Raw genomic sequence first — 1,153,433 nt, forward strand, 5'->3', positions numbered from 1 at the left:
CACCAAGGCATACTTTAAATTGTTGCAGCGTTCAAGCTGAATATAATCCATTTGTAGAACTTCAAAAGGTGCAGTTGGTGTAGCAAACCCTCCCGCAGGAGTATGTGTCCCTTTTCCAGGATTGCATTGTAAACAGATCAAAAGACTGTACTACTCTCTTAGCTGTACTGGAAATTTCTGGATGCTCCCAAACTTGCGTAAGCAACTTCGTTATTGTTGAAGCTACAACATGTGTCAGCCCATGTGCCATCTGAACCATAGGTTGTACAAAAGCTATAGGCAATTTCCATTTATCCATCTGCTTATTCCGCCAACAGCCCTCATCATCCAATTCTCCATCTTCAGATCATTGCTCACGTTCTTTCACAGAAGCAGATTTCTGTATATCTAATACGTCTTGTCTAGCATTATGCCAACGCTCAGCTTGTGACTTCACTACATACATAGAAGTAGTACTTTGCTGCATCGCAGTCTCACGTGCTACGCGGTCTGCAAGAGCATTACCTTGCCCTATCTTATCGGTCACTTTCTTATGTGCACTACATTTCACAATAGCTAGTTTCTTTGGATATGTCAATGCAGTCAAGAGGTTATGCACTAATTCTCCGTGCATTATCTGCATCCTGTGGGATGTGAGAAAACCTCTCTCCTTCCAAAGCAAATCAAAATCATGAGCCACTCCAAAAGCATAGCGGCTGTCTGTATAAATGTTCACACATAAGTCAGTACTAAGCTCACATGCTCGTGTCAAAGCTATTAGTTCAGCTGCTTGAGCTGACTTCTGTGGTATACGAGCTGTCTCCACTACCGTGTGTATTGTGGTGATTGCATATGCAGCTGAGGTCGTACCATCTGGCAACTTCAAACAAGACCCATCAACCCACAGTTCCCCGTCTACATCTAGAAGGGGCGTATCTTGTAAATCAATATGACCCTTTGTCTGTTCTTCGGTAAGGAATATACAATCATGTGTTTTTTGTGACTGAGGCTGAGTCACCGGATATGGCAACAAAGTGGCTGGATTTAGTGTTGCACATCTCTTCAGTGTAATGTGAGGAGCCAGCAATGTCAATTCATATCCTGTCATACGAGTGCTAGTTAAATGTTGTGTCTTTGTTTGATATAAAAGAGCATCAACCGCATGGGGTACTAACACCAACAGCTTATGTGACAAAACTATGCATTCACTCTGACGTATTGACACAGCTTTTGCGGCAACTGAACGAAAACACCCAGGCAACGCTCGAGCGACAGGATCAAGTACTGCTGAAAAATATGCACAGGGACGCTGCTTATTGCCATGTGTCTGTAGTAAAACTGACAATGCACATCCATCTTTCTCATGTACGTAAAGTGCAAAAGGCTTCATGTAATCTGGAGTACCTAACACTGGTGCTGAACAAAGGGTTTGTCGCAGCTGCCGGAAAGCAGTCTCACATTCATCTGTCCATGGGAGGGGCATTGGAGTATCTTTAGTCAAAAGTGCTAGCAAAGGTTTGACAATGTGTGAAAACCCTAATATCCATTGCCTACAAAAAGAAGTAAGACCAAGGAATGCTCGAACATCTTTCTGAGTAGAGGGTACTGGTGTGTCTGAAATTGCTTGAATACGATCTGATGTAAGTGCATGGCCCTCCTTAGACAAAAGGTGACCTAAATAGGTTACCTTTGGTCTACAATATTGCAATTTCTTTCGTGACACTTTATGATGGTGTGAAGCAAGAAAAGAAAGTAAGGACAAAGTGCACTTTTCACATTGCTCAGGGGTATCCGCCGCCAACAAAATATCATCGACATATTGTATGAGAGCCACACCTTCAGGCAAAACAAAAGAATCAAGTTGTTGTTTTAACGCTTGACTATAAATAAATACTTGGACTCTCCGTATAGCCTTGAGGAACTCTGCAAAATCTATATGATCGTTTATTCAAAGTAAAAGCAAACAAATATCGGCTGTCAGGATGAATAGGGATTGAAAAGAAAGCATTCTTCAAGTCTATCACAGAGAATGTAGTTGCTGTCAGGGGAACCAAAGTAAGAAGTTTCGTGATGTCAGATACCACAGGATATTGTGGTATCACAATCTTATTGACTTCTCGTAAATCAATAATGAATCGGTAAATCCTGGTATCAGTATCCTTTTTCAGAAAAGGAAGAATCGGACTGTTACAAATATTATACAGAACTTCCTCAACAACTCCAACTGCAATAAGATCATGCACAATTCGTGTGAGTGCTTCTTCGCCCTCCTGTGAAATTTTGTATTGAGGCAAACATGGCAATACAGCTCCCTCCTTGACACTAATATGTACCAGTGGAATAATCATTTGTCCCACATCAGTATCTGAAGTAGCCCACAAAGTACTAGGGAGTGAAGCTAATGCAATATCCTCTTTAACAAGACAAACTCTTTCCATCACAGGATGATTATCATTTAAAATAACACAAACCCCTTCAGGAGAGCATCGTATTGTAGCCCTGAAATACTTGAGCATATCAAGACCCACAATATTGTCTGGTGTATTTGGAGAAAGCAAAAATGGACATGGAGCAGTTAATTTATCAACATGGAATGCAAGTGATTGTGACAATGGGCTAGGGGAAGGTGTTCCATCAAAACCTATCGATGTAATGGTTAAGCCAAACAGGGGAGCCCTTGGAATCAATTGTTTAGACAAGGGCTACGAGTAGCTCCTGTATCAACCAGAAACTGATCAGTAGAACCCAAAACATGTGCTGTAACATAGGGACCCCTCCGATCTACTGGAACTTCAACTGATTCCTTACCCCATCCTAGGCAATCCTATGCATAAGCAGAATCTTGGAAATCAGGCTGCACATGGTTAGACATCTGGTATTGGTTCCGTCTATCAAAAGTGTTAAACCCATCCTTCCCTCGTACATTAGCATCAACCCTAGCATGATCATTCGTGCTTCTTCTAGGTCCTGAATATCCTGAGCGATTTCTCATTTCTCCCCGACCACGTGAACACTGCTGAACACGTAGTGCTGGACAATCGGCAGCCCAATGCCCAAATTTCTTACAACACGCGCACTGATCAACAGACAAATTCGAACGAGTGTAAGAAGAACCATAAGATCCACGTCCACCTCTATCAGTACCTCTAAAAGGCGGACCATAAGCTCGAGCCAACATAACCTTCGTCTTTAATTCTTTACTCTTTTTATCCTCGCTACCTTTTGCTTCTAATTCCTGACGTTCATAATACTGAGCCATAGTTAAAAGAGAAACCGGAGTAGAGGTAGTCCATGAACTTTCACTAGCTTTTAGACGACTAGCTATTCCTGGTAACAGATTTGCGACATATTTATCGACAAACAAATGTCTGCCCGTATCATCTGACAATAACTGGCCGCTAAAATCATGAAATGCTTCTTCAAAGAGTGTAAAGAAGTCAGAGACCGATTCATCTGCCTTTTGCTTACAAGACGCTAAAACAGTCCAATCTATCTTTTTAGGGGGAATAATCGTTTTTAACTTAATTAATATGGCTGCAGGAAGATCTAGAATCAACTGATATGGCTTTTGCGCAGGTTCCCTATCCCCGTCCATCTGTTCTAATTCTTTTCATGACGCCCCAAAAACTGCACGATCATCAATTTTACGAACAGTTCTCCACATATCTGGCGGTAATATCAATCCGAAAAATAAATCAATGTCAGCCAAAGTCATAGTACAAGAACTAATTGCTCCCTCAACTTCCTCATAAAAGGCGGCTGGATTTTTCCACGGGTCAGGTAATGCTGTTTTAAGTGCCATTACATCTGCCCTATTCCAAGGAGTATACACCCAATTATAAATACAATAAGCCTTAGCATCAACAGAAGTTTTATCATCACTTGTACCCAATCCTTTAGGAGGAACATACAAAGGCGTGGCCTCCCGCATTGGTTTCGCATGAACTATCATAGTCTTATCTGTTCCGAAGATGGAAGCTTGCACCCCACCGGTCTGAGATGTCCGTTCAACTACGTCCACAGCCCTTTTCTCCTCTTGCAAACGGACTGCCACAACACATCATTTCACCAAACGCCTGATTGCATCAGCCACCTGGGAGAAAACAAAAAGACCATCACGCATTTGCTTATGATCAGCTGCTACATCATCGGGCTCTAACTCATCAGAATATTTCCGATGTAGTTCAATAACTTCAGAGCCAAATGCCTCAGTAAAATATAGCTGCTCCTTTTCCATCCACCCTTTCATGTTGTCTAAAAGTTCAGAAGCAGAGACAACGCTACGAATTGTTTTACGAGCAATAGATCTAAGCTCAGACGCACGGTCAGCAGGCAACAGAGCGACTGTCTCACATCTTCTGTTGCTTCGAACTGGAGGCCTTAACTAACTCACGAGGGGCAGAAGGAACGACATACGGAGGTGGGGGGCGATCTAATAACAATAAATCATCATGTGGTTTATTAAGGATAGGATAGAGAGGTTGCCTAAGGTGTATTGGCCAGTTACCTGTAATTTACGTTCTTTCTCTTCTAGCTCCTTTAAGTCATTTATTTCTTTCTTTCTCATTTCCAATGCTTTCACATGTACATTCTTCTGCTGCTCTTTCTCAAGCAAGGCTTGCTCATGCTTCACTCGTCCACGCACTTCTTTCTCCCACATTCATACACAGTCAAACATATCTTGCCTAGACTTTCGCTTACACATACATTGTTCCACATACTCAATCTTTCGCAAATCAAATGACCCATACATAGGCCAACGTAACCCAGGATCCGCACGAGTGTATTTATTCCATAATGTGCTGTGCATTATAGAAGAAAGACCATGTTTAACATACATATCTCTATTTGGCGTCCCCTCTGGGGGTGGCGGTTGTGATTCTTCCAGTCTCAAATTGGTACCTTACAAAAGCAACACATCCTACGAAGTGCGCTAAAAACAGGCATGCCAAAAATAGTGCAGATTATGCAATATTATAATCAAAGTAGCACTTAAGGTGCCGTTCAAATCAACATTAAATTGGAGAAAATTCTCCTCATTACCTGCCTATATAAATTGCAATTTATATATCAATTCAAAGGACACAGATTGACTAGTCACCCAAAACACGAGAGCCACAGTAAGTAGTGCTAAACTACATTACCAAACAAAGGCATCAAAACCCACAGCAAGTGCCGTAAAACGGCCCTTACCAATCACAGGGTGTCCAGGTTCCAACTGCCAAGTTCTAAAATCGACCAAATGGTCACTGCATGACGAATGAACAAAAAGGATCTCAGTCGAGGACCGGCGCCACCTGGATGGTCAAATCAGAAAGAAGGGAAAAACGCTGTGGTTGCCAAGACTCGGGTCTCCTCAGGCATTGATCTTCCACGGCGAGATCCCAATCCTTCGTCGCAACCAATCCATTGGCCATCCAAGTCGCCGATGAGTCCCTGTTCAGGCGCCAATTTGTTGAAGTAAGCCTCAGCAAGGCCTACTAGTGCAAGGGGTTCACCTTTCTCTGCACAAAGTCCTCAGACCATGTAGGAAGAAGTTGGCACAGAAACTGAAATAAAAGACAAAGTTTATTAAACCTCATGAGGTGGTACTACAGTTCAAACAACACCCTTCGGTAATGTTTGAAGTAGCACACTGAACTGAGAGAGCATGGGGCCAGATGTAGGAAACTGTTTGTGACTCCAAACGGCAAAAATTGACGTTTGCGAGTCGCAAACCGGAGTTTCCTATGCAGAAATGCATTTTGCGAGTCGGAACTGACTCGCAAAATGCATTTCAGAGTCGCAAATAGGAAGGGGTGTTCCCTTCCTATTTGCGAGTCGCAGTGGGATGCAATTCCATTTGTGACCGCGTATGCGGTCGCAAATGGAGTCACAGTTACCATCCACTTGAAGTGGATGGTAACCCACTCGCAAATTGGAAGGGGTCCCCATGGGACCCCTTCCCCTTTGTGAATGGACCCAAAAATATTTTTTCAGGGCAGGTAGTGGTCCAAGGACCACTACCTGCCCTGAAAAAATACCAAAACAAAAGGTTTTGGATTTTTTTTTAAGTGCAGCTCATTTTCCTTTAAGGACAATGGGCTACACTTGAAAAGAAAAATACTGCTTTATTTAAAAGCAGTCACGAACATGGAGGTCTGCTGACTACAGCAGGTCTCCATGTTAGTGAGTGCCCATAGTCGCTATGGGGCCACAATTTGCGACCCACCTCATTAATATTAATGAGGTGGGTCTTTGCGACCCCATAGCGACTGAGACACCGTTCTTTATAGCAAATTGCGAGTTGCAATTTGCGAGTCGCTCTGACTCGCAAATTGCAACTCGCAATTTGCTTTGTACCTACATCTGGCCCATGGTCCTTTTATACCCACGCAGGGGCTAACAGGAGGTGGTACAATTATAGAAGCAAGACTTGCATACATGTAAGGTCATGTGGAAATGCACAGTCGACAGGTAGGAGGAGCTGACAGTTTTCAAGGACTAACAGCTGCAGACCTTACTGAGCATGTGCGAAAGTGGGAGATGCTAAAAAAACTTGTCACTAGGCAGATTTTCAAGAGTAGTTAACAGAAAGGTAGGACAGAGCACATGTTGAGCACATGGCAGCATGTGGCAAAGAAAATGGCTGCCATGAATACAAAATGGATTCCGCGAAATGTTCACAATAGTTACTAAATACAAGATGTCTTCTGCTAATGCTTAATCTAATCTCTGCTAAACTACAACAGTAGGAGACACTTGGGTTTATGTTGTAATTTGTGCGGTTTAATAGGTCAATCGGGCGTGGTTGACAAGTCGGGTCTGAGTCAAATTGTGTGAGTGAAACCTACGATGGAGATTTGGCAAGTTCTAAAGTGCTCTAGAACGAACCATTGACAAGTCGAGAGTAGGATTTGCGGGTCAAATTCTGCTTGCGAGTGCGGGAGCTGAGGAGAGAGTAGCGGCCGAGGCTTCAAGTGAAATCTTTGTAATTTTCTGAAGTGATAGTGCTACCCTTCCTGTAGTAAACCGGCAAATTTGGGTTTTGTTGTTAAAGGTGCTCGCAATATATTGCATTAGTTTGTGTGTGAAGAGGACAAGCTGCAAGACTTTGTCAGCTGCAGTGTGTGTGAGTGTGACGTCAGTGGTGCCGCGCTGGGATAGGTCAGTTGCTGAGAGGGGTTGCGCACGGATTGGCAATCGTCCGTGAGAGGCAATTGGTTGCGAAAGGTGGGTGAAGAGTGTTCTGGGAATTAAAGTCACTTTCTGATTAGATTTTAAACAAAATAAGATGCAAAAATGAAGTTTTTCAAGGCGCTAAAGAGTGCTTTGAAGGGAGATACATATATTATGGCGAGTGAAGGGGAGCCTACACGGCCTGAGGGTACTCCAGCTTATATTGTAATTGAGGAAAAGGGGGTCGCGCCATGTCTTTGGATGAAGCAGTGGCGCAAATTAACAGAGAAGGAGAGATGTTTAGCGTTTCCGGAGCATGGAACGTTCAATACAAGAATTTTAGAGAACTTAAGGTGGGTGTTAAGTATACAAAAGCTGCCTCCGAGACCAGCTCAATATGAGGCATTGGCAGTCTGGGATTTAATGGCCATACGACAAAGACAGTAAAAATTGGAAAAAAGAATAAAAAGGGCAGAAAAGACTTTAGCGGAGGCTAGATGGGACAATGAGAGCAGGATGTGGAGAAGAGGAATAGTTGACGGACTTAAATTGTTTCCGGCAATAACCCAGGAAAATGAGACACAGGGAAAGAAAGCCACCTGTAAGACAGACAAGGGATCTAGCAAGTCAAAAGAGACTCAGAGGTCTTGGGTAGATGAAGATGAGTCAGACGTCGAAGAATTTCTTAATCAGTTGTTACATGAAGCAGAGAAAGTTGAAAGAGAAGGTGATGCAGATTAAGGCAGCGCAAGCAGGGATGCAGGGGAATGGAATACAGAATGGTGTCAGTGTACCCACTGCGCCAGCCACACAGATACAGTTGCAGCCACCACAGATTCAAAGGATTTATCCAGATTTCCCAGTACTAGAAACAACTGCGAGTCTGATGGTGCCACCTGATCCGATATACACGAGATCAAAGCTAGTGCAGATTGAGCCAACTCCGCAATTGCTGCCCCAGCCACAGCAATAGCTGGTACCGAGTTACAATGCAGTTGCAGGACCGCAGTCAGTGACTACAGCACCCATGATGAATCAAACTATGGGAGTTAATACTCCACAGCGTTTGGGACATGGACAGTCACAAGCTGCTATATCATTGCCAATTACTGTTGGACCACCAGTACCGCTATATGCGCAGGGTAAGCCTGGCGTATGTGATCAGGGAGTAATGACCCAAGAGGCAATAAGAGGAAAGTTCACAGGAACTCCCCAAGTAATGACACCAAGAGAACAGACAGCAGAAGGACTCAGGTCTTTGTTGGACCTTAGTCCGATTGGGGCTCCTTTGGAGACAATGAGGCAAGCAGGGTTAGGTGTGGTAACCCCAAAGATAATGAGTACAAATACGACACAGACACCATTGATGCAGTCAGGAAACATTTTGTTGCAAGGCTTTTCTGCGCAACAGTTGAATGAGTGGTTAGAAAAGCTCAACGCTTCACAGACTACTGCGGCGACCGCAGAGAGGTCAGAGAGGGATGAACACTTAAATTTTGTAAGACTGGGTGTAGAAGCTATGGAACTAGTGGAAGGAACAATGGGGGTGAACAGATTAGAGTCGCACACAGAAGCAGAATTGAGGTATCTGTACCCCAAAATCACAAAAGAAGTGGGCAAGGTGCATCAGAGGTTGGCAAACCTGGCAGACAAATACAGCATAAATTTTGAGAATACTAAACATTTGAAAAGAAGCTACAGATTAGACTTTGATTCTAAAGATTTTGATCACATGAGGTCTACCGGAATGAAAGCGCATCTTAAAGAAATACTGCAAAGTGCTCAAATTTGGGGAGCCTTAGAGAAATGGGAAGGCAGATGGGCAAAGAAAAGAGATAAAGAAAAGGGAGATGGTCCGGAACCAAAGCAGGCTAAAGCCTCACCGGACACGGGGACAATATATATTTTACCAATGAGGGAAACAGCTGCAGGTGTCCTAGTCCATGTACTGTGGTCTAGGGGAGACATCTTGTCATTCACAAATGATTATCCCAGGTTGAGGGAGAAGCCAATAGAATGGTACCAACAGACGGACAGGTTTGTGAAGCTGCAAAATGTCTCTGGGAGGACTTGAATACCCTGTTTGAGATTATAGTTCCACCTGATTTATGGTTTGAGTTCAAGAGAGGTGTGGACTGGCCGACACAGGAACCGGCAAGGGCTAAGGTGACAAGAGCACCATCTGAGGAGGTGATGAAGTATTATCATAAAGTGATTGAGTTTTTGAAGCAGAAAGTGTTGCCAAAAGTGACTGACTGGCAGAAGATCGATCGAACCTCTACAGTCAGAAGTGCAGAGGTTCCGAAATTGCCACTTTCAGGACGTACCATAAGGGTGGTAGGAGTAGCAAATCAGTTCCTGACAAATCCGATTACAGACCCAGTCCAAGTTGAAATTGGCAACTTTCAGGGATTACATAAATTTGTAGTCTGTGATTAGAGTCCCGTATCCCTATGGGGAAGAGGCTTATTGTGCAAAACAAGATGTTCGATTATCTGTTTCAATGAAGGGATTGAAGTGCAGACAAACAGTGGTGATGAAGGGGACGATGGCCAGTTTATAGAATTAGATACGGAGACTGCAAATGAGGAATACCCTTTGATAACCTTATTCCCAATGTTTACAGTGACTGATTTACCACCTGAATTGCAGGGAACAGTATCAGAGAAAGTATGGGACCTGACAGGAAAAGAAGTAGGACTAATAAAAGGAGTAGAACCGGTTAAGGTACAGGTAAAGCCGAATGCAGTGTTTCCTCAGGTACCGCAGTACCACATGGCACAAGATGTCCTCATTCAGGTAGCGCAGATAATTGCGGACTTTGTGAAGCAAGGGGTTCTGAAGGAAGTGATGAGCAGCCTGTGTAACTCACCAATAATGGGTTTGAAAAAGCCTTCTGGGAAGGTTCGAATTGTGCAAGATTTGAGGAAAATAAATGAGATTGTGGTAAAATGCTGCCCCATAGTGCCAAATACAGCAGTGATTATGTTTCAGGTTCCATGTGATGCAGAATGGGTAACAGTTGTGGACCTGTCTCAAGCATTCTTTTCGGTGCCTCTTCATGAGGACAGCCAATTTCTCTTCAGTTTCAAATTCCAGGATAAGGTGTACAGTTGGTGCAGAATTCCTCAAGGGTGTTCTGAGTCACCTTCCATCTTCAATCAGATATTAAAGAAGGATTTGGAGTCGTTAGAACTGCCTTTCAGTTCGACTCTAGTGCAGTATGTTGATGATTTGTTAATTGCGTCCAGAAAAAAAGACGACTGCAGGTATGACACAATTGCCTTACTGAACCATTTGGGAAAGAACAGACATAAAGTGTCCCCAAAGAAGCTACAATACTGTCAGAGAAAGGTGAAGTACTTAGGTCACCTGATTGAGAAAGGGTCAAGAAAAATATCCAAAGAAAGAGTGACAGCCATATTGCAGATGAATCCCCCGATAACCAAGAGAGATTTCAGAATGTTTTTGGGAATGGTGGGCTATTGTCGTCAGTGGATTCCCAACTTCTCGATTATCTCGAAACCTTAGGTAAAATTGACAGTTAAAGAGGTCCAGGATGACCCGGGTACCATAATCATGCCCGAGAAAGAGATGGAGGCATTCATGGAATTGAGAGAATGTATGTGCAGGGCACCAGCTTTAGGTATGCCTGATTTCACAAAGCCTTTTCTACTGTTTTGCCATGAACGTGATGCATGTTCTTTGTCTGTTTTAACACAGGTCCATGTAGGTGCAAACCGCCCAGTAGCATATTTTTCAGCCACTTTGGACCCAGTCGCAGCAGCCTTAACAGGTTGTTTGCGTGCAGTTGCAGCAGTTGGTCGAAGCCTCACACAGTGTGAAGGCATTGTGATGGGACATCCCTTAACAGTAATGGTTCCACATTCAGTTGAAATTCTGTTAACTCGAACCAAGACGCAGCAGATGACAAATGCTAGGTTGACTAAGTATGAGACAATCATACTGGGGTCACCAAATGTGTCCCTCAAGAGATGTACTGTATTGAACCCGGCAACTTTACTTCCTATTGAAAATGCAGACATTAATGATGCTGAGGAAGTAGAACATGATTGTCTTGAGGTAACAGAACTATGCACCAGAGACTCAGTAGGAGTACTGAGAGCTGGATATGCTGGATGTACAATCACTGCTATTCTAGAAGCTTCTTGGCTCAAAAGAGTGTACTCTGCTCAAGTAGCTGAATTAATTGCCCTTACTAAGGCATGCCACGCAGCTGAAAACTTGAAAGTCACTATCTATACTGACAGCAGATACAGATTTGGAATTGTACATGATTTTGGCCAACTATGTTCACAGAGAGGTTTTGTGACCTCTTCCGGTTCACCAGTGAAAAATGGCGAAAAGATTAAGGGTTTGTTGCATGTGATTCAGTTACCTCTTGAAATTGCCGTGGTAAAATGCAATGCTCATGTTAAGTCACAAGACTTTGTGTCAATGGGAAACGGCTATGCAGATCAAGTTGCAAGGTTTTGTGCATTGAACTGTATATCATTTCGAGACCAGTGGGAGTTGTTACCTGAAACTGAAAATGAGACATGCTTAAACTTTGCATTAAGAGTGGTTGACACATTAGATGAGCTAAAATCACTGCAGGGACGTGCCGGCAAAGAAGAGAAACGCTCCTGGCAGAGAATGTAATGTGTACAGAGAACTGATGACTTATAGGTTTCAGAGGAGGGGAAAATGGTTTTGCCAAACAGTCTTCTGTCACAGTTTGCAAGGTTTTATCATGGCCAAGCCCATATAGGGAGAGATGCAATGATCAAGTTGTTCAAAATCGATTGGTTCAATCCAAAATTCAGACAAGCTGCAGAGGTTATCTGTCACAGGTGCATCATCTGTCAGCAGATGAATGCAGGAAAAGGGACTGTGGTGAATATGAGCCACGTTGGGAGAGCTGGTGGTCCATTTAGCAGGATGCAGATAGATTTCATTGAAATGCCTGTGTGCGGAGGACTGAGGTATGTGTTGGTGATTGTGTGCATTTTCAGTCACTCGATTGAAGATTACCCTACATGAAGTAATGATAGTCTCACAGTAGCAAAGTTGCTGCTTAGGGAGTTGATACCACGTTTCGGATTCCCGATCTCTTTAGAATCAGATAGGGGCAGACACTTCGACAATGAGGTGATTAAGCTCTTGTGTCCTGCATTGAACATTGAGCAGAGGCTGCATTGTAGCTATTGCCCTGAAGCATCAGGACTAGTGGAACAAATGTATGGTACCTTGAAGTCGAGAATGGCAAAAATGTGCGTAGCTACCAATCTGAAATGGCCAGATGCATTGCCCTTAGTACCGATGTCAACGAGAAATACACCTGACAAGAAAACAGGACTATCTCCACATGAGATTCTGATGGGTCGAGCTATGCGATTTCCCGCAGTGCCTGCAAGTGCTCTTGTGAATATCACGGATGATATGGTGTTGGACTACTGCAAGGGTCTGGCTAATGTGGTCCGCTCTTTTTCTCACCAGGTAGAGGCTACCACGTTGCCACTGATAAGCGATCCAGGTCACACCCTGAAATCCGGTGACTGGGAAACACGTGAGGAAGTCGCGTTTGGAGCCGTGTTGGAAGGGGCCATATCAAGTAATACTGACAACAACCACTGCTGTGAAATGTGCAGGCCTTCCAAATTGGATACATGCCAGTCACACAAAGAAGGTGACGTGTCCGACTGATGAGGAACTTGAAGTATCCAAAACAACAGCTGCAGAAAAGGAAGTCTCAGGGCTGGAGAGTATTCAAAGGGGAACTGAGACTGAAGGAGAGGCCACTGAGGACGGCTTAGTCACTCAAAGTGAGTTCCAGAGGGATGACAGTGAGCCCATCTCAGCTGAGGTGACAGGGGAACCAACGCAATGAGAGGTTCTCCCAGAAGCAGACGGATGCAGGTTTGAAGTTGAGCCCGTAACAGACCCTGAAGGCGAAGGGGAAGAAGCAGAGGTAGGTCAAAGTGCACTGACTCCTCCTGAGCCGCTTGCAGGTCCATCAAGAGAAAACACCATAGTACAAGAGGAGGACGCTGTTCAACGTTCTGAAAGGCCAAGCAGGAAGAAAACACATAAAAGAGAAAACTGGCCGAAGCCACAAGCTGCAATAGAGAAAGTGGTCCCTTGTGATACAATAGAGGAAGAAGTTGACACAACCAGAAAAGAGGATCTCAGTGAAGGTGAGTTGCAGAGTGAACACAAACTGAAAAGAAAAAGAGTTGCAAACAGAAGGTACGCAGGTCCTGAATGGGCGTATGCAACATCTGCTGAATGGCAACAAGAATTCTTGGCGTTTTGTTTTGATCAAGAGGTTCCAGGTCAATACTACGGCACCTGAATTCAACTCTAGAAAAAGACTGTGTTAAACAATAATTAAATTGAAATTGAAAGCTGAGAAGCTGAGAAAAGAGACTGATAAATTACCGGATGTGACACTGATAACCTGAATTGACTTTGAAAAACCGATTATGACAAGCTGCTAAACCTGATTTGACAAAAGGATCCTGGAATAAGTGAAACGGTGTAAAACTTGCTGAAAAAAGAGAGACTTTGCATTGAAAAGAAAAAAAAAAAAACTTTTATATCGTCCTCAAGTTAATTGTTTGCTTCGTATTATTCTGCTATCTGATTCTTTACAGATCATAAGTTACACTAAAAGTAATAGTAAAAAGGGTAGGATGTGTGGTTGGTTGAGTGCCATTCTAGGTATTTTATGCGCAATAATAATTATAGGTGTGATTGTGGGAATGCCATGGATGGATAAGAAAGTGACTAACAATGCTTCAAATCCTGAGACTGCTACATTAACACCATGGGAGAAGTTTGAGCAGGATGCAAAATACTTACATGAAGGAACTAATCCAAAAGGGGAACTATCTACTAATGTCTTCTATCGCTTGTTGAATGAGTATGTTGACACAATGGATAAAAAGAATTGTTATGTATGCACAAAGATTCCTTCATCAGTACAAGAAGGGGTTACTTACCATAGTCTGCAGCTAAGTTATGGGATAAGCTGTAGTTTGCTGTTAACAAGATTCTATGATCAAGAACACGTGTAATACTTCTACTCTAACTTAGATGTAGTGTTTTCCTTTGTGCCCGTGATTGAGTTTCTAAATAAATTAGCTAAAGAACACAGCATAAAATTAATTAGGGGTTTCTTTGAGCCAACACTGACATTTGGAACAGCTTAGGCGCACCGCAATAATCTAACCTGCTTACTAACGCCTGTAGAGAAGAGCTTCTTAGATCACACTGATGATAGAACAAAGGCATTAAAGGAAATGCTAGAAAAAGAGTTAGAAAAACGCACGCTTGCAAATGATTATGCTTACACCGCAATAAAGACACAGGGCAAATTAGCTATAGATGCATTACATGTAGGTAGGCTTTGTTTATGTAGGCCGAAATCTGAGCATGACACTTTATTTGTGGGAACGAGTGAGTGAAGGCATGTGTTTTTGTTTCAGAGTAAATGGACATTCATGTTAAATGGACAGGATCCAGCGATCCCCGGGATCTATTATATATGTGGGCTTAATGCTTATTACCGTCTTCCAAAGGGATGGTATGGGACATGTTATTTGGGAATAGTTTTTCCAAAGATCTACCAGATTGATGACTTAAAGCAAATTCCTAAAATGTCTGAATTACAACATACTAGACAAAAGACAGAGACAGCGGCTGCTGTCGTTGGTGACATATTTGGAGCCATAATTCCTTCAATAGGGGTTATCTTATACTCCATAAAGATTCGAAAGTTGTCTACTATTGTGGATAACATGCTGACAAACTTCACAGGGGCTATACTCCTGATGGATACTGAACTTGTGCGGAAAGAGCTGTGACTCTTCAAAACCGGCTTGCTTTAGACATTCTTTTAGCAAAGAGTGGCGGAGTCTGTAAGATGCTTAAAGAGCACCATTGTTCTGCATTCATACCAGATAACAGCAAAAATATTAGAGGTATGCTTACTAACCTAACAAGAGATAGTGCAGATTTGAAGGAGCTGAAGGAACCTGGAGTTTGGGATAAAGTTGGGAAAGGAATTACCAGAGTAGGGAATTGGTTTAGTAATATTTGGAATGGGGTTCTTGCAAAAATATTAGGGGGTCTATTGATTGTTCTGATTTGTTTATTGGGATTATGGTTATCATGTAAAGTTACTGAAAGAATTAAAAGAAATCTGACAAAACGAAATAAAAGAAATGAAGAAAATGAAAGGGAGAAAATGTTCAATGAAATTTGGGAAAGCTCACACAAAGGGGAAGATGTTGAAATGCGCATAATGCGAAAAGTGAAAGGTTGAGAAGGGAAAGGTTTGTGTGATGACAAGTGTCATCAGAGGAGGGACTGAGAGAGTGTAGCTTATATAATCAATATTAACATGTATTGATTATGAACTACTGTGTAATAAAGCTGCATAGAAAATGTATTAATGTTTTGTTAAATGCGTGCTTGAAAATATGCCCACGGGGTGTGGCCGTCAATATACATGGGGACTAATGAAATTGACTAATAATTATTAAATGTTTTATTAAAATGTGATTTTGCATTAATATTAAAAACCTATATGCTAATGTTTTGCTACTAAATCATTAGGCTTTAGTTAGCATGAGTCGAGGCCCAGCTGCCTGACTCTCATATTAAATGTGTTTTTTCTAACGTGCAGTGTGCTGACTTGCTGAAGGACATGAACTCTTGTTTTTCTCCAAACTAGAAGCTGAATGTAACTGTAGTAGATCTGTTCTCATGAAATTCGACTTGCTTTTAGAAACATTTTAGCTGAATGCAACACTGTAGACCACTAGCAGGTACAAGGTCGCCTGAACCAGCACAGACAATGGAGCCACTGACTGAAGATGTGCAAAGGACCACAAGAGTATGAAATCATACCGGACATTCCACCCGCTAAAGACGTCAATCATAAGGACCAATAAAATACGTGAGAACTGTTATGGGGTGACAAATTCGATGAGCTAATTTGAAGTTAATTGGAGGGAGATAATGGGGTGCAACCCCTCATCCAACCAAAATTTAGGGGAATGTACAATGAAAATGGGATATAAACCCTTGACACCAGGAAGTAAAGAAGAACAGCAGAGAATAGGAGAGAGAGATAGGGAGATGCTGATGCGATTTGCTATGATCCAGACACTTTGTCACTCTGCATAGAGACTTTGCTGTTTGGTTCTTAAAACCATTCTTGTCTTATATTGCCCGATTACACTTTACCTCCTTATGAGGGAAGTGCCCCCTTTTTACCCGATTGCTGAATTCGTGATGGCGAACCAACTGACGTCCTGAAGACGAATACTGAACCTGAGCACTGACCCAATACGGAGGGTAACTATATGACAATGATATTGTAATTGTCTGTTTGCTTTTCCTTTCTAGGTAACAACTGCTTCTTTTGACAGAGACCAAAGTTAGATGTTTTCTAAATTGGTGTTACTAAATTGTTTTGCATGAAGCCCAACATGCCAATGCTAATTCGAGGTTAGGACAGGGATTCACTAAACTGACGCAAATAGACAAATGACTGAATCTGTGCTTTGTTGAATAATGCGCTAATGCTACTCTGTTAAGGATAATCTATGTTGACGCCCTGTTATGTTCTAATATTCATGATTCTTGCTTTGATGAAATCCTATCAGAGTTGCCATATTGTGACTATGCTAATGTGTTTCTTGTTTTGAGATTAATGAACTTGCTAGTAGAATTGTAATCAATAGGGAATAAACAAAATCATATTAAACTGGTGTGGTTATTCATGATTGAAAGGTCATGGTGGTCTTTCGAGTTCATTAAATGTCTTTGATTGATTTGAATTGTCGTATTACTGTGAACTTTGATGACGTTATTGACATATTGATTGACATGCTGGTTAGTTATCTCGTCCTAAGGTGTCTTCAATCAGGGTCAAAAGATTCATTGGCCTAAAACGAGTACCAAAGTGAGTAAATTAGTCATAAAGGGACGCGTTAGCAGTTTTAAAACACTGGGACTCCTGTTGAGTACAAAAGATATTCAAAGATTGCGCCCAAGTTCCATGCCACTTTTCTCCGGACACATGATAATAGGAATAAAAGGGTATGTGCACACACCCAGATTGCTGTGGGATTTAAACTGAAGATGTTAGATGCATGAGAGGCGGTATGATGCAGATAGTCTCGGCCTTATTGTAGATGCTGATGCTATGTATAGATTTGTGTTACCTTTCAGGAAGTTTTGGTTATGTATCACAGAAGGGTTTATGACCAATTTATATTGTACTGACCTGTGTAGGTGCAGCATGTGAATATACCACACAGAAGAGGGACTCACTATCTGCCTTTACACAGATTTGTGAAGGTAGGAAATTGAATTGGTTTAAATTGACAGTGAGATATATGAACAGTATAGTAGTCAATTGTGGATTTTTATATCCTAGGGGACTTGGTCTGTAGAGATAGCAAATGTGATACTCACATAGAGGATTTTCAAGAGAAAGTGACACTTTTTCAGGTATGCCTCGTGGGGCTGTTGATTTGGAACTCCAGCATTACTAATTAATTCACAGAGCTAAAACTGCTGGTATCCACTTTGAGTGATCTTTTCAGTGTAGATTCACAATACTCATGGGCCCATTTATAATTAATACCATATGCTAATTACCATTTGGACCCACATTTCTTCGCGAGCATGGGTCATTTGGGTTTTTAGAAGCCCGTGACGGTTTCTTCCTGTTCAAAGATAGGGACTCCTCCCTAAAACTTTGTATAATTTTTAATTTTGTTTTAGCCTTGAAGAAGTCTGCTGTTACTCCTGCAGCATTTTACAAAACATGCGTTGGCATGGGCAACTGTGATTCAACAATATGAAAATAAATGTCCACTGATGTCAAGATCACAATGTGGACTTACTGATAGTGCTCAAAGTTTCTGTATTATCTTCTAAATGGGACAATCTACAGCCCTGTAGGTATTCCACCAGGTCAGACTGCCTAATTGATTGGAGCTGACTATTAGTATCCTGATAGGAGGATGTGAAGTGCTCTGAAATAGCCTAGCGTTGGTGAGTAGAACTCCATCTTTACCTTTAATGTTGCTAATAACACACCTGGATCTTTTATCAGAGATCTGCTTAGTTGATACTCAACCAAAATTTTCACTCCTGCTGCCCCTGCCCCCTGCACTCCCATTGGAGGTTTTCCTCCCTCCTCCCAGCTGCCACTCCCTCCCACCTCCCCTCTTATGCCAGCCGCAGCGCGAGGTTAGAAGCGACCTCTGACCCTGCATCCTTGCAGGCAGGTTGCTTCCTCCTCACCACTGCTCCGGTAAGTGCTGCCATTGTTTTGGGCTTGTTTGGGCTTGTTTGGGCTTGTCTGGGCTTGTCTGGGCTTCTTGGCTTCTCCTCTCCCGGAAGGCCCGCCCCCTCCCTCCTCCTCGGAGCTCATCCCGCTCCTGACTCCTGCTGCCCCCGCCCCCTGCACTCCCATTGGAGGTTTCCCTCCCTCCTCCCAGCTGCAACTCCCTCCCACCTCCCCTTTTATGCCAGCCTCAGCGCGGACGCACCGCTGATGCACCGAAGGCGTGCCAAAAGCAAGCCCGTCTGCTCCCGTCTGCGCCAAGACTGCGCCCAGCACCAGACCCCCTGGCCAACATGCCTCCCGTGCCACCAAACACCTTTACACTGCCAACGAACTCCACGCTCTTAATCCAGCATGCTGCTCCATCTGCTTCCAGTCCACACCGACACGCACCAAAGGACCCTTCTCCTGCAAAGCCTGCAATTTCACCTGCAACCTAACCTCCAAACTCCAAATCAAAACAGACAACCGCCTAAGATGCATCTTACTTAACACCCGCTCGGTCCACAAACATGCAATTGAACTCTGGGACCTCCTGACCACATACTCGCCCGACGTCGCATTCCTCACCGAAACATGGATGAATTTGGCCTCAGAACCAGATGAAGCCATAGCCATACCAGAAAACTACAAGATCACCAGAAGAGACCGAATCAACAGACCAGGAGGAGGAATCGCCATAGTCCACAAAAACACCATAAGAGTCTCCATCAACTCCCACGACACTATCAACTCCGCCGAGCACCTCCACTTCAAAATCCACATCAACGCCTACAACACACTCAGAGGAACACTGGTCTACAGACCCCCTGGACCCAGACCGCAGTTCTGTGATGACCTCGCCGACGCCATCAGCTCCCAAGCCCTCGCCTCAACAGACTACATCCTCCTTGGTGACCTAAACTTCCACCTAGAAAATAACAATGATATCAACACCACCAACCTAATCGACAACCTCGCCAACTTCGGCCTCAAGCAACTCGTCACTACACCCACCCACTCTGCAGGCCACATACTCGACCCCATCTTCTCAGCCAGCAACCACGTCTCTTTCAGCCACACCACTGAACTCAGTTGGACAGACCACCGCTGCATCCACTTCTCCTACCAAAAACCAGTCACTCACCACCACCGCACACAACCCCCCGACGCAACTGGAGCAAAATATCAACGGATCAACTGTTCTCCACTCTCGCCCAGGCCCCACCCCCTGGGACCCCGGACCCCAACATAGCCACCACCAACCTGCATCGCTGGATAGAAGATTGCGCCAACACCCTCGCACCGCTCAAAAAAAAACCAAACACCTCCCACAGAATCAAGGCCAGCTGGTTCACCCCAGAACTATAGGAATCCAAACGGCTATGTCGCAGAATGGAAAAAACCTGGCACCTTAACCCTGCCAACTCCAACCACATTGCTTTCAAGGATGCCCTACGCAAACATTACCAACTGATCCGCACCACCAAAAGGACCCACTTCAAAAACCGCATCAACGCCAACGCTCACAACAGTAAAGAGCTCTTCGGCATCGTCAATGAACTCTCCACCCCCAGGACCAGCTCCAACGAACCCCTGCCATCACAGGAGTTCTGCAACTCACTGGCAACCCACTTCCATCGAAAGATAGAAGAAATTCACAATAGCTTCAAACCCCAGACCCACCAGCTGACTACAAACACCCAAGAACCCAACGCTCCAAGCAACACCCACCTCATCCACACCTGGACCCCAGTCAACATAGAGGACACCGCCACCACCATGGTCTCCATCCACTCCAGATCACCATCGGACCCCTGCCCACACCATATCTTCAATAAGGCAAACATCATCATCGCCCCCCACCTCTGCAAAACCATCAACAGCTCCTTCGAGTCAGCCACCTTCCCAGAAAGATGGAAGCACGCAGAAATCAACGCCCTGCTAAAGAAACCAAAGGCAGACCCAGACGACCCCAAGAACTACCGGCCGATCTCCCTCCTCCCCTTCCCAGCCAAGGTCATCGAAAAAATGGTAAACAGCCAACTATCCTGGTTCCTGGAAGACAGCAAGGTTCTCGATAACTCCTAATCAGGATTCCGCAGAAATCACAGCACTGAGACTGCACTCATTGCTGCCACAGACGACATTAGGACCATGCTCGACGAAGGAGAAACAGCAGCACTCATCCTCCTAGACCTCTCCGCAGCTTTCGACACGGTATGTCATCACACTCTCCGCACACGCCTACACAACACTGGAATCCGTGACAAGGCACTCGACTGGATCTCGTCATTTCTGTCAGGCAGAACCCAGAGAGTCCGCCTCCCACCATTACTGTCAGAAGCTTCCAGAATCATCTGTGGCGTTCCCCAAGGATCTTCGCTCAGCCCCACGCTCTTCAACTTTTACATGGCCCCCCTCGCCAACATCGCACGAACCCACCACTTCAACATAGTTTCCTACGCAGACGACACTCAGCTCATCCTCTCCCTCACGAAAGACCCTACAACTGCAAAGAACAACCTCGACAACGGACTTCATGCCATCGCCAGTTGGATGGAATCAAGCCACCTCAAGTTAAACACAGACAAGACAGAAATTATCATCTTTGGCACCAACCCCTCAACTTGGAATGACTCCTGGTGGCCCACCTCCCTAGGAACCGCGCCCTCACCCACCACCCACGCACACAACCTAGGCTTCATTTTGGACTCCACACTCAGCATGACTCAGCAGGTCAATGCCATCTCCTCTTCCTGCTACAACACTCTCCGCATGCTCTGCAAAATCTTCAAGTGGATTCCAGTTGAAACCAGGAAAACTGTCACCTACGCCCTGGTTAGCAGCCGATTAGACTACGGAAACGCCCTATATGCAGGAATAACAACCAAACTCCTAACAAAACTGCAAAGAATCCAGAACGCATCCGCCCGCCTCATTCTGGACATCCCATGCCGTGACCACATTTCCCCCACCTCAGAGACCTTCACTGGCTACCAGTGTCAAAGAGGATCACCTTCAAACTCCTCATCCACGCACACAAGGTCCTCCACAACACAGGCCCAGCCTACCTCAACGACAGACTCACCTTCCACACACCCACCCGCAATCTTCGCTCCACCAGCCTCGCCCTCACCTCCATCCCCTGCATCCGCCGCACCACCGCCGGAGGAAGATCCTTCTCTCACCTAGCCGCCAAGACCTGGAACTCCCTACCGCTCCACCTTCGCCAGACCCAAGATCTCTTGACATTCAGGAAACGCCTCAAGACATGGCTCTATGACCAGTAGCTCCCCCCCCCAGCGCCTTGAGACACTAACGGGTGATTAGTGCGCTCTATAAATCCTTGATTGATTGATTGATTGATAGGTAAAATTGCTTTGGCATGCTGAAGCTCTAATTACCCTATTCTTTGATGCAGCTGATTTACACACTCCTGCATTACCCTGTTTTTATTGAGAATAAACTGCAGGGTAATACTATGTATATATGCTTTCATAGCATCCCAAATAGTCTGTGGTGGTTCCAATATTTAACCTTATACACTTCCTTAGTAGCCCAGACAAATAAATTCAATAAGCCAGATTAGAAAGAATGTGGTGAGGGAACGTGAAATGTCGGTTTTCCCTTCTGCCAGTGGGTACGCAGAGTGTAAGTAATATTGGTTATGGCCTGAGGTAATCTGAGGACAGATTTCCATTTTGGTGCCCTGAGCTAACTGTGGCCTATTAAAAATCATATCAATTTTTGAATATTGTTGGTGAGGGGAGGTGTAAAAGGTACATCCTGGCCTTGGGGGATGTAAGGCCTAAGTCAGCCATGTAGTCGGGCAACTTCTGAAATGGATGCCCTTGTTTTAGCCATACGAGGGTTTAGTAGAATCTATCTAATAATCTTTACACAATTCTCTACTCTTAACGATTGCACATTTTAATTTTAATGTGAACTCATTAAAATTAGTCCTTGCACTTAATTAAAGGACCCTAGAAATGGTTGAGAAGCGTGTACTGATAGAACAAATGGTGAGCTTTAAGTAACCACTGAAATATGCAATTGAAAGCAGGTCAGTAAATAGAAGGAATATCTTTCTTCATCTATTAAAGTGCTTCTCAGTTTGTTATCAGTAACATTTTCGATCACTTTAGCAATTCTCTAGTGAGAGCCTGAAGTGATGTTACCAAGTTTTTCAGCATCAATCTCTATAGAATGGGACATCACTGAAAGTGGCAAATCCCTCTTCAAGCATTTTGCCTCATTTCCTATCTCATTTAGTTCTGCATGGCATCTCACTGCCCAGCCATCCCCAGCTATTGGCAGAGACTTGCAGCAACTTCTCCTGCTTAGACCTGCTAGGACCGTAAGGTAATTGGAGTACTGCTCCACTGGAACCTTAGCAAGTACTTACAAGCTAAGACATCATCAAGTTACTAGCCCAGCACACCTGGCTACCCATTTTCACAATCATAGCTAGACCAAACCCATATAAACACTTGCAAAGCATCTTCACCTGTCACAAACATAACCATAACTACATGTACATCCCACTAAGCAGCACTCATCTTCACACTGCATAACACATACCTCAACTCATGTTCATCAATACATACTCTGCAGTGGTACATGTTCCAGATAATGTAGACTCCATCACCTATCATAACCACAGTACACTCATTATTACAGAAAAATGTCTCCCCCAACATCGAGGACACTCTTGTTCCAACAGCTTACAAAATCTAGTGTGTGGAACATGCTCGTAAGAAGGAAGGAGGCTTTACTGTAATACATACATCCTTCTTGCCTGCCCCCCTAAGCATACAACTAGCACTCAATTCAATTGATCACCTTACATGCCAATTTGTCATCTCTGCAACATAGGCCCCCAACTTCCACCTCATCTAAAGACCTCCTGGCTAAAACAAGGACTTCATAGACAAAGTGGCATTTCCACCACCTCAACCATCTGGGAGGCCTGCACCACTTTCCATGACAACTTCAACCTCCAAGATAATTCAAGCACTAACATTCTTCAAACTCATGTACTCACTCAAGGCCCTATTCACATTCATGGTGGAGGCTCTGCAGTCGTGGCAGAATATCTGCACTCAGGGTGGAATTTCTACACTGCAGTTCTCATTGCCGAGATTCTGCCACAAATGCAGAGACTCCACCATGACTGCGGACCCTCCGCCATGACTACAGAGGCTCTTTGTGAATCAGAACCTCAACTATGGTGCACTATGTCACCTAACTAGCACACTCTAAAGGACATTTCCAAAACCTTATCTTCTCAAAATCGCCAACTGTTCAATGCAAACCACACAGATGTTTGGATTGAATTTATCACCTTGCTATACCATTTCCTCATCAACATCCAAATAACAAAACCAATGTGAGCCCAGAAGAGAACAACAAGGGTTTCTTAATACAATCTAAAGCACAAACAAATCTCTCACCCTGCTACCTCTAGTCAAAAATCTAATGTTAGCTCCCTTCTAAACAGCCTTCACTTCGTACTGAACACCTATTTGCCAACTAAAACAGGTATTTGTAATCTGCAACCATTGGGTTGGTACTTCACACACATTGCCAATGCAAAAATGGAACAAAAGTAGGGCCCCGGCAACCTTGCACTACTACAGGTCCAGCATGCAATACATCGTAAATTCATCACATTAGCCAAAGCCAAGTATGATGTAAGCATCATCAATGAAGCAGTCAACAGAGGAGGCACACTCTTTAAGGCTATCAAGGTTGATTTGCCTTCAGGTCAGCCTCAACCTCACCAAACACCTGGAAGGAAACAACCTACTAGACTCATCTCCATCAGGATTCAGAAGCAACCACAGTACCAAGACAGCTCTGATCTCTGGCTCAGACAACATTCAAGACATATTCGACAAGGGAAAATCCACCTCCTTCATCCTGCTTGACCTAACAGCCGCCTTTGACATGGTCTCTCTCCACACACTCATCCACCGCCTATGCCAGAGGGGAATTGCAGACGATGCACTCAATTGGATGGCATCTTTCCTCACAGGACGCACCAGAATTTCTGCCTCCCCCTTCACATTGAAAGCCAAGCATAACATCTACAGTGTTCCCTAGGGCTCATCCCTCAGCCCCACACTCTTCAACATCTACATGACTCCGCTCACAGAAATAGTCAGATCGCACACATCAACATCATCTCGAACACTGAAGACAGTCAGCTGGTCCTATCACTTTCCACAGTTCTTAACATTACCAAGAAAGACAAATTCCCACAACTGCATGATGAATGTTGCATCATGGATGAAGGACAATTGCTTAAAGCTGAAAACAGACAAGACAGAAGTTCTCATCTTCAGCAGAAACAGCGCCCTCTGAAATGACTTCTGGCAGCCGTCGGAGCTTGGCCCTAGCCCCATTCCAAAATACTATGCCTGCAACCCTTGCCTTATCCTAGACAGCGAGTTCTCCATGAGACTTCAGGTTGAATCCGCCACCTAAGCCTGCTTCCACACGCTGGCATACTGTGGGAAGTTTTCAGGTGGCTCCTCATCAACACAAAAAAGACAGTCATTCATACTCTCATCACCAGCCCTCTTGACTACTGCAACGCACTCCATGCAGACACCACCACCAAACAAATGCAAAGACTCATATCAATACAGAATGCGGCTGCTGGACTGATTCTTGATCTGCTAAGAGAACCCACATCGCCCAGCACCTGAAAGACCTCCACTGGCTCCCGGTCCCGAACAGATGCCACTTCAAGCACCTCACCCATACTTACAAAGCCCTTCACAACCAGGGACCCGCCTACCTTAACCAACATCTGGTTTTCCACCAGCCCTGCAAGAACCTCAGCTCTGTACAGCTGACCCTTGCACCGATCTCCCACAGTTACGGGTGCCACGCTGGAGCGAACTCCTTCTCTCACCTCACTTCCAAGTCCTGGAACACCTTCCCCCTCCACCTCTGTACCGCCCATATGCTGATGGACTTTAGGAAAGGCCTCAAGACCTGTCTTTTTGAGTGAAGACCTGCACCTAGTGCCTGGATACCCACACAGGTGACAAGTCGCGCTTTACAAATACATGACTGATTGATTTATTTGGTCCCAGTCTGTCTGGGGGCAGAATAGGCTAATGTGAAGTCCTTTGTGTGTGAGCTGAGCCAATGCCTTCGAAGTGCAAGTCTAGAAAGTGACAGAACAGCCCCCCATCCTGCCAGAGATGGCTCATCCTGTTAACATCCACACTCTCTATTGTGATGTCAGTAATACACAAAGGCCAACTGCCAATTACACCCTGTCATGTGACCCAGGAACAGTCTGCAGGCATCAAATCGTTAGGACAAGAAAATGTCAAATTACAAAAAGTAGGATTTTCGAGATTGTGACTTAAAATCCAACTTTATCATTAAAAATGGTTTTAAATTACAAATCCTCAAGCATGACTTTCCCATTTTCGTGGAAACAAACATTATCACTTGTAATAAGGTACCTCAATGTTATCATAAGGGAGAGAAGGCCTTGCAATAGTGAAAAACTCATTTCACAGTTTTTCACTACCAGGACATGTAAAACTTAAAAGTACATGCCCAACATTTTAAATACAACACAGGTCCTAGCTTAGGAGTGATGTATCTATTAAAAATGAAGGATTTAATCCTGGCAAAAGGTTTATTGTGAGAGAACCAAATGTCAGTTTAGAAGTGCATACAGGCCTCCATACAGGCTGAAATGGCAGACCTGACACATGTTTCTAAAAGGCTAATTAGGTTGGCGGCACAATAACTGCTGCAGACCCACTAGTGGCATTTCATTTACAGACTCTGGATAAATGTGATACTATCTTAAAAAGGATGTATGAGTAAGTTAAATGTGTTAATTCAAATTATGCCAATTTGACCATGTTTCAGCGAATGTTTGAACAGACAATACACCTGACAGCGTACTTGTGGGAAATTGGGTTACTGGTTGAAGGGGGATGAACCCTTATTCAAGCAGCAACCACAACTTTGTCAGTGTGAGACACAAGCAAACCCCAAATTATTCTGTGCTCAAACCTCTGGTAGCTTGGCACAGAGCACTCAGGCTTAGAGGTAATGTGCAAATTATGCAACAATTCTAACAGTAATAAAGTGAAAACACAGCACAAGAGAAATTCCCCACTACTTTAGGCAAATACAGCACAATTTAATAAATAAAACAAGACCAAAATCAAAACAATTGAATCAGTAGAACTGGAGATATAGAGTTTTAAAGATTTAGGTGAAAATAGCGTCAAACTTTCTGGTCGTGCGAGGTCGGGAAACAGCAGCAAGTACAGGCCAGCCGCAATGAAATGCAAGTCAGATTCAGGGACCAGGTTAGTTCCCCATAAAAGTTACCTTTTCAAGACACAGCTAAAGTCCCGAAGCAGGTAAGTATCATGGACAGGCATAGATGGAACAGGAACAGCAGACCTGGCATTCTGTTGTCGTCACAGGTGGGTGAGCTGGAGATTTGCACTGGCGCTCCCCATGAACGGTCAGTGTTGTATTGCAAAGGGTCAGATTGACAGAACTTCACATTGGGGAGCAATGTGAGCAACAAGGTTTTGGTGCCAGCAGGCCCATTCACAGTAATGAAGAGCTCAAAACATCAATTCATCCTCTCTGAGGCCACACCAAGTGTCCTGGACCTGAAGGTCACCACTTGGGGGTCAGGAGTTTGCTCTAGCATTATCTCAGTGCTGGTTCAGGTCACTGTACACATGTTATGTTCCTGTGGTAAGACCGGCAGACTTGCCCTTGGAGTCACTCTAGGAGTCTGGGGTTTAGGTGCAAGTCCAATCCCTCTGATTCAGAGAGGAGTGATGTAGGGCAGCAATCCAGCAAAACAGCAGTCCAGAAAGGCAGCAGTCTAATAGAGTACTAGTCCTTTCAGCAGCACAGCAGTCCTGCTTCCTGGCAGAGTCTTCACAGGTCCACAAGTGTACTGAAGAGTGACTGAAGGTGACTGAGGTCAAATATTTATACCAGATGCCTCCTTTAGAGTGGGAGAATTTTCTAAAGGTTTCCCTTTGAAGTGCACAGATTTCCTGCCTCCCCTGCCCTGGCTCCAGACTAATTACAAGGTGTATGCAGCCCTTTGTGTGGAGGCAGGACACAGCCTATTCAAGTGTAGTTAGGGTTGTGCCGTTGATGGCCCATCTAGGCATACCTAAGATCTTGTCTGTGACTGTCTTGGAGGAAGACTAAAACACCCAACTGTCAGCTACACCCAGTCATGTGACCCAGAGACAGGCTACAGGCACTAAGGGCTATACAGAAACTTTCTAAAGGTGGCATTTACAAAGTGGTAACTTAAAATCTGACTTTACTGTAAGCAGGAATTTTTCATTACAATTCCAAAGACACCAAACATGAACCGGTTACCTGTTTCAATTTGAAAGATACTGCTTATTAAATGTAATAAGGTAATTCCCATGTTATCCAATGGGAGAGGTAGACCTTGCGGTAGTGAAAAACAAATTTAAGGGTTTTTCATTACAAGGACATGCAAAACCTAAAAGTAAATGTGCAACTTTTTAAATCCACTAAACCATGCCCTCTTGACCATCCATGGCCAACCCCAGGGAGTGACTTATTAGTATTAAAAAGGAAGGTTTGGGCCTGGCAAAAGGTTTCTTTTGCTAGGTCGAAATGGCAGTTTACAAATGCAAACAGGCTGCAGTGGCAGACCTAAGACATGTTTAAAAGGCTACTTAATTGAGTGGCACCATAATTGTTTTAGGCCCACTGGTAGCATTAAATTTATAGGCCCTTGGCTCACTTTACTAGGGACATTCAAGTCAATTAAATATGGCAATTTGGTATCATACAATTCTACCATGTTTAAGGAGAGAGCATCAGCACGTTTGCACTGGTTGGCAGTGGTAAAGTGTGCAGAGTCCTAAGGCCAGTAAAATCGATGTCAGCAGAACAGTAGGTGTGAAGGCAAAAGATTAGGAGGAAAACCACACCAAGGATGCCAGATCTAACAGTACTCCAAAGGACTTTTTATGAAAGTTAGTGGATGTGCACAGAATAAAAATGGTGCATCTTTAAGAACAAGAACTGTATAAATGCTGTTTCTGTTCTTTGGAGTGCAATATCCTGTTTACGTGTTCATTTTTACTAGGAGCTATTGAGGGGATGTAAAATAAATGTTGTGTCTGCTTTAGAGCAAGACAAAACTGTCAAAGTTTGGTGAATTGCGCTTTTAATGTATCTGCTGCATGTTAATAGTTTTTTTTTTATCTGCTTGTTCTAATGCTTTGGGGTCAGTCTTATGTCAATAATTGAGTATTTTAAAAGGACCTAATATCGTAAAAGCTAGATAATGATGCATGAGAATTCGATGTCTATTTTGCTTTTAATTGCATAATGTCACTGAATGTGCCTTTTTCTTGCTGCAGCCATGCGTACACGTTTTTTCGTCTTCTATTGATGCATAATAACAGTGTCTCAGGTCATTTTTAGCCTTTGATAACGATCAGCTTTCATTTTATGTAGAAGAATGCATATTATCACGTCAATTTCACAGACTCAGAGAGGTTTTCTTTCTGGGCTTGCAATTCCAAAACTTCATATCAGTTCATGGCAATGTAGTTCATATTCCGACAAGCCGAACAATATCAAATACAGAGTTGAGCTTTCTTGCCAGAATACTAGTCTATTTTATTATGTGGGCACATTTGATTGATTTAGAAGATTTTATTAGTGAAGCTACAGAAGAGTCATCCAATTCCCATTAATTTAGCAATTTGGAAACACAACTATGAGGATACAAAACTTAACACCATCTTGGTCATATGGCTTTAAACGTGAGGTGCCAGGCTTTCTGAATTGGGAAGTGCAAACAGCTGTCATAAGTATGCATGATTAATTGTATAACTAGACTTTGTGGACTATGGGCCTCATTACGACCCTGGTGCTAATGCCCACCCACCGCCGTGCTGGCGGGCGCCAATTGACCGTTGGTGCCGGCAGTAAACATACCGCTGTATTCTGACCCCAAAAACACACACACCGCCAGTAAACAGGCAGTTTTCAAAAACCGCCAGGGCGAATAGCGGTTTTAAATCGGCAGTCAGCAAAACCGCCACACCAGAAATACTCCGCCCACCGCAATATGAACCACAAGTCAGCACAGCGGTGTGTCGATGGCGGAAAGACGTCAGTGGCGAGGGGTGGCCTATTCACAACATAGGGATCCCTGCAGAGGTGACGTCCGGCCCCTGAGGAAGGTAGGGTAAATGTAATCAATGGGTGTGTGCGGGTACCCCTGCGTGTGCCCTGTGTGCTTGGGGTGTCTCTGTGTGTGACTGTGTTGTCTGGGTGCATGAATGTGGTCCATGACGATAAATAATGAATCTGTATTTTTCTGTGTATACGTGTGTGGGGTCATGCTGTTAGGGGTGTGGGGACATGTATATGTGTGTGTGGTGTTGAATGTGTGCATGGGAGGCGAATCTGGTGATCTGTGTGAATCCCCCCTATACCCATAATGGGGACCACCAGGCTTTTCGCAATGGTGTTACCGCTGCAGAAAGCGTGGTGGTGCTCTGAGTCGTAATGACTGCGGCGGTATATGGCTCCAAAACTAGCTGAAAACGCCTACCGCCGCCACCGGCGGTCGCTAAACATTGGTGGTATAGGCAGTGAACTGAATGTTTTATTCGCAGTTCACTGCCGAAGTCATATTACAGGGGTCCGCATTACCAGCCTGTCGGCGGTTTTACCGCTAGTTTTCCACCCACCGCTGGGGTCATAATGAGGGCCTATAATTTTTTACTTGAGCTTTATAGATTTAGGGGGTGATTATGACCTTGGCGGACGGCGGAGGTCGTCCGCCAAGGTACCGCCGCCAAATGACCGCACCGCGGTCAAAAGACCGCGGCGGCCATTCAGACATTTCCTCTGGGCCGGCGGGCGCTCTCCAAAAGAGCGCCCGCCGGCCCAGAGGAAATGCCCCTGCAACGAGGACGCCGGCTCAGAATTGAGCCGGTGTAGTTGCAGGGGTGCGACAGGTGCAGTTTGCACCCGTCGCGTATTTCAGTGTCTGCATTGCAGACACTGAAATACACAGTGGGGCCCTCTTACGGGGGCCCCTGCAGTGCCCATTGGCATGGGCACTGCAGGGGCCCCCAGGGGCCCCGCGGCACCCCCTACCGCCATCCTGTTCCTGGCGGGAGACCCGCCAGCAACAGGATGGCGGTAGGGGGTGTCGCTCCGCCGCCATGGAGGATTCCCCCGAGCAGCGGGAAGTCGGCGGGAGACCGCCGACTTTCCGCTTCTGACCGCGGCTGAACCGCCGCGGTCAGAATGCTCGTGGGAGCACCGCCAGCCTGTTGGCGGTGCTCCCGTGGTCGGTGGCCCTGGCGGCCACCTGCCGCCAGGGTCAGAATGACCCCCTTACTCTTCTGCATTTCATTTTCTAATGTCCCTTAATTATGGGAGCAGTCTAGAGAGGTGCAGCTGGCATGAGTCACTTTCCAGGGTTTAATGCAAGAAGGGAGAGATTATAAGTACAAGCCTGGGCTTTGTTTTTCCAGGGGGACACTGTCATGATTAGCAGTAGCCCTGTACGGGGTTGACCTATATCATGTTGTGATACCTTGACCTTCTTCAATGCAATATATTTGATCACAAACACTTTCTTTTGAACTGTGCCTTCAATTGTGAAATCAGTAAAAATATAATGCATTCATTGATCTCACAAAATATATAAAATATTTTCCATTTTATTAGTTACAAAATGTCAAGACATAGGCCCTCATTACTGCCCTGACGGTCAGTGTTAAAGCGACCGTAACACCGCCAACAGGCAGGCAGTCCAAAAAATGGGCTACACCCAGTCAACAACCAACATAGACAGCCACTTTAACACTCCAACTGGCAGGGTGGTAGCAACAAACACTGCAGCGGTCACCGCCAACAGACAGGCAGAGGACAATGTACCGCCCACCCTACTATGAGAGGCCAATCCGCCAGCTTTTCCAGGGCGGTACCAACAGCATCAAAACCATGGTGGAAACAGTACATCGAAGGGGAACCACTCACCTTCCGACACTCCACGAAGAACTAGGACGCCATGGAGCCTGAATTGCAGATCCTCCCAATGTTGGTGTATCTTCTCATACACCAGGAAGTAGAAAGAAGGCGAAGGTGGCGAAGGTGGCGGCGGTGACGACGGTGAGTACTTCACCTAGCACACAGGGGAGGTGGGAGGGAAAAGAGAGTGACACACACATGGCACGCAACAGCCCCACCCCCCACTCTCACCCACAACACCATACACACTAACACATCCAACAACATTACTGATACACCCTGTCACCCCCTGGAAGAACGCAACGACAAAAGGAAATTAGTCTAACCAGTGTTATATTGGAACATTCAGATATAATTAAAAAAAATCAGTATATACATAATTTTAAATTATGTACACAAGGCCGTACGTACACTGTCCCTTGTAAATGTCTGTGGACCAGTGGTCCCAAAAAGCATGGGCGAAGCCCACACATGACACATGCTTCAAAACGGAGAGAACACTGCAGGGGCATCAGGTAAAAAAAAAAAACAGGCACCTCAGGGGGAAGGAAGGGGGGGCACCTCAGCCGGAAGATGGTACGACGCCACTGCCCCTCGAGGGGGCTCCATGCCCACTGCCTGGTCCTGGGGAGTGAAAAGCCACAGTCTCTCAAGTTACTCAAGTGGGTGGTTTGCCCACTGCTTGGTCCTGGGGAGTGCAAAGCCACGGTCTCTCAAGTCTCTCAAGTGGGTGGTTTGCCCACTGCTTGATCCTGGGGAGTACAAAGCCACAGTCTCACAAGTCTCTCAAGTGGGTGGTTTGCCCACTGCTTTGTCCTGGGGAGTGCAAAGCCACAGTCTCTCAAGTCTCTCAAGTGGGTGGGTTGCCCACTGCTTGGTCCTGGGAGTGCAAAGCCACAGTCTCACAAGTCTCTCAAGTGGGTGGTTTGCCCACTGCTTGGTCCTGGAGAGTGCAAAGAAACAGTCTCGCAATTCTCTCAAGTGGGTGGTTTGCCCACTGCTTGGTCCTGGGGAGTGCAAAGCCACAGTCACTCAAGTCTCTCAAGTGGGTGGGTTGCCCACTGCTTGGTCCTGGGGAGTGCAAGGCCACAGTCTCTCAAGTGGATGGCGTCTTCCACAGGTTCTGGAGGGGGCATTGTGCCCAAAGTGCTTCATCCTGCCAAGGATAGGGGGAGTGGATGCATCTCTCCAATGGTTCTGGAGGGGGCATTGTTCCCAGAGTGCTTCATCCTGCCAAGGATAGGGGGAGTGGATGCATCTCTCCACTGGTTCTAGAGGAGGCATTGTGGCCAGTGATGCTGCACCTGGGGTGTGGCAGTTAACATCCTCTCACCTGGGTGTCTGAGCCACGAGACGTACATGGACCAGGTAGCATGATACTCCATGGAGGCAGGCCCACACTCGATCCTGCGGCGACTTAGGCTGCAAACTGCTGGTAGTGCCAGTGCTGGTGGTGGTGCCTCATGTAGTGTGTCCAGGGTCCGGGACGTCACTGGCAGCCTCAGACGGCTGCCCATTGGGGATGCTGCTGACGTCTGATATAGTGGCACCGGCTGGGCACGTGGCGGTGCAGATGGTGGTGCAGGTGGAGGTGACTGCGGCAGTGGCTGCGGCGGAGATGCTGCTGGTGCTGCCTGTGGTGCAGGTGTCTGTAATGGTGGAGGGAGACACCATATCGTCTCCGGCAGCCTCGGATGGCTGATCATTGGGGAGGATGCTGCCGACTGACGTTGTGGCAGCGGCGGTGCAGGTGGCGGTCCTTGCGGTGGTGGTGACCGTAGAACTGGTCACTGGCATCTCTGAGGAAATGGTGGTCACCAGCCCCTTACCAGGAGGCATCGTTCTCTGAGGTGACTTGCCATTTGTCTTGTGTCCCTTCCCCACATTAGTAGACGCTGCTGGGACCTTGGCACTGTCCTCTTTGTGTTTGGATGAGGCCTCGTTGGGTGGGTGGTGCGACTTTCCCCTGCTGCATGCCGGCTCCTTATTGACCTTGGCAGGTGGTGGAATCGGGTGGTCCTTCCCATCTGTGGGTGGCACACTGGCAGCTCTGACAGGTGCCCCCTTCGATCCACCCGGACTTGCAGGGACCACAGCAGACGCAGATTTTGTGGCTGAGGTGCTGGGCTGGGATCTAAACATCCTGGCCCTAGGGGAAGGACGGGGGGAGGTGTCGGGAAGAGATTAATGTTTGCTAGGAAATGTTTTTTAGGCACACTGGGATGGGAAGAAGGAGGGGGTGTGGGAGTTGAGGAAGAGGTAGTGGTTGTAGGAGGTGTACGTCTGCTGAGTTTGGGTGAAGGTGGATGGGCTGGAGGCTGTTGTGAGGTGGATGGCTGTTGAGTGGGTGTGTGCCTGCATTTGTGTACTTTGGGAAGAGGGCTCAGAGACACACTGGGAGAGGACACAGGGGACGTGTGAATGGTTGTGGGGGTGGTGATTGCTTGTGAGCGGTGTGTTGTGATGGGCGTGCTGGTGATGGAGGCAGTGGCTGATGATGTAGTACATGCAGGTGTGATTGGAGATGAGACTGGGAGGGAGGTGGAGGATGTGGATGAGGGGGACACAGTGGAGGAAGTGGATGTTAGTATGTGTGCATGGGTATGGTGCTTGTGTGAGTGCCTGTGTAATGATGTGTGGTGCTTATGTATTCCTGAGCCACTTTTGTGTGTTGATGTGTGTGCATGCTGGTCTGAAGGTGTGCTTGGGATAGGCTGAGGTAGAGGGGATTGGGTCTGGGTAGTGGAAGTTGGAGGGGGAAGGCTGGACACAGTGACAATGGCTGCCATTAGTGCTGAGGCCAGAGCCTGAAATGCTCTCTGTTGGGCCACCACCCCAGAATGAATGCCCTCCAGGTATGCATTTGTTTGTTGCAAATGCCTCTCAACACCCTGGATGGCATTCAGAATGGTTGACTGCCCAGCAGTGAGGGATCACAGGAGGTTAATAGCCTCCTCACTGAGGGCAGCAGGGATGACTGGGGCAGGGTCTGAGGTGCCTGAAGTGAAGAAGATGCCCACCCTCATGGGTGAGCGGGCATGGGAAACACGCTGAGGGGCTGCTGGGATGGCGGTACTGGTAGGGGTGGCGGCAGCTGTACCTGTTGTTGGGGTGGCCACTGAGGTGTCCGCCACCGCCAGGGAGCTTCTTATTAGTGGAGGAGTCGCTGTCACTGGTATCCCCTCCCGTACCCGTCGTGGAGCTCCCCTTGCCCTCCATCCCACTGGTGCCTTCACACTCTGTGGATTCACCCTCATGGGCCATGTGGGATGCAGGTCCCTCCGTCGCCGGTGCCTCAGCTCCTCCGCCAGTTGATGCTAATGCACACAAGGACAGGGTGACAAAACAAGAAGGGGGGAAAGACAGAGGACACACATGGTCAATGCCAGCAACACCACTACAGTTGGCAGACACAACACACACTGAGCTGCCCTATGCACTAGGCCTTGCCTAACCAGTTACTTTGGTAGTCACCAGCCCATGGGGTACAATGCCTAAGGCCAGCATATGCACACCTGACACCCACAGGACCCTGCACACTAGTAGCTGCCCAATTGTACCATTGGGGTAGGGGTGCTTAAGAGCCTGCAAATAAGGGACCTACCCTGGCATTATCACCCTGGCCTAGGGGCACCCACAGCCCACATCCCCCACCCAGATAGTTCCTAAACCGCGCAGTCAGCTTTCTGAAACTGTACTCATCCCCTTGTGGCTGCTCTGATGCCCTCAAGCGCCCATCCAACTCAGGATAGGACACCGCCAGGATGCGGAACATCAGGGGGGTCATGGTGAGACGGGCACCCCTCCGCCATCTTCTTGCTCCAGCGGCACAGGTCCTCCCATCTCTTGTGGCAGTGGGTGCTCTGCCTGTGATAGACCCCCAGGGTCCGCACCTCCTTGGCGATGGCATGCCAAATACCCTTCTTCTGGTGGGCGCTGACCTAGAGGGTAAACAGAGCAAACAAATTTAATTACTCACCCTTCCGGACCGTCATACTCCTTGCCCACCAGTTCCCACTCATGCCCTGATACACATACGCTGACCACCTAACATGCAGCACTCAGGCCACCCCCCAACATCCACACCACTCCAAACAGGCATTGCCCACGCATCATGCTCACAGCGTACTCACCTGTTTGTCTGGAGGTCTGTAAAGTAGCGTGTACTAGGGGAGGACCTCATCCACCAGTTTGTCCAGCTCCTCCACAGTGGAGGCAGGGGCCCTTTCCCCAGACACTGTAGCCACACTGCCGGCATACATCGCCATTGGCTCCTAGGACCCATAGGGCCCAATGATAACCAATGCAGAGTTGCGTGGTGGTCTTTGACCGCCTACTGCGACGCTGCACAACGCCAGTGCAGTTACCTCATTTCCCCTTGTCCCTCCTCACAAGTCAGGCAGCTGCCATTTCAGGGTAGCACATAGCATGGCACCTAACTGCCTCACAGCACATATTGGCACATATACTGACTCACGATTTCACACACAGATTCTGTAACATCAGTTCAGACAGTTGTGTTATCTAGGTGGTAAATGACATTCTGCTCACCATTCTCCTCCATAGGCTACAACCGCTGAGGCAGCATATGAGATGGTGACATCCTCCGGTGTACAGACCCCTGGTGGACCTGTCGACAATGGAAGACAGACACATCATAATCACATACAGACTTGATTGTGCCACAATCTAAGAACTGTGTGCCCAATTGGAGCCAGACCTGATGTCAGCTCTCCACCAGCCCACAGGTGTCCCCCCTCTTGTGCAGGTCCTGTCAGTGTTTCATTTCCTGGCAAGTGGCTCCTTCCAAACTACAGTGGCCATGGCATCAGGGATGTCTCAGCCAATGTTCTCTAACGTGTTGAGCAGGGTGTTGTCTGCCCTGCTGAAACACATGCAGAGCTACAAGTGTTCCTCCAGGTGGAGGATTTGGCCACAGTGAAAGCTGACTTCTATGCCCTGGGACATATCCCAACATCATTGGTGCCATTGATGGGACACATGTCGCATTTGTTTCCCCCCGGAGAAATTAAGAAGTTTCCAGAAATAGAAAAAGCTACCATTCGATGAATGTGCAAATGGTGTGCTTGGCGGACCAGTACATCTCCCATGTGAATGGTAAGTATCCTGGCTCTGTGCATGACGCCTATATCTTGCGAAATAGCAGCATCCCTTATGTGATGGGCCAACTCAAGAGGCACCGGGTGTGGCTAATAAGTGAGCCCAGGGTCCCCACTCAGTATGAGTAGGTGTCTGGGTATGGGGTAGTCCCTAAGGGTTAGTGTGTGGCTAACAGGTATCCCTTGATATTTGCAGGTGACTCTGGTCACCCCAACCTCTCATGGCTACTGACCCCAGTGAGGAATGCCAGGACAAGGGCAGAGGAATGCTACAATGAGGCACATGGGCGAACTAGGCGTATTATTGAGAGGACATTTGGCCTCCCGAAGACACCAGGTGCCTTTTCTGCCGGAGGATGAGCCTGGTGATGGTCTTGTGGCAGCAGAGGAGCCTGTGGACAGTGAGGAAGAGAGACAGAGGAAGAAGATGTTGACAACAGGACAAACATTATCCTGCAGTACTCCCAGTGACACACAGGTAAGAGACTGTAACTCCTCTTCACATATCAGTTTACTTTAGGACATTGTACGTGGCAGCCTCCTAACCTCTGTCTATGGACACTGACTGTTCCCTTTGGATTTCCTGTTTTCAGATCTGTGTACCCTATTCAGCCTTCAGCTATGTGTACTGCTGCCCAACAACTGTCATACATTGGTATGAGTAAATGAACATATACCTTGCAATGCTTTGCTAATGTTGTAGTAATATATTTGTGAATCATCAGACTGACTCCAGATTGGTATTTGATTACAGGGTGTTTATTTAGGTGCTAATGGGTATAGGGGTATATGCAAGGGGCTGGGGTTATGGTGGAGGAAGGTCCATGGTAGAGTCCAGTCTCTTGGTATCACAGGTGCATTGTCCAAGGGGGCATAGGAAGGGGAGCAATTGCAATTCAAGGTGGACAGAGTAACAGAGTGGGACAGAAGGGTGACAATCAGGAGGGCTCTATTTCCTGGCGGGTCTTGGCAAGGTTCCTTGTCTTCTGCCTGGATCGCAGGGACCGTTTGCGGGGTGGTTCTCCTTCTGCAGGTGGTGGGGTGCTGGTGGCCTGTCAGGCCTGTGGTGGTGCCTCCTGTCCACTAGCGCCGGTGGAGGTGGAAGTCTGTTCCTCAGTTTGGCTAGTGTCAGGGGCCCTTTGTTGAGCCACTGCCTCCCTCATGGTCTTGCCCATATCAGCCAGCACTCCTGCTATGGTGACCAGAATGGTGTAGATTTTGGTGAGGTCATCCCTGATCCCCATGTACTGTCCCTCCTGCAGCCGCTGGGTCTCCTGAAACTTGCCCAGTACTGTGCCTATGGTCTCCTGGGAATGGTGGTATGCTCTCATGATGTTGGAGAGTGCCTCATGGAGAGTGGGTTCCCTGGGCCTGTCCTCCCTCTGTCGCACAGCAGTCCTCCCAGTTCCCTGTTGTCCTGTGTCTCTGTCCCCTGAACTGTGTGCCCACTGCCACTGACCCCAGGTCCCTGATCGTCCTAGGTTAGTGGGGTTGCCTGGGGTCCCTCTAGTGGTGGACACACTGCTGATTGACGTGTCCTGGAGACAGTGGCATGGGCCCGCTGGGTGGGTGCTGTGCTAGTGTTTCCTGAGGGGGGAGGCTCTGTGGTGGGTAGGGACTGTGGCAGGGGAACCAACTGTCCAGAGGTCCCAGATGGGCCAGGCTGGTCATCCTGATCCAGGTGTGCAGAGCTGCTGTCATCACTGTGGGCCTCTTCTGTGGGGGGACTGGATGTAGCTGGCACCTCCTGTCCGGTGACGTTGGGTAGGGGTCCTGTTGGGATTCATAAGCATTGTTATTGTATCTGTGTGTGCCATCTTGTGCAATGGGTGTGTTTCCCTTCTAGAATTGTGCTTTCCCTGTCACCTTGGCATTGTGTGATTGCTGATTGTGTGGGGTGGGTGAGTCTCTCTAGTGTGCATGCTGTGATGATGGGTGTCCATGCAGGTCTGTGATGGGTGTCCATGCATTTGTGTTGCATGCAGGGCTTGGTATTGGGATGTGTGGGTTGTGATAGTGGGGTATATGTGAGGTGGTGGAGTGATGGGGTGAGGGTAGGGGTAGGAGTTAGTGGCAGCATGCAGGTAGGGTGGGGGGATACTGTAGTAAAGATTTGCCTTACCAGAGTCCAGTCCTCCTGCTACTCCTGCAAGACCCTCAGGATGCATGATCGCCAAGACTTGCTCCTCCCATGTTGTTAGTTGTGGGGGAGGAGTTGGGGGTCCACCGCCAGTCCTCTGTACCGCTATCTGGTGTCTTGATACCACGGAACGCACCTTCCCCTGTAAGTTGTTCCACCTCTTCCTGATGTCATCCCTGGTTCTTGGATGCTGTCCCACGGCGTTGACCCTGTCGACGATTCACTGCCATAACTCCATCTTCCTTGCAATGGAGGTCTACTGCACCTGTGATCCGAATAGCTGTGGCTCTATCCAAATGATTTCCTCCACCATGACCCTTAGCTCCTCCTCAGAAAACCTGGGGTGTCTTTGAGGTGCCATGATGTGGTGTGAGTGATATGTGTGTGGTGATGTGTTGGGTGATGTGATGTATTATGTGATGTGCATGGATGGTGTATGAGTGATGGTGTTCTGTGCCCCTGGGTGAAGGTGTGCTCTTTGCTTTTCTCTCTCTGCTTGTTCTATTTTTTTCATTGAAAGGGTTGTGGGTAATGTGGGGGGTGTTTTATAGTGGTATGAGTGTGTGGGTGTGGTGTGTGTATGTGTGTCAGGTGTGTACATTTTGAATTGTCCAATGTGGTGTAGTTTTGTAAGTGTGTGTATTTTGAGCACAGCGGTGTGTACCCCCAATGGTTTACCGCGGTTGAAAGACCACTGCGTTGATTCGTGGGTCGTGATACTGTGGCCGTGTTCCTGTTGGCGTGATGTGTGAGTTTTGCTATTGCCAATTTATCACTGACCTTTGGTGTGGCAGACTTGTGTGGGTGTCTGCATTGTGGTGGTTTTCTCTGTGTGGGTCATAATACCCGTGGCTGTTTACCGCCGCGGTCACGGTACGTTGGTGGCTGTCAGCACAGTGCAAGAATTACTGTAGGCCTACTATTTGTAGTCAGGCTGTGCAAGTTTGAAACTACAAATTCGACCTGCAAATAATCCCTTTTGACAGGCCTAAACCTTTCTTTTAAATATTAAGTCACCCAAAGAAGGCCTTACTGGCCATAGGGCATGGTGCGTGGTACAAACGCTAAACGTGGCCTTAAAGTGAAAAAGTTCCAAAAACTGTAGCAGGGTAGGCTGTTCCCTAGGAAAGCTCTGGGATACAGTGATAAATTTAATGATGGCATTTCTGGTTAGGAAACAACTACAAATGTCATGCTCTGATTTTTTGCAACATTTATTACAAAGCCAGTTCACTGGTGAAGTTGTATTTGTAATTAATATTTTGGAAAGCTACCTTTTCCTTGCCTGAAGCCTCTGGAGGCCCATGTCTGTGAGCTTTAATTGTCATTTGTCAGCTAAATAGTCCCCTTGATAAGGGTCAAAAAACGTTACCAGAGAAGAACAAATGCCTTTGGTGTGGGGAGGTATTCTGTTCCTCAGGAGGGATGATCATCTAGATTATACCCAAGAACACGGTTAACTTCAGAGAGGACTACCTTATTACAGGCACATTTTAGTTGGTACCTGGGCAGGACCCTTCTTTGTCCCCCAGTAGGCGGCACCAATCACAGTGGGATACGAGCTGTTCCCAAAATGGTTTGAAATGACCACTGAAGAGGGCTTCATTTCTCTGACCACACCTCTGTGGTGAGCACACAAGCTTTGGCCAACGGGAGAAGGATTGTACCATATTGGATTTCTGCAAAGAGGGCCACTGTGGAATTGTTTGCAGCAGGGCACACAGGGACTGCTGCAAAAGTGGGAATGGTTACCTCTCAGCTCTTTTACCACCATTTGTAATTGAGGGGCAGTAAGTCACCTCCACTCATAGGCTACTGTCAGACATAAATACGACACGCTTGAACGCCATCCTCTGAACACTATGGTACCTGTATAAGACTGAGAAACACACCTGATGTTAGGACCATTGAGGAAACCTGAAAGGCTGGACCTGCTCCTACTTGTATCCAGCCCATAGTAGTGAAATCCAAGGGTCAGTTGCTGACCTCTATTTAAGCGACACTGTTTGGCAAGCTGCACAAAGCCCAGCTAACCAATGTTAAGTGGATTTGCCCTGTTCCCTGATGGTGGCCTCAGCTGGAGTGAAACCCAAGTGCTGTTCCTGAGGTCTGAGAACCTTCATCTGTATCAAGGTTACTTCTCTTAACAACCCGAAAAACATGGGAAATAGAAACGATTTGGCTCCAAACACCTTTGGAGGAATGGGACAAACATGGCAAGTCAATCTGACAAAGGTGGCTTGCCATTGGCCAAAGATTCAGGCTCCTCTCGCAATCAGCTTTTCTGCAGCAGGAAATGAGTTTTAGCAGAGCATTGTGGAGATTATAACTGGCCTCGTGAAGCCCGGTTCAGTTACAGGTTGCAGCTTTGCCATGTTGAGGGAATCCAAGCTTCAATAAAGTGACTTGATGAAGGTGGTTAAAGTATCCGGCTGGTGAGGGACCTTCCTTGGATGAAAATTTTAAATCTCTCCTAAGCTTTCCCACCAAAAGTCAATGTGGTCGGCTACAGGTTGCAGCCTTGCGCTGTTGGAGGAATTGAAGCTCCAATAAAGTGGCTAAGTCCAAAATTAGAAATTGTCAACAGATGAAGGTGGCAAAAGTGTTCGGCCAACGAGGGACCTTCCTTTGATGAAAATTTTAAATTTCTCCCGCCCTGAGCTTTTCCACCAAAAGTCAATGTGTTCACTAGGACTTCATCTGACAGCTATTCAGCCTCCTGGAGCCCTTCTTGACCCCAGACTGTTGACGTCCTCCACTGAGGATTTTTGACTTCATTCCAGAGACTAAGGACCTGATTACGAGTTTGGTGGTCCCATGACCGCCATGTTGCAGTCCGACCGCTACTGGTCTGGCAGAGCAGACTGCTGTATTACAAGATTTGTGGTCTAACAAACAGATCACCGCCAGCAGTCTGCCAGCATCATCAGGCAGCACAGACCACCACGGTGCATTGTAAGCATAAACAGACCGGCGGAGACAGTGTTTCTGCCGGACACATTACGAGGTTGCACACCACCAATGCGACCTTTGCAGTCCAACCACCATGTACCAGCTAGCGGAAACAGACAGTATAAAGAGAGACACTCACCTGCAGGCATCTTTATATGTCCGGGCAACCTTGGAGCCATTCGCAAACATCATGCTTCTGCTGCTACTTGTCGTAAGACACCATCAACCGTCAGTACTCACACCTACCTGTATCATAAACCTTTTTAAAAAAAAGCTGGTCGTGCCCGCAAACACATCATAGGGGATGTACGCCACAGGCAGCAGGCACACATTTCATATAACACACACTCACTGACATACATCAACACAGACACGTACACAAGACTCAGATCTGACCTCCCCCAAGAATTGGGAAAGAAGGCAGAAAGATGGGTTGATTTGAAAATCAGGCAGGACTTTATGCTTAATAGTGAACTCAAACCTAAGTCTAAGTTCATACCAGTTTTGCCCGTTGATAATGTTATAGATACTTTTGGAAAACTAGTTAAAGAAGATACCAAAAAAGAAAAATGATGGCTACAAGAGTTAGGTAATAATCGCAATTTAGTGATAAAGGAAGCCGATAAAGGTGGTAACATGGTCATCTTAAATAGATGTGACTATATCAGGGAGATTGATCGATAACTAGCAGATACAAACGCATATGTGAAATTGAAAGACAATCCCATGCACACAGTTGTACAGAAATTGGAGGTGAGTCCACATAAATGGCAAGATGAATGTCTGTTATCTGATTTGGAATACAAATATATCTTAAATCAGCATCCAAAAGTCCCATGCATTTACATATTACTCAAAATACACAAAAATAATACATCACCTCCCAGTAGACCCATAATATCAGGGATCTGTGGACCTATTGAAAGACTCTCGGAGTACATTGACAGTTATTTACAACCTATTGTTAAAAATGTATGGTCATATTTACAAGACACATAAGACGTTCTTATGAAATTAGAAGATATAACATGGTCATCTGAGATGATTTGGGTAACAATGGATGTGACATCACTATATACATGTACACCCAAAACCAAGGGTCTAGAAGCTGTATGATTCTTTCTTTCAAGCCCCTCATCTTCACACTTCGAGCACACTGATATGTTGATACAGATGATTGAGTTCACATTGGAAATAATGTTTTTGTCCATGAAGGTGAATGGTTTCGCCAAGCTCAAGGAGTGGATATGTGTTCCCGATTTTCACCATCTTACGCAAATTTATACATGGGCCTATTTGAAAAAATACATATTTGGCAAAGGGGTCCACCTAATTTGACTGAACACATCTTTTTTTGGGGATGCTATATAGACGATATATTACTTATCTGGAAGGGAACAATACCATTGCTATTGGAATTTTGTGATTATGTTAACATAAATGATTTTAACATAAAAATGACATACAAATACAGCAAAGATCACATTCATTTTTTGGATCTGGAAATCTATACAGCGATAATACTGTTCAAAGCAAAATTTATCGGCAACCAACTGCATGCAACACTTTATTACATGCATCCAGCAGCCATCCCAAGTCCCAAATATCGGCAATCCCATTTGGCAAAATGGTTAGAATAAAAATAAACTGTAGCCAACCGGAATCAGTGGAGACCGAGCTAAATATCTTGGAAAATAGATTTCTCCAAAGGGGTTATCCGAGTAGTCTATTACTGATGTCGAGAAAAAAGATAAATAAACTAGCTAGGACCTCTATAACGAGAACAAATAGTAGATCGAGATCTCAATCACCGCACAAATCTATATCCTTCTGTACAGCCCATAGTCAAAATAGCTATGACATTTACAAAATTATTTGCAAACACTGGAAGGTTTTACATACTGACCAAACTTTATCTAAGATCTTAACCTCTAAACCTAAAATGATTCATAAGAGTGGAAAAACAATCAGAGAGTTGGTATGTAAGAGTTATCTGCCTCCGATTAAGGACAAGACTGAAACTTGCCTTTCAAATAAGACCTGTGGGTTTTACAAATGTGGACACTGTAACATGTGTAATATACTATTAAATAAAACAACAGAATTTAGTTTCAATGGGAGCAATAGTTACAAAATTAAGACTTTCATAAATTGTAATACCAAATATGTTGTTTATCTACTAGTATGTGAATGTGATGAAATATATGTGGGCAGTATCATCAGGCCACTCAAGGAAAGGATACAGGAACATATGCGGTCGTTACGGAATAATGACCTTACTTCCCCCTTATTACGCTATATGAGTCAGAAGCATGGTGCATTAGAAATCCTGGCATTCAAATATATGGGTATTAGTCACACTCCAGCACATCCTGGAGGAGGTGACAGATTGTTGGATCTTAGGAGAAACGAGGCCAGATGGATTATTAGATTGCAATCTATTCAAAAAGGTATCAACATAGATGATGTAATGTACCACTTTTTATGATTATCATAGTTTGTGTGGATATCAGGTCGATTAAACCATGATGTGTACTTAGTTAAACATATGATAATATGACAATTGACATTGCATCTTTTGAAAATACTTATCTAATTTAATAATATGAACTTCCTGTGTTATGTATACTAGAAAATATGATTGGATAAGGTAAAATATATTTAAATGTTTCAAAGGTTAACATCATTAAAAATCATTTAGTATTGGCAAACATTATTTTATGAGCTTTGTAAAATATTGTTCTAACCCCTATTCCACATATTTTTATTATCACACTTGGGTGTTTTGAGATCTAAATACCAATGGAGGATGGCCTGACTGGATAAGGCTAATGGTTCATCAGTTCTTTTTTTGCATATCTCTCCTTTTTGATTTGAATTACCAATTATGTTTCTCATTTTATTGGTATATTTTGAATATGTGGAATTGTTATTGATATTAGCCTTAAAAAGGAAGCTTGTATTGCTTACTAGCAATACCGATGAGATAAGGTAAAGTCATCGCTTTAAAGTTATAATACATCTCTGGTCACTTACTCACACTGCATGAAAAAGCCCTCAGTTATGAAACCTTGTGAGGAATAATCTTAAACTTTCTGGTTTGAGAAGCGTTAGACACAAATTTGTCTCTGAAGTATAAATTGATAATCTTCCCATTATAAAATGACTGCCATGATATTTAGGGCAGTCTTCGGTCTGTTCGCCACTCTAGTCAATTAACAGATCATATATTGGTAAGCTTTCTCATGATTTCGCTCGCATCAATATGAAACCATGTGGGGAGTAATTTCACATTTTGTGGGTTGCCGAGCTTTAAATATTGAATCATTTCTGAAGTAGGAACTATTATTTCCTGCCATTACAAAATGTCTGCCGCAGTATTAATGGGTACTGTACGGTCTGTTGGACACACCTGACAACCAACCGATCCCTTATTGGTCAGCGTCTCCTTAAATCCGTTCGCACTTAGCGATCGGGTTTCCCTTATAGAGGACAAACTTCTCACTCAGAACTGGATCGGTTTTCATATATATATGGGATCTTTCTTAAATAAGTACTCTACATCTTGAAACTAAAAGGTAAAATTGATTTGACATCCTTTGACTATGATGTTATGTGGCACATGTATGTATTTATACCTACATATAAATGCAGTGTTCCTTCTTTTAAATAAATATATTACATGTTCCTTTGGATTGTGGTAATAGTTATTTCCACATCCATGGACTCGTATCTTGATTATGACCTACACTTTGAGATATTAAAACATATAAAGGGTTTCCAATGCTTTCCATGTGACAAATATATATATTTGAAGATATTCTGATTTATTACCATATAATTTAACTAACAAAAATGCATATAAGGGCGACTAAGTAATGATGAAGAGCCTTAACATTAGATCAACAAGCAATATGTTTTACTAATTATCTAATTTGGTCATGTGATATACTAAGTCTCTGAGCATCACTTTGCAGAATGGTATTTTAAGAAAATGGATTTTGGAGTACAGTAAGCACAACATTGAAGGTACAATCAGCATCGTCATTTGGTATGTTACTCTTGTGAGAACTCTCTATCCTTGATTCCTAATACTCACTAAGAAAGCATGTGTCATGTTTATCGAGTTGCTTTGTAGTCACTTACTTTTTCGGTGAACATATGGGTGTTTCATTATATTTAATTCCTTCTTTACTTCATGGTGGTATGGTTTATAATTTTGGGATCTATGGTTTCTCTACTGAGTATTTGGTACATTGGACTATAGGGTATCTTTGACAACTATCACTCAGTATACACTAATTTGGGAGTGTTAAATATGAATTATATTAATAGAAATATGATATACGATAACAAGACTTTCGTTCTTCTATTGTCAATTTATTGCCAGCCTTTATAAAGTCCCGGTTTGGGACAAAACACGTGTCGGCAGCTGTAAGCTTTTACATGGGCTGAAGTCTATTATTATCTATAGACAGATTTATAGAGATTGGATATCTGGATGCACATCATATGAACTGGAGTCACGTTGATTAAGTGATGCCTTGCAGACAATGGACTTTTTGAGTTTCATTTTTGAATGGAACCTCATATGAATGGACATCAGCTTTTTATTGTTCTTTTGGAATGAGCAAAATCAATTTTTGGTTTCCCATACTATATATACATTTTGGACTTTATATGTATTGTGTTGAATTTTCTTTCTGTATATAAAAATGTACTAATATTAAAGTCATTATTGATTGAATAGAACTTGGACATCCATATGATTCCACCTGTTTGACTATCTTTTTCTTCTTATTTACTACTGTTTTTGAAATGTGTTTCCCCAAATGGTCCTATTAGGTACTGTATTCACGTTTTCCAATATATAATGGGAGTGCTACACTATTATTCTATGTTTATCCAACTGTGATGACGACCGGCTGCGTGGATCCCTCTTCTGCTGAGTTGCTTGGATCCTGCATCACAGGTGGTGGACTGAAGAGGTCCGGATGATCATCTCTTCCAACTGTCCAACTTCGGTGGAGGTAAGACCTTGCCTTCCCAGGCAAGACAGTACCCCCGTGCACTGCATCATTTGCAGCTGCCAAGGTTTGTTGCCATCCTTCCTCCAAGATCTTCACGCAACTAGAAGCTCCAGCCCCCAGCACTCCTTACTGCAATGCACAGTGGTTCTCCAGTGGTGTGCGAGCCTTTCTCGTAGTGCTGCATGGGTCTCTTCTGCTACTCTCGTGTCCCCATCCTGCGGTACCCCTGTGAGTGCTGTCTGGCCTTCTGTGGGCTCTCTGAGTTGCTGAGGACCCCCTTTGACTCCCCCTCCTAGGTACAGACCACTTGGTCCTTCCTGGTCCCCAGCAGCTCCATGTTCTGCTAACTGCAAACTTTGCTTGTGCCAAGGCTTGTTGGCCGACCCCTGCGACGCAACCTGACTGCAGTCCTCCATCTGGCATGGGACATCACCTGCATCCTCTAGGAACCCGACCTCGTCTTCTTGGGTGCAGGGCTGACACTTCTTCACTGGTGGTTCACTTCTTGCACCTTCATCCCGCTTGGTAGGGGCTCCTGCCCTTCCTGGACTCTGCTGTGCTTCTTGGACTTGGACACCTTCTTCCACATGTCCTCTTGCCAAAGTATCCACTGTTGGTGTCTTTCAGTCTCTTTTGGGTTTTGCAATATTCTTCTTTACTTCTCTGTGTGTGTTCTTGGAAACTTACTATGGTTTACTCCTGTTTTCCTGGTCGCTGGGTTGGTTTGTGGTACTTACCTTTGGGCTTTCCTAGTAATCCCAGCTCCCCTTGACACACTACACTTGCCTAGGTGGGCGGCCGACTTTTGTATTACACTTTCTTAGTATATGATTTGTGCTCCCCAGGCCCATTTCTAACTATTGTTATTTTCACTAATTACACATTTTTTTTTTTTGCCTATTACTGCATACTAGTGTATATAATTTGTGTATTACTTACCTCCTAAGGGAGTATAGTCTCTATGGCATTTTAGGTATTTGTGTTACTCCACTCAGCCAACACCTTTATTTTTGTAACACAGTCGCACTCATTACAACCCTGGTGGTAAATGCCACCTACCGCTGTGCTGACGGCCGCCAACATACAGTGACCACGGTGGTATTCCGCTACGGGTATTTGACCCACACTGAGAAATCCGCCACTGTAAAGACACCCACACAAGTCCGCCAGACCAAAGGTCAGTGATAAACTGGTGATAGCAAAACCCACACCGGTACGCCAACAGAAATACGCCCAAGGTATCATGACCCACACTCAAAATACACACACTCTTACAAAACTATACCACATTGGACAATTCAAACTACACACACCTGACACACATACACCCACCACACCCACACATTCAGACAACTATAAAACACACCAAATTAACTCACAACCCCTTACGGCAAAACAAAAGATAGCAAACAGAGAGAGACAAGCCAGGAGCACCCACTCAATCAGCCACAAAACACCATCACCCATACACCATCCACGCACCTCACACCACACACCCCAACACACCACCCCACACACCCTCACACATATCACTCACACCACATCCATGGTTCCCCAAAGACACCCAGGTTTTCAGAGTAGGAGCTAAGGGTCATGGTGGAGGAAATCACCCGGGTAGAGCCACAGCTATTCGGATCACAGGTGCAGCACACGTCGGTTGCTAGGAAGATGGAGCTATGGCAGAGAATCGTGGACATGGTCAACGTCGTGGGACAGCAGCCCAGAACAAGGGATGACATCAGGAAGAGGTGGAACGACCTACGGGAGAAGGTGCGTTCCATGGTTGCAAGACACCAGGTAGCAGTACAGAGGACTGGCGGTGGACTCCCATCTCCTCCCCCAAAACTAACAACATGGGAGGAGCAAGTCTTGGCAATCATGCACCCTGAGGGCCTCTCAGGAGTAGCAGGAGGACTGGACTCTGGTAAGTCAAATCTTTACTACCATATTCCCCACCATACCTGCATGCCATCACAATCTCCTACCCCTACCCTCACCCCTTCACTCCACCTCCTCACATATACCCCACTATCACAACCCACCCATCCCAATACCAAGCCCTGCATGCAACACCAATGCATGGACACCCATCACAGACCTGCATGGGCACGCATCACCACAGCATACACACTAGTGACAATCACTTAGCAAACCAAATCACAACTCACACAAGCCAAAGCTGCCTTGGTAATAACAACTATAGAGGGGAACATACCAATGCACAAGATGTCACACGCAGAAAAAATAACACAGTATTTGCATCCCCACAGGACCCCTACTCAACGTCACCGGAGAGTACTTGCCAGCAACATCCAGCCCACCCCCCCCCCCCCAGAAGAGGACCAGAGTGATGTCAGCAGCTCTGCACGCCTGTTTCACGATGACCAACCTGGCACATCAGGAACCTCTGGATAGTCGGTTACCCTGCCACAGTCCCATACCACCGCAAGCCTCCCCCCTCAGGAAACACCAGCACAGCACCCACCCAGCGTGCCCATGCCACTGTCCCCAGGACACGTCAATCAGCAGTGTGTCCACCACTACAGGGACCCCAGGCAACCCCACAAACACAGGATGATCAGGGACCTGGGGTAGGTGGCAGTGGACACATGGTTCAGGGGACATAGGCACAGGACAACAGGGAAGCTGGGAAGACTGCTGTGCAACAGGGGGAGGACACTCTCCAGGAGGCACTCACAAACATCCTGGGAGCAAACCACCATTCTCAGGAGACCATGGGCCAGATACTGGCCAATTTGCAGGAGACCCAGCGGCTGCAGGAGGGACAGTACCTGGGGATAAGGGAGGACCTCAAACTCATCTACACCATCCTTGTCACCATTGCAGGGGTGCTGGGTGACATGGCCAACACTATGAGGGAGGCAATGGCACACCAACAGGCCCCTGACACTAGCCACACCGAAGAACAGCCCTCCACCTCCGCCAGCGCTAGTGGACAGCAGGCCCCGCCACAGGACCAGCAGGCCACCAGCATCCCACCCCCTGAAGAAAGACAACCACCCTGCAAACGGACCCTGCGATCCACGCAGAAGCCAGAGAACATTCCCAAGACCCCGCCAGGAAATAAGACTCTCATAAGACCCTTGAGTCCCACGCTGTCACCCTGTCCACCTTGAACTGCCATTGCTCCACTTCCTATGCCCCCTTGGACAATGCACCTGTGATACAAATAGACTGGACTCTATCCTGGACATTCCTCCACGATCACCCCAGCACATTGCACATCCCCCTGTACTTATGAGCACTTAAATAAACACCCTTGGAACAAATACAAATCTGGAGTCTGTCAAATGAATCAAATATGTATTAGTACAACATTATCAAAGCATTGCAAGTCATATGTACAGTTACATTTACATTGGAATGACCTTTAGTGGGCAGCAGTAAACACACCATGAGCCAGAGTGGGCCACAGAGATCTGAAAATAGAGATTCCAAAGGGTGCAGTCAGTGGCCATAGACATAGGGAAATCAGGTTGCCATGTACAATGTCCAACAGAAAATTGAAAAGTAAAGTGAAGTTACAGTGTCTTACCTGTGTGTCGCTGGAAATACTGCTGTATTATATTACTTCTGTGGTCCACATCTTCTTCCTCTGCCTCCTCTTCCTCATTGTCCACAGGCTCCACCTCTGCCACAAGACCATCTCCAGGCTCATCCCCCTGCAGAAAAGGTACAGTGCGTCTCAAGGCCAGGCTGTGCAACATGCAACATACAACGATGATCTGGCACACCTTCTTGGGTGAGTAGTACAGGGGGCCGCCAGTCAGATGGAGGCACCTGAACCTGGCCTTCAGAAGGCCAGAGGTTCTTTCAATTATCCGCCTTGTTCGCCCATGTGCCTCATTGTAACTTTCCTCTGCCCTTGTCCTGGCATTCCTCACTGGGGTCAGTAGCCATGAGAGGTTGGGGTAACCAGAGTCATCTGCAAATATTCGAGGAATACCTGTTAGCCACACACTAACCCTTAGGGACAACCCCATACCCATGCACCAATAAATACTGGGTGGGGACCTTGGGCTCACCTATGAGCCACACCCGGTGCCTCTGGAGTTGAGCCATCACATATGGGATGCTGCTATTCCTCAAGATAAAGGCGTCATGCACAGAGCCAGGATACTTGAAAATTCACATGGGGGATGTCCTGGTCAGCCAAACACACCATCTGCACATTCATAGAGTGATAGCTTTTTCTATTCCTGAACACTTGTTCATTTCTCCGGGGGGGGGGGAGACAAATGCCACATGTGTACCATCAGTGGCACCAATGATGTTGGGGATATGTCCCAGGGCATAGACGTCAGCTTTCACTGTGGCCATATCCTCCACCTGGGGCAATACGATGAAGCTGCGCATGTGTTTCAGAGGGGCAGACAACACTCTGGTCAACACGTTTGAGAACATTGGCTGTGACATCCCTGATGCCATGGCCACTGTAGTTTGGAAGGAACTACTTGCCAGGAAATGGAGGACTGACACGACCTGCACTAGAGGGGGGACACCTGTGGGCTGGCAGATAGCCGACATCAGGTCTGGCTCCAATTGGGCACACAGCTCTGTGATTGTGGCCCTATCAAGTCTGTATGTAATGATAATGTGTCTGTCCTCCATTGTGGCAAGGTCTACCAGGGGTCTGTACACTGGAGGATGTCTCCATCTCACATTTATCCTCAGCGGTCGAAGCCTATGGAGGAAAACGGTGAGCAGATGGTCATAATCACACATCTATTGCAATAATGATGCATTTCTTCCTTTACAGAACCAGTATGTGAATCCGAGAGTCAGTTGCTGTGCCAGTGTCTGCTGTGACGCAGTGAGGTGCCATGCCCTGTGCCCCCCTGAAATGGCGGCTGCCTGACTTGTGAGGAAGGACAAGTGGAAATGAGGTAATTTTGCTGGCGTTGTGCGCCGTTGCGGTGAGCGGTCGATGACCGCCGTGCAACTTCGCATTGGTTATCATTGGGCCCTATGGGTTCCAGGAGCCAATGGCGATGTACGCCAGCGGTGACAGTACGCACCACCGCGGACGTGACCGTCATTTTCAGTCTATTCACTCACTTGCTACCTGACTTTCAACAGTAGAGGACCTACACTGCAAGTGCTGCTGTGACCTGTGTCTGGAAGCGACAATGGCTCATGTGTCTGGGGAAAGGGCCCCTGCCTTCATGGCAGAGGAGTTGGAGAAACTGGTGGATGGGGTCCTACCCCAGTACACGTTACTCTACGGTCCTCCAGACAAACAGGTGAGTACACTGTGAGTATGATGCGTGGGCTATGAATGTATGGAGTGCTGTGTGTGTAAGCCACATGTAGGGGGGTCTGAGGCGTCCTGGCCAGTGTGCTGCATGTATGGTGGTCAATGTATGAGGGTCAGGGGATGGAAGGGATCCGGTGGGCCATGAGTCTGATGGTCTGTGCGGTTGACTAATTCCCTTTTCTGCTGTCATTTCCATGCAGGTCAGCACCCACCAGAAAAAGGGTATTTGGCGTGCCATCGCCAAGGAGGTGCGGACCCTGGGGGTCTTTGACAGGCTGAGCACCCACTGCCGCAAATGGTGGGAGGACCTGCGCCGCTGGACAAGGAAGATGACAGAGGCCCAATTGGGGCTGGTCTTCCAACGAGGAAGGGGTGCCCGTTATACCCTGACCCCCCTGATGTTCCGCATCCTGGTGATGGCCTATCTGGAGTTGGATGGGCACTTGAAGGCATCACAGCAGCCACAAGCGGGTGAGTACAGATTCAGAATCATGACTTTGTGTGCGTTAAGGTTGTACCTGGGTGGGGGATGTGGGCTGTGGGCGCCCCTAGGCCAGGGCAAACTGGCAGGGTAGGTCCCTTGTTGGGCAGGTTCTGAAGCACTCCTACCCCAATAGTGTTAGTGGGCATCTACTGCTGGGCAGGGTCCTGTGTGTTTCAGGTGTGCAGGTAATGGAGTTAGGCAGTGTACCCCATGGGCTGGTGACTATCTTAGTAACTGGTAGTGCATAGCCTAGTGCATAGGGCTGTGTGTTGTGTACGCCAACGGTAGTGGTGTTGCTGGCATTGATAAAGTGTATCCTCTGTCTCCCCCCTCCCCTTTTTGTTTCGTCACCCTGTCCTTGTGTGCATTAGCATCATTTGGTGGAAGAGCAGAGGCACTGGTGACAGAGGGAGCTGCATCCCACACAGGCCTGGAGGCCGAATCCACAGACGGTGAGGGCACCAGTGGGACAGAGGGCGAGGAGAGCACCACGACGGGGACAGGAGGGGACACCACAGACAGCGATTCCTCCTCAGATGAAAGCTCCCTGGCGGTGGCGGACACCTCTGTGCCCACCCCAACAACAGGTACAGCCACCACCCCCACTACCAGCACCGCCCTCCCAGCAGCCCATTAGCGTGTTACCAGTGCCCACTCACCCAGGAGGGTGGGCATCTCCTTCACCCCAGGCACCTCAGGCCCTGCCACAGTCAGCCCTGCTGCCCTCAGTGAGGAGGCTATTGACCTCCTGAGATCCCTCACTGTTGGGCAGTCAACCATTCTGAATGCAATCCAGGGTGTCGAGAGGCATTTGCAATAAACAAATGCATACCTGGAGGGCATTCACTCTGGCGTGGCGGCCCAACAGAGAGCATTTCAGGCTCTGGCCTCAGCACTGATGGCAGCCCTTGTCCCTGTCTTCAGCCTCCCCCCTCCAACTTCCTCTACCCTGTCCCAATCCCCTCAACCCCAGCCTATCCCAAGCACACCTTCAGACCAGCATTCACCCAAATCAACACACAAAAGTGACTCAGGCAAACACAACCACTACACTTCATCTCACTGGCACTCACACAAGCACCATCCCCATGCACACACACCAACATCCACTGTCTCCACTGTGTCCCCTCCTCCTCGTCTTCCACCTCCCTCCCAGTAGCGTCTCCACTAACACCTGCACGCACTACATCCTCATCCACTACCTCCATCACCATCATGCCCATCACAACACACCCCTCACTGGCAGTCACCACCCCCACATCCATACACACGTACCATGTGTCCTCTCCCACTGTGTCTGTGACCCCTCCTCCCAAAGTACACAAACGCAAGCACCCACCCACCCAACAGCCATCCATCTCACAAAAGCATCCAGCCCATGCACCTCTACCCAAACTCAGCAGACAACTGCTACAACCACTCTCTCTTCCTCCACTCCCAAACCCTCTCCCTCTTCCCGCCCCAGTGTGTCTAAGAAGCTTTTCATGGCAAACATTGACTTCTTCCCTACCCCTCCCAATCCCCGTCCTTCCCCTCAGGCCATGGTGGCCAGAACCCAGCTCAGCACCTCAGCCACCAAGTCGATGTCCGCTGTGGTTCCTGCAGCTATAAGAGCCTCAAAGGGGGCACCCATCAGCCCAGCCAGTTTGCCACCAACCCCTGCCAAGGCCAAAACCATTCCGCCACCTGGCAAGGTGAAGAGGGGGACAGCATCCAGCAAGGGGAAGGAGTCACAACCACCCAGCAAGGCCACTGCAAAGACTCCACGTGCCAGAACCAAAGTCACATCACCATCTGCCAATGTGAGGAAGGTGCACAAAACAGCAGACAAGGCACTTCAGCTGTCCGAGGCTGCAGGTGAAGGCCTGGTGGCTACCAGCACAACCGCCAGCACCGCCACCTGCACCGCAGCCAGCATCGCCACCTGCACCAACATCCGCCCTGCTGCAAGCACCCCTACTGTCAGCAGCAGCAGCCACAGTGGGCAGCCGTTCGAGGCTGCAGGAGAAGGGCTGGAGCCTCACCCCACCACTGGCCGCACCGGCACCTGCACTGCGGGCAGCACCACCACCTGCACCACCGCAAGCAGCGTCACCTGCACCGCTGACAGTAGCACCACTGCCAGCAGCAGAAGCCCTAGAGGGCAGCCGTCCGAGGCTGCAGGAGAGTGCTGGAGCCTCCCTCCACCACTGGCAGCACCCCCACCAGCACCGGCACTACCACCAGTTTACAGCCGTAGCCGCAGCCGGATGGAGTCCAGCCCTGCCTCCATGGACTATCATGCAGCCTGGTCTCTGCAAATCTCGTGCCTCAGACACCCAGGTGAGGGACTGTGAACTGCCACACCCCAAGTGTTGCATCACTGGACACAAAGCCCCCTCCAGAACCATTGGAGATATGCATCCACTCACCATATCCTTGGCAGGAGGAAGTGCACTGGGCACAAAGCCCCCTCAAAAACCTTTGGAGAAAGGCATCCACTCACCCTATCCTTGGCAGGATGAAGCACACTGGACACAAAGCCCCTCCAGAACTGGTGGTTAAGCCATCCACTTATGAGACTGTGGCTTTGCACTCCCCAGGACCAAGCAGTGGGCAACCCACCCACTAGAGAGACTGTGGCTTTGCACTCCCCAGGACCAAGCAGTGGGCAAACCACCCACTAGAGAGATGATTGCTTTGCACTCCCCAGGACCAAGCTGTAGGCAAACCACCCACCTGAGAGACTGTGGCTTTGCACTCCCCAGGACCAAGCAGTGGGCAACCCACCCACTAGAGAGACTGTGGCTTTGCACTCTCCAGGACCAAGCAGTGGGCAACTCACCCACTAGAGTGACTGTGGCCTTGCCCTCCCCAGGACATTGATGTGGGCATGGAGCCCCCTCCAGGAGCAGTGGTGTTGTTCCATCTTCTGGCTGAGGTGCCCCCCTTCCCCGTCCCCCTGAGGTGCCTGTGAGTTTTCGACCTGATGCCCCTGCAGTGTACTCTCTATATTGAGGCAGGAGTCAAGTGTGGGCTTGGCCTATGACATTTTGAGTGGACAATGTACCGCCTTATGTGCATATTGTATATTTTTGTAACTACTGTTTTTCTAATTATTACGTATATCTGACTATTTCTAAAATATCACTGATTTAACTAAATTCCTTTTGTACTTGCGTTCTTCCATGGGGTTACGGGGTGTATATGTAATGTTGTTGCATGTGTTTGTGTGTATAGTGTTGAGGGTGAAGGTCAAGGTGTGGGTGTTGCGTGTGTGCGTCTCCCCCTCCCCTGTGTGCTAGGTGCAGTACTCACCATGGTCATCGCTGCACTTGTTTGTACTCCTGGTAGAGGAGTAGGTAGACCAGCATGGGCGGGACCTGCAGCTCGGGCTCCATGGCGTCCTGGTTCTTCGTTGAGTGTCAAGAGGTGAGTGGTTTCCCTCCCAAATACTGTTTCCGCCGTGCTTTTGATGACGTTGGTACTGCCCCGGAAAAGCTGGCGGATGGGCGGGTTGTGATGGGGTGGGTGGTACATTGTCTTCCACCTGGCTGTTGGCAGTTACCGCTGCGGTGTTTGTGGCTACCACAGTGGCGGTCAGAGTGTTACTGTGGCTGGCTGTGTTGGCGGTTTCCGCCATGGTCGTGATTCCATTTTTTTACCGCCAGCCTGTTGGCGGTGTTACTGCGCTTTAACACAGACTGCCAGGGTTGTAATGAGGGCCAGTGTTTACTTTCATGTGTGTAAGTACTAAGTGTGACTACAGTGATATTGCATGAGCTTTGCATGTCTCCTAGATAAGCCTTGGCTGCTCATCCACAGCTACCGCTAGAGATCCTGACTTCTCAACACTAACTACACTACACTAACAAGGGATGCTTGAAACTGGTATTAGGTGTAAGTACCTCAGGTACCCACCACACACCAGGCCAGCCTCCTACACCTACCCTCTGCACTGGGTATGCCTATCATCCTAGTAGGTCAAATATGGGCTGTAGTATGAGCAAGGTGATAAAACCATTAACCCACATCAGGGCAGTAATACAGAGTAACCCAATTGCTGGTGGCCAGTCCAATAAGTGATATGCGAAGTCAAGCCACATGTCTGGACACTATGGGCCTCATTACAATTTTGGCGGGCAGGCTTTTCCGACAGGGAGGTTGCTGCCATTTTGGCTGCCTCCCTGCCAGGCCAATTAGGAGTTTCCTGCTGGGTTAGCGAGCGAAAAACGCATTTTCCGCCCTCTGGCTCAGTGGAACACGGACCACAGCATTGACTTCGGCTCATAATAGGGTCGGCAGCAATGCTGTCATGTGCAGGGTGCACCAGCACCCTCACAATGCTCACTGTATGCAAAGTAGACAGTGAACATTGCAACAGTGCTGGCCAAGGGAGCCCTAGTACCCTTTTACCACCAGCCTTTTCATGGTGGCGCTACTGCCATGAAATCACTGGTGGAGAACAAAGTTGTAATCCCCTGGACACCCCTGCTTGCAGAGCTGCCCTGGCTGATTAGGACCACCATGACCTCCAGCCCACCAGAATGACTAATCCTGGCAGTGCTGGCAGTCCATGGTCATAATATAGCGCTCTGACTGGCGCATTGGCGACGGTTCGACTGCCACCACAAACCTGCCGGCCATAAGACTGCCAGGTTCGTAAGGAGGGCCTATGTGTGTCCCAAAGTCATGAGAGAGAGGCCCTGTCCTGCTAAGGATAGCAGCCTGATAGTATTACTTTCCATACAATGTGAAGATGCCCCTAAAATTTTAAATAAGACCCTTACCAGAACCAAGCAGGAATCAAAGTCAGCAGACATACAATCACACACAGGCAAAACATTAAGACCAGACGTATAATGTGATATAAAGTCATGAGCAACCACTTCAACAGGAGAGGCACGGTGAGCATGCCAACGAAGTCAGAAGAGGAAGAGAGCCAGAAAAAGAATGCATCCCAGAGGGAGGGAGAGACTGAAAATGAGAACAACCACAGAATCCATTGCAAAAATACATACACAATTCAGAAGTCAAAATCCCTCCAACCAAAGCATAAAAACAGAAGGGAGAGAACCGACAAAGAAATTACAAATACTCAACACAGCGCTGGCTCCCCTTCCAGGGAGTGCACCCAGAGAACAACAGGGAGCCTGACGTACAGGTGGGCCCCCCCCACACATTTGGGAGACAGGCAGGGGAAGCCTGTCAATTGAGGTAAAGCATTCTTCACCACAGATGTCGAAAACTTCAGAATAATCAAAGGCCGGACCACCCTAATAAAAGTATGAGGAAAAGGTTTTATTTACGTGCACCGGGACTACCAGCTTGAGAAGCCAGGTCCAAACAGTCCAAATTGAGGACCTCATACATGATCTTTTATTCCTGTAAACCACAACGCATATCTATGCGCCTTATCACTTATTCAAACCATGTGATCATTTCTCTAACATTACAGCAAATTTTCCAGTTAGCCTTTCTTAACATCCGCATATAAGGTCAAGTAAAACACAGAAGGAAAGTTACAAAACATGGCCTGTGTGCCTCACATTGTAATAATCAGAATTTTCCATTCTTCATAAACAGCACGTACACAGGATAGTACATTTCTTAATATATATTGCTTCAGCTGGCATGCAATGGTACATCACAGTGCTGTTTTCTTTGGAAAGCCTAGCATCATAACGTGTTCCAAGCATAAAGTGAGAAAAACAATAAACATGGTTCATCTACGTTATGGGCTTTCAACAACAGACCTTGCTTGTCATTGAGTACCACACAAGGCCAAACAAGACAGAAAAGTGAGTTCTATATCGATAAGGGTAAAATGCTATTCCACAGTGGTAGGCAGTGTTTTGTGATAGGTGTGTTTACATATGTACAGAACATAACTGTGAAACTCTAAAAAATGGTAAAGTGAAGGGATTAGTCATGGTGGATCAAATCAAATTAATAGAGTCCAAAGTCCAGTGTCCTACAACCATGGAAATGGAAAGTGGTTAAAGAACAGTCAACAGAGTGAATCTGTGGCACACAAATGAGTCCCTTCAAGAAGAGGTCACTTGCTGGCAGTGGTTGATGTCTTGCCATCTGTACCTCATGGAGTCCTGGGTGGATGTCCCCATTTGTGGGGGGGTCTACTGCTACAGAGGTACGGGGGGGTCTGAGATGGCTGCATCTTCTGACAGGGCCTCCCTTCCAGTGACTGCCACAGATGTTGAAGGGGCTGTTATTGCTTGGCCAAAGGAAGGGGTATGGTGTCGCTCACAGTCCCTGATCAGGGTACTGATTATCTCTCTGAACATCCTTGTTAGGTATTCCAGGATGGTGTTGGTGGCCTCCCACTTTTCCAGAGACTCATGATGCAAGTCCCTCTGCAGCTGCTTCATCACCCGGAGTTCAGTAATTATGTGGCCCATCATGCCTAGTTATTGTTGGTAGGCACTAAGACTTGACTGATGACCAGCAGGCCCACTCCATCCCACCCATGCACCCTACCCCCCATGGGCCTGTGCCCTTGACACAGCTTGCCCCCTGACACTGGTTCCAGGACCATCATTGTCAGAGGAGTTTTGGTGAGACTCAGGATCCTGGACTGGAGGCACAAGATGGTTGTCACAGTCCTTGGGACACAGGTTTGGGACGACTGGCTTCCTGAGATGTTGAGACAATAGGGCTGGAGGAGTCAATGTGGTCACGGTGAGGCTCACTAGTGTCATCTGACCAGGTTGCGCTGATGGGCCAGAACGGCCCCCAATGTCTAGACATCCAGGAGTGGTGTCCTGACAGAGGGCTTTATCCATGGGGGTAGTGGCAGTCTCTTCAGTGGTCTTGGTATTCGCCGTGGCAGCTAGACCTGTTGATGTGAGAGATACAAAATTAAAGGTTGTATTGTAACATCTACCTCCAATAGTAAATAGTAACATTTGGCAAAGGGCCTATACACATTGTATTTGTAGAGTTCTCTTGTGTGATAGGTACACTTGTTATCAGTTGTATTGACCTGACATTTGGGTAACATACCAATTCCATTTATTCAACTAGCTTCCCAATGGCTGAGTCTATTAGCACTTAGAAATATGGTAATATACTCATTTATTGCTAGCAGTGCAGGCTAAACAGTGGCTGGAAAGGATGTGTTATAGGTCATTATAAGACCTAGTTGACTGTTATGCAGGCAGACCCAGAACCTTGTTGCATATGTGATAGTTGTAATCATGTGGTCAGTGCATTGTGAATGTGGCTGCTGCCAATACCATTCATATGATGCATCTCAGGGCCTTTGATCTGTCTCAAAACGTTTTAGCACACAGGTTGAGCTGTCTTTCCTGTCCAAAATATTATCATCTTGTCATAGCTGCTCAAGATGGATCTAGGCTTTTAGCCACATCACAGAGTGTACCATGATCTGTATATTGGTCCTCAATGTTGAGTTCACAGACAGATGCACAATGTCATATGGACACTGGCCTGGGTTTTGGAGGTACAGGGACTGGCCCTCCTGGAATCTACAGTCATGTTACTCCAAGTACTCCACACAGTATACAGATGGCATCCACTCAGGTGAATACAGTTCAAAGGTTGAGTAGAGGGAGAAGGGTCACTGAAGCAGGGGACACTGTGTTGGCTGAGTGGAGTGAGAGTAGCAGTGCCTTCTGACCCAAGCATTCCTGTCAGTCCCTGTCCTACCCACAAAGTATACAGATGGCACCCTCTCAGGCATGTACATTCCAATGTGGAGGTGAAAATTGAGGTAATTGTGAGCAGGATACACTGTTCAGGTTTTTGTAATGGTGGAACAGTGCCGGCCGGAAATTGTAGTGCTATCAATCTTTGTACTGCAAACGCTATCCAAAGTTGTAGTTGTTGCCCCAGGTGAGTCTAGTTCACATGTTGGAGTCCAGATAGGGGTCTATGGACAGGTGGACACTTGACTGTTGAGTGGCTTGATAGTGAAATTATCAAAAGGCTGATCAATGAGCATGCATGACAATACAATTTGCTGATATTTTGTTGTTGTGACTCACCTGACTGCACGTCCCCAGGTATTCCTGTCAAGCCCTCAGTATGCAGGATGGCCAAGACCTTCTCCTCCCCGGATATGAGTTGTAAGGAAGGCTGTGGGGGCCCACTGCTAGTCTTCTGGACATGTTGCTTGTGCCTGGATCCAATGGAACAGACCTTCCTCCTGAGGTCATCCCACCTCTTCCTGATGTCGGCCCTTATGCGAGGGGTGGGGCCTACAGACTTCACTCTGTCAACTATCCTTTGCCACATTTCCATTTTCCTGGCGATAGTAGGGTGCTGGACCTGGACTCCAAATAGATGTGGCTCTTCCCTAATAATTTCATCCACCATGACTCTTAACTCATCTTCAGTGAAACAGGGATTTTTCTGGGGTGACATTGTGGTGATAGTAAAAATTTGATTGGTGTTGGGAAGTAAACAGGTGAAAGGGAGTAAATGGTGTAGTGTAGTACAGAGGAATGTGATAGGGGTGTGTTGAGGGTGTGGGATATGTGCTCAGTGTACATTTTTGGGGTGCCTATTCTATGGTTTTATATTTGTTGATCCTTTGCTCTGGCTACAATGATAGGTGATGTGAATGCAAACGATTGTGGTGTGTGAAGGGCTGAGTATTATAGTGTGCTTTGCAGGTGTGTCAGGTTTGGCAATGTGTGCCAGCTGTGTTGTTTAAAAATCCATCTAATGTGGTGTTGTGTTTTAATTTGTTGACCACAAACCGCTGTGGTTTGGACCACCATTGGCGGACGGCCATGGCTGATTGTCACTGCGACTTTGTACTTGTCATAGGTTCTGTGGTTGGTTGACGGCCTGTCAGTGCTTGTTGTCAGATCGCCTATTTCCCACCCTCCAAAGTACTGGCAGTGTTGGATTTTTGGCTGACTTTTGACGGTCCTGCCTGTGTGATTCATAATATGATGGTCTGCACGACCGCCAACATGATGGTCTTTTGGCAGTCACCACTGTGGCCGTCTGGCAGTCCTACCTCCAAACCCATAATGGGGTGCTAGGTCAGAGTGTAAAACTTTTCAAATGGGTCAAATCTAGCTTCTGTACCCGGCACATGTTCCATTGTGCTCGGCCGTAAATCATGGCTAGTTACTGACCAAAAGCAACCAGATGACCCTGGTTGTCGCTTAACTCTTTAGCAGCATTTTTATATAAAAATGTAAAAAATTGTGTCTCCAGTTTCCTTTATTTGATTTTTGTCATTTTGATCATGTTGTTCATTAAAGTATCCTCCATTTTTTAAAACATCGGAGTGGGATTTTTATTGGTTTGTGTTTCTGACTTTTTAACTGTTTTGGAATTTGCAATGCTTTCCATGTTTTCTTAAATTAAGTCTGTCGGCTCTATACCATAGCTATGAAGGGTTGATCTCAGGTTTGAATTACTGAAACATTTACTTCATCTAATAATAATAGTGACATTGTTCCTTGTGTTGTCTGCAGCATATGCATGCGCTCACTGAGTTAGAGGATAAGATACAGGAAGAATATTTTTGGGTAATCATTTGCTTAGATGCAGATCTTGAGATGCACACTTATCAAGAGTGTGCATTAGGACAAACCAAGATAAGTGCCTGCTTGGCTGATATGGCCCTGAAATGCAAGTGTTACCTTCCAAAATATCCCAACCCAGTGGCATCTCATTGAGTACCTAAATGTAATATGAGGTCAATTTAAAGTATCTGCCATTCACATTTTGACATGAACATCAACCACTCTTTTTCTGCCTATTTTCTGATAATCCAAGCTTGCTTCAATATCAATGTTTATGCACACAAACACACGCACACTCGCATACACACTCACATATTAGATATATGTTTGCAGGCCCTTACAAGAGTGACAAAGTTAGAAGAGGTAGGGAGGTTCTTATAGGAATTGACAAAGGTAAGATAAAGGGAGAGAAAGATTACATTACCAGGGGGCTCTTAGCAATTGCCCACATTGTCCATGCCTTAAACCATCTCTGGACTAATCATCATATTAACGACATTTGAACAAATGGCAGTTTCAGAACAGTAGTTTCAACAATGTAATAAGTAATACATTTTATTGTTTTTACTTATTTAAAAGTATAACATTTTTTACAGCAAAACAAGATAAAAAATATCAAAGTATCACAACCTTCATTCTTAACCTCTTAGCTGCTGGGCCTCCACCCCCCGTGCTGAGCCCTTTCTTTGCTATTTGGGGTAGTGTGCGCTTAGGCCTTCATAACCTTTTGTCCACATAAGCTATCCACGCCAAATTTGTGTCCTTTTTTTCCAACATCCTAAAGATTCTAACGGTACCTAGAGTTTGCGGGATCCCTTGGAGGAGACCAAGAAACTAGCCAAAATGCAGCTAAAAATTTATTTTTTTCAAAACAATGGGAAAAGGGCTACCGAAGAAGGCTTGTGTTTTTTTTTCTGTGAAAACGGCATCAAGAAAGGGCTTGCAGTGCTAAAATCACCATCTTCCCAGCTTTCAGGAACAGGCAGACTTGAATCAGAAAACCACATTTTTCAACACAATTGTAGCATTTTACTGGAACATACCCCATTTTTACTATTTTTGGTGCTTTCAGCCTCCTTACAGTTAGTGACAGGAATGGGTATAAAACTAATGCTGGATCCCGGAAAGCTAAACAGTTCTGAAAAGTAGACAAGATTCTGAAGTCAGCAAGGGGTCATTTGTGTAGATCCTACAAGGTTTTCCTACAGAAAATAAAAGCTGAAATAATAAATATTGACATTAAGCTGAAAAAACAGCCATTTTGCCCCACGTTTTACTCTGTAACTTTTTCCTGCAATGTTAGATTTTTTAAAGCAATATACCGTTACATCTGCTGGACTCTTCTGGTTGCAGGGATATATGGGGCTTGTAGATTCATCAAGATCCCTAGGTACGTAGAGCCAATAAATGAGCTGCACCGTGCAATGGGTTGTCATTCTATGCAGGGAATACAGCAAATCATTTGGTGAAATATAAAGAGTGAAAAATGGGTATCAAGAAAACCTTTGTATTTCCAAGATGGGCATAAGATATGGTGTTGAGAAGCAGTGCTTATTTGCACATCTCTGATGCCATTCTAGCATGTGAATTACAGGCCATTTCTCAAATAGACATCTTTTTTACACACTGTCTTACATTTGGAAGGAAAAAATGTAGAGAAAGACAAGGGGCAATAACACTTGTTTTGCTATTCTGTGTTCCCCCAAGTCTCCCGATAAAAATGGTACCTCACTTGCATGGTTAGGCCTAATGCACGCAACATGAAACGCAACATGGACACATCACATTTTTACATTGAAATTTGACGTGTTTTTTGCAAAGTGCCTAGCTGTAGATTTTGGCCTATAGCTCAGCCGGCACCTAGGGAAACCTCCCAAACCTGTAAATTTTTGAAAACTAGACACCTAGGGGAATTCAAGATGGGGTGACTTGTGGGGCTGTCACCTGGTTCCGTTACCCAGAATCCTTTGCAAACCTCGAAATTTGGCCAAAAAACACTTTTTCCTCCCATTTTGGTGACAGAAAGTTCTGGAATCGAGAGGAGCCAAAAATGTCCTTCCACCCAGCGTTCCCCCAAGTCTCCCAATAAAAATCGTACCTCACTTGTGTGGGTAGGCCTAGCGCCTGCAACAGGAAATGCCACAAAACACAATGTGGACACATCACTTTTTCCCAAATAAAACAAAGGTGTTTTTTGCAAAGTGCCTAGCTGTGGATTTTGGTCTCTAGCTCAGCTGGCACCTATGGAAACCTATCAAACCTGTGCATTTTTGAAAGCTTGACACCTAGGGTAATCCAGGATGTGGTGACTTGTGGGGCTCTCACCAGGTTCTGTTACCCAGAATCCTTTGCAAACCTCAATATTTGGTAAAAAAAACTTTTTCCTCATATTTCGGTGACAGAAAGTTCTGGAATCTGAGAGGAGCCACAAATTTCCTTCCACCGAGTATTTCCCCAAGTCTCCCGATAAAAATGGTACCTCACTTGTATGGGTAGGCCTAGTGCCCGCAACAGGAATAGATCACACAACGGTCAATTTTGGTCCTTACATGAGGCAACTGTTGGCCCTGGGGTGATCCATTCCTAATGCAGGCACTAGGTACAGGCACTCAAGTGGGATAGTGTTTTTATCAGGACAGGTGAGGAATCACTGGGTGATAGGAATTTTATGGATCCCAGCATTTTCCTGTAGTTTGTGTGACAGAAATGCAAGAAAAAATAGATTTTTTATTTCAGCTTTCCAGGGTATTCTGTGTAAGAAAACGTTTGGGAATCCACACAAGTCACACCTCTGTGGACTCCCCCAAATGTCTAGGACCAAAAACACATGTGCCTGCCTTACAAAACCAGTTTATTTTGTGACAGATAATTTTGATGTCTCCACAATACTATTTGGGCTGTGGAATTTGGGGCTGAACTAAATTGGGGAGCTCCCAAGAGAGCACTCTCTCTCTCTGTGCTTGCCACCGCATTCACCTGCTCTCTGGGTTGGTCTAACCCGCTATTGTCCAGTTGCACAGACTGTGCTTGCGAAGGGACAGCAGGACTGTCCTCATCACCGCCCTCATAATTACTGGAAGAGGAGTTATCGAATGTGACTCCTCCGACTGAAACATCACTCCCAGAGTCTGCGCCATTGTCCTATCCCTCAGATGCTGTCTCAGCATCTGCTGTCTCAGTCTCTGATCCTATGTCAGAGCTGTCCTCTATAACCCGAGTGAGGGCGTGAGCAGCAGTCATGCAACAAAATGCCATCTCTGCTACTGGCTAAACTGTTGCTCTGAAACACTAGCCTACATAGACAGGCACAAAATTACTGGTGTGTGTGTGATACGTGCAACAGTAGAGATCACCTTGCCTTTGCTTTTTCCTAAATCAGCACGCTCTTTCAAGACACTCAAAAAAACACCATGTTACATACCAATTATCACAGTCTTTAGCACCTCTAGCGCCCAGTCCAACAATCATTATTGGTGCTCCCACTCCCATGTTCTCCTCCTCAGATTCCCTCACTACGACCCAGCAAAAGTGCCCTTCATCTCGCCATAGCAACCCCCGCACATACATTTCATTTGTATTATAGGGCAGGTAATGGCTGACTTTACTAATGTATTCAGCTATTTACATAAAATACAGATTTGCTCTTTGCAGTAGGCATATAAACCTTCTGCGCTTCTTTATGGCACCAAAATTGCCACTAGACAAAAGTCTGATCCTTTTGTAGCAGAAAGATAATCACAAGACTTACTTGACTTTTTTATTGCTGCCTAAAAGCTACAGTTGAAACGCGTCAGTTGAAGTATGTGCATTGCTTTGAAGATGCAAGCAGCAACTGCAAAACAACTGGTGCAAATATATATATATATATATATATATATATATATATATATATATATCACTTTTATATGTGGGTCTGGTTTTCCTGGGGGCCGATAGCAGCCCCCAGGGAAACCACACATGCATTGACAAAAGTGATTTATATATATATAGATTTATCCATCTATATAGATATATCTGTGGATATATCTATATAGATATATAAATCTATCTCTAGCTATATAGATATATCTATCTATGTAGACAGATATATCTATCTGCATAGATAGATATATCTATATATATAGATCTATATATATATATACATATATATATATATAGATCTATATTTTTTTTAATAGTTAGTACAACTACAAAAAAAAATATTGCCCCCACAGGGGGTCGTCCTGCCCACGGGCAACCCTCTGTCAATTTCTTCATAAAAAAAAAAAAATTTCGCCTCTGGGGGGGGACCCGATCGAGCGCCATCACGCCCCCCTAGGGGGCACCTAACTTTATGTAAAAAAATATGCCCCCATTTTCCAATGGGGCCGACCCCCCCCAAGTGAAATCCCTGGTGTCTAGTGGTGTTTCCTGGCTGCGCTGCAATAGAGGGCCAGGAAACCCATTCAGGAAGGCCTTGTGTGAAAGGGGAGAGTCTCCCCTTTCAAATGAGGCCTTCCCGAACGTCAGGAAGGTCGTTTTGGGCCATTTTCCACATCAGAGCAGGAAGCGGCCTTGCGGCCACTTCCTGCTCCGATGGGGAAAACAAAACTGTGATGTTAGCGTGCCTCACAGTGCGCTGACTTCACAAAGAGAGGGAGCGGTGGGAGGCACAGAAGATTTTCTGTTCGTGACCCACACCAAGGGGTCAAAATAAGCCATATTAAACATTTTACCTAACGTTATTTCAATGTGAAAAATGGTCCAATAGCTGTTCATATTATGAAAGCGTAAAGTTTATAGTTCTGGCTAGGACTATCATGTTAAGCAGTTACCATTGGTTTGCCCATCCTGTAACCCAGGTAACTTGCTAAGGATTATTTAAGGTGCAATGATATAAAAAAAGGTATGATGTGCCACAAGGCCAGACTGGGAACCCAAAACAGCCCTGGCAAATTGTGTCAGACAAGCCCTTATACTGTGCATAGAGAGTGAGCCAAACCACTACAATGAGTTTTTGGGGGTTCCCCCACCCACCCTAGGAAAATGTAGGGAAAATTAAAAAAAACTGTGCATTTTACAACACATTTTTCAAAATACAGTGAATTGTATTAGTTTTATTCGTTTTTAAAGCCTAGTAAATGATGACCTTACAGTGCACCAGAATACAGCAATCTTTATTGGGGCTCTCCATCACCATCTAACAGTTCCTCTCATCTCTCCATAGCCCCTCTTTCACATGTATTTCATTTTTTTATAGTACCTTTCTCCCCAGCCTAGAATGTTGGAGTTCTTTACATTACACACACATACAGATACAATCAATCATACATGTGTAAATCAGTGTATAGAAAATGTTACATAAGACAAAGGGGGCTACACTGTAGGATTCACATGCAATTCATACTGGTAGGCATTTTTTAAGAGAGCTTGGTAGAGTGAAGCATAAACACAGGATTCAGAACGCAACAGTGGATAGGGTTGACTTACCTAATAACTATTAATTTCTACCCAACACCAACACTTTTACACAACATTAGAATGATTAAATACTGGGACAAAAAATCATAACTTTCTAACCTGCACTATGCAGTTTGCATGCAGCTCTTTGATGGCAGTTCAAAGCTCACTGTACTAGATTATGATTGTAACTAATAAAATGCACAGTAACTAAAGGATCTCTGTGTCAAAAGCAATATCCCACTGAGCATTAGACATAAAATAATGTTCTATGATCTGCACAGTTCACGATCTTTGCAGCCGGCATAGTAAACCTCTTCGATACCTTAGATTAGTCAAAACTGCCACTACACAAAACTCTCTCCAGCTGGTACAATAATCACCAAAGTTATCCTGACACTTTTATTGTTGCTTGAAAACGGTTAGATATTCAAGGAACTCTGCACTACTTTTAAAACTTCTTCACTGCTATAAAGCTGGCCCTCAATAACGAAAGCGGACCCCCACCTTTCCAGCCTCCAGAGGATATGCCCGATGCCCGGTACGTCCGGTCTAGCCTTGATGTGCCATATAAGGGAACCCCCATCAGTTGAGTGTTGAACTTAGGATGCAGGGAGGTCAGAATTGCTTAAATCACACTATTCCATGCTTTTAAAATTCTACATAGACATGGCATTCTTGTTCATAACTTTATAAACATCCTTCCGGAATTTAAAAAACCTAATGATTAACTGGACGTGAGACCCACTTGGACATGTTTCCACAGCATTTTACATTGCCTAATACTGGAGTTAACCGAAAGTGCCTGAAGTCCTTCAATTGGTTACAGATGCAAACTACATGCATCAGTGATTCAAGTTTCTAATTACACAGTCTACAGTTCAGGGTATCTGCCCCCTTTCAGCTGTCCACATTTATAGGCTTTTAGAGGTAAAATGCTGCATCTTAGTCCAGTTAGATCTTTTTTCAGATTGAGGCTCATAAGGCTAGATAGATGGGTGGCCCTCCCATTGGACTGACAGAGGGAAATACTCAGATTCATGTGGGCCTTTACTGTTAGTTCCTGCCTATCATTATCAGCAGACTTAAATCGTGCATGTTTACTGAGTATCTTAGCACATAGTTTTGGTGGAAGGTTCATATCAATGATTTATCGGGCACCCATAGCGTTTATTGAACTCATCATGTATGCCCTCCATGCAAGCTTACTATTCTGATTACTTGACCATATTAGCTCCCTCAGCGAGCCAGGTCGGGCAGCCTTAAGCTTAATATAATAATTTAAGAATCTCATTTTCCATGGTCACCTTGCTTAAGTGGAATTCTAGGCACATTTTCAAAGACCGTGTGGCGTGCAGCAACTGGAATCGTCTTCTATAACAGTGGCACTGGGCCTTGTCCGACTAGACGCTTAGACAGTCATTGAAGATTCAGGAGCCGTATGACAGTGTTGGAATAAATTTGGCATCAATGACTCGACAAATTGCAGACAGGTCAGGATCTCTCATTTTGGTTTAGCAATTTCTGAAAGCTGATAATCATTTCAACTGACATTCCTTTCATCAACTCAAGTTGGGCATGCTGCAAGCCATGCTGATTAAAATAGATGCTGAGGTATTTCAAGCTAGGTTCCTGTTCAATGTTTGCCTAATCCATGGTAAATTTGGTTTTCTTAACCTTCTTCCTCCCACACAATTTTATTTTTGTTTTCGAGTTATTGATAGAGTGCAGCAGAAAGAAAAGGCATTAAACGATCTTTGCAGACCAACAGCAGTATGATCAAATAGAATTGTATCATCTGCGTATTGCAAACATTGCAGATGAGAGCCCACAAATATAAGTGGAAATATGTCCCCCCTGTGAGGGCAACATCAAGGTCAGCTAAGTAAAGATGAAACAATAGAGGAGCCAATATGCATCCCTGTTTCAGCCCCTGTTTTTTCCAGATCTTTTGTGTCACTCTGTTAGCGGAAACCTTGACTATCACCCAGATTTTAACATATATGCTCGTGATGGCATGCAACAGTGTGGCCAGAATGCCCCAGTTATGGAGCTTCTGCCACAACCTTGCTCTGCCTACTTGACCAAAGGTGGTGGTGTAGTCGATGAAGGCTGCATAAAGAGTTGCCACTTGTTTTTTATTTGCTGCTTCAATCAAAGACGAAAGACTCACCAGGTTACCTTCTTTGCTTTAGCCTGGTCTAAAACCTGGCTGTGTAATTGGTATTAATGTGTTGGCTGTGGACCATTCTTTTAGCTCTAAGTTGAAAGCTTTTCACAAAGCATTTCCCGTCTACATCGAGCAGAGCTACAGCTCAAAATTAACTGGCTGATTAGTTGGCCCTTTTTTGTTTATTGGGGATAATACAGATCCCCTCCAGCTGTCTGGAACCTCATTTGTAATAATGCTTTGATTGAACAGCAGGCATAGAAAACGTATCCATTCTTTTTGCACAATCTTGAATATTCAACTGGTAGACCGTAAGGCCCAGATGCTCCAGCTGAGGGAAGGTCGGTGGTGATCATGTTTTACAAACACTCCGAAAGGAATGAATGTGCATATCTCAATACAAAGTGTTTTCTATATCAAAAGCAACACAAAAACAAATGTATACAGTACAACAATCTTGGATTTATGAATACCCTGCAATGGGCACTATGTGAGTACATGTACAGGGCAAAAGTATCATTAATTTAACCACACCTGGGCCTGTGCCATGATCTCATTTGTGCCTCTGAGAAAGTGAAGAAATAGGCAATGCAAGATTTTTTTAATGATCTCACACATGCTCTACAGTGCATTTGTATGGTTGTAGTACTTTTATATACATTGGCATTGTTCTGAAGTAGAATCTTTAATAAATAGCTCTTCAGTTGTTAACAGAAGCTTTGAGATATTGATTAAACAGTAAATTGTAGAAGGAAACACATATTATGGTCAAAACAATTCAGATGGTATTTATTTAATAACATCTTTATTGGCTAATCGGCATGTATACACAATTATTATTCCAATGTTGACCAAGGGACTGCCCCAAAGCCACATCAATGTATTGTATTGCATTGCTCCCAATAGTCTATACAAATGGACTGCTAAAACTGTCTGTATGCAAGTCCCAAAAAAAAGCATATTATTTTTAGCTAAAAATAGGTCTAAGCAAGTCAACAATGGCAATAAATACGATTAATTGAGAACGTAGTACATTCGAAAAAAAAACTCTCAAATAGATTGGACATAGTGGTTGTCTTTTTAGCCTTTACATGTGAGCAGAGATAAAAACCTTCGACTTGTTCGTGTTGCACCAATAGTATACATGTATTCATTTGTCTAGCAAACGCTCCCTATAAATATCTTCCTGCTGGAGAGCAGCCAAGAGTGTTAACCTGCACCAGGAAAAGGCTCAACACCTACATTAGGGACCTTTAGCAGCAGCCTGAGAAACTATTTTCGCACAGTTTCAAGAATTCGTATGCAAGGATGCTCTCCCTTGATGGCCCCCCTTTTGAGGAGTGGTGGCCATATGGGCCATTGTGCTCAAAGTGAGCAGGGAGCACCGAATGGGAGCTGCATTTGATGCTGCCCTGAATGCCCCCCCACGTATACCATTCACTCGCAAATATCTAAACACAACCCCCACTAACGCTGATGTCTAATCGCCCCCCCCGCGACATTTATAGAGGTTTAATCTTGCATCTTTACAGCAACTCGGCTCTACCCTCCTATGGGCACATGACAAACCCAAATAAATCTTATAATCACTGACAGCTGAAAACATATGCCGTATAAAATATTTTTTTCATTTTTTGAACCTCCCAGGTTCCTTTTCATTCAATTGTACTGGCCGAAGTCACAATACAACAGGTGAGGCCAAGACAACACACACTTCCTAGCCTTCCTACAATTCAAGATGCCATAAAAGAGAGATACCAAAAGGATTAAGAATGAGGTGACTAAATTGGTTGTCCTAGTCTGAAATGAAGAATCAATTGTTTTGTCTTCTTAGGAGTGTTTGTCTAGTCAACCTTTTTTGTGGGAAACAGCAAATCTGAATTGGGCTGTTACATAATTTAAATAGAAATACATTTTAAAATAAAATAGAAATTATGGTGAGTCCTAACCATCCTGTAATACGGGCCCTTCGCAGGTTTCACATTCTTCTATCACCCAACATAAAGCCTTTGAAAAATCTGTCGAAATCAGAAGCCGGCAGGGCACTTATTTTCAGAGAGAAAATCCTCACAAATATATCTCCCAATATATTCCCTTATAGTACATAAACAAATGGTTCTGCTTGAGGAAAAAAAATTGCTACTCATGCATTGCACACATTAATTTCTTTATGAGCAAAAGAGCCAAACGCCAAAAATAAAAAATCACATAGGTCTAAGAAGCTAAAAATCAAGTTTATTAAATATAAACAAAGGAGATTCAAGAGTACAGAAGTGTGAAAGTGTTCATACAGAAAGATCAAATTAAACACATAGAGAACAACATAATAAAAAATAAAAAAATGCTTCACCAAAAGCCTGTTCTACATATCAAATTAAACAGTCTCTCTTACAGGTAGGGACAGATTCATCTGAACATATGTGTCAAATGAATGGATATTCAGTACAGGCAACTATAATATCATTGTCTCCGTCCTGACAATAATTAAAAATTAACTTTTAAATGAGTCTCTACCAAGCTTTATATTCATATCCTTAACTGTACATCCAAAACACTGATCGATTTCTCAACAATTACTGAACAAACCATGAGGGTATTCCACAGCAGTGATTTAATCCCTGTTAAAATTTCACACATTTTACTTCATGTTGCGTTCCCTAATTGTATCAGCTTTTCACAAGCTTTAGTTTTTCTGTGTTTTTTTTAGTGCAACATTTGAAACTTCTGTACATACTTTGAACAGAGTTGCCTCCAATCATCTGAGTAAGTTCTAGTTGTGGGTGGGTGTTTGAGACCGCACGATTGAGAGCTCTGAAACTGAAGCATTAGGCAGCGTAGGTTTCTCAAAAAACTTGTCACTGGGTCAAAACCGTGCAGAATAAATGCACATCCAATGCTTGTCCTCTCTGCAGGGGACACAGAGTAATGGTCACATATGTGCCAGTTGTAGCTATGCAAAAGTGTATATATGCAGAAGGAGGATCTCAGAAAAATGGTGGGCATTTGTGGCAGGCAGAGCGAAAAATTGCCACGAAATTAGGGTAAACATAAGTTTCTGGGGCACTCTGACAGCCAGTACTCATTCTAATGTTTCATTCACAGTCTCATTTTTTCTAAATTGAAACATTTTCAATGTTACTTATGCAGAACGAAATCATGGTTGTTATACCTTTATCTGATACAGCTGACAAACATCGGCAAAGCAAATATGTCTGGCTTGAGACTGTAGAGCACATCTTCTTTATACTTTATTTGAGGTATTGTTAGAAATGGGGTTTTTGGTTGGCAGTCAGGTTGCCCTCTGTCCAAGCAAGAACCCTCACTCTAGTCAGGGTAAGTCACACTCAATCCAAAATCAGCCTGTGCTCACCCTCCGGTAGCTTGGCACGAGCAGTCAGGCTTAACTTAGAAGGCAATGTGTAAAGCATTTGTGCAATAATTCATACAACACCATAGCATAACACCACAAAAATACACCACACAGTGTTTAGAAAAATATATAATATTTATCTGGGTATCTTCAGGTCAAAACGATCAAAGTTGCAATACGAATTTGTAAAGATATCACTGAAAAGTGATATAAAGTGTCTTAAGTCTTTAGAAAGTAAACAGAGTCTCTTTCAAACACAAAGTACCTGGTTTCTGGTGGAAAATCTCCTCAGCGGGCCACAAAGGAAGAGGTGTGTGGAAAAAGGGTGTGTGCGTCGATTTCTCCCCAGCACACACGGACTTGCGTCTTTATTTTCCACGCGGGGAAGTCGGTGTCGTTTTCCGGCGCGCGGACAGTCTCTTTCTGTGGATCGCGGGGATTACCAGATGTCCCGGGTCTGTGCGTGGATTTTCCTGCTTGTTCTCCGGCTGCGCGTCGGTCTGCGGGGCTGTGCGGCGAAATTACGATCTCACGGCAGGCGTCGCGTCGATTTCTCCTCTAGACTTCGATCTGCGGGGCTGCGCGTTGAAATTACGATCTCACGGCAGGCGTCGCGTCGATTTCTCCTCTAGAGGTCGGGCGGCGTTGTCCTTGCGAGGCCGTGCGTCGGATCTTCGATCGTCCCAAGAGCGTCGCGTCGATCAGTGTTGGAGTGCGGCGTTTTTCTCGCCGCGAAACAAGCTGTGCGTCGAAATTTTCGGCGCACGGAGCGTCCAAGTAAAAGAGAGAAGTCTTTTTGGTCCTGAGACTTCAAGGAACAGGAGGCAAGCTCTATCCAAGCCCTTGGAGAGCACTTTCACAGCCAGACAAGAGTTCAGCAAGGCAGCAGGGCAACAGCAAGGCAGCAGTCCTTTGTAGAAAGCAGACAGGTGAGTCCTTTGAGCAGCCAGGCAGTTCTTCTTGGCAGGATGTAGTTTCTGGTTCAGGTTTCTTCTCCAGCAAGTGTCTGATGAGGTAGGGCAGAGGCCCTGTTTTATACTAAGTTGTGCCTTTGAAGTGGGGGTGACTTCAAAGAGTCTCTAAGAAATACACCAAGCCCCCTTTCAGTTCAATCCTGTCTGCCAGAGTCCCAGTAGGGGGTGTGGCAGTCCTTTGGGTGATGGCAGGCCCTCCACCCTCCCAGCCCAGGAAGACCCATTCAAAATGCAGATGTATGCAAGTGAGGCTGATTACCCTGTGTTTGGGGTGTGTCTGAGTGAATGCACAAGGAGCTGTCAACTAAACCTAGCCAGACGTGGATTGAAGGGCACAACAAGATTTTAGTGCAAAGAAATGCTCACTTTCTAAAAGTGGCATTTCTAGAATAGTAATATTAAATCCGACTTCACCAGTCAGCAGGATTTTGTATTACCATTCTGGCCATACTAAATATGACCTTCCTGCTCCTTTCAGATCAGCAGCTGCCACTTCAACAGTGTATGAGGGCAGCCCCAATGTTAGCCTATGAAGGGAGCAGGCCTCACAGTAGTGTAAAAACGGATTTAGGAGTTTTACACTACTAGGACATATAACTACCCAGGTACATGTCCTGCCTTTTACCTACACAGCACCCTGCTCTAGGGGTTACCTAGGGCACACATTAGGGATGACTTACATGTAGTAAAAGGGGAGTTCTAGGCTAGGCAAGTACTTTTAAATGCCAAGTCGAAGTGGCAGTGAAACTGCACACACAGGCCTTGCAATGGCAGGCCTGAGGCAGGGTTAAGGGGCTACTGAGGTGGGTGGCACAACCAGTGCTGCAGGCCCACTAGTAGCATTTAATTTACCTGCCCTAGGCACATGTAGTGCACTCTACCAGGGACTTACAAGTAAATTAAATAGTCAATCATGGATAAACCAATCAGTAGTACAATGTCTCACAGAGAGCATATGCACTTTAGCACTGGTTAGCAGTGGTAAAGTGCCCAGAGGTCAAAAACCAACAACAACAGGTCAGAAAAAATAGGAGGAAGGAGGCAAAAAGTTTGGGGATGTCCCTGTCAAAAAGCCAGGTCCAACATGACCCCCTACCAGCCTAAAGCCAGGGGAGAACAATCACTATCCTGATGTACTTCCCTGTTTGAGGCGACAGAACAAGGACCCAGGCCCACAACAGCAGGGGCATGCTCCAGTTCTTCGCCTTCCTGACTCCAATTGGATCACTCTGTCCATACTCTCAGGGCCCACTAAGCCAACCCATGGGGAACTTTTCTCCTTACCTGCGGATTTCATCTGTGCAGCACCTAACCTTACCTTGCTCACAGATGTATCCCAGGAGCAGGATAGTACCACCATGACCAACACAGTGGTGTTGCCCACTCTACCCCCGGGATGTGACATTTGTCCCCTCCCCAGGGATAACTCTGTCCACCCGGACAGCAAGCCACAGTGATTACTGACAGCTGTCAGGGATGAGAGCCAGGCCCCAGGCCTCTCAAAGCTCTCCAACCACTGTGGCTGTGGAGAGTGGGGGGCGGTAGCCCCAGGTGCTGGGCACCCTTTAACCACTCTCCCTTCCACCAGGTCAAGGATGACAGCCTGAACCTGGTCCTCCCCTCTGGGGCTCTGTACCCTCCCTCCTGGAGCGGTACCTCCAGAGTCCAACATGGTCAGGGTGCTTACAGAAGTCGCCCTGTACCATTCCTCCACCAGTGCAGGGCTGTTAACCTGCAACTGGTCCTCCAACCTGGGGCCTGTACCTTCAGGTTGGACTAGGGCCCGGGGTGAGGCTTCCCTCCCCCTGCCCTCCCTTCTGGGGTCCAGCACCCTCCAACTAGGAGTGGCCTCCTCAGAAGACAACATGGTAGGGGCACTGTTATCAGTAGCCCCTCCCTACAGGTCCGGGGGGACACCCTGAACCTGGTCTTCCAGCCCAGGGTCTGTACCCTCAGACTGGATCACTGCCTGGCAAACCAGGACTTCCTGGGAGGCACACCTACCCCCCACCAGGTCAGAGTTTAACCTCTGCACCTGACCATTCAACTCAGAGTCACCACCCTGAAGTTGAACAATTGCCTGGCACGCCAGGACTTCCTGGAGGGCACACTGACCCTCCACCAGGTCAGAGTTTAACCTCTGAACTTGGCCATTAAACTCAGAGTCACCACCCTGAAGTTGAACAATTGCCTGGCACGCCAGGACTTCCTGGAGGGCACACTGACCCTCCACCAGGTCAGAGTTTAACCTCTGAACTTGGCCATTCAACTCAGAGTCACCACCCTGAAGTTGAACAATTGCCTGGCACGCCCGGACTTCCTGGAGGGCACACTGACCCTCCACCAGGTCAGAGTTTAACCTCTGAACTGGGCCATTCAACTCAGAGTCACCACCCTGAAGTTGAACAATTGCCTGGCGCACCAGGACTTTCTGGGAAGCACACCTACCTCCCACCAGGTCAGAGTTTAACCTCTGAGCCTGGTTCCCCAACCCAGGGTCACCACCCTGAGGTTGGGCAATTGCCTGGCACGCCAGGACTTTCTGGGGGGCACACCTACCCCCCACCAGGTCAGAGTTTAACCTCTGAACCTGGTCATCCAACCCAGAGTCAACACCCTGAGGTTGGACAATTGCCTGGCACAGCAGGACTTCTTGGGAGGCACACCTACCTCCCACCAGGTCAGAGTTTAACCTCTGAACCTGGGTATCCAACCCAGGGTCACCACCCTGAGGTTGAACAATTGCCTGGCATGCCAGGACTTTCTGGGGGGCAGAGTTTAACCTCTGAACCTGGTTATCCAACCCAGAGTCAGCACTCTGAGGTTGGACCACTGCCTGGTACACCAGGACTTTCTGGGGGGCACACCTACCCCCCAACAGGTCAGAGTTTATCCCCTGAACCTGGTTAGCCAACCCAGAGTCACCACCCTGAGGTTGAACCATTGCCTGGCAGGCCAGGACTTCCAGGGAGGCACACCTACCTCCCACCAGGTCAGAGTTTAACCTCTGAGCCTGGTTCCCCAATCCAGAGTCACCACCCTGAGGTTGGGCAATTGCCTGGCACGCCAGGACTTTCTGGGGGGCACACCTACCCCCCACCAGGTCAGAGTTTAACCTCTGAACCTGGTCATCCAACCCAGAGTCAACACCCTGAGGTTGGACAATTGCCTGACACAGCAGGACTTCTTGGGTGGCACATCTACCTCCCACCAGGTCAGAGTTTAACCTCTGAACCTGGGTATCCAACCCAGAGTCACCACCCTGAGGTTGAATCTTTGCCTGGCATGCCAGGACTTCCTGGGGGGCACTCTCACCCCCCACAAGGGACACACCGTCCGCAAGGGTCACACAAGAGTCTGGTTGTCGCAGGTCTCCCGACCTCTGCCCATCCGGCAGAGTCTGGGTTTCCCCCAAACCAGAAACGGTTTCACCTGGGTCATTCCTGGGGGGCTCTGCTCTCAGAGCTGTCCCCTGACTCTCAAGGTCCTCCACTGGGGTCTGCAACCCCCTCTCAACCCTATGTCTGGACTTCTGCACCCCCTCCCTAGGAGGGGTACTGCCAGACACCAGAACTGTTGGGATGCTGGCTACAGTCCCCCCCAAGTTCTTCTGACACTGCGGGGCTTCCGTCAAAAGGTGGCCCTACGGTACAGGCTAGGCTTCCCTCCTGGTGTTCCCTCATGGAACCCTCTAGGACCTGGGACCTACCTGGGACACTACAATCCTTTCCCAGCACACTCGGTTGGGAACCACCTAGACCACTCCCTTCAGGAGCACCCCCAAATGCCTCTTCAGACTCTCTGGGACTCACCCAGAAGTCTGCCTCCATTGTAAGTTCCCTGGGGTCAGAGAACTCACACTCCACCTGGTGTTGGCGTAGCTCTGGAAAATAAGGACCAGACATATGCTCTCCAGCAATTACATCACTCTGCCCTTCACATGTATTAACCACAGTACCCTTCACCCAACCACCCAGTAACTCAACCTTGGAAAAGCACTCTACTTCACCCTCCTGAGACTGGTGAGACAGTATCTGTCTGTCCCTGACACTCAACCCATACTCTTCTGGGATGTCTCTACACTCTATATCCAGGACGTCCACCAGGGGGGAACCCTTTTCTCTGTAACTCTCTGCTAGAGTCAGTAAAGTGTCCCTCCCCCCAGTAGGAATATGACTCCCTGTGCCAGTCCCCCAATCCTTCTCAGGGACCCTGTGCATAACGGGAACTACCTCATACCCTTGAACCGCCTGGGCTGTGTCAACTCCCTTCTTCAAGTTGGGCACCACATCTCTGGGCTTGTGCCCTCCTTCAGCAGTACTAGATGCAAGATTTTTGCTGCCACCATCTGAACTGGACTCAGCCCTTCCGGCCTCCAGTTTCAGCTCTTTACAGCTCAGCTCTTGAGCTGCAATCTTTTCTTCTTCCAGGGCTAAGAGTCTTTTTGCCTCAACCTCTGCAAGATACTCCTCTAATTGTTGCTCCTGTCACCTTTGACCTCGGAGCCATTCATCTGAGTAGTCTTCCTCCTCATGTGCGTAGTCCTTCTCCTCATCTGAGGGGTACTTAGTCATTTGGTTTCTTGCTGCCTCTCTCTCTGCCCATCTTTCCTCCCCCCAGACTATGTAGTGATGGAGCATCTCTGCCTTAGTAGATCTCCTTGCTACAGGAAGGCCCCATTTTCTGCAAAGCTTCCTTAGGTCAGCCTTAGTGAGGTGGTCAGTACGAACAAAGAATGAGTAGGTACACAATCCCATTTTGATAAGATCTTATCAGCAAAATCCAAAATCCAAAGTCCAAAATATCAATAGTATATCCAGGAGGACATCAGAGAACCAAGAGCCAAAAAAGATGAAAAATCAAGTTGACCTTCAACTGTGGGTAGGTAGTGAAATACTTAGCTACTGTATGTCACTGCATAAACACAAGTCCTATCCTCACCGCTGATCAACAATGTTAGAAATGGGGTTTTTGGTTGGCAGTCAGGTTGCCCTCTGTCCAAGCAAGAACCCTCACTCTAGTCAGGGTAAGTCACACACAATCCAAAATCAGCCTGTGCTCACCCTCCGGTAGCTTGGCACGAGCAGTCAGGCTTAACTTAGAAGGCAATGTGTAAAGCATTTGTGCAATAATTCATACAACACCATAGCATAACACCACAAAAATACACCACACAGTGTTTAGAAAAATATATAATATTTATCTGGGTATCTTCAGGTCAAAACGATCAAAGTTGCAATACGAATTTGTAAAGATATCACTGAAAAGTGATATAAAGTGTCTTAAGTCTTTAGAAAGTAAACAGAGTCTCTTTCAAACACAAAGTACCTGGTTTCTGGTGGAAAATCTCCTCAGAGGGCCACAAAGGAAGAGGTGCGTGGAAAAAGGGTGTGTGCGTCGATTTCTCCCCAGCACACACGGACTTGCGTCGTTATTTTCCACGCGGGGAAGTCGGCGTCGTTTTCCGGCACGCCGACAGTCTCTTTCTGTGGATCGCGGGGATTACCAGATGTCCCGGGTCTGTGCGTGGATTTTCCTGCTTGTTCTCTGGCTGCGCGTCGGTCTGCGGGGCTGTGCGGCGAAATTACGATCTCACGGCAGGCGTCACGTCGATTTCTCCTCTAGACTTCGATCTGCGGGGCTGCGCGTTGAAATTACGATCTCACGGCAGGCGTCGCGTCGATTTCTCCTCTAGAGGTCGGGCGGCGTTGTCCTGGCGAGGTCGTGCGTCGGATCTTCGATCGTCCCAAGAGCGTCGCGTCGATCAGCGTCGGAGTGCGGCGTTTTTCTCGCCGCGAAACAAGCTGTGCGTCGAAATTTTCGGCGCACGGAGCGTCCAAGTAAAAGAGAGAAGTCTTTTTGGTCCTGAGACTTCAAGGAACAGGAGGCAAGCTCTATCCAAGCCCTTGGAGAGCACTTTCACAGCCAGACAAGAGTTCAGCAAGGCAGCCGGGCAACAGCAAGGCAGCAGTCCTTTGTAGAAAGCAGACAGGTGAGTCCTTTGAGCAGCCAGGCAGTTCTTCTTGGCAGGATGTAGTTTCTGGTTCAGGTTTCTTCTCCAGCAAGTGTCTGATGAGGTAGGGCAGAGGCCCTGTTTTATACTAAGTTGTTCCTTTGAAGTGGGGGTGACTTCAAAGAGTCTCTAAGAAATGCACCAAGCCCCCTTTCAGTTCAATCCTGTCTGCCAGAGTCCCAGTAGGGGGTGTGGCAGTCCTTTGTGTGAGGGCAGGCCCTCCACCCTCCCAGCCCAGGAAGACCCATTCAAAATGCAGATGTATGCAAGTGAGGCTGAGTACCCTGTGTTTGGGGTGTGTCTGAGTGAAGGCACAAGGAGCTGTCAACTAAACCTAGCCAGACGTGGATTGAAGGGCACAACAAGATTTTAGTGCAAAGAAATGCTCACTTTCTAAAAGTGGTGTTTCTAGAATAGTAATATTAAATCCGACTTCACCAGTCAGCAGGATTTTGTATTACCATTCTGGCCATACTAAATATGACCTTCCTGCTCCTTTCAGATCAGCAGCTGCCACTTCAACAGTGTATGAGGGCAGCCCCAATGTTAGCCTATGAAGGGAGCAGGCCTCACAGTAGTGTAAAAACGAATTTAGGAGTTTTACACTACTAGGACATATAACTACCCAGGTACATGTCCTGCCTTTTACCTACACAGCACCCTGCTCTAGGGGTTACCTAGGGCACACATTAGGGATGACTTACATGTAGTAAAAGGGGAGTTCTAGGCTTGGCAAGTACTTTTAAATGCCAAGTCGAAGTGGCAGTGAAACTGCACACACAGGCCTTGCAATGGCAGGCCTGAGACAGGGTTAAGGGGCTACTGAGGTGGGTGGCACAACCAGTGCTGCAGGCCCACTAGTAGCATTTTATTTACCTGCCCTAGGCACATGTAGTGCACTCTACCAGGGACTTACAAGTAAATTAAATAGTCAATCATGGATAAACCAATCAGTAGTACAATTTACACAGAGAGCATATGCACTTTAGCACTGGTTAGCAGTGGTAAAGTGCCCAGAGGTCAAAAGCCAACAACAACAGGTCAGAAAAAATAGGAGGAAGGAGGCAAAAAGTTTGGGGATGTCCCTGTCAAAAAGCCAGGTCCAACAGGTATGCTCTTATTTAGACACTTGTGAATATTACAACTTTAACAGTTGGATCAGAACTCTGTACATGTCTTATTTGGGCAACTGTTATACATGTGTGCTAAAATTCCTCCTCGATAAGGATTGTATTTATAACTAGGATATAATTTTATTTGATACTGCTGATACTGCTGAATTTAAATTTTATTGGTTAGGTGTGTATTGATTATGTGGTTTAAGTAAACAATTGTGAAATATTCCTAATAAACACTGATTTAGGATAAACCTACCTTCCTTATTGATAAAGTAAGTGTATTACCTTGAAATTGCTTAGAGTATGTTTTTCCTTAACAACATTGGAAAATTCTCAAATCAATTTAGAAAAAAACAGAAAATGTTAATAAGTAAATAATACCAGAACAATGCAAATCCAATCAGTAAAACCTTAGATATTCAGTTGTAAAGTTTTAGATAGATATAGGCCCTCATTATGAATTTGGTGGGCGGCAGGGGCCGCCCGCCAAACTTTTCCCGTCATCAGGCCGCCTGTGCGGCCTGAGCCCCCCCAGCCCTATTAGGAGTTCAATACAGGGCAAGTGGGCAGAATCAGAGTTTCCGCCCGCCGGCCCTGCAGTGAACAGGCCAACATAGCAGCGGACTCCTAATGGAGCAGGTCAGTTGGGCAGTTGCAGAGAGGTCTATGGAGCTTGTTGTGTCACTGTAGCTCAAAATAGGAGGTCTGCCGACTGATCTTTGGAATCACTCAGGTTAGACTGGGACAAAGGGAGCAGGTCCAGGCTTCCTTGTGAGAGAGCAGTGCAGTTCTCAAGCAGCAGGGCATCCCTCTGGGAGTCAAGACAGGCTTCTAGCAGCAGGGCAGGTCTATGGTAGCAGCAGACCAGTCCTGTGAGGAGCAGTCTTTTCAGTTTTCAGTTTTTTCTCTGAAATGTCCACAAGTCTCGGAGTGTATTGTTGAGTGTCTCAGGAGATCTAATATTTATACTTGGTGCCAGCCTTTGAAGTGGAGGGGTTTACTATCCTACCCTCACATTTGGTTCTAGCAATGTCTTCCCTTCCCCTGTCAAGGCTCCAATAAGTCTTGGGTGACAAAAGAGTTGTATAACTTTCTTTGTGTGTGGTAGAGGCAAGCCCTTAGAAATGTAAGTGGGGCAATGCACAGCTCCGCTGCCATTCTGGCAGGTTAGACCATCCTGCCCACACCTAGTCACTTCTGTGACACTGTCTGGAAGAAATACACACACACCAACAGCAGAGCCATTCACAGTTATGTGGTCCGGGACACTGAAAGAAGGTACAAATAGTTAGGACAAGAAAATGCCAACTTTCCAAAAGTAGTATTTTCAGAATTGTGACTTAGTTCCAACTCTACTCTTACAGAGGATTTTAGATTGCAATTCATTTGAGTGTAAACACAATACCTCTATCTGCTCCCAGTCTAAAATTATCACTTATTGAATGTAACAAGGCAACTCAGTTTTAATCAATGGGAGAGATAGACTTTACAGCAGTGAAAATGTTACTTTAAGAAGTTTTCCCTACTCGGACATGAAAAACTTTGGCACCCATGTCTTAATTTTTAATTAAAAGGCACTTTGTCCCACAAGCCTTTAGGGCCTATATTAGGGGTGAGTTATAAGTATTAAAAACGAAGATTTAGATCTAGCAAAAGATTTATTTTGCCAGGTCGAAATGTCATTTTAAGTTTGAACTACAGGTTGCTGTGACTGGCCTGAGACATGTTTTAAAAGGGTATGTTAGTAAATGGTATTGTGAGTGCTGCTGCCCACCATTTACTAGGGACAAGTAAATTAAATGTGTCAATAAGCTGTATCCCAGTTTTACCATGTTGTAGGGAAATAGCACACAAACTGGGTTCAGTTCAGCAAGAGAAGGCTAAGATGTGGGGAAAACCATGCAAAAAGGGCCGGCCCAACAGTATTGTATGCATTTACCATTTGCGTAAGTTGAGGAGTAACCTGAATGGGAGAGGCTGAGAATTAGATTGGGATGGTTCACGACTTATTATTTGAATGATGGTATGAGAAAGATGTATTTATTATGAAATTCATAAAGCACACATATATGAATGACAGTGTCCTGGCACTGAGATTCTAGAAATAAAGACATAGGCTAACTGTCATATCAAAAACTGAAAACCTAGCTTTTAAGAGCTTAATTCCCACCCTATTGGAGGTCCTTGGGGAGTGCTGATAATTGTATAATAAGTCTCACATCTAAAAACTGTTTCATAGACGAAGGTCCATCGTTAGCGGAACACCGCCTGGGGCCCTGATGTGATGTTCTTAGATACCATCCCTACATGTAGTATGTTTGACGTAGCCTTGTACGTGGTAACCTTAATTACTCATTAAATATTATGGAGTAGCCTCTGGTTATTTTTCTTTGAAGTTCCACATTGAAGTGTCACACGAATGGACCTTAAATTCACTTGAGTATCATGGGAAGCATTACCCCACTAGGTAGGAACAATCTTTCTTACACAAATGTTATTGCCCTATTATCTGCCTTCTTTCCTAGACAGAAGTACTTTTCTGTCTCTTAAATGTACGTAAATGTGTCTAGGCACCAAGATCATGACGGGCCAAAAAGGAATATTAATTTTGTTTAAAAAAGGACAGATATATCATGCTCTCCTGACAGGCCAGGTCCCAGTGACAAGGATGAAGTTGCTTCGAAAAAAATATGAACAGGCTGCTTGTCGAAACAAACTAAAGGAAGTTTAATGTAAAGTTATTTATTATGATGCACTCCCTGTTTCAGTCCACTTAAAAAGTAATAGAAACGTTTGTGGCTCCTTTGTATATATCCGAAATGCATTGTAAATATATTTTTTGCATGTCTATCGAGAAATGTGATTATATTATTCAGACAAATAAAGGAGATCGGTTATAAACCAGACAGTTTAACCTCGCAAGAAAGAAGAGTATGTAGAGAAAATTTGTGACACATATAAAAAATGGATTGCATCCGGGGTAGCAAAGAAAGTATTCTGACACTACAAAGCAGTACAGTGAAACTGTCAGCTGATGGTAAAAGCTAATGGGGCTGCTCTGCGGGATAGCATTGCGCCAAAGTCGGCAGAATCAATAGAGCGTCCTGGTGTACTTGGAGATTTGATGTTTTTCTTGACCAGCTCATCATGCAAGTAATTTAATTAGTATGGTTCAAAGCCATCATAAATTCGGGAAAGGTTGACCGCTGCAGCATTAGTCCTGCAAGGTGAAACATACAATCAAGAAGAGGGGCATTGTATTTAACACCTAACGGTTTGAATGACAATCATTCAAGAAGTAGAAAACGGCATGTAAAGAGAAATTACAAATCGCACCAACATCCATACTAACCAATTTGATTTTCAAAAACAGTTTACAAATATTGAAAGGTGGATGAGATTCAGCACCGAATGATGCCGCAGTTAATCGGTAGACTAACCTAAACAATCGTGTCTGGTACCTAAGAGAATAAATTATAGAGTAAACAGTACTGAGACTGATAGTTATTTAGCAATCAGGACAATTATAAGTTTAGATCGGGACTTTCTATATGTCACTATATGTTTTTTCTACATTAGTATATGGTGTTTCTATAGCACAAACCTAACCAAAAGACAGCAGAGTGCGGAGTGCCATGCGTGGTACAAAGGTTGACGAGTTACAGAGGAGGAAACCTAGCCATGGACGGTTAATGTACTGTGATATAGTGTTCTGATAAGAGGTGAGTCTTCAACTCTATCCTAAATTGGAGCAGCGTTAGGGCAGTTGTGATGGATACAGGGATGTTGTTCCAGAACCTGGGTGCATAAATGAAAGAGGCTTGTTGTCTCTTTTTTTACATTTAGTACAGTGCTTAGTCTGATGGTGTGGATGTGGGTAAGCTGAGAACTACCAGAGATGGTGAGTTTGCCTGCAAGATAAGCAGGTGCTGGTTGTGATGGCTTTGTGAAATGTTGAAACTAGGTTGAGAATGTTGTGATCATATTTCTTCTGGTCCTAGGTGAGTGATATTTTAGAATGTAAGATCCACCTAAAGGATGCCAGTTTGGAGTCTGGGAGGCTGTGGATTGGGACATTACCACAATCTGGTTGAAAGAATACAAGGGCTTGATCAGCAGTTCAACAGTTGGGTTTCAAAGCCTTTGAGGTTCATGTTCATGTGATTGAACCTGGTTGTTGTTCTTGGCAAATAATAGGAATTGTGTCTTAGTAGGTGTTGGACCTGGTCTTTTTTGCAGGGTCTCCCCGACATGTTTGCCTTCTGTTGCTGAACCCGGTTTTGTTGTCAATGGGACTCTGTACTTTTTCTTTGCCCCAAAGGATACCTGTATTAGTGAGACCATGTTAGTGGAAAGACGGGTTTTCCCAGACCAGTGCACCAAACTGGTAAGTAAGGTGACCCAGGACCATGAAAGGGCATTCTTTCACCCTACGGCTGAGGTGTCCCTGGAATGGGATGGAGAGGTGACTCAACAGAGGTTCAAAGTTAATCCCAGATACTCATTGACTACATTCTGGGATCTGTGTTAGAAAATCTGTGAGCGTGGGCCACCAGGGCACCCTGAAGGATTCTGTTTCTCCCAAAAGAAGAGTACAGAGTCCTAAATGAAGGGTCAGAAGGTAGAGAAAGTGCACAGTGGGAGGACCATTAGATAAAAGGTTGTCAGCTCTGAGAAGAGGGCACCCTGCTTTTATCTTTTAGGTGCTAGATTTCATTACACACTTTAAAACATCATAACTCCAGTTTTTCTGATTGAAGTTAATTTATTGAGGTGTAATTTTATTTATTAAAATGAACTCTACTTTTCTAAAATGGTTAGTGTTTTGTTTTTCAATGTATTATTTGTGTGTGCTGTATGACTACTTTAAACAGTACCTCTAAATTAAGCCTGACTGCTTTTGTGCCAAGCTAACAGAGGGTTAAACACAGTCTAATTTAGTGACTTTTGTGGTTCACTGTTCTAAGTAGGGTTTTCAAACCCCTCAACCACTCATTCATTTTCCTAAACTTGAGTTAAGCTTCAGATAGATGCTGAACATCTAAGTCTGGATGATATGCTTGAAGTGTTTGAGGGGCTGGATGTCCAACTCTGAAGACCCTTGCCTTATTCACAAAGGTAAATTTGTTCACCAAACCTGAAAACTTGTGTAGTCGTGGTCCGAGTGAATGTGCATTGCCCTCATTCAATTTCATTTTGAATGATAACCATTGTTGACTGAAACAAAAAAAGAAAAAATGAATATTGTGGTGATAAGTCTGATGAACAAATATCAGAAACATGAAATATAGGGTCAGATGTGCTAATGTGTAATTTACAGAATCCTAAACTGTGATCACAAAGGAATTGCATTTTGTGATTAGTTAAGTCAAATGTTCCATTGATTCAATGTTCTTTATAGTGATTTCTGAAGATCTGCTTTTCTAAAATCCCAAATCACAAAATACACAGACAAACAGTGATAACAACAGAACCAGAATCGATATTGTAACAATGACATTGAAAAGCCCAGGAGCTGCCAGAAAACAAGCACTGGGCATTTATCCTATTGAAATCTAAAAGAATGGTGTTAGAAATGGGGTCTTTGGTTGGCAGTCAGGTTACCCCTTGTCCAAGCAAGGACCCTCACTCTAGTCACGGTAAAAGAGCATCATCGTCAGCTAATCCCCGCTCACCCCCTTGGTAGCTTGGCACGAGCAGACAGGCTTAACTTAAGAGTGCTAGGTGTAAAGTATTTGTACCAACACACAGAGTTACTCAATGAAAACACTACAAAATGACACAACACAGGTTTAGAAAAATTGAAAATATTTATCTAAACAAAACAAGACCAAAATGACAAAAATCCACAATACACAAGTCAAGTTATCAATTAAAAATCAAGGAGTCTTCATGTAATTTTAAACACAACGCTGTTAGCGTGGAAATGTACCTGGGCGCGTCAAAAATAACCAGCACGAGCGAGTGTGCATTAAAAGGGGCTTGTTTCTCCTTCAGTCAAGTCGACGTGCGTCGTTTTTACATGCCCAGTGATGTTTGCTTCAGAAATCCTGCTGCACGATGATTCCAAAACCACGTAGGGCGGGTTGCGATCTCACCAGCCTCCATCAGCGATGCTGTGCATCGTTTCTCTGGCCGCGTATATCGATCTTCCAGCCGCACTGCAAGTGAGTGTTGATTTCAGCAACGAAGCCGGAGGCGTGTCGATTTTTCAGCCACGTCTTGGAGTTGCGTTGATCTTTTCCCCGTACGGCGGTCTGTGCGTGGATTTCTTACTCTTGTTCTGCCAGCTTCTTCTTTCAGGGTCGCAGGAACTGTATGGGCACAACTTGGCAGGGTAGGAGTCCCAGCAGAGGCTCCAAGTTCAGGCAGAGAGAAGTCTTTGTTGTCCATGACACTTCAACAACAGGGGGCAAGCTCTATTTCAAGCCCTTGGAGAGTTCTTAACAAGCAGGAATGCACACAAAGTCCAGTCTTTGTCCTCTTGCACAGGCAGAAGCAGCAACTGCAGGATAGCTTCACAAAGCACCATCACAGGCAGGGCAGTTCTTCTTCCTCAGCTCTTCAGCTCTTTTCCAGGCAGAGGTTCCTCTTGGTTTCCAGAAGTAATTTAAAGTCTGTGGTTTTGGGTGTCCTTCTTATACCCATTTCGTCCTTTGAAGTAGGCTTACTTCAAAGACAAGTCTTTCTTGTTTGTGAAATCCTGCCTTACCCAGGCCAGGCCCCAGACACACACCAGGGGGTTGAAGGCACAGCCCTTTCAGGTGTGAGTGACCACTCCTCTCCTCCCTCCTAGCACAGATGGTTCATCAGGATATGCAGGCTACACCCAAGCTCCCTTTGTGCCTCTGTCTAGAGAGAGGTGCAAACAGCCCAACTGTCAAACTGACCCAGACAGGGAATCCACAAACAGGTAGAGTCACAGAATGGTTTAAGCAAGAAAATGCTCACTTTCCAAAAGTGGCATTTTCAAACACACAATCTTAAAATCAACTTTACTAAAAGATGCATTTTTAAATTGTGAGCCCAGAGACCCCAAACTCCACATGTCTATCCACTCCCAATTGGAATCTACACTTTAATCATATTTAAAGGCAGCCCCCATGTTAACCTATGAGAGGGATAGACCTTGCAACGGTAAAAACCGAATTTAGCAGTGTTTCACTATTAGGACATATAAAACACATTAGTATATGTCCTACCTTAAACATACACTGTACCCTGCCCATGGGGCTACCTAGGGCCTACCTTAGGGGTGTCTTACATGTAAGAAAAGGGAAGATTTAGGCCTGGCAAGTGGATACACTTTCCCAGTCGAATTGGAAGTTTAAAACTGCACACACCAACAATGTAGTGGCAGGTCTGAGCCATGTCTACAGAGCTACTAATGTGGGTGCACAACCAGTGCTACAGGCCCCCTAGTAGCATTTGATTTACAGTCACCGGGCACCTCTGGTGCACTGTACTAGGAACTTACCAGTAAATCAAATATGCCAATCATGAATGAACCAATTACATACACTTTTTGTATAGGAGCACTTGCCCTTTAGCTTTGGATTGCAGTGGTAAAGTGCCCAGAGTAACAAAAACAGCAAAAGCAGAGTCCAGCACACATCAACAACCTGGGGAAACAGAGGCAAAAGGTTAAGGGAGCCACGCCAAGGATGAAAAGTATAACAAATGGCAAGTCAAGAAAGTCAGCAAGCGGAGTCAGGAAAGAAAAGAAAAGAGAAATTCTCAAATGAAGCAATAGAGATACTTGTGGAAGAATGTGTAGCCCATAGTGATCAGCTTTTTAGAAAAGCTTCTTTAACAGTCCCAGAAGCCACAAAAACACTCTGGAGCAGAATTCAAGACAATATTAAAACAAAACAGGGTGTGTAACCACATGCCATTTTCCAGAAGTTAGAAAAAGGTGGTATGATCATTGCTCCAGAGGTAAAGAGAAGCTTGCAAGTCAGAGAAAGGAAGCAGTTGGGTCCATCCACACAGCCACTATTCACATCTTTGGATAATGCAATTGAAAGTACTTTGACATCAGAGGATTTATCATGTGAAACTTCATTTTATACATCTGAACCTTCTCTGCCACATTCTTATTAGTTTCTGAGAAATAAAAATAATGCTTATACTATTTTTTCAAATAATATTTGCCTTTATTAAAAATGTAACGTGCATTCATTTTTTCATGCATCAGTCAATTTTCAATATGTGTATCTATTAAAGTTACAAAACCTGTGCCTCCTTTTTTTGGTTTACATGGGGAGATGCATTATGGGATTTGCAGTCTAATATATCTAATAGCATCTTTTTTTTAAAATCTTTTTAACTTCCCTACACCACAGGAATACAATAAACACTTGTTTTAAAAATTGCATTGTTAAACTATTGACTAATGTAAAAATGGTGTTACCTTTCAAAGTAGAAACATACATTACAGATGGACATCTTTTTAGTGTGTTAATATGGTAGATAAATACGAATCTAACTAATTTTTATTATTCTTGCATTCTTTCACCACAGTTCTTGACCCAGACATATCAGAGAAGCATGATGAAGATAACCAGGAAGACGAAGAGGATCAAAGTAGTGCCATCATTGATCTTCCTTTGCCTATGAACATTACAAGCCTTGCTACAGTTAGTGACAAAAGGGTGCCCCCCAGAAGACGAACAACAAGAACTTCTATACCTGTACAGCCACCTACACAATGCACAAAAAATGTCTACATCCAAAGACTTAGAAGACAAAGATTAATACCATTAAGAGCACAGGCTACTCTAACACATGATAAGTGTTAGAAATGGGGTTTTTGGTTGGCAGTCAGGTTACCCCCTGTCCAAGCAAAAGCCCTCACTCTAGTCAGGGTAAGTCACACACAATCCAAGATTATCCTGTGCCCACGCTCTGGTAGCTTGGCACGAGCATTCAGGCTTAACTTAGAAGGCAATGTGTAAAGTATTTGTGCAATAAATCATACAATACCACCATATAGCACCACAAAAATACACCACACAGTGTTTAGAAAAATATATAATATTTATCAGGATAATTGTAGGTCAAAAAGAATAAAGTTGCAATGGGAAATTGTAGAGATATCACTGAAAAGTGATAGAAAGTGTCTTAAGTCTTTAGAATATAAACAAAGTCTCTTTCAAGCACAAGTACCTGGTTTAGAGTGGTAAAATCTCCTCAGAGGGCCACAGACGAAGAGGTGCGTGGAAAAAGGGTGTGTGCGTCGATTTCTCCCCAGCACACGGGACTTGCGTCGTTATTTTCCACGCGGGGAAGTCGTGCGTCGTTTTCCGGCGCGCGGACAGTCTCTTTCTGTGGATCGTGGGGATTACCAGATGTCCCGGGTCTGTGCGTGGATTTTCCTGCTTGTTCTCCGGCTGCGCGTCGGTCTGCGGGGCTGTGCGTCGAAATTACGATCTCACAGCAGGCGTCGCGTCGATTTCTCCTCTAGACGTCGGTCTGCGGGGCTGCGCGTTGAAATTACGATCTCACGGCAGGCGTCGCGTCGATTTCTCCTCTAGAGGTCGGGCGGCGTTGTCCTTGCGAAGCCGTGCGTCGGATTTTCGGTCGTCCCAAGAGCGTCGCGTCGATCAGCGTCGGTGTGCGGCGTTTTTCTCGCCGCGGAACAAGTTGTGCGTCTAAATTTTCGGCGCACGGAGCGTCCAAGTGAAAAAGAGAAGTCTTTTTGGTCCTGAGACTTCAGGGAACAGGAGGCAAGCTCTATCCAAGCCCTTGGAGAGCACTTTCACAGCCAGACAAGAGTTCAGCAAGGCAGCAGGGCAACAGCAAGGCAGCAGTCCTTTTGTAGAAAGCAGACAGGTGAGTCCTTTGAGCAGCCAGGCAGTTCTTCTTGGCAGGATGTAGTTTCTGGTTCAGGTTTCTTCTCCAGCAAGTGTCTGATGAGGTAGGGCAGAGGCCCTGTTTTATACCCAAATGTGCCTTTGAAGTGGGGGAGACTTCAAAGAGGGGCAAAGAAGTGCACCAGGTCCCCTTTCAGTTCAATCCTGTCTGCCAGGGTCCCAGTAGGGGGTGTGGCAGTCCTTTGTGTGAGAGCAGGCCCTCCACCCTCCCAGCCCAGGAAGACCCATTCAAAATGCAGATGTATGCAAGTGAGGCTGAGTACCCTGTGTTTGGGGTGTGTCTGAGTGAATGCACAAGGAGCTGTCAACCAAGCCCAGACAGACGTGGATTGTAAGGCACAGAAAGATTTAAGTGCAAAGAAATGCTCACTTTCTAAAAGTGGCATTTCTAGAATAGTAATATTAAATCCGACTTCACCAGTCAGCAGGATTTTGTATTACCATTCTGGCCATACTAAATATGACCTCCCTGCTCCTTTCAGATCAGCAGCTGCCACTTCAACAGTGTATGAGGGCAGCCCCAATGTTAGCCTATGAAGGGAGCAGGCCTCACAGTAGTGTAAAAACGAATTTAGGAGCTTTACACTACCAGGACATATAACTACCCAGGTACATGTCCTGCCTTTTACCTACACAGCGCCCTGCCCTAGGGGTTACCTAGGGCACACATTAAGGGTGACTTATATGTAGAAAAAGGAGAGTTCTAGGCTTGGCAAGTACTTTTAAATGCCAAGTCGAGGTGGCAGTGAAACTGCACACACAGGCCTTGCAATGGCAAGCCTGAGACAAGGTTAAGGGGGCTACTTAAGTGGGTGGCACAACCAGTGCTGCAGGTCCACTAGTAGCATTTAATCTACAAGCCCTAGTCGTTTTCAGAATGCAAACATATGGTACAAATTCTAAGAAATGTGATACTGCTACAGGGGTGTTTAGCAGACGAACCATACATGTTCAACAGGAAATGGCACATTACAGCAAGGATGTACCTAAGGACATGGAGCAGATTCCATCATGACTGGAACTGCTGCAAACTAGCCAAATGTGTTCGACTTATCAGGCAGTCCCTGCTTTAAAAAGCAGTAGTAGTAGTAGTTTGTCTGCATCTGATTTTGGTGTACTGATCATCAGGCTGCTGAAATAGAAGAGAATATGGTGGAGACAAAAATTGACTGACCAACTCCTACCAAGTTAAGAAAGAGACATTAAAAGATGTTTGTGAAAGCAAAAAAAAAATCTTTATATTTCTCTTACGTTGTAAAGTTAAACTTTTTGCTTAAAAAATTAATTGTATTTAAATTCATTTTTGTGTTTCACTTTCCTGTAAATAAACACAGAAATAAGAATGCCTCATCTCCATTTTGATTATGTCTGTATTGCGACACAATATACTACAGTTATAATGTAATTACCTTAGGAAAAGATTGTTCTTATGTATGTATGTCAATTCCTTCCATCAGCAGCCCTTGTGACATCATGAATTGGGATGTGTGGTTGTAGTTCTTCTTTCCCATCAGGGCTGTCAAATGTAGGCTGGAATGAAAGCCCCTTTCTTGTTGAAACGTTGAGCAAGACTGTGCAAGCAGCTATTTTTTGCATGCCACTTCAGGTGAATATTTCAGAGCACCACCAACTTTACGTAGGCAGCAAAATCTAACCTTACGAAGTCCAAAAGTGCATTCAACTAATGCCCTGGTTTGCCTGTGAGCAACATTGTATCTTCTTTTGGCTATGTGTTGCAGCATTCAGGTAGTAAGTAAGGAGAGCACTTGACTATCCCCTGACACAAACATGATGGTGCATTTTAAATCAGTGCAAATATATATGTAAAAATACAATATGTACATTAAAATAATACTTACTGAAAAGTACCCCCCAAAGTCTTCTCTTTAAAGGTAGTTGTATAGGCCACAGTGCATGAAGATATAGGAATCATGTGTTGATCTTGGAATGTTTGCAACAAGGTCTGGTAGTTAACAGCCTGCATTACATTCAATTTGAATGTTCAAAGAGTACTGAGTTTTCCTGTTTCTATACAAATGTCTGTGGCACTTGGTGGTCAGATGAAAACATATTTCATGCACACAGCCTGTGAAAAATGAGCGACAAGAAAAAAAAAACATCTATTCTAATTTGCTGCAAATGTTGGGGAATGCTGAGGATTGTAATGTGTCTGTTAACGTTAAGCAGCATCGCAGCTAAAAGTTGAAGGCAGCAAAGTCACTTAGGGCCTCATTCCGACCCTGGCGGTCTAAGACCTCCAGGGCCGCGGGCAACGGAAGCACCGCCAACAGGCTGGCGGTGCTTCAGTGCCCATTCTGACCGCCGCGGTCAGAAAAGGGGATCCGGCTTTTTCCCGCCGGATTTCCCCTGGCTGGGCTGGACCTCCATGGGGATTCCGACCCCCTTCCCGCCAGCCTGTTTCTGGCGGTTTTGACCGCCAGGAACAGGATGGCGGGAACGGGTGTCGTGTGGCCCCTGGGGGCCCCTGCACTGCCCATGCCAGTGGCATGGGCAGTGCAGGGGCCCCAGCATGATTTTCACTGTCTGCTATGCAGACAGTGAAAATCGCAACGGGTGCAACTGCACCCGTCGCACCCCTGCAACACCGCCGGCTCCATTCGGAGCCGGCCTCTGTGTTGCAGGGCCTTTCCCGCTGGGCCGGCGGGCGCTCCCTTGGCGGGCGCCCGCCGGCCCAGCGGGAAAGTCAGAATGGCCTCCGCGGTCTTCTGACCGCGGAGCGGCCATTTGGCAGTTCCCGCCAGGCCCGGGTCAGAATGACCCCCTATATGTGTTGGGGGAAGACACACTTCTGTGTGTGTGTCCCGACACAACATTGGGACAATTCAGCAAAATATCAGTGCTGCACAGCCTATACTTATAAATCTCCTGCTCAGTCTGCTGGAATAAAATCACTCTGACACTGAAAATGTCGTCCTTTCTTTGTCATCTGCTTGTGTGAAGCAAAAGCCGTCATCCTACATGCCAGACCATACAGAGCAGCCATTGTGTACAAACAATAAGTTTCCTCTCCTTCTATAGTTTGCACATAATTACCACCTGCTCCCACTTAAGGCTAATTTGTGAATGCAAAAACCCATTTTAACGAGTATTCACACTGCAAACGGTTAATACATATCATGTATGTAACAAAATTAGGGACTCCTACGTAGGTAATCAGTATTTCCAGTCCCAAAAATAGTCAGTAAGAGTCTGTTTGCATTGCAATTTTTGTGAATGGGACCAAAAACCACTTTGATACATTTCTCAATTAACTTTTTGCAGTCACGAACCGTTTGGCAAGCAATTTAGAAGGTGCAAAAGCTTCCTGCATCTTGGCCATCATTATGACGGTTTTGCTGGTTCAGATGAACTGTATATGGATAACAGGAGGAGAAAACGGAACTCGAAAGGAGCGATGAGAGCACTTTATAGCCCTGCCAAACTATTCTTCAGACATACAAACTTACTCATTGAAATATATATTGTGGCATGTGGCTGACAGTTCTAATATTTATAGAAGCAAAACATGTTTGAGTTATCATGGATCACTTCTTTGTAGCGATTCAAGAAATTTGACAACTGAGGAAATTCATATTTAAATAAGTGCCCGATCTTGGGAGTGATTTGCAGTGAGAACCCAGCAGGGTACCTTGTTTGTAGTGTGCACACATAAGTTTGTAGGGCACACGAGTTGGCGCAGCATGGGTATAGGAGAAGAGGAGTGTTTCTCCTGTTTTTATTTGTTTACATGTTCGTTTTATCGTTTATTATTATTTCAGTCTCAATTTCTTCATTTAATTTCATGTTTATGTTTATGTAACAGGACCTCACAAATCCTACTTGATGACAGAATCTCCACTTCCTAGCAGAACATCCTCTTTGTTACAATATGGATGTGTGCTGTTGTTGTATACATGTAGAAAGGGACTCAGTTTAGGGAAAGTAGGACTCCGGTCCTGATGAAAGCCCTGGACCCTTAGTGGGACACTATGAAGGCTGAAACATGTTGGCCCAGCTGGATGTAAGAACCAGTAATGTGTCTTACACATCCCATAATCCCTTTTTAACCATCTCTTCACCACTCGCCTAATACAGCAGAACGTCCTTAGTGTAGGTGGGTGGAATTTTTACCTTCTATCTGGATCCTCCACCTCTTCTTCCCCACAAGTACCCTCGACGCAACCGAGGGCAGCCCGCCATTAAAGGATTCCTTGGTGAACACTGGATGACCGATGCTGAAGCATGATGCCCAGGGAGGTGTGTGAGGTCATGCTATATATTTTTATAAAATCTTATGGCCCTGCACTTTGGCATTAGGGGCACAGGAGAGTCCCCAAGTAGGGTGGTATTATCCTATAACAAGGACACTAAGGCAATGTACTTAGCCCCCTAATAGATATGTTTGCCTGTTGTGAAAGTGAAATTAACATTACACCATCTTCAGACCTGTCACAGACATGCTAAGCCAAGTATAAGTTAAGGACCAAAAGGTAACCTCTTAGTGACAGTAAAATAAAACTGGAAATTCCAAATATTCAGAGGCCGTACTGCACAGATAGCACTATAGCCATTAGGTTGCATTTAGTTTCAGAAAATGAATTGTCATCACTTGCATCCATTTTGTCAATTAATTGTTGGTAATAATATTGAGGTCGGCAACGATGTGAAATGTAGTACTGAGTTAACTTTTATTACGATTGTAAAAATTGAGTAACTAGTTGTGAAGGATGTGAGCCCTTCCAAAACAATAAGTCTGCTATTCCATTTTTTCCTGGGAACCAAGTACACCATTTTAGACTTAGCTCTATCAAATAGCCATTCAGATCAATCCAAGGCCTTCTTATGGAGATGGTATGGGCTATTAACCCCAGCTTGCTAGTATGCAAAAAAAAAACAACACTCAATAAATTATTATCTAGTCAGTGCTTTTTCTTTTTAAAAATAAAAACACTTTTGTAAGACACACATCATTATATACTGTGCTTTAAATTATAAATATGTTCATCAGGTAGGTAGAAATCTCTTTGACACCATCATAACATGGTACATATCTCACAGTTCCTGATTCTTACAATCATAATACCATCACCTGTACTTGTTTTTTAATTTTTTTTTGAGATCCAGAATAAATACACCAACATACTACAGCTAGTCCAAGACAGATTTCATATAATTAACATATATAATCAATTGCTGAATATGCACCACCCTAGACAGTGTTAAAAAGTCCCGTTCATTAAAATCAGTCCATTTCAAATCTTCTCTTTATTCTTCTTTACTTTTTAAAATAGGCAAACATTCACAGCAGAAAGTGTCAACGTGTTTCGTCCATACAACAGGACTTCTTCAGGGCTGTAATACAATATATACATATTGCTTATAGTAAAACCATGAATATACATACAACATAAATATATAAATATAAACACTTTAAAACACCACATTGGCTAGAGTTAAAGCCCTTCAATCTATCCTACCCTTGCAGGGGTATTGGGTTACTTCTTCTGCAAGATGGGCATTCATTTTCTGTCATTGCTCGTTCGCAGGTCCAGTGTCTTTTCATCTGTCTCTCCCGTGTGCAGGTAAGGGGGAAGTTCTAGAAGCCTGGGACCCCTGGTCAATCCTATGGTGCCACATCATCACTCTACCTCTGCCCAACCATCCTGCACAGCATTCTGGGGCATTCCAATAAGGAGACTTCTAGTTGTCAGTGGAAAGAGCCTCACTTCCACTCCTTCTCACCAAACTTTCAAAGGGGAACCCATCCTGTGCTTCGCTTCAGACATCTGGCTTTCTTCCTTTGTTTTTGCCATAAGCTTTAAAAGAGTTCTTCAATGCTCTCTCTCTGAACTCACTATTGAAGGCTGTGAAGCTTCTTTTTTTCTCCCTGGCTCTCTCTAAAAGTTTTTCTGTGTCTGGAGCTCTTATTAATTGCCCCCTCTTGCCTGTATAAAATTTCTCAACACTACTAGCTGACATACTGTCCCCTCTAGCTATGTACTACTCTAATCCGTTGGTGTTAGGTGATTTTAACATTCATCTGGATGGCACCCACTGCACAGAAGCCAAAGCCTTAATTGGTGATCTGGAGAGTCTGCAACGTCTCCAGCTAGTGCTCACTCCTACACACAGACTGGGGTAAATCATTCACCCTGTGTTCACTAATATGACGAATGTAGGAAATTTGACTATCCATTCTGTTGGCCAGGTCAGATCACCTGGCCATTCATAAGAAATTATTGCACTATAAGATGCCAGTAAATCTCACTCCTGCCCCCACCTGGTCAATAAAATGGTCTAAAGTGACCCCGGAGAGGCTCAATCAAGCTCTGGTAAATCAAAGTCGGATTCTGGACCACGGTGTAGAAGCACTAGACCATATAGCCCCTCTGGTTAAGCAGGTCGCACGGAGACAAAAGCCCTCAGCAGGATGGTTCAATGATTAACTCTCTGCCCTAAAAAATGTAAGAGGTTTGAGTGTCTCTGTTACACAAAGTACAACCCTTGTGGTAGGGGAAATTATAAGGTGGCATTAAAAGCCTATCACCAGCTTATCAATCAGTCCTGCCAAGACTACTATTCTCAAAAAATTCAAGCCACCAGTAATTCCTCTGTAACTTTTTCCAAATAGTCAAATCTCTCACCTTGCTATCCTCTGTCTCACCCTTATCCCTCCCCTCTGAAGAAAGCAGTAATGCACTGGTCTCTTTTTTTCCCTGAAAATGTGAAGAACATACATATCTCCTGTCTGGTGGAAGCTAGAAGTCACCCTCAGCTGGAGATGTGGTTTGACTGTTCAGCTGATAGTGTCAAGCTTCACCAATTTTGCCAAATACAACTTATGGAATTAGCAGCAGTAGAAACATGCCATGGTGGTATCCCTTTAAAAAAAACATACTTGACCCATCTAAGCCTGAAAACTAACAGCCTATATAATTGTTGCCTCTCTTTTCCAAGCTAGAAGAAAAACATTTGATTAGGCTGCTCTCCAGTTTCCTGGAAGACAATGAGCTCCTGCACAGGACTCAATCAGGCTACCGACTCTCTTACATCACCGAGTCTACCTTGCTGCTAGCCTCCAACTCTGTGTGGCCGAACATGGATGAGGGCAACACCTAGACAATTCTTATGCTTGACCTCATTGCAGTGTTCAATAACATATCCATAATATCAAGGTGAAAATGCAGTGGAACAGTGGCATTGGTGGTAAGGCACTGCTTTGGCTGTCCTTATTTTTGCAGGGATATATTTTCAGGTCTCTCAAAAGCAATATAATTCAACAGTACACTCCCTGCAGCAAGGAGTGCCGCATGGCTCTTCATTGAGCCCAACCCTTTTTAATGTCTATGTCCGCCCTCAGTCATTGAGCACTATGGTTTTACCAATATTTCTTACGCTCATGACACACAACTTGTCATCACCATATCTCAGAACAGCGAGGTTATGGCTTCTTCCCTCAATGCCTGCTTGTCAGAGGCTGCTGTTTGAATGGACCTTAATTGCTCGAAGCTGATTGCAGAGAAGAAAGAGATATTGGTCCTGGTCAAGCACCTTAATATCTGGTCCAAAGCCTGGTGGCCTGATAGCCGCAGTCCTCTACCACCTACCAAGCCTAAGGTCAAAATTGTGGGCATCTGGTTTGACTAAAAACTCTCCTTCGATGCCCAGATTAATGCTCTCACAGGAAAATGTTTTGAGATGCTGAGATCCTCGAAGAAAAATCTACAACTGTGGTCCAGGCATTGGTTATATCCAGGCTGGACTACTGTAATGTCATCTACTTAAGCATAGCTCAGATCTGTTAGGACAGGCTTCAGCGTGTCCAGAACACGGCCGCTCAGGCACTGGTCAGACTGCTTGCCGGTGAAGGAAAGAATTATGTTTAAAGCTCTCTGCTAATGCCACAGGACTCTCTCTTCTCAAGCCTTGTTAACCTGCAGTCAATGATTACTCCTTATCATCTGACAGGGAACTTAAGATCAGTCAAAGCTCAACAGGCCGTCATTCCATAATTTAAAAAGCCAAAATTAGAGGTAGCACTTTCAGTCATCTTGCAACAAAAGTCTGTAACTCCGTCTCTGCTGAAATCTGTTTAGCTCCTTCTAAAACTTTGTAAAGAAAAAAATGTAAAACATAGTTCTTTGGATCTGGTTAAGACCTAGCCAAACATAAGGGCAACATTTTTCTCCAAAGTCAGTATGCCCCAGACCAAATACAGAATACAAATTTGTAACTACTGTTCTTTTAATCTTACCTACAAACACCTCCATTAAAATATTATGGGGGTCAATACGACCTTGGCGGTAACCGCCGTGCGGCCGCCAATGTGGCCACACTCCCGCGGCCCCCATTACGACATCCCGCCGGCCCAGCGGGGATGAGGCCGCAACATAGGAGCCGGCTCCTAATGGAGCCGGCGGTGTTGCGGCCGTGCGACAGGTGCAGTAGCACCCGTCGCGCTTTTCACTGTCTGCTATGCAGACAGTGAAAAGCTGGCCGGGGCCCTGTTAGGGGGCCCCTGCACTGCCCATGCCCAGTGGCCAGTGGCATGGGCAGTGCAGGGGCCCCCAGGGGCCCCAGGACACCCCTTACCGCCAGCCTCTTCCTGGCGGTGCAAACCGCCAGAAACAGGCTGGCAGTAGGGGTGTCATAATCCCCAGGGCAGCGCTGCTTGCAGCGCTGCCCTGGCGGATTATCACCGCCGGGGCTAAAACGCCGGGTAACCGCCGGCCCCGGCGGTGCGGTCGTAATAAGGGCCTCCGTACCGCCAGCCTGTTGGCGGTACGGACGCCACATTACCCCTGGCGGTCTCTGACCGCCAGGGTCGTAATGACCACCTATATCTAATAGGTGATTTGTAAGGTAATTTTATTATCTATTTCACCTTTCAACTGGATCCCTTGACTTATCCAGGAAGATACAATTTCAGCACTCCCTCAGAGTTCATTTAACAACAAAGCTGAGTCCTCCCAGGTAGTATTACCTTACCTGGGTGGGGCTAGGTGGTCATATGATGAAGCATGACACTATAAGGTGTGCGAGACCACATAGTCCGTAAAGGGAACTCCCTCATACACCTAACTGCCACTTTCACTTCCCATGTTCATGAAGGAGATCGCCTATCCGGCGTACGCTTAGCCTAAATGGGCCACAAGAGACATGTCCTTGACATCCCCCCCACACTTTGTGTTTTAGCAAAGTAAACAGGCTCTACTTAGGAAAATATGTAAAGAATTTAAGTAGTACCGAAACCGTAATAATGGTAATGCACCAAGTGATAAAAATCAAAAACCAAATCAGAAAAATAGAGAAACAAAATGGCACTCAAAGGAATAAATCGGATAGAATGAACCAGAGATATGGGTTTTAAAGTTTAGGAGAAAATAGCACTAAAAAGCACAGAGCTGCAATGGTAGTCAATGATTTTGGTTGACTGGGACCTCGCATGAGATTTGAGGTTGACCCATGACCATAAGAATAGTCAACTGTGGCCACTATTTTTGGCCCCTATTTCTGCATAAATCTACTGAACCTAACCAAGATGTATAGTTGTGATATCATGTTCCTCTGACAGATGATGTCATAGAAGCATAACCACTGTGCCTAAATATAATGCTAAATGTAATTTGTAACTTGATGTAAAAATGTGATCAGAGCCGAATTCGTAGTTTACATGGGACCTGGGTTGGCAAAGGCTACTAAGGAAGTTAGATTTGAGTTATCTGCACATTCGAGATGGAGAGGTATCCATAGCAGGTGACTTGTCTTTTTAATCTGTTTTTCTTTTTAAATAACTTGGCTTGGGAATTCATGTTTTTTATATATGTCTTGTTGATTGACAAGCTGTTTTACACATAGTATGCATACTTTCTATGAGGAAAATCTTGCTGCCCGAACCAAGTGATCATTAAGAGTTGTGGGGCCTGGCAGGTGCTAAGCCTCCACAACTCCGCCTGGCCCACTGGTGCAGTCGCACTGGAGCGGCCAGCAGTGAGCAGCTCCAACCAGGCGGCAGGCCTCAGCCTGCCGGCCGGATTACAAATCAGCAAGCCCCCAGGCTTTCCGTGGTGGTCACCCCGCACCCGAATCACCATTCCTGTCGCCGGCACTCACATGCACACATGTCCCCACACATGCACACATCCCCCCACCTGTCCACACACAAACATCCCCACCCATTCACGCATGCATGCATTCACATACACACCCATTCAGCATACGCATATGTGCACTCAGACACCCCCACTCACTTGCATTTATCCACACAGACACCCCCACTCACTCGCATTCATCCACACAGACAGCCTGATACACACGCACATACACACACAGACACATTTACATTCACTCGCGTACATGCAAGCATTCATCACCTCCGGCACAATGAGGGCCTAAGTCTTAAAATGATTCTGAAGCATTAACTTTATTTTGAGTTAAAACAAATAAAAACTACAGCACTCATTCTGCTTTTCATAAAATAAGATTAAAATGAGATCAGTGCAATAAAGATCCACACATAAACCGCTCTGCATTTACCCAGATACATTTGCATTTAACTGCATTCTCTTCAATAGAAAAGGTAAGTACCCACTTCTTAATTGAATACCTATATAGCACACACATATTCCACATAGGTTACATTTTCAAATATTTAATTTTAATTTTCTTATAGAAATTATGTTTTGTGATAATAGTTTGTATACTTTCATTTTAGTTAAACATTTTATAATTAACTGCATGTTTGTAATTAACAATTGTTTTGAAAGAAATATGGTTTTAATTATTTGTTTAGGCAAATAATGGATAGTTGTCATGTTGATGTTTTTTACTAAATTATTTGAAAATGTATTTATTATGTAAAAAAATTTAATGTGATATTTAACAGTTATGTAATACATAATAAATATTAAAAAATATAAAAACAAATATTTAAATAATATTAGATTGGAGGGCAGCTAGAGAGGCTTCTGCAAGTTGGTTACACATTATCGCAGCTTCATGGTCTGGGGCAATTCGATCAATCAGTACATCCGATTAGCCAATTTCAAACTTAGTAATTCATCTGATTACTAAACTTGGTAAGAACAGTTCCAGTGAGCAATCAAATGGTACTGGAACCTGGATAAGCTGCTGGGCATGGACATCCCGCCTGCGCTTTAGGCAGTTCAGGATGTTTGGCTCAGTTGATGGGCTGTGACGAATAGCTTAAAAACTGAAAGACTGGCCGGGATGAGTTGCTACTGCGGATAATGCCACTTCCGATAGCTACAGTGCCTGGGGGCACAAACCTGCATTCCCAGTGGGGCTGCCATTGCAATACCTGTACTGCAAGAGTGGCTTCATCCTTTAATGTACCCAAGGTTGGGCTGTGCCATTTTCAAGAACACAAACAGCAAAATGACGGTCACGGCCAGTCAAAGTTGCCACAATCTGAGTACTGTTAAACAAGTCAGTGAGGTGTTAGGTAAAGGTGAACTCTCTGTATATTGCATGAAGAGGACACATTAAAGGCATGTGGGGCTCTGGCTGGTGACCATTAATGGAAAGATACATGGCCAGGAGACAATAACTCTGGAACTATCCCACATTTTTCAACCAAAAAGATTAAACTGTGCAATACGCCTCAGTGAAAGAACTATAGACTACATATTGTCTGATCTACCCTTCATCGCTAATGACAAGCAAGGTGCTCATGGTCATAGATACCTAGCTCCATATCTAGCACAGTGGTACTGGAGGTAGTTCCAACAAGATAAAACTATCTTTGTCATCAGCAGAAGCACTGTGTCCTCTGCACACAGCAAGATGGGCAAGACAGACAATAAACAACCCTGGCTCACATCTGAGACTAGGGGAGCCACTAAGCCCCGGAGCTTAGAATCCAAATGAAACATATCAAAGGGCCCAGCCGTTAGTAGCATGGCCCCTGAGATGTATGTATCCGTTTCTGGCTGGCTGTGAGTGTATACATCAGTTTGTAACTGGGTGTGTCAATGTATTCATAAGTGTGTGCCTGGGTGTGTCAGTGTATGCATGAGTGTGTGCATGGGTGTCTCAATGTATACATCAGTATGTGTCTGGGTGTGTTAGTGTATGTATTGGTGAGTGCCTGGATATGGCAGTATATGTATCAGCGTCTGGTGGGTGTGTCAGTGTATGCATCAGCCTGTGCCTGGGGGTGTGAGTGTATGCATCAATTTGTACCTGGGTATGTGTGTGTAATACTTTATGCATAAGTGTGGGACTGGCTGTCTCAGTGTATGGATCAGTGTGTGCCTGGGTGTGTCAGCATATGTGCCAGTGTGTTTATGGGGTGTCGGCATATGCATCAGTGTGTACCTGGTTGTGTCAGCATGTAGATGAGTGTGTGCCTGGGTGTGGCACTGTATGCATCAGTGTGTGGTTGAATGTGTCAGTGTATGCATTAATGTGTGCCTGGGCGTGTCAGTGTATGCATCAGTGTGTGGCTGGGTATGTTAGTGTATGCATTAGTGTGTGCCTGAATTGGTAAGTGCATCTATCAGTCTATTCCTAGATGCCTCACTCTATGCATCAGAGTTTGTCTGGGTGTGTCAGTGTGTGGATGTGTGTATACCTTGATACGTTAGTGTATATACAAGTGTATATGTGGATATATCAGTGTTTCCGTTAGTGTGTATTAGTGCATCAGTATAATTACTTATGTTTAGTTGGGAATGTTTATAGATACTTCATGAACTGCGAAAGATGTAATTAGTTACCTACATCACTGCAACACATATGTCCATTAAGCTGGCGGCTAGAAAGAAAAGATAAATAGAAGTTAAAGTTTTATATTATACAATTGTTTATTCAAGTATCATGATCTGAAATTAAAAAAAATTAACAATAAAACACAAGAAAATGCAATCATCGTATAGCAATTATGCATATTATCTAAGCATCTCATTTTTCCTTTTGTTGTTCTGTTCTTAGATCCCATTCATTTTTACACTATAAAGTGTTGTGTAGATACTCTTCATTGAACATTGCAGGGAAAAAACAATCACATAGACTTTAAAAAACATGAATCCATAGTATGTTCTTTTACATTAACATTGCTGTGTGTCACACTCACTACAAACTATCAACTGTTTCACCTACATTTAATAGCTATACACTTTATATAAGTATTTTTGTTTATGAAGACTGTTATAATGTAATTAACATGTATGAAGAATAGCATTAGATTTAAAAAGTTATAAAAACATCACCCTTGGTAGGCCGCATGATGTTGTAGAATATGGTAATCCATTAACAAGGTATAGAATATGTTAGTGTTACAATAATGATTCTACTTTATTAATTTGCAGGTGTTTTTTTAAACATCTGTTGGATTGTCATGGGCTCCTCATCATAGTTTGCCTAGATATTTTTACTTTTTAGAAATAAAAGCTACTTGGGTATCCAATGATGTGTTTAACTTAACCCCTTGGATGCGGGCGTCGGCCACTGGCCGACGCCCGCACTACCTCCCTGGTGTGGATCACGACCAGTGGCCGACACCAGGGAGGGGGTTAATAAATCCTCGGGTACGTCGCACCCGAGGATTTTTTCATTTTTTTTGTTCCCCAGGAGACACATAAGCTCTTCCATGTCTCCCCCCACTCCCCACCCGCCCCTTTGTGATGACAGCGCACCGCGAGGCGCGCTGACGTCACTTTGTGGATTTCCCCATCGGAGCAGGAAGCGGCCCACGTTCGGAAAGGCCTCATAAGAAAGGGGAGACTCTCACCTTTCTTACAAGGCCTTCCTGAAAGTGTTTCCTGGTGCTGCGATCGGGGGCCAGGAAACACCACTAGACACCAGGGATTTCACTTGGGGGGGGTCAGCCCCCTCGGAAAACGGGCCGCCCCCCGTGGCATATTTTTTTTTTAAAAAGGTAGGTGCCCCCTGGGGGGACGCAATCGCTTGCGATCGCACCCCCCCAGGGGCGAAATTTTATTAAAAAAAAAAAAGAAATGGACAGGGCAGGGCAACCCCCTGTGGGGGCAATATTTTTTTTAGTTGTTGTAGGGTTTCCCTGGGGGCAATTTTTATTTAAAAAAAAAAAATATATATATATATATATATATATATATATATAAACACTTTGGATCGGCGTTTCCTTTCCAGCACCAAACCATCAAAGGTGCCTGTCTCGATACGCGCGCCAACGCGTATTATGTCAGAACTTTTCTCCCGCACTTAGGAAGAAAGACAGCACTCCACGAACTCAGTTCATTATTTTAATCGTCTACAGGGACGCGTTTCGGCGTTGCCGCCTTCTTCAACCTGTCAAACGCCATGTTGGCTCTCTTTAAATAATCACATGGTGGCATTTCTGACCTTCTGCGCTTCTTTATGGCACTGAGCTCATTTTTTGAGGGCAGAAACATGTCGGCTTCTTCCTTTTAGATAGGCGACCCAGTGAGTCATTGCTCTCACATTGGTGTCCCAGTCCTCTTTTTAATCACACCAAACTGTACCCCCTAATAAAAAACTCACATGGGTATCTGTTTAGGTGTTTTTATATCTTAGTTTAGCTGGATCCCCTTTCCAGAACCAGAATTTATTTACGCACTCCCTCCTGTTCCTATAACAGAGAGGTTGAGTCCGCCCAGGTGGCATTGTCCTACCTGGGTGGGGCTAGGTGGTCATATGATGAAGCATGACACCACAGAGTGTGTGAGACCACCTAGTCCGTAAAGGAAATTTCCCTCTCAGACCACACACCACAGTCCACCCGCGTCTTGCCTCTAGTTGAGGATCACGAGGGGCATAGTGTTATAAGTGATATACTATTGATTCTCCCCCATTACAAGAACCCCGTACTCCCAGTTGTGTTTTTGTACTATTTTTGGGAGCTGAGTACGGTTTTGTTCTCTAATTGCCCCCCTTCTCCCACTTTCTCTCTCTCAGTGTGTTTTGATAGTGTTTTAGAGCAACAGTTTAGCCAATAGCAGAGATGGCATCTTGATGGATGACTGCTGCCGTCACTCGGGTTATAGAGGACAGATCTAACATAGGATCAGAGACTGAGACATCAGATACTGAGACAGCATCTGAGGGATAGGACAATGGCGCAGATTCTGGGAGTGAATTTTCAATTGGAGGAGTCCCATTCGATAACTCCTCTTCCAGTAAATTATGAGGGAGGTGATGAGGAAAGTCCTGCTGTCCCTTCGCCAGCAGTCTGTGCAACGGGGTAATAGTGGGTTAGCCCATTCCAGAGAGCAGGTGAATGCAGCGGCAAGCAGAGAGAGAGAGTGCTCGCTTGGGAGTTCCCCAATTTAGTTCAGCCCCAAATTCCACCGCCCAAATCGTATTGTGGAGACATCAAAGTTATCTATCGCAAAAGGCAGGCACCTGTGTTTTTGGTCCTGGGTTCGGCGGCCATACAGAGAAAAACAAACATTTCTGGAAACTAGACATTCGGGGGAGTCCACAGAGGTGTGACTTGTGCGGATTCCCCAAAGTTTTCTTACCCAGAATGCCCTGCAAAGCTGAAATGTTGAATAAAAACTCGATTTTTCTCGCATTTCTGTCACACAAACTACAGGAATATGCTGGGATCCACAAAATTCCTACCACCCAGTGATTCCTCACCTGTCCTGATAAAAACACTACCCCACTTGAGTGCCTACACCTAGTGCCTGCGTCAGGAATGGATCACCCCAGGGTCAACAGCTGCCTCATGTAAGCACCAACATTGACCGTTGTGTGATCTATTTCTGTCGCGGGCACCAGGCCTACCCACACAAGTGAGGTACCATTTTTATCGGGAGACTTGGGGGAATGCTGGGTGGATTTGTGGCTCCTCTCAGATTCCAGAACTTGCTGTCACCGAAATGTGAGGAAAATGTGTTTTTTTAGCCAAATTTTGAGGTTTGCAAAGGATTCTGGGTAACAGAACCTGGTCAGAGCCCCACAAGTCACCCCATCTTGGATTCCCCCAGGTCTCTAGTTTTCAAACATGCACAGGTTTGGTAGGTTTCCCTAGGTGCCGGCTGAGGTAGAGGCCAAAATCTACAGGTAGGCACTTTGCAAAAAACACCTCTGTTTTCTGTGAAAAAATTTGATGTGTCCATGTTGTGTTTTGGGCCATTTCCATTTGTGGGCGCTAGGCCTACCTACGCAAGTGAGGTATCATTTTTATTAGGAGACTTGGGGGAATCCTTGGTGGAAGGAAATTTGTACCTCCTCTCAGATTCCAGAACTTTCTGTCACCGAAATGTGAGGAAAATGTGTTTTTTTAGCCACATTTTGAGGTTTGCAAAGGATTCTGGGTAACAGAACCTGGTCAGAGCCCCACAAGTCATCCCATCTTGGATTCCCCTAGGTCTCTAGTTTTCAAAAATGTGCTGGCTTGCTAGGTTTTCCCAGGTGCTGGCTGAGCTAGAGGCCAAAATCCACAGGTAGGCACTTTGTAAAAAACACCTCTGTTCTCTGTGAAAAAATGTGATGTGTCCACGTTGTGTTTTGGGCCATTTCCATTCGTGGGCGCTATGCCTACCCACGCAAGTGAGGTACCATTTTTATCGGGAGACTTGGGGGAACGCTGGGTGGAAGGAAATTTGTGACTCCTCTCAGATTCCAGAACTTTCTGTCACTGAAATGTGAGGAAAATGTGTTTTTTTAGCCAAATATTGAGGTTTGCAAATGATTCTGGGAAACAGAACCTGGTCAGAGCACCACAAGTCACCTCATCTTGGATTCCCCTAGGTGTCTAGTTTTCAAAAATGCCAAGGTTTGCTAGGTTTCCCTAGGTGCCGGCTGAGCTAGAGGCCAAAATCTACAGCTAGACACTTTGCAAAAAACACATCAGATTTCAATGTAAAAATGTGATGTGTCCATGTTGCGTTTCCTGTCGCGAGCATTAGGCCTACCCACGCAAGTGAGGTACCATTTTTATCGGGAGGCTTGGGGGAACACAGAATAGCGAAACAAGTGTTATTGCCCCTTGTCTTTCTCTACATTTTTTTCTTCCAAATGTAAGACAGTGTGTAAAAAAGACGTCTATTTGAGAAATGGCCTGTAATTCACATGCTAGTATGGGCACCCCGGAATTCAGAGATGTCCAAATAACCACTGCTTCTCAACACCTTATCTTATGCCCATTTTGGAAATACAAAGGTTTGCTTGATACCTATTTTTCACTCTCTATATTACAGCAAATGAATTGCTGTATACCCGGTACAGAATGAAAACCCATTGCAAGGTGCGGCTCATTTATTGGCTCTGGGTACCTAGGGATCTTGATGAACCTACAAGCCCTATATATCCTCGCAACCAGAAGAGTCCAGCACACGTAACGGTATATTGCTTTAAAAAATCTGACATTGCAGGAAAAGTGGAGAAAAATGGCTGTTTTTTTCAGCCCACTTTCAATATTTTTTTATTTCAGCTGTTATTTTCTGTAGGAAAACCTTGTAGGATCTACACAAATGACCCCTTGCTGAATTTAGAATTTTGTCTACTTTTCAGAAATGTTTAGCTGTCCGGGATCCAACATTGGTTTCACACCCATTCCTGTCACTAACTGGAAGGAGGCTGAAAGCACCAAAAATAGTAAAAATGGGGTGTGACCCAGTAAAATGCCAAAATTGTGTTGACAAATGTAGTTTTTTCTGATTCAAGTCTTCCCGTTCCTGAAAGGTGGGAAGATGGTGATTTTAGCACCAGAAACCCTTTGTTAATGCCATTTTCAATGAAAAAACCACAAGCCTTCTTCGGCAGCCCTTTTTTCCCATTTTTTAGAAAAAAATTAAATTTTCAATGTATTTTGGCTAATTTCTTGGTCTCCTCCAGGGGAAACCACCAACTCTTGGTACCATTAGAATCCCTAGGATGTTAGAAAAAAAGGCCGCAAATTTGGCGTGGATAGCTTATGTGGACAAAAAGTTATGAAAGCCTAAGCGCGAACTACCCCAAATAGCCAAAAAAGGCTCAGCACTGGGGGGGGGAAGGCCCAGCAGCTAAGAGGTTAAATAACTTTGTTACTATTTGTATTTTTATAACATCGTTGTTTGCATTGGTTTGTAGTTTCTAATCTCTTTTTCAGTTTAGTGCTATGTTTGTTGTTTGATTGTAGCAGTAAATCCATTGCAATGTTTAAAATCCATTACTCCTCATAGGCCGTATGATGTCTTAAATTATTATATTAGACGTCCCAGAAGAGAACGGTTCAATCTTTCTTTTTTATAGAAGTCCTCTTTAAATTTATGATTTTAAAAGGCCAGTTTTCAATTTGGTAGTTTGTAAGGTAATCTCTGCTTGATTGTAAGTAGTGTCTGCATGTTATTTTAATTTATTTGTGGATGATACAATGTTTTTAAATTTTTTAGAGAAGTTTTTAAGAACATCACCACTGGTAGACAGAATGATGTCTAAAAGACCCATAGGGCCTCATTATGAGTCTGGCTGTCAATAGACTGCCAGACTTTCAGATGGCAGTCGGACTGCCTCATTTGTGGCAGTCCGAGCACCTCATCACAACCCTGGTGGTCAGGCCACTAGGGAACCTCTGGCTCCGCAAGGATTGGAGCCTGGAGGTGGCGGCAGTACGTATCCGCCAGGGCAGCTCTTTCATGGAGGCACCACTGTCATAAAAATGCTGGAGGAGAACGGGTGCTGGGGGCCCCAGGGGCGGCCCTACATTACTCATGCATCTGTCATGGGCAGTGCAGAGGCCTCCCTGCCCAGCACCCTCGCAATGTTCACTTTCTGCTTTGCAGGCAGTGAACATTGCAAGGGTGCTGGTGCACTGTGTGCTCCACAGCATTGCCTTCGGCTCAATTACGAGCTGGAGACAGTACTGTAGGCTGTTTCCCACTAGGCCAGTGGGTGGAAACTCAGGTTTCCACCCGCTAACCTAGGGGGAACCTCTTAATGGGATCGGCGGTGATGTAGCCTGTATGGCGGCAACCTCCCCACCTGAAGTTAAAAGGACAGTGTAAACCGTCCGCTGAACTCATAATGAGCCCCATAATCTCTGTAGAAGAAATGTTATATTATTTTGTTTCGCAGAAATATGTTTGAATTTTGGTTGAAGAAACAGAAGGAAAAAATGTCACAGTGTAGTGTTCACGTGTTATATTGACTCATTCATGAAAAATGATCGCTAGAGTAGTGTACGTGTTTCCAGAATTTTGTCCAGCTTTGAAGTGTGTAATTTTGTTTTTCACTTTATATCCATCTGCTCTGCATCATTGTGAAATCGTATAAGATATTTTCCTATTCTTTGTACATACAAAATAGACATAACTTCTGATCTACAATTTGGGCGGGTCATGTATTGGTTTTCATTTTTAATCAACCTGTTTAAAGACACAGTTTTGAAAAGCTCTCAGAATTTATTTGAGTACCAGATGTAAAAGAGCAATCTTCACACTCATATTCCCAGTTGTATATCAATCCAAATAAATCATCAATATTTACTTCTTCATCTTCTAATAATTTCAGGATGACCATTATAAATTCTTGTGCATCTAGTTGAGTGTTGAGAGCAAATACTACCGATTCAGTACATGTATCTACAGTGTCATGAATGGATGAAGCAGAATGTATTGCTGTCTTTTCACTCAGTAAATGTTGTAACACAATATACAGTGCAGAAGACAACATCTTATCTCTTTTTTTGTTGAATTCCATTTACAACATAGGTAAATGAAATAGTACTTTAAGAGCAACATTTGTATAGCAGTTGACACTTGCAATGTTTTCCAACTGGTAACCTACAGTATCTTCTTTATTTTTCAATTTCCTCTTCTTAACACTTTCAAGATTGTCTCTCTTTTTCTTTTTGTCTTTTACATCTATTGACCTTTTTGGGAGTTTCAGCTTTGGTCGTATCATGTGTTTTTCTTATATAGGGTACTGACCAAAAAGAGGAGCATATACACTTCTTAACTGATTTTACTCTCTTGCGTAGCTTACATTACAACTAACTTTCTTATCATCAAATTCAACACAGAACAAACCAGACAATGTTTTAACACGAGATAATGAAACATATTACATACCTTCTTTAAATACTGTACTTTCAATATTATTAATAGATGCACCTACAATCAAACTTTTTGCGAGAGAGAAAGGAAACTTTTGTCACTGGTATATAAATCTTTTACAAGCAATAGACGTTCAATACATCGGCCAATCTGCTTTACGCCATCAATCTGATCAAATTGTATTGCCAAATATTCAACATCATCTCTAATTGGAAAATGTATGAAATCATTACCTTTTTCCATTGCACCATTTTTTAACCCTTCCTAAATACTTAAATTATGCAGCTAAATTACTCAACAGTTTTTGTACATGCGTAAAGACTTTTCTAATCCTGCTCTCTTTTAATGCAGACTCTCCAAAGAATTACATTTTGCTTGTACTTTCTCTGTTAGTAGTACAGTAACTAGTTGATGTTCCATTTGATCAATAGCTGTGATTTCCCAAATATCTTCTTTCTCCTGTCTTAATAATTGTTCAATGAAGTTCTTGAAATGTAAAAGTAGAGTTCAGATTTTTCTTCTTGAATGAATTTGTACACTAATTCTACTGGTGTACTGATTGATGAAAGTAATTTGTTGCTAAGGCAACTTTGTAAAACATGTTTATCATCCTTTGTCAAAACACCTACTCTTATGTCCTTCAGAACATTTCCATAGTCTAGATCATATGCTTGATGCATATTCTTCACTGGTTCCTTGTATTCAAAGTTTAAGCAGATATTTACTGTTAGAAATAGTGTTTCTGGTTAGCTAGGGTATGCACCTAAGCCAGGCAGAACCCACCCACTCTAGTCAGGACGAAGGAGTTACACACCCAAGATAACCCCTGCTCATCCCCCTTAGTAGCTTGGCACGAGCAGTCAGGTCTATCCCAGAGGAAATGTGGAAAGCGTTTGCACAACACACAACACATGTAACACACTATCCCCACCACAAAGGAAACACAACACCAAATTATATAAAATTAACCTGTATTGTACACAACATCATTAGACCATTCACAACATGTCAGTAATACCCTGCTACCCAAGCAGTTGTCAGAACATTGCACAGTACTATTACTCTGCGAAAGTCAGCAGTAGTTACTAAAACATATAGATTACTGGTCATCCTGCAACATAAGCAGCAGTCAGGTAAACATTACTAAAAGGAATGCACATGCCATGATCAACATAAATGCCCATAACAGGAACATCAGAACATCAGAGAACACATTTCAAGTCATCAAAACATATCCTCACCATACATGAGTCATAGTAAAACACATATTCCACATGCCCAGACATTATCACTGAAATTATGCATAGTGTGGAACAGTATTATATGTCTATATCCAGCATATTTTTATCAGTGCCTCAAACTGAAAACAGCGTGGGCAAAAACGGTGACATCCGTGTCCCAACCGTGGAGCTCCTCTGCTCCGGTTTCTGCCGTGCGATGAGGTAGGGTTAATTCTGGCAGGGCTGGGTACCTCTGTTGAGGATCACAACCATTCTGCCAGTGTGTCCTCAGTACCCCTTTGGGGGTTGGGGGAGCAGTGGTGCATGGGGCCTCCGATGAGGCTTCCGCCCCAACTGCGAGCCTAACAAGAGGGATGGGGGCCAGGTGGAGGGGAGGGCCTCCGATGAGGCTTTCTCCCCACCAGCGGTACATCCGCACCTGACGAGATGTGTGAGCCTCCCTGTAGCCTTCCCGGGCTGCAGCGGTGAAATCTGGCAATAGTGAGTGCCGGCTGGTGCCCCGATGGCACACTTCTCAGTGTGCCTGACTACGAGGGCACCTCTAGGAGTGTGCTTGCTCTAGGCTTCATTTCCTCGTGCCCTGGGGACACCAAACATGGCGCGCCTCAGCCGCGCTTTGAAAATATGAGCTGCCTGGGTCGCGGCAGTGAATTTCTCTGGCAGCAGAAACAAGGAAAATACTCTCCAGGTGCTTTAGTAAATAAAAACAAGGTGCTCTCAAGTCGCTAGGTAAATAAAAGAAAAGTGCTCACCCGGCGCTTAGCTCCAACACAGGGGCTTCTAAATATACAGCTGTCCTCACACTAGGAATCAAGCAAATGCAGGGGACAGGGGCCACAGCACCCAGCCCCTATGGACACAAGGGGAGCACAGGGCGGCAGGGCCCAACACGCCAGCACAAAGGGGCAAAGGGATGCACTCAGTGGCAGTTCTTCCTAGTGACACAGCAGGTCACAGGTCAGCACAGCAGTAGCAGCATATCAAGATGGTTCCTGGTGAGTCCCTCCAGAAGCATTCTGTGCCCATTTCCTTAAGATGTTTCTTGGGTGTTTTACATGCGGAAAATCCCCTGCACTTATAATCAGTTTAGCAAAGCAATTTCAAAAAGGGGGAAAAGAGGTTCTAAGCAGTTACAAATCTTTTTAGGAGTGTCCCCTCTTTCCTCCAGCACAGGCGCCAGACATCAGTTGGGGATAAACGAGCCCTTTGTGTGAGGCCAGGGCACGGCTTTTACAAATGCAGGTGTGCCCTGCTTCCCCTTCTCTCAGCCCAGGAAGATCATTCAATATGCAGATGCAAATCTGTGCCACCTCCAACCTCCCTGTGACAGGCTGTCTGAAAAGTATTCACAAAGCACAGCTGTCAGTGTGCCCCAAATGTGGATTGAAGTCAAGCTGCAAAACACCAGAGTCATAAGCACAGAGAAATCCTCACTTTCTAGAAGTGGCATTTCTATAATGGTAATAAAAAAATATACCTACACCAGTAAGCAGTTTTTCTCACTAGCATTACAACCATATCAAACGTGCCTATGCTATCCCTCATAAGTCAGACAATACACTCTAGACATAAGGCAGGGCATTTCTAATTCAATCCTATGAGCAAGGTAGCACTCACACCAGTGAGAAACCAAATAGGCTGTTTGTCACTACCAGGACAAACAACACAACCAGGAACATGTCCTGCCTTCCACATTCATAGCACCCTGCCCATAGGGCTAGCTAGGCCTACCTTAGTGGTGACTTATATACAGTGAAAGGAGAGTTCTGGGCCTGGCAAGTACAATTAGATGCCAGGTCCCTGTGGCAGTAAACTGCGCATGCAGGTCCTGCTCTAGCAGGCCTGAGACAAGTTTAAAAGGCTACTTTTGTGGGTGGCACAAGCAGCACTGCAGGTCCACTAGTAGCATTTAATTTACAGGCCCTAGGTATATGGATATCACTGTACTAGAGACTTACAGGTAAATTAGATGTGCCAATTAGGTATAAGCCAATCATACCAACGTTAGAAGGGAGAGCACCTGCACTTTAGCACTGATCATCAATGATAAAGTGCTCAGAGTCCTAGAGCCAACATTGACAGGTCAAAAAAAATAGGAGGAAGGAGGCAAAAGGTTTTTGGATGACCCTGCAAAAAGGGCCAGGTCCAGCATTTACATTGCCAATACTTCCCAAAGAATTTTTTTTTTCATTGTGAAGAACTGTTTTGAAAACAGGTTGTCTTTTCACAAGCGTTAGTTGCAGTAGGTCACCAAAGACAATTAAATGCTTCCCTCTGAAGCCTACCTCATACTCTGTTCTTGAAATTTGCTGCATTCTTAAGTGTATGAAGGCAAGCATTAAGTTTGACACCATGCTCACCTCATTGATAATTAAAAGCTTCAGTTTCTTCAAAAACTCTGGAAACTTTGTGATAAGCCTCACAAGATAATTTCTGATATTCCAGTTTATTATCATGTTTAACAGGCAGCATAAGTAGTCAGAATAACATAATTCCTTTAATGTTGTGGGCAGCTAATCCTGTTGGTGCTGTTGCTACACATGATTAATTTGAATCTTTAGTTTTCTGTAGATAAGTGGTGAGAAGTTTAGTTAGAAGGCTTTTGCTGGTGCCAGCCTAACCATGGACATATAGTAGTAGTGATTTAGATGAAGAGCATAAACATTCTTTCTTTTCATGTAAAAAGCCATGCTCTCTTTTACCTTTTACTTCATCATACAATTCTTTCTGTTTGTTGTTAGGTGTTGTACTAACTATTCCAAATCAAGACCTTCCTCTCTTTCTTGCTGCATTGAAGTCTCCACCTAATTCATTGCTATAGCTGCTTCATCTTGAATAGCTGGTTCTCCCAGAGGATCTTGACTCCTTGGTTCAGAACTTTTGCTGCTTTGCGAACACTACTTCGCCATCTGAGCAGCAATTTTCTCTTCCCATTCAATTTCATCACTGAATGTTGTCTTTCACTTCATCGAAAGAGTTTTCACAGAAGTCATAGTCTCCAAGTAATTCAGATTCATCACACCATGGCTTGAATAACTGCAAAAGTGCTAAGGAGAAATACTCCCTTCTCTCTGCAGTCTGGCAACTAAGTTTTCTATTGCTATTTCCTTTGGTGTGTCTCACTAAACACTAAACAACTATCACATCCAACAACTGTATATCTCCCTTCTTTCATGTTTTCTGTTACACTATTTCTATGCCTGTGATACTGAAGTACTTCATACAATCACACATTTTCTAAATGTAGACTCCTTTTTGGACAATATGTGTTCAACATGTTTGTTTTACCAATGTCTCTATTTTCTGGATCAAACTCTGCCAGATACTGAATTTCTGGGAAATACTTTAAGATTCTGTGTTCTAGATTTACACAAACAATTCCTCTGGAATTCAAAAACAAACTAGATGAGCTCAAACTATCTGTGCACTCATAAGACCCAGTTTCCCAGTGGGAAAGCATTTTCAAGCTAAAACTGTACAGTTTCGTATTAAGACTCTTTTCTGCAGAAATCTCCTCCCACATCTCCTTCATTTCTCTCTTCTCAGATTTTGTGATATATGACGTCATACACTGAGCAACAGAAATAGAATTATCTGCAACAAACTGTGCATCCATGTTTGCATTCCACATCTTTGAAATGAATGGATTATAATTATTAATGTACTTCGAGGCCTCTGTTCTTTTCAGGTTGTAAGTATTTTTTCTGTGACTTTCGCGTCAATGTATGTCTCACTTCAGATAGAAAGCTGTTTACTCTACCTAATGAAATTACAGGTTAAGCGAATCCAAAATGGCATCTTGAATAAAATGTAACTTTGATTCTATATTTTTGTTGACAGTACTTGCCATATCTATGATTTTGGAAGCTCAGAACTTGTTGTTGCAAACCTTTTTTACCAGTATCTTTTGGAATGGCGCATGTGACATACTGTCCAGTGGAAGACAGGACAGACCATCACTGTCTGTTCTAAATGTAGGTGCTTCTGTAATCCATATTAGTGTGTGAATATGAGGAGCACCTCTTAATTGCTACTCTTTACTACAAAAGAACTCAGGTACTTCACCAAGAGGAGGGTTTGTCTTGTTGCAGATGAAAAACATAAAGGTTTGAAATCGACGATTAAAGTATCTGCAAACATTAGCAGGATCCAAGGAATATAATTCTCCTGCTGTCTTCAATTCAATGTTTTTGATATTAGAGTTTGCTTCTCTCAAAAGTTCAAGGAGGTCATTCCATGCAGACTCAGCTCAAATGAGTGTCAGGAACCTTGCAGGTAGGTCCCTCCCCACTTTTCCCCACTGCGCCACCACCACTTTTTGACGTTCTCTTGCTTCCCTCTTTTCTTCCCGCTGCTGCGTCCCCTGCGGCCCCTCCCGCCTCCCCCTTGTGCTCTCACCATTTTTTGCTTCCTTTTTTCCACTGCTGCGTCCCCTGAGGCCCCTCCCACCTACCCCTCATTATCTCACTGTTTTCGCTTCCTTTTTCCCGCTGCTGCGTCCCCTGCGGCCCCACCCCCAAGCTCTCTCATTGGACGATCCCTCCGTCCTCCCAGCTGCCACTCCCACCCTCCCCTCCTTTGATGGCAAGCCCGTCTGCGCCCGTCCACGCCTGGACCGCGCCCAGCGCCACCCCCCCTGGTCTGTGAGCCCCCTGCGCCTCCAGACACCACTACACGGCCGACCAACTAAACGCCCTCAACCCCGGCCGCACCACAGCATGCTCCAAGTCCTCACCAAGGACCACCCACGGACCCTTCGCCTGCCGCGCCTGCAAATTCACCTGCGACAGAACAAGGAATCCTACAAGGACCGGAACAAACCACCTCCACTGCATACTTCTCAACACCCGCTCCGCATGCAAGCACGCCATCGAGCTCTGGGACCTGCTCGACTCCACCGCCCCAGACGTAGCCTTCTAGACCGAAACCTGGTGGAATGACTCTTCGGCGACCGACATCGCAATAGCCATCCCGGACGGCTACAAGATCATCCGTAGGGACCGCAACAATGGAATCGGAGGAGGCATAGCCATCGCCCACAAATCCTCCCTCAAAGTCGACACCCACACCGACGACTCCCTCAAGACCGCCGAACACCTACACTTCTGCATCCACACCGACCCCAACACCACTCTTAGAGGAACGCTCATCTACACACCCCCCGGACCATGAGCACCATTCAGCGAATCCCTCGCCGACCTCACCAGCACCCACACACTCACCTCAACGGATTAAATCCTCCTCGGAGACCTAAATTTCCACCTGGAGAACAACAACGACACCAACTCCACTACTCTGATCAACAACCTCGCCAACCACGGCCTCAGACAACTCGTCAACACACCAACCCACATCGCCGGCCACAAGCTTGATCCCATCTTCTCCTCAAGCGCCCACATCACCTTCAACCATACCACCGTACTCCACTGGACCGACCACCACTGCATCCACTTCACCTACAAAAAACATACCGAGCACCATTGCACCCAACAACCACCCCGCCGATGCTGGAACAAAGTTACGGAAGACCAGCTTACCAACGCCCTCGTCCAGAACCCACCCCCGACTCCACCGACCCAGACACCGCTGCCAACAACCTCACCCAGTGGATCCATGACTGCGCCAACACCCTCGCGCCACTCAAAAAAACCACCGACAACCAAGCCAGAAGAAAAGCCATCTGGTTCACCGAGGAGCTGCTAAATTCCAAACGCGACTGCCGGAAGCTAAAAAAGGAATGGCTCCTCAAACGCACACCTGACAGCCTCACAGCCCACAAGGACGCCACCCGCAAGCACCACCAACTCATCAGACAAGCCAAACGATCCCACTTCAAAGACCGTCTGGACAACAACGCACACAACAGCAAAGAGCTCTTCAGCATTGTGAAAGAACTCTCCAACCTCAGCGCCAACGTCAACGCCATCCCTCCATCCCAAGAATTCTGCAACGCACTGTCCACCTTCTTCCACCAGAAGATCATCGACATCCACGACAGTTTTGACACCACTCCCACGCCAGACCCCACCCCCGAACACTCCACCTGTGCAAACCACCTGACCTCCTGGACCAACGTGAGCGACACAGAGACACGCAAGACCATGACCTCCAACCACTCAGGATCTCCGTCAGACCCCTGCCCATACCACGTATACAACAAAGCCGATGCCACCATCACCCCCCAACTACGGAAGGTCATCAACATCTCCTTCGAAACAGCAACATTCCCTGAAAAATGGAAACACGCTGAAATCCGCGCCCTCCTAAAGAAACCCAAAGCAGACCCCAACGACCTCAAAAACGTCCGACCCATCTCCCTGCTCCCCTTTCCAGCAAAGGTGATTGAAAAAATCGTCAACACACAACTAACCAGCCACCTCGAAGACAACGGCATACTAGACCCCTCCCAGTCCGGGTTCAGACGAAACCACAGCACTGAAACCGCCCTTCTCGCCACCACAGACGACATCAGATGCCAAATGGACAATGGCGAAACATCAGCCCTCATCCTCCTGGACCTATCTGCCGCCTTCGACACAGTCTCCCACCGCACCCTGGAATCACGCCTCCACGAAACCGAAATTCAAGGAAAAGCCCTCAACTGGATCGTCTCATTCCTCCCCGGCAGAACCCAGAGAGTCTGCCTCCCCCCTTCCGCTCCAAAGCCACCGACATCATCTGCGGCGTCCCCCAAGGCTCATCCCTCAGCCCAACGCTGTTCAACATCTACATGGCCCCCCTCACAGAAGTGGCCCTACATCACAACCTCAACATTCTCACCTACGCTGACGACACCCAGCTCATCCTCTCACTCACCAAAGACCCGCGCACCGCCAAAACCAACCTCCATGAGGGGATGAAATCCATCGCCGAATGGATGAGAATCAGCCGTCTGAAACTAAACTCGGACAAGACGGAGGTCCTCATCATCGGATCCACCCCCTCCGCCTGGGAAGACTCCTGGTGGCCCACCGCACTAGGAACCCCACCGGCACTGACCGACCACGCTCGCAACCTGGGCTTCATCCTCGACTCCTCCTTCACCTTGTCTAAACAGGTCAACACAGTTTCCTCCTCCTGCTACAACACACTCCGCAGAATCTACAAGTGGATCCCGACAGAAACAAGAAGAACAGTGACACAGGCCCTCGTCAGCAGCAGGCTGGACTACGGCAACGCACTCTACACAGGCATCCCAGCGAAAGACCTACTACGCCTCCAATGCATCCAAAATGCCTCCGCCCGACTGATCCTCAACGTACCCCGCCACAGCCACATCTCCCACCACCTCAGAAACCTTCACTGGCTCCCCGTGGACAAAAGGATCACTTTCAAGCTTCTTACCCACGCCCACAAAGTGCTCCACGACACCGGACCAGCCTACCTAAACAACAGATGCAGCTTCTACACCCCCACCAGTCAGCACCGCTCCTCTAACCTCGCCCTCGCCGTCGTCCCCCGCATACGAAGAAAGACCTCCAGCGGCAGATCCTTCTCATACCTCGCCGCCAAAACTTGGAACACCCTACTCACCTTCAGAAGACTCCTCAAGACCTGGCTCTTCGACCAGTAACTCCAGCCCCCCCCACCCAGCGCCTTGAAACCCTCACGGGTATGTAGTGCGCTTAATTAATCCAATGATTGATTGATTGATTGATTGAACCAAGTAGGTGCATCTAGGTTTCTTAACATACATTTCAATTCACCATGATGACGGTAACATTACTCATTGGCACCTTGTTGACAAGCCATCAAAATAATTAAGCCATACAGCAACTTTTCATCCTATCCATGAACTTTTTCAATAAACTACATTAGCAGAAAGATTTAGAAGATTTACTCCTGCCTTCAGTATATGAATCACAGCATGCTAAAGTCTAGACAAGTCACTCTCAAAATGAAGAGTAAATAGGAAATACACTGGACAAATCTAGGATCTTCTAAATATAATCTTGTTGAGCGGTATTCAGCTGCTGGTATTTGAAAAGGATGGTTATCATAGTGTCCACCTTCTCCAGTGGGAAAGAGTTGTGGAAAACATCACGTTTTAAAACATTTTTCCCAGACACTCATGGGGTGCTTGTTTCATTTGGAAAAGGTCACTTGCATTACCAGTAACTTCCTTTGAACGAAGAGTATGGAAACTGTAGTGTTCATAAATTTCTTCTAATCTTGATTGATCCACCTTTTCAATTTGACCACTTGACGGTAATATTTAATCTTCTACATGTGTTATATCTTGAAGAACATCAATATTTGGTAATAAATGTTGTTTTGTACCAAGTATAACATTGCTTTTTTAACTTATTAACACTTACTAATTCTTGCCATATCTTTTGCTTTTTCTAGGTACATCATTTACTAGTAAAATAAGTGGTTCATTGAAATCTCTCTATACCCCTATAGTTTAAATATTCTTTTTGAAATCTAATGCCAAGTGCACAACTTTCCTTTCAAGACCTTTCTGTATCTCTCTTCAAGGTAATTTACCTGTTTTCAGTTCCATATGAACTATAGCTTGGAAAGAATGTACACATTGTATACAAATTGATATGTAAACAATTAAATCTTGAAGTTCTTATGGTACTGGAACTTTTAACTTGTCATGTACTGCTCCAGTTGGTATTTTATTATCCTCTAGCTTATCATAGCAGTACTTACATATTGTTTGCTTTGTGGCTAAATCAAACAGTTTCTCCACAAATCGATAAGCACATAACTCTTGCCACTTATCTCAATTTTTTTCCTTCCATTTTTGACTAAATAACAACTTTACAAGTTTGACTTTTGTAGTAAGTGCATCAACAACATATACAAAAACAGTTTGGGTTCTCTGAAGAAACTATGTTAAGCTTCCAAATTTCTTCTCTAAAGTTATCAACAGCAATACCTGTGTCCTGTTCCTCTATACCAGCATCTACAAACTCCTAATTTTCCCTACACTGTTGTTCAGGACCAAAGAAACGAAACTGAACATCCTCACCATTTTTTTCTACCGCTCCTACTGTACCTTGCAAAATAACTCTTTTAATTTCTCCTAAAGATAGGGCCGGTGTTTTGACACAGTAAATTCTTCTAATAAAAGTTTGCATTCTCAGGTGATATGCAGCTAACATTCTAAAATGATAAAAGGTGATTTGGCACACCTTCTTTGATAGACATGCTAGTGAATGTCCTTGTACATTTGTGTACTTTCTTACTTTGAATAGATCTAAACCTTACAATATACCGATTTTTCTTTCAGAGTTTTGGAGGGAAATACATGAACAACACTATTGTATCGAGTGTCCTCTTTCTGCTCAAATAAAAATAAATAGCTTCCACTTGAGAACAAAGACCTTATCCACTATAACCTCAACACTTTTTTTTGTTTGATTAATTATCTTCCCCTTTTATACTGTTTCATAGTTTCATAAGATTCTTGATTACTCTACTGTGGAACACTCTAATTCTTATCACCATAAACTGCTTCTGTCTTTTTGTTAAATTATCTTCTGTGTTGTTCCTTTTTTTACTCTTCATTTAATGCACTTTATGTTATTCCTTTCTTAGCTGCTTCAAAACTTTAATTTGTCTTTACTTGATTACACTCAATTTGCAGTTTTCCATTTTATTTCTCAGTTGTAAGGGGATAATGATGTTTCTTCGCTTTCTTTCTTGTTTGACTTTTTGTGGGCATTCCTATTTTCTTCTCATAGGTATTAGTAGATATATGAAAACATAAAACAAATTATTACATTTCCCTTAATTATGCAGTAAAAGGACAGGTTTAACAATTGTCAAACAGATTTTCTAGTGCCAAGTTGAGCTGACATTTGAAATTACACAGTTTGCCTCAGCAGTAATAGTTCCAATCCATGTTTCAAGCACTACTTCTCTGGACAGGAGACTAGATTGTTTCAGCAGTTAGCTTCATATATGAATGAGTATACCACTTGCCAGCTGCTTCTGACACTGCACTATGCACAGATGCTGTTTGGTTGCATGCATGAATGTATGAGTGGCTCATTCAGTGTCTGACTGCATATCAGAGTGCTTCTATCCTATCATATGTAGGTATATGTGTTGCAATATGAGTGGGACATTTCATATGTAACTGGGGCTTGATTGAAACTCTCAAAGAGATTTCTCATGTTTTAATCAGATAGGACCAAGCTCTTTAGCCTACCTACAGCCTAGCTGAGAGGTCTTTTTCTATAGTAAAAAGACAGTTTAACAATTGTCAAGCAAGTCTTGTATTGCCATGTCAAGCTGATGTTTGAAAGGAACACACTCAGGGAAACCAGTAGAAGCACAAATTATATTTAAAAGAGTATTTCTCTGAATGGGAGCCTGTTGTGCAAGTACTTGACTACATATCTGAGTGACTGTATCAGTTATGAACTGGTTCTGATATTGCAGTATACACAGCTACAGTTTGGATACGTGCATGAATGTATGAGTGGCTCTTTTTTTCTGACTGAGTGCCTGACTGCTTCTGTCCTTTTATAGGTTCATATAAGAATTGCAGTATAGATGAGACTCTCAATCAGTCAATCAATGTATTTGTTGAGCGTGCTACTCACCTGAAAGGGTCTCAAGGTGCTGGTGCTACTGCTCGAAGAGCCAGGTCTTGAGGGGAGTGAGTTCCAGATTTGGCTGCGAGGTGAGACAAGGATCTGCTGCCGGTTGTGGTACGGTGAATGCACGAGACTGTTGCGAGGGTGAGCTTGGCGGAGCGGAGCTGGCGTGTCGGGATGTGGAAGTTGAATCGATCTTTGAGGTAGGCCGGTCCAGTGTCGTGGAGAGCTTTGTGAGCATGGATTGTGATTTTAAAGACGATCCTTTTGTTGATGGGTAGCCAGTGGAGGTCCTTGAGGTGGGCAGAGATGTGTTCGTGGCAAGGGAGATTGAGGATGAGACATGCTGAGGCGTTCTGGATGTGCTGGAGTTTTTTCTGGAGCTTGGCCATTGTTCCCACGTAGACGGCATTGCCGTAGTCTTTGAATATACAATTGGGCATAGGGATCTGCTAGTGCACATCTAAGTCAGTGAAACTCTAAAGGACATGTCTCACTTTCTAATCACATAGCACCATGGCCCATGCCTTACCTATAGAGTAGGTAAGGGGTGACTTTTCTTTAGTAATAGGTCAGTTTAACCTTTGTTTTCTAGTGCCAACTCGAGCTGACGAACAAAACTACACAGTGAGGCTTAGCAGTAGTAGCACCGAACCATGTTTAAAGCACTATTTTTATGGATTAGAGAGTAAGGTGGTCATGACAACCCTGGCGGTCGGTGTTAAAGTGGCGGTAAGACCGCCAACAGGCCAGCGGTAAAACAATTGCAATTACGACCGTGGCGGAAACCGCCAACAAAGACAGCCACTTTAACACTCTGACCGCCACGGCGGTACAAACAAACAGCGCGGCGGTCACCACCAACAGACAAGCGGGAGACAATGTACCACCCACACTATTATGACAGGCCAATCCACCACCTTTTCTGGGGCAGATTCACCGCAGATAAAAACACGGCGGAAACAGGAATCCCGAAGGGAAAACGCTCACCTCTACACACCCCACGAGGAACGAGGACACCATGGACCCGGAACTCCAAATTCTACCTGCGATAGTCTTCCTGCTCCTCTACCAGGAGCACGAACGCCAGCGGCGAAGACCACGGTGAGTACTGCACCTACGACACAGGGGAGGGGGGAGGCAAAAAACAGGGACACACACACGCAACACCCCCACCCCCACCCTCACCCACTACAACACACACTAATGCATATCAATACATCACAGTTACACCCCCCAAGAAGAATGCAAAGACAAAAGGAAATGAGTGTAACCATAGTAATATATTAAAATCCAGTACTCAAAAATATATATACACTATAAACAAATATATACACCAATAATACAAGTCCAGGTATTGCACCATTTATAGTCCGTGGACCACTGGGCCCAAAATGCATGGGCGAGGCCCACACTCGATACCCGATCAAAACAGAGAGAACACTTCGGGGGCATCAGAGAGAAATACAACAGGCATCTCAGGGGGAAGGGAAGGGGGGGCACCTCAGCCGGATGAGTGCACGACGCCAGATCCACGAGGGGGCTCAATGCCCACTGTTCAATCCTGGGGAGTGCAAAGCCACAGTCTCTCAAGTCTCTACAGTGGGTGGCTTGCCCACTGCCATATCCTGGGGAGTGCAAAGCCACAGTCTCTCAAGTCCCTACAGTGGGTGGGTTGCCCACTGTTCCATCCTGGGGAGTGCAAAGCCACAGTCTCACAAGTCTCTACAGTGGGTGGGTTGCCCACTGTTCCATCCTGGGGAGTGTAAAGCCACAGTCTCACAAGTCTCTACAGTGGGTGGGTTGCCCACTGTTCCATCCTGGGGAGTGCAAAGCCACAGTCGCACAAGCCTCTACAGTGGGTGGGTTGCCCACTGCCATATCCTGGGAGGTGCAAAGCCACAGTCTCTCAAGTGGATAACAGTCTCCACTGGTTCTGGAGGGGGACTGGTGCCCAGAGTGCTTCATCCTGTGAAGGACAGAGGTAGTGGATGACAGTCTCCACTGGTTCTGGAGGGGGACTGGTGCCCAGAGTGCATCATCCTGTGAAGGACAGAGGTAGTGGATGACAGTCTCCACTGGTTCTGGAGGGGGACTGGTGCCCAGAGTGCATCACTAACCCCGTGATGGACCCAGTTGCGTCAGTGCCCCTGCCGCTCATGGGCTAGCGGTGCTTGAGTTGGCGGTGCCCTGTTCAGCGGTGCTTGATTTGGTGGTGCCCTGTTCAGCGGTGCTTGAGTTGGCGGTGCTTGATTTGGCGGTGCCCTGTTCAGCGGTGCTTGAGTTGGCGGTGCCCTGTTCAGGGGTGCTTGAGTTGGCGGTGCCCGGCCCAGCAGTGCTTGATTTGGTGGTGCCCGGCCCGGTGGTGCTTGATTTGGTGGTGCCCTGTTCAGCTGTGGTTGATTTGGCGGTGCCCTGTTCAGGGGTGCTCAAGTTGGCGGTGCCCGGCCCAGAGGTGCTTGATTTGGCGGTGGCCGGCCCAGCGGTGCTTGATTTGGCAGTGCCATCTTCAGCGGTGCTTGACTTGGCGGTGCCCTGTTCAGCGGTGCTTGAGTTGGCGGTCCTTCATGGCCCAGCGGTGCTTGTGCTGGCAGTCCTTCATGGCCCAGTGGGGCTTGTGCTGGTGGTGCTTCGTGGCCCAGCGGGGCTTGTGCTGGCGGTCCTTCATGGCCCAGCGGTGCTTGTGCTGGCGGTCCTTCATGGCCCAGCGGTGCTTGTGCTGGCGGTCCGTCATGGCCCAGCGGGGCTTGTGCTGGCGGTCCTTTGTGGCCCAGCGGGGCTTGTGCTGGCGGTCCTTCATGGCCCAGCGGGGCTTGTGCTGGTGGTGGCCTCGTGGGCAGGTGGACTGGGGCTGGCGGGGCCCTCCTGGGCAGGTGGGCTGGCGGAGCCCTCCTGGGCAGCTGCGCTTGGGCTAGCGGGCCCTCCTGGGCAGCTGGGCTGGGGCTGGCAGGGCCCTCCTGGGCAGTCGGGATGGGGCTGGCGGGGCCCTCCTGGGCAGCTGGGATGAGGCTGGTGGTGGACTCCTGGGCAGCGGTTATGATGGCAGTCTTTTCCGCCATGCAGCTCTTCCCAGACTTGCCGGGTTTCTTGTGGCCCTTCCCCACCTTGGGAGGTGTTACAGCTGAGTCCACACTCCCACCGGGACCCCTGGGAGCAGCTTTGGTGGCTGGAGTCTTCCCCCTCTCCCGCTGGGCACTGGCCAAATTCTGATGCTTCACAGGGGGGGGGGACTGGCTGTGTTGTGGCCCTGTGCCAGACTGGCTGTCCTGGTGGCCGGTGCACTCCACATACCTGTGACAACAGGCACCACTGGCCCGTAGATGTTGTGGCTGAGGTGCTACTTCGGGACCTATGAGATGGATGGGGTGGGGGAGGTGTGGGAAAAAGGTCAAGGCTGGACAGGAAAATTCTTTTGGACACACTGGGACGGGTAGCTGGAGGGGGTTTGGGAGTGGAGGAAGAGGTGGTGGTTGTAGGAGGTGTACGTTTGGTGACTTTGGGTGCAGGTGCATGCGCTGGAGGCTGTCGTGAGGTGGATGACTGTTGGGTGTGTGTGTGCCTGCGTTTGTGTATCTTGGGAGGGGGCGTCACAGACACACTGGGAAAGGTCACAGGGGATGTGTGAATGGTAGTGGGGGTGGTGACTGCACGAAAGCGGGTGTGCTGGTGGGTGTGCTGGTGAGGGACGTGGTAGCTGGAGAGGTAGTGCATGCAGGTGTGAGTGTAGACAAGACTGTGAGGGAGGAGGGAGACGAGGAGGAGGGGGACACAGTGGAGGCAGTGGATGTTGGTGTGTCTGCATGTGTGTGTTGCTTGTGTGAGTCCCTGTGGGATGTGTGGTGCTTATGTTTGCCTGAGCTTCCCTTGTGTGTTGAGGTGTGTGCAGGCTGGTCTGATGGTGTGCTTGGGATACTCAGAGGTACAGGGGATTGGGTCTGGGTGGAGGAAGTTGGAGGGGAGAGGCTAGAGACGGGGACAATGGCTGCCATCAGTGCTGAGGCCAGAGTTTGAAAAGCTTGGTGAAGGGCCGCGCGGCCAGAATGAATGCCCTCCAGGAATGCATTAGTTTGTTGCAACTGCCTTTCTACACCCTGGATGGCATTCGAAATGGTAGACTGCCCAACAGTGAGGGACCTGAGGAGGTCAATGGCCTCCTCACTGAGGGCAGCAGGGGTGACTGGGGCAGGGCCTGAGGTGCCTGGGGCGAAGGTGATGCCCACCCTCCTGGGTGAGCGGGCACGGGCGAAGGCTGAGGGGCTGCTGGGAGGGCGGTGCTGGTAGGGGGTGGCGGCTGTACCTGTAGATGCGGGGGGCACAGATGTTGCGGCCACCACAAGGGAGCTCCCATCAGAGGACGAGTCTGTCTCGCTGGTCTCAGCTCCTGTCCCTGCCGTTGAGCTCCCCTCGCCCTCCGTCCCACTGGTGAATTCCGAGTCTGTAGTCTCGCCCTCCAGGGCCATGTGGGATGCAGCTCCCTCGTGCTCCGGTGCCATTGCTCCTCCGCCTGATGATGCTAATGCACACAAGAACAGGAAGACCAAAAAAAGGGGGGGGACAGAAGAAAGACATGTTGAGTGCATGGATTACCGCTACCGCTGGCAGACAAGACAGACACAGAGGCCCCCTGCACTACGCCGTGCTCTTGGGCTCCACAGTGCAATTCCTGGGAAATGGCCTACAAGGCTATGGACGACATCTGCACACATAGATGACACAGGGGCATGAATAGCTGTACTTGGCACTCTACAGAGGTGGGGTGGGGGGCCACAGGGCTATGCCTTATGGAGGGGCCTAGCCTACGGAACTCGCCCTGGCCTAGGGAAACCCACAGCCCTCCTCCCCCACCCAGACAACTCCACTGTGTGCAAAGTCAGCTGAATGAGTGTGTACTCACCCCCTTGTGTCTGCTGTGATGCCCTCAAGCGCCATCCAACTCTGGGTTGGCCAGGGTCATGGTTCGACGGGCACCCCTCCCACATTGGGAGGCCATCCCCAGCTGAGCCTCCGCCGTCTTCTTGCTCCAGCGGCGAATGTCCTCCCATCTTTTCCGGCAGTGGGTGCTCCGTCTTTGGTAGACCCCCGGGTCCGGACGTCCCTGGCGATGGCACGCCAAATATCTTTCTTCTGGTGGGCGCTGACCTACATGAAATGTACAGGGGAAGAAGAGAAGTCATTACCAACTGCACCGTCGAAGTGAGTGGGCCCCATCCCTACCCTTGCCATGTGGCACATGCACTCACCGTCTTACATGCACGCAGCACTCTGCCCCCTTCCTTCTCACATCCAGCGCTCTCCACACAGGCATAGCCCATACAACATGCTCCCTGTGTACTTACCTGTTTATCTGGAGAACCGTAGAGTAGCGTGTACTGGGGGAGGACCCCATCAACAAGCTTCTCCAACTCCTCCGATGTGAAGGCAGGGGCCCTTTCCCCAGACGCACGAGCCATTGTCTCTTCCAGACTGAGGTCACAGCAGCACTTGCAGTGTAGGTCCTCTCCTGTCGAAGATCAGGTATCGAGTGATTGAAGTGATAGAAAATGGCGGTCACGTCCGCGCCGGTGTGTACCCTCACCGCCAGCGTACATCGTCATTGGCTCCTGGGACCCATAGGGTCCAATGTTAACCAATGCAGCATTGAGCCGCGGTCTCCGACCGCCTACCGCAACGGTGTACAACGCCAGCGCAGTTACCTCACATCCCATTGTCCCACCTTACAGGTCAGGCAGCCGCCATTTCAGGGCCCCACATGGCCTCATTTTCAACTGCGTCACACATACCTAGGTCTAGCCTCAACACACATAAAGGCCACCTTTTGTGTATGATTGGTGTTCTGTGTAAACTGTGGGTACGTACCTCTGAGTTGTTTGACTCTGTGCTCGCTGTTGTCCTTCATAGGCACCGTCCACTGGTACATGTGAGGAGATGGCGGCATCCTCCGGTGTACCGACCGTCGGTGGACCTGCAAAATATTGGAGGGGGAAGTTAAATGGTGAGGGGTGATGGCGGAGGAGTGTCCATGGCAGAGTCCAGTCTATTAGTCTCACAGGTGCATTGCCCATATGGGCATAGGAAGTGGAGCTGGGGCAGTTTAATTATGGACAGGGTGACAAGGTGGGACAGTAGGATGACAATCAGGGTAGTCTCATTTCTTGGCGGGGGTCTTGGCATTGTTCTCTGTCTTGTTCCTGGATCTCAGGGACCGTTTGCGAGGTGGTTCTCCGTCTGTAGGCGGTGGGGTGCTGGTGTGGTGGTCCTGTGGCGGGGCGTCCTGTCCACTAGCACCGGCGGAGGTGGTGGGCAGTTCATCATCCATGCTAGTGTCAGGGGCCCCTTGTAGTGCCACAGTGTCCCTCCTGGTGTTGAGTACTTCCTTCAGCACCCCTACGATAGTGTCCAGGGTGGAGCTGATGGTTCTGAGTTCCTCCCTGAAGCCCAAATACTGTTCCTCCTGCATGCGCTGGGTCTCCTGAAACTTGGCCAGTACCGTTGCCATTGTCTCCTGGGAGTGGTGGTATGCTCCCATGATGGAGGAGAGGGCCTCGTGGAGAGTGGGTTCCCTTGGCCTGTCCGTCCCCTGTCGTATGGCAGCCCTCCCAGTTCCCCTGTGTTCCTGGGCCTCCGTCCCCTGGACCGAGTGCCCACTGCCACTGCCCCCAGGTCCCTGTTGTTGTTGGGGTGGTGGGTTATCCTGGGTTCCCTGTAGTGGTGGACACACAGCTGATTGACGTGTCCTGGGGACGGAGGTATGGGCCCACTGGCTGGGTGCTGTGCTGGTGTTTCCAGAGGGGTGAAGGTCTGTGGTGGCCTGTGCCTGTGTGAGGGGAACCGACTGTCCAGAGGTCCCCGATGGTCTGGGCTCGTCATCTAGATCCAGATGGACAGAGCTGCTGTCATCACTGTGGGCCTCTTCTGTGGGTGGAGTGGACATGTCTGGACCCTCCTGTCTGGTGACGTTGGGTAGGGGTCCTGCAGGGGTGGAAAGGCATGAATATTGCATCTGTATGTGCCATGGTGTACAATGGGTGGGTGACCGTGTACCCTAGTGCTGGCATTCCTGTGTGGGAGCTTGTGTGATGATGGTTTAGGGGGGTGTATGGCTATGTGCAGTGTGCATGCTTTAGTGATGGCTGTCCATGCTTTGTTGTTGCATGCTGTGTTAGTGGGCATGGCACTCTGGGTGAGTGCCATGTCAAATTTGCAGTTTTAGATTCACCTTGTCGTTCTCTTGCAATGGCAGTCTGCATGCGGCTGGTGTAGGGCCTCTCAGAGTGGCACAATTGGTGCTGCAGCTACCCTAGTTACCAAGGGTACCATTTACTAAGGACTTACAAGGGTGGATGAAGTGCTAATATATAGTACAGTTTTGGGGAAAGGGATCTGGCCCTGAAAACCTGTTAAGCAGGGGCCAGGGCACGAAACCACACCATTTTCCAGGCAAAAAGAAGGGAGCTACCATGACAAAAGAGGCCCTTTCTCACAGTTGGTGAGGGTGGCAATATTTTTTTTGTCTGTTTTTTTGGGATATTCAAAAATTTGTCGTGACGGTACCGAGGGGGGCTGCTCTAGGTGTTACAATGGATTCGCAAATATCCACGCAATGAAAAAAAACCTTACAATTTTTAAAACGTATACCTGTCACGGTAGCAATTTGCGATTTCATTCATGGGGTCAGAGTACCTCTACCCTGACCTCTAGTGCCACCTTACACATTTATAACCACGACATTTGAGCCCCAGCCTTCATTCCTTCATGGAGGTTGGTTTTGGTGGTGAGGGAGAGGATCAGCTGGGTGTCGTCAGCATATGAGACGATGTTGATGTTGTGAGATTGGACGATGTTGGCGTACAGTGCCATGTAGACGGTGAAGAGGGTCCGGCTGAGGGAAGATCCTTGGGGTATGCCGCAGATGGTCTTGTTGGCTTCAGATCGGAAATGAGGGAGGCGGACTTTTTGGGTTCTGCCGGTGAGGAAGGAGGTGATCCAGTCCGGTGCTTTGTTGCGAAGGCGCCCGAGAGGTCCAGTAGGATGAGGGTTGCGGTTTTGCCTTTGTCTAGCATGGTCCTGATGTCATCTGTGGCAGTGATGAGGGCGGTCTCCGTGCTGTGTTTGCCTCAGAAACCGGATTGGAACGGGTCCAGAGTGTTGTTTTCCTCAAGGAAGTGGGTCAGTTGCCTGCTGACAATCTTCCCGATGACCTTCGCCAGGAACGGGAGCAGGGAGATGGGCTGGTAATATTTTAGGTCCTTTGGGTCCGCCTTGGGTTTCTTGACTAAGGCCTTGATCTCGGCGTGCTTCCAGCTTTCCGGGAAGGTGGCGGTCTCGAAGGAGCTGTTGATGATCATCTGGAGTTGGGGGGCAATGATGGAGCTCGCTTTGTTGAGGATGTGGTGCGGGCAGGGGTCGGATGATAAGCCAGAGTGAATGGTGTTCATGACTTTGATGGTAACCTCGTCATTGACGTGAGTCCAGGAGAGCAGGAGGTTGGTGTGACTGGGGGGTGGTGAGTCTGAGGTGTTGGCAACTGCTGGTGGGGTCTTGGTGTTGAAGCTATCGTGGATGTCTGTGATCTTGTGGTGGAAGAAGGTGGCTAGGGAGTCGCAGAGGTCTTGCAAAGGTGGTATGTCATTGGTGCTGGAGCTGGGGTTGGGAAGTTCCTTCACAATGTTGAAGAGCTCTTTGCTGTTGTGCGCATTGTTATCGATGCGTTCCTTTATGGAGAATCTCTTGGCGGCCCGGATGAGCTGGTGGTGCCTGTGGATGGTGTTCTTGAGGGCAGTGTGGGTTACTGGTGTCTGTTCGTGGTGCCACTTCTTCTCGAGTTTTGACACATCTGTAAGTCTGGATGTCGGCAGTGAACCAGGTGGCCTTTCTGATGGTGCGGTTGTTGGAGGGTTTCTTGATCGGGGCGAGAGCGTTGGTGCAGTCGTCGATCCATTGCCCGAGGTTGCGGGCAGCTGTGTCGGTGTCGGAGGTGTCGGCTGGTGGGGCTCTGGCGAGGGCAGAGATCAGCTGGTCGTTGGTGACTTTGTTCCAGCTGCGGCGGGGGGATCCGTTGCGGGTGAGGGTGCGTGGTGGGTTTCTCAAAGGTGAAGTGGATGCAGCGGTGGTCGGTCGATTGGAGTTCAGTGGTGTGGCTGAAGGTGACGTGGCTGCTGGCGGAGAAGATGGGGTTGAGCTTGTGTCCAGCGGTGTGGGTGGGTGACATGACACGCTGTTTAAGTTGGTGAGGTTGTCGAGCAGGGTGATGGAGTTGCTGTCATTGGTGTTCTGGAGGTGGAAGTTCAGGTCTCCGAAGAGGATGAAATCTGTAGAATCAAGGGCTTGCATGCTGACGACATTGGTGATGGAGTCACTGAACTGCGGTTGAGGTCCGGGGGGGTCTGTAGATGAGGGTTCCTCTGAGGGTGGCTGGTGAAGCTGCAGCTCCGGCAGGAGAAGGGTCCATGGATGAGCTTCATGGAGGCCTGAAAGCAGGTGGCTGATTGGCCAGCATTGAGGGCTTGGAGGGTGCTGCTGTCATAGTAGCGTCGGGCAACGTGGTGGTCACGGGGGACAGGGGGAATGGCGCTGGGCGCAGACCAGGCGCGGACGGGCGCAGACGGGCTTACCTCTTGTGTCGGCCACTGCAGGGTGTGGGGAGCTCTCCTGACCTTAAAAATAGGTCAAGGGTCGCTCTCTTCACCGCGCAGAGGGCACCATTAAGAAGGGGAGGTGGTAGGAAGGAGCAGCTGGGAGGCGGGAGCGAAGCGCAAATGGGCAAGCAAGCGGGCGGGCTGCAGAGAATACAGTAAAGGGGCAGGAAAAGGTGAAAAGGCAGACACAAAGGCAGATACAAAATACTTACGGCTCACCACTGGCCACCAGGTATGAGGCGCAGGTGGGAGCCTGCGGGTGGAGGAGGGCCTTGAACTGACAGCAGCAGCGAGGGCGGGGAAGCGGACACGCGCACAGACAAGGGGAGCTGCGTGGCATGAGGAGCTCTCCTGACCTTAAAAATAGGTCAAGGGTCGCTCTCTTCACCGCGCAGCGGGCACCATTAAGAAGCGGAGGTGGGAAGGAGGAGCAGCTGGGAGGCGGGAGGGAAGCGCAGACGGGCGAGCTAGGGGGGCGGGGACGCAGCGGTGGGAAGAATGAAGGGGGAGCAGGTGAAGGCACGGAGACACAGAGACAGAGCGTGAAAGGGCAAACAGAGAAAAACAGTAAAGAGTCAGTCAGTATCTAGAAGCCAGGCTCTCTAGAGGTAGCTGTGGATGAGCAGCCAAGGCTTATCTAGAGACATGCAAAGCTCATGCAAAACCACTGTAGTCACACTTAGTACTTACACACATGAAAGAAAACACTCAGCATTACAAAAATAAAGGTACTTTATTTTGGTGACATGAACACCAAAAATATAATTGAGGGTATACTCCCTTAGGAGGTAAGTGATACACAAATTATATACACTAGTATGCAGTAATAGGCATAAAAGCAGTTAGAAAAGAGTGCAATCAGTGAAAGTCACAATAGTGAGAAATGGGCATAGGGGGAGCACAAACCATATACTAAGAAAGTGGAATACGAAAGTTGCCCCCCCCCACCTAAGCAAGTGTAGTGTGCAGATGGGAGCTGGGAGTACTAGACCAAAGGTAAGTATCACAACCTACCCCAGTGACCAGGAAAACAGGAGTAAATCACTGTAAGTTTCCTAGAACACACATAGAGAAGCAAAGAAGAATATTGGAATACCCAGAATAGACTACAAGACGCCAACAGTGGATTCCTGGACAAGAAGACCTGTGGAAGAAGGGGACCAAATCCAAGAAGCACAGCAAAGTCCAGGAAAGGCAGGAGCCCCTACCCACAAAGATAAAGGTGCAAGAAGACAACCACCGGTGAAGAAGAAGAGTCAGCACTGCACCCAAGAAGATGAAGTTGAGTTCATGGAGGATGCAGGTGGTGTCCCACACAAGATGGAGGATTGCAGTCTGTAGGAGGCTGGCCTGGCTTATAGTGGGTACCTGATGGTACTTACACCCTGTCCCAGGTCTAGTTTTCCTTGATTAGTAGTGTTCTAGCAGCTTAGGCTGATAGAGGTTGCTATAGCAGAGCAGCTTAGGCTGAACTAGGAGACATGCAGAGCTCCTACTATACCACTTATATCATATAGCACTATAACATAAGAAACACAATACTCAGAGTTACTAAAAATAAAGGTACTTTATTTTAGTGACAATATGTCAAAAATATCTCAGAGGATACACTCCCTTAGGAGGTAAGTAAAATACACAAAATATACACACACCAAAATCAGGTAAGTAAACAGTTAGAAAAGTAGTGCAAACACTGTAGAATACAATAGGATGCAATAGGAGACAATAGGCCTAGGGGCAACACAAACCATATACTACAAAAGTGGAATGCGAACCACGAATGGACCCCTGGCCTAGTGTAGTGTGTAGAGGGTCGCTGGGAGTGTAAGAAAACACTAAGGGTGTCCAAGATACCCCACCCCAAGACCCTGAAAAGTAGGAGTAAAGTTACCCTACTACCCCAGAAACATTGTAAAGTCGTGATAGGGGATTCTGCAAGGACAACAACTGACTGCAAAGCACTGAAGATGGATTTCTGGACCTGAGGACCTGTAAAGGAAGGGGAGTCATGCAAGTGTCCAGGGGGGGCAGGAGCCCACTAAACCCCGAATGAAGGTGCAAAAGGGCTGCCACCAGGTGGAAGAAGCTGAAGATTCTGCAGCAACAGAAGGTGCCAGAAACTTCCCCTGTGCACAGACGATGTCCCATGGCGTGCTGGAGGATGCAGAGTTATTCCAACGCAGAAAGACCGCAAACAAGCCTTGCTAGTTGCAAGAGTCGAAGTAGAAGAAAATGGGTGCTGCTCGGGCCCAGGAAGGACCAGGAGGTCGCCCCTTGGAGGAGGAGACAGAAAGGGCACTCAGCAGCACAAAGAGCCAATGAACAAGCAGGCAGCACCCGCAGGAGCACCTGAACAGGTGTTCAAGAAATCTGAGCACGGCGGTCGTCTCAACACTACAAAAGAGGGTCCCACGAAGTCGGTGGTCAACTCAGCAAGTTGAGCAATGCAGGACAGAGTGATGGGGAGCTGGCCTATGCTGTGCACAAAGGATTCCTTGCAAAAGTGCACAGAAGCCCTAGCAGCTGCAGTTCATGCAGTACACAGGATTACTGTCTGGCGTGGGAAGGCAAGGACTTACCTCCACCAAATTTGGACAGAAGCACCACTGGACTGTCGGAGTAACTTGGATCCAGCTCCTGTGTTCCAGGGACCATGCTCATCAAGATGAGAGGGGACCCAGAGGACTGGTGAAGCAGAAGTTTGCTGCTTGCGTTAGCAGGGGGAAGATTCCGTCGACCCACAAGAGGTTTCTTCTTGGCTTCCAGTGCAGGGTGAAGGCAGACAGCCCTCAGACCATGCACCACCAGGAAACAGTCGAGAAGGCCAGCAGGATTAGGTGCTACAATGTTGCTGGTAGTCATCTTGCTTCTTTGTTGCGGTTTTGCAGGCGTCCTGGAGCAGTCAGCGGTCGATCCTTGGCAGAAGTCGAAGAGGGAGATGCAGAGGAACTCTGGTGAGCTCTTGCATTTGTTATCTGAAGAGAAACCCACAGGAGAGACCCAAAATAGCCCTCAGAGGAGGATTGACCACCTATCCATGTAAGCACCTATCAGGAGGGGTCTCTGACATCACCTGCTGGCACTGGCTAGTCAGAGGCCTCCATTGTGCCCTCACACCTCTGCATTCAAGATGGTGGAGGTCTGGGACACACTGGAGGAGCTCTGAGCACTACCCCTGGGGTGGTAATGGACAGGGTAGTAGTCACTCCCCTTTCCTTTGTCCAGTTTCACGCCAGAGCAGGGGCTGGGGGATCTCTGAACCGGTGTTGAATGGCTTATGCAAGGAGGGCACCATCTGTGCCCTTCAAAGCATTTCCAGAGACTGGGGGAGGATACTCCTCCCCAGCCCTTAACACCTATTTCCAAAGGGAGAGGGTGTAACACCCTCTCTCAGAGAAAATCCTTTGTTCTGCCTTCCTGGGACTGGCCTGCCCAGACCCCAGGAGGGCAGAAACCTGTCTGAGGGTTGGCAGCAGCGGTAGCTGCAGAGAAAACCCCAGAGAGCTAGTTTGGCAGTACCCGGGCTCCATGCTGGAGCCCTGGGAATGCATGGGATTGGCACCCCAATACCAGATTTGGCATGGGGGAAAATTCCATGATCTTAGACATGTTACCTGGCCATGTTCGGAGTTATCATTGTGAAGCAACATATAGGTATTGACCTATACGTAGTGCACGCGTGTAATGGTGTCCCCGCACTCACAAAGTCAGGGGAAATTGCCCTGAACAATGTGGGGGCACCTTGGCTAGTGCCAGGGAGCCCTCACACTTAGTAACTTTGCACCTAACCTTCACTAAGTGAGGGTTAGACATATAGGTGACTTATAAGTTGCTTACGTGCAGTGTAAAATGGCTGTGAAATAACGTGGACGTTATTTCACTCAGGCTGCAGTGGCAGTCCTGTGTAAGAATTGTCTGAGCTCCCTATGGGTGGCAAAAGAAATGCTGCAGCCCATAGGGATCTCCTGGAGCCCCAATATCCTGAGTATCTAGGTACCATATACCAGGGAATTATAAGGGTGTTCCAGTGTGCCAATCAGAATTGGTAAAAATGGTCACTAGCCTGCAGTGCCAATTTTAAAAGCAGAGAGAGTATAAACACTGAGGTTCTGGTTAGCAGAGCATCAGTGATACAGTTAGGCACCACACAGGGAACACATATAGGCCACAAACTATGAGCACTGGGGTCCTGGCCAGCAGGATCCCCGTGACACAGGCAAAAACAAACTGACACACAAGTAAAAATGGGGGTAACATGCCAGGCAAGATGGTACTTTCCTACACACTCTAGTTTGCGTCTTCAGATTCTGCCAACAAGCCTTGGCACACACAAAGCTTGCGCTTAGCCGAAAATGGTGCTGCCGGGGACCAGGAAGGACCAGGAGGACTTTACCCAAGAAGGGTAGCCAGAGGGGGCCTCAGCAACACAGAGATCCCACAGAAGCCCTAGTAGTGCTCACAGGAGTCCCACAGGATGGGGACAAGAAAGTCACAGAAGAGGCCCGTGCAGCAGTATGAAAAAGACTCCCAAGCTGCCAGAGAACCGCTCAGGGAGCTGTGCATTTGCAGGATGGAGTGCTGGGGGCTGGAGCTTCAGGATGCCTGAAGATCTCGAGGAAAGGATGCCAACAAGCCTTGGCAGCTGCAAAGACCGTGGTGCATGGGGGTACTGTCTTGCATGGTGAGACAAGGGCTTACCTCCATCAAAGATGGACAGTTGGAAGAGAGGACCGTTAGGACCACTTCAGTTTACCACCCATGATGCGGGATCCATGCAGCTCAGCAGAAGAGGGGGTCCATGCAGCCAGTCGTCATCACAGTTGGTGCCTGCAGAAGCAGGAGAGTGACTCCTTCACCGCAAGGGAGACTCCTTTTTCCTTCTGATCCAGGCTGAAGATGGACTGTCCTCAGAGGATGCATGACCGGTGAAATGTTGCAGTTGCTGGAAGGAGCCGTGGATACCGTGTTGCAGAAGGCGTCTTGCTTCTTTGTTGCAGTTTGTAGGGTCCTGAAGAGTCCAGATGCAGTTTGTTTGGTCAGAAGTTGAAGTGGAGGGTGCCTAGGATTCCAGCTGGAGTCTTGCAATCCAAATCTGAGCAATCACCCAAAGGAGAGAAGCTAAATAACCCAGAAAAGGGGATTGGTCACCTAGCTGGGTGACCACGTATCAGGAAGGGGATCTGATGTCACCTGTTGACACTGGCCTCTCAGATCCTCCCAGAGTTCCATGCCAACCTTAAATCCAAGATTGCAAAACCAGGGACCTTCTGGAGGAGCTCTGAACACCACCCCTGGGTGGTGATGGACAGGGAAGTGGCCACTCCCCTTTCCTTTGAGCAGTTTTGTGCCAGGGCAGGGACTGGGGGTCCCTGAACTGGTATATACTAGTTTATGAAAGGGGGCACCAAATGTGCCCTCCAAAGTATTTTCAGTGGCTTGGGGAGGCTACCCCTCCCAAGCCTGTAACACCTATTTCCAAAGGGAGAGGGTGTAACACCCCTCTTCCATAGGAAATCCTTTGTTCTGCCTTCCTGGGCTCAAGCTTTTCAAGCAGTAGGAGGGCAGAAATCTGTCTGGGAGGTGGCTGCAGCTTGGGCTGCCTGGAAACCCTCAGAAGTCTGTGATGGCAATACTAGGGGTCCTCTAAGGAGCCCCCTTAGTGCATGGAATCATACAACCAATGCCTGCAAAAGCCTTGGGGTATGATTCCAACATGTTTGATACCAAACATGCCTATATTCGGAGTAACCATTATATAGCTGGACATAGGTATTGACCTATGTCCTGTACATGCGTAAAATGGCATCCCCGCACTCACAAAGTCTGGGAAAATGGGCCTGGAGTTCATGGGGGCATGTCTGCTAGTGCAGGGGTGCCCTCACACACAGGTGCTTTGCACCCTGCCCTCTGGGCTGGAAGGCCTGCCATAGGGGTGAGTTATAAGTGACCTGATGTAGTGAAAAGTGGCAGTGAAAGTGTGCTTGCACCTTTTCACGCAGGCTGCAATGGCAGTCCTGCAGAACCCTTTGCTTGGGCTCCCTATGGGTGGCAAAATATATGCTGCAGCCCAAAAGGGATCCCCTGAAACCCCAGTGTCCTGGGTACCTAGGCACCATATACTAGGTACTTATAATGGGGAACCAGTGTGCCAATTGTGTGTGAAATACATGCTTTTGAGAGAGAGAGCATAATCACTAGGCTCCTGGTTAGCAGGATCCCAGTGAACACAGTCAAACACACTGACATCAGGCAGAAAAAGGGGGTAACCATGCCAAGAAAGAGACTACTTTCCTACACACTGCTAATGTTTCACTGATATTTTTACTGACATTATAAAAGTTGTCATGAGTGCCGTAACATCTGGGGTAAATAGCAGTGTATGGTGAGGGTGCAAGTTATAGTTACCTTAGACCACAACTTATGACTATTCGAAACAACTCTAATTATAACTGCTGAATTTCCTGTAACCTTTGTTTTTTAAGTGAATGTCAATGTTTAAAAAAAAAATCTAATTCCTGACTGTAATGCACCTGTAACCTTTGGTTTTTCAGTAAATTTCTATGTTTTTCTAAATGTAAAGCAATTTTTATTACTATATGTTAACCCAACCACCACCACACAAAGCCAACCCCGATAATCATCCAACCCATGGTGCACACAGCCTTTGGCTGTGTGTGGTATTTGTTGGCTGCAGGGCCTGTCTCTCTGGGTTGGAAAATAGATGTGAGAGGGTCTATGTGGATGTAAGAGTGGGTGTGAGAGTGTCTGTCTGGGTGCAAGTGTAGGTGTAAGAGGGTGTCTCTAGGTGTGACAGTGGGTGTGAGAGTGTCTCTGTGAGCGGGTGTGTGAGTGTCGGTGTGGGTCTGTGAGTGTATGTGTGAGAGTCTGAGTGGGTCTGAGAGTGGGTGCGTGAATGTCTGAGTGGGTCTCTGAACGGGTGCAAGAGTGTTAAAGTGGGTCTGTGAGTGCATGAGTCTGAACAGGTCTGTCAGTGGGTGCATGAGTGTCTGATTGGGTCTGTGAGTGGGTGTATGAGTCTCTGAGTGGGTCTGTGAGTGGGTGTGTGAGTGTCTGAGTGGGTCTGTGAGTGGGTGTGTGAGTCTCTGAGTAGGTCTGTGAGTGGGTGCATGAGTCTCTGAGTGGGTCTGTGAGTGGGTGAGTGAGTCTCTGAGTGGATGTGTGGGTGGGTGTGTGTGTAAGTGGGTCTGTGAGTGAGTGAGTGACTCTCCGAATGGGTCTGTGAGTAGGTGCATGCATCTATGAGTGGGCATGTGGGTAGGTGCATAAGTGTCTGAGTGAGTGTCTAAGTGCATCTGTGAGTGTGTCAGTAGTTGTGTGAGTGACTCTGCCAGAACAGAACAGCATCTGCCCTTTTGTCCAACAAGAGTCCACAGCTTTGTATCTACCTACGTCAAATTCTTTCTGCCTCCTTGGATAAATATCTAGTATGAATTCTGCACTGCAGCTGCACAATGGAGCAAAAGGAAATGTCACCAGTGACCTTGTGTGCGTTTGGCAATGTGACTGTTTCTCGTGCACCCATCTCCAGAATTCTGTGATAACATGAATCTTCCTATAAAGGGGCCAACAAGACTATAAAGGCGTAAATCTCCAACAACCCATTGTCCTTCTTGTTTTCTATATGAAGTAAGTGCTTTTATGTTTTGTGAAGATGTCCTCATATTCTTCTGCATCAAGAACGCATCATCAAATTCAGTGGAAAACACACTTTGGGAATCTGTTCATCATCCAGGTTAAAGGGTGAAGACATATTCATACTACTAAGGTACACGGTGTGGAGCCAAGCGAGTGCAGCTTCTAGGTGATTTGTACATTTGCATACTCCTAGCAATTCAAAGGAAGAACCATGGGGAGGGGCTGATTTTGGCCCTGGGGACCCCACCCCCAGGACCCACTTGTATTCAATAGGGAAGGGAGGCACGCAGCCCCCCCAGTTGATTTCTACCCCTGGGAACCAATCCCCCGGGGCTCACCTCTATTCAATGGGGAGTGGGCCACACAGCCCCCTCCTCTGACCTATTGTGGCCCCAGAGACCCCATCCCTCAGGGCCCACCTCTATTAAATGGAGGAGGAGGCTGCCTATCCCCCCGGCTGATCTTGGCCCTGGGGATGGCATCCAATGGGGCCTGGCCTTAATTAAATGGATGAGGGGTGCCACACTGCCCACCTCCTCAGCCTAGTTAAGCCTATGTCGTCCCCAGGGCCCACCTCTTCCCACCATGGGACAATTTTCACCCTGGTGACCCCATCCCCTCAGGCCAGGTCATCTGTCTTGGGTGTCTTGGGTGCCCTGCAGGGCACCCAGTATGCAATGAGACCACAAGAGTATAACAATTACAGCTGGCTCCCATTTTTTTTACAAATAGGGAGCTGCTAAACATGCAGCTCTCTGTCTGCAAAATAAATAATTTCCTCTGTTTCCTTGGCCTCATGTCTGCAGGAGGGAAGCAGAGGAAACTTATGTTTCCAGTAGGCAAGAGCTGTTTGATAGCTCTTAGCAGCTGGAAGTGGAGTGTTTGTTCTGACTCAGCAAACTGCTATGTCCCAGGGGTGGACACCCCAGGACATAGCAATAACTGGCCCTATGGGGTGACGATCCCCAGGACCATTATTCGCTCCACAAGAGGGACCGCGATGTCCCCCTCAAACATTGGAATAGCTCGGAGAGGTGATGCTCCCAGGGGCCTGTAGTCCGCAACAGACCCCTTTTATTATTTAATTTCAACCCTAGGGAGGTGTTGGTCAATGAGGCTGTTGCGGGCCCCCTTTGTTATTTAATTTGAGCCCCAGGGAGGGGAGGTGGTGGTCCCTTGAATTGCTGGGGGCAGGATGCCCCTTCCTTAATTCATTAATTTACTCCAGGGTGGTGGCGGTCTCTGGGGCTAATCTAAGCCCCATGTGCCCCCCTCCTCCTTCAATGCCCCTGGGACCTGGCCCACCCTGGGGCAAAATAATAAAAAGGTTCGGAAACCACCTGTGTGTTTAAAAACAAATGTTGGGAAAGTCCACTGATCTCTGGATGTTTCCAACATTAAAATAAAATATGCTTTTTAGCCTTGGCAGGGTCCATGAGGGACCCCTAGATCAAGGCCAAGGGCTCAAGGTGACCCTACCCTGCCCCTTTTTTTCACTTTTTTTCTGGGACTAGGCTTCAGATGGCTGCCAGCACTTCAGCCCGGGGACAGTTGGATCCACGGAGAATCTTCATCCTTAGATTTCTATATTATTTGTACTTTAATATCTCTAAATCTACTGATCGGATTTACACCATATCACAAAACGTGTGCTTTCTGGATGAAGAAATAGCATTCTGCCAAATTTGCTGTAATTTCGTTCAACACTTCAGGCTGTAGTTGTGTTAAAAAATGAGAGAAATCCACTTGACAGAATGGGGAAAAAGTGTTTTGGGACTACCCCTTTTTCATAGCCCCCACTGGATGGATCACCCTGAAACTTTCAACACACCTGCTGAACCCACTAAAGAATACGTTTTGAAACTTTGGCGAAGATTCGTCAAGCGGCACTAAAATTATTGGCAAAGCAAAAACGCTCTGTCCATGGAAAAACTATAACTACTTATTGGCAACCGGCAGTAGGTAATATGTATACATTCACTGAAAAAAACAAAGGTTACAGGGACGTTATAGTTAGGAAATAGAATTCCAAAAACCATAGAAATTCACAGAAAAAACAAAGGTTACAGGGATGTTATAGTTAGGTTAGTACTTGAAACCTCCAAAATCAGTGAAATTCAGCAGTTATAGTTAACTGAGCTAACTATAACTTGCGGCCCCATAATGCACTGCTTATGACCTAAAATATTAGATCACTCATGACATGGTCAGTGACATCAGTGATGACATCACTCATGACATTTAATATGACTGAGGCTAGGTAGTTTGGGCTGGACTGTTCCCATGGGGAACAGGGTCAAGACTGATTTGTATATTGCTGGGTCCAAACTGAGTGGCATGGTGAGCAAAAGAACGATGGATTAATCCCAAATCTGTGTCTGGGAGTGAGTGTTTGAAAAGTTTCAGCACTCCGTCCGTCACCCTTTTGTGTTGACATCCTATATGACATCACTGATGACATCAACCAGTGAGTGTAAGTGGTTGTAACGATGTGTAAAGGGGTGTGTGAGGTAGTCTATGGATGAATGAGGGGTTGAATCATTTGCTGTATTGGAAACTGAATGGATGTGAAATTTGCTATATGGGTGATCAAGAGAATGTGTGAGCAGCTGCATTTTATTTAGTGAGTGGGTCTGCGGATGACTACATGTGAGATAATGGGTGTCACAGTGCTTATCTGAGTAAGTGAATGGGTGTCATTGTATTGTGAGTGACTTGTTGAGTTAGTTGCTGCATGGGTTACTCAGTCAGTGTCTAAATGGCTGTAAGTATAACTGAGTGGCGGTGTCAGTGACTGTATGGTAGAGTCAGTGAGTGTATTAGTGGCTGCATTCTAAACTGAGTGGGTGTGTCAGTGTAGGAAAGTACCATCTTGCCTGGCATGTTACCCCCATTTTTACCTGTTTGTAGGTTTGTTTCTGCCTGTGTCACTGGGATCCTGCTAGCCAGGACCCCAGTGCTCATAAAGTGTGCCCTGTATGTGTTCCCTGTGTGGTGCCTAACTGTATCATTGAGGCTCTGCTAACCAGAACCTCAGTGCTTATGCTCTCTCTGCTTTTAAAATTGTCACTGCAGGCTAGTGACTGATTTTACCAATTCTGATTGGCACACTGGAACACACTTATAATTCCCTAGTATATGGTACCTATGTACCCAGGGTTTTGGGGTTCCAGGAGATCCCTATGGGCTGCAGCATTTCTTTTGCCACTCATAGGAAGCTCAGACAATTCTTACACAGGACTGCCACTGCAGCCTGAGTGAAATAATATCCACGTTATTGCACAGCCATTTTACACTGCACTTAAGTAACTTATAAGTCACCTATATGTCTAACCCTCACTTAGTGAAGGTTAGGTGCAAAGTTACTTAGTGTGAGGGCATGCTGGCACTAGCCAAGGTACCCCCACATTGTTCAGGGCAAATTCCCTGGACTTTGTGAGTGCGGAGACACTATTACACCATTACACGTGTGAACTACGTATCGGTCAATACCTATGTGTAGCTTCACAAAAGTAACTCCGAACATGGCCATGTAACATGTCTAGGAACATGGAATTTTCACCCCAATACCATTATTGGGGGGACAATTCCATGCATCCCGAGGCTCCAGCATGGACCCCAGGTACTGCCAAACTAGCTCTCTGGGGATTTCTCTGCAGCTACCGCTGCTGCCAACCCTCAGACAGGTTTCTGCCCTCCTGGGGTCTGGGCAGCCCAGTCCCAGGAAGGCAGAACAAAGGATTTCCTCTGAGAGAGGGTATTACACCCTCTCCCTTTGGAAATAGGTGTTAAGGGCTGGGGAGGAGTAGCCTCCCCCAGCCTCTGGAAATGCTTTGAAGGGCACAGATGATGCCCTCCTTGCATAAGCCAGTCTACACCAGTTCAGGGAGCCCCCAGCCCCTGCTCTGTTGCGAAACTGGACAAAGAAAAGGGGAGTGACCACTCCCCTGTCCATCACCACCCCAGGGGTGGTGCCCAGAGCTCCTCCAGTGTGTCCAAGACCCCTGCCATCTTGAATGCAGAGGTGTGAGGGCACAATGGAGACCTATGAGTGGCCAGTGCCAGCAGGTGATGTCAGAGACCCCTTCTGATAGGCTCTGACCAGGTTAAGTAGCCAATCCTCCTCTGAGGGCTATTTAGGGTCACTCCTGTGGGTTCCTCTTCAGATACAAAATGCAAGAGCTCACCAGAGTTCCTCTGCACTTCTCTCTTCGACTTCTGGCAAGGATCGACCGCTAACTGCTCCAGGACGCCTGCAAAACTGCAACAAAGTAGCAAGAAGACTACCAGCAACATTGTAGCGCCTCATCCTGCCAGCTTCCTCGACTGTTTTCTGGTGGTGCATGCTCTGAGGGCTGTCTGCCTTCACCCTGCACTGGAAGCCAAGAAGAAATCTCCAGTGGGTCGACTGAATCTTCCTCCTGCTAACGCAGGCACCAAACTTCTGCATCACCGGTCCTCCGGGTCCCCTCTCATCTTGACAAGCGTGGTCCCCTGGAACACAGGAGCTCGATCCAAGAGTCCCCGACAGTCCAGTGGCCCTTCTGTCCAAATTTAGTGGAGGTAAGTCCTTGCCTCCCCATGCCACACAGTAATGCTGTGTACTACGTGAACTGTAGCTGCTAGGGCTTCTGTGCACTTTTGCAAGACTTCCTTCGTGCACAGCACAGCCCAGGGCCCAGGCCCCAGGCACTCCGTCCTGCATTGCCCAACTCGCTGAGTTGGACACCGACTTCGTGGGACCCTCCTTTTTTGTGCTGAGACGACGGCTGTGCTCAGATCTTCTAAGTGCCTGTTCAGGTGCTTCTGCGGGTTCTGCCTGCTTCTGAGCGCCCCCTCTGTCTCCTCCTCCAAGGGGCGACCTCCTGGTCCTTCCTGGGCCATGGCAGCACCCGAAATCCTCAACCACGACTCTTGCAGCTAGCAAGGCTTGTTTGCAGTCTTTCTGCGTGGAAACATCTCTGCATCCCCAGGCACACCGTGGGACATATTTTGACCAAAGGAGAAGTTTCTGGCACCTTCCGTTGCTGTAGAATCTTCGGCTTCTTCCACCCAGAAGCAGACCTTTTGCACCTTCATCCGGGGTTTAGTGGGCTCCTGCCCCCCCTGGACACTTGCGTGACTCTTGGACTTGGTCCCCTTCCTTCGCAGGTCCTCAGGTCCAGGAATCCGTCTTCAGTGCTTTGCAGTCAGTTGTTGTCTTTGCAGAATCCCCCATCTCGACTTTACTCTCTGTTTGGGGTAGTAGGGTAACTTTACTCCTACTTTTCAGGATTTTGGTGTGGGGTATCTTGGACATCCTTAATGTTTTCTTACACTCCCAGTGACCCTCTACACACTACACTAGGCCTGGGGTCCATTCATGATTCGCATTCTACTTTTGGAGTATATGGTTTGTGTTGCCCTGAGGCCTATTTTCTCCTATTGCATTCTATTGTGTTCTATTGTTTTCTAAGTGTTTTACTTACCTGATTTTGGTTTGTGTGTATATTTTGTTTATATTACTTACCTCCTAAGGGAGTATATCCTCTGAGATACTTTAGGCATATTGTCACTAAAATAAAGTACCTTTATTTTTAATAACTCTGAATTTTGTGTTTTCTTGTGATATAGTGCTATATGATATAAGTTGTATAGTAGGAGATTTACATGTCTCCTAGTTCAGCCTAAGCTGCTCTGCTATAGCTACCTCTATCAGCCTAAGCTGCTAGAACACTTCTAATCTACTAATAAGGGATAACTGAACCTGGCACAAGGTGTAAGTACCATATGGTACCCACTATATGCCAGGCCAGCCTCCTACAGTCAGTTTTTAAATATAACAGTGAGTGATGTGTGAGAATTTGTGTTGGCCAGTGAGTGGCTCTGTGAGTGGCTGCATGGGTGAGTAGATATGTGAGTGTCTGTTCATGTTAGTGAGTTGGTGTATGAATAGTTGTATAGTTGAGTGATTACACGTAGAAGTGACTGTACTGATGAGTCAGTGACTGTCAATGACTGCATAGTGAGAGTGTTGGTGTGCCAGTGCTTCTACAGCTGATTGACTAGATGTGGCACTAGATGAGTGATCAATTAATCAGTTGAGTGAGTTATTGTATTGGTGTATGAATGGGTGTGTCAGTGGGTATATGGGTATATTAGTAACTGTATGAATCTGTCAATACCTGAGTTAGTAGTGTATGGATGAGTGGTTGTCTCAGTGGCTGTTTGACTGAATGAATGTCTGTATATCACTACTTTTATGCATCTCTGAATGTGAGCAAATGTGTGGGTATGAGTATAGAAGAGTTTGAATCAGCAAATGAGTGGGTGTATGACTGTGTGGATGATGCCATTGGTGATGTCATCAATGCTGTCATATGATATGGCATCAGTGATGTCATATGATATGGCATCAGTGATGTCACTTACCATGTCATAAGTGATGCAATATGTGAGGTCATAAGCAGTGCATTATGGGGGAGCAAATTATAGTTAGCTAAGCTAACTATAACTGCTGTATTTTACTGGTTTTGTGGGTTTCAAGTGTTAACCTAACTATAAAGTCTGTGTAACCTTTGTTTTTTTCAGTGAATGTCTTTGGTTTTTCTAATTTTATTTCCTAACTATAACATCCCTATAACCTTTGTTGTTTGAATGAATTTCCATGTTCTTTTAATCTATTTCATAACTATAACATCCCTCTAACCGTTGTGTTTTTCAGTGAATTTCTATGGTTTTTTGAACATCTAGTAATTTACATTATTTTACATTAATGCAACCACTACAACACATGTCCGTCATCTGTGTGTGGCAGTGATTGGCCTCAGGGCCTGGCCTGTGACCAGGCTCTGAGGCCAATTTTCTCTAATGAATCAATCTTGCACAATGTAAAACTGTCTCCCATTCAAAGTGGAGGTTGCCTGGACTGCCAGCCCTTCAAGCACTCCTTGTAGCCAACCCATGTAACCACCCAACCTCCTGGTGTGCACTGCCCTTTACCTGTATGGAACAGAAGTTAGCTATGGGTATATTAGGAGTAAGAATATGTGTGAAAGTGAAGACTTGTGGGTCAGACTGCGTCTGAGAGTGGCTTTTTGGTTGTAACAGTGCACACTTTAGTGTTTTAGTGAGTGCATCAGTGCGTATGTATGTGTGTGACTTGATACATGAGGGTGTCAGTGGGTCTGTCAGTGCATATCTGAGAGTCTGAGTGGGATTGTGAGTTCGTACATAACTATCTGAGTAGATCTCTGCGCCCCTGTTCAAGAGTCTCAGTGGGAATGTGATTATCAGTGAGTGTTAGAAATGGGGTCTTTGGTTGGTAGTCAGGTTACCTCCTGTCCAAGCAAGGAGCCTCACTCTAGTCAGACACAATCCAAATTATCCTGTGCCCACCCTCTGGTAGCTTGGCACTGAGCAGTCAGGCTTAACTTAGAAGGCAATGTGTAAAGTATTTGTGCAATAAATCATGCAATAACACAGTATAGCACCACAAAAATACACGACACAGTGTTTACAAAAATATAATATGTATCTGATAAAATGTAGGTCAAAATGATGCAATAAGTATATGTGGAGATATCACTGCAAAAGTGATATAAAGTGTCTTTAGTCTTTTAAAAGCAACAAATGTCTCTTACAAGCACAAAGTACCTGGTTTGCATGAAAAATCTCCACAAAGAACCACAGAGGAGGAGATGCGTGGAAAACAGGGAGGTGTGCGTTGATTTCTCAGGCTGCACACGCAGCGCGTCGTTTATTTTCCATGTAGGGACGGCTGTGTGTCGATTTCTAGTGCTCATCATGGATCCTCTTTGGGTTGCGGGGTTTTTGAAGGCCCCAGGGACGATGTGTGGATTTCCAGCACTGACAGGACGAAGTCACAGGGGCTGCGCCGATCCAGTGGGTGTTGCGTAAAACTTTCTACCGCATGGCAGGTGCTGCATCATTTCCTCTCTGGAAGTCGGGCTGTGTTATTCCAGCTCCACTGTGTGTCGATTCAGTGGGCCATGGGTCAAATTTCCGGTCGCTACGCTGGCGCTGCGTCTATCTTCTCAGTGCGAAGTCGAGCTTCGTTGTTCCGGTTCGGCACCCAGTAAACTTTTCACCACGATGCAGGCTGTGTATCGAATTTCACCACACAAGGAGTCCTTCTTGTAAAGAGGAAGTCTTTTTGATCCTGAGACTTCAGTAAACAGGAGGCAAGCTCTATCCAAGCCCTTGGAGAGCACTTCTCACCACAGCCAGAGAGCAGCAAGGCAGCAGGGCAACAGCAAGGCAGCAGTCCTTCACAGAAAGCAGTCAGGTGTGTCCTCTGGGCAGCCAGGAAGTTCTTTTTGGCAGGATGCAGGCTCTGGTTCAGGTTCTCTTCTCCAGGAAGTGTCTTGATGAAGTAGAGTGTCGACCTCAGAAGTGTCTAGGTTGGTAGCATCAGAGACCCTGCTTAAATACACAAAGTACCTTTGAAGTGGTGGAGACTTCAAAGAGTGGCCTAGAAATGCACAAGGTCCCCTTTCAGTTCTAACCTGTCTGCCAGGGTCCCAGTAGGGGCTGTGGTAGTCCTTTGTGTGAGGGCAGGCTGCTGTCCTTTGACATGTAAGTGTCAGACCCTCCACCCTTCCAGCCCAGGAAGACCCATTCACTATTCAGATGCATGCAAGTATAACTGAGCATCCTGTGTTTGGGGTTGTCTGAGTGAATGCACAAGGGAGCTGTCAATTAAACAGATCCAGATGTGGATTGGAAGGTACAGAAGGATTTAAGTGTAGAGAAATGCTCACTTTTTAAAAGTAGCATTTCTGAAATAGTAATATAAAATCCAACTTCACCATTAAGCAGGATTTTGTATTGCCATTCTGGCCATACTAAATATGACCTGTTTATTCCTTTCAGATCAGGATCTACCACTCAAACAGTATATGAGGGTAGCCCTAATGCTGACCTATGAAGGGAGCAGGCCTCTCAGCAGTGTAAAAACACATTTAAGAGTTTTACACTACCAGAACATATAGAGCACACATGTTCATGTCCTGCCTTTTACCTACATAGCACCCTGCCCTATAGGCTAACTAGGTCCTAACTTAGGAGTGACTTATATGTAGAAAAAGGGGAGTTTAAGGCTTGGCATTACAAGTACTTTTAAATGCCACGTCGAAGTGGCAGTGAAACTGCTCACACAGGCACTGCAGAGGCAGGCCTGATACATGGTTAGGGGGCTACTTATGTGGGTGGCACAACCAGTGCTGCAGCCCACTAGTAGCATTTAATTTACAGGCCCCGGACACATGTAGTGCACTTGACTAGGGACTTACAAGTAAATTAAATAAGCCAATTGGGTATGAGCCAATGTTACCATGTTTTAAGGAGGGAGCATATGCACTTCAGCACTGATTAGCAGTGGTAAAGTGTGCAGAGTCCTAAAGCCAGCAAAAATGAGGTCAGAAAAAGAGAAGGAGGAAGGCAAAAAGTTTGGGGTGACCCAGCAGAAAGGCCATTTCCAACAGTGAGTATATGAATGGGTATATTACTGTTTGAATGGTTATTTGATCTGGTGCATAAGTTTGTTACTTCGGGTGTGTTTGGGAGAAAGAATGGATGCGCACCCTATGAAATAGGAAGAGTTGGCTCTGGGGGATGGTGGTCTTCAGGGTGATGTATGGCTCTATGAGGGGTGTGTGTGGCACCACTACAAATTTGGTAGGGACATGGACCGTCTCTGCACTATTTAAATTAAAGTATGGCGATGTTGTGGGGTGTGCCATTCCCTAGTAAGAAAATATTGAAAAACTCATAAGCCCTGGGGAGGAGGTAGATCCTAGGGTTTAGATGAATCCTTGAATGATGTAATTTAAAAAATATATATTTATTAATAATTTAGGTCATTATGTAATTTGTATTCCAGTCGTTACAAAATGTAATATCATGCTTCTCCGTTTTCACGGCATTCGCGAATACAGCATATGTGAAATAATAAACATAATACACTCTTTATAGTATTTACTGGTTTAATTGTTTTGGTGAAAAAATATTAATTTTCTTACAATATGGTATTGTTTTTGTATTATCACGTGATTGCAGTGAATCTGATGTCGGAAAATCTGGTATGTGCGTGCATACGTTTCTGCTTTCGCAGTTATTGCAAAGATCGCGGTTATAGTGTGTATTAAAAAAAGTTTAGAACACATATATAGTCATTTTAATACATTGTTTGGTATAGTGCTTTACTGATACAGTTTTAAAACTCATTATTGTGTTATTATTACAGTGAGAAATGAGTTTTGAAACTATTTTTACATGCAATCACGTTAAACTTTGCCATGTTTGTTAGACGCAAATGACATGTGACCATGAAAAAATAAATCTGATTGGAAAAACCAGTTTCAGTTATTTCTATAGGAAGACTCCAACAGTTTTTTGACTTTCTGAATCTTCCATTTCGTTCTAGCATCCAGAGAGAGCAGGTGTGATTTTGGAAAGTGTCCTATGTCTTGGATTTGTTTGGCCATTTTAAACAAAAAATGGCAGCAAATCAAAATAATAAAGAGGAAAGAGAAGAGCATAATTCACAATATTATGATGAGGTGGATGAAGGCCTTGAAATTCATGGACAGCCAGCACAGAGAAAAGAAAGTTTTGCATGGCTTTTTTTCTATTCCATCTGAAGAATCCAAGACTGTTGCTCGTGTTATTAAATGCAACTTGTGTCAGTACAAATTGTCAAGCGGTAGAAACAAAAATATTCTTGCAGTGCCTCTTCTATGCTTTATCACCTTAAAACGTATCACAAGACTAGTTTGTGAAGAGCAAGGAGAGAAAGAGAAAGTGACATGCCTTAAACATCTCAAGGAACAACATCTGTCCCTGAAGAAAAAAATACCAAAAGACTTCGAGAAGCGTCGTCTTGACTTAGTACCCCAATTTAGGCGCATTGGCACATACTGCCTAGATTGCAGTACGTGTCTCATAGTAGGTGAACAAGATTTGAAAAACATTATTGAAGCTATAGCTCAGCACAAATGTTTAGTTTTTTTCCTTTTTAAAGTTTTTTTAGATTTCTGGTTGCAGTAACTTTCTACCTTTTTGCAATTTTTTTCAATAAATACCCCAAAAATCACAAAATGTTAGAAAATTTAAAAAAAATAAAAAACTAGTTCTTAAAAAAATGGTTCCTTTAAGAACCACCATTCACAGTAAAATAAAATAGAGAAAAAATGTATGAGTGAGTGACTGAGTGTATGTAAAAGTGATTGACTGAATACATGAGTGCATATATGAGTGAGTGAGTGAATAAAGGAGTGACCAGCTGATTGGTGGATGTGTGAGTGTGTGTTTTTAAGTGAATTTATGAGTGTGTTAGAAACTGCATGTGTACATCTATTAATAGTTGGTTGAGTGTATGTATGAGTAAGTAAGCAAGTGCCTAATTGTGTATGGGGGAGATTTAGTGAGTGCATGTATTAATTAGTGTTTGTGAGTGCATGAGTGCACGTATGATTGCATGAGTGAGTCTAAGCATTACATGTGCCATGAGTGGGTGTATGAGTGAATTGTATGATTGAGTGAGTATATAACTGAATGTATGAGTGAGTGATTGAGTGTTGATAAAGGTAGTTGACTCAGTCCATAATTGCATGTAAGAGCCACTGAGTGCATGACTGCATGTATGATTGTTTAAGTGAGTATCTGATTGGTGGATGTGTGTCTGTTTGGGTGTGAGAGTGTGCGTGCGTCAGTGTTTTAGTGTGTGCATCAGGGTGTGAATGGGTGTGGAGTGGATGTGTGATGTCTAAGTGGGTGTGTGAATTAGTGCGTAACTGTCTCAGTGGGTCTGAATAGGTGCATGAGAATCTGACTGGGGCTGTGAGTAAGGGCATGAGAGTCTGAATGGGTCTCTAAGTGGATATGTGAGTCTCTGAGTGGGTCTGTGAGTGGGTGCATGAGTTTCTGAGTTTTCATGAATTAATGAATGAGTTATGAATTAGTTATTAGAGTTTTCTCACTAGGTCTGTGGGCAGAAATCTGTACATAATTTCTACAGTTCATTTAAAAATACTTATCTGAAACATAATTGGAATAATTAAAATATTTATTTACAGTAGATAGGTAGAAAAAAATTCAACGAAGCTTCAGTATCAGTATTGTTTTTCTTTAAAAAACATTCAGATAATGTCTCTCAGCAATATTAATGTGCTGGTAGGAAACAACAACAGAAAGATATGTTAGAATGTAATAAAAAACATAATAACAATGAATCATTTCTGTTACATATAAAAACAATGATTTAATATATCATATTTTTCACCATTCTTAGCTTTTATGTTTCTTCACCATAAAATGATGGTTTGTATAAAGCTTCATTTTTGATCAGCAGGAAAAAAAACAATAATGGATTGCAAAACAAATCCCAAATGTGCACAGTACATCACTGGAAATAAGTGTGACTATGCATTGCACTCACTATGTTTCTTATACTAGATGCTTTCTTCTTTACTTACTATAGTTATTCTTCAGCAACAATATCTGATACAATATCACCAATAAATAACAAATAGTTTAATAATTCAGAGTTCCCTACAAAAACATCATCCCTGGTAGGTCAAATGATGTACTAGATGTTCATAATCCATATATATCATACTTGAATCTGTAGACTTTTCTTGAATATGAATGTATAATTTACATTGCAGATACAAAAGCAGAGTGTATCCATTGTTTATTAAATATTTATGTTCTAACTTTGAGTTACTTTAATTTGGGTATACTTTTGTAGATTTACAGTTTAATAATTGAGTGTTGAATAACTTTTATAGATTAACTTTCCTTTAGCATGTTTAAAGGACTTTTCAGTTGTGACAAAGTATTTAAAACATATTGCCCTTAATAGGCCCAATAATATTTGAAGATTATATGTATAGAATACTAGATAGTAAGTTAATCAGATTTTCTGTGCATTATTTATGTTAGAGCTTTGGTTGAAGAAAAAGAAGATATGAGTTTGGTAGTTTGAAGGGAAGTTTTTGTTTATATGTTAGGTTGATATTGTTGCATTCTGTCCATCCAGTTTTACTTTTTGAATATACAGTGTCCAGATGTGGTAGTAACTCCTTCATGAAAGATGATAGCTAAAGTTGTAATTGTTCTTCCTGATAGAGATATCTGTCCAGCTTTAAAGTTTATAGTTTGAGTTTCCAATTTTATGACAAGACCGGAGGCTCTTATTATGCCTTCTTTTCTTGCTTTATTTAAAACAGCAGCAAAAAAGAAAAACTACAAATCCCATGAGCGTGGTGAATACCAGCCAATGGGAAACAAACAATAGTCCATAACCAATAACCAATGGATAACCACTTGAACCCTTATGACGTAACTGGACTACGAACAGCCCTCTTTTCTTGCTGCTCGTAATCCAGTTAAGTCGACTTTTTATTTTCTCTTACATTGTATAATACTTTCACGGTTAATGCGCACGGCGTAATGTTTACTTGATACTAACTTCATGTCTGTCCTAGTCGGCATGTTGCCGCATTTCAGTGGTGCCTTCACGCTCTCCGGCGCGCGCTAATTTCATTTAACGGATTTAACCGTTTCTCGCTGCGCGCCATTATCTCGACGACGCGCGAGGAACGGTTCTATCTCGTTTGCCTCCTGTTATTTGCACAGCGTTTGCCTCGCTCACCGCCGCTCCTACGTTGGAAATTCATACCGTTTCTCAAGTAGTTTTCCGGAAACGTCATCCCCTTCCAGTCCTGCCGTCGTTATCAGGGATTTCAGTAGGCAGAGTTAAACACGCCCTGGGGCGGAGCTGTGGCTTAGTTTCCATTTCCTTTTTCATTAACCCCTTATTAACCAGTTTGCTCCAAACATGGATTCAGGCAGTTCAACCTCACATCAGGAGGATCCTGAGGAGGTTTCTGCTATTAAGCAAGACACCAGTCATTTTATTCAAAATACAGTTCAACAAGCTGTGAATAATTCAATGAATAATTTGTCAAAGACACTGGAATCTTCAGTTTTAAAAATGTTTAATAATACATTTAATGCCCAGTCTGCAGGGGAATGCAGACAGCGCCCTTCACTTACTTCTAAGACTTCTCATAAATTGGCGCAGAAAGTTTGTGAGGTTCCCTCACCCATGGCAGAGGACGCGGCTCCTCAAAAGGCTCCAATTAAGGAGAAAAGAGTCACGGAGAGCATTGCTCAAAAACGCAAGACAAAATCCAAGAACATTTCGACTCCTGTAGTCATCACCTCCATTCCAGACACAGATGACGAGGTTCCAGATGTGAACTCAGATGTTGACCCATCTGATCAGGACGATTGTGACTCGGCCCCTGCTCCTAAAAGAATTAAAACGTCTTCTGATAATATTACTCCTCTGCTAGACTCGGAAGGTTTGCCTATGTTTGACCCCTCGTTCATATTGCATCCCAACTCAACTGAATGGTTTCCGGCTCCTCACGTTGGAGAATACATTTCAACCAAGTTATTTTGTCCTTTAGATAAACAAACTTGTTCCAAACTTAAATCCGAGTGTCCTCGGCCCTCTCTAGAGCATAAGGCATCCGTTACTCCCTCTATCGACCAACCCATCCTCACCTTTTTCACTAAATTTGGCAAGGACCCCAGGAAAGGGGTAGATAAAGCCTGGTCTTCTTGCCAAGACAAATTATTAGACATCATTGGACCACTCACACGTATTTTTGACATGGCGGAGTCCGCCAGAATCGATGGTTCCACGATGGATCCCGAAGAACTTTCGCTGTGGGTCCAAAGAGCTGTATGTCTGTTAGGCAATGCAAATGCTGCGATTTCGCAGGAACGCCGCAAAGGAATTTTGCTCAAACTGGATCCCAAGTTAGTCCATTTGGCTTCACTTCAAGCGCTTTCCAACACAGAAGGTTGCCTTTTCGGCAATAACTTTATCAAGGAACTAGGCAAGTACGTGGCCACTTTTACGTCAATCGACAAGGCGCAACAATCCTTAAAGAAAATGTTCCACCAACGGGTTTTCAACAGGGCCGGCAGAGGCAGGAGCCGCTTTGCCGGCCGTTCATATTACAACCAAGGCTCCCGTGGTAACCAATCCTACAATTCTTCTTACCAAGACTTCAGGCCCCAGTTTTATCCACAACGAACCAGAGGTTTCCGTTACAGAGGCTTCAGGAACAACAGAAATGCCACCCAGTCAGGTAATTCCTTTTCCGTCTTCCGTCCATGTGGGCGGTCGGCTTTGTCATTTTCTCCCAAATTGGCTAATGATTTCTTCAGACCCTTGGGTTCTCAATACTGTTCGAGGTTACACAATGGAATTCTATTCCACTCCAATACAATCAGGGACTCCATCTCTTCCACGGTTTTCTACAGATATGTCCGCTCTTATTTCCTCAGAAGTTCAGATACTCCTTCAAAAAAGAGCTATTGCCCCCACTTTTCCTCATCCGCTAGGCTTCACCAGTTCCATTTTCTTAGTTCAGAAGAAGAACAAGAAAATGAGGCCGGTGATCAATCTCAAGTCGTTCAATCAATTTGTGGTTTATCGCCACTTCAAGATGGAAACCATTCTCCATCTCAGAGATTCTCTTCTTCAAAACGACTGGATGGTTCGTTTGGATTTACAGGACGCTTACCTGGTAGTTCCAATTCACCCGGAACACAGGAAGTTTCTTCAGTTTCAGTGGCTAGACCAATTTTATCACTTTACATCTCTTCCTTTCGGTCTGTCGTCAGCTCCATGGTGTTTCACCAAGCTCATGAAACCAGTGACTGCACACCTCAGAGCACAAGGAGTCAGACTCCTTATTTACCTAGACGATATAATTCTCATGAATCAATCTCCTCATCTCCTCTCGTCCCATCTCAACCTCACTTGTTCTCTTTTGACAGACCTTGGCTTTATCATAAACAAAGAGAAATCTATTCTTCTTCCTACCCAAACTATAGAATTCTTAGGTTTCCTTATAAATTCAGTTTCGGCCACGTTGCTTCTTCCTTCTGCAAAAATCAAGTCCATAAAGTCAGAGATTCTTCAAATTCTTCGTCATGCTTCCATTTCCCTGAGAACCCTTGCCCGGGTCGTCGGTCTCCTCTCCTCGTCCATTCAAGCCATTTTTCCAGGCCCTTTGCATTACAGAGCTCTCCAAAGGTTAAAGATTCAACATCTCCGCAGAGGGCTTTCTTACGCAGACGTTATTCCCCTAGATCACGATTCCCGCATAGAACTGCAATGGTGGATAGACCATTTAGATGCATGGAACGGAAGGACTATCTTTCCATCAGCCCCAGATCTTGTATTAGAATCCGATGCAAGCCTAACAGGTTGGGGGGCCCGATGTGGACCAATCTCGACTGGAGGTCCATGGTCTGCGAAGGAGTCCAAATTGCATATCAACTGTTTAGAGATGCTTGCAGGCTCCTTTGCGATAAGAAGCCTAGCAAAGAACAGGGTACGCTGCGCTATTCTTTTAAGGATGGACAACATTTCCGCGGTCCGCTATATCAACCATCTAGGGGGTACGAAATCCAAACCCTTAGCAGAACTGGCCAAAAGTTTTTGGGAGTTTTGTCTCGCAAATCAAATCTCAGTCCAAGCAGAGTATCTTCCAGGATCTCTAAACTCCATCGCCGACTGGCATTCACGTCATCTTCACGATTCAAGCGACTGGAAGCTTCACCCCGCAATTTTCCAATTTCTCCAAAACAGATGGGGTCCCATGGGGATAGATTTATTCGCGTCACGACTCAACACACAACTTCCCCATTTTTACAGTTGGAGACCGGACCCCTCAGCTCTGGCCTGCGATGCTTTCCTTCAGGACTGGTCCAAGTTCCTTTCGTACGCTTTCCCTCCCTTCGTTATGATCAGCAGAGTTCTTGCCCAAGCCCGACGTCAACAAGCTACCTTAATTCTTATCGTTCCTTTTTGGCAATCCCAAATTTGGTTTCCAACTCTTCTGGAACTAGCAATAGATTTTCCTTTTCTCATTCCTTCTTTCCCGGATCTTCTTCTAGATCCCCTTCAACGACCTCACAACCTCATTATCGACAACCTTCTTGCCCTGTCAGCCTGGAAAATTTCGGGAATTTCCAGTCTTTCCCTTGCATTTCGTCACAAGCTTCGGAATATATCAAACAGTCCTGGGCCCCCGGCACTAGGAATGCATACAAGTCAGCCTGGTCTTTATGGCACAGCTGGTGTTTGGGAAAACACATCGATCCCCTTTCAGCAGATGTTACTTTCCTAGTGAATTTCCTTGCAGCAGAGGCTAGCAAGGGCAAAGCGTTCCGTACTATTAATCTGTACAGGTCCGCCATCTCATCGAATCACTGTCTCATCAATGGAAGACCAGCGGGAGAACACCCGCTTGTTTGCCGACTTTTAAAGGGAGTAAAATTTTCTAATCCTCCTCTTCCCAAATATAGAACTTTGTGGGATGTTAACATTGTACTGAATTTCTTTCTTTCCTGGCCCGATAACTCGGCTCTTTCTTTAAAGATGTTATCGGCTAAACTTGCCATGTTATTGTGCCTAGTATCACTTAAACGTATTTCTGATGTCAAAGCTTTAGATATTTCTTCTCGTCAGTTTACTCCTTCGGGAGTATTATTTACTATTTCTAGAAGAACAAAAACTAACTTGCAATCTGTGTTTTACCCTTATTTCCCTAATCATCCCAAATTGTGTGTAGCACAATGTTTGAAAGCATATGAGAATATGACTGCACATCTAAGAACGTCCTCTTCCTCCCAATTGCTCATTTCCTTTCAAAAACCTCACAAGCCCGTATCCGCAGCTACTTTGGCTCGTTGGGTCAAGTGGATTATGTCTTTGGCTGGCATTGACACTTCCATATTTGGAGCCCATTCTTCCAGGGGTGCAATGGCATCTAAAGCTCTCTGGGCGGGTTCCCGTCTGGAGGACATTCTTAGATCTGCAGATTGGTCCAATGACAATGTGTTTAAAGTATTTTATTGTAAACCAATTGATAATACGATTATGAATGTTATTAATTCGCTTTAAACACGCATAATAAGAGCCTCCGGTCTTGTCATAAAATGTAGATTTTCCTAGTGTTAATGACGGAAAGTCTTAATTTTATTAAAGACACGGAGGCGAGTATTATCCCACCCGTTGTTTTCCTGATAACTACTGTTCTTTATTTATCTTCCCTCCCTTTAGTGCCATCGGCGGTTCAACCTTCCACTTAAACCAATTTCCTATGGTTCGGAGGGATCGTCATCGTCAGCGCTTTCTCCATATCCTCTGCTCTGTTTGGCGGATCATCACTGTGCTTCCCTTCATCAGCAGTTTCCTGGTCTCATGAACTTTTGTACTGAGTTGTTGTCTTTCATCATGGCCCTGTTAATTTTGGCAGCTATATTTCCTTTGTTTCGTAACAGCTTATTTTAGCGCAAGAAAAGAGGGCTGTTCGTAGTCCAGTTACGTCATAAGGGTTCAAGTGGTTATCCATTGGTTATTGGTTATGGACTATTGTTTGTTTCCCATTGGCTGGTATTCACCACGCTCATGGGATTTGTAGTTTTTCTTTTTTGCTGCTGTTTTAAATAAAGCAAGAAAAGAAGGCATAATACTCGCCTCCGTGTCTTTAATAAAATTAAGACTTTCCGTCATTAACACTAGGAAAATCTACATTTTGTACCATCTAATCTGCAGCGTTGTAGCTTTAGTATTATATATTTTCCTATTTTTTGTAGAAATAGTGTAGACAGCAATTTGGATCTACAGTTTGAGCTGGTCATATTTTGGATAGCATTTTTGGACAGTTTTTCCAAATCTACAGTTCTGCAATTAGGTAAAATTAGGTATAGAAATCTCGCAGAGAGGATGTTAGTAGTGGATATAAAAGAGCAGTCTTCACAGTCATGATTCCATTTGTAACTCAGTCCACAAATATCATCAATATTAGCTTGTTCTTCTTCTAACACTCCAAGCAACACCATAATGAACTGTTGAGCATCTTGTTGAGTGTTCAGAGTAAACATCAAGGACCTAGTGCATAAATCTATAGATCACAGACACTAGAAGCTGAGCGTAGTACAAATCTATCTCTTTTTAAACGTTGCAGTATATTATATAGTGTTGAACACTTTCTTTTATCCGTCTACTGTTTAATTTCATTTACTAAATGTGGTAAATGAAATAGTGCATTGAGAATGAAATTGAAAGCAGTTGACACCTGACCTGTTTTCCAATTGATAGCCTACAATGTCACTGTTATTTTCAAGTTTCCTCTTCTTTCGTCTTTGTTCTTTATTTTCTTCAGCATCTCTAGATTGTTTATTAATCTTTCATTTTGAACAGAGAATTTGTTTTTCATAAATTTGACACTGCCCTAAGTTTTTTATAAAGAAGAAATCCATGTTCAAATGTATTTTTAACTTCATTGTAAATATCTTATAGTTCATCGTTCAATTTTTGTACTAGCTGTTCTAAATCTACAATTTCCTCTCTTGCCTGCTGCATGCAATCCCCATACCATTCATTGTTATAGCTGCTTCATTATAAATTACTGGCTCTCCAAGAGGATCTTGACTTCCTAGAGTAGAGGTGTGACTGCTTTGTGAGTTGTCCTTAGCTGTTTCAGCAGCAATAGTTTCTTCTTGTGCAATCTAATCTTTGAACATCTGCATATATGTAAAAAATATTGAACAGTCAATGGTATCTCTTACAACATTCAATCTTCATGACAGTCATACTGACTGGTTCTGATTCATTTTTCCGGGGTTTTAACAGTTCTAAAAGTGCAAGGTGAAAAAAATCCTTCCTGATTGAAGTTTGACAACTAAGCATCCTGTGATTAATCAGATTTGCTTTGTTGTGTCATACCAAAGAACCATCACATCTAATAACTGCAAATCGTCCTTCTTCAATGTTCTCAGTAACATTGCTTCTATATGTGTAATGCTAAAGTATTTTATATACATACATATTTGCAAGATGGTCACTTCTTCTAGGATAGTTTGTACCCATCATGTCACTCTTCAAAATATCTGTAGTGTCACGATCAACTTCAGCAAGATTCTGAATTTCTGGAAAATCTTTTATACGCTATTGTGACTAATAGCAAGACCTAAGCTTACCCACACAACTCCTCGTGATTTTGAGAACAAACTTGCAGAGCTCAACCTTTCTGCACATTCATAAGAGCCGATTTCCCTGTGTGACAACATTTTTAAACTGAAACTGTACAATTTATTAGTGATACTCTTTTCTGCAGTTCTCTGCTTTTGTTATGAAAGAAGTAATGTAACAAACTACAGCAATATAGTTATCTGCAACAAATTGGATGTCCCTATTTGCATTCCACATTTTATAAATCATAGGGTTGTAGTAATTGATATATTTTGATGCTTCAGCTCTCTTGAGGCTGTTTGTATTCCTTGGTGAATTCTATGTCAATGTGTGTCTTCCTTCTGAGATGACAGGTCGAGGGAATCCAAAGCGACATTGAGTATAACATTTTGCCTTTGATCTGTATTTTTGTTGACAGTAGTTAGACACACCTATGAGAACTTGTTGTCTCAACCTTTATCTGAATTTTCTTTTGGTATTGAACATGTGACATACTGTTCTGTGAAAGTCAACACAGACTTGTCAGTTTGTGTTCCAAATTTTGGAGCATCATTTATCCACAACAGCATGTGACTATGTGGAGCACCTCTAGATTGGTAATCTTTACACCAAAACAAATCAGTGATTTCACCAAGGTGGTTTGTTTTGTTGAAGATAAAAGCCATCTTTGCTTGAAATCAATCTAAAAACATTTGCAGGGTCCAATGAACACAGCTCTGCTGGTGTTTTCAGATTCATATCTCTTAGGTTTGAGTTTGTCTGTCTTAAAAAATAAAGAAGATCATCCCATGCATACACTGCACAACCAAGTGGGTGACCCCAGATTCCTCAACATGCACTTCAGGTCACCATGGCAATGATACAAATGTTCATCAATCATCACAAATCAGTTTTTGTAGAGTGCAACTAGTCACCCCTGAGGATCTCAAGGCACTGGTGGGGTGGGGGAATACAGCCTCATCTGAAGAGCCACATCTTGAGGTTTTTTTCCTGAAGATGGTGAGTGATGGGCTTTGTCTGAGGTACATTGGTACGTTGTTCTACTTCTTCACTCCAAGGTAGCTGAAAGATCTTCCTCCAGCAGTGGTTTTCTGTATGCGTGGGACGGTAGCCAGTGCCTGCTGGGTGGAGCGGAGGATTCTGGCGGGGTTGTAGAAGGAGATGCACAAATTTAGGTAGGCTGGTCCAATGTTGTGAATGGCTTTGTAGGCGTGGGTGAGTAGCTTGAAGATGATTCATTTCTCCTCTGGGAGCCAGTGGAGGGTCCTCAGGTGCTGGTAGATATGTTCCTGGTGGGAGGGTCTGGCAGTGGAGTTTTGGATGAGTTTCAGCTTTCTGATGTTTTTTGTTGTGGTGCCGGCGTTGAGTGTGTTGCCATAGTCGAGCTTGTTCGTAACTAAGGCATGGGTGACAGTTCTGCGGTAGTCTACTGGGATCTATTTGAAAATCCTTTGAAGTTGAAGGAGGGTCTGCCAGCAAGAGGAGGTGACCGTGTTTACCTGTTAGGTCATTGATAGGGAGGAGTCAAGGATGATTCCTAAGTTGCGGGCGTGGTCATTCAGAGAAGGTAGGGTGCTGAGAGATGTAGGCCACCAGGAGTCGCCACAGGCTGAGGTGGAGTTTCCAAAGATGATGAGCTCAGCCTTATCTTAATAGAGCTTGAGGCAGCTCTCTCTCATCCAGGTGGCGACGGCTTCCATTCCTGTGTGGAAGTTCCTCTTTTCCACGTTCGGGTCTTCAGTGAGTATAAAGTGACTATCGGTCTGAGGGGGTCATTCTGACCCCGGCGGGCGGCAGGAGCCGCCCGCCTGGAGGGAGCCGCCATATGGCCGCTCCGCGGTCAAAAGACCGCGGAGGCCATTCTGGCTTTCCCGCTGGGCTGGCGGGCGACCGCCAGAAGGCCGCCCGCCAGCCCAGCGGGAAACCCCTCCCCACGAGGAAGCCGGCTCCGAATGGAGCCGGCGGAGTGGAGGATGTGCGACGGGTGCAGTGGCACCCGTCGCAAATCCCAGTGTCTGCAAAGCAGACACTGGAATTCAAAGTGGGGCCCCCAGGGTCCCCACGACACCCCTCACCGCCATCCTGTTCCTGGCGGTCGGAACCGCCAGGAACAGGATGGCGGTGAGGGGGTCGGAATCCCCCATGGCGGCGGAGCAAGCTGCGCCGCCCTGGGGGATTCCCAGGGCAGCGGAAAACCGGCGGGAGACCGTCCGTTTTCCTGGTCTGACCGCGGCCAAACCGCCGCGGTCAGAATGCCCTGCGGGGCACCGCTAGCCTGTTGGCGGTGCTCCCGCATCCCCGGAATGACCCCCTGAGTTTGTATGTAAGTGAGTACATCTGTGACTAAGTTCATGAGGGTCTCACTGGTTGTGAAAAAGTGTGCCAGAGTCTGAGTGGATCTTTGAGTGATCTGTGAGTGTGTGTGTGTAACTATGTAGGTGAGGGTCTCAATGGGTGTGTTTCTTGCTCCATGTTACTCTCACTGCATCTCTGAGTGAGTGTATAATGCTGTCAGTAACTCTGAGTTAGTACGTAACAGTCTCATTACGTCTCTCAGTAAGTGTGCAAGTGAGTGAGTCTGTGAGTGAGTGCATAACACACGGATCAGGTCTGTGAGAGAGTACTTAATAATCTTGGTGGGTCTCTGAGTGAGTGCATGATTATCTCACCAACTGTGTGAGTGAGTGCTTGAGAGTCTCACTGGCTGTATGAGTGAATACATAAAGATGTTAGTGACTCTCTCACTCAGTCCATTAGGGTCTGAGTGGATCTGTGAGACTCTTAATTGGTCTTCCACTGAATGCAAACATTATGGGTTAGTTTCTGAGTGAGTGCATGAGATGCTGAATTGGTGTGAGTGAGTGCTTGAAAGTCTAAGTGCAGCTATCATTCAGTGCATAAGGGTATTAGTGATTGTCTGAGTGACTGCATGACAGTCTGATACAATCTGCGAGTGAGTGCATGAGGGTCTCACTCACTCTGTGAGTCCCTGTATCAGGAATCAGTGTGTCTCACATTGTGTGGATCAGTAACTGAGTACATCTCTCAGGTCAAGCATGAGTGTCAAAACTACTGCTATCAGTAAAGAAAATTAGCTATTTGACACTTGGCAATTGTTTTTGTTGTCGCTGTTATTCTCAAAATCCTCGCAACGTTACACGGGGGTCCATGCAGAGCATTTGCGATGTATTCGTGGCTACTGTGTGGTGTCCAAAAAAATATTTTTTTAAATATTACATTTACATACAAACACTTCTATATTATGTCCCAGGGGTCACACTAACTCCACTCTCATCCATTATTTCAATTTCTAAAACCACTTTTCAGCCCCAGAGACCATGTGCCGGTACATAAAATGGTATCCAAAGTTTTCTGGTCAGGTTGCAGCCAGTCATACAGAGAACTGCCTTTGTCACATGTATTTGCGAATACTTCACGGTCCAGAGATATACAAATTTAAATTTCCCTCCATTTCTCAAAAAACTACTGAGCAGATTCACATTAAATAACAAAAAGCGTGATCTGCATACCAACAGATTGCTTTCTGCCAGATCTGGTGGAATTTCGTCCAGTGGTTCAGCCTGTAGTCGTGTCTAAAAAATCCTATGGCAATTAACATGGCAAATGCAATCTTTTTTAGCCCCCTTTTTTTTGGCCCCTGCTTGACAGTTCACCCCAAAGCTTTCCATGTGCGAAAAGAAACACTTTTTTGGGAAATTTTTGTTGAGATTCCTCAAACATACCAAAGATATAGGCAAGTCAAAAAAGTTTTTCCTATGGAAACTAAGGGCCAGATGTATGATTGTGGCCCATTGCGATTCGGTAATTGCAATTTTTAAGAAATCGCAATTACCGACTCGCAAAGGGCCATGTATCACATTTGCGATTCGGTAATTGCAATTTCTTGAAAAACGCAAATGCAATTACCGAATCGCAAATTGCGATACTGGCCCCACTCGCAGCTATGGGCCTGTTGGATCATAGCAATCTTGGAACAACAGATCAATTAATTCTACTATTTGGATTTGGACAGGGATACTGTAATTGGGAATTATGTTGGAAATAATCCTATTAATTTTCAGAAATATATGACAAAACATTGCCTATGTATACTGACTCATGAGTACTATTATTTTTCATGTTGTAATGAGTTCCTCTTGTACTTTATATTTGCAATAGTGCTTTTAGCATCTATCAAGACCTTTTGGGTGTGGTCTTTCAAGAGTGCACCATTTCGAGATTTGACATTCTTCGTTGATATTCACCTCGCTACCCAGAGCGCCTAGTTTTCTTCCAGTACAATACACCCACACGTAGTTAGAGTACCAGCCGACTTGTGGCTTGAGTGTAAGAGGAGTGTGGATTGGCCGACAGTGGAACCAGCAAAGGGACAGGACTACAGGAGCACCATCTCCTGAGGTGATGAACTACTACTATAAGGTGATTGAGTTTCTGAAACAGAAGGTGTCGCCGCAGAATATTGATTGGCAGAAAATTGATTGAACGGCACAAGAAGGCAAATAGTCGATACATGCCTACTATGAGAGGTTGTTAAAGGCATTCAAACACTATAGTGGCACGGAGGTCATAAAACCAAAGGACATGAACCACCTTGTGTTCAGGTTCATTGAAGGATTGAGACCAGAGATTAGCCAGATGATTAAGAATCATTTGATCTGTCGGCAAGCGAAACCGATTGATGAAGTGTTGCAGTATGCGAAATACTGTAGCGATGAGATTGAATTGAAGCAGAGGAGCTGAAGGAGAAGGTCATGGTGATGCAAATTAAGGCAGCTCAGGCAGGGATGCAGGGAAGTGGAGAACAGCAGATGGTACAGCAGCTGCCTCAGGGGAACAGAATGTTCCAGCCGCAAACAAGAGGCAGAGGTCGGGGAGGTTTTGCGAACCATGGTCCAGACTTGAATACTGTTGTGGTTCAAAATGATGTGCCGGGGATGAAAAAGATGTCACCATGCTATGCATGCGGGGGCATGGGACATTGAAAGCGGGAGTGCCCAATGATGGTGCAGGATGTTGTTGTTCAACAAGGCAATGATGTTGGTACATTTCAAAATGTGAGGGATCCAAGAATGAGGGGTCCAAATCCGAACTTCCAGAATAATATGGTCCAGATGCAGGGTCTCCAGCCCATGCAACAAATGCAAATGCCACGTGTTCAGCCAGCACAGTTGCAGCAAATACAACAGCAGATTCCCATGGTACCTAGACAGCAAATGCAGTTGCCTTTAGCTTCGATGGGACAGCAACAGGTGATGCTTCCTCAACAGGTCACAGGCCAAACAATGAGTCAAAATAATACAGTACAACAGTTCCCATTGCGTGGTGAGAATGGAATTAACGATGAATGGTCGGATGATTGTTCAGATAGTGAGGAGTGCAGGCTTTCAGCGTCCCTAGAAGTAGATCAGAGGGGACCTTATGTGCAGGGGAAGGTGATGGGTCACAAAGTTTCATTCCTGGTTGTCACAGGAGCTACACGCTCTAAAGTTAGAAGTGCAGAGGTTCCAAAATTGCCGTTTTCGGGGCGTACCATAAAGGTGGTAGGAGTAGCAAATCAGCTCTTGACTAATCCAATTACTGATCCGGTTCAGGTTGAGAATGGTACCTTTCAGGGATTGCACAGGTTTGTAGTCCGTGATTCAAGTCCTGTATCCCTACTGGGAAGAGACTTGCTGTGAAAGACGAGGTGTTTGATCACCTGTTCCAATGAGGGAATTGAGGTACAGACAAACAGTGATGATGAAGGAGACGATGGTCAGATCTCAGAGCCAGAGACGGAAACCACAGATGAGGAGTACCCTTTGATAAGCTTCTTCCCGATGTTCACAGTGACCGATTTGCCAACAGAATTACAGGGAACAGTGACCGAGAAGGTATGGGACTTGACAGGAAAGGAAGTGAGACTGATCAAAGGAGTAGAACCAGTCAAAGTAGATGTGAAGCCAAATGCTGTGTTTCCCCAGGTACCGCAGTACCACATGGCACAAGATGTCCTCATACAAGTGACGCAGATAATTGCAGATTTTGTGAAGCAAGGGGTCTTAAAAGAAGTGATGAGCAGCCCATGTAATTCACCAATAATGGGACTGAGAAAGCCTTGTGGGAAAGTTCGAATTGTCCAGGACCTGAGAAAAATTAACGAGATAGTGGTTAAATGTTGTACCATAGTGCCAAATCCAGCCGTGATCATGTTTCAGGTCCCATGTGATGCAGAGTGGTTCACGGTTGTGGACTTTTCTCAAGCGTTCTTTTCTGTGCCTCTTCACGAGGACAGACAATTTCTCTTCAGTGTTAAATTCCTGGACAAGGTTTACAGTTGGTGTCGAATTCCTCAAGGGTTTTCAGAATCACCTTCCATCTTCAATCAGATATTGAAGAAGGATTTGGAGTCATTGGAACTGCCTTTTAATTCAACTCTAGTACAGTACATTGATGACTTGTTGATTGCATCCAAAACGAAAGATGACTGCAGGTATGATACTATTGCCTTACTGAATCATTTGGGAAAGAACGGACATAAAGTGTCCCCAAAGAAGCTACAGTACTGTCAGAAAGAGGTGAAGTACTTAGGGCACCTGACTGAAAAGGGGTCAAGGAGAATATCCAAAGAAAGAGTGACAGCCATACTACAGATGAGTCCCCGACATCCAAAAGAGACGTGAGGATGTTTTTGGGAATGGTGGCCTACTGTCGCCAGTGGATTCCCAACTTCTCGATTATCTCTAAGCCTTTGGTGAGGTTGACTGTCAAAGAAGTTAAGGATGGCCCCGATACACTAACTATGTCCGAGAAAGAAATGAGGGCCTTCATTGAACTGAGAGAGTGCGTGTGCAGGCCTCCAGCTTTAGGTATGCTTGACTACACAAAGCCTTTGGTACTGTTATATCATGAACGTGATTCTTGTTCTCTGTCTGTCCTGACCCAGGTCCATGGAGGTGCAAACCGCCCAGTAGCATATTTTTCAGCTACTTTGGACCCAGTCGCAGCAGCCTTACCGGGTTGTTTGTGCGCTGTTGCAGCAGTTGGTCAGAGCCTCAATCAGTGTGAAGACATAGTGATGGGACATCCCTTGACATCAATGGTCCCACATTCAGTTGAAATACTATTGACCCGAACTAAGACCCAGAACATGACGAATGCTAGGTTGACCAAGTATGAGACAATTATACTGGGGTTACCAAATGTGTCACTCAAACGATGTACTGTGTTAAACCCGGCAACTTTGCTTACCAATGAAAATACAAATGTTGATGATGCTGAGGAAGTAGAACATGATCGTCTTGAGGCAACAGAACTGTGCACCAAACCAAGACCTGACATTAAAGATACCCAATTGGAAGAAAATTATTACATTATCTTTGTTGATGGATCATGCTTGAGGGACTCAGTGGGAGTACTAAGAGCCGGATACGCTGTGTGTACAATCACCGGTATCCTGGCTCGAGAGAGTGTACACTGCTCAAGTGTCTGAATTGGTTGCTCTTACTAGGGCATGCCATGCCGCTGACAAACTAAAAGTGACTATCTATACTGGATACGGATTTGGGATTGTTCATGATTTTGGCCGGTTGTGGTCACAGAGGGGTTTCATGACCTCTTCTGGTTCCCCAGTGAAAAATGGTGAAAACATTATGGAGTTGTTGCACGCGATTCAGTTACCTCTTGAAACTGCTGTGGTGGAATGCAGCGCTCATGTTAAATCACAAGACTGCAGATCAAGTCGCAAGGTTTTGTGCACTGAACTGTATATCTTTCAAAGATCAGTGGGAATTGCTACTGGAAACTGAAAATGAGACACGCACAGGCATTAAGGGTGGTTGACACAATGGAAGAGTTAAAATTGTTGCAGGGATGTGCCAGATGAAGAGAAACGTTCTTGGCTTAAAATGCAATGTGTACAAAGACCTGATGATTTGTGGGTTTCAGATGAAGGGAAGATGGTTTTGCCAAACAGTCTTTTGTCACAGTTTGCAAGGTTTTACCATGGTCAAGCACATATTGGGAGAGACGCCATGATCAGGTTGTTCAAAGTCGATTGGTTCAATCCAAAATTCAGACAAGCTGCAGAAGTAATCTGTCACAGGTGCATCATCTTTCAAACGATGAATGCGGGGAAAGGGACTTTGGTGAATTTGAGACACATTGGGAGAGCAGGAGGTCCATTTAGCAGGATGCAGATGGATTTTATTGAGATGCCTGTGTGTGGAGGTCTGAGGTACGTGTTGGTGATTGTGTGCATCTTTAGTCACTAGATTGAAGCCTACCCTACACGTAGGAATGACAGTCTCACAGTAGCGAAGTTGCTGCTTAGGGGGTTGATACCACGTTTCGGGTTTCTGATCTCTTTAGAATCAGATAGAGGAAGTCACTTCAACAACGAAGTGGTTAAACTCTTGTGTGCCGCACTGAACATTGAACAGAAGTTGCATTGTAGCTACCTTCCCGAAGCCTCAGTACTAGTGGAGCAAATGAATGGTACCTTGAAGTCGAGAATGGCAAAAATGTGTGCAGCTACCAATTTGAAATGGCCAGATGCATTGCCCTAAGTGCTAATATCAATGAGAAACACACCCAACAAGAAAACAGGACTGTCTCCTCATGAAATTCTCATGGGCCGAGCTATGAGATTGTCCTCAGTGCCTGCAAATGCTCTTGTGAATATCACAGATGATATGGTGTTGGACTACTGCAAGGATCTGGCTGATGTGGTCCGCTCTTTCTCTCACCAGGTGGAAGCGACCACACTGCCACGGATAAATGATCCAGGTCACAATCTGAAAGCCGGTGACTGGGTTGTTGTCAAGAAACACGTGAGGAAGTCGTGTTTGGAGCCACGTTGGAAGGGGCCGTATCAAGGGACACTGACAACTACTACTGCAGTGAAGTGTGCAGGAATTCCGAACTGGATCCATGCCAGTCACACAAAGAAGGTGACGTGCCCAACTGATGAGGAACTTGAGTTGTCGAAAATAACAGCTACAGAAAAGGAAGTCTCAGGGCCGGAGAGTAATCAGAGGGGAACTGAGCCTGAAGGAGAGCCCGTTGAGGACGGCTTGGTCACTCAAACACCAAACGAGATCCAGAAGGGTGACGGTGAGCCTATCTCAACTGAGGCACCAGGAGAACCAACACAAAGAGAGGTTCTCCCAGAAACAGACGGTTACAGGTTTGAAGTTGAACCACTGACAGACCCGGAAGACGAAGGAGGTTAAACAGAAGGAAGTCAAAGTGTTCGGACTCCTCCTGGGCCACTTGCAGATCCATCAAAAGAAAACACCATAGCGCAAGAGGAGGGCATTGAACAGCACCCTGAAAAGCCAAAAAGCAGAACGATACTAAAAGGAGATAGTGGCCAGAATCACAAACTGAAAAAGGGAAAGTAGTCATCAACGAAACAATAGAGGAAGAGGTTGATACCACAAGGAAGGAAGAGCTGAGCGAAGGAGAATTGCAGGGTGACCGCAAATTGAAAAGAAAGAGAATTGCAAACAGAAGATACGTGGGTCCTGAATGGGCCTATGCAACGACAGCTGAGTGGCAACAAGAGTTCTTGGCTTTTTGCTTTGATCGTGAAGTTCCAGGTCAATAATATGGTACCTGAAGTTGCCCACATATAAGAGACTGTGTTAAGCTGAAATTTGAATAAAGGGAAACCTGAGAAAGAAACTAATGAAAATTTCCAGATGTGACACTGTTAACCTGAATTGACTTGAAAAACCTGATTGTGACAAGCTGCTAACTGGATTGACAAAGGACCCTGGGAGTGAATGAGAAAGCTGTAAATACTTGCTTGAAAAGACTTTTGCGTAAAAGAATTATTAACCATCCTCGTATTAGTTGATTACGTTTGTAGTACTTTACTTTCAGATTCTTTACAGATCATGCCTAGGTCAGGATATGACGTTGAGGGAAATAAGCGTTGTAAATATTTGGGTGTTGCTTTGGCTGTTGTGTGTGTGATATTCACTATAACTATATTTGTGGAAATGCGTCTGGTAGATGAAAGTGAAGCTAACAATGCTACAGTTTCTGAAACTGCTACATTAACTCCATGGGACAGGATTCAGCAGGATACAAAGTATTTGCATAGCGAGAGTAATGCTAAAGGGGAGCTGTCTACTAACGGTTTCTACCGCTTCCTGAGTGAATATGTTGACACTATGGATGCAAAGGCTTGTTATGTGTGTACACAAATTCCTCTTTCAGTGCAGGAGGGAGTTACCTATCACAGCTTGCCATTAACGTACAGGATTAGTTGTAGTCTGCTACTAACGCGTTTCTATAATCAAGAAGAAGTGCAATAGTTTTATTCAAGTTATGATTTAGTGTTCTCGTATGTGCCTATCATAGAGGATTTGAATAGTGTAGCTAAGTATTATGCTATAAAGCTAACTAAGGGCTTCTTCGAGCCTAGAATGACAATTAGTATATCATATGCGCACCGCAATAATTTTACATGCTTGCTTACACCTTTAAAAAGGAGCTTTTTAGATCACACTGAAGATAGAAGCAGGGTTTAAAAGGGAAAACTAGAAAAGGGCTTGCAAAAATGGTCATTCCTTAGTAATAGCAATAATGGGGTTAGGGAACAAGGGAAGCTAGCTTTAGATGCGAAACATGTAGGTAGGCTTTGCATTACGCGACCAAAGTCATATTATGACACTGTGTTTGTGGGAACGAGTGAGTGTAAGCATGTGTTTTTGTTTCAGAATTAATGAACTTTATGCTAAATGGAATGGATCAAGCGATCCCAGGGGTCTATTATATTTGTTGACTTAGTGCTTATTACCGCCTTCCAGAGGGATGGTATGGGACATGTTATTTGGGAATAGTTTTTCCAAAGATCTATCAACTAGACGATTTAAAGAAATTTCCGAAAGTGACAGAATTGCTTCGTGCAAGACAAAAGAGAGAAACTGCTGCTGGTGTAGTAGGAGACATATTTGGAGCAATAATTCCTTCAGTGGGAGTTATTTTGAACTCCGTAAAGATTCGAAAGTTGTCCACTATTGTGGATAACATGCTGACAAACTTCACAGGGGAAATACTCCTGATGGATACTGAACTTGCTGCGGAGAGGGCTATGACTCTTCAAAATAGGCTTGTAATGAGATTAGAAGTATGCTTACTACCCTAACAAGAGATAGTGCAGATTTAAAGGAACTGAAGGATCCAGGAGTCTGGGAAAAGGTTGGAGAGGGATTTGCGTGTGTGGGAAGCTGGTTTAGTGGTCTTTGGCATGGGTTTTTAGTAAAATTAATACAGGGAATAGTAATTGTCTTGGCTTGCTTATTCGGACTATGGTTATTAAGTAAATGCAGTGAAAAGGTTAACACAAAATGGGCAAAACATAAGGAAAGGAGGGAAGACAAGAAAAGGGAGAAAATGTTCAGAGCAAAATATGAAAAGGCGAAACGGAAGGAAGAAATTGAAATGAGGGAAATGAACAAACTAAAGAAAAGTAAAGAGTGGATTTGTGTGATGACAAGTGTCATCAGAGGAGGGATTGTTAAAGTGTAGTTTTATAATCAAAATTAACATGAAATGTTTGTGAATTAATGCATAATAATGCAGCATAGAAAATGTATTAATGTGCTTTTACTAAACATGTGTTTGAAATGTGCCCACAGGGAGTGCCCATCAACGTATTCAATGATAAATTAAACTGACTAATAATGAAATATTAATGTACTAATGTATGATTTTGTATTAAGAATGATATGTTAAGGTTTTGCTAATTAATTACTAGGCCTTAGTTAGAATGAGTCGGGCCTAGCTGTCCGGTTTCATATTAAATGTGTTTTTCTAACGTGCAATGTGCTGACTTGCTGAAGGACATGTAGTCGTACTTTTCCAGAAGCTAGAAGATGTGTGTAACCGTAGTAAATTCTTTCTCATGAGACTCGACTTGCTCAAGGAGACAGTCTTGCCGAATGTAACAGTGTAAACTTGCAACAGGTACAAGGTCTCCTGAACTGGTATAGACAATGGAACTACTGACTGGGTCTGTGAGAGGACCGCGTGAATATGAAATTGTACCTGACATTCTACCCGTTGGAGACGTCAATTACAGAAGCCAATAAACTACGTGAGAACTGTTATGAGGTGACAATCTTAATGAGGCGACAAGTAAACCATTGGATGGAGATAATGGTGCACCGAAACTTGCCCAATAGGAAATTAGGGGACTGTACAACAAGTTTAATATAATCTTTTGACAGCAGGAAAAATCAGCCAATATATGCCATTCCTTTGCCATAGCTACTACGTGCCTTTGCTATTGCCTAGACCCTTTGTCACTCTGTCCTAAAGACTTTGCGGTTTATCTCTTCGAACCATCCTTATTCTGCCTTTCCCGATTCATACTATTCCTCCTTATGAGGGAAGTGTCCCTTAGTGCCCGTCTTGCTGAACTTTGCTGTGTTTCCCGGCTGATGGCGAATCAACTGATGTCCTGAGGACGAAGACTAACTCTGTATGCTGACTCATTTCGGAGGGTAACTATATGATGATGAAATTGCAATTGTCTGTTTGCCTTTTCTTTCTAGGTACCAACTGCTCTTTTGATAGAGACCATAGTTAGATATTTTCAAAATTTGTGTTACTAAATTGTTTTGCATAAAGCCCAACATGCCAATGCTAATTAGAAGTTCGTTAAGGAGTTCACTAGACGGACGCAAATAGACAAATGACTGAATCTATGCTTTGTTGAATAATGCACAATTGAAACTCTGCTAAGATTAACCCATGTTGACGTCGTGCTTTGTTCTAATGTTTATGATTTTTGCATTGATGAAGCGAAGTCTTATTCGAGTTGCCATATTATTACCGTTTTGATGTGTTTTCTGGTTTTGAGACTAATAAACTTGATAGTAGAGTGTAATCAATAGGGAATAAATATCATAAATCTTAAGAAATACTGTGTGGTTATTCATGACTGAAAGGTCTTGGTGTGATTTGATTCTTACTTATGCCATTATCCAAATTGAATCGATTTGTTATAGTGAGTATTGATGATGTTATTGATCCATTGATTGCTATGTTGATTAATTGTCTCGTCCTGAGGTGTCTTCAATCAGGGTCAAAAAGATTAATTGGCCTAAAACGAGTCCCAGACTAATTAATTATTTAAGACGGGAAGCGTTATCAGTAACTATAACTCATGCCCCTGCCATGCACAGCTTTTTAGTAATTTTTTTTACAACAAATATTACAGTGATATTCAAGGGCACGAGTTATAGTTACCTTAGGGCACGAGTTTTTACCCTGAGGAGGTGATGGTCCCTGGAGTTGTGGGGGGGGGGTACCTGTGGTCCCCCCGCATCATATTTCTGTTATGCCCCATGGAGGTAGTGGTCCCTGGGACTGCAGGGGCTGCGCCGCCCTTGCATAATATTCATGTTAAACCCCAGGAGATGATGGTGCCCAGGGCTGTGGTGCCGGGTGGCCCTCTGCACCATATTTCTGTGAAGTCCTGGGGAGATGGTGGTCACAGGGGCTGTGAAGGGGCCGGGTGGTCCCCGACACCATATTTCTGTTATGCCCCAGGGAGGTGGTGGCCCTTGGGCTGCAGGGGGGCTGAGCGGCCCTCCAGCATAATATTTCTGTGAAGCCCCGGACAGGTGGTGGTCCTTGGGGCTTCGGGGGGGAGGCTGCGCTCGCCACCCAACATAATATTTATGGGAAGTCCCGGGGAGGTGGTGGTCATAAGGGTTCAGGGTAACTCTACTGAGGCCACCTTGATTTGTATTCTTTTTTTTGTGGGAGTCAGCCAAGCCCCAAGATAATTTTAATTTCCTTATATACTTGAAAAGATCAATCCTAGTATTCACACAGTCAAACCTATGAAGAGCACAGAAGGATAATACTAGACATTGATTTTTTTTTCTGAATTAGTAAGTTGCCTACCTGAGCGATTGATAATAGTTTTATTTACCATTTCTGGATCTATTTTTTCTCCTCCAAGGGGATTTTGCTTGTATCTCCCATATTCCCCTGTGATTTTGTTCCACTGCTTCTGTTTTCTTTGTCAAATCCTCTGTTTCCCCTGTTTGTCCTCTTCTTCTGCCTTGGTTTCGTGTGGTAGATCCCCTGCCTCTCTTCCTTGAAGTTGTGAACTCCTGTGAAACCTGTTGATTCTTGGCTAGTCTCACTGCCTGAAGTGACATCCGAGTTTACTGAGGTATCCGTTTCATTGCCTGTATTACTGTCTTTATCTCCTGTGGGCATTCTCTCACTGATTTATTCCATAGTGCTGCCTGTAATTTTACCAATCTCCTCATCGTATTTATTATTAAAGTTCTGCCCCTCGCATTGTCATCACAGTCTCTTTGGAGTTTGAATTGTTTCCTCCTCTTAATATCATCCTTGTGTTTGATTAATAGATTTGTCATCTCTGTTTTGAATTTTTCAATATCTTGTTATGGATTCTACGTCTTTCAGTAGTCTCTCGCTATCTAACCAGGCATATTTTATCAAAATCTCCAACATTCTCTTAGAGCTTAAGGCTAGGATTTCGGCCCATTCTTTCAGCATTTGAGGGTTAGGTATTTCATATGAGGGCATGATATGTATTCTGAGGCCTCTTGGGACCATCACATTATCCACATATTTCTGCAGTGACATAGCTTCCCACCATTTGGATATTTCAGCTCTACTTAATTTTTCAAGTTTTTTCAATTTGTCGCCCAGATCTTGACCATTGTTGACATTTTTGGACTGTCCTGCTCCCCTGAATATATCATGGAAAACATAGCCAATGCGACAGCTCTTATGGCACCCTCCGTTTTATCCATCTTCCTGATACTAGGCGTTCTCAAAAGTACCACTGAACAGGCCTTATCCAGAAAAATCCCTGTGTCTCTTTCCTCCCCTGCCCAGTTGAGTAAATTACCCCTGCAGTTATAATCTGTGTTCCATATTCGTATAGTGTTACAACATCTGCTGCTTAATGTGTTATATATAGTAAAAAGATAATAATGCAATCTCTGTCAAGAAATGGTCACCAAATTAACACATGCCAGATTTGAGACTCACAAATTTCAGCTCAGAGACCACGGAGATAGACCTTCGAAGCGGGAGACCCCGTTCTCCAACCCGCCCCGGGCTCCTTTCCCATACCCTAAGGTCTTCCTGCACGACTCACCTCATGCCTCCATAACAAACAACTTGACCGACAGTCAGTTGAAGTCCCCATCGGGATTGTATGTGTTCTCCCCACAGATGGTGCATACGACGTGCTCTGTAAACCAGGCAGACAACCACGAAGCAATTGCGATCCAAGCTAAAGATGTTGGCCGGTCTGGGTCCTGTATAGAAAATCCAAACCAATCTAACTCTAACAAAGGGCCCGTTACCTGAGGGGGTGGGGGTAAGCCTGCGTAGCTCTACAGCAAATAATATCCACAGTGCAAACAAAGTACGCTCACTCAGGAAGAAAGTAACATCAGGGATTTTCACACAAAATGACGCATTTTGGCGGACCCCGAGGCCTTGATCGCATGACCCGTGCACAATATTCACCATGTGATATACTAATTCTAGACATAAACAGCAGACCAAAGTGAACAACAAATATCGTCACCGTATTTAGATGGTAAAATGTAATGGTTCATGTCCCATATCTTGCAGTTTGAAAGAAAATGAAAAATGAGTGATCATAACTTCATTACCATATCGATGGACACCTAAGTACAATATTTATGATGATATATGGTACATATGGAAACATGTGCATTTTGAGAGTTCAAGCTTATAAACAAATAGATATACATTAAAGCTGTAACTTGATCATGTATTGTAGACCAAAAAGATGTAACACGAGCCATGAGATCAAGATATAAATATCCTTTCCCTATGAACAGTTTTGAATGTACAGGAAGAAGCAAACACAAAGGGGTAGCTCGGTCCTCGCAGTTAACCGTACTGGTTTTGAATGAAACAAAATGGAGTGAAATAGGAGACGTTAGACCACAAACACCAGACTGCTTGACAGCGTGGTACAATCCAATATTGACAATTACGGCTAAGGTAGCATAATACCACATCCCCTGCTCCCAAGTGTGACTAATGCATGGAGGGGACTAACAAGTATAGTATATTCTGAATATATCCAAAAGAAACTCCATACAAATAACGTGAAGCAGCCACAACATGGGCCCAAACTGTATAACACTGCTAATTGTCAAAAGGGTAATATATGCAAAAAAAATGACAACTGAAAACTAACCCCCTAGAAAAAACAATAATGTCCCTCCGCCCTTTGCTTTTTCTGTGAATTTCTAAGGTTTTTTAAAATGTCTATTTCCTAACTATAATGTTCCTGTGACCCTTGTTTTTTTTCATTAAATTTCTAGGATTTTTTTAACTTTAAGCTATATTTAATTATCTTATGTTAATCCAACCCCTACAGAGCACGGCCACTCACCTGTGGCGAGGCTCTACAGCCAGCCCCCCATTGGCATGAAACACTGCACCACACACAGTCTTTGGCCATGCATGGTGCAGTGTTGGCAGTTTTCCTGCTCCCGCCCACATGGAGGGCACGTAGGCCCTGATTTAAGAAAAATGACGCAGCTGTGAGTCAAACAAACTACTGCAGGCTAACCCCATTCCATAGTGCCATATGTGCACCATATTTTAAAAACAAAGCACCATGGTGCTAAGGAAAGGTTAGCGTAAAAAAAATGGCGCTAATCATTGAGACATGCTGGATTAAAAAAATGCTAATGCTGCGTTAGAATGTTTTCCTGCACGTTTTTTTTTTACACTAAACTTGTTAGCACCATATTTAACATGATTAGTGTAAAAACAAAATGTGAAAGCAAGAAAAAAAAATTGGGAGACGAGATGGAGAATGCAGGCCAGGGGAGACCGTAGAGAGATCCCAATGAGCCCAGTACCAGCCAGGAGGGACCAGCAAAGTCCCAGGAGAAGAGGATGCGTAAGTGTCGCTTTAGTGAGGAGGAGAATGACATCTTGGTCAGAGAGGTGACAGAGCACCAATAACAGCTTTTCGTCACCTTCAAATTGCCAATAGGTAGGAGTGAGGCTATATGACAGGCAATAATAGATAAACTCAACAACAGGGTAGAGGTGAAGAGGACTGTCACTGATTGTAAGAAGCGATGTCACGATTGGAAGCGCAGAACTAAGGAGAAACTGGCCAGTAACTGAAAGGCAGCACTGCAGACTGGAAGTGGAAGTCCTGCAACCCAGGAGGACCTGGAGGAGCTGGAGGAGATGGTGGCAGTGGTCATCCCAGAGGAGCTGGTCACTGGAATCTCAGGAAAGGACAGCGCAGACTAGCAAGAACTACCACAAATGCATGATAAGTAGCAGGGGGGGCTATCTGGAATTTTACAAATGGCAGAAGGGGAAGGCACATAGGACACACTAAAAGTCCCTAAAGTAGGGAGGGACAAGCTAATGAGGATGACAATCCATAAAGCTTGCACTGTGCGATCCATTTAGCTCATATGTGGGGTCTGCTAAAGGCAGATGACAAAGTTACACAAGCATTGTAAGCAATGAACCTCCCTGTGCTTTGCTGCACTAGTGCCATCATTCATGGTGCCAATGTAGTTAAGCACCAAAATAGTCACAACACTCATTACACTACTGTGGGAATGTCTAACATGGTGAATAGGAATGTAAATGATATGCTACCCTGGTGTCAGTGGCTGGGGCAAGGGGCCCGCAAGGAGTATGGTGGTTTTGGATCAATGCACAAAATACCTTGAAAGGTTGCCCCATATGTGGTGCACAATGCAACACATAACAAACAACTACAACCTGGTGTCTGCAACATGTCATTGAGCCACCAGTACCAAGTAAAGGATGAGCCATGTTAACAGCCACTACAGTCAAGGATTGACATTTTACTATCCCATTGCAGAGGATGATGCCTTACCTCCTGCCGACGTGCCTGTCCTGGATTTTACAGTTGACATGGCTGGCCAGCTGTCGACCATCAATGAAGAGACTCCAGGATTTCATAGGTTCCTTCCAGACACCACCTCCAGTCACAAGGAGGGCACACAGCATTGTGGGGTCTCCACATGAACCACCCACACACAGCATCAACCAGTCCTGTCACAGCCGTAGACTCTGAGGACCCAGACATCACCTTTCAGAGGACAGTGGTAGGAGTCAAGAGGGAACTGGCCAAGCAGGTGCGGGTGGAGACCATGGCAGGCAACTTGAGTGCAGAGGTGTCTCAGTCCAAATAAAAGGACAACCCATCTGCCACCAGAAGCACCCACTCCCTGCTACATAGATTCCAGCAGTCCCTGGCTGACATTGCTGCTGTCATGAGGCAGAGGTGTGAACAATTGCCCTCCCAAAGTGGCAGCAGCATGATATATAACAGGCTGGTGGTGATACAAAATGCCCTGGAGTCCATAGAGTGGGCAGTGGCCTCCCTCACGGAAAACATGGATGCCTACCACTGTGATGTCGTTGCAGTGTTAAGAAATCAGCAGTTCCTCCTTGCTACAGTGATGCCTTATGTGTTCCCTCAAATGACAGCTGCTGGGACCTTTGATTCCACATCTATCTCCCCTGATGTGGGGGTGGCCCCCTCGACTTCAACAACAGCACCACCCATGGCACAGGAGGCACCACACACATCAGATGATGAAGATGTGGAAGGAACAGCATTCACTCGTAAAAACACCTGGTAACACCAGTCTGTGCCACATAGACAGTATCTCCTTAGTTCTGTGCTTAAGATCATTCCAGTATTTTGACAGCTGGCAATGTGTTCTCTATACTCAACCACTGTTGACTTATCTGGTATGGACTGCCTTTGTCTAAATTCCGACCTATTGTCATTTTGGACACATTCTCACTAATGCACACTTCTCCTACCCATGTCTCATGGCTTGTCCCTCACCCATAGACTCTGAATGTACATCTAATGACTCAGGACCTCTCATGAGGTCAGTGAACTGGACATTGTGCTGCATTTGAAAATCAACTTGCACATGCAAATAAATTACCATAATCACATGTATCATGCCCTTTTTTCAGTGTTTAATCAGCTCATATAAATGTTGGGATTGTATGAAGCAATGTCAATGAGAACAGAATTAAATGATATGTGTGGCTTACTGTCAGACACAAAGGCATACACTAGGACTCAAACATGATAAAGGTGACCAATAGTATTGTGGACTACAAACACCTTACTGAGCCTCACAAGCATGTTTTGAACATATTTCCATCCAAGTTGATATATAACATGAATGACTCAGATTTCAAGTGTCATGACATTTCCCTGACGAATGTACCAATACAGCAAATATGTGAGGAACTGATGAACATATTCAAACTGTGACAAGCCGTTGTCAGTTTGCCAGTATCCATACCCTAAATAAGGTGGAGTATAATGTGCAAAACCTTTCTAAAAAGATTGTAACAGATCTCAGTAATGACAATCGATGTAGCACCATTACATGTCAAATATATTGTATCCATACACAATGAGAGTGTCAGGAATTGCATTGAAAGAGTAGCTGATGTCATAGCGCTGCCAATCATACAGCTCCTTGTATACACATAGGGGGTCATTACAAGCTTGGTGGGCGGCTACCACTGCCCGCCAAGCGGTAACCGTCGTGCGGCCGCCAATGCGGCCCCACTCCCACGGACCCCATTACAACATCCCCGCTGGGCTGGCCGGCGCAAACCTAGTTTACGCCCGCCGGCCCAGCGGAGATGCGGCCGCAACATAGGAGCCGGCTCCTAATGGAGCCGGCGGTGTTGCGGCCGTGCGACGGGTGCAGTAGCACCCGTCGTGCTTTTCACTGTCTGCTATGCAGACAGTGAAAAGCTGCATGGGGCCCTGTTAGGGGGCCACTGCACTGCCCATGCCAGTGGCATGGGCAGTGCAGGGGCCCCCAGGTGCCCCAGGACTCCCCTTACCGCCAGCCTCTTCCTGGCGGTGCAAACCGGCAGAAACAGTCCAGCGGTAGGGGAGTCATAATCCCCAGGCGCTGCCCTGGCGGATTATCACCGCCGGGGCTAAAATGGGGGGAAATCGCCGGCCCCGGCGGTGCGACCGCGCGGTCGTAATACGGGTCTCCGTACCGCCAGCCTGTTGGCGGTACGGACGCCACATTACGCCTGGCAGTCGGAGACCGCCAGGGTCGTAATGACCCCCATAATCATACAAGTAAATCAATACTGAATGCAGACCCTAAGGCATTTCCCCAACTTGGCCAGTGCAGACAGGAGAACACCCAGATAGTCAATCATCATGGACACCTAATTGTCCGAGATGTGACAGACTATATTGTACCCAGAAACACAAGCTATCAAAAACTGAACCTACTCACTAACCTACACTAAGCTAACCTATACTAACTTATCTTAACTTAACTTTACAGCTGTCTATCCTATTCTAAACTTCACTTATACTCAAAACGCCACGCAATAAAAAACCCTAATAGAGGAGGGTAAGCAGTCATTACTTTGAGTTCTCCACCAAGTATGGCAACATGTCATCACCGAGTGCCACAACCCTTTCTGTACGTCTAATTTTGTATGTGTATTTGATCTCACATTTGTTGGTCTATACATTCTGTTTTCTCTCCACAGGTCCTTACCTATCTAGACTATTAGATGCACAGCTTTATGAGTAAGTGAATTCAGAATCTCTTTCACATAACCCATGACACAATGAGGTACATAGTGTAGCTTAGGAGAAGTTGATTGCATTGGTCCTGATGAAGCATCATTAGATCCATAGGGTCTTTTTAGGTGCAAAACATGTTGACCTTTATTAGTGAATGAAGGAAGAATTTTCCTTTACCCCCTTGTGTTTTGGTAGAGTGGTGGAACATTATCTCCATTCCACTCTCTAGAGTTTTTAAGCTTGACAGATACCCTTCATGATCAATAAAATATAGGTTTTTGAGGTTCTCGAGCCAATTTTAAAATTTCTCTCTACAGCTCCTTTTTGCCAGTAGGTTTTAAAAATCTATCCCTACATACTCTAACCACGGCACACATTACCAATTAAGATCTCCGTCAAAGAGCCCCCTTGTGGGGCCCGTCAGACACTGCAGCGCCAGTCTGACGGGAAGCAAGCCCTATGATGAAGCATGACATCCAATGGATGTGTGAGGGCTCCTGCTTCTATTTTTCGAAGTGCCTTGTGGACTATTCTTTCTTGGGGAACAGTGTATCTTTTGATTTGTATTACTATTAGGGAGGCTGTTCACTGGACCATATAATCTCCCTGTCCCTCTTATGGTTATATGGACTATGGTATGCATCAACATTTTTGACACATACCGGGCACAGGTGGATTTTTAAGGGAAGGCTGAGACAGGAAGTCAGTTCAGACTTGCATGGTGCGAGACACCATTTTAGTTATTTGCACTGTATGGAGATGTTCCATATGCCTCAAATTTTTTTATGCACAATGTCCATGCGTGGGTTTAGGTGGGAAGGCTGACAGTGTACCCACATTCACATTCCGTGTTACAGGAGCTACTCATCTATGTTTTTTGTATGATATGGCTACATGTGTGTGCATGTGCATTTTATTGTATACCGGTAACATAGGAATATGTTACCATATGTATGTATGTGTGTGAGATGCATGTGAGGACTGATACAGTTTGTAAATGTGCCCGTGTATGAAGACTCTTAGCCACATACATGTTTACACATGTGTACTGAGTGTACATATGGGATGCTACTCATGTTGTGGGTCTACCACATTGTAATGTTAGAATTCCAACTGTACGTTACTATACCCAACAAAAGATGGGAAGGCCCATGTGCAATACATGTTCTGGCATATCATACCCTTAACAAATATTTTGCAAAGCATGCTGTTGACTAAGGCAGGCCTGAGATCCTTTCAGCTAATTCAATGTGAGTGCACATATGTGCACACTCAGGTGTGTTGTAAGGAGCAGAGTTAATGATGCAGAGCAACAAATGTAACGTATGGTTCCCCATGCATGCAAAATTTAGGAGATTGTGTGCTGATGTGTGATTGCAGCTATATAAGTGACATGTATTTAGTGTGATGATATATGTATCATGTCTGATAAGTGCTGCATAATACAGTGATGTGTTTAGGGATTGGACTCATACCAAATCTCAAATACAGCTATCGTACATATAGGACATTGTTCTAAAGCTGTGTGCTCATATCTGTGTAACACATGTTTCACAATGGGGGACATTTGTACTGGTCATGATCAGTTGTAAGTAATCATGTGACACATACAGATTTAATTATGGCATTTGTACACATTTGTCCATCCGCAAATTGACAGAAAGAAGCCTGGTCCACTAAGCTGGGACACGTGTGGATACATTTAGGTATGTTGAATTAACAACATCTATTTCCTAAGTTCAGTTTCAATTATTCAAACTTGTATCTTATTGGCAGATTGATGAAATTGAATACAATCTGTTTGGCAGGGATGCTCTGAGTCAGTGATTGTGCCCTAGACATCAACTGGCAATTTGAATGGCCATACAGGGCCATTGTTGTATGTATGAACACAGGTTGATTGTGGTCACCTCAGCTCAGTTCATTGCGGGCAATCAACAGGCCCCTGACTGTGGATGACCACTTTGGAAGCCTGGCACTGGTCTAACGGGAGTACACACCCCTTCTGGTCCTTCTCATACATCTGCTTCAGATGTGAGGCAAGCTAAGTGACTGTCAACTGTTTTGATTCCATTGTTACCCCGTTGGGCCCTGATGATTTGACGGGCTTCAAATCCCAGATGCCTCTTACAATTTTCTCCAGGGAAAGTGCATCTTCTAAGGCTTCCCTATCCTCTGTAGTGAGGCTTGGATGGGACATGTCACCCAGGAGCTTGCCTACTTTGTTTGAGGTGAAATACCTTGCATAATAGATTTTCCCACAGTAGTTGCCAGACATTTGGGCTATGGTTTGCCCATTACTAGCAAGTTTGCCTGACTCCTCCTGGATCCCAGGTACCCATCTATCCACTGCCTCATACCTGTCCAGCCAAGCCAATATTTTACCTGCTGTGTCCCCCATGACACTGATGTTGTGCTGTCTTACCCTATGGTGTATATTTGCAGCTTCCTGGGCCAAGTCTCAGCTTTGATTTTGTTTAAGTGCTAAGATGTGGGCTCCTTCTGATCCTTCCTCATCAGGTATGCTGGCCTCAAGGGACAAAAACCCATGCCTTCAATTTGTCACTTTTTAGTTGGTTCCCTTGCGCCATCATGGTGAGACCCACCCCCTTGACTACTGTCTCATAGGCCACCCACAATGTGAGTGGAGACTCGACTGATGTGCTGTTTCCCTGTAAATTATGGTCATTTGCATCTAACTTCCATTCTCAACTTTTTGGCTCTTTAAGGTACCAAAGCCTTAATATGATGCAGGTAGGGTTTGTCTTCCCAGGCCCACCCTAAACCAGCCACAGGGGAGAATATTCAGTTAGTGACCTCACTGACTTTTAACAGCTGGGAAGTTGGCATGAGAAAGGGATCAATTTAAGAAAGACTATCATACACCCCCAAGTGAAAGGATGAAGTGCTGGCTTTCTGGGTTAAGCGTACACCATACATATGCCATATGCTAATGGTCATCTGACTGAGTCCAGGAGCCTGGGGGGATGTAGGTGTATGCTACCATTCGGCGTTGCGTTGAAGTCCCCTCACATGATCATTTTCCTGTCTGGAAGACTCCTTAGCAGAGTGGTCAGGGCTGGTAGTTAAGTCATGTTGTGTTGTCTACTGGAGGTATATTTAAGATGGCCCCCTCCCAGGTCCCAGAGGGCACCACACAGGTACCCAGCAGATCAGGCCATATTTGCCAAATGACTAGGGGCAGTGTTCTTCTCATAAACATTACTACTCTTATAGAGGAGTTGGTATGGCCCGCATTAGCAGCCTTATTATTTCCCCAATGGTGAAAGGCATTACACCTATGACCTAGAAGGTGAGTCTCTTGCAAGAGAACCATCTCAGGAGAATCTGGTATGATGTACTATGGCACCACTCCTCATTTTACTTTACTGGGTGGGCCATTGATGTTCCAGCATACAATCCTTATGATTAACGTACTAACTTTGGACATCCCACTGTTTGGTTAGAGGACCACAGACGGGGGTGCCAGCTGTAAGCTGTTTGGGGTTCAGACTATGAGAGTGATTATCCTGTGTGCCTCAGCTATGTTGACTGCCTGTATGTATCTTGTTTGATCATCATCTACAACTATCCAATTAACCCACTGCAATCATCACTCCCCCCTCCCTGCTACACTGTGCTGTAGATTCCTAACTGGCCACCTCCCCAACTGTGCATAGTGCCTGTTGGCCCAAATAAACATACTGCTAACTAGTATGCATCACTGCCACCTTCTGGCCCCCTCTCAGCCCCTTACTGGAATGTCTTTACCAAGTTGGTGTCTCATAGTCTCTGTCTCAATCTTGCAGCCAATTTCCAACTTAGGACCATTGCAGTCTACTCCCAGCACACCCACAAGAGGCCTTGGGTGCATATCCAGTGCCACATTTATGATCCCACAAGCCCCTCTTTTCTCTCCATGGGTCCCAAGATCCATTTGGGTGATCTTGACAATGCTCCAGGCTAGGCGTTATATGTTTTAATCTGCTCTTCCACTTCAAGTGCCGTCGCCGGTGCCTCTTAGGGCGGTTGCAGTGTATTGACCTTCCTGCCAATTGACATTCAACCCATCCAATCAGGACCAGCTTCTGGGTTTGCTAAAAAGTGAGTTTTGCATTCTGCAACTAATGAATGCTGTGCCAGAAAAGTCTTTGTGTACCTGTGATCCTGTTCCCTCAGAGCCTTCTTCACCTTAAGGACACTGCGACGCAGCCTGTGGACCCAAAGTAAGTTATTATAGGCAAAAATAACCCAAGCTCTACCTATATGCAATGGGGAGGCACAGTGAGCTGCTTGGTGAGGCACATCCCAGTATCGGACGTTTATGAGTCTTCCTATGATAGGCGAAGGGTGTGCGTCAGGCTTTCGTGGTGCTCCTGGCTTGCGGTGGGCTCCCTCCACCTATAAGATCTCTGGGAGTCCACGTGTTTGCATCTATTTCAGGATGAGATCCTCCACAAACAGGTCCATGGCTTGACCTTTGGTAATTGAGGCACCACGAGTATCAATAGATCATTTCAGCAGGACCAGCCCTCCAAGTATTCCAACTTCTCTCACAGCTGTTCACATAATTTTTCATACATGGCCACATGCTCACATTTGCTTTCCACAACCTATGTAACATTCCCAAACAGTGTATTTTGATACTGTAATTGCTCATGCCAGCTATGAGCAGAGGGGGTGATGAACTCTATATCATTCTTCACACATACAATTTGACAAGGGTCTGTGACTTGTTAGTACATTGCTTGACTTACATGCACATTCTGAGTTAATTGGGTGTAATACACCTAGAGATTTGTGTGTATTGTTCCCTGTATGTCTCTCTCTTGTTCATACATGTGAGCAGCATTAAGACGTTTGTTCTCGGTACTCACATATGGTGTTGTCATTCAGAATTGGCTAGGTTACTTATCAGGCACAAACCTGCGATTGTAGGTACTTGCTAGCCTTTTCCTACCATTTGTACAGCAGCCTTCATGTATATTTCCTGCATTGCTACAGGCATATGTCAAGCCAACACACTTGTGTGACATGTGTGTGACAATGTGAATTGTATTAGCTAGAGACAATGCCTACATTCCACCAACACATTCATGTGGTAATAAATTATTTAGGAGATGTTTATTGTTCTGGACTATGTGGCAGTTTAAAGTAAATTGGCAGAGAAGCCAGTGCAGGGCCACTTTTCTTTCCACCCTTAGCATCCCTCTATCACAACCATGCGTGCGCCGTATTTTGCAGTATCCACATCATGGGACAGGGTAGGGGGCAATAGCATATCAGGTATTTGATGCTATTGATGTCCTGTTCAAGCTCCGAGCTAAGATTTAGGCCCTTACCATGAACAGTACGCAGGGTCCTATTGGTACCAATGGTGTGCCACCTTTAAACACCTGCTCTGAGAAAGTGTCAAAAGTAGCAGCAATATTTAGCACAGTTGATTTTGTTAGATTCCACTGCACCATTTTGGCTCCCCCCTACCAGTTGCATACCCCCTTGCGTACCTAATGCCTTGTACATTCTGAGTTTGTGGGATTTTATTTGATTATTTGAATGGTGATTCTTGGAGTACAGTTCTATGTGAAAATGTTTTGCACTATTAGTTCTTTTCTACATACTCCAGCAGCAGTATTTTGTTGTTCCCCCTCCTCCAGTTGTACACCATGGTTGTCATCCTCCACACTAATGGCATCTACTTTGTCATCCCAGGGGACATGTGTGCGTACACAAATGTTGTGCAAAATGACACACAATGTTGATTTTGCAGACAAGTGGTGGTGCATATAACTGTCCTCTTCTTGTAAGATGTATGCATCTGAACCTTGATTTGAGGAGGCCAAAGGTCGCTCCACAACATTTCTCATCCTTATGTGGGATTTATTGTAGATCCGCTGTGCATCCGTTGTAGGATTTTCAATTGGTGTCATGACGTATGGCTAGATGCCATAACCTTGGTCAGCTGCAAAGGAATGTGAGAACATGTATCAATCGTGCACATTAGTCAAACTTCTAGGTGCCATGGCCAATATTAGTTTTGAGTGGAGTGGTGTATCCGACTAGCCTCTGATACTGTGTGTGTTCCTGTTTGGATGTATGGTTGTGTTGGTCTGGGGTGGTGCACTTCAGATCATGAGTTGAAGCCTAGGTACATGGTGATTGTAATAGTAATTTTTGTCTGACAGTCCACCAATGTGAAATGTGTGCAGTGGTCTCTATATATGAGCCAGGGAACAAACGTTGCAAGGCACTGGAACCTCCTTGCACCACATTAGCCTCATTTTTGTAGTCACTATTGTGGGCCAACTAGGCAAATAATCACATTGCCATGTTTAGAAAGTGCAAGTGTGCAACAATTAGTGTACCTTAGAAACACATTATGCCTGTGCAAAGCATCATGTATGCACGGGGTAAGTCCCCCCCCCGGACTAAAGTTAAAATGGTGCAGAGGTATAGAAGAGGTTCCAATGAATATATTTTATCTGGTACTTTTGACGCCTGCACAGATCAAGACTAAAAATGGGACCCACCATTGCTTTAAAGGCTTTACATGGGGGGCTATATGCTGTGCACGATTTGCACTATACATTTGGCATTTATCCTACATAGTCCATCGATGCATCCATCATGTTGACACTACTGTCCAACTATGCCCCATGGTGCACCATATATTGACTATGGCACACACATTTTGGGAGTAGGGGGACGCTAAGGTGCCCAAGCGAGGTAGCACTGCTTTAGATGCTGTCCAACTGTGGCCCTCAGTGCCTTCACTTTAGACCTGCAGAAGAGTGATGTAGCAGACACGTGTTCCTATTTTGTGTGTTGTGTGCCATGTACCAGTGTAGCGCTGTGTGTGTTGCATTTGAATTCTGCCCATTTGCCCTAGGAATACCTCCCTTGCATAAAGGGTTGTTGTTGGCAAATGCCTGCTGGCATACATATGTCTGTGCATAAGGTTCATATACCTAGTGTGGGACAGTTATAAAGGATGTATTCTGATGCATGCATGATCTATCAGACAGCTGTGAGTCAGGGCAGGGAATGCTGTGCTTTCCAGCAGTACCCTGCATCAGGGGTCAAGCCCTGCTAAGTTCCATGTATCCTCATTCATGTGCATTTCTGGCCTCTCCCTGTACAGTCCATTGTTGGTACCCTTGTTTCATGATATGGAGTTTTGGGATTTACCAGACTGTTTGTTGTTGTTCTGTGAGGTGTCAATTCCTGAAGATGAGCTTTCATTGATGGTTATGTTGTATTTCATTGTGTGCTGCACTATGAACCACACAAGGGAAATTTGTACACAATGAGTGTAACTATCATATTTAGGTGATATGTAGATGGTGATGGGACCACTTGGGTGGCATTAGAGATCAGTGCTGCCTGAGACTTCTACTGCCTAATGTGGTGCAGTTTCAAAATGTGAGTTGTTTGGCATTGGAATGCCCAATGCAAATCATATAGCAGAGTGATTCCTTGCTAAGTGTTTTATGTGAGTAGAATCTGTGTTTTCGTTGTGAACCTTCGGACACATGTATTTGTGTGAGTCCAGCTTTTGCATTCATAGGAGACATACCTCCACCTGTCCATCCAATAATGTGTCAGTCAGGTGTTGCCAGGGACTTGTAGATATGAGCGTATGTAAGGGTGATGTGCATTGCATGCAGTGTAATGTGGCTTATGTGTTGTGGTCTATACATCTGTGTTTCCCTGTCCATGTATTTTTGATGTTATCTTTGTATATTTTCTAGTACAAGTTAGTTGTGTTGTGTGTGTTATGATTTGCATTGTATCTTATCTACAAGTAGGCTATTGCCATACTGTCCATCCTGGAATTATTGGTTTATAGCGGAATGCCTGAAGATGTAAGCATCACGGAGGCTTCCGGGATATTTGGCAAATATGTTTGTGATAATTCTACGGTGGTTCACGACGGCCTACACATTGATGGAGTGGGTATATTTGCAGTTCCTGTAGAGGTAGCATTCGCTGCAAGAGAGACAAGTTGGACATGGGTGCAGTCCATAGCACCCAGCACAATGTTTACGCTAATCAAAGTTAGTGTAATTTTTTGGAACCGGTCCTTTGTGTGCGTAATTTTTCTTTCAGGTTGTAAATTTGGTGCTAGCGGGCTAGTATCATTTTTTAGGAGGGAATGCCTACCTTGCATATCATTGTCGTTAAATGACGCAAGGTGAGGTGGCACTCCCAAAAAATGGTGCTGAGTAACAAAATTTGCCGCTAGACTGCTATAGCATAAAAATCTGATTATGCTGTTAAGTTGGTGCCACTTTTGCATAAAAAAATAGCGCAAATGCAGCGCTAACTTTTCTTAAATTTGGGCCTACTATTTGATCTCACTTGGTGGGAACTGTCAAAACTCCTGTGAACTGAAACCAAACATCTATGTCCTAAGAGTAAGCACCTCAGGACATAGGGAAGCCGGTCCTAGGGAGTGGCGGTCCCCAGGGCCATTATTGGCTCCAGGAGGGGGCTCCACAGCCTCCTCCTTTGTTTTTGCAGAGCTTGCCTTGGGGAGGTGGTGGTCCTGGGGGCTCAAAATGGCCCTGGAGGGGTGCTGTGTGGCCCCCTCTCCTTTGGCTTAATCACCTAGGGAGGTGGTGCTCCCTGGGGCTAAAATAGGCCCAGGAATGGAATTTGAGCTGCCCCACTCCCATCATACAGATTGGCCTAGCCCCAGACAGGTGCCATTCCCCTGGGCCATAAACAGCCCTAGGATTGGGGCCCCATGAGCCCTATCCATCTAAATAAATGGTGGCCTTTCCTGGAGAGGTGGCACTCCCTGGGGCCAGAATCAGCCATTGGTAGGGGGATGCATGCACCCCCCCACACAACATAATCATTACAAATTGAGGCTGAGGTTTGAACACGGAGACTGCACTTGTTTTCTTAAAAATAATTTGCTGGGATCTGCAGATCTTCTGAGATTTTTGCAGCAACATTTACAAAAAAAATGCTTTTTGGCCCAGGTGGAGTATCTGGGGGATCCCACAGCCAGGCCAAGGGTGTCAGGATATTCCTACCCTGCCCCCTTTTCTTTTTGTATTTGCTGTTGTTTTGGGACTCAGCTGAATCTGAGTCCCACAATGGCTGCCAACACTTTAAAATTGAAGTGTTGGCAACCAGTCAGATCTCAGAATGATACCTATTGGATCCACAGAGGATCTGCATTCCTAGATACACACTTTTTTTTTTCTTTATTAACTATAAAACTACTGAACAGATTACACCAAATCACAAAAAGGACTCCTTCTGGACAAAGTTCTACATTTTTGCCAAATTTGGTGTAATTCCGTCTAGCAGTTCGGTCTGTAGTCATGTGTGTTTATATATATATACACACATCTATATATATTTATATATGTATATTTATATACACACAGACATATATATGTATGTGTGTGTATACATATATATACATGTATATATACATATATATATATATATATATATATATAGATACACATGTATATATATGTATATATATATTAGCCTCATTTATTGAAGTTTATTTAAGTGAAGTTCATGTTTTAATAAATTATTTTTTACATTTATAATGGTTTATTTAATTTTGTTTTTAGAATTAATAGTGGTTACACATTTTCATATTTTTAAATAGTTTATGGATCTAATCTGTTTAATGTAATTTTAACATGTAAAACGATACAAAGCTCCGTAGTGATCCTCCAGCCATTTCATTAGCGACATGCCCCAAAGGTCCCATAACGTGCATTTAGAAATATTCAGCAGTATCGTCACTCACTCTGGGGAAGAGCTTCCTCCCCGGCCAACAGCGGCTCATATTGGCCTCGGGGCAGGCAAAGCACAACAGTCTGGATCTCACAGAGCAACCATACAAAAAGTAACATAAAAAAAAAAACTGTACTTCCTCACATGCTTCCTTTGTCCCTCCATAACCCCACCCTTTCACAGCTCCTTTCACAGTAATGTCCCCGCCCGTCACGTGGCCCCATAGATCAAGTCATTCTTCTAAACCTCTCGGGTCAGCCCCAGAACTCTTAGATATGCTGGGCACGTCAGCTCAGGAAACTCTGTAGATAAAATCTGAAAGAAAGGCCTCCACACTGAACAAATGTCACCCACTCTCTGTTTGTAAGCCAGGGTAAGCTTCTCTATCGCCAGGATGAACCACAACTTCTGTAGCCAAGACCTGTATGTTAGCAACCTATCCGAGCCCCATAGGGCAAGAATCGTCTGAAAAGCAGCATTGAGAGCCAAAGCCATGAGGTGTCCTTGGGCATGGGGAAAGCGGGCACCCCTGACATGTTCCACGACCAACCGGAAACGGCAAGGACAGAGTTCCATTAACACGCACTGCAGCCTTGGGCGAGCGATAAATGCATTGAATCCAGGTCCTGAACCCAGGCCCCAACCCATAGCGCTCCAGCACCTGAAAAAGATAAGGCCAATGGACTCTATCAAACGCCATCTCTGCATCAATAGAAAGAAGAAGGGCCTCCCTGCGCGATCTGCCAGTTTTATCTATTAAATGCAGGAGACGATTCGTATTATCACCGCATTGCCGGTGGGGTATAAAGCCCGCCTGATCCAGATCAATAAGGCCCGGCATGTAGGGATTGAGGCGATGAGCCAGAATACCAGTAAACAACTCGGCGTCTATACTCAGAAGCAAAATGGGCCTGTACAAAGCACACTCTTCTGGGTCTTTCCCGGGCTTGTGAATGACCGTGATTGTAGCCTCCAGCATGGTAGGCGCGAGGACCCTGGACACCCGGAAGGAGTTAAAGAGCTGCACCAAAACCCGCGCCAACTTTTATAAAAAAGTGCTGTGAAGCCATCCGGACCAGGGGATTTCCTGCTCTTTAAACGTGATGGCGCAGAAATAATCTCTTCCACACTTATAGGCTGGCCCAAGGAGGACGCCTCATGCTCCCCAAGCGGAGAAATTGTGCTATCCGCGAGGAAAGCAACCGGATCCACGTGACACCTTGCATCCACGGCACACAGTTCCCTATAATACTCAGCAAAAACCTCTGCCATTTGGTTGTCAGTTTGCACTTCCCCTTTAGAGGGGGAGCACACCAACTTTATCGCCGTAGCGGAGCGCTGCACCCTCAGCCGGTGCGCATGGAGCCTTCCACATCTATTGCTCCCAATATAGTATTTGTGTTTAAGCCGCACTATCGCATATTCTGATCTATCCCAGTCTAGCTGTTTCAGCTGCTGGCGCGCTCTCTCCAGCTCCCTCCACACTCTAGGTGCACCAGTATATTTATGAGAGCGTTCTAAGGGCACCACTTTTTGTTCAAGCACTGCTCTCTGTTCCTTCCTTGCTTTATTATTATCTTTAGCCGCAAGCGACATTACTTCCCCTCAGACTACTGCTTTTAGAGCCTCCCACAGTGTCTCTAAACTAATCCTCCGATTATCATTAAAGCTAAGATTGTCCACTATCACGCGCCTCAGCGTCTCCTCAGCTGCTCTACTCTGCAATATAGTATCTCTGAAGCGCCAACCCCAACTCCCCACGCGCCCCATATCAAGACTGGCCTCCAGAGTAATAGGTGCGTGATCCGTGAGGGCACTGGGCTCGATTGTGGTCTCACAAATCCGAGAGATGAACTTCGCAGAGGCCAGAAAAAAATCAATATGTGTATACGTCTTATAGGCCGCAGAATAGAATGAATAGTCCCTAAGCGTAGGGTGTGCTCTCCTCCAAACATCATCCAGACCACATTCAGCCAGCCACTGTCTCCCAGCCATAGACAATGCCCCAGTCTGCCCAAATCTATGCCCAGACCTATCCAACTCATTGTCCATTACCAGATTAAAATCTCCCCCTACTAAGATAGCCCTGTCAGTGGTATTGAGCATTGGGGAAATGGCCTGCCTCATAAAGGTTTCCTGTTGCACATTAGGCCCATATAATGTAGCAATGGTAAAGAAAAACGCCCCCACCCCCACCCTGAGAGCCAGGAACCTACCCTGTAACTCATGTATCCTGGCTACCACCTCCCCAGGGAAGGCCCTCGACAGGAGTATCACCACCCCAGCATGTTTCGTACAGGCTGAGGACCAAAACTGCCTGGGGAACCACCTTGAACGCATTCTATATATTTCCTTGGACAATAAGTGTGTCTCCTGCAGAAGGCAGGCATGGCTTCCCAACCTCTCAAGAACAGACAAGATCGCCAGTCTCTTAGCTGGACTGTTAAGTCCCCAGACATTCAAGCTTAAACACTGAAAGGACATGTGATGTTAACCAAACTACTCTCTGAGGGCAGGAACCACTGCAAAAGGGCATGAACCAGAACCAGCACTGGGGCAAGTCCCACTCGCAGGGATAACAAGCAAGATCAACATCCATATAAATCCCAGAGGAAGCACGCCAACACACAACCAGAATGCACAACAGATGCTTACAACAAAGAAGTCCTCTGACACACATCTCCAAAGAGGTAAGGTCTTGTTGGGGCAGTCGAACCACCAGAGTTTGTCGCATGGGATCCAGCGACTCCATCACCCAAGCTCCTCTCCTATGGTCCTAAGACCCAAGCTAAGACTAACACGACCCCAGATCACTGGAGCCGCACCCAGGTGCCTATTGCTTAGGTAATGGTCCCAGCAGCCAGGCTGCTCAGTACTGATTGTCTTTCCAACGCCTGCTCCGTCGTGGTGGGCCGCTGTTGTTTCCTCTTCCTCTCTTTCCTCTGCCACCGCTGGCGCCCCTCTCCAGCTGCCTCCAAACGTGCATCAGGATCTCGCTCGGTCTCCTCAAAATGCAGGCTCCTCCTCGCCTCTAGCACTGATTTCACCTGATACCACTGGCCCTCCCACCGAAACATAAGTCGAAAGGGGTGACCCCAAGAATAAGACCCAGAGTGGGCCCTCAAATGCTCTGTGATGGGTTTAAAGTCTCTCTGCCTTTGCAAAGTCCGCAGCAAGAGGTCTTGGAACAGCTGCAGCGCGTGCCGACGAAACTGAACCTGAGAAAGGTTACGGGTTTTCTGCAGAATGTTTTCTTTAAGTCCATAGTTATGGACACACGCTAAGATGTCAACTGGGCGACCCCCGGTTTACCCGGGATGGCCCACACGGTGAACTCGGTCCAGCGTAATTTCCCTCACATCATCAGGGCCCAGAATAGAGCGGAACAACGCTGTAACAAACTCTCCAACATCCTCCTTCTCTGCTCCAGTGGGGACTCTCCTAATGCGTATGTTATGCTGCCGCAACCGATTCTCCAAGTCTTCCACTGTGATCTGGAGAAGATCCTGCTGCTCATGAAGACGTATTATCTCCTGCTGCATATGTTCGACCTCCTCTTCCCGAGTGATCTCACCATCCTCTACATTCGCCACTCGGTCACCTAGGGACGTGACCTCCGTACGCAGCTCCTTTATCTCTTGGGAAAGGTCCCTCCTGAAATCTTGCAGATCTCTTCTGAGTGAATCAAACAATGAGGCAAGAAATCCTTTCGTTAACGGGGCCTCGCCATCATCTTCCACCTCTCCACGATCATCAAAGCCCCTCATCGTCACCGACCCCTCAACCGGCCCACTCTTCGCCGGGTGGGATCTGGTGAGCATGTCCCTCACTGACTGGTCCCTCTTGGATTTAGAAGATGCCATGGTATGTCCACTTCTGCACCAGCTTACTAGTGGCCGGTCTTAGGCCTCATCCACCTCGCCGTAGGCCTCTTCGAGCAGCAAGCATGCCTCACTCACCAGTAATCTCCTCTGACTATTCGCTGCCAACAATAGCAGAATAAGCAAAATCTCCTCAGGCCTTTACACTCCAACTGGGGCCGTGAGCCCTCGCTGCAGGCCACCTTGTCCAAGAAACGGCCCAACCTGGCCGCACGTGCCACGTCCCGTCCCAGGCAAGTCCAGCGTGGGCCGATCGCACTGCTGAATGGGAGCCCCACTCCTCTATGCTGGGCAGGCCCCCCCCACGGGGAGCCCAGAGGCAGTCCGCTGGATCCTCCCTGCCTCCCCTACCTCACATCAGGGCTCCTCCACCGGTCCTAGGCCCAGAAATGGCCGCTCTGGGCCCCAGAGGCGGAATCCACCAGGATCGCCCCAGGACACGACCCTCAGTCCCAGAGGCTCCACCGCTCTCCTTCCCCGTCACCTGGTCCACGGCGGGCCACCCACGGCACCCTCGTCCACAGGGCCGCACCACATGGCCGTCACCACCGCGTTCCTCGCCCGACAGCAGTGAGTGCGGGCAGGGCCGATCTCCGGGTCCCCTACCTGGGACGCCAGCAGTCTCCCGCCACCCCCAGCTGAACAGGGGGGTGCCCAGAGGACAGCGATCCGGGGCCGTAATGCTTTTATTGAGGCCCGGGCGCCGGAGCTCGCGAGTTCACGTCCGCTCACACCGCCATCTTGGCCACGCCCCCTTTTAAATAGTTTAATGGTAATTATGTGTATGTTTGTTTTATTGTTTTTGTTTACATGAGAAATATTTATTATTATATATTTCATTGTATTATTTAATAGTTTATTCCATATCAAACTATCAGTTTAATGCATTTTAATTATAGTTTTTTATTTATTTTAGTGATATTTTGGCTGCTGGTCATTTTATTTTCAAAGTTTATGCAGTGGTATATATTAAATGTGACCACGATAGTTTGTGTTTCTGTATTGTTGTTTTCCATGGTTGGGTATTATATATATTTTTACCAGCAATGGTTGTGTAGTCGGTATTTGCATGTTGTACTTGTTTAAGTAAAAAATGACAATATTTTGAGATCTGTATTTTTTGGCAATATTTGTGTAATTCAATATTGTTCGATCTTGTTATTCTGGCATATCAATTCCCTCAGATTCTAGTAATAGTACAAAGAACACCTTATCCTGTAGAAATTGCTTCCTCACACATTATTATACAGATAAACATCTTTGTAAGCCCATGAGATCTTCCCTATCTAGGCTTACTACCTTCCTCCAGTACATTATAGGCACTGTTTCCAATCCTCAATGTTTTGTGTGATATACTAATGCATCCTGGTCAGCTTTGGTCAGCTTTGTAGTTTTGTTTTGGCTCCATTGAATTAATTAGACTAACATACCAGAAATGAATGATTTGTAGGTGAAAACCTCAGAACTGGAGCTAATGTCCTTAAGGACTTATAGTGAGGTGGTCAACCTAACCCCATGTAAGCAGGTAGATAAGACACTCTGCAGTAGTATGGTGGCTAACAGTTTTACATCGTCCCAGAGAAGCAATATGATCACTTCCTGCTTCCATCATCATACCTAACCCTTTGAGTTTCCCTGATCTAAGGATCTTAACTGGGAGAAGCATAACTATAGCCCTACTAATCGGTACATTCTTCCTTCTGCTTCTATTTCTGCTCATCTGCTTTGTAGACATAAGAAGACAAACCAGTAGTATAGTAAAGACCAAGGGCCTGATTTAGATTTTGACAGAAGGGTTACTCTGATAAACAGTGATGGACAGCCCATCCGCCGAAATCTAAATCCCAAAGGATACAATGGGAGTTACATTTTCCCAGACAAGCTATCTGTGATCGTTGTGACGGAGTAACCCACCTGACACAATCTAAGTCAGGCCCCAAATTTTCACCAAACCTGAGCTAACATTTCTTGTTCTTATATGGACAAGACCAGAAGCTCTGCCCAATCACTCTCTGATGAAATTTCAAAGTCATTAATTAGGATATTTTCACCTGCCTCCTCTGGGCAGAAAAATTATCACCAATTAATTACAGAGGTAATTCTTGACACTGTCCAGACTCTTTGGGTGTTCTTTGTCCTTGGTAACAACTTTTAAGACTATCAGTACCGAAGTCCTGAGCAGCGGCCAGACACACAGCCTAAGCTCCCAGCTTTTTCTCTGTCTACCAAATCCAGAGAGGCTTCCAGTAGAGAAATGGTGTTCATTCTTTATATCCCTCAGGTGAAGCACACGCATTACCCTCTCCAGTTCACATTTGGTATCATTTTACCTCCCAAGACATACAAGCAAACATGTTATCTGAAAAACTTTACTTCAGTTTTAAATCTAAAGCATACAATTGTAGCAATGGTATTAGTAGACCTAGGTTCTTCAGCTGGAAGCACAGGAAACACTGTCCTCTGGATGCCTTGCTTACATTGTTTTATCCCAGGTAACCAATCCTCTCCCTTCTTTGAGAAACAATTCTCTACTGCCACTTTCAATGACCTTAACTGGGCCCATTCAGCTTTTCTCCCTTGAAAATGCATCCAACTCCTGCCGTACTTCATCCTCTGAGTACTCTGCCAACAGGTCGCATTGACCTTATAGGCTGTATGATGATCTTTGGGTGAAGGTCCTTATCTCTCATTCTCCCTATTTCTTCCTTGTCCATCTCAGAGGTTCCAAATTGTGTCTTTTTACACTCTTCTTGTTTTTTGACACATAAATGGTTATGTTTCATTAGGGTTTTACATTGACCAGGGAAGAGCTTTTTTTAATTTATATTGCAGCTTTTTTTAAAGCTTTATTTTCAGTTGTAATAAAGTGACAGTGCAGCATGGAGAAATCATAATAACAGTACATAATCGAGACATACATTGCAAATTCAATGAGCTCAGTGACCGGTGAGCATACTAATGCTATTCCAACTGTGGCAAATGAAAAACATACAGATACATAGTACTGTTCCAAACATTACTAACATTAGATTAATATTGAAACGGTTTACGAAAAACACTATCCTGGGATGCAGAGAGGTATCAGTCATACATGCCAGCCCGCAATTCCCCTCTTCCGTCCATACCTCCTCTTCTACCCATGGTATACTAGTAGCTCACAACATCAATGCGTTAAAACACAACGCTCTGAACCTCAGTCTTGCAGAAAATATTCCTGGTATGTGCCCCATATATTTCGGGGTCGGCTATAAGGTGGCATAAGGTTGTGATATGCATCCAATTACATGTTACAACACACCATGTCAGCATGCCATTCTGAAACTCTACTTCACCAGTAACATACCAACAGCCACAAGTCGCTGACACCCATATGGAATACCCCAATCGTAACCAAGGAGTGCCAACATTGGTGTACAGGTCAATGTCATACTAGTGGTTTTGCCTAGGGTGCCATACACTGGCATCCAGAAACTGTGAATGCCCAGGCAATGCTTTGTCATGTGTATAGAGGCAGAGTCCTCCACCCCACAATGACGGTAACAAGTGTTCACCCAGATCCCGTATTGGAACAATTGGACCAGGGTGTAGTACACTCTGTTAGGATATTTAAAATGCACCAGCCAGTGCCAGCTTTTCAGAGAGATAGTGCGGGTCACAGGACAACAATATGTCCATTGGCTGTTGGAGATATCAATACCAAGCTCCACCTACCACTCCTGGCATGCCCAAAAGACATCTAGCTTCCTAACCGCCTGTGCAGAGGTATATAGAACTGATATGGCACGGCAGGGAGACTCAGACTGTAACAAGTAGGTGAGGGTAGGGTCCCCTGGTGGTTCAGCCAACCCACCATCTAACAATGCCCTCATTGCCTGGCGAGCTCTATAATATTGGAATTGTTGAAGCACTGTAGGTGCAGTCGTGCATGATTTTACCTGTTCCCAGTCACAAAGCAGCTTCTCCTTGAAGAAGTCACCCAAGCAAAATATGTTTAGTCCGTCCATGGATTCTAATATCGCACACTTTTGACAGGGGGTGAACCAACTGCACCACTCCAGGGGTAAGCAAAGGGAGTATAGTAGAGGTGTACACTATAGGTCTGTCAGTTTTTTGAAGAGATACGGCCTAGTGCAGACAGAGTCTATTACGTGATAACATCGCACTGGTCTATCAAATAAAAAAAGAGGAAGTGACATAGGAGCCACGTAATCTCGCTCCATCCAAAGATGAGGCAGGTTGGGTGGTCTGTGCAACCAGTGTAATGCAAACATAGTCTGCGCTGCCATGTAATATTTCTCAAAGTTAGGTGCATTCAAGCCCCCAGCTGAATATGGCAGGGTAAGGATATCCCATTGCACACACAGCTGCTTACCAGCCCACACCAACAGCATCATCAATATTTTCAGAGTACAAAACAATGTATTCAGCAGTAAAATCGCCATATTAGTAAAAAGGAACGAAGGAGCACTATCATCTTCATGATAGCAATATGACCAAGGAGTGAGAGAGGGAGGTGGATCCAATGATCCAATGCCTCTGTGAGACAATGTATATCCTTCCCATAATTCTATCGAACTAACAGTTCGGGGTCCGTATGGATTTATATACACAGGTAGCGCACCGACTCTCTAGCCCACTTTAGTGGGGACTCTGTGGCACCGGAAATGTGACCCCAGTGAGTGGACAAATAAGCGATTTGTCGCCATTTACGCTCAAGGCAGAGTCCAGAATGGCCACCAAAGTGCACCACCTCTCTGAGGACCAGGAATAAATTCCACTCTGGTTCTTGGATGTGCAATAGAGTGCCATCAACATACGCTAAAATTATTAATTTGTAGGGTGGGAGACGGATACTGCAATAAGTATGATATTTGCAAAACGCACAGGCCAAGGTCTCCACAACCCGGGTGTGCAATCAAGCAGAAAGCAGGCAACCCAGTTGCATGCCCCAGGCCATTGAGTCACACAGGAGCAAGCGGGTCTTTGTAGAGTACCATGACAAGTTTCAGGAAGGTTTCACCCACACCCATGCGGCGCAGCACAGACAACATAAACACTAATTCAACTGAGTCAAATGCCTTTTCAGCATCTAAAAAGATGGCAGCCGTGCAGACAGTAGGATCTAGGGAGAGACGACTCCAAGGGGTTCTAAAGATTGCAACTTAAGGAGCAACCTAGTATGAAGCCCAAAGGTTGCTAGCCTGCTGGCCAAAAGTTTTGCAAAGAGCTTCACATCAGTGTTAAGGAGTGAGAGCAGGCGATAGGGGGCACACTGATTAGCCGGTTTGCCTGGTTTCAACAACGCAGTCAATAGTGCTTTGCGCATTGTTGGTGGCATACATCCATCATGGGGCATCTCCTCAAAAAGGTTTACCAGATGTGGGATAAGCTTATTCTGATAAGCGTTATAAAAGTCAACCATCAGGCCATCCGACCGTGGGGCCTTACCGTTTGGCATATCTTTCAGCACCGCAGCAATCCCAGCAGGGTGGAGTGGTGCCATAAGGTGCTCTCTATGTGCGTCTACTAGCCATGGCATGGCAATGTGTTGGAGACAGTCAGTTGTAGCCTGTTCATTATAAAGTACTTGCAACTTGTGCAGATCCAGCTCAAAACTGTTCCAACACTTGTGAGGCTCCATGTACCAACATCCCCACTCATTCACCATGGACAGTACCTCCTCTGTCTCGCGATTGCACCTGATAAGTGTGGCCAGGATTGCACTCAGCTTCCCACTTTCCCTGTAAACTCTGGCAGTGGGTTGCTTACCTATATGTGTATCTTCATCCTGAGCTAATTTGTTAAATTCCTTTAATTTTATGCATATCTTGCCTAATAATGAGTCCTATGCTGATGCTACGTGCACCCTCTCAAGCTCCACCAATACAGCTTCCAATCTATTTAATCAGCCATGGATCAAACAAAGCACTCCAGCATGCTTTGAAATAGTTGCCTCATGTACATAAACTTTAAAGGCTTCCCATATAGTGGTAAAATGTGTAACTGAGCCCAGGTTAGTGCTGCAAAACTCATCTATTTCCTGTGCTAGCTCTTCAAGAAATGCCATATCCAGCAATGAGTATTGTGGGAACCAACATGCAAAGGCATGCATTGGATGCAGGCTGAGTCAAGTATCAGTAATAATAGTGAGGGATCTGAATAATTAAGTGGCTAATGATCACATTGGCGGACCCTGGCCAGCAGACTGCATGATATAAGCCAATATTCTATGCGTGTGTAAATGTCAGGAGCAGTTGAATAGTGAGTATATCCTCTGCCCTGCGGTGATCAAGAACGCCAGATATCTACATGTCCATTATTCATAGCTACAACTGCTTTGGCACAGGCCGCCAGTGAAGGCCACCAAAGGGGTCCCCGGGAATGGTCCAGTTCTAAGTCTTGCACACAGTTTAAATCACCTCCCCACTCCAGATCTGTGGTATGTTACCACAGGTAGCAAATAGTAAACTGGGGGGTCATCATAATTTGGGCCATATCTCCCAACTAAAACTACCTCAAACAAGTCCTTTCAGCAGTCTGTCACCACATAATGACCATTTGGAACCACACACACTTCCTGTAATTTGATCCCTGACCCTCGGCGCACCCATATAAGGACCGCCCGAGCATGTGAAGTAAACCCCACAGCACAACACTCGCCTCTCATTCATAGTAGACTGAGCACCCCCACATTGGGAACAAGATGAGTCTCCTGCAATATGGCAATGTTGACCTGTTGTTTCTCCAAATATAACACCACTTGGCGAGTTTTGCAGCTATCATTCAATACTCTCACATTCCAAGTCAGGAAACTCAACTGCACAACAGGAGCAACATTATCCCTCATCATGCCAAAAGACACAAACCACTCTCGCCACCCACCTGTAGATTTTATATGTCATGCAATACATATCAAACTGCAATGTATGTAATGTTCTCATCTTTGTGCTGCAATTCAAACACCCCCACCCACGCCATGTCCACAACACTTGACACAGCTGTGCATTGCCCTCCCAAACCCATCTAAATACTAAATTACCAAACCCAGAAAACAACACTGTGGAACACACATGGGGGAAGATAGTGCCCGCCCAAAGCTCCAATAACATATAAGTGCGAGCAGGCCATTCTGTATACAACGTTTCTCCAAACAATATGCAAAAAACGGTGGTGCGCCATGAAGCAGAACAAACATGTGATTCACCCCTGTGGGTGGCTGGGAAACAAACCACTACCTGATCAGATAAATTCTCAGTAAGGTTCACATGGACAGCAGAACAGGTGCAATTTAAAACAAATAGCTCTTTAGGCCATGTGGTTAATATCAGTATGGTGCAAAATAAACAGGCTCATTTAAACTAACAAGCATAGCACATGCAACACAAACCACTGGGATAAACAAGGCCATGAAAATGTAATCAAAGCAAGCATATCACAAGTATTAATCTTGTTCCTCAAGTTCATGTGAAGATGATTCATCTTCATCTAGTTGTCGTGTCGAACCGTGATGAGTCTTTGGGGATACGTGCCACTTCCTGAACTGTTGTACACTTTTGGAGTTATTGAAAATGTTTGCATTCTCACCTATTGTAACTCTCTATTGGGATGGGTAGAGACTTGCATAGTCCAGTTGAAGCTCTTTCAGTTTCCTTTTTACTGGCAGGAATTGTCTTCTTGCTTCCTGAACATGATGTGTAAAGTCTGAGAATAGTGACAGTTCCAGTCCTTCATAACAAAGACACGACATAACGCTGCATCACGATCCCTGTAGTTTAAGAGTCTCACAATAATGGTGCGAGGGTGGGCCCCCGGCACACGGTGCAGGGCCAGAGATCAATGGGCTTGCTTTACTACAAAATGTCTGAGAAGGTTTCCCGCCCCAGCAGATCTATAAGAAGACATCAACTGATCTCTGTTGATTCTGTCAGGCCTACAATATGTAAGTTGTTCAGCTGTGAGCGCCCTCTAGTTCTTCAGTTTTTGCCTGCAACACCAACATGGATTTTTCGAATTGTTTCTGCGCCTTAGCCAGTGCTGCGGACCCCTCCTCTATGTCTGACACCCGTCTTTCCTCCTCATTGAGGTGCTCTGTATGTTTATCAAAACGCTCCGACATCCTGGCTATCGGGTAGGAAAGCACATCTATTTTTCCATTGATTTTAGTGAGGCTATGTTGTATAGTTGGGTCAGGGATTTTCATAGTCCATAGCAGTAGTTGTTAGGGTGTCTTCTTAGGCTTTGGTCGCTTCGCGGTGTGCAAAGTGCAGCTTGGTCTGCGTCTTGTCAGTCTTCCCCATACTGATAGGCCAGCACCAAGCAGGCCGGCGTAGCAGTAAATCAGTAGAGAGCAATGCTCTCAGTTTTTGTTTTTCAGCCTTCAGTTTTTGCTCAGTTGTTGTAATGCACAGCTACTCACCTGTGATGGTCTCAAGGTGCTGGGGAGGGGTGGGAAGGTTGGAGCCTCATGCGAAGAGCCACGTCTTGATGTTCTTCCTGAAGATTGTGAGTGATGGGCTTTGTCTGAGTTATAGGGGCAGGTTGTTCCAGATCTTTGCTGTAATGTAGGTGAATGATTGTCCTCCGGCGGTGGATTTTCGAATGCGAGGGATAGTGGCCACAGCCAGTTGAGTGGAGTGGAGGGATCTGGTGGGAGTGTGGAAGGAGACGTGGTGGTTCCGCTAGTCCGGTCCGACGTTGTGTATAGCTTTGTACGTGTAGGTGAGTAGCTTAAAGGTGATTTGTTTTTCTGTTTAGAGCTAGTGGAGGGTTCTCAGGTGCTGGCAGATATGTTCTGGAGGGAGAGGTTGAGGTCAAACCTGGCAGCTGCGTTCTGGATGAGTGGCAGCTTCTTGATGTTTCTCATCATGATGCGGGCGTAGGGAGCAATGCCATAGTCAAGCTTGCTTGTGACTAAAGCGTGGGTGACTGTCCTGCAGCAGTCTACTGGGATCCATTTGAAAATGTTCCCGAAGCTTGCGGAGGGTGTGCCAGCAGGAGGAGGTGACTAAGGTTACCTGTCAGGTCATGGATAGGGAGGAGTCGAGGATGATGCCTAGGTTGTGGGCATGCTCAGTCGGTGAAAGCGGGGTGCTGAGAGATGTGGACCACCAGGAGTCGTCCCATGTGAGGTGGTGTTTCCAAAATGAAGAGCTTGTCTTATCAGAGTTGAGCTTGAGGCAGCTTTCTCTCATCCAGATGGCTCCCATTCCCGAGGGAAAATTCCTTTTGGCCGTGTCCGGGTCTTTGGTGAGGTAATGATGCGTTGTGTGTCATCGGCATATAAGGCACGATGTTCATTCTGTGGTTTCTAATGATGGCTGCGAGTGGAGTCATGTATATGTTGAAGATAGTTGGACTCAGAGAGGATCCTTGGGAAATTCCGCAGCTGACTCCTCTGGGTTTTAATGTGTAGGGAGGAAGCCTCACCCTCTGAGTCCTTTTGGAGAGGAAGGAGTGAATCTATTTCAGGGCACCTCCTCAGATTCCGACATCATGGAGTCTGGTGCATAGTATGCTGTGGGAGACTGTGTCGAAGGCTGCTGAGAAGTCGAGGAGTAAAAGTGCTGCAGTGTGGCTGCTAGAGGAACTTGTCATTCGAAGGTTCAAAGAGTAATCTACAATTGTGCAGGTAACGACCACCCAAACACGACTGCTTTCTCACATCACCAAGCCAACTCACCGGTCAGGTCTCCCTGGGTCACTCTGTTCCACCCATGCCCCAGCAGGATTAGGAGTGGGCTGGGAGCGGGCCAGTAGAGATGCACGTGTAGGGCCAACTGTTTTCAGCTGCGTGCCACCTCGTAGAATCCATCCGCCAGCCTTCCTCCTTACGGCTAAGATCCCAGGAGACCCCAGACACCAGAAGCACTCCGGATTACGGCACACATCTGTCAACACCAGGACTGCCGAATGTCATCTGCCTACAGGTGCTGAGGCCACAAAGCCACCCAGGGGGTACCGATGCCCGCTCCGTGACCTCTGTCACTCAGCATGGTGTTCCTACTGCAAGGGCAGTGGAGACACACCACTGTCAATGCGGAGTGGGCCGCGCTCACCGCATTAGTTTCTAGGCTTCGGCCATCCCCCATATTTTGCAGCATTTTTATGAAAATTTTCATATTGAAGGAATTAGTATGGTTAAAGAAACGTTACCTAGTTCAGAAATCTTTACTGGTGTATGATTATGTGGCAGTTGTAAACATTATGCAAACAAAACTTGCATTAGGCGTGATTAGTCCATTTGATTCATTGTTTTTAACAATTTAAAACGATACAACCCCTTTTTTCCCAAAACTGCTTTAGTGAAGGGTATGACTCACCCTTCTATGCTTAAAGGAAAATATGAATGTCCTCATCACACTGTCTTTAAATTGGGATTTGTAGATCAAAGAGCATCAATGACAAAGGCATATTTTTGCCTTATGTTTAATACCTGTGAATCTAGAAGAATGTACATTGTTGGGTTTTCAATTTGAAATCACCATTTACCTAGACGCAGTAAACATTAATATCCATAGTTTTCACATTGTTATGCTTTTATTTTGAGATATGTAAGTCATTGTTCGTAAGAGTTGTGTGGTTATTTACTACATCAACGTTATTGTCTTCCTGGTTGAAGGCTTGTCTGAATGAATACGATTATAAAATGATTTATCTGTCCTCAGTTATTTACTTGGAACTTCTGTTATTAGTTTAGACGATAATGGATCCAATACCTAAGAGGTTTCAAGTACTTATTTGGATTTTGTTGAGGGAAAGTCTAGAATGCCAATCTATAAATTAAGAAAATGTCAACTGGTTCTTGTGGATTGTTTATTGAGCAGACGTCTGGGGTTGTATCGGATGTTGATTAAAGGAGAAGAGATAGATTATAAACTTTATATTCCTATTTGCATGTCCATTTCACAGGAGTACACCATTTGTCTGAAAGAATAACACTATGGAACACACATATATGTCATGGTAAAAGGGAAACTTTTTAATTAGGGTTCTGGTGTGATCAATGAGCTAGTGATGAGTAAGGAATCATGTCTCTTCTATTATGTAAATAGTTATATTGCCTTCGGGTCAAAATTTGGTTTACGTTCATGTGTACATGAATGGCCACATGTCTGCTTTCAATCCTCTCTAAAAGGGAATGTAACATTTCAGGAGTTACGCCTTTTTTTACAGCTATGCTGCAACTGTAGATCGTTAGTTGCAAAACACAGCGATGAGAATTATTTTTGCTGTTGACTCCTATTTGTATTACAGGAGAAAAAAATCACAGATTTGTGCAAGAAAAGCCCAGCCTTTCAGCAAAACTGAAATTGATGGATCTATTAAAATACAATGATGATGTGGCTCATAAAAATACATCATTAAGTACATGACATGGATTCTCCAAAGGTTTGTCATTTTTTTCTGAACCAGCGTGAACTGTAAGTCATTAACATTAAAGCCTGCTGGAAGAGAAATTATATGAAATGTCCAAATCATCTGGAATCTGTTAACCGCATGGCTCTGACATTGAGAGTCTAATTCGGAAAGCTATTTATTAAGTTACATTTAGGTTTCCAAACGCCTTGATTTTTCCAGCTCGAAACATTGGTAAATCAGTATACTCTCACAAAATAACATACCTTCAAGCATATTATTAAATGGGAAAAGATCTGCTTCCAGATGTGGTGAGTGGGAATACGCATGGGAATTTGATGAACACCCACAAAGTCATTGCTAGGTTGGGCTTCCCTACATTTTTCATAGCTCAAACCCACTTTAGATAGGGCCTAATATTTCCTTGTCAACAGAAGTAGTAAAGTTATAACCATGCTGAGAACAGGAAGGTAAAACCTCTAAAATTAGTAGGGTTGTGGGGAAAGCATCCCTGCATAGGGGAATATGGTAACGTGCAAATAATGCTGTGTAAACATTTACACATATGCAATTGTACACCATTTATAGTTAGGCGTGAGTGACTGCTTTTGAGTACTCCTAGAAGTTCTCATGGCAGTCCTTGCAAATTCTTAAAATTCACAAATTTATCGACAAATAATCACATTCTTTAAGGAATCAGCACCTGAATCTTTATATCTATATCATGTTCTTTTTTCGATTGTTTTTCAGTGGGATTAGACAGAAATGTCAGAATCCAGCCTTTAAACATCGCTGATGAAATATAGGCATACTTTATTCATCATAGGTAGCTATTTTGCTTGTCAACAGAAGAAAATGGACAGTGTTTAGCCCTATTATATGAACATCAATATCGGAAAGAGGGGATCGCATCATTTAGCTACGGTGTTCTTATACCTTGCTAACCACACGAACCAACATGCTACCAAGCAATCACAAATCTGGGTGGAGTTTTACCAAAACATCAGGAAGATATCAAGCATCTGCATCATCACTCTGTCTCTCTCACACCTCTCTGCTGCACTTCATGCTTCAGACCAACCACGAGTTCTAAGTGACACACCCATTGCTTCCCTCAAAGGCCCTTTTACTATAAAGTTACAAAAGTATAACTCTAAAACATTTGTCCTATATTGTTGAACAGAAAAGAATGAAAACAGTAACGAACAGTGTTAGACTTTTCATCCTTGGCTTGGTATCCCTTAACTTTTTGCCTCTGTTCCCCAGGTTGTTCATGTGTGCTGGACTCTGATTTTACTGTTTTTGTTACACTGCTAGTCGGTGCTAAAGTGCTCCTTTACAAAATGTGTATGTAACTGGCTTATCCATGATTGGCATATTTGTTTTATTAGCAAGTTCCTAGTACAGTGCACTAGAGGTGCCCAGGGTCTGTAAATCAAATACTACTAGTGGGCCTGCAGCACTGATTGTGCCACCCACATAAGTAGCTCTGTAATCATGTCTCAGACATGCCATTGCAGTGTCTGTGTGTGCAGTTTTAACTTTAAATTCGACTTGGCAAGTGTACCCACTTGCCAGGCCTAAACCTTCCCTTTTCTTACTTATCAGACACCCCTAAGGTAGGCCCTAGGTAGCCCCAAGGGCAGGGTGCAGTGTATGGTTAAGGCAGGATATATAGTAATGTGTTTTATATGTCTTGACAGTGAAATATTGCTAAATTCATTTTTCACTGTTGCAAGGCCTGTCCCTCCCATAGGTTAACATGGGGGCTACCTTTAAATATGATTAAAGTGTAGATTCCCTTTGGGAGCGGATGGTCATGTGGAGTTTGGGGTCTCTGAGCTCACAATTTAAAAAAAACATCTTTCAGTAAAGTTGATTTTAAGATTGAGTGTTTGAAAATGCCATTTTTAGAAAGTGAGTATTTTCTTTCTTATACCATTTCTGTGACTCTGCATGTTTGTGGATTCCCTGTCGGGGTCAGTTTGACAGTTGGGCTGGTCGCACCTCACACCAGACAGTGACACAAAGGGAGCTGGGGTGTAGTCTGCATTTCCTGATGAGCCATCTGTGCTAGGAGGGAGGGAAGGAATGGTCACTCACACCTGAAAGGGCTGTGCCTGCCCTCACACAATGCAGTCTCCAACCCCTTGGTGAGTGTCTGGGGCCTGGCCTCGGCAAGACAGGATTTCACATTCAAAAGAGACTTTACTTTGAAGTAGGCCTACTTCAAAGGAGAAATTGGGTATAAGAAGGGCACCCAGAACCACAGACTTTAAGAAACACTTCTGGAAACAAGAGGAACCTCTGCCTGGAGAAGAGCTGAAGAGCTGAGGAAGAAGAGCTGCCCTGCCTGTGACTGTGCTTTGTGGAGCTATCCTGCAGTTGCTGCTTCTGCCAGAGTAAGAGGGCAAAGACTGGACTTTATGTGCCTTCCATCTTGAGAAGACATCTCCAAGGGCTTGATTTAAAGCTTGCCTCCTGTTGTTTGAAGTCTCAGGGACAACAAAGACTTCTCTCTGCCTGCACCTGGAGTCTCTGGAGAGACTCCTTCCCTGACAAGTGGTGCCCTATCCAGTCCCTGGGCCCTTGAAAGGAAAAGCTGATGGAAATCCAATGAAATCGACTTTGGACGACTTTGGACAGAGGCCGCCGCTGAATCCGGTGACTCCACCTGCACCCGACTCCGTGATCTTTGCTGGAACATGACGACCTTCGCAGGCCCGACATCGCTGCAGCCCCGCCGAAGTCCTTGACTCTCTGGAAGTCGCTGCACCACGTCGTAACCGATGCCGCTCGAAGTGCACAGATTAAACGTTTTGCACAGATGCCGCAATCCCCGACTTTGCGCATCGACTTGTTTTCACTCTTCACCAAAGGTACTGTACCTGGGAGTCTACGCGACTCCGTGTCCGGCGAAGATGGTGTCAGATTGTTGGGAACGGCTCCTTTACTATGCCATGTTAACACCTCATCAAAGCATTTTGTGTTTCTAAGCGCTATTTTTTTATTTAATCTTTAAACATTTATAACTTGGCTTGGGTATGTTGGATTTATGTTGTTTTGGACTTGTTTTGTTTAGATAAATATTTCCTATTTTTCTAAACTGGTGTTGTGTTATTTTGTAGTGTTTTCATTAAGTTACTGTGTGTGTTGGTACAAATACTTTACACCTAGCACTCTGAAGTTAAGTCTACTGCTCTGCCAAGCTACCAAGGGGGTAAGCAGGGGTTAGCTGAGGGTGATTCCCTTTTACCCTGACTAGAGTGAGAGTCCTTCTTTGAACAGGGGGTAACCTGACTGTCAACCAAAGACCCCATTTCTAACAGTCATTGCAAATGTTCCACATGTAATAGAGTCCAAACACATACAATTCAAAATACAATTCAAAATATATCTGTATTAAATAAAAAATTTCTCATGCTACATTTATTAAATAATTAATCGTATTCTTCCATAAAGTACAATCAAAGATTTCATTGAGAGCCTGAAGGCTCCAATTATGTGTTTGGTCATATCGCTAGCTGCAAAAAGAATAAACTTATGAGAGCATGTGTCTCAGTTTTCTTCTGTAAGACTTCATCAAATAGAGGAAAAGATCTCTCTATTGCCAACCAACATCTGGACAGGCCAGAAACAGACAACAATTAACAGTGCAAATCAGTTCATAACACCAGATGACCCACTACTTTCACAAACATTTGCATTTTAATGTCCTTTACTGGGTTGCAACTTCAACCCTCCAACCCTGTCCTTTTGTCCTCTGTAACTTCCACTGATGGCAAGACCACTTTACCTTATTTTTTGATTACGTCATAAAGCAAGTTTCTTACATCATAAAAAGACTTCTCCTGATAATAAATTATACCTCTCTCTTCTGCCCCCCTGGGTGATAGTGGGCCTAGTCCAGAGCAGCAGTAAGAAGGTCTCCCACATACATATTCAGGTTACCATGCTTCACCCTCCTTCTGTGTGTATATGTTCCTTTATCTATATGATCCATGACTTCCCATGCAGGCAGGGCCATCAGTAGTTTGAAGTGCCCTGGGGGAGTTGGGCCAGACCAACAAAGACATAACTTTCCCTCCAAACTTTTGTAATGAAACAAAGGTGCTTGCAAATACCTTAGTCCAATGAGCCTGATAGAAGAGAAGGACAGACAGAGAGATAGAGAGATGTGCCAACCAGACAATCTTCTTGGCAGATCACTGCTAGTTAATTGTTCATAGCCCTTAAACTGTTGCAAGGGTTGAAGGTTGGGCCTCAACATGAAATGGTGTGGACCCCATTGAGAGCTGCCAGTGTCCTTTGGCAGCTGTAGCTCCAGTGCATTTGGGTAGCCTCTGGGTTTGATGTAATTCTACTCTTTTTCTCTAGAGGTATTACAAAGGTCGATTTTGGGGTTCCAATCCCTCCTGGGCTGGTGACATCACAAGAGGTTGATGGCAGACCATTTGGATCATTGAGTCTGTCTTCTTGATGTGTGGCCCTGTTTCAGATTCTTTTAAAATGTGAGATTTTTCTCATGACAATGTGGCTGCCTTGACTGATGGTAACTATGTTATGTTATGTGGATTTGAAGAGCATGGCTAATCACCCGCGAGGGTACCCAGGTGCTGAGTAGTGTAGGCTTAAAGTGGGAGGAGGAGATTATGCCTGTTTTTTCTGGAAGAGCTATGTCTTCAGGATCCTTCAAGGGTCATTTGGAAGTTCATGAGGGAGGGGGAAGTTTGATGTGTTGCAGGAGGTTGTTGAAGGTCTTATCTGCAAAGTATGAGAAGGAACATCATTTACTTCTGGTCTTCTTGATGTGAGAGAGGTGTTTTCATGCCTGGGATGCTGTTTTAAGGTGTCCGGTAGGTTGGTAGAAGTTGAGGTGATGGTTGTGGTACGCTGGACCAGTGTTGTGGACGGATTTGTAGGCATGGGTGAGTAGCTTGAAATTAGACTTGGGATTTGGAAGTAGAGGGCATTTCTGTAGTCGTCTACTTGTGATAAGAGCCTGGGTGACTGATCTATCATCTCATGGAGAGGTTTGTGTCCAGGATGATCTTGAGGTTTTTGGCATGGTCTACAGGCATGGGTGGGGGCCACTTTTGGAGAGTCACTAAAAGGCATCCCAGGGGAGTGGTTGTTAGAGAAGAAAATGACTTCAGTTTAGTCTGTGTTGAGCTGAAGGCAGTTGTTTTTCATCTAAGTAGTAACGTTACAAAGGCATTTGGTGAAGTTGGCTTTGATGGTGTGGTTGAGTTGGTAAGGGAAAGGATCAGCTGTGTGTCATTCACATAGGAAACTATGTTTATGCCATAGGCTTTGAGGATATCGTAGAGGAAATGTCATGCAGACGTTTAAATGTTTTGGGCTGAGCAACAATCCTTGGGGGACTCCACAGATGAGTTTTTTTTGGTTCTGAGGTATGGGGGGGAGTCTAACTCATTGATTTCTGTCTGTGAGGAAGGAGAATATCCACTTGACGGCCAGTCACAGATACCCAAGTACTGAAGCTTTCTGATGAGTGAGTTGTGGGAGACCGTATCGAAAGCTGCAAAAAGGAAGAGGTGGTGAATGAGTCTGCCATTTCTCCTAGGTCGAGGAAGTTTCTGGTTTCATCGGTGGCCGCAATGTGGGCTGTTTCTGTGCTATGGTTGGTGTGAAAGACAAATTGAGAGCTGTCTAGGAGCTGATGGAGTTCTAGGTGGTCTGCAAGTAGGGTACTGATGGCTTTCTCAATGACTTTAGCTAGAAAAGGCAGGAGCGAAATGGGTCTGCAGCTACTGAGGGTGATGGGGTCCACTGTTGGTTTCTTCAATAGGGTGTCGACTTCTGCATTTTTTCAAGCAAGACACAAAGGTGATGGTGGTTCTGTAGTTGTTGATGATAGCAGTGAGCACAGAGGGGATAATGGTTCTTTCAAGGTTGTATATGAAGTGGGGGCATGGTTCTGAGGTGGCTCCTGAGTGGATGGTATTCATCAAGGCAGTGGTAGCTACATTCAAGAGGGGTTCCAGTTGCTTAGCTGCCATTTAGTAATGAGACAGGGAGAGAGGCGTTCTGTTGGGTATTTCTATCAGTATGCTGTGAGTCAAATGTTTTATAGATCCTGGCAATCTTATGTTTGAAGAAGTTTGAGAGGTTGTTGCAGGGTGCTTGGGGTGACGTAGTTGGCGGCTGCAGGGTTGAGAACTCCTTGAACATGGTGAAGAGCTATTTGGAATTGTTGGGGCTGTGTTTGATAATAGATAATTAGGGCCTCTTTCTTTGCTCGTAGCTGGTGGTAGAGGTTGAGGGCAACTTTGTGTGTCAGTCTTGCACTGGTGTTTTTGTTGAGTCTCCATTTTCTCTTTAACCCCTCGGGTGCCTAGGACAAGCTGGTCTTGCCCTCTGTCACGGTTGCCCAGTGCCGTGGTTGAGACCAGCTCATTCTGCTATGGGCCCTCGGAGGAGCGCTGGCACTCCCCCCCCAGGGCAAAGCACCCCCCTCCCCTGGGCAGGGATGGAAGGAAGGGGAATCGCTTCCCCTTCCACCCCGCCCCCGCTGACCCCACCGTGGTGTCTGAATATCGCACGGTGACATCATCATAGGCTTCCCCCTCTGTGCTGAAAGCTCAGCTTCCAGCAAAAATAGGAGGAGATATGTAAAAGTACTTCTCCTCTGATCACGTGGAGGGGGCGAGGGAGGCATGAAAGGAGAGGAAAGGCATTTCCTCTCCTTTCATGTCTCTCTCAGCATTACTGGTCCCCGATCGCAATGAAGAAATGCCCACTGGACACCAGGGAGTTTTTTTTTGTTTTTTTGTTTTATATCCATAAGGGGAGCGGCCCCTTGGGCAAGGGCCGCTCCCCAGGGGGGCAAACTATTTTAAACCCCTAGACACCAATGATCTTTTTTTTTTTTTCTATATGTGGGGAGCGACCCCTTAGGCAAGGGTCGTTCCCCTGGGGGAAAAATGTACTCTAGTCCATGTCTGTCCCCCTTGGGGGCAGATCAGCATATTTGTATTAGGCCAATATGCCCCCAAGGGAGGCAGACACCTCTAGACACCAGGGATTTTGTCAGTTTCACGTGAGGGGAGCGACCTCTTAGGCAAGGGTCGCTCCCCGGGGGGGGGGGGCAAATTTGTTTTAGGCCATTTCTGCCCCCCTTAGAGGCAGATCAGCCCATTGTAATTAGGCCATTTCTGCTCCCCTTGGGGGCAGATCGGCCTATTTCTATTAGGCCAATCTGCCCCCGGGGAGGGTAGAAACCACTTAGGCACCAGGGATTGGTGTGTGTGTATGTGTGTGTTTTGTTTGGGAGGGCAGCCACCTGGGCAAGGGTCACTCCCCATTGGGGCACATTACTGTTGGCCATACCCCCACCCCCAAATAAATGGGGCCAAAGTTCTGCCCACTGGTGGGCAGATGGGGCACTTATCCCCAATCCACTCCCCAGGGGGGCAGAAAGCCTACTAGATGCCAGGGAATTTAAAAAAAAAAAAAATGTGGGGTGGTGGCTACCAACCAGTATGGGCATGGTTATGCCCCCCACCCAAATGAAGAGGGTAGCTGTCTTTCAGCTCTCCCCCACACACTAAAACATCTTATCCCACAGCAACTAAGAGGACATTTGATAAATTTTGGATTTTGGTTTTACATTTGGGCCATGAGAGCTTGTCTAACTCTAAAATTGTCCCACTTCGAATGGTGAGGGCTGCACTTTTTGGACTTTGGGACGCTGCCATGTGGAAAAATCCACAAGATTTAGATCCATCTGAAAACTAAACATCTGGGTGAGTCCAGGGTAGTGTGCTTCACATACACCCACACCATTTTCTTACCCACAATGCCCTGCAAACCTTCAACTTTGCTGGCACTCATATATTTTTCAAACATTTTTGAGATGGAACCTTCCGGAATCTGCAAGAATCCACAAAATTCCTATCACCCAGCAATGTTGCATCTATACCAATAAAAATTCTGCCCCGCTTATCAGCCTAAAAAGGTTTTTTTCAAACTGCCCTTTTGGACCTGGTTTGGTTCCCCCTCAATTTCAACATGTTTCCCTTCACAGGCACTTTGCCCACCTACACAAGTGAGGTATCATTTTTACCAGGAGACTGAGGGGAAGGTTGGGTGGTAGGAAATTTGTCCCGGCGAGGTGATCCCACACAGAAATGTAGGACAAATGTGATGTTTTACCTAAATTTGAGGTTTGCTAAGGATTCTGGGTAAGAAACACTGGGGGATCCATGCAAGTCACACCTTCATGGACTCCCTCGGGTGTCTAGTTTTCAGAAATGTTTGGGTTTGGCGACCAAAAACACAGGTACCCCTCCCCCAAAAAACAGGTAGTTTTGTATATGATAATTTTGATGTGTCCACATAGTGTTTTGGGGCACTTCCTTTCACAGGCACTAGGCGTACCCACACAAGTGAGGCACCATTTTCATCAGGAGACTTGGGGGAATGCTTGGTGGAAGGACATTTCTGGCTCCTCTCAGATTCCAGAACTTTCTGTCACCAACATGTGAGGAAAAAGTGTTTGTTTGGCCACATTTTGAGGTTTGCAAAGGATTCTGGGTAACAGAACCTGGTGAGAGCCCCACAAGTCACCCCATCTTACATTCCCCTAGGTGTCTAGTTTTCAAAAAAGCATAGGTTTGGTAGGCTTTCCTAGGTGCTGGCTGAGCTAGAGCTGTATGGCCCAATTTACATGTTTGTTTTCCAGCTCAGCAGTACAATGACTATTGAGTATTCTGATGAACATTTCAACCTCCCCATTTACCTTGGGCTGCCTTGGTGTGATTTTTGGGTGCTTCATGCCAAGAGACTGAAAGTACTTAGTGAAGTGTTGCCCTTAGGACGGTGGGCTTTTGTCTATCCTGACTTCAAGCGGAAGACCTTGTGTGGCAAAGATTTATTTCAAGCTTTGTTATCACTTGAGTGAATGCAGTGGACTGGACAATCCCCACTGGATACTTGTAAAACTGTTTATCGAGGAGATGAAGACCATGGTGCAGGATGGCAAAATCAGCATATAACTACGTCCACAGTGTTCTAGAACTATACTGATGGGTGCAAAAGGGTTAGCTTGTCCTACCACTTGACATTTAAAAAATCGGGTACAATCGTTCCACAAGCTTGTTTCAGTTGGGAAAACAGACTTTTAGCTAGAACCACCTCTTTATTTGACACTTGTAGGAGGCTGAGTATTATTTGTGGTGGGAGAACACTGCAGTCACCTTTCAATAGCATTTCCTCCTAGAGGTAGCTCACAGCAAGAACCTCTATCTGTCTCTGCATTTCTAGTGTTCTTCGGTTGCTCCTCATTGAGGGCCCCCCTTTATGCTTGATGATGGCCAGTCAAAACGGTCAGAAGCCTTCATTTGCCTGGGATGTTTTACATATTTTGGCAACTATTAATGGCTTTGGTTTTGTGCAGTCAACTGTGAGATGCATTTATCCTTCTGTTTCTCTTGCTGTCTTTAGTTCAGCAGTAGTTGTGGCTCAACAGCAGTGGTTATGGTGGTACCGATAGTCCACAGGGCTGTCACAGTCAGGTCAATGGATGACTTCCTATGAATATTCTTGGATTTTTAAGATCCATTTTTCAATTTGTGAGGGAGGCTTGGACTTAGATCCTCAAAAGAGGGGCAACAGGGGTTTTTGGTTCAGATGCACAAGGAAATTGAGACCGTACAAATATAGGTGGACCTTTTGGCATCTCCACAACACAACATAACAATGACATCCCATTCTATTTGGTAGTATATTTGCTCTGAATCATTTTGAGTTCAACTGGCTTAGGCAACGGGAACCTATGCATCTCATTGTTGACGTTGCATCAAGACGTTTCCTAGCCCTGTAAGACTGGCATCCAGGACTGGCATTAAAAGATGTTTTGTGATATCCAAAAGAGCCCATGCATCTCCTGGAAGAGCCAGATTTGTCCGATATCTGTATGTGTATTCAAAACACTGATATGTCATCAATAGTAAACAGTGGCGAAGGCCATGGAATGTCTATAAATCTGCAAGTTCAGAAGTAGAACCTACAATGGAGTCTGGATCTACTTCTGATCTCACAGATTGTTTTCATTGACAAGGGCTACAGTTCATTTTTTGGACTGTTTTATCTGCCACCTCTTTCAAGATTTTGTGACACCATAGTTTCCTTGATAATCTTCACTGGTCCAAAAATACTTTAAGCCTTGAGAAAGTCCTAGGGATCAAACACATTTTGGCAGTAGGACACACTGTTTTTCATCCATACATCAAAAAGAACATTTGTCATTTTCATACTAATCAGAATCAAATGATCTACAAGGGAATATTTACTTGTGGACTATTTTCTCACTGATAAACTACTTGGAGTGCTCCAATTAACAATTTTGATGCCGGTATAGGCCAGCCCCTACCCTATTCACATATGGGGAGTAAACCTACCAAGAAGCGGCAGAACACTGTTAGCCCTGCAGAAGAGTAGGTGCAGCTTGATGACATGACAGACATCAACTTCAATGATTTTTATTTACTCACTCCCTGCCGCCTAGGGCACTTTCTCACCTCCTGCAACGGGCAGATGAAGGCAAACTCCCAAATCTGCCTTCTCCTGGGGACTGAACAATGTGTGCCTCCTGGAGTTGTGGAGGTTTAGTCCGATGCCAATTCCAGCAAGCCTCCATTATGATTCTTAAATATGTAATGCCTGATGTCTAATGGGATTTATGTCCCCCCCCCCCAGGTTTGCAGATTGGTATACTTCCCCACTACAACCGAGGGGGCTGAAAGACTGCCATGGCTCTACAGGTGAAGGGGTACGTCCCAATGCTAGAATACATCACTGGCCTATCCCAATGACTGTTGTAAACTTAGTCCATGGTGTCTCACCCCTGTCCACCTTCCCCTGAAATGGGCATATTGGGGTTAAACCAATAAATCTTCCTTCCGTGAGGGGGCAGAAAGACTGCCTTGGCCTTGGGTGCTATCCCCATTCCAGGATGTTCATCCCACCATCACATTGTGATTTTTACATATGTAATCCCTGGTCTATAGGGGTTTCTCACCGTTTTACCCCTCAAAGATAGGGTAATAACCACACAATCTACCCCTGTGGTAAGAAGACTCAATAAGCCCAAATGAGAGGTGGCGCAGCACAATGTCATGATGGGCAGGCTCTCCAGCTCATCATTGTTCATGAATATATCCCTGATGTCAAGACAGCTTTTTGACCACCAGGCAGTCAAGTTAAGGGCAACTCTCCCAACTTCCCCTCCCTGAATGTCTGAGCTTTGGGGTGAGTTTGTGCAGCACACTGCAAGGAAGGGCTGGATCCATAACACTTTGATTATTTTTAAAACCTATCCCCGATGTTGAATTGACTTTCTGCACCCCTGGGACTGTCAGATTGAGGGTATGCACCTCAATGTGGTTTTAGGGTGGGTAGAAATACTATAGGAGCCCCTTCCTTGGGCACTGGTGAAGCAGGAGTCCACTAATGAATGGTACCAATGAAAAGGAGAGAAGCAGCCCTTTCCATAGTACCAGTACTACTGAAATCGTGAGCACCAGAGATAATGAAAGTAGAAGGCGCTAAAAGTTTCCTTCTACTTCCAATTTCAACAATGATAAAATCAGGTATGCAGGAGAAGTTGTGGGCCTCTAAAGGGATGTTTTATAGCCTTAGCTGTTTGAATGAGACCAGGCACAATCTGGGTGGTGCTACTGAAAACATAATTTCACCATGTCTTTAGCAGTACAGGAATTAAATACCACGAGTGAAAAACAAATTCACAATTCCAATGAGCAGAATACACAAAAGGTTTAGAACACTTCCATTCCAAATAAACACAGACTAAAATTCTATGTCATCATTCTCTGTCATCTTAAAACAAATGTATTCTATCAGAAGTAAAGACATATAGAAATATGAAACCTAATATTCTTTATTGTTGAAACGCCATTACCAACATCCAAGGTCTAGACAGTCACAAATGACAGTTAGTTTCTCCAGAAGTTAATAAAATCCATACCATATATTGCAAGAAGTTGACAGTTGGTTTCTCCTAAGGAGAATAAAAAATTCATACAATAGTGGCAAGGTAGGTCCGCAGGGAGAAAAGAAAGCTGCAATTGAAGGAGAATACCCGGAGTCCAGTAAAGAGGAAAAGGCATGTAGGAGGGACAGAATAACTGGTGTATTTGTACATTGTAAAAAATTATGTGAAGACAATAACTTGTCAAGAACAATCTGTAGAAGAGCTATCAAAATACAGTTACATCAAAAAGTCAGTAAACGTAGTTGGTACAGGTAAGAAATCGATTGAGGGGACTAGGAGCCCCACTTAGCTGAATACCTGTTCAGAGAGAAGCAGCTGAAGAGAATTTGCTGCTGTAGAGAAGAACCAAACAGGAGCTTCCACTAAGACAAGTTAAGTGGCGATGCACCTCAGGTAGGTAGGTCCTGGTCCCCTATGAGTTCTCAGGCTACGTTTTGGTGGAAAACTTCCAAAGTCCTAAGTTTCAATTTTTGTGTGTTTGGGCATTTTTTAGCATCACTTGCAAGGGTTCAGAACTTGTGGGGCACCACATGAGGAGCAATACTCACTTCAGGCAGGGTCCAGGTGCAGGTTCAAGGTTGTTGGAGCTTGTTTTGTCCCTGTATCTCAGTAAAAAGGAGAACCAGCTAGCACTTGAAGTCACTCTCTGATTGAAATGGGGTCTCTTGTTGGCATTTGTTTGCACCCTTTCCAAGTAGGGATCCTCACTCTAGTCAGGGCAAGGGAGTTACACAGCTAAGATAACCCCTGCTCACCCTATTGGTAGCTCGGCTCAAGTGGTTAGACTTATCACGGAGGAAAGGTGTAAAGTATTTGTAGACACACACACAGTAATACAGTGAAAACACCAGAAAAGTACTCCACACCAGTTTAGGAAAATAGTCAATAGTTTTCTGAGTATATCAAGACCCAAATGACAAATATCCAACATACACAAGTATAGATATGAATTTCCAAAGATTAAATGTAATATAGCACTTAAAACTTAAAAACACAATAGTTCCAACTGGAACTATCACAACGGCTTGACAAAGCCGCTTCCAACAGTCCAGCACCACCTTTGAGGGAACACTGTCGGCCACGGAGTCATGTAGACCCCCAGGCAACGTAACTTGGAAAACGATGAGGAAACTAAGATTTTGCCCGGAGTCGGGGAGGTGAGGTGTCACTGGAGCCAGTGCGGCATCAGATGCTTACTGCCACTGGGGAGGTGAGGCCTCTGTTCCTTACTGCTATGCAGGGGAGGTGAGGCATTGGTTCCTTACGGTTACAGAGGAGGTGATGCAGAATTGACTGTACTGAGTTGGTTCCTTACAACAAGGCAGGGCTGATGAATGTAGCAGGTCAAGACATGAGACGTCGACTTTGCAATGTTGTGATCACACTGTTGTGAAGCCATTTTAGTTATAGCTCCATGCACGTTATTTTAACGTACTAGGCCTGCTGCTGTGCACTTTAACCTAGACATATTTTATTCAGCCCATTTTAATATTGTAACAATAGCAACTTCTACGGTCTTGTTTTATTTCTCTCTAACTGTTTTTGCCTAGGCCAGCAATCTGTTCTGAAACAAGACATTCTTGCTCACTCTGTGCTTATTCCAAGGCTGCGGCAAGATAGGTTGCAGATGAACGTAGTATACGTTTTGTCTCTGACATTCATAGAAAATATACATCCTTACATAGGGACATTTTCTCAGAATATCAGCTGTTTTATTATAAAAACACGTCCCTTACACGTTAGAGGGAGATTCCAGCCAGAGAACCACAACTGTATGCTAATTGCTGAATGCTTCACTACAGCTGCTAATGCAGACTTCTGGCCTTTGCTCAGGTATGGGGGATGATGTCTTCCCAGGGTAACCTGAAGGGCAGAATTAGAGCTTAACACGCTGTGCTCTATTACAGCCTAGGTAGGAATTAGTCTATTGACTGTAGTGATAATATGGTAGCATTATTTCTATGCTTTACTCTCCTTGTCACAATTTTAATCTTGTTATGCTGTATCGTCCGGGTTATTGCAGTTCATGCTTTGTGATCTACGATGCAGTTGCTTCATTAAAAGCATTACTGAAACATATACTGCCTCTGTTTGTCATTGTATATATGAGTAATGTAACTGAGAGAAACGGATGAGACCTGAGTGACCACAGCTTCCCTGAGAAACCAGAGATGTCATGCGCTTGGCTGGCCAATCATCCCTGTCCTTGGGTAGAGATGAGGCACTGCTAGCTAGCCAGAGTAAAACCCAGATTGGAGCGACAGGTGTTACCTGTAGTGGGTCAGACTCAGTCTCCCACACCGCAGGCGATTATGCCGCTCGAAATCCAGTAGTCTCATTAGAATAATGAGAGCCTATGTGACATGGCACCACCAAAGTTTGGTCAGGCTCTAATTTGCGGGTCCTCCTGAGTATCTTTGTCTCATTATATACAAAGACACCTCAGTACTATATACGGAGATGTCCGTGGTATTGAGGATTTCCTCCTCAGCTAAGTAGGACACCCTATCTGACATTGGAGGTTGTTCAAGCTTGAACTCTAAAAGGAAAATCCCTATTTGGCATTCTCTGAACCAATATACCATCTATCATGGCGAATCCGCAAAAGGTACCAATTGCAGTCAATACGAGACAACCCCTGACTGCACATTTACTGCCAAATGGCCTAATGGCCCAGGGGGTCCAGTCACATTTGTGGTGGATACCCATCCAGCTTATAGAACAGAACATTTCTATTCTTGGGTCACATTTCCAGCGGCTGATGGGAACACAAACACATGTCATCACTGTACACTTGCAAACGTACCTGGACAATACAGAGCATCAGCATATTTAGAAATACCTTTATCTTATCAAAAACATAATAATTATCTTGATGGTGCCCTACCCCAAATGATTTTACCAGTTAGGTTAGGTCCTCTAAGTAATGATGGTCCAACCTGGTCTTTATTGGCCACTTATACAGTACACCTCACCCTGCAGTAGCAAATTTAGCAGAAGGTGAGGTTCGTCGCTTACATACTGAACTGACAGCAATGTACAAACGATTAGTACAGTTTGTAATGCAAACATTGAATACAAACCCAGCACGTGCTGCTCCAGCGCAACCACATGCAGTGATGCCAGGTATTAACCCTGCAACTGTTTATTCGATCATGGACAAAGTACCCCATCAAATGAGAGGAAACTCAGTTTTCGTTAGCTCAAAAAGTTAATGCACTGGAAGCAGTATTTCCCCATACGGGTCCTCAGACTAAACATAGAATTCTAACGATGGGCTTGCCATTTGGGATGGTCCCCATTGTAGATAACTGTAATACATGGGGCACAGTATACGCTGCGCTCTATACTACCGCACACGGTACACCAACACTTGCCAACTTGCCGGAAGTGTTGAAACAAATTCAAGATGAATACGGGGCTGCCCCGGCCCTAGACTTGGGGATGCAATTAATGAACAATTTTGCCACAGCATCCTCAATTATTTTGAGTAACCTTAAAGGGGAAGCAGTTGCACTAGCAGTGCATATGCGGCTCCGGGATGTTCCTCAACAGAATCAAGAACGTCAGCTGCCAAAGATTATCGCAGAGACCTATTGCCAGACCAACTAAACCACAGTTTCAGTGGAAATCAAATAAAGATTTTTCCAAACAAGCTCCAGAGGGTTACAAGAAATGCTGGGATAAAAAACAACAAACTCCTAAAAAAGAAAGGGGAGAATCTCCGCGTACGGAGACCCCCCAGAATAGATATAATCTCTGAAATGAAGATACTATAAAAACGTCTGATAGATATCAATATACTTATACACGCCCATCTAGTTCCTTTCAGGATTCATCGGAAAAACGCAGAGAGAGAGGTGGGCGATCAGAGCGAAGAACAGAGTACGTGAAACCAAGACAGGAATCACAACGCTCATCTGAGGTTTCTGTTAAAAAGGTAGAGAAACCTCCCCAACAAAAAACACAATCTAAAAAGAAAAAGGTGGCAGCAGTTGCAGTACACCATGCCACTCAAGAAGAGGGTCCTCTTGAAGAACAGGAAGTGGGCACTAGCGCTGCTAGACAGAGTAGCAGTGGTCACAATAGTTTGCCAGAGTCTTCTAGAGCATCTGGAGGTGAAAGCAACTGATGACTTTCTACAAGTAGAAACTGCTTACATGCAACTCTCCACGCCTGATAGGGTATATAAAGTAACGCTACAGTTAGAAGGAGACATTGAACGCACAATCTTTTGGGATCCCGTAGTAAATATATATGATGTTTTGTTGGCCAAACAAGATTGGCCACCTGAATTTGTCCGTACCTGCCCATATGGGGAAGATGGTATTAAACTTTATGTCTCGCCCCTTGCTCCAGAGAACTTGTTGAATCCTACGCCATCGATTGGGCACTGGCGCAGGTACCCACGTTATATCGCAACCATGTAAGATAGGACAAAGATTCCCCCTACCATATAATTCTTATTAAAAATCAACCTGAACCTTAATATCCAATAAAACATGATGCTAAAGCACCCGTGAGAGAGATTCTCACACAATTGGAGTACCAGGTTGTAACTGAACCCTGTGTCTCCCCAATGAATAATCCATTATTCCCAGTAGGTAAGTCGGACCATTCGTACAGAATAGTCTTAGACTGCAGACACTTAAACAGTCATACACGCACATATGCTATACAAAACTCACATAGCACAGCACTGATGAACAACATAGTGCGCAAAAAATACAAAACAACACTGGACATTTCCAATGGTTTATTTTGCCAAAATATAGTGCCTGAGAGTAGAGACTTAACAAGTTTCAGCACACTAGGCTCTCAGAAAAAATTCTGTTGTTTACCCCAGGGATATAAAAACAGCCCAGGACTGTTTGCAGCTTGTGTAACTGCAATTTTGCACGACATTGACCCTGAAGCATTGTCCTGTGTAGATTATGTCTATCTTAAATATTGGACAGTCGAAAACACAAGCATTCTCAGAGACCTGCAGACAGACATGCTTGCAGCACAACATCTACACACAAGGGACAACAAAACACACTTGGTCATCAGAGTAATTGCTGGTGCCATCGGTTTCGCCTATGTAACCTTTAATGAGGGTGAGACCGTTCCGATTGCTTACAAATCACATTTGTACTCAGCAGCAGAACAATGCTTTGCTCCCACTGAGAAAATTTTCATTGCTGTTCAGATGGCTGTCATTAAAGAAAGATCTCTAGCCCAGGGCAAATGCATTATTGCCGTTTCTCCCATCCCAGCCCTAGAGGCTGTTACAAAAGCCAGTGTTCCTAATGCTATAGAATTACATCCACGTTGGATACAATGGGCCACGTCTTTGACAGCCACTGATGTAGACTACATTTTTGACCCAAAATTAGAATTTTTGCGATACGAACTAGAATGCCCAGTTCCAGCCAATACATTGCCTATTGAACAATATCATAGAGTCATGTACACTGATCCTCTGCACAACCTGCAATTGGCACAAAGCATCAATACTCCACTGCTCGCGCAGTCGTAAGTGGCTACATGGAGGATAATAAATGTTGTTCTCAATATACATTTACACAAACCCCACAGGATTGCACAGCACAACTAGCAGAGCTGAAAGCTCTGGTGAAGGAACTGGAACATATGGATCCTGCACAGCACACGCTGATTGTCTGTGATTCGTACTATAGTGTCCAGTCCTTCAATGAATACCTGAATTACTGGCACCAGAATGGGTTCAGGGATTTTAAAGGCAACACCTTTAACCACAGACTTCTGAAGGGGAAAGTAGCAGATCTGAAGGAAACGCTACCAAATGTCCATTTTGTACATACACTTGGACACCAGTGCATTGGAATACACTTGGCTGGGAATACTCTGGCTGATGAAGCCGCAAAGTCAGCAGTTGCTACGACCACTGTTGCTGCAGTAAGCCGCTCAGGAGCGAAACCGGGCGAAGGTATATGGGCTGCCATGAAAGCTACCGCTGATGGTACGCCTTATCCAAAAGCATTTCCTGCTAAATATTCCTACTGCATGGGAGACTGCCTAAACGCTGAAGTTAAGATACCAGGCGTAGGGTTTCAAGAAATTCCCAATAAAGATATAAGACCAGAGTTGATTAAAGCAGCGAATGAGGGAGCAGCATTTGCCCATGCTGGTGTGCCGGCTGCAATAACATTACTACAAGCCCGTTTTTGGTGGCCAGGGCTATGCAAGGAGGCCAAGCAGTATGTCCTTTGTTGTGACATCTGCCAACAAATCAAAGTTTCCACTGCTAAGCACCCACTGCAGACACCCCTCCTAAATTCTAATAAACCTTTCCAATGTGTGTACTTGGATCGTTGAGGTCCCCTAACACCGGACAGTGCATACAAATATATCCTAGTCGCTGTTGACTCTTGCACCAGATTTCTATGTGTGTGGCCACAACGCTCGGCTGACGCTCAGACTGTTATTAAAGATTTGCAAGTCTTTATCAGTACATATGCAGTTGCACCTTTCCACTCGGACCAAGGCCCTGCTTTCACATCAAGGGCATTCAGGGACTGCAGTGGCTTCGTAGGGGGTTCAACTCCAGTACTCGTCTCCATTTCATCCCAAGGGAAATAGTGTAGTGGAGCGATTAAACCGTGATTTAAAGCAATCCTTAACAGCAAGAGTCTTAGGTATGGGTCGTAGTTGGCTTTATCACCTGTATGGAGTTTAGAGAGCATATATAATCTGCCTAAAAGGTCCCTGGGGGTTGTACTTCATATGAGTGCTTGTTTGGAACTCAAATGTATGTTCCAGATCTTGATGGTCCTGGTGTGGAGGCGACAGAAACATCTTTTGACATAAATGAACGTGTCACTGTCTTACAGGAATTACAACAGTTCAGTGACAACAACTCTTCTGCCAGTGCTGCCTCCATAGGAATTAAGGATGTACCTGTAACACCTACCGGCTGGATTCCTAGAGTGGGGGATCTAGTACGTAAAAACGTTACTTTGAAAAAGGAATTTGGTCCTTCTTATTGTGCACCAGTTCCAGTTTTGGGAATACACGGTACCAGAACTGTCACTCTACCACCGTTGGCAGGTGCCAAAGAAAACCATTTTGTCTCTATCGACAATGTCAGACTACACCATGTGGCCGAACCTGCACAGCTGACCAAAAGGAACAGCCAGTAGTTCCCAAATCCCTCTTACTACTGGTCAAGACGTTCCTCTACAAGTTGTAAGCAGCAACACTGACACCTCTCGGAGCTTGGGGTGTCTGGAAAATGATCTTGCATTGGTTTTACTAACAACAAATAATACAGAAATAACTGATTGATTTGACACAACTTCGACACAGACAGATGGTGCTATTTATTCTGTGCCACTGTGGGAAACACCAACTCCACCAACTAACATGGCTTCAGTTTTTGCACAAACTGCTTTGGGATATTTTGCCGACATCAACGATGACGTCTCGGACTCATTCGCCTCTTCGACACCTGAACTGTCAAAAACACGTAAGCTGATAAACTGGCTTAAAGTAACTTACTTTATTTTTGAGTGGAACTATCTGTGGTTCTCTTTGACTGCACTAGCCTTCCTGCTTTCGATTGGGTTTATCATCACTTTCTTTTTCTTTATACATGGTAATTTTCTTCCTGAAAAATCAACAGTTGAACTAGTGGATGAGGTCCTAAAACCACATTTTCTTCTCACAAGGTCCACACAGACTTGTCTTTTGTGAACATTTCAGCTATAACAATTCCTGATGGGATTGTTTGGGATAAAGTAACATTCGATATATACGGCCCTACAGAGGTCATTCAATAACCATATGTGTTAAAACTTTTAATGAACAACATAATAATACCCGGAGTTATTTCTGATGATTGGGATCTGAAAACAGTTGATTCAATGATGACTGAATTGCAGTATTATATTGCATTTGAAAACGCAGATGTTTATCAATCTAAAGAGAATTATGGTGATATGTTTTGCCATAATTATTATGGGCACCATTTCATCCACAGAGCAGGCAGCCTAAAGACTGTTTTTAATTATACACAATGGGAACATTGTCCGTCTCCACCACAAGGGAGTTCCAAAACATATTCTGAAAAGTTTACATATTTTTCTGGGCACGATGTTAAAAATGCTGAGTCGTATTATTTTACATTGCCACCTACAGAGAACATATGTATACTACTGACAAATGAGAAATGTATATATTCAGATTCCTTTGTTTCCCGGTTGACTACGGAAGGCTATGAATATTGGCTGAAGTCGATTGACTTAAAAAGTGTGTGGGAAACTAGACATTGGCAAATATGGGGGAAGGAAGCTTGATTTAGAGCATGCCTGATACCTGTTCACATGATATTTTTAAATGAAACTGTACAACAAACAAGTTGTTTAGGCTTAGCAAAGATTAAGGAATTGAACACCCCCAGTATACCTGCCCTTGCAAAATTTTATAAATGGCAAAAATATATAAATGCAACTGAAGATCAGCTCGATAAATGGGTCCAGAATGGCACATTTAATGTTTCACTGACATGTCCTGGTGGGTGGTTATTGTGGCCAAAGAGATACCAATGGGTATCACAAATGTTTTATCAACTCTTCGGGGGGTTTTAGAACTAGGAGGCCGGACCCTCTCTATATATTGTCCGAACATGCAGGTATCGTAATAACATACAGTATAGGGAAATTATGCCAGCAATTGTTTAGAACTTCCTCACTAGATGCGGTTAAAGAACACCTCAGTCTCCTGTCTAATAACACTGACTTACAGGATTTCCTGTTAGGACCCAGAAAACAACAGAGAAAGCGTTTCTTACATGACGTATATAGTGAAATCTGGAAGCTTTCACAAGAAGCTGCTGCCCAGTTAAGGCAAATAGACCAGGAAAATTTTAAAAAGGCATTAGCTGTTGTAGATAGTGGGATTAATACCCTGTCCGACCAGATATACATCTTAAATAACATTGTCTATTCTGTTATAGACATTATACAAACAGATATGTCTTCCTTACATCATGGACAGAGTCAGCTAAGGTCCATTATGAAGTTGGGTTGGACACTTCAAACACTGAAGGCGGGTCGCATTCCATGGAAACATGTCAGCGCAAGAGAAATATTTTCTTCTTTTAATTTAACGCGACAACAACAACTAATGGCTAAGAAAGAAGGTATTTATGTTATGCTAAGCATCGAGAAATTAGAAAAGTTGATTTTTACTGTGGCTGAAATACCATCTGCTGAGTGGTTAATACACGGGCCGTTAATCTGCCTATTTCCACACTACAATTCATCTCCTGTTTAAAACACATTCCGGTAGGCAGATATGAAAGGCTGGGCGATAGTTACATCCATGAGGTGTGGGAGCTACCCTTCTTGTACAAATGTCTCAGCGGCATTGTTAGAAATGGGGTCTTTGGTTGGCAGTCAGTTTACCCCCTGTCCAAGCAAGGACCCTCACTCTAGTAAGGGTAAAAGAGAATCATCCTCAGCTAACCCCTGCTTACCAATTTGGTAGCTTGGCATGAGCAGTAGGCTTAACTTCAGAGTGCTAGGTGTAAAGTATTTGTACCAACACACACTGTAACTTAATGAAAACACTACAAAATGACACAACACATGTTTAGAAAAATAGACAATATGTATCTAAACAAATCAAGACCAAAATGACAAAAATCCACAATACACAAGTCAAGTTATAAATTAAGAAACAAAAAGAGTCTTTATGTAATTTTAAACACAACGCTAACACTCTTAGCATGAAAATGTACCTGGGGTGCGTCAAAAATAACCCCGCACGGGCGAGTGTGCATCAAAAAGGGCTTGTGATGTGTAGAGTTCACTCACAAGCGAGACCTTGCATTGTTTCTCCTTCAGTCGGGTTGGCGTGTGTCATTTCTTCTCTCTGCAGGAGACAGATGTGTCGATCCGGTCAGCACTCTTGGGTCCGGGCAGGCCTTGCATTGTTTTTACATGCCCAGCGGTGTTTGCATCAGAAACTCAGTCGCGCGATGGTCTGAAAACCACGCAGTGCGGGTTGGGATCTCACAGCCTCCGTCTGCAATGCGTCATTTCTCCAGCTGCGGGCATCGATCTTCCGGTTGCGTTGCAGTCGAGCAGCGATTTTCAGGCGCAAAGCTGGTGGCGCGTCGATTATTCGGCCTCAGATCAGAGTTGCATCGATCTTTTCCCCACACGGCGGTCTGTGCGTGGATTTCCTACTCTTGGGCTGCCAGCTTCTCTGCTCAGGGTCCCAAGAACTGGATGGGCACCACTTGGCAGAGTGGTAGTCTCTCCAGAGGCTCCAGGTGCTGGCAGAGAGAAGTCTTTGCCGTCCCTGAGACTTCGAACAAGAGGAGGCAAGCTCTAATCAAGCACTTGGAGATCTTCACAAGAAGGAAGGCAACACAAAGCCCAGTCTTTGTCCTCTAGCAGAGGCAGAAGCAGCAACTGCAGGATAGCTCCACAAAGCACAGTCACAAGCAGGGCCGCTCTTCTTCCTCAGCCCTTCAGCTCTTCTCCAGGCGGAAGTTCCTCTTGGTTTCCAGAAGAGTTCTAAAGTCTGTGGTTTTGGGTGCCCCTCTTATACCCATTTTGCCCTTTGAAGTAGGCTCACTTCAAAGAAAAGTCTCTATTGTTTGTGAAATCCTGCCTTGCCCAGCCCAGGCCCCAGACACACACCAGGGGGTTGGAGACTGCATTGTGCGAGGGCAGGCACAGCCCTTTCAGGTGAGGGTGACCACTCCCCCCTACCTCCTAGCACAGATGGCTCATCAGGAAATGCAGACTACACCCCAGCCCCCTTTGTGTCACTGTCTAGTGAGAGGTGCAACCAGCCCAACTGTCAAACTGACCCAGACAGAGTCACAGAAATGGTTTAAGCAAGCAAATGCTCACTTTGTAAAAGTGGCATTTTCAAACACACAATCTTAAAATTAATTTTACTAAAAGATGTATTTTTAATTGTGAGCTCAGAGACCCCAAACTCCACATGTCTATCCGCTCCCAAAGGGAATCTACACTTTAATCAGATTTAAAGGTAGCCCCCATATTAACCTGTGAGAGGGACAGGCCTTGCAACAGTGAAAAACGAATTTAGCAATATTTCACTGTAAGGACATCTAAAACACATTACTATGGCCCTCATTACGACTTCGGCGGTCTTTTAAAAAGACCGCCGAAGCCGCAGCAGCCAACAAACCGCCAGTGCTGGCGGTATGCTTGGCCCCCTATTATTACTTTTCCGCTGGGCCAGCGGACGAAAAAGTCACATCAAGATTTAAGTCAGCTCGTAATCGAGCCAGCGGCAATGTTGATGTGCAGTGGGTGCAGCAGCACTCGTAGCACATTTAACTGCCCGTAATTCAGGCAGTCAAATGTGCAATGGGGCTGTGCCTGGGGGCCCCTGCACTGCCCATGCCAAGTGCATGGGCAGTGCAGGGGCCCCCAGGAGCACCCCGAGTCCCCCTTACCACCAGCCTTTCCATGGCGTATACCCCATGGACAGGCTGGCGGTTGGGGACTCATAATCCCCAGGGCAGTGCTGCCTGCAGCGCTACCCTGGCGGATTTTGACCACCTGGCTGAAGCCTGGCGGTATCCTGGCGGAACTGGCGGTATGACCGTGGCAAATGCACTGCCAGCCTGTTGGCGGTATTACCGTCAGTGTACCGCCAACCGTCGGGGTCATAATGAGGACCTGTATTTCCTACCTTAGCCATACACTGCACCCTGCCCTTGGGGCTACCTAAGGCTTACTTTAGGGGTGTCTTACATGTAAGAAAAGGAAATGTTTAGGCCTGGCAAGTGGGTACACTTGCCAAGTCGAATTCACAGTTAAAAACTGCACACACAGACACTGCAGTGGCAGGACTGAGACATGATTACAGAGCTACTTATCTGGGTGGCACAGCCAGTGCTGGAGGCCCACTAGTAGCATTTGATTTGTAGGCCCTGCACTGTACAAGGGACTTACCAGTAAATCAAATATGCCAATCATGGATGAACCAATTACATACACATCTTTTATAGGAGCACTTGCTTTTTAGCACTGCTTAGCAGTGGTAAAGTGCCCAGAGTAGCAAAAACAGAGTCCAGCACACATCAACAACCTAGGAAGTAGAGGCAAAATGTTAAGGGAGACCACCCCATGGATGAAACGTCTAACAGGCATGAAAGATGTTTTTCTTAGATGTAGTGAATTCAAGACTTCTGTCAGCCATTCAATGGTTTGCAAACAGCTGTCCTTTCATGCGGCGTGTAACATGTCTGCAGCAAACTTGGCTTGTTATCTGAAGGAAGTTCAAGTCTCCTTGATTAGACCTATGTTCCAGGTGCTTTGAAACGGCAGCTATGTCCTCCTCAATGGTGAAGACTGTTGTGGGATGCGAGCTGGAATAGTTTATGTTGTTTCGGTCTCTAAACTTGTTACATGCTGTGGGAACGTACTTTTTCCTCCCACTAAAATAAAAGAGGTAGCGGACATTTGGCCTCAGATTGCTACTTTTAATGTGAATTTTGACAAGTTGAGCAGACTCAAGGCTTTATTGTTTCAAAAACATGTGGCTCTCACATCTGCACGCGAGATCTATGCACTTCAGGTGGCAAGGTCATCAGCAGAGATACAGGGGCTCATTCTGAGCAATGGCTGTCCAGCCGCAACAAGGAGGAATGAACGCGGTCCGACCAGCGCAGCTGTGTCGTGAATGCATGATGGAGCACCACTCCTGGAGCAATTGAGTGTGACTCGTCTCTGTCATTCAGACCGGTTTTACATTGTGTGTAGCTCGTGTTTAGGTGCCTCTGGTGCTCTTTCGAACATGCACTGGAAGTTTGTCTTTCTACGCAGTGCTTGCTTTCTTTGGTGGCGGATCTGCTGATGTTCTTGCTGAGGGGTCATTACCAGACATGCGCTTTGAGGGTGAGTTTGCTACGGGAAGCTAATTATGAGTTGCCCTTCCTGTAGGATGTGGGTCTTAACTCATCATTGGGCACACCACAGAATGCCACCTTGGCTGAGGCTCATGCTATGGAACACGAGTGCTCCTTGGTCCTTCTCAGCGATGCCTTTACAACTTTAACACCTGCCAAAGTGAAAGATTTCCTGTCCTCCATTGTCCCGGAATCGATTGGAAATTCTAAAAATAACTCTAACTTTTGAAATTCGGTCTCTTTTATGCCACATGTTAAAAGTTTTAAACTGTCCCGTTATACACTCATGTGTCCTTTTAAAGTGTCATTATTGACATTTTTACATATATATCTTAGGTTAAGCTTAGTAACTTTTATGTATATTTAGACTTTGAACCACCTTTAACCGACAAGGGGAGGGTGTTGTGTAGCCATTTTAGTTATAGCTCCATGCATGTTATTTTAACATAGTGGGCCAGCCGCTGTGCACTTTAACCTAGATATATTTTATTCAGCCTCACTTTATTATTGTTACAATAACAACTTCTTTGGTCTTGTTTTATTTCTCTCTATCTAACTGTTTTTGCCTAGGCCAGCACTCTGTTCTCAAACAAGACATTCTTGCTCACTCTATGCTTCTTCCAAGGCTGCAGCAAGATAGGTTGCTGATGAACGTAATATAAGTTTTGTCTCTGACATTCATAGAAAATACACATCCTTACATAGGGACATTTTCTCAGAACATCAGCTGTTTTATTATAAAAACATTTCCCTGTCCCTTACACGTTAGAGGGAGATTCCAGCCAGAGAACCACGACTGTATGCTGATTGCTGAATGCTTCACTACAGCTGCTAATGCAGACTTCAGGCCTTTGCTCAGGTATGGGGGATGATGTCTTCCCAGGGTAACCTGAAGGGCAGAATTAGAGCTTAACATGCTGTGCTCTATTATAGCCTAGGTAGGAATTAGTCTATTGACTGTAGTGACAATATGGTAGCGTTATTTCTATGCTTTACTCTCCTTGTCACAATTTTAATCTTGTTATGCTGTATCATCCTGGTTATTGCAGCTCACACTTTGCTATCTAAGATGCCGTTGCTTCATTAAAAGCATTACTGAAACATATACTGCCTTGTTTGTCATTGTATATATGAGACTAATCATTAGTCTAATGTAACTGAGAGAAACAAATGAGACCTGAGTGACCACGGCTTCCCTGAGAAACCAGTTATGTCATGCGCTCAGCTACATAATCATCCCTGCCCTTGAGTAGAGATGAGGCAATGCTAGTTAGTCGGAGCAGAACCCAGATTGGAGCGACAGGTGTCACCTCTAGTGGGTCAGACTCAGTCTCCCACACCGCAGGTGATTTTGCCGCCCGAAATCCAGTAGTCTCATTAGAATAATGAGAGCCTATGTGACAACACCACAGGGTCCCAGGTGTGAAGGAGGAGTCAGAGTCAGGTGCCATGGGCATTCGTGACCCGATACTTTGGACTCTCGCTGTGGCGGGACTTCGGAGGTGCTGAAGTGGTGTATGGCCTGCATTGTAGGTAGTGGTCATTGCACTCAGAGGGGACCATGGCTCCAGTGCAGGCAGTGGCATTAGGTCAGAAAGCAGCACCGGTTCTGAAGTCATTCTAGAAGTTGATGCATTAGTTTCTGCCTTGTTCCACAAGAACTCACTCCCAAGGGCCCAGGAACTGGAGTTGGCACCACTTGGAAAGTCAGGACTCTCAGCAAGAGAGCCCAGGCGCTGGCAGGTGAATCCTTTGATGTCTCTGAGACTTCTTCACAGGAGACAAGTTCAGTCCAAGCCCTTGGAGAACCTATGGAAGCAGTATGTAGAAAGCCAAGTCCAGTCCTTTCACTCCCAGGACAGAAGCAGCAAGCAGCAGGCTAGCACAAACAAACAACAGGCGGATTGGCAGTCCCACCTACAGCATCCAGCTTTTTTTACCTGGCAGAATTTCCTCACTCCAGAAAGATTCGAACTATGTGGTGTCAGAGATCCAGTTCTTTTCCCCATTTCTGCCTTTGACATAGGCAAATTACAAAGAGAAGACTTTGAAGTGCACAAGACACTGCCTTTCCTTGCCCTGGCCCCAGACACACTCCAGGGGGTTGGCAATTGCTTTGTGTGAGGACAAGAGCAGCCCTATTGAGCGAATGCACAAACAGCCCATGTAGGAAGCTGACTCTCTATATAGTGCACTAAAATGATGTACAGTGTACAGAGAGTCCAGCGGATCCCTAATTGGTTTTGAAGGGGCAAAAGTAGATAGGACTAATTATCTATTTTGTGGTAGTGTGGGCGAGCAGTTAGGCTTATCAGAGGGAAGTACTAAGAATGTATTATACTCACAAAGGCAATACATGAGACACAAACTAAAAGAATACAATTGAGACCAATTTAGAAAAATATATATAGTTTTTATGTTTCAAACCCAAAAACTTGTAATCAGGTAAGTAGACCTTTAAGCATCAATACTTTGCAGTTTCAGAAATCAACACTTACTGCAATTTTCAGTGTTCTTCCCAATGTTATCCTATGGAGAAAAACAATGCTCAGCAAACACAGGGATAACAAAGACTTACTAAGCCAATCTCAGGTAGCAAAGGTAATTTCTGGGCAATGATCAGAACCACACCAACAGGTCACACTGGGTGGCACTGGGGCTGCCCGGACCAAAAGCGCAGTAAATCGTCAGGTGCCTAATGGTTCTCTATGGGGGTTGTATCTCGTTGACAAACAGGTGGCAGGCTCTGGCTAGGAAGCCACTCACAGACAACAAGCAGGTAAGTAGTAGACTTGGGGTGGTAAGGGGATGTGGGTGCACTTTTGGTCCTCTTCTCCTATCCCCAGGGGCGACAAATGCTACGGTGTCTTTAGGCATCGGGTTTTCCCATCTGGGAGCACTTAACTCAGGGGGTCCGGCGTGTTGAGGCTGCAGGCATTGTCGGGGAGTCAGGCAGGGGTGGACCCAGGGTGAACCCGAGCTCTAAGGAGCTGGGGGAGTGGTTGGCACTGGTGACCCACCTCAGCTGGGGTCAGGGGTCACAGGTGCAGTGGTTGCTTGAGCTGTTGGATTTTCTCTCTCCACAAGCTAGTGGGAGAGGGGGCCTGTGTGCAGAGGCTGCAGGCATCTTGGGAGAGTCCATGATTGGTAAGACCACACTGCACTCGTTCTCTGGGCAGCTGGGGACCTGTGTTGACTCCACCGATTGGCTTCACGTCAGGTCATGGACGTTGGGTGCTGTGTTCACTTCTGGTGTCAGGTTTCCGGGGTTCCCGCAGCAGCAAAGTCCTGTCTTTGGAGTTTCTTGTTGCAGGGCAAGTCCGCTGCCCACAGGAGACTTGAGTCTTTATTGAAGGCGGGACGAGTTTGCTTCTTATGTAGGATTCTGTGACGTCAGCAGGCAGGCCAGAGGGGCTGGTTCCATGTGAGCTGCTTCTTCTTCTCCTCATCTACAGGTGCAACTCCACTTTGTCCAGGTCTTCATAGGCTGTCAAAATCTGTATTCTAGGGTTCAGGAGTGCCACCTAAATGCTCATTTTAGTGGCATTAGAGTGGGTGCCAGGCAGTAGTCAATAGGCTGACTGCCTTGAGGGTGACTATGACTTTCTTATGACCATTTCTGCTGCAAAGTGGGCATAACCCTAGCAGCCTAATTCCTTTCAAGTAAAATGAAGGAGTTTGAAAAGTAGTGCCCACTTCAGCTTGTTCACCTTAGGAGTGGGACTGGCATGAAGTGGCCACTCCTGCTAATTTAACTAATTTTCCCACCTGTGCTGCCTCCAAAAGTGGTGTCAGGGCAGTGGGGTTGGTCGTCTCTGCCATCTGGAAAGACAGGGGTTGCATTACAAAAGCGGCCAGGACTTTAAAGCTCCCTGCTCTGGAATGTCCATCCTGCTTGGGAGGGAATGTCTTACCTCTGCACAGAGTAGCCTTTGTCTCTGGCCCTGGCTTTCACCTTAGGGGGCCAGAAAAGCTTCTGTGGTGGCTGAACTGGTCAGGACCAGTCAGTCAACACACTAGTAGCTGGTAGGTTTTCAGGTGGCATTTCTAAGGTGCCCTGTGTGCATTCTTGAATAAATCCACCACTGGAGTTAGTGAGGGTTTATTATTCTGAGATTTTGATCCAAACAACCAAGGATTCAGAGAAGCCATTATGTAGCTGGAGAACTTGTAATGACCAATGTCCAGCCCATGCATTTTAAATTGCTTCCCTGTGCACTTACCATGTCTCAGAATCGACAGAGACATAGCAGGGCCAAATCTGCTCATCCATATATAAATCTGCCTTAGGGTTGACTTACACCTGCCAAATGCAGTGATAGGGGACCTGGCACACAGGCGTGTGTGACAGGTTGTGTTTTCAAATTGGCCTTCACCAACACATGCAGTCTGCAATGGCAGCAATGTGTGGGTTTGGTGAGGGGTCCCTGAGGGTGGCACAATCGGCACTGCAGCCCTCAGAAACCCTCCTCTATACCCTAGGCCATACGTTCCAAGGATACCATTTACTAGAAAATTACAGTGGTAACTAAAGAGTTTGCCAATTGTGCAAAACAACTGTGCAGTTTTGGGGAGCGAGATCTGGCACTGGGGACCTGGTTAGCAGAAACACACTGCACTAACAGTCAAAGCCACATCAGAAAGCAGGCAAAAAGTGGTGACTAACCATGTCAAAAATGGTGCTTTCCTATAGCCCAACTGTCATCCAGACCCAGACGTGTTTTCAGCAGACAGGCAGAGACACAGAATGGCTAAGCAAGAAAAGGCCTGCTTTCTAAAAGTAGCATTTTCAAACTTACAATTAAAGGACCAACTTCACTAACAGATGTATTTTTAAATTGTGACTTCAGAGACCTCAAGCTCCATATCACTATCTGCTCCCAATTGGAAACTACACTTAGTAGATATTTCAAGGCAATCCCAATGTTACCCTATTGGAGAGACAGGCCTTGCAATAGTGAAAACTGAGTTTAGCAGTATTTCACTATCAGGACATGTAAAGCGCACTAGTATATATGCTACCTTTTAAGTACACTGCAACCTGCCCATGGGGCTACTTTGAGCCTATTTTAGGGGTAACTTACATGTAGTAAAATGAAGTGGGTGAAGCTGCCAGGTCGAAATGGCAGTGTAAAACTGTACACAAAGGCACTGCAGTGCAGGTCTGAGACATGTTTCTAGAGCTACTCATGTGGGTGGCAGATTCAGTGCTGCAGGCCCACTAGTAGCATTTGATTTACAGGTCCTGGGCACACATAATGCACTTTACTAGGGACTTACTAGAAAAACAAATATGCCTATTGTTAGACTTTTCATCCTTGGCGTGGTCTCCCTTAACTTTTTGCCTCTGTTCCCCAGGTTGTTGATGTGTGCTGGACTCTGATTTTGCTGTTTTTGTTACTCTGGGCACTTTACCACTGCTAACCAGTGCTAAAGTGCAAGTGCTCCTGTTTAAATTATATGTAAGTGGTTCATCCATGATTGGCATATTTGAATTACTAGTAAGTCCCTAGTAAGGTGCACTAGAGGTGCCAGGGCCTGTAAATCAAATGCTACTAGTGGGCCTGCAGCACTGGTTGTGCCACCCACATAAGTAGCTCTGTAATCATGTCTCAGACCTGCCACTGCAGTGTCTGTATGTGTATTTTTACACTGTAAATTCGACTTGGCAAGTGTACCCACTTGCCAGGCCTAAACCTTCCCTTTCCTTACATGTAAGGCACCCCTAAGGTAGGCCTTAGGTAGCCCCAAGGGCAGGGTGCAGTGTATGGATAAGGTAGGACATATAGTAATGTGGTTTATATGTCCTGACAGTGAAATACTGCCAATTTCGTTTTCACTGTTGCAAGGTCTGTCTCTCTCTCATAGGATAATATGGGGGCTACCTTTAAATATGATTAAAGTGTAGATTCCCCTAGAGAGTAGATGGACATGTGGAGTTTGGGACCCCTGAACTCACAATTTAAAAATACATCTTTTAGTAAAGTTGATTTTGAGATTGTGCGTTTGGAAATGCCACTTTTAGAAAGTGAGCATTTTCTTGCTTAAACCATTCTGTGACTCTGACTGGTTTGTGGATTCCCTGTCTGGGTCAGTTTGACAGTTGGGTTGTTTTTCACCTCACACCAGACAGTGACACAAAGGGAGCTGGGGTGTGATCTGCATTTCCTGATTAGCCATCTCTGCTAGGAGGGAGGGGTGGAGTGGTCACTCTCATCTGAAAGGACTGTGCCTGCCTCTAACAATGCTGTCTCCAGCCCCCTGGTGTGTGTCTGAGGCCTTGCCTGGGCAAGGCAGGATTTCACAAGAAGGTGTGAGTCCCCTTTGAAGGAAGGTGACTTCAAAGACTAAAATGGGTATCAGAAGGGCACCCAAACTTACAAACTTTAGAAACACTTCTGGAATCAAGGGGAACCTCTGCCTGGAGAAGAGCTGATCGCTGAGGAACAAGTGCTGCCCTGCCTGTGACTGTGCTTTGTGGAGCTTTCCTGCAGTGCTGCTTCTGCCTGAGTAAGAGGGCAAAGACTGGACTTTGTGTGCCTTCCATCTTGAAGAAGAAATCTCCAAGGGCTTGATGTAGAGCTTGCCTCCTGTTGTTGAAGTCTCAGGGATAGCAAAGACTTCTTCCTGCCAGCACCTGGAGTCTCTGGAGAGACCCCTACTCTGCTCTGTGGTGCCCTTCCAGTTCCTGGGACCCTGAAAGGAGAGGCTGGCAGCCTAAGGACAAAAATACACGCACCGCGCACCGTGCGGAGAAAAGATCGACGCGAATCCGATCGCGGCTGAGAAAACGACGCGACGCCGGCTCCGCAGCTGAGAAACGACGCCGCTGGAGACGCGACCGGAGAATCGACGCCCGGAGCAGGAGAAACGACGCGCAGCATCGCTGACGAAGGCTGAGAGATCGCAACCAGCGCCGCGGGACTTCGGACCGTCGCGTGGCTGGCTTTTTCGACGCGCCTCGCCGAGCCGAGCTGTTTTCGACGCATATACCCGTGCCGGGTTATTTTCGACGCACACCGCCCGTGCGGGGTTATTTTTGCCGCAAACCAGGTACATTTTCACGCTAGCAGCGCTAGTGTGGTGTTACAACTACCTAAAGACTCTTTTTATTTTAAACCTTAAAAAAATCATAACTTGACTTGTGTATGTTGGATTTTTGTCGTTTTGGTCTTGTTTTGTCTAGATAAATATTTCCTATTTTTCTAAACTGGTGTTGTGTCATTTTGTAGTGTTTTCATTAAGTTACTGTGTGTGTTGGTTCAAATACTTTACGCCCAGCACTCTGAGGTTAAGCCTACTGCTCTGCCAAGCTACCAAGGGGGTAAGCAGGGGTTAGCTGAGGGTGATTCTCTTTTATCCTAACTAGAGTGAGGGTCCTTGCTTGAACAGGGGGTAACCTGACTGTCAACCAAAGACCCCATTTCTAACATTGGTGACCAGCGGTCGGGATTTGGACTTGTATTTGTACTTGACATACAGTAATTAAGTGTACACTACTGTTTTGATCTCAGACCACTACGTGACCACATACTACTAGTCTTGTGATTTTTGTTTTTTACTTGGACTGTTTTTCTCTGCATTCAGTTTCTTTTTTTTCACTGATCCCGGGATTGACTTTGCTGAAACTTCATTTGAGAACTTGCTTTTCTGTTTTTGGAACTGTGCATATTTCTTTTTAACCTCTCATCATGTCTCAGTCTGGAGATGCCCTAGCTGAAACTGCTTTTGATTTGGAGAAATTGGAGAGCTACAAGGTGGCTCAGTTGAAGCAGTTTTGTAGGAATGTTGGCTGTCCCATTGAGAGCTCATCCAAGAAGGTTGAGCTGCAAAAGGCGCTGAGGGCCTGGGTGGCAGCCAAAGCAGCTGAGGGGCACACAGATGAGGAGCCAGAGGGGGAAGAGGAGTTGCAAGTCACTCACACTGATGTAGTGGGTGGGCCTGCTATGTCTCAGGGGAGAATCTCCAGGGCAGGTAGCAGTGTGTCCTCCAAGAGTCTGACACCTGGAGAGTTACAGGACAGACAGGCAGAGAGGGAGTACCAGTTGGAGTTGAAAAGGCTCAGTCTAGAGGTGGAACAGAGAAAGCTGACCCTTGAGGTGGAACAGAGAAAGCTGGCCCTTGAGGAAAGGAAGATAAACATGGCTCATGAGCTCAGTTTAAAAGAGATTGATCAGAGGAGTCAGTCCAGTAGGGATGGTGGCAGCAATTCTACAGTGCAGCCTGAGAGAAGGGTACACATCCCAAAAGACCTTGTGAGGGATTATAAGAGGGAGGATGATATCTACTTGTGGTTCAAGGGTTATGAGTCAGCTCTCCACATGAACCTGGTCCCTGAAGCTCATTGGGGGGCAGCCTTGTGGAAGCATTTTGAGGCAGAGGGGAGGGACACACTGACGGCCTTAGGGGATGCTCAGAGTCTCACCTACCCTGCCATGAAGGAGGCCTTACTTACCAGGTATGGTCTCACCCCTGAGCAGTACAAAGAGAAGTTTAGATCCTACAAGAGAAAGGAATCCCAAACATGGTTGGAATGTGTTGATTCTTGTTGCAGGTCACTGGATGGTTGGGTGAAGGGCAGTAAGGTAAACACGTATGAGGGGCTTTACAATTTAATTGCTTGGGAGCACTTGTACAGTTTATGTTTTCCAGAGCTGCGCCAGCACCTCATTGACAGCAAGCTGACTGACCCCAGGAAGCTTGCACAGGAAGCGGACCGCTGGGAGAGCACCAGGGTCCAAAAGAGGTATGGGGGAGACCACACCAAGGGTGGGCAGGGTCCCTCTCAGAAGAAAGGGGGGGGTAAGGGCAAACAGGATGAGTTCTCTGAAGGGCCCCAAACTGATTCCCAGGGTAAGGATTCCCAACCCCCCAGTGAAAAGAGGCCATGGTTCTCCAAAGGGAAGCCAATGGCAGGTGGTCCCCTACGTAAGTGCTATTCATGTGACCAGGTGGGTCATGTGAGGGGGGACCCCAAATGCCCCAAAAGTACACCGGCACCCACTGGTGCACCGTCCCAGGGTTTGGCCAGTGTAGCGCTTGGGGAGGAGTTGGTTTCAGGTGGGTGGGAACCAGCAGAAATGACCCTTGTCTCACTAGGGGACAGTGAGATGGTCCAGAGAAACCTAGTGCCTGATAACACTAAGAAGTACAGGCAATGGGTGACCATCAATGGACAGAGGGTGGAGGCTCTGAGAGACACAGGAGCCAGTGTGACTACAGTGAGGAGTCACCTGGTGTCTGAAGAGCAGATTGATCCCCGGGTACTTCACCAAGTAGTTGCAGTAGACAACTCTGAGCGCCTCTGCAGAGTGGCGCAGGTTCCCTTTGAATGGGGGGGGGTCTCAGGTTCCTGGAAAGTAGCTGTGAGTCCAACCATGCCTGTTGATTGTTTGCTAGGCAACGACCTGGAGGATTCCCCTTGGAAGGAGGTGGAACACAGGTCTCACTTGGAGATGTTGGGTCTGCCTGGGTGGGTATGCGTATCCACCCGGTCTATGGCAGCCAATCAGGGTAGTCAAGAGCCCCTGGAGCCTGAAACAGTGGCCCAGGGGACCGCCAAGAAGAGGAGAGGCAGGAGGCGCGGGAAACCCGCCCCAGAAGTTCCCACGGTCCGGGAGGAGGCAGAGCCTGAGGGTGATGCCCCGGAACCTACAGGGGAACAGGTGGCTGAACTGGGGGAGGTCCCTGAGCTGTCGCAGTGGCAGCAGGAAGGGGGACCCACCAGGGAAGTATTCTGCACAGCGCAGAAGGAATGCCCTACTCTTGAGGGACTGCGGCAGCAGGCTGCAGCCCAGGCGGCTGGCGGGGCGCCAGGTACTCACCTGATTTATTGGGAGGATGGCCTCCTGTATAGTGAGCCTAAGGTTCCTGAGCCGGGGTCAGCTCGTATGCTGGTGGTACCCCAGGGCTTCAGGACCTTCCTACTGGGTTTGGCTCATGATGTGCCTTTGGCAGGACATCTAGGGCAGGACAAGACCTATAAGAGGCTTGTCTCCCACTTTTACTGGCCCTTGATGAACAAGCAGTCAGCTGCTTATTGTAGATCTTGTCAGACTTGTCAGGCAAGTGGCAAGAGTGGGGGGAAATGCAAAGCTCCCCTCCAACCTTTACCGGTAGTCAGTACTCCCTTTGAAAGGGTAGGAATTGACATTGTGGGGCCTCTGGATCACAAGACAGCCCTGGGCAACAGGTTCATCCTGGTCTTGGTGGACCACGCCACACGGTACCCAGAGGCTATTCCTCTAAGGACGGTCACCGCCCCCGTGGTGGGACGTGCCTTGATGGGGGTTTTTACCCGCATGGGGTTCCCCAAGGAGGTAGTATCTGATAGGGGTACAAACTTCATATCCACTTATATGAAGTCTCTGTGGAAGGTGTGTGGGGTAACCTACAAGTTCACCACCCCTTACCACCCCCAAAGTAATGGTCTGGTTGAGAGATTCAACCGCACCTTGAAAGGCATGATTCAGGGCCTGTCAGAGCCCTTGAGGCGTAAGTGGGACGTCCTCTTGCCATGCCTTCTGTTCGCTTACAGGGAGGTGCCTCAAAAGGGACTTGGCTTTAGCCCCTTTGAGCTCATCTATGGCCACCCTGTGAGGGGACCGCTCAGTCTGGTGAAGGAGGCTTTGGAGAAAGCTCCTAGTAAACCACCCCAGGATGTATTTAGCTACATGCTGGCACTAAGAAACCAGACTGCCCGCTTCAGGCGTCTCGCTCAGGAGAACCTGGAAGCAAGCCAGGAGGACATGAAACGGTGGTACGACCAGAATGCCACTCTGGTTGAGTTTCAGCCTGGACAAAAAGTGTGGGTCATGGCACCAGTAGAGCCTAGGGCTCTCCAAGATAAGTGGACTGGGCCTTTTGAGGTGGTGGAAAGAAAGAGCGAGGTCACCTATCTGGTAGACTTGCAATCCCCCAGAAACCCCTTGAGGGTCCTACATGTCAACCGCCTCAAACCACACTTTGAGCGAACTGAGCTATCCATGCTCCTAGCGACAGATGACGGGGTGGAGGAGGAGAGTGAGCCTCTTCCTGACCTCCTGTCTGCAGGAGAGAAAGATGGGTCTGTGGAGGGAGTGATCCTCTCCCCCTCCCTGACTGAGGAACAGCAGAGGGACTGTCGCCACGTGCTGGGACAGTTCGCCTCACTGTTTTCCCTGATCCCAGGAGTCACACACCTGTGCACACATGATGTGGACACTGGGGACAGTACACCTGTTAAACATAAGGTTTACAGGGTGACTGACAGGGTGAGGGCTTGCATTAAGGAGGAAGTCTCCAAAATGTTAGCCCTAAGGGTTATTGAGCACTCCAGCAGTCCTTGGGCCAGCCCAGTGGTCTTGGTCCCAAAGGCTACTGCTCCTGGTGCCACTCCAGAACTTAGGTTCTGTGTGGACTACCGGGGTCTCAATGCGGTCAGCAAGACTGACGCACACCCCATCCCCCGAGCTGATGAGCTCATTGATCGGTTAGGAGCTGCCAAGTACCTCAGTACGTTTGATTTAACATCTGGGTACTGGCAGATTGCCTTAACTGAAGGGGCAAAGGAGAGGTCAGCATTCTCTACCCCCGATGGGCACTTCCACTTCAATGTGATGCCCTTTGGGATGAAGAATGCCCCTGCCACCTTTCAGAGGTTGGTCAACCAGGTGTTGGCAGGACTGGATGAGTTCAGCGCCGCCTACCTGGATGACATTGCTGTGTTTAGTTCCACATGGGAGGAACACCTGCAACACCTCTGGAGAGTGTTAGAGGCCCTGCAGAAGGCAGGCCTCACTATTAAGGCGAGCAAGTGCCAAATAGGGCAGGGTTCTGTTGTGTACTTAGGACACCAGGTGGGGAGTGGCCAGGTGGCACCCCTCCAGCCTAAGATTGACACGATTCTGGCTTGGGAGCCTCCCAAGACCCAGACTGAAGTGAGAGCCTTTTTAGGTCTCACAGGATACTATCGGAGGTTCGTTAAGGGATATGGTACCATTGTTACCCCCTTAACTGAGTTGACTTCTAAGAAGCAACCCAAGAAAGTGATCTGGACAGAGGCTTGCCAGAACGCTTTTGATGCCCTGAAGGCTGCCATGTGCACAGCACCGGTGCTGAAGGCACCTGACTACTCCACGGAGTTTGTTGTACAGACAGACGCCTCAGAGCATGGTATTGGAGCAGTACTCTCACAGCTAAATGAAGAGGGCCTAGATCAACCCGTAGCCTTCATTAGCAGGAGGTTACTACCCAGGGAACGTAGGTGGAGTGCCATAGAACGTGAAGCGTTTGCTGTGGTCTGGGCACTGAAGAAGCTAAGACCCTACTTGTTTGGGACTCACTTCCGAGTTCAGACCGACCACAGACCCCTCAGATGGTTAATGCAGATGAGGGGTGAGAACCCAAAACTGTTGAGGTGGTCCATTTCCCTACAGGGGATGGACTTTACGGTGGAACATCGACCCGGTACAGAACACGCCAATGCTGATGGTCTGTCCAGGTTCTTCCGCCTTAGTGATGAGAACTCCCATGAGGTTGGGTAGTTGCTCCCCACTTTTAGCTGGGGGGGACACGTGTTAGACTTTTCATCCTTGGCGTGGTCTCCCTTAACTTTTTGCCTCTGTTCCCCAGGTTGTTGATGTGTGCTGGACTCTGATTTTGCTGTTTTTGTTACTCTGGGCACTTTACCACTGCTAACCAGTGCTAAAGTGCAAGTGCTCCTGTTTAAATTATATGTAAGTGGTTCATCCATGATTGGCATATTTGAATTACTAGTAAGTCCCTAGTAAGGTGCACTAGAGGTGCCAGGGCCTGTAAATCAAATGCTACTAGTGGGCCTGCAGCACTGGTTGTGCCACCCACATAAGTAGCTCTGTAATCATGTCTCAGACCTGCCACTGCAGTGTCTGTATGTGTATTTTTACACTGTAAATTCGACTTGGCAAGTGTACCCACTTGCCAGGCCTAAACCTTCCCTTTCCTTACATGTAAGGCACCCCTAAGGTAGGCCCTAGGTAGCCCCAAGGGCAGGGTGCAGTGTATGGATAAGGTAGGACATATAGTAATGTGGTTTATATGTCCTGACAGTGAAATACTGCCAATTTCGTTTTCACTGTTGCAAGGTCTGTCTCTCTCTCATAGGATAATATGGGGGCTACCTTTAAATATGATTAAAGTGTAGATTCCCCTAGAGAGTAGATGGACATGTGGAGTTTGGGACCCCTGAACTCACAATTTAAAAATACATCTTTTAGTAAAGTTGATTTTGAGATTGTGCGTTTGGAAATGCCACTTTTAGAAAGTGAGCATTTTCTTGCTTAAACCATTCTGTGACTCTGACTGGTTTGTGGATTCCCTGTCTGGGTCAGTTTGACAGTTGGGTTGTTTTTCACCTCACACCAGACAGTGACACAAAGGGAGCTGGGGTGTGATCTGCATTTCCTGATTAGCCATCTCTGCTAGGAGGGAGGGGTGGAGTGGTCACTCTCATCTGAAAGGACTGTGCCTGCCTCTAACAATGCTGTCTCCAGCCCCCTGGTGTGTGTCTGAGGCCTTGCCTGGGCAAGGCAGGATTTCACAAGAAGGTGTGAGTCCCCTTTGAAGGAAGGTGACTTCAAAGACTAAAATGGGTATCAGAAGGGCACCCAAACTTACAAACTTTAGAAACACTTCTGGAATCAAGGGGAACCTCTGCCTGGAGAAGAGCTGATCGCTGAGGAACAAGTGCTGCCCTGCCTGTGACTGTGCTTTGTGGAGCTTTCCTGCAGTGCTGCTTCTGCCTGAGTAAGAGGGCAAAGACTGGACTTTGTGTGCCTTCCATCTTGAAGAAGAAATCTCCAAGGGCTTGATGTAGAGCTTGCCTCCTGTTGTTGAAGTCTCAGGGATAGCAAAGACTTCTTCCTGCCAGCACCTGGAGTCTCTGGAGAGACCCCTACTCTGCTCTGTGGTGCCCTTCCAGTTCCTGGGACCCTGAAAGGAGAGGCTGGCAGCCTAAGGACAAAAATACACGCACCGCGCACCGTGCGGAGAAAAGATCGACGCGAATCCGATCGCGGCTGAGAAAACGACGCGACGCCGGCTCCGCAGCTGAGAAACGACGCCGCTGGAGACGCGACCGGAGAATCGACGCCCGGAGCAGGAGAAACGACGCGCAGCATCGCTGACGAAGGCTGAGAGATCGCAACCAGCGCCGCGGGACTTCGGACCGTCGCGTGGCTGGCTTTTTCGACGCGCCTCGCCGAGCCGAGCTGTTTTCGACGCATATACCCGTGCCGGGTTATTTTCGACGCACACCGCCCGTGCGGGGTTATTTTTGCCGCAAACCAGGTACATTTTCACGCTAGCAGCGCTAGTGTGGTGTTACAACTACCTAAAGACTCTTTTTATTTTAAACCTTAAAAAAATCATAACTTGACTTGTGTATGTTGGATTTTTGTCGTTTTGGTCTTGTTTTGTCTAGATAAATATTTCCTATTTTTCTAAACTGGTGTTGTGTCATTTTGTAGTGTTTTCATTAAGTTACTGTGTGTGTTGGTACAAATACTTTACGCCCAGCACTCTGAGGTTAAGCCTACTGCTCTGCCAAGCTACCAAGGGGGTAAGCAGGGGTTAGCTGAGGGTGATTCTCTTTTATCCTAACTAGAGTGAGGGTCCTTGCTTGAACAGGGGGTAACCTGACTGTCAACCAAAGACCCCATTTCTAACACCTATCATGGATGAACCAATCACCAATACAATTTAGACAAGAAGTACTTGTAGTTTGGCACTGGTCAGCAGCGGTAAAATGCCTAGAGTCCTAAAGCCAGCAAAAACAAAAATAAGCACAGGATCAAAAATGGGACGTCACAAGCAAAAAGACAGGGGAATCCTCTCCAAGAGCTGAGAGGTCTAGCACTCTTGCAGTCCGTGAGTCAAGAAGTAAGGCCAGGGGAGCCATCTGACAGTACAAGGCTGACTTCAAGAAGCTGGGTACTCCTCAGGTAGCAGCGGGGCAGTCCTCTGAAGTACAAGGCAGGCCTCATGTAGAACAGCAGTCCACTGAAATATAGGGCAATCCTTCTGAATGTCCTCTGCTGGTCCAGGAGTGAACTGTAGAGTTGGTCTCAGGGTCCAATATTTAAATCTGGTGCCAGCCTAGGAAGTGAGAGAAACATCTGTGCCATTCTACATCCATCTGGTTTTTGGAAATTACCCCCTTTACCTGTCCAGGCTCCAAGAGATATTGGGTGACAAAAGACTGGTATCAAGTTCTTTGTGAATTTGATTGAGGCAGCCCCTTTGAAATGTAAGTGGGGCAGGGAATAGCTCAACTTCTCCCATCCTGGACGGATGGCCCATCCTGTCAATATTAAGTCCCACTTTGTCTCACTCTCTGGGATGGATACACAGGCCAACTGCCAACTACACCCAGTCATGTGACACAGGACAGAGGCTCCAGACACCAAATGGTTAGGAGAAGAAAATGCCAACTTTCAAAAAGCTAAATCACACTATTCCTCTCCTAGGATATTGTGTCCCTCCAGCACTACGTATTCTCCATAATGGGTTTTCATCTTTGTCTTCCAGTTTTGCTTGTTTTAATTTCCTGTTGTACATTTTTATCACTTGTTTATCATGACTAATTCCAAATTCCATTGTGTTTCATGTATATCTTTATCCAATTCCATCATCCCACTAACATATTTGTGTTCCCATCTTAGTAAAAGGCAATGTCATATCTTACTTTGTTTAACAACTCATAAATTCACATGAAATCAACTAGAATCCCTTAGTTACAACTCTAGTCATCATTGAAACATCCAAAGTCTGTGGAAACCCTGAAATTAACATGCTACTCAGGAAAAACAGTCTCCAATAATACTATAAAATAATACAATTGTCTGTAGTGAATGTGTAATGAAGGTGTTCTTATGTTGTAAACATAGAAACAGGACTGCAGTTGACTAATGTATGGGATATGCTCTCAGGAGTTGCCCTGTTGAACTAGTTGTTTGTTCGGAATGTAGACTGATTAAAATTCAAATATTTGAATGTAGACCAAATTAAGAAGGAGAATTCAGTGGATAATCGGATAGGATTTACACACAAAATCAGTGAAACAAAGGTAACACTCTTGGACATTGAGGTAACGCAGAAAGAAAAGAAAATCAGCACAAACGTGTATATAAAGACCAACAATTGTGACAACGTATCATTAAAGAGGATTTTAAATTACAATTCTTTGAGAACAGACATGACAGTTAAACCTGTTGCCAATTAAAAGTGTGCAATTAGATTTCATAACGGAACCCAATGTTATCCTATGTGAGAGGAAGGCCTCACAAATTTAGGAGTTTTTCGCTACCAGGACATGCAAAATATACACACCTGCCCTATTTTTTAAATACCATGCATCCTGCCCCATGTGTTGTTTAGGGCCTTCCATAGGGGTGACATATTTATTATAAAAGGTTGGTTTAGACCTGGCAAAATGTTTTTTTTGCCAGTCCAAATTGGCAGTTTCAAATGGCACACAGACTGCAATGGCAGACCAGAGACATGTTTTAAAGCGCTACTTGAGTAGGTGTTACTGTAGATGCTGCAGGTTCACTAATATATATATATATATATATATATATATATATATATATATATATATATATATATCTCAAACAAAACCAAGTTGCTCACAACAAGGCCCGATACCCATGGGGGTGGAGCGTTAACCGGCAGAGCTAGCTGGTATGTAATGTTCCAATTTTCAAAATTCCAACAATGTAAATGCTCACTTAGGTGGTGTGGTTGGAGAGATTTTTTACAAAGATTACGCGTTTCGGCCATCTACGCGACCTTGATCACATGATCTGTACACTCCACTCTCAGTGATTTTAAATACTACATAGACATAAACAATGGACCAAAAACACTGTGTAAAATGGGGCTGCCATTACAGAATAGTAAACTCTATTCACCATTATTTATGTTATAGCATTATTCCCTGTAAATCAATCTATCGAATAAGTGTTTTAACAAATCATTTATAAATCACCCGTCAAAATTAAAACACAACCCCTTCCAAACAGATTGAACTAAAAACCCAGCAAAAATCTTTTATACGTATTTAGTGCAAGAAAGCTAGATCTCTGTCCAGAAACAGTCTTTTAGTGTAAATCCATTCAGTAGTTTTTGAGCAATTAATGCTCAAAAACTCTGTACATTTCATGCTGATGTTGCTCTGTGGACCCTGCTGAGATGTGATTGACTGCTACCACATTACCTAGGAAGTGGTGACAGTCATCTTAGGATTCTTGACTCAGTTGTGAGTCCGAAATGAGTTTTGAGTTCAAAAATGTAAATCAAACCTAAAAAAGACATAGGGCGCAGGGTAGAGATACCCTGACCCCCTATACCTGCTATTCGGGCCCCAGAGGGACCCCACTTGGGATTTTTTTTTTTTTTTTATTTATTGCAAATTTAAGGAGGATGGAGCACAGGTCAGCTACAGTGTCCCAGTTAGGCCTGCTCTTCAACAGTACCTTAAATCCTGGTTGTGGAGTGTTGTGAGGTCTTGTTTCAAGGATGTGTTGTATAGCTGAGAAGAAGCTTGGTTCTCAAAAGCTGTGATACAAAGCCCTGCATTGTCATGGAGATCTGGTTGGTGAGATGCAAAATCAGGTGTTGAAGATGTGTTGCGCAGCCGAGGTGATGCATCGGTTCCAAGGAGCTGCGAGGTTGCAAAGTGAGAACACGTGTCATTGTTGAGAAAGCCATTGATGAGAGATTTATAATGTAAGGGCCTGTGTCTGGGAGACATTGCACTGTAGAAATTCCAATCCATGCTGTGAGGTCAAAGTCGAGCTCTTGCACATGGTGAATCCTTGCAGCAGACACGATTGGTCGGTTCTGCTCAAGGTTCTGCTGTGCAGCAAAGGAGATGTATAATTTCTGCTGGGTTCAAAGATGGGCTGGAAGAGCCCCTTCAGGTCCACTTCCTAGGATCCGGGACTAGGGTGGCACATCTTGGCAGGGTAGGCCAACAGATGCATGTTTCCCTTTGAAGTGCAGAGGTTACCTACCTTCCTTGTCCTGGCTGCAGACTAAATGCAGTGGATATACAGCTCTTTTTGTAGAGGCAGGACACAGTCTATGCAAATGTAAGTTGGACTGTGTACAGCTCTGCCATCCCATCCTACCAGTGATGGCCCATCCAGGCACACCTCAGTTCTCTATTATGTGTGGCAGTCCAAAAGGAATACACAAAGCCCAACTGCCAAATATACCCAGTCATGTGACCCGGTGTAAGGAGGCAGGTGCTAAATCACTAAGTCAGGAAAATGCCAACATTATAAAAGTGGTATTTTCAAAATTGTAATCTAAAATCAGACTTCACCATCAGACAAAATTTTCTATTCCAATTCCAAAGACACCAAACATGCACTGATTACCTGCTCCTATTTGAAAACTATCACTTATTAAATGTAAAAAGATTACTCCAATATTATCCTATGGCACAGGCAGGCCTTAAAGTAGCGAATAACTTGTGCCCCCACCATCCACAGTGTTGTCGTCAATGGTGTAATTTCGGTTGTTGCAATAATGTTATCACCCCTAACTTTGTGCCTGCCTTCCTCCACTTTTTGGACACTGTTTCTGCTGGTTTTAGGACTCTGCACATTTTACCACTGCTAACCAGTGCTAAAGTGCACATGCTCTCTCCCTTAAAACATGGTGACATTGGTTAACACCCAATTGGCTTATTTAATCTACTTGTAAGACCTCAGTAAAGTGCAATACATGTGCCCAGGGCCTATAGATTAAATGCTACTAGTGGGCCTGCAGCACCGATTGTGCCACCCACACAAGTAGCCTCTTAACCATGCCACATGCCCACCACTGCATGGCCTGTGTGTGCAGTTTCACTGCCACTTTGACTTGGCATTTAAAAGTACTTGCCAAGCCTTAAACTCCCCTTTTTCAACATGTAAGTCACCCTTAAGGTAGGCCCTAGGTAACCCATAGGACAGGGTGCTATGTAGACAAAAGGCAGGACATGTACCTGTGCAGCTTATATGTCCTGGTAGTGTAAAACACCTAAATTTGTTTTTATACTACTGTGAGGCCTGCTCCTTTCATAGGCTAACATTAGGGCAACCCTCATATACAGTTTGAGTGGTAGATTCTGATCTGAAAGGGGAAACAAGGACAAATTTAGTATGGCCAGAATGGTAATACAAAATCCTGTTGACTGGTGAAGTTGGATTTAATTTTACTATTTTAGAAATCCCACTTTTAGAAATTGAGCAGTTCTCTGCACTTAAATCCTTCTGTGCCTTACAATCCACGCCTGGCTAGGTTTAGATGACACCTCCCTTGTGCATTCACGCAGACCACCCCAAACACAAGATGCTCAGTCACACTTGAATACATCTGCATATTGAATGGATCTTCCTGGGCTGCTAGGGTAGAGGGCCTGACACATACATGTCAAAGGAAAGTAGCCTTCCCTCACACAAAGGACTGCCACACCCCTACTAGTACCCTGGCAGACAGGATGGAATTGAAAGGGGACCTTTTGCACTTCCAAGCCACTCTTTGAATTCTCCCCACTTCAAAGGCACATTTGGGTATTTAAGCAGGGTCTCTGACCCTACCAACTCCAACACCTCCTGGAGAAAAAAGCCTGAACCAGAACCTGCAACCTGCCAAGAAGAACTGCCTGGCTGCCCAATGGACTCATCTGGACTGCTTTTCGGAGAAGGACTTCTGCCTTGCTGTTGCCCTGCTGCCTTGCTGCTCTCTGGTTGTGCTGAGAAGTGCTGTCCAAGGGCTTGGATAGAACTTGCCTCCTGTTCCCTGAAGTCTCAGGACCAAAAATACTTCATTCCTGTAAAAGACCTCCTTGTGTGGCGAAAATCGGCGCACAGCTTGCATGAAACGACGCGCAGCCTGCCTCGCAGTGAGAAAATCACCGCACTTTGAACCGGAATGACGCAGCCTGACTTCGCAAGGAGAAGATCGACACAGCACCAGCGTTGCGACCGGAAATTTGACGCACGGGCCACTGGGTTGACGCAAAACAGAGGCAGAATGACACAGCCTGATTTCCTGAGAGGAATCGACGCAGCGCCTGCTGTGCAGCAGAATTTTCCACGCATCGCCCAGCGGATCGACGCAGCCCCTGTGACTTCATCCTGCACACCTAGGATTTTGACGCATCATCCCCGGGGCATCTGAAAACCCCACAACCCAAAGAGGATCCCAGTCTGTGCACGGGAAATTGACGCAAAGCCTGCCCTGCATGAAAACTCAACAATGCATCATCTGTGTGCGCCAGAAGAATCAACGCACACCTCCTTGGTTTCCACACATCTCCTCCTCTGCGGTCCCTTGCGGAGAATTTGAATGCAAACCAGGTACTTTGTGCTTGCAAGAGACACTTGCTGCTTTTTAAAAGACTAAAGACAATTTATATCATCTATACAGTGATATCTCAATGTATTCTTATTGAATCTTGATAGTTTTGACCTGAATCTTACCAGATAAATATTATATATTTTTCTAAACACTGTGTGGTGTTTTTTTGTGGTGTTCTACTGTGTTATTGCATGATTTATTGCACAAATACTTTACACATTGCCTTCTAAGTTAAGCCTGACTGCTCAGTGCCAAGCAACAGAGGGTGGGCTCAGGATAATTTGGATTGTGTGTGACGTACCCTGACAAGAGTGAGGGTCCTTGATGGGACAGGGGGTAACCTGTCTGCCAGCCAAAGACCCCATTTCCAACATCTGTGAAGTCAGTAAACATGGCATGAGTGATGTAATATGGGAGGTTATTACCAGTGCATAGTGAGGGCATGAGTTATAGTTACTTCAAAGAACTCTCATTGGTGACTTTCAGTGGTTTTGTTAGTTTAAACTGGTATGTTTGTACCTCAATATAACGTACCTTTCATCTTTGTTTTTTCAGTGAATTTCTAGGGTTTCTTTAAATGTAAAGTAACATTTTGTTACCATATGTAAAGCCAACCCACCTTCCCTTTCGAAATAAATTCAGCCCAGGAGATTGAGTATCTGGGGCCTGAACAGGCTCGGGAGGGGGTTCATGTGCCACCTCCCCATTTTTTTAATTTGGCCCTGGGGGATGAGGTTCCTGGGGCCTCATTGAGGTACAGGTAGGAGGGCCACAGGCCCCCTCCCCTTATTACTTCATTCCAGGGGTTGGGGTCCAGGGGTCTCAAAGAGGCTTGAGGAAGGCAGGGCCTATGCGTCCTTCCTCTTTTACTAATATGTCAGCCTCCAGGGGAGGGGGGTCTCCATGGGCATAATCAACTTAGGGAGGGTTTCTAGGAGGGCAGGTTATCCCTCCCCTCCCCCCCATAGTTTTTTTCAAATACAATTTCAGGACAGGGCACTAAGGCCCCCGAGTTCTGTAATGACCACTGTTAAAAATGGGGTCTTTGGTTGGGGTCTTTGGTTGGCAGTCAGGTTACCCCCTGTCCAAGCAAGGACCCTCACTCTAGTCAGGGTAAAAGAGAAGCACCCTCAGCTAACCCCAGCTTACCCCCTTGGTAGCTTGACACAAGCAGTAGGCTTAACTTCACAGTGCTAGGTGTAAAGTATTTGTACCAACACACACAGTATTTTAATGAAAACACTTCAAAATGGCACAACACAGGTTTAGAAAAATAGAAAATATTTACCTAAATAAAACAAGACCAAAACAACAAAAATCCACAATACACAAGTCAAGTTATCAATTAAAAGGCAAAAAGAGTCCTCATATAGTTTTAAACACACACTAACACTGTTAGCATGAAAATGTACCTTGGGTGCGTCAAACATAACCCTTCACAAGTGAGACCTTCCGTCGTTTCTCCTTTCGTCGTGTCGGGCATGTCGTTTCTTCTCTCCGTCGATCCAGTCAGCACTCTCGGTCCGGGCAGGCCTTGCGTTGTTTTTACACGCCCAGCGGTGCTTGAGTCGGAAATCCAGCCGCACGATGATCCCGAAATCACACAGCGCAGGTTACGATCTCAGCAGTCTCCGTCAGCGATGCTGCACGTCTTTTCTCCAGCTCCCTGGATCGATTCTTCAGTCGCGTTACAGGCGAGTGTTGATTTTCAGCCCCAAAGCCGACGGCGCATTGATTTCCAAGCCTCAGATCGGAATTGCGTCTATATTTTCACCGTTGGGCGTTCTGTGCGTGGATTTCTTCCTCTTAGGCTCCCAGCTACAACTTTCAGGGTCCCAGGAACTGGGTGGGCACCACATGGCAGAGTAGGAGTCCCTCCAGAGACTCAGGGTGGTAGCAGAGAGAAGTATTTGCTGTCCCTGAGACTTCAAACAACAGGAGGCAATCTCTAAATCAAGCTCTTGGAGATCTTCACAAGATGGAAGACAAACAAAGTCCAGTCTTTGCCCTCTTAGTCTGGCAGAAGCAGCAACTGCAGGATAGCTCCACAAAGCAAAGACACAGGCAGGGCAGCTCTTCTTCCTCAGCTCTTCAGCTCTTCTCCAGGCAGAGGTTCCTCTTGGTTTCCAGAAGTTTTCTAAAGTCTGTGGTTTTGGGTGCCCTGCTTATACCCAAGTTCTTCTTTGAAGTAGGCTTACTTCAAAGCAAAGTGTCTCCTGAATGTGAAATCCTGCCTAGCCCAGGCCAGGCCCTAGACACTCACCAGGGGGTTGGAGACTGCATTGTGTGAGGGCAGGCACAGCCCTTTCAGGTGTGAGTGACCACTCCTCCCCTCCATCCTAGCACAGATGGCTCACCAGAAAATGCAGACTACACCCCAGCTCCCTTTGTGTCACTGTCTAGTGTGAGGTGCAACCAGCCCAACTGTCAAACTGACCCAGACAGGGAATCCACAAACAGGCAGAGTCACATAAATGATATAAGCAAGACAATGCTCACTTTCTGAAAGTGGCATTTTCAAACACATAATCTTAAAATCAACTTTACTAAAAGATGTATTTTTAAATTGTGAGCTCATAGACCCCAAGTTCCACATGTCCATCCGCTCTACACTTTAATCATATTTAAAGGTAGCCCCCATGTTAACCTATGAGAGGGACACGCCTTGCAAAAACAAATTTAGCAGTATTTCACTGTCAGGACATATAAAACACATTACTGTGGGGGTCATTCCGACCCCGGCGGACGGCGGGCACCGCCTGCCGGGCGGAAACCGCCCAAACACCGCCCTGCGGTCAGATGACCGCGGGGGGCATTCCGACTTTCCCGCTGGGCCGGCGGGCGATCTGCAAAAGATCGCCCGCCGGCCCAGCGGGAAAGCCCCAGCAAAGATGAAGCCGGCTCCGAAAGGAGCCGGCGGATTTGCTGAGGTGCGACGGGTGCAGTGCCAAGCAGACACTGAAAATCTTGCTGGGGCCCTGTTAGGGGGCCCCTGCACTGCCCATGCCCACGACACCCGTTCCCGCCAGCCTCTTCCGCCAGGAACAGGCTGGCGGGAAGGGGGTCGGAGCAGCGCCGCCATGGAGGATTCCTTTGGCCAGGGGATAACCGGCGGGAAACCGCCGGTTTCCCTTTTCTGACCGCGGTGGTCAGAATTGGCCAGGAAGCACCGCCAGCCTGTTGGCGGTGATTCTGTGGTCGTTGGCCCTGGCGGTCAATGACCGCCAGGGTCAGAATGACCCCCTATATGTCCTACCTTAACCATACACTGCACCCTGCCCATGGAGCTACCTAGGGCCTACCTTAGGGGTGTCTTACATGTAAGAAAAGGGAAGGTTTAGGCCTGGCAAGTGGGTACACTTGCAAAGTCGAATTGGAAGTTTAAAACTGCACACACCAACACTGCAGTGGCAGGTCTGAGCCATGTCTACAGAGCTACTAATGTGGGTGCACAACCAGTGCTGCAGGCCCCCTAGTAGCATTTGATTTACAGTCACTGGGCACCTCTAGTGCACTGTACTAGGGACTTACTAATAAATCAAATACGCCAATCGTGGATAAGCCAATTACATACACATTTTGTATAGGAGCACTTGCACTTTAGCACTGGTTAGCAGTGGTAAAGTGCCCAGAGTAACAAAAACAGCAAAATCAGAGTCCAGCGCAAAAACCTGGGAAATAGAGGCAAAAAGTCAAGGGAGACCACGCCAAGGATGAAAAGTCTAACATGTGTGCCCCCCAGCTGAAAGTGGGGAGCAACTACCCAACCTCATGGGAGTTCTCATCACTAAGGCGTGACGAACCTGGACAGACCATCAGCATTGCTGTGCTCTGTACCAGGACGGTGTTCCACCGTGAAGTCCATCCCCTGTAGGCAAATGGACCACCTCAACAGTTTTGGATTCTCACCCTTCATCTGCATTAACCATCTGAGGGGCCTATGGTCGGTCTGAACTCGGAAGTGAGCCCCAAACAAGTAGGGTCTTAGCTTCTTCAGTGCCCAGACCACAGCAAACGCTTCACGTTCTATGGCACTCCACCTACGTTCCCTGGGAAGTAACCTCCTGCGAATGAAGGCTATGGGTTGAGCTAGGCCCTCTTCATTAAGCTGTGAGAGTACTGCTCCAATACCATGCTCTGAGGCATCTGTTTGCACAAAAAACTCCTTGGAGTAGTCAGGTGCCGTCAGCACAGGTGTTGTGCACATGGCAGCCTTCAGGGCATCAAAAGCGTTCTGGCAAGCCTCTGTCCAGATCATTTTCCTGGGTTGCTTCTTCGAAGTCATCTCATTCAAGGGGGTAACAATGGTACCATAACCCTTGACAAACCTCTTGTAGTATCCTGTGAGACCTAAAAAGGCTCTCACTTCAGTCTTGGTCTTGGGATGCTCCCAAGCCAGAAATGTATCATTTTTTTCCTGTACAGGGTGCCACCTGGCCACTCCCCACCTGGTGTCCCAAGTACATCGCAGAGCCCTGCCCTATTTGGCACTTGCTCGTCTTAATAATGAGGACTGCCATCTGCAGGGCCTCTAAAACTCTCTAGAGGTGTTGCAGGTGTTCGTCCCATGTGGAACTAAACACACCAATGTCATCCAGGTAGGCGGCACTGAACTCATCCAGCCCGGCCAACACCTGGTTGACCACCCTCTGAAAGGTGACAGGGGCATTCTTCATCCTAAAGGGCATCACTTTAAATTGAAAGTGTTCATCTGGGGAACCAAATGCTGACCTCTCCTTGGCCCCCTCAGTTATGGTAATCTGCCAGTACCCAGATGTTAAGTCAAACAAACTGAGGTACTTGGCAGCGCCTAACCGATCAATGAGCTCATCAGCTTGGGGGATGAGGTGTGCGTCAGTCTTGCTGACCGCATTGAGTCCCCGGTAGTCCACACAGAACCTGACTTCTGGAGTGGCACAAGGTTCAGCAGCCTTTAGGACCAATACCACTGGGCTGGCCCAAGGACTGCTGGAGTGCTCAATAACCCCTAGGGTAAGCATTTTGGATACTTCATCCTTAATGCATGCCCTGACCCTGTCAGTCACTGTGTAAACTTTTTATTTAATAGGCGTACAGTCCCCAGTGTCCACATCATGTGTGCGCAAGTGTGTGACTCCTGGGATCAGGGAAAACAGTGAGGCAAACTGTCACAACACGTGGCAACAGTCACCTTGCTGCTACTCAGTCAGGGAGGGGGAGAGGATCACTCCCTCCACTGACCCATCTTTTTCTCTTGCAGACAGGAGGTCAGGAAGAGTCTCACTCTCTTCCTCCACCCCGTCATCTGTCGCAAGGCGCATGGACAGTTCAGTCGGCTCAAAGTGAGGTTTGAGGCGGTTGACATGCAGGACCCTTAAAGGGTTCCTTGGAGACTGCAAGTCCACCAGGTAGGTGACTTCACTCTTGCGCTCCACCACCTCAAATGGCGCAGTCCACTTATCCTGGAGTGCCCTAGGCTCCACTGGTGCCATCACCCACCCTTTCTGACCAGGTTGAAACTTGACCAGAGTGGCATTCCGGTCGTACCACTGTTTCATATCCTACTGGCTTGCTTCTAGATTCTCCTGTGAGAGACTCCTGAAGTGGGCAGTCTGGTTTCTTAAAACCAGCACGTAGCTAAATACATCCTGGGGGGTTTACTAGGAGCTTTCCCCAAAGCTTCCTTCACCAGACTCAAAGTTCCCCTCACAGGGTGGCCATAGATGAGCTCAAAGGGACCAAACCCAAGTCCCTTTTGAGGCACCTCCCTGTAAGCAAACAGAAGGCATGGCAAGAGGACGATACACTTCCGCCTCAAGGGCTCTGACAGGCCCTGAATCATGCCTTTCAAGGTGTGGTTGAATCTCTCAACCAGACCATTATTTTGGGGGTGGTAAGTGTAGGAGGCTGGCCTGGCTTGTAGTGGGTACCAGAGGTACTTACACCTTGTGCCAGGTCCAGTTATCCCATATTAGTGTAGAAGAGGTGTTTCTAGCAGCTTAGGCTGATAGAAAGTAGCTATGGCAAAGCAGCTTAGGCTGAACTAGGAGACGTGTAAGGCTCCTACTATACCACTGGTGTCATATGCACAATATCATAAGAAAGCACAATACACAGAAGTACTAAAAATAAAGGTACTTTATTTTTATGACAATATGCCAAAAGTATCTCAGTGAGTACCCTCAGTATGAGGATAAGATATATACACAAGATATAAGCACACAAACCAAAATTATGCAGGTAATAGCAAGAAAAGTAATGTAAGCCGTGTAAAATTACAGTAGATTGCAATAGGAGCACATAGGTAAATTGGCAACACAAACCATATACTCCAAAAGTGGAATGCGAATCACGAATGGACCCCAAACCTATGTGAGCTTGTAGAGGGTCGCTGGGACTGTAAGAAAACAGTGAGGGTTAGAAAAATAGCCCACCCCAAGACCCTGAAAGGTAGGTGTAAAGTGCACCTACTACCCCAGAGAGCACAGAAGTCGTGATAGGGGGATTATGCATGAAGAACAAACACCAGCAATGCAACAACAGTGGATTTCCGGACCTGAGTACCTGTAAGACAAGGGGACCAAGTCCAATAGTCGCAACAGTGTCGAGAGTGGGCAGGAGCCCAGGAAATGCCAGCTGAGGGTGCAAGGAAGCTGCCACCTGTTGGAAGAAGCTTGGAGTTCTGCAAGAAAGAAGAGAGCTAGGAACTTCTCCTTTGGAGGATGGATGTCCCACATCGCGATGAAGCTTGCAGAGGTGTTCCCACACATAAAGACCACAAACAAGACTTGTTAGCTGCAAGGGTCGCGGTAGAGGTTTTTGGATGCTGCTGTGGCCCAGGAGGGACCAGGATGTCGCCACTTGCAGAAGGAGACAGAGGGGGCACCCAGCAAGTCAGGGAGCCCTCACAGAAGCAGGCAGAACCCGCAGAAGTACCTGAACAGGCACTTGGAAGAAGAGTGAACCAGAGTCCACGCGAAGTTACAAAAGGGAGTCCCACGACACCGGAGGACAACTCAGAAGGTTGTGCACTGCAGGTTAGAGTGTCGGGGACCCAAGCTTGGCTGTTCACAAAGGAAATCCTGGAAGAGTGCACAGGAGCTGGAGCAGCTGCAAACCACATGGTACCCAGCAATGCAGTCTAGCGTGCAGGGGCAAAGACTTACCTCCACCAAACTTGGACGGAAGAGTCACTGGACTGTGGGAATCACTTGGACAGAGTTGCTGATTCCAGGGACCACGCTCGTTGTGCTGAGAGGGGACCTAGAGGACCAGTGATGCAGTCTTTTGGTGCCTGCGGTTGCAGGGGGAAGATTCCGTCGACCCACGGGAGATTTCTTCAGAGCTTCTGGTGCAGAGAGGAGGCGGCTACCCCCAGAGCATGCACCACCTGGAAACAGTCGAGAAAGCCGGCAGGGTGAAGCGATACAAGGTTGCTAGTAGTCGTCTTGCTACTTTGTTGCGGTTTTGCAGGCGTCCTGAGCAGTCAGCGGTCGATCCTTTGGCAGAAGGTGAAGAGGGAGATGCAGAGGAACTCTGATGAGCTCTTGCATTCGTTATCTGAAGAATTCCCCAAAGCAGAGACCCTAAATAGCCAAAAAAGGAGGTTTGGCTACCTAGGAAGGAGGATTGGCTACCAAGAGAGGTAAGAGCCTATCAGAAGGAGCCTCTGATGTCACCTGCTGGCACTGGCCACTCAGAGCAGTCCAGTGTGCCACAGACACTTCTGTTTCCAAGATGGCAGAGGTCTGGGACACACTGGAGGAGCTCTGGGCACCTCCCCTGGGAGGTGAAGGTCAGGGGAGTGGTCACTCCCCTTTCCTTTGTCCAGTTTCGTGCCAGAGCAGGGCTGGGGGATCCCTGAACCGGTGTAGACTGGCTTATGCAGAGATGGGCACCATCTGTGCCCATCAAAGCATTTCCAGAGGCTGGGGGAGGCTACTCCTCCCCAGCCCTCACACCTATTTCCAAAGGGAGAGGGTGTTACACCCTCTCTCAGAGGAAGTCCTTTGTTTTGCCTTCCTGGGCCAGGGCTGCCTGGACCCCAGGAGGGTAGAAACCTGTCTAAGGGGTTGGCAGCAGCAGCAGCTGCAGTGGAGACCCCGGAAAAGGCAGTTTGGCAGTACCCGGGTTCTGTGCTAGAGACCCGGGGGATCATGGAATTGTCCCCCCAATGCCAGAATGGCATTGGGGTGACAATTCCATGATCTTATACATGTTACATGGCCATATTCGGAGTTACCATTGTGACGCTGTACATAGGCAGTGACCTATGTACAGTGCACGCGTGTAATGGTGTCCCCGCACTCACAAAGTCCGGGGATTTTGCCCTGAACGATGTGGGGGCACCTTGGCTAGTGCCAGGGTGCCCACACACTAAGTAACTTTGCACCCAACCTTCACTAGGTGAAGGTTAGACATATAGGTGACTTATAAGTTATTTAAGTGCAGTGGTAAATGGCTGTAAAATAACGTGGACGTTATTTCACTCAGGCTGCACTGGCAGGCCTGTGTAAGAATTGTCAGAGCTCCCTATGGGTGGCAAAAGAAATGCTGCATCCCATAGGGATCTCCTGGAACCCCAATACCGTGGGTACCTCAGTACCATATACTAGGGAATTATATGGGTGTACCAGTATGCCAATGTGAATTGGTAAATTTAGTCACTAGCCTGTTAGTGACAAATTTGGAAAGCATAACCACTGAGGTTCTGGTTAGCAGAGAGACAGTTATGCATCACACAGGGAACACATACAGGGCACATACTTATGAGCACTGGGGCCCTGCCTGGCAGGCTCCCAGTGACACATAGACTAAAACAACATATATACAGTGAAATATGGGGGTAACATGCCAGGCAAGATGGTACTTTCCTACAGTAAGGTGTGGTGAACTTGTAGGTCACCCGACACACTTTCCACAGAGACTTCATATACGTGGACATAAAGTTGGTACCCCTATCAGATACCACTTCCTTGGGGAACCCCATGTGGGTAAAAAAAAAAACATCAGTGCACGGCCCACCCCAGGGGAAGTGACTGATCTCAGGGGAATGGCTTCTGGGTACCGTGTGGCATGGTCCACCAAGACCAGGATGAAGCTGTTGCCGAAGGCTGTCTTGGTGTCCAGAGGCCCCACAATGTCAATACCTACCATCTCAAAGGGATTACTCACCACAGGTAAAATTTGGAGGGGAGCCTTACATTTCCCCCCACTCTTGCCACTTGCCTGATAAGTTGGGTAAGACCTTCAGTGTGCAGCAGAATGCGTGTGCATCTGGGGCCAATAGAAGTGGGAGACAAGCCTCTTATAGGTCTTGTTCTGCTCCAGATGTCCTGCCAAAGGCACATCAAGAGCCAACCCCAGTATGAAGGCCCTGAAGCACTGGGGTACCACCAGTATACGAGCTGACCCAGGCTCAGGAACATTAGGCTCACTATACAGGAGGCCATCCTCCCAATAGATCATGTGAGTACTGGGCTCCTCGTCAACCGCCTGGGCTGCAGCTGCTGCCGCAGTCACTCTAGAGTAGGGCAAGTTTTCTGTGCTTCACAGAATGCCTCCCTGGTGGGTCCCCCTTCCTGCTGCCACTGCGACAAATTAGTGACCTTCCCCAGTTCAGCCACCTGCTCCCCAGTAGGCTCCAGGGTTTCACCCTCAGGCTCCGCCTCCTCCCAGACTGTGGGAACTTCTGGGGCCAATTTCCCGCACCCCCTGCCCTTCCTCTTCTGGGCGGCCCCCTGGGCCACTGTTTTAGGCTCCAGGGGCTCCTGACCACCCAGACGGGCTATCTTTGACCGGGTGAATTCCCATACCCACCCAGGCAGACCCAACATCTCCAAGTGAGACCTGTGTTCCACCTCCTTCCAAGGGGAATCCTCCAGGTCATTGCCTAGCAAACAATCAACAGGCATGGTTGGACTCACAGCTACCTTCAAGGAACCTGAGACCCCCCCATTCAAAGGGAACCTGAGCCACCCTGCACAGGCGCTCTGAGTTGTCCACTGCAACTACTTGGTGAAGTATCTGGGAATCAATCTGCTCCTCAGACACCAGGTGACTCCTCACTGTAGTCACACTGGCTCCTGTGTCTCTCAGAGCCTCCACCCTCTGTCCATTAATGGTCACCCACTGCCTGTACTTCTTAGTGTTCACAGGCATGAGGGTTCTCTGGACCATCTCACTGTCCCCGAGTGAGACAAGGGTCATCTCAGCTGGCTCCCACCCACCTGGAACCAACTCCTCCCCAAGCGCTACACTGGCCAAACCCTGGGACGGCGCACCAGTGGGTGCCGATGTACGTTTGGGGCATTTGGGGTCCCCCCTCACATGACCCACCTGGTCACATGAATAGCATTTACATGGGGGACCACCTGCCACTGGCTTTCCTTTAGAGAACCATGGCTTCTTTTCACTGGGGGTTGGGAAGCCTTAACCTGGGAATCAGTTTGGGGCCCTTTAGAGAACTCCCCCGGTTTACCTTTACCCCCCGTTTCTTCTGAGAGGGACCCTGCCCACCCTTGGCGTGGTCTCCCCATACCTCTTGTGGACCCTGGTGCTCTCCCAGTGGTCCGTTTCCTGCGCAATTTTCCTGTGGTCAGTCAGCTTGCTGTCAATCAGGTGCTGCCGCAGCTCTGGAAAACATAAACAATAAAAGTGCTCCCAAGCAATCAGATTGTAAAGCTCCTAATATGTAGTTACCTTACTGCCCTTCACCCAACCCTCCAGTGACCTGCAATAAGAACCAACACATTCCAACCATCTTTGGGATTCCTTCTTCATGTAAAATCTAAACTTATCCTTGTACTGCTCAGGGGTGAAACCATACCTTGTGAGTAGGGCATCCTTCATGCTAGAGTAGGTGAGATTTTGAGCATCCCCTAGGGCTTTCAATGTATTCCTCCTCTCTACCTCAAAGTGCTTGCACAGACCCACCCCCCCAACGAGCTTCACGGACCAGATTCATATGGAGAGCAGAATCATACCCCTTAAACCACAAGTATATGTCGTCCTCCCTTTTATAATCCTTCACAAGATCTTTAGGAATGTGCACCCTCCTTTCAGCCTGCACTGTGCTGTGGCTGCCACCATCGCTACTAGACTGGCTCCTAAGATCCAACTCCTTCAAGTTGAGCTCATGAGCCAACAACAACATTTTCTCTTCAATGGCCATCCTCATTTTCTCCAACTCCCTCTGGTGCTCCCTCTCTGCCTGTCTGTCCTGGAATTCTTCAGGGGTTAGACCCTTAGATGAGGCACTGCTACCTACCCTTGTGATCCTCTCCCTGGGTATAACAGGTCCACCCACAATACCATTGTGTATGGAATGCTCTTCATCCTCCTCATCCTCTGTGTGCCCTTCAGTGCTCTTGGCTGTCACCCAGGCCCTCAGTGCCTTTTGCAGCTCCTCCTTCTTGGATGAGCTCTTTACGGGAGAGTCAAAAGCTTTACAGAACTGCTTTAACTGAGCCTTGGTATAGCTATCCAATTTCTCTAGGTCAAAAGCAGCTCCAACTGATGCATCTCCAGATTGGGAAATGATGAAAAGTCAACAAAAGTGCAAAGTTCCAAAAGCAGAAAACAAGTTCCCAAATGAAGTTCTGAAGTCAATCAAAGATTACCACAAAAATGGATGTAGGGAAAAATCCAAGCAAAAGAGAAAAATCAAAAATCACAAGACAAGCAGTATGTGGTCACGTAGTGGTCTGCACTCAAAACAGTAGTGTACACTTAATTACTGTATGTCAAGTACAAATACAAGTCCAATCCCATCACTGCCACCAATGTTAGAAATGGGGTCTTTGGTTGGCAGTCAGGTTATCCCCTGACCAAGCAAGGACCCTCACTCTAGTCAGGATAAAAAAGAATCACCCTCAGCTAACCCCTTCTTAGCCCCCTGGTAGCTTGGCACGAGCAGTAGGCTCAACTTCAGAGTGCGAGGTGTAAAGTATTTGTATCAACACACACAGTAATTTAATTAAAACACTACAAAATGACACAACACAGGTTTAGAAAAATAGAAAATATTTATCTAAACAAAACAAGACCACAATAACAAAAATCCACAATACACAAGTCAAGTTATCAATTAAAGGGCAAAAAGAGTCTTCATGTAGTTTTAAACACAGGCTAACAATGTTAGCGTGAAAATGTACCTTGGGTGCATCATATCCCCGCAAGGGCGAGTGTGCATCAAAAAGGGTTTGTGATGCATCTATTTCACTCACGAGCGAGACCTTGCATTGTTTCTCCTTTCGTCAGGTCAGGGCGCGTCGTTCCTTCTCTCTGCAGGAGATCGATGCGTCGATCCAGTCAGCACTCTTGGGTCTGGGCAGGCCTTGCGTTGTTTTCACACGGCCAGCGGTACTTGCGTCGGACATCCAGCCGCATGATGATCCAGAAACCACGCAGTGTGGGTTGAGATCTCACCAGACTCCGTCAGCGATGCTGCGTGTCGTTTCTTCAGCTCTGTGCGTCGATACTTTGGTCGCGTTACAGGTGTGGATTTCTTCCTCTTAGGCTGACAGCTTCTCCTTTCAGGGTCCCAGGACCTGGATGGGCACCACAGGGCAGAGTAGGAGTCTCTCCAGAGACTCCAGGTGCTGGCAGAGAGAAGTCTTTGCTGTCCCTGAGACTTCAAACAACAGGAGGCAAGCTCTAAATCAAGCCCTTGGAGATCTTCGCAAGATGGAAGGCACACAAAAAAGTCCAGTCTTTGCCCTCTTACTCTGGCAGAAGCAGCAACTGCAGGATAGCTCCCCAAAGCACAGTCACAGGCAGGGCAACTCTTCTTCCTCAGCTCTTCAGCTCTTCTCCAGGCAGAGGTTCCTATTGGTTTCCAGAAGTGTTCTAAAGTCTGTGGTTTTGGGTGCCCTTCTTATACCCAATTTCTCCTTTGAAGTAGGCCTACTTCAACGCAAAGTCTCTTTTGAATGTGAAATCCTGCCTTGCCCAGGCCAGGCCCCAGACACTCACCAGGGGGTTGGAGACTGCATTGTGTGAGGGCAGGCACAGCCCTTTCAGATGTGAGTGACCACTCCTCCCCTCCCTCCTAGCACAGATGGCTCATCAGGAAATGCAGACTACACCCCAGCTCCCTTTGTGTCACTGTCTAGTGTGAGGTGCTACCAGCCCAACTGTCAAATTGACCCAGACAGGGAATCCACAAACAGGCAGAGTCACAGAAATGGTATAAGCAAGAAAATGCTCACTTTCTAAAAGTGGCATTTTCAAACACACAATCTTAAAATCAACTTTACTAAAAAATGTATTTTTAAACTGTGAGCTCAGAGACCCCAAACTACACATGTCCATCCGCTCCCAAAGGGAATCTACACTTTAATCATATGTAAAGGTAGCCCCATGTTAACCTATGAGAGGGACAGGCCTTGCAACCGTGAAAAACTAATTTAGCAGTATTTCACTGTCAGGACATATAAAACACATTGCTGTATGTCCTACCTTAATCATACACTGCACCCTGCCCTTGGGGCTACCTAGGCCCTACCTTAGGGGTGCCTTACATGTAGGAAAAGGGAAGGTTTAGGCCTGGCAAGTGGGCACACTTGCCAAGTCGAATTTACAGTTAAAACTGCACACACAGACACTGCAGTGGCATGTCTGAGACATGATTACAGAGCTACTTATGTGGGTGGCACAGCCAGTGATACAGGCCCACTAGTAGCATTTGATTTACAGGCCCTGGGCACCTCTAGTGCACTGTACTAAGGACTTACTAATAAATCAAATATGCCAATCATGGATAAGCCAATGACATACACATTTTGTACAGGAGCACTTGCTCTTTAGCACGGGTTAGCAGTGGTAAAGTGCCCAGAGTAACAAAAACAGCAAAATCAGAGTCCAGCACACATCAACAACCTGGGAAACAGAGGCAAAAAGTTAAGGGAGACCATGCCAAGGATGAAAAGTATAACAACCACCACAATATTGCTTTCATGCTGCATTCAGCTTATCAGAGAGCTCGCTCCCACTGGACCCTTACTCCCAAAGGAGTGAGATGGCAAAAGGGAAAAAAGGCCCGCTAGGCCAATCAGAGTGCTCTATGTTTTTTAAACTGTCTTTGCGTGTCTCTCACAAGAGTCCTTTAAACCTAACAGTCCCTGATCTACAAATATTTTTATATTAATTTCTCAAAAACTACTGAATGCATTTTACAACAAATTTACAACAAATCACAAAAAACACACTTTCCAATTCAAAATCTAGCTTCCTGTGAAGTTTGGAGTTATTCCATTCAACAGATTTTGTGGCATCACATTACAAAAAAGTCTATGGAAAATACATGGAGATTTTGCATTTTGGGACTCAACTTTTTTCGGATGCCACTTGATGGATAACTCCAAGACATTCCAAACTCCAAGACATTCCACGAAGGAGCTAAGCAAAAAAGAGCTACTTTTGGAAATGATTCTGAAGATTGCTCAAATGGCACCAAAGTTATGCCTCAAATTAAAGAGTGAATTAGGGAAACAAGAATTGTCTCAACTATCACTTCTTGAAGTGAGACACCTTTACATAATTAGGAATTAAAAACAATCGACAGAAATCATATGTGATCTAGTAAGAACTCTATCATGCATCCCTGACCTGTCACTCTCTTAGAAACAAGGAAAATGCCTATATGCAAGATGGTACTGATGATTTGTTTTCTTATTTATTTGCCACTATAACATTGCAATTCTGTAGGTGCTTCTTCACGGAAGGAGATAAAGTTCTAAAATAGTTGCTGGTGGAAGGAGGCTTATCCATCCTAATTTAGAAAAGTGCAACCTATCTCCCAAGTACAATGGACTGCATGAAGGACTGAGGAACCACACCCCTAAGACGTCCTGCACAATCCAGGTGTATTGGGTGGGTAAACTATTACTAAGCAGTGACTAGTCTTAAACATTTGGTTATCATGCAGGATGTTTTGTGGTCATTACTTCTGCATTTAAGTAAATAGTCCCAATCACCTTCTGCTTCTCTGAAGGACGTAGCACCTCAAGTACTGCAATCAAAGTACTCCTAAGAGGTGCATTTAAACATTTAAAAATTAGTAGTGTAGGGGTGAGAAAGGAATACTCATCAGTGCTGATGTGAATTACACTTTCTTGAAGCCACAGCTAAACAAAGCTGTCCAAAGGTAAACAATGGCTCAGGGTGAGGGCTGAAAACCCTAAATAGTATACATTTAATTGAAAAAGTGCTGGCGGACGAGGACGCCTTTGTTTTCCATTAGTTCCTAAGGTATTCCAGGTAACAAGATTAATAAGCAAGTATTGTTCCTTTGTCAAGAGCATGGTAGAGAGTTTTACTCTCAGAAAATGCTGATTTCACTTTTGAAGGATGAGGTAGAGGATATCCCTACTGAGAAAATATTGTAATTTGTACAGCCCTTTGCCTACAGCCCCAATCTGAACCTTTTATAACAGGAGATGTTCAGCTGTCTTTATTTGTACTTTACACATCACTAAACGAATAGTTTCTTGGAGATGTATATAGGGAATTCATACTGCGAAGGCAGAGGTGTATTGATATGTACAATTATTTAATATGGTGATATAGCTACATAGATAGAAGAGATGCATGGATTACATGCATTGATAACTATACCTTTGCAATAGCTCTGTGTCATTTATTCTCTGTACTTTGATGGGGAATTTGTAATTTGTGAAATGAAACATACAAGAATGATTAACTTAATTGTATCTTCACTAATATTCCTCCATATGTTTTGAATATCTACTTCAAGATTCCATACTAGGTGCTTTCAGTTGTAGATGAGTTATAGTTTATGCTTCTACACTGCAAGGTAAGTAGAGAACATTAATATTCTGATATTTATCTTAGCAATGTTTGTTACAATACTATAAATTGAAAAACATGCGTTTTGACATCCATACAGTGCGTGAAAAAATAGTCCTGGCATAAGAATCTTTCCTCTTTAGGCAAAGGATAACCTTAAAGTAGAATGTAACAACTGCATGCTCATAGAAGAGTTATCATTAAACGTTCACTTAGTCCAAAGTTCATTTACCAAACAAAGCAACTTTCAGAAATGCATCTCTGTGTTTCCAGTGTCCTTCAATAAGAATCTAAAATGAAGCGAATAGTCCTTTGAGAAAAAAACTTGGATCCCGATAGGAAGTCTCCTGCTGTAGAAACATCGAATCATGATTGACTAGCAAAGATGTCGTGGACCAAAAAAAGTTATGCCCAGATATCCCAGATGACAGTCACGTCTCCAGATTGCCCAAGAGTTAATCGCCTGGTTTGAAATGTATTTCATAGTCAGAACACCGTCACCTAGCGCATTTTCAATAAGTGCAAACCCTTTGTCCAAACAACACCAGAACTCACAGAGACCTACAGCCTTTCCTTCCCTGAAAAAGCCTGTACAAGCGAAATGGGAGTATCAGTCCTTTGTGATTTCCAAGTTTCAAGTATTGAGCGATGCCTTAAGCCCCACTTTCTGACTTTAAGGCATTTATGGATGATGTAGACTGTCTTAACGTTATTATGACTTGAACAGGTAGGTAGTGTATCATTTTTAGGTGGAAGGTAACTACATTTTGTTTGAAATAGTACGCGGAGAAAAGGAACAAAAGCACATCTTAAATTGAAGCAAGGTAGGCTATGTCACTTGAGCTGCATCTAAGGGAAATCTCTTGCGATTTGAGTATGTTATATTTTAGTAAAATATGTCCAGCCCACTTTAGGAACCAATTGTTGTACTGAGGATTTGAAATATATACCAATAGTTCTAGGACGTTCTCTCAGAAGCTGGGCCTACAACCTCTCTAGTACAGTTGGGTTTTAAAAAATATATCTGTGTTCCTAGATCAGAAAGCTGAGAAGTGGTGGTCTGCCTTTCACAAGAACACTTAGTGGACAGAACAGCACATCTGGAACAGTGGAACACTTTCCAGATGAAACTTTGCGGTGGTTCTTGCTGGTAGGATGGAGAATATCATGGGGGTGACTGGTCATGAGGCATGTTCAGACATTTCAGAAATAAAGATATTACTCGTATCGTGCGGAACATAACTGGCATGATTTTCATTTGTATGACTTGAAATCATGTACATCATTTAGGAGTCACCAGAAGTAACAGGTGCAACTCATAGTTTTCCCTACGAAACACTGGTGCCACCATTGTGACACTGAACTTGGGGGACTATACATGGAATACAGGGTATAAAGGCACAGAGTGCAATCTTTTCTTCCCTCTTGTACATTCTAAACGTATGGCAGTGTGAGGAAACATGAAACTAGACTTCCTTGGCTGCATGTAAATAGCAGCACTACTTTCTATTTTTTGTAATAATTTGAAGATGGGTGTAGAGTCCAGCCATAAGGCAGGCCTCTGAAACCTTTGCAGCGCATTGGGGACCCCAACCCTTCAAAGAGGCCCCCAACCCTTCAACAAGTCCCGCTATTCAGCTGACTAAGAGAACCCTAAATATATTGTGCATGGGGTTTCCCCTCATTTTGTGTTACGCCACTGGCGTGGCAGTGAAGTGCTGAAAAAGCTTGCAGCTTTTCTCCTGCGAAAAAAGTGGGTGCCTCCTCACACCCAGGCCTCTAATGTTCCTGCTGTTTTGCGTGGATGACGACCCGGTCAAACCAGTGCTTAATTTGTGCTTATTGTTTCCGGTGCTGAGCATTGGCACTTATTTTTGAGGGCCGGCTCTTATTCTTCTACCTCAAGCATGAGCTGCGAGCAAAAGACACACATGGGAAAGACGGAGGGAGAGAAAAATGAAAAGGCGTCACAAAGGGAGATAGCAGAAAACTACAAGAGTGAGCTGAAGCGGCAGGGAGTCGCTGTAAATGGATTGAAGAGGCCCGCTATGGCTTCAGGATTATGCTGCCTCAGTATTCTGTGCTCGACCGTTAATTAGAGCAGCTGCGTTATTCAGAGGAGAGCTCTGAGAACCGGCACGTTTTTATTGACAAATTAAGTACTGGGTCAAACTGAATAAAATATCAAATCTGGAAAGGGGAAAGTGGGACTACAAGTCTACTGTAAGGAAGAGGAAACCGACATTTAAAATACCCGTCTGTCCTTGTAGAACTGCTAATTTGAATCCCTCTATTTTTGATCCTTCATTCCAGTAGATGATTTAATTTTCTTACCGGAATTTTAGTATGCACGCATGAAATGCTCAGCGTGAGTCTTGTCTAGTGCTGGCGCTATATTAAAAAATGAAACTGATTCGGCACAGCAGAACGGGGAGTCGGAAATGATTGCTGCTAAAATTATAACAGGTGGAAACTAAAATCTTCATGGAACAAGATTAAAACCATTTGCCAACATAAAGCTTAGCGAATGAGATAGTCGAGTAAAGAATTCGGGGGGAGTACTATTCTTGCACCTCAAAAATAAAATCATAGGGCTGTTTCCAACCTACTTATGTGTGGAATTTCCATATTTACATTGTTCTGTGTGACGTTTTCATGTGTTATGTATGATGCCTCGTATGATGCTTCATTCTCAATTTAAATTTGAAACTAAAGCAGACGTATCGGTGTTAGTGTTGTCCCCAGAAATACTCTAATTGAAACTGGTGCAAAGGTTCTGATCTGATCATTTCTAGAATCAGGCCCTGCAATAAAATGATGACTGACGGGATAACATGGGATTTACATGGCTGCTCTAAAAGTATCTGGTTTACCAGTACCATGTGTGAGCATCTCATCAATTCTATTTTTTCTTCACATCCTGGTATCAGTAATGCACAATTTAGGGGGTGTGACTATGCGCCAGTGCTAGCGCAGGTGTTCTAATTTGAAATGTATTATTGAGTGTTTATGTAGTTTGAATAATGAATTATTTAGAGAATGAATAATGTAGAAAAAAATGCATGCGTTTGAAAATGTGACCTCGAAGAATGGCCACCAGTTTTCACGAAATGTACTAATTAAAGATTAATACTTATGAATTATTGAAAATTTATTAGACCGATGTAGTAATATGTCATATAAAGGGTCATGAAGTATGATCTAGCTTTATTAATTGTAGGCCGTAATTTATCGAGTGTCTTGGCCTAGTCTTGCCAGGCCTCATGCAGAAGCTGTATTTCTTAGTGATTAATACAAACCCTGACAGAGTGAATTCAACTGTGAAATGTCCATTGTCTTGCTAAAAATGCTTAACAGAAGCTTTTCATGAGAACCGACTTCTAGAAGATGATGTTCCTGTTAGTGTAACAAAATTTGTGTAATGTGTGTGAGATGTACTTTCCCAGGACGAGAACAATGAAGACACTGACTGGAGCTGAAGATGCAACAATATTGTTACCTGATGAGCCGGATGATGAGGACATCGTAAAGTGAACCAATTGACTTCATGTGAAGAATGAAATATTAGAAATCATAGATTTGGTGCAGAAATATTATTGGGTAGAGTATAAACGTACGATTGACTGACCAATAAGGAATTAGGGGATAGTGAAGGTGAATTTGATATAACAACGCAACAGAGGAAGATTTCTTAGACTTCAGATTTCAGAATTGTTGTGACTTTGAGAGAAGAAGAGACTTTAAAAGAGAGATACAAGAGTCATTCTGTCATTGGGCTCATACTCTCTGCCTGAGAGCCAGATTCTTTGCTGATCGACTGATGACCTGAGGACCAAGACTGATTCTGCTTGCTGTCCTATACCGTGGATAGGTAGATATGACGAAGTGTGATATTTATGCATTTTATGCCTTTTCTTTCTAGGTAACAACTGAGCTGTTTTGACGGATCCATAGCTAGAGGTTTTTCCTAAATTTGTGTTCTAAATTGTATTGCATGAAGCCCAACATGCTGATGCTAATCTGACGTTAGTTAAGGGCCCTCACAAATGACTAACAAATACAGGGACACGTGATTGATGAATTACTTTACTGAATACTATGTATGTTATATCTTTGTCGCAACTGATTCTGTTATTGATTTGCACTGTAGCTCAGAAATGTGTTGTGGTTCAAGCTTTGATTAGATTGCGTTTCTTCCTCCGCTTTGGACAACCAGTATTGTTCATAAATGTGTTTCATTTGATATTGAGATTGATCTACATGACTTTAGCATTGTTCATATAAGGAAAATAAACTTACTAAACTTTTATTAAAGGTGTGGTTATTCATGGCTGAAACGTCATGGTGTGTGACATTCACTGACTCCATTGATTATTGATTTTATTGATTACCAATGATTGTTGATCATTGTGTATTGATTATGTAACTGGAGATATGGTAAGAACTTCACATCCCCTTGTAAGTTTACTTATTATGGTGAGGCCCGCTAACAGTTGTGGTAGCAGACTGATGGTTTGTCCCTTTAAGAGCTTGCCATAAGTGTCCGGTATAGAGTGACAGGTGTTAACAGATTGTGGTAAAGAGACCGATGATTTGTCTCCTTAGGAGCATACCATAGATGTGCAGTATACAGTGACAGGTACCCCAGTGATGGTAGCGTTTTGAAGCTGGTCCTTTTGAGAGTTTGCTATTATTGAGATGTGTATTTTGTTTTCAATGATGATAACTGGAGAGAAAATGATGTCCCCTTAAGTCTAGAAATGACTTTCCCAGATCCTGGATCCTGCTAATGGTTGTTTGAGGATGTTTCCGGCATTCTAGTGATAGAGTGAGTGAAATAGGTTGCACTTGCACAGCTTATGCAAATCTCAGGTGAATTGTGAGGTTTTGTGAGGGTTTTAGGGAGTTTGCATACTCCAAATGAAATTTTAGTAGGAGTTTGCGTACTCCGCAGCGTGAGAGTAGGGAAGTCGTTGAACTTCACATGTGTGTGGTGCTAAAAAATTGTCCATGTGGCTGTTGATGTACGGACCCTGCGAAAACTCCGTAGTATATTGAAAAGTGTATGAGACACTTGGTTATATGTTGTAATTTGTCTGGTTTAGTAGGTTGATTGGACGTGGGAGTTAAAGTGGGCGAGAGGAAATTTCAACTGAGATTTGGCGAGTCCTATGTGAACCAGGACAAACCCATTGATCAGCTGAGTGTACAATTTGCGGGTTCAATTTTGCTTGCGAATCTAGTAGACTGAGAAAGAGGAATAGTTACATGCTCGAAAAGAGCCATCAGTGAAAATCCATAAGGTTTCTGAAGTGATTGTGTTACCTTTCCTGTAGTAAACCAGCAGATTTTTTTTTGTGTTTTTTTTTTTTTTTCATTAGTGCTTGCAACATTTAGCATTAGTTTGTAGGGATTGGAGTTTAGGAGGACGAGCCACAAGACTTTGTCAGCCGCAGACTGTAAGTGTGACATCATTGGAGCAGCGCTGGGATAGGTTGGTTAGTGAGAAGGGTCGCCCACGGATTGGCAGCTGTCCGTGAGAGGCAATTGGTTGAGAACGTGGGTGAAAGGAATCTTGAGATTAAAAGTAATTTCCTGATTCGATTTGAATAAAGTAAAGTAGAAAAGTTGAAGTTTTTCAAAGCATTGAGAAGTGCTCTAAGGAGAGGTACGTACATTACAGCGAGTGTAGGGGAGCCTACACCGCCAGAGAATACACCGGCTTACATTGTAATGGTAGAGAGAGGTGTTGCGCCATGTCTTTGGTTAAAGCAGTGGTGCAAATTGACAGATAAAAATGGGAACTTAGCATTTCCTGAAAATGAGACGTTCAATTTGAGGATTGCGGATGGCGGTATATGAATCGAAGCCCCTTCCGAGACCAGCGCAGTTTGAGGCATTAGCAGTTTGGGAGCTGATGGCTAGACAGCAACAGCAATTGAAATTCAAGAGAAGAATAAGAAGGGTAGAAAAGACTTTAGCGGAGGCTAAATGGGATTGGGAGCAGAAAAGATGGAGATCAGAGACTTTGCAGGAAGTTAAGTTGTTTCCAGCGATTACACAGGAGGATGAGTAGGAAGTAAGGAAAGCAACTAGAAAGGCTACTAGAAGTCTGTCTGATAGTAAACAAACTAGGAGATCTTCAACAGTAGAGGAGGAATAAGATCCTGAAGATCTTGTTACCCAGATATTAAGAGACCGACCACCACCATATAAAGTGCACAAGAGTGGTCCAAGCACTAGCGCTGATCTGACAGCCCCACCACAGGTAACGGGGACAGTGAGTCCGGCACAGGTTAATGCTAATCTGACACTGAATGTGGTGCAAAGTAATTCTAATGTGCCGACTACTCCTATAGTACAGACACAGATACAGCTGCCATTGATACAGAGAAAGTATCCTGATGTGCCTATTTTGGAAACAACTTCGAACTTAGCGGTGCCCACGGAGCAGGTGGTTCCAAGACCAATATTGGTGCAGACTGAATTTGTTGCCCCAAGTGCAGCCGCAGGTAATGCCAAGATTTACGCCAATGACAGGGTCTCAGTCATACTTGACTCCGGTGATGAATCAGAGTATGGGAGTTACTCTCCTACAGAGTGAAGGTGCCAGAGCAGCCCCAGATGCAATATTGCTGCCCATTACTGTTGGTCCAGCGGTACCATTATTTGCACAAAAGAAACCGACTATGAATGAACAGGTAGCAATGTCTCAGAGTTTAATGAGGAGAGGACATAATAAGCAAATTCAAGTAGTCTCTTCTGTGGGTCAGACTTTGACGGATCGAGATCATTGTTAAATCTTACTCCACTTGTTACACTTCCAGACGCCGTGACTGGACCAAATGCAGGTCAGAGCCTGAAATTATTGACACTGCAGACTCCAAATGCAGTGGCACAGCAGGTGCCCCCGGTCCAAGTGAGTAGCATTTCATTACAGGGACTGACAGCGCAGCAGTTAACTGAATGGTTAGACAAGCTGAATACCCCACAGAATGCCTCCAAAGGTGAGCCACAATTGAATTGTGTCAGATGAAACATGGAAGCAGGTGTATTAGTCGAGGAACAATGGGGGTGAATAGGGTAGAGTCTTACACAGAGGCAGAGTTGAGATACTTGTGCCCAAGGATTACAAGAGAAGTGGGCAAGGTACAAAAGAGATTGGCAGATTTGGCAGAGAAACGTGGCATAGAAATTGAGAAAATGAAGCATTTGAAGAGAAGTTACAGATTACATTTTGAGGCAAAAGATTTTGAACATAAGAGGTCAGCCGGAATGAAGGCACACCTTAAATAATTATTGCAGAGTGCTCAGGTCTGGGGAGCATTAGACAAATGGGAAGGCAGATGGGTAAAGAGACAAGAGAAAAAGGTATTCTTTGGAGATGACTGAGAATCTATAGCAGGATAAAGATCCAGTAAAGATTTTACAATGAGGGAAATTCCAGGGGGAAATTATGTTCATGTCCCTTGGAGCAGAAGTGACATTCTATCATTTACAATTGATTATCCAACATTGAAATAGAAGCCAGTAGAGTGGTATCAGCAGACAGATAGGTTCGTGAAACTTGCAAAGTGTTTGTGGAAGGACTTGAACACATTACTAGAGAGAGTGGTTCCAGCTGACTTATGGGTTGAGTGTAAGAGGACTGTTGACTGGCCAACAAATGAACCAGAGAGAGATAAGTATACAGGTGCACCGTCTCCTGAGGTAATGAAATATTACTATAAGGTTATTGAGTTTCTGAAATCGAGGATTTTGCTGAAAAATATTGATTGGCAAAGGATCAACGGAACAGTGCAGGAAGCAAAGGAGTCAATACATCCATACTAAGAAAGCTTATTGAATGCAGTCAAGGAGTATAGTGGTAGAGAATCAATTGAGCTGAAAGACAAGCTGCATTTTGTGTTCAGATTTGTGGAAGGAATGAGACCTGAAATTGGTCAGATGATTAAGAGTCATTTGATTTGCTGGCAAGCAAAACCGATTAATGAGGTGTTGCTCTATGTGAAATACCATAGCGATGAGATTGAGTTGAAGCAGAAGAATTTGAAAGAGAAGGCCATGGTGATGCAGATTAAAGCAGCTCAAACAGGAGTGCGAGGAACTTTTGTGCAGCAGATGCCGCAGCAACAGGGAAATGTAATGTCATGTTTCAGCCCCAGATGAGAGGTAGAGGTCGTGGAGGCAATATGAATTGTGGTACAGACTTGAATACTGTAGTGGTTCAGAATGATGTGCAGGGAATAAAGAAGCTATTGCTGTGTCACATTTGTGGAGCCGTGGGACATTGGAAGCAGGAGTGTCCAATAATGGTGCAGGAAGGTGTTGTTCAGCAAAGTAATGACTTCAATTCATTTCAGAATGTGAGAGGACCGAGACTAAGAGGTCCCAATCCAAATTTTCAGGATAATGTGAACCATGTGCAAAATTTAGAGCTCATGCAACAGGTGCAAATGCCCTGTGCACAAATGTTGCAATTGCAGCGGATGCAGCAGCAGGCTTCCATGGTACCTAGACAGCAAATGCAGATACCTCAAACCCTGATGGAGCAGCAACAGATGATGCTTTCTCAACAGGTCACAGGTCAGAGACAAGACAGAAGTAGTAACACAGTGCACCAATTCCCGTTACACAGTGAGGATGAAATACATGGTGAATGGACGAGTGGTAGTTTGGATGAGGAGCCATGTGTGCTTGTGACTTCTTTAGAAGTAGTTCAGAGAGGACCGTATGTGAGAGGAAAGGTTATGGGTCACAGAGTTTCATTTTTAGTGGACACAGGAGCTATACGCTCTACAGCGAGAAGCACAGAAATTCGGAATTTGCCCCTTTAGAGTTCAGGTTGTGGGAGTAGCAAACCAGTATATGACAAACCCAATTACAGATCCAGTGCAAGTTGAGATTGACAATTTCCAGGGATTGCATAAATTTGTGGTCTGTGATTCGAGTCCGGTAACCCTACTGGGAGGAGACGTAGGCCCTCATTACAATCCTGGTGGTAAATGCCGCCTACCGCCGTGCTGACGGCCGCCAACGTATCATGCCCGCGGCGGTATTCCGCTATGGGTATTATGACCCACACTGAAAATTCTGACACAATACAGACACCCACAGAAGTCCGCCAGCCCAAAGGTCAGTGATAAACTGGCGATATACAAACCCACACCACTACGCCAACAAGAATATGCCCACAGTATCACGACCCACGAATCACCGCAGCGGTCTTTCAAACACGGTAAACCATTGGCGGTACACACTGCTGCGCTCAAAATACACACACATTTACAAAACACCACCACATTAGACAATTCAAAATATACACACCTGACACACATACACACACCACACCACTATAAAACACACACCCACATTACCCACAACCCTTTCAACAAAAAAAAAGATTGCCAACAAGGGAAACACAAGAAAGGAGCACCCACTCAATCAGAGGTACAAAACACCTCCACCCGGAAGCAGCCATTTGGCACCTTCATCCGGGGTTTAGTGGGCTCCTGCCCCCCCGGACACTTTTGTGACTCTTGGACTTGGTCTCCTTCCTTTACAAGTCCTCAGGTCCAGGAATCTGTCTTCAGTGCTTTCAGTCAGTTGTTGTCTTTGCCGAATCTCCTATCATGACTTTATTGTGTTTCTGGGGAAGTAGGGTGACTTTACTTTTCAGGGTCTTGGGTTGGGGTATCTTGGACACCCAGAGTGTTTTCTTACACTCCTAGCAACCCTCTACACACTACACTAGAACTGGGGTCCCTAAGTGGTTTGCAATCCACTTTCTTAGTATATGGTTTGTGTTGCCCCTAGGCCTTTTGCATGCTATTGTATTCTACAGTGTTTGCTCTACTTTTCTAACTGTTTACTTACCTGATTTTGGTTTATGTGTATATTTTGTGTATTTTACTTACTTCCTAAGGGAGTATATCCTCTGAGATATTTTTGGCACATTGTCACTAAAATAAAGTACCTTTATTTTTAGTAACTCTGAGTATTGTGATTCTAATGAGATAGTGACATCTGATACAAGTGGTATAGTAGGAGCTTTGCATGTCTCCCAGTTCAGCCTAAGCTGCTCTGCTATAGGCTACCTCTACCAGCCTAAGCTGCTAGAACACTACTAATCTACTAATAAGGGATAACTGGACCTGGCACAAGGTGTAAGTACCATCAGGCACCCACTGTAAGCCAGGCCAGCCTTCTACACCTTCCCAATCTACCTCCCCTCTCTCTCTCAACTACTACACTATGTGAACTCTAGGTGTAGATACTGCCCAAACCGACAAGGCTGCTGCGAATCTCAGGACCATGGATATTATTCAGCAGAGTAGATCGTCTCTCACCCTCTACCAGTCATGAAGGACCTAGGAAGATTAGTCGGCATTGCCTTGTTCCTCCCCAAGGGGCCCACTCCTGGTTTTCCTGGTTCTTGCCTTTCAGAATGCTGTTCCTAGCTCAGATCCAGCGACTCCAGTCATTCCGTTGCTGCTTGTGATGATTCGTAGAAATGAACCCTGCTGTCACATTGGATCCAAAGTTTAGCAGGAAACATCAAACTGTATTTAATAATATGGCCCTGCAATAGCTTTTTGATCGGCATAATGTTCTTTCTGAGATCTTGGACCCTCTGCCTATAATCAGGGAAAATAAGTATCTGTTTGTCCTTATATTTTGGGGGTGTGATGCGATTGTGCATGTTGTATGATCACATTGTGGTCTCTATAAGTGAACAACCAGTCAATTAGTGCTCTTGGTGGTAAATCCGGTGTGACACCAGCACCAGAGCTCCATGCGCTCGCTCAGTGCTGAAGAATTTGGAGAGCAGTTTGGGTTTGAGCGTGTTAACAATCCAGTCCTCCAAGAACAGTTCCACAGATAGGCCCTCAGTCCGCTCTAGGAATCCTAAGAGGCATATGTTGTTCCTTCTTGAGTACCCCTCAGCATCCTCTATACGCTCCTCCATATGCCTTGTGCTACATTTTAGGCCTGCCACTGTGGCCTCGAGGGATCTGATTACCTTCTTGAGGGTGGCAACATCCTCCTCCATGCAGGTAACTCTTTCAGCAATGTTACGGAGGTCCACGTGGAGGTGGTTGACTTCAATGGCCATTGTATCCATTTGATTCTCCAGCGGGGTTCTGGTCCCTGGCATACCAGCTAGGACTTTTGCCATAGCCTGGGAAAGTTCCCTGGGTCCAGGACTGGCTCTGTCTCCTAGCTCTGACTCCTGCGGGCTATGTACTGATACTCATCAACAGTGTACTGATCGATTTTATTTGACTGTGTAGCTTTTGCACTTTTCTCTTTGCCCATCATGTTGACAGTGCAAAAGCACTATGCCAGCAGGCCCCCAGTCACCAACTTAGACATGGCGTGGCAGGGGAATGGGCACACAGGCACTACTGGCCACTCTGTAGATACGATGCTGCTCCCCACTTAAGGCTCCACAGTCACTTCATCCCAAAGCCTGGATAGTGGCACTTACAGTAGATCCCTGCTACTGTACTAAATTGCTGTGTGCAGGGTGCTGACAGGGGTATCATTCACCATCCACTGCCCCCTCCACTCTCAGCGCCCCTGATGTATGTAACAGCAATGTCCAGTGTCACCAGTCTCCTCCTTGGACACTTGGGAAATGTTAGGCCATGGAGTGAGGTGAGGTGAGGTGGGGCAAGAATGGGACCCCCCACACAGGCCGTCCACCTCAGTCACGTAGCAACCACAGGAGTGAGAGCCAGCACACCTCAATGTGTCCCATGGGCAAAGACAGGTATGACACTCTCCTTTACTGGGCAGTGTCCAGATGCCCCCTGTGTCACCAATTGTACAAACAGCCTCCAGGGGCTTCCAGGAAACTACAGACATGTAGGAGTGTACTGCAATCAACCCGCCCAGCATGTGCCATCCTCATCCACTGCTGCATGCGGGCTCCAGGGGCCACTTCACTTGCCCCACCAATGTTAAAAATAGTATAGTGACGCAAGATCCAAGGGAGGCCAAAAAGCTTCGTATCCAGGAGTACCAGCTTCCTCAGTCAAGGACCCCCACCTCAGCCCTGTAAATCACCTAGAGGAACCTCTATTCTGCAGCTGCAAGCAGCGATACAGACCCCGAACTATGCACGTGCACTGGGGTGTCATCTGCTCTTCAAAGTTGTGGCACTCCAGGTCATTGATGGATAATTAGCACCTGTGCCAGTGCCAGGGAGCTCGCCCTAGTGGGCTGGCCAGGGAGCACAGTCACTACTGCTCAGTCAGTTCCGGGCCACATGCAGAAAGACCACCACTGCACACTAATATTGCATGGTGCACTGGCATAAAGTCTATGGTACACACATGCAGGAATGTTCGGGTCCCAGGTCCTGGGTTTAAGCAGTGTCCGTTTAGTAGGGTTTGCGATGGGGCATCCTCATTTTCCAAATGGACACTTCAATATTCTTAACGCTGATGGCCTGAAAGTGCCTCAGCATTACCATCTGCCAGCTTGGGCCCTCTTCCTGACTCCAACACTGCCAGAGCAGGGTACAGCTTGCCTCCTCTCACCGTGGCCTGGAGGGTTTGGGGGAATGCGCATGGCCCAACTGCAGCCAGATGCCAGGAGCGGCGTCACTGTCTCCGCGCAGTGTGGCTATCAGGGCACTCAGATCCCCAGGGCCCCAGGACCAACTCTTCCTACTAGGCCCCTCTCAAGCATGTAATGTGCCTCTTATGCAGTGCAAGAGTTGCCTGAGGTCTCTATCATACTTCGATAGTCCAGTGGTGATGGTGCTTTTGTCGGTGGGACGCCTATAAGCAACAGAATTACAGGATGCAGCAGGATTGTGGACTTCATGAAGGGAGAAACAGCGAGGTACGTCTAGGCATCTTGGCTCTGCCCCTCCTCCAAGATCTGCCTTAATTCTATAACAAATGACACCTATGATACCCATTTTAATTAAAATTCATGAAAGCATCTGAAAAGGGAGTTGTTTCAGTGAATACAGATGAGCAGTAAGTCAACAAAGAAAGTTGGATTGGTGAACAAGTACTGGTAAGGTCTTTACCAATTTTGGTTGGTAGAGTATTTTTGAGTAGCGTTAGATATCCCTTTTGGGGTGGGTTTCTTAAAATTGGAAAGGTGTCTTCTTCTGTCCAACTTTCTTTGATAAATGAAAGGCTTAGGCCCTCATTACGAGTTTGGCATACAGCATACCGCTGCGATGGAGTGGGCCGTTGCACCGACCTGGGCCTGCGGTGAAGACCGCCATATTACAAGTCCTGAAAAGGTTCCTGCAGATCACATCCAAGTCACCGTTCGGCCTGCCACAGCGGAAGTGCCGGTGTGCCAGGCAGCAGCCACCTCCAGCCTGATGGACAGGCAGCATCCCACAACCATATTGCGAGGTTGCACACGGCTAGGATTTCTGGGGCGGAATCACCGCCACCAAAAGCCTAGTGGAAACGAACAATATAAAGGTAACACCCATCTTCAGGAACAGAGCCACGTCTGTAGGCACCATGGCACGCGAATTGCAATTTCTTCCAATCCTCTACCTGGCCCTGCAACTCCCGGACCAGCGACCAAGACACCAACCATAAGTACACCAGCCTAGCACATACTGGAGGGAACAACATTAGTACACACACAACACACACATGACACGGGAAGCCATGCCCACAAACACATGCAAACAAACAACCGTGCCAACACACACACACACCAATACCCACCACACATACATGGTGAATGAAAGCGAGGACTAGGTAGGTAACAACAACACCAGTGGTGTAGTGTCATGTGAGAACCATATATTGCATTAACAAATGTACACAAAGGCCCAAGGGCCAGTCCAAAATCCATAGTGCCCTGAGCACACTGGGCACAAGATGACGCCCTAACTTGACTCCTGACTGCAAAGTGCAGACCTCCACAGGGCAGGGGCATCAATGGGGAATGCAGGCACCTCAGGGGCGAGGGGAGGTGGGGACGGGGAGGTGTCTTTGGGCTTGGAGGGAGGTCCTTCCGTCTAGGCCTGGAGGGGGGTACCTTAGGGTTGCCCTTAGATGGGGGTCCCTGCGCTTGCCCTTGGATGGGGAGCTTAGCAAGTGGAGAGGTTTGGGCTTGGTCTTGGAAGTGGAGGGAGTGTGCTTGGACTGGGTAGAGGAGGGAGTGGGCCTGGCCTGGGAAGAGGAAGGAGTTGGCTTGGGTCTGGGTTTGGTAGCAGGAGCAGTGGATGTGACAGGGGTGGAAGTGGCAGGTGGTGGTGCGGCATGGGTAGGGGCAGCAACAGACTGGGATGCAGAAGGCGGTGGCATAGGAAGGGTAGCAGGGCACTTGGGGGAAACAAGGACTGGGTCAGTGGTTGGGAACAGGGAAAATTCAAGCAGGAAACCTTTTTTGGGTACACATGGGAGGTCACTGGAAAGACATTTGGGAGTTGAGGAAGTGGGAATGGTTGTAAGGTGTGTATGTGGATGTGCCATGGGTGCAGGTGCGTGGGTTGATGAAATGTGTGTGCTGGGGGACTGTTGGGTGGGTTAGTATGTAAAAATAGATGTACTGGGTGGAGGTGGGGAGCAGATGAAGGGAGATGGCAGGGGAGAAGTGTGAGTGAATGTTGGGGTAGTGTCTGCAGGTACGGTGGATATGCTGCATGTGGGTGTGTTGACAGTTGTGGTGTCTGTGCCAGTGGTGTATGGGGTGCATGAATGAGGGTCAGAAGATGTGGTGATGGTGGCAGTGAGGGCACATGTGGCAGGAACAGTTACTGATGTTATACTGACTACTGGTGTGAGTGGTGTGTCGACTGTGAGGGGGGAGGTGGTTGGGGAGTTGGTGCAGGGTGTGGATGTTAACATGTCTGCATGGGTGGGTTGAGTGTATGCATGATGATGATGGCGTCTGTGCCGCTTATGTTTGTCCTTGTGTATCTTGTCTGTTGATGTGGATGCATGTGGGTCAGTAGGTGTGACTTGGATGGGTGAGGGGAGAGGGATGTGGGATTGGGAACAGGTAGTTGGAGGGGGAGTGTTAGGAGAAAGGACACTGGCTGCCATTGAGGAGGCCAGAGCCCAAAACAATATATGTAGGGCAGACAAGGCACCATGAATGCCTTCCAGGAACGCATTGCACTGTTGCATCTGGGATGCCACTCCCTGGATGGCATTCATGATAGTTATCTGTCCCACTATGATGGACCTCAGGAGGTCAACAGCCTCCTAATTCAGGGCAGCAGGGCTGACTGGGGCAGAGGTGCCAGTGGTGAAGAAGATACCCACCCTCTTGGGTGAGTGGGCACGGGCAACTGGGTGGGGAGCTACAGGGAGGGCGGTGCTGGTATGGGAGTGGCGGCAAGGATGGTGCTGGTGTGGTCCCAGATAGGCCCGCCACCACCAGGGAGCCACCATCGGAGGGGGAATCTGAAGATGTAGTGGACGATCCTGTCTTCCCTGTGGCACTCCCCTCGCCCTCCGTCCCCCTGGTCCCCTCGGCTCCACTGGTGTCATCCTTCTGGGTCCAGTGGGCTGCAGCTTGCCCACTTGGCGGTGCCCCTTCTCCTTCACCAGATGATGCTGATGCACACAAAGACAGAGGAGGATAGGGAGGGAAAGAAAGAAAGAAAGACAGGGTGCAATTGATCAATGCCAGTACAACCGTCACACAGGGTAAAACATCAGCATTTGATGCCATGACATTATTATACATAATGCCCACCTATGAACATTCTACTACTTGGTTACACCATGGGGGTAACTGTAATGATGCACATGTCAACCACTGATGGTCTGACTGAGGCATATCTCTACATGAGGAGTGTCATACCCGCCACACATGTCTAGTATCTGCCCACACCCATGGTCGTTGAGACAAGCATGCAAAGGACTGTACACCACTTTGTGCACCCCCCTATATATGCTGTGACTCTCAGCTGATTGAGGTCATAGATATACCCCTGGCACAGTGGTTGGTCAGGACCTTTCACAATGCTCTGACACCCCAGCTCTGTAGATACAGTTGCCATGCGCTGGGAAGCAGGTCTAACAAGTAGGTGGCCACACACTTTTCATTGAAGAAGTTTGCTCCGGTACCACTGACTACATGGCATTACTTACACCGGTGATGTCAATCCTGCCCAGATGGACACAACCCATGGTGGACATCAGAATACCTAGCATCCACACCTCAGCTACCCAATGGTGCCCACCCAGAGCCACCATGTCAACAGATGTCACAAGTGAGAGTGAGTACTCACCCCCATGTGGCTGATGTGCTGCCCTCAAGTGCCCAACCATCTCAGGTTAGGCCACCTCCAATATGCAGGCCATTAGGGGGTCAGGGTCTGACAGGCACCTCTCCCTCATTGGGAGGACGTCCCCAGCTGGGCCTGCACGGTCTTCCTGGCCCAGCATCTCAGGTCCTCACACCGCTTTCTGCATTGGGTTCTCCGCTGATCATGGACTCCCAGGGTCCGCACTTGCTTGGTGACGGCACGTCAAATCCCCTTCTTCTCATGAGCGCTGACCTGCATGGGTAACAGACAGAAGTACACAGTCACGTAGGGTGGCATTCCTGGGATAGTAGTGGACAGCACACATCACACTTCCACACCCAAACGTCGTCAGCCAACATAGCCCTCAGTCCCTCACCCATGTCCATGCTCCATTCACACTGCCACCTACCAAGGCCCCCATCCCCATGCACACAGCTCGCATACAGAACAATGACAATGGTCTCATCTGCTACTCTGTTGCCCCATACAACTGTCCATATAGGGGCAGGACCCCGTCCAGAAGCTGCTCCAACTCCTCCCGGGTGAAGGATGGGGCCTTGTCTCCTGCTGGACGTGGAATCTTGGCTACCAGAGTCATTACACAGCAGCACATGCAGTGGCAGTCTTCAGTGCACGAGTTTCAGGAGTCAAGTGAGCATGAGCACATGAAATGGCAGCCACGGCCGTCACAGACATCACCGCCACTGCTGGCGGCAATCACCATTGGCTCCTGCCTCCCATTGGCAACAGTGTGAGCCAATGGTGAGTTGCACGGCGGTCATGACCGCAAACTGCCATGACGTGTTACACCAGCGGGATGATCTCACTTCCACCTGTCCCATGCATGCAGACAGGCGGCAACCATTTGACATTTAGAATGTGTGATGTGTATAAAATTGAGTGTGCCATACATCTATGCTGCACGAAATGTTAACACCTCTCCCCTGTTCCCAGGTACTATGCACGGTTGAGGATGAGGAATGCACAGGTGTACAGGCCCCTAGTAGTCCTTGTCATCCTGGAGGAGTGTCACATCATCCAGACCTATCGCCTGAACCATGTGACCATTATGGAACTAGTGGCCCAGTTGGAGTTGGATCTGTTGCCTGTCTTACGCAATCCCAATGCCATCCCTCCCACAGTGCAGGTGTTGTCAGTCCTCCACTACCTTGCCTCAGGCTCCTTCCATGTCACAGTGGGCCTCGCAAGTGAAATGTCGCAGCCCATATTCAGCAAAGTCCTGAGGGATTTACTGTGTTCCCTGATTAAACATATGTCCATCTACATCCGGTTCCCCGACGTGCAGATTTGCCCACTGTCAAGGCTGCTTTCTATGCTGTGGCACACGTCACACATGTCATAGATGCCGTTGATGGCACCCACATTGCCCTGGTGCCACCCAGGAAGAATGAACAGGTGTACAGAAACCGCAAAAACTTTAATTATGTCAATGTGCAGGTGGTTTGTCTCGTAGACCAGTACATCTCCCAGGAGACTGCCAAGTACACAGGCTCTGTGCATGATTCCTACATCCTGCCGAACAGCAGTGTCCCACACATGATGGCACCATTCCAGAGGGACAGGACCTGGCCCATCGGTATGTACCCCTGCACATGTATGCCCCTCAGCTTACTGCACCCTTGTGTCCCTGCCCTATTGCCCTCCCGGTCCTGATATGCCTGTTCCCTCTATCCACACAGGTGACTCTGGCTATCCCAACCTGCCCTGGCTCCTGACACCCATGAGGAGTCCAACCTCACCTGCAGAGGACCTTAACAATGAGGCCCATGGTCGTACCAGACAGGTAATTGAGAGATGCTTCGATCTGCTGAAGGCCAGGTTCCGCTGTTTGCATGTCTCCGAGGGTGCCCTGCTGTACAATCCACAGAAGGTGTGCCAGATCATTGTTGCCTGCTGCATGCTGTACAATCTGTACCCTGAGGCATAACATCCCATTGCTGGATGCAGAGGAGGGGGTAGCTGTGCCAATGGGCGATGAGGGGGACATGGAGAGTGATGAAGAGGAGGGTGATGAGGATGCAGCTTACTCCAGGGCAGATCTGATTCGACATTACTTCGGCTGAGATGCAGGTATATGCAAACTGTGTGGTATGTGTCCACTACAACTGTTTGCCTTGTCCCTGATGCCACTTGTTGTTTGTGACCACTTACGGTGATGGTTGCAGATCTGACTCTGGGTGGTTTGGTGGGGTGTCACATGTGCCCATGATTGAGGTAGTCACAGTGTACAGGTCAGAACTATGGTCAGTCAGGTGTTGTACTAGGGCACTAGTGTTGTCAATGTGTATGTCCAATGTTCCCTGAGTTGCCACTGTAGGTGCTATGTGTGTGCCACACAGGGATGTTGCATGTGTGCAGCATTCATTCTGGGTGTCGACATTGAGTGGCAGTGCAACATTTTTGTTGGTGGCAGTGGGCATGGGGCCAGGTCTGGCGCTGAGCGATGTGAGGGTGGGACAATTGGGTTGGTATGTGTTGTGTATGTGTGTTGGTACTGGCCATATGGTTGTGGACATGCCTGGCATATCTGCCCTGGATACCTCTTCCTACAGTGCATTTGTGTGGATTTGGCATCTGTGACTCCTACAGTGATTACTGTCCCTGTCTTGCTCTCCTTTCAGGACAATGTTGTGGTGTTCTGTGCTCCCTGCCTGGGCTGTTGCCTCCATTGACACATATGTCCAGCCACTTTCTGCTCCACGATCGACCGCCCACCATTTTGCTCCCCTGCTGTCACCCTCCCATGAATGTGCTTGGTGATGGGTTGCCACTTGTACATGTATTGGCAGTTCCATGCACACTCATGACAAAAAACATGTAGACATGGACTGTGCTCAGTTGTAGTTTATTTGTGATGTACAAGTGTGAGGGGTGATGATTGCGGACATGGCAGTGGAGATCATCAGAATGTTAAGGCCAGCTGTAGGTAGTCCAGGTCCAGTGTGCTGGCCATGGGTAGACTGAGATATGGGAATGGACAGTCAACAGGGTGTCACACACAAAGGAGAATGTTCAGGTGAGGGTCACTTCCTGGCAGTGTTCTTGGTCTGGGTCTCATGTACGGCTGGATATCTACTTGGACGTCCTCGCTTTCATGGGGGTTCCTGATCTACAGGGGTACGGATGCTGCTGCCCTGGGAGTCCTGTGGGGGGGGCCTCAAAGCCACTGACTGCTTCTGACGTCGAAGGCTGCGATGGGATATGGCCAATGATAGGGGCCTGCTGGTGGGTGGTAGACTCATGCATGGCAGTGGTCAGGTCCTTGAGCACCCCTACAATGGAGGCCATGGTGGCATTGTGGGCCTGCCACTGTTGCATGGCCTCGTGATGGTATTTCCCCCAGCCTCTGGGTCTTCAGCATGGTGGCGTGGATCTGGGCCACTGTATCCTTGGTGTGCTGGTACACACCCAGGACTTGGTTGAGGCCATCCTGGGCAGTCAGTTGGTGTGGCTGTCCCAACACTTGGGTCACGGTTGCCCTCCCACTATCCCTGGCCCCCTGTGCCTGTGCCCCTGGCACAGTGTGCCCACTCCCAGTAGCAGCAGGGCCATCATTGTCTTGGGTGGGTGTCCTTGACTCTGGCCGCTTGTTGGAAAATGGGTTATTGGTAAGGGCAGGTAAGTACCTACACTTAGCAATAAACCAATAATCTCCACTTAGGTTCAGTTAGGTCTCAGTAAATTAAACCCAGCTCAACCCTTGGTAGCTTGGCAACGAGCAACAAGGCTTAACTTAGGAGACAGAGTGTAAAGCATCCAAATATCATAACACAGTAATTAAATAAAACACAGGTAACAGTTTAAAAATCCAAAATCAATTTATGAAAATAGATTATATTTTTATCTTTAAAATGACACAAAAACGAATAAAATCAGATAAGGGGAACCAGAGATATGAATTATTGTTTTCTAGCACTTAGAAACAAAAAGCGCCAATCTGGTCATCTGGTTGCACCTCGACCGGGGCAAAGTCAAAGTGCAAGGCCGACCGCGATGGAGCCTGGCTCGGCTACAGCCCATGGGAGGCCTCAGTCAAAAGTTTACCTTAGGACTTAGTCATTTTTCTGAAGAATTTCTTCAGCGGGACGAACCTGCCAGTCCAATCCGACCTCCTGGAACTCTTCCTTGGATACATGTCGCGGAAGCCCTAAGTGGAGATTTTTACCTTCGGACTTAGTCGTTTTTTTGAGGTGAAAACCCTTCAACCGGGGCAAACCTGGATCTTGATCTGACGTCCTTGGAGCCCTTCTCAGATACGCCTGCTGGGAGGTCCCAGTCAACTTCGTACGTTCAGACTTAGGGGGTCATTCTGACCCTGGCGGTCACCGACCGCCAGGGCCAACGACCACGGAAGCACCGCCAACAGGCTGGCGGTGCTTCCTGGGCCATTCTGACCGCAGCGGTAAAGCCGCGGTCAGAAAAGGGGAACCTGCGGTTTCCCGCTGGTTTACCCCTGGCCCAGGGAATCCTCCATGGCGGCGCTGCACATAGTTACATGGCACCAAGCCCCAGGCACACATAGGGCACACCTTAGGGGTGACTTACATGTAAAAATAAGGTAGTTTAAGACTTTGGAACTACTTTTAATTCCAAAGTCGAATTGCATGTAACTTTAGTTTAAAAGCAGCCATTAAGGCAGGCTTGCCTTTAAAATGATACTGGGCACCTCAGCAGTGCACCTTTGGGTGCACTACCATTGCTGGGGTCCCTAAACCTATATGCCCTACCATATACTAGGGACTTATAGGTAGGTTGACTTAGACAATTATAATTAGCCTAATTTGCATGCTGTGTTTACACAGAGCACAGGCCCTGGGACTGGTTAGCAGTACCCAGGGCACCATCAGAGTCAGGAAAACACCAGCAAAAAGTGGAATATGGGGGCAAAAGGTTAGGGGCCTCTGCAATCAGCCCTGTTCTCTCACACCGCTGTACTACAGGGCACGACTTACACTGATGTGTCCCTAGGGCACAGGTTTGGGGTTCTGGGTCTGGCTGTGGTGCCGTTGCCACATGGGTAGGATCTCATGGTGTGTCTAGGGTGGGTGTGCCATTGGTGGACTGCTCAGTGGCCCCAGATGGCCCAGGCAAGTCGTCCTCATCCAGATATCCTGTGAGGCCTTTATCCTGGGGAGGGCTGTCTGAGCCTGGAATCCTCTGTAGGGTGTCAGTGGCAGGGGTACATGTGGATGGCTACAGTAGATGTTAGTTGTGTGACTGTTGTTTTTGTGTCCCTGTTGTGAAAGCATACAGTGGCTTGATTTGTTTCCCAGTGTTAGCAATAACAGCTGCTGCACTGCAGACATTGGTGTAGATTGGATTGTGGGAGCTGTGGTTCTTCACATTTTGGTTGGCATCTGTGCATTCGGGGTGTGTGAGTAGGGATGATGGGAGTGGAGTGGTATGGCATGAAGACGAGGGGTGTAGGGTGTTCGGGATGGGACAGTAGGGAGGGTTGGGTTTTTTTGTGTTTTTTTTTGTTGAGATATCACTGTAAAAGTTATACAAAGTGTCTTTAGTCTTTCATTTTTTTTATTTTTATATTTTATTAGTATTCTAACATGTCAGAAGAGAAGGACCATACACATTTTGTACAAAATGGAAACATAATATTCCACAAACAGAAACAAAAGCTGGAAGGAGACTAAAATATTCATCACATATCAAAATAGACCAAAAACCTCTATGGTGTATCTTGGTTTTCCGGCCATTTGGTCAGTGGTGCCCAAATTCGTTCCCCCCTATGTCTCTTCTTATAACCTTTTAGTTTATACAAGCTCAGTTCAATATTATAGATGGCAAGTAATCTGGATCGCCATCCCTCAAACGTAGGGGGTTCTTTTTTGATCCAGTCTGTTGCAATACAAAGTTGAAATATTGCCATTGCTACAAATAGAAATCGCCTTATTTTATATAGCGGGGGCTCTATACCTTCAGTTGAATCCATAACCCCAAGTAATACCAGCATAACAGACAACTGAACATTGCAGCCCGTGATCTTCTTGAGGAATACCTCTATCTCACACAAAAATACCCGCAGCATTGGACATGCAGAAAACATATGCAGTATCTCAGCTTCCTCCTTTCCACAACGAGTACAAAGCCCAGAGGATTTCCCCCATTTTTTCAGCTTAGCAGGTGTGTAGTATAGATCAACCAATGTTTTATAATGCTGGGTTTTCAGGTTAGCTGAGAGAAGTGTTGTAACAGCCATAGCTAAAGATTGGCCCATCCAGTCCCCAGCCTTGCCAAACCGTATGGACCATCTTTCATTCTGATGTACCATATCATCTAATTGCAAATCGACTAGTAAAGTATATCATGCCAATCTTTGCACCACGATTAATAGCCTCAATTAATGGAATGTCGGTCATTTCTGGCATGTCGTGCTTATGACAGCAAAAAAATAAATCGTATTTACAAAAACTTAAAGAAATGGGTCTTAGGTAGACCATATTGAGATTGCAACTCCATAAAGGATTTACATCCAGATTTACAATACATGTCTCCAACATTCTTTATTCCCCTAGAATGCCAAGAAGCTAGTATAGGATCTTTAAAAATATAGTTAGGAATAGCAGAGAAATTCATTGGCGTATAAGCCGTAATCCTTCCCAATCCCATACTGGACCCAAACCTTATAGGCAGCTAAAAAAGGCTTAAATCTTACTCTTTTAAAATAGCTTGGTTCCTCAAATTTCGACAGCCACCCACTTGCTTCGCCACCCGCCATCATAGTATATATAGAGGTTTGATTTATTTCTATAATTCCTCTGGGACTTCCCCTTATAAATTCATCCATATGTTGGAGACAACAAGCATAATAATACAATGTAAAATTGGGAACCGACCAGCCACCACGGCCCTTGGAAAGTGTCATATACTTCATTGCCCTTCTAGATTTAGCGTATCCCCACAAGAAATTATTCCCTATTTTTTCAAATTTTTTAAGCCAATTTTTAGTAACCTTGAGAGGAATAGCCCGAAATAAATATAATATTTTCGAGAGAACCATCATTTTTAAAACATTACAGCGACCCTCAAGTGATAAGTGAAAATTATGCATTCTATCTAAATCACTTTTTATTTTACTTAACAATGGAGTAAAATTAAGTTCCATCAATCGATTGACCGCAGAGGTAATTTTAATCCCCAAATACACAGCATCAGATACCACCCGCTTGTCTATTAATGAGGTATGCTCAGAACACACTATCTGCGTCTTGCCTGAGTTCAACTTATATCCGGAGTCTTGCCTCTATTTCAACTGCCTTAAAAGCATCCTCCGGACTGCTTGTCACTATGGCTACATCATCAGCATAAGCAAACACCTTATATTCTTCTCCATGATATAATAATGGTTTAATATTTTTGCATTCTTCTAATCTTAATAGAAAAGGATCAATATATAAAGCGAAAAGCAAGGGGGAGCATGGGCACCCCTGTCTCGTCCCCCTTGAAATTGAAATAATGCCTGATTCCAAGCCCGCAACACAAGTTCTAGCTTTAGGGCTACATATAAAGCTTTTATAGCTGTGATATACCCTATCCCTATACCCTTCCACTGCAGAGTTTCCCATAGAAACTTCCATGATACTCGATCAAATGCCTTTTCGGCATCTAGTAGTAATAGCCCAAGAGTTGTTTGATGCAGCTCTGCAAGATCAAACATAGATATTCTTCTTCTTATATGATCGATCGTGTCTCTGCCAGGAATAAATCCATGTTGTTTTTTTCCCTACCAAACTAGCTATTACATTTGCCAATCTACTGGCTAAAACGTTTGCATAGATCTTCCCGTCTACATTCAGCAACGATATTGGTCTATATGAACTGGGGAGATCTGCTGGTTTATCCTTTTTTTAACACTATAATATTAGCATGTTCCCAAGATAGGGGTGCTTGACCTGCCTGTGCTTTGCAAAAGGTGATATGTATGTCCCTTTTTATGTCTGCAAAAAAAACCTTATAAAATTCAAGTTGTATGGCATCAGGTCCAGCCGCCTTCCCAGCTGCCAGGGAACTCACAGCTTCAATTATCTCTCCAATTTGAATTGGTGCATCCAATATCCTTTGTTACTCGAGAGAGAGCCTTGTGTTTTTTAATTCGCCTAAAAATCCACTGGCCTCTTTTTGAAGTTGTTCAGAATGACCTATATCCTCTCTATACAAATCCTGATAATAATCCTTAAAGACCTCTAAAATTTCTTCTGGCTTTCCGTGTTTCTGGCCATTGATGTCAATGACATCTAAAATATTTTGCTTGACAGCCTTTTGCCTTATGCACCTAGCTAAAACTTTTCCTGTTGTTTCACCATATTCATAATACTCAAAACGGTGACTTTGATAATCAGCTGCGAGTAAAATCTTCCTTACTAATAATTTTAAGGACTAATTCCCTCTCTTTTGCTGTTAGTCTTTCCTGAAGCTCTGCAATTTCTTTCCCACTGGCTGCCTGTACTCCCAGACTATAGCTAAGGGTTTCACCCCTTACAGCGGCTTTAAATGAATCCCATACCATCCCGCAATTTGTCGTGTTTCTATTGATTTAAAAAAATTGATGAATCCACACTCTCATATGAGATATATATCCTAGGTCGACCAACAGTTTCCTATCAAATGTCCACACACGACGTGGACTTACTGGCCCCCTTACTACTATAGACAAAATTAGTGGATTATGATCTGATAAAAATCTAGGCTTACATTCTATTCCAACCCCTTGAATTAAACTTCGTGAAATGAAAAGATAATCCAGCCATTATAATTTCGCATGAGGGAAGGAGTAGTAAGTATACCCCGGGTTTGGAGCTTTAATATTTTCCCAAACATCCATCAATCCATGATCCACCACTAACCTCCTCAAAGCCTTCCATACTTTAGGCTTTCGACCCTTACATAGGCTCTGAGCATACATACTGTTACTGCCTACTTCTAAATGAATATTTAGATCACCACATACAATTAATGGTAAGGGCCATCCAGTTAATTCTACATTCAGGGTATCCAGAATCTCAGCCTCATCAAAAATTGACCCGTATATAGTACAGAGAGTAAATTTGAATGTGTTCACAGAAAGTTCTGCGAGAACCCAGCGTCCATCACCACTTGCTAGAGATCGGCAAACATGAAAGCTACCCATTCTAGCAAATATCGCCACACCACGTGTCGACACCTCCTGTCAGGTACAAACCAAAAGTGTTAAACCGAGTTCTCTCAGTAGCTCGCGTCTGCCCCATGAAATATGTGTTTCTTGTAAACAATATAAATCTGATTTCATCAGTTTGAGACCAGCTGCCACTCTTTTCCTTTTTTGAGGGCTGTTAAGACCACAGATATTCACTGTGCAGATCCTTAATCTATTTGCCATTTTGATCAATTTGTTGTACCAGCCTTGCGACACTGCTCCTTCCTCTATACAAACCTACTTGTTGGTTTTGAAACCTATTAATCCTCCTCCTCTGGCATGTCTCAATTAGCTTATTCCTTATGTTACTAACTGTAAAAGTACTACCCGTCCCCCACCACCCCTCCTCCACCCTCCCACCTCAACCCCTTGCCACCCTACCCCACTACCAACCCCACCCCAGCCCTCCCCCCAACTATACCCCCGTACCCTTGCCCTTACACCCAGTTTATGGAAAGTATGGGACCCCACTGTCCCTAATGATGGAAGCACATCTGCTCCGACCGTCCCACCCAGTGCGTTTTGTGCTTTTTATACTAGACCTCAAGACTACCTTAAAACACCATAGCCTTAACATTTTATATCTATCTAAATACTATCTGTATCTAAATTTTGTGGTTAAGGAGACAAAAAATAACAGGGGGGGGAGAAACAGAGGATTATTTACCACCACCTCGCCCTCCCACCTCTCAACACCTTACCCATTCTGCTTTCCCCACCACCTCCCCCGTGTTAGTCAAGAACCCTACATCAAGAGCCCTGATGACCTAGTCCACCCAAAAACTCTCTTGCTTTCACCTCTGACGTAAAATATTGGGTCCTGTTATCCATTATTACCTTCAATTTAGCAGGATTTTACAGAAAGACCTGTGCCCTCTTATTTTGAAGTGGCTGAATTAACTGACAGAGCCTCCATCTTTTTTCAACAGTGGTATGACCGAAATCTGGCCTCACAAAAAACTCACACCCCTTAGCCTTGCTTCTAGAGTTAGGTCGAGCACGAGCATATACAGCTTGTCTCGCCTGGAAATTAAGCAGAGAAATTAACATCGCTCTTGGCCTACCACTCACTCCTGCTGAGGATAACCCAGCTCTATTAAAGGGGAATCGGTGGGCTCTTTGAATCTCTCTGTCCCAATCCCACTGTTGTAAATCTGGAAAGGCCTCCTTAAAAAGTGCAACCATAAAACTATGTGTATCAGATCCTTGAACTCCCTCTGGTATACCTAGTACTTGCAGGTTATTACGCCTCAGTCTGTCCTCTAAGTCCGTCAGTTTTCACTGAGTATCCTCAAGTTGTTTCTCCATAGTTTCTCGAGTCACTTGCTGAGATCCAGCATTGTCTTCCAAATGAGAGATACAAGTCTCCACTTCTTCCATCCGGGTAGCAAACTCCGAACATGTTTTAGCCACCCAGCGAATTTGGATTTGCATCTTTCGACAGGCTAATTGGGTTCTGCGGCTCTCAGACTTAGATTCTTCTCGATGTTCCATAATACTTTGATATATGGTTTCCAATGACACGGGGTTGGTTTGTTTTTCGGTATTATCATGCAGAATCAAATCACCCTTAGAATATTCCCTTAGTATCCACGGAATTAGTAGAATGCTTTTTGAGCCCTAATTGTTCACTTCTCTTCCTCTGCTTCTTCCTTACCGTGGCATTCTTACTACTTTCATATGATTCCTTCCCCAGCACTAAGGAAGACATTTCCGAGTCAAGTTCCAAAGAAATCCTATCAGCCTCTAAGTCCAATTGCTCATTACTTGACCAGCTCAAATGATCCGATAATGAAAAAAACTTGTCTCCTTGCGTTATCTCATTGTCTCGTGACGCAATAAGACCCTCTTTTAATGAGCTAGTGCCAGCAGAGTGTAGCAGGTCCTCTGCTGGGCTAACAACCCCATTAGCTGCATCACAACCGGGGGAGTTTTGTTGTTGGTGTTGTTGACCCACCACTTCTACATGTGCCAGTGTCATATCATTTTGAGAACTATTCAGCCAATCCACCTGATCATCGGCAATGTGTTTCTTTGGGCGCACTGCATCCGAAGCGTAGACCCGTCCCCCCCTCCTTCCTGCGGGGGGAGCCCTTCATCACCTTCCATCTCGATAGTCATTGATTGATCAGCCACAGCAACAGCACAGGGGGCCCTCGCATCTATACCCCCTGCCAATATATCCTTCCCTTTCTCAAGAAACCTGTCCAGCGAGGCATTTTTGATTTTAGGATTCGTCTTCTCCCCCGAGCCATGTTTTATATCCGTTGTTACCCACTGCCGAATAGACGTGCTAATCCTTAGCGGTTTTCCACAGCCCATCAAGGCTGCAGTTTTCGCTCCTTTAGGCCGCATTTTTATCCCCTTAACTCTCCAAAACACAGATGCGTTACTACAATAAATCCCGAATGCCAGCCGCCGACAGAAAAAAAAAATTCTTACAGTTTTATGAATGCGCGTCTGATGGCTTCCTGGATTAGCATCCGTGGCCACAGGGCAGTCGTTGCCCTCAAGCGAAAACGGGAGTGAGCCAGAGCACATTCCTTGGAGAGGACTTGCACTGCAATCCGTCAACAACAGCAACAGTATCCTTCAAAAAGCTCCACTTTCACCTTTTTTTAGTCCGTTGATATTTTCAAAGTAGCAACCCGCCACTACAAAGTATCCGGCCACAGGAGGTAAAAACGCCGCTACAATGTATCCAGCCACAGGAGGTGAAACGCTTCCCTCTAGGCCAACGCCCGAAGAAACCCCCGGCTCATAGGAAAGCCGCTACTGCACTGAAGGGGATCTGGCCAGAGCAGACGTTCACAGCTGAATCAAGCGGCCGCCATCTTGCTTTCCTCAGGGTGGGTTGTAGTGGGTTGGTGAGTGGTGGGGTACCATGCTGGGCATGGGTGGTTGGTGCTTGGGGGATATTGCTGACTTACCAGTGTCGAGCCCTCTGCTGATGCCAGTCAGGCCCTCGGGATACATGATGTCCAGGACCTTCTCCTCCGAGGTTGTCAACTGGAGGGGAGGTGGTGGGGACCCACCCTCGGTTTTGTTACTGGCTATCCTCTGCCTGGCCGCCATGGACCAGACCTGCCCCCTGAGGTCATTCCACCTCTTTCTGATGTTCTCCCTTGTGCGTGGGTATATGCCAACTGCGTTGACCCTGTTGACGATCCTCTGCCATAACTCCATCTTTTTGGCTATTGATGTTTGTTGTCTCTGGACACCCATTAGCTGTGGCTCTGATACTCTTGTCCACCATGACCGGCAACTCATTGTTGGTGAACCGTGGGTGCTTCTGGCGTGACATGTTACAGGGTGGTAATGTGTTGTGCATGTCAGGTGGAGTACAGGGTGTGTGGTGATGTGGGGGTGTATGGTTGTGTGTGGTGGTGAGCTGCGGTGTTGCTTTGTGCAATGTGTGCTGTGTGATCTTTGTTTGCTGTGTTTCGTGTGTGCTTGTTCTCGGGTGTGGCTGTAGGTGCTTGTGTTTGTTGCAATAGCTTGTTGGGGGAAGGAGTTTATATGGTGGCGTAGTCAGGTGTATGTGGTGTGTATATGGTTATCCGGTGTGTGGTATTTGAACTAGCCAATGTGGTGTTTGCTTCTTTCCGCTGTGCATTTTTTTTTTCCGCCACGGTGCAAACTGCCTACGGTGTCCACCGTGCATTTTCCGCTGTGCTGGAGATTGATTCATAATATGATGGTCGGAATGGTGCCGGCGTAGCAGGGCCAGCGATTGATCAGTCACTCATTCACCGTGGGTTGGCCTGGCGGTATTGGTTTTGTGTCTGCATTTTGGCGGTTTGTGTTTTGTAACTCGTAATCCAGCAGTCGCTTATCCGCCACCGCTGCCGGTAAGGTGGCATCATTTCACACTGTCATAGTTTGGAGCCAGATAATAGGTTGCATATTGAGAATCTCTATTTGCTTAAGGATAATTCACTGGTCAGGGTACATGATTAGTGGTTCTTTAGATGGTCAACCACAAAAGGAATTAATTGCCAATATATCTAAAAAACTAATGAAATAATATATCTGAAAATGTAACCCATAAGTCAGGGCATTCTACGGGAAATCTTTCCTGATTAAGGACAAAGGCCCTCACCCAGCCAGTGGGTGCCATGCTTCATCATTGGGCCCCTCCTGGAATCTCTCCTAAGGAGAATATGCAAGCTACTATACCTAATTATGTAGAGGAGCTTGGGAAAATGTACCTAATGGCTGGTTTAGCCACTCCACTTATCTGGGGGGTGTGAGGGTGAAGAGAGGGGAAAATGAATTTGCAAAAGTGAATTATAATTGCCTACTAGATGGAAAATGCATTTAATAGGTCCCTCTAGTGGCATAATAAAAAGGTGGGGGATAGTTTATCTCACAGAAAGAGGTCAACATGTTTCTGCCCATGTTGACCCTCAAAGGAAGTGTGAGTGGCGATTGTCAGGGCTCCAGTCACCCGGGAAGATGAGTCAATATTATAAAGAATGACTGTTACTCAAATCTGTAGGATTTCTATAGGTGTCTGTCATCCACCTCAGTATTAATAACTTTATACCAATAGGACTGCACAATTTCACTTCATCTTCGAAGTTGGAGTCAATATGGTTTGGACCTGCTAAATATGTCTCAGCCACAGAACTCTGGCGTCTCCTAACAAAGGAGGGAACCAAATGATGCCTTTGATACCAGTCTGAAATAAACTAGTAGAGCATCTGAAAAGGGAGTTTTTCAATGAGTACAGATGAGCAGTAAGGCAGCAGAGACAGTTGGATTAGTAAACAAGTACTAGTAAGGTCCTTACCAATTGTGGTTGGTAAAGCATTTCTTGAGGAGGGTTAGATACCCCTTTAGTGTAGCCTTGCAACAATTGGAAAGATGTCTTCTTCCATCCAAATTTCTATATAATAAATAGAAGTTTTAGTTTGGAGCCCGATACTGGGTCATATACTGAGATTCTCTATTTGCTTAAGGAAATTTCACTAATATGGGTACATGGTTGGTGGTTTTTGAGATGGTACACCATTGTGCATTTCCTAATTAACTGGGTAATTTCAAGAACTTCCCTAGTTGGTAAGACTGTAGAAGTTTGGAAAAAGAGATTGCAGTGTTTCCAGTTCCTGAAGTCTCACGTTCCTCATAGGCAGTACACTCTTGTCATTTGCTCTGATGTGAATGTTTTCCAGGTTGGTAATAGGTTGTGTGAGCAGAGAAGTGTCCTTGATTGTACAGGGAGCTACGATGATTGCATAGACTTGACAGACTAGTAGTAGAATAATTGGATGATAACAGCAGTTGTCCTCACAATTGATTTGATCAGAAAATTAGTAAATTCCTGATGTCTCATGCTGGAGAGATAGCAAGGAATGTAAATTTAGATAAGCCTTCATTGATGATATGGTGGTTTGGTGGCTCTCTGTTGTCTGTTCAGATGATCACTTGTGTTCTGATGATTTCTCAGGCTCTAAACTGGATCGGAAAGGTTTGAGAGACTCAAGACTATATGGGTTGGTCTTTAGTTGATTTAAGAGGTACAGGATAAGAGAGAAGATGTGGGAATTTGGGTTGTTGGTTGAATGGGGTGCTAAGCCTGTTCATGCAACAGCCACAGTCCCTGTCAGGGTGAACCAGAAAAGTCTCTATATTAACCAGTACTTACCCTCTGGTAGCTTGGCACAAAAGCAGTTAGGCTTAACTTAGAGGCAATGTGTAAATTATTTATGCAGCACGTAAACAGTAATATAGTGAAAACATAGTACAGAAAAAATCCCACATCAATAAAAAAAAATAGAGTAAATGTTAATACATTATTTGACACCAAAATGGTAAAAGGTACAGAATAGTTCCTAAAATATGAAAGCACCAACCTCGGACATCTAATTACTCAAGGCCGGGTCAAAGTTGAAAAATATGGTAGACTGCGATGGAGCAACAGTTGGATTAAAGAAGTGGATTGGACCTGGTTGGTCCTTACATTTGGACTTGGAAGAAATTTTGAAGAACACTTTCTGAGAATGTAAAGTTGAGGCAAGGCTGCAGGCAATGTCTGAGGTGGAGGTGTCATCATAAGAGAGCTGCTGAACGACGTTTCAGTGAAGATTTCTGCATTTGGACTTAGTCTCTTTTTTCAAAGTCAAAACTCTCCAGCGTGAAGAGGCAAGATGCTGTAGCCAATGAGAGTTCCATGAGGCTGGATACCCCTTTGGCGAAAGGCCACCGAACAGAGTTTGCTGCTGTATAAAAGAATGTAGCGGGAGCTACCACAAAGTCATGCTGATCAGCGATGCATCTTGGACGGGTGGACAAGCATGTTGATTCTAGTCTTCCCTCAATTCTCAGAGCAGGTTTTAGGCAAACCTTTTCTGAGTTCCAAAATTGGCTTTTGGTCATTTGGGCACCTTTACCACCACCACCACCAAGGGTCTAGGACTGGAGGGGCAACACTTAGAAAATTAGGGTTCACTCAGTCTGGATCTAGATGCGTGTTCAAGCTGGTTGGAGCCGTTTATTTTCCTGATCCTCCAATCAGGAGGCCAGCCAACTAGCCCTTAGAGCCACTCTGGTAGTCCTGGGTTCAGACTGTTGAAGCAGGACTCATACAGCAGAGCAGGCCTATGAGAATTGAAGGTAGGCTCCAGGCAGCAAAGTAGTCTTTCCAGGTACAGCAAAGCAAACTTGTGAAGTACATAGAAGGCACAGAAGCAGACGTCCTCTGAGAGTCCTTTTGCAGTTCATGAAAGTGAACTGAAGAGTTGGGTCTGAGGGTCCAGTATTTATACTTAGTAACAGCTTCAAAGTAGGAGAAGCTTCTGGTGGTTTCTGCCTAGAGGTCTCTGGAATTTCATGCCTTCCTGCCCTTAGTTTGATGGGCTCAGAAAGAGTAGTGTCAACCCCTTTGTAAGTGTGCTCAGGCAGAGGCTTTGTGATGCGGTAGGTGACAGCTCATCCCCTTTATCAAGTCAGTGATGCCCAGTGCTCCCAATGCTCAGTCCCAATCGGTCTCACTGTCTGGGAGCAATACACAAAGACCAATTGCCAGATGCAACTAGTGATATGACCCAGAATACAGGCTGTTGGCACCAAAAGGCTGGGGCACGAAAGTGCAGACTTTCTAAATGCAGTATTTTCAGAATTGTGACTTAAAATCCAACTTTATCATTAAAGAGGGTTTTAAAATAAAAAAATGTAGACACAGAACTCAACATTCCTACCTGCTCCCAATCAAAACTTATCACTAATTAAAGTAATAATGTAGCCCCATGTTATCCTATGGAAGAGTTAGGCTTGCAGTAGTTAAAAACAAACAAGGACATGTAAAAGTTAAAATTACATGTTCATCTTTTTAAATACATTGTACCTTGTCCAATGGACTATTTAGAGACTATATTAGGGGTTGCTTATACATATAAAAAAAAAGGTTTGTGCTTGCAAACCTTTATTTTCCCAGGTCGAAAAGGCAGTTTAAACTGCACACACAGGCTGCAATGGCAGACCTGAGACATGTTTAAAAAGAGTACTTAAGTGAGTGGCACAATAGATGCTGCAGACCCACTAGTAATTTTTAACATACAGGCTCTGGAAACATGTAGTATCCCTTTACTTATAAGCAATTTAAGTATGCCAGTTTGGTGTACACCAGTTCTACCATGCTTAGAGAGGATGATCATTTTGGCACTATTAAGTAGTCCTAAAAGCCAACAAATACAAGTTCAGAGAACAGGAGGGTGAAGGCAAAAGGTTTGAGGATGATGCTTTAGAGAAGGCCAAGTCCACCTAGAGATTTGCTGAACTGCTCTAGAGTGTGGGGGGCAAGTAGCAGATAACTGTTGTGAATGAAGTAGATGGGAGCTGATGAGTAAGAAAATCTTTTGTGATAGATGTTGCAACAATAGACAGGCCTAAGTGATGAGGAGGAAAGTTGACTAGTTTTGGTTGTATCGGAAAAGGGAAATGGAGATGGGAGCTGAAGAAAGGACAGTGCAAAGTGAAAGAATACATGTGAGGATGGAAGAGATGCTATTCTATTTGGAGGGAGAGGAAAAGGGTAAGAAGTTGGTCATGGGGGAGGAGTAGGAAGAAGGAGAAGTTGGATATCATTGGACAGTAGTACATTCGTAGAATAAGTGGGGAATAAGGAGAAGAGTTAAGGAAGGAAGACCTGAGAGGAAAGACTAGATAATGGAGAGAGTGGCTTCTACTTTCTTTGGACATTTTGAGGGAATGTCGGTTGGTCTGTAAACACAGTATCTCAGCTACTAGAAACAATTGGGTACTATTTAACAAGAAGTCCAAAATTAGATAGTGGTGATTATCTGGAACAGAAGAAACTAGGCGTCCAAGACCACTTTCTTTTTTCAATACATGGTTTATTGCTTTCTCAGAAAACTAAAACAACACTGCAAGAGAAAAAAGCAAGCATTCTTGAGGTGAAGTAATTCAGGTGCTGTTGTTATAACATTATTATGTATACTAGAATACCATTGCACCTAACACTCCCTTCATGCCCACCCTACTTCTTGTGAGGCCTTCTTGTCATTATATATAATTCTTATTGTGTCCTATCTCTGTTCATAGTGCCCATTCCCCCCTCCCACACGTTATCAGGGTTGATACCTATCTTGTGAAAAGAAAAATTATGCCTGTATGAACAGAATAAATAGTTTGCGGTATGTAAGGGTTTCCATTACTTTTAATCTTTTATCAATAATTTTAGATATTTTTCTTCATCTCTAGCTCATTTCTCTAAATCCCTTAAACAGTTGTTCTTTCGGGCAGAAAATGTCCTGCAAGAGACAGGATCAAGAAGAAAATATGTCTTGAAAGACATTTCCAGAGTGAAATTGGTCCCTTGACGGTATATTGCGTGAGATCAAAAAGAAAAGCATGCCCTTTTAGTTAATTTCCGCTAAAGATACCCCAAACTGGAATTTCTCTAATTTACATCTAATTTATTGTAATTTTTTGCAATATGTCTGTAAATTTTAGAGAAAGCAATCATGTCATTTTGCATCTCAATACTGTTTATGACACTCTTCTCCATGAACAAAGCAGCCACATAGTGAAGTTAACCTGCCAAACAGTACTTCTCCAAATCTGGTACTTGTGTCCCCATTCCATGTCTCCTATTTTAAGTGTGTCACACCTAACTTTGACCCTTAACCACCTTCACAATAGTCAAGTTAATACATTATCTATGTTTACAAAGACTTTCTGGTTTACAGGCAAGAGGGTATAAACATCGATGGAAGACCACCAGATTTATTAGCCTACGTTTCCAATCAGAAATAATGGCAGATATATCCAAAAAATGTACAGATTATTCAAAATTCTCTGCTTCTCTCTTAATTATAAACCTATAACTCAGTTTTTCACTCCTCGTCATCATTACGCCTATCTGAATGCTTTCTTTTCTGAGTGAAGCAGCAGTAGGTGGAGATTGTCCCTGTTTCATTCAGGCATTACACCAATAGGGAACAGCAGTGATATCTTCAACTTGATTCTTAAGCTTGGTAATTTGCCAATTCTTCTAGCTCATCTTAATGTGAAAATTCTGAATGTTGAATCTGTATAGAAAAAAAATTAATGTAGAAAATAATACACAACTTTGAAAAAGTGCCTACTTGAGGGGCTGCCATTTATCACAAAGTGTCCATATTAATTGCTTTTTAATATGTAATGATGTGCTTATGTTTAGCTTAAAGTAGTAGTGTGTTATATTAATGATTAAATAGTATGTATTTGCTTTATTAATTGTAGGCCTTAAGTTAGCGAGATCTTGGGCCTAGTTGCACAGCATCATGTTAGGTTGCACTGTTTAAATCATTCATGTAAAATGGCTATTTAGAGAAATGAATAGTTGCATTATTCCACTGAATTGACCAAACACTAGTAAATGATATTTGTTCCCATGAGAACTGCTTGCTAGAATATGCTGTATTAGCTATCAATACATTGTAGAGTTCAGTGTGTGTGAAAGAGCTGTTCCCAGGAGCTAACAATGGATGCACTGACTGGAGGACAGAGCAATACAATTTTTTTACCTGACGAGTCTGATGATGGGAACAGGAGAAGAAGAGCCAATCACTGACATGTGAAAGACAGTTTAGTTATGTCTTAGATTTGAAGTTCTACTTTCATTGGACTAAATATAGACGCATGATTCTTTGACCAATAGTTTAGTGGGAAAGTCCTAGAGAATTTGAACTTAGCCTGACTGCTCAGAGAGAGGAGAGCTCATTTTTCTTAATCTATTGCTGAGAAGTGCCATTCCGATTATCCCTATTCTTTGAGACATTTTCCCATTTTCCTTCTTCACCGATGAGGTGTACTCGCCTTGATTCTTTACTTAGAGAATTCTCTCTTGAACTGACGTTGATGCTGACCGAACAGATGTCCAATTGATGAAGACAGTCGCAGCTTGCTAATCCATAACCGAGGAGCGGTACTAGCTGATGTTATTGTTGATGTAATTTGTCTTTTATTTCTAGGTATCAACCACTAATTTTGATAGAGCCATATCAAGATGTTTTTCCAAATTTGTGTTGACTAAATTGTTTTGCATGAAGACCAAACATGCTACTTTAATCAGAAGGTTAGCTTGGAGCCTCACAGAAGATGTTTGCTTATTATTAACAAGAGTTAATGTCATTTCTTTGCTGAATCTAAATGTATGCTACTTCTATTGGAAAGTTATTCTTGCTATTGAGTTGTACTGTAATCCTAGAATGCGTCACCATACATGTTTTGATTAAACTGAGATTCTTTAGGAGATTTGGTCAACCGGTGTTGCTTCTGTATGTTTATCATTTGATTTTGAGACTAAGTTATGTGATATTAACATTGTTTATATAGGGGAATAAACATTCTAACTTTTACATAATGTGTGGTTATTCATGACCAACAGGTTAATGGTGTGTAGAAATTACTAACTCCCAAGATTATTGATTCTATTGATGGATATTGTTATTGAGTGGTTTTAAAATTGGGTCTGATGGTGGGAATTACTCTAAGCGCAGTCAAAAGGTCCATAGAACCTCTAACGTGTCCCCTTATAAATTAAAGGTAAAAAGCCAAATAAGGTCAGACGTGCTAGCAGAGATGATAGCAGAGTATGATGGTTAGTCTCCTTAAGAACCCATTACAAAGGCCCGGTCCATGGTTAGTCTTGTCATCATAAAGGCCCCGTACACGGTTACACCTCTTTAAGAGGCCACCACAAAAGTTTTCCCTTGAGGAATAGCAGGTTCCCAGAGATGGTAGTAGGGTTATGGTGAGTCCCCTAGAGAGAAAATAATTCACAGATTTGGGTAAGAGGAATTGGTGAAAGTTAAGATTTTTCAGATTCAATGATACAAAGTGAAGAGAAAATGTGCCCCTGTAAACTTAGAATGACTGTTCCAGAACCTTGGAGCTTGCCAATGATGGTTTGAACGTGTTCTGAGTATTCTAGTTACAGTGTGAGTGGAATAGGTTTTGTGCTTGCACAGTTTATGCAAATTGCAAGTGAATTGTGATGTTTGAGAGGATTTATGGAGTTTGGTACTCCAAATGAAGTTGTTGAAGGAGTTTGCGTACTCCGAAGTCTGAGAGTAGGAATGTCATCAAACGTCACATATGTGTGGTGCTTTGTGCTCAAAAGTTGTCCACGTGGTCATTGGTATACGGGCCCTGCGAGGTCTAAGACTCCAGAATATATTGAAAAGTCTATGAGACACTTGGTTTTTTGTTGTTATTTGTCTGGTGTAATAGGTCAATCGGGCATGGTTGACAAACTGGAGAAAGCGTGTTAAAGCTTGTGGAAGGCTTTTTGACTGTAATCTGGCGAGTCCTATGTGCACTAGGACTACCCACTGACCAATTGAGAATAAAATTAGCAGATCGAATTTTGCTTGTGAAACTGAGAAAGAGTAGCTGCTGGAGCAAAAGGCCATCAGTGAAAAATTTGTAAGGTTTCTGAAGCGATTGTGTGACCCTACCTGTAGTAAACTGACAAACTGGGTCTTGATTTTATTTAGTGCTCGCAATCATTTTGCATTAGTTTAGTGTGAATTAGACTTTAGGAGGACAAGCTTAAAGACTTTGTCAGCCGCTGTATGTGTGGGTGTGATGTTGTTAAAGCTGCGCTGGGATAGGTTGGTTAGTGAGAAGGGTCACGCACGGATTGGCGAACAACCATAAAGAGCAAGTCAGAGAATAGGGTTTTGGGATTTAAAGTCACTTCCTGATTTGATTTAAAATAGCATAAATGTTGCAGAGATTAAATCAAAGCTTCAAAAAGTGCCCTAAGGGGAGATACGTATATTTCAAGGAGTATAAGAGAAATTACACCGCCAGAAGATACACCCGTCTATATTGTATTGGAAGAAAAGGGTGCTGATCCATGTCTTTGGCTGAAACAATGGTGTAAAGTGACAGAGAAAGATGGGAGTCTAGTGTTTCCTGCCCATGGGACATTTAGGCCCATATTTATAATTTTTTAGTGCCACTTTTGCGCCGCTTTTTGATGCAAAAGCGGCACAAACTTACAAAATACAATTGTATTTATTAAGTTTGCGCCGCTTTTGCGTAAAAAATTGGCGCAAATGCGGCGCAAAAAAAGTATAAATATGGGCCTTAGTTTGAGGAGCTTAGAGAATTTGAGGAAGGTGCTGTATGATTTGAAACCACCTCCGAGACCAGCACAGTTCGAGGCATTAGCAATTTTGGAACTAGTAGCCAGACAGCAACAGCAACAAAAATTTGAAAGGAGAATGAGAAAAGCTGAGAAGACACTAGCAGAGGCTAGATGGGACAGATCAGACATTTTGGAGAAACAAGACTTAACAGGGAATTAAGTTGTTTCCTGCAACTAAACAGGAGAGTGAGAGCGAAAGTAGAAAGAGTACTAGAAAGAGGGATTTGTATCCTTCCAATGACAAAGAGCGGAAATCCACAAGCTCTAGGAAGTCTCTGACGCATGATGAAGAGTCAGATGATGATGAATTCATTTTACAGTTATTGAGAAATCGTCCCCCGCCATATGCAGTGCATGGTAGAAGTTCAAACATCAGTGTAGATCCTACAGCCCCAATATCAGTTGAGTCAACCCAGAGCCAGGTACAGGTTAGCTATTATTCTCCAGTTACTTTGGCAGTTAAGAGGCCTATGCCGCAAATGGATATTCCAAGAGTTTACCCTGATGTACCCATTGTAGATACTGCAACAAACTTGATAATACCGACAGGACATGTTTTCCAGAAGCCAACATTGGTTTAGATAGAGTCCACCCCAAACTTGATGTCTATGATACAGTCACAGACAGTTCCACGATATACCCCTATAAGAGGATCACAGACATAAATGTTTACCTTGACAAATCAGAATACAGGACTAGTGCAGCCACGAGAGCCAAATGTTAAACCAGGCCCAGATGCAGTGTCAGTACCAGTTACCATAGGTCCAGTCATGCTATTGTTTTCCCAGGAAAATAATAAGAACAGTGAGCAGAAATCTCTGAACCCGAGCATAGAAAGGGAGACACGAATGTAAGAATGCAAGAATGACAACTCCCATGAGATTAACGTTTGATGGAACAGGTCCGTTAATTGACGAAAGTCCTTTTTGGACTTCTCCAAATAATGAGGTGAGATCATACATAGGTCCACATCCAAGCGTGGTGACACAGGAAACCCCAAATCTGACAGTACAATACAGCAAGTGCCAGATGTGAGTTGCAACAGTGTTATGTTACAAGGTTTGACAGCTCAGCAGTTAACTGAATAGTTAGAGAGGTTGAGTAGTACTCACGGAGATTCTAGCAGAGGATATGTCCTGAATTTGACCAGACTTAGCTAGAGGCAGAATACTTAATTGAAGGAACCATGGGGTTAGGCAGAATTGACACGTTTAAGCAGAATGAGTTATGATACTTATGCAAACTGATTGCTAACAAAGTAGGAATAGTGCATCAGAAAGTGGCAGACCTAGCAGAGAAATACAACATAGAAGTTGAGAAAACGAAGCACTTGAAGAGGAGTCACAGATTAGATTTTGATTCAAAAGATTTTGAAAACATGAAAATACCAGCAATGAAAATTCACCTTAGAGATTTGATCCATAACATTCAAACATGGGGAACATTAGACAAGTGGGAAGGCAGATAGGTGAGGAAAAGACAAGAAGAAAAGGGTTCTGCAAATCTTGCTGCAAACGTGCAGCAGGTAGAGAACCCAGAGAAAATTCTACCAATGAAAGAGATTCCAGGAGGGAATTTTGTCCATGTCCCTTGCAGCAGAAGTGACATTCTGTCATTTACAAATGACTATCCCAGGTTGAAAGAGAAGGCAGTGAAGACTGGTCATAAAGTGTCCCCAGCAAAATTACAGTACTGTCAGAAAGAAGTGAAATATTTTGGTCACCTAATTGAGAATAGAATTAGGACAATTTCCAGGGAAAGGGTGACAATCATAATGCAGATGAATCCCACAGTCACACAGAGAGATGTCAGGATGTTTTTCGGAATGTTAAGCTATTGCTGCCAGTGGATTCCCAACTTTTCAGTCATTTCAAAGCTATTGCAGAAGCTGACTCACAAAGAAGTTACTGATCCTCTAGTGTTAGACCAAGCCTGTATGAAAGCATTTTACGAGCTGAGAGAAGGCTTGTGCAAAGCCCCGGCTTTGGGAATGCCTAACTACACAAAACGCTTCACATTGTTTTGCCATGAGCGTGATGCATGTTCTCTGTCTGTCTTGACTCAAGTCCTTGGTGGTCTAAACTGCCCAGTAGAATATTTTTCAGCTACTTTGGACCCAGTTGCAGCAGCTTTACCAGGATGTCTGCATTCAGTCACTCCAGTTGGACTGAGGCTCACTCAGAGTGAGAGCACTGTGATGAGACAACCCCTGACAATTATGGTCCCTCACTCCATTGAAGTTTTACTTACACAAACTAAAATGCAATATCTTACAGGTGCCAGGCTGACTCGCTATGAGACGAACATCCTGGGGTCCCCAAATGTGTAATTGAAAAGGTGTACAGTGCTTAACTAAGCAACCTTACTCCTGATAGCGAATGTTGAAATTGACAAATTGGAAGATGTTGGACATGATTGTCTCAAAGTAACTGATCTGTGCACAAAACCGAGACCTGATATTAGAGATACCCGATTGGAGGAAAATGACCAAATAATTTTTGTTGATGGTTCAGGAATACTGAGATCAGGATATGCCGTATGCACACATTTGGGTACTTGAAGCGTCCTAGCTTCGAGGAGTATATTCGGCACAAGTGGCAGAATTGGTAGCCCTTACTAGAGCATGACATGTTTCTGTAAAGCTTAAAGTTACCATCATATGGATATCCAGTATGGATTTGGAATAGTGCATGATTCTGGCCAGTTACGGTCACAGAGAGGTTTCCTGACCTCTTCAGGTTCACAAGTCAGAAATTCATGAATTGTTGCGAGCGATTCAAATGCCCGAGAATGTTGCCATGGTGAAATGCAGTGCACACCTGAACACAAGATTTTGTGTCAATGGGAAATGGATAAGAAGATCAAGTCCCAAGGTTTTGTGCATTGAACTGTACATTGTTCAAAGACAAATTGGAATTGTTACCTGAGGAAGACGAGATGTTCCCCAGTTATGCATTACATGTTATAGATACCTTGTTAGAACTGAAAGCATTGCAGGATAACGTTGAAAGGGAAGAGAAAAAGTTATTGGTCAAATTGAAATGTGTCCAGCATGAAGACGAATTAGGGGTTTCAGAAGAAGGTCAGTTGGTCTTGCCAAATAGTTTGTTGACTTAATTGGCTAGATATTATCATCATCAAGCGCATGTTGGGAGGGATGCTATGATTCGAGTGTTTAAGCAAAATTGGTTCAATCCAAAGTTTAGACAGGTTGCAAAGCAGTTTCCCTTTGTTGCGTCATTTGTCAACAAATGAACGTGGGCTAAGGGACAGTGGTCAATTTGAGCCACATTGGAAGCGCAGGAGGTCCATTCAGCAGAATGCAGATGGATTTTATTGAGATGCCTGTTTGTGGAGGATTGAGATATGTGTTGGTGATTGCCTGTATCTTTAACCATTGGATTGAAGCATATTCTACACGAAGGAATGACAGCCCCACAGTAGCGAAATTACTGCTTAGGGAACGGATACTATGGTTTGGGTTTCCGGTCTCTTCGGAATCAGACAGAGGAAGTCACTTCAACAATGAAGTAACTAAATTACTATGTTTAGTTTTAAACATTGAGCAAAAGTTGCATTGTAGCTACCACCCTGAAGCATCAGGACTTGTGGAACAGATGAATGGTACTTTGAAATCAAGAATGGTAAAAATTTGTGCGTCCACGAATCTGAAATGGCCCAAGGCACTACCGTTGGTTCTGATGACAATGAGGAACACACCTGACAGGAAGACAGGACTGTCACCACATGAGATCCTCATGGGCAGAGCAATGAGGTTGACAGTGGTCCCTGCAAATGCTCTTGTGAATATAACAAATGATATGGTGTTGGACTACTGCAAAGGTCTGGCTGATGTGGTTCACTGTTTCTCTCTTCAGTTGGAAGCTACCACACTGCAACCATCTCTAGATCAAGGACACCACCTGAGAGCAGGTGATTGGGTTGTGATCTGAAAGCACGTGAGAAAAACGTGTTTAGAGCCTCGGTGGAAGGGTCATTACCAGATAGTGCTGATCACTACCACAGCTGTGAAGTGAGCAGGAGTTCTGAACTGGATCCACGCAAGCCATACAAGGAAAGTGACACGTCCGTTGGACAATGAAGAGGAGTTTTTCAGAATACCAACAATGTCCAGACCAACTCCAGAACTGGAGAGGGGAGAAGGAGAAACTGAGACTGAGTCTGAGCAAACTGAAAAGCGTTTCAGCCACTCCTGAGAGAGGCAAAGGAGAAGACCCACAGGAAAGTGAAAGCGAACCAACCTCAACTGAGGCAGCAGGAGAGTCTAGTCAGAGAAGGGCTCTCCCAGAAGCAGATGGTCTTCAGAGACACATAGAGCAATCGACTGGCACCGAGGGGGAAGAAGTTGAGCTGGATCAAAGCCAATGTGGTGTGACTCCTCTTGAATCAGTTGCAGGTCCCTCAAGAGAAAATCCTGCAGAACAAGGAGAAATTACAAGTCTGACACGAAAAAGAGCATTAACGAAAGGTCACTGAAAGGAGATAAGTGGCTGAAGTCACAAGCGAAAAGAAAAGAAGCAATTACAGTGACAACAATTGAGGAGGAAGTAGACATGACAAGGAGAGAAGATTTGAGTGATGCAGAATTGAATGGAGATCGAAGGATGAAAAGAAAGAGAATTGCAAGTTGAAGGTACGCTGGTCCTGAATGGGCATATGCGACAATGAGCGAATGGCAAAGATAATTTTCGTTTTTTGTTTTGATCGAGACATTCCAGGTCAATATTTTGGCACTTGAAGGAAATCAATGAACTGAACTGTTGATAACTTTAAGGTGAGAAAAGTGCAAGAAAGAGACTATTGAAAGCAACTGGAGAAGATTTTTGATAAACTGATTTTGACAAGCTGCTGAACCAATTTGACAAAAGTACAGATTTTTAATAAAAAAGGCTCCTGGAAGAAAGACTGAAAGCTGTAAATAATTGCTGAAGAAGATTGAAGATATTGTTTTTGATTCTGCTGCATAGTACTAATTTCTTCTCTTCTACTTTCTGATTCTTTACAGATCATGAGTAACCCTAGCCAGCAGGGTAGGAAGAATAGATGCTGTAAATACACAAGTATTGGTTTGGCAATTGTATGCCTGATATTGTGCCTGGTATTGATTGTGGGAGTGACTGTTCTTGACAATAATAAAGCCAACCATGCCTTAGCTTTAGAGACAACTACTGCACTCATAGAAATGGATAAATTTAGGTTAGATGAGAAATAGCTGCACGTTGATGGCACACAAGGAGAACTTTCTTCTAATGTTTTCTATTGCTTATTGAAAGAGTAAGTTGAGACGATGGATGCAAGAGATTGTTATGTTTGCATGCAGATTCCTTCATCAGTCGAGGAAGGAGTCACTTACATAGTCTACCCCTCACTTACTGAATAAGTTGTAGTCTGTTACTAACAAGATTCTATAACTAGGAGTACATTCAGTATTTCTACTCCAATTATGATGTTGTGTTTTCGTTTGTCCCTATAATACAGTAGAGTAGCTAAGGAGAACACTACATAATTAGTGAGAGGATTTCTTGAGCCTACATTAACCTCTGGCACCGTATACGTGCACCGCAACAATTTAACATGCTTTCTTACACCCATAGAAAAAAGTCTTCTTAGAGCAGACAGATGACAGGAGAAAGGCATTAAAGGAGAAATTAGTTAAGGATTTAGAAAAAAGGACATTGAGAAATTATTATGCATTAAGTGAGATAAAGACACAAGGAAGGTTAGCTTTGGATGGGCAACACATAGGAAAGCTGTGTGTGTATATAGGCCTAAATCTAAAACTGATACATTGTTTGTGGGAACGAGTGAATGTAGGCATGTGTTTTTGTTTCAGAGTAAATGAACGTTCTTGTTGAATGGACAGGATCCGGCAATTCCTACAGTTTATTACATCTGTGGACCAAATGCGTATTACCGTCTTCCAAGAGCATGGTATGGCACATGTTACTTGAGGATAGTTTCCCCAAAGATATTTCAGATAGAGAGCTTGAGTAAATTACCTAAAATGACTGAATTATATCATACTAGGCAAAGGCGAGAATCATATTCTGGCACAGTTGGAGACATATTTGGAGCAATAACTCCTTCAGTAGGAGTTGTTCTGAAATAATTGAAAATTAGAAAGTTGTCTACTATTGTGGATAACATGCTGACAAAATTTTCAGGAGCCATAACCCTAATAGATACAGAAATGGCTGCAGTAAGATCTATGACTCTTCAGAACCCCCTTGCATTAGACATTCGTTTAGCAAAGGATCAAAGGATGGCGGAGTTTCCAAAACGTTGAACTCAAAGCATTGCTGTTTGTATATTCCTGATGATAGTAAAGAAATTAGAAGCTTGCTTAGTATTCTGACTAATGATAGTACTGATTCGAAAGAGCTGAAAGAACCTGGAGTTTGGGAAAAAGTTGACAAAGGATTTGCTCCCGTAGGAAATTTGCTTGGCAACCTTGGAAAAGTGATAATATTGAAAATAATACAAGGGATATTGATTATTGTGATTTGCATAATTGGAGCATGGGGAATATGTAAATTGTATCATGTGATTAAATTAAAGAAAATGAAAAATGATCAGAGGAAGGAAGAAATTAAAATGAAAAAATTGTTCAGGGAAAATTAAAAAAGGGAACGAACAATTAAAAGAGATAGGAAGGACAAATTTTAGCAGAGCAAAAATTTGTGTGAGAAAATGTAAGTGTGATGACATATTTAGCCACCAGAGGAGGAATTCTTAACGCTGAATTTTTACTAATAAAATACATTTATTTGGAATGTTGAATCTGCATAGAAAACAATTACTATAGAAATTAATACACAAATGTGCCTACTTGTGTGACCGCTAGAAATCATGAAGTGTCCTTATTAATTGCTTATTAATATGTAATGACGTGCTCATGTTTAGCTTAATGTAGTTGTCTGTTATACTAAAGATTACATATTATGTATTTGCTTTATTAATTGTAGGCCTTAAGTTAGCGAGGTCTTGGGCCTTGTTGCACAGCATCATGTAAAGTTGCATTGTTTAAATAATTCACATAAAATGGCTGTTTAGAGAAATGAATACTTGTATTATTCCACTGCATTGACCAAACGCTAGTAAATGATTTTCTTTCCCATGAGAACTGCTTGCTAGAATATGCTGTATTAGCTATTGATACATTGTAGAGTTTAGTGTGTGTGTGATGTTCCCAGGAGCTAACAATGGATGCACTGACTGGAGGACAGAGAGATACAAAATTGTTACCTGACGAGTCTGACAATGGGAACAGGAAATGAGGAGCCAATCATCGACATGTGAAAGACAGTTTCATTATATCTTAGATTTGAAGTTCTACTTTCATTGGAATAAATGTAAATGCACCATTCTTTGACCAATAGGAATGTGGTAAAAGTCTTAGAGAATTTTAACCTACCCGACTGCTCAGAGAGAAGAGAGCTTATTTTTTCCAATCTTTTACTGAGAATCTCCATTCGGATTATCACCATTCCTTGAGACATTTTTTCATTTTCGTTCCTCACCGATGAGGTGTACCCGCCTTGATTCTTTACTTAGAGAATTCTATCTTTAACTTTATTGCACAATTCCGATGCTGATGCTGACTGAACAGATGTCCATTTGAAGAAGACAGTTGCAGCTTGCAGGTTCATACAGAGGAGAGGTGCTAGCCCGATGTTATTTTGTTGATGTAATTTGTCTTTTGTTTCTAGGTACCAACTGCTAATTTTGTTAGAGCCATAGCTTGATGTTTTTCCAAATTTGTGTTGACTAAATTGTTTTGCATGAAGCCCAAACATGCTATTCTAATTAGAAGGTTAGCTAGGAGACTCACAGAAGATGTTTGCTAATTATTAACAACAGTTGATGTCATTTCTTTGCTGAATCTAAATGTATGCTATTTCTATTGCGAAGTTATTCTTGCTATTGAGTTGTACTGTAATCCTAGAATGCGTAAGCATACATGCTTTGATTAAATTGAGATTCTTGGTCAACCAGTGTTGTTTCTGTATGTTTATCATTTGATTTTGAGATTAGCATTGTTAATATAGGGAAATAAACATTCTAACTTTTACATAAAGTGTGGTTATTCATGACCAACGGGGTCAAGGTGTGTAGAAATTACTGACTCCCAAGATTATTGATTCTATTGATGGATATTGTTATGAATTGGTATTGAAATTGGGTCCGATGGTGGGGATTACTCTAAGCGCAGTCAAAAGGTCCATCAAACCTCAAAAGCATTCCCTTATAAATGAAAGATAAAAAACCAAACAAGTTCAGAAGCGCTAGCAGAGATCAGCTAAATGGCATGGAGAACACAAGATAATTATAAGATATTGGTGAGGGAGAGACGGTGCTCTGCAAGAGGTAAGCTTCAAAGTTTGTGTGAATTAAACTATAAGCATGAAATTGCTGAGTTGGTATGTAGAGGCATCAATAATTATACAAAAAAGAAGAATAGGTGCTTCCCTTCTGGAATAATTGCATAGAAATAGCCTTCCTACAAGACACCCTCCTAATAAAGAAGGAGGAGGAATTGAAGGAAAAGTCACAGGGGTGATTTTATTATGCATTCTACCCAAGGGGAGAATATACCTGGGAGAAACCAGGCATGTTTATATTAGTGATGTACAATGAACAAGTTCAGGAATGCAGGTAATTACTACTTTGTTTTGGAATAATGATGGAATGGAGATTCTGTTGCTGAATTCATATGCGCTTAACTTCTTTTACCCGATACAGCAAAAATGCGCTACTTGTGGGTAAACTATTGAAATAGAAAGGGGCTTGACTTACATAGCGATTGGGCAAAGAAACAGGCAGCCACAATTTAGTGAGAATGCATTGATCGAGACAAAGAGGGTGATCAATGGTCTTTAGCTCATGAATGACTGGAGAGCGCTACACCTTAAAGTGCATTCATATTATTCACCACTCTATAATTTAAACACTACATTGGATCATTTACTGATGGAGACTTTAAAGCATAATTTAAAGAGGTGGAGCTTGCGGAAGGACAATATTAGATGATTCCTCATTATGTAACATGTGGTACCAGACCAAAGGCATTGCACCACAGACTCTCCAGAGGCACGCTATTAGACGTTTAGGACATAACTGAGGGTTAAAACTATTTTAGAATCAATAAAATCACAAGCTTTAGTTGAGGGATGGAATAAGACATCTTAAAGGAGATGCTTAGGAAACATGGAATTGGTAAATTTATAGGTACAAGGAGGAAATGGAAAGGAAACCTTGAATGCAAAATAATAATTTTACTACAGAATTAGAGAGGAAAATGCTTGATGTGTGTTTACTACAACAATGGATTAAAATGAAGAAGGGAAACAGAACTTGCTGCAGGAAACATTATACAAATTCCAAAAATTAATACAGCTACTACTGAGGGAAGGAGACTAATTAGGTAAGTTACTCAAATGGTTGTTGAAAAGAGAAACTCAACCACACATTTGATGGCTCTCAAAGATTTAAACAGTTATAATACACACACAAAGAGGTATAAAAGCGACTTTTTATTGGCAACTCGAGACTCCATATATTTAAATGGATTCCTCAATAGTGAGTGAATCAAATAAAATATTGTCTGGTAGTCTGACATTCAAATTGAGACAGATGCAGAGAGAGAAGTTGAATCAGGTTCTATCCAAAGAGCAGAATATGAGAGTCACTGAGTCAGTCAATCAATTTTCTTTTGGCAAGCAGTCCAGCCTTAAAAGCATAATTCATAAAACATACAACAAAACGGAAATCTGTTGATAAAAACATATAGAAATACAGATAAATAAGTAATGAAAACAATTGGTGGGAAAATACTATCCTTGGCCATTTACAAAGCACACTTACATAATCACTGTTCTATGGAGGTTGCTAGACCATACCTCTTCCTAGTGGCTAAAGAACGTTTACTAAAGTCAATCGCTGAATAACAGGCTTGAGGAGAATTTGACTTTTGCAAGAAAATTAGAGTTGTCTTATAATGTATAATGTTAGCAACATGGGGTACCATGACCATGAAGCACTTCATGTAGGAGGAATACAAAGTGCAGAGAACAACATAAAGTGCAGAGTGCTTTGATTTGTGTCAAAATCACAAGGACAAATGAGAAGACTGATAAACCAGGTATCCAGCGTGGGGTAAGCCACAAGGAAGTGAATAATATTAAAACACAACCTACTGAGTTACAATATATGCCTCTCATTTTGGATAAATGACATGTATAACTCCAGACCTGCTGAGGGTTTGATAGATACATAATTTAGAGCTGTTTGTCGCTGATAAAAATCCCTCAGGTTGATCTCTTTTCGTCATTTGTAAAAGAGTTCTCTAACCAATACTGTGGTGCCATTCTTAATATTTTCAGGATTCATAAAAAACTCTGGGGCTTCCAACGTGCAAAAGAAAGATTTACCATACCTAAGCCAAGAATTTTCTCATATGGTGTACAAAGAGAGGCAGTCTCCAATCACCTTCCTTGAAGGAATAGCTTCTGGTGTCACCCAGATCCATGGCCAAAGGATCAAGGGACTGAGTTTAATTCTGTCCTCCAAAAAGTTTACATCAAGCTCTAACTAACATGCAAAGGTGGGCAGGGACTGTGGTAATTGCAACACACTTAGGGCCTCATTACCACTTTGGCAGTCAGAAAGACCTGACCACAAAAGCCACGGGCAGAGGCTACCTTCATACCGGCGGCTCCCCCCATCACATTATGATGTTTCCAACAGGCTGACCAGTGGAGACTTTGTATTATGATGTTTCTGCCAGTCAGGCCAGGGTAGGGGAATCAAGGCTATTGACCCAAGGGTAGGTCGCTCCCCCTGCCGCTGCAGCTCCTCCAAGTTCCCGAGTTCCTGTGTTCCTGAGACCCACCTAACTGTAAGTACCCCCCTCCTCCCAGCCCCTCGCCCTGCCCCGCGCCACTCACCTTCTCTCCTGCTCCTGCTTCTTTTCCTCCTCTCTGTCTCTTCCTCCTCGCTCCCCCTCTGCAGTCTTCTTCTGTGTTCTTCTGTTCTTCTCTTCTGTTCTTCTGTTCTTCCCTTCTGTTCTTCTGTGTTCTTCCGGTCTTCTGTGTTCTTCTTCTCTGTTCTTCTCAGTGCTTCTGTGTTCTTCTTCTCGGTTCTTCTGTGTTCTTCTCTGTTCTTCTCTGTTCTTCTGCTCTTCCGATCTTCTGTGCTTCTGTCTTCTGTTCTTCTGTTCTTCTGTCTTCTGTTCTTCTGTTCTTCTGTCTTCTGCTCTTCCGGTCTTCTGTTCTTCTGTCTTCTGTTCTTCTGTCTTCTGTTCTCCTGTCTTCGGCTCTTCTACCTCCTCCGTCTTCTTCCCCCGAGCCTGCCCTCCTGCTCCTTCCTCATCCCCCTCCCTCACTCGCCTCCCCCTCTCTCACCCCTAGCTAACCCGTTCGCTATCTACCTCCCTCACTCCTCCTATCTTCCTATCTCTCTAGCTCCCTATCTCACTATCTAACTCCCCCACTCTCCACCTCCTCCTACCTACCTATCTGTCTATCTATCTATTTCCCTATCTATCGACTTCTCTATCTATTTTCTCTATCTATTTCTCTATCTCTCCCCCCTCCCGCCACCCCCTCTACTACCTATCTCCCTATCCTCTCACTCTACCTCTCTCCCTCACCCACCTCTACAACCCCCCCTCCCCTATCTTCACAACCCTACTCCTATCTCTCTCCCTAATCTCCAAACCTCCTAACACTCACCCTCCTCCACCCTAAACCCCCTCCCCCAGCTCCTCTCACTCTACCTGTCCCCCCCTCCCTCGCGCTTTCCCGCCGCGACCTCCTGCACGCCCCCGCCCCCCAGCTCCCATTCGCCCCCAGCTGACCCCTCCCCCCCCCTCCTACCTCTTATGGCGGCCGCTGCGCGACAGTGGTAGCGACCCTTGACCCAAGGGTAGGTCGCTCCCCCTGCCGCTGCAGCTCCTCCAAGTTCCCGAGTTCCTGTGTTCCTGAGACCCACCTAACTGTAAGTACCCCCCTCCTCCCAGCCCCTCGCCCTGCCCCGCGCCACTCACATTCTCTCCTGCCCCTGCTTCTTTTCCTCCTCTCTGTCTCTTCCTCCTCGCTCCCCCTCTGCAATCTTCTTCTGTGTTCTTCTGTTCTTCTCTTCTGTTCTTCTGTTCTTCCCTTCTGTTCTTCTGTGTTCTTCCGGTCTTCTGTGTTCTTCTTCTCTGTTCTTCTCAGTGCTTCTGTGTTCTTCTTCTCGGTTCTTCTGTGTTCTTCTCTGTTCTTCTCTGTTCTTCTGCTCTTCCGATCTTCTGTGCTTCTGTCTTCTGTTCTTCTGTTCTTCTGTCTTCTGTTCTTCTGTTCTTCTGTCTTCTGCTCTTCCGGTCTTCTGTTCTTCTGTCTTCTGTTCTTCTGTCTTCTGTTCTCCTGTCTTCGGCTCTTCTACCTCCTCCGTCTTCTTCCCCCGAGCCTGCCCTCCTGCTCCTTCCTCATCCCCCTCCCTCACTCGCCTCCCCCTCTCTCACCCCTAGCTAACCCGTTCGCTATCTACCTCCCTCACTCCTCCTATCTTCCTATCTCTCTAGCTCCCTATCTCACTATCTAACTCCCCCACTCTCCACCTCCTCCTACCTACCTATCTGTCTATCTATCTATTTCCCTATCTATCGACTTCTCTATCTATTTTCTCTATCTATTTCTCTATCTCTCCCCCCTCCCGCCACCCCCTCTACTACCTATCTCCCTATCCTCTCACTCTACCTCTCTCCCTCACCCACCTCTACAACCCCCCCTCCCCTATCTTCACAACCCTACTCCTATCTCTCTCCCTAATCTCCAAACCTCCTAACACTCACCCTCCTCCACCCTAAACCCCCTCCCCCAGCTCCTCTCACTCTACCTGTCCCCCCCCCTCCCTCGCGCTTTCCCGCCGCGACCTCCTGCACGCCCCCGCCCCCCAGCTCCCATTCGCCCCCAGCTGACCCCTCCCCCCCCCCTCCTACCTCTTATGGCGGCCGCTGCGCGACAGTGGTAGCGACCCTTGACCCAAGGGTAGGTCGCTCCCCCTGCCGCTGCAGCTCCTCCAAGTTCCCGAGTTCCTGTGTTCCTGAGACCCACCTAACTGTAAGTACCCCCCTCCTCCCAGCCCCTCGCCCTGCCCCGCGCCACTCACCTTCTCTCCTGCTCCTGCTTCTTTTCCTCCTCTCTGTCTCTTCCTCCTCGCTCCCCCTCTGCAATCTTCTTCTGTGTTCTTCTGTTCTTCTCTTCTGTTCTTCTGTTCTTCCCTTCTGTTCTTCTGTGTTCTTCCGGTCTTCTGTGTTCTTCTTCTCTGTTCTTCTCGGTGCTTCTGTGTTCTTCTTCTCGGTTCTTCTGTGTTCTTCTCTGTTCTTCTCTGTTCTTCTCTGTTCTTCTGCTCTTCCGATCTTCTGTGCTTCTGTCTTCTGTTCTTCTGTTCTTCTGTTCTTCTGTCTTCTGCTCTTCCGGTCTTCTGTTCTTCTGTCTTCTGTTCTTCTGTCTTCTGTTCTCCTGTCTTCGGCTCTTCTACCTCCTCCGTCTTCTTCCCCCGAGCCTGCCCTCCTGCTCCTTCCTCATCCCCCTCCCTCACTCGCCTCCCCCTCTCTCACCCCTAGCTAACCCGTTCGCTATCTACCTCCCTCACTCCTCCTATCTTCCTATCTCTCTAGCTCCCTATCTCACTATCTAACTCCCCCACTCTCCACCTCCTCCTACCTACCTATCTGTCTATCTATCTATTTCCCTATCTATCGACTTCTCTATCTATTTTCTCTATCTATTTCTCTATCTCTCCCCCCCTCCCGCCACCCCCTCTACTACCTATCTCCCTATCCTCTCACTCTACCTCTCTCCCTCACCCACCTCTACAACCCCCCTCCCCTATCTTCACAACCCTACTCCTATCTCTCTCCCTAATCTCCAAACCTCCTAACACTCACCCTCCTCCACCCTAAACCCCCTCCCCCAGCTCCTCTCACTCTACCTGTCCCCCCCCCTCCCTCGCGCTTTCCCGCCGCGACCACCTGCACGCCCCCGCCCCCCAGCTCCCATTCGCCCCCAGCTGACCCCTCCCCCCCCTCCTACCTCTTATGGCGGCCGCTGCGCGCCTGGCCCGCGCCCAGCGCCACGACCTCTGGTCCCCAGCTCCCCCAAGCCCCGCTGATCCGCTACGACCCCACCACCCTCCACGCCCTCAACCCAGGGCGCTCCAAAACCTGCTTCCTAGCTCACCCCAAACGCACCCATGGACCCTTCGCCTGCAACTCCTGCAAACGCATCTTCCACCACGCAACTACCACGACCACAAGCCCACGCGCCATCAACCACCTCAAGTGCATCCTGATCAACGCCCGTTCCGTCCACAAGCACGCCGTTGAACTTTGGGACCTCCTGGACTCCACAGCCCCGGACGTCGCCTTCATCACGGAGACATGGATGAACGCCTCCTCTGCTCCAGACATCGCTACCCGCCATCCCTGAAGGCTACAAGATCTCCAGGAAAGACCGCACCAACCAAGTAGGAGGAGGTGTCGCCATCATCTTCAAAGACTCCATCAGCGTCACCACCTCCACCGAAGACCCCCCCCTCGCCGCTGAACACCTGCATTTTCAGATTCGCACCGACCCAAGGACCACCCTCAGAGGATCCCTCGTCTACCGTCCTCCCGGACCTCGCGCCTCTTTCAGCGACGCCATCGCCGACTTCATCTCCCCGCACGCCCTCGCCTCACCGGACTACATCCTCCTAGGCGACCTCAACTTCCATCTGGAACAAAACAACGACCCCAACACCACCACCCTGCTCGACAACCTCGCCAACCTCGGCCTCAAACAACTGGTGAACACCGCCACCCACATCGCCGGACACACGCTCGACCCTATCTTCTCCGCCAGCAAACACGTCTTCTTCAGCCACACCTCTGCCCTACACTGGACCGACCACAGCTGCGTCCACTTCACATTCCGACGCGAGACCTCCCACCTCCGCACTCAACCCATCCCTCATCGACAGTGGAACAAGATCCCTGAAGAGCAACTCTTCTCCGCTCTCGCCGCCAACCAACCCACCCTCACCACCGACCCCAACGACGCAGCTCTCAACCTCACAAACTGGATCTCCAACTGCGCTGACAACCTTGCTCCCCTCAAACGCACGCATCGACAGACCAACACCAAAAAACCTCTCTGGTTCTCTGACACCCTCAAAGAATCAAAGAAAACTTGTCGTGCCCTTGAGAAGGCCTGGCGCAAGGACCACACCGCTGACAACATGACCGCCCTCAAGAACGCTACACGCGAACACCACCACCTGATCCGCACTGCCAAAAGGAACTTTTTCACCGACAGACTAGACAAAAACAGCCACAACAGCAGAGAACTCTTCAGCATCGTCAAAGAGTTCTCCAACCCCAGCGCCAGCGCCAACGCCGTCACGCCCTCACAGGATTTGTGCGAATCCCTCGCCACTTTCTTCCATCGCAAGATCAGCGACCTCCACGACAGCTTCGGACACCAGACCCAACCATACACCACTGAACCCGCTTCCCCGGACATCACCCTCAACAACTGGACCCACATCAACACGGAAGAAACCAAATCCATCATGAACTCTATCCACTCCGGCGCCCCTTCGGACCCCTGCCCGCACTTCATCTTTAACAAAGCCGACGACATCATCGCCCCGCACCTCCAGACCGTCATCAACTCTTCTTTTTCTTCTGCTACCTTCCCCGAATGCTGGAAGCACGCTGAAGTCAACGCCCTACTAAAGAAACCTACGGCTGACCCAAGCGACCTGAAAAACTTCCGCCCCATCTCTCTTCTACCTTTCCCAGCCAAGGTAATAGAAAAGACCGTCAACAAACAGCTGACCACCTTCCTGGAAGACAACAACCTGCTCGACCCCTCACAAACCGGATTCCGAACCAACCACAGCACGGAAACCGCCCTCATCTCAGTCACAGACGACATCAGAACCCTGATGGACAATGGTGAAACAGTCGCCCTCATTCTCCTCGACCTCTCGGCTGCCTTTGACACCGTCTGTCACCGCACCCTAATCACCCGCCTACGCTCCACCGGGATCCAAGGCCAGGCCCTGGACTGGATCGCCTCCTTCCTCGCTAACCGCTCCCAAAGAGTTTACCTCCCTCCGTTTCGCTCAGAACCCACCAAGATCATCTGCGGCGTACCTCAAGGCTCATCGCTCAGCCCGACACTCTTCAATGTCTACATGAGCCCCCTCGCTGACATCGTACGCAAGCACAACATCATCATCACCTCCTACGCCGACGACACCCAACTTGTATTCTCCCTCACCAAGGACCCCGCCAGCGCCAAGACCAACCTACAAGAGGTTATGAAGGACGTCGCAGATTGGATGAGGCTCAGCCGCCTAAAGCTGAACTCTGAAAAAACGGAAGTCCTCATCCTCGGCAACACCCCGTCCGCCTGGGACGACTCCTGGTGGCCCACGGCCCTCGGCACCGCACCGACCCCCGCAGACCACGCCCGCAACCTCGGCTTCATCTTGGACCCTCTTCTCACCATGACCAAGCAAGTCAACGCCGTGTCCTCCGCCTGCTTCCTCACTCTCCGCATGCTCCGCAAGATCTTCCGCTGGATCCCCGCCGACACCAGAAAAACCGTGACCCACGCCCTTGTCACGAGTCGCCTGGACTACGGCAACACCCTCTACGCCGGGACCACCGCCAAACTCCAAAACCGCCTGCAACGCATCCAAAACGCCTCGGCCCGCCTCATCCTCGACGTACCCCGCAACAGCCACATCTCCGCACACCTGAGACACCTGCATTGGCTCCCAGTCAGCAAAAGGATCACCTTCCGTCTTCTCACCCACGCACACAAAGCCCTCCACAACAAGGGACCGGAATACCTCAACAGACGCCTCAGCTTCTACGTCCCCACCTGCCCCCTCCGCTCCGCTGGCCTCGCACTTGCTGCCGTCCCTCGCACCCGCCGCTCCACGGCGGGTGGGAGATCCTTCTCCTTCCTGGCGGCCAAGACCTGGAACTCCCTCCCCACCAGCCTCAGGACCACCCAGGACCACTCCGCTTTCCGGAGACTCCTAAAGACTTGGCTGTTCGAGCAGCGATAACCCCCCCTTTCCCCCCTAGCGCCTTGAGACCCGCACGGGTGAGTAGCGCGCTTTATAAATGTTAATGATTTGATTTGATTTGATTTGAAGGCCAATGCCGTGGCACACCACAGCCTCAGAATGCACACTCTCTGCATTGCAGACAGTGCACTTTCAATGGTGCTGGCAGGGGGGCCCCTGCACTGCCCATGCCTTAGGCAGCTGATAAACAACGGACATTTCCCTACCATGAGTGTTGGTGGTCATTGTGGTGCTTAGGCCTCCTCTCTCTTCTCCTCCAACAGTGGCAGTCCAGGAATGCTGAAGTGACGTTCGGCTCCACGAGGAGCAAAAGGTGGTGAAAAGAAAAGGCCAGCACTAAAGGGCTCTTCCCCACCTTGGCTGCTGCTGGGCCTTGTGGACCTTAGGACTCCTCTCCCCCAAGAGCGGCAGTGCAGTAATGCAGAACAGACTTTGAGTCACTAACTCACTGAAGAGGGGATAACCCCAGGATGAGTTTTATATAACATACAGCACTGTTGTACCACTGAAGTTGCTGTTGAGGAGAGAGGGGTTGTCTCTGAATCCATGAGAAAAGCCAGAATTGTGATGATTCCAAAGGGTACTAAGAACACAACAGATTATACGAATTAAAGACCATTGTCAGTAGAGAATGTGAACACAAGAATATTTGCTAAATTATTGGCCAGGAGAGTACAGCTCGTCATATCACACTTGGTCTATGAAAATCAGTGGCACTTTATGGCAATGAAACAAGCACACTGAACTTAAGAAGATTAGTGAGTTTAATTACAAAGGTCTTGATGATAAAAATCGACTACAACTTTGTGGAGCTAGATGCCCAACGGGATGGCAGTGTTTGAAAAAGGGGCTTACCAAAATGCAATTGGACTGTAATTCATCAAATGGGTATGTACTGATTGTAAGAGTTTTCACTAATCATATAGTATTGGATAGACACACGTTGCTTTTAGAAGTGGAACCCTTGGTCGCAAAGTTGCATGAAAAACTAAAAGAGTGGTAGAATACATGTGGGAGACATGGAATATATTATCTCTCTATAGACGGATGGCATTTTAAAATGCCTGAACAAATTACATGCTACTAGATGGACTGTGAATATGTAAATTGACCAGATCTTCTATGTTGGCGAATAGCTGGCAATGATAGTGAAGCAGATCAAAGTTTGTGCCATCAGTGCTACCTTTCCTTGGTTACACTCACACCTGTATATGTTGCAAAATATTTAATTGTTTTGACTCTTAGCGATGCCCTAAATATAAAGTGGCTACCTGTCACAGAGGCAAATTCTGGACAGTGACTATAAAAATTCAGGACAGTGGGTCAAAAATTCAGGACAAAAGGTCAGTTTTACAGACACATCCGAGGTGATCATGCAATAATATAAACGTATTTTAAATAGATAGCTGACAGATGAACAAGTCAAAATAAGTTTATATTTGTGGTATATATAATGCATGGCAATGGTGAGCAAATATTTACATGTAGCTAGACTCATTCAAGGATTAAAAACACCGAAAACAGATACACTAAGCAGAAGTGGACAGCTTTGTGCACATTACCTAAAATGGTGTATATCGTAATGTAGGTCAAAGTCGGGCCAACCTTACCAGGCATGCTGGCATTTCTGATATGGACTACAGATGATGCAACTGAGTTTAGGCTATGTAGGTTGCAAGATCAAAAGCTACAATGACGCCCCTGTAAACTTGTATTAGGTGCAGTTGCCTATGAACTAGATTTTCCTTGAAGGCAAAATCTTTCAGTAATCCCAGGATTTTCAAATTTTCTTCTACTTATTTATTGAGGTGACCCAATCATGTGTTAGGTGATGTGTTGAGGCAGAAATACATAGACAGAATAGGTTGCATTTTTCTTTTACTCCAGTCTATAAATACAATTAAATAGTTTTTGCAAATACCTTTAAAATCCAGGGGTTTTGTGCGCCAGCACTGGTGTCCGTTTTTTTCAGGGTAGCCTGCTTGTGGTTACATTGACAATTCTGTATCCATCTAGTGATTTTTTTCAGAATTACAAACAGGAACACAAGGTTAATATTTTGAAACTACTGCTGTCCATGGTTTTGGGCTCAAAATCAATTTAGCGTGTGACTAACCTACTTTTTTTCCCTGAAAATATGTTTCCATCCCGATTGGCACGTTGATACTTGACTACATCATCCACAGTCCACAAAAATGCGGTCAGAAACAGAAACAAATGCTCAAATGGTTTCAGCTGCAATGTTAGAACGCATTCGGCCTCATACAATACTTCTGATGTACAGAATGCACACTGGCCATTATTCACTATTTTCTTTATTTTGTGTGCACTCTTTTCTCCTAGTTGTACACCATGTGTCTCTCTCCTCTCCCCCAACAGGGCAGGAAAGTTGAAACAGCATTCAGCACCGCGGGGAACAACAACTGGTGAAAAGCGCACACCAGCGCTAATGGACCAGTGCTAATGGACTTCTTCACGCCTTGGATGTTGCTGGGCCCTGTGTCCTTAGGACTCCTCTCTCTTCTAGACAATGTTCCTCTTGGTAAAAAGCACAGCACAACGTTGCTGATACTGTGGAACTCAAAAGGGTTTGAAAAACATCCAGGTACGTGATGCTTCCTCAATTAAAAGTCAGTCACAAGTTATTTGAACACGTACGGACAATAGTGGAACCACATTTTGTGATCGTTCACTCTTGAAAAGCACAGTTTAAAAGGTGTTTTTTTAGGACTGACTGCATTTTCTCCCATTCACACCATAAGTGGGTGTGTGTGTCTGATGAAATATGTTTGGTATTGCATAACTTTGTCCAAATTCGTTATGATGAATCCCAGGAAGCATATATAGGTTTGTAACTACTGAATGATTGGATCCGTTCTTCTAACCTCCATGCGCTCGTGTGTGTCCATGACTCTTCTGTGGCATAGTAGAATTAATTCAGTCTGCACCCGAAATGCAGTACTGCGCCACATTTCAGTGTACTAGATATCGAACTGCTGCTCAATCAGCGATGCACTGTATTGAGGATGAACAGTACTATATACGCATTAAATCATTTATCGTCATATATTATGTTTCTCGAACAAGTCCCTCACCCACACTGGGGTTGGAGATCTTTCATTGAGTGGCAGGGATTTTTTTTTTTCTTGTGTGTTAAGTGTTAGTTCTAATTTTAGGATCAGTGTGCCAAGAAAGACTTTGGTATTTGTTTATTTCAGACAATGTTAGAATTCTGATACCCCGGGTACAAGTCTTTTGGCAACATCATGGAGAGTCTGAGTACAACCGCTTGACAATGCCAGCTATTGTTTTTAAGGATAATTGTCTCACCTTGGCGCACTTATGTACATAGGTTTCTTTCTGATTTATATTTCTTCCAATATATTTTGCTGTTATTATTTCTCTCGGCTTTTGAGACATTCCTTTTTCTTCTTCCTCTCCATTTTAGTCTAAGCTTGTTATCACCCTTTAACTGAATGGGGCCCACTGTTCTTAAGGAATGAGCACTTGTTAGAACTGGGGGTTCTGGTTGTCAGAGTATGCACTTTGTAGAAGCAGGACCAATCACTTCTAGTCAGGGTAAGCTAGTTAGACACTTGGAGATAACCTGTGCTCATCCTCTGTTAGCTTGGCACAGAGCAGGCAGGCTTATCTACAGAGGCAATGTGTAAAGTGCTTGTTCAACACACACAGACAGTAACACAATGAAAAAAAAAACACAAAGAGACTCCACACGTTTGGAAAAATAGAAAATATTTATCTGAGTAAAACCAAAACAATAAAAATCCTATCAGTAGAAGTTCAGATATGATTTTATTTTTAAATAAACTGGAAATAGTGCTTAGAAGTCACAAGCGTTCGAAAGATTGCTACAGAACCCATGCATTGTCAGCAGAAAAGTACCCTAGATAGAGCAAGCCCCAACGTCAAGGAGCAAATGACAAGGCGATGCGTCAATATTTTCCACACAGTCGGTCACTGTGTCATCATTGAGCCTTGCAGTTGGGTCATTGGGCCGTGCAGGCTCTGGATCTGTTGCCATTGAACAGCCTCTGTGTCGTTGTTGAAGGGGTGATGTGTCGGTTCTGGCCAGTGCAGCAGAAAGCAGCTGCAAAACCCACTTCTGAGGCCTATGACTGGAGGAGGCACCTCAGGCAAGGGTAGGACTCACTGATGACAGAGTCCAGCAGCACCAGGAGAGTTACAGGCAGTCATTTTGTTCCTGAGGCTGCAGGAGAACAGCGGGCAAGTCAGCAAGCCCTTGGAGTAACTCTGGGTTCAAGTGAGCAGGGCCTTGTCCTCAGCAGGGCAGATACCAGCAGGCAGCAGGGCAGCTAAACAAAGCAGAGAAGAAGTTCCTCAGAACAATTAGTCCAGACAGAGTGGCAATCCTTACAGAATGTCAGTCTTTACTCAATCAAAGTTCTTCCCAAGTCCAGTAGTGTACCGATTTGGCAGGGTCCGATACTCAGTTCTCATACCAAAATATGCCTTTGAAGTGGGGGTAACTTCAAAGAAGGGTCTTTGAACTGCACAGAGTTCCTTTCTTTTTGTCCTGGCTCCAGACAACAAGTAGAGTAGGGGGTAATCAGTCCTTTGTGTGGGGACAGGCACTTCCCTATTCATGTATAGGTGTCAGCCCCCCTCCACCCTTCTACCCTGGAAGGCCCATCAGAGTGCAAATAAATGCAGAAGAGTGCTTTGTCAAACCAAGTCTTCCTGTGTGTGCAGCTGTCTAGAGACAATGCACAAAGTGTTGCTTTCACCTACCACAGATGTGTATTGGAGACATGCTGTAAGGAATACAGAGCATTAACTAAGTACGTAAATGTTTATTGTTCGATTACCGAAAACCCTTACAAAATACCATAAAAACTTATCAGACAATAACAGATGCAAATTAAAAATGCAAAAATAATGTACACATTTAAAAGTCTTGGCTTGTGAAAAAGATTGTATGCAACAGTTCTGGCCAAAGTCTGAGTGGAAATTGGGCCAGCATTTGGACCTAGGGAGATCATGCACCAGTTAAAGCCTCCTCAACTCTCTTAATGTACTTCACAGTTTGATAAATCATTCTCTGATTTGCTGAGTTAGGGCAACACAAAATAGCTTCCCTGCACATGAGCACCCCCTGTCAGATCCAAAGCAGGCACAACCGTTGTCAACATATGGCCAGGGTAGCATTACAGATACAAAACATGTGGATCACAATTTCCAAAGTGAGCCCACATACACGAAAGGGCAAAGCCTTTTTGGCCCTAAGCCAGGGACATTCACACTTTATTACTGGTAGAATCCCTGGGTGGTAGTTCAGGTATTTCCTTTTTTTATGCTGTAATTTAAGACTTCTCTAAGATACAGCCAGCTGTGAATGTAGGGAATTGTAGCTGTGTAATATTAGCCAAGCATGACAGCATTTGTCAAGAGTTGTCTTATCTTCTACTGAGGATGTTAGTTTTGTGACTTTTTTAACAATTTTTTTGAAGATGTTTTGATTTACTGCTGATGACCATAAGTACACCATGCTTAACTGATTGATTGAGGCATAGAGACAGGCTTGAGCTGGTGAGCATGACTTCTTTGTAATTTTCTACCACATGCAATAGTTTATGGTGTTGCGCACCGCATTTTTCAATTTATGGAAAAGTTGACAAAAGCTGCTTGCCTGGCAAGAGACTGGTTGATTAGACAAAACTCCAACCTGAGCTGAGCCAGTGAAGTAAATCAGGGGAGCTTGAAGATATACCTGTGTATACGTACTGTGGTACCATCCAATACATTGGTGTCTCTTCCGCGGAGGGCCACGCTGCCAGAGGCCAAGGTCAGGACCATCTTTACTCTAGCTATTTCAAACAACGGGCTGAGTAAGAATTGTTCAGTTTCTTTGATAGGGCCAAGAGCCCTGTGGACAAAGCAATCCTTTTCTTCCTGATTTCTTCCTTATGTATTCTTAAGGAGCCATTATTGTCAAACAGGAGGCCAAGATATTTGTAGCTTGTTATTTCTTTTAATTTACTCCCTGCTAGACTCCAGGTGACTTTACCTTTAAGAGATCCCCACCGAGAATTATTATTTTGGACATTTTACAGTTTATTTGTAAACCATTCCCCAATGAATACGCTTGGGTCACATCCAGTAGTCATCTTATGCCAATCCTGGTTCAGCTAAGAAGTCAAAGATTGTCGACATGGAGAAGATTTGACAATTGGATCAACCCCAGCTTTGAAGCATGTGAGCTTATGGAGGACAGAGTGATAGGGAGGTCAGCCAGGAAGAGGTTGCATAAAGGTGGAGCCAAAAGGTAACCCTCTTTGAGGCCTCTTGTTGTTGGGATCTTCCTTGAGAGATTTGATCTGTTCCCTAGTTTAATCCTGACTCAGGTGTAAAGTGTAAGTTTTCAGTAGCTTTCAAAAGCTGCAGGAGGATATGCCAGTCATTAAGTTTTTCCCAAGGATCACTTCGATTGGCGCCATTGAAAGAAGTTTGAAAGTCAATATAGCAGAGATAGAGTGGAAGTCTAGAGGTCTTTGAGGAGTCAAGTACTAACAATAAGGGCATGATATTTGTTTCAGTGCCTGACTTGTTTGTAAACCCTATTTGATTTAGGGGAATTATAGAGTTCCTAGTGGCCCAATTCAAGAGTTGTTCAGTAAGGACCCAGCATCATATTTCACCTCATTGTCTATCAGTGCTATCAACCAGTAGTTCCTTGGGTCAGATGTGTTCCCTTCTTTATAGATGGGGGAGATTATCAATCCTATCCAGGAGTCTCAAATTGATTCTTTTGTCAGAACCTGGTTTAAAAGAGGCACTCTAACTTCTGCCTATTTTAATGAGCCGGTCCTGTAGATGGCCTGTGAGATATCAATTGGGCCTAGAGCCCCTGTGTTTCTCCCCTTTATTATCTGCCGACAAACAGCAGCAGTAGTAACATTGTAATTACTGCCCTCTTCTGGCCAAGTTTGATGGTCTGGTTCTAAACTGTGACCCTTCTTAGCTGATCTTTGGATATATGCAGTTCTTTGTGCATCGTCGTCAGGGAAGAAATGAGCTTTTAGGAAGATTGCCCAATCTTCATCTGCTATGTATGATTCTAACTTGGCACTGGCAGGGATTTTTAGGGCATTTACAATTTTCCAAAACATACTTGCATTTTTATGCTTGACATCCTAGATGAGTTTTGCCCAAAATCATTCTTGATTTTGCCTCCTGATGGTCCATATAGCTTGCTTAAAGTCCTCTTTTTCTGACCTAAAATTGGCCCTGTTGCTTTCATTCTTTGGAAAGCAATGAACTAGTCGCAGCACTTGATTAACCTTTCTCCTTATTGCCTCAGAGTGTGTGTGATGAACAGTTATTGGTTGAGCCTGGGATGGTGTTAAGGTATCCCCTGGGTAGAATGACTTTCTTGGCAAACAGCTCCGTGTAGGTTTTAATAAATGCTTCCCATTGTTTTTTAACTGAGCCTTCAATTTCTAGCAAATTTTGCAGATGGTAATCGACCTCCAGGGCCAGAGTGCTTATTTTGATGGAGGACCTTAGATTCTTCTCAGATGGCACGTATATTTGGATCTGACCGGTCCTCAGTGCGCTTATTTACAATGAGGGTAATGGTGAATTCCACTTCCTGTGGTAGGTGGTCACTTTCTGATCATAGACACATTTTGAAGGAAAGGATCATCTGCAGAAGATGTAAAGAGACCAATGTATATTCAATTAGTGAGTCACTGTTTGTTGAATGGAATAAGAGGGAGGGTGGAATGTCCCCACTGAAATGCCCATATAGGAACCTAAGGCCCGCATTATGAACATGGCGGTCTGGACCGCCATGCCGGCGGTGGCGGAAATTACCGACCCCGGCATGGCAGTCCGGACTGCCAGATAATATACATGGGGAGACCGCCACAGGTGGAACTACGCCATGCAGCCTGACAATGGCGGAGTTCCTTATATGAAAGGGCCAGCTGGGTCATTGTTTTGACTGCCAGCACCAAACTCTGTGGGATTTCCTGCCAAGTTCGTAAATAGGGCCTAAGTCCTAGATGCTCTATCAACCCCAGCAAGGTTTTGACAGTTGAGCCCCTCCTTTCAGAACTGATCTGAAATTGTTATGGGATACCCCACTGTTGGGCCTCAATGACATCACTACTTTCAGATCGACCAAGTAAGTTCATGTTTATGTCCCCTGTTATTATAAGTGGCAGACTAGGGCCTGAACTTCCCAATTGGAGGATGTGTTTCACAAGTTGTTTTTCCATCTCCTCCTGTTCCTTCCACCTTGGTGACACATAGATGTTGATTAGGATAAATCCCATCTTCTTTCCCCTGAAGGCAAAGGTTTATGCAGTGTTGAGAGTTTGTCGTGTACAGTTATTAGCACCTTGCAGCTAGCTTTCGACAAGTAAATACCTAGGCTGCCTTTTCCTCAACCGAATTTTCCTTCCTTGACGGAAGATAACATGGAATGCGAATATCCTGGGATAGATATTGTTTCCAGGGCCCAAGTTTCCTGTAGAACAATCACAGCAAAGCTTTAAAGATAATTAAATGTGTCAGGGTCATTGAGCTTGCATTTCAGACCGTGGATGTTCCATGAACAGAGAGTTAGGTTCAGAAGCTTCTGGCCCGATTCTCTTTCTGCGACAAGTGTTCACTTCATTGGTAACTGCTGATTTATTATTCTATCAATCCAACCCCATTGTCCTCAGGTTGTCAACCCGCTGCTGGATTGTTTGAGTTGAATGCGGGTTGCAACCTGGAACATTAGGTAGATCCATTGGAGAGGCTCCTTTTGCATCCCAGAGTACTGAGTAGGGTGCAGAGGACAGACGCAATTTCTCAGCCTGAACAATCTTGTGTGACTTTCAGGATTATGGATAACTTGGCTCAGAGAAGGCTTCCAAGATGATCCCTCAGTCATTAAATTGTTCACTTTCATTAGGAACTGCCTGGGCCATTTTTGTGGATCTCCAGATTACTTTGGTTGATTCACTACCTTGTCCTGGCACTTAGGGCCAGATGTAGTAAGCTGTTTGCATGTCGCAAAGTGCAGAAATCGCAGTTTGCGGCATGCAAATGGCTGAACGCGATGCTCATTCCCAAATTGCGAGTCGGTACCGACTCGCAATTTGGGAATGCGACTCGCAAATAGGAAGGGGTGTTCCCTTGCTATTTGCGACCGCATCGCAATTCAGAGTTGCTTTGTGACCGCGAATGCGGTCGCAAACCATCTCGCAGTTACCACCAGTGTCACACTGGTGGTAACTCATTCGCAAAAGGGAAGGGGTCCCAAAGGGACCCCTTCCCCTTTGTGAATGTCGAAAAAAACGAAACCAAATGGTTTCGGTTTACTTTTCATTTTGCAACTCGTTTTCCTTTAAGGAAAACAGGCCGCAAAATGCAAAAAAAAAACTGCTTTATTTATAAAGCAGTCACAGACATGGAGGTCTGCTGACTACAGCAGGCCACCATCCCTGTGAGTGCAGGGACTTGCTATGGGGTCGCAACTGAAATGCCCATTTAGGAACCTAAGGCCCGCATTATGAACATGGCGGTCCGGACCGCTATGCTGGCGGTGGTGGAAATTACTGCCCCCGGCATGGCAGTCCGGACTGCCAGATAATATACATGGGGAGACCGCCACAGGTGGAACTACGCCATGCAGCCTGACAATGGCGGAGTTCCTTATCTGAAAGGGCAGTGCAGGGGCCCCCGTGCACAGCCCGTCGCGCATGTCTCTGCCCAATTTATGGGCAGTGATATGTGCAACGGGTGCTGCTGCACCCGCCGCACTGCTACATTGCCGACGGCTCCATGTGGAGCCGTCGGCAATGTACAGGCCCAGCATTCCTTTGGGCTGGCTGGCGGAAACACTGTTTCGGTGCGACCCACCTCATGAATATTGATGAGGTGGGTCTTTTGCAACCCCATAGCGAGTCGCAGAAGGTGTCTGAGACACAATTCTGCATCCAATTTGGCGACTTGCAAATTGCGAGTCGATCAGACTCGCAATTTGCAAGTCGCAAAATTGGATTTTCCTACATCTGGCCCCTAAGTCAATTAATTCCACTGATTTGATTTCAGCTGAAGAAATATCAGTTGGGGCACAGATGAGCCTTAGCAGTCTGAGCATATTCCAATGGTTAAGGATGTGTTCATTCCCAAGTGAGCGATAGTTTGAGTGGAATTAAGTTACGTGTGCCAACCCATTCTCTAGGTAGTTCATTGTGCTGCTGTCATCTTGCCATTTCTGGGTAATGCCGCCATATAAGTAGGAATTGTACTGATCAAGATTATTGTCAGGAGGGCTTTTGGGAAGCCTTGTGGAACTGCTTGCCATTACCTTCCTTTGGATAATGTGGAAAAAGTAGAACATATGGAGGTCATGTTGGTGGCACAATCAGTGCTGCAGGCCCACTACTAGCATTTCATTCACAGGCCCTGGGATATGGTCAACCACTTAAGGGACATGCATGTAAATTAAATATGCCAAACAAGCGTAAACCAATTTTACAATGTTTAGCAGAGACGCACATGCACTTCAGCACAGGTCAGTAGTGATAAAGGGCTTAGGGTTCTAAAGCCAACAAAAAGATACAGCAAAAAGTGGTAAGTAAAATGCATAAGGCGTGGGGGTTTCACTGCAGAAAGGGCCATTTCTAACAGCACTGTATCCAGAAAAACACTTAAAAGAAAGTTATTAGGTACCTTGAAAACAATATCAAACAAAAGTTTGCCCTAGTGTCCCGATATTAAACTACCACCATGCTTAAATAGGAACAGGCCATGATAGGTGTGCTCTGGTACAAATTGGACAAATACGTTTGTAGCCTCTGGCTACAGGTGGGATATTGACAAGGCTGGCTCAGTCTTTCATCCTTCTGTCTAGAGATTTCTGAAAGCATACTGTATATTATAGTCCAGTTGGAATGTTGTTATCAGATTTCATGGCACTTTGATGTGGTGTATTTCCCATGCAATACCTTTTAATAAAGTCCTATGAGATATTTTTTCAAAGCCTATATTGTCATCTTCCATATTATTCCATCTGTGAGCACAGGGACCCATCCATAACTCATCAGTAAAATGATAACACTTCAGGCTGCAAGAAAGGGTTGATTAGCAAATATGGAAAGGCAAATCCAGTGTTGATGCTTTTTTAAATGATAAATAGTACTGTTAGCCTGTTTTGAATTTTAAGGTAGATAGGGGAGCAGCTTAACTAGAGAAAGCACTATCAAATGCCAGCACTTTCTTATATTAAACTCTGAATACTTTCACAGATATTGTGGCAACCTCTATTTTATTGTCAATCAATCAATCAAGGATATGTAGAGTGTGGCTACTCACCCTTGAGGGGCTCAAGGCGCTGGGGGGGCTGTGGGTTATTCGAAGAGCCAGGTTTTGAGGTCCTTCCTGAACTGTGACAGGGTGGGGGATTTCCTGAGGTGGGTGGGGAGGGTGTTCCAGGACTTGGCGGCAATGTGAGAGAAGGATCTTTCACCGGTTATGGTCTTCTGAATGCGGGGGATGTTGACAAGAGCCTGGTCGGTGGAGCGGAGCTCTCTGACAGGAGTGTAGAAGGAGAGTCTGTAGTTGAGGTAGGCTGGTCCAGAGTCATGTAGGGCCTTGTAGAGATGAGTCAGGAGCTTGAAGGTGATTCTCTTGTCGATGGGCAGCCAGTGTAGGTCTCTCAGGAGGGTGGAGGTGTGGCTGTGTCGAGGGTGTTTATGATGAGACGGGCGGAGGTGTTCTGGATGAGTTGCAGTCTTTTTTGGGTCTTGGCAGTTGTTCCAGCATAGAGCACTTTGCCGTAGTCAAGGCAGCTGCTGATTAGGGCCTGGGTGGCTGTCCTTCTGGTTTCAGTTGGGATCCATTTGTAGATCTTCCGAAAGATGCTCAAGGTGTGGAGGCATCCTGATGAAACGGTGTTCTCCTGTTGGTGCATTGAGAGCAATGAGTCTAGGATGATGCCGAGGTTGCTGGCGTGGTTGGTGGGGGCTGGGGCATTACAGAGGACGGTGGGCCACCAGGAGCTGTATTGCAGCCAATTCACCACCTGTACCGCCAGGGTGGTAGGACCGCCTGGCTGAAGGTTGACCACCTTCGACCCGCCGATCCACCTATCACCGCCCACGGTATTTTGTGCATCCTTACCGCCAGGGATTCCGTGGCAGCAGCCCCGGCACGGAATCCCTGGCGGTAATGATGCTGGCAACAGGAATGCTCATTCCTGTTGCCACTGCAGGACTCCCCAACCCCCTCCTCCATGTAGGACCCTTCCCCCACCCCTGACCCCATCTGAAGCCCCCAGCCCACCAAGCAGTGACAACCCCCACCTCCTGATCCCCATTCCAAACCCCCACCCCTTGATCCCTATTCCAAACCCCACCACTCCCGTACATACACGTACAAATACATGCACAATCATTCATGCACACATGCACACACAGCCTCAACACCCCACTGCAAACACACATTCACACATGCACACATACACTTGCATACACATTCACACAAACACATACGACACCCCTCACCCCCCTCCATTCACAGAAACACACACACCCATTCACGCACACAACACTCGACATCCCCCTCCCATCCTCTGTCGGTCAATCACCTTACCTGGTGGTCACGGTGGTCATCTGGAAGGGAACGGGGACATGGCGCTTGCTCTGCCACCAGCGCCTCGCCAACACAACACCACCACGCCTACTACTAAGTTGTAATAGGCATGGCGGTGTTGTATTGACGTGGCGGTGCCAGAGGGGCAAACCCCAGTGCACCACCAACCACCAGTATGGCTGCTGGCGGCCATCTGCTCAATTTAGGGTGGAGAGGCACCAGCATTGACAATATGGTGGTCACATGACTGCCATCACTGGCGGTCTTGTGGCTGGCGGGACTTCAGCGGTCTACGTTGTAGACCTCCGAAGTCATACTGAGGGCCTAAGTGATTTTATTTGGGGGTGCTGGAAATGCTGCTGACAGTCTCCTCAGGTTCTGTACCACTTCCAGAGCAAAGTTTCACCCAAGAGCTTGTCAGTGCAATAACGTAGCAAGGAGTCAGTTGTCAATCAGGAAAGGAGGTGGGAGCACACTGCCTGGCATACCAGCACACAATTAGCCCAGATGCATCGGGGTAAATGCAGTACATGATAACACTCACTTTAGTTGAAAGTCTTTAGTATTCATCATTGTTGGTACAGCTAGTGCTGTGTATCTATAGACATTTGTTTCAGGATTGTTGTTCTTCTTCAGTAAAGAGTAACAAGTGAAATTTGGGGGTATTGGCAATGCTGCTCAGAGTTTTCTCAGGTTTAGTACCAATCTCAGAGCACAGGTGCATTCCAGAGCTCATCAGCCCAATAACTCAACAAGGAGCCAATCACAAAAGCAGGAGGGGGCACACTGCTTGGCATACTAGAATACAATTAGCGCAGATGCTTTGTGGTTTGATGCATCTCACCCAGTGAGTTGTACAGAAACCCACAATGACTTTGGGAAGCATTTCCAACACCCCCAAAATGATGTTTTGCATAAGGGCGATCTGACTGCTGGGATGTGAGGCAGTATGGTCCCACCCTCATTTTGTTTGAAAAGGCTCCCTTCAATTAATGACCTAACAAGCTCTAGGTGTAGTACCTGCAACCACTGAGTGATACCGAAACCTGAGATGACTTTGGGCAGTGTTTTCTGCACACCTGAAACAACATTTTGCTTTCTATTGAAGAAGGATAGCTATCCTGAACCACATGTATGGAGATACACAGCACTGGCTGCACCAACAAGGGCAAAAAACTAAAGACTGTCACTTATCACTGAAGTAAGTGTTATCATGCACTGCATGTACCATAATACATGGGAGTGAACTGAATGCTGGAATGTGAGGCAATGTGCTCCCACCCTCTTTTTTATAATATATATTCACAAACATAACAGTAAAACAAAATAATTACAAAATATTTTTTCTATCCGTCCATGTCTCTGATTATCATCCTGCACTCACTGACCCAGAACCATTGCACTCAGGATCACAGTAGCCATATGTTTTTTAAATCCACTACAAGTCTGGAAGTGAGGGAAAGAGAGACCGCTCCTGGGCAATGGCATGACTAGGCCTGATTAATAAATAACCTTTGCTGCTGAGAAGAGTGGCTGTGTGGAGGGTGGTAGGAAAATTCTAGACAAATGGTGTCCTGTAAAAGAATGTTTACAGACAATGGACACTTGCTTCAAACAATGGGCAGTCAGTGTAAATAATGGACGGGTGGGCTCCCTTCCTAAATGCCTTGGCTAATAGTATATCAGTCTACAGGTTGGGGACCACGGTCTTGTACCCCATTTTATATCCTTCACCAATACTAAGGAATAATCCAATATTGAGTTTCCCCCAGACTTCACCTCTTTGAAGCATGTTATGCAGGTATCCCCTCCCAGAAAACGATCCATGCTAGTTTGTAAATTATGTGCATGTAAAAAATCTCTGTGTAATCTAGACATAGCGTGCAGTGCTCTATAGATAATCATGATTTAGACCTGGCATCCTTGGAATGGTCCCCCCTCTCTTTTTTGCCTCTGTTTCACATGTTTTACCTGTCTTCTGGAGTCTGTTTTGGCTGTTTTTGGTACTCTGGGCACTTTACCACTGCTGACTAGTGCTAAACTGCAAGTGCTCCTCTGTAAAGTGTATGTGTAATTGGCTTTTCCATGATTGGCATATTTGATTTACTAGTAAGTACTTAGTAAAGTGCACTAGAGGTGCCCTGGGATGGTAAATCAAATGCTACTAGTGGGCCTGCAACACTGGTTGTGCCACCCACATGAGTAGCCCTGTAAACATGGCTTAGACCTGCAACTGCTGTGTCTCTCTGTGCAGTTTTAAACTGCCAATTCGACCTAGCAAGTGTACTCACTTGCCAGGCCCAACCCTTCCCTTTCTATACATGTAAGGCACCCCTATGGTAGGCCCTAGGAAGCCCCATAGGCAGGGTTCAGTGTATGTTAAAAGTGGAACATGTACTGATGTGTTTTACATGTCCTAATAGTGAAATACTGCCAAGTTTGGTTTTCTCTGTTGCAAGGCCTGTCTCTCTCATAGGTTAACATGGGGGCTGCCTTTAAACACTCTTAAAGTGCAATTTCCCTGTGAGAGCAGATAGAAATGTGGAGTTTGGGGTCTGTGAACTCACAATTTAAAAATGCATCAATTGAAGTTGTTTTTTAGATTGTTAGTTTGAAAATACCACTTTTAGAAAGTGGGCATTTTCTTGCTTTAACCATTCTGTCACTCTGCCTGCTTGTGAATTCCCTTTCTGGGTCAAACTGACAGTTGGGCTGTTTGTGAATCTCTGCTAGACAGTGACACAAAGGGAGCTAGTGTGTAGCCTGTATATTCTGATGAGTCATCTGAGCTGGAGTGGAGGGAGGAGTGGTCACTTACGCCTGAATGGACTGTGCCTGTCCTCACACAATGCAGTCTTCAATCCCCTGGGGTTTGCCTGGGGCCTGGGCTGGGAAAGGCAGGATCCTGTAAATAACTGAGACTTTCCTTTGATGTTTGCCTACTTAGAAGGTAGAAAGGGGTATAAGTAGGTCACCCAAAACCCCAGACTTTAGATTTCTTCAAGATCACTTCTGAAACCAAGAGAAACCTCTGCCAAGGAGAAGAGCTGAAGAGCTGGAGAAGTGCTCCTCCTACCTGTGACTGTGCTTTGCAAACCAGGTACTTTGTGTAAAATCATTGTTTCCATTGTTTTCTATGGAGTATTCTTTTGAAACTTCATATCTTTACTTGTGTATGTTGGAATGTTGTTGTTTTGGTCTTGTTTGATTTAGATAAATATTACCTATTTTTCTAAACTGATGTGATGTACATTTTGTAGCGTTTTCACTGTATTACTGGATGTATTGGTACAAATACTTTGCACATTGCTTCTGAGATGAGAATGAGTGCTTGTGCCAGGCTACCAAAGGGGTGAGCAGGAGTTATCTAAGTGTGTATCTCTATTGCCCTGACTAGAGTGAGGGTCCTTGCTTGGATAGGGGGTAACCTGACTACCAACCAAAGACTGCATTTCTAATAATTCCACTCTCCAGTGGCTTTGTTTTCCCTATTGTTTATGGGCGCAGTGCGGCTCAGTGCCTACCTTATAATTTACTGTGCAATTCTAGTCTTCTGTTTACATCAATAGTGTGCCTACAAAGAGAGTGCACACGTTTTTTGTATCGAGTTGAGCAACTTATCTATATTAAGTGCATGTATATTGAGATACAGAACCTCCACTCTGTCCAACGTTCACAAAAGAAGTATGTAGCTGCTTTTTTAACCTGTTCAGTGTAGGTCACTCGCAAAACCGTACCTGGTGCCAGCCAGAAACCTGTTACCCTTCACTAGAACTCCTAATATAATTGGCCCTTCTGCTTTTTTCATTTTAACTCCGCTATTAAGTGTGTTTCTTGTAGGATGACTTGATGTCCACATTTTCCCTGATGGAAAGAACCCTTCACCTCCTATTGACAAGTATATAATATTAACAAATATAACAAAGTACATGAAAGGCATTGGTAGAGTACCCTCAGTATCTGGGCTTGTTATGTTATATTGATTTGTATAGTTTACTAATCACCGAGAGAGTATTCTGACCTAGGGGCATTGCAATTCTGAGCATCTGAGTTCCTGAGTGAATTAATCTATCAGGGTTTGACTGAAAGGTATCAGTTATACAATGTGTGTAGATGTAGATGATAAGCGTCAGCCAACACTATCTCCTTAATACCCGTTGTTGCAAAGGTCCCTGGTCTTACCTGGGGCACACCTCCATAAAACCTACATCATTGTAACAATGAGCTGCTTATATCTACTATATTGTTATCACTATCCAACTTGCCTTACTCAAGGTTCCATCACCCTGCTCCCAGATTCTGCCTTCCACCGCTGCACTTTTCTTTGTTCAACCACTTCATAACATCGGATATGAAGCCTCCAAGTGCAGTTTATAACAGCGGACATGAACAACGCAAGTGCTCACCTATCTCAGTAATTTAGCATTCAAAGGTGTGCTGATCTTGTGGGGGGTGCCCTAAGTGGAGCTCCATCACTGAGTGAGATGCCTGCACAGAAAGCAGTGTAGGTAAGTCTTCAACTTGTTCTATAACTATTCCTCTACAAAAAAGTTTCCCAAAAGAACTCTCACCATTCCTGGCAGCTCCAACATGCATCTGTTATCTGGCTCCCTTTTCCAAAGCCGCAGCTCTCACTTCCAGTACTTTTTTTGTTCTCGCTTTCAATTACTTTTATGGACTCCTAGATCAATACTTGTTTTATATATCTTTGTTTCCATCCACCACACTCTTTCGAACACATTCTACGGGTCTACGCACACCAAGGTCATGACTGTCATCAAACCATAAATTTCCATGCATCTGTATCCCCTATTGCTTGTAATAAATACTGTATAAGAAAGCATAAAAAATGACTGGGGATGCAATCTTGTAGTATCAACTGCAGCCCCCTTGGGAATTTTTGTTCTGGTGTATTTATGCATTCTGTTTACCTTACCACTGTCACTTGCTTATCTTTCAGATTATGCTTCTTGTTTATCTGTGACACCTCAGAGATTGTCCACACGCAATATTGTACTTTCTAGTTGTAATTTCAATATTTTGAGCATCCCTTCATGGATCATGTAAGCACCCTGTTCCAGTTAGCGGGAGTCCAAAACGTTACCTCATACTAAAGTATTGTACAGTCCCTACTCCTCTTTAGCCAACGCAGATTTATGCACTGTAAATTGGGAGCCTCATCTTTCAATAAAGTTTCAGCAATATACCTAGGTTTAGCAATTCACCCTTACAACCTCTCAGCAGTTCCCTATACCACCTTTAAGACATACCCTATTGAAATGCAACCCCACCACATTTAATTCTTTATGTCAAACCTACAAGCTGGTTTTAAGAACACGCACCTCTCCAACATGCAACTGCAATGCCCTTGTCCTGGTCCAGTTTAATTTGTGCTTGCTCTTACGTTAGTTACACATGCTTTCCTTCTTTGTGCACTTTTTGAGGCCTGTGACTGTGCTCAGGTTGCGATTCAAACAGGTTTCGTCTGTATAGCTATGGCATTGCATATCAGGGCACAGCTGTTGCCTCAGGTAAATTAGGCAGCCAGAGGCCCTGGGGATCCAGCACCTCTTATTTTCACAGAGGCTCCTCAGTCACTAGGTGCACAGCTTCATCGAGGTCGAATAATGTACCTAGACACTTGAGGCTAGTCGGTGTCAGGACAGGATTTTTGCTGTAGGATACAAGCAGCCCTCAATCCACACCTCTCCACTTGATTACTTTTCATCAAGGGGGCCATAGTAGGTTTTGAGTTTGGATATTTCTTGAGAAGAAGTACAAAGAGAATATTTTAGTATTGAGTTAGGCTGTGGTATAAGATCTCGAATAGTGAAAGCTAAGTTACCAGGAACACACGCTTTTGATGGGCTATGCAGTGGTGTTAGATATGTATTAGCTTGAAAAATGGAGCAGCAAATATTAGACTATTAGACCACCTTGTTTTTTTACTCAATTCACCAAAGAGGTTTAAATTGTCAGACAGGCAGTGGTGTACGATCTGAAGCCAGAAGGATGCGAACAGTTGTTTGAATTAATTGGTGGTGTGGGGGCTGGGGCATTACAGAGGGCGGTGGGCCACCAGGAGCTGTATTGCGCCAATTTGGTAATACTTTATCAAATGCCATCGCAGCAGGTAGCCCGATTCCGGACTCTTGGCTCGGAGCCGAAATTATCCCTATTCACAAAAAAGGAGATGTGGGACTGCCAGCCAATTACTGTCCAATTAGCCTCATTGATAATCTTCAAAAGATTTTTTCTAAGCAAGTTCTAGACAGGCTAATGGACTTTTGTTGACCTTAAGTCCGCGTTCGATCTTGTTCCAAGGCAGAAATTGTGGGAAGTCCTAAAGAAAATTGGCGTCCCGATGAACTTGGTGCATCTAATCCAAAGATTACACAAGAACACTTATGCCCGAGTAAGATGGGGCAGTCAGGGGGAACTTACTGATCGCATTAATATCAGGCGGGGAGTACGCCAGGGCTGTGTCCTGGCACCTACTCTCTTCTCGTTGTTTATCAATGAAGTAGTGCAAGTTGCAACTGACTGCCAAAACAATGCCCCTTCCTTGAATATTTCAAAAGTTCCAATTCTCTTATTTGCTGATGACTCCCTCTTGATCTCTAAAACACCTATGGGCCTTCAGGTCCTTCTGGATAGGTTTAGTGTGTTTTGTGCAGATCATGGATTGGAACTTAACTCTAGTAAAAAAAAACTTATGATCTTTGGTCCTGGTAGCTCAAAACGATGTAACATTCTGTATAATGAAGTTCCCTTGAGTAAGGTATGCTCTATTGATTATTTAGGGGTGAGAATCAGCAATGATATGAACTGGCAGGCCCAGGTATGGAAAAGCTCAGCCCTCCTAGCACACAGGTCAGGGGCAATTTTGCGTCTTCAAATGTCTATATTGAGAAAGTTGTTTCCCCAGCTGTTAAAATTTATCTAGCTAAGGCTCAGAGTGCCGCGGTCTATGGTGCTGAGGCCAGGGGTTGCTCTAAATCTAGCAAGTTATCTGTGGGGGAAAATAATTTTGCAAGATCACTCTTGGCATGCCCTCGTACTACGCCCCTGGTTCCAGTGTTTTTGGATCTAGGGTTCCCTCGCATTTCTGATGTAATAGCTTTAATTTTTTGGGTTCGTATCTGGACTATCCCTGAATTAGTCACTTACAAGGAATCTTTGCAAGACTTATTGGATAGACCAAACGTACTTTCTATCCCTTGATTCAAGCACATTTCAGAATGGTTCCATACCTTGGGTCTCAGTCACTTTTGGGGCCAGCCCAATAATTTAAGGAGGCCTCACAAGGACCACCTGAAATCTGTTTATTGGTCCCATGTTAGGGAAAAATATCTGCTCTGTACCTCACATGGTAGGTTGACGTCTCTTTTCCTCGATTATAAGTGGTTTCCCCACTTTTAACCCTTCCTGGACTTAATTACCGATCAACTAAGCAAAAGTTTGTATGCTCGTTTTAGGTATGGATGCCTCCCCCTGAAGTCCTTTTCTAGTTCATGGAGCTCCACCCTGCTATCCGATAAATGCCCTTGCTGTAATGGTTCTGTGGAAACTGTAGTGCACTTTATGTTTATTTGTCCTGCCTATGGCATTGTCCGGCGGAAGTGGCTTCGTCCCGTTTGTAGAATCATGGGGTTGAGAACATGTAGAGATGCCCTCAGGCTGATTTTGAGAGATTGCTCCTCTCTCCTAACTTGTGTGGTCAGCAAGTTCCTTGCCTCCGCTTGGCATATACGTACACACTTTAAAAAAAAAAAAGGATTATAGTGATTTGATATTAATTGATCCCTGATTTTATCTTATTCTACCCAATTGTTTTATTCATTGAATTCCTTATAAATTACAGATGAGGAAGTTAAAAGCAGCCAACAAAAGGAATTTTGACATTCCCCCTTATATATATGATGGGTTACATATGTGAAGATGTATTTAATTTTTTTTCCCTTTGTACATTTGCAGATCCCTTATTTTACAGTATTCTTATTTCATTCTCACTACCTACCTTTTAACTTTGTTGTTCTATATTTATTATGAACAGATCATGATTTTATTGTTGTAAGTTATTGCTTTGATGGTTATTCAGACCGAATAAAGCTTGTGTGAACTTGAACTTGAATTGGTGGTGTGAGGTATGGAGAAGCTGAAACCTTTTTTAATTGTGTATTTAACCAAAGAAAAAAGGTTTACACTGTCAAATGCAAGGTAGCATAGGTGTTGACCATTAACCAATCAGAAGTACTTTGCTTTTCAAGGTACAGTTTACCAACAAAGCACAGGTGGCGCTTTTACGGCCTGGAGAAGCTATAACTTGGTTTCCAGCACCTGTTAGTTATTCTTTTGTTGTGGTCTAATAAAGATGTTAGGTGGTGTCACAACATCCTGAAAGAGCATTCAGTCCACTTCCTTTGGTGCATCACAGTAGCAGGTCTAAGTGTTTCCCCTATAGTGGAGATCGCACAACCAAGGTTTAGATACACCCACTGGAGCTCTTTGAGATCCACCAAATGTCAGATGTGGTGCAACATTAGAATACATTTCAGAAACCACAATAGAAGGTCTATGAGGCCGACCCAATTGTAGGGATGGTACACTCCTCTGATAAATCACAGACACCACAGAAGTAGGCCTCGAAGGGGCACATGAACTGATGGATCTTCCTTATAAAATCTGCGCACACCACATTAATACGATTGACTGGCTACACGGAAGCCACCAGTGCAGCATTCATAGGTCTATGGAGATGCCCATATTAAAAAATGTAGCAACCCAGGATTAGTTTTAGCCACCGGATACCAAGACTACCAAAAAGGCTAGATGGGGCACCCCTAGAATTTTAGGAAGTGGTATAACTATCAGTTACAGGTATTTCATTTGTGTTAACATCTGACCTCAATAACCACCTACATCCTCTATTAAGAACATGTCACTAATGCCCTTAATTTCGTTGGTCAGTGTACATAAATTTGCCCAGGTGGTTCTAATATGGAAAAGGGTGCTATTTAAGATCATTGAATATAACTTGTTTTTGTTTGTCCCATGTATTTGGAGGTGAGCCGTGCTTGTTTTGTAGCATCAAAAATAGACGTTGATACTTTGTCTACGTAGAAAACTGAAATGTATTTTCACTCCTGCAAACCAGCACTGACCCTCGCAAAAAGAAGTGCAGCAAAGTATCACACCCTACAGTGTGTAATTAACATCTTGGTGAAAATATCTCTAATTATCACTTAAAATAGCACAGCATGAGCTGTTACATAAAATATTGATTGACATCTGAAATGTTGAAAGAAACTGAACTAGTGATACAGAGTTCAAATGACATGCTATGAATTATAAACATGACAGATTCTTAGATGCTAGTTTGCGTGGGAGGCCGTTCAAAAGAAATTTTACTTTTCTATTAAGTATCTGAAAAACTGTCGGTACAGCAGACTAACAATAGTGTCTCTGTCTTGTATTTTTGAGTAACTAGGGTTAGGGGCAGTTGTTGCTGCAAGGCTGATGGCAAGGAGTAAGGTGCTGCCTAGCAACTAAAGGTTTGAAGCAGCAAATCATTTCCACTGAAGAAGGGATATGTTCCATTGCAGTTTACAAAGCTTTCTCAAAGATTTACTCATGACATCTCTCAGTATGGAGAGCGGAATGTGCTTAGAATGAGTGCAGCACATACTTTGCCAATTCTTAGAAAGTCCTGTACCTTAATTTGGACAAGTCAGGGGGTCCTTCACAAAAACAATGACACAGGTGTGGTAGCTGTAGGAAAAGTCTTCCTTTTGCATGATCACTGCAATTTTTTCTGATTGATGCTGGTGCTATTTTGACTTTGCTAACCAGGACCCAGTGCATGTGCTCTGACCCCTAAAACATGTCCAAATATCTAGACTCCTAATTGACAAATGTATCTTGCCTACAAGTCCCTAGTGTATGGTTCAAACTGTGCCCAGGGCTTGTAAGTTACATGTCACAAGTTGATTGCAACACCCATTGTGCAACCACTAATATGAGAATGCAAAACATGACTGCAGGCTGACCATTAGTAACTTGGCTATGGTGGTTTAAACCGCAAATTCGACCTCTCAAAACAAGCCAGTGTGACAAACCAAAACCCTCCTTTTTAATATTAATAAGTTATCCCTAAGTAGGTTTTAAATGCACATAAGGCAGGGTGCATGATTTTGAAAAGTAGGATATGTTTAATATTAAACAAGTCCTTACAATGACAATTCATGTAGCAGGTTTAGCTGTTCCATAAGAAAAGAAGTGGGATAGTTTATTAAATTTAATAAGATTACCTCCACCTAGGATCCAGATATACATATTTCTTACAAACCCAATTCATGAGCAAAGTTAAATTTGTAACAAATATTCCACAAAACATTTATAAAGTTACCTTTAGCCTGCCTAAATCCTTAACAAGCCCATTTGCCTGAGCTTCCAACTGTTACGTAGTAGCTGTATAGCTCTAATGATAAGGTGAGAATTGGCACCTGGAGCTAACACAAAGGACTTAAATGTAGGGTGATGTCCTGTTCACTGACAGGATACTGTTCTGGACAGTACAAAAGAACTTAACTATTTTCTGAATGACCACAAGGAAGAGTTTTCTCATTTCCCAGCCACACCTATAGGGTGGGAACATGAGCTTAGTACAAGGGTAGAAAGGTTCTGCAAACTTAGCTTTAGGTAATGAGGGGCATTGTGGGACTTGATGCAGAAGGGTACACTGGAACTGCTGCAAAAGTGGATAGAGTTACCCTTGGAAACTTTTCCCTATTTGTTATGGAGGTATCACTGCTTTCTGCCACCAGAACCAATAGTGACAGGGGTCGCCATTGATGCACAGCCATAGGTGTCGAATTGCCAGTTGGCCTTAACTTGTTGGTTTCCCCCCCAAAGGAAATCTGAGTTTCAGAAACATTTCTAAATCCAAACATAGAGGACTTCACCAGGACCCACAACGAGCTGCATCTAATCAATGTTGAGGCCTTCCTGGTTACTGACTTCACCCACTTCAAGCTTTCCCACTTTCATTTGTGACTGCACCAGAGCCCCTTTCTAAAGCATCCTGCCATCATGAAGCCTCGTTTTGTATCCAGCTGCACCACTGACAACTCTTTGATGACCATTTATTTCCATAGAAGTATTTAATTCAGAAGGTAAACTTTCCCCCAGGTTGGGCCTGGTCCCTGTATAGGACAAACAATCCTTTGTGGTCAGCCTTAATGTTTGACTTTGACCTTTTCCTGCACAGCCATTTACTTGTGGTTGGCACCTTTTGGCCCTATTTTTATTTGAAACTTAAAGATTCATAATTCTAGTTACCCTTATTGGATCTTTGTCACTTGGGTGTCAATTTTGTCATGAAAACATCCTCCACGTTTATAAATTGATGTGGGGTTTTAATTGTGCTTTTTCAAATTTGTAACTATTTTCTTACTAATAAATTCTTTAGACATGCTCCCTAATTAAGCCTGTCTGCTCTGCGCTGAAAATAAGACTTTTACTGGACCTAACATGAATGCTGCCATTATTACCTGTGCTGGACTACAATTCACCCCAACTAGTAATCTACTTTCTCACAGTAGGCAATTTGTGATTTCCTCTACAATGATTCAATATAAACATTTCAAAATGCTAGATTATTTAAATTACTTGCATCAACATTTCTGGTAGGAAATAGCTCCAGGCTTCAATTTAGTGCCACATTGCTCCAAGTAGGGTATGCTTCACTAGTATCTGTGGTATTACATTAAGCAAACACAAATATAATTATAAGATGGACTTTGTTTTATTAGTTAACCTACATACTAAGCATTCTTATTCTGGTGCAGAGATTACGCACCAATGCCATTGTGGCTTCTATTCACTCTCTGTTTTTATCAACTGATTTCTAATTTTATGTTTGGTAATGCTTACATGTCTTCTTAAAACAGTGAGTGTAGAGTATTTTATATTCATTAGATGTATTATTAAAGGTATGCTTTGACATTCAGTAATTTGCAATTATTATTCTTGCTTTGTTTCTTCAGAAGAAATTAGTTTACCCTTCAAATTCCTCCAAGGATTACAATCTGCTTTCCCAATTAATTAAGCATATTGGCACATATTGTTTGTGATAATGTGTATGAGACACTCTTAGTAATTGGGCTGAGGTTGGGTTAGTTTGGAGCCCTTATATGCTTAGTGCGGAAAGCAGTTGGTTTAAAATTATCCACAAAGTACAACATGGTGAAACAAATAAAATGGCAATCTTTCCTACTGTGCTGTACATTTGTTCACTATTTAACTATATTTGAGTACCCTGTTGAAATGTACTTCCAAGTATGAAACTAATGAGAATAATGTGTCCCACGGTACTCATGTTGGGCAAGTTGGACATTATGGGAACAGGAATAGAAAGAGTAAGAGTGGTGTTAGATGAGGTTTTAGCACATCACTGCCGGTATTTCTCTTAATCTATGTCATTTGAATTAATTTCTGTGCAAGCATGCTTCAGAATATGAGACTGTGACACATGACTCTACAAATGGTGATTTACAATTATCCTAATGTTGAATTTGACTATCCCAAGAGACACTGCTTCTGAGGTACAGACATGAAATCGTTAAAAATTGTTGTCCTTTAATCTGTTTGCTTTCACAACAGCTCCCAAGAATATAAAGTGCTAAATGTAAACTGCCTCTAAAATCTATATTTTCTGGTGTCTGAGTATGGTACACGTATGGTGGACATTTTGCAGCACTTCTCCATGCCAGTGGTGCTCACTGTTATGTCAGACATTTGAGGATATAGTGCATGCCCACAAGTGGCTTTTTGCCACAGTTATTGTGTATGCAGAGGAATTTTAAAAATTCAGGAATTACATTTCATTGTTTTAGCTGACTATCCAGTTCCCCAGAATAATATTTTCAAGTACCACAGTTATGACAATGTATTATAAGTTATTCCAAGTCAATGGCTATCTCAACCAACAAATAACAGATCGACACAAAGAGTGTAGTTTAGACCCAAATATAGTCTAAATGAATAAGGTACACTGTTCCACAGGGAAAAAACACAGGTCAGGAGGGCACTCTATGAGTAGAAGACGGGGCCCTCACACATCCAAAGGGTGTCATGTTTCATCATAGGGCCTGCTTTTAATCGGACTGGTGCTGCAATATCTGAAGGGCCCCTCAAGGGGGCTCTTTTCCAGAGATCTTTTAAGATTGTATGCTGTGGTTAAGTGTAGGAGTGGTTTCAGACCTACGAGGAGAAATGGGAAGCTGGAGGGGGGTGGGTTAAAATTGGCTCAGGACCTTTCCAACTGTATGTTTATTTTATGCGTGGGGTCTAGGTCAAAGTTAAAAACACTGGGGGTGCGAGAGGAGATAAAGGCACATATCTATAATTTTTTTGCACCGCATTTGTGCCACTTTTTGACGAAAAAACGGCGCAAACTTACAAAATACAATTGTATTTAGTAAGTTTGCACCACTTTTGCATAAGAAAAATGCCGCAAATGCGGCGCTAAAAAAGTAGAAATATGGGCCAAAGTTCCTCCACTCTACCAGAAAAGAAAAGAAAATAGGAAAAAGGAAAGGATCACTACTTGTCCCTAGAAAATGGTCAACATGTTTCACGACTTCATTGTCCCAGTGGATCAAGTGGCGTTTATTCAGGACTGAAACACAAGAAAACTCCTAAGCTTCACTAAAGAACTCAATGGTGTGAGGTATGTGAAAGGAAAGTAACTTATATAAAGAGCTTCACAAAAGAACCTAAATAGGGTTAGACCTGCCTACATATGGGGATGGGCCCCTTGGGAAAATGTGCGGCCAATAACCTCCTGATGTCTTTGAGCCAAGACCTACCGAAGGCCTCAAACCTGGATTTTCCTGATTTTCCTAAAAGATCTCTAGCAAAAAGCCTCCATGAGGGGCCCGTCAGACATTGCAGCGTCAGCCCAATGAGGAGCAGGCCTTATGATGAAGCATGACACCCTTTGGGTGTGTGAGGGCCCTGTCTTTTACTGGTAGAGTGCCCTCTTGACCTGTGTTATATGCTCAAAAATAAGTATTGCATATTCAATATGAAATGAAAGAACTGTTTCCTCTGACACTCATGTTTTCTAAGGAGCAATGTTTTACTGCTATGCCTTCTGCTTGTTCTGGGGGTTTGTCATTTTGGGCACACATTTTCCTTCTAACCCATTTTTATTATTTGACAAATAGTTTCTGGCACTAACATATTTTTAATGCTTGTGATCCAATAGCAGAACAAAGAAGTCTCACAGTTTTGGGATTCCCAACTGTACTAGTATAACAGCCTCTTCATCCCTTCTTGAAACCTAAAGGGGACCAGTCTTCTTTTAATAAATCCCCTGTGCATAACATTCCAATAAGTAGATGAAAAGTAGTCATCCCTGTTTAAATTAGTCTCTGATGTGGAGCAAAGAATTATTGATGTTCAGGATGTCATGGTGAAATTTGATGAAATGGGATCAGAAATTGAGATTTTGATCAAACAGGCAGGACACTTCAAGTACATTATTATAAGAAATAACCTTAGCCTTCATGACCTTCCAGAATGAACTGAGGCCGAAAATCTAGCAGGGTTCTTGAAAAAAATATGTTTCTCAGGTGGTGTGTTTTAATGCCTCTACAACGTAAGCATTCAAAGGGCTCATATTTTGAGTTAGAACCATTTTTCTTTCAGTAAAGATTTGAAACCTTGGGGAATAATAATTTCTGATGATCCAGATAAATTAAAAGATTTTGTACACAAATGCAAAAGAGTAGATATGGACATTTCAAAACTGTATCCTACTGAATTTAAGATTTTTGGTGCATTTTGAATGCATTGGTCTAGTCTAATGTGAATGATTTAGTTGACATTTTGTAAATATATACACTTTTGTACCAATAATATACTTTTGTTTTGATTTTTTTTCCCCCGAAAATCATCTTGGTTTCGTTCTGCCTTATAGAATTAAGGGCCTCATTTTGTGTTTGACCAAACTCATGGTGAGGACACAATGGCGGTGATGTCCCCTCCAAGTGTATTACAATGTTTCCGTCAGGCTGACCGGCGGGAACATTGTAATATGCATTCCCATCTGGCTGACCAGTGGCAACAGTGCTAGGATATTGCTGTTGGCTCCCTTAAAGGAGCCAATATCCTAGCGCTCCAGCACCCTCCGTATGCAAAGCAGACAGTGCTCATTCTAATGGTGCTGGGCATGGGGGCTCCTGCACTGCCCATGCCATGGGAATTCCATGAGGATGAGCAGTGCAGGGGCTCCTCTGTGACCCCGGCACTGACTTTCCATCAGCCTTTTTATGACAGAGTCCCCGCCATGAATAGGCTGGCGGAAAGTGGCGTTGTAAACAGCCAGGTGGTGCTGAGTTAACTGCTGCCCTGACTGGTTGCAAGCCTGACCGTCGTCACTAGATCAGAAACCATGCTCCTGATGGGGATGGCGGTCTTTAAGCAGGTCTGACCGCCAATGTTGTAATGTGGCAGTCAGACCACCACAGCCACAGCAGTCCATCCGCCACCTCAGGGTTGGCAGTCCTTGGTCCGCCAGCCTCGTAATGAGTCCGTAAGTCTTGAAACCATTACTAAACATCAAAAATGTAAGACCTAAGGGATTGACGATTATCCGATGTATTTCACTTATAGTATCTAAGATGCCTCCCCACTTGATTTTTTTACTGGCATAATTCTTTTTATAACACATTTGAAGGTTACTTTTTCAAAATAATATTATATGTAGTTCCTAGAAACAAAAGAGGACTGGTGCTATGTAAAAATTACGGGCCAATTTCACTAACAAATTATAAATACAAAACATTGCCAAAAGATTTGCTCTAGGGTTCAAAAATGTTTTTCTTAAAATGAGTCTCAAGCTGAATTTATTAAGGGAAATTTTATTTTGCATATTTTTCTTGAATAAGCAAAAAAGAAAATGGGGGGCGTGTCCAAGATGGCGACCGGGTCGGACGCATAAGCTGCAGCTCCGACCCGGCCTACAACTAAAATCCTGAAAAAACAACGCCGGGTGGGTGAAAACGATCCCTACCCGGTTTGGAAGCCAGCGTGGCGGTGGCGAGGGCGTGCACGGACCCGGAGGAGCTGACCGGGCTGTCCAGTGCGACCCGAGGGATCCTAGCATCGCCGCTCTCGGCCGCGCTGCTGCGCGGCCGCTCGAGGAGACGCCCGAGCGATTCCAGGCTGGGGATCGGAGGCGGCTGGAGCCGCGCTGGTATGCGGATCGTGTAGCTGCTTGAAGAAGAGCCGGGGCGGCCCCGGGCTGAAAATTGGAGGCGGCTTGAGTCGCGCTGACCGCGAAACACGTGGCCGCTCGGAGAGGCGCCTGGGCGGACCCGGGCTGAAGGCCAAAGGCGGCCGGAGCCGGGCTGGCTACGAATCGCGGTGCCCTAGGAAGATCGTGAGTAAGAGACTCGCATGTAAAGACGTCCCGCTACGAGAGTGAGGGCCATCCGTCCCTGACTGTAATACTGGTGAGACAGAGGCGTGTGGGCGCGCGGCCCCGGGGGGTCTGATTGGGACATATGCCACAATTCAAACCTGAATGTGGACTGCAGCGTGACACCAGGTCGATTGTTCGCGCAGGGAGGCACCAGGGTGCTGATGACATTTAAAAATAAATAACAGTTGACTGATTTAACCTCGAATAACAAAAATGGCTGGGAAACAATAGGCTTGAATCTCGAGGAGCCCCGTTTTGCCGTGCTCACACTAGAGGGATACTGAACGGCCTGAGCAGCGTACCCCACAGTCTTGCTGGATCCCTAAAAAGGATAGGTAGACCTCTAGACGGTAGACCAATGCTCGGAATGCCTCTGCACACATAGAAGCATAGATTTTAAAAAAAGCGTAAAAGGGACGTGTTGGATCCTGAATAGGCGATAGCGATGTGAGAAAGTGAAGGATCAAAGTAATTAAGGCATGGAAAGAAAAATAGTACCTACTAGGCAGTTTGCAGAAGCTCCGTTGCTATAATAGCGCAGAAATAAACAGTAATAAAGTCGGTCCTTGGTAGTGCCGTACGGTGAGTGTGCGGTGAGAGGAGGAAAGTAAACTACCTGACGTCTACAGGCATTGGGCCTACTCAGCGCCAGAGATAAACTGTCGATAATCTCTGTGTCACAATCAAACAGTGCTAGGCTGAATTCAGAGTTCAACAATAACTTTAAACGCGAATCACCTGATGGGAAAGCCAAAGACCCCACGTGTGCCACCTGAAAACATGGACCCAACTAAAATGCCTCCATCATCTGAGACCACAGTCACGCACCAAACCCTTCAAGATCTAAAAGAGACACTGCAAAAGCACTCAACACAATTTGAAAAAGTGTTGCAAGCTATACTGGATACCAAAACAACTCTGGAAGCGAAAATTGGCTCAATCGCAGAAGATGTTAACTTGCTTCGGGCGGATCAACAGGTGCTGGCGGAAAAGCTCGCCGAGCTTGAAAAAGATACGTCACACCTCACACCAGACATGTCAACAGTTAAATCCCAATTAAGTGTTATAACAACGGAAGTCGAGACACTCAAGCGAAGAGCCGAAGAAGCTGAAAGCAGATCGCGCCGGAATAACATCCGATTCGTTGGATTCCCAGAACGAGCCGAAGGCCCAAACACAGAACTCTTTATTGAAAAGTGGCTGACTGAAACGGTGTTCAAGAAGAATGTTCCGAAGTTCTTTTCGGTGGAGCGCGCCCACAGGATACCAGGCAGACCCCCGCCACCAGGTGCCTCTCTACGCCCCCTAATAGCAAAATTATTGAACTATCGTGATAGAGACCTTATATTACAACTATTTCGTAAATTTAACCCAATGCACTTTGAGAACACACAAATAACCGCTTACCCGGACTTCACAATGGAGGTACAAAAGAAACGTAACTCATTCTACCGGATCAAGGAGCGTCTCAGAGAACACAATATTAAATATTCTCTGCTGTTCCCAGCTAAACTCCGAATACAAGATGCCTCCCGTACTTTATTCTTTACTACTCCTGAAGATGCATGGACATGGCTTCATGCAAAAGGCCTAGCTGACCCTCCATCTCCTATTGATAAAAGTCTACCCCAGAGAAATAAGCACAAACCTCGCAGTAAACAAGGCGGCAGACCTTCCCCTGAACAATCTCGAGCTGAGAGATCGCATCTGTTACAATCCGCGCAACGCTTTGCCAATGTGTCACCGACACATTACTCTGAGCAATCAGAAGCCGAACCTGATCTAGAGTTAAATTCAGACTCCACGGAAACTGACCGGGGTCCAGCCCTCACTCCACGCGCAGCTGATGACATTTGTTAAAAACTTGCTACCAGATACAGGATACTATACAACCTGCTGTCCTTGGTTGGGCACTGTCGTTGTTTGAAATAGAATAAACCCTCCCGGGGAAATGTGTGCCCGCCCCGCCGCTGCTTAGATCTGGCAACGTCTACAACATACGTAAAATAGGCCGGTTATACATCATTCAACTACCCGTAGCCATGGAACACCCTCCGCACCATAAGGACTGTTACCCCAAGATGACAAGTTCTGTCACCCCCTTGTTCACATCATATCCGCTACTGTTGTTAAATATAGCGGATCTTGTAGTTGTAGCAGAACGTTCAGTTTTATTGTTATTCGTATTGACATGTATTAATTACAGAGCGTCACACCATAATGTAAACTACAAAAATAAGTCACATATCTCAGGAGCCGGGAAGCTAGTTGTAGGGTATAGATATCAAAGCACAAAGAAAATTTGGGCATACATAACCACGGGTGGTAACCCCACCAAATATCTAACTCAAATTCCATGTCATCCCAAAATAAGAGCTATGCTACTCAATATAAAATCTTAACATGGAATGTAAAGGGCATGGCTTCCGCAAATAAAAGACAACGGATTTATACATACCTTAGGCGGCACCAAATACATATTGCCATGTTGCAAGAGACCCATTTGGATAAATCCTTGCTTGCACTAACTAAAACAAAGTGGAAGGGTCAATTACATGGAACTACCTTTTCGTCATATGCCAGAGGGGCTGGAATCTGGATAGCCCCAGGGGTCCCATATGTTGTGCTCCATATACAGTGCGACCCAAATGGGCGGTACGTAATTTTAGAGGGCGCGTTAGATGGCGACCCATTAGCCCTGATAACCTTATACTCCCCTAATACAAACCAACGTGAGTTTCTTAGGACAATGGGCAGCAGCCTGCTCAGGGATCCTGCAATCGATACCATATGGGGCGGAGATTTCAACGGTGTTATTGATATTCTAAAAGATCGCTCCACCCCCCCACTTGAACAAGCCCCTGCTAAGCGAGCATCGCTTGATTTGATGGAATGGGCTGCCAATAACAGGTTAACTGAAATATGGAGAACCTCTCATCCCACTTCACGCGAATACTCGTTCTATTCACCAGTACACAAACTCTACACTAGGCTAGATATGTTTTTCACTACGTCTAACATAATCCCAAAGGTGACTACATCTGGGTACTTAGCCCGCACTATATCAGATCACAATCCACATTACTTAACGCTGATCTGGGGTTATACTCATGCTCGCATCCCAACGTGGCGCTTACAGCCAGACGCCTTGACTGACCCCCCTTTCAATACAGAATTAGCATCATGCCTGTCGACCTTTTTCTCTCTTAATAAGAATACAACGGCAACTCGAGCTACTGAATGGGATGCCCATAAAGTAGTAGTCAGAGGACATTGTCTGGCAGCATCAGTGGGCATTAAGAAAATGCTGTCCTCAGAATTATTAAAACTGGAAGCCAAAATACGCAAGGCGGAGATAGAGGCCTCAATAAATAAAACACCGTCAGAAACACTTATATCATTGAAAGCTAAGTATAGAGAAGCAGACAACAGTCTTGGCAGACATGACTATAGGCACTTTAAAACAAGACAACACGCAGAGGGAGACAGATCGGGCAGACTATTGGCATGGTTGGTACGACAAACACCGGAATCATCGCCGATAGGGGCCATCAAGTTACAAACAGGAATAGTAGTCAACACTCAGGCCGACATCAATAAGGCATTCTATACATACTATAATGCGCTATATCAATCCCCTACTTCTCCCACAGAACAGCAACTGGCCGAATTTCTCACACAGATTCCCCAAAATTCGAACATTGTCAACAATGCTGATATTCTAGACGGCCCTATTACTATTGAAGAGCTTCGTTTAGCTCTATCTCAAATGGCGCGAAGTAAGACCCCAGGCACTGATGGCTTACCACCAGAATATTATAACTCGCATAGCACTCACCTGCTACAACCCTTGGTAGAGGTGTTTAATGAAGCGCGGAATAGAGAACAGTTACCAGACTCTATGAGGGAAGCATTAATAGTGGTGCTACCAAAACCGGGGCGAGACCCTACGGACGTTAGATCATATAGACCGCTCTCCTTGTTGAATACTGATTGCAAACTTTTGGGAAAAATCCTAGCAAATAGGTTGCTCCCCCATGTAGCAAGCTTGATACATCCCGATCAGTCGGGATTTATCCCGGGTAGAAACACTTTTATTAATATAAGACGCCTAATCCGCATCATGCATAACACCACTGATCCAGAGAGTGTGACTGTATCACTTGATATCGAGAAGGCGTTTGATACGCTGGGCTGGAAATACCTATTTAGCGCACTCAAAACGTTCGGATTTCGGAATGGCTTCATCAGTTGGATTACCACATTATACTCCAAACCAACAGCCCGAGTTAAAACAGGTCGGGTAGTATCAGAAGCCTTTCCTGTGAATAGAGGAACCAGACAAGGATGCCCGCTATCGCCATTGCTATTTGCAATAGCTATGGAACCACTTGCCATTAAGCTTAGGAAATATGCACATAAATGGGGCATAAGGGAGTTCGATACATATCATATAATTTCCTTGTATGCAGATGACGCCCTGATATACTTACGCAACCAATCTGACTCATTACCCAAGATAATGCATATATTAGATAGGTTCGCTCTTATATCTGGCCTACGAGTGAACTGGACTAAATCCTGTATCTTCCCCCTTACTTGTTTGCCCCCTGAGCAACAAGCACCTCCCTCTATAGACCATTTACCTTGGTCGTACCAAACCTTCAAGTATTTGGGTGTACAGGTGTATCATTCTATGGCAGACCTAAGGGAAGGTAACCTAGACAGATTGCTCCGCTCCACCCGAGGCTCCCTGGAATTTTGGAGCTCCTTGCCATTATCACCCATGGGCCGGATAGCAATAGCCAAGATGCTAATACTGCCGAGATTCTTGTATTACTTCTCAGCACTCCCGTTGGCCTTGCCACGTTCTTTTTTTCATAAAGTACATTCCCTCCTAACTGACTTACTCTGGGGCCGAGACAGACGCAGGGTAGCCCTAAACATCACGCAATATCCACAAGAAGAGGGAGGCCTGGGCATGCCGAACCTCGAGCTCTATTATGCAGCAGCCCAACTTCAGTGGGTCACTAAATGGCTCACTGAACCGTCTAACACAGAGGCTACAGCAATAATGGACAACATAAAACCCACACAGATATTGTCATGGCTATTAACAGGTCTTCCTCAACAACGACACAATACTCCCCTGCTTAGTGCGGCCAGACATTGCTGGAAGAGATATGTACAAGGAAAACTGCTACCTCCTCCCTATTCTCCCTTAATTCCAATATTACAGCTCCCGGGCTTTCACTCCCTATCCCTCTATCATGACACACGAATGGTTAATACTCTGAATACAGGGGACCTATATAACGAAACCAAAGCCATTTCGTTTGCAGATTTGACGGCGACAGGGGTAATGCAACCACAAGCTTTTTTGACATTCAATGCCATCAATAGTCTCCTTCGCAACATATGGGGTTGCGGGCAAAATGAACCAAATGAATCCCTCCTACTTTCTGCAATTCTATCTATGGGGGAGGCAAAACATACTGTTACTAAATTGTACAAAATTCTCCTGACAAGAAATAGTAAAACCCTAACACAGGTCAAACTTCGCTGGGACTCCGCTCTTACTACACCATTAGCACAAAAAACCTGGGACACAGCCCTCACGTCGATTAAATCCGTATCTCGCAATTTTAGACTAAGATATACGCAATTTAATTATGTGCACCAGGCTTATCTTTCTCCAGCCCGCATTCAGAAAATATACATGGGAGCTAACTCCATATGTCCAAGATGTGCCGCTCCTGCGGCAACCTTCTATCACATGGTCTGGGAATGCAACACGATCAATACAGGCTGGAACCAAATTGTAAATACAACTATAGACCTAACAGGACATCCGCTTATCCAGACTCCAGAATCCTGCTTGCTTAACATACGATACCGCGCAAAAAAAGACAAGCATATACACAAGTTTGCAGATCTAGCATTCGTGACATATAAACGCCTGATAGCTACACATTGGAAGGCCCCTGGCGCTCCTCCCCATTCACTTTGGTTACGTGACCTACATGATTATGCACTGGCGGAATCTCAAACCCTGAAGCAATCACAGTATGGAAGTCAATCAAGAGATGGGATTGAAAATTGGGATCTTTTTGTAGTCAGGATTGAAGCTAGGGATGACAAATATCCACCTTGAGGTACGCCGCTTATTAATTTTTAGATTACCTAAAAACATACACATTAATTGCGGCTGCCAAAAATAGATCCAAACTTTAACATTGCTAGGCCTAGTACATATCACATTTACCCTTTGAATGACCCATGATACAACGACACCTCTACACTAAAGAACACATGCGGAAGCACAACCCTTGAGATAAATATCGCTCTACGCTTCCCTCACCATCATGGACGCCAAAATACATATCTAATAATATCAATCATTATGTCAAATGTTAAATGTTGTGGAATGTTTATGGAAAGCCGGGGCATCGTAATAAAGTTATGCTGTGCAATGTAATGTACAATTGCTAGAAGATAGGTGAGTAATCACCAAAGCATATGTAATGTACTGCCATTTCCAAAACCTTGTTCATGTTAAGTTTAATAAACAGATTTAAAAAAAAAAAAAAGCAAAAAAGAAAATGACTTGTGACTACCAATAATGTAGACACAAAAAAAGCCTTTGGTTGAGTTATTTGAGATTTTCTAATGAAAGCGCTTGGTTGACAGGGTGTTGGCCCTAATTTTTCTACGAGTCACATGTTTTTATCTTATTTTCAACTTTACACATACACTTTCTTATACCTACTGGGTGGCAAGGAATATTAACCCTGCTCCTTATAACTGTGCAAACAAATGCTATTTCCTTCTTCTACCTCTCCTAACCAGATTCATGGACCTCAAGTTAAGAAAAAAAAAACTACTTAGTGTCACTTATGTGTATGTATCTTTAACCAATGCTTCTCCTTGCACCTCTATATCTTCTACTCCACCCATTTGGTGTTATCCTTGGAATTCTGAGGTATCTGGGACCCGTGCCTTCCTTTAATTTCCTAGACATGAGCTCCAATAATGGTGCCCAGTCCAACCAGTATATGTGTTTTTCTCCATCCCTAAGTTCCATGTGAACATTCCCTGTGGTCAGAGTTGTATCCTCCCCAGTCTGGGTACCTGCCAATGACCATGCCACTCATGGAGCTGTAAATCACACATCTTTATTCCTCTTTGTGTACCTGACCTGTGAACTCCAGCATTCTAAACCAAGTTTTTGGAGTCTGTTTGGAGCCAGAAAGGCTCTGTTTTAAAACATGCAAGACACTACATCTCCCCCTCTGTTAAATTAAAAATACATTTTTTATAAAATCAGTAAACACATATATATGTGGCGGCCGCCATTGGGTAGTTATAGTTAGGACCATTTCCATAGAAAAAGTGTTTTTTGACTTGCCTCTATCTTTGGCACCTTTTGACATGTTCCCAAAAATAAAGTCCCCCTGTGATTCTTGTTGAGCACTGAAATTCTTAGGGTGATCTGTCAAGCGGGATCCGAGAAAAAGTTTGGGTCATAAGAGTTGTGTTTCCCATGTTTATTCAAATAGGCTATAACCCAAATCACTGGACAGATAAAATCAAATTTGGAAGAGAGCTAGGTTTCGGTACGCAGATTACGCTTCTGCTTATTTGGTGTAAATCCATCTAGTAGTGTAGGAGATATTCAAGGAAAAACTAACTTGCATATCTGAGGTCACAACAACTTCGCGAAGATCAAGAGCTCATGCATGGAAATTGCACAGCTCTGACTTGCTGCCAACACTTCAACCAGGAAATGTGAGAAGCCATCTTAGGACTTGGTTTTAGCCGAGTTCCAAAAAAAAAAGAAAAAAAAAAAAGAAAAAGACATGGGGCAGGGTAGAGTCACCCTGACCCTTTAGCTCGGAGCTGGGGTCCTGGAGGGACTTTTTTAAAAGTGACGTGATTTAGCAATGATGTTGCAAATTCATAGAAAATATTTTTTTAAAACAAGTGCAGGCTTGTTTATTAGATACCCCCAGGTTGGCCATGTCCCAGGGGCATTCATATTTTGGACTGCCACCTCCCTGGGGCACTTGTAATAATGGATGTGGGGACAGCTCACACTCCCAGCAGTCCCGGGGACCTCTACCTCCCTGGGGCACTTGTTAAAATTGACCCCCCCTACCCCCACAGCCCCAGGGTCCACCACCTCCCCAGGGCACTTTTAAAATTGAGTGTAGGGGGTGCCATACAGCCCCTTTGCAGCCCCGGGGACTGCCACCTTCCCGGGGCACTCACCAAATTGAGGGTGGGGGGCCATGTGGTCCCCAGGCAGCACCAGGACAACCACCTCCTCAGGGCTATTCATTGGAGGGGGGCCACGCTGCCCCCTTCAAGGAGTCAACCATGAGCCTGAGACTGACTGCCAGCCCCCAGGGCCAGCTCCTGCTATGTCTCAGGGTGCCCACCCCTGGCACATAGCTGTTTTGCAGCTGCTGCCCAGTCATAGCAAACCCTCCGCTCACAGCAAATAGAACTGTCAAACTTGCACCCTCGCATGTAGTTCTAATCATCCCAGGTATTACAGCAATTATGACAACTTCTATAATATCTTAAAACTATAAATACAACATTAGCAGTCAAATTTTTGAAGAAAAAGCAGTGCATGGCGGGGGCACAAGTTATAGTTACCTTAGTGCTGCATTCCTGTGGCTTTGTACAAGTAAATTCAGAACCTAACTATAAAGTCCCTGTAACCTTTGTTTTTTTAAAGTAAATATATATTCACCTAATAAACCAAAGGATACAGGGACGTTATAGTTAGGTTCACATTTTAAACATACACAACCCTAGAAATTCACCTGTTAGTTAGAGTTAACTCAAGTAACTATAGCTCGCGTCGTAAGGTAACTATATAACTCATGATTTCCTACTGCAAATATTAAATTTATATTATCAATGATGTTATCAAAGATGTCATGTGTGCCGTAATTGGTGGAGTAATAAGCACTGGATGGCGAGGGCATGAGTTATAGTTACCTTAGGGCGCGAGTTATAGTCACTTGAGTTAACTCTAACCATAACAGGTGAATTTCTATGGTTTTGTACGTTTAAACTGTGAAGCTAACTATAAGGTCCCTGTAACCTTTGTTTTTTTTTATTTTTTTTATTCTGTTCCCTAACTATAACATCCCTGTAATATTTTTTTTTTCTAATGAATCTCTATGGTTTTAGTCATTTTCATTACTATACGTTAATCTAACCACCGCCGTGCATGGACTTTGGCTGTGCGCAGCAACGGTTGGCCGCAGGGCCTGGTGCATATGCCTAAGAAAACTTAAATACTGCCATGAGTAGGGCAGGTTAACTCTTTTGTTTGTGTCTTTAATGGCAATTACCAAGGCACGACAATGAACTGGTGCTGTATGCCTCATTACTAGAATGTAATGGTTTCTGTATTAGTACATTTCTTCTCTTCCTGATGAAAAGCGTAGGGAAAGGTGTGAGAAAACTGGGCTGATTGCAGAGGCCCCTAACTTTTTGCCCCCATTTTTTACTTTTTGCTGATGTTTTCCTGACTCTGATGGTGCCCTGGGTACTGCTAACCAGCCCCAGGGCCTCACCCTCCGCATGCTCCGCAAGATCTTCCGCTGGATCCCCGCTGACACTAGAAAAACCGTGACCCACGCCCTCGTCACGAGCCGCCTGGACTACGGCAACACCCTCTATGCTGGGACCACCGACAAGCTCCAAAAACGCCTGCAACGTATTCAAAAGGCCTCGGCCCGCCTCATCCTCGACGTACCCCGCAACAGCCACATCTCCGCATACCTGAGACACCTGCATTGGCTCCCACTCAGCAAAAGGATCACCTTCCGACTTCTCACCCACGCACACAAAGCCCTCCACAACAAGGGACCGGATTACCTCAACCGTCGCCTCAGCTTCTACGCCCCCACCCGTCTCCTCCTCGGGCTCGCAGCCGTCCCTCGCATCCGCCGCTCCACTGCGGGTGGGAGGTCCTTCTCCTTCCTGGCAGCCAAGACCTGGAACTCCCTCCCCACCAGCCTCAGGACCACCCAGGACCACTCCACATTACAGAGACTCCTAAAAACCTGGCTTTTCGAGCAGCAGTAACCCCCCCCGCCCTTTTCCCCTAGCACCTTGAGACCCGCACGGGTGAGTAGAGCGCTTTATAAATGTTAATGATTTGATTTGATTTGATTTAGGTTTAGGGACCACAGCATAGGTGGTGCACACATAGGTGCACTGCTGAGGTGCCCAGTGTCATTTTAAAGGCAGGCCTGCCTTGCTGGCTGCTTTTAAATTAAAGTTAAATGCAAATTCGACTTTGGAATTAAAAGTAATTCCAAAGTCTTAAACTACCTTATTTTTACATATAAGTCACCCCTAAGGTGTGCCCTATGTGGCCATAAGGCTGGGTGCCATGTAACCATAAGCAGGGACCTTATAAAAATAGTTGTATAAGCCCTGGTGAGGTAAAAACAGCCAAATTAGTTTTTTCCTCATTGCAGTAAATGGCCTTCATAGGCTAGAATGGGGAGACTTTATTTTAATTTTTAAAGTCTCCTTAAATGATGCATACCAAGAGTTTGGTATAAAATTAATTGTTGTAATAAATCCCACAACTTCTAGTTGTTGGATTTAACATAACTTGTTCAGGTAAAGAGTTTTAAACTTTACCTGAAAAGTTGGCCAATTTCAGCCCTGCATTGTTTTTGCTGCTGTGCTCTGATTGGCCAGCCTCTAGCAGCCTGGCCAGGCTACCTTGATGAGGCGTGAAGTGGCCTGGCTTCACACAAAGGAATGTGCCTGTGGGAGGGAATCTCCCCTCAGCAGATGGTGAGGCAGGAAGGGGGAGGGCTGCCAAACTGGTCTTCAAAGGCAGAGAAGGACATTTGGAGCAACCAGCAACACCCCCACATCCTGCAACCCCAGACAACTAGGTGCCCACTTGATTAGATTAGGAGAGGGCAGGAGAGGGATGTGTTTATGATTTTTAGCCACACCAGTGGGTGGGCTCAGCCAGATGTAACCTCCAAAAATCAGATTCAGCCATGATGGATTTTTGGAGGATGTTGCCTCCTGGGATTGATTTTTGCCACACTTCCCAGGAAGTGGTCATCACAGGGGGAAGGACCCTGCACCTGGTTGGAGAACCAGGACCCCCCTGCTTTTCACCCAGGAGCAAGGATAAAACTGGCAGACCTGCACCCACACCTCAGTTCCCTACCACATCCAACAAGGAAGAACTACAGAAGAAGAAGGACTGCCCTGCTGGACCCCTGGCCTGTACCTGGAACCTGCACTCAGAAGGACTGCACCAGCTGCACACTTGGGCTTCACCACAAGAAGGACCTTGCCTGGCTTCAACTGGTTTAAGAAGGGACTCCCTGTTTGCTACAGGTGAAAAATTGCTATCCAGAGTCCCCTGCACCAACTCCTGAAGAAAGCGACCAGCTGACCACTGTCCAGAGGCCAAAAAGGAGTTTGCGCCCGGTGCATTCTGGGAGTTGTAGTCCGCACCCCCCAAGGACCATCTCAGAACTTCTGGACCCTTGGGGTGAGCTGCGGACACCAAAGAACCTTAAAAGGACATCTGGGAGAAGCCCCAGAAGTTTGGAGAAGTTTGGACAACTTTTGAAAAAAAGCTCCATAGAGGGACCGACCCGCCGCGGCAACTCTAGCTGGCTTGTCTCAACCGCGACCCGGCCTGATTTGCTGGTTTGTCCCGGTAAATAAAATCTCAGAAAAAGAGACTAAGGCGGTCATTCTAACCGCGGCGGGCGGCCGTAGCCGCCCGCCATGCGGTTACCGCCTTATGGCCGCTCCGCGGTCAAAAGGCCGCGGCAGCCATTCTGGCTTTCCCGCTGGGCCGGCGGGCGACCGCCAAAAGAGCGCCCGCCGGCCCAGCGGGAAAGGCCCTGCAACAAGGAAGCCGGCTCCGTATGGAGCCGGCGGAGTTGCAGGGGTGCGACGGGTGCAGTTGCACCCGTCGCGATTTTCACTGTCTGCTAAGCAGACAGTGAAAATCTTTATGGGGCCCTGTTAGGGGGCCCCTGCACTGCCCATGCCAGTGGCATGGGCAGTGCAGGGGCCCCCAGGGGCCCCACAACACCCGTTCCCGCCATCCTGTTACTGGCGGTAAAAACCGCCAGAAACAGGATGGCGGGAAGGGGGTCGGAATCTCCATGGCGGCGCTGCTTGCAGCGCCGCCATGGAGATTCAGCCCATGCAGGGGAAATCCGGCGGGAAACCGCCGGATCCCCTTTTCTGACCGCGGCTTTACCGCCGCGGTCAGAATGGGCTGGGAAGCACCGCCAGCCTGTTGGCGGTGCTTCCGTGGTCCCCGGCCCTGGCGGTCTTGGACCGCCAGGGTCGGAATGACCCCCTAAGTCCGAAGGTAAAAAGTTGACCGGGACCTCCCAGCCAGCATATCCGAGGAGGGCTCCAGGGACGTCGGATCAAGATCCAGGTTTACCCCGGTCGAAGGATTTTCACCTAAAAAAAACCCGACTAAGTCCGAAGGTAAAAATCTCCACCGAGGATTCCCGCATCGCGTATCCGGAGAAGGGCTCCAGGAGGTCGGATTGGACTGGCAGGTTTGTCCCGCTGAAGAAAATCTTCGAAAAAAAGACTAAGCCCCTCATTCCAACCGCCAGGGTGGATGTCGCCGGAAACACCGCCAACAGGCTGGCGGTGCTTCATTTGGCATTCCGACCGCGGCTGTAAAGCCGCGGTCGCCCAGCCGGGTCCGGCGGTTTCCCGCCGGATTAGCCCCGGCTGGGAGAATCCTCCATGGCGGCTGGGGATTCCGACCCCCTTCCCGCCAGCCTGTTTCTGGCGGTTTTCACAGCCAGAAACAGGATGACGGGAACGGGTGTCGTGGGGCGCCTGAGGGCCCCTGCACTGCCCAAGCCACTGGCATGGGCAGTGCAGGGGCCCCCTAACAGGGCCCCAGCATGATTTTCACTGTCTGCATAGCAGACAGTGAAAATTGCGACGGGTGCAACTGCACCCATCGCACCCCTGCAACACCGCCGGCTCCATTCGGAGCCGGCTTCTGTGTTGCAGGGCCTTTCCCGCTGGGCCGGCGGGCGCTCCCCTTGGCGGGCGCCCGCCGGCCCAGCGGGAAAGTCTGAATGGCCTCCGCGGTCTTTTGACCGCAGAGCTGCCAATTGGCGGTTTCCGCTTGGCGGGCGGCACCGCCGCCCGCAAATATTGGAATTACCCCCTAAGTGTGAAGGTAAACTTTTAACCGAGGCCTCCTGCGTCCTGTAGCCGGGCAGGGCTCCATCACTGTCGGCCTGAAACTTTGACTTTGCCCCGGTCGAGGTGCAACCAGATGACCCGATTGGCGCTTTGTTTTATTTAAATACTGTTTTGTGATATTTGAATGCTTTACACTCTGTCTCCTAAGTTAAGCCTTGATGCTCGTTGCCAAGCTACCAAGGGTTGAGCTGGGTTTAATTTACTGAGACCTAACTGGACCTAAGTGGAGGTTAGTGGCCTTTTGCTAAGTGTTGGTACCTACCTGCCCTTACCAATAACCCATTTTCCAACAAAAGGCTTGAAACATGTAGATTAGATATACTAAAAAGGCAGATACATTAAATACCCCTCCTTTCCTCTCATCCCATTTTGAACCATGCCGCCACTAGGGCAGGAAATCAAACATTTTCCCTGAAGAGCAGGTATTTTAAACCTTAAGGCAATTATGTAAGACTTCTTCACTCCTATCTTTTGTCAGCATATTGGAAAATTTGAGACGTGCTCCCAAATGATACGTAGGTCGCAGCATGCCCGGTTCTGTAGCGGAACTGGATGGACACAATGATGTAGTCCACCAAGGGGTAGCCCTGGTGGGTGAGGGTTTTCTATAAGAAACCAAAGGTTTCCAAGGTTGTTTGGAGGGTTAACTTTTTAGGTCATGGCTGGGCTTCTGTTTGGCTTTTCTATATCGCTCTTTAGGAGGATAAGCCTTTCTCCTTCTCCCTCTTATGTTTGTGAACTTATCAAGAACATACTGTTGCATGATCTTCTTCAAACAAATACATTACTTGATGGAGATACAGCAACCAAACCAGTGAAGCACAATCTCGTACAAGAGCTTGAAAAAAAGGTGGCCTCATTGAAAACTGCTGCTGCTGTGGACTGTATATCACAATTACGAATGGTCAAGATTTCATCCATGTAAAACTTTGGAGAAGTGGTTCAGGCTGTTCTACAGTGAGTGTGCACCTTGCAAGAACTGCACATTGTTTTTGACAGTTATCTTGAACTATCTGTCAAAGAATGTGAAATAATCAGATGAATCTCTACAAGTGGAACAATTGACCATGCCTGCCTCAAATGTTTGATACCTATACATGTGAAACTTGATAAATTCTGGTCATCAATATCAAACAAGATGAACATAAGGATGTTAACTCCCCAAAACCTTGCTGATGCTTATGTGAACACTGAATTTCTAATTATTGTAAATGGAATGATTGTCAATGAGGAGTTGGTGCCTGCAGAGATATAATCAAAAGATACGGGCCATGGGCCATATGGTTCAAGAACTATACAGCAAATTGGGGGAAGCTGACCTTTCTGTTGTGCCACATGTTGAGTGAACTATTCAAAATGGTTCAAATCGAGTCACTGTACTGTCAATTGAAAGAGATATTATTGTGCTAGTTAGATTTATTGCAATGTTCATAAGTCAAGGATTGTCAGAGTTATGGAGACGTTATGGAACAGGTGAGAAAAAACACTTAGATGGTCATTACAACCCTGGCGGTATGTGTTAAAGCGGCGGTAAGACCGCCAACAGGCCGGCGGTAAAACAATTGCAATTACGACCGTGGCAGAAACTGCCAACAAAAACAGCCACTTTAACACTCCGACCGCCACGGCGGCACAAACAAACAGCGCGGCGGTCACCGCCAACAGACAGGCGGGAGACAATGTACCGCCCACACTATTATGACAGGCCAATCCGCCACCTTTTCCGGGGCAGATTCACTGCGGATAAAAACACGGCGGAAACAGGAATCCTGAAGGAAAAATGCTCACCTCTACACACCCCACGAGGACGCCATGGATCCGGAACTCCAAATTCTCCCTGCAATAGTCTTCCTGCTCCTCTACCAGGAGCACGAACGCCGGCGGCAAAGACCACGGTGAGTACTGCACCTACGACACAGGGGAGGGGGGAGGGAAAAAACAGGGACATTCACACGTAACACCCCCACCCTCACCCACTACAACACACACACTAATGCAAATCAATACATCACAGTTACACCCCCCAAACCCCCTGGAAGAATGCAAAGACAAAAGAAAATGAGTGTAACCATTGTAATATATTAAAAGCAAGTAGGCAGAAATATTTATATACACCATGTACAAACTATATACCAAGCACAGTAGTCCAGGTAGTGCTCTAAGAAAGTCCGTGGAACACTGGGACCACACGGTATGGGCGAGGCCCACACAAGATCCCCGACCATGACGGAGAGAACACTGCAGGGGCATCAGAGAGCAGCTAAACAGGCACCTCAGGGGGAGGGAAAGGGGGGGCACCTCAGCCGCTTGAGTGCACGACGCCAAATCCACGAGGGGGCCACATGCCCACTGTTCCATCCTGGGGAGTGCAAAGCCACAGTCTCTCAAGTCTCTACAGTGGGTGGTTTGCCCACTGCCATATCCTGGGGAGTGCAAAGCCACAGTCTCTCAAGTTGATAACAGTCTCCACTGGTTCTGGAGGGGGCATGGTGCCCAGAGTGCTTCATCCTGCTAAGGACAGAGGTAGTGGATGGATCTCTCCACTGGTTCTGGAGGGGGCATGGTGCCCAGAGTGCTTCATCCTGCTAAGGACAGAGGTAGTGGATGACGGTCTCCACTGGTTCTGGAGGGGGCATGGTGCCCAGAGTGCTTCCTCCTTCTAAGGACAGAGGTAGTGGATGACAGTCTCCACTGGTTCTGGAGGGGGCATGGTGCCCAGAGTGCTTCATCCTGCTAAGGACAGAGGTAGTGGATGACAGTCTCCACTGGTTCTAGAGGGGGCTTTGTGCCCAGAGCGCATCATTCACCCCGTGACAGACTCAGTTGCGTCAGTGCCCTTGCCGCTCATGGGCCAGTGGTGCTTGAGACAGCGGTGCCCTGTTCAGCGGTGTTTGAGATGGCGGTGCCCTGTTCAGCGGTGCTTGAGATGGCGGTGCCCTGTTTAGCGGTGCTTGAGATGGCGGTGCCCCGTTCAGCGGTGCGTGAGATGGCGATGCCCTGTGCAGCGGTGCTTGAGATGGCAGTGCCCCGTTCAGCGGTGCTTGAGATGGCGGTGCCCTGTTCAGCGGTGTTTGAGATGGTGGTGCCCTGTTCAGCGGTGCATGAGGCGGCGGTCTCCATTGCAGGGACTCAGCTGCTGGCAGTCCTTCATGGCCCAGCGGGGCTTTTGCTGGCGGTCCTTCATGGCCCAGCGGGGCTATTGCTGGCGGTCCTTCATGGCCCATCGGGGCTTGTGCTGGCGGTGGCCTCCTGGGCAGGTGGGCTTGTGCTGGCGGTCCTGTCCTCGGCAGCTGGGCTTGTGCTGGCAGTCCTGTCCTGGGCAGCTGGGCTTGTGCTGGCGGTCCTGTCCTGGGCAGCTGGGCTTGTGCTGGTGGTCTTGTCCTGGGCAGCTGGGCTTGTGCTGGCGGTCCTGTCCTGGGCAGCTGGGCTGGTGCTGGCGGGCCCCTCCTGGGCAGGTGGGCTTGTGCTGGCGGTCCTGTCCTGGGAAGCTGGGCTTGTGCTGGCGGTCCTGTCCTGGGCAGCTGGGCTTGTGCTGGCGGTCCTGTCCTGGGCAGCTGGGCAGGTGTTGGCGGGCCCCTCCTGGGCAGGTGGGCTTGTGCTAGCTGTCCTGTCCTGGGCAGCTGGGCTTGTGCTGGTGGTCCTGTCCTGGGCAGCTGGGCTTGTGCTGGCGGGCCTGTCCTGGGCAGCTGGGCTTGTGCTGGAGGTCCTGTCCTGGGCAGCTGGGCTTGTGCTGGCAGGCCTGTCCTGGGCAGCTGGGCTTGTGCTGGAGGTGGCCTCCTGGGCAGCGTGGATGATGGCGGACTTCTCTGCCGTGCTGCTCTTCCCAGTCTTGCCGGGTTTCTTGAGGCACTTCCCCACCTTGGAAGATGTCACAGCTGACTCCACACTCCCACCGGAACCCCTGGGAGAGGCTTTGATGGCTGGTGTCTTCCCCCTCTCCTGCCGGGCACTGGCCAACTTCTGATGCTTCACAGGTAGGGACTGTCTGTGCTGTGGCTCCGTGCCACACTGGCTGCCCTGGTGGCCGGTGCACTCCAGATTCCGGGGGCTACAGGCACCACTGGTCCCGGAGATGTTGTGGCTGAGGTGCTAGTTCGGGACCTAGGAGACGGACGGGGTGGGGGAGGTGTGGGAAAGAGGTCAAGGTTGGACAGGAAAAGTTTTTGGGACACACTGGGACGGATAGCTGGAGGGGGTTTGGGAGTGGAGGAAGAGGTGGTGGTTGTAGGAGGTGTACGTTTGCTGACTTTGGGTGAAGGTGCATGCGCTGGAGGCTGTCGTGAGGTGGATGGCTGTTGGGTGGGTGTGTGCCTGCGTTTGTGTATCTTGGGGTGGGGCGTCACAGACACACTGGGAGAGGACACAGGGGATGTGTGAATGGTAGTGGGGGTGGTGACTGCACATGAGCGGGGTGTGCTGGTGGGTGTGCTGGAGAGGGACGTAGTGCATGCAGGTGTCAGTGTAGATGAGACTGGGAGGGAGGAGGGACACAAGGAGGAGGGGGACACAGTGAAGGCAGTGGATGTTGGTGTGTCTGCATGTGTGTGATGCTTGCGTGAGTGCCTGTGGGATGTGTGGTGCTTATGTTTGCCAGAGCTTCCCTTGTGTGTTGAGGTGTGTGCATGCTGGTCTGTAGGTGTGCTTGGGATAGGCTGAGGTACAGGGGATTGGGTCGGGTGGAGGAAGTTGGAGGGGGGACGCTAGAAACAGGGGCAATGGCTGCCATCAGTGCTGAGGCCAGACTCTGAAAAGCTCGCTGAAGGGCCACCTGACCAGAATGAATGCCCTCCAGGAATGCATTTGTTTGTTGCAACTGCCTTTCTACACCCTGGATGGCATTCAAAATGGTAGACTGCCTGATAGTGAGGGACCTGAGGAGGTCAATGGCCTCCTCACTGAGGGCAGCAGGGGTGACTGAGGCAGGGCCTGAGGTGCCAGGGGCGAAGGTGATGCCCACCCTCCCGGGTGAGGGGGCACGGGGCGAAGGCAGAGGGGCTGCTGGGAGGGCGGTGCTGGAAGGGGGGGTGGCGGCTGTACCAGTAGATGTGGGTGACACAGATGTTGCTGCCACCACAAGGGAGCTCCCATCAGAGACAAGTCTGTGTCACTGGTGTCAGCTCCTGTCCCCGCCGTGGAGCTCCCCTCACCCTCCGTCCTACTGGTGAAGTCCGATTCCGTAGTGTGGCCCTTCATGGCCATGTGGGATGCAGCCCCCTGGTGCTCCGGTGCCACTGCTCCTCCGCCTGCTGATGCTAACACACACAAGAACAGGGAGACCACAAAAAGGGGGGGGAACGACAGAAGAAAGACGCCCGCCGGCCCAGCGGGAAAGTCTGAATGGCCTCCGCGGTCTTTTGACCGCGGAGCTGCCAATTGGCGGTTTCCGCTTGGCAGGCGGCGCCCGCCGCCCGCCAATATTGGAATGACCCCCTAAGTGTGAAGGTAAACTTTTAACCGAGGCCTCCCGCGGCCTGTAGCCGGGCAGGGCTCCATCACTGTCGGCCTGAAACTTTGACTTTGCCCCGGTCGAGGTGCAACCAGATGACCCGATTGGCGCTTTGTTTTATTTAAATACTGTTTTGTGATATTTTAATGCTTTACACTCTGTCTCCTAAGTTAAGCCTTGATGCTCGTTGCCAAGCTACCAAGGGTTGAGCTGGGTTTAATTTACTGAGACCTAACTGGACCTAAGTGGAGGTTAGTGGCCTTTTGCTAAGTGTAGGTACCTACCTGCCCTTACCAATAACCCATTTTCCAACAAAAGGCTTGAAACATGTAGATTAGATATACTAAAAAGGCAGATACATTAAATACCCCTCCTTTCCTCTCATCCCATTTTGAACCATGCCGCCACTAGGGCAGGAAATCAAACATTTTCCCTGAAGAGCAGGTATTTTAAACCTTAAGGCAATTATGTAAGACTTCTTCACTCCTATCTTTTGTCAGCATATTGGAAAATTTGAGACGTGCTCCCAAATGATACGTAGGTCGCAGCATGCCCGGTTCTGTAGCGGAATTGGATGGACACAATGATGTAGTCCACCAAGGGGTAGCCCTGGTGGGTGAGGGTTTTCTATAAGAAACCAAAGGTTTCCAAGGTTGTTTGGAGGGTTAACTTTTTAGGTCATGGCTGGGCTTCTGTTTGGCTTTTCTATATCGCTCTTTAGGAGGATAAGCCTTCCTCCTTCTCCCTCTTATGTTTGTGAACTTATCAAGAACATACTGTTGCATGATCTTCTTCAAACAAATACATTACTTGATGGAGATACAGCAACCAAACCAGTGAAGCACAATCTCGTACAAGAGCTTGAAAAAAAGGTGGCCTCATTGAAAACTGCTGCTGCTGTGGACTGTATATCACAATTACGAATGGTCAAGATTTCATCCTTGCAAAACTTTGGAGAAGTGGTTCAGGCTGTTCTACAGTGAGTGTGCACCTTGCAAGAACTGCACATTGTTTTTGACAGTTATCTTGAACTATCTGTCAAAGAATGTGAAATAATCAGATGAATCTCTTTAAGTGGAACAATTGACCATGCCTGCCTCAAATGTTTGATACCTATACCTGTGAAACTTGATAAATTCTGGTCATCAATATCAAACAAGATGAACATAAGGATGTTAACTCCCCAAAACCTTGCTGATGCTTATGTGAACACTGAATTTCTAATTATTGTAAATGGAATGATTGTCAATGAGGAGTTGGTGCCTGCAGACATATAATCAAAAGATACGGGCCATGGGCCATATGGTTCAAGACTATACAGCAAATTGGGGGAAGCTGACCTTTCTGTTGTGCCACATGTTGAGTGAACTATTCAAAATGGTTCAAATCGAGTCACTGTACTGTCAATTGAAACAGATATTATTGTGCTAGTTAGATTTATTGCAATGTTCATAAGTCAAGGATTGTCAGAGTTATGGAGACGTTATGGAACAGGTGAGAAAAAACAGTTAGGTGGTCATTACAACCCTGGCGGTAGGTGTTAAAGCGGCGGTAAGACCGCCAACAGGCCGGCGGTAAAAAAATTGCAATTACGACCGTGGCAGAAACTGCCAACAAAAACAGCCACTTTAACACTCCGACCGCCACGGCGGCACAAACAAACAGCGCGGCAGTCACCGCCAACAGACAGGCGGGAGACAATGTACCGCCCACACTATTATGACAGGCCAATCCGCCACCTTTTCCGGGGCAGATTCACCGCGGATAAAAACACGGCGGAAACAGGAATCCCGAAGGAAAAACGCTCACCTCTACACACCCCACGAGGACTCCATGGATCCGGAACTCCAAATTCTCCCTGCAATAGTCTTCCTGCTCCTCTACCAGGAGCACGAACGCCGGCGGCAAAGACCACGGTGAGTACTGCACCTACGACACAGGGGAGGGGGGAGGGAAAAAACAGGGACATACACACGCAACACCCCCACCCTCACCCACTACAACACACACACTAATGCAAATCAATACATCACAGTTACACCCCCCAAACCCCCTGGAAGAATGCAAAGACAAAAGAAAATGAGTGTAACCATTGTAATATATTAAAAGCAAGTAGGCAGAAATATATATATACACCATGTACAAACTATATACCAAGCACAGTAGTCCAGGTAGTGCTCTAAGAAAGTCCGTGGAACACTGGGACCACACGGTATGGGCGAGGCCCACACAAGATCCCCGACCATGACGGAGAGAACACTGCAGGGGCATCAGAGAGCAGCTAAACAGGCACCTCAGGGGGAGGGAAAGGGGGGGCACCTCAGCCGCTTGAGTGCACGACGCCAAATCCACGAGGGGGCCACATGCCCACTGTTCCATCCTGGGGAGTGCAAAGCCACAGTCTCTCAAGTCTCTACAGTGGGTGGTTTGCCCACTGCCATATCCTGGGGAGTGCAAAGCCACAGTCTCTCAAGTTGATAACAGTCTCCACTGGTTCTGGAGGGGGCATGGTGCCCAGAGTGCTTCATCCTGCTAAGGACAGAGGTAGTGGATGGATCTCTCCACTGGTTCTGGAGGGGGCATGGTGCCCAGAGTGCTTCATCCTGCTAAGGACAGAGGAAGTGGATGACGGTCTCCACTGGTTCTGGAGGGGGCATGGTGCCCAGAGTGCTTCATCCTTCTAAGGACAGAGGTAGTGGATGACAGTCTCCACTGGTTCTGGAGGGGGCATGGTGCCCAGAGTGCTTCATCCTGCTAAGGACAGAGGTAGTGGATGACAGTCTCCACTGGTTTTAGAGGGGGCTTTGTGCCCAGAGTGCATCATTCACCCCGTGACAGACTCAGTTGCATCAGTGCCCTTGCCGCTCATGGGCCAGCGGTGCTTGAGATGGCGGTGCCCTGTTTAGCGGTGCTTGAGATGGCGGTGCCCCGTTCAGCGGTGCGTGAGATGGCGATGCCCTGTGCAGCGGTGCTTGAGATGGCAGTGCCCCGTTCAGCGGTGCTTGAGATGGCGGTGCCCTGTTCAGGGGTGCTTGAGATGGCGTTGCCCTGTTCAGCGGTGCTTGAGATTGTGGTACCCTGTTCAGCGGTGCTTGAGGTGGCGGTCTCCATTGCAGGGACTCAGCTGCTGGCAGTCCTTCATGGCCTAGCGGGGCTTTTGCTGGCGGTCCTTCATGGCCCAGCGGGGCTTTCGCTGGCGGTCCTTCATGGCCCATCGGGGCTTGTGCTGGCGGTGGCCTCCTGGGCAGGTGGGCTTGTGCTGGCGGTCCTGTCCTCGGCAGCTGGGCTTGTGCTGGCTGTCCTGTCCTGGGCAGCTGGGCTTGTGCTGGCAGTCCTGTCCTGGGCAGCTGGGCTTGTGCTGGTGGTCCTGTCCTGGGCAGCTGGGCTGGTGCTGGCGGGCCCCTCCTGGGCAGGTGGGCTTGTGCTGGTGGTCCTGTCCTGGGCAGCTAGGCTTGTGCTGGCGGTCCTGTCCTGGGCAGCTGGGCTTGTGCTGGCGGTCCTGTCCTGGGCAGCTGGGCAGGTGTTGGCGGGCCCCTCCTGAGCAGGTGGGCTTGTGCTGGCGGTCCTGTCCTGGGCAGCTGGGCTTGTGCTGGCGGTCCTGTCGTGGGCAGCTGGGCTTGTGCTGGCGGGCCTGTCCTGGGCAGCTGGGCTTGTGCTGGTGGTCCTGTCCTGGGCAGCTGGGCTTGTGCTGGCAGGCCTGTCCTGGGCAGCTGGGCTTGTGCTGGAGGTGGCCTCCTGGGCAGCGGGGATGATGGCGGTCTTCTCTGTCGTGCTGCTCTTCCCAGTCTTGCCGGGTTTCTTGAGGCACTTCCCCACCTTGGAAGATGTCACAGCTGACTCCACACTCCCACCGGGACCCCTGGGAGAGGCTTTGATGGCTGGTGTCTTCCCCCTCTCCTGCCGGGCACTGGCCAACTTCTGATGCTTCACAGGTGGGGGACTGTCTGTGCTGTGGCTCCGTGCCACACTGGCTGCCCTGGTGGCCGGTGCACTCCAGATTCCGGGGGCTACAGGCACCACTGGTCCCGGAGATGTTGTGGCTGAGGTGCTAGTTCGGGACCTAGGAGACGGACGGGGTGGGGGAGGTGTGGGAAAGAGGTCAAGGTTGGACAGGAAAAGTTTTTTGGACACACTGGGACAGGTAGCTGGAGGGGGTTTGGGAGTGGAGGAAGAGGTGGTGGTTGTAGGAGGTGTACGTTTGCTGACTTTGGGTGAAGGTGCATGCGCTGGAGGCTGTCGTAAGGTGGATGGCTGTTGGGTGGGTGTGTGCCTGCGTTTGTGTATCTTGGGAGGGGGTGTCACAGACACACTGGGAGAGGACACAGGGGACGTGTGAATGGTAGTGGGGGTGGTGACTGCACATGAGCGGGGTGTGCTGGTGGGTGTGCTGGAGAGGGACGTAGTGCATGCAGGTGTGAGTGTAGATGAGACTGGGAGGGAGGAGGGAGACAAGGAGGAGGGGGACACAGTGAAGGCAGTGGATGTTGGTGTGTCTGCATGTGTGTGATGCTTGCGTGAGTGCCTGTGGGATGTGTGGTGCTTATCTTTGCCAGAGCTTCCCTTGTGTGTTGAGGTGTGTGCATGCTGGTCTGTAGGTGTGCTTGGGATAGGCTGAGGTACAGGGGATTGGGTCGGGGTGGAGGAAGTTGGAGGGGGGAAGCTAGACACAGGGGCAATTGCTGCCATCAGTGCTGAGGCCAGACTCTGAAAAGCTCGCTGAAGGGCCACCTGACCAGAATGAATGCCCTCCAGGAATGCATTTGTTTGTTGCAACTGCCTTTCTACACCCTGGATGGCATTCAAAATGGTAGACTGCCCGATAGTGAGGGACCTGAGGAGGTCAATGGCCTCCTCACTGAGGGCAGCAGGGGTGACTGAGGCAGGGCCTGAGGTGCCAGGGGCGAAGGTGATGCCCACCCTCCCGGGTGAGCGGGCACGGGGCGAAGGCAGAGGGGCTGCTGGGAGGGCGGTGCTGGAAGGGGGGTGGCGGCTGTACCTGTAGATGTGGGTGACACAGATGTTGCTGCCACCACAAGGGAGCTCCCATCAGAGACAAGTCTGTGTCACTGGTGTCAGCTCCTGTCCCCGCCGTGGAGCTCCCCTCACCCTCCGTCCTACTGGTGAAGTCCGATTCCGTAGTGTGGCCCTTCATGGCCATGTGGGATGCAGCCCCCTGGTGCTCCGGTGCCACTGCTCCTCCGCCTGCTGATGCTAACACACACAAGAACAGGGAGACCACAAAAAGGGGGGGGAACGACAGAAGAAAGACGCCCGCCGGCCCAGCGGGAAAGTCTGAATGGCCTCTGCGGTCTTTTGACCGCGGAGCGGCCAATTGGCGGTTTCCGCTTGGCAGGCGGCGCCCGCCGCCCGCCAATATTGGAATGACCCCCTAAGTGTGAAGGTAAACTTTTAACCGAGGCCTCCCGCGGCCTGTAGCCGGGCAGGGCTCCATCACTGTCAGCCTGAAACTTTGACTTTGCCCTGGTCGAGGTGCAACCAGATGACCCGATTGGCGCTTTGTTTTATTTAAATACTGTTTTGTGATATTTGAATGCTTTACACTCTGTCTCCTAAGTTAAGCCTTGATGCTCGTTGCCAAGCTACCAAGGGTTGAGCTGGGTTTAATTTACTGAGACCTAACTGGACCTAAGTGGAGGTTAGTGGCCTTTTACTAAGTGTAGGTACCTACCTGCCCTTACCAATAACCCATTTTCCAACAAAAGGCTTGAAACATGTAGATTAGATATACTAAAAAGGCAGATACATTAAATACCCCTCCTTTCCTCTCATCCCATTTTGAACCATGCCGCCACTAGGGCAGGAAATCAAACATTTTCCCTGAAGAGCAGGTATTTTAAACCTTAAGGCAATTATGTAAGACTTCTTCACTCCTATCTTTTGTCAGCATATTGGAAAATTTGAGACGTGCTCCCAAATGATACGTAGGTCGCAGCATGCCCGGTTCTGTAGCGGAACTGGATGGACACAATGATGTAGTCCACCAAGGAGTAGCCCTGGTGGGTGAGGGTTTTCTATAAGAAACCAAAGGTTTCCAAGGTTGTTTGGAGGGTTAACTTTTTAGGTCATGGCTGGGCTTCTGTTTAGCTTTTCTATATCGCTCTTTAGGAGGATAAGCCTTCCTCCTTCTCCCTCTTATGTTTGTGAACTTATCAAGAACATACTGTTGCATGATCTTCTTCAAACAAATACATTACTTGATGGAGATACAGCAACCAAACCAGTGAAGCACAATCTCGTACAAGAGCTTGAAAAAAAGGTGGCCTCATTGAAAACTGCTGCTGCTGTGGACTGTATATCACAATTACGAATGGTCAAGATTTCATCCTTGCAAAACTTTGGAGAAGTGGTTCAGGCTGTTCTACAGTGAGTGTGCACCTTGCAAGAACTGCACATTGTTTTTGACAGTTATCTTGAACTATCTGTCAAAGAATGTGAAATAATCAGATGAATCTCTTCAAGTGGAACAATTGACCATGCCTGCCTCAAATGTTTGATACCTATACCTGTGAAACTTGATAAATTCTGGTCATCAATATCAAACAAGATGAACATAAGGATGTTAACTCCCCAAAACCTTGCTGATGCTTATGTGAACACTGAATTTCTAATTATTGTAAATGGAATGATTGTCAATGAGGAGTTGGTGCCTGCAGACATATAATCAAAAGATACGGGCCATGGGCCATATGGTTCAAGACTATACAGCAAATTGGGGGAAGCTGACCTTTCTGTTGTGCCACATGTTGAGTGAACTATTCAAAATGGTTCAAATCGAGTCACTGTACTGTCAATTGAAACAGATATTATTGTGCTAGTTAGATTTATTGCAATGTTCATAAGTCAAGGATTGTCAGAGTTATGGAGACGTTATGGAACAGGTGAGAAAAAACAGTTAGGTGGTCATTACAACCCTGGCGGTAGGTGTTAAAGCGGCGGTAAGACCGCCAACAGGCCGGCGGTAAAAAAATTGCAATTACGACCGTGGCAGAAACTGCCAACAAAAACAGCCACTTTAACACTCCGACCGCCACGGCGGCACAAACAAACAGCGCGGCGGTCACCGCCAACAGACAGGCGGGAGACAATGTACCGCCCACACTATTATGACAGGCCAATCCGCCATCTTTTCCGGGGCAGATTCACCGCGGATAAAAACACGGCGGAAACAGGAATCCCGAAGGAAAAACGCTCACCTCTACACACCCCACGAGGACTCCATGGATCCGGAACTCCAAATTCTCCCTGCAAAAGTCTTCCTGCTCCTCTACCAGGAGCACGAACGCCGGCGGCAAAGACCACGGTGAGTACTGCACCTACGACACAGGGGAGGGGGGAGGTAAAAAACAGGGACATACACACGCAACACCCCCACCCTCACCCACTACAACACACACACTAATGCAAATCAATACATCACAGTTACACCCCCCAAACCAACTGGAAGAATGCAAAGACAAAAGAAAATGAGTGTAACCATTGTAATATATTAAAAGCAAGTAGGCAGAAATATATATATACACCATGTACAAACTATATACCAAGCACAGTAGTCCAGGTAGTGCTCTAAGAAAGTCCGTGGAACACTGGGACCACACGGTATGGGTGAGGCCCACACAAGATCCCCGACCATGACGGAGAGAACACTGCAGGGGCATCAGAGAGCAGCTAAACAGGCACCTCAGGGGGAGGGAAAGGGGGGGCACCTCAGCCGCTTGAGTGCACGACGCCAAATCCACGAGGGGGCCACATGCCCACTGTTCCATCCTGGGGAGTGCAAAGCCACAGTCTCTCAAGTCTCTACAGTGGGTGGTTTGCCCACTGCCATATCCTGGGGAGTGCAAAGCCACAGTCTCTCAAGTTGATAACAGTCTCCACTGGTTCTGGAGGGGGCATGGTGCCCAGAGTGCTTCATCCTGCTAAGGACAGAGGTAGTGGATGGATCTCTCCACTGGTTCTGGAGGGGGCATGGTGCCCAGAGTGCTTCATTCTGCTAAGGACAGAGGAAGTGGATGACGGTCTCCACTGGTTCTGGAGGGGGCATGGTGCCCAGAGTGCTTCATCCTTCTAAGGACAGAGGTAGTGGATGACAGTCTCCACTGGTTCTGGAGGGGGCATGGTGCCCAGAGTGCTTCATCTTGCTAAGGACAGAGGTAGTGGATGACAGTCTCCACTGGTTTTAGAGGGGGCTTTGTGCCCAGAGTGCATCATTCACCCCGTGACAGACTCAGTTGCATCAGTGCCCTTGCCGCTCATGGGCCAGCGGTGCTTGAGACAGCGGTGCCCTGTTCAGCGGTGTTTGAGATGGCGGTGCCCTGTTCAGCGGTGCTTGAGATGGCGGTGCCCTGTTTAGCGGTGCTTGAGATGGCGGTGCCCCGTTCAGCGGTGCGTGAGATGGCGATGCCCTGTGCAGCGGTGCTTGAGATGGCAGTGCCCCGTTCAGCGGTGCTTGAGATGGCGGTGCCCTGTTCAGGGGTGCTTGAGATGGCGTTGCCCTGTTCAGCGGTGCTTGAGATTGTGGTACCCTGTTCAGCGGTGCTTGAGGTGGCGGTCTCCATTGCAGGGACTCAGCTGCTGGCAGTCCTTCATGGCCCAGCGGGGCTTTTGCTGGCGGTCCTTCATGGCCCATCGGGGCTTGTGCTGGCGGTGGCCTCCTGGGCAGGTGGGCTTGTGCTGGCGGTCCTGTCCTCGGCAGCTGGGCTTGTGCTGGCGGTCCTGTCCTGGGCAGCTAGGCTTGTGCTGGCGGTCCTGTCCTGGGCAGCTGGGCTTGTGCTGGTGGTCTTGTCCTGGGCAGCTGGGCTTGTGCTGGCGGTCCTGTCCTGGGCAGCTGGGCTGGTGCTGGCGGGCCCCTCCTGGGCAGGTGGGCTTGTGCTGGCGGTCCTGTCCTGGGCAGCTAGGCTTGTGCTGGCGGTCCTGTCCTGGGCAGCTGGGCTTGTGCTGGCGGTCCTGTCCTGGGCAGCTGGGCAGGTGTTGGCGGGCCCCTCCTGGGCAGGTGGGCTTGTGCTGGCGGTCCTGTCCTGGGCAGCTGGGCTTGTGCTGGCGGTCCTGTCCTGGGCAGCTGGGCTTGTGCTGGCGGGCCTGTCCTGGGCAGCTGGGCTTGTGCTGGTGGTCCTGTCCTGGGCAGCTGGGCTTGTGCTGGCAGGCCTGTCCTGGGCAGCTGGACTTGTGCTGGAGGTGGCCTCCTGGGCAGCGGGGATGATGGCAGTCTTCTCTGCCGTGCTGCTCTTCCCAGTCTTGCCGGGTTTCTTGAGGCACTTCCCCACCATGGAAAATGTCACAGCTGACTCCACACTCCCACCGGGACCCCTGGGAGAGGCTTTGATGGCTGGTGTCTTCCCCCTCTCCTGCCGGGCACTGGCCAACTTCTGATGCTTCACAGGTGGGGGACTGTCTGTGCTGTGGCTCCATGCCACACTGGCTGCCCTGGTGGCCGGTACACTCCAGATTCCGGGGGCTACAGGCACCACTGGTCCCGGAGATGTTGTGGCTGAGGTGCTAGTTCGGGACCTAGGACACACTGGGACGGATAGCTGGAGGGGGTTTGGGAGTGGAGGAAGAGGTGGTGGTTGTAGGAGGTGTACGTTTGCTGACTTTGGGTGAAGGTGCATGCGCTGGAGGCTGTCGTGAGGTGGATGGCTGTTGGGTGGGTGTGTGCCTGCGTTTGTGTATCTTGGGAGGGGGTGTCACAGACACACTGGGAGAGGACACAGGGGACGTGTGAATGGTAGTGGGGGTGGTGACTGCACATGAGCGGGGTGTGCTGGTGGGTGTGCTGGAGAGGGACGTAGTGCATGCAGGTGTGAGTGTAGATGAGACTGGGAGGGAGGAGGGAGACAAGGAGGAGGGGGACACAGTGAAGGCAGTGGATGTTGGTGTGTCTGCATGTGTGTGATGCTTGCGTGAGTGCCTGTGGGATGTGTGGTGCTTATCTTTGCCAGGGCTTCCCTTGTGTGTTGAGGTGTGTGCATGCTGGTCTGTAGGTGTGCTTGGGATAGGCTGAGGTACAGGGGATTGGGTCGGGGTGGAGGAAGTTGGAGGGGGGACGCTAGACACAGGGGCAATGGCTGCCATCAGTGCTGAGGCCAGACTCTGAAAAGCTCGCTGAAGGGCCACCTGACGAGAATGAATGCCCTCCAGGAATGCATTTGTTTGTTGCAACTGCCTTTCTACACCCTGGATGGCATTCAAAATGGTAGACTGCCCGATAGTGAGGGACCTGAGGAGGTCAATGGCCTCCTCACTGAGGGCAGCAGGGGTGACTGGGGCAGGGCCTGAGGTGCCAGGGGCGAAGGTGATGCCCACCCTCCCGGGTGAGCGGGCACGGGGCGAAGGCTGAGGGGCTGCTGGGAGGGCGGTGCTGGAAGGGGGGGTGGCGGCTGTACCTGTAGATGTGGGTGACACAGATGTTGCTGCCACCACAAGGGAGCTCCCATCAGAGACAAGTCTGTGTCACTGGTGTCAGCTCCTGTCCCCGCCGTGGAGCTCCCCTCACCCTCCGTCTGACTGGTGAAGTCCGATTCCGTAGTGTGGCCCTTCATGGCCATGTGGGATGCAGCCCCCTGGTGCTCCGGTGCCACTGCTCCTCCACCTGCTGATGCTAACACACACAAGAACAGGGAGACCACAAAAAGTGGGGGGGACTACAGAAGAAAGACATGTTCAGTGCATGCATTACCGCTACCGTTGGTGGACACGACAGGCACAGAAGCCCCCTGCACTACGCCGTGCTCTTGGGCTCCACTGTTCAATTCCTGGGAAATGGCCTACAAGGCTATGGACAACATCTGCACACATAGATGACACAGGGGCATTACTAGGTGTAGTCACTCTACAGAGGTGGGGTGGGGTGCCACATGGCCTGCCTTATGGAGGGGCCTTTCCTACGGAACTTGCCCTGGCCTAAGGAAACCCACAGACCACCTCCCCCACCCAGACACCTCCACTGCACGCAAAGTCAGCAGAATGAGAGTGTACTCACCCACTTGTGGCTGCTGTGATGCCTTCTAGAGCCCATCCAACTCCGGGTAGGCCACCGCCAGGATCCTGAACATCAGGGGGGTCATGGTGCGACGGGCACCCCTCCCACGTTGGGAGGCCATCCCCAGCTGAACCCCCGCCGTCTTCTTGCTCCAGCGGCGAATGTCCTCCCATCTTTTCCAGCAATGGGTGCTCCGTCTGTGGTAGAACCCCCAGGGTCCGGACGTCCTTGGCGACGGCACCCCAAATATCTTTTTTCTGGTGGGCGCTGACCTACATGAAATGTACAGGGGAAAAAGAGAAGTTATTACCAACTGCACCGTCAAACTGGTTGGCCCCCATCCCTACCCTTGCCATGTGGCGCATGCATTCACCGTCATTCATGCACCCAGCACTCTCCCCCCTTCCTTCTTACATCCAGCCCTCTCCACACAGGCATAGCCCATACAGCATGCTCCCAGTGTATTTACCTGTTTGTCTGGAGGACCGTAGAGTAGCGTGTACTGAGGGAGGACCCCATCCACGAGTTTCTCCAACTCCTCCGATGTGAAGGCAGGGGCCCTTTCCCCAGACACTCGAGCCATTGTCTCTTCCAGACCGAGGTCACAGCAGCACTTGCAGTGTAGGTCCTCTCCTGTCGAAGGTCAGGTATTGAGTGATTGAACAGATAGAAAATGGAGGTCACGTCCGCGGCGGTGCGTACAGTCACCGCCGGCGTACATCGTCATTGGCTCCTGGGACCCATATGGTCCAATGTCAACCAATGCACCATTGCGCTGCGGTCTTCGACCGCCTACCGCAACGGTGTACAACGCCAGCGCAGTTACCTCACATCCCATTGTCCTACTTTAGAGGTCAGGCAGCCGCCATTTCAGGGGCCCACATGGCTTCATTTTCAACTGCGTCACACACACCTAGGCCTAGACTCAACACACATACAGGCCGCCTTTTGTTTATGAATGGTGTTCTGTGTAAACTGTGGGTACGTACCTCTGAGTTGTTTGACTCTGTGCTCGCTGTTGTCCTTCATAGGCACCATCCGCTGGGACATGTGAGGAGATGGCGGCATCCTCCGGTGTACCGACCGTTGGTGGACCTGTCGACAATGGAGGAGCGACATGTGATTATCACATACAGGCTTGACCGTGCTACAATCCAGGAACTGTGTACCCAGTTGGAGCCCGACCTGATGTCAGCAATCTGCCATCCCACAGGAATCCCCCCTCAAGTGCAGGTGCTGTCACTGCTCCATTTCCTTCCAAGTGGGTCTTTTCAAACAACAGTGGCCATAGCATCAGGGATGTCCCAGCCTATGTTTTCCAACGTATTGTCCAGAGTGTTGTCTGCCCTTCTGAAACACATGCAGAGCTTCATCGTTTTTCCTCAGGTGGAGGATTTGCCTACAGTGAAAGGTGATTTCTATGCCCTGGGACACATCCCCAACATCATAGGTGCCATTGATGGGACCCATGTGGCTTTGGTCCCCCCCCACAGGAGTGAACAGATGTATAGAAACCGGAAGAGTTATCATTCGATGAATGTACAGATGGTATGTTTGGCAGACCAGTACATCTCCCATGTGATTGCCATGTTCTCTGGCTCACTGAATGACGCCTACATCCTGCGGAATAGCAGCATCCCTTATGTGATGGGTCAACTCCAGAGGCACTGTGTGTAGCTATTAGGTGAGCACCTGGAAGCAATACAGTGGAAATGGTTGTCTGGGTCTGTGGATATCCCTCTAGGTTAGTGCGTGTCTAACAGTTGCCCCTCGCCATTTGCAGGTGACTCTGGTTACCCCAACCTGTCATGGCTACTGACCCCAGTGCGGAATCCCAGGACAAGGGCAGAGGAACGCTACAATGAGGCCCATGGGTGAACTAGGAGGGTGATCGAGCGGACCTACAGTCTCCTGAAGAACAGGTTCCGGTGCCTCCATATGACAGGTGGATCCCTATTGTACTCACCAAAAAAGGTGTGCCAGATCATCGTGACCTGCTGTATGCTTCACAACTTGGCTTTGCGACGACAGATGCCTTTTCTGCAGGAGGATGGTCCAGATGGCGGTGTTGTGGCAGCTGTGGAGCCTGTGGACAGTGAAGACGAGGAAGCAGAGGAAGAAGACATGAACAACAGGGACTCAGTGATCCAGCAATATTTCCAGTGAGACACAGGTAAGAGTACAGACCTGCCTACTACATGTACTTTAACACTACTACCTCTCTACTGTCTGTCGTTTTCACCCAGTGTATGATCACTGAGTTGTCACTTTCCCTTACGATTTCACAGATGTGGGTCCCACTGTGTGACATCTGCTTAGATTCTTCATGGACTAGAGCTGTGTGACATAGGTATGTTGACATTACAATTGAAAGAGCATTTTGTCACTGTAATTGCTAATACACTATTTCGAAAGCACAGACAGACACCAGATTGTTTTGTGCTTTAAGTGTGTTTATTTAAGTGCTCAATATTGTAGGGGATAGTAAAATGGTGAGGGGTGATGGCGGAGGAATGTCCATGGCAGAGTCCAGTCTATTAGTCTCACAGGTGCATTGCCCACACGGGCATAGGAAGTGGAGCTGGGGCAGTTTAAGTATGGACAGGGTGACAAAGTGGGACAGTAGGATGACAATCAGGGTGGTCTCATTTCTTGGCGGGGGTCTTGTCATCGTGCTATGTCTTGTTCCTGGATCTCAGGGACTGTTTGCGGGGTGGTTCTCCCTCTGCAGGGGGTGGGGTGCTTGTGTGGTGGTCCTGTGCCGGGGCATCCTGTCCACTAGCGCCGGCAGAGGTGGTGGGCAGTTCATTGTCCATGCTAGTGTCAGGGGCCCCTTGGAGTGCCACAGTGTCCCTCCTGGTGTTGACGAGTTCCTTCAGCACCCCTGCGATGGTGCCCAGGGTGGAGCTGATGGTTCTGAGTTCCTCCCTGAAGCCCATATGCTGTTCCTCCTGCAGGCGCTGGGTCTCCTGAAACTTGGCCAGTACCGTTGCCATCGTCTCCTGGGAGTAGTGGTAGGCTCCCATGATGAAGGAGAGGGCCTCGTGGAGAGTGGGTTCCCTTGGCCTGTCCACCCCCTGTCACACAGCAGCCCTCCCAGTTCCCCCTTGTTCCTGGGCATCCGTCCCCTGGACCGTGTGCCCACTACCACTGCCCCCAGGTCCCTGTTGTTGTTGGGATGGTGGGTTATCCTGGGTTCCCTGTAGTGGTGGACACACAGCTGATTGACGTGTCCTGGGGACGGAGGTATGAGCCCGCTGGGTGGGTGCTGTGCTGGTGTTTCCAGAGGGGGGAAGGTCTGTGGTGGCGTGTGACTGGGTGAGGGGAACCGACTGCCCCGAGGTCTTTGATGGGCCGGGCTGGTAATCTAGATCCAGTTGGACAGAGGTGCTGTCATCACTGTGGGCCTCTTCTGTTGGTGGTGTGGAACTGTGTGGACCCTCCTGTCCGGTGACGTTGGGTAGGGGTCCTGCAGGGGTATAAAAGGATGGTTATTACATCTGTGTGTGTCATGGTGTGCAATGGGTGGGTGACCGTGTACCCCAGTGCTTGCATTCCTGTGTGGGACCTTGTGTGATGATGGTTTAGGGAGTTGTATGGGTATGTGCAGTGGGCATGCTTTAGTGATGGGTGTCCATGCTTTGTTGTTGCATGCAGGGCTTGGTGGTGGGATGGGTGGTTTGTGATGTTGGGACATATGTGAGGAGTTTGAGTGCTGGGGGTGAGGGTGGGGTTATTTGATGGCATGCAGGTAGGGTGGGGGATGTAATAGTTAAGATTTGTCTTACGAGAGTCCATTCCTCCACCTACTCCTGCGAGGCCCTCAGGATGCAGAATCGCCAAGACCTGCTCCTCCCATGTTGTTAGTTGTGGGGGAGGAGGTGGGGGTCCGCCGCCAGTCCGCTGCACCGCCAGGTGGTGTCTTGAGACCATGGAACGCACCTTCCCCTGTAGGTCGTTCCACCTCTTCCTGATGTCCTCCTGATTTCTTGGGTGCTGTCCCACTGCGTTGACCCTGTCCACTATTCTTCGCCATAGCTCCATCTTCCTTGCAATTGAGGTGTGCTGCACCTGTGATCCGAATAGCTGTGGCTCTACCCGGACGATTTCCTCCACCATGACCCTGAGCTCCTCCTCCGAGAACCTGGGGTGTCTTTGCCGTGCCATAGGGTGGTGTAGGTGATGTGTGGGGTGGAGTGTGTGGTGATAAGTGTGCTGATATGTAGTGGTGTGTTGTGTGAGGTGCGTGGAAGTTCTGTGGTTGATGGTGTTGTGTGCCTGTGGATGCTGTTGTTCTTGCTGGTGCTGTCTCTCCCTGGCCTTCTTTCTGAATTTTTGGTAGAAGGGGTTTGTGGGTGGGTGTTTTATATTTTAATGGGTGTGTGGGAGTGGTGTGTGTATGTGTATCAGGTGTGTGTATTTCGCGGCGGTGTGTTGGCGGTCTTCTGCACGGCGGTAAGCGGCTTTTACCGCCAATGTTGTAGTGAGGGCCTTAATCCAGCTTCATATTCTGTACAAGAAACTTAAACCACAAATGCCCAGTGTTCTTATCAAGGCACAAATTCTTATGGGTGATGATGCTATGAGCATAATTGAAACAAAGCTTGGAGCTTTAACTGCTCAACCTGTGAAGCTTACAGAAAGATTTGCTGAGACAGAAGAACAATGTGACTTTAAAGGAGTAAAAAATACCTAGTGCGTGTGTGGAAAACAAGTTCTGACTGTCACATATTTGATTATCTTTAGTACAGTGAGCTCAAGAAATGAGTCTCGCTAAGTGACCTTCCACCAACATCATATACTGTGTGTGGACACATTAAAGAATGTTCTACTTGATCAGAAGATTTGCAAATGTTTTGGATCGTGTATATGTAGGAAAAAATCTGTGTCAATTTGGTTGGGAAGATATTGATGGGGTGCTAAAACCTGCAAAATGTCTAAAGCCTCTACCCACAGAACTGACACATACATGTACTTGCAAAACCTGTGCTACAAAAAGATGTTCCTGTCAATATGCTATTCTCAAATGTTCAACATTGTGCGAATGTACCACGAGCAATTGCTGAACAAAATAAATAAAGTGAACTTTGAAAATATGTCTAAAACAGGATTTATAAACATTTTTTTTTCATATTAAGATCATAAACATTGTTTGTGTACATAGAAAATAATTAAAAACCATTATTATTTATTTAATTTCTATATATGTCTCTTCTTCCTCTATTGTAGCTGCTCTATAAGACTACTTAAACCCCAAAACCTATGTTTTGACACCAAAATGAATTATATAGGTCTCATGGTTCCTGAAATATTACATCATCACTGCAACACGTCTGCCATTTTTAAAACTGTCATCCAGAAAAAGTTTGCCCGGATCAGGATGTCTACCCAAGCTAAATTACTTCTCTAATGATCCAAAAGCACAAATCAAAAATTAAAATTTCTGGAAAACAATTGGTTTTACAGAGGTATATCATGGGGCCAGTATTGTAGTACATTGTATTTCTCTTTAGGCATTATGGCCCCCATTATGACCCTGGTGGTAAATCCCACTTACCGCCACGCTGATGGCTGTTAGCTTACTGCGGCGGCAGCGGATATCCTTTCAACATATTATGACACATATACACCAATCTGACAGAATACAGACACAAATCCACCAGACCAAAGGTCAGTGATAAACTGGTGATATCAAAACCCACACTGTTACGCCAACAGAACAACGCCCACCACATTATGACCCACGAATCACCACGGCAGACTTTCAATGCGGTAAACCATTAGTGGTACACACCACTGCGCTCACAATGGACACCCACATACAAAACATCACCAAATTGGACAATTCAAACAACACACACCTGACATCCATACACACACCACATCCACACCACTATAAAACACACATTACCCACAACCCTTTACGAATACAAAACATTGGCACAAGACTGACACCAAGATCACTGACACAACTACATACACACACCACATACACCAATACATCCCTCACACACCCCACTTCACACACCCCAACACATTACCCAACACACCCTCACCAACACACATCACATAACACCCATGGCACCACAAAGGCACCCCCGTTTCACTGAGGAGTAGTTAAGGGTCATGGTGGAGGAAATCATCAGGGTAGAGCCACAGCTGTTTGGAACACAGATGCAGCAGATATCAATAGCAAGGAAGATGGAGCTATGGCGGAGAATCGTGGAAAGAGCACTCAAGAACAAGGGACGACATCAGGAAGAGGTAGAACGACCTACTGGGAAGGTATATTCCATAGTAGCAAGACACAAGCTCGCTATCCAGAGGACTGGCGGTGGACCCCAACCTCTTCCCCCACAACTCACAGCATGGGAGGAGCAAGTCTTGGCAATACTGCATCCTGAGGGCCTGGCTGGATTTGGAGGAGAAATGGACTCTGGTAAGTCAACTTCGAACAATTATCACCTCCCATACCTGCATGCCATCACATACCCTCACCCTCATGCCCACCACTCCACTCCATCCCACACACTCCACCATCACTTCTCAATAATCCCAATGCCAAGCCCTGCATACAGTACCAATGCATGGACACCCCTCACAGTCCTGCATGGACACTCATCACTAAAGCATGCACAGCATAGAAAACTAACAATCCCACCAACATACACAAGTAAAAGCTGCCAGGGCAACACCAACCACAGAGGGGAAGCCAGGGATGTACAATACGTCATACACATTAACCATAACACATCATTTACGACCCCACAAGTACCCCAGCCGATGTCACCGGAGAGGAGGTGCCAGCACTATCCAGTCCCCCAACTGAAGAGGCCAACAGTGATGATAGTAACTCTGGTCTTCAGGTTCTGGACGATCTACCTGCCCCTCAGGGACCACTGGACAGCCAATTCCCAAGCCCAGTTACAGACCACCACAGAGCCTCCCCCATCAGTATCCAACACCACAGCACCCACCCAGCGTCCTCAAACCTCTGTCCCCAGGACATGTCAATCAGCAGTGTGCCCACCTGTACAGGGACCCCAGGCCACACCTCGCACACAAGACAACCAGGGAGCTGGGGTCAGTGGCAGTGGGCACATGGTTCAGGGGACAGAGGCACAGGCCACCAGAGACACTGGGAGGATTGCTCTGTGCCAGGAGGAGGACAGGAACAGGGAACTGACTCTGCAGGAGGCACTCTCCGAGATCCTGGGAGGGTACCAACATTCCCAGGACACGATGGGCCAGATCCTAGACAACATGCAGGGGAACAGGCCGCTGCAAGAGGGACAGTACCAGGGGATAAGGGAGGACTTGCAGGCAATCATCAACCCCCTGATCTCCATACCAGGGGTGCTGGCAGACATGGCCAACATTATGAGGGAGGCAATGTCACACTAGTGGGCTCCTGCCTCCAGCCAGTCATCTGAACATCCTTCCACTTCTGCTGCCGCTAGTGGCCAGGAGGCCCTGCTGCAGGACTCACAGGCCACCAGCACCCCTCTCCCTGCAGAATGTGAACTACCCCATAAACGTTCCCTGCGTTCCAGACAGAAGCCAGAGACACTTGCCAAGACCCCCGCCAGGAAATGGGACTCTCCTGATTGTCCCCCTTGTGTCCCACTCAGTCACCCTGTCCACCTTGAACTGCCATTGCTCCCCTTCCTATGTCTCCTTGGACAATGCACCTGTGCTACAAACAGACTGGAACAATATCCTGAACTTTCCTCCATCATCACCCCATCCCATTGCACTCTCCCCTCTATATATTAGCTCTTCAATAAGCAGCCTTTGATAAAAATCAATTTGAGAATGTCATGTATTTCAAATGGATTGATTAAAACAGGGACAACCATTGCAAATTAACTATACATAGAATGAGCATAGAATTAATGACCTGTAGCTGGCTGTTGTGATCACACCAGGAGTATTTGTCAAATCACCAACATCTGCAAAATAAATAGCCAGAGGGAACAGTAAGTGGGCATAGAAGTGGGAAATACCAGCATGCCAATGCCTCACAGAATACAACCAAAGTCATTGAAGTGGAAAGTTGCACTGTCTCACCTGTGTGTCATTGGAAGTACTGATGGATTACAGATGTTCTGTTGTCCTCATCCTCTGCCTCCTCATCCTCACTGTCCACAGGGTCCACTGCTGCCACAGGAGCATCTCTAGTCTCCTCCTCCAGCAGAAAAGGGTCATGGCATCTGAGGGCCAGGTTGTGCAACATTCAGCATGCCACCACTAGCTGGCAAGCCTTCTTGGGTGAGTAGCACAGGGATTCAGGAGGCCAAAGGTCCTTCCTATTATCCTTCTGGTTCGGCCATGTGCCTCATTATAATGTTCTTCTGCCCTTGTCCTGGCATTCCTCACAGGGGTCAGCAGCCATGATAGGTTTGGGTAACCAGAGTCACCTGCAAATATTGAGGGGCAACATTTAGCCATACACTATCCTATATGGCCAACACCATAGCCATACACCAACATATACTGGGTGGGAATCAGGGCTCACCTATTAGCCACACCTTGTGCCTCTGTAGTTGGCCCATCACATTTGGGAATGCTGCTATGTCTCAGGACAATGGCATCATGCACTGACCCAGAATATTTAGCATTGGCGTGGGAGATATACTGGTCCGCCAAACACACCATATGCACATTCATAGAGTGGAAATTCTTATGATTCCTGAACACCTGTTCATTTTGGTGGGGAGGGACAAATGCAATATGTGTTCCGTCAATCGCCCTAATTATATTGGGGACATGTCCCATTGCATAAAACTCGGCCCTCACAGTGGCCAAATCCTCAACCTGAGGGAATGCAATGTAGCTGCACATGTGTTTTATCAGGGCAGACAACACTCTTGTCAGCACTATTGAGAACATTGGCTGTGACATTCCTGCTGCCAAGCCTACTGTCACTTGGAAAGAACCAGTTGCCAGGAAATGGAGAACCGATAGCACTTGCACAAGAGGGGGGATCCCAGTGGAATGACGGATAGCAGATATCAGGTCAGTCTCCAATTGGGCACACAGCTCTGTGATTGTGGCCCTGTCCAGTCTATAGGTGAGTATTATGTGCCTGTCCTCCAGTGTAGCCAAATCCACCAGGGGTCTGTACACGGGGGTATATCTCCATCTCCCATTCATCCGCAACGGTAGGAATCTTAGGGACAAAAGAGTGAGGAGGCTGTCACAAACTGAACAATGGAGCCACAACAGTAGTCTGCAATCTGTAAACATGTAATGGATCAGTGTGATTTCTCCAGTATGTGCCTATTTCTCCTGTGACGCAGAATTATTCCATAGGCCTGCCCCCCCCGAAATGGCGTCCACCTGCCCTGTGTGGAGGGACAGGTGGAAGTGAGGTAACGACGCTGACATTGTGCGCCTTGGCGGGAGGTGGTTGGGAACCAGCGTGCAATTCATCATTGGTTAAAATTGGGCCCTATGGAGTACAGTGGCCAATGGTGATCTACGCCGGCGGTGACAGTATGCACCGCCGCGGAAGTGACCACCATTTTCTATCTAATTCCTCACTTGTTTCCTGACCTTCCATAGGAGAGGACCTACACAGCATGTGCTGCTGTGACCTGTGTCTGGAACCTACCATGGCCCGTTTGACCAGGGAATAGGCCCCAGCCTTCGCTTCAGAGGAGTTGGAACGACTGGTGGATGGGGTCCTACCCCAATACAGACTGCTGTATGGGCCTCCAGACCAACAGGTGTGTACACTGTTTGCACAATGAATGTGGCATGAATGTATGGAAGTGTGTGTGAAGGCATCATGTAAGGGGGGATGGATGTCCTCTTGGCGTTGAGTGCTGGGCTATGTGTGTGTCAATAGTGATGGAAACGGGTATTGTGAACCATTCCTGCGACAGGCTGGACTGTTTGTCTAATGGTGTTCTCCTATCTGTATTGTCTCTGCAGGACAGAGCCCATCAAAAGAAGGGTATATGGTGTGCCATCGCCAAGGAAGTGTGGACTCTGGAGGTCTATGGCAGGCGGAGCACCCACTGTCACAAACTGTGGGAGGACCTGAGACGCTGGGCACGGAAGACCACAGAGACCCAGTTAGGGATGGCCTCCCTATCAGGAAGGGGTGCTGTTGGAATCCTGCCCCCCTTTGATAGCCTGCATACTGGTGGTGGCCTATCCAGAGCTGGATGGGCGCTTGAGGGCATCACAGCAGCCACAAGGGGGTGAGTACAGTGGCCATCATTGAAGGAAATGGCTGGAGGGGTGGTATCCTGGTTGTGGATGTGTGTCAGTGGGTGCCCCTAGGCCAGCCCAGACATAGCAGCGTAGGTCCTCTGGTGGCTAAGGGTTTAAAGGGGAAATACTACCTACCTAGCTTGTAGGCATCCACTACTGGTCAGGGCTGCTGGGTCCCAGGTTTGCTGCACTTGGCAGTGTGTGCTCCTCTTCATGCCTTGGTGGCGAGCAATATCACTGGTAGTGCCATTCTCCTCAACCCCAAACCATCCCAAGTACACAGCCAGACAAGCATGCACACAGGACAATACCCAAGAGTGTGACAGGCAAACACATGCACCACACTTCATTCCCAGGCACTCACACAAACACCATCCAGTTGCAGACACAATAACATCCACTATTTCCACAGTCTCCCCCTTCTCCTCCTCCTCCACCTCCAACCCAATTGCATCGACACTTACACCTGCATGCACTATATCATCATCCACTACCTGCATCATCACCACACCAACCAGAACACACACCTCACTGGCAGACAACTCCACAACATCCATGCACACGTCCCCTGTGTCCCCTCCCACCATGTCTGTCCCCCCCACCTAGGGTACACAAACGCAAGCACTCAGACACCCAACAGCCATCCACCTCACAACAGCATACAACCCATGCACCTGCACCTAAATCCAACAAACACCTTCAACAACCACTCCATTATCCTCTACTTCCATTTCTTCTCCCCCTTCCTGCCCCAATGTCCCTAAAAAGATTTTCCTTTCCACCACTGACCTCTTCCCTACCCCTCCCCCATCCTGCACTTATGGTCAGGGTATTAAGAACCCAACCAAGCACCTCAGCCAAACAGTCCACAAACCTAGTTTCATCAGCTCCTACTCGTGGTGGAAAGGATTCCAGGCCACAAATCCTGTAGGGGAAGGAGCCTGCACCAGCCAGCAAAAATGGGAAGGAGCCTGCACCAGCCAGCAAAAAGGGAAGGAGCCTGCACCAGCCAGCAAGAAGGGGAATGAGCCTGCACTAGCTATAAAAAGGGGAAGGAGCCTGCACCAGTCATCAAAAAGGGGAAGGAGCCTGAACCATCCAGCAAAAAGGGGAAGGAGCCTGCCCCAACCAGCAAAAAAGGGGAAGGAGCCTCCACCAGGCAGCAAAAAAGGGAAGGAACCTGCACCAGCAGCTGTCACAAAGCCCCCACCGCCAGCTGTGGTTGTGCAGCCATCAGTGAGTACAGGGGCTGAGCATGAGCCTCCCACAACCACCACCACCACAGTGCAGCCATCGGAGGGTGCAGGAGCTGAGCAGGAGCCTCCCACTACCACCACCACCACAGTGCAGCCGTCACTGCTGGCGGACGCCATATGATCGAGACTCCATGGGCTGCTGTGCAGCCTGCCCCCACCAAAACTAGTGGGCAAGAAACCCCATTGAGAGACTGTGGCCTTGCACTCCCCAGGACAAAGCACAGGGTATGTTGCCCCTTCCAGAACCAGTAGTCAAGTTATCCACTTGGGAGACTGTGGCCTTGCACTCCCCAGGACCTAGCACAGGGCATGTTGCCCCCTCCAGAACCAGTGGTCTTGCTTCTGCATCCGGCTGAGGTGCCCCCCCTCCACCTGAGGTGCCTGCTTATTTGCAAACTGATGCCCCTGAAGTGTTCTCTCCGTATTGGTGCAGGTAACGAGTGGGGCCTTGGACTTTACCCTGTGGCCATTAGTGGCCCCTGTGAACTGAGGACTGGGCAGTGTCTCTTTTTTGGACCTTTGTACATATCTGTTGCATTGTCAAATCGAACTAATAATTTGGATGTTGATCTTATTAACATCACTTTAGTCAATTCCTTTTGTCCTTGCGTTCTTCAGACGATTTATGGGGATAAATAGTTTTTTTGGTGCAGCTGGTTGTGTGTATGCTGTGTGTGTATGGGGTGTGTGTTGTGTGTGTGTGTGTCACTCTCGTTTCCCCCCCACTTGTGTGCTAGGCATCTGTACTCACCGTCGTCGTCTTCGCCAGCGTTGGTGTTCTTGGTGGAGTATAACGTAGAAGATCACATGATAGACTTGCAGTTCTGGTTCCATTGCGGCGTGGTTCTTCCCTGTGTCTCCAATGGTGAGTCCTTTCACTTCTGAGCTCTCTTTCTGCCAGGTTTTTGATGGCGTAGGTACCGCCCCGGGAAAGGTTACGGTTTGGTATGTCATAATATGGTGGGCGGTACTTTGTCTTCCACCTGGCTGTAGGCGGCTACAGCTGTGGTGACTGTTGTTTCCACCCTGGCAGTCGGTGTGGTACATTGGCTGTCTTTCGGAGATATCACCGCCACGGTCATAATTTGGCAGTAGTTACTGCCAGCCTGTTGGCGGTATTACCTCCACTTTATCACCGACCGCCATGGTCATAATGAGGGCCTATATCTATTGATGTACTACTGTTGATAATGAAAGGTATCAAACACCCATTTATTTTCAATGTAATCTTTGGACAGCGTTTATATGATGTGGCTGCTTTGGCACGTTGATTTTTCTTTGAGTGACTTTTTTCTTCACATGCAACCACTCTGACATGATCATGTTTTTCCGAGGTAAACATTGACAGGACACAATCACTTTCTTCACTTTCATTTATTATTGAGGTGTAAGAAGTGTTTGACAATGATTTAGATGACTATCAACTTAATTTAGTATCTATTTTCCGCAACTGTTGTCACTGCTTTGCCTTGTGGGTTTGCGTTGAACATTGCTTCTGAAATGTTCTGGCAGCCATTTTGTCTTTGTGTTGTGACATGTTTATTTTGCTTTACACATAATCACAAAAATGGTTCTCTTTCCCACATCCTTTACATATTTGTCCCTTGGAAGGACACCTTCCTTCGTGTCGAAATCAAAATCCACAACTAACACAAAACTTCTTTTTACTTGTAGACATCAATCTGTGTCCTTCAGTCTTTTGCTTCGGGTTACTTTTCACATTCATGACTGATTCACTCTGGGCACCGTCGGCCTCCATGTCAGCAGGTTCTCTTTCAGCATATTCCTCATCTCCAGCGGCCATCAACATTTGCTCCAGACTAAGGGCCTCATTCCAACCGAGGCGGGCGGCGGTCTCCGCCCGCCTGGCTGGAACCGCCAGATGGCCACCCCGCGGTCAAAAGACCGCGGAGGCCATTCTGGCTTTCCCTCCTGGGCCGGCGGGTGCCCGCTAAAGGAGCGCCCGCCGGCCCAGCGGGAAAGGCCCTGCAACGAGTAAGCCGGCTCCGAATGGAGCCAGCGGAGTTGCAGGGGTGCGACGGGTGCAGTGGCACCCGTCGCGATTTTCACTCTCTGCAAAGCAGACAGTTCCTGGTTTCAGGAAGGCGGCAGCATTATAGACCAGTATGAAACTTACCGACACTCAGGGTTGCATGCTTCCTGACACTGTAGGATGAACATGTTTGTGCAGACTTTTAAAAAAATCTTTTGACGTGTAAGCCTCAGGATCGTCTTTATCATTAATTGGAACAGTTTTTTCTCTATTAGCTGCCATCTTCAAATTTCATGAATCCAACTGTTGCCTTCAACTCTTTGCTCTTTGAAGACCTATGATGTTGTTCTGAGCCCCACTCTGCAGCCTGATGAGCAACTGCTTCAGGTATGGACAGCTCAGTAAGCACAACCCCGAGCACTTCTCCTTGAGCCACTTCGCCGACTGCTGTGGCACAATGACTCTCTTTAACCCACTCCGTAAGTCATTTAGTTAATCCTTTTCACACTTGTTTGCATTTTTTGACACATGGTTTATCTCAGCCTTGCAGCGCTTCTGTTTGCAGCATTATTAGTAGAATGATTCTCTTCGACTGTACTTTGTAAACTTGTTTGTATCCTCCTTCAACATTAACACTCTGTACAATGTATAACTTTATTTTGTGTGGCAGCGTGGTACCTTTTAGTAGGGTCTTGGTCACATCTTCTTGACCAACAATGCATATCCTTATTAGTGAAGCTGTCTTTCCATTCAAATGCTTTATACCGACTGGAGTTGCTCTTTGACTCCACATATGCCAACCATTGACTCAGCACTTAGACAAAGGCGCAAATGGCATGCATTAGCATTTTGCTTGGACCACAGCAATATCTCCAGGAGAGCACTTTTATTCTACAGGTTACTCATCCCCTACCTCATTACCAGTTTTAGTGTCCTCCCCAGCCTTGGAACCTGCCAATGACCAAGCCACACACAGAGCTGTAAATCACACATCTTTATTGCTCTGCATGTACCTGTGAACTCCAACATTCTACACCAAGCTTTCATTACCTTCTATTCTAGCGGTTATGTCACACTGACACAGAGTCTGTTTGGAGCCAGAAACATGCAAGACACTACAGTCAGGAGTCTCTTCTGTTCCACACAGGGACAAGATGGCCTGCTTTGCCATCCACAGCACCAGCACTTTTGCATACTTCTGCTGGAGTATAGTAAATAGGTTTGCTCATTGCCAATGGCTAGTATTAAATATTCGGCAACGCTGGGATCATACTATGCAACATTTCACCTAACATGTTGAGAATCCTCTGGCTGTACATCTTAGCTGGGGCATAGCCATAGCAAGTTGTACCTGTGCCGCCACAACCCACTAGGCATCCATCAAATCTGCCATTTGCCTGTTATTTTGCTTATGTCCTGTATCAGTATGTGAATAGTTTAATAGTTATCTTCTTCACTGGACTGATTGGAAATAGAATGTGTGCTAATATGTACCTTTCTTCATTTTGTGTCAGTGAGCATCTGCCTATCTCAACACACCATCTTTTCTGCCTTAATTTTCCTTGCATTGGTTCAGTGTGTGACAGCAGTGTATTAAGCTTTGGCATTATATTTTTTATTCATGTCTTTCTAATAAGCCATCACTCAAAAACTGTTCACTGTCTGCCAGCTGTGGTTCTAATTATGTGGTGCATCACCCAGGCCAAGCCAGGTCTGTGTGAAATGAAAGCATTGAGGCCCTCAATACAACATTGGTGTAGAATACCGCCAACACACCGCTGCGGCGGCAGAATTCCGCTACAGCTATCACGACCCACAGCACGGAATCCACCATAATACAGACACCCACACAAGTCAGCCACACCAAAGGACAATGATAAACTGGCGAAAACAAAACCTCCATCGTCACACCAATAGGAAAACGCCCACACTATCACGACCCACGAATCCATGCAGCGGTCTTTCAACCATGGTATTCCATTGGCGGTACACACTGCCGCGCTCAAAATACACACACATTTACAAAACACAACCACATTGGACAATTCCAAATACACATACACACACCACTCCCACACACCCAATCCAATATAAAACACACACCAACATCACCCACAAACCCTTACTACCATACTTCCGAAAGAAGGCCAGAGAGAGACACCACCAGAAACAACACTAGCATCCACGGACACACAACATCCACGCACCTCAAACAACACACAACAATACATCCCCTCACACATCACAACACACACCACCTCACACATCACCACACCACATCAAGGCACCACAATGACACCCAGGTTCTCTGAGGAGGAGCTCAGGGTCATGGTAGAGGAAATCGTCCCGGTAAAGCCACAGCTATTCGGATCACAGGTGCAGCACGCCTCCATTGGTAGGAAGATGGAGCTATGAGACAGAATCGGCGAAAGGGTCAACGCAGTGGGACAGCATCCAAGAACTAGGGATGACATCAGGAAGAGATGGAACGACCTATAGGGGAAGGTGTGTTCTGTGGTCTCAAGACACCAGATTGCAGTAGAGAGGACTGGCGGTGGACCCCCACCTCCTCCCCCACAACTAACAACATGGGAGGAGCAAGTCTTGGCAATACTGCATCCTGAGGGCCTCGCAGGAGTAGCAGGAGGAATGGACTCTGGTAAGTCAACTCTTAACAATTACATCCCCCACCCTACCTGCATGCCATCACATACCCCCACCCTCACCCCCATCACTCCAACACCTCACATTTGTCCCACTATCACAACCCACCCATCCCAACACCAAGCCCTGCATGCAACACCAAAGCAGGGACACCCATCACCAAAGCATGTCCACTACAGACACCCATACAGACCCCAAGCCAAATATCACACAATGTCCTTGACAAGAATGCAAGCACTGGAGTACAGGGTCACTCACCCATTGCACACGTTGGCACACACAGATGCAATAATCATGCCTTTACACCCCTGCAGGACCCCTACCCAACGTCACTGAACAGGAGGTTCCAGACATATTCAGTCCCCCCACAGAAGAGGCCCACAGTGATGACAGCAGCTCTGCACAACTGGATCAAGATGACCAGCCCGGCCCATCTGGGACCTCGGGACAGTCGGTTCCCCTGACACTGACACAAGCCACCACAGAGCCTCCCCCCTCAGGAAACACCAGCACAACACCCACCCAGTGGGCCCATCCCTCTTTCCCCAGGACACGTCAAGCAGCAGTGTGTCCACCACTACAGGGAACCCAGGCAAACCCACCACCCCGAGAAAATCAGGGACCTGGGGGCAGTGGCAGTGGGCACACGGTTCAGGAGACAGAGGAACAGGAAAACAGGGGAACTGGGAGGACAGCTGTGCGACAGGGGGAGGACAGGCCCAGGGAACCCACTCTCCACGAGGCCCTCTCCAACATCATGGGAGCGTACCATCATTCCCAGGAGACGATGGCAACGGTACTGGCCAACTTTCAGGAGACCCAGCGGCTGCAGGAGGAACACTATCTGGGGATCAGGGAGGAACTGAAGTCCATTAACACCACCCTGGTCACCATTGTAGGGGTGCTGAAGGACCTTGTCAACACCAGGAGGGACACTGTGGCACACCAACGGGCCCCTGACACTAGCCTGGATGATGAACAGACCTCCACCTCCACCGGTGCTAGTGGACAGGAGGCACCGCCACAGGAACAACAGGCCACCAGTACCCTACCCCCTGCAGATGGAGAACAACCCCGCAAACGGTCCCTGAGATCCAGGAACAAGACAGAGAACATTGCCAAGGCTCCCACCAGGAAATGAGACCCTCTTGAATGTCACACTTCTGTCCCACTTTTTCACCCTGTCCATCCATCAACTGCCCTTGCCACACTTCGTATGCCCCTTTGGACAATGCACCTGAGAAACAAATAGACTGGACTCTGCCATGGATATTCCTCCACCATCACCACTGCCCATTTTACACCCCCTCCACTTATTTGCACAGAAATAAACACACATCAATCACAAAACAATCTGGAGTCAGTCTGTGCTTTCACTAATGTGTAATTGCAATAACTATGGAATATAGCAATGTCAATTGAATTGTCCACATACCAATGAAACACAGCTGTAGGGCTGGAGGAAATATAGCAGAGGGCACAAAGTGGGACCCACATCTGTTAAATGGAAAGTCAAAGTGACATGTCAGGGTCCAAACACTGGGTGAAAATGACAGACTTCTGATAGCTCAAACAATAGTATGAGATCTGTGAGGCACTGACATCTTCTTACCTGTGTCTCACTGGAAGTATTTCTGAATAACGTTGTTTCTGTTGTCAATATCCTCTTCTTCTGCCTCCTTTTCTTCACTGTCCACAGGCTCCACAGCTGCCACAAGACCTCCAGCTGGACCATCCTCCTGCAGAAAAGGCACCTGTCGTTGCAAAGCCAGGTTGTGCAGCATACAACAGGCCACGATGATCTGGCACACCTTCTTTGGTGAGTAGTAGAGAGAACCACCTATCATATGGAGGCACTGGAACCTGGCCTTCAGGAGGCCGAAGGTCCGTTCGATCACCCTCCTAGTTCACCCATGTGCCTCAATGTAGCGTTCCTCTGCCCTTGTCCTGGGATTTCTCACTGGGGTCAGTAGCCATGACAGGTTGGGGTAACCAGAGTCACCTGCAAATTTCAAGAGACAACTGTTAGACACACACTAACCCCTACGGACAACCCCACACCCAGACGCCTATTCACACTGAATAGGGTCCTTGTCCTCACCTATTAGCCACACACGGTGCCTCTGGAATGGCCCCATCACATAAGGGATGCTGCTATTCCTCAGAATGTAAGCGTCAGACACTGAGCCAGGAAATTTGGCATTCACATGGGAGATGTACTGGTCGGCCAAACACACCATCTGCACATTCATCGAATGATAGCTTTTCCTGTTTCTGTACACCTGTTCACTCCTGTGTGGGTGTACCAATGCCACATGTGTCCCATCAATGGCAGCTATGATGTTGGGGATATGTCCCAGGGCATAGAAGTCACCTTTCACTGTAGGCAAATCCTCCACCTGAGGGAACACGATGTAGCTGCGCATGTGTTTCAGCAGGGCACTCTGGACAGCACGTTAGAGAACATTGGCTGGGACATCCCTGATGCAATGGCCACTGTTGTTTGAAAAGACCCACTTGCCAGGAAATGGAGTACTGACAGGACCTGAACCAGAGGCGGTATCCCTGTGGGATGGTGGATAGCTGACATCAGGTCAGGCTCCAACTGGGCACACAGTTCATGGATTGTTGCACGATCAAGTCTGTAGATGACTAGTACGTGTCTCTCTTCCATTGTCGACAGGTCCACCAGCAGTCTGTACACCGGAGGATGCCGCCATTTCATCACCTGCCCCTGCGGACGTGCCCTATGGAGGAGAACAGCGAGCAGAGAGTCAGCCTACACTGAGGTATCACTAAATGCCATTTTCACACATTTATTAATCTGCAATGTGCTTGTTACTGTGTGTATGCAAGGCCTAGATAGGTGTGACGCAGTTATTATTAATGCCATGTGGCCCCCTGAAACGGCGGCTGCCTGACCTGTAAGGTGGGACAAGGGGATATGAGGTAACTGCGCTGGCGTTCTACACCGCAATTCTGCATTGGTTAACATTGGACCCAATGGGTCAGAGGAGCCAATGATGATGTACGCCTGCGGTGGCGATACGCACCACCGCGGACGTGACCGCCATTTTCTGTCTGTTCACTCACTTGATACCAGACCTTCAACAGGAGAGGACCTACACTGCAAGTGCTGCTGTGACCTCAGTCTGGAAGCGACGATGGCTCATGTGTCTGGGGAAAGGACCTCTGCCTTCACTTCGGAGGAGTTGGAGAAATTAGTGGATGGGGTCCTCCCCCAGTACACACAACTGTACGGTCCTCCAGACAAACAGGTGAGTACACTGTGACCATGCTGCATGGACAATGCCTATTTGGAGTGGCGTGGATGGAAGATACATGGGGAGGACTGAGGCCTGCATGAGCGGACGGTGAGTGTATGTGCATCAGGGCAAGGGTGGGAACGGGGGCCAATAAGTATGACGGTCGGGACGGGTAAAGATCTTCCTTTTCCCCCTGTACTATTCCTCTAGGTCAGCGCCCACCAGAAGAAGGATATTTGGTGTGCCATCGCCAAGGACGTCCGGACCCTGGGGGGCCACCACAGATGGAGCATCCACTGCCTGAAAAGGTGGGAGGACATTCGCCGCTGGAGCAAGAAGACGGCGGAGGCCCAGCTAGGGATGACCCCCCTGATGTTTCAGATCCTGGCGGTGGCATATCCGGAGTTGGATGGGCGTTTGAGGGAATCACAGCAGCCACAAGGGGGTGAGTACAGTCACATTCATCTGACTCTGCGCGCATTACCAGGTGTCTGGGTGGGGGAGGTGGGCAGTGGGTTCCCCTAGGCCAGGGCGAGCTTGGTAGGCAAGGTCCCTTGAGAGGCAGGTTCAGTGGAACCCCAACCCCACTAGTGGTTAGAGAAATCTACACCTAGTCAGGCTCCTGTGACTTCCATGTGTGCAGCAATCGGGCTTAGGCCTTGTACCCCATGGGCATGTGAATAATCTAGAACAATAAGTGCATGGCGTAGTGCAGAGGGCTGCTGTGTCTGTAGTGTCCGCCAACGGTAGTGGTGTTGCATACACTGAACATGTCTTTCTTCTGTCTTCCCCCCACCTTTTTTGTGGTCTCCCTGTTCTTGTCTGCAATAGCATCATCAGGCAGAGGAGCAGTGGCACCAGAGCAGGAGGGAGCTGCATCCCACTTGGCCCTGGAGGGCGAAACAACGGAGTCAGAAGCCACCAGTGGGACGGAGGGCGAGGGGAGCTCCATGGCGGGGACACAAGGTGACAGCAGTGACAGCGACTCCTCCTCTTATGGGAGCTCCCTTGCAGTGGCGGGCCCCTCTGTGCCCCCGCATTAACAGATACAGCCGCCACCCCCTACCAGAACCACCCTCCCAGCAGCCCCTCAGCTTGTGTCCCGTGCCCGCTCACCCAGGAGGGTGGGCATCTCCGTCACCCCAGGCACCTCAGGCCCTACCCCAGTCAGCCCTGCTGCCCTCAGTGAGGAGGCTATTGGCCTCCTGGGATCCCTCACTGTTGGGCAGTCTACCATTCTGAATGCCATCCAGGGTGTTGAGAGGCATTTGCAAGAAAAAAATGCATTCCTGGAGGGCATTCATTCTGGGCAGGCGGCCCAACAGAGAGCATTTCAGGATGTGGCCTCAGCACAGATGGCAGCCATTGTCCCTGTGTCCAGCCTCCCCCCTCCAACTTCCTCCACCCAGACCCAATCCCTTGTACCTCAGCCTATCCCAAGCACACCATCAGAACAGCACGCACACACCTCAACACACTAAAGTGGCTCAGGCAAACATAAGCACCACACATCCCACAGGCACTCACACAAGCATCATTCCCATGCACACACACCAACATCCACTGCCTCCACTGTGTCCCCCTTCTCCACGTCTCCATCCTCCCTCCCTATCTTGTCTCCACTCACACCTGCATGCACTACATCTTTAGCCACTACCTCCATCACCAGCACGCCCATCACCACACACCTCTCACATGCACTCACCACCCCCACTACCATTCACACATCACCTGTGTCCTCTCCCAGTGTGTCAGTGAGCCCTCCTCCCAAAGTACACAAACGCAGGCACACACTCACCCAACAGCCGTCCACCTCACAACAGCCTCCAGCCCATGCACCTTCACCCAAATTCAGCAGACATACACCTCTTACAACCACTATCTCTTCCTCCACTCCCAAACCCCCTCCATCTACCCATCCCAATGACTAAAAAACATTTCCTGGCTAATATTGACCTCTTCCCTACACCTCCCCGCCCCCATCCGTCCCCTAGGGCCAGGCTTTCCAGGTCCCAAACCAGCACCTCAGCCACCACATCCCCAGGCACAGTGGTGCCAGCAACTGCGGGCTATTGGAGTGCACCAACCATCAGGGCTGCCAGTGTGCCACGGAGCGAGGGCAAGGACATTCTGCCACCTGCCATGCTAAAAAAGTTGCCCACATCCCAGAGGGAGAAGCAGAAAACACCTGCCACCAAGGGGTCAGGGAAAACGAAAGGGGATAGTGGCAAGTCAGCTGCGCCATCATCAAAGGTGGGGAAGGGACAGAAACTAAAGGGCAGGTCAGGAGAGGGCATGGTGGCACCGACTGAGGGACCAGTGTCACACCTTCTGTCCACGTCGACACCAACCTGTACGGCGGAGAAGACCGCCACCTGCACCGCCACCTGCACCGCCACCTGCACCGCCACCAGCACTGCTGCCACAGAGCCCGCAGCCAACACTGCCGCCACAGAGCCCGCAACCAGCACCGCTGCCACAGAGCCCTCCGCAAGCACCGCCGCGACTGACACCGCCGCAAGCACCGCCAGCGGCCCCGTGACATCCTGAGCCAGTGGCACCACCGCAGACATGACTGCCATCCCCAGTGGTCAGTCGTCCGAGGCTGGTGGTGAGCTCTGGGAGACTGGGCAGCTTCCATGAAGCATCTCTTTCAGTGGAGAAAGGCATCCACTACCTCAGTCCTTGGCAGGATGAAGGACTCTGGGCACAAAGCCCCCTTCAGAATCAGTGGAGAAAGGCATCCACTACCTCAGTCCTTGGGAGTATGAAGCACTCTGGGCACAAAGCCCCCTCCAGAACCAGTGGAGTATCACATCCACTACCTCAGTCCTTGGCAGGATAAAGCACTCTGGGCACAAAGCCCCATCCAGAACCAGTGGAGAAAGGCATCCACTACCTCAGTCCTTGGCAGGATGAAGCACTCTGGGCACAAAGCCCCCTCCAGAACCAGTGGAGTATCACAGCCACTACCTCAGTCCTTGGCAGGATGAAGCATTCTGGGCACAAAGCCCCCTCCAGAACCAGTGGGGAAAGGCATCCACTACCTCAGTCCTTGGCAGGATGAAGCACTCTGGGCACCAAGCCCCCTCCAGAACCAGTGGAGAAAGGTATCCACTACCTTAGTCCTTGGCAGGATGAAGCACTCTGGGCATAAAGCCCCCTCCAGAACCAGTGGAGAAAGGCATCCACTACCTCAGTCCTTGGCAGGATGAAGCACTCTGGGCACAAAGCCCCCTCCAGAACCAGTGGAGAAAGGCATCCACTACCTCAGTCCTTGGCAGGATGAAGCACTATGGGCACAAAGCCCCCTCCAGAACCAGTGGAGACTGTTATCCACTTGAGAGACTGTGGCTTTGCACTCCCCAGGATAAAGCAGTGGGCAAACCACCCACTGAAAAGACTTGTGAGACTGTGGCTTTGCACTCCCCAGGATAAAGCAGTGGGCAACCCACCCACTGAAAAGTCTTGTGAGACTGTGGCTTTGCACTCCCCAGGATAAAGCAGTGGGCAACCCACCCTCTGAAAGGACTTGTGAGACTGTGGATTTGCACTCCCCAGGATAAAACAGTGGGCAACCCACCCACTGAAAAGACTTGTGAGACTGTGGCTTTGCACTCCTCAGAATACATCAATGGGCATGGAGCCCCCTCGTGGAGTAGTGGCGTCGTGTGTTCATCAGGCTGAGGTACCCCCCCCTTCCCCTCCCCCTGAGGTGCCTGTTTCATTTCGATCTGATGTCCCTGCAGTGTTCTCTCCGTTTCCAGTCGGGTATCTGGTGTGGGCCTCATCCATGCATTTTGGGCCCAGTGGTCCACGGACAATGATTGGTGCACTATCCGAACTTGTGTAGTTAGTGTACATAATTGTATATACTGGATTTGGAGTTTTGACTACTGGATTTTTATTGTTTACAATCGTTCAAATCATTTCCTTTTGTCCTTGCGTTATTCAAGGAGAGCTGGGGGAGTGTAAATGTAATGTTGCAGCATGTATTTGTGTGTATGGTGTTGTGGGTGAAGGTGGAGGGGGGGTGTTGCGTGTTGCCTGTGTGTGTGTCACTCTCTTTTCCCTCCCCTGTGTTGTAGGTGCAGTACTCACCGTGGTGATCGCCGCCGTCGTTGGAGCTCCTGATAGAGGAGCAGGAAGACCATCGCCGGAAGGATCTGCAGTTCTGGCTCCATGGCGTCCTGGTTCCTCGTGGGGTGTGGATAGGTGAGTGATTTTCCCTTCTGTGTACTGTTTCTGCCGTGTTTTTATTCGCGTTGGTTCTGCCCCGGAAAAGATGGCGGATTGCCGGGTTGTGATAGGGTGGGCGGTACATTGTCTTCCACCTGTCTGTTGGCAGTTACCGCTGCGCTGTTTGTTTCTATCGCCGTGGCGGTCGGAGTGTTTAAGTGGCTGTCTATGTTGGCGGTTTCCGCCTTGGTCGTGATTCCATTTTTTTTCCACCGGCCTGTTGGTGGTATTACTGCTGCTTTAACACCGACCGCCATGGTTGGAATGAGGGCCTGAGTCTCAAGAAAGCCAATAGCATGTATTAAACTTTCAGAGGAGAGAACATCTTTATTAACCAGCTCGTCTATGCTTCCATAGCCATTAGATATTCATTCCTTGTATGAGCCCGTGTTTAGCGTGGAAGCAATTCCCCAAAAGGGTTGTCAGAGCGAGAGGAAATGTGGGCAGACCCGCTGCACCACCACCCTCTCCCATACCCCTATTTTTGCTCTGGTGACTGTGGAAAAATACAGGTCTCACGACCTGTGTTTTTCAGTAACAAGTGAAACTTACCAATGTATATGTGCTGTTATTTGGACCGCAAAGCAGATCTGCTTCTCAGATTCTTCTCATTCCCATGTAACAGAGCTGTACTGTATAATTTGATATATAGTAGGCCACAGCTTCTTTTTTTAGTTGGGTGTGCATGAATGTCTTAATCAGTCTAGGTTTTGTCCCAGCCCACACAAAGTTGTCACTCAGAGCCAGCCATTTATGAAGTGTCAGAATAGCAACAAACAATGGGAGGGATTGAAAAAGGAATAGTATCCTAAGCAGGCCCACCATTAAAAGGCTACCTACCACACCAACATAATCAGCCTATGTGCCACATTCTGTTGGGTTGCCTGTATTAGGGGACCATAATTACCATGCATAACCTTTTTCACAGTAATAGCCATTTTTATGCATAGGAAGGACATCAAATCTTTCACCCATTGAAGTGGAAGCTTATTCAGTTCAGCCACTTCGCAATCTGGCACCAAGTGATTCAGTGAGAACTGATTAAATTGTTCTACAACCCTAATACCTTATAATAGTCTGACAATTCAGTCTGGAGAGCAGGAATGGACTATGATCACAAACATTATGTTATCTGCAAAAAGGGTTTTTTCTTAACCAGGAAATACCTGTGGGTCATTTCCATCAGAATTTACAGAATCATTGCAAAAAGCATTGGAGAGAGTGAAAACTCTTGTCTGGTTCATCGCTCTACCTTTTTCTGTACAGATTTCTAATTATCTATGCTCACTGATGCCACATAGCTCTTACAGTAGCTAAATAGCCAGTCCCAAAAATGGCTGTACCTCAAAGGCTGCTAGTGAGTGTTTCAGGAATTTCCACTGAAGCTTGTTGAACATATTCTCATCATCCAACACGATCAACATTTCCTCCTGGAGCATGCAGTGGGTATTGTCTATCAATATCTTTACTTCACTACACAACACCTGCTGGGGACAAAGCCCATTTGATCCAGTTCTGATGTTTCTGCTAGGCTCTACAATTCTTCTCAGCAATATACTGTTAGACCTGACAGCCTAAGGGTGGTCACCCTCAACTTTTTGCCTGCCTCCCTCCACTTCTCGACACTGTTTTTGCTGGTTTTAGGATTCTGCTCACTTTACAACTGCTAACCAATGCTAAAGTGCATATGCTCCCTCCCTTAAAACATGGTGACATTGGCTCATACCTAATTGGCTTATATCATTTACATATACATCCCTAGTAAAAGTGCACTACATGTTCCCAGGGCCTGTAGATTGAATGCTACTAGTGGGCCTGCAGCACGGATTGTGCCACCCACATAAGTAGCCCCCTAACCATGTCTCAGGCCTGCCATTGCAAGGCAAGTGTGTGCAGTTTCACGGCCAATTCGACTTGGCATTTAAAAGTACTTGCCAAGCCTTGAACTCCCCTTTTTTTGCATATAAGTCATCCCCAAGGTAGGCCCTAGGAAACCCATAGGGCAGGGTGCTATGTAGGGAAAAGGCAGGACATGTACCTGTGTAGTTTATATGTCCTGGTAGTGTAAAACTCCTAAATTCGTTTTACACTGCTGTGAGGCCTGCTCCTTTTTATAGGCGAACATTAGGGCTACCCTCATATACTGTTTGAGTGGTAGATTCTTATCTGAAAGGAGTAACACTGTCATATTTAGTATGGCCAGAATGGTAATACAAAATCCTTCTGACTGCTGAAGTTGGATTTAATATTACAATTTTAGAAATGCCACTTTTAGAAAGTGAGCATTTCTCTGCAGTCAAATCCTTTTGTGCCTTACAATCCATGTCTGGCTGGGTTAGTTGGCAGCTCCCTTTTGCATCTCACTCAGACAAATCCAAACACAGGATGCTCAGTCACACCTGCACGCATCTGCATACTGAATGGGTCTTCCTGGGCTGGGAGGGTAGAGGGCCTGACACTTACATGTCAAAGGACAGTGGCCTGCCCTCACACAATTGGCTGCCAAATCCCCTACTGGGACCAATATAAGCAGCACAGATACTTATCCTTGCCAAGTTTTGACGTGGCTAAAATAATCACCTGGGCCTTTGACTTGGTAATGCAGTTGCCCTCAAACGAGAGTTAAAAAGTTGTGTTTTTAGTTGGGCCAGTTCCATACCCTACCAACATTCCTATAAAATAGGTGCTATGAAGCAATCACAGCCTGCTGCTTTATGTACAGTTAGTCTGAATGTTCAGGTGATTACTCAATTTGTAAGGCCCTTTTCAGCACTAAGCCATTTGCTTCGTTAAGTGATTCTATATGGGCCACCTTTCAATATGCATGTAACTCATCTGGATGTGTCATTGCAGAAGAGTATTGTGCCTCATAAAATTATTGGAAGGTGTTGCCTGTGTCTAAGGCTTTGCTGTGGGGCTCTATAGCTGCATCTTTACTTGTGGATATCTGTTTAGTGGAGATTTTGCACTTACATCTAGCATGGCAAGAGCCTCCCAGCTTTATTTGGTATTTTGTTTGGCTAACTCAAAGAGGTGCATGTTCCACTCTATCTGTAACTAGTGTATGCCAAGTATGCTTGTAAACCATTAATGGTTACTCTGCAAATCTTGAAATTCCAGCTGCTCTCCTTTGTCCCGAAAACCCCTATTGAATCTCACAGAATGTGTGCTAAAGCATCCATTTTTACCAGTTTAATGAAATCCCACAGGGTGTTGTCTCTCACCCATCATCTATCAGTGTCTCCCTAGTTAGAATGTAATACCTTTCCAGATTTGCTCTGATGTAAGCTCTGCTTCAGTCCCCAGCTCTGGTCATTCTAGTCACCTTCAGCATTAATCTATCTCATTGGAAGAGACCCTCAAGGCAGATGTATTTTAGATAAGGAGTGGTTAAGCCATCCAGAAGTGTGATGCAGACAGAAACATGTGGTCTAAGTTTGTAGGATGCTGCTCATGCAATAGGCGCTGCAGGCCCATGCTCTAGAGCCCAAATTGCCTAGCAGACAGTGAAAAGCGCGACGGGTGCAGTCGCACGGCCGCAACACCGCCGGCTCCATTCGGAGCCGGCTTCTGTGTTGCGGCCTAATTCCCGCTGGGCCGGCGGGCGCTAACTTGGTTAGCGCCCGCCGGCCCAGCGGGAATGTTGGCATGCCGGCAGCGGTCTTTTGGCCGCATGGCGGCCGATTGGCGCTACCGCCGCCCGCCAAAGTTGGAATAAGGGACAAAATCTCTTACTTGTTGATATTTAAAAAAAAACCTTTGTCCCAAATCAAATCTCTCCTGTAGCTTCTCATATGTAACTATGGTGGATCCTTCCAAGAAATCCCCTAGCATTTGTACCCCCTGTCGATTCCAACTCGCCATATAATTGTCTCTAAATATCTCAGGGAGGCAATGTATTATTCCCGACCCTCGTATAGTAATTAAATCTACCAAGTCCCATTCTTTTCCGCAAGGGGTCCCAGCATTTGAATGCAGCATTTAAGACCTTAAAGCTCACCTTCTTGTAATAGATGGGTTCCATAAAAGTCAACAATGCCCCACTAGCCGAGGATCCAATTAACAATTCATAAATATCCGGAATGTACCCTTCGCCACTCACCAAGGTTTACGACAGGGGAGGGGGGGTGGGGTGTTGTGTGTGTGTGGGGGCGTGTGCATGTATGTGTCAGTGTGTGCGTGAATGCGAGTGTGTGTTTAGTGTTTGCAAGGGTGTATGCATATGTGAGTGGATGTGTGTGCGGATGTGTGCATGAATGAATGAATGCATGCATGTATGTATGCGTGTATGTCTGTGTGAATGAGTGTGTGCCTGCATGTGTGTGTGTATGGGGTAGCTTGGAAAGGAGGGGGAGCGTAGATGAAGGGGGGTGGGGGCGTCTGGGGAGTGTTAGGGGGAGGGTCCCCCTATCAGTGACAAGGAAGGAATTCCCTGTCACTGATAGGACCTACCGCCCTGGATTGTGTGGCATTACAAACGCTATGGAAACCATGGCGGCAGGCAGGGTCATGATACCGGCGGCGGCACAATAGCGGCCGCCGACCTGGAGCTGGTTATCTCCAGCCCAGCGGCTGCTACCCACATGGCAGTAGGAGTGGTACATTGGCGGGTTGGCTTCAGCCAACCAGCCAATGTCATAAAGTGGCGGTAAGTACCGCCAGCCTGTTGGCAGTACTACCGCCACATTAGCTCCGACCGCTGGGGGTCATAATGACCCCCTAAGTCTTGCGTTAGATACTGCTCCTACTCCTGTTTATTGCGGGGCAGAGGGTGGGAAGCCCAAGCTTAAGGTAGAAAATAGGGCTTTAATGGTCTCAGTCCATTTCTCTTTGAACCCTATGGCTGCCTCTTTTTCTCAGATGGGGTCGAAAAGGGGGTTTACATCACTTGAAGGGTTAGATCCCTTATGTCCCCCGGTGGATTCTTATAGGTTAGATTTCATCCCCCTGTTTGACGTAGATTTCATTTTAAAGAAGCACTTTTTGTTTACATTTCTTTAGGAGAATGTAAATTTAAAACTTATAAATGGAAGTGATCTTGATCTGGTCTCTTTAATTCCATTTGAAGCAGGTTTTAAATCAAGACTTACTTTTTAGTCTAAACTTATAGCAAATATGGTTTTAAGGCATTCTGAATGTTTACATAGGAGGGGGATTGATGTAATTTCTGTATTCGAAGAGGACAGGTCATTTCTGGTGAGTAATAGCCCCTTATTGGGCAGCGCCCAGGCTTTTGCTGATGGATGGAAGCATGATCCTAGGGACTTGAAAATCCATCTGCATGAGTGGGGTAGACAGGTATCCATTTGTGAACTGCCTGCATCCCCCATTCTGGGAAGAGTGAAAGAGGCCCCTCTTAGATGGAATTGATTGCAAGGGGTTCCATCCAGTGTTTCTCAGAGTAGCTTTCAGCAAGGGCCCGTCTATTAGTAATGAGCTTAGAATCTTAGCATGGAATATAGCTGGTATAAAGAGTAGCTAGGACAAGTTGTTTTTTCTGTGTTCCCTGGAGGCTGATACAGTTTGTCTCCAGAAGACATGATGTACTGAGGATCTGGTCTGTGAGGATGAGTGTGCTTGGGATTGGGGAGGGTGTTGGGATTTGTGATGAGGAAGAGACTGGAGTGGGGGCACAAGGTTGGGCAGGTTGTGGGGTTGCAATCAATGCAGAGACTATTTTTGCTAGAGGTCTCTGCATGCCAGGCACTGAACAATGAATAGCATCCAGGAATGCAAACATCTGTTGCATTTGGGAACTAAGCTCCTGGATGCCATTCATAATTGCTCTCTGGGCTACAGGGATGCTGCGTAAGATATTGATAGCCTCTTAACTGAGTGCAACCTGAGGGACAGGGCATGGGGTGAGGTACCTGCGACAAAGGAGTCCCCAGTCTTTTTAGGGGGGTGGGTTTGGCCAACTGGGGGGAGCAAGAGGGCAGGTGGAGATGGGAATCTGGGTGGCGGACATGGACACAGATGAAACAGGTCCTGTAGGGTCCACCACAACTAGGGACTGGGTGCCTGTGTAGGTCTCCATAGGTAATGATGAGCTGGTGGTCTCTGTGTCAGTCCCCTCACCCTCCATGCCACTATGTCTGTCGGTGTTCGATTTTCCAACAGACACACAGTGGCCAGCTGTCTCTCTGCCTACCTGGTCAATGTCTCCTCCGCTTGCTCCTGAAGATGATGAATGGACACATACAACATTGTTATTATATCTGTGCAAATCAAAATGATCACAAGGTTATTTTACAAAACATTTCCTAATTTCAAACTTTCACCTGCTACAAGTCTATAACACTTAGGTATACCTTTCCATTACCCCATGTAACTAAGGAACATAATATGAACACATTTGTTCACAGTTTTGTAAATTACCATTATTAGCTCCATTTCACTTTAGATCATTTTTCTTAACTGCTTAAAATTTCTCATGGACTTGTTAAAAAAAGTGCCGACTGGTTGTTTTGAATAGTGAATTCAGTCACAAAAATAAATATCTAGCAGAAACCTTTGTACCATGTACATTGTCCATCTTCAAAAGTCCCTTGTAATAACTCCATTGCTTCAACATTGATTTATCATCCGGGCACAACAAAAGACATAAAAATCTTTGGGATGAGTGTAACTCTCCATTGTAGGTCCTCCTGTTGTGTAGCCATATTTTAATGTAGCGTTTGCGCGTTTGCTTAAAGCCTCTGTGCACTTTGTCCCAGATGCATTTTATTTAGCCTTGCACTGTTATTTTGAAATAACCAGTTTCACGGTCTTGTTTTATTTTCTTCTATCACACTGTTTAGCTTACTTCAGCACTGAAGTTCTCAAACAATACATTCCTGCTCGCTCTGTTCTTCAGTCAAGCACCCAGTCTGGTACATTGCCGATAGACGTGGTAGAAGTTTAGTCTTTAGGGTTCATTCTTACGTAGGGACGTTTCTTAGAACATTGGCGTGTTAGTTATAAAAACACTTCCTAGTCCTGATACAAGTAAGAGGGAGATTCCGACCAGGAACCCACAACTAGACGCTGACTGCCCTGTTGCAGATACTGATCCCGATCACAGGCCTTTGCTCAGGTATGAGGGTCGATGTCATCCCGGGGGAACCTGAAAGGCAGGCTTAGAGCTTAACATGCTGTGCTCAAAATAGAACTTAGGAGAGAGAATGTAATCTAGTTACATTATGATAGCGTTTTTCTCATGTTTCACTCTCCTCATTACTATTTCAATCCTGCTGTGTTGTATGGTTCTGGTTATTGCGGCTCACGCCTTGTTATCTAAAATGCAGTTGTTTTATTAAACCAATCTTTAAAACTCAAACTACCTTTGTCTTTTATATATGAGACCATACTGTGTATGAGAGAACTGGTTGGGATCTGAGTGACCACGAATTCCCTGGGCAGCACTAAGATGTCATGCGCTCGGCTGCCCAATTGTTTGTGAGAGATGAGGCACTGCTAGTTAGCCGGAACACAACCCGGATTTGGGGTGACAAGGGTCCTCCGCCGTGGGTTAGAACTTAGTCCCCCACACTGCGAATGATCTTGCCACCCAAAAATCCAGTAGTCTCATTAGGATAATGAGAGCCTACGCGACACTCCCACCTCTTACGAAAATGGATGTTGTGCCACTTTTAAAACCACAGGGTTCTCACCTTCTTGGTCTTGGCCTTCCATATCACCTTTTTCTGGATCGAGGTGACCTGTAGGGATCTGACCAAAGAAAGAAAAAATGTTTTGTGAGGTTTTGTTTGTCTGTATCACTGTAACACAAAATTGTGAAATCTATCACAAGCATTTCTCAAAAGGTAGTACAGAATGTTTTCAAAAATGCTTTCTTTCCTAGGAAATACTAATTTGTAGTGACCTGTTGTGTACCTTCAACATTTTTCAAATCCCCATTTTACAAATCCAGGCCACAAACATCATATAGGATAGGGGTTTGAAGCACTTCCTTTAGTGAGAGCTACTTCTGATCAGTACAAATCACTTTAAGCTATTGAAGGCTAAACAACGTGTACATTGCTAGCAAACCCCCAAGCCCAGCTTCATTGGCTCAATGCCTAGTGTTTGTAAAGATAGATACTATGGTTAGAACTACATACTATGACTAAGGACAGTATGGAAGGGCTGCATTGTGTGTCAGTGAGAGCACATTTTTTTGATGATGCCTGAGCAATTGAGTGTAGGAATGGGACATATTTGTATGGGTTACTGAGAGCCTATGTCATATATACTTGCAGCAAAGGACATACCTTTCCCCATATGTGGCACTATTACATGTACAAAACATACAGATATGGATTACTCAGACAATGGAATGAATTTAAAGTGCAAAAAATGATTCAGACTTTTTCCTGCACTTTACACGTCTCTCATTTTAGCATATGGCTATAATTTTCAATTATACTTGTGAAACATTTACAACTGGCCACTAGAAGTAAGCAGCTTGCAGTTTGTAAATGCTACATTTTGAGGTGTGAGTAAACTGAAATGAAAAGTCACCCTATTCATTCAGATAACATTTAATTTCAATTTACATACATTTAAAAACATTGATAAACATAATTTTGTTTCAAGCCAAATTATTGAGTTGACTGCACTCCAATCACACCACTTCATTCAGGAAATAAACAGGACAATTTAGCCTATGTTACTAAAACACAAGTTAGTTAGAAATACATTTTCCATTCAAACATGTACATGTTCCTCAGAGTTCTCATACAGCTGGCTGTATAGTGACAGGACCGCCTCTGTCAGCAGTCCTAACTCCTCAGCTGAGTTAGAGGCCCTGCATCATGTCTCCCAGACATCAATAACACTAGCAATAGTGGAGGAGGTGTTGTTGGCTGCAGTGTTAAGAAGCAAGTGAGCTTTCTTTGTAATGCATGTACATGTACACTCAGTACGCAATTGTCAATAGAGACGGACACATCAATTGGCTTGTGCATGTTGCTGTCACACACTTTAGCCTCTGACTGTGTCTGTTGTGTGTTACACCTACGACATGGTCAACTTCTGCCAACGGCCATCGGATTACAAATGTCCTGACAGAAAGGTCAGGCGGCTGCCATTTTAGAATGTGAACAAGTGTATTTTAAAATGTTAAGTGTGTCACCAACACTCAAAATGGTGGCTAGTTCACTTACATATACAAAGTACGTATGTTACTTTTTTGGATAAAATTTGAAAAGAATAATGTGACACATCACTGTGCTCAAACGCGATAGTGACATGATTTATTTCATATTTCCTTTGTCCGAATTTTAGGGAAAAAAATGAAAAAATCACGTGTAAACAATACATTTAAAAAGTATTATTTATATGTTATTTTTAGAAAATATCAGACATGTAAAATATTGATTATCTAAATTACAATATCACTAAAATATGTGTAGATATATGTCACAAAAACATACAGAATCTTATAAAAACATGTAATGTGTGTTGATTTTCAAAGTATTTCTTGCCCATTAAAAGTGATATTTCCCTTTTATCTTAAATTATCGCAAATTAACCCAGGCAGAGGTAAAAAAAAACTACAGCCTTAAGTGTTTAGCCCATTTCCAAACCTTGTCATCATGGAAGAAAGGGATATTATCAAACAATTCAAATTGAATAGGCAAACAATTCTTGATTTATGTCATCAGCTGAAGCCATATATTCTCCCTCACAATAGGCATACTTGCAGCAAAGGACATACCTTTCCCCATATGTGGCACTATTACATGGCACTATTACATGTATAATAGTCATGGTTATAGACTGTAGTGCTTCCCTGTCAAGGAGGGGCCATACGAAAGGAGGAGTGGCATGTCATTTGCCTAATAAGATCCATTGGAATATCTTTATAAAGACCCTAGTAATCTTTTTTATTGCGATCTCTAAGTTTGAGGTTGAGGGCAATCGGAATACTTCACCATTATTGTTGATCAATGTCTAAATACCACCAGAGGCCTCTTTTGATGTTGTTTTAGGGAATGTTTTTTCTTATTTCCCCCTTCTTTATATGATCCTTGTGGGGGATTTGAATTGTAAGATTTCTAATTTTGCATTGGAGCAGTTGAGGGTCCCAGAAAAAGAGTTATTGCAAATTCCCCCAGCTATATTTCCCTCAAATATAAAAATTAACAAGAGAGGAAAAATGTTGTTGACTTTGTTGGAAGAGGGGAAATGTCAGATAGTGAATGGAAGGCTTCCGTCTGATTCCCGCGTTTTGGAGTAAAATCCTTTACCCGTTGTTCAGAATATGTTTTGAGATAAAAAAAAGTACCCTCCCTGGCAGAAGGAGAGTATTATCGTTCCACCTTTTAAGGAGGACGATCAGCAGCTTACAGAAAATTATCACCATATTGCTCTCTTGGATGCTGCGGGGAAAGCCTTTGCAAAATACCTGCTTTCTCAGATCAATTACTGAACAGAAGAGCATAAAGTTATCCCAATGGAATAAATGGGCTTTAGGCGAAAACATGGTGCAATTGATAATATGATTGCCCTCCAAGTAATAACTGAAAAGTATGTTACGGTATGGGGGGATCAGTATGTACGGCATTTATAGATTTCTCCACAGCATTTGATAAGGTGGACCGTATCATGCTGTGGAATAAGCTTGATAGGTTGGGTATGCCTGGCACCCTCCTAGAGCTAGCTTGTGACCTCCATACTGACACTTGGTGTAGAATCCTTTTTGGAGGGGCTGCGTAGGGGTCTTTCTCAATCTCTTCTGAACCCTAATGGCCTGAAAGAAATCTGTCTCCTTTCTCCCCATCTCTTTTCTCTATATATTTCCGATCTCCCAGGTTTTCTATCTCAGGGTAAGGGTAGTGCTCCATTGGTGGGAGGATAGCTTGTTGTTTGTTGTATGTTGATGACATATTCATTTTTTACCTTACACCGAAAGGTCTAAGTAGTTGTTTGTAGACCCTTGAACTCTTTGCTGAATCCCATTGTTTGAGGATTAATGTATCTAAAAGCAAAGTAATGTATGTTCATGGAAGGAAAATAAATAGGATATGGAAATTATCCTTGGGTTTTGGGGGGTCATAAAGTTGAAATTGTAGATCAATATACCTTTTTGAGGAAGATTGCTAGTGTCAACCCTAGGGATAATGTCCATATAAAAATACTATGTCTAAAGCCATATTTTAGGCTAATGGCACAGGTTCACACTATAGGGTCACAAGAGGGGGCATTTTGCCATTTTATTGGAGGTTTTTCGAGCCAAGATACCTGCTTCTCTTTTGAATAGCACTGAATTGATTGCAGTTTCTAAAAAGGCGTTCTTAAATAGGATGGAAGGTAGAACCAACCCTCCGAAGTTTGGCTACTGTTAATTCAGGATTTTCAGTGCCTTTCCTAAGACTGGAACATGGAGCTAAGAAGTGCATATGTGCAGGGTCTTGCTGGATTGCGTGTTTGGCAAAGGGGGAGTATAATATATTAAGGTACTGGTTATGGAAAGAAATCTCTGAGGACTTAAAAGAGAAATTAACTCTATATAGATATTTCACAGTTGCTGCAGCATCGCTGCAAATGGAACCCTCTCTGAATCATTCCCTATCTAGCCAACAATTAAGACAAGCAACTTGGGCCTTGAGTTTTAGCTCTAATAGGGGGGTTTGCTCTTTAAAGAAGGATCTCCGGATGGCTATTCTTTGCTACACATTTAGGATAGCAAAGCTCTACATGTCCAGGAATTTGACTTACAGGGTTTGTCGTTTTCGCTTTTGCTAAGGCATGGTGTGCTCCCTTTGAACCCTCTGCTGGCGAAATGTTACGGTACTTCCCAAATATGTTAATTATGCAATAATTTGTCTCCAGGATTTTAAGCATGTTTTATTTGTCTGACCAGCACTCTGGCAGCATCGAAGGACCTGGTTGAGGCCGATTTGTAAACAATTGTCTATTTCCTCCTCTTCTGATTGTTTGAAGTTACTTTTATCTCCCCCTAATGAAATGTTTTGTTATGAAATTTGTTAAATTTTTAAGGGCTTTTTATAATTATACTAATGTTATTTTAGTGGTCTGTTTACATAATAGGACTTATTATGACCCTGGCGGTTCAATGACCGCCAGGGTCATGGTGGCAGTGCGGGGACCCCCATGGCCAGCCCCTGTTTTGCAGACAGTGAACTTTGCAACAGGTGCTGGTGCACCCTACGCACTACAGCATTGCTGCCGGCTCTGTTACAAGACAGTGACGATGCTGTAGGCTGGTTCCCGCTGGGCCATGGGGTGGAAACTGACTTTCTGCCCACTGACCCAGCGGGAAACTCGTAATGGCCCCATTGGAACTTCAGCGGACAGGCTTTTCTGTTCACGAAGTCAAAATAAGGGCCATAGTGTTTAAGTAAATATGGTAGGTGTGGAGGTCATACATTTCTTCAATGGGCATTTGACCTATTATGAGTCATTTATTTTCCTTCTGGCGTAATGTGCACTGATGGTTCTTGAAGAAAATTTGTTTTAATGTTAGAGCAGAAATAATGATAGCTTTTTATGTGTTTAGATATTTTCAAGTGAGGATTATGGACTTAGTATCTTTCTTAGTGTTTATATAAGTATTTGTATATATTGGGTTTTATATGTGGGCCTCTATGGAGTTCCAAAACATAATAATAATAAACTTGAAACTTGAACTTGAGTTTGGTCAGGCCCTATCTCTTATGCTTACCTTCCAACTACGCCTGTCATCCTAATGTGACCTCAAATTCCACTAGTACAGACTCAGGGCCTAATTCACAAAGGTAAACCTAAACTTTTGGTATTCACAAAGGGCATTGTACTGTCTTTATGTCCCATTTGGTTGGATTTTCTGCAGTCTGGGTGGAGAATCCACTCTCGGGCTGGAACACAAAACTCTCAAGATTTACACAGGAAATAGCATATAATACATCACTAACAATATGAAATAACTACATGTAGGCACTAGGCAGTTACATATGTCGATGTATAGAGTATTATAGTGGTAAATGTTCTCTCAAAACTACATAACAGTACAAGAAAGTTGAAAAACCTCATAAATGCAATAGATCATCTCCTCCACAATTTCACATGTAACCCACAATCATGGGGCATATAAAGCCTTCCATGAACAGTCAATTTGTGAATGTACTTTACCACTTTAATACTATGAACAAAGTCAGAATCCTAAGTTTCTCTTAAACACACCTCACACACACATGTCAGTGTTTACCATCCACCAACGCAGCTCCAGCAGGATGTCATTAGCCAATCACAGCCTGGCTGTAGTCATACATAAAAGCTGAGCTGCCACACATGAGCCGTGTGAGACCTTTCAACATGTCCCTGAGTGTGTTTGTTGCTTTGCCCCGGTCATGTGACAGAGTGATGTGAGAAGAAGGGGAAGGAGGAGAACAGAGAGGATCTTCAGGCAAAGGATTAACCTCTTTGGGAAGCCCAGCCAATATGTCAGCTTCAGATCCCATTTTCTTCCTTATTTGACCTTGGAAATAGTTTCTGAGTAGGAGCAAGATCTTGATTGTGTGACCTGCTGAGCCCACATCATCCCAGCCTATGTCAAGATTCTAGCAGCTCCCCATTTCTTTGCCACTGGCTCATTCTAGAGGGTGTCTGGTAATATTGTGGCCACATCAAAGACAGGCCAGTCTTGATGCTTGTGTAAGGTACTGCACTGCTTAAATAGAAGAGTGCATCGGTACATATATATGCTCCATGCACTGGCAGGAAGGCAAAGTGTTGCCAGGGATTTTTACATCTTATCCTGCTTCCCACATGTAGTTAGTGCAATCGATTGCACTCATGTGGCATTTCAACTACCTCACCACAATGCCCACAACTTCTGCAACAGACACCACTGGCACTCCATCAATATGCAGGGGGTGTATGAAGCCAGTGGTTGCTTTACGGATGTGCATAAAGTGCTCTCTGCTAGTGCACATGACAGCTACATGTTCCACAGGTCACCTCTGGCCAGGAGGCTGGCAGCAGGAGAATTTGACAACAAGTGGCTTCAGAGTAAGTACACAAACTACAGAGACGTTTGCATATGTGTAAAGTTGTTTTCATAGACATTCATCACAATGTAATTTATTTTTTGTTACACATACATGATGCCAACAGATACTGCATATACCATTTAATATCTTTGTATCTTAATACATGCAACAGAGACATGCACCAAAATCTGTGTTTTTCCTTCCTCGGGTGATGCTGCATTTGCACTCTCACCTCATCTACTACCACCATACAGACATGCAATCACTGTACCTCAGCAGAGGCACAATAGGGCACGCATACGGACACAAGCAATAATCAAGCATAGTTTTGGGCTCCTAAAGTTGAGTATCAGATGTATTGACCTTACAGGGGCATGTTGCTGGACTCCCCTGAAGTTGTGTGCAAGATTATAGTAGCCTGTTGTGTTTTACACAACATTGCAGTATGTCAGGGCTTACACATACATCTGAACCCTCACCTAGGTCTGAATCCATGGAACAGGGCCATTGTACCTAACATAGGGCAGGGCATGCAGGTATGTGAACAGGTGGGTGACACTTTTTTCTCTTGAGCCTCTAGTTGTGTTACAGACTTTGGGGGTCATTTTGACCTCAGCGGTCTTTTTCCAAGACCGCCGAGGGACTGCCGTGCGGAAGACCGCCAGTGTTGGCTGTTTGCCGCTCGGCCTATTATGACCGTTGGCAGCTCTCCGTCCTTTTACAGACGGAGAGCCGCCAACAGCCATACTGGCGGGCAGCGGGGAAGTGGAGGTTGCTCCACCTCCACCGCCACGCCAACAGAACACCGCCCAACGAATCACGTCCTGTGATTCGGTGTGGCGGTGTTCTGTTGACGGTGTGGTGTCGGCGGATCAGCCCCCATGGCTCCCGTCCCCTCCCGGAGGATCGTCGGACCAGGTCAGTCGATCGTCCGTGAGGGGAGGGGGGTGTTGTGTGTTGTGTACGTGCATGGGGGTGTGTGTGTATGTATGTAGAGGGCGTGTGTGAGTGCGTGTATGCTTGCGGGGTGTTGTGTGTTTGGGAATGAGTGCGTGTATGTCTGTAGGTATGTCTGTATGGATGTGTGCGTGTATGTTTGAATGTGGGTGTGCGTGTCTGACTGTGTGTGTGGATGTTGGCATGTAGGTCGGTGTGTGTGCGTGTATGTGTGTTGGTGGTGCCTGCGTGCGTGTCGTGTGTGTGTGAGTGATGTTATGTTGGGGGTTGGGGTGGGGAGGGGGGTCCTGCCACCTTTGGGGGGGTGGCAGGGGTGGTGGGGGTTAGGGGAGGGAGTCAGGGTGGGGGTGGGAGGTGGGGGAGACCCCTATCAGTGCTAGGCAAGGAATTCCCTGGCACTGATAGTGCTTAACTCCATGGATTTCATGGCGGTTTCAAACCGCATGAAATCCATGGAGGTCAGCCATGTCCAAATACCGCCAGAGGTCTAGTGACGGCCGCCGGGCTGGATACCCGGGTCTCCAGCCTGGCAGTCGTCTCCGCCCTGGGGGGCGGAACGGAGAATCGGCGGATGACCATGGCGGTAACCACCATGGTCATAATACAAAAAAAGACCGCCAGCCTGTTGGCGGTCTTACTGCCGCTTCTCCGCCTTCCGCCAGGGTCATAATGACCCCCTTTATGTGGTTGCACAGTCTAATATCAATGATGTTTGAAGGACATTTAACCCTCTTTCTATATATTCCATCCTGAGACTCATGTTTAAGCCATACACATAGTTTGTCAACAAAAGATGTTTTCAAGAGTCAACAGTCCCTGGTACAGATTTTCTACCCGTGTCAGTGTATTGTCTTGGGAAAGTTGCAAATTACTTCATTGCCTAGGGGGAGTACATGTCAATTTATTTACGTGAACTATTCGGCCAAAGGACTTCGTAAAATTCTCCATACCAAGGACCATATTTATAAGCCCCTTCTGCCACCATAGCATCACTTTTTGTGATGCAATGGCAATGCAGACCTTGTCAACAATATCACTTTGCACAGATTTGAATGGCCTCATAGATATCAGTAACTCAAGGCAGTGCAAATTGCTGCATTACCTTACTCTGCTTAAGCGAGGCGTTCAATATTCCCACCCAACACCCATGGATTCAGATGCATCCCCAGATATACAAGACCTTGTATACCTGAGGATGCTCCAAAACCTTATGCCCCCCAGGTGAGGCGCAACAACGAGAAATATATTTTTATCTCCTCCTTATTTTCTTATTCAATGTGTGCTGCATTGTTCAGCACACATAGAAAGAAGAAAACACCTCTCAGGAAGGTGCCTCTTACTACACAAAAACAATCTTGCATGCAGCACAGACACCCTTGCACCATAGCGCATGGGTTCCCACGTTGGTGCGAGGCAGCCCATTGTCTGCCAGTGCTCGTGGAAGAACAGAAATGCACTGTACACTATAGATACAGCACATTCCTGCCACTTCAACCAGGACGCGGGCCAGCACCGCAAGGTGACTAGCTGTGCAGACCTGCGCCACATTCCCAATGATTACGTTTGGCAGTGTGTACAAGAAGGAAAATTACAGTTAGAATTGATAATGAAAATTGTACAAGTAAATGTTAAACTTAGATTTTTGAAATTCCTACACTCCACACAAGTTCACCTTCCACATTGTTTAGAGGAGGTTTGCTGTGTGACAGACTGTATGGTGGAGAATGGCCCTAATACACCTGACATGGGAGTGTCAGGCAGTTTTATGAGCTTGGGGGCATATTTATTGAAAAGTGGTGCAGTGCTATGCAGCAAGTTGCCTTGCTGCGCTGCACTGTGTCAATGGAAAATGTCTACGGCATATGGCAAAATCCTGTCCTCTATCCCTGCAATGGTGCAAATCGGGTGTCTATTGCTAATGCAGGCACCCTTGTACCATGGTGCAAAGGTGCCTCTTTTTGCATGCACAATTGTATTTGTGCAGAAAGAGGCACCTTCCTACACATAAAGAAACCTGGGACATTTTTCTCTCTTTCTATGTGTGTTGCCAGGGAGAAATAGTGAATTGGTTCCTCATTCTGCCTCACCGGGGTAGGGGTACAGTTTTTGTGCTTTTTAAATGTTACATGGCCTTCTGAATCTTTGAATGTCTTGAAAAATATATGGGTGCTGCGTGGGAGTAACCAACACATGCCAGGGCAGAGTAGTGTAATGCAGCAACTTGTGCAGTGTATCTCTACTTCTGATTTATGAGCTATTCAAAGCCACTTTAATTGGCTTTGTGTGGCTTTAGATATCTGACATTGAGTCTTGCATCATACATGTGCCACTTTGTGTGTAGTAGTATGATGTGAGTGGTGAAAGAGATGTTACTTCTATTTGATTAGTCAGCTTTCACCCTGTGTGTGTAATGGTTACAGTATTTATGAGGTTTACGTCTCCTTAGAGCAATTGGAAGGCTGCTTTATGAGAGCATTCTGGGACTTGTAGTGTAGTGGATACAACTGGGGAAAATTTCACTTACAGTTGCATTTTAATGAATAAATACACTTACAAAATCATGACAAGTCTAGGAGTGACCTCGTGACTGTTGTATCCATTGGGGAAGGAAGGGCTTGTACAATGTTTTGTGTTGATATGTGAGGAGTTTGGGGGATAGATGCTGCCTCATGCATGCTCTTTGTGAGTATTTGTTACTGTGTTGAATAACATATTTTGTGATAATAAAACAAAGGCTGACTTTGTGATGCTTGTTTTACAAACTGACCAAAGAGGACATACACATCTTCAATGAGGTGACACATGTGTTATTTCTAATTTCTAGGTCAAAGTCCTAAATATTCATATGTTGTTAGCAGTATACGACATGGGAAAAGCCGTCTTGACATGTTAAATGAGGCACTTGCCATGTACATTGTCTAATGTTCTCTAGGTATATTCCAATATTTTGAATCACATCTTGGACAAGGTCATATCCAAGGTCTTGTTTGTATCTGTACACCCTATTTTTCAGGTACCTAGCGGTTCTGCGTTCTGCACAACAGATGATATTTGATAGTAAGTATATGACTGTTTGGACTGCACCTTACTGGAAAATCCTGGATCTGCTTTTAGGTGTGGATACATCCATCCTGACTGTGTCCTATCCCCACTTGTAAACGTTTACATTGGAAGATAACTATGTTTCAGTATCCAGACACTGACATCACACCAATGACGAATGTGAGGGTTAGTAAATACTGACAAGGATACAGAGCAAACTTGAGACAGATGTTATAGTGTGAGTAATATCAAGACATTACAGTGAAAATACACATACTTTTGAGTCCCAAAAACATTACATTGACTAGTGAGATCAAATGGTTTCAAAAACAGTACTTGCTTAATGTTGTTGTGAGCTTCTTTATGATTTGTACACAAAATACATAATTGCTTTCCTTCTAATTCAATGGACAAAATTGGCCAAGGGACATCCACCCAGGGGCAGGAGAATGGAACCTCAGCTTGAAGACCAAGGCAATCGAAGTGCACCCAGCTGGGCCTAAGTTACACAACCAACACCATCAGCCCGGGTGGAAGTGGCGGACATTAAAGGGGGAGGGGGTGTTGGGAGGGGCTCCACTAGCCGGGGTGGGGGAGAGAACGTGGATCCCCTGGCCAGGAAGAACAAGATTTTGATGTGGTGTCCTGAGGGCAGGTGCCATCACCATCTCTGCCTGACACCTCCATCTCCCACCCAAAATAGCTGAGGGAGGCATCTACCCCTAAGCACCACATGCCTGTTGTTCAACTCAGACCCCGCCATGTACTGTGATTCCTCGAGCTGCATGCCAGGAACTGATGTTGAGGGGATGTGTCCTCTTGGCTCTTTCAGGAGATCAGAGATGAACTCTGTATGTTCTGAGAGACACACTCCCCAGATATGGCTTACCTCAGGGCCTCCATCACTTCCTTCGGGCAGCCCTATTGTCTGTGTTGGCCCAGTGCCCCCTCCAACCACTGTAGTTGTGTCTCCCAGTGCATCTTCCCTCTTTGTTTCCCCTGCTGCCCATCATACCCGTCATGTTGCCCACTCCCATTGGGTGTCTAGTCCTGCACCGGCCAGCCAAGAAAAGTCCACAGGAGCAGAGGACTTGAACATTGTTGTCAAGAACATTGAGGATGCTGACTTCATATTGTTTCGACTAGAGACTTTTTTCAACCCCTTGGTTCCCATGACGCTTCCAAGCATGTTATATTTATTTTGCCCACTCCCCTTGCTCAATCTGACTTAATATTCTATTTGAGTTCCTTTCTCCCTTTTCAATGGACTGTTTAAAAAAAAAAAGTAATATGACATAAAATGTAAAAGTGTGCTGTATTCCAACTATTGAAGTTGCATCACTAGGTGTTTAGCTATGCCTTCAACATGGTACTTTTGTACACAGATGGTTCTACTAATATACATGTCGGATAGACATTTATAGACACATACATGGCCTACAACGAGATTAACCAATTGACCATCATCAGCTACTACGCAACTCATTGATATGTGGAACATATCTTTTAATTACAAAGTGTAATGAAAACATATATTATAGTGATCATGGGGGATCTCTCTTGTGGCTTCCCAATTATGTTTTTGAGGATCTCTGTGAATAACTGTGTTTAATGTGGTGGTGCTGAGGTCTTGGTGTGTGTGGTGCCTCCGCCTGTACAAGTGGTGGTGGTGCCTGTACAGGAGGTAATGGTGGCCTTACAGGTGGGGAGGTTACTGGACGAGGGTGAGGGTACCTCTACAGGTGGGGTAGGTGCCTGGTCAGGGGGTGATGGTAGCTGTACAGGTGGGGTATGTGACGTGGCAGGAGACAGATATACCTGTACAGTGGGGGCAGACTCAAGGGCTGCCTGTGAAGGGTTGGGGGTGCCTGTGCAAGTTGTGTTACCAGTGGTTTGGTGTGATATGGTGCAGGTAGATGTGGCGGGTCCACTTCATGTGTTGACCATGAAGGAAGCTTTGGATCAGTTTCAGCATGCCCTCCGTCATCTTCATGGCCAAGGTATGGTGTCTTGCACTCTCTTCCCTATGGATACTGATGATGGCATTTATCTTCTTTGACATGTTTTGCCTAAATCTATTCACCCTATCCAATACCTGGGCAAGTCGACCATCTGAGGGAAGTGATACATGTCCTGTAGTGAGGCTGAAATGTCAGACAGGGAAGACCCTGTAGCATGAATGTCCAGCTGTTGGATAAAATCCTCCTCTCACTGGCCACGAAGACCATCCGCCAGCCCTCTCCACATATGACGGCCTCAGATACCACCATCAGGTCCGCCGGCAGGGGGGTTAGCAAGTGTGAAGCTGTGAGCCGGAGATTGGTACCTAGAGGATACCTGCTGCTCATGAGGGGTGGTAGGTCTCTCAGATGGTGGAGAGAAGGCTTGGGATGCACTGTCATGGAAGGATTGTGTAGGAGCACTTCTGAACTGGGCGTGAGGGCTGTGAGGGGTTGATGGTTGTATTGGGGTGCATGAATGCTGTGGCTGGTTGGCTGACTGCTGGGAATGGGCAATCCTCTGGGGTGGAGTGCTGGCTTGAGCAGGTGTGGGCTTGCCCAGTATGCCAACAATGGTGGGCAGGGGATCAGCCTCATCATCCTCTTTAAACAGTGCCAGATCTTCTTCATCCTCCCCTACTTCCTACTCTTCTACTTACTCATCCTCCTGTGCATTACTTGCACCTGGCAAGGCTTTGGAAAAGGAGTGGGTTTTCCCTTTGGATTGGCCATCACTGGTCACTGGTAGATGGTCCTTCTTCTAGAAACAACTCATTGTCTTCAGCACCTGAAAGTCAGAGGTTGCAAAAGGATAAATATTTATCTTAGAATATCAAGTGGTACAACACAAAGGTTGAGTAAAACGATCTTTGCGTCAAAGGATGTTCCACATGTGATCTGGTTTGTGTACACCTACATGTGACAGTACACAAAGTAACATTGAGGTGTTCAATGCAGATTGGCAATGCAAAAGCACCAGCTCAAACCACAGCTCTGTGTGGTATTGAGATCCCCCTTGATAATAGCTGCTGAACCTGGCTCCTCAAGTGTATAGTAGAAGATGTAGTACTTGATCCAGCAGCTTGAGAAGGAAGTGGCACCATACTTAATGTTCTGCATGAATTATATGTGAACATGCACAATTGACACACACATTACTGTTTATGTTGGAAACATTTTACAGACCAACTTCAGATGCTATGCAAAAGTGGCTGTATCTGCTAATGTTCTTCCACAAGGATTTGGTTATTGTGAATGATTTGGGATGCAATAGTGTGCAACACTATGGGGGTCATTCCTACATTGGCGGGCGGCGGTCGCTGCCTGCCAAGCGGGAACCGCCACTTGGCCGCTCGCCGGTCAAAAGACCGCGGAGGCCATTCTGGCTTTCCGGCTGGGCTGGCGGGCGCCCGCCAAGGGAGCGCCCGCCGGCCCAGCGGGAAAGGCCCTGCAACCCAGAAGCCGGCTCCGAACGGAGCCGGCGGTGTTGCAGGGGTGCGACGGGTGCAGTTGCACCCGTCGCGATTTTCACTGTGGCATGGGCAGTGCAGGGGCCCCCAGGGGCCCACCGACACCCGTTCCCGCCATCCTGTTCCTGGCGGTAAAAACCGCCAGGAACAGGATGGCGGGAAGGGGGTCGGAATCTCCATGGCGGCGCTGCTTGCAGCGCCGCCATGGAGATTCAGCCCAGACAGGGGAAATCCGGCGGGAAATCCGGCGGGAAACCGCCGGATCCCCTTTTCTGACCGCGGCTTTACCGCCGCGGTCAGAATGGGCAGGGAAGCACCGCCAGCCTGTTGGCGGTGCTTCCGTCATTTTAGCCCTGGCGGTCGCGGACCGCCAGGGTTAGAATGACCCCCTATATGCCATGCTTACCTGACAGACAAATAGTAGTGGGTTTGACTGCTGCAGCCAGGATGTCTCCCAAACCCCTGGATGGTGTCTTTGGGATCATAGAGGAGGTCCTGACAGCAGCTGTGATATGATATACATGTCCATATTCAAGTGCAAGGGATGCTGATAATTATTTTACATGGACTGGGGGCCACATGTGGCCCTCCTGGCCTTAACACGAAGTCCCATGGTCAAAAGCAGCACTAGGCAGGTATTGCCTCAACACAGAACTGACATCAACCAGATATCACATTAACAGCAAACATGTATTTGAAAGTTGATGAAAGTAACTAGGGTGTCCTGCACTGCCTACCTTTGGATACACTTTCATTTTTGGGGGCATCATGCATCATAAGCATGATGTGTTCCTCAACATGCAGACCTGTTCCACCTTTGCACATCAGATCTTGTCAGTGCTTTGGAGATTAAAATGGACATGTATAATTGTCAACCAAGATGTGGGTAACATTAATTCTCCCCCAACACATCCCCCCAGGACAACAATGCTCATTGTGGACGGGGAGCTCAGACATTTGTGCTGTGCACTTTTTGTGTGGCCTATATTCCCCTTATACATCATAGTCTGTTTTACCTGACCCTGGATAAGGTGTTGTACAGAACACACCCTGAAGTCATGTATATCAAGATTTGCTTATATGTGATTATGGAGGTAGACGGGGAAAAGTGAAAATCAACATTTGGCTAGGATCACACATTTTGATCAAGTGGAGATGCTGGGATGACTCCTATCTTTACTTGTTTCACATTGTGCGATTCCACTGCCAGATTCATACGTTTCATTTCCTCTGCACCCACCTTACCAGCCCCAAACCCCCCTTTCCAAGTGCATCCCTGCTGGCATTAGCAAGACCCTCATACACATCAATTACCATACATTTTTGCCCGTTGGATTTTGTCAGCAATTATCCATGTAATGGCCTTTCAAATCAGTTGTTTCTATTCCTCTTCAAACGAGACAATACAAGCAATAAGATAAGCACTATAATCACTTACTATAGATTGTGGGTCATCATTTCATTAGGCAGCATGTTATAAAGTGGTATACTTTTATGAGCCATATGTGAGCACATGGAGATGAGAGACAACAGTGATATAAGAAACACGCCACATACAGCTGACATTTAGGGGTTTATAAGAAAGTGGCACATTGGTCCTGATGTAAAACTTTTCCTGCATCACTCCTGCTCCACCTAATGACACCATGGTTGTGGCATATGTACAATATGGTGCACCATGGCAGTTGTTAGAACAATACCATAAAACATTTTGATGCTATTGTGGCTATTTGCTGCACTACCGTCAAAAATCTTGATGCTAGTGCAGCAATGCACAGGGAGACCCATTGATTAAAATAGGTGCATCATTTTAACACCTGCTCTGAGTGAAGTTAGAAATGATGGAAAAAATGGCACAGTAAATTGTTGAAAATTTCACTGCGCCATTTTTTCAGGCCTCCCTACATCAGAACGCCCCGCCCCCCCTTGCATACTTTATGCCTGGCGCAGGCACAATGTGGCACAAGGGTTTATAAAAGTGGCACAATGCAAGCATTGCACCACTTTGCAAAAACAGCGCAGGAGAAAGGCCTCCTTAACGCCGCTTTACCCTAAAAAATATTATGCCAGGGCAGCGCAAAGTGGCACTAGGGGCTTGTAATTATGCCCCTTAGACAACTTTTTAGGAGCATGAGCATTTGGTAAAGTCATTATTATGTATATTTACCAGGCTCCCACATCTACCCAGTGTGTGGAGCCTGACCAGATGTCACTTCAGTAGGTATAGCAGTGATTGCTGTGGGCTGTGGTTTTCTGGACAACATCACAGGGCCTACAATGATAAGTGTGTTCTCAGTTTACATTCAAGTTGACATATATGATGCTCAACATTGCCTAGTTAAGTTCAAGGGTTTGGACTGTTGATGGATTCTATGTAATATATCTATGGGTTGTCTGATCATAGTGTGGGATTTTAGACCCTCTCCTGGACATATTTACATACCAGTTTGTGCTGGTAGTATGGGTTGATGTGCCCCATGATGTTGCCTCCCCGCTGGTGCATTGGTCTCTGCTGCAGTGGGTGACTCTATTCTGGCTGTATGTTGCAATAAAAAGGGAAACGCACCAGACATAATCTAAACATGTTGAATATGTGCAATGTGTCATATATTTACACACATGCATCTACGTGCCAACAGTAATGGTAAGTGAATGAGATGCATTATCTATTGCCATTTATCAATGCTTGGTGAATAAACCAGCAATGATGGGCAACTGTTTTGGACTGAGGAATTTTAAGTTACAAATTCCATCACAAAGTGTCCTTGGACTTGTAGTGCAATAGACTAAATGAGACACTTGGCGGGTCTGACTCATCATGCCGTTTACACATTTTTGGGACAACAGCCATAGTCACACTTTTAGTGTATCACAGACAATTATCATTAAGTGTCAATGTTAGATTATTTGCAAATTACCTGGCACCACATTGAGGTCATCACTCACAGGCAACCCATGGAACAGGTGGGGATGGATGGTGGTGAGGAGCCGGGCTCTGGACACCTCTATCCTGCTGTACTCCTCCTTCACCCACCTCTTCTCATCCTCCCATTTCTTCTTAAGGTCTGTGACTATATGAACATCCTCCCCCAACACAGAGTCTGCAGTAGTCAAATGTTGCTATAGTGCTGCTTCTGTTTGGCACTGCTGCTATGCGGGGGAGACCAATAAGTCTTTTGTTCTGTCTTACTATGAACTTGAGTATCATGGTGGTCTCCTCCTCAGTATAATTCTTCTTCTTCTCAAAGGGATCATGTTGTCGGATTTTCCAGGCACAGAGCATGCAGGCACAATGTTAAGGTGGAAAGACCAGAGCCTTTAATGTGTGCTGCTTTGATGTGGTTTGTAGTGGAGGGTTTCAGGTGGTATTAATTGTCTGTAGGTGTATGAAATTACAATTACTCTGTCCCGAGTGCAGAGATTCTTCCCTGAGTGATTATTCTCAACCCCAAGTGCAGAGAATTTGCCCCGAGTGCAGACACAAAGATACTACTTGTAACTGCCCTTTGTAAACCCCGAAAGTCGTAAACTTAGTTTTTGATCTAAGTCTCGATCAAAATTCTAAGTTTACCTTTGTGAATCAGGCCCTCAGTTCTCCCCACTCCATAGCTGCATCTCTTTCTTCAAGGCCACAGTGAATCATTCTGTGGGTCCACCAGTGCCAGTCAAGGCTGCATTAAGCAGGAGCAGGAGTATAAAATGGCAGCTGGGATGTAAAACAAAATCAACTTCTAAGCTGGTGCCAACTTCAGACCCTAACTTTTTTTAATGAATTTCTTTGTTATAATATTCCCCTAAGACTTCCATTAATGTTAATAAAATATATTTTTCTCTTAAGAAAGGCACTAGTCAGGGGGTGCTTTGTTCCCCATTTTATTTGTTTATTTTTTATGGCTTGCATTTATAATAATTTATTGAATAATATACATGTAGCAGATAGCAGAGTATGATAAAATTGTTGAACATGTGTGGCATAACTGGCCTACATAAGTCACAGCATAATCTCCAGGTCAACATTTGACTCATGATACCTCTGTCAAAATCTGTCCAGAACGCTACATCAATGTCCTCTCACCAAAACCTATTACTATCCGAGAAAAGGGAGAAGAAAGTCGAAAGTTAAAAAAAAAACTGTAGAAAGAACAATCCTCCCCTTCACCACATTTCAAAACCTACTATAGTAACTGTGACCCCCATAACATAAATCATAAATCAAGTGTCTACGAAAAATCATCCCTGGTCACACTCATGTAGCTGTATGCTGGAAAGTGTGTTCAGACACACCCCAAAAAAACAAACATATCCATCATGTGGGTTCTCCCTCTCATTTTGATTCCAACTCTCCTGTTTGCAATTTGATATGTAGTCCCACCAGGAACCACATTGAACCATGCGCAGCTCGAGCAATAAGCTCTTTTCTCTTTGCAACTTTTGTCAATCCAATAAATTTAATGGCTATGATTGGGAACATTTTGATCATGAAATCTGTCAGAATTAAAATGTATTTCTTTACGAGGCACTTTATGATCTCTCTCTCTCTCTCTCTGACCTGCATCTCCAGCTCTACCAATACAATATCAGTATATTTTCCAGCACAGTCATGACCTCTTGTTTAAGTGCAAGAGGCCTTTGTAGCATTTCCTCAGCTCTGGAGCATGCAGATGAAATAAGTCACACAGGAGCTGCTTTCAAGCGTTACCTTATTCCTCAGCACACACTAACACTGCATTACATCATATTTTCCTTTAACCACACCTTAACACCTCCTGTACATTATTTACTTCATGTTAAGAGTCCGCCCAGTACTACAAGGATTTCTGGGCCTCATTTATGAGGAAAAGGCGCAGCCTGGTGCCAAAAGTAATTTTGCTGCGCCGATTTATGTCATTTCCAAAGTGCAGGGATGCGCCGTATTTACCAGAATAGGGCACATTGCTGTATTTTTCCCTGCACCAGTGCTAAATCAGCCGCCTAGCGCTAATGCAGGCACCCTTGCACCATGGTGCAAAGATGCCTGCATTGTGGGGGTTATTGTTTTTGTGCTGGAAGGAACACCTTCCTGAGCTCTCCTCAGCAAAAAACGAGGAGAAATAAAAGTATTTCTCCTTGTTGTACCACTCTAATTCCACCCCTGGAGAGACAATACTTTTTGGAGCTGCTCAGCTTTACCATTCCTTGTAAATCTGGGGCAGCGTCAAAAAGCAATGGGTGTTGTATGAGTACACCCACAGCAACACCCATTCCACTCCCCTTTACCTCAGAAAACTGCATCAGGCGACCCATATTTACAAGGCCACATTAAGCCATGAAAAGTATCTTAGCGCTGCCTTGTAAATATGGAGCAGGGCACATTGCTACCGGAGCATCGAAAAAAGGAACACCCCAGTAGCGCAAGGGGCTTGTAAATAAGTCATAAGGACTCTCCCCCTCTGGGGTGACTCTGTCACTCTGTGGCTCTCTGTTCATAATGTATGGGGGATCTCAGCGCTACAAAATGTTTTTTGCCTTTCTTTTTTCTTACATAGATCCTGTAGGGGGTATTTTACAAGTTTGGGTGGATCCAATAGTTTATTTGCAGTTTCTTTGCTGTAATATCTCAGAATGCGGAGGGGAGCCTTCTATAACCATACAGTTAGTGTTCATCTGCACATTTCCATTGCTTGCCTCTACTCTAGGGTAGGCCGCTTCCCCCGCCACTGCAGCTCCACCTGCCCAGGCTCCTGCCACCTCCAGCAGACCGTAAGTGCTCCCTTGCGCTCCCCCCGTCCAGCCCCTCGTTTTCTCTTCTGTCTTCTGTGCTCTCTCCGTTGTCCAAACTCCTTCGTTTTTCTTCTGCTCACTCACTTGTCCAAAGTCCTTTGTTTTTCTTCTGCTCTCTCCCTTGTCCAAAGTCCTTCGTTTTTCTTCTGCTCTCTCCCTTGTTCAAAGTCCTTCGTTTTTCTTCTGCTCTCTGTCTTGTCCAAAGTCCTTCGTTTTTCTTCTGCTCTCTCCCTTTTCCAAAGTCCTTCGTTTTTCTTCTGCTCTCTCCCTTGTCCAAAGTCCTTAGTTTTTCTTCTGCTGTCTCGCTTATCCAAAGTCCTTCGTTTTTCTTCTGCTCTCTCCCTTGTCCAAACTCCTTCGTTTTTCTTCTGCTCTCTGTCTTTTGTCCTAGCTCCTCGTTTCTCTTCCATCTCCTGTGAATTTTTCCCTTCTTTCCAACTTTCCCTTCTTTCTAGGCCCCCGCCCCCCCGCCCTCTGCTTTCCCGCCGCTGCCAGCCGTGCGGCCCGCCCCCCGCTCCCATTCGTGACCCCCTCCCCCCCCACCTCCCTCTTAAGGCGGCCGCTGCACGGCCGCATGCAGCGGGCGCACCGCTGGCGTGCCAAAGGCAAACCCGTCTGCGCCCGTCCGCGCCTGGACCGCACCCAGCGCCAGTACCCCTGGCCCCCAGCGCTCCCAAACCCCGCAGCTCCGCTACGACGCCGCCTCCCTCCACACACTCAACCCGGGACGTACTACAACCTGCTACCAAGCCAGCCCGAAGCACACTCATGGAACCTTCGCATGTCAAACCCTCAAGCATACCTTCCACCGCGACTGCCCACGCGCCAATAACCACCTCAAGTACATCCTCATCAACGCACGCTCCGTCCAGAAGCACGCCACTAAACTATGGGACCTCCTGGACTCTACCGCACCGGACGTCGCCTTCATCACTGAGACCTGGATGAACGCCTCATCGGCCCCCGACATCGCCATAGCCATCCCCGACGGCTACAAGATCGCCATGAAAGACCGCACCAACCAAGTCAGAGGAGGAATCGCCATCATATTCAAGAGCTCCATCAACATCACTACCTCCACCGAAGACACCCCCCTCGCCGCCGAACACATGCACTTCCAGATCCACACCGACCCCAGGACCACCCTCAGAGGAACTGTCATCTACAGGCCCCCTGGACCACGCACCCTTTTCAGCAAATCCATTACAGACTTCATCTCCCCACACGCCCTAGCCTCGCCAGACTACATCCTCCTCGGAGACCTGAACTTCCACCTGGAGCAGAACAACGACACCAACACCACCACCCTGCTCGACAACCTCGACAACCTCGGCCTCAAGCAGCTGGTGAACACCCCCACCCACATTGCCGGACACACGCTCAACCCCATCTTCTCCTCCAGCAACCACGTATCCTTCAGCCACTCCTCCGAAATACACTGGACCGACCACAGATGTGTCCACTTCTCCTTCAGACGCAAAACTCTCCACCTTCGCACACAACCTATCTCACGCAGACCTTGGAACAAAATCTCCACAGAACAGCTACTCTCCACTCTCAACCACAACCAACCTACCATCACCTCCGACGCCAACAATGCAGCCCTCAGCCTCACACAGTGGATCACCAACTGCGCTGACAACCTCGTCCCCCTCAGACGCCTCCCAAGACAGACCAACACCAGAAAACCTCAATGGTTCATAGATGCCCTCAAAGAATCCAAGAAAACCTGCCGTACCCTGGAGAAAACCTGGCGCGAAGATCACACCGCAGAAAACATGTCAGTCCTCAAAATCCCCACCCGCGAACACCACCAGCTGATCCGCGCCACCAAAAGAGCATCCTTCAAAGAAAGACTGGACAAGAACACCCACAACAGCAAAGAACTCCTCAACATCGTCAAAGAGCTCTCCAATCCCAATGCCAGCTCCAACTCCATCACGCCTTCACAAGAACTCTGCAACTCCCTCGCTACCTTCTTCCATCGAAAGATCACCGACCTACACGACAGCTTCGGTCCACAGACCCCGCCGACCACCACGGAACCCACAGCCCCAGCCATCACCCTCAACGCCTGGACTCCCATCAGCACCGAAGAGACCAAAACTACCATGAACACCATCCACTCCGGTGCCCCCTCGGACCCTTGCCCACATTACATCTTCAACAAAGCCGACGCCAGCATCGCCCCCTATCTCCGGACCATCATCAACAGCTCGTTTGCATCTGCTACCTTCCCCGAGAGCTGGAAACATGCGGAAGTCAACGCTCTCCTGAAGAAACCCACGGCGGACCCCAGCGACCTGAAGAACTTCTGCCCCATCTCGCTCCTCCCCTTCCCGGACAAAGTCATCGAGAAGGCCGTCAACAAACAACTGACAAACTTCCTCGAAGACAACAACCTGCTCTACCCCTCCCAATCCGGATTCTGGGCCAACCACAGCACGGAAACCACCCTCATCACAGTCACCGACGACATCCGAACTCTGCTGGACAACGGAGAAACAGCCGCCCTCATCCTCCTCGACCTCTCGGCTGCCTTCAACACCGTCTGCCACCGCACCCTAATAACCCGCCTCCGCTCCACCGGTATCCAAGGACAGGCCCTGGACTGGATCGCCTCTTTTCTCTCTGACCGCTCCCAAAGTGTCTACCTCCGCCTTTCCGCTCGGATCCCACCGAGATCATCTGCGGCGTCCCACAGGGTTCCTCGCTCAGCCCTACTCTCTTCAATGTCTACATGAGCCCCCTCGCCGACATCGCACGCAAACACAGCATCAACATCATCTCCTACGCCGACGACACCCAGCTGATACTCTCCCTCACCAAAGACCCAGCCACCGCCAAAACCAACCTGCAGGATGGAATGAAAGACGTTGCAGAATGGATGAAACTCAGCTGCCTGAAGCTGAACTCAGACAAAACGGAAGTCCTCATCCTCGGAAACTCCCCGTCCGCCTGGGATGATTCCTGGTGGCCCACGGCCCTGGGCACCGCACCGACCCCCTCAGACCACACACGCAACCTCGGATTCATCCTGGACCCCCTTCTGACCAAGCAAGTCAACACCGTCTTGTCTTCCTGCTTCCTCACACTCCGCATGCTCCAAAAGATCTTCCGCTGGATCCCCGCCGACACCAGAAAAACTGTGACCCACGCCCTCGTCACTAGCCGCCTAGACTACGGAAACACCCTATACGCAGGAATCACCGCAAAACTTCAGAAACGTCTTCAGCGAATACAAAACGCCTCTGCACGCCTCATCCTCGACGTACCCCGCCACAGCCACATCTCCGCCCACCTGAGACACCTGCACTGGCTGCCCGTCAACAAAAGGATCACCTTCAGGCTCCTCACCCACGCACCCAAAGCCCTCCACAACAAGGGCCCCGAATACCTCAACCGTTGCCTCACCTTCTACACGCCCACCCATCAACTTCGCTCCACCAGCCTCGCTCTCTCCGCCGTCCCTCGCATCCGCCGAACCACTGCAGGTGGGAAATCCTTCTCCTACCTGGCAGCCAAGACGTGGAATTCCCTCCCCGCCCACCTCAGGACCACCCAGGACCACCTCGCCTTCCGGAGGCAGCTCAAGACCTGGCTCTTCGAGCAGCAGTGACCCCCCCCCTAGCGCCTTGAGACCCTCACGGGTGAGTAGCACGCTGTATAAATATGATTGATTGATTGATTGACTCTGTTTGGTGCCATTCATGTGTCCGTATCCAGGAGATTGCAACCAAAATCTGGTTCTACTGGGTGTTTGCTGGTGCCTCGAACAAAAGCGGGAAATGCATTGGAACTCTGTGCCACACTGCATAAACTGCATAAACATCTCAACGGTGCTGAGCTTTTCCACAAGGGCACCACTATTTTGCAGGCCATATTGGTGCCATTCACAGTGTCAATGCAGGACTCCAGTGTTTGGAACTCATTTAGCCCAAGGATCAAGGTGGAACCCCTTTAATGGGCCAAACTTGTAGACCAAAGGATCCCTGCTCCTCGATGGCACACTGCGGACCTGAGACCAGAGTGAGTCAGAAGCACTGTGAAGAGCCTGGTCTGTCATGCTCCTTTTGTTTTATGTTTAGAAGACAGAATTCATCTGTCACAGTATTTAAAGAGGAGTACAATTCTTATTAGTATTTCAGTGGCATGTTTGCAGTTTATGAATAATCAAACCTTGCTTATGAAGCAGAAGAAATAGAGCTTAGGGACAGAATGTATTTAGTGTATAAAACCAGGAATGTCTCTTACCATGCTCTTCCAATGATCCTAAAATGTTAAAACATTGAAACAATTCTCAGCACTGGGAATTAAGCTGGGAAGGGCTCCTTGAACAGGGTGATGCTGTGGAGTAAAGGGGTAGAAGCTAAACCTCAGCAGAATGTTTCAATTGAGCAATAGCAGCAACAGCAAACATGAACAAGCATGAGGTAAATCCAACATAGGCCATTTAAGATAAGGTATGAAAGGTCAACCTATGAATAACAAGGAACAGATATCTTAGTGAATATTGCATGAGGATCAATGCTATTGATGTGATGTTTGGCTCTTGAGGAAGAATTGGGCAATACACATCTGTGTTGCATTTTAGGGTCGATCAACAATAACTGTGAGGTAAATTCCAGCACTTGATGAGAGCAGGATATTACACTGTAGTCTAAGGTTTCAAGATAATATGTTGCATATACTGTGGTATAGCAATGCCACAAGGCTCCTGGAGGGACATGATATAAGTGCTTTTCCTTCTCCCATGCTAATGGCAACAGCGCTAGGATATTTTATGCTCAGCATCTTTGGGTGATACAAAGAAATAAATACTTTTTGTGGCCTTTATCACTGCTAACCAGTGCTAAAGTGCTTGTGCTCTATCCCTAAAACATGGTGAAATTGACATATACCTGAATGCCACATTTAATTTACTTGTATGCCCCTAGTAGATTGGCACCACATGTACTCAGGATCTGCAGGACTAACTGTACCACTAACTTAAGTAGCCATTCTAAATATGTTTCAGGCCTGCAACTGCAGCCTGTGTATGAAGTTTTAAACTGCCATTTTCACCTGGCAAGATAACCTACTTGCCAGGCTCAGACATTCCATTTAAATACATATACGTCGCCCCTAAGGTGAACCCTACACAGCCCAGAGGGCATAGTGCAACATACTTAAAACATTGGACAAGTACTCTTATATTTTACATTTCCGGTAGTGAAAAACTTCTAAATTCATTTTCCACTAACAAAAGGCCTACCTCTCTCATATAATACCTTTGGAGTCACCTTATGACATTTAAGCTGTAAGTTCCAACTGGGAGCAGGTAGATTGGTTGTATTTTTGTCTGAAGAATTGCAAATAACAGCCGTCTTAAATGATGTTGTCTGATTTCTAATCACAGTTCTGAAAATGCCATTTTTAGAAAGATGGTATTTTCTTGTCTCAACCATTTGGTGCCTGTTGTCTGTAGGCTGGGTCACATGACTAGGTGTACTGGACATTTGCTCTTTGTGTCTTGCTCCCAGACAGTGAGGCAAAGGAAGCTAGTGGTGGCAGGATGGGTCGCTCTGAGTTATCGAGGAGGAGGAGCTGTTACCTATCACACTTGCACATCACAAAGGCCTGCCTAAAAGAGGTTTGACACTAGTCTATCATGACTCCAGATAATCTGGGTCCAGGGCAGAGAGGCAGAACATTCCAAGCACCTTTAGGGGAGTAGAATCCTTTGGAAGCTCCTTCCACTTCAAAGTGTGCACCAGATATAAATATTGGACCTCAGACATCAACTCTTTAATGCAATTCTGGCCCCTGACTTTGCCAGGAAGAAAGATTGTTGTGTTGTTGAAAGGGCTACCACTCTGCTGGATTGCTCTTTTAAATGACTGCGGGCCTCTTGTGCTAACCTACTTCCCTGATGCCCTCTTGTCTGAGTGAAAAGGGCTGGATATGCATCTCTGAACCCAGTACCCCAGAAGGTTTCTAAGGGCTAGTTGGCTGGTCACCTGAACAAAGGCCTCAGGAACATAACAGGTTTCCAACAACCTTGTACTCAGCAGCTGGACTCTACCATCTGTGAGTCTTACCCTGTCAAGTAGTGTCACTCGAGCCCTGTACCCTTGGAATTATACCTGAATGTGCTCTGCCATCCCATCTGTGGACCCCGCAGAATCGTCCATCTCCTCTGCTGCACAGCACAGTCCAGAGAGCTGAACTAAAGCATGACATCTGCTTTGCGGACTTACCCTGCACCAGGAATACGCATTATCCTCGCAGCCTTCTGTCTCATTGGAACCGTTGCAATAGGATGCATCCCTGATGCAGGTCCTCACATCACAAGCCGCTCATCAACTGCAGCTTCCATGATGACGCAGCGCTCCCATAGCAAGCCCCACAGCTTCATCACAACCAGCCAGTGATATCCTTGTATCAGAGCTTAGAATTGCAGGCTCTCTCATCAGCAGCCTCCTCGATGATGTTGCAGGACCTTGCATCGCAGCCTCCCAGCTCCTCTGACACAATGCTCCAACCTGAACCTTGAATCACATGAGCTGCACAACACATCCTCAACTTAAGACTCCAGAAGTGGATCCCTCTATCCGTCCCACACCCTATTGCAGTCGGCCTCAACTTGGGACTTTGTCCTGGTCTAACGCTACCAGATATCCATAGTTGGCACTTTGTGCTTTTTGGTGCTATTTTCACCTACATCTTTTAAATTGCAATTCTCCGGTTCTACTAATTTGATTTTTGTTATTTTGGTCTTAAATCATTTAGAAAAGTTTACTTCACTTTTCTAAATTGGTGTGTGATTTTTCCTGCTATGTAGTTCTCTTTATTATTGTTTAGAGTGCTGTATAAATACATTACACTTTACCTCTATGTTAAGCCTGACTGCTCTGTACCAAGATACCCAAGGGTTGAGCACAGGTTAATTTAGGGTTTGCTTCTTCCTTCGCTCTGACAAGGATTGTGGTTTCTGCTTGAGTAGGGTTTCACCCCCTGATTAGTATCCCAGTTTCGTACAGTATGATAACATGCTATCAAAACGTTCTATAGAATAAGAAAATGTAGAGATTGTTTATTCTGAGATCTATAGGTTAAAGTGAAATATTATGTCAATTTTCCAGAATTCTGTTTTGTAAGGTAGGCACCTTTGCTAAATCCTAGTGTGTCACATCATCACTCCATAGCATTCTGTGGCATTTCAACTTGACAACTTGAAGTCACCTTTGAAAAAGACCTTCTTTGGGATCCTCAGCCTTGCTCCCTACTGACACAGTTGCTGAGCCCTTCTTTGTTTGGCTCCAGAGGTCTAGCCTTTATCCTTTGTTTTTATGGGCTTGGGTCTGTCTACGCCAGGTGCAGTATGCAGAGGTTATTAGCACATGCAGATTTCCTCCCCACCCCTTCCTTCCCAGGAACTGGGCCTAGCACAGTTAATGGCTCTATTGTAGCCCTGCGATCCTTCTGCTAGCCAGCAGAGTTAGACCAGGGGAGGGGAGGGAGACAAAGGCCTGTAACCTGATTATGACTAAGCTAAGTAAATTTGTAAATTCTTAAAGTGCCTTTCATAGTACAGTTATCACAACATTGACTGATCTGCAGTCGGTCTACATGTTGATCCTAAATTCGACACTTGACTGGTAATCCTAGGGCTAGGTATCACAAAACTGTACAGTGGTAAAGATTTTGCCTACAAGGTATAATGCTGCGAGCCAACAGACTTTCAATAAGTGCTACAGATGCACACTATAAATTCCTACTCACTTTATAAGGCCTACCCAGGGCAGTACCTTGAAGTATTCCTGCTGAAACACATTACATGCCCACACATACCTGGCTGAGCTAGATATAATCTCACACGTGCAGCACACCATTGCACACACTGGTTTATAGAACTGTCAGTCCATTTCCACAGAATTTACTGTGAGTAAAACTCAGTTGTGAAACTAATTCACTCTGAAAGTCCATAATCAAGTAGTCAGAATGCCAAAAATCTAGAGAGATTATATGTGTGAAATACATTTCCTACAGTTGGCATAAAGGAGAAAATATACGTCCTACTGCCGATCTTAACTGAAACTAATTGACTAATCAGTGCATCAAAATGCATTCTCATGTCTCAAAAATTGTGGAAAAGGACTACCAAAACCCCACATTGTGACCAAAGAGGTAATATTCAATTCACATTGATTCTCTTAGCCCAGGAAATTGAATAGTAAAAAAATGAATCTCCGTTAAAAAGATAAAATCAATGTAGAGAGCTAAAAGCCTAAATACTTCATATCATATACTGTACTTATATAAAAGGATTGAAGAACATTTCACCTTCAGATGCTCAACTTATTGATGTAGAAAAATTTAATTGGATCAATGATTCAAGCCTTAAGGCCTCTGCAAAATTATGGGCACATTAGATACATTGTTGCTCCTCAAGAGGCATTTCAAGCTCAATACTAACTCTTGCAAAATGTTATATCTTCTTAACCTCTCCAATAGGATATGAAAAACCTCAAGGTTATGTGAGAATTTCCAGAAATACTGATTACTGACATGTACAACTGAGGGAGAAAGTGCACCTTTGAAATTGGCCCCATTGTTTACTCTTAGAGTCTTCTCCAATGGAGGTAACTGTCACAAAGGGCAAGCATGTTTCTAAAATAAAATAAAAACATTCCTTACAGAAAGAAACTAGTTACTACTCCATCTGCACTTCTAAACAATAATATCTCACTCTCCTTTTACAACAGTAGAAAGGTAGCAATCCAAGTGTCGGGCAATATTCTCGACCACGCTTATAGCAAATATCCTGCTAAACATAAATGAACAGCAATCCTCTGATCACTCTTCCTCCGTTCAACATTTTCCCCTTCTTCCTTCAAATTGCTGCACATCTCCTATGCTTCCAACCAATTATCCAGTATTAGACAGTTAACTTCCCTTGCATACATTCCAGTAGTATCATAATTCTTATAATCGTAACAATGCAACTGCCCCTACTCTTCTCTATCCCCTATAACAGATCTTCCTGTAACTCAAAGTAGATAACACTTTCTGGTTTAACCCAACTCATGGAGTCATCTCTCACCTGCACGATTCTTCTCCTCCTTACTATTGTTATAGCCAGATGTAAAACACATTTACCTGGTTGCAAACAGCCCATCAGTGTGTGTTTTGGCATGTACCAAAAGCAAAATGTGAGTCTGTATTAGGAAGGAGAGTGTTTAGGGCGTCCCCTCCTAATACCAAATCAAACTAATATGTATGAATATTTTGCAACTGGGAATGCAGTCGCAAAAAATTCATACTTTACTGTCCGAGAGGGACCCCTTCCCCTTTGTGAATGGGGGTGTCAACATTTTTTCAGAGTAGAAAATAGTCCCACGGACCACTGCCCACTCTAAAAAAATGAAAAGAAAACTTTTCATTTTTTTTTATCACCTTGTTTCACTTTAAGGAAAACGGGCTGCATTTCTAAAAAACTGCTTTATTTAAAGACATGGTGGTCTGCTGACCCCAGCGACCACCATTTCTGTGAGTGCCCGCCATACCCAATGGGTTGTAAATTGCAGCCTGTCTCATGAATATTAATGAAACAGGTCCCTTGTGACCCATCTGGAAATCACAAACAGTGTCTCAGAAACAGTTGTACATCAGTATGCGACTCGCAATTTGCAGACACTGAGAGTCATACATCTGACCCATAGGCTTTTAATATCTTCTTCAAGGAGTAGTGTCCCTAAGCAGGTGCCACTTCCTAGACAAATGTTTTCTTATCCCCATTTGATTTGTGTGTCAAGTTTAATCTTTTGGATCATTGAGAGATGATACTGGAGATAATAATAATTTATTGTGCTGTCTTTAACATATACAGTGAATTTCACCCTTATTCTGAGCCAGATTCAAAGTGTCTATTTGGTAATATTGTAGAATCTCTTTCAAAAAATTGTACCGATCTCACACAATTTCTCATCAGGGATTTATGAACTTCCCTAGAAAGAGCCATCAAAAGCCCACATTTATACCTGCTCTTTTTGCCTATCGCTCCTCCTCTGCACCTCAATTCACTTCTGCTCCATATAATAGAGAGCCTAATTCAACTAGATTTTTTATACTCTATCCAACGAAGACATTAACAATTTGATAAAATCACATGCAGGCCCTATATCTTATAATCCATTAACTTCTCTTGAGAAGATCACAGTTATTATTAGTGACAGAAATCCTCACCTCAAGAGCCAGCAGTCTTATTCAAACCCTGATCAACACAGCCCCCATTATCAAAAAAAGCACTCCGCCTACAAAAGTGTCCCACAAAATTGCAGATTCACACTTACATATAATCTAGAAATTGAAAATCTGATTACCTGTTGCTGTGAGAACATACTATTTTTGATATTAACATGGCTTTCTGACTGCTCATACCCTGTTCTTGATCTCTACTGAACATAGGGCCATTCTATAATATATCACTATATTATATCGTAATACATCTTGATCACGAAGGTGGGAGTGTGGCAGTAATTTGTAGACATTTCATCCAATGAAAATCACTGAAAGTGGATCACTTCCAAATCTTCCAGTATCTAGAGACCAAAGTAAAAAGTGTCAGAAAACAAAAAAATCATATTTCCCATCATTTACTACCTTCCAGGTTAAACAAATTTACTCATTGAACCACTACTGGAACTGTTTACTGGTAGAATGAATTTTGCACAAATCACATGTTTTAGCACACTTTAATCTACTTTTGAGAGATGCATGTGATTTATAATTATCATAACTAGCACATTTCCTAAAAACAATAATCCAATTCAATTATTTTTTATCACCAACACATGTGAAAGGAGACACCCATGGCCTATTAACTGTCAAAACCCGCAGAAGAACAAGTGAAAGGCCGATTCCAGTGATTGATCTGACCACATCCTAATGCTTTCACACTTCTCTGCACCATAACCTATGCAATGGATCAATTAAATAAACAACAGGATTGGGTGAGAAATGTCTGAGATACATCAAAACTAATGCAGAATTATTGCACCAAGCACTGCATCAGATGTAATCAGTATGACAGTTCAGCACAACCTTGAAAGCAGTAGTAGATGAAATAGCCCCATGTAAACAAAAAATAGAGAAAAACATATTCACAGTGGATCTCTAGACAATTACACAAAGATAGAAAATTGCCTATAGCAACAGAAAGCGTATGGTGACAAAATTCACCTTTCTAACCAAAGATCTACATGGCATGTCAACGAAATAAACATATTTGAAACCAAGGCTTCCTTCATCAAATCTGATATTGATAGCTCAAACAATCATCCCTAGAAACGTTTCAAAATTGTTTAAAAAGTGCAAATACGCTTACCTCCCGCAAGACCAAAGTCTCTAAAGAAAACTGATAACATTTCTTGACTTCTTTAAGAATGATTAATATAAACCTCCACCTCGCTGTCCGGAATCTGAATACCGCTTCTGCCAACTTAAAGTATAAAACATCTAAACTCTGGTCATCCTTCCTAAACATAAAGCAGAAATATTGCAAAGGACTCACTAGGGCATAGACCATCCTCTCATTTCACAGATGCTATCCCAATTAAGCTAGTGGAGGAAATCATCCCTTCTCACATGCTCTATTGGAAAGACCTAGGTCTGTATTATAGAAAGTACCTCACGGGGGCAACAAGCATGTGTGCCCTCTTTGTGCACCCAAGGGAAATTTGGTATTACTGAAGGTACCACACAAGCTGATGTGACTCCTTCTGTAACACAGATAGCACTGATGGACATGTAGTGTCAGTACTATCATTAGAGGGTGTCCTTCATTTGCATGTGGGGTGCAGAGGCAAACATGTATTTACAAGGCGCACTGAGAGTGCACCACAAAAAGGTGGCATACTTTCAGTGCACCTCCCAAAGGCAGCCCTCTGAAAGAGTGAAAGGGGATCCCATGGACCCCCCAGACATCTCCATCCCCTCTTGAAAGAGTAGGCGGGTTGTTGCCTGCACACTGAAATGCGGAGCATCTTTGAAGCACCCGGGTCCTATTTCACTTGAATTCACTACCTCCAGGGCAGTGGGACTTCGTGGCTGCCCTGAGGGCAGCACATGCACCATAATAGGGTGCACTTTCCCTGTTTGCACTTGGTGCACCTGTATTAAGGTGTGCAGTGATGCAAACAGAGAAAGGGTATCCGTATGGTAATACCAGCCCTTTTAAATTAATCCCTGAAAGATCACATAGAGCAAACCCAGACAATTTAAAGTTTTGTTTTACCTGTAGCCTTTCCGATCTAAAGCTCTGGAGAGCTGTCTGTGAAATAGCTAACATTTCAGTTGCAGAAACTACCTACTTAATAATGTACAAAGAAACTACCTACTCAATGTTGTACAAAGAGGTTTTAGCTCTGGCTTCTCTTTTAAAAACATAGAATTATGCTTCAGAATATGTAGGTCATGTCTGAGGAACTTTGAGTTATATCTATCCAACTACCTCCAAAAAATAAAACTAGCAAGATTCCTATTGAGTTCTTCCCCTGTCATCAGGAGTAGTGCAAGTATGACTTTTTTGCTAATGCTGAACATGGAGCCTCCATGAATCATTAAAAAGTCTCATACCACTTTATATTTCTAAGATACTCACGTGCTTCCTCAGTAATGCTGCTGCATAGCTCTGATGTATGTAGGATGCGTTCTTGGAGGCCTGAAAAGCCGTCACTGAGCAAGACAGGAGCACATAATGAATAGGTGCACAAATGCTCTGTGAGTGTTGTAGGACCAGTAAGCCAGACTTTAAAAGGTGGAGTAGCCACGCACAGGTCAATATCCTCAGGGCAACGAGGTCACACATATTCCTAATTTATTCTGGCCAATACATTTTAGTTCATGCCATACTTTTTTATAGACTGGCCACTTCAGCTTTTTATAGACTAAAATTATTGTGCAATATACATCTTGGAACAAAGATCACCTTGACTTTTTATCAGAGTCCCACCTGGACTCTGGTACTCACCATATCAAGTCCTCATTGTTCTTCCTAGGAACAAATGTTTGAGAGACTGCAACCCAACATTACAGAGGTATACAGATCACTATCTGCTATCTTTGCTTGGTAGTCCAACCTGCTCCGAGGTCACACTGGATCTCTTTCCTCATGAACAGTGAATTCTGACTCATTCGCACTCTCAGCAGGTATGTTGGTTTTGATGCAATTCAGGTCCAGTATAAAATTCTTGTAGCAAGTTGTTTGATTTGACCTTTGTTAAAATGGCTGTCATGCAGAAACAACCTCTGGTTGAACATTTGATTACACTTTGCAACAAACACATCCTTGTCCATAGCTGAATCTAAACTTCCAAAACACTTGGGGACATATTTAATTAAAGTGGTGCTGTAGCTAGTGCAGCACCACTTTTCTTGTGCCCCTTAGTACCCCTTTTCACCACAATGTGTGTGCGGTATTTAAAAACAAACATAAAAATTATTGCAATCTTTATGCAATTAATTATTTTACTTTATTTTATTTGACTTATTGATAGAGCGTGGCACTTATCCCCTAGGGGAGGTAATGGCGCTAAGTAGATGCTCTAACCCACCCACTGAAAGACCACTGCACCAGGATCGAAACATTATCCCATTCATTAATCTGGAAATAACCAGGTTTTATCTCAATCTAGTAAGATTGTTAGTGAGAAGAAATGATAAAATATGAAACCATACTCATACACTTTACTTCGATGCCAAGGTGGTGGAACAGGTCTTCCTCTCTGGGAACCAGCAGCCCATTTGTGCTGCTTTATGGGCTTTACGTGTAACACATCGGAGAGATGGCACATGATCCTTCCCCATGTTTATCACCCTTCACCTGTCTCTAGTATAAATTAAAAGTAATGGAGTGTCAGCCAACTAGGGGTGGGCAGTGAACTCCGCTCCGCTTGCCAGGTTTGCAAAGTTTTTCCCACTTTGCGCTCTGCTTAGAGCAGGGAGTTCCAAAAAACTCCAAGGAGCAGAGTTTTTTTCCTCATTTGTACTCCCCAATGTTAAGTTGGCGAGTGAGGACATTTATTCCGACTACCTCCCAGCGAGATTTCTTAATGCAGGGGTTGCAGATGGTCGCTACCACTAACATTGAGAAACCTTCCATTCTCATTGAGGAAGGTGCCGCTCAAGTAGAAGATCTACTTGAGTGGCGGGAAAGAAGCAGCACCATATTGAGCTGCGAGTGGTGCAGTTTGCGCTAACCTATCAGCACGGGACATGCTAAAAATCAGCTCAAACGCCATGAGGCACTCCGCTGCTTGTAGAACTCTGCATAGCGCCAACAGAACCCTGAAAACTTCACCCAGACCTACAGCCAACACAGCACCCCTGTCTCCAGCACACTGAAATTAGACTGGTGAACACCATCCCTGTTCCCAGTAGGCATGATTCCCCCAAAATACCAAAACAAGCACCAAACAACCCGAACAAACAAAAAATATAATTAGCACTCACTCACTAAAAGTTCCAAATTCAGAAAGACAATTATACCAAAAGCACAGGCATTATCCAAGACCAATGAAACACACATAAACAAACACCCCAGCTAAATAATCGCACAACATCTTAAAACTCACTGAACAGTTTTTACAACACTACTTTTTCAAGTCTTTAACAACCCACAAAAATAAATGGCAGTCATAACCATTGCATGTTTGATGTTCTGACAGTGGCATTAGGAAACTTGAGGGGGAGGCCCGCAAAGTACATAAGGGCTCCCAACAGTCTCAGTTGTGTGCTCTCAGGTCAGAGTACTTACCACTAGGTAGTTATAGCTTTATAGTTAGGACCAGGTTTCTTTAGAAAGAGCGTTTTTTTGTTTTGCTAATAACTTTTGCGCCACTTTATGAACGTTCACAAACTTTTCCAAGAAAATATGACGCTTGTTTGAGCTGCTGTCTAGAAAGTTTCGGGGTGATCTGTTCAGGGGGTGGAGAGAAAAAGGGGGGTCCCAAAACACTTTTTCCCCATTCTTTTTTCCCAAGAGGAATTTTGAACAGTGATAGTACTGAAACTACTAGACGGAATTGCACCAAATTTGTCAGAAAGGTAGGTCCTGGTCCAGAAAGCAAGCTTTTTTGTTCTGATGTAAATCTGTTTAGTAGTTATAGAGAACTTAAAGAAAATACAAATTTGTATATTTAGGGATGAAAAGGATTCGCAACTCTCCCCACTCTCGTGTTGAGATCTGATTGACTACCAACACTTCAACAAGGAAGCAGTTGAAGTGTTGGCAGCCATCTTGGGACTCAGTCCCAGAAAAAAAGAATAAAAAATACAAAAGGGGCCAGGGTACAAACACCCTGAGCCCTTAGCTCTGGTGTTAGGGTCCCAAAAGGACCCCGCCAAGGCTAAAAAGCATTTTTTTGTTGAATTTATACCGAGATAGACAAAGCTGATCTGTTGATCCGGCAATTTTTTTTTAAATTGCTCCAGCACTTCATCTTTTTCAAGCCCCTGGGAGGGTCAAATCCCGGGCGCAATATTTATTTGTAAATAAACCCACTCAGACTCTCACACACCTACTCACAGACTCACTGACACCCTCATGCACTCACTCACAGACGTGCACACACACTGACAAACCCACTAAAACAGTGTTGTATGCACTCTCGCACCCAGACACTCTCACAGCTGCTCTGACCCCCAGATACACCCTCTGACACCTATTCTCATACCCAGAGAGGCAGCAGCCAACTCCCACTGTCCACAGCCGAAGGGCTGTGCTCAGCGTGGGGTTGGGTGGTTAGGGGGGTTGGCTGCAGGGTTAGCCTGTTGGCGAGGTCTAGCAGGCAACCTGTGCTGAGCAAGGGTGAAGTCCATGCACAGTGCAAGGTTGGGTGCTTATAGGCGGTTGGTCTCAGAGACTGGCCACAGGCCAGGTCCTGTAGCCAACCATTGCCGCGCTTGACTTTCAGTGGTTGGATTAACATATAGTAATGGAAATTACTATATGTTAAAAAGAAACATAGACATTCACTGAAAAATACAAAGGTTACAGGGATGTTCTAGTTAGGACACATAATTAAAAAAAATAATAATCATGTAAAAAAACAAAGGTTACAGGGACCTCCCTCAGAATTAAGAAAACTACTTTTTTAGACAAGATGAAATTACTTTATATGGATCAAAAAACACCAAGTGGCAGAGGCCAGAGGACGAGGACAAGGTCACCACGCAGCAAAGTTGCAAAAGAATGAAAGGGAGAAAGAGGAGAAGGGTGTCCAGGAAAAGCAAGAGGCTACCCCCTATGCAACAGGCAAATTAAATAACAAAAGACAGTGAGGATAAGGGTAAGGATAACTTTGTTATTAACCTATCCTAGCATGAGCTTACACAGCAAGAATTAATTCCTCACATTTTGTCCTGAAAGGTACTTTCATTATGTTGAAACTAGAATTTATATATACAAATTCATACGTAAATTAAAGTTAGCGAAGTTCTTCTCCAAGATGTAGTCTTTAACACAATCAGAACTAAATCATACATATGAAAAATTTGAACTTACTATCAAACAGAAAGCTGATTTGAAAAATATGTTTGACTTAGTGCATAATTCACGAGGAGATGAACTAACAGAAACACAACTGTTGACGGAACTAGATATTAACCCAGAGGGCCATTGCTATACCAAGTTCAAGCCAAAATCTAAATTTTGCCCCAACTTGATAACAGGATGTAAGATTGATACCTTTTATGAGCTAGCACTGGCAGACCTGGAAAAGTTGAAAAAACATGATACATACCAACCACAAAGAAAATTTAAGTTGTGATGAACAAGATGCACTGAAGAAACTGATGGGGAATGAGAGGTTAGAAATTAAACCAGCAGACAAGGGAGGAAATATAGTCATCATGGAGAAAAATGACTATTTAGAACAGGCCATCCGGCAACTGAATGTAACCTTAAACTATTGTAAATTGTCGGAAAATACTCTTAACGACTTGACCATGGACTTACATAAGAGACTCCAGAGGTGGCATTCAGAAAGTTTAATAAATTATGATGAATGGGTATTCTTGACAAATGAGATTCCAGTCATCCCAACGATCTACTTTCTCCTGAAAATTCATAAAACATTAACTATACCTCCTGGTATCTCTATTATATCTAGCTGTGGGTCATTCTATGAAAACCTGTCTTTATAAGTAAATCATTTCCTTGTACCTATGGTGAGAAACTTAAGCTCATACATAAAAGACAAAGGAGAATTTCTAAGGTTGTTGGATGACATAGCATGGCAAATTGGCTACCTATTAGTCACTATAGATGTGTCCCTTTACACATCAATCTCACCTGCTGTTGGGCTTGCAACAAAGAAGTATTCATGACCTAAAGCACTTGGAGATGCTGTTGGAGATGGTGGAGTTATGTTTGAGGAATAGTATATTTATCTTAACTCATCAGATTTAATCTCAGACATGCAGGACAGCTATGGGAGTTTCATTCTCTCCAAGCTACGCTAACCTCTCTATGGGTGGGTTGGAGAAGCATGTGGCTTGGAGAGAGGAAAACAGCATATATATGGAAAAAACTGTCATTTGGTTTTGTTATATAGATGACTTATTTCTGATTTGGAATGACTCTGAAGGACAATGCAGGGAGTTCATTGACAGACTGAATGTAAATAATTTAGGTCTACAGTTCACACACAAAATAAGCCGAATACAGATTGAATTTTTGGATGTGACAGTATATATCGAGGACAATAAAATACAGACAATGTTACATCATAAGACAACAGCAACCAATAGTGTACTACACGGGCCGAGTATCCAGGATCATTAAAGAAAAGTATCCTCTATGGGGAATTCATTAGGATAAAAAATTAACTGTTCTAATGTGAATGAAATGGAAAGCAAGTTTAGAGAAACTGAACAGAGATTCCTAAAGAGAGGATATAACCATCGGGATATAAAACATCGGAAAACAGAGCAAGATCCAGGACACGTGCACAGATACTGACAAATAGACAAGGCTCAGTCAAGGAAACAGAAGACATGACCATTATGTTGATTCTGACATACAGTAAAGAGAATCATAAGATCCTAAATATTTTGAACAAATATTGGACTGTGATGAAGAAAAATCCGGATAGTGGCCAACTAAGAGAGGTGCGATCACATGTGACCTATAGGAGGGCACCCTCACTTATGGATCATCTACTAAAGAGCAATTTTGAGCTAATGAAATCAGACAATTGGTTACAAGAGAGGAACAAAGGCTTTGTGTGTTTTAACAAGTGTAAGGCATGTCAGATGTGTATCAACAAGAAAGACTTTTTAACTTTAAAGGAAAGAATATATCTATAAAGGAGAGGATAACATGTGACACTTCATTTGTTGTGTACATCATTTAGTGCCTTTGTGGATTGTGGTACGTGGGAAGCACGATCTGCCCTTTGAAAAAATGGATACTGGAACATATAAGAGCAGTCCAAAACAGAGACCTGAGCTATGCCATAGCTAAGCATCTGCAGTGTCCTGTTGGGGCAGATTGGTTGCACATGCGTCACTATGGTGTAGACTGTATGAAGAAACATGAGAGAGGAGGGGTTTGGGTACTCAAATTAAGACATCTGGAGTCAAGAATGATTATTAGACTCAAAACTAAGGTAACATATGGATTAAATGGGAATGAGGAAATGCATAGTCATCTGTAGGGATTGAACACTGAGGGACACTGTAACAGCTAATAAAATTGTGTGTTTAAGTACGATGAGTTTTATATATGCTGTGGTAGGTCTAAGACAGGAATTGGACTTGCTTGGCAAACATCAGTGATTTGGGTGGTCAACAATTATCTTTAGATGGACAACCTCCCAATATATAGAAAGTGTTAACTATGGGGGAGTTCTTTTCTTTAGGAGAATTATGACTGATAAGTTTATACCTTATAAAGGCCTTGATATTAACTGAGACAAGCATGCAATATCAGAATAGAATCCATACCTCATACAAGGTTTATGGAATGATGGATAAAACCTGTCAGCACTTAGGTTTCCTATGAATACAAGGGATTGATTGGAATATGTTGCTCAAGTCATTTTTACTATAGCCAACTCATCAATATGAATATGGAGCAAAAATTTGTGGTGTGATGTCCAAATTCTTGGGGAGATGGAATATAATGCCTGTTAACATGTGCTTGGCACCTTTAATGGTGGTTCGTCAACTGATATGTTTTAGATGTGTTTCTATTGGGTTTTTAAAAATTGACTACATTTCCCAGAATGCTAAATAAGGGCATAAAATGGGACGCTATATATAGCTGACATAGAAAATGCACTCACTTACTGTAATCAAGACTGTAATAGTCATCAGTTGGTATCTGTATATATATATATATATATTTATATATATATATATATATATCTCCAAGAAAGAAGTGACTCAAACAGATGATCTCACTAAAGAACAAAAATATATTTCTACTACAACGTTTCAGCTTCCGCCTTCCTCAGGTAGTACAAGATGGTTTGCTCAGTGGCTGCACAGCTGACACTGGTGGATTTTCAAAAAGCATCATGAGTGAAGATTCCAATTGGAATGTGGAATCAGTGCAGTCCTGAGAACTCTTCAGATATGCAGAAATCAAGTGGTATTGTCAGGGATGTTCAGTCCATCTGGATGCAGTGATTTTAAACGGTACATCCAGAAATTTTCTCTGATGTCCAGTAGTTCTTCCTTCAAAACAGGTTCCACAGGGAAAATCTTCAAATCTGATAGTAAATGGTCCACAAGGTTAAAATGGTTGGCTACAGGCTGGTCAAGTTTCTTGTTAATTATTGCCGATTTGTGGTTCCTGAATCGTGTACGGAGGTCATTCACAGTTTGACCTACACATTGTTTTTTACAGCTTTGACGTTGGCACTGAATCACATAAATAATACATCTAGAGCGACATGTAAGATGCTGTCTTATTCCATAGGTCCTTTTTGTAACAGAGCTAGTTACTGATGATGTTTCCATATATATATGTAAAATATGCATTTTGAATTTAATAGATAGATAGATAGATAGATAGATAGATAGATAGATAGATAGAATGTTAGTTGGGACGGATTTTAAATAATTCATACTTAATAAAGGGAAATGTTGGGAAAACTACCCATTTTGTGAAATGCAAAGCTAGCATTTGGTGCTCTGTTTAAGCCCACATTCACAGTTTTTCAGCCATGCCTTGCCCATAATTTTATGGTGTGGTGTAATAACATTATTTCAGGAATTTCCTTTAATAAGAGTAATGCAAAATTATGCTAAATTACTCCAGTGTAACACACTTTTCTTCTAGGCCTAGAAACAAGTATCATATTGAACCACTTGACTCTCCCAGGATAGTGAAGCATAGTAGTCCAGAATCTGCTCAGGGAAGGCGATGTGGAATAGTTCCCCTGTTCACTGGCTAACAAACAACACCCAATAAGTAATTGTCCAGTGAGCACTTTTAATTATTAAAAGGAAAAGCACTTTATTATGTACACACTGTTCAATACTATGCATTATGGCATACATGCTGTTGCATAGAAATATCTATGGTGACTCCCTCTGCACACGTTACACCCCCAGAAAGCCCTGAACTATAAAACCACAATAGCCCTTACAGATACTAGAGAAAACATAAGGGGGTGTTGCTATCAATAGGTAGGCGGACTGGTCAGCGCAATAATTAAAGAAGAAATATGTCATGAAAAACCATCCCAATACCATTAAAACCACTGAGCACAATGGCTTTCAATGATAAACCGTTGGAGTACCATTAAATCCACAAAGCACAATGGCATTCAACAATAAATGCAAAGATTCACTGTTGGCTTCATCAACAGTCACTCATTGCAGCAGTGTGTGATTTTTACTAAATCAACTCCTGTAGTTGGAACTAAATCTGGCCAGTTGTTACAATAAGCCCTTCTGTTAATACCTTCAAACAAGGACTACAAACTTCTAGAATTTTCTGTTCGAGGCTCTCTGTATCCTGTTGCTGAGCACTTTGTCATTCTGACTGACCCCTAAGAAGCCATTCTCCGTTCAAACTGGTCAGCTTGACCTTAAAGCCTTAAATAAGTGTCATCCACCAAAAGTCTTTGTAGTAAAAGTGTACTGTATGTGCCATAGTCCTAGCATTCCAGTTCTTTATTGTATACAGTTCTTATGCCTCTCAAGCAGTCTCCGGCCCATGTGCAGCTGGGTGTAACTGACAAATAGACTTTGTGAACTCCTCCCAGAGAGACAAAAAATAGAGAGATTATGTTTGTCTGAATGGGCCATCTGCTAACAGGAATGGGGTGGCGGAGCTGATCACAGCCCAACTTACAACTAGATAGCCTGTTCTTTGCCTTAACATGAGGGGCCTAATGACCCCACATTGTTACTGCAGCCAGCTTGGGGCCAAGGCGGGGGAGGCAGGGAATTCCAAGAACTTCAAAGCAGCTGTCCAGAAGCTTCTTTCACCTTTCAGTAGCAGGGCACCAGAGTAGAAAAAGAGGACCGCAGACACCAACTATTTGGTGAACTTTTGGACCTGTGGACACTCTGCCAGGGTAAAGGACAGCTGCCCTGCTGAAAAGACTACAACTCTGATGGACTGCTGCTCTGAAGGAACTGCTGCCCTGCTGACCTACTGCCTACTGCCCTCATGCTTGGGGAGGAAGGACTGAATCTGCAACTCCATCTTGAACCCAGGGCTACCAGAGTGACTTAAAGGCCTAGGCTGCTGGCTTCCTGATCTGAGCCTCAGGGGCATAAAATGCTCCCCAACATCTTGCACCAGCTTCTGGACCCAGCTTTAGTGAGTTCCTGACCCCTAAGGGGTACCCCTAAGGTCCTGGAACCTTGGTGTGGATCAGTGAGCTGAAATCAATCATTTATGCTCTTCACAACTAACTGGCCTATTTCACACTGAGACCTCGCCGATCACACCATGATTCATCAAGAAGCTCCATCAGCCTGACTTTTCATGCTACAGGTGCCTGGACCACCAGTGTGAAGCTCCAGCGACACCACCCGCGATACTTCGCCTGCTCTTTGTGCTACACCGGCAGCCTCCCTTGACACTCTCCCTGCTTCTCATGCTCCCTCCATTGCAAATGGGACTCTTGGTACAGTCTATGAGAAAGAAAACTTTAGTTCTAACCTAATGGCTGTCTCTGACCTGTGCTCCATCACGGTCAGCTTGAAAGTGTAACTTTGACCACGTCCAGCCTGACTAGATGGCCCAACAATTTGTTCTTGTTGGTGCTACTTTCCTTAAAATCTTTAATAATCCATAACTCTGGTTCTACTGAGTGGATATTTGTGGTTTTGTTGTCAAATAATTTATGAACAATTTCTCTATTTTTCTATAATGTTTTGGGATTTTCTTGGTGTGTTTTCACTTTGTTACTGTTTGTGTGTTGATAAATACTTTAAACATTGACTCTAAGTTTAGACTGCCTGCTTTTTTGTGCAAGCTACCTAGGGTTAAGCACAGGATAATTTTGTGACATTGTGTGGATCACCCTGCAGTGATTGTGGCTGTTGCTTGACCAGGGCTCACACCCCAGGCAACCAAAAACCCAATTTCTAACACGCCCTCTTACTGAATCTGCATTGTTCTGTAGCCTTCATATGTAGTGTGCAAAGTTTATAGTCATAGCACGCTTTAGCATTTAGAATTACTTTGATAGCTTCTTTATGATATAATTCTGTGTACCCATCCTACCCCACCCCATTTTTCTGTATGCTTGTTAGCTATTGTTTTTCATCTGTATGTTGTATTATTTTGAAATGATATTGCATGAGGTACGATGTTCACGTTTGCTGCTCTATTAAATATATCTGTTTGTACTGAGCATTCTTTTGTGATTGTTAATGACTAATGACTTATATTCCTGCAAGAAATTCCTAAGAATAATATACAAAACTGAAATGTAATAATAAATGTAGAAGTTCCCACTCATTCTAAAACGAAGCTGAGTCAGCCTACAACGTAAACCAATGAACTTATAACAAAAAAAGCAATAACACGCATTGAGTTACAATTATGCACATTTTTATTAATTGAAATCCAGCTTTCAATAATAAAAATGAAATGTCTGTGCAATATGTTGCTAACATTTAACACTGAGCAACATCCCAGCGAAAAAACTAAAATGCCTGTAACACCGTTTGCCTCCACGGAATTCAAGTAACGCTGGCAAAGGACAGTTTATGTAGATCATTTATGGTTGCTTTGACTCGAAATAATTATCTGATCGTTGCCAACATAATTATTCTTTTCTTGAATTGTTCATATTCCTACAATCATCGTATATTTTTTATAAGCTATCACAACAAAAGGAGAACGACATAAATGCTGGGGTCTAAAAATCTGTGCTATTATTTGCTAGATGAAAAAGGACGACAGCGAAAAGAAACAAGAAGTTTCTTGTCACCTGGGGATGCTGCTGGGTAGTGCATTTTCGCATTTCCTTGTTACTGGGGTAGAGAGTGCTTTCGATTCTACCAAAGCATGCGAGTGTAATCCAAATGATGAGGAGGGACCACTACAGTTACATTTTGTCATTTCTTACGGCAAGTGAGTAATTTAAAGGCAATTCAAAAGCCAAAAAAAACCCCATAAAGAGCACTAAATCAAAGTTATTATCCCAACCATATGTGCCACAATATTGAAAGGAAGCTAAGAAAAGAATGAATTTAAATAGGTGGTTCATTTATTGCTCAATTGTCTAAACATGCTTTTTTGTATTGAAATTTAAGTTAGTGAACAAAGGAAAAATAACCACGTTTCAATTGTTTCTTAGTATGAATTTTGTGGGCGTGTCTTGCCTTCTATTTATTTTGATAATTTATTTATAAAGTGACACGTATAGGGTAACCATTAATTACCCTTAGAGGTCGACACGGATCTTTGGAATCAGATAGGAGTGAGATGGTTAATAACAATGAAATCAAATCAATAAACATCACTTTTCATATTGGAGTCAGTAATTTATATACACTATGACACATGTGGCCATGAATGCAAGAACTCACACTAAGAAGTAGGGGTTCTCTTGTAAACCAAGGAATAGACGTCAAGGGTACAATTTGTGCCCTTTGTTCCTCGTGATCCTCTGTTTAGAGGGAAGAGGTCAATATGAGGTCAGTGAGCATTGAGAGGAAACAGGGGAATTTACTTTACGGACTAGGTGGTCTCACACACTATATAGTGTCATGCTTCATCATCTGACCACCTAGCCCCACCCTAGAGCAGTGCCACCGGGGCGGACTCAACCTCGCTGTTAAAAGAACAGGAGGGAGTGCGTAAATAAATTCTAGGTCTGGAAAGATCGGAATCCAGCTGATCTAGGGAAAATAAAAACACATAAACAGCCACCTGTATAAAGTTACAATTTAATGATGGTGTCTGTTTGGTGTGGTTAAAAGCATAGAGTGGGACACCTCCGTGAGAGCAAGAACTCACAGGGTCACCTATCTAAAGAACGGTAGCCAACATGTTTCTGCCCTTAGTAGTGAGCCAAGGAAGGTCTTGGGGCATTCATCAGGGCCTTGGATCCCTAAGACTCATATTAAGAGTTAAAAAGAAACTCTTCTCAAGGAAACGGCCTACCTTACCCAAGGGAATACCTTCAGGTGGCCTGCAGGGTATAAAACAACACACAGGCAATTAAGGCAACAGTGGAACACGACACTGCACAGCAACCCAACCACACTTGTGACAAGGAAATGTACTCATGCACAGAATAAATATATTCATTGTAAGCAATATCCATGCACAGAGTAAATATATACACATAGTAGGCAATACTACTACTGGAGGGAAGTGGAAATTCTTTCCTATCCCCAGAGGCTAATGGCCTCTGGTATCCAGGAGGGGGAGTGTCCCCTTATTGTCAAACACTAAGGTTAGGATAAAAGAAAAGAAGCAAAGAAGTAAGGTGAGGGGGTATACATATGTATGTGGGAAGGTAGCCCATAATTATGACAGCATCTGTGGAAGAGAGAAATTACACAGAGAGGGGCCCAGCAGGGGACCTGCATTATCTAGGAAGGAGGGCTGGTTGGAAGATGTCAGCCTGAAATAAGTAAATGGAAGGACCAATAAAACAGTTGTAATCAGAAGTAAAAAGTAAAAAATGCAGGAGTGAACACAAGAAAGAGGAGAAATATCTTATCTGTACTCCTTAAATCCGATCAGTCACTCGCTGCATCAAAGGGGGCGCTCGCTGTGCGCCTATGCCGTCTTCTCCTTGGACCGCTTGAATGAAACGGTCAAGGAGAGACGTTCATTTTATTGCGGTGTGTTGGACTTTTTTGCTTATGCAGGGTCATCCCCAATCTTTTTGCCTCCTGCCTCCTATTTTGTCTGAACTGTTGCTGTTGTTTTTTTAGCTCTAAGCACTTTACCACTGCTAACCAGTGATAAAGTGCATATGTTCTCTGTGTAAATTGTAATGTTGATTGGTTTATCCATGATTGGCATATTTGATTTACTAGTAAGTCCCTAGTAAGGTGCACTAGAGGTGCCAGGGCTTGTAAATCAAATGTTACTAGTGGGCCTGCAGCACTGGTTGTGACACCCACACAAGTAACCCTGTAATCATGTCTCAGACCTGCCACTGCAGTGTCTGTGTGTGTATGTTTACACTGTATATTCGACTTGGCAAGTGTACCCACTTGCCAGGCCTAAACCTTCCCTTTTCTTACATGTAAGGCACCCCTAAGGTAGGCCCTAGGTAGCCCCAAGGGCAGGGTGCAGTGTATGGATAAGGTAGGACATATAGTAATGTGGTTTATATGTCCTGACAGTGAAATACTGCCAACTTCGTTTTTCACTGTTGCAAGGCCTGTCTCTCTCATAGGATAACATGGGGGCTACCTTTAAATATGATTAAAGTGTAGATTCCCCTAGAGAGTAGATGGACATGTGGAGTTTGGGGTCCCTGAACTCACAATTTAAAAATACATCTTTTAGTAAAGTTGATTTTGAGATTGTGCGTTTGAAAATGCCACTTTTAGAAAGTGAGCATTTTCTTGCTTAAACCATTCTGTGACTCTGCCGTGTTTGTGGATTCCCTGTCTGGGTCAGTTTGACAGTTGGGTTGTTTTTCACCTCACACCAGACAGTGACACAAAGGGAGCTGGGGTGTAACCTGCATTTCCTGATTAGCCATCTCTGCTAGGAGGGAGGGGTGAAGTGGTCACTCTCATCTGAAAGGACTGTGCCTGCCTCTGAAAATGCCGGCTCCAACCCCCTGGTATGTGTCTGAAGCCTTGCCTGGGCAAGGCAGGATTTCACAAGTAGGTGTGAGTCCCCTTTGAAGAAAGGTGACTTCAAAGACTAAAATGGGTATAAGAAGGGCACCCAAATCTACAGACTTTAGAAACACTTCTGGAACCAAGAGGAACCTCTGCCTGGAGAAGAGCTGATAGCTCAGGAAGAAGAGCTGCCCTGCCTGTGACTGTGCTTTGTGGAGCTTTCCTGCAGTGCTGCGTCTGCCAGAGTAAGAGGGCAAAGACTGGACTTTGTGTGCCTTCCATCTTGTGAAGAAATCTCCAAGGGCTTGATTTAGAGCTTGCCTCCTGTTGTTTGAAGTCTCAGGGACAGCAAAGACTTCTCTCTGCCAGCACCTGGAGTCTCTGGATAGACTCCTGCTCTGACAAGTGGTGCCCTATCCACTCCCTGGGCCATTGAAAGGAAAGCTGGTGGAAATCCAAGGAAATCGACATCGGACGACTCCGGACCGAAGCCGCTGCTGAATCCGGTAACGTCGCCTGCACCTGACGCCGTGACCCTCGCTGGAACGCGACGCTCTTCGCAGGCCCGACGCCGCTGCAGCCCCGCTGAAGTCCGCGATTCCGTGGAAGTCGCCGCACTACATTGTGACCAACGCCACTCGAAGTGCACGGATTCAACGTTTCGCACAGACGCCGCGATCCCCGACTTCGCGCATCGGCTTGTTTTCACTCTTCACCAAAGGTACTGTACTTGGGGGTCTACACAACTCCGTGTCTGGTGCCGCTGGTGTCGGCTTGTTGGGAACGACTCCGTCACAACGCTGTGTTAACATCTCATCGAAGCATTTTTGTTTCTAAGCGCTATTTTTGTGTTTAATCTTTACAAAATTCATAACTTGACTTGTGTATGTCGTATTTTAGTAGTTTTGGTCTTGTTTTGTTTAGATAAATATTTCCTATTTTCCTAAACTGGTGTTGTGTCATTTTATAGTGTTTTCATTGAGTTACTGTGTGTGTTGGTACAAATACCTTACACCTAGCACTCTGAAGTTAAGCCTACTGCTCTGCCAAGCTACCAAGGGGGTAAGCAGGGGTTAGCTGAGGGTGATTCTCTTTTACCCTGACTAGAGTGAGGGTCCTTGCTTGAACAGGGGGTAACCTGACTATCAACCAAAGACCCCATTTCTAACACGGTGGTTGAAGGTGTGGCGCGTGTAATCTGTGTCGTCAACAATGGTGACGATCGGGCCAGGTGTGGGTAATCACCGCCGCGGCCCGCAGTACACTCGTAAAGCCGACTTGGAGACCGGAAACGTGTCTCCCATGTCTAATCCAGAGAAGCCAGCTCTGTGTTGAAAGGTGTCCGGGGCAGCCGGAGGTCGAAGCCTCCGCCTGCAAGCCGGAGCTCAGAGGCAACGCGGGCCACCCGCGGCCGCTCGGAAATGTAGTTCCCAGCAGGCGTGCTCGTAATAGGAGGCTATATGAATAAAAATAAGGGGAGAAAAAGGGGAAAAAAAGGGGGAATGATCCCGATCTTTCCAGACCTAGAATTTATTTACGCACTCCCTCCTGTTCTTTTAACAGCAAAGTTGGGTCCGCCCAAGTGGCACTGCCCTACCTGGGTGGGGCTAGGTGGTTAGATGATGAAGCATGACACTATATAGTGTGTGAGACCACCTAGTCCGTAAAGGAAATTCCCCCATTTCCTCTCAATGTTCACTGACCTCATACTGACCTCTTCCCTCTAAACAGAGGATCACGAGGAACCAAGGGCACAAATTGTACCCTTGACGTCTATTCCTTGGTTTACAAGAGAACCCCGTACTTCTTAGTGTGAGTTTTGGTTATATATATATATAGGGAGCTGAGTACGGTTGTGTTCCTCCTAATTTCCCTTGTCTCCCTCATACTCTCTCCATGTGTTTTGATGTGCCATGAATCCAAGACCAAATGATAAAAATACATGAGTAACACAATCTGACCAAACCTTTGGAAGAGTCTTAGGGGGTGATTCTAATTCTGGCGGGCGGCGGAGGCCGCCCGCCAGAATTCCGCCCCCATAATACCGCTCCGCGGTCAGAAGACCGCGGAGGGTATTATGAGTTTTTCCCTGGGCTGGCGGGCGGTCTCCAAAAGACCGCCCGCCAGCCCAGGGAAAAACTCCCTTCCCACGAGGATGCCGGCTCGTAATCGAGCCGGCGGAGTGGGAAGGTGCGACGGGTGCAGTAGCACCCGTCGCGTATTTCAGTGTCTGCAAGGCAGACACTGAAATACCTTGCGGGGCCCTCTTACGGGGGCCCCTGCCGTGCCCATGCCATTGGCATGGGCACGGCAGGGGCCCCCAGGGGCCCCGCGACCCCCCCTACCGCCATCCTGTTCATGGCGGCTTTCCCGCCATGAACAGGATGGCGGTAGGGGGGGTCAGAATCCTCATGGCTGCGGAGCACGCTCCGCAGCCATGGAGGATTCAAACAAGCAGGGGAAAGTCGGCGGGAGACCGCTGACTTTCCGCTTCTGACCGCGGCTGAACCGCCGCGGTCAGAATGCTCGTTGGAGCACCGCCAGCCTGTTGGCGGTGCTCCCGTGGTCGGTGGCCCTGGCGGCCACCAGCCGCCAGGGTCAGAATGACCCCCTTAGTCTAGACAAAATACTTATCATTGAGCATTCTGGAACCACCAGGCAGAATTACAAAAATAGCAAATAAATGATTGATAAAGAATACATTTAGGGCCAGACGTAGCACACAGTTTGCACGTCACAAACAGCGAATTTCGCTGTTTGCGACGTGCAAACTGCGCTTGGCAATGCACAAAACCCCTTTTGCGATTCGGTAACCTGGTTACCGAATTGCAAAATGGGTTTGCGAGTCGCAATTAGGAAGGGGAGTCCCCTTCCTAATCGAGAGTCGCAGTGCAATGCCAGATTGCTTTGTGACCGCGAACGCGGTCGTAAAGCAATCGCAGTTTGCACCCATTTCAAATGGGTGCTAACCCCTTCGCAAAAGGGGAGGGGTCCCCATGGGACCCCTTCTCCTTTGAGAATGGCATTAAAAACATTTTTCCAGAGCAGGCAGTGGTCCTATGGACCACTGCCTGCTCTGAAAAAATGAAACAAAAACGTTTCACTCTTTAGTTTTGTAATGCATCTCGTTTTCCTTTAAGGAAAACGGGCTGCATTACAAAAAAAAAAAAACTGCTTTATTTAAAGCAGTCACAGACATGGTGGTCTGCTGTCTCCAGCAGGCCACCATCCCTGTGAGTGGCGTAAGTCTCAAGGGGGTCGCAAATTGCGACCCACCTCATTAATATTAACGAGGTGGGCCTTTGCGACACCCTTGAAGTATCAGATTGTGTCAGGGACACCATCCTACATTCTGAATTGCGAAGTCACTCTGACTCGCAATTTGCGGGTCGCAATTCAGAATCTACTTACATCTGGCCCTTAGTTATTGCAGATTAATTGCTTACAGTCAATTTATATGGAACAGTCAAATTTAAAATGTGGCATCCCTAACTATACTCTAATAAGATAAGCATGTTTGTGTTTCATGCAAAAAGAAAAGAAGACAACATTAATTTGGAAAAACATCTGACTATGGCACTAACCAAAATTAGTTGTTGGATTTCTAGGAACATAAAAATATCAACAAGAAAAATAATTGCACATTTGGTTATACCTCTCCAAAATCAATCAGCAGGCAACAATGTCTTCATCATTGGAGCATCTTCTAGTCATCTTCATTGGTCAGTGACATTATACAAAACAGTTCAGTAATGTTTGGCCTTAATGCATCTGAACTGTCAGTGGCAGAAAGCTAAAACATAGCACATTATTCTCTCGCAGAAATAAAAGCACATCTGCAAGACAGCTAAGAGCTGCAAGGCACACAGGAACAGAAGAGACTGAAACTTACATTACCTAATTCTGTTATATTAAATTCCTAAAAAGCAACTGGCTAAAACTCTATTGGTCAGTCTATGAGGTGGTTTGAGTCTAAAGCCAATTAAATCCACTCCACGATCACTGCTGTAGCCTTTTCATTTTTCTGCATTCACCATTAATTCATCCTTTTTCCATGCAGTCACCAGTTACCGCAGTGAAATACAAATGTTGCAGATTAGACGCAAACCTATTCATAAACTTTTGTTCCCCAAGTACTTATTATCTTCAGAATGCCAGACAAATGTTGCAATTTAATAATATAACCTTCCCACTACAAGCACAGAACATGTTACAGGATGCTTAGAAAAACATTTCACAACGTTAGCAGTTTTAACATTACAGCTGCATTCTGTTTGTGGACCTTTTTAAAGCAATAATAAAATGTGCAATGTACAACACTTCATAACTTTTAAACCATTAATTTTTTAACTATAAACATGCAAAATACTTTTCATTAGTCAGTTAATTATTATGATTATTATTATTATGTTGAACTAGATTGTGGTTACCACCAGAGAGGTCATATTTTCCAAAAATTCAGTATTTCATTTTAAAAGCACACGTTATTTTCAGTTCGTTTTACTCACACAATTTTATTAATAATGTTTATGCTTCAGCACTATTCAGTGTTTATTATTTGAAAACAAAAATGTGGGCATGCTGCAATATCAATAACGCACAGAGAAGTTTCCATTTAAAAAATACAGGAAGTCTTGTGATGTATTTCTGTTCTTCTGAAGTCTTGTTACCACTGAAATTAATTAATGTATGTTTTGAGGGATTGAAAAGTGTAACTGAAATGGCATTCACTGTGGCAAATGTTAGAATTTTTCTCCTGCAGCCAGGAATTTGGGCTAAATTGTGAAATGGAAGTAAAACCCCAGGTGTCTACTAGTGCTCGAGAAAGCCTGTGCAGAGTGTCTCTTAGGGGTATGCAAATGAGAATATGAGGTCTCTTTTGGCAGGGATGCACACAGCATGTGGAGTCGCTAAATGATAAATTGACAGTATTTTCTTTTTGGCAAAAAATTCGCACATGTATTTCCAAGAGGTAGAAACTGTAATCGCTCATCCCTATTTTACCTACATGAAGCACAGAATAGGGAAAGGTGTGCAGAAGAATCACAGTAGTTTTGATCCAAACTAAATATATTCAGAGCTACACCAGTTGCCTAACAATGAAAACATTTAGAAGACAGAAAGATATTTCCTAGAGGTGGGTGGACTCTCAGGAACCAGCAACATTATTTTAGCAGTTTTCCGATGATGAGAAAGTTCAGAACACAGAAAGATATTCCCTGGAAATGGGTGGACTCCCAGGAATCAATAACATTGTTTTACCAGAATCATATATTTTGTTATTTTCACTATAAAGTGATTTGGGAGATGGTCCCTTTGTTTGGCTAAGATGTGTATCCCTACATGAAAAGTCTACAAGAACAGTGTTGCTACCCCCATGTAAATGTTTATGAACACAAGTGTTATGTGATGGACTAACAAGATGACTAGCTGCTAGAGTGCAGTGAGGTGTGAGAGACTCCAGAGGAAAAGTATACCTGCTAATATGATATGGTACACTGTTCCGAAATCGAGAAAAAAGGAAAGAGGAAGAGTCCTGATAATCAGGAGCAATAGTCCTCACACACCGTATTTGGTGTCATGCTTCATCATCGGACAGCTCCTCGTCAGACCGGCGCTGCAATGTCTGACGGGCATTCCCCCGAGGGGGGGCTCTTTGCCGGAGATCTTTTTGAATATACTCGATGATGCCGCGGAGCCAAATATGGGTCAGAGAGAGGAAAAAATGTACAGAAATAAGTAAAATTGGCTCAGATCCCTCACTCAATAGTTTATTATTTGCTGTTGGGAAATGGTCAAGATTAAAAGGAAATCAAGGGAGTGAACTAGAGACAATGCTCGGACACTCACACAAAAATAAACATAATTTTAAGGAGGACGGAGAAGATCCAACACTCCTTAGTATGCGGTCGACATGTTTCGCGTCGTTATTGGTCCAACTGGATCCCGTGACGCTTCTTCAGGACCTACTAAATCAAAGATTTTCTCAAAAAAATAAAACAAAATACCTACACTCCTGCTGACTAACGCTCACAGTCAGGGCGTCATCAGTCATTTACTAGGACTAAACCGGACTGGTTTTCCTTTCCTATCAGTCGCCCATCTCCACTAAAGAATAGGCCTTGACCATTTCCCAACAGCAAATAATAAACTATTGAGTGAGGGATCTGAGCCAATTTTACTTATTTCTGTACATTTTTTCCTCTCTCGGACCCATATTTGGCTCCGCTGCATCATCAAGTATATTCAAAAAGATCTCCGGCAAAGAGCCCCCCTCGGGGGGTGCCCGTCAGACATTGCAGCGCCGGTCTGACGAGGAGCTGTCCGATGATGAAGCATGACACCAAATACGGTGTGTGAGGACTATTGCTCCTGATTATCAGGACTCTTCCTCTTTCCTTTTTTCTCGATTTCGGAACAGTGTACCATATCATATTAGCACGTTGTCGGGAGGGTGTACACTGGACCGCCCAATCCTCCTTTTTTGCCCCCCTCCCTTTTTTTTTTAAAGAAAAGTATACCTGACCATGCCATTTTAATGATGCCCACTAACAACAAAGATGATTAGTGATTCCCTTGGAGCCCAGCCAATGATAGTACAAGAATTTGCCTACTTGCTGCTTAGGACAGTGGAACCACCACTGTCTCAGCACAGTCTGTAGGCATTGGTGAGGTGAAGGTAAAACGCCTGGAGAGACAGGATCCAGAAGAATTGCCCAATGTAGTTCAGGGATGTTGGTTATTGGTGAGACATCAACAGGCTGATGCCATCATGGACCAGTCCTCTAATTTACCTCATTTAAACACCATGGAAAAAGTGGACTTGAAAATTCAAGTTAGATTAGCTGCAAGCTCTAAACATGTGTGCTGTTGTACTGAGTACCTGTGTTAAGCAATCAACAAGTGGCATATCACAAAGTCGCGCACTGACCTCATCAGAGGCCTGCCCTACCGCTGATCGGAGGAGAAATGCTTTTGTATTTCTCCGCCGATCACGTGGAGGGGCCGAGAGAGACATCAAAGGAAAGGAAAGGCTTTTCCTTTCCTTTGATGTCTTTTTCAGCATTTCTGCTGCCGGATCGCGATACGATCGGGCAGCAGAAATGCCCACTAGACACCAGAGAGGTTTTTTTTTTGGTTTTAGGTAATTGTCATGAGGTGAGCGGTCCCCTTGGGCAAGAGTTGCTCCCCAGGGGGCCAAATTATTGTTAAGCCACTTATGACCCCCCTGGGAGCAGATCGGCCTAATTTAATTAGGCTGATCTGCCCCAGGGGGGCCTGAAACCCCCTGGACACCAGAAATATATATTTTTTATTTTATTTTTTGTTATATGTGGGGAGCGACTCCTTAAGCAAGGGTCGCTCCAGGGGGTGGTGGGGGAATTCATTTTAGGCCATTTCTGTACCCCTTGGGGGCAGATCGGTCTATTTTTAGTAGGTCAATCTGACCCCAGGGGGGACAGAAACCACTAAACACCAGGGATTTTTAAAAAAATATTATTGAATTCAGGGGAGCGGCCTCTTGGGCAAGGGCGGCTCCACAGTGAGGCAAACTATTTTTAGGGCTTTTCTGCCTCCCCTGGGGGCAGATCAGCCTATTATCATTAGGCTGAGGGGGCAGAAACCCCTAGACACCAGGGATATTTTTTTTTGTTTACCTTATTTTTTTATATATGGGGAACGACCCCTTAGGCAAGGGTCGCTCCCCTGGGGGGGGGGGCAAATTGTATTTAGACCATTTCTACCCCCCTTTGGGGCAGATAGGTCTATTTTTATTAGGCCAATCTGCCCCCAAGGGGGGCATAAACCACTAGACACCAAGGATTTTTATATTTTTTGTCAATTTCACGCAAGGAGAGCGACCCCTTAGGCAAGGGTCGCTCCCCTGGGGAGGCAAATTTATTTTAGGCCGTTTCTTCTCTCCTTGGGGGAAGATCAGCCTATTTCTATTAGGCCGATCTGCCCCCAGGGAGGCAGAAACTAATTAGGCACGAGGGATTGGTGTGTGGGTATGTGTGTGTTTTGTTTGTGGGGGCAGCCCCTTGGGCAAGGGTAGTGCCCCATGGGGGCACATTTCTGTTGGCCATATCTGCCATTGGCCTATTTTTGGAAGGCCCATCTGCCCCCATGGGGGAGCAGAAAGCCCACCAGAGACCAGGGAAGATTTATTTTACAAAATAAGAGGGTGGAGGTATGGCCATACCCGCACCCCAAATATTAGGGGCCAAAGTTGTTCTGCCCACAAGTGGGCAGATAGGGCAGTTACCCCCAATCCACACCCAGGGGGGTGGGGGGGCAGAAAGTCCACTAGATGTTAGGGAATAAAAAAAAAATATTGGGGAGGTGGCTACCAACCAGTATGGGCCTGGTTATGCCCCCACCCCAACTGAAGGGGGTAACAGTCTTTCAGCTCTCCCCCTGCACACTAAAACATCTTATCCGAGGGTAAGCAAGAGGGCATTTGATTATTTTGGGTTTTGGTTTCACACTTGGGCCATGAGAGCATGGCTAACTCTCAAAATTGTCCCTCTTGGAATGGTGCACTTTTTGGACTTTGGGACCCTGCCATGTGGAAAAATCCATAAGACCTAGACACATCTGAAAACTAAACATCTGGGTGAGTCCAGGGTGGTGTGCTTCACATGCACCTCACACCATTTACTTACCCACAATGCCCTGCAAACTTCCAACCTTGCAGAAAATCACTAATGTTTTCCCCATTTTTGTGATGGAACCTTCCAGAATCCGCCAGAATACAGAAAATTCCTACCACCCAGCATTGTCTCATCTATTCCGATAAAAATTCTGCCCCACTTGTCAGCCTAATTTTTTTTTTTTCAACTGCCCTTTTGGACCCGCTTTGGCTCCCCCTCAGTTTCAACATGTTATTGGCTCTTCCCTGTCACAGGCACTTAGCCCACCTACACAAGTGAGGAATCATTTTTACCGGGAGACTGAGGGGAACATTGGGTGGTAGGAAATTTGTCCTGGTGCGGTGATCCCACACAGAAATGTGGGAAAACACTGGGGGATCTACGCAAGTCACACATCCCTGGACTCCCTCGGGTGTCTAATTTTCAGAAATGTTTGGGTTTGGTAGGTTTCCCTGTATGGCTGCTGAGCCCAGAATCAAAAATGCAGGTGCCCCTCACAAAAACAGGTGGTTTTGTATTTGATAATTTTGATGTTTCGAGATAGTGTTTTGGGGCATATGCTTTTGTGGGCACAAGGCCTACCCACACAAGTGAGGTACCATTTTTATCGGGAGACTTGGGGGAATGCTGGGTGGAAGGAAATTTGTGGCTCCTCTCTGTTTTTTGGGCCAAAGTTTGAGGTTTGCAAAAGATTCTGGGTAACAGAACCTGGTGAGAGCCGGACAATTCACCCCATCCTGGATTCCCCTAGATGTCTAGTTTAAAAAAATGCACAGGTCTGGTAGGTTTCCCTAGGTGCCGACTGAGCCAGAGGCCAAATTCTACAGCTAGGGACTTTGCAAAAAACACATCAGATTTTAATGTAAAAATGTGATGTGTCCATGTTGTATTTCCTGTCACGAGCGTTAGGCCTACCCATGCAAGTGAGGTAACATTTCTATCGGGAGACTTAGGGGAACACAGAATAGCAAAACAAGTGTTATTGCCCCTTGTCTTTCTCCACATTTTCTCCTTCCAAACGTAAGACAGTGTGTAAAAAAGACGACTATTTGAGAAATGCCCTGCAATTCACATGCTAGTTTGGACACCCTGGAGTTCAGAGATGTGCAAATAACCACTGCTTCCCAACACCTTATCTTGTGCCCATTTTGGAAATAAAAAGATTTTCTTGATACCTATTTTTCACTATTTATATTTCAGCAAATGAATTGCTGTACACCAGGTAAAGAATGAAAACTTATTGCAAGGTACAGTTCATTTATTGGCTCTGGGTACCTAGGGTTCTTAATGGACGTACAAGCCCTATATATCCCCGCAACCAGAAGAGTCCAGTAGACGTAACTGTATATTGCTTTAAATAATCTGACATCGCTGGAAAAAGTTACAGAGTAAAACGTGGAGAAAAATTGCTGTTTTTTTTTCACCTCAATAGGATCTATACAAATTACCCTTGCTGAATTCAGAATTTTGTCTACTTTTCAGAAATGTTTAACTTTCTGGGATCCAGCATTGGTTTCACACCCATTTCTGTCACTAACTGGAAGGAGGCTGAAAGCACAAAAAATAGTAAAAATGGGGAATGTCTCAGTAAAATGCCAAAATTGTGTTGAAAAATTGGGTTTTCTGATTCAAGTCTGACTGTTCCTGAAAGCTGGGAAGATGGTGATTTTAGCACCACAAACCCTTTGTTGATGCCGCTTTCAGTGAAAAAAAACACAAGCCTTCTTCTGCAGACCTTTTTTCCCCTTGGTTTTAAAATAACAACATTTTTGCTGTATTTTGGCTAATGCCTTGGTCTTCTTTATGGGAACTGTACTGCTACATGCACTATGTGCAAGGTAAACACTGGTCCAGTGTAAGGGCAATGAAATAATGACGATGGATCATTGGCCTCTGCCTCCATTTTACATTGGCTCACCACTCCATCTTGTTGAGTCTGGTTCTGTGCGTGAAGCACTGTTCTGTGTTTTTCCACAAGCTTCTGCAAGCTGCAGAGTGGAGTGTTTTTCTGCTCAACTTCGCTCCATCTGCCTGGTACGGAGGGCACTATTTACATTCCACGAGCTATCAGTTAGGACAGTGGGATGCGCCTGTACTCAAGGAGGAATGCAAGCTTCACCTTGGAGCCCTCTTCCGGGAACCTGGCCCGTTCCGAGGAGACGTCTTGAAGGGTGAACACGGTACCACCGATTGCACAATTTGTAAAGGAGGGGGTCTTTTTCTCTAAAAGACTCCTAAGCGTTAGTAAATACTATAAAGGTCAGGGGCCCTTATGGACTAGCTCAGGAACTCTCTTCTGGTTTGGACGCAACACCAGGAGGATTGATTGTCCCGAATGAGACTCCCTGTGCAAGTCGATTTTGGTTCCCCGGCTTGGTGTACGGCAGAGAGATGCAGAATCTCTTTTCAGTGAAGACTTTAATTTTATAGCCATTTGAGCATATTGTGTGTGTATGTGTAGCATGCATTTGTTCTTGCAACTATTTTTTATGATATTATATCCTTGCAGTTATTCTCATGTTATTTTTCATGATATTTTAGTGTGGTTAGTTTTGCTATATGAGAACTTTTCCCATAAATAAACTTGATTATTCAACTTATTATGGTGTTTGAGAGTGATTGTTTCACGTTGTGACCCAAATTGTCCTGAAGTGCATAGTTCTGTTATACTGAAGTGTAAAGCAACACAAGAACCCACAAAGTCTGGGTACCTCTAGAATCCCTAGTATGTTGGGAAAAAAGGATGCACATTTGGCGTGGTTAGCTTATATGGACAAGAATTTATGAGGCCCTAAGCGTGAACTGCCCCAAAAAGCCAAAAAAAGGCTTGGCAGCTGAGGGGGAAAAGGCCTAGCAGCGAAGGGGTTAACACCACCCAGCCCGACCCCACAGCCAACCTGGAACAGGCTGCCTAGAATTTCACCACCTGCATCACCATCTGCACCAACAGAGTTGCCCCCATCAAGCCAGCCAAAAGCTGCAGACCCACCAAATCAGCCAGATGGTACACACCAGAACTCAGGACAATGAAACACAGCTAAAAATGACTGGAGAGAAAATGGTGCATCAGCAGAGACCCCATAGACCGTACCACCTTCAAGCTAGCCCTCAATAAATACCATCAATGTCTCAAAGATACGAAAAGAGGCACCCTGTCAAACCGCTTTAAAAAAAGAGCCAACCACAAAAAGGAACTTTTCAGAGGTTGCCTGCCTAGCAGCCACAGAGGAAACAATTTCTCCTTCACATGAACTCTGCGACTATTTCCACAACAAAATCTACAGAAACTTTGAATCCCATCCCACTGATCGCAACAGCCTCCGCACACCAGCAGATGAAATCCTTGACCATTTGCTCACTGTATGGGAACAGCTCACCACCTAGAGCACTACAGACATCATGAACTCTATCCACTCTGGTGCACCGATAGACTCTGCCCACCGCCTCTTTAATCTCAGAAGCAAGGAAATCCAGTGCCAACTCACCACCATTCTCAACTCATCCATAAACAGTAACCTTCCCTTCACATGTGGAAACACACAGAAGTCAAACCCCACCTGAAGAAACCCTCTGCGGTCCACAATGAACTAAAGAACTCCCACCCATCTCACTGCTCCCATTGCCTGCCAAAGTTCTCGAGAAGGCCGCCAACCATCAGCTCACCAAATACCTGGAAAGGACCAACCTGCTACACACCTCTCAATTTGCTTTCTGTGGCAATCACAACACCGAGACCACTCAGATCACCTGCCACTGATAACATCCGTGCCCTCCTCAATAAAGGAGAATGGGTGGTACTGATCCTCCTTGACCTCTTAGCAGCATTCAACACCATATCCCACTACACGCTCATTAAGAGACTTCACCATAGCAGCGTCCAGGGTGATGCCCTCAGATAGATTGCATTCTTTTTCACAGGACAAACCCAGATCATCCGCCTGCCACCCTTCACTTCAGAACCAAACGGTACCACCTGCAGCATCCCTCAAGGTTCATCCCTGACCCCCACCCTCTTCAGCACATACATTACTCCCCTGGCTGACATTGTCAGGACCTATATCCCCACCCTACAGGGATGACACCCAGCTCATCCTCTCGCTCTCAGCGGACCCCTCCACCACGAGGACCAACTTCCACAACTGCATGATGAACATCACCGACTGGATGAAGACCAACTGACTGAAGCTCAAAACTGACAAGACCAAAGTGCTGATCTTTGGGAACAGTGCCTCCCTGTGGAAGGACACCTGGTGGCCTGCTGAACCCGGACCTTCTCCCACACCGACAGACAATGCCCACAACCAAGGCCACATCCTGGACAGCAAACTAACCACAAAATGACAGATCAATGCAGGCTCTGCTGCCTGTTTCCACACTCTCCGCATCCTCCGAAGGATCTTCAAATGGCTCCCCATTGGCACAAGGAAAACTATCACTCAAGTATTAGTCACCAGGTGGCTGGACTACAGCAATGCATTGTACACAGTAGCTAACACCCAACTCATGAAGAGACTCCAGACAATACAGAACTCAGTGGTCAGTCTCATCCTCAACCTGCCCAAATGGATCCCCATCACCCCTTTCCTCAGGAACCTCCATTTGCTCTCTATCCAGAAACAATAACAATTCAAGATGCTGACACACGCCTGCAAAGCCCTCCATGACCAATGACCTGCATACATCACTGTCACCTGAATTTCCATTAACCCTCCAGAGACCTTAAATCCTCCTCCCTCGCCCTCACACCTGCTGAAACTTCCGTGTGGCTGCCTTTTCTCCTACCTCACAGACAAGTCCTGGAACATATTCCTCTCCACCTCCATTCTGCACCCTCTCTAGCAGAATTTAGGAAGAAACTCAAGACCCTTTGACAGAATCCAGAAACCTATAGCCTAGATACCCTTCAGAGGGCGAATAGCTGTGCTCTACAAATATGGACTGATTGATTGACTGATCGATCAGTTGATTGATTGAATAAATCATTGCCCAGCCAGCTCTTTTTCTTATGCAAAGTAAACGTATATTTGATTACATGCCCACTACAAAATATTACTTATTAAATTGTAGATGGAAATATCATTGGAGAGAGTCTCATACCACATTAAATCCCTAGTGAGTACTCAACAAGCATAACCAAACTACCACTACCTAGATACAATATCATGTTATACATACGTGGCATTTTCAATAAGGCAGGCCTGCTGGCTTTGTCATAGTGTCACCACATCACTAAAAGCATCTTCGCATTATAATTCATCATTCAATCATTATCGAAATCGAATGGAAAAGTACCAACATTCACTTCAAGAAATATGGTACCCCGCACATCCCATTGCAAGACCTTTGAAATCAAAGGGAACAGTATCAACTTGAATACTGTTGGGCTTGGCCCTCTTTGCAGGGTCATCTCACAACTTTTTGCCTTCCTCCTGCTGTTTTCTGAGCACGTTTCTGTTGCTTTTTAAGTCTATGCACACTTTACCACTGTTAACCAGTGCAAAAGTGCAAGTGCTTTTGCCTTTAAATGTGGTAAAATTGGCTTAAACACAATTGGAACATTTAATTTACATGTAAGTCCCTAATACAGCAATACTATATGTACCTATGGCCTGTAAATTATTCTGAGCACTCGTTGTTTTACCCACTTAGGGAGCGATTTAAACAGGTTGAAGCCCTGCCATTGCAGTCTGTGTTTGCAGTTTTAACTGTCATTTCAACAAGGCAATAGGAACTTTTTTGCAAGGCCTAATCTTTCCTTTCTATTACACATTATTCACCTACATCAGCCCCCAAACAGCTCATAGATCAGGGTGCCATGCATTTAAAAGGTTTGACATGTACCTTTAAGATTTACATGTCCTGGTTGTGAAAAACTCTGAAATTCATTTTTAACTACTGAAAATGCTACCTCTCCCTTAGGATAACATTGGTTTACCTTATTCCGGCTAATAAGTTATAACTTTCAATTGGAAAAAGGGAGGAAGGTTAAGTTTGGTCTCTAAATTTGAAACCCATTTGAAACCCTTTTTAATGGTTAAGTTGAATTTTAAGACAAAAGGGGAATAAGTGCTAGAGCGGGAGCAGAGCTGTCACCTAGCGTACTTGAACAATACAAGTCTGTGCCTTAGTACACTCAGAAAGGTTTCTCACTAGTCTCTTTTGCCCTCAGACAAGTTGGGGCCAGGGCAGGGAGACATCAAATTCAGACACCTCCATAGGAAAAGGCCTCTAGAAGCTTCTCACACTTCAAAGTGGACACCAGGTATAAATTGTAAACCCTCACACCCAACTCTATCACTTCTGGACCTGTGGACTAGGCCAGAATTCAAGGACTGGCCGCTGTAAAGTCTTCCCTGCTGACATGGTGGCTGACCAGGGACTGCTTTTCTGCTCAAGGTCTGCTGTTGCTGCACCAGGACACGTCTGCTGCTGTAAATTGCACAGCTGAATCCAACATCCCTTTGTGGATCCAGGAGACAAAGGAATCTGCTAGGGGCTGAAGGCTGGTCCCTTGTTCAAGCCACAGGGACATGACAGATTTGTTCAGTGTGGACACATCTCAGTGCAGCATGATGCATCCCGCCATCGACTGTGGCACAATGATACGCAACTCATCCCTGACACATCTCAGTACAAGTCTCAGCACAGCTTCTTTTATGTTGCTGCAGCCCATCATCAGCCCAGTGCAATGCGTCTCATCCCCTGCACTAATGCATCACAGCACAAGTCTCCACAAGCCCCACCAGCTACCTCTACGATGATACAGGACCTCACATCACAACCCTTCATTGGTGATCATCAACTCTGCCTCTGTGCAACACATCTTGATGCCAGACCTTGCATCGCAGCACCTCGTCAAAGGTTCCTCAATGCCAGCCACACAATGACGGCCAGGTCCAGTCCAGATAACCACTGTTAGCCCTTTTACTTCTGATTGCTTGATTTCTACAACAACTTTAAAATGTCATATCTCCAAATCCACTAATTGGATTTTTGTAGTTTGGTGTCAAATACTTAATATTAATTGGTATACTATTTTTCTAAATTGTTGTGGGGTTTTGTTTGTGTTGTGATTTCACTGTATTACTGTTTGTGTGCTGCAAAAATACTTTACACATTATGGGGGGTCATTATGACTCTGGTGGATGGGCAGGTTGCCGCCAGTGTGGTCCCCTTCCCGTGGACCCCAAGACTAATTTCCTGCTGGTCAGTGGGTGGAAACAGAGTTTTCACCCGCTGGCCCAGCGGGAAACGCACTACAGCATTGTCGCCGCCTCATAATCGAGTAGGGTGCACTCACACCCTTTGTGTTGTTCACTGTCTGCAAATCAGCCCCCTGGGGCCCCCTGCACCCTGTCTCCACCAGCTGTTTCATGGTGGTGCTACCACCATGAAACCGCTGGCAGAGAGGGGAATCGTAATCCCCAATGCAGCACTGCTTGCAACAATGCCCTGGCAGATTAGGACCACCAACACCGCCAGTCCATCCTGTGTTGGTAGAGTGGTGGTGCAGGCAGTCAGACAGCGGCGCTACCGCTCACCACCGTGACCCTGGTGGTCTTAGGACTGCCAGGGTTGTTAATGAGGCCCTAAGTCTGGTTGCCTTTGTGCCAAGCTACCAGAAGGTTAAATACAGTTTAGTTTAAGGTTTGCTTGCATTTCACCATGACAAGAATTTAGGTTACTGCTTGAGTAGGATTTCTCCTCAACCAGTAACCCAATTTCTTACACATGCTATTATCAAAATATTTATACATACTTGACTTACAGCTAGGTATGGGAGTAACTTTAATTACACTAGAGTAATAGGAGTAACTACCCTAAATCCACATTAATCTCAGACGCGGAATTACAAATAATTCCATGACTATGATTACGCACCTTATTAACCCACTTGATGTGTCGGATGGCTCACCAATGTTGGGAGTGTCAGACAGCTCCTGGCCATCCAACGTACACAGCACTGGAAATCCCCATGGTGCGGGCACTAGAGAGGTTTCCTTGACAAAGAAACCACCTCAGGAGCTGGGGGAGAGCTTCCCCATCTCCAGGCACTGTTTATTTGTTTTCAGGGTGATGACATCAGCGCTGAAAACAAAAATGAAATGAGCCAATCGGCTCATTTCGCTTTCTCTGCATCAGTGCACTGATGCAGAGAAAGTGAAATGAACCACACAGGGAAAGCTTTCATTGGAAATGAGAGAATCTCCCCTTTCCAATGGTACCTTTCCAAAGTGGATCTCTGCTTGGGAATCACCCAGAGAGTCACTCATTTTCCCTAAATTTCTGTGATGTGAACATTCAGAATCTGCAGGAATTCACAAAATTCCTACCACCCAGCATTGCCCCTCTTGTGCCGATAAAAACTGTGCCCCACTTGGGAGGCTGGGCCTAGTGCCTGCGACTGGAGCAGATCCAACCGAGGTCAATAGGAGTCTCCACACAGGAGCTACCATTGTCCTTGGTTTGATCCATTCCTGTCGCGGCATGAGGCCAAGCCACATAAGTTACCTTGATACACATTTTTCACTCTATCTATTTTGATATCAGAATTGGTCTATTCTTAGCACTCAATGAGATACTATTCTAAGGTGGAGCTCAGTTGTTGGCTCTGGGTACCTGGGGTTCTTGGAGAACCTACAAACACTATGGGCCATATTTACAAGGCCCTAGCTGTAGGAGGCTGGCCTGGTTTATAGTGGGTACCTTGTGGTACTTACACCTTGTGCCAGGTCCAGTTATCCCTTATTAGTAGATTAGAGGTGTTCTAGCAGCTTAGACTGATAGAGGTAGCTATAGCAGAGCAGCTTAGGCTGAACTAGGAGACACGCAAAGCTCCTACTATACCACTTATATCACTTAGCACTATATCATAAGAAACACAATACTCAGAGTTACTAAAAATAAAGGTACTTTATTTTAGTGACAATATGCCAAAAGTATCTCAGAGGATATACTCCCTTAGGCGGTAAGTAATATACACAAAATATACACACACAAACCAAAAATCTGGTAAGTAACAGTTAGAAAAGTAGTGCAAACGCTGTAGATCACAATAGAATGCAATAGGGAAAAATAGGCCTAGTGGCAACACAAACCATATACTCCAAAAGGGGAGTGTGAACCACGAATGGACCCCAGGCTTAGTGTAGTGTGTACAGGGTCGCTGGGAGTGTAAGAAAACACCAAGGGATACCCCACCCCAAGACCCTGAAAACCAAGGATACCCCACCCCAAGACCCTGAAAAGTAGGAGTAAAGTTACCCTACTACCACAGAAAGACTGTAAAGTCGAGATAGGGGATTCTGCAAGGACAACAAGTGACTGCAAAGCACTGAAGACAGATTCCTGGACCTGAGGACCTGCAAAGGAAGGGGACCAAGTCCAAGAGTCACGCAAGTGTCCAGGGGGGGCAGGTGCCCACTAAAACCCGAATGAAGGTGCAGAAGGGCTGCCTCCGGGTGGAAGAAGCCGAAGATTCTGCAACAACGGAAGGTGCCAGGAAGTTGTCTTCACGCAGAAAGACCGCAAACAAGCCTTGCTAGCTGCAAGAGTCACAGTTGAATATTTTGGGTGCTGCCAGGGCCCTGGAAGGACCAGGAGGTCGCCCCTTAGAGGAGGAGACAGAGGGGGCGCTCAGCAATACGGAGAGCTCACACAGACTCAGGCAGCATCCTCAGAAGCACCTGAACAGGCGTTCAGAATATCTGAGCACAACGGTCGACTCAGCACAACAAAAGAGGGTCCCACGAAGTCGGAGTCCAACTCAGCGAGTTGGGCAATGCAGGACAGAGTGATGGGGACCTGGGCTAGGCTGTGCACGAAGGAAGTCTTGCAAAAGTGCACAGAAGCCCGAGCAGCTGCAGTTCACACAGTACACAGGAATACTGTCTGGCGTGGGGAGGCAAGGACTTACCTCCACCAAATTTTGACAGAAGGGCCACTGGACTGTCGGGGACACCTGGATCCAGCTCCTGTGTTCCAGGGACCACACTCGTCAAGATGAGAGGGGACCCAGAGGACCGGTGATGCAGAAGTTTGGTGCCTGCGTTGGCAGTGGGAAGATTCCGTCGACCCACAGGAGATTTCTTCTTGGCTTCCAGTGCAGGGTAAAGGAAGACAGCCCTCAGAGCATGCACCACCAGGAAACAGTCAAGAAAGCACTACAATGTTGCTGGTAGTCTTCTTGCTACTTTGTTGCAGTTTTTCAGGTGTCCTGGAGCAGTCAGCAGTCGATCCTTGGCAGAAGTCGAAGAGGGAAGTGCAGAAGAACTCTGGTGAGCTCTTGCATTCGTTATCCAGTGAGATACCCACAGGAGGGACCCTAAATACCCCTCAGAGGAGGATTGGCTACGGAGAAAGGTAAGCACCTATCAGGAGGGGTCTCTGACGTCACCTACTGGCACTGGCCACTCAGAGTTGTCCATTGTGCCCTCACACCTCTGCATCCAAGATGGCAGAGGTCTGGGACACACTGGAGGAGCTCTGGGCACCTCCCCTGGGAGGTGCTGGTCAGGGGAGTGGTCACTCCCTTTTTCTTTGTCCAGTTTCCCACCAGAGCAGGGCTGGGGGGATCCCTGAACCGGTGTAGACTGGCTTATGCAAGGGGGCACCATCTGTGCCCTTCAAAGAATTTCCAGAGGCCAGGAGAGGCTACTCCTCTCAGGCCCTTCACACCTATTTCCAAAGGGAGAGGGTGTAACACCCTCTCTCAGAGGAAATCCTTTGTTCTGCCTTCCTGGGACTGGGCTGCCCAGGCCCCAGGGGGGCAGAAACCTGTTTGAGGGTTGGCAGCAGCGGTAGCTGCAGAGAAAACCCTAGAAAGTTAGTTTGGCAGTACCCGGGCACTGTGCTGGAGACCCGGGGATGCATGGAATTGCCCACCCCAATACCAGAATGGTATTGGGGTGACAATTCCATGACCCTAGACATGTTACATGGCCATGTTCGAAGTTACCATGGTGACGCTACATATAGGTATTGACCTATATGTAGTGCACGCATTTAATGGTGTCCCGCACTCACAAAGTCCGGGGAAATTACCCTGAAGAATGTGGGGGCACCTTGGCTAGTGCCAGGATGCCCTCACACTTAGTAACTTTGCACCTAACCTTCACTAAGTGAGGTTTAGATATATAGGTGACTTATAAGTTACTTAAGCGCAGTGTAAAATGGCTGTGAAATAACATGGACGTTATTTCACTCAGGCTGCAGTGGCAGTCCTGTCTAAGAATTGTCTAAGCTCTCTTTGGGTGGCAAAATAAATGCTGCATCCCATAGGGATCTCCTGGAATCCCAATACCCTGGGTACCTAGGTACCATATACTAGGGAATTATAAAGGTGTTCCAGTGTGCCAATCAGAATTGGTCAAATTAGTCACTTGCCTGCAGTGACAATTTTAAAAGCAGAGAGAGCATAAACACTGAGGTTCTGGTTAGCAGAGCCTCAGTGATACAGTTAGGCACCACACAGGGAACACATACAGGGCATACTTTATGAGCACTGGGGTCCTGGCTAGCAGGATCCCATTAACATAGGTAAAAACAAGCATACATACAGTAAAATAATGGGGGTAACATTCCAGACAGGATGGTACTTTCCTACACTAGCGTCTCCTGCCGCCACATTAGTTTAATTTCTTTTTACGCTAATGTGGCTCAACGAGGCCAAAGTCGATACGCCATATTTACAAAGTAGCGCAATGCATGCATTGTAACACTTTGTGACCCCATGTGCCACATTATGCCTGCGCCAGGCATAATGTACGCAAGGGGGGCGTTCCGGCATTAAGAGGCCACAAAATGTCACAATGAAATCTGTTCAAAACAGGCGTTAAAGGGATGCACCAATTCAAATCAATGGGGCTCCTTGCACTTTGCTGCACTAGCGTCGAAATTTATAATGTTAGTGCAGCAAAGTGCCATAATGTTGACACTATTGGCCTAACGTGTGCCATGGTATTGTAAGTACAGCGCACCCATGATGTCATTAGGTGGCAGTGGGGGTGGTGCAAGAAATCTGGAACATTAGACTGATGCCTGGGCCTATATATCCCCCACAACAAGAAGGGTCTAGCGGACATAATGGTATATTGCTTTTGTCAATCAGCCAAAGATGAAAATATTGCAAAACAAAATCCTGTTTTTTCCTATCTATTTTCAATATTTCTTTTATTTCAACAGTTGATTTCCTTAGGCAAATCTTTAGGGATCTACAAATATGACCCCTTTCTGAATTCACAATGCTGTCTACTTTTCAGAAATCTAAAGCTTTTCTGGATCACCTATGAGTTTCCTACTGGTTTCCAGCACAAACTAGAAGCAGGTTGAGGGCACAAAATATAGGGCAATTAGGCTATCTCTTAAAAAAATGCTAAAGCTGTGGTACAAAATGTGTTTTTTTTATCAGCTCTGCATGTTGCTGAAACCTGGGAAGATGGTGACTTTAGTACATCACACCATTAGGGGATGCCATTTTTAGGGTAAAAACAGACACTGATATTGTGAGCATTTTGTCATTATTTTTCTCAAAAAATCTAAAATGTTGCTATATTTTGCCTATTTTCTCAGTCCCCTGCAGGAAAATCCGCAAACACTGGGCACCTGTAGATCCCCACAATGTTGTTAAAAAAGGACGCAGATTTTGCATGGATATCTTATGTGTTCAACACGTTATGGAGGCCTAAACATGAACTACCCCAAATAGCCCTAAAAGAGCTTAGCACTAGGGGGAAAAGGCCTAGCAGAAAAAAAGAGTTGAGATTAATTTTTGGGGGGAAGGACAGAAACAATGTATTTAGTGAGCTCAAGCAGCTGATGGTGCTGCTGTTTGTGTTGGTTCACATTCCATGTTAGTTCCTAGTGCAAAATGCATCCTCACGCCCATTTTGGATATGTATGCATTTTACTCAAACAAAATTGCACTAAATGATGAGAAAGTATTACAGGGCAAAATTGCATTGCTATTCATGTTCTGTTACATTTAGCACTGTTTCTTAGCACACAATACCTCCTTGGGTCCATTTTCGATGCAAGGGGCCTTTTGCACTAAATGCTAAATTACGCTTCTTACATAATTGTGTTAAATGTCACATAATTTTGCATTACTTCGCATTATTACACTATAGCAAATTACATGAGTTATACGTACCTCTACTCACAACAAAAATTCTATGCCAATTTTATTCCACTTATCTTAGCGAAACATTTACAGTAGTGTTTAAGGTGTTGATCCAAATGGATCTCTTCTTGTACAAATAATATAGTACAATGTATGATTCATTGTTCTTATGTATGGAACCTGAATATGAACAAGTGCAATGGAGCCTGTATCACAAACAAATAACTTGGCAAAAACAAAGTAAAAAGAAGCGTTTGTAATCCTAACAGGAAACGCCTGGTAAAAATAACTAAAGTGCAAGTTCATAGCCTTTCCAAGTGTGGTGAAGGGATACTTCTCCGATTATGTCAACTTCTCAAGAGAAATAGGTGACAAAGGGTAAACTTAAACCTGAAGTCTAAGGTGGTCATTATGAACATGGCGGTCAACACCGCCCCACCGGTGGGGGCAGTAACTGCCGCTAACATGCTGGCGGTCTGGATCGCCAAATAATGAAGCCAATGAGAAACAAGTAGTGGTCCATCCACACACCGCCATCTTTGTAGTCCCGACGAGGACGGAGGAAAGGTCCTACCCGCCCACCAAATAATGAAACACAAGACCGCCATCAGTTCTGGGTGGGAACCACCGCCAGGCAAAGTGTGGCGGAAACAAACAACATAAAAGGACACACTCACCGGAAGCACACGGAACACGCCGACGCAGACATGAAGAGAGAGTTGGAAATCATGCCAGTCCTGCTCCTTGCCATATACCTCCAGGACTGTGACCGCCGACGAAGACGACGACGGTAAGTACCGCAACCTAGTACACATGGGATGAAAGGGCACAGTTACACGAAATGCAAACGCACTCCAAACCCATCCTACATCCCAAGCCAAACATACCATAACAAAATGTACTTACCAGACAAAAGCCAACAAAGACCTGCACCAAAGAACACACATGTGCACACCACATCCCTACAGTGAAACGCTAAAAACTTCACTACATTGTTCCAACAACACTACAGGGCACTGATATTTATTTTCCAAATCAAAACTAATGTCCAAATAAGGCCATTGGCCAGTCCATCGGTAAGTCCCTGAAGGGTCACTATAACCCGAACTTGACTCCCATGTGTGCAAAGGGTACTCCACTGGAAAGGGACATCAATGGGGCAGCCAGGACCTCAGGGAACAGGGGCAGGTGGTGGCGGGGGTGGGGACTTACGTCTGGAAGGGGGGGCTTGGGCTTAGGTTTGGGAGTTGAAGGGGGTTTGGGCTTGCCCTTGGAAGCAGGGGGAGTGGGCTTGGACCGGGAGGTGGCAGAGGGACCTGGGGCAACACAGGGCTTCTTCCTCCCTGGGGAAGGGGTACTTGAATGAGAAAGGTGGACTGGGGCAGACTTGGACGTGGAAGGAGTGGACTAGGCAAGTAGATGAGCATGTTCAGGGATGAGAAGGGTGGGCCAGTGGGTTCGAACAGGTCAATAGGGGAGAGGAAAAGCTTCTTAGGGGCAGTTGGAGGGGATTTGGAGGCAGGTCTGGGAGTGGAGGTTGAGGGAGTGCTTGTGTCAGGTATAGATGTGCCAGACATGGATGCAGTGCCTGTAAAGTATGCTGATGTGTGTGGTGTGGATGTCTGCGAACGTTTGATTGTTTTGGGAGGAGGGGAGTGGACACAGTGGGACAAGACAGGCTGCCAGTGGACATGGATGTTGTCTGCATGTCTGCAGGTCTGATGAGTGTGCTGCAAGTGTCTGTCAAGGTAGTTGTGGTGAGTGCAGGGGTGGTGTCTGGGGTGCATGTCTGGATGTCAGATATTGTGGTGACTGCATGAATGGGGCAGCAGCAGTGACTGAGGGTGCAGTGCGTGCGGTTGTGCATGGTGAGGTAACAGACAGGGTGTCTGGGGAGGTCGACACACTGGGAGAAGTGCACTAACATCCATCCAACTCAGCAGTATCACAGCAGTGTAGGTACTCACCCACTTGTGGCTGCTGTGCTGCCTTCAAGCGCCCATCCAAATCTGGATAGGCCACCACCAGAATGCCGGCCATTGGGGGGGGGAGGGTTAGGGTCCGACGGGCACCCCTTCCTTGTTGGGAGGCCTTCCCTAGCTGGGCCTCTCCGGTCTTCCTGGCCCAGCACCTCAAGTTCTCCCACCGCTCCCTGCAGTGTGTGCTCTGCTGGTTGTAGACCCCCATGGTCTGCACCTCCTTGGCGATGGCTTGCCACAGGCCTTTCTTTTGATGGGTGCTGACCTCCATGGGACACACAGAACAAAAAAAAACAGACGTCAGTATGTGTGCACCAAATACAGATAACATGTTGTTCCCTATAGAACGGCCATTGTTGAAAGGCAAGTTATCAACTCACATACAGTACATGCCAGACAGTCTACCACTGGGAAGGCACACATGGGAGACACATGCATACAGGCATCTGCCACAATCACACACATCTAAGGATGACAGATGCCAACTCACCTGCTCCTCTGGTCGCCCATACAACTTGGCAGGACCCCATCAACCAGCTTCTCCAGCTCCTCCATGGTGAAGGCCGGGGCCCCTTCCCCTGTGACCTGCGCCATCTCAGGGATCAGAGTCAGGACACAGCAGCACACGCAGTGGAGTACTAACCTGCACGGGAATCAGGAGTCAAGTGTCAAGGGTGTGATGAACTGGCGTAGGTACCGTGGCGGTGTGCTCCGTCACTGCTGGGGGCGATCATGATTGGCACAGGCTCACTATTGACAACCATGTAATCCAATGATCGGGTGCACGGCGGTGAACACTGCCTTCCGCCATAACGACTAACACCAGAGGAATGAAGTCACTTCCACTCTCTCATACCTGGAAGGCAGGAGGCTGCCATTTTGCTACCACCACCATAGCCTGGCCAGGGACCTCATCCTGGGCCTCAAAAACTCCGACCTTAGTCGTTTGCTGACATGAGTCTAGGATACTCACATGTACACATCTTTGGAATTGTGTCCACACTTGGATGCCATTATGACAGAGTTAACTCTGCACATATATGCCTAACGGTGTACTTCATACTTTCCATCTGTGTGTGTTACCTACATGTCACACTTACAAAGATACAGTGACATCTTGTGATGCAAGTGTAGGTTTATACTCAATATGTGTTCTTTCCTCCCCCATAGGTACAGACCCATGAGGCAAGGGAGGACCCCCATCTGTTTACAGACCCCTGGCTGATTTGGAAACTATGGAGGAACGTCACAACATTGTCACCTACAGACTCAGTTGAGCTACTGTCCATGACCTCTGTGCATTAATGGATCCTGTACTGAAACCAGCTAATCAGATTCAGCATGCCATCCCTACAATTGTGCAAGTGCTATCTGTACTCCATTTTTTGGCTACAGGCTCATTTCAGGTGTCAGTGGGCATGGGTGCAGGGGTCTCACAGCCAATGTTCAGCCTTAGCCTGTCAAAATTCCTGGATGCATTCATTCAACACCTGCAAACATATGTCCAGTTACCCAAAGGGCTGAACTCCCTGCCATCAAATCTGGATGTTATGCCTTTGCTAACATCCCCCATGTGAAAGGTGCCACTGAGGGAACCCACATAGCTCTCATACCCCCAAGAGTAAATGAACAGTTGTACAGGAATTGGAAGAACTATCACTCCATGAATACACAATTGGTGTGTACTGCTGACCAGTACATATCATATGTCAATGCCAGGTTCCCAGGCTTAGTCCATGATCCATTTGTCCTGAGAAATAGCAGTGTACCACACTTGATGGAACAACCACAAGGGGACAGAGGATGGGTCATAGGTGAATGTGTATTACACTGGATCTGTACGTAGCTGACAGCCAGGCTATGTGCATATAAAGTCAGTTTATTAAGGTCCTGTTTCGCCCACTTTTGCAGGTGATTCTGGCTCCCCCAACTTGCAATGGCTCCTGACACATGTGAGGAATCCCAGAACAAATGCAGAGAGGAATTATAATGATGCCCATGGACGTACTAGGAGGGTGATTGAGCGCACTATAGGTCTCCTGAAGCTAGATTGTGTTGCCTCCATCTCTCTGGGGGATCCCTGTGCTATGTCCCTGACAAGGTGTGTAAGATAGCGGTGGCCTGCTGCATGCTGCACAACTTGGCTGTGAGGAAAGCTAACCCCCTTCTGGAAGAGGAGGGTGTTGTCCAACCAGCCCAGCAACCTCAACGAGGGGATGAGAGTGATGGGGAGGAAGAAGAGGGGGAAGATATCAACTCCAGTAACCAGCCTTTCTGCCTATACTTCCAGTGACTATAAGGTACTGTTCAATGATGCTGATGTCTTCACTGCATATTCTAAGTCTGACTCATGTAATTGGTAATGTGGTATCTATAGTCAGTGACACTGTTAACTGATGACTGAAGTGGCATGTGCCAGGTAGCCCAATATTATGTACAGTGTGACATACTTCAGACACTACAGTGTGTTGGATCCCCTACTGCAATAAAGGTATGATTATGTTATTGGTTGGATAATGCATACACACTCATAATTGGTATCTCATATTGACGAGGGACATATAATTTGAGTGCATAGGTGTATTCATTAAATGCCAAAAGACACATATTTTGTGGGACAGTGATAGGGAGGGGGCACATGGTGCATGTCCATACTCAGGTACATATGCTCAGCTGTTGATAGCACTGCGTTTTGGTCAATATGACCATTGGTAGATGGTGTGATGGCAGTGGCATGACAACAAGGGAGTACTGTGGCACACAAGAGAGACAGTTCAGGGCAGAGTCACTTCCTAGCAGTGGGCTTGGTCTTGGCTGTTGTTTCACTGGCATGTCTGGGTCAGAGGGCACATTTGTGTGGCTGGAGCTGGGCTGCAGGGGTAGGGGTGCTGGTTTCCTGTGTGTCCTCTGGCAGTGCCACCAGTCCAGTAGCTGCTGAAGATGTAGAGGGCAGGGTCCTGGCTAGTGGTGGGGGCTTGCTGGTGGGTGAAGGACTCAGGCTGGCTGTGGTATTGGTGCTTCAGCACCCCTGCAATGGAGGCCATGGTGGCATTGAGCTGTTTCCATTGCTCCATGGCCTCCTAGTGGTGTGCTACCTGCAGCCTCTGATTCTACTACAAGGTGGCCAGGATCTGCCTCATCCTGTCCTGGGTATGGTGGTATGGTGGTATGCTCTTAGGACCTCAGATGTCACCTCCTGGGCTGCTGCATCCATCCTTTGGCCACCCCCCTGGGCCACTGACGCCCTCCCACTGGCCCTAGCCCGCTGTGCCTGTGTCTCTCACACAGGTCTGGCAGTCCCACTTGCACTGGGCCCTTCATCATCCTGCCTGTTGGTGGGTGGAGACTGGCCTATGTACATGTGGGCCATCAGTACTTGTCCGGGAGACACTGGTGTGGGGTTATTTGGCCAGAGCTGATGATGGTGGCTGGGTGGTAGAGCTGTCAGTGGTATCCTGGGTGGGGCTGCAGGAGGGTGACAGTCCAGGATTGTGTGATGGGCCAGGGTATTCCTCAATTTACAGACATCCCTCTGCACTATCCTGAGTGGGGCCTCTGTCTTCATGTGGGGCGCTGGCACTCCTTGGCGTTTCCTTCCAGGTGGCATGGGCGGTGATGCCTGTGGGGGGGAATGGACATGTGGGTGTCAGGTATGTTTTCGGCACTTGATGCACTGCTCTGCCCTATTTTATGCTTATATTCCCCTGTCGTGGCATGCAAGGTCCCTTTGTGTACATTTCTTTGCATTTAATGTGGGGGGGGTGAAGGTGTATTGTGGGTGATGTAGTGCCACTGGGATTCCATGTAGGGGTAGGTGACTGTGCACAGGGGGCAGGATGGAGGTCTGTTTGTGGGATAGTGAGCATGCAGGGTAGTTGGATGTGGGTGTTGTGGACTGGCTGGGGATGGGGTTCTGGTGGGAGTGAGAGGGGTGGGGTGATTCATGCATTATGGGGTGAATGTTAAGGTATAGTAGTTCACTTACCAGAGTCCAGTCCTCCAGTGAGTCCAGTGAGGCCTTCTGGGCGCAGGATAGCTAGGACCTTCTCCTCCCAGTCGGTATATTCAGAGGGCGTAGGTAGGGGACCACCACCAGTCTTTTGTACGGCGATATATTGCCTGGATGCCATTGACCAAACCTTCCTGCGCATCTCTTCCGGATGTCATCCCTTGTGCGTGGATGGTTTCCCACTGCATTGACCTTGTTGACTATTGTCTGCCATAGCTCCATCTTCCTGGACATGGGTGTCTGCTGCACCTGTGCCCCGAAAAGTTGTGGCTCGACCCTGAGTAATTCGTCCACCATGGTCCTTCGCTCCCTATCTGTGAAGCTGAGGTGCTTAGGGGTTGCCAGGGTGTGTGTTGTGGGTGGTGTGTTGTGGATGTATTGGTGAGGGTGCTGTTGTTTGGTGTGTGTGTGGCTTATAAACGTGTTTGTATGTGTTTTGGTGGTGTAGTTGTGTGTGTGACTTGTGTTATTTTGTGTTCAGTGTATGCGTGTTGTGTTGTCAATCTCAGTTGTGCTATTGGCGATTCAAAGGGTTGTTGGGTATGTGGATGTGGGTGTTTTATATTGTTGTGGATGTATGTCAGGTGTGAGGGTTTTTAAAGTTGCCAATGTGTGTATTTGATGTTGGTGGGTCCCATTGCTGGCGGTGGCAGTCAATACCGCCAATGGTCGTTCAGCATCCACTATCCGCCATGCTGATTTGTGCTTCATTATTTGGTGGGCGGAGGATTTGTCTGCATGGCAGTGGCAGGGTGGGGTGTACTGCCTTTCCGTCATTGTAGGCCCTGGCGTGGGTGGAGGTTGCAGGATTTTTGGGGGTTTGATTTTTTGGCATCATTATTAGTCGGTGTCCAGTCTACCGCCACTGGTGGTCTTCTGTTCACCGTTGCCATGGCGGTCAGCTGTCATTACCGCCAAGTTCATAATGAGGGCCTAAGTCCAGACCTGATGTCTAAGGGCCTTATTACAAGTTTGGCAGTCCATGGACAGCCATGGCAGTGGTGGCAGTCTGCCGCCGTAAATGTAGTCGTCGGACCATCGGATTATGAATTTGGCTGTCAGACCACCAGAAGTCAGCCAGCTATCCCCGGCATTGCCATAGTTAGTGCAGCGGGGACCACAGAGGTACTGACGGTGGCTGCCAATGTTGGAGATTATGACCTGCAGGACCACCAAGCTTTCAATGGTGACCCAATGCCATGGAGAGCTTGGAGGTCAAGAAGGTAAGGGACCCAAAATGGGGGGCCCAGGGAGTACAACCCTATGGAGGGTAAGGCAGAGGCTCAAGTGAGCCCCCCCCCAATATATGGGGCTTGGGGGTGCATTGTGTCTCATGCACAATGTGGGCACAGTCCTTCCATTGTGCCAACAGTTAGGGATGCATGGCTGGCAGTAGCTCCATTATATTGCTCTCTGCTTTCCTTTGCCAGTCATGTCAGCCCTGTTGAGAACTCGTAATTTGGCGGTCTTTAGGCCATCAGCCTGGCGCCACTCAAAAGACCACCACCATGGTGGCCTAGCAGTCCAACCGACAAACTTTTATTAAGGCCCTAAGGGGCATATTTATACTCTGTTTGTGCCAGATTTGTGTTATTTTCTTTTTAAGCAAATCCGGCGCAAACTTAACTTCATATTTATACTTTGTCACTAGACCCGTCTAGAAGCAGTCCACAGGTGCCCTTACCTGCTCCCAGGGACACCCCCTGCCACACTTGCCCACCCCTGGAGGACACCCATGGATGGGGGGACCCATCTACGGTAAGTAGAGGTAAGTATTGTTATTTTATTTTGTGAAGTTACATAGGGGGCCTAACTTCGGCCCCCCTACATGCAATTGTGCCCAATGTCCATGCCCAGGGGACAGAAGTCTACTGGGCATGGCCATTGGGCAGGGGGGCATGACTCCTGTCTTTGCTGAGACAGAAGTCATTTCCATGGGGGTTGTACGTCAAAAAATTATGCTAGTCAGGTTAGAGTCAATATTTTTTACTCTAACCTGACTTGCACCATTCTTTGACGCACAACCCACATTCTTCCCTACGCCTCCGCTGCCCGGTTAGAGTCATTTATTTTGACGCTAACCAGGCCGCAGCGCCGGCTAAAGTCATTCCATAAATAAAGCGCCCGGCCGGCGTGTTGGAATGGCGTTAGCCAGAGGTAAACTTTTTGACCCAAATCTGCGTTCGGGCTGATTTGCGTCAAAAAGTAGAAATATGGGCCTAAGTTCCCAATTCACAAAGGAAACTTTGGACCTGAAGTCTAAGTATAGAACTGAAGTTTAAGGGCCCAACTCACAAAGATAACCTTAAACCTAATGTCTTAGTTTACCTTTCTGAATTGGGTGTGTAGACTCTAGTTTCCATTTCCACTAGCAAGTTAAGGCTTCAGCAACTGTGTATCATGAGAAGAGACACTATGGACCATGAGGAACTTATGCTGTAGAGGACCTCTTCACAAACTGCATTTTACAGTGCGGTTAGTTGTACTACCATATTGTAGCACATAATGAAGTACTGCAAAATGCTTTTCATAAACATATACGTGTAACCCTGAACCTCCCCCTCTCCTTTATTTTCTATGGGAATACATTTATTAAGTAGTTGTAGTAATTAGTAGTATATGGTTGGGAACAGGGCAGTGGCTGGAAAAAGAGGCATAGTTACTACTAAATTGGATGGGATAAGGTAGGAGTAAATTGGGATTTAGGGGGATTAGAGAGGGGTTTAGAGAGTGGCATGCACCTACCCAGAAAAGAGAAAGCCCATTGATGTTCACAAGCTGCACTTCTAAACTTACTGCAGTCAAATAGGGACATGCAACAGTAGTAAACTACTCCAGTTCAGAGTAGGTCCAGCACCAAGCTTGGATAACCACTGATATTGAAAAACCCTCCTGTAAAAAATAATGGTGGTATGGACTTAAAATGAAACCACATAGGAAACAGTGTTTAATTGAACTGAATGATTTGAAATAGCTACAAATATAAATTCATATAATGTAGTGTTAAAAATATCTAAACACAGAATTTCATAAATGTGTCTTAATTGAAAAATCAATGCAACATTAGTGTTATCAAAATATAATGAAACTACGTTAAATTATATTTAATTCTTTACTAATTATTAATGCTCAGTAAAACATGTTGTGCTTTAGATGTGAATTTGTTTTTATTATAAACTTTAGAAAAATGTTGTTTAGTATATTTGAAGTATTTAATAGTGTGGCAGCATTTTTGTATTTCTTTCTGCTTTTAAAACGAACATACAAACTGTATTTACATCAATATTGGAAATGAACATGTTTTACTATTGCTTTTTTTAAGTTACATACACTTTTAAAAACCTTTTTCCTATACAAGACTCCACAGTCACGATGGAGCTCTTCCTAAGGTGAAGTATAAGAAAAATTCAAATAGTTTACCAATTGTTAGAAATAGGGTCTCTGGTTGGCAGTCAGTTTGCAGTCTGTTCAAGCAGGGATCCTCACTCTAGTCAGTGTAAGGGAGTTACACTCCTTAGACAACCCCTAAGGCTGCTTGGCACAAGCAGTCAGGCTTATCTCAAAGGCAATGTGTAAAGTATTTGTATCCAAACACACACAGTAATACAGTGAAAGCACCACAAAATTGACACAACGCCAGTTTAGAAACATAGGCAATATTTATCTAAATCAAATAAGACAAAAACAACAAAAATCCAACATACATAAGTCAAGGTATGAATTTTCAAAGTAAAAAGAGTCTTACTCCATAGAAAACAGTGGAAACATTGTTTTTAAACAAAGTACTTTGTTTGTGTCAAAAATGATGCCGCACGGATGAGCGTGCGTCAAACATCGCAGCAATGCATTGATTCCTTACTCGCAAGTGAGGCCGTGCGTTACTTCTTCTCCGGTCAGGTAGGTGGTGTGTTGGTTTATTTTCCCTCAAGAGGGCTATACATTGATTTCTGGATAGGGCACCTCGGGTCCTCGCAGGTTCACGATGACTTTGACTCCCAGCGACAATCCGTGAGAAATACTGTTTGCATGGTAATGGAAAACCACACTACATGGGGTTTGCAACATTTTTAGCAGTGGCAAGCGGGTGTTGCGTCATTTCTCTAGCCGTGATGCAGGTGATGCATTGAAATCAGTCACAAGATGGGTTGCGCATCTTTTTCACAGCCGTCTTGTATGTTGTGCATTGAAATTTGCTCTGCACAGCTCCCTGTGTGTGGATTTCTGTCCTTGTTCTACCAAATTCAACTTTCAAGGGCCTACGGACTGGATAGGGCACCACTTGGCAGGGCAGGAGTCTCAGCAGAGAGTCCAAGTGCTGGCAGAGGAAGTCTTTAATAGCCCTGAGACTTCAAAACAGGAGGCAAGATCAGTCTAAGCCCTTGGAGATTCTTCACAAGCAGGAATATACCACAAAGTCCAGTCTTTGTCCCCTTCCTCAGGAAGAAGCAGCAGCTTCAAAACAGGAGGCACGATCAGTCTAAGCCCTTGGAGATTCTTCACAAGCAGGAATATACCACATAGTCCAGTCTTTGTCCCTTTCCTCAGGCAGAAGCACCAGCTGCAGGATAGTCCAACAAAGCACAGGCAGGGGCAGAAATTCTCCTCAGCTCTTCAGGCTTTCTTCTTGGCAGAGGTTCCTCTTGGTTCTAGAGGTAAATCTAAAATTGTGGGGTTTTGGGTCCACTACTTATACCCCTTTCTGTCAGGCAAACTTCAAAGGAAAGTCTCTGTTGTTCACAAGATCCTGCCTTAACCAGACTTGGCCCCAGGCACACAATAGGGGGTTGAAGACTGCATTGTGTGAGGGCAGGCACAGCCCTTTCAGGTGTATGTGACCACTCCTCCCTCCACTCAAGCCCAGATGGCCCATCAGAATATGCAGGCTACACCCCAGCTCCCTTTACATCACTGTCTAGGCAGGGAATACACAAGCAGGCAGAGTCACAGAATGGTTTGAGCAAGAAAATGGCCACTTTCTTAAAGTAGCATTTTCAGACAGACATTTTAAAAAACAACTTTACCAAAACGTGTGTTTTAAATTGTGAGTTCAGGGACCCCAAACTCTAAATCTCTATCTGCCCTCAAAGGGAAACTGCACTTAACAGATATTTAAAGGCAGCCCCCATGTTAACCTATGAGAGAGATAGGCCTTGTAACAGTGAAAAACAAATTTGGCTGTATTTCACTATTTGCCAAGTCGAATTGGCAGTTTGAATCTGCACTCATAGACACTGCAGTGGCAGGTCTGAGCCATGTTTACAGGGCTACTAATGTGGGTGGCACAACCAGTGCTGCAGGCCCACTAGTAGCATTTGATTTCCAGGCCCGGGGCACCTCTAGTGCACTGTACTAGCGACTTACTAGTCAATCAAATATGCCAATCATGGATAAACCAATCAACAATATAATTTACATAGAGAGCATATGCACTTTAGCACTGGTTAACAGTGGTAAAGTGCTCAGAGTTCAAAAGCCAACAAAAACAGGTCAGAAAAAATAGGAGACAGGAGGCAAAAAGATTGGAGATGACCCTGCAAAAGAAAAAAAGTCCAACACGACCCCCTACCAGCCTAAAGCCAGGGGAGACTGATCAATACCTTGATGGACTTCCCGGATTAGGGCGATAGAACAGGGACCCAGGCCCACAAAGGCAGGGGTATGTTCCAGTTCTACCCCTTCTTGACTCCAGTTCGATCCCTCTGTCCATACTCTCAGGGTCCACTAAGCTAACCCATGGGGAACCCTTCTCCTCATCTGTAGATACCATCTGTGCAGCACCTAACTTTACTTTGCTCACAGATGTATCCCAGTGGGAAGATAGTATCATCAGGGCCAACACAGTGGTGTGGCCCACTCCACCCCCGGGATGTGACTATTGTTCCCCTCCCCCTGGGATAACTCTGTCCATCAGGACAGCAAGCCACAGTGGCCACTAACAGCTGTCAGGGATGGGTGCTTGTAGAAGCAGTCCTGCACAATTCTCCCACCAGTGCAGGGATGTTAGCCTGCAACTGGTCTTCCAACCTGGGGTCTGTACCTTCAGGTTGACCAGGACCAGGGGTGAGGCTTCCCTCCCCCTGCCCTCTCTTCTAGGGTCTTGCACCCCCCAGCTATGAGTGGGGCCCCCAGAAGACAACATGGTAGGGGCGCTGTTAGCAGTAGCCCCTCCATCCAGGTCAGGGGGGACTCCCTGAACCTGGCCTTCCAATCCAGGGTCTGTACCCTTATTACAGGGGTCAGGGGTGAGTCTCTCCCTCCCCTGCCCCTACCCCCAGGGTTCTGTCTGCACCCCCCTCAAGGAGAGTACCCGGATAAACCACACCAGGGGGGTCATTGGGAAAAACACTCCCCCTTCAGGTCAGGGTTTACCCCCTGCACCTGATCCTCCTGCCCAGGGTCTGTGCCATCAGACTGGACCACTGCCTAGCAACCCAGGACTTCCTGGAGGGCACACCTACCCACCACCAGGTACGAGTTTAATCCCTGAACCTGACCATCCAACCCAGAGTCACCAACCTGCAGTTGAACCACTGCCTGGTGCACCAGGACTTCCTGGGGCACACCTACCCCCCACAAGGGACACACAATCCCCAAGGGGCACACAAGAATCTGGCTGGTACAGGTCTCCTGAACCCTGCCCATCTGGGGTCCGCAACCCCCGCTCAAACCTCTTCTGTGTGCCCCCCAGTCTCCTTGACTGTCACCCAGGCCCTCAGTGCCTTTCACAGCACCCACTTCCTGGTGGAGCTCTAAATGAGACAGGCAAGATCTTTACAGAACTGTTTCAATTGAGCAACTGAGTAACTTTCCAGTTTCCCGAATTAAAAAACAGCTTCAGCTGGTGCCTCTTCAGATTGAGACATGATGGCAAAACAAGTGCAAAGTTCCAAAGGCAGAAAACATGATCCCAGTGAAGTTCAAAGAACAGTCAATCCAGGGATCAGCAAAAACATGAAAGTAGAACTAAAAGAGTCCCATGAGAAAAAAAGCTAAAAATCGCAAGACAAGTAGTATGTGGTCACGTAGTGGTCTGCACTGAAAACAGTAGTGTACACTTAATCACTGTATGTCAAGTACAAATACAAGCCCAATCCCACTGCTGTCACCAATGTTAAAATGGGGTCTTTGATTGGCAGTCAGGTTACCCCCTGTCCAAGCACGTACCCTCATTCTAGTCAGGGTAAAGGAGAATCACCCTCAGTTAACGCCCGCTCACCCCTTGGTAGCTTGGCACAAGCAGACAGGCTTAACTTCAGAGTCTAGGTGTAAAGTATATGTACCAACACACACAGTAACTCAGTGAAAACACTAGAAAATGACACAACACAGGTTTAGAAAAATAGGAAATATTCATCTAAACAAAACAAGGCCAAAATGACAAAAATCCAACATACACAAGTCAAGTTATTAATTTTAAAAGCAAAAGAGTCTTAAATCCTTTAGTAAACAGTAGAAACACTGTTAGCATTGAAAAGTACCTGGGTAGCATCAAAATAACATGCACAGGCAAGTGTGCATCGAAAAAGGTAAGCAGTGCATCGATTTCTCAACCGCAAGCAAGACCGTGCGTTGTTTCTCCTTCTCCGGTCGGGTCGGCGTGCGTTGTTTTTCCTCTCTGCAGGAGAGTGATGCGTCGATCCGGACAAGCACTCAGGTACAGGCAGGCATTATGTTGTTTTTCTGCACCCAGAAAGGTTTGCGTCGAAAATCCTGCCACAAGGTATCAGCACAACCGTTCAATGTGGGTTGCGACATTATCAGCCTCCGTCAGTGGGTGTTTTGTGTCGTTCTTCCAGCTACATGTGTCAATTTCCAACTGCGATGCTGGTGGAGCCTTGATTTATGCAGCAAAGCCGGCGGCACGTCATTTTTTTGCCGCGCCTCCGAAGGTGCGTGGATATTTTCCCTGCGTGGCGGTCTGTGCGTGGATTTTCAGTCTTGGTCTGCCAGCTTCACCTTCCAAGGCCCCAGGAACTGGTAAGGGCACCACTTGGCAGGGCAGGAGTCTCAGCAGAGAGTCCAGGTGCAAGCAGGAGAAGTCTTTGATGGCCCTGAGACTTCAACAACAGAAGGCAAGCTCAGGACAAGCCCTTGGAGATTTCTTCACAAGCAGGAATGCACAATAAAGTCCAGTCTTTGTCCCCTTGCACGGGCAGAAGCAGCAACTGCAGGATAGCTCCACAAAGCATAGTCATAGGCAGGACAGCACTTCTCCTCAGCTCTTCTGCTTTTCTCCAGGCAGAGGTTCCTCTTGATGTCTAGAAGTGATCTAAAGTCTGTGGTTGTGGGTGCCCTTCTTATACCCATTTTGGGCTTTGAAGAAAAGTCTCTCTTATTTGTGAAATCCTGCCTTGCCCAGGCCCGGCCCCAGACACACACACCAGGGGGTTGGAGACTGCATTGTGTGAGGGCAGGCACAGCCCTTTCAGGTGTGAGTGATCACTCCTTCCCCCCCTCCTAGCACAGATGGCTCATCAGGATATGCAGGCTACACCCCAGCTGCCTTTGTGTCACTGTCTAGAGAGAGGTGCAAACAGCCTAACTGTCAAACAGGCAGAGCCATAGAATGGCTTAAGCAAGAAAATGCCCACTTTCTAAAAGTGGCATTTTCAAACACACAATCTTAAAACCAACTTCACTAAAAGATGTATTTTCAAATTGTGAGCTCAGAGACCCCAGACTCCACATGTCTAGCTGCTCCCAATGGGAATCTACACTTTAATCATATCTAAAGGCAGCACCCATGTTAACTTATGAGAGAGACAGGCCAAGCAACAGTGAACACCGAATTTGGCAGTATTTCACTGTCTGGACATATAAAACACATTAGTATATATCCTACCTTAAACATACACTGCACCCTGCCCTTGGGGCTACCTAGGGCCTTCCTTAGGGATGTCTTACATGTAAGAAAAGGGAAGGTTTAGGCCTGGTAAGTGGGTACACTTGCCAAGTCGAATTGGCAGTTAAAATGTACACACACAGATACTGCAGTGGCAGGCCTGAGCCATGCTTATAGGCCTACTAATGTGGGTGGGACAACCAGTGCTACAAGCTCACGAGTAGCATTTCATTTACAGGCCCTAGGCACTTCTAGTGCACTTTACTAGGGACTTACTAGTAAATCAAATATGCCAATCATTGTGAGCCAATTACATTCACATTGTATATGGGAGCACTTGCACTTTAGCAGTGGATAGCAGTGGTAAAGTGCCCAGAAAAACAAAAACAGCAAAAACAGAGTCCAGCACACATCAACAACCTGGGAAATAGAGGCAAAACTGTAGTTAAGACCACGCCAAAGAGGCCAAGTCCAACAGAGATATTAAAGGAAAACCAAACGTATATATCTAGAGGCACAAACAATTCACAAATCCTCCTGATCTCATGCAGACACCTGATTGGCTGCCAAGACTTCAACTAGGAAGTGTTAGCAGCCATTTTGGGAACCAGCTTCAACTGAATCCCAAAACAAATGCAAAAAAAAAGAAAAGGAGCCAGGGAAGGAACACTTTGAGCCCTTAGTCTAAGTCCAGGGGTCCCCCTCAGAGCCCGCCAGGGCAAAAGAGCATTTTTTTAAATTCATGGTTAAATTTGTGAATATTTGCAAATTTCACCATTAATTGTTTTTCAAAAGCGAATGTGGAATGCCCCTGGGTGGGCCATATTTTTAGGATTAAAAAGGTTGGAACATGGGGCTCCCCTCCTAGGGCTCTTAGAGCCCCAGAGACCACCTCCTCCCTGGGCCACATTTACAAACTATGTAGGGAGCTGCGTGGACCTTCTCATGCCCGGGGGAAACAACCTCCTGGGGCTACATTTAAAATATGTAAAGGGGGGCTGTGCAGAACACCCAGGGCATGGGGGACCAACAGCTCCCAGGGTTACAATTTATAAATATAGGGAGGCAGTATGGACCCACCCAGGCCCTGGGGACCACCACCTCCCTGGGGCTAAATGATGAAAACTGCTGGTGGGCCTGTTCAGACCCTTCTCCCTGGCCCCAGGGACCACCACCTCCTGAGAGGCAGATTCACATTTACAAAGAAGGAGGGGTCCTTGTGGCTCCCCTCCTGGAGCCATATATGCCCCTTGGGACTACCACCCCTAAGTGCCAGCTCCTGCTACCTCCCAAGGTGCCCACGCATGGGAGGTAGCAGTTCAATTTTGCTTGGTAGGAGCTGGGACAGCTCTGACAAACAAAAGCTAAAATAACTCGGCTCCCAGCAAGCGAAAGTTATAAAACTGCTCCCTCTTGCTGGGAACGGAGATTTTAGCTCTTTTCCTGCCCACTAACATGCAGACAGGAAAAAAGATGGAAATATTACTTTGCATGCATTTACATCAGCTGCGCGCAGGAGTAATGCCGACTCCCACAGAAGGCAGGGAGCTGGCTGGGACATGCAATTTCTCATGTAGGACCCCCCCCCGAGCGTTTTTCCAGCTGATTTTGAAGACAAGTTTTTGATGCATAGGAATATTATCACATCTCCATGAAACAAAGAAACACTTCATGAGAGCTGTAGGGTAGGCCGCATGCTCTGTGGCCAAACCCTGACGCGCACAGCCAAAAGTCATGCATGGTGCAGCATTGGATGGTTATAGGGGGTTGACTTTAGAGGGGTTATATTTACTATTCCAACTACAGTCACTGTAATAGTAGGCAAAGTGTTGGACTGCGAAGGAGTTAGATTTATTATTTCTACTCCAGTGCAGCAGTAGGAAAAGTGTTGGACTTTGGAGGAGTTAAATTTACTATTCGAACTACAGTCTAAGCAACAGTAGGGAAAATGCTACAATTCAGAGAGGTGAAATTTACTATTCTCATTCCAGTCTAAACAACAGTACGGGAAGTGTAGGACTTTGGTGGAATTAAATTTACTAGTCCCACTTGAAGCAGCACAAAAGTAGTAAGGTGGTGGACTTCAGTGGAGTACAATTTACTATTCCCACTCCAGTCTGTGCAACAGTAAAGGAAGCATTGGACACCGAATGGGGTAAATTTACTATCCTCACTCTAAATATTGCAACTGTAAGGAAAGCTTTGGACTTCGGAGGGGTTTATTTTACTATTCCTACTGCACCCTAAGCAAGAGTAGAGTGCTTCCATTAAAACACATTATTACATGAATAAGTAACCCCATGAATGTAGAAAACAAATGAAACTTGTTAAATAAATATTAACATAAAAACATATATTTAGATACAACTAAACACAATTAATCAATTTGCATAATTACCATTCACTAATTATAAATTAATAGAGTTGTTATTCTATTATTAATTAACTCACCACCCTATAGCCCTACAAACCTAGCATCTTGCACATAAAATATAACTTCAAAAATATGTATACCATAATTTACTTAGCTAGAATCAATTGAATGAATGAATGAACCGACATTTATAAAGCGCGACATTCACCGTTACAGGCAACACAGCACTATCATGCGCACTACAGAAGAAACACTATTGATACTAGGGAAAATTAAAATATGCACCTCCTAAAACCTCTCTGTCATACCCTTAACTTATTTTGGAAGAATATAAGTTTTTAGATTTTTCCTAAAGCTTGCCAGATTCCTGTGGGCCCTAAGCTCAGCTGGCAAATTGTTCCACAGCTGGGTGGCTTTCATCTTAAAGGACCTCCCCCCTGCCTTGGCCTTTTTGTATTTTTGTGTCTGAATCAAGTTTGCCGGGCGGAGAGAAGGTTTCTTGTTGGCATATAGAAGTCAAACCTATTATGCAGCATTATTGGCCCTGAACCATTCACTGTCTTGTGGACTATGCACAGAGATTTGAATATTATTTGTTTCTCCAAAGGCCGCCAGTGTAGTATTCTCAAGGCTGCTGATGCAGAGTCCATTCTAGTTTTGTTCAGGGCCAGTTTAGCTGCAAACCTTTATACGCTGTACAGTCTGTTAGTGAGATATAGCGGTTCTCTCAGCATCAAAGCATTGTAGTAGTCCAGTCTACTCAAAATGGTCCTCGGGCTGCCAGCATACACGCTGGCTGGGGCATCAGGGGGACAATTTTCCTTGACTATCTCAGAAGCCCAAAAAAGGTCACTACTGTTTTAATAATGTGTGTTTCTAGGTCTATAAGTCTTTCATTCCCATAAATTCCTAAATTATGCACCACTTGGGAAGGCTGCATGTTTTTAGTATCTGCCCATGGCCTGACATTCTTCTGCCATTCCTCAGAGTGAGAGGAAGGGGTGCAGTGAAGACATTCTGTTTTGCCTTCAATAAATGTATGCAATTATTTTTTTGCCAATTGGCCATCCCTTGTATTCAGAGCTGAACATTTTCTATTGACTTGAGATTGTTATTCTCATAGGATACCATCAGCTGTGTGTCCTCAGTGTAGTTCACAAAGGTAATCCCATATGATCTTATTAACCTTAACAGAGGGTGAATATATATGTTATATATGTTAAATAGAATAGGGCTCAAAGCTTAACCCTGCAATACCCCTTGTTCCACTTTCTTGAACTCAGAATGGAAAGGGTCAGGGTAGAGACTGCTTGGTATCTATTCATCAAGAAGGAATCAAACTATTGCAGACATCTGCCCTTCACTCGTATTTCTTTAAGTCTCAGCAGCATTATTTGATGACTAACGGTGTCAAAGGCCGCAGATAGGTCTAACAAAATTAGTACAACCATTTGACCTCTAACCACTGCCCTCCTCAGTTCATCCCGTGTCCCTATCAACACTGACTCGGTTCCATGGGATAGGGGTAAGCCATTTTGCTCAGCCTCCAGGATGTGATTATTCTCCAGAAAGCCTACTAATTTCCTACTTATATATTTTTCCACTAACTTTGAGGGGTAGGGAAGAAGAGATATAGGACGACAATTGCACATCTCCTTCCAATCAGCTAAAGGTTTTTCAGTGATGGAGTTACCAAAGCTTTTTTCCATATCTTAGGTACTAAGAACTGCTCTTCTCTATCTTTCCAGACATGTGTAAGCAGAGGGTCCAATAAGGACCTCGAGGAGACACTCCGGGCTAGGCATCTAAAGTCCTCATCATGTATGGGTTCAATTCTGTCAAGTCTGGCTTTGATTCCTACTGGAGGGGCCAAATGTGTTATCACTGCTCCTACCGAGTGATCCAGGCTGTCATATGTCATTTTAATGGAAGCTATGATACCTTGGATTTTGTCCTGAAAACAGTTTGAAAGCTAATCACATAGATCCTGAGGGGGCCTGATAGAATGAGTTGTACACAGTGGTTTAGGTTAGCTGCTAATCACACCAAAAATCCTTTTTGTTTTATTAACTGCTTCAGCAATAATTTTGGTGTAATAGTCTTGCTTGGCTTTCTCTTTTGCAATCCTAAAATGCAGACTTTCACTGTATTTTCTCTGAGTCATGATATGCCTTGTGCCATAATCATTTCAATTTCCTACAGCGACTTCTTTTCTCTCTCAAAACATCCATGTATCAGGGCTCAGATGGTTTCTCACTCATAATAATTTTTTTTCAGGAATGGCTACATCCGGGATCTGAATTTTATGTTCATGAAGGGCATTATCATTCTCATCCACTTTCTTCTTTGCCTGAAAACAGCTCTGGCTATCAAATAGCCTTCTATCATTCAGCTTATTTAGCTTATACCAAGATCTACAGTTGCTTCCCCCTAGGATCACCTGGGTTTACATCAAACCACTTCAAAATAAAAGAGATAAGTGCAGCTTATCGGAATTGGTGTAGCATAATTGACTAAATTAGTAGAGGGAAATATCAAATCCAGAATGTGTCCACCTAAATGTGTAGGTCCCACTCCTGACTGACCAAGACCCAAGGCATCACAGCCTCCCAATAGTTCGCTTTCCAATGCCCGGGAAGGATCTCCTGCCCAGGCATTGAAGTCACCCAGCACAATAAAATTGGAATGGGAGAGGGCAAGATTAGCTACCAGTTGCATAAAGGTCTGTAAGAAGCTGTTTAATGGGTCTGGTGGCCTATAGCACAAAAGACCTGATGCTCTAGCATTATTCTTTAGTAAAACCCAGTAGCTCGCTCCCTTGTATTTGCTCCATTTGAAGGATGGTAACCTCCTATGTTTTTTTTTAAATAATGGCCATTTTGTCCCCTCTTCTCTCCTGTCTAGGTTAGCATACTGCTTTCAAATCCAATGAACAGGTAAGACCGAGATCTAGTTCTGAGTCAGGGGGAATCCAGGTCTCAGGTATGAAAAGAATGTCCCATCTGTTAGTTTCTAAAAGGAACCTAAGCTCTGCAGAGTGTTTAATCAAAGGGCGGGCATTAAGTAACCGACAATTTAATGTCCTCCTCTTCAGAATTAACGTGGGGAAGCAGTTGTTACTAGCCTGGTATCCAACATTACTCTCCTGAAGTTAATAAGATCATACCTGTAAACAATTGCATCAATGCTTTTGCCTAAGCTTATATTTTGAGACTCCTTTCCACCACTACCCAAACCGGCAGCATGGCTGATGCTGTGCGTGGGTGGTGTGCTGATGGGCACAGACAGGCTTGCCTTTGGTGCTCCACTATCATGCCCACTACACGGTTGCACCACATGCCGTTTGTTTTATGCCTCCCCACTTGAGCCCACAAAGGAGCTAGTCGGCTCACCGTCACATGGCAATGGCGGCCGTCAAGCAGTGAGTACCTCACACAGGTCAGAGGCTAAAAAACATTCTCTGATTCAGACAAATATTTCCACTATACAACTACCCAATTTAAAAACTCACTATGGTAAAATAGGAACAAGAAAAAGTGCTTTTGACTTTTTAAAAACAATTCCCTTCACTTCATCAATTTCCCTCAGCACCCAACCAAACTTTCAGTCATGTTTCCTCAGCTAATTTGATTAATTTTGAATGAATACTTAATTATCTTCCTATTCTAAACCACTACAAACCTGACAACTTGTAAATATAATTATTATAAAAAGGTTTTCCATAATTTGCAGATTTAAAATGTAATAATTAATGTACAGATAAAAATGTATCCATCATTACGTAATTAACTTCCCAACCTACACCTTTACATTTCTGATATCCCAAAAGTAAAATATAAGTAAAATAAGTCAGTATTCAATGTTTTCAACATACTTAAAAATCAATTAAATAACTAACAATTAATAAAAATTGTTAAATAATTATTTAATTTACCTCCCCAATCCCCAAAAATCCTTACAGCCCATAAATAACATAACAAAGATAAATGAGTATTACATAATTTACATATTAAATATCAATCATATAAATAAGTAAAATGTAATAACAAATTAATAATTATTTCCTAATTAACTTCCCACCTTACCTCCCTACAAAACCTGTAACCCACTAAAAAATTCCAAATGACTTAAAATACATGTTATATTTTTTAAAATTAATATATAAATATATAAACAAGAGTAACACTTAAATTTAATAAATCAACAAAAATACATTACAATAATTCCAATTACAATAATTTTAAAAATGATTACATATTTTGGTGCAATTAATAAAAAATCATTCACATAATTGAGATGAAACGTTATCATGCAAACACAAGAATTCAACGATTTATAATCAATTAAAAGTAAACAATAGTCAATGCCAAACAGCAAAGTGAGAGAGCCCCAAACTGTGGCTCAAAACCTCAAGAGATAGACATAAAATCTGTGTTTGTTCGCAAAAAAACAAAAAAAAGACTAGTACATTAAAAATCGATTCGCTAGTGAAATTAAAAAATGAGGTTTAGACGTTCAGTCATTAACAGTGGGAAATAAAAAAATATTTTAAAATGAGGTCCAGTCCTTCATTAATTGGGCGGAAGGGGAGGGCACCTAGTTCTGAAAATCAAAATTTAAGACAGTGCCACTGGAATTTAACACTCACAAGAACATTCATGGGAATTGTTTTTTATATCCAAGGTCCAAAGTACTTGTAGATATTGTCATGAATTTAAATAATATTGCCATTAATTGCATAGATCCTACTTTTAAACAAGTATCTAATGCCTCATTACAAGACCGGATGTTGAAGATTATGAACATTGGCCTCAGCCAACATTTTCTCAGTGCGGAGAGCTTTCCACAGGTACACACAATTTGGGTAACAAATTCTGTAGGATATCTTCATAAGCGGCATACAGCATGTGTGAATCACTTCAATTTACCATATCTGTAACCTTTTAAAGGAATCAGGCCATCAAAGTCGAATTAGCTGGTGTTTCTGCTGCTTCGAGAAAGGAGAATTTAAATATGTGGACAGTTGCAACAGGTCAAAGAGTTTGTACGTGCAGCTGCATGAGCATGTTTTGCCAGATCATCTAAATCAGAAAGGGCAAACATTATTTTCACCTGCTTGGTTAGTGTCATCACAAAGAGATTGGGGATGAAGGGACTTTTCACAGGCCCCCACATCCAACCAGTGCTGAGCCAGCTTGAGGTGGGTGTTCCAAACTGACCCTTGATTTGTAATTTCTTGCCACATAAGGCTTTTTAGGGGTCCTTCACTGGCCATCTTTGCTTTGTTACAGTGAGTTCTAAATCTGGACATAAGAATACGCAGAAGACATTTTCATTGAAATTGATCTGACCCAGATCATATAGGCAGATAGAAACTTTGCCGGTTAACAGATATATTGTCCACTGTATAGCCAATAAGTGAGCATGCTTGGCAAAGCAATAGCACCCATAGGACAATGTTGCAATGCAATAGCATCCATAGGACAATGTGGGTGTTAGTTTACTGATGATCACTCACCTTTCTGCATTTATATCAGAATAGGCCAAGTTCTTGTATAATTGTTGAAAAACTCTGCTTAGTTATCAAGAGGTATTCTTTAGGACATTCAGCTGGGTGAGCGCACACCCTCTTTCATCCACCCATATCCACAGTTATTTGTATACTGACACTTTCTCAACCTTTATGCTACATAGGGTCACGGAGATCGTTTTAATTAGCTTTCGACCAAAGATCACCAACTTCGGTTAGGCAATGTTTATTTCCATTCTACTTATTTTACAAAACGATCTCAGTGTGTCCAATTATCTTTACAGAGCCATTCATGTTTGGTCCAGAAGCATGGTGTCGTCCACGTACTGCGGCACCTACATTTTCCAGATAAAGATTGAACAATAGTGATTAAAAGATGCAGCCTTGCTTGAAGCCTCAATTAGTGAAAACCTTTTTTGAGAATGCCCATGTTGGAGAAACTCTAACTCTGACCAACGTGTTCATGTAAAGAGTGACTATCACCCTTAGGAGGTCTTGTGGGATACCCCAGTTTTGCAGTTTCTTCCAAAAGAATGTCTCACACTACACAATCGAAGAGTGTGGCAAAATTGTTCAATGTTGTATACAGCAGCTTCCCCTTGTTTTATATTGAGTCCTTAATCAGAGTGGAGAGATAGAAGAGATTATCCACAATGCTACAACCTTTTTTTAATCCTGTGTGGAAAAAGGGATAAGTAGATTCTTTCAGGTCCATGTATCCAGCTTCTCATTCAGAAGCTTAGCAAAACATGTCCCTTCTACATCCAAGAGAGTGATGAGCCTAAAGGTTGCAGTATAGTTATGGTCCCAATTTTTATGAATGGGGACTAGCAAGGGCCCTTTCCAACTGTCTCTGATATTGTTACCTGAAAGGCATTGATTAAATAAGGAGTTAACACCCATTTGGGAGAATGTAATTTGAAGATAGCAGCCGACAGTCCATTAGGGCCAGGAGGACTGATATTTTTAAATTCTATAGTACTGAAAATTATATTAAAAACCTCAATAATATTTAAAGCTTTATTCCTAATCTCCAAAAAATGACATTCTTGTCAACGATATCCTTGACTCATACTATTTATGCATCACAATATTTTATTTCCGATATTTATATCTCCCGATATTTTCAACTTAATATTTTGTTGAAATACCCATCTACATACCTTCTGTCAGAAAAATGTGGTTAGGTAATGGTGATTGTTGGACCTGACCCTTTTACAGGTCATTCCCTAGATTTTTTGCCTTTTGCCTCCTTATTTTTCTGAACTTTGTTGGCTGATGTTGTGACTCTGAGCACTTTTTCACTGCTAACCAGTGCTAAAGTGCATGTGCTCTCCCTTGTAAAATTGATATGATTGGCTTATACCTAATTGGCATATTTAATTTACATATAAGTCCCTTGTAAAGTGGTATCCCTATACCCAAGGCCTGTAAATTAAATGATACTAGTGGGCCTGCAGTGCTGCTTGCACCGCCCACTGACGTAGCCTGTCAAACCTATCTCAGGTCTGCTAGCACAGGACCTGTGTATGCAGTTTTCTGCCTCAGGGACCTGGCATCTAAATTTACTTGGCAGGCCCAGAACTCCCCTTTTACTACATGTAACTCACCCCTAAGGTACGCCCTATGGGCAGAGTGCCATGTATGTAGAAGGCAGGACATGTGCCAGGTTGTGTGGCCTGTCCTGGTAGTGACAAACAGCCTAACTTGGTGTCTCACTGCTGTGAGTGCTGCCTTCTCATAGGATTGCATTAGAAATGCCCTGCCTTATGTGTAAGGGGTATTGTCTGATTTATGAGGGGTAGTGTAGGCATGTTTGGTAAGGTTGTAATGGTGGTAAAAAAACTCTGCTTACTGGTGTAGGTTCATTTTTTATTGTTATTACAGAAATGCCACTTCTAGAAAGTGAGCATTTCTCTGTGCTTATGACTCTGGTGTTTTGTTGCTTGAATCCAATCCACGTCTGGGCTGACTGACAGTTGGGGCTTTGTGTATACTTTTCAGACAGCCTGTAAACAGGGAGAGTGGAGGTGTCACAGAGGTGCATCTACATATTGTATGGTCTTCCTGGGCTGAGAGAAGGGAGAGGTGGGGCACACCTGCATTTGTAAAGGCTGTGCCCTGGCCTCGCACAATAGGGTTGTTTCCCCCACCACTGATGTTTGGAGCCTGTGCTGGAGGAGAGAAGGGGCACTCCCAGAACCAGTTGTAACTGGTTGGAACCCCCTCTCCTCCTCACTGTAAGAGAGACTGCAAATTGAGTATAAGTACAGGGGAATTTTTCCCACAATTTGGACATTCTTGAATCTTGAAGAGACTTACCTGAAACTGGACATTGGATGCTGCTGAAAGGACTCACCAGGACCCACCTTGGACTGCTACTGCTGTGCTGACCTGTGACCTTCCTGGTCACTAGGAGGAACTGCAACCATCTGCAACCCTTGTGCTGGCCTGTAGCTGGGCCCGCCAGCCCTGTGCTCCTTTTTCACGCTTGTCCCTAGGGGCAGGGTGCCATGGCCCCTGACCCCTGCAATCATCTTCTGCATGAGGGGTGCTTCATCTCTCGTTGGGCCGCTATACCGCTGAGTGGAGCGCCTCCTGGACTGCCCTAGTGCCTCGTGAGTGCTCTCCTTGGGGTCCCATCAATTTGCCCTCAGAAGTGTGCCGCTGGAGGAATCACCACGGCAGCCCGGGTTCTGTAGAATCACTGCCGCAGCCTCAGTGTATTTTTTTATGGTCGGAGCACGTCACACTCTGTCCAGTGCCCCCAGGGCACCAAAAGCAGGAAGAGAGAGGAGTGAGCACACTCCAACCGTGCCCCCGGGACAAAGCACGCTTTCAGACGCGCCCCCGGGGCAGCAACAAGCACTGTCCTCGGGTGCGGCCGCACTCCAGAGCAGGAGGAAAGCCTCATTGGAGGCCACTGCTCCCACTTACCTTTGTTTTGACAGCCGCCCGAGGACACGCCGGCTGTCTAAAAGACACAGTGCCCAGTGAGCAGAAAGGGAGTTCCTTTCCCCCCGGCCACTACCTTAGAGGTGCGATCACCCCAGTAACTTAACTTTAGGAATTTTTGGTGGAACCCCCTGGGTGGTAGGGCCAGTGGAGCCCTGAGGGGGGGCACCCAGAGATCGCAGGCCCGTTAAGTGCATCGGAGAAGGTGCCGACTGCCCCTCTATCCTAGGAGCCAAGAATGGCCCCCGTTGAGCGCATAGGAGCACAGTGGACCCCTCTATCGATCTTCCAGGCACTAGAATTGCCTTGTTCTACAGAACCAGGTACTTTTGGGGACACTGGGAGGGTGGTATGCTCAAGGGTTATTTTCCTAAGGATATATGTTCTTCAGGTCTTGCCACATGTAATAATGTTCCTTTATGGGCATGTCTGAGGTATTTATGACAAGTGCATTTATTTACTGTGATTCCTGACTACTGCTTATGTTGCAGAATCCTTAGTACTTATATGTTCTAATGTGATAACTGCTTATTCTTGCAGAGTATTAGTAACTTGTGTAACGTTCTGACAACTGCTAAGGTAGCAGGGTATTACTGACGTGTAATGTTTGGTCTAATTATGTTTTGTGCAATACAGTTTATTTTTACATAGCTCAGTGTTTTGTTTACTTTGTGATGTACATCTTACGTCACGTGTGTTGTGTGTTGTGCAAACGCTTTACATATTGCCTCAGGGTTAGGCCTGACTGCTCATGCCAAGCTACCAAGGGGGTGAGCAGGGGTTATCTTAGACGTGTAACTCCCTTGCGCTAAATAGAGTGGGTGGGTTCTGCCTGGCTTAGGTGCATACCCTAGCCAACCAGAAACCCCATTTCTAACAGTGATGATGGGTTTAATTAGGGGTGGCTTAAAGATACAGTTTTGATAGGTTGTTCTACCTCTTTGGACATTGCTGTAAGAATTTCCTTTGAAAACATTGTTAGCTTGTTTATGAGGTGGAAAGAACTACCTCATAACACATATAGGGGTTAGAATGCACAACATGAACTGTTGTGGCTAGCTGGGTCACTGTCCTGTCAGCGGACAGTGATAGGGCATGCATTTACATGGACCACAAAAGTAACAGACTTTTCAGCATTATGCAGTTTTATGTCTGTGAATTTTTATTGCAAGTTCTTACAAAGCTCATCACTCCAGCTGGTTTGTCCACTGACTGACGTAGCGTGCTGACATATTGACAAGTGCTTCTCAAGACATGTAGCAGAGAAGCCCCAGAGATGTGGAGCTGAAGCATCAGTGAGAATCTCCATCCCTTTGCAGTAACCATGTTGTAAGGCTACTGAGTGTGTGCAGGGGTTAGCTCTTCACCCTAGCCAGTGTGGCGCAGAGGCAGCCAGGATAGGTCCTTGGTGCAACTTGTGCCACTCATGAGCTACCCTGCACAGCCTACTCACAATACCCTAATGCAATTAATAGCTACAACTAACCAACGGTACACCCTATTTACAGCTTTTGCCGCTCCCTACAGCTCTCTACAGCTCTCTACAGCCCCAAGCAGCCAGGAAGCAGCAACAGGGAACAGCAACATCAGCAGCAGAAATCTTGGCCAGCTGCATTATTGCTTCATTGCTTCACCCTGGGCAGCCTTGTAGCTTCCCACCCCGTCCACCAGTTGTCTTGGAGTTCTCATGGTGTTCACGGCTCTTGGGGTTCTGCCATGCAGCCCAACCACCAACTAGGGCTACTGCAGGACCTGAACCCAGACTGACACTCGACAGCCGGTTCAAGGTTTGGGCGAGCAACAAACAGTTAACTAATAAACAATCTTTGCAGTGAGAGCCTGCATGCTTTTACCTCCCCTCTAAGAAGCATGGAGCTGCAAAGGTATACCTGTGCAAAATCTGCGAGGCAAACTATAAAAGGGGTGAGGCAGCGCACAAAGTGATCAACTTGGCATCGGTCAGAACCAGGCTGAACTACTGCAGAACTACTGCAGAGCTTGGGGTACATAGCACTGCCCTTATTCCGAAGCAAACATTTTGAACCTACATTCTTCCTTGTTAAATATTCTTCAAACTTCAATCACAGCGTTGAATATGCAATCAGCCAAACTGGATCTACAAATCAACCTCATGAACACCTATAGCCACCCACATTTCTGGCATTCAATTGGAAAAGTTGACGGATTTTGTTTTCAAAGGTCAAGGAAGGAACCCCTTTGATCCATCAGACTGTGGCTGTGGTCCAATTATTGATAAATTATGCTCCATTCCAACAATTCTCAATGATATCCTAAAAGAGACAAAGCATCCAGTGGCGGATACATCTGTCCTCAGGCACACTTCATAATGGTACAAATCTCCCAAAGAGGTTACGACGGTTAGACAACAGACCCAGGCACAAGGGCAAGGACAAGAATGCACCAGAATTCTGACATTGTTCAAACAACTGACATAGGTTCAAGCAAGGGCATGCACAATTCTACATAACACCTAGGAGCTGAAGGTTCAACAGAGACCAAATTCTGACCATCAAAAGGGCCACAGTTATAGGATGAAGCCACACTCACTACCTTACACAGCATGTCAGAGGGTGTGGGTCCATCTGCTCTTGCATCTCAATCTGCGGGAGATCCCATTGTTAGCTGTTGCTGAGTACGATAAGCCCAAGAGCCTAGTACAAAGTAAGAGACAGAAGAAACAGGCCAGGAAATAAAAAAGAAGTGTAATTGCCAAATGCAATGAAACCCACAAACCTTTTGAAGTTAAACAAAAGGAACAACCTACTGGCATTACAAACTCCCCACCAACCCCGGTGAAGGAGGTCAAAGGTGGGGTGAACACATCTAAACAGACAACCTGAGACTCACTGGACACATCACACACGACCACTGGAGGCCCAAACACTCCGAGTAAAAGGTTGGAGCAGGATACCGCATGGTATAGCTCTAGTCAGGGCCTGCATGACAAGATGAGGTGCTCTTGCTGCCAACATTATAAACAAAAACAAGTATTAGATAGGATGGAGTCCATGGTGATAAATAAGACTTCAAAACCTAACCCAAATCGCAGCAAAAGAAGGACCTCCCCTGAGAATAAGGATAGGATGTGACAGAAGAATAGTTCATATATACGGGGGAACACAAACAAGCCTAGCCACCCTAGCTCCTGGCGCTTAAAACTTCTTAAAACAAGCCCATTTTTAGCACACTTGCAAGACATTCGGAAGGTGCGATTAATGTAAGGCAGCCTCAAAGCTCACCCTAGGTTGTCTCAGTCCTCTCATCTACCTCAACTATAATCTCACGGTTAACAGAGGATACAAATCATCAAGTTATTTTTACCCCACAGTATATATGCAAAGTGTCCATTACATCCTTAATAGAGGAAGTATCTTGAGGCTGCTGCCAGTAATCCCTTCACTGAGACATGTAAAATCATCTGATCTGCTATCAATTAAATTTCTTCTTCAAGCTGACCCTCGTCATTCTGCTCAGACTCTTTCCTTCCGGAGAACAGAGACAATAGCAGCTCTAATTCAAGCTGCAAGCCAGCTGGTCGAATCTTGGGGTATAGTGTTCTCCAAACCTATAAATCCACATTATCCCTCACCTTTGCTAATCTCTGGCAGTGGCCCATGAGCAAAATGAGGACCAGCCCCAGTTTACTCAGTGCTCCACAGTGTGTGTGGCCAATGGAAGCAAATGCTCAACAATATAGGAGACAATATAAGGACACAGAAAACAACAACTGGCACTGGCTAGCATCAACACTAAGGGGGTGATTCTAACTTCGGCGGGCGGCGGAGGCCGCCCGCCGAAGTTCCCCCACCAAAATACCGCTCCGCGGTCAAAAGACCGCTGAGGGTATTTTGGGATTTGCCCTGGGCTGGCGGGCGGCCGTCAGACGGCCGCCCGCCAGCCCAGGGCAAATCAACCTTCCCACGAGGACGCCGGCTCAGAATTGAGCCGGCGTAGTTGGAAGGTGCGACAGGTGCAGTGGCACCCGACGCGTATTTCAGTGTCTGCATAGCAGACACTGAAATACTTTGTGGGGCCCTCTTACGGGGGCCCCGGCAGTGCCCATGCCATTGGCATGGGCACTGCCGGGGCCCCCAGGGGCCCGCGGCACCCCCTACCGCCATCCTGTTCCTGGTGGGAGTCCCGCCAGGAACAGGATGGCGGTAGGGGGTGTCAGAATCCCCATGGCGGCGGAGCGCGCTCCGCCGCCATGGAGGATTCTCAAGGGCAGCGGGAAACCGGCGGGTGACCACCGGTTTCCCGCATCTGACCGCGGCCGAACCGCCGCGGTCAGAATGCCCTGCGGGGCACCGCCGGTCTGTCGGCGGTGCTCCCGCCGACCCTGGCCCCGGCGGTCTCAGACCGCCGGGGTCAGAATGACCCCCTAAATGTGTCACGGAATTATTAACTCCCCTGCAGGAGTAAAAACATTTAATGGGAACTCATTAAACGTTCTCTTCCGGAATATTGCAGGATTTAAAAATAAAGTACATAATGGTGCACCCCCAGCAAAGTGATGTAAATTTGAGATAATTGCCTTACAGGAAACTTGGCAAATTGAAACCATTGAAGCTAGTAGGATACATTCAGAAAGGCACATCATTTTGGACGACCAATGGGGGGGCCTGGCGGTATATGTTTCATCAGACTTACACATTGTTTCCAAGCAACTGCCGCTTTCACAACCTGAGTTACAAATAACTAGGTTCATTATGAATCATAACCGGTCCCCAAAAACAGTACCATTGTTCAACAAATATGCCCATCCAAATGTTCATGAAAAGTCAGAGTTTTTAAGCAACTAATCTCCAAGATACCTGAATTAAAATTTACAATCCTGACGTGGGAAATAATCATGACTAGTGATTTCAGCTCCAATCTAATTTACACTCCGGATGATGATGAAGTTCTGGCTACTGAAAATGACATATGGACAGTAGAGCCACAGGCTGACCTCCTTAAAAGATGTAAGGATCGCAGGGGTCAAGAACTAGTCATCACCTTGAGTACATAGGCTTGAGAGTGATCAATGGTAGAACCCGGGGTGACAAGCCACCCAGGCACACCTATTATGGAGCAAACTCAAGATCAACAATAGACTATCTATTCCATTCTTTTAATTTACTGTTACAACAAGTGAAGAAATATGAAATTAAATTCACCACTCGTAGCGACCTCCAGTATCAGCACCTAAAGTTAAGCCCAGACACTCCTAGACATGCGTCTGTGCCACCAGAAATGAGCCTGCTGCATACCACCAACTTGAAGCAGTTGTGATGGTCTCCCCACTCGTTACTGAGACTAGCTGACATTGTAAAGGAAATGCCGGAGGCCAGGCAAGCTCTAAATGGCTCCAAAATAGCAGCCTGGATATTCTTTTCATCAAGTTTGCTATCCGCTCCATCCCTCACAAATACTGCCAAGAGGAAAGGGACCAAGTGCCCAGATAGCTTAACACCTAGGTGCCAATCACTGAAGAAGGAGCTAAGGAGAGCAGTTAGGCATGCAAATGGGATAAAATAAAGGATCTGAGGAAACAAAATAAGAAGCAGCTCTGGTTAGATTAAAAAAAAAAACATAGCGCCTTCTAGTCAAAGTTAATCTTTTACACCAATCAAACAAACCACAGAGCATTCAGGGAAACAGTAAATGTCACCCACAAGAATGTCATAACAATAAATGGCTTGAGTATATCGGAGGATGTCTGGGTGGTCCATCTGACCAAAACATTCTTCAACAACTTACAGATAGATACCCACAAACATGATTGGCAACGCAAGGCTAGAAATGCGACCATCACGCAAAGAATTACCACTAAATGACACTAACAGGCATATTCCCCAGCGGTTGGCAAGGGTCAATAGTAAATCCGATATTCAAGGGGGGAGATAGATTAAACCAGCCAATTATAGATTAATAACACTCATCAATGCAGAATGCGAAGTACTATGCTTTGCTAATTTTGGAAGAACCAGCAGAATGGTCCAGCACCAAGGAGCTTGTGCCTGTCAATTAGACTGGGTTTTGGAGAGGTTTTGGAACCACTACAAACATTCTAACTTTAGCCTTTAGCAACAATACCTGACAAATGCAAGCAATCAAAGAACATGCTGTTTTACTGACTTCAAAGCGGCCTTCGACTGGGTGGATTGACACTTATTGTGGCAAAAGCTAGGAAGATGGGATCTTCCACTCAAAACATTATGAGATATCGAGCAGTTATATACGAACCCATAGATACAAGATCCCCATAGTAATTTGCCTGAAGCAAGGGTGTGTTTTAGCTCTGCTTTTGTCTAATTTGTTTATAGCTGACCTGTCTTCAAAGCTAGATGAAATACATTCCCACCCGTCCGACTGGGCACTTTATGTTTGACGCACCTTTCCTATGCTGATGATATAATACTACTTAGTCTCACAAAAGTGGATTTGCAAAGGCTATGCACAGAATTGGCAGACTACGGCAAGCTTAATAAGCTAGAAATCAGCACGTTAAAAACTAAAACAATGTCCATCCAGCATCACCTAAGTCCAGCCTTTAGGAAAAGTTCAGAATACCTTGCTGGAGAAAGTCAACAGCTCGAAGTACTTAAGGCTCTACATAGACAAGACGTCCGACAGCATATCGGAAAGAAAGGGACTGCACTATCATTCATGTTTCATACCCTGGCCAGGAGATTGGTTGGCCTCTCAGTGAAATCCGTTAATGGCTGGTATTGCTGCCAAACTCCTGCCATCGATCACATTTTGAAAGGAAAAAAACACCACTATTTTCTATAAACTTCAAATTAGGGTATACAAGTGTGTGTTTGGTCACCCACACAGATTTGTTTTGAATTTCGCCTTGTGATTTAAGCCTTAAGGAGAAGATACGCCACCATCAGAGCATGGCAACAAATGCAGTCAAATAGAGGTCTTTTGCTGATCAACTCCTTATCGCTGACGTTGGATGAGGATCACAAATCTACATATACGGAATATCTCCATGCATCATTGGAAGCAACAATCACAATAGATCTATGGAACTTGAACTTATTACATTTGAACAAAGCAGCAAAAATCCACTCATTACTGACTGACAAGCAAGCACTAACCACTCGCAAGCATGCCTCGATGTTCCTGCAATTGTACAATCATCAGAAGCCAGCAGCATACCTCAGCAAAATGAAAACTGATGGTTAGTCGACTTAGAGCACTACTATCTTTGGCCAACCTTCCATCATGGAAGCAGACTGGTTCCAGGTCTTGTAGACTGTGTGGTGCCCCAATAGAAGACATTGCTCATCTTGTAAGTATATGCTGCTTTTAAAGAGCTTACATGTTGCACTGTTAAAAAGGGCTTTTATTAGTCCAGGCTTTAGATCCTGTAGAATGGTGATAATAAAAGAGGTTGATCCATCTGACCCTCAGATTAATTGTAAACTGATGAAGTTTTTAACCATGTGTCAGCAACTTTTGAATGAAGTGACAGCTGGTAGCACACTATAATTTAAAGGGCATAGGTTAGTCTCTCAAAATTTCGCAGTGCAAAATTGAGGTAACAACTTTTGGACATGACCCTTTGTGTATGGATCATATTTATATTTTGTAATCAAATTTAAGTAACACAGTGGACTGTCTTCCATTATGCTATTTTTGTTAGCAACGTTTTAACAGCAACCAATAAGAATGACACTTTAGGGCTACTCTGCTGTGGTTTTACACAATTACGTTAATTGGTAAAAGAGTATACCTACTTTTGGCAATAACATTGGTAAGGGAAATAGTGTAACAAGGAAGGAAGAATTATTTTAGTAAGCAGTCTGTAGTGACGGGTTGGATTAGAATGTATTGTGCAGGGTTCTAATTGGAACACGGGGGAGTTGACAGATGGAAGCTGGGAGGAGAGAAGGACGTTTCATGGTGTGTGGGGTTTATTATACACAGAATAAAGGCTTAAAACTATCCTGTTTCAAGCTTGTTTTTACAGGAATTGGCGACGAGGTAAAGAACAGCCCCCACACCAGTTTACTTCGACTGGATTGGATCCTTCTTCACGTATTCTGACTGGAAGTCTTCCGGTTTACTTCGAGGCGACGAGTCGGTGTGTGATGCCATCTTCACTCCTCTTTCCGGTATTATTCAATTGCTGTCTGGAGACTTCGTGAATTAGAATTTCGTCGTTGTACATTTTAAGGACTGAGCAGCTGGCGGTGAGAACTCCGTCTGACACTGATCTAAGGTAACCTTTCCGCGAGTGTGCGCGTCGCAGAGAGTACGCGTTAGCCTAATATCAACAGCAGGTGGCGGGCTCGCACAGTTTTCAATTTAAGCTTTAAGCATATTTTTTTTTTTAACCGGAGAACAAACGCTTTTAATCTTTCTCTGAGGAGATAAAATAATTCCTTCAAGTCAGTCAGCGTGGCACGCATCTGAAAGGCGTTCCACACAATCGTACACATTCTTTCACTGAGCTCAAAGCGCAAACGAAGCCTGTTAAGCACGCTGACAGGCACATCTAAATGATAGTCTTCACAATTACACATATTCAGGCAAATATGTGTAACATACTAATGAGTCTGTTGATTTATTTCAGTTAACCAAACTTAATATAGGATTTTCATAGTACTTTTATTTCGCAACTTTTAAAACTAAGCTGTATTCGGAGCTCGAGATTGCGCAAAGGCAGTGCGTACGAAGGCTGCACTCGCTGTGGCAGCAATCAGTTTGGGAGCAGTGTTTCCAGGGCGTGCGAAGACTGCGCACAGGAAGTATTGTGTACTGCAGCTGTCAAGTCTAAGGCAGTGCCCAGGAGGTATTTGTTTACTGATCTTTGAATCTGGAAGTAAACAGAGAAAATTGAAAGGAAAGAATCTTAAGTTTACAAATTTAATACACTAGTTACGGTTTATTCATCTTTCTATTGAGACAATGTCTACTTTGAATTTACATGCACCACAACCATTTCTTTTAGCAAAAGGGGAGCCTGTCATACAATGGCAAGAATGGAAAGAATATTTCTGCAATTACATTGAAACTTTTGAAGATGAAGAATTTTCTGCGGAAAAGAAAAAGAAAATTCTATTGCATTGTATTGGTCCTGGGGGCTTAAAATTGTACAATGAGATGGAAAAAAAATCTAGGAGTGATTCTGATGGTGGGGATGTATTTACTCATGCTTTAGAGGATTTAGACGCTCATTTTTCTCCGACGGTCTGTGTAGCGGTGGACAGATTCAAATTTTTTCAAAGAAAACAATCTAAGTCAGAATCTGTAGAAGAGTATGTGTCAGCTCTTAGGATCTTAGCTAAAACGTGCAGATTTGGTGGATTGCAAGATGAATTCATACGTGATCAAATTGTAATGCATACCAGTAATCCTAATATTCAAGATAAATTATGGGTAAATGGAGAAGCACCGTTGAGGGAAGTTATAGTGCTAGTTAAAAAAGCGGAACTTACTGGTAGATGCGTCAAAGCCATGGAAGAGGATACGAAAGAGGTAAAGCAAGTTTTGGTTACCCAAGGAAATTCTACTAGCAAATTCGACACGAAGAGTACACGCTACAAACAGAAGGATCAGCGAGATCAACACAATATTACGAGCTACAAACAGGAGGATCAGCGAGATAAACACAATATTAAAAAATGTGTTGAATGTGGAAGCGCTGACCATTTTGCTGATAACAAGAAGTGTCCTGCTAAAAATCTGAAATGTTCATTATGTGGTCGCATTGGGCATTTCGCAAGAGTTTGCAAAAGTGCAAGAAAAGGAAATATTACGTTTATCGAAGAAGAGAATGATTTGGTGTGTCAGGAGAATCAGGATGATGAGAATGGGGTCTTTTGCATTGAATATGATTTGCTGGATATTGAACAAAGAGGGAATAAAAAACCTGTATGCGTGCTGAGAATGGGTGGTATAGATGTCGATGTAACAGTTGATTCGGGTTCACCTTTCTCAATAATTGAACAAAAAATTTGGTCAGAAAAATTCAAAGTAACATATGGTGACATACTTGATAGAACAGAGGTGAAAGCAAAAAGTTATACTGGGGAGAGAATTAATTTTGTAGGGTACAAAAATATGGAATTTGCATTTAAAGGAAAAAAAGCTATGTGCAAATTGTATATATCGGAAAAAGGACCATCTGTTTTGGGGTGGGTTGACCAAGGGAAATTAGGGATAATCCTTAACCCCAATAGTTCTGAGCCAGTATTATCAATGGAATTGTTCAAAAATATCCTAAAGTGTTTTCAGGAAAAGTGGGGTGTTTGAACGATTTTAGACACAAAATTGTGCTGAAAAGTGGAGTCAAACCAGTGGTTCACAAAGTTCGTTATGTACCCTTCTCGGTCAGAGACGAAGTTTTATGTGAACTTAAAAGACTCACGAATGAGGGCATAATAGAGCGAGTGGAATCAGCAGAGTGGATTTCTCCCTTGGTTGTAGTTAAGCGTACGAATGGTAAGATCAGATTGTGTATCGACTTAAGAAGTCTGAATGAGAGCATAATGATTGATCAGTACCCTCTACCAAAGATAAATGAGATGTTTGCATGCACGAAAGGTATGAGTTGGTTTTCTACTCTTGATTTAAAATCAGCTTATCACCAAATTAAGCTTGATTCGGATTGCAAGAAATTAACAACGTTCATAACGCCATTTGGTTGCTATCAATTCACGAGGGTACCATTCGGGTTGGCTTCGGCCGCTGCGATGTTCCAGAGAATCATGAGTGACTTACTATTTGGTATTACAGTAATGGTGTTATGTTCTTTCAAGACGATGTTTTAATAATGGGTAAGACTAAGGATGAGCATGATTAGACATTACTTCTGGTATTGGATGTGTTTGAAAAGAAAGGTTTGACTGTGGAGTTTGGAAAGTGCAAAATTGCTAGTAGGAGTGTTAAATATCTTGGTCATGAAATCAGTGAGGACGGCATAAAACCCAAGGAAGAATTGGTGAAAGCAGTCATGATGGCACCTGTTCCCCACAATAAGGACGAAGTCCGAGCTTTTTTGGGTCTGGTGGAGTTTATTTCAAAATTCATAGAAAAGTTTTCTGAAAAAACATTTGCCATAAGACAACTATTGAAGACTCGAGTTAAATTTGTATGGTCCAGAAATTGTCAGGAGGAATTTGACAAACTAAAAGTTGAAATTAGTAAAGCTCCTTTCTTGAAGAGTTTTGATCCTTTAAGTAAAATATTTGTCACCACTGATGCCAGCGCAAAAGGTTTAGGGGCTGTGTTATCACAAAAGAATGATGAAAATGAGGAATGGATTGTTGGTTTTGCTTCCAGATCATTATCGGATGCAGAGATTAAATATTCTGTAATAGAAAAGGAGATGTTGGCGTGTTCTTGGGCTTCAGTACATTTCAGGCAATATATATGGGGACTTAAAGTGATTGTAAGAACGGATCACAAGCCCTTGACGAAAGTTCTAACCAGTAAGGGGTTACAGAACGCTTCTCCTAGATTAGCCAGAATGTCGGTGAAAATATTAGATTTCAATTATGAGGTACAATACATACCAGGTACAAAGAATAGGGTTGCAGATTTTCTAAGTCGTTTACCATTACCTTTTGATTCTAGGAAGGATTCGGATGAGGAGTTTGTCGAGGATGAACAGGTTGCTTTGTTATTTGATGAGGGACATGATGGAGTCAACATAGATGAATGGAAAATGGGCATGGAAACTGATAAAGATTTACAGAAAATATTGACGTATGTGCGTTTTGGGTGGCCAAACAAAAAAATTCTCTGTGAAACAGAGCGTAGCTTTTGGGAAGTGCGCAATGAGCTGAGTGAGGAGCAAAATATCCTCTTGAGGTGCGGTAGGTTTGTTCCACCAAAGTCACTTCGTACAAAAATGTTGGGAGTGTGTCATGAAGGGCAATTGGGCATTTCTAAAACGAAAGCGAGGGTGAAGAATATGTACTGGTGGCCAGGTTTGGATGTTGAGGTGGAGATATTAGTAAGAGAATGTTCCATGTGTGAGAATGCTGACAAAACACAGAAGACTTTCAACCCACCGTTGTTTCCCATCCCTTGTCCTAATATGCCATGGGACAAAATTGGTATAGATATCATGAGACCGGTAGATAACATTCAGGGTGAAAAGAAATTCATTATTGTAGCCATGGATCACTTTTCTAAATGGCCGGAGGTGAAAATCACTGATAACGTACAGAGTGAGGATGTCGTGAGGTTTCTAGATAAGTTGTTTATTAAGGAGGGGCTACCAAGATGTGTAATTTCTGATAACGGCCCTCAATTTATTGCTGACATTTTCAAAACATTCTTGAAAAGGAATGGAATATTACATAAATTAACTTCGGTATATCATCCAGAAGGCAATGGTTTAGTTGAGCGTTTTAACCGAGTAATTAAAAGCACTTTACAATTGGCAGCTAGTAGCGGTTTGAACTGGGAAAAGGAAGTATACAAAATGATTTGGGCTTACAGGATAACACCCAATAGCAGCACAGGTAAAAGTCAGTTTGTTATCATGAGAGGCAGGGAACCTGTTAGCAAGGAGTGTGCATGGATTCGGGAAGGAAAACTTTTTGAATGGTCTTTGGAAAATATTTTAAAAAAAATATTTGAGGCAAAAAAAATGTACAAGTTAAATTATGATCGGAAACAGAATGCGAGAATGGTTCCTGTGATTGTGGGTGACTGGGTAAGAGTTAAAAAGAATGGTAAAGTGCGTAAGGATGAAAGCAAGTTCAGTGAACCTTTGAAAGTTACTCAGTTATTTTGTAATTCAGCACTATTGAGTGATGGGAAGGTGTGGCATCTAAGTCGCTTGGCTAAATGTAAAAATGTGTGTGATAAGGGCAGAAGGAATTATGACTGGATGGATGATGAGCGTGATGGGAATAGTATTGGAGGTGATGTGGGAAGTCGAGAAGTAAGAAATGAGAATGGAGCTAGAATTGAGAATGAATTCTTGGATGTTAATTCCGGTGGTAGAAGGGGAAGATTCGGAAGGAATATCAGAACACCACTGAAATTGAGAGATTATGTACATTAGTTTTACATCTGTTACGCCATATAAAGTGATCGTGATTGTGATACAATGTTCTATTTCAAAATGTTTATTTTTCACTAGTGGATTTACTGTGTTGTATAGTTTCAAAATATATATGTTTTTGTATGTTCAGAGGGAAGGTGTGTAGTGACGGGTTGGATTAGAATGTATTGTGCAGGGTTCTAATTGGAACACGGGGGAGTTGACAGTTGGAAGCTGGGAGGAGAGAAGGACGTTTCATGGTGTGTGGGGTTTATTATACACAGAATAAAGGCTTAAAACTATCCTGTTTCAAGCTCGTCTTTACACAGTCACTTGCAATTTAGGCCATATTTATTATTTTTAATGAGTGGTTTCTGTTGCGCGACGACAATACTGTAATGGTTTCATTTAACTGAAAACAATAAAGTTTTATGATAGTTTCTCCACTTGTAGTATAATGTCAACGTATGATGAGCAAAGACTGGACTCTCTTACATTGTCCAAGCGCATCATGGTAACGACAGCTTTTCATGAAATGTGAATGGAGGAATCACTTAATGTTTCAACCCACGAATGGAGTTTAACTCCTGATAGATTTGCACCGATTAAGTGAGCTTATTCTAACTGTATCCCTTCATCTTTGAATGTCACTCTTTTACGCAAGACACTTGTCACTGTTGTCTTAAAGTTATGGGTCTTTAGCTAAGATTTCGGTGCACGGTAAGTATAAAAATACAGTTAAAGGAATGGTTTGTAAATATGTTTTTGCTATTACGTTTGCAATCGGGTTGAAACATATCTCCGATAATCGAGCTCTTCAAATTAACAATGAAACATGGAAACTTGTATGTTATCAGCACCAGATAAATAGCATATTTGTTACAAAACATGCAGGAAAACTGGTTTAAATTTTCAATTCAAAGAAAAAGTCAATGCTTTCAGGGGAAAATTAAATTTAAGGGCAGAACAAAGTAGCTATAACATAATCCCATACAACTAAAGCCAGTCGAAACCGGCATATTCTTTATGGAGCTCACAATTAACATCAGCGTAAGTACTAACTACCAAAAACTCACACAGTTCCCTGCTGTTTATTCTGATAAATGTCACCTGAAAACGTGAGGTTTTCCTGTAACTTAAACAAACATTCCTTGTCATAAATCCATTGTGTTTTCATTCTCTCGGAGCTGTAAATCGGAGCTGTAAATCGCATTAGAAAATGGCAAATGTAGAATTACAGTGAAAGTTAACAAAACTGCGATAGAAAAAAAACACCGAAATATTTTGGAGATCAGATGCATAAGTGAAACAGAATATATGTTGGCACCCTCCTAATTTCATGACATGAAAATTACTTGCAGGCGCAACAGGTTAGAAAGCTGGAACAATTTAGTTGCATGACATAGAATTTGATTAGTTAAAAAAAACATGCAAGGCCTCTGAAAATGCTATTCATATATTCCCATTTATAGCCTAGATGCAGACATTATCTCCTATTTTTTCATGCCCATCCTATGGGGTTGAATGACGAAATATCGAGTTAAAAAATATCGTGACTCAAAAATGCCATTATAAAAATATCTAAAACCCAAATGTCCAAAAAGTCCAGTGCAAAAAACAAAACCACCAAAAACAAAAATATTGATGGCACAAATGTAGTAAAACAAAAACAGAAAAATAAATATATCGACAACATCAACATAGTACAATAAAACCTAAATAGCGACAAAGTTACCACACAAAAATGTAGTGTAAAATTATACAACAAACAAAAGAAATATATATAAAATAAAATAGAACAAGGCAAAATACAATCTAGAGAAAAATAAATGTATAATAATTTAACACAGATTAAGTAGGGGCTTATTTATGGGAGGCTTGCACCACCAGAACGTCACATTTTGTGAAGTTCTGCAGCAAAGACCTCTCAACCATATGTGTGAGGCCATGCAAAGACACTTTGCATGGTTTGAATGGCATCAAAGATATGAAGTAAGGCAAAGCAGGGCAAGTTGCTGCATTGCCTTACTCTGCACCAGGGAAGCATTCCATGGGTGTTGCAGCGGGTTTTTCCACGAGACACCCACGGATGCCAAAATGACACCAGTACAGAGGGAAAGGACAGGAATGCATCATATTGCATACATACGGTACATTTCTGCCCTTTTAATTTGGAATAGGGCAGTGCAGCAAGATGACTTGTGGCATTGCTCTATGGCAAAACCCATAAATAAGAGCCCTAGGGACAGATGTACGAAAATGCAATTTTGCATTTCTTAAATAGCGACTTCATAGAAATTGTTATTTAAGAAATGCAAAATGCTATTTACAAAGATACCGATTTCCTAATGGCTATACCTACAAAGTAGGAATCACTATTAGGAAATATGTATTAAGAAATCCCATTGCATTTGAGTCAATGGGACGGTTTTGCATTTCCTAAACAGTGATTTCTTTTTAAGAAATCAGTATTTTGGAAATTCAAAACCAAGGGTGGCAATGGGAAAAAGGCCCCCTTGGTGCTTCCCAAAAATAGGGGTGCACCTTTAGAGCATACACGCCTAAGGGGCATGTGTGTGCTCTATTGCAATTAAAATGAAGCACCTTTGGGTGCTTTTTTAAAAATGCACCTGGTGACCACCAACTTCAAATCAGTGTTTTTTTCATTTTTAAAATGCCAAAATAGCATTTTGGAAATGAATGGTGCATCAAAATAGGTAATGCAAATAGGAAACCACTGTCTGCATTTCCTATTCTGGGAATCACAAATTGCAGTCTCCACAGGGTAGAAATCACAATTTGCAATTCCTTCTAGGGCTTTGTGCATTAGTAAAGCCTGGTTTGCATTTCTTAACAGCTCGAAATACCAATTCGGACCATTAAGAAATGCAAACAGCCTTTATACATCTGGCCCCTGGTATCTTCCATATAATTTTAAAACCTAAAAAGTAACACCTAACAAATGTTCACAACTTCCATTTAAATGAAAGTCAGTTAACACAGAGAAACAAAGACTTAATAAAAAAACCTAAAAAGAAAACAGTAAATTAAACCTAACTACTGTATTTCAAGCCATCATACCAATACACCATTACTGTGCTCAAGCAAAAGGCTACCAGGATGGACTTCAACAAAGGGAAAAAGGAAAACATTTAAAGGTTAAAAAAATAAGTAACTTCAATTTAATAAAGTAAACAGTACCTAAAACAATATCAAAACCAAGTTTGTGAAAACGTAATACCTAAACTAAATAAAGTATTAGATTACATACCCACAACATAAGCAAAAAGACTGGAAAATAGAAAATACAACCTTACAACAAAAGCAACAGAGATGAAACACGGAAAAAGTATTACATTTAAAGTTAAAAAAGAGAAATAATTAATAACAAATACAATGAATACATATAAAAATATGTGTTAAAAATAAACAGAGAATATAATCTGATAAAACAGTTTCTAAACCAGCCCATTTCATTCTTTAGGTATTAAGGCCCTCATTACAAACCTGGCAGTAAATCCCGCTTTCCTCCGTGCTGAAGACCGCCAACATACCGTTGCGGCAGTGGAATTCCGCTACAGGTATCACGACCCACATCTTGGAATCTGCCACAATACAGACACACATAAGTCCGCCACACCAAATGTCAGTCATAAACTGGCAATACCAAAACCTACACCGTCACGCCAACAAGAATACGCCCACACTATCACGACCCATGAATCAACGCAGCAGTCTTTCAACCACGGTAATCCATTGGCGGTACACACCGTCGCGCTCAAAATACACACACATTTACAAAACACAACTACATTGGACAATTCGAAATACACACACCTGATACACATACACTGACCACACCCACACACTCACAACACAATAAAACACACACCCACATTACCCACAAACCCTTACAATGACTTTTTTTTTTAAACGCTGAGAGAGAGAGAATAGGAAACACAACACCAGCATCCACAGGCACACAACACCATCACTCGTACAATATCCACGCACCTCAAACAACACACACCAACACCCCCCCACACATCACAACAGACAGCACTTCACACATCACCCACACCACATCATGGCACGTCAAAGACACCCCAGGTTTTCTGAGGAGGAGCTCAGGGTCATGGTGGAGGAAATCATCCGGATAGAGCCACAGCTATTCGGATCACAGGAGCGGCATCCATTGCTAGGAAGATGGAGCTATGGCGGAGAATTGTCGACAGGGTCATCGCAGTGGGACAGCATCCAAGAACACAAGATGACATCAGGAAGAGATGGAACGACCTACGGGGGAAGGTGCGTTCTGTGCTACCCAGGCACCAGATTTCTGTACAGAGGGCTGGCGGTGGACCCCCACCTCCTCCCCCACAACTAACAACATGGGAGGAACAAGTCTTGGCGATCATGCATCGTGAGGGCCTCGCAGGAGTAGCAGGAGGACTGGACTCTGGTAAATCATATTTACTACCATATCCCCCCACCCCACCTGCATGCCATCACTTACTCCCACTCTTACCCTCACCCCATCACTCCATCAACTCCATATGTCCCACAATCACAACCCACACAGCTCAATACCAAGGCCCTGCATGCAACACCTATGCATGGACCACCGTGACCAAAGCATGTCCAGTACAGATACCCACACAGACTCCAAGCCAACTATCACAAAAGGGCTAACACAATGACGCAAGCACAGGAGTAGAGGGTACCGCACCAAATGCACATGATGGCACACAGAGATACTACAATTATGCATTTATACCGCAACAGGACCTATACCCAACGACACCGGACAGGAGGTGCCAGACATATCCAGTCCCCCCACAGAAGAGGCCCACAGTGATGACAGCAGCTCTGCACGCCTGGATCAAGATGACCAGCCCTGCCCATCAGGGACCTCAGGACAGTCAGTTCCCCTGACACAGTCACAAACCACCACAGAGCCTCCCCCCTCAGGAAACACCACCACAGCACCCACCCAGAGGGCCCATCCCACTGTCTCCAGGACACGTCAATCAGCAGTGTGTCCACCACTACAGGGACTCCAGGCAAACCCACCAACCCAAGATAATCAGGGGCCTGGGGTCAGTGGTAGTGGGCACACGGTTCAGGGGACAGAGGCACAGGACAACAGGGAAGCTGAGAGGACTGCTGTGCGCAAGGGGGAGGACAGGCCCAGGGAACCCACTCTCCATGAGGTACTCTCCAATATCATGGGAGCATACCACCATTTCCAGGAGACCATAGGCACGGTACTGGCCAAGTTTCAGGAGACCCAGCGGATGCAGGAGGAACACTACCTTGGGATCAGGGAGGACTTGAAGTCCATTAGCACCACCCAGGTCACCATTGCAGGGGTGCTGGCAGACCTTGTCAACACCATGAGGGACACAGTGGGATACAAACGGGCCCCTGACGCTAGCCTGGACGATGAACAGCCCTCCACCTCCGCCGGCACTAGTGGACAGGAGGCACCGTCACAGGACCAACAGGCCACCAGCACCCCACCCCCTGCAGAAGGAGAACCAGCCCGCAAACGGTCCCTGAGATCCAGGAACAAGACAGAGAACATTGCCAAGAACACCGCCAGGAAATAGGACCCTACCTGAGTGTCACCCCTCTGTCCCACTTTGTCATCCTGTCCACCTTAAACTGACATTGCTCCACTTCCTATGTCTATTTGGACAATGCACCTGTGATAGAAATAGACTGGACTTTGCCATGGACATTCCTCCACCATCACACCAGCCCATTTCACACCCCCCTCCACTTATTTGCACAGAAATAAACACCCTTGATTCACAAATCAATCTGGAGTCAGTCTGTGCTTTCACAAATGTGTAATTGCAAAATCTCTGGAATATAGCAATGTCAATGTACTTGTTCACATAACAAGGTTACACAGCTGTAGGCCAGGAGTAAACATAGCAGAGGGCACAAATTGGTAGCCACATCTGTGACATGGAAAGCCAAAGTGACAAGTCAGGGCCCGACCACAGAGTGAAAAAGGCAGACTTATGCTAGCTCCTACAATAGTATGATATGTGGGAAGCAGTTCCATCTTCTTACCTGTGTCTCACTGGAAGTATTCCATGAAGATGTTGTTTCAGTTGTCTACATCTTCTTCTTCACTATCCACAGGCTCCACAGCTGCCCCAAGACCAACATCAGGCCTATCCTCCTGCAGAAAAGGCACCTGGCGTTGCAAAGCCAGGTTGTGCAACATACAGAAGGCCACGATGGTCTGGCACACCTTCTTCGGTGAGTAGTAGAGGGATCCACCTGTCAGATGGAGGAACCAGAATCTGGCCTTCAGGAGGCCGAAGATGCGTTCTATTATCCTCCTAGTTCACCCATGTGCCTCATTGTATCGTTCCTCTGCCCTTGTCCTGGGATTCCTCACTGGGGTCAGTAGCCATGACAGGTTGGGGTAACCAGTCATCTGCAAATATCAAGGGACAACTGTTAGACATCCTCCAAACATTAGGCAATCTACCATACCCAGACACCAAATGGAACTGTGTGGGGACTTTAGGCTCACCTATTAGCCACACACGGTGCCTCTAGAGTTACCCCTTCACATAAGGGATGCTACTATTTCTCAAAATGTAAGCATCATGCACTGAGCCTGGATACTTGGCATTCACATGGGAGATGTACTGGTCTGCCAAACACACCATCTGCACATTCATAGAGTGATAGCTTTTTCTATTCCTGAAAACTTGTTCATTTCTCCGGGGAGGGGTGGTACAAATGCCACATGTGTACCATCAATGGCACCAATGATGTTGGGGACGTGTACCAGGGCACCTTTCACTGTTGGCAAATCCTCCACTTGAGGAAAAACTATGTAGGTGTGCATGTGTTTCAGCAGGGTAGACAACAAACTGGACAACACGTTAGAGAACATTGGCTGGGACATCCCTGATGCCATGGCCACTGTTGTTTGAAAAGACCCACTGGCCAGGAAATGGAGTACAGACAGAACCTGCACTAGAGGGGGAATTCCTGTGGGCTGGCGGATAAGTGACATCAGGTCTGGCTCCAACTTGGCACACAGTTCATGCATTGTTGCACGATCAAGTCTGTAAGTGATAATGATGTGTCTCTCTTCCATTGTCGACAGGTGCACCAGGGGTCTGTACACCGGAGACTGCCGCCATCTCATCACCTGCCCCAGCAGACGTGCCCTATGGAGGAGAACAGTGAGCAGAGGGTCATCCAACACTTAGGTATCACAATGTGTTTTTTGCAAAAACGTGTCCATATTCCTGGCCTAAATAGGTGTGATGCAGTTTTTTTGCATTCCATGTGGCCTTCTGAAATGGCAGCTGCCTGACCTGTAAGGTGGGACATGGGGAAATGAGGTAACTGCACTGGCGTTGTACACCGTCGCGGTATGCGGTCAAAGACCGCAGCACAATTCAACATTGGTTAACATTGGGCCCTATGGGTTCCAGGAGCCAATGACGATGTACGTCGGCTTTGACGGTACACACCGCCACGGACGTGGCTGCCATTTTCTAACTGTTCCCTCACTTGATACCTGACCTTCAACAGGAGAAGACCTACACTGCAAGTGCTGCTGTGACCTCTGTCTGGAAACAACGATGGCTACAGTGTCTGGGGAAAGGGCCCCTGCCTTCACTTCGGAGGAGTTGGAGAAACTGGTGGATGGGGTCCTCCCCCAGTACACGCAACTGTACGGTCCTCCAGGCAAACAGGTGAGTACACTGTGAACAAGGTGGATAGCACATGATTGTATGGAGTGTCGTGGATGGAAGAGGGTGGGGAGGGAGACAGGCCAGCATGTGAGGATAGTGTGTGTGTATGTATGTCTGGGCCAGGGTGGGAGGTGTTTAGGCAATGCGTGAGATGAAGTGTACGGGATTGAAAAATCCATTCTAACTTCACTTTTCCTTTAGGTCAGCGCCCACCAGAAGAAAGGGATTTGGTGTCCCATCGCCAAGGACGTCCGGACCCTGGGGGTCTACCATAGATGGAGCACCCACTGCCGGAAAAGATGGGAGGACCTCTGCCGCTGGAGCAAGAAGAAGGCAGAGGCCCAGCTGGTCGCACCATGACCCCCCTGATGTACCGGATCCTGGTGGTGGCCTATACGGAGTTGGATGGGCGCTTGAGGGCATCACGGCAGCCACAAGGGGGTGAGTACAGTCTAATTCAGCTGACTCAGCGCGCTTTACGAGGTGTCTAGCTGGGGGAAGTGGGCTTTGGGTTTCCCTAAGCCAGGGCGAACTTGGTAGGGTAGGTCCCTTGTTAGGCAGGCTCTTTGGCACTCCAACCCCAATAGTGGTAATAGCCATCTACTCCTAGTCAGGCTCCTGTGGGTTCCAGGTGTGCAGCAAATGGGCTTAGGCATCGTCCCCCATGGGCATGTGAATTTCCTAAGAATTGTTAGTGCTTGGCCTAGTGCACAGGGCTGCTCCCTGTGTGTTGTGTCCGCTGAGGGTAGTGGTGTTGCATGCACTGAATATGTGTTTCTTCTGTCTTCCCCCCCTTTTTGTTTTGTCACCCTGTTCTTGTGTGCATTAGCATCATCTGGCGGAGGAGCAGCGGCACCGAATCAGGAGGGAGCTGCATCCCACATGGCCCTGGAGGGTAAAATAACGGAGTCTGAAGCCACCAGTGGGACGGAGGGCGAGGGGAGCTCCAAGACAGGGACAGGAGCATACACCAGCAACAGCAACTCCTCCTCTGATGGGAGCTCCCTTGCGGTGACGGGCACCTCTGTGCCCACCGCATCAACAGTTACAGCCGCCACCCCCCTACAAGTACCGCCCTCCCAGCAGCACCTCAGCGTGTTTCCTGTGCCCACTCACCCAGGAGGGTGGGCATCGCCTTCGCCCCAGGCACCTCAGACCCTGCCCCAGTCAGCCCTGCTGCCCTCAGTGAGGAGGCTATTGACCTCCTCAGATCCCTCACTGATGGGCAATCTACCATTTTGAATGCCATCCAGGGTGTTGAGAGGCATTTGCAATAAACAAATGCATATCTGGAGGACATTCATTCTGGCCAGGCTGCCCAACACAGAGCATTTCAGGCTGATGGCAGCCATTGTCCCTGTGTCAAGCCTCCCCCCTCCAACTTCCACCACCCAGACCCAATCCCCTCTACCTCAGCCTATCCCAAGTACACCATCAGACCAGCATGCACACTCTTCAACACTCTAGAGTGAACATGGCAAACATAAGCACCACACATCCCACAGGCACTCACACAAGCACAATCCCCATGCAGACACAGCAACATCCACTGCCACCATTGTGTCCCCCCTCCACGTCCTCCTCCTCCCTCCCTGTCTCGTCTCAACTCACACCTGCATGAACTACATCTTCAGCCACTACCTCCATCTCCAGCCCGCCCATCACCACACACCGCTCACGTGCAATCACCACCCCCACTACCATTCACACATCCCCAGTGTCCTCTCCCAGTGTGTCTGTGAGCCCTGCTCCCAAAGTACACAAACGCAGGCACAAACCCACCCAACAGCCATCCACCTCACAACAGCCTCCCACCTTCACCCAAATTTAGCAAACATACGCCTCCTACAACCACTACCCTACCTCTTCCTCCACTCCCAAACCCCCTCCATCTTCCCGTCCCAGTGTGTCTAAGAAACATTTCCTGGCTAACATTGACCTTTTCCCTACACCTCCCCCCGTCCTTCTCCTAGTGCCAGGCTTTCCAGGTCCCAGCCCAGCACCTCAGCCACCAAATCCCCAAGCACAGTGGTGCCAGCAACTCCGGTCTCATCAAGTGCGCCACCCATCAGGGCTGCCAGTGTGCCACCTAGCGAGGCCAAGGAGCATGCCATTCCACCACCTGCCAAGGTGAAGAAGGTGCCCACATCCCGGAGGTAGGAGCCACACCTACTAGCAAGCAAGGGCTCCTCCAAACCAAAAGGGGACAGTGGTAAGAGACCAGCGGCAACATCAAAGGTGGGGAAGGGACACAAGCCGAAGAGCAGGTCAGGACAGGGCACGGTGGCTCCGACTGAGGAACTAGAGTCACACCTTCTGTCAACCACTACACCAACCTGTACGGCCGTGGACACCACCACCTGCACCGCCACCAGCACCGCCACCTACACTGCCACCAGCACCGCCACCTGCATTGCCACCAGCACTGCCACCTGCACATCTGCTGCCTCAGCAACAGTCCCCAGAATCATCCCCAGTGGGCAGCCATCCGAGGCTGCAGGAGACGTCCTGCTGTGTCCCCCTCAACAGGTGCAGACACATGCACCACTGCCAGCACCTCCGCCACAGACACTGCCGCAAGCACTGCCACAAGCCCGCGACGTGCTCAGACAGTGCCACCACAGCTGACATGGCTATCATCCCCAGTGGGCAGCCGCCCGAGGCTGGAGGAGACGTCCTGGACCCTGGCCAGCTTCCATGAGGCATGACTTTCATCACTGTTTGCACCTGCAGGTGGCAGGCGAAGCCGCAGCAGGGTGGGGTATGTCTCTGCCTCCATGGCGTACCATGCTACCTTTTCCTAGGCAATCTCATGGCACACACACCCATGTGAGGGAATGGGACCAGCCACACTGCATGTGAAGCACTCTGGGCACCAAGCCCCCTCCAGAACCAGTGGAGATTCACATCTATTTCCTCAGTCCTTGGCAGGATGAAGCACTCTGGGCACAATGCCCCCTCCAGAACCAGTGGAGATTCACATCCACTACCTCAGTCCTTGGCAGGATGAAGCACTCTGGGCACAATGCCCCCTCCAGAACCAGTGGAGATTTGCATCCACTACCTCAGTCCTTGGCAGGATGTAGCACTCTGGATACCAAGCCCCCTCCAGAACCAGTGGAGACTGTTATCCACTTGTGAGACTGTAGCTTTGCACTCCCCAGGATGGAGCAGTGGGCAAACCACCCACCGTAAAGTCTTGTGAGACTGTGGCTTTGCACTCCCCAGAATGGAGCGGTGGGCAAACCACCCACTGGAAAGACTTGTGAGACTGCGGCTTTGCACTCCGCAGGATAGAGCAGTGGGCAAACCACCCACTGGAAAGACTTGTGAGACGGTGGCTTTGCACTCCCCAGGATAGAGCAGTGGGCATGGAGCCCCCTTGTGGAGCAGTGGCGTTGTGCGTTCATCCGGCTGAGGTGCCCCCCTCCCGCTGAGGTGACTGTTTCATTTCGATCTGATGCCCCTGCAGTGTTCTCTCTGTTTCGAGTCAGGTATCTTGTGTGGGCTTTGCCCATGCATTTTGGGACACTGATCCACAGACGATGTTTAATTAATATCTGGACTTGTGTAGTTGGTGTACATATTTACATAGACTGATTTTTGAACTTGCACTATCTGATTTTTATTGATTACAATCGTTACAATCATTTAATTTTGTCCTTGCGTTCTTCCAGGGGGTGAGGGGGTGTATATGTAATGTTGCTGTATGTATTTGTGTGTATGGTGTTGTGGGTGAGGTTGGGGGTGGGGGTATTGCATGTTGCGTGTGTGTGTCACTCTGTTTCCCCTCCTGAAATAGAAGGAGGGAGATCAGCATGGGCAGGATGTGTAGTTCGGGCTCCATGGCGTCCTGGTTCCTCGTTGGGTGTTGAGAGGTGAGTGGTTTCCCTTTCAAGTCCTGTTTCTGCCGTGCTTTTGATTGCGTTAGTTACGCCCCAGAAAAGGTGGCGGATAGGCCTCTTGTAATAGTGTGGGCGGTACATTGTCTTCTGCCTGTCTGTTGGCGGTTACCGCACGGTGTTTGTTTCTACCGCCGTGGCGGTCGGAGTGTTGAAGTAGCGGTCTGTGTTGGCGGTTTCCGCCATGGTCGTGATTCCATTTTTTTCCGCCGGCATGTTGGCGGTATTACCGCTGCTTTAACACCGACCGCCAGGGTTGTAATGAGTGCCTAAAACTGAAAACTGTTTGAAAATCAAAAATGTATACAAAAGAAAAATAATTCCGAAATCCCACAGTAAACAGAGCAAAAGTAAATCAAAAAAATATAAATATAATTTGAGAACTGTAAAATATGTATAGAATAATATATATAACAACATTATTAAACTACTGGGGTTTCAGTTGAAGTAATGTTAGTAGTACAAATAAAAGACCACATTGTAACTGCATAAAATATTATTACAATGGCTGGGTTAGCAACTATAGTAAACGAAAAAGTAGAAAATGAGAAGGAACATTAGAAGCTTCCCAACATAGCAAACATGGGGCAAGACCTAAGAAATGTAAGCAAGAGTTCCTGTGCCCCAAAGGGAATAATATTGAAGGACATAATCCCAAATGTTCCTGAAGAAGCAATGGAATGGTTAACCACAATTTTAACCTAAAAGATTGATCTGTAGAACCCAAAGAACATGCTGCTGGCTATAATGGTACTCCTTATGATGATTAAAACAATGAGAAAAGAAAATAACTTTTCCACAACCAATAACATACCCAGTAATTTACAGTCAGTGCACTAATTGGTTGACGAGTTGGGCCTTTAAACCTTGTCTCACACAATTCACAGTAATCTATACAATTTGCAGACAATATAACAATGCTAAAGTACCTCTAATTTATGCACTGCTTTCTAACCCACAAAGTTCACTATGCCAAAACTATTAACCACAATAAAAGACAACACAAATAAAAATGTCCCTGAAGAAATGAGTCATGGACTGCAAGCAAGACATGATACAAAGAGTACTAGAATTCTATCCCCATACATCCATGCAAAGGTTTTACTATTCTCTTAATCAGCACCCAACATAGATTACTCAACAAATGCCTAATTTGCATTTGAATTGAAAAAAGAAATACACTTTGCCTACGTACCACCCACAAATGTCTTCAATCACTAAGACCTTCTAATACAGACACTATTCTATCAAGTGACATCTAAAACATTCTCATAGTGGACTATTTTGTGCAAAATTGCAATGGGCATCTGCACCTCTCAGGTCACAGAGACCCAGCCAAATTCCATATTTCCCTTTGGGATGTGTACAATAGTATATTTTCTCAGGAAGATAAAACAAACAATTCTGTAGAACGGTTGCTCAGTTCATTCTATGGAATACTTGGACTGCACCACTCAACACTCTACCAATACTTGGAAAAGTTAGAAAAGTAACAAATTTACCATGCGTTACAATAAACACAATCAGCTAAGCAAATAAAAACAAAAGTGTCTAAAGAAACCAGACAAAAGCAGAGCATGCTAAATGGTAAATTATTTGTATTCCTAATAATCATACAATGCACTATCTCAAATCTGTTGAATGTGCATTGCTCTAAGCAATCTACATCACAAAACTAATCCACACCGCCAAAAATACCCTCTAATAAATAACAATTAAACTCCAATGAGATACATTTTACAAAATAATAACACATTCATGTATTTAAATTTATTTTGAAAAAGGATATACCTTGATTAAAAAAGGGAAAGGTCAGAATGAAATTAAATATGTTAATAATTCTTAAAAATTCAATATTCAGTACACAATGTGAAGACTAATGAGGGAAAAAACACAAAAAGCGGTTACCTATAAAACAATAATGACAACAAACATGACATTAAAAAAGACTAGATACATGTTTGTAATATAAACATGTAAATAAAATCTTAAATACTGGCAAATACATATGCTTGTATTTCTTAAGAGTACTTATTAATATAGTAAAACGTACATTGTATGAACATGTTATATAAATGAGTAATAACTATTTTCAAATTATATAAAATATGTAAAAAAAAGTATATATATATATATTTATATACATATATATATATGTAGAGAAAGAGAGAGAGAGAGAGTGATAGAAAGAGATAGATATATATGTTTCTAGATATGTATGTGTGTGTATGTATTAGACCTGTTGACCTTAGGGTGGTCTTCCCCCATCTTTTTGCCTTCATTCTCCATTTTTCTGACCTAGTTTTTGCTGGGCTAATAGGACTCTAGGCACTGTACCACTGCTACACAGTGCTGAAGTGCTTGTGCTCTCTCTTCTAAAACGCGGTAATGGTGGCTTATCCTCATTATTCCTATTTGGCATATTTAATTTACTAATATGTCCCTGGTAAAGTGCGTTACATGTGCCTGTAAATAAATACTACGAGTCGACATGCAGCACTGTTTGTGCCACCCAAGTAAGTAGCACTTTAAACATGTCTCTAGCCTGCCCTTGCAGAGCCTGTGTGTGCTGTTTTAAACTACCATTTTGACCTGGCAAAATAAACCTTTTGCCAAACCCAAGCCTTCCTTTTTAATACTTGTAGATCACTCATAGGGTAGGCTTTGGGCAGACATAGGATAGGGTGCAGTGTATTTAAAAAGCAGAATGTGAACTTTTAAGTTTTACATGTCCTGACAGTGAAAAATGTTTAAATTAGTTTTTCATTGATACAAGGCCTAACTCTCCGATAGGATAACATTGGAATTGCCTTACTATATTTTATGTGCAACTTCCAAAGGGAATAGATATATCCTTCATGTTTGGTGTCTTAAATTGCAATTCTGAAAATGCTGCATTTAGAAATTTGGCATTTACTTGCCTTAACCATTTGGTATCTGCAGACTGACTGGTTGCATGACTGGGTGTAGTTGGCAGTTGGGTTTGTGTATTTCTCATAGACAGCCACACATAATGGGAGCTTAGATGGCAGAATGGGAGGGAGGAGCTGGACACAGCCTTACTTAAATGTGAACAGGCAGTGTCCTGTCCACACAGAATGGACTTAACAACTCTGTATTTTCACTCCATCCAGCTTGGAGCCAGGACAGTGGAAGCAGGGAATCCCTTGCACTTCAAAGCCACTGTCTAGATGTTCTTCTCACCTTCCAGAACCCGGGTACCAAGGTATAAATACTGAAACTCTGAGAAGCATCACTTGAGTATACTTTTGTACCTGTGGATGCTCCATCAGAAAGAAGGACTGCTGTGCTGCTGGACTCCTGCCTTGCTCTGCTGACCTGCTGCCCTCTTGTCTGGGTGAGAAGGACTGGACCTGCATCTTTTGAGCCATGAGTGACTCCAAGGGCTAGTTGGCTGGCCTCCTGATGTGAATATTTAGGGATATCACAGATTTCCAACAACCCTGCTCCTCTACCTGAACTCAGCTATCTGTGAGTCTACTCTGCCAAGTGATGCCATCCTAGTCCTGGACCTTTAGAAGTGGGCCTAAGGTGCTAGCCAGTAAAACCGATGCATCCTCTCTGCTGAGCTATGCATCCCTAAGCAGAACTAACGCATCTCCTCAGCTGAGCGTCACATCCCTAAGCAGGATCAGCGCATCACTACTGCTGCATGGATTGGACCCATCACAAAAGGCTCACATCACCACTACATCATGCATCTTGGGTCCGACTCTTTGCCTTTGTAACCGCTATAGCATGATGATTCCCCGGAGCAGGTCCTCACATCTCTTGTCGACAACATCCTTGATGATGACACAGAAACTCAGCGTCTCATGTTCACCACTCTTCAGAATCGATGATTCGACTCAACTGCACAATGCATACCCAACACTTGCTTTCATATCACAAGCCCCATTGATGGGATCCTTGACATTGGTGCAACAGTATCTCACAACGCAGCCTCCCCTCATCTAGGAAATGACGTATCACCTTGGCTCCACAACGCATTTTCTACACAAGGCTCTGCAACTAAGATTTAGGGTCTTTGTGCAGCAGAGCTACCTGGGTCCCTGTAGTGAGCCCACAACTCATTGTGGTTGAGCTGAATTTGTGATATGCCCTGGTTTGGCACAGCCAGATATCCCCAGACATACTTTATACTTCTTGGCCACTATTTTTACTTAAAACTTTAATAGTCAATATCTCCGGACCTACTATTTGGATTTTTGTCTTGATTTACTTAATATAATCTACTCTACTTTTCTAACTCAGATGTGAGCTCCTTTTGTAGTGTATGTTTGTTGTGCTACTGTTTGCACACATACTTTACACATTGCCTCTAAATTAAGCCTGACTGACCTGTGCCAAGGTACCAGGGGGTCGAGCAGAGGTTACACAGGTTATTGCAGAGCTTGCTTGTATATTAAACTGACAAGGACTGTGGTTGCTGGTTCACCAGTGCTCACCCCCCCAGTCAACCTAAACCCAATTTTATATATATATATATATATATATATATATATATATATATATATATATATATATGAGAAAACAAACTGGTCCTGCTTCTGGCGCTCTCTTTCATGTTGGTGCAGGTGTGAGGAATGGACCATTTCCTCTCATGAATCCAAAAACAAACAGTTGCAAGAAATGGACATAATGATTGTTGTGAATAGTGATATTCTTTGCACATATTCATTTAGACAATTTGTGTAGCGTAGGGCACGTTCTGTGGTGGTGGGGAGCTTGGTTTTTAATGCACAACATTTAATTTATTTTTAATAGACTACATGTCCCACAATGCACCAATAGGGGTCATAGGAGAGACACTATAAATAGGGGACATGGAGCTAGGACTAAGTTACTGTGATCAAGACCAGTAGGTCGAAACGCGTCAGTGGTGAAGGATGGTGATTTAATCCTGACTGCAATAAAAATAAATAATTTCCTCCTGGAGTGCGGTGGTGAAGTTGCTTGCAACTGTTTGTTTTTGGATATATATATATATATATATATATATATTTATATATATATATATATATACACACACACATATATACATATATATATATATATGTATACACATATATATATATATATATATATATATATGTTCACTTTAAAAAAAAAGGAGGGAGGTTATACTGCAATTGTTACATTGATATTATCAGAGATGTTATCAAAGATGACATGACTGCCGTAATTTGTGGGTTAATTAGCAGTGCATGGTGAGGGCATGAGTTATAGTTACCTTAGGGAACGAGTTATAGTTACTTGAGGTAACTCTAAATATAACTGGTGAACTTCTACAGTTGTGTACGTTTAAATTGTGAGCCTAACTATAACCTCCCTATAACCTTTAATTTTTAAAGTAATTTCTATGGGTTTTTTTTAATTCTATTTCCTAACTATAACGTCTCTGTAACCTTTGGTTTTTTAAGTAAGTTTCTATGTTTTTTTAACGTATAGTAATTTAATGCATGTCCTTCACCCATTGGCAGGGGAGATTTCCCACAAGACCTGGCCTGCTGCCAGACCCTGCAGCCAACAGCCACTAACCACCCAAACAATCGTTGTGCATAGCCCTCTCACTGTGTACGGCGGGAGTTAGCCGCAGCTTCTCTGGGTGTGAGAATAGGTGTGGGAGGGTGTACCTGGAGGTGAGAGTGGCTGTCAGATTGTCTCTCTGGGAGTGAGAGCACGCACATCAATGTTTAAGTGGGTGCGTCAGTGTGTGCTCAGGTCTGTGAGCGGCTGTGTGAAGGTGTCAGTGGGTATGTGAGTGGGTACATGACTGTCTGAGTGGGTGCATGAGTAGGTGCATGAGTGTCTGAGTGGGTCTGTGAGTGGGAGAAATTGATTAAAAGAGAGACTGGAAGAAAAAAAGAAAGTGAGAGAGAGAGAAAGAAAGTGTTTTTTAGCTTTTAACCCCTTGGTTGCCAAGGACGTAACTTTTACATCCTTGGCTTCAGCGCTGAGGCACCATGGACATAACCGATGCGTCCTAGGACTGGCTCATGGGGGGAGTGCTATGAGCCAAAGGCAGCCATGGAAGGGGAATCGCTTCCCCTTTCGCCCCTTTCACCCCCACATCTAATGACGTCAGCATGCGATCACGCGCTGGAAGCTGTTTGCTTCCAGCGTGACAAGGGAGAAGGAGGTAAGTTTCTCCTCCGGCTTGGGGGGATTCATCTAAAAGAGGCATCGGAGAAAGGTAAGGGTTTTCCTTTCCCTCGATGTCTCTTTCAGCATTCCTGCTGCCTGATCTCATCGCGATCGGGCAGCAGGAATGCTCACTAGACACCAGGGATGTTTTTGTTTGCTAATTTCACTTAAGGGAGTGGCCCCTTAGGCAAGGGTCAGTCCCCTTAGGGGAGCATATTATTTATCACCATTTCTGCCCCTCTTGGGGGCAGATTAGCATGTTATTTTTAGACTGATCTTTCTGTGGGGGGTGGCCCCTTGGGTAAGGGTCACCCCCCCCCAAAGGGGGCACAGAACTGTAGGCCATTTGTGCCCCCCTTGGGGGCAGGTCAGCCTATTTTTTTAGGCCAAACCCACTAAGGCACCAGGGATTTTGATTTACAGTCAATTTCAGTACGGGGGAGCGGCCACTTTGGCAAGGGTCGCTCCCCTTTGGAGAGCAATATCTTTTACGGCATTTTAGCCCCCTTGGGGGCAGATCGGCCTATTATTTTTAGGGCCAATCTGCCCCCAAGGGGGGTAGAAACCACAATGACACCAGGGATTGTTCACCTTTTTTTTGTGTGGGGTGAGGCCCCTTCGGTCAAGGTCACACCTCAAAGGGGGTACAGCACTGTAGGCCATTTCTGCCCCCCCTCCTCCTTGGGGGCAGATCGGCCTATTTTTTTTGGTTTGGCCCATCTGCCCCCAAGGGGGACAGAAGCCACTAAGTCAACAGGGGAAATTTCGAAATGTTTGGTGGCAGAATGTTTGTCAACTAGCAAAGTATTTGCATTTGTGATTATAATATTTTATTTCTCTTTTATGTTCTAGTTCAAAGCTTTTGCTTCCTTTGCTGTGACACCTTGCGGTTTTGGAAGTGGCTGACCAGCAGTTTACGTTGTTGCATTTTTTAGGTAAGAAAAAACAATTCTATATCAGGACCGGAGGCGAGGATTATGCATATCTTTCTTCACTTTTTATTAATCAGCAAGTTCAAAGTTAAACACAAAATGAACAGAAAAACTACAAGTTCCATGAAGCCGCCGCCATGGTAACCAATATCCAATGAGGTTCCCCCATTCACGTTGGTATAAATAGCCTCAGCTGCGACACACTTCCTCTTTCTTCACTGCTCAGATAAGTGCCTTTTTCTGCCTCCGGCTAACTTTGTTTGTTTAGCGCGTTGTTGCCTTTTGTTTCTTCTGTGTAGCAACCAGTGTTGCTACGGTAGTGTGCTCATAGCGGTACGGGTTTCCGCTCGAGCGTTTTTCTCTTTATTTCACTTTTGTAACAACCAGGGTTGTTAGGCGAGTGTCCTCGACGCGGAACACGCGTTCCGCTCGAGCGCTTCGCTTTCAGCTTTGCACTATTGTAGCAACGGGGGTTGCTACGAAGGTGAACTCGACTCGGAACGCGCGTTCCGCTCGAGTGCACTTTAGTCTTCCTTTTGTATTTCCTAACGCGTAGCACCCGTCTGAGGGCGCGCGTCTCATTTATTTCATTCAGAAGACGCTCAGTGTTTATTTAATGTGCATTTCATCGTGTGAGTCTTTTGTGTAACTACACGCTCGTGTGTTTGGATATACTTTTTTCCTCATTTTCTTCAGCACTTTGTGTTTTGAATATTTCCTACCCCGTGACACCGTTTGGTTGATTATACCCCTACGGGGAAGAAATTTTTGTGATTTATTTTCTTGTTTTGGACAGAGGGGGTAGGGAATTGCCCTTTATATATATTTTAGGGTGGTATTCTCTGTCACATTATATTTTTTTGTCTGAACCTCAGCATGCAATCCTCTCAGGAACATGAGCCTTTTGCCAACATGTCCCCGGGTGAGGGTCCCTCTCACCGTACCATTCCCCCTGGGGTAGACACCTTATTCTCACAAGCCATTTCGCATGCTTTGGCCCCTCTTAGAGAGACTGTGGCTAAACTCACAGAACAGGTGTCCAAGGGTACGGGCATGTTTGGCGTGACGGGAGCGGAGGGTGATACTTCTACCCTTTCGGCTCCCAAGAACAGGCGCAAGCGCGACGCGGGGCACCTGGATGATAACGATTTTTTATCACACTCCAAGAGTGCGCGCGCGCATACGCGTCTACCCTCCCGGGAGGGTCGTTTGCCCGGAGTAATGGGTGACATGCTTCACCATTTATTGAACCCTGATTCTGGTTCACCTAAAGGCATCCTGGGTGGTTCAGACGACGATTCATCATCTTTGGATGATGATTCAGGTCGCCCTTGGCGTCCTAATGCTACCCTGCCAGATCATTCTGATCCTGGGGATTCGGACTCAGATATGTTTGAACCGGAGGGTATCTACCATCCACGTTCCTCTGAGTGGCGTCCGGACCTCAAGGTGGCAGAGTATGTCGCCAGTAAAATCAGGCAACCTTTGGACAAGGAAGTGCGGGCTCGTTTACGGGCCGAATGCCCTCGCCCATCGTTATCTGATAAGGTTGCTCTTACTCCAGATATTGATCCAAAAATGTGTACCTTTTTTGCAAAATACATTAAGGATCCCAAGAAAGGGATAGACCGCTCCTGGAGGGCATGCCAGGACAAGCTTCTGGATGTCTTGGGACCCCTCACACAGATCATTCAACTGGCAGAACGCGCCAAACATACAAACACTCCCCTGCAAACAGACATTGTCGCAGGATGGGCTCAGAAAGCTGTCTGTCTTCTGGGCAATGCGAACTGTGCCATTTCGGCGGACCGGCGCAGATCTTTATTGATTAAAATCGATCCCAAATTGGGTGAACTTTCAAACTCGGAGGCAGGGGCTATTGCCCAAGGCAATTTATTTGGTGATCCTTTTGTTAAGGAGCTGGGTAAATTTGTTGCTACTTTTTCAGCTCTGGATAAAGCCCAGTCTTCCATTAAAAAGATTTTTCCCAGTAAGGTTTTTGGCGGGGCCAGACGAGGCAGGGGTAGCTCTTCCGGCCGTCCTTACCAACAAGGCCCCGGTTCCTACCGAAACAACAGGTGGCGTGATTGACCCCCATCGTTGTCCGCCAACTTTTCGTGAAAGTTTGCGAGAAAATTGTTTGGGAACCTGGTAGATGACTGTTTCACAAAGGTCACCATTTGCTGTAGATATCTTCTACACTGGAGTGCAGTTGTTCAAGGAATTATTATGAATGGACACTTATGCTTGTGGCACAATCCATTCTAACAGGAAAGACTCCAAGGGAGCTTGTCTGTAAAAAACTTGAGAGAGGACAGTGCAGTGCCTTGCGAAATGATGAGCTGCTAGCTCTGAAATTTGCAGACAGGAGGGATGTCTACATGCTAACTATCATCCATGATGAGAGTACTTGCCCTGTGACTCTTTGGGGTCAGGTTGCCGAAGTGCTCAACCCTGTGTGCATTTTAGACGGCAATAAGGACATGGGTGGTGTTGATAGAGTAGATCAAAGGTTGCAAGCTCACACTGCTGCTTACAAGGCTTACATTTGGTATAAGAAATTAGCGGTTCACCTGTTCCATTTGTCAAATTTTAATGCTTTTGTTGTGTTCAAGAATAGCTCTCCAGAGTCAAGGATGACATTTGTGAAATTTCAGCAGTCTGTCATAGCGAGCCTTGTTGTGCTGGAACAGGCAAGTATTCCTAGAGAAGCACTGGTGGAGGATGTGGCTAGAATGAAAGATCATCACTTTGCTGAGATCATTCCTCCCACAACCAAAAAAGACTTTACTGCTAAGAGGTGTAGGGTCTGTGTTCGAAGAGCTATTGGGAAAGAGACTTGTATGTACTGCCCCCATTGTCCTTCAAAGCATGGGCTGTGTGTGAGTGGCTGTTTCAGGAGTTATCACACTCAAAACAATTATTGGGAACTACCGTGAGCGTAAACTCCCTGTTTTATATTTACATATGTTCAGTTTCACGGTTGGCATTACTGTCATGTATTTAGTTAGAGCCTTTGTGTTTGCAGTTTTATACTTATTTCTAATTAGTTAGTGGTTTCTTTGTTGTTTAAAAAAAGAGGTGATGGCGCTGTGCGTGGAGTGGCACTTGGCTTGTGGTGTGAGTGGTGTGGCGCTTGGCTGGTGGTGTGCTTGGAGTGACTCTTGGCTGGTGGTGTGCGTGGAGTGGTCCTTGGCTGGTGGTGTGGGTGCAGTGGAACTTGACAGTGTAAATAGTGACTCGCTGTTGGCCACTGCAATACACTGCTCGCCAAACGCCATTCCAGACACTTCCATCAACTGGTGTGATTGCTGTGTCAGGCATGTGGGAGTATGAAAGTGATGGGCATTTGAATGGAGCTGTCTGTTGATGCAAGTGTTGTAATGTGCTGGGCCGGCGGCTGGTGGTGTGAATGGTCTTGTGCATGTTGTGTATGAAAGGTGTGTGAATGAACTGTAAAGCGGTTGGTGCCTTACTGCGGCGTTTCAGCTCAGGAGCTGCAAGTCAGTGGTTGAGTTTTTTGGCCTTTCAGTTATTTACAGTGCATTTCATTTTTGTGAAATCTCTTGTTAGCAGAATTTGATCTACTAAACCATCACTCACCCTCGTGCCAAAACTAACCAGAATGTGTGGTAAAAAAAAACAAAAAAAAACTGCTCCACTGTAATCAGGCATTGAAGCACACCCGTAACATGCTTGGTGTCTCGGGTGCGACCTGAATGATGAAGCATCCCACCAACTAACTAGGTTTGTTAGGTTTTCCTAGATGACCGCTGCACCTGTAACCAACAACGCAGGTGCCCCCGCAAAACAGGTAGTTTTGTAATAGAGCATTTTGATGTGTCCACGTGTTTTGGGGCATTTCCAGAGGCGGGCACTAGGCCTACCCAAACAAGTGGGGTACCATTTCTATCGGGAGACCTGGGCGAACACTGGGTAAAAGGAAGTTTCTAGCTCCCCTCAGATTCCAGAACTTTCCATCACCGAAATGTGAGGAAAAAGTGGGTCTTTTTTGCCAAATTCTGAGGTTTGCAAAGGATTCTAGGTAACAAAACCTGGTGAAAGCCCCACAAGTCAACCCATTCTGAATTTCCCTAGGTGTTTAGTTTTCTGAAATGTCCAGGTTTGCTAGGTTTTCCTAGGTGCTGGCTGAGCTAGAGACCAAAATCTACAGCTAGGCACTTTGCAAAAAACAGGTTGGTTTTCTTTGGGAAAATGTGGTATGTCCATGTTGTGTGTTGGGGCATTTCCTGCCGCTGGTACTAGGCCTACCCACACAAGTGAGGTACCATGCTTATCGGGAGACTTGGGGAAATGCTGGGTAGAAGGTAATTTGTGGCTCCCCTCAGATTCCAGAACTTTTCCACCGAAATGTGAGGAAAAAGTGTTTTTTTATGCCTAATTGTGAGGTTTGGAAAGGATTCTGGGTAACAGAACCTGGTGAGAGCCCCACATGTCACCCCATTCTGCATTCCCCTAGCTGTCTAGATTTCAGAATTGTCCATGTTTGCTAGGTTTTCCTAGGTGCTGGCTGAGCTCAAAATGTGAGGAAACGAGTTTTTTTGCCAAATGTTGAGGTTTGCAAAGAATTCTAGGTACTGAAACCTGGTAAGAGCCCCACAAGTCACCCTGTTATGGATTCCCCTAGGAGTCTACTTTCCATAAATGTATAGTATTGCTAGGCTTCCCTAGGTGCCAGCTGAGCTAGAAGCCAAAATCCACAGCTAGGCTCTTTGCAAAAAACAGGTCAGTTTTCCTTGGGAAAATGTGATGTGTCCCAGTTGTGTTCTGGGGCATTTCCTGTGGCGGGCACTAGGTCTACCCACAAAAGTGAGGTACCATTTTTATTGGGAGACCTGGGGAAATGATGGGTAGAAGGACGTTTGTGGCTTTCCTCAGATTCCAGTACTTTACATCACCAAAATTTGAGGAAAAAGTGGTTTCTTTGACAAATTGTGAGGTTTTCAAAGGATTCTGGGTAATAGAACCTGGTGAAAGCCAGTCACCCCATCATGGATTCCCCTAGGTGTCTAGTTTTGAAAAATGCGCAGGTTTGGTAGGTTTCCTTAGGTGCCGGCTAGCCTAGAGGCCAAAATCAAAAGCTAGGCACTTTCCAAAAAACACGTCAGATTTCAATGTAAAAATATGATGTGACTATGTTCCGTTAGGCCTACCCACGCAAGTGAGGTACCATTTTTATCAGGACACTTGGGGAAACACAGAATAGAAGAACAAGTGTTATTGCCCCTTGTCTTTTTTTACATTTTTTCCTTCCAAATGAAAGACAGTTTGTAAAAAAGGCAACTATTTGAGAAATGCCCTGTAATTCACACGGAATCTTGTGCCCATTTTTTAAATACAAAGGTTTCCTTGATATCTATTGGTCACTCTTTATATTTCACCAAATGAATTGCTGCAGAACCGGTATACAATGAAAACCCATTGCAAGGTGCAGCTCCTTTATTGGCTCTGGGTACCTAGGGTTCTTGATGAACCTACAAGCTGTATATGTCCCCACAACGAGAAGAGTCCAGCAAACACAATGGTATATTGCTTTTGAAAATCTGACATTGCAGGAAAAAGTTACAGAGTAAAACGTTGAGAGAAATGGCTGTTTTTTTCACCTTCATGTTACTATTTTTTCATTTCAGCTGTTATTTCTGTAGGAAAACCTTGTAGGATCTACTCAACTGACCCCTCCTAAATTCAGAATTTTGTCTACTTTTCAGAAATGTTTAGCTGTCTGGGATCCAGTATTTCACAACCATTTCTGTCACTAACTGGAAGGAGGCTAAGAGCACAAAAAATAGTAGAAATGGGATATGTCTTAGTAAAATGCCAAAATTGTGTTGAAAAATGTGGTTTTCTGATTCAAATCTGCATGTTCTTGAAAGTTGGGAAGATGGTGAATGTAGCACAGCAATTGTTGATGCCATTTTCAGGGGAAAAAATACATGTTTTCTTCTGTAGCCCTTTTTTTCCTGTTCTTTGCAAACAAATTACATGTTTGCTCTATTTTGGCTAATTTCTTGCTCTTCTCCCCAAACTCTGGGTACCTCTAGAATCACTGGCATGTTAGGAAAAAAGGACGCAAATTTGGCATGGGTAGCTTATGTGGACAAAAAGTTGTGAGGGCCTAAACATGAACTGCCCCAAATAGCCAAAAAAAAGGCCTGGCAACTGAGGGGGTAAAGGTCTGGCAGCTAAGCGATTATTAGCTCCAATACTTCGAATGAGATATTTTTGTTGGATTTAACAAAGTATATTTTTTTATTAAAAAAAACAAAAAGGGAAATGAGTTCAGATGGGTCTGAACCCCATTAGCTCAGAGTGAAGATGTGCGAGCTTCACCCTGAGCTATGGTGGTTTTCTTTTTTTTCAGCCCTTGGTGGCTATGTGGGATGGAGAGGGAGCCCTCAAGGGCTCTCCAGCGGTCCATACTTGTTTATTTATTTATTTTAATTCTTTTTTTTTTTACAAAGCCCTTTACGGGCTATGTGGGACCACGAGGGAGCCCCCCGCAGTCCCTATTTTTTTTATTTTTCAATTTTTTTAAATTAAAAAGCCCTTATGGGCTACCAGCCTCTGTAGGGGAAGGCTTAAGGCTTTCCTTGCATCGCCATTGCTTCAGCAAGCACGGATCCGCTTTGACAAAAGCTCCCAGCGTGCTGAAGCATTTAATCCTTGTTACCTGCATGCATGAAGGGGACAGAGATGAAACTTACGATTTTGACAGCAAACCTGCTTTTAAGGTCCCACTGTCAAAACCTGAAGTGTCTGTTGTGGCTTGGCTTGGCTGTAGCCAAGTCACAGCAAACAGCTATCTCCTGAGGTTGGCACCTCCAGGAAATAGGAGGAGCCAGCCCTGGAGGGTTAGGGGTTCCCAGAGTCATGTATGACTCTAAGAGAGGGACTGCGTGCCTCCATCCAATAAGAACATAGCCCAGGGGATGGTGGTCCCTGGGGTGCAGGGCTTTGCTTTTGTAAACATTTGCCCCGGGGGTAGTGGTCCCTGGAGCAGCAGGGGGGTGTACGCCCCCGCTCCAAATGACATTTTGCCGCGGGGGATGGTGGTCCCTGGGGCAGTGAGTGGCACAGGGCACCCCAACATTAATTACAAGATTTCCCCAGGGAGGTGGTGGTCCCCAGGGCTGAGGGAGGGGTCCAGGAGGCCCACTCCCGCATAATACAAGAGCCCTGAAGAGGTGGTGGTCCCCAGGGCAGGAGAGGGCCAGAGGCCCCTCCCGCATACAAACAAAATAAGCCTCCGGGAGGTGGTGGTACCCAAGCCATCGGGAGGGAGACAAGAGCCCCCCCACTTTTCTTTTTTTTAAAAGCCCCCGGGACTTGGCCCACCCAGAGGCATTAGGCTAACAAAGTGTGGGAGACCGCGGTTGTTTTTTTAATTTTTATTTTACAAGCCGAGTCATGCATTCACTGCGTCTCTGCACTTAAAATAAAAAACAAAATGCTTTTTAGCCCTGGAGGGTCCCTTTGGGACCCCACCACCGGAGCTAATGGGTCAGGGTGTTTGTACCCTGGCCCCTTTTGTTTTTATTACTTTTTGGGGGGACTTGGCTGAAGCCTAGTCCCAAGATGGCTGACAAAACTTAAACAGCTTCTGTTGTTGAGATGTTATGAGGCAATCAGGTCTCAGCACATGATCATTAGGGTCGCAAATTTTCGCATCTCTAGATGTACGTATGTGTTTTCTCCTTAATTTCTCAAAAACTAATAAATGGATTTCCCTCTGGATCAGGACTTACCTTTCTGCCTAATTTGGTATAATTCCTTCTAGTAGTTTTTGTGTTATCGCTTTTCAAAATCCCAATGGAAAAACTAATGGGAAAAACGTGTTTTGGGACCCCCCATTTTTCTCAGCCCCCCCAGATGAATCACCCCCAAACTTTCGAGGAACCAGCAGATGGACTGGCAAATGTTTTTGGACAGTTTTGTGAAAATTCGTCAAGCAGCGCAAAAGATATAGGCAAGTAAAAAAACACTTTTTATATAGAAACTAGATCCTAACTATAACTTCCTAGCAGTGACTGCTTTTTCACTTAAAAAAACAAAGGTTACAGGGACTTTATAGTTAGGTTCCAAGTTTACTCGTAAAAAGCCTTAGAAATTCATCAGTTACAGTTATAGGTATTTCAAGTAATTATAACTTGTGATTGATCAGAGCAACTGTAGTCCATAAAATAACTTCTAGATTTTCTTGATCTTTTCTTTCTCCCTTGGGGTCTTCAGAACTAAGTCCTCCCTGTTTTTCTCTGCTAGTTATTTTATAGCATCCTTCAACACCGAGATTGGATAGCCTTGTTTTGTAAATCTATGGACCATTTCTTCTCCCAGAATTTTAAAATCATGTGGCTCTGGGCAGTATCTCATAACCCTGAAAAATTCTCCAAAAGGCACACACCACTTGAGTGGCTTGGGAAGGGCACTGCTTCTGAGCAGACTACTATTGTAACTTGTAGGTTTTCAATACAGGTTTGTGCCGATCTTTTCATTGTCAATGTAAACCTTTGTATCCAGATAGATAATAGTTTCTTTACTCATTTCATAAGTGAACTGCAAGCCTAAAGAGCTGTGATTTAAAGAAAGTGTAGAAAGATCTCCAATTCATCTTGCTCTCCCTCCCGGATTAAGAACAAGTCATCAATAAAAGAGATCCACAAAACAACCTTTTTGAGGATTTCACTGTTCTCTTAGGTCCATACATGTTCAGCCTCCCAATGCCCCTTAGGTTAATTTGGCATACATTAGGGCAAAGGACATACCCATAGCTGCTCCCTTCCTTTGCGCAAAGTGTTTTTCTTCAAAAATGAAGATGTTCTTTGTGAGGCAAATCTTCATAATATCCAGCAGCTCTTGTGTGTGTTCCATTAGATTCAATGATCTAATGCATAAAAAATATTCACATGCCTTCATCCATCCTCACATTCTATAGAGGTATATAGAGATATAACATCCACTGTTGCTATTATGTATTCTCTTTTCCAAGGTATGCCCTTTATCCTACTCAAATCTATAGGGTCTCTGATGTAATATGGAAGTGCCACTACATATGGAAATAAAAAGATATCTACAAATCTTGAGACATTCTCTAACAAGAAGTCACAAGAGCTTACTTTTGGAATGCCCCGGGAATTGCTCATATTTTTATGAACTTTTAGTAGTACTTATATGGTTTGTGTTATTGTATGATTCTTCTTCAAATATAACAACTCCTCATCCTCCAGTAAACCTCTTTCCCGCCATGTTTTCAATTTATCATGCAAATCCTCCATAATTTTCTTTGTAGGATTCTCTTTCAAATTCTCATACTTTTCTGGATCCATTAATTGCCTCATGATTTCTTGAAGGATATTAGTTCTGATCCATCACAACTATGTGGCCCCCTTTATCGGTGGGCTTGATGACAATATTGCTAACCTTTTGCAAATCCTTCAATGCCCACCAATCTTCTTTTGTCATGTTACTTGATTGAAAATGATGTTTCCGTTTCTCCTTTTTTATATATCCCTTGGTTCCTCCACCGATAATTCCTGAAACAAATCCACCTTGTTTCCTGGTGGTAACTGTGGGCTGAATTTAGATCTTGGTTTGCAGCCACTTGTCACAGATTGGCCAGTTTCCACTTCTACTTCTATGCAGAATTGCCAATCCTAAACATCTTTTTCATTTTCCAATAGATGATAAGTTTGATTCTTTTTCCAGGCTAGACAATATCCACATTGGAGCAATGTCCTTTGTTGTCAGATTAGATAGATTCTGGGGCACATTTTGGCCCTCATTATGACATTGGCGGTCTTCTAATAAGACCGCCAAAACTGCAGGTGCCAGAAGACCAACCACCATATTATGAGTACTGCAGGATTTCCACCACGTTTTGGGTGTCCTGTAGGACAACGCCGCAGAGTCGTAGCCGTAGCGGCTGCTACCGCCGCGGCTGCATTGCACAGAGTGGCAGCCGCCCTCTTCTTCACAGCAGCCGGCGGCCACCATAACAAGAGCTGTCCCTCGGGGGCCCGTGCAAACCTGTTTCCACGGCCTGCAATCCCCGCGCCTCGCAATCGCGGCAGTCACTGTAACTGCAGACTGCCTCCCGGAGAAAATCCAGCGCGTAGACACAGCCGCTGCTGTGCAACCACAACGAGGACCCCCTCCCCCACGGTGGAGAGCGCCGATGGAGACAGCACTGGAGACACGCTGAAGAGCCCCCACGCCGGTAAGGGGGAGGGGGGGGAAGTACAACAATCAACAATTAAGAAAAACTCTGTTAAAGCATAAGGGCGCTATCCTGAACCGGTGAATCTTAGACTTTGTGGCTGTTCAAGAAAGCAGGGAAATAAATCTCACTCTGACTTCTTATTTGGGGAGGAGGAAGGAACTGAGGAACCTGGGGTACCTTTTGTTGATTATTAATGGAAGGGCGTTAAGCATATGGAAGCCAATTGATACTTCAATACGGAGAAACGATATTAACTAGCAGTCTCTGAATTTTCTATCTTTATCCTGCTCTTTTCTTGTATCACCAGAAAATAGAGGAGAGGGGCTAAAAAGTTGAAGGAAAGGAATTTTCTTCCCTCCTGCAGGGGGGAAAAGAAGAGGAGTCCTGGGAGGCGTCAATGCTCCCAGTTGTACCTAGCAATACATCTTGGCATCTATCCACTCCCCCATGGCCACCGAGGAGTGTGATTGAACAAACAATATCGGATGCATTAGCGGCTGCGGCGGGCATAATACGATTTATCAGACTGTTATCTCATACTATAACTATAAGTATGGCGCCCAAAACTATCAGGAACTATGGAGACAAAAGCGAGGGCGCTAGAACAACACGTATTGGCAGGGATAAAGGAGAGACAGTTGAGTTAAGCAAGCGCTTGGCGTCAATAACTGGTAAAGCAGTTGGAAAGAACACGTCAGGACTGATGAAAGATGCCAAGACGAGCGACAGCACTACCCCCCACTGGAAATTAAGATGAAAAGTAAAAATCAATCTACTATTACGGCTTTCCTTGCAGGCGGAGTGCAAGACAGCTCTTCTATACATATAACCCCCTCCCCTGAAAGCAATGTGCCAGGAAAAGAGCCCACTCCTCTATGTATTAGCGATAAAGAGCTATGTATTGGAAATAAAGATCTCTCTGCTAAAATTACACAATACATAGTGAACCCGTTAGAGATTCAAGACATTAACAGGGAAATAGGAGAGAAGGTGCATGGCCCCTCTGGAAATGGGCAGCTTCAAATACAACAAGTGGATCGAAGTGAGCAGTGGGGTGATCAAAGTAAGATAGAAATTATAAGCACAAATGGACCTACAGTAGAAAACGACTACCCTACCAATCTTATAGAGAGCCCCAAAAAGCAGGATAAAAATTCCATACTCACAGACTGGGGCAAAGATAGCAGTGATAAGTTTTACTCCTTGACCGAAGAGTCCGATCTCAGCAGCGCCGATCGCAGTCTTAGTGAGTCTGATGAGAGTGAGCCATTCGAGGCTGGCAACAATTCTCTAAACTGTGAATTTACAGTACGGCAGATCCGACAACGGAAATCCGCTAAACCACGCTCTGACTCTCAAGAGTATCATGAAAATGCAGCATTAATGAGCGGTAGGACCCTAAGGTGGGATTACTCTGGCATCAGTTTAGCAGATACCCCAACCGCGGGCAACCAGGGCCCCTTTAACGACAGAAATGAAAGTGATATGGGAGCCTCTGCTGGGGACATTGGTAATTTGGCTAATACTCATGTGAATGGCACCGAGGCAGGGATCCTGCAGTCAATATATAACTCAATTATAGAGCTACAAACCGAGAACAGGATCGAAAGCCGGCGTGCAAGGATTGCTACAAAGAAACTGCAGGGGTCGGTCCGTAAAGGAGCTAAATGATGTATGGAAATCGAAGCTAAGCTATGTTCTATGGAAGATCGGATAGTGGCAGTCGAGGAGGATATGGATACTTTGAAAGAGCAGAGCGCTGCGAGAGATGGGCAAATGACAGATGTGATGTGGAAAATGGAAGATTTGGAAAATAGACAAAGAAGGAACAATCTACGATTTCTGGGTATACCAGAAGGACTAGAAGGAAACAATATACAGGCATATATGGTTAACCTTTTGCGCGGGGCCTTTCCAGAACTGGGGGACCGGGATAGGGGTAATGAGCTGCAGTGGGTTTATAGGTTCCCGACAATTCGACGGGAGGGGGGTCAACGGGCAGACTCTAAATACCCAAGAGCGATTTTGGTATACTTTGGGAACTATTTAGTAAGACAGGAGATATCGGACAAAACTCCCCCTAATGCCCCACGTTCTTTTGACGGGGTTACTTTCTTTACCCGCCCCGATTTTTGACACGCCACGGTGGAGCGGAGGTGGCGGCTCCGACAGCTTATTAAGCCATTCTTTAAGAAAGGAGGGGAAGCTTATTTGTTGGCCCCTGCTAGGCTTAAAACAGTAATGAACGGAAAAGTAAAAGTTTTTACCTCAGAAATCAAGGCAAAAGAATACTTGATGGGGGTCAAACAATAGAGTATAGAGTTACAGGGAATTACAGGGAAGGTTAAGGTGCTTAGGGTACTGGTGGGTGGGTGGGCCGATACATACACAACACCAACATTCAGGCCAGTGGGGGTCTGATTGCTCAACAGGGTGGGAGGCCAGTCTCGGGGGGGAGGGAAGGGGTCAGGAAGGGGGAGAGAAGAGACTGGTCGGGGATAGGGGAAGGGGGGATGGGGAGGGGGTAAAGGTGAGGTACAGGGGGGGAGGGATGGGGGAAAATCAAGGGAAGAAAATGGAAAGGAAAGGACTAATGGAAGTGAGAGAAGAAAGGTGGAAGAGTGGAGCAAGGGGAAAAGAGAACTCGAGAGAAGGTGCAGTTAAATATTCAGACTGGAAGAGTCCCAAAAGAAATGAGGTGGAACTAAAAGGGAAGAGGGGGAAAAAAGAAAAAAAAAAAGACAAGTAATGACCAGACTTAGAATAGTGTCAATCAATATATGTGGGCTGAACGACCCCCGTAAAAGAAGGAGAGTGGCCGAAGAATTAAAAACCTTTAAGGCAGATATTTTCTGCCTACAAGAGACACATGTGGAATATAAAAATTCCGGGGTCCTCAGCTCGCTTGGTATGAAGGTAATTGCTCGGTCAGAACAAGAGACTAGAACTAAAGGAGTGGCGATTTTAGATCGAACCAATAAATTCAAAGTTACTCGACTGAAGACAGATACGGGTGGAAGATGGGTAATAGTAGAATGTAGGTATGGACGTAGTGGATTTACATTATGTTCTTTATATGGGGTAGTCACAGATGATCCAGTAGTAGTTGATACCCTTGCCATCGAGCTAACAGGTTGGGCCCCTCCCTATATTATATGTGGTGATTTTAATTGTAATGGATCTTGGGAGGGACTACAGGATGTGGTAACACCCAGAACTAGGAAGTATCAGGGGCGTAAACCTCGGTTATATAAGGCAATGATTGCTATTCAGCAAGAATTAGGGTTAGTGGACGCCTGGGTGAAGCTGCGTAAACCCGACCCCAGATACACTTATTATTCGGCTCCTCATGCGAAATTGGCACGGCTAGATTATTTTTTAATCTCTCCTGTATTTCTAAAGCAGGGCAAGATTGAGTTATATCCACGGATAGTATCGGATCATAATCCCTTGGTTTTTGATATCGAACTGGATGGGTTACAACCAAAAGTCAGTAGATGGACATTTGAAAGGGGACTTCTAAAGGATCCGGAATACTGTGAGCATATGAGAAAGTGGATAACTGAATTTCTGGGGTTTAATCAGGGGTCAGCTTCAGTAGAGATAGTTTGGGATACTTTGAAAGCAGGTATTCGTGGTGAAACATTAAGCTTTAGTATTAAAAGGCACAAGGATACTCAAGGTAGAACAATAGAGTCCCAAGCGAAATTGCGGCTTGCAGAAAGACAACTGGTTATAGCTATAGAAACCGGATTAGATATAAGGAGGGCGCAGGAAGAAGTTGCCATAACAAAAGCAGCAATGAATGAGGTCATTGCCCAAAGAATAGCAGAGAAATATCTAGCACAGCGTGCACAAGGGTATGAGTATGGAGAAAAAGCTGGGCGTTTGCTAGCAATACAGACAACTCAGAAAATAGACCGGGGTCATTAGGGAGATTAAAGACTGGCAAGGGCAGTTAATATCAGAAGTGGGTGGAATCAGAAAGGTGTTCCATGGATACTATCAGGAACTTTACAATGATATAGCAGCGTACTCGGAGGAAGAAACTTTGGAGTTTCTATATCCCATTAAGATCGAGAAACTAGGTATGAGTGACAGTATACGCCTGGGAGACCAGATAGGTGCCTCAGAGATAGATAGGGCAATGAGTAACTTACCTACGGGGAAAGCTACAGGTCCTGACTCAATTCCCTTAGAATTTTATAAAGTTTTCAGATTATTATTGCTACCAGTAATGGTAGAGGTATTTATACAGGCACAGAATGGAGGGAAAATCCCTCCATCATGGGATCTGGCTAATATAGTCATGTTTCTAAAGAATGGAAAACCCCGCTAAATCCAGCCTCATATCGCCCGATTACATTAATAAATAGTGATGTTAAAGTATACTCAAAAATCCTGGCCGCTCGATTATCAGTGGTGATCAAGAAACTGGTCTCCCCTAGGCAGCATGGGTTTGTCCCAGGAAGAGATACAACCAATCATATTCAGAGAGTGTTAGCACTTTTTGATGCTACGGAAGTAGCAAAGGAACCTATGGCGGCTGCTTTTTTGGATGCAGAGAAGGCGTTCGATCGGGTAAATTTGAAGTATTTATGGTATGTTATGGAACATTATAGGCTAGGGAAGAAATTTATCATAGCAGTAAAGGCTTTATATAGATCTCCGGCTGCAAAAATACAATTAATGGGAGGACAATCAGAGAGTATTTTGATCAGGAGAGGCACTAGGCAGGGATGCCCATGTTCCCCCCTCCTGTTCGCTTTGTATATAGATCCTCTGCTTAGACAATTGGAGGGAAATAGTAAGATCCTGCCAATACATAGGCAGGGATGGGACACAAAAGTGTTAGCATACGCAGATGATATAGCTATATTAACACCCTCCCCTGACCCAGCACTGAAAGAGATCGAAGAAGTGACGAAAAAGTTCGGAAGGTTCTCTGGGTACCTGTTAAATGGAACTAAAACGCAGCTGTTGGCGAATCAATATACAAATACTAAAGACACTCGGAGGGTGGATCATGCAGTATATTTAGGTATTGATATCACATCAAAGGTAGAGGATGTTGTCAATTTGAATATAGATCCTATACTGGCAAAAGTCAGAGAAGATATGTGCAGATGGAATAATTTGCATCTGACTATTGTGGGGCGGTGTAATATGGTAAAGATGATTTTTCTCCTGAAGTTGCTGTATCTATTCCGCGCCATCCCACTGAGTTTCACTAATTTAAGATTTAAAGAGATCGACAGAGTGATCATGAGATTTATTTGGGCATATGGTAAATGCAGGAGATCAAGTAAATTCATGTCTCTCCCACGAGAAAGGGGTGGATGGTCCTTACTGAATATTAAATTATATCAAATGGCAGCAGCTTTTCAGTATATGCGCCCTTTATGGGGTCCTAATAAAGAACGAAACGTGGAAGGGGACGTCCCCAATATATACGAGCTGCAGATAGGGTCAGCAGCTAATGGGTGTCTGGTAACATACCACGAGCCTGGATATTATAAGAAAACTAGATTTAAGGTATTGGGAGCAGCCAGAACTGCTGGCGAACATGGTACAAGAAGAAAAGATTCGGTAGATATAATTATTATACCATGATTGAGAAGAATCCACTGCTCCCTGAAATTTTCCATGATAAATATCTGGCAAACTGGTCCTCCTTAGGCATAAATAGGTAAGGGAACTTTTTCGATAATTTTGGGATTAAGGCGTTTAGTGATCTACAGGAGCAATATGGTTTAGAGCAAAGGGATTTTTTTAAATACTTACAGATACGGGATTTTTTAGGGAAAAAAACAGGGGGAGTGCAGGGATTTAGAAGCAACCAATTGCTGAATGATATTCTGGCTAATCCCAATATAACTATTAGGTCAATTTATCCCTCTTTGCTGGCAGAACAACCAGATGATCTAGAAACTAATAAGGAGAGGTGGAGCAAGCAGTTGGTAGATGGGAGTAACAACTTTATGAGGGCACTGGAGCTGGGATGTAGTACTTTATTATCATCTTTCTTGCAAGCGCAGCACTATAAGACTATGTTCGACTTGTATCATACTCCGGCTCACCTCGCCAAGTGGGGATGTGTGTCAGGAACAAATTGTCTAAGATTTGGGATGTACGGTATAGATATCGTGCATATGATCGCTACTTGCGGGGAATTAAAGGGTGTGAGGGAAGGTATTCAATCTGTTCTGAAGGAAGTTTTGGGATATGACTTTGCTCTTACACCGGAGATCATGGTTTTTGGGACTGATTGATTGATTTTTGGGCTTAATGGATCCTAAAGGACTGCTGCTTGAGGAATGCCTTTAGTACAAGGCAGAGACTGTCAATTAGTAAGTGGCTCACGGAATAGCAGTAGGCGCCACACGGTGTATTAAGAAGTTGTGGTGCGGTGTTTTAATGATCAAGGTGGGGCTTGCTGTTGCAGTGTATACTGGTTATTGAAAGTATTTGGTGCTAACATGATAGCATCTGGTGTTTTAGATTGTTAAGGTTGTAGTTAAACAGGCTTCATGGGCAGAATTTTCATCATTGCTGCAATTATGTGTTAAACATGTGCAGTGAACAGACATCAAGTGTGACAAAAGTGAGTTCATAAGTCCAGTTAATGTCACTCAGTTTGTTTAACAGGTCAATAGTATCCGAAATACAGACAGGGAGATTCTGGACCAGTTTTACATGTCACTTGTGCATACCTAACATCATAAATAACAGCCATACCATTTTTAAACATTTACTCAAGAATTGAATACATGGAATTACATTTTAGAATCAGGGGATATCCCACAGATATTTTCAATACAGCTAGACATAAAATCAGCACTAGGGAACACAGCATATCACTTACTACAAAAGGTACAATAAAACACCCCAAAAAAAAGATGTCATTAATAACCCCATACAGCAGACAGAGCCAGTCAGTTTATAATATGCAAACACTTGCATTTGTTGACAAAGGATGACACTCTTTCCAAGCTTTTACCTAAGGGGCCTAACTTAACACACAGTAGGGGCAAAAAACAACGTGACATATTTTGCCACAATGAGCAATATACAACTACCACACTTAGAGAACAAATGGTTTCCAAAACTGCTCAAAGGTTTTTATTGATGAGAGTTATGTACTGTTTGCCAGTATGCACTTCACAAGGCCATCACATTTTCATACAACACAAATAAACAATATATTTTGACTCATTTCATAAACTGTTAACAGTAAGGGCCCGATTTGGAGTTTGGTGGATGGAAAAATCTGTCTGCAAAACTCCTGAAAGGTTGGCCGCTGCCTACGTGGCAACCTCCATGCTAGAGTTATTAAGAGCTTCTCGCTAGGTCAATGAGCAGAAACCTGAGTTTCTTCCCGCTGGTCTAGCGGGAAACAGGCTACAGCATTTTCTCCTGCTGGTAAATGAGCTGGCGGCAATTCTGTAGCCTGCACAGTGCACCAGCACCCTTGCAATGTTCACTGTCTTCAAAGCAGACAGTGAAACTTGTGATGGTGCTAGCCAGGGGTTCCTCTGCACTGCCCATCGAAAGTGCATTGGTAGTTCAGGGGACCCCCTAGGACACCGTGCCCCTGTTCTCCACCAGCCTTTTCCTGGTGGTGCTACTGCCATGAAAAGGCTGATGGAGAACGATGGTCGTAATCCCCAGGGTAGCGCTGCTTGCAGCGCTGCCCTGGCAGATTAGGACCAACACCTACCTCCAGGCCACCGGGATTTCTGATCCTGGTGGTGCTGGCAGTTCCCTGGTGGCCCGACCACCAGGGTTGTAATGTGGTGCTCGGACCTCCATAATGGAGGCGGTCTGGCTGCCATCTGTGAGTCTGGCTGTCCAATGGCAGCTGACTCGTAATGAGGCCCTAAATTTGTGGTATACTGCATAATTTGTCAGTGTAACCTTATACATATTGGCAGCATCATTTAGACTCTAAAAGAGAGGATACAAAAACACATAAGAGCTGTCAGAAGCAGAGATCTAACTCATCCCATAGCTGAAATTCCACAGTATAGCATGGGCTATACCCAATCCCAGGAGGTGCGGGCAATCAAACACTTGCCATATTTAAGATGGAATCTACTTTTCTTATCAGAATAATGGCAGTTAATATGATGAGAACACTTCCTATGTATTCTTGGTGAAATAAAATGTATGTATGTCTCATTATCATGACCTGGGTAGGCTGAATATCTGCGTCTTTATGGACATGGCTCGTGCCTCATTAAAATATAAGTTATCTTTGATTTACATTAATTCTATTCTACCTGGGAAAAGCATGAACCTCTACCCCAGGGGGTGTCCTGCTGCTTGCAGAGGCTAAAGGTTGAAAACCTGACTGATGCTGCAGAACAACAAATAATTAAATAGATGTTGTGAACAGCTAAGTTTTCAGATCATTTCAAAATTTCAAATGATTTCAGAAGAGTCCAAGAGAGAGAGGGAAAGTTGGTGCCATTTTAGCTGCATGGTGGCAGAAGGCCTCCAACCCTGGTGATATTTATTTTACCTTCCAGACATGAACAAGATTGAGAGCAGCCAAACATTCACATAGGGGTGAAGCATGCACTTTAAATACCTAGATAAACTCTTGTATAAGACAAGATGGCAAGCACACAACATTTCGAAGACAGTGAAATTGTCAAAATAGAGCCAATGTAGATTGGGGAGCAGATGGGAGACTGAAGCACAACTAGGCAGGCTGACAAGAAAATTAGCAATTTACACACCTAAAGGAAACAGAGGAGGTTCTTGGGCAGTCCTAAAAAAAAGAGCTGCCATAATTGAGAGGAGAGATAATAATCCAATTTGTTTTCTACAATCGTCAGGCGAGGTGGCTTGATGAGGTTTTAGATCTTGAGACCATCATATTAAAGACTGCAACGACCAGTACCTCAGTCTTATAGGAGCCATCTTCAAGGTTATTTCTCATCAACTCTGTGACATACAAGAGAGAAGCAGAGAAATTGGCCTTAACCAGGCCCAAGAAATAATAGATGCCAGGCTACTTGGATGTTGTTGGGGTAAGACATTACTGGTAAGATGTGAGAATAAATTAAGTGAACAAGAGGAGAGGCATAAACATTGAGCAGCATGGGGATCACAAAGAACACTCGAAGATCCCAAATGTATAGGATTTAAAGGGAGATTGAAGAGCATTGTGCAGGGCTAAAAGAGTCTTTGGTTTTCAGGAAAGAAGGCATCTGAGAATTGACATCTGCTTTCAGGATATGAATGGCGAAAAGCAGCAGAGAGATAGGCTGAAAATTACTGAGAATAGTAAGGTTAGCTGTAGGTTTCAGAGCTACTATAATAGCTTGTTTCTAGATAGTGCGACTGGCTGAAGATGTAGGTGAGGGGTTATAGAAATTGGTGCAGAAAGATCAGACAGAGACAAAAACAGATGAGAAGGACATTAATCAGAAAGAGAGCCAGATTTACTAGATATGCAAAATATGGTACTGCCCTGGGTGGTAAGAGATAAGAAAGAATAAAGAAGCGGAGTGGAAGCTGGAGGTTTTCTGAAGAGGAAGGAGGGCTACATTTACCTTACGCATGTGGATGCTAACTCCGCTTGTGCAATGCTTGATAGCTCTGTAGAAGCAGATTTAAGAAAATAAATTATTTAACATAAATGACATGCAGAATTAACATGTATGTCTCGTAAGAAAACTAATGCTTTTAGATGTAGAAGGACAACCATACTTAGACATATTTTGCATGAATAGCTGAAGCTGTATTTTACTGACAAACGTATCTAGTTCCAGAAGGTGAAATGTAATGTTTTCTGACCTTCCATTAGGCATGTTTCATAAAATGTCTGAGACACTGTTTGCTATTCCCAAATAGGTCTCAAGGGGCCAGCGCCATTATTATTCATGAAGCAGGTCAGAATTTGTGACCCATTGGGAACGTCCCCACTCACAGGGATGGTGGAGGCTTGCAACCAGTAATATGCATCGTAGTTCTGGCCCATTGTGTTTTCTCTCACTTTGTACTCCAACAATTCATGTTCCTCTCCCTTTCCAATGCCCCTTAAGCCCACCTCATGCGCCCTGCTTGTCCTGTAAGATATTTTAACATTATGGGGCTCATTCTGAGTCCGCTCGGAAACCGCCCAAAGACCGCACCGTGGTCAAATGACGGCGGGGGTCATTTTGACTTTCCCGCTGGGCCGGCGGGCGATCTCCAGAAGATCGCCCGCCGGCCCAGCGGGAAAGCCCCGCAACGAGGAAGCCGGCTCCGAATGGAGCCGGCGGAGTTGCAGGGGTGCGACGGGTGCAGTGAAAATCTTTGTGGGGCCCTGTTAGGGGGCCCCTGCACTGCCCATGCCAGTGGCATGGACAGTGCAGGGGCCTCCAGGGGCCCCACGACACCCGTTCCCGCCATCCTGTTCCTGGTGGGTTTTACCGCCAGGAACAGGCTGGCGGGAAGGGGGTCGGAATCCCCATGGCGGCGCTGCAAGCAGCGCCGCCATGGAGGATTCCCTGGGCCAGGGGAAAACCGGCGGGAAAACGCTGGTTCCCCTTTTCTGACAGCGGCTTTACCGCCGCGGTCAGAATAGCCCTGGAAGCACCGCCAGCCTGTTGGCGGTGCTTCCATTGCCCTCCACCCTGGCGGTTTCAAACCGCCAGGGTCGGAATGAGGGCCTATGTGCCAACGTGAATGTTGGAAAATCTGACACGCACACGCACAACCCAACAAAATCTTTCTTACCAATCTACGCCCCTGGCACAGCAATAATATGACCATATAAGCCGGGAGAAAACGCTCAGTGCACCAGAGTGATATTTTTTTTAACTTTAGAAAGAAACCTCTGGTTTGGCCACCAGGACATGTCAGTCTGCTGCCATGACGTATCTGTTCGGGCCCGTGACTTTGAGTTTTTTAAGCAGGATTTCGCATTTACTAGCGAAGATTCGTTTTAAGAATCACGTTTTTAGTGTGGCAACCAGAATCTGTAAGAAGAGCATGCATCAGAGACATTATTTTACGAAATAACTTATAAAAAGTCATGTAAGCTGTCACGCCAATAAAGTTATTTGATTTGAAAAATGAATCACAGAGTACACATGAGTCACCCAGTCGTGATGTAGTAAATACAAATCTAAATTGAAAACAGGAGTTCTATCGATGAAGTCTGATGCGGTTCTCATATTTTCGCAACTGAGAGATTATATGAGAAAAATGTGAGGAATCGCCCGTCAAGATAAGCACACGTAGGTACAGAAAGAGAAAATTACTTTTCATTTCAGAGACTATTTTGCAAGATGATGCTTGAACCATGTTTTTATTATTTGCGATATTGTTTTGATTTCAACATAAGTTTTGTTTTCAAATTATGTCTGATAGCAACATGGTCGGTAAATTAAACTGCCGTCTGGCTCTCAGGTTGTGAAGAATAACGAGTGACTGAGCGACACGGTGAATATACTTAATAATGAAAGTATTCTGGCTACCATGCGTGCTTTAATCAGAGCTTTCTTAGAATCGCATACAGAAAACAAGGAACGCCATGACTGTTTAATTTGTTTATTTGGCGCTGATTCATTTGTCAGGAGTTATGAAAAAAACAGTGCTTACTTTTCAAAAGAAAGCAGTATATGTGGCTTCTAGAATGGAAGGGTGTACGATAACAGATGTTTTACGGAATGAAGCCTGAGAAACAGGTATGAATTTTCAAAGATGTACGTTGGTCGGTGGCGGTCATTTAATTGATAAATAACCTATTACTTACCAGTGACCTTCCTTACCTGACCTTGATCCTTCGGTCTACGTCACAGTCAAAACCTTGTCAAACCTCGTAAAGGACCTAGGACTGTGACAAGGAGGGCAGGAGAAGGGGTAATGTTTTAATTACTTGTTGGTAATTGCATTACTCAGAGTCCTTCTTCCTCACTTGATTAATTCGTTTATGAAACGTGCTTTCCCCCTTCCAGACCTACTAATCCAAAAACCAAAAAAGTGCAAATAAAAGACTCTCCTCTTCCGTAACTCCTGTATTAATCAAGCCGTAGACAAGGGGGCATATTTATTCAAAAATCACACAGTGCAGCAAGTCACCTTTCTGCATTGAGCTTTGTGATAGGGAAAGGATAGGAATGTGTCGTACTTTACATTGTATGATGCATTTCTTTCTTTTCCCCGTATTGTGGCACAATGTGCTACCTAGCACCAATGCAGACACCCTTGCACCATGGTGCAAGGATGCCTGCGTTTTAAGCAGGATTGTTTTTATGAAGGAGACCAAAGCAGTCATATAAATATGAAAATCGCACAACTGTATGCAATTTTGAGAAAAGTATAAATGACTACTTTAGGGGATGCGGTACATAGAAAACACATTTTATATTTATCATCTACTAATTCAAAATATGTGACAGTTGTAACACTGATAAACATATAGACTACATGTTACAAACTAGACATAAATACATATTAAACATACATAAATCAAAGAAACACAAACATAAAGATAATGTCCATAGTCAGTCCATTCAAAAAGAATCCTGTTAGAATCCAATCATAAGATTGAGTGGTTCCGGTTGTAACCAAATTGTTCACTCTGCTTGAAGAGAGAAAAAAAACATCCAAATACTCCAGCCGACACGTGTTTCGTCCTATTCTAGACTTCCTCAAGGCTCCTTGGAGGGGTATATCTCCATGTCATACTCCTAGATACCTTGCTGTAATCCGCGTCCGCAATGTCTTTTCCTTTTTGTCTTGCCATTTAATGAATTACGAATATTTTCAAATGTTGTTTTGCCTGGACGAACTCTTTCCAGACTGGTGATCAGGCAAAAATGACATTTGCGTTTCGTTGATCAGTTTACCATGAACGACATTGCAACCAAAGGAGTACAGCGAGGTATCTAGGAGTATGACATGGAGATATACCCCTCCAAGGAGCCTTGAGGAAGTCCAGAATAGGACGAAACACGTGTCGGCTGGAGTATTTGGATGTTTTTTTTCTCTCTTCAAGCAGAGTGAACTATTTGGTTACAACCGGAACCACTCAATCTTATGATTGGATTCTAACAGGATTCTTTTTGAATGGACTGACTATGGACATTATCTTTATGTTTGTGTTTCTTTGATTTATGTATGTTTATTATGTATTTATGTCTAGTTTGTAACATGTAGTCTATATGTTTATCGGTGTTACAACTGTCACATATTTTGAATTAGTAGATGATAAATATAAAATTTGTTTTCTATGTAGTGCATCCCCTAACGTAGTCATTTATACTTTTCTCAAAATTGCATACAGTTGTGTGATTTTCATATTTATATGACTGCTTTGGTCTCTATTTTGTGACTATCTGTAGATGACCTTATTAACTGAATAGGAGTGCCTCACATATTTTTCTATTTTGGTAATCTGTTCACTGGTTAGTATTCCCTTTCCAGTGAACATATTTTGGCAACAATATGTTTATGTGTTTTGAGCACCCGCTTTATACTTTCACACTATAGGAGTGTGCGGTCATTCTAAGCTTTTGGTTGCCTTCTTTATATTAATTGTTTTTATGAAGGAATTGGCACCTTCCTGCACAAAACAATCCTGAGAGGCACTTTCCTCTTTCTATTTATGCTGCAGTGTGTAGCATTGTGCAGCATACATAGAAAGAGGAAGAAAAGAGGAGAAATAAAGATATTTCCCCAAACCCCCTTGATAGGCCTCACAAGGGGAGGTGTAGGATTTTGCAGCATTCCCATGTCTACCTTTAATGGTACATCTGAGAATGCGCCAAAATCCATGAGTGGATACGTGGGAACACCCACACTCCAGCCATGGAACCCCTTCCCAGGGCAGAGTAATGTAACATAATATTTTGTACTGTTCTGTGTTACTCTAGATTTATCAAGTCATGCAAGGCCGCACAAGGTGGTCTTGAGTGGCTTGACAAATCTAACTTAAGAGTTGCATCACTTTTGCACCCCATTGCATGGCGAATGAAGGACGCAACTCTTTGATGAATAAGCCCCTAAATGCCTTACATCAGACTGAGCAGAAAGCGTGGGAGGGAAGGAATAATGGATCAAGCAAGGGTGAAGGACTGTGAGTAATGCAGTTGCAGGTAATGAATTTAAACTCTTCCTCCTTGTTCCCTCCTTCAATTGATTAATTACTGTTAGAAATGGGGTCTTTGGTTAACAGTCAGGTTACCCCCTGTCCAAGCAAGGACCCTCACTCTAGGCAATGTAAAAGAGAATCACCCTCAGTTACCCCCCGCTCAGCCCCTTGGTGGCTTGGCACGAGCAGGCAGGCTTAACTTCTGTGTAAAGTATTTGTACCAACACACACAGTAATCTAGTGAGCCACTAAAAAATGACACAATATCGGTTTAGAAAAATAGATAATATTTATCTAAACAAAACAAGACCAAAACGACAAAAATCCAACATACACAAGTCAAGATGTGAATTTTCAAATGAATAAGGCCCTCATTATAACCCTGGCAGTAAATGCCTCCTACCGCCTTGCTGACGGCCACCAACATACCGTGACTGCGGCGGTATACTGCTACGGGTATTATGACCCACACAGAGAAATCCGCCACTATACAGACACCCACACAAGTCCGCCACACCAAAGGTCAGTGATAAATCGGCGGTACCAAAACCAACACCGTTACGCCAACAGGAATACGCCCACAGTATCAGGACCCACGAATCACAGCGGCGGTCTTTCAACCGCGTAAACCATTGGCAGTACACACCGCCGCGCTCAAAATACACGCACACTTACAAAACTACACCACATTGGACATACACACCTGACACACATACACACACCACACCCACTCACCCACACCACTATAAAACACACACCCACATTAGCCACAACCCTTTCAACAACAAAAAAAGATAGCAAACAGAGAGAGACAAGCCAGGAGCACCCACTCATTCAGAGCCACTAAACACCATGACCAATACACCATCCACGCACCTCACAGCACACACCCCAACACATCACCCCACACATCCTCACACATACCACTCACACCATATCCATGGCACCCCAAAGACATCCCAGGTTTTCAGAGGAGGAGCTAAGGTTCATGGTGGAGGAAATCATCCAGGTAGAGCCACAGCTATTCGGATCACAGGTGCAGCAGACATCCATTGCTAGGAAGATGGAGCTATGGCGGAGAATCGTGGACATGGTCATCGCCGTGGGACAGCACCCCAGAACAAGGGATGACATCAGGAAGAGGTGGAACGACCTACGGGGGAAGGTACATTCCGTGGTTGCAAGACACCAGGTAGCTGTACAGAGGACTGGCAGTGGACCCCCACCTCCTCCCCCACAACTAACAACATAGGAGGAGCAAGTCTTGGCGATCATGCATCCTGAAGGCCTCGCAGGAGTAGCAGGAGCACTGGACTCTGGTAAGTCCATTATTTACTACGTTATCCCCCCTACCTGCATGCCATCACATACCGCCACCCTCACTCTTACTCCCATCACTCCACCACCTCACATATACCCCACTATCACAATCCATCCATCCCAATACCAAGCCCTGAATGCCACAACAATCCATAGAACCCCATCACAGACCTGCATGGACACCCATCACCACAGCATGCCCAGTAGAGAGAATCACCTAGGCCACAAACTCACCACACACACAAACCAAAGCTGACAGGGAAATCACAGCCATAGAGGGAAACACACCCATGCACAAGCTGGCACACGCAGATACAATAACACTGAATTTGCATCCCCACAGGACCCCTACTCAACGTCACCGGAGAGGAGTTGCCAGCAACATCCAGTCCCCCCCCCCAGAAGAGGCCCACAGTGACAACAGCAGCTCTACATGTCTGGATCCCGATGACCAACCTGTCCCATCAGGGACCTCTGGACAGTCGGTTACCTTGCCACAGTCCCAAGTTACCACAAATCCTCCCCCCTCAGGAAATACCATCACAGTACCCACCTAGCGGGCCCATGCCACTGTCCCCAGGACACGTCAATCAGCAGTGTGTCCACCACTACAGGGACCCCAGGCAACCCCACAAACACAGGACGATCAGGGACCTGGGGTCAGTGGCAGTGGGCACACTGTTCAGGACACAGAGGCACAGGACAACAGGGAAGCTGGGAGGACTTCTGTGCAACCGGGGGAGGATACGCCCAGGGAACCCACTCTCCAGGAGGCACTCACCAACATCCTGGGAGCATATCACCATTCCCAGGAGACAATGGGCCAGATACTGGCCAAGTGGCAAGAGACCCAGCGGCTGCAGGAGGGACAGTACCTGGGGCTCAGGGAGGACCTCAAACACATCTACACCATCCTGGTCACCATTGCAGGGGTGCTGCCTGACATGGCCAACACCATGAGGGAGGCAGTGGCACACCAACGGGCCACTGACACTAGCCACACCAAAGCCACACTGTGGACAGGAGGCCCTGCCACAGGGACAACAGGCCACCAGCACCCCACCCCCTGCAGAAGGAGAACCACCCCGCAAACGGTCCCTATGATCAAGGCAGAAGCCAGAGAACATTGCCAAGAATCCCGGCAGGAAATAAGACTCTCCTGATTGTCACCCTAGTGTCCCACTCTGTCACCCTGTCCACCTTGAACTGCCATACTCCCTTTCCTATGCCCCCTTGGACAATGCACCTGTGATACCAATAGACTGGACTCTAACTGGACCTTCCATCACCATCACCCCAGCCCATTGCACATCCCCCTCTACTTATGAGCACTTAAATAAGCACCCTTGGAACAATTACAAATCTGGAGCCTGTCAAATGAGTCAAATAAGTATTAGTACAACATTATCAAAGCATTGCAAGTCATATGTACAGTCATATTTACATTGGAATGAGCTTTAGTGGGCAGCAGTAAACATACCAGGAGCCAGAGTGGGCGACAGAGATCTGAAAATAGAGATGCCAAAGGGTACAGTAAGTGGCCATAGGCAGGGAAATCAGGCTGCCATGTACAATGTCCAACAGAAAACTGAAAAGTTGAGTGAAATTACAGTGTCTTACCTGTGTGTCACTGGAAGTACTGCTGTATAATATTACTTCTGTTGTCCACATCTTCTTCCTCTGGCGCCTCATCCTCACTGTCCAGAGGCTTCATCGCTGCCACAAGACCATCTCCAGGCTCATCCTCCTGCAGAAAAGGCACCTGGCATCTCAATGCCAGGTTGTGCAACATGAAACATGTAACGATGATCTGGCACACCTTCCTGGGTGAGTAGTACAGGGATCCACCAGTCAGATGGAGGCACCTGCACCTTGCCTTCAGGAGGCCAAAGGTTCTTTCAATTATCCTCCTTGTTCGCCCACGTGCCTCACTGTAACATTCCTCTGCCCTTATCCTGGCGTACCCCACTGGGGTCAGTAGCCATGAGAGGTTGGGGTAACCAGAGTCACCTGCAAATATCGAGGGATACCTGTTAGACACACACGAACCCTTAGGGACAACCCGAGACCCAGACACCAACTTATACTGAGTGGGGACCTTGGGCTCATCTATTAGCCACATCCGGTGCCTCTGGAGTTGGCCCATTACATATGGGATGCTGCTATTCCTCAAGATAAAGGCGTTATGCACAGAGCCAGGATACTTGGCATTCACATGGGAGATGTACTGGTCTGCCAAACACACCATCTGTACATTCAGAAAGTGATAGCTTTTTCTATTCCTGAACACTTGTTCATTTCTCCGCGGGGGGTCATAAGCTACATGTGTACCATCAATGGCACCAATGATGTTGGGGATATGTCACAGGGCATAAAAGTCAGCTTTCACTGTGGCCAAGTCCACCAGCTGGGGGAATACGGTGTAGCTGCACATGTGTTTCAGCAGGGCTGACAACACTCTGGTCAACACGTTGGAGAACATAGGCTGTGACATCCCTGATGCCATGGCCACTGTTGTTTGGAAGGAACCACTTGCCAGGAAGTGGAGCACTGACAGGACCTGAACTAGAGGGGGGATACCTGTGGGCTGGCGTATAGCTGACATCAGGTCTGGCTCCAATTGGGTACACAGTTCTTGGATTCTGGCCCGATCAAGTCTGTAGGTTAGGATAATGTGTCTGTCCTCCATTGTCGCAAGGTCCACGGGGGTCTGTACACCGGAGGATGTCGCCATCTCATGTTCATTCTCAGCGCTCAAAGCCTATGGAAGAAAGCGGTGAGCAGAGGGTCATATTCACGCATCAATTGAAATAATGATGCATCTTTTCCTTTACAGAACCTGTATGTGATTCGAGAGTCAGTTGCTGTGCCAATGCCTGCTATGACGCAGTTAGGTACCATGGCCTGTGCCCCCCTGAAATGGTGGCTGCCTGACCTGTGAACTTGGGACAAGTGGAAATGAGGTAATTCCGCTGGCATTCTGCTCCGTTGCGGTAGGCGGTCACCAACCGCTGCACAACTTCACATTGGTTATCATTGGGCCCTATGGGTTCCAGGAGCCAATAGCGATGTACGCTGGCAGTGGCGGTACGCACCGCCGTAGACGTGAATGCGATTTTCTATCTATTCACTCACTTGCTACCTGACCGCCAACAGGAGAGGACCTACACTGTAAGTGCTGCTGTGACCTGTGTCTGGAAGCGACAATGGCTCATTGGTCTGGGAAAGGGCCCCTGCCTTCACTTCGGAGGAGTTGGAGAGGCTGGTGGATGGGGTCCTACCCCAGTACACGTTACTCTACAGTCCTCTAGACAAACGGGTGAGTACACTGTGAGCATGATGCATGGGCCATGAATGTATGGAGTGCTGTGTGTGTATGCCACATGTAGGGGGGGCTGAGGTGTCCTGGGCAGAGTGCTGCATGTATGGTGGTCAATGTATGTGCGTCAGGGGATGGGAGGGATATGGTGGGCCATTAGTGAGACGGTCCAGACGGTTAACTAATTCCCTTTTCTGATGTCTTTTTCCTGCAGGTCAGCTCCCATCAGAAAAAGGGTATTTAGAGTGCCATCACCAATGAGGTGCGGACCCTGGGGGTCTATGACAGGTGGAGCACCCACTACCGCAAACGGTGGGAGGGCCTGCGTGCTGGGCAAGAAAGATGGCAGAGGCCCAGCTGGGGCTGGCCTCCCTACGAGGAATGGGTGCCCGTCGTACCCTGACCCCCCTGATGTTCCGCATCCTGGCAGTGGACTATCCGGAGTTGGATGGGAGCTTGAAGGCATCACAGCAGCCACAAGGGGGTGAGTAAAGATTCAGAATCATGACTGTGTGCGCGTTAAGGTTTACCTGGGTCGGGATGTGGGTGTCCCTAGGCCAGGGCGAACATGGCAGGGTAGGTCCTTTGTTGGGAAAGCTCTGAAGCACTCCTACCCCAATAGTGTTAGTGGCCATCTACTACTGGGCAGGGTCCTGTGGGTTTCAGGTGTGCAGCTAATGGCGTTAGGCAATGTACCGCATGGGCTGGGACTAGCTTTGTAACTGGTGGTGCATGGCCTAGTGCTTAGGACTGCTCCCTGTGTGTTGTATACCCCAACAGTAGTTTTGTTGCTGGCATTGACCAAGTGTATCCTCTGTCTCTCCCCCCCCCTTTTTGTTTTGTCACCTTGTCCTTGTGTGCATTAGCATCATCTGGCGGAGAAGAAGAGGCACTGGCGATGGAGGGAGCTGCATCCCACATGGGCCTGGATGCTGAATCCACCAACGGTGAGTGCACCAGTGGGACGGAGGGTGAGGGGCGCACCACGACAGAGACAGGAGGGGAGACCACTGACAGCGACTCCTCCTCCGATGGAAGCTCCCTGGTGGTGGTGGACACCTCTGTGCCCATCCCAACAACAGGTACAGCCGCCACCCCCCCACCAGCACCGCCTTCCCAGCAGCCCCTCAGCATGTTTCCCGTGCCCGCTCACCCAAGAGGGTGGGCATCTCCTTTGTCCCAGGCACCTCAGACCATGCCCCAGTCAGCCCTGCTGCCCTCAGTGAGGAGGTTATTGACCTCCTGAGATCCCTTACTGTTGGGCAGTCAACCATTCTGAATGCCATCCAGGGTGTCAAGAGGCATTTGCAACAAACAAATGCATACCTAGAGGGCATTCATTCTGGTGTGGCAGCCCAACAGAGAGCATTTAAGGCTCTGGCCTCAGCACTAATGGCAGCCATTGTCCCTGTCTCTAGCCTCCCCCCTCTGACTTCTTCTACCCAGTCCCAATCCCCTCAACCCCAGCCTATCCCAAACACACCTTAAGACCAGCATTCACCGAAATCAACATACAAAAGTGGCTCAGGCAGACACAAGCACCACACTTCATCTCACAGTCACTCACACAAGCACCATCCCCATGCAGACACACTAACATCTACTGCCTCCACTGTGACCCCCTCCTCCTCGTCGTCCACCTCCCTCCAAGTAGCATCTCCACTCACACCTGCATGCACTACATCCTCATCCACTACCTCCATCACCAGCACACCCATCACTACACATCCCTCACTGGCAGTCACCACCCCCACATCCATGCACACGTCCCCTGTGTCCTCTCCCACTGTGTCTGTGACCCCTCCTCCGAAAGTACACATACGTAAGCACCCACCCACCCAACAGCCATCCACCTCACAACAGCATCCAGGCCATGCACCTGCACCCAAACTCAGCAGACAGACACCTCCTACAACCACTCCCTCTTCCTCCACTCCCAAACCCTCTCCCTCTTCCCACCCCAGTGTTCCTAAGAAGCTTTTCCTGGCAAACCTTGACCTCTTCCTTACCCCTCTTTCCCGTCCTTCCCCTAGGGCCAGGGTGGCCAAAACCCAGCCCAGTACCTCAGCCACCAAGTCCACGTCTGCTGTGGTTCCTGCAGCTATCAGAGGCCCAAAGGGAGCACTGGTCAGCCCAGCCAGTGTGCCACCAACCCCTGCCAAGGCCAAAACTATTCTGCCACCTGGCAAGGTGAAGAGGGGGACAGCATCCAGCAAGGGGAAGTAGCCCCAACCACCCACCAAGGCTACCTCAAAGACTCCAGCTGCCAGACCCAAGGTCACACCACCATCTGCCAAGGTGAGGAAGGGGCACAAAACACCAGGCAAGGCACTTCAGAGTCCGAGGCTGCAGGTGAAGGCCTGGTGGCTACCAGCACAACCGCCAGCACTGCCACCTGCAATGTGGCCAGCACTGCCAGCAGCCCAGCCGCTAGCACCGCTGCAAGCACTGCCACCTGCACCGCCGCAAGTACCACTACTCTCAGCAGCAGCAGCCCCAGTGGGCAGCCTTCCGAGGCTACAGGAGAAGAGCCTCCCTCCACCACTTGCAGCACCGGCACTTGCACTGCAGCCAGCACCGTCACCTACACCACCGCCTGCATTGCCGCAGGCACCGCCTCAAGCACTGCTACCTGCACCGCTGACAGTAGCACCACTACCAGCAGCAACAGCCCCAGTGATCAGCCGTCCGAGGCTGCAGGAGAAGGCCTGGAGCCTCCCTCCACCACTGACAGCACCCCGACCAGCACCAGCACTACTACCACTTTGCAGCTGTGCTGCCGCTGGATGGAGTCTAGCCCTGCCTCCATGGACTAAAATGCAACATGGTCCCTGCAAATCCTGTGCCTCATACACCCAGGTGAGGGACTGTGAACTGCCATACCCCAAGTGTTGCATCACTTGGCACAAAGCCCCCTTCAGAACCAGTGGAGATATGCATCCACTCACCCTATCCTTGGCAGGATGAAGCACACTGGCCACAAAGCCCCCTCCAGAACCAGTGGAAGAAGCCATCCACTCACGCCCTCCTTGGCAAGATGAAGCACACTGGGTACCAAGCCCCCTCCAGAACCAGTGGAAGAAGGCATCCACTCACCCCCTCCTTGGCAGGATGAAGCACACTGGGTACCAAGCCCCCTCCAGAACCAGTGGAAGAAGGCATCCATTTACCCTATCCTTGGCAGGATGAAGCACACTGGGCGCAAAGCCCCTTCCAGAAACAGTGGAGGTATGCATCCACTCACCCTATCCTTGGTAGGATGAAGCACACTGGGCACAAAGCCCTCTCCAGAACCAGTGGAGAAGCCATCCACTCCAGAGACTGTGGACTTGCACGCCCCAGGACCAAGCAGTGGGCAAACCACCCACTTGGGAGACTGTGGCTTTGCACTCCCCAGGACCAAGCAGTGGGCAAATCACCCACTTGAGAGACTGTGGCTTGGCACTCCCCAGGACCAAGCAGCGGGCAAACCACCCACTTTAGAGACTGTGACCTTGCACTCCCCAGGACCAAGCAGTGGACAAACCACCCACTTGAGAGACAGTGGCTTTGCTCTCCCCAGGACCAAGCAGTAGGCACACCACCCACTTGAGAGACTTGAGAGACTGTGGCCTTGTACTCCCCAGGACATCGCTGTGGGCATGGAGCCCCCTTGAGGAGCAGTAGCTTTGTCTAATCTTCCAGCTGAGGTGCCCCCCTTCCCTGTCCCCCTGAGGTGCCTGTGTGTTTTCTACCTGATGCCCCTGCAGTATTCTCCACGTATTGAGGCAGGAGTCAAGTGTGGGCTTGGCCTATGAGTTTTGGCCTAGTGACCCACGGACATTTTGAGTGGACAATGTACCGACTTATGTACATATTGTATATATTTTGTAAATACTGTATTTCAAGTTCTTGGGTATATCTGACTATTTCTAAGATATCACTGATTTGACTCTATTCCTTTTGTCCTTGTGTTCTTCCAGGGGGTTACGGGGTGTAAATGTAATGTTGATGCATGTGTTTGTGTGTATGGTGTTGTGGATGAGGGTGAGGGTGGGGGTGTTGTGTGTTGCGTGTGTGTGTCTCTCTCTTTTTCCTCCCCCCGCCCCTGTGTACTAGGTGCAGTACTCACCGTGGTCGTCGCAGACGCCGCTCGTACTTCTGGTAGATGTGGAGGTAGACCAGCATGGGTAAAACCTGCAACTCGGGCTCCATTGCGTCCTGGTTCTTCGTTGAGTGTCGAGAGGTGAGTGGTTTCCCTTCCAAGTACTGTTTCTGCCGTGCTTTTGATGGCGTTGGTACCACCCTGGAAAAGCTTGCGGATGGGCGGGTTGGGATGGGGTGGGCGGTACATAGACTTCCACCTGTCTGTTGGCGGTTACCGCCGCAGTGTTTGTTGCTACCGCCGTGGCGGTCGGAGTGTTAAAGTGGCTGTATGTGTTGGCGGTTTCCACCTTGGTCGTGATCCCATTTTTTTTACCGCTGGCCTGTTGGCCGTACTAACACAGACCGCCAGGGTTGTAATGAGGGCCTAAGCGTCTTAATCCTTAGAAAACAGTGAGAATAAAGGCGCATTGGGAAGCATGCATCAAAAAGAGTAGCGGTGCGTCGATTCCTTACTTGTAAGTGAGGCCGTGCATCGTTTCCTTCTCCGGTCGGGTCGATGATGCATCGTTTTTCTCCCTCACAAGAGAGCGATGATTTCCGGACGGGGCACCTAAGATCGCATGGTGCTAGAAAAACGCACAGTGTGTGGTTTGCGTTGTTATAAGCCTCTTTAAGCGGGTGTTGCTCCTCGTTTCTCCAGCCATGTTACGTCAATCTCCCAGCGATGATGCAGGTGGAGCATTGATTTCAGCCTCGAAGCTGGCGGCACATCATTTATCAGCTGCATTGTGGAAGATGCATCGTAAATTTCCCTGGATGGCTTTCTGTGCATAGATTTTCAATTCTTGTCTGCCAGCTTCACCTCTCAAGGGCCCAGGGACCAGATAGGGCACCACAGAGCAGAAGTCTTAGCAGAGAGTCCACATGCCTGCAGGGGAAGTCTTTGATGGTCCTGAAACTTCAACAACAGGAGGCAAGCTCAGTTCAAACCCTTGTTTTCTGCCCACCATGCTACATGTTGTCTTTGAACCAGAACACAAACAAACCAGAACCGCATTTGTCCTTGTTATGGGCTCCTCAGCCGGGTGAGGCTTGGTTCTAGTGGCACAGTGAGCCAAGGTTCCACATCCGGGCATATCCAGTGCTCTTAGGGCATCACATACAAGAAAACTTGGTGATGGTTGGAATGTTTGAAATAATCATATTCACTGGCAATCGCCAGTCATTGCAACTTAGTTTGCACCCAGCAATATGCAAATCAATCCTGAACCTGTCTTTTTCTCATGGTAACAGTCCACCAGAACTGTCAGGTCAGGTCCTTCTTGAATAGCAACACAAGCAACTCAGGACAGTTTCCCCCTATTTATGGGTTTCTCAGCCAGGATCCACATCTGCGTCTATCAGGCCCACATAGGGCATCAAATGCAAAATCATCAAGCTGATGTAGGGAATGATTGTGTTAATCTCAGCCACTGGCAATTCTCAGGCCACATTCCAATACATCATTTTGCCCTATCATGCCACCTCAGTTTGGACCCAGGCATATGCAAATCAGCCTTGAACCTGTTCCTCATAGGAACAGTCCAGCTCGAACTGTTAGGCCAGGTCCTCCTTGAACTGGAGCACAAGCAACCCAGGACTGGTTTTAACCTTTTAATGGACTCTTCAGCCTGGTATAGTGTGGTTTCAGTAGCACAGTGAGACCAGGACCCATGTCTGGGCATACCTGGCTCACTTAAAGCATCAACTGCAAAAACAACAAAGTGATAGATGGAATGCTCAAATCAATGTCTGCCACTGACAATTGCTTAATCTGCATCCCAGAGCATCATATTTCACCCACCGTGCCACCTCATTTTGGACCCAGCCATATGCAAATTAGTCTTGACTGATAGAAACAGTCCAGCCTGAATTTCCAGACCATGTCCTCCTTCAACCAGAACGCAAGCAACCAAGAACCGGTTTCAACCTTGCTATGGCCTCCTCAGCTGGGTATAGCTTATTTCCAGTATGCAGTGAGCCTCTGAGCCACGTCTGGCCATACCTGGCACACTTGGAGTATCAAATGCAAAAACAACAAGGTGATGAATGGAATGCTTGACTTAATCTCAGTCACTGTCAATCACTTGGGGACATAACCCAATCTATAGTTGTTCACCCCCAAGCTACCTCAGATTGGACCAGCCATATGCAAATAAGCCTTGATAATTTTTCTCATGGGAACAGTCCAGCCCAAACCACCAGGCCAGGTCTTCTTTGAACCAAAACACACGCAACCCAGAGACAGTTTCACCCTTATTACGGACTCTTCAGCAGGGCATAGCTCGATTCCAGTGGCACAGTGGGGGCATACCCGGTGCACTTTGTGTGTCAAATGCAAAACAACTTGATGACAGTGGGAAAGCTTGAAGTAATCTCAGCCAATAGCAACCACTCGGGCTGCTTCCCAATTACCATGAGGGGCAGGGTGAATACTGGTTTGCATGTTTTTGGATCCAAACTGAGGTGGCATGGTCGATTAAAAAAGATGGATTAGAGTGTGGCCGCAAGCGATGGCTAGTGGCTGAAATTAATTGAAATGTTTTATCAATCACCTTGTTGTTTTAGTATTTTACTTTTGGAAAATTGGTGTTTTCCTGTCTTAGCCATCTAGTCCTGTAGCGTATCTCTGGGCCACATGACTGGGTGTAGCTGACAGTTGGGCCTTGTGTATTCCTCCTAGACTGCCACACACAATAGAGAGCTTAGGTGTGCCTGAATGGACCATCACTGTCCAGAATGGGAGGGCCGAGCTGGCCACAGGCCTACTTACACTTGAATAGGCTGTCTCCTGCCTCCAACAAAGGGCTGAATTGCCCCTATAGTTAGTCTGGAGCCAGGTTAAGGAAGGCAGGATGCTTGGAGACTTAAAAGGTAATCCTCAAGAAGTGTTTCCCCCACTTCAAAGTCAACACCGAGAATAAATAGTGGGCCTCAGATGCTAACTCTTCAGTATACCTCTGGACATGTGGATAATTTGACAGATAGAAGGACTGCTGTGCTGCTGAAATGACTGACACTTTGCTACCCTCTTGCCTGGTTGGGAAGAACTGGACCGCTATCTGTTGAACCCAGAATCCTAAAGTGTCTACAAAGGCTAGCAGGCTTGCATCCTGACTAGGGCCTCAGGGACAGAAGGTTCAAACAACCTTGAACCAAACACCTGGACTCTGACATCTGTGAGTCTACCCTGCTAAGTGGTGCCACCCCAGTCTCGGACTCTTGGAAGTTGGCCTTAGATGCTCTGCTAGCCTCTATTTACTCAGCGGAACCAACACATCTTCTCTGATCTGCAGTGGAAACGCTGAGCAGAACTGACACATCCTTTCTGATGAGTGGATCAGTACCCCCCTAAATATCTACATCACATTGCAGCCTGTCCGCCATCAGAATTCCCGCTTCACGAGGGAAGCATCCTTGGTGCAGGTCCTCACATCCATCATTGACGGTAGCCTTGAAGACACTAGACTCCGCATCGCAGCCCTGCAGCTCCTCAGAGCCAATGCTTTATCCCAACTGCGCAAGGCATTTTCAATGCCAGACTTTGCTTTGCAAGCCCTCGCTCACAGGATCCTCGATGATGACACAGGTCCTCACACTTCAGCCTCACCTCATCTTGGAACTGTTGCATCACTTCACCTGTGCGATGCATCTTCACATGGATTCTCCAATACTTGTAAACCAGAACTTAAAGTACTCCGTTCAGCATGTTTAACTGGATCCCTATAGCCGGCTGGTCAGCCTGAACTTGTGACTTTGGCCCAGTCCTGTGCAACCAGATATTGATAACAGGTGCTTTGTGCTTTGCTTTCTTACTCTATTATTACAAAAAAAAAATAAGTTGAATATCTCCAATTCTACTGATTGCATTTTTGTCATTTAGCTCTTGTTTTATTTCTTAAAAGTTATTCATTTTTTTATACTGATGTGGGATCTTTTTTGTGGTATAATTTCACTGTGTTACTGTCTGAGGTGTTGCACAAATGCTTCACACATTTCCTCTGAGTTAAGCTTCACTCCTCTGTATCAAGCAACCCGAGGGTTGAGCACAGATTAATTTATGGTTGTTTGTGACTTCACCCTGAGAAGAATCATGGGTGCTGCTTCAGAAGGGTTTCACCTCCTTAACCAGCAACCCAATTTCTTATACTCATGTTAAGTGGTGAGGATGTGGACTTGTGTTTGTGCAGTGCCATAAAGAAATTCTGTTACACTACCACCCCATAGAAATAATGTGAGTTCAATTTGAGTTTGATTGGCCACTTTTTGTTTTTCAAAATCTATCCTCATTCCTCCTAATGGACTGTCTGAACGATACCAGTATTAGTAGAGGAGTTTGAGCTGGCCAACTGAGAAAGTTACACTGTGGCTTAGCTTAAACATTTCTTCCAGGAAAGGGGAATACAAATGAAGAAGTAAAATGTTGGAGCTGAAGAAAGCTCTGAAGGCCTGGACAGAGGGCCACCAGTTGATGACAGCAACAGAGGAGCAGGATGATGAGGATGATATGGATGACCAGCATCAGGATTTGGACCTCAGACCTTAAATGCAGCTCTCAGTGGAGGAAGATGACCCCTCACCCAAATTGGAACTCCCTGCCAGAGCAGTAAGCAACATATTCCCACGTGGACTGTCACCAGATGAGCAGATCCCAGCAGCATTGATGGCAACATTCAGTTGGTGTTTAAAGAGGACAGAAAGGTATATATATCTAAAAACCTGGTCCATAGTTGTGTGGTGGGATTTGACATTGATAAATGGTTTTCTGTTTATGAAGTGACCCTGAGAGTTCAAAAAATTCCCGTGGAGCACTGGGGGGTTCGGAGTGAGGAAGCTGAGAGAGGGACACTCTTCTGATCCTAGAAGTTGAGGACCAAACCAGGTACACCCCCATTAAAGCCATCCTTCTAGCTAAATTTGGGCTGAGCTGTGAAGTATCATCAGAGGTTAAGGGACAGCCACAAAACTCCCCAATCAGTCGTGGGTTCTTTTTCAGGACTACTCTAACAAGGCACTGAGTGGTAGGGTGACGGGCACAAAGTTGATGATTACAGTGGGCTTTAGAACTTGATTCTCAGGGAGCACGTTAAATTTTCGTTTTACAGAGCTGCATCAGCACCTAGTGGACAGCATGCTGACTGACAGCAGGAAGCTTGCTGAGGAGGCAGACATCTGGGTTCAGCACCAGACTCCCAACAAGACATTTGGGGTGGGACCCCCAAAAGGGTGATCAGGTATTCCACCAGCAGAAAGAGGAGAGTTAAAAACGTAAAAGCAAGGAGTTCTCAAAAGGTCCCCAAATAATTCTGAAGGGAACACTGGTAACCAGTCCCAATCTGAACCAAAGAAAAATTTATTATTTAATGAACAGACAAGGACGTTTGTCCCCAATGTACTGAGTGTTAAATGTATGGGTACTCCAAGGGAGATACCACGTCGCAAGAGGATGCAACCTCCCACCGGTGGGCAGACACCTGGTCTGGCAAGTGTAGCACTTGGGGATGAGGTGGTCCTAGTTAGCACCAAAGAGCAGACATAGGGGACCCTAGAGTCCCTGAGGGATAAGAAGATGGTGACAAAAATCCATACGCATGTTAATACTTCTAAGTACAGGCAGTAGTTCACCATCAATGGGTAATGTGTGGAGGCTCTGAGGGACACAGGAGCAAGCATGACTACTTAAAGAGAACAGGGCCGCCTTAAAATATTCCACCAAATCATAGTCACAGACAACTGTGAGAGTCAACTACCAGTTGTTCTGGTTCCCTTTGAGAGGGGAGGGGGTCTCAGGTTCTCTAAAAGTCACTGTGAGCCCTGCCATGCCTGTAGATTGTCTGTTGGGCAACAACCTGGAGCACGCTATCTGGAAGGATGAAGAGCCCAGATCACAGTTGGATTGCATTGATGGGCCTGTATGACCAAAAGCTCCATGGCTGCCTGGGAAGTGAGTCAAGAGCACCTGGAACTTGGAACAATGACACAGGCAGCTGACAAGAAGAGTAAGGGCAAAGGGAGTGGCAAACCAGACCCTGAAGTTCCTGTAGTGCAAGTTGATAGGGCATCTGAGGAGAATGCTCCTGAGCATATTATTGATGACATTGCCACCCTGGGTGACCTGTCTGAGCTTGCTGGATGGCAAGTTAAGGGTGGACTCACCAGGGTGGAATTTAGCAGGATGCCTTGAGAGTGCCACACTCTGGAGGGCTTGAGGCTGCAAGCTGAGGCCCAGGCATTGAATGAAAACTCTGGAGATGACCCTATCTACTTGGAGAATGACCACCTATGCAGTGAACCTCGGATTCCTGGACCTGGGGCAGGTCACGTGCTGGTGGCTCCCCAGAGTTACAGGGCCTTTTTAATGGGGTTGATTTTACAGCGGGTTTTGATCAGTGTCTTCCTTAGATTCCAATGTTGGAAAGTAGGGAAGGATAGAATGTAGGGCAAGTCTAGGAGGAGATAGAAGCCACTGCAGAGCTGGCTGGCAGCCCCCTTCTGGAGCTCTGTAATTACTTGGAAACAATAAATCATGTTTACTCACTTGTGATTTTTAAAGTGAATCTTTTCCTTGGCAACAAGCTGCAGTCCGGCCCCCATGAGGAGAACACCTGTTTTTCGGGACAGCAGAGATCAAGCAACAATTAGTCTTCTATTATCACAACATGTTCCAGCTGTACAGCATAGCGTAAGGAGAGCGGCAGCTGTGAGGCTACACATCTGAGGCACTGTTGAGGGCCATTTTAATGACCTTTTGTGGCCATTGAAGTTTAGCTGGTGAGGCTGTGTACCTGCTCTTATCTGTACTGTTGTTTCCTGAGCGTGACAAGCCTTGTGAACATGCAGCGTTGATTCAGCCGTCTTCTAGCTATAGTGCTAGCAACATGGTTCGGGAACGCTTGCTGGATACATGCCTCAAGACCAGGTGGAACCGACTCTGCCATCTCCTAGCAACAGTGCTAGCAAGGAAAGCTGATATTGCTGGGGGCTGTATGCTCACCGCCTAGTAACACCTGCATTAGACCTTGTTGATGCTATTATCGTAAGACACTTTTGTGGAAACTGCATCTTACTTGTCTATCCTTCTGCCTGGCAACTTCAGGAGAAATGCAAGAAGTGACAGTTGCTAAAAAAACGTTTTACCATTTTGGGGAAAAGTGTATATTGCTGTAAATGTGGGTTGGAAGGGCATATAGCAGCTGACTCTAACTGTCGTGCTGTGACCAAACATGCAGAAAGTATAAAATTAAAGGGCATTTTGTGAGATTTATAAAGGTAAGGCGGCACCATAGATCAGTATTATGCTAGAAAAGAGGTGATTTAATGTATTGAAAGATGAGACTAAGTTGCAAAAAGAATTTCTTCTACCACTGGGCGTAGTTGACAGTTTGGAGGATAAAGACCAGCCATTTTGTAATATTACAATTGATGGAGTGGAAGTACGAATTACGGCTGATTCAGGAGAGCGTTATACATTGATTGGAGAGGAATATGTGAGAACATTTCCAGGTCGGGAATTATGTGTCCTGGACATTAAGTTAGTGACGTATATAAACAAGCCTACTGGGGTCATGGGATACTTTGAGGGCTCACTGGAGTTTCAGGGTATAAAACCACATTCTACAATTTATATTGCCAAAGATGGTTCAACTTTTTTAGGATGGCAACAGCAGAGAGAGTTAATGATTAGCTTAGATCCTAATCACCCTGAGCAAGTTTTGGTAGCACTAACTAGTGTAAATATGATTGGTGATATGAAGTGGGAGAAATAATACTCTGGGGTCTTCCAGGAAGAATGGGCCTGTTAAAAGGATTTGCCCACAAGATCATGTTGAAAGATGGTGTGTGTCGGAAAGCACACAAGGTTTTTTGTGTACCTTTGGTGCTAAGACAGTCACTGAGGAAGGAGTTGCAAAGATTATTTCAGGAGGGCATCATCAAGGAGATTGAAGCCTCTGAATGGTTGTTTTAGAGAAACAAATAAGAGGGCCATACGATTGTGTGTGGATCTAGGTGATCTCAACAAGAGTATCTGGGTAGATTGCCACCCCCTTTCTAACACTGGTGATAAGCTGACCAAAATTAAGGGAGCTAAAATATTCTTCACAGTGAATTTGTCATTAGCGTATCACCAGATATTGTTACATCTAGAGTTAACACTACTCAATTCATTTGTCACTACTGAGAGGGCTTATCAATTTAATGCCTTTCGGACAAGCATCTGCCACAGCAGTGTTTCCGAAGGACATGCACCACTGTTCAAAATTAAATGAATGTAACTTATTTCTAGGATGACATATTGGTATTTAGGAACAGTATTGAAGAACATGACGCAGGATTTTATAAACCTTACAAGATCATGGCTTAACCATTAAGTGAGACATGTGCAAAATTGTTGTGGGTGGTGTTGAATACTTGGATCAGTGGCTGGATAAAAGTAAAGTGGAGTCCAAGCTGAAGCTTGTTGGGTCAATAGAAGAAGTGCAATCTCCACAGAGCAAAGGCCAGCTACGTTCGTCCTTAGGTCTGGCAGAGTATTACTCTCATTTTGTTCCTATGCTTGCAGACAAGACGGAGTGCATGAGGAAGCTGATGGCATAATACATCAAGTTTGAGCTGGATGAAGGATGTCAGAGAGAATTTGTGCAAATCAAGACATGTATTGCCTAGCTCCAGCTTTAAAGCCTTTTGACACATAGCCACTCTTTGTGAGCAGTGTAGGGTTGGGAGCAGTATTGATGCAATACAGGAATGGAAGAGAAGTAACTGTTGTGTATGCCTAACCGAACCTTAAAGGGATCTGAACTGATGTATTCCACATTCAGAGGGAAGGATTGACGTATTGGTTGAGTGTGTGCAGTTTTCCCAAGTTCATTTGGGGAGTGGACTTTGTTATTTGTAAGGATCATCGACCTTTGGTGGATGTGTTAAGAAATAAAGGTGCAAGTCAAGATTCATCTAGAATTACCGGGTGGGTATTGAAATTGATAGAGTTTACTTTCAGGATGGAATGTGTTCCTGTAAGGAAAAAAAAGTGGTGACTGATTGTCAGGTTTCCCTGTAAGTTGTGCAGATGAGATAATAGAAGGAGATGAAGAGTGGTTAATAGCGAATGTCAGTATTCTCATGGAGGGCCACATATCTCATGAGAAGGAGATCATAGCAGTAAAGGAGGATACCATATTGCAAGAGGTGAAGGAGTTTTTGACAAGGAGTAGGACAGCAAAGGGTAAAGCATCAGATGGAGCGGAGTCATTGAGAAATGTGAGTACAGAATAGTCAGTTGTTAGAGAAGTGATGTTCAGATGTGAATTATTGGTAATACCAGAAGTACTGAGCGGTCACCTACTGAGGTTGGCACATGAGGGCATGCTGCCATGAGTGCAATCTAAGGTGAAGTAGGAGTATTGATGTGTGGAATAGAATAAAGATGTTGAGAGGGCAATAAGGGAGTGTGTGCTGTGAGCTTGGAGTGACAAGTCACAGAGGACAGTAGAGTAACTTGCAGTTGAGAGTGACAAGATGAAGCTCCTAGGAGGAAAATTGGCTTGGCTTTCTGGTCCATACAGAGGGCTGAGTTTGTGTCTAAAATTTGCTTTGGTAGCCATAAATTATTTTTAAATGTGGCCAGAAGTTCGATTTACAGCGCATGTCACTACTCAAGAAGTAATGACATTTCTGGAAGAACTGTAGGATAGAGAAGGGCTATCAGGGCAGGTGATAACTGAAAATGGCACATAGTTAGTCTCTCACGAGATAAAGGAATTTTTGAGAATATATTGTGTGGAACACATTAGGGCATCAGCTTATTACCCCCAGAACAATGGACTTGTTGAGGGGTGGAATTGACTCAGGGCAACAAGTGGAGGGTTGCAGTAAAGATGTTGGTATGACACATGACACCCAACAGTGTCACGGAGAAGGTACCTTTTTGATTATGTGAGGTAGGAAAGTGAGAGTTGATTTCCAAAGGAGCAGAAAGAAAAAAATGGGCTTCAATGCCACTGGGTTCAAGAATGAGTTTAGAGTAGCTGAATGGGTGCATGTGCGGATAAGGCGAAGTGATGACTGAGGTTTGGCAAAGATTTTGGAGCCTTTACAAGTGGAAAAAGTGTATCCCTGTGAGAGACTGAGATGTTGGTTGACTGGGGTTTGATCCATCGTCAAGCAACAGCCACAATCCCTGGTGAGGTGAAACACAAAAAGTCACACATTTAACCTGTGCTTAATCCTGGGTAGTTTAGCACAAAAAGCTTCCAGGCTAATTGTTAGACCTAATAGCCTTAGGGTGGTCACCCCTAACTTTTTGCCTGCCTCCATCCAATTTTTAGATACTGTTTTTGCTGGTTTTAAGACTCTGCACACTTTACCACTGCTAAACAGTACTAAAGTACATATGTTCTCTCCCTTTACACCTGATAACATTGGATCATACCCAAATGGATTATTTAATTTACTTATAAGTCCCTAGTAAAGTGCACTATAGGTGCCCAGGGCCTGTAGATTAAATACTGCTACTGATGGGCCTGTAGCACTGATTGTGCCATCCACTTAAGTAGTTCCTAAACCATGTCTCAGGCCTGCCATTGCAAGGCCTGTGTGTGCAGTTTCACTGCCAATTCGACTTTAAAAGTACTTTCCAAGCCTAAAACTCCCCTTTTTCTACTTATAAGACACCCCTAAGATATGCCCTAGGTAACCCCTAGGGCAGGGTGCTGTGTAAGCGAAAAGCAGGACATGTACCTGTGTAGTTTACATGTCCTGGTAGTGTAAAACTCCTTAATTCATTTTTACACTGCTGTGAGGCCTGCTCCCTTCATACGCTAACATTGGGGATACCCTCATGTACTGTTTGAGTGGTAGTAGCTGGTGTGAAAGGAGTAGGAAGGTCATAGTTAGTATGGCCAGAATGGTGATACAAAATCCTGCTAACTGGGGAAGTTGGATTTAATATTACTATTTTAGAAATGCCACTTTTAGAAAGTGAACATTTCTCTGCACTTAAATCCTTCTGTGCCTTACAATCCACGTCTGGCTGGGTTCAGTTGACAGCTCCATTGTGCATTCACTCAGACACACCACAAACACAGGATACTCAGCCTCACATGCATACATCTGCATTTTGAATGGGTATTCCTGGGCTGGGAGGGTGGAGGGCCTGACACTTGCATGTCAAAGGACAGTAGCCTGCCCTCACACAAAGGACAGCCGCACCCCCTACTGGGGCGCTGGCAGACAGGGTTGAGCTGAAAGGGGAACTTGCACACTTCTAAGCCACTTTTTGAAGTCTCCCCCCACTTAAAAGGCACATTTGGGTATTTAAACAGGGCCTCTGCCCCTACCACCTCAAACACTTCTGAGGTAGACACTCTACTTCTTCAAGACACTTCCTGGATGTTGGACCTGGCCCTTTTACAGGGTCATTCCCCAGACTTTTTGCTTTTTGCCTCCTTATTTTTCTGACCTTTGTTGGCTGACGTTTTGACTCTGAGCAGTTTTTCACTGCTAACCAGTGCTAAAGTTCATGTGCTCGCCGTTACAAATTTGGTATGATTGGATTATACCTAATTGGCATATTTAATTTACCTATAAGTCCCTTGTAAAGTGGTATCCCTATACTCAGGGCCTGTAAATTGCGCCACCCACTGAAGTAGCCTGTCAAACCTATCTAAGGCCTGCTAGTGCAGGGCCTGTGTGCGCAGTTTCCTGCCAGAGGGACCTGGCATCTAAATTTACTTGCCAGGCCCAGAACTCCCCTTTTACTACATGTAAGTCACCCCTAAGGTACGCCCTAGCTAGCCTTTTGGGCAGGGTGCCATGTATGTAGAAGGCAGGACATGCGCCATGTTGCGTGGCCCGTCCTGGTAGTGACAAACAGCCTATCTTGGTGTCTCATTGCAGGGAGTGCTGCCTCCTCATAGGATTGCATTGGAAATGCACTGCCTTATGTGTAAGCGGTATTGTCTGATTTATGAGGGGTAGCGTAGACATGTTTGGTATGGTTGTGATAGTGGTGAGAAATGCTGCTTACTGGTGTAGGTGTATTTTTTATTACTATCACAGAAATGCCACTTCCAGAAAGTGTGCATTTATCTGTGCTTATGACTTTGGGGTTTTGCAGCTTGTCTCCAATCCACGTCTGGGCAGACTGACAGTTGGGGCTTTGTGCATACTTCTCAGACAGCCTGAACACAGGGAGGGTGGAGGTATCACAGAGGTGCATCTACATATTGTAAAGCCTTCCTGGGCTGAGAGAAGGGAGAGGTGGGCCACACCAGCATTTGTAAAGACTGTGCCCTGGCCTCACACAATAGGGTCGTTAACCCCCCACTGATGTTTGGAGCCTGTGCTGAAAGGAAAGAGGGGACACTCCCAGAACCAGTTGTAACTGGCTGGAACCTCCTCTCCCTACCATTGTGAAACACTATAAGAACTGACTATAAGTACAGGGGAATTTTCCCCACAATTGGAACATTCTTGGAACTTGCAACTAGACACAGAATGCTGATGAATGGGCTCACCAGGAAACCACCTTGGACTGCTGCTGTTGTGCTGACCTGTGACCTGCCTGGTCACTAGAAGGAACTGTCACCACCTGCACCCCTTGTGCTGGCATGCAGCTGGGCCCACCAGCCCTGTACTATTCCTGTTTTCTTGCTGTTCCCAGGGGCAGGGTGCTGTGGCCCCTGACCCCTGCAAACATCCCTACAGATTCGACTGAAGCGCTTTGAAAAAGCGCCCTCTTTGTACTGAGGAAAAATCACTGCCGCAGCCCAGGCTGAGATTTGGCCTTAGCGCTTGGGGCAAGCGCTCTCTCTTCCATGGCTGCAGATATTTCTTTAGCGCTTCGGAAAAGCGCTTTATTTTGTCCCCTGAATCAGCGCCGCAGCCCAGGTTGCTGGACTTTCCTTAGCATGAGGTCCGCACTAATCTAAGTGCCCCCGGGGCACGAGGACGAACCAACTGGAGCAAGCGTGCTCCTGACGGTGCCCCCGGGGCACGGTCCGCTCCCAGGAGCACCCCCAGGGCACCAGCCGCCTTCTCTTCCCTTGGAAGCGGCCCGGCGGCCCGGGAATAGCTTCCAACACTCGCGCACCACATCGGGTGTGAGCAAGTGTCTCCTTGGGCCCCTGGAGGGGTCCGAGTTTCCAAGGACCGACAAGCAGGAATCGGGGAAGGCACGGGGAGCGCCCCTTCCCCGGTCTCTGCACTTGGAGCGGGACGCTCCGGTTTCTGCATCTTTGGTTCTGGCCTTTTTAGGCAGCCGCGCCGTGGACGAGGGCGGCTGCCTATTCCCAAGCAGGACACGGGGAGAGAAGGGAATTCCCTTTCCCCCAGTCACTGCGCTAGGGGCGCGATCGCCCCCACTACTCGCATCTTTTATGCTTTGGGCCCCCCCTTCAGAGAGGGCCAGTAGAGGCCAGAGTGGCCCCACAAGGATCACAGGTCCCCAGAGGGGCCCGTTCTTTTCATTGTAGAGGGGGTGCAGAAAGCCCCTCTCTACCAAGAGACCTCAGAGGCCCGGCCCCCGTTTTGCGCATAGGAGCGCCGGGGGCCCCATTGTCCATCTTCTAGGCACGGCGAGTGCCTCTACCACAGAAATCAGGTATTTTCTAGGGAATCTGGGATCCAGGAGCCTAATGTAGACTTTTGGAAGTTTTTAGATTGCCTACCTGTTTTCCTACCACTACATATATGTACTAATGTTCCTTTTATGGGCATGTCTAGCTGATATGTATTTATATGACTTGTGAGATATTCTATAGTGTTCCTTTTACGGGTATTTAGGAATTGTTCATGACAAGTGCATATATCTTTTACTGTAATTCCTGACTACTGCTTATGTTGCAGATTCCTGAGTACTTACGTGTTCTAATGTGACAACTGCATATTCTTGCAGAGTATTAGTAACTTGTGTAACATTCTGACAACTGCTAAGGTAGCAGGGTATTACTTACGTGTAATGTTGGTCTAATTATGTTTTGTGCAATACAGATTATTTTTACATAGCTCAGTGTTGTGTTTACTTTGTGGTGTACATTTTGCGTCACATGTGTTGTGTGTGTTGTGCAAATGCTTTGCACATTGCCTCTGGGATAGGCCTGACTGCTCGTGGTGAGCAGGGGTTATCTTGGATGTGTAACTCCCTTGCCCTGACTAGAGTGGGTAGGTTCTGCCTCGCTGAAGTGCATACCCTAGCCAACCAGAAACCCCATTTCTAACACTGGAGAAGAGAACCTGAAGCAAAACTTGCATCCTGCCAAGAAGAACTGCCTGACTGCCCAATGGACTCACCTGACTGCTTTCTGTGAAGGGCTGCTACCTTGCTGTTGCCCTGCTGCCTTGCTGCACTCTGGCTGTGGGGAGAAGTGCTCTCCAAGAACTTGGATAGAGCTTGCCTCCTGTTCCCTGAAGTCTAAGGACCAAAAAGACTTCATCTCTACTAGAAGGACTCTTTGTGCGGCGAAAATTGATGCACAGCCTACAAGAAATGACGCAGAGCCTGCATTGTGGTGAAAAATTAACTGCACGCTTACCCGAAATTACGCAGCCCGACTTCGCAATGAGAAGATCGATGTAGCGGCAGCGTAGCGACTGGAAATTTGATGCGCGCCCCACTGGATCGACGCACAGCCGAGCCAGAATGGCGCAGCCCGACTTCCAGAGAGGAATTGATGCAGTGCCTGCCGTGCGGTAGAACTTTCCATGCAACACCCACCGGATCGACGCAGCCCCTGTGACTTTGTCCTGTCAGCACCGGAAATCCATGCATTGTCCCTGGGTGTCCGAAAACCCCACAACCTGATGAGGATCCACAACCGAGCGCTGGAAATTGACGCAAAGCCCTCCCTGCGTGAAAACTAAACGACGCACTGCTGTGTGCGGCCCGAGAAATCGACGCACACCTCCCAGTTTTCCACGCATCTCCTCCTCTGCAGTTCTGTGAGGAGATTTTTGAACGCAAACCAGGTACTTTGTGCTTGAAAGAGACATTTATTGCTTTTAAAAGACTAAGGACACTTTGGGCCTGATTCTAACTTTGGAGGACGGTGTTAAACCGTCCCAAAAGTGGCGGATATACCACCTACCGTATTACGAGTCCATTATATCCTATGGAACTCGTAATACGGTAGGTGGTATATCCGCCACTTTTGGGACGGTTTAACACCGTCCTCCAAAGTTAGAATCAGGCCCTTTATATCATTTTTACAGTCATATCTCAACATATACTTATTGCATTTTAATCACTTTGACCTGCATCTTATCAGATAAATATTATATATTTTTCTAAACACTGTGTGGTGTATTTTGTGGTGCTATACTATGTTATTTCATGATTTATTGCACAAATACTTTACACATTGCTTTCTAAGTTAAGCCTGACTGCTCAGTGCCAAGCTACCAGACGGTGGGCACAGGATAATTTGGATTGTGTGTGACTTACCCTGACTAGAGTGAGGGTCCTTGCTTGGATGGGGGAAACTTGACTGCCAACCAAAGACCCCATTTCTAACACTAATCTTAGAGGAAATGTGTTAAGTATTTATGCAGTGCACAAACAGCAATACACAACAAAATAAAAATCCCAAGTAAGTTCATAGAGAAGATTTTAATACATTATATGAGACCAAAACCATCAAAATCCAATCAGTGGAATCGGAGATATGAATTTTTTAAGTTCAAGGTTCAAAATAGCAAGACCTCAGTTTTAGAAAATGGCCACTTGGGTACATTTAGCACCACAAGCAAGGGTCCTGGAGTAAATGGGAACCTGTTGTGGGCTCAAGACTCAGGCTGGGTCAAGGTGCAGGTTCAAGATGGTAGGAGCCTATTATATCCCTTTGGCTCCGAACAGGAGGCCAGCTAAACTAGCCCTTAGGGTCACTTGTGAAGTTCTGGGTGCAGGTGAAGATGAAGGGCTTCACAGCAGGTCTGGCCTCTGAAGTTTCAAGGCAGGCTCCAGGCAGCAAAGCAGCCCCTCAAGGTACAGCAGCAGTCTAGTAGAATGCACAGCAGGTCATGGCAGCAGGCAGTCCTCTGAGAGTCCTTCCCCAATTCCAGTAGTGAACTGAGGAGTAGGTCTGAGAGCCCTATTTTTGTACCCTGGCGCCATTCTCCAAGAAGTTAAGAGAGGTTTCCAGAAGGGTTCCCTGAAGTTCCAGGAGTTTCCTGTCTTCCCTGCCCTGTCTCCTATCTGGCTGCACTGACAGTACAAGGTTCTTATGCCTATCATGTGGTGTCAGAGACCACCCTATTCAGTTGCAAAAGTGACTATGCTCACTCTGCCCCTCCGTCAAGTCAGTTAATGGCTCATTCAGGCTCCGCTAATCCCACTATTGTGTGACTGTCTAAGGTGAATTCACAAAGTCTCAACTGTCAGTTCCACCAAGTCATGTGACCTAAGGTAGGCTGCAGACACAGAGGGCTAGGGACAGGAAAATTCCATCTTTCTGAAACTGGCATTTTAAAACTGGTAATGATAAATCCAACTTTACCATTAAAGAGGGGTTATCATTACAAGTTCATAGATACCAAACATGAGATATCTACCACCTCTGGTTTAGGAATTAAATTTTATTAAATCTATTAGGAAATACCCAGTGTTATCCTAAGGGAGGGGCAGTCCTCAGAGTAGTGAAAACCTGAATTTTGGAGTTTCTCATTACTAGGAAATGTAAAACTTAAAACACATGTCTTACCTTTTAATTACACAGCACCTTACCCTATGGGTTACCTTGGGCCTACCTTAGGAGTAACATATGTAATAAAATGGGAGTTTAAGACTTGGCAAGGGGTTTTAAATGGCAAGTCACTGTGGCAGTGGGGCACTAGCTTCAGGCTGCAATGACATGCCTGGAACAAGTTTTAAGGTGCTACTTAAGTGGTTGGCACAGTAAGTGCTGCAGGCCCACTGGTGGCATTTAATTTGCAGGTCCTGGATATGTGGTATACTACTCTACAAGAGGCTTTCATGTAAATTAAATATGCCAATCAGGTATATGCCAATCAAACCATGTTTAGAGGAGTGAGCACAGGCCAACAAGCAAAAATCCAGCAAAACGTAGGAAGAGAAAGGCAAAACGTTTGGGGGTAACCTTGTAGAGAGGACCATTTCCAACAATCAACGTAATCCTTCTCAGAAAAGGATTAAATAGAAGCTGGTCTGGCATGGAGATTATGTAATGGAGTGAACTGCAAATTGTTAATAGGAGAGGATATGTTTCATAGAGGAGTATTTTAGAAATGTATAAGTTGCTCTAATAAATGTACAATTTGTTCTTTATTTATGTATTTATTTATTTTTTCTATGTTACTTATTTTTTTGTATTTTGTTGATAATTCTTTAGTTTTAATTTAATTGATGTTGTTCAATAGAAGGTGGAGGATATGTTACATCGAGGTTGGTTCACTGTCGTCCTTAGATTTGAATGTTGGAATGTGAGAAAAGTTAGAATTTAGGGGGAGGGGACAGAGACCATTGAAGAGCTGGCTGGCAGCTCCCTCCTGCATTTCTGTAATTACTTGAAACAATAAACCACAGTTACCCGTGTTTTGGAAGTGGTTTGTTTCAGTTGGCTCATGACATCTCCCTGGCAGAACATCTATGGGAAGAGAAGACATTTACAAAGCTTGTTGTCCACTAATGTGGCCACCTCATGAAGATAGCCTTGAATGCTTTCTGTAGGTCCTGTTCCACCTGCCAGGCCCGGGGGAAGTCAGGAAAAAAGCTCAAGTCTCCCCTGACCAATGACATGTTGTTGGTGCTCCCTTTGAAGTGATGGGCATCTACATTGTTGGTCCGCTGGACCGCAAGACGGCTTTAGGATACAGGTTCATCCTGCTCTTGGTAGGCAATGCCACATGTACCCAGAGGCCATCCCTCTGAAGTTGGTTGTCACCCCTGTGGTGGCCAGGGCCATGTGGGGTTTCCCAAAGAGGAAGTGTCTGACAGTGGCACTTACTTCATGTCAGCATACATGAAGTCCATGTGGGATCAGTGTGGAGTTACTTATGAATTCTCCACACCTTATCACCCCCAAAGGGGCTTGTGGAGCAATTCAGCAAGAACCTCAAGGGCATGATAACGGGATCACCTTATCCTATAAGACTTAAGTAGGATCCTCCTGCCACGCCTTCTGTTTTTCTACACGGATGTGCTACAGAAGGGATTGGATTGAGTGTTGCCCTTTTGAGTTCTTTTATGGACACCCTGTTAGGGGTCCTCTTAGCCATGTGAGAGAGGGGTGGGAGCAAGATCCCAGAAAAACACCCTCAGGATATGGCCAGCTACATGCTGGCCCTCTGCAAACAGATGCATCACTTCTGAAAGTGACCAAAAGCAATCTTGAGGCCAATCAAGAAGTTTTAAAATCTGATGTGACCAGAATCCTACTGTGGTAGAATTTATAGAGTTTCAACCTGGCTAGAAAGTGTGGGTTATGGACCAGGTAGAGGCCAAGGCTCTCCAGGATTTTTGAACAGGAACACATGTTGTGAAGGAGGTGATGGGTAAGTAATCCTACCTGATGCATCTCAAGACCTATAGAAACCCCTTTAAGGATGGTATACATGCCTTTTGTGACAGATGAAGACATGAAAGAGGAAAGTGAGCCTCTCTCAGTCCTCCTGTCTGTCCGAGACCAGGATAGATCAGTGGAGGCTGTCAACTTCTCCCCTGCTCTGACCCCAGAACAGCAGAGTAACTGTTATTAGAACAGTTCTCCTCTCTGTTCTCCTTCACACCTGGGCTCACACATTTGTGCAACCATGACACTGAAGACAGTCCCCTTGTTAATAATACAATTTACAGACTTTCAGTCAAAGTGGGGGTCAGTATCAGGGAGGAGGTCTACAATATTGTGGCTTTAGGGGTGATTGAGCCCTCCAACAGTCCCTGCCCTAGCGCAGTAGTGCTAGTAGCCAAAGCTGCCCAACTGGCACTGTAGGATTCTGGCCTGGTATATAGTGGGTACCTATGGTACTTACACCTTTTACCGGGTCCAGTCATATCTTATTACTGAAATGTAGGCAGTGTCTAGAAGCCAGGCTCTCTAGAGATAGCTGTGGATGAGCAGCCAAGGCTTATCTAGGAGACATGCAAAGCTCATGCAATACCACTGTAGTCACACAGTACTCACACACATGAAAGAAAACACTAGGTACTTTATTTTGGTGACATAAATACCAAAAATACCATAGAGGCTATATTCCCTTAGGAGGTAAGTAATACACAAATTATATACACTAGTCTGAAGAAACAGGTGTAAAAACAGCTAGAAAACAGTACAATTAGTGAAAATCACAATAGTTAGAAATGGGCCTAGGGGGAGCACAAACCAAGTGGAATGCGAAAGTCAGTCTCCCATCTAGGCAAGTGTAATGTGTAGAGGGGAGCTGGGAGTACTAGAAAACCCCAAAGGGACGTACTAGAAGCAATCCCAGTGACCAGGAAAAAAGGAATAAATCACAGTATAAATAACTTTATTTCAGCTAAAAGCCATAAAAGTGTCCAGTAAAACAGCATACCACAATCATGCAATAAATAAATAATTAAGAATAAAAAAGAAGAGTGCCAATAAAAAGTCTTGACAACTTCCCTCTAAAGTAAACTATTAGAACACACAATTACAATAACAATACAAAATGAGCTTCAAGCTTTAAAAATCTGAAAGCCTATTTTACTTAATTCTACTTAATAATCTACTTCAGCCTTCAATACTTTTGGTTTTGCCAATCAGTCAGCAAGGATTCCTCTGCTTCTTATGGCCCATGCACTTTGAAGATATCTTGCGACTGCAAAAACGACCTTATCGCTTCTGCGCTTGTCAGGATTCATAGGGATGTATTATATTCCCTTCTCCCCATTAGTCTACATAGAGGGATAATCCACTTCTTCCTTGGAACCAAATATCTGGGGCAGAAGAACATAAAGTGTGCAAGTGTCTCTAATTGCTCGTGGCAAAAATTGCAGAAGCTCAGGTTACTGTCCTCCTTGCTCCACCTTGCAGTAAATGCCTTAAGTGGCAAAATCCCTAGCCTGAGTTTTATAAAAAAAGTCTTTTGGTATGGGGAGGGTTTATGTTATCCATGTAGGCCTCAAATTTGGGACTGCATTTGTAATCTAAAAACTTTAGCGTCCTATTGCCTAGGGACTTCTTGGTCCAAATCTGCATCAAAATGGTCTCCCAGTAAGATCGCTTTATACGTGCTTTCACTTCCTTAGTTAAAGTATAAGGATCTCGCTCCTCCATTTTAATGAGTTGACTCAAATCCCTAATATATTTAAATCAAGGAATTTTTAGCACACCATCACCCACTAAAAGCTCAGCTGCTGCTGCTTGATAAACAGACAGATGATCTGATTTCCAAAGGCGGACCCAATAAGAGGCCTTAGGGCAATTTCATTGTGAATCTCATTTAAAGCTAGATCAAATCTGAGGGGTATAAGAGAAGTACTCATCGGCAGCCGCAAAAAGTTACGCATAAAGCGATTTTCTGCCATTGTTAAACTTCTAGAATCACAGTACCCCCATAACTCGGCTCCATAAATTGAAGCAGCCACTGCCTCTGCCTTATATACTGTGATGGCAGGTGAAATTTCCCCTTCTGAGGTGTTAGCAATTTTCCTCCCTATCACTGCTGACCTCTGCCTGAGAACAGACAAACTCTTTCCAATCTGTGCCGCCCACTGTTGATCATCCGCTAACCTAATCCCCAGGTAATCAAATTTGCTGACTCTCTACTGTTTGTCCAGCTATTGTCATTTTCCCCTGAATGACTTGTGTGGGTTAAAGGCCATAAATTTAGACTTGGTTGGATTTATTTCGAGGCCCCTTTTATCACAGAAATTTGAAAAAGCATCAAGTTCATTTTGGAGGCCCATTGTAGTTCTTGAGATCAATAGATTATCATCTGCAAACATTAAGATGGGAACAGGGCCACCTGCTAGCTTCGGGGCATCATGATTACAATGCATCAACTGTTCTACCACACCGTTGATAAAGAGGTTAAACAGTGTGGGAGCATAGGTGCCCTCATGAAGATACTTTATCAATCTCAGCAGTTCTTTGTCAAGATTGTAAGATTCCAGGGCATTCCACAATAAATCGCGTAGGACCATATCAAAGGCGGCTTTCAAGTCAATAAAGGCCACATACAGGTGGCTCTTGTTGAGTATCAGGTATTTCCAACATAGGAGATTAAACCTGAACGCCTAATCTACTGTACTCACTCCTTTCCTGAATCCTGCCTGAAAATTGGAGAGGATCTGACTGTCCTCTATCCATATCTGCAGTCTGGACAAGACCTGCTTGCAGAATACTTTTTGACTCACATCAATTAAACTTATTGATCTGTAGTTAATCAGTAGTTCCCATGACCCCTTTTTGAAGACAGGAACTATGATTTCTCCTTGCCATGTGGGAGGAAGCCCACCACCACTCAAGATCTCATTGCTAAGTGCATTTAAATATAGAGACGAGGTTCTGGGTCGAGACAAATACAAGTCACCAGAGATACCGTCTAGCCCTGGAGCCTTTCCTTTACGCAATGTTTGGAGAGCAAGAGTTGTTTCTTTTAGGGAAAAGAGATCCAAATCAAAATTAGATGAAATGGCTGCCCCAGACGTTGGTGTATAGGAAAAAGACCCCTCTGGTGTTGGTGAAGGAACAGTGGTGCAGCTAGTCTGAGCCACTTTGTACAAGTTTCCAAAGTGTGACACCCAGATTTCTGGCTGAATTGCTGGATAGCTCTCCACATTTTGGGAATGTCCTTTCCCTGCCACTAACTTCCAAAACAATTTTGTGTCACGGAGAGATCTACCAGAGCATTCCAATGTTTGGTTTCCCACTATTATTTTGGCGTTTTTCAATGTTGTTTTATATACAATCCTGGTTGCTCTTATCTCTCGACGACTCGCTACCTTTAGTGCTCCCAGTAGCTGTGTTTTAGCCTGTCGGCAGGAGCTAGAGAACCATCCCAGTTCTTTATCACTAGTTTCTGTCCGCCTCCTTGCTACCTGGAAATATGATCTTAATCGATTGACCAAGATACCATGCAAGTTAATCAAGTCAACCAGCGCAAAGTCAATGTATTTCAAAGGGAAAAGCGTTGGTATAACTACCCTATATATAGATATCTGAAAATGTGCATCTTCTGCCACCGTTTCCCATCTCACATTTTTACGATCATTCATCGCGACTAAAACATTACCCTTCACCCATTTAGTCAGAGTATTACAATTAAATGTGGAAGTTGAGAAAGATGTACAGAGAGCATGATGGTCGCTATCGTCTCGTGGAGAGACAGCCATATCAATAAGAGAATTCCAGAGTGTATCATATACTAGGATGTGATCTAAATGACTCGAGTACGGTCCTTTCCTGTATGTAGGGAGCGCCGGAGTGTTCGACTTCGTGTTTCCATTTGATATTTTTAGCCCCATAGTTTTTATTAGGTTCTCAAATAAATCTAATGTTCCCCCTGTTTTCTTTGTTGCAACCTGGACCGGGCCTGATCTATCCCAGGGATCTGTAAACTGGATTCCTTCTTGCTGATAATCATCCTTGCAACTCAGCTGCATATTGCAGTCTCCTGCAACAATTAAGCTCTGCCCCCCTGGTAGTTGGTTCAAAAGATCTGTGAGCAAATTTAACAGAGCAATCTGGGTGCTTTGTGGTCCAGGTCTGATGTATATGTTTACAAGTACTATGCGAGGAGGCCCTCTTGGATTTCTAAGTTCAACCTCCACAGCTAGTAAATCCCTAGTTGGGGTAGATAGCTCCTTTGCCTTAGGGAACAGATCGTGCTTTAACCAAATTATCAGACCCCCTGATGCCCTCCCAGATGGCGAAGGAAGCGCAGTCTTCTGGAAGGTCCAGTAACCTACTCTGTAAATCGTAGAAGGGGCCCATGTCTCTTGAAGTAGAATGATATGATGTTTGTCTATGAAACTGCATCACTCCGGGTTGGTTGTTTTTGATAGCACACCTGCCACATTCCAGGATAGAAGTTTGATTAGCGGGTCATTACCATCCCCAACATTTTGCAGTCTCTCGTTGATCTTGTTTATAGGGGGTGCTGTCCCGCAGTCCCTCCCTTCTACTTGGTCATTGCAGTGCATTCCTATCTCTGCTCCCACAATGCCCAGCGTGAGACTGCTTTGGGCGCAAGATTGCAAAACCCTTTCAGTATGTACATCACCCCTCCTTGGCTTCACTGTGGGGGCTTTATGTCAGTCCGCAGTTGGAGTTGGGCTACTCCTACGACCCTGTCTTGAAGTGCATATCTTAGTAAGCAGTGGGCTATTAGGACTGCCTCTAGACAACAAGTTAGCCATTGATGGTGGAATCATTTGGGAGAGAATCACTTGGGATGAGGTACCTGGTCTCAATCTTTGCTCAAGCACTAGAAGGCCCTTTACTATGCTCTGGCTGTTCAATTTCAGCCATGTGAGGTCCGTTTCTGAACTGTCACTTGAGAATCTCTGAACAGTGACTATGTCATCCCGTATAACGGACCTACACTTCTTGACACCCCTTATCCAATGAATTACTTTATTTTTAGTGAATCCTCTTGTTCCTTTGAATCGTAATTTAGCTTTGTAATATTTAACATATATACGTCATGTTGACTATGTTTAGCCTGGCTTGTCAGAGCACTCCATGGGGGGTCTTTATTGCTGTTATTGAGGAGCTTGTTTCTGTTCACCTCGTGGTTTGCCCCTCTCATCAAGTTGGCATTGTGTTTGTTTAGATTGACCACTTCAGGGGCTACACGGTCTTCCCATTGGCAGTTTTGTGATGCCGCTCCAGCCCTCTTTCCCTTATGATTTCCTACCGTAGATATTTCGGGTTGCTGGGTTTGTATAAATAGAGGGCTAAACTCAGATTTAGAAGAGTATTTCCTTAAATCCCCATATACGGCTGTTATGCCGTCCAGCTTTTCATGTATCATGCAACTAAAGGATGTAAGATACTCTCTTAGGCTCACTATCTCTGATCTTATTTGTACTAGCTGTGCTTCTACAGGACGTTCCCCCTGAGTGACCAGGCATGTTGATACCTCCTCAGCTTCCCTTGGTACACTCTTCTCTGGATTAGAGGATGCCAGGGAGGCAAGGGGTAAAAAGCGATTAGAACAGTCTAGGGGGGGTGACACACAGTCCTGATGGTTAGACACGCTCAAATTGGGGTACACTGTAAAGTTAGCAGAGGTTTCTGGTATGGTAGACTCCATCCGAATTCCCCGTAGTGATTCAGGCAGCAGCTCTCTGTTTGCAGGGATAAAAAAAGACTTGATATCTTTGGTTGCAGCGTCAGTTCCTCTCTTGGTGGACTTGCAGGATTTAGTGGCTAGCAAGGTCTGTACTTCCTCTTAGATCGTCAATCTGGGTCAGTGTGCAGTTTTCAGCAGCATGTCGAGGTAGTTTCTTCGCCCCTCCCTGCCTAGTGGGATTGCCACTAGCTTTCCTTTTCCCCATCCAAATAAGAATAACAAAATTCCTTATAAATAAATATAATGGGGAAGCAAAAACCCAGGAAATAAGTCCTGGCCTATCCCTTCCTATCAATTACAGGCAGAGGACGGGCAATGTTCAGTTTAAAGAGGCTTGGTCCAGGCCCCAACCGCCAGGGGCAAGATCCTGTGCTCCCCCTGACCAGCAGGCACGTTTTTTCACTCTTCTGGAGGCTCCTTGGTCAGGGACTCACTTAAGCACTTATCTCACTAATGCACACTTGTGCACGCTTGGCTCCTCTATTCCCCCAACTGGAGTTCTGTTTGGACTCTGCAATGCAACGCTCACCTGCAGCAAACTTGAGCTCCTCAGTCCTCGCTGTTCTAGATTCACGGTCTGGTTGCTGTACCCCAATGCAAAAAATAAAGAGTTGTGGCCCAGCCTCTCCCGGTCGCGGACGGGCACAGGACGGGCCCGCCCTTGGCCTGGGCTTTGCCCGGGCGCGTCCCGCGAGTGTCCCGTGAAGCGGGCGCATGATGAAGTTTAAAGAGGCCTTGAGTACAGCCCCCAGCAGCAGCACCGAGTCCTGCGCGACCCGTGAAGCGGGCGCGCAATGAAGTTTGAAGTGGCCTTGGGTCCCGCCCCAGCAGCAGCACCGAGTCCTGAGCTACCCGCGAAGCGGGTGCGCAATGAAGTTGAAAGGGGCCTTGGGTCCCGCCCCAGCAGCAGCACTGAGTCCTGCGCGACCCACGAGACGGGCGCGCAATGAAGTTTAAAGGGGGCTTGAGTCCCGCCCCCAGCAACAGGACCGAGAATAAATCACAGTAAGTTTCCTAGAACACACAGAAATTAAAAGAAGGATTATGCAAGAACCAGAAGAGACAGCAAGACACCAACAGTGGATTCCTAGACCCGGGGACCTGTGGAAGAAGGTCACCAAGTCCAAGAAGCACAGAAGAGTCCAGGAAGAACAGGAGCTCCTGCTAACCCAGATGAAGGTGCAAAAGGAGAACAACCAGTGAAGAAGAACAGTCAGTACTGCACCCAAGAAGATGAAGTTGGGTTCCTGGAGGATGCAAGTGATGTCCCACACCAGATGGAGGATAGCAGTCTGGTTTGTGTCACTGGAGTCCACCAACAAGCCTTGGCACACGCAAAGCTGTGTTAGTGGAAAATGGCACTGCCCGGGACCAGGAAGGACCAGGTGGACTCTACCCAGGAGGGGAAGTCAGAGGGGACTGTCAGCAACTCAAAGAGCCCACAGAACACCCACCTGTGCACCCAGGAGTCCATCAGCATGGGGACAAGGAAGGCCAAAAGAGGCCCATGCAGCACGACGACAAAGGCTCCCACGCCGCTGGAAAACCATTCAGGAAGCTGTGCTTTACAAGATAGAGTGCTGGGGTGGGAGCTACAAGATGCAAGAAGGACTTGGAGGAAGGATGCCAACAAGCCTCGGCAGCTGCAAAACACCTGGTGCATGGGGGTACTGTCTTGTGTGGGGTGCAAGATCTTACCTCCACCAAAGTTGGACAGTGGGACGTGAAAACCATCAGGACCACTTCAGTCCACCACCCGTGATGCATGATCCATGCAGTTCAGCAGGAGAAGGGATCCACGCAGCCGGTCGTTGTTGCAGTTGGTCCCTGCTGAAGCAGGGGGGTGACTTCTTTACCCCAAGGAAAATTCCTTTGTTCTTCTGGTGCAGGCTGAAGATGGGCTGTCTTTAGAGGATGCACAACCGGGAAACAGTTGTGGTTGCTGGCAGGAGCCAGAGATACAATGTTGCAGAAGGCGTCTTGCTTCTTTGTTGCAGCTTGTAGAGTTCCTGGTTTGTCCAGATGCAGTTTCTCAGTGAGAAGGTGAAATGGAGGATGCAGAGGATTCCTGTTGGAGTCTTGCAATCCAAATATGAGAAACCACACAAAGGAGAGACCCTAAATAGCCCTGTAAGGGGGATCGATCACCTAACCAGGTTAGCACCTATCAGGAGAGGGCTCTGATGTCACCTGCTGGCACTGGCCAGTCAGATGCTCACAGAGTTCCCTGCCAACTTAGAATCCAAGTTGGCAAAAGCCGGGTATCCTCTGGAGCAGCTCTGAGCACCACCCCTGGGGTGGTAATGGATAGAGAAGTGGTCACTCCCCTTTCCTTTGTCCAGTTTCGCACCAGAGGAGGAACTGGCAGTCCCTACACCTGTGTAGATTGGTTTATGCAAGGAGGGCACCAAATATGCCCTCCAAATTATTTCCTGTGGCTTGGGGAGGCTACTCCTCCAAAGCCTGTAACTCCTATTTCCAAAGGGAGAGGGTGTAACACCCCTCTCCCAAAGGAAATCCTTTGTTCTGTCCTCCTGGGTTTAAGCTTCTCAAGCAACAGGAGGGCATAAACCTGTCTGGGAGGTGGCAGCAGCTTGGGCTGCCTGGAAACCCTCAGAAGGCTGAAATGGCAATACTGGGAGTCCTCTAAGGAGCCCCCAGAGAACATGGAATCATACAACCAACGCTTGCAAAAGTCTTGGAGTATGATTCCAACATTTTTGATACCACACATGCCTATGTTCGGAATTACCATTATGTAGCTGGACATTGGGAGTGACCTATGTACAGTACACAATACAATTGGTGTCCCTGCACTCATGAAGTCCCAGAAAATGGTCCTTGAGGTCATGGGGGCACCTCTTCTGGTACAGGGGTGCCCTCACACACTGGTACTTTGCACTATGCCCTCAGGGCTTGAGGGTCTGCTATGGGGGTGACTTATAAGTGACCTGCTGCAGTGAAAATGGCAGTGAAAGGGTGCTTGCACCTTTTCACACAGGCTGCAATGGCAGTCCTGCAGAAGCCTTTGCACGAGTGGCAGTAGATATATATGCTGCAGCCTATAGGGATCTCCTGGAACCCCAATGTCCTGGGTACTTAGGTGCCATATACTAGAACCGTATAAGGGGGCACCAGTATGCCAATTGTGGATGAATTGTTGTGTTAACAGTGACCAACAACCAAATTTAAGGGAGAGAGCATAACTACTGGGGTCCTGGTTAGCAGGATCCCAGCAGACACAGTCAAACACACTGACAAGCAGGCCAAAAGTGGGTGTAACCAAGCTAGAAAGAGGCTACAGGCATCACTCCAGAAATTAGGCTCTATGTGGACTACTGGGGATTCAATTTTGTCATGAAGACTGATGCACAACCATCCGCCAAGTTGATGAGTTCATCGACCTGCTGGGTGCTGCAACTTTTTGAGTATCTTTGATCTCACTTCAGAGTACTGGCAGATTGCTCTGACTGAGGGGGCAAAAGAGAGGTCTGCATTCTCAAACCCAGAGGACCACTTCCAAATTAGGGAGATGCCCTTTGGCTAAAAGAATGGCCTTGCCACATTTCATAGGTGGGTTAACAGGGTCCTAGCTGGAAAGAAGGCATTCCGCACCTCTTACCTGCATAACATAGCTATCTTCAGCTTCAGCTGAGAGGAACCCTGTACCACCTCCACAAGGTACTTTAATCCTTGCAACATGCAGGCCTGACTAGCGAGGCCAGTAATTACCAGATAGCTCAGGTCTCCATGGTGTATCTGGGTAACGTGGTAGGTGGGGGCAAGGTGCACCGCTCTAGGCCAAGATTGAGACTATCCTGGCAACCCCCTAAAGGACAGACTCTAAAGGTCTTCCTGGACCTCACAGGATACTGTAGGAGGATTGCTAAGGAACATGGTACCAATGTTGCACCCTTAACAGAGCTAACTTCAAAGAAACAGCCCAAAAGGGTGATCTGGACAGAGGCCTGCGAGAAAGCCTTTGTAACCCTCAAGGAGGTCATGTGCGCCTGGCTTCTGCAAAGAGTTCATAGTGCGGACTAATGCTTAAGAGCGTGGCACAGGGGTTGTCTCAGCACAGTTAAATGAGCAGGGCCTAGACGAACCAGTAGCCTTCAATAGCTAGGTGAAGTTCAATTGAAAGGGAAGCCTTTGCTGTTGTCTGGGCACTGAAGAAGCTTATACCATAGCTATTTGAGACTCACTTCCATGTTCAGATAGACCACAGGCCCCTCTGATGGCTCATGCAAATGAGGGGTGAAAATTCCAAACTGTGGTCCATCTCTCTACGGGGATGGATGTTCCACTGGAATACCATCCTGGGTCAGACCACACCAATGCTTATGGTCTATCCATGTTCTTCCACCTCAGTGATGGGAACTCGCAAGAGGTTGGGTAGTGCTTCCTACATTTATCTGAGGTGGACACATGTTAGACCTGTCCGCCTTGGAGTGGTCTTCCCACAACGTTTTGGGGTACTTCTCTGTTTTATCTGATCTCATTTTAGCTTGCCTTAGGACTCTGCATACTTTACAACTGCAGACTAGTACTAAAGTATCTGTGCTCATCCCTTAAAACATGGTAATATTGGGTTATCACCAAATGGAAGATTTATAATTTAAATAAATGCTACTAGTGGGCCTACAGCACTTATTGTGACAACCACGTGCACAGCCATTGCTACTGCAAAGATGTATGTATAGATTTAAACTGCTATTTTGACCAGACAAAATAAACCTCTTGCCGGCCCTAACTAAAAATATTGAATGATGTAGCTGACAGTTGGACTTTCAATCAATCAATCATGGGTTTGTAAAGCACAGCTAATCACCCATAGGGTCTCAAGTTACTGAATGTAGGCGTGCTGCTCAGTCAAAGAGCCGGGTCTTGAGGTCCTTCCTGAAGTGCTTCAGTGATGCGGTCTGCCTGAGCTTAAGAGGAAGTGTGTTCCATGTCGAGGCTCCTAGGTAGGAGAAGGATCATCCTCCTGCTGTACTTGGGGATGGCTGCAAGGGCGAGCTGGGAGGAATGGAGATGTCTGTTGGGTACGTAGAAGGTGAGGTGGTGGTTGAGGTATGACGGTCCTATGTTGTGCAGTGCCTTGAAGGTGTGGATCAGGAGTTTGTATGTGATGTGCTTGTTGACTTGGAGCCAGTATAGGTCTCTGAGGTGGGAGGAGATTCACCTGTGTCGAGGTATGTCCAGGATGAGTCTGGTGATTCATTCTGGACTCTTTGTAGTCTTGATTGAAATTTCTTGGTAATGCCTGCATGAAGTGCGTTGCTGCAGTCCAGTTTGCTGGTGATGAGTGCGTGGGTGACTGTCTTCTTCGTACCAGAATCCATTTTAAATTCTTCCACAGGAGATGGAGGGTGTAGATGCTTGATGAGAAGACAGTGTTAACTTGGTGGGTCATCAATAGAGAGGAGTCAAGGATGATGCCCAGGTTGCATGGTCAGTGGGGGCGTTACCCAGAGTGGTGGGCCACCAGGAGTCTTTCCAGGCAGAAGGGGTAGAGCCGATCACAAGGATCTCTGTTTTGACTGAGCTGAGCTTTAGGCAGCTGACCTCCATCCAGGCGGTGTCAGAGTACCTTGATTTGATTCCCTCAGGAGCAGAAGATAAATCCTCAGTCCCAACCCAGACTACTCGCAACAAAATAGAATCTCTGTATTGAGCACCCTGGAAGGGGAAAGGGGAATGGGATTCAGAGAGACTGCCTCAGAGATGGTGTTTCGTCAAATACTCAGTCTGCCACCTCACGTCTTGTTTGACTGGATATCGGCACCTGAAAAATCATATTCACAATTACTAGGGACACACTATTATATGTTACTATATTTTCTTATTAACTACCAATTAATTTTCTCTGACATCCAATATTCTACTCACTCACCCTGAGCTCCCTGAGTATTTGCCTCCCTTTGTATGTATAAATGTGTATTATTGATATGATAATGAACTTCTTGAAATAGTTCTCAAATTGACATAAAGAGCTGTCTGCTTCTTGACTCTTGTGATGAGGTTTTCAATTCTGTGTACGTTCCTTTACATGTTTGTAATTATTCAGCAGGGTTGTATATATATATATATATATATATATATATATATATATATATATATATATATATATATATATATATATGCACATATATATATATATATATATATATATATATATATATATATATATATATATAGTTAATAGTTATTTATGGATTTATGGTTGCATTAGATGTGTTTTCCTTTTGACTGTCTTCTTATTACTTTTCCTATCAAGAATAACTTGTGTGCCTTGTTGAAAAAATGAGTATTGAACTTGTTGTAGATTTCTTAAGCTTTGTTGTTTGTATATTGTTAACTAGATTATTTGGTTCATTGTTAGAACATCGTAATAGTCTTTGAATGTTCTTAATAGTTCATTTCAACCGAAAAGTCTTTAGAGCACATGAAAAAACTTTCTGTATCCGTAAATGCTTTTACTCCAAGAGTTACTATTAACTGCAGTTAACTCGTTATCTGTAAAAATACATGCGGAGACTAGTTTTCCTCACAAAAGATGTTTACCTCAAAAGACACGCTCTCTCTGTACATCTGGATTCCTGTCAGATCACAGTTGAAGTGCGAAGCTCTCAAGCGGCACGTGCGTATCATAGCAACTAAACTGAAAGCAACACTAGAACAACAACTTAACCTTCTGGCTTCTCTTCGGCCATCTTGGATTCCTTTCTTTGGCTTTTTCTTTGTAACAAACGCAGCACGACTCAGCAAACCTTCTTACAACTAGGATGTCGCTATCTCCACTGTGGCTACTTCTTTGCCTGCATTCTTATTGCTTTTCTTGGACTTTTCACCATTACTGCATGGCAGGTTTGATGGGTCGTGACAGGCGGCGACTACTCTCATCCCTTTGTGAAAATTCCTTTTGGCTTGCATAGAGTTATTGGACAGGGAGAGGATCAGTTGGGTGTTGTCAGTGTAGGAGAATATGTTTAGCTCGTATTGTTTGGTGATTTTAGTGAGCGGGCCATGTAGATGCTGAAAAGTGTTGGGCTGAGTGGGGTTTCTTGGGGCACTCTGCAGCAAGTGTCTTTAGGTTCTGATGTGAACGGTGGTAGTTTGACCCTCTGTGTTTTCTGCAGATGAGGAAGGACCTGATCCATTTCAGGGCTTTGTCTCAGATACCGGCGTCTTGCAGTCTGTCACAGAGGATGGAGTGGGAGACAGTGTCAAATGTAGCGGAGAGGTCGAGGAGGATGAGTGCGGCAGTGCCTCTGCGGTCCAGTATCATGCGTATGTCATTGGTGGCTGCTAAAAGTGCCATTTTGGTGCTGTGGTTGCTTCTGAGTCTGGACTGGTAAGGGTCTAGGATCCAATGTGTCTCAAGGAACTTGATGAGTTGCTACTTGATCTCCGTTACCTTGGCTAGGAAAGGGAGCAGAGAGATGGGTCTGTAATTCTTCAGCTCCCTAGGGTCAGCAATAGGTTTCTTGAGTAGCGGGCTGATTTTGGCATGTTTCCAGTCTCAGGGGAATGTCTTGAAGGATAGGTTGATGGTTCGGAAGAACTCTGCTTCTATGGAGGCGCTGGACAGGTTGAGGATGTGATGAGGGCATGGATCCAAGGGTGCTCCAGAGTGGTTAAAGTTCATCAATTTTTGCGTGTCTTCTATGGCGATGGGGGCCCAGGAGTTCAGTATCTGGTGGGGTGGTAGGTCTGTGGTGGTGAGCAGTGCTGGCAGGCTTTGGCTCCTGAAGCCTTCGTAGTATAGAGCCAGCAGTGTAGGTTGCTTGCGGCTTTATTGGCTTCCGCTGCATCCGGTGGGAGGGAGTGGTTGAGAGCGTTGGTGACCTGTGTTTCTGTGACTTTGCCCCAGCATCTGCCAACGGGATGGGGGCTGTGGTGGCGTGCAATGTTCTTTGTGTAGATAAAGTGGATGTACTTGTGGTTAGTCCAGTGGTGTTCAGAAGTGTGGGAGATGGTGATGTTGTACCCTGCTGAGAAGACGGGGTCAAGAATGTGCCTTGCTCTGTGTGTGGGGAGGTTGATAAGTTGTTTGAGGCCGAGAGTTGTAAGGTTGTCAGGTGGTTTGAGGTGTTGAGGTCATTGAGGGTATCAGGGTGGAAATTGAGGTTGCCGAGTAGGATGTAGGGTGACGAGGGGATGAGGTCGGCAATGTGTTTGCTAAACTGGGGTGGGGTCCGGTTGGCCTTTAGATAAGGGTGCCATGTAGGGAGGTGTTTGGGTTGGTCTGCATATGGAAATGGAGGTGCTTGTGCATTGACTGAGACTGCGACTCAATGGTGGTAGTCAGCTGGAGGTTGTTCTTGTAGATTATGGCAATGCCTCCAGGCCGGTTGGCTCTGTCCTTGTGGATGATTTTGTAGTTGTGTGGGATGGCCATGGCAATGTCTGGGGTAGCGGTGGGGGTGATCAAAGTCTCCGTGTTGAAGGCTTAGCGTATTCCTAATAGACAGCCTCACACAAGAGAGAGCTTAGGTGTACCTGGATAGGCCATTTCTGGCAGGATGGGAGGGCAGAGCTGGGCACAGCCCTACTTACACTTAAATAGGCTGTGTCTTGCCCTCACATAAAGGGCTGTATACCCCCTGCAGTTAGTATGGAGCTATGACAGGGAAGGCGGGATGCAGGTGGAGTTCAAAGGGAAACCTCTGAAAGCTTCTCCCCCAATTCAAAGGCACAACTTGGTATAAATGGTATAAATACTGGCTCTCACACACCAACTCTTCAGTTTACTTCTGGGCCTGTGGATGTTCTGCGAGGAAGGAGCAATGCAGTGCTTCTTGAAGGACTGCCTCTCTGCTGGACTGCTGCTCAGATGGTCTGCTGACCTGCTATTCTGACCTGCTACCTGCTTTCCTCTGACCTCGATGAGGACTGGACCTGAATCTATTGAACCCAGGACCCCAAAGTGTCTCCGAGGTCTAGTTGGCTGACCTCCTGACTAGAGATTCACAGGACCGAAGGCTCCAACAACCTTGAACCCACCACCTGGACTATGCCATCTATTAGTCTACCTTGCCAGTGGTACTACAGCAGTCCTGGACCCTTGGAAGTGGGTTTAAGGTACTCTGCCAGCCTCTGTGGACCAATGGAAATGGCAGCTGTATGACTCATCCTCAGCAAAGGCACTCACATCCCTCATCAACAGCAGCCTCGATAATGGCACCAGACTCCGCATTGGAGACTTGCAGCTCGTTGGAACCATGCATCCCCTAACTGAAGAATGCATCCTTGACTCTGGACTTCACATTTCAAGGCCTCTCTGACATGATCTTTAATGACAGCATAGGTCCTCACATCGTGCCCTTGCAGCATCTTGGGACCGAGGCGTTGCTTCACCTGCTTGACACAGCTTCAAAATAGATCCTCGCAACACTACACAAACTAGGATTTAATGTGCTCTGTTCAGCAGGTCTAACTGGGTCCATGTATCCAGGCCACACTCCATCACAGTAGACATGAGTCTACTGGTCCATATTGAGCAGATATCCACAGTCAGTACCTTGTGTTTTTGGTGCTATTTTTACTACAATCTTTGAAATTGAATATCTCACCTCTGATTGAAGTTTTGTTATTTCGGTCTTGTTTTATTTTGTAAGAAATGACTCTCATTTTCTAAACAGATGTGAGATACTTTGTGGTGTGGTTTCACTGTGTTAATGTTTAAAATGTTACACAAATACTTTGCACATTACCTCTAAGCTACACCTGACTGCTCTTTACTAAGGTACATGAGGGTTGAGTACAGGTTAATTTAGGGTTGCTTGTAACTTCACCCTCCAAGGAATTGTGGTTACTGCTTAAGAAGGGATTCATCCCCCTCAATCAGTAAATCAGAATCATACAATCCCCTATGTTGTGAATAGAACTTTAAAGTAGAACTCTTTCTCAAGGACTGAAAGCTAAAACCTAACAGACCTGAAAACACTGTTTTCATTAGCTCAATACATTCAACCTCCTTGCTGCTAAGTGGCCCCTCTCCAGAGAATCTTGATGGAGAACCAGAAAAGCTAGAGATGAAGGAACTGTTGAGAATAATAGCATTGACTTGTTCTCATCTGAATAAGCAGAAGACTCAAGAACAAGTGAGACCATTCTTGAGGAATCATTATCGCTGATGCTCTCTCCCTTCTCACACACGCCAGCAATCTCAGAGTCAAGGGAAAGAGGGGAAAAACATGCAAAAGACCTTGATACCAAGGGCACATCAATGCATGCTGTGCCCAAGTTAATTTGATCTTCCAGGTCAATCAAAAAATGTGGACAAGGAGCATTCCCTGAACTGGCAAATAGATCCAGAAAGGGCTTCTCCCTGACTTGACAAAGATGAGCATGAACAATGGGGCTCAGGCAAAAACTTTGGCACAAAGAAATATTGCTGATTGGGGTTTCAAGTGGCTGTGGTTCACTGTAAGAAAGGTCACATATGCTTCTACCTTGCTGAAGATCTTATTCAAGATGCTGGCCAGGGATCTTGACATAGTCCCCCCATCTGATGATATATGATTTTGCTGCCATGATGGCTCTCCTAATCAGGATGTCCTTGACCAATAAGAGAGAATAAAACTCTGCAGGAGCAAAACAGGTGGCCCGCAACTCTTTCAGTTGAAAAAGAAAGTTCTTCACAGGTGAGAACATGAAGTCCCCTGAAGGACATGCTCTTCCGTTCAGCTCCCTAATGATGAGAGCTGACATATGTTGTTAAGGTGGTCCAAACTGATAATGTATCCTTGTATCCTGGCCACCCTTGTCTCCAGAAGAGTAACCATGTTTTGTTTTGTAAGACATCCTTGCCCCAGTGAATTCCATATGTTGTCAATGAACGAGATGAGACTTTTCCAAGCTTATCAAAAATCCATATCCTTTTAAAACCATCATGACTATTTCTTTACCCTTTACTAGCTTATTTTTTAATGCAGAGTGAAGATAGCAGTCATCCAGATTTGTCTGGATAAGAATCCCCTTTGTGTTGAGTAATTATAGCCGGGCAAAGAGGATTCTGATGAATACCTTGGGGGCTGGTTTTAACTTGAAGATAAGCACATTAAATTGGAAATGAAGATTATTCACAGCAGATCTCAGGACCTTTTAATGCTCTGGATGGATGGAATAAAGAGATTCAGATCTTGTAAATCAAGCATTACCTAAACTCTTTTTGCTTGAGCACTAGAATTATTCTTTCAAGTCTTAATTTTGAAGTGAATTGTGGCAACCCAACCACTTATTTTCTTAAATAAAATAATGGTCAAACGATTTTTCAACTTGAAACAAGACCAAATAAGCTTCTTGTTTGTTTTTAAAGACAAAGGAATGATGGTTTCCTTTTTGTAGTAATGAAAAAATCCCTTCTATAGACTTTAGATCTCAGAGATGTTCCATTGGATGGGTGTAGGGGTTACTCCCACATCTAGCGGAGAAAAGTTGAAGTCTATTGGCTAGCCGCTTTAACAATTTCAACACCAATTGATCTGATATGTCTTGTTTCTAATCGGTCAAGAATTTCTGAATTACTTCTCCCACAGCATCAGCATTGTCAGAGTATTAGTCCAGTGTTCTGTTTAGTTGCTCCACCTGACTCACAGGCTCTGACTTATTTGAAGATTTCTTAGACTGGAACTTCTTACGGAGCCTTTTTTCATCTTTATGAGTCCCATCCAGAACAGTTCCAGGACATAGAAGACCTTCTTCTATAAGCCCTTGTAACTCTAAAAAAAAAATGAATGAATAAGATGTTGAGAAGATATAGCATAGTAAATACTCAAACTGAGGTATCATGATGCTCCATTAGGCTGATCACCAAATAACTTTCTTCCCCCAAAAGGAATCTTGAGGAGTTATGATTGTCTGTTGTATCAGCTCTCATGCAGAGATTTCTCTGGTTCAAGAAAGCACCATAAGCCAAAGCAGCTGATCAGACGTCAGATTCTTATTCCATCTGAACCAGTTTATCAGCACAATCTGCCCTTTCTTGCACCGTTAAACTTGCCCAAGGATTGTGCTGAATAAATAGAAAAAGTTCCAGCTCTTAGAACTAAGGCCCAGATTTATTAAGATGTTGTGCAACACAGGGCACCACGTAAAGTTGCTATGCTGATTTGTGTGAAAGGAAGAGAGTAGAACTGTGCTATTTCTGGTCTCTATGGGAATCCATTTGAAGTTTTTTCGCAGCTATTTCAAATAGCTGTCATTAAAGAGAGGCCACTTGCCCAAGGGAAACGCATCATTGTCGTTATCCCGGTGCCAGCCTTAAAGGCCGTCTCCAAAGCAAGTGTCCCTAACGCTAAAGCATTACATCCATGTTGGATTCAGTAGGATCCAAAACTTCAGACACAAGAATTTCTCCAATACGAACAGGAGTACCCCGCTCCTCTAGATATTATGCCACTTGACAGGTACCATACTGTCATCTATACTGATGGTTCAGCACAACCAGCTGTAGGTACCAAACATCAACATTTAGCCGCTTGCACCGCAGTAAGTGGAGTGATGAAGGATGGAGTTTACCCCCTCACAATACCTACATGCAGACCCTAGGGGACTGCACAGCTCAGCTGGCTGAACTTAAAGCGCTTATTTTATGGCTAGAACAGACAGAGCCAGGATTGCTGACTTTAATTGTCTGTGACTCATAATACTGTGTCCAGTCCTATAATGATTACCTCAATCATTGGAAACTGAACAGGTTTAGAGAGTCCAAGGGGAACACCATAAAACACAAAACATTGTGGGGGAGGGTGGCTGATCTCAAGAATAAGCTACCATGTGTCCATGTGGTACATACATTATCAGCAATACTTTGGCTGACAAAGCAGCCAAATCCGCAGTAGTTACAGCTTCTGTGGCTGCAGTGACTAGTTCGCAGATGAGATTGGATACAGAAATTCTGACTGCCGTGAAAGCTTCAGCTGAGGGCAATTCTCTCCCAAAAGCATTCCCTACAGTATATCCTTACCACATCAGTGCATAATGTTGCTTACCCAACAATTCCTGGAGATGGAGATTGATTAAACCCCCAACAAAAACCAGAGATTAGATCTAATAAAAGCAGCGCATGAGTGTGTCGCCTCTGCACATGCTGGTATCTCTGCCACAGTAACACTCTTACATAAATGATTCTGGTGGCCAGGTCTATACAAACAGACAAATCACTAATTCCTTTGTTGTGACATTTGCCATCAAATAAAGGACTCTGGGGGTCATTCCGACCCTGGCGGTCATAGACCGCCAGGGCCGGGGACCGCGGATGCACCGCCAACAGGCTGGCGGTGCATCCAGGCCGTCAGAAAAGGGAAACCGGCGGTCTCCCGCCGGTTTTCCCCTGGCCTGAGGAATCCTCCATGGCGGCGCTGCAGGCAGCGCCGCCATGGGGATTCCGACCCCCTTCCCGCCAGCCTGGTTCTGGCGGTTTTGACCGCCAGAACCTTGCTGGCGGGAACGGGTGTCGTGGGGCCCCTGGGGGCCCCTGCAGTGCCCATGCCAATGGCATGGGCACTGCAGGGGCCCCCTAACAGGGCCCACAAAGATTTTCAGTGTCTGCATAGCAGACACTGAAAATCGCGACGGGTGCAACTGCACCCGTCGCACCCTTTCCACTCCGCCGGCTCCATTCGGAGCCGGCATCCTCATGGAAGGGGGGTTTCCCGCTGGGCGGGCGGCCGGCCTTCTGGCGGTCGCCCGCCGGCCCAGCGGGAAACTCAGAATTACTGCGGCGGTCTTTTGACCGCGCTGCGGTATTCTTTCGGGGGAACTTTGGCGGGCGGCCTCCGCCGCCCGCCGAAGTCAGAATGACCCCCTCTATGTAGGAAAGCACCATCTTGCCTGGCATGTTACCCCCATTTTTACTGTATGCATGTTTGTTTTTGCCTGTGTCACTGGGATCCTGTTAGCCAGGACCCCAGTGCTCATAAAGTATGCCCTGTATGTGTTCCCTGTGTGGTTCCTAACTGTATCACTGAGGCTCTACTAACCAGAAGCTCAGCGTTTATGCTCTCTCTGCTTTTAAAATTGTCACTGCAGGCTAGTGACTAATTTTACCAATTCTGATTGGCACACTGGAACACCCTTATAATTCCCTAGTATATGGTACCTAGGTACCCAGGGTATTGAGGTTCCAGGAGATCCGTATGAGCTGCAGCATTTCTTTTGCCACCCGTAGGGAGCTCAGACAATTCTTACACAGGACTGCCACTGCAGCCTGAGTGAAATAACGTCCACGTTATTTCACAGCCATTTTACACTGCACTTAAGTAACTTATAAGTCACCTATATGTCTAACCCTCACTTAGTAAAGGTTAGGTGCAAAGTTATTTAGTGTGTGGGCACCCTGGTACTAGCCAAAGTGCCCCAACATTGTTCAGGGCAAATTCCCTGGACTTTGTGAGTGCGGGGACACCATTACACACGTGCACTACATGTAGGTCAATACCTATATGTAGCGTCACAATGGTAACTCCGAACATGGCCATGTAACATGTCTAGGATCATGGAATTGTGAGCCCACTACCATTCTGGTATTGGGGGGACAATTCCATGCATCCCCGGTTCTCCAGCATAGAGCCCGGGTACTGCCAAACTAACTTTCCGGGGTCTCCTCTGCAGCTACCGCTGCTGCCAACCCCTCAGACAGGTTTCTGGCCCCCTGGGGCCTGGGCAGCCCAGTCCCAGGAAGGAAGAACAAACAATTTCCTCAGAGAGAGGGTGTTACACCCTCTCCCTTTGTAAATAGGTATCAAGGGCCTGGGAGGAGTAGCCTCTCCTGGCCTCTGGAAATGCTTTGAAGGGCACAGATGGTGCCCTCCTTGCATACGCCATTCTACACCATTCAGGGATCCCCCCAGCCCTGCTCTGGCACGAAACTGGACAAAGGAAAGGGGACTGACCACTCCCCTGACCAGCACCTCCCAGGGGAGGTGCCCAGAGCTCCTCTAGTGTGTCCCGGACCTCTGCCATCTTGGATGCAGAGCTGTGAGGGCACAATGGACAACTCTGAGTGGCCAGTGCCAGCAGGTGTTGTCAGAGACCCCTCCTGATAGGTGCTTACCTTTCTCTGTAGCCAATCCTCCTCTGAGGCCTATTTATGGTCTCTCCTGTGGGCATCTCACCAGATAACGAATGCAAGAGCTCACCAGAGTTCCTCTGCACGTCCCTCTTCGACTTCTACCAAGGATCGACTGCTGACTGCTCCAGGATGCCTGAAAAACCGCAACGAAGTAGCAAGAAGACTACCAGCAACTTTGTAGTGCCTCATCCGGACCGCTTTCTCAGCTGTTTCCTGGTGAAGCATGCTCTGAGGATTGTATGCCTTCACCTTGCACTGGAAGCCAAGAAGAAATCTCCCGTGGGTTGACGGAATCTTCCCCCTGCCAACGCAGGCACCAAACTTCTGCATCACCGGTCCTCTGGGTCCCCTCTCATCCTGACGAGCTTGGTCCCTGGAAGACAGGAGCTGGGTCCAAGTGTCCCTGACAGTCTTGTGGCCCTTCTGTCCACATTTGGTGGAGGTATTTCCTTGCCTCCCCACGACAGACAGTAATCCTTTGTACTGCGTGAACTGCAGCTGCTAGGGCTTCTGTGCACTTTTGCAAGACTTCCTTTGTGCACAGCCTAGCCCAGGTCCCCAGCACTCCGTCCTGCATTGCCCAACTCGCTGAGTTGGACTCCAATGTCGTGGGACCCTCTTTTTTTGCTCTGAGTCGACCGTCATCCTCAGATCTTCTAAGTGCCTGTTCAGGTGCTTCTGCAGGTGCTGCCTGCTCCTGCTTGGGCTCTCCATGTTGCTGAGCGCCCCCTCTTTCTCCTCCTCCAAGGGGCGACCTCCTGGTCCTTCCTGGGCCCTGGCAGCACCCAAAACCTTCAACTGCCACTCTTGCAGTTAGCAAGGCTTGTTTGCGGTCCTTCTGCTTTGAAACAACTCTGCATCCTCCAGCACGCCATGGGACATCTTCTGACCAAAGGAGAAGTTCCTGGCACCTTCCGTTGTTGCAGAATCTTCAGCTTCTTCCACCCGGAGGCAGCCCTTTTTCACCTTCATCGTGGGTTTAGTTGGCTCTTGCCCCCCCCTAGACACTTGCGTGACTCTTGGACTTGGTCCCCTTCCTTTACATGTCCTCAGGTCCAGGAATCCATCTTCAGTGCTTTGCAGTCAGTTGTTGTCCTTGCCGAATTCCCTATCTCGACTTTGCTGTCTTTCTGGGATAGTAAGGTAACGTTACTTCTACTTTGGGTTGGGGTATCTTGGACACACTTAGAGGGTCATTCTGACCCTGGCGGCCGGTGGCCGCCAGGGCCACCGACCACGGGAGCACCGCCAACAGGCTGGCGGTGCTCCAACGAGCATTCTGACCGCGGCGGTTCAGCCGCGGTCAGAAGCGGAAAGTCAGCGGTCTCCCGCTGACTTTCCGCTGCTCGTTTGAATCCTCCATGGCTGCGGAGCGCGCTCCGCAGCCATGAGGATTCTGACCCCCCCTACCGCCATCCTGTTCATGGCGGGAAAGCCGCCATGAACAGGATGGCGGTAGGGGGGGGTCGAGGGGCCCCCGTAAGAGGGCCCCGCAAAGTATTTCAGTGTCTGCCTTGCAGACACTGAAATACGTGACGGGTGCCACTGCACCCGTCGCACCTTCCCACTCCGCCGGCTCGATTACGAGCCGGCATCCTCGTGGGAAGGTCGTTTTCCCCCTGGGCTGGCGGGCGTTTTTTCAGCAACCGCCCGCCAGCCCAGGGGAAAACTCGTAATACCCGCCGCGGTCTTTTGACCGCGGCGCGGTATTTTGGAGGGCGGCATCCTGGCGGGTGGCCTCCGCCGCCCGCCAGGGTCATAATGAGGCCCTTAGTGTTTTCTTACACTCCCAGCGACCTTCTACACACTGCAATAGGCCTGGGGTCAATTCGTGGTTTGCATTCCACTTTTGGAGTATATGGTTTGTGTTGCCCCTAGGCCTATTTTTCCCTATTGCATTCTACTGTGTTCTACAGTTTTTGCACTACTTTTCCAACTGTTTACTTACCTGATTTTGGTTTGTGTGTGTATATTTTGTGTATATTACTTACCTCCTAAGGGAGTATATCCTATGAGATACTTCAGACATATTGTCACTAAAATAAAGTCCCTTTATTTTTAGTAACTCTGAGTATTGTGTTTTCTCATGATATAGTGCTAAGTGATATAAGTGGTATATTAGGAGCTTTGCATGTCTCCTGGGTTAAACCTAAGCTGTTCTGCTATAGCTATCTCTATCAGCCTAAACTGATAGAACACCTCTAATCTACTAATAAGGAATAACTGGACCTGGCACAAGGTGTAAGTACCACAAGGTACCTACTATAAGCCAGGCCAGCCTCCTACACTCTAATATCAAACGCCTACCCCATACATCCCTCTTAGTGTCCAGTAGACCACTACAGTGGTTGTACCTGGACCATTGCAGTCCACTCCAACATGATGGTGCATACAAATACATCTTAGTCGCTGTAGATTCTTGTTGTAGCTTCCTGTGGGTGTGGCCTCAGCATTCAGCTGACGCTCTAACTGTTATAAAAGACTTGCTGATCCTTATCGGTACATATGCAGTTACAGCGTTCCATTTGGACCAGGGCCCTGCATTTGCCTCTAAGGCATTCAGGGACACCATGGGGACGATAGGTGTTGAAATCCATTACTCCTCATCATATCATCCAGAGGGAAATTCGGTAGTGGAGAGGTGGAACCATGATCTAAAGCAGTCCTTAACAGCTAGAGAATTAGGTTCTGGCCACAGTTGGCTTCATCACCTACATGCGGTCCAGAGAGCACTAAACAATCTGCCAAGACGGTCCTTGGAGGGACGCACTCCTTATGAGGTTGTCTGTGGGATACCCATGTATGTCTCAGATCTTAATGGCCCTGGTTTGGTGGCAGCAGACACACCTTTTGACATAAATGAATGTCTCACTGTCTTACAGGAGCTTCAGCAATTCCGTGATGGAAAATCAGCCACCATTGCTACCACCGTAGGAATAAGGGATTTACCAACAACTTCCTCTGGCTGGATTCCTATAGTCGGGGATCTGGTCCGTGAGAAGATCGCTGTGAAGAAGGAATTTAGTCCATCCTCCAGAGCACCTGTACCAGTCCTGAGAGTACAAAGTACCAGAACTGTCATCTTACCTGGTTCCAGAGCAAACAGATTCACTTCCATTGATGACGTCAAAGTTCACCATGTGGCCGATCCTGCACAGTAAGTCCAGAGGTCCCTTGGGTAGTTCCTTATCCCCTCTCACTACCCAACAGGACATACCTCTTCACAGTAGAATTAACAACACTACTTCAGACTACATAACAATGTCAAACAATGCTACAAGCACCTCCTCGACAATGGGGAGGGCAGAAAATTAGCTCTTGCTGATTCCAGTGACCGCTCAAACAACAGCACCTGTCCAAGATTTGGCTGTTTTTTACACCAACACTACACAGACTGATGACACTGTCTACTATGAGCCTCCACGTGAAGTGGATCCATCCACCAGTAATGCACCTGCTCCTGCATTTATAGAGACTGCCTCTGGTTATCTAATCGACATTGATGACTTTTCTTCAGACTCGTCCACTCCAGTGATTGAAAATGTACCAAAGACACGTAAGCTGTACCTATGGCTTAACAATAACTATATAATTTCTTCCATGAAACTATTTAAGGTTCTGTTTGACATTTTGAACATTGTTCTTATGGGCTGGGATTGTGACTGTTTTGTTTTTGCTTATAAATGGTCATTACCTTCCTGAACGCTCCTCAGTTGAGCTTGTGGATGAAGTCTTAACTCCATATCATTCCTCACATAGGGTCCGAAGAGACTTGTCCCATCTGAACATTTTGGCTGTGCCAATTCTGATGGTATTGTGTGGGACAATGTTCCATTTGATATATACGGGTGTACTGAGGTCATTCAAATTCCATATGTATTCAAAATTTCGATGACAGAATTCACTACACCTGGTGTTGTATCTGATGATTGGGATGTCCAGACAGTTGATTCGATGTTACCTGAAATGAAGGACTATTCGGTGTTTGAAAGTGATGATGTATATAGACATACAAAGAATGATTGGGAAATGTTCCGGTATAATAACTGGGGACATTACTACCTGCACTGTGCTACTAGATGTAGACCAGTACTTAATTACACACAGTGGGAACAATGCTCTACACCACCTGTAGGGAGCTCAAAGCGCAATTTAGATAAGTTTACCTATTTTTCTGGACATGACTCAAAATATCCTGAGTCATATTTCAAATTACCTCCTTCTAAAATTAGGAACATTTTGCTAACCGATACAAAGCTGATTTATTCAGATTCCTTTGTTTCCTGTCTTGCAGTTGAAGGTTACAAATACTGGAAGAACACTATTGATTTTAAAAATGTATGGAGAACACAAGATTGGCAAATACAGGGTAGGGAAGCTTTGTTTAGAGCATGTCTGATTCCTGTACAAAGGATTTTTTTAAATGACACCATTCAACAGACATCTTGTCTGGGGTTAGCAAAAATGAAAGAAATGACCACGCCCAGTATCCCCACACCGGCGAAGATTAATGATTGGCAAATCTTCCTGAGTGTCACTGAGGAAGAGCTAGATGCAAACGTTCAGGCTGGTACTTTTCTTCACTTGCCAGTCCTGGTGAGTGGTTGATTTGGCCAATAGACACCAATGGATGTCAGGAACATATTTTGAATTCCTCAGGGGGTTTTAAGATTAGCCAGCCAGACCCTCGCTTCATCTCGGGTCAACACACGGGTATAGTTACAACATACAGTGTGGGTGAACTGTGCCAACAATGGGTATAGTCTAACACTTTAGCCACAGTTAAAGAACATCTTAACACTCTTTCTGAAGATGTAGACTTGCAGGACTTTTTGCTAGGTCCTAGAAAGCTGCGCTGTAAAAGATTCATATATGCTATGTATAACGAGATCTGGAAGTTATCTCAGATTGAAGCTGCTGCACGCTTAAGGCAAATAGATAGGGAAAACTTAGAAAAGGCTTAAGCTGTTATCGATAACGGTATGAAAACTTTGTCCAACAGAATTTATTCACTGACAAACATAGTGTTGTCTGCGATAGATATCATTCAGACAGACATGTCCCTTTTATATCATGGGCAAAGTCACTGCGTTCTATCATGCAGCTACGTTGGACATTACAGACTTTGAAAAATGGCCGAATTCCGTGGAAGTACATTAATGGTAGTAAATTGTTCACTACTTTTAACATATCCAGGGAACAGCAGACAATGGCTAAAAGGGAAGGAAGTTTCACCATGCTTCATTTAGAGAAGTTAGAAACGTTGCCTTTCACAGTTGTGGAGAGTCCTTCAACAACATGGTTCCTACATGGCATTATTAATCTGACCATTTCCTCTTTTCGTTTTTCGAAATGCCTGAAACATCTTGCCGTGAGCAGGTACGAGCGACTAGGCGATACCTATATTAAAGAAGGGTGGGAGTTGCCCTTTGATTATAAATGTCTGAACGGCGAAACTGAGGTCTTTCTTAGCGGAAGCGAATGTGAAACTACTGTTAGTCATCCTATGATATTTAAGCAAGTGTCCCTTCATTGCCTTTGCAATGCATGGGTCACAAACTTGGCCTGTTTTTTGAGGGATACTCCTGTCACTTTGATTTGACCGGCATTTCATGTACTTTCGAATGGAAGTTATGTTGTGCTGAACGACCAAAGCTGTTGTGGTATGCGACCAGGAATTGCCTACGCAACTTCAGTCTCTAAGGTCGTTACGTATTGTGGAAAAGTTTTATTCCCTCCCACACAGAAGATAAAAGTATCAGACATGTGGCCTCACATCAATATTATTAATGTAAATTATGTAAGCTGAGCAAACTAAAGGCGCTACTGTTTCAAAAATAAGTCATGTTGACATCAGCTAGAGAGACATATGCTCTCCAGGTAGCGAGATCATCAGCCGAGATACAATGCCTATTAAATACCAACTTCCCCAAGCACTTTGGAGAGCTGGTATCCATAATTTTTAATGCCTCGGACACTGCTGGGATTGTCCATTTCTTTAAGGCTGTTGGGTCTGGATTTGTGTCCATCTTCCCGACTGTCTTCGGAGTCATCCCATCGGCCATCCATTCACTCTTTTCAAGGGTGTTTGGTGGCTTCCCTATTATTTCGACATTGATTAGCGGAATACTGCTGCTTCTTCTTCTGATTCGCAGTTGTTGTGTCTTTTCAGCTACACAAAGCAATGGAGTCGCTGCCATCAGTTCAAGTGTGAATGCATGGTTTAGATCTTCGATGCTTCCTTGCTGGTGGAATTGGAGCATAATTGGTCATTGTCATTCCGAGCACTACTATGGTGTGTGCAACTGTTTTTTCGCTGCGTCTGGTGCCTCTTCGAGCATTTGCCTACAGTGTGTCTTGCTGTTACGTCAGTGCCTTCTGTGGATCAAGAACTGCTGATGTCCCCTATGAGGGTTCATTCACGGTTGTGCCCCTTGAGACTAATGCTGATTCACGAGGCCTCTTATGAGCCTTCCTTGCTGACCGAGTTGACTCTTTACACTGTTGAGGATGGCACTACTGCAGGTGGACCTGCAAAAGATACTACTACGCACTACTGCTCCTCTGCCCATCCTGTGATCGATCTAACATCTGACGATGTGGCCTCTATTTTGAGGTCCTTTCCATTCAATGACTTCGGAGATTCTCTTCAAGATCATGACTATTATCGAACAATTTGATGATTGGCTTTCCCACTAAATTCAAAATATATATTTATTGCCCTTACTTTGGCCTGCTGTGCTTCTCGTGGTCAACATTATGGCCCTCATTACAACAGTGGCGGTAAAAGCCGCTTACCGCCGTGCAGAAGGCCGGCAACACAACGCCGTGGCCGCGGAAATCCGCCACAGCTATTATGACCCACAGCTCGGAATCTGCCAAAATTCAGACACCCACACCAAATGTCAGTGATAAACTGGCAAAAACAAAACCTCCACCGTCACGCCAACAGAAATACACCCACACTATCACGACACACAAATCCATGCGGCGGTCTTTCAACTGCGGTATTCCATTGGCGGTACACACCGCCGCGCTCAAAATACACACACTTTTACAAAACACAGCCACATTGGACAATTCCAAATACACACACCTGATACACATACACACACCACACCCATTACAATATAAAACACACACCCACATAACCCACAAACCCCTACGACCACAATTACTGAGAGAAGGCCAGAGAGAGACACCACAAACAACTACCAAGCATCCACAGGCACACAATACCATCACCCACATAACTTCCACAATCCTCACACAACACACCACTAAATATCATCCCACTTATCACTACACACACCAACCCACACATCACCCACACCACCCCATGGCACGGCAAAGACACCCCAGGTTCTCTGAGGAGGAGCTCAGGGTCATGGTGGAGGAAATCATCCGGGTAGAGCCACAGCTATTCGGATCACAGGTGCAGCACACCTCCATAGCTAGGAAGATGGAGCTATGGCGCAGAATAGTGGACAGGGTTAACGCAGTGGGACAGCACCCAAGAAATCGGAATGACATCAGGAAGAGGTGGAACGACCTACGGGGGAAGGTGCGTTCCGTGGTCTCAAGACACCACCTTGCGGTTCAGTGGACTGGCGGCGGACACACATCTCCTCCCCCACAACTAACAACATGGGAGGAGCAGGTCTTGGCGATTCTGCATCCTGAGGGCCTCGCAGGAGTAGATGGAGGAATGGACTCTGGTAAGTCAAATCTTAACTATTACATCCCCCACCCTACCTGCATGCCATCACATACCCCCATCCTCACCCTCACCCCATCACTCCAACTCCTCACAAATGTTCCAACATCACAAACCACACATCCTAACACCAAGCCCTGCATGCAACAACAAAGCATGGACACCCATCACCAAAGCATGGCCACTGCACATACCCATACACCCCCCTAAACCACCATGACACAAGGTTCCACACAGGAATGCAAGCACTGGGGTACACGATCACCCACCTATTGCACACCATGGCACACACAGATGTAATAAACATCCTTTTATACCCCTGCAGGACCCCACCCAACGTCACCGGATAGGAGGGTCCACACATGTCCACACCACCAACAGAAGAGGCCCACAGTGATGACAGCAGCTCTGTCCAACTGGATCAAGATGACTAGCCCGGCCCATCGAGAACCTCGGGACAGTCGATTCCCCTGACACAGTCACAGGCCACTACAGAGCTTACCCCCTCTGGAAACCCCAGCACAGCACCCACCCAGCGGGCCCATACCTCTGTCCCCAGGACACGTCAATCAGCAGTGTGTCCACCACTACAGGGAACCCAGGCTAACCCACCACCCAAACAACAACAGGGACCTGGGGGCAGTGGTAGTGGGCATACGGTCCAAGGAACGGAGGCCCAGGAACACAGGGGAACTGGGAGGGCTGCTGTGCGACAGGGGGAGGACAGGCCAAGGGAACTCACTCTCCACGAGGCCCTCTCCAACATAATGGGAGCCTACCACCACTCCCAGGAGACGATGGAAACGGCACTGGCCAAGTTTCAGGAGACCCAGCGCCTGCAGGAGGAACAGTATTTGGGCTTCAGGGAGGAACTCAGATCCATCAATTCCACCCTGGGCACCATCGCAGGGGTGCTGAAGGAAGTACTCAACACCAGGAGGGACACTGTGGCACAACAAGGGGTCCCTGACTCTAGCCTGGACGATGAACTGCCCACCACCTCTGCCGGCGCTAGTGGACAGGAGGCACCGCCACAGGACCACCACACCAGCACCCCACCCCCTGCAGAGGGAGGGAGAACCACCCCGCAAATGGTCCCTCAGATCCAGGACAAAGACAGAGACCGATGCCAAGACCCCCGCCAAGAAATGAGACCACCCCGAGTGTCATCTTTCTGTCCCACTTTGTCACCCTGTCCATCCTCAAACTGCCCCAGCTCCACTTCCTATGCCCATTTGGGCAATGCACCTGTGAGACTAATAGACTGGACTCTGCCATGGACATTCCTCCACCATCACCCCTCACCATTTTACAACCCACTCCAATATTGAGCACCTAAATAAACACCCTTGAAGCACAAAACAATCTGGAGTCTGTCTGTGATTTCGAAATAGTTTATTAGCAATTACAGTGGCAAAATGCTATATCAAATGTAATGTCAACATGCCTATGTCACAAAGCTCTAGTCTATGAGGAAACAAAGTAGATGTCACACTGTGGGACACACATCTGTGAAATCGTAAGGGAAATGACAACTCAGTGACCATACACTGGGTGAAAACGACAGACAGTAGAGAGGTAGTAGTGTTAAAGTACATGTAGTAGGCAGGTTTGTATTCTTACTGTGTCTCACTGGAAATATTGCAGGATCACTGAGTTCCTGTTGTCGATGTCCTCTTCTTCTGCTTCCTTGTCTTCACTGTCCACAGGCTCCACAGCTGCAACAACACCGCCGTCTGGACCATCCTCCTGCAGAAAAGGCACCTGTCATCGCAAAGCTAAGTTGTGAAGCATACAGCAGGCCACGATGATCTGGCACACCTTCTTTGGTGAGTAGAATAGTGATCCACCTGTCATATGGAGGCACCTGAACCTGGCCTTCAGGAGGCTGAAGGTCCGTTCTATGATCCTCCGAGTTCGCCCACGGGCCTCATTGTAGCGTTCCTCTGCCCTTGTCTTGGGATTCCTCACTGGGGTCAGTAGCCATGACAGGTTGGGGTAGCCAGAGTCACCTGCAAATGGCGAGGGACAACTGTTAGACACACACTAACCTGTAGGGATATCCCCAGACCCAGACAACCATTCCCACTGACTTGCTTCCAGGTGCTCACCTAATAGCCACACACAGTGCCTCTGGAGTTGACCCATCACATAAGGGATGCTGCTATTCCGCAGGATGTAAGTGTCATGCACTGAGCCAGGGAACTTGGCATTAACATGGGAGATATACTGGTCTGCCAAACACACCATCTGCACATTCATGGAATGATAACTCTTCTGGTTTCTGTATACCTGTTTACTCCTGCGGGGGGAACCAAAGCCACATGGGTCCCATCAATGGCACCTATGATGTTGAGGATATGTCCCAGGGCATAGAAGTCTCCTTTCACTGTAGGCAAATCCTCCACCTGAGGGAAAACGATGTAGCTCCACATGTGTTTCAGCAGGGCAGACAACACTCTGGACAACACGTTGGAAAACATAGGCTGGGACATCCCTGATGCTATGGCCACTGTTGTTTGAAATGACCCACTTGCAAGGAAATGGAGTGCTGACAGCACCTGCACTTGAGAGGGGATTCCTGTGGGATGGCGGATAGCTGACATCAGGTCTGGCTCCAGCTGGGCACACAGTTCCAGGATTGTGGCACGGTCAAGCGTGTAGGTGATGATCACATGTCTTTCCTCCATTGTCGACAAGTCCACCAGCGGTCTGTACACCGGAGGATGCCGCCATCTCCTCACATGTCCCAGCGGGCGGTGCCTATGAAGGACAACAGCGAGCACAGAGTCAACCAACTCAGAGGTACGTACCCACAGCTTACACAGAACACGATTCATAATCCGAAATTTGGCCTCTATGAGTGTTGAGCCAAGGCCTAGGTATGTGTGACGCAGTGAAAAATTAAGCCATGTGGGCCCCTGAAATGGCGGCTGCCTGACCTGTAAAGTGGGACAATGGGATGTGAGGTAACTGCGCTGGCGTTGTACACCGTCGCGGTAGGCGGTCGAAGACCGCGGCGCAATGCTGCATTGGTTAACTTTGGACCCTATGGGTCCCAGGAGCCAATGACGGTGTACGCTGGCGGTGACGGTACGCACCGCTGCGGACGTGACCGCCATTTTCTATCTGTTCAATCACTCGATACCTGATCTTCGACAGGAGAGGACCTACACTGCAAGTGCTGTGTGACCTCGGTCTGGAAGAAACAATGGCTCGTGCGTCTGGGGAAAGGGCCCCTGCCTTCACATCGGAGGAGTTGGAGAAACTTGTGGATGGGGTCCTCCCCCAGTACACGCTACTCTACGGTCCTCCAGACAAACAGGTAAATGCACTGGGAGCATGCTGTATGGGCTATGCCTGTGTGGAGTGGGTTGGATGAAAGATGGGTGGGGGGGAGATTGAGGCGTGCATGAAACGACGGTGAGTGCATGTGCATCATGGCAAGGGTAGGGATGGGGGTCAATGACTGTGACGGTGCATTTGGTTATAACGTTTCTTTTCCCCCTGTACAATTCATGTAGGTCAGCGACCACCAGAAAAAAGATATTTGGCGTGCCATCGCCAAGGACGTCCGGACCCTCGGGGTCTACCACAGACGGAGCACCCACTGCCGTAAGAGATGGGAGGACATTCGCCGCTGGAGCAAGAAGACGACGGAGGCCCAGCTGGGGACGGCCTCCCAACGTGGGAGGGCTGCCCGTCGCACCATGACCCCCCTGATGTTCTGGATCCTGGCAGTAGCGTACCTGGAGTTGGATGGGCACTTGAGGGCATCACAGCAGCCACATAGGGGTGAGTACACTCTCATTCTGCTAATTTTGCGTGCAGTGGAGGTGTCTGGGTGGGGAGGTGGGCTGTGGGTTTCCCTAGGCCAGGGCGAGTGTGCTAGTTAGGTCCCCTTGTTCTGGCAGACCCTGTGGCACCCCACCTGGGTACAGTGCCAAGTACACCTAGTCAGGCTCCTGTGTCATCCATGTGTGCAGATGTCGTCCATAGCCTTGTAGGCTATGTCCCAGGGATTGAACAGTGGAGCCCAAGTGTGCGACGTAGTGCAGGGGGCTTCTGTGTCTGTTGTGTCCGCCAACGGTAGCGGTAATGCATGCACTCAACATGTCTTTCTTCTGTCTCCCCCCCCTTTTTGTGGTCTCCCTGTTCTTGTGTGCATTAGCATCATCAGGTGGAGGGGTAGTGGCACCGGAGCAGGAGGGAGCTGCATCCCACATGGCCCTGGAAGGTGACCCTACGGACTCGGAGTTCACCAGTGGGACGGAGGGCGAGGGGAGCTCCACGGCGGGGACAGGAGCTGACACCAGTGACACGGACTCGTCCTCTGATGGGAGCTACCTTGTGCTGGCAGCAACATCTGTGCCCCCTGCATCTACAGGTACAGCCGCCACCCCCCCCCACCTGCACCGCCCTCCCAGCAGCCCCTCAGCCTTTGCCCCATGCCCGCTCACCCAGGAGGGTGGGCATCACCTTCGCCCCAGGCACCTCAGCCCCTGCCCCAGTCACACCTGCTGCCCTCAGTGAGGAGGCCATTGACCTCCTCAGGTCCCTCACTGTTGGGCAGTCTACCATTCTGAATGCCATCCAGGGTGTAGAAAGCAGTTGCAACAAACAAATGCATTCCTGGAGGGCATTCATTCTGGTCAAGCGGCCTTTCAGCAAGCTTTTCAGACTCTGGCCTCAGCACTGATGGCAACCATTGTCCCTGTCTCTAGCCTCCCCCCTCCAACTTCCTCCACCCAGACCCAATCCTCTGTACCTCAGCCTATCCCAAGCACACCTTCAGACCAGCATGCACACACGTCAACACACAAGGGAAGCTCTGGCAAACATAAGCACCACACACCCCACAGGCACTCACGCAAGCATCACACACATGCAGACACAACAACATCCACTGCCTCCACTGTGTCCCCCTCCTCCTCGTCTCCCTCCTCCCTCCCAGTCTCGTCTACACTCACACCTGCATGAAGTACATCTACAGCCTCTACTTCCATCACCAGCACACCCACCACCACACCCCGCTCACGTGCAGTCACCACCCCGACTACCATTCACACGTCCTCTGTGTCCTCTCCCAGTGTGTCTGTGACGCCACCTCCCAAGATACATAAACGCAGGCACATACCCACCCTACAGCCATCCACCTCACAACAGCCTCCAGCGCATGCACCTTCACCCAAAGTCACCAAATGAACAACTCTTACAACCACAACCTCTTCCTCCACTCCCAAACCCCCTCCAGCTACCCGTCCCAGTGTTCCCAAAAACCTTTTCCTGTCCAACCTTGACCTCTTTCCCTCACCTAACCCACTCCGTCCGTCTCCTAGGGCCCGACTCTCCAGGTTCCAACCTAGCACCTCAGCCACAACATCTCCGGGACCAGTGGTGCCTGTAGTCACCGAAATCTGGAGTGCACCAGCCATCAGGGCAGCCAGTGTGGCACGGAGCCACAGCACGGACAGTCCCCCACCTGTCAAGCATCAAAAGTTGGCCAGTGCCCGGCGGGAGAGGATGAAGACTCCAGCCACCAAAGCCGCTCCCAGGGGTACAGGTGGGAGTGTGGAATCAGCTGCGACACCTTCCAAGGTGGGGAAGAGTCACAAGAAAGTTAGCAAGTCTGGGAAGAGCAGCACGGCGGAGAAGACCGTCATCATCCCCGCTGCCCAGGAGGCCACCACCACCAGCCCTGCTGCCCAGGAGGCCACCACCACCAGCCCTACTGCCCAGGAAGCCACCGCCAGCACCAGCCCAGCTGCCCAGGAGGCGACTGCCATCTTCCCCGCTGCCCAGGAGGCCACCGCCATCAGCCCTGCTGTCCAGGAGGCCACTGCCAGCACCTGCCCAGCTGCCCAGGAGGTGACCGCCATCATCCCCGCTGCCCAGGAGGCCACCGCCACCAGCCCTGCTGCCCAGGAGGCCACCGCCAACACCAGCCCAGCTGCCCAGGAGGCCCCGCCACCAGCCCTGCTGCCCTGGAGGCCAACTCCATCAGCCCAGCTGCCCAGGAGGCGACCACCATCATCCCCGCTGCCCAGGAGGCCACCGCCACCAGCCCTGCTGCCCAGGAGGCCTCCGACAGCACCAGCCCCGCTGGGCCATGAAGGACTGCCAGCACCAGCCCCGCTGGGCCAGACATGACTGCCAGCACCAGCCCCGCTGGGCCATGAAGGACTGCCAGCACCAGCCCCGCTGGGCCAGACATGACTGCCAGCACCAGCCCCGCTGGGCCATGAAGGACCACCTGCACCAGCCCCGCTGGGCCAGACAGGACCGCCAGCACCAGCCCCGCTGGGCCAAAGAGGACAGCCAGCAGCTGAGTCACTGCAAAGGACCCCACTGCCACAAGCACTGTTGAACAGGGCACCGCCCCCACAAGCACCGCTGAACAGGGCACCGCCGCAACAAGCACCGCTGAACAGGGCACCGCCGCCACAAGCACCGTGAGCGCCAAGGGCATGGACACTACTGAGTCCATCACAAGCAGGATGAAGCACTCTGGGCACAAAGCCCCCTCCAGAACCAGTGGAGAAAGGCATCCACTTGAGAGACTGTGGCTTTGCACTCCCCAGGATGGAACAGTGGGCAACCCACCCACTGTAGAGACTTGAGAGACTGTGGCTTTGCACTCCCCAGGATTGAACAGTGGGCAACCCACCCACTGTAGAGACTTGAGAGACTCTGGCTTTGCACTTCCCAGGATGGAGCAGTGGGCATGTGGCCCCCTCGTGGATATGGCGTTGTGCACTCAACCGGCTGAGGTGCCCCCCTTTCCCTTCCCCCTGCGGTGCCTGTTTTATTGCTATCTGATGCCCCTGCAGTGTTCTCTCCGTCATGTTTGGGGATTGAGTGTGGGCCTCGCCCATACCGTGTGGGCCCAGTGTTCCACGGACTTCAATGGAGCACTACCTGGACTACTATTCTTGGTGTATATTTTGTTTATAGTGTATATATATATATATTTTTTTTGCGTACTGGATTTAAATATATTACAATGGTTACACTCATGTGCTTTGGTCTTTGCTTTTTTCCGGGGGGATTGCGGGGTGTAACTGTAATGTATCATGCTGTATTGGTGTGTGTTTTTTTCATGGGTGGGGGTGGGGGTGTTGCGTGTTGCGTGTGTGTGTCCCTGTTTTTTCCCTCTCCCCTCCCCTGTGTCGTAGGTGCAGTACTCACCGTGGTCTTCGCCGCTGGTGTTCGTGCTCCTGGTAAAGGAGGAAGAAGATAAGGGCTGGCAGGATCTGGAGCTCGGGTTTCATGGCGTCCTGATTCCTCGTGGGGTGTGTAGAGGTGAGCGTTTTCCCTTCGAAGTCCTGTTTCCGCCGTGTTTTTGTCCGCAGTCAATCCGCCCCGGAAAAGGTGGCGGATTGGTAGCTTGTGATACTGTGGGCGGTACATTGTCCTCCACCTGTCTGTTGGCGGTGACCGCCGCGCTGTTTGTTTGTACAGCCGTGGCGGTCTGAGTGTTAAAGTGGCTGTCTTTGTTGGTGGTTTTCGCCACGGTCGTGATTCCATTTCTTTTCTGCAGGCCTGTTTGCGGTTTTACCGCCGCTTTAACACCGACCACCAGAATTGTAATGACCACCTATATGTATTGGTATGCTTTAAGCTATTGATTTAAACATGTTTTAAAGGGGATTCTTTTACCTACTTTTCATGTAGTTTTTACTATCTATCTTTTTCTCTAGTTTTTATTCTTTTATCTAGTTTTACTTTTAGCTTTTAGTCCAGAGCATTTTAGCATCTGGACTCATTCACCTTCTGTGGCGTCCAGACACGGCATCATACTTGTTATGGCAATGGGGAGGGTGTAGTGAATACTAGTCTGTTTTAATGGGATACAGGAGTTAGCTTAACCTGTGGCTTGCAAGACTTGTGCCCCGTCACCCAGTTACTTTACTGTACTTAGCTTGCTCTGTTTTAGCTCATTAATTTAATTAAATCTTTTAAGATGGCTGCCTTGATTTGAGTGAGGCCCATGTTTTAGTTTGCATTATCAGTGTCATCACTCTAAGGCATAAAGATCAAGCGACAAAGACAAACTATAGGTGTTCACTATAGGAACTTTCCCTCTTCATGCTTTCGAGGGAATTGTTTATATTAATTACCATCCCAAGCACTCCTTGTTATTGTTTGGGAACAAACCTACGTCAGTGGTCCATGTAGATCTGTATAAATACTCCTCACTTTAACGGATAGTCAGAGGGATTCCGACCAGATGCCATCGCTGCTATTGATGCTGCACATCGCCTTGACGCTGACCCAGTCTTCGTGTCCCTACGGAGTCTGAGCTACAGACCTCATTCCAAGGTAACAAGGGTTGGGGCTCCTCTAATGGACATGGCATTGGCAGATTAAGGTTTAACATACCTAGCTCTCTTCTAGGTTAGAGAATAGGCCTATTAGGCTAGGGTATTAGAACATATTACACAATTCATGTTTATTTCATGATATTGCAAGAAGGTGGGGGTCTTTGTATTAATGACTCTTGTCTTTACCATTCCATTTCTTGCACTGTTCATTATCCTAATCATTGCAGCCCAAGTAACTTATCGCAGATTGCAGTCTTACTAAAACAAAACCTATTGAAGCTCTACTGCATCTTCTTCATTGCCTGTGTGTGATTTAGACATGTTAATAATGTGAGAAAGGGGTAATCTCCATTTAACCAAAACGCTCCCTGAGATATCATACTCTTGAGTCCATGCATAAAGTCTGCCACAAATCACCTTTTACTGTTTTGAGTTTCTGGTGAGGTACTGCTTGTAAGCTGGAAGGGTTGGGATGACAGTTGCGATTTGTTGTAAGACTGGCATAGTCGCCTACAAACATAAGTACTGTCATCCTTAAACCAACAGTCTTGCCTAGAGCAAGAGTTCAACTATGATATGGGATGATTTCCGCAAGGCACAAGAAGAGTGTCCTATGCTTGTCGGACTTCAGGAGGAAGCCCATGAACATGTCAGCCAATGAAGTGGTTGGAAAACATTATGTTAGATGGGGGAATAGCTGGGAGAATAGACTTTTGTATAGTGAGCTGGATCTAGCAAGCAACCAGTAGTTCTGTTGGTGCACAGGAATTTCCTGTTGTTACTGGCCTATGAAGTGATCTTGGCACGATGCTTTGGTGTTAGAAAAAAACAAGATAGATTGAACCCTTTGTTCTTCTTTTTTCTACTGCCCAGAGATGCACAGAGACACAGAGCGGTTCTGTGGAACCAATCCAGTGGACAGGTGTGGGGTAATACAGGAAGGAGAACCAAAGCACTATTAGTGCCTCTACCAGTTGTAGGTGTTCCACTTGATTGGGTCGGAATAGACATATTTGGCCCATTTGAGCCCCTCACATTCAGGTAACAAGTAGAACTTGGTTGTAGTGGATCACGCCTTAGACAATAACTCTAAGAATCATGCCTGCATGGGTGGTATCTCTCTTTGGGATTTTTTTATATGGTTGGATTTCTGAGGATGATAATTTCAGACCAGGGAACCAATTTCATCTTGTCTTACATGAAAGAGATGTGAGAGCAGGCTGGTGTGACATACCACTTCTCCACAGTATATTACCCCCAAATCGATGGTATGGTGGAGCGGTTCACTGAAATGCTGGAAAGCATGATGGGTCTTATGCCAGAGAACCTCAGGATGAAGTGGGATCTTCCCTTTCCATATCTTTTGTTTGTTTACTGAGAGATTCTGCAGAAGGAGGTATGGCGCAGCCCATTTGGGCTTCTACATGGTCAACCGGTACGGGGTCCACTCACCTTAGAGAAGGGTGGGAATGAACCTCAGAGTCTCCACAAAAGGATGTAGTTGACTATATGATTGGTCACAGGAAGTTGATGGAGAATACATGAGTCACGCAAAAGAAAACATTCCAGCTGGCCAACTGCTAATTAAGCAGTAGTTCAATCAGAAATCTACATGGACAGTATCAGGAAGGCCAGGCTGTGTGGGAGCTAAACCTTATTTGTGCCAGGGTTGTGGAGGACAAATGGTTTGGGCCAAACAATAGAGTTGAGAAGCTTTCTAAGGTAAACTACTTGGTTACTCTGTGCTGAAAGGAAACCTTAGAGGGTGTTCCATGTGAACAGGCTGAATTCCTATTGTCAGAGAGATTACATAGTGGATATCATGGCTTTGCAACACCGTGTCTTGGTATGTTGTTCTCAATCGTCCAGAAAAAGTCAGACCAGGATATACATGAAGAGAGTTCAGTTTATTCTTGAAATGAAATGTCCATTTGGAGCAAAATTCACCATGAGGTGTCCTTTTAGAACAAAAACAACAGCCAACACGTGTTTCGTCTTGTGAGGAAATGAATCCCAAAAAGACTTCATCAGGGCTGTAACAAATACAATTTGTAACCAATGTTATGAACAGAAAACAACCTCTTAGTCATTCTATGTTGTCATCCCCGTGACATTTGTGAATCCTAAACTCAAAGCGTGACAATTCGTGAAACGGAGGAAGCCACATTAATAAGCGTACATATAAATAAACAATACCCTTGACGCGTGGTGTATGATGAATTAGCCGTGTGAAAACATTTAGGTTAAAAGAGGAGAACATATGCGAAACAATGATGTGCACATGAAAGACCCACAGTCACCGATATGTAAATAGTCAGAGAAGAATGAGACCCAACATGGTATCCCTAAATCAAATCAAATGATTAACATTTATAAAGCGCGCTACTCACCCGTGCGGGTCTCAAGGCGCTAGGGGAAAGGGGGGGGGGGTTACTGCTGCTCGAATAGCCAGGTTTTTAGGAGTCTCCAGAAAGTGGAGTGGTCCTGAGTGGTCCTGAGGCTGGTGGGGAGGGAGTTCCAGGTCTTGGCCGCCAGGAAGGAAAAGGATCTCCCACCCGCCGTGGAGCGGCGGATGCGAGGGACGGCATCGAGGCCAAAGGAACGGAGGAGGCGGGTGGGGACGTAGAAGCTGAGGCGTCGGTTGAGGTATTCTGGTCCCTTGTTGTGGAGGGCTTTGTGTGCGTGGGTGAGAAGTCGAAAGGTGATCCTTTTGCTGATTGGGAGCCAATGCAGGTGTCTCAGGTGAGCGGAGATGTGGCTGTTGCGGGGTACGTCGAGGATGAGGCATGCCAATGCGTTTTGAATGCGTTGCAGGCGATTTTGGAGTTTGGCTGTGGTCCTGGCGTACAGGGTGTTGCCGTAGTCCAGGCGGCTCGTGACGAGGGCGTGGGTCACGGTTTTTCTAGTGTCGGCGGGGATCCAGCGGAAGATCTTGCGGGGCATGAGGAGGGTGAGGAAGCAGGCGGAGGACACGGCGTTGACTTGCTTGGTCATGGTGAGAAGAGGGTCCAAGATGAAGCCGAGGTTACGGGCGTGGTCTGTGGGGGTCGGTGCGGTGCCGAGGGCCGTGGGCCACCAGGAGTCGTCCCAGGCGGACGGGGTGTTGCCGAGGATGAGGACTTCCGTTTTTTCAGAGTTCAGCTTTAGGCGGCTGAGCCTCATCCAATCTGCGACGTCCTTCATACCCTCTTGTAGGTTGGTCTTGGCGCTGGCAGGGTCCTTGGTGAGGGAGAGTATAAGTTGGGTGTCGTCGGCGTAGGAGGTGATGATGATGATGTCGTGCTTGCGAACGATGTTGGCGAGGGGGCTCATGTAGACATTGAAGAGTGTCGGGCTGAGCGATGAGCCTTGTGGGACGCCGCAGATGATCTCAGTGGGTTCTGAGCGAAACGGAGGGAGGTAAACTCTTTGGGAACGGTTTGAGAGGAAGGAGGCGATCCAGTCCAGGGCCTGGCCTTGGATCCCGGTGGAGCGGAGGCGGGTCATTAGGGTGCGGTGACAGACGGTGTCGAAGGCAGCCGAGAGGTCAAGGAGAATGAGGGCGACTGTTTCACCGTTGTACATCAGGGTTCTGATGTCATCAGTGACTGAGATGAGGGCGGTTTCCGTGCTGTGGTTGGTTCGGAATCCGGTTTGTGAAGGGTCAAGCAGGTTGTTGTTTTCCAGGAAGGTGGTCAGCTGTTTGTTGACGGTCTTCTCTATAACCTTGGCTGGGAAAGGCAGAAGAGAGATGGGGCGGAAGTTTTTCAGGTCGCTCGGTTCAGCCGTAGGTTTCTTTAGTAGGGCGTTGACTTCGGCGTGTTTCCAGCATTCGGGGAAGGTAGCAGAAGAAAAAGAAGAGTTGATGACGGTCTGGAGGTGCGGGCGATGATGTCGTCGGCTTTGTTAAAGATGAAGTGAGGACAGGGGTCCGAAGGGGCGCCGGAGTGGATAGAGTTCATGATGGATTTGCTTTCTTCAGTGTTGATGTGGGTCCAGTTGTTGAGGGTAATGGCCGGGGGTGCGGGTTCGGTGGTGTTATGTTGGGTCTGTTGTCCGAAGCTGTCGTGGAGGTCGCTGATCTTGCGATGGAAGAAAGTGGCGAGGGATTCGCACAGATCCTGTGAGGGTGTGACGGCGTTGGCGTTGGCGGTGGGGTTGGAGAACTCCTTGACGATGCTGAAGAGTTCTCTGCTGTTGTGGCTGTTTTTGTCCAGTCTGTCGGTGAAAAAGTTCTTTTTAGCAGCGCGGATCAGGCGGTGGTGTTTGCGGGTAGCGTTCTTGAGGGCGGTCATGTTGTCCGTGGTGTGGTCCTTGCGCCAGGCCTTCTCGAGGGTGCGACAAGTTTTTATTTGATTCTTTGAGGGTGTCAGAGAACCAGAGAGGTTTTTTGGTGTTGGTCTGTCGATGCGTGCGTTTGATGGGAGCAAGGTTGTCTGCGCAGTTGGAGATCCAGTTTGTGAGGTTGAGGGCTGTGTCGTTGGGGTCGGTGGTGAGGGTGGGTTGGTTGGCGGCGAGTGCTGAGAAGAGTTGCTCTTCGGGGATCTTGTTCCACTGTCGACGTGGGATGGGTTGAGTGCGGAGGTGGCGGGTCTCGCATTGGAATGTGAAGTGGACACAGCTGTGGTCGGTCCAGTGTAGAGCGGAGGTGTGGCTGAAGAAGACGTGTTTGCTGGCGGAGAAGATAGGGTCAAGCGTGTGTCCGGCGATGTGGGTGGCGGTGTTCACCAGTTGTTTGAGGCCGAGGTTGGCGAGGTTGTCGAGCAGGGTGGTGGTGTTGGGGTCGTTGTTTTGTTCCAGATGAAAGTTGAGGTCGCCTAGGAGGATGTAGTTCTGTGAGGCAAGGGCGTGCGGGGAGATGAAGTCGGCGATGGCGTCGCTGAAAGGGGCGCGCGGTCCGGGAGGACGGTAGATGAGGGATCCTCTGAGGGTGGTCCTTGGGTCGGTGCGAATCTGAAAATGCAGGTGTTCAGCGGCGAGAGGGGTGTCTTCGGTGGAGGTGGTGACGCTGATGGAGTCTTTGAAGACGATGGCGATACCTCCTCCTACTTGGTTGGTGCGGTCTTTTCTGGAGATCTTGTAGCCTTCGGGGATGGCGGTGGTGATGTCTGGAGCAGAGGAGGCGTTCTTCCAGGTCTCCGTGATGAAGGCGACGTCCGGGGCTGTGTAGTCTAGGAGGTCCCAGAGTTCAACGGCGTGCTTGTGGACGGAACGAGCGTTGACCAGAATGCACTTGAGGTGGTTGATGGCGCGTGGGCTTGTGGTCGTGGTAGTTGTGTGGTGGAAGATGTGTTTGCAGGAGTTGCAGGCGAAGGTTCCATGGGTGCGTTTGGGGTGAGCTTGGAAGCAGGTGTTGGAGCGTCCTGGGTTGAGGGCGTGGAGGGTGGTGGGGTCGTAGCAGATCAGCGGGGCTTGGGAGAGCTGGGGACCAGGGGTCGTGGCGCTGGGCGCGGGCCAGGTGCGGACGGGCGCAGACGGGCGCAGACGGGCTTGCCTCTGGCGCGCCAGCAGTGCACCCGCTGCGCGGACGCGCAGCGGCCGCCATATGAGGTAGGAGGGGGGGAGGGGTCAGCTGGGTGCGAATGGGAGCTGGGGGGCAGGGACGTGCAGGAGGTTGCGGCGGGAAGCGCAATGGAGGTGGGGGACAGGTAGAGTGAGAAGAGCTGGGGGAGGGGGGTTTAAGGGTGGAGGGGGGTGAGTGTTAGGAGGTTTAGGAGAATAGGGAGAAAGATAGGAGTAGGGTTGTGAAGATAGGGGAGGGGCGGTTGTAGAGGTGGGTGAGGGTGAGAGGTAGAGTGAGAGGATAGGAAGATAGGTAATAGAGGGGGTGGCGGGAAGGGGGGGAGAGATAGAGAAATAGATAGATAGAGAGATAGGTAGATAGGAGGAGGTGGAGAGTGAGGGAGTTAGATAGTGGGATAGAGAGATAGAGAGATAGGTAGAAAGGAGGAGTGAGGGAGGTAGATGGCGAACGGGTTAGATAGGGGTGATAGAGAGGGGGAGGCGAGTGAGGGAGGGGGATGAGGCAGGAGCAGGAGGGCAGGCGCGGGGAGAAGAAGACGGAGGAGGCAGAAGAGCCGAAGGCAGAAGATAGAAGACAGAAGAGCAGAAGACCGGAAGAACAGAAGAACAGAAGAACAGAAGAACAGAAGAACAGAAGACCGGAAGAACACAGAAGAACACAGAAGAACACAGAGGAACACAGAAGAAGATACAGAAAACAAAGAACAGAAGGCAGAAGACCACAGAAGAAGATGAGGAAGAGGAGAGGCGACAGGAGAGGCTGAGAAGCACAAAGAGGAAGAGAGAAGACGGGGAAAAGAAGAGTACAGAAGAAGATTACAGATGAGGAGCGAGGAGGAAGAACAGAGAAGAAGAAAAGAAGAAAAGAAGCAGGAGCAGGAGAGAGGGTGAGTAGCATGGGGCAGAGCGAGGGGCTGGGAGGTACTTACTGTGGGGTGGATCTCAGGAACTCAGGAACCTGGAGGAGCTGGAGGAGCTGCAGCGGCAGGGGGAGCGACCTACCCTTGGGTCAAGGGTCGCTACCACTGTCGCGCAGCGGCCGCCATATGAGGTAGGAGGGGGGGGTCAGCTGGGGGCGAATGGGAGCTGGGGGGCGGGGGCGTGCAGGAGGTCGCGGCAGGAAGCGCGAGGGAGGGGGGGGATAGGTAGAGTGAGAAGAGCTGGGGGAGGGGGGTTTAAGGGTGGAGGGGGGTGAGTGTTAGGAGGTTTAGGAGAATAGGGTTTGTGAAGATAGGGGAGGGGGGGTTGTAGAGGTGGGTGAGGGTGAGAGTTAGAGTGAGAGGATAGGAAGATAGGTAATATCCCTAATACCATAAAGAGAAGACTTAAAGACCGTATCTAGAAATTGGAGAGAAAGTTCCAAAGCGAAATTAAAACCCAAAGAAAACACAAATGAGAGTCAAGTTGAGAGTTAACCGTTGTGTCCAAAACATACCTTATACTATTATTCTATGAGAACACAGCTCCTAAGGTTATTAAACCGCTCTCCTAGTAACATATTGGCATATCCCTACAGAGAAACAAATAAGCTGTGAGTCAATTGGCTATAAACACCCATTGAATGCCCAAAATACGGTGTACCTAAAGTGAGTTAAGCCTATACATAGACAGAAAACCTACCCCATAATGTCACGTCCATAATCAAACACATATCCCCAAATGGTGTGTGTATACGTCCACATGTATCTAAAAAAGTATATAGAGATAAAATCTTAATGACACACAATGTCATTTCGGGTTGGAATTGAAAAAATTAAAAAATCTAAGCCCAAACTGCCACTCTCACCTGTAGAAATTGAGAGGAGAAGGATTCCCGTGCCTTGTCTCCTACGGCGCTCTCATGTATCGAAGAGAGACACCGAGACAAGTAAAGTCCCTCTTTTATGTTCCTACACAGCCCGTCTTAATGGAAACTGAAAGCGGACTAGACGTACCTCATTCGTACGTGCCCCGTTTCATATTGCGTGAGGCGTCCGGATAAAGAGAAAACCAACTTTGCAAATAAGGTGGCCTGAGAACCGCCAAATTCCTTATACCTTATTGTAAATCCATAAATATCATCCCATATTATCAACGGATGTTGAAAACCGGGACTAAGGTTGTAAAGGCTACAAAACCAAAAGTGGACGCCATATTGGATCTCCTTTTACGTCCGTGTATGTCACCTCTTATTATTTTCAGTAGTTAAAACTAAAAAAGGACTATTTCTTGAGTCAAAAGGCGAGTACCATCTTACATAAGTATAAAATCATTCGATTTGGGCAAAATCCGAGATATAAACCATGTTGGATTGACTATTGCGACCGTGGAACAAGAGAACATAAACAATTGCTAGAATAAATAAATAGTATGCCTCGAAGTGCAATTTCTGGAATGATAATTCTGGCTATTACAGTGAAATAGCACACTGTGTCATTTAGTATGTAGAGAAACACCAAAGAGAGTACACCCAAAGTTGTGCTCAGAAACGACACGACCTCATTATTTACATAACATGATTCTCATATGTTGACAGGGGCAGCTGGTCACCATCAAAAAGTACATCTTGATAGCAGTTCCAAAGTCAGAATTGACAAATAGGCAGTACATAATATCATGTTAATGCAGCCAGGATACATTTGGATGTTGATTCAACATAGTGGTCTATGACCAAAACACCTCATATTTCATTATTCTAAGTTAAATATTTAGAATCGTACTAACTTATGCGCATACAGAATCATTCTCCCAAGTAGTACTCCATTTAAAAGTTTGTATTGACACCCCGTTCCACCGCCCTCAGTTTGAGGATCCAGTAACATTCACGTTTCCTTAAAGCTAGTTCCATGTTACCTCCTCTGGGGTCTCTGGCCACATGATCAAAGCCCAAAAATTCAAAACTTTTCGTCTGCCCTTGTTTGGTACAAAGTCTCATATGGGTGACTATAGGATATCTTTCATCATCCTGTCTTAAGGCCCTGTAGTGTTCACTGACTCTATCTAACCTTGAGTGATCTGATGGTACTACCTACATAGTAGAGTCCACATTTGCAAATAATCATGTAAATGATAAATTTGCTGTCACACGTAATGTAATGCTTGATAAAGAATTGTTCTCCCGCAATACTCCTGAAGCTGGAAATGCCCGTTTTGGTCCACCTGCACATGCCACAGTGTCCACATTTGTGGAACCCCTTATTGTGGCTGGTAAGCCAGTTTTCCTGTTGAGGTACATTTCGGTAACTGGGGCACAACAAATTCTTGATGGTCCTGCCTCTACGATAAGTGAGGGCGCGGGTATCAGAGACTAACCTTTTGATGTTTGTGTCCGCTGTGAGTACATGCCAGTGCTTATTCATGCATTTTCGTAACAGTGAAGCCGTTTTTGTGTAGTTTACTATGCACCGAACCTTGGCTTCCCTTGGTCTGGTTTTGTGTTTGAGTGTGTCATTTCTGTTCAAACGCATTACTCTAACCCGTGCCTTATCAATAATCCGGGGCGAAAATCCTTGTGACTGAAATCTATCTCCCATATCACCTATGCATTGTAAGAAATCAGTTTCCAGGCTTTGGCAGAGGAAGTGTAGGGAGATAGTGAACTTTGCCTACTGAATAGTGACTTGAGGGATGGCACTGTGAAAACTGTTCAGTTATTCCTTGAGTTAATGCCTGAGCAGTAGAGAGAGTGTAGAGAGGTGTTGGAATGGTTTTCTAACTTCATCTCACTTTCTCCGGGGTGGACAAATGTCTGTGTGCATGACAGAGACACACAAGACAGTCTCCTAGCGAAGGGCAGAATGTCTAGAATGACTGACCAGGTTCAGGATGCATTTGGTGGAATTTGCCAAGAGGTTTGACCTGGGGGTCATTGGGAGGTCTACAATTCTTTGGGCTAGTCATGTGGAACTGGTACCAACGGAAGCATCTACTGATTTGCAGTTCTTTGGGATGCAGAGCCCTTAATGAAGTGACAAAGAATGATTCCAATCTAATCTTAAGAGCGGATGAGCTTGTGGATCAGTTAGGTGCTGCAAAGTACTTGAACACCTTTGATCTGACCAGTGGGTAATGTTAGCTCACTTTTGCACCAAGTGCCAAGCAGAAGACTGCATTTTCTATGCCAGTGGGATTGCATCATTTTAAGGTGATACTCTTTGGGTTGAAGAATGCTCCTGCCACTTTTTTCAGCACCTGCTGAACCATGTTGTTGCAGGGCCTAAGGAGTTCTGCATGGCCTACCTGGATCATATTGTGGTGTTTAGCAATTCATAATGGGACCACGTGAGGCAAACAGGACAGGTGTTGACTAGAATATAGGATGTGAAACTGACCATCAATATGACCAAGTATCAGGTAAGGTAATCTTCAGTAGTCTACCTTGAGTATGAGATGAGGAACAGGAAGATCTGCTCATTGGATGTCAAGATTCAGGCTGTGATGGAGTGAGAAGTGTCTGCTGTGGACAATGAAGTGAGAGCCTTTTTTTGGATTCACCGGGTATTACTTTTGTCCTGAACTATGAAAGCATAGTCACCCCATTGACTGCTTTGACCTCCAAGAAGAAGCTTAGATAAGTGCCTTGAACTTAGGGGTGTCAAAAGGCATTTGAGGAACTGCAGAAGGCACTCTTCAATGCTCCAGTACTGAAAATGCCTGACTATGGTCAGCCTTTCATCGTATAGAGGGATGCCTCTGACAAAGGAGTTATAATAGTAGTACCTCATCCGGATAATAAATGTAGACAGCATCTGGTAGTCTTTATTAGTAGGAGGTTACTACCATAGAGCAAAACTTGGTGGCTACTGAGAAGGAATGCTTTGCAATAGCGAACAGATTAACTATGTGTGTGGAGAGTTGATTTACTTCCCTTCAGATGATGCAGTGTGGGTTATCACCCTCTTTCTGCAGTTCAAAGGTTCCTCCCCAGTCACAGTCAGATGTATTTAACAACTTAACTTGTCTTTCCTTTCGTAGATATAATCTTCCAGCATCAAATCTAAGTGTGACTTGGTGGTGACCCAAAGTTATGTGACTGAACATGAATCGTTTGACATTTCCGTTAAATCAACTTTGGGGGATACAATGAATTCTGCTCATGAATATTTACATTATTATATATTTTTTCAATGAGGGCCAATGCAAGTTACAGAAATTACAAATGAAGTGCTGCAGAAGGAGCCAGTGCCACCCATGACATCTTTTCTGATGTACTTAAATGGTTTTACAATCATTCCCACTGGTCATACGCCACAGCTTGAATTTTTCCAGTACCCTTCTTACAACACTATGATTCGGGGGTGTGGAAGCCTATCTTAGGCAACAACCCTAATGCTTTTCAGGATGAACTACAAAAGTCACTTGTTGGTCCTCTTCTTTGCCCTGGTCACCCCAAATATTTTGAGGTTACTGACTCTGATTATGCCCTGGGTACTGCTAACCAGTCCTAAGGCCAGTGCTCTGTATAAAATGGATTATGCAAATTAGGCTAATAATAATTGGCTGTATCAACCTAATTATAAGTCCCTAGTATGTGGTAGGGAGCGTAGGTTTAGGGACCCAAGCATAGGTAGTACACCCACAGGTGCACTGCTGTGGTGCCTAGCATCATTTTAAAGGCAGGCCTGCCTTGCTGGCTGCTTCTAAGTTAAAGTTAACCCCAAATTTGACTTTGGAATTAAAAGTACTTCCAAAGTCCCAAGCTACCTTATTTGGACATATAGGTCACCACTAAGGTATGTCCTAAGTGCCACCAGTGTTAGGTGCAGTGGAACTATAAGCAGAGACTTTATAAAAAAATTATTATAAGCGGCAGTGAGGGAAAATAGCTAAATTAATTTCCCCCACTGTAGTGAATAGGCTCTATAGGCGAACATAGAGAGATTTTACTTTAAATTAAAAACATCTTCTTTTCCATAGAAAGGAGCTAAATATGGCAAGTTTAGTGTCAAATTAAAAGATATAATAAATCTAACAACTTGCCACTGTTGAATTTCATATAGCTTGCACTTAGAACGAGTTTTAGAACTCCTATTAAAAGTTACCAACTTCAGCCCTGTAGTGCCCTTTTCTAAGTGGTCAGGCTCCGAGGCTGCCTTGATGAGGTGTGCCGTGGACTGGGCTGAAACAAAGGAAGCATCTGGTGGGAAGAGATCTGCCTCAGCAGATGGTAGAAAAGGATGGGGGAAGAGCAGCCAAATTGGACTTCAAAGAAGAGCAGGATATTTGGGACAGCAACTGTACCTCCCTCATTTCCTGCAAAGACACACAGCCAGGGGCCCCCTGACTAGATTAGGATAGCGATGGAAAGGAGTGGGTTAAGGGAAACTTAGCCATACCAGTGGGTGGACTCAGCCAAATCTAAACTCTAAGATTACATTTTTGCCTTTTTGGAGGAATGTTGCTCCCTGGGATTGATTTTTGACACACGTCGGAGGAAGAGGCCACTCAAGAGGGTGGTGCCCTGCACGTGTTTGGACAAAGGCCCCCCACTTCTTGCTACCCCAGGAGCAAGGATCAATATGGCAGCGATGCACCCCACCTCAGACCCCTACTGGAACAAGACAAGAAGAAGGACTGCCCTGCTAGACCCCTTGACTGCACCTGGGCACTACACTCAGAAGGACTGCATCAGCTGCACACTTTGGGCTTCACCAAGAAAAGGACTTTGCCTGACCTCTAATACCTCAAGAAGAGACCCCCTTTAAGACCAGATCTGACCAGATTCCACTGCAACCATTCCTACAAAAACAGCCCAGCTGACCAGTGGCCAGAAGTTTGGAGACGTTTGGAGCACCTTTGAAAAAAAGCTCCATGAGTGGACTAACCCGACGTGTTGAGTCCAGCCGGCTTACTTCGACTACAACTCAATGTGACTAGCAGGTTTGTCCTGCTAAAAAGCTCCTGCATCCCAGAGTTCCAAGATTTCAACGAGGGCTCATGGAAAGGCAATCCAATGATGTTGCATCAAAATCACTTTACTGTGGAGGGTCGTCTAACATCAGAGAGAAAAAGCTCAGAAAAAGTTTCCAAGTCTTAATGTAAAAGTTTGACTGAGGCTTCCTGTGCTCTGGATTAGAGGAAGGCTCCAGGGAGGTCAGTTTTAAATTCAACTTGGTCCCAGTGGAAGATTTCTGTCCCGAAAAATCATCTAAGTCTGAGTATAAAATCCTTGACAGAGGCCTCCTGTGACGTGTATCTAAAGAGGGCTCCTTGGAGGTCGGCTTCAATGTGTGACTTCGTCCCAGTCAGAAAATCATTAAGAACAAGGCTAAGGGCCTCATTACGTGTTTAGTGGTCTGACGGTAAGACCCGCGTGGTGGTGGCCGTCAAAAGACATGTCGGTCATACAGATGAGTTACACAGGCAGGACTGCTGAAAACCTGTCAAATGCCAACACCACCAGGACTCTTGAGGGTGGGAAAAAGGCGGTTCCACAACCAGCAACAAGTTCTCCAAACCAATTACAACCCAAAAATAGCGATAGCGGTTCTCCCATGGTGGAAAACCAATGGCAGTGTGAACCACGGCAGTCGGCAGTCTTCACAGTAATATAGTACACCACATTGGATAGTTTGAATTCCACACCTGACACACATCCACACACCCGACACACCTACAAACTGGACTATAAATCACACCAAAATCCTTTGCAATCAGAACGCAACACACAGAAGACAGAGCGCCATTTAAAAATACACAACCATAGAATAGGCACCCTCACCACTCTAAATACCACTCATCCAACACCTGTCCATCATACATATCACACAATAGTTCCTCCACGCACCAGACACCACCAATCACCCAATCACAACAGAGCACCCACACCTCATTACCCATACCCAATTTATTTTTATTTTTTTGTGTCGTCCACCACTACCATGTCCCCACAAATATATCCCCGCTTCACATACAATGAGGTGAGGATCATTGTGGATGACATCATCAGGCTAGAGTTACACCTTTTTGGAGCCCAAGTTCAACAAACCTCACTTCCTAGGAAAATGGGATTGCCAAAACATATTTGACAGGGGGTAGGCTGTAGGCAGTTATCCACGCACAAGGTAGGACATCAGAAAGAGGTGATATGACCTCAGGGGGAAGGTACATTCCATGACACTAGGCACCAGCTGGCGGTCCGCAAGACTGGTGGTGCACCCACACCATCCCCCCAAAGTTCACATCATGGGAAAAGAATGTCTTGGACATCCTACATCCTCAGGGCTTGAGAGGAGTACCTAGGGGAGTAGAGTTGGGTAAGTCACAACACTGGAAATGTCACCCTCATGTTCTATCATGCATGCTCACTGATCATATTTTGAAATCTTAACAGGCTAACAGACTCACTGTGGCCAACTGTCCAAATACCCCTCCCTGACATACCACGTGTCAACTAATCTTACCTGGGGGCACAGTGTCTGTGTATGGCATAGGTAGTACAGGGACTAACAGCATAACAACTCCCAGCAGGCACTGTTCTAACATTTAAAAAAAACAGTGTTCCTCAATGAAAATAGCCCTGCATGTCAACTACACAATCGATTCACCCCACCGAATGACCCATATTTTTACAGTCTAGGACAATGACAACAATGCTATGAGCATCTGCCAGCACAATACCACCAATCTACAGCTACTACTGATCTACTAAAATGGCCCTCTTACCTCCCATCACCCATTGTTAGATACTCACCTGGGGGTACACACATATCTGCAGTGTCCTATACCAGGTGTAGCCTTATATATAAAGGCAGGTAGAATGCTTACTCCTAAGCTAATGGACAGGTCAGTATCCACTTTACATTTTGCACCTGTCTGGTGACTCAATACTTAACTACTGCTAACTGGGAGGGACCATGAACAACATCAAGCTACACAGGTACCAACACAATCGTCCATCGGCAGGCCTCCAACTGCTAAGCTAATCTCATATCCTGCAGCAAGGTGTATGACATAGGAGATCTCTTTATCCCATATAGCTGTGTCCCAGATTTGAAACCAGGTGTCACTGTCATATCAGGGGATCCGGTAAAGCCTTCCTGTATGTGGCTCAAAGCGTATCCACCTGTCAAAGTATGATACAATATGTTGCATGATAATCTGTAACTGTCTGTCCCACTCCAATAGGTTACCCACCCGTTGTGAGCATGGAGAGGACACTTGCGACAGCCACTTCCCTCCAGGATGGAGCTCTCAGTGAGGACAACACCCCTGGATGTGAAGACAGTGACTCTGGGCCATGTGGGATAACTGGTTAGTCTACACCTGTCAGCCTCACCCTACCCACATCTACTCCTTCCAGCCCTCTTGCTTCGACATCCCAGGCAACCAGTAATGATGCTTTTTAACTTGTATGTGTCTATCAATGTGTTTACTCATTTGCAGGCCACTGTGCATGTGTGTCAAAACTGATAGGTTACTGGAATTGGTTTACCAGACTCCTCCTGATGTTGCATATTTGCAAATGTGTTTGTTGTCTGGTCGTATGTGATGACATGACATCTGGTGCTGGAGATTCATGTTGTGTGCCTGATTCCAATGCACATCTGGCCTGACTGCATAGGCACATTTATCAATGTAGGTGATGTTCATGACAGTCTGTGTATGGCTTGTTGTACAAACTAGTTCTAACCCTGCCTGTTGTAGTATGGTAAATGTGGACATGACATACTTTCTTATCTATGTCATCCATGCAGGTCAACACCCATCCGAAAAGGGGCATTTGGCATGCCATTGCTAAGAAAGTGCAGACCCTAGGGGTCCACAGCCGGAGTCAGGAGAGTTGGGAGGACATGAGATGCAGAGTCCTAGCTGGGGATGTCCTCCCTACGAGGACAGGGTGCCCATCAGACAATGACCCCCCCATCACCTGCATTTTGGCGGTGGCCTACCCTGAGTTGGATGGGCATTTGAAGGCAGCACAGCAGCCACAAGGGGGTAAATACAGACCTAAGTCATGTTTTTCCCTTTACCAGGTGATTGAGTGAGGGAACTGGATGTTGGCTCTGACAATGTGGTGAGTGTAAAGTGTCACAGATTTCCTATGTACACGTTGATGTACCGTAGCCACAGGTGTGCACATACAAATGTATTTAGAGGCATGTTACTCAACTGTGTTGTTCCCTCAGTACAATTGCATATAATGCCACTGTCCTATGTGCACCATTATACTGCATGTTCTTATTTGGTGATTGTAGATACCCACCAACAGATAAATCCTCCCAATGCAATGTTGATAAGTTTTGTATGTCCTTGTACTCTCTCCTCTTCGATGTCTCAATCTTCCTCTTTATTTGCAACATAAGACAGACATATACTATTCATCACTAGTTTACTAATGCTTTCTGATAAGTGACAATAGCATGTTAGACTGTGATGTCCATCTGACATGTCACACGACCTACATGGTTAACATCTTCACGTATGTTACAAGGTATTCCTTCTTGGTAAGTCAGGGAGGTACATAAACATTTGTGATGCCTCTTCAGAGTAGACAACACGCAATGTTGTATACCATTGTTGTGTTACAACATTTCTAGGGGCATACACATGCTGATATTAGAAACTAGGAAAGTTAGAACCTTGCTAATGTTCTGTGAGTGGAAAGTGGCCACAGAACATTGTCCTTTGGCATACTGTTGTAGGCATTACGCTTTGGCAATGGTTGCCTATTCACATTCACATACTTGCCACATATGTATCAACACCATGTATCATTGGAAAGGTTCAGGGAGGAAACAACATTGCAAATTGTTATGTAGACTTGCATTTGCTCTAAAGGGTGTGCCAAATGAGTCGTGGTTGTTTGAGAGACAAATATTGGCCTGGGTACCTATGTGGTACTGGTATGGAAGTTCACATCCACATGTGAGTAGCAATGTAAGTGTATCTGGGCCTAGGGCTTGTATCATGGTAGGTGTACCCGTCATGTTAGCATCACATGTGCTTAGGCCCTGGAATACTCCACAGACAGCTGTAAGGACTGGCATGTCTGATGTGTGAGTAGTGATGCACCCACTCAGTCAGTGGGCCAAAGATGGACTATTTGCTTGATGAGGTAGGCCTGATTGTCATCTTGCAGCACAGCTTAGCTGTCCATATTTCTGGTACACTCTGATTGACGTTTTGTGGTAGTGTGTGGGACATTCGTTCAGAGGCAACTTGCCCCTTACTTGACAGATGATGTTACTTGTCTGAAGACCAGTGGCCTAGATGACTTTGTATACTATGTTTTTCAATCCATGATACATAATTAGTGGTGGATGTGTGCAACATGTGTTCTGACTCCTTTGCCTTAACTAGCAATGTGTGTCAATTTGAGGTCTTGCAGGTTTGTATAGTTCCATTGTGTGTGTTTATAAGTATGTGAAATGAAATAGGTCTGGCTTGTTTATACCAGGCGTGCTTGCCTTCACTTTCCAACATGTGGCATAGCCTGGTACATGACATCAGGTTAAAAGTATTTGTATGTGTTCATGATCAGTCTTGAGCAATTTCACTTTCCTAAACTATTGCTTCATTGGTGCTTGACCATGTTGTGGATAGGGAACCTGTATCATGTGGCAAAGTTACCTTGTATTGGTATGGTTAGTGTGATTGGTATACTTCATTCTTGGTATTATAGGTGTCAGGTAGGTAGCTTAGTTGGTGTCTGAAAATGTTCAAATTGAGAGACATACATCAATATCTGTAGTGACATGATGTTGGGACTTTACTGGAACTACCCGGGGGTATTGGTGACCAGGATGAAATGTCAGTTATGTGTACTGTATGATGGAAGACCAGATCCAGTACATCATCTTCAGAATCCTCCTCCAGTGGTCCTTCCCTAGTGGTGGCGGACCCATCAGGGACCACCCCAGTACCATCTCTGTCCACCACCCCCATTCTATCACTGCTCTCCCTGTAGCTCTCTACCCAGTTGGCTGTGCCCGTCCATCAAAAAGGATGGGCATCTCCTTCATAGAAGGCACCTCTGCCCCAGCCCCTATTAGCCCTGCTTCCCTCAGTGAGGAGGTTATTGACCTCCTGCGGTCGATCTCTGTGGGTCAGTCAACCATCATGAATGCCATCCAGGGGCTGGCAACTCAAAAACAACAGAGCAATGTGTTCCTGGAGGGTATTCACTTTTCACTGGCAGGTCTACAGAAATCATTTCAGGCTCTGGCCTCCACAATTATGGCAGGCAGTCACCGTTTGTCTACCATGTCCCTCCACCTTCCTCTTCCCAGTCTGATTCCCCCCCTTCCCTGACCCACTCAAAGCACACAGACAGGCATGCATCCACCTCAAAATCCAAGGGTGGCACAGACAAAGTTAAGCAGCACAAGACATACCACCGGCACGCACACAGACAACATTCACCTGCAAACAAAGCAAGTCATGACCGACCCTCACACCACCACCTGCAGCATCACAGACACAACACCTGGCACACAACACACCAACATTCAGTGATCCAGCTGTCACACCTATCCTACCCGCAATCATCACCCCAACAGACCATCAGACATCCACCCCAGTCACCACACCCACAGACACCACAACCACTGAGACGCCTACATGCAGCACATCCACCATACCTGCTGTCACCACCCCAACAGACAGCCATCCACCCACCATGGCATCCCTCAGCAACTCCACTCTCCCTCAGCCTAAGAAACATAAACATCCACACTCACCCACCCAACAGACACCCACCACCCACAAGCACACCTCCCTCAAACATGCACCCAAAACATGAACACCGACACATCATACAGCCCCTTCCTCACCCTCCACACCCTCCACACCCAAACCCTCTTCAGATAACCAACCCTGTGTGTCCAAAAAATCTTTCCTTTCTGAGTTTGACCTTTTCTTTATTTCTCCTCCCTCTGTGACACCCCTAAAAGGTCTGTTTCCGTCCTCAAGCCTATCTCTTCCACCTCAAAGGCCTTGCCTACTGCCACTGCCAGCACCCATACCCTTCCCCCCACCAAGAAGAAGTCCACCCTTCTCAAACAGATCCGCCCCTCCCAAGCCCAAGCCTAAACCCCCTACCAAGCTTAAACCCCATCCGAAGCCTAAGCCCAACTCCCCCTCCTCCACTACCCTTCAAAAGATTCCCTGAGGTGCCTGCCTCCCCACTTGATGCCCCTACCCATAGAGGTTAGATGGCAGTCAGGAGTCACGTGTGGCACCATATAGTGCTTTTGGTGCTGTGTGCAGCAGGTATGGACGGGCCTTGGACATTGTGTTTCAGGCAAAGGTTAAACCAACCAGTTGTTGGTTTTAACGTTCCATCTTTGTCCTGCCTTTCTTTTCCTAGGTTTGAGTTGTTCCTAGCTAACATTGGTTGTGTGGCAGTATTTGTGTGTGTGTGTGTGTGTGTGCTGCTTGATGGTTCCGGTATTGTCTGAGCAGTCTGTGAGGTTGTGTGCAGTGCTTTTATCCCCAGGGATTTTCTGTGTTTTGTGTGATAGATATGTGTATGTAGCTGATTTGTTGTTGTCATGGTGGTGTGTTGATATGTGTTTGTTGTAGTGCTGTGTGGCTTTGTGTGCTTGCCTTGTTTGAGCCTGCATGTATAGTGCATGGAATAATAGGGTTGGTGTACTGTGTGATGTGTATGTCATTTGCTAGGTTGTATGATGGTGTAATTGTGTGTGTTTCATCACAGATGGTTGCATATTGTGTTGTATGTGTGTGGAGTTCCTGGGCAGTTTCGGTTGTGAGTGTTTGACATGTGTACATGTTTGTGCGGTTGTGGTATTGTTGTTACAAGTTCGTTTGTTGTATGTGAATTGGTGAGGCTGTCCGTGTGCTGTGTTTCTGTACATAAGTGTGTGTCCTTGACGTGGTGTGTGTGTGTGCTGGCTGCTGTGTGCGTGCTGTGTATGTGTGGGTGTATTTGGGCTATATGTGTTTGTGTGTCACTGTACCGTTACATGTATGCATAGCCCTTGCGCCCCTCCCTATGGTATGTTATGTAACAGTTGTAATTCGTACATTTTACAAATGTAATAGATGAGTGTGTGTACATACAGTTGTTGTCTTCCTCGTCCGTGATGGTTTCATTGTCTTTTGGTGAGCTGGAACACAGGGATGTCATCTAGTAGTGGTTCCATGGCGGTTCTGATCAAGTATGGCTTCCTGGAGGTGAGTGTCTCCTTTTATTCTGTCAGTTTCCACCTGGTATTCTGTGGTGGTCCAACCGCAACAGACATGTTGGAAATGTGAACCCCGTAATAAGTAAGGCAGAAACATGGTCTCTGCCACACTGATGGTGGCTCTACTCGGCAACGGTGGTCTGGTCGCACTGGCAGTGTATCACTGTGAATGTCATAATTTGTCGGTCTTCTCCGCCAGCCTGTTGGCAGTCAGACCGCCAACATAGCGGTCCTCGGACTGCCAAACTTGTAATAAGGCCCTAAGTCCAAAGGTAAAACTTTAACTGAGGCCGCCTGCTCACTGTACCCGAGCAGGGCTCCATCGCGGTTCTCCTCAGATTTTTACTTTGCACTGTCCAGTGCGACCAGAGTCCCAAGTGACACTTTTAGTTTCTAAGCGCTAGAAAACATTTAGGCCTATGACATTGGCGGTAAATTCCGCTTACCGCTGCAGTGATTGCCACCAACATACCGCCATGGTGGCGGATGTCCGTTCGCAATATTATGACACACACACACACCAATCCGACAGTACACTGCCACCTACACTGCCACCTACACGAATCCGCCAGCCCAAGGGCAGTGGTAAAGTGTGGGTACCAACACCCATACCGTTATATCAACAAAACAATTCCCATCATACTATGACCCACGAATCACCATGGCGGACATTCAACGGGAGTAAACCATTGGCGGGACACACCGGCACTCTCAAAATGGACAACCAAATATAAAACAACACTACATTGTCCAAAAAAAAATTACACACCCGACACTGATACATACACCACACTCACCCACCCACAGCACAGCACTATAAAACACACACCCACATTACCCACAACCCTTTACGAACACCAGTTATTGCCACCAGACTGAAAAAAAGACCACTGAGACAACTACACACACACCACAAACACCCACACATCTGCCATGCACACCACATCCAGCACCCCACCACATTACTCAACAACCTCTCACACCAACACAGACCACACAACACCCATGTCCACACTAAGGCACCCCTGTTTCACTAATGAGGAGTTGAGGGTCATAGTGAAGGAAATACTCAGGGTAGAGCCACAGCTCTTTGGAGCACAGGTACAGCAATATCCATTGCCAGGAAGATGGAGCTATGGTGGAGAATCGTGGACAGGGTGAACGCCATGGGACAGCATCCAAGAACAAGGGAAGACATCAGGAAGAGGTGTAATGTCCTATGGGGGAAGGAATGTTCACAGTATGGGAGGAAAGAGTCTTGGCAATACTGCATCCTGAGGGACTCACTGGAGTTGCCGGAGGACTGGACACTGGTGAGTCAATATTTACTACTTCACTCACATACCTGCATGCCATCTCACACCCTCACTCCCATCACTCCACTCCATCCCACACACTGCACCTACACATATGAATAACCCCAATGTCTAGCCCTGCATCCTATACCAATGCATGGACAGCCCTCCCAGCCCTGCATGGACACCCATCACAAAAGCATGCACAGCATGGAGAACTAACAAGCCCACAATACATCACCATATACAAACAAAGGTGGCAGGGCGATAGAGGAGAAGCCAGGGAACCAACTGTCCAGGAGGCACTCACTAATATCCAGGGAGCTTACCAACAATCCCAGGACAAGATGGGCCAGATCCTTACCAACAAGCAGGAGAACAAGAGGCTGCAGGAGGAACACCATTAGGAGATCAGGGAGGATTTGCAAGCCCTCAACACTACCATGATCTCCATAGCAGGGGTGCTGGCAGACATGGCCAACATCATGAAGGAGGCAACAGCACAGCAGTGGGCCCCTACCACTAGCCAGTCCATTGACCATCCCTCTACTTACGCTGCAGCTAGTGGGCAGGAGGCCCAACCACAGGACCAACAGGCCACCAGCACTCCTCCCCCTGCTAAAGGTGGACCACCCTGCAAATGTTCCCTGAGAACCAGACAGAAGCCAGAGACACTTGCCAAGACCTGGACCACAGCCAGGAAATAAGACACTCCTGAATGTCCCCCTTGTGTCCCACCCTATCACCTTGTCCACTTTGAACTGCCCTTGCTCCCCTTCATATGGCCCCTTGGACACTGGACCTGTGCTACAAACAGAATGGAACCATACCCTAGACTTTCCTCTACCATCACCCCATTCCATTACACTTTCCCATCAATTATTTGCACTACTATAAACACCCTTGAACACAACTTGACTGATAGTGTTTTATGTGATGAAAGTGTGCATCTATGGAAACAGTCACATCATGTGCAAATGATCTGAACACTGTGATAACATACAATTAATGGCCTGTAGCTGTCTGTAGTCATCACATCAGTACACTGTTTTAATATCACCAAAATCTGCAAACTGAGAAGAAATAGGTGACAGTAAGTAGAGATGCAAAGGAAGTGAATGCCTTTCTGTTACAGCCACACAGATAAAACAATAGTAAGAGGAATGGTCAGTTACACTGTCCCACCTGTGTGTCATTGGAAGAATTGACATATGTTAGAAATGGGGTCTTTGGTTGGCAGTCAGGTTACCCCCTGTCCAAGCAAAGACCCTCACTCTAGCCAGGGTAAAAGAGAATCACCCTTAGCTAACCCATGCTTACCACCTTGGTAGCTTGTCACGAGCAGTAGGCTTAACTTCAGAGTGCTAGGTGTAAAGTATTTGTACCAACACACACAGTAACTTAACGAAAACACTACAAAATGACACAACACTGGTTTAGGAAAATAGGAAATATTTATCTAAACAAATCAAGACCAAAACTACAAAAATCCATATTACACAAGTCAAGTTATCAATTAAAAAGCAAAAAGAGTCTTTATGTAGTTTAAAACACACACTAACACTGTTACAGTGAAAATGTACCTTGGGTGCACCAAAAATAACCCAGCACGGACGAGTGTGCATCAAAAAGGGCTTGCGATGTACTGATTTCACTCACGAGTGAGACCTTGCGTTGTTTCTCCTTTCGTTGGGTCAGGGCGCTTCGTTTCTTCTCTCTACAGGAGAGGGATGCATCGATCCAGCCAGCACTCTCGGGTCCTGGCAGGCCTTGTGTTGTTTTTACACGCTCAGTGGTGCTTGCATCGGAAATCTAGCCGCACGATGATCCGAACACCACTCAGCATGGGTTGCGATCTCCCATGTGGTTTCTCCAGCTCTGTGCGTCGATTCTTCAGTAGTGTTGCAGGCAAGCGTCGATTTTCAGCCGCAAAGCTGGCGGCGCCTTGATTTTTCAACAGCAGGTCAGAGTTCGTCGATCTTTTCCCCGCACGGCTTTCTATGCGTGGATTTCCTCCTCTTAGGCTACTAAGGGAACTGGATGGGCATTACAGGGCAGAGCAGGAGTCTCTCCAGAGACTCCAGTTGCTGGCAGAGAGAAGTCTTTGCTGTCCCTGAGACTTCAAACAACAGGAGGCAAGCTCTAAATCAAGCCCTTGGAGATCCTCACAAGATGGAAGGCACACAAAGTCCAGTCTTCGCCCTCTTATTCTGGCAGAAGCAGCAACTGCAGGATAGCTCCACAAAGCAGAGTCACAGGCAGGGCAGCTCTTCTTCCTCAGCTCTTCAGCTCTTCTCCAGGCAGAGGTTCTCTTGGTTTCCAGAAGTGTTCTAAAGACTGTGGTTTTGGGTGCCCTTCTTATACCCAATTTCACCTTTGAAGTAGGCCTAATCAAAAAGCTAAGTTTCTCTTGAATGTGAAATCCTGCTTTGCCCAGGCCAGGCCCAGACAATCACCAGGGCGTTGAAGACTGCATTGTGCGAGGACAGGCACAGCCCTTTCAGGTGTAAGTGACCACTCCTCCCCTCTCTCCTAGCACAGATGGCTCATCAGGAAATGCAGACTATACCCCAGCTCCCTTTGTGCCACTTTCTAGTGAGAGGTGCAACCAGCCCAACTGTCAAACTGACCCAGACAGGGAATCCTCAAACAGGCAGAGTCACAGAAATGGTTTAAGCAAGAACATGCTCACTTTCTAAAAGTGGCATTTTCAAACACCCAATCTTAAAATCAACTTTACTAAAAGATGTATTTTTAATATGTGAGCTCAGAGTCCCTAAACTCCACATGTCCATCCACTCCCAAAGGGAATCTACATTTTAATCAGATTTAAAGATAGCCCCCATGTTAACCTATGGGAGGGACAGGCCTTGCAACAGTGAAAAACATATTTATCAATATTTCACTGTCAGGACATATAAAACACATTACTATGGCCCTCATTACAACCCTGGAGGTCTGTGATAAAGTGGCAGTAACACCGCCAACATGCCGGCGGTAAAAAAATTGGAATCATGACCACGGCGGAAACTGCCAATACAAACAGCCACTTTAACACACCGACCGCCACAGCAGTAGCAACAAGCACCGCGGCAGTAACCACCAACAGCCAGGCGGAAGATAATGTACCGCCCACAGCATTACAACATGCCTATCAGCCAGCTTTTCCGGGGTGGTACTAACGCCATCAAAAGCACGGCGGCAGCACAACACTGAAGGGAAACGACTCACCTCTCTAAGCTCAAGGAAGAACCACGATGCCATGGAGCTCGAGCTGCACTTTTTCCCAATGCTGGTGTACCTTCCCATACACCAGGAACACGAACGCCGGTGAAGACGACCAAGGAGAGTACTGCACCTAGCACACAAGGGAGGGGGAAGGAAAAAGAGAGTGACACACACGCAACACCCCCACACCCATCCCAACACCATACACACAAAAAGATGCAACAACATTACATATACACCCCGTAACCCTCAGGAATAATGCATGGACAAAAGGAGTGTACAGTTATACGTACTTAAATTAATAAACATTATGTACATTAAATACAATATATACAAAAGGAGGGACAATGCCTACTCCAAAATGTCCGTGGCCCACTGGGCCACAACACATAGGCCAAGGCCACATTTGACTCCTGCCTCAATACGGAGAGAACACTGCAGGGCATCAGGTCGAAAACACACAGGCACCTCAGGGGGACAGGGAATGGGGGCACCTCAGCCGGAAGATGGTACAACGCCACTGGCCTGGAGGGGGCTCTATGCCCACTGCTTGCTCCCGGGGAGTGCAAAGCCACAGTCTCTCAAGTGGGTGGTTTGCCCACTGCTTGGACCTGGGGAGTGCAAAGCCACAGTCTCTTGTGTGAGTGGTTTGCCCACTGCTTGGTCCTGGGAGTGCAAAGCTGCAGTCTCTCAAGTGGGTGGTTTGCCCAGTGCTTGGTCCTGGGGAGTGCAAAGCCACAGTCTCTCTAATGGGTGGTTTGCCCACTGCTTGGTCCTGGGGAGTGCAAAGCCACAGTCTCTCTAGTGGATGTTTTCTTCCACTGGTTCAGAGGGGGCATTGTGCCCAGTGTGCTTCATCCTGGCAAGGAGAGGCTGAGTGGATGGCTTCTTCCACTAGTTCTGGAGGGTGCCTTGTGCCCAGTGTGCTTCATCCTGGCAAGGAGGGGCTGAGTGGATGGCTTCTTCCACTGGTTCTGGAGGGTGCCTTGTGCCCAGTGTGCTTCATCCTGGCAAGGAGGGGCTGAGTGGATGGCTTCTTCCACTGGTTCTGGAGGGGGCCTTGTGCCCAGTGTGCTTCATCCTGGCAAGGAGGGGCTGAGTGAATGGCTTCTTCAATGGTTTTGGAGGGGGCCTTGTCCCCAGTGTGCTTCATCCTGGATGGGGCAAGGTCACAGTCTCTTTCCTATGTGTCACACAGACAGGTGTTGCAGGGGCCAGGACACACTGCTCGCCGGCGGTGACAGCTGCTCAGTGGATGCCAGTTGCGCTGCAGGTGGCGGTGCTGGCAGTGGTGGTGGTAGCCTCCAGGCCTTCACCTGCAGCTTCGGACGGCTGCCCACTGGGGCTGCTGGCAGTGGTGCTGCTGGCCACGGTGCATGTGACAGAGCTGGCCACGGTGCAGGTGGCGGTGCTGGCCATGGTGCACGTGGCGGTGCTGGCAGTGGTGGTGGTAGCCTCCAGGCCTTCACCTGCAGCCTCGAATGACTGCCCACTGGGGCTGCTGCTGCTGGAAGTGGTGCTGCTGGCGGTGGTGCATGTGGCGATGCTGGGTGCAGTGCAGGTGGTGGTGCTGGCCTCGATGCAGGTGACGGTGCTGGCCGCTATGCAGGTGGCGGTGCTGGCAGTGGTGGTGGTAGCCTCCAGGCCTTCACCTGTACCCTCGGATGGCTGAAGTGCCATGGCTGATGTTGTGTGCCCCTTCCTGCCCTTGGCAGATGGTGGTGCCTCCTTGCTTCTGCCAGCTGATGTCTTTTTCTTGCCCTTGCTGGCTGGTGGTGCCTCCTTCCTCTTGCTGGCTGGAGTCCCCTTCTTGCCCTTGCTAGGTGGCGAACCCTTCTTGTCCTTGGCAGGTGGTGCTGACACACTGGCTGGGCTGACGGGTGCCTCCTTGGAGACTCTCACACCTTCAGTCGATGCAGAAACCACAGTGGCCGTGCACCGGATGGCTGAGATGCCTGGCTGGGTTCTGGCCACGCTGGCCCGAGGTGAAGGACGGGGGGGAGAGGTAGGGAATAGGTCAGTGTTGGCGAGGAAAAGCTTCTTAGTGATACTGGGGCGGGAAGAGGGTGAAGGTTTGGGTGTGGAGGAAGAGGGAGTTGTTTTAGGAGGTGTCTCTCTGCTGTGTTTGGGTGCAGGTGCATGGGCTGGATGTTGTTGTGAGGTAGATGGCTGTTGGGTGTCTGAGTGCTTGCCTTTATGTACTTTGGGAGGAGGGGGCACAGACACAGTGGGAGAGGACACAGGGGATGTGTGCATTGATGTGGGGATGGTGACTGCCAGTGAGGGGTGTGTAGTGATAGGCATGCTGGTGATGGAGGTAGTGAATGAGGATGTAATGCATGCAGGTGTGAGTGGAGACACTACTGTGAGGGAGGTGGACGAGGAGGAGGAGGGGGACACAGTGGAGGCAGTGGATGGTGGTGTGTCTGCATGTGGATGGTGCTTGTGTGAGCGGCTTTGAGATGAAGTGTGGTGCTTGTGTTTGCTTGAGCCACATCTGTGTGTTGATTTGGGTGATTGCTGGTCTGAAGGTGTGCTTGGGATAGGCTGAGGTTGAGGGGATTAGGACTGGGTAGAGGAAGTTGGAGTGGGGAGGCTGGAGACAGGGACAATGGCTGCCATCAGTGAGTTGGCCAGAGCCTGAAATGCTCTCTGTTGGGCTGCACCCCAGAGTGAATGTCCTCCAGGTTTGCATTTATTTGTTGCAAATGCCCTGCTACATCCTGGATGGCATTCAGTATGGTTGACTGCCCAACAGAGAGGGATCTCAGGAGGTCAATAGCCTCCTCACTGAGGGCAGCAGGGGTGACTGGGGCAGGGCCTGAGGTGACTGGGACGACGGAGATGCCCACCCTCCTGGGTGAGTGGGCACGGGAAACACGCTGAAGGGCTGCTGGGAGGGCGGTGCTGGTACGGGGGTTGCCGATGTACCTGTAGTTGGGGTGGGCACAGATGTGTCCGCCACCGCCAGGGAGCTGCCATCTGAGGAGGTGTCGCTGTCGGTACTGTCCCCTCCTGTCTCCATCGTGGTGCTCCCCTCACCCTCTGTCCCACTGGTGCCCTCACCGTCTGTGGATTCGGCCTCCAGGCCCATGTGGGATGCAGCTCCCTCCGTCGCCAGTGCCTCTGCTCCTCCGCCAGAAGATGCTAATGCACACAGGGACAGGGTGACAAAATAAAAAGGGGGGGAGTCAGAGGATACACTTTGTCAATGCAAGCAACAACACTACTGTTGGCGTACACAACTCACAGGGAACAGCCCTATGCACTAGGCCATGCACTACCAGTTACAATGCTAGTCACCAGTCCATGGGGTACAATGCCTAACGCCATTAGCTGCACACCTTAAACCCACAGGACCCTGCCCAGTAGTAGATGCTCACTAACATCATTGGGGTTGGAGTGCATCTGAGCTTGCCCATCATTGAACATACCCTGCCATGTTCGCCCTGGCCTAGGGGCACCCACATTCCCCACCCAGGTAATACCTTAACGCGTGCAAAGTCATGCTTCTGAATCTGTACTCACCCCCTTGTGGCTGCTGTGAGGCCTTTAGGTGCTCACCCAACTCCGGATAGGCCACCGCCAGGATGAGGAACATCAGGAGGTCAGGGTACAATGGGCACCCCTTCCTCGTTGGGAGGCCAGACCCAGCTGGGCCTCCGCTGTCTTCCTTGCCCAGCGGCGCAGGTCCTCCCACCGTTTGCAGCAGTGGGTGCTCCACCTGTCATAGACCCCCACGGTCTGCACTTCCTTGGTGATGGCACGCCAAATGGCCTTTTTCTGCTGGGCACTGACCCACAGCAGAAAAGGTATTAGTCATACCGTCTGTACCATTCTACTCATGGCCCAACATATCCCCCCATTCCCCTTACGCACATACATAGACCACCATACATGCCCAGGACCCTTCAGACCCCCCACACGAGGCTTACACACACAGCAATCCATATATTCATGGCCCACACATCATGCTCACAGTGTACTCACCTGTTTGTCTGGAAGACCTTAGAGTAAAGGGTACTATGGTAGGACCCAATCTACCAGTCTTTCCAACTCCTCCGAAGTGAAGATAGGGGCCCTTTCCCAAGACACTCGAGCCATTGTTGCTTTCAGACACAGGTCACAGCAGCACTTGCATTGTAGGTCCTCTCCTGTTGAACGTCAGGTAGCAAGTGAGCACACAGATAGAAAATGCCGTTCATGTCCGCGGCGGTGCGTACCGTCACAGCCGGCGTACATCGCCATTGGCTCCTGGAACCCATAGGCCCCAATAATAACCAATGCGGTGTTGCGCGGCAGTCACCGACCGCAAAGGCACACAACGTCAGCGGAATTATCTCATTTCCAATTGTCCCTCCTCACAGGTCAGGCAGCCGCCATTTCAGGGGGGCACAGGCCATGTCACCTAACTGCGTCACAGCAGACATTGGCACATCAACGGACTTATGAGTTCACATACTGTTTCTGTAAAGCAAAAATTGCATATTAATGTTGAAATATGTGTGACAATGACCTTCTGCTCACCGTTTTTCACCCTAGAGTTCAACCACTGAGTATGAATAGGAGATGGAGACATCCCCGTGTACAGACCCCTGGTGGACCTGGCGACAATGGAGGACAGGCACATTATCCTCACCTACAGACTTGATAGGGCCACAATCCAAGAACTGTGTGCCCGATTGGAGCCAAACCTGATCTCAGCTATCCGCCACCCTGCAGGTAACCCCCCTCTAGTGCAGGTCCTGTCAGTGCTACATTTCCGGGCAAGCGGTTCCTTCCAAGCGACAATGGCCATGGCATCAGGGATGTCACAGCCTATGTTCCCAAACATGCTGACCAGAGTGTTGTCTTTCCTGATGAAACACATGCACAGCTACATCGTATTCCCCCAGGTGGAGGATTTGGCCTCATTGAAAGCTGACTTCTATGCACTCGGACATATCCCCAACATCATTGGTGCCATTGATGGTACACATATTGCATTTGTCCCCCTCCCCCCTCGGAGAAATGAACAAGTGTTCAGAAATAGAAAAAGCTTTCACTCTCTGAATGTGCAGATGGTGTGTTTGGCGGTCCAGTACATCTCCCATGTCAATGGCAAGCATCCTGGCTCTGTGCATGATGCCTTTTTTTTTCTTGAGGAATAGCAGCATCTCATATGTGATGTCTCAACTCCAGAGGCACCGGGTGTGGCTAATAGGTGAGCCCATGGTCCCCACCCAGTTGATATAGGTATATGGGTGTGGGTTTGGCCCTAAGGGCGAGTGTAGGAGGCTGGCCTGGCTTGTAGTGGGTACCAAGGGGTACTTACACTCTGTACCACGTCCAGTTATCCCTTATTAGTGTAGAAGAGGTATTTCTAGCAGCTTAGGCTGATAGAAGGTAGCTATAGCAGAGCAGCTTAGGCTGAACTAGGAGACATGCAAAGCTCCTACTATACCACTGGTGTCATATGCACAATATCATAAGAAAACACAATACACAGATGTACTAAAAATAAAGGTACTTTATTTTTATGACAATATGCCAAAAGTATCTCAGTGAGTACCCTCAGTATGAGGATGCCAAATATACACAAGATATATGTACACAATACCAAAAATATGCAGTAATAGCACAAGGAAGTAATGCAAGCAGAGTAAAGTTACAATAGATTGCAATAGGAGCACATAGGTATAGGGGCAACACAAACCATATACTCCAAAAGTGGAATGCGAACCACGAATGGACCCCAAACCTATGTGAGCTTGTAGAGGGTCACTGGGACTGTAAGAAAACAGTGAGGGTTAGAAAAATAGCCCACCCCAAGACCCTGTAAGGTAGGTGTAAAGTGCACCTACAACCCCCAGAGAGCACAGAAGTCGTGATAGGGGGATTCTGTAAGGAAAACCAAAACCAGCAAAGCAACAACAGTGGATTTCTGGACCTGAGTACCTGTAAGACAAGGGGACCAAGTCCAAGAGTCGTGACAGTGTCGAGAGTGGGCAGATGCCCAGGAAATGCCAGCTGAGGGTACAAAGGAGCTGCCACTGGATGGAAGAAGCTTGGTGTTTTGCAAGAACGAAGAGGACTAGGAACTTCCCCTTTGGAGGATGGATGTCCCACGTCGTGAAGAAGCTTGCAGAGGTGTTACCACTCAGAAAGACCACAAACAAGCCTTGCTCGCTGCAAGGGTCGCGGTTAGGGTTTTTGGATGCTGCTGTGGCCCAGGAGGGACCAGGATGTCGCCACTTGGATGAGGAGACAGAGGGGGCACCCAGCAAGTCAGGGAGCCCTCACAGAAGCAGGCAGCACCCACAGAAGTACCAGAACAGGCACTTGGAAGAGAAGTGAACCGGAGTCCACCCGAAGTCAGAAAAGGGAGTCCCACGATGCCGGAGGACAACTCAGAAGTTTTTGCACTGCAGGTTAGAGTGTCGGGGACCCAGGCTTGGGTGTACACGAAGGAAATCCTGGAAGAGTTCACAGGAGCTGGAGCAGCTGCAAATCACGCGGTACCCAGCAATGCAGTCTAGAGTGGGGAGGCAAGGACTTACCTCTGCAAAACTTGGACTGAAGAGTCACTGGACTGTGGGAGTCACTTGGACAGAGTTGCTGAGTTCCAGGGACCACGCTCGTCGCGCTGAGAGGGGACCCAGAGGACCGGTGATGCAGTCTTTTGTTGCCTGCGGTTGCAGGGGGAAGATTCCGTTGACCCACGGGAGATTTCTTCAGAGCTCCTGGTGCAAGAAGGAGGCAGGCTACCCCCAGAGCATGCACCACCAGGAAACAGTCGGGAAATCCGGCAGGATGAAGCGATACAAGGTTGCAGTAGTCGTCTTTGCTACTTTGTTGCGGATTTGCAGGCGTCCTGAGCACTCAGCGGTTGATCCTTTGGCAGAAGGTGAAGAGGGAGATGCAGAGGAACTCTGGTGAGCTCTTGCATTCGGTATCTGAAGAATTCCCCAAAGCAGAGACCCTAAATAGCCAGAAAAGGAGGTTTGGCTACCTAGGAAGGAGGATAGGCTAGTAAGACAGGTAATAGCCTATCAGAAGGAGTCTCTGACGTCACCTGCTGGCCCTGGCCACTCAGAGAAGTCCAGTGTGCCAGCACACCTCTGAATCCAAGATGGCAGAGGTCTGGGGCACGCTAGAGGAGCTCTGTGCACCTCCCCTGGGAGGTGCAGGTCAGGGGAGTGGTCACTCCCCTTTCCTTTGTCCAGTTTCACGCCAGAGCAGGGCTGGGGGATCCCTGAACCGGTGTAGACTGGCTTATGCAGAGATGGGCACCATCTGTGCCCATCAAAGCATTTCTAGAGGCTGGGGGAGGCTACTCCTCCCCAGCCCTGAAACCTTTTTCCAAAGGGAGAGGGTGTAACACCCTCTCTCTGAGGAAGTCCTTTGTTCTGCCTTCCTGGGCCAGGGCTGGCTGGACCCCAGGAGGGCAGAAACCTGTCTGAGGGGTTGGCAGCAGCTGCAGTGAAACCCCGGGAAAGGCAGTTTGGCAGTACCTGGGTCTGTGCTAGAGACTCGGGGGATCATGGAATTGTCTCCCCAATGCCAGAATGGCACTGGGGTGACAATTCCATGATCTTAGACATGTTACATGGCCATGTTCGGAGTTACCATTGTGATGCTATACATAGGTAGTGACCTATGTATAGTGCACGTATGAAATGGTGTCCCCGTACTCACAAAGTCCGGGGAATTTGCCCTGAACGATGTGGGGGCACCTTGGCTAGTGCCAGGGTGCCCACACACTAAGTAACTTTGCACCCAACCTTCACCAGGTGAAGGTTAGACATATAGGTGACTTATAAGTTACTTAAGTGCAGTGGTAAATGGCTATGAAATAACGTGGACGTTATTTCACTCAGGCTGCACTGGCAGGCCTGTGTAAGAATAGTCAGATCTCCCTATGGGTGGCAAAAGAAATGCTGCAGCCCATAGGGATCTCCTGGAACCCCAATACCCTGGGTATCTCAGTACCATATACTAGGGAATTATAAGGGTGTTCCAGTATGCCAATGTGAATTGGTGAAATTGGTCACTAGCCTGTTAGGGACAATTTGGAAAGCAGAGAGAGCATAACCACTGAGGTTCTGGTTAGCAGAGCCTCAGTGAGACAGTTAGTCATCACACAGGGAACACATACAGGGCACACTTATGAGCACTGGGGCCCTGGCTGGCAGGGTCCCAGTGACACATACACTAAAACAACGTATATACAGTGATATATGGGGGTAACATGCCAGGCAAGATGGTACTTTCCTACAGCGAGTGCGTGGCTAACAGGTATCCCTCGATATTTACAGGTTACTCTAGTTACCCCAACCTCTCATGGTTACTGACCCCAGTGAGGAATGCCAGGACAAGGGCATAGGAACGTTACAATGAGGCACATGGGCGAACAAGGAGGATCATTCAGTCAACCTTTGGCCTCCTGAAGGCCAGATTCTGGTGCCTTCATCTGACAGGTGGATCCCTGTACTACTCACCCAAGAAGGTGTGCCAGATCATCGTTGCATGTTGGATGTTGCACAACCTGGCCTTGAGACACCAGGTGCCTTTTCTGCAGAAGGATGAGCCTGGGGATGGTCTTATGGCAGCGGTGGAGACTGTGGACAGTGAGGAAGAGGAGGCAGAGGAAGAAGATGTGGACAACAGAATTCCACTAATTCAACAGTACTTCCAGTGACACACAGGTAAGACACTGTCACTTCACCTTCCATTACAGTTTTGTTTTGGACATTGAACATGGCAGCCTGATTTCCCTATTTCTGTGGCCACTTATGTTACCCTGTGGCATCTCTATTTTCAGATCTCTGTGCCCCACTCTGGCTCCTGGTGTGTTTACTGCTGCCCACTGCAGGTCATACCTATGTACATATTATAGTACATTTGAATTGCAATGTTTACAGTTTGTGAAACTAATACATTTGTCAAACAATTGACAGACTCCGTATTTGATTTTGTTCCAAGGGTGTTTATTTAGGTGCTAATAAGTGGAGAGGGTATTGCAATGGGCTGGGTTGCTGATGGAGGAAAGTTTATTAGTATCACAGGTGCATTGTTCAAGGGGGCATAGGAAGTGGAGCAATGGCAGTTCAAGGTGACAGAGTGACAGAGTGGGACACAAGGGTGACAATCAGGAGAGTCTTATTTCCTGGCGGGTGTCCTGGCAATGTTTTCTGGCTTCTGCCTGGATCGCAGGGACCGTTTGCGTGGTGGTTCTCCTTCTGCAGGGGGTGGGGTTCTGTTGGCCTGTTGCTCCTGTGGTGGGGCCTCCTGTCCACTAGTGTTGCTGGAGGTGGAGGGCTGTTCTGCGGTTGGCTAGTGTCAGGGGCCCATTGGGGTGCCACTGCCTCCCTCATGGTGTTGGCCATGTCTGCCAGCACCCCTGTAATGGTGACCAGGGTGGTGTGGATGTCCCTCAGGTCCTCCCTGATCCCCAGGTACTGTCCCTCCTACAGCCGCTGGGTCTCCTGCAATTTGGCCAGTATCTGGCCTATCGTCTCCTGGGACTGGTGGTATGCTCCGATGATGTTGGTGAGTGACCCGTAGAGGGTCGGTTCCCTGGGCCTGTCCTCCCCTTGTTGCACAGCAGTCCTCCCAGCTTCCCTGTTGTCCTGTGCCTCTGTCCTCTGAACCGTGTGCCCCTTCCACTGACCTCAGGTCCCTGATCGTCCTGTGTTTGTGGAGTAGCCTGGGGTCCCTGTAGTGGTGGACACACTGCTGATAGATGTGTCCTGGGGACAGAAGGATGGGCCCGCTGGGTGGGTGCTGTGGTGATATTTCCCGAGGGGGGAGGCTCTGTGGTGTGCTGGGACTGTTCCTGGGTGACCGACTGTCCAGAGGTCCCTGATGGGCCAGGTTGGTCATCGTGATCCAGGCGTGCAGAGCTGCTGTCATCACTGTGGCCCTTTTCTCGGGGGGGACTGGATATGGCTGGCAACTCCTCTCCAGTGACGTTGAGTGGGGGTTCTGTGGGGATGTAAATGCAGTGCTATTGTTTCTGTGTGTGCCATCTTGTGCATGGGTATGTTTCCCTCTATGGTTGGTATTAGCAGGGCTCCTTTGGCTTGTGTGAGTTGTGATTGGTTTGGCTAAGTGATTGTCACTAGTGTGCATGCTGTGGTGATGGGTGTCCATGCAGGTCTGTGAGTGGTGTCCATGCATGGTTGTTGCATGCAGGGATTGATATTGGGATGGGTAGGTTGTGATGGTGGGGTATATGTGAGGTGGTGGGGTGATGGGGGTTGTTGTTTGTAATGGCATGCAGGTAGGGTGGGGGATAAAGTAGTAAAGAGTTGACTTGTCAGAGTCCAGGCCTCCTGCTACTCCTGCCAAGCCCTCAGGATGCATGATTGCCAAGACTTGCTCCTCCCATGTTGTTAGTTGTGGGGGAGGAGGTGGTGGTCCACCGCCAGTCCTCTGTACAGCTATCTGGTGTCTTGCAACCACGGAACACACCTTCCCCTGTAGGTCGTTCCACCTCTTCCTAATGTCAACCCTTGTTCTTGGGTGCTATCCCTCAGCATTGACACTGTCCTTGACTCTCCACCATAGCTCCATCTTCCTTGCAATGGATGTCTGCTGCACCTGTGATCCAAATATCTGTGGCTCTACCCGGATGATTTCCTCCACCATGACCCTTAGCTTCTCCTCTGAAAACCTGGGGTGTCTTTGGGGTGCCATGGGTGTGGTGTGAGAGGTATGTGTGAGGGTGCATGGGATGATGTGTTGGGGTGTGTGCTGTGAGGTGCGTGGATGTTGTATGGGTGATGGTGTTTTGTGGCTCAGATTTAGTGAGTGCTCCTGGCTTGTCTCTCTCTCACTTCCCAAAATCTTTGGGTCGTAAATGGTTGTGGGTAGTGTGTGTGTGTGTGTTTTATATTGGTGTGGGTGTGGTGTGTGTATGTGTGTCACGTGTGTGTAGTTTGAATTCTCCAATGTGGTGTTGTTTTGTTAGTGTGTGTGTATTTTGAGCGTGGTGGTGTGTACTGCCAATGGTTTACCGCTGTTGAATGACCGCTGCGGTGATTCGTGGGTCATGATGCTGTGGGCGTATTTCTGTTGGCGTAACGGTGTGGGTTTTGGTACCGCCAGTTTATCACTGACCTTTGGGCTGGCGAACTTGTGTGTGTGTCTGTATAGTGGTGGATTTCTATGTGTGGGTCATAATACAGGTATCGGTATACCGCTATGGTCGCGGTATGTTGGCGGCAGTCAGCATGGCGGTAAGCAGCACTTACCGCCAATGTTGTAACAAGGGCCTATATGTCCTTCCTTAACCATACACTTTACCCTGACCTTGAGGCTACCTAGGGCCTACCTTAGGGGTGTCTTACATGTAAGAAAAGGGAAGGTTTAGGCTTGGCAAGTGGCTACACTTGCCAAGTCAAATTTACAATAAAAACTGCAGACACTGCAGTGGCAGGTCTGAGACATGATTACAGAGCTACTTATGTGGATGGCACAACCAGTGCTGCAGGCCCACTAGTAGCATTTGATGTACAGGCCCTGGCACCTCCAGTGCACTTTACTAGGAACTTACTAGTAAATGAAATATGCCAATCATAGATAAACCAATCAACAATACAATTTACACAGAGAGCGTATGCACTTGAGCACTGATTAGCTGTGGTAGAGTGCTCAGAGATCAAAAGCCAACAGCAACAGGTCAGAAAAAAGAGGAGGCAGGAGGTAAAAAGATTGGGGATGACCCTGCAAAATGGCAAAATTTCAACAACATATAACTGATGTTCTGTTGTCCACATCCTCATCCTCTGCCTCCTCATCCTCAATGTCCTCAAGGTCCACTGCTGCCACAAGGGCATTTACAGTCTCCTCCTCCTGCAGATAAGGCACATGTCGTCTGAGGGCCAGGTTGTGCAACATGCAGCATGCCACTACTATCTGGCAGACCTTCTCGGGTGAGTAGCACAGGGGTCCACCTGTCAGATGAAGGCATCTGAACCTGGCCTTCAGGAGGCCAAAGGTCCTTTCGATAATTCTTCTGGTCCGCCCATGTGCATCATTGTAACGATTCATAGTCATTGTCCTGGCAATCCTCACAGGAGTCAGGAGCCATGATAGATTTGGGTAGCCTGAGTCGCCTGCTAGTACTGAGGGACAAACATTTGCCTTACAAAATGGTATGGGGTTAACACCAGAAGGCATGCACCGACATACATTGGGTGAGTACTCAGTCTCACCTATTAGCCACACTCTGTGACTCTGTAGTTGTGCCATCACATTTGGGATGCTGCTATTCCTCAGAACAAAGGCATCATGCACTGACCACAGATACTTGCCAGTGACATGGGAGATATACTGGTCCGCCAGGCACACCATTTGCACATTGAATGAGTGGGGGGGACGAACGCAATATGTGTTCCATCAATTGCCCCAATAAAATTGGGTTTATGTCCCATTTCATAGAATCCTGCCTTCACAGTGGTCAAATCATCCACCTGGGGGAAAGTAATGTAGCTACACATGTGTTTGACCAAGGCCAACAGAACCCTTGCCAGCACGACTAAGAACATTGGCTGTGACATCTCTGCTGCCAAGCCCACTGTCACTTGGAAAGAATCAGTTGCAGGAAATGGAACACTGATAGGACTTGCACAAGTAGGGGATCCCAGTGGGATGACAGATAGCTGATATCAGATCAGGCTCCAATTGTGCACACAGTTCTGTGATATGGCCCTGTCCAGTCTATAAGTGAGTATTATGTGCCTGTCATCCAGTGTAGCCAGGTCCACAAGGGGGCTGTACACGGGGGCTTGTCTCCTCCTTCTATTCGTCTGCAAAGGTAGGTATCTAAGGGACACAACAGTGAGTAGGCTGTCACAATTTGAACAATGGAACCACCACTTCAGTGTATATAGAGCATTATTGTGATGGGACAGTTGGAATGGCAATGTACGTGCAATTATCAGCAATGACGCAGTTATGGGTTATTTGAATGTTGTCCACATCTATTAAATGCCAACCACCTGTTGTGTATCTAGGGACAGGTGGAAGTGAGGTAACTCCGCTGATTTTGGGCGTTGTAGCGGAAGGCAGTCTTGCATAGCTGTGCAATTCCTCATTGGCTAATATGGGGCTGTATGGAGCACAATGGCCACTGGGGATCAGCGGCGGCAGTGACGGTCTACACTGCAGTGGACGTGACTGGCATTTTCTATCTAAATCCTCACTTAATTCCTGACTTTGCACAGGACAACACCTCCACTGCATGTGCTGCTGTGACCTGTGTCTGGAACCTCCCATGGCCCGTGTGACAGTGGACAGGACCCCTGACTTAACGTTGGAGAAGTTGGAGCGTTTGGTGGAAGGGGTCCTACCCCAGTATGGACTGCTGTATGGGCCTCCAGACCAACAGGTGAGTACACCTTGGGCACGATGTATGTGCCAAGGTTGCATGGAGATGTGTGAGCAAGCATTGTGTAATGTGGGGGGGTGGTATGTCTGTTGTCAGTGTACATGGTGGGCACCGGGTGATGAGTGTGCCAATGGAGATGGAAATGGGATTTGTGGGCCACATTTGTGACAGGCTGGAGTGTATGTGTAATGGTGTCCTTCCGTCTGTATTACCTTTGCAGGTCAGCGCCGATCAGAAGAAGAGATTGTGGCGTGCCATTGCCAGGGTCATGTGGACCCTGGGGGTCTACAGCAGGTGGAGCACCCACTGTCGGAAAAGGTGGGAGGACCGGAGATGCTGGGCATGGTAGAAGGGGTGAGGAAGGGGTGCCCATGGGAAACAGACCTCCCTGATGGCCCGCACGCTGGCCGTGGCCTACCCAGAGCTAGATGGGCGCTTGAGGGCATCACAGCAGCCACCAGGGGGTGAGTACAGTGGGCGTACCTACAACCATTGGTAGGTGGCATGGGATCCGGGTGATGGTTGTGAGTCAGTAGGTGCCCCTTAATGCCAGGTCAGACATTGCAGCGTGACCCAGCTCAAGGGTAATGGGTGTATAGCAAAATCAGGTAACCTAGCTAGGTTGTATTCCATGCCGGAATTCATGTCGGACAGGGCTTAGAGGGTCCCAGGAGGGCTGCAGTTGGTGGTGTTTGGCCCTCATCTTGCTGTGGCACCTAGCCAATCGATTGCCAGTGTGGTGCATAGTGGTCAATCCTGAACCCTGTGTGTGATGGTAATGTGTATGCCAATTGTGGTGTTGCTGCTGTAATTGACTCAGTGTTCCCTTTCTCTCTCTACCCCCCTTTTTTCTTCAGTCATCCTGCACATGTGTGCATTAGCATCATCTAGCAGAGGAGCAGGGGCACCCGTGACTGAGGGAGCTGAATCCCAGAAGACCAAGGAGGCAGAATCCACAAATGCCGAGGGAACCAGTGGGACGGAGGGCGAGGGGAGCACCACGGCGGAGACAGGAGAACAACACTGACTCTGATTCCTCCTCCGATGGGCGCTCCCTGGTGGTGGTGGAGACCTCTGAGACGACCCCAGCTCCAGATACAGCCGCCACCCCCATACCAACACTGCCTTCCCAGTTGCCCCTCACCAAGTTGACTGTGCCCGCTCACCCAGGAGCCCGTGCCCCAGGCACCTGAGGCCTTACCCCAGTAAGCCCTGCTGCCCTGAGTGAGCAGGCTATTGACCTCCTGAAAACCATCTCTGTAGGGCAGTCAACCATAGTGAATTATATCCAGGGGTTGGTATCCATGATGCAGCAATGCAATGCATTCCTGGAGGATATTCACGGTGGATTGGTGGCCCAACAGAGATCGTTCCAGGCTCTGGACTCCTCTCTGATGGCAGCTATTGTCCTTGTTCCTACCGTCCCCCCTCCAACTACCACTTCCCAATCCCAGTCTCCTCAACCCCAACCCATCCCATGCACACATACAGACGAGCATGCACACAAAACATCAGACAAGAGCAGCACAGTCAAACACAGGCAGCACACTTCAGGCCACAAGCACTCACATAAACAAAAAACAGTTGCACACACAACAACATCCACTGCCTCCACTGTCTCCCCCTTCTCCTCCTCCCTCACAGTCACATCTGCACTCACACCTGCATGCACTGCTTCAACAGCCAGCACCACCATCACCACACCAAGCAGCACACACATCTCAATAGCAGACACCTCCACAGCATCCATCCACGTGTCCCCTGTGTCCTCTCCAACCCTCTCTGCCCCCCCCTCCTAAGGGAAACAAATGCAGGCACTCAGACACCCAACAGCCATCCACCTCACATCAGCACACTGCCCATGCACCTGCACCCAAGTCCAGCAAACGTACTCCTTCAACAACCACTCCCTCAGCCCGCCCCACCGTCCCTAAGAAGCTTTTCCTTGCCCAACTTGACCTCTTCCTTACCCCTCCACCCCCAGTCCTGCCAGTAAGAGCAGGGTCCCAACGACCCAGCCCAGTACCTCAGCCAAACAGTCCAGGGGGACAGTTAAGGCACCTCCTAGTCATGGAGGCAAGAAAGTGAAGGATCCTACTCCACCTGCCAGGAAAGGTAAGGATTCTACTCCACCAGCCAGGAAAGGGAAGGATCCTACTTCACCAGCCAAAAAAGGGAGGGATCCCACTCCACAAGCCAAGAAAGGGAGGTATCCCACTCCACCAGCCAGGAAAGGGAAAGATCCCGCTCCACCAGCCAGGAAAGGGAAGGATCCCACTTCACCAGTCAGGAAAGGGATGGATCCCACTCCACCAGCAAGGAAGGGAAAGGTTTCCACTCAACCACCAATGACAGCAGCAGTGCCACTCAACCACCAATGACAAAAGGGCTTAACACTCAACCACCAATGACAGGAATGCTTCCCACTCAACCACCAATGAAAGGAATGGTTCTCACTCAACCACTAATGAAAGGCAAGGAGCCCTCACCTCCAGCTGAGACACACCAGCCCTCACCTCCAGCTGTGTCACAGCAGCCCTCCCTCTAGCTGAGGCTGCCCAGGATACACCTTTCCAAGCAGAGACAATGCAGCCTCACCTCCAGTAGAAGCAGCCCAGGAGATACCCCCCCAGCAGAGACAATGCAGCCCCACCTCCAGCAGAGACTGCCCAGGAGGCACCTCCCCCAACATAGACAATGCAGCCCTCACCTCCAGCAGAGGCTGGCCAGGAGACACCACCCCCAGCAGAGACACTGTAGCCCTCACCTCGAGCAGAGGCTGCCCAGAGGACACCTGCCCCAGCAAGACAATGCAGCCCTCACCTCCAGCAGAGGGCATGGAGGCCACCCTCCAGGCACTGTTGTACAAGGGGGCAAGTTCCCCACTTCAGAGCGAGTAACCTTGCACTCCCCAGCATCAGGAAATGGGCATGGAGCCCCCTCCAGAACCAGTGGGCAAGTTCCCTACCTCAGAGACTGTGACCTTGCACTCCCCAGCATTAGGAAATGGGCATGGAGCCCCCTCTCGAACATGTGGGCAAGTTACCCACTTCAACTGAGGTGCCTCCCATCCCCCTTTCCTCTGAGGTGCCTGCCCACTTCCAACATGTTGCCCCTGCACAGTTTGGTGCGGAGAAAGTCAGGATCAAGTTGGGGCTTGGATGCTGCCCTGTGGCCATGTGGTCCTTTTATACTTTGGACTGGGCATTGGCCCTTTCTGGACAATGGTTCTTGTATAATATTTGTCACTTCGGTACTAATGGTGGTTGTTGGCATGCAAATACATTTTCAATTCTGCCTCACTGTTGTCCTTGCATTATTATGAGGTGTGTCCTAGAACATTGTTTTTCATCTGACGCTGGTTGTGTGTGTGGTGTGTGTGTGTGGGCATGGTGTGTGTTGTGCATGTGTGTGTTACTCTCCTTTTCCTCCCTCCCTCCCTTGTGTGCTTAGCGGCTGTACTCACCGTTGTCATCTTCATCGGCGTTGGTGTTCCAGGTGAAGCATGGCGAAGAAAAGCACTGGGAAGATCTGCAGTTCCAGTCCCATAGCGGCATTGATCTTCTCTGTGTCTCTAATGGTGAGTCTTCTGTGTTGCGTTTGTTCCAGGCTTTTGATGGCATTGGTACGGCCCTGGAAATCGTGGCAGCGTGCTGTATCATAATATGGTCGGCGGTACCTTGTCTTCTGCCTGGCTGTTGATGGCTACCGCCGTGGTCAGTGGTGTTTACACCCTGGAGGATGGTGTGGTACATTGGCTGTCTATTGGAGTTATCACCGCCATGGTCATAATTTGGCAGTAATTACCGCCAGCGTGTTGGTGGCATTACCGCCACTTTATCACTCACCGCCAATGTTATAATGACCACCTTAATCTTTAAAAATTCATATCTCTGGTTCCCTTTATTGGATTTTTGTCATTTTAAAGATAAAAATATAATCTATGTTTATAAATTGGTGTTGGTTTTTTATTGTGTTTTGTGTTTTACTTATTTACTGTTTTGTGATCATCAAATGCTTGACATACCTGTCTTCTAAGTTAAGCCTAACTGCTTGTAGCCAAGCTACCAAGGGTTGAGCTGGGATTAATTTATGAAAAGCCTGACTGGACCTAGTGGGGGATTGTGGCATATTGCTAAATTTAGTTACTTACTTGCCCTTACTAATATTCCATTTTCAAACATCACTAATTTAACCTATGCTTAGCCCTCTTACATCTTGGCACAAAGCAGTTAGACATACCTTAGAGAGCAAAGTATTTATGCAGCACACAAACAGTAATAAAGTGTATATACAACACAAGAAAAATCCCAATCCAATTTGGAAAAATATAACAAATGTTAATGAATAAAATGATACCATAACGAAAAGAATCCAACCAGTAGAAAATGGAGATATTTACTTTCAAATGTTTAAGTAAAATATCTCTTAGAAGCACTAAGCATCAACTTCAGTTATCCAGTTGCACTGGATCTGGACAAAGTCACAAGTTCCATCTGACCCTGATTGAGAGCAGGCTGAATACAGGAACCAGATTAGTTGTAGCTTATGTCCTTGAAGCAAGACTTTGAGTTGTGCTGCGTCAGTTAAGATGACAAAACTGTGAGGATTTGTGAGAAAGTAGCCTTGTTCTAGCATGGTTACCCACACTTTTGGCCTCTTTGTGAGTGTGTGTCAGTGTGTTTTTACTATCTCACTGGTATCCTGCTAGCCAGGACCCCTGTGCTCATAGTTAAAACCCTATTTGTCAGTGTGTTTTGCCTGTCTCACTGGGATCCTGTGTAGGATGCTGGTCTGGCTTGTAGTTGGTACCTGATGGTACTTACACCTTGTGCCAGGCCCACTTAGCCCTTATTAGTAGATCAGTAGTGTTTAGCAGCTTAGGCTGATAGAGGTAGCTATAGCAGAGCAGCTTAGGCTGAACTAGGAGACATGCAAAGCTCCTACTATAACACAATACTCAGAGTAACTAAAAATAAAGGTACTTTATTTTAGTGACAATGAGGGTCATTCTGACCCTGGCGGGCGGCGGGAGCCGCCCGCCTGGCGGGAACCGCCAAATGGCCGCTCCGTGGTCAGAAGACCGCGGATGCCATTCTGGCTTTCCCGCGGGGCCGGCGGGCGACTGCCAAAAGAGCGCCCGCCGGCCCAGCGGGAAAGGCCCTGCAACAAGGAAGCCGGCTCCAAATGGAGCCGGCGGAGTTGCAGGGGTGCGACGGGTGCAGTTGCACCCGTCGCGATTTTCACTGTCTGCTAAGCAGACAGTAAAAATCATGCTGGGGCCCTGTTAGGGGGCCCCTGCACTGCCCATGCCAGTGGCATGGGCAGTGCAGGGGCCCCCAGGGGCCCCACGACACCCGTTCCCGCCATCCTGTTCCTGGCGGTAAAAACCACCAGAAACAGGATGGCGGGAAGGGGGTCGGAATCTCCATGGCGGCGCTGCTTGCAGCGCCGCCATGGAGATTCAGCCCATGCAGGGGAAATCCGGCGGGAAACCGCCGGATCCCCTCTTCTGACCGCGGCTTTACCGCTGCGGTCAGAATGGGCTGGGAAGCACCGCCAGCCTGTTGGCGGTGCTTCCGTGGTCCCCGGCCCTGGCGGTCTTGGACCGCCAGGGTCGGAATGACCCCCAATATGCCAAAAGTATTTCAGAGGATATTCTCCCTTAGGAGGTAAGTAAAATACACAAAATATACACACAAACCAAAATCAGGTAAGTAAACAGTTAGAAAAGTAGTGCAAACACTGTAGAACACAACAGAATGCAATAGGGGAAAACAGGCCTAGGGGCAAAAGCAACCATATACTCCAAAAGTGGAATGCGAACCACAAATGGACACCAGGCCTAGTGTAGTTTGTAGAGGGTCGCTGGGAGTGTAAGAAAACACTAAGGGGGTGATTCTGACCACGGCGGACGGCGGTCGCCGCCCGCCAAGCGGTTCCCGCCGAAAGACCGCTCCGCGGTCAAAAGACCGCGGCGGTCATTCTGGCTTTCCCACTGGGCCGCCGAAAGTCCGCCCGCCAGCCCAGCGGGAAACACCCTTCCCACGAGGACGCCGGCTCAGAATGGAGCCGGCGGAGTGGGAAGGTGCGACGGGTGCAGTTGCACCCGTCGCGAATTTCAGTGTCTGCAAAGCAGACACTGAAATTCTCCGTGGGGCCCTCTTACGGGGGCCCCTGCAGTGCCCATGCCATTGGCATGGGCACTGCAGGGGCCCCCAGGGGCCCGCGGCACCCCCTACCGCCATCCTGTTCCTGGCGGGAGAACCGGCGGTAGGGGGTGTCAGAATCCCCATGGCGGCGGAGAGGATTCTCAAGGGCAGCGGGAAGTCGGCGGTACACCGCCGACTTTCCGTTTCTGCCCGCGGCTGAACGCCGCGGTCAGAATGCCCAGTGGTGCACCGCCAGCCTGTTGGCGGTGCTACCGCCGACCTCCCCCATGGCGGTAATTACCGCCAGGGTCAGAATGACCCACTAAGGGTGTCCAAGATACCCCACCCCAAGACCCCGAAAAGTAGGAATAAAGTTATCCTACTACCCCAGAAAGACAGTAAAGTCGAGATAGGGGATTCTGCAAAGACAGCAACTGACTGTCTGAGACAGGATTCTGCCCTCCTGGGGTCTGGGCAGCCCCGGCCCAGGAAGGAAGAACAAAGGATTTCCTCTGAGAAAGGGTGTAACACCCTCTCCCTTTGGAAATAGGTGTGAAGGGCTGGGGAGGAGTAGCCTCCCTCAGCCTCTGGAAATGCTTTGATGGGCACAGATGGTGCCATCTCTGCATAAGCCAGTCTAAACCGGTTCAGGGATCCCTCAGCCCTGCTCTGGCGCGAAACTGGACAAAGGAAAGGGGAGTGACCACTCCCCTGACCAGTACCTCCCAGGGGAGGTGCCCAGAGCTCCTCCAGTGTGTCCCAGACCTCTGCCATCTTGGAAACAGATGTGTTGGGGGCACACTTAACTGCTCTGAGTGGCCAGTGCCAGCAGGTGACGTCAGAGACCCACTCTGATAGGCTCTTACCTCTCTTGGCAGCCAATCCCCCTTTCTTGGTAGCCAAACCTCCTTTTCTGGCTATTTAGGGTCTCTCTTCTGGGGTATTCTTCAGATAACGAATGCAAGAGCTCACCAGAGTTCCTCTGCACTTCCCTTTTCGACTTCTGCCAAGGATCGACCTCTGACTGCTCCAGGATGCCTGCAAAACCACAAGAAAGTAGCAAGACGACTACCAGCAACATTGTAGCGCCTAATCCTGCCGGCTTTCTAGACTGCTTCCTCGTGGTGCATGCTCTGAGGGCTGTCTGCCTTCACCCTGCACTGGAAATCCCGAAGAAATCTCCTGTGGGTTGACGGAGTCTTCCCCCTGCTAACGCAGGCACCAAACATCTGCATCACCAGTCCTCTGAGTCCCCTCTCATCTCAACGAGCGTGGTCCGTAGAACAGAGGAGCTATATCCAAGTGACCCCCACAGTCCAGTGATCCTTCAGTTCAGGTTTGGTGGAGGTAAGTCCTTGCCTTCCCACGTTAGACTGCAAACCTGTGTACTGTGTGATTTGCAGCTGCTCCAGCTTCTGTGCACTTCTCCAAGGATTCCTTTGTGCACAGCCTAGCCTGGGTCCCCTGCACTCTGTCCTGCAGTGCTCAATCCTCTGAGTTGGACTCCGACGTCGTGGGACCCTCCTTTGTGACTCTGAGTGGACTCCAGTTCACAAATCTTCTAAGTGCCTGCTCTAGTACTTCTGTGGGTGCTGCCTGCTTCTGTGGGGGCTCCCTGAGTTACTGAGCACTTCCTCTATCTCCTCCCCCAAGGGGTGACATCCTGGTCCTTCATGGTCCCCAGAGGCACCCAAAAACCTCTACCGCAACCCTTGCAGCTAGCAAGGCTTGTTTGTGGTATTTTTGTGTGGAAACACTCCTGCAACATCCAGCGTGCCGTGGGACATCTTCCATCCAAAGGAGAAGTTCCTAGCCCCTTTCGTTGTTGCAGAATCCTTGGCTTTTTCCACCCTGAGGCAGCCTTCTTGCACCTTCATCCGGGGTTTCCTGGGCTCCTGCCCCCCCCTGGACACTATTGCGACTCTTGGACTTGGTCTCCTTGCCTTGCAGGTCCTCAGGTCCAGGAATCCATCTTCAGTGCTTTGCTGGTGTTTGTGGTTCTTGCAGAATCCCCCTATCACGACTACTGTGTCCTAATGGGGTAGTAGGGGTACTTTACATTTCAGGGTCATGGGGTGGGGTATCTTGGACACCCTGACTGTTTTCTTACAGTCCCAGTGACCCTCTACAAGCTTCCATAGCTCTGGGGTCAATTTGTGATTCACATTCTACTTTTGGAGTATATTGTTTGTGTTGCCCCTAGACCTATGTTCACCTATTGCGTCCTATTGTAATTCTACACTGTTCGCATTACTTTTCTTACTGTTACTTACCTGTTTTGGGTTTGTGTACATATAACTTGTGTATATTACTTACCTTCTAACTGAGGGTACTCACTGAGATACTTGTGGCATATTGGGGGTCATTCTGACCCCGGCGGTCAAGGACCGCCGGGGCCGGGGTCGGCGGTAGCACCGCCAACAGGCTGGCAGTGCTCCGCCGGGCATTCTGACCGCGGCGGTACAGCCGCAGCCAGAAGCGGAAAGTCGGCGGTGTACCGCCGACTTTCCGCTGCCCATGGGAATCCGCCATGGCGGCGCAGCTTGCTGCGCCGCCATGGGGATTCCGACCCCCTCACCGCCATCCTGTTCCTGGCGGTTCCGCCCGCCAGGAACAGGATGGCGGTGAGGGGTGTCGTGGGGCCCCTGGGGGCCACTGCAGTGCCCATGCCAATGGCATGGGCACTGCAGGGACCCCCATAAGAGGGCCCCACTTTGAATTTCAGTGTCTGCTCAGCAGACACTGAAATTCGCGACGGGTGCTACTGCACCCGTCGCACATCCTCCACTCCGCCGGCTCCATTCGGAGCCGGCATCCTCATGGAGGGGTGTTTCCCACTGGGCTGGCGGGCGGCCTTTTGGCGGTCGCCTGCCAGCCCAGTGGGAAACCCAGAATACCCGCGGCGGTCTTTTGACCGCGCAGCGGTATTCAGGCGGTTCCCTCCAGGCGGGCGGCTCCCGCCGCCCGCCGGGGTCAGAATGACCCCCATTGTCATAAAAATAAAATACCTTTTTTTTAGTAACTCTGAGTATTGTGTTTGCTTATGATATTGTGCTATATGATATAAGTGGTATAGAAGGAGCTTTGCATGTCTCCTAGTTCAGCCTCAGCTGCTTTGCCATAGCTACCTTCTCTCAGCCTAAGCTGCTAGAAACACCTCTATTCTACTAATAAGGGATAACTGGACCTGGCACAGGGTGTAAGTACCACAAGGTACCCACTATAAGCCAGGCCAGCCTCCTACAATTCCAAATTGAAATGTGTCCATATAGATGTGTGCAATAATGTTCCCTAGACTATCATATTATGTACATAAACACTATACCCAATAGAAACTACATACATTTATAATAATGTAGCAAATGCACTACAAAATGCTAAAGTGATTGTACACATAGGGGGTCATTCCAACCCTGGCGGTCGGTGTTAAAGCGGCGGCCAACCCGCCAACAGGCAGGCGGTAAAAAAAATGGAATTCTGACCCTGGCGGGAACCGCCAACACAGCCCGCCACTTTAACACTCCGACCGCCACGGCGGGACAAACAAACAGCGCGGCGGTCACCGCCAACAGACAGGCGGCAGACAATGTACCGCCCACACTATCACGACCCACCGACTACGAACGGGAAAACGCTCACCTCTATACACTCCACGAGGAATCTGGACAGCATGGAACCCGAATTAAACATCCTACCAGCTATTGTCTACCTGCTCCTCTACCAGGAGCACGAACGCCGGCGCAGACGACAACGGTGAGTACTGCACCTACGACACAGGGGAGGGGGGAGGAGAAAAGGTTACGGGCACACACATACGCGACCCCCCCCCCCAAATCCCTACACACCAATGCAGAGCAACAAGTCAGAGTGACACCCCCCAAACCCCCCAGAATAATGCAAAGACAAAATAAAATGATCATTAAAATTGAAGTATATTATAGCATATTTGAAGTTAAGTGAAATATGAAATATATAAATAAAATATATTACAACATGAACAATATATACATAGCCCAAAAGTCCGGCACATATTGGCTACCTTCCATTGTTCGTGGGCCAATGTGCATAAACACATGGGCAAAGCCCACACACGAGACCCGATTCCATTGGAGAGAACACTGCTGGGGCATCAGATAATAAAACCACAGGCACCTAAGGGGGAAGGGAAGGGGGGGCACCTCAGCCACATGAGTCCACGACGCCAGATCCACGAGGGGCCTCCATGCCCACTGTACCATCCTGGGGAGTGCAAAGCCACAGTCCATCAGGTGGATTACAGACTCCACTGGTTATGGAGGAGGCATGTTGGCCAGAGTGCTTCGTGAAGCCCTGCCCGACACAGATCCGGCCCTGCCAATGGGCCAGCGGTGATTGAGATGAAGGGCCCAGCGGAGCGGTGCTTGAGATGAAGGGCTCAGCGGAGCGGTGCTTGAGATGAAGGGCCCAGCGGAGCAGTTCAAAGACGGCGGTGCCCAGCGGAGCGGTGCTTGAGATGAAGGGCCCAGTGGAGCGGTGCTTGAGATGAAGGGCCCAGAGGAGTGGTGCTTGACAGGAAGGGCCCAGCGGAGCAGTTCAGAGACGGCGGTGCCCAGCGGAGCGGTGCTTGACAGGAAGGGCCCAGCGGAGCAGTTCAGAGACGGCGGTGCCCAGCGGAGCGGTGCTTGAGATGAAGGGCCCAGCGGAGCGGTGCTTGAGATGAAGGGCCCAGCGGAGCGGTGCTTGAGGTGAAGGGCCGAGCGGAGCAGTGCTTGAGATGAAGGGCCCAGCGGAGCGGTGCTTGAGATGAAGGGCCCAGCGGAGCGGTGCTTGAGGTGAAGGGCCCAGCGGAGCCGTGCTTGAGATGAAGGGCCCAGCGGAGCCGTGCTTGAGATGAAGGGCCCAGCGGAGCGGTGCTTGAGATGAAGAGCCCAGCGGAGCAGTTCAGAGACGGCGGTGCCCAGCGGAGCGGTGCTTGACAGGAAGGGCCCAGCGGAGCAGTTCAGAGACGGCGGTGCCCAGCGGAGCAGTGCTTGAGATGAAGGGCCCAGCGGAGCAGTGCTTGACAGGAAGGGCCCTGTTCAGCGGTGCTTGACAGGAAGGGCCCTGTTCAGCGGTGCTTGTCACGGCGGGGCCCTGTTCAGCGGTGCTTGTCTTGGCGGGGCCCTGTTCAGCGGTGCTTCTCACGACGGGGCCCTGTTCAGCGGTTCTTGACAGGAAGGGCCCTGTTCAGCGGTGCTTGACAGGAAGGGCCCTGTTCAGCGGTGCTTGTCACGGCGGGGCTCCGTTCAGCGGTGCTTGACAGGAAGGGCCCTGTTCAGCGGTGCTTCTCACGGCGGGGCCCTGTTCAGCGGTGCTTGACAGGAAGGGCCCTGTACAGCGGTGCTTGTCTTGGCGGGGCCCTGTTCAGCGGTGCTTCTCACGGCGGGCCCTGTTCACCAGTGCTTCTCACAGCGGGGCCCTGTTCAGCGGTGCTTGTCTTGGCGGGGCCCTGTTCAGCGGTGCTTCTCACGGCGGGGCCCTGTTCAGCGGTGCTTGTCACGGCGGGGCCCTGTTCAGCGGTGCTTGACAGGAAGGGCCCTGTTCAGTGGTGCTTGTCTTGGTGGGGCCCTGTTCAGCGGTGCTTCTAACGGCGGGGCCCTATTCAGCGGTGCTTGTCTTGTGTTCCTAGGGAACCAGATCTGGCCAATAATTCCCGCTCAGTCGCCATCCGACCTTTCGCTTGCGGGGCCCTCCTGTGCTGGAGTCCTGGGCCCGTGGGTGTCCTCCGTCACACCCGAAATGGGGCTGGTGGGGCCCTCCTGGGCAGCTCGCCTGCTGCCGGACTTGTCCGCCCTGCTGCCCTTGCCCTCCTTCGCCGAATCTCTGGGGCCCTTGCCTCCCTTTGTGGATGTGCCAGGTGACGGTGCAAGGGTAGTGTCCTTGGGGGCTGCCGTCTCTGGCCTCTCACGCCGGCCCTTCCCTTTTTTAGTTCTTTTCCCAGGGGGTGGGCTGGCTGTCCCCTTGCTGCTGGCCGATGTTCCTGCCCTAGGAGCTGGTGGACTCCAATAGCCCTGAACTATGGTCCTAGTAGGTGCAGGGTTTGTGGTGGCTGAGGTGCTGTTTGGACTCTTACGAGATGGAGGGGGTGGGTCAGGTGATGCAAAGAGGTTAATTTTGGAGAGGAAAAACTTTTTAGGAGCAATGGGAAGGGTAGGTGCAGTGGGTATGGGAGTGGAGGAAGAGGATGTGGTTGTAGGAGAGTCAAGTGTGCTGTCTTTGGGTGCAGGTGCTTGTGCTGGAGGCTGTCGTGAGGTGGATGGCTGTTGGGTGGGTGGCTGCCTGCGTTTGTGTGGTTTGGAAGAGGGGGTGACAGACACACTGGGAGAGGACACAGGGGACGTGTAAATGGCAGTGGGGGTGGTGACTGCACGTGTGCGGAGTGTTCTGGTGGGTGTGCTGGTGATGGACGTACTGGCTGATGGTGGTGTGCATGCAGGTGTGAGTGGAGACGTCACAGGGAGGGAGGAGGGAGACGAGGAGGAGGGGGACGCAGAGGAGGCAGTAGCTGTTGGCATGTCTGCATGTGGATGTTGCTTGGGTGAATGCTTGTGTGATCTGTGGTGCTTATGTCTGGATGAGCTGCCCTTGGGTGTTGATGTGTGTGCAGGCTGGTCTGTAGGTGTGTCTGGGATAGGCAGAGGAACAGGGGAGTGGGACTGGGTGGAGGGAGTTGGAGGAGGGAGGCTGGAGACAGGGACAATGGCTGCTGTCAGTGCTGAGGCCAGAGCGTTGAACGATCGCTGATGGGCAGCCTGACCCGAATGAATGCCCTCCAGGTATGCATTGCTCCGATGCACCTCCCTTTCTACCCCCTGGATGGCGTTCAAAAGGGTAGACTGCCCAACAATGAGCGTCTGGAGGAGGTCAATGATCTCCGCACTGAGGGCAGCAGGGGTAACTGGGGCAGGGCCTGAGGTGCCTGGGGCGAAGGAGATGCCCGGCTTCCTGGCCGAGCGGGCACGAGGCGAACGCTGAGGGGCTGCTGGGAGGGCGGAGCTGGTGCGCTGGGTGGCTGTACCTGTTGTTGCGGTGGGCACGGATGTTGCCGCCACCACAAGGGAGCTCCCTTCCGAGGACGTGTCGGTGTCGCTGACGTCTCCACGGGTCCCCGTTGTGGAGTTCCCCTCGCCCTCCGTCTCACTGGTGTACTCGGAGTCGGTTGCATGGCCCACCGGGGCCATGTGAGATGCAGCTCTCTCGGGCGCCGATGCCACTTCTCCTCCGCCTGATGATGCTAATGCACACATGAACAGGAAAACCAAAAAAAAGGGGGGGGAGAAGAAAGAAAGACATGTTGAGTGCATGCATTGGCGACACCGTTGGCGGAGAGGAGAGACACAGAAGCCCCCTGCACTACGCCGCGCACTCGGGGTACACTACTCAATTATTGTGACTTGGCCTACAAGTCTATGGACGACAAATGCACACATAGGTGAGCCCGGGCCATGGATAGCTGTACTTAGCACCCTACAGAGGTGGGGGGCGGGGGCAAAGGGCCATGCCTTACGGAGGGGCCTGGCCTACAGAAACCGCCCTGGCCTAGAGATAGCCACAGCCCTCCTCCCCTACCCAGACACCTCCACTGTGCACTAATATAGCAGAATGTGCTGATACTCACCCCCTTGTGTCTGCTGTGATGTCCTCACGCGCCCATCCAAATCGGAGTAGGCCACCGCCAGGATCCGGGACATCAGGGGGGTCAATTGCCGTGTGGCACCCCTCCTAGGTTGGGAGGCCATCCCCAGCAGAGCCTCGGCGGTCTTTCTGCTCCCGCGGCGGATGTCCTCCCACCTCTTGCGGCAGTGGGTGCACCGTCTGTTGTGGACCCCCAGGGCCTGGACGTCCTTGGCGATGGCACGCCAAATGTCGATCTTCTGATGGGCGCTGACCTGTGTGACATGTACAGGGTGGGAAAAGAAATATCATCACTTTTCTGCATGGTCGATGTGAGTGGCCCCCCCTCCCCAACCTTGCCATGTGGCACATGCTCTCATCTGTTGTGCGTTGCATTCCTCATTCGCTCCCCTCCCCACCATCTTACATCCACCCCACTCAACACAGGCATAGCCCATACAACGTGCTCCCTGTGTACTTACCTGTTGGTCTGGAGGACCGTAGAGTAGCGCATACTGGGGGAGGACCCCATCAACAAGTTTCTCCAATTCCTCAGCTGTGAAGGCAGGGGCTCTTTCCCCAGTCGCAGCAGCCATTGTTTCTTCCAGACCGAGGTCACAGCAGCACTTGCAGTATAGGTCCTCTCCTGTGGATGATCAGGTCTCGAGTGATTAAGCAGATAGAAAATGGCGGTCACGCCCGCGGCGGTGCGTACCGCGGCGGTGCGTACCGCGACCGCCGGCGCACATCGTCATTGGCTCATGAGACCCATAGGGTTCAATGTTAACCAATGCTGCTTTGCGCCGCGGTCTTCGACCACCTACCGCCACGGTGTGCCACGCCAGCGCATTGACCTCACATCCCATTGTCACACTTCACAGGTCAGGCAGCCGCCATTTCAAGGGCCCACATGGCTTAATTTCTACTGCGTCACACAGGCCTAGGCCTTGCATTGCCAATCATACAAGCCATTCAATGCATAGCAAATCGTGTACTGTGCAAGCTGTGGTTACGTACCTGTGGGTTGCTTGACTCTGTGCTCCATGTTGTCCTTCCTAGGCACCGTCCGCTGGGACTTGCGAGGAGATGGAGGAATCCTCCCGTGTACAGACCGCTGGTGGACCCGTCGACAATGGAAGAAAGACATGTCATACTGACATACAGACTTGACCGAGCCACTATACAGGAACTGTGTGCCCAGCTGGAGCCAGACCTGATGTCCCCCATTCGCCAACCCACAGGGATTCCCCCTCTGGTGCAGGTTCTGTCAGTACTCCATTTTTTGGCAAGTGGATCATTCCAAACAACAGTGGCCATATCATCAGGGATGTCTCAGCCTATGTTTTCTAAGGTTTTGTCCAGAGTATTGTCTGCCCTGATGAAATACATGCGGAGCTACATTGTTTTCCCTGAGGTGGGCGATTTGGCTACAGTGAAGGGTGATTTCTATGCCCTTGGCCATATCCCCAACATCACTGGTGCCATTGATGGGACTCATGTGGCTTTGGTTCCCCCCAGTGAAAGTGAGCAGGTGTACAGGAACAGAAAAAGTTATCATTCGATGAATGTCCAGGTGGTCTGTTTGGCTGACCAGTACATCTCCCATGTAAATGCCAAGTTCCCTGGGTCGGTGCATGACGCGTACATCATGCGAAATAGCAGCATCCCTTATGTGATGGAACAGCTACAGAGACACCGTGTTTGGCTAATAGGTGACTCTGGTTACCCCAACCTGTTGTGGCTACTTACCCCAGTGAGGAATCCCAGGACAAAGGCAGAGGAACGCTACAATGAGGCCCATGGGCGAACTAGGAGGATTATAGAAAGAACCTTTGGCCTCCTGAAGGCCAGGTGTAGGTGCCTGCATATGACAGGTGGATCCCTAATGTACTCACCAAAGAAGGTGTGCCATATCATCGTGGCCTGCTCTATGCTTCACAACCTGGCTTTGCGACGCCAGGTTCCTTTCCTGCAGGAGGATGGTCCAGATGGTGGTGTTGTAGCAGCTGTGGAGCCTGTGGAGAGTGAAGAGGAGGAAGACGACGGGGACGACACAGACAACAGGGACACAGTGATACAACAGTATTTTCAGTAGCACACAGGTACGAATCAACCACACCATTTTACATTTACTTAACGTCTCCTGCCTCTCTACTGTCTGTGTTTCCCCCCAGTTCCTGTTCACTGAGTTGTGACTTTCCCTTCCGTTTTCAGAGCTGTGGGCCCCACTGCGTGACCTCTGCTTTGTTTGCCAATGGACTACAGCTGTGTGACAGTGGTATGTTGTCATCACAATGTAACTGAACATTTTGGCACCGTTATGTCTAATACATTTGTTCAAAATACAAGCAGACTCCAGATTTATTAAGTGCAATAAGTGATTTTATTAAAGTGCTAAATTTAGGAACATGATTGTAAAACGGTGATGGGTGATGGTGGAGTAATGTCCATGGCAGAGTCCAGTTTTCAGTCTCACAGGTGCATTGTCCATATGCCTGTGGAAGGATGGATCAGGGGCAGTTTAAGTTTGGACAGGGTGACAATGTGGGACAGTGGGATGACATCAGGGGGTATCCTTTGCTGGCGGGGGTCTTGGCATCCTACTCTGTCTTCTTGTGAGATCTCAGGGACCGCTTGCGGGGTGGTTCTTCTTCTGCAGGAGGTGGGGTTCTGGTGGCCTGTCGTTGTGTGGGGGCCTCCTGTCCACTAGCGCCGGCAGAGGTGGTAGGCTGTTCCTGGTCCATGCTAGTGACAGGGGCCCTTTGTGGTGCCACATGGTCCCGCAATGTGGTGACTATCTGGTTAAGGGCCACGACGATGGTCCCCATTGCGGAACTAATGTTTTGCAGTTCCTCTCTGAACCCCATGTACTGTTCCTCCTGCAGTACCTGGATCTCCTGGAACCTGGCCAGTACCATAGCCATCGTCTCTTGGGAGCGGTGGTATGCTTCCATGATGGAGGAGAGGGCCTCTTGGAGAGTCGGTTCCCTGGGCCTGTCCCCCCCTGTCGCACAGCAGCCCTCCCAGTTCCCCTGTTTCCCTGGGCCTCTGTCCCCTGGACCATGTGCCCACTACCACTGCCCCCAGGTCCCTGTTGTTGTTGGGGTGGTGGGTCAACCTGGGTGCCCTGTAGTGGTGGACACACCGCTGATTGATGTGTCCTGGAGACAGAGGCATGGGCTCGCTGGGTGGGAGCTGTGCTGGTGTTCCCAGAGGGGGTTAGGTCTGCTGTAGCCTGTGGCTGTCTGTGGGGAACCGACTGTCCCGAGGTCCCCGATGGGCCGGGCTGGTCATCTGGGTCCAGGGAGACAGAGCTGCTGTTATCACTGGGGGCCTCTTCTGGGGGTGGGGTGGACATCTCTGGACCCTCCGTGGCGGTGTGGTGGCGTTCGGGTCCTGCAGGGGTATAAGAGTATGGTTATTGCTTCTGTGTGTGCCATTTCGTGTAATGGGTGGGTGGCTGTGTCCCCCAGTGCTGGCATTCCCTTGTGGGGGCTTTTGTGACTGTGGCTTGTGGGGGTGATGGGTGTGTGCAGTGGGCATGCTTTGGTGATGGGTGTCCATGCTTTGGGGACGCATGCAGGGCTAGGTTTGGGGATGGGTGGGTTGTGATGGTGAGCCATTAGCAAGGAGTTGGTGTGATTGGGGTGGGGGTGAGGGTGGGGGTATGATTTGGCATGCAGGTGGGGTGGGGGGAATGAAGTAGTGAAGATTTGACTTACCAGAGTCCATTCCTCTGCCTACTCCTGCGAGGCCCTCAGGATGCAGGATGTGCAAGACTTCCTCCTACCATGCTGTGAATTCTGGGGGAGTAGGTGGGGGTCCGCCGCCAGTCTTCTGCACCGCAATGTTGTGCCTTGATACCATGGAACGCACCTTCCCCCGTAGGTCGTTCCACCGCTTCCTGATGTCGTCCCGATTTCGTGGATGCTGTCCCACAGCGTTGACCCTGTCCACTATTCTTTGCCATAGCTCCATCTTCCTGGCAATGGTGGTGTGCTGCACCTGTGTCCCGAAGAGCTGGGGCTCTACCCGAACTATTTCCTCCACCATGACCCTGAGTTCTGCGTCAGTGAACCTGGGGTGTCTTTGGGGTGGTGTGGATGAGGTGAGGGGTGGTGTATGTGTTGTAGAGTGTGGTGAGTGTGGTGGTGTGTGGTGTTTTGTGCGTGGATATTGTGTAGGTGATGTTGTGATTTGCCTCTGTGTGATGGTGTACTCTATTCGGTGCTGTCTCTCTCTGTCCTTCAGTCGCAATTGTGGTCGTAGGGGTTTGTGGGTGATGTGGGTGTGTGTTTTATATTTAATTGGGTGTGTGGGAGTGGTGTGTGTATGTGCCTAAGGTGTGTGTATTTTGAATTATCCAATGTGGATGTGTTTTGTAAAGGTGTGTGTATTTTGAGCGCGGCGGTGTGTACCGCCAATGGAATACCGCGGTTGAAAGACCGCTGCGGGGATTTGTGGGTCGGAATGGTATGGGCGTATTTCTGTTGGCGTGACGGTGGAGGTTTGATCATCGCCAGTTTCCCGCTGACCTTTGGTGTGGCGGACTTTTGTTGATGTCGGGTTTTTGGCGTTTTTCCACTTGCGGGTCAGAATGACCGTGGCGGTTTACCGCGACCGCGGCGGTGTTATGGCGGTCTTCTGACCGGCGGTAAGCGCCTTTTACCGCCGAGGTCAGAATGACCCCCATAGGGCCTCATTCTGACCCTGGCGGTCCTAAACCGCCAGGGCCGCGGGCAACGGAAGCACCGCCAACAGGCTGGCGGTGCTTCAGTGCCCATTCTGACCGCGGCGATAAAGCCGTGGTCAGAAAAGGGGATCCGGCGGTTTCCCGCCGGAATACCCCTGGCAGGGCTGAACCTCCATGGCGGCGCTGGGATTCCGACCCCCTTCCCGCCATCCTGTTTCTGGCGGTTTTTACCGCCAGGAACAGGATGGCGGGAACGGGTGTCGTGGGGCCGCTGGGGGTCCCTGCAATGCCCATGCCACTGGCATGGGCAGTGCAGGGGCCCCCTAACAGGGCCCCAGCATGATTTTCACTGTCTGCATAGCAGACAGTGAAAATCGCGACGGGTGCAACTGCACCCGTCGCACCCCTGCAACACCGCCGACTCCATTCGGAGCCGGCCTCTGTGTTGCAGGGCCTTTCCCGCTGGGCCGGCGGGCGCTCCTTTGGCGGGCACCCGCCAGCCCAGCGGGAAAGCCAGAATGGCCTCTGCGGTCTTTTGACCGCGGAGCGGCCAAATGGCGGTGTCCGCATGGCAGGCGGCTACCGCCGCCCGCCGCGGTCAGAATGACCGCCATAATGTACAACCAATGTTGACTCTAAACTTCCACATGTCAGAGATGTATGAAGGTCACTTTTTGGGTTGTTCACTTTCTGTTAAACATTAAGGGGTTTATTACAACTTTGGAGGAGGTGTTAATCTGTTCCAAAAGTGACGGTAAAGTGACAGATATACCACCAGCCGTATTACGAGCTCACAGTGTACTCACCTGTTTGTCTGGAGGACCGTAGAGTAATGTGTCCTGGGGTAGGACCCCATCCACCAGTTTTTCCAACTCCTCCACAGTGAAGGCAGGGGCCCTTTCCCCAGACACTCAAGCCATTGTCGCTTCCAGACTCAGGTCACAGCAGCACTTAAAGTGTAGGTCTTCTCCTGTTGACGGTCAGGTAGCAAGTGAATGAATAGTCAGAAAATGTCGGTGACGTCCGCGGCAGTGCGTACCGTCACCGCCGGCGTACATCGCCATTGGCTCCTGGAACCCATAGGGCCCAATGATAACCAATGCAAAGTTGTGCAGCGGTCATCGATCGCCTACCGCGACGGAGCACAACGCCAGCGCACTTACCTCATTTCCACTTGTCCCTCCTCACAGGTCCGGCAGACGCCATTTCAGGGGGGCACATGGCATGGTACCTAACTGCGTCACAGCCGACATTGGCCCATCAACTGACTCTCGACTTCACATACTGCTTCTGTGACCTAAATTCAGCAACTGTTGTGCATTCTATGTGGAACTATGGCCCTCATTCCGAGTTTGGCTGGCGGCAGTAGCCGCCAGCCAAACGGGAACCGCTACTTAGCCGCTCCGCGGTCAAAAGACCGCGGAGGTCATTCTGGCTTTCCCGCTGGGCCGGCGGGCGCCCGCCGGCCCAGCGGGAAAGGCCCTGCAACAATGAAGCCGGCTCCGAATGGAGCCGGCGGAGTTGCAGGGGTGCGACAGGTGCAGTTGCACCCGTCGCGATTTTCACTGTCTGCAATGCCAGTATATCATAGGCACATTGGGCCTGATTACAACTTTGGAGGAGGTGTTAATCCGTCCCAAAAGTGACGGTAAAGTGACGGATATACCACCAGCCGTATTACGTGTCCATTATATCCTATGGAACTCGTAATACGGCTGGTGGTATATCCGTCACATTTGGGACGGATTAACACCTCCTCCAAAGTTGTAATCAGGCCCATTATGTTAAAATAAACATACGTGTATTCTCCAGCCATAAAACAGAAGCACATATAATTTTGGTGCAAGTGTCCAGTAACATGATGAATGCTTGCAAGAAAATTAACATGTCCATCACAAATATACAACACTAACATATGCATTTCAGAGATATCCAAAAATCAAAACCTGTGCTTGCCACTGGCACAAATGAGAGATAGTGCATGCCACACATATTAACAGAAATAACATTGTCACCAAACAATTAAACACAATCCAAAAATAAGGCCAGGACAAAGGAATTGTCAAACTAAAATATTTATACTGTAATGAAAATGCAGTTCCAAAATAAGTTGAACAAGAAAGGGTCAGAGCCCAAATGTCCAGAGACTGGGTAGCATGCCTGGTACTTGCCTCCTAGTCATACTGCAAAATCAACCTCCTCTCAAAGGGAAATCTATTGGGCAGGGAGCAGGCATTTCAATGATCTTACTTTGGGGGAGGTCCTTGGTATTGGGGGGAGGGTTGTCTTTGAGAGGAGTGAATTTGGGTTTGTGTTGGGTGGGCTTGGTTTTGGGAGGGATGGGTTTGGATTTGGGAGGAGTGGGTTGGGACGTGAAGGTGGCGGGTTGGAGCGTGAAAGGGGTGGAAAGATGTTTGGAAGGGCTGGATGTACATTTTGGGGGGTGGTTGGGATGACAAAGGTGTGGACTGGGGTGTGGCAGGGGTGAACTGATGTTCAGGATGGGTGGTTTGGGATGTAGAAAGGATCAGGGCAAAAAGTAGGTTTTCTTTAAGAAAATTGGAAGGGTGGTTGTCAGGGAATTTGGTTTGGGAGGCTGAGGGTGTAGCAATATCTGATCTGCATGTGTCTGTTGATGTTGCTGGTGCATGTGGGTCTGGTGTATTAAGTGTGTGTGTTGGGTTGTGTCTCTCACTGGATCTCTGTTTTATGGGTGAGTGTGGGTATCTGTGGACAGTGTGTGTAATGTGAAATGGATGTGTGTGTGTGTGGATGGGTTTGCTGTGAAGGTGCTATGTGTCCCTGTGGTGCCTAAGGATGTGCTGGTGCATGAGTGCATGAGTGTGTGGTGGTGGGTGTGTATGTTTGTATCATGGTGGGTGTTGTGTCAATTAGTGATGGTGGTTGTGGGGGATATGGTATCTGTATGTTTGTGTGTGTGTGTTGGTGCTTCTTGCTGTGTTTGTGTGTGTGTCAGTGCTTCTTGCTGTGTCTGTGTGTAGATGTGCTGCTTGTGTGTGTTTGAGTGAGTGCGTACAAATGTGTGAGCATGCTTTTGATAGCTCTGGGAAAATGTATTTGGCATGGGGATAGGGTGAGAGTTGGGGCAAGAGTTTGGGATGGGTGGGAGTCTGTAGTCAATGAGGAGGCCAGACCCTGGAATGACCTCTGTAGGCCAAACATGGCACTGTGAATGCCATCCAGGTAAGCTAGCATCTGTGCCACCTGCCCACTAATCCCCTGGAGAGCATTCAGTAGTGCAGTCTGGCCTACAGAATTAGGCCCTCATTACAACCCTGGCGATCGGTGTTAAATCGGCGGTAATACCGCCAACAGGCCGGCCGTAAAAAAAAAAATGTGATCACGACCACGGCGGAAACCGCCATCATAGACAGCCACTTTAACACTCCGACCGCCATGGCGGTAGCAGCAAACACCGCAGTGTCACCACCAACAGACAGGTGGAAGACAATGTACCACCCACCCTATCACAACCCGCCAATCCGCCAGCTTTTCTGGGGCGGTACCAACGCCATCAAAAGCACAACAGAAACAGTGTTCTGAAGGGAAACCACTTACCTTTCGTCACTCAACAAAGAACCAGGACGCCATGAAGCCCAGACTACAGGTCCTGCCGATGCTGGTGTATCTGCTAATACACCAGGAACACCAAAGACGGTGGCGGCGACGACCACGGTGAGTACTGCACCTAGCATACAGGGGAAGGGGGGAGGAAAAAGAGAGTGACACACACACGCAACACGCAACACCACCATCCCCACCCTCACCCACAACACCATACACACAAACACATGCAGCAACAGTACATTTACACCCTGTAACCCCCTGGAAGAACGCATGGACAAAAGGAATTGAGTGCAAATAGTGATATTTAGAAATATGCAGATAAAGTTAACGATTGGAAAAACAGCATATACAAATATTTACAAAATGTACAGAGGGCTGTACACTGTCCATTGCAAATGTTTATGGCCCAGTGGGCAAAAAATTCATGGGCGAAGCCCACACTTGACTCCTGCCTCAAGACGGAGAGAACACTGAAGGGGCATCAGGTTGAAATCACACAGGCACCTCAGGGGGAAGGGGAGGGGGTGCACCTCAGCCGGAAGATGGTACTACGCCACTGCTCCTGGAGGGGGCAACATGCCCACAGCGATGTCCTGGGAGTGCAAAGCCACAGTCTCTCAAGTAGGTGGGTTGCCCACCGCTTGGTCCTGGGGTCTGCAAGCCACAGTGTCTCAAGTCTCTCCAGTGGGTGAGTTGCCTACTGCTTGCTCCTGGGGAGTGCAAAACCACGGTCTCTCTAGTGGGGGGTTTGCCCACTAGTTCTGGAGGGGGCCTTGTGCACAGTCTGCATCATCCTGCCAAGGAAAGTGATAGTTGATGCATATCTCCACTGGTTCTGGAGGGGGCATTGTGCCCAGTCTGCTTCATCCCGCCAAGGAAAGTGATAGTGGACGCATATCTCCACTGGTTCTAGAGGGGGCCTTGTGCCCAGTCTGCTTCATCCTGCCAAGGATTGGGTGAGCTGATGCATATCTCCACTGGTTCTGGAGGGGGCCTTGTGCCCAGTCTGCTTCATCCTGCCAAGGAAAGTGATAGTGGATGCCTATCTCCACTGGTTCTGGAGGGGGCCTTGTGCCCAGTCTGCTTCATCCTGCCAAGGAAAGTGATAGTGGATGCATATCTCCACTAGTTCTGGAGGGGGCCTTGTGCCCAGTCTGCTTCATCCTGCCTAGGATCAGGTGAGTGGATGCATATCTCTACTGGTTCTAGAAGGAGCCTTGTGCCCAGTCTGCTTCATCCTGCAAAGGAAAGTGAGAGTGGATGCATATCTCCACTGGTTCTGGAGGGGACCTTGTGCCCAGTCTGCTTCATCCTGCAAAGGAAAGTGAGAGTGGATGCATATCTCCACTGGTTCTGGAGGGGACCTTGTGCCCAGTCTGCTTCATCCTGCCAAGGATTGGGTGAGTGGATGCATATCTCCACTGGTTCTGGAGGGGGCCTTGTGCCCAGTGATGTTGCACCTGGGGTGTGGCAGTTCCCATTCCCTCACCCGGGTGTCTGAGGCACAAGATGTGCAGGGAACCGGTAGCATGATATTCCATGGAGGCAGAGGCAGACTCCATCCTGAAGCGACTAAGGCTGCAAACATCCGGAAGTGCTGGTGGTGGTGCTTCAAGTGGTGGGGGGAGGGTCCAGGCCGCCTCCTGCATCCCCGGACAGCTGCCCACTGGGGATGCTGCTGCTGACAGATGTAGTGGCAATGGCTGGTCATGTGGAGGGGCAGATGGCGGTGCAGGTGGTGGAGATGCTGCCGGTGCTGGCCGTGGTGCAGGTGCTGGTAGTGGTGGAGGGAGACACCCGGCTGTCTCCTGCAGCCTCGGATGGCTGCCCACTGAGGATGATGCTGCTGACAGTTGTTGTGGCAATGTAGTGGCAGATGTAGTGGCAATGGCTGGGCATGTGGCGGTGCAGATGGCGGTGCAGGTGGCGGAGATGCTGCCGGTGCTGGCTGTGGTGCAGGTGCTGGTAGTGGTGGAGGGAGACACCAGGCCGTCTCCTGCAGCCTCGGACGGCTGCCCACTGAGGATGATGCTGCTGACAGTTGTTGTGGCAGCGGCGGTGCCGGTCGCGGTGCAGAAGGCGATGCAGGTGGCAGTGCCTGCAGCGGCGCTTCCTGCTGTACAGGTTGCGGGGCTGTCAGTACTGATGGTGGGCACCAGTCCCTCATATAGAGGCTCCGAGCCCTCAAGTGCCTTGCCTTGGGTTTTCTTCCCCTTCCTCACCTTGGCAGACGCTGCTGGGACTGTAGTTTTGGAGGAGGCCTTGCTGGGTGGGTCGTGCTTCTTGGCCGTGCTGCAGCTGGCACCTTCTTCACCTTGGCAGGTGGCAGAATGCGTTGGTCCTTTGCAGGGGTCGGTGGCACACTGGCAGCCCTAACAGATGCCCACTTTGATCCTCTGGGTGCTTCAGAGCCTGCACACAAGGGACCTACCCTGCCATGATCGACCGGGTCTAGGGGCACCCACAGCCCACATTCCCCACCCAGCTAGCTCCTAAAGCGCGCAAAGTCAGGATTCAGAATCTGTACTCACCCCCTTGTGGCTGCTCTGATGCCCTCAAGCGCCCATCCAACTTCGGATAGGCCACCTCTGGGATGCGGAACATCAGGGGAGTCATGGTGAGAAGGGCACCCCTTCCACATTGGGAGGCCAGCCCCAGCTGGGCCTCTGCGAGTTTCTTGGTCCAGCGACGCAGGTCCTCCCATCTCTTGCAGCAGTGGGTGCTCCACCTGTGATAGATCCCCAGGGTCCTCACCTACTTTGCGATGGACCCCAAATACAATTTTTCTGGTGGGCACTGACCCAGAGGGAAAGTACAGCAGAAAAGGAAATTACTCACCTGTCCGGACTGGCAAACTCATTGCCCCCCAGTTCCCATCCATGCCCTGATGCACATACACTGACCACCTCTCATGCAGCACTCAGGCCAGCATGCCTCAGCACCCCTCAGCATGTGGCTTACATACACACAACTCCAAACATGCACTGCCCACACATCATGCTCACAGTGTACTCACCTGTTTGTCAGGAGGACCGTAGAGTAATGTGTCCTGGGGTAGGACCCCATCCACCAGTTTCTCCAACTCCTCCACAGTGAAGGCAGGGGCCCTTTCCCCAGACACTCAAGCCATTGTCGCTTCCAGACTCAGGTCACAGCAGCACTTAAAGTGTAGGTCTTCTCCTGTTGACGGTCAGGTAGCAAGTGAATGAATAGTCAGAAAATGGCGGTGACATCCGCGGCAGTGCGTACCGTCACCGCCGGCGTACATCGCCATTGGCTCCTGGAACCCATAGGGCCCAATGATAACCAATGCAAAGTTGTGCAGCGGTCATCGATCGCCTACCGCGACGGAGCACAACGCCAGCGCACTTACCTCATTTCCACTTGTCCCTCCTCACAGGTCCGGCAGACGCCATTTCAGGGGGGCACATGGCATGGTACCTAACTGCGTCACAGCCGACATTGGCCCATCAACTGACTCTCGACTTCACATACTGCTTCTGTGACCTAAATTCAGCAACTGTTGTGCATTCTATGTGGAACTATGGCCCTCATTCCGAGTCTCCCTGGCGGCGGTAGCCGCCAGCCAAACGGGAACCGCCACTTGGCCGCTCCGCGGTCAAAAGACCGTGGAGGCCATTCTGGCTTTCCCGCTGGGCCGGCGGGTGCCCGCCAAAGGAGCGCCCGCCGGCCCAGCGGGAAAGGCCCTGCAACAATGAAGCCGGCTCCGAATGGAGCCGGCGGAGTTGCAGGGGTGCGACGGGTGCAGTTGCACCCGTCGCGATTTTCACTGTCTGCAATGCAGACAGTGAAAATCTTTCTGGGGCCCTGTTAGGGGGCCCCGCCACTGCCCATGCCAGTGGCATGGGCAGTGCAGGGGCCCCCAGGGGCCCCACGACACCCGTTCCCGCCCTCCTGGTTCTGGCGGTGAAAACCGCCAGAAACAGGCTGGCGGGAAGGGGGTCGGAATCCCCAAGCAGCGCCGCCATGGAGGATTCTCCCAGCCGGGGGTAATCCGGCGGGAAACCCCCTATGTCCTTCTGCTCACCGTTCTCCTCCATAGGCTACAACCGCTGAGGCAGATGATGAGATGGCGCCATCCTCTGATGTACAGACCCCTGATTGACCTGTCGACAATGGAGGACAAACACATTATCATCCCATACAGACTTGATCGTGCCACAATCCAAGAACTGTGTGCCCCATAGGAGCCAGACCTGATGTCAGCTATCCGCCAGCCCACAGGAATAACTCCTCTAGTGCAGGTTCTGTCAGTGCTGCATTTTCTGGCAAGTGGTTCCTTTCAAACTACAGTGGCCATGGCATCAGGAATGTCTCAGCCAATGTTTTCCATCGTGTTGTCCAGTATTGTCTGCCCTACTGAAGCACGTGCACAGCTACATTGTGTTCCCCCAGGTGGATGATTTGGCCACAGTGAAAGCTGACTTTCATGCCCTGGGACATATCCCCAACATCATGGGTGCCATTGATGGTACACATGTGGCATTTGTCCCCCTCCGGAGAAATGAACAGGTTTACAGGAATAGAAAAAGCTATCACTCAATGAATGTGCAGATGGTGTGTTTGGAGGACCAGTACATCTCCCCTGTGAATGCCAAATATTCTGGCTCTGTGCATGACACCTATATCTTGAGGAATAGCAGCATCCCTTATGTGATGGGTCAACTCCAGAGGCACCGGGTGTGGCTAATAGGTGAGCCCAAGGTCCCCACACAGTATAAGTAGGTGTCTGGGTATGTGGGTTAGTGTGTGCCTAACAGTTGTCCATTGATATTTACAGGTGACTCGGGTTACCCCAACCTCTCAAGGCTACTGACCTCAGTGAGGAATCCCAGGACAAGGGCAGAGGAACGTTACAATGTGGCACATGGGCGTACAAGGAGGATAATTGAGAGAACATTCGGCCTCCTGAAGGCCAGGTTCCGGTGCCTCCATCTGACAGGTGGATCCCTGTACTAATCACCCAAGAAGGTGTGCCAGATCATCATGGCATGCTGTATGTTACATAACCTGACCTTGAGATGACAGGTGCCTTTTCTGCAGGAAGATGAGCCTGGAGATGGTCTTGTGGCAGTGGTGGATCCCATGAACAGTGACAAAGAGGAGGCAGATGAAGAAGATGTGGACAACAGAACAAACATTATACAGCAGTACTTCCAGTGACACACAGGTAAGAGACTGTAACTCAACTTTACTTTTCAGTAATATTTTGGACATTGTACATGGCAGCCTCTTACCCTCTATCTATGGACACTGACTGTACCCTTTGAAAACTCTATTTTCAGATCTGTGTGCCTCATTCTAGCTCCTGCTATATGTACTGCTGCCCACCAAAGGTCATCCTGTAGTATAATTCACTGAACATATGCGTTGCAATGCTTTGATAATGTTGTACTAATACATTTATGGATTCATTACACTGACTCCAGTATGGTACTTGTTTCAAGGGTGTTTATTTTTGTGCCAATAAGTATGGAGGTATGTGCAAGGGGCTACGGTGATGGTGGAGGAATGTCCAGTTAGAGTCTATTGGTATCACAGGTGCATTGTTCAAGGGGACATAGGAAGTGGAGCAATGGCAGTTCAAGGTGGACAGGGTGACATAGTGGGACAGAAGGGTGACAATCAGGAGAGTCTTATTTCCTGGCGGGGGTCTTGGCAATGTTCTCTGTCTTCAGCCTGGATCGCAGGGACCGTTTACAGGGTGGTTCTCCTTCTGCAGGGGGTGGGATTCTGGTGGCCTGTTGTTCCTGTGGCGGGCCTCCTGTCCACTAGCCTCACAGAGGTGGAAGGCTGTTCCTCAGTTTAGCTAGTGTCAGGCGCCCTTTGTTGGGCCACTGCTTCCCTCATGGTCTTGCCCATGTCAGCCAGCACCCCTGCAATGGTGACCAGCATGGTGTATATTTTTGTTACGTCCTCCCTCCTGCAGCTGCTGGGTCTTCTGTAACTTGGCCAGTACATGGCCCAAGGTCTCCTGGGAATAGTGGTATGCTCCCATGATGTTTGAGAGTGCCTTGTGGAGGGTTGGTTCCCTCGGCCTGTCCTCCCCCTGTTGCACAGCAGTCCTCCCAGCTTCCCTATTGTCCTGTGCCTCTGTCCCCTGAACCGTCTGCCCACCGACACTGACCCCAGGTCCCTGATCGTCCTGTGTTTGTGGGGTTGCCTGGGGTCCCTGTAGTGGTTGGACACACTGCTGATTGACGTGTCCTGGGGACAGTGGCATGGGCCCGCTGGGTGGGTGATGTGGTGGTGTTTCCTGAGGGGGGGAGGGTCTGTGGTGGGTTGGGACTGTGCCTGGGTAACCGACTGTCCAGTGGTCCCTGATGGGCAAGGTTGGTCATCGTGATCCAGGCGTGCAGAGCTGCTGTCATCACTGTGGACCTCTTCTGGGTGGGGCTGGATGTAGCTGGCACCTCCTCTCTGGTGACATTGGGTAGGGGTCCTGTTGGGATGCAAATGCATTGTCAATGTATCTGCGTGTGCCATCATTTGCATGGGTGTGTTTCCCTCTATGATTGTGATTTCCCTGTCGGCTTCGCCTGGTGTGAGTGGTGATTTTGTGGGCTGGGTGAGTCTCTCTATTTGGCATGCTGGGGTGATGGGTGGCCATGCAGGTCTGTGATGGGTGTCCATGCATTGGGGGTGCATGCAGGGCTTGTTATTGGGATGGGTGGGTTTTGCTAGTGGGGTTTATGTGAGTTGGAGGAGTGATTAGGGTAGGGGTAGGAGTTTGTGATGGCATGCAGGTAGGGTGGGGGATTGAAGTAGTAAAGATTTGCCTTACCAGAATCCAGTACTCCTGCTACTCCTGCGGGCCCTCAGGATGCATGATCGCCAAGACGTGCTCCTCCCATGTTGTTAGTTGTGGGGGAGGAAGTGGGGGTCCACCGCCAGTCCTCTTTATGGCAATCTGGTGTCTTGAAACCACAGAACAAACCTTCCCCCGTAGGTCGTTCCACCTCTTCCTGATGTCATCCCTTGTTCTTGGATGCTGTCCTACGGCGCTGACCCTGTCCACGATTCTCCGCCATAGCTCCATCTTCCTTCCAATGGATGTCTGCTGTACCTGTTATCTAAGTAGCTTTTGCTCTACCCAAATGATTTCCTCCACCATGACCTTTAGCACCTCCTCTGAAAACCTTGGGTGTCTTTAGGTGTGAGTGATATGTGTGAGGATGTGTGGGGTGAGTGATATGTGTGAATGATATGTGTGTGAGTGATATGTGTGAGGATGTGTGAGGTAATGTGTGGAGTGATGTGTTGGGGTGTATGCTGTGATGTGCGTGGACGGTGTATGGGTGATGGTGTTCCGTAGCTCAGATTGAGTGGGCGCTCCTGGCTTGTGTCTCTCTCTGTTGGCAATCTTTTTTTTCATTGGAAGGGTTGTGGGTAATGTGGGTGTGTGTTTTATAGTGGTGTGAGTGTGTGGGTGTGGTGTGTGTATGTGTGTCAGGTGTGTTTAGTTTGAATTGTTCAATGTGGAGGTGTTTTGTGAGTGTGTGTGTTTTTTGAGCGCGTTGGTTTGTACTTCCAATAGTTTACTGCAGTTGAAAGACCGCCACGTTGATTTGTTGGTTGTGATACTGTGGGCGTACTCCTGTTGGCATAACAGTGTGGGTTTTCCTATCTCCAGTTTATCACTGAGCTTTGGTCTGGCGGATTTGTGTGGGTGTCTGTATTGTGGCGGTATTCCATGTCTGGGCCATGATACCCGTGGCAGATTACTGCCGCGGGCACGGTATGTTGGTGGCCGCCAGCACGGCGGTAGGCAGCATTTATCGCCAGGGTTGTAATGAGGACCTTAGTCTGCAATAGGTCAATAGCCTTCTCCTTGAGTGCAACCTGGGAGACATGAGCAAGGGGGAGGTACCCGCAGCAAAAGTGACACCTTTCCTTTTAGGGGAGCAGTAATGGCCAGGTGGGAGGAGTAAGAGGGAGGGTGGAGATGGAAATGTGGGTGGCAGACAACGATGCAGGTGGAGTTGTCGAACTAGGGTCCACCACCAACAGGTATTTGTCCTCTGTTGAGGTCTCCAAAGACGATGTTGAGTCACTGGTGGCTTCCGTGCCTGCCCCCTCACCCTTCGTGGCATTGGGTCCTTCAGTGTTGGTGGTGTCTACACTGGTACCACAGTGCCCAACTTCTTCCCGGCTGATGTGGCCACTGTAGCATTCTTCTTGCCCAGATGATTCTGAAAACACAGATGCAACAGTTTGAGTGTATCTGTGTAAATCGAATGGAACATGAACTTTGCTCACAAAACATTTGCCAAGTTTGCATGTTAATAAGTTTCAAGGCTCTCAAATGTGCCTTCTTTATCATCAGTATCTCACGCATGTAGGGAAGAATTCTACAAACTATTTGCTCACAGTCTAGAAATTCTAAATGCTAACTCCTCTGTCATGTATACCTTTTGTGTCTCTTCCACTTTTACTTCTCTGCATGACAAATGGCTTCAACAGCAGGAGTAAACACATAGCCCTTTATACATTCCCAGCCCACTTCAGCACATAGCAAAAACATATCGACATTTCCAAAAGAGCCATGTTTTGTGCCTGATATTAACTTATCCAGATCGGATACTCCAACATTTATGTGATATAACCTTCCATCTACAAATGTCCTTTTAAGTATCACTGTTCTCACTATCATATATTTTTTATCCAGACATAACTAAGGACACTTAAATGTAATTTGGGATATGTGTAACTCTGCAAAAATGTGGACACATTTCTGTCTATTTAAATCAATACAGTTTGGCATAAGAATTAATGTTGGTTGACACAGGCTGGCTTATATGCACATTTGAGAAAGATTATAAACATGGTGGGAAAGACCGCTGACTGCCGTGTCGCCGGTGAACAGAATCCCGCCGTTGGCGGCGAATGATTGAAAAACCCAACCCCGCCAAAAATTCCCAGACCACCACTCCCCGCCAGGACCCTGTCAGTGGGAATCCCAGCCCACCCCACCCCGCCACCGCCAAGCACACCCACATCCCGCTCTCCAAATAATGATGCACAAATCACCTCGGCGGACAGTGGAGGCCGGACGACCATTGGCGGCTGCGACCGCCACGGGCGCCAAGTGGACACAACAGCAAGAAGTGCACACATTGGATAGCCATATCACCCACACACCTGACACACATCCAGAACCCCATAAAACACCCCCAGACACACCCCACAATCCCTTGCAACGAAACCAGGACCAGAAGACGGAGAGCACCAGAGCCAGACAGAGAACGCCAGCATACAGGACACGTGTATCGACCCACTGGAGCACCCATACCCCGTCCCCAGTTCCAACGCCATCCACCACACTCACCATGTCCCCCCAAAAAATACACGCTTCACCGAAAGGGATCTAAGGACCATGGTGGACGAGATCCTGAAGGTGGAGCCACAAATATTCAGGTCTGAGGTGCAGCACACACCCATCGCGCGGAAATTGGAGCTGTGGCAGACCATTGTGAACAGGCTGAATGCAGTGGGACACCATCCACGCCCCAGGGATGACATCCGGAAGAGATGGAACGACCTGCGGGGGAAGGTCAGGGCCATGGCATCTACGCACCACATCGCAGTGCAGAAGACTGGGGGAGGACCGCCACCAACACCACCCGACTACACTGACTGGGAGGAGAAGGTACTCGCCATACTGCACCCAGAGGGTGGGGGCCTATCAACATACCCAAGAGAGGTTGGCACAGATTGTGTCCACCCTGGAGCAAAGGCAGAGGATGCAGCTGGACCAACACCAACAGGCCATGGAGCAGTGGAAAGAGCACAACTCCACAATGGCCACCATTGCTGGATCACTGCTGCGGTTGGTAAAAAACCAGTCTGACACCTACACCAGACAAGAGGCCCCCACAACAGCCATGGGCAACCAGCAACAGATGACCCAAGCAGCAGAAACAGCACTGGAAACACCCTCCCAGGAATCACAAGGGACAACTATGCCACCCCAAGAAGCTCCACAGCAGGCGCCCAAACTTAGTCTTAGGCCAAGATATGGCACTAGAAACCCAGCTAAGAACAAGCCCCCCTCCAACAATTGACACTGCTACTAATGCAAAGCAACTATCCCACCCATTCACCAACAACACTTAGCTGAGAGCAAATTGAAGTACTATTCTACAAATGGACCCATCTAAGATATCCAACAGGGCTGCCACCAAGTAGGTTTTGAGGACACCCAACCCTTATGACTCCCATCACTGTATATAGCACAATTCACTCTATTCTACCAATAAAACACATTTCACACCTGTAACACTGTCCCCTGTCTTCAATGTTGAACAAAGTGGAGTATGGATGCAACTGGCAGAAAACAACTTTATTGTCAATTTGTGCTTGATGGTGGTAATGTGTGTTTTAAATTAGGCAAGGAGGGAATGCATATATTGTCTGTCAGTACCATGCCGAAGTGGTCCATGTATCACCTATCATGAGCAATCCCCTCTATATGACAGAGCACACTGACAGTATCAGTCACTAACCCCAATGACAGGCTTAAGTCCCACGCAGATATTGGAAGTAGAGTTGTATCAGTTGGTTCCTGGAATTGATATCTTTCCCTTCCTCATCCTCACCATCACTCTCCTCACCTCTCTGAGTTAGCCGATCAGGACCTATAGCACCCTCCACCTCCAAAAGTGGGATAGAATGTCTCACTGCCACGTTGTGCAACATGCAGGAGGCCACCGCTATTCTACACACCTTATCAGGCCCATAGGCCAGGGAACCCCCAGAGATATGTAGACACCGGAATCTAGCCTTCAGTAGACCTATATTACGCTCTATCACCCTCCTAGTACATCCATGGGCCTAATTGTATTTCCTCTCTGCATCCGACCTGGGATTCCTCACTGGTGTCTGGAGCCAACAAAAGTTTGGATATCCAGAATCACCTAGAAAATGGTTCAATACAGAGTCGTCATTGTAATGTACCTTAGTCAGACAGGCTGGTTTTCTACAATGTGTCAGTTAGTGACAGGCAAACTTACCTATGATCCACCCTCTGTCCTCTTGTAGTTGTTCCATCTTCTGTGGCACACTACTGTTCCTCAACACAAATGAATCATGGACTGAACCTGGAAACATGGCATTCACATGGGAAATGCACTGTTCTGCAGTACACACCAATTGGATGTTCATGGAGTGAAGGTTCTTCCTGTTTCTGTACACCTGTTCACTCACTCTTGGGGGGATGATGGGTATGTGTGTGCCATCGATGGCAACCTATGACATGGGGAATGTTTGCAAAGGCATAGAAGTCAGACTTGATGGCAGGGAGGTCTGCACTTTGGGAGATTCGCACATAGGATTGCAGATGTTGCACAAATGCATTCAGAAATCTTGTCAGTACCTCGCTGAACACTGGCTGTGAGAAATCAGCACCCATGCCTACTGTCACTTGAAAAGAGCCTGTGGCCAGGAAATGGAGTGCGGAGAGGACCTGCACCTCAGTTGGAATGGCATGCTGATTACGATTTTTGGGAGTTAGTGCAGGATCCAGTAATGCACATAGGTCCTGAATAGTTGCACATGTGAGTCTGTAAGTGATAATGATCTGACGCTCCACCATGGTCCCCATGTCCACAAGTGGTCCGTACACCGATGGTGCCCTTCCTCGCCACAATGGTCGGTTTATACAAGGGGTTACAAAAAGGAGTGATGTGCACACATACATAGGCAAAATGTGCAAAATACATGCACTGCATTGTTCATAGTAGTGTCTGTACAATAACTGCTACCTGACAGATGTACATGTACATCACCAGTAGGGAACAGAGTAATTCATGTGTGCTACTATACGGCATGGATAGAGGCCTAGGTGCTTCATGTGGCAAGTAGGACCTGCATTGTGAGTAGTAGGAATTTCAGGATGCGTAGGTGATGGCAAAATGTCTGCCCACTGTAGTTCTGCACCTTCGTTGTGGAAGTGACCTAATACGGCTAGCGGCTGATGTCACAGCATACGGCGGTGTTGACTGCTGTTCGCACCCTCATTTGCTAACATGGATGCCAATGGGGAATCCTGGTGTATCATGATCGCCGCCGGCGGTGACGGTGCATACCGCCGCAGAACGTACGTGCGTTCGTCATCGTTTGATCACTTGACTCCCGGATCTCGTGCGGACAGGTACTCCACTCTGTGTACTGCTGTGGCCTGCCCCTGGCTATGGATATTCCACTTTGTGCAGGGGAAAGGGCTCTGGCCTTCACCCAGGAAGAACTGGAGAAGCTAGTGGAAGGGGTCCTGCCCCTGTACGGCAGACTCTACGGACGGTCAGAGGTACAGGTGAGTCTGGGTTTGGGGGCACTGTGTGAGTAATGGATGGTGTGGATTGCACATATGTGTGCTCCTCTGAGCCTGGATGGGCCATGGTGCATGGAATGCTGCATGCCACTGTCCTGCATGTCTGAGAGTACTGTCAGTCCTATGTTGGACAATCTGCAAGCTGTTTCTATCGTGCAAGTGCCTAACCTCTGTGTTCCATTTCTGTGTCACCCTTCTAGGTCAGCGCCCACCAGAAGAGGGCACATTGGCATGCCATTTCCACGGAGGTCCAGGTCTACAACCGGCGGAGCACTCACTGTCGAAAGAGGTGGGAGGACCTGCGGCGCTGGGTGCAAAAGATCAGTGAGGCACAGCTGGGGAAGTCCTCCCATCGTGGAAGGGGTGTCTGTCTGTCTGAAGGGGTGTCTGTGACCCCCCCCCCTCATGCAACGGATCCTGGCGGTGTCATACCCAGATCTGGATGGGCGCTTGAAGGCTGCACAGCAGTCACAAGGGGGTGAGTACTCACTGACCATACTTCAGTCTGGAAGGATGACTGTGTGTGCGATAGGGCTCATGCTGCTTAGAGCAGGGAATTTGACTGATGTCCATCTACTGTATGTTCCCCAAAGGGTGTAGGGGTGTCCCTGTCAGGTTTCACCTACCTCAGCTCTAAATGTATTTCAGTGGATGGTTGTAGATCAGTATTCTGGTCAGTAGTCAGGGGCATGGCCATGGGCATAGTGCACGGTGCTGCCTGTTTGGTGTGTTTGCTGGGTTGGTGTATGTCTGGCCATTGTATATCAGCATTCAGCTATTTACAAGTGTCTCTCCTGTTTTGTCTCCCCATCCCTGTTCTCTTGTGTTGGTTTAGTACAGCATCAAAAACAGGCGAGGGAGCTGAGGCATAGGCAAGTGGGAAGGCAGCGGCCCACGGATCCTCTGAGGCAGAGACAACGGACGCCCAGGGGACCAGTGGGTGGAAGGGCGAGGGGACTTCCACGGGGGAGGCTACTACCACAGGAGGTAGTGACTCTGAGACCTCCTCCAATGGGGGTCCTCAGGTGGTGGCGGACCCAAGTGCACACACCACTACCGTGAGGTCTTCCTCCACCACCCATACCATCACCACCCTCCCTTCTGCTCCCCATCGAGTTGCCCGTGCCCGCCTACCCAGAAAGTTGGGCATCTCCTTCACCCCAGGCACCTCCTCCCCTGCCCCAGTCAGCCCTGCTGCCCTCACAGAGGAGACTATTGACCTTCTGAGAACCATCTCTGTAGGGCAGACAACCATGGTCAATGCCATCCAGGGTCTGGCATCAGAGGTGCAGCAGACCAATGCCTATCTGGATGGCATTCACGGTGCAGTGTCTGCCCTACGGAGATCTTTTCAGGCTCTGCCCTCCTCTCGGACGGCAGCCAGTTTCCCTGGCCATTCCGTCCCCCCTCCAACCACCTCTACCCCTTCCAGCACCCCACTGCCTTCACCCGTCCAAAGCACACAATCAGACCTGCTTACAGGCACATCAACACACAAGAAGCACACTTCAAAACACAAGCACCACACCTCCCACCACAAGCATTCACACAGCCAACAGACACCTGCACACACAACCCCATCCACTTCCCCCAGTGTGCCCACCTCTTCCGCCTCCCTGTTTGTACCCTCTACATCCACACCCTCATACACTGCACCTTCACTCACTGTTACTACTCCTCTTCCTGCACTCACCACAATAGCAGACAGCCATACATGCACCCCATACACCACACCTGCACTCACCACCTCTACTGTAGTTGACACAAGCAGCACATTCACCAGACTTGCAGACACCCACCCAACATACGCAGTAGCTGTTTGTCTTCTCCCACTGTGTCCACCCCCACCTCTCAAAACACACAAGCGCACCAAGACACCCACCCATCAGACATCCACCACACCACAGCATACTGAGCAGTCACCTGCACCCACTACATGCACACCTACACCCCATACATCAACTCCCTCTGCCTCCACTCCCACGCCCTCATCCACGCCCACCCCTATTGCTCCCCAAAAACGTTTCCTCTCCCGTGCTGACCTCTTCCAACCCACTGGCCCACCCCGTCTTGTCCCCAAATGTGCCCACCTCCTTGCCCTTTCTGCTCCTTCCACATCACAGCCTACTCCGGTCCAGCCTTCCCATTCCTGTGCACCTTCCCCGGTGAATAAGAAGGCCCGGTCAAAGCCTAGGCCATCCTGCTCCACCTCAGCCAAACAGCCCCCACCCCCTTCAAAGGAGAAGCCCACCCCCCACCCTCCACAAGAAAGTCAAAGTCCCACCCCTGTTGAAAATCCCCCCAGCTCTCCATCCCCCTTCCGTGAGGTGCCTGGATCCCCATATGGTGCCCCGTTCTGTGGAGTACCCAGCACTTGTGGGAGTCAGTTGTGGTCATTTGTGGCCCAGGACAATGTACATTTTATGGACTGGCATGACCAGCAGCTCTCTGTCCATGGCTGCCGCTGCACATTCCGTGGAACTCCAGTGAGTGTTTCCTTATATTTGGTTCATTTCCGCCTGGCTTTGTGTGGCAGTGGTTCCCGCCCTTGGACTGGTGGCAGAATGGTGGTTCATAATTTGATGGGCAGGTTGGGCCTTTCCAACGGCCTGTGGGCAGACTCTGCCGTCATCGGCGGGACTCCTTTCCTGGTGGTGGATGGTTCGCGGGATACATGTGTTTCATTTGGATCATTATTTGGCGGTCTGGACCGCTCCTCTGTTGGCGGTTTCTACCGCCACCGCCGGCGTAGCGGAACGGACCACCATGTTCATAATGAGGGCCTAAGTGCTTGATTTTGAATTTGGTGGAGGGGTTACTCTGTTAAAACTGGGGTGGATATCCCATCTGCTGAAATCTAAATACTATTGTTTCCTATGGTATTTAAATTTCAGCAGTGTTAGGAGGCAAGTGAACATGTTTCCAGATGCCATGTATAAGTACACTGCCTACTCACTCTGCGGCAGAGAGGAACACAGCCATTGACTTTCATGCGTAGCCATCACACATGTTAGCTGATGGCAATGTCCATTGTGGAGTGTTCGACCTACTACACAATCAACTTCCTCTAACGGCCATCAGATAGCCAATGTCCTGACGGCAGGGTCAGGCACTCGTCGTTTTGGGACATAAAGCTGTGTATTTTTTAATTGTGTGTACGTCACCAGCACACACAATAGGGTCTACTTTGTAAACAACTCTCAGATACGTACAGCACTCTTTTGTCTCAAATATGGCATAAAAAAATGAACTTTTTTTTTAGTGCTTTACATCAATAGTGCTGTATGTTATATCTCCGTTGACTGTAATTGTTAAAAAAAAAAAAAAATCCAAATAATGTGCAATTAATACATTTCAAATGTATTATTCACACATTATTTGTAAAAAAATGTCAGAGATTTAAAAAAATAGATTGGAAGTAACAAAAATGTTTAAAAATTAAGGGGACGTATATGACACAATAGGATCACTAATCTAACTAAAACATAAGATGTGTTTTGATTGTGTGACAATTTTAATTATGCTTTGCTTTCATTACGTGCAGACAAATGAACCCAGGGATGGGTAGAAGAAGGCATCCTCAAGTCTTGCGACCATTTCGAGATCTTGCCCTATAGAAGAAAGTGACATAAAAAAATGTTCAGATAAAATAGGCAAACTATATTGGACTTCATTTTGTGGTCACTGGCTCTTTTCAGTATAGTGTGACAGTATCTGGGGGCATGTCGGAGCCATCTTTTATTGGTGTGCTACAAAAGGTCCTTGCATCTTCGATGGGGCACATCAACAGATTCATCCAGTTTCCAAGAACTCAGGATTTGGCCAATGTAAGGGGAGAATTTTATGATTTGGGTGGCCTACCACATGTTGTTGAAGCAATTGATGGTACACATATCGCCTTGGTGCCACCACATGCCAGGGAACAGGTCTACCGCAATTGGAAGAGCTTCCATTCCATCAATGTGCAAGTTGCCTGCTGACAGGATTCATACATCTTAGATGTGGGTGCCCTCTTTCCTGGGTCAACATATAATTCCTTTGTACTAACAAACAGCACCGTACCCCTGCAAATGTCAAAACTTGGACCTGAGAGCTCCTGGCTTGTTAGTAAGTACAATATGATTTGAGAATCATTTACTTTGATCCTATTTTAGAAATGTACAATGACTTGATATGATTTTAATCTATCAATGTATTGCTTCCATGCAGGAGATTCAGTGTATCCTAACTAACCATGTTGTTGGCACTGCTGAGGAATCCAATAATGCCAGGTGAAGTCTACTTCAGTGATGTGCCTTGAAGAACACGGAGGGCCGTGGAGTGGGCTTTTGAGCTCCTCAAGGCCAGATCTAGGTGTCTGGACAAGACCGGTGAAGTCCTCTACTAATCTGATAATGTGTGCCAAATCCCAGCTGCCTGCTGCATACTGAACATCACCCTGCAACGGAACATCCCAATTATCGCAGAAGGTGGAGGCCATGAAGAGTCACCAGCGGAGGACGTTGAAATGGTCAACGAAGATGACAGTAGTGAATAGGAAGGAATTGATCTACGTCAAGATCATTGACCACTTCTTCACCTGAGTGTAAGTGCACCCTTACATATTGTGACATCCAATGTCAGAACAACTTGTGACATGCAGAACACATCAGTCTGTGATGGTAATTTGGTAGGAATGGTCAGTTCAGGAAAGTCCAAGGCAAAGATGTTTGTGGAACAAAGCTTCCCAACATTGACTACTATGTTTATTGACAAAGATTAACTTTGCTTGTGCTAAGTATGTGTCCTCCTAACTTATCATTTGAGTTAAATTGTATATGTAAAATCATTAATTTTCCCTTCTTATTCAGTTATAGGGTCTTTCACCATGTCATCTTCATTTGGATATTTCAAAGCTGTGACATTTGCAGTGATATGTTGCTGTTGGAGAGTACAAAGGGAACATGGGTTGATCCTGGGACAGATAGCCCCCAAGTCAATATGTGCTGCTTAGCTTGCTCTAACCATATGTGTATATCAAGCCATAGTATACTGGTCTCCCTTCACATTGTCTAAATCTTCAATTTGTGTCCTGTGTAGAAAGCTATTGAAGTGTCTCCTCATAGTTGAAAGAGCCCTTTTTAGCACACCACTGAATGGTGGTTGTGACATTACACCAGATACTGCCACAGTGTCTTGAAATGGTCATTTGGTCTCAACTTTTGTTACTGCCATGATGTAGACTATTGGTGTTATTGATGTAGGATTCCTATTATGAGGGCGGGATAGCTGGCTCCAGCTGAGGTCATTAATCAATAATAGTTTGCCTTTTTAATCTGATTTTAAGAAATGTTCCCTTTTTCAATGGTGTCGAGATTCTGGAGTGTCACCCTCCAAATGGCACAGGCTGTTGGCTTTTGCATGGTTTGTGAACAGCATATTTGATTGTGTCACAGACTTGTCACCTGCAAATGTATGACACCAATAGATTCAGAGTTCATTGTTTCTTTTTCCATATTTTATTTTTACTTGGAAAACACATTGCCAAGTTGGTATCTTGTATTTGTTTTAGTATCATATTGTTTGACTGATGTTAGACTTTTCATCCTTGGCGTGGTCTCCCTTAACTTTTTGCCTCTGTTCCCCAGGTTGTTGATGTGTGCTGGGCTCTGATTTGACTGTTTTTGTTACTCTGGGCACTTTACCACTGCTAACCAGTGCTAAAGTGCAAGTGTTCCTTTACAAAATGTGTATGTGATTGGCATATTTGATTTACTAGTCAGTCCCTAGTAAAGTGCACTGGAGGTGCCAGGGCCTGTAAATCAAATGCTACTATTAGGCCTGAAGCACTGGCTGTGGCACCCATATATGTAGCTTTGTAATAATGTCTCAGGCCTGCCACTGCAGTGTCTCTGTGTGCAGTTTTAACTGTAAATTCGACTTGGCAAGTGTACCCACTTGCCAGGCCTAAACCTTCCCTTTGCTTACATGTCAGACACCCCTAAGGTAGGCCATAGGTAGCCCCAAAGGCAGGGTGCAGTGTATGGTTCAGGTAGGACATATACTAATGTGTTTTATACGTCCTGACAGTGAAATATTTCTAAATTAGCTTTTCACTGTTGCAAGGCCTGTCCCTCTCATAGGTTAACATGGGGGCTACCTTTATATCTGATTAAAGTGTAGATTCCCTTTGCGAGCGGATGAACATATGGAGTTTGGGGTCTCTGAGCTCACAATTTAAAAATACATCTTTTAGTAAAATTGAATTTAAGATTGTGTGTTTGAAAAGGCCACTTTTAGAAAGTGTGCATTTTCCTGCTTATACCATTTCTGTGACTCTGCCTGTTTGTGGATTCCCTGTCTGGGTCAGTTTGACAGTTGGGATGGTTGCACCTCACACTAGACAGTGACACAAAGGGAGCTGGGGTATAGCCTGCATATCCTGATGAGCCATTTGTGCTAGGAGGGAGGGGAGGAGTGGTCACTCATACCTGAAAGGGCTATGACTGCCCTCACACAATGCAGTCTCCAACCCCCTGGTGAGTGTATGGGGCCTGGCCTGGGCAAGGCAGGATTTCACATTCAAAAGAGACTTTACTTTGAAGTAGGCCTACTTCAAAGGAGAAATTGGGTATAAGAAGGGCACCCAAAACCACAGACTTTAGAAACCCTTCTGGAAACAAGAGGAACCTCTGCCTGGAGAAGAGCTGAGGAAGAAGAGGTGCCCTGCCTGTGACTGTGCTTTGTGGAGCTATCCTGCAGTTGCTGCTTCTGCCAGAGTAAGAGGGCAAACTTTGGACTTTGTGTGCCTTCCGTCTTGAAAAGAAATCTCCAAGGACTTGCCTCCCAATGTTTGAAGTCTCAGGGACAGCAAAGACTTCTCTCTGCCGGCACCTGGAGTCTCAGGAGAGACTCCTACTCTACCCTGTGGTGCCAATCCAGTTCCTGGGTCCCTGAAAGCAGAAGCTGGCAGCCTAAGAGGAGGAAATTGAAGCACAGAGCGCCATGTGGGAAACAGATCGACGCAACTCCGATCTGTGGCTGGCAAAACAACACACCGCCAGCTCCGTAGCTGAAAATCGTTGTTCGCCGTAAATGTGACTGAAGAATCAATGCACAGAGCAGGAGAAACGACGCGCAGCATCGCTGACAGAGGCTGGGAGATCGCAACCTGCGCTGCGTGGTTTTCGGATCATCGTGCGGCTCTATTTCCGATGCAAGTACCACTGGGCGTGTAAATACAATGCAAAGCCTGCCTGGACCCGAGAGTGCTGACCGGATCGATGCATCATTCTCCTGCATAGAGAAGAAACGACGCGCCCGACCTGACGGAAGGAGAAACAATGCAAGGGCCCGCTCGTGAGTGTAACTGACGCATCGCAAGCCCTTTTTGATGCACACTCGCCCATGCAGGGTTATTTTTGACGCACCCAAGGTACTTTTTCAAGTTAACAGTGTTAGTTTGTGTTTAAAACTACTTAAAGACACTTTTTGCATTCGTATTAATAACTTGACTTGTGTATTGTGGATTTAGATAAATAAATATTTTCTATTTTTCAAACCTGCGTTGTGTCATTTTGTAGTGTTTTCATTAAGTTACTGTGTGTGTTGGTACAAATTCTTTACACCTAGAACTCTGAAGTTAAGCCTACTGCTCTGCTAAGCTACCAAAGGTGTTAGCAGGGGTTAGCTGAGTGTGATTCTCTTTTACCCTGACTAGAGTAAGGGTCCTTGCTTGAACAGGGGGGTAACCTGACTGTCAACCATAGACCCCATTTCTAACAACAGATTTCAAAATGTTCCCAAGACTTGGTCAATGGTGGTCTGGGTGATAATGGTGCCAGTGGCCTCACTTTGCTGGCCCATTGATTTACTCCCATGGCCCCACCCACACTACCATGTACCATTGAGGCAGTGTGGCCCATCTTACTGGGTCCTGGCACAATTGGAGGTTGTGGTGCTTGCTCAACAGTTCCCAGGACAGGGAGCACAAGGTGGAAGTTGTTTTCCTCTGGACAGAGGAGCCAGAGTATTCATAGGCTGACTTGGGAGATGTAAGTGTGGTGTGACTCACTGGGGCTGTCTGAAGGACCAGGCATCCCCCCATCATCCGGGCTTGCAGGAGCGGGGTCCTCAATGAGGGCTTAATCCTGGCCTGGCGTAGAGGCTCATTGTTAACAATGGCTCATTGTTAAATAGATTGTAACAACCATGATGAAACTCATTTGGATAACACAAGGTATTTTGGAAAATAACATTTCAATATACATGTTTTGTATAGGTGTCTAGAAACATTCTGAACAGCTAAGTTGAGGGCAAGGACTCCATGTGTGATTATTGAGACATACATAGGTGTAACGTACCAGTGTCAACTCCACCAAGGATTTCCGTCAAGCCTTCAGGATGTAGGATCTGCACACCTTTCTCCTCCCAGGTAATTAATTGTAATGGGGGGCTGAGAGAACATCACCAATCCTCTGGGCCTCCAGGTGACGCTTTAAGTCCAGGGAATAAAACCCCCCCTGTGGTCATTCCACCTCTTACTAATTTCGTCCTGTGTGTGCAGATTGTTAGATACAGAATTCACTTTGTTGACTATTCTGTCCCACATTTGCCTTTTCTGAGATATTTTAGTATTTTGCACTGGTGCTACAAACATTTGTGGCTCTACTTTAAAATTTCATCCACCATGACTGTCAATTTTCCCTCTGTAAAATGTGGGTTACACCTCCCTGCTATAGTGATCAGAAGAAAATATACTATTGTCCCTACAGTGATTTGAAAAACAATGAAAAAAAAAAAAGTGAAAAAACAGAGAGAAAATAGAAAAAAATATAATAACCTAGCTATTCAATGGCATAGTCATCCTCAGAATGGTGGTCAGCAGTGGAATGGCACAGATCATGGTCTGAGATGGAGTGTGTTTTGCAGGTGTTCACAGCTGTCCAATATACATTAGGTTTGGGCCGCTAACATCCATCCAACAGCCACAGTCATAGTACAATGCATAACAGGACCCACAACGGACTCCCGCCATCATGGGACCGCCGCTGGTACACCGTCAGCTCGACTGTGTTATCTAAATATGGTTGTTGCAATGTTGCTGTCCTGATAGTGACAGAGTGCTACCCACCAGCACTGGAGTCAGCTGCCAGATGCAGCTAGTACAATGAAGTACACTCCATCGAAGCAGACGGCAGTTGAACAGACATAGATCTAAGTACGGCAGTAAGAACACCATCAGATTAACAGATTTCTTGACACCACCATTGTGGTGGATTAGCAGTAATACCATCAAGATCTAAATCAGGGCGATATTTATGTTAGAGTATCTTTTTATATGCTTTGAAAAAACAGTATCTATTTGTAATTTAAAACTAAATTCCATTGTTTCTTGTTTTAACTTTATTACTGCTTGAGTAATGTTTGTATGTTCTGAACAAAGGCTCAAAGAGAAGAATGTTGTTGGAAATGGCCCTCTCTACAGGGCCACCCCCAAAATTGTTGCCTTCCTCCTACTACTTTATGCTGGATTTGTGCTTGTTGGCCTTAGGACTCTTCGTACTTTACCACTACTAACCAGTGCTAAAGTGCTTCTGCTCACTCCCCTTAACATGGTTTAATTGGCATGTACCACCCACTTAAGTAGCACCTTAAAACTTGTCCAAGGCCTACCATTGCAGCCCGAAGGCAGTGTACCACTTCCATGTCGACTTGCCATCTAAAACTCATTGGCAAGTCTTAAACTCCCATTTCAGTACATATGTCACCCCAAGGTAGGCCTCTGGTAGGCCATAGGGGAGGGTGCTATTTAATTAAAAGTTAGGACATGTACTTTTTAGTTTTATATGTCCTACTAGTGGAAAACTCCCAAATTTGATTTTCACTTCTGTGAGGCCTACCCCTCACATAGCATAACTTTAGGGATTCCTTATTAGATTTTTTAAGTTGTAATCCCCCAACCAGAGGTGGTAGATATGTCATGTTTGGTACCTAGGAACTTCTACTGATGAACTCACCTTGATGGTAAAGTCAGATTTATTATTACAAATTTGAAAATCCCACTTTTCAAAAGTTGGCATTTTTGTGGCCTTAGCTCTCTGTGCCTGCAGCCTGCCTTAGGTCACATGCCTGGGATGAGTGGGTGTAACTGACAGTTAAGCACTTCCCCACTTATACATGAATAAGCTGGGCATTTCCACCACATAATATGCTTACAGAACCTGTATTGTCATTGCAGCCAGCTAGGAGACAGGTCAAGGGAGGAACCCTTCAAAGTACCCTTCTGGAAACTTCTCCCAATGTCCAAGAGCAGGGCATCAAAGTATAAATATATGATTCTCTGGCCCACTCTTCAGTTCACTACTGGACCTATGGAAGAACTCTCAGAGGACTGCCTGCTGCTATCACCTTCTGTGCACAGTACCAGACTGCTCCTGTACCTGAAACTACTGCTTTCTTACCTAAATCCTGCTTTGAAGCTTCAGAGGCCAGCCCTGCTGTGGGGCCTCGCATCTTCCCCTGTACAAAGGACTTCAGAAGTGACTCCAAGTGCTAGTTTAGCTGGCTTCCTGTTCACAACCACAAAGACATAACAGGATTGCACCATCTTGAAAACACACCTGGACCCAGTCTGAGTAAGTCATGAACCCCAAAATGACTCAATATACTCCTGGACCCTTGGGTGTCGTGCTAAAGGTGCCCGAAGGCCGCTTTCTAAAACTGAGGACTTGCTGGTTTGATTCTTTCATTTTTTTAAATTCATAACTCTTGTTCGACTCATTGGATTTTGATGTTACATAAACATTTTCTTTATTTTTCTAAATTGGTTTGGGATTTTTTACTGTGTTGTGTTTTCACTGTATTCCTGTTTGTGTACTGCATAAATACTTAACACATTGCCTCTATGTTTAGTTGGACTGCTTTTTGTGCCAAACTACCCAGGGCTAATCACAGGTCAAAACAGTGACTTTTTGTAGTTCACTCTGCAAGGGACTGTGGCTTTTGCTTGACCAGAGCTGACACCCCAGTCAACCCACAGCCCATTTTTTCTTAGATATATTCTCTAAAACATAGCTATTCAGGTTTTCTGCACTGGTTTAATATTGTCTTTTATGGTTGAAATTGACAATTAATACAATTCTTTATGGATTTGAGGTCTCAATCCCCCCAAATACTTATTAATAATGTTAAAGCACACTTGCATTTGTAAGTGTTTACTCTTTGTTGTATTTAAAAAATAGACACTGACTTTCAATAATATTTTTAATAACGCACATATCAAATTGTAAAACATCTCTAATCTAAATCTACAAGTTTTGTCCTAAAAATAGCCTAATATTCTTACTCTAAAAACTAATTCTGCATTTACCTAATTAATCTAAAACTACCTAGAAAATGTGTACATGGATAAAAACCTATATCAAAACTACATTTTGCTACTATTTGAAAGGTAAACATTTACTTGTACATATACGAAAACATAATTTAATAGTAAATATAAACAACTACCTTAAAGTATTACCACTCATAACACTACATTTGTGAAAAACATTTTTCTAAAATATCTACATGTCAAAACGTAATAGGAAAATAATAATATTACAATTTAATTCTACATAATGACATTTTAAAAATTGTGCAATCAAATACAGCACCACTTTGGACCCTGTTGATGTGACAGATATGTGATGTACTTGTCTGTTTACTCTTTATGACTATTTGGTATGTTTTTTAGAAGCATATCGGTATGTTTTTTAACTGGTAAAACATTGTTTTTTTGTTGTCATCTCCTGTTGTGCTTGCTTGTTTGAACTGCAGCTACAGGATTTGACTGTTGTACTTGGCCTTGCAACGAAGCACCAGGTTGTGCAAACATGTTTTGTCCTGCCTGTCTTTGTTGCTGTTTATGGGTAGTCATTCGTTTTTTCCTGCCTAATAAATGTATGCCATTTTTCTGAAGCCATTTGTAGTGGTTTTAGATGTTGGTAATGTGCCTTCTTTAATTTATATATCTGTTTTATTTATCGGTCACATTCACTACAGATTAGTAGACACACCTATGTAGGAATACGTAATCTGTATACATTACTACATTCCTTTGTAAAATGTATCTAACTCAATACAAAGATTATCAGGTGCACAATTAATTCAGAATTGAGGTCTCTAGTTGGCAGTGGTTTGCACCCTTTACAAGTAGAGACCCTCATTCTAGTCAGGGTAATAGAATCACACAGCTTAGATTGCCCCTACTCACCCCCTTAGTAGCTTCGTAGCTTGGCACAAGCAGTCAGGCTTATCTCAGAGGCAATGTGTAAAGTATGTATACACACACACACACACACAGCAACACAGTGAAAACATCACAAAAGTACTCTACACCAGTTTAGAAAAATAGGCGATAATTATCTGAGTGAAACAAGGCCAAAATGACAAACATCCAATAAACACAAGCAAAGATACAAATTTTCAAAGAATAAATCTGAGTATAGTGCTTAGAAACATAATAGCTTCAACTGGGGCTATCACGATGTCCTGATGGAGTCGTTCGCAAAATACCATTGCCACGCTCGAGGGATTGCAGGCCGGTCACAGAGACCCACTGACCACAGGTACAGTACTTTGCAAAATGAGGAAACAAAGATGTTACATGAGTCAGGGAGGTGAGGTGTCACTGGAGCCAATGCGGCGCTGGTTCATTACTGCTACAGAGGAGGTGAGGCATCAGTTCCTTACTGCTGGCAGGGAAGGTGGGGTGCTGGTTTCTTACGATCCAGCATGGTCGATGAATCCAGCAGGTGAAGATGTGAAGCGTTGAGTTTGCGGTGTCATAATCACACCACGGGGACCCAGGTGCTGCAGCGTAGTTGGGTATCACAGACATTGGTGAAAGCACTTGGGGCTCACTCTGTGGCGGGACTTTGGAGGTGATGTGACGACGTCAAGCCTGCAGTGTTGGTCACGGTAGTTGCACTCAGGGGGAGCCACAGATCCGGTGCATTCAACGACATGTAGTTGGACAGCGACACCTGTTCTGAAGTCATTTTGAAGTCAATGTGCTGGTTTCTTCTTGGCTAGCCAAAACTCACTACTAAGGGCCTAGGAACTGGATTTGGTACCACTTGTCAAGTCAGGACTCTCAGCAAGAGTGCCCAGGTGCTGGCAGTTGAAACCTTTGATTTCTCTGGGACTTCTTAACAGGAGTCATGACCCGGTCCATGCCCATGGAGAACCTTTGAAAGCAAGATGTAGAAGAAAAAAAAAATCCTTTCAGGATAGAAGCAGCAAGCAGCAGGCCAGGACAGCAAAGCAGCAGGCAGAGTGGCAGTCCCTCCTACAACATCTAGCTCTTCTTCCTGGCAGAATGTCTTCAGTCCAGAAGGATTCTAACTTTGTGGGGTCAGAGGTCCAGTACTTATGACCATTTCTGTCTTTGGAGTAGGCAAACTTCAAAGAGAAGTCTTTGTAGTGCACAAGACCCGGCCTTTCGCTGCCCTGGCCCCAGAAACACTCCAGGGGATTGGAGACTGCTTTGTGTGAGGACAGGCACAGCCCTATTCAGGTGCAAATTTCAGCTCCTCCCGCTACTCTAGCCCAGAAAGACCCATCAGGAAATGTAGGGCAAACTTCAGCTCCCTTTGTGTGACTGTCTAGAGTGAATACACAAACAGCCCAACTGTTACCCTGACCCAGACATGTATTCTACAGACAGTCAAAGGCACAGAACAGTTAAGCAAGAAAATGCCACTTTCTAAAACTAGCATTTTTAAAATCACAGTTCAAAAACCAACTTCCTCAAAAGATGTATTTTTGGATTGTGATTTCAGAGACAGCAAACTTCAAATTGCTGTCTGCTCCCAATGGGAAATTACACTTAAAAGATTTCTCAATCCCCATGTTACCCTGTTACTTAATTTAGCAGTATTTCACTATCAGGACATGTAAAATACATTGCACCCTGCCCATGGGACTGCCTCGGGCCTCCCTTAGCGGCACCTTACATGTAGTAAAAGGAAAGGTTTAGGCCTGGCGAGTGGGTGCCCTTGCCATGTCTACGTGGCAGTTTACAACTTCAAACACAGACACTGCAATGGCAGGCCTGAGACATGTTTTTCAGGACTACTCATGTGGGTGGCACAATCAGTGCTGCAGGCCCACTGGTAGTATTTTACTTACAGGCCCTGGGCACACCTGGTGCACTATACTAGGAACTTACTAGTAAATCAATTATGCCAATCATGGAGAAACCAATCACCAATACATTTTTGACAGAGAGCATATGCACTTTAGCACTGGTTAGCAGTGAGAAAGTGCACAGAGTCCTAAAGCCAACAAAAACAGGTCTGAAAAAAAAGGAGGAAGAAGGCTAAACATTTGGGGTTAACTTCGCAAAAAGGGCCTGATCCAACAGAGAGGTAGAATATTATTTATAAAATACAATTATGGCAAACAAAATGATGAATAACAAATGTCAAAATGTATAGTCTATTATATTGTTATTCACATTGCCGGTGTGTTTTACTAACAATTTGATACTGCCTCATGCGTTCACCGACTTTTTCACTCCAACATGATCCATCTGATCCATCTACGGCAAATAGATTACATTATGGTACACAACACATCCCTTATCCTTCACTGACACAGGGGCACTATTTCTAGCAGCAGAGATGCTTGCTAGCACTTGGGCTCTATTTCCCTTGATTTGATTAGGAATTTCTATTCATTCAGTGTGAAATGTATTTCACCAATCAAAAGTTCATCTTACCGGTATACATATGCATATATGTCCCAATATTGTTGTTAGATCTGGCAGCCTTAGTATGGTCTTCCCCCAAACTTTTTGTCCACTTTGTCTCACTTTTGCTGATATGTTTTTGTTGGCCTTAGGACTCTGGGTACTTTAACACTGCTAACCTGTGCTAAAGTGCATGTGCTCACTTCCCTAAAACATGGTAACATTGGTGTATTCACAACTGGCATATTTAATTTATTATAAGTCCCTGGTAAAGTGTACAATATGTGTCCAGGGCCTGTAAATTAAATGCTACTAGGGGACTTGCAGCTCTGATTGTGAAACCACTTAATTAGCCCTCTATACGTGTCTCAGACCTATCACAGCAGAGCATGTATGTGCAGTTTCACTGCCATGTTGATTTGACATTGAAGACCTCTTACCAATCCTTAAATTCCCCTTCTATTACACATTAAACACCCCTAAGGTAAGGCCCTAGGTAGTCCATGGGGCAGGGTGCAGTGTAAGTGAGAGGCAGGACATAAGCTTCTTAGTTTTACATGTCCCAGTAGTGAAAAACTCCCTAAGTCATTTTTCGCTACTGCGAGGACTACCCCTCTCATAGGATAGCATTGGGGATTGCTTAATACCTTTATTAAGTGTAATTCCCGATTGAGAAGGAGTAGGAATGCAGTGCTTGGTACCTATGGATTTAGAACAATAAACCTTCTTTAATAGCAAAGTTGGATTTATGATTACAACTTTAAAAATGGCTCTTTTAGAAAGTTGGTATTTGTCTGCTCCTAACCCCTGTATGCCTGCTGCCTCCCTCCAATACATGTCTGGGTCGGTGACATCTGGGCTTTCTGCATTTCCTCTAAACAGTAACACACAAATGGATCTGAGCTGTGCCAAATACATCTTGATGGCCCATCACCAGGCCGATGGGCCTTCCTGAGCTAGATAGGAGGGAGGAGTAGACACTTATACATGTATAGGGATGTACCTGTCACCACATAAAGAGCTGCGTAGCCCCCTGTAGTGTGTCTGGAGCCTGGGCAGGAAAGGGAGGATTTGAGTGCACTTCAAAGCCCCTCTCTTAAGTCACCCTCACTTCCAGAGCAACTGTGTATAAGAATTAGAATTCTGACCCTACCAAATTAGGACACTTATGGACCTGAGGATACTCTACCTGGAAGGACTGCTGTGCTGCTGAAAGGACTGCCACTCTGTTGGAACTCTGTTTGACTCCTGCCTTGCTGTGCCTGCCATGCTGCCCTCCTTTCTTCGGAGAGAGAAGGTCTGGACCTGCATCTATTCATCCCCAGAACAAAGTAACTCCAAGGACTTATTAGCAGGTCTCCTGTTCTGAAGTCTCAGAGACATCATAGACTTTACTTCAATTCTGCTGCAGCTCCTGGACTCTGTCAACTTTGAGTCCTACCCCCAGTCCAGTGCCCTTGGAAGTGTGTTCTTCAGCTGCTGTCTGCCTAAATTGATGCATCAACACAATTGCTCTGATCAGAGTTTCTACATCCTGCCTTGACACCAATGCTTTCCCGCTGAGGTCTACGCATCACTAACAGAGCAGCTCAGGATTGAAGCATCATTACCAGCCCCGGTGCATTCCCTACCGCATCTCAGGCTGTGTGGCTCCATGACAACGCAGTGCCTTTGTCACAAAGGGTTCAACGCTGCATCCCTGCTCAGAGATTGTCCATTGTGCGACTCAATGAGAAAGCATCCCTAGACTGCACAGATCAGAACCGTCTCACCACTTTTGCATTGCCTCCTCTGCTACTCTCATTGGATTTTCAATGTTGATGCAAACCTCCATCCAATGTATTGTTTTATTGGGACAAGGTTGGTCCCTGTAGCGGCCTGCACTCTATCGAGGTCAGCCTGAACTTGGAACTTTGGATTTACCCCAGCCTAGCACCACCAGATAGCCTCGATTGGCGCTTTAAGTTTCTAAGCGCTACAACTGCAGGTATTCTTTAAAAAATCATATCTCAACTTCTACTTTATGGATTTTTGTTGGTTTGGTCTTGTTTTACTCAAATAAATATACTCTATTTTGCTAACGCGGTGTGGAGTTTTTTTGTGGTGTTTTAACTGTGTTACTATTTATGTGTTGCACAAATACTCACACATTGCCTCTTAAGTTAAGCCTGACTGATCTGTGCTACCTACCAGAGGGTGAGCACAGGTTAATTTAGGGGTTGTTATCCTGAGTAGGATTGTGATCCATACTTGGACAGGGTGCATACCTCTGAAAACTAGAGATACCATTTTTAACAGTTATCATTTAAAAAGTCACAGAAACATTTCAAATGCAGATTTCCTTTCTCAGTTTCGTATTGGATCCACAGAGCCATCCCCCCAAAAAACCTTTGTTGTCCCTGCTATTTAAACATGTCTATTGAGCCATTGACAGGCTAAATTTCCTTGCTTTAGAATCAAAGAGTACTACCAATGAGGACTTCATAGCATGCAATCCCTCTTAATGCAGACAAAATTGTAATATGCATACAAGATAGTACTGCTGATCTGTCTAACATCATTTGCACATTGGTGGTATTTAATTGTAAATCTGTCCTCCACCTAAAAGGGACCAAAACAGTCTTTTAAATTATATTTCAAAATTACATCTCTGTGGTTGATTGAAAAATGGAAGCACAACTTATATGTGAGTCCACCACTTTTGCTCACCTACCAGAAAACGTCTACAATATACACCGGAAAACATATGGGAGATCAACCTTGCTAATCTGATATATAGTTTCTAGTTGCATACTGTGTTTATAACAATTGTGATAGGTGCATCCAAGGTTAAAATGATCATGATACTGTGAAAATTGGATTCTCAGTAATTCTCACTTTGAAAATGCTGTGTTATGCTTTAAAATACTTTTAACACATTGTAACACAATATAACACATGTGATCTGTGATGGTGGGTGATGTTCGTTATCAATAACAGCATTGCCTGTCCTGGTTAGCTCTTTTTTGGCGAGCTACCCAAATGACACAAAGGCCCTCATTACAACCCTGGCGGTCGGTGTTAAAGCGGGGGTAATACTGCAAACAGTCCGACGGAAAACAAAATGGAATCATGACCATGGCGGAAACCGCCAACATAGACAGCCACTTTAACACTCCGACCGACATGGCGGTAGAAACAAACACCGTGGCGGTAACCGCCAACAGATAGGCGGAAGACAATGTACCGCCCACCGTATCACAAGAGGCCTATCTGACAACTTTTCCGGGGTGGATCCAACGCGAACAAAAACACGGCGGAAACAGTACACAGAAGGGAAAACACTCACCTCTCCACACCCCACGAGGAACCAGGACGCCATGGAGCCAGAATTGCAGATACTTCCTTCTCTTCTATCAGGAGCACCAAAGACGGCAGCGACGACCACGGTGAGTACTGCACCTACAACACAGGGGAGGGGGGAAGGAAAAGAGAGTGACACAGACACGCAACACTCAACACCCCCATCCCCACCCTCACCCACAACACCATACACACAAATACATGCAGCAACATTACACATACACCCCTTCACTCCCGGGAAGAATGCAAGGACAAAAGGAAATGATTTGAACTAATGTAATCATGTGAAATCTCATTATCAAAGTTCAAAATCCAGTAAATACAATTATGTACACCAACTACACAAGTCCGGATAGTGCACCAATCATTGTCCGTGGACCACTGGGCCCAAAATGCATGGGCGAAGCCCACACTAGATACCTGACTGGAAACAGAGCGAACACTGCAGGGGCATCAGATCGAAATGAAACAGGTACCTCAGGGGGAGAGGGAGGGGGCACATCAGCCAGATGAACGCACAACGCCACTGCTGCACGAGGGGGCTCCATGCCCACTGCTTTATCCTGAGGAGTGCAAAGCCACAGTCTCTCAAGTCTCTACAGTGGGTGGTTTGCCCACTGCTTTATCTTGGGGAGTGCAAAGCCGCAGTCTCTCAAGCCTCTCAAGTGGGTGGTTTGCCCACTGCTTTATCCTGGGGAGTGCAAAGCCACAGTCTCTCAAGTCTCTCCAGTGGGTGGTTTGCCCACTGCTTTATCCTGGGGACTGCAAAGCCACAGTCTGTCAAGTGGGTAACAGTCTCCACTGGTCTGGAGGGGGCTGGTGCCCAGAGTGCTTCATCCTGCCAAGTACTGAGGTAGTGGATGTATGTCTCCACTGGTTGTGGAGGAGGCCTGGTGCCCAAAGTGCTTCATCTTGCCAAGGACTGAGGTGGTGGATGTGATTCTCCACTGGTTCTGGAGGGGGCCTGGTGCCAGAGTGCTTCATCCTGCCAGGGACTGAGGTAGTGGATGTGATTCTCCACTGATTCTGGAGGGGGCCTGGTGCCCAGAGTGCTTCATCCTGCCAAGGACTGAGGTAGTGGATGTATCTCTCCACTGGTTCTGGAGGAGGCCTGGTTCCCAGAGTGCTCCATGTGCAGTGTGGTCTGTACAATTCACTCACCTGGGTGTGCGTGGCATGACATTGGCAAGGTACAGGTAGCATGATATGCCATGGAGGCAACAACATACCCCATACTGCTGCGGCTTCGCATTCCACCTGCAGGGGCCAACAGTGATGACAGTAATGCTTCATGGAAGCTGCCCAGGGTCCTGGAAATCACCACCAGCCTCAGACGACTGACCACTGGGGATGGTAGGCAGTGTGCTTGCGGCGGTGTCTGTGGTGGTGGTGCTGGCGGCGGGGTCTGTGGTGGCGGTGCTGGCGGCGGGGTCTGTGGTGGCGGTGGTGGCGGTGGTGGCGGCGGTGTCTGTGGTGGCAGTGCTGGCGGTGGGGTCTGTGGCAGCAGGGCTGGCAGCGGGGCATGTGTCAGCACCTGCTGAGGGAGAAATCAGGATGTCTCCTGCAGCCTCGGATGGCTGCCCACTGAGGAAAAGGCTGGGGACTGGGCCAGCGGGTGTAGACGTGCCAGAGGGGGTGCAGGTTGCGATACAGGCGGTGGTGTTCGCCGCCGTACAGGTTGGCGTGGACGTGGACAGAAGGTGTGACACTGGTCCCTCAGTCTGTGCCACAATGCCCTCTCCTGACCTGCCCTTCTGTTTTTGGCCCTTCTCCACCTTGGATGGTGGCACAGGTGTCTTGTCACTATCCCCTTTCGTTTTTGCTCACCCCTTGGTGGCTGGTGGTTTCGGCTTCTCCCTCTGGGATGTGGGCACCTTTTTCACCTTGGCAGGTGGCGGAATGTGCTTGCCCTCACTACGTGGCACACTGGCAGCCCTGATGGTTGGCACACTCCATGACCATGGCACCACTGTGCCTGGGGATGTGGTGGCTGAGGTGCTGGGCTGAGACCTGGATAGCCTGGCCTTAGGGGAAGGACGGGGGGAGGAGGTGTAGGGAAGAGGTCAATGTTAGCCAAGGACATGTTTTTTAGACACAATGGGACGGGTAGATGGAGGGGGTTTGGGAGTGGAGGAAGAGGTGGTGGTTGTAGGAGGTGTACGTCTGCTGAATGTGGGTGAAGGTGCATGGGCTGAAGGCTGTTGGGTGGGTGTGTGCCTGCGTTTGTGTACTTTTGGGAGGAGGGCTCACAGACACACTGGTAGAGGACACTGGGGGTGTGTGAATGGTAGCGGGGTGGTGATTGCACGTGAGCGGTGTGTGGTGATGGGCGTGCTGGTGATGGAGGTAGTGGCTTAGGATGTAGTGCATGAAGGTGTGAGTGGAGACGAGATTGGGAGGGAGGAGGGAGACGTGGAGGAGGGGGACACAGTGGCGGAAGTGGATGTTGGTATGTGTGCATGGGTATGTTGCTGGTGTGAGTGCCTGTGGGATGTGTGGTGTTTATATTTGCCTGAGCCACTCGTGTGTTGATGTGTGTGCATGCTGGTCTGATGGTGTGCTTGGGATAGGCAGAGGTACAGGGGATTGGGTCTGGGTGGAGGAGGTTGGAGGGGGTAGGCTGGACACAGGGACAATGGCTGCCATCAGTGCTGAGGCCAGAGCCTGAAATGCTCTCTGCTGGGCTGCCTGGCCAGAATGAATGTCCATTCATTCCAGGTATGCATTTGTTTGCTGCAAATGCCTCTCAACACCCTGGATGGCATTCAGAATGGTAGACTGCCCAACAGTGAGGGATCTCAGGAGGTCAATAGCCTCCTAACTGAGGGCAGCAGGGCTGACTGGGGCAGGGCCTGAGGTGCCTGGGGCGAAGGAGATGCCCACCCTCCTGAGTGAGCGGGCACAGGACAGTCGCTGAGGGGCTGCTGGGAGGACGGTGCTGGTAGGGGCGGTAAACATATTGGTAAAAGGTGAGTTCCCACTTATTTATATTGATTTATGGGATCTAATTGCCTTCAGGAATACCTAGTTGTGCAATATTCTATAAGCATATGATGTTCCTCAATTGTTTGAGAGCATTTTCTGAGACATTAGTCGGACTTGTGGTTTGTAGAGCAGTTTTAATTTTCTGCATATAGTGCAATATATAGATGACACGTAGAACATAAAGAGTACTCAGCCAACACGTGTTTCGCCCTATAGGGTGTGTCCACCAGGGCTTTCTCAAGGCTGTAGAAGATTAAATAAAGTGAGTTTCAGGATAGAAATAAAAACTATTTAGTCCTATAGATCAATAGATCTAAAAACACCAAAGGGTGGATCCCCAAGATTTTTAGAAGAAAAACTTTTCTGTGCTACCATACCCCCAGGTACTGTCAGCAGAGAGTTTTAACAAGGAGAGATACTCGTGTGTAGAGGTGCAGTTGCACAGATCAATTCCTGGTGAAGGAAGTAGAAGAAATCAGAAGATGCATTTGAGCATTCTGTGATATCTAAAGTGAAATTATTAGCAAAGAGAACGTGATGAATACAACATTTAGGCAATAAGTAAAACAACAAATCAGGTAATGGTGCCGGCACATGTTAGTCAGCAATGCAATTGTGGAAGCTTATAGGCTGAACAAAGAGCATTCCTAAATACAAATATTATACATCCTTATTGTGGATACACCTATAAGTTTACAGAGTCAAACAGAAAAGTAAAGACATATCATAAATGTAATTCAAGGTCTGCTCATAACAATGTTCAAAATGTTAATAAGGTAACAATCAATCTGTAAAAAAGGAGAGAGAAAACATATGACAACGATACATTTAGCCCTGAAGCTGCAAGGGTGAATGGAGTTATGCTCATAACAGAGCCAATAAATAGTAAAGGTTCACCAAATGAATACATTCCAAAACGAATCCGAAATTTAACAAGAAATCGAGCTGCACTAAACATATTTAAATGAGCCCTTGCGATGATGTAAAAATATAGCGTGAGGCAGAGAAAAGTCACAAGGATCAGTAGTTCTTACGCTGACAGGTAAAGCATACCTGTTTAGTGGCTGCTGTAATAGCAGTTCCGAGGAGTTCAGTCAATCGCGTCCTTGGTCACCGCCATTTATTAGGAACGCGTAAGTGGTGACGGAACCTTCTTTTATTTTGTGGTCTCGCTTCGCGAGTCCTTTATTTATGTTTATTAAAGAAAAAAGAGAATCGCGTCCTCGGCCGCCGCCATGTTTGGGCACGTGGACGTAACCATGAAACCGTCTTTTGTTTTGTGGTCTCCACACCGGGAGTCCATCATTTGTGATGATTATCGAAAAAAAACGCGTAATTTTGAAAAAGCGTACTGGCAGCTAGTCTATCTATATTGAGATATACGGGTAAACAAGTAGCAAAATAAACGTAAAGATGAATACATTATAAAGTTAATTAATTAATAAATAAGACTTGGCTCATGAATATATTGAAAAAAAATAATAGATTGCTGACACTGAATTATTATGAACTTGCCATATAGGAACTGAAATCTAGAAAAGATCGAAATATTACAGGGATTCAAAATGATAGGGAAGAAAAACGGCCCCTTTATTTGGACGGCTTCAAAAAAAGGGGGGGGTGGAGGAAGGATTCTCATATATGATGTGATTAAGGCTAATGTTACTGCTAACAGTAAACTTGCCACAGGGTCAGGTATTTGGAGTACAGTCAAATATCACCTAGAACCAATGTAGAGAATGAATAGTATAGTTCGAATAAGCAGAAGAATATATAATAATAAAGCTCATATTAGAGTGTAAGGTATTAAACAATAATCCCAGGGATATCTAATTTTTATGACATCAGATGGGTCTAGAAGTAATCTACCAATATGTATATGATAGTAGTGAGGGATTAAGGAAACTATGTATAACCAGAACAGAGTACTAAACAGAATGAAAGATAACTAAATGTAAGCTCATAAAATAGATTACTTAATTAATAGCTTGGAAACAGAAAAATTAAATAAATAAACATTAAACACAAAAGTGCAGCTTTCTTAGTGGATTAAAGCAGCCAATAGTTCTATTCTGAGTCTTTGTTGAGACCTTGACGTACTGTGTCATAAAGAATGATCAGGCTACTTTCTTCTTGACGTAGTCGCAGTTCTGAGTTATCACCTCTAGGATGTGATTTAAGTCGTCAGAGGCCACAGAAGGTGAAGGTGTGTTCTTCAGGATTAAATTATTTGAAATGATCCACAAGCGGGGCCCTGAGATCATATTTGTAAATGTTCCGATAATGTTCTTGAACCCTTGTTTTCAATGCTCGAGTGGTGCTTCTTATATTGACTTTGTTGCAAGGACACTTAATAAGGTAGACAACATAGGTGCTTTTGCAATTGATAAAGTCTTTGACTTTATGAAGGTGGTCATTGATTATAATGGTTTTGGTTTTTGATAGCCCCAGTTTACATATGGAACATTTACTGCAAGAGAAAAAACCTTTAGGTCTTGGTAGTGGTCTGTTTTGGGGAGGCCTTTCCTGAAAAAATGATGGACAAAGTTTATCCCTAAGGGTGGGGGCTCTTCTAAATCCTATTTGGGGATATTGTGAAATTTATTGATTGATGGATGGATTATTTTGTAAGAGGCACCAGTGCTTTTTTAAAAGTTTTCGAATCAGATGATGACCATTGTGAAACTCGGTTATAAAACGAATGACTGTATTCTTTTTAGATTGTTTCAGTTTATTTAGCATCATGTTACGGTCCACCACGTTTAACTTATCCATAGTTGTTTTCGGGATCTTTTGGTTGTAGCCTCTGGCTGAAAGTCTCTCAGTCATTTGTGTAGAAGTTGATTCATAGTCTGATAGACTAGTACAATTCAATCTGGCTCTCCTGAATTCTCCTTCTGGGATATTACGAATGGTACTTGGTGGGTGACAACTGGAGGCATGAAGAATTGAGTTTGCAGCTGTATCTTTCCTAAAAAAACAAGTATGTAATTTATAATTTTCAATGAAGATGATGAGGTCTAGGTATTCCACTGCAGTGTTGGAGATCTGATAAGTAATATCAATGTTCCATCGATTAGGCATAAGTGATTTTAGAAATATATTTAAGAGATTTTTCTGACCTTGCCAAATTAACAGAATATCATCAATGTAACAGCCCCAAAAGATTACATGTTGGGAGAGATGTTCTGTTTTCTCATTCAGTCGCTCCCATCAGGATGCAGGCATACGAAGTTGAAGGTAGAATTGGCCATTAAACAGAAAGTAGTTGTTTTCAAGACAAAAACTCAGCATTTCCAGGACCATCAGATTTCTTTCTGTGTATTTGACTGATTTGGTGGATAAACATTTCCTAACTGCTCGCTTCAATGCCACCACTATGTTTGATGGATGTGTAAAGACTGACCACATCAATGGTAATTAGGAGATAATCAGGCTGCCAATCTATATTCTGAAGTTTTTGTAAGATGTCTTTGGTGTCTCTGATAAAGGAGGGTATATTGCTCATGAAAGGTTGTAATTCCTGATCAATTAAAGTTCCTAAATTAGAACAGACTGAGTTGATTCCAGAAATGATGGGTCTACCTTTAGGTGGATGGCCTCCTTTGTGTATTTTTGGGAGTAGATATAATGTAGGAATGGTAGGATAGGGTAAATATAGAGCAGCTTTCTCTTTGGATGAAATTATTTGGCGAGAATGCCAGTATTCTAACATGTTAAGTAATTTCTTTTGAATTTCAGCTCAGGATTGGAAGAGAGTTTTTAATAACATCTTGTATCATTGAGTTTTCTGCTTCTTTGATGACAATTTGGTTATTGTTTCCTAGTTGTAAAAGAGCTTTTTCCTGTTGCGTACTGATGTTAGTTGATAGGTATTTACGTTTCTTGCAATAGTTCTTATATTCCTTATCAAGATCACTGGATACTGTGGTAAGGAAAAGATCTATTGAGTTACCAGCCGGTAGAATTGGAGGTGGATTTGGTTTGTAGGTCAAATGGATGATACAGATTTGTCTCAATATCTAGTTCCTGTGCTATGGTAATAGTAGAGAGATCAGGTTCGTTTACATTAGATAAATTACGTAGAAAACATATTTCTTCCAAGTCTTTAACAGTGAGGTCACAGGTAGTTTATGAAGGAGAAGATAAAGGAAGTGAAGGAGTAAAGGTAGAGAAGAAAGATTTAAGTTTCAAATGGTGTGTAAATTTGAAAAGATCAATTTTAGTTTGTACAAGATTCAAGAAATTGGTGGAACAGAATGAAAGACCTTTATCCAAGACTTGCTTATGAATTGGTAAAAGAACCTGATCAGAAAGATTGACTATAAGAAGCTCCTCTGATCTCAAAGTCTAGCTACTTTGCTGCGTGCTCTTGTTTGTATACCTGTTGTATTGGATACTGGTAGGGGGGGGTGGCGGCTGTACCTGTTGATGCGGTGTGCACAGAGGGGCCCGTCAACGCAAGGGAACTCCCATCAGAGGAGGAGTCGCTGTTGCTGGTTTCTGCTCCTGTCCCCGCCCTGGAGCTCCCCTCGCCCTCCGTCCCACTGGTGGCTTCAGGCTCCGTAGCTACACCCTCCAGGGCCAAGTGGCATGCAGCTCCCTCCTGCTCCGGTGCCAATGCTCCTCCGCCTGATGATGCTATTGCACACAAGAACAGGGAGACCACAAAAAGGGGGGGGGGGAGACAGAAGAAAGACATGTTCAGTGCATGCAACACCACTACAGTTGGCGAACACAACAGACAGTGAGCAGCCCTCTGCACTACACCATGCAGTTATAGTTCCTAGATTTTTCACCTGCCCATGGGGTACGAGGCCTAAGCCCAATTGCTGCACATCTGGAAGTCACAGGAGCCTGACTAGGTGTAGATGGCTCTTACCACTAGTGGGGTTTGGGTGCCACATAGCCTGCCTCACAAGGGATCTTGCCTACCAAGATCGCCCTGGCCTAGGTAAACCCACTGCCCCCTTCCCCTGTCCAGACACCTAGTAATGCGCGGAAAGTCAGCTGAATGAGAGTGTACTCACCCCCTTGTGGCTGCTGTGATGCCCTCAAGCGCCCATCCAACTCCGGATAGGCCACCGCCACGATCCAGCACATCAGGGGGGTCATGGTGCGACAGGCACCCCTCCCACGTTGGGAGGCCATCCACAGCTGGGCCTCCGCGGTCTTCTTGCTCCAGTGGCGCAGGTCCTCCCATCTTTTACAGCAGTGGGTGCTCCGTCTGTGGTAGACCCCCAGGGTCCGGACTTCCTTGGAGATGGCACGCCAAATAGCCTTCTTCTGGTGGGCGCTGACCTAGAGGAATGGTACAGGGTGAAAGGACATTACTCACCTGGCCAGACCGTCATACTCATTGCCTACCAGTTCCCACCCATGACATGATGCACATACACTTACCATCCGCACATGTAGGCCTCAGCCCCCCCATGTATATTCCAGCCACACCACTCAAAGCAGGCATTTCCCATTCAGCATGCTCACAGTGTACTCACCTGTTTGTCTGGAGGACCGTACAGTTGCGTGTACTGGCGAAGGACCCCATCCACTAGTTTTGCCAACTCCTCCGAAGTGAAGGCAGAAGCCCTTTCCCCAGACACTGTAGCCATCATTGATTCCAGACAGGTCACAGCAGCACTTGCAGTGTAGGTCCTCTCCTGTTGAAGGTCAGGTATCAAGTGAGTAAACAGACAGAAAATGGCGGTCACGTCCGCGGCGGTGCGTACCGTCACTGCCGGCGTACATCGTCATTGGCTCCTCGAACCCATAGGGCCCAATGTTAAACAATGCTGAATTGCGCTGAGGTCTTCAACCGCCCACTGCAATGGTGTACAACACCAGCGCAGTTACCTCATATCCCCTTGTCCCACCTTACAGGTCAGGCAGACGCCATTTCAGGGGGCCACATGGCATTAATAATAACTGTGTCACGCCTATCTAGGCCTGGAATACACACAGTTACAGGCACATTGCAGAATAATACATTTCTGCAAATGACATTTTGTGATAACTCAGTGTTGGCTGACTCTCTGCTCGCTGTTCTCCTCCATAGGGCACGTCTGCTGGGGCAGGTGATGAGATGGCGGCATCCTCCGGTGTACAGACTCCTGGTGGACCTGTGGACAATGGAAGAGAGACACATCATAGTCACATACAGACTTGATCGTGCAACAATCCAGGAACTGTGTGCCCAGTTGGAGCCAGACCTGATGTCAGCTATCCGCCGTCCCACAGGGATACCCCCTCTAGTGCAGGTCCTGTCAGTACTCCATTTCCTGGCAAGTGGTTCCTTTCAAACAACAGTGGCCATTGCATCAGGGATGTCCCAGCCAATGTTCTCTAACGTGTTGTCCAGAGTGTTGTCTGCCCTGCTGAAACACATGCGCAGCTACATCGTGTTCCCTCAGGTGGAGGATTTGCCCACACTGAAAGGTGACTTCTATGCCCTGGGACATATCCCCAACATCATTGGTGCCATTGATGGGACACACGTGGCATTAGTACCTCCACGCAGGAGTGAACAGGTATACAGAAACCGGAAGAGCTACCATTCGATGAATGTGCAGATGGTGTGTTTGGCAGACCAGTACATCTCCCATGTGAACGCCAAGTTTACGGGCTCAGTGCATGACGCTTACATTTTGAGGAATAGCAGCATCCCTTATGTGATGGGGCAACTCCAGAGGCACTGTGTGTGGCTAATAGGTGAGGCCCAGGACCCAATACAGTGTGAATAGGTGTCTGGGTATGGGGTTGTCCCTAAGGGTTAGTGTGTGTCTAACAGTTCTCCCTCGATATTTGCAGGTGACTCTGGTTACCCCAACCTGTCAAGGCTACTGACCCCAGTGAGGAATCCCAGGACAAGGGCAGAGGAACGCTACAATGAGGCACATGGGCGAACTAGGAGGATGAGCGAACGCACCTCCTGCCTCCTGAAGGCCAGATTCCAGTGCCTCCATATGACAGGTGGTTCCCCATACTACCCACCAAAGAAGGTGTGCCAGATCATCATGGCCTGTTGTATGCTGCACAGCCTGGCTTTGCGACAGCAGGTGCCTTTTCTGCAGGAGGATGGGCCAGCTGGTGGTCTTGTGGCAGATGTGGAGCCTGTGGACAGTGAAGAGAGGAGGCAGAAGAAGAATCATGCAATACTTCTAGTGAGACACAGGCAAGAAGATGTCACTGCCTCCCACATCTCATACTGTTGTTGGAGCTAACATAAGTCTGTCATTTTCACTCAGGGAATGGATCCTGACTTGTAACTTTGCCTTTCCATTTCACAGATGTGGGTCCCACTTTGTGCCCTCTGCTGTATTTCCTCCTGGCCTACAGCTGTGTTACATCGGTATGTGCACAAGTAAATTGACATTGCTATATTCCATGGTTATTGCAATTGCACATTTGTGAAAGCACAGACTGACTCCAGATTGTTTTGTGATTGCCAAAGGGGCATAGGAAGTAGACCAATGGCAGTTTAAGGATGGACACGGTGAAGAAGTGGGATAGAAGGGTGACATTCAGGGGGGTCTCATTTCCTGGTGGGGGTCTTGGCAATGTTCTCAGTCTTGTTCCTGGATCTCAGGGACCGTTTGCGGGGTGGTTCTCCATCTGCAGGGGGTGGGGTGCTGGTGTCGTGTTCCTGTGGTGGTGCCACCTGTCCACTAGCGCCGGTGGAGGGTTGTTAATCATCCAGGCTAGTGTCAGGGGCCCCTTGTTGTGCCACTATGTCCCTCCTGGTGTTGACAAGGTCTGCCAGCACCCATGCAATGGTGACCAGGGTGTTGTTAATGGACTTCAAGTACTCCCTGATCCCAAGGTAGTGTTCCTCCTGCAGCCACTAGGTCTCCTGAGATTTGTCCAGTTCTGTTGCCATCGTCTCTTGGGAATGATGGTAAGCTCCCATGATGCTGGAGAGGGCCTCGTGGAGAGTGGGTCCCCAGGGCCTATCCTCCCCCTGTCGCACAGCAGTCCTCCCAGCTTCCCTGTTGTCCTGTGCCTCTGTCCCCTGAACCATGTGCCCACTGCCACTGCCCCCAGGTCCCTGATCGTCCTGTGTTAGAGGGGTTGCCTGTGTTCCATGTAGTGGTGGAAACACTGCTGGTTAACGTGTCCTGGGGACAGAAGGATGGGCCCGCTGGGTGGGTGCTGTGCTGGTGTTTCCTGAGGGGGGAGGGTCTGTGGTGGCTTGTGACTGTGTCCGGGGAACCGACTGTCTTGAGGTCCCTGATGGGCCGGGCTGGTCATCTTGATCCAGTTGTGTAGAGCTGCTGTCATCACTTTGGGTCTCTTCTGTGGGGGGACTTGATATGTCTGGCACCTCCTGTCCGGTGACATTTTGTGGGGGTCCTGTAAGGGTGTAAAAGCATGATTAATGCATCTGTGTGTGCCAACGTGTGCAATGGGTGAGTAACCCTGTAATCCAAGGCTTGTATTCTTGGCTTGGCTCTTGTGTGATAGTTGGTTTGGGGTCTGTATGGGTATCTGTACTGGACATGCTTTGGTGATGGGAGTCCATGCATTGGCGTTACATGCAGGGCTTGTTTTTAGGATATGTGGGTTGTGTTGGTGGGGTATCTGTGGGTTGTTGGGGTGATGGGTGTGAGGGTAAGGGTGGGGTATGAGATGGCATGCAGGTAGGGTGGGGGATAAAGTAGTAAAGATTTGCCTTACCAGAGTCCAGTCCTCCTGCTACTCCTGTGAGGCTCTCAAGATGCAGTATTGCCAAGACTTGCTCCTCTCATGTTGTTAGTTGTGGGGGAGGAGGTGGGGGTCCACCGCCAATCCTCTGTACTGCAATCTGGTGTCTGGAGACCACGGAAAGCACCTTATCCCGTATGTCATTCCACCTCTTCCTGATGTAATCCCGTGTTCTTGGATGCTGTCCCACTGCGTTGACCCTGTCAACAATTCTCCACCATAGCTCCATCTTACTTGCAATGGAGGTGTGCTGCACCTGTGATCCGAATAGCTGTGGCACTACCCAGACGATTTCCTCCACCATGACCCTGAGCTCCTCCTCAGAGAACCAGGGGTGTCGTTGAGGTGCCATGATGTGGTGTGGGTGATGTGTGAGATGGTGTGTGTTGTGATGTGTGAGGGGATGTGTTGGTGTGTGTTGTTTGAGGTGCGTGGATGTTGTGTAAGTGATGGTGTTGTGTGTCTGTGGATGCTGGCATTGTTTAAGGTAGTGTCTCTCTCTGGCCTGGTTTCAAATTTCTGGTAGTAAGGGTTTGTGGGTGATGTGGGTGTGTGTTTTATATTGGATTGGGTGTGTGGGTGTGGTGTGTGTATGTGTATCAGGTGTGTGTATTTTGAATTGTCCAATGTGGTGGTGTTTTGTAAATCTGTGTGTATTTTGAGCGCAGGGGTGTGTACCGACAATGGTTTACCGCGTTTGAAAGTCCGCCACGTTGATTCTTGGGTCGTGATAGTGTGGGCGTATTCTTGTTGGCGTGACGGTGTTGGTTTTGGTATCGCCAGTTTATCACTGACCTTTGGTGTGGCGGACTTGTGTGGGCGTCTGTATTGTGGTGGATTCCGAGCTGTGGGTCATAATACCTGTAGCGGAATTGTGCGGCCGCAGCTGTATGTTGTTAGTCTTCTGCACGGTGGTAAGGGGATTTACTGCCAGGGTTGTAATGAGGGCCAAGGTGTGTATCTTAGAGAAATCATTTTTAGTGCAATAGCATCTTATCCCTTTTTGTCATTTAGCAAAAGATAATTCACTTATTCACCACCAACTGATTACCTTGGGCTTCCTTTACAAGATCAACGCATAACCATATCGCACTTTCCCCTGACTAGAGGGTGACATTATGAACATTTCCAGATATTATTTCAATGGATTTTATCTAGACCTGGATGAAGTTTGCAGAGTCATGCTGCACGTGGCTCCACAAAGTGGCGAAAAAACTCTGCCGCGATACGCGGGTCTCCATGGGTGGGGTTTCCCGTTGCACCCGTTTGCATTCCATTTTACATTAAACGTCTTGCAGAGTACGTTCTCAAGTTCACAATCATCTGTGAATGGCACCACATGGCATGCATGGGGACAGCCCTGTTGTTTTCTTACTCTGTTCATAGTGCTGGACCTGTTTTTGAATCTCTCCTTAATATGTTCAATCCTCCACCCTCCTAATTAATCTACCCTTATTTTTATTTATTGTATTAGTGTATGTTTTTGTGTCTGCACATTTTTACATTTTTTTCATGCTTTTTGTGACTTTTTGTATTTTGGTTTATTTTTCCCTTCACTTCCTTAGTTATTTCTTCCTTCCTTCCTTCTTCTGTTTCTTTTCTTTACCGCAACCAGTGCCATGGCAAAGCAGGACGGTGAACAGGGGAGCAGCGGCACCAGGAATCCTGAACAGCGAGCAGCAGTACCATTGTAAAAAAGCATTGCAAGAAAGGGAGCTGAGTTGGTTTCTCAAGAGGATTGAGAAATGAGAATAGAATCAATGGTCATTCATTGCAATGCATTAGTTCCAAATGTAGGTTTTGTTAATGAAATTTGGAATAGGCATTTTAGGATTAGTATAACCAACTGAACGATAGTCGATACTAGTACCACAGGCGATCTGATTTAGATAAGCACAATGTTACTGCATTTGCCTGTTATGATAATTTTGTGGAGATTAATTGTAACACTAACCAACTTTTTTATCTTCTTCATTTCTTACATCAGCAGGGGGAGCGACGAGGCGGGTCCAGGAAGAGCTGGGACTGAGGCTTAGACTACCAGAGCCTCTGCTGAGGGCTCTGCTCACCCCAGTAAGTCCTATTATTTATTATTGATATTTTGTTAACTTTTATCTCTGCCCACTCTTATACTACTTTTAATTGTGCCTTGTTTATTTTTTTTATACTGTCCCCCCATCCAATTTCTGGTTGATTACTGTTATCCCTGCATTATCATTCTCTTCCTTATTTCATGTTTGTTTTGGTAGCTTTTTTTTTTTTTTTTGCTCTGAACTAATCTGTAGATTTCTTCTGCTTTGTTGGTAATCTTTCCCTCTCTCCTATATATCTTGCGGTACTGTAAGACTAACAGCATATTTTTGATACTCTACTGTCTATTGTGAATATTGCAGGCCCAAGTCAGCTAGTATTAATAATAGTATTCACCATGTATGTTTGTTGAGAAGTATTTCCTTTTGTTTCTCATGCTCCAACAGTTAGCTAGTGGCCTCGGTCAAGGACCCCCCTCGGCCCCCATTGTTGTTCTGTGCAATTCATTTATACAGTATATCAGCAGTTCACATGACACTGCAGCATGGCTGGAAAGTTTGAGGTCCCATTGCATTTGCCAACCAACAGCATATGCCTTTGATTTACCATTATTATTCCACATTGTGCTACAGTGATTCAGACTCATCATTGCAGGCTATATAGCTCTGCCCCTCCATTATGTAAAATCTTTGATTGTCTTCACTGCCTGGCTTTTCTAACATTGTAAACCAACAAAATGCCTGGAGTGATATTTTTGATAGAAGATACTGCAGTAGTAACAGAACTGTAGAGATGTATTACAGTTCTATTTTTTTACAAATTAAGGTTGAGGTGTACATGGCATCTAAAAAACGTATAATGTTTCTTTATAGCCACATAGAGTGCCGGCTCAAGTGCCGCTGCAAGAGCAGAAAGAGCAGGAGGAGAAGCGGCGGCAGGGACCGTCTGTGGTAAGTCACATTGTTTACTCATTGACAATTATTATTATACATACTGACTACAAGAGCATCGCTGTGACTTGTGATCTTGCACCTCCCACATTACCACCTGCAGCAGTGGTTGAGTTATGGCCTCTTCTATTTGCAACTCAGCGAACGCTCACATCATGTATGTTACAAATGATGGCTTGATGGAAACAAAAGGTTAAAAGATGGGATGGGTAAAATGAGTGAAAGGAAAGAATGCATGAGTGGATGAAAGAATGCGTGGGTAGGTGTTGGGTAAATGGATGGATGGGTGAAAGGAGGATGATTGAAAGAATGGGTGGATACTGAATGGATGGATAATGGATTGGAAATTTTGGTGAAAGACTGGATGAGAGAAAGTAAAGCTTAAATCATGGTGGATATGGGTGAAAATACTTAGGAAGGATGAAAGGATGATTGAATAATTTATTGGATAAAGAAGTGAGAGGGCTCTTCTGGAGCAAGGCATGCTGCTCACCTCCTTTACTTACTTTGTTTCATGGTTATCAAAGCAATGGTGCAAAGTAAGGGGTAGTTTCATTTTTGGTCAATCATTATTCATCAACCCCCTCCCTGCCTTGGCATTTCACTACCCATGACCAAAGTGCAGTATGTTTCTATTCATGAATGCAGTATTGACTGTGCAATATGTATCTGCTTCAGTTAATGCAGCATTTACAAAGTTTATAATGCATTACAAACCGAACACACAAGATGTGTTTCCCTGTGCCCACTCAGTCACCTCTTAGTACTTCACTCCTTTATTCTTTCCTAAGTTCTTTCATCCCTACCAAACAAATTTAAAAATCAATTCTTGGCATGTGCCACATTTTTCATGGTTTCCCATAACAGATATATTTTATGCCTGTTCAGATTTTTCCCTTTAGATTATTGTCTATTACAGTGACTGAATAAGCCAAAGCTTAGGAACATGACAAAATGATGATTAGTGACACCCCTCTATTCTATTGCTAAAGCTTTAGCTGTCGGCTGTCATGACTCCATCATTCAATCTCTATGAGATGCTGTACATGTATGATCTGCAGCCTGGGAATCACCATTAAAACTCAACCAGACTCCCTTCTGACTCCTGCTTGCTTCCATTTCGATAATGCCTACTGCTGAAAACCTACATTTGTTTCCATGGACTCCAAGGGCCATAGTGCACTGCCTTGCAGTCAATAAGACCTGGAATCTGCTGTCCATTGCTTCCTACTGGAATAGTCCTGCTGTTCCTCTCTACTGAATTCTCTCCTCCAGGACTTGTGAGAGACTTTAATCACACACCTGTGATCAGTCTTGTGTGGCCCAGCCATGTGACTCTGCCCTAGGCTTGCTGCTGCCTGGAACTGCTTATAAGCTGCCATTCACTGAAGCTCCCAGTTCGTGCATTGAAATTTGTTCCTTTGTGTACCGTACCTCATGTTGGTTTGTTTTCTAGTGCTGTTCCTGCTTGCTACAGTCAAGTTTCTTGTGCCCTGTCCTTGTGCTGCATGCTACAGTCTTTTACCAGCCCTGTTTGCTGTACTCTGTTCCTGTGCAGCCTACTACAGATTTTTTCCAGCCCTGTTTGCTGTACTCTGTTCCTGTGCAGCCTGCTACAGATTTTCCCCAGCCTTGTTTACTGTGTCCTGCTCCTGTGCAGCTTGCTACATATTTTTCCCAGACCTGTTTGCTGTGCCCTGATCCTATGCTGCCTGCTACAGATTTCCTTAGCCCTGCTTGCTTTTGCTTTATTCTGTTTTTTTTTAACTCTTGGTGCAGTACTTGAACTGCTCCCTTTCTCATTGTTCAAAGTTTGTTCCTTATGTCCCTGCTATTATTTTCCAATTAATTATTACTTTTGCTTCTATCTGAACTCCTGTAATCTCTCCTTTGCGTCTTTGATTTTGCCTGGTTCCTCTTCTCTTTTTCTATGATTCTTTTGCAATATTTAATGCTCTTGAAGTTCAAGTCTCTTGATTGTTACATTTTCCTAGAATCCTTGTGCATGACTTACCTGTGCTCCAGTTTTGCCCTTGCTTTAATTCTCTTGAAGTTCAAGTCTCATGCTTGTTACAGTTTCCTAGAATCCTTTTATAACTTGCTTGTTCTCCAGTGTTGTTTTTCTTGCATAGCCTGCTCCTGAAATATTAGCTACATTTCGTAGGCTCCTTTCTAGCACTTACTCGTATTTTTCTCTAGTGCTATTGTGTCTAGTAAATGTACTATTAGTCCTCACCTGTGTTTCCTTTGTACAAGTATTAGCTCCTGGTTTCTAGGAGGCAATTCCTGCCCCATCCTTTGTCCTGTGCTGTATGTTGTCTTAAGTGCTTCATCTGTGACGGTGTGCCATTGCTGTTTTCCCAGAATTGCCACATTGTCTCCAGCTGGCTCCTCAAGGGCTTCTCTCATGCGTATGTATGTAAGTACAATCCTTGTTTGTGCCCTAAGGGTTCAGAGACAGAATCGCTTCTGCTGCCTCCCTTTTATGGGGCTTGGAGGATGATTATCTGCAAGAGTAATCTGCACAGAGGCATTGACATTTCCTGTTACTGTGGGACGTTCTGAGCCTTTCCTGTGTACAACCTTTATCGGTAAGCAGTATGTTGTCCATTTTTTATTTGTTCTCTGTTTTTTCATGCTAGGGTTGCTCTCCATTTACTTTCTTGTTCCTGTTCTCAATCTATTGCTGTTCTTATCTGGTGTATGAGTTTCTCTGCTCCTCTGCTTTAGTACACTACATCCATATGGAGACATTCTGTGACCTTGAGGGTTGCTCCACCTGGAGTTCTAACAGACTGTGCCTTGAGTCCTGACAACCGTCTAATCCTGCTACTTTACCTGCAGTAGAGTCAGTCAAGTTTCTTTTCCTTACTGCCCAGTGATTGAATTTGTTGGAAATAATTTGTGGTTGTGGGCGAGGACTGAGTACCTGGTTTGATTTCAAGTTTGGCATAAGGGATACTCTGTGATGAACTTGCCAAATACAATCTATTTAGTCCGTTCCTTTCTCTGTAGTGCAATGCATCCTCACCCCCAGTCTCTTATTACGGCAGACGGGATAATAATATTCACATTTTATACGTGATGTATGTGACATAGTATCTTATCTATTATTCATCTTCCTCTTAGAAGTCAAGATAAAAAGTGAAAGGCAATTGGAGAATTGCTGGGCACTGGGAGTTAAAGATAGGTAATTGTCAACTACAGCAGCCTCAGCTGCAGACAGTAGCAAAATATCCAAAGTGCTGGCAAGCATGCCTCCAATAATTTAGCACAACAACTTCTACCCCATAATGCATAATGCCTTACTCATAGTATATTTACTAGAAAAGCCTTTAAAAGATAAAAAAATCAAATCACTGTTTTTTAATCTGGTATTATTCTACCTTAATTAGTTTCTGTCAGAAAGTCAGGGCTTACGAGGCATATAGGTAAACAAATAAAAGTGGCTCTGTGACTCTCTTAATCAAAATCACATCAAATTCCAATCTTACTACGGGACCAGCAATGTACTGCTACTGTGCCCCCACTACTTAATTTTAAACCAGTGTTTGCACAGAGCATTGTTTACAATCTGTCTTTTTAGGTTTCGTCTGCACCACTCTTGCGCTGTGCCTGTGAAATCTATTGAATTAAATACATCTTAAAAGGGACTCACATCCCACCCCCTTGCTTTCCTTGCTTTCATTGGTTCCTGAGCTTGCTACTTACTTTTACTTCATTTCTATTGTCTGTGGCACTATTGTTTTGCATTTAAGTATACTTGTTCCAATTCTGTTTGCTCTTATCAGTGTCCTGAGTCCTAAATACTGTGTTCATCCACTTTGGTTTCAGAACTACTTTTCTTAATTGATTTGCTACTTTACACATACCTTGCACAAACCCCACAGAAGGTATTGGTGCATTCCACATGCACATAGAGATTAAGTGATTTGAAGAGAAACACTGGATGCTGTGCCAGCACCTCTACGTGCTTTGTGGGAAGTCAACACTCCAATCCTAATGTGCACTCACCAGTCCCGCTGGGACCGAAGCAGGGACTCACTCTAGTGCTACCTTTTATTTGGAAACTGAACAGCGAACTCACCAGTCCCCTACGGGACAAGAAGGGATGCCCCTTGAGTGCCCTGCACTCTCTCCTGCACCAGTGATGATGTGCACAAGCCCTGCTACAGTGCTCTGCTCTCTGCTGGGCTCTGAGCTCTTTCCACCTCTGGCAGTCCTGTACACTCCTGGTGCTCGGCTCCTGTTGGTGTGATGCCGCGAGGACCTGCGGAGTCCCACTTGCGGACCGCCGTCAGATCGGCGGTCCGGTCCTGGACAGCCGTTTCTGCCGCGGGCCACATTTTAAGCTGCATTTCGGGCCGCTGATTATTTTTTGGGTCACAGCTCGACCAGTACATTTTTCTTTGGGTGCTGTACCCGCCTTTTGCCCTTATAATCTCTCTTACCTATTGTTTCTGTCTTTTTTCTTTTTCTTTTTTCTTGTTTTCTCTTTCCTTGTGGTTTCCCTCTTAGCCATGTTTTCTTCTTCCCAGGAGTCTGTGTTTCCTTCCCTGCATTATTTGCTTCCTCTTTTACACCCTGGCTATTTTTCCATTCACTTTAATGTGGCTTTTCCCAATTCAAGATGGTGTCTTCGGAACTTCCTGCGTGTCACTTCCTGTTTGCCAGTATATAAGCACAGTTGGTCTTCTTTTCTTTGCGTTGCAAACATTTCCATTCTGGTGGTGCTCCTCGCTCCTGTATCCGGTGATTTTTGGACATTCTCCCGTTTTTTTCTTGTCTGCAGTTTTTTGCTGTTCCAGTTCATATTACGCTTCTCTTTTTTCTTACCTCTTTTTCAGGAGTTCCTTGCTTCTGAGGTTTTTCCCAGGATTGGGTTTTTTACTCTGGGACTCCTTCTGGAGGTTACGGTCTGCTTGCTGTTACTCTTTCAGCAGCACCGTGGCTACTGGAAGGGGTCACCCTTACCTTGGTCAGTCTAGAATCCAACAAGAGACCAGGTGGTGCTTCAGGATTGACAGATAACCATGGTATGAAGCATTCAGATCTTGCCAGATTGCAAAGCCAAAAGATTCCTCGTTGCCCTGGAACCATGGACGTCCCACCTGATGATGTCATGGAAACTGCACAGTCTATGCTTCATAATATACAACAACAGACACAGAAATTACAACAACTGCGTACCGAGAACACAGCTCTGAGACAAGCATTGGTGTCACGGCCCAGTGATGTATCTGCTATTTCTGTCTCCACACCTCATTATTCTGGAGACCCAAACAAGTTAAAGGAATTTCTGGACTCCTTAACGGTATACTTTGCATTTCGACCCTCTCAGTTTACCCAGGAAAAGACCAAGGTTGGTTATCTGATCAGCTCCTTGTCTGGCACAGCCCTAGCTTGGGCAACCCCTTTGGTAGCAGCCAATGATCCGATAATATCCAATTATTCAGACTTTCTGCAAGCCTATAAACAAATGTTTGAATGACCTGGATTGGAAGCTGCTGCAGAAAAGGCGTTATTTAATATACAAGGGAATCAGGATGTTCTGACATACATAACCGTATTTAAACAACTAGCGGCTGAAACCACGTGGGCTGAACGTACCTTTGTGACACTTTTTCATCAAGGGTTACGAGATGAAATAAAGGATAAACTAGTGCATTCTACTCCAGTAGAATCATTGAAGGCACTGATGGACATGGCCCTTAATGTTGAGTACCGTTTACGGGAACGTAGATTAGAGAAATGAAAATTTAGGGTGCAGTCTCCGACAGTGGCTATTCCCCGTCTACACGTCATCCTGAAGAAAACCGATCAGAATACTCGGCTTCTATGGAGGAAGTACCCATGCAAATAGATGTTGCCCGTGGTCCGTTATCAGAAGCAGAACAAGATAACCAACGGCATAAAGGCTTATGTCTTTATTGTGGCAGTGCCGGTCATTTAATTTGAATGTGTCCTATACGTCCCATCAGACCTTCGGGAAACATCAACTCCCATCCTCTGTGAGAAGGAAGGGGACGGGAGGTATTGAAATTCCTTCAATCTGCTACTCCAGAGAAGACAACTCTGCTCTTTTTATCATCTCAATGATTCTTCAGTGCCCGAGCCAGGAAGAACAAATCTTTGCATTATTAGATTATGGAGCCAGTGGTATGTTTTTAGATGAAAAATGGCCTAAAGAAAAAGGAATACCTGGTGTTTCTAGAGAAATCCCAGAACACGTCCAAACAGTGGATGGCTCTCCTCTAACTTCTGGACCAGTGGTTGACACCACACCCAACCTTTGCTTCCAATTCAGAAGACATAAGTAACATGTGGCCTTCGATCTGATATCGTCTCCTAACCATACTATGACTTTGGGTATTCCTTGGCTGGCATGACACAATCCATATATAAACTAGGAGACACTAACTATATCACTTTCCTCTCACTTTTATCAATTGCATTGCTATTCTACTGACTCCTATTGGTCACCAAAAGGGTCCATGTTTTCCTCCAATGAAGCAAGCAGTACTATTAATGTGATCTGAGGAGTACCCAGATGCTACCAGGGGTACTCTGACGTATTCCGGAAACCTCAAAGACCCATTTTGCCTCCTCATAGGGACTATGACTGCTCTATTACTTTGATACCTGGGGAAGTAGTCCCATTTGGAAGAATGTATTCCCTATCAGAACAGGAAAAGAAGGTACTCAAGGAATACATAGAGGAAAACCTACAAAGTGGATTGATTGCTCCCTCTCCATCACCTGCTGGGGCTCCTCTTTTCTTTGTACCGAAGAAGACTAAAGATCTCCGCCCCTACAAAGACTTTTGAGAGTTAAATAAGATTACCATCTAGGATAGGTATCCCTTACCCCTTATGAAGGATATTTTGGAAGCAGTCCAAGGAGCTACAATTTTCACTAAGATGCCTTTCATCTCATACGAATTAAGGAAGGTGACGAATGGAAGACTGCTTTTCGTACACTGTTGGGCCACTTTGAATATCGTGTCATGCCTTTTGGTCTTACCAAAGCACCTTCCATATTTCAAAGATTTATGGATTTGTTTTTTTCGGATCTTTTGAACCAGAATGTCGTAGAGTAATATACTCTCGTAGTCCCGAACAACGCACTTAACATGTTCTTCAAGTTTTGGAAGGACTTCAACAAAATAATTTGTACAGTAAACAGGAGAAGTGTGTGTTTAACAAGACCGAAATTCAATATCTAGGCTTTCATCTCAATGCAGTTGGAATCGCCATGGACCCAGAAAAGGTACAAGCCATATTAGAGTGGCCTTCTCCTACTTCTGTCAAAGAGACACAGTGCTTCTTAGGGTTGTCCAATTTCTATAGGCAATTTATAAAGGATTTTGCCCAACAACAAGGATGTATAACCCAGACCACCAGAAAAGATGGCCTAAAGAAGGGGTTTGTTCGGACAGAAGACGGGGAAAAGGCTTTTCAAACTGGAAATCATACCTTTACCCAAGCCCTGATACTCTGTCATCCTGACACTACTAAGAAATGTATTGTGGTCACGGACGCTTCAGATTGAGCCATTGGAGCTGTTTTACTTTAAAAACAAGACAATGATAACCTTGAACATCCAATCTTTTATCTATCCCAAGTGTTATCTGATGCAGAACAAAACTATTCTGTATTGGAAAGAGAATTACTGGCATTAAAAGCTGCCTGCAAGGAATGGAGGCATTTCCTAATGGGTTCTCAGGAGACTTTTGAAGTACGAACTAATCATCGCAATCTACAATGCCTCTGCTGTTTTCAATGCCGGAATAGTCATCAAGCCAGGTGGGCTTTCATTTTTGGTCAATACGATTTCATTGTTACTTACATTCCTGGATCTGAAAATATTGTGGCAGATGCTTTATCCCGCCGATATCCGGAGAGCAATATTTCTATTTCTCTACACATCATTGAGCCATGTCGCATTGTGGGGCTAGTTCAATCTTTTTTTGATGGACTGAAGACCGAGTATTAGAAGGTATCCATGGAAGAATGGAACACTTTAAGTCCCCACTTACATATGCATCAGGAATATTACTTTGATAAAAACACCATATTTTTGCCTACGAAGAAAGTACAGAGAGAAGCTTTGCAAATGTGTAATGACTCTCCTATTGCTCGACATCGCGGAATAAAGAACACACAGGAACTACTCCTTCGCTCTTTTTGGTGGCCCACGTTAAAGTCTGATGCCGGAACATATGTAAGATCTTGCCCAATATGTGCTCAAACTAAAACACCACGGACTAGGCTAGCAGGTCTATTGATGCCTTTACCTGTACCATCCGTTTCATGGCATACTTTAACCACAGATTTTATATGTTCTTTGCCACCTTCTGCAGGTTATCAGGTTATAATGGTTATAATGGATTCCTTTACTAAGATTGCTAATTTTTCAGCCCTCAAGAAATTACCCACCGTTAAAGAAATGAGTCAAGTCTTTATACAAGATATATTCCGGTTACATGGCCTTCTCAAGTACTTATTTCTGATCGGGGACCTCAATATGTATCCCGTTTTTGGAGAGAGTTTTGTTAATATTTACATATTGATGTGGTCCTATCTTCCGGTTTCCATCCGCAGACCAATGGTCAAACAGAACGCCTAAACCAAGGTCTCCAACAATATTTCCACTGTTTTTGTAATGCGACTCAAAATAATTGGTCTTCTTACCTACCATTGGTTGAGTTTTCTTATAACAATACAGTCCATAGTGCAACTAAGTCTACACCTTTCTTTTGCACTTATGGTTTTCACCCTACTGCTTTTCCTAATGTCACTCCTAGGGACTTCCCTGTTTCTGCAGTTACCTCATTTGTTCATCATCTCCATCAGTCCAGAACCTGATATGTGCCAATCTCTTGGCCACAAATCGATATATGAAGAAGGTAGCTGATGCTCGGAGTAATCCTGCTCCATCTTTTCAGCCTGGGGATAAGGTCTGTCTTTCTTCTAAATTTCTGCCTTTTTGCTTATCTCAGAACAAGTTGAAACCTCTTTACAATGGGTCTTTTCAAGTTTTGCATGTGATTAATCCAGTCTCTGTTCGACTTCGTCTGCCATTGACTTGGAAAGTGCATCCTGTTTTTCATGTGTCTCAACTCAAGCTGTTTGTTCCAGATCCCTACCAGAGAACTGCCCATGGTCCTCCTCCTTTTGGTTGATTTTCATCCTAAGTATGAAGTACAGGAGATATGTGATTCATGCATTTTTCGGAATTCCTGGAAGGACTATCCCATTAGTGACTGTTCGTGGGAGGATGCCTCCTCTGTCTATGCTCCTCGCTTGGTCCGTACCTTTTTTCAGCATTTTCTGGACAAGCTTGGGGCTTTGGGGAGGGGACCTACTGTGATGCCCCGAGGACCTGCAGTACCCCACTGGTGGACATCGGTCAGATCGGCGGTCCGTGTCCTAGACGGCCATTTGTGCCGCGGGCCACATTTTGAGCCACGTTTCGAGCCACTACCTGTTTTTCAGTCGAAAGCTCGACAGGTATATTTTTCTTTGGACGCTGCTTCATGCTGCGCCCGCCAATTGTCCTTATAATCTCTTTTACCTATTTTTTCTGTCTTTTTTCTTTTTCTTTTTTCTTGTTTTCTCTTTCCTTGTGGTTTTCCTCTTAGCCGTCTTTTCTTCTTCACAGGAGTCTGTAATTCCATCCTTGCATGATTTGCTTCCTCTTTTACACCATGGCTATTTTTCCATTCACTGTAATATGGCTTTTCCTAATTCAAGATGGTGTCTTCGGAACTTCCTGCATGTCACTTCCTGTTTGCCAGTATATAAGCACAGTTGGTCTTCTGTTCTTTGCGTTGCAAACATTTCCATTCTGGTGGTGCTCGTCGCTCCTGTATCCGGTGAGTTTTTTTACTTCTCTTTTTTTTCTTGTCTGTAGTTTTTTGCTGTTCCAGTTCATTTTACGCTTCTCTTTTTTCTTACCTCTTTTTCAGGAGTTCCTTGCTTCTGAAGTTTTTCCCAGGATTGGGTTTTTTCCTCTGGGACTCCTTCTGGAGGTTGCGGTCTGTCTAGTGTTACTCTATCAGCAGCACGGAGGCTACAGGAAAGGGTCGCCTTTACCTTGGTCAGTCCTAAACCAGCAAGAGACCAGGTTGTGCTTCAGGATTGACAGATAACCGCGGTAAGAAGCATTCAGATTATGACAGGTGGGCACAGGGGACCCTGTTCCCACATTTGAAGGCAATTGGTGCTGCTCTGCCTTCCGGGCAGTTTCTGTGAACTTTCCATTCCATGTTGACACGGAACACATCTAGGAGTATGCACTGTGTGGATTCCATACACACCATGTGTGCACCAATTGTACAGGACGAAGAAGCCATCACTGCTTGCAGATTCCGTACACTATGCACTTTCCTCTGGACACTACCATTTGGGCATCTACAGGATCATTTTGACATTCTCTCTGTGATTTCTGGACCTTGTATCACTCTGTGCAGTTTCTTGACTCGGCACAAACTTGCGCATTGTAGCCACTTCCAGTAAGTGAAATGTTGTAATATTTTTATACCAATTGAGTGCAGGTGGCTTTCATTTCTGCTTATTCCCAATGTTTTACCACTGTTTCGATGTGAATGTCATGCATGAATGTTACACATGAATGAATCAGTTACTCATTAATATGTAATAACAACAGCTTGCATATTAACATTGTAGTAGAAGTCTTTTCTAGTACACTTACATATTCTGAGGTAATTGTGAAAAGTTGCATCTTTTTCCTAAAAGGCATGCTGTCTTCTGGTGTTGCACTCGCCTTATAAACTTGGTTGGAATCTTATAACATCTAGATAAATGCTGGTGTATATTTGGGGCAGAGGGTAATTTGAGGAAAGGCCCCATTTTGTGGGTGTATATTGTGGTGAGAAGCTTTGAAGTAGTTACTTGCTCACTGTGCACACTGGACGTCATTGACCGCTTTGTCGGTGTTCAGCCTGCCAATTTCCAGGACACAAATACAAACCGATGCTGCTTACGCACTTCCCTTTGCCTTGTGCTTCAATCCACACGAGTCAAAAGCCATTGTGTTTGTTTTCCCCTGTTCGCAACAGATGCTAGTTACATTTGCACTCCTGCCATGTTATTAGGATGCAGTAACATTAAACCCTTCTGTCAGCCTCACACAAAAAAAGCTGCCCTGCCACCCATTGTTTTCATTGATGTGAAATCAAAGGAAACCAAAGGGTTTCCTGGCTTCTGTAAAATACTTCTTAGCTATGCTTGGAGCAAACCAGTCTTAAATCTTTTGCTCCCTGGTCTAGTAAATGAAACACCGTTTTTGCTGCTTATTCTTTAAACAACATGCATAAGAGGTAAATACAGTAAAAAGTTCTGCGGGTACCATTCAGTTCAGACATTCAAAACTCCTTTCTGGCAGCCTCACAAATGCTCAATTAACATTGAATTTGGAAGTACATTTGAGGATTGCACTCCCAAACTGAGATAAACTGCATGTTTCCAGCACAAAATACTTTTAGTGCAGAAAAGGAAATTATGAGTCATGTTTCCACACTTGCAGATGAGGCTTAGCCTTAGGAAATTTGAGTCACAAACTCATACACACATCATACATGGCAGCATTACATTTGATCTATGAAATAGAGTTTTCTGCATAATATTTTTTCTTTCTGAAATGTATGACTCTCCAAATACAATTGTTTGTTCCTTCTGTATTTGAAGTTGTCAACCTACCACCACATTTACATATACAATAAAATCTAACTAGGTTCTGTTATACACTTGTTAGTTGTCTTATTAGTCAACATATGTGTATCTGCAGGAAGCTGCTGTGCTTGTCAGTAAAGGGAATGGATAAGTGCTTACATAAGGAACCCTTTGTGTTGAGTGCTACTGTTTAAATGCTCTTTTTCTTGGGCATAACATGACGAGTCGTATTGTCTGGAAACCTCTGGTTGCCTCATCACAAATGATCAATATAAGAATATATGAAGACTATGACAGGTAGGAATGACCACTGTATTTATGTGATAACCTGTACGCACTATGTGTTATTTACCCATCTCAGTTGTACGAGTTGTATCAACTTCAGAAGGATGAGAAACGGAGCTGCCCATTAAGGAAAGTGACCTTTATCTTAGACGCAGATTTCTGTGATTGATGCCCATAGTCAGCAAGCTCTTTTGATGGCTAAAAGATAAGCTTAGGGCTGGAGCATGGATTCTTATGGCACTAGAACCAATTGTGTGTTGCCACCCCTCTGCCACCATACATAGTACTACCCCATTTAACTAATCTGCGCACTACATAATACCACCAGTAACAGCACAATATGTTTCCCTTTTTAAAAAAGAAGTCATAACACTTGAACATAGTTTCAGTCACTTATATTGCACAACTATTCACCAAGCTACAACTTACAACAAAAAACAGCTTATTACTAATAATATAAACAAAACCTAAAGCATTTACTAATGCTTGTTTCTTTTTTTCTTTTTTTTATATAGCTACTCCTGCTGGTCCTCCAGCACCACCCGCCAGACAGGAGATAGCGGCCCATCTGCGGTGGCAGATCCGGGAACAATACGGGAGGCTGGTGGTTCCGGAGGGTGAAGAGGCATAAATAGCTGCCTCTGACCTGGGCTCCAGTTCAACACGCCATCTCCAGCCTCCAGCCTCCCACCCATTACACTGCTTGAGCCACTGCCAGCTGCAAGGGGTCCTGACTGCTGCCCCCCCCCCCTGAGAGGGCATTGCTTGAACGCATCTTGCAGCGGGTAGACAGAATGAAGAGCCGACTCGGCAAGATAGAGCAAAACCTGGACCAGCTCTGGACCCGAATTGAGAATGCCCTCTTCTGAGTCCTTTTCAAATTTTTTGTTTTAGTGGGAGGGATTTGTTGTGCATGGAGCGGGTGGGAAGGGAGTTGGGACCAGATTTTTCACTTTGGACTTTTGTTGGACTTTTGAGGAGAGGGCCATTTGTTTGGGGAGAGGGGTAGGCCTGTTGTGGGCGGAAAGGGTGGGTTTTTTATTTGTAAAAAATAAAAAGGGATAATTTAATGTACTTCATTTCCACCTTAAATGTTTATTTTGGTGTTTTAGTTTGCACTGCTGTCTTTTACTGTCGCCTGTTTTTTTTTACATCAGCTAACAAAGTCTATGTCATTTTCTTATACCCTTGATATACTGCCCTCTGTAACAATATTGACCACTAGTGGATGATTGCATTACCTATTTTTCCTGTAAGAACCTAGAGCTACACAAACAACATCTTGTTCAGTAGAAGTTACCTACTAACTAAACAAGTTCACTTCAATCCATAGTTCTTCTCTTACCTGAATAGATGAAGTGAGGGCTGATTCCTCATTCTTCTTAATGCAGCGTTTTCCAAAAGTGTCATCTTATCTTAACTCAAGGGGGTGGTAGTAGTGGTAGCAGACTAGCGTTGTAACAGGAAGGACACAAGGTGCCACTTTCACCTACGAGAACTTCAACTGCAGGATTAATCAAAATGGTATCAATCACTGTCAACTGAACTGAAAGAAAACAGAGAGCTAGTGGGTCATACATTATATCATAACTTTAGGAAGATTGAGACCGACTACCACAATGAAAGAATTTGATACACAACAAGACCTGATGTGATAGTAAAAACTAGCAATATGAACTTTTTCTGAGCACTTGGAAGGTAGTATTTAATAACAAAACTTAGGAAATAAAATCCTTGAGTCAGGAGAAGTGGGCTCAGAGTCAGGAGTGGTTGGTCAAGGTTAAGCGTTTACGCAATACACAATACAAAGCCTTAATGATGATGTTGATGGGGCCGGAGTGGAATATTGCTTAGGTAATAGAAGGCAATGCAATCAGTTGGTGTTGCTTTCAGCACATCCACTCCAGCAAGTGTGTGATCAATTTATGATGTAAGATTAAGTCAAACCTCAATAAATCGCACAGTCAGGGGGAAGTGGGTTAGGGGCTCCATAAATGGATGGGAAAGGGGATTTAGGGAATGTAGTGAAAAGATAAACCCTACACAAAAGAAACTACGATAAAATTCATTGGGACGCTGAGCAGCACACCATCATCAATCTGTTGTGGAAGGGAACAATGACGGGATAAGTATGACACAGTTCAGTTAAATGTATTGCAAACAGTCCATCTGCCCTAGAGAGACCCAAGACAGTATATCTCTAAATGTTATGTCTTCTAGGATATGCACCACCAATTTGGCAATACAGTATACTTTTCCTTTTAACATTCACAATTTTTAGAACTGGGTGGGTTAACTTCAATCCTCCATAATTTGTATTTTTCAAACCTAGAAGTGTTTGTCCTCAAACTCAGGTGGTTAACTCAGATGTTGGTCAGCAAACACACTTGATTCTGATCAATCATCCTCTTTTTTCCCCGTGGTGTTTCAGGAACATTGTAATCAGGTGGAATAAAATGCTGGTTCATTTTGATCATGGCTAATCTCTCCACATTTTGAGGTGAGAGACTGGTACTTCTCACTGTAATAACGGTGCCAGCTGCAATGAACACACATACAGCAGACAGGGTGGCTACAGGAAAAGTGTGATACTTTATTGAAAGCTTGCTGAGCTCTGGCCATAGAAGCATTTTTCTGTACCAATCCATTATTGGGTTACAATCCACGTACACCTCTTTTGGGTCTTCAGATACTCCTGGAACATCCTATGAAGTGTCATTGGTGCTGCCTCTTGCTCATCCTCTTTTGCCTCGGCCTCTACACTGGACTTAAGACCTACCACTTGACACCAAGCCAATGCAGAGGTTGAGTATGATTCTTCTGATGCTGTTGGTGCCAGTGTTGTTGTTGCTGATGTTGGTTGCTATGAGACAAGATTGCCCTCTCTTGAAAGTCGAAAGTGACACCCCAGAACTGCAGAGTGTGACTCTAAGTTCCTGCTGCTCTTCTTCCAGTTCTCTGGCTTGCACAACAATTCACATCTTATATTTTGAAACATCACCTTCAGACAAAGGAATGAAATTGTGAATAATTTTTTTGTAGCATGGATCAAATAGGGTGGCACACATTTCAACTTTGTATGAGATACTGTAATTTTGCAGTCTTTAATTACAAGTAAAGCAATAGCTTAGCCTCTTAACCAAGGCGTGCACTTCTGACTTTTCATATTTACATCCCCATGTGCGAACCTTTCAGACACCTCATATTGCTGCTCTGATAGCAGATGCAACAACAGGGTAGCTTCACCCATTGTACTGTCATCCTTGCTTAATTCCTGTGTGAAAACAAAAGGAAGCAGCATCTATATCAGGCATTTGACTAGGCCTCATTTGTCTGCATCCATGGTCTTAGTTTACACAGTTTAATCCCCTCCTCTCAGAATTACATGGTCATTGATCCATCAGTATTGCTCAAACAGATGTTGCAACATATAATAGGTTGAGTTCCAGTGTGTTGGTACTTCCTGTATCAGGGCTATAACTGATACATTGTTACGATGTTAAATAATCTGCACTTTTTCCGGACTTTGAAAGAATGGCTGAAATGAGGGCAGATTCATCTGCAGATGGTAAGTATGTTTTTGACTATGTCTTCTTTTCTGAGAAAGTGTTTTACAACCAGGTTGATGCAGTGCGTCAAACACAGGATCCTGAAATAGCCACCATCTGCTATGCCTTTGACAATGTTACTGTCATTGTCTGTGGCAAAGCATCCCATTTGGAGACCTCTGGGTCACAGCCATTCAGACAACTTGCTGTTAACTTCTTCCAAGCTGTTTGCAGCTATATTTGATTTCTCCATGTGGAACATGGCAACTGTTGCATGCTGCTGAATGCTCTTAAAAATTTCTTTAGGGCCAAAACCTGTAGATAGCTTTTGCTTTACACCTAAAAAAGAGATCCAGTGTACAGCGATGCACATGTACTCAGTAGCCTGACAACTGGTTCACCTCCCTGTCATCAGGTGGACAACACATTGCTGCAAAGCTTGTCCAACCAATTACAGCACATTGTGATGCTGTGCCGGAACAGCAACTCTGGCAAAATAGGTCCAACTTGGAGCCTTCTATTTCGGGCAGATGGCTACCACTCCTTCCACAAAAGAAAAAGGAAGGCGGTCCAGCACTAACGTTTTTGCCAGCTTCCCATTCTACAAACATGCCATTGGGTGGTTGCAGTTGTAGGGCCCCTCCTACCCAAACATGCCCATAATAGTAGCCTGGAGTTTCTTCTTTTGTGGGGCAACTGATGCAGGGGACATTTGATATGTAGGTGGTGCATTATGGTGCAGTCACTGTACACTGTGAGGTCTCCATCTGACTCTGAGCCGTCTCTGAAGTGGGTGCTCTGCTGGGGGCAGGGCTGCTTTGTGAAAGGATGTTGCCCTCTTCTTCCTCACCTTCCACCATGATTTGACCAGTTGTAGCTGATGTTTCCCAACTATCCTCACCTTCACCACTGTGACCATGTTCAACAATTTTTCAAGATGCTCCTTCCATTGGATTGTGTGATTTTTTCATATGGGTTGTCTGGCCTCCAGTACCATAATGTGAACCAGGATTACCTTGATGAACACTTGCGTGGCAAATGAAGCATATTGCAATGTTTTTCTCCTGTTTGCTAATCGTAAAAAAGTCCCAAAGTGGGGAAAAATACTTACTTACTGGGCCATTGCCAATGCCTGAAGAAGGAGGTAGGTGGCCTCTCTGCTCTGTTGATTGCCTATTTGCAGGTCATGGTTCTACTGAGGTAGTGGTTTGTGCAGATCTTAGCTGGGGCCTCACAAATATGTGAGTTGGCGGTGCTGTCTGTGCCACATACCGCAAAGTAAGTTGGATAGTAATGTCGGACTCCTCTGTGCCAGCTTCCACAATGACTGGCTCATCATCCCTTGCCTCTCCTTGTGTCTTCTGGACTCTGCTGGGGTCCACTCCATATCCCTATCATCATCATCATAAGTCATGCTTAGAGAAGATGGTGGAGTAGTACCCTTCATTTTCCTTGCTGGAGACTTGGAAGCCATTGATTCTAAAGGAGGACAATCTTGCCCGGCAGGATGTTCGACCCCATGTCCTGCTCCAACTTCAGGAAGATCTACTATTGCTGGTTGCAGCTGTTGTCCACTTTGCTCTGCTTCCTGAAATGAATGAGTACTAATTTGTGAAAGGCACACATACAATTCAATGTCACAGCTCATCGGCGCCATCCTGATTGCAGTGGCTGCCTCAGTGACAGACATGGTCTTGGGCTTAAGTTGGGATGGTACTGTTGATGCAGGAGTGCTGCACCCAGGTTCCTCCCAGTGGCAGGTGCACTTCTCCTGAAAAAGGATGCGGTCAGCAAGTCACTGGTGGAAGCTGCTTCTTCTCACTGACCACTTGGGAGCAACTTTCTTTGGGGCCATCTTAAAGCTCTCAGTTGGCATGGCACTAAACTGCACAAGTGGAAGAGATTGGAGGACTGAAATAACTCTAGAGGCCTTCTCCTTGCAGTAATCTGAGTGATGTGGTGTCTCTTCTCTTGTGCACCTAAAAGCAACCAAGCAAGAAAAACATGTAGTTAGTAAAATGTGGCACTGTTGCAGGTTGAAATAGTACAGGCAAATGTTTTATTAATGTGGTTGGTTGCTTATGTATGAAATACCAATTTAATCAAACATTGTAAAGTAAATCACAACACCACACTATCAAATGTAATTTCAGAACAGGCAACACAACATGCAGATATAGTTTTTTGCTGCATCTCCATCTGTTTTAGCGGAGACACCTGTGGTAGTCAGAGAGAGGTGCTTGGGTAAATGGAATAATCATTATAAAACCTAAGGCGGTAAGGTGGTCCATGGGAAATGGAATAATCATTAAAAAAGCCCAGAAGGAAACTGAGTTTTAATACAGCTAAAGAAACCGAATGCTGTAGTGCAGCTGTGTGGCTTTGGTGGATGGATGGAAGGATGGAAGAATGGGTGGATGAATGGATGGATCAAGGCAAAATGCAAAATTAAATAAAATGAAATAAAAAACTTAAAAAACATTTTTTTTAAACTAAAATTAAAATTAAAATAAAAACAAGAAATTCAAAAAAATTAAACTAAGACATTAAATTACAAAATTTACAAAATTAACAATTTAATTAAAAACTAAAATATAAAATAAAATAATTTTTTTAAATAAAATTAACATTAAAATAAAACAATACACAAAATAAAATAAAGTTAAAATTAAAATGTTAAATATAATCATAAATATAGACATGATCAATAATTGACGATTTGGGTATGCAAGCCTATGGCAAAAGCACACTGACTGCATGTACAAAATGGCTACCAGCCAGTATGGAGGTATAGAGAACAAGGAACACATGCAAGCATATGGCAAAGACACTGTGGCTGGATGCACATATTTGCTGCCAGCCATGTGGTCAAACAACAACAAGGAGAAAGGAGGCATGGCAAACAAAGAACACATGCAAGCCTATTGCAAAGGGACACTGGCTGGATGCACAAAATGGCCACCAGCCACATAGTCAAACAACAACAAGGAGCAAGGGGGCATCGGGAACAAAGAACATATGCAAGCCTATGACAATGGTACCCTGGGTGGATGCACAAAATGGCTACCAGCCACATAGGGGCCATGAGCACAAAGAACACAAGTAAGCCTATAGACATAAACTACACAAAATGTCTCGCGGTCACATGGCATGGAGAACAAAGACAAATGGTAGCCAATGACAAACACATACACAGACACACACTGGCCATTAGAAGGGATGGTGGTAACACTGAAGAAAACACTAAGACTAATTAAAGATTGCAAAACATGAAAATTACCTGCGCTATAAACATTTCAAAACAACAGTACACATCCTTCTATGCCATCAAATATTACCCCACAACATATGCACTTTTTGCAAAAACTTGAAATGCAAACAATAGCCAACATTTTTAATTTGATCCAATGCCATCCATACTAGGAAAGGTACTGAGCTGTGCAACAACTTTCCATTACAAAACATGAAAAATCCATGAAATGCAAAATAAATAATAACAAGGCCCACACTTAAAGTCCAGACCACCCACCACTATAGAATTTTAAAATCAAATTAAAGTACAAAGAAATACTGGTGCATGTCAAAGCAAACAAGCAACACCCTTATACAATAGTTTTTTTATTTTCTTGTGTGATTTCACAAAAACAAAGTTCACTATTCCAAAGGTATACCTAGGAGACAAAGCGAGTGATCCTTCCACCTCGAAATCCAACTGAAACGTGATCAGGAGATGGACAAAGCACTGGGAGGAGCCTGCTGGACAGGAACAGAAAGGTGGCACTTCCTTGCTGTTTCAAAAAAAAGAAAAAAGGCTTCTCACGCTAAAAACAACTTGAAGGGTCCATTGGAGAAGAAAATCCTCTCAAAAACCACCTTTTGACTAGATTTAGATACATCTTGAGCAGAAAATCTACTCCATGGTGTTTGCAATCATAAGTGGACTGTTTTGGCGCCGCTGTAGGTAGAAACAGTGTGGGAAAAATTCAAAGTCTCACATACACGGTCAGAGTGTTGCACATGCTTGCTAGTGGTCAAGAGCATTGTGGTGCTCACGAACAAGCACCAAAACCAAATCTTGGCACGTGAACGAACTCCACTCCATGCCAGACTGCGGAATTCGGGAACTCAATGCTAGTCCACATAGCGCAAAGTGCCCAAATTCTGCAAATTCCAACAGCGGACCGGAGTTCTACGTCCGGACCTAATTTTATCAGGGATTTTCAAAGGAGGATTAGCCGGAAATATATTCTTTAGTGATAACTAACAGCCATTTGTATGAATGTTAGAGTTAGTGATTTCCAATAGCAATTTTGTAAAACTCGCTATTTGGAAATCACAAAATGAGGTGAACATAGGAGAGTTTTCCACTAATAGCGAATTCTACCAATTCACATTCACAAATAGGGAATTTCTTATTTATAAATCACACAGATGTGCTTTCAAAATAGGAAAGAGCAATTCTGAAAAATCTCAGTCTGGGTGCAGAATGATGATGTAAGAACCAGGAAGTTTAGAATTACAGAGTATGGCCACAGCCCAGAAGCCTAGGAAGGTGCTGGAAGAGAGGCGTGCTCCTGTTCGACCTCTGGTGGTGGGAATCTATTTTCTGAAGAGCATCACGAACAAGGAAGATGGGGGCAAGGACCCTGGCAGCAGGAAGAGCAATGTAAAATATTCTGAGGACGAGCTAGAACTGTTAACAGAAGAATGTGTGGCACACATGGACCAGCTCTTTGGAAAAGGATCATTTTCTTTTCCTGAGGCCCAGAATACAAAAATATGGAAGAGCATCCAGGAGAAAGTCAACTCACTTAGTGTCACCCAGAGAACCGTACCAGAGATTAAGAAAAGCTGGTATGAGCTAAGATCCCGCACCAAAGAGAAGGTGACCAGCAGGATGGTAGAGGCTTGTGGCACATGTAGTGGTTACTCTAAACATCTTCCTCCCACTCCAATGGAATCACTGATTGAGGGGACACTTGAACATGAAAGTGTGGTGGGAGTGTCAGACATTGACACCTTCAATCCTGCAGGCTTCAGCCAATGTAAGTAATTTTCCTGTTAATGTCTTTCCATAACATATTGTTTGTACATCCTCAAGTACAATATCTTAGCTAACAAAACTCCACAGAGATGTTTGCTGTACTTTAGAAATGCATTATAGGAGTTGTAGGTTTTCCTCATTTGAATGGTGTACTGTGTGCTGATTATACCATCACACATATCTATACATAATCTCCATGTCACAAACAAATAAATAACATTTCCAGCAATATCATACAAACTTATTAACCATATATTTACAATATCTATATACATACATTTCTACAGATCACACCCAGGACTTGTCTGAAACCATTGAGGCTAACACAACAATTGAAACATAGAAATGGTAGACAGCACAATTGCTACTCCCACTCCAATTACTCCTCCTTCAAATACTATGACAGCAAATGTGCTACCACTGCAAGACTTTCAGGAAGGTGATGGGTAGCTATCACAAAGCAGGTACACAACTTCAGCTATGCACAGGACACACAGACATCAAAGAGTCCAAAAACCAATAGCCTGTAATGATAGTAATTGCTTGGTGACCTGGAGAAATTAATCATCACAGTTCAGCACCTGAAAGCCAAACAGATACAACTTGTTAATAGGCATCTGCACAGCATGTCAAGATCAATGCTGCAATTGCAGAAAGGACAAGACCGTTGGTTTGCTGCGGTGGAGAAGGAGCAATGTCTGCAAAGACAGATGCACAAGCAGAACATGGCACGCATTAATGCTTTCACTAAATCTATCAATTGAGCAACCACTCTTGCAAGGGAAACAGTCAATATTCAAAGTGACACGGGGAACTGCTGCCAAGATGTTGTACACAGGCTGGTCCAAGTGGCCACAGCTCTGGAAAACATACAGATACATAACCTGTCTGTCCCCAATATTTTGTCTTACACCTGAAAGTAAAGTTGGCTTTATCCTCAGTGCCACATCTGTGTCAGGTGTATGCTGTACCAGGCAAACACTCCGACATACATCTGCAACAGATGTATTATGACCTCCACAGCCAAGTCCTGCTGAGAATACAACCAACACCAAGGGTTTTAAAAGTTGACTTTTTTAGACATTCAGATGGATGAGATTAATTTGTTATGTTCGTGTTTTCATAATTTGTTGCTTTGTTTAAAAACATCCTATAAGGATACAGTAACTAATGAAGAATTACAGTGTTATAACCTGAATAAAAGGTTAACTTGCAGTCATTAACATAATATTACCATCATGTGTGTTGTGTATTTCACAGATGTGGTCATTGTTCTTACTTTAAAAATAGTTGTTGATGATCTCTGTGAATCTAGCTCAACCCTCTGCTGCAGGTGTTTCCTCTTGCTAAATCTGTAGTGGTGGTAGTTCGTCATCTGAGTCTGATCCTGGCTCTATGTTGATGTTCTGAAGAACATATAGGGGGTTATTCTAACTTTGGAGGAGTGTTAATCCGTCCCAAAAGTGACAGTAAAGTGACGGATATACCACCAGCCGTATTACGAGTTCCATAGGATATAATGGACTCGTAATACGGCTGGTGGTAAATCCGTCACTTTTCCGTCACTTTTGGGACGGATTAACACCTCCTCCAAAGTTAGAATAACCCCCATAGTCAGGAAGGAGAGTGCTAAGGGTGTCCCTTTCTAACAGCGACTAACAGTGGTATGTATGAATGTTTTGTGACCAAAATGTAATTGGAAAACATTCTCCTTTTATCATCAAATTAAATTTGATGGTAACCTATTCACAAACAGAAAGGGGTTCCCAAGAAGAATCTCCACTCTTGGAGCAAAGGCTCACCCTGAGTTTGGAGATTTTACTAGGGGTGCTGAAGGTCCACTCAAGGTGCAGAGATTACACTTCAGGTGCGGACCTAAAGATGCTACTCGTGTTACCTTTGTGAACACTGAAAAGTCATAAACTTAGACTTTTGCTCTAAACTTAGATCAAAAGTCTAAGGGGCAGATTTATGAAAAGTGGCACTGTACCTAGTACAGCACCACATTTCTTGCGTCCCTTACATCCCCCTAATATCACTATGTGTGCGTGGTATTTAATATATGGCACACCATTGCGGTAGTCAGTGGTACTACTGTCATAATTGCTGACGCTAATCCTGCAAAGCACCAAGAGGCCCAGTGAAAATAATGGGAGCCTCCCGTTAACACCTTGTGACGGGCCGGACCGGGCCGACCCGCACAATCTCTCTGCTGGTGCTGACGCTGCTTGGGCTGACCCGGATGTGTCTCCGGGTTCAACCAATCGCGTGGGCTTGAGTCCGTCTCCGCGGGAACCTGGGCAGTTAAAGAGCCAGGCAGCGCATCGGAGTGGGGAGACAGTGGGTGTAAGGAGAAAGAACGGAAATTTGGAGACGGCGAGTACAGAGGAGGAGGACGAGATCGGAAGGTCAGACGGGAGCGAAGGACCAAGGGGGCTCACAGGACCATCGGCACCCCTCGAGTGTGGAACAGGAGGGAAGACCAGGACTGCTGCGGTCCCGATCGGGGACAAAGAAAGACGGCTCTGGGGAGCAGAACACTAAATACCCGCCACGGGGCTGTGGCCTGGGCAGGGTTAGGGAGGACGGGAGGGGAAAACAAAAATTTGTTTTTCACTACTGAAGGGCTGTAAGGGACATGTTCTACAAAAATAAGCACAAAAGGGTTGGGGCACAAATTGGGGAGGACCAAGAGGGAAAAAGGGAGCCTTGTGAGTATAGAACAAGTAGGATAATGATTGCAAAACAGTATAACTAGGATCCAGTGACAGAAAGAAAGTGAGGACGAGGAACAGCTACTATAGGGACAGTAGACTCAGGAAAAGAAAAGAGAAAACAGAGAAAGGAATAAAAGAAAGCCCAGAAGCAACCTTTGCAGAACAGAACAGAGAAAAGCAAAAGCAGAAGTGAGAGAGAGAAAAGAAACAAGCACACAGAACCCTCCCCCCCCATAAAGACCAGGAAAAGAGCCAGAAGAGAAAGAGGGACAGAAAGAGACAGAGACAGAAAAGAGAAAAAGAGAAGGGAAATTCCATGATCACTTACCAAGACTATTCTTCTTCTTTCCACACATGCTTCCCGAGAGACCTATGAAGAATACAGAGAGAAGAGGAAGAGAACATTAAACCTTGTCTGGAGGAGACACTTGGAGAACAGAAACATAACACAAAAGACTTTCGTCACCATAAACTGTTATATCCCAACAATAAATACCACTTACTTGTATAATCAACTAATCCTGTGTGATTGCTAGCACCCATCCTGCAACACACCTGCTCTTAGCAGTGTCGGAAAGTACCCTCTTTTTGGCATGTTACCCCCAATTTCTGCCTGATGTCAGTGTGTTTTGACTGTGTCAATGGGATCCCCATAAGCAAGGACCCCAGTGCTTAGGGTTTTTAGCCTTCTTGTCAGTATGTTTCACTGTTTATGAAAGTATGCTTGAATGTGTCACTGGAGCCCTGCTAACCAAGACCCCAGTGCCTGCGCTCTCTCTCCTCTAAAATTGATCACTACATACTGGTAACCAGGATTTCATCCCACATTGGCATGCTGGTAACCCCTTATAAGTCCCTAGTAGATGGTATTTAGGTACCCAGGGCATTGGGGCTCCAGGGGATCCCTATGGGCTGCAGCATCACTTTTGCCACCCATAGGTAGCCCATGCAAAGGCTTCCACAGGACTGCCATTGCAGCCTGTGTGAAACGGTGCATGCACCCTTTCACAGCCATTTACACTGCACCAGGCCACTTATAAGTCACCAGTATGACAGGTCTTCCAACCCTTAAGGCTGGGTGCAGAGTACCTGTGTGTGTGGGCACCCCTGTACTACCAGAGGTGCACCCACGTCATCCAGGCCCATTGTCCCAGACTTCGTGAGTGCAGGGACGCCATTTTACACATGCACTGGACATAGGTCAAAACCTATGTCCAGGTTCACAATGGTAACCCCGAATATGGCCATGCAAGGTGTCTAACAACTGGGAATTGTACCCCAACACTGATTCTAGCATTGGTTATACAATCCCATGCACTCTGGGGGCTCCACAGTGGACCCCCAGTACTGCCATACCAGCCTTCTGAGGTTTTCCAGGCAGTCCCAGCTGGTGCCACCTCACAGACAGGTTTCTGCCCTCCTGTTGCATGAGCAGCTCAAGCTCAGAAAGGCAGAACAAAGGATTTCCTTTGGGAGAGGGGTGTTACACCCTCCCCCTTTGGAAATAGGTGTTACAGACATGTCTGGGGTAGCCTCCCAGAGCCTCTGGAAATGCTTTGAAGGGCACAGATGGTGCCTTCCTTGCATAATCCAGTCTACACCAGTTCAGGGTCTCCCAGTCCCTGCTCTGGTGCGCAACTGGACAAGGGAAATGGGAGTGACCACTCCCCTGTCCATCATCACCCCAGGTGTTGTGCCCAGAGCTCCTCTAGAGTGTCCCTGGGTTTTGCCATCTTGGATTCCAAGGTGGTGGGGCACTATGGGAGCATCTGTGAAAAAGTAGCCTCTTTCTAGCATGGTCACCTCGATTTTTGGCCCGTTTGTCAGTATGCGTGTCACTGTGTTTTTACTGTCTCACTGGGATCCTGCTAGTCAGGACCCCAATGCTCATAGTTTGTGGCCTATATGTCAGTATGTTTAATTTTTTTGCCAGTATGCTTGACTGTGTCACTGGAGTCCTGCTAATTAGAACTCTAGGTTTATGCTCTCTCTGATTCCAAATTTGTACTTATGTACTGGTAACCCAGTATTCCACTCCAAATTGGCATACTGGACCCCACCTTATAAGTCCCTAGTATATGTTACCTAGGTACCCAGGGCATTGGGGTTCCAGGAGATCCCTATGGACTGCAGCATTTTATTACCACCCATAAGGAGCTCATACAAGCACCTCTTCAGGACTGCCATTGCAGCCTGAGTGAAATAGTGTAAGCACTATTTCACAGCCATTTTCACTGCACCAGGTCAGGTATAATTCACCTATATAATTAACCTAAAGAGTCTGAATGCTAGGTGCTTAGTACCTGTACATGAGGGCACCCCTGCACTAGCAGAGGTGCTGTCACGTCATCCATGCCCATTTTCCAAGACTTTGTGACTTAAGGGATGCCATTATAAGTGTGCTCTACATACAGGTCAATACAAATAAGTAGCTTCACAATGGTAACCCCGAATATGGCCATGTAATGTGTCTCAGAACTGGAAGTTGTACCCCAAATCCAATTCTGGTATTGGGAGGCCAATTCCACCCACCCTGGGGGCTCTACCATGGACCCCAGCATTGCCAAACCAGCTCTCTGAGGTTTCCACTGCAGCCCCAGCTGCTACCTCCTCACAGACAGGCGTTTGCCCTCCTGGGGCTTGAGCAGCTCAATCCCAGCAAGGCAGAACAATGCATTTCCTCTAGGAGAGGAGTGGTACGCTGTCCCTTTGGAAATAGGTGTTACAGGCGTTAGAGGGGTATCCTCCCAAAGCCTCTGGAAGTGCTTTAAAGGGCACAATTGGTGCCCTCCTTGCATAATCCAGTCTACACCGGTTCAGGGCCCGCCTGTCCCTGCTCTGGTGTGAAACTAGACAAAGGAAATGGGAGTGACTACTTCCCTGTCCATCACCACCCCAGGGGTGGTGCCCAGAGCTCCTCCAGAGTGTCACTGGGTTCTGCCATCTTGTTTTCAGGTTGGTCAGGGAACTCTGGGAGCATCTGTGAGAAAGTAGCCATCTGAGTGGCCAGTGCCAGCAGGTAAAGTCAGAGACTCCTCTTGATAGGTGCTTACCTGGTTAGGTGACCAATCCCCCTCTCAGAGCTATTTAGGGTCTCTCGTCTGGGTGTTTCTTCAGATTCGGTTTTTGCAAGACTGCAGCAGGAATCCTCTGCAACCTCTGCTTCACCTTCCACCGTCGGATCAACCACAGAACTGTTCCAGGAACTCTACAACTGCAAAAAAGTACCTAAGAAGGCTACTGCAACTCTGTAACTTCAGCTCCTGCCAGCAAGTGCAATGGCTTCCAGGTCATGCAAGCTTCGAGGACTGCCTGTCTTCATCCTGCACCAGATGGACCGAAGTAATATCCTGTGGAGTGACTCCCTGCTTCAGCAGGCAGCTGATGACGAGTGTGGATCCTGGAAGACAGGTGGTGGAACGAAGTGAACCAGACTGTCCAAAGGTCCAACTGTCCAAATTTGGTGGAGGTAAGAGCTTGCCTCCCTGAGCCAGACAGTGCCCCTGTTCACTGTGTGTTTTCCAGCTCCTAGCGCTTCTGTATGCTTCTCCAATGAATCCTTCATGCACAGCATAGCCCAGGTCGCCAGCACTCTTTCCTGTGATCATCAGCTCCCTGAGTTGTTCTCCAACGGTATGGGATCCCTTTGTGTAGTGCTGCGATGACTGCAATTTGCAACTCCTTTGTCCCCATGTCCTGGGACTCCTGTGGGTGCTGTCTGGTCTTATGAGGGCTCTCTGAAGTGCTGCGAGCACCCTTTGTCTCCTCAGTCCATGTTGAGACCCCCAGGTCCCTCCTGGGCCCAGGTAGTGCCTTTTCCTGTCAAAAGCACCTTTTGCATGAGCCAAGGCTTGTTGGTGGAATTCAATGACGAAAACCAGCCTGCATTCTTCTACTCGATGTGGGACATCTCTTGCACCAAGCAGGAACCTGCAGCTGTCTTCTTTGGTGCATTTCTGACTTTTTCTTCTAACCAGAGAATCCCCATTTGCACCTTCATCCAGGTTAGCAGGGGCTCCTGTTACTCCTGGACGCTTCAGATGTTCTTGGACTTGGTCTTCTCTCTCCACAGGTCTTCAGGTCCAGCAATCCATTGTAGGTGTCTTGCAGTCTTGCTTGGTTTTTGCATAATCCTTTATCACAACTTCTAGTGTGTTCTGAGGAAACTTGCTGTACTTTACTCCTGTTTTCCTGGGCTCTGGGGTGGGTTACTTTACTTACCTTTGGTGTTTTCTTACACTCCCAGTGCCCCTCTACACACTTCTCTTTCCTAGGTGGGAAACTGACATTCGCATTCCACTATTTTAGTATATGGTCTGTGTTCCCCCAGTTCCATTGTGACCTATGGTGATTTTTACTATTTGCAATATTTTATGACTGTTTACTTACCTGATTTTGGTTACTAGTGTATATTTTATGTATAATACTTACCTCCTGAATGAGTATACCCTCTAAGATAATTTTGGCCCTGTGTCACTAAAATAAAGTACCTTTATATGTGGTAACAATGAGTATTGTCTTTCTTGTGCATACGTACTATGTAACTACAGTTGTATTGCAAGAGCTGTGCACATCTCCTAATTCAGCTTTGGATGCTCTGCCTACAGCTACCTCTAGGCAGCTTGGCTTCTAGACACTGACTACATTTCACTAATAAGGAATAACTGGACCTGGTATACGGTGTAAGCACCTTAGGTACCTATTACAAACCAGGCCAGCATCCTACAGCTTCTGAGTGGCCAGTGCCAGTAGGTGACATCAGAGCCCTCCCCTGATAGGTGCTGACCTGGTTAGGTGACCAATTCCCCTTTCAGGGCTATTTAGGGTCTCTCCTCTTGGTGTTTCTTCAGATTCGGATTGCAAGACTCTAGCAGGAATCCTCTGCATTCTTTTCTTCACCTTCTTACCGATTGAACTGCAACTGGACCCTCCAGGGACTCTACAAACTGCAACAAAGAAGAAAAGAAGACTTCAGCTCCTGCCAGCAACTGCAACTGTTTCCAGGTCGTGCATCCTCTGAGGACTGCCTGTCTTCAGCCTGCACCAGAAGAACGAAGGAATCTCCCTTAAAGTGAAGGAGTCACTTCCCTGCTTCAGCAGGCACCCCTCTGCAATGATGACCAGTGGCATGGGTCCCCTCTCCTGGCAAAGTGCGTGGATCCAGCAACACCGGTGGTGGACTGAAGTTGTCCCACTGGTCCCAAGGTCCAGTTGTCCAACTTTGGTGGAGGTAAGAGCTTGCCTCCCCTCGTAAGACAGTACCCCTGTGCACCACGTGATTTGCAGTTGCCAAGGCTTGTGTGCATCCTTCCATGAAGTTCTGCGTGCACAGCACAGCTCCGGCCCCCAGTACCCTTTCCTGTGACGCACAGCTTTGTGAGTGGTTCTCCGGCGGTGTGGGATCCCTTTGTGTCATGCTGCATGGGCCTCCATTTGCACCTTCTTTGTCCCTGTGCTGTGAGACCTCTGTGCATGCTACCTGGTCTTCTGAGGGCTCTCTGAGTTGCTGAGAGCCTCTTCTGTCTCCCCCTCATGGGTAGAGGTCACCAGGTTCCCCGGTCCTGGGCAGCGCCAATTTCCACTTACCACGAGCTTTGCATGTGCCAAGGCTTGTTGGTGGAATAGAGCAAACCAGGCTGCAATCACCCATCCAGCGTGGGACATCTTCTGGCACAACCAAGAACCCGCATCTGTCTTCTTGGGTGCATAACTGACTTTGGGGGTCAATATGACCCCGGCTGTCAGTGTAATAATCGGTGTAATAGTGGCGGTAGTACCGCCAACAGGCTGGTGGTACATACCTCCACTATTATGACATTGGCGGTTTGGCCAAATCACCAAGTTAACACACCGACTGCCACGGCAGTAACAACCACCGGGCTAGAGACTACAGTCTCCAGCCGGGTGACCGTCACTAGGCCACCCTTGGAATTTCGACCCCGCCCACCGACATGGTTTCTTTGGTTTCTGTACCGCAATGTTAACCATGGCGGTAGGCACTATCAGTGCCAGGGAATTCCTTCCCTGGCCTTGATAGGGGTCTCCCCCGCCCCCTCCACCTCCCCAGAGTCCTCCTCCACTCTCCCACTCCTGACCCCCATATACACACATAAACGCACATACATACACACCCATACACACACACTTACACACATTCACCCACGCATGCATACAGTCATACACACTCACAGCAACACTCACGAACATACATTCAGACGCACACACAATCACACGACACAACATGCATGTACGCACACATGCATTAAACATGCATGCACGCATTCAAATACAGTCACACACACCCCCACACAACCCCCCCTGACCCACTCTCCTGGCAGAGAACCCGACTTACCTGCTTGCAGGGGGTCCTCCGGCTGGAGACGGGACACACACTACTGCCAGCAGCAAGCGTCAACCAGCAAAACACCACCAAGCCGTATCATGGGACATGATATGGTATGCTGCGTTTTGCTGACATGTCGCTGCTGCTGGCAGCTGTGCCACTTTACCGCCTTCCGCCTCCATGACCGTTTTTAGAATTCCACCAGCCTTCTGGCGGAATTCCAGCTACGGTCATAATTTGATGGCTGGTCGGAAGCCACGGCGACGGTACGTTGGCGGCCGTCCCCGTGGCGGTAGGCAGCATTTGCAGCCAATCTTGTAATGAGGGCCTTTGTCTTCTCACCAGTAGTTCTTCTTTTTCACCTTTATCCAAGTTAGCAGGGGCTCCTGTTCTCCCTGGACTCTTCAGTGCTTCTTGGAGTTGGTCCCCTTCTTCCACAGGTCTTCAGGTCCAGGAATCCATGGTTGGTGTCTTGCAGTCTCTCCTGGTTCTTGCATAATCTTCTATCATGACTTCTTGTGTGTTTCAGGAAACTTACTGTGATTTACTCCTGTTTTCCTGGGCTCTGAGTTGGGTACTATTACTTACCTTTGGTGTTTTCGTACACTCCCAGCACCCCTCTACACATTACACTTACCCAGGTGGGAAACCGACTTTCGCATTCCACTATTTTAGTATATGGTTTGTGTTCTCCCAGGCCCATTGCAACCTATTGTGATTTTCACTATTTGCACTGTTTTCTGTTTTTACAGCTATTTCTGCATTCTAGTGTGTATACTGTGTATATTACTTACCTCCTAAGGGAGTAGAGTCTCTAAGGTTTTTTTGGCATTGTGTCACTAAAAATAAAGTACCTTTATTTTTGTAACACTGAGTATTTTCTTTCATGTGTGTGAGTACTGTGTGACTACAGTGGTATTGCAAGAGCTTTGCATGTCTACTTGTTCAGCCTTGGCTGCTCAGCTACAGCTACCCCTAGACAGCCTGGCTTCTTGACACTGACTACATTTCACGAATGAGGGATAACTGGACCTGGTATAAGGTGTAAGTACCTTTGGTACCCACTACAAACCAGGTCAGCTTCCTACAAGCAGGCGTTAAAAATGGAGATAAAAATGATATGAAAAAATCTCTTAGATTCCTTTGTGCCATTTTGTCAGTCCCCCTAGCGCCGGAACATCCCCCCTTGCATACATTATGCCTACCACAGGCATAATGTGGCGCAATGGGTTACAAAGTGGCGCAATGAAAGCATTGCACCACTGTGTAAATATGGTGTGGCGTTTTTGGCCTTTCAATGCCACATTAGCATAAAAAAATTATACTAATGTGGCATTGGAATGGCGCTAGGCCTTCTTAACTAAGTTTACCTTTGTGAATCTGTCCCTATTTTTCTGAAAGAGCATCAAGGCCCTTATTTGGTTAGATCTAGTGTTAGGACTATGTTACTTTTCTAGCACAGCTCCCATAAAAGTGGTTGTTTTTTAATTTACAAAGACTTGCAAGACCATATTTGGTTTGCCCTGCTTGACTTTGTAAAGAAAAAAAAAAACAATGTGGCGCATTGTTCTGCCTTGCATTACCTTGCCCAGGGTATGCTGTACATGGATGGAGAATTTCTGTTCACATGTTCACCTGTGTATTTTAATGCAAACACAGATTTACTTAAGGTATTAAAATTGAGTTAGTGCCAAAAGTAATATGCATACCAGTGAGAGACATAAAGATGAGAAATATCTTAATTTCTCATCATTTCTAGGCCTGGGCAGATTTTGCAGAGTTCTGCTACTTGCAGTGCTTAATTTGTAAATCAAAACGTGTTGGTGCCCAAAGCTCTCCTCTGAAATACGGGGCTGCTCCAATTACATCTGCGAGCACAGAATACTGAGGCAGCATAAACCATCTTTGGCCTCTTCAACCCATTTGAAGCCACTTCCTGCCCTGTCAGCTCACTCTTGCACCTTTCTGCTTTCTCCCTGTTGGACGCTTTTTTGTTTTCCTGTTCCTCTGTCTTTTCCATATGTGTCCTTTGCTCACTGTAAATGCTTGAGGCAGAAAAATAAGTGCCAGCCCTCAAAAATAAGTGCCAGTGCCCTGTACCAGATACTACTGGCTATGCGAAACTCCACGCATTGCCCAAAAAACTTTGCTGTGCTATGTGGAGTTACGCGAGTGTTGGAGTTTGGGTAAGTCATGCTGTTTGTGCTGATTTTCAGTGCAGTAGTTTCTACCGTGCTGTAAAATTTGTGCAAATGGCACCATGTGAAGCACCAGAGGGCACTAACTTATTTCTGTCACTCAAGTAGATTTTCTACTCAAGCAGCAGCTTCCTCAACTTGACCGGCAGCTTTCTCAACATGAGTGGTAGTGACCAGCCACAACCATCCATGTTCAGAAATCTCCTTCGCTCTCACCAACTTACAGATTTCTCTCACTTGCCAACTCATCGTTGTGCAAGAGAGAAAGCTCTGCTCTGCATTGCTTTGAAGAGTATTTTGGGAATCATCACAGAGAGCGGAGCTGGGAGAGGGCAAAACTCTGCAAACTCCGCCGGCAGAGAGGAATTCTTCGCCCACCCCTAATCACTACTTCCTCTTCACATGTGTGCTACATTTTGTGTGTGTGCCCATGAGGTCAATTTTGCATGAATGCCTACATGACTGTTTGTGTGCAGCACTGAAGACACATGAGTACCTGTGAATCTTATTGTGGATAAGGGCCTGTGTGTTACATATAGTGACACATAACCTTTGCTTGAGGAACATCTGGAGGTAGAGGAGCTCATCAGGTAGACTAATTTGTCAAATAAGTGAGCAATCATTTCAGTAAGTGCTCTGTAAAGAAAGAGCAAAACAGAGGTGTAATCAATACAAATGTACCACACCACACTCCAGAAGAAAATAATCTAAGACACACATAGTCAATGAATTTGCTGCATGAAAATGTATCAAAACGTATAGATTGAGAATTTAAAAAGTCAATTAAATCTTGACAAGCTCTGCATGTTGTGATGAAAACTGGTGAGTGAGGGTCTTTCATTATCACATGTGAGTAATATCAACCTTGATAAACCAGAAATGTTGCATGAATCCATGAACATCAACTTATGACTGACATAGTACCAGACAACCATGCAAGGAGAAGAATATTGATATGAGGGATTTAGATGTAGTAATTATGCTGCATAGTGGATTCTGTAATGGGACTGTATCACTGTGGCCCATCTGATGCTCACAAAACAAATTATGTATAGGTCATATGGACGCACATGGATGTCCCAAAGCACGTTGTACTAATTCTAAAATGTGCAATGAGTAGTGTCATAACTTGTGTGTTAGCCTTACATAAATGTAAAGTAGGTAAAGACCTTAGAGATCAAGCTTATTATCAAGAGCTGACCCAGCAATACTGGCAATGCTGGAGTACCTGCCTTCCTAGTTTGTCTGCCATTAGTGCTGTTCCATATTATAAATAGGGTTAGTATCTACATAATAAATGTAGCACTCAACCATATAAACTGTTAGAAGGAAACATTTAATTTGTGGCTGGTTATGATTTTAATTTGTGAGCTTGAGTTAGTTGTACACCTACCTACTCACAACAAAGACTTTGAATGCTACCCCCACACTAGCAATGGCAGTCGGTGCTAAAGGTATATTTTCTCCTGGCTCTCTGAACCTATAGTATGCAAGTCCCAGGGACATCACCACCATTCCTAATTTATGTTGAACGTTGGATTGGGATTTAAATGTTTGTTTTTCAATTTTTTAATATGCATAAGACAGGCAAGTATTGCAAAAATATAAAATCATAAATGTTAATACTATTACTAACAATTACCATGTATAGGAAATTGGGTTACTGGTTGAGAGGATTTAACCATACTCAAGTTGCAACCAAAATCTCTGTCAGGTTGAAACACTAAACCCCAAACGTACCTGTTCTTAATCCACTGGTATCTATGCAGCACTTCAAGCATTTTTAAAGTGAAAATACAAAACAAGGAAAATCCAACACCAAGTTAGAAAAATAAAATTAAATTTAATAAATTATTTCAGATAAAAACAAAAAATGCAATCAGTAGAACCAAAGATCTGTAATTGCAAAGTAAAAATAGCACCTAGAAGCACAAAGCGTCAACTCTGGTTTTCTGGTCACCTCAGAGACGACTATCGATAAGGGGCTTGTAATGCGCAGTCTGTGACCGAGGATTCATCAGACAGCTGCCGTTCTGGAGAAGCAGTGTGACTGTGATGCAGAGTCCTGCATTGCCATTAAGGATGCCATTGACAAGGAGCTTGTGATGAAAAGGTCTATGTCAAGGATGCGTCGCACAGTGGGCGTCCTGAGGAGGCTGTGGACTGGAGCACGAGGTTTGGCATCAGGGATGCATTGCACTGGGGCAGTTCTGAAACAGAGCTGTGAGGAGATGCATCACGCTCTGTTGGTTCTGCTGGGCTGACACAGATCCTTCAGGAGGCCCACTTCCAAGAGCACAGGACTGAGGTGGTAATGCTTGTGGGGTAAGACTTACAACTAGTATAGTCTAGTGTGAGAAATTGGGTTGTTGGTTGACTTGGGTGTGAGCTCTGGTCAAGCATGAGCCACAATCCCTTGCAGGGTGAGCCACAAAAAGTCACTAATTTAACTTGACAAAAAGCAGTCATGCTAAACTTAGAGGCAATGTGTTAAGTATGCATGCAGTACACAAACAGCAACACAGTGAAAACACAACACAATAGAAATTCGAAATCACTTTAGAAAAATAGAGAATATTTTAATAAATTATTTGACACCAAAACCATCAAAATCCAATTAGTAAAACTGGAGGTATTTTTAAAGTTTTAAGTATAAAATAGCATGGAAAAACAAAAAGTGCAAACCGGGGACTGGTGCTGAGGCTCGGTTGGATACACAAAGCGAATTGAGCTTGCTAAGTGCTACCTTTGGACTTCAGAAGTTCAGTGAGACAAGGCTGCAGGAAGGTTTGAGAAGGGAGCGACATTATTGAATAACCGTGGAGAAAAGCTGTGGTGATGATTTTTAACTTCAAACTTAGCCTTCAAGAAGTCGAAAATCTCCAGTGGGACAAGGCAGGAGGCTGTAGCTGAAGACAGTTGGGATTTGCTGCTGTGGAGAAGAATGTAGCGGGAGAAGCAGCAGCGACAATCTGACCGACTATGTACCTCAGGCCGATAGGTGAGCAGGTTGGTCCCAGTCTCCCTCAGGTTCTCAGATGACTTTTAAGCCAAATTTATTTTACGTCCTCAATTTTGAAGATTGGTCATTTGGGTACCTTTAACATCACAAACAAGGGTGCTGGAGTAGGTGAATACCTCTTGGGGGGTTCAGGACTCACACAGACTGGGTCCAGGTGCAGGTTTAAGATCGTGGGAGCCTGTTGTATCCCTGTGGCTCAGAACAGGAAACCAGATGAACTAGCCCTTGGAGTGACTTCTGATGTCCTGGGCGCAGGTGGTGATGTACAACTCTACAGCAGGGCTGGACTCTGAATGTTCCAAGCAGGTTCCAAGCAGGCTCCAGGCAGCAAAGCAGTCCTTCCAGGTACAGTAGCAGTCTGGCAGAGTGCACAGCAGGTTAAAGCAGCAGGCAGTCCTTTGAGAGTCCTTCTACAGGTCTAGTATTGAATTGAGGAGCAGGTCAGAGAGCCCTATGTTTATGCCCTGGTGCCCCGCTGCTAGACATTTGGAGAAATTTCTAGAACAGTTCTATGAAGTTCCAGGAATTTCCTGGCTTCGAAGCCCTGGCTCCTAGCTGATTACACTGACAATGGAGGGTCACTAAGCCAACTGTGTAGCAGCATAGCTCAGCCCATTCAGATGTGAGTGGGGCTGTGCTCAGCTATGCCCCCCATCCTGCCAGTGCAAAGGCCTTTCAGGCCCTACTAATCCCACTATTGTGTGACTGTGGTGAATCCACAAAGTCCCAACTGTCAGTTATACCCAGGCATGTGACCTAGGTAGACTCTAAATACAGATGGCCAAGAGCAGGAAAGTGCCAACTTTCCAAAACTGGCATTTTCAAACTTGTAATAATAAATGTGACTTTACCATGAAAGAGGTAGATACCAAACATGATGTATCTTCCATCTCTGGTTTGGGAATTACAACTTATTATTTTAATAAGGAATCTCCAATGTTAATCTATGAGAGGGGTAGGCCTCTCAGTAGTGAGCAACCAGATTTAGGAGTTTTTCACTATTAGGGCATGTACTAGGGCATGTAAAACCAAAAAATACATGTCCCACCTTTTAATTACACAGCACCCTGCACATAGGACTACCTAGGGCCTGCCTTGGGGTCCCTCATATGTCATAAAAGTGGAGTTTAAGGTTTGGCAAGGGGTTTTAAATGTCATGGCAGTGGGACACTGTCTAATATAGCACCAAGGGGCGGTTCTCAATCCAAAGCATATGAGGCAGTGCCAAGATGTCCACGGGCATTTGTTTGCGCTCTATACATTTGATGAACTCAAACACTGCCTTCAGGCTGTAATGGCAGGCATAGGACAAAGTTTAAGGTGCTACTTAGGTGGGTGGCACAATAAGTGCTACAGGCTCACTGGTAGCATTTAATTTACAGACCCTGAGTGTATGGTATACCACTCTACAAGGGACTTCCATGCAAATTAAATATGCTAATCAGGTATTAGACAATCAAACCATGTTTAGGGAGTTAGCACAAGCACTTTAGCACCTGTTATTAGTGCTAAAGTGCACAGAGTCTTAAGGCCAACAATCAAAAAATCCAGCAATAAGTAGGAGAAGGAAGGCAAAATGTTTGTGGGTGACCTGGTAGACAGGGACATTTCCAGCATCCAGATGCTGTGTTCAAGTTGCTTAGAGCCTTTTCTGTAGCTGAGACTCTGATCAGGAGCCCAGCCCACTAGCCTTTAGAATCATGCAGGTGGTCCTGGGATCAGGATGCAGGTCCAGTCCTTTCACTCAGGCAAAAGGGCAGCAGAGTAGCAGTCCTTCTTGTAGAGCAACACAGCAGTGCTTCTGACTCAGGTCCAGAGATACATTGAAGAGTTGGGTCTAAGGGTCTTTTATTTATACCTAGTGTCCAATTTGAAGTAGGAGAAGATTCGGGAGGTTTCCGCCAACAGTGGTGTCTGGAATTTCCTGCATCCCTGTCCTGGCCTCGCCTTGTAGGGGAATCACAAAAGACTAGTGTCAAACCCTGTGTGGCGTTGCTCATGCAGAGACTTTGGGCCAGATGTATGAAGCCTTTTTGCATTCGCAAACGGTGCAAATGCCTGTTTGCGAATTGAAAAAGGCCTTTCAGAATGTATGGAAGGCATTCTGAACGCAATTTAGCACAAGGGTGTGGTCCGGAGTTGCAAATTGCCACTGGCTCGCAAATTGCGAGCGGGTGCAAATAAAATAGGAGAAAACACACTTCCAGGTTCTGAGTGATGACATCAGAACAAGGAAGTACCCCCAATGGAACAGGGAGGGGTCTACCCAGCACACACAGCAGAGGCACACCCAGCTGAGAGGAGCAACTACAGCTATGTCAGCTCAGGACAAGCAGACACCCACTGCGGGGAGGAAGAGGTCCTAACTGAGGAGTGCTCCCTACACCATGATGTCTTGTTCGGCAAGGCATCAATGAGTGTCCCTGACACACAAAAGAAGAAGATCTGGCAGGACATCCTGAGTAAAATCAATGCAGTTGGGGTCAGCCATCACATCATAGATGAGGTCCGCAAAAGGTGGTACGACCTCAGGTCCAGGACCAAAGAAAGGGTGGCAGAGCGGATGAGGGAGGTGCACGGAACTGGAGAAGGACTATCCACAGTACCACCTCCTACAGCCATTGAGAGCATGGCGGAGACCACTCTGGAGCCAGAGGCTGTGGTAGGTATTGGAGACCTGGACAGTTCTGCACCAGGAACATCCAAAAGTAAGTAACAAAAATCACTTATTTACACCACTCAATGCACCATGCACACAACCTAGTACACAAAAGCATGCATCCTCCAGATTTGCTCCATGCCTGTATTGCAACCTACAGAACAATGCATTATGGACAATGTAGTACAGTAGTCCAACTTTTGATGAATATTTATTGTGATACACCACACATATGAGAGGCACTGACAGTGTATCCCCTCTGTCCCACAGGCCTCCCACAAGTACCTACCAATGACCCTACTGTGCAGGGAGAATAATCTGCCACCATCACAGCAGACAAGGCAGCCAGTGTCACAGCAGGGTGTGCATGACCATACAACTTGTCCACCATGCACGTGAGACCACAGCGAAGACAGGTATCGACACTGAGACAGGCAACCTAACACCGGGGCCACAAATGAGTCTGAGTCGGCCACATAGGTCAGCTGCGTCTGGGCGGAGACTGCAACATCAAACACAGTCAGCAGGTGAGGAGGATGTCACAGGTGAACAATTTCTAGGACTGGAGGCATCCTTACTGAGCAGTCACCGCCTGCAAAATAAACATATGTGGGTAATGAACAGGAACCTGCACAGACTGCAACAGACCCTGTCACAGGCTTTTGGCAATATTGACACACAATTCACTACCATGAACAACAACACGGTAAAACTTGCCACCTCTATCAATGACCTGGTCAGGGAAATGGTGGCAGATAGGGCCCATGCAAGGCGCAGAGAGCGCAACACTGCTGCCCGTTTGGAACGGTTGAGTCAGTCGATTGGCCGCCTTGCAACCACTACTATCTGCCTGTCAAGGTGCACCGTAAAGCTACAGGTGGAACTTGGGCATTTTGCCGGTGATGTAGCAAGAGGACTAGGGTACATCAGTCATGCAGTGGACCTAATAGAGACCACCCAGGCAGCGAGGGGCATTGGCGATACCCCTCAGGATAGTGAGGTCATCTCCAGTGTGAGCAGCATTTCTGCCTCAGATGCACGCATCCTGCGGAGTAGCAGTGCCCATCAAAGATCCGGGAACCAACCAGGATCGGGCCATGGTGGCTGTAGTCGCAGGAGGGTGTAATTATGCTAATCTGGGATTTGCCTGAGGCACATGATGTAAATGTGTCAGACATTACATGTTTCTTTTTCCTTGCTGTTTAGACGTCAACAGTTCATTATTACACTCCTGACATTAAAGGGATTTTTGTTTGTACTGCACAACCTGGCTGTGTGTGTCTTACATTTGTGAGTGTTGTCACGGTTGCCACGTACCTGCCAAAGTAGTGAGTTGCAATGTGGTCCTGTCTCTGTCTGCCCTCCAATGCGATGCTACCATCCCCAGGCTGTCGGTGTGGTAGCTCTTGCTCCTCATCCTCCGAATCTGTGTCGTCAAGGGTGAGATGTAGCCCACGTCTGGTGGCGATGTTGTGGAGGATGGCACATGTTGCCACGATCTTGCATGTAGTCTCTGGGGCATACTGGAGTGCCCCTCCACTTTTGTGCAGGCAACGGAAACGTGACTTCAACAAGCCAAAGTTCCTCTCAATGATAGATCTGGTTCGCAGATGTCCTATGTTGTAGCACCTCTCATTCTTTTTGGCAGGTGTCAGGTCTGGGGTGAGTATCCATGGCCTCAGAGCATATGCACTGTCACCTGTGTGACAAAAGAGCAGATCTGAGCATGGCTTCTCATGGTTATGCAGTGACATGTATTTAGGACATTGGAGTGTACTACACATTGCCTAATAAATATCCTTTGCCAAACTCCCCACGTTCTAGGCGTCAATGTATCCCACTGTGCCTGAATATGTATGTATCATGTGTAATCCCTGGAAATTTAGCCACTATGTCAGTAATGACATTATGGGCATCACATACCACCTGGATGTTTAGTGAGTGGGTACATTTCCTATTGCGGAACACATATTCCAGATTTGCTGGTGGGCAAATTGGTATATGTGTCCCATCCACACACCCTATTACATTGGGAAAGTTGGCAAATTCTGTGGAAGTCCAACTTGGTGCTGTTAATTTCTGCCTCATTCCTGGAAATGTATATGTATGTGGACATGTGTGCGAGTATGGCATCTAAGAACCGTCTAAAGAATCGTGACAGGGCACTTTGGGGCACCCCACCAGCAACAACAATCACCCCCTGGTAGCTACCTGAGGCCAAGAGGTGCAGTGAGCAGAGCACTTGAACATGTGTGGGGATAGAGCACCCGCGCATTGTCTGGCGTTCTAGCTGAGGTTTCAGCAGTTCAATAATCTCTAAGATAACTGCGCTGCTCAGTCTGTATTTATCATAAATCTCATCCTCAGTTTGTTGAAATAAGGTCTGCCTGGTTCGGTATATCCTCTCCTGTCTCTGCCTCCTCCGCCTCTGCTGGGCAGCCTGGACTCTCCTCCTCCATGCAATCACATATAGTGCAGCCATTTTGCGAAACCCTGATGCCTTCTGGGTCTCCTTTTATACTTTGGTTCTGGTAACCACCTGTTTGGAATCAGTGCTAATGTGGGTGTGCAAAATGGGCTTTTTGCGACTACTCGCAATTTGCAACTACCTTGTACATTTGGTTTGCGACTCGCAATTTTCAATTTCTTAATTGCGAGTCGCAATTTCAAGTCGCAATTTTTGCAAGTCGGTAATTGGTTGCATCGCTATTTGGGACTCTGAAATGGCATTGGAACATACCATTTCGCTTTTTGCGATGTCGCAAAAAGTGCTGCGACCGATTTGCGACTCGCAAAACTTTAGTTCATGTGGCCCTAAAAGATCAAAGCACGAACAAAGGACATCTAGTGATGTATGACATGGTCAAGGATTTGAGAGACACCATTTTGGGGGCTAGGGTCCATGTGTGAGCTCAAGATGGTGGGAGCCTTTTCTGTCTCTGAGGCTCAGAACATAAGGCCAGCAAATTAGCCCTTGGAGTCACTCTGGGTTCAGGTAATGAAGCAGGGCTCAAGCAGCATGGCAGGTCTCTGCAGGTTCAAGGCAAATTCCTGGCAGCTAAGCAGTCCTTCCAGGTACAGCAAAGCTGTCTTGTGCAGTACACAGTAGGCCACAGCTGCAGGCAGTCCTCTGAATGTCCTTCCGCAGGTCTTAAAAGTGAACAGAGGGTCCCCTTTTTATACATGGTGCCTTCTTTGAATTCGGAGAAGTTTGGAAATACTCCCTTTAAAGTGATGGAAGGCACATGAGGACCGCGTGATCACTGCATGTTGCTATGGGTGTTTTGATTGGCTAACTGTTCCTAACATTATATGGCATCTAACTTTATTGTGTTTTTTGGGAATGCACGCACCCCTCTGGCCCTGTGTTTTATTAGGGCCAATTTTCACAAAACATTGTGGCAGCGCATCTGCCTGTGGGACTGATCTAAGATTCTTTTTTGCATGTTTGTCTGCTGGCAAAATGCCACCCCACCTGTGATCTGTCAGTCAGCATCCCAGGGTCTCGGTCTACAAGCCTGCCTGACAACATACTTTTATGCTGGGAATGATGGTGTGTTCATAATGGAGGAATTCAATAATGGTGATGCGGCTTAATTCTTGTATATGAATGTACTGTTGTGTGCTTTGATATCGACTACTCCAATATTAACACACTGGAACACCCAGGCTGCAAGTCCAGTCTGAGTTCCATGTGTTCACCAGCAGGGCAAAAGGTGGCTGCAGCACGTGGCCCCAAACAAGTTCGAGGTGGCTGTGGATATAGGCACCCGGGAGTCTCGGGTGTGTGTCTGCACCTTAGCCTCTCCCTGGCAGCTCAGAGCTCTCTGGCACCTTGCAGATTGTACTATGGTGGCTGATCTCAATGTGACAGCTTGGAAGAATATCAGGGGTCTTTTGTAGTGAGAGATTGTGTGCCATTCCTACTGACAGCTGTTCCAAAGAAGAACATGCCAAGTCCTTGAATACAACCAAATTTCATTACAAACTCACAGAGGAGACCAGGGGCAGTCCGTAAGCCCCACATTGCTTAGCCTGAAAAGGTGCAGGTTGGAGAATACTGTAGTGCCAATCAGGCACTTCAAAAGAGGCTGCTTCCCTCCCACAGCGAGGGACACAGAGGAAACTAGGGGCAGACGGCAAGCGCCACTCTGCTTTGCCCAGAGAGGTACAGGAGGGAGAATGCTGTGGCATCAGTCAGGCACTTCAAAGGAGGTTGCTTCCCTCCCACTGTGTGGGACAAAGAGGAGACCCAGAGTGGACTGTAAGCTCCATAATGCTTTGTCGGGAGAGGTGGAGGCAGGAGAATACTGGAGCACCACTAAGGTGCTTCAAAAGAGGCCACTTCTCTTCTGCAGGGAGGGACACACGCTGGACACACCCAGGCGCATGCCCAGGTGAAGACCGGCCAAGAGTGGGCCCATTTGAGCCCATTCACAGCTGGACGAGGCCAGGCTGGGCCTTTATTTTGGCCTCTTGTTCAATGACCTGGCCTTTTACCTATCTGAAGATTGATCTTGGCCGCGTTGGAGTAAGTCATATTTTCATTCCTTTTTTGCTGTTGGTCTTTATTTTTGCTTTACCTCTATATTTGGTAAGTAGACCCCTTGTGCTGTTACTGCTATAGGCAAAAAGAAGCCCCAAACACTCAACCTCCAGTAGACTCTCTAAGTCCACTATAGACCCTTTTTAGTTGGAGTGGTTGGTGGTTTTTCCAAAGAAATAGATCCGGCTGAAAGACATATATCCTTGAACATTGCATTCTCAGCCATTAACTTTTCTGCTCCTGATGCTGGCCTTGAGGCTTCAGTGAAGTTGGTTGCACCTTCGGCGCTTGAAGAGGTGCCACCTATATCCAGTGTTGCTCGTACTCCTCGCTCCTCTCAGGACCAAGTAGTTCATCAGTCACCTATGCGTCCCTCAGCTGCTAACGGCAATAGAAAAACTAGGGGTGTCACTCCCATGGCTGAGGGCTTATTTCCCAATTTATCTATTCCATCTGGCTATTCAGATTTTCCATCTTCTAATGCTTTTTGGTCCATTTTGCGACTCTGTATAGGCCTTGTTGCAGACTAAAATCTTGGCAACACAGAATGACTATCAGACTTCTGTCAGGGAGAAACTGGAGAGATTGGAGCTAGAAATTGGTAACAATTCTAAAGTCTGCCAACTTCATCATGAGTGCTCATGTCCCAAAACTGCAAGTGGGGCCTTGCAGCCAACTAAGCCTATATCTCCCCCTCGACTGCCTTGACCACTCTCAGCCGCTGAATCTGGGATCACTGCCCTCATCATGACATTGGCAGTAAATCCTGCTTACCGCCACGCTGACGACCGCCAACATACCACCGCGGTGGTGGATATCCGTTCACCATAATATGACACAAACACACCAATCCAACAGAATACAGACACATACACAAATCCGCCAGACCAAAGGTCAGTGCAAAAGTGATGTTCCCAAAACCCATACCGTTACGCCAACAAAACAACACCCACCACATTATGACCCACAAATCATCACGGTGTACATTCAAATGCGGGAAACCATTGGCGGTGTGTGGACACCCACATACAAAACAATACCACATTGGCCAATATGAAAAACACACACCTGACATTCATACACACACCACACCCACACCCCTACACCACTATAAAACATAAACCCACATTACCCACAGCCCCTTCCAAACAACAATTGCCATCAGGAGAATGAGAAGAAGAGCACAGAGACAACTAGACACACACACCACTAACACCCATACACCCCTCATGCACTCCACATCACCCATGGCACCACAAAGGCACCCCTGTTTTACTGAGGCAGAGTTAAGGGTCATTGTGGAGGAAATTGTCAGGGTAGAGCCACAGCTCTTTGGAGCAAAGATACAGCAGATTTCCAGTGGAAGGAAGATGGAGCTATGGCGGAGAATCGTGGACAGGGTCAACATGGTGGGACAGCACCCCAGAACAAGGGACAACATCTGTAAGAGGTGGAACGACCTACGGGGGAAGGTACATTCTATTGCAGCAAGACACCATCTCTCCATCCAAAGGACTGGCGGTGGACCCCCACCTCCTCCCTCACAGCATGAGAGGAGCAAGTACTGGCAATACTGCATTCTGTGGGACTCGCTGGAGTAGCCAGAAGACTGGACACTGGTAAGTCAATATTTACTACTTATCACCCCCAGATCTACATGCCATCTCACACCCTCATCCTCACTCCCATCACTCCACTCCATCCCACATACTGCACCTACACATATGACTAACCCCAATGTCAGGCCCTGCATGCCATACTAATGCATGGACAGCCCTCCCAGCCCTGCATGGACACCTATCGCTAAAGCATGCACAGCATAGGGAAACTATCAGTCCCACAATACATCACCATACACAAGGAAAAGGTGGCAGGGCAACACCAACGATAGAGGGAAAGCCAGGGATGTGCAAATGTCATACACATGGAGTATAATATATCACTGAAATCCACCACAGGTACCCCAGCCAATGTAAGTGGAGAAGAGGTGCCACATCTATCCAGTCCCCCAACAGAAGATACCCCCAGTGATGACAGTAACTCTGGACTTCTGGATCTTGATGACCTACGTGGCCGATCAGGGACCACTGGATAGCCAGTCACCCAAGCCCACTCACAGACCACCAAAGAACCTCCCCATCAGTATCCAACACCACAGCACCCACCCAGCATACCCACACTTCTGTCCCCAGGACACATTAATCAGCAGAGTGCCCACCTGTACAGAGACCCCAGGCCACACCTCGCCCCCAAGACAATCAAGGACCTGGGGTCAGTGGCAGTGGGCACACCGTTTAGGGGACAGAGGCGCAGGCCAACAGGGACACTGGGAGGACTGCTGTGCACCAAGGGGAAGACAGTACCAGGGAATCGACTCTCCAGGAGGCACTCTCCGAGATCCTGGGATCCTACCATCATTCCCAGGACACGATGGGCCAGATCCTTCACAACGTGCAGAAGAACATGCGGCTGCAGGAGGGACAGTATTAGGGTATCAGGGAGGACTTGCAGGCCATTAACACTACCCTGATCTCCATAGCAGGGTTGCTGGCAGACAATGCCATGAGGGAGGCAACAGCACAGCAGCAGGCCCCTACCACTAGCCAGTCCATTGACCAGCCCTCCACTTCCGCTGCTGCTAGTGGGCTGGAGGCCCCGCCACAGGACCCACAAGCCACCAGAACCCCTCCCCCTGCAGAAGGTGAACCACCCCGCAAACGTTCCCTTCGACCCAGACAGAATCCAGAGACACTTGCCAAGACCGCCGCAAGGAAATTAGACTCTTCTGATTGTACTCCTTGTGTCCCACTCAGTCACCTTGTCCACTTTGAACTGCCATTGCTCCCTTTCCTATGGCCACTTGGACACTGCACCTGTGCTACAAACAGACTCGAACAATGACCTAGATTTTCCTCTATCATCACCCCATTCCATTGCACTTTTCCCTAAATTTGTTAGAGGTAAAATAAACACCCTTGAACACGACTCGACTACTTGTATGTCATGTGTTGAAATTGTGTATTTATGGAAATAGTTACATCCATTGCAAATGAACTTTGGAGCATATAAATAATGACCTGTAGCTGGTCAGCACATCAGTACACAGTTGCCATAGCACCAACATCTGTAAAATGATAAACCATAGGTGACAGTAAGTAGAGGTAAAAGGAAGTTAATGCCATCATGCCACAGCCACACAGAATACACCAATAGTTATAGAAATGTGAAGTTGCACTCTCACTTGTGTGTTATTAGAAGAACTGATGGATAACTGATGTTCTGTTGTCCTCATCCTCAGCCTCTTCATCCTCACTGTCATCAGGGTCTACTGCTGCCACAGGGGCATCTCCTGTCTTCTCCTTCTACAGAAAAGGTACATGGTGTCTGAGGGCCAGGTTGTGCAACATGCAGCATGCCACTATGATCTGGCACACCTTCTCGGGTGAGTAGCACAGGGATCCACCTGTCAGGCCAAAGGTCCTGTCGATGATCCGTCTGGTTCGCCTATGTGCCTCATTATAACGTTAGGTTTGGATATTGAGGGACAACATTTAGGGCCCGATGTATGAAAGCATTTTTCATTCGCAAACGGTGTGAATGCCCGTTTGCGAATGCAAAATGTCATTTCAGAATGTATGTAAGACATTCTGAATGCAATTTTAAGGAATCGCTAAAATAGCGATTCCTTAAAATTGCAACTCCATTTAGAGAATCGCAATTTGCGATTCTCTAAATACGGCATCGCAAATAAGGAATCCTTATTTGCGATTCCTTAGCACATGTATGTAGCAATTCCTAAATGTGATTTGGGCATTTAGGAATCGCTATTTACCACCAAGTTGAACTTGGTGGTGCCATGTGCAAATTTAAAAAATGCATTTAAAATGCATTTTTAAAAACTTACATGTAAAGCACACATGCCCTTTTGGCATGTGTGAACCTTACATGGTGAAAAAAATAATTTTGGGGTGCAGCAGAGGGGGCCTTAGGCCCCCAGCACCCTGGGGTTTTGCATTTCCAAAATTGCGATTTCTAGTTAAGAAATCGCAATTTTTGAAATGCCAAAATTTTGCAGATATGGGCCAACAGGCCCATAGGTGCGAATGGGTCCGGTATCGCAATTTGCGATTCGGTAATAGCATTTACGATTTTTAAGAAATCGCTATTACCGATTCGCAAATGTGATACATGGCATTTTGTGAGTCGGAAATAGCGATTTCTTAAAAATCGCTCTTTCCGAATCGCAAAAGGCCTTCATGATACATCTGACCCTTAGCCACATACAATCCTATGGGGTCAACAGCAGAGGCATACACTAACATACAGTGGGTGGAGACCATGGCTCACCTATTATCCACACCCTGTGCCTCTGTAGTTGGGCGATCATATTTGGGATGCTGCTATTCCTCAAGACAAAGGCATCATGCACCGACCCAGGACACTTAGCTTTGACATGGGACATGTACTGGTCCGCCAGGCACACCATCTGCACATTGAGTGAGTGGAAACTCTTACGATTTCTGTACACCTGTTAATTCTGGCAGGGGGGACAAACGCAATATTAGTCCTGTCAATTTCCCCAATAATATTGGGAATATGTCCCATTGCATAGAATCCGGCCTTCACAGTGGCCAAATCTTCCACCCGGGGAAAGCAATGTAGCTGCAAATGTGTTTGATCAGGGAAGACAACACTCTTGCCAGCACGACTGAGAACATTGGCTGTGACATTCCTGCTGCCAAGTCCACTGTCACTTGGAAAGAACATGTTGCCAGGAAATGGAGCACTGATAGCACTTGTACAAGAGGGGGGATCCCAGTCGGATGACGGATAGATGAGATCAGGTCAGGCTCCAACTGGGCACACAGCTCTGTGATTGTGGCCCTGTCCAGTCTAAAGGTGAGTATAATGTGCCTGTCCTCCAGTGTAGCTAAGTCCACCAGGGGTCTGTACACGGGAGTATGTCTCCACCTCCTATTCATCTGCAGCGGTAGGTATCTAAGGCACACAAGAGTGAGTAGGCTGCCACAGTCTGAACAACAAAACCACAACAGCAGTCCACATGGTGCACTTATGTATTGGGGCAGTGTTAATGGCGGAGTGTGTGCCAATATAATCTGTGACGCAGTATTTGTCGATATGCCTGTTCCCTCCCGAAATGGCTACTGCCTGTACTGTCTCTAGGGACAGGTGGAAGTGAGATAACTCTGCCGACGTCGGGCATCGTGGTGGGAGGTGGTCTTGCATTGCTGTGCAATTCCTCATTGGACAATATGGGGCTCTATAGTGTACAGTGGCCAATGGGGATGTACGCCGGCAGTAACGGTGTGCACTGCCGTGGACATGACCGCCATTTTCTATCTCAATCCTCACTTGTTTCCTGACCTTCAACAGGAGAACACCTACACTGCGTGTGCTGCTGTGACATGTGTCTGGATCCTACCATGGCCTGTGTGACCGGGGAAAGGGCCCCTGCCTTCACTTCGGAGGAGTTGGAGTGACTGGTGAATGGGGTTCTACCCCAGTATGGGCAGCTTTATAGGCCTCCAGACCAACAGGTGAGTACACATTGGCCACAATGCATGTGTCAAGGATGCATGGAGATGTGTGTGCAAGCATTGTGTAAGGGGGTTAGGGGTATTGTCTGTTGGCAGTGTACATGTTGTGCGCTTGGCTATGTGTGTGCCAATGGTGATGGAAACGGGTATGGTGGGCCATTTATGTGACAGGGTGGACTGTTTGTTTAATGGTGTTCTGCTCGCTGTATTGCCTCTGCAGGTCAGCACCCATCAAAAGAAGGGAATATGGCGTGCCATTTCAAAGGATGTGCGGACCCTGGAGGTCTATGGTAGGCAGAGCACCTGAGATGCTGGGCACGAAAGACCGCATGGGCCCAGCTGGAGAGGGTCACCCAATGAGGAAGGGGTGCCCGTCGGACTCTGAACCCCCTGATGGCCTGCATACTGGCGGTGGCATACCCTGAGCTGGATGGGCACTTGAGGGCATAACAGCAGCCACAAGGGGGTGAGTACAGTGAGTATCAATACATATTTTGGATGATGGTGTGGTATCCGGGTGGATGTGTGCTAGTGAGTGCCCCTAAGGCATGGCAACACATTGCAGTGTAGGTCACCTGAATGTTAATGGGTGTATGGCAAATACAGGTGGCCTAGCTTGTTTGCGGTCCATTTCAGGCAGGGCATTGTGGGTTCCAGAGGTGCTGTAGTTGGCGGTGTGTGGTCCTCTTCTTGCCTTAGTGACTAGCCATATCACTGGTAGTGCAATGCATAGTGCTTGAGCCTGTTCCCTGTGTGTGACGGTGATGTGTCTGCCAGCTGTTGTGTTGATGCAGTCATTGACACAGTGTATCATTTGTCTCTCTCCCCCGTTTCTTGTTTTGTCATCCTGTTCTTGTGTGCATTAGCATCATCTGGCAGAGGAGCAGGGGCACTGGCGACAGAGGGAGCTGCATCCCACATGACACAGGAGGCAGAGTCCACTGACGCTGAGGGAAGAGGAGCACCACTGCAGAGACTGGAGGAGACAACACAGACTCAGATACCTCCTCCGATGGGAGCTCCCTAATGGTGGCAGACACATCTGTGACCACCCCAGCTGCAGGTACAGCCGCCGCTCCGTACCAGCACCACCCTCCCAGCAGCCCCTCAGTGAGTTTCCCGTGCCCACACACCCAGGAGGGCGAGCATCTCCTTCGCCCCAGGCACCTCAGGCCCGCCCCAGTAAGCCCTGCTGTCCTGAGTGAGGAGGCTATTGACCTCCTGAGATTCATCTCTGTAGGGCAGTCAACCATTGTGAATGCCATCCAGGGGCTGGCAACCCAGATGCAGCAATGCAATGCATTCATGGACGGCATTCACAGTCGATTCAGGCTCTGGCCTCCTCTCTGATTGCAGCCATTGCCCCTGTTTCTACCATCTACCCTCCAACTCCCATTTCCCAGACCCATTCTCTTCAACCCCAACCCATCCCAGGCACACATACAGGGGAGCGTGCACACAAGACAACACCCAAGAGTTGCACAGACAAACAGAAGTACCACACTTCATCCCACAAGCACTCATGAAAACACCATACAGTTGCAAACACAACAACATCCACGGCCTCCACTGTCTCCCCCTCCTCCTCCTCCACCTCCCTCCCAGTCACGTCCACACGCACACCTGAATGCACTACATCAACATCCACTACCAGCATCACCACACCAAGCAGAACACACACCTGACTGGCAGACACCTCCACAACAGCCAGGCACGCATCCCCTCTGTCCTCTCTGTCTGTCCCACCTCCTAAAGGACACAAATGCAAGCACTCACACACCCAGCAGCCATCCCCCTCACATCAACATACAGCCCATGCACCTGCACCCAAATCTAGCAGACATACCCCTCCAACAACCACTCCCTCAACCTCCACTCCCATTACTCCTCCCTTCTCCTGCCCCAACGTCCCTAAAAAGCTTTTCCTTTCCAAACTTGACCTCTTCCCTCCCCCACCGTCCTGCCCGTATGAGCAGGGTACCAAGGACACAGCCCAGCACCTAAGCCAAAAAGTCCACAGGGACAGTGGTAGCACCACCTACTCGTGGTGGTAAGAATACCACACCTCCATCGCAGAAGGGGAAGGAGGCTGCACCACCTGGCAAGAAGGGGAGGGAGCCTGCACCACCAGGCAAGAAGGGGAAGGAGGCTGCACCACCAGGCAAGAAGGGGAAGGAGCCTGCACCACCAGGCCCTCACTGCCAGCTGATGGATTGCAGCCATCATAAAGTGCGGAGGCTGCCTAAGAGGCTCCTCCATCCACCAACACACTGCAGCCATCCGAAAGTGCAGAGGCAGCCCAGGAGGATCCTACATCCAGCACCACACTGCAGACGTCACCACCAGTGGACCCCATGTAGGCCACACTCCATGGGCTGCTGTACGAGTTGCCCCCTCCAGAACCTGTGGGCAAGTCACCTACCTGAGAGACTGTGGCCTTGCACTCCCAGGACAGAGCAATGGGCAAGTTGCCCCATCCATAACCAGTGGGCACGTCATCCACCTGAGAGACTGTGGCCTTGCACTCCCCAGGACAGAGCGTTGGGCATGGAGCCCCCTCCAGAACCAGTGGGTTTGTTCCCTCATCCGGCTGAGGTGCCCCCTCCCCTGAGGTACCTGTCTGTAGGAGGCTGGCCTAGTTTGTAGTGGGTACCTTGGGTACTTACACCTTACACCAGGTCCAGTTATCCCTTATTAGTGAAATGTAGGAGTGTTCTAGCAGCTTAGACTGATAGAGGTAGCTATAGCAGAGCAGCTTAGGCTGATCTAGGAGACATGCAAAGCTCCTGCAAATACCACTATAGTTACACAGTAATGTTGTGGATTGCGTCAAAGCGGTGCTCCCTGGACCCAGGAGGGACCTTGGGGTCTCAACTCAGACTGAGGAGGCAGAGGGAGCTCCCAACACTACAGGGAACCCACAGATGACCAGTCAGCACCTGCAGGCAAGCAAAAAGAAGGTCCGACATTCCTTAATATAGGGCATTACTATGATCCAATCTGCTTCCCACAAGGGCTTGGACTATGGTTCTATGCCAATCAACTGAATCCAGTAGAACAATTTCTGGAGGAGTTTCAGCAGACCGTAATATTTGCCACATGTAGCTGATAACTTGCTCATACATTGTTAAGGATTCATCACTCAGGAACCCAAGATTTCTTACCACTTTCTTTGGTTTAGGAGTGGGTCATAAAGAACCCGGCCACCAAGATGGGTCCATTTTTTCTTGGCCACCTCCAAAAAGAAGAATCTCTGGTTTTTCAGCGTTCAGCTTCAGACAATGAATCCTCATCCAACTGGCTATCTCCACAAGGTATCCTGAAAGGTTTATCTGATTTTCTCGTGTTGCTCACTTTGTGAGAGGACGACCAAGTGTCATCAGCGTATGAGCACATTTCAAAGCCCCACTTGCACACCAGCTTAGTGAGGGCTGCAACATACATATTAAAAAGAGTCAGCCTCAATGACCAGCCCTATGGCACACCACAGTTGAAACTGTGTGGAAAAGATCTTATGGTGTCCAACTGAAATGACTTAGTCATGTTAATCAAGAATGAGCAAAACCACTGTAAGGCAGACAAGTGTAGCCCAGCCTCATGGAGTTTACTTATCAGAAGGCTGTGCAAGACAATGTCAAATGCTGCTGATAGATCTAGTAGAATCATATTTTATTGTCCACAACAACCAAATGAGTGTTTTCTGTGCTATTGTTGGACCTAACGCTGGTTTAAAAAAAGTCAAGTAAATCATTATCTTCAAAAAATGTTAAACTGTAAACCAGTATTTCTAAAACCTTAGACATGTAGTGAGTAGAGAAAATAGGGAAGTAGTTTGGTAGTACTGAGATGTCTAGTACTGCTTTCTCATATAAGGGGAGAATCAGTGCCTGCTTCCATATGTCGGAATAAATAGTGTTTGTCAAGGAAAAGCTACAAGTCTGAGCAAAATGTAGACTAAGAATAGGAGATAATCTGGAGAAAATAAAATGAGGACAAGGGTCAAGTGGGGAACCTGATTTAACTTCTAATATTGACTTTTCTACCTATCCTATCAATAGATTAGCAAACTCACTAAAATGTATACTAACATCTGGATGTGGCCCAAGTTGTTCCCAATCTGGCTCTGAAAGAGAGGGTTGGGGAGCAAAGGTTGAGTAAATAGTATACATTTTCTCTGCAAAATAATTAGCAATATTTTCTCAGGGCTGTGGGTGGGATAGCTTGCAAAAGACTAGCTTGCTGGGACAGCTCCTTGACCATTTAAAAAAGTTATTTACTGGAACCTGTATTATCTTCCAGTCTTCTCATTAAATGGTTTTTTTTTTGCTCTCTTAAGCTGTTGATGATAGGCATTTAATTGCTGTTTGTAAGCTTGACGATCAACATAATTTCTTGAGAGGCACCATGTTTTCTCAGTGGAATACCAAGCATAAGAAGGGTTTTGTCTGCAGGATGATTTGGCATCCCAAGGTTCACATATATCTAGGGATTCATAGACAGCTAGATTAAAGTCTGCTAAATAAGCATCAAGAGAAATGTCTGAGTCAAGGGCCGGGGGGAGGTATGCTCAGCAAAAGATTTAACATTATGTTTGCCGCAAGGCCTTTTAGGTGCAGGGCAGGAATTGAGGGTCTGTTTTTCCTTAATCAGGAGTGAAATTTAAAAACTAATAATAAAATGGTCTGACCAGGTTAAAAGCGCAATATTAATTCTGTGTATGTTATCCATATTCGAGAACAGTAAGTCCAAAGTGTGCTGGCTATATGTGTAGGGCCTAGAATACTTTCTTCGAGCTGAAGGATACTCATAATCCTTGCTAGTTGTTTACAGAAGGGGTCACCTGAATTCTCAAAAGGCACATTAAAGTGGACAATTATAAAATAGTGCTCATAATTTAAAATAAGTGGAGAAAGCCAAACTGGTAGGTTGGTTATCAAGTGAGAGTTATAATACGGGGGTCTTTATGGAATGGTTCCCATTAACAACCTCTGCTCATTAAGACATAAGTAAAGTGCTAGCATTTCACAGGATTTACTGGTCCCTACATAAATATCCTAAAAAACGATAGCCATGCCATCCCCCTCATGACCTGTTCTGTCACATTTTAACCCTTATAGCCAGTGAGCAGGGAGATGACAATGCAGGTAAGGCTCTCTCATTTAACCATATCTCAGTATTAAATACCATATCAGGGACAGAATCTGTAATGGTGTCCCAAATCTTGATGCAGTGTTTCTGTAGTAATCTCGTATTGAAATGAAGGCATTTTCATTCAAATGCCACTGGAAAGCAAGGTAAGCTAGTTGAGCAATTGGGAGTTATTTTTACAGTCCCTCCTGCCCATTTGCAATTCTGAAAGCAAATGCAAGGACCACACAGGTCCCAGGGTCATTCACCAATAGCTTTCTTAGAGATAAAAGTGTATCTCCTGCATAGAAACTCTTTACCTTAATGTCTGGTCCAAATCCTGCAGGGGCTCTGGCATCTGGCATTGTCCAGACGTGGATGGGCGCAGGTGGGCTTGCCTTCGACGTGCCTTTGGTGCACCAGCAGGGCACCTGCTGCACACATGCTCTGTTCACCTGTTCAACGCACCTGTTTAAATTCCTCTCCCTCTTTCAACCACTAGACCGCTAACCTAAGATGGTGGTCCCTTAACCAAGATCATTGTTATCACAGAGAATCATAAACTGATTCTAGTTTTAAGAAAAAGAGAGAGTTGTTTTCTAAATAAAATAATAAACACTCTTCACATTTTACTTAAAAATTCCCAAATTTAGAATTTTAGTTAAAAATACGTTCTTCCCAACTTCAGCACAGTACTATCCACAATAGTCCATGAAAAATGTTAAATAAAAAAAAATCCTCTTTAAAAAGATGTCAAAAATGTGCAATAAGCAAATAAAGTATTTAGGGGCCAATGTACGATGCCTTTTTGTGGTTGCAAAAGGTGAAAATTGTTGTTTGCAACAGCAAAGAGGCCAGCTACAGTGTACCATTCCTATTTTGCGAGTTGGTATGCAGTTACTGACTTGAAAAATAGGGATTTTGACTCGAAATTAGGAACAGACGTCCCGAGGGTGTCCGTTCCTAATTACTAGTTGCAGTGATATGTATGATTGTTTTGTGACCGTGAATGCGGTTGTAAAACAATAGTAGTTAACCCCTATTTCAAATTTGTGCTAACCCATTCAAAAGCAGGAAGGGGTCCTCACAGAACCTCTTGCCCTTTTCTTACTGCATGCAAAAATATTTTTTCAGAGCAGGCAGTGGTCCCACAGACCGCTGCCTACTCTGAAAAAAATTAAAGAAAACTGTTAATTTTTCTTTTTCAATTCATCACGTTTTCCTTTAAGGAAAACAGGCTTCATTTAAAAAAAACTGCTTTATTGAAAATCAGTCGCAGACATGGTGGTCTACTGAGTACAGCCATTCCCAATAGGGTCACAAATTTCGACCTACCTCATGAATACTAATGAGGTAGGTCATTTGCACCCAATTGAGAATCGGTAAATGTGTCTGAGACACATTTGTACATTTCATTTTGCGAATCTTTGCAATAGATTGCAATTAGAGACTTGCATGATTAAACGGTTGTACATATGGCCCTTAGTGCCTAGCAGCGATAATCAAAGCTGAGGTATTCAGTAACTTTGGATTTTACTAATGGCAAGAGTTGTAGCTACGACGCACCCTTGTTTAAATTCCTCTCTCTCATTCAACCACTAGACCGCTAACCTAAGATGGCGGTCACCCAACTGAGATTAACGTTACCACAGAGATTCATAAGCTGACTTGAGTTTTAAGCAAAAGAGTGAGTCATCCCCCAAATAAAATAACAAACACCCTTCACATTAACTTAAAAATTACAAAATGTAGAACTTAGTTAAAAAAAATTCCCACCAATTCCTTTTAGTACTATCCAAAACTGTCCATTAATAATATTTTATAAGAGGCAATTTTTTGTCCAAAGAGCAAGTAAAGTATTTAGGCTCGGATTTATACTTTTTTACGCAAAACTGCAGTTGCGCAGTTTTGCGTCAAAAAGTATAGCGCCACCTTGTGCCATTCCAGGACGCCAGCCGGGCACCATATTAATGAAATGGCGCAATCCTGTGCACAGGGTGGGCTAGCGTCAAGAAAAATGACGTTAGCCGGGTGGGCACAACAGGAGTCATGCCACCACCCCAATGGCCAGCACAGGGGATAAGAGTCCCCTGGTCATGGCCATTACACCCTGTGCCATGTAAGAGGGCCCATTTCATGGCCCTAATGGCACTTTAAAAATCAAATTAAAATACTTACCTATACTTACCTGGGGTGGGGTCCCCCATTCAGTGGTGTCCCTCTTGTGTGGGTGGAAGTGTTCCTGGGGCTCGGGGAGGGCACTTGTGGGCTCATTCCATAGTGTTTCCTCCATGGAAATGGGTTCACAGGTCCCCTAAAGCCTGCCCAGACCCAGGCGTTTAATACGCAGGCTTAGCACCGTTATTTAGGTCCGCCTCCCTCCCATGCACCATTTTTGCATGGGAGGATAAATAGGGCACTAGGGCCTTAGAGTCATTTTTTGGACGGGAATGCCTACCTTGCATCTCCTTGACGCCAGGCAGGTTCACACATCCAAAAAATGACTTTAACCCCAATATTTTGGTGCTAAACTTGTCTAGCCCCAAAATATAAATATGGAGTTAAGTTTGCTCTGAATTAGCGTAAAAAAAATAACACCAATTCAGCACAAATAGAGTATAAATCTGGGCCCTAGTGCTTAGCAGTGATAATCAAAGCTGAGGTATGCAGTAACTTCTGACGTTACTAATTGCCCCAAAAAACATAAAAGCTAAACGAGTAATAATTCCATAAAAGACTATCCAAATGTATTCCAAAAATCGTATTTAAAGCATATGCAAAACAGGTTCACCACACAGGCTAAAAACCTGAGCAAGTTTTGCCATGAGTTCCACACACCAAGGCACACATGTTCCCCTAGAAAAAAAGAGGGAACCTTTGACAGCAACATAATTGAACACACAAGAACACACATACAAACAAAATAAACAGTGCAAAAGCAGGACAAAAGAGAAGCATTACTAGAATTATGGGCCGTCTTTGAGGAGGCCCAGGATGATAAAATTAACCTGCACTAAGCAAGCATGACATCTGCACCTTCCCCACCATATATAGCTGTGGAGGTGATCTCCCGATGGCTGCTATCCCTGCATTAGGCTACATGAATCTACCTATCAAGGGAACACAAGGGGCTCCTACTGAAAAACAAGCTGTCAGTTCTACATGACAGGCTAACAGACCAACAATCCTAGGCACTCCCAGCACCACACCAATCCAGCCCTAGAGCTCCCCAATGTTTAACAGCCTGTCTGTCGGGTTCAGGTCACCAAATCTCAGCGGCACAGAAAACACATACTCCCATTGTTTCCGGGGAACTGATTGAGTGACAGGGCAATTCATAACAATTCAGGACAGTGAGACAACTAGTGAGGGTGAGGAAAGGGATCCCAGTCTTCTTGGACCCAACGATGAGACAGGGTACTTCTGGGCTGAGCGCATTACAATTGCAGGCTGACCCTGAGGGAGATAGTAGCAAGAAACTGTGACTTGCTGGCAGACTAGACTAGGGAAGGGAACAAATTTGACTGGTCTCAGACTAGGGGAGGGTCGTTTGAGCTGGAGGACATGGCTACGGCAGAGGACTGGAATTTCCCCTATATAGAGCAGTGTCTCATAAAGTAGAAAAGAGGGCAAGTTAAGTTAAGGCAAGAAGGGAAGAGAGAGAGAGCAGGAAGTGGTTGGGGTGGAACTAGGATGTTATTACAAAATCCTTAAGCTGGGAGCAGACGGTCTGGGTCAGAACACCTGTGGCTGCAATAGCGCAGAAGACAGCACCAATGACGGTACCACCAAAAAGGTTCAGGCAGAATAAAGCACATATTAGCAGGATTTGAGGAAGAAGTACAGGGGACTCTCAAATCTGGAACTGAGCCACAATCCCCCTTCCGCTCCCAGAACCAGATAAGCCGTGAGGCCAACATAGGTCAGTTGTGCGTCCTGTGGATGACACACCCTCAACTGCTATCAAGTGTCTCAAGCTGTCAGTCTTCCTGGTCAAAAAGTGTTAGGGAGGGACATGGTGCAGGGCATGTGCCCTTTTAGTGACATTGTGGTCCAGGAACTCACTGTGATGCATACTAACCAACATATCTGCAGAAGCCTACTACTTCTGGACATGATAGTCCTCCTGACTGCACTTGCCTAGAGAGGGTACAAAGTAGAGAAGGGAAAGATGCAGTACATACAACAGGTGGTCAGTTATCAGGGTCAGCTGATATCAGCGGCTGTTCAGTGGATTGTGCCGGAACACGTAGATTCTATCAGGGCTATGCATCACCAAAAAATAAAAAGGGCATGCAAAAGTTTTTATGGCTACGCAACATCGTACTGCAGTGAGTCTTTGACTACAGCACGCTCGTTGCCGCCTTACTAAAGGGCATACAATAGGTGTAAGCTGGCCACAAGGATCTAGCCTGGATGCCTGAGAAGCACAATGCCTTGTGCAAACTCAAAACAGAGATCATGCACTCTCAGTGTTAGAAATGCAGAATTATAAGAGGAAATTCTTCTAATTCAACCACAGCGATGGACGAGTCATGTCAGCAATTCTGACACAAAAATATCCCCTGCTGCATAAAACTCTTGCTCAGTCATACAGAATCATTTCCCATGTGATCAGGTGCTGCCAGCTGTGGTTTTTGCTGTCGACAAAAGCGTCACCATTGTGATTGGGACACAGCTAACACTATGGGGGTTATTCCAACTTTGGAGGAAGTGGTAATCCGTCCCAAAAGTGACGGTAAAGTGACGGATATACCACCAGCCGTATTACAAGTCCATTATATCCTATGATACTCGTAATACGGCTGGTGGTAAATCCGTCACATTTGGGACGGATTACCACCTCCTCCAAAGTTGGAATAACCCCCTATATGCAGAACATTCTGGGGGTGATTTCTAGTTTGGCGGGCGGCTACCGGGAACCGCCAGAAGACCGTACCGCGGTCAAAAGACCGCAACGGTCATTCTGGCTTTCCCGCTGGGTGGGCGACCGCCAAAAGGCCGCCCGCCCGCCCAGCGGGAAACCCACAGCAACGATGAAGCCGGCTCCGAATGGAGCCGGCGGAGTTGCTTTTGTGCGACGGGTGCAGTTGCACCCGTCGCGATTTTCAGTGTCTGCTATGCAGACACTGGAAATCAATGTGGGGCCCTGTTAGGGGGCCCCTGCAGTGCCCATGCCACGGTACCCGTTCCCGCCAGCCTGGTTCTGGCGGTCAAAACCGCCAGAACCAGGCTGGCGGGAAGGGGGTCAGAATACCCATGGCGGCGCTGCCTGCAGCGCTGCCATGGGGGATTCTGCAGGCCAGGGGAAAACCGGCGGGAAACCGTCGGTTTCCCTTTTCTGACCGCGGCTTTACCGCCGCGGTCAGAATGGGCCTGGATGCACCGCCAGCCTGTTGGCGGTGCATCCGCGGTCCCCTACCCTGGCGGTCTCGGACCGCCAGGGTAGGAATGACCCCCTCTGTGTTTTCAGTTATCCAAAAGAGCAAGAGCATATTGACTATGCAACAGGTTTCTGGCCACAAACTGATTATCTCCGGGTCATCACTAAAGGTAGTACGGTGCCACCTGCTAAACCTAACCACCTTCCTAGTCCTACGAATTCATGTTTGTATGTCATACACCCCGGAAGGGATCACCCAGGCAAATGATTTCTCCATGATTGATCAAGAGGTGGGGGTAAGACACATGGGGGCAGTAGGAGTAATGGCTCATAGCAAAACACCCTCAGAAAAGCTGCAGGTCACCACCCAGCTAACTCTTCTCCCCACCTGTCAGCACAGGGAGCAGAGCTGATGGGGTTATTCAACGCCCTCACTCAAAGCTTGGGAAAGACAGTAACTATTTACTCAGATTCAGCCTATGTCACCCCCATGGTGCACTTCAGCATAGGAAGGTGTAAAAGGCGAGGGTTTCTGAAGTCAGACAGATCACCGTCACATGCCGGAACATCCTAGAGTTACTGATGAACACTCTGACCCTGCCTAAAAGCATGGCCATGGTAAAATGCGCTGTTCATACCAGGGGCAAGGATTTTGTATCTTCAGGATATGCTCTAGCCCACCAATTTGCAAAAAGGGCAGCATTTAGTGCAGTTCAGGAGGCCCATGTACTCCCCTTACAACAGGCAACAGAAGAAGAACCCCCTCAGAGCAAGCCTTTCATGGAAACCACAGAGTTGTACTTGAGGGAGTTGCAGGATACAACATTGCCTGAAGAAAAGGAGTGATGGATAGCCAGGGGCTGCACATGAACTGCACTCAAGCTCATATACCAATACCCACCCACAGGGAAACCTGTTATGCTGCAGAGCCTAGTCAACATAGCTTTGCCCCAGTTACACTTACTAACACATACAGCCAAAGACATCATGATAGCAGAACATCAGAGTGATAGGCTTATTCCCAACCTTAGTGTAACAGTGACAATGTATTTAAACAAGTGCTCCATATGACAATTACACTCCCCCAAACCTGCTCTCAAGGCTGTGTCACTGGCTATCCCCAGACCAATGGCGCCTTTCAGGGCATCAAACCATAACTTCATTGACATGATCGATCGATGTGCTAACTATAGATACCTGATTATAGTGGTCTGCCCATAATCTAGGTAGATTGAAGCCAATCCTTGCATGCACTGCGATACCAATGCAGTGGCAACATTTCTCGTCAGTGTGGGGGGTACCAGATGTCTTCCTGCCAGACAATGGTAAGCACTACATCAGCTCTGCGTTTGATCACATCTGTACCCTTTTAGGAATTACATATAAACTGGCCTCAGTGTACTGCCCCTAAACCACTGGCATCGTGGAAAGGCTCAACGGCCTGTTAAAAAACAAAATAAGTTAATTTTGTGCCAGCTTTAACATGAAGTGGCTCCTCTGTCTGCCCCTAGCCTTGTTTGCACTGTGGAACACACCAGACAGCGATCACCACCTCACACCACACCAGATAGTAACCAGTAGACTGATGAGGACACCCATCCTAAAAACATAAACCAAACTGAGTGCTGAGATAGATCTCAAGCACTAAGGGACGAATTACATGTGTATCTCTCTAAGCTAACTAAAACAACCAAGTTCCTATCCAAACTGGTCAACCATTGGAACACCAAATGCACCTCCACCAAGCTACCATAACAAACACCTCAACCTGGACAAGAGGTTTACATTTGAAACTTGGTATGGAATGGAAGCAAGGCAATTTTGAAGGACCCTACTGCCCTCAAGGTGGAAGACAAAGATGCGTGGATCTACCTCTTTGACTTGTGGCTGAAACCTTTGTGGGATTCATCCCAAATGTTCAAAAGTTACGTATTTTTTACACATATGTACATTCTCTGTTTATTAAGGGTACTGCATCCATGCATTTCCAAAGAACAGTGTAGTCTAACGGAGTCCATACAGAAAGTACCAGCGCATTTGCATTGGGAACTCTTCCACATCACCTATAATTACACTGCACCCAACTCTAGCATCAACACAAGGTATCAGCATGTTACCGCCGTGGGCTCCAAGATATCCCCCAGGTCATATTACATCTGTTCGCTGATACCACATGCAGTAGGCGAAGATAGGCTTTACGTATCCCACAAAGTAGCCCTTGAAGAGCACAGTGCCTTCTCCATCTTTACCTATGTCAGATAAGGGCCAAAATACAACCTAACAGAATAGAGCCCAGAGGAGAGTAGTAAATCTGATCTTCTATGAGACCAACCCCACAGCACTGTACTTTCTCACTGAGCCTAGCGATATCCAAACTGAGCTCTATAATAAACGCAGAACTGGAACTATTGGGAAGGATAGGGTTTGGCCCCAACAGTTTCCAGAGAAGAGAGTCTTGGAGGTATCTAAACCACCAAACCTGTGCACAAACATGTCTGCTCCCACTTACATCTGTGTGGCTGTCTTTGTAATCAACAAGTGGACCCTAGACATGGAGTTTCAGTGCAGGGCCCTCCACCTCAATGATATGAAGGAAAATGAGTCTCGAACTGGAAGGTTTAATAGCAGAGTGGGTACCCCGTGTCAGGAGATCTGGGATACTGAGATAGATAGGTACCCGTGGATCGAAGGTAAGGGGCAACCCCTAATTGTACAGAAATTCACGCTATATTCTTTATCTTTCAGAGGCAAATGAACAATTATGTCTGTATGAACAAAAACTGAAGCACAATCCTGGACATTCCAGACATGTAATGGCCACCTGCATGCTGATGGACACTTACCTGCTATGTGGTGAGTTTCCATAGACCGAGCTCTTCCCTGGATGGCATGGACTCTGCTCCCTCATCCCCATACATACCCCAACTCTAGTCATTTCTGGAGATCTGTCAGAACTGTACCAACACCCACTAAGGAAGAAGACAACTCTGTTGCATCAGGCTTGAGAAAAAAGAACTGATGATTATTTTGATTGGTCTATGTACAAGGACATTCCAAAGGAATTCAGACTGTCCACCGATGCCCAAGTATTGGCGGGAGGGTACATACCCCACCATGCAGATAAAAGTGAACACCCGCTGGTTGCAAATAACCCCGGTGGGAAATGTTAAAAATGATGAACAGCACTGAACTCTGCTTTAATGCAGTCAGTACATGTTGGACTTGATGACCACAATTGGATGATAGGGTGTGCACGAAGATGGGTGCATCTTGATGTATATTCGTACCTGGCATAAACATGGTCAATGGGACTCAGACTATTGTAATCCGAGCATTGCACTGACTACAAAAAGACATGCATGAAGAGGGAGGTGCCCCAGAGCATCACCGGTTCACAAACTGGTTTTCGTGGCTCCCCGGTGGATGACTGGTTAGTGCATGTGAATATGGCAACAGGCAATATTCACATGCACTAACCAGTCATCCACCGGGAAGAATGCAAGTAGCTAGGGAAGAGGGAAAACAACCTCCCAACAATGTGACAGTCATGGCGCGTGGGTTTGATGGTGTAGCTGAAAATTCAACTAGATGGGGGAGCATTAACGTTCAAGTAATCAATGTTGATGCACCCAACAATGCATTCCTATACACAAATAAAGTGCATCACCATTATTAGATTCCTATGTCTTGAACTCTCTGTCAGCCCTGACACATAGGTTTGTGGTCAGGCAGGCTTTGAGACCAAGGCCCGAGGTTACTTACTGACAGGGCAAAGGTGGGGTTATCCATAGTTGTCAGACAAACACACAAGTACAAAACTTAGGTAGAATCCCAGAGATAGGCACTGCAATACCACAATGGTCGCAGGAGGTTGGCCACCATGAAACACACATGGCCAGAGGGGTGCGTGCATTCACAAGAAAAACATAAAGCTAGATGCCACATGTAGTTAGGAACACTTAGCCCATGAGAACACAGCACACACAGTGACCACGTGTTCCTCAGACCGGACATCTGGACACATACTGGCAGGCCCACATTGCGTCTGAACAAGGTCAAGGTGTGTTGAAGCAGAGATGTTAATTAGAAATTATTAATAAATGTTTATGTGTTTTGATTAACAAGAAATTGTTAGAAAGTTAAAAGTAAAGAAATTAATGTGCACTTTTGAAAATGTGCCTACGGAGAGTCACAGCCAATTTACACGAACTTCTACTAAAATAATTTAAAAATGTGTAAAATATTGAAAATGTGTAATAATAACATAGTAGTATGTCATATTAAGATTTGTAACCTATGTTCTGTATTATATTGTAGAGTTAACTTAGACGAAGTTGTGGCACAGTTTTGCCAGGCCTCGTGCAGCAGCCGAATAACCGCATATGTTAGAAAAGCAAACGTGTTGAACTGTCCCTGAACCGCTTATAAAGTCTGCTTAGCTAGAATTTTCTGCAATGTACCAACGGACAGGAGATGATGGAAATAGGCATAAAACAAATTCAGTGTAAGACAGACTCAATGTACTTTCCCAGGACTCGAACAATAAAGACACTGACTGGAGAAGAAGATGCAACATTTTCGATACCTGATGAGCCAGATGATGAAGACATCGTACAGTGATCCAATCAATGAACTGAGAATGGCGTAATCTTAGAACTTATAGATTTGTAAAATGAGCATTATTGGTTAGGGTAATAACTGGTGATTAATTGACCAATTAGGAATTAGGGGGATGGACTGGAAACCTTAATAAAAAGTCATGACAATGGGCAAAAACTAGAGATGCAAGGGGATAATTGGTGCAGATGTTAGATGTCGGAAGACACGATTTGAGATTTTGTCATTGGGTTCATGCTCTTGAGAGCCTGATGCGTTGCTGATCGATTGATGACCTGAAGACAAAGACTGTCTTTTGTTGCTGATCTATTCCGTGGATATGTAGCTATGACAATGTGACTGATTAACTTTTGTGCCTTTTCTTTCTAGGTACCAACTGCACTGTTTTTATAGTTTTTCTCTTAGCTAAATGTTTTCTAAATTCATGTTCCAAATGGTTTTCTCGTGAAGTCCCACATGCTAATGCTAATCTGGGTTAGGTAGGATCCCTTGGGTGAAGTTGACAGTGACAAATGATTGACAAACTGATTGCTGAACTGTGCAATTAATGTTGATATATTCATCCTTATTGGCTTAAGCTGAAGCATTAGAATATATGTTTTCTCAAATGCTGATTAGAATATGTTATTGGTGGTCACTAATGAACTAACTCTGGGTTGATTGAATAAAGTTTGAATTAACCTGATGCATTAGAATTGTAACTAATTAGGAAAATAAAAAAATGAAAAACTTATATTGAGTTGTGGTTATTCATGAAATGTTGATATAATTGTATAATGACTAAGGATTCTCTTGGTAGTTATTGATTGGTTATATTGAATATGGATAACATTGATCACTACATGGCTAGGATACTCCATGCGATCCAAACGGTTAATCGGTCTATACGGGTCCCCTGGTAAGTTTACTTACTTAGAACCAGGCGCGCTAGCACCTGCATTTGTGCATTTGTTATCTGAAACTTTAATTATGACTCAATGATAACTGAATGCATTCTTAACCAAGAAAGGAATGTGTTTTATTACTTTATGGTTTTGAGAGAAATGTATAAAACCTCACTCCAAACTGATGTACATTGAGAGACAGTCCTCATACCCCAATTCTGTAACTGCTCTCCAGGCCGTAATGTTTTAATAAATAAACTGTTCCTGTTTTGTCAGATGCCTATTGTCTTTTGTTTTGGGGTAAATTCACATTTGAGCAACATAGAATTTGTAAAATAAAAGGGTAGCTACAGTCCTAAGTAGAACATCTAAATTCAGGAATATGCTAGTGAAATAAAATACATTTGGGGGTAAACATCACAGTTGCTGACACTTTACTAGATTAGTATCTAGTGATTAGGATGATTACAGTGCGGATGTTAAAGTTGAGGACAACGAGTTTGATCAAGAGATGGTCAGTGAAATTGGCGAGGCAGTTATGTCAGAAGAAAGATGGAGGTCAGATCTGAAATCTGATCAAACTTTACAAGTTCTATACTTACTGAAAACCATATGGAGTGGCAGCAATAAAAGAAGTGAAGAAAGTAAAATGTTTTGGGAAGTTAAAGATGAATTATCAGAAAATCATTGCACGGTATGAACCGCCATGAAAGGGCTGGCAGAAAGGGGAGTTGCAGGGCCCCTGGCCCCATGGAGCTTTTCACTGTCTGCATAGCAGACAGTGAAAAGCGCAACGGGTGCAACTGCACCCGTCGCACTGCCGCAATACCACCAGCTCCATTTGGATCTGGCTCCCGTGTTGCGGCTGAGATCCCCGCTAAGCCGGCGGGTGGAAACCAGGTTTCCGCCCGCCGGCCCAGCGGGGATCTCTGCAAAGCCACCGGGGGAGTGCGTTCTCATTGGCGGCTGCGCAGCAGATTCAGCGCCGCCTGCCAATGTTGAAATGAGGGCCAAAGTCAGTTTCCTATAGAAAGATGGAGCACCTTAACATTTTGGGATTCTCACCCCTCATCTGCATTAACCATTTGAGAGTCCTGTGGTCTGTATGAGCCCGGATATGAGTGCCAAACAGGCATGGCCTTAGATTCTTCAGCACCTGTATATTACACTCCACCTCCGTTCTCTGGGAAGTAGTCTCCTCCTGATAAAGGCCACAGGTTGATCTAGGTCCTCTTCATTTAGCCATGAAAGCACAACCCCCATGCTCTGAGACATGTGTCAAATTCTTAGGAGAAGCCAGGGGCCTTGAGCAGAGGTGCGTGCACAAGGCCTCCTTCAGGGTGTCATAAGCTTTTTAGCACGCCTCTGTCCAGATCACCTGACTTGGCTGTGTCTTGGAAGCCAGCTATGTCAAGAGGGCAACAATGGTGTATTAAACTTTAACAAATCTCCTGTAATAACCCTTGAGACCTAAGAAGGTTCTCTCTTCTGGCTGGCTCCTGGGGAGTTCCAAAGCCAGAACAGACTACATTTTGGCCTGGAGGGACTGCTCCTTGCCCCTTCCAATTGGTGTCCCAAGTAGACCATAGCCATGTTTGGCACTTACTGGCCTAAATAGTCAGGCCTGCACACTGCAGAGCCTGAAGTACTTCCTAGAGGTGGTACTGGTGGTCCTCCCAGCTGGAGCTGAATATCTCAATATCCTCTAAGTAGGAGGTACTGAAGTTCTCCAAATCAGCCAGGACCTGGTTGACCAATCTCTGGAAGGTGGCAGGGGCATTTATTAACCCAAATGGCATGACATGGAACTGGAGGTGCCTTCTATTGTCGAGACTGCAGAACTCTGTTTTGCCCCTTTGTTCGAGGCAATCTGTAAGTATCCAGAAGTTAGGTTAAACATGCTGAGGAACATGGTAGCTCCAACCTGATTTAGGAGCCCATCAGCTCTGGGGATGGGCTGTGCATCAGTCCTAGTGACTGCATTGAGCCCACAGTAGTCCACACAGAACCCCGTCCATGTCTGTCACCTGGCTGGGCAGCCTTGAGAACCAGCAGCACTGGACTGTATGAGGACTCAATAACCCCTAGTGCTAACATTTTGGAGACCTCCTCCTTAATGTTAGGCCTCACCTTATCAGCCAACCTGTACATTTTATTCTTCATAGGTGGGCTATAACAAGGTTCAAAATCATGGTTGCACCATGTAGTGAGCCCTGAGGCAAGGGAGAAACAAGAGGCAAACTGCCCCAACAACTGGTGGTAGTCTCTTTGTTGATCTGAGGTAAGTGTAGGGGAGAGGCTGACACCCTCTACTGACCCATCCTGTTCTTTGGAAAAAAAGGCAGGAAGTAGCTCAGTCTCGTCTTCCATCCTATCCCCATCATCTATTACCACGAGTATGGTAATCTCAGACTTTTCAACATGGGGTTTGGGGCGATTCACATGCAGGACTGTCAAAATCTGAATCTGAGAATTAAGTCCATGATTGAATTAAAATGATATTTGGATCATGGGGTCCAATAAATCACAGGAGATATAGCAAAAAACATTACGACTTGCGCCTGCAGGAAGTTAGCAGTGCCATCTATGTTGGAACACCTAGAGGGAAGAGAAAAAGACCAACATCAGACACAGTGAAGGAAAAGACTGTCAATCAACCCCCCCAAAACTCAGAGACATTTAGCCTCCCTGCTCTGTGACCCTAAAAAAAGCCTCAAAATTAAAAAAAACCTATGCAGTCTCCACATCCTTATATCTGCCAAGCACTCCTGCAGTCCTCAGGAACAGAAATATACAGATTTGGAATTCTGCCTTTGAAGTGGGGGAGACTTCCCAGAAAGGCCTTTGAAGTGCACCTGTCTACACATGCACTATGGGGATTATGCAGCCCTTTGTGAGGGCTCAGGACTCAGCTGCCTGTTCAGGTTTAAGTGTCAGCTCCTCCCTCCCATCCTGCTCAAGATGACCCATCAATATGTTAATCAATCAATCAATGTATTTAGAGAGCAGTACTCACCCGTAGCGTCTCAAGGCACTGTGGGTAAGTCCTCAGGGTTCAGGCAAAGAGGCAGGTCTTGAGATCTTTCCTGAATTGAGGTAGTGATGGCGACTGTCTAAGGTGGCGAGGTAAGGTGTTTCAACATTTTGCTGCCAGGTAGGACAATGATCTCCCTTCAGGTGAGGACTTCCTTTTGTGGGGTATGGTGGCGAGCAGCTGCTTGAAGGAGCAGACTGGTCTGGGAAGGGGAGTAAGAGGTGAAGTGGTGTTTGAGGTATCTGGGTCCAAAGTTGTGGAGGTCCCTGTAAGTGTGCACTAGGAGCTTGAAGTTGATCCTCTTCTCTGTGTCACAGTTTTGCAGCAGTCGCTTGGGATCCATCTCAAGATCCTCCGTAGGAGTCTGAGGGTATGGAACTAGGGGCCAGATGTAGCAAAGGTTTTTACCCATTCTGTGTCTATGGGAAAAAGTGTTCGTACATATGGCCCTAGGTAATGAGCGCAGAGTCGATGTTGACACGGAGGTTGCGAGTGTGGTCTGTAGAAGTAGGGGGATTTGCCAAGTGTTGAGGGCCACCAGGAGTTCTCCCAGGCTGAGCAGGAGGGTCCCAGGATGAGGATCTCAGTATTTTCAGAGTTTAGCTTAAAGCAGCTCTCCTTCATCCAGGTGGCAACTGGTTCCATCCCATCTTTGTAGTTCTTTTTGGCTGTTGTGGAGTTTTCAGTCAGAGAGATGATCACCTGGGTGTCATCAGCTCAGGAGATGATGTTCAGTCTATAGTTTCTGACAATAGAGGCGAGCAGGGCCATGTAGATGTTGAACAGTGTGGGACTCAATGAGGATCCTTGGGGTACTCCACAGCTGATCTCTGTGGGTTCTGACAATTGTGGCGTCAGTCTTACTCTCTGCATTCTGCCTCTCAGGAAGGAGTGTATCCACCGAAGGGTCTTGTCGCGAATCAGGATTTGGATAGCCCATTAAAGCACACTTATGGTCCCTTTGTGTGTGATGCACTTTACTAGGACCTTGCAAGTAAATTAACTATGCAAACTGTGGAGAAAAGCCATGTTTTAGGGAACAAGCACATGCACTTTAGTACTGGTCAGCAGTGGTAAAGTCCCCAGCAAAAACAAAGTCATCAAAACGGGAGGTCAGAAGGAAAAAAGTCAAGGGGAAAGCATCTCAAGGATGCCAGGTCTAACACTACATATTCACAGTTCCTTCACGGTTTTACTTTGGGGGTCGGCTGAGTGATGTTGTAGGTCTGTGTATCGATAAATTGGCCAAAACTAAATATTTGCAGAATTGCCCATAAGGGTCGCTCAGAGATCCTTCCCTGTTTCTTGTAGGATCAGGATACTTCTATCCTGACCCCTTATTTGATTTTTATTTATAAATTCTTCCCGATCCCCAGCCGGGAATAAAAAGGAGCTGTAACTTTCCTTTCAGGATGCCGTCAGACAAAAAAAGGGCCTTGCTTTTGGGTTCGGATCTGTGGGCACCCACTTCCCTAGATATTTATACTCCTTTCCTTTAGTAGCTCTGTAACTTCTGAAAAGATTTACTCCAAATTACAAAAAGGGCTCTTTCTGAACCAAGATCTAGGTTTCTGCCAAATTTGTTGCAATTCCGTTCAGTGGTTCTGGCTGTAGCCTTGTCTTATAATTCCAAAATCCCCATAGACATTGAAATGGGAAAAAAGTGTTTTGGTAATGTCCCTTTTTCTGCCCCCCCCCCCTTGATAAATCACTTCAAACTTTCCACACATCACCAAAAGTTATTGGCAAGCAAGGTTTAAAAATTTCATGAAGATTCGTCAACCGGACCAAAGTTATTAGCAAAACAAAAACTGATTTGTTCCTGCCAAAAGATGGTCTTAACTATAACTACGTACTGGCTATTGCCAGAAGGTAATATATATTGTGCCCTGCCTGCTGTTTTCCTGCCCGCTGGCTCAACAATACCTCGGGGTCCTTTAAACAGCTGTAGATGTGGAATATGCACTATACATTCACCCAGCGAGGAAGCACTTGTTAATTTGTCAGTAAAAAGTACTCCAGTAGGGTAAACATTTTGCACAAAAACTGTGGCCTCTTCTTAGATAAATAAGCAGGTCAGGGTGCATTCTGACACCCCTGCTAATTTCACAAAAATTAAACATCAACAGGGACCCCTTTCAAATATAAACAAAGCAGGTGCCCCAGTTGAAGCTCCGCTTCTATGAAGTACAAATCATCCTTATTTCTTCCTATTGGCCAAGGCACAGCAAGTGTGTTTCTCTGCAGTTCCACCTTGAACAATTAACTGAAGTCCTTGTTGGAGATGCGGCAAACTCCTGCTGAGCAGGGACAAAGGCCATGCATGGTATGCGGCTGGATGCATGGGGGAGGGAGGGTTGGGTGCAATGACAATTGCAAAGCCTGTGAATTTAGCTATTATAGACAAGAGAGCACTCTAGACCATATACATAAAATGTGGCACAAAACAAAGTTAATTACTTTTAGGACTGAATTTGTTGTATATAGTATTACCTGTCCTTGTAACAAATGGTATATTGACTCTTTCCGGTGAAAAAAGGAATCCTGGAACATTGGCGTGTTATAAGCAATGATGATCAAAGCTACAGCACTGTGAAACATTTTAGCAATGATCATGAGGGAGATTGAGACAAGCCAAATTTATTGGCATTGGGTCAGAATCTGAAAATCAGAGAGGTGGGGACAGGGTGACAACTCTCAAAAAATCTACGTTTATTTTTGAGATGGGTTCCTCAACCCGATGGGGGTGAACATGGATGAGGAGCTCTATGTGCACCTTGAATTAGTATGAAAAGTGAGGCAAGTGGCTCTTTTAGGGATGAATTAGGCTATTCTGGTGTGTGGAATTCAGGAGATAGTTTTATTCTGTTTTTTACAGCTGTTTCTTTCTTTTTTGTCAAAATAGGATTTATCATTATTGTTCATTGTTATACGTTTACTCTCCTCTTTTTCTTCAAGGATGAGAATGGACTCTCTACAAAGTGTTGTGCAAGTAATATGTGCCTTATTGATTTGATATAAAAATTTGTGTATAAATGTCTTTGTGGTCGCTGCATCAGCTTGTGTAAGAAAGATGCTAACTCATCAATGGAAACTTCAATAAGAAAAGTGTTTGGTGTTACTAACGGCTACTTTAGGCATTATTGCTAAGCTTACTTTGTTATACAATCGTACTTATTTGCAACTTCTTTGCAGTGTGTGATTATTAGGATATTGCCACTGAGTTGGCTTCCTGGAGCCAGGAAGGCTAGTGTGGCAAGATCCTCTAAACTTGTGATCCAGGATGCTAAATAAGAAAGGTGGCATTTTACTTTGAATACTAATGAGAATTTCATAATCTGGTGTGATTCCAGAAGAATGGAGATGAATGGGGTTGATCACGAGAAATGAATGCGGAATGGAATATGGAATAATATGAATAATTATTTTGTCTCACTTTATTATATTTTATTCTTGCAGAAACATTTGAATGTTGTTTAAATAAGTATGGTTCCCTTTTTATCCCCAAACACGCTACAATGTTGACATAAATCTCTGGTGTAATGGCCCAGGTTATTTTATCAAGACTGTGTTAGTCAAAACATGTTATCTGGTGTTGGAATAAAGGTATTCTTCTGCAATATTCACTGGCTTGTGTTTCACTGTAAGGAGTTGACAAGGTGAAATAGAGTTATGATATAAATATATATTACCTAGTGGCGGTCACCAATAGGTAGGTATAGTTAGGACATAACTTCTATAAAAAAAAAAACATTTTTTATTTTGCTAATAACTTTGGTGCTGCTTGACGAATATTCTCAAATTTTTTCAAAAAACTTTCATGCTCACATCAGCTGCTGTCTGGAATGTTTCAGGGTGATCCTTCCGGGGAGCTGAGAAAAAGGAGGGTCCAAAAACGCACTTTCCCAATTAATTTTCCCATAGGGAATTTGAACAGTGATAGTGCCAAACTACTGGATGGATTTGCACCAAATTTGGCAGAGAGGTAGCTCTTGGTCCAGAAGGAGCCCTTTTTGTTACTTGGTGCAAATCCATTCAGTAAGTTTTGAGAAATATAAGGAAATCCAAATTTGCATATATAGGGACGTGAAGGATTCGTGACCCCTCCTGATCTCTTGCTGAGATCTGATTGACTGACAACACTTCAACAAGGAAGTGTTGTCAGCCATGTTGGGACTTGGCTTGAGCCGAGTCCCAGACAAAAATGTAAACAAAAAGAAAAAAGGCCAGAGTACAGGCACCCTGACTGGTGCTGTGGTCCCAAAGGGACCCCCCAGGGTTAAATAGCATTTTTTTAATTTATGGTGGGAGTCACGGTGGATCCACAAATCCACCATATTTCTAAAAAAAATGAAGTGCGGGCTCCCACACTTGGGCCCTAATCATAACATTGGCGGTAAGTGCCGCCTTCCGCCGTGGTGACGGCCGTCAAAAGACCGTTGCTGCGGCCAACATCCTTCTGCCATAATATACCCACAGCTGGATTTCCATCACAAGAAGGGCGGAAATCCAGCTGAGGCCATGCTGGCGGATGGTGTTAAGGTGGCGCTGCTACCACCAGCAGCGCCACGCCAGTAGACCGCTGCCAGCTGTGTTATGAAAAATAATATGGCCTGGCGGTGTTCTGCTGGTGGGAGATGCTGGCGGTAGCAGTGCCCCGTCCCGTCCCCTGCCGGATGACCCCCTGAATGCAGGTAAGTTGGGTTTCCGACAGGGAAGGGGGGTGGGTGGGGTTGTGTGTGAGTGTGGGGGTGTGTGTGTATGAATGTGTGAGTGTGTGCGTGAATGCGAATGTGTGTGTAGTGTTGTTTGCGAGTGTGTGTGCATGTGTGAGAACTCGTGTATGAATAGAAATGTGAATACGTGTCTGTGTTTCAGTATGAATGTGTGTACGGATGCGTGCATTAATGAATGGATGCATAGATGTATGAATGCATGTATGCCTGTGTGAGTTAGTGTGAATGCGTGGTGTGTGCCTGTGAGTGTGCGCGTATTGGGGGTGGATTGGAAGGGGGAGCATGGATGGAGGGGGTGGGGGCATCTGGGGACACTAAGGGGGGTGGGTGGTCCTCCTACTAGTGACAAGGAAGGAATTCCCTATCACTGATAGGGCCTGCTACCATGGTTTTGGTGACGTTCCGAACACCATAGGCAGGGTCAAAAGGCCACTGGTGGTACAGTAGCGTCCGCTGGGTTGGAGATTGTTATCTCCGGCTCGGCGGCTGCTCCCATCTTGGCGGTCAGTGTGGTATATAACGCGCAGATGTCATAATGAGGTGGTTGTACCCCCGCCATAATGACCCCCTTGGTCTTTTTTAAGCACCCAGGTAGGCCAAGTTCCGGGAGAATTTTATGATAATGCGGGGGAACCTGGCCCTCTCCCACTGCCCTGGAGGACTGCCATCTCCCTGGGGCAATGATAAAGATTAAAGTGGGGGACTGTGAGGCACCCATGAGCCCTGGAGGCCACCACCTCCCTTGGGCCATATTTAAATTATGTGGGGGAGGCCCATCCGCCTCCCCCACAGCCCCGTGGGCCCATCACCTCCCCAGAGGCTTCAAACTATATTATTGCAAGTGGCTGTATGGTACCCCACAGCCCAGGGGACCACCTCCTCCCCAGGCCTATATGGAAATAATGTGCAGGAGGCACCCTCCCCCCACACAGTCCCAGGGTCCACCACCTCCCCAGGGCTAAAATAATAAAGTTAAGGGGGTCAGTTTTCGACCCCGTAACCCCAGAGATCACCACCTCCCGGGGACTTCTTCCACGTTGGAGGGGGACTGCGTGGCCCCCGTTGTTGAGCCACTGATGGCCCTGGGGACTTCTGCCCCCCAGGGCCAGATCCTGTTATGGCCCAGGGTACCCAACCCTGGTAGAAAGCTGTTTGTTGTGGCTAGGGTGCAGCTTTGACAGCTGCAGCCAAGTGACAGCTAGCACTCTGCTTTCTGACAGCAGGACCTGTCAAAGAGGTCCCAATGCCGAAAAGTGGAGTTTTCATCTCTGTTCCCTGCACTCACATGTGAATGCATGAAACAGAGATGAAAACATTGCTCCAGCAAGCTGGCTGCTCCTCAATGTGACAGCAGGGGAGGCATGAGGCTCCCAGTGGTTTTAGATGGCTGATAAGGACATATTACAAAAAACATTTAAAAAGTAAAATCAGGGGCCACAGGGGAGGCCATGAGGATCCCTCCCACAGTCCCAGATAGCCCGTAAGGGCATGTTAGAAATTGAATAAATAGATATAGTCAGTGACTGCGGGGGAGGCCTTGAGGCTCCTCCTCAGTGCCAGATAGCCATAAAGGGCTTAAAAAATGTGAAAAAACCTGAATAGCTCAAGTGTGAAGGTTACAAACCTTCACACTGAGCATTGGGGGTTCAAGACGAGGTGTGTTCCTGGTCATTTCCACCCTTTATTTATTTTTTTAATGCCAAATGTTTAAGGCTCATTCTGAAATGTGATCTTACTCTTTTTAAATGACAAATATATATATTTTTTCAAATAGTGCAGAAACATGTCATTCTAAGTACATAATACATCAAAACCTAAAAAAAACTCTCTCTCCCTCTCACTCTCTTTTCCTCTCTCTCTCTCTCGCTGTCTCTCTTTCAATCTCTTTCTCCCACTCACACACCCATTTAGATCCTTACGCACCCACTCACAGACCCACTCAGACCTTCATGCACCCACTCACAGCCACTCTCTCTCTCTCTCGCTGTCTCTCTTTCAATCTCTTTCTCCCATTCACACACCCATTTAGATCCTTACGCACCCACTCACAGACCCACTCAGACCTTCATGCACTCACTCACAGCCACAGTCAGACCCTCACACACCCACTCACACACTCACTCAGGCAATTATGCACTCACTCACAGACCCACTCCGGCTCTCACACACCCACTGACACCCTCATGCACCCACTCACAGACCCGCACATACACTGACACACCCACTAAAATACTGATGTACACACTCTCACCCCAAGACAGACAGTCTCACAGCCACTCTCGTCTGAGATACACCCTCTCACACCTATTCACACACCCAGAGAAGCCACAGCCAATTCCTGTCATACACGGCCAAATGGCCATGCACAGCGTCTGGTTGGGTGGTTGAGGGGATTGGCCACTGGGTCTGGCTGCAGGCCAGGTCTTCCGGGCAACCTCTATGGTGCGCGGCCGAAAGGTGCAAGGTTGGCTGTTTTAGAGTGTTGGCCCTGAGGCCAACCACCACTGTGCATGACTGAAGACCATGCGTGGCGGTTGTTGGATTGGCACATAGTAATAAAAATGACTATTTGTTCAAAAAATAGAAATTCACTGAAAAAAACAAAAGGTTACAGGGACGTTATAGTTAGGCTTACATTTCAAACGTACGTAACCATAGAAATTCACCACTTATAGTTAGAGTTGCCTCAAGGACCTGTAACTCGTGCCTTAACCCCTCTCGTGCCTTGGACGTAATGGTTACGTGCTGGGCAGCACTGCTCAGGTAAATCACTTCCCCTTCCACTCCCCCCCAGTCCCCATCCTATGATGTCAGTGTGCGATCGCGCGCTGACATCATTTGAGGCCCCCCAACACTAGAAGCCATTCGCTTCCAGCACGTCTCAGGAGGAAGACGTGCCGGCCGGGGGGGATTGCTAAAAAAGAGGCATCGGGGAAAGGAAAGGGTTTTCCTTTCCCTCTATGCCTCTTTTAGCATTCCTGCTGCCCAATCGCGATCGGGCAACAGGAATGCCCACTAGGCACCAGGGATTTTGTTTGTGTGTGTGTTTTTTGTGTGGGGGTGGCCTTTTGGGCAAGGGTCACCCCCCAAAGGGAGAACAACACTGTTGGGCACTTCTGCCCCCCTTGGGGGCATATTTGCCTATTTGTTTTTAGGCCCACCTGCCCCCAAGGGGGTCAGAATCCACTTAGCGCCAGGGATCTTGTGTGTGTGTGTGTGCTTTGCGTGTGGGGGGGTGGCCCCTTGGGAAAAGATCACCACCCAAAGGTAGAAATGTATTTTATGCCATTTCTGCCCGCCTTGGGGGACAGATCAGCTTATTTTTGTAAGGCCCATCTGCCTGAGTGGGGCATAGACTACTAGACACCAGGGACAAATTCTAAATGTTTGGTGGCGAGGTGTTTGTCAACTGGTGAAGTATTTGCATTTTGTGTTTATTTCTCTTTTTTGTTTGAACTCAAAGCTTTTGTTTCCTTTGCTGTGGCTCGTTGCAGAAGCCACCAAGACGCCAGAGATTTATTTTTGTTTCCTTTTTTTGTGTCAGGGGGGTGCCCCCTTTGGAAAGGGTCACCCTCCCCCCACAAAGGGGGCAATGCACTGTTGGGCAGTTCTGTCTCCCTTGGGGGCAGATCAGACTGTTTTTCTTTTTTGGCCCATCTTCCACTTCGCACCATAAATCTTGTATGTGTGCTTTGTGCCGGGGGTGGCCCCTTGGGCAAGGGATTCAGTACAGTTCTGGTGGCCATTTCCACCCCCTTGGAGGCAGATTGGCCTAGTTTTTTAGGCCCATCTGTCCCCGAGGGGGGCAGAGACCACTAGACACCAGGGAACATTTCTAAAAGTATTTGAATTTGTGATTAAAACAGTTTATTTCTCTTTTTTGTTCTAGTCCAAAGCTTTTGGCAGTGGTTGACCTGCGGTTTGCGTAGTTGCATGTTTTAGGTAAGTAAATTTACTCCAAAGGAGTATTGTTGCCATGCATGAATGACATGTTTGTAGGTGGTGTACTAAATGCAGAATTGTGTTTGAAATTGTCCTTAGATTTGTGCACAATGATATTTGTGTTGTCTTATATCTAATTTGCTTTTCTTTTTTCTTTTTAGTGGGACATCATTGGTGATTGCTGTGTCTGTGCAGAGTAGTTGCTGGTGAGTCTAGGTTTTTCAAGCAAGTGAGTACCTGGGTTGCCTCAAACATGGAGCAGCCACAGTTGCCTGCCTTTACTGGTCTCCCAGGTTGTAGAGTAAATACAGAAACCTTTTTGCCTGTCAATTTCTTTGAGTATTTTTGGGAGAGATTGTTGAGCAGACTAATTTGTATGTGGAGTAGTATTTGAGAGACAATGCTACCAGACTTAGACCTCAGTCTAAAGCTACTCAGTGGATTGCCACAAATCTGGAAGAGATGAATAAGTTCTTGGGTATGACTTTTTTTGTTGGAGTTGATAAGGAAGCCATCACTGGCATCTTATTGGGCTACTAGCCCCTTGATGGTAACGGCTATATTTCCGGCAACCATGACTCATAATTGGTATTTGCTTATTTTTCATATGCTGCATTTTGTTGAAAATGCTTTAGCCTTGCCACAAGATCACCCTGACTGTGACAGTCTTTTTAAGATTAGGCCTGTCCTTGATCATTTTGTAGATCCGTTTTCATAGTTCTATATTCCAGACAAAGAAATGTGTGGCCGAGCCCTTGGTCCTGTTCAAGGGTCATTTGTTTTTTAGGCAGTACAATCCTAGCAAGAAGGCACAGTAAGGAATTAAATTGTATATGCTGTCTGTACTCGCGTCTGTCTCTGTAATCTGGAACTCTGCACTTCGGAGCTCCCGTGGAGCCGCATTTTTTTTTATAAATAAGCGAAATAACGACATATACATCTAATAGTATCTTTGGAAGTCTATATTACAACATTGACTTACTGATGGTCCTGTCAGTGGAGGAAATACTGACGAGTTAAGATATTTTCTATTTGAGAACTTAGGAGGTTTATATACTATGCAGCGATAGAGTCTCAGCCCAGAAGAAGTCAATTGACAAAACACGTGTTGGCTGTGATGTTGTTATAAACAAGGATGGAAAATTAATTAACCTTCTACTTATGGAAGTGATGGATCAGTAGTGGATAATCCTTTAAAAGAAACAGACTAATATAGGACTACCGTTTTGGTTTATTATACTTGACTGGGACTTGCAACCTTGATGGCTGAGAAGGATGAAAAAGATACGTGAAATCCATGAGAGGAGGTTTGCTCTGATTTAAGTGTATTAAACAATATTGGAATTATGTGTTTTGCTGTAATCTTATAGATGTTATGATAGGAGATATTCATTGAACATTTGGGTCAATTATGGTATTATCTGTCAAGGTATGAGATTTAGTAACTTCACTGTTAGTACCTTTCTCTAGTCTCATTATTATGCATGGCTGTACAGCATCTGAAATTATAGTAAATTGTTAGTAATATTAATGTTAATTGATATGAGATCAACGAGTGCCGCAGCCTAGGTTTTGCTGTCTGTAAGTAGTACAGGATATGATTATAATTTCTAGGTCTACACTGGTAGGAATTCCAATATTGACCCCCCTGGTTGTCTGCCCACTTTTGGAGTTAGTGAGAAAATTGTGTGCAAACTTAGTACACAACTGTTTAACAAAGGTCACCATTTGTATGTAGATAACTTCTACAATGGACTTCAGTCGTTCAAGGAATTTTCAGAGTGGACACTGTTGCTTGTGGCACGATACACTCTAACCAGAAAGGCTATCCAAGGGAGCTTGTCTGTAAAAATAACTTGAGAGGAGACAGTGCAGTGCCTTGCAGAATGATGAGCTGCTAGCTCTGAAATTTGTATACAGGAGGGATGTGTACATGCTAACTACCATCCATGGTGAGAGTACTTCACATGTGGCTGTTTGGGGTCAAATCGCTGAAGTGTGCAAACCTGTGTGCATTTTAGACTACAATAAGCACATGGGAGGTATTGATAGAGTAGATCAGAGGTTGGAACCCTACCCTACTATTCGTAAGTCTTACGTGTGGTATAAAAAGGTGGCTATTCAATCTAGCAACTTTTAATGCTTTTATTGTGTTTAAGGATTGTTCCCCTGAGTCAAGGATGACATTTGTTAAATTTCAGGAGTCAGTGATAGAGAGCCTTTGTTATGGTGGATCATGCAAGAGTTCCTAGAGTAACAGTTGTGGAGGATGTGGCTAGATTGAAAGATCACCACTTTCCTGATTAGATTCTTCCCACTCCCAAAAAAGACTTTCCCACTAAGAAATGTAAAGTCTGTGCCCATAGAGGTATACGGAGGGAGAGTCGGATCTACTGCCCGGACTGTTCTTCAAAACCTGGGCTGTGTGTGGCTGTTTCAGGAGTTACCACACACAGAAGAATTACTGGGAACTACCGTGAGTGTAAACTGCTGTTTTATATTCTCAAATGTTCACCTTCACTGTTGGGATTACTGTCATGTATTCAGTTAGAGCTTTTGTGTTTGTAGTTTTGTACTTATGCATAATTAGTGGTTTCTTTGTTATTTTAAAACAAAAAAGTGATGGCGGTGTGCATGGAGTGGCGATTGGCTGGCGGTGTGTGTGGCATGATGCTTGGCTGCAGTGTGCGTGGGGTGGTGCTTCGCTGGTGGTGTGTGTGGGGTGGCGCTTGGCTGCCGGTGTGTGTGTAGTGGAACTTGGCTGGTGGTGTGTGTGGAGTGGTGCTTGGCTGGTGGTGTGTATGGAGTGGTGCTTGGCTGGCAGTGTGTCTGGAGTGGTGCTTGGCTGACAGTGTGTGTGGAGTGGCGCTTAGCTGGCGGTGTGCGTGGAGTGGCGCTTGGCTGGCAGTGTGCGTGGGGTGGCGCTTGGCGTGGCGGTGTGCGTAGAGCGGTGCTTGGCTGGCGGTGTGCGTGAAGTGGCGCTTGGCTGGTGGTGCCAGCCAAACGCCTGTCCACACACTCCCATCAGCTTGTGTGATTGCTGTATCAGGCCTGTGGACGTATAAAAGTAATGAGCCCTTGAGTGTCGATGTCTGATGATGCGAGTGTTGTAATGTGCTGGGTCTGTGGCTGGCAGCGTGAATGGTCTTGTGCATGTCATGTATGAAAGGTGTGCGAATGGACTGTATAACGGTTGGTGCCTTGTTGCGGCTTTACAGCTCATGAGCTGTGTGTCATAGGGTTACGTTTTTTAGCCTTTCAGTTATTAACAGTGCATTTCATTTTTGTCAAAATCTCTTGTTAATAAAATTTGATCTACTGAACCATCACTCATCCTCATGCCAAATCCAACCAGTATGTGTGGTAAAAGTGTCAAAACCTGCTCTGCTTTAATCAGGCGTTGCAGCACACCCGTGACACGCTAGGTGTCTCGGGTGGGACCCCCATGATGAAGCATGCCACAAACTTGGTTGTTGGGTGAGGGGTCTTTTTAACATAACCTAGTGTTTGGAACATCACAGAAGTATGTGGCCACATCAAAATGATCTATTACCCGTCTTTAGAGAGGGGCATCTACGTTTTTGGCCCTGGGTGTGGCCTTCATCTCGGGACACCTACCAAATCCAGACATTTTTTAAAACTAGACTCCCCAAGGAGTCCAGAGAGTTGTGGCTTGCATGGATCCCACAACATTTTCTTACCCAGACCCCTTTGCAAACCTCAAAATTTGCTTAAAAAAGCATATTTTTCTCACTTTTCTTTGTAGGACCACTGGTCCGGCACAACTTTCTGTCACCGAAATGTGAGGAAATATTGTTTTTTGGGCCAGATTTTGAGGTCTGCAAAGGATTCTGGGTAACAGAACCTGGTGAGAGCCCCACAGGTCTCCATCTTGGATTCCCCTAGGTGTCTAGTTTTCAAAACTGCTGGCTGGTTTCCCTAGCTGTTAGCTGAGTTAGAGATCAAAATCCAAAGCTAGGCACTTTCCAAAAAACACTTCAGTTTTCAATGTAAAAATGTGATATGTCCATGTTGCGTTTCCTGTTGGGGACATTAGGCCTACCCACACACGTGCGGTACTATTTTTATCAGGAGACTTGGGGGAACACAGAATAGCAGAACAAGTGTTTTAGCCCCTTGTCTTTCTCTACATTTTTCCCTTCCAAATGTAAGACGTCTATTTGAGAAATGCACTGTAATTCACATGCTAGTTTGGGCAACACAGATTTCAGAGATGTGCAAATAACCACTGCTTCTTAACACCTTATCTTGTGCCCATTTTGGAAATACAAAGGTTGGTACCTATTTTTTACTGTTTATATTTTACCAAATGAATTGCTGTATACCAGGTGTACAATGAAAACCCATTGCAAGGTGCAGCTCCTTTATTGGCTCTGGTTACCTAGGGTTCTTGATAAGCATACAAGCACAGTATATCCCTGCAACCAGAAGAGTCGGGCAGATGTAATGGTATATCACTTTTGAAACTCTGACATTGCAGGAAAAAGTTACAGAGTAAAATGTGAAGAAAAATGGCTCTTTTTTCACCTCAATTTCAATATCTTTTTATTTCAGCTGTTATTTTCTGTAGGAAAACCTTGTAGGATCTACACAAAGGACCCCTTGGTGAATTCAGAATTATGTCTACTTTTCAGAAATGTTTAGCTTTCCTGGATCCAGTATTGGTTTCACACCCATTTCTGTCACTAACTGGAAAGAGGCTAAAAGCACAAAAATAATAAAAATTGGGTATGTCCTAGTAAAATGCCAAAATTGTGTTAAAAAGTGTGGTTTTCTGATTCAAGTGTGCCTGTTCCTGAAAACTGGGAAGACAGTGATTTTAGCACCACAAACGCTTTGTTGAAGCTGTTTTCAGGGGAAAAAAACACAAGCCCTTTTTCCAATTTTTTGGAAAAAAATACATTTTCGCTGTATTTTGGCTAATTTATTGGTCTCCTCCAGGGGAACCCACAAATTCTGGGTACCTCTAGAATCCCTAGGATGTTTGAAAAAAGGACGCAAATTTGGCATAGGTAGCTTATGTGTCCAAAACGTTATGGGAGCCTCAGCACGAACTGCCCCAAATAGCCAAAAAAAGGCCTGGCACCTGAGAGGGAAAAGGAAGGGGTTAAGGTAACTACAACTCGTGCCCACACCATGCACTGCTAATTACCCCACAAATTATGGCACTTATGACCTCTTTGATAACATCATTCATAATGTCACTGTAACATCTGCAGTAAAATTATTGATCAGATAACTGTGCATGGCAGAGACACCAGTGACATCTAAGAACATGATGAAAAAGCATGGATCTCCAGGTGCTGTTGGTAACGTAGAGTTTATTTTGCAGAGTGAAGAATATCATATATATGTACACACACACATATATATATATATATATGTATATATATATATATGAGAAAGGTGTCCTTAATGAAAGCGCACTCACAACTGGTCATTAAGGAATGTAGCAAAGCCAGCAACTTACAGAGAATTCTTTGGCATTTTCATTATTTCAGGCCTTGTATTTTCCAACATTTCTGGACACGTGTTTCTGGGTTCATCCCTTCATCAGCAGAGAACAAACATTTCCTTCCTTTTTCAAAGGCCAACTGTCTGGCTTCTCAGTCGATTTAACTGCAGGCACCTGATATCAGTGGAATACCAGTATTGTCCCAGTGGACCTCAAGTGAGTAGTAAAGGTAGTCCTGCACATTTTGAAATTATATCCCAAGTGGGTTGCTGAAGCCAAACAAAATAATAAAAACACAGATCGTTACCCCAGTGGGCAGATTCAAAGTAAGAAAATCGTTTTTTCTGCCAATGTTCCAACCTGCTGCTCTGAAAGTGACCATCCATACTAGTCACTATTTATTTCTCTTCTTAGTGTTTGTTGGTAATCTGGTCTGCTAATATTTCTTTGCATTTGTTTTTATTTATGGTAATAGCAGCTACTCTGAGATTATACAGATATAAATGTACATAGTTATATGTCATATGTATCTACCAAGATAGATAGATAGATAGATAGATAGATAGATAGATAGATAGATAGATAGATAGATAGATAGATAGATAGATAGTAACCATGCATTATCGTCCAATATTGCCATTGAGGGGTTCTGGTGACTGCAAATCTCAGAGTATGCAAAAGTCTTCACGCTCTTCAGTTTATAAGATCTGACATTAAGCAGGCAGTATTTATTGAGACTTTATAATGACTGAATATTCAGACTATTATATGGCAATCATCAGAATAAACACAGTAAGAGAAATATATACCTTTTCAAATTATTTCTCAAATTAAATAAGTGCCTAATTCTACTACTAATTACAAGTGATAGCGCTTTGGTAAAAATAGCAGTATTACTTAAAACATTTCTCCCCTATTCATTTTTCTCTTAGCATTTCCACCATGATAAGCCTTTGATCATTTTCCCATATCATTCTGTCACTTGGATTCCTTGCACAGTTTCCCTTAAGTGCCATTGCCTTTTTACAATAAACATTTTTAATCTAAAGTACTTAATTGTAGAAAGATATTGGCCCATATTTATGAAAAGTTTGTGCCACCTTTGGTCATTTTTTCAACGCAAAAGCAGAGCAAACCTACCGCCATACTGATATGTCAGCGCTAGACCTGTCTACTGTCAAAATATCAGAGTTAGCTTAATTTTTTGGGAGTGCCAATCCACCTTGCATCGTTTTGAGACAATGATATGCAAAGTAGGTGTTCCGTTCCAAAAAAAGACACTAGCCCTACAGGGCTATATTTACCCTGATGCAAAAATGACGCACAAAAAGGTAGCAGTCCCAAAAAATGATGCAAAGGCCGATTAGTGTCAAGTTTTGATGCCTGGTCAAACTAGGCATTACAAAAAGGTCCACACACCACCTCTTAAGAAAACAGATAGAAGGAGAATTGGCAACCTCCTGGACAACATGGAACTGTTATTGCTCCAGCTTGGCACACGCCGCAGATGTCAGCAATGACAACAGGTCCCTCCAACACCACCGCAACAACCCCAAACGCCACCACAGCAGCCACAAAGCTAGAGAGGATCATTTGTACAACCATCCTTGGGCTCAGGGAACAAGATGTCATCAAGAATTACCCTCTAAAGCACATTGTGCCAGACATCACTGGAAATTCAAGCAAACATGCCACCCAGGACCAAACTCCTTTCTGTCCTCCATATGCTGGCATCAGGATTGTTTAAGACAATGGGTGCTCAAGTGGCTATATCTCCCAGACACTCTTCTCGGTCTTCCTTCCAAAGGTTCTGGACGCAATCACATCCCTCACACCCCACCACATCTGCTCCCCAACACCCAGCAACTGCAGCAGGAGACCAAGCAAGGTTTCTATCTAATTGCTGGGTTCCTGCATGTTCTGAGTGCAATGGACTGCACCCATGTCCAACTGGTGCCACCTGCAGCAGTGGAGCACCTATATAAGAATCACAAGCACACCCATTCCCTAGATTTGCAGGCCATTGTGGACCACCGTGAGTCCTTCTCAAACATCCTTGCCAAATACCCCAGCAGCTTACGTGATGCCTGCATATTCCAGCATTCCATCATCAACGAGCGGTTTCAGGATGGGCAATATGGCATTAGCCTACCCGTAGGTTAGCCACCAAACAAAATCAGTACACAGACAACACATTAACCTTGTAGGACAAACAAGACATACACCACATTAAAAACACATGAGCAGGGGAACACAGATGTATAGGCAACAACACATGCCACACTACACCACAGTCATTGCACATCACACACACATACACCAACATGTACTTAAAACAGCCACAACCTGACTGGCACACCATGTGAGGAAAGGTGGAGCCATGTCGCCTTTGCATACAGAAGCTGGGCCCAAACCACTACTGGTGTCTACTGGTTGACACCTAAATACAGACCCCACACCCATTACACCAAATAATGTATAGCTCAGCAATGTGAATGGCATAGACCATGTCAATGTAAAGAAAGTCACACATAGGCAAGCCCCGCATTAGTCAGCATGGCTTCAAGCCTCTGGCAGCACCAATATCAAATGTGAAGTGTTGCCATGACCAACATATCACCTACACATACCTGACATACCTGTAGTGTGCACATTCACCTGTCTACTGCATTGTGTCGCACACATATGAATACATTGCCTGCCATGAAAGACCATGGGGCCAAATGAAGAGAAGTTGTGCAGCACCTAGTCCAGTGCCACCTCACATGCACCTCTTAGCACCCCCTAACGTCACCATGTGTGTGCTGTATACCAGAAACAGCCCACTGTTGCTCTGAGTTTGTGCAATACTATGACGATCATGGATGCCATAGTAGGACTCTGTAGGAGTATAGAGGACACAGCTGACCTTTCATGCACCGTGCATAGGGACCCATGTAAAAGAATGGTGTGTCTCTCCCAATGCCTGCACTGTGCAAGTGTCTGTGACAAATCATGTACATGAACTTAGAAGATTGCACTGCACCAACTTTTGCTCATCTTCCAAGTGTGTGATTCACACCATAGTACACGTGATGGCTGGCACAGTCATCATCTGCCATGCCACAATGTGTCACTATGTGTTGCACTGCATGTGTAGTGCCACATGTTAACATGGAGGCCAGAGTTTGGCTTTGTAGGGCTACCATGGTGTCTCTACATATTACACCACTGTGGTGTAAGGAGGTGGAAGGTTCCACCAACAATAGGACACTGACATGAACAACACAACACATATTTGCAATGAGTAAACCATCAGTTTGGATTGAATATTACAATCCCCAGGTCTCTGAGCCACAACCCAAGTTTGTCATGTCCATCAATGCTGACCTATGAAACCATTTCACAAAACAGGAACACACGCTATACCAGAAGTAAGTCTGAGTCACCATTGCACTAAAAACTAACAACTGCCATGGTACATACCAAACTACTATCAAGCATTACCAACACAACTTCTCTAATTCCGTTACAGCTGACCGAGGTTACGGCATACAGCCATGGGTGATGACTCCATTTGGTAATCCCACAACGGTGGAAGAGCGTGCATATAATGAAGTGAAGAAAGAACATGAAATGTAGTCGAGAGGACATTTGGGCGTCGGAAGTCAAGGTACAGGTGCCTGGCCCTGACAGAAGGAAGCCTCTTGTGTGCTCCACCACTGATATGTAAGATGATACTGGTATGTGCAATCTTGCATAATTTATATATAGGGACCAATGTTCCCTGGGATGGACAGGTAGATGTCTCCAACGAGAAGGAGGTTGACAATGGTGCAGCATATTTGGAGAGGGAACTACGAAACACTGCTGCAGAAATTTGCAGAAGAATACAAATAGTACAGAACGTCTACACTTAGTCACTGTACAAATATTATCACTTAAAAAATATCACCAGTAACTTACTTAGCACCAGAATCTCCATGGTCTACTCATTCTCCATTACATATACCATTGGAATGTTACTCATACCTCAGAGAGCAGGAAAGAAACACAACCATTACAAGTATAGTTGCAATATAGCTTATGATGTAAGAGGGCCTAGTGCCTCCATGTCACATATCAGTGTCACATAACTCACCAACATGTCGCTCTCGAAAGCCTAGATCCATGCACTGCAAAATGTACTGTGGCGTAAAGTGGGCAATGTGCAAAATCCTAGCCCTTTCACCACATCATCCCCATGCCCAGCAGTATGTATGCAAGATATGGGCTATTGTCAGATGGTGTTTAAGTAATGTAGGAACTGAACAGTGTCACATCTCATGAGGATCACTGCTACACCAGCACTGTGTATGTGTGACAAGGGGGGGCACTATTGGTAACTATGCACCTTCATTTACTGTTTAGGGTTAGTAACCAATTTTAGAGCCAGAGCCGGCACTGTATATCAATGGGCGTATGTCCTGGCACTGCCATTGGGTCCAACCCTGCCACATGTGCTGAACCACTCTCCAAACATATGGCCGTGTGTCAGAATTTAAGAATAAAATGGACAATGCACCACCAAATTAATGTCTGGGTGAAATGTAGGTAATGTGTGTTCCACTCCCTATGAACATTCTATACGCACTTGTCACACAAATCTGCTGTCTTGACACATGCCTACAGCTAATCTGGATAAACATGTGAAGACTGATGTACAGGTGTATGGTCTAGGTAGCAAAGGGTTTGTAATTACCAACAATGGTTGACGTGTGTCAGCAAGGTAACCTAGTATAGTCTGTATTACACCATCACACAGCACATACCAATAATCACCACTCATTAACACTCACATGCCAGACCAAGAGAAAGTTACCAACAGTGACAAAATTCCCTAATATGTCCAGGTCTCCAACATGCCAATCAGGTGTAGGATGTCGAAGTATACCCAGCAATGTCCAAACATGTCACAGACCTATCCAAAAATGAATGGGAGGAGAAGTAGACAGATATGTTGCATGTGGCTAATAAAAGAAAGCAGCACTGAGATGATTTCACACACTAACATCATACGCTCATGGTAAGAGTGACATGGGTTGTGGAATGCACAAATAAATGCATGCCCATGTTCAACGAAAGATGTGGATGGACAGCTGAGAAATACCCACAGATACTTGGAGATATAACATGGGAGATCTCTTGGAGACAGCGCAAGTGCTGTGGCAGGTGCAATGTCATGTGTGTGTGAAAGTCATGTAATCTTGCAAAAACAGGCAATGGGATGGTAACTATTATGTAGCCAGTAATATAAGATGTGTACATCTTCAATTTACACAAGTCACACATTGCATCCTGTCCATGTATGACCGGACAAAGTTATTGTAGAAGATGTGTACAAAGTGTGAGCAGTCTAAAGATTGGTAGCAATGTTGGACACAATCGATTCCTAACCAGATATGTGGTAAAAGATGGAGAAGGTATCACATAGACCAATACTGACTGTGCAACCCAGCAATGTCAACATGTGGTCACACTACATACGTACAGAGTGGATCGCTAGGTCAGTACATAACTCACTTGTGTTTGCTGCTGCAATAACCTGTTAGTTGCCAATTGCATACCATCATGACAGGAGGCAGTGAAAGATGACACCATTTGTTCCCTGGATTGTTCCTAGATTACAAGTTACAACAGAGGTACAAGCCCTAACCAAGCTGCCCATGGAAATTGCTAAGAACTTAAAATCATGTCTGTCAGACCATGCCAAATGATGAGACATGTTCTACAAGTGCAAGTAGCCAGTCCCCAGTGCATAATATGGCAAGGCTGACATCAACTATCCCAGAGGTAAAATAATATCCCAGTCCTTTTGATCACAATTATTCATGTGTCTGTCTGCAGGGGACAGTGCACTGCTCTGCTGAAGAGCAATCATGAAGAGGCTAGATCCTCGCCCAAAAACCCCAAAGCTATATTGACTATTGACATTGTCAGGGGCCTGATCCATGTGCACAGTGGACTGAGTAGTGTGGAGCACCATAAACCTGCACCTAAATATGCAACCATGGGTCTGTGTGGGCATAAAAACTCCCATAGTTGTGATGATGAGTAGGCTGCCTTTTTTGCCAGACTGCAACACTTCTACACACCAGTGTGCCTTTGTATGTGCCAGTCATAACAAACATGATGTTGTCGATTGTGAGTACCTAGTTGGGGACATGCACACATATGACAGATATCTCAACGCACATGTACCACTTAAATGGCACAGGCCTGGTAATGTGTATTGGAGTCTGCGCAAAAAGCAACTTTCCACAAATGTAAGTGCATATGTATCACAAGATCATTGACAGAATAAAATAACCTTCAGATGTGATCCGACATACAGAAACATAGGTGACACTGATATGACTACACAGGTATTTATTAAAGTCCAACATGTGTCTATGCAGGAAGATAGATATGTGAGATTTCATATCCCATGAATACGCCTCTGTGGTCATATTTTACTGAAATGACACAGCACATGTCTTTCCACACACACAGCACATACCATCCTTCATTGACACATGTGTGTACACCCTCTCCTGCATCTAAGATGCATGGGGAACTATATGTCACATGTGAAGCAGAGCTCCATGGAGGCTGAACCTAACTACACACCCCAGAGTGGACACACTTGAACACATATTGCCAGGGGGAACGTGATTTCAACCCATCCGTAGCCACTGCATCCTCTGTGTACAATTTGGCATGGGTATCACCTGCTTTACCATGTGTTGGACTTCTTATCTGTTGTGTTGTTGGTATAAGTGTATTTGTATATCAACCATTACAATGTGGTAGACCCACAAATATGTGTAAGAACACAGATTTACACTCATAGTACACATGTGCTAACATGTATGCGGACACAGTCTAGCTACACATACACATATGTACACAGTAATAGTTATCACAAGTATCACACACGTATACAAACATATTGGTAACACATACCGATGTTACCACAAAGATATGATCTGACGCTCACACACAGGTAGCCATACCATACTGATTGTATACATGCACAGCCCCTGTGACATAGTATGTGAGTCTGGGTGCAGTGTAAGCATTTCCAAATATTTCCCTGCATTCCTGTCATACGTCAAAATATTTTGACACAAACAGCTATATTCCATACTCCACAAAGCCCAAAAAATTGCCCCTGGCCCTCGGCGCATCAATCGCATGGCCACAGGCCTTGTCAGGTTGTATGGAAAGGAATACCACCCATGACCATCATGCACCAAAAAAACGACGCATATCTGAAAACATGACGCAAATGCCCAGGAAGTGAAGAAACATGACATCCTGCCTGTATACATGGTACAGTGAGTTCACTTTCACTTCACAGTCTTATTGTCTGTGTGAAGGTGTGTGGAGCTGGTGTTGTTGGTGGATTGGAGTTGTAGGAGAGTTTTGTGCTGTGTCCTGTTGCTGTTGTGTTATATTTGTCTTTTCCTCAGTCTTTTGTAGTGTTTTTGTACTGTATCTGTCATGAAATTGTGGGGTGTTTGTCTAGGAGTAGGATAGTTTGTTGGGTGTTTGGGGTAGGCGGGGTAGTTTTAGATTTACTTTATCTTTGGGTTCTTATATTTGCAGTCTCCAAAAACTGCATTATGTCTGTGAAATCGAGGATGTCAAAGATGATGGCTGTTGAACTGAGAGGCTTTATATGGCTAGTGCAGCATTACCTTCTAATGATGCTGGTTTTGGGTGGCCATGTTACCCAGGGCAACCCCACAGAGGCCTGGAAGCTGCAGTGGACCAAAGTGCTCAGCTACCTCACCCTTATGTTTGGAGGAGGACACAATGACTACCAGCGGAAACACCATTCGGCTGACCTGATCTCAAGGAAGCAAGGCCTACTGGATCACCTGGGGATTCAGATTGGTGGAGCAGTTGGTAAGTATCCCATTTGCATAGCGACACCATAATTTGCATGTGCATGACAGGTAGAGATAAGGTTGAGTGCAGCATGTTTTGTCAAGGGATCTGGACAGGTTGTTTTGGGCCTGTATTAAGAGCCCCAGATCCACCTTAGGGCTGCCATTGTGATTTTCATTACTGAAGCAGAGTCAGTGCAGAAGTGCCATCTTCCCTGCGCCATAATAACAAAGTGGTGCGATGCATGCATAGTGCCACTCAGTTTAGACCAGCACGACATGAGGGCTGCGCCAAGCATCATGTATGGGAGAGGGGCCCTACCTCTGTTTGGGGGGGGCTAAAGTACATGGGTCTGGGACAAATGATACATTTCCTATCTCCATATTACCCACGCTTTGACCGGTTGCTCAAAGTAGGTGTTAAAAAGGGCATATCATTGTATATGATGGGCTCCTATGTACTCCGCAGAAGTCGTACTAATCTTTTTGTTGATACTCCTGCTGAGTACATCATTTGCATCCATATAAATAGATGCAGTTGCCCAGTACCTGCACCATGGTGCACTGTATGTTTTATAAGGAGAATGGCATGGGAAAGGGGTGCACTAAGGGCAACAATGACAGTAGTGATGCACCTGGTGCTGCACCACTTTCCTTAAATCTGACTCTTTGTTTCATTTGCCATCCCCATTTAAGGGAGCTTGTCTATACACCAGGTTTGGATTAATAGCACTTTCCTCTTCCTGTACATTGTGTATGACGTACACCCCAAATTGTGTCTATTACCTCACACACACGTGCTGAATTTGTACCACAGGCCTGCCACGTGTTACAAACACTATGGAACAGACCTGCATCAGCACCAGGACTAGCATATTACTCAGAAATCTACACCAACACAGGCATCCTTGGACCATAGAGCAAGTGTGTCTGTGTTGAGGGGAATGTATATGCCCATGTTGGTATCCCTTCCTGGAGCATAAATGGTATACTATGGCAACAATTGCTGGCCACACAGTATTTGCAAGACATCGATAATGTCATTCAGTTAATGTGCAGCTAGGGACAACTAAATGAACATAAGTAAACTGCCATGGCATTCAAGTGTGTGTGCCTTGTTATGACACACACATATTAGAAACAAGGATGTATCAAAGCATTTCTCAGCACTTTGCAATACTCACAACACAACCCCTGGGCAGTTGTCAGTCTTTTAGCAGTGATAATGAGTTAGATTCCTTCAACATCTGGGGCATGGTCAAAAGCTATGGGTGTCACAATGGGATGGCCACTGCAACAACCACTGCATGCCCCTCTGATGTAGAATACTGTGTCATGCTGCCCCATATGGTCATGGAGGCATATAGCAACAATACAGCTGCATGACAATTGCTTGTACATATGGTACAGTAAAATGCGCCACAGGAGTGTCAGGGAAAGTGATGCCTTGTAGGTGCCAGGGTCTCCACTATCTATCTACCAATAGGTTGACTTGCTCACTCAGCTTAACAAGTTGATTTTGAAACTGTTGTCCAGGTACAGAAATGTCCAAATATCACAAAGCTATGTTTTCTTTCATGTATTGCAGATGGGCCTCAAACCTACACCAGTAGAGAGTTGTCCAGATTTGAAGACCCCAATGCTACCAGTAGGTGGCACCTTATGCGTCACATGTGACATTCCAGGATTCTGTGTGAGACAATCTGATGTGTGCAATGAAATGATTAAAAGTGTTGTGTGGCCAATGCTACGAAATCATCTGAGTTAGGATGTCAACATGTCTGATGCAATGTAGATGGATTGAGAATGGCTTGATTGCTGCACAAGTGGGAACAGGTCCTGCTATGGAATTGTGGGTGTTAGGAAATGGAAAGCATGCCCGCATATACATTGATGTCAATCATGATAGGTGTCAGAGCTGCTGTTTATGTGATTAGCATGCTTGTTGCAAACAGCTTTGTCACAGCACTTTTGACACCGCTTTGTGCCACATGTAGCTTTCAGTTACTCATGAATCGATACAGATGAAGTAAATGTATTGACGTCTCTGGGGGGGCTTATGTAGGAGACAGTTGCACCACTGGTGCCTCACTATTTTTCAGATTTAAATTGAGGCCGCAGTCGTGCAAGGAGCCTTATTGTGCTGGCCAACAGCCAGTAGAGTACACAATCAATATACAACTCAGCTCCAGATGGTTGTGGGACATGTCTACGGATTGTAGCAAACTAGATCTCTGGAGATTTACCAATATGGTCTACCCATCCTGATATTTGTGAGGGATCTTGGATATATCACATGCGCATAAAATATGAATTCTGAGAGAGTACCTGGTACTTAGGTGATGTCTGACATGCATGTGAATATGCTGTTCAATAGATAGAAATACTGTAGCTGTACCCAGTGCAGTACCAATCTTAGTGTGGCCCTAAGGGCACCCATACAGTCACCATATGTGTGCCGCCCATTTTGCACAACATAGCACAGGGTGGAGGAAATAATTATGAAATCTGTAGACAACTTTGATGTGCTGTTCAGGCTTTGCCCAAACTACATGGAACTTTACATTAATTGTAAATGTGGGCACATCAGGAGCAATGGTGTGCCCCCTTGTAACGTGTGCTCAGATCAGGTCTTCAGGCAGGACACAACTTTACCTAACTTTAGAATTGCCGGTGGGAAGTTTTCTGCCCCCCTATCAGATGACCCCCTCCTTACGTCCATGATGCCTGGGCAAGGCTTAATGTAGCACCAGGGGTGTCAAAGTGGTGGATTGCATACAAAGTGCTGCATATTGACAATGGCTCCGGAAATCTAGACTTGTTGGGCCACTTGATCCTCACTAGTTTGTTCATACAAATGTTGAGCAAATACACAGTAGTCCACTCACCTCTGGACCCTGATGGTCAAAAATAGATAGTAGTTACATGTACATGATACTGTAGATGGCTGGTAGGAAATAGTTATAGATTTGGAGTCAGTCAGTGTTGTGGAATGTGTGGTGGACTGCATGTTTCATCTGAGTATGCTGCGTACATTGCATGTCTCTTCTACCTCCACCCAATGCAGTATTTAATGCTTTATGATCCACATATTTCAGCTGCCAATATGACCCCAGCAGAACAACATGTTTTTCACAACCGGGCTGCCAGGTATAGGCACATATTGGAGGTGATCACCTGTCTCGAGCCAGGCACCCCTTCAGCCACCTGCTCCAGCCACAACATCAAGTTTTGAATCAGACATGAGATGAGACATGGATGCCACGATGCCCAGATTGGAATGGTTGGAGAGAGAGAGTGCTAAAAATCAAAAGTTGCTCAAGTACTCCGCAAAAAAATTGAAAAAAATTGTGAAGTGATAGTGCCACAACCTCCAAGTTCCTTACCTCTCCCTTTTACTGATATTAGATATTTATAGTGGGTTTTAGATGGGTAGTGTTAGTTTAGTGAAGTAGTGTAGGGTAGGCATAGGTTAAAGTAAGTATAGCTGGGGGTGGGTTTTAGTACGTTTTTTTATTTTGGGGGTTGAGTGGGAGGTTATGTTAGGGTCTAAATGTAAACAAAAATAAAAATTGCAAAAACAATATAAAAAACTTTAAAAATACTTTGTATATATTTGTTTAGGTCATAGGTTAAGTTAGTACATGTGTAGCCTTAGTTTATGTTGTCCTACTTGTATCTTTTCTCTTAAGGGAGTGGGAGGACAATGTTTAGAGTGTGGCGTTACATGTGTAAAATTAGTTTAGAATAGGTTAGATAGGTGTAAGTTAAGTTAGGTTAGTTTAGTGTAGGGTAGTTTCAGGATAGGTTTAGATATGATGTTATTGTAATATTATAATAAATCCTGTTACTATTAGACAATTTTTTCTCCATGTTGATTGAGTGTCTGGGTGTTCTCATGTGTGCACTGAACAAGTAGGAGGAATGGCTTAGGGTATGCTTCCTGTCTTTATTTTCATGGATTACCATGTGCATCCCCTATAACCAAGGAGCTGTCAGATTGGCTGTTAAATGAGCTTATCAATACATTTGTCATCCACTGTACAAGCTGTTCACATTGTGTACGTATACGTTATCTTGGACAGGTAATTATGGAACTTCAACTGTCTTAGTTGGGGTCTAGCAGTATCATTGCTGGAAAGTGTGGCACATATGACAATAGCCAAATTTGGGACTGTATCCTGCTACTCTGACAGCTGCCTGTCACTGATTAGATTAGCCTCTTCTGAACCACACATATTAGTTGTACTGGTGCTCCCATCTGGGTAAATTACCATAGACTTGGTTCAGACCTGTTCATTACCTGTAATGAAGACTCTGTAAGTTGGTTGTGGTCCACAAAACCATCATTCACCTTTTTCATGATAGGATCCTAGTGTGTGGGTTTGTGTCTGAGATTAATGCATTCATGTAATTATGTTCTGTACTCATTGACATGGTTTCTTATGATGCATTCATTTAATTGAGTTGATGGATCACAGTAAACGTAGAAATGTTACATGTGAACAAGGTGCTTCATTTACAGGTGCAAGTGCATTTTCCAATGCTATACAATGTCCAGTTCACAGACCCCATAAGATATGCTTAGCCATTTGTTGTACAATCAGAGTCTAGAGGTGAGGGACATGTCATGAGACATGGTTAGGAGAAGTATGCATTATTGAGGAGGTGTTCAAATTGCCAATAGGCATAAAGTAGAGTGGCATTGAGTTACGTGGGGTAGGGTGGAGTAGAGTGGCATTGAGTTAAGTGTGGTAGGGTGGTGTAGAGTGGTGCAGTGACGCAGAGTGGTGCAGAGTAGAGTGCAGTGGCGTAGAGTAGAGTGACTTAAAGCAGAGTGGCACAGCATGGAGTATGGTAAAGTGCAGTGACATAAAGTGCAGTGGATCAGAGTGCTGTAGTGTAGTGCAGAGAGGTGCAGAGTAGAGCAGTGTAAAAAGCACAGTGACCTAGACTAGAGTGGTGCAGAGTAGAGTGCAGTGGCATAGAGTGCAATGGCTTAGAGTAGAGTGGTGCAGATTAGAGTGTCATAGAGTGCAGTGGCATAAAGTGCAGTGGTGTAGAGTGCAGCAGCATAGAGAAGAGTGGTACAGAATAGAGCAGCCTAAACTTCAGTGGCATTGAGTGGTGCAGAGTAAAGTGGCGTAGAGTACAGTGGCATAGAGAAAAGTGTTGCAGAGAAGAGCAGAGTGCCGTAGAGTTCAGTGGCATAGATTACAGTTGTGTGGAGTGGGAAGAGTGGGCGGCGTAGAGTGTAGTAGTGTAAAGTGGTATGGAGTAGAATGCAGTAGCATAGAGAGCATTTGCGTAAAGTGCAGTGGTGTTGAGTAGAGTGCAGTGGCGTACAGTGCAGTAGTGTAGAGTACAGTGGCATAGAATAAAGAGTAAGGGGTGGAATTAAAAGAAACAGCATAAAAGGGGATGATGTGAGGGCATAGGTGCTACAAGGATTGGGAGATGGACGGAAAACAACAGCACTCATATGGTATGCTTGAACACAAGAAAAACATAGCATTAAAAATGGGAGCGGTGGATGGGTACAGGTACGTGGTCAATTCTTCAGAAGAGTGCCACACATTTGATTCCTGTATGCTGTGACAAATAGTAACAAAGGGAATGAGAGTGATTCTAAAGCTAACAAGTGATAAGCTATGAGCACCTGTAAGCCCACTATATATAAACAATACGTCTGCAGATACAGTGCATGCACGTTCTAGGCAACACCTAAAAAGGGGCCTAAGACTAACGTTAGAATGACTCTGCAGTTTCAAGTCATTTACAGTTATTCATATCTACTTAGAAATAAAAAGCTTTAGATATGATTTGAGTGTTCTATATGTCGGTTGTATTGGTCTCACTCCACATGAGTAGCTCCGACATAAATCTTAAGTACATGGTGGTTTGTGATATCATTTGGAAAATTTAATTTAGGAAAAAAAGATGTAAAGGCATACATTAAACCAGGGAAAAAAACTATTTAACATTCTGAAGCAAACATGCAGATTTGACTATAAGGCTGTGAAAGAAATTAATTAGATAGGCTCCTAAGGTGTTATGAAAATGAAACGAAATTAAATGTGTCATTTGATTTCATATGTCCCTCTTCAGATCTGACTTGCTCAGCAAATTGCTAGCTTTAAGGAAAAAGAGCTCTTTACATATTAATGGATTAGCTGATGAAAGGAATTAGACTCAAATGCAATTGCTGACATTAGCCATATCTTATGACATATTAATATATTTTGAATAGTCCTAAAAACCCACAGCTTCAAAATATACATTCAAAATGAAGACAAAAGACTGCAGAATGTAGTTTAGTTTAGTTTAGTTTATGGGATTTATAGTGTGCATGGCTACCAGAAGGCTTCCCAGAGCTATTACAGGACCAAAAACAGCTAAGACCAGGACTATGCTGAAAATAGTGCAGTTTTCAGTTTTCTACGAAAAGATAGTTCGGAGTTATCTTGGCTGAGCTCTAAGGGGAGGAAGTTCCATAAATTAGCTGTTCTACAGGCAAAGTATCTGCCTCTCCATCTGGCTTTCTTAATGCAAAAGGAGTTAATTAAAAAGGCTGAGGGATGTAGGGAGTAATAATTTCATCTGAGAAAGACCGGCCCTTATTTTGAAGGGCTCGGTGGACAAAACACATGGCTTTAAAGAATGGTGCATTGTTCAGTAGGAACACAGTCAATAGAAACTAAAGCTGGCTTGGCAGATAGATGTCTGGGAGTGTCCATAAGCAGGCGAGTGGCAGCATTTTTCACCACATGCAGTCTCTTTAGGACATAAGATGGAGCGCTCAGGAATAAAACATACCCATAATCCAGATGTGACAGAATAAGGGCCTGGATGATGAGTCTTTTTGCAGGGAAAGGAAGGAGCTTAAAGATTTTCCTGAAAATTCTTAACAGACTAATGCAAGTGGCTGCAAGTTTTTTGGAATGGCATTCCATCATGAGGCAAAGTCTAGCCAGAAGCATAGACTTTTTATAGTTTCTTTTTGGCGGGGGAAAGATTCCCTACCATCATTACCTCTGTTTTCTCGTCATTAAGTTTGAGTTTGCTATCTGCCATCCATCTGGCAACATATAGAAGACAGGAAGATAAAGTGGCCTGTTCTGAGTTAGCTTTGGTGGAAAAAGAAAAGACCAACTGAGTATCATCAGCATAAGATACCTAGGATGGACCGTAGGGTTCTATAATCTTTGCTAAAGGGGACATATACACATTAAAAAGTGTGGGGCTCAGGGAAGAGCCCTGTGGAACCTCACAACCAAGGGGGAGAGTATTGGAGAAAAATGACCAATCCAGGACTTGAAAGGTCCTTTTCTTCAGGAAGGAGGAAAGCCACTTAAAGGTGGTGCCCTGAAATCCGACCTGAGTTATTCTCTGTAGTAATATCTTGTGATCCACAGTATCAAATGCAGCACTCAGATATGAAAATATGATTGCTGCATATCGGCCTGCATCCAGGCATTGTCGGGTATCTTCTGTGACAGCCAGAAGGACAGTCTCAGTACTGTGTAATGGTCTGAAGCCAATTTTGAAGCCTCAAGGTAACCTGTAATTTGTTTATTGACGTGTTACCAATTAATTTGGATTCCATGAGAAGAAGAGCAATTGATCTGTTATTAATAAAAAGAGTTGGATCAAGCTTAGGTTTTTTCTAGAGGTTTAATAAAACATGTTTCCAGTGTTGCAGAGCATGACCAGATATAAAAGAGTTATTGAGAACCTTGGTTAGGACAGGCACTGTAGAGTCTGAATCTAATGCTAATATACCCTGTGGGGAAAGATCCAGAGAACATGATTTTATAGTGGACAGATAATTCCCTACTAGAACTTCAGTCAGAGGCTGAAAGACTGAGAATGCGGCTCTCAAAGAATGGGATTCATTTTGAGAGGGGTGATTAGGAAAATTTGCTTGAATATCCAGAATTTTCTCTTGCAAGAAACGTCAGAGAGTTGGAAGATTGTTCTATTATAGAAGAATAGAACACTCCCTGCGCATGGTGAGATCTAATCGCTTTTCTATATTCAAGTTTGGAGGCATCATCATAGGTTTTCCTCCACTTTCTTTCTAGCTGCTTGCATTCCTTTTTTAATTGCCGCAACTGAGGAGAGAACCAAGGAGATTTCTTAAGGCGGGCATTTTTAACAAACTTCTTAGTCAGTAATAAGATGTCAAGAGAGTTAAATATCCATTTTTAAATATTTCTGCTGAGCAAAGCTCATTGGCAAAAGAGGTAGGGTGATAGTGTTCTAAAGTGTCTTTCCAGTCTCTATAACTTAGCTTTGACCACTGGCGCACAGTTGAATTGCTAGATAGTTGTTGTATAGGTGCAGGAAATGTAGGAAGCATAAGCAAAATTAAAAAACTGATCAGACCAAACAAGGGGAGTGGAGCCAGAGCTGATAGATTTAAAAGGTTACTAAACACCAAATCAATTGTGTGACCTTTAATGTGAGAGGGGCCAATAATCAGCTGTGTCAAGTCTAAGGCTGCTATATCCATGAGAAGGGTTTTAGCAGAACTATTGTATTCATCATCTACATGAATATTAAAGTCACCCAGGATGGTGAAATTAGAATTCCTACAGGCAAAGTGTGCTACCACTTCTGGTAGAGCCTGTAGGAACTTCCCATCAGGGTCAGGAGGATGACATATCAATATTCCAGGGAAGGTAAAGGTAGCATTGATTGCTAAAGAGAAGGAAGGACTTTCAGTCAGGAACGGGCAAAGTTTGAGTAAGACAATTGATAGAGATTTTATGAATGATTGCAACCACCCCCTTGAAATGAGGTCTATCTAGCCGATGGATGAAATAGTCTTGGGCAGGGCCATGGCTACATCGAGGGAGAATTCCTCAGATAGCCAGGTTTCTGTTAAAAATAAAGGGACAGATGTATCAAGCTCCCGGTTTGCATTTCTTAAAAAGTGAATTTTAAGAAATCGCTATTTAAGAAATGCAAAATGGGATGTATGAAAATTGCGATTCGGTAATAGGGATTTCTTAAAAATTGCAATCGTAATTTGTGACTTCCAAATACTGAATCGCAAAAATAGCGAATCGGTATTTGCCATTCGCAAATTGCAATACCGCCAATTTGGAACAGCCTGATGACATCACAACCAGGAAGTGAGTCAGTGCATGATGTTTCCAGAAGCCCCAGCCACAGGAGCAGGCAGAGAGACTCAGCCAAGCACCAGGGAGGCAGTCTTGAGAGTGCGCCAGGCTCAAACAAAACAATGGCTACTGATGGGAATGTGAAGGAGAAAAGAGAGAGGAAGCGCAAACCTAAATTCAGTGAGCAGGAATTGGAGGTGCTCACAGAGGAGGTGGTCAGGAACCGTGACAAGGTATTTGGAAAACACTCACCACAGGTGCCGGAAAGTGTGAAGAGAAAAATGTGATCAGTCACCCAGACCAAAATATGCGCAGTGGGTTTTGCGCTGCGCTCCTTCGAGCAGATACGCAAGCACTGGTACGACTTGCGTTCACATGCCAAAGAGAGAGTAACAAGCAGGCTGAAGGAGGCAAGGAGCACTGGAGGAGAAACACCCACCCAGACACCGTCTACACCAATGGAAGAAATTGTGGAGTCAACACTGCTTCCTGAAGCTGTCAGTGGTGTCACTGACATTGACACCTCAGGCACACCCAGCACCAGCAAAGGTAAGGGCAGTAATAATGTGTTTCCCAATATGTGCATGTACAAATGGCCCTTAGAAAATATCTATGGCACTATGCAGTGTGATAAGTAGTCCATGCCACATTTTACATACAACACAACAATGCATTATGTAATTCATGTAATTTATGTGGCATCTACCACATAAATAGTGAGATAGTGTAAAACCAAACAGATACAAAACACAAAAGACTTTCAGAGATACTACGCCAGGGTAAATTTAATCCTATTACGCGACTGTTAGAGTACATGTCCAAGAATGACAATGGCCCTGACGCAGCAGAAGGTGGAAATGTGAGGGATAGTGAGTCAGCCACAGTCCTACTCAAACACCAGTGAGTCCTTCATGCAAGCACCAACTAGACGCAGGGCAAGAGTGCTACCCCTCCCTAATTAGCACTCCCTGAACTCTGATGAAATGCCAGATGAAGTATCCACAGCACCCCCAGAGGCTAGAAGCACTGGCAGACAGCAGTCCCTGCCCCAGCACCAGTCCACTTCCCTCAGGAGGCATCGCGAAGAAGGCAGACAGTGCACAGAGGAAGGTGAGGGCCCATCACTGTTTGGTGGCCTTGAGGCTTCCATGCTAAAAGTGCAGCACCTGCAATATAAACACATGGATCAATGCATAGGCAGTTTGTGTCAATCGATCATAACCTGAGAGCAATGCACAGGCAGATTGAGTCTCACAATGACAACATGGGATCAATGCACAAGCAGTTGGAGTCTTTCAATGACAACATGGGATCAATGCACAAGCAGTTGGAGTCTCTCAATGACAACATGTGCAAGCTGCATGAGGGACAGCAAACAGCAGCAGAAAATGCAAAGGAAATGACAAATGCCATTAGGTAACTCTGCACTGTGATGCAGCAGTAGCATGTCAACCACCGTAGGCGCCATCACCAATTGAAGGGCAGGTTGGATGGGTTCTGCAGATCTGTCAATCGGCTCATTACCACAACTGCTTTGTGTCACGACATGCTGTGGGCATGCAACTGGAGATGGCAGATTGCAGGCAGAATGTTGCACGAGGATTGGTGCAAATCGGCAAGAACACCAAAGACTACAACACCACCACCTTAAGAACACCAAAGACTACAACACCATCACCATGCTTGACAACCTCTCCAACCTTGGCCTCAAACAGCTCGCCACAACACCGACCCACTCCGCAGGACACACACTCGACCCTATTTTCTCTGCCAGCAAACACATCTCCTTCAACCACACCACCGAACTCCATTGAACAGATCACAACTGTATCCACTTCTCCTTAGCGAAACCCATAACACACCATCACCCACAACAGATTTCACACCGCAGATGGAACAAGGTCACTGAAGTCCAACTAATCACTACCCTCTCCCGGAACCCACTCATCAACTCCACCGACACTGTCACAGCTGCCCACAACTTCAGGGAATGGATCGACACCTGTGCCAACACTCTCGCCACGATCAAAAATCCCTCCAACAAACACCGACAGAAAGGCCTTCTGGTTTATCGACGACCTCCAAGAAACTAAGCAGACCTGCCGAAGACTCAAAAAGAAGTGGCGCCATAATCAGACACTGGACAATCACACAGCCTTCAAAAATGCCATCTGCAGACACCACCAACTCATCCGAACCGCCAATTGAGAACTGCCTTCAAAGAACGCATCAACAACAATGCACACAGCCACAAGGAGCTCTTCAATATCGTGAAGGAACTCTTCAACCCCAGCTCCAACACCAACGACATCCCACCATCACAAGACCTCTGCGACACCCTAGCCTCCTTCTTCCACCGCAAGATCACAGATATCCACAACAGCTTCAGCACTCAGACCCCCCGGCAACCACCAAAACCACAGACTCACCACCGATCAGCCTCCTGCTCTCCTGGACCCTAGTCAATGACAGTAACACAATCGAAATCATGAACACCATCCGCTCCATCTGACCCCTGCCCTCACCACATCCTTAACAACGCAAGTACCGTCATCGCACCCCAACTTTGGAAGATCATCAACAGCTCCTTTGAGTCTGCCATCTTCCCGGAGAGCTGGAAACACTTCGAAATCAATGCCCTCATCAAAAAAACCAAGGCGGACCCAAAAGACCTCAAGAACTTCCTGCCTATCTCCCTGTTCCCCTTCCCGGCAAAAGTCATAGAGAAGGCTGTCAACAGACAACTGACCCGCTTCCTTGAGGAGAACAGCACTCTGGACCCTTCCCAATCTGGATTCTGCAGCAACCACAGCACAAAAACTGCCCTCATCGCCACCACCGACAACATCAGAACCATACCGGAAAATGACAAAACTGCAGCCCTCACCCTTCCAGCAGCATTCGACACCGTCTGCCACCACACCCTACACACACACCTCAGCAATGCAGGAATCCACGACGGAGCCCTGACTAGATCACCTCTTTTCTCACCAGCAGAACTCAGAGAGTCTGCCTCCCTCCATTCTGCTCTGAAGCCACCAAAATCATCTGCGGCGTACCCCAGGGTTCGTCCCTCAGCCCAACCCTCTTCAACATCTACATGCTCTGCTCGCTAAAATCGTCCGATCTCACAACATGAACATCATCTCATATGCCGGCAACACCCAGCTGATCCTCTCCCTCACCAAGGACTCAGCCAATACCAACCTCCACGATGGAGGGCCATTGCCGAATGGGTGAAGAATAGCTGCCTCAAACTTAATTACGACAAAACTGAGGTCCTCATCTTCAGCTTCACCTTCTCTGCATGGGATGACTCCTGATGGCCCGCTCTGACTCCCACCGACCACGCATGCAACCTAGGATTAAGCCTGGACTCCTCACTATCCACGACCCAGCAAGTCAACGCCATCTCCTCCTCCTGCTTCAACACCCTTTGCATGCTCCAAAAGATCTACAAATGGATCCTGACGGAAACCAGAAGAACAGTCACCCAAGGCCTCGTAAGCAGCAAACTGGACTACAGCAATGCCCTCTACGCAGGAACCACGGCCAAACTCCAGAAAAGACTGCAATGCATCCAGAATGCTTCCGCACGCCTCATCCTGGACATCCCCTGCCACTGGCACATCAGAGGCCAGCTGAGAGAAATGCACTGGCTCCCCATCAACAAGAGAATCACCTTAAAACTCCTCAGCCACGCTCACAAAGCACTGCACAAAACCGGATCAGAATACCTCAACAAACAGCTCTCCTTCTACACCCCGACCAGACAGCTCCGCTCCACCGACCTCGCCCTCGCAACCGTCCCATGCATCCACAGAACTACAACCGGTGGCCAAGACGTGGAACACTCTTCCCACCCACCTGCGTCAGACCAAGGACCTCCTTACCTTCAGCCGACTTCTCAAGACTTGGCTGTTCGAGCAATAGCAGCACCCACCAGCGCCTTGAGACCCTCACGGGTGAGTAGTGCACTTTACAAATTCCTTGTTTGATTGATTGATTGATTGATTTGGAGGCAAAGCAGACAGCACGGAGTGCCACAAACAGCAAACTGGGTGGTGGGGATAGTGAGGAGCTCTCTAGCCTCAGCAGTCTCACAGCCCCTGTGATGGATTGTAGGCTTTGCAGTACCAAACACAGTAATCAATCAATCAATCAAAAAATGTGTATAGCGCGCTACTCACCCGGAGGGTCTCAAGGCGCTGGGGGGAGGGGGGACCGCTGCTGCTCAAACAGCCAGGTCTTGAGTTGCTTCCTGAAGGAGAGGTGGTCTTGGGTCAGACGGAGGTGGATGGGGAGGGAGTTCCAAGTCTTGGCTGCCAGGTAGGAGAAGGATCTTCCTCCCATGGTGGCTTTTCTAATGCGTGGCTTGGTGGCGAGGGCGTGGCTGGTCGATCGTAGCTGGCGGGTGGGAGAGTAGAAGGTCAGGCGGTTGTTGAGGTACATGGGGCCCAGGTCGTGGAGGGCCTTGTGTGCGTGGGTGAGGAGGCGAAACGTGATTCTCTTGCTGACGGGGAGCCAGTGCAAGTCTCTCAGGTGTCCGGAGATGTGGCTGTGTCGGGGGATGTCAAGGATGAGGCGTGCGGAGGCGTTCTGGATGCGTTGGAGTCTTTTCTGTAGTTTGACCGTGGTTCCGGTGTAGAGGGTGTTACCGTAGTCAAGTCGGCTGGTGACGAGTGCCTGGGTGACCGTCTTCCTGGTTTCGGTGGGGATCCATCGGAAGATCTTTCGGAGCATGCGTAGGATGTTGAAGCATGATGATGAGACGGCGTTGACTTGTCTGGTCATCGAGAGGGAGGAGTCCAGGATGAAGCCCATGTTGCGTGCGTGGTCCGTTGGTTTGGGTGCGCTGCCCAGGGCAGTGGGCCACCAGGAGTCGTCCCAGGCAGAGGGTGATGATCCAAGGATGAGGACTTCCGTCTTGTCTGAGTTCAGTTTCAGGCGGCTGTTCATCATCCACTCGGCTACGTCTTTCATCCCTTCGTGCAGGTTGGTTCTGGCGGTGGCTGGGTCGTTGGTGAGGGAGAGGATCAGCTGGGTGTCGTCGGCGTAGGAGATGATGTTGAGGTTGTGATGGCGTGCGATGGCTGCGAGGGGGCTCATGTAGACGTTGAAGAGGGTGGGGCTGAGTGATGATCCTTGTGGTACGCCGCAGATGACTTCGGTGGCCTCGGATCTGAACGGGGGGAGGTGGACTCTCTGGGTTCTTCCGGTGAGGAACGAGATGATCCACTCTAGTGCCTTCTCTTGAATTCCGATGTTGCTGAGGCGCTGCACTAGGGTGCGGTGGCAGACTGTGTCGAACGCTGCGGAGAGGTCCAGGAGGATGAGGGCCGCTGTTTCCCCGTTGTCGAGCAGGGCTCGGATGTCGTCAGTGGCTGCGATGAGGGCGGTCTCGGTGCTGTGGTTGGTTTGGAAGCCGGACTGTGAGAGGTCGAGGGCTCCATTAGTCTCGAGGAAGGCGGCCAGCTGTCTGTTGACGGTCTTCTCGATGACTTTGGCAGGAAACGGGAGGAGCGAGATGGGGCGGTAGTTCTTGAGGTCGGTGGGGTCTGCTGATGGTTTCTTCAGGAGGTCGCTGAGTTCGGCATGCTTCCAGCTCTCCGGGTAGGTGGCGGTGTTGAAGGAGCAATTGATGATGTCCCGGAGATGGGGTGCGATGAAGGAGTCGGCCTTGTTGAAGACGTTGTGGGGGCATGGGTCGGTTGGTGATCCGGAATGGATAGTGTTCATCGTATGGATGGTGTCTTCGGTGCTGACCGGGGTCCAGGCGCGGAGGGTGGTGTTGGGGGGCGTCGGTTTGGTGGTTGGGTGCGTGGTCTGTGCGCCGAAGCTGTTGTGTATGTCGGCGATCTTGCGGTGAAAGAACGAGGCGAGTGAGTCGCAGAGGTCTTGTGAGGGGGTGATGTCGTTGTTTCCGGCGCTGGGGTTGGAGAGCTCTTTGACGATGCTGAAGAGTTCCTTGCTGTTGTGTGCGTTGTTGTCTAGTCGTTCTTTGAATGCTGTCTTCTTGGTGGTGTGGATCAGCTGGTGGTGTTTACGGGATGCGTACTTGAGGGCGGTCATGTTGTCTGTAGTCGGGTTTTTTCGCCAGGCTTTCTCGAGGGTGCGGCAGTTCTTCTTGGAGTTCTTGAGGTCGTTGTTGAACCAGGAGGCTTTCTTGCTGTTGGGCCTGATGGGATGGGTTTTCAGAGGTGCGAGGTTGTCAGCGCAGTTGGTGATCCACTGTGTAAGGTTGTTGGCTGCTTGGTTGGGGTCCGCTGAGCTGGCGGGAGGGTTCTGGCTCAGTGATGTGGAGAGCTGGTCGGTGGTGATCTTGTTCCAGCTCCTGCGGGGAGCCTGTTGTGGGTGGTGGTGAGTCGTGGTTTTTCTGAAGCTGAAGTGGGCGCAGCTGTGGTCTGTCCTGTGGAGTCCGGTGGAGTGGCTGAAGGAGATGTACTTGCTAGAGGAGAAGACTGGGTCAAGCGTGTGTCCGGCGTAGTGGGTGGGGGTGTTCACCAGTTGCTTGAGTCCGAGGTTGGCGAGGTTGTCCAGCAGGGTGGTGGTGTTGTTGTCGTTGTTGTTCTCCAGGTGGAAGTTGAGGTCCCCTACGAGGATGTAGTCAGCGGAGGAGAGGGCGTGAGGGCTGATGAAGTCTGCGATGTCTTCGCTGAATTGTGTGCGGGGTCCTGGGGGTCTATAGATGAGGGTGCCTCTGAGTGTGGTCTTGGGGTCGGTGTGAATCTGGAAGTGGAGATGTTCGGCAGCTGTGAGGGTGTCGTCGGAGTTGGTCGTGATGCGGATGGTGTTCTTGTGGACAATGGCGATGCCTCCTCCTGTCTGGTTGATGCGGTCCCTCCGGGTGATCTTGTATCCGTCCGGGATGGCGATGGCGATGTCGGGCGCTGAGGAGGCGTTCATCCAGGTTTCTGTGAGGAAGGCGACGTCTGGAGATGTGGTGTCGAGCAGGTTCCAGAGTTCCACGGCGTGTCTGTGGATGGAGCGGGTGTTAAGCAGGATGCACTTCAGGTGGTTGCTGTTGGTGCTTGGTTTGGCGGGCGCGGTGCGGGTCTGGATGCAGGAGAACTTGCAGGATTGGCAGGTGAAGGGTCCGTGGGTGCGTCTTGGGGCGGCACGGCAGCACCCGGGGATCCGGCCGGTGTTGAGTGCGATGAGGGTGGCGGCTTCGTAGGTCCGGCGGGTAGGCTCGCAGCGGCGGGGGCCAGGGGGTCTGGCGCTGGGCGCGGTCCAGGCGCGGACGGGTGCAGACGGGCTTGTCTTTGGCGCGCCTTCGGTGCGCCAGCGGCGCACCCGCTGCGCGGCCTCCATATGAGGGGAAGAGGGAGGGAGGAGCAGCTGGGAGGTGGGAGCGGAGCGGCCAATGGGGAGCGAGGGGGCGGAGCTACCGGAGTGTACGGCGGGAAACAAACTGGCGGCGATGGGGTGACGCGACGAGGCTGGAAGAGAAAAGAACACAGAAGGGCAAAAAGGTAAAAAGTACAGTGGAACAATACCAGGGGCACAGGCACTCGGGGTACAGAAGAAAGAGCGGACACAGGCACTCGGGCACAACGAAGAGGACGCTGGCGCTAGGTCACTGGAGGCGGGAAAAGGCAGTCAGGGCACAGGAGCACAGGGCACAGGAGCGAGAGCGGTCACACTGGAGGCTGTGAGGCGGTGAGGGGAGCGACCTGCCTGAGAACCAGGGTCAGAGGTCGCTCTGTTCACAGGTCGCACAGTACTATCTCAGAACTCGCAACAAGAGGTGCCTCTGAGACCACTGAGCACTCAAGTGGAGTGAGTGGACGTAGAAAGTAATGTTGAGAGTTACAGGGACTTGCATATCATGTAACAATGCAGTGATACTATGATGCTAATAGTTTGACACTGCAACTAGGATCTGTTTTTGTGTGATGCTTACCTATGTCCTAATCACACATATATTACCTGAAGTCAAGGCAATAAAGATGCTACCTACTGCAATACATAAAAGTTGATGTGGTGTTGCCATTACGTCCATCAGAAATAGTTGTGCGTGATCTCAGCACGTCTTTGTCTGCCCTCTGCTGCACTCGTTCTGTTGGCTGGCTGAAGGGGTGGCAATGGATCGTCATCCTCATCAGAGTCAGGCTCTGTGGGTTCCACTGGTATGCCCCTCGTTGTTGCAATGCTGTACAACATAGCACATGTAGCCATGGTTTTGCAGGTGTTTTCAGGGTTGTATTGCAGTGCACCACCACTCTTGTACAGGCATCGGAAACAGCTCTTCAGCATGCTGAAGGTCCTCTCTACAATGCTGCGTGTCGTCCTGTGTGCTGCATTGTTCCTCCTTTCACCTGGCATGGCAGGATTCAGATAGGGTGTTAGTATGAAGGACCGCACTGCATAGGCACTGTCTCCCAGAATGACAGGAGGGTAAAATGAGTAATTGTTATCTGTGACATCACATATACATTAAGGCGAAATTGTCAACTGTTACATTACCAAGAAGGTATCCTTCGCCAAATTCCCCAGCAATTAGTCTTGTGTGTATTCCACTGTACCTGAAGATGTAGGAGTCATGTGTGCTACCTAGGTATCTGGCCACAAGATCCGTTATAATGTAAGAGGCCCCAATAAACATACTCTGTGGCAGATAGTGGACAGATAGCTACATGTGTCCCATCGATGCAGCCAATGACATGTGGGAATTGGGCAATCTGTTAGAAATTGTATTTGGTTTGTTGCAAATCCTGTGGGGTGTTGGGGAATCTTATGTGTAGACGGATTTTGCTAAGCATGGCATTGAAGAATGCATTGAAGAAGCATGAAAGCGCACTCTGTGAGACACCTCCAGCTGCTGCTATGACCCCTTGATAGCTCCCTGAGGCTAAGAGGTGCAGGGAGCATATTAACTGCACATGGGTGATCAGCTATCAGGTCAAGCATCATGGCTGAGTTTAACCTGTACTTATCATATATCTTCTCCTCTGTCTGGTCAAAAAGAGTAATGCACACTCTGAATATGCGCTCCTGTCTCGTCCTCCCTCTCCTCAGATCTGCCAGGATCCTCATCCTCCTCGCCATGACGTGAGTGCAGCCATTGTGGATAAAAGGCTGAGTCATTCTGGGCCTATTTATATAGGTTGCACCTGTTTACCACCTGATTTCAAATTGTGGTAAATTGCACGTGCAAAAACCCATTCTGCGAATAATCACAATTTACGACTTGTTGATGCATTGCATTGTGATTCGGGTTATGTGAATCGCAAAATGAGCTTCGCAGAATCATGTCGCTATTTGCGAATCGCGGTATGCAATTCGCAATATCTTGTTGCAATAGCAAGAAATCGCTATTTTAGTGATTCCTTAAAATTGCACTGTGAATGCCTTTCATACATTGTGAAAGACGATTTTGCATTCGCAAACGGTGGAATTTACTGATTCGCACTGTTTGTGAATGCAAAATCCTTTGAAACATCTGGCCCAAAGTCTCTGGGGCATAGTCAGTCAGCCGTGAATTAATATATGGTTTGTGAGCAAGTAGGGAATGACAATTAACTAATAGAAGTTTGCCGGCATGTTCTAAGTCATTTCTCAGCTGCGGTAGAAGTTTGAGCTGAGGAGTCCGTTGACACATTACACGTTTTAATAGGGATATCAGGATTTAAAGGGTGCTTGCAGGGATATATAGTGTGGTTTCTAAAGTCTAAAAGTTGATGTGCTGAATACACTAGCCTTTTTGGAATTACTTGAGTATCATTCCTGGCCCCTGGTCCTGGCAGGGCGCAGACAGGAGCAGACGGGCTTGCTTTAGGTGCGCCTTTGGCGCCCCACCAGCGCACCCGTTGCCCGTTGCCCGTGTCCGCTGCGTGTCCGCCTCATGAAGCCCTTTATAATCGGCCAGAACAACAGCTGATTAAAGACTAGAATATAACACCCTTTTTAGGGTCGAGCCTGCGTTGCATGCGCTCGAGCATGCATATCGCAGCGAGACGCTTTTGTATTTAGAAAAGGGCTCGGAGCCCTGTCAACTTCACGTCAGTGTTTTTTATTGGTTCGTGGGCTTGCCTAATGAAATCCGCTTGCTTTCATTAGTCGAAGGCATGCATACGTCATGCCTTTTCCGGTGGCTAGCCCTCCTCGAGCGCAAAGTACAGAAAACATGCGAGGCTCGCTGTTTTCCATCGGGCTCGTGGACTTCTTTTTCTCTAATTTACGAGCGCGATCTCGCTTGGCAGAAGTCGAGCGCTTTACATAGTTAATTTCACTTTTTCGGGTTATGTACATGAATGCACTTTTGCCCGATAGGTGAAAAGTCGGGTTAGGAGTTTTCCAACGCGATCAGCTCTAACATGAGCATACGCGAGACCCGTTGCATTGTAAGTGCTTGTTTGGGTTGTTGCTGGCTTTAAACTCCAGGCTGCCCATCAATAAGGTGCAGGGTGGAACTACAATTTACCGTCTGTCAGGTATTCGAAGTCATCACAGGAATAATATGTTTTGAAAGGCTGTCTCAGTCTCCACCCATGATACGTCTATTTCGTTACTCGCGGCGGCCATGCTACCTATGTCCCAATGTGTTTGGTGTGCGGACAAGCATACTGATTTGTTGGCAGCACTTCGAACATGGCAGCTACTTCGACATCGGCACGATGATATGGTAAAGTACTTGTACGCTTTATGGCATACAAGCAATCATTTTATACTAATGCACCATTGTTACAAGCAAACACGGCGATTTGATATCAATGCACCTCTACTACAACAAATACGGAGACTGGATGACGGGTTCTTGAAGGATTTAAGACGTGTGGAATAAGAACTTCAATTATGAGGAAGTAATGTAAAAGCAATAAAAATGAGTGTTTTTCCGATTCTTTCTTTTAAAAAAAACTCCGTAATCATTTTTCTGTTTGAAAAAGTATTTGTATGCTTAATAATCCCAAACGAAAAATACAATGTTGCTGATATTGGCAAAGCCAATAGTTTTGGCTTTTATGTATTACTTGTGCACAGAGGCTCACAACACTTGTACATTTAGAACATCCAGACATGGAACACATATACAGAATCCCATTACTAGGTAAGCGTGCACACAGGACAACTGCCACACAGAACCTCATTTCCAATAGCAGAGCACACGACGATTTGCAGCAGAGGGCACCGTGTGATGTAAATCATGGGTATCATGGAGCGGTCTGCTTCAGCAAATAACTTTCACTCTGTAAATCACAACTGGGGGCACCGGGAGAATCAGGCAGTCATCTAGGGTACCATTGCTAGTTACTCCCAGTGCCATTAACAAAATATCTATTTTCTCTTTTTATTCCAGCTTGTGGCATTTTAAGGGGCTGGAATCAAAAAGGACACACTTACACGCACACACACACCCTATGACATGCCTATAATTATGAGGACCGGCCCTTGACCATAATGAAGTGTGTATTTACTATTCTAATTCCATAGATAGTAAGGAAGGATATAAAGCAGACCAAGGCAAATATAACTTCACTTTTTGTTTTTTTAAACACTTGCTTGAAACTACGTAAGCACACTATGGAGACCCGTGTTCATAAGTTACCGGTCGTCACAAGGATGGTGTTTGTCTGTGCCCAGCAGGGTTTACCCACAACATGAGAACCAATCCGGTTCTCACAGTGTGAGTTATACATGCGCACATATGCATCAAACCACACGTGCCCACCCCACCAAGTTATGTTACCACTTTCAAACTAAATAGGCCAACTTTGAAAAATATTTATTTTTACAGAGCAAGTGTGCAATAGAATTACCTAACCTATACCATATAATACGAAGATCTCATCCTTTTCTCTCAGTTACATTAGTCTCACGTATGCAGAGGAAGAGGCAGAGAGTGGTTCAATAAGATTTATTGAATTAACTGCATCTTAGATAAAATGGCATGAATTGCAAAAACTAGGATGATAAAACACGCTAGAAACTAAATGGTGACAAGAAGAGTGAAACACAGGAAAGGTTCCACCATACTGTCACTAGCAGTAATACATGTGTTTCCTACCTAGGCTCTGTTGGAGCAGAGCATGATGAGCCCTAATCCGCCCTTCAGGTTCCCCGCCTCCCGGGAAGACATCATCCCCCATACGTAAGCAAAGAAGCCATGTAGGCAAGGGATCCAGTAGTCTAGGCAAGCAGCTGTAGCGAAGGCAATCAGCAATCAGCATTCAGCATGTGGTTGTGGTAATCTGGGTGGAATCCCCCTCCAACGTGTATGGGACAGAGAAGTGTTTTTATAACAAAACAACTGATATCCTCAGAAAATGTCCCCACGTAAGGATGAGTATGTGTCTGTGAATGTTGGAGACAAAGCGTACCACTTTGCCGGTAAATCTATCTGGATGCAGCCTTGATGAAAGCACAAAGTGAAAAGAATGTCTTGCTAGAAACGCAATTCTTTCCTAGGCAAAAGAACTTGGCCTGTGCTAAAATTATAAAAAGAAGGTGAATAAAATGTAACTGGGCTAAAGTGCACAAACGGCAGGCGTAGTTGCAAAAATAACGTGTCTAAAAACATGGCTAAAATAACTGTATAACAAGAGCGTATGATAGAGGCTCTTCACTTTCTGTTTGCAGAGAGAGACCTCAATTATGTATATGAAATTATCAAAACCTCCATCTTCGTTTTAGTGAAATGCGAAAAGCATTCTTTTTTAATAGATTTTTCATGGATTTCCACATCATATAGGCTCTAGGGATAAAACCAACAGACACACAGTCATAAGGTTACCATTTAAAATATTTATTGTAATAAAGTGTTACACAAACTTTGTTTCTGTGTTTTTTTACATTTATTTTGCACCTGTGTAGTGCTATGAAAACAACAAGCAAGTACACCCACATTTCCATACATCTATGTAAAGGTCAATAATGTGCTGTTATCGTTTCATTACATAATTGTCCAATAACAGCACACCTATAAATTACCCTGTATGTATTAAATGATAATATTGGAGGTTGGTTTGTGCATCTGTTTCCAAAACAGTACTTTTTGTTATGATTGTTATTTGTTGTTCCTTATCAATCTTTAAATATTGAAGACATCTTTTTTTCACGGTTCCTGTCTTTTATGTCTTTAATATCTGGTACTATTAACTATTTTGCAGTTTGGTCCAGGTTAACTGCCTCAAACTGGATGTGTAATTAAATTAGCAAATTTGACGCACAACAACTGTAGTGTTGAACATATGTCTTAGCTGCATAAAGGTCAAGTACCAGTTTAATTTTGCAAGATATTTTTCACCACTTAAATCTAAAGAACAATATATTGTGCTTTTACTTTATTATGAAGATTCTAAAGCAACTAGCTCTTGTGGGCAGGAAAACTCGGTTTAGTCTGGCCCTATAGGAGCAAAGAAAAATAGCTGCTATTGCTGGGCAGGAGCTTATGCTGACTCTCGCTGCTCCCAGTATAGGTGCATGTGGGTACCTAACGGTTTACCCATGACCCCTGGTGTCCCCCATGGCCCTCAATATTGTTTGCTGTAGGTGCCAGAGGTGGACAAGGTGGCATCCACCTAAGGTCCCAGGGAACGGAGTCTCTGAGGCCCGTGAAGACTCGGGAAGGGGTGCCTCATGCCCCCTCCCCAATATTTATATTAAAAAAAGAAAAGGATTGCCTGGGGCTTCCCCTGCAGCCCCCGCAAAAATAAGGATCTGGATAAGGATGGTGGGCAACAGAACATATATATATATATATATTTACCTAATATATATATATATATATATATATACATATATATATATTTACCTAGTGGCAGTCACCACTAGGTAGTTGTAGTAGTTAGGTAGGACCATGATTACATAGAAAGGGCATTTTTTGACTTGCCTATATCTTTGGCACTGTTTGACAAATCTTCATGAAATTTTCCAAACAAGTGCCCCTGTGATTCTTGCTGCTCCTGGAAAGTTTCGAGGTGATCCATCAAGCGGGACCCAAGAAAAAGGTGGGGTCAAAAGATTTGAGTTTCCCATGTTAATTCCCTTAGGACCTTTGAAAAAGACTGCAGCCCAAAACGTGGGACGGAATTACACCAAATATGTCAAAACGCTTGCTGGTGATATGCAGATTATGCTTTCACTTATTTGGTGTAAATCCATTCAGTTTATTTTGAGAAACTAAAGGAGGAATACATTTGTATATCTCTATCCATGATTACTTCATGATTAATGACAAGTTCATGCAGAGAAATGCACAGCACTGATTGGTCGAATTCAACTGATTGGTTGAATTCAACTAGGAAGTGCTGGCAGCCATCTTTAAAAAAAAGTAACAAAAAACAAAGGGGGCCATGGTAGAGACACTCTGACCCCTAGTTATGGTGCTGGGGTCCCAGAGGCACCCCCAGAGTTAAAAAACATTTTTTTTTAAATGTTTGCCCTGGATCAGGCACTTCTTTTATGAACAGCCCCGGGTTGGCCAGTTCCCGGGGGCATTACTTTTTTAATGTGGACTGGGCATGTAGGAAAGCCTTCCTATTGCCCTGGTCACCCCCAAACTTTTTGGATAGATACTGGTGGTTACTGACTCTCGGCTGTTCCCTGGGTACTGCTTACCAGTCCCAGTGCCAGTGCTCTGTGAAAAGTGGATATGCAAATTAGGCTAATTATAAGTGGAAATATGAACCTACCCATAAGTCCCTAGTATATGGTAGGGCATGTAGGTTTATGGACCCCTGCATAGGTAGTGCACCCATAGGTGCACTGCTGAGGTGCCCAGTGTCATTTTAAAGATAGGCCTGCCTTGCCGGCTGCTTTTAAACTAAAGTTATATGCAAATTCGACTTTGGAATTAAAAGTACTTCCAAAGTTTTAAACTACCTTATTTCTACATGTGAGTCACCCCTAAAGTGTGTCCTATGCGCCCCCAGGGATGAGTGCCATGTAACTATAAGCAGGAAACTTATAAAATAGGTTTATAAGCCCTGGTAAGGTAAAACAGCCAAATTTGTTTTTCCCTCGTTGTAGTGAATGGCCTCTATAGGTTAAAATAGGGAGGCTTTATTTTAATTTATAAAGTCTCCTTAAGTGTCAGATACCTCAAGTTTGGTATCAAATTAACTGTTATAATAAATCCCACAACTTACAATTGTTGTATTTAATATAACTTGTTAGGGTAAAGAGTTTTAAACTCTACCTAAAAAGTTGCCAACTTCAGCCCTGTAGTGCCCTTCTCTGATTGGCCAGCCTCTGGCAGTCTGGCCAGGCTGCCTTGATGAGGTGTGAAGTGGCCTGGGCTGAAAACAAAGAGATGTGCCTGGGGGAGAAGAACTTACCTCAGCAGATGGAGAAGCAGGAATGTGGGAGGGCTGCCAAACTGGTCTCCAAAGACAGTGAAGGACATTTGGAGCAACCCAGCACCTCCCTCACATCCTACAAACCCAGACAATTAGGTGCCCCCTTGATTAGATTAGGAAAGGGCAGGAGAGAGGTATGTTTAGGATTTTTACCCACACCAGTGTGTGGGCTCAGCCAGATGTAACCTCCAAAAATCAGTTTCAGCAATAATGGATTTTTGAGGATTGTTGCTCCCTGGGATTGATTTTTGCCACACTTCCCAGGAAGTGGTCATCACAGGGGGAAGGACCCTGCAAGGATAAAACTGTCAGAGCTGCACCCACACCTCAGATCTCTACAAGGAAGAACTACAGGAGAAGAAGGACTGCCATTCTGGACCCCTGACCGGCATCTGGACACCTCACTCTGGAGGACTGCACCAGTTGCACACTTGGGCTTCACCACAAGAAGGACTTTGCCTTGCTTCAACTGGTTCAAGGAGGGACTCCCTGTTTTCTACAAGTGAAAATTTGCTAACCAGAGTCCCCTGCACCAACTCCTGAAGAAACTGACCGGCTGACCACTGTCCAGTGTCCAATTGATGTTTGCACCAGGTGCATTCTGGGAGTTGTAGTACGCACCCTCAAGGAGCAACTCAGAGCTTCTGGAACCTTGGGGTGAGCTGTGGACACCAAAAGAACCTTGAAGGAACATCCGGAAGAAGATCCAGAAGTTTGGAGAACTTTGGAGAACTTTTGAAAAAAAGCTCCATAGTGGGACCGACCCGCCGCAGCAACTCTAGCCGGCGTGCCTCAACCATAATCCGGCCTGATTTGCAGGTTCGTCCCGGTGAAGAAAACCTCTGAAAAAGTGACTGAGTCCAAACGTAGAAAGTCGACCGGGACCTCCCAGGCAGTGTATCCGAAGAGGACTCTAATGACATCGGGTCAAGATTCAGGTTTGCCCCGGTCGAAGGATTTTCCTCTTGAAAAGTCTGAACATAGAAATCTCCACTGAGGGCTCCCGAGCACTATCGGAGGAAGAGTTCCAATAGGTAGGACTGGACTGACGACTTGGTCCCGCTGAAGAAAATCTTCAAGAAAATGACTAATTCCGAAGGTAAACTTTTGAACGAGGCCTAGCGGAGCAGAGCCCCATCGCAGTCAGCCTTAAACTTTGACTTTGCCCCCATGTGACCAGATGACCAGATTGGCGCTATTTGTTTCTATGTTCTAAAAAGCATTAATTCTTTAGAAATTCATATCTCCGGTTCCCTTTATCCAATTTGACTCATTTTGGTGTCATTTTAAAGCTAATTATGCCCTATTATGCAACGGATTTGGATGTTTAAACTTTTCCCATTTTTTTAATGTAATTACTGTTTTGTGATACTTTACGCTTTGTCTCCTAAGTTAAGTCTTGTCGCTCATCGCCAAGCTACTAAGGGTTGAGCTGGGCTTAATTTATTGAGACCTAACTGAACCTAATGGGGGTTAGTGGCCTATTGCTAAATGTAGTTACCTACCTGCCTTTAAAAATAACCCATTTTCCAACAGGGCGTCTGGCCCCCTTGCTGCCACAGGGACCTCCACCTCCCTCGGGCTATAAAAATTATGTTTGCAGGGGGCTACCCAACCCCCCGCATCTCCAGGGGCCACCACATCGCTGGGCTTTAAAGTAATATGATGTGGAAGCAGTCTGCCCCCGATGCCCTGGGGACTGACAATTCCCCAGGACTTTTCACAAATATGACTCAGGGGTGTGCTGTCCCTCCTCAGCCCTGGGGACCACCACCTCTCTAGGGCTTTCCATAAATATGATGCGAGGGTGCACCCCCCACAACCTCAGGAACCACCACCTCCCCATGGCAATGGTCATTGGAGGGGTTTTCTGCAGCCCCCCACATGGAGCCATAGGACTGCACACCCCATAAGGTCAGCTCCTGCTATGTCCTGGGGTGCCCACCTCCAGAACATAGATGATGCTTTTGCTTGGTGGGAGCTGACAGATCCCACCATGCAAAACCAAACAAAGTTTGCTTTCTGACAGCAGCAGCTGTCAAACAGTTCTTGCTTTCAGAAAGCGGTGTTTTCATCTGTCTTCCCTGCAAAACATGCATGCAAGAAAGACAGATGAAAACATTGCTCCCATAAGCAGGGAGACACTATTTAAATCAGCTCCCTGCTTCTGGGAGCAATGCCGGCTCCCACAGGATGTGGAAAACTGGCTGAGGTCACAGGGGCCTTGATGCTGCCCCCACAGACCTGTCACTCTCTCTTTCTCTCTCCCATCCCACAAGGAGATGGAACAGAGAGAGAGAGATTGTCATTGCAATGGTCTTTCCATGCAATGACTTCAAAGTGTTATACGAGGAAGATGGCTAGTACGAATGTTATAGTTATGTTGGGATGTAGAGCGCAGCAGAGTAACTTCTGGAATAATGCGCAAGGTCTTGTGCTGTCACTCAGTAGGCTGAAGGTTCCAATCCTAGTATTGCTTGGCAGTGTGTTTGTTTATTTACTAGTGTTTTAACTGTTAAGCCTTCCTAGTGATGGAACATTCACTTTTCTTTACAATCAGATGCGTGCGTTGACTGTGATAGGTATCTTTGGAAGTATCACAGTCAAGAGTCATCTATAGAGTAAAGGTTAAAGTTACAGATCCTAGCAGTAAAAGTTGAGGGTTATACTCCAGGTGTGTCTGTGAACATTTTACTTCTTTAATGGCTTTTCAACTTCCAAAGTTTAAATTTCAACCCGAAAGGTGATCTCACTCTTTTTAATTGACAAATACATTTTTCTTTTAAATATGCATTCACCAAGGCCTGAAAACTCTCTTTCTCTCTCTCTCTCTCTCACTCTCTTTTTCTCTCTCTCTCAATTTATCTTTTTCAATCTCTTTCTCCCACTCACACACCCACTCACACCCTTGTGCACCCACTCACAGACCCACTCAGACACTCACGCAGCCACTCCTCTTCCCACTCAAACAGTCACCTACTCAGTCACAGGCCCACTGAAACCCCCACACACTCCCTCGCAGAACAACACAGACACTGATACACCCCCTAAGACACTGATGCACCCACTCTCGCACCCAGACAATCACACAGCCACTCTCACCCCCAGATACACCCTCCCACACCTATTCTCACACCCAGAGAGACAGGCCGCAGCCATCTCCCGCTGCGCATGGCGAAAGGGGCTGTATGCATTGTGAAGTTGGGTGGTTATGAGGTTTGGCCGCAGGGTGTGGCCACATGCAGTACTTAATCTTAATCATGCTGGCAGAGCGTAAAAGACACCACAGTTACAGTCCACATTCTTAATAGTGCACTAATTTGTAGAGCTGTTATCCTTTTTGTAATCATTCACAACTGCCAAGACTTTTTAGAACTGCTAGAAGGGAGGTAAGATACATCCCCTAACTCCCTTGCTCACATCTGTATTTTATTGCCTTGGTTAAAATCATCAAAAAAAAGGGCACAACTTATTGTTACCTTAGAGCATGAGTTATAGTTACTTTAAATAACTCTAACTATAATAACTGAAATTCTATGGTTTTGTACATTCAACATGTGAGCCTAACTATAACAGCCCTGTAACCTTTGTTTTTTTTTAATGAATTTCTATGTTTTTTAAGTTCTATTTCCTAACAATAACGTCTCTGTAACCTCTGTTTTTTTAGTGAATTTATATTTTTAAATATGTGAGGGCATGAGCAGTGCATGGGGGTAGGTAATTTATAGATAGGACTGGTAACTATAACTGCTGAATATCTATGGTTTTGTATGACTAAATTCAGTACCTAACTATAACGTACCTGCAACCTTTGTTTTTTTTCAGGAAATTTCCATGTTTTTTTAATTCTTTTTCCTAACTATAATGTCCCTGTAACCTTTGTTTCTTTCTGTGAATTTCTAAGGTTTTTCATATGCAGTGGAGTATTTACCGCAGGTTCTGGCCAAACCGCATATGCTTGCATCCACATGCTGTCATGGAAAAACAAGCAGTAGACATTACAAAATGAGGGCAAAAGCATGAAGAAAGCAGTAAAAAATAAGAGATCAGGCACAGGAAAAATAAGGGAAAAAGGAAGGAGAAAGCACTGTACACAAGCGAAAAGGAAAGTGAGGGCACACAAAATGCAGGTTAAAAAGTAAAGAGAAACAAATATTAATGAGGGAAAACTTAGGAGTTGCAATATAAAAAATGGGTGAAAAACCAGGACAAAATATGTGACAATGAGAGGGAAGCATGGCAAAGACTCTCAAACTCCAGTGAAAAGGCAAGGAGAGTGCAGAAAGAATGAGGGAAAAGCATGGAGAAGGCACAAGAAATATATGAAGGAACAAGGAAATGGCAGAGAAAAAATCTGAAATAAGAAGCAGAAAGCAGTGACAAACAGAGTAAAAGAAGCAAAAGGTAGTAAGCTGATGAAAAAATCAAGAGTAAGTAGTACCTGTATAGATTTATCATTTTTGTAAGTTTTTTTTTTTTAATTTTGAGATCCATAGCTCCTCCACGGGACTACGATCATACTCTATGTTTTTGGTTACAATCACGTGATTGTAATATATTCACTAATTAAAGTTTGTGGATTTGCCAAATTTGAAAAAAAATATTTTAATTATGTAGGAGCCTCTCTTTTGAATTATATTGAACATTATTGAAACCATATAGACATTCCTGTTTATTTTTTTTGTTCAAGAAAACAGTACTTTTTAGATTTCAAGCACTTTGTGAATCTGCGGGTGAGATCAGCGGAGTTGCTCGATCTCAAAAACAAAATCTCCCTTTCTATTGGTTAGTGTTTAATCACACCCATTTTTACCAAAAATTACAACCAGTTATGTTACATTATTGAAAGACTGCATGGAAAGGGTCTCAAGTGAGCTTCCCGGAGAACGCACGCTTCGCTGGTGGTCTGACATTGCCGTTGTTGGTGCCGGGTGGCTCACGGCTCCCCCTGCTGTGAGTGGGGGCGAGTGGTGATCATGGATCGCGGGGCAGTGCGGCACGGATCCTGCCGCGAAGTGTGCTGCCTTTCCACCGGCGGCGCTTGGAGGTGCTGGTGGCATTGGTGGCATGGTGAGCTCATCCTGCTGCTGCTGATCTTGGCCCCTGTGCCCCTGTGCCCCTGTGCCCCTGTGCTGGTCCCTGCTGTTGGTTTGAGAGGGAGGGGCGGCTGCTCCTTGCTGCCCCTCTCATTCCCCCTCCGGCTGTTGCTGTGGCTGTTGCTGCTTCCTTGCAGTCTGGTTGCCCGGTTGCCTGGTTGTCTGGCTGTGTGGCTGCCACCAGGCCTGCGTGGTCCTCGTGTGGTACAAGGCGAGGTGAGGCACATCCTAAGCGACGTGAAGAGGAGAGGAGTGGAGACGCCAGGCGCCAAAAAGACGCAAGTAAGCAACTTGATAAATTGCTTGATTTGCTTGATAAACAGACTATAGACAATTGAGCTGTGAAACGAGCAGCTGCTAAGGGGAGAAAGAAAGGAGATAGTTAAGGAGAGGAGTGGAGCAGATGCTAACTACGCCAGAGGGATAGTTATACCTTGTATATTAACAGCTGAAACTGTGTTAGACGGTAAGAGCCCAACAACAATAAAAAAGTAATTCTCAAAGATCTAGCAAGGAACTAAGGTGAAGTCACGCACCCCCAGGATGTTTGGAACCAGGGAAAAATAAAGAGGGCTAAAGTGGACAATGAAGGACTAGCCCGCCCAACTAAACTCCAATGTTCAAAGCAGGAGCTCGACCATCCGCAAGATCACGGGCCAGATCAGGATCCCAGAACCTCACAACCAACCCAATGGAAACTCGCAAGGCAAGTAGAGGTCGCAGCTGGAGGGACTGAATGAAGCCCCTGCGATGAAAATTAATCAGTAGAGAAGACGGGTGTGGCTCCCGATTTGAATTTGGAACCTTTGCTGCCAGCTTGCGCTGGCCCCGACGATACGGAGGACAAAAGACTCAGGGGGGGGGGGCGAAGCTTGACCCGCAACACTGGGCATGCAACATGAATATAGGAGGGTGGCCCCGCAAGTCCCCCAAGTAGGAAGTAACAGAACATACCGACACACATAGGATTAGCTGGGGACAAGGGGACAAGGAGAGCCAAATCAAAAGCAAACACTATAACCAACTACTATAACTATCTTAACTCGAGCACTGACTGGCTCCAGATACAAAGTTCCATGACTAGTGACTCCATAGTACAAGCACTGGGGGAAAAAGGCGACGCCAATATGAGGGGAGTTGAACCAGAGCAATCAGAGACTTGGCAGCTGGATATTCCTTTATCTCCGCTGCGATCATCCCGACCAATGAACGACGCCCCAAAGGGTGTTGAAGTGGAACTAAACAAGCTACCAGAGTGGGGTCATTCCTTAGGGAAGCAAAGAACAAGTCATGAATTACATAGGAATTATTCCCAAACCCATATAGGATTACCAAACCTCGGGAGCTCCTCACAAACAACCCATGCAGAATGGGCCAGAGCAGAGCCAATAGTACATCAGAATATAAAGGGGCCTGAAACGGAACAACCATCAACAAAGCAGATCCATAAGCTTTCAGCGCCGCAGTCCTATCTTGGAAGCTAAGTAGGAAAAACCAATTCAACACTACGTAGACACGAAATTAGCTCATTTGGTCTACAGCTCCCCTCACTTGATAACTCTGTAATTGGCAACATAGAGCCCCAATTAAACACCATAACATTGGAAGACCTAAATTTCTTTGATGGCAATCTAATAAAAGGCCTTAAGGGCAAGGATGACAAGATCTTAGAAGGCCAAACAAATAATAAGCAAAACGGGCAAGCTTGGGAAAATAGAGATGATTTCTCATTTGATCAACCAATTCTTAGCATTATGAAAATTATATTTACAACTTTGGACTCAGTTGCAACAACGATCATGGCCCAGCCCCTTAAACTCGATAATCAACTTGAGCTGACCAAACAATTTACATCCTCAATAAAGACCATAGATTATAGGAGGGCCATGGTAGAGGGCGCTGTAAGGGAAAATCTGCGGCATCAGGCTGTGGTTGACAAGGCGTATAGGCAAGCCTGTGGACCACTGCTGGAAAAACTACTGGAGTCCCGAAGGTAATTAAAAATATAATTGAAGATTGCAAACATAGCCTCAAAAGCTCATATGTGTGCAACCATCAGCCCACAGAAATAGAGTCTAGAACTCCAGGAATGCCAACCGAGAGAGAAGGGCCGCCAAGCCCAGGTCGAGAAGACTGCCCAGATGTGAACATTTGCACAAACAAGACAGAGGGAAAGAACGGAAGCTTTGTATCAGGATTTGAAGCTAAAAGTATAGCAGGAAAGAGGGCCCAGAGCAAAAGGCTTCAACAAACAGGGAAACTGAAAAATACGTGGAAAGAAGTTAGAGGGAATAAAAATGTTACTGCAAAAAAGGCACCAAATCTGATGTGGCAGTCAAGCCCCGCGGGGCAAATTAGAAAAATTGTCAATCAGCCCGCCCAACAGCAGTATATAGACCAATATATCAAGATAGAGAGTCCTGGAAAAGCAACGGACAAAGATAGTAACTTCATAAACAAAAACCCAGGCTTATTGTGCAACAAAAGCTGCACTTACCATTCCCACATAAATCGCATACCCACTGGACTTAGGGGAAGCCAAACACTTAGACATGGTATAGGCAACATAAAGAGGCCGTAAACAAATTCAGTAGCAAACCCAGGGTTAAGCGAGGCAAGCAATGCCTTAGTCAATGGAACACACATATGGAGCCCATAGACATCAAAACCAAAGTCAAGCACCGGTAAAGACAAGCATCCCATAGTTACAAAAATAGAACATCCAGCCCAAGTGCATTACCCAAACGTAGTGGGGAATTATAATGGAAATTGTCAGCAACTTTTAAACTCCACCATCGAGGGGACATCACAAGCAAATAGTAAAAGTGAAATCAGGAAGGCAAAGAGCCTTGAGTCCATAGGAAGTGAACAAAGTATAAGAATAAACATGTGTGTGGAAACCAATGACGATTCAATAGCTCCGGCTCCTGCACCTTGGACAAAAACAAAATACTGTTCTCAGGTCAGTCTAGAAAATTACAGTAGCCAGCTTGGGAGCGTCACCCCCTTGCCCGCTCTATCGTGCCCAGCACTTGACCGGGAAAATTAAGTAAAAACAGAATACTGGCCGTCAAAAAGGCAAATATATGAAGGATGCAGGAATACAGAGACACATTACGGAAGGATAAAAGATCAGGAAGAGCCAGCATCTACAAGGTCTGTAGTTACCACCAATAGTAATGAAAAGGAAGATAATCAATCACAAGTAAGTTGGTCGCAGGGAGGCGGTGAGCATATCGAGACCCACATTGAAAGAAGCAAAGAACATGAAGACACAATCATGTTTACCCCCGAGTATTCCTCAATAGGGAGCCAAGACATTCTAAAAAGGTGTAATATTCTTCATCTGGTTAATTCCCTGCCAGCCCTGCAGAATGTAACGACTAAAGATCTGCTCTCAGCAAGATTCATACAAAGAAAAGGGTCAGAAAGTGGGGAATCAACAGAAACAGTCTGGGTTTCGCAATGGATAGCAAAACAGATCCTAAAATGCTTCAGTCTGTTGAAGACCTGGGGAATATCCACTGTCATCCAGCAAAAGGAACTGTATCCATCAATATTTCTCGAAAAAGCTCAAAAGCAAAATGCTCCAAGGATGTATGAGGCAAAAGGCAACTCTGGCTTGATATTGCAGGGAGCAATTAACTCCAAACAACAATTACCTGAACAAATAAACTTGAGCAACATGAGGTTCTGTCCGCTGGTTAATTCCCCAAGAAACATCATGAGTAACCCCCTACTGCCACAGACATAAGACGAACAGTCACTTAGAAGCCTGTAGCAAAAAATGGACTGCCCGAGCATAAAAGATAGAACCATTCCATCACTAAAAATCCTAAAATGGAATATCTCAGGCCTAAAAGCCAAAATGGAGGACAAGGACTTGGTAGAATTGATTATACAACAATAAATCAGTTGCTTCCAGGAAACTTGGTCTATCAATGGCATCAATCTAGATGGGTTTTCAACTTTTCATCTACCCACTACTAAAGACAAAAAAGGAAGACCAATAGGAGGCTTGATCATCTGGATTAGAACTTCACTGTTGGAAAATTCCGTAGCAACTCATGTTGTATTAAGCAAGGAAATTCATACGCTAGTAGTAAAACATGAGGATTGGTCACTCGAAAAAGTGAACATGTATTTCCCCCTATTAGTTGGGTTCAAGTCAAGCCATGTGTGCGTCTGCTTAAGGAATACATCTTAAATAAAAGATCTAGATGCTGGTGGAATCCAGCATTTGGCCACATGAATGACCGCCCCCCTCAGTCCTGTAAAAGCTTCCTACTAATATGTGGCGATTTTAACACCAAACCCCATTCTATCCTCGGAGATGAACAAGTAGTAGAGGAAGATCAAGCTTGGAATATTCCGATCCCCCCTACTCAATGTTTCCAAGACTCCAAGAAAGGAAAATTTATTTTTGAAGCTCTAATAGAAGGAGGGATCCGTATACTAAATGAAAGAACAAACTCAGATAGAGCTTTCAAATCCACCTTTCGAATTGGAAAAAGGCAAAGTATTATTGACTATATGGCAATAAACATCGAAGCCTGGCACTAGGTTGTCCTCATGGAAATAAGGGACAGGATAGAGAGTGACCACGACCTGTTGCTAATGGAGATGGCCCACCCAGACATGAGTTCTGGGAAATCTGCTTTCCTATATCAAGGAAATAGCCTAACAATGGCTTTGAGACTGAACAGGAAAAACATTGCAGGGACAGATGTGGTTGAATCTTTTATGGGTGCACCTAGTCAGACCTGGTTGTTATCACTCTCCATGTTCCTTAACCTACCAGGTAATGATGCCTCACTCCTTTTGCATAATTTTAACAATTTGCTATTGCAAACATCAAAGGAAAGAACTAGGCATCTCAAAACCAACCCAAAAATGACTGAGGGCTGGTTTGATGGCAAGTGTTTAAAATTAAAAATGGCGCTATCACAAGCACTAAAGAATCAGCATCTGAAGAACTCCAATGAGAAATATTTTTTCGAGTGCAGGCAACAATATAAGAAATTACTGAGATATAGGAAGAAAACTTTTCCACACAAGCTTTTAAAAGACCTCTTGCATGCAATCTCGCCTGGAAACTATAAAAAGTTCTGGGAGATAATTAGGTGGGGATGTGAAGGCCCTCTGAAAATTTTTGAGCTGAACATCAACCCACAACTCTGGGTAAAGCACTTCACTGCCCTGTATCAGGAAGAGGACAAGACGGTACCTAGGAGAATCAATAATCCAAATAGCCTCAGTCAAGAGTCAGATGACAGCAACCACAAATCAAGCAACGCATTACCATCCCAAGAGACCTACGTGGTATCAACAAAGCATCCCATTGTGTCAGAACACAAAACACAGGACAAATCAGTCCCAAACCCCGCCCCCAGTGTAAACTCTATGCAAATAATCCATGCTGATCCACGCGCCATGGAGCCAGCGGCTGAATTCAGTGAGAAATAAATTAAACATGCTGTCCTTCTCCAAAAGCCGTACAACGCTGCAGGCCCAGATGGTATTCCCTCAGACGTCTATCGTAACCAACTAACGTTATGGCTACCTGCTGTAGCCCGCCTATTTAACAGTGTTTGGCACTTTGAGGTAATCCCAACTTCATGGAGGAAATCAATAATTGTTCCAATACACAAAAAAGGGCCACATGATATGGTGTGTAAGTACAGGCCAATCTCATTGCTTGACAGTGTTAGAATTTTTTTTGGGCAAACTGATCCAGTCGCACCTAGACCAGTGGCTAGAGGATGGAGATCTATTATCGTTACATCAAGCTGGTTACAGGAGGGGTCAAAGCACAACAGATCAACGCTTTAAGTTGAACATGATTTGCGCTAAATAAGTCACATTAAAGGACTCCCCATTAAACCTGGTTTTTGTGGATCGTCAAACAACATTTGACAGAGTGAGTAGCCAAACATTATGGCAGGTACTGTCAGAAATGGGAATACCAGGAAAGATCTTAAGGCTGTTAATCTTACTGCATACAACAAAAATACTGCCAGGGTCAATACAGCATGAGAAATTACTATATGGCAGAGATTCCAATCCAGCGAGGCGTAAAACAAGGCTTTGTTTTGGCCCCAACTCTATTTAATTGCTATATAAATGAAGTAGGCCAAAATCTGAGTAACTTAAACTTGGATGTGCCGAGACTAGCTAACAAAAGCATACCTATCTTGCTTTTTGCAGATGACGCTGTACTATTGACAAGAACGGAGATAGCAATGCACCATTTACTAATGTGTTTTGAATCATTTTGTGCCTTGAGGAATATGGCGATTAATGAGGGTAAAACTAAGTTCATGATTCTCAATCAAAAACAGAAGATGCAAGTGACCTTTAGGGTAAATAAAAAGCCTTTGGCCCAAGTGACGACCTATGATTATCTGGGCTGCAGGCTGGATGATAAACTGACATGGAAACAGCAAGTCTCTAAAAGTAACATCTCCCTGGCCCAACAAGCTGGAGCCGTACTTAGATTTGCAAATGCCACAGGCAATTACTCTGTGAGTTCTGCACGGCTTGCGTACAAAACATAAGCAAGGGTTGCAGCACTATACAGCGTAGAGATTTGGGGATTCAAAAAGACTTCACCAATACAAGTAACTGAAATAAATGTATACACTGATTACTTTGTCTAGGCAATGCCACACCGATGAACGCGATAAAAATAGACCTAAAAATGAGGAAAATTGAGGACTATATTGCATTGGCTCGAATAAGATACTGGATTTGAGCAAAAGAGGAACTTAAATCATATAAAGATGTATTGATCGACATCATGAATTTAAAAAACCATCGGAAACTGCCTTGGTTTAAACACATCTCAACCACCCTGGATGCAATAGGCCTGGAAGAACTCTGGCTTCATCCAGAAAACATCAGAAGGCCTAGTTTACTTGGTAGAAAAAAGGCATATTGGGACTAAAAGACATGGAACATGTGTGAGACACTTAGGCCCTCATTTCAAGATTGGCGGGCGGCAAATGCCGCCCGCCAAGTTGAAACTGCAGCACGCCCGCCAATGCGGCCGCACTCCCGCGGTGTCTATTTGGAGATCCCCGGTGGGCCGGCGGGGATCTCGGCCGCAACACGGGAGCCGGAGGTGTTGCGGCGGTGCGACGGGTGCAGTTGCACCCGTCGCGAAGCTCCATGGGGCTGCGGCACGGGGGCCCTGCACTGCCCATGCCAAAGGTATAGGCAGTGCAGGGCCCCCAAGGGCCCACCACGACTCCCCTTTCCGCCAGCCTTTTCACTGCCCTGGAGGATTACAACCGCCGGGACCAATGTGGCAGGAAACCCATGTGAAGCACCGCCAGCCTGTTGGTGGTGCTTCCGTCAATACAGCCCTGGCGGTCTTTGACCGCCAGGGTTGTAATGAGGGCCTTAGTCCTTTATTTAAGCGTTACATTTTATTTAATCAGGAACTCAAACCAGCTGCTTTTATAGATAGTGTCTACCCAGAGGAACAAAAGAGCTCTTTATTTAAAATTTCGTATGGGCACACTACCGGTGACCACGGTGACCAATAAATGGCAGCCTGTCCCTCCGGGTAGATTAGATTGCTGTCCATGGCTTCACGGCGGCCAAGAAACATTATCCCACTTCCTTTAATTATGTCACTTTATGCTTAAACTTCATAAACTGTATTTACTCCCACTTTTTAGAGTCAGAAAGTGCAAAGAAGCCGAAGTGTTATGTGTGGGATCAGATGAAAAATACAGTGTGATGATACTTTCAACATACATCCTGAAGGCATGGAAGCTACGATCATCAATGCATCTGCAGCTGGCATGAGAATAACTGTTTGCGGCATTCTACAGGTGTCACCAGCCTGGGGAAATCGGTGCAGGACGAGGTAAAACAGGGATAGTTTCTGGGACGTCAGCAAACTGGAGGTTCGTACTGAAAGGTCCCAAATGACTAGTGCAGGGACAAGTTATTAAATTTTTAGATTCATAACTCCATCATAGAACAGTCTAGTGTGTTATGTAAATAAACTATGGCGCGATTGTTTAGCCACAGTTATAAAGCATTTACATGATAATGTAGCATAAACTGGGCACATTCTTGCGGGGCACGTCGAAGCACCGATGTTAAGTGTTGTTTTTTATTGATATGTTTTCATTTTATGTGATGTTTTTAAAGTGTTATGTTGGATTGGTATTTGTAAGTGTGTAATTGGTATGGCTGGATAGGCTGACAACAATAAATGGTAAATGGTAAATGGTAAATGGAGAAACAGTTATTTTTGTGCTGTCTGTTGTGCTAGAGGTATTGAACATATAGAGCTCCAGCTTCACAATGACAGGAAGCAATCCTCCAGCTCCACTGAAAGACCCTGATGTTGATCCTGATATTGAAGAACAGACATCCATTTTCAGAAAGGAGAGTGACATTGGCAGTTGTTCACCATTCCTTCTAGTGACAAAAATGTGTGTGCATGGTTCGTGCAATGTAACCTCTGCAGGAAACATCTATCCCATGGAATGACAAAAAAATATGGCCACTGTGTCTCCACAATGTGGAAACACATTAACAAAATGCATGTTAATGCCTACCGTTGCATGCTGAGGGAGAAGGAAACAGCTGGCACTTCAACAAGTGCCTCTACATCACAACACAGTGCAGCTGTTGCAGAAATCACTACCCCGGCTATGGGGCCCAATTCACAAAGGTAGACTTGAACCAAAAGTCAAAGTTTAGACCAAAAGTCTAAACTTAGACCAAAAAACATTACTAGTAGTAAAGTTAGACTTGTGCTCTAAGTTTAGACTTTTGATCTAACCTTAGACTAGAAGTCTAAACTTAGACCAAAAGTTTACAATTACTAGTCTAACCTAGTCTACCACTGTGTGGCTGTGTATGGAATTGTTAATGTCACTGATTGCCTTGAAGTGTCAGTGTATGCATTAGTGTTTGCCTGGGTACGTAAGCTTATGCATGAGTGTGTCCTTGACGTGTCGGTGTATGCATATGTGTATGCCTGACTGTGTTTTCGTTAGTGTGTATTAGTGTATCACTATAATTAGTTATGTGTAATTGGGTATATATATGGATGGTCTATGAATAGAGAAAGGTGTAATTAGTTACCTACATTACCACAATAAATTGGTGCTTTAATCCATGTAGAAAGAGAGAAAAGATAAATAGAAGTTAAAGTTTCATAATATCAATTTTATCTATTAACAAACCTATGTTAATAATAAAGCACAAGAAATATATATTATTGTATAGCAATTATACATATTATTTAAGCATCTCATCTTCCCTTTTCACTGTTCTCAGCTTTCATACTTTTTTTTAACCATAAATGAACTGTTGTATATTATCTGGGTTGGCCAGAGAGGGCTAACTTGGCATTAATTGCTCTCTACTCGGTTGAAACCATTAAGGATTGCCAACATCCACATCTTATGATTGTGCACTGCAGTGGCAATGTCCTTGGCACAGTTACAGGAGTAGGTTTGGACATTCTAATGAAGGATATCTTTTGAAAATTAATAACACTTTTCTCACATGTTGCCTTTGTTTTGTCTAACATTTGACAAAGGCAGAAATTGAACTGCTCAAGTCAAATCTGTTGCCAAATAGACAAATCCAGGAAACATGTTAATAACACTTTTTTCTGCATTTTTCAGAAACCATAACATGGGCTGTATACAACACAATAATTTATGATTTGATATGGATGGTATGTACAGACATGATGAAGTTCACCTACTGGACAAATCAACAGGGTGTTCCTCCAGAACTTTGGAGGCTGCATCCTGTTTCATGTGTAGTTATTTCCTACATGAAATTAACACAAAGGCTCTTTTCAGAGCCATTCTTTTTACCATACATATATCTATTTATTTTCAAATGCTTACATTTGTAAATCTCATTTGGATCCACAGATCCACCCACAGATTTTTAAAACAGCAAAAAAACATTTTTTGGGCATTTTCTACTAATTTCTTTCTAATGCCCCACATTTATGTAAACCCCTAGGGTAAGAGAGCCCGTACCCTGACCCCTTGATATACATTACTCCGTACATTCTGACTCCAGAACCCTTTCCAGAACAAAAATGGCGGCCATAACTCTGTCTCTCAGTTCACAGCCACTCAATACTGTATGAGTATCTGTTTGAGTGTTAGAGTGCACGTGAAAGTGTGTGACTGGATATGTGAATGGCTGCAAGAGTTACTGTCTGGTTGTGTAAGTGTGTGTCAGAGTGTTGGTCTGAGTGTGAGAGTGGATGTGAAGGTGGGTGTGAGAGGGTGTGTCTGGTTGTGAGAGTGGCTGTGAGAAGGGCTGTCTGGGTATCAGACTGGCTGTGAGAGGGAGTGTCTGGGTGTGAGAGTAGGTGTAAGAGTGTGTGTCTGGGTGTGAGAGTGATTGTGAGAGTGTCTGTCTGGGTGTGAGACTGGGTGTGAGGCAGTGCCTCTGGGTGCGAGAATGGGAGTGAGAGTTTGTCTCTGGGTGTTAGAGTGAGTGTAAGACCATGTCTCTGAATGCAGGAGAAGATGTGAGAGTGTCTGTATGGGTGTGAGAGTAGATGCGAGAGAGTGTGCCTCGATGTGAGAGTGGATGTGAGAGTGTCTGTCTGGGTGTGAGAGTGGGTGTGAGAATCTCTGTCTGGGTGTGAAAGTGGATGTGGGAGGGTGTGTCTGGGTGTGAGAGTGGGTGTTAGGGTGAGTGGGTGGGAGAGTCAGTGTAAGAGGGCCCATATGGGTCTGAGACTTGCTTTGAAAGTGTCTGTCTGGATCTGACAGAAGGTGTGAGAGGATGTCTCTGGGTGTGACAGTGGGTGTAAAAGTGTCTCTTTGAGTGTTTATTAGTGGGTATGAGACTGTCACTCAGGATGTGAGAGTGGATGTGAGAGGGTACGCCATGATGTGAGAGTGGGTGTGAGAGGGTCTGTCTCACTGTGAGAATGGGTGCAAGAGGGTGACTCTGGGTGTGAGAGTGTCTGAGAGTGTGTGTGAGAGGGTCTGTTTGGCCGTGAGAATGGGAGTGACAGAGTCGGGTGTGAGAGTGGGTGGGAGATAGTGTTTCTGAGTGTGAGTGTCAGTGATAGTGTGCATCTGGGAGTGAGAGTAGGTGTGAGAGTGTCTGCGTGTGAGAATGGGTGTGAGAGGGTGGGTCTGTGTGTGAGAGTGCCTCTCCGGTGTGAGGGTCTGACAGTGTGTGTCTGGGTGTGACAGTAGGTGTGAGAATGTCTCTCTGGGTGTATGAGTGGGTGTGAGAGGGTATACCTGGGTCTGAGAGTGGGTGTGACATTGTCTCTCTTGGTGTCAGAGTGGGTGTGAGAATGTCCGACAGGGTGTGAGACTGGGTGTGTAAATATATACATGTTATTTTTCTTAAGTTTTGTGAACTCTCTTGGTTCACCCACTGATTTATACCAGGTGCCAAACTGAGCCCCATGGTTGGATCAGTGGACCTCAAAAACCACCAAAATACTTGTTTCAATGCATTTCAACATCATAATTTATGCTTTTACCCTATTCATATTCCCCGGTGGGGGTCAGGGAGACTCAGCTCTGACCCCTCATCCACATTGCAGCCAACTTTAGAGCCCCTGGGACTGTTTCCAAATAAAAGAAAAAGGCGGTCACAATTTTACTGGCGGGTTCTGGCCAGGCACTGAGATTCTGGCGCCTGGATCTACGGAGTGACCTGCGGAAGGTAGATCTACAGAGGATCCGCTTTCCTATATATCTATATTTTACCTCCACTAATACCTCCAAAACTACTAACTGGATTTACACCAAATCACAAAAGCGCAATCTGCACATCAAAACCTAGCGTCCTGCGAAATTTGGTGTAACTCTGTTAAGCAGTTTAGACTGTGGGCGTGTTCAAAGACTCTATGGAAAAATGAATAGGGAAAACATGTAATGGGACCATCTTTCTCTTGGCATCCACTTGACGGAAGACCCCAAAACTATCAAGGCAGCAGCTGAATTGAGTGTTGTATTAATTTTGAAATTTTTGAGAACATTCATCAAGCAGCACCAAAGTTATTTGCAAAACACAAAATGATTTTTCTATGGAAACTAGGTCGTAACCATAGCTACCTACTGGTGACTGCCAGTAGGTAACATATATATATATTGCAGTAAACACTTTTCAGATTTGTTTAGTGGAGTGGAGGGGCTGTGGTATCTTTGAGGTTGATGAGTACGGCTTTCTTAGGAAAGATCATCCCAGGATACCAGCATTTTATGTGCTACCTGAAGTACATAAAAGTACCACAAATCCCCCAGAGTGACCAGTTGTTTCTTATAATGAAGGTTTTTTGGAGAATGCTGCAATCTGTATTGAATGTTACTGTCCCCATCAGTGAAGGCTTTACTGGACTAGTGGTGACTTTTTGACCAAGATACACAACATAGGGGCTCATTTAAAATCCCTTATACCACATAGCATAGTTTTTGTATGCTATGGTGGATCAAAACAGTCCCCCTTCCAGCACCGTATTGACAAACTGGTGCAACATTTTTGATGCAAGTCCAGCAAAGCACCACAACTGCATCAAAAGTGTTGATGCAGTTGTGATAATGATTGCCATGGTGCACTGTATTACAAATATAGCTCTACCATGGTGTTGTTAGGGGGGCGCAGGATGATGCATGTAAACTAGCGCATCAGAGCTTATGCACCAGTTCCTTGTCAATGAGACCCATAGAGTGGGATGAAATGTTCTGGATAATAACAATGGATGTGACCTTGCTTTATACCTGTATTGATCACAGATTTGTATTATGTGCATGTGAGCATTTTTTTCAAACAAGATCTTTAAGCTTACTGGAACACAATTGTGTACTTTTTGACATGATACAGATTTGTCTGAGGGAAAATATTTTTCTGCATGATGTGTTGTACCATCTGCGGGATGTGACCGTGATGGGCACCTGCTTCGTCCCCAGCATCACAAATCTTGTGATGGGCTGGTGGGTCGAGCAGGTGGCCTGGGCGGAGGATAATCAGGAGTATATGCAACATGTAGCAATATGGACCAGGTATATTGATGACTTATTTTAACTCTGGAATGGGTGGTTGGAGGAAGCTGAGGTCTTTGTGCAAAAACTGAACAACAACCCTTTTAACTGTAGATTCACAACTACTATCAAAAATAAGGGTGACAACAAGTGTGTAGCACTGAGTTGGAGTTCAGGATACAATCTAATCAAATGAGATCTAGTATAGGTTGGAGGTTTGCAGAAGTAGCCTGCTCCTGGAGTGGTTACGCTCACAGAGCAGGTGTCACCCTAGTGTGAGGAGATAGTTTTGAAATGTTCATGGGGATACAAATGGCATAAGTGAAGGGATAATTTTCTACCTTATTTATTTTTCTTATTTTTTTCTTTTCTTTATGCTAGTGGAATATGAGTACATTTTTACCTGATTATGCTGTTTTTTTAATTCAGATGTTGATGGTATTCTGAACAGGAATTTATGAATTTTTACAGAATAATTGTTATGAAATTGGTTGTAATTGAAAGCACTGGCATGCATATTTAGCACTTTCATCTGGGGGGACAAGTTGATGATACAGTAGTATTTTTCAATGGCATTTATGAATGTGTTGTATTTATTCTCTGTGGGAAATTGGGTATGTTCACCTTGGCAAAGGCTGTGCTCAGCCGAAACGCATCAGAAGCAACTGGGTTCCACTTTCTAAAATAAACCTAGTCATTTTTCACTGCTCCTGGAGTGCCTGCATTGTTTTAAATACATATATATATATATATATTTATACATATACATATATATAGATGAGACGCAGGAGCTGTTCATTTATTATATAATGCACAGTTAAAGAGTGTCACGTAATGCCATAGAACATTTTAATATACTAACTTTCATGTTTGTGATGCTCCTAGGGGAACCATAAAACATTTTTTATTGTGTGGGCGTGGTTGGGGGTTCAGCAGCCTTAGGTTTCCTGGGACCTTCAATCTATGACCCGAGGAAAACTAACGATATATATATATTTTTTCAAAAACTCCTAGCTGGAGCTCTATGTTCTCCAGATGGACTGTAAGGCCCTCTTGTCTTAGCTTTTATGATTACGTTTTGTAAGCTGAAAGATGGCAAAAGAAAGAGTTATAGTAACTTTAGCGCAATGAAATGACAATCACTATGGTTAACAAACAACATTGCAATATGTGACTGTATAAAATCTAAATTTGATTATAGATATTGATTACTTTTTTTGACAAAGTCAATAGCCTTCCATATATATGTTGATATGCTGACCCCTTGATAAAGCCCATAGGCCCACATTTGATATTTCGGAGTTCTGACACTTTGACAAACCCAGTAGGTCTTCTAACTTACTTAAAATGATGCCCTTTATATTGTTACGTGGCAAAGTAAGCCATGGCAGTGGGGGTCTGGGTTAAAGGCCTTGAACGTGCTACTTCACCCTGCACTGTTAATTACCTCACTTATTCCATCACTAATGAAATGTTCTGTGCATTGCAGGTGCTTGAATTATAATTACTTAAGGGCAAAAGTTTCTTCAAAGAACTCTAACTTGAGATTTTGAAAGATTTAGTTTAGCTCAATATGGAATGCTTTACCTGGCCTTTTCACCTAACTATTACATCACTTAAACCTCTGTTTTTTTCAGTATGTGTATATATATATATATACATATATATATATATATATATATATATTTATTTATGACATTTTGTTATCAAAAGAGGACAGACCCCTGTGCTTATAGTTTAATTAGCTCCCAAGTGGGCCAGGCCAGGTCCCGGGGCATTTTGTTTATAATAAAATAAATGGAGGGGCCGGATGAGGCCCCTACTTCTAGGGCTTACTGATGCCCCAGGGAGCACCACCTTGTCAAGGCTAAATGTTATGTGGCCCACACCTATTTTAAAATAATTATTTGGCCCCAGGGAAATGGTGGCCCCCCGGGGCCGGGAGGGGGTCCCCACAGCCCCCTTATATTAATGTTGCCCCGGGGACGTGGTAGTCCCTGGGGCCGGGTGAGGATGGCATGGATCCCCCACTTTATTTTAGTGTTATAACCCTGGGGAGGTGGTGGTCCCCGGGGCCAGGGGACATCCATGCAGCCCCCTGCGTTATTGTGATGTGGTAGCCCTGGAAAGGCGGTGGTCCCTGGTGCCGGGGTGTTCCGCATGGCCCCTTTTATACTAATTTAATGTAGCCCCAGGAAGACGGTTGTCCCCGGGGGCCTGCAGAGTCCCTGTGGCCCCCCTAACAATTGCCATTATGTTGCCCTGGGGAGATGGTGGTCCCTGGGGCCTTGGTTGGTCCGTGCAACCCCCCATATATTTATTTAATGTTGCCCTGGGGAGGAGGTGGTCCCCGGGACACAGGGGGAATTTGCACAGCCCCCCTAACTTTTTTATTATGTTGCACTTGAGAGGTGTTAGTATCCCTAAATCTTTATATTTTTTGTTGCCCCCGTTAAGCTCCAAACCCGCACCACCGTGCATGGTGCAAGGTTGGATGATATTGGGGTTGGCTGCAGGCGATGTGGCCAACCCCTGCCGCTTGGCCTTCAGCTGTGTGTGGCGTGAAGTTGGATGGTTATAAGGGGTCAAGTCAACACCAAGGCCCCACAAGGCCTTAATTCTTACAAAGAATTACATGTACCTTTAGAGTAAAACATGTAACAATGTCAGGTTGCTCTGTGAAAAGTGGGACCATTTTAAGTGTATATATGTGGATTTTAATTAGGCTCTCTCTAAACAGTGTGCAACCTGTTTTATGTTCTTCTCTACTTACAGGAAGGAGATGAAGGGTCTTTCACCTGGTGCACTGGGTTCGAGAGGAAATCCCAGCTGGGGTACCCTACTCTTTCTTCTGGCACCACAAGGAGCACATGGTGATATTCATTTTGTTTCACTTTTTTTTTACTTTTGTGACAACGTAAAAGGAGGAGGAACTGTATGTGTAATTTGATTCCAGATGGTCATCCATTTGGGCCATATTCTCTTACTTCTTGCTCTTCTTTATTCTCTCTTTCCTGCTATCTTTTATTCTCTTTTCGTCTCATACTCCTAACTCATCTGACATTTCAAATTTAATTTCTATTTTCATTTTCTATACTGTTATTCTTATTGCTGGGATTTACATTTGTTACTTTGCCTCTAGCACGATATAGTCAAATGTCAACTAAGGACTATACGACTACAAGATACGTTTGCCCACTTGGGATTAATATAACTTTTACTCCATTGTGATTTGTTATCACTTGATCAAGTCTCTTATTTTCTCTGAAACTGTTACTTTTATGTTTGCAACATATTGGACAGTGTAGCGAATCATAAGTACCACGATACACTGTTTTATGACCTGGAGGATCATATAAGATACACAGATATTAATAATTTAAGAAGACTGGTAATGTTGGAAGAAATTAAACGGACGTGATATCACAATTCTATATTTTTATTGTGCATTGATATGGTAGTATACACTTTATTTTATTGAGTTTTACAGCCACTCTAAGTTAGCGGCGGCATGTAAACTGAGTACTTTGATGTTAAGTCCTTTCTCACTGTCATTTGTTCACAGATAATTTATGGGGTCTGTGAGCACTGCCACCCTGTGAAATGCTGAAGCTTGTCGCAGGGGATATTTGTTTGGATCAATAATAATTGCATCATACTTTGAGAGCGTGTGACTCTTCTTTTATTGGAGACACTTTTGGATTTATGCTGCCAGTGAGCCAAACTACACGTGCCACTCTTGCTGTGGCAGCCTAAGGCTTAATAGCAGTTTTGAGTTGATGTTATATATATATATATATATATAAATATATATATATATATATACACATATATATATATATATATATATATATATATATATATATATATATATATATAGATAGATATATATATATTTTCTCCGACTGGCAGTCAACAGTAGGTAGTTACAGTTAGGACCATGGTGGTCATTCCAACCCTGGCGGTCGGTGTTAAAGCGGCAGCAAAACCGCCAACAGGCTGGCGCTAAAAAAAATGCAATTCCGACCCTGGCGGAAACCGCCAACAGAGACCGCCACTTTAACACACCGCCCGCCACGGCGGGACAAACAAACAGCGCGGCGGTCACCGCCAACAGACAGGCGGGAGACAATGTACCGCCCACCCTATCACAACCCACCAATCCGCCGCCTTTTCCGGGGCGGTAGCCCCGCCGATAAAAACACGGCGGAAACCGACATTTCAAACGGAAAACGCTCACCTCCATACACCCCACGAGGAATCTGGACAGCATGGAACCCGAACTCCACATCCTCCCAGCTATTGTCTTCCTGCTCCTCTACCGGGAGCACGAACGCCGGCGCAGAAGACAACGGTGAGTACTGCACCTACGACACAGGGGAGGGGGGAGGCAAAAAATTACGGGGACACACATATGCGACACACCCACCCTCACCCTCACCCACTACAACACACACATCAATGCATAGCAACACATCACAGTTACCCCCGCCAAACCCCCCGGAAGAATGCAAAGACAAAAGGAAATGATTATAATCATTGGAATATATTGTATGACTGAGTATAAAATATATCACACATCTAAAACTTTATATACATAAATTGTCCAGTCCGATATGTGTATCAGGCATTGTTCGTGGGCCACTGGGCCAAAATCACATGGGCAAAGCCCACACAGGATACCTGACTCCAACGGAGAGAACACTGCAGGGGCTTCAGATAGCAAAACTACAGGCACCTCAGGGGGAAGGGAAGGGGGGGGGGCACCTCAGCCAGATGAGTCCACGACGCCAGATCCACGAGGGGCCTCCATGGCCACTGTTCCATCCTGGGGAGTGCAAAGCCACAGTCTCTCAAGTCTCTACAGTGGGTGGGTTGCCCACTGTGCCATCCTGGGGAGTGCAAAGCCACAGTCTTGCAAGTCTCTACAGTGGGTGGCTTGCCCACTGTGCCATCCTGGGGAGTGCAAAGCCACAGTCTTGCAAGTCTCTACAGTGGGTGGCTTGCCCACTGTGCCGTCCTGGGGAGTGCAAAGCCACAGTCTCTCAAGTCTCTACAGTGGGTGGATTGCCCACTGTGCCGTCCTGGGGAGTGCAAAGCCACAGTCTCGCAAGTCTCTACAGTGGGTGGGTTGCCCACTGTGCCATCCTGGGGAGTACAAAGCCACAGTCTCGCAAGTCTCTACAGTTGGTGGATTGCCCACTGTGCCATCCTGGGGAGTGCAAAGCCACAGTCTTGTGAGTCAATATCAGTCTCCACTGGTACTGGAGGGGGACTAGTGCCCAGAGTGCTTCGTGCAGCCTTGCCCGACACAGATGCGGGCCTGCCCCTTCCGCCAATGGGCCAGCGGTGCTTGAGATGAGGGGCCCAGCGGAGCGGTGCTTGAGACGGCGGTGCCCAGCGGAGCGGTGCTTGAGATGAAGGGCTCAGCGGAGCGGTGCTTGAGATGAAGGGCCCAGCGGAGCGGTGCTTGAGACGGCGGTGCCCAGCGGAGCGGTGCTTGAGATGAAGGGCCCAGCGGAGCAGTGCTTGAGATGAAGGGCCCAGCGTAGCGGTGCTTGAGACGGCGGTGCCCAGCGGAGCAGTGCTTGAGATGAAGGGCCCAGTGCAGCGGTGCTTGAGACGGCGGTGCCCAGCGGAGCGGTGCTTGAGATAAAGGGCCCAGCGGAGCGGTGCTTGAGACGGCGGTGCCCAGCGGAGCGGTGCTTGAGATGAAGGGCCCAGCAGAGCGGTGCTTGAGACGGCGGTGCCCAGCGGAGCGGTGCATGAGATGAAGGGCCCAGCGCAGCAAGGGTTGAGACGGCGGTGCCCAGCGCAGCGGTGCTTGAGATGAAGGGCCCAGCACAGCGGTGCTTGAGACAGCGGTGCCCAGCGGAGCGGTGCTTGAGATGAAGGGCGCAGCGGAGCGGTGCTTGAGACGGCGGTACCCGGCGGTGCCCAGCAGAGCGGTGCTTGAGATGAAGGGCCCAGCGCAGCGGTGCTTGAGACGGCAGTGCCCAGCGGAGCGGTGCTTGAGATGAAGGGCCCAGCGGAGCGGTGCTTGAGACGACGGTGCCCAGCGGAGCGGTGCTTGAGATGAAGGGCCCAGCGGAGCGGTGCTTGAGACGGCGGTGCCCAGCGGAGCGGTGCTTGAGATGAAGGGCCCAGCGGAGCGGTGCTTGAGACGGCGGTGCCCAGCGGAGCGGTGCTTGAGATGAAGGGCCCAGCGCAGCGGTGCTTGAGACGGCGGTGCCCAGCGGAGCGGTGCTTGAGATGAAGGGCCCAGCGGAGCGGTGCTTGAGATGAAGGGCCCAGCGCAGCGGTGCTTGAGACGGCGGTGCCCAGCGGAGCAGTGGCTGGCAGCGCCTTCCTGCCCACCTGGGATGGGCCTGGTGGGGCCCTCCTGGGCTGCAGTACCAGGCCTGTTGGTGTCGTCCTGCCCACCTGGGATGGGGCATGAGGGGCCCTCCTGCACAGCTGGGCTGCTGGCGGTCTTGTCGGGCGTGCTGCCCTTCCCAGCCTTCCCTGGTCGCCTGTGGCCCTTCCCCACCTTTGGCGGTGTGCCAGGTGGCACCACACTCCCTGCCGGAGCCATGGTAGGAATTTTGGTCCCAGGTGTTTTAGGCCTCTTGCGCCGGGCACTGACAATTTTGGCATGTTTTTGCGGCGGTGGGCTGCCCGTGCCTTGGCTCCCTACTGAGCTGGCTGCCCTTGAGGGTGGGGGACTCCACAGTCCATGGCAGACTGTCTTCACAGGGCCGGCTGTTGTGGTGGCTGAGGTGCTGACTGGAGTCTTTTTAGATGGACGGGGTGGGGGAGTTGTTGGGAAGAGGTCAAGTTTGGAAAGGAAAATAAGTTTAGGAAGAGAGGGACGGGTAGGTGTAGTAGGTATGGGAGTGGAGGAGGAGGTTGTGGTTGTAGGAGTTTGAAGTCTGGTGTCTTTGGGTGCAGGTGTTGGGCTGGAGGCTGTCATGAGGTGGATGGCTGTTGGGTGGGTGTCTGCCTGCGTTTGTGTAGCTTGGAAGAGGGGGTGACAGACACACTGGGAGAGGAGACAGGGGACGTGTGAATGGTAGTGGGGGTGGTGACTGCACGTGTGCGGGGGGTTCTGGTGGGTGTGCTGGTGATGGACGTAGTGGCTGAAGATGTTGTGCATACAGGTGTGAGTGGAGACGTGACAGGGAGGGAGGAGGGAGACGAGGAGGAGGGGGACACAGTGGAGGCAGTGGGTGTTGGTATGTCTGCATGTGGATGTTGCTTGTGTGAATGCCTGTGTGATGTGTGGTGCTTATGTCTGGATGAGCTTCCCTTGTTGAGGTGTGTGCAGGCTGGTCTGATGGTGTGTCTGGGATAGGCAGAGGTACAGGGGATTGGGTATGGGTGGAGGAAGTTGGAGGGGGGAGGCTAGAGACAGGGACAATTGCTGCCATCAGTGCTGAGGCCAGAGTGTTGAACGATCGCTGATGGGCAGCCTGACCCGAATGAATGCCCTCCAGGTATGAATTACTCTGGTGCACCTCCCTTTCTACACCCTGGATGGCATTCAAAAGGGTAGACTGCCCAACAATGAGCGTCCTCAGGAGGTCAATGACCTCCTCACTGAGGGCAGCAGGGGTGACAGGGGCAGGGCCTGAGATGCCTGGGGCGAAGGAGATGCCCACCTTCCTGGGTGAGCGGGCACGGGGCAAACGCTGAGGGGCTGCTGGGAGGGTGGTGCTGGTGCGCTGGGTGGAGGCTGTACCTGTTGTAGCGGGGGGCACGGATGTTGCCGCCACCATAAGGGAGCTCCCTTCAGAGGACGAGTCGCTGTCACTGACATCCGCACGAGTCCCCGCTGTGGAGCTCCCCTCGCCCTCCGTCTCACTGGTGAAATCCGAGTCAGTTGCATGGCCCGCCATGGCCATGTGAGATGCAGCTCCCTCGTGCTCCGATGCCACTTCTCCTCCGCCTGATGATGCTAATGCACAAATGAACAGGAAGACAACAAAAAAGGGGGGGGGAAATAAAGAAATGTTGAGTGCATGCATTGGCGACACCGTTGGCGGAAAGGACAGACACAGAAGCCCCCTGCACTACGCCGCGCACTTGGGGTCGACTACGCAATCCGTGGGACATGGCCTACAAGCCTATGGGCGACCTCTGCTCACATACATGACACAGGGCAATAAATAGCTGTACTTGGCACCCTACAGAGGTGGGGGGCGGGGGCACAGGGCCATGCCTTACGGAGGGGCCCAGCCTACAGATATCGCCCTGGCCTAGGGATACCCACAGCCCTCCTCCCCCACCTAGACACCTCCACTGCACGCAAAGTCACCAGGATTTGAGTGTACTCACCCCCTTCTGTCTGCTGTGATGTCCTCACGCGCCCATCCAACTCAGGGTAGGCCACCGCCAGGATCCGGGACATCAGGGGGGGTCAAAGTACGACTGGCACCCCTCCCACGTTGGGAGGCCATCCCCAGCTGAGCCTCCGCCGTCTTCCTGCTCCAGCGTCGGATGTCCTCCCATCTCTTCCTGCAGTGGGTGCCCCATCTCTGGTGGACCCCCAGGGTCTGGACGTCCTTGGCGATGGCACGCCAAATCCAGATTTTCTGGTGGGCGCTGACCTATGTGACATGTACAGGGAGAGAAGAATAATCATCACCTTCTGCATGCTCGATGTGAGTGGCCCCCCCATCCCCACCCTTGCCATGTGGCACATGCTCTCATCTGTCGTTTGATGCATGCCTCAATCGCTCCCCTCCCCACCATCTTTCATCCACCTGACTCAACACAGGCATTGGCCACAAAGCATGGTCTCAGTGTACTTACCTGTTGGTCTGGAGGACCGTAGAGTAGCGCATACTGGGGGAGGACCCCATCCACGAGTTTCTCCAACTCCTGAGCAGTGAAGGCAGGGGCCCTTTCCCCAGTCGCATGAGCCATTGTCTCTTCCAGACCGTGGTCACAGCAGCACTTGCAGTGTAGGTCCTCTCCTGTGGAAGATCAGGTATCAAGTGATTAAGCAGATAGAAAATGCGTACCGCACCGCCGCGGTACGCACCGCCGCGGGCGTGACCGCGACCGCCGGCGCACATCGTCAATGCAGCTTTGCGCCGTGGTCTTCGACCGCCTACCGCCACGGTGTCCCACGCCAGCGCATTGACCTCACATCCCATTGTCGCACTTCACAGGTCAGGCAGCTGCCATTTCAAGGGCCCACATGCCTTATTTTCTACTGCGTCACACATACCTAGGCCTTGCATCGACACTCATACAAGCCATTCAATGCATTTGGAATCGTGTTATGTGCAAGCTGTGGTTACGTACCTGTGGGTTGATTGACTCTGTGCTCGCTGTTGTCCTTCATAGGCACCGTCCGCTGGCACATGCGAGGAGATGGAGAAATCTTCCAGTGTACCGACCGTTGGTGGACCTGTCGACAATGGAGGAAAGACATGTCATAATGACATACAGGCTTGAGCGAGCCACTATACAGGAACTATGTACCCAGTTGGAGCCAGACCTGATGTCACCAATCTGCCAACCCACAAGGATCCCCCCTCTAGTGCAGGTGCTGTCAGTACTCCATTTCCTAGCAAGTGGGTCATTTCAAACAACAGTGGCCATATCATCAGGGATGTCCCAGCCCATGTTTTCCAAGGTGTTGTCCAGAGTGTTGTCTGCCCTGCTCAAACACATGCGGAGCTACATCGTCTTCCCTGAGGTGGGGGATTTGGCTACAGTGAAGGCTGATTTCTATGCCCTTGGACATATACCCAACATCATTGGTGCCATTGATGGGACACATGTTGCTTTGGTCCCCCCCCAGCAGGAGTGAACAGGTGTACAGGAACAGGAAGAGTTATCATTCCATGAATGTCCAGATGGTCTGTTTGGCTGACCAGTACATCTCCCATGTTAATGCCAAGTTCCCTGGGTCAGTGCATGACGCGTACATCATGCGGAATAGCAGCATCCCTTACATGATGGGTCAACTCCAGAGGCACCGTGTGTGGCTATTAGGAGACTCTGGTTACCCCAACCTGTCCTGGCTACTGACCCCAGTGAGGAATCCCAGGACAAGGGCAGAGGAACGGTACAATGAGGCCCATGGGAGAACTAGGAGGGTGATCGAGCGGACCTTCGGCCTCCTGATGGCCAGGTTTAGGTGCCTCCATATGACTGGTGGATGCCTAATGTACTCACCAAAGAAGGTGTGCCAGTTCATCGTGGCCTGCTGTATGCTTCACAACCTGGCTTTGCGACGCCAGGTGCCTTTTCTGCAGGAGGATGGTCCAGATGGTGGTGTTGTAGCAGCTGTGGAGCCTGTGGAGAGTGAAGAGGAGGAAGGCGAAGAGGACGACATAGAGAACAGGAACACTGTAATACAGCAGTATTTTCAATGACACACAGGTAAGAATCCACACCGGCATATTACATATACTTAACCCCTGCTACCTCTCTACTCTCTGTCCTTTTCCCCCAGTGTATGGTAACTGAGTTGTGACTTTCCCTTCCGATTTCAGAGATGTGGGCCCCACTGCGTGACATCTGCTATATTTCCCCATGGACTACAGCTGTGTGACATTGGTATGTTGGCATCACAATGTGAATATACCATTTGGCACGGTAATGTCTAATACATTTGTACATAATCACAGCCAGACTCCAGATTGTTTTATGCAATAAGTGTGTTTATTACAGTGCTCTAAATTGGTGGGTGGTTGCAAATCGTTGAGGTGTGATGGTGGAGGATTGTCCATGGCAGAGTCCCGACTATCAGTATCACAGGTGCATTGTCCAGATGCCTGTGGAAAGTGGAGCATGGGCAATATAAGAATGGACAGGGTGTCAATGTGGGACAGTGGGATGACAATCAGGGAGGTATCCTTTGCTGGCGGGGGTCTTGGCATCTTACTCTGTCTTCTTCCTGGAGGTCAGGGCCCGCTTGCGGGGTGGTTCTCCTTCTGCAGGGGGTGGGGTTCTGGTGGCCTGTTGGTCTTGTGTCGGGGCCTCCTGTCCACTAGCGCCGGCGGAGGTGGTAGGCAGTTCTTGGTCCATGCTAGTGTCAGGGGCCCTTTGTGGTGTGTAGGCGGGTGTCGGACACCTCGCCTACCGATGTACAGCCCTGGCGCCGGCAGAGTACCTCCTCGCTCTCCATTGCGCGTCGTCATGGAGACGCGTGGGGGCCGTACACCCGATTGGCACCGGACTTCCGGGTTGCCGGATCGGGGAAAGAGGAGGACGCCATAAAGACGGACGTCGAACCAGAGAGGAGGGGGAAGGCGAGAGAAGAAGACGAGCGGACAGAGGAGCAGAAGAGCGTGGAACCGCCTGCGGCCAAACTGAGGAGGGAGGAGCAGAAGCCCTACACACACGCCGGAGCCGGAGAAATCTCCAGAGAAGACGAAGAATCCTGCCACGACCCAGGAGGGTCGTGGCTAAACAAGGTACGGGGCTTATTCAGGGGCACCCGCATTAAAGGGGTAGGAGGGAGGAGAAGGGAGGAAAAGGAACTGGGGAGGACGGAAGGGGAATAGGGCAGCTTGGGTTGGGGAGCTGGGAACACGGGAGGCACAGAGCACGTCAACCGCCCTGCACTACCCTGTCACAGCCCCAGTAATCGCCCAGGTTTTTGCGCTCTATCTTTTCTTGACCCGAACTCAGTCACAGCACCACCCCCCTGTCGTTCCTTTCCTCACACCCCTCCCTTATACTAACAAGATAATAAAGATAGTAACTTACCGTTCCACTTACCGAGATCTGTCCTCTTGTTCTACCGAGAGTCCACGGGCGCCCAGGAAAAAGCCGTCAGCAGACCACCACCTAGAAGAAGGACAGAAAGAATATTGAGAACCTGTACAAACCACCTCGCACCTAAACCAGAGAATCCCCGGAGAAAGACTAAAGGGAAAAGACTAAGGAAGAAGACCAGTTTCTATTTTTGAACACCTTTAATTATAATTAATAAACCCTGGCTACGGCCTTATAAAACCTTACAATCTGAGTCTGAGCCTCTGTACTACTGAGCCCAACAACCACGCCCCACCACATGGTGCAACAGTGTCCCGCAATGTGGTGACTACCTCATTCAGAGCCACTACGATGGTGCCCATGGCGGTACTGATGTTTCTCAGTTCTTCCCTGAACCCCATATACTGTTGCTCCTGCAGAAGCTAGATCTCCTGAAACCTGGCCAGGACCGTCGCCATCATCTCCTGGGAGTGGTGGTATGCTCCCATGTTGGAGGAGAGGGCCTCGTGGAGAGTGGGTTCCCTGGGCCTGTCCGCCCCCTGTCGCACAGCAGCCCTCCCAGTTCCCCTGTTTCCCTGTGCCTCTGTCCCCTGGACCGTGTGCCCACTACCACTGCCCCCAGGTCCCTGTTGTTGTTGGGGTGGTGGGTTAACCAGGGTGCCCTGTAGTGGTGGACACACCGCTGATTGACGTGTCCTGGGGACAGAGATATGGGCCCGCTGGGTGGGTGCTGTGCTGGTGTTCCCAGAGGGGGGAAGGTCTGCTGTGGCCTGTGGCTGTCTGAGGGGAACCAACTGTCCAGAGGTCCCCGATGGGCCGGGCTGGTCATCTAGATCCAGGGAGACAGAGGTGCTGTCATCACTGTGGGCCTCTTCTGGGGGTGGAGTGGACATTTGTGGACCCTCCTGCGCAGTGACGTGGCGTTCGGGTCCTGCAGGGGTATAAAAGTAGGATTATAGCTTCTGTGTGTGCCATAGCGTGCAATGGGTGGGTGCCCGTGTACCCCTGTGCTTGCATTCCTGTGTGGGGGCTTTTGTGACGGTGGTTTGGGGGGGATGGGTATGTGCAGTGGGCATGCTTAGGTGATGGGTGTCCATGCTTTGTGGTCGCATGCAGGGCTTGGTGTTGGGATGGGTGGGTTGTGAGGGTGAGACCTTTGCAAGGAGTAGGTGTGATCGGGGTGGGGGGAGGGTGGGGGTATGAGTTGGCATGCTGGTGGGGTTGGGGGGATGAAGTAGTTAAGATTTGATTTACCAGAGTCCATTCCTCCGCCTTCTCCTGCGAGGCCCTCAGGATGCAGGATCGCCAAGACCTGCTCCTCCCATGTTGTAAATTCTGGGGGAGGAGGTGGGGGTCCGCCGCCAGTCTGCTGCACCGCAATGTTGTGCCTGGATACCATGGAACGCACCTTCCCCCGTAGGTCGTTCCACCCCTTCCTGATGTCGTCCCAATTTCTTGGGTGCTGTCCCACAGCGTTGACCCTGTCCACTATTCTGCTCCATAGCTCCATCTTCCTGGCAATGGTGGTGTGCTGCACTTGTGTCCCGAAGAGCTGTGGCTCTACCCGTACAATTTCCTCCACCATGACCCTGAGTTCAGCGTCAGAAAACCTGGGGTGTCTTTGCGGTGTCATGGGGTGGTTTGGGTGATGTGTGGGGTGGATTGTGTGGTGCTAAGTGTGGTGATGTGTATTGGTGTGTATTTAGAAGTGTGTGGTAGTATTGCTGGGTGACAGTGAATTGCGCGTCTGGGTGCTCGGGTCTCTTATCTCTGTGCGTGTTCACGAATCTCAAGGAGTAGGGGTTTGTGGGTGATGTGGGTGTGAGTTTTATATTGTGTTGGGTGTGTGGGAGTGTTGTTTGTATGTGTATCAGGTGTGTGTATTTTGAATTGTCCAATGTGGCAGTTTTTTGTAAATGTGTGTGTATTTTGAGCACAGCGGTGTGTACCGCCAATGGAATACCGCGGTTGAAAGACCGCCGCCTGGATTCGTGTGTCATGATAGTGTGGGCGTATTTCTGTTGGCGTGACGGTGGAGGTTTGGTCATCGCCAGTTTCTCGCTGCCCTTTGGTGTGGCGGACTTTTGTGGATGTCTGTATTTTGGCGGTTTGCCTGTTGTGGGTCAGAATGACCGTGGCGGTTTACCGCGGCGGTGTTTTGGCGGTCTTCTGCACGGCGGTAAGCGCCTTTTACCGCCGAGGTTGGAATGACCCCCCATGTTTCATAGAAAAAACATTTTTTGATTTGCCTATATGTTTGATGTCATTTGACCAATCTTCATACAATTTTCCAAAAAAAAGTGTGCCAGTAATTCCTGATGTGCATGGAAAGTTTCCGAGTGATCCCTGAAGAGGGGCCAAAAAACAGCCAGGGGGATCAAAAAACATGCATTTCCCATGTTAATTTCCATAGGAGTTTTGAACATGACTATAGCCCGGACCACTGAATGGAATGACACCAAATTTGGAAGAAAGCTAGATTTTATTCTATAGATTGTGCTATGGGTTATTTGATCTAAATCCATTCAGAATCTTTCAAGATATTAAAGGGAAAATACATTCGTGGATCTAGGGCTGTGGATTTGCCAGAACATTGTCATAGCAATGTAGGCGAATTCACGAATGTGCGCACCAATAGTAATGTTGTTATTGGCTTGCCACAACCTGACCAGAAAGTTGCAGTCGCCGTTTTAGGTCACAGGACATGGCTCCCAGGGCTGAAAAATAAAACAAAAAGTGGCAAAAGGTTGGGAGGGTGGAGGTACCCTTAACCCAGGGGTGTGATTTAGGGGTCTTACAGGGTCTAAATATGACCTTAGAGGGATTTTTCTTCACAATGCGTGATATTGCGAATTCGTCATGATACTCAGCGTAGCATTCAGTGTAACATCACAACAAATTTGCAAATAATGGTGAAAACATTTAAAAAAGAAGCACACAGATACTGAAGCACCCACTCACAGACCCACTCAGAGAGTCATACACTCACTTTCAAACACACTTAAACACTTATGCACCCATTCACAGACACACTCAGACCCTCACACACCCAATCACAGACCCACTCAGACACTGATGCACCCACTCACAGAAGCACTCAGACACTGACACACCGACAGACCTACTCAGACCATCACACAGCCACTCACAGACTGATTCATACTCTTATGCACCCACTCACAGACCCACTCAGACCCTCAGACACCCACTCAACGACCCACTCAGACCCTCACATACCCACTCACAGACCCACTCAGAAACTCAAACACCCACTCACAGACAAACTCAGACCCTCATGTACCCACTCAGACATTGACACACCCACTCAGACATTGACGCACTCACTCATGGACCAATTCAAACCATCACACATCCACTCGGAACACCACTCAGACCCTCATACACCCACTTTCACACACAGACACCCTAACACCCAGGGGCACGCTCTCACACTTATTCACACACCCTTCGGCTTTGCGTGGTTATGGGGGTTGTTTGGTTATAGGGGCTGAGCCACAGGACCTATTCTCACACCTAGAGAGACGGACCCTTTGGCCTTGCATGGTTGAGTGGGTATGAGGTTTGAGTGGTTATAGGGGTTTGGCCACAGGTCCTGGCCACAGGTGGTTGGATTAACATATAGGCCTTTATTACGAGTATGGTGGTGAGCAGACGGCCGTGGTTGAGTTAGTGGATGCACCGCTGGTGCCTGGCGGTGAAGACTGCCATATCACAAGTACTGGGAAGGCACCTGTAGAATACAGCCAAATTACCGTTCTAACCGTCACAATGGAGGGGACGGTGCAGCAGGCGGCAGCCATCTTCAGACTTGCGGTCAGGTAATATCCCACAACCACATTATGAGTTTGCCCACAGCCAGGATTTCCAGGGCAGATCCACCACCACCAAAAGCCTGGCGGAAACGAACAATATAAAAGGGAACACCTACCTTCAGGAAAACATGCACGTCCGTAGGCGTCATGGGATGTGAATTGCAACTCCTTCCAATGCACTACCTAGCAATGCAGCTCCCGGACCAACGACGATCACCAAGATTTGAACCGTAAGCACACCAGCCTAGCACACACTGGAGGGAACAACGTTAGTACACACACACGACACTGGAAGGCACGCCCACACACACATGCCAACAAACACCCATACCAACACACACATACACACATGCATACAGGCTAATGCCCACAACCACCACACATACATGTGGAAGGAAAGCCAGGACAAGGTAGGTACCATCGACACCAATGTTGTTGTGGCGCAGATATATTGCGAATGGTATAACTATGTACACACAGGCCCAAGGGCCAGTCCAAAAGTCCTCAGTGCCCTGAGCCCACTGGGCACAAGGTGACGCCCCAACTTGACTCCTGCCTGCAAAGTGCAAGCCTCTACAGGGCAGGGGCATCAATGGGGTATACAGGCACCTCATGGATAAAAGGGGATTGGGGGCAGGTGGGGCCTTGGGCTTGAGAGGGGGTCCTTTTGTCTGGGCTTGGAGGGGGGTCCTTGGGGGCGGATTTAGATGGGGGTCCTTGGGCTTGCCCTTGGAAAGGGGGGGTTAGCCAGAGGGGTTGGGCTTGGCATAGGAACTGGATGAAGTGGGCTTGGCCTTGGAAGTGGAGGGAGTGGGCTTGGCCTTGGAAGTTAAGGGAGCGGGCATGGGCTTGGGTCTGGCCGGAGGAGCAGTGGGCCTGACAGGGGCAGAAGTGGCAGGTAGTGGAGGGGCATGGCTAGGGGCAGTAGTGGACTGGGAGGTGGAAGGCAGGGGCCTTGGAAGGGTAGCAAGGCACTTGGGGGAACAGGGAATGGGTCAGTGGTGAGGAACATGGAAAACTATTTGAGGAAATGTTTTTTGGGGACACAGGGGAGGTCAAGGTAAGGAAGTTTGGGGTGAATGGAGTGGTTATGGTTTTGAGGTGTGTGCGTGTGAGTGACTTAGGTGCAGATGCGTGGATGGATGAAATGTGTGTGCTGGGGGACTGTTGGGTGGATGAGTGTGGACGTTTAGATGTACTGGGAGGAGGTGGGGAGGAGATGCAGGGAGATGGCAGGAAGGACATGTTGGGGTAGTGTCTGCAGGTAGGGTGGATGTGCTGGATGTGGGTTTGTTGACAGTCATGGTGTCTGCACCAGTGGTTTATGGGGTACATGAATAGGGGTCAAAGAATTTGGTGACAGTGTCAGTGAGGGCACATGTGGCAGAATCAGTGACTGATGTGGTGGTGACTGCAGGTGTGAGGGGGAGGTGGTGGGGGAGTCAGTGCAAGGTGTGGATGTTGTCATGTCTTCATGTGTCTGTTGTGTGTGCATGGCGGTGGTGGTGTTTGTGGTGCTTATGTTTGTCCTTGCGTGCCGTGTTTGTTGAATTGGAGGCATGTGGGTCAGTGGGTGTGCCTTGGATGGGATGTGGGTATGGGAACAGGTAGCTGGATGGGGGCTGGAAGTAGAAGGGACACTGGCGGCTGTCAAGGAGGAGGCCAGAGCCTGAAACGATCTCTGTAGGTCAGACAAGGCACTGTGAATGCCTTCCAGGAACATATTGCACTGTTGCATCTGGGATGCCAGTCCCTGGATGGCATTCACGATAGTTGTCTGCCCCACAGAGATGGACCTCAGGAGGTCAATAGCCTCCTCATTGAGAGCAGCAGGGCTGACCGAGGCAGGGGCAGAGGTGCTGGTGGCGAGGGAGATGTAAACCCTCTTGGATGAGAGGGCACGGGCAACTGGGTGGAGAACTACAGGAGGGCGGTGCTGGTAAGGGAGGTGGTGGACAACAATGATGCTGGGATAATGTCAGATGGGTCTGCCACCGTGAGGGAGCATCCATCAAAGGAGGAATCAGAAGATGTAGTGGATGATCTGGTCTCCCCTGTGCCATTCTCCTCGCCCTCCGTCCCACTGGTCCCCTCAGCCCTGCTTGTGTCAACATCCTGGATCCAGTGGGCTACAGCTTCCCCACTCGCGGTGCCCTTTCTCCTTCGCCAATGCACACAAAGGAGGACAGGGAGGAAGGGAGAGAGAGAGAGAGAGAGAGAGAGAGAGACAGACAGACAGAGTGCAATCAGTCAACACAGGGTAGAACAACAGCATTTGATGCCATGCCAGGATACGCTATACCCACCCTTGCACATCCTACAACTAGGGAACACCATGGGGGAAACCACAACAATGCATATGTCAACCACTGATGGTCTGACTGATCCAAACATGTACATGAGAAGTGGCATACCCACAACACCTGTCCAGTACCTGCCCACTACCCATGGCGGTTGAGACAGGCATGTAAAGGACTGCACACCCAACAGAATCCTGCATAGCTACTTGGCTATTGTCAAGTAGCACTGTGACCACTTGGCACATCCTACCCCACTACACTTGCAGTGCCTGCCAGCTGATTGAGGTCCCAGGATCCACCCCTGACACAGTGGTTGGCAAGGACTAATCACAATGGCCTGACACACCAGGTCCAATCATTCTGTTGCCATGAGCTGGTAAGCACATCTAGCTAGTAGGTGGCCACACAGTTAACACTGGAGGAGTCTGCCCCACTAACAGTGACTGCATGGCATTACCCACACCTGTGATGCCAATCCTGCCCAGAGGCACACTACCCATAGTGGACATCATTGTGCCAAGCACCCACGCCACAGCTACCCAATGATGCCCACCCAGAGGCACATGTTGCAAGTGAGAGTGAGTACTTACCCCCTGTGGCTGCTGTGCTGCCCTCAAGCTCCCTTCCACCTCAGGGTAGGCCACCACCAATATACAGGCCATTAGGGGGGTCAGGGTCCAACGGGCACCCCTTCCTCATTGGGAGGATGTCCAAAGCTAGGCCTTAGCAGTCTTCCCGGGCCAAGCATCTCAGGTCCTCCCACCGTTTTCTGCAGTGGGTGCTCTGCTGGGCATGGACCCCCAGGGTCCACATTTGCTTCACGGTGGCACGCCAAATCCCCTTCTTCTGATGAGCGCTGTCCTGCATGAGTCACACAGACAGAAGGACACATTCATGTAGAATGGCATCCCTGATACAGCAGTGGACAGCAAACATCACACCTCCACACCCACACAGCACCCAACGTAGCCTTAGACCCCTCGCCCATGTCCATGCTCCAGACACACTGCCACCTACCAAGGTCCCCATCCCCATGCGCCCACCTCACATACAAGACAATGACATTGGGCTCACCTGCTGCTCTGGTGCTCCATAGAACTGTCCGTATAGGGGCAGGACCCCACCCATGAGCTGCTCCAACTCCTCCTGGGTGAAAGCTGGGGCCCTACTCCCTGCAGGACGTGGCATCTTGGCTACCAGAGTCAGAACACAGCAGCACATGCAGTGGAGGTATTCAGTGCACGTGTTTCTGGAGTCAAGTGAGCATGAGCACATGAGATGGCGGTCACAGCCACCGTGAATATCACCGTTACCGCCGGTAGTGATTACCATTGGCTCCTGCCTACCATAGGCAACAGTGTTAACCAATGATGGGTTGCACGACAGTCGTGACCGCCTACTGCCATGACGTGTTACACCGGCGGTATGATCTCACTTCCACCTGTCCCATGCATGCAGACAGGCAGCTGCCATTTTGCATGTCCAATGTGTAATGTGTGTGTAAGTTAATGTTTCATGGGTGACATTTTGTGACCTGTGTCCACATCAACTCTGTCAACACAGTCTATGGTGCACAACATAATTCCAACTGTCTCCTGTTCCCAGGTATGATGTATGGTTAAAAATGATTAATGCACCAGTGTACAGGCACCTAGTCGACCTTGCCACCCTGGCGGAGAGTCACGTCATCCAGACCTATTGCCTGAACCATGTGACCATCATGGAACTGGTGGCCCAGTTGGAGCCCGATCTGTTGCTTGCCATTCGCCATCTTAATCCCACCGCTCCCACAGTGCAGGTGTTGTTAGTCCTCCACTACGTTGCTTCAGGCTCCTTCCAGGTCACAGTGGGCCTGGCAGATGTGATGTTGCAGCCCATGTTTAGCAACGTCCTGAGGGATGTACTATGTGCCCTGCTCAAACATCTGGGCAGCTACATCCGGTTCCCCCAATGTGCCGAATTGCCCACTGCCAAGGCTGCGTTATATGGTGGCCCTGCCACACTGAGACCATACCGTCCGTCATACTTAGAGGCAACCTCCAGCACAGCGAAACATGCATGGTGGAACTTGTTGGCAGTTCACACTGCAGTGGAACAAAAAGGCACTGCCGAAAGAAGCCAACACCACATTGGCCAGTTTGAATATCCCACACCTGAAATTCATACACACACCATGAACACCTGCACATACCACCATATAGCAACCCCCACACACACCCACAGTCCCCTGTGACAACTACAAGCAGCCACAGACACACTGGACATGAAGCACACCCCAACCACAACAAAAAGTATCACAGCACACATTGCACAGATCAACACCACAGCCCACCAGGACCCACAGCCAAACACCCCCACATCACCATACACCCCACACTGCACCCGACACGCACACCACATACCCTCCCCACAACATGCCATGTCAGAAGCACCCACGGTTCACTGACAATGTGTTGCGGGTCATGGTGGACGAGATCATCAGAGTAGAGCCGCAGCTCATGGTAGTCCAGGTACAAAAAATATCAATAGCCAAAAAGACGGAGTTATGGTAGAGGATCATCAACAGGGTTCCATGTCGTCCAGGCATCAGATAGCCAGCAACAAGACCGGCGGTGAGCCCCCAACTCCTCCCCTTCAGTTGACATCCTGGGAGGCGAAGGTCCTGGACATCATGCAACCCGAGGGCCTCACTGGCATCAACGAAGGGCTCGACTCTGGTAAGTCATCAATACCCCCAAGCATCAACCACCCCTGCCCAGCATGCCTCCCCACAACCCACCACTCACCAACCTACTACAACCCAACCCACCCCACCCCACTGCACCCGTCACAAACACCCCACCCCTCTCCTCTGTATGCCAATCCACCCCACTCCCACATCCCTACTCACACACTCCTAATGCACGGATGACAACCACAATGTGAAGAACCACAGCTCTCACAATCCAGTACACCCCACACAGCAACACACCACAGACCCACTGCACAGTGGAACATGTGCATGGACAACCATACTACATCCCACACCTACTGGCTACCATGACTTCCTCCCAACACATGACAATGAAAGCAATGCCAGCCACCATCCGCAACCCCCATGCCACATGGAAACCATGCCACAAACCCCTAAACCAAATCAATGTCTGCAGTGCAGTAGCTGTCATTGCCATCACTGGGAAGCAAGTCAAGTCACTGCATGAATCACAATAGGGACATTACAACTACAGTTACACAACTAATATCTACAGTTTCCATTCACAGGTCCCCCTGCCACTGACACCCTGCAGAGGATGCCAGGTTCAGACAGCCCTCCCCAGGATGAAGGCCCCACTGGATGTCTGGATGGGGCCGACTTGCCTGGGCAATCTGGGGCCACTGGACAGTCCACCTACGGCAGACCAACCCTGGACACACTGGACACCCCTACCCATGTGGCAACAACACCACAGCCATTACATGAACCCCAAACATGTGCCCTAGAGAACCCACAATCAGAGGTGCACCCCATAGTACGGTGACCAGTGTCAAGGGCACACACCCCAGACAAGAACGACCCTGCTGCTACTGGGAGTGGACACACTGTGCTGGGGCACAGGGGCCAGGGGTAGTGGGAGGGGAACTGTGATCCAAGGCTCGGGCAGCCACACCAAATGACTGCCCAGGAGGCCCTCAACCAAGTCCTGGGTGTATACCAGCAGACCCAGGGCACAGTGGCCTGGATCCTCGCTACGGTGGAAGAGACCCAGCGGCTGCAGGGGAATACCATCAGGATGCCATGCAACAGTGGTAGGCCCACAGTACCACCATGGCCTCCATAGCAGGGATGCTCAAGGACCTGAACACTATCATGCGTGAGTCCACCACCCACCAGCAGGCCCCTTCCACTAGCCACATCCCATCAGAGCCCTCCACGTCCGCGGCAGCCAGTGGCATGGAGGCCCTACCACAGGACTCGCAGGACACCAGCACCACCTAACCCTGTAGGTGAGGAACACCCACGCAAGCGCGGACGTCCAACTAGACATCGAGCTGGACATGATGCCCAGACCACGACCACTGCCATGAAGTGACCCTCTCCTGAACCTACTCCCTTGTGTGTGACTGAGATACTCTTTCGACTGTCATCTCTCATATCTCTGTTTTCCCATTGCCAGCAGACTGGCCTGGACTACCCACAGCTGACCTCACCTCTCTGATGATCACATCAGCCATGACCCCACTCATCACCATTTGTACTTGTCCATCCCAAATAAACACCAATTGAGCACAGTTACTGCCTACAGATTTTATTGTCATGAGTACGAATGGAACTGACAATACATGTACAACTGACAACCCATCTCTCAGCACCTGCATGGGAGGGTGACAGAGGGGGGAGAAAAATTCAAAAGGTCAATCGTGGAACAGCCAGTGGCTGGAGATATGTGTCAAGGGAGGGAACAGACCAGGCAGGGACCAGAGAACAACACTAAAATGTCTTGAAAGTAGAGCAAGAGAGAGACAACAATCAGTGTAGGAATCACAGATTCCAACTCAACACAAATTCACTGGAGGAACAGGTATCCCAAGGCAGATTTGCCAGTCACGCCCACAGCCATATGTCCAGTACCAACACACAAAAACAACTCACACCAATCCAAATGGTCCCACCCGCACAGCACTCTGCATCAGACCTGACCCCATTCCCACTGCCACCAACAACAATGTAGCACTGCCACCCAATGTTGACTCCCAGAATAGATGCTGCACAGATGCAACAACCCTGTGTGGCACACACATAGCACATGTGCTGGCAGCCCAGGGAAAACTGTATAAACATGTTGATGGCACTAGTGCACCAGCACAACAGCTGCCTGACTATAGGCCTGATCTGTACACTGTGACTACCTGAGTCCTGGGCACATGTGACACCCCCCAACTCACCCACAGGCAGAGCTGCAACCAGTACCGTCAGTGGTCAGAGACAACAGGTGGTAGCAGGGACAAGGCAGACAGTTGTAGAGGACACATACCAGACAGTTGTCACATACCTGCATCTCAGCCGAAGTAATGTCGAATCAGCTCTGCCATGGAGTCAGCTGCATCCTCATCATCCTCCTCTTCATCACTCCCCATGACCCCTTTATCAGCCACTGGTAGAGCTACCCCCTCCTCTGCATCCAGCAATGGGATCTGATGCCTTAGGGCCAGATTGTGCAGCATGCAGCAGGCCAAAATGATCTGGCACACCTTCTGTGGTTTGTGGAGCAGGGGACCTCCGGAGACATGCAGACACCGGAACCTGGCCTTCAGCAGGCCGAAGCACCTCTCAGTGACCTGTCTGGTATGACAGTGGGCCTCATTGAAATGGTCCTCCGCAGCTGAAGTTGGATGCCTCATGGAAGTCAGGAGCCAGGGCAGGTTGGGATAGGCAGAGTCACCTGTGTGCACAGAGGTAAGAGGCATGTCAAGACTGGGAGGACGAAAGGGTGGGGATACAAGAGTGCAGAGAGCTGCAGGGCACACATCTGCAGCGATAAATACCAATGACCAAGGCCTGGTCCCTCTGGAGTGGTGCCATCATGTGTGGGACACTGCTGTTTCACAGAATGAAGTAATAATGCACAGAGCCTGGGAGCCTGCCCGTCACCTGGGAGATATACTAGTCTGCGAGACATACCACCTGCACATTAATCGAATGAAAGTTTTTGCAGTTCCTATAGGCCTGTTCACTCCTCCTGGTGGGCACCTTAGCAATGTGGGTACCATCAACGGCCAGTTGCTCAGTCACTCGTTTGCCGTGGGTTGGCCTGGCGGTGTTGATTTTGTGTCTGTTTTTGGGCGGTTTGTGTTTCGTAATGCCGCGGTCACTATACTGCCACCACTGGCAGTATAATGCTGCAATTTTGCACGGCGCTCTTGCCCAAAGACTGCCGTACTTGTAATGAGGGCCATAGTAACTGAATTTACTTTACATTAATGAAACAAGGAAATTTACCAAAAAAACAAACGTTGCACGGACGATACAGTTAGGAAATAGAATTTTAGAACACATAGAAATTCACGTAGAAAACAAAGGTTGCAGGGATGTTATAGTTAGGTTCAGAGTTTACTCATACAAAACCATAGAAATTCAGCAGTTACAGTTAGAGTTATTTCAAGTAACAATAACTCATGCCCTAAGGTTACTATACCTCGTGCTCTCACCACGCACTGCTAATTATCCCGGATATTACAGTAATCATGACAACTTCTAAAACATCATTACATATAAATGAAACATTAGTCCAGCTCCTTCAGGCTCATTTCCTGTGCCAGCATGATATTTTTCTCCTCCATCCTTAGTATAATTTCCACCAATGCCCTCTCAGCCTCAGTTTCCTCTTCTCTAACTTCAGTTTGGCCAGCTCGAGCTCTAACTTGAGCTTCCTTTCCTCCCTCCTGTCCTCCAAATCTGCATAGGATGGGCCTCTGGAAAACATACTGCTTCCTGCTCCATCCCTGTCTACTGGGGCATCCTAGTCAACTGCTTGGGTTGAGAGGAATAGCTAAAGGGGTTTTAAATGCCAGGTCAACATTGCAGTGGAACACTGCCTTGAGGCTGCAATGCCAGGCCAGGGACAAGTATTAAGGTGCTACTGACGTGGATGGCATAATAAGTGCTGCAGGCCCTCTGGTAGCATTTAATTTACAGGTCTTGGGTATCTGATATACTACTCTACAAGGGAGTTACAAGTAAATTAAATTTGCCAATCAGGTATATGCAAACAAAACTATGTTTTAGGAAGAGAGCACAAGCACTTTAGCGCTGGTTAGCAGTGGTTAAGTGCACAAAGTGCTAAGGCCAACAAGCAAAAACTCCAACAAAAAATAGGAGTAGGAAGGCAAAACTTTGAGGATGACCTTGTAGAGAGGGCCATTTTCAACAAGGAATGTTTGAACTTGTATATCACTTTTCACTGGGAAAATATTCCTCCAAAGGAAACTTTTTACAATAGTGGGAATTGATCAAAGATGAGTTTGTGAATAGCCACAGATTCTTCACTGTTAGGTTCGTGGATCTCCTATGCTGTAGGGACCAAATGAATGATGTAGAGATATTTGGGCTCCTCCTGAAATTGCAAGCCTCGCTCTTTCTCTTCTCGTTGCACACTTTGTGAAGAGTATAATTCAATCCAAACCTAAAGCCCAACATTGTATGAAATAGACTTTTGATGCCTTCGTAAAACAATAGCGACGTAAACATATAAGTGATGCAATACTTTCCAACTGGTTGTAAGGTTGTACATTTCGTGTGATCCTTTAAAACATTCATACTGTTCTGACCTAAATAGTTTTGCCTGAACACACTTGCTTTAAACATTATATTGTACTCGTTTATGCCATTCCTTTGAATAATTTATTGATACATTTTCAGTCTACTTTTACATTGGTGGCCTGCAAAGACTGCCCACTATACACTATTAGAATCAATCTAACATTTATATTGAAACTATTTAATCATGTATTAATAAATAGTCAAAATGAATTTGAATTCCATAGCAACTAAAACAACTGGATTAATAGGCTATAAAATTAGACACTAAACATTTTCCTCTTGATAGATTCAATTGCAAAGGATAGGCACTAAACAAAAATCCTTGTTTCTCAATTTCTGTTCCTTTTGTAAATGGAAGGCGAGTCGGTCTGTTCACTTTGAAATGCCCTACTGTAGTTTAACATTGCCCTAGAAGAAGTGAGCAATGGCTAAGAACATTTCATGATTTACAAGTAATTTTAACTCAATTTAAAATTTCCATTTCTCAGATGTACGCAGTATGAGAAGAGAAATGTCATTATGCTTCGTAGGTATATATCATAAAGGATACTATTCAGCAGTCCGAGTAATAAGAAAAGCTTTTTAGATTACATTGCTAATGAAAATGGAAGCAAATTGATTTGTAGGTTTCAGCCAAGGATTTTTGAAACATACCTCTGAACTCCCTATTAGAAGTTATCTTATATAACTTACTTACTTCTTGCAAGGAAACCTTTGAGGTGTTTGGTAGCATCTGCTATTATGTTCTCTTCTCTTGCCGAATTGTTAATTTTATTATTCCTAATTACTTTTGATTAGGACTTATTTTAGCATACAGAAGGAGCCACTGGGCAACTTGTCACCCTTTTAAAATTATTTTTTAAGCTGGCGTAAGAAATAACAATTAAAATTATTTTTCTCTATAGGCACAGATATATGAATTTCGCTCCCAAACCTAGGGCACCCTTTCAAAAAGTGAGGGCATTATTACGCGTTGCTTTGCAAATGAATAGTAACTACCATGTGCACTTAATACAGTTACCCATTCGTTTTAAAAAGATGCAAACATGTAAGTGTCAGTATCCAGCGTGCATGTGCCTATGCTGCGTATATTGGTAAATGTACAATTATGGCGAACCCTGTCGTGATGAGCTAACCTAACACTGCTCTCAATCCAGTGGGCACAATTCACTCTTCTGTCTCTCAATGTCCTCCTGACGAATTTAATTTGCTGGTGCAGTCCACATCTTCTGGCTCACCCGATGATCCTTCAACATATATAAGATGTGGAAGGAGTTCTCTTCTGAACTCTTTCCCATGCTATGGCAAATCTGCTGCCAGTCTCTACAAATGGCCTGGTTCAAGTTACATGGAAAAAGGCTATAGTGACTCCTCTATTAAAGAAACCATCAGTTGACCTGTTGGCCTTTGGGAACAGGCCCATTTCCTTTCTGCCTTATCCTGTGAAAATCTTGAAGCGTGGGTCAGTAAGCTACTCCCCAATTTGTTGAAAAGGAATTGCCTTTTGGAGAAGGAGCAATTTGGATTTCGACGAGGACATCGGACCGAGACAGCTTTGCTTTCTAGGTTAGATGAGGTAAGAATGAGGGCCGATAATGGTCAATTATTGGTCCTGATTCTTTTAGATCTATCCACTGCATTCAACACGGTAAACCACAATATGCTTCTAACGATAATGAATATGATCCGAGTGGAGGGCACAGCTTCAGTCAAGTCATGTGTGTCGGATAGGCAGCAGGCAGTGGCCCTTTCACCATTTCGCTCCTAATTTCAGACTACTAAACATGGGGACTCACAGTCCACAGTCCATCCAGACTCCATCACTCCTATCTTTTTCAATATTTATATGAGTCCAGTATTTTCACTCATTAAATCTCAATGGGTGAGTCTGATGGATTACATTAATAACACCCAATTAATTATTTCGTTGGAGGGTACTCGCAGGATGTCAATGGAGGTTTTTCATGCCGAGACAGTTTGCGCTTTACAAATTTTTTAAATAAATACATTTTAAAAAAAAGTCTCCACCAGTGACTGCATACACAGGAATATAAGGAGCAGTGGTTCAAACAAGGGAAGGAACATGGATTAAGAGAGAAACAGTAGACTGTGCCACTCTAAACATCACTTTTGCTGACCAATGATGCTAGCAGAATGTAGTGGATGTCAAAAGGTAAAAAGATATCTTTAGTACCTTACAATGAACGTTTTGTGTTTAACTGTAATTGTGAATGAGTGTACCTTAGCAATATCTCTGTGTAACCAACTCTCTGCACTTCTATATTAAATTTATAATTCCTGCAATTAAACACACAAGATATTAGATCCTTAAATATGTTTTCAATGGCACTTCTTCCTTACAATAGAATAACTCCCTCAAGCTATCTGAAGATAAATTATAGCTTCAACTTGACCTTTGTAGAACTGCAAAGTATTTAACAACATTGATATTCTTCTAATCCTTATCATCTCACCTTCCCTTCTTTCTCTTTACCCTTCTTTCCTTTCTTTCACCCTTGGAGCTTCCTTCCTCAAACCCTTCTATCTCTCCTTACACCTTGCTTTTGTCCTGTTGTTCCTTCGTCATCCTTGCTTCCTTTCAGCCTTCCCTCTTTTCCTTGCTTTATTCCCGTTCCTTTCTCTCCATCTGTCTTTTTTCCTCTCTTTCGTTTTCCTTACTACATTTTCTCTCTCACCCTCCCACTTTACTTGCTTCTCTGTCTCATCCATTTCCTTCCTTTGCATCGTTTTTATGTCACGTGTCGGTAACTGTTTGTCAGCCCTCTGCCTATGCCCCGCAGCACTTTCATAACATTCCATCACTGTGTTAGTTATGTTCTTTTCTCTGTAGCTAGAATAATCTAGTCAACATTTTAGTGTGAGCTAGTTTAGCAGCTCATCAGGCTCAGTGACAAACCCAACTGTAGCTTCTTGAGTGTTGGACTCATTACACCACTGAATGCTGTAATAGCACATTACTGTAATTAACAAAAAAAGTGTTAATGCGCATATATCTGCACATATAGCATTATTTTCACACTTCCTACACCTCTACATGAGAACTTGAACAGGATAACATTTCAAATGTTTTATCCTGTTCTGCTCGCACTTTGGTTTTCACTCGAAATGATTGTTTAGAAAAAAATTATTCAGCACTTGCATTGTGTGATGGTTGTTGAGATGAGACGCTACAGGAGCCGAGTACAAATCTATTTCCAGCGTCCCTCAGAGATCACTAAGGGGATGCTCGGATGCTCAACTCATTTCCTCTAAAATAACTTTTGCCAGAGGGGTGCAGGAGGCAAGTGTGCTGGTACATGAAATGACATCATTCTCAGCGTTCAGAGTTCTGCCGTTCACGTTGCTGCACAGCACTCTCCCCTGTAATTACTGACTAGAAGGAGGCAGCGTGCATTTCTCAGTTTTTTGGCCTCCTCGGCGCAAAAGCATCACAACTTCTGCTAGTGATGTGGCTTTGGCTGTGAGATGCATTGAGGATTAGCCAATCCCTCTAGCTCCCGTTTTAGATCTGTGCTCGCGACATGGGTTCAAATGGAGTTACAGGGCCAGATTCATAGAAGTAAAGTTAGACCTGAAGTCTAAGTTTGTCTTTATGAATCAGGCCCCTAGACCTCACGTCTAAATCTAGACCTTAGGTCTAAACTTAGATCTCAAGTCTGAAGTTAGACTTCAGGACTAAGTTTACCTTTGTGAATTGGCCAACAGACCTTATCTGCATACTGTGAAAAAAGCGAGAGAAACAGTTTCTAAAGCAAAGTGTTGACTGGTCCACAGTGTCGATTTAGTGCTGAATTTTTCATGGGATGCTGTGAGAGTCTCATTTGGGTTTCTTGGTTGTTAACACCATAGAGGTCATTGATATACAAATGCGAGGCTGCAGAGTTAAGCTCATTGTTTTTTCATGTGACATGCTGTATAGCAATACTCCATAGACCCAAAATTGTATTTATTATAATGAAAATATTTGCATTGCTTTGTATTGTACAGTACTAGCATTTGTACAGTGGATTTACATTCTTCGAGAGGTCCTTAGCGCTTCTGATTTATGATGGGCAGAGCTACAAACCTGACCAAATCCAGGGAATCTAGTAACATTCGGTTGCTTTCCATAGACCATGCCTTCTATAATGTTTTTTTAAAAGAATAGCAAAATAAGAATTTTAATAGAAAAGGGTATTAAGCTTAATTGGCCACCGATGACAGCCATGGTTCAATCTGAAGTCATATTCCAGGTACTGACTAACCTAACAAAGACATTTGTAAAAATACAACTTTAGAATATTCTAGGACTGATGTACGTATGTGGTAATTGCATAGCGCAGACTGTGCTGAATATAGTACAGTACATGGCTGTTAAAAATGGGTTATTAGTTGAAGGGGGCAAGTACGCACATCAAGTAATAATTGGAAGCCTTGTCCAGGTGAACCACTAAAGTCAATAAATTAATCTGAGATCAGCCCTGGATCAGATATTGCACAAAGCAGACAGGCTTTACGTAGAGGCAAGGTGTAAAGTATTTACACAGTAATAAAAAAAGTAATAACGTTGAAATGCAAAATAATTAAAATCTCATAATGAATTAGGAAAGTAGAGTGAAATGTAAATAAAGAAGCGACACCGTAATGTCAAAATGCCAAGAGAGGGAACAGGAGATATACAGTTTTAAAGTTTTAAGTAAAATAGCACTGAGAAGCGCAAAGTGCCAATGCTAGTCAATGGTCGAACAGGGACTAGGGGCAAATTGATGCTTACCGCAAGGGTCAGATGCACTAACAAGGTTCATTCAGATGAAAGATTTTACCTTTCGACTTTTCTTCTCTAAGTCCCACTCCATCACAAGAGTACACTTCTAGATCTCCCAAGATCTTTGGGGAGGCCCTTGGAGACTCAGAGGGTGACAGTACAGTCTAGGTCCGGTTTCCACTAGTCAGCTTGGCAGTTGCAGGAACAGGCCTCTTAAAGCCTATTGTTCCCCCTAGCTTTAAAAAGGAGGTCAGCCGTATGACCCTTGGAATCCATCTCTAATATTAAAGAATACAAATATTTTGAAAGGTGAATACATATTTTAAAACTGTACTAAAATACACAAAATACACTCACAGAAGATATATACATTACAATTGATATGACACAATGATATTAAACAAATATTTAAAAAATGAAAATGAAATGTGATAATAAGCCATCCTACGTTGTTCTAAACCACAATATTTTGCCATCACAACATGTTTTTCATGTCTCTCGATATTCTGTCAACATTTTTTTGTGTTCATTGTTGAAGCAGTTGATGCAACCTGTATATATTATGCATTTAAAATGCTTTGTTTTTCATGTCACACGATATTCTGTCTACAACATTGTGCGTTTTTATTATTTACATTTTATGGAGCCACACAAGTGAACAGTGCCCTGACCCCCATCAACCCTGTGTCTACAGCCCTGGCATGCAATGTCATAAATACGTGGAGCATGAGTGCCTCTCTCTGTTTTTACAGCAGCACATACAATAACTCAGTATACTGTATACTCTAGCAAAAGCTGCCTAAAACACCAGGACACATTAGGGCAACCCAGAAAGCCAATAGGAGACTGGATATACGATAAACACACACAGGAATCCCTGTTTGCAAAATAGCAGTACAAATATCTGCTAATCTTAGTAAATCCAAAAATAGTAAATAGATTGTATCAAATGTAAGGTGTACTTCTCTATATAATGAATATAAAGTACCGTTTATTAATGTTTTTTAATGATATAGGTCACACAAAACGGTTCAAGAGAACACAGTCAAAATAGATATAACCATTAGTCGCTCATTCCCTCAGATCAGTACTTGAAAGTCCCAAAAAGTTGATTGAAGGTGTCACGGGGATCAGCCAATATTTATAATCCTCTTTATAGTCCATAAAAAATACATTGAGGCCAGGGATTTGAATCTCCTCATAATTAGATAATTGTGTTGATCATTGTGCTGATTATTAGGTCCCCAGGAGTCTGAACAGTACAAGGTACTATTGTCAGGACAAAGGTGGTCATTCCCTCTTTGGCAGCCTTTCCCTAAGACCGCCGAAGCCGCAGGCACCAGAAGACCACCAGCACTGGCGGTCTCCCGACTGCCATATTATAAGTACTGAAGGATTTCCGCCACAATTTGGGTGGAAATCCTCCAGTAGTCATGCTGGCAGTCGGAGTCACAGTTCCACTGCCGGCCCCACCAAAAGGACTCCGCCAGCCATATTACGACCTGGAATACGGCCTGTGGGTGTCCTGATGGCGGGGCGCTGCCAGCGCTGGGTCCCGTCAGGGAGAAGCACCTCGTAAGTGTCCTCTGCAAGGGGAGGGGGGCGTGGTGTGTGAATGGATGTGTGTGTATGCATGTCATGAATGGCGGGGAGGGAGGGGGAGTGTTTGTGTGTGTGTGTCTGTGTCTAAATGTGGTGATGACGATGTGTGTGTGGGTGAATGTGAATGCTGGTTTGGGGTGCGTGTGTGCATGCATGTAGGCAGGAGTGGGCGTTGTGTGTGTATGTATGTTGAGGAAATGAGGGGGTGGGGGTATGGAGTGTGTATGCGTGTCAATGGTGATAAATGTACAGAGTGCATGTGTGAGTGGGGGTGTTGTGCATGTGTGCGTGTATATGTGTAGGGATTTGGGGGTGTTGCGTGTGTGTGCGTGCACGTGAGTGTAAATGTGTTGTGAGTGTGAGTGAGTGTCAGGGTGTGCGTGTCTGTCGGTGCATGTGGGTGCCTGCATGTATGTGGGGGTGGGGAGTAAGTACGTGTATGTGGGGCATCACTAGTGGGAGCAGGGTGTCGAGGGTTACTGGGGGGTTTGTGGAGGTGGGGGGAGGAAATATTATAGGGGAAGGGGCTGTGGGTGCTCTTGGGTAGATGAGGGTTTGGGGAGTCATTTACCGGCGACAGGAATGCAAATTCCTGTTGCCAGTAGCCTTTACACCAGGGTTTTCCTGTAGGGAGGCCTCTGAAGCTTGTTATGTCCCTGTAGCTCACACAAGAAGTCAGTCAACTGAACTTTGGAGCCACTTTGTGTAGTCTGGGATGAAGGCAAGCAGGTCCAATATTCCTTCAAGGCAGTCCTTACTGGAGCAGGGCAGTCGTCTGGAAGCAGGGTGGTCCTTTGTCTATAACTTCCACAGGTACAGGAGTGTTCTGAAGAGTGGCTTTGGAGGTGAAGTATTTATACCTGGTGCCATCCTTTGTGTGTGTGGGGGACACACTCTGTTCTATCCCCACATCTGGTTCTGAAAATGTCCTCTTCCCCATCAAGGTCCCAAACTGTCCGGGATTGACAAAAGACAGGCAGGCCTGGTGTCACATTCCTTTGAGCGGGTAGGAAGCAAATGCTTTGAAGTGCAGGTGGGGCTGGGTGCAGCCCCTCCCAATCATACTGCCAGGATAGCCCATTCTGTTTACAGCGAAGCCCCCTTTTTGTTTCTGTCTGGAAGCAATAGACGAGCCCCAACAGCAATGCCATCACAGTCATGTGACCCAGGACACTGGCAAAAGGCACAAATGGTTAGTACAAGACAATGTCAACTTTGTAAAAGTTAATTTTTCAGAATTGTGATTTAAATTCCGACTTCACTATTTAAGAGGACTTTAAATTACAATGTATTTGAGTGTAAACAGAATATCTCTATCAGCTCTCAATCCAAAGTTATCACTTATTAAATGTAATAAAGTAACCCAGTGTTAGTCAATGAGAGAAAAAGGCTGTACAACAGTGAAAAATGACTTTAGGAGTTTTTTTCTGCAAGGACATGTAGCGCCTAAGCACCCATTTCTACTTTTTAAATACACTGCACGCTGCCTAGTGTGGTGAAAGGAGACCTACCCTGCTTCCATTGTTTCGATTAGGACGGCAGCCTGGGAAGGCATTAGCCTAGCTCAATGGTCACATGCCTGCCTGAATGCAGTCTTAAACCTTGCCACAGCATAATACATGGATGTAGTGAGGTTGATGTAGTACTCAGGAATAGTTTGTTGTAGCAGTGGCACAGTACACTCAGGCACAGTCCATTGTTGCAGTGGCACAGTTCACTCAGGCACTGTTTGATGATGCCATGGTTTTCAACTTGAACTTTTTATCCAGAGAGACTACCCTTGTGTTCCCCTAAGTACGCAGATCCACTCTCCTCAGTCCTCCTGTGTATAGGGCCCCTCATGTTCCAAGTCAAACTTCTTCTGGCGCTCCCTCAACGATCACACCCCCTGGAGGGCTGGCAGGCTCCACCCCTCTCTCAGTCAATATGCTTGCCTCCAAGTGCCTCAGGGCAGGGGAATAGCTTTTTCCTTCCAGATAAGGTTCCAGGTAATATGCCCTCACTTCTGGGAACCTGGCTGCCAGGCAGACACCACCTCAGACTCCACAGCAGTCCTCAAAGTACTCTGCACAGCACTCCTTTCCTTAGTCAAAGAGAAATTGGAACTGGAACAATAGGTGGTTCAATGGCTTCTACTTTTATACCAAAACTGACAGGGGATTGGGATTTGCTGTCTGCACTTTCAGAACAGGTTTGTGGAATTCTTCTTTCATGTGTCTTCTCTATGCTGTTCTCCAGATCCAACCTTTGGGTATAGTTCCTCCCAGCAGGGTAGTCTTCAGCCTGGCATACCCATAACCTAGACATGCAGAAGTGTGATCTTCATGCACCTCTCTATTGACAACCACGCTGAACAGTGTCAGGAAAGAAACAAAAGGCGGACCTCAGTTAAAGGACCATTCTCTCCATGAATAAGAGACACTGCAGTCTCACCCTCCACCCCAACCATCTGCCAAATGAGAGTGGTCAAGAAGACTATACAGCAGCCCCACTCAGCAAAAAAACTTACATCAATTTCTAAAGCAGCCTTGTCTTCTTTTTCCACACTTCAGTCTCTGGGTCTCTTCTTTCTACAGCTTCATAAATGTCAGAAATACGCTTCCATCTTGAACACAGGAACAGGCCAAGTGCTTTCATTACTCTGGCTCACAAATATACACAGTACATGGGCCACAGGAGCTGCATACACTAACAGGCATAGTATTTACTCTGATCAAGGAGCCAGTATTTTAGAGAAAGCTCAGGGGAGAGGCAGAGGAACAGACAGAAAAGATTTGGCACAAACGCAACAAAAGGATGGGAGAGATTATTACAAAGACAACTCTACAGGTGGGATACCAAAGTTGATCCTGGTGCATAATATGTCAAATAGAGAATTGGATATTCATGATTTGAATCTCCTAAGGAGAGGGATGTACTTTGTACTGACACCCCATACCGATTATATAAAGGTTTGAATGGAATTGCTCCAATAAAAAAAAAAAATGCTTTTGAAGATTTTCTATTCTTATAATGAAGCCCCCCAAGTAGATAGCCATTCTGGCCTTAAACAGCTTTCAAGCTTCTACCCATGAACAAAGAGTATGCCAATTGAACAGCTCAGTTTTGAGAAGACTGCATTATGGGAACTGGATAAGATAGAACAAAAAATGCATATGCTAAGAACAATCTGTCAAAAGAAGAATATTGTTGTTAGAAATGGGATCTTTGGTTGGCAGTCAGGTTAACCCCTGTCCAAGCAAGGACCCTCACTCTAGTCAGGGTAAAGGAGAATCACCCTCAGTTAACCCTCCCGCTCACCCCCTTGGTAGCTTGGCACGAGCAGGCAGACTTAACTTCAGGAGCAATGTGTAAAGTATTTGTACCAACACACACAGTAATACAGTGAAAACACTACAAAATGTACACCACACCAGTTTGGGAAAATAGATAATATTTATCTAAATCAAACAAAACCAAAATGACAAATATCCAACATACACAAGTAAAGTTATGAATTTAAAAAAGAATAAGAGTCTTCAGCCTTAGAAAACAGTGAAATGCTGTTGTTACACAAAGTACCTAGTTTGCGTAAAAAATAAAGCTGCACGGGTGAGCGTGCACCAGAAAAGTCAGCTTTGCGTCAATTCCTTACTCGCAAGGAAGTCCGTGCGCCGTTTCCTTCTCCGGTTAGGTGGGTGATGCCTTATTTTTCTCCCTTGCAAGAGAGCGATGCGTCAATTTCCGGGCGGGTGTGAGAAAGTAGCCTCTTTCTAGCATGGTTACTCCCATTTTTGGCCTGTTTGTGAGTGTTTGGTAGTGTGTTTTTACTGTCTCACTGGGATCCTGCTAGCCAGGACCCCAGTGCTCATAGTTTAAAACCTATTTGTCAGTGTGTTTTGCCTGCCTCACTGGGATCCTGCAAGCCAGAACACCAGTGCTCATAGTTTGTGACCTATGTCTGTTGTCAGTATGCTTAACTGTGTCACTGGAGTTCTGCTAACCACAACTCCAGTGTTTATGCTTCCTCTACTTACCAAAATTGTCACTACAGTTTAGTGACTCCATATTCCCATTCTTATTGGCACACTGGACACCCCTTATTAGTCCTAGGTACCCAGGGCATTGTGGTTCCAGGAGATCCTTATGGGATGTAGCATTTCTTTTGCCACTCATAATGAGCTCATACAAACCTTTGTTCAGGACTGCCACTGCAGCCTGAGTGAAATAGTGCACACACTATTTCACAGCCATTTTGTTACTGCACTAAGTAACTTATAAGTCACCTATATGTCTAACCTTCATTTACTGAAGGCTAGGTGCAAGGGTTCTGTGTGTGAGGGCACCATTGCACTAGAAAAGGTGCCCCCACATTCTCCAGGGCCAATTCTCCAGACTTCGTGAGTGATAGGACACCATTATAAGCGTGCACTACATATATGTCAATACATATATGCTTCACAATGGTAACTCTGAATATGCCCATGTGAGGTGTCTAAGATCATGGAATTGACCGCCCAATCCAAATCTGGTATGAGGAGGCCAATCCCATGCACCCTGGGGACTTCACCATGGACTCCCAGTGCTGACAAACCAGCTCTCTGAGGTTTCCACTGCAGCCCTAGCTGCTGCCACCTCACAGACAGGTTTCTGCCCTCCTGCGGATTGAGCATCTCAATCCCAGGAAGGCAGAACAATACATTTCCTTTAGGAGAGGGGTGGTACACCCTGTCCGATGGAAATAGGTATTGCAGGCATGGGAGGTGTATCCTCCCAGAGCCTTTGGAAATGCTTTTAAGGGCACAAACGGTGCCCCCCTTGCATTATCCAGCCTACACCGGTTCAGGGACCCCCCAGTCCCTGCTCTGGCACAAAACTGGACAAAGGAAAGGGGAGTGATCACTTTCCTGTCCATCAACACCCCAGGGCTGGTGCCCAGAGCTCCTCCAGAGTGTCCCAGGCGTTAGCCATCTTGGATTCCAAGGTGTGAGGACCCTCTGGAGACCTCGGAGTGGCCAGTGCCAGCAGATGACGTCAGAGACTCCTCCTGATAGGTGCATACCTGGGTAGGTACCCAATCCCCCTGTCAGGGCTATTTAGGATCTCTCCTCTGGGTGTTTCCTCAGATTCGGTTTGCAAGATTCCTCCAGGACTTCTCTGCAACCTCTGCTTCAGCTTCTGACCATCGGATCAACCGCAGACTGCTCCTCCGAACTGCTGTAATCACAGTATTTATAGAGCGCACTACGTACCCGTTAGGGTTTCAAGGTGCTGGGGGGGGCTGCTGCTATTGGTCGAAGAGCCAGGTCTTGAGGAGTCTCCTGAAGGTGAGAAGGTCCTGGGTCTGTCGCAGGGAGGGCGGGAGGGCGTTCCAGGCCTTGGCGGCGAGACAGGAGAAGGATCTGCCGCCGGCGGTCTTGCGTTGGAAGCGGGGTACGATGGCGAGGGCGAGGTTGGCGGAGCGGAGTTGGCAGGGGGGACGTAGAAGTTGAGTCTGTTGTTCAGGTAGCTTGGTCCGGCGTTGTGGAGTGCCTTGTGAGCGTGGGTGAGGAGTTTGAAGGTGATCCTCTTGTCCACGGGGAGCCAGTGGAGGTTTTTCAGGTGGTGGGAGATGTGGCATTGGCGGGGGACGTCAATGGCCAGTCGGGCGGAGGTGTTTTGGATACGTTGGAGGCGGCGGATGTCTTTTGCTGGGATGCCTGTGTAGAGTGCGTTGCCGTAGCCTAGTCTACTGCTGACGAGGGCCTGGGTCACCGTTTTTCTGGTTTCCGTCGGGATCCATTTGTAGATTCTACGGAGCATGCAGAGGGTGTTGTAGCAGGAGGAAGAAACTGCGTTGACCTGCTTGGACATCGTGAGGGCGGAGTCGAGGATGAAGCCCAGGTTGCGTGCGTGGTTGGTTGGTGTTGGAGGGGGTCCCAGTGCGGTGGGCCACCAGGAGTCGTCCCAGGCCGAGGGGGTGCGTCCGAGGATGAGGACCTCCGTCTTGTCGAAGTTCAACTTCAGGTGCCTTTTTCTCATCCATTTGGCGATGGACTTCATTCCCTCGTGGAGGTTGGCTTTGGCGGTGTGTGGGTCTTTGGTGAGGGAGAGGATGAGCTGGGTGTCGTCAGCGTAGGAGAGGGTGTTGAGGTTGTGCTGACGGGCCAGTTGAGCGAGGGGGGCCATGTAGACGTTTAACAGCGTTGGGCTTAGGGAGGAGACTTGGGGTACGCCGCAGATGATGCTGGTGGCTTCGGAGCGGAAGGGAGGGAGTCGGACTCTCTGGGTTCTGCCGGAGAGGAAAGAGGAGATCCAGGTGAGGGCTTTCTCTTGTATTCCGGCTTCGTGAAGGTGTGTTAGTAGGGTGCGGTGGCAGACCGTGTCGAAGGCTGCGGAGAGGTCCAGGAGGATGAGGGCTGATGTTTCGCCGCTGTCCATTTGCTGTCTGATGTCGTCTGTGGAGGCGAGGAGAGCAGTCTCGGTGCTGTGGTTGCGTCTGAAACTGGACTGGGAGGGGTCCAGGATGGAATTGTCCTCGAGGTGGTGGGTGAGCTGAGCATTGACGATCTTCTCGATGACCTTCGCCGGGAAGGGGAGGAGGGAGATCGGGCGGAAGTTTTTGAGGTCGTTGGGGACTGCCTTGGGTTTCTTGAGGAGGGCGTGGATTTCGGCGTGCTTCCAGTTTTCCGGGAAGGTTGCGGTTTCGAAAGATAAGTTGATGATCTTTCGAAGTTGGGGGGCAATGGTGGAGTCGGCTTTGTTGTAGACGTGGTGGGGGCATGGGTCTGAAGGGGAACCTGAGTGGATGGAATTCATGATCTTGCAGGTTTCCGAGTCATCTACGTGGGTCCAGGCGGTCAGGCGGTAGGTGTGGGTGGAGCTATTGGAGGTGGGATCTGGCGGAGGCGTGGTGTTGAGGCTGTTGTGGATGTCGGCGATCTTCTGATAGAAGAAGGTGGACAGGGCGTCGCAGAGTTCTTGGGAGGGTGGGATATCGTTGGCGTTGGCGCTGGGGTTGGATAGCTCTTTCAATATGCAGAAGAGTTCTTTGCTGTTGTGTGCGTTGTTGTTCAGGCGTTCTGTGAAATGGGAGCGTTTGGCGAGTCGGATTAGGTGGTGGTGCTTGCAGGTGGCTTCCTTGTGGGCTGCCAGGTTGTCTGGTGTGCGTTCGAGGAGCCATTTCTTCTTTAGTTTCTGGCAGGTGCGTTTGGAGGTGATGAGTTCGTCTGTGAACCAGGCAGCTTTTTTCTTTCCTTAGATTGTCGGTGGGCCTTTTGAGGGGTGCGAGGGTGTTGGCGCAGTCGTTGATCCATTGTCGTAGGTTGAAAGCGGCGGTGTCTGGGTCGGTGGAGTCGGTGGGCGGTTTCTGGGTGAGGGTGCTGGTCAGTTGGTCTTCGGTGACTTTGCTCCAGCGGCGGCGGGGTGGTAGTAGGGTGCGGTGGTGTTCGACGTGCTTCTTGAATGTGAAGTGGATGCAGTGGTGGTCGGTCCAGTGGAGTTCGGTGGTGTGGCTGAAGGTGACGTGGTTGCTTGCGGAGAAGATCGGATCGAGCGTGTGGCCGGCTATGTGGGTGGGTGTGTTGACCAGTTGTTTGAGGCCGAGGTTGGAGAGGTTGTTGATCAGGGCTGTGGTGTTGGCGTCGTTGTTGTTTTCCAAGTGGAAATTGAGGTCTCCAAGGAGGCTGTAGTCCGTAGAGACGAGGGCGTGGGTGCTTGTGAGGTCGGCGATGGAGTCGCTGAAGGGAGCTGTAACTGCAACAAAGTATCCAGGAAGACTCCTGTGACCTGCAACTACAGCTCTAGCCAGCATTTGCAACAGTTTCCAAGGTGTGCATGCTCTGAGGACTGTCTGTCTTCACCCTGCACTAGAAGAACCAAAGGAATCTCCCGTGGAGTGACAGAGTCACTTCCCTGCTTCAGCAGGCACCCTTCTGCAATGACAACCAGTACTCTGGGATCTCCTCCCCTGACAACGAGCATGCTCCCTGGAACACAGGTGGTCGGCTGAAACGACCCAGACTGTCCAAAGGTCCAGTTGTCCAAATTTGGTGGAGGTAAGAGCTTGCCTCCCCATGCTGCGACTGTACCCCTGTGCACCACGTCTTCTGCAGCTCCTTGGACTTCTTCCAAAAGTCCTTTGTGCACAGCATATCCCAGGTCCCTAGCACTCCATCCTGTGACGCACAGCTCCTTGAGTTGTTCTCTGGTGGCGTGGGATCCTCCAGTGTAGTGCTGCAACAACTGCATTTCACATCTTCTTTGTTCCCATGTTCTGGGACTCCTGTGGGTTCTGCCTGGTTTTCTGAAGGCTCTCTGAAGTGCTGAGAGCCCCCTCTGTCTCCTCAGTCCAAGTTGAGACCCCCAGGTCCCTCCTGGGCCCAGCCAGCTCTTCTTTGATGCAAACCGCGCACTTGCTTGTTGACGGAATCCAGAGACGCAAACGTCCTGCATTCAATAACTCGACGTGGGACATCTCTTGCACCAAACAGGAACCCACAGATATCTTCTATAGTGCATTTCTGTATTTTTCCTCTCACTGGAGAATCCACTTTTGCACCTTCTTCCAGGTTGGCAGGGGTTCCTGTTCTTCCTGGACTCTTCTTCGACTTCTGGACTTGATCGCCTCTCTCTTTAGGTCCAGGAATCCATTGATTGTTGCTTGCAGTCTTGCTTGGTTCTTGCATAATTCTTCATCACGTCTTGTAGTGTGTTCGGAGGAAACTTGCTGCACTTTACTCCTGCTTTCCTGGGCTCTGGGGTGGGGTACTTTACTTACTTTTGGTGTTTTCTTACACTCCCAGCACCCCTCTACACACTGCACCTACCTAGGGGGGAATTCGACATTCGCATTCCACCATTATAGTATATGGTTTGTGTTGCGCCTAGGCCCATTGCAATCAATTGTATTTTCTACTGTTTGCTCTATTCTATGACTGTTTACTTACCTGATTTTGGTTACTAGTCTACATATTGGGGGTCAACAGGCTGGCGGTGCTTCAAAGCCCATTCCGACTGCGGCGGTAAAGCTGCGGTCGGAAAACCGGGTCCGGCGGTTTCCCGCCGGATTTCCCCGGGCTGGGCTAATCCTCCATGGCGCACTGCAAGCAGCGCCGCCATGGGGATTCCGACTCCCTTCCCGCCAGCCTGTTTCTGGCGGTTTTCACCGCCAGGAAGAGGATGGCGGGAACGGGTGTCCTGGGGCCCCTGGGGGCCCCTGCACTGCCCATGCCACTGGCATGGGCAGTGCAGGGGCCCCCTAACAGGGCCCCAGCATGCTTTTCACTGTCTGCTTAGCAGACAGTGAAAAGCGCGACGTGAAAAGCGCGACGGGTGCAACTGCACCCATCGCACACCTGCAACACCGCCGGCTCCATTCGGAGCCGGCTTCAGTGTTGCAGGCCGCCTTCCCGCTGGGCCGGCGGGCGCTAACTCCTCCAGAGTAGGAATGAGGGCCATTGTGTTTAATACTTACCTCCAGAAGGAGTATTGCCTCTAAGATATTTGTGGCCTTGTGTTACTTAAGAAAAGTACCTTTATTTTTGGTTAAACTGAGTTTTGTCTTTTATCGTGTATGAGTACTGTGTAACTATAGTGGTATTGCAGGAGCTTTGCATGTCTCCTAGTTCAGCCTTGGCTGCTCTGCTACAGCTACCCCTAGACAGCCTAAGCTGCTAGCACACTGCCTGCATTTCACTAATAAGGGGTAATTGGACCTAGTATAAGGTGTAAGTACCTTAGGTACCCACCTCAAACCAGGCCAGCCTCCTCCATTGGTGGTGCAGAGGTGGGGAAAGTACTTGCAATTGCTTCACCACTTTTTACTAGTGCTTTTCACAATTAAAGAGTACTCCAATACTTAGAGCTATATACCATTATACCTAGCGGTCATTTTCTCACTTTCAAAAAGTTATTTCAAACTTTCTAAAAGTTTTACAAAGTTCTGAAAAGTTTTTCTTTTCGTCTAAAAAGTTAGATTAAATAGTTTGCTAACTTTTTACTCTTCCCTTTAACTTTTTCTATCACTATGGGGGTCATTACAACATTGACGGTATAAGGTGCTTACCGCCGTGCAGAAGACCGCCAATACACCGCCGCGGCCGCGGTAGACCGCCACAGCTATTATGACACACAACACGGAATCCGCCGAAATTCAGACACCCACACAACACCGCCACACCAAAGGTCAGCGATAAACTGGCGGAAACAAATCCTCCACCTCCACGCCAACAGAAACACGCCCATGCTATTACGACCCACGAATCCACGTGGCGGTCTTTCAAACGCAGTATTCCATTGGCAGTACACACCGCTGCGCTCAAAATACACACACATCTCCAAAACACCGCCACATTGGACAATTCCAAATACACACACCTGATACACAAACACACACCACTCCCACACACCCAACACTATATAAAATACACACCCACATCACACACAAACCCCTACAACCAGAAATTCTGAGAGAAGGCCAGAGAGACAGCACAGCTATTGACAACCCCATCACACAGAGGCACACAACACCATCACCCACACAACATCCACGCACAAAACACCACATACCACTACACTCACCACACTCATCAACACATACACCACCCCACACATCACACATAACACCCCATGTCACGCCAAAGACACCCCCGCTTCTCCGAGGAGGAGCTCAGGGTCATGGTGGAGGAAATCGTACGGGTAGAGCCACAGCTATTTGGATCACAGGTACAGCACACATCAATAGCCAGGAAGATGGAGCTATGGCAAAGAATAGTGGACAGGGTCAACGCCGTGGGACTGCACCCAAGAAATAGGGAGGACATCAGGAAGAGGTGGAACGACCTACGGGGGAAGGTGTGTTCAATGGTCTCCAGGCACAACATCGCGGTGCAGCGGACTGGCGGCCGACCCCCACCTCCTCCTCCACAACTAACAACATGGGAGGAGCAAGTCCTGACCATCTTGCATCCTGAGGGCCTCGGAGGAGTCGGTGGAGGATGGGACACTGGTAAGTCAAATCTTAACTATCACATCCCCCACCCTACCTGCATGCTATCACACACCCCCACCCTCACACCCTCCCCTATCACCCCAAATCCTCACCAATCTACCCATGACACCAAGCACCCATCCCAACACCAAGCCCTGCATGACACAACTAAGCATGGGCACCCCTCACTAAAGCATGCCCACTGCACATACCCAGAACACCCCCCCAACCATCACCACACAAGCCCCCACACAGGAATGCCTGCACTGGGGATCACGCACACCCAACCATTGCACACCATTACACACACAGATGCAATAATCATGTGCTTATACCCCTGCAGGAACCCGAAGGAACGTCACCACACCAGAGGGTCCAGACAACACCACTCCACCCCCAGAAGAGGCCCACAGTGACGACAGCAGCTCTGCCCCACTGGATCCTGATGACCAGCCCGGACCATCGTGGGCCTCAGGACAGTCGGTTCCCCTTGCCCAGCCACAGCCCAACACCGAGCTGCCACCCTCTGGTAACACCAGCACAGCACCCACCCAGCGGGCCCAAACCTCCCTACCCAGGACAGGTCAATCAGCGGTATGTCCACCACTACAGGGCACCCAGGCTAACCCACCACCCCAACAACAACAGGGACCTGGGGGCAGTGGTAGTGGGCACACTGTCCAGGGGACGGAGGCACAGGAACACAGGGGAACTGGGAGGGCTGCTGTGCGACAGAGGGAGGACAGGCCAAGGGAACCAACTCTCTACGGGGCCCTCTCCTCCATCATGGGAGCATACCACCACTCCCAGGAGACGATGGCCACGGTCCTGGACAAGTTGCAGGAGACCCTACGTCTGTAGGACGAACTGTATTTGGGGTTCAGGGAGGAGCTCAGGAACATCAGCTCCGCCCTGGGCACCATCGTAGGGGTGCTGACGGACATTTAAAAGACCTTGAGGGACACCGTGGCACTCCAAAGGGCCCCTGACACTAGCCAGGACGACGAACTGCCCACCACCTCCGCCGGCGCTCGTGGACAGGACGCCCCGCCACAGGACCACCACACCAGCACCCCATCCCCTGCAGACGGACAACCACCACGCAAGCGGTCCCTGAGATCCAGGAACAGGACAGAGCAAGATGGCAAAACTCCGCCAGGAAATAAGACCACCCTGATTGTCCCCCCACTGTCCCACTTTGTCACCCTGTCCAGATTGGAACTGCCCCAGCTCCACTCCCAATGCCCAGATGGGCAGTGTACCTGTGAGACAAATAGACTGGACTCTGCCATGGACATTCCTCCACCATCACCCATCACCATTTTACAACCTTCCTTGATTTTTTTAGCACTTAAATAAGCACCCTTAAAAGCCAAAAAAATCTTGAGTCTGTCTATGATTAGGAACTTTGTATTATCAATTACAGTGTCATAATGGGTTACCCAATGTAAGGCTAACATACCAATGTCACATATCACAAGCCCTTGAAGGATGCAAGCAGTTGACACGTAGGTTACCACACTTGTGAAACTGAAATGGAAGGGTACAACTCAATTAACAAATAGTGAGTGAAATGTAGGTACAGGATAGAGGTAGACGTGTGAAAGTTAATGTAATGTTAAACCAGAAAATGTTCTCACCTGTGTGTCACTGGAAATATTGCTGTATGACTGACTCCCAGTTGTCGTTTTCTTCATCCTCAGCTTCATCCTCATCACTGTCCACTGGCTCCACAGGCTCCACAGCTGCCACAACACCGTCATCTGGATCATCCTCCTGCAGAAAAGGCACCTGGCGTCGCAATGCCAAATTATGGAGCATGGAGCAGGCGATGATGATGTCACACACCTTCTTCGGTGAGTAGAATAGGGATCCACCTGTCATATGGAGGCATCTGAACCTGGCCTTAAGAAGGCCGAAGGTGCGTTCGATTACCCTCCTAGTCCGCCCATGGGCATCATTGTACCGTTCCTCTGCCCTGGTCCTGGGATTCCTCACTGGGGTCAATAGACACGAAAGGCTGGGGTAACCAGAGTCCCCCAATAGCCATACACGCTGCCTCTGGAGTTGACCCATCATATCAGGGATGCTGCTATTCCGCAGGATGTATGCGTCATGCACAGAGCGAGGGAACATTGCATTTACCTGCGAGATGTACTGGTCTGCCAAACAGACCATCTGGACATTCATGGAATGATAACTCTTCCGGTTTCTGTACACCTGTTCACTCCTGCGGGGTGGAACAGAGCTACATGGGTCCCATCAATGGCACCAATGACGTTGGGGATATGTCCAAGGGCATAGAAGTCACCTTTCACTGGAGGCAAATCCTCAACCTCAGGGAAAATGATGTATCTCCTTACGTGTTTCAGCAGGGCAGACAACACTCTGGACAGCACGTTGGAAAACATAGGCTGGGACATCCCTGATGCCATTGCCACTGTTGTCTGAAATGACCCACTTGCAAGGAAATGGAGCACTGACAGCACCTGCACGTCAGGGGGGATTCCAGTCGGATGGCAGATTGGTGACATCAGGTCTGGCTCCAACTGGGTACATAGTTCCTGGATTGTGGCACGGTCAAACCGGTAGGTAACGATGATATGTCTTTCTTCCATTGTCAAAAGGTCCACCAGCGGTCGGTACACCGGAGGATTCCGCCATCTTCTCATATGTCCCAGCTGACGGTGCCTAAGAAGGACAACAGCGAAGAACCAGTCACTATTCCTCCAGGTATGTACCCACAGTTACACACAAGACTACACAAGACAAAAAAGCCTTCCTGTATGTGTGTTGAGTATAGGCCTAGCTTTGCGTGACGCAGTAGTAAATGAAGCCATGTGGGCCCCTGAAATGGCGGCTGCCTGACCTCTAAACTGGGACAATGGGGTTGTGGGGTAACTGCGCTGGCGTTGCACCCAGTCGCGGTAGGCGGTCGTAGACTGCGGCGCAATGCTGCATTGGTTAACATTGGACCCTATGGGTCCCAGGAGCCAATGAACAGGTGCGCCGGCGGTGATGATGCGCACCGCCGCGGACGTCACCGCCGCGGACGTCACCGCCATTTTCTATCTGTTCACTCACTAGATACCTGACCTTCGACAGGAGAGGACCTACAATGCTAGTGCTGCTGTGACCTCGGTCTGGAAGCGACGATGGCTGCTGCGTCTGGGGAAAGGGCCCCTGCTTTCCCTGCACAGGAGTTGAGAAACTTGTGGATGGGATCCTCCCGCAGTACACGCTACTCTACGGTCCTCCAGACCAACAGGTTAGTACACAGGGAGCACGTTGTATGGGCTAGGCCTGGGTGGAGAGGGCTGGGTGGAAGAGGGAAGGGGGCAGAGTACATAGAACAGTTATGCATGGGAATGAATGGGCCACATGGCCAGAGTAGGAAGGGGGGCACTCACAACGACGGTGCAGTTGGTAATGACTGGTCCTCTTTCCTTGTGCATGTCATGTAGGTCAGCGCCCACCAGAAGAGGGACATTTGGCGTTCCATCGCCAAGGAGGTCCGGACCCTGGGGGCCCACCAGAGACGGGGCACTCACTGCCGTAAGAGATGGGAGGACATTCGCCGCTGCAGCAAGAAGACGGCGGAGGCTCAGCTGGGGATGGCCTCCCAACGTGGGAGGGGTGCCCGTCGCACCATGACCCCCCTGATGTTCCGGATCCTGGTAGTGGCCTACCCGGAGTTGGATGGGCGCTTGAGGGCATCACAGCAGACACAAGGGGGTGAGTACAACCTCATTCAGCGGAGTTTGCGTGCAGTGGAGGGGTCTGGGTGGGGGAGGTGGGCTGTGGGTGTCCCTAGGCCAGGGCGAGTTAGGTAGGCAAGTCCCCTCCGTTATGTAGGCCATGTGGCACTCAACCCCACCTCAGCAGAGTGCCAAGTTGAGGTATAGTTGCCCCTGTGGCATCCATGTGCGCAGATTCCCACCATTGCCATGTAGGCCATGTCCCAGAAATTGCATGTGCAGAGGTCAGGAGAACGGCTTAATGCAGGGGGCTGCTGCGTCTGTCTTGTCCGCCAACGGTAGCGGCATGCCAAGCACTAAAACTCTTGTTGTTCTGTCTCCCCCCCTTTTCCTGCTCTCCCTGTCCTTTTGTACATCAGCATCATCAGGCGGAGGTACAGTGGCACCGGAGCACGAGGGAGCTGCATCCCACATGGCCATAGAGGGCCACACCACAGACTCTGAATGCACCAGTGGGACGGAGGGCGAGGGGAGCTTCACGTCGGCCACCGGATCAGCAACCAGCGACACAGACTCGTCCGCCGATGGGAGCTCCCCTGTGGTGGGAGCACCACCTGTGCGCCCCACTTCTACAGGTACAGCCGCCACCCCCCCCTACCAGCACCGCCCTCCCAGCAGCCCCTCAGCGTTCGCCACGTGCCCGCTCACCCAGGAGGGTGGGTATCACCTTTGTCCCAGGCACCTCAGGCCCTGCCCCAGTCACCCCTGCTGCCCTCAGTGAGGAGGCCATTGACCTCCTCAGGTCACTCACTGTTGGGCAGTCTACCATTGTGAATGCCATCCAGGGTGTAGAAAGGGAGTTGCAACACGGTAATGCATTCCTGGAGGGCATTCATTCTGGTCAGGCTGTCCTTCAGCGAACCCTGCAATCTCTGGCCTCAACACTGATGGCAGCCATTGTCCCTGTGTCTAGCCTCTCCCCTCCAACTTCCTCCACCCAGACCCAATCTCCTGTACCCCAACCCATCCCAAGCACACCTACAGACCAGCATGCACACAAGTCAACACACACAAGTAGCTCAAGCAAACATAGGCACCACACACACCACAGGCACTCACGCAAGCCTCACCCACATACAGACACAGCAACATCCACTGTCTCCACTGTGTCCCCCTCCTCCTGTTCTCCCTCCTCCCTCCCAGTCTCGTCTACACACACACCTGCATGCACCACATCTACAGGCACTAGGACTCGCACCAGGACACCCAGCACCACAAGCCGCTCACCTGCACTCACCACCTCCACTGCCATTTACACGTCCCCTGTGTCCTCTCCCAATGTGTCTGTGACGCCCCCTCCCAAAGTACCCAAACGCCGGCAATCACTCACCCAACATCCATCCACCTCACGACAGACTCCAGTACCTGCACCTGCACCCAAAACACCTAAAGTGACACCTCCTACAACCACCTCCTCTTCCTCCACTCCCTGACCCCCTCCAGCTACCCATCCCAGTGTTCGTCAGAAACTGTCTCTCTGTCAAATTGACCTTTTTGCCCCCACCCCCCTCCCCTCCAATTCATCAGTCCTGTCATAGCGCCTCAGCCAAAAACCCTCCAGTACCAGTGGTGCGTGTTCCAGGTTTTTGGAGTGCACCGGCCACCAGGGCAGGCAGTAGGACCCGGAGCCAAGGCAGTGGCAGCCCAACCCCTGTAAAGGCTCTGAAAATGGAGAGTGGACGACGGGACCGTCTTAAGACTCCTGGTGGGACAACAAGTGACATGGGATCGAAGGCGATTGGTGAGTCAGCTGTAACTCCAACAAAGGTGGGGAAGGTCCAGAGGAAGTCTGCCCAGCCTGTTGTGAGTGTCACGGCGGAGAAGTGCGCCATCATTTCCGGCGGTCCAGACACAACCGCCAGCACTGTCGTCACTGGTCCAGATACCACCGCCAGAGTCACAGCCCAGGAGGGCACAAGTATCGTCACTGGTCCAGAGACCACCGCCGGAGTCACATCCCAGGAGGGCCCAAGTATCGTCACTGGTCCAGAGACCACCGCCGGAGTCACAGCCCAGGAGGGCCCAAGTATCGTCACTGGTCCAGAGACCACCGCCGGAGTCACAGCCCAGGAGGGCCCAAGTATCGTCACTGGTCCAGAGACCACCGCCGGAGTCACAGCCCTGAGGGGCCAGGATGCCACAGCCCCGCTGGGCAATGATGGAACATCATGCCACACAGCAATGCCCAGTGTAGAGATCATCATGCCACACACCAATGTCCGTATCAGAACCGCCGTGGCAAAGCACCGCTGAACAGGGCAAAGACCGCCATGGCAAAGCACTGCTGAACAGTCCTGAAACGCCATGGCAAAGCACCGCTGAACAGGGCAAAGACCGCCATGGCAAAGCACCGCTGAACAGTCCTGAAACGCCATGGCAAAGCACCGCTAAACAGGGCAAAGACCGCCAGGGCAAAGCACCGCTGAACAGTCCTGAAACGCCATGGCAAAGCACCGCTGAACAGGGCAAAGACCGCCATGGCAAAGCACCGCTGAACAGGGCAAACACCGCCATGGCAAAGCACCGCTGAACAGGGCATGCACCGTCTAGGAATGAATGGACCGCCACATCAGGCATCCTTATCCCATGTGCAGCTGGGACAGTGACAGGACAGGTACTTTCACATGGAGACTCATCCAGTCTGGGCACCAGTCCCCCTCCAGAACCAGTGGAGACCTGCATCTACTTGAGAGACTGTGGCTTTGCACTCCCCAGGATGGCACAGTGGGAAAACCACCCACTGTAGTGACTTGAGAGACTGTGGCTTTGCACTCCCCAGGATGGCACAGTGGGCAAACCACCCACTGTAGAGACTTGAGAGACTGTGGCTTTGCACTCCCCAGGATGGTACAGTGGGCAAACCACCCACTGTAGAGACTTGAGAGACTGTGGCTTTGCACTCCCCAGGATGGCACAGTGGGAAAACCACCCACTGTAGTGACTTGAGAGACTGTGGCTTTGCACTCCCCAGGATATATCAATGGGCATGGAGCCCCGTCGTGGATCTGGCTTCGCATTCATCTGGCTGAGGTGCCCCCCCTTCCCTTCCCCCTGAGGTGCCTGTAGTGTTTATATCTGATGCCTCGGCAGCGTTCTCTCCGATTTTGGTCAAGTATCTATTGTGGGCCTCGCCCATGCTTTTTTGGACTGTTGGTGCACGGACATTGTTGTGTACATATCTGCACTACTTCTCGGATTGTATGTGTAAATAAGAGTGATTTTGAGATATGTATATCTGTATATTTTTGTATGACATGTATATTGGAACATTACAATGTTTGCCCGATTTTCGCAATGACTTTGCATTCTTCCGGGGGGATTGTGGGTTGTTACTGTGATTTTTGTGACTGCATTGGTGTGTACGTTGTGATATGCGAGGGTGGGGGTGTTTGGTGGGTGTCCCCCTAACTTTTGCCTCCCCCTCCCCTGTGTCGTAGGTGCAGTACTCACCGGTATCTTCTGCGCCTACATAGCTGTTGGTCGTAAAGGAGCAGAAAAACAAGGGCAGGTAGGATTTGTAATTCGGGCTCCATGGTGTCCTCGTTCCTCGTGGGATGTGTTGAGGTGAGCGTTTTCCCATAGCAAAAGCTGTTTCCGCCGTGTTTTTATCCGCGGTGCATCCGCCCCGGAAAAGGTGGCGGATTGGCGGGTTGTAATAGTGTGGGCGGTACATTGTCTCCCGCCTGTCTGTTGCTGGTAACTGCCACGCTGCTTGTCTGTACCGCCGTAGCAGGCGGTATGTTAAAGTGGCTGTCTTTGTTGGCGGTTTCCGCCAGGGTCATGATTCCCTTTTTTTGTCCGCCAACCTGTTTGCGGTATTACAGCACCTTTAACACCGTCCGCCAGGGTTGTAATGACCACCTATGTATTCTGTAGAGGTTACCCCCAGGGTTGTCAAGACCATTTATGAAAACCTTAATTTCAAAAGTCTGAGGGGTCTCTGTTGAGAAAGATGACTAGGGATTGGGAAGAACCCTAACAAGGATTTCCTCTTGAATCTCCTCTGACCAGTAATATTCTGAGGGTCATGTATAACCAGAGGGGGAGGTAGAAGGAGATTCTGACCATCCAGATTCAGGAGAGAGGCCTGAAGATCCAGTGGAGGGTCCTTCCACAGATCTTTCACTTAACAAGCCACATAGTGTAGCTGGTAGTGGGAAGGGCTCTCCCACATGCAGGGCACCCTTTACACATAGAGGCCAGGTCACTAGGGTCACACCAGTTAGGGAGAGATCTACTTCCGCTCATTCTCACATCACCTCAGTCTCTGAAGGGTCTCACATATCCAATCCTGAGGATAACTCCCTAGATAGGGAACTCAGAAAGCTGAGATTGGAGGAGGCCAGACTGAGGCTAAAACAGCAACAGCTGGCCCTAGACAAAGAAGACTTAGCTGTAGAAAGAGAAAGGTGGGTTTGGGGTTAGCTCCCCATGGTGGCAGCACCATTGAAAGTTTCAGGAATCATGAGGCCAGGGAGGACAACATTATCTCCAGAAACCTACACAAAATTGTTCCCCCATACAAGGTGGGGGATGATAGTCAAAAGTGGTTTGCTGCACTTGAGAGGGCCTGTAAAGCTCAAAGGGTCCTTCAAAAGCAGTGGGCTGCTATACTTTGGTTGTAATTCTCTGACAAAGGGAGGGCCAGACTCCTCACTGTTAGGGAGGAGGATGCAGACAAATACAACAAAGAATGCACTCATTGATGACTTTGGCCTACCCGCAAAGCAATACAGAATCAAGTTTAAGGAAACCAAGAAAGATTCTTCACAAGATTGGGTTGACATTGTGGACTGTTCTGTGAAGGCTTCAGAGGGTTGGTTACATGGCAGTAAAGTGTCTGTTTACCAAGGCCTGTATAATCTGATTTTGAAAGAGCATACATTGAATAGTTGTTTCTGACTTACAACAGTATCTTGTGGACTCAGATCTGACCTCTCCCCAAGAACTGGGAAAGAAGGCAGACAAATGGGTCAGAACAAGGGTGAGCAGAAAAGCTCATACGGGTGGTGACAAAGAGAAGAAGAAAGATGGTGAAAAATCGCAGGATAAGCATGGGGATAAAAGTAAGCACAAAGATCCTTCTTCAGGTCCACAACACTCCTCTGGGGGTGGGGATACATCATATTCCTCTTCTTCTCATTCTACACACAATAGAAAGCCCTGGTGCTATGTGTCCAGAGGCAAAGGCCATAGGCCAGGGGATAAGTCCTGCCCAGGTAAAGCCCCTGAGCCTACCACCACTAATACATCAAGCTCTAGTGCCCCTAGCAGTAGTGTTAATAGTGGTGGGACTACTGGCAATAGTCAAAGATAGAGTGTAGTTGGGTTCACTATTGGGGCCATCATAAAAACTGGGGTAGACACTCCCGAAACAGTTTCTATCAAACCTTGTGGCATGTGACTTGCCACCTTGGCTGCTTGTCCCCTTAACATGGACAAGTACAAGCAGTCAATTTTAATACAATTTTAATGCATGGTGTTGAGCCCTGTTCTCTCTTTCAGCCATATGGACAAACGTTTTACCCAGCTATGGCCTTACTGACACAGCATCCCTGTCTGGCATTCTCTTCCTTAGGACAGCAACCCTGTCTTAACATAGGCTCAGTGGAACAATCCTGCTGCCCAACTTTAAAACTTACAAATAGAGACTCTGAGTATATACATACACTTGTACTTTTTCTAGGTAAAAATCTCCAAACAGGGTGGTTTACATCCCCACACAGAAGTAACAATACAGTGGATGATAAAGGGAGTAACCACTCTATTGCAGATGTACTCTCCACTTATCACCACTTAGACAATAAAGGCCCTCATTATGACATTGGCGGTAAATGGACACCCACATAAAAAACAACACTACATTGGACAATGCTATTAACACACATCTGCCACTCATACACACACCACACCCACACACCCACATCACTATAAAAAACACACCCACATTACCCAAAATCCTTTCCAAACAACAATTACTACCAGAAGATTGACACAAACAGCACAGAGACAGCTAGACACACACACACCACTTACACCCATACATCCCTCACGCACTCCAGATCACACACCCCACTACATTACTCAACACACTCTCACCAACACACACCACACAACACCCATGGCACCACAGAAGCACACCTGTTTCACTGAGGAGGAGTTAAGGGTCATGGTGGAGGAAATTGTCAGGGTAGAGCCACAGCTCTTTGTGGCACAGGTACAGTAGATATGCATTGCCAGGAAGATGGAGCTATGGCAGAGAATTGTGGACAGGGTGAACACCGTGGGATAGCACCCAAGAACAATGGATGATATCAGAAAGAGGTGGAACGACCTACAGGTGAAGGTGCATTCCATTGCAGCAAGGCACCAGCTCACCATACAGAAGACTGGTGGTGGACCCTCACCTCCTCCCCCACAGCTCACAGCATGGGAGGAGCAAGTACTGGCATTGCTGCATCCTCAGGGACTCGCTGGAGTAGCTGGAGGACTGGACACTGGTAAGTCAACGTGTACTACTTATCACCCCATACCTGCTTGTCATCACACCCCCTCACCCCCACTCCCATCACTCCACTACATCCCACATACTGCACCTACACATCTGACTAACCCCAATGCTAAGATCTGCATGCTATACCAATGCATGGACACACCTCCCAGCCCTGCATGGACACCCATCACTAAAGCATGCACAGCATGGGGAAACTAACATTCCCTCAATACATCACCATACACAAGCAAAAGGTGGCAGGGCAACACCAACAAAAGAGTGGAAGCCAGGTATGTACAAATGTCTCACACATGAAGCATAATACATCGCTTACATCCCCACAGGTACCCCAGCCAATGTCAGTGGAGAGGAGGTGCCGCGACTATCCAGTCCCCCAACAGAAGATGCCCCCAGTGATGACAGCAACTCTGGACTTGTGGATCTGGATGACCTACCTGGCCCGTCAGGGACCACTAGGCAGCCGGTCACCCAAGCCCACTCACAGACCACCACAGAGCCTCCCCCATCAGGATCCAACACCACAGCACCCACCCAGCGTACCCACACCTCTGTCCCCAGGACACATCACTCAGCAGTTTACCCACCTGTACAGGGACCCCAGACCACACCTCGCCCCCAAGACAATCAGGGACCTGGGGTCAGTGGCAGTGGGCACAACGTTCAGGGAACAGGGGCACAGGCCAACAGGGACACTGGGAGGACCGCTGCATGCCGGGGGAGGACAGGTCCAGGGAACCGACTCTCCAGGAGGCACTCTCCGATATCCTGGGAGCCTACCAACATTCCCAGAATATGAGGGGCCAGATCCTTGACAACGTGCAGGAGAACAGGTGGCTCCAGGAGGAACGGTATAAGGGGATGAAGGAGGACTTGCAGGCCATTAACACCACCCTAATCTCCATAGCAGGGGTGCTGGCAGACATGGCCAACATCATGAGGGAGGCAGTAGCACACCAGCAGGCCCCTACGACTAGCCAGTCCATTTACCAGCCCTCCACTTCTGCTGCCACTAGTGGACAGGAAGCCCTGCCACAGGACCCACAGGCCACCAGCACCCCTCCCCCTGCAGAAGGTGAACCACCCCGCAAACGTTCCCTGTGACCCAGACAGAAGCCAGAGACACTTGCCAAGACTACCGCCAGGAAATTAGACTCTCCTGATTGTCCCCTTTGTGTCCCACTCAGTCACCTTGTCCACCTTGAACTGCCGTAGCTCCCCTTCCTATGGCCACTTGGACACTGCACCTGTGCCGCAAACAGACTGGATCAGTACCCTGGGCTTTCCTCCATCATCACCCAATTCCATTGCACTTGCTCCTCAATTTCTTACCACTAAAATAAACACCCTTGAACACAATTCAAATACTTGTATGTCATGTGTTGAAACAGTGTATTAATGGAAACAGTTACATCCATTGCAAATGAACTATACATTGTGAGAGCATAGAAATAATGACCTGTAGCTGGCTGTAGTCAGCACATCAGTATACAGTTGTCATTGCACCAACATCTGTAAAATGATAATCCATATGTGACAGTAAGTAGAGGTAAAAAGTGGTTCACAGCCACACAGACTACAACAATAGTCATAGAAATGTGAAGTTGCACTGTCTCACCATTGTGTGTCATTGGAAGTACTGACGGATAACTTATGTTCTGTTGTCCTCATCCTCATCTTCAGCTTCATCATCCTGACTGTCATCAGGGTCTACTGCAGCCACAGGGGCATCTCCAGGCTCCTCCTCCTGCAGAAAAGGTACATGGCGTCTGAGGGCCAGTTTGTGCAACATGCAGCATGTTACTACTATCTGGCAGACCTTCTCAGGTGAGTAGCAGAGGGATCCACCTGCCAGATGGAGGCACCTGAACCTGGTCTTCAGGAGGCAGAAGGTTCTCTAGATGATCCGTCTGGTTCACCCATGTGCCTCATTATGACGTACTTCAGCCCTTGTCTTGGCATTCCTCACAAGAGGCAGCAGCCACAATAGGTTTGGGTAGCAAGTGTCACCTGTAGGTATTGAGGGACAATATTTAGCCACACACTATCCTATGAGGTTAACACCAGAGGCATACACTAACATACAGTGGGTGAGGACCAAGGCTTCCCTATTAGACACATCCCGTGCCTCTGTAGTTGAGCCATCACATTTGGGATGATGCTATTTGTCAGGACAAAGGCATCATGCACCAACCCAGGATACTTAGCATTGGCGTGGGACATGTACTGGTCCGCCAGGCACACCATCTGCACATTCATGGAGTGGAAACTCTTATGATTCCTGTACACCTGTTCATTCTGGCAGGGGGGACAAACACAATATGTGTCCCATCAATCGCCCCAATAATATTGGGGATATGTCCCATTGCATAGAATCCGGCCTTCACAGTGGCCAAATCTTCCACCTGGGGGAAAGCTATGTAGTTGTACATGTGTTTTAACAGGGCAGACAACACTCTTGCCAGCAAGATTGAGAATATTGGCTGTGGCATTCCTGCTGCCAAGCCCACTGTCACTTGGAAAGAACCTGTCATCAGGAAATGGAGCACTGATAGCACTTGCACAAGAGGGGGGATCCCAGTCGGATGACAGATAGATGAGATCAGGTCAGGCTCCAACTGGGCACACAGCTCAATGATTGTGGCCCTGTCCAGTCTATAGGTGAGTACAATGTGCCTGTCCTCCAGTGTAGCTAAGTCCTCCAGGGGTCTGTACACGGGGGTATGTCTCCACCTCCTATTCATCTGCAACGATAGGTATCTAAGGGACACAAGAATGAGTTGGCTGTCACAATTGGAACAGCTAAACAACAACAGCAGTGCACATGGTGAACTTGTGTATTGGGACAGTATAAATGGCGAAGTATGTGCCAATCTAATCTGTGACACAGCAAATGTCGATATGCCTGTTCCCCCCCCCCCCCGAAATGGCGACCGCCTGTCCTGTATGTAGGGAGAGGTGGAAGTAAGGTAACTCTGCCGACGTTGGGCTTCGTGACGGAAGGCGGTCTTGCACAGCCGTGCAATTCCTCACTGGATAATATGAGGCTCTATGGAGTACAGTGGCCAATGGGGATCTATGCCGGAAGTGACAGTGTACACCGCCGCAGATGTGACCACCATTTTCTAACTCCAATCCTCACTTGTTTCCAGACCTTCAATCGGAGAAGACCTATCCTGCGTGTGCTGCTGTGACCTGTGTCTGGAACCTACCATGGCCTGTGTGACCAGAGAAAGGGCCTCTGCCTTCACTTCAGAGAGTTGGAATGACTGGTGGATGGGGTATTACCCCAGTACGATAGCTGTTTGGGAATCCAGACCAACAGGTGGGTACACTTTGGCCATGATGCATGTGTCAAGGATGCATGAAGATGTGTGTGCAAGCATAGTGTAAGGGTGGGTTAGGGATTGTCAGTTGGCTGTGTACATGTTGTGTGCTGGGTTATGTGTGAGCCAATGGTGATAGAAACGGGTCTGGTGGACCATTTGTGTGACGGGCTGGACTGTTTGTTTAATGGTGTTCTCCTGTCTATATTGCCTCTGCAGGTCAGCGCCCATCAAAAAAAGGGATTATGGCGTGCTATCGCCAAGGACGTGCGGACCCTGGGGGTCTATGGCAGGCGGAGCACCCACTGTCGGAAACGGTGGGAGGACCTGAGATTCTGGGCACAGAAGACTGGGGAGGACCAGTTGGGGATGGCCTCCCAACAATGAAGGGGTGCCTGTAGCACCCTGAACCCCGATGGCCCGCATACTGGTGGTGGCCTACCATGAGCTGGGTGGGCGCTTGAGGGAATCACAGCAGCCACAAGACGGAGAGTACAGTGGTTATCAATACATATTTTGGCTGGTGGGATGGTATCCGAGTGTTGGATGTGTGTCAGTGGATGCCCCTAAGGCCAGGCCAGACATTGTAGCATGGGTCATCTGAAGGGTAATGGGTTTATGGCAAATACAGGTGACCCTGCTTGTTAGCAGTCCATTTCAGAAAGGGCATCGTGGGTCCCAGGAGTGCTGCAATTGGTGATGTGTTGTCCTCATCTTGCCTCAGTGACTAGCCATATCCCTGGTAGTGCAATGCATAGTGCTCACTCGTGCTCCCTGTGTGTGTCGGTGATGTGTATGCCAACTGTGGTGTTGGTGCATTCATTGACCCAGTGTATTCTTTGTCTCTCTCTCCCCCTTTCTTGTTTTGTCATCCTGTGCTTGTGTGCATTATCGTCATCTGGCGGCAGGAGCAGGGTCACCGGCGACAGAGGGAGCGGCTTCCCACATGACCCAGGAGGCAGAATCCACAGACGCCTAGGGAACCAGAGGGACGGAGGGCGAGAGGAGCACCACGGTGGAGACTGGAGGAGACAACACAGACTCAGATACCTCCTCCGTTGGGAGCTCCCTGGTGGTGGCCGACACATCTGTGGCCACCCCAGCTGCAGGTACAGCTGCCACCCCCCGCACCAGCTATGCCCTCCCAGCAGCTTCTCAGTGAGTTGCCCATGACCGCTCACCCAGGAGTGTGGGCATCTCCTTTGCCTCAGGCACCTCAGGTCCTGCCCCAGGAAGCCCTGCTACCCTTAGTGAGGAGGCTATTGACCTCCTGAGATCCATCTCTGTAGGGCAGTCAACCATTGTGAATTCCATCCAGGGGCTGGCATCCCAGATGCAGCAATACAATGCATTTCTGGCAACACAGCTGTGTCTGATCTGCAATAAATAACTAAATACTATGCTCAGTCTGCAAGTTTAATTAAAAAAATGTGGAAACCATTGAACAAATTAACAAGTGGGTTCTCACTCTCAATCAGTTCAGACTTTTCACTCTGAGGGGGACTTTGGCCCATACCCCCTGTTTGAGTTCCCACCACCAGACTCTTTCCACCTTTAAAGGGCATTTACACAGGAAGAAAATCTGGACCTTCACCTTCTCAGGTTAAAATTTGCTCTTATGTGATGTGTTTCCGCCCGGCTTTTGATAAAGTTGGTACCGCCCCGGAAAAGGTGGCGGATTGTAGTGTCTCAATATGGTGGGTGGTACTTTGTCTTCCGCCTGGCTGTTTTTGGCTACCGCTGTGGTGAGTGTTGTTTCCGCCCTGGCGGTTGATGTGGTACATTGGCTGTCTATGGGAGTCATCACCACCATGGTCATGATTTGGCAGGACTTACAATCAGCCTGTTTCCGGTATTACTGCCTTTTTATCATTCACCGTCAGGGTCATAATGAGGGCCAGAGTCTCAACTAGCCAAGGTTAGCCTTATTGTCCTTTGTTTGGGGGGTTCTATGAGAAAGTAGCCTCTTTCTAGCATGGTTACCCCATTTGTGGCCTGTTTGTGAGTGTATGTCAGTGTTTTTTTTACTGTCTCACTGGGATCCTGCTAGCCAGGACCCCAGTGCTCATAGTTTAAAATCTATTTGTCAGTGTGTTTTGCCTGTCTCACTGGGTCCTGCTAGGCAGGACCCCAGTGCTCATAGTTTGTGGCCTCTGTGTGTTGCCAGTATGCTTAACTGTGTCACTGGAGTTCTGCTAACCAGAACTCCAGTGCTTATGCCTGCTCTACTTACTAAATTTGTCACTACAGTTTAGGGACTCCATATTCCAATTCTGATTGGCACACTGGACTCCCCCCCTTATAAGTCCCTAGTATATGGTACCTACGTACCCAGGGTATTGGGGTTCCAGGAGATCCTTATGGGCTGTAGCATTTCTTTTGCAACCCATATGGAGCTCATGCAAACCTTTCTTCAGGACTGCCATTACAGCATAAGTGAAATAGTGCACACACTATTTCACAGTCATTTTTCACTGCACTATGTAACTTATAAGTCACCTATATGTCTAACCTTCATTTACTGAAGGCTAGGTGCAAAGTTACTGTGTGGGGGGGCACCCTTGCACTAGCAAAGGTGCCCCCACGTTGTCCAGAGCCAATTCCTCAAACTCTGTAATTTCAGCTCCTGTCAGCAACTCCAACAGTTTCCAGGTCGTGAACGCTCTGAGGATTGCCTGTCTTCATCCTGCACCAGAAGAACCGAATGAATCTCCCATGGAATGACAGAGTCACTTCCCTGTTTCAGCAGACACCTCTCTGCAGTGCTGACCAGTACTCTGGGTCCCCTCTCCTGACGACAAGCGTGGATCCTGGAACACAGGTGGTGGACCAAAGTGACCAAGACTGGCCCGAGGTCCAACTGTCCTAATTTAGTGGAGGTAAGAGCTTGCCTCCCCGAGACAGACAGTACCCTTGTGCACTGCGTGTTTTGCAGCTCCTAGGGCTTCTGTGCACTTCTTCCAGAAATGTTTCATGCACAGCGTAGCCCAGGTCCCAGGCACTCCATCCTGCCATGCTCAGCTCCCTGAGTTTTTCTCTGGTGGCATGGGATCTCTTTATGTAGGGCAGTGATGACTACATTCTGCAACTCCTTTGTCCCCGTGTCCTGTGACTCCTGTGGGTGCTGCTTGTCTTCTGAGGGGTCTGTAAAGTGCTGAGAGCCCCCTCTGTCCCCTCAGTCCGAGTTGAGACCCCCAGGTCCCTCCTGGGCCCAGGTGGTGCCTTTTCCTGCTAACCACGACATTTGCGTGAGCTAAAGATTGTTGGCGGAATCCAATGACAAAAACCTGCCTGCATCCAATGACTCGTCTCTTGCACCAAGCAGGAACCCACAGCTGTCTTCTTTGGTGCATTTCTGACTTTTTCTTCCAAACAGAGAATCCACTTTTGTACCTTCATTTGGGTTAGCAGGGGCTCCTGTTCTTGCTGGACTCTTCATCTGTTCTTGGACTTGGTCTATCATCTCCACTGGTCTTCAAGTCCAGGAATCCATTATTGATGTCTTGCAGTCTTGCTTGGTTTTTGCATGATCCTTTACCACAACTCCTAGTGGGTTCTGAGGAAACTTGCTGTACTTTACTCCTGTTTTCCTGGGCTCTGAAGTGGGGTACTTTACTTACCTTTGCTGTTTTCTTACATTCCCAACATCCCTCTACACACTACTCTTGCCTAGGTGGGGAACCGACTTTCGCATACCACTATTTTAGTATGTGGTTTTTGTTGCCCCAAGCCCATTCTAGTCTATGGCGATTTTCACTATTTTCACCATTTTGTGATTGTGTACTTACCTGATTTTGGTTACTAGTGTATATTGTATGTGTTTTACTTACCTTCTAAGGGAATATAGCCTCTAAGATATTTTTGGTCTTGTGTCACTAAAATAAAGTACCTTTATTTTTGGTGCCACTGATTATTGTCTTTATTGTGTGTAAGTACTGTGTGACTACAGTGGTATTGTAAGAGCTTTGCATGTCTCCTAGTTCAGCCTTGGCTGCTCTGCCTACAACTACCTCTAGACAGGCTGGCTTGTAGACACCGCCTACATTTCACTAATAAGGGATAACTGGACCTGGTATAAGGTGTAAGTATTATAGGTTCCCACTACAAACCAGGCCAGCCTCCTACAGAATCTGATTGCAGTATGAATCCTAATAAGTCTAGTTTACATCAGAGAAATCTGAAAAGCAATCTACCTTACAATCAGTTCCTGAGGTGATTAGCGCCACTCCGTTGAGGAAGGCACCCAGGTCCGGTGGGGTCCCAATGGAGAACATTGGATTTTGGGCACCCGCTACCACCAACATGATTAATAGTTCTGCCATTAGCAGCCTTCTGTATTCTTGGCATTCAGTTGTGATCACTCCTGTTTACAAAAAAGGCTGCAGGCAAGATCCCCAATGTTAAAGGCCTATCTCTTTACTAGACTTTATGGTCAAAGTTATAGGTGGTATCGTTGTAGGATTGAGAGGTGGGCTAGCCTGAACCGTGTGATCTGCCCTGTGCAATTTGTGTTCAGGGAATGGCTTGGCACCATAGAATAATGACTCAGTCTCTATTAATAAAAAGTATACAATTGTCAAAGGGGGAATGCTGCTTCTCTCCTTCAAGGATCTAAGCAGCACTTTTGATAGAGCCAGTCTTAGTAAACTATGGAAACAAAATTCTGACATTGTGCTGGATGATGATCTGGTTGTTTTCCTTTCGGCCTTACATTGTAAAGTGTGTGCAACTGTTAGATATGAGTTTACAGACCAATGCAAAGACTTAAATCCTGTGAGGTGTGTGCCAGGCCTGTGTCCTGTCACCCATCCCGTTTCTCCTTTACATTAATAGCCTAAACAAATGTGTGCAAACTTCTGGGAAGAATTTTCCAAAGATTAAATCCACCTTAGTACCGGCTCTGCTCTACGCACACAATGCTGCCCTTATTTCCCCTGAGGTCTTTAACTAGTAGTTTTGTAGCATTTATGGATAACCTAGATAGGAAGCAAATGCAATTGAGTCCATACTCAGCATTCCTATCTCATTCCAATAAAAAGTTAGGACTTTAAGGCAACCCAATGTTATCCAATGGGAGACATAGGCCTTACAGTGCTAAAAAATAAATTTAGGAGTTTTTCACTATAAGGACATGTGAAAATTAAAAATACATGTCCTTCTTTTCGAATACACTGCACCTTGACCTATAGGCTGTTTAGATCCTACCATAGTGATGACCTATATGTAATGAAAACAAAGGTTTAGGTCTGGGTCTAGGCCTAGCAAAAGGCTAATTTTGCAAGGTTGGAATGGCAGTTTAAAACTTTAGTATAGGCTGCAATGACTGCCTGAGATATTTTTAAAGTGCTACTTCAGTGGTTTTCACAATTAGTGGTGCAGTCTCACTATTAACATTCTATATACATGCCCTGGGTACATATAGTACTATATACTAAGGACTTATAAGTAAATTAAATTTGCTAATCGAGTGTAGGCCAATTTTACCAGTTTTAGGGAGAGAGCACAAGCATTGGTCCTAATGCCAATAGAAACAAGTTTCAGAGATAACAAGATGGGGAGAAGGGAAAAAAGTATGGGGAAAACCACACCAAACTTCTCAGTCATTTTAAGAAACAATGCATGCACAGAATACAGATCACAGCCTCCTTGCCTGTGATGTTGTGGGCCCTAAGCCACGTGCTGCTTAAGTGAAGGACCCAGACACCGTACGTGTAGGTAGATAAGTTGCCCAGGGCATGTGCATTTATTACCTGACTGGTGACGCCTGGGTTGAATGGGTGAGGGGTGGGTTTTAGCAGGGCTCCTGATGAGGGGCTGCATCATTACATGTCTAGCAGGACACTACATTCATCCTCATAATCTAAATGAAAAGATAACAAGGCAAAACTGTAGAAAACAAACTGGATCCCACATAGCCCATCAGTCTCTCTAGTCAATCAGCAGGATAGCAATGAGTACATGGACTGATGATGCTGACTGCCCCAGGACATCTCTGCTCACCCTCATACTTTAAGCTGAGTGTTTCAGGACACAAATGCTGCCTCTGGGACATTCTGAAAGCATGCCAGGTGGAATCATGCCCCTCGTCTGGAATTGATCCTTCCTGCTGATGATGATTTGTGATTGGTGTCAATAGTTTAAAAACAGGGTGTGTCAGGAGTTTTGTGGGAGTCAACTGCAGAGTTTAACAATGGTGTTGCTTAAGCCGCTGAAGACATGCTGTGACCACCATTACACAGCCTTGCTACCTCCTGGAATCTTTCGGTGAGTCAATGTCCAGTGAATTTCAGAGCTGGGGAGTCCCCTTGGTTGGGTTGCCACAGCACTACTTGTGGGCTGTGCTGAGGCTGCATGTGTGCCACGTCTGGGCTGCTGCAAGACCGCTGGGGACCCAACACCTAGTTGCTTGTGCAACCACAGGGGTTGATGGGTCCTGGAGAAGAAGTGCTCTTGCCACAGGATCAGGATGCAAGCAGGCTGAGTAGGTAGCCACTGGTTCTTCTTGTCTGTTGGTATAGCAACAGTGTAGGTCTTGTTGTTATGGTTGCTCCATAGGTGGTATTGATGATGCACTGGACAGGAACTGGCATGATGGAGTTGCCAGCCATGGGGTAAACCTTTAGGACAGGTGGCGACGGCTTGCCTTGATGGTTTCCGACCTTTTTTCTTGGGTTATCAACAACTGGGTAGGGATGGTGACCAGGCGTTTCCATTCGTCCTTTGTGGAGGCATCAGCATTCTTATGCCTGGATGTTTTGGGTTGCTAAGCCATTGGTGACTGTGTTTGGATAGATCTTCTGGAAAGCATGGGGCAGAGACTCAGTTCACACATGCTTGTGGCTTACTTTTGGTTCTCTCACTGTGCTTTTCCCAGGTCATCCTGGTTTCCCCTCTGTGGCTTGCTGCTTGTGTGTCTAGATGTGCTCTGTCAGCTGCTCAAGTCTTCTTGAGCTTGCCTTTCAGGCCTGGCCTTTCTGGATCTTCCCTCCTGGATTTGATTGGTCATCAGGTTTCCTAGTGTGGACCAGCAGGTCACATTTCCTTGCCTGCTCTATCCCCTTCCTCATGATGCTTCAGCCTGCACCTTCTTTCTACTGATGCAGTTGAAACTTCTTGTTATGAGTCTCTTCTTCTAGGTGTTGTGGCATGTACTTTCTTCGGGACAGGCCACCAGGGCCTCTCAGTGGTCAAGGGTCTATGGACCATGAGGGTGAGACTTCTAGTTGCTTGAGTTTCTTGCTCCGGGTGAAGTGGTATGCACCTTCTACAAGATTGGCCAACAGGACCTTGTGGTCGTCAACTGTCACCGTAGTCCAGCCACTGGCCTGGGTGTTGGGCTCTGACTTTATGATGATCAGGGCTGTTGCTAATCTGGTTCTCCTTTTTCTCTTGAGTGAGGTGTGGTGTCTGGCCACATGTTTCATGGTCACTCTACTGGGACCTTCCCGGAGCTCCTACTCCAGGGTGGATGTGTGAGGCTGGCACTCTGTCTCAAGGGTCTCTCTGTTGCCTTACACCTCTTCTCTATCTTGGTGTGGTGTCATGCCACGTGTCACAAATGCCCATCTCAGGGGCCTTGTTGGAGCTCCTAGTCTGTGGTGTTCCCTCTACTGGGAATTTCTTCCATGGGCAGTAAGGAGCTGTGGTTGTGACTCACTTTCTCTGGGTAGCACATAAACATGTGCATCGAGGGGTCACTGCCATCAGGCAGGACTGTTGCGGAGTGGCCCAGTGTACTTTGGGGTTGTGGGACAGTGCGGTCCTAGTGTCTGGCCCACAGTGACAGCATTATGTAATTCTGTCCATTTTCTGGTCTGGATCTGCTTTTCTTGTGCCTTCTCCTGCCTGCATTGTGCCCATCTGGAGATCTTGGACAGCTAGTGTAGTGTCTCTGGGATTCTCTGTCTCCTTAGTGGATTGCATTGGGTCATTGTACCTTGTGAACCGGGTTACTTTCTCTGATGCTTCCACGTATCTGTTGTGTGGAAGCAGAGTCAGCACACTCTCCTCAATTTTGACTTTCGGCTCCTCTAATCCCCACCTCAGCTCAGGGCCAATAAGCATCGGCCAGCTTTGGAGGCAGGAAAGTAAAGTCTGGTGCTGTGGTGCCTCAATGGCATGGGGCCCCACGGTATGCAGCCAATGTCTGAGCACTCTGGCAGTGTTCTACATTCAGCTCCATGTGTCCCAACTCCATCTTGTGCCCTATGGGCAGTGGGTTTTACTCACCGGGCTCATGTCAATTTTCCCTTGTGGCACCACCCTGCCCCAAATACTCCCAGTCATGCTTCCCTTGGGGTGCCTTCAGGTTTTGAGCACTCCTTGATTTCCCTCCCCAGAAGCCTAAACCATTAACCCACCTGTTCTGTTGTTATGCAAAATTAGTCAGCTTTGCACCTGCAGATACCATGTGTCTATTTAGAATTGTTACATTTTTACTGTGAACCACTTAAATGTACCATAATGCACTTTGGGGTTCCATTGTTACTTGTTTATTATTGCCAATTACGTTTTGCACCTGTCACCCGCTAGGAATATTCCACACTTTCATGAGGAACACGTGCCTTTTTGGAACACTCTTTGCTTCATGTATAAATACCCCCTCATAACCTGTATCAGCGCTTGGACTCATTCCTGCCCTCGCATGCAATGTCCCTGCACTCACCTTCTGAGTTGCCTGGAACTTCCAGTGCTCTAGTCTTTGAAACCTTCCTGATGATTCTGTGATCCAGGCATCTGCAACGCTTCCAGTGTCTTCCTTCATAAGCTACGATTCAGTCTCCTCTTGAGTTTCTTGCACCAAGGCTTCTGTTGTCTTCAGATTCCAGTTCAACTACTGTCATGGCTAAGTACTTTCCCCTTAGGTTAGTGCACATCAATCCATACATTAGCAAATAATCCAAAAATGAATTTCTTTGAAGGCTTGAGCACGTTTTTGGATATTGGACATTGTTTGAATTTTCACTCCCATGAGGCCCAACACTCTGAGCTCTTTCATTTCAGTGCTCTGAACTCTATTGTACCCAAACTGAAAGTTTGCCACTGAGGGCCTGATTTACAGTTTGGCAGAGGGATTACTCCCTCACAATGGTGACTGTTTGTCGAAATATAAAATCCCATTATATCCTATGGGATTTATATTTCGGCAGACAGGATATCCATCACCGTTGTGACAGAATAATCGCTAAGACAAACTCTAAATCAGGCCCTTAGTTTCCTGAAAATTTGTATCTAGTATTTTGGGAGAAACTTCTAGAGTTCAAATTTGTATTCGAGTTTGAATCAGAACATTTTCAGTTTATTCTTGAAATGGGTTCTGCGCTCTCATTCAATATTTATGATGAAGTCTCAAAGGCCCTCATTACAACCCTGGCAGACGGTGCAATAACAGGGGTAAGACCGTAAACAGGCCGGCGGTCATTACCGCCCCATTATGACATTAGCGGTTTGGCATATGCCAAATCGCCAATGTCCCGCACCGTCCGCCACGGCGGTAATGACCGGCAGGCTGGAGACAACGGTCTCCAGCCTGGCGGCCATCACTAGTCCACCGGTGGTATCAGAACCCAGCATACCGCCATGGATTTTGTGGGGTTTTGAACCGCCACGAAATCCATGGCAGTAGGCACTATCAGTGCCAGGGAATTCATTCCCTGGCATTGATTGGGGTCTCCCCTTCCCCCACCGCTGAGTCCACCCCCAACACCCACGACCCCCCTACTTCCCCTCAAAGGTATTAAGACCCCTCTCCACCCCCGCCCCCCCAACCCTCATAGACCCACCAAACATACCCCCACACTCCCTTCAAGCACGCTCACACCACTCACACACATGCACGTGCACATACATGCACACATGCTCACATACGTACACCTATCATATCACCTACACACATTACACTTCCTGCATACATACACGCACTCACACACCCCCTCTACAAACTCACAAGCACACCCCCATGCACGCACACACCACACACCACCACTCCACCCCCTCCCGTAACAGACGATCACCTTACCTGTTTTGGTGATCCTCCGGGAGGGAACGGGATCCATGGGGCATGCTCCGCCGCCAGCACCCCGTCACCAGAACACCGCCACGCCGAAGACTGAGCTGTAATCCGGTGACGGAGGAGCAGCCTCCACTACACCGCCGAGTGCCGGTATGGCTGCTGGCGGCTCTCTGTCCAAAAAAGGGTGGAGAGTCGCCAGCAATCATAATATGATTGGCGGAAGACCGCCAACACTGGCGGTCTTCTGTCCGGCGGAACCTCAGCGGTCTTTGCAAAAGACCGCCGAGGTTGAAATGAGGGCTTAAGTATGCAAATAGTGTAAACAATTGATAGATCATTTTGAGTTGGGAACCTATGCGTAAAATTGCTTCTTGTTGTTTTTAGTGTATCACGCTTGCCTCGAGGATAACAAGCGTAGAGAGTCCCATCCTACTAGGCAGTGCACAAGACAGCTAGCATGCTGCAAGCCGGAGGTCTACACAGTGTCTTGTGGTGACCCCAGCAGAACCCGCAATGCAGCGTGTCTATCTGCACACAGGTAAGACGTGCTGAAGCAGGACATAGGGGCATTGTTGGGGATGCTGTGGACATCTATCCTGGTCACCAATATGATGTTGTGGGTCTAGGCCCACATCATGATTAAATAAAGGACATGGACCCATACCTGTGGTTAGATAACAGGCCCAGGGCACGTGGGCCTGGTCCCATTTATTAGCAGGTTCACCTAAATAGTGAGGCCTGTGTTGGATGGGTGGGTGTTAGCACCGCCAGCTGCATTATCATGTGTCCATCAGGGCTCCAGAAGTGAAGTGTGTTAAGGAAAATAGTGTGACCCTCTGTTCACAATTCTAAGGTAGACATAAAGAGATAATACAATGCCACTCATACCGCCTGGCACTCCAACAATATCTGGCTGCCCTGTGGACTGCTAAAAATGTGAATAACATTTGAAAAAAAGGTAATGGCTGAAGGGGGCTCTGAGCAGGTTTTAAAAATAACGCTGAAAATGGTGCAGTGAAATCTGTTACATTTTACTGCAACATTTTTTGGGGACTCCTAGTGCAGAAACGCATAGTGTGGCACAAAGGGTTACAAAGTGGTCCAATGCATGCATTGCGCACTCTGTAAATATGGCGCAGGGAAAAAGCCACTTTAGAGCTCCCTTAACGTTAAAGAATTATGCTATGGTGGCACTAAGGTGGCTCTAGGGTCTCCTAAATATGCCCCTTTGTATTTCAGCTCCATGCCCTCAATCTCTCATAACTGTGTCACTGAGGCTCTGCTAATCAGAACCTCAGTGCTTATGCTTTCTCTGCTTTTAAATTTGTCACTATAGGCTAGTGACTTAATTTACCATTTTCAATTGGCATTCTGGACCCCCCTTATAAGTCCCTAGTATAGGGTACCTAGGTACCCAGGGCATTGGGGTTCCAGGAGATCCTTATGGGCTGCAGCATTTCTTTTGCCACCCATTAGGAGCTCAGACAAACCCTTTCACAGGACTGCCACTGCAGTCTGCGTGAAATAGTGCACACAGTATTTCACAGCCATTTTCACTGCACTTAAGTAACTTATAAGTCGCCTATATGTCTAACCTTCACTTGCTGAAGGTTAAGTGCAAAGTTACTAAGTGTGAGGGTACCCTTGCACTAGCAAAGGTGCCCCCACGTAGTTCAGGGCCATTTCCTGGGACTTTGTGAGTGTGGGGACGCCATTACATGTGTGCACTACATATAGGTCAATACCTATATGTAGCTTCACAATGGTAACTCTGAATATGGCCGTGTAAGGTGTCTAAGATCATGGAATTGTCCCCCCCATACCAAATCTGGTATTGAGGAGCCAATTCCATACATCCTGGGGGCTCCACAATGGACACCCAGTACTGCCAAACCAGCTCTCTGAGGCTTGCAATGCAGCTACAGCTGTTACCACCACACAGACAGGGTTCTGCCCTTCTGGGGTCTGAGCAGCTCAGTCCCAGGAAGGCATAACAAAGCATTTCCTTTGGGAACAGGGTGTTACACCCTCTCCCTTTGGAAATAGGTGTTACAGGCTGGGAGGGGTAGCCTCCCCCAGCCTCTGGAAATGCTTTGGAGGGCACAGATGGTGCCCTCCTTGTAGTGCTTTCCTCTTATCTAGTTTTAAAGCACTAACATAAACCACCAGAAATACACTTCTGAGTTCAAAGAAGACTTTTATTGTTGTTAATTCTTCCCCAACCACACTTTTTATGTTGACGAATTAGTAGCTTTCAAGCCCGCGTTAATCAAACAAAATATATCAGTTTGCAATATACACAGCAGGTTATATTTATAAGATATTGAATGCAAAGCAAAACAAATACTTCACCGTGTGGGAAACTATTTACAGCTTCATCTTTCTAAGGTCTGCAAGCTGATGACCCCTTGTCAGCTGCGAGAAAGAGATTCATCTACCCACACGGGATTGCTGGCAGCTGGCGCCAAGCTCCAGCACGAGGTCCGGCAGATTCGAATCTGAATCTCTGCAGCCTGTGTCATTCGTTACAAAGGTGTGCCCCCTCCTCTCAGACCTGGGAAACTGAGCAAGCCTTTTGGAGACTGGCCAGGTCTCCGAGACTACTCCTGTTCCCAAGCTCAAGCGGAGAAAAACAACACCATGTACCCTCTCTTATCAGGTCTAGTCTACTGTGAGAAAAACATCTTGGTTCATCTGGTGCAAAAACACAGCTTGGAAAAATACAGCTTGGATTCTCAACTGCAATGTCTAACTCCACGATAAAGGCAATAGGCAGCTAACCTAAATATCAAATGCAATGTCTAGTGTCATATCAAAGCCAATAGGCATCTGAGCTGAATACAAAATGCAATGTCTTATATCATGTCAAAGCCCATAGGCAGCTAAGCTTAATATAAAATGCAATGTATAATATGTCAAAGCCAATAGGCAGCTGAGCTGAATATAAAATGCAATGTATAATATCATGTCAAAGCCAATAGGCAGCGGAGCTGAATACAAAATGTAATGTATAATATCATGTCAAAGCCAATAGGCAGTTAAGCTGAATACAAAATGTAATATATGATATCATGTCAAAGCCAATAGGCAGAATATCTAATAGCATGTCAAAGTCAATAGGCAGCTAAACTGAATACATCATGTCAAAGCCCATAGGCAGAATACAGAATGTAATGGCTAATGCAATGTCAAAGCCAATAGGCGGCTCAACTGAACAAAACATACCATGTGCTACTGGTGAACATTGAGCAACTAATATGCGCAGTGGTGAAACACAAAGTCATTGGTCAAAACAATACTTATCAAATGGCAGTACATTCCGCCCTTTGACCAATGAATTTTTGTTTCACATATCTCTTGTTTCAAACAAAAACAAAAAACAAAAAACATCAGCACAAAAAAAACATTATCAGCAAGTCAGATTTGAATGATCAAAGCAATCCCTGTAAAGCAATAGAAGTGGATTAACACATTGATTTCATAACCTTTCACATCAGATACATCTACATAGAAAAGACTGAGCAATTTTTTACTCTGAATGAGTCTCTAATTCAACAGTGTTAGCAATTTGATGTGGCATGAGTTCTGCTCATGTAAAGGTGCACGGTCCACCTGAAAGGTTTTCTGGAAGGTAAGCAAAAGTCAGAGTTCCATACGAGAGGAAAAAAAAACAAAAAAAAAAACACAGCTTAGTTCCAGTGGAAGAATGCAATCAAACAAGTTGAACTTGAACTGAAGGCGCAGTTTGCGCAAAATGGATCCATGGTGCTGGCACTTTACTCAGCCAGGTTCAGGTTGGGGGTTCGGTCCCTTCCCCGACCCCACACGCACACACCGGAAGGGGGACCACACAGCACACTCAGGGACAGTGGCGAAACGTGGTAGGATCTGCAAAAGAAACAAGTATGACTTTTCTTGCAAATAACATTTTTCATTTAAACTGCACCCTTCCTCTTTCTTTCCCTGTTTTATAATCAGCAGGACGTTTTTGAGGCCCTTTGTTATATTTTCTGCAGGTTCTGGAGGGTCACTTGGGTCTTCAACCCACACACCAGCCCTGAGGTTTTTATCTGCTGCACCACAGCTTCCCTTTTCTTGCACTGTCAGAAGGGCTGGGGCAGACTCCTTCTTTACCAAACCTCCATTCACTGCATTTTTGCCAATTTGGGCCATTCTGTCTCCAATTTGTATGAATGAATCATATTCTTTTCTAGGTATCAGCATAATTTCTATTTTTCCTTGGTAATTTGCAGCAATCACTCTCCCTAAAACCTGATCAATTTGCCATTTCTGTCCCGGTAACTTTCCTCTCCCCAACTGCTCTGTGACTGCTTGCATGACAGATTGCTTTTGTGCGTGCTGCACAGTTTTTTATCAAATCTAGGGGAATGTGCATCTCTCTCATCTCTGCCCACCTGTAAGTGTCTTTCTCTCTCAGCTGCTCACATTTCTGGGGCACCCACTTAGCCATCCCCACTAAGGCAGAATTCGGGGTGTACACTTCTCTCTCTGAATTTTTCTCATTAACATCTGCAAGGTAATTGAACCAGTTAGGTACAAGCCATATGGAAAAACAAGCAGCTAAAACATTAGCAATGAACCAAAAATCAGCATAAAAATGACACATCTCACGTAGCTCTTGCTTTAAAATCTGACACACATTATACAACGCTGTTCCTTCTACTGTGCCAGAAAACAACATTTCAGTCAATGAATCATTAGTAAAACAAACATGCTTTTTATCTTCAATGGACACGAATTCAAATGGTGCACACGATTTCACTGGTAACTCTTTTACCTGTGGTACTCTAGCCCTGTCTTGCAAGTACCAGATCCAGTGTATGATTCTAGCTAGGGGCACTATTTTCTTTCCTTGTTCTTGATTTACATGTACATAAGTATTTCCTTCTTGCACTGCGCAGAAACCTAAAGTCTGCATTATTTCATTTGCCAAATCACAAGCGCGCAACTGCATATTATTTTTCACAGTGACCATATACAAAAGTGTTAGGATTTCACTCAAATGAAGGCTATTCTGTTTCCAAAAATCAAACAAGCTAATGAAAGTCGGGGTCTCTTCCTTTAAAACCTTTCTTTTTACTTCATTCTGCAACGGTAACTCGTAAATCACATTCTGGTCTCTCTCGTCCGTGTTATCAATTAAGGAATGCATTTTGTCTGCCAAAAACCCTGGCTCACACCAAAACTCAAAGCAGCTCGGAGCTGTCTTAACCCCCTCATTACTGGAATGGGAAAAGAAAGATTCTTCTAAACCAACATCATTTTCATAACTTTCAGCATTATTTTGAATTATTGTATCCTGGCTAATTTGCTCACGTAAATTCCTATTTTCATGTTCCAACTTCCTACATTTCTCCTGCATTTCTCTATAAGCAGATAAAGGTATCCAGACCTTTCTGTCATCATTACTTCCAAAAGACACGTTTTCTACATATGTACAACAGGAATTATTTATCCAAGCACTATCAGGCAGTTTAGCTACACATGCATTTTCAAACATGGTCTGCCGTGCTTCTGTAATTCTCCAAACAGAAAACAATTCACAGTTTTTCTTAGCACCATCGGGCAGTTTAACAACACATGCATTCTCAGACATAGTCTGCCGTGCTTCTGGGATTCTCCAAACAACAAAAAACAATTTCTGTAATTCTCCAAACAACAAAAACAATTACACTTTTAAAGTGTGCACTTAGAAATCTACCAATTCGTCAAACCCCTTAATCAACTCTTAATGATCGGCCCCACTCCTGGTACCAATAATAGTGCTTTCCTCTTATCTAGTTTTAAAGCACTAACATAAACCACCAGAAATACACTTCTGAGTTCAAAGAAGACTTTTATTGTTGTTAATTCTTCTCCAACCACACTTTTTATGTTGACGAATTAGTAGCTTTCAAGCCCGCGTTAATCAAACAAAATATATCAGTTTGCAATATACACAGCAGGTTATATTTATAAGATATTGAATGCAAAGCAAAACAAATACTTCACCGTGTGGGAAACTATTTACAGCTTCATCTTTCTAAGGTCTGCAAGCTGATGACCCCTTGTCAGCCGCGAGAAAGAGATTCATCTACCCACACGGGATTACTGGCAGCTGGCGCCAAGCTCCAGCACGAGGTCCGGCAGATTCGAATCTGAATCTCTGCAGCCTGTGTCATTCGTTACAAAGGTGTGCCCCCTCCTCTCAGACCTGGGAAACTGAGCAAGCCTTTTGGAGACTGGCCAGGTCTCCGAGACTACTCCTGTTCCCAAGCTCAAGCGGAGAAAAACAACACCATGTACCCTCTCTTATCAGGTCTAGTCTACTGTGAGAAAAACATCTTGGTTCATCTGGTGCAAAAACACAGCTTGGAAAAATACAGCTTGGATTCTCAACTGCAATGTCTAACTCCACGATAAAGGCAATAGGCAGCTAACCTAAATATCAAATGCAATGTCTAGTGTCATATCAAAGCCAATAGGCATCTGAGCTGAATACAAAATGCAATGTCTTATATCATGTCAAAGCCCATAGGCAGCTAAGCTTAATATAAAATGCAATGTATAATATGTGAAAGCCAATAGGCAGCTGAGCTGAATATAAAATGCAATGTATAATATCATGTCAAAGCCAATAGGCAGCGGAGCTGAATACAAAATGTAATGTATAATATCACGTCAAAGCCAATAGGCAGTTAAGCTGAATACAAAATGTAATATATGATATCATGTCAAAGCCAATAGGCAGAATATCTAATAGCATGTCAAAGTCAATAGGCAGCTAAACTGAATACATCATGTCAAAGCCCATAGGCAGAATACAGAATGTAATGGCTAATGCAATGTCAAAGCCAATAGGCGGCTCAACTGAACAAAACATACCATGTGCTACTGGTGAACATTGAGCAACTAATATGCGCAGTGGTGAAACACAAAGTCATTGGTCAAAACAAAACTTATCAAATGGCAGTACACTCCTTGAATAAGCCAGTCCACACCGGTTCAGGGACACCTTGTCCCCTGCTCTGGTGCAAAACTGGACAAAGGAAAGGGGAGTGACCACTCCCCTGTCCATCAACGCCATAGGGGTGGTGCCCAGAGCTCCTCCAGTGTGTCCCTGACTTCAGCCATCTTGCTTTGCAAGGTGTGGGGGCACTCTGGAGGGCTCTGGGTGGCCAGTGCCAGCAGGTGACATCAGAGTCCCCTCCTAATAGGTTCTTACCTGATAAGGTAGCCAATCCCCCTCTCAGGGCTATTTAGGGTCTCTTCTGTGGGTTCTCTTCAGATTCTACTTGCATGTTTCCAGCAGGAACCCTCTGCAACTACTACTTCATCCTCTGACCACAGATGAACCACAGCCTGCTCCAGGAACTGCTGTAACAGCAACAAAGTATCCACAAAGGATACTTTTCTTATGCAACTTCAGCTCCAACCAGCAACTGGACGACCAGTTCTCTTGGACTCCTCTCCTGGCGACAAGCATGCTCCTTGGAACACAGAGGGTAGACCCCATCAACACAGACTGTCCTGTGGTCCTGCTGTCACAATTTGGAGGAGGGAAGACCTTGCCTTCCCCCAGAACGACAATACCCCTTTGCACCACATCTTCTTCACCTCCTGAGGCCTCAGTGCACTGTTTGCAACATTCCTTCATGCACAGCCTGGTCCAGGTCCCCAGCAATCTATCCTGCGACGCTCAACTCTCTTACTTGTCCTCTGGAGGTGTGGGACCTTCCTTTGTAGTGCTGCACCAACCGCATTTTGCACCTCCTTTGTCTCCATGGACTGGGACACCCATGGGTGCTATCTGGTGCACGGAGGGCTCTCTGAAGTGCTGAGAGCCCCCTTTTCCTCGTCACACAGAGTTGAGGCCCCCAGGTCCCTCCTGGGTCCAGATAGCACGTAATTGATGCAAAACACAACTTTACCGGAACCAAGGCTTGTTGGAGGAATCTAATACCAAAACTCGCCTGCACCAACTTCACGACGTGGGACATCCTTTGCATCATGCAGGAACCCAACGGAATCTTCCTAGGGTGCATTTCTGCAGTCTTCGTCCAATGGGGGACTCTTCCTTTGCACCCTTTTCTGGGTTGGCAGGGGCTCCTGTCCTTCCTGGAACTTCTTTCGACTTCTCGACCTGGTCTGCTTCTTTTGCAGGTCTTCAGGTCCAAGAATCCACTGTTTGTTGTTTGCAGAATTGGTTGGTTCTTGCAAAAATTCCAATCACGAGATGTAGTGTTTCCTAAGGAAACTTGCAGTACTTTATTCCTGCTTTTCTGGGCTGTGGGGTGGGGTAATTTACTTACCTTTACTGTATTCTTACTCTCCCAGAGATTCTGCACACACTACACTTATCTAGGGGAGAATTTGTGATTCACATTACACTTTCTTAGTATATGGTTTGTGTTGCCCCTAGACCTATTTTCTCCCATAGCATCCTATAGCATTTCCTATTGTTTGCACTATCCTATGTCTAATTACTTGCCTTATTTTGGTGTCTAGTGTATATATTGTGTATAGTACTTACCGCCATAAGGAGTATTGCCTCTAAGATATTTTTGGTACTGTGTCACCCATATAAACTACCTTTATTTTTGGTAACACTGAGTAGTACTGAGTAACTATAAGTGGTATTGCATGAGCTTTGCATGTCTCCTAGTTCAGCCTAAGCTTCTCTGATATAGCTACCTCTAACAGCCTAAGCTGCCAGAACACTACTAAATTTCACTAATAAGGGATAACTGGACCTGGTATAAGGTGCAAGTACCCAAGGTACCCACTACAAACCAGGCCTGGCTCCTACACTGATATAGCTACCTCTATCAGCCTAAGCTGCTAGAACACAACTAAATTTCACTAATAAGGGATACCTGGACCTGGTATAAGGTGTAAGTACCCAAGGTACCCACTACAAACCAGGCCAGCCTCCTACATTACCTAATCAGGATAGAAATAACGATTGCCATTCTATGTTGTCATTTTTACTTCTACAATTTAGCATAATTATCAATAACCTTTTAACTGTGGCCTTGCCTTCCTATGCAAGTGTTTTCCGAAGCGTATCTATTGTTTAAACTGTGAGCAAGTTTCGATTAAACTTAAACCTCCTAGAATTCAAGTGTAGCTTTTATGTTCTTGGCAGTGATTTCTTGTGATGGTATTCCCCCTCTAAAATGACGGTAATATTTATGTTAAAACCCGTTTCCCATTCACATGTTTTGTTGCTCAGCCTTCCTATAAGACTAGGACTAGAACTCTTCATGATCGAGTTCATTGTATTTTAGTGATATTACAAATGTTGACCAGTTCAAATGCTGCAAAAGTTTGCTATACTTTTTGGGGATGGAATTGTTTATCAGTAGATGAAATACGAGTAAGCTTTTCATCAGGGCACAATGGTGTGCCAATGGTTTAGTGTGTGCTGGTAACCAAGTCTTCAAGGCAGCACTAAAAATAATTGCTACATTTTTATTCTGTTTATGTTCAAAATTGTGTCCAATAAATCAATGAGCAATTGCATTCTGACAGTCAATAGTTTACTGGAGTGCCACCCTTCTCATTGAGGTTATTGTCAATCTGTTCTGTTCAGATTCAGGGGTGCTAGAACTAACATATATTTTTTCAAAACATCATGGCATACAAAGGTTGAAGTGAAGTGTGCAGGGCAGAGAAGGCGCAAGTAAGTATAAAAGACAGGCTTCGGGTCCCTCTTAATGAGTTTATTAAACAAGAGGTAGGCGTCAAAGACCTTACTTTCACCTGAGGTGAGGGCTGTCAGAAACGTGGGGTTATATAAAGTGATAATTTTCTACACAATAAGAATCCAAAAATTGTGTCCACCACATCAGTGCAGGTTTAACATCATGCTAGTGGATGTCTGCTTAGACGCCAGCTGCAGGTTATTCATGTATGGGGGCCGTGATTGGTGCAGTTTCTCGTCACTGAAGGGGAGGTCTCATTTAGTTATAGATTATTTAGGGCATGATCACCGCCCAGCACATACGTCCTGCTTTACAATATGCACCATGCTGGCAGGAGGACAGCATACATGGTGTACCTGTGCTTTGACTTTTTCCTGCCCTGCCTAAGGACTACCACTCTACTCCACTCTTGCATGTTTTTATGGTTCTCACACCTCATGATCGACGTACATGCTCATCTGTGTATGCCTGGTAGACATGGAGATGTGCTCCCCTGAACGTCAGGGGTGCTCAAGCCTTCCACTGCATAAAAGTTCGGCATTGTGGGTGCTGAGTATTCCCTCTGCGGATTTCTAAATCAGGCCCTTTGTTTCAATTACTTTAGCCATTTATACTATCAAGGTATTGAAAGAGTGATAGGGGAGTGAATATCTTTTTGTCTGGAGAAAATGCCCAACACTTCTGTGTATTTAATACATTACAGCTGAGGAACAATGTATATTGAGAATCATTCAGACTGCAGAATTAATTTACAGTTCACAGAAAGAAGTTGTATGAAAACGTTTCAGGTTATTTCTTTATTATAAAGGCTTATTTCATCTTTTAGTTGTAGAACGTCATAACGTTTTCACCAGCCATATTAAGTGGGTTATACAGAGATTGGTACACAGTATCATGTGTCATAGCAGAAAAAGTAAACAGTAATGCAAATGGGCAAAACAACTGAAAGAGTTATTTCATGTTGTAGATTTCAATGCCTCTGGAGTGCAGGTTGTGCCTACCAGTAAGAACAAACAGAGTGAAGGTATCAAGTGCATATTTTTACCTCTCTTGACCCATTTCTCTGTTTCAGTGTCTACTGCTGCCCAGAATAAATATCCTTTGCATGGTTGTCAGTTGATTCAGGGAATTGTGGGAACTAGCATTGTTTCTGTTGGATCTGGGTTTCCAGGTGAGTGGAACCCTGACATCATATCCCAATATGGACACACTGCATAGGATTGGTGGCCATTTTGGATTGGGACTCCAATAACGCTTTATGAAATTTCATTTTTCATTCAAAGGTGCATGCTGGAGGAAGCAGAATTATTTGGGTTGCTGTTCCTCAAAGTCTTTAAGTCTACAGTCAATTAGGATTACAAGTGAAGAATGACAATATGCATTAGGCATTCACTTAAAGGCACTTTCATGTTAATGGTCATTTTGGATGGGAAATGGAAAAAATGTTAAAGCATTCAACCAAATATTTGTGTGCTGGAGGCAGTGAAGCGCAGTAGCATCAGTAACTGCACAGTGGTGGCTTTGAACGTCTTCAGCTTCTTCTCCCACTTGCGATTACTGCTGATGCACTCTAGCCTGAAGCAGACTCTTGTTTCTTGAGACTCATACCCCCTTACCTTTGAAGTCTCTCCCACTTCAAAGGTACCACTGGGTACCAGAATTGAACTTCTGATGCCACCACTGTACACTTCTGGACCTGAAGACATTCTACCAGGAAGAAGCACTACTGTGCTGCTGAAGGGACTGTCACTATGCTGGACCATGCTGGACTTTGCTGCACTCCTGCTCGGCTGTGCCTTCCCTGCCCTCCTTGACTGGGAGTGGGAAGAACTGGGCCTGCAACTCTACATCCCCAGAACCAAAGTGAATCCAAGGGCTTGCCTCCTGTTCTGCAGTCTCAGGGACATCAATGACCTCACTCCATCCTGCAACAGCCCCTGGGCTGTGCTTGCTGCAAGTTTTGCCCTTTCAAGCGGTGCCAATCCAGTCTGAGCCCTTGGAAGTGAATATAAAGTGCTGCACCTGTAAAATCCATACATTGCTGTCATTTCACCAGTCAGAATCTTACAAAGCTCCTCTCGATGCCAATGCATCGCCGCTGCCACCAAGGACAAGGACATCGCTCGCCAGCTATGCAGCTTGACAACAACTCATCATCTTCACCAAAAGAGTCTAGCTAACTCAACCCTGGTCGGCCTGATTTTTGAGATTTCACCCTCCCTAGCATGACCAGGTTGGTTCTTCATACTTTTAAGGACTATATTTGCATATATTCTTTAACAATGTATGCATCAACTTCTACTTTTGGCCTAGTTTTGTACATTAAATAAGCCCTATTTTTCTAACCAGGCCCAGTATCTTTTTGTGTGGTATTTTCACTTTTTACTGTTTGGAGTGTTTCACAAATGCTTTACACATTGCTGCTTAAGCTAAGCACCAGCCCTGCTTTGTTATTACAAGAGGTTGCAGGCAACTCAAACTTCTCTAGACTACCCTAAAGAACAGTAGCCTGGACTACAGTGGACTGCTTTCAGGTTTGGATAGTCCAAGACATATTCTTCTGCCAAGGGAGACAAGAAGCAGCAGTAAAAAAATGTTTTTATAGGTAAATACATAATTTGCTGCTGTGGGGAACTAATGCTTCTTTTATCGTACATCATACTCTTCAGTACTGGAATGTTTCACAGGGTAGCCCATGAGAACTACTTGTAAAGCGTTAATATTTTAACCAATGAAATTGGTAAATAGTTCTTCAAAATAAGTTGTTTTGCCTAATTCAAAAGCAAATCCTTGCTGCTCTCTGAAATATGTGGCTGGTAGTACTTCTTCAGTTAATTTGCAGATCTGTCTTAATATTCAGAAAAAATCACATATGCTATGCCCTCATTTGATTGTGTTCCATTAAGTACTAAACATCCTCATTGGTGTCATTTGTATTATTGTTTAAAGAAGATTAATTTTTGCTTCTCTAAAAAAAAAAAATTGAAAACCATTCATTCTGTTTAATTTCGCTCGTAATGCAAATGCAGATACAAAAATGTGATTGTCTAAATAATGAAAAAATAACTCACATTTAGGAATGTTATTTCACTATATAAAAATAGCATTCTAAGTAAGAAAGTAAACCATAACGCCAGATTTAGAGATTGTCAGATAGAGTACTCTGTTGCATATGAAATGGATAACCTGCCCACCAAACCCCATTCCCTTCCTCATGTAGAGATCAGCGGACCTTATGTATTCAGTTGATGGAATCAACGGGGGCTGTGTAGATGGAATAGTTCCTCTGATGGCCATATGAAGAAGGGGCCATCAGAGGAAGGGTATTGCACGTTCTGCACTATTTAGGGTTGACAGTGTAATGCCTTTTTTACCTGATCATTGCCAACCAGGAAAACCCCGGGAGTGAGGAATAGAGAAAAAACAACAATGACCTCCACACCCTGGGGGAAAACTCCTAGGGTTTGAGAGTCATTACTTTTTTGTTTTGCAAAACTGTGGGAGTTTGTCTTTGAAAAACAAGAAAATGTAAATTGTTGGTTGTTCAGCTCTCAAAACAAATAAAGACCATGCACCAAAAACTTTAAATATATTTAAAGGAACCACCACTTACACTGTGTGAAGTGGTAGAAAACAGCCCCTAGCTTCCTGAGTATGGAAATGTGTTTCTTCATGAGGAAAATACATAAAAGGAAAAAAGCACAATTGCACAGCACGGATGCCCTTCTTCAATCAGAGTTTGTACAATGCTTACAATGCAGAATTGCACTGCGAGTACAATTGTATGGGAACATAGAAACAAAATATTATCATTGGTACACAATTCAAATTAATGAGGGTTTTCTGTAATGACAAAATAGGCTGGCTTTGGGTCCCTATTAATGAGTTTATTAAACAAGAGGGGGGTGACAAAGAACTCCACTGAGTGAAAACAACAGTCAGAAATGTGTGGTTATATGCACTGATAATTCAATGAATGGTGGGCTAACGATAGGGCAGTAATTGGGAAGGTCATCAGGATCCAACATAGGTTTCTTTAGTGCAGACACATTTTTTTGTGACTTCTGTTTTTTTTAGATCAAATACTGCATAATCATGCACTACAGGGCCAAAATGCTACAAAGTATTTTGTGGAGTAAAATATGACTTGTTGTTATTCAAGAATTAATCAAACAGAGCCTAAGGCCACACCGTGCAAAATGTTGCTACGCTGACCATATGCTTTAACGAGTACAGGGTAACAAGAATGATTGATAACCGTTTTCTGCATAATTAAGCTTTTCAACATCCCGTCGTTAATGCAATTAGTTATAAAACTTTTGTAGCCAATTCCCATTACTCAGGAATAAATGTTATACTGGAAAGATGTGGCTATGTTGCTGGTATCCAAAAATCCATTCTGTATGCTAAAAGGGTCTTTTGAGCTGGCTGCTAAGAGCGTCACTCTTTGACATTTGCATGCTTGATCAGAGCTGTGGGCTCTTTAGAAAAAACATTCATCTGCAAACACAATTTACAGAAATTTTGCATTTGTGCTTGCACATTGACGCTCAAATCTGACAGTGTCAGCTCTTCCATGGATTTACTGTTTTTCATCTCGTACATCGTGGAGTATAAAAGAGAAAGCAATAACACAACAGGGCAGTCAAGAAAGTGCTAATTTCAGAATCCACTTTATATATATATATTCAAAGCAAACAATTGTCAAACAGTTGATTCGTTGCACTCCAGGAGTATAATTTCTTATATCCAAAGAATTTACAAAAAGACACCACCAACGTGTCTCAACCTGTCGTGGAGAAGTGTGGCACAATGGTTAGAGCGGCAGACCCTGAAGCAGAGGTCTGGCTCAAGACCAGGGTTCAAGTCCCACTTCAGAAGGTTTTGGGCTCAATTCCCTTGGACCAGATAATTCTTGCCTCGGTGCCTAATCTAATTAATGAGTCCCACTCTGCAACTCTGGGCAATAGCTTGCTTAATCTCCACAACGGCCCCAACAGGGCTTGGATGCCTGGCTTCACCCTGGGGGTGCCCAGGAGTGGGCACCTCACAGGGAAAAAGCCAGGAGGGGTTCCATAGCGGTATGAGTACAGCGCCTTGAGACCCTAACGGGTGTGTAGTGCGCTATACATTTTTACAGTTTGTACACAGTTTACAAAAAACACCTTCCCATAAGTCTCCATTTATACTGCTGTTTTCCTACTACCACCCAAGTGCATTATGGGACATATACTCCCCTAAAAAACTACTAACGGCCAAAAAGTGTCAAAAGCAAATAATATATATATATGTATATATATGTTATTTATACTCACATATATATATACACAAACAAAAATACACATACACACATATATATATATATATACATATATATATATATATATATATATATATATATATATATACTGTATATATATATATATATATAAATATATATATATATATAAATCAAACAGATTCTTGTAGTCACAAGAAAGGTCAGGACACTTCCAGTGGATATAAAAAGTTATACTGTCACACAGATTCTTCCTCCCAACGCGTTTCAGCTGTAGCCTTGTTCACAGATGGGGGAAGTGAACACATTAGCATACATATACCCAAATTCAACAAAACTGAAAACAGACAAATACAACAGATAAAGCAAATTACTCTGCAAATGTGGTGGCCATATTGGACTGGTATATAGTATATGAGATACCTAAGATATTATCTGCCTCATCATTGAACCCATCAGGTCCATTAGATCAATTGTTTATATATTCAATTGTTTATATATTCGGTAATTATATTGAAACATAAATCTATGTCATTGATGTACAAAGTCAAATAATATCTAGAATCCTTCTATACCTGTTGATCTACCTATGTACTATACTTGTTAATAAGATAGATATATGCTGTTTTCTTGTAAATTGTTACAAATTACATATCCTAGTATCACTGTATCCTCTTATTCTTAACATATACCATACAGATACTCAAGCCCCTCTCTACTGCAATGCAGTCTGCAATACTATGTACCCATTAAAACCCCATACTAAATAATCAGAAACCCTGTGCAAAAACACAATAATAATGATATAATTAAATACACAATACTATATAACTTAAACACCAAAATAATGATCAAAATTAGATAATCAAAACTTTTTTGATCAAAAATTATACCCAGAACTGTCTATCCAAGATGACTACTCATCTCCTCACTGGAATTTAAACCCCCAGGCGAGAGAGTCATAAATCTAATAATATATTTGGACTCCAAAATACGTAAGGCTTTTTGTCTGTCACCTCCCCGCATATTAGTCCTGACGTGACCACACGCCAAGTAACTTAGGCCCATATTTATACTTTTTGACGCTAAACTGCGCTAACGCAGTTTAGCGTCAAAAAGTTTAGCGCCGTCTAACGCCATTCTGAAGCGCCATGCGGGCGCCGTATTTATGGAATGGCGTTAGACGGCGCAAGCAGACCGGCGCTGCCTGGTGTGCGTGGAAAAAAACCACGTAGACCAGGCAGCGCCGGCGTAGGGGGAAAATGGCGTTAGGGCGTCTTAAAATGGGGCAAGTCAGGTTGAGGCAAAAAAATCACCTCAACCCGATTTGCGCCATTTTTTACGACGCCCAGACGCCATTTAAATGACTCCTGTCTTAGTAAAGACAGGAGTCATGCCCCCTTGCCCAATGGCCATGCCCAGGGGACTTCTGTCCCCTGGGCATGGTCATTGGGCATAGTGGCATGTAGGGGGGCACAAATAAGGCCCCCCTATGCCACCAAAAAATATTTAAAAAAATAAAAAATTATACTTACCTGAACTTACCTGAATGTCCCTGGGGTGGGTCCCTCCATCCTTGGGGGTCCTCCTGGGGTGGGCAAGGGTGGCAGGGGGGGTCCCTGGGGGCATGGGAGGGCACCTGTGGGCTCATTTTGAGCCCACAGGCCCCTTAACGCCTACCCTGACCCAGGCGTTAAAAAGTGGCGCAAATGCGGGGTTTTTTGACCCGACCACTCCCGGGCATGATTTTTGCCCGGGAGTATAAATACGACGCATTTGCGTCGCCGTCATTTTTTTAGACGGGAACGCCTTCCTTGCATCTCATTAACGCAAGGAAGGCGTTCACGCCAAAAAATGACGCTATTTGCCCATACTTTGGCGCTAGACGCGTCTAACGCCAAAGTATAAATATGGCGTTAGTTTTGCGCCGAATTTGCGTCGAAAAAAACTACGCTAATTCGGCGCAAACGGAGTATAAATACGGGCCTTAATAGTTTCTCATCTCCTTGATGTACCTCTTGAAAATGTCTCGCTACCAGGTAATTACGGTCATTGTTGCGGATGGCTCTTATATGTTCAAGGATTCTCTTTTTTGCCTTATGAATCGTACTACCCACATATAACTTGTTGCATGGGCATCTTAAACAGTACACACAAAATTCAGTATTGCAATTATAATGCCCTGTAATCCTGTACTTGTTCTGTCCATTACCCCAGATAACATCAGTACAATTAACACTATGGGGGTCATTACAACCCTGGCGGATGGCGGAGAACCGGCGGTCTTACCTTGGTGAATTATAACCATGGCGGGTTCCGCCATGGTCATCCGCCGGTTCTCCGTCCCGCCCGCCAGGGCGGAGACGACCGCTGGGCTGGAGACCTGGGTCTCCAGCCCGGCGGCCGCTACAATACCGCTGCCGGTATTTTGACCCGGCTTACCACCGTGGATTTCCAGCGGTAGGAACTGCCATGAAATCCATGGTGGTAAGCACTATCAGTGCCAGGGAACTCCTTCCCTGGCACTAATAGGGGTCTCCCCCACCCCCCACCCCGACTCCCTCCCCTACACCCCCCACCACCCCTGCCACCCCCCAAGAAGGTGGCAGGGCCCCCCTCCCCACCCCGACCCCCAACATAACATTACTCACACACACCCGACACGCATGCAGGCACCACCAACACACACACGCACGCACCCCGACATACATGCCTACATCCACACACACAGTCAGACACACACACTCACATTCAAACATACACGCACACATCCATACAGACATACCCACAGCCACTTATTCCCAAACATACAACACCCCCGCAAGCATACACGCTGTCACACACCCCCTCTACATACACACACGCACACCCCCATGCACGCACACAACACACAACACCCTCCCACCCCCCTCCCCTAACAGATGATCGACTTACCTGGTCCGTCGATCCTCCAGGAGGGGACGGGAGCCATGGGGGCAGCTCCGCCGACACCACACTGCCAACAGAACACCGCCACAGCGAATCACAAGACGTGATTCGCTGGGCGGTGTTCTGTTGATGTGGCGGTGGAGGTGGAGCAACCTCCACTTCCCCGCCGCACGGAAGTATGGCTGTTGGCGGCTCTCCGTCGGAATAACGTCGAAGAGCAGGCAACAGTCATAATACTCCGAGCGGCAAATCGTCTGCACAGGCGGTCTTCCGCACGGCGGTCCCTCAGCGGTCTTGCAAAAAGACTGCTGAGGTCGTAATGACCCCCTATATCTGCAGGCTTTACAGTGTTGACAGCAATAAAAACCTGTAATAGGAGCACCAGTCTGCATCACAATGTTGGAACTCATCACCATATTATGGCTCAAATCATTGCGTATAGATCTCCCTCTATGAAAAGTAATGGATGGCAAATCCTGAACAAACCTCATCAAATGAAGGTCTGTTTGTAGAATGTGCCAGCTCTTTCTCAAAATTTGTCTTAGGTTAAAAGCTTGATTTGAATAGTTAGTGATAAATCTGATTTTTTGCTAGTTATCATTCATTGTATATGAAGGATAAAGAGGATCTAATCTGGTTTTGCAATCTACCTTCTCAACTGCTGTCCCAATCATCTCATCACTATACCCTCTTTCTGCAAGTCTTTGGCACATTACACTACATTCCTGTTGGTAACTTGCATTAGTACTGCAAATTCTTTTGCCGTGAAACAACTCGCCATACAAAATACTCCTGATTAGGTTAGGAGAGTGAGCACTACTCACATTTAACAAGCTGTTGCCAGCTGTTGCTTTTCTATATAGTTTAGTTTGCACCCGATGCTTATCAATGCTCACTTCAACATCCAAAAACTGGATTACTGTCTTGTTATGTTGTTCACTTACCTGTATATTATACTTATTTGTATTCAATGACGTTACAAATTCCATCGCTGACTTCTCATCCCCTCTCTATATAATGAAGATGTCGTCAATATACCAACACCACAGTACCACTTTGTCCTCAAAATCCTTTATATCAAGGGTTAACTTAGAGGATGCCAACGCGCCAACCGAAGACATCTAGAAATATGAGACTGGGAAAAAATCAAAGGTTGTGGCCGATTGCAATGGAGCGCTGTTCTGATACATGAGGTGGATTGGTCTCGGCTTAACTTCAGACTTAGAAGAAACTTCTAAGAAAAATGTCTGAGAAGGTAAAGATCAGCAGGACAAGGCTGCCAGTGGTGTCCAAGGAGGATGAACCATCGCTGGGGAGCCGATGGTTGAAGTCACAGTGAAGATCCCTATGTTAGGATTTTGTCACTTTTTTGGAAGTTGAAAATCTCCAGTGGGATGCAGCTGCAGGCTGTAGTCGACAATGGCTCCACAAGAGCGGATAACTTTTCAAAGAGGAGCCACTGAACAGGATTGTTTCTGCAGCAGAGAAGAACATAGCAGGAGATACTGCAAAGTCAGGCTGATCTTGGGCAGATAGACAAGGTAGGTCCCAGTCTCCCATCAGTTCTCATAGAACATTTTAGTGGAAACATTTCTATGTCCAAAGTTAGGGTTCTTGGATGTTTGGGCACCTTTAGCACAAGGGTCCAAGGCTGGGTGGGCACTAAGTGGAGAGCAGGAAACACTGTAGACAATGTCTATTCATGGGTTCAAGGTTTTTAGAGCTTCTGTCTTTATAGCTCAAAACAGGAAGTCAGCAAAGCCTTGGAGTCACTCTGGTAGTCTTGGGATCAAACAGCAAAGCAAGCTTCAAGAAGCACAGTAGTCCTCTCAGGGTACAAGGCAGGCTCCCAGCAGGAGGGCAGTCATCTGGTAACAAGAGGGCACTCCTCTGAGGTGCAAGGCCATCCTTTTGGAGGTTTTCTGCAGGTCCAGGGATGAAGTGAAGAGTTGGTCTGTGAGTTGAATAAGTATGAGTGGTGTCAGCCTTTGAAGTGGGGAAACCTCTAGAATCTCCCCACATCTGGTTCTGGAATTTTCCTTCCTCATCTGTTCAGACTCTAAGAAAACTAGGGTGGCAATAGACCGGTGTCGAGGTCTTTGAAAGCATGCTGGGGGCAGCATTCTTTGAAATGTAAGTGGAGCAGGGAACCGTTCTGCCCCTCCTATCCTGGCAGGATGGCCCATCCTGCCAACAGCTAGTCCCCCTTTGTCTCATTGTCTGGGAGGAATACGTTAAGTGTATGTTAAAGGTGGGACATGTACTGGTGTGTTTTACATGGCCTAACAGTGAAATACTGCAAAACTTGATTTTCACTGTTGCAAGGCCTATCTCTCTCATAGGTTAACATGGGGGCTGCCTTTAAATAACTTTTAAGTGCCGATTCCCTTTGGGAGCACATGGAAATGTAGAGTTTGGGGTCTCTGAACTTACAATTTAAAAATTCATCTTTTGGTAAAGTTGTTTTTTAAATTGTCAGTTTGAGAAAGTGGGCATTTTCTGGCTTAAACCATTCTGTGACTCTACCTGTTTGTGGATTCCCTATCTGGGTCAGACTGACAGTTGGATTGTTTGTGAACCCCCTCTAGACAGTGAGACAAAGGGAGCTGGGGAGTAGCCTGCATATCCTGATGGGTCATCTGTGCTAGAGTGGAGGGAGGAATGGTCACTTACACCAGAATGGTCTGTGCCTGCCCTCTCACAATGCAGTCTCCAACTCCCTGGTGTGAGCCTGGCCTGGGCAAGGCACGATCTTGTGAACAATAGATACTTTAATTTGAAGTTTACCTAATTCAAAGGCAGAAAGGGGTATCAGTATTGGACCCAAAACCCCTGAAAATCAGATATCTTCAAGGATTCAAGAGGAACCTCTGCCAAGGAGAAGAGCTGAAGAGCTGAGGAGAAGCGCTGCCCCAGTCTGCGACTGTGCTCTGTTGGGCTATCCTGCAGTTGCTGCTTTAGCCTGTGAAGGGGGACAAAGAATGGACTTTGTTGCACATTCCTGCTTGAGAAGAATCTCCAGGGCTTTAGTTGAGCTTGCCTCCTGTTGTTGAAGTCTCAGGGCCATCAAAGACTTCCTTTGCCAGCACCTGGACTCTCTGGTGAGACTCATGCCCTGCCAAGTGGTGCCCCATCCAGTCCCTGGGCCCTTGAAAGGTGAAGTTGGTGGAAAATGACTGAAATTCACGCAAAGACCGCTGTGCTGGGAAATGTTTGACGCACCATCCTTAATACACAATGGGCCACCGGCATCGCGGCTGACATCGATGCTCCACCTGCATCACGGCTGCAAGATTGGCGCATTGCTGCTGGAGAAACAAAGCGCAATGCCCACTTGCGGCTGCTCATAATGATGCAAACCCCACACAGCGCGGTTTCCTGACACCATGCAACATGATTTCGAACGCAACATCGCTGGGTGTGAAAAATCGACGCAAAGCCTGCGTGCCCGAGGTGCCCACCTGAAAATTGAAGCGTCACTCTTTTGTGAGGGAGAAATACGACGCATTGCCAACCCGACCGAAGAAGGAAACAATGCACGGCCTCACTTACAAGTAAGAAATCGATGCATTGCTGACTTTGCCAATGAACGCTAACCCGTACAGCTTTATTTTTTTGCGCAAACCAGGTACTTTGTGTGACAACAATGTTCTCACTGTTTTCTATGGAGTAAAACTCTTAATCTTTTGAAAAGTCATATTTTGACTTGTGTATGTTGGATTTTTGTTATTTTGGTTTTGTTTGATTTAAATAAATATTGCCTATTTTTCTAAACTGGTGTAGTGTTCATTTTGTGGTGTTTTCACTGTATTACTGTGTGTGTTGATACAAATACTTTACACATTGCTTCTGGGGTTACACCTTTCTGCTTGTGCCAAGTTACCAAGGGGGTGAGCGAGTGTTAACCAGGTGTGTCCTTTACCCTAACTAGAGTGAGGGTCACTGCTTGAACAGAGTGCAAACTGACTGCCAACCAGTCTACATCCCATAATTATGATTTTGGTAACATCTTTACAGTTTCTTACATTGCCAGTATAGCTGACTCTTTTCCTTTTGAGTCTTTGCCTGCCAGCTTTGACAAAAGCATAACAAGGTTTAGAACCTATAGACATAGAAACAAAATCTGATTAGCATAAGAAAGGCATTTTGAAGCTTCCCACAAAGGAAAATTTAATTGTGATGAAGGGTCATACATTTGATGACACTTATGGCCACTTAACTGAACAAATAGAAAATCCATATAGCCTCTGGATCACACAATCATCCAAGGTGGACATTATGAGGCAATCTAATTCTACTTAATAGTGTTGGATGGGGATAATATAAAAAAATGGTATATTATGTTTTATTACAATGAGGTCTTATGTGTTCAATGTTCAGTCAACTCAATGGATACATTTCTTGCAGAATCTTCCAGGCGGAAGTGCGCATTAGTTGTGCACAGGGGAAAGGAAGTAGTGAGAGGCTAGGTGATGGGCAATAGGGTAGGGGAAGTAACTATGCAAAGTTAATCTGTAAGGGGGTTGTCAATTTCTGCAGGCTTTTCAGAAGGTGCGTAGATCAAGTATCATGGTGTCCCAGGAGGCTGCTATGGAGTTCCTTTGCAAGCCCTGTACTTCTTCATGTCCAAGTGCTAATGCCTTATTGTTGCCCCATTTAGGTGTAGCAGCTCATCAATGTTGTAATTCCGGCAGGATGGCAGCCTTCCAGTGCATGGCTATGGAGCGGCGGTCAATAAGTATTGCCAAGTCAATGAACCTATTAGTGACCAGTCTTGTTTTCTTTCATTTGAGCAGACCTTAGAGCACCTCCCTCTGCCGTGAATAGACCCTCCTGACCGGTGATAGAGCATAGAGTGTCTGTGACCTCTTTCCTCAAGGTTGCCACTACAGGGCAATCCTAAAAAATATGCAACATACCAGCATTCGGTGTTTGGCATTGGGGGCAAAGAAAGGCAAGTCCAAACATTTTATGTAAGGTTGCCGGTGTAAGATATGCCCTATTAAGAGTATTATGTTGAATGTTTTGGAACTTAGCAGTCCGTGATACCTTCCATGGATAGTAGAGTGATCTATCCCATTCTTTAGGTGTAAAGTAGTGGCCCAGATCACTTTCCCAGGATCTCCTGACTGCTAATAATGGATCATGAGTAGTGTGTGCCAAGGCTTTTACAAACCAGGAAATTAATCTGCAGCTGCATCCCATGATATACAGTGTAAGAACCAATGAGTGCTGATCCGCTTTCATGTCAGTTATGTGCCACAGATGTCCCAGTTCCACTAATAGTGCACCATAGGCTAGGGAATGGCCCACTGGGAGGTCTATCTCAATTTGCAGATGGATGAATAGGTGCATACTGCCTTCCTGTAAAATGCACCCAGTGTCTTTAGTTAGGCCTACGACTCTTTAGCCAGGCCTCCTCCCACGTCGTAGGCCCGTCTCTCCCCAAGCAGTCACGAAAGGAGGTGAAAAGATTGATTCACATTTCAGGAGAATTCAATGTGAGGGTTGGCATGAAGCGCAGGCTCCCACGATACTTTCATGTGCAGTACAAAGTAAGTTGTTGGCCTCTGTGGGAAGTTTCACGTGGGTAGCAATGGTTCCCCTATAATTGTTTTTGCATCAACTGCTGTCAGTAGGCCTAGTTCTTCAACCAGTCTGCCTGATAACCATCTGGCAGGTCATGGCAGTTGCACTGCTAAAAAACAGTGTTTGAAATTAGGGGTGCCCATACCCCGTTTTTCGACAGGCAATTGAAGTTTGCGTAATGCTACATGCCATCTGCCTTTGTGCCAAATAAAACTCTCTAGTGCAGTATGGAGCGTGTGAAAGGTAGAGTGCGGTATGCACAATGGTGAATTATAGAAGAAATATAGGAGGGGAGGGAGCATACCCATCTTGACCAGTGATACATGTCCCTGAACTGTGAAGGTGAGGGGACGTGATGAGGAAATGGCCCTGGTGAGGTTTCCATCAATTAGGTCATTGGTGTTGTGAAATATGCGAGTGCCCAGGTAACGGAACACCTGAGGCGCACATTGGAGGAGGTGGGCGTGCACCCACAGGACCTGCAGTGGGCAGTATGCAGTGGGTGCGCAGCAGGAATACACAGGATTTCGACCAGTTAACTCTCAAGCCCGAAGCCAGCTGGAATTCCAAGAAAATCTCTGCTATTTCTTGTCATTGACATAAATGAGGCAATACATGTATACCCTCCTCATACAGGGGCACTCCATGTATATCTTCATGCGTAGGTATGCCCCAGGCCTGTCACCTCTGATGAAGCTGTTGGATAGAGGGTCCACCTCCAAGGCGAAGAGCAGTGGGGACAGGGAACATCCCTGTTTAGTCCCCCTGCTCACAGGGAAAACGGGAGAGATGCATTGGCCCATCTTAACATGTGCTGCAGGCTCTGAGTAAAGTAATTTGGTGAGACTGTGTAGATGGTCAGTGATTCCTAGCGTGGTTAAGATGGGGAACATTTGCTACAAATTCACGGTGTCAAATGCTTTTCTAGGTCAAGCACTATGCAAGCCTCGTGCGGCCACTGAGTAGGGGCCAGTTCTCTTATTCTATGAAGCCTCCAAATGTTGAGGGTTGTAGATCTCCCTAGGATGAACCCATTTTGATCTGGATGAGACAGGTGGGGCATGGGTTGTAAGAGACAGGTTGCAAAGATCTTGCTCATGACTTTGTAATCCATGCCTAGCATTGACAATGGACGGTAGCAGGACTTTTCCAAGGGGTTCGTATCCGGCTTGGGAAGGGTCACTAGGAGCGACACACAGAGCAATGGTGGGAGATGGCCTTCTGTAGGTGGCTTGATAAAGTTCTAAGAGCCTGGGGTCAACATGGGTTCATATGCCTCATAGAACTCTGCCCTTGCTGGGGGTTTTGAGTGTGGTGGGGCTGCAGATCACCCTGCGGATTTCTTGAATCGTGATAGGACATTAGTCTGTGCTCTGGCTTGGGGTTCTAGGGAAGCTAGAGTCAGGCCTTCAAGGAAGCCCTGGATATGTTGCAGCAGTCTTCAGGCGGAGGGGGTCATACTGCGCCTGATAGAATGTGGTGAATGCAGAGTGTATGTCCACTTGGCTAGTAATGGCCTGTCCTCAAGGCAATCGCAGCATTGTAATTGGGATTTGGGGTGTTGCAGCACGCAGCAGCCGTGCTAATAATCTGCCCAATTTATTCCCCTCAGCATGCATCTTTGCATGGTAGGTGCAAAAGTCAAGACAACACAACAGCTCAATTAATTGAGTAGACTAGTTGAGGGCTGTCATGAGGGCCAGTTATTCTGCAGGGGTCACACACACTGCCACTTCTAGAACCTGCATCTCCCTCTCAAGTTGTGTTAGGTCCCTGTGGAGATCTGCCCTATGACCTATTACTGCTCCAATACAGGGGGGTCTGATGACTAAATTGAGCGCTTCCCACTCTATTTGTCTAAAGGTAGTAGAGCCCCAATTCTCCATGAAGTAATGAGTTACGGTCTCAAAGGCCTCCTCTCTAAAAGCCTGTTCTTATTTCATAGCAAGCTGCAAACACCACCTCAGGACCAGCAATCATGGCATTCCCCAGTCCAGTTGTCACTGGATTTGGTGGTGGTCACAAAAGGTTTTCCTTAAATATTCTGCATCCACTACCGGGGAATGAAGGGCGGGGAATAGGATGAGATCCAGTTATACATGCAGGTCATGCAGAGGGAATAATAAGAGAATTCTCTGACACTAGGAAGCAGTATTCGCCAACTGACCAGTGGGTTAACCATTGCGAGAGGCCAGCAGCTGCTGACACAAATGGGAAGGCAGGGAGAGGGGAGTGTGATCTGTCCTTGTCAGGGTCAAGGACACAGTTAAAGTCCCCACCGATAATCTAGGGTATTGCGTCAGGAATGCTGGTTGTGCTACATTGAATGCATAAACACTGCCAAGCAACAGCGGTCTACATTCCAATTGCTCTTTCAAAAGGACACAGAGTCCCTTCGGATCTATCTCCTCTGCCAGCCACTGGGACAGTACCTCATGCCTGATCCATATGAGTGCCCCTCATGCAAACCCCAAATATGTGGTACAATATCACTGGCCACACCAGAGTTCCTATGAGCTAGTGTCCTCCCATTTGACTATGTGCATGTCCTGGAGGAGTGCAATCTGGGTGCCCGTCACCTAATGTACTGTTGTATGGCATGCCGCTTGCATGCTGTCCTCATTCCCCAGATGTTCCAAATCATAATACCTATTCTAAGCATGTGTACTCAATCTGGGGAAGAGGCGCACAAGCAGGGAGAGGGAAGGGGCAGAGGTGTGGAAAATCGTAGAAGGGGTTTGGCAGCGGGATCTAAATGTGCCACACTATGGCAGGTATGAGAAGGTAGTTGGAGCAACCGATTTATGTCACACAACCTGTCATACAAACAAACCAAAAAAAATAAATCTCCCAACCCAGGATGGCTGCAAAACAGTCAGCTGCCAAAACCATTAAACAGTATCCCATAAAAGGGGAAGACTCTACAGCATACACTACTGTGTAGCACCACTCCATGGGGGGTTCACAATAGATGAGGCAACGCTCAGGCTAAAGTAGCATTCCAAGTATGTCGAAGAGCAAACCCAAAGAGAATACAGGACCCATGTTCGCTGCGGGGAAAGTAATAAAATAAGATAACATTCAAAGTCCACATGGTGATGGACCACACCATGAGCTCCAGATGAGGCCTCCAGGAGAGTCCCCTTCAATAAACATTAGGATCTAGGGAGTCCATGAATCAATAAGTTCCAGGTGGGAGGGGGCACATTGGGTTCACTCTGTGCCTATGCACTCAGAGGAGGGAGGGGGAGATGAACACTCCAGTCCAACAGTGACGATGATCAAGAGGGAGTTCTACAACAGAGTGTCAGCCGTCTGTGGGGTGACAACTAGAAGAGACAATGAGTCCGTACCCCAATGGAGGAGTGGGATCCAGTGTCTGATGCCATTCCCCTTAAGGCCGAGGTCATGGGAGATCACCATTCACCTCACCAGGAGGAGATTGTTAACAAGGCCTGCGTCTGGCCCTCCTTGGCTTGGTTCGATGTTGGAGATCCTTTGGGATGGAAAGCCTCTTATTATGCTGTCTCTGTCTTCTTCACTCCCACCGCCGATCAGGCTCCCCACGCCAACGGGGTGATGTTTGCACATCTGTCTTGTAGTGGCCATACTCCACCCAGTCCCCGGTGTCTATCGGACCAGTGAAAAAATAGCTGGTGTTATTTGCCATCACTTTCAACTTGGCGGGGAATAGCAAAGAATAGCAAAAACAAGCCTGTTTCCTTTCTCAGCCCCAGGAAGGCAGCACTCCAGCACTGCACTGCCATTGTGTGGCCCGGAAAAGGGTAGACTCCAGCATTCTCAAATTGAATTGGGTGTGCAGATCATAGCGCACAAAGGATAGTTTCCTTGTCCATATAGTATAACAGATGCACCACTACCAGGAATGAGGCACCCCCATCGGAGGCCTGCAAGGGGTAATCCAGTGAGCACATTCAACTAGAAAGTATGGGGATAACAGTGCAGGCGCAACCACTTGGCACAACCAAGTCTCGAAGAATTGTACTGGTTCTGCTCCCTCAGCTCCCTCAGGGAATCCAACCACCCAGAGGTTGATGTGGTGGAACCCCCCTTCTGAGTCTTTTGCCCTACGCTTGAGCTCCTGCACCTTATCTGTAAATTAGCGGACAGTATGTTCCAGTTCTGAGTGACAGGTGTCATTAAGGGTCGTTTCTGCATCAGTGACTCTGGAGTTTATGATGGTCATCCCTCAATAGTTCCAATTCAATCATCACTGCATCTACTCTTCTCACAGATCTTGTCTACTATGGCCGCCAGTATTTGATTAAGTTTCACCTCCATCTGAGTTGTTGGGAGGGGTCAGCTGGTGTCATAGCCAGGGTGGTAGAAGTCGTAGGTTCTGCACTATGACAGTCTGCCATGGGGGGGGGCTGTGCCACCACGCTTTTGTACGATCAGCTTCACTACAGTCCACCCAACCCACCAGGCCCCTGGACCCAACAAGAAGAGGACGGGGTTGCCAAGGGCAGCACGTGCAGTCAGGGTGAGGGTCTGGCTGCAAATGGGAGGGCCCAGAAATCAGGCTGAAGACACGTATGATGTCACCCCATGGGGAACCTCAAGGGGGACAACATGGAAACCCACCCCAACCCTCATCGTCCTGCTGGGCAGTTCAGAGGGGGGCACGAGCAGTCCAGGTTTTGTTGGGGGTCCACTGAAGGTCAGAGGCATAGGGCACACTAGTAGCTGGTGGAATATGGACACAGTGTCTCGCAGGCTGTAGCAAAGTTAGCTGAGGATTATCTCTTATGTGCCTGGCATAGTCCAAGCCCCCCTGTTAGAAATGGGGTTTTTGGTTGGCAGTCAGGTTACCCTCTGTCCAAGCAAGAACCCTCAGGGTAAGTCACACACAATCCAAAATTATCCTGTGCCCACCCTCTGATAGCTTGGCACGAGCAGTCAGGCTTAACTTAGAAGTCAATGTGTAAAGCATTTGTGCAATAAATCATACAATAACACAATATAGCACCACAAAAATACACCACACAGTGTTTAGAAAAATATATAATATTGATCTGGGTATTTGCAGGTCAAAACAATCAATGATGCAATATGAATTTGCAAAGATATCACTAAAAAGTGATATAAAGTGTCTTAAGTCTTTAAAAAGCAAACAAAGTCTCTTTGAAGCACAAAGTACCTGGTTTGGAGTGGAAAATCTCCGCAGAGGGCCGCAGAAGAGGAGATGCGTGGAAAAATGGTGTGTGCGTCGGTTACACCCCTTCACACATAGACTTGCATCGTTATTTTTCACTCGGGGAAGACGTGCATCGTTTTTCGGCATGCGGACCGTCTCCTTCTATGGATCGCGGGATTACCAGATGTCCCAGGGTCTGTGCGTGGATTCTTCGGCTTGTTTTCCGGCTGCGCGTCGTTCTGGGAGGCTGTGCGGGGAATTTTCTTTCTCACGACAGGCGTTGCGTCGATTTCCCCTCTGAAAGTCGGGCGGCGTTGTCCATGCGAGGCCGTGCGTCTAAGTTCCGGTCGCCCCATAGGCTTTGCGGCGAATAGCGTCGGCGTGCGGCGATTTTCTCACTGCAGAGCAAGCTGTGCATCTACATTTTCGCCGCACGAAGAGTCCAAATGAAAAAGAGAAGTGTTTTTGGTCCTGAGACTTCAGGGAACAGGAGGCAAGCTCTATCCAAGCCCTTGGAGAGCACTTTTACAGCCAGACAAGAGTTCAGCAAGGCAGCAGGCCAACAGCAAGGCAGCAGTCCTTTGTAGAAAGCAGACAGGTGAGTCCTTTGAGCAGCCAGGCAGTTCTTCTTGGCAGGATGTAGTTTCTGGTTCAGGTTTCTTCTCCAGCAAGTGTCTGAGGTGGCAGGGCAGAGGCCCTGTTTTATACCCAAATGTGCCTTTGAAGAGGAGGAGACTTCAAAGAGTGGCTTAGAAGTGCACCAGGTCCCCTTTCAGTTCAATCCTGTCTGCCAGGGTTGCAGTAGGGGGTGTGGCAGTCTTTTATGTCAAAGCAGGCCCTCCACCCTCCCAGCCCAGGAAGACCCATTCAAAAAGGCAGATGTATGCAAGTGAGGCTGAGTACACTGTGTTTGGGGTGTGTGTGAGTGAATGCACAAGGAGCTGTCAACTAAACCTAGCCAGACATGGATTGTAAGGCACAGAAAGATTTAAGTGCAAAGAAATGCTCACTTTCTAAAAGTGGCCTTTCTAGAATAGTATTGTTAAATCCGACTTCACCAGTCAGCTGGATTTTGTATTACCATTCTGGCCATACTAAATATGACCTTCCTGCTCCTTTCAGATCAGCAGCTGCCACTTCAACAATGTATGAGGGCAGCCCCAATGTTAGCCTATGAAGGGAGCAGGCCTCACAGTAGTGTAAAAATGAATTTAGGAGTTTTACACTACCAGGACATATAAACTATACAGGTACATGTCCTGCCTTTTACCCACACAGCACCCAGCTCTAGGGGTTACCTAGGGCACACATTAGGGGTGACTTATATGTAGAAAAAGGGGAGTTTTAGGCTTGGCAAGTACTTTTAAATGCCAAGTCGAAGTGGCAGTGAAACTGCACACACAGGCCTTGCAATGGCAGGCCTGAGACAAGGTTAAGGGGCTACTGAAGTGGGTGGCACAACCAGTGCTGCAGGCCCACTAGTAGCATTTAATCTACAGGCCCTAGGCACATGTAGTGCACTGTACTAGGGTCTTACAAGTAAATCAAATAGCCAATCATGGATAAACCAATCAACAGTACAATTTACACAGAGAGCATATGCACTTTAGCACTGGTTAGCAGTGGTAAAGTGCCCAGAGTTCAAAAGCCAACAACAACTGGTCAGAAAAAATAGGAGGAAGGAGGCAAAAAGTTTGGGGATGACCCTGTCAAAAAGCCAGGTCCAACACCCGCCTTAAAGATGTTTCTGCTCATTGAGAGGGGGTGAGAGCATGGATGAAGCTCCCCGGCAGGTGGAGGGTGGAGGGGAGGAAAAGAAAGAGTAAATTATGTCACCAGGTTAGACAGTGAAAAACAGTAATGTCTAGGGCTGCGTTCCAGCCCTACCAGCCAAGGAGAATGTCCAATCAGAGTTCTGGGCTGGCACGTAATTGGATCCAGCCCCCCTTACCTACCAGCCAACAAGTGCGCCCTCACCACAGGGCACGGAGGTAGCTGCATGTGCTCACCTCCCCCTGCATCAGATCTGTACTGGGTAGGTGGGTGCACTCACCCCGAGTCCAGTATCATGCTGATGTCAAAGATGGCTGCGCAGACACTCCATGCAGGCCCACACTGACTCCTGAAGGCAGTATCCGGTGCCCCACAGTCACTCATCAGGTGTGTGCTGTAAATACCAGTGTGACCCACTCAGCCCGTTCCCAGTGTGGAGATTAGAGCAACAAGGAGGCGGGCTTGCGTATGGCACTGACCCACTCCCATTTCAGCTCAGCGGAGAGTAGGCCTCAGTGATGTTGTGGTGTGTCAGGCTCAGAACTTGTCAGGCAGCCCACCCCTGATGCTGGAAAGCAGCATATCCGATGCCACTGAGCCTCCGAATGACGGTCCTGCTCCTTGCAGGGTCTGGCAAATACAGATAGTGAGTGTTGGTGGATTGTTCATCCATATCAGGAGCGGTTTCAAAACAAGCATAGTGAGAGTTTTTGTGTGATTATTCTTCTGTCTACTGGCTTGGCTCAATGGTCAAATTGATTAAATTCCCTTAGCCATTGGACTTGGCAGATTTGCAAATGTCATACTGTAACACCATGCCACATTTTGGATTTCAGATTTGAAACACCTTTTTGATGCAATAATGGCTTTTATTGTATTCTACATAACTGAGAACTCTTGCTTCTAATAACTGTTCTTAAAATTCGGTGAGTACGAAATTGAGGTATTAGTTGACAGGGGTGGAAGACGAACTCTAATAATAAACAAAATCCTTCTCAAGACAAACCACAAAAGTCACCAAATGAACCTGTGTTCAACCTAGAAGCTTGGCAAAAAAAAGTCAGTCTTATCAGTCTTAACTTAGAGACAATGTGGAAGCATTAATGCAGCACACAAATGGCAGAAACCCAATTAGGAGACCTTGAGATATTACGTTTTAAAGGTTTACATACAAATTGTTCCAAGAAGCACAAAGCGCCCTTCACAGTTGTCTGGTTGTGGCCAGCTTGGATACAGGGACCAAGTTAGTCCTGCTGATAAGTCAAAATCTCAAGGATGTCACTTTGCACTTGTGGGGGAAACAAACTTCAGGAACCTCACTTTCCCTGAGGAGGAGTTCACACTAATGCCAGTCAAGGGTCCAAGACCTGGGGGGTCCCTTGGGGATTAGGACTCACTCCAGCAGAGGCCAGCAGCAGGGCTCAGGCTGCTAAAGGCAGGTCCATTTGGTGCTGGTCAGGTTACAGTTGCAGGGAGGCATCTGCCAGCTTGTTGTGTCTATGCAACTCACACAGGAGGTCAGCCAGCAGACCTTGGAATCGCTCTGGGTACCTGGGTTCAAGGCAAGCAGACCTATCCTTTCTTTATTCAGCAGGGCAGCCCCTCTTCCTCAGATAGCAGGATAGTCCTTCTTCTGAATATTCCACAGGTCCAGAAGTGTTCTGATACGATGTTCTCATGGCCCCCTTTTATACCTGGTGCCAGCCTTTGTGGGTTGAAATGTCCTAACCCACTCGCAAAGCTGAATCTGGTCAGTTCATCCCCTGCTCCTGGCTCCAAACTTTCTAGGATGACAAAGGCAAGGTCAAGCCTGATGTCAGGTTCCTTTGTGTGTGCTGGAGGAAGGCCCCTTTGAAATGTATGCAGGTCAGGTCCTTTCGCCAGCTATCCTGACAGGAAGAACCTCATACCTAGGCCATTCTTTGCCTCACTGTCTACAAGCAATACACAACCAACAAAAGCAAAGCCATTCGCTTTCATTTGACCCAGGTGCAGGGGGCTGGCCTGGTTTGTAGTGGGTACCTTTGGTGCTTACACTTTATACCAGGTCCAGTTATCCCTTGTTAGTGAAATGTAGGCAGTGTCTAGAAGCCAGGCTCCCTAGGGGACGCTGTAGCTGAGCAGCCAAGGCTCAGCTAGGATACATGCAAAGCTCATGCAATACCACTGTAATCACACAGTACTCACACACATGAAAGAAAAGACTCAGTGTTAAAAAATAAATGTACTTTATTTTGGTGACACAAATGCCAAAAATGCCATAGAGACTATACTCCCTTAGGAGGTAAGTACTACACAAAATATATACACTAGTATGCAGAAACTGGTGTAAAAACAGTTAGAAAACAGTGCAAATAGTGAAAATCACAATAGTTCAAAATGGGCCTAGGGGGAACACAAACCATATACTAAGAAAGTGGAATACCAATGTCAGTTTCCCACCTGGGCAAGTGTAGTGGGTAGAGGTGCGCTGGGAGTATTAGAAAACACCACAGGTAGGTAATAGAACCCACCCCAGAGCCCAGGAAAGCAGGAGTAAATCACATTAACTTTCCTAGAACACACAAAAACACAAGAAATAAGATTATGCAAGAACCAGAAGAGACTGCAAGACACCAACAATGGATTTCTGTTGCTGAAAACCTGTGGAAGAAGGGCCCAAGTCCAAGAAGCACAGAAGAGTCCAGGGAGAACAGGAGCCCCTGCTAACTCGGATGAAGGTGCAAAAGAAGAACCACTGGCGAAGAACAGTCAGTACTGCACCCAAGAGAGACCCTAAATAGCCCTGAAAGGGGGATTGTCAGCTACACAGGTTAGCACCTATCAAGGGAGGGATCTGACATCACCTGCTGGCACTGGCCACTCAGATGCTCCCAGAGTTCCCTGCCAACTTGGAATCCAAGATGGAAAAACCCAGGGGCCCTCTGGAGTAGGTGTACTTCACTGGGAGAACATTAGGCGCTCTGGGTAATCAGGTAAAAAGCTATCACAAAAAGTTATATCCTTAGATGGTGCACCCTTAAAAGACCCCACCACTGGGTCTTGATAAGTGCAAAACACTCATAAAGACCATTAATTACAAGAGGCACACATAAACAATCTTCAATACTTATGAATTTGTTATAAATTCAAATAAAACAGTACTCATATGCAGGTAATCATTCAATCATGAATAAATGTAAGTATTACTGCAAGAAAAAAGTAAAAAAGAATGACATTCATTCTATATGTCAGTGTCCTTCATATACATATCAATGTCCAAATCCAAAAAGACCGATTAATCAAATTGTGTTGCTCCCAGCTTCTTATATATTCCAGGGTCAAAGTTGTAGATTTCTTCAATTCAAATAAATCCTTATTCCTCAGATATCTTGCAATTCGTGTTACTTCCACTCCTTGTTCAGATTCACAGCCAACACGTGTTTCGTCAGGAAATTTCCCAATGACTTCATCAGGGCTGCAATCGTACAAGTATCCATTATTATAGTCTTGGTCCATTCATATAAATATCGAGACCATCACCAGTGTGATATGAATGGTGGGATGGGCAATCATGCAAGTTCTTAGAGCATCTTTGTTACCATTTGAAAGTATTATGTGTTGTGTTATCGTGCATTATTATTATTGTATCACGTGCCACTCCGTCAAGCATAGAGACATGAAAAAAGTGCTCAAAATTAGAGGTTAGTAGAATATGTGTGCCTAAAAAGGTTGACAATTACTAAGTCACCTGTCTAGCATGGCCTCCATCCCTAATAATAGCTCTGCTTAATAGTATAGTGTAGAAATAAACCCAGATTCTTACCAACATTATATAGGTCCACAAAATATATCTTAAGTAATCCTTATTATCGTGTCCAAATAGCTCCTATTCTGAGATATCTATTGATAAGAAAACACAAACACTCGATAAAAGACCAGGCAATATAAAAACCTCAAATAACCCATAGCACTCAACTTACTGGGACCACACATCATGTCGTCTAGTCAAACCACACCATCTCTATTTATCTGTTCACCCCGAGCATGTCTACAAGTGTAGTATATAGATTTGTATAGATATGTAAAGATATTGCAACATAAATGGGCACAATCACAAACTGAGAACGCTGATTATAAAAGCCCATATTACCCAACGCCTATATCAAAGATATAGTTATATTTGTTTCTTTATACACGTGTATAAAACATGACTTGGGTTTGAAGGCGATTGAGGTGTTTCTTAATAGAAAATCAGTGACTCTGTGGGAACACACGAGAATGATACTAGACATGATTGAGCTAATTCTGAATAATAATTTTTTTCTGTTTAAGAGAGATTGGTTTAGACAGAAACAGGGAGAGGCGATGGGCTCGAGATTCTCCCCTTCTTACGCCAACCTATTTATGGGCTGGTTTGAGGAGAGGTGGGTCTGGGGCCCTGAGGCCGCTAAATGGCACTCTGACATTTTGTATTGGGGTAGTTATCTTGACGATTGCCTTATGATTTGGACAGGAAGTAATGAACAACTCATAGAATTTTGTGAATATCTCAATGTGAATGACATGAATGTAAAATTTACGTACCAGTATAGTAAATGCTCTATCGACTTTTTGGATGTACAACTATATATTGACAAAAATAGTATTCAAAGCAGGCTATATAGAAAATCAACTGCCTGCAATTCTATACTACATGCTGCAAGTGCCCATCCACATCACCAAATATCTGCGATACCATATGGTGAAATGATTCGGGCACGACGCAACTGTAGTAAAGACAAGGACTTTGAGGTATGCATTGAGGATATGTGTCAGCGGTTTGAACGAAGAGGATATGATAGGCATATTATTAATAATGCAAAAAGGCGAATTAAAAATATACAAAGAGAACACACATTGAAGCCCAAGGAACATACTACTGTAAATGAGCAAGGAAAAGTTAGACTAATAACGGACTGCACACAGAATGCGAAAATGTTACGTAAGTGTATACATAAACATTGGCACATCTTATTACAAGATGATTCCTTAAAAGATATAGTGGGAACCAAACCTGAAAATACATACCGTAGGGGCAAAACCTTGAAATGTATTCTTAGTCCAAGCTACCCCGTAACCCACACGAGGAAGAATTGGTTGTCATCAAGAACAACAGGTTTTTATAACTGTGGTCACTGTGGGTTATGTAAATGGGCCAGTCGTAAAAGAACAGAGTTTACTGATTTTTCGGATAGAGCCTTCAAGATTACAACACACATTAATTGTGGTTCCCCTTTTGTGGTATATATGGTGCTTTGTAAATGTAATCGGTACTATGTTGGGAGCACAATTCGTCCACTAAGAATCAGGATAGGAGAACATGCAAGGGCACTTGCACATGAAGATTATAGATACCCATTAATAGCCCATATATTATCATGCGAACAGCAAGGACCTTATAAATCATTTGAGTTTTTTGGCATGGAAAGTATAGGTATCGACCCAAGGGGAGGCAATAGGGAACTGACGTTAAGGAGGAAAGAGGCCATGTGGATATTACGATTTAAAGCAGTCGAAATGGGTCTCAATACGGATAGGGAACTTGAATATTTTCTTGGTGATTAGGAAGCATGGGTTAAACATTAGGATGATAACACCTCCGAAACAATATATGGATATCTAGATACTGTAGTAACTTTTTTTTTTTTTTTTTAGAAAAAAACACGAATTAATTTATGGATACACTGTTGAGGCAAAATGTGACAAGTAATTTTATATGTATTGAGCCTCTACTGAATACTGGTATTTGACATGGAAACTTCTGCTGATTTGAAATTGCAATTCTGTTCACAATATGATACTTGTTATGAATCATGAATGTGATGTGTATGCTCTATATTGTCAGTCTTGCCAATCTTCGATAGGATTACTGATTCATTGATGTGGGTTAATAATTAGTACTTCGTCTAGACATAAGTCACTAAATTAGACAGTAAATAACTTGAGTCTAATACTATCACCGGAGGGTTTATCTATGTACAATTGCACATGCTGGTAATTAAAAACTTACTAATTTCTACCAGATCAAGTAATGCATGACACACGTTTGTAACATTGGTTCTTGGTACTATTAGGCACAGGTTACTCATACTCAATGGGTGTACATTTCAACTATCTCTCGCATCTAATGCTGTTCCGGCCCTTGCTAAACATATATTTTAGTTTTCTAATGTAATATCTGTTTAGCTATACTATGTCAGTCCCAACATGGCCACCAACCAAATAGTCCTATCTTTATTTCGTGAAGAATGATTCTCTTAAGGGTGTTATACTGTTAGCTAGACGGCGGCAGGTTGCAGTCCCTTTTCTATGTTTATGACTAATTTCGTTAACCAATGGCCTCATCATACTAGCAAGATGGTGGGCGGTTTCGATGTTCACTCGTTAGGTGGATTACAATATCCACACGAGATCTTAAGCATTCTAATTAGCGTCCAGCCCTACGGGTATATTTGGGCGCGGAGACGCTACCGACGGCGGTTTGGCACTGTACAACTCTACGCGTACTCGCTATGGGCTGCAGACGACGGGATATGCTGCACATTCACCAACGAGGTGAGTTATTAGAGGGCAGTGACATTCTTAACTTGATGGAGGGCATAAAATGCGCTACAAATATTTTCGAAGGGAGTGAATAACAAAATAGTATTACTTTGATTTTGGGATCTATATATTTGATATAGGCGTTGGGTAATATGGGCTTTTATAATCAGCGTTCTCAGTTTGTGATTGTGCCCATTTTTGTTGCAATATCTTTACATATCTATACAAATCTATATACTACACTTGTAGACATGCTCGGGTGAACAGATAAATAGAGATGGTGTGGTTTGACTAGACGACATGATGTGTGGTCCCAGTAAGTTGAGTGCTATGGGTTATTTGAGGTTTTTATATTGCCTGGTCTTTTATCGAGTGTTTGTGTTTTCTTATCAATAGATATCTCAGAATAGGAGCTATTTGGACACGATAATAAGGATTATTTAAGATATATTTTGTGGACCTATATAATGTTGGTAAGAATCTGGGTTTATTTCTACACTATACTATTAAGCAGAGCTATTATTAGGGATGGAGGCCATGCTAGACAGGTGACTTAGTAATTGTCAACCTTTTTAGGCACACATATTCTACTAACCTCTAATTTTGAGCACTTTTTTCATGTCTCTATGCTTGACGGAGTGGCACGTGATACAATAATAATAATGCACGATAACACAACACATAATACTTTCAAATGGTAACAAAGATGCTCTAAGAACTTGCATGATTGCCCATCCCACCATTCATATCACACTGGTGATGGTCTCTATATTTATATGAATGGACCAAGACTATAATAATGGATACTTGTACGATTGCAGCCCTGATGAAGTCATTGGGAAATTCCCTGACGAAACACGTGTTGGCTGTGAATCTGAACAAGGAGTGGAAGTAACACGAATTGCAAGATATCTGAGGAATAAGGATTTATTTGAATTGAAGAAATCTAAAACTTTGACCCTAGAATATATAAGAAGCTGGGAGCAACAAAATTTGATTAATCGGTCTTTTTGGATTTGGACATTGATATGTATATGAAGGACACTGACATATAGAATGAATGTCATTCTTTTTTATTTTTTCTTGCAGTAATACTTAAATTTATTCATGATTGAATGATTACCTGCATATGAGTACTGTTTTATTTGAATTTATAACAAATTCATAAGTATTGAAGATTGTTTATGTGTGCCTCTTGTAATTAATGGCCCTCTGGAGTAGCTCTGAGCACCAGCCCTGGGGTGATGAGGGACAGGGGAGTGGTCACTCACCTTTCCTTTGTCTGGTTTCACACCAAAGCAGGGTCTGGGGGTCCCTGAAATAGTGTAGACTGGATTATGCAAGGAGGGAACCAAATGTGCCATTCAAAGCATTTCCAGTGGCTTGGGGAGGTTACCCCTCCCAAGCCTGCAACACCTATGTCCAAAGAGAGAGGGTGTACCAAAGGAAATCCTTTGTTCTGCCTTCCTGGGCTTGAGCTTCTCAAGCAACAGGCAGGCAGAAACCTGTCTGAGAGGTGGCAGCAGCTGGGGCTGTCTGGAAAACCTCAGAAGGCTGTAATGGCAATATTGGTGGTCCTCTATGGAGTCCCCAGATTGCATGGGATCATACAACCAATGCTTGCAAAGTCCTTGGGGTATGATTCCAACATGTTTGATACCAAACATGCCTGTTTTCGGAGTTACCATTATGTAGCTAGACATAGGTAGTGACCTATGTCCAGTAGACACCTAATATGGCGTCCCCACACCCACGAAGATTGGGAAAATGGTCCTGAAGGTCGTGGGGGCACTTCTGCTAGTGCAGGGGTTCCCTTACACACAGGTACTCTGCATCCTTCCCTCAGGGCTGGAGGGCCTGCTATAGGGCTGATTTATAAGTGACCTGGTGCAGTGTTAATGGCAGTGAAAGGCTGCATGCACCTTTTCACACAGGCTGCAATGGCAGTCCTGTTGAAGCCTTTGCATGGGCTCCCTATGGGTGGCAAAATATGTGCTGCAGCCCATAGGGATCCCCTGGAACCCCAATGCCCTGGGTACGTAGGTACTATATACTAGGGAATTATAAGGGGGCATCAGCATGGCAATGTTTGGTGAAATACTGGGTTACTAGTATCCAACAACAACATTTAGAGGAGAGAGAGCATAATCACTGGGGTCCTGGTTAGCAGTATCCCAGTGAACACAGTCAAGCACACTGACATCAGGCGGAAAATGGGGGCAACCATGGCAAAAAGATGGTACTTTCCTACACCAGGGCACTGGCAGAAAGGTACTCAATGAAGCTGATAGGTTAACCCAGTGTTAGTCTATGGGAGGGACAAGCCTTATAACAGTAAAGTTGCTGTTTTTCAATGTCAGGACACGTGAAACGTAAACACATATGTCTCACTTTGTAAATAGACTACAACTGCCCTAGGAGCCTTTATGGCCTATATTAAGGATGATTTATAAGAATTAAAAAGGAAGGTTTATGACTGGCAAAATGTTTATTTTGCCAGGTCAAAATGGCAGTTTGAACAACTGCACTATAGGCTACAATTTAGGCCTGAAACATGCATTACAGTACTATTTTAGTGTTGTAGTGTTATATTGATTTGTGTAGCTCACTAATCACCTGAGAAGGTATCCAAACATCTGGGAAGGTGTGTAGGTGTATAGTCCTAAAGGTGCTTATATGAACAGCCAGCTCTTTCGTTTTTTTGCGGAACTCAAGAGGTCTGAAGGAGGCTCTGATGTTCTGAATGATGTTGCTCTATGTCTTGGGTGAGATGTAGGAGAATTAGTTATCTCCAGTTTTGCTTTTGCAAATGTGGGGTGTGTGTGTGGGTGAGAGTGAGGTAGAACGTTGGTGTCTGGTAGGTTGGTAAAGGTGTATGTGGATGTTTGGGTATTCTGGTCCTGTGTTGTGTAGGGCTTTGTATATGTACATGAGAGGTTTTGGTGGCACAAACAGTGCTGCTGCCCATTTGTAGCATTTTATTTACAGGCCCTGGGTACATGTAGTACCACATACTAGGGACTTACAAGTACATGAAATGTACCAATCAGGTGTAGACCAATTGTGCCATGTTTTAGAAGGGAGAGCAAGAACATTTAAGTCAAGTGCACTGAGTCTTAATGCCAGCAAAAATGAGTTCAGCAAAGTAAGGGAGTGAAGGATGAAGGCAAAAAGTTCGGGGGTGTACCACAGCAAGGATGTCAGGTTTAATAGAGGAAAAGCTGAATTAGCCAACTACTACCTACAGCTGATGCTCAGACAACCCTTGTGTAGGGTTTGTGAAAACCCTTTATCAAACAAACTCCTACCAGTCCATAGCTATAAGGATCATATTATCAATTACAGTCCTGCTGACACATTTCATTGGGTTCTCTATGGGTGGCAAAATACGTTGGAGCATTCTTGGTTTTAGCCAAAGATTCTCCAACGTATACAGTGCAGCCATGTTCTCCATTTTGATTTGGCTACAGATTGCTTAAAAGAGACCTTATCTGTACTGCTTTCAGACCTGTATAAGAAGATCAATGTTTTGCACTAGCATACTTGATTGGTAGTTCAATCAGGAAGAGGAAGCATACAGAGTAAGCAAGTAAGCTGGTTCCAGACATAACTGTGGCATCCCCAGTCCCATCCTCAGAACACTACTGAACAAGAAGATCAGAATAGGATTGAACCAGCTCTCTATGACCTGAGAAAAGCCCTTGAGGACTGTACCTGCTCTCTCTTGTACTCAGGACAAAGAAGTAGACTCCAAGGGTAACAAGGCAGACTTCATGTTCAAGCTACAGGCAAACAACCAACTCCAAGAGGCCTTTCCTACAACTGCACAGCTGACCAGCAGAGGTGTAGCTTAGTCAGTGAGATTCAGAGGGAGGGTGTAAATCTCAGATTTCTGAACAAAAAAACATGTGGGCTGCAGTGTGAATATATGAGGTGATCAAGGTTCAGGATGGACTGTTTCAATGAGGAGCAGGGTCAGTACTCATTTTCATTATGTGGGCCTCTAGGGTTGCTTTAGAGTTTGGTGGTCAGGCACTCTACTGCAACAGTGACGGAGTACCCTGTCCATCAAACGTAAGGTCCGATAGCCCAATTTTGAGTATGAAGCCCCCAAATTTTACACCCAGCAGCAAAATTTACTCTGTTAGTGGAAAACTTCCTTTGACGGTCTGATGGACTAGATGTCACCAGAAGTAAGTCATTCAACTATGCACCCTATTAAGAGTGACAGTCAGATGGATTTTTTTTATCCTGGTAGTGAGAGACAGTAAAAAACAAAAATTACCCCCACACCATGGAAGAAAACTGGTGTGAGGGTCATTAGTTTTTTAATTATTTTTTTTAACTCCTACTATGTGAGTTTGTTTTTTAAAAGTAAAAAACTTTGAAAAAATTTGATGGACAGCTGTCATGTTTGACAGAGCACTCTGTTAAACTTTTCCTACATTGACAAGAACTGCTATGAAGGCGTTTCTTACAACTTTATAGATATATCCAAAAGGATGGCATTCATCTCAAAATTATGCAGGCAGAGTGTTGGACTTAGCCCTTTTTGCGGGGTCATCCCCAATCTTTTTGCCCCCATCCTCCTATTTTTTTCTGGCCTGTTTTTGTTGGCCTTAGGACTCTGGGCACTTTACCACTGCTAACCAGTGCTAAAGTGCATATGCTTTCTGTGTAAATTGTATTGTTGATTGGCTTTACCATGATTGGCATATTTGATTTAGTAGTAAGTCCCTAGTAAAGTGCACTAGAGGTGACCACGTCCTGTAAATCAAATGCTACTAGTGGGCCTGCAGCACTGTTTGTGCCACCCACATTAGTAGCCCTGTAAACATGGCTCAGACCTGCCACTGCAGTGTCTGTGTGTGCAGTTTTAAACTGCCAATTCGATTTGTGAAGGGCACCCACGTGCCTGGCCTGAACCTTCCCTTTTCTTACATGTAAGGCACCCATTGACTGTGTCTACTGGGATCCTGCTAATCTGGACCCCAGTAGTTATGCTCCCTTCCTTAAATAATAGTTGTAGGATACTGGTAATCCAGTATTTCACCCACAATTGGCATACTGGTGGCCCCTTATAAGTCCCTATTATATGGTACCTAGGTACCCAGGGCATGGGGGTTCCAGGAGATCCCTATGGGCTGCAGCACATATTTTGCCACCCATAGAGAGCCCATGCAAAGGCTTCAACAGGACTGCCATTGCAGCCTGTGTGAAAAGGTGCATGCAGTCTTTCACTGCCACTAACACTGCACCAGGTCACTTATAAGTCACCCCTATAGCAGGTCCTCCAGCCCTGAGGGCAGGATGCCAAGTACCTGTGTGTGAGGGAACCCCTGCACTAGCAGAGGTGCCCCCATGACCTCCAGGACAATTTTTCCAGACTTTGTTGGTGTGGGGACGCCATATTAGGCGTGCACTGGACATAGGTCGCTACCCATGTCCAGCTACATAATAGTAACTCCGAACATAGGCATGTTTGGTATCAAACATGTTGGAATCATACTCCAAGGCTTTTGAAAGCATTAGTTGTATGATTCCATGCACTCTGGGGGCTCCTTAGCAGACCCCCAGTATTGCCATTCCAGCCTTCTGATGCTTTCGAGGCAGCTCCAGCTGCTGCCACCTCTCAGACAGGTTTCTGTCCTCCAGTTGCTTGAGCAGCTCAAGATCAGGAAGGCAGAGCAAAGGATTTCCTTTGGGAGAGGGGTATTACACCCTCTCCCTTTGGAAATAGGTGTTACAGGCTTGGGAGGGGTAGCCTCCCCAAGCCACTGGTAATGCTTTGGAGGACACAGATGGTGCCCTCCTTGCATAATTCAGTTTACACCAGTTCAGGGACCACCAGCCCTGGCTCTGCCGCGAGACTGGACAAAGGAAAGGGGAGTGACCACTCCCCTGTCCATCACCACCCCAGGGCTGGTGCTCAGAGCTCCTCCAGAGGTCACTGGGTTTTGCCATCTTGGATTCCAAGTTGGCAGGGAACCCTTGGAGCAGCAGAGTGGCCAGTGCCAGCAGGTGACGTCAGCGTCCTCCCCTGATAGGTGCTTACCTGTGTAGATGACCTGTCCCCCTTTCAGGGATATTTAGGGTCTCTCTCTTGGGGGTTTCGGATCGGAAGACTGCAGCAGGAATCCTTTACTTCACCTTCTCATCGAAGAAACTGCATCTGGACCCTCCATGAACTCTACAAACTGCAACAAAGAAGCAAAGACGACTTCTACAACATTGTATCTTCAGATCCTGCCAGCAACTACAACTGTTTCCCAGTTGTGCATCCTCAGAGGACAGCCTGTCTTCAGGCTCCACCAGGAGAATGAAGGAATCTCCCTTGGAGTGAAGGAGTCATTACCCTGCTTCAATAGGCACCTCACTGCATTGACGACTGGCAGTGTGGGTCCCCTCTCCTGATGAGTTGCGTGGATCTTGCATCACAGGTGGTAGACTGAAGTGGTCTCAATGGACTTGATGTCCTACTGTCCAAATTTAGTGGAGGTAAGATCTTGCCTCTCCACGCAATGTGCACTGTGTGTTATGCAGTTGCCAAGGCTTGTTAGCATCCTTCCACAAAGTTATTGTACTTCCTGCAGATCCGGCCCCTAGCACTCTATCATTCGACGTACAAGTTCCTGAGTGGTTCTCTGGTGGCGTGGAAGGGCTAGAGGACCTGCTATAGGGGTGACTTCTAAGTGACCTGGTGCAGTGTAAATGGAAGTGAAAGGGTACTTGCACCTTTTTACGCAGGCTGCAATGGCAGTACCACTCCTAGTGAGTGGGTGCAGAAGTCCATACAGAGTGGTGAGGGGGTTTGCGGGCCCCAGTGGAGAACCTGGAGGGTCAGAGGTCAGCTCTGAGGTCAGAGCCACCCAGGAATAACCTTGATGATACCATTACTGGGATGGGGGAGATCCAGGCTCTGCCAGGTGGGTAGAGGTCAGGGGACTAGCACCAGCCAGACTTTTGCGCAGCCCTTAGGGAGGGGGCTTCCCTTCTAGAGGGGTATGTGTGCACCCCAGGAAGTCCTGGCTTGCCAGGCAGTGGTCCAGCCTGAGGGTGGAGCGTCTGGGCTGAATGGTCAGGTTCAAGGGGGAAGCTCTGATGGGAGTAGGTGTGCCCCCCATGAAACCCCTGATTGCCAGGCAGTGGTCCAGTCTGAGGTTACAGACCCTAGGCTGGAGGGTCAGGTGCAGGGGTAAACCCTGACTTGATGCAGGACCGGATGCCCAAACACCCCCGTGTGACTTCAAGGGGTCCTCTCATAGGGGGGGATGCAGGACCCTGGGAGTAGGGGCAGGGGAGGGAGAGACTACCCCTGAACCCAGTTCAATCCAAGGGTACAACCCTGGGTTGAAAGGCCAGGTTCAGGGTGTCCCCCCTGACATGGAGGGAGGGGCAACTGCTAACAGTGACCCTACCATGTTGGATTCTGGTGGGTTGCAGGATCCCAGAAGGAAGGGCAGAGGGAGGGAAGCCTCACCTCCGACCCTGTTTCAATCTGAAGGGACAGACCCCAGGTTGGAGGACCTGTTGCAGGTTAACATCCCTGCCCTGGTGGGAGAATTGTGCAGGACTACTTCTACAAGCAGCCTGACAATTATGGACCCTGGGGGTGCCACTCCCGGGGGAGGGAACAAAGCCCCAGAGGGGAGGACCAATGTCAGGGTGTCATCAGTGACCTGGTGGTATGGAGAGAGGTCAAAGTGTGTCAGGCACCTGAGGCTACTGCCCCCCACTCTCCAAAGTCACAGAGGTTGGAGAGTCTTGAAAGACCTGGGGCCTGGCTCTCAACTCTGACCGCTGTCAGTGGCCACTGTAACCAGCTGTCCTGGTGACAGAGTTGCCCCTGGAGAGGGACAGGATTCACACCATGGGGGTAGAATGGCCACACCACTGTGTTGGCCATGGTGGTACTGTCCACCTACTGGGATACATCTGTGAGCAAAGTAAGGTTAGGTGCTGCACAGATGGTATCTGCAGATGAGGAGAAGGGTTCCCCAAGGTTTCGCTTAGTGAGCCCTGAGAGTATAGACAGGGGGATCCAACTGGAGTCAGGAAGGTGTAGAACTGGAACATGCCCCTGCTGTTGTGGACAGGGGTCCCTGTACTATCTCCCCAATCAGGGACGTCCATCAAGGTATTGATTTGTCTCTCCTGGCTTTAGGCTAGTGGGGTGCTGTGTTGGACCTTGCCCTTTTGCAGGGTCATCCTCAAAATTTTTCCTCCTTCCTCCTATTTATTCTGACCTGTTTTTGTTGGCTTTAGGACTCTGGGCACTTTACCACTGCTAACCAATGCGAAAGTGCATATGCTCTCTGTGTAAATTGTATCTGTGATTGGTTTATCGATGATTGGCATATTTGATTTACTAGTAAGTCTCTAGTAGAGTACACTAGAGGATCCTAGGGCCTATACATCAAATGCTACTAGTGGGCCTGCAGCACTGAGTGTGCCACCCACATGAGTAGCCCTGTAAACATGGCTCAGACCTGCCACTGGGGTGTCTGTGTGTACAGTCTTGCACTGACAATTTGACCTGGCAAGTGTACCCACTTGCCAGGCCCAAACCTTCCCTTTTTATAGACATAGGACACCCCTAAAGTTGGCCCTAGGTAGCCCCATGGGCAGGGTGAGGTGTATGTTAAAGGTGGGACATGTTCTGATGTGTTTTACACCCTAACATTGAAATAATGCCAAATTTGGTGTTCACTGTTGCAATGCATAGGTTAATGTGGTGGCTGCCTTTGAATATTCTTAAAGTGCAGTTCCCCTTTGAGATCAGATAGTGAAGTGGAGTTTGGGGGTCTTTGAACTCACAATTTAAAATACATATTTTGATGGTTTTTGAATTGTTTGTTTGAAAGTGACACTTTTAGAAAGTGGGCATTTTCTTTCTTAAACCATTCTATGACTCTGCCTGTTTGTGGATTCCCTGTCTGGGTCAGACTGACACTTGGGCTGTTTGTAAATCTCCTCTAGACAGTGACACAAAGGGAGCTGGGGTGTAGCCTGCATATCCTGATGATCCATCTGGGCTAACGTGCAGGTACAAGTGGTCACTTACACCTGAATGGGTTGTGCCTGCCCTCACACAATGCAGTCTCCAACCCCCTGGTTTGTGTCCGTGGCCTGGCCTGGGCAAGGCAGGATCCTGTAAACAACAGAGACTTTCCTTTGAAGTTTGCCTACTTCAAAGGCAGAAGGGGTATAAGTAGTGGACCCAAAACTCCAGACTTTAGATTTCCTCAAGATCACTTCTGGAACCAAGAGGAACCTCTGCCAAGGAGGAAAGCTGAAGAGCTGAGGAGAAGTGCTCCCCTGTCTGTGAGTGTGCTTTGTTGGGCTATCCTGCAGTTGATGCTTCTGCCTGTGAAAGAGAGACAAAGACTGGACTTTGTTGTGCATTCCTGCTTGAGAAAAATCTCCAAGGGCTTGGACTGAGCTTGCTCTTCTGTTTTGAAGTCCCAGGGTCAATAAATACTTTCTCTGCCAGCACCTGGACTCCCTGATGAGACTCCTGCTCTGCCAAGTGGTGCCCTATCCAGTTCCTAAGCCCTTGAAAGGTGAAGTTGGCAGAACAAAGACTGAAATCCACGCACAGAAAACCCTGCAGGGAAATTTTCAGTGCACCATCTGCAACACAGCAGATAAATGACGCCCCACCAGCTTTGTGGCTGAAATCGACGTTCCACCTGCATCGCGGCTGGGAGATCAATGCATCATGGCTGGAGAAATGATGCAACACCCGCTTGCGGCTGCTGATAATGACGCAAACCCCACGTAATGCGGTTTTCCAACACCGTGCGACCGGATTTCACACACATCATCGCTGGGCTTCAAAGTCATTGTGAACCTGCATGGATCTGAGGTGCCCTGCCTGGAAATCGATGTATCGCTCTCTTGAGAGGGAGAAAAACAATGCATCGCCTACCTGACTGGAGAAGAAATGACCCACGGCCTCACTTGCAAGTAAGGAATCAACGCATTCCTGACTTTTACAATGCACGTTTGCCAGTGCGGCTTTATTTCTACTTTGTGCAGAATCATCATTTCCAGTGTTTCCTATGGAGTAAGACTCTTATTCTTTTTAAAATTCATATCTTGACTTGTGTATGTTGGATTTTTGTCGTTTTGGTCTTGTTTGATTTAGAGAAATAAAATCTATTTTTGTAAACTTGTTTGGTGTCCAATTTGTAGTGTTTTCACTGTATTACTGTGTGTGTTGGTACAAATACTTTACACACTGCGTCTGAGATAAGCCTGACTGCTTGTGCCAAGCTAGCAAGGGGGTGAGCAGGGGTTATCTAAATGTGTATCCCCATTGCCCTGACTAGAGCGAGGGTCATTGCTTGGACAGGGGTTAACGTGAATGACAACCAAAAACCCAGTTTCTAACACTTTGAATTACTTTTACAGTGCTTTGTTAATTTCGAAAATGACTTAGAACTTGTGCTGGCTCCAAAGACCATCTGAGACTGGGACAAAGCTGCAAAGCTAATCTGATTGGAGTGAAGATTCAGATTTCTCTCCCTCTAAGATGTTCCAGAGCAGCAAATCTTAATTGGTGGAACTGTGCACAGAAGGTATCAAGTCTTATGGAGCCCTCTTCAGCTACAACCTTCAGCCATGCTCCACTAAAGGAATCTGAGTTTTAGAAAAGTAGCTCAGTGCGAACAAAGAAATCTTGACCAGACAAAGGCGCAAAAAGAATCTGTCTCGTGAGAAACATTCCTCGGCCTCAAAATTCTAATTTCTCCCACTCTGAGCTTTCCTGCCAAAAAAGAATGGCATCACCAGGACCTCACCTGACAGCCATCTGACCTTGTGGATCCCTTCTCAGCCATAGTCTGGTACCTTGCACCACTGAAGATTGTACACATCCATTTTTTAGATTAATTCCCAAGGTAAAAAGTCCTACTGAGGTGACCCAGATTGTTGTATCCAAAACTGTCGGCCGCAAATCACACCTAGGTGATTGCTTTTGGGGCTTAATCCTATTTGGTATTTAAAAAATTTAAACGTCATATCTCTGCTTCCCGTAAATTTTATGTTGGTAATTTTGGCGCCATTTAATTTATAAAAATTTACTCTATTTTTCTAAATTGAATTGGAGTTTTTTCTTGTGTTTTGACTTTAATACTATTTCGGTACCGCATACATATTTTACACATTCCCTTTATTTCACTCCTATCTGCTTGGTGCCATAGCTACCAGGAGTTGCGCTCAAGTTAATTTAGTGACTTTAGTGTTTCACCCTGACAAGGATTGTGTTAGTTGCTTGAAGTGGTAGTCCCCTTCACGGATAACAGATCATAATCCCTGCAACAAGTTAAATGCAGAACTGACCAGTTCATTGAAATTTTGACAAAAAATATGTTTGGAATTTGTGGAAACCTTTCTGTCCTAGATACTGCAACACAGTGATTGATGAACCGTATGCTTGATGATCTACACCTGAAGCGAACCGAAACCATCACTGGAACAAAAAGCAGCCCAGCTTGTACTATGGTGTCATCATCACGAGCATTCCAATGACAAGAGGCCGTACGCATGCATTGGTGGAGTGAAAAGATGTGTGCCTATGTCTAAGAGGTATATATAGAAAAGAATGGCTTGGAATGTAGTTATACATTCCCTTTAGTATATATTTGTGCATTGGCGAGCTCTGTTTCATGGCATTTACGGTACTGTAATTAATTTTAGGAGAATGTTTAGTGTTGGTAAAAACGAGTGGTCAATTCAACTATTGTTTTTTACACACATATTGTCCCAGGTTCCTATTAGGAATAGCGAGCTGCCCTTCTTCTTTGCTACTGTTAACGCGTCCGTCTATGTTAATTTATACACATCAGGACTCGTTTTAGGCCGATGAATCTTTGGGCCCAGTGGTGAGACACCGTAGGATGAGATAACTGATCAATATACCAATCAATATGTCAATAACATTGTCAACAGTTAACATCAAAATATACTTTACTTTAGTCATTAATAACATTCGGCGCAATCATGACCTTTCAGTCACGAATAACCACACCTTAATGAAGTTTTGTGAATTTTATTCCATATTGATTACAATCTAATAGCAAATGCATCAATCTCAAAACCAAGAAGCAAATAAACATAATCACAAGATGACAACCGTAATAGGCTTTCAATAATGCAAAGATCAGAAACATAGACAATCAGATGACTATAAGCAGATCGTAATACATCGAACCTTCTAGAGATCCTAGTTCAGCATAGCACTACGTCAGTCACGTCAGGTTGTCAGTCGGGATGAATGTCTCATCTAACCTCTAATTAGCATTGGCATGTTGGGCTTCATGCAAAACAATTTTGAAGACCAATTTGGAAAACATCTAACTAAGGTCTCTAATCAAAAACATACAGCAGTTGGTACCTAGAAAGAAAAGGCAAATGAATGCATTTCCATTATCAATGATTAGATTTACCCTCCTCAGAATAGGACAGCGTACAGGATCAGTCTTCGTCTTCAGGACATCAGTTAGATCACCGTCAGTCTATCTAAGTTAGAGGTAAGGGTCACTCTCCTCATAAGAAGGAAAGTGTAATGGGGCAGTCTATGGGCAAGGATGGTTTTGTCTAAGTCTCAAATCTCCAAATAAAGTGACAGAGTTTCTGGATGCAATCGATATCATTCCCTACCTAATGCCCTTTGTCTCTTGTGTCATGGGTTTTTAAACCTTTTTCGTAATACATTCCCCCAAGATTCTATTGGTCAGTCTCTACACCCCGCTATCGGTAGCCTATTAAATTATACATTAAGTAATGCATTTGTCATTTCACGATAATTCCCTAATTCCTAATTGGTCTTCATAATTGACGTTTTTCGTAGGTGGCACATCCGGGGTTACTTCATCGTCTTTGCACATATCAGGTCAAAAGTTCTCTTCTTCTCGCTTCACCGTCCTTGGAAGTGTCCATTATTGTTTCGAAGCACATATCTTTTTATACTAAAGCTGCTAGCATGCGGATGGGAAATCTCAGCGTTGTTACGAATTTAGTAAAGAAAAGAACAATTGCTGGGTCATGGTCTTTTGCAAGTCAGCACACTGGAGAAACAGAAAAATATGCTTTAATATGAGAGTTACACTGCTAGTTCTCGACTCACGCTAACTTAAGATATATGGTTCCAATGAATGCAGTTTATACGTGTTAATGTGCTCAGTTAGACAAACTATAAACGATTATTTCTTACAGTCGACATTAGTTTATACATATGAACAATTCTCCACGTTTATGAATACGCTTCAATTAATATTTTTATTAATACAGCATTGTTAAACATAAGCATTTCACGTCTATAATATGTAATATTTAAACTACGCTCTCTCAGTCCCTCCTCTGATGACGCTCGTCATGACACAATCTTTTGATCTTAATTTTTCACCTTGCGCATAATACGCATTTCAACATCCTGCCCTTTCTGTGAGCTTTCCCATATTTCATTGAACATTTTCTCTCTTTCACTTACTTCATTTCTTTTGGTTCTTTTAGTCCAATTTCTTTTCACTTTATCATTAATTTTACATATTCCCCATAATCCTAATAAACAAATTAAAACAATTAATAGACCCATCATAATTTTTGCAAGTACCCCATTCCAAATGTTGGTAAACCAGCTTCCCACTCGGGCAATTCCTTTCCCAAATTTCTCCCAAACACCAGGTTCTTTTAGATCCTTTAGATCTGTACTATCTCTAGTAAGGTTAGTAAGCATGCTTCTAATTCTCTTACTGTTATCTGGTACAAATGAACAACAATGATGTTCATTAAGCATTTTGCACACACCTCCACTCTTTGCTAAAAGAATGTCTAAAGCAAGCCGGTTTTGAAGAGTCATAGCTCTTTCTGCAGCAAGTTCAGTATCCATCAGAAGTATAGCTCCTGTAAAATTTGTCAGCATGTTATCCACAATAGTAGACAACCTTTGAATTTTCATGGAATTTAAGATAACCGCTACTGATGGGATTATAGCTCCAAATATGTCACCAATGACAGCCGCCACTGATTCTCGTTTTTGTCTAGTATGTTGTAATTCAGACGTTTTAGGTATTTGTTTCAAGTCATCAATCTGGTATATCTTTGGGAATACTATTCCCAAATAACATGTCCCATACCATCCCTTAGGAAGACGGTAATATGCATTTAACCCACAGATGTAATCGATTCCAGGAATCGCTGGGTCTTGTCCATTTAACATAAAGGTCCATTTACTCTGAAACAGAAACACATGCCTACATTCACTCGTACCTACAAACAAATTGTCTTGATCAGATTTTGGTCTATATATGCAAAGTCTACCTACATGTAATGCATCTATAGCTAATTTGCCTTGTGTTTTAATTGCTGTGTAAGCATAATCATTTGCATAAGTACGTTTTTCTAAGCCTTTTTCTAACCTTTCTTTCAGTGCTTTGCGTCTATCATCTGTGTGATCTAAAAAGCTTTTCTCTACAGGAGACAATAAGCAAGTCAAATTATTGCGATGTGCATAAGCAGTTCCAAATGTAAGTGTTGGTTCAAAGAATCCTCTAACTATTTTAATATCATGCTCCTTAGCTAACTTGTTTAAGAACTCAATTACAGGCACAAAAGAAAATACAACATCCAAATTTGAATAAAAATATTGCACATGCTCTTGATCATAGAATCTTGTTAATAGCAAGCTGCAGCTAATTCCATAAGTAAGAGGGAGGCTGTGATAAGTAACTCCCTCCTGCACAGATGAAGGAATTTTAGTACACACATAACAATCTTTCGCATCCATAGTTTCCACATACTCATTTAGTAAGCGATAGAAGACATTAGTAGAAAGTTCCCCTTCGTATTAGTTCCCTCATGCAGATGTCTCGCATCTTGTTCAAATTTCTCCCACGGTGATGGTTTGTTAGCAGTAGTAGTAGTCTCAGGTTTTGAAGTTGCATTAATAGTTTCACTCTCTCTCCATGGCATTCCTACAATCACTCCCACAATCATTATTGCACATACAACACCTATCATAAGTCCTAACCAACCACACACTTTACTTCCTTTGCTACTATAAGCCATGTTTGTATAGAATCAGAATAGCAGATCAACAATCAACTCTGAGAAGCAAACTCTTTCTGCGTATTTTACAGCGTCTTCACTCACTCCAGGACCCTTTTCGTCAATTCAGGTTAGCAGCTTGTCGTAATCAGGTTTCTTTAAGTCAAATCCAGGTTTAATGTCACTTTCCGGTAGTTTCTAAAGACTTTTTTTTTTTTTCTCTTTTCAGCTTTCACGATTTCAAATTTTATCTCCGTTTTCTTGTTGTATATTGTTCAGGTACCGTAGTATTGGCTTGGTACTTCTCGATCAAAGCAGAATGCCAAGAATTCTTGTTGCCATTCAGAGGTTGTAGCATATGCCCATTCAGGACCTGTATATCTTCTGTTTGCTATTCTCTTTCTCTTTAATTTTCGTTCACCTTGTTGTTCTCCTTCACTCAGATCATCTGCCTGTGAAGTATCGCTTTCCTCTATTATTGTCTCGTTTGCTATTTCTCTTATTCTAAGATGTGACTTGTCTGGCCAACTATCACCCCTGTGTGTCTTGTCTCGGTGTTTTCCTTCAGGACATTGGACAGCACCCTCCTCTCGTGATATGGTGTTTTCCCTTGACGGACCTGCAACTGGTTCAGAAGACTCGGATTCGTTTCGATTTGAATTTACCACTTCTCCTTCTCCGTCGTCTTCAGGTTCTACACTGTATTCAGGCTCTGAATTGTATTTGTCTACTTCTGGGAGAACCTCTCCTTGCCTTAGTTCTCCTGCTGCCTCAACTGAGATAGGCACTCCGTCACTTCTCTCAAACTCACTGTCAGCTTGAGTGACAAGGCTGTTCTCAGTGGGCTCTCCTGTAGTCTCAGATCTTTCTTGACTAATCTCTGACTCTGAGACTTCTCTTCCTGAAGTTGCTGTACCGGAATCTTCAAGTTCCTCTTCAACAGGACACGTTACCCTTTTTGTATGGCTGGCATGTATCCAGTTGGGAACCCCGGCACACTTCACAGCAGTAGTGGTTGTTAGTATTACTTTATATGGCCCCTTCCAACGCGGCTCAAGACACGATTTCCTCACGTGCTTCTTGACAACCACCCATTCTCCAGCTTGCAGAGAGTGTCCTGGTTCGCCAATTGGTGGTAACGTGTTAGCTTCCACCTGGTGAGAGAAAGAGCGAATCACGTCAGCCAAACTTTTGTAGTAATCCAACACCATATCATCTGTAATATTCACTAGTGCATTTGCAGGTACCGCCGGTAACCTCATTGCTCTGCCCATGAGGATTTCATGGGGGGACAGTCCCGTTTTCTTATCTGGCGTGTTTCTCATAGACATCAGTACTAGAGGTAATGCATCTGGCCACTTCATGTTTGTTGCTGCACACATTTTTGCTATTCTTGATTTTAAGGTACCATTCATCTGTTCAACTAATCCTGATGCTTCAGGGCGATAGCTACAATGCAACTTCTGCTCAATGTTGAGTGCGGCACACAGAAGTTTAATCACCTCATTGTCGAAGTGTCTTCCCCTATCTGATTCTATAGAAACCGGAAACCCGAACCTTGGTATTAATTCTCTGAGTAGTAATTTTGCGACTGTAAGACTGTCATTCCTACGTGTGGGATATGCCTCAATCCAATGACTGAAAACACACACAATTACCAACACGTACTTCAATCCTCCACAAACAGGCATTTCAATGAAATCCATTTGCATTTTGTTAAATGGACCTCCAGCTCTCCCAATGTGGCTCAAAGTTACCACTGTTCCTTTTCCAGCGTTCATCTGTTGACAGATGACGCACCTGTGACAAGTAATTTCTGCGGCATGTCTGAATTTTGGATTGAACCAATCAATTTTGAAGGATCTGATCATGGTATCTCTTCCTAAATGCGCCTGCCCATGGTATAATCGGGCAAATTGTGACAGAAGACTATTTGGCATAACCAATTTTCCTTCCTCTGAAACCCACATATCATCTGCTCTTTGTACACACTGCATTTTCTGCCAGGAACGTTTTTCTTCTTTGCTAGCACGGCTTTGTAATGTCTTTAATTCATCTAAGGTATCAACCACTCGTGATGCTAGGCTTAAGGTTGTGTCATTCTCAGGTTGTGGTAACAGTTCCCACTGCTCTTTAAATGATATACAGTTTAATGCACAGAATATGGCAACTTGGTCTGCATAATCATTCCCCATTGACACAAAGGCCCTCATTCTGACCCTGGCGGTAGACTACCGCCAGGGCCAGGGTTGGCGGGAGCACCGCCAACAGGCTGGCGGTGCCCCGCAGGGCATTCTGACCGCAGCGGTTTGGCCGCGGTCAGTGCAGGAAAACCGGCGGTCTCCCGCCGGTTTTCCGCTGCCCAGCAGAATCCTCCAAGGCGGCGCACCTTGGGGATTCTGACACCCCCTACCGCCATCCTGTTCCTGGCGGTTCGCCCGCCAGGAACAGGATGGCGGTAGGGGGTGTCGCGGGGCCCCTGGGGGCCCCTGCAGTGCCCATGCCAATGACATGGGCACTGCAGGGGCCCCCGTAAGAGGGCCCCACAAAGAATTTCAGTGTCTGCCTAGCAGACACTGAAATTCGCGACGGGTGCAACTGCACCCGTCGCACAGCTTCCACTCCGCCGGCTCGATTCCGAGCCGGCTTCATTGTGGAAGCCTGTTTCCCGCTGGGCTGGCGGGCGGCCTTAAGGCGGCCGCCCGCCAGCCCAGCGGGAAACTCAGAAAGACCGCGGAACGGTATTCTGACGGCGGGACTTTGGCGGGCGGCCTCCGCCGCCCGTCAAAGTCCGAATGAGGGCCAAAGTCTTGTGATCTGGTGTGAGCACTGCACTTCACCACAGCAATTTCAAGAGGCAACTGAATCGCATGTAACAAATCTTTTATTTGTTCTCCATTTTTCACTGGTAAACCAGAGGATGTCATGAAACCCCTCTGAGACCAGAGTTGGCCAAAATCATGCACAATTCCAAATCCATATCTGCTGTCAGTATAGATTGTCACTTTCAAATTCACAGCAGCATGGCAGGCTTTTGTAAGAGCCATTAATTCTGCCACCTGTGCAGAAAACACTTTCTCGAGCCAAGAGGCCTCGACTATGCCAGATATGGTACATACTGCATAACCAGCTCTCAAAGTTCCTGTTGAATCTCTTAGGCAGGACCCATCAACAAACATAATGCAATCGTTTTCTTTTAACTGGGTATCCTGTATGTCTGGACGAGGTTTGGTACAAAGCTCAGTCACCTCAAGACAATCATGCTCAAATTCTTCCCCATCTTTGATTTCTGTATTCTCATTGGGAAGTAGAGTTGCCGGGTTCAGCACAGTGCATCTTTTTAATGTAACATTTGGTGACCCCAAAATAATCGTCTCATATTTGGTAAGTCGTGCATTCGTCATGTGTTGCGTCTTAGTTCGTGTCAACAGAATTTCAACAGAATGTGGAACCAATACTGTCAAAGGGTATCCCATGACTATGCCCTCACATTGGGAAAGGCTTTGACCAACTGCTGCGACTGCTCGCAAACAACCCGGTAAGGCTGCTGCGACAGGGTCCAAAGTAGCTGAAAAATATGCTACAGGGCGATTGACAGAACAACAGAAAAGGTTTCTCATAATCAGGCATTCCCAGTGCTGGAGCCCTGCACATGCACTCTTTCAGCTCTAAAAATGACTCAAGCTCCCTTTTTGTCAAAGTGATTGTGTATGGTTCATCCTTGACCTCTTTCCCTGTCAATTTTATTAAGGGCTTTGAAATGATCGAGAAGTTGGGTATCCACTGGCGACAGTAGCCTACCATTCCCAAGAACATCCTGACATCTCTCTTTGTTGTTGGGGGATTCATTTGTAGAACAGCTGTTATTCTCTTTTTTGATATTCTTTGGGACCCTTTCTCAATCAGATGCCCTAAATATTTCACTTCTTTTTGACAGTATTGCAACTTCTTAGGTGACACCTTGTGTCCATTCTTTCCCAAATGATTTAACAATGCAATGGTATCATATTTACAGCTGTCTCTGGTTTTAGATGCAATCAACAAATCATCAATGTACTGCACAAGAGTCGAATTGAAAGGCAGCACAAGTGGTTCCAAATCCTTCTTCAATATCTGATTGAAGATGGATGGTGACTCAGCAAACCCCCGAGGAATTCTGCACCAACTGTACACCTTAACCAGAAATTTGAAACTGAACAAAAATTGGCTATCTTTGTGGAGAGGTATTGAGAAAAATGCTTGTGATAGGTCTACCACAGTAAACCATTCAGCATCACAAGGAACCTGGAACATTATTACCGCTGGGTTAGGTACCACAGGGCAGCATTTTATCACAACTTCGTTTATTTTTCTCAAATCCTGTACAATTCGAACCTTTCCACAGGGCTTCCTCAAACCCATAATAGGAGAGTTACACGGACTGCTCAGAACTTCTTTCAAAACTCCCTGTCTGAGAAAATCTGCAATTATCTGTGTCACTTCAATAAGGACATCCTGAGTCATATGGTATTGCGGCACTTGTGGGAACACTGCATTTGGCTTTATCTGCACCTTGACTGGCCCTACTCCCTTGATTAATCCGACCTCTTTTCCAGACAAATCCCACACTTTCTCTGTTACAGACCCTTGTAGATCAGCAGGTAGATCGATCAAGGTAAACACTGGGAATAGAGTAATTAGAGGGTAATCTTCATTCGTCTCTCCTCCTTCTTCTATGAATTGACCCTCATCTCCTTCATCGTCACTGTTTGTCTGTACTTCTATTCCATCATTGGAACAGGTAATCGAACATTTAGGGGGTCATTCTGACCCCGGCCGGCGGCGGAAGCCGCCGGCCTGGCTGGAACCGCCAGAATACCGCTGCGCGGTCAAAAGACCGCCGCGGGTATTCTGGGTTTCCCGCTGGGCTGGCGGGCGACCGCCAGAAGGCCGCCCGCCAGCCCAGCGGGAAACACCCTTCCATGAGGATGCCGGCTCCGAATGGAGCCGGCGGAGTGGAAGGGGTGCGACGGGTGCAGTTGCACCCGTCGCGATTTTCAGTGTCTGCATGGCAGACACTGAAAATCTTTGTGGGGCCCTGTTACGGGGGCCCCTGCAGTGCCCATGCTATTGGCATGGGCACTGCAGGGGCCCCCAGGGGCCCCACGACACCCCATACCGCCATTCTGTTCCTGGCGGCCAAAACCGCCAGGAACAGGATGGCGGTATGGGGGTCGGAATCCCCTTGGCGGCGCAGCAAGCTGCGTCGCCATGGAGGATTCTCCCGGTTTTCCGTTTCTGACCGCGGCTGTACCGCCGCGGTCAGAATGCCCATGGGAGCACCGCCAGCCTGTTGGCGGTGCTCCCGTGGTCGTTGGCCCTGGCGGATTTTACCGCCAGGGTCAGAATGACCCCCTTAGTCTTACATAATAAGTCTCTCCCTAGTAACGACACTGGGCTTGAATCACACTCAACAAATCTATGCAGGCCTTGGAAGTTTCCAATTTCAACCTGTACTGGATCAGTAATTGGATTAGTCAGGTACTGGTTAGCCACCCCGACCACTCGTATGGTGCGTCCTGAAAGAGGTAATCTCGGTACTTCTGCACTGCGAACTGTAGAGCGTGTAGCTCCTGTGTCGACTAAAAATGAAACCTTATAGCCCATTACTTTTCCCTCTACATATGGGCCTCTCTGATCTACCTCTAAAGATGCTGCAAGCCTGCACTCTTCACTGTCTGAGCTGTCGTCTGACCAATCCCCATTCATGTCACTTTCACCTCTTAATGGGAATTGTTGTACAGTGTTGTTTTGGTTTGTTACCTGGCCTGTGACCTGCTGAGGAAGCGTCACCTGTTGCTGTCCCATCGGAGCTAGGGGTAACTGCATTTGCTGTCTAGGCACCATAGGGATCTGCTGTTGTATCAGTTGTGCTGACACTGTTTGGAAACGCGGCATTTGCATTTTCTGCATGGGTTGTACCCCTGGCATTTGCACCAAATTATTCAGAAAATTCAGGTTTTGGTGTCTCATTCTTGGACCTCGTGAATTTTATAGTGTACCCGCATTAATGCTCTGCTGAACTGTACCATCCTGCACCATATTCGGACAATCCCGCTTCTAGTGCCCCACGCCCCCGCACGCGTGACATGGTGACATCTTCTTTAATGCCTGACCGTCATTTTGAATAACAACATTATTCATGTCCGAACCACGGTTCACAAACCCTCGACCTCTGCCTCTCGGCTGTGCCTGAAACACACCATTCATTTGCGGTTGTTGTATCATTTGCTGGACACCATTTCCCTGTATTCCAGCTTGTGCAGCTCTTATCTGCATCACCATCACTTTCTCCTTCAACTTTTTCTGCTTCAACTCAATTTCATCACTACAGTATTTCGCATACTGTAACACTTCATCAATCGGTTTAGCTTGCCAGCAAATCAAATGATTTTTAATCATCTGGCTGACCTCCGGTCTCAGCCCTTCGACGAACCTAAACACAAGATGGTTCATGTCCTTCGGTTCGATTGTCTCAGTACCACTGTAATGTTTGAATGCTTTCAACAATCTCTCATAATACGCATGTATTGATTCTTTAACCTCTTGAGAAGTCCGGTCGATTTTCTGCCAATCGGTCACTTTCGGCGACACCTTTTGTTTCAAAAACTCAATTACTTTATGATAATATTTCATCACCTCTTCAGAAGGTGCTCCAGTCACCTTATCCCTTGCCGGCTCCTTTGTGGGCCAATCTACCCCTCTCTTACACTCGAGCCACAAATCTGGCGGAACAATGATTTCAAACAAAGTATTTAAGTCTTCCCAGAGACACTTTGCAAGCTTCACGAATCTATCTGTCTATTGATACCACTCGATCGGCTTTTCCCTTAACCTAGGATAATCATTCGTAAAGGACAAAATGTCTCCCCTAGACCAAGGCACATGCACTAAGACACCACCAGCTGTTTCTCTCATAGGTAGGATTTTCACTGTGTCTAAACTAGGTGTGGCTGTTGTTTCATTAGACCCTGGGCTATCTCTTTTTCCCTTATCTCTTTTCTTTGCCCACCGGCCTTCCCATTTCTCTAGTGCTCCCCAAATTTGTGCACTTTGAAGCAACTCTTTCAAGTGTGTCTTCATGCCTGCGGATCTCATGTGTTAAAAATCTTTAGTGTCAAAATCTAATCTGTAGCTCCTTTTCAGATGTTTCGTATTTCCGATATCGATATTGTATTTGTCTGCCAAATTCGTTAATCTCTGGTGTACTTTGCCTACCTCTTTGGTAATCTTAGGGCATAAGTACCTCAATTCTGCCTCAGTGTATGATTCCAAACTATTCACTCCCATTGTTCCTTCCACCAACTCAGCAGCTTCTGCTCCTAATCGCACAAGATTCAAATATTCATCTTGTTTTTCCTTTTCAGGTTCAATTGTGGTCACTGTAGTCTTTTGTGAAGTACAAGTTTTCTCTAACCACTCATTTAACTGTTGTACTGTAAAACCTTGCAGTGAAATGTTCCTTGCATGTATCATTGGAGTGTGGGAGGTATTTGTACGCATAGTTTGGGGGGTCAAGACTCCCAACCCTGCTTGCCGCATTGCTTCAAGAGGTGCCCCTATGGGACTAAGGTCCATTAAGGGTCTCGGTTGCTCGCATACCTGTCCTCCCTGGGCCATTATTTGTGGAGTTCTAATAGGCCCTCCTCTTATCGCTTCATGAGTCATAACTCCCTGTTCGCATGTCTTTGTTTTCTCCTGTGCGTATAACGGCACTGGGGGACCGACAGTAATAGGTAGCGATATAGCAGCAGGTGTCTGACCTGGTCCCAAGCTTCTTGGAGCTGTAACACCATAGGTCTGCTCTAATGTACCTGGTACAGGTTCTATCAAAGGACCCGCTACGGGGTTATACCCAGGTATCAGCTGTGGCGGTTGTGACACTAGCTTTGGAGTTGATTCAATCTGTATTAGCCTTGGCTTAGTATATATCGGGTCTGGCGGCACCACCAAATTTGTAGTAGTCTCAAGCACTGGGACATCGGGGTAAATTATTTTTATCTGCGGTGGAGGCTGCAACTGTATCGGCGAGCCTGGTGCAGTGGGTACACTGACACCATTCTGTATCAAGGCTGTATCGGTAGTCTGTGCCGTATCAGTAACTCCCTTTTCCTTTGTCTGGTTCCCAGGATCCACGCTAATACTTGGAGCACTGTCGTTCACCGCATACGGTGGCGGACGATCATGTAACAATCTATCCATAAACGCCTCATCATCTGAATCATCCTCTTCTTCCCAGGACCTTTTGTTCTCTTTGAATTTGCCTGAATCTTTGTTGGTTTTGCAAGAAGCTTTCTTTCCCTGTGTCTCTTCTCCCTGTGTTATTGCCGGAAACAGCTTTAACCCATCTACTATTCCTCGTCTCCACATTTTGTTCTCACTGTCCCATCTAGCCTCTGCATAGGATTTTTCTGCCCTTGTCAATCTTCTGTGAAACCTTTCTTGCCTATGTTTAAGAGCCATCAGGTCCCAAATCTCCAAAGCCTCGTATTGTGCCGGTCTCGGAGGTGGTTTCTGCGTACTTAACATCCACCTCAAATTTTCTAACACCTTTGGATTGAATGTCCCATGTTCTGGAAACGCTAGACACCCCTCTTTCTCTGTTAGTTTGCGCCATTGTTTTATCCATAAACAAGGTGCAACACCCTTTTCTTCCATAACTGTATAAGCTGGAGTACCCTCAGGTGGTGTAGGTTCCCCATCGGTTGCAACAATATATACATCTCCTTTCAAAGCGCTTTTGAATGCCTTAACAAAATTCATTTTTGAAATTCTTTTATTTCGTATTTAATCAGAGAACGGCTTAGTTCCCAGGACACTCTTCACCTACCCTTTTCTCAACCTATTGCCTCTCACGGACGGTAACCAATCCGTGCACGACCCCTCTCGGCATCTGACCTATCTCAGCGCGGCACCACTGACTTCACACTCATACACACTGCAGCTGACAAAGTCCTGCGGCTTGTCCACACCTCACAAACTCCTTACAACTCATACAAACTAATGCAAATTATTGCAAGCCCTTAAAATGACAATACAAATCTGCCGGTTTACTACAGGAAGGGTAACACATTCGCTTCAGAACTTTACAGAGATTTCACTTGAAGCCTCGGCCGCTACTCTCTCCTTCTCAGTTCCCACATACGCAAGCAGAATTCGACCTGCAAATCCTACTCTCGACTTGTCAATGACTCCTTCTAGTGCACTTTAGAACTTGTCAAATCTCCATCGAAGGTTTCACACATGCATTATAACTCGAAACTTGACTTGTCAACCACGCCCGATTGACCTATTAAACCGCACAGATTACAACATAAACCACATTTATTATCATACTCCGGAGTCTTAGACCTCAATAGGTCCGTATATAACAACCAACCACGTGGATAATTTTGAGCAATAAGCGCTGCATTTACATGAAGTACGCCGACTTCCCACTCTCATACTGTGGAGTACGCCCACTCCTTCTAAACAACACTTATTTTGGCCTAGACACGCGCAAATTTTCACAACCACCTGCAAGATGCGTAAGATTTCATAAGCGCAAAAGACTCTAACCACGCATACTATGGCGCCGAGATCATTCCCAAATCATTTAGGCAGGCTCCGAGATCCCAGGAAAGCCATGGCGAACCTAGCCACTCATCATCTCTCTAAATTGCATTATCACAGAAAAAACAACAAATTAAACAATGAAACTCCGTCCTAGGGCCCCCAAGGGCCAAACCGTACTCTTCTACCAGAACTGTTAACGCGTCCGTCTATGTTAATTTATACACATCAGGACTCGTTTTAGGCCGATGAATCTTTGGGCCCAGTGGTGAGACACCGTAGGACGAGATAACTGATCAATATATCAATCAATATGTCAATAACATTGTCAACAGTTAACACCAAAATATACTTTACTTTAGTCATTAATAACATTCGGCGCAATCATGACCTTTCAGTCACGAATAACCACACCTTAATGAAGTTTTGTGAATTTTATTCCATATTGATTACAATCTAATAGCAAATGCATCAATCTCAAAACCAAGAAGCAAATAAACATAATCACAAGATGACAACCGTAATAGGCTTCAATAATGCAAAGATCAGAAACATAGACAATCAGATGACTATAAGCAGATCGTAATACATCGAACCTTCTAGAGATCCTAATTCAGCATAGCACTACGTCAATCACGTCAGGTTGTCAGGCGGGATGAATGTCTCATCTAACCTCTAATTAGCATTGGCATGTCGGGCTTCATGCAAAGCACTTTTGAACACCAATTTGGAAAACATCTAACTAAGGTCTCTAATCAAAAACATACAGCAGTTGGTACCTAGAAAGAAAAGGCAAATTAATGCATTTCCATTATCAATGATTATATTTACCCTCCTCAGAATAGGACAGCGTACAGGATCAGTCTTCGTCTTCAGGACATCAGTTAGATCACCGTCAGTCTATCTAAGTTAGAGGTAAGGGTCACTCTCCTCATAAGGAGGAAAGTGTAATGGGGCAGTCTATGGGCAAGGATGGTTTTGTCTAAGTCTCAAATCACCAAATAAAGTGACAGAGTTTCTGGATGCAATCGATATCATTCCCTACCTAATGCCCTTTGTCTCTTGTGTCATGGGTTTTTAAACCTTTTTCGTAATACATTCCCCCAAGATTCTATTGGTCAGTCTCTACACCCCGCTATCGGTAGCATATTAAATTACACATTAAGTAATGCATTTGTCATTTCACGATAATTCCCTAATTCCTAATTGGTCTTCATAATTGACGTTTTTCGTAGGTGGCACATCCGGGGTTACTTCATCGTCTTTGCACATATCAGGTCAAAAGTTCTCTTCTTCTCGCTTCACCGTCCTTGGAAGTGTCCATTATTGTTTTGAAGCACATATCTTTTTATACTAAAGCTGCTAGCATGTGGATGAGAAAGCTCAGCGTTGTTACGAATTTAGTAAAGAAAAGAACAATTGCTGGGTCATGGTCTTTTGCAAGTCAGCACACTGGAGAAACAGAAAAATATGCTTTAATATGAGAGTTACACAGCTAGTTCTCGACTCACACTAACTTAAGATATATGGTTCCAATGAATGCAGTTTTATACGTGTTAATGTGCTCAGTTAGACAAACTATAAACGATTTTTTCTTACAGTCGACATTAGTTTATACATATGAACAATTCTCCACGTTTATGAATACGCTTCAATTAATATTTTTATTAATACAGCATTGTTAAACATAAGCATTTCACGTCTATAATATGTAATATTTAAAGTACGCTCTCTCACTACTACTGTATTTAACACAAAGAGCACACAATGCGCATGCGTTGCAGACAGCACAGTTTCAAAACTTCTATTTGCGAGCTGTGCAGTGCTGTGTTGTGTTTAAAACAAGCACTCGGCTATGCTCTGCATCAGCAAACCCATTCGTGATGCAGATCCAGGTTCCACTGGAAATCATAAAACCGTCGGCAACCTCGATCCTGCCTCATGCATTTCTACACATATCACCAGATACATAATGGCAACATGATTACACTAAAAAACTGAAAGTCAAGCAGTCAAGAACATCATATTCCATACAATAAATGGCATCATCCGTAAATGTAAAGTCAACAACACTAGCTGACATAAGGCAGGGCCTAGGGAGCTGTGGAAGTCGTGGTGTGTAAGGCTAAAGAATCAATTTGCCTGTGCGAACTTCACAGCAAGCACCTAAATTGCCCAAGCGCAATTTATAGGGTTCTCCCTCAGATTTTCTTAAAACACAGGGACAAGTGGATCACCTTCCAGATCAATTTCTTTAAGCAACATGAAGGAACCTGCAAGGGGGCCTGAGGTTGAGATTGAGCTTACTATAACAACTAGTGTACATGGAATACTAGGTTGCCTACAGTCATTCAGAGTCGTGGTTAAAAAGAACAGGCTATTCTGCAACTATTTTGTTATCTTTCCCTCCAGAACAATTCACAAAAAATGGAATGCACACATCTCGTGAGAAAGATAAATGCACAATAAAGTGAAAAGTGAGAAATCCACTGTTTAACGTTTTGGAAACACGGTGGGTTAATACTATCTCTACAGATACCTGTGTAACTAGACCGTCATAGAACTGGCTAATGCAGTGGGGAATATAGGCGTGCATTTACAGTGTGATGAGGTCCCAACCTAATATTCAAAGCACTGTGAATGTGCAAGTCATTATTATAACATTGTTTTATTTACAGATCATGGCTGCTTCAAAATGTGCAAAAAGATTCAGGTGGTCATTTCGAGGAAGCCGGTCTTTAGACTGCCAGTCCTGCGACAGCGGTCTCCCCGCCGCGGACACGACGGTGAAGACTGCCGCATTATGAGATAGGCAGTTTTGCTGCAGCCAAACTGCCACAATGCTAACAGTACCGCCAGGGAGGTCTGATCGCCGGACCGGAGGTGAGCAGCCCCGGCTTGGTGGCAGCCGTGAGACCACCGGCGGTATGATGATCTGGCAGACCAACAGCCTTTCTGTGGCAGTCACACCGCCACGAAAACCCTGGCAGTAACGCACCTGGTGATAGGAATCTCCATTCCTGTTGCTGGCACCCACTTCCACACACATGCACGCACCCTCCCCCTCACTTCCATGCACATGCAAACACCCTCCCCTCACTTCCACGCTTATGCATGCACCCACCCCACCCAACTGCACACAACCATACATACACACCCACACCCACTCGCACTCAGACATACACACCCCCTTCCACAATCATGCTCACCCCACCACATCCATTCATGCACTCCCCCTCTCCACATTCATGCACATGCCATTTGCACACATACACGCACCCAGACACCCCAATTCGCACACATACACGCACCCAGACCGCACACATGCACCCAACACCCCCTTACAGACGATGAACTGACCTTTTCCGGTGAGGTGGTCATCCGGGAGGGGATGGGTCTTGGCGTCTTCCACCACCAGCACTGCACCGCCGACAGGACTCCGCCACACCATATTACATATTGCAGTACGGCAGGCAGAGTCTTGTTGGCACGGCAGTGCTGGTGGTGAAACTGCCTCTCTTCCTCCGTCGGCCAGTCAGCCAGCTCGACTGGGTCGGATTTCCAGCCAGTCCAACTGGGTTGGATTTCCACCCGTAAACTGGCAGAAATCCTACCTAAATCGAAATATGGGCATCTGTTGGCAGCAGCGGCTTCGGCGGTCTTGGAAATAGACCGCCAAAGTCTTAATGACCACCTCAGTGTTTAAAAAACAATGAGAGCTTTCAAAATATATGTTTAGTAATATGCAATCAGATTGTGCCAAAGGCAGACTTTTTTTCTTTAGAAGAACATTATCCAGAACTCAGCTACTCTCATTCAGCCTTTAGATCTGCACAGTGCACACTCCTCTGCAGTGTTCAATGTCCAGTCGGAATTGACTCTGAATATAGAGTATAAACTGGATCCTAGAAATGGTTTCTGCAAAACTCGTACTGATACAGTGCATGTATGTTGTGGAGGTGTCTGCCAGTGAGGTATGTGTTCTGCTTGGTGTGGTGATGATGCTGGTAGTGGATGCTGATGTAGTGCATGCAGGTGTGAGTGTGGACATGACTGGGAGGGAGGTGATGGAGGAGGAGACAGTGTAGGCAGTGGATGTTGTAGTGTCTGCAACCGTATGGTGTTTGCGTGAGTGCTTGTGGAATGAAGTGTGGTGCTTGTGTTTGCCTGTGACACTCTTGGGTGTTGTCCTGAGTGCATGCTCATCTGGCTGTGTGATGGGATGGGTTGGGTTAGAGGATAATGGGACTGGGAAGAGGAAGTTGACGGGGGGACGGTAGAAACAGGGACAATGGCTGCCATCAGAGAGGAGGCCAGAGCCTGGATTGATCTCTGTTGGGCCGCCAATCCAGTGTAAATGCCCTCCAGGAATGCATTAGATTGTTGCATCTGATCTGCCAGCCCCTGAATGGCATTCACAATGGTTGACTGCCCTACAGAGATGGATCTCAGAAGCTCAATAGCCTCCTCACTCAGGGCAGCAGGGATAACTGGGGCAGGACCTGAGGTGCCTGGGGCAAAGGAGATGCTCAACCTCCTGGGTGAATGGGCATGGGCAACTCGATGAGGGGCTGCTGGGAGGGCGTGCTGGTACGGGGGTGGTGGCTGTACCTGTTGCTGAGGTGGTCACAGATGTGTCCGCCACCACCAGGGAGCTTACATCGGAAGCGGCATCTATGTCTGAATTGTCCCCTCCAGTCTCCGCTGTGGTGCTCCCCTCGGCCTTCGTCCCACTGGTGCCCTCAGCATCGGTGGACTCAGCCTCCTGTGTCCTGTGGGATGCAGCTCCCTCCATCGCCGGTGCCTCTGCTCCTCCGCCAGGTGATGCTAATGCACATAAGGGCATGATGACAAAACAAGAACGGGGGTAGAGAGACAAAGGATACACTGGGTCAGTGGCTGAACCAACACCACCGTTGGTGTATACAGCACCCTCACACATAGTGTACAGGCCTTCGCACTATGCATTGCACCACCACTGATATCGCTGGCCACCAAGGCATGAGGAGAAGCACACACCGCCAACTGCAGCACACCTGGGACCCATGCAGCCCTGACCACTGGTGGATGCTTACAAGCTAGGTAGGCAGAATTATCCCTTCAGAACCCTAGCCACCAGAAGACCTACGCTGCTATGTCAGGCCAGGCCTGGCCTAGGGGTACCCACTGACACACATCCACCACCCGGACACCACGCCACCAGCCGTAATTTGTAATGATAGCCAGTGTACTCACCCCCTTGTGGCTGCTGTGATGCCCTCAAGAGCCCATCCAGCTCTGGATAGGCCACCGCCTGTATGCGGGCCAACAGGGGGGTCATGGTGCGATGGGCACCCCTTCCTCATTGGGAGGCCATCCCCAGCTGGGCCTCTGCTCTCTTCTGTGCCCAGCATCTCCGGTCCACCCACTGTTTGCGACACTGGGTGGTCCGCATGCCATAGACCCCCAGGGTCTGCACATCCTTGGTGATGGCACGCCATATACCCTTCTTTTGATGGGCCCTGACTTGCAGAGGCAATACACACGGGAAACCATCATAAGACAAACAGTTCAGCCCGTTACACATATGGCCCACCATACCCGTTTTCATCACCATTGGCACACACATAGTCCAGCACACAGTGTGTACACCGCAAAGAAGATATCCACCTCCCCTACACAAGGCCTTCACACACACAACTCCATGCATTCATGCCACATGCATTGTGCCCACAGTGTACTCACCTGTTGGTCTGGAGGCCCATACCGCAGTCCATACTGGGGTAGGACCCCATCCACAAGTCTCTCCAACTCCTCCGAATTTAAGGCTTGGGCCCTTTCCCCGGTCACACGGGCCATGGTAGGTTCCAGACACAGGTCACAACAGCACATGCAGTGTAGGTCCTCTCCTATGGAAAGTCAGGTAGCATGTGAGGAATATGATAGAGAATGGCGGTCACGTCCACAGCAGTGCATACTGTAACCGCCAGCATAGATCACTATTGGCCACTGTATCCCATAGGGCCCAATACTAACCAATGAGGAGTTGCACGGCGGTTACCGACCGCGTCCCGCCAGGGCGCACAACATCAGCAGAATTACCTCACTTTCACCTGTCCCTCCACACAAGACAGGTGGATGCCATTTCGGGGGGGGCGCATATGGATTAATGCTGCGTCACAGGAGAAATAGGCACATAATGGACAAATCACACTGACCCATTGCAAGTTTAGAGATTGCAAACTCCTGTTGTGGCTCCAATGTTCACTTTGTGACAGCCTCCTCCCTCTTGTGTCCCTTAGATACCTACCACTGCCGATGAATAGGAGATGGAGACATACTCCCATGTACAAACCCCTGGTGGACTTGGCAACACTGGAGGACAGGCACATTATCCTCACCTAAAGACTTGACAGGGCCACAATCACAGAGCTGTGTGCCCAATTGGAGCCTTACCTGATATCTGCTCTCCGTCACCCCACTGGGATCCTCACTCTTGTGCAAGTGCTATCTGTACTCTATTTCCTGGCAGCTGGTTCTTTCCAAGTGGGAGTGGGCTTGGCAGCAGGAATGCCACAGCCAATGTTTTCAATAGTGCTGACAAGAGTGTTGTCTGCCCTGATAAAACGCATGTGCAGCTACATTGTTTTCCCCCAGGTTGAGGATCTGGCCACTGTGAAGGCCGTGTTTTATGTAATGGGACATATCCCCAACATAATTAGGGCGATTGATGGTACACATATTGCATTTGTCCCCCCCCGGCATAATGAACATGTGTTCAGGAGTTGTAAGAGTTTCCACCCCATGAATGTTCAGATGGTGTGCTTGGCAGACCAGTACATCTCCCATGTCAATGCTAAGTATCCTGGGTCGGTGCATGATGTCTTTGTCCTGAGCAATAGCAGCATTCCAAATATGATGGGCCAACTACCGAGGAACAGGATGTGGCTAATAGGTGAGCCCTGGTTCCTACCCAGTAGATGTTGGTGTATAGGTATGGTGTGGGTTATATAGGACAGTGTGTGGCTAAATGTTGCCCCTCAATATTTGCAGGTGACTCTGATTACCCAAACCTATCATGGCTGCTGACCCCTTTGAGGAATGCCAGGACAAGGGCAGAAGAACGTTATAATGAGACACATGGGCGAACCAGAAGCATAATTGAAAGGACCTTTTGCCTCCTGAATGCCAGGTTCCGGTGCTTCAATCTAGCAGGTGCATCCCTGTGCTACTCACCCAAAAAGATCTGCCAGATAGTAATGGCATGCTGCATGTTGCACAACCTGGCCCTCAGACGCCATGTCCCTTTTCTGCAGGAGGAGGAGACTGGAGATGCCCGTGTAGCAGCAGTAGACCCTGTGGACAGTGAGAATGAGGAGGCAGAGGATGAGGATGAGGAAAACAGAACATCCATTATACGACAATACTTCCAATGACACACAGGCAGGACAGTGTAACTTTAAATTTCAATGACTTTGGTTGTAATCTGTGTGCCATGGCATGCTGATATTTCTCACTTCTATGCCCACTTATTGTTCCCTCTGGCAATTAATTTTGCAGATGTTGGTGACTTGACATATACTCCTGGTGTGATCACTACAGCCAGCTACAGGTAATTCATCTATGCTCATTCTATGTACAGTTAATTTGCAATGTTTGTAACTGTTTCAAATAATAATACATATTTGATATACATGACATGCTCCAAATAGATTTTTTTTAAAGGGTGTTTATTAAAGTGCTAACATATAGGGGGAACGTGCAATGGGATGGGGTGATGATGGAGGAAAGCCCAGGGTATTGTTCCAGTCTGTTTGTAGCACAGGTGCATTGTCCAAGGGGACAAAGGAAGGGGAACAATGGCAGTTCAAGGTGGACAGGGTGACTGAGTGGGACAAAAGGGGGACAATCAGGAGAGTCCCATTTCCTGGTGGTGGTCTTGGCAAGTGTCTCAGGCTTCTGTCTGGCTTGCAGGGAACGTTTGTGGGGTGGTTCACCTTGTGGAGGGGGAGGGGTGCTGGTGGCCTGTGAGTCATGTGGTGGGGCCTCCTGGCCACTAGGGCAGTGGAAGTGGAAGGCTGTTCAGATGTCTGACTAGTGGCAGGGGCCCGCTGGTGTGAGACTGCCTCCCCTCATAATGTTGACCATGTCTGCCAGCATCCCTGCTATGGAGATCAGGGTGTTGTTAATGGCCTGCACGTCCTCCCTAATCCCCTGGTACTGTCCCTCCTGCAGCTGTCTTTTCTCCTGCACGTTGTCCAGGATATGTCCCATCGTGTCCTGGGAATGTCGGTAGGCTCCCAGGATCTTGGAGATTGCCCCTGGGGAGTCAGTTCCCTGGGCCTGTCCACCCCCTGGCACACTCCTCCCAGTTTCCCTGTTGGCCTGTGCCTCTGTCCCCTTAACCGTGTGCCCACTGCCACTGACCCCAGGTCCCTAATTGTCTTGTGTGCAAGGTGTGGCCTGGGGTCCCTGTAGAGGTGGACAGACTGCTGATTGATGTGTCCTGGGGACAGAGGTGTGGGTACGCTTGGTGGGTGCTGTGGTGTTGGTTCCTGTTGGGGGAGGCTCTGTGGTGGTGTGTGACAGGGCTTGGGTAACCGGCTGTCCAGTGGTCCCTGATGGACCAGGTAGGTCGTCCAGATCCTGAAGACCAGAGTTACTGTCATCACTGTGGGCCTCTTCTGTTTGGGGACTTGATATTGCTGGCACCTCCTCTCCGCTGACAGTGGCTGGGGTACCTGTGGGGATGTAAATGATGTGTTATGGTTTATATGTCTGACATATTGTACATCCATTACTTCCCCTCTATGGTTGGATTTGCCCTGCCAGCTTTCACTTGTGTATGTTACTGTATGGTGGGATTGTTAGTTCTATATGGTGTGCATGGTCTAGTGATGAGTGTCCATGCAGGGCTGTGAGGGGTGTCCATGCATTGGTACATCATGCAGGGCTTGGTATTGGGATAAGTAAGATGTGATGGTGGAGTGTGTGGGATGTAATGGAGTGATGGGAGGGAGGGTGAGGGTATGTGATGACATGCAGGTAGGGGGGTGATAATAGTAGAGAGTTGACTTACCAGAGTCCAGTCCTCCTCCGACTCCGGCCAGGCCCTCTGGGTGCAGTATTGCCAAGACTTGCTCTTCCCATGCTGTGAGTTGTCGGGAAGGAGGTGGGGAGTCCACCGCCAGTCCTCTGGATAGCGAGCTGGTGTCTTCCTACTATGGAACATACCTTCCCCCGTAGGTCCTTCCACCTCTTCCTGATGTCATCCCTAGTTCTGGGGTGCTGTCCCACAGCATTGACCCTGTCCACGAGTCTCTGCCAAAGCTCCATCTTCCGAGGTACAGATATCTGCTGCACCTGCACTCCAAAGAGCTGTCACTCTACCCTGACAATTTCCTCCACAATGACCTTTAGCTCCTCCTCTGTGAAACAGGGGTGTCTTTGTGGTGCCATGGGTGTATTGTGAGGTGTGGTGGTGAGGGTGTGTTGAGGTGTGTGATGTGTAGTGCGTGAGTGGTGCGTAGGTGTGAGTAGTGTGTGGCTCTAGTTGTGTCAGTGGTCTTGGTGCTTCTCTGGTGGCAATGCTTTGTAGTCGTAAAGGGTTGTGGGCAATGTGTGTGTTTTATAGGGGTGTGTGGGTGTGGTGTGTGTGTAGGTGTCAGGTGTGTGTTGTTTGAATTGTCCAATGTGGTGTTGTTTTGTATATGGGTGTCCATTGTGAGTGTGGCAGTATGTACCGCCAATAGTTTACTGCCTTTGAATGTCTGCTGTGGTGATTCGTGGGTCATAATGTGATGAGCGTTGTTCTGTTGGCGTAAAGGTGTGGGTTTTGGAACTGCCACTTTATCACTGACCTTTGGTCTGGCGGATTTGTGTGTGTTGCTGAATTCTGTCGGATTGGTGTGTGTGTGTGTATCATAATATGGTGAACGGATATCCGCCACCGCAGCAGTAAGTTGGCGGCCATCAGCGTGGCAGTAAATGGGATTTACCGCCAATGTCATAATGAGGGCCGTAGTGTAGAACAGTGTGATGGTCCTGGAGGAGTTGTCCAGCCATAATCCCTGTATATTATTCATTGGAAATCTATGGCATTTTCATTGCAGAACTTGACTCATATTCATGTCAGTTAAACTTAAACAAGAGATTTGTGCTAACACAGAGTTCTACAACACATCACAAAACACAGGGATGAACTTCCTCCAGCAAAAGTGGCTCAACGGTTCAATGGCACACACAGTAAATTGCATTGCCTACTGGAGAGATCTGTGTAAAATCGGCAGATCAGAGCTATAAATCACAGGAAAATATATACGTAAGGGAATGTGTGTCACATGAGCAAGCAAGCCGCTATGTGGATGAATGAAGTGAGTGTTCTACGCCTTTTTGGGTTGCTTATTGATTTTTTTTATTTTCCCCGTGTATGTCTCATGCTTTTCTCCTCTGTGGTTTGGTTCCTAATGATCGTCTCTGTCCTTCCTTTCTAGTCTCGACCAGACTGGACCACTGTGGTTGTCATGCCTCTCGAACAGAAGAGAAAAGGACCACAGGTAAGTGTATACTCTTAAATGTTGTATTTTTTTATAGGGATGGGTGTGAGGGATATAATCACTGTTTTTCCCTATCCTGTCACCGTGTTGTCATGTTTGCTTCTTTTACTCGAAAACATAGTATGTGGTGCTCGTTCCAATCTTCTAAATAAGAAGATTAGCCTGTCTCTTAGACGGGTGTCTCCTCCCCGAAACTACCCATTTCCCACCCTCCCACTCATCCTAGCAGATGCCCACATACCTGGGTTAGCCACGATCCTCCGGGAGCATGATGATGCAACACAAGGGGACAGTGGCCTCCCAGCTCACTCCACCAACTCTCATCCGATTCCCTGGAAATTCCTGACCGGGCGCTGGAGCCTTATGAATCGTCCTATGCCGGTCGGTCTGGTCCTTAATGAGTTTCCCACGGTGTCTCCATTTGGTGGCCCTCTCTTCTGCTCTCGTCGACACTCCTTCCTTCTGGGTTAGTCATCCTTCTGATCCCCGGCCACAACTCATCAGGAGGCTGATCAGAATCCCACTCAAGGTCCTACCCCTCCTCACGTCTCTCTGTAAATGTCTTAAAGGGGCAGGCGTCCCATGTAGTCTGCAAGAAAAAGACAGGTGCATCCCGTGTTGAGGAAGGAGAAGGGAAGGGCCAGGGTAAAACCTCATCTAAGCTGATATTGTCCCCGTCACGATGTGGCTATAGCAGAGTTGTGTGAGCAGGTTGTGCAACATCTAAATTCCAATAATCCAATCCTAGTAAGGTTGATTCGGTGAGTAAACATACTGATAAGGTCTGTGCATTACAAGTACTAGGATGGCAATTCAGTGGCAGAAGAGCGAGGGAGCCACAGGAAGAAGAGGAAGCATTGTGGGCAGGAATGGGAGCAAACAGAAAACACTAGGGAAAGAGAGAAGTGGAGAAGCGGGAAATGAGGAGAATTGGGGAGTGAATGAAAAGTGAGGGACAAAATAGTTAGGGACGTAAATTGGTCATTAAGATTGGGAGGGGGTGAGCTATAGATTTCCTAACAATCAAGCTGGCATATAATGTTAAAATACATTACACAATGTTAGAAATGGGGTCTTTGCTGGCAGTCAGGTTACACCCTGTCCAAGCAAGGACCCTCACTCTAGTCAGGGTAAAAGAGAATTACCCTCAGCTAACCCTCAGTCCCCCCCTTGGTAGCTTGGTACGAGCAGTAGGCTTAACTTCAGAGTGCTAGGTGTAAAGTATTTGTACCAACAAACACAGTAACTTAATGAAAACACTAAAATATGACACAACACAGGTTTAGAAAAATAGAAAATACTTATCTAAACATAACAAGACCAAAATGACAAAAATGCACAATACACAAGTCAAGTTATCAATTAAAAACCAAAAAGAGTATTCATGTAATTTTAAACACAACACTAACGCTGTTAGCATAGAAATGTACCTGGGGGCGTCAAAAATAACCCTGCACAAGCGAGTGTGCGTCAAAAGGGACTTGCGATGCGTCGTTATCACTCACGAGCAAGGCATGCATCGTTTCTCATTCAGTCGAGTCGGCGTGCATAATTTCTTCTCTCCACAGGAGAGCGATGCGTTGATTACAGCACTCTCGGGTCTGGGCAGGCCTTGAGTCGTTTTTACATGCCCAGTGATGTTTGCGTCAGAAAACCTGCTGCAGGATGATTCGTAAACCAGGCAGCACGGGTTGCAATCTCACCAGCCTCCGTCAGTGATGCTGTGCATTGTTCTCCAGCCACGTGCGTCGATCTTTCAGTCAAGCTGCAGGCAAGCGTTAATTTTCAGCCAACAAGCTGGCGTCACGCTGATTTTTCAGCCGCAGATTGGAGTTGCGTCGATCTTTTCCCCGCAAAGCAGTCGATGTGTGGATTTCTCACTCTTCTTCTGCCAGCTTCTCCTTTCAGGGTCCCAAGAACTGGATGGGCACCACTTGGCAGAGTAGGAGTCTCAGCATAGGCTCCAGGTGCTGGCAGAGAGAAGTCTTTGCTGTCCCTGAGACGTCAAACAACAGGAGGCAAGCTCTATTTCAAGCCCTTGGAGAGTTCTTCATAAGAAGGAAGGCACACAAAGTCCAGTCTTTGTCCTCCAGCACAGGCAGAAGCAGCAACTGCAGGAGAGCTCCACAAAGCACAGTCACAGGCAGGGCAGCTCTTCTTCCTCAGCTTTTCAGCTGTTCTCCAGGCAGAGGTTCCTCTTGGTTTCCAGAAGTGATCGAAAGTCTGTAGTTGTGGGTGCCCTTCTTATACCCATTTTGCCCTTTGAAGTATGCTTACTTCAAAGTAAAGTCTCTCTTGTTTGTGAAACCATGCCTTGCTCAGGCCAGGCCCCAGACACACAAAAGGAGGTTGGAGACTGTATTGTGTGAGGGCAGGCACAGCCCTTTCAGGTGTGAGTGACCACTCCTCCCCTCCCTCCTAGCACAGATGGCTAATTAGGATATGCAGACTACACCCCAGCTCCCTTTGTGTCACTGTCTACTGAGACGTGCAACCAACCCAACTGTCATACTAACCCAGACAGGAAATCCACAACCAGGCAGAGTCACAGAAATGGTTTAAGCAAGAAAATGCTCACTTTCTAAAAGTGGCATTTTCAAACACACAATCTTAAAATCAACTTTACTAAAAGAAGTATTTCTAAATTTTGAGCTCAGAGACCCCAAACTCCACATGTCTATCCGCTCCCAAAGTGAATCTATACTTTAATCATGTTTAAAGGTAGCCCCCATGTTAACCTATGAGAGGGATAGGCCTTGCAATAGTGAAAAATGAATGTAGCAGTATTTCACTGTTAGGACACGTAAAACACATTAGTATATGTCCTACCTTAAACATACACTGCACCCTGCCCATGGGACTATCTAGGGCCTAACTTAGGGGTGCCTTACATGTAAGAAAGAGGAAGGTTTAGGCCTGCAAGTGGGTACACTTGCCAAGTCGAATTGGCAGGTTAAAACTGCACACACTGACACTGCAGTGGCAGATCTGAGACATGGTTACAGGGCTACTCATGTGGATGGCACAACCAGTGCTGCAGGCCCACTAGTAGCCTTTGATTTACAGGCCCTGGGCTCATCTAGTGCACTTTACTAGGGACTTGTAAGTAAATCAAATATGCCAATGATGGAGGAACCAATTAACAATACAATTTACACAATGAGCATATGCACTTTAGCACTGGTTAGCAGTGGTAAAGTGCTCAGAGTTCTAAAACCAACAAAAACAGGTCAGAAAAATTAGGAGGAAGGAAGCAAAAAGATTGAGGATGATCCTGCAAAAAGGGCAAATTCCAACACGACCCCCTACCAGCCTAAAGCCAGGGGAGAACAATCAATACCTTGATGTACTTCCCTGACTGGGGTGATAAAACAGGGACCCAGGCCCACAACAGCAGGGGCATGTTCCAGTTCTACGCCTTCCTGGCTCCAGTTGGATCCCTCTGTCCATACTCTCCGGGTCTACTAAGTTGACCCATGGGGAACCCTTCTCCTTCACCAGCAGATACCATCTGTGCAGCACCTAACCTTACTTTGCTCACAGATGTTTCCCAGGGGGCAGACAGTACCACCAGGGCCACTTCACCCCCGGGGTGTGACTCTTGCCCCCCCCAGGGGCAACTCTGTCAACCAGGACAGCAAGCCACAGTGGCCGCTAACAGCTGTCAGGGATGAGAGCCAGGGCCCAGGCCTCTCAAGGGTCTCCAACCACTGTGACTGTGGAGAGTGGGGGGCGGTAGCCCCAGGTGTCTGGCACCCTTTGACCACTCTCCCTTCCACCAGGTCAGGGATGACAGCCTGACTCCAATCATCCCCTCTGGGGCTCTGTACCCTCCCTCCAGGAGCGGCACCCCCAGAGTCCAAAATTGTCAGGGTGCCTGTAGAAGCAGTCCTGCACAATTCTCCCACCAGTGCAGGGATGTTAACCTGCCACTGGTCTTCCAACCTGGGGTCTGTACCTTCAGGTTGGACTAGGGTCAGGGGTGAGGACATCCTGGGGGGCATACTTAGCCCCCACAAGGGCCACACCGTCCCCAAGGGCCACACAAGAGTCTGGCTGGCGCAGGTCTCCTGACTTCTGCCCATCTGACAGAGTCTGTATTCCCCCCAACCCAGATATAATCTCACCAAGGTCAATACTGGGGGGCTCTGCTCTCAGAGCTGACCCTTGACCTTCCCGGTTCTCCACTAGGGACCGCAACCCCCTCTCAACACTCTGTCTGGACTTCTGCACCCCCTCAGTAGGAGTGGTACTGCCAGACACCAGAACTGGTTGGAAGCTGGCTACTGCCACCCCCCAAGTTGTCCTGATACTATGGGGTCTCCATCAGCAGATCGCCCTACGGTACAGGCTAGGCTCCCCTCCTGGTGTTCCCTCATGGAACCCTCCAGGACACGGGACTGGATCTCAGGCACACTGGGCTCAACCCATCCCTATTCCCTCTCCTCTGAGACTGGACATGGGGTCCCTCACCCGTCCCATTACACTGGGACGTACCTGGGACACTGCAATCCTTCCCTACCTCACCTGGTTGGGAAATCCCTAGACCACTCCCCACAGGAGCACCCCCAAATGCCTCTCCAGACTCTCTGGTACTCATCCAGAGGTCTGCCTCCAGTGTAAGTTCCCAGGGGTCAGAGAACTCACACTCCATCTGGTGTTGGCGTAGCTCTGGAAAATAAGGACTAGACATATGCTCTCCAGCAATTACATCACTAAGCCCCTCACATGTTTTAACCAAAGTACCCTTCACTCAACCATCCAGTGACTCAGCCTTGAAAAAGCACCCCACATCACCCTCCTGAGACTGGTGAGACAGTGCCTGACTGTCCCTGACACTCAACCCACACTCTTCTGGGATGTCTTCACACTCCATAACCAGGACTTCTACCTGGGGCGAACCCCTCTCCCTGTCACTCTCACCTAGAGTCAGTAGAGTGTCCCTCCCACCATTAGGAATATGACCACCCATGTCAGTTCCCCAATCCACCTCAGGGACCCTGTGCATCACTGGAGCTACCTCATATCCCTGAACCTCCTGGTGTGTGCTGACACCCTCCTTCAAGTAGGGCACCACATCTCTGGGCATGTGCACCTCTTCAGTAGTAGTGGATACAAAATGTTTGCTGCCACCATTCCAGCTGGTCTCAGCCCTCATGTTTTCCAGCTCTTTCACTATTAGCTCACAAGCTAACTTCAACTCTTTCATCTCTAAGTCCCTCCTCATCTTGTTTAATTACAACTGGTAAGCCCTCTCTGCCAGTCTGTCCTGCAACTCTTCAGGAGTCAGACCCACAGGGGACCTACTGCTACCTCTCCAGGAGACCCTCCCCCAGGTGTAACATGTACATCCCCTACACCACTGTGTAGGCTCTGCACTTCCCCATCCTCATCATCTGTGTGCCCCCCAGCCTCCTTGACTGTCACCCAGGCCCTCAGTGCCTTTTGCAGCTCCCCCTTCCTGGCGGAGCTCTCAACGGGACAGGCAAGGTCTTTACTGAACTGTTTCAATTGTTTCAATAGGAAAGAAGTGGAGGTAACTACGTGACATGTGCAGACTTCATAGCAGGGGAGTAATGAATAAGGGTATAGAAAGTGTATTTAAAAACAGGGATCACTAGCAGTGAAAGAGACTAGGTGAGGCTCATTGCAGTCAGCATCATACAGTGTTCAACGTCCTCACACTGCATCCAGGTGGCCATTATAGCTTGGGCATAATATCACTGACCAATATGGGACTCAATGTGGTATTTTTTATTTATTTTTTCACTGTTGCATTCACCACACTTGTTTGGCAGCTCCGCTGCTGTCTCCAACTTCATTGTGTGCACCGCAAATAACAATTTGCTGGAGAACCTGCGGTGAGGAATGGAGATGTACTCTTTTGCCTGTGTGTCTTCTACTTTCTGGTGCAGGCTCACAGTTCCAATCAGCTAATATCTGACCTGGGAGCTTATCTAAAATATGAATGTCACTTGCAGAAAAGCAAAGGCTGAACCATTACTCCGCTCTAAGCATGCTGACTGTGGATGATTCAGAATGTCAATGGCACATCTAAAAACAATTGCTAACGGGTGTTGTACATTATTATTTTCTTAATGAATTAATTCCAAAACCTGTGGAAGACAGTTCAATGTATTTCTAGTTAAAACAAGATTTGTTAGGGATGATTGATATGGTGCAGACTAACAACATTTTGCAACTGAACTGCAAAATACAAAAGTTTGGGCCAGGATAATTGATGCGCTGGGGCACACAACAGCCTAAAAATACCTAATAAGTTATGGAGCAGAAGAGGACTTTCTAAAGGGGATATGGAATAACCCATAAAGATGGATCCATCAGAAGCATTTATTTCTAAAATAGTATGTACATGTGTGAAGTGACTTGTTATTGAAAGAAGGGCCTTTGCTCCCTTCTTTGTGTTTGTAAGCTGTGGCATTATTAAACACATGTATTTTGTAATACTGAATCCATTCTCTTTGTCTTTAATCAAATCTGGGATTTTCTCTGCACCCAGGCTTGAAAAATCCCTATTATATCTTCCATTGAGCTTGGAACCTCAATCAATCGATGACTATACTGTAACAAAATGGAGGCTGCACTTTAGTTCTTCTAAATCAATGGTTTATTAAGTTTCATCCACATCACTCACAGCCAGGAGCGTCCTCTTAGTAGCAGCTCCAACAGCAAACTGCTCACAATATGGAACCTCTGCCAGACGACAATTTTTCAGTTACAATAGACCCGCACAACATTGTGTGCATATTATGCATATATTATCACATCACCTTCTCCTTTAGAATCCTATGAACCTTTACACATAATATTACAAAAGAAAATTTATATCTTACAAAATCGTCAAACATTTTCAGTGCTTTTCTGATGTGTTCAACATTTCTATTTTTGTGAATACTGATCTCTTGTCCCCGTTCATCTGACACCACATTGTCCAAAAGACCATTCATGTGTCTACACCCCTTGTCTTTGTGTTGCACCAATGCACCCAATCAATATCATGTCCCTGACTTCTACCATGCATGATGCTTGCTTGTTCTGAAATTATTTTCACCAATTGTCTGTGATTCTACCAGTACTGCTCCTTTGCTTATATTGAGAATTTTTGTTGGTTCTGAAAATTTGGATTCTCCCTTCCTCACTTTCACTGGACTCTTGATGAAGGCCCAATGACCTAATACTAAGCCGGTGGAGGCATTGCATTGCTTATTATCAAACCTGTTCTTCATTAATAACTGTTTGCTGGAAACTCTATCTTCCAAACTCTCCGCCCACATAATTTCTTGTGTAAGGGTCTTTTCTCATACAGCCATGAAGGGAATAAGGGCATGTGTACTTCCCTCCCTCTAAGTAAAGAGAACGGGGTCACTCCATAGTGCAATTTGGGAATGTGTTGAAATTCCACGCCTTTCTTTCTACAAACTCACGCACATCCAATCCTGACACTATTGCAGTTTGTATTCCCTCTTTAATTACCTTATTACCACATTCTACCAGGCCATTAGATGTAGGTGAATGAAGAGCTACCTTAAGATGCTTTATATTTTGGTTGACTAAAAAGCCACACATCTTCCCGAAGTGTGTACCATTAATAGTCACCACCACTTTAGGTGCTCCCTCAATCAAAAATATTTGCTTAAGGAACTGTATTGTTTAATCAGTGTCAGGTCTACCTACACATTTGTAATACATTCACTTGAAATAATAATACACAACTAAAATCACATATTTCATATTCTTCCCTAGATTCAAATAAGGCCATGATAAATCCATCCCAATATTTTCCCGAGCTCAATTGGGAAGTGGAGTGGGATGTAGTGGTAATTTTGTTGTCCTCCAATATTTATCCAAAAGCAAACATTCAGGGCACTTGTCTATCAAAATCCTCATCTGAGTGTCTGTAGCCAGCCACCAATAATATTGTTTTTTGTTCATACAAGTTTTGGTTGTGCCTAGATGTCTCTGGTTTGCCCTTGGTATGATTTTGGGCCTCAAATCCAAAGGGGGCACAAATTTATTTCCCCTCATCATAGCGTCATTTTCCACTGACAACTCATCTGCTAAATAAGCAAAACATTTTAACTGCTATTGTAGACATTCGGTGTCAGCCCACTTACTAGTGGTGTATTTGATGGCTTCCTAAAAACCTTGTCTTTGGAATATTCATATTCCCAATCCTTCTCACTTATCGCAGAATCAAAATCTGCTATTGCATCTACTAGCACTACACACTCCACATCATCCTTACCCATTTCATCTTCATCATTATCAAGTGACAACCTTGACAGGCAGTTTGCCCTGAAGTTTTTTCTTCCTAAAATGTGCTTTAAACCAGAGTTGTGCTCCTGGAATTTAGAAACGAGTCTGGTGAGTCTTGCTGATATATTGTTACAAGTGACCTTATTGAAAATATAAACCAATGGTTTATGGTCAATGCATAAATAAAACGTACTTCCCACACATACGTTTTAAATTTCAGTACTGCCCATATTCAAGCTAGTGCCTCCCGTTCAATGCTGCTGTATCGACGTTCAAATTGTTTTAAATCGCTTTTGAGGCCAAAGCTACTGTCTGCTCGTGACCATTAACATTTTGTGTGAGTACAGCACCCAACCCATTCATTCTGGCATCCGCCATTATGACACATAAAAAATTATAGTGAAACACATGTAATGCTGGTGCTGAAACAATAATTGTGAATGCTGAATCTACATCACTTCTTCACTCAAACCTGTGGGCTTTCCTCAATAATGCTTGCAACGGTTCTACTGCTTGAGCATACCCAGCCACAAACTGTGCGTAGGACTCTTCCAACCCAAGAAATTGAGTTAATCCTAATCTGTTGGTGGTTTGGCTTCCTTTATCACCCTCACCACAGAGAATTTAGGTTTGATTGCCTTCAGCTAACACTGTATAACCCAAATACTCCACTTCACTCATGGCAAACTTACATTTGTCTTGCCTGACAGTCAATCCTCTACTCTCTAATAACACCAAGGTTTTCCTCAATATGTCATTGTGTTCAGCCAGAGATTCTCCAAATATAAGTATGTCATCCTGGTATGCCTGTACTCCCTTCATGTCATGGAACAATGTATCCATCAACTTTTGGAAATCCCTGGCTGCCGAAGCCAATCCAAACGTCAACCTGAGGAATTTATAAGATACAAAGGGAATTATAAATGTTGTTAATTCTTGGGATTCTGTTGTTAGTGCTATTTGGTGGTACGCTGATCTCAAGTTGATCGGGGAAAACCATCTCCCACCTGCCAGATTTGTCAGGATGTTTTAGATCCTGGGTAATGGATGACAATCTATGATGATATTCTTATTCAGTAAACAAAACAAATGATGAGGGACAACACCCCGAAACTGCTCCTGGATGCTTGTTTCCAGTCCAGGGAGGACCTGGCCTGGCAGTTTGTGCTGAACTATTCCCATGGAAGCAGGATCAAGACTGATTTGCATGTGGCTGGGCCCAACTGGAATGGCATGGTGAGCAAAAAATACTGATGGGTTAAACCCAGATCTGTGACTGGGGGTAAATGTTTGATTTGTTTCGCATTCCGTCCATCATCTGTTGTTTTTGCAATTGTCACCCTAAGTGGAAAGGGTATCCCCAGACATGGGTCCTGTGCTCCCTATGCCACTAGATGCAAGCTAGCCTGGTTGATGATGAGTGAGACCCTGAAACTGGTACCAGGATACTTGTTTTTGGTCCACCGAGGACCTGGACTGGCAGTTTGGGCTGGACTGTTCGCATGGGGAGTACGGCCGAGGCTGATTTTCATATTCCTGGGTCCAAACTGGAATGGCATGGTGAGCAAAAAGATTGAAGGATTAAACTGAGATCTGTGACTGGGGGTAAATGTTTTGTTCCGACGTGGGTCCTGTGCTTGCCATGCCACCAGACTCAAGCTAGCCTGGCTGATGAGGGGTGGTACTCCAAAAATGGTTCCAGGATGCTTGTTTCTGGTTCAGGGAGGACCTGGCCTGGCAGTTCAGGCTGGGCTGATCCCATTGGGAGCAGGGTCAAGACTGATTTCCATATGGCTGGGTCCAAACTGGAATGGCATGGTGAGCAAAACAACTGATAATTTAAATCCAAGATCTGTGACTGGGGAGAATGTTTGATTCATTCCACATTCCATCCATCATCTGTTGTTTTTTATATTCTTTTTCAGGATACGTAAGTCAGTGCATATAACCACACCTCCCCTGACCTTTTCCATGCAGCAATTCTAGGGGCTACTCATTGCAAAGAATTGGTGGGTTGTATGAAGCCTTGTGAACACACGTTTTGCAATGTATTCTTTAAATCTTCTCTAAAATTGATAGGGACTGGTCACACCTTGTATGTGACAGGTTCGGCATTGGGTATGAGTCTGATTTGGTGTTTCACATCCTTCACAACCCCCACTTGTTCACTGAATACAGATTGGAACTCCATTACTATTCTCTTCATGAAGTCTCTATCACAATATACTTGATATACATTTGGTTACTGCACTCCTATGGAATGTTCTGACTGTGGTACAAAGTTTAACCCCATTTTCGCTAAAGTCCTCCAGCCAATTATGTTTTTTCCTTTTTTCGCTACATATACCTTGGTGTAAGTTTCTCTGCCAAACCACTGTATTTTAGTCCAGAAAAATCCTACCATAGCTATCTCTTTATCCCCAAATGCTTTATGGTTCACATCAGTTTAATGCAAAGAGATTTTTCCACCCCACTCCTTGTTAAATGTTATATTTTCTAGGATAGTTATCGGTGATCCTGAATCGGCCATAACCTGTAAAGGAATATCATTAACAATGGCAGTACACAATGGACCCTTAATTGGTTTATCTTTGTTTGCACCATTCACTGTGAGTATTACGTTTTTGAGAGTATCAGTACAGGTATCTACTTGAGTATCCGTGCTATTGATCCTCACAGTTCTCTTTGAGCTCTTACAAATGCTCTGGAAGTGTTCTATCTTCTTGCAGCTCAGTCATCGTTTCTCAATAGCTGTGCATTTGGGAGGATTCTCAATATGGACTTTGGACCCACACCTTTAACAGGAGACAGAAGATTGTTTACTCATTGAATTTGTTTTCTTCTTCCCAGGTTTAACCACACACACTGACTCCTCTTCAACAGTGTGTTCTGGAGTTACTGCATTGATGTTGGTTGTGTGGATCTGCATGCATTATTTTTGTAGACACCAGATACCTTTTTTATGCTTAGCGCTAATTCGGTGACCTCTGAGAAGTTAGGACTTTTGCTACTCAGTAGTTTGTCCTGTATTTTGCATGAAAAATAATTAAACACAAATTGGTCTCTGTAAAAATCAAGGTTATGACCAATCTTGCATGTGGCAGCTAACAATGAGTGAAGATATATATTCTTCAATACTTAATCGTTCAGTTGCAGTGGTTTGTAAAAGTTGTACCATTCTTACATAAAACTAGGCTCATTTGAGAACTGTTTCTGTAGTCTAGCTATGGCCTCAATGTAAATGTTCCACTGACTGTCACCTGATTGTGCTTGTGAAGGAGGGATGGGTGGCAAGCTATCAAAAATCTGTTGAGCTGCTTGACCAATGCTGCCAAACAATAACGCAAACTTCCGTGCTGGGCCATACTCAATGTCATAATTTGCCACTAAATGGTTCTCAAAAAGCCTGAACCACTGGGACCACTTTATAGTAGGTTTTCCAGGACTTTTAAGAAATGGCGGAGGTTGTATGAATGTCAACAAAGTGTATTCAGTACCCCAATCCAATGCTGTATAAATTAGGATATCTGAACAACTATATATCAATCAATCAATTAATCAGACATTTGTAAAGCGCACTACTCACCCATGAGGGTCTCAAGGCCCTGAGGAGGGGAGGGGGAAAAAGGGTGGGAAGGTGCTACTACTGCTCAAACAGCCAGGTCTTGAGAAGTTTACTGAAGGTAAGGAGGTCTTTGGTCTGGTGCAGGTGGGTGGGAGTGTCCACGTTTTGGCGGCGAGGTGCAAGAATGATCTACCGCCAGTTGTAGTTCTGCGGATGCGTGGGACAGTTGCGAGGTCAGCAGAGAAGAGATGCCGGTTCAGGGTGTAGAAGGAGAGTCGTCTGTTGAGGTATTCTGGTCTGGTATTGTGCAGTGCTTTGTGAGCGTGGGTGGGGAGTTTGAAGGTGATTCTCTTGTTGACTGGGAGCCAGTGCAGGTTTTTCAGGTGGTCTGTGATGTGGCAGTGCCGGGGGATGTCCATAATGAGGCGTGCAGAGGCGTTCTGGATGCTTTGCAGCCTCTTCTGGAGTTTGGCCGTGGTTCCTGCATAGAGGGGATTGCCGTAGTCCAGCTTGCTGCTTACGAGGATTTGGGTGACTGTTTTTCTGGTTTCGGTGGGTATCCATTTGTAGATCTTTCAGAGCATGCAGAGGGTGTTGAAGCAGGAGGAGGAGATGGCGTTGACTTGCTGAATCATGGATAGTGAGGAGTCCAAGATGAACCCTATGTTGCGTGCGTGGGCGGTGGGAGCCAGAGGGGTTCTGAGAGTGGTAGGCCTCCAGGAGTCATCCCATGCGGAGGGGGTGGAGCTGAAGAAGAGGACTTCCGTCTTGGAAATTGAGTTTGAGGCAGCTGCTCTTCATCCATTCGGCGATGACCTTCATTCCTTTGTGGAGGTAGGTCTTGGCGGAGTCCTCGGTGAGGGAGAGGATCAGCTGGGTGTCGTCGGTGTAAGAAACGATGTTGAGGTTGTGGGATCGGGCGATGTTAGCGAGCAGAGCCATGTAGACGTTGAAGAGGGTCAGGATGAGGGACGAACCCTGGGGTATGCCGCAGATGATTTTGGTGGCCTCTGAGCAGAATGGGGGGAGGCAGACTCTCTGGGTTCTGCCGGTGAGAAAGGAGGTGACCGGTGTCCAGGGCTCTGTCACGGATTCCAGCACTGCTGAGGCGTGAGCGTAGGGTGTGGTGGCAGACGGTGTCGAATGCAGCCGAGAGGTCCAGGAAGATGACAGCTGCTGTTTTGTCACTGTCTATTATGGTTCTAATGTCGTCGGTAGTGGCGATGAGGGCGGTTTCGGTGCTGTGGTTGCTGCAGAATCTGGCTGAGAAGGGTCTGGGTGTGGTTCTCCTCGAGGAAGCAGGTTAGTTGTCTGTTGACAGACTTCTCAATGATTTGCCGGGAAGGGGAGCAGGGAGATAGGCTGGAAGTTCTTGGGGTCCTTTGGGTCCGCCTTGAGGAGGGCGTTGATCTCAGCGTGTTTCCAGCTCTCCAGGAAGGTGGCAGACTGGAAGGAGCTGTTAATGATCTTCCGTAGTTGGGGTGTGATGATAGAACTTGCTTTATTGATGACGTGGTGAGGGCAGGGGTTAGATGGAGTGGATGGTGTTCATGATTTCGATGGTGTCGTTGTCGTTGACAGGGGTCAAGGAGAGCAGGAGGTTGCTCAGAGGTGAATCTGTGGTGCTGGTGGTTGCCGGGGGGGTCTGGGTACTGATGCTGTCATGGATGTCTGCAATCTTGCGGTGGTAGTAGGAAGCTAGGGAGTCGCAGAGGTCTTGGGATGGCAAGATGTCGTTGGCGTTGGAGCTGGGGTTGGAGAGTTCCTTCACGATGTTGAAGAGCTCCTTATGGCTGCGTGCATTGTTGTTGTTTCGGTCTTTGAAGGTGGTTCTCTTGGCGGCTCAGATGAGTTGGTGTCTGCGGATGGCATTTTTGAAGGCTGCAAGGTTGTCCAGAGTCTGATGTTGGTGCTACTTTCTTTCGAGTCTTTGGCAGCTTTTATTAGATTCGTGGAGGCCGGCGGTAAACCAGAAGATATTTCTGTCGGTGCATCTGTTGGAGGGATTCTTGATTGGGGCAAGAGTATTGGCACAGGTGTTGACCCATTGCCTGAAGTTGCAGGCAGCTGCATCAGTGTCGGTGTGTCGATGGGTGGGTTCTGGGAGAGGGTCGTGATAAGTTAGTCTTTAGTGACCTTGCTCCAACTGCAATAGGGGATCAGTTGTGGGTGGTGGTGGGTTGTGGGCTTCTTGAAGGAGAAGTGGATGCAGCGATGGTCTGTCCAGTCTAGTTCGGTGGTGTGGCTGAAAGAGACGTGATTGCTGGTGGAGAAAATGGCGTTGAGTGTGTGTCCTGCAGAGTGGGTTGGTGAGGTAGTATGTAATCAGTGGATGCGAGAGCGTGAGTGCTGATGATGTCGGTAATGTAGTCGCTGAACTTCAGTCGTGGGCTGAAGGGCCTGTAGATGACGGTCCCTGGGAGGATGGATTTTGAGTCAGTGTGGATTTAGAAGTGCAGGTGTTCGTGGTGCCGAGGGTATCTTTGGTGTTGGTCGTGATCCTGAGGGTGTTCTTGTGGATGATGACGATGCCTCCTCTTGGTTTGTTGGAGTGGTCCCTGTGGGTGATCTTGTAGACGTCCGGGTTGGCTATGGTGATGTCAGGCCCTGAGGAGAGGTTCATCCAGGTCTCAGTAAGGAAGGTGAGGTCTTGGGAGGCGAGTAGATTCCATAGCTCTACTGAATGCTTGTGGATGGAGCGGATACATCTGAGATGGTTGCATCCTGCCTTGGTGGGCGGGTCTTTGGCGTGGAGGCTGGTGAAGGTGCAGTTCCAGCAGGAGAAGGGTCTGCAGGGGGCTTGAAGGCAGAGCGGGAAAGCGGCCGGTGTTGAGGGCTCGGAGGGTGGCGCGTCATAGTGAGGACGTGCGTGGTGACAGTGGGGGAGTCCGGAGCTAGGGGTTCTGGCGCTGGGCATGGTCCAGGAGCAAATGGGTGCAGATGGGCTTGCCTTTGGTGCATCTTTGGCATGCCAGCTGCGTGGCTGCCATTAAGTATGGAGGTGGGGGGAAGAGAGGCCAGCTTGGAGTCAGGAGGGGGACAAAAAACAGTGCAAAAAGGGGGCGGAGCCAAAAGGGGGCAGGCCGAAAAAGGGGCAGCAGCAGCGGGGAGGGAAAGAGGTGGAGAGCGAAAGTGACAAAGAGACCGGAGTGAGAGAGAAATGAGGAAAAGAAGCACTAAGGAGCAGTAGTGAAGCAGAGCAGAGAGCAAAGCAAAAGGCAGAAGGTAGCCTAGTTGGAAAGTAAAGCCCTCCCACTAGACACCAGGGATGAGGCGCAGGCAGAAGCCTGCGGGTGGAGGAGGGTCTCGAAATCCTGAGGCGGCTGCGCGGACCCCCAGGGGTCCCCGGACCACAGGTTGGGAACCACTGTCCTAGAGTGCATAGAGGGAGCACGAGGAAGGAGGCCCTCTACACAATTTCTAAAATTAACAAAGTACCTCTAAGTGCAACACGGACTGTATAGAATCTGATGTGACAGCAGGCTGAATGAACCTGGTATCCATGTGGATACGGTCCGTCAAGCTGTTGATATCTCTGAGAAGTCTGAGTGGCCCAAGCCAGTCAGGAAAATCTTAGAGGTGCTGTAATGTAAATAGCGGTGGGTGACAGATCGTCGCCAAATGTAACAAGAACGAAGGCTGCAATTTCTTTCTTGTAAATTGATGGTTTAATAAGTTTCCTCCACATCACCCATGGCCAGGAACTTCCTTTCAGCGGCAGCTCCAACAGCAAACTGCTCACATTATGGAACCTCCACCAGACGACATTCCTAACTCATGCAATACATATTATTGTATAAGGAATACAACATGTCAATTGCAATAGACTCACGCAACATCACACGCATATGATTATGCATATATTATCACAGATACCAATCCTGAAGATATTTTCTTGGGTCTTGTAAAGACCCAACAATCTTTGAGCAGCTTAATTAGCGGTACAGCCATTCTGATGGGGCATCCAGTCTAGTTTTGTGGATAAAGGTGCTGAAACCTTAATGAGTGTGTCTGATCTTCCACATTTCTCTTAAACAACTTGGCACTCTGGTGGTCACATCTTAGTGATGGTCAGCTAGGCGCCAGAAGATCACCTCATAGCCATTGTGCATTGTTATTAAATCTTTCAGTCTTTTGATTCCTGCCTTCTTGTACGTTGGACAAAGGAGTAGCACATGCACAGTGGGTTTGTTTGTGTTTTTCTTTGTATGCGATTGTGATTACTCACAGTGCACCATATCAGGGTCCTTTTGTGGAGCAGGAGTTACATCCCTGCTTTCCTAAATAGCCGTCTCTCTTTCAGGTGTGCCAGGAGTTTGAGATAGGGGAGGAGATCATCACTGGGGTGAAACATTCCAATCCAAGGAACTGAGAAGAAACACACCAGATGGTGTCATTCCCTCTATATAATATCAAATTTTCCTTGATGCTCTTTTTCACCAATGATAACTATAGAAACTTGATGATTATGGCCTCTTCTCAAGAAGTCAAGAGTTATATGAGATTTATTTTTTTTCACCAGCATTTTGTCATTGCAGAGGAGTAGTTGTTATTTAGAAACGAGTTGCAACCTGGGTGCAGAAAACCTTATTTCTCACATACTGTTCTCTTTAAGAAATATACCTTGAAGAAGGTTACTTTAACTATTTTTTATATTTGTAGTTGGACTTGCTCACTTGAATAGAGCTACTGGTGTTGATTTGGAAATTGATGGGAACTCAAACAGAAACAGGCAGAAAGAGAGAACTTGGCTCTTAAAAAACAAAAGTCCAAAGGAGTAGCAGAAGGGACAGCTGCATCTATGCAGGCAGATAGTGCTAAGTAATCAATGAAATATCATCCGAAGAATAACCACTAGGAATGTAAACAAAAATCCATAACACTGGCACTGCCTTCTGCCATGATAAGAACGCAATATCAAAATAGCCTTCTGCGACATAGCAATGTCAAAATAAAAGAACTGGCACAGGCATCATAAGCAATAGGTTTCTGCATTCAACTTTCTCAAATATAGGAAATGTGGGATCAGCAACAAAGGGACGCTGGAATTTCTCAACCAGCCATAGCATCAACAAATGCCTCAAAACTACAAACTGAAGCATGAAGGTGGGAGCTACCATCCATCACTTGACAAGAAATAGCATTATAAGAATAGCCTCCTGATACCAAGAAAGAAAACTCATACTATGCTAATACTAACAAATGGACAGGAACCAAACAGCCATACATAGACTCAGTCTAACCTGCAATTCGTCAGTCTTGAAGCACAGCTTTATGACATAGATTGCAAAAGCAAACTTCTTCTGGAAACAAGTAAATAGTAACATTTCGAATCTACATTAGATGCAGTCTGTACAATCCATAACATGCAACGTTTCACAAACCCAACAGTGAAGCATTCCCAGACTATATCATCTACAATATAGAAGATTGAAAAAGCTTTAAAACATAATCATTATGAAGCACCTATTGTTTGACCATAACCTACTAGTGTTACCTCTGGCTCAAAGATTATCCGGTAGTAAAAAAATAAAAAATCCGAAGCTTGCATTGAAAAGAGTTGAGCTATGGAGGGGTAGAGGAGTTTGCCCCAAATACAAAATCATAATAGGTCTCTAAAAAAAAAGAAGTGGGAAGAGGAAATTAAAAAATAGCTGACATTTTGATGAGTGTCATTACAAGGATGCATACCAAGATGCATAACACCTAATGGCCATGGGTCATTATATAGGTCACAATAGATCTAAGCATAAAGCAGCTATTAAAAATATATTTCCAAAAATGCAACAGCTAATTCACTGAGGTGAAAACACATTTCCCTAAAGCATTGCCTTGTTTCCCAAAATTAATGCACTCCACCTAATAGATTTCCTAAGCTCCAAATTGAAACTACAGCCTTTTGGAGAAAAGGAATACTGGCAGGGGTCTCTAACCTCTACTTCTGAGTCATACTCAGGCAGGAAAGGCTGTTAGTGGTGAGACAAACCTTTCAGAGATTCTTTTATCTACAGAAACAATTGTGGAGCCCTGCTTTTCTGGATTTTCCAGGTGGCACACTGCACATGAGCAGCGTTTCTGTAGGTGTACTGTTTGTTTGTGGGCCAACAGCTCAGCCAGTCATCTTCAGAGTATGGGGAGAGTGATCACCAGAGGAGACCAAGGGAAGACCAAGAAAAGAACTGTCTCAGCTCGGTGCCAGTACCAGCCCTCCAGGTGTAGTGCACAATAGCCCAGGGAAGAAAGGTGGTGGAGATATGACACCTTACATTAAGCCGGAGTGAGTGCTGTGCCTTGTGTGTGAGGCAGAGGTACAGAGCACCTATCCGGCCGGCACCACCCTCATGACCTGTCTGCTTGGCTCCTTGGAAGCCGGGGTTACTATAGAGGTGTGGAGTTTCTGCAAGGAATTTGTGTGGCAAACACCACAGAACACTCATAGAAGCGGCTGGGGTGTGCATGCTGCAGTTTTCGATTGCCTGTGCCCAGCTCTTTACCATAGCCCATGGCACGGTCACTGTTTCCTCCTTCTGTGGTCTGCTTGTGGTGTGAGCTGCCCAGAACAGGTTAGCTTAAGGCTTGAGGTCAGTGTGAAGCTGGATGTGGGGCTCTCACCACAGATTAGTTCGCTTTGAGGTGGCCTAGTGCAGCCTGTGAGTCTCCTGAGACCTGTGAGACTTGTATAGCTTTTGCAAATTTTAAATGTACCCATTGTTTTTTGTAGATCTGGCCCCAGAGACTACATTTACTCATTTTATTTACCTACTGGATACAGAAACCTGTGCCTGCACCACTCTGCGGACCAGTATCGCACCTACCTTGTGTTCAGTTCACAGTGCTTTTACCTTCATTATTCCTGCCATTACGTATAACATAGTATTATGTTCCCTTCTACTATTATCCTTAGGAAGCTAAAGCGTGGGGGACTCTGAAAACTGAATCTGAAAGCTAGAAAGTTGGGTCAAAACCTAGCTTGAAATTGCTATTTTTGCCTCCACACATCACTTACATAATTAAAAGGGAATGTGCACCAAAAGACCAGACATTAAGACATAAAGGATTAAGCTCATTACACCTAGGCAAGGCATTTGATACATACTGGGTCAGCAATGAATAAAAACAAAGTGTGAGAAATAGGGTTGTTGGTTGACTACGGTCTGAGGCCTGGTCAACCAACAGTCTCAATCCCTTTCTGGGTGAAACACAAAAAGTCACAAAAATAGCCTGTGCCCTGTGCAGCTTTGCACTAAACAAAGTCAGGCTTAACTTAGAGGCAATGTGTGGAGTACTTATGCCACACAAAAACAGTATTCAAGTGAATACACAACACAAGAAAAATCACAAACTAATTCAGAAAAATAGAGTACATTTTAATAAATTGTTTGAAACCAAATCAACAAAAATCCAGTCAGTAGAACCGGAGTTAAGAATTTTTTGTACAAACTAGTGCCTAAAATATAATTGTGCCAACAGAGAACATCTAGTCGTGCAAGACATGGCCAAAGCCGAACAATATGGCTGACCACAATGGAGTGCAGTTCAGATACAAGAAGTGGATTGGGCCCGGTCAGCACTTACCTTTGGACTTAGAAGAAGTTCTAGTAAAAAGTGCTTGAGAAGACAATATAAGCAAGGCAAGGCTTTAGGAGGTGCCCGAGGAAGAAGCGTCATCTTCAGATGTCCATGGGCTGAAGCCACGGTGAAGATTTCTACGTTCAGACTCTGTTGCTGAAATGGAAGTCGAAAATCTCCATCTGGAAGAGGCAGAGGGCTGTAGCCAAGCATAGTCCCACAAGGTTGTATTCACCTTTGGTGAACGACCACTGAAAATAATTTGCTGCTGTGGAGAAGAACATAATGAGAGAAACTGCAAAGTCAATTCAAGTAGAGATGCATCTTGGGTGGATAATTGAGCATGTTGGTCCTGGTCTTCTCCTGGTTCTCAGAGCAGTTTTTGGCCAAGGCTTTTCTAAGTCCTCAGTTTTGGGACTTAGCTATCTGGCACCTTTAACACCACAAGCAAGTATCCAAGATTGGTGGGACACACCTTGGGGTTCAGGACTCACACAGGCTAGGTCCAGGTGTGCGTTAAAGATGGTAGTAGTCATTTGTTTTCTGTGGCGCTGGACAGAACGCCAACAAACTGGCCCTTGGAGTCATTCTGGTAGTCCTGGTTTAGGTGAAGGTGCAGGGCTCAACAGCCTTTTAGGTTTCAAGGTGGGTTCCAGACAACAAAGCAGTCCTTTCAGGTACATCAGCAGTCTTGCAAAGTGCACAGCAGCAGGCAATCCTCTGAGAGTACTTCCGCAGGTCCAGTAGTGAATTGAAGGTCCTCTTTTCATACTCTGGTCCCCTTCTTCTGGAAGGTGGGAGAACCCTCGAGACAGTTGCTTTGAAATGCATGTAACTTCCTGACTCCCTTTCCCATGCTCCAAGCAGGCTGCAGTCACAATGTGAGGCCGTAGGCCCTTTGGGTGAAGGCAGAGCACAAGCCATTTGGTTGCAAGTTGGGCTGTGCTCAGCCCCTCCCCCACCGTCCAGCATATGAGCCATTCAGGCACATCTAATCACTCTATTGTGTTACTGTCTAGAGGCATTCACAAAGTCTAACTGTCAGTTACACCCAGTTATGTGACCCAGGCCAGGCTACACGCACAAAAGGGCCAAGGGTGGGAAAATGCCAATTTCCTAAATGTTTCAAAATTCTAATAAAAAATGTGATTTTACCATTAAATACTGTTTTCATTATACTGCAAAAGACACCAAACATGGTATAGCTACTAGCTTTCATTTGGTAATTACAGCTTATTAATAAATGTAATAAGGATTCCTCAATATTATTCTATCGGAGCCATAGGCCTCACAGTAGTGGAAAACATATTTAGGAGTGTTTCACTACTAAGAAATGCAAAAGCAAAAACTGCAAGTCCAACCTTTTAGATATGCAGCACCCAGCACTATGGGATACCGGGGGCCTACCACTGGGGTGATTCATATGGAATAAAAGGAGAGTCTAAGGCTTTGCAAGGGGATTTTAATCACAGGCCTACCATAGGGGTGACTTATATGTGATAAAATAGGGGGTTTAAGACTTGCCAATGGTGTTTTAATACAAAGTCGACATGGCAGTTTCAAACTGTTTTCAGGCTGCAGAGGCAGGCCTCGAACATAATTTAAAGTGCTACTTAAGTGGGTGGTACAATAAATGCTGAAGGCATACTGATAGCATTTAGTTTATAGGCCCTGGGTATATGGTATACCACTTTTCAAGGGACGTGCATGTAAATTAAATATGCCAATTGGGTATAAGCCAACATAACCATATTTAGGGGAGAGAGCACAAGTACTCTAGCACTGGTTGCAGTGGCAACGTGCACAGAGTCCTAAGGCCAACAAAAAATAATTCAGCAAAACAGTGGAGGGTAAAGGCAAAAAGTTTGTTGGTGACCCTGCAAAGAAAGCCAGGTCCAACAGAAACAGTTAATGGCCGAACTGATTTGTTCAGCAGATGGGATGAAAGGGTGATGATACCTCAACCCTTAGGAAGCTTTCATTCAAGCTCTAGCACCTGTTTGAAGGACGAAAACGGTGGGAACAGCGAGAAGGGGATAGGATCTCCCATACACTTGTGTCATGATCTTGAGTTAGCTCACAGCACCTTAGTTGAGCAACAAGGATCAAGGATTGCACCCCAACCTGAAGTAGGTATGAAGTCAATGTGCAAGAATGACAGTGAAAATGCTGGTACGAACATTTGACAGTAAACAATGTAATGGATTGTTCTCTGGAACATCAGTCAAGAGCAAATAATGAGATAAATTATTTGCTACAACATTGCATGAAAAATATTTATCCAGAACATGACATGTGCAAAAATATTTTAATACAATGGAGGGCACATCAAGGGCATTAAAGTTTCAGTTGAATACATTTAACATGCAAATCTCATTGCTATAGACCTTGGCTCATTATATTGTATCCACTGATTCATGTTTTGAACTACTTTACTGTATAGTTAAGATACTGGTTGCAGATGCAGAATGGGAACACAGGCAGTGCAGGCAAACTATACGTAGGAATGCTCGATGAATCCAATTGTGGAAAAGTTAACATCTCTTTCCACTGTCCTGTCAATCTTGGTTGATGAAATAAAAAGCTTGAAAGGCCAGGCGGCTTGTAAGTATAAAGGAAAGGGAAGCACAATTCCCAATATTGAAACACCAAAAGAGTATCAGAAAATTGCCTTTCTATTAACATACATATTCCACCTAGACCGTGGTAGAAGAAATAAGTCATTTATTCAATTGAGCAAAAGATATTCAAATTATCAGTTACACACAAAAAACTATACTCTGAATTCGTACAGGAGATTTGAATCTGTATTTAGCCTATCATCCGAGGAGGAAAGAAATTGTCTGAAGAACCGATTCTACCAACTGAATTTCAATTCAGCACTCCAGGTATCGTAACCAGTGGCGTCCGGCAAATTTAGGAGGGAGGGGGGCGGGCGGGATGCACACACACAAACACTCATTCTTTCACACACAGACACGCACGCACATCCATTAACAACACTTATACCATTCAAACATGCACGCACGCACCAAATATTCATTTTAAAACATCACACACACACACTCATTCTTTCACAAACACACTCACGCACATCCATTAACAACATTCATACCATTCAAACATGCACGCACGCACCAAACATTCATTTTAAAAGATCACACACACTCATTCTTTCACACACACACACACTTACCTTCAGCCTCCAGGTCCCAGGAGGGTTGGGACTGCTGCCTTCCCATTGAGGGAAGGCAGCGGTCCCAGCCTCGTCACAGAATGGGATGGGGTCAGTGAGACTGCTGACCCCACCCCACTCTGTGACGAAGTGTCACTGATTGACACTCGCCCTGGGCACTTCAGGGCTTAAACCTGAAGCGCCCAGGGAGAGTGTCAATTGTTGACGCTTTCCTTGTCACCAGGGGAGGGCCTTGAGGCCCCTTTGCTGGGCCGAGGAGGTCACGCCCATAGGAGCTGTGACCTCCTCAGCCCAGCAAAGTTCAGCTCAGGCAGCCAGGAGTGTGCACAAATTGCACATGTCTGCTCCTGGCTGCCTGAGCTGAACATGGAGAGTGTCTGTCAGGCTGTTCAGCCTGGCAGACACTCTTCATGAGGGGCAAAAGGTGGGGGAGCATGGCCCGTCCGCCCTAAAGGAAGGGCCGCCACTGATCGTAACCTGTATAAACTAGACCACTCCTTTCTTGCAACCTTGGATGCCCGGCGTTAAATAGCACTGTGTGGTCTTATTCTTCCTGATGTCCCCATGGCTTTTCCGCATAAGGCAAACAAGAGTCATTCAGTACTGGATTGTACCTTCGTTTCCATAGGGTTGTTTAACAAAATCCTGAAGTCTGCAATAACGTCAAGACGTAAAAGCAACCGCTATCGTCAATTTATAACTATTGGAAATTCCAACAAGAAGGCAGAACCCAGGCTGTTGGTGGGGTCGGCTTCAAGTATACATCAATGGAATAGAATTTTAATCAATACTGCATCTCTGGTAATGTGCACCGACTGGAAGCAGTCTGAGGGATTGCCCTTTGGACAAACAGATTATCTGTGTTCAACAGCAACACTTTAATCCCATTAGAAAAAAACAGCACAAAAATGGTATTCAAATGAACCAAGAGCTCAAAGGAAAATACTGGTCCAGGAAGCTAAAAATCTAAAAAAGCACGAAGATTATACTGGCCATGCCAAGAGAATAAAATAACTGAGAAAGGCATGTAAAAAATCTTTGTCGGACTCCAGGAAGAGCGTGAAATACCTACAATGGTGGGACCTCTTCTTTGCTTGCAAGAGCAAGAATCAGCAAATATTTTGCATTTTTTCAACTGTCTGGAAAGAGATTAGAATTTTACAGATGAAACACTGTTGATCAAGCATCAAGAGTAGCTATCTAAGATAATTGTATTATTTATAGGATGTAGTGTCCAACTGACAACGTGCTGACTGCTCACCAACCTTGCTGACCTTTTCTCAACAACAAATGTTAGGACAAATTACTACATGTTGGGGTTATGCTGCCCTGGCCCAAATGGCCTTCCTGCTGTGATCCTTAAGCAAGATACAGTCTACTGGTCAGTTGTTTTTCAAAACATATTTTATCCTTGCCTGGCTGGTGATTCCATACAAGAATTTTGTAAAGGGTCGGTATTACACCCTATATACAAAAAGGAGCAAAAAGGAGCATACCAGTGCAAACGGTTATCACTTGATAACTTTAGTTGATAGTGAATCAAGGTATTTTCAGTCTACCCTTGTCCAAACTGGTAGCCTGGACAACTAAAGAAAAATTAATATGACTTAATCAAACAGGCTTTCACGCGAAATCTAGTAAAATGGGCAACATGGCCTTTCGATAAATAAATTGATTTCAAGGAAAACAGCTACTCTATTACTGTTTTACTAATTTCTTTAAAGCGTTTGACTATGTCAACAAGAATCTGTGATGGCTGAAATTAGGTGCCGGGAATATTCACTCAACTTTGCTGCATGCCATTCAATTTTATGACAAGACCGGAGGCTCATATTATGCGTTTCTTTTCTTACTTTAATGAATAGCAGCAGTCAAGCAACAAACTGCAGTTCCCATGAGGCAAAGAAAAAGAGCCAATGAGAGTGTCCAGAACATAGGAACCAATAAGCATGCATATAGGGTATTATGACATCACTTGACTGCAAACAGCCCTTTTTCCTGCTCCTCGCAGTCAAGTTAAGTACATTTAATATTCTCTCTATATTTCTGTGGTGTTTTCATTTTTTATATTCTTATTGTATCATTATCTCATGGTTATTTTCATGCCTTTTGCAGCGTTTACAGTTTAATCCATTTCTTTCTAGTCGGCATTTTGCCGCACATCCTTTCTGTGAGCGCTATGCCTCGTGCTCGCTATTTACACCTATTCGTTCGTTAGAACGTTTTTCCTCCAACGGCGGCCGCCATTTTGCCACATCTGAGGAAACGTTTGTTTTTCCCCTTTCACCTCACCTCGCTAACACTAGTTTGAGCGATTGCCGCTTTGGACAGCTAATTTCAGCTTGTTTGGGTCAGCGCTTCCATTAAATTACACGCGACCCAACAAGCGTTGTTTTCCCTGTCCTCTTACCGGATTCCACCTCGTCCTTCCTCTGCCTCAGTTTCTTTCTGATTCTTCAGGCAACGTCCACAGGAGGAGTTTGGTTCCTCTCTCCTCCCCTGCCAGATTTAACCCTTTGTTTCCTGGTTTCTGCTCACATTCATAACTACAGTTGAGTAACTGTTAACTTTTTACCAATGGAAAGCTCTACTTCAGAACACAATATCCCTGATGATATTAATTCTATCAGGCAAGAAATTAATGCCTTTATCAAGACTTGAGTACAGCAAGCTGTATCTTCCTCCATTCAAAAACTCTCAAAAAATGTGGAGTCATCATTTGCTACTATAATGTCAAAATCCATTTCGGTCCAGGCTGCGGGGGAATGCAGTCAGCGCCTCTCCCCCACTAAGCAATCTAAGAAATCACACAAATTGGCGCTAAGGACAAGTGAGGCTTCCTCACACATGGCAGAGGACGCAGTTCCTCACAAGGCTCCCTCCAAGGAGTATAAAAATTAGGATAATGGGCATTCATCGCTAAAACATAACTATAAGTCCAAAAATACCTTACCTACTACAATTATTACGTTCATTCCCAATACTGATAATGAGTTGCCTGAGTTAGACTCTGACATCAATATATCTGATATGGATGACTCTTCTTCTCTATCCACTCCTCCTCCTAAGCAACCCAGGCTTACTGATAATACCAAAAACCCGGTTCTCATGGACTCCAAGGGTTTTCCTATGTTTGACCCTTGTCATATTCTCCATCCCAATTCTACAGAGTGGGTCCCTGCAGACCATGTGGCTGAGTATGTCTCCTCCAAGCCTTCTTGTCCTCTAGATAAACAAACCAGGGCCAAACTTAGGTCCAAACGTCCTCGTCCTTCACTTCCTCAGAAATCATCCATTACACCCTCTATAGATCAACCTCTCTTGACATTTTTTACCAAACTTGGTAAGGAACCACGGAAAGGAGTTGGCAAGGCATGGTCTTCCTGTCAAGACAAAGTTGCTAGATATGCTTGGCCCTCTTACACGCATTTTTGACATAGCAGAAGTGGCCAGAATTGATGGCACTTTCATTGATCCCGAAGAGCTTACCTTATGGGTTCAGCGCAGCTTTTGTCTCCTCGGCAATGCCAACTCGGCGCTCATTCATGAAAGAAGAAAATGTCTCTTGTTAAAATTGGATCCTAAATTGGTCAATTTGGCAACAGTTCAACCACATATAAAGACTGATGGTTTACCTTTTGGGGAAACATTTATATAAGAACTAAGCAAATATGTGGCTACCTTCACTTCCCTGGATAAAGCACAGCAATCATTGAAGAAAATGTTTCCCCAACGTGTTTTTGGCAGGGCTGGCAGAGGAAGGAACTGCTTTGCCAGCCGGACCTACGCCAACCAAGGTTCCAGAGGTTACCACAATGCATCCCAACAAGATTACAGGCCTCAATTCTACCCTCAGCAGGCCAGAGGTTTTTGTTCCAGAGGGTCCAGAAATTCCATAGTTTTGAATCAATCAGGTAAGCCTTTCCTCTGGTTCTATTCCTACAGGAGAGCGCCTTCGTTATTTTGTTCCAAAATTGTCAGAAATCACGACGGACACTGGGGCTTTAAACACTGTCCAAGGTTATGTTATCGATTTTCACTCAATTCCTGTTCAAACACAATTACCTCCTCTTCCACGTTTCTCCACAGACATGTCAGACCTTGTTTCTGCAGAAGTACACTTCCTTATTCAGAAACAGGCCATCGCCCCTACCCTTCCCGACCCGTCAGGCTTTACCAGCTCCATCTTCTTGGTTCAGAAGAAAAACAAAAAGATGCAACCTGTTATAAATCTCAGGCTCTTCAATCATTTTGTGGTTTACCAACACTTCAAAATGGAAACCATTCTTCACCTCAGAGATACTCTCCTCCAACACGATTGGATGGTTCGATTAGATCTTCAAGATGCATATTTGGTAGTTCCAATTCATCCAGATTTCAGAAAATTTCTCCAGTTTCAATGGTTAAACCATCACTTTCATTTTACTTCGCTACCCTTCGGTCTATCTTCCGCCCCTTATTGCTTTACCAAACTCATGAGACCAGTAGTAGCCTTTCTCAGAGCTCAAGGAGTGAGACTCATAATTTACCTGGACGACATTCTCATAATGAGTCAATCTCCTCAGTCTCTTTTGGCCCATTTATCTCTTACATGTTCCCTTCTGTCAGATCTAGGGTTTATCATCAACAGGGAAAAGTTGTTTCTCTCCCCAACCCAAATTATAGAATTCTTAGGTTTTCAAATAAATTCTGTTTCGGCCTTGCTCCTCCTCCCTTCTGCAAAAATCAAATCCATAAAATCAGAGATTCTACAGATTTTACGCGGTTCTCTAATTTCCCTCAGATCCTTAGCTCGAATAGTAGATCTTCTCTCCTCCTCTATTCAAGCTATCTTTCCAGGTCCCCTTCACTATCGCGCTCTCCAGAGACTCAAAATTCATCATTTAAGAAAAGGCCTTGCATATTCAGACGTCATTCCTCTAGATCTAGATTCTCGTACAGAACCGCAATGGTGGATAGACCATTTAGATGCTTGGAACGGAAGAACTATCTTTGCATCAGCCCCAGATCTTGTGTTAGAATCTGATGCAAGCCGTTGCTGATGTGGGCCAATCTCGACTGGAGGATCATGGTCTTTAGAGGAGTCAAAATTGCATATAAACAGTTTAGAGGTGCTTGCCGGCTCCTTTGCAATCAGAAGCCTTACAAAAAACAAAGTAAGTTGTGCTATTCTTCTCAGAATGGACAATGTTTCGGCAGTCCGATACATAAATCACCTCGGGGGCACGAAATCCGAGCCTTTGGCAGAACTGGCCAAGGGCTTTTGGGAATTCTGCCTTTCAAACCATATTTCGGCTCATGCAGAGTACCTTCCAGGAAATCTCAATTCGGTAGCGGACTGGCATTCACGGCACCTTCAAGATTCAAGCAATTGGAAACTCCATCCCTCAATCTTTCTAAGAATACAGAACAAATGGGGTCCTTTGTTTATCGATCTGTTTGCCTCCCGTCTCAACACCCAGCTCCCTCAATTCTTCAGCTGGCGTCCGGATATGTTAGCATTAGCATCCAATACCTTCTTACAGGACTGGTCAGGTTCCCTCATCTATGCATTTCCTCCTTTTCTCATGATCTGCAGGATGCTTGTTCAGCTCAGACGACAACAAGCTTCCTTGATACTTATAGTTCCTTTTTGGCAATCCCAAATTTGGTTTCCAACTCTTTTGGAACACTGAATAGATTTTCCTCTCCTTCTCCTCTCGTTTCCCAATCTTTTGTTAGATCCACTGCATCATCCTCATCCCCTCATTTTGGACAATCTTCTCACTCTTTCAGCGTGGAAAATCTTGGGAATTCCCATTCTCCCTTTCATTTCGGCAGAAGTTTCCCAGTACATATCACAATCCTGTGCTCCAGGTACCAAGAAAGTTCACAAATCAGCATGGTCTTTATGGCACAGCTGGTGTCTGGGAAAACACATTGATTCCTTTTCAGCAGATGTGATTTTTATTGCAAATTTTTTTGCTCCTGAAGCTAGCAAAGGTAAAGCCTTTCGTACCATCAATCTATATAGATCAGCGATTTCCTCCAATCATACCTATGTGAATGGAAAACCAGTTGGAGAACATCCTCTCGTTTGTCGTCTTTTAACCCCTTCGCTGCCAGGCCTTTTCCCCCTCCTGTGCCGAGCCTTTTTTTGGCTATTTGGAGCAGTTCGCGCTTAGGCCCTCATAACTTTTTGTTCACATAAGCTACCCACGCCAAATTTGCATCCTTTTTTTCCAACATCCTAGGGACTCTAGAGGTACCCAGACTTTGTGGGTTCCCCAGAAGGAGGCCAAGAAATTAGCCAAAAAACAGTGAAAATTTTGTTTTTTTCAAAAAAATTGGAAAAATGGGCTGCAGAAGAAGGCTTGTGTTTTTTTCCCTGAAAAGGGCATCAACAAAGGGTTTGCGGTGATAAAATCACCAGCTTCCCAGCTTTCAGGAACAGGCAGACTTGAATCATAAAACCCAATTTTTCAACACAATTTTGGCATTTTACTGGGACATACCCCATTTTAACGATTTTTTGTGCTTTCAGCCTCCTTCCAGTCAGTGACAGAAATGAGCATGAAACCAACGCTGGATCCCAGAAACATTTCTGAAAAGTAGACAAAATTCTGAATTCAGCAAGGGGTAATTTGTGTAGATTCTACAAGGGTTTCCTACAGAAAATAACAACTGAAAAAGAAAAATATTGAAATTGAGGTGAAAAAAACATCACTTTTTCTCTACGTTTTACTCTGTAACTTTTACCTGCAATGTCAGATTTTTTAAAGCAATATACCGTTACGTCTGCTGGACTCTTCTAGTTGTGGGGATATATAGGGCTTGTAGGTTCATCAAGAACTCTAGGTACCCAGAGCCAATAAATGACCTGCACCCTGCAGTGGGTTTTCATTCTATGCCGGGTATACAGCAATTCATTTGCTGAAATATAAAGAGTAAAAAATAGCTATCAAGAAAACCTTTGTATTTCCAAAATGGGCACAAGATAAGGTGTTGAGAAGCAGTGGTTATTTACACATCTCTGAATTCCGGGGTGCCCATACTAGCATGTGAATTACAGGGCATTTCTCAAATAGACGTCTTTTTTACACACTGTCTTACATTTGGAAGGGAAAAATGTAGAGAAAGATAAGGGGCAATAACACTTGTTTTGCTATTCTATGTTCCCCCAAGTCTCCCGATAAAAATGATATCTCACTTGTGTGGGTAGGCCTAGCGCCCGCGACAGGATATGCCCCAAAACACAACGTGGACACATCACAGAAAACAGACCTGTTTTTAGCAAAGTGACTACCTGTAGATTTTGGCCTCTAGCTCAGCCGCCACCTAGGGAAACCTACCAAACCTGTGCATTTCTGAAAACTAGAGACCTAGGGGAATCCAAGATGGGGTGACTTGTGTAGCTCGGACCAGGTTCTGTTACCCAGAATCCTTTGCAAACCTCAAAATGTGGCTAAAAAAACACATGTTCCTCTCATTTCTGTGGCAGAAAGTTCTGGAATCTGAGAGGAGCCACGAATTTCCTTCCACCCAGCGTTCCCCCACGTCTCCCGATAAAAATTATACCTCACTTGTGTGCGTAGGCCTAGCGCCCGTGACAGGAAATGCCCCAAAGCGCAACGTGGACACATCCAAATTTGTGAAGGAAAACAGAGGTGTTTTTTGCAAAGTGCCTACCTGTAGATTTTGGCCTGTAGCTCAGCCGCCACCTAGGGAAACCTACCAAACCTGTGCATTTCTGAAAACTAGAGACCTAGGGGAATCCAAGATGGGGTGGCTTGTGTGGCTCGGACCAGGTTCTGTTACCCAGAATCCTTTGCAAACCTCAAAATTTGGCTAAAAAAACACATGTTCCTAACATTTCTGTGGCAGAAAGTTCTGGAATCTGAGAGGAGCCACAAATTTCCTTCCACCCAGCGTTCCCCCACGTCTCCCGATAAAAATGATACCTCACTTGTGTGGGTAGGCCTAGCGCCCGCGACAGGAAACGCCCCAAAGCGCAACATGGACATATCCAAATTTGTGAAGGAAAACAGAGGTGTTTTTTGCAAAGTGCCTACCTGTAGATTTTGGCCTGTAGCTCAGCCGCCACCTAGGGAAACCTACCAAACCTGTGCATTTCTGAAAACTAGAGACCTAGGGGAATTCAAGGTGGGGTGACTTGTGTGGGTCGGACCAGGTTCTGTTGCCCAGAATCCTTTGCAAACCTCAAAATTTGGCTAAAAAAACACATGTTCCTCACATTTCTGTGGCAGAAAGTTCTTGAATCTGAGAGGAGCCACAAATTTCCTTCCACCCAGCGTTCCCCCACATCTCCCGATAAAAATGATACCTCACTTGTGTGGGTAGGCCTAGCGCCCGCGACAGGAAACGCCCCAAAGCACAACGTGGACACATCCAAATTTGTGAAGGAAAACAGAGGTGTTTTTTGCAAAGTGCCTACCTGTAGATTTTGGTTTGTAGCTCAGCCGTCACCTAGGGAAACCTACCAAACCTGTGCATTTCTGAAAACTAGAGACCTAGGGTAATCCACGATGGGGTGACTTGTGTGGCTCGGACCAGGTTCTGTTACCCAGAATCCTTTGCAAACCTCAAAATTTGGCTAAAAAAACACATGTTCCTCACATTTCTGTGGCAGAAAGTTCTGGTATCTGAGAGGAGCCACGAATTTCCTTCCACCCAGCGTTCCCCCACGTCTCCCGATAAAAATGATACCTCACTTGTGTGCGTAGGCCTAGCGCCCGTGACAGGAAATGCCCCAAAGCGCAACGTGGACACATCCAAATTTGTGAAGGACAACAGAGGTGTTTTTTGCAAAGTGCCTACCTGTAGATTTTGGCCTGTAGCTCAGCCGCCACCTAGGGAAACCTACCAAACCTGTGCATTTCTGAAAACTAGAGACCTAGGGGAATCCAAGATGGGGTGACTTGTGTGGCTCGGACCAGGTTCTGTTACCCAGAATCCTTTGCAAACCTCAAAATTTGGCAAAAAAACACATGTTCCTAACATTTCTGTGGCAGAAAGTTCTGGAATCTGAGAGGAGCCACAAATTTCCTTCCACCCAGCGTTCCCCCATGTCTCCCGATAAAAATGATACCTCACTTGTGTGGGTAGGCCTAGCGCCCGCAACAGGAAACGCCCCAAAGCGCAACGTGGACATATCCAAATTTGTGAAGGAAAACAGAGGTGTTTTTTGCAAAGTGCCTACCTGAAGATTTTGGCCTGTAGCTCAGCCGCCACCTAGGGAAACCTACCAAACCTGTGCATTTCTGAAAACTAGAGACCTAGGGGAATTCAAGGTGGGGTGACTTGTGTGGCTCGGACCAGGTTCTGTTACCCAGAATCCTTTGCAAACCTCAAAATTTGGCTAAAAAAACACATGTTCCTCACATTTCTGTGGCAGAAAGTTCTTGAATCTGAGAGGAGCCACAAATTTTCTTCCACCCAGCGTTCCCCCACGTCTCCCGATAAAAATGATACCTCACTTGTGTGGGTAGGCCTAGCGGCCGCGACAAGAAGCACCCCAAAGCACAACGTGGACACATCCAAATTTGTGAAGGAAAACACAGGTGTTTTTTGCAAAGTAACTACCTGTAGATTTTGGCCTGTAGCTCAGCCGCCACCTAGGGAAACCTTCCAAACCTGTGCATTTCTGAAAACTAGAGACCTAGGGGAATCCAAGATGGGGTGACTTGTGTGGCTCGGACCAGGTTCTGTTACCCAGAATCCTTTGCAAACCTCAAAATTTGGCTAAAAAAACACATGTTCCTAACATTTCTGTGGCAGAAAGTTCTGGAATCTGAGAGGAGCCCCAAATTTCCTTCGACCCAGCGTTCCCCCACGTCTCCCGATAAAAATGATACCTCACTTGTGTGGGTAGGCCTAGCGCCCGCGTCAGGAAACGCCCCAAAGCGCAACGTGGACACATCCAAATTTGTGACGGAAAACAGAGGTGTTTTTTGCAAAGTGCCTACCTGTAGATTTTGGTTTGTAGCTCAGCCGTCACCTAGGGAAACCTACCAAACCTGTGCATTTCTGAAAACTAGAGACCTAGGGGAATCCACGATGGGGTGACTTGTGTGGCTCGGACCAGGTTCTGTTACCCAGAATCCTTTGCAAACCTCAAAATTTGGCTAAAAAAACACATGTTCCTCACATTTCTGTGGCAGAAAGTTCTGGAATCTGAGAGGAGCCACAAATTTCCTTCCACCCAGCGTTCCCCCACGTCTCCCGATAAAAATGATACCTCACTTGTGTGGGTAGGCCTAGCGGCCGCGACAGAAAACTCCCCGAAGCGCAACGTGGACACATCCAAATTTGTGAAGGAAAACACAGGTGTTTTTTGCAAAGTGACTACCTGTAGATTTTGGCCTGTAGCTCAGCCGCCACCTAGGGAAACCTACCAAACCTGTGCATTTCTGAAAACTAGAGACCTAGGGGAATCCAAGATGGGGTGACTTGTGTGTCTCGGACCAGGTTCTGTTACCCAGAATCCTTTGCAAACCTCAAAATTTGGCTAAAAAAACACATGTTCCTAACATTTCTGTGGCAGAAAGTTCTGGAATCTGAGAGGAGCCACAACTTTCCTTCCACCCAGCGTTCCCCCACGTCTCCCGATAAAAATGATACCTCACTTGTGTGGGTAGGCCTAGCGCCCGCAACAGGAAACGCCCCAAAGCGCAACGTGGACACATCGAAATTTGTGACGGAAAACAGAGGTGTTTTTTGCAAAGTGCCTACCTGTAGATTTTGGCCTGTAGCTCAGCCGCCACCTAGGGAAACCTACCAAACCTGTGCATTTCTGAAAACTAGAGACCTAGGGGAATTGAAGGTGGGGTGACTTGTGTGGCTCGGACCAGGTTCTGTTACCCAGAATCCTTTGCAAACCTCAAAATCTGGCTAAAAAAACACATGTTCCTAACATTTCTGTGGCAGAAAGTTCTGGAATCTGAGAGGAGCCACAAATTTCCTTCCACCCAGCGTTCCCCCAGGTCTCCCGTTAAAAATGATACCTCACTTGTGTGGGTAGGCCTAGCGGCCGCGACAGGACACGCCCCACAGCGCAACGTGGACACATCCAAATTTGTGAAGGAAAACACAGGTGTTTTTTGCAAAGTGACTACCTGTAGATTTTGGCCTGTAGCTCAGCCGCCACCTAGGGAAACCTACCAAACCTGTGCATTTCTGAAAACTAGAGACCTAGGGGAATCCAAGATGGGGTGACTTGTGTGGCTCGGACCAGGTTCTGTTAGCCAGAATCCTTTGCAAACCTCAAAATTTGGCTAAAAAAACACATGTTCCTAACATTTCTGTGGCAGAAAGTTCTGGAATCTGAGAGGAGCCACAAATTTCCTTCCACCCAGCGTTCCCCCACGTCTCCCGATAAAAATTATACCTCACTTGTGTGGGTAGGCCTAGCGCCCGCAACAGGAAACGCCCCAAAGCGCAACGTGGACACATCCAAATTTGTGAAGGAAAACAGAGGTGTTTTTTGCAAAGTGCCTACCTGTAGATTTTAGCCTGTAGCTCAGCCGCCACCTAGGGAAACCTACAAAACCTGTGCATTTCTGAAAACTAGAGACCTAGGGGAATCCAAGATGGGGTGACTTGTGTGGCTCGGACCAGGTTCTGTTACCCAGAATCCTTTGCAAACCTCAAAATTTGGCTAAAAAAACACATGTTCCTAACATTTCTGTGGCAGAAAGTTCTGGAATCTGAGAGGAGCCACAAATTTCCTTCGACCCAGCGTTCCCCCACGTCTCCCGATAAAAATGATACCTCACTTGTGTGGGTAGGCCTAGGGCCCGCGTCAGGAAACGCCCCAAAGCGCAACGTGGACACATCCAAATTTGTGACGGAAAACAGAGGTGTTTTTTGCAAAGTGCCTACCTGTAGATTTTGGTTTGTAGCTCAGCCGTCACCTAGGGAAACCTACCAAACCTGTGCATTTCTGAAAACTAGAGACCTAGGGTAATCCACGATGGGGTGACTTGTGTGGCTCGGACCAGGTTCTGTTACCCAGAATCCTTTGCAAACCTCAAAATTTGGCTAAAAAAACACATGTTCCTCACATTTCTGTGGCAGAAAGTTCTGGTATCTGAGAGGAGCCACGAATTTCCTTCCACCCAGCGTTCCCCCACGTCTCCCGATAAAAATGATACCTCACTTGTGTGCGTAGGCCTAGCGCCCGTGACAGGAAATGCCCCAAAGCGCAACGTGGACACATCCAAATTTGTGAAGGAAAACAGAGGTGTTTTTTGCAAAGTGCCTACCTGTAGATTTTGGCCTGTAGCTCAGCCGCCACCTAGGGAAACCTACCAAACCTGTGCATTTCTGAAAACTAGAGACCTAGGGGAATCCAAGATGGGGTGGCTTGTGTGGCTCGGACCAGGTTCTGTTACCCAGAATCCTTTGCAAACCTCAAAATTTGGCTAAAAAAACACATGTTCCTAACATTTCTGTGGCAGAAAGTTCTGGAATCTGAGAGGAGCCACAAATTTCCTTCCACCCAGCGTTCCCCCACGTCTCCCGATAAAAATGATACCTCACTTGTGTGGGTAGGCCTAGCGCCCGCGACAGGAAACGCCCCAAAGCGCAACATGGACATATCCAAATTTGTGAAGGAAAACAGAGGTGTTTTTTGCAAAGTGCCTACCTGTAGATTTTGGCCTGTAGCTCAGCCGCCACCTAGGGAAACCTACCAAACCTGTGCATTTCTGAAAACTAGAGACCTAGGGGAATTCAAGGTGGGGTGACTTGTGTGGGTCGGACCAGGTTCTGTTGCCCAGAATCCTTTGCAAACCTCAAAATTTGGCTAAAAAAACACATGTTCCTCACATTTCTGTGGCAGAAAGTTCTTGAATCTGAGAGGAGCCACAAATTTCCTTCCACCCAGCGTTCCCCCACATCTCCCGATAAAAATGATACCTCACTTGTGTGGGTAGGCCTAGCGCCCGCGACAGGAAACGCCCCAAAGCGCAACGTGGACACATCCAAATTTGTGAAGGAAAACAGAGGTGTTTTTTGCAAAGTGCCTACCTGTAGATTTTGGTTTGTAGCTCAGCCGTCACCTAGGGAAACCTACCAAACCTGTGCATTTCTGAAAACTAGAGACCTAGGGTAATCCACGATGGGTGACTTGTGTGGCTCGGACCAGGTTCTGTTACCCAGAATCCTTTGCAAACCTCAAAATTTGGCTAAAAAAACACATGTTCCTCACATTTCTGTGGCAGAAAGTTCTGGTATCTGAGAGGAGCCACGAATTTCCTTCCACCCAGCGTTCCCCCACGTCTCCCGATAAAAATGATACCTCACTTGTGTGCGTAGGCCTAGCGCCTGTGACAGGAAATGCCCCAAAGCGCAACGTGGACACATCCAAATTTGTGAAGGACAACAGAGGTGTTTTTTGCAAAGTGCCTACCTGTAGATTTTGGCCTGTAGCTCAGCCGCCACCTAGGGAAACCTACCAAACCTGTGCATTTCTGAAAACTAGAGACCTAGGGGAATCCAAGATGGGGTGACTTGTGTGGCTCGGACCAGGTTCTGTTACCCAGAATCCTTTGCAAACCTCAAAATTTGGCAAAAAAACACATGTTCCTAACATTTCTGTGGCAGAAAGTTCTGGAATCTGAGAGGAGCCACAAATTTCCTTCCACCCAGCGTTCCCCCATGTCTCCCGATAAAAATGATACCTCACTTGTGTGGGTAGGCCTAGCGCCCGCAACAGGAAACGCCCCAAAGCGCAACGTGGACATATCCAAATTTGTGAAGGAAAACAGAGGTGTTTTTTGCAAAGTGCCTACCTGAAGATTTTGGCCTGTAGCTCAGCCGCCACCTAGGGAAACCTACCAAACCTGTGCATTTCTGAAAACTAGAGACCTAGGGGAATTCAAGGTGGGGTGACTTGTGTGGCTCGGACCAGGTTCTGTTACCCAGAATCCTTTGCAAACCTCAAAATTTGGCTAAAAAAACACATGTTCCTCACATTTCTGTGGCAGAAAGTTCTTGAATCTGAGAGGAGCCACAAATTTTCTTCCACCCAGCGTTCCCCCACGTCTCCCGATAAAAATGATACCTCACTTGTGTGGGTAGGCCTAGCGGCCGCGACAAGAAGCACCCCAAAGCACAACGTGGACACATCCAAATTTGTGAAGGAAAACACAGGTGTTTTTTGCAAAGTAACTACCTGTAGATTTTGGCCTGTAGCTCAGCCGCCACCTAGGGAAACCTACCAAACCTGTGCATTTCTGAAAACTAGAGACCTAGGGGAATCCAAGATGGGGTGACTTGTGTGGCTCGGACCAGGTTCTGTTACCCAGAATCCTTTGCAAACCTCAAAATTTGGCTAAAAAAACACATGTTCCTAACATTTCTGTGGCAGAAAGTTCTGGAATCTGAGAGGAGCCCCAAATTTCCTTCGACCCAGCGTTCCCCCACGTCTCCCGATAAAAATGATACCTCACTTGTGTGGGTAGGCCTAGCGCCCGCGTCAGGAAACGCCCCAAAGCGCAACGTGGACACATCCAAATTTGTGACGGAAAACAGAGGTGTTTTTTGCAAAGTGCCTACCTGTAGATTTTGGTTTGTAGCTCAGCCGTCACCTAGGGAAACCTACCAAACCTGTGCATTTCTGAAAACTAGAGACCTAGGGGAATCCACGATGGGGTGACTTGTGTGGCTCGGACCAGGTTCTGTTACCCAGAATCCTTTGCAAACCTCAAAATTTGGCTAAAAAAACACATGTTCCTCACATTTCTGTGGCAGAAAGTTCTGGAATCTGAGAGGAGCCACAAATTTCCTTCCACCCAGCGTTCCCCCACGTCTCCCGATAAAAATGATACCTCACTTGTGTGGGTAGGCCTAGCGGCCGCGACAGAAAACTCCCCGAAGCGCAACGTGGACACATCCAAATTTGTGAAGGAAAACACAGGTGTTTTTTGCAAAGTGACTACCTGTAGATTTTGGCCTGTAGCTCAGCCGCCACCTAGGGAAACCTACCAAACCTGTGCATTTCTGAAAACTAGAGACCTAGGGGAATCCAAGATGGGGTGACTTGTGTGTCTCGGACCAGGTTCTGTTACCCAGAATCCTTTGCAAACCTCAAAATTTGGCTAAAAAAACACATGTTCCTAACATTTCTGTGGCAGAAAGTTCTGGAATCTGAGAGGAGCCACAACTTTCCTTCCACCCAGCGTTCCCCCACGTCTCCCGATAAAAATGATACCTCACTTGTGTGGGTAGGCCTAGCGCCCGCAACAGGAAACGCCCCAAAGCGCAACGTGGACACATCGAAATTTGTGACGGAAAACAGAGGTGTTTTTTGCAAAGTGCCTACCTGTAGATTTTGGCCTGTAGCTCAGCCGCCACCTAGGGAAACCTACCAAACCTGTGCATTTCTGAAAACTAGAGACCTAGGGGAATTCAAGGTGGGGTGACTTGTGTGGCTCGGACCAGGTTCTGTTACCCAGAATCCTTTGCAAACCTCAAAATCTGGCTAAAAAAACACATGTTCCTAACATTTCTGTGGCAGAAAGTTCTGGAATCTGAGAGGAGCCACAAATTTCCTTCCACCCAGCGTTCCCCCAGGTCTCCCGTTAAAAATGATACCTCACTTGTGTGGGTAGGCCTAGCGGCCGCGACAGGTCACGCCCCACAGCGCAACGTGGACACATCCAAATTTGTGAAGGAAAACACAGGTGTTTTTTGCAAAGTGACTACCTGTAGATTTTGGCCTGTAGCTCAGCCGCCACCTAGGGAAACCTACCAAACCTGTGCATTTCTGAAAACTAGAGACCTAGGGGAATCCAAGATGGGGTGACTTGTGTGGCTCGGACCAGGTTCTGTTAGCCAGAATCCTTTGCAAACCTCAAAATTTGGCTAAAAAAACACATGTTCCTAACATTTCTGTGGCAGAAAGTTCTGGAATCTGAGAGGAGCCACAAATTTCCTTCCACCCAGCGTTCCCCCACGTCTCCCGATAAAAATTATACCTCACTTGTGTGGGTAGGCCTAGCGCCCGCAACAGGAAACGCCCCAAAGCGCAACGTGGACACATCCAAATTTGTGAAGGAAAACAGAGGTGTTTTTTGCAAAGTGCCTACCTGTAGATTTTAGCCTGTAGCTCAGCCGCCACCTAGGGAAACCTACAAAACCTGTGCATTTCTGAAAACTAGAGACCTAGGGGAATCCAAGATGGGGTGACTTGTGTGGCTCGGACCAGGTTCTGTTACCCAGAATCCTTTGCAAACCTCAAAATTTGGCTAAAAAAACACATGTTCCTAACATTTCTGTGGCAGAAAGTTCTGGAATCTGAGAGGAGCCACAAATTTCCTTCGACCCAGCGTTCCCCCACGTCTCCCGATAAAAATGATACCTCACTTGTGTGGGTAGGCCTAGGGCCCGCGTCAGGAAACGCCCCAAAGCGCAACGTGGACACATCCAAATTTGTGACGGAAAACAGAGGTGTTTTTTGCAAAGTGCCTACCTGTAGATTTTGGTTTGTAGCTCAGCCGTCACCTAGGGAAACCTACCAAACCTGTGCATTTCTGAAAACTAGAGACCTAGGGGAATCCACGATGGGGTGACTTGTGTGGCTCGGACCAGGTTCTGTTACCCAGAATCCTTTGCAAACCTCAAAATTTGGCTAAAAAAACACATGTTCCTCACATTTCTGTGGCAGAAAGTTCTGGAATCTGAGAGGAGCCACAAATTTCCTTCCACCCAGCGTTCCCCCACGTCTCCCGATAAAAATGATACCTCACTTGTGTGGGTAGGCCTAGCGGCCGCGACAGAAAACTCCCCGAAGCGCAACGTGGACACATCCAAATTTGTGAAGGAAAACACAGGTGTTTTTTGCAAAGTGACTACCTGTAGATTTTGGCCTGTAGCTCAGCCGCCACCTAGGGAAACCTACCAAACCTGTGCATTTCTGAAAACTAGAGACCTAGGGGAATCCAAGATGGGGTGACTTGTGTGTCTCGGACCAGGTTCTGTTACCCAGAATCCTTTGCAAACCTCAAAATTTGGCTAAAAAAACACATGTTCCTAACATTTCTGTGGCAGAAAGTTCTGGAATCTGAGAGGAGCCACAACTTTCCTTCCACCCAGCGTTCCCCCACGTCTCCCGATAAAAATGATACCTCACTTGTGTGGGTAGGCCTAGCGCCCGCAACAGGAAACGCCCCAAAGCGCAACGTGGACACATCGAAATTTGTGACGGAAAACAGAGGTGTTTTTTGCAAAGTGCCTACCTGTAGATTTTGGCCTGTAGCTCAGCCGCCACCTAGGGAAACCTACCAAACCTGTGCATTTCTGAAAACTAGAGACCTAGGGGAATTCAAGGTGGGGTGACTTGTGTGGCTCGGACCAGGTTCTGTTACCCAGAATCCTTTGCAAACCTCAAAATCTGGCTAAAAAAACACATGTTCCCCACATTTCTGTGGCAGAAAGTTCTGGAATCTGAGAGGAGCCACAAATGTCCTTCCACCCAGCGTTCCCCCAGGTCTCCCGTTAAAAATGATACCTCACTTGTGTGGGTAGGTCTAGCGGCCGCGACAGGACACGCCCCACAGCGCAACGTGGACACATCCAAATTTGTGAAGGAAAACACAGGTGTTTTTTGCAAAGTGACTACCTGTAGATTTTGGCCTGTAGCTCATCCGCCACCTAGGGAAACCTACCAAACCTGTGCATTTCTGAAAACTAGAGACCTAGGGGAATCCAAGATGGGGTGACTTGTGTGGCTCGGACCAGGTTCTGTTACCCAGAATCCTTTGCAAACCTCTAAATTTGGCTAAAAAAACACATGTTCCTAACATTTCTGTGGCAGAAAGTTCTGGAATCTGAGAGGAGCCACAAATTTCCTTCCACCCAGCGTTCCCCCACGTCTCCCGATAAAAATTATACCTCACTTGTGTGGGTAGGCCTAGCGCCCGCAACAGGAAACGCCCCAAAGCGCAACGTGGACACATCCAAATTTGTGAAGGAAAACAGAGGTGTTTTTTGCAAAGTGCCTACCTGTAGATTTTAGCCTGTAGCTCAGCCGCCACCTAGGGAAACCTACAAAACCTGTGCATTTCTGAAAACTAGAGATCTTGGGGAATCCAAGGTGGGGTGACTTCTGTGGCTTGGACCAGGTTCTGTTACCCAGAATCCTTTGCAAACCTCAAAATTAGGCTAAAAAAACACATGTTCCTAACATTTCTGTGGCAGAAAGTTCTGGAATCTGAGAGGAGCCACAAATTATCTTCCACCCAGCGTTCCCCCACGTCTCCCGATAAAAATGATACCTCACTTGTGGGTAGGCCTAGCGGCCGTGACAGGATACGCCCCAAAGCGCAACGTGGACACATCCAAATTTGTGAAGGAAAACAGAGGTGTTTTTTGCAAAGTGACTAACTGTAGATTTTGGCCTGTAGCTCAGCGGCCACCTAGGGAAACCTACCAAACCTGTGCATTTCTGAAAACTAGAGACCTAGGGGAATCCAAGGTGGGATGACTTGTGTGGCTCGAACCAGGTTCTGTTACCCAGAATCCTTTGCAAACCTCAAAATTTGGCTAAAAAAACACATGTTCCTAACATTTCTGTGGCAGAAGGTTCTGGAATCTGAGAGGAGCCACAAATTTCCTTCCACCCAGCGTTCCCCCACGTCTCCCGATAAAAATGATACCTCACTTGTGTGGGTAGGCCTAGCGGCCGCGACAGCAAACACCCCAAAGCGCAACTTGGACACATCCAAATTTGTGAAGGAAAACAGAGGTGTTTTTTGCAAAGTGACTACCTGTAGATTTTGGCCTGTAGCTCAGCCGCCACCTAGGGAAACCTACCAAACCTGTGCATTTCTGAAAACTAGAGACCTAGGGGAATTCAAGGTGGGGTGACTTGTGTGGCTCGGACCAGGTTCTGTTACCCAGAATCCTTTGCAAACCTCAAAATTTGCCTAAAAAAACACATGTTCCTCACATTTCTGTGGCAGAAAGTTCTTGAATCTGAGAGGAGCCACAAATTTCCTTCCACGCAGCGTTCCCCCACGTCTCCCGATAAAAATGATACCTCACTTGTGTGGGTAGGCCTAGCGGCCGCGACAGGAAACGCCCCAAAGCGCAACGTGGACACATCCAAATTTGTGAAGGAAAACACAGGTGTTTTTTGCAAAGTGACTACCTGTAGATTTTGGCCTGTAGTTCAGCGGCCACCTAGGGAAACCTACCAAACCTGTGCATTTCTGAAAACTAGAGACCTAGGGGAATCCAAGATGGGGTCACTTGTGTGGCTCGGACCAGGTTCTGTTACCCAGAATCCTTTGCAAACCTCAAAATTTGGCTAAAAAAACACATGTTCCTAACATTTCTGTGGCAGAAAGTTCTGGAATCTGAGAGGAGCCACAAATTTCCTTCCACCCAGCGTTCCCCCACGTCTCCCGATAAAAATTATACCTCACTTGTGTGGGTCGGCCTAGCGCCCGCCTCAGGAAACGCCCCAAAGCGCAACGTGGACACATCCAAATGTGTGACGGAAAACAGAGGTGTTTTTTGCAAAGTGCCTACCTGTAGATTTTGGCCTGTAGCTCAGCCGCCGCCTAGGGAAACCTACCAAACCTGTGCATTTCTGAAAACTAGAGACCTAGGGGAATTCAAGGTGGGGTGACTTGTGTGGCTCGGACCAGGTTCTGTTACCCAGAATCCTTTGCAAACCTCAAAATTTGGCTAAAAAAACACATGTTCCTCACATTTCTGTGGCAGAAAGTTCTTGAATCTGAGAGGAGCCACAAATTTTCTTCCACCCAGCGTTCCCCCACGTCTCCCGATAAAAATGATACCTCACTTGTGTGGGTAGGCCTAGCGGCCGCGACAAGAAGCACCCCAAAGCACAACGTGGACACATCCAAATTTGTGAAGGAAAACACAGGTGTTTTTTGCAAAGTAACTACCTGTAGATTTTGGCCTGTAGCTCAGCCGCCACCTAGGGAAACCTACCAAACCTGTGCATTTCTGAAAACTAGAGACCTAGGGGAATCCAAGATGGGGTGACTTGTGTGGCTCGGACCAGGTTCTGTTACCCAGAATCCTTTGCAAACCTCAAAATTTGGCTAAAAAAACACATGTTCCTAACATTTCTGTGGCAGAAAGTTCTGGAATCTGAGAGGAGCCCCAAATTTCCTTCGACCCAGCGTTCCCCCACGTCTCCCGATAAAAATGATACCTCACTTGTGTGGGTAGGCCTAGCGCCCGCGTCAGGAAACGCCCCAAAGCGCAACGTGGACACATCCAAATTTGTGACGGAAAACAGAGGTGTTTTTTGCAAAGTGCCTACCTGTAGATTTTGGTTTGTAGCTCAGCCGTCACCTAGGGAAACCTACCAAACCTGTGCATTTCTGAAAACTAGAGACCTAGGGGAATCCACGATGGGGTGACTTGTGTGGCTCGGACCAGGTTCTGTTACCCAGAATCCTTTGCAAACCTCAAAATTTGGCTAAAAAAACACATGTTCCTCACATTTCTGTGGCAGAAAGTTCTGGAATCTGAGAGGAGCCACAAATTTCCTTCCACCCAGCGTTCCCCCACGTCTCCCGATAAAAATGATACCTCACTTGTGTGGGTAGGCCTAGCGGCCGCGACAGAAAACTCCCCGAAGCGCAACGTGGACACATCCAAATTTGTGAAGGAAAACACAGGTGTTTTTTGCAAAGTGACTACCTGTAGATTTTGGCCTGTAGCTCAGCCGCCACCTAGGGAAACCTACCAAACCTGTGCATTTCTGAAAACTAGAGACCTAGGGGAATCCAAGATGGGGTGACTTGTGTGTCTCGGACCAGGTTCTGTTACCCAGAATCCTTTGCAAACCTCAAAATTTGGCTAAAAAAACACATGTTCCTAACATTTCTGTGGCAGAAAGTTCTGGAATCTGAGAGGAGCCACAACTTTCCTTCCACCCAGCGTTCCCCCACGTCTCCCGATAAAAATGATACCTCACTTGTGTGGGTAGGCCTAGCGCCCGCAACAGGAAACGCCCCAAAGCGCAACGTGGACACATCGAAATTTGTGACGGAAAACAGAGGTGTTTTTTGCAAAGTGCCTACCTGTAGATTTTGGCCTGTAGCTCAGCCGCCACCTAGGGAAACCTACCAAACCTGTGCATTTCTGAAAACTAGAGACCTAGGGGAATTCAAGGTGGGGTGACTTGTGTGGCTCGGACCAGGTTCTGTTACCCAGAATCCTTTGCAAACCTCAAAATCTGGCTAAAAAAACACATGTTCCTAACATTTCTGTGGCAGAAAGTTCTGGAATCTGAGAGGAGCCACAAATTTCCTTCCACCCAGCGTTCCCCCAGGTCTCCCGTTAAAAATGATACCTCACTTGTGTGGGTAGGCCTAGCGGCCGCGACAGGTCACGCCCCACAGCGCAACGTGGACACATCCAAATTTGTGAAGGAAAACACAGGTGTTTTTTGCAAAGTGACTACCTGTAGATTTTGGCCTGTAGCTCAGCCGCCACCTAGGGAAACCTACCAAACCTGTGCATTTCTGAAAACTAGAGACCTAGGGGAATCCAAGATGGGGTGACTTGTGTGGCTCGGACCAGGTTCTGTTAGCCAGAATCCTTTGCAAACCTCAAAATTTGGCTAAAAAAACACATGTTCCTAACATTTCTGTGGCAGAAAGTTCTGGAATCTGAGAGGAGCCACAAATTTCCTTCCACCCAGCGTTCCCCCACGTCTCCCGATAAAAATTATACCTCACTTGTGTGGGTAGGCCTAGCGCCCGCAACAGGAAACGCCCCAAAGCGCAACGTGGACACATCCAAATTTGTGAAGGAAAACAGAGGTGTTTTTTGCAAAGTGCCTACCTGTAGATTTTAGCCTGTAGCTCAGCCGCCACCTAGGGAAACCTACAAAACCTGTGCATTTCTGAAAACTAGAGACCTAGGGGAATCCAAGATGGGGTGACTTGTGTGGCTCGGACCAGGTTCTGTTACCCAGAATCCTTTGCAAACCTCAAAATTTGGCTAAAAAAACACATGTTCCTAACATTTCTGTGGCAGAAAGTTCTGGAATCTGAGAGGAGCCACAAATTTCCTTCGACCCAGCGTTCCCCCACGTCTCCCGATAAAAATGATACCTCACTTGTGTGGGTAGGCCTAGGGCCCGCGTCAGGAAACGCCCCAAAGCGCAACGTGGACACATCCAAATTTGTGACGGAAAACAGAGGTGTTTTTTGCAAAGTGCCTACCTGTAGATTTTGGTTTGTAGCTCAGCCGTCACCTAGGGAAACCTACCAAACCTGTGCATTTCTGAAAACTAGAGACCTAGGGGAATCCACGATGGGGTGACTTGTGTGGCTCGGACCAGGTTCTGTTACCCAGAATCCTTTGCAAACCTCAAAATTTGGCTAAAAAAACACATGTTCCTCACATTTCTGTGGCAGAAAGTTCTGGAATCTGAGAGGAGCCACAAATTTCCTTCCACCCAGCGTTCCCCCACGTCTCCCGATAAAAATGATACCTCACTTGTGTGGGTAGGCCTAGCGGCCGCGACAGAAAACTCCCCGAAGCGCAACGTGGACACATCCAAATTTGTGAAGGAAAACACAGGTGTTTTTTGCAAAGTGACTACCTGTAGATTTTGGCCTGTAGCTCAGCCGCCACCTAGGGAAACCTACCAAACCTGTGCATTTCTGAAAACTAGAGACCTAGGGGAATCCAAGATGGGGTGACTTGTGTGTCTCGGACCAGGTTCTGTTACCCAGAATCCTTTGCAAACCTCAAAATTTGGCTAAAAAAACACATGTTCCTAACATTTCTGTGGCAGAAAGTTCTGGAATCTGAGAGGAGCCACAACTTTCCTTCCACCCAGCGTTCCCCCACGTCTCCCGATAAAAATGATACCTCACTTGTGTGGGTAGGCCTAGCGCCCGCAACAGGAAACGCCCCAAAGCGCAACGTGGACACATCGAAATTTGTGACGGAAAACAGAGGTGTTTTTTGCAAAGTGCCTACCTGTAGATTTTGGCCTGTAGCTCAGCCGCCACCTAGGGAAACCTACCAAACCTGTGCATTTCTGAAAACTAGAGACCTAGGGGAATTCAAGGTGGGGTGACTTGTGTGGCTCGGACCAGGTTCTGTTACCCAGAATCCTTTGCAAACCTCAAAATCTGGCTAAAAAAACACATGTTCCCCACATTTCTGTGGCAGAAAGTTCTGGAATCTGAGAGGAGCCACAAATGTCCTTCCACCCAGCGTTCCCCCAGGTCTCCCGTTAAAAATGATACCTCACTTGTGTGGGTAGGTCTAGCGGCCGCGACAGGACACGCCCCACAGCGCAACGTGGACACATCCAAATTTGTGAAGGAAAACACAGGTGTTTTTTGCAAAGTGACTACCTGTAGATTTTGGCCTGTAGCTCATCCGCCACCTAGGGAAACCTACCAAACCTGTGCATTTCTGAAAACTAGAGACCTAGGGGAATCCAAGATGGGGTGACTTGTGTGGCTCGGACCAGGTTCTGTTACCCAGAATCCTTTGCAAACCTCTAAATTTGGCTAAAAAAACACATGTTCCTAACATTTCTGTGGCAGAAAGTTCTGGAATCTGAGAGGAGCCACAAATTTCCTTCCACCCAGCGTTCCCCCACGTCTCCCGATAAAAATTATACCTCACTTGTGTGGGTAGGCCTAGCGCCCGCAACAGGAAACGCCCCAAAGCGCAACGTGGACACATCCAAATTTGTGAAGGAAAACAGAGGTGTTTTTTGCAAAGTGCCTACCTGTAGATTTTAGCCTGTAGCTCAGCCGCCACCTAGGGAAACCTACAAAACCTGTGCATTTCTGAAAACTAGAGATCTTGGGGAATCCAAGGTGGGGTGACTTCTGTGGCTTGGACCAGGTTCTGTTACCCAGAATCCTTTGCAAACCTCAAAATTAGGCTAAAAAAACACATGTTCCTAACATTTCTGTGGCAGAAAGTTCTGGAATCTGAGAGGAGCCACAAATTATCTTCCACCCAGCGTTCCCCCACGTCTCCCGATAAAAATGATACCTCACTTGTGGGTAGGCCTAGCGGCCGTGACAGGATACGCCCCAAAGCGCAACGTGGACACATCCAAATTTGTGAAGGAAAACAGAGGTGTTTTTTGCAAAGTGACTAACTGTAGATTTTGGCCTGTAGCTCAGCGGCCACCTAGGGAAACCTACCAAACCTGTGCATTTCTGAAAACTAGAGACCTAGGGGAATCCAAGGTGGGATGACTTGTGTGGCTCGAACCAGGTTCTGTTACCCAGAATCCTTTGCAAACCTCAAAATTTGGCTAAAAAAACACATGTTCCTAACATTTCTGTGGCAGAAGGTTCTGGAATCTGAGAGGAGCCACAAATTTCCTTCCACCCAGCGTTCCCCCACGTCTCCCGATAAAAATGATACCTCACTTGTGTGGGTAGGCCTAGCGGCCGCGACAGCAAACACCCCAAAGCGCAACTTGGACACATCCAAATTTGTGAAGGAAAACAGAGGTGTTTTTTGCAAAGTGACTACCTGTAGATTTTGGCCTGTAGCTCAGCCGCCACCTAGGGAAACCTACCAAACCTGTGCATTTCTGAAAACTAGAGACCTAGGGGAATTCAAGGTGGGGTGACTTGTGTGGCTCGGACCAGGTTCTGTTACCCAGAATCCTTTGCAAACCTCAAAATTTGCCTAAAAAAACACATGTTCCTCACATTTCTGTGGCAGAAAGTTCTTGAATCTGAGAGGAGCCACAAATTTCCTTCCACGCAGCGTTCCCCCACGTCTCCCGATAAAAATGATACCTCACTTGTGTGGGTAGGCCTAGCGGCCGCGACAGGAAACGCCCCAAAGCGCAACGTGGACACATCCAAATTTGTGAAGGAAAACACAGGTGTTTTTTGCAAAGTGACTACCTGTAGATTTTGGCCTGTAGTTCAGCGGCCACCTAGGGAAACCTACCAAACCTGTGCATTTCTGAAAACTAGAGACCTAGGGGAATCCAAGATGGGGTCACTTGTGTGGCTCGGACCAGGTTCTGTTACCCAGAATCCTTTGCAAACCTCAAAATTTGGCTAAAAAAACACATGTTCCTAACATTTCTGTGGCAGAAAGTTCTGGAATCTGAGAGGAGCCACAAATTTCCTTCCACCCAGCGTTCCCCCACGTCTCCCGATAAAAATTATACCTCACTTGTGTGGGTCGGCCTAGCGCCCGCCTCAGGAAACGCCCCAAAGCGCAACGTGGACACATCCAAATGTGTGACGGAAAACAGAGGTGTTTTTTGCAAAGTGCCTACCTGTAGATTTTGGCCTGTAGCTCAGCCGCCGCCTAGGGAAACCTACCAAACCTGTGCATTTCTGAAAACTAGAGACGTAGGGGAATCCAAGATGGGGTGACTTGTGTGGCTCGGACCAGGTTCTGTTACCCAGAATCCTTTGCAAACCTCACAATTTGGCTAAAAAAACACATGTTCCTAACATTTCTGTGGCAGAAAGTTCTGGAATCTGAGAGGAGCCACAAATTTCCTTCCACCCAGCGTTCCCCCACGTCTCCCGATAAAAATGATACCTCACTTGTGTGGGTAGGCCTAGCGACCGCGACAGGAAACGCCCCAAAGCACAACGTGGACACATCCAAATTTTTGAAGGAAAACAGAGGTGTTTTTTGCAAAGTGCCTACCTGTAGATTTTGGCCTGTAGCTCAGCCGCCACCTAGGGAAACCTACCAAACCTGTGCATTTCTGAAAACTAGAGACCTAGGGGAATTCAAGGTGGGGTGATTTGTGTGGCTCGGACCAGGTTCTGTTACCCAGAATCCTTTGCAAACCTCAAAATTTGGCTAAAAAAACACATGTTCCTAACAGTTCTGTGGCAGAAAGTTCTGGAATCTGAGAGGAGCCACAAATTTCCTTCCACCCAGCGTTCCCCCACGTCTCCCGTTAAAAATGATACCTCACTTGTGTGGGCAGGCCTAGCGGCCGCGACAGGAAACGCCCCACAGCGCAACGTGGACACATCCAAATTTGTGAAGGAAAAAACAGGTGTTTTTTGCAAAGTGACTACCTGTAGATTTTGGCCTGTAGCTCAGCCGCCACCTAGGGAAACCAACCAAACCTGTGCATTTCTGAAAACTAGAGACCTAGGGGAATCCAAGATGGGGTGACTTGTGTGGCTCGGACTAGGTTCTGTTACCCAGAATCCTTTGCAAACCTCAAAATTTGGCTAAAAAATCACATGTTCCTAACATTTCTGTGGCAGAAAGTTCTGGAATCTGAGAGGAGCCACAAATTTCCTTCCACCCAGCGTTCCCCCACATCTCCCGATAAAAATGATACCTCACTTGTGTGGGTAGGCCTAGCGGCCGCGACAGGAGACGCCCCAAAGCGCAACGTGGACACATCCAAATTTGTGAAGGAAAACAGAGGTGTTTTTTGCAAAGTGACTACCTGTAGATTTTGGCCTGTAGCTCAGCCGCCACCTAGGGAAACCTACCAAACATGTGCATTTCTGAAAACTAGAGACCTAGGGGAATCCAAGGTGGGGTGACTTGTGTGGCTCGGACCAGGTTCTGTTACCCAGAATCCTTTGCAAACCTCAAAATTTGGCTAAAAAAACACATGTTCCTAACATTTCTGTGGCAGAAAGTTCTGGAATCTGAGAGGAGCCACAAATTTCCTTCCACCCAGGGTTCCCCCACATCTCCCGATAAAAATGATACCTCACTTGTGTGGGTAGGCCTAGCGGCCGCAACAGTTAACACCCCAAAGCGCAACGTGGACACATCCAAATTTGTGAAGGAAAACAGAGGTGTTTTTTGCAAAGTGACTACCTGTAGATTTTGGCCTGTAGCTCAGCCGCCACCTAGGGAAACCTACCAAACCTGTGCATTTCTGAAAACTAGAGACCTAGGGGAATCCAAGATGGCGTGACTTGTGTGGCTCGGACCAGGTTCTGTTACCCAGAATCCTTTGCAAACCTCAAAATTTGGCTAAAAAAACACATGTTCCTAACATTTCTGTGGCAGAAAGTTCTGGAATCTGAGAGGAGCCACAAATTTCCTTCCACCCAGGGTTCCCCCACGTCTCCCGATAAAAATGATACCTCACTTGTGTGGGTAGGCCTAGCGGCCGCGACAGGAGACACCCCAAAGCGCAACGTGGACACATCCAAATTTGTGAAGGAAAACAGAGGTGTTTTTTGCAAAGTGACTACCTGTAGATTATGGCCTGTAGCTCAGCCGCCACCTAGGGAAACCTGCCAAACCTGTGCATTTCTGAAAACTAGAGACCTAGGGGAATCCAAGATGGGGTGACTTGTGTGGCTCGGACCAGGTTCTGTTACCCAGAATCCTTTGCAAATCTCAAAATTTGGCTAAAAAAACACATGTTCCTCACATTTCTGTGGCAGAAAGTTCTGGAATCTGAGAGGAGCCACAAATTTCCTTCCACCCAGCGTTCCCCCTCGTCTCCCGATAAAAATGATACCTCACTTGTGTGGGTAGGCTTAGCGCCCGCGACAGGAAACGCCCCAAAGCGCAACGTGGACACATCCAAATTTGTGAACGAAAACTGAGGTGTTTTTTGCAAAGTGCCTACCTGTAGATTTTTGCTTGTAGCTCAGCCGCCACCTAGGGAAACCTACCAAACCTGTGCATTTCTGAAAACTAGAGACCTAGGGGAATCCAAGAGGGGGTGACTTGTGTGGCTCGGACCAGGTTCTGTTACCCAGAATCCTTTGCAAACCTCAAAATTTGGCTAAAAAAGCACATGTTCCTCACATTTCTGTGGCAGAAAGTTCTGGAATCTGAGAGGAGCCACGAATTTCCTTCCACCTAGCGTTGCCCCACATCTCCCGATAAAAATTATACCTCACTTGTGTGCCTAGGCCTAGCGCCCGTGACAGGAAATGCCCCAAAGCGCAACGTGGACACAGCCAAATTTTTGAAGGAAAACAGAGGTGTTTTTTGCAAAGTGCCTAACTGTAGATTTTGGCCTGTAGCTCAGCCGCCACCTAGGGAAACCTACCAAACCTGTGCATTTCTGAAAACTAGAGACCAAGGGGAATCCAAGATGGGGTGACTTGTGTGGCTCGGACCAGGTTCTGTTACCCAGAATCCTTTGCAAACCTCAAAATTTGGCTAAAAAAACACATGTTCCTAACATTTCTGTGGCAGAAAGTTCTGGAATCTGAGAGGAGCCACAAATTTCCTTCGACCCAGCGTTCCCCCACGTCTCCCGATAAAAATGATACCTCACTTGTGTGGGTAGGCCTAGCGTCCGTGACAGGAAACGCCCCAAAGCGCAACGTGGACACATCAAAATTTGTGAAGGAAAACAGAGGTGTTTTTTGCAAAGTGCCTACCTGTAGATTTTGGCTTGTAGCTCAGCCGCCACCTAGGGAAACCTACCAAACCTGTGCATTTCTGAAAGCTAGAGACCTAGGGGAATCCAAGATGGGGTGACTTGTGTGGCTCGGACCAGGTTCTGTTACCCAGAATCCTTTGCAAACCTCAAAATTTGGCTAAAAAAACACATGTTCCTAACATTTCTGTGGCAGAAAGTTCTGGAATCTGAGAGGAGCCACAAATTTCCTTCCACCCAGCGTTCCCCCACGTCTCCCGATAAAAATGATACCTCACTTGTGTGGGTAGGCCTAGCGCCCGCGACAGCAGACACCCCAAAACGCAACGTGGACACATCACATTTTTTCATTGAAAACAGTGCCTACCTGTAGATTTTGGCCTCTAGCTCAGCCGGCACCTAGGGAAACCTACCAAACCTGTGCATTTTTTAAACCTAGAGACCTAGGGGAATCCAAGATGGGGTGACTTGCGGGGCTCTGACCAGGTTCTGTTACCCAGAATCCTTTGCAAACCTCAAATTCTGTCTAAAAAAACACATTTTCCACACATTTCGGTGACAGAAAGTTCTGGAATCTGAGTGGAGCCACAAATTTCCTTCCACCCAGCGTTCCCCCAAGTCTCCCGATAAAAATGATACCTCACTTGTGTGGGTGGGCCAGGTGCCTGCAACAGAATAAGGCCCAAAACTTGTAGAGATAGAGGGGATAGCACAGCAAGTTTAAAAGGACATAGGGGGTGATTCTAACCCTGACGGGCGGCGGAGGCCACCCGCCAGAGTTCCCCCCTCCAGAACACCGCTCCGCGGTCATAAGACCGCTGCGGTGATTCTGGCTTTTGCACTGGGCTGGCGGGCGGCCGCCAAAAGACCGCCCGCCAGCCCAGTGCAAAAGAGCCTTCCCACGAGGACGCCGGCTCAGAATTGAGCCGGCAGAGTGTGAAGGTGCGACGGGTGCAGTGGCACCCGTCGCGTATTTCAGTGTCTGCAAAGCAGACACTGAAATACAAAGTGGGGCCCTCTTACGGGGGCCCCTGCAGTGCCCATGCCATTGGCATGGGCACTGCAGGGGCCCCACGACAACCCATACCGCCATCCTGTTCCTGGCGGGAGAACCGCCAGGAACAGGATGGCGGTATGGGCTGTCAGAATCCCCATGGCGGCGCAGCGAGCTGCGCCGCCATGGGGGATTCTAAAGGGCAGCGGAAAACCGGCGGGAGACCGCCGGTTTTCCGCATCTGACCGCGGCCAAACCGCCGCGGTCAGAATGCCCTGCGGGGCACCGCCAGCCTGTTGGCGGTGCTCCCGCCAACCCTGGCCCCGGCGGTCCATGACCGCCGGGGTCAGAATGACCCCCATATTCTTTTATACATCTTTAGACTGACTCTGCTTTGGGGACCCACATAAGTGAGGTGTCATTTTACTTGGGAGACTGAGGGGAACACTGGGGAGTAGGAATTTTGTGCTGGAGTGGTGATCTTACGAAGAAAAGTAAGGAAAATATGCTTTTTTAAGCACATTTTGAGGTTTACAGAGGAGTCTGGGTAAGAAAATGTTGGGGGATCCACGCAAGCCGCACCTCCCTGGACTCCTTGGGGTGTCTAGTTTAAAAAAATGTCTGGGTTTGGTAGGTTTCCCTAGATGAAGGCCGCACACAGGACCAAAAACATAGGTGCCCTCTCCCCCCCAAACACAGGTAGTTTTGTAATATATTGTTTTGATGTGCCCACATACGTCCGTGAGGTGCCAAACACTAAAATTTTGAAAAGAAACACACTTAGGTTATGTGAAAAAGACCCCTCACCCACCAACCAAGTTGGTGGCATGCTTCATCATTGGGGTCCCACCTGAGGCACCTAGCGTGTCACAGGTGTGCTGCGACGCCTGATTACAGCGGAGCAGGTTTTGTCATTTTTACCACACATACTGGTTGGATTTGGCACGAGGGTGAGTGATGGTTCAGTGGATCAAATTTTACTAACAGAAGAGCTTTCACAAAAATTAAATGCACGGTTAGTAACTGAAAGGCAAAAAACTGAACCAATGACTCACAGCTCGTGAGCTGTAAAGCCGCGACAAGGCACCAACCGCTTTACAGTCCATTCACACAACTTTCATACATGACACACACAAGGCCATTCACACCGCCAGCCACGGGCCCAGCACATTACAACACTCACATCGACAGACAGCGCCACTCAAGGGCCCATCACTTACATACGCCCACATGCCTGATACAACAATCACACCAGCTGATGGGAGTGTGTGGACTGGTGTTTGGCTGGCAGTGTGTTGCAGTAGCCAACAGCAAGTCAATATGTACACTCTCAGCCAAGCCCCACTCCACACACAATGGCATCATTTTTTTTTTTTTTTTTTTAACAGAGGCACCCCTAACTAAGTAGAAAGAATTAAAAAACTACAAACACAAAAGCTCTAACTAAGAACATGACAGAAATGCTAACCATGAAACTAAACACATGAAAATACAAAACAGACATGAGTTTACACTCATGGTTGTTCCCAGAAATTCTTCTGGGTGTGGTAATTCTTAAAACAAGCACTGACACACAGCCCAGGCTTTGAAGGACAATCTGGGCAGTACATTCAAGTCTCCCTTTGGATACCTCTTCGAAAACACACTCTACATTTCTTAGCTGGAAAGTCTTTTTTGGGTGTGGGAGGAATGTGCTCAGCAAAGTGGCGATCTTTCAATCTAGCCACATCCTCCACCACTGCTTCTCTAGGAACTCTGGCCTGTTCCACCACAATAAGGCTCTCTATCACTGACTCCTGAAATTTCACAAATGTCATCTTTGACTCTGGAGACCTATCCCTAAACACAATAAAAGCATTGAAGGTTGCTAAGTGGAAGAGGTGAAGTGCTAACTTCTTATACCAAACGTAAGACTTACGAATAGCAGTATAAGGTTCCAACCTCTGGTCAACTCTATCTACACCTCCCATGTGCTTATTATAATCTAAAATACACACAGGTTTGCGCACTTCAGCAACCTGGCCCCAAACAGTCACAGGGGAAGTACTCTCATCATGGATGGTACTTAGCATGTAGACATCCCTCTTGTCTGAAAATTTCAAAGCTAGCAGCTCCTCGTTCCGCAAGGCACAGCACTGTCCTCTCTCAAGTTTTTTACAGACAAGCTCCCTTGGATAGCCTTTCCGGTTAGAACGGATTGTGCCACAAGCAACTGTGTCCACTCTAAACAATTCCTTGAACAATTGCACACCAGTGTAGAAGTTATCTACATACAAATGGTGACCTTTGTTGAACAGTGGTCTACCAAGATCCCACACAATTTTCTCAGTAACTCCAAAAGTGGGAGGACAACCAGGGGGGTCAATATTGGAATCCCTACCAGTGTACACACGGAAACTATACACATATCCTGTCCTACTTTCAGACAGCATATACAATTTAATTCCATATCGTGCCCTTTTGCTAGGAATGTACTGCCTAAAAACCAAACGACCCTTGAAGAGGACCAAAGACTCGTCCACACTTAACTCTTTGCCTGGAACATAGACCTCCGAAAACCGATCTACAAAATGATCAAGTACAGGCCTAATCTTAAAAAGACGGTCAGAATCTGGGTGATCTCGTGGCAAGGCTAATGCATTGTCAACAAAATGCGGCATCCTAAGAAGAAGCAAATACCGATTACGACTCATGGTCGCTGGAAATATAGCTGTTGCCATCAAGGGACTAGTAGACCAATACGAAGCCAGTGACGGCTTCCTTATCAACCCCATCAAAAAAGTCAAACCCAAAAACTTTTTTAACTCCTCCAAATTTGTGGGAATCCACTGGGCAGCTCTAAAGTGTGGCCTAAGTCTAGCAGCGTTGTCCCTCAAATGCTGCTCCGCATACAAATTAGTCTGCTCAACAATCTCTTCCAAAAACATATCATCCATGAATAACTCAAAGAAATTGATAGGCATAAAGTTCTCTGTATTGGCGTTACACCCCGGGAGACCAGTAAAGGCAGGCAACTCTGGCTGCTCCATGTTTGGGGCAACCCAGACATCAGGTCTTATAACGGGAAACCTTTCAGCCCCAGGTTGCTGCACTATTGGCACATCAATGTCCTCCTCTAAAACAGGCCCTTCATCTGCACTGAGTGTGGCTTCATCATCAGAAGATTCCCCTCCAACAGAAACATCACTGCCAGAATCTCTGACTTCCTCCTCTGCCTCAGATGCAGAGTCCGTCTCATAGTCATGATCAGACTGTGACTCAAAAAGCATACCAACCACCTGCTGAGCGGTCATCCTGCGGCTAGCCATAATCTCTCCTGCTAAAATTAACTGGACAAATTCACCACCAACAACCAGCACTGTGTAAGACAAGTAACAAAGTGTAGCTTTGTTAGTAAGAGTTATAAACTCACAAACTATACCGCTCACTTGCCTGAAAAAGCTTGATTCACCAGCAACTACACAGCAATCACCAATGATATCCCACTAAAAATAAAGAAAGAAAGGCAAATTAGAAATAAGACAAAACAAATATCATTGTGCACAAACCTAAGGACAATTTTACACACAATCCTGCATTTAGTACACCCCCTACAAACATGTCATTCATGCATTGCAACAATACTCCTTTGGAGTAAATTGTTTTTACTTACCTAAAACATGCAACTGTGCAAACTGCAGGTCAACCACCGCCAAAACCGCAAGGAGCCACAGCAAATAAAGCAAAAGCTTTGAACTAGAACAAAAAGGAGGAAAACATTTTTTATCACAAATGCAAAGACTTCTTCAGTTGACAAACACCCCACCATCAAACATTTAGAAATTGGTGCCTAAGTGGATTCTGCCATAGGGGCAGATGGGCCTACTAAAAGAATAGGCCTGTCTGCCCCAAGAAAGCCAGAAAATACCTTTAGTAGTGTGTCCCCATGGAGAGCGACCCTTGCCAAAGGAGACAGCCCTCAAACAAACAAAAAAACAAAAAAACACACACAACACTATCCCTGGTGCCTAAGTGGCTTCTGCCCCCCTCGGGGGCAGGTGGGCCTAGGAAAATAGGCCCATCTGCCCCCAGGGGGTGTAGAAATGGCCAACAGGTCAATGCCCCCCTTGGGGGGGCGCCCCGTGACCAAGGGGACGCCCCCCACAAAAATAAACAAATAAAAAAAAAAACCTGGCGTTCTAGTGGTTTCTGCCCACCTTGGGGGCAGACCAGCCTAAAAATAATAGGCTCATCTGTCTCCAAGGGGTGCAGAAATGGCCTGGGTACATGTGCCCCCAAAGTGGGGGGCGACCCTTGCCCAAGGCCCCCCTCATCCACTAACACACACACACACACACACACTATCCCTGGTGTCTAAGTGGCTTCTGCCCCCCTTGGGGGCAGGTGGGCCTTACAAAATAGGCCCATCTGCCCCCAGGGGGTGTAGAAATGGCCAACAGGTCAATGCCCCCCTTGGGGGGGCGCCCCGTGCCCAAGGGGACGCCCCCCCCCCACAAAAATAAACAAATAAAAAAAAATCCCTGGCGTTCTAGTGGTTTCTGCCCCCCTTGGGGGCAGACCAGCCTAAAAATAATAGGCTGATCTGTCTCCAAGGGGTGCAGAAATGGCCTGGGTACATGTGCCCCCAAACCTGGGTCTCCAGCCCGGCGGTCATCACAATACCGCCGGCAGTATCATGACCCGGCTGACCGCCATGGATTTTATGGGGTTTGGAACCGCCATCAAATCCATGCCGGTGAGCACTATCAGTGCCAGGGAATTCCTTCCCTGGCACTGATAGGGGTCTCCCCATCCCCCCACCCCCTCCCGGAGTCCTTCCCCTACACCCCCCACCACCCCTGCCACCCCCAAAGGTGGCAGGACCCCCCTCCCCACCCCTACCCCCAACATTACATTACACATTCCCCCCGACACGCACTCAGGCACCACCAACAGACATACCCGCACACACACCAATATACATGCCAACAGCAAAACACCCTCATTCAGACATACACGCACACATCCATACATACATAAATACAGACAGACACGCACTCATTTCCAAACACACAACACCCCCGCATGCATACACGCACTCACACACCCCCTCTACATACACAAACGCACACCCCCATGCACCCACACATCACACAACAGCCCCACCCCCTCCCCTAATGGACGATCAACTTACCTGGTCCGTTGATCCTCCGGCCAGCACCCCGTCAACAGAACACTGCCATGCTGAATCACAGGACGTGATTCGCTGGGCGGTGTTCTGTTGACGGGGCGGTGGAGGTGGAGCTACCTCCACTTCCCTGCCGTCCGCCAGTATGGCTGCTGGCGGCTCTCTGTCCGGAAAAGGACGGAGGGCTGCCAGCGGTCATAATGCGCCGAGCGGAAAGCCGCCTGCACTGGCGGTCTTCAGAACGGCGGTCCCTCGGCGGTCTTGTAAAAAGACCGCCGAGGTTGTAATGACCACCTATGTGTTGCACAATGTTTAAAAGTTTATGAACAGAAGACTGCAGATTTAAGATCATCCTCTGTTTCATAACTTTTAATTTCATTCAGAAAACCTTTTAATCCTGTTTCAGCCGCTACTTTCGCCCGTTGGTTTAAATGGATTATGGGGGTCATTACAACATTGACGGTAAAAGCGGCTTACCGCCGTGCAGAAGCCCGCCAACGCACCGCCGTGGCCGCTGAAATCCGCCACAGCTATTATGACCCACATCCCGAAATCCAACAAAATTCAGACACCCACACAAGTCCGCCACACCAAAGGTCAGTGATAAACTGGCGAAAACAAATCTTCCACTGTCACGCCAACAGAAATACACATATGCTATCACGACCCACGAATCCACGCGGCGGTGTTTCAACCGCAGTATTCCATTGGCGGTACACACCGCCGCGCTCAAAATACACACACATTGGACAGTTCGAAATACACACACCTGAGACACATACACACACCACACCCACACACTCAATACTATATAAAACACACACCCACATCACCCACAAACCCCTATGACAACAATTGAGAACGAAGCACAGAGAGAGACACCACCATCCACAAACTAGCAGCCACAGACACTCAACACCATCACCCACACAACTTCCATGCACAAAACACCACACACCACTGCATATCACCACACTTATCACCACATACACCACCCCACACATCACCTACACCACCCCATGGCACGGCAAAGACACCCCAGGTTCTCTGAGGAGGAGCTCAGGTCATGGTGGAAGAAATCGTACGGGTAGAGCCACAGCTATTTGGCTCACAGGTGCAGCACACCTCCATAGCTAGGAAGATGGAGCTATGGTGAAGAATAGTCGACAGGGTCAACGCAGTGGGACAGCACCCAAGAAATCGGGACGACATCAGGAAGAGGTGGAACGACCTACGGGGGAAGCTGCGTTCCGTGGTCTCCAGACACAACATTGCGGTACAGCGGACTGGCGGCGGACCCCCACCTCTTCCCCCACAACTAACAACATGGGAGGAGCAGGTCTTGGCGATTCTGCATCCTGAGGGCCTCGCAGGAGTCTGTGGAGGAATGGACTCTGGTAAGTCAAATCTTAACTATCAAATCCCCCACCCTACCTGCATGCTATTACAGACCCCCACCCTCGCCCCCACCCCTATCACTCCAACTCCTCACAAATGTACCAATATCACAAACCACACATCCCAACACCAAGCCCTGCATGCAAAAACAAAGCATGGACACCCATCACTAAAGCATGCCCACTGCACATACCCATAACACCCCCCTCAACCATCATCACACAAGCCCACACACAGGAATGCTAGCACTGGGGTACACGGTCACCCACTCATTGCACACCATGAAACACACAGATGCAATAATCATGCCTTTACACCCCTGCAGGACCACTACCCAACGTCACCAGATAGGAGGGTCCAGACATCTCCACCCCACCCACAGAAGAGGCCCACAGTGATGACACCAGCTCTGTCCACCTGGATCTAGATGACCAGCCCGGACCATCGTGGGCCTCGGGACAGTCGGTTCCCCTCACACAGGCACAGCCCACCACAGACCTTCCACCCTCTGGTAAAACCAGCACAGCACCCACCCAGCGGGCCCATACCTCCGTCCCCAGGACACGTCAATCAGTTGTGTGTCCACCACTACATGGAACCCAGGATAACCCACCACCCCAACAACAACAGGGACCTGGGGGCAGTGGCAGTGGGCACACAGTCCAGGGGATGGAGGCACAGGAACACAGGGGAACTGGGAGGGCTGCCGTGCGACAGGGGGCGGACAGGCCTAGGAACCCACTCTCCACGAGGCCCTCTCCTCCATCATGGGAGCCTACCACCATTCCCAGGAGACGATGGCAACGGTACTGGCCAAGTTTCAGGAGACCCAGCGCCTGCAGGAGGAACAGTATTTGGGCTTCAGGGAGGAACTCAGAACCATCAGCACCGCCCTGGGCACCATCGTAGGGGTGTTGAAGGAGATACTGAACACCAGGAGGGACACTGTGGCATTAGCCTGGACGATGAACTGCCCACCACCTCCGCCGGCACTAGTGGACAGGAGGCACCGCCACAGGACCACCACACCAGCACCCCCCTGCAGACGGAGAACCACCCCGCAAGCGATCCTTGAGAACCAGGAACAAGACAGAGCACGATGCCAAGACCCCCGCCAAGAAAAAAGACCACCCTGATTGTCATCCTACTGTCTCACATTGTAACCCTGTCCATATTGGAACTGCCCCAGCTCCACTTCCTATGCCCATATGGGCAATGCACCTGTGAGACTAATAGACTAGACTCTGCCATGGACATTCCTCCACCATCACCCCTCACCAATTTACAACCCCCCTCCAATATTTAGCACTGCAATAAACACCCTTGAAGCACAAAACAACCTGGAGTCAGTCTGTGATTTTGAAAATGTGTATTAGCAATGACAGTGACAAAATGCGTTCTCCAATGTAATGTCAACATACCTATGTCACACATCTCAAGTCCATGAGGAATCTAAGCAGATGAAACACATTGGAAACCACACCTGTGAAACTGTAATGGAAGTACATACCATATACTGGTTGAAATCGACAGACAGGATAGAGGTAGAAGTGTGAAAGTACTTGTAGTAGGCAGGAATGTATTCTCATCTGTGTGTCACTGGAAATGTTGCTGGATAACTGAGTCCCTGTTGTCAATGTCTTCTTCCTCTGCTTCCTCCTCATCACTGTCCACAGGCTCCACAGCTGCCACAACACCATCATCTGGACCATCCTCCTGCAGAAAAGGCACCTGTCGTCACAAAGCCAAATTGTGAAGCATACAGCAGGCCACGATGATCTGGCACACCTTCCTTGGTGAGTAGAATAGGGAACCACCTGTCATATGGAGGCACCTGAACCTGGCCTTCAGGAGGCCGAAGGTGCGTTCGATTACCCTCCTAGTCCGCCCATGGGCCTCAATGTAGCGTTCCTCTGCCCTGGTCCTGGGATTCCTCACTGGGGTCAATGGCCATGACAGGTTGGGGTAACCAGAGCCCCCTAATAGCCACACCCGGTGCCTCTGGAGTTGACCCATCACATAAGGGATGCTGCTATTCCGCAGGATGAAGGCGTCATGCACTGAGCCAGGGAACATAACATTTACCTGGGAGATGTACTGGTCTGCCAAGCATACCATCTGTACATTCATGAAATGATAACTCTTCCAGTTCCTGTACACCTGTTCACTCCTTTGGGGGGGGGACCAGAGCTACATGGGTCCCATCAATGGCACCTATGATGTTGGGGATATGTCCAAGGGCATAGAAGTCACCTTTCACTGTAGGCAAATCCTTCACCTGAGGGAAAATGATGTAGCTCCGCATGTGTTTCAGCAGGGCAGACAACACTCTGGACAACACGTTGGAAAACATAGGCTGGGACATCCCTGATGCCATGGCCACTGTTGTTTGAAAGGACCCACTTGCAAGGAAATGGAGCACTGATAGTACCTGCACTTGAGGGGGGATTCCTGTGGGATGGCGGATTGCTGACATCAGGTCACGCTCCAACTGGGCACACAGTTCCTGGATTGTGGCACGGTCAAACCTGTAGGTGATGATTAAATGTCGCTCCTCCATTGTCAACAGATCCACCAGCGGTCGGTACACCGGAGGATTCCGCCATCTCCTCACATGTCCCAGCGGACGGTGCCTAGGAAGGACAACAGCGACCACAGAGTCAAACAACTCAGAGGTATGTACCCACAGTCTACACAGAACACGAATCATAATCCAAAAAGATGCCTGTATGTGTGTTGAGTCTAGGCCTAGGTATGTGTGACGCACTTAAAAATTAACCCATGTGGGCCCCTGAAATGGCGGCTGCCTGACCTCTAAACTGGGACAATGGGATGTGAGGTAACTTTGCATGGCGTTCTACACCGTCGCAGTAGCGGTCGAAGACCGTGGCGCAATGCTGCATTGGTTAACATTGGACCCTATGGGTCCCAAGAGCCAATGACGAAGTGCGCCGGCGGTGATGGTACGCACCGCCGTGGACGTCACCGCCGTGGACGTGACCGCCGTTTTCTATCTGTTCAATCACTCGATACCTGATCTTTGACAGGAGAGGGCCTACACTGCAAGTGCTGCTGTGACCTCGGTCTGGAAGAGACAATGGCTTGTGCGTCTGGGGAAAGGGCCCCTGCCTTCACTGCACAGGAGTTGGAGAAGCTTGTGGACGGGGTCCTCCCCCAGTACACGCTACTCTACGGTCCTCCAGAGCAACAGGTAAGTACACAGGGAGCACGTTGTATGGGCTATGCCTGAGTGGAGAGGGCTGGTTGTAAGAATGAAGGGGGCACAGTTCTGCGTGCATGAAGGACTGTGAATGCATATGCCACATGGCAAGGGTAGGGATGTGGGCCACTCACTTCGACGGTGCAGTTGCTAATGACTTTTCTTCTTCCCCTGTACATTTCATTTAGGTCAGCGCCCACCAGAAGAAGGATATTTGGCGTGCCATCGCCAAGGACATCCGGACCCTGGGGGTCCACCACAGACGGACCACCCACTGCTGTAAAAGATGGGAGGACATTCACCTCTGGAGCAAGAAGACGGCAGAGGCTCAGCTGGGAAGGCCTCCCAACGTGGGAGGGGTGCCCGTCGCACCATGACCCCCCTGATGTTCCGGATCCTGGCGGTGGCCTACCCTGAGTTGGATGGGTGCTTGAGGGCATCACAGCAGACACAAGGGGGTGAGTAAACATCATTCTGCGGACTTTGCGTGCAGTGAAGGTGTCTGGGTGGGGGAGGAAGGCTGTGGGTTCCCCTAGGCAAGGTGAGTTCCGTAGGCTAGGCCCCTCCGAAATGCAGGCCATGTGGCACTCCACCCCACCTCTGTAGAGTGCCAAGTACAGGTATACATGCCCCTGTGTCATCTATGTGTGCAGATGTCGACCATAGCCATGTAGGCCATATCCCAGGAACTGCATCTGTAGAGCCCAACAGCGCGGCGTAGTGCAGGGGCTGCTGTGTCTGTATTGTCCGCCAACGGTAGCGGTAAGCCATGCACTCAACCTGTCTTTCTTCTGTCGTTCCCCCCCCCTTTTTGTGGTCTCCCTGTTCTTGTGTGCATCAGCATCATCAGGCGGAGGTAACGTGGCACCGGAGCACGAGGGAGCTGCATTCCACATGGCCATGGAGGGCCACACCACGGACTCGGAATACACCAGTGGGACGGACGGCGAGGGGAGCTTCACGGCGGTCACAGGATCTGCATCCAGCGACACAGACTCGTCCTCCGATGGGAGCTCCCTTGTGGTGGCGGCAAAATCTGTGCCCCCCACTTCTACAGGTACAGCCGCCACCCCCCTACCAGCACCGCCCTCTCAGCAGCCCCAAAGCCTTCTCCCGTGCCCGCTCACCCAGGATGGTGGGCATCACCTTCGCCCCAGGCACCTCATCCCCTGCCCCTGTCACCTCTGCTGCCCTCAGTGAGGAGGCCATTGACCTCCTCAGGTCCCTCACTGTTGGGAAGTCTACCATTTTGAATGCCATCCAGGGTGTAGAAAGGGAATTATAACACACAAATGCATTCCTGGAGGGCATTCATTCTGGTCAGGCTGCCCTTCATCGAACCGTGCAAACTCTGGCCTCAGCACTGATGGCAGCCATTGTCCCTGTGTCAAGCCTCCCCCCTCCAAATTCCTCCATCCAGACCCAATCCCCTGTACCCCAGCCTATCCCAAGCACACCATCAGACCAGCATGCACACACCTCATCACACAAGGGAAGCTCTGGCAAACATAAGCACCACACATCCCACAGGCACTCACGCAAGCATCACACACATACAGACACAGCAACATCCACTGCCTCCACTGTGTCCCCCTCCTCGTCGTCTCCCTCCTTCCTCCCAGTCTCGTCTACACTCTCACCTGCATGCACTACCTCTACAGCCACTAGGTCCCGCACCAGCACACCCACCACCACACCCGCTCACGTGCAGTCACCACCCCCACTACCATTTACGCGTCCCCTGTGTCCTCTCCCAGTGTGTCCGTGACGCCCCCTCCCAAAGTACACAAACGCAGGCACACACCCACCCAACATACATCCACCTCACGACAGCCTCCAGCGCATGCACCTGCACCCAAAGCCACAAAAGTTACACCTCCTACAACCTCCTCCTCTTCCTCCACTCCCAGACCCCCTCCAGCTACCCATCCCAGTGTTTCTAAGAAACGTTTCCTGACCAAGCTTGACCTCTTTACCACCCCCCCTCCAATTCATAGGTCCCGTACTAGCACCTCAGCCAAAAAATCTCCGGGACCAGTGGTGCCTGTTGTTAGAGGTATGTGGAGTGCACCGGGCACCAGGGCAGCCAGTGTGACACGGAGCCACAGCACAGCCAGTCACCCCCCTGTGAAGCACCAGAAGTTGGACAGTGCCCGGCGGGAGAGGGGGAAGACTCCAGCCAGCAAAGCCGCTCACAAGGGTCCCGGGGGGAGTGTCCACTCAGCTGTGACTCCTCCCAAGGTGGGGAAGGGGCAGAAGAAATCGCCAAAGTCTGGGAGGAGCAGCACGGCCGAGAAGACCACCATCATCCCCGCTGCCCAAGAGGCCACCGCCAGCCCAATCGTCAGTGGCCAGGAGGCCACCGCCAGAGTCAGTGCCCAGGAGGGCAGCCCGATCGTCTCTGGCCAGGAGGCCACCGCCAGCATCAGTGCCCAGGAGGGCAGCCCGATCATCACTGGCCAGGAGGCCACCGCCAGAGTCAGTGCCCAGGAGGGCAGCCCGATAGTCACTGGCCAGGAGGCCACCGCCAGAGTCAGTGCCCAGGAGGGCAGCCCGATCGTCACTGGCCAGAAGGCCACCGCCAGAGTCAATGCCCAGGAGGGCAGCCCGATCGTCACTGGCCAGGAGGCCAACTCCAGAGTCAGTGCCCAGGAGGCCACCGCCAGCCACAGCCCAGCTGCCCAGGAGGGCCCCAGCAGCCGCAGCCCAGCTGCCCAATGAAGGACCGGCAGCCCCAGCCCAGCTGGGCAATGAAGGACCGCCATGGCAAGCACCGCTGAACAGGTCAGAAACTGCAAACTCAAGCACCGCTGAACAGGGCAAAGACCGCCATGGCAAGCACCGCTGAACAGGGCAAGCACCGCTGAACAGGTCAGAAACTGCAAACTCAAGCACCGCTGAACAGGGCAAAGACCGCCAACTCAAGCACCGCTAGCCCGTGAGCGGCAGGGGCAGTGACGCAACCGGGACCGTCACGGGGTGAGTGATGCACTCTGTGCACCAGTCCCCCTCCAGAACCAGTGGAGACATGCATCCACTCCGTCTGTCCTGCACAGGATGAAGCACTCTGGGCACCAGTCCCCCTTCAGAACCAGTGGAGACATGCATCCACTCCGTCTGTCCTGCACAGGATGAAGCACTCTGGGCACCAGTCCCCCTCCAGAACCAGTGGAGACATGCATCCACTCTGTCTTTCCTGCACAGGATGAAGCACTCTGGGCACCAGTCCCCCTCCAGAACCAGTGGAGACTGTTATCCACTTGAGAGACTGTGGCTTTGCACTCCCCAGGATGGTACAGTGGGCAAACCGCCCTCTGTAGAGACTTGAGAGACTGTGGCTTTGCACTCCCCAGGATGGTACAGTGGGCAAACCACCCACTGTAGAGACTTGAGCGACTGTGGCTTTGCACTCCCCAGGATGGTACAGTGGGCAAACCACCCACTGTAGAGACTTGAGCGACTGTGGCTTTGCACTCCCCAGGATGGTACAGTGGGCAAACCACCCACTGTAGAGACTTGAGAGACTGTGGCTTTGCACTCCCCAGGATGGTACAGTGGGCAAACCACCCACTGTAGAGATTTGAGCGACTGTGGCTTTGCACTCCCCAGGATGGTACAGTGGGCAAACCACCCACTGTAGAGACTTGAGCGACTGTGGCTTTGCACTCCCCAGGATGGTACAGTGGGCAAACCACCCACTGTAGAGACTTGAGCGACTGTGGCTTTGCACTCCCCAGGATGGTACAGTGGGCAAACCACCCACTGTAGAGACTTGAGCGACTGTGGCTTTGCACTCCCCAGGATGGTACAGTGGGCAACACACCCACTGTAGAGACTTGAGAGACTGTGGCTTTGCACTCCCCAGGATACATCAATGGGCATGAAGCCCCCTCGTGGATCTGGCGTGGTGCACTCATCCGGCTGAGGTGCCTCCCCTTCCCTTCCCCCTGAGGTGCCTGTTGTATTTCTATCTGATGCCCCAGCAGTGTTCTCTTCATTTTGATCAGGTATCTGTTGTGGGCCTCGCCCATGCATTTTGGGCCCAGTGGTCCACGGACTATGACTTGTGCATTACCTGCACTACTAATGTATTTTGTTGAATATGTATATATATATATATATGTAGATATTTGGTTACTGTATTTTGATATATTACAATGGTTCCACTCATTTCCTTTGGTCGTTGCATTCTTCCGGGGGGTTGGGGGTTGTTACTGTAATGTTTGGATATGCATTGATGTGTGTGTTGTAGTGGGTGAGGGTCGGGGTGGGGGTGTTGCGTGTGTTTGTCCCTGTCTTTTGCCTCCCCCTCCCTTATGTCGTAGGTGCAGTACTCACCGTTGTCTTCGCCCCCGGCGTTGATGATCGTCGTGTAGGAGCAGGAAGACTAGTGCAGGAAGAATATGGAGTTCAGGCTCCATGGTGCCCTCCTTCCTCGTGGAGTGTGTAGAGGTGAGCGTTTTCCCTTGGAAATGGCTGTTTCCGCCGTGTTTTTATCCGCGGTGAATCCGCCCCAGAAAAGGTGGTGGATTGGTAGGTTGTGATACTGTGGGCGGTACTTTGTCTCCCGCCTGTCTGTTGGCTGTGACCGCCGCGCTGTTTGTTTGTACCGCCGTGGCGGTCGGAGTGTTAAAGTGGCTTTCTTTGTTGGCGGTTTCTGCCACAGTCATAATTCCCATTTTTTTACCGCCGGCCTGTTAGCGGTCTTACCGCCACTTTAACACCGTCCGCCAGGGTTGTAATGACCCCCTATGTCTTTGGCGGGCATCAATACTTCCATGTTTGGGGCTCACTCTTCCAGAGGAGCCATGGCTTCCAAAGCCTTTTGGGCAGGTTCTCATTTAGAGGACATTCTTAAATCTGCAGACTGGTCAAGCGACAATATATTTAAAGTTTTTATTGTAAGCCTGTTGATAATGTTTCATTTAATATTATTAATATGCTTTGAACTCGCATAATATGAGCCTCCGGTCTTGTCATAAATTGTAGATTTTCCTACTCCCTTGAAGGAAAGTCTTAATTTTATTAAAGACACAGAGGCGAGTACTATCCCTCCACTTTGGTTTAACTCTATTTCAATTTTCACCCCCCCCTTTTTTTATTAGCCTCAACATCGACTACTCAACCATCAACCTAAGCCAGCATCTCCGTCCTGGTGGTCCAGTATCCGACCTTCTTTTTCACCGGACAGTATTCATCTTCCTGTGGATTCTCCATGCTGCAATCATTATCCGTCTCCTGGAATGTTGAACTTTTGTTCTGACTTGTTGTCCTTTATCATGGCTATCCTTATTATTTTTGCCATTTTTCCTTTATTTAATTCTGACTGACCTCTCGCAAGAAAAGAGGGCTGTTCGCAGTCAAGTGATGTCATAATACCCTATATGCATGTTTACTGGTTCGTATGTAATGGACATTTTTTTGTTCCCATTGGCTCTTTTTCTTTGCCTCATGGGAACTGTAGTTTGTTGCATGACTGCTGCTATTCATTAAAGTAAGAAAAGAAACGCATAATACTCGCCTCCGTGTCTTTAAGAAAATTAAGACTTTCCGTCAAGGGACTAGGAAAATCTACATTATACTAGGTGCAAATAAAGTTGAGGGATTACCATTCACTTTCTCCAATAGTGCCAATGAATAGAACATTGAAACAAAGTAGTGTCCTATTCCCTACTCTTTTAATCCATTTGTCTCAGATCTGAACACTCTGTTAGATCAAGCAATATCCAACCCCCCATTTATTTGTGGACAGCTCTTGACATTGTCACAATATGCAGACAATGTGGTGCTTTCTAACCAGACTGGTGTGGCCTTTAAATGTTTTAAATGAATATTGTAAAGAAAACTATATGTCAGTCAGTTGACCAAACAAATATTTTATGTATTTTAAGGATCCTAGCATTTGGGCGAGACAGCTTTCAAAAGGACTCATAGTTACAAAATATCTGGGCGGCTACTCACGACCGTGGATCCCATTTATTATAGCTAAATGCAATGAATGCTAACCTTTCAGCAAGCAATCATTTTCCGCTTGAGGGGGTGACTTTCCTAAGGTGACAGTTTGTTTCATAACATTTATGGACAAAATGGGCATCTTTTAGCTTGTAGCAGTTCACCTCCACCGGTACAGGAGATTTAGCTGATTGAGCCCAGCAGGCCATGAAATTATTATAGACCTAGATTGACCACTCAGCAACCTTTGTCGCTATGTCCACAATTTATAATATGCTTTAGTCTGTCGCACATATGAAAGCCAGAGACGGCATGATGCATGTTAGCGATTTGTTCTTGAACTAGTTTACTATCTATAAATGTCCTCCCAGAATATGTTTTATAGGAAAGCCCTTCCAGATAAGAAATCACATATCTGGTGGCTGGGGTATGAATCAGTTGCCTATCTGTGCCATGTTTTATTTAGGTTTTACTTTTTTAGATTGACTATCAGTGATTTGAAACACTTTAGTTTTACTTGATCAATTTAACAAGATGGTTTTAAGGACTGTATTGTTACTCAGCACTTTAGAACTATATGCTTGATATGATCTTTGGTGTTTGACACTTTAGTGATTTGGGTTTAAACTGCTACACTTTAGCACTACCACGTTAGGCTTAAAGGGTTTTTAAATATGTAGTTTAAAAAGATTTCACCAACTTTCAGCACTTTAGTGAGTTAGCCGAAAGCGGATGCAGCAGCTTACTGGTCAATCAGTGGGTGCCTGTGAATGAAAATTCATCATTGGTATGGTGGGAAAAGCTATTTTCATTTACATCGTACCTCTGGCTTCCAGGGGGATAGAGTGTGTACATTGATGAATGTGGATCTTTGTATTTCATTTTATTGTAATGCTTATAGGTTTTCTTAACTGTAATAAAATTTACTTATTTACTTAGTGGATGGAGCCCTGCTCTTTTCCTCAAATTTAGTATATACACACAAGTAATAGTATTTTTACAACAAATATTTATTATGAGCTATTCCCTACTAATAATGCTCTCATAGACTCCCGTTATAGTAACGAGACTGCTGAATTTTGAGAGGCAGCACCACCAAGTATGGGAAACTGAATCTGATCCCACACTGTGTGACAGCTGTTGGCCTAGCCCTTCCGGCTAACTATCAGCACCTCATCAATACCAAATGTAAGAGTGAATTGTGCCATCGTATCGCATTACACTCAGACTAGGGGTGGATGAAGAATCCGCTCCGCCGGCAGAGTTCGTGGAGTTTTTCCACTCCGCCCAGAGTGTGCAATTCTGTAAAACTTGGCGAAGTGACGCAGAGCGGAGTATTTTCTCTCGCGCAGCTCGCCAATGTTAAGTTGGCAAGCTCAAGAAAGAGAAATTGCTATGTTGGTGAGTGTGAGTGAGATTTCTGAATGCGGGTGGCACAGTAGGGCCCTCCTCATTACAAACATGACGGTCTGTTCTGCTACGCCAGCGGTGGCGGTAGAAACCACCAACAGAGGAGTGGTCCGGACCGCCAAATAATCATCCAAACAAAACACACGCATCCCGCAAACCACCCACCACCAGGAGAGGAGTCCCGCCGACGACGGCAGAGTCCACCCACAGGCCACCGGAAAGGCCCAACCTGCCCATCAAATTATGAACCACCATTCCGCCGCCAGTTCCGGAGTGGGAACCACCACCACACAAAGCCAGGCGGAAATGAACCAAATATACGGAAACACTCACCGGAGTTCCACAGAATGTGCAACTTGACCATAGTATATACAATAGCCACACACCCATAAAAAATCAAAACAAACACCAGGGTGTAACTGTGTGCAGCCCAAACACAGGCCACACAGAAACTTTAATAAGAAGCTCACTGAGCCAAACAGTGCAAACAGGGCCAATGGCCAGTCTGTTAAATCCCGATTGTCATGGGCCACAACGGGCCATACCTGACTCCCACAAATACTGGGTACTCCACAGAACGGGACACCATATGGGGATCCAGGCACCTCACGGAAGGGGGCATGGGGTGGTGGGGGTGGGGATTTTCGACGGGGTGGGCCTTTGACTTTCTTGTGGAGGGTGGAGGGGGGGTGGGCTTCTCCTTTGAAAGGGGAGGTGGCTGTTTGGCTCAGGTGGAGCTGGATGGACTAGGCTCTGACTGGGCCATTTTCTTCACTGGGGAAGGGGCACGGGAACGGGAAGGGTGGACCGGGGTGGGCTGTGATGTGGAAGGAGCAGAAAGAGCAAGGAGGTGGGCACATTTGGGGACAAGATGGGATGGGCCAGTGGGTGGGAAGAGGTCAGCATGGGAGAGGAAACGTTTCTTGGGAGCAATTGGGGTGGGCGGGGATGAGGGCGTGGGAGTGGAGGCATAGGTAGTGGATGTATGGGTTGTAGGTGTGCGTGTAGTGGGTGCAGGTGACTGCTCAGTATGCTGTGGTGTGATGGATGTCTGATGAGTAGGTGTCTTGGTGCGTTTGTGTGTCTTGGTCAGTGGGGGGTGGATACAGTGGGAGAAGACAGACAGCTAGTGTGGATGTATGTTGGGTGGGTGTCTGCAAGTCTGGTGAGTGTGCTGCATGTGTCAACTACAGTAGAGGTGGTGAGTGCAGGTGTGGTGTATGGGGTGCATGTATGGGTGTCTGCTATTGTGGTGAGCGCAGGAAGAGGAGCAGTAACAGTGAGTGAAGGTGCAGTGCATGAGGGTGTGGATGTAGAGGGGACAGACAGGGAGGCGGAAGAGGTGGGCACATTGGGGGAAGTGGACGTTGTTGTGTGTGCAGGTGTCTGTTGGCTGTGTGAATGCTTTTGGTGAGAGGTGTGGTGCTTGTGTTTTGAAGTGTGCCTCTTGTGTATTGATGTGCCTGTCAGCGGGTCCGATTGTGTGCTTTGGACGGGTGAAGGGAGTGGGGTGCTGGAAGGGGTAGAGGAGGTTGGAGGGGCGAAGGAATGGCCAGGGAAACTGGCTGCCATCCGAGAGGAGGCCAGAGCCTGAAAAGATCTCTGTAGGGCAGACATGCCACCGTGAATGCCATCCAGATAGGCATAGGTTTGCTGCACCTCTGATGCTAGCCCCTGGATGGCATTGACAATGGTTGTCTGCCCTACAGAGATGGTTCTCAGGAGGTCAATAGCCTCCTCTGTGAGGGCAGCAGGGCTGACTGGGGCAGGGGAGGAAGTGCCTGCGGCGAAGGAGATGCCCACCTTTCTGGGTTGGCGGGCACGGGCAACTCGGTGGGGAGCAGAAGGGAGGGCGGTGATGGTATGGGGGGTGGCAGAAGATCTCACAGTAGTGGTGTGTGCACTGGGGTCCGCCACCACCAGGGGACCCCCATCGAAGGAGGTCTCAGAGTCACTACCTCCTGTGGTAGTATCCTCCCCTGTGGAAGTCCCCTTGCCCTCCCACCCACTGGTCCCCTGGGCATCCATTGTCTCTGCCTCAGAGGATCCGTGGGCCACTGCCTCCCCACTTGCCAATGCCTCAGCTCCCTCGCCTGATGTTGATGCTGTACCAAACCAAAACAAGAGAACAGGGATGGGGAGACAAAACAGGAGAGATACTTGTAAATAGCTGAATGCTGACACAGAATGGGCAGACATACACCCACCCAGCAAGCACACCCAACAGGCAGCACCGTACACAATGCCCATGGCCATGCCCCTGACTACTGACCAGAATACTGCTCTACACCCATCCCCTGAAATACTTTTGGAGCTGAGGTAGGTGAAACCTGACAGGGACACCCCTACACCCTTTGGGGAACATACAGTAGATGGACACCAGTCAAAGTACCTGCCTCTAAGCAGCATGAACCCTAATGCACACCCAGTCATACTTCCAGACTAAAGTATGTGAAATGAGTACTCATCCCCTTGTGACTGCTGTGCAGCCTTCAATTGCCCATCCAGATCTGGGCACGCCACTGCCACGATCCATCGCATGAGGGGGGTCAGTGCCCGACGGGCACCCCTTCCACGTTGGTAGAACTTCCCCAGCTGGGCCTCACTGATCTTTCGCGCCCAGCGCCGTAGGTCATCCCACCTCTTTCGACAGTGGGTGCTCCGCCTGTTGTAGACCCCCAGGGTCCGCACCTCCTTGGCGATGGCATGCCAATGTGCCCTCTCCTGGTGGGCGCTGACCTAGAAATCGACACAAATGGAACACAGAAGTCAGGCACTTGCACAGTAGGAACAGCTGGCAAATTGTCCAACATTGGACTGACAGTACTTTCAGACCTACAGGACAGTCGCAGACAGCATTCCATGCACCGTGGCCCATGCAGGCTCAGAGGAGCACAATATATGCAATCCACACCATCCATTACACACACAGTACCCCCCAAACCCAGACTCACCTGTACCTCTGGCTGTCCGTAGAGTTTGCCGTACAGGCGCAGGACCCCGTCCACTAGCTACTCCAGTTCTTCCTGGGTGAAGACACCTCCATAGCCAGAGGCAGGCGACAGCAGTACACAGAGTAGAGTAACTGTCCGCACGAGATCAGGGAGTCAAGTGATCAAACGATGACGAATGCACGTACGTTCCACAGTGGTATGCACCGTCACCGCCGGCGGTGATCATGATATGCCAGGATTCCTCATTGGCATCCATGTTAGCCAATGAAGGTGCGAACAGCGGTCAACACCGCCTTATGCTGTGACATCAACCGCTAGCAGTATGAGGTCACTTCCATAACGAAGGGGCAGATCTACAGTGGGCAGACATTTTTCCATCATCTATGCATCTTGAATTTCCTACTAATCACAATCCAGGGCCTACTAGCCACATGAAGCACCTAGGCCTCTATCCATTTCGTATAGTAGCACACATGAATTACTCTGTTCCCTCCTAGTGATGTACATGTATATCTGTCAGGTAGCAGTTATTGTAGAGACACTACAATGAACAATGCAGTGCAGGAATGTTGAGAAGTGTGCCCCTTTTTGTGTCTACATCACTCCTTTTTGTAACCCTTCGTAGGTACCGACCCTTGTGGCGAGGAAGGGCACCATCGGTGTACAGACCACTTGTGGATATGGGGACTATGGTGGAGCGTCAGATCATAATCACTTACAGACTCACACATGCAACTATTCAGGACCTTTGTGCATTACTGGATCCTGCACTAACTCTGGGAAATCTTAATCAGCATGCCATTCCAACTGAGGTGCAGGTGTTCTCCGCACTCCATTTCCTGGCCACAGGCTCATTTCAAGTGACAGTGGGCATGTGTGCTGGTTTCTCACAGCCAATGTTCTGCCAGGTACTGACAAGATTTCTGAATGCATTTGTACAACATCTGCAATCCAATGTGAGCGCCTGCTATGGAGCTTCTTGGGGTGGCATGGTTGGCCCTTGGGTTTCCTGAGAGGGTATTTCCTGGGATGTTTCTGCTGCTTGGGTCATCAGATGCTGGTTGTCCAGGGCTGTTGTGGGGGTCTCTTGTCCGGTGTGGGTGTCAGACTGGTTTTTTACCAACTGCAGAAGTGCTCTTGCAATGGTGGCCATTGTGGCATTGTGCTCTTTCCACTGCTCCATGGCCTGTTGGTGTTGTTGCTACTGCATCCTCTAACTTTGCTCCAGGGTGGACACAATCTGTGACAACCTGTCTTGGGTATGTTGGTAGGCCCCCAATACCTGTGCAATAACATCCTGGGCTGCCGCATCCATCCTGTGGCCTCCCCCCTGGTCCACTGGGACACTTGTACTTGCCCTAGCCCCCTATGCCTGTGTCCCCTGCACAGGTCTGGACGTGCCACTTGTACTAGGACCCTCGCCTTCCTGCATGTTGGGAGTGGAAGACTGTGGCCTCTGTAGCTGTGTTCCACCAGTCTGTAACCTGGGTACACTGGTGTGGGTACGCCTCACCTGGCCTGCTGGTCTTGACTGGGTGTTAGGGGTGACATTGGTTTCCTGGGTGGGCCTGCCGCATGGTGAGAATCCAGGACTGTGTGAGAGGCCTGCCTGCTCATCAGTGTCCAGGGATCCTTCCCAAGGTCTAGTGAGGTGGCTCTGTCTCCCTGGAAGGCAGTGGCACTCCTTGTTCCGTCCGTTAGGGTTGGGGGACATACACATGTCTGTTACATATGCATGTAGGTTGGAGGTGTACAGGACTGTGCTATTTTATGCTGGTGTTAATTTCAGTGGCCTTCCAGCGTGCCTTTGTGAGGTTGGCATAGCATTTAGTGGCAGTGGTGGGGTTGCATTGTAGTGGGGGGTATTGTTCCATTGTGGGTACGTGCAGAGGTGGATGGCTGTGCACAGCAGTAGTGATGTGGGCCTGTTAGTGGGTTGTAGGTAATGCCAGGTGGTGGATGTGGTGGGTAATGGCTGGGTGGGGTATAGGTCCAGGTGGGTGTGGGTGGGGTGGGGTGGTGCATGCATTGCAGATTTGTTGTACATGGGGTAATTGTAGATGACTTACCCGAGTCCATTCCTCTAGTGAGTCCAGTGAGTCCCTCTGGGTGCAGGATGGCGAGGACCTTCTCCTCCCAGTCGATGTAGTCGGGTGGTGTTGGTGGCAGTCCTCCCCCAGACTTCTGCACTGTGATGTGGTGCCTAGATACTATGGCCCTTACCTTCCCCCGCAGGTTGTTCCATCTCTTCCGGATGTCATCCCTGGTGCATGGATGGTGTCCCACTGCATTCACCCTGTTGACAATGGTCTGCCACAGCTCCAATTTCGGCGCAATGGGTGTGTGCTGCACCTCAGCCCCGAATATTTGTGGCTTCACCTTCGGGATCTCGTCCACCATGGTCCTTAGTTTCCTTTTGGTGAAGCGTGGATTTTCGGGGGTACATGGTGAATGTGGTGGATGGCGTCGAGACTGGGGACAGGGTAAGGGTGCTCCTGTTTGGGTCGATGTGCATCTCCTGTATGCTGCTGTTCGCTGTCTGGCTCTGGTGCTCTCCGTCTTCTGGTCCTGGTTTCATTGCAAAGGATTTTGGGGTGTGTCTGGGGGTGTTTTATGGGGATCTGGATGTGTGTCAGGTGTGTGGGTGATATGCCTATCCAATGTGTGCATGTGTTGCTGTTGTGTCCACTTGCCGCCTGTGGCGGTCGCAGCCGCCAATGGTCGTCTGGCCTCCACTGTCCGCCGAGGTGATTTGTGCATCATTATTTGGAGGGCGCGTTGTGGGTGTGCTTTGCTGTGGAAAGGTGCAGTAGGCCGGGATTCCCGCCGACAGAGTCCTGGCGGGGAGTGGTGGTCTGAGAGTTTTTGGCGGGTTGGGTTTTTCATTCATTATATGGCGGGTTTTCATTCACCGCCAACGGCAGGATTCTGTTAACCGCCAACGCGGCAGTCGGCGGTCTTTCCGGCCATGTTCATAATGACCACCTAAGTCATACCCACCCACATTTAGAAAGCTGCTGCTCATGTTGAGGCACCTGTCACTTGAGCAGAAAATCTACTCGAGCTGCAAAAAGAAGCTAGCGCCCTCTGGCACTCCGCGTGATGCAGTTAATGCTGATTTCAGAGCACATGAGAAATCCCTGCTGCTGAAAACCAGCATGAACAGCATGACATACCCAAACCCTGCCACTCGTGGAATTCCGTATAGCGCAGTGGAGTTTATTTGGCACTTTGGGGAGTTGCGCACATTAGAGCTCTGCAAACTCCACCCAGGCCAAACACAGACTCCTCAGGGAAGTCGTGGTTGAACAGATCGTACCCCTTTCTCTTAGTTATACAAGTCTCATACACGCAAAGACAAATAGAACCATCTTGGCTCAAAATATCTTTTATTGAAGCAATTACATTCTACATAAATAGGCATGAATGCGATTATGAGGATAATGAAACACAGTGTTATCACAGTAGTGACCAGGAAAGTGAAACACAAGAAGAGTCCCACCATGTTGTCACAAAAGTGTCCCTAATATTCCTACTTACACTATTAAGTTTTAACATGAAAGCAAATAACAGTGGTAGCCCTAATCCACCTTTCTGGTTCAGGAAAGGAAGCTCAACCCCCCATAACTGTGTTCAGACGTGAAGAAGAGGTCTGTTAGTCTGCTAGGGGTCTCCCACGTAGACAAAGAGGAACCAAAAGGTTTTTGCAGAAACTGCGACGATGCGCAGCATGGAATGGCAAGCTGGCTGGAATGTCCCCTGTTCCATGGTGTGTGTGTGTGGGTGTGTGTGTGTGTGCGATATTTTATAATAACAGATCTGTTATGCTAAGAACTGCCCTGACATGACACTACATATTTTTCAGTGTAGGGTAAGCAATGTACTCTTTGAACCAGCTATACCCAGTAAATAGTGGGTACAGCCTTGGGTTGACCACAGGATGAAAATGTTTTGCAAAGAAATGAATGACAAATTCTGTGCGGAAGGGAAATTGATAAAAGAATGAAAAACATCTCCACTAAAATAAAGCTTTTCTAAAATAATAAAAGGAATAAAAGCAAAATATAACTAGGTAAGAGGGCACAGGCCTCAGGCACAGGGCTAAATAATGTGTCCATGTAAATGCTAAAATAACCTCACAGCACCCACCCCATTTCTGCTTGAAAGGTGCAGTGGTCCATAATAAAACCTATTGCTAAAATCATCTTTCCTACATTGATCACTAAAAACATTCTAAAATATATTGACTGAGATAAAATGTCCATGTTGACAAGAAAAACAGATCAAATCTGAGCCAAATTAAAATTAGAATTTCTAAAACTCGAACATCAGTGTAGGCCAAATGTCACCAAATCAACCATAATCATCATCTTTTTAAAAAAATGCCAATTTCATCAATTGTTATAGACTCCAGGAAAGACCCCACTTCGGCAGATGGTAAAGTAACCAATTCCTTGACAAGTAAAGCAAGGGAGCACTCATGTTCCATTGCTCAGTCATAGCTTCATCCAAGGCTGAATTTTCCAGTCCAGTGCCAGATGTGGTAGCACCAAGAGCCACTTGATCCTAAGAGGGAGGCTCATAGGAAGCTTCCCATAGCAAGCACAATCTCAATGTGCATGTCTGATAATGAATCCTCATTAAGAACACCAACAGACCAGCGTTCAAAGAAGGTATGTGCTGCATGGTAAGACACACTTCCGGTGTATGTTTGAATGGGATCCACAAACATCAAAAGACGTGCTGCACTCAAATCAGAACCGGTCTGAATGACAAAGACCAGTGTGACTACACTTCTTCCTAGAGTGGTGCTCCAAAATACCACATCATGCGTTCACAACACAGTTGGGCCGATAGAAGTGCCATCAGTTCTCCATGGTGAATGGAAAGTAGCAACAGCAAAATGCTGCCAATTAACATCAAAGTAACAGGGAATTTCTGAAAAACAATTGATAAAATAGAGTGTAAGGCTAAGGGTATCATGCCAAATATAGAAGAGAAGATGCTTACAAAACCAGAACCAACAGCCTTAAAGAAGTGTACAATCCCAGCAGTGTTAGACGTGTTGAAAATGCGGCCTATGAGTAAACTGAAATGACTTGGAAAGTTTGTATTCAAAAGGGACTGTATCTCTGTGGATGACCTTGCCACTCGGAGAACATAGATCTCGCAGGCAGATGGAAGTGCCACATGTTTCTGAAACAAAAGAGCTTTTATTCTGCTAATCTTGTAAAAATGTACATTTGAAGTAGCAATATGAGGCCAAATTTCTGTTACTTTTATCTCTTGCATAGGGCGAAGAAGCACATTTTCGCAATGTGTAACAATTTGGGGGACTGAAACCACATAGGCAATTCTGGCTCACATACCACAACAGCTGATTTTGTTCTGCATCACATAACTCCTATTCGAGAGCACCTGGAATGCCGGACGAATCAAAGGGACAGGGACCACCTTCAGATAACAGGCTACATTTCCAGCTGAAGAATTATGTGCTCTTTGCAAGGACAGCTGTTTACAAATCATTGAATGATTTACAGAAGTCTCACATTTGCTTCAGCAAATAAAGACCTCCTTCATGACATTGAAACATTTGTACGTAAAGAGTAGCTTCCACACCTCATGGATGTAACTATCTCCTAGCTTTTCAAATCTGCCTACAGGAATGTACTTCAAACACAAAGTGAATTGAAGTATTGAAATGGGCAGAATAATAAACCAGTGTATTAAAAAAACTACAGGCGGTATTTCTGCCACAGTGAAAGGCACCTTTTCTAACTTTTTGACGCTTAACCCCTATAGTGTGGGCGTCGTACCTCCCTGTGCGGGTCACGTCCTGTGGCAGACACCAGGGAGGGTGTTAAAAAATCCTCTGTTTTTGTTTTCTAAAAATACCCCAGGAGGCACAGAAGATCTTCCATGTCTCCCCCGGCCCCCCACCCACCCCTTTGTGACGTTAGTGCGAGGTGTGCTCACATCACTGTTTAGTTTTCTCCATTGGAGCAAGAAGTGGCCCCAAGCCGCTACCTGCTCCGATGGGGAAAACAACACCAAACGGCCTTCGCGACATTCGGGAAGTCCTCGTTTTAAAGGGGAGAGTCTCCCCTTTCAAACAAGGCCTTCCTGAACCAATGTCCTAGCCCTCGATCGCAGCACAGCTGCGATCGTGGCCCAGGAAACCCCACGAGACACTAGGGATTTCAATTGGGGGGTGTCGGCCCTCTCAGTAGACGGGCCACCCCCCCAGGGCCATATTGTACCAAAAAAAAGGTAGGTGTCCCCTGGGAGGGGGGAGGGGGGCGCGATCACGCCCGATCGCGCCCCCAGTGGCTAAATAAAAAAAATAAAAAATAAATTGATAGGAGGTCGCCCGTGGGCAGGGCGACCCATTGTGGGGGCAATAATTTTTGTAGTTGTTGTATGGTTTCCCTGGGGGCCACTATGGCCCCCAAGGAAACCATACAGCTACTAAAAAAATATGTAGAATATATACATATATATATTCACAGAGAGAGAAATCATTTTGTCAATGTGTGTGTGGTTTCCCTGGGGGCTGCAATCGGCCCCCAGGAAAACCGGACCCACATATAACAGTAATATATATATACATGTCCAGTTGAAGGCTGTTGCCGAAACGCGTCGACATTTGGCTGGGACAGCGTGTGTTTGTTGTTCATTGTGGGCACATTACGGATTTCCCATTGGATGTTATTTTTGGAAGTGCCATTTATTTAATTTTGCCCTTTACTTGAACTTTTTCAATAAAATGGAGCCCGATGATTCCGCATATGAGTGATTTTTAATTATTATATTCACTCTCTACTTTCCACGAGCTTTTTTGGATATTGTGCAGCCCTTTGGTGTTTTATCGAGTTGCACCTTCTTTTTGAAAATTATTATATATATATATATATATATATATATATGTATATATATATACATATATATGTATATATATGTATATATATATTCACCACCAGTTGTCTTGCAGTTGCAGCTTGTGTCTTCAAAGCAATGCACATATTTCAACTGACGTGTTTCAACTGTAGCTTTAAGGCAGCAATAAAAAGGTCAACTAAGTCTTGTGATTATGTTTCTGCTACAAAAGGATCAGACTTTTGTCTAGTGGCAGTTTTGATGCCATAAAGTAGCGCAGAAGGTTTATATGCCTAATAAAGATCAAATCTATCTTTTATGTAAATTGCTGAGTACATCAGTAAAGTCAGCCATTACCTGCGCTATAATACAAATGAAATGTATGTGCGGGGGGCTATGGAGAGATGACGGGCACTTTTGCTGGATGGTAGTGAGGGAATCCGAGGAGGAGGTCATGGGAGTGGGAGCAGCAATAATGATTGTTCGACTGGGCGCTAGAGGTGCTTAAGACTGTGACGATTAGTATGTGACAGGGTGTTTTTTGAGTGTCTTGAAAGAACGTGCTGATTGAGGGAAAAAGCAAAGGTAATGTGACCTCTACTGTTGCACGTATGACACACACACACCCACCAGCAAATTTGTGACTGTCTACGTAGGCTAGTGTTTTAGAGCAACAGAAGAGATGCCATCTCATTGGATGACTGCTGCTCAAGCCCTCACTCAGGTTATGGAGGCCAGCTCTGACGTAGGATCGGAGACTGAGACCGCAGATACTGAGGCAGCAACTGAGGGGTAGGACAATTGTGCAGACTCTGGGAGTGATTTTTGGAGGAGTCCCATTCAATAACTCCTCATCCAGTGATTATGAGGGAGGTTATGAGGACAGTCCTGCTGTCCCTTCGCAAGCAGAGTCTGTGCAATGGGACAATAGCGGGTTAGCCTAACCCAGAAAGCATTCGGCGGCAAGCACAGAAAGAGAGTGTTCTCTTTGGAGCTCCCCAATTTAGTTCAGCCCCAAATTCCACCGCCGAAATCGTATTGTGGAGACATCAAAATTATCAATTGCAAAACAAACTGGTTTTGTAAGGCAGGCACCTGTGTTTTTGGTCCTGGGCTTGGCGGCCATATAGGGAAACATGCCAAACCCAGACACTTCTGTAAACTAGCCATCCGGGGGAATCCACAGAGGTGTGACTTGTGTGGATCTCCCAAAGGTTTCTTTCCCAGAATACCCTGCAAAGCTGAAATGTTGAACAAAACTCTATTTTTTCTTGCATTTCTGTCACACAAACTGCAGGAATATGCTGGGATCCACAAAATTCCTACCACCCAGTGTTTCCCTACCTGTCTTGATAAAAAACACTGCCCCACTTGAGTACCTGTACCTAGTGCATGCATCAGAAATGGATCACCCCAGGTTTAACTGTTGCTCTTATGTAAGGACATACATTGACCATTGTGTGATCTATTCCTGTTGAGGGCACTAGGCCTACCCACACAAGTGAGGTACCATTTTCATTGGGAGACTTGGGGGAATGCTGGGTGGAAGGAAATGTGTTGCTCCTCTTAGATTCCAGAACTTTCTATCACCAAAATGTGAGGAAAAAGTTTTTTTTTTTTGCCAAACATTGAGGTTTGCAAAGGATTCTGGGCAACAGAACCTGGTGAGAGCCCCACAAGTCACCCCAACTTGGATTCCCTTAGGTGTCTGTTTTTAAAAAAATGCACAGGTTTTGTAGGTTTTCCTAGGTGCGGGCTGAGCTAGAGGCCAAATTCCACAGCTAGGCACTTTGAAAAAAACAGCTCTGTTTTCTTTGGAAAAATGTGATGTGTCCGTGTGGTGTTTTGGGGAATTTCCTGTCACGGGCACTAGGCCTAACCACACAAGTGAGGTACCATGTTTATTGAGAGACTTGGGGGAATGCTGGGTGGAAGGAAATTTGTGGCTCCTCTCAGATTCCATAACTTTCTGTCACCGAAATGTGAGGAAAAAGTGTTTTCTTGGCCAAATTTTGAGGTTTTCAAAGGATTCTGGGTAACAGGACCTGGTGAGAGCCCATAAGTCACCCCATCTTGGATTCCCCTAGGTGTCTAGTTTTTAAAAATGCACAGGTTTGGTAGGTTTCCTTAGGTGCCAGCTGAGCTAGAGGCCAAAATCCACAGTTAGGCACTTTCCAAAAAACACATCAGTTTTCAATGTAAAAATGCGATGTGTCCATGTTGTGTTTCCTGTCACGGGCATTAGGCCTACCCACGTAAATGAGTTACCATTTTTATCGGGAGACTTGGGGTAACACGGAATAGCAGATCAAGTGATATTGCCCCTTGTCTTTCTCTACATCTTTTCCTTCCAAATGTAAGCCAGTGTGTAAAAAATACCTCTATTTGAGAAATACCCTGTAATTCACATGCTAGTGTGGGCACCCCAGAATTCAGAGATGTGCAAATAACCACTGCTTCTCAACACCTTATCTTGTGCCGTTTTTAGAAATACAAAGGTGTTCTTGATACCTATTTTTCATTCTTTATATTTCAGCAAACAAAATTGCTGTATACCCGGTATAGAATGAAAACCCATTGCAAGGTGCAGCTCATTTATTTACTCTGGATGCCTAGGGATCTTGATGAATCTGCAAGCCCTGTATATCCCGCAACCAAAAGAGTCCAGCAGATATAATGGTATATTGCTTTAAAAAATCTGACATCACCTGAAAAAGTCACAGAGTAAAACATGGAGAAAACTGGCTGTTTTCTTAGCTTAAATTCAATGTTTGGTTTATTTCGCAGTTTTTTTCTGTAGGAAAACCTTGCAGGATCTACACAAATGACCCCTTACTGAATTGAGAATTGTGTCTACTTTTCAGAAATGTTTAGCTTTCTGGGATCCAGCATTGGTTTCAAACCCATTCCTGTCAGTAACTGAAAGGAGGCTGAAAGCACAAAAAATAGTACAAAATGGGTATATTCCAGTAAAATGCCAAAATTGTGATGAAGAATGTGGTTGTCTAATTCAAGTCTGCCTGTTCCTGAAAGCTGGGAAGATGGTGATTTTAGCACTGCAAACCCTTTGTTGGTGCCATTTTCAGGGAAAAAAACACAAGCCTTCTTCGGCAGCCCTTTTCCTCTTTTTAAAAACAAAATGACATGTTCGCTGTATTTTGGCTAATTTATTGGTCTCCTCCAGGGGAGCCCACAAACTCTGGGTAGGACACACATTTTGTGTGCATAGCTTATGTGGACAAAAAGATATGAAGGTGTTAGACTTTTTATCCTTGGCGTGGTCTCCATTAACCTTTTGCCTCTGTTTCCCGGGTTGTGCGCTGGACACTGTTTTTGATGTTTTTGTTACTCTGGGCACTTTGCCACTGCTAACCAGAGCTAAAGTGCAAGTGCTCCTATGCAAAATGTGTATTTAATTGGTTTATCCATGATTGGCATATTTGATTTACTAGTAAGTCCCTAATAAAGCACACAAGAGGTGCCCAGGGCCTGAAAATCAAATGTTACTTGTAGGCCTGCCGCACTGGCTGTGCCACCCACATAAGTAGCTCTGAAATCATGTCTCAGACCTGCCACTGCAGTGTCCGTGTGTGCAGTTTTAACCTGCCAATTCGACTTGGCAAGTGTACCCACTTGCCAGGCCTAAAACTTCCCTTTTCTTACATGTAAGACACCCCTAAGGTAGGCCCTAGGTAGCCCCATGGGCAGGGTGCAGTGTATGTTTAAGGTAGGACATATACTAATGTGTTTTATATGTCCTAACAGTGAAATACTGTAAAATTCGTTTTTCACTGTTGCAAGGCCTATCCCTCTCATAGGTTAACATGGAGGCTGCCTTTAAATATGATTAAAATATGGATTCCCTTTGGGAGTGGATAGACATGTGGAGTTTAGGGTCTCTGAGCTCACAGTCCAAAAATACATCTTTAGTAAAGTTGATTTTAAGATTGTGTGTTTGAAAATGCCACTTTTATAAAGTGTGCATTTTCTTGCTTAAACCACTTCTGTGACTCTGCTTGTTTGGGATTGCCTGTCTGGGACAGTTTGACAGTTGGGCTGGTTGCACCTCTCACTAGACATCAACACAAAGGGAGCTAGGGTATAGTCTGCATTTCCTGATGAGCCATCTGTGCTAGGAGGGAGGGGAGGAGTGGTCACCAGAGAGACTATGCTTTGAAGTAAGCCTACTTCAAAGGGAAAAATGGGTATAAGAAGGGCACCCAAAACCACAGACTTCAGATCACTTCTGGAAACCAAGAGGAACCTCTGCCTGGAGATAAGCTGAAGAGCTGAGGAAGAAGAGCTGCCCTGCCTGAGACTGTGCTTTGTGGAGCTATCCTACAGTTGCTGCTGCCGCCTGTCCTAGAGGACAAAGAATGGACTTTGTGTACCTTCCTTCTTTTGAAGAACTCTTGAGGGGCTTGATTTAGAGCTTGCCTCCTGTTATTGAAGTCTCAGGGACAGCAAATACTTCTCTCTGGCAGCACCTGGAGCCTCTGCTGAGACTCCTGCTCTGCCAAGTGGTGCCCATCCAGTTCCTGGGGCCCTGAAAGGAGAAGCTGGCAGGACAAGAGTGAGAAATCCACGCACAAACCGCTGTGAGGAGAAACCACACCGCTCTCCTGGGCAGAGAAGAAACAACGCACGCTGACCCAACTGAAGGAGAAACAACACAAGGTTTCGCTCATGAGTGATATCGACACATCGCAAGCCCTTTTTGACGCTCACTTGCAAGTGCAATGTTATTTTTGACGTGCCCAGGTACATTTTCATGCAAACAGCGTTAGCGTTGTGTTTAAAATTACATGAAGACTCTTTTTGTTTTTTAATTGATAACTTGACTTGTTTATTGTGGATTTTTGTCATTTTGGTCTTGTTTTGTTTAGATAAATATTTTCTATTTTTCTAAACCTGTGTTGTTTCATTTTGTAGTGTTTTCATTTAGTTACTATGTGTGTTGGTACAAATACTTTACACTTAGCACTCTGAAGTTAAGCCTACCTGCTCGTGCCAAGCTACCAAGAGGGTGAGCGGGGTTAGCTGAGGGCGATTCTCTTTTACCCTGACAAGAGTGATGGTCCTTGCTTGGACGGGGGTAACCTGACTGCCAACCAAAGACCCCATTTCTAACAGAAGGCCTAAGCACGAACTACCCCAAATAGCCAAAAAAGGGCTCAGCACGGGGTGGGGAAGGCCCACCACCTAAAGAGTTAACAAAATATATGTTGCTTGTTTCTTAGCCATTATTTGTTTCTGTCAAGTCAGGCTAAACATGGAGCTGACGTTTTGCCAGGGCACGCAACCAGTTTTCAGAACTTGTAACATCCAACCTAACTGCATAATGGACCTAGGCTGGCACAGTACATGTTGTAAAAATGACATGGCATTTTGTATGATGTCAATTGCAGATGAAACAATGTTATTTGGAGTGTAAATGTATTTGGATAAATTGTTCATACCATTATCTACAATGACTAGAGCTTTCTGTAAGTTTTCCTGATCTATTTGCCTTAACCGGTCGGAGGCTTCTTATTTTGAAAGTTTCCAAATTGCACTATATATTGCATATAACACAGCACTTTGTGCATGGTTTGCTTGGACCTAACAAGAGTCTGACAGGCGTCTAAAGTGTTATTTAACAGCTGTTTTTGTGGAAGAGTTCAACCATGGCTGACATAATTTGCCCACGATGTATGTGGTGTTGATATCAGAGTGTTGTAATGATATGTAACAAGCGTCCGGTCAGCCTACTCCAAAACCCCTAATGGAGTTTACAAAAAGCACATGACAACAATTTGTGTCCACTGACCACAATAATTACCTATTTGGACCTGAAAGTGTTGATTTAACTGTTCTATTTTGGACCCAGCCGTCAAGCTGATTTTCAGTAACATTTCAAATCTTTCACCATTTGTCAAATTGAGCTGGTGACAGAATACTGGATGCATTCAATTCCTTTGTTTTTGCTAAGCAACTTGTTTGTTGGACAGTTTCATTTAAGACTATAATTGTATTTGCCCATTTCTAGTTCCCCCACACTCTTTAAATCAATCGACTTCAATCAGTATTCATAGCCTTCAAAAGCCAACTTGGAAACCAAGGAATCAGAATAGAATAATTTGGTATCTGTTACTAGGACATTCTTAAATTTCATAGAAGGCAATTTTAGTTAATAAGCCTCAGCATTTGTGACATCATGCCCAGAAAAATATAAATGCCCTCATTATGATATTGGCGGTAATGACCACCTACCGTTGCGGCAACGACCGCCAAAACACTGTCGCCGCAGCTACCTACTGTCTGCCATGTTATGACAGCTGGCGGAATTCTGGCTATGGTCATGGCAGCGGACGGCGGTAAGGTGACGCTGCTACGAGGAGCAGCGTCACACCAGAAGACTGCCGCAGACCGTATCATGATCCATGATACGGCCTGGTGGTGTTCTGCTGGCGGACGCTGCTGCTGGCAGCAGCGCCACGTCCCGTGTCCAGCCGGAGGACCCCTGCAAGCAGGTAAGTCAGGTGCTCCGACAGGGGTCGGGGTGGGGAATATTATCGTGTGTGTGGGGGGGGTGAGGGTGTATGTGTCTGTATATGTGCATGCGGTTGTGTGGAGTGTGGAATGCGTGTGTGAATGAATAGGTGTGAGTGTGCATGATTGTTGTGTGAATGCGTGTATGCCTGTATGTATGTCAGTGAGTGTGGATGTGTGTGTGAATGGATGTATGCATGCGTGGGTGAATGTGGGTATGAGGGTGTGTATGCATGTGTATGTTGGTGCGTGAACGTGCGTGTATGTTGTGAGGGGATCAGGAGGGGGAGGATGGGAGATGACTCTGGGGAGGGGGAGGCGGGCAGGGGAGACCACTGTCAGTGTCAGGGAAGGAATTCCCTGGCACTGATAGTGCCTACCGCAATGGTTTTTGTAGCAGTAATATTGCCACGAAAACCATGGCGGTAAGCGGGGTCATAATCCCTCGGGTGTTACCACCCTGGCGGACGGAGTGGTACATTGGTGGTTTGGCTTGGGCCAAACCACCAAATGTCATATTTTGGGGAAAGGTCCCTCCACTTGTTGTCAGTAGCTGTCTTCAAAATACTGCTGTCCGCGAGGGTCGTAATGAGGGCCAAAACGTTGATACATACATTTTAGAACTCTCTACTGGTGAAGCTGTACAATGTTCTCATTGTGTGTAGTTGTATAAATTTCTTGTGGTGCTGGCTTCATGTATAAAATGGTGTCTGTAATGATGGTTACAGAACATTTCCCCGTAATTTGCTGTTGTTTGCTAAACGTCTTCACTTTTCAAATACAGTATAATATTCAAGCTCAGAAAGCATGGTTTCAACGTTTTCATATCCCAGTCATCAGAGACCAACCCAGGAGTTTTATATAATTCATAGAAATTTTGAATACATATGGAATTTGAATCATTTCTGTTGGTCTGAATATATCAAATGATGCTTCATCCCAGACATATGCATCAGGAATCGGTATGGCTGAAATGTTCACTAGTGACAACTCTCTACGGATCTTATGTGAGGACAGATGAGGCTTCAAAACCCCTGCCACCCATTCAAGAGCATAGCATTCAGGTAGATAATGACCATGTATCAGCATAAAGAAACAGATGACAAAACCAATCCAAAGAAGGAAGGCAAGCACAGTTAACAGTACCTATAGATAACTGCATCAATGAATCTGATAGTTAGTTTTAAGCCAATTTAATAACTTTTGTGCTGTTGCTACAGGTGCAGTTGAAGATCTGAAGAGTTTGAAAAAGAATTGTTGATGTTGGCAAAATGTCCAAAAGCAGTTTGAGCAAACACCGAAGTCGGTGTTGGAGAAGGAGAACAAGCAGATGTATCCCTTGCTCTGTGAAGTCTTGTCACTGCAGGCAATATTTTGGAGAGGCATAACCTGATTAGTAGTGAGAGGGGCTTCAGGAACTGCTCAGGGATCCTCGTGGTCTACTGGGTTGGACCGGCCACAAGGTGTAACTTAACTTTGTCAACTGAAACAATGTGGTTTTCTTTGGAACCAGGTAGCTGTGGTAGAATGATAGTTCTGGTACCGTGTATTCCCAGGACTGGAACCGGTGCTCGATATGATGGGCCAAATTCCTTCTTCATAGCAATCTTTTCAAGCACTAGATCCCCAACTTTTGGAATCCATCTGGTAGACGTTGTTAGTGAATCCCTCATCCCGAAGTGGCAGCACATGCAGATGATTTTTCATCATGGAACTGTTGAAATTCCTGCAAGACAGTGACATGTTCATTTTTGTCAAAAAGTGTGTCTGCAACCACTGCACCAGTGCCATAAATATCTGGGGCATTCATCAGTATGCCATACAGAACCTCAAATAAGATACACCCTCCCAAGGACTTTCTGGGCAGATTATTAAGTGCTTTCTGGACTCCATATAGGTGGTTAAGCCAACTACGATCTGACCCTAGTACTCGATAATTGTTAAGGATTCTTTTAAGTCTCTGTTCTTCCACTCCACAACAGTGTTTCTCTCAGGAAAATATGGAGATGAGAAATACAGTTGGACTCCCATTGTCGCCATGGTGTCCCTGAATGTCGTAGAGGCAAAGGCAGGATCCTGGTCAAAATGGAAAGCCACAACTAAATATGTCCTGATAAAGCCGTGCAAATCTGTTATAACAGTTTGAGCGTCAACTGATTGTTGTGGCCATACCCATAGAAATGTGGAGCAAGAATCAACGTTGACTTAGATGTATTTGTATCAGGTGTTAAGTGACCACAATGGTCCAGCTACACACATGGTAGTGGTTTGTTGGAAATTAGGAGTGGTGTCTGCAGTGGATATTTAACTGTTTACTCTCTTATTTGTTGACAGATGTCACAACAAAGAACATACTGTTAGGTCTGTTTGTATAGACCTGGCCACCAATAGCATTTCCGCAATCATGTAATTGGAGCCACCACACTTGCATTGGCTGAAACAAAGCCTTTCTTGTGCTGCTTTCATTAGATCTAATCTTTGGTCGTGATTGGAGATCACACCATCACCCACCTCTGGTAGTGTTACAAATGCAATATTTTGGGCACTAAATGGTAAGAGTATTCAGTGGTATACCCCTTTAGCAAGGGCTTGCTATCAGTTTAATCTTTCAGAGCAGCCAATGTTTCATCATTCAACGTCGTCTTGGAATGAGTAATCACAGCAACAGAAGCTGTGGCTAATGCTCACTTGGCTTCTTTATCAGCCAAAGTGTTTCCTGCAACATGTATTCCTACACATTGATGGCCCATAGTATGTACTACATGGGTATTTGGTAGCGTCTCTTTTAGATCTGCTACCTTCTCCCACAAGAGTCGGTGTTTCATGGTGTTCCCTTTTGAATCTCTGAACCTATTCTGGAGCCAGAAATGCAGATATTTATTGAAGGACTGGACATAATAATATGAATTGCACAAAATCAGTGTTAGGTGTTCAGGATCCGTGTGTTGCAGAGCCAATAATAGAGCTTTAATCTCTGCCAATTGTGGGGGTGGAACTTGCCATCCCTCATGAATCCACTCACAGCTGAGTAAGCAGTGGAGTATTGTTGTTTTGTGCCTGCTGCTAGTTGTGCTGAACCATCAGTGTATATGAGCATTTGATATTGAGGCAAAATGTTTGTAGGTGTTGAGTATTGAATCAATCAGTCAGTTTTTATAAAGTGCAGCTACTCACCAGTGAGGGCCTCAAGGCGCTGGTGATGGATCTGGGTCTCATTCAAAGAGCCATGTCTTGAGGTTCTTTCTGAAGATGGTGAGTGATGGGCTTTGTCTGAGGTGCATGGATAGGTTGTTATAGCTCTTGGCTGCGAGGTAGGTGAAAGATCTTCCTCCAGCAGTGGTTTTCTGGATGCATGGAATGGTGGTGAGTGCCTGCTGAGTGGATCGGACATGTCTGGCGAGGTTATGGGAAGAGATGCAATGATTGAGGTAGGGCGGTCCATTGTGAAGGGCCTTGGGTATTCAAGTTCCTGTTGAAGGAACTCTTGTGTCTGAAGTTTTGGACAAAAATATATTCAACTTCAGTGGCAGTCAGAGAAGTGGCCCATTATATCCAACATGGATATAATGCTTTTGAGTTTGGAATGCTGGCTTTCGTCACAACCTCTAAGGCCGGTATTGGGGTCACAACAACAATTTGTTTCCCCTGGCCTAGAGGTCTTTCTTTTATGACAGTCATCTGAACAGTAGTCCACATTTTGTCAGTGGGAGCAAAGTGTTGTTCTTTTGTTGAATACACATTGATTTGTATGCAATAGATATGGTATCACCTTCATTGAATTTTACATAGGCGAACCCAATGGCACCAGCGATTACTCTGATGACTATTTTTGTTTTGTTATCACGTTTGTGTAAGTGCTTTGCTTTAAGCATGACCTGTTGTACATCTCTAAGAATGGGTGTGTGTTCAGCTGTCCAATATTTACTTAAGTAACCTAGACATATAAAGTCATAAAGTGACTTCATGCATTGTGCATAATCTAGAATGTATGTTCTGCCTGAAATTCAAAAGTCCAGTACTGACTGTAGCTTTTTGATGGTGCTGTGGTAGTTTCAATTGCACACACTTTTCTAGAAAGTGTGGTGTGAGCCTCTTTCCTTTATCTGATAACTCATATCCCAAAAACAGGACACTGGGAAAGGCAGTTTTTATTTTCTAAATACTAAATTTGTAGCCTAGTTCAGCAAATTTGTAGCCTAGTTCAGCAAAACCCACCACAATGCGGTCTACCAGTCTTAGGTGTGTGACCAGGTCATCATCTGTCTCCATAAGACAATGCCTCAGGTTCAATTTCATGTAGTAGGGATGTTACATGTGTTGAGAACAATCCAGATCCCTGCTTTCAGGTGCTATATTTTGCCATAAAACATTTTGGAAATATCCAAGGTTGTTTTGTATTTTTTGCACACTAAATTGTTGATTAGTGCTGTACTGTGTGCATTTTGTATAGCAAATGTGCATGTGCAACTGTTTAAATGTCTGTAGTCCAAGACTATTCTATATGAATGGTTCGGCTTAGATACGAGGAACAAAGGGTTGTTCATTGGCAATATGCATGGTTGTATCATTCACTGGTACTCAAGTTGTGTGAGTACTTCCATCACTGATGCTTTAGTCTCATGATAAATGCAGTATTGTGGTTGTGCTAATGGTATTGATCTTAGCAATATTATGTGGTAGGGGAGTCTCTGTCCCACCCTGTATGTTTGTGATACAGGCGCCGGGCTTGAGCCAGTTCCCAATCTACTCTGTGAGCTTGTTTTATTTCTTCAGGAATAAGGACCGAGAAAGATGGAATACTGACATCTTCTCTTAGTGGGAGTTTACGGCCAAATTGTGGTGGCTAATCTTTTTCTGCTAATAATATGTCATAACATAATGTTAATTTTTTCCAGAATATAAATTTAATTCTAAGTCCTATGTCTCCATCAATTTGTATTTTCATTTTTTCACCTCTAGCTGGGGGGTGAGGGTGGGTGGGACTCGCATGTCTGTGGTTTCGACTGCCTTGCTGTCTACAAGAGTAAATACCCACATCCTATTGCTTAGCAAAGTTTCCATTCTGTGTGGCATATCTACCTTAAATTGCTGCCACTATTTTCTTTTTAAATTGTGTTTTCTACTGTGAAGGTTTCTCTTCCTTTTCATGGGATGTTCAGATGAGTGTTGTGACCCTTTTCTTGATTTCACATACTTGCTTTGTTGTTCGGAACACCCGATTCTCCTACTGTGTTTATCCGGTCAATCTTGAAAGGAATCTGATTGGCATGTATCAATATATTGGTACCTATCTAACTATCAGGAATTTTTAAACTATCTCTGTTCCTTAAAATGTAGTGTTTCTCATCGGTCTCCAAGTTTGGAGATTCTCCTATTTGTTTTGTATTATCTTTATTTTGGTTTTGCATTTTTAGAACCCTCTGCTGCTTGCTTGGTAGAATCCTTATTGGATTTACCTTGTAGTTGTGGTTTTCATGGTCTGGACCCCAGACTATCCTGACCTATACTTGAATAGGTTTCAGTGATAATCTTTGACAGCTCAAGCCTGTGATCCTGTACAGGAACCTCTCAGATCCTCTGGAATACTGCCGCCGCTACTGCTTCCCCTTTAACCTCTTAGCTGCTGGGCCGTTCCCCCCCCCCCAGTGCTGAGCCCTGTTTTGGCTATTTGGGGTAGTTCGCGCTTAGGCCTTCATAACATTTTGTCCACGTAAGCTATCCATGCCAAATTTGCGTCCTTTTTTTCCAACATCCTAGGGATTCTAAAGGTACCCAGAGTTTGTGGTTTCCCCTGGAGGAGACCAAGAAATTAGCCAAAATAGAGCAAAACTTTTGTTTTTTTTCAAAAAAATTGGAAAAAAGGTCTGCCGAAGAAGGGTTTGCGGTGCTAAAATCACCAGCTTCCCAGCTTTCAGGAAAAGGCAGACTTGAATCAGAAAACCACATTTTTCAACACAATTTTGGCATTTTTCCGAGACATACCCCATTTTTACACTTTTTTGTGCTTTCAGCCTCCTTCCAGTTAGTGACAGAAATGGGTGTGAAACCAATGCAGGATCCCAGAAAGCTAACTATTTGTGAAAAATAAACAAAATTCTGAATTGAGCAAAGGTTCATTTGTATAGATCCTACAAGGTTTTCCTACAGAAAATAACAGCTGAAATAAAAAAATATTGAAATTGAGCTGAAAACAACAGCCATTTTTCTTTATGTTTTACACTGTAACTTTTTCCTGCGATGTCAGAGTTTTGAAAGCAATATACCGTTATGTCTGCTGGACTCTTCTGGTTGCGGGGATATATAGGGCTTGTAGGTTCATCAAGAACCCTAGGTACCCAGAGCCAATAAATGGGCTGCACCCTTCAGTTGGTTTTCATTCTATACTGGGTATACAGCAATTCATTTGCTGAAATATGAAGAGTGAAAAATAGGTATCAAGAAAACCTTGGCATATCCAAAATTGGCTCAAGATAAGGTGTTGAGGAGCAGTGGTTATTTGCACATCTCTGAATTCCGGGGTGCCCACACTAGCATGTGAATTGCAGGGCATTTCTCAAATAGACATCTTTTTTACACACTCTCTTATATTTGGAAGGAAAAAATTTAGAGAAAGATAAGGGGCAATAACACTTGTTTTGCTATTCTATGTTCCCCCAAGTCTCCCGATAAAAATGGTACCTCACTTGTGTGGGTAAGGCTAGCGCCTGCAACAGGGAATGCCCCAAAACACAACGTGGACACATCACATTTTCCCAAAGAAAACAGAGGTGTTTTTTGCAAAGTGCCTACCTGTAGATTTTGGCCCATAGCTCAGCCGGCACCTAGGGAAACCTACCAAACCTGTGCATTTCTGAAAACTAGAGACTTAGGGGAATCCAAGATGGGGTGACTTGTGGGGCTCTGACAAGGTTCTGTTACCCAGAATCCTTTGCAAACCTCAAAATGTGCCTAAAAAAACACGTTTTTCTCACGTTTCGGTGACAGAAAGTTCTGGAATCTGAGAGGAGCCACAAATTTCCTTTCACCCAGCGTTCCCCCAAGTCTCCCAATAGAAATTATACCTCCCTTGTGTGGGTAGGCCTAGCGCCCGCGACAGGAAATGCCCCAAAACACAACATGGACACATCCCATTTTTTGACAGAAAACAGAGCTGTTTTTTGCGAAGTGCCTACCTGTAGATTTTGGCCTCTAGCTCAGCCGCACCTGGGGAAAAATGCACAGGTTTGGTAGAAACCTGTGCATTTTTTAAAACTAGAGACCTAGGGGAATCCAAGATGGGGTGACTTGTGGGGCTCTGACCAGGTTCTGTTACCCAGAATCCTTTGCAAACCTCAAAATGTGGCCAAAAAAACACGTTTTCCTCACATTTCGGTGACAGAAAGTTCTGGAATCTGAGAGGAGCCACAAATTTCCTACCACCCAGCATTCCCCCAAGTCTCCCTATAGAAATTATACCTCACTTGTGTGGGTAGGCCTAGTGCCCGCAACAGGAAATGCCCCAAAACACAACGTGGACACATCCCATTTTTTGACAGAAAACAGAGCTGTTTTTTGCTAAGTGCCTACCTGTAGATTTTGGCCTCAGGCTCAGCCGGCACCTAGGGAAACCTACCAAACCTGTGCATTTTTGAAAACTAGAGACCTAGGGAAATCCAAGATGGGGTGACTTGTGGGGCTCTGACCAGGTTCTGTTACCCAGAATCCTTTGCAAACCTCAAAATGTGCCTAAAAAAACACATTTTCCTCACATTTCGGTGACAGAAAGTTCTGGAATCTGAGAGGAGCCACAAATGTCCTTCCAACCAGCGTTCCCCCAAGTCTCCCGATACAAATGATACCTCACTTGTGTGGGTAGGCCTAGCGCCCGCAACAGGAAATGCCCCAAAACACAACGTGGACACATCCCATTTTTTGACAGAAAACAGAGCTGTATTTTGCAAAGTGTCTACCTGTAGATTTTGGCCTCTAGCTCAGCTGGCACCTAGGGAAACCTACCAAACCTGTGCATTTTTGAAAACTAGAGACCTAGGGGAATCCAAGATGGGGTCACTTGTGGGGCTCTGACCAGGTTCTGTTACCCAGAATCCTTTGCAAACCTCAAAAATGTGGCTAATAAAACAAGTTTTCCTATCATTTCGGTGATAGAAAGTTCTGGAATCTGAGAGGAGCCACAAATTGTTGGGGGTGTCCGAGAATGCCGTAAAAAAGCGATTCCTCGTCATGAGTCAGCATATCTACCTTTGAAACTAAGGGAGACATGCTGGGGATTTCTCATGATGTTACCTAAAGAGAAGGTCATAGGCTAACTGCCTCCTTCTTCCTTAACATTACCAAATGCATGGGTCACAAACCTTTACTAATGATTCCTGTGACAACCACCTGAGGCTCAGGAAGACATGTCTTTCATGCGCTTTTAACACACTCTCTGTGCTAAATCCAACTCCTTCCAGTTTGTGGATGCAAGTTGGGGGTGTCCGAGTATGCCGTACAAAGCGATTCCTCGAACTGAGAGAGCATATCTACCTTTGAAACTAAGGGAGATGCTGGAGATTTCTCATGATGTTCCCTAAAGAGAAGGTCATAGGCTATGGAAAAGGGTAGTGTTTGGTACATAGGGGAGTCCATGAGAACGTAGCATATGTCCCAGCCAACATTATGTGCAGTGATGTGACTATAATGCACTTATACAGCAAACTGAACATCTACTAAGTTCTGATGGAGGATGAACATGAAAAGCAGGTCAAACACTGACCTATACAAGTCATTCTCCTTCAGTGCTGAGATGGCACCAATGGGTTTGAATCCATAGGTGTAGATGATGTACATCTGTACTACCTTTACTATCTGCCTTCTACCTGTGCAATAACCCTGTGAAGGCACTCCTACCATAAGCTTTCCTTACCCATTCATGTCTCTGTTCTCATCAGAGTCCTGGCTAATCCTGTATAATTGCCAAGTGAACCTATTCTAGTTTGTGGATGCAAGTTGGGGGTTTCCAAGTATGCCGTACAAAGTGATTCCTCGAACTGAGTGAGCATATCTACCGTTGAAAGTAAGGTAGACATGCTGGTGAAGAAAGGGTACTCCGTGACAATGTGGCATATGTTCTGTCCACTAGTACATGCAGTAGGGGGAATATAATGCATGTTAATTGAACAGAACACCGACCACGTTCTGACGGTGGATTAGGCTCTCAAGCAGTCCAAAAGGAAGTCCATGATGAAGTAAAATTCTGTGGCTCCTTGCCTAACGAAGCAGTGGCCCATGGACGTTTGGAATCCATGCACTGCCACTGAAAGGATTACCCAACGGCAGCTCAACCTCAGTCGATTTCCCAGAACTTTGCTTTAGTATGATACAACGTAAAGCAAGTAGGGATACAGAGGCCTGGTTGTGATGGACACTGGGGACAGTAATACCGACTCTCCTGCCGCTTTCCATGCTTCGAGCACACTTCAAAGCGACGACATGGACGATCCTTTTTGGGTGTTTTAGGAATGCGATCAGCAAAGTGTTGCTCCTGCAGCCTTGCCACATCCTCCAGAACATATGAGGTGGAGGCTGCTGCTGCTTCTGTAACAGCAGTGAGGCTTTCAATTACAGACAACTGGAAGTCAAGGAAAGTCATGAGTCTTCCTGTGGTTGTCTGACGGTAAACAACATACGCATTATATGTTGCCATCTGAATCAGGTGGGTAAACAGTTTCTTGTACCAAGTGCGAGTTTTACGACACGCATTGTATGGTTGAAGAACCTGGTCGTTCTTGTCCACTCCGCCCATGTACTTATTGTAATCAAGTATACAGATGGGCTTGTGGACTTCGGCCATCTGACCCCAAATCGTGATGGGAGAAGTGCTCTCATCGGGAATTGTAGTGAGCACGTATACATCACGCCTATCTAGGAACTTGACTGCGAGCAGTTCATTAGAACGCAATGCAGTACTCTGGGATTTATGGAGCTTCTTGCAAACAAGCTCCTGCGGGAATCCTTTGCGGTTACAACGAACTGTACCACAGGCCACAGTGACAGTTTTGTAGAGCTTACTGAACAGTTCTACTCCTGTATAGAAATTGTCCACATAAAGGTTAAAACCTTTGTGAAGAAGTGGCTGGACAAGTTCCCATACAATCTTACCAGTGACCCCTAATGCGGGAGGGCAACCTACAGGGTTTAGGGTCGAATCGTTCCCTGTATACACTCTCAAGCTGTACACATAGCCAGAAGAGCTCTCACACAGCATGTACAGCTTTATGCCATAGCGAGCTCTTTTGCTCGCAATGTACTGTCTGAAAAGCAGCCGTCCTTTGTACAGGATCAAGGACTCATCGACTGCTATATTCTTTCCAGGAGTATAGATCTCTGGAAACCTGGCAGACAAATGTTCCACAACAGGCCGAATTTTGAACAACCTGTCATGATCTGGATGGTCCCGGGGCAATGCAGCAGAATTGTCATTGAAATGCAGCATGCGCTGCAGTAGCAAAAAACGATCTCTGCTCATGTATGGTGCGAAGATGGGAGTTACCCAAACCGTGCGAGTCGTCCAGTAGGACTGCAAGGTGGGTTTCTGCACTAACCCCATTTTGAGCGTAAGGCCCAAAAATATCTTCAACTCCGCCAGCGAAGTGGAAGTCCACTGGCATGCCATAGAACGGGGCCCTAGAGTGCCTCCGCGCTCCCTCAGAAATTGGTCTGCATGCAAATTTGATTGCTGCACAATTTTCTGAAGGAAGTCAACATCCAAAAATAGATAGATGTAGTCGACTGGCAAAAAGTTAGCTGTATCGACTTTACATCCAGCGTCACCAGTAAAAGGTGGAATTTGGGGCTGAACTAAACAGGGGGGCTGCCAAGAGAGCACTCTCTCTGTGCTTGCGGCCGCAAGCATGTGCTCTCTGGGTTCGGCTAACCCAATGTGGTCCCGCTGCCCAGAATGTGCTTGTGAAGGGACAGCACGGATGTCGTCATTGTCTCCTTCAGACTCACTGGAAGAGGTGTCGTCAGATGGGACTCTGCCGACAGAAAAATCACTTCCAGATTCTGCCCCATTGTCCTCTCCCTCATATGCTGTCTCAGTGTCTGCTGTCTCAGTCTCTGAGCCTACATCAGAACTGTCCTCCATAACCCGAGTTAGGGCTTGTTCAGCAGTCATCCAACGAGACGTCATCTCTGCTACTGGCTAAACTGTCCCTCTAAATTACTAGCCTACGTAGAAGGCAGATAGTCACAAAATTGCTCGTGGGTATGTTTGTTGTGTACAATAGGAAATGTCATCACCTTACCTTCACTTCTTCTCCAATTCTGCAGATTCTCTGAAAACACTGAAAAAAACAAAAAAAGAATGTATTACTTCACCTCACCACACACCCAGTGCAACAGTCATTTTTGGTGCTCTGCCTCCCATTACCTCCTCTTCTAATTCCTGGAGGGACGCCCGCACTTATAGGGTTAAGATTACTTAATATGATTGAGGATACCATGGCAAAATTGCCCATTAATTGCATCCCCAGACCCAGGGCCGCTACATCCAGATATTCAGACGGAATTTATCTTAACACTTCTGGAAGATTTCCAAGTGTCGGTGTACCATGTGCAGTAGTGTGGAGTGCAGTAAATACTGCACCCTAAGTAGCACAGTTATCCACTGAGGGAACCATCCTGAATGGCAATCACATTGTGAGAATTTTATCTTGGGGTCCTGTATGGAGAAATACTGCTTCTAATCTGCTAATTGTTTATGCTAACGACAATGCAAGCAAAAATTATTGCCATGCCGATCAAAAACATAGCAAATAAAAAGAGTGAAAGGGTGAACTCTAAATACCCCCAAATCACTGTTCAGCACATATCCCTAGTTTTTTCCCTACCTCTCATAGCTAGCTGATTTACATCTTAGTTTGTTGTACAATATCTCAGCCAAGTCATGAAACACCCCTATTAAGTCTATACCATAAGGTCTGAATTCTAACATTTGTCCGTCAATATCCCCTAGAAACTGGTCCATCTGCCTTGTCCTGCTGCATTTACTAATATCTTTTATACCTTGTTCTTCCATGGTAGACTATGGACTAAAGCAGGACCTGCTCATGCTCAAATTTTACACAAAAATGAGCAATACTTAATTTCAGGTTTCCAGAAGCACACAGAAGATGCTGCTACAGTATCTTTTAGTCCCACTGATACATAACTGATCAAAGGTGTTTACAGATGCATAGTCATCACAAAATCAAGCTGCTGCGGAGAATGGAAAAGCTCTTTTTCTCGGGTACTAATGTGAGCTACACAAATCAACATAGGTGAGTACAAATTAATTTAAAAGTCAAAAGTCCCATCTTTGTGTTCTGCAGCACTGCTTCATATGACCTAAACTACTGTTATGCACTAGAACACACTCTAGTCACAAACAATAGACATATTAACATGCAAGGCCTGTGCTGTATGTAACAGTACCTGAACATTTTATAAACGTGTACCGCAAACTTCTGCTTGGAAGAGAAGATAATCAGACATGAGGTTCAATAATTATCAAGGCAAAATGGCATTTGTTAAACTTGGCATCCTTGGCGTGGTCTCTCCTAACTTTTTGCCTCTGTTTCCAAGGTTGTTGATGTGTGCTGGGCCCTGTTTTTGCTGTTTTTGTTACTCTGGGCACTTTACCACTGCTATCCAGTGGTAAAGTGGAAGTGCTCCTAAACAAAATGTGTATGTAATTGGTTTATGCATGCACTAGAGGTGCCCAGGGCCTGTAAACCAAATGCTACTAGTGGGCCTGCAGCTCTGGTTGTGCCACCCACATTAGTAGCCTTGTAATCATGTCTCAGACCTGCCACTGCAGTGTCTGTGAGTGCAGTTTTAAACTGCCAATTCGACTTGGCCAGTGTACCCACTTGCCAGCCATAAACCTTACCTTTTCTTAAATGTAAGACACCCCTAAGGTAGGCCCTAGGTAGCCCCAAGGGCAGGGTGCAGTGTATGTTTAAGGTAGGACATATACTAATGTGTTTTATATGTCCTAACAGTGAAATACTTCCAAATTCATTTTTTACTATTGCAAGGCCTGTCCCTCTCATAGGTTAACATGGGGGCTGCCTTTAAATATGATTAAAGTGTAGATTCCTTTTGGGAGCGGATAGACATGTGGAGTTTAGGAACTCTGAGCTCACAATTTAAAAATACATCTTTTAGTAAAGTTGATTTTAAGATTGTGTGTTTGAAAATGCCACTTTTAGAAAGTGAGCATTTTCTTGCTTAAACCATTCTGTGACTCTGCCTATTTGTGGATTCCCTGTCTGGGTCAGTTTGACAGTTGGGCTGGTTGCACCTCTCTCTAGACAGTGACACAAAGATAGTTGGGGTGTAGCCTGCATATCCTGATGAGCCATCTGTGCTAGGAGGGAGGGGAGGAGTGGTCACTCACACCTGAAAGGACTGTGCCTGCCTTCCCACAATGCAGTCTCCAACCCCATGGTGTGTGTCTGTGGCCTGGCCTGGGCAAGGAAGGATTTCACAAGCAAGAGAGACTTTCCTTTGAAATAATCCTACTTCAAAGGCCAAAATGGGTATAAGAAGGGCACCCAAAACCACAGACTTTAGATCACTTCTGGACATCAAGCGGGACCTCTGCCTGGAGAAGAGCTGAGGAGAAGTGCTGCCCTGCCTGTGCTTTGTGGAGCTATCCTGCAGTTGCTGCTCCTGCCTGGTGAAAGGGGACAAAGTCTGGACTTTGTTGTGCATTCCTGCTTGTGAAGAAATCTCCAAGGTCTTGTCCTGAGCTTGCCTCCTGTTATTGAAATCTAAGAGCTATCAAAGACATCCCCTGCCACACCTGGACTCTCTGCTGAGACTCCTGCCCTGCCACGTGGTGCCCTATCTAGTTCCTGAGGCATTGACAGGTGAAGCTGGCAGACCAAGTCTGAAAATCCACACACAGGCCACTGTGCGGGGAAATTTCCAACTCAGCCTCTGAGAGCGGCTGAAGAAATTACGTGGCGCTGGCTCTGCTGCTGAAATCAATGCAGCCCTTGCAGCATGGCTGGGAGATCGACGCACACGGGTGGAGAAATGACGAGCCGCTTTGCTGACGGAGGCTGGCAACGTCGCAACCCACACTGCGCAGTTTTGCTATCACAGTGCAGCAGGGTTTCCGACGCAAACCTTTCTGAGTGCGGAAAAATTATTAAACTCCTGCCCGGACCCGAGTGCTGCCTGGATCAACGCATCGCTCCCCTGTGGGGAGGAAAAATTACGCACGCCGGCCCGACCAGAGAAGAAGAAACGACGCACGGTCTCGCTTGCCAGTGAGAAATCAATGCACCGCTTATGTTTGTTGAAGCGCACTCGCCCGTGAGTGTTAATTTTCTGCTACCCAGGTACTTTTCAATGCTAACAGTGTTTTATCTGTTTACAAAAGGATTTAAGACTCTTTTTACTTCTTAATTAATAACTTGACTTGGGTATGTTGGATTTTTGACAGTCTTGTTTTGTTTAGATAAACATTTTATATTTTTCTAAACCTGTGTTGTGTCATTTTGTAGTGTTTTCATTACTTTACTGTGTGTGTTGGTACAAATACTTTACACCTAGAGCTCTGAAGTTAAGCCTGCCTGCTTGTGCCAAGCTACCAAGGAGGTAAGCGGGGGTTAACTGAGGGTGATTCTCCTTTACCCTGACTAGAGTAAGGGTCCTTGCTTGGATAGGGGGTAACCTTACTGCCAACCAAAGACCCCATTTCTAACAGCAATTATAAGTAAAAAGCTGAGATGCAACTGCGGAAATGGCAGCAAACTGCAGACATAGCAAAATATAAAAGTCCCAAAACATTATGGACCCTCTTTACTCCAGGTGCATCTTGGGCCAGATCACAACACATTTTTTTATGAGTACCATTAAGGCAGTGCTATTTCACTTTTCACCAAACTATTATGAAAAAACACAACTAAAGCTGGTAATGTGTGACAGTAACATTTGTTCACATTTTCTGTGTGGCATTTTGCTATGCTAGTGAAGCAATTTTGTTTTTATGCAGCTGTCTTTCAGTGTTGTATTACTGCAATGTGATTTTCTTTTGCTGTGTTGCAGTTTTAGTGTTGTGTTCTGTTTGACAGTTTTGTTGTGACATGTCATGTTATGTTTTAATTGTGGTGTTATGTTGCTTTGTATATCTTATTGTTATGCTAATTTGTATGCAAGCCGATCACCCGTGAAGGTGTTCTATCCAGGCATGTGGCAGGTGGGAAGGCAGCTGTTTCCCTGGTGTGATTATTCAATGAGCCAGGTCTTTGGCTTCTTTCAGAACCCAACAAGTGGTGAGGAGGGTCTGATGTAATGAGGAAAGTCATTCCTTGTTTGTTATATACGATGTTTTCTTTGGAAATGTTAACAAATGCTGCTATATTTCCAGCCAAAAGCAGCACATGCCTCCAAAGATCCTGTATCAAGCAATTATCTACCACTTACTAAAGTGGTAAAATGGTGGTGTTTCAGTTTTCAATCACAGAAGACACCAGTCAGCCCAAAACGGCAGCCCTCGTCATTGTTCACTTGAAGTGCTATAGCCCTCCAATCTACATTTAGATGCAGATGCAAACATTACAGAGTAACACTGGACAGACCAGTACAGTGCCATCTTATATGATGATCGCACCCCAACAAGAAAGATCCTTCAAGGTAAAATGTCATCAGAGCTATGGCATGCTAGTTTGGAGTGATTTGAACAGAAAACTATGAAAAACGCTGCCACCCGATTGTTTCATAAAACTTAAAGAACTGTGGATTCCTTTATTCAAGATCTCATATAAGTTTCAGAATCTTTTGCCACCCGTTTTTCCCATTTGCATACATTTTTACTTGTGCAATAACACCACTTGTGTGATGTAGTTTTCTGCATTACGGGGGTAAAGTCATAGTGCAGCTATAGTTGCTAATTCCACCACCTGTGTTCACTCCCAAAAATCTGGTGGCAAAGTTGTGTAAAAAATGTGCAGAAATATGTGGTAGCTGTTTGTGCACAAACTCACTTACAGATATAGATATATGTAGAAACAGATCTATTGTTTCTGATATAGACTTTAAGCTGGTCCACCACTTACTCATAATTAAATTTCTTTTTATCTATCTCAGTTTTGTGCTTCTGAATGAATAGTTTTCGTCCCTATCTTTGCTCTTGCCCTTTAAAGGAGCACCTTGATATCATTGTGTGATATGATTGCAATTTGATTGGATGAGTTGTATCCTTCCTCTGCTGATATTAGGGCATTGCAATGAAGGATGGACTATTTTCTCTCTCTCTCACTCACTGTTCTGATTGTTCCCCCTCATTTCTAAGCCCAGCTCCTTTTAATATATATGAATTAGCAAAATAGTTCTTCCCAGTGGGTTGTATGACAAAATATTATCTGCAAAAATATCATTAACAAAAATATTGACTATACATCCTTTGCATGTAAGTTACCAAAATATTATGTCAAAATATTTTGGAACATATTATCAGAAAAGATAAGCATATTGACATATTGATAAATATCATTATATGCAATGTATTTAAAATATGAAACTACAAAATAAAAATATATATAAAAATAAATCGTTTTTAAGAAAAATGAATATGTATATAAATGTATATATACTTTAAAATGTATAATTCATATTTAAAGAATTAAAAATATGAAACATATTAACAATAATGTAAAATGTAAATGAACAAATATGTTAAGTAAATGTAAAATTTAATCCCAAACAAATTATTATAAAAAGATACAATTTTAACCAAAATGCTATACTCATAAATACCTAAAGCATTCAGTATTATAATAAAAAATTAATTAAAAAAAAATAACAATCCAAAATAAACAACCCTAGGGAAGGTGATGGAATTTGAACAAGTCAGATTTACTATTCTTCCTCCAATTTAAGCAAAGTAGGGAAAGTGTTAGACTTTGGAGGGGTAAAATTTAGTATGCCTACCACAATGTAAACAAAAGCAGTGAATGTGCTGGAAATTGAGGCACTAGTTTTTTTATTCCACTCCGATCTTGGCAATCTTAGGGAAAGAGTTGAAATTTAAAGGGTTCGATTTACTAATTTCACTTAAATCCAAGCAACAGTACAGAAACTATTGCAGTTTTGAGGGGTTAGATTAATTATTCCCACACCAACTAAGTTTAGATTTACTATTCCCACACCAATCTAATCAAAGTGTTGATATTTTGATGGTTTAGATTTACCATTTCCACTCCAATATAAGCAGAAGCATGGAAAGTATTGAACATTGGCGGGGCTGGTTTTAATAGTCCCAAACCAACGTACACAAATGTAGGGAAAGTGTTGGTCTATGGAGGTGTTAGGTTTGTTATTTAGACTCCAACCGAAGCAACAGTTGGTAAAGTGTTGGACATGTGAGGGATTACGAACAAAATCAGTAAAAGAAAATATATAAATGAAAGAATATTATTATTAAATTAATTGCTAAATAAAACAAATTAAATTAAAACAAGTAATAAATCTAAAACTAAATTAAAAAATGATAAAAATAAATACCCTCATCAACAAATTAAAAATTAATAAAGAAATATTAACCTAACAATTTATCAGCTAAATAATGTTCCTAATTTTAAACTAATATGTTAAATCACCTAAAACAATTACAAATAAAAAACAATAATTTCTATTTTAAATATCTTCCCACTGTAATCCCCCACAAAGCAAACAACCCACTATTAAATTGAAAATAACTGTCTTTGCTGAAAAAAATAAAAATAATAATAACAGTACCTAAAGAACAACTAATATACATTAAACTAGTTAATTAATTATATGTAATACAACTGTAATAAAGTAAACCATGTTATATAAAACTGTATTTAAAAAACAATATCATATACCTAAAAGAAATATATTCTTACCTTCTATGGTCTGACCCATGATACTTTTGACTTGACAATATTTTTGACATTATATTCTTGTACAACAAAAAATCTTCCACAACTATTTGGTCATTCAACCTCCAGTATCTGCTTGTCCCCACAGCATTGTCTGTGACCTGCTACTGAATTAGCATGTGGAACAGCAGAAAATTAAATTGTAAATTAAATTAAATTGTAAACCAAAATGTGTTTTTTAAGCGAAATGTGCACATATGTTTAAGTAGCATGAATATAAAAAATAAATTTTTTAGTAGACAAGCATACTTAGATATTTTAAGTCTGTAAATGGAGTAAACAAGTACTGATGCAGCTTAGCCTAACTTTTGATACCTTATTAACAGAAGCTTCACATTAACATTTCAAGTTGCTGTGTATGTTGCAATTTTCCAGAAGCTTTTTGTTAGTGCATGGGCATTTATTTTGTATTAGACAACTGATGGTGCAGTTCTCACCAGGAGGAGAGGAGGCAACAGGGAGGATCATTCATGGGACAACCTGTCTGAACCACAAAGTGTGGATGATGTCTGTAGCCCATTGTGCAGATGTGGGAAGATGGGGAGTTTACCTGTTCTTAAGAGCTTGCTAAAATCTTATTGGACAATGTAGATGGAGAAAAAGGCACTTGTTACAATTTAGAATGTTGTATGTTAATATTAGTGCTTGTTCCTAAGCTAGAGGGGCTTTCTCTCAATCACATTTTCTAGAGGCTCATCTCTGAGTTTCTTGAGACTATGGGCCTCATTATGAGGCTGATGGTCCAACCACTACATTACAATCCTGGCAGTGGAAACCTTGTAATCGGCTTGGGGAGAGACCGCCAGCCCTGCGGCAGTCTCCTCTCCACAGGGCTGGTGGGCCAACAGGCGGACTGCCAGCCATGTAATGAGGCCATATATCTCTCTACATGGGAGGCTGCCTATCCTATTTTCTAAAGTCTGCTGATTTATAGCTGAAAATACTTTCCAGCTTATTATGGAGAGGCTTTATGCATTATCCTCTCATCAGAAACCTTTTCTGGGTAGCTGAACTGATACCTTAATCTATTTTATTCCACTTCAGTTTAGGTTAGGGAACTTCCTTTTTGGAACACACTTGTATTATTACAATATTAACTGTAATTTTAACCAATATTGCATTTGTCCTTATATTCAAATATTGATTGTTGGATAATATTAACTTTTAAAGCTGGTACTTGAAAGATTAATACTTTTTGAATAAATAAAAAAAACTAAAGAATTGAATATAAAACCCTTTAACTCATACATGTTTTCTCTATTGAATGTGGTAAAAGTCTTTAATAATTTTATTACAGTATGATTAATGTAGATGATTGCTGCTTTTTTACCTCTCCTTGTCTGTGATCAACGGTCCACACGACCGGTGTTGAGAGTTATTTCATGATTATACCTGATGATATAAAAAACACTCCCTCACGTTCTTTGAATGTTTTAACATAGTCAGGGTGGCCTTCCGTGCATGTGCATGCATGTGCCCAGTTTTGTTTCTATATCCTGAAAAGACTTTTTGGTGTAAGCAATGTCCTGAGCTGAATTATGGAGAGAACAGAAAACAGATAATTTCATATTTTCAGCATCAAGGGCAAAATGAAAGCTTCTGAACTGGCATTTCATTCCTTTGCACAAAGCTATTTATTTTTAGTTTAAAACAGTAGTTATATTTTAGAGCGCAGTAAGAAGAAATAATCGACTTGAAGCACAGGTGTCAGTCAGGAATGAACTAGTTTATGAACAGATGGCCACTCATGCAAGAGTAAGCCCCAAGGCCTCTTTGCCAAGGCTGCTGAGATGCATAACAACTAGAAAGCCGAACAGCAAGTTCGCCTTCCTTCACGAAAATAAATTACATTGAGATGTTATTCACTGACTGGAATGCACTAAAAGGTATTTTAATGCACGAGAAGCGTAACTTGGTCCTAGGTAAAATATCAATATGTGTACTAACATTGATTTTATTTCTTCGTCGAGAAAAATCATCCATACATTCGGCCCCATAACAGCCTCCACATCTCAAAATGGTTTCACTGTTGTATCATCTTTAATGCATCCATAGAGACCTCCTGCTGTACATTGTCAATTGGAAACCCAACTTACTCTGCTTCTGCTCGTCATATATTCTATTTTGTTTTCCTTTAGAATGTCTTTGTTGTTATTTTATCGACGTTATGGGCAATGCCAAGCGCTCTCTGACTGACCGAATTTGTGATCCGAGACAGGGCCCGAAAATGTGTATCAAGCAAGGGAACATTTTACAGCCATGACTCCTATTATAAAACTGCTTATCGTAAATCAGGTTTAGTATCCGCATGAAATGTCCTGTTCAAGTTGTAGTATTGAACTGATAGTTCCATTAAGGCTTGAAAAAAAAGCATGTGACTTGCAAGAACAGAAGGTCAAAATAATCTCTTAAAATCGATTAAAACTTTACACCTTAAAACTGTTGAACAAGATAAGTCTTAAGGGGTATGACGCACAGATATACAAACCTGATGTGTTGCTCCGTTTGGTTCACCATTCAATTTATGGCAGATCTCCTGGCTTTTTTTTTAAATAAAACTCTCCCCGTCTCAGACATATTTGTAATATGTCCTTGGGATCAATGTACTGTCTGCCTAAACGTCCCTCTCTTTGCTAGGGAGTCACTCCTTTTCTGCCCAAGTTTCTGAAGCACACTCCCCTAAATGATGAGTAAATATTCTTTGTTATTTAAACAAGTAAAACTCTTTAAGTTTCTTTATTGAGTCAAACTAATTCTCAAGGCCAGCAGCTGTTGTTTAGCATCATATGGGGGCTCTGGAAGGGGATGGGGTGGAGCAATTTATAAATCTTTAGTAACATACTATACAAGTTTGCTTATGGTGTTTGATGGGTCAGTTAGTACGCTGATTGGCACTATCGAATTTGCTTCGTTCCAATACAAATTTCAGTTGGATAAGCACCAGATTTGTTTTGTTTGACATGTTTAGTACAAAATTTACAACATGGAAACAAAGTATCAATTGTGTCCCTATATGAAGAACGCAGCACATATAGAAAGAGGAAATAATGAGGAGAAATAAAGTTATTTCTCATAGGTACGCCCTGCCTAGGGTGGGGCATAGCATTTTGGCACATTCTTAGGTCCACCACTAATGGTAGATCTGGGAATACGCCAAATATCCATGGGTGGATGCGCGGGAAAACCCACACTCCACCCATGGAATGCCTCTGTGGGGCATAGAAATGAAACACAGCTTATTGCATTGCATTGCGTTACTCAAGATTTATCAAGCCACGCAGGGCCACACAAGGTGGCCTTGAATTGCTTGATAAAATTAACTTAGTAGTTGTGTCACGCTTGTGCCCCTTTGAGGGGTGCAAGGGTGACACAACTAATTGATAAATATGCCCGTTAGTGTTTCTAACATAATCTTAAAAAGTTCTAAGCAGTACATAAATAAAAAAAAAGAAAACAGGGAGGGAGGCAACACTGAAATTCAAATGAAATATTATAGTATTGTAAGTAAAAACAAAATGGTTAAGGCGAAGTGGGTGTCACGTTGTTTTTTAACTGCGTTGCAAGTGGTGTGTCAAAAATTTCCCAGCACGGTGTTCTGTACGTGGATTTAAATCCTTGTTCTGCCCATTTCACCTTTCAAGGGCCCAGAGACTTGACAGGGCACCTCTTGGGAGGGCAGGAGTCTCTGCAGAGAGTTCAAGTGCTGGCTGAGGAAGTCTTTGATGGCCCTGGGACTTCAAAACAGGGGGTAAGATCAATCCAAACCTTTGGAGATTCTTCTCAACAGGAATGCACAAAAATGTCCAGTCTTTGTCCCCTTTCACCAGGCAGAAGCAGCAACTGCAGAATAGCTCCACAGAGCACAGTCACAGGCAGGGTAGCACTTCTCCTCAGCTCCTCAGCTCTACTCCAGGCAGAGGTGTATCTTGATGTCCAGAAGTGATCTAAAGTCTGTGGTTTTGGGTGCCTTCGTATACCCATTTTGGCCGTTGAAGTAGGCTTACTTCAAAGGAAAGTCTTTCTTGTTTGTGAAATCGTGCCTTGCCCGCCAGACCCCAGACACACACCATGGGGTTAGAGACTGCATTGTGTGAGGGCAGGCACAGCCCTTTCAGGTGTGAGTGACCACTCCTCCCCTCCCTCCTAGCACAGATGGCTTATCAGGATATGCAGGCTACACCCCAGCTACCTTTGACTCACTGTCTAGGGGGGTTTCTCCAACACATCTGTACATGTCCCTCCTTTAACATACACTGTACCCTGCCCATGGGCTACCTAGGGCCTACCTTAGGGGTGCCTTACATGTATAAAAAGGGAAAGTTTGGGCCTGGCAAGTGTGTACACTTGCCAGGTCGAATTGGCAGTTTAAAACTCACACACAGACACTGCAGTGGAAGGTCTGAGACATGTTTACAGGGCTACTCATGTGGGTGGCACAAATAGTGCTGCAGGCCCACTAGTACCATTTCATTTACAGGCCCTGGGCACCTCTAGTGGTCTTTACTAGGGACTTGCTAGTAAATCAAAGATGACAATCATGGAAAAGCCAATCACACATATAACTTACATAGAAGCACTTGCACTTTAGCACTGCTCGGCAGTGGTAAAGTCCCCAGTGTATCAAAAACAGCAAAAACAGAGTCCACCAAACAGTCAAAACATGGGAAGCAGTGGCAAACAAGACAAGGGAGACCATGCCAAGGATGAACGGTCTAACACCTATCCAGGAGATAGATTTGGATGTCGCACCTTTATGGTCTGCAGGTCTGCTAGTGGACAGTACAGTGGAGGCTGTCTTGCTTTCCTCAGGCCTGGGTAACTATGGGACAACACCAGAATGTATGTGAATGACTCAATCCATACATCATAAGTATGATCACAAAAAAGTCACACAAATATCTACATCATTCCATATGAAACAGTGAATATGTGTTATTCAGCACATATCTACTAAAAAAATTCATCTCCCCTAAACCCTTGCATGTACAATACATGGAGATACAGTGTAAGTAATATCAGCCCTGTGGACATGTAACACGTATTATTTGCACCTATACCATCTTCAGATTGTCATTAGTATGGTGACATCACTGTTTCATGTACATAACCAAAAATACCTCATTTTACTTCCTCTGCTAATGACATGCACATCACTACTTGTAAACAGTAAGCCTGCACTTTACACATTGTCATATATATGTGGTTTCAGTAAATGATGCAACTTTCTTTACTACATTATACATATATGAGCCCTAAAATGGCAGCTGCCTAACGTCCTGTACTGCACATCAGGAAATGACCTGACTCTGCTGCTGGAAATTGTCATGGTGGTAGGTGGTTACAACTATGGCGGACATTGCCATTGGAACACATTGCTGCCTTTGGCGGACTTGGGCCAATGGTGATGTCCGCTGACGGTGACGGTCCTGTACGTGGCAGACGTCACTGCCATCTTCTGCACACTCCCTCACTTCACTCCTGACACTGCTGCCAGCAAGACCTCCACAACCTGAGTTGCTGTGTACTGCCTCTGGGAGCAATCATGCCCGTCCTGCAGGTGATAGGGTCCCTGCCTTCTCTCTGTAAGAGCTCGAGAAGCTTGTGGAGGAGGTCTTACTCCTGGTATAGACAGCTGTATACAGTATATTTTTATTACTGTACTAATGGGTGAAAGGTTGAGTGTATGATGAGGTAGATGAAATGTGCATGAATGAAGGATTGAGCGATCATGTGTGGGTTATGTGCACATATGCATAGAAAGACCGTTGCCCCTGACACATAGGTGCATATTTATTTATTTACCTTGCGCCACATTAGCGTCATTTATTTTGATGCTAATGTGGCCTAACAAGGCCAAAATCCTAGCGACATATTTAGAAAGTGGTGCAATGCATGCATTGCGCCACTTTGTAACCCTTTACGCTACATTATGCCTGTGCCAGGCATAATGTATGCAAAGGAGGCTTTCCCCCATTAGGGGAGCCGAAAAAATGGCGCAAGGAAATCTATGAGATTTCCTTGCGTCATTTTGTACAGCACTTTCAACGCCTGCTTAGAGCAGGCGTTAAAAGAGGGCTTCCATTATTTAAAATGGGCCCCTATGTACTCTGCAGGAGTAGCACCAACATTTTGGCGCTACTCCTGCAGAGTACATCAATTGTGTCATGAAAAATGATGCTATTGCCCCCTACTGTGTGTCATGGTGCACTGTATTTTAAATACGGTTCACACATGGTTGCGGTAGGTGGCGCTAAGGGCCGGCATCACTTTCCATAAATCTGCCCCCTAGTATGTAGTGTGTGATATTTGTACCATGGTCCACAATAGTACATTACAGCATTTGCATCTATGTAGGTGTGACTCATAGTTGTAGAGATGTACCATTTTAAGGACAGACTTGTGGTCTAGTCCTATGTTCCTAGCCAAAACCTGGTACTGAGTGTACATGTTGTATATCTGACTCCACTTCACATATGGCCTGACTGTAGAGGGTAACTTGCAAAAGAGTTTGAAGTGAGAGGAATGGTATGTTTGGCAACTTGCACTAACTTGATTGTTGAGCCTATTTGTTTTGGAATGGAGCATGTGTACATGACTTTCTCCTCTTATCTGTGTCATTCATGCAAGTCAACACCCATCAGAAAAAGGGAATCTGGCATGCCATCACCAAGAAAGTGCAGACCCTGGGGGGGTCCACAGCTGACAGAGCACCCACTGTCGAAAGCGGTGTGAGGACCTGAGACGATGGGCACATAAGACCGCTGAGGCCCAGCTGGGGTTGTTCTCCCAAGGACAAATGGTACCCGTTGGACCTTTACCCCCCTAATGTCCTGCATATTGGCGGTGGCCTACCCTGAGTTGGATGGGCATTCCAGGGCAGCACGGCAGCCACAAGGGGGTAAGTACTGACTAAACTCATTTGCATTCCTCTGCAAGGTCAGTGTATGATGTGAAAGACTCTAAGCTGTGACATTGGAGTAAGTGCAAAAAGTAAAGTGTCTCTTAGGAAAACCTAGATGTAGAGTACTCAACATCGGTACATAGGTATGCACATTATATTGTGTATAGGGCCTTATTACTCACCTATGTCATCCCTTCTGTAGAGTAGCATATGATGATGCACAGGTGACTGTGTCATATGTGTACCACTGTACTGCTCTTAGTGCACTGCTGCTTGTTCCTTGACACCTACAGACCCATACTGCAAATATCATGATGGTAAGTTGTCCTGGTTTTGCCCTCTGTCCATTCAAATGCCCCTTGAGCCATCTCTATATGCAACATTGAGTCTGACAAGTTGAGTTCATGCCTATTATCCCAGTGGTTTCAAATAAGTGTCAACATACTGTGAGGCTGTGATCTCAATCTGACATTTCAAATGCCACACTTGCTACGCTTACTCAGACCTGTTAGGAGGCGTCCCCATTAGTAAGTGAGGACTAAACATTGACACCTGTGATGTTTCAACCGAATGAATATCCTACATGTACGCAACCATGGTAGTATTACTAGATCCTAGTGTAACCCATGTCATTGCTGTAAGAGTTCAGAATGATAGTACCATGTACATGTTCCCCGGATGGTACACAGCAATTTCCTATTCCAATGTGTTTTGGGCATGCTAAATAGGCCACAACATCTTAGCAATAGGTACAATCTACACAGTTTTTTGCCGACATCATGTGTACATTCTTTGGTTCTTCCATATATCAGAATTGTGATGCTACTTAAACAAACTTAGTTCAGCTATTGTTGATATGTTTTTCAGGCTTTTAGTGTGGGATCCTATTGTACAGACGTATTTGTGTTGCAGGAGTGGTAGTTTAACTTCACATGTTGTTGGAATGTTATGTGTAGCCAGTCGTTTCACTTGCCTCAAGGTGTATGTCTCTGTCATGGTATGCTCAGAAGTGTGTAGTGGCATTTTGATTTTCAGAGACAGATTTTAGGTTGCCCATGTATGAAGTGTGGAGGTGATGTTGCCATTTTTATAAAGGGCTATTGTTGTTGACGCTCATCATGATTAGTTACACTGTATGTGGCCTTCATGCACATGACAGGTGTCATGGTAAGCTTCATGGTAAGCTTCATGCTTATTTAAGGTGTTGGTATGGTACATGGGGTTGTCTATGGGTAAATTCTGTGGGCTAAGTAGGCCCCTATAAGTGTACATGACTTTGTTTAAAGGTGGAGAATAACCGAGATGAGTAGCTCCACAAAGTATGTCTCATCATCTCCTACAACGAGTACTGGGACATGTGTTGATGACATGTGTTTGTATTTCACCATGCTCCAAATTGTGGAAAGGCAAAATTAGTTTTTGCATGTTTGCAAATGTCAATAGTGAAGGTTGTGAACTCTGTGACATGTCATGTATGCAACATTCTGTCTTGTGTTTGGCATATGAGGAGGTCCCTTTCCTGATACAGTGCATCAGCCAATAATGTAGGTATATGTAGAACTGGTGCATGTGATATGTTGGGATGAATGTTACCACTGTTTCCCATTGCTTTGTTTTTGGTTGACTATGATGCTGTGGCTAGGGACTCAGATTTATGTTGGCAAGTCAGGTTGTCATAGAATGGTGATTGTGATAGCTCTACTGGTATGATGGTATTGTAGGTGTACAGTAGGTGGCTTAGCTGGTGTGTAACATTGTTGTAATGTAGGGGTGTAGATGGTATCTAGTTGTGACATAATGTTGACACTAACCCGGTTCTACCGGGGGGTGTATTACAAGTTGTTGTAATGTGATTGATGTGTACAGTGTTTGAAAAGATTATGATGACCCTACCTCTGTTTCTGTTTTTCAGCATCGGCAGCTGAAGGAGAAGGGGCACAGCCAAGTAGGGAAGCTGCAGGCCACAGGACCTTAAGTCATGATTCCCCCAACAGTGGCCTGGAGGGTCAGGTTAATGCCTCAGGGGAGACATGATCCATGTCATCATCTTCTGAATCCTCCTCCAGTGGACACTCCCTGGCAGTGACAGACCCATCTAAGACCACTCAAGCACCATCTCTGTCCACCACCCCCCTTTCTACCACCACCCTCCCTGTAGCTCCCCATCCAGTTGGCTGTGCCTGCTCACCCAAGAGGGTGGACATCTCCTTTGCTCCAGACACCCCGGCCCCAGCCCCTGTTAGCCATGCTGCCCTCTGTGAGGAGGTAATTGACTTCCTGAGGTCAATCCCTGTGGGGAAATTGCCAATGTGAATGCCAACCAGGGACTGGCAACTCAGATACAACAGAGTAATGCGTTCCTGTAACGCATTCAGGGTGCTCTGGCTGGCCTTCAGAGATCCTTTCAGGCTCTGGCCTTCACACTGACGGCAGCCAGTCACTCTTTGTCTACCGTTCCCCCTCCATCTTCCTCTTCCCAATCCCAAATCCCTCTTCCCAGACCCAGCCAAAGCACACAGACAGGCATGCATCCACCTCAACATCCAAGGGTAGTTCAGACAGATATAGGCACCACAAGACACACCACTGGCATGCACACAAGCAACATTCAGATGCACACACAGCAACAGTCACAACCTGCCCTGAAACCCCCACCACCTCCAGCATCACAGACAGCACACCTGACACATCTGCAGACACCACATCAACATTCACTGATCCAGCCACTACACCTATCCTGCCCACAGATAGCACCACAGCAGACCCTCAGACATCCACCCCAGTCAACACACCCACAGACAATCCTACATGCAGCATATCCACCATACCTGCAGTCACCACCCCAACAGATAGCTACACACATACCACGGCATCCTCCACCAAATCCACCCCCTCATCCCAAGACACATAAATGCCCTCACTCACCCACCCAACAGACACCCAGCACCCACAAGCATACCTCCCACAAACATGCACCTAAGACATCCACACCAACACCTCAGACAACCAGTCACTCTCCCTCCACACCCAAACCCTTTTCCTCTGACCATCCCCATGTGTGTGAAAAAGCTTTCCTTTAAGAGTTTGCCCTTTTTGCCTACTCCTCTCCCCTGTGAGACCCCTACATGTACTATTTCCCTCCCCAAGTCTGTAGATTCCACCTCCAATGCCTCCCCTACCCCCCTTCAAGTACCCATGCCCCTCCCCCTGCCAACAAGTCTACTCCTTCCACAAAAAGCCAATCCTCCCCTAAGCCTAAGCCAAACCCCTTCCCAAACCACATCCCAAAGGCCCCACTCCCAAACCTAAGACCAAATCCCCCTCCTCTTCCCCACCAGATAACCCCTGAGGTGCTTGTCTGCCCCCTTGATGCCCCTACCTGTGGAGGTTACATGACAGTCAGAAATTAAGTTTGGGGCACACATATGAGCACTGTGTGCATACAAATGTTTGCAATTGGACTGGCCTACGGCGTTTGTTTTTACATCCTATTGTAACTTTGACAGTTTATCACCATCTGGCTGCTCTGGACACATGGTCATTTTGTACAACGCAGTCTTTTGATTGAGATTTCTACTTTCTACCTGCACTTATAATAAATATCTACACATCATCTTCCAAGAACGAACTTTCTATTTATTCCTGAACATTATCAGGATTCATGCTATTGGTGTGCCCTGGCCACTCTTCTTTCAATATTTAGGCAACCACCCACTCTTCAGTGCGTGGTCCTCCGACACCTGTGGTGGCAGATGTTAGGGCTAGCCTGGCACCCAACACCATATTCTTTACATTTTATTACTTCACTCGGATTTCACTATTGACATACGCTTTGCAGATGTGCAAGCACTCTCTGGCATCCGCCACCTTCTTCGCCTGACTTGGCCTTTGTTTTTCAATTGTTTGAAAACTAATAATAATTTAAACCAACCTGTTGTTGATTTAGTGGTTACACCTTTGTCATGCATTTCTTTTCCTAGTATGGAGTTGTTCCTTGCTTACATTTGTAGTGTGTCTGTACTTGTCTGTGAGTGGTGCTTGTGCTAGCTGTATTGTTTTGGCAGTATGTGAGGTTGTGTACAGAGCTTTTGTGCCCCAGTGATTGGGTGTGTGTTGTCTAATGGGCATGTGTCTGTTCGAAACATTTTGTTGTCATGCTATTGAGTGGTGTTTGTGTTGACATGTGTTTGTTGGTGTGTTGTGTGGCTTGCTGTGTTTTGACAGTGTGATTGTTTAGTGCACGGTATGATAGATAAAATGTGCTCTGTGTGATGTGTTTGTCGATTGGTAAGTTGTATGGTTGCATGTTTGTGTGTGTTTGTTGCCTCTTGTAGGTTGTGTGGGTTGTGTGACGTGTCTCTGTATAGTGTCTATTGTGAGTGATTGCCAACGTATTGACGAAGGTGTGGTTATGGTGTTGTTGTGATGTGTTGTGGTGTGTGTGTTTTTGACACGTCTGTGTGTGTTGGCCTAGTACTGTGTACTGTGTATGTTTGGGTGTGTGTGTGGCTGTATGTGAGTGTGTCAGTGTGTAGTATTGTGGGGTTGTCACCCTTGCACCCCCTTCCCAAATGTACAGTATATGTATGTATATACAATATGCAACAGTAACAGTTTAGTGTGTGTACTTACGGTTGCTGTACGGTCGGCAGTAAAGATTCCGAAGTCTTTGAGCAACCAGGAGCAGCGGGATGACGTGCAGTTCTAGTTCCATGGTGGCTCCAGACGAGTATTGCTTCCTGAAGGTGAGTGTCTCCTTTTATACAGTTAGTTTCCACCTGGGTTTCCGTGGTGGTGTGACCGCAGCGGAAACCTTGGTGGTGTGCTGCTTGTAATCTGTCTGGCTGAAATATGGTCTCTGCCGGCCTGCAGGTGCCTTCAGTCGTCCTTTATGGTCTGACCACAGTGGTGGTGCTGGCTGTGCTTTGGGAATACTGCCATAGTCATAGTTTGGCGGTCTTCTCCGCCAACCTGTTGGCAGTATGATCGCCACCAACAACTAAAAGGGGCAAGTGACTGGGATTCCCTGTTTCACCACTCTTTGCTTTTGGCCTTGATCTAGTTGCTAACTATGTCTGGACCACGACCAACAATTAAAAGGGGTGAAAATAGAGAATGAACGACAATTAAATTGACTGTGGTCTAGTACAACATAATAATCACAATCACTGACCCACTCACTTCCGCACAACCATTGATTGAAGAACAATTGCATATCCAAGTGATTCCAGGGTTTGAAATAAACCAAGCTAAATCTGAAGCAATGATACTCAACATCTCTCCAATACAAAAGGAAGGCCTTCCAGTCTAGAAAAATATGTCACCTATCTAGGGGTGCGTATCATACCAGCTGTGGCCCAAATGGTGGCCCTCAGCTAGCAGAGGTACACAAAAAAAGGATGGGTGGAATGTTTGAGTAACAGCTGAGTGAGCTGAAAACCGACATTCAGTGTTGGCATACAACATATTTCTCCTGGCCAGGGAGAACAGCCTAAGTCAAGGCGACAGTTTTGCCTAAGCTTGTGTACATGTTACAGGACATACTCTGACCGATGCCCCCGGGACAGTTTAAACTATTTAAGCTTGTCATCAATGGTTTTGAAAGTGTGAGGGAGGGCACACAATCTAGGTTTGGGAAATAACATTTTTTATCCACAGATTTCTTCAGGAATGTTGGGGCTTCCAAACAGAGTTTACTATCTTGAAGCAATTTAGCTATGCCTTTTAGTGGAGAAGGGAAAGAGTGAAGCTACCAGTTAGAGGTAATTCACCAATTACTTTATTGCATGATCTTCACTCTGGCTGGTACAATAGCTGAGAAGCCCACAGAGGAGTTGGGGAATGTACTCCTCACTTGTGACAATGGTGATTCTTGAAGAATAGGATCTAATTTGTAGCAGGAAGGTACACTGTTTGTTCCCATTCCAGTTGTAACCCAAGAGTGGCAACCCAAACTTTTCAGCTATGTTCTTAGTATAGTATTTATAAAGTGCATGTTAATATGGGTATAATGGTGCTTAGAAAACTCAATGATAAGTAAGTAAAATGACCTTTTTTCTGCTCCAGTCATTAAATTATGCATTTAAAAGAGAAAGAAAAACAGTAAAGATAGAATATCTTTTGAATGAACAGAGTTAGTGAATTCACTAGCCTTGTGACTGTGATTGTGAAAGTAGTCTCCAAATTTACAAGTACTGTTCAAGACACTTTGGAAGAAGGGGGTTTATTGATCAAGGAAACCTGCTAGGAGAAGAGAAAGAAATGTTCTTGGTAAAAATTGATAGATGAAGAATTACTTCAGTGAAACTGTACTATTCATTTTAGGGAGAAGGATGTGATTTTATTACGCTGACGATCACGTATGTCTCATTCACATACATATAGTAAAAGGGCCCCGGCATTCTGAAGATGTTTAGTTAAAAGAAGCATTTATATATGAAATAATAAGGGTTACAAAATTAAACCTTTCAGGTACAGCACAACATAATCTCCTATGTTCTGCACTTAAAGGAGGTGCAATTACAATTTGCTTACAGTCTGTTACAAAGGATATAATCCATTTCAAAGAAGTACTGTGTACACCAATGTCAGCCAGCCTTGAGGCCAAAATTGAACCGGTCAATCACATCAAAGTCTGCCAGCAAGTCAAGCAAGAGCAGGACACCAGTCTCTCCCTAGTCAGCAATTAAGCACAAGTTGTCAAACAAGGAACCTACCATTCATTTCGTACTTCTGCTCAGAAAAAAAAGCAGTGTGCTGAGTACTTAAAATGTTATTTGTTTTGGTCAAGATTTCAAGAATTATCCAAACAAAGAAGCAATGATATGGGTGAAAGTTACTGAAGACACTAGGGTGAAAGAAGGTTTTTTGTGACCTTTAATCGTCTTACCACTGGTGGTGAGGATGGGATAACCACAGCCTTTAATTTGGGCCCAAACTGATCATAGAGGAATGATTGCAGGAGGTTATTGATTTAACCCATTTTGATTGCCGAATGATGAGAGAAAGTCATTGCGAGACGAGCTTGCATATTAGGCAGCACTCGTACCTAATTTGTTCTGCAGGTGTAATAGGAACAAATTTCTGCATTTTTTAAATAAGTGGCAGCAGCCTTGGTGGGGGATTCTATTTGTGTCATCTGGAGGAGTTGCTAGTTGTCAGCAGTTAGAATGAATTTCACTACATAGATTCTGGGGACTAGTGTGATGTCATCATGTCATGCATCAACAGCGTGGTGTCCATATTCGATTGCTTCAGGGTATGAGGAAGAAGCAAGTGGAATACTTCCAATTTGACTAGTGCATTGAGGGTAATGTTCCCTTCCCAAGTGATTACTATTGGCTTTCCTTTGTGCATTCACGGTGATGCGCACACCTAAGCAGAAGTAACAGGACGATTAATGGTGATGCGCACAGCCACATGATTATTAAATACTTTTACTCTGTGCATTCATGGTGATGCACACACCTAAGTAGAAATGAAACAGTGAAGAGCATTTTTCTCAATATATATATATATATATATATATGAATTATTATTTTGAAAATCGCAACACCCCCTGTGTTTCTGCCAGCACCTGGGGAGACTCCCTGGATTGTGAAGCTTGGGAAGCAGCAGTGTTTCTTGCTCATGTAGAAGTTTTGGAAGGTGATAAGTGTGGACCTGAAAGAAAGTCATCTCTATCAAAACACTGTTAAGGTTATTTAAGGTTAAAGAAGTACAAACATTTACAGGTCTTACTGTGCTGGTGAACTGAACGTTTATCAATATGCTTCAAAACAAATATGATATGGGAAAACATGAATGTGGTCATAGAGGGATTTCAATTTTATTCCAGGAAACAAAATGTCAATGAACCTATCAATATCGATTGCGGGTTCACCCAGTGGTGAGAATCATGTTGTTATGAAACATCATGAGCATTTTAAAAAAATCATGCATGCTATAGATGTGGGAATCCCTTGCATTCAGGTAATTTTAAAGGTTACCCTCTCATAGGTAAAGTAAAAACTAAATGCAAATGCATAACAAAGGGGATTTTGGTACTGTGTGTTGATCCAATGCATGGATAAAAATGGAAAATGGATGTGTTGGACCTGGCTTTTTGACAGGGTCATCCCCAAACTATTTTTTCTGACCTGTTGTTGTTGGCTTTTGAACTCTGGGCACTTTACCACTGCTAACCAGTGCTAAAGTGCATGTGCTCTCTGTGTAAATTGTACTGTTGATTGGTTTATCCATGATTGGCTATTTGATTTACTTGTAAGACCCTAGTGGAGTGCACTATATGTACCTGGGGCCTGTAGATTAAATGCTACTAGTGGGCCTGCAGCACTGGTTGTGCCACCCACTTAAGTAGCCCCTTAACCTTGTCTCAGGCCTGCCATTGAAAGGCCTGTGTGTGCAGTTTCACTGCCACTTCGACTTGGCATTTAAAAGTACTTGCCAAGCCTAAAACTCCCCTTTTTCTACATATAAGTCACCCCTAATGTGTGCTCTAGATAACCCCTAGAGCATGGTGCTGTGTGGGTAAAAGGCAGGACATGTACCTGTGTAGTTTATATGTCCTGGTAGTGTAAAACTCCTAAATTCGTTTTTAGACTACTGTGAGGCCTGATCCCTTCATAGGCTAACATTGGGGCTGCTCTCATACATTGTTGAAGTGGCAGCTGATGATCTGAAAGGAGCAGCAAGGTCATATTTAGTATGGCCAGAATGGTAATACAAAATCCTGCTGACTAGTGAAGTCGGATTTAATATTACTATTCTAGAAATGCCACTTTTAGAAAGTGAGCATTTCTCTGCACTTAAATCTTTCTGTGCCGTACAATCCACGTCTGGCTAGGTTTAGTTGACAGCTCCTTGTGCATTCACTCAGACACACCCCAAACACAGGGTACTCAGCCTCACTTGCATACATCTGCATTTTGAATGGGTCTTCCGGGGCTGTGAGGGTGGAGGGCCTGCCCTCACACAAAGGACTGCCACACCCCCTACTGGGACCCTGGCAGACAGGATTGAACTGAAAGGGGACCTGGTGCACTTCTTAGACACTCTTTGAAGTCACCCCTACTTCAAAGGCACAATTTAGTATAAAATAGGGCCTCTGCCCTACCACCTCAGACACTTGCTGGAGAAGAAACCTGAACCAGAACCTACATCCTGCCAAGAAGAACTGCCTGGCTGCTCAAAGGACTCACCTGTCTGCTTTCTACAAAGGACTGCTGCCTTGCTGTTGGCCTGCTGCCTTGCTGAACTCTTGTCTGGCTGTAAAAGTGCTCTCCAAGGGCTTGGATAGAGCTTGCCTCCTGTTCCCTGAAGTCTCAGGACCAAAAAGACTTCTCTTTTTCATTTGGACTCCTCGTGCGCAGAAAAGTTCGACGCACAGCTTATTCCGCAGTGAAAAATTCACTGCACGCCGATCCAGAAAGACGGCGTTCTACGCGACGCCTGCGGTGCGACCGGAACTTCGACGCACGGCATCACATGGACAACGCCGCCCGACTTCTAGAGGGGAAATCGATGCGACGCCTGCCGCGAGAAAGAAAATTCCACACACAGCCTCCCGGAACGACGCGCAGCCAGATAACAAGCCGAGGAATCCACGCACAGACCCTGGAACATCTGGTAATCTTGCGATCCATAGAAGGAGACGGTCCGCGTGCCGGAAAACGACGCACGTCTTCCCCGAGTGAAAAATAACGATGCAAGTCCGTGTGTGAAGGGGCGAAACCAACGCACACACCATTTTTCTTCCCATAGAACGACGCACGTCTCCCCGCGTGAAAAATACTGACGCAAGTCCGTGTGTGAAGGGGCGTAACCGACGCACACACCATTTTTCCACGCATCTCCTCTTCTGCTGCCCTCTGCAGAGATTTTCCACTTTAAACCAGGTACTTTGTGCATGAAAGAGACTTTGTTTACTTTTTAAAGACTTAAGACACTTTGGGGGTCATTACTACCCTGGCGGACGGTGTTAAAGGTGCGGCAAGACCGCAAACAGGCCGGCGGACAAAAAAAGGGAATTATGACTCTGGCGGAAACCGCCAACAAAGACAGCCACTTTAACACACCGCCCGCCACGGCGGTACAGACAAGCAGCGCGGTGGACACCACCAACAGACAGGCGGAAGACAATGTACCGCCCTCACTATTACAACCTACCAATCCGCCACCTTTTCCGGGGCGGATTCACCGTGGATAAAAACACGGCGGAAACAGTTACTGCAATGGGAAAACGCTCACCTGAACACATCCCATGAGGAACAAGGACTCCATGGAGCCTGAATTACACATTCTACCGGCCCTTGTATTCCTACTCATCTACGAAGACCAACGCCGGCGCGGCCGAAGACAACGGTGAGTACTGCACCTACGACATAGGGGAGGCAAAAGTTAGGGGGACACACACGAAACACCCCCACCCCCACCCTCGCATATTACAACACACACACCAATGCATGTCCAAAAACCACAGTAACAACCCACAATCCCCCCGGAAGAATGCAAAGACAAAACGAAATCAGTTCAAACATTGTAATGTATCAATACACATGTTTAAAAAATATCCAGATATATCATAAAATCAGTCAGAAATATATACATTACGAGAAGTAGTGCAGATATGCATATATCAATGTCCGTGCACCACTAATCCAAAAATGCATGGGCGAGGCCCACAGTAGATACCTGTCCACATTCGGAGAGAACACTGCCGGGGCATCAGATAGAAATACTACAGGCACCTCAGGGGGAAGGGAACGGGGGCACCTCAGCCGGATGATTGCAAAGCCAGATCCACGACGGGGCTCCATGCCCACTGCTGTATCCTGGGGAGTGCAAAGCCACAGTCTCTCAAGTCTCTACACTGGGTGGGTTGCCCACTGTACCATCCTGGGGAGTGCAAAGCCACAGTCTCTCAAGTCTCTACACTGGGTGGGTTGCCCACTGTTACATCCTGGGGAGTGCAAAGCCACAGTCTCTCAAGTCTCTACACTGGGTGGGTTGCCCACTGTTACATCCTGGGGAGTGCAAAGCCACAGTCTCTCAAGTCTCTACAGTGGGTGGGTTGCCCACTGCTGCATCCTGGGGAGTGCAAAGCCACAAATTCGCAAGTAGATGTCAGCCGCCACTGCCTCTGGAGGGGGACTGGTGCCCAGACTGGATTAGTCTCCCCGTGAAAGTTCCTGTCCCGTCACTGTCCCAGCTGCACATGGGATAACGATGCTTGATGTGGCGGTCTTTTCATTCTTCCATGGTGCATGCCCTGTTCAGCGGTGCTGTGCCATGGCGGTCTCTGGACTGTTCAGCGGTGCTTTGCCATGGCGGTCTCTGGACTGTTCAGCGGTGCTTTGCCATGGCGGTCTCTGGACTGTTCAGCGGTGCATGCCCTGTTCAGCGGTGCTTTGCCATGGTGGTCTCTGGACTGTTCAGCAGTGCTTTGCCATGGCGGTCTCTGGACTGTTCAGCGGTGCTTTGCCATGGCGGTCTCTGGACTGTTCAGCGGTGAATGCCCTGTTCAGCGGTGCTTTCGCATGGCGGTCTCTGGACTGTTCAGCGATGCTTTGCCATGGCGGTCTCTGGACTCTTCAGCGGTGCTTTGCCATGGCGGTCTCTGGACTGTTCAGCGGTGCTTTGCCATGGCGGTCTCTGGACTGTTCAGCGGTGCATGCCCTGTTCAGCAGTGCTTTCGCATGGCGGTCTCTGGACTGTTCAGCGATGCTTTGCCATGGCGGTCTCTGGACTGTTCAGCGGTGCTTTGCCATGGCGGTCTCTGGACTGTTCAGCGGTGCAAGCCCTGTTCAGCGGTGCTTTGCCATGGCGGTCTCTGGACTGTACAGCGGTGCTTTGCTATGGCGGTTTCTGGACTCTTCAGCGCTGCATGCCCTGTTCAGCGGTGCTTTGCCATGGCGGTCTCTGGACTGTTCAGCGGTGCTTTGCCATGGCGGTCTCTGGACTGTTAAGCAGTGCTTTGCTATGGCGGTCTCTGGACTGTTCAGCGGTGCATGCCTTGTTCAGCGGTGCTTTGCCATGACGGTCTCTGGACTGTTCAGCGGTGCTTTGCCATGGCGGTCTCTGGAACGGGCATTGGTGTGTGGCATGACGTTCCCTGGACTGGGTATTGGTGTGTGGCATGTCGTTCCCTCATAGCCCAGCGGGGCTGTGGCAGCTGGGGCCCTCCTGGGCACTGACTCCGGAAGTGGCGGTGGTCTCCTGACCAGTGACGATACTTGGGCCCTCCTAGGCAATGACTCTGGTGGTGGTCTCCTGACCAGTGACAATACTTGGGCCCTCCTGGGCACTGACTCCGGCAGTGGCAGTGGTCTCCTGACCAGTGACGATACTTGGGCCCTCCTGGGCAATGACTCTGGCGGTGGTCTCCTGACCAGTGACGATACTTGGGCCCTCCTGGGCACTGACTCCGGCGGTGGCAGTGGTCTCCTGACCAGTGACGATACTTGGGCCCTCCTGGGCAATGACTCTGGCGGTGGTCTCCTGACCAGTGACAATACTTGGGCCCTCCTGGGCAATGACTCTGGCCGTGGTCTCCTGACCAGTGACGATACTTGGGCCCTCCTGGGCACTGACTCCGGCGGTGGGGGTGGTCTCCTGACCAGTGACGATACTTGGGTCCTCCTGGGCAATGACTCTGGCGGTGGTCTCCTGACCAATGACGATACTTGGGCCTTCCTGGACACTGACTCCGGCAGTGGCGGTGGTCTCCTGACCAGTGACGATACTTTGGGCCCTCCTGGGCAATGACTCTGGTGGTGGTCTCGTGACCAGTGACGATACTTGGGCCCTCCTGGGCACTGACTCCGGCGGTTGGGTGGTCTCCTGACCAGTGACGATACTTGGGCCCTCCTGGGCAATGACTCTGGCGGTGGTCTCCTGACCAGTGACGATACTTCGGGCCCTCCTGGACACTGACTCCGGCAGTGGCGGTGGTCTCCTGACCAGTGACGATACTTTGGGCCCTCCTGGGCAATGACTCTGGTGGTGGTCTCGTGACCAGTGACGATACTTGGGCCCTCCTGGGCACTGACTCCGGCGGTTGGGTGGTCTCCTGACCAGTGACGATACTTGGGCCCTCCTGGGCAATGACTCTGGCGGTGGTCTCCTGACCAGTGACGATACTTCGGGCCCTCCTGGGCAATGACTCTGGCGATGGTCTCCGGACCAGTGACGATGGTGCTGGCGGTGGCGTTTCGACCGCCGGGAAGGATGCCGCCCTTCTCCGCCGTGATACTCACAACAGGCTGTGCAGACTTCCTCTGGCCCTTCCCCACCTTTGGAGGAGTCACAGCTGACTCTGCAATCCCCTTGGGACCCCTGTGAGTTGTTTTCCCTCCAGGAGTCTTCACAGGGTCCCGTCGGCCACTTTCCAATTTCAGAGCCTTTACAGGGGGTGGGCTGCTAGTGCCTTGGCTCCGGGTCATACTGCCTGCCCTGGTGGCCGGTGCACTCCACACACCTTGAACAGGCACCACTGGTATTGGAGGCTTTTTGGCTGAGGCGCTACGACGGGACTGATGAATTGGAGGGGGGGTGGGGGCAAAAAGGTCAACTTTACAGAGGGACAGTTTCTGATGAACACTGGGATGGGTAGTTGGAGGGGGCCTGGGAGTGGAGGAAGAGGAGGTGGTTGTAGGAGGTGTCACTTTAGGTGTTTTGGGTGCAGGTGCAGGTACTGGAGGCTGTCGTGAGGTGGATGGATGTTGGGTGTGTGGGTGCTCGCGTTTGTGTACTTTGGGAGGGGGTGTCACAGACACACTGGGAGAGGACACAGGGGACGTGTAAATGGGAGTGGAGATGGTGAGTGCAGGTGAGCGGGAAGTGGTGCTGGGTGTTCTGGTGCGAGTCCTGGTGCCTGTAGATGTAGTGCATGCAGGTGAGAGTGTAGACGAGACTGGGAGGGAGGAGGGAGAAGAGGAGGAGGGGGACACAGTGGAGGCAGTGGATGTTGCTTTGTCTGCATGTGGGTGATGTTTGCGTGAGTGCCTGTGGGTTGTGTGGTGCCTATGTTTGCTTGAGCTTCCCTTGTGTGTTGACTTGTGTGCATGCTGGTCTGTAGGTGTGCTTGGGATGGGCTGGGGTACAGGGGATTGGGTCTGGGTGGAGGAGGTTGGAGGGGGGAGGCTAGACACAGGGACAATGGTTGCCATCAGTGCTGAGGCCAGAGTTTGCAGGGTTCGCTGAAGGGCAGTCTGACCAGAATGAATGCCCTCCAGGAATGCATTACCGTGTTGCAACTCTCTTTCTATACCCTGGATGGCATTCACAATGGTAGACTGCCCAACAGTGAGTGACCTGAGGAGGTCAATGGCCTCCTCACTGAGGGCAGCAGGGGTGACTGGGGCAGGGCCTGAGGTGCCTGGGGTGAAGGTGATGCCCACCCTTCTGGGTGAGCGGGCACGGGGCGAACGCTGAGGGGCTGCTGGGAGGGCGGTGCTGGTAGGGGAGGTGGCAGCTGTACCTGTAGAAGTGGGGCGCACAGATGGTGCCGCCACCACAAGGGAGCTCACATCGGCGGACGAGTCGGTGTCGCTGCTTGGTGATCCAGTGGCCGACGTGAAGGTCCCCTCGCCCTCCGTCCCACTGGTGTATTCTGAGTCCGTGGTGTGGCCCTCCATGGCCATGTGGGATGCAGCTCCCTCGTGCTCCGGTGCCACTGTACCTCCGCCTGATGATGCTGATGGACAAGAGAACAGCGAAAGCACAAAAAGGGGCGGAAGACAGAAGAAGAACAGGTTGAGTGCATGGCATACCGCTACCGTTGGCGGACAAGACAGACACAGCAGCCCCCTGCACTACACCGTGCTCCTGGCCTCTGCAGATGCAATTCCTGGGATCTGGCCTACATGGCTATGGTGGACATCTGCACACATGGATGCCACAGGGGCATCTATACCTGTACTTTGCACTCTACTGCGGTGGTGTACAGTGCCACATGGGCTGCATTACAGAGGGGCCTAGTCTACGTATTTCTGCCTGGCCTAGGTACACCCACAGGCCACCTCCCCCATCCAGACCCCTCCACTGCACGCAAAGTCAGCTGAATGAGAGTGTACTCACCCCCTTGTGTATGCTGTGATGCCCTCAAGCTCCCATCCAACACAGGGTAGGCCACCGCCAGGATCCGGAACATCAGGGGGGTCATGGTGCGACGGGCACCCCTCCCACGTTGGGAGGCCATCCCCAGCTGAGCCTCCGCCCGATTCTTGCTGCAGCGGCGAATGTCCTCCCATCTTTTACGGCAGTGGGTGCCCCGTCTCTGGTGGGCCCCCAGGGTCCGGACGTCCTTGGCGATGGCACGCCAAATGTCCCTCTTCTGGTGGGCGCTGACCTACATGACATGCACAAGGGAAGACGAAAAGTAATTACCAACTGCACCATCGATGTGAGTGGCCCCCCTCCCTACTCTAGCCATGTGGCCCATTCATTCACATGCATTAATGTTCCCTGAACTCTGGCCCCTTCCCTCTTACAACCAGCCCTCTCCACCCAGGCTTAGCCCATACAACGTGCTCCCTGTGTACTAACCTGTTGGTCTGGAGGACCGTAGAGTAGCGTGTACTGGGGGAGGACCCTGTCTACCAGTTTCTCCAACTCCTGAGCAGTGAAGGAAGAGGCCCTTTCCCCAGACGCAGCAGCCATTGTCTCTTCCAGACCGAGGTCACAGCAGCACTTGCAGTGTAGGTCCTCTCCTGTCGAAGATCAAGTATCTAATGATTGAACAGATAGAAAATGGCGGTGACGTCCGCGGCGGTGCGTATCATCACCACCGGCGCACCTGTTCATTGGCTCCTGGGACCCATAGGGTCCAATGTTAACCAATGCAGCATTGCGCCGCGGTCTACGACCGCCTACCGCGACGGTGTGCAACGCCAGCGCAGTTACCTCACAATCCCATTGTCCCAGTTTAGAGGTCAGGCAGCCGCCATTTCAGGGGCCCACATGGCTTCATTTACTTCTGCGTCACACATAGCTAGGCCTACACTTAACACTCATACAGGAAGGGTTTTGTGTTTGGTGTAGTCTTCTGTGTAACTGTGGGTATATACCTGGAATTTTTTTTACTTTATCGTCGCTGTTGTCCTTCGTAGGCGCCGTCATTTGGGACATTTGAGAAGATGGCGGAATCCTCTGGTGTATCGACCGCTGGTGGACCTGTTGACAATGGAAGAGTGACATTTAATCGTCACCTACAGGTTTGACCGTGCCACAATCCAGGAACTATGTACCCAGTTGGAGCCAGACCTGATGTCACCAATCCACCATCCCAATGGAATCCCCCCTGACGTGCAGGTGCTGTCAGTGCTCCATTTCCTTGCAAGTGGGTCTTTTCAGACAACAGTGGCCATGGCATCAGGGATGTCCCAGCTATGTTTTCCAACGTCTTGTCCAGAGTGTTGTCTGCCATGCTGAAACACGTAAGGAGATACATCATTTTCCCTGAGGTGGAAGATTTGGCTACAGTTAAAGCTGACTTCTATGCCCTTGGACATATCCCCAACGTCATAGGTGCCATTGATGGGACCCATGTAGCTCTGGTCCCCCCCCACAGGCATGAACAGGTGTACAGGAACAGGAAGAGTTATCATTCGATGAATGTACAGATGGTCTGTTTGGCAGACCAGTACATCTCCCAGGTTAATGCTATGTTCCCTGGCTCAGTGCATGACGCCTGCATCCTGCGGAATAGCAGCATCCCTGATATGATGGGTCAACTCCAGAGGCACCATGTGTGGCTATTAGGGGACTCTGGCTACCCCAACCTGTCCTGGCTATTGACCCCAGTGAGGAATCCCAGGACCAGGGCAGAGGAACGCTACAATGAGGCACATGGGCGGACTAGGAGGGTGATCGAACGCACCTTCGGCCTCCTGAAGGCCAGGTTCAGGTGCCTCCATATGACAGGTGGTTCCCTCTACTACTCACCTAATAAGGTGTGCCAGATCATCATCGCCTGCTCGATGCTTCGCAATCTTGCTTTGCGACGCCAGGTGCCTTTTCTGCAGGAGGATGGTCCAGATGACGGTGTTGTGCCAGCTGTGGAGCCTGTCGAGCCTGTGGACAGTGATGAGGAGGAAGCTGAGGAAGAAGACAACGACAACAGGGAGTCAGTCATACAGCAATATTTCCAGTGACACACAGGTGAGAACATTTTTATTTTTACCATTACATTCACTGTCACACGTCCTCCTCTATCCTGTGTGTTATTTCATGGGATTATTTAGTAATTGAGTTGTTTCTTTCCATTACGGTTTCACAGGTGTGGTTACCAACGTGTGTCATCTACTTGCATCCTTCAAGTACTTGTGATGTGTGACATTGGTATGTTGCCTTTACATCTCACAACGCATTTTGACACTGTCATAGATATTACATTTTACCAAATCATAGACTGACTCCAGATTGTTTTGTGTTTCAAGGGTGTTTATTGAAGTGCTCAAAAATGGGAGGGGGTGGTAAAATGGTGATGGGTGATGGCGGAGGAATGTCCATGGCAGAGTCCAGTCTATTAGTCTCACAGGTGCACTGCCCATATGGGCATAGGAAGTGGAGCTGGGGCAGTTCAAGTATGGACAGGGTAACAAAGTGGGACAGTGGGGGGACAATCAGGGTGGTCTCATTTCCTGGCGGGGTCTTGCTATCTTGCTCTGTCCTGTTCCTGGCTCTCAGGGACCGCTTGCGTGGTGGTTGTCTGTCTGCAGGGGGTGGGGTGCTGGTGTGGTGGTCCTGTGGCGGGGCGTCCTGTCCACTAGCGCCGGCGGAGGTGGTGGGCAGTTCATCGTCCTGGCTAGTGTCAGGGGCCCCTTGGAATGCCACGGTGTCCCTCAGGGTCTGCTGTATGTCCTTCAGCACCCCTACGATGGTGCCCAAGGCGGAGCTGATGGTCCTGAGCTCCTCCCTGAACCCCAAATACTGGTCCTCCTGCAGGCGCTGGGTCTCCTGAAACTTGACCAGGACCGTCGCAATCGTCTCCTGGGAGTGGTGGTATGCTCCCATGATGGAGGATAGGGCCTCGTGGAGAGTGGGTGCCCTTGGCCTGTCCGCCCCCTGTCACACAGCAGCCCTACCAGTTCCCCTGTGTTCCTGTGCCTCCGTCCCCTGGACAGTGTGCCCACTACCACTGCCCTCAGGTCCCTGTTGTTGTTGGGGTGGTGGATTACCCTGGGTTCCCTGTAGTGGTGGACACACCGCTGATTGACCTGTCCTGGGTAGGGAGGTTTGGGCCCGCTGGGTGGGTGCTGTGCTGGTGTTACCAGAGGGTGGAAGGTCAGTGTTGGGCTGTGCCTGTGCAAGGGGAACCGACTGTCCCGAGGCCCACGATGGTCCGGGCTGGTCATCAGGCTCCAGTAGGGCAGAGCTGCTATCGTCACTGTGGGCCTCTTCTGTGGGTGGAGTGGTGTTGTCAGGACCCTCTGGTGTGGTGACGGTCCTTCGTGATCCTGCAGGGGCGTAAGAGCATGATTATTGCATGTGTGTGTGTGATGGTGTGCAATGGCTGGGTGTTTGTGTACCCCAGTGCAAGCATTCCTGTGTGGGGGCTTGTGTGATGATGGTTAGGGGGTTGTTCTGGGTATGTGCAGTGGGCATGCTTAGGTGATGGGTGTCCATGCTTAGTTGTGTCATGCAGGGCTTGTTGTTGGGATGTGTAGTTTGTGTTATTAGTACATTAGTGAGGAGTTTGGGTGATAGGGGAGGGTGGGAGGGTGTGAGGGTGGGGGTGTGTGATAGCATGCAGGTAGGGTGGGGGATATGATAGTTAAGATTTGACTTACCAGTGTCCCATCCTCCACCGACTCCTCCGAGGCCCTCAGGATGCATGATGGTCAAGACTTGCTCCTCCCATGTTGTTAGTTGTGGGGGAGGAGGTGCGGGTCCGCTGTCAGTCCGCTGCACTGTGATGTTGTGCTTGGAGACCGTTGAACTCACCTTCCCCTGTAGGTTGTTCCACCTCTTCCTGATGTCCTCCCGATTTCTTGGATGCTGTCCACAGCGTTGACCCTGTCGACTATTCTGCGCCATAGCTCTATCTTCCTTGCTATGGATGTGTGCTGCACCTGTGAGCCAAATAGCTGTGGCTCTACCCGGACAATTTCCTCCACCATGACCCTGAGCTCCTCCTCGGAAAAGCGGGGGTGTCTTTGGCGTGCCATGGGGTGGTGTGTGTGATATGTGGGGCGATGTGAGTGTTGATGAGTGTGGTGATGTGTAGTGGTGTGTGGTGTTTTGTGCGTGGATGTTGTGTGGGTGATGGTGTTGTGTGCCTCTGTATGGTGGGGTTGTCTTTGATGTGCTGTCTCTCTGGCCTTCGTCTAAAGTTCTGGTTTGTGTGTGATGTGGGTGTGTGTTTTATATTGTAATGGATATGTGGGAGTGGTGTGTGTATGTGTATCAGGTGTGTGTATTTGGAATTGTCCAATGTGGCGGTGTTTTGGAGATGTGTGTGTATTTTGAGCGCGGCGGTGGGTACCGCCAATGGAATACCGCGTTTGAATGACCGCTGCGTGGATTCGTGGGTCGTAATAGCATGGGCGTGTTTCTGTTGGCGTGGAGGTGGAGGTTTTGTTTTCGCCAGTTTATCACTGACCTTTGGTGTGGCGGAGTTCTGTGGGTGTCTAAATTTTGGCGGATTCCGAGTTGTGTGTCATAATAGCTGTGGCGGAATTCCGCGGCCGCGGCGTTGTATTGGCGGTCTTCTGCACGGCGGTAAGCACCTTTTACCACCAATGTTGTAATGACCCCCTATGTCTGGACCCAGAACAATTTAAAGGGGTGAAAATAGAGAATGAACAACAATTAAATTGACTGTGGTCAAGTACAACATAATAATCACAATCACTGACCCACTCACTTCTGCACAACCATTGATTGAAGAACAATTGCATATCCAAGTGATTCTAGGGTTTGAAATAAACCAAGCTAAATCTGAAGCAATGATACTCAACATCTCTCCAATGCAAAAGGAAGGCCTTCCAGTCTAGAAAAAGATGTCACCTATCTAGGGGTGCGTATCATACCAGCTGTGGCCCAAATGGTGGCCCTCATCTAGCAGAGGTACACAAAAAAAGGATGGGTGGAATGTTTGAGTAACAGCTGAGTGAGCCGAAAACCGACATTCAGTGTTGGCATACAATATATTTCTCCTGGCCAGGGAGAACAGCCTAAGTTAAGGCGACAGTTTTGCCTAAGCTTGTGTACATGTTACAGGACATACTCTTACCAATGCCCCCGGGACAGTTTAAACTATTTAACCTTGTCATCAATGGTTTTGAAAGCGTGATGGAGGGCACACAATCTAGGTTTGGGAAATAACATTTTTATCCACAGATTTCTTCAGGAATGTTGGGGCTTCCAAACAGAGTTCACTATCTTGAAGCAATTTAGCTATGCCTTTTAGTGGAGAGGGGAAAGAGTGAAGCTACCAGTTAGAGATAATTCACCAATTACTTTATTGCATGATCTTCACTCTGGCTGGTACAATAGCTGAGAAGCCCACAGAGGAGTTGGGAAATGTACTCCTCACTTGTGACAATGGTGATTCTTGAAGAATAGGATCTAATTAGTAGCAGGAAGGTGCACCCTTTGTTCCCATTCCAGTTGTAACCCAAGAGTGGCAACCCAAACTTTTCAGCTATGTTCTTAGTATAGTATTTATAAAGTGCATGTTAATATGGGTATAATGGTGCTTAGAAAACTCAATGATAAGTAAGTCAAATTACCTTTTTTCTGCTCATGTCATTAAATTATGCATTTAAAAGAGAAAGAAAAACAGAAAAGATTTAGGTGGTCATTCTGACCGCAGCGGTCGGCGGTCGCCGCCTGCCAAGCGGTTCCCGCCGAAAGACCGCTCCGCGGTCAAAAGACCACGGCGGCCATTCCGGCTTTGCCACGGGGCCGGCGGGCGACCGCCAGAAGACCGCCGGCCAGCCCAACGGAACAGCCCCTTCAACAATGAAGCCGGCTCAGAATGGAGCCGGCGGAGTTGAAGGGGTGCGACGGGTGCAGTGGCACCCGTCGCGATTTTCACTGTCTGCTAAGCAGACAGTGAAAATCTCTGAGGAGCCTTGTTAGGGGGCCCCTGCACTGCCCATGCCCACAGGCTGGCGGGAAGGGGGTCGGAATCCCCATGGCGGTGCTGCAAGCAGCGCCGCCATGGCGGGTTCCCTGGGCCAGCGGGAAACCGTCGGGAAACCGCCGGCTCCCCTTTTCCGTCCGCGGCCTTACCGCCGCGGTCAGAATCGCCCAGGAAGCACCGCCAGCCTGTTGGCGGTGCTTCCGCCGCACACCACCATGGCGGTCATGGACCGCCAAGGTCAGAATGACCCCCTTAATATCTTTTGAAGGAACAGAGTTAGTGAATTCACTAGCCTTGTGACTGTGATTGTGAAAGTAGTCTCCAAATGTACAAGTACTGTTCAAGACACTTTGGGAGAAGGGGGTTTATTGATCATGGAAACCTGCTAGGAGAAGAGAAAGAAATGTTCTTGGTAAAAATTGATAGATGAAGAATTACTTCAGTGAAACTGTACTATTCGTTTTAGGGAGAAGGATGTGATTTTATTACGCTGACGATCACGTATGTCTCATTCACATACATATAGTAAAAGGGCCCCGGCATTCTGAAGATGTTTAGTTAAAAGAAGCATTTATATATGAAATAATAAGGGTTACAAAATTAAACCTTTCAGGTACAGCGCAACATAATCTCCTAGGTTCTGCACTTAAAGGAGGTGCAATTACAATTTGCTTACAGTCTGTTACAAAGGATATAATCCATTTCAAAGAAGTACTGTATACACCAATGTCAGCCAGCCTTCAGGCCAAAATTGAACCGGTCAATCACATCAAAGTCTGCCAGCAAGTCAAGCAAGAGCAGGACACCAGTCTCTCCCTAGTCAGCAATTAAGCACAAGTTGTCAAACAAGGAACCTACCATTCATTTTGTACTTCTGCTCAGAAAAAAAAGCAGTGTGCTGAGTACTTAAAATGTTATTTGTTTTGGTCAAGATTTCAAGAATTATCCAAACAAAGAAGCAATGATATGGGTGAAAGTTACTTAAGACACTAGGGTGAAAGAAGGTTTTTTGTGACCTTTTATCGTCTTACCACTGGTGGTGAGTATGGGATAACCACAGCCTTTAATTTGGGCCCAAACTGATCATAGAGGAATGATTGCAGGAGGTTATTGATTTAACCCATTTTGATTGCCGAATGATGAGAGAAAGTCATTGCGAGACAAGCTTGCATATTAGGCAGCACTCGTACCTAATTTGTTCTGCAGGTGTAATAGGAACAAATTTCTGCATTTTTTAAATAAGTGGCAGCAGCCTTGGTGGGGGATTCTATTTGTGTCATCTGGACGAGTTGCTAGTTGTCAGCAGTTAGAATGAATTTCACTACATAGATTCTGGGGACTAGTGTGATGTCATCATGTCATGCATCAACAGCGTGGTGTCCATATTCGATTGCTTCAGGGTATGAGGAAGAAGCAAGTGGAATACTTCCAATTTGACTAGTGCATTGAGGGTAATGTTCCCTTCCCAAGTGATTACTATTGGCTTTCCTTCGTGCATTCACGGTGATGCGCACACCTAAGCAGAAGTAACAGGACGATTAATGGTGATGCGCACAGCCACATGATTATTAAATACTTTTACTCTGTGCATTCATGGTGATGCACACACGTAAGTAGAAATGAAACAGTGAAGAGCATTTTTCTCAATATATATATATATATATATCAAAAACGAAGTTTTCCTCATGTGAAAGCGCACTCCCAACAGGTTATATAAATGGGAAGAAAAAGCAAAGCCAGCAACTCACAGTGAATTCTTTAAGCAGTTTCATTATTCCAGGCCTTAAGTTGTAAAATCATCTCTGGACACGTGTTTCAAGGTCAATCCTTTCTTCAGCAGAGAAAAATATAAAAGTGTTTCACCCTCGTAGGTGCAGCCAGTGCTGGAGGTGTTCCAGGCATCTCTTTATTACTGAAAAGACCGGCATGGCTTCAGCTTGTCTAATTACAAGCACCTGATTAGTCTCTTTAAATACTAGTCCGCCCCAGTGGGCCTCTCAAGTGAGCAGTGCATGCTGGTTGTTGTGGTCCTGCAATTTTTTCATTTTGCCCCAAGTGTGTTGCTGGAGCCAAACGAAATAATGACCCAAAGTTCAAAACCTTTGTAGGCGAATCCAAAGTAAAATTGTCAGATTTGTTGTGAATAACCCAACCTGATTGCTCTTATGTGACAATCCATTTTTAGTCACACAGACCTGCTTTGATGTGCAGTGGTGCTGCCTTCCCGGCTGGACAGGCCGGTTAATTATCAAAAACGAAGTTGTCCTCATGTGAAAGCGCACTCCCAACAGTTATATAAACGGGAAGAAAAAGCAAAGCCAGCAACTCACAGTGAATTCTTAAAGCAGTTTCATTATTCCAGGCCTTAAGTTGTAAAATCATCTCTGGACACGTGTTTCAAGGTCAATCCTTTCTTCAGCAGAGAAAAATATAAAAGTGTTTCACCCTCGTAGGTGCAGCCAGTGCTGGAGGTGTTCCAGGCATCTCTTTATTACTGAAAAGACCGGCATGGCTTCAGCTTGTCTAATTACAGGCACCTGATTAGTCTCTTTAAATACTAGTCCGCCCCAGTGGGCCTCTCAAGTGAGCAGTGCATGCTGGTTGTGGTGGTCCTGCAATTTTTTCATTTTGCCCCAAGTGGGTTGCTGGAGCCAAACAAAATAATGACCCAAAGTGCAAAACCTTTGTAGGCGAATCCAAAGTAAAATTGTCAGATTTGCTGTGAATAACCCAACCTGATTGCTCTTATGTGACAATCCATTTTTAGTCACACAGACCTGCTCTGACAATTTTACTTTGGATTCGCCTACAAAGGTTTTGCACTTTGGGTCATTATTTCGTTTGGCTCCAGCAACCCACTTGGGGCAAAATGAAAAAATTGCAGGACCACCACAACCAGCATGCACTGCTCACTTGAGAGGCCCACTGGGGCGGACTAGTATTTAAAGAGACTAATCAGGTGCCTGTAATTAGACAAGCTGAAGCCATGCCGGTCTTTTCAGTAAGAAAGAGATGCCTGGAACACCTCCAGCACTGGCTGCACCTACGAGGGTGAAACACTTTTATATTTTTCTCTGCTGAAGAAAGGATTGACCTTGAAACACAGATGATTTTATAACTTAAGGCCTGGAATAATGAAACTGCTTAAAGAATTCACTGTGAGTTGCTGGCTTTGCTTTTTCTTCCCGTTTATATAACCTGTTGGGAGTGCGCTTTCACATGAGGACAACTTCGTTTTTGATATATATATATATATATATATATATATATATATATATATATATATATATATATATATATATATATATATATATGAATTATTATTTTGAAAATTTAACCACCCCCTGTGTTTCTGCCAGCACCTGGGGAGACTCTCTGGATTGTGAAGCTTGGGAAGCAGCAGTGTTTCTTGCTCATGTAGAAGTTTTGGAAGGTGATAAGTGTGGACCTGAAAGAAAGTCATCTCTATCAAAACACTGTTAAGGTTATTTAAGGTTAAAGAAGTACAAACATTTACAGGTCATACTGTGCTGGTGAACTGAATGTTTATCAATATGCTTCAAAACAAATGTACTTATGATATGGGAAGACATGAATGTGGTCATAGAGGGATTTCAATTTTATTCCAGGAAACAAAATGTCAATGAACCTATCAATATCGATTACGGGTTTACCCAGTGATGAGAACCATGTTGTTATGAAACATCATGAACATTTTTTAAAAATCATGCATGCTGTAGATGTGGGAATCCCTTGCATTCAGGTAATTTTAAATGTTACCCTGTCATATGTAAAGTATACTCTAAATGCAAATGTATAACAAAGGGGATTTTGGTACTGTGTGTTGATCCAATGCATGGAAAAAAATGGTAAATGTATGTGTTGGACCTGGCTTTTTGACAGGGTCATCCCCAAACTTTTTGCCTCCTTCCTCCTATTTTTTCTGACCTGTTGTTGTTGGCTTTTGAACTCTGGGCACTTTACCACTGCTAACCAGTGCTAAAGTGCATATGCTCTCTGTGTAAATTGTACTGTTGATTGGTTTATCCATGATTGGCTATTTGATTTACTTGTAAGACCCTAGTGGAGTGCACTATATGTACCTGGGGCCTGTAGATTAAATGCTACTAGTGGGCCTGCAGCACTGGTTGTGCCACCCACTTAAATAGCCCCTTTACCTTGTCTCAGGCCTGCCATTGCAAGGCCTGTGTGTGCAGTTTCACTGCCACTTCGACTTGGCCTTTAAAAGTACTTGCCAAGCCTAAAACTCCCCTTTTTCTACATATAAGTCACCCCTAATGTGTGCCCTAGATAACCCCTAGAGCAGGGTGCTGTGTGGGTAAAAGGCAGGACATGTACCTGTGTAGTTTATATGTCCTGGTAGTGTGAAAGGAGCAGGAAGGTCATATTTAGTATGGCCAGAATGGTAATACAAAATCCTGCTGACTGGTGAAGTCGGATTTAATATTACTATTCTAGAAATGCCACTTTTAGAAAGTGAGCATTTCTCTGCACTTAAATCTTTCTGTGCCGTACAATCCACGTCTGGCTAGGTTTAGTTGACAGCTCCTTGTGCGTTCACTCAGACACACCCCAAACACAGGGTACTCAGCCTCACTTGCATACATCTGCATTTTGAATGGGTCTTCCGGGGCTGGGAGGGTGGAGGGCCTGCCCTCACACAAAGGACTGCCACACCCCCTACTGGGACCCTGGCAGACAGGATTGAACTGAAAGGGGAACTGGTGCACTTCTTAGCCACTCTTTGAAGTCACCCCCAGTTCAAAGGCACAATTTAGTATAAAATAGGGCCTCTGCCCTACCACCTCAGACACTTGCTGGAGAAGAAACCTGAACCAGAACCTACATCCTGCCAAGAAAAACTGCCTGGCTGCTCAAAGGACTCACCTGCGTGCTTTCTACAAAGGACTGCTGCCTTGCTGTCGGCCTGCTGCCTTGCTGAACTCTTGTCTGGCTGTAAAAGTGCTCTCCAAGGGCTTAGATAGAGCTTGCCTCCTGTTCCCTGAAGTCTCAGGACCAAAAAGACTTCTCTTTTTCATTTGGACTCCTCGTGCGCTGAAAGTTTTGACGCACAGCTTATTCCGCGGTGTAAAATTCACCACACGCCGATCCAGAAAGATGCCACTCGATGCGACGCCTGCGGTGCGACCGGAACTTCAACGCATGGCCTCGCATGGAGAACGCCGCCCGACTTCCAGAGGGGAAATCGACGCAACGCCTGCAGTGAGAAAGAAAATTCCACGCACAGCCTCCCGAAATGACGCGCAGCCGGATAACAAGCTGAGGAATCCACGCACAGACCCTGGGACATCTGGTAATCCCGCGATCCATAGGAGACGGTCCGCGTGCCGGAAAACAACGCACGTCTTCCCCAAGTGAAAAATAACGATGCAAGTCCGTGTGTGAAGGTGCGAAACCGACGCACACACCATTTTTCTTCCCATAGAACGACGCACGTCTCCCCGCGTGAAAAATACTAACGCAAGTCCGTATGTGAAGGGGCGTAACCGACGCACACACCATTTTTCCACGCATCTCCTCTTCTGCGGCCCTCTGCAGAGATTTTCCACTTTAAACCAGGTACTTTGTGCATGAAAGAGACTTTGTTTACTTTTTAAAGACTTAAGACACTTTATATCACTTCTCATTGATATCTTTACAAATTCATAGTGCATCTTTGATCGTTTTTAACCTGCAAATACCCAGATAAATATTATATATTTTTCTAAACACTGTGTGGTGTATTTTTGTGGTGCTATATTGTGTTATTGTATGATTTATTGCACAAATGCTTTACACATTGCCTTCTAAGTTAAGCCTGACTGCTCAGTGCCAAGCTACAAGAGGGTGGGCCCAGGATAATTTGGATTGTGTGTGAGTTACCCTGACTAGAGTGAGGGTTCTTGCTTGGACAGAGGGTAACCTGACTGCCAACCAAAAACCCCATTTCTAACAGTATGCAAGGACCAGTTAGAAGAAGCTGAGAAAGTGATACAAGATCTAAATTCTGTGTTGAATGTAATTAATGGATCAGTCGAACGAATGTTTCTGTCCTGCAATATTGATACTGATAGTAAAGAAATCCTGTTCTAGTTTATTCCTGTTCTTGGTACACTATTATTGAGTAAGGGGTTATGGCTGAATTATGGCCTAATAGATGTTTACTGCCACCTAGTGCTGCTCCTTGGGGATATTCTGGACATAAAAATGATTTAGCAGGATATTTTTGGGGAAGGTTTAATTTTTTGGGCTGCAGTACTAGAGGAAAAGTACATGTAGTATGAAAAATACTCTCGTTTTTCGGATGGCATAATCAAATTAAAATGGGCATTAGACGGGATCCTAAGTTAAGTTCACCTGTCTATATAGTTAATGAATTGAAGGACAGTACTTGTTGTATTTCAACACAAGTGAATGAGTTTATGTTGCAATATGAAAAAAATATAGTGGGGTTTTCATTAAAAAATGTAAGTGAATATAAAGAATTTAAACCTTGTATAGTATTGAGGAGTGATGCTACACCTGTAAGACATAAGGTCAGGAATGTTCCATTTGCGTATAGCGAAAAACTTAAAATGATACTAAAGGATTTATGTGAAAATGGTATAAGTGATCCTTAAGAATTATCATCTTCAGTGTACCCCATTGTTATTTCAGAGAAAGCAACTGGGAAATTGAGGCTCTGAATTGAGTCATGCAGGATCAATAATGCAATTTGGGTGGAAGCTCATCCCCTACAAAATCTACCTGAAACTGGGTTCAACGCTTGTGGTTGCCAAGGTATTTTCTTCCCTAGATTCAGCCAGTGCATACCACCAGGTGAAGGTTGAGGGTTGATTGAAAATGATAACTGTTGGACCAAGTCCTTTTTTTAGCGTCATCCCTAAACTTTTTGCCTCCTTCCTCCTATTTTTCCTGACCTGTTGTTGTTGGCTTTTGAACTCTGAGCACTTTACCACTAATAACCAGTGCTAAAGTGCATATGTTCTCTGTGTAAATTGTACTGTTAATTGGTTTATCTATGATTGGCATATTTGATTTACTTGTAAGTCCCTAGTAAACTGCAGTAGAGGTGCCCAAGGCCTATAAATCAAATGCTACTAGTGAGCCTGCAGCACTGGTTATGCCACCCACATACGTAGCCCTGTAATCATGTCTCAGACCTGCCACTGCAGTGTCTGTGTGTGCAGTGTTAGACTGTAAATTCGACTTGGCAAGTGTCCCCACTTGCCAGGCCTAACCCTTCCCTTTTCCTCTATATAAGACACCCCTAAGGTAGGCTCTTGGTAGCCCCATTGGCAGGGTGCAGCGTATGGTTAAGGTAGGACATTTACTAATGTGTGTTATATGTCTTGACAGTGAAATGCTGCCAATTCAGTTCTCACTGTTGCAAGGCCTATCTCTATCATAGGTTAACCTGAGGGCTGCCTTTAAACATGATTAGAGCGTAGATTCACTTTGGGAGCAGATAGACATGTGGGGTTTGGGACCTCTGAACTCACAATTTAAAATTACATCTTTTAGTAAAGCTGGTTTCAAGATTGTGTATTTAAAAATGCCACTTTTAGAAAGTGGGCATTTTCTAGCTTGAACCATTTTTGTGGCTCTGCCTTTTTGTGGATTCCCTGTCTGGGTTAGTTGTACAGTTGGGCTGTTGGCACCTCTCTCCAGACAGTGACACAAAGGGGGCTGGGGTGTAGCCTGCATATTCTGATGAGCCATCTGTGCTGGGAGGGAGGGGAGGAGTGGTCACTCGTACCTGAAAGGGCTGTGCCTGCCCTCACACAATGCAGACTGCAACCCCCTGATGTGTGTCTGAGGCCTTGCCTGGGCAAGGCAGGATTTCACAAACAAGTGAGGCTTTTCCTTTGAACTAAGCCAACTTCAAAGGCCAAAATGGGTATAAGAAGAGGACCCAAAACCACAGACTTTACACACTTCTTGGGGTAGATACTCTATCTCACAGACATTACTGGAAAGAAACCTGCTGGGGAAGAATCCCTGAAGCAGACCTGCCAAGAGGAACTGTCTGGCTGCCTAAAGGACTCACTGGGACTGCTTTTCTGACAAGAACTGCTGCCTTGCTGTTGCCCTGCTGCCTTGCTGCTCCATGGCTGTGCTGAGAAGTGTTCTCCAAGGGCTTGGATAGAGCTTGCATTCTGTTCCCTGAAGTCTCAGGACCAAAAAGACTTCACTCCTGCAACTAGACTCCTTGTGCGGTGACAATTCAATACAGAGCCTGCTAAAAAGGACGCACAGCCTACCTCGCGGTAAGAAGTTCACTGCATGCAGAACCGCAATGAAGCAGCGTGACTTCGCAAGGAGATCGATGCGGCGCCTGCACTGTGACCGGAACTTTGACGCACAGCCCACCGGATCGACTCACAGCCGACCTGGGATAACGCAGCCCGACTTCCAGAGAGGAATCGAAACAGCACCTGCCGTGTGGGAGAAATTTCTATGCAACACCCACTAGATCGATGCAGCGCTTGTGACTTCGCTCCGCAAGCCCAGGATTCCAATCACTGTCCCCAGGGTACCAGAAACCCATGCAACTCGAAGAGGAACCAAGTTCGCGTGCCAGAAACCGACGCAAAGCCTTCCCCTGCGTGGACAGTAACAACACAAGTCAGTGTGCAAAGGGGCGAAACCAACGCACACCTCCCCCTTTTCCAGGCATCGCCTCCTCTGTGGTTCCTTGCGGAGATTTTGCGGGCGAACCAGGTACTTTGTGGTTGCAAGAGACCTTTATTGTTTTTAAGAGATATTTACTTGTTTTAAAAAGACCTAAGACACTTTATATCACTTTTACAGTGATATCTCAACATATACTTATTGCATTTTAATCATTTTTACCTGCATCTTATCAGATAAATATTATATATGTATATGTATTTTTGAGGTGCTACATGGTTTTATTGTATGATTTATTGCACAAATACTTTACACATTGCCTTCTAAGTTAAGCCTGACTGCTCAGTGCCAAGCTACCAGAGGGTAGGCACAGGATAATTTGGATTGTGTGTGACTTACCCTGACTAGAGTGAGGGTCCCTGCTTGGACAGGGGGTAACCTGACTGCCAATCAAAGACCACATTTCTAACAATAACATTGTTTATTACACTTGAAGAATTATTCCATTATTGTAGGATGCCTTTCAGTCTAGCCAGCGTTGCCTCTGTTTTCCAGCATTTAATGAAAGAAACACTGGAGAGAGTATCTGGGGCAATTGCCTTTCATCCAAATAGTTTGGTATAAGGGTGCAACATTGAAGAACAAAAAAAAAGATAGAATACTGCAGGCATTGTTAGATAGAGGATGAACACTGAAAATAAACAAATATAAATTTAGAGAACTTGCAGTAGAGTATTTGGGACATCTCATAAGTCTGTAAGGCCAAAATGTAGTCATATCAAAGGTATTTTGAAAGCACCTATACTGACACCAAAGAGAAATGTATTGTTTTTTTTATGATTAGCTGAGTTTTATACGAAGTTCATCCAAAACTACACTGAGAAGGTTCAGCCTTTTAGGGAGTTGTTGAAGAAGAATGCAAAATTTGAGTGGAACGAAGCAAATACAGGTGCCTTCAAAGAGTTGACAGAATTAATAAACAATGCATCAGCTTTATGTTGTGTCAAAATAATGTATAATAGCTGTGGATGCAATTAAATGAGATCTAGGATCAGTCCTCATGCAGAGAGAAAAGGGAAGAAATTGATAATTTCTTAAGCTTCAAGAACACTCCATGGAACTCAGTATATTTACTCTGGGATAGTGAGGGAACTTCTTGCATGCAAATGGGGTTCAGAACACCACAAAATGTGGTGGACTTATTTTGTTATAAAAACAGATCATAAACCATTGGTGGACAAGTTGTCTCCAAGCGGAGGACCTGTAATGACTGCTAGACTGGCATCCAGATGACAAGCGTTTCAAAACAGAATTGAATACGTTCCAGGGAATAACAATATTCAAGCAGATTGCATGTCAAGATTACCAATGTAAGTTAAAAACCCAGCTGATGAGTTGGATGAAGCACGTGAGACAGTATTTACATTTGCTGATGTGAATATCACATTTATAGACAATGCTGCCCCTCATGAATGTAATTGAGGTGATAAAAATAAGTAAGACTCAAATTTGGAGTTACTCTCTAAATTTTTGTAAATGGATGGCCTGAAGAGACTCGAAAGGGTTCTTCAAGGTACGAGAGGAGTTAGATGTGGAAAATGAAATAATTGTGAGAGGTGACAAGTACATTCCTCCTTTTGGTATAAGGAAGAAATTGATTAATCATGCGCATGAAGGTCATTTGGGAGTATCTAGTACCAGGAGACATATCAGAGATCATTTTTGGTGGCCTGAAACTGGTGTCATGGTTGATCAACATGTAAGATTGTGCAGTGAATATGCATTTAGTCATAAGGCAGCCAAACTACTCATTCTTGATTCATTCCCAAGTGAATTTCCTGCAGGACCATGGATGAAATTGGGCGTGGATGTCATTGGGCCTTTTGCATTCTTACCTAATGATGACATGTTTGGGATAGTTCTCATTGATTACTTCTCAAAGTGGCCAGAAGTGAGAATGTTTAAGGGAATTACATTGGACAGTATTGTAGAGTTCTTGGATGAGTTGTTTTGTAGAGAGGGAATAACGAAATAAATTGTTTCAGACAACGGTCTGTAGTTTACGGGCACTTATACTCCAAATTATTTTTCTAGATGTGGTATCATTCATCGGACGATCTCTGTGTCACATCTAAGAAGCAATGGCCATATGGAAAAATTTAACAGAATGGTGAGAGAGGGTATTTAATTATGTGTTAAGGGAGGGCTAAGTTGGAAGAAAGCATTGCCAGCAATGCTCTTATTATGTGGAACCACCCTCAAATCTGTGTCTGACATTAGCCCATTTGAGTTTTTGAGATGGCATTAACCAAGCCCTTGTCTTGTATCAGAATGGTTAAAGAACAAGAAGTGCCATGATACTGAAGTAGATTTTTTTTTTAAAGGAGAGTGACAGTACACACTAAGGACAACATGAAAGTTAAGATTTATATGAGAAAAGGCATTCACAGCAAAGTGAATGTGAATCTGGGTGATTTAGTTCTTCTCAAGGAAAACATACCTTTAAGCAAGGGATCAGTGTACTGAATAGATCCGCTGAAAGTTGTGGAAGTGATGAGAAATGCTGGGTGGGTAGTCAGTGGAACAATGTGGAATCTTAACTGTGTTGCCCTATTCAAAGGGAAAATAGAGGAAGAAGGATGACAAGAGGAGGATGAAGTGAAAAGTAGAGAAAGTGATAATATTTTTTGATGTACCTAACATAGCATGTAGATTTGGAAACAATGATGGAGTAACATGATCCAACAAGTGCACCAACTAATCCACTTCTCTCACGATGAGCTGATGTCATAAGTGAATGTACAAAATGTAGCAGAGTATGCAGATTACCTGTAAGGTTCAAAGACTATGGCCCTCATTACAACATTGGCGGTAAATCCCGCTTACCGCCGTGCAGAAGACCGCCAACACACCGCCGCGACCGCGGAATTCCACCACAGCTATTATGACACACAGTTCTGAATCTGCCAAAATCTAGACACCCACACAAGTCTGCCACACCAAAGGTCAGTGATAAACTAAACAGATAAACAGAAATACGCCCACACTATCACGACACACGAATCCACACGGCGGTCATTCAACCGCGGTATTCCATTGGCAGTACACACCGCCGCGCTCAAAATACACACACATTTACAAAACACAACCACATTGGACTATTCAAAATACACACACCTGATACACATACACACACCACTCCCACAAACCCAAAACAATATCAAACGCACACCCACATCACCCACAAACCCTTACGACAACAATTCACGAACGAAAGCCAGAGAGAGACAGCATCAGCAAGAACAACAGCATCCACAGGCACACAACACAATCACCCACATAACTTCCATGCACCTCACACAACACCCCACTACATTTCAGCACACTTATCACCACACACTCCACCCCACACATCACCTACACCACCCCATGGCAGGGCAAAGACACCCCAGGTTCTCGGAGGAGGAGCTCAGAGTCATGGTGGAGGAAATCGTCTGGGTAGAGCCACAGCTATTCGGATCACAGGTGCAGCACACCTCCATTGCAAGGAAGATGGAGCTATGGCGAAGAATAGTGGAAGGGTCAACGCAGTGGGACAGCACCCAAGAAATCGGGAGGACATCAGGAAGAGGTGGAACGACCTACGGGGGAAGGTGCGTTCTGTGGTCTCAAGACACCACCTGGCTGTTCAGCAGACTTGCGGCGGACTCCCACCTCCTCCCCCACAACTAATGACATGGGAGGAGCAGGTCTTGGCGGTTCTGCATCCTGAGGGCCTCGCAGGAGTAGGTGGAGGAATGGACTCTGGTAAGACAAATCTTAACTATTACATCCCCCACCCTACCTGCATGCCAGCACATACCCCCACCCTCACCCCCAGCACTCCAACTCCTCACAAATGTCCCAACATCACAAACCACACATCCCAACACCAAGCCCTGCATGCAACAACAAAGCATGGACACCCATCACTAAAGCATGCCCACTGCACATACCCATACACCCCCCTAAACCATCATCACACGAGGTCCCACACAGGAATGCAAGCACTGGGGTACACAGTCACCCACCCATTGCACACTATGACACACACAGATGTAATAACCATCCTTTTATACCCTTGCAGGACCCCTACCCACGTCACCGGACAGAAGGGTCCACACATGTCCACACCACCAACAGAAGAGGCCCACAGTGATGACAGCACCTCTGTCCAACTGGATCTAGATGACCAGCCCGGCCCATCGGGGACCTCTGGACAGTCGGTTCCCCTGACACAGTCACAGGCCACTACAGAGCTTCCCCCTCTGGAAACACCAGCACAGCACCCACCCAGCGGGCCCACCACTACAGGGAACCCAGGCTAACCCACTACCCCAACAACAACAGGGACCTGGGGGCAGTAGTAGTGGGCACACGGTCCAGGGGACGGAGGCCCAGGAACACAGGGGAACTGGGAGTGCTGCTGTGCGACAGGGGGCGGACAGGCCAAGGGAACCCACTCTCCACGAGGCCCTCTCCTCCATCATGGAAGCCTACCACCACTCCCAGGTGATGATGGCAACGGTACTGGCCAAGTTTCAGGAGCCCCAGCACCTGCAGGAGGAACAGTATATGGGCTTCAGGGAGGAACTCAGAACCATCAACTCCACCCTGGGCACCATTGTAGGGGTGCTGAAGGAAGTACTCAACACCAGGAGGGACACTGTGGCACTACAAGGGGCCCCTGACACTAGCCTGGACGATGGACTGCCCACCACCTCTGCCGGTGCTAGTGGACAGGACGCCCCGCCACAGGACCGCCACACCAGCACCCCACCCCCTGCAGAGGGAGAACCACCTCGCAAACGGTCCCTGAGATCCAGGAACAAGACAGAGAACGATGCCAAGACCCCCGCCAAGAAATGAGACCACCCTGATTGTCATCCTACTGTCCCACTTTGTCACCCTGTCCATACTTAAACTGCCCCAGCTCCACTTCCTATGCCCCTTTGGACAATACACCTGTGAGACTAATAGACTGGACTCTGCCATGGACATTCCTCCACCATCACCCCTCACCATTTTACTACCCCCTCCAATATTGAGCACTTAAATAAACACACTTAAAGCACAAAACAATCGGGAGTCTGTCTGTGATTTCGAAATAGTGTATTAGCAATTACAGTGGCAAAATGTTCATTCAAATGTAATGTCAACATACTTATGTCACACAGCTCTATTCCATGAGGAATCAAAGCAGATGTCACACAGTGGGACCTACATCTGTGAAATCGTAAGGGAAAGTGACAACTCAGTGACCATACACTGGGTGAAAACGACAGACTGTAGAGAGGCAGTAGTGTTTAAGTACATGTAGTAGGCAGGTCTGTACTCTTACCTGTGTCTCACTGGAAATATTGCTGGATCACTGAGTCCCTGTTGTTCATGTCTTCTTCCTCTGCTTCCTAGTCTTCACTGTCCACAGGCTCCACAGCTGCAACAACACCTCCACCTGGACCATCCTCCTGCAGAAAAGGCACCTGTCGTCGCAAAGCCAAGTTGTGAAGCATACAGCAAGCCACGATGATCTGGCACACCTTCTTTGGTGAGTAGAATAGGGATCCACATGTCATATGGAGGCACCGGAACCTGGCCTTCAGGAGGCCAAAGGTCAGCTCGATCACCCTTCTAGTTTGCCCATGTGCCTCATTGTAGCGTTCCACTGCCCTTGTCCTGGGATTCCTCACTGGGGTCAGTAGCCATGACAGGTTGGGGTAACCAGAGTCACCTGCAAATGGCGAGGGACAACTGTTAGACACGCACTAACCTGTAGGGATATCCCCAGACCCAGACAACCATTACCACTGACTAGCTTACAGGTGCTCACCTAATAGCCACACACAGTGCCTCTGGAGTTGACCCATCACATAAGGGATGCTGCTATTCCGCTGGATGTAGGCGTCATACACTGAGCCAGGGAACATGGCATTCACATGGGGTTTGTACTGATCTGCCAAACATACCATCTGTACATTCATCGAATGATAACTCTTCCGGTTTCTATACACCTGTTCACTCCTGTGGGGGGGGACCAAAGTCACATGGGTCCCATCAATGGCACCTATGATGTTGGGGATATGTCCCAGGGCATAGAAATCACCTTTCACTGTAGGCAAATCCTCCACCTGAGGGAAAACGATGTAGCTCCACATGTGTTTCAGAAGGGCAGACAACACTCTGGACAACACGTTGGAAAACATAGGCTGGGACATCTCTGATGCTATGGCCACTGTTGTTTGAAATGACCCACTTGCAAGGAAATGGAGCACTGACAGCACCTGAACTTGAGGGGGGATTCCTGTGGGATGGCGGATAGCTGACATCAGGTCTGGCTCCAATTGGATACACAGTTCTTGGATTGTGTCAAGGTCAAGCCTGTATGTGATAATCACGTCTTTCCTCCATTGTCGGCAGGTCCACCAACGGTCGGTACACCGGAGGATGCCGCCATCTCCTCACATGTCCCAGCGGATGGTGCCTATGAAGGACAACAGCAAGCATAGAGTCAAACAACTCAGAGGTACGTACCCACAGTTTACACAGAACACCATTCAAACTCAAAAAGTGGCCTGTATGTGTGTTGAGTCTAGGCCTAGGGATGTGTGACGCAGTTGAAAATGAAGCCATGTGGGCCCCTGAAATGGTGGCTGCCTGACCTGTAAAGTGGGACAATGGGATGTGAGGTAACGGTGCTGGCGTTGTACACCGTTGCTGTATGCGGTCGAAGACCGCAGCACAATGCTGCATTGGTTAATATTGGACCCTATGGGTCCCAGGAGCCAATGACGATGTACGCCGGCGGTGACAGTACGCACCGCCACGGACGTGACCACCATTTTACATCTGTTCAATCCCCCGATACCTGATCTTTGACAGGAGAGGACCTACACTGCAAGTGCTGCTGTGACCTCAGTCTGGAAGAGACAATGGCTCGAGTGTCTGGGGAAAGGGCCCCTGCCTTCACATCGGAGGAGTTGGAGAAACTCGTGGATGGGGTCCTCCCCCACTACACGCTAGTGTCCTCCAGACAAACAGGTAAGTACACTGGGAGCATGATGTATGGGCTATGACTGTGTGGAGAGGGCTGGATGTAAGAAGGAAGGGGGGGAGAGTGCGGCGTGCATGAAACGACGGTGAATGCATGTGCCACATGGCAAAGGTAGGGATGGGGGCCAATCACTTTGACGGTGCAGTTGGTAATAACTTTCTCTTCCCCCTGTACAATTCATGTAGGTCAGCGCCCACCAGAAAAACATATTTGGCGTGCCATCGCCAAGGACGTCCGGACCCTGGGGGTCTACCACAGACGGAGCACCCACTGCCGGAAAAGATGGGAGGACATTCGCCGCTGGAGCAAGAAGACGGCGGAGGCTCAGCTGGGGATGGCCTCCGAACGTGGGAGGGGTGCCCGTCACACCATGACCCCCCTGATGTTCAGCATCCTGGCGGTGGCCTACCCGGAGTTGGATGGGCGCTTGAGGGCATCACAGCAGCTACAAAAGGGTGAATTCACTCTCATTCTGCTGACTTTGCGCGCAGTAGAGGGGTCTGGGGGGGGTGAGCTGTGGGTTTCCCTAGGCCAGGGCAAATTCTGTAGGCAAGGTCCCTCCGTAAGGCAGGCCATGTGGCACCCCACCCCACCTCTGTAGAGTGCCATGTACACCCAGTCATGCCCCTGTGTCATCTATGTGTGCAGATGTCGTCCATAGCCTTGTAGGCCATTTCCCAGGAATTGAACAGTGGACCCCAAGAGTGCGGCGTAGAGCAGGGAGCTTCTGTGTCTGTCGTGTCCGCCAACGGTAGCGGTAATGCATGCACTCAACATGTCTTTCTTCTGTCGTCCCCCCCCTTTTTGTGGTCTCCCTGTTCTTGTGTGCATTAGCATCATCAGGCGGAGGAGCAGTGGCACCCGGAGCACCAGGGGGCTGCATCCCACATGGCCATGGAGGGCCATACTACGGACTCGGAGTTCACCAGTGGGACGGGGGGCGAGGGGAGCTCCACGGCGGGGACAGGAGCCGAGACCAGTGACACGGACTTGTTCTCTGATGGGAGCTCCCTTGTGGTGGCGGCAACATCTGTACCACACCCATCTACAGGTACAGCGGCCACCCCCCCTACCAGCACCGCCCTCCCAACAGCCCCTCAGCCTTCGCCTCGTGCCCGCTCACCCGCGTGGGTGGGCATCAACTTTGCTCCAGGCACCTCAGGCCCTGCCCCAGTCACCCCTGCTGCCCTCAGTGAGGAGGCCATTGACCTCCTCAGGTCCCTCACTGTTGGGCAGTCTACCATTTTGAATACCATCCAGGGTGTAGAACGGTAGTTGCAACAAACAAATGCATTCCTTGAGGGCATTCATTCTGGTCAGGCGGCCCTTCAGCAAGCTTTTCAGACTCTGGCCTCAGCACTGATGGCAGCCATTGTCCCTGTCTCTAGCCTCCCCTCTCCAACTTCATCCACCCAGACCCAATCCCCTCTACCTCAGCCTATCCCAAGCACACCTACAGACCAGCATGCACACACGTCAACACACAAGGAAAGCTCAAGCAAACATAAGCACCACACATCCCACAGGCACTCACACAAGCATCACACACATGCAGACACACCAACATCCACTGCCTCCACTGTGTCCCCCTCCTCCTCATCTCCCTCCTCCCTCCCTGTCTCGTCTACACTCACACCTGCATGCACTACCTCTACAGCCACTAAGTCCCTCTCCAGCACACCCACCACCACACCCCGCTCACGTGCAGTCACCACCCCCACTACCATTCACACGTCCCCTGTCTCCTCTCCCAGTGTGTCTGTGACACCCCCTCCCAAGATACACAAACGCAGGCACACACATCCACACAACAGCCATCCACCTCACGGCAGCCTCCAGCGCATGCACCTTCACCCAAAGTCAGCAAACCAACACCTCCTACAACCACCACCTCTTCCTCCACTCCCAAACTCCCTCCAGCTACCCGTCCTAGTGTGTCCCAAAAACTTTTCCTGTCCAACCTTGACCTCTTTCCCACACCTCCCCCACCCCGTCCGTCTCCTAGGTCCCGAACTAGCACCTCAGCCACAACATCTCCGGGACCAGTGGTGCCTGTAGTCACCGGAATCTGGAGTGCACCTGCCACCAGGGCAGCCAGGCAAGGAGCCACAGCACAGACAGTCCCCCACCTGTGAAGCATCAGAAGTTGGCCAGTGCCCGGCGGGAGAGGGGGAAGACTCCATCCAGCAAAGCCGCTCCCAGGGATCACGGTGGGAGTGTGGAGTCAGCTGTGACACCTTCCAAGGTGGGGAAGGGCCACAAGAAACCCGGCAAGTCTGGGAAGAGTAGCACGGCGGAGAAGACAGCCATCATCCCCGCTGCCCAGGAGGCCACCGCCAGCACCAGCCCAGCTGTCCTGGAGGCCACCGCCAGCACCAGCTCAGCTGCCCAGGATGCCAGCACCAGCCCAGCTGCCCAGGAGGCCACCGCCAGCACCAGTCCCGCTGGGCCATGCAGGACCGCCAGCACCAGCCCCGCTGGGCCATGAAGGACCACCAGCAAAAGCCCCGCTGGCCATGAAGGACCGCCAGCAAAAGCCCCGCTGGGCCATGAAGGACTTCAAGCAAAAGCCCCGCTGGGCCATGAGGGACTGCCAGCAAAAGCCCCGCTGGACCATGAAGGACCGCCAGCAAAAGCCTCGCTGGGCCATGAAGGACCGCCAGCAGATGAGTCCCTGCAATGGAGACCGCCGCCTCAAGCACCACTGAACAGGGCACCGCCGTCTCAAGCACCGCTGAACAGGGCACCGCCGCCTCAAGCACCGCTGAACAGGGCACCCCCGTCTCAAGCACCACTGAACAGGGCACCGCCGTCTCAAGCACCGCTGAACAGGGCGCCGCCGTCTCAAGCACCGCTGAACAGGGCACCGCCATCTCAAGCACCGCTGAACAGGGCACCACAGTCTCAAGCACCGCTGAACAGGGCACCGCCGTCTCAAGCACCGCTGGCCCATGAGCGGCAAGGGCACTGACGCTACTGAGTCCGTCACGGGGTGAATGAAGCACTCTGGGCACCATGCCCCCTCCAGAACCAGTGGACAGATCCATCCACTACCTCAGTCCTTGGCAGGATGAAACACTCTGGGCACCATGCCCCCTCCAGAACCAGTGGAGACTATCATCCACTACCTCAGTCCTTTGCAGGATGAAGCACTCTGGGCACCATGCCCCCCCCCAGAACCAGTGGAGACTGTCATCCACGACCTCAGTCCTTAGCAGGATGAAGCACTCTGGACACCATGCCCCCTCCAGACCCAGTGGAGACTGTCATCCACTACTACTTAGTGGTTTTGAGACACAGGTCATAAATCTGGAGGGGCAATTGTAGTTGAAATTGTAGGAGTGATGCAATGACTGCTTCAGTTGCTTGTAGTGATGTTTTGTGAGTCAGAGGTCCTTGGTATACCAGCTAGCCTGTGGCTTTTAGTGAGGTGTGGTAGTGGTACTCAGAGGAGCCAGAGAATCTTAAACACACCCATCTCCTGCCCTCTCCTAATCTAATCAAAAGGGCACCTAATTGTCTGTGGTTGCAGGATGTGAGGGAGGTTCTGGGTTGCTCCAAATGTCCTTCCCTGCTTTTTAGGACCAGTTTGGCAGCCTCCCCTTTCTGCTTCCCCATCTGCTGAGGCAGTTCTCCTCCCCCAGGCACATCCCTTTGTGTTCAGTCCAGGTCACATCACACCTCATCAAGGCAGCCTGGCACTGGGTACCTCGGCAGTGCACCCATGGGTGCACTACCTATGCTGGGGTCCCTAAACCTACATGCCCTACCATGTACTAGGGACTTATATGTAGGTAAATATTGCCAATTATAATTAGCCTAATTTGCATATCCACTTTACACAGAGCACTGCCCAGGACACAGCCAAGAGTCAGTAACCATTAGTATCTGTCCAAAAGGTTTTGGGGTGACCAGGACAAAAAGGAGGACTTTCCTACAAATACATATTTAATGTTGTTCGTATGGAGTATACTCTTTTGGGTGATCAACAGACCTGCATTTCATAATTTTTTTTGCAGTGGCATTTTCAACTGACTTAACATCTCTTCTTGAGTAATAAGCTTCTACTGTAGACAACTAACTAAGGGAGACCACAAGTATTATTTCCTCTTCTACTGTTGGAAATGCTTGTGACTTTAAATTGCTGGTCAAATGACAGTGCACATTAGCCCTGATTGTTGTAGACATTTTACATTATTCAGAACTGTGTGCCATATTAATATCAATATTTATTGTTTGATAATTTTAGGATCTTACATTGTTTGTATAAGAATTTGATGTTGATGTTGGTTTCAAGATTTTGAGGTGGTGGTGGAGTGATAGAAGGAGGAGCTTCATTTTCAGAAAAAACTTGGGCCAAACCATTAAATTACTGACGACCATGATGACAGATAGGGATGTCAATCGTGCATTAGTTTGTTCCATACAGAATGAGCAATTCGAAAAAGTAGCCAGGGGCTGTGAAAGAGTTTTAAATTCAATGTTGTGTTTGGCAGATAATCAGTTGAGTGATTTCGGTGTTGGGGTGATGTGGTCAGAGCCATTCAAGTTAAAGAGAAGGTGAGCAGCAACATTTTGTGCCTTATGCAGTTTGGATAAATATTCCGCCAGGTAGCCCCATATACTGTATTGCAATTGTCAATCCAAGAGAGTGTGGTGGCTGTGATAAGTGAGCTTCAATCCTGAGTTTGCAGTAGTGGAGATCATGGGAAGCTAGAGGTGATGGAAGATTCGGGATGTACAGATATTTGGCACATTGTGCTGTACAGAGGCTCTTCAAAATACCGCACTGTTCACAAATCATTTTTGCTCTGATAATGAGCCCTAATTGCAACGGGTTGAAATGACATTAAACTTTATTATGCAAATGGACTTTACCAACAATCCAGTGATTTTGCTGTACTAAACCAGGGAGCTCACCTGTATTAATGGGACAAAATAAAGCAGAAAATATATTTTCCTACATTTCCTTTCTTTGTACTTAATACACAGTTTGATTTTGTTTTTACTTATTTATCTTTGCTTAGTGTGATCACCTGAGCACCGAACACCTCTTATGAACAGCTATTTCTGTTTCTATAAACATGATTATGTAAAATATCTTGATGTTGCGATTTATTTAATTTTCTTTAAATAATTTGTTGCAGAATATGTTTGTCTCTTTGGCATTGCCCATTATTGTTTTAATAATACAACATATGCATGACATTGTAATAACATATGTAGCATTATGCAAAAGGTGATATCACACACCGTTCGAAGTTTATGACATCACAGGAAGTAAAACTGTGTGACCTTTGACTCTGAATCTTCTCAGGAAGTGATGTCACATGTCCTTAACCCTTATATCACAATAGGTGATATCACTGACATTCCATAATTACTATATGATTAACATAACTGCAAAACAAAGAAAAATGTTTGCTTTAGATGCCACCTATATTACGATGCTGACATGATTTTGGAAAGTGGTGGGGAGTAATATTTGCCCTGAATTGTAGCAACTGAAGCAAGTGAGCCATACATCTTCTAAGGAAGTTCAGAGGGACTCTCTCAACTGGCCCCTGAAAGTATTAACAAAAAATGGGGCCAAATATTGCATTTTCAAGCACAAATTTCAAATACATTTGCAAAAAATTGTAGGCTCAGAAATGACACTTGTTAAACATTCAAGTAATTTTACGGTGTGTTAAACCGATGAAACCTGCATTCATCAGGACCTGGCACCACTTGTTCAATGTTCAAAGGGTGCTCAATATGTCTAAAATTACCTCGATTGCACCAAGGCCAACATTTTATCGTTGGTGCCTCCCAAAAGCCCTGGTTGTCCCTGTATGCCAAACATATACAATCTATATGTTGCTGCTATTGCATAATTGTTTTGTCATCAGTGGCCCACTGTCAAGAATATCCTGAAGTGTACTAGCAACAAAAATTGTCCACTAGTGTCTGATTCATCAAGAGCTTCCTCTAGTATGCCAGTACCAGTACTTTCTCATTTGTGCTAATTATCCCCAAAAATAACCTGAGTATTCCAGTGCCAGTATTTTGTCAATTGTGCCTGCAATGCTAAGAATTGCCTTCAGTATGACATACTCAGTATTTTGCCATGGGTGTTGCTGTAAGCCCAGAATTACCTCCAACATGCAAGAGCCACCAGCAGACCTGAAAGAATAACACTGCAATCCCGCTTAAAATGCCTTGCTTACACTCTCTCATTCATTCATTCTCACT

The sequence above is a fragment of the Pleurodeles waltl genome, chromosome 5 (assembly GCF_031143425.1).
Source record: "Pleurodeles waltl isolate 20211129_DDA chromosome 5, aPleWal1.hap1.20221129, whole genome shotgun sequence".
Taxonomy (NCBI): Eukaryota; Metazoa; Chordata; class Amphibia; order Caudata; family Salamandridae; genus Pleurodeles; species Pleurodeles waltl.